Source organism: Dama dama, chromosome 17 (genome assembly GCF_033118175.1).
Source record: "Dama dama isolate Ldn47 chromosome 17, ASM3311817v1, whole genome shotgun sequence".
Taxonomy (NCBI): Eukaryota; Metazoa; Chordata; class Mammalia; order Artiodactyla; family Cervidae; genus Dama; species Dama dama.
In genome coordinates this window covers 3,824,953-4,978,385 of record NC_083697.1, presented here as the reverse complement: position 1 = coordinate 4,978,385, position 1,153,433 = coordinate 3,824,953, and positions in this window count along the sequence as shown.

The following is a 1,153,433-nucleotide window of genomic DNA, read 5'->3' as shown; positions in this document are numbered from 1 at the left end:
TATTCCACATCAAACGTGAAAGGAGCCTTGATTTCCTTGATGGCACTCCAGAGAAAACCCAAGATCACTGTCTCAAGTCTAGAGGGATCGTGAGGTCACTGGAGCAACACGAAAGGGCTCCGTGGACCCCAAATCAACTCGAGAAGAGAGCTTAGTCCCTGGCTTTAAATCGAGAGGAATACCAAATTTCCACAAGCACCTCAAGAGGAGGCTTCTCTCAGCTAATGGTATGTGAGAGGGACCCTGAGTTTGTCGCCTCAAATGGAATGTCCACCGATATGCTCTGACTCAAAGTAAGGCCAGATATCCCTGCAGTGAATTGAATGCAGGCTCGTCTTGCATCTCCCAAGACGAAGGGATGTCTGAATCCCCTGTGGAGACCACAGAGAAAGACCGAGTTCTCCGCCTCATCGCGACCGGAGGCCTCACATCCTTTGAAAACTCGAGAGGTCCGCGGAGATCAATGCTTCCAAAGGAGAAGATGCCTGACCCTTCTTGAAAATGGATAGGAGTCCCAGGATCCCTGTGGCACGTGGAAAGGGACCCTGGGTCTCCCGCGTCACGTGGAGACGCGTCCCAATTGCCATGCCAAGACTCGAGGAGAATCCCGAGCTGTCCCTCGCACCTAGGCTGGAGTCCTGACGTCGCTGAACAAACACATGTCTGGAAGGGCCCTCCCCGTCGTAACTCGAGAATATAACCCAGGTTCCGGCCGCAACTCGAGAAAAACCATGAGACTTCCCCCTCCCCGCGAGATGAGGCCCGATTCACCTGGGCTGCGTGCAGAGAAATTCCGTGTTCCACATCAAACGTGAAAGAAGCCTTGATTTCCTTGATGGCACTCCGGAGAAAACCCAAGATCACTGTCACAAGTCTAGAGGGATCCTGAGGTCACTGGAGCAACAGGAAAGGGCTCCGTGGACCCCAAATCAACTCGAGATGAGAACTTAGTCCCTGGCTTAGACTCAAGAGGAATACCAACTTTCCACAAGCACCTCAAGAGGAGGCTTCTCTCAGCTACAGGTATGTGAGAGGGACCCTGAGTTTGTGGCCTCAAGTGGAATGGACCCCGAGATGCTCTGACTCGAAGTAAAGCCGGATATCCCTGCAGCGAATTGAATGCAGGCTCGTCTTGCATCTCCCAAGACGAAGGGATGTCTGAATCCACTGTGGAGACGACAGAGAAAGACCTAGTCCTCTGCCTCATCGCGACCAGAGGCCTCACATCCTTTGAAAATTCGAGAGGTATGAGGAGATCAATGCTTCCAAAGGAGACGATGCTTGACTCCTCTTGAAAATGGATAGGAGTCCCAGGATCCCTGTGGCACGTGGAAAGGGACCCTGGGTCTCCCGCCTCACGTGGAGACGCGTCCCAATTGCCATGCAAAGACTCGAGGAGAATCCCGAGGTGTCCCTCGCACCTAGGCAGGAGTCCTGACGTCGCTGAACAAACACGTGTCTGGAAGGGCCCTCCCCGTCGTAACTCGAGAATATACCCCAGGTTCCGGCCGCAACTCGAGAAAAACCATGAGACTTCCCCTCGCCGCGAGATGAGGCCCGATTCCCCTGCACTGCGTGCAGAGCAATTCCGTGTTCCACATCAAACGTGAAAGGAGCCTTGATTTCCTTGATGGCACTCCAGAGAAAACCCAAGATCACTGTCTCAAGTCTAGAGGGATCCTGAGGTCACTGGAGCAACACGAAAGGGCTCCGTGGACCCCAAATCAACTCGAGATGAGAGCTTAGTCCCTGGCTTCGACTCAAGAGGAATACCAACTTTCCACAAGCACCTCAAGAGGAGGCTTCTCTCAGCTACAGGTATGTGAGAGGGACCCTGAGTTTGTCGCCTCAAGTGGAAAGGACACCGAGATGCTCTGACTCAAAGTAAGGCCAGATATCCCTGCAGTGATTTGAATGCAGGCTCGTCTTGCATCTCCCAAGATGAAGGGATGTCTGAATCCGCTGTGGAGACCACAGAGAAAGACCTAGTCCTCCGCCTCATCGCGACCGGAGGCCTCACATCCTTTGAAAACTCGAGAGGTCCGCGGAGATCAATGCTTCCAAAGGAGTCGATGCCTGACGCCTCTTGAAAATGGATAGGAGTCCCAGGATCCCTGTGGCACGTCGAAAGGGACCCTGGGTCTCCCGCCTCATGTGGAGACGCGTCCCAATTGCCATGCCAAGACTTCAGGAGAATCCCGAGGTGTCCCTCGCACCTAGGCAGGAGTCCTGACGTCGCTGAACAAACACGTGTCTGGAAGGGCCCTCCCCGTCGTAACTCGAGAATATACCCCAGGTTCCGGCCGCAACTCGAGAAAAACCATGAGACTTCCCCCTCGCCGCGAGATGAGGCCCGATTCCCCTGCACTGCGTGCAGAGCAATTCCGTGTTCCACATCAAACGTGAAAGGAGCCTTGATTTCCTTGATGGCACTCCAGAGAAAACCCAAGATCACTGTCTCAAGTCTAGAGGGATCCTGAGGTCACTGGAGCAACACGAAAGGGCTCCGTGGACCCCAAATCAACTCTAGATGAGAGCTTAGTCCCTGGCTTCGACTCAAGAGGAATACCAACTTTCCACAAGCACCTCAAGAGGAGGCTTCTCTCAGCTACAGGTATGTGAGAGGGACCCTGAGTTTGTGGCCTCAAGTGCAATGGACACCGAGATGCTCTGACTCGAAGTAAGGCCGGATATCCCTGCAGTGAATTGAATGCAGGCTCGTCTTGCATCTCCCAAGACGAAGGGATGTCTGAATCCCCTGTGGAGACCACAGAGAAAGACCTAGTCCTCCGCCTCATCGTGACCGGAGGCCTCACATCCTCTGAAAATTCGAGAAGTCGGCGGAGATCAATGCTTCCAAAGGAGACGATGCCTGACTCCTCTTGAAAATGGATAGGAGTCCCAGCATCCCTGTGGCACGTGGAAAGGGACCCTGTGTCTCCCGCCTCACGTGGAGACGCGTCCCCATTGCCATGCCAAGACTCGAGGAGAATCCCGAGGTGTCCCTTGCACCTAGGCAGGAGTCCTGACGTCGCTGAACAAACATGTGTCTGGAAGGGCCCTCCCCGTCGTAACTCGAGAATATACCCCAGGTTCCGGCCGCAACTCGAGAAAAACCATGAGACTTCCCCCTCACCGCTGGATGAGGCCCGATTCCCCTGCACTGCGTGCAGAGCAATTGCAAGTTCCACATCAAACGTGAAAGGAGCCTTGATTTCCTTGATGGCACTCCAGAGAAAACCCAAGATCACTGTCTCAAGTCTAGAGGGATCCTGAGGTCACTGGAGCAACACGAAAGGGCTCCGTGGACCCCAAATCAACTCGAGATGAGAGCTTAGTCCCTGGCTTCGACTCAAGAGGAATACCAACTTTCCACAAGCACCTCAAGAGGAGGCTTCTCTCAGCTACAGGTATGTGAGAGGGACCCTGAGTTTGTGGCCTCAAGTGCAATGGACACCGAGATGCTATGACTCGAAGTAAGGCCGGATATCCCTGCAGTGAATTGAATGCAGGCTCGTCTTGCATCTCCCAAGACGAAGGGATGTATGAATCCCCTGTGGAGACCACAGAGAAAGACCTAATTTTCCGCCTCATCGCGACCAGAGGGCTCACATCCGTTGAAAAATCGAGAGGTCCGCGGAGATCAATGCTTCCAAAGGAGACGATGCCTGACGCCTCTTGAAAATGGATAGGAGTCCAAGCATGCCTGTGGCACGTGGAAAGGGAGCCTGGGTCTCCCACCTCACGTGGAGACGCGTCCCAATTGCCATGCCAAGACTCGAGGAGAATCCCGAGGTGTCCCTCGCACCTAGGCAGGAGTCCTGACGTCGCTGAACAAACACGTGTCTGGAAGGGCCCTCCCCGTCGTAACTCGAGAATATACCCCAGGTTCCGGCCGCAACTCGAGAAAAACCATGAGACTTCCCCCTCACCGCTGGATGAGGCCCGATTCCAATGCACTGCGTGCAGAGCAATTGCAAGTTCCACATCAAACGTGAAAGGAGCCTTGATTTCCCTGATGGCACTCCAGAGAAAACCCAAGATCACTGTCTCAAGTCTAGAGGGATCCTGAGGTCACTGGAGCAACACGAAAGGGCTTCGTGGACCCCAAATCAACTCGAGATGAGAGCTTAGTCCCTGGCTTCGACTCAAGAGGAATACCAAATTTCCACAAGCACCTCAAGAGGAGGCTTCTCTCAGCTACAGGTATGTGAGAGGGACCCTGAGTTTGTGGCCTCAAGTGGAATGGACACGGAGATGCTCTGACTCGAAGTAAAGCCGGATATCCCTGCAGTGAATTGAATGCAGGCTCGTCTTGCATCTCCCAAGACGAAGGGATGTCTGAATCCCCTGTGGAGACCACAGAGAAAGACCGAGTTCTCCGCCTCATCGCAACCGGAGGCCTCACATCCTTTGAAAACTCGAGAGATCTGCGGAGATCAATGCTTCCAAAGGAGACGATGCCTGACTCCTCTTGAAAATGGATAGGAGTCCCAGGATCCCTGTGGCACGTGGAAAGGGACCCTGGGTCTCCCGCCTCACGTGGAGACGCGCCCCAATTGCCATGCCAAGACTCGAGGAGAATCCCGAGGTGTTCCTCGCACCTAGGCAGGAGTCCTCACGTCGCTGAACAAACACGTGTCTGGAAGGGCTCTCCCCGTCGTAACTCGAGAATATACCCCAGGTTCCGGCCGCAACTCGAGAAAAACCATGAGACTTCCCCATCCCCGCGAGATGAGGCCCGATTCCCCTGCACTGCGTGGAGACCAATTCCGTGTTCCACATCAAACGTGAAACGAGCCTTGATTTCCTTAATGGCACTCCAGAGAAAACCCAAGATCACTGTTTCAAGTCTAGAGGGATCCTGAGGTCACTGTAGCAACACGAAAGGGCTTCGTGGACCCCAAATCACCTCGAGATGAGAGCTTAGTCCCTGGCTTCGACTCAAGTGGAATACCAACTTTCCACAAGCACCTCAAGAGGATGCTACTCTCAACTAATGGTATGTGAGAGGGACCCTGAGTTTGTCGCCTCAAGTGGAATGGACACCGAGATGCTCTGACTCGAAGTAAGGCCAGATATCCCTGCAGTGATTTGAAGGCAGGCTCGTCTTGCATGTCCCAAGACGAAGGGTTGTCTGAATCCCCTGTGGAGACAACAGAGAAAGACCTAGTCCTCCAGCTCAACGAGACGGGAGGCATCACATCCTTTGAAAACTCGAGAGGTCTGCGGAGATCAATACTTCCGAAGGAGACGATGCCTGACGCCTCTTGAAAATGGATAGGAGTCCCAGGATCACTGTGGCACGTGGAAAGGGACCCTGGGTCTTCCGCCTCAACTGGAGACATATCCCAATTGCCATGGCAAGACTCGAGGAGAATCCCGAGGTGTCCCTCGCACCTAGACAGGAGTCCTGACTTCGCTGAACAAACACGTGTCTGGAAGGGCCCTCCCCGTCGTAACTCGAGAATATACCCCAGGTTCCGGCCGCAACTCGAGAAAAACCATGAGACTTCCCCCTCGCCGCTGGATGAGGCCCGATTCCCCTGCACTGCGTGCAGAGCAATTCCTTGTTCCACATCAAACGTGAAAGGACCCTTGATTTCCTTAATGGCACTCCAGAGAAAACCCAAGATCACTGTCTCAAGTCTAGAGGGATCCTGAGGTCACTGGAGCAACACGAAAGTGCTCCGTGGACCCCAAATCAACTCGAGATGAGAGCTTAGTCCCTGGCTTCGACTCAAGAGGAATACCAAATTTCCACAAGCACCTCAGGAGGAGGCTTCTCCCAGCTACTGGTATGTGAGAGCGACCCTGAGTTTGTGGCCTCAAGTGGAATGGACACGGAGATGCTCTGACTCGAAGTAAGGCCGGATATCCCTGAAGTGAATTGAATGCAGGCTCGTCTTGCATCTCCCAAGACGAAGGGATGTCTGAATCCCCTGTGGAGACCACAGAGAAAGACCGAGTTCTCCGCCTCATCGCGACCGGAGGCCTCACATCCTTTGAAAACTCGAGAGGTCCGCAGAGATCAATGCTTCCAAAGGAGACGATGCCTGACTCCTCTTGAAAATGGATAGGAGTCCCAGGATCCCTGTGGGACGTGGAAAGGGACCCTGGGTCTCCCGCCTCACGTGGAGACGCGTCAGAATTGCCATGCCAAGACTCGAGGAGAATCCCGAGGTGTCCCTCGCACCTAGGCAGGAGTCCTGACGTCGCTGAACAAACACGTGTCTGGAAGGGCCCTCCCCGTCGTAAATCTAGAATATACCCCAGGTTCCGGCCGCAACTCGAGAAAAACCATGAGACTTTCCCCTTGCCACGAGGTGAGGCCCGATTCCCCTGCACTGCATGCAGAGCAATTCCGTGTTCCACATCAAACATGAAAGGAGCCTTGATTTCCTTGATGGGACTCCAGAGAAAACCCAAGATCACTGTCTAGAGTCTAGAGGGATCCTGAGGTCACTGGAGCAACACGAAAGGGCTCCGTGGACCTCAAATCAACTCGAGATGAGAGCTTAGTCCCTGGCTTCGACTCAAGTGGAATACCAACTTTCCACAAGCACCTCAAGAGGAGGCTTCTCTCAGCTACAGGTATGTGAGAGAGACCATGAGTTTGTGGCCTCAAGTGGAATGGACACGGAAATGCTCTGACTCGAAGTAAGGCCGGATATCCCTGCAGTGAATTGAATGCAGGCTTGTCTTGCATCTCCCAAGACGAAGGGATGTCTGAATCCCCTGTGGAGACCACAGAGAAAGACCTAGTCCTCCGCCTCAACCTGACCGGAGGCCTCACATCCTTTGAAAACTCGAGAGGTCCGCGGAGATCAATGCTTCCAAAGGAGACGATGCCTGACTCCTCTTGAAAATGGATAGGAGTCCCAGGATCACTGTGGCACGTGGAAAGGGACCCTGGGTCTCCCGCCTCACGTGGAGACACGTCCCCATTGCCATGCCAAGACTCGAGGAGAATCCCGAGGTGTCCCTCGCACCTAGGCAGGAGTCCTGACGTCGCTGAACAAACACGTGTCTGGAAGGGCCCTCCCCGTCGTAACTGGAGAATATACGCCAGGTTCCGGCCGCAACTCGAGAAAAACTATGAGACTTCCCCCTCGCCGCTGGATGAGGCCCGATTCCCCTGCACTGCGTGCAGAACAATTCCGTGTTCCACATCAAACGTGAAAGGAGCCTTGATTTCCTTGATGGCACTCCAGAGAAAACCCACGATCACTGTCTCAAGTCTAGAGGGATGCTGAGGTCACTGGAGCAACACGAAAGGGCTCCGTGGACCCCTAATCAACTCGAGATGAGAGCTTAGTCCCTGGCTTCGACTCAAGGGGAATACCAACTTTCCACAAGCACCTCAAAAGGAGGCTTCTCTCAGCTACAGGTATGTGAGAGGGACCCTGAGTTTGTGGCCTCAAGTGGAATGGACACGGAGATGCTCTGACTCGAAGTAAGGCCGGATATCACTGCAGTGAATTGAATGCAGGCTCGTCTTGCATCTCCCAAGACTAAGGGATGTCTGAATCCCCTGTGTAGACCACAGAGAAAGACCTAATTTTCCGCCTCATCGGGACCAGAGGCCACACATCCTTTGAAAATTCGAGAAGTCCGCGGAGATCAATGCTTCCAAATAGACGATGCCTGACTCCTCTTGAAAATGGATAGGAGTCCCAGCATCCCTGTGGCACGTGGAAAGGGACTCTGGGTCTCCCGCCTCACGTGGAGACGCGTCCCACTTGCCATGCCAAGACTCGAGGAGAATCCCGAGGTGTCCCTCGCACCTAGGCAGGAGTCCTGACGTCGCTGAACAAACACGTGTCTGGAAGGGCCCTCCCAGTCGTAACTCGAGAATATACCCCAGGTTCCGGCCGCAACTCGAGAAAAACCATGAGACTTCCCCCTCGCCGCTGGATGAGGCCCGATTCCCCTGCACTGCGTGCAGAGCAATTCCGTGTTCCACATCCAACGTGAAAGGAGCCTTAATTTCCTTGATGGCACTCCAGAGAAAACCCAAGATCACTGTCTCAAGTCTAGAGGGATCCTGAGGTCACTGGAGCAACACGAAAGTGCTCCGTGGACCCCAAATCAACTCGAGATGAGAGCTTAGTCCCTGGCTTCGACTCAAGAGGAATACCAACTTTCCACAAGCACCTCAAGAGGAGGCTTCTCTCAGCTACAGGTATGTGACAGGGACCCTGAGTTTGTGGCCTCAAGCGGAATGGACACGGAGATGCTCTGACTGGAAGTAAGGCCGGACATCCCTGAAGTGAATGGAATGCAGGCTCGTCTTGCATCTCGCAAGACGAAGGGATGTCTGAATCCCCTGTGGAGACCACAGAGAAAGACCGAGTTCTCCGCCTCATCGCGACCGGAGGCCTCACATCCTTTGAAAACTCGAGAGGTCCGCGGAGATCAATGCTTCCAAAGGAGACGATGCCTGACTCCTCTTGAAAATGGATAGGAGTCCCAGGATCCCTGTGGCACGTGGAAAGGGACACTGGGTCTCCCGGCTCACGTGGAGACGCGTCCCAATTGCCATGCCAAGACTGGAGGAGAATCCCGAGGTGTCCCTCGCACCTAGGCAGGAGTCCTGACATCGCTGAACAAACACGTGTCTGGAAGGGCCCTCCCCGTCGTAAATGGAGAATATACCCCAGGTTCCGGCCGCAACTCGAGAAAAACTATGAGACTTCCCCCTCGCCGCTGGATGAGGCCCGATTCCCCTGCACTGCGTGCAGAGCAATTCCGTGTTCCACATCAAACGTGAAAGGAGCCTTGATTTCCTTGATGGCACTCCAGAGAAAACCCAAGATCACTGTCTCAAGTCTAGAGGGATCCTGAGGTCACTGGAGCAACACGAAAGGGCTCCGTGGACCCCAAATAACTCGAGATGAGAGCTTAGTCCCTGGCTTCGACTCAAGGGGAATACCAACTTTCCACAAGCACCTCAAGAGGAGGCTTCTCTCAGCTACAGGTATGTGAGAGGGACCCTGAGTTTGTGGCCTCAAGTGGAATGGACACCGAGATGCTCTGACTCGAAGTAAGGCCGGATATCCCTGCAGTGAATTGAATGCAGGCTCGTCTTGCATCTCGCAAGACTAAGGAATGTCTGAATCCCCTGTGGAGACCACAGAGAAAGACCTCATTTTCCGCCTCATCGCGACCAGAGGCCTCACATCCTTTGAAAATTCGAGAAGTCCGCGGAGATCAATGCTTCCAAAGGAGACGATGCCTGACTCCTCTTGAAAATGGATAGGAGTCCCAGCATCCCTGTGGCACGTGGAAAGGGACCCTGGGTCTCCCGCCTCACGTGGAGACGCGTCCCCATTGCCATGCCAAGACTCGAGGAGAATCCCGAGGTGTCCCTCGCACCTAGGCAGGAGTCCTGACGTCACTCAACAAACATGTGTCTGGAAGGGCCCTCCCCGTCGTAACTCGAGAATATACCCCAGGTTCCGGCCGCAACTCGAGAAAAACCATGAGACTTCCCCCTCGCCGCTGGATGAGCCCCGATTCCCCTGCACTGCGTGCAGAGCAATTCCATGTTCCACATCAAACGTGAAAGGAGCCTTGATTTCCTTGATGGCACTCCAGAGAAAACCCAAGATCACTGTCTCAAGTCTAGAGGGATCCTGAGGTCACTGGAGCAACACGAAAGGGCTCCGTGGACCCCAAATCAACTCGAGATGAGAGCTTAGTCCCTGGCTTCGACTCAAGGGGAATACCAAATTTCCACAAGCACCTCACGAGGAGGCTTCTCTCAGCTACAGGTATGTGAGAGGGACCCTGAGTTTGTGGCCTCAAGTGGAATGGACACCGAGATGCTCTGACTCGAAGTAAGGCCGGATATCCCTGCAGTGAATTGAATGCAGGCTCGTCTTGCATCTCACAAGACTAAGGGATGTCTGAATCCCCTGTGGAGACCACAGAGAAAGACCTAATTTTCCGCCTCATCGCGACCAGAGGGCTCACATCCTTTGAAAAATCGAGAGGTCCGCGGAGATCAATGCTTCCAAAGGAGACGATGCCTGACGCCTCTTGAAAATGGATAGGAGTCCCAGCATGCCTGTGGCACGTGGAAAGGGAGCCTGGGTCTCCCACCTCACGTGGAGACGCGTCCCAATTGCCATGCCAAGACTCGAGGAGAATCCCGAGGTGTCCCTCGCACCTATGCAGGAGTCCTGACGTCGCTGAACAAACACGTGTCTGGAAGGGCCCTCCCCGTCGTAACTCGAGAATATACCCCAGGTTCCAGCCGCAACTCGAGAAAAACCATGAGACTTCCCCTTCACCGCTGGATGAGGCCCGATTCCAATGCACTGCGTGCAGAGCAATTGCAAGTTCCACATCAAACGTGAAAGGAGCCTTGATTTCCCTGATGGCACTCCAGAGAAAACCCAAGATCACTGTCTCAAGTCTAGAGGGATTCTGAGGTCACTGGAGCAACACGAAAGGGCTCCGTGGACCCCAAATCAACTCGAGATGAGAGCTTAGTCCCTGGCTTCGACTCAAGAGGAATACCAAATTTCCACAAGCACCTCAAGAGGAGGCTTCTCTCAGCTACAGGTATGTGAGAGGGACCCTGAGTTTGTGGCCTCAAGTGGAATGGACACGGAGATGCTCTGACTCGAAGTAAAGCCGGATATCCCTGCAGTGAATTGAATGCAGGCTCGTCTTGCATCTCCCAAGACGAAGGGATGTCTGAATCCCCTGTGGAGACCACAGAGAAAGACCGAGTTCTCCGCCTCATCGCAACCGAAGGCCTCACATCCTTTGAAAACTCGAGAGATCTGCGGAGATCAATGCTTCCAAAGGAGACGATGCCTGACTCCTCTTGAAAATGGATAGGAGTCCCAGGATCCCTGTGGCACGTGGAAAGGGACCCTGGGTCTCCCGCCTCACGTGGAGACGCGCCCCAATTGCCATGCCAAGACTCGAGGAGAATCCCGAGGTGTCCCTCGCACCTAGGCAGGAGTCCTCACGTCGCTGAACAAACACGTGTCTGGAAGGGCTCTCCCCGTCGTAACTCGAGAATATACCCCAGGTTCCGGCCGCAACTCGAGAAAAACCATTAGACTTCCCCATCCCCGCGAGATGAGGCCCGATTCCCCTGCACTGCGTGCAGAGCAATTCCGAGTTCCACATCAAACGTGAAAGGAGCCTTGATTTCCTTGATGGCACTCCAGAGAAAACCCAAGATCATTGTCTCAAGTCTAGAGTGATCCTGAGGTCACTGGAGCAACAGGAAAGGGCTCCGTGGACCCCAAATCAACTCGAGATGAGAGCTTAGTCCCTGGCTTCGACTCAAGGGGAATACCAACTTTCCACAAGCACCTGAAGAGGAGGCTTCTCTCAGCTATGGATATGTGAGAGGGACACTGAGTTTGTGGCCTCAAGTGGAATGGACACCGAGATGCTCTGACTCGAAGTAAGGCCGGATATCCCTGCAGTGAATTGGATGCAGGCTCGTCTTGCATCTCCGAAGACGAAGGGTTGTCTGAATCCCCTGTGGAGACCACAGAGAAAGACCTAGTCCTCCGCCTCAACGCGACTGGAGGCCTCACATCCTTTGAAAATTCGAGAGGTCCGCGGAGATCAATGCTTCCAAAGGAGACGATGCCTGAGTCCTCTTGAAAATGGATAGAAGTCCCAGGATCCCTGTGGCACGTGGAAAGGGACCCTGGGTCTCCCGCCTCACGTGGAGACGCGTCCCAATTGCCATGCCAAGACTCGAGGAGAATCCCGAGGTGTCCCTCCTACCTAGGCAGGAGTCCTGATGTCGCTGAACAATCACGTGTTTGGAAGGGCCCTCCCCGTCGTAACTCGAGAATATACCCCAGGTTCCGGCTGCAAATCGAGAAAAACCATGAGACTTCCCCCTCGCCGCGACATGAGGCCCGATTCTCCTGCCCTGCGTGCAGAGCAATTCCGTATTCCACATCAAACGTGAAAGGAGCCTTGATTTCCTTGATGGCACTCCAGAGAAAACCCAAGATCACTGTCTCAAGTCTAGAGGGATCGTGAGGTCACTGGAGCAACACGAAAGGGCTCCGTGGACCCCAAATCAACTCGAGAAGAGAGCTTAGTCCCTGGCTTTAAATCGAGAGGAATACCAAATTTCCACAAGCACCTCAAGAGGAGGCTTCTCTCAGCTAATGGTATGTGAGAGGGACCCTGAGTTTGTCGCCTCAAGTGGAATGTCCACCGAGATGCTCTGACTCAAAGTAAGGCCAGATATCCCTGCATTGAATTGAATGCAGGCTCGTCTTGCATCTCCCAAGACGAAGGGATGTCTGAATCCCCTGTGGAGACCACAGAGAAAGACCGAGTTCTCCGCCTCATCGCGACCGGAGGCCTCACATCCTTTGAAAACTCGAGAGGTCCACGGAGATCAATGCTTCCAAAGGAGAAGATGCCTGACCCTTCTTGAAAATGGATAGGAGTCCCAGGATCCCTGTGGCACGTGGAAAGGGACCCTGGGTCTCCCGCGTCACGTGGAGACGCGTCCCAATTGCCATGCCAAGACTCGAGGAGAATCCCGAGGTGTCCTTCGCCCCTGGCAGGAGTCCTGATGTCGCTGAACAAACACGTGTCTAGAAGGGACCTCCCCGTCGTTACTCGAGAATATACCCCAGGTTCCGGGCGCAACTCGAGAAAAAGCATGAGATTTCCCCCTCGCCGTGAGTTGAGGCCCGATTCCCCTGCACTGCATGCAGAGCAATTCCGTGTTCCACATCAAACGTGAAAGGAGCCTTGATTTCGTTGATGGCAGTCCAGAGAAAACCCAAGATCACTGTCTCAAGTCTAGAGGGATCCTGAGGTCACTGGAGCAACACGAAAGGGCTCCGTGGACCCCAAATCAACTCTAGAAGAGAGCTTAGTCCCTGGCTTTAAATCGAGTGGAATACCAAATTTCCACAAGCACCTCAAGAGGAGGCTTCTCTCAGCTAATGGTATGTGAGAGGGACCCTGAGTTTGTCGCCTCAAGTGGAATGTCCACCGAGATGCTCTGACTCAAAGTAAGGCCAGATATCCCTGCAGTGAATTGAATGCAGGCTCGTCTTGCATCTCCCAAGACGAAGGGATGTCTGAATCCCCTGTGGAGACCACAGAGAAAGACCGAGTTCTCCGCCTCAGCGCGACCGGAGGCCTCACATCCTTTGAAAACTCGAGAGGTCCGCAGAGATCAATGCTTCCAAAGGAGAGGATGCCTGACTCCTCTTGAAAATGGATAGGAGTCCCAGGATCCCTGTGGGACGTGGAAAGGGACCCTGGGTCTCCCGCCTCACGTGGAGACGCGTCAGAATTGCCATGCCAAGGCTCGAGGAGAATCCCGAGGTGTCCCTCGCACCTAGGCAGGAGTCCTGACGTCGCTGAACAAACACGTGTCTGGAAGGGCCCTCCCCGTCGTAAATCTAGAATATACCCCAGGTTCCGGCCGCAACTCAAGAAAAACCATGAGACTTTCCCCTTGCCACGAGGTGAGGCCCGATTCCCCTGCACTGCCTGCAGAGCAATTCCGTGTTCCACATCAAACATGAAAGGAGCCTTGATTTCCTTGATGGCACTCCAGAGAAAACCCAAGATCACTGTCTAGAGTCTAGAGGGATCCTGAGGTCACTGGAGCAACAGGAAAGGGCTCCGTGGACCTCAAATCAACTCGAGATGAGAGCTTAGTCCCTGGCTTCGACTCAAGGGGAATACCAACTTTCCACAAGCACCTCAAGAGGAGGCTTCTCTCAGCTACAGGTATGTGAGAGAGACCATGAGTTTGTGGCCTCAAGTGGAATGGACACGGAAATGCTCTGACTCGAAGTAAGGCCGGATATCCCTGCAGTGAATTGAATGCAGGCTCGTCTTGCATCTCCCAAGACGAAGGGATGTCTGAATCCCCTGTGGAGACAACAGAGAAAGACCTAGTCCTCCACCTCAACGAGACGGGAGGCATCACATCCTTTGAAAACTCGAGAGGTCTGCAGAGATCAATACTTCTGAAGGAGACGATGCCTGACGCCTCTTGAAAATGGATAGGAGTCCCAGGATCACTGTGGCACGTGGAAAGGGACACTGGGTCTCCCGCCTCAAGTGGAGACATATCCCAATTGCCATGGCAAGACTCGAGGAGAATCCCGAGGTGTCCCTCGCACCTAGGCAGGAGTCCTGACTTCGCTGAACAAACACGTGTCTGGAAGGGCCCTCCCCGTCGTAACTCGAGAATATACCCCAGGTTCCGGCCGCAACTCGAGAAAAACCATGAGATTTCCCCCTCGCCGCTGGATGAGGCCCGATTCCCCTGCACTGCGTGCAGAGCAATTCCGTGTTCCACATCAAACGTGAAAGGAGCCTTGATTTCCTTGATGGCACTCCAGAGAAAACCCAAGATCACTGTCTCAAGTCTAGAGGGATCCTGAGGTCACTGGAGCAACACGAAAGGGCTCCGTGGACCCCAAATCAACTCGAGATGAGAGCTTAGTCCCTGGCTTCGTCTCAAGAGGAATACCAAATTTCCACAAGCACCTCATGAGGAGGCTTCTCTGAGCTACAGGTATGTGAGAGGGACCCTGAGTGTGTGGCCTCAAGTGGAATGGACAGCGAGAAGCTGTGACTCGAAGTAAGGCCGGATATCCCTGCAGTGAATTGAATGCAGGCTTGTCTTGCATCTCCCAAGACGAAGGGATGTCTGAATCCCCAGTGGAGACCACAGAGAAAGACCGAGTTCTCCGCCTCATCGCGACCGGAGGCCTCACATCCTTTGAAAACTCGAGAGGTCCGCGGAGATCAATGCTTCCAAAGGAGACGATGCTTGACTCCTCTTGAAAATGGATAGGAGTCCCAGGATCCCTGTGGAACGTGGAAAGGGAACCTGGGTCTCCCGCCTCACGTGGAGACGCGTCCCAATTGCCATGCCAAGACTCGAGGAGAATCCCGAGGTGTCCCTCGCACCTAGGCAGGAGTCCTCACGTCGCTGAACAAACACGTGTCTGGAAGGGCCCTCCCCGTCTTAACTCGAGAATATACCCCAGGTTCCGGCCGCAACTCGAGAAAAACCATGAGACTTCCCCCTCGCCGCGAGATGAGGCCCGATTCCCCTGCACTGCGTGCAGAGCAATTCCGTGTTCCACATCAAACGTGAAAGGAGCCTTGATTTCCTTGATGGCACTCCAGAGAAAACCCAAGATCACTGTCTCAAGTCTAGAGGGATCCTGAGGTCACTGTAGCAAGACGAAAGGGCTCCGTGGACCCCAAATCAACTCGAGATGAGAGCTTAGTCCCTGGCTTCGACTCAAGAGGAATACCAACTTTCCACAAGCACCTCAAGAGGAGGCTTCTCTCAGCTACAGGTATGTGAGAGGGACCCTGAGTTTGTGGCCTCAAGTGGAATGGACACGGAGATGCTCTGACTCGAAGTAAGGCTGGATATCCCTGCAGTGAATTGAATGCAGGCTCGTCTTGCATCTCGCAAGACGAAGGGATGTCTGAATCCTCTGTGGAGACCACAGAGAAAGACCCAATTTTCCGCCTCATCGCGACCGGAGGCCTCACATCCTTTGAAAATTCGAGAAGTCCGGGGAGATCAATGCTTCCAAAGGAGACGATGCCTGACTCCTCTTGAAAATGGATAGGAGTCCCAGGATCCCTGTGGCACGTGGAAAGGGACCCTGGGTCTCCCGCCTCACGTGGAGACGCGTCCCCATTGCCATGCCAAGACTCGAGGAGAATCCCGAGTTGTCCCTCGCACCTAGGCAGGGGTCCTGACGTCGCTGAACAAACACGTGTCTGGAAGGGCCCTCCCCGTCGTAACTTGAGAATATACCCCAGGTTCCAGCCGCAACTCGAGAAAAACCATGAGACTTCCCCCTCGCCGCTGGATGAGGCCCGATTCCCCTGCACTGCGTACAGAGCAATTCCGTGTTCCACATCAAACGTGAAAGGAACCTTGATTTCCTTGATGGCACTCCAGAGAAAACCCAAGATCACTGTCTAGAGTTTAGAGGGATCCTGAGGTCACTGGAGCAACACGAAAGGGCTCCGTGGACCTCAAATTAACTCGAGATGAGAGCTTAGCCCTGGCTTCGCCTCAAGGGGCATACCAACTTTCCACAAGCACCTCAAGAGGAGGCTTCTCTCAGCTACAGGTATGTGAGAGAGACCCTGAGTTTGTGGCCTCAAGTGGAATGGACACCGAGATGCTCTGACTCCAAGTAAGGCCGGATATCCCTGCAGTGAATTGAATGCAGGCTCGTCTTGCATCTCCCAAGACGAAGGGATGTCTGAATCCCCGGTGGAGACCACAGAGAAAGACCTAGTCCTCCGCCTCAACATGACCGGAGGCCTCACATCCTTTGAAAACTCGAGAGGTCCGCGGAGATCAATGCTTCCGAAGGAGACGATGCCTGACGCCACTTGAAAAAGGATAGGAGTCCCAGGATCACTGTGGCACGTGGAAAGGGACCCTGGGTCTCCTTCCTCAACTGAAGACACATCCCAATTGCCATGGCAAGACTCGAGGGGAATCCCGAGGTGTCCTCGCACCTAGGCAGGAGTCCTGACTTCGCTGAACAAACACGTGTCTGGAAGGGCCCTCCCCGTCGTAACTCGAGAATATACCCCAGGTTCCGGCCGCAACTTGAGAAAAACCATGAGACTTCCCCCTCGCCGCTGGATGAGGCCCGATTCCCCTGCACTGCGTGCAGAGCAATTCCGTGTTCCACATTAAACGTGAAAGGAGCCGTGATTTACTTGAAGGCACTCCAGAGAAAAAACAAGATCACTGTCTCAAGTCTAGAGGGATCCTGAGGTCACTGGAGCAACACGAAAGGGCTCCGTGGACCCCAAATCAACTCGAGATGAGAGCTTAGTCCGTGGCTTAGACTCAAGAGGAATACCAACTTTCCACAAGCACCTCAAGAGGAGGCTTCTCTCAGCTACAGGTATGTGAGAGGGACCCTGAGTTTGTGGCCTCAAGTGGAATGGACACCGAGATGCTCAGACTCGAAGTAAGCCCGGATATTCCTGCAGTGAATTGAATGCAGGCTCGTCTTGCATCTCCCAAGACGAAGGGATGTCTGAATCCCCTGTGGAGACGATAGAGAAAGACCTAGTCCTCCGCCTCATCGCGACCGGAGGCCTCACATCCTTTGAAAACTCGAGAGGTCTGCAGAGATCAATGCTTCCAAAGGAGACGATGCCTGACTCCTCTTGAAAATGGATAGGAGTCCCAGGATCCCTGTGGCACGTTGAAAGAGACACTGGGTCTCCCGCCTCACGTGGAGACATGTCCAAATTGCCATGCCAAGACTCGAGGAGAATCCCGAGGTGTCCCTCGCACCTAGGCAAGAGTCCTGACGTCGCTGAACAAACACTTGTCTGGAAGGGCCCTCCCCGTCGTAACTCGAGAATATACACCAGGTTCCGGCCGCAACTCGAGAAAAACCATGAGACTTCCCCCTCGCCGCGAGATGAGGCCCGATTCCCCCGCACTGCGTGGAGAGCAATTCCGTGTTCCACATCAAACGTGAAAGGAGCCTTGATTTCCTTGATGGCACTCCAGAGAAAACAAAAAGTCACTGTCTCAAGTCTAGAGGGATCCTGAGGCCACTGCAGCAGCATGAAAGGGCTCCGAGGACCCCAAATCAACTCGAGATGAGAGCTTAGTGTCTGGCTTCGACTCAAGAGGAATACCAACTTTCCACAAGCACCTCAAGAGGAGACTTCTCTCAGCTACAGGTATGTGAGAGGGACCCTGAGTTTGTGGCCTCAAGTGGAATGGACACCGAGATGCTCTGACTCGAAGTAACGCCGGATATCCCTGCAGTAAATTGAATGCAGGCTCGTCTTCCATCTCCCAAAACGAAGGGATGTCTGAATCCCCTGTGGAGACCACAGAGAAAGACCTAGTTCTCCGCCTCATCGCGACCGGAGGCGTCACATCCTTTGAAAACTCCAGAGGTCCGCGGAGATCAATGCTTCCAAAGGAGACGATGCCTTACTCCTCTTGAAAATGGATAGGAGTCCCAGGATCCCTGTGGCACGTGGAAAGGGACCCTGGGTCTCCCGCTTCACGTGGAGACGCGTCCCAGTTGCCATGCCAAGACTCGAGGAGAATCCCGAGGTGTCCCTCGCACCTAGGCAGGAGTCCTGACGTCACTGAACAAACATGTGTCTGGAAGGGCCCTCCCGTCATTACTCGAGAATATACCCCAGGTTCCGGCCGCATCTCGAGAAAAACCATGAGACTTCCCCCTCGCCGCGAGATGAGGCTCGATTCCCCTGCACTGCGTGCAGAGCAACTCCGTGTTCCACATCAAACGTGAAAGGAGCCTTGATTTCCTTGATGGCACTCCAGAGAAAACCCAAGATCACTGTCTCAAGTCTAGAGGGATCCTGAGGTCACTGTAACAACACGAAAGTTCTCAGTGGACCCCAAATCAACTCGAGATGAGAGCTTACTCCTTGGCTTCGTCTCAAGAGGAATACCATCTTTCCACAAGCACTTCAAGAGGAGGCTTCTCTCAGCTACAGGTATGTGAGAGGGTCCCTGAGTTTGTGGCCTCAAGTGGAATGGACACCGAGATGCTCTGACTCGAAATAAGGCCTGATATCCCTGCAGTGAATTGAATGCAGGCTCGTCTTGCATCTCCCAAGACGAAGGGATGTCTGAATCCCCTGTGGAGACCACAGAGAAAGACCTAGTCCTCCGCCTCTTCGTGACCGGAGGCCTCACATCCTTTGAAAACTCGAGAGGTCCGCGGAGATCAATGCTTCCAAAGGAGACGATGCCTGACTCCTCTTGAAAATGGATAGGAGTCCCAGGATCCCTGTAGCACGTGGAAAGGGACCCTGGGTCTCCAGCCTCACGTGGAGACGCGTCCCAATTGCCATGCCAAGACTCGAGGAGAATCCCGAGTTGTCCCTCGCACCTAGGCAGGAGTCCTGACGACGCTGAACAAACACGTGTCCGGAAGGGCCCTCCCCGTCGTAATTCGAGAATATACCCCAGGTTCCGGCCGCAACTCAAGAAAAACCATGAGACTTCCCCCTCGCGGCGAGATGAGGCCCGATTCCCCTGCACTGAGTGCAGAGCAATTCCGTGTTCCACATCAAACGTGAAAGGAGCCTTGATTTCCTTGATGGCACTCCAGAGAAAACAAAAAGTCACTGTCTCAAGTCTAGAGGGATCCTGAGGCCACTGTAGCAGCAAGAAAGGGCTCCGTGGACCCCAAATCAACTCGAGATGAGACCTTAGTGTCTGGCTTCGACTCAAGAGGAATACCAACTTTCCACAAGCACCTCAAGAGGAGGCTTCTCTCAGCTACAGGTATTTGAGAGGGACCCTGAGTTTGTGGCCTCAAGTGGAATGGACACCGAGATGCTCTGACTCGAAGTAAGGCCGGATATCACTGCAGTGAATTGAATGCAGGCTCGTCTTGCATCTCCCAAGACGAAGGGATGTCTGAATCCCCTGTGGAGACCACAGAGAAAGACCTAGTTCTCCGCCGCATCGCGACCGGAGGCGTCACATCCTTTGAAAACTTTAGAGGTCCGCAGAGATCAATGCTTCCAAAGGAGACGATGCCTTACTCCTCTTGAAAATGGATAGGAGTCCCAGGATCCCTGTGGCACGTGGAAAGGGACCCTGGGTCTCCCGCTTCACGTGGAGACGCGTCCCAATTGCCATGCCAATACTCGAGGAGAATCCCGAGGTGTCCCTCGCACCTAGGCAGGAGTCCTGACGTCGCTGAACAAACACGTGTCTGGTAGGGCCCTCCCGTCATTACTCGAGAATATACCCCAGGTTCCGGCCGCAACTCGAGAAAAACCATGAGACTTCCCCCTCGCCGCGAGATGAGGCCCGATTCCCCTGCACTGCGTGCAGAGCAATTCCGTGTTCCACATCAAACGTGAAAGGAGCCTTGATTTCCTTGATGGCACTCCAGAGAAAACCCAAGATCACTGTCTCAAGACTAGAGGGATCCTGAGGTCACTGGAGCAACACGAAAGGGCTCCGTGGACCCCAAATCAACTCGAGATGAGAGCTTAGTCCTTGGCTCCGACTCAAGAGGAATACCAACTTTCCACAAGCACCTCAAGAGGAGGCTTCTCTCAGCTACAGGTATGTGAGAGGGCCCCTGAGTTTGTGGCCTCAAGTGGAATGGACACCGAGATGCTCTGACTCGAACTAAGGCCGGATATCCCTGCAGTGAATTGAATGCAAGCTCGTCTTGCATCTCCCAAGACGAAGGGATGTCTGAATCCCCTGTGGAGACCACAGAGAAAGACCTAGTCCTCCGCCTCATCGCGACCGGAGGCCTCACATCCTTTGAAAACACGAGAGGTCCGCGGAGAGCAATGCTTCCAAAGGAGACGATGCCTGACTCCTCTTGAAAATGGTTAGGAGTCCCAGGATCCCTGTCCAAATGTACCGGGACCCTCGGTCTCCCGCTTCACGTGGAGACTCGTCCCAATTGCCATGCCAAGACTCGAGGAGAATCCCGAGGTGTCTCTCGCACCTAGGCAGGAGTCCTGATGTCGCTGAACAAACACAGGTCTGGAAGGGCCCTCCCCGTCGTAACTCGAGAATATAACCCAGGTTCCGGCCGCAACTCGAGAAAAACCATGAGACTTCCCACTCACAGCGAGATGAGGCCCGATTCCCCTGCACTGCGTGCAGAGCAATTCCGTGTTCCACATCAAACGTGAAAGGAGCCTTGATTTCCTTGATGGCACTCCAGAGAAAACCCAAGATCACTGTCTCAAGTCTAGAGGGATCCTGAGGTCACTGGAGCAACACGAAAGGGCTCCGTGGACCCCAAATCAACTCGAGATGAGAGCTTAGTCCCTGGCTTCGACTCAAGAGGAATACCAAGTTTCCACAAGCACCTCAAAAGGAGGCTTCTCTCAGCTACAGGTATGTGAGAGGGACCCTGACTTTGTGGCCTCAAGTGAAATGGACACCGAGATGCTCTGACTCGAAGTAAGGCTGGATATCCCTGCAGTGAATTGAATGCAGGCTCGTCTTGCATCTCCCAAGACGAAGGGATGTCTGAATCCCCTGTGGAGACCACAGAGAAAGACCTAGTTCTCTGCCTCATCGCGACCGGAGGCCTCACATCCTTTGAAAACTCGAGAGGTCCGCGGAGATCAAGGCTTCCAAAGGAGACGATGCCTGACTCCTCTTGAAAATGGATAGGAGTCCCAGGATCCCTGTGGCATGGGGAAAGGGACTCTGGGTCTCCCGCCTCACGTGGAGACGCGTCCCAATTGCCATGCCAAGACTCGTGGAGAATCCCGAAGTGTCCCTCGCACCTAGGCAGGAGTCCTGACGTCGCTGAACAAACCTGTGTCTGGAAGGGCCCTCCCCGTCGTAACTCTAGAATATTCCCCTGGTTCCGGCCGCAACACGAGAAAAACCATGAGAATTCCTCCTCGCCGCGAGATGAGGCTCGATTCCCCTGCACTGCAGCAGAGCAACTCCGTGTTCCACATCAAACGTGAAAGGAGCCTTGATTTCCTTGATGGCACTCCAGAGAAAACCCAAGATCACTGTCTCAAGTCTAGAGGGATCCTGAGGTCACTGGAGCAACACGAAAGGGCTCCGTGGACCCCAAATCAACTCGAGATCAGAGCTTAGTCCCTGGCTTCGACTCAAGAGGAATACTAACTTTCAGCAAGCACCTCAAGAGGAAGCTTCTCTCAGCTACAGGTGTGTGAGAGGGACCCTGAGTTTGTGGCCTCAAGTGGAATGGACACCGAGATGCTCTGACTCGAAGTAAGGCCTGATATCCCTGCAGTGAATTGAATGCAGGCTCGTCTTGCATCTCCCAAGACGAAGGGATGTCTGAATCCCCTGTGGAGACCACAGAGAAAGAGCTAGTCGTCCGCCTCATCGTGACCGGAGGCCTCACATCCTTTGAAAATTCGAGAGGTCCGCGGGGATCAATGCTTCCAAAGGAGACGTTGCCTGACTCCTCTTGAAAATGGATACGAGTCCCAGGATCCCTGTGGCACGTGGAAAGGGGCCCTGGGTCTCCCGCCTCACGTGGAGACGCGTCCCAATTGCCATGCCAAGACTCGAGGAGAATCCCGAGGTGTCCCTCGCACCTAGGCAGGAGTCCTGATGACGCTGAACAAACACGTGTCTGGAAGGGCCCTCTCCGTCATAACTCGAGAATATACCCCAGGTTCCAGCCGCAACTCGAGAAAAACCATGAGACTTCCCACTCACAGCGAGATGAGGCCCGATTCCCCTGCACTGCGTGCAGAGCTATTCCGTGTTCCACATCAAACGTGAAACGAGACTTGATTTCCTTGATGGCACTCCAGAGAAAACCCAAGATCACTGTCTCAAGTCTAGAGGGATCCTGAGGTCACTGGAGCAACAGGAAAGGGTTCCGTGGACCCCAAATCAACTCGAGATGAGAGCTTAGTCCCTGGCTTCGACTCAAGAGGAATACTAAATTTCAGCAAGCACCTCAAGAGGAGGCTTCTCTCAGCTACAGGTGTGTGAGAGGGACCCTGAGTTTGTGGCCTCAAGTGGAATGGACACGGAGATGCTCTGACTCGAAGTAAGGCCGGATATCCCTGCAGTGAATTGAATGCAGGCTCGTCTTGCATCTCCCAAGAAGAAGGGATGTCTGAATCCCCTGTGGAGGCCACAGAGAAAGACCTAGTCCTCCGCCTCAACGCGACCGGAGGCGTCACATCCTTTGAAAACTCAAGAGGTCCGCAGAGATCAATGCTTCCAAAGGAGACGATGCCTGACTCCTCTTGAAAATGGATAGGAGTCCCAGGATCCCTGTGGCACTTGGAAAGGGACCCTGGGTCTCCCGCCTCACGTGGAGACCCGTCCCAATTGCCATGCCAAGACTCGAGGAGAATTCCGAGGTGTCCCTCGCACCTAGGCAGGAGTCCTGACGTCATTGAACAAACACGTGTCTGGAAGGGCCCTCCCCGTCGTAACTCGGGAATATACCCCAGGTTCCAGCCGCAACTCGAGAAAAACCATGAGACTTCCCCCTCGCCGCGAGATGAGGCCCGATTCCCCTGCACTGCGTGCAGAGCAGTTCCGAGTTCCACATCAAACGTGAAAGGAGACTTGATTTCCTTGATGGCACTCCAGAGAAAACCCAAGATCACTGTTTCAAGTCTAGAGGGATCCTGAGGTCACTGTAGCAAGACGAAAGGGCTCCGTGGACCCCAAATCAACTCGAGATGAGAGCTTAGTCCCTGGCTTCGACTCAAGAGGAATACCAACTTTCCACAAGCACCTCAAGAGGAGGCTACTCTCAGCTAATGGTATGTGAGAGGGACCCTGAGTTTGTCGCCTGAATTGGAATGGACTGCGAGATGCTCTGACTCGAAGTAAGGCCAGATATCCCTGCAGTGATTTGAATGCAGGCTCGTCTTTAATCTCCCAAGATGAAGGGATGTCTGAATCCCCTGTGGAGACCACAGAGAAAGAGCTAGTTCTCTGCCTCATCGCGACCGGAGGCCTCACATCCTTTGAAAATTCGAGAGGTCCGCGGAGATCAATGCTTCCAAAGGAGACGATGCCTGACTCCTCTTGAAAATGGATAGGCGTCCCAGGATCACTGTGGCACGTGGAAAGGGACCCTGGGTCTCCCGACTCACATGGAGACGTGTCCCATTGCCATGCCAAGACTTGAGGAGAATCCCGAGGTGTCCCTTGCACCTAGGCAGGAGTCCTGACGTCGCTGAACAAACACGTGTCTGGAAGGGCCCTCCCCGTCGTAACTCTAGAATATACCCCAGGTTCGGTCAGCAACTCGAGAAAAACCATGAGACTTCCCCCTCGCCGCGAGCTTAGGCCCCATTCCCCTGCACTGCGTGCAGAGCAATTCCGTGTTCCACATCAAACGTGAAAGGAGCCTTGATTTCCTTGATGGCACTCCAGAGAAAACCCAAGATCACTGTTTCAAGTCTAGAGGGATCCTGAGGTCACTGTAGCAAGACGAAAGGGCTCCGTGGACCCCAAATCAACTCGAGATGAGAGCTAAGTCCCTGACTTCGGCTCAAGAGGAATACCAAATTTCCACAAGCACCTCAAGAGGAGGCTTCTCTCAGCTACAGGTATGTGAGAGGGACCCTGAGTTTGTGGCCTCAAGGGGAATGGACACGGAGATGCTCTGACTCGAAGTAAGGCCGGATATCCCTGCAGTGAATTGAATGCAGGCTCGTCTTGCATCTCCCAAGACGAAGGGATGTCTGAATCCCCTGTGGAGACCACAGAGAAAGACCTAGTCCTCCGCCTCATCGCGACCGGAGGCCTCACATCCTTTGAAAATTCGAGAGGTCCGCCGAGATCAATGCTTCCAAAGGAGACGATGCCTGACTCCTCTAGAAAATGGATAGGAGTCCCAGGATCACTGTGGCACGTGGAAAGGGACCCTGGGTCTCCCGCCTCAGATGGAGACGCGTCCCAATTGCCATGCCAAGACTTGAGGAGAATCCCGAGGTGTCCCTTGCACCTAGGCAGGAGTCCTGACGTCGCTGAACAAACACGTGTCTGGAAGGGCCCTCCGCGTCGTAACTCGAGAATATACCCCAGGTTCGGTCAGCAACTCGAGAAAAACCATGAGACTTCCCCCTCGCAGCGAGATGAGGCCCGATTCCCCTGCACTGCGTGCAGAGCAATTCCGTGTTCCACATCAAACGTGAAAGGAGCCTTGATTTCCTTAATGGCACTCCAGAGAAAACCCAAGATCACTGTCTCAAGTCTAGAGGGATCCTGAGGACAATGTAGCAACACGAAAGGGCTCCGTGGACCCCAAATCAACTCGAGATGAGAGCTTAGTCCCTGGTTTTGACTCAAGAGAAATACCAAATTTCCACAAGCACCGCAGGAGGAGGCTTCTCTCAGCTACAGGTATCTGAGAGGGAACCTGAATTTGTGGCCTCAAGTGGAGTGGACACCGAGATGCTCTGACTCGAAGTTAGGCCGGATATCCCAACAGTGAATTGAATGCAGGCTCGTCTTGCATCTCCCAATACGAAGGGATGTCTGAATCCCCTATAGAGACCACAGAGAAAGACCTAGTTCTCTGCTTCATCGCGACCGGAGGCCTCACATCCTTTGAAAACTCGAGAGGTCCGCAGAGATCAATGCTTCCAAAGGAGACGATGCCTGACTCCTCTTGAAAATGGATAGGAGTCCCAGGATCCCTGTGGCACGTGAAAAGGGACACTGGGTTTACCGCCATATGTGGAGACGCGTCCCCATTGCCATGCCAAGACTCGAGGAGAATCCCGAGTTGTACCTCGCACCTAGGCAGGAGTCCTGACGCCGCTGAACAAACACATGTCTGGAAGGGCCCTCCCCGTCGTAACTCGAGAATATACCCCAGGTTCCAGCCGCAACTCGAGAAAAACCATGAGGCTTCCCCCTCACCGCTGGATGAGGCCCTATTCCCCTGCACTGCGTGCAGAGCAATTCCGTGTTCAACATCAAACGTGAAAGGAGCCTTGATTTCCTTGATGGCACTCCAGAGAAAACCCAAGATCACTGTCTCAAGTCTAGAGGGATCCTGAGGTCACTGGAGCAACACGAAAGGGCTCCGTGGACCCCAAATCAACTCGAGATGAGAGCTTAGTCCCTGGCTTCGTCTCAAGAGGAATACCAAATTTCCACAAGCACCTCATGAGGAGGCTTCTCTGAGCTACAGGTATGTGAGAGGGACCCTGAGTGTGTGGCCTCAAGTGGAATGGACAGCGAGATGCTCTGACTCGAAGTAAGGCCGGATATCCCTGCAGTGAATTGAATGCAGGCTTGTCTTGCATCTCCCAAGACGAAGGGATGTCTGAATCCCCAGTGGAGACCACAGAGAAAGACCGAGTTCTCCGCCTCATCGCGACCGGAGGCCTCACATCCTTTGAAAACTCGAGAGGTCCGCGGAGATCAATGCTTCCACAGGAGACGATGCTTGACTCCTCTTGAAAATGGATAGGAGTCCCAGGATCCCTGTGGAACGTGGAAAGGGAACCTGGGTCTCCCGCCTCACGTGGAGACGCGTCCCAATTGCCATGCCAAGACTCGAGGAGAATCCCGAGGTGTCCCTCGCACCTAGGCAGGAGTCCTCACGTCGCTGAACAAACACGTGTCTGGAAGGGCACTCCCCGTCTTAACTCGAGAATATACCCCAGGTTCCTGCCGCAACTCGAGAAAAACCATGAGACTTCCCCATCCCCGCGAGATGAGGCCCGATTCCCCTGCACTGCGTGCAGACCAATTCCGTGTTCCACATCAAACGTGAAAGGAGCCTTGATTTCCTTAATGGCACTCCAGAGAAAACCGAAGATCACTGTTTCAAGTCTAGAGGGATCCTGAGGTCACTGTAGCAACACGAAAGGGCTCCGTGGACCCCAAATCAACTCGAGATGAGAGCTTAGTCCCTGGCTTCGACTCAAGAGGAATACCAACTTTTCACAAGCACCTCAAGAGGAGGCTACTCTCAACTAATGGTATGTGAGAGGGACCCTGAGTTTGTCGCCTCAAGTGGAATGGACACCGAGATGCTCTGACTCGAAGTAAGGCCAGATATCCCTGCAGTGATTTGAATGCAGGCTCGTCTTGCATCTCCCAAGACGAAGCGTTGTCTGAATCCCCTGTGGAGACAACAGAGAAAGACCTAGTCCTCCACCTCAACGAGACGGGAGGCATCACATCCTTTGAAAACTCGAGAGGTCTGCGGAGATCAATACTTCCGAAGGAGACGAGGCCTGACGCCTCTTGAAAATGGATAGGTGTCCCAGGATCACTGTGGCACGTGGAAAGGGACCCTGGGTCTCCCGCCTCAACTGGAGACATATCCCAATTGCCATGCCAAGACTCGAGGAGAATATCGAGGTGTCCCTCGCACCTAGGCAGGAGTCCTGACTTCGCTGAACAAACACGTGTCTGGAAGGGCCCTCCCCGTCGTAACTCGAGAATATACCCCAGGTTCCGGCCGCAACTCGAGAAAAACCATGAGACTTCCCCCTCGCTGCTGGATGAGGCCCGATTCCCCTGCACTGCGTGCAGAGCAATTCCGTGTTCCACATCAAACCTGAAAGGAGCCTTGATTTCCTTGATGGCACTCCAGAGAAAACCCAAGATCACTGTCTCAAGTCTAGAGGGATCCTGAGGTCACTGTAGCAAGACGAAAGGGCTCCGTGGACCCCAAATCAACTCGAGATGAGAGCTTAGTCCCTGGCTTCGACTCAAGAGGAATACCAACTTTCCACAAGCACCTCAAGAGGAGGCTTCTCTCAGCTACAGGTATGTGAGAGGGACCCTGAGTTTGTGGCCTCAAGTGGAATGGACACGGAGATGCTCTGACTCGAAGTAAGGCTGGATATCCCTGCAGTGATTTGAATGCAGGCTCGTCTTGCATCTCGCAAGACGAAGGGATGTCTGAATCCCCTGTGGAGACCACAGAGAAAGACGTAATTTTCCGCCTCATCGCGACCGGAGGCCTCACATCCTTTGAAAATTCGAGAAGTCCGGGGAGATCAATGCTTCCAAAGGAGACGATGCCTGACTCCTCTTGAAAATGGATAGGAGTCCCAGGATCCCTGTGGCACGTGGAAAGGGACCCTGGGTCTCCCGCCTCACGTGGAGACGCGTCCCCATTGCCATGCCAAGACTCGAGGAGAATCCCGAGTTGTCCCTCGCACCTAGGCAGGAGTCCTGACGTCGCTGAACAAACACGTGTCTGGAAGGGCCCTCCCCGTCGTAACTCGAGAATATACCCCAGGTTCCAGCCGCAACTCGAGAAAAACCATGAGACTTCCCCCTCGCCGCTGGATGAGCCCCGATTCCCCTGCACTGCGTGCAGAGCAATTCCGTGTTCCACATCAAACGTGAAAGGAACCTTGATTTCCTTGATGGCACTCCAGAGAAAACCCAAGATCACTGTCTAGAGTTTAGAGGGATCCTGAGGTCACTGGAGCAACACGAAAGGGCTCCGTGGACCTCAAATTAACTCGAGATGAGAGCTTAGCCCTGGCTTCGCCTCAAGGGGAATACCAACTTTCCACAAGCACCTCAAGAGGAGGCTTCTCTCAGCTACAGGTATGTGAGAGAGACCCTGAGTTTGTGGCCTCAAGTGGAATGGACACCGAGATGCTCTGACTCCAAGTAAGGCCGGATATCCCTGCAGTGAATTGAATGCAGGCTCGTCTTGCATCTCCCAAGACGAAGGGATGTCTGAATCCCCGGTGGAGACCACAGAGAAAGACCTAGTCCTCCGCCTCAACATGACCGGAGGCCTCACATCCTTTGAAAACTCGAGAGGTCCACGGAGATCAATGCTTCCAAAGGAGACGATGCCTGACTCCTCTTGAAAATGGATAGGAGTCCCAGAATCACTGTGGCACGTTGAGAGGGACCCTGGGGCTCCCGGCTCACGTGGAGACACATCCCAATTGCCACGGCAAGACTCGAGGAGAATCCCGAGGTATCCCTCGAACCTAGGCAGGAGTCCTGACATCGCTGAACAAACACGTGTCTGGAAGGGCGCTCCCCGTCGTAACTCGAGAATATACCCCAGGTTCCGGCCGCAACTCAAGAAAAACCATGAGACTTCCCCCTCGCCGCTGGATGAGGCCCGATTCCCCTGCACTGCGTGCAGAGCAATTCCATGTTCCACATCAAACGTGAAAGGAGCCTTGATTTCCTTGATGGCACTCCAGAGAAAACCCAAGATCACTGTCTCAAGTCTAGAGGGATCCTGAGGTCACTGGAGCAACACGAAAGGGCTCCGTGGACCCCAAATCAACTCGAGATGAGAGCTTAGTCCCTGGCTTCGACTCAAGAGGAATACCAAATTTCCACAAGCACCTCAAGAGGAGGCTTCTCTCAGCTACAGGTATGTGAGAGGGACCCTGAGTTTGTGGCCTCAAGTGGAATGGACACGGAGATGCTCTGACTCGAAGTAAGGCCGGATATCCCTGCAGTGAATTGAATGCAGGCTCGTCTTGCATCTCCAAAGACGAAGGGATGTCTGAATCCCCTGTGGAGACCACAGAGAAAGACCGAGTTCTCCGCCTCATCGCGACCGGAGGCCTCAAATCCTTTGAAACTTCGAGAGGTCCGGGGAGATCAATGCTTCCAAAGGAGACGATGCCTGACTCCTCTTGAAAATGGATAGGAGTCCCAGGATCCCTGTGGCACATGGAAAGGGACCCTGGGTCTCCCGCCTCACGTGGAGATGCGTGCCAATTGCCATGCCAAGTCTCGAGGAGAATCCCGAGGTGTCCCTCGCACCTAGGCAGGAGTCCTGACGTCGCTGAACAAACACGTGTCTGGAAGGGCCCTCCCGTCGTAACTCGAGAATATACCCCAGGTTCCGGCCGCAACTCGAGAAAAACCATGAGACTTCCCCATCACCGCGAGATGAGGCCCGATTCCGCTGCACTGCGTGCAGACCAATTCCGTGTTCCACATCAAACGTGAAAGGAGCCTTGATTTCCTTGATGGCACTCCAGAGAAAACCAAAGATCACTGTCTCAAGTCTAGAGGGATCCTGAGGACAATGTAGCAACACGAAAGGGCTCCGTGGACCCCAAATCAACTCGAGATGAGAGCTTAGTCCCTGGTTTCGACTCAAGAGAAATACCAAATTTCCACAAGCACCTCAGGAGGAGGCTTCTCTCAGCTACAGGTATCTGAGAGGGAACCTGAATTTGTGGCCTCAAGTGGAGTGGACACCGAGATGCTCTGACTCGAAGTTAGGCCGGATATCCCAACAGTGAATTGAATGCAGGCTCGTCTTGCATCTCACAATACGAAGGGATGTCTGAATCCCCTATAGAGACCACAGAGAAAGACCTAGTTCTCTGCTTCATCGCGACCGGAGGCCTCACATCCTTTGAAAACTCGAGAGGTCCGCAGAGATCAATGCTTCCAAAGGAGACGATGCCTGACTCCTCTTGAAAATGGATAGGAGTCCCAGGATCCCTGTGGCACGTGAAAAGGGACACTGGGTTTACCGCCATATGTGGAGACGCGTCCCTATTGCCATGCCAAGACTCGAGGAGAATCCCGAGTTGTCCCTCGCACCTAGGCAGGAGTCCTGACGTCGCTGAACAAACACGTGTCTGGAAGGGCCCTCCCCGTCGTAACTCGAGAATATACCCCAGGTTCTGGCCGCAACTCGAGAAAAACCATGAGACTTCCCCCTCGCCTCGAGATGAGGCCCGATTCCCCTGAACTGCGTGCAGAGCAGTTCCGAGTTCCACATCAAACGTGAAAGGAGCCTTGATTTCCTTGATGGCACTCCAGAGAAAACCCAAGATCACTGTTTCAAGTCTAGAGGGATCCTGAGGTCACTGTAGCAAGACGAAAGGGCTCCGTGGACCCCAAATCAACTCGAGATGAGAGCTTAGTCCCTGGCTTCGACTCAAGAGGAATACCAACTTTCCACAAGCACCTCAAGAGGAGGCTACTCTCAGCTAATGGTATGTGAGAGGGACCCTGAGTTTGTCGCCTGAAGTCGAATGGACACCGAGATGCTCTGACTCGAAGTAAGGCCAGATATCCCTGCAGTGATTTGAATGCAGGCTCGTCTTGCATCTCCCAAGATGAAGGGATGTCTGAATCCTCTGTGGAGACCGCAGAGAAAGACCTAGTTCTCTGCCTCATCGCGACGGGAGGCCTCACATCCTTTGAAAACTCGAGAGGTCCGCGGAGATCAATGCTTCCAAAGGAGACGATGCCTGACACCTCTTGAAAATGGATAGGAGTCCCAGGATCACTGTGGCACGTGGAAAGGGACCCTGGGTCTCCCGCCTCACATGGAGACGCGTCCCAATTGCCATGCCAAGACTCGAGGAGAATCCCGAGGTGTCCTTCGCACCTAGGCAGGAGTCCTGACGTCACTGAAAAAACAGGTGTCTGGAAGGGCCCTCCCCGTCATAACTCGAGAATATACCCCAGGTTCCGGCCGAAACTCGAGAAAAATCATGAGACTTCCCCCTCGCCGCGAGATAAGGCCCGATTCCCCTGCACTGCGTGCAGAGCAATTCCGTGTTCCACATCAAACGTGAAAGGAGCCTTGATTTCCTTGATGGCACTCCAGAGAAAACCCAAGATCACTGTTTCAAGTCTAGAGGGATCCTGAGGTCACTGGAGCAACACGAAAGGGCTCCGTGGACCCCAAATCAACTCGAGATGAGAGCTTAGTCCCTGGCTTCGACTCAAGAGGAATACCAACTTTCCACAAGCACCTCAAGAGGAGGCTTCTCTCAGCTACAGGTATGTGAGAGGGACCCTGAGTTTGTGGCCTCAAGTGGAATGGACAGCGAGATGCTCTGACTCGAAGTAAGGCCGGATATCCCTGCAGTGAATTGAATGCAGGCTCGTCTTGCATCTCGCAAGTCGAAGGGATGTCTGAATCCCCTGTGGAGACCACAGAGAAAGACCTAATTTTCCGCCTCATCGCGACCGGAGGCCTCACATCCTTTGAAAATTCGAGAGGTCCGGGGAGATCAATGCTTCCAAAGGAGACGATGCCTGACTGCTCTTGAAAATGGATAGGAGTCCCAGGATCCCTGTGGCACGTGGAAAGGGACCCTGGGTCTACCGCCTCACGTGGAGACGCATCCCCATTGCCATCCCAAGACTCGAGGAGAATTCCGAGGTGTCCCTCGCACCTAGGCAGGATTCCTGATGTCGCTGAACTAACACGTGTCTGGAATGGCCCTCCCCGTCGTAACTCGCGAATATACCCCAGGTTCCAGCCGCAACTCGAGAAAAACCATGAGGCTTCCCCCTCACCGCTGGATGAGGCCCGATTCCCCTGCACTGCATGCAGAGCAATTCCGTGTTCCACATCAAACGTGAAAGGAGCCTTGATTTCCTTGATGGCACTCCAGAGAAAACCCAAGATCACTGTCTCAAGTCTAGAGGGATCCTGAGGTCTCTGGAGCAACACGAAAGGGCTCCGTGGACCCCAAATCAACTCGAGATGAGAGCTTAGTCCCTGGCTTCGTCTCAAGAGGAATACCAAATTTCCACAAGCACCTCAAGAGGAGGCTTCTCTCAGCTACAGGTATGTGAGAGGGACCCTGAGTGTGTGGCCTCAAGTGGAATGGACACCGAGATGCTCTGACTCGAAGTAAGGCCGGATATCCCTGCAGTGAATTGAATGCAGGCTCGTCTTGCCTCTCTCAAGACGAAGGGATGTCTGAATCCCCGGTGGAGACCACAGAGAAAGACCTAGTCCTCCGGCTCAACATGACCGGAGGCCTCACATCCTTTGAAAACTCGAGAGGTCCGCGGAGATCAATGCTTCCAAAGGAGACGATGCCTGACTCCTCTTGAAAATGGATAGGAGTCCCAGGATCACTGTGGCACGTGGAAAGGGACCCTGGGGCTCCCACCTCACGTGGAGACACGTCCCAATTGCCATGGCAAGACTCGAGGAGAATCCCGAGGTATCCCTCGCACCTAGGCAGGAGTCCTGACATCGCTGAACAAACACGTGTCTGGAAGGGCGCTCCCCGTCGTAACTCGAGAATATACCCCAGGTTCCGGCCGCAACTCGAGAAAAACCATGAGACTTCCCCCTCGCCGCTGGATGAGGCCCGATTCCCCTGCACTGCATGCAGAGCAATTCCGTGTTCCACATCAAACGTGAAAGGAGCCTTGATTTCCTTGATGGAACTCCAGAGAAAACCCAAGATCACTGTTTCAAGTCTAGAGGGATCCTGAGGTCACTGGAGCAACACGAAAGGGCTCCGTGGACCCCAAATCAACTCGAGATGAGAGCTTAATCCCTTTCTTCGACTCAAGGGGAATACCAACTTTCCACAAGCACCTCAAGAGGAGGCTTCTCTCAGCTACAGGTATGTGAGAGGGACCCTGAGTTTGTGGCCTCAAGTGGAATGGACACCGAGATGCTCTGACTCGAAGTAAGGCTGGATATCCCTGCAGTGAATTGAATGCAGGCTCGTCTTGCATCTCGCAAGACTAAGCGATGTCTGAATCCCCTGTGGAGACCACAGAGAAAGACCTAATTTTCCGCCTCATCGCGACCAGAGGCCTCAAATCCTTTGAAAATTTGAGAAGTCCGCGGAGATCAATGCTTCCAAAGGAGACGATGCCTGATTCCTCTTCAAAATGGATAGGAGTCCCAGCATCCCTGTGGCACGTGGAAAGGGGGCGTGGGTCTCCCGCCTCACGTGGAGACGCGTCCCCATTGCCATGCCAAGACTCGAGGAGAATCCCGAGGTGTCCCTCGCACCTAGGCAGGAGTCCTGACGTCGCTGAACAAACACGTGTCTGGAAGGGCCCTCCCCGTCGTAACTCGAGAATATACCCCATGTTCCGGCCGCAACTCGAGAAAAACCATGAGACTTCCCCCTCGCCGCTGGATTAGGCCCGATTCCCCTGCTCTGCATGCAGAGCAATTCCATGTTCCACATCAAACGTGAAAGGAGCCTTGATTTCCTTGATGGCACTCCAGAGAAAACCCAAGATCACTGTCTCAAGTCTAGAGGGATCCTGAGGTCACTGGAGCAACACGAAAGGGCTCCGTGGACCCCAAATCAACTCGAGATGAGAGCTTAGTCCCTGGCTTCGTCTCAAGAGGAATACCAAATTTCCACAAGCACCTCAAGAGGAGGCTTCTCTCAGCTACAGGTATGTGAGAGGGACCCTGAGTGTGTGGCCTCAAGTGGAATGGACAGCGAGATGCTCTGACTCGAAGTAAGGCCGGATATCCCTGCAGTGAATTGAATGCAGGCTCGTCTTGCATCTCCCAAGATGAAGGGATGTCTGAATACCCTGTGGAGACCACAGAGAAAGCCCGAGTTCTCCGCCTCATCGCGACCGGAGGCCTCACATCCTTTGAAAACTCGAGAGGTCCGCGGAGATCAATGCTTCCAAAGGAGACGATGCCTGACTCCTCTTGAAAATGGATAGGAGTCCCAGGATCCCTGTGGAACGTGGAAAGGGAACCTGCGTCTCCGGCCTCACGTGGAGACGCGTCCCTATTGCCATGCCAAGACTCGAGGAGAATCCCGAGGTGTCCCTCGCACCTAGGCATGAGTCCTCACGTCGCTGAAAAAACCTGTGTCTGGAAGGGCCCTCCCCGTCTTAACTCGAGAATATACCCCAGGTTCCGGCCGCAACTCGAGAAACACCATGAGACTTCCCCATCCCCACGAGATGAGGCCCGATTCCCCTGCACTGCGTGCAGACCAATTCCGTGTTCCACATCAAACGTGAAAGGAGCCTTGATTTCCTTAATGGCACTCCAGAGAAAACCCAAGATCACTGTTTCAAGTCTAGAGGGATCCTGAGGTCACTGGAGCAACACGAAAGGGCTCCGTGGACCCCAAATCAACTCGAGATGAGAGCTTAGTCCCTGGCTTCGACTCAAGAGGAATACCAAATTTCCACAAGCACCTCAAGAGGAGGCTTCTCTCAGCTACAGGTATGTGAGAGGGACCCTGAGTTTGTGGCCTCAAGTGGAATGGACACGGAGATGCTCTGACTCGAAGTAAGGCCGGATATCCCTGCAGTGAATTTAATGCAGGCTCGTCTTGCATCTCCCAAGACGAAGGGATGTCTGAATCCCCTGTGGAGACCACAGAGAAAGACCGAGTTCTCCGCCTCATCGCGACCGGAGGCCTCACATCCTTTGAAACCTCGAGAGGTCCGCGGAGATCAATGCTTCCAAAGGAGACGATGCCTGACTCCTCTTGAAAATGGATAGGAGTCCCAGGATCCCTGTGGCACATGGAAAGGGACCCTGGGTCTCCCGCCTCACGTGGAGATGTGTCCCAATTGCCATGCCAAGTCTCGAGGAGAATCCCGAGGTGTCCCTCGCACTTAGGCAGGAGTCCTGACGTCGCTGAACAAACACGTGTCTGGAAGGGCCCTCCCCGTCGTAACTCGAGAATATACCCCAGGTTCCGGCTGCAACTCGAGAAAAACCATGAGACTTCCCCATCCCCGCGAGATGAGGCCCGATTCCGCTGCACTGCGTGCAGACCAATTCCGTGTTCCACATCAAACGTGAAAGGAGCCTTGATTTCCTTGATGGCACTCCAGAGAAAACCAAAGATCACTGTCTCAAGTCTAGAGGGATCCTGAGGACAATGTACCAACACGAAAGGGCTCCGTGGACCCCAAATCAACTCGAGATGAGAGCTTAGTCCCTGGTTTCGACTCAAGACAAATACCAAATTTCCACAAGCACCTCAGGAGGAGGCTTCTCTCAGCTACAGGTATCTGAGAGGGAACCTGAATTTGTGGCCTCAAGTGGAGTGGACACCGAGATGCTCTGACTCGAAGTTAGACCGGATATCCCAACAGTGAATTGAATGCAGGCTCGTCTTGCATCTCCCAATACGAAGGGATGTCTGAATCCCCTATAGAGACCACAGAGAAAGACCTAGTTCTCTGCTTCATCGCGACCGGAGGCCTCACATCCTTTGAAAACTCGAGAGGTCCGCAGAGATCAATGCTTCCAAAGGAGACGATGCCTGACTCCTCTTGAAAATGGATAGGAGTCCCAGGATCCCTGTGGCACGTGAAAAGGGACACTGGGTTTACCGCCATATGTGGAGACGCGTCCCCATTGCCATGCCAAGACTCGAGGAGAATCCCGAGTTGTACCTCGCACCTAGGCAGGAGTCCTGACGTCGCTGAACAAACACGTGTCTGGAAGGGCCCTCCCCGTCGTAACTCGAGAATATACCCCAGGTTCTGGCCGCAACTCGAGAAAAACCATGAGACTTCCCCCTCGCCTAGAGATGAGGCCAGATTCCCCTGAACTGCATGCAGAGCAATTCCGAGTTCCACATCAAACGTGAAAGGAGCCTTGATTTCCTTGATGGCACTCCAGAGAAAACCCAAGATCACTGTTTCAAGTCTAGAGGGATCCTGAGGTCACTGTAGCAAGACGAAAGGGCTCCGTGGACCCCAAATCAACTCGAGATGAGAGCTTAGTCCCTGGCTTCGACTCAAGAGGAATACCAACTTTCCACAAGCACCTCAAGAGGAGACTACTCTCAGCTAATGGTATGTGAGAGGGACCCTGAGTTTGTCGCCTGAAGTCGAATGGACACCGAGATGCTCTGACTCGAAGTAAGGCCAGATATCCCTGCAGTGATTTGAATGCAGGCTCGTTTTGCATCTCCCAAGATGAAGGGATGTCTGAATCCTCTGTGGAGACCGCAGAGAAAGACCTAGTTCTCTGCCTCATCGCGACGGGAGGCCTCACATCCTTTGAAAACTCGAGAGGTCCGCGGAGATCAATGCTTCCAAAGGAGACGATGCCTGACACCTCTTGAAAATGGATAGGAGTCCCAGGATCACTGTGGCACGTGAAAGGGACCCTGGGTCTCCCGCCTCACATGGAGACGCGTCCCAATTGCCATGCCAAGACTCGAGGAGAATCCCGAGGTGTCCTTCGCACCTAGGCAGGAGTCCTGACGTCACTGAAAAAACAGGTGTCTGGAAGGGCCCTCCCCGTCATAACTCGAGAATATACCCCAGGTTCCAGCCGCAACTCGAGAAAAACAATGAGGCTTCCCCCTCACCGCTGGATGAGGCCCGATTCCCCTGCACTGCGTGCAGAGCAATTCCGTGTTCCACATCAAACGTGAAAGGAGCCTTGATTTCCTTGATGGCACTCCAGAGAAAAGCCAAGATCACTGTCTCAAGTCTAGAGGGATCCTGAGGTCACTGGAGCAACACGAAAGGGCTCCGTGGACCCCAAATCAAATCGAGATGAGAGCTTAGTCCCTGGCTTCGTCTCAAGAGGAATACCAACTTTCCACAAGCACCTCAAGAGGAGGCTTCTCTCAGCTACAGGTATGTGAGAGGGACCCTGAGTTTGTGGCCTCAAGTGGAATGGACAGCGAGATGCTCTGACTCGAAGTAAGGCCAGATATCCCTGCAGTGAATTGAATGCAGGCTCGTCTTGCATCTCGCAAGACGAAGGGATGTCTGAATCCCCTGTGGAGACCACAGAGAAAGACCTACTTTTCTGCCTCATCGCGACCGGAGGCCTCACATCCTTTGAAAATTCGAGAGGTCCGGGGAGATCAATGCTTCCAAAGGAGACGATGCCTGACTGCTCTTGAAAATGGATAGGAGTCCCAGGATCCATGTGGCACGTGGAAAGGGACCCTGGGTCTACCGCCTCAAGTGGAGACGCATCCCCATTGCCATGCCAAGACTCGAGGAGAATCCCGAGGTGTCCCTCGCACCAAGGCAGGATTCCTGACGTCGCTGAACTAACACGTGTCTGGAAGGGCCCTCCCCGTCGTAACTCGAGAATATACCCCAGGTTCCAGCCGCAACTCGAGAAAAACCATGAGGCTTCCCCCTCACCGCTGGATGAGGCCCGATTCCCCTGCACTGCGTGCAGAGCAATTCCGTGTTCCACATCAAACGTGAAAGGAGCCTTGATTTCCTTGATGGCACTCCAGAGAAAACCCAAGATCACTGTCTCAAGTCTAGAGGGATCCTGAGGTCACTGGAGCAACACGAAAGGGCTCCGTGGACCCCAAATCAACTCGAGATGAGAGCTTAGTCCCTGGCTTCGTCTCAAGAGGAATACCAAATTTCCACAAGCACCTCAAGAGGAGGCTTCTCTCAGCTACAGGTATGTGAGAGGGACCCTGAGTGTGTGGCCTCAAGTGGAATGGACAGCGAGATGCTCTGACTCGAAGTAAGGCCGGATATCCCTGCAGTGAATTGAATGCAGGCTCGTCTTGCATCTCCCAAGACGAAGGGATGTCTGAATCCCCTTTGGAGACCACAGAGAAAGACCGAGTTCTTCTCCTCATCGCGACTGGAGGCCTCACATCCTTTGAAAACTCGAGAGGTCCGCGGAGATCAATGCTTCCAAAGGAGACGATGCCTGACTCCTCTTGAAAATGGATAGGAGTCCCAGGATCCCTGTGGAACGTGGAAAGGGAAACTGGGTCTCCGGCCTCACGTGGAGACGCGTCCCAATTGCCATGCCAAGACTCGAGGAGAATCCCGAGGTGTCCCTCGCACCTAGGCAGGAGTCCTGACGTCGCTGAACAAACACGTGTCTGGAAGGGCCCTCCCCGTCGTAACTCGAGAATATACCCCAGGTTCCGGCCGCAACTCGAGAAAAACCATGAGACTTCCCCCTCGCCGCTGGATGAGGCCCGATTCCCCTGCACTGCGTGCAGACCAATTCCGTGTTCCACATCAAACGTGAAAGGAGTCTTGATTTCCTTGATGGCACTCCAGAGAAAACCCAAGATCACTGTTTCAAGTCTAGAGGGATCCTGAGGTCACTGTAGCAACAGGAAAGGGCTCCGTGGACCCCAAATCAACTCGAGATGAGAGCTTAGTCCCTGGCTTCGACTCAAGAGGAATACCAACTTTCCACAAGCACCTCAAGAGGAGGCTACTCTCAACTAATGGTATGTGAGAGGGACCCTGAGTTTGTCGCCTCAAGTGGAATGGACACCGAGATGCTCTGACTCGAAGTAAGGCCAGATATCCCTGCAGTGATTTGAATGCAGGCTCGTCTTGCATCTCCCAAGACGAAGGGATGTCTGAATCCCCTGTGGAGACAACAGAGAAAGACCTAGTCCTCCACCTCAATGAGACGGGAGGCCTCACATCCTTTGAAAACTCGAGAGGTCTGCGGAGATCAATACTTCCAAAGGAGACGATGCCTGACGCCTCTTGAAAATGGATAGGAGTCCCAGGATCCCTGTGGCACGTGGAAAGGGACCCTGGGTCTCCCGCCTCACGTGGAGACGCGTCCCAATTTCCATGCCAAGACTCGAGGAGAATCCCGAGGTGTCCCTCGCACCTAGGCAGGAGTCCTCAAGTCGCTGAACAAACACGTGTCTGGAAGGGCCCTCCCCGTCGTAACTCGAGAATATACCCCAGGTTCCGGCCGCAACTCGAGAAAAACCATGAGACTTCCCCATCCCCGCGAGATGAGGCCCGATTCCCCTGCACTGCGTGCAGACCAATTCCGTGTTCCACATCAAACGTGAAAGGAGCCTTGATTTCCTTGATGGCACTCCAGAGAAAACCCAAGATCACTGTCTCAAGTCTAGAGGGATCCTGAGGTCACTGTAGCAACAGGAAAGGGCTCCGTGGACCCCAAATCAACTCGAGATGAGAGCTTAGTCCCTGGCTTCGACTCAAGAGGAATACTAACTTTCCACAAGCACCTCAAGAGGAGGCTTCTTTCAGCTACAGGTGTGTGAAAGGGACCCTGAGTTTGTGGCCTCAAGTGGAATGGACACCGAGATGCTCTGACTCAAAGTAAGGCTGGATATCCCTGCAGTGAATTGAATGCAGGCTCGTCTTGCATCTCCCAAGAAGAAGGGATGTCTGAATCCCCTGTGGAGAGCACAGAGAAAGACCTAGTCCTCCGCCTCAACGCGACCGGAGGCGTCACATCCTTTGAAAACTCGAGAGGTCCGCGGAGATCAATGCTTCCAAAGGAGAAGATGCCTGACTCCTCTTGAAAATGGATAGGAGTCCCAGGATCTCTGTGGCACTTGGAAAGGGACCCTGGGTCTCCCGCCTAACGTGGAGACCCATCCCAATTGCCATGCCAAGACTCGAGGAGAATTCCGAGGTGTCCCTCGCACCTAGGCAGGAGTCCTGACGTCGCTGAACAAACACGTGTCTGGAAGGGCCCTCCCTGTCGTAACTCGAGAATATACCCCAGGTTCCGGCCGCAACTCGAGAAAAACCATGAGACTTCCCCCTCGCCGCAAGATGAGGCCCGATTCCCCTGCACTGCGTGCAGAGCAATTCCGTGTTCCACATCAAACGTGAAAGGAGCCTTGATTTCCTTGATGGCACTCCAGAGAAAACCCAAGATCACTGTCTCAAGTCTAGAGGGATCCTGAGGTCACTGGAGCAACACGAAAGGGCTCCGTGGACCCCAAATCAACTCGAGATCAGAGCTTATTCCCTGGCTTCGACTCAAGAGGAATACCAACTTTCCACAAGCACCTCAAGAGGAGGCTTCTCTCAGCTACAGGTATGTGAGAGGGACCCTGAGTTTGTGGCCTCAAGTGGAATGGACACGGAGATGCTCTGACTCGAAGTAAGGCTGGATATCCCTGCAGTGAATTGAATGCAGGCTCGTCTTGCATCTCCCAAGACGAAGGGATGTCTGAATCCCCTGTGGAGACCACAGAGAAAGACCGAGTTCTCCGCCTCATCGCGACCGGAGGCCTCACATCCTTTGAAAACTCGAGAGGTCCGCGGAGATCAATGCTTCCAAAGAAGACGATGCCTGACTCCTCTTGAAAATGCATAGGTGTCCCAGGATCCCTGTGGAACGTGGAAAGGGACCCTGGGTCTCCCGCCTCACGTGGAGACGCGTCCCAATTGCCATGCCAAGACTCGAGGAGAATCCCGAGGTGTCCCTCGCACCTAGACAGGAGTCCTCACATCGCTGAACAAACCTGTGTCTGGAAGGGACCTCCCCCTCGGAACTCGAGAATATACCCCAGGTTCGGTCATCAACTCGAGAAAAACCATGAGAGTTCCCCCTCGCCGCGAGCTGAGGCCCCATTCCCCTGCACTGCGTGCAGAGCAATTCCGAGTTCCACATCAAACGTGAAAGGAGCCTTGATTTCCTTGATGGCACTCCAGAGAAAACCCAAGATCACTGTTTCAAGTCTAGAGGGATCCTGAGGTCACTGGAGCAACACGAAAGGGCTCCGTGGACCCCAAATCAACTCGAGATGAGAGCTTAGTCCCTGGCTTCAACTCAAGAGGAATACCAACTTTCCACAAGCACCTCAAGAGGAGGCTACTCTCAACTAATGGTATGTGAGAGGGACCCTGAGTTTGTCGCCTCAAGTGGAATGGACACCGAGATGCTCTGACTCGAAGTAAGGCCAGATATCCCTGCAGTGATTTGAATGCAGGCTCGTCTTGCATCTTCCAAGACGAAGGGTTGTCTGAATCCCCTGTGGAGACAACAGAGAAAGACCTAGTCCTCCACCTCATCGAGACGGGAGGCATCACATCCTTTGAAAACTCCAGAGGTCTGCGGAGATCAATACTTCCGAAGGAGACGATGCCTGACGCCTCTTGAAAATGGATAGGAGTCCCAGGATCACTGTGGCACGTGGAAAGGGACCCTGGGACTCCCGCCTCAACTGAAGACACGTTCCAATTGCCATGGCAAGACTCGAGGAGAATCCCGAGGTGTCCCTCGCACCTAGGCAGGAGTCCTGACGTCGCTGAACAAACACGTGTCTGGAAGGGCCCTCCCCGTCGTAACTCGAGAATATACCCCAGGTTCCGGTTGCAACTAGAGAAAAACCATGAGACTTCCCCCTCGCCGCTGGATGAGGCCCGATTCCCCTGCACTGCGTGCAGAGCAATTCCGTGTTCCACATCAAACGTGAAAGGAGCCTTGATTTCCTTGATGGCACTCCAGAGAAAACCCAAGATCACTGTCTCAAGTCTAGAGGGATCCTGAGGTCACTGGAGCAACACGAAAGGGCTCCGTGGACCCCAAATCAACTCGAGATGAGAGCTTAGTCCCTGGCTTCGACTCAAGAGGAATACCAACTTTCCACAAGCACCTCAAGAGGAGGCTTCTCTCAGCTACAGGTATGTGAGAGGGACCCTGAGTTTGTGGCCTCAAGTGGAATGGACAGCGAGATGCTCTGACTCGAAGTAAGGCCGGATATCCCTGCAGTGAATTGAATGCAGGCTCGTCTTGCATCTCCCAAGACGAAGGGATGTCTGAATCCCCTGTGGAAACCACAGAGAAAGACCTAGTCCTCCGCCTCAACATGACCGGAGGCCTCACATCCTTTGAAAACTCGAGAGGTCCGCGGAGATCAATGCTTCCAAAGGAGACGATGCCTGATTCCTCTTGAAAATGGATAGGAGTCCCAGGATCACTGTGGCACGTGGAAAGGGACCCTGGGTCTCCCGCCTCACGTGGAGACGCGTCCCCATTGCCATGCCAAGACTCGAGGAGAATCCCGAGGTGTCCCTCGCACCTAGGCAGGAGTCCTGACGTCGCTGAACAAACACGTGTCTGGAAGGGCCCTCCCCGTCGTAACTCGAGAATATACCCCAGGTTCCGGCCGCAACTCGAGAAAAACCATGAGACTTCCCCCTCGCCGCTGGATGAGGCCCGATTCCCCTGCACTGCGTGCAGAGCAATTCCATGTTCCACATCAAACGTGAAAGGAGCCTTGATTTCCTTGATGGCACTCCAGAGAAAACCCAAGATCACTGTCTCAAGTCTAGAGGGATCCTGAGGTCACTGTAGCAAAACGAAAGGGCTCCGTGGACCCCAAATCAACTCGAGATGAGAGCTTAGTCCCTGGCTTCGACTCAAGAGGAATACCAAATTTCCACAAGCACTTCAAGAGGAGGCTTCTCTCAGCTACAGGTATGTGAGAGGGACCCTGAGTTTGTGGCCTCAAGTGGAATGGACACGGAGATGCTCTGACTCGAAGTAAGCCCGGATATCCCTGCAGTGAATTGAATGCAGGCTCGTCTTGCATCTCCCAAGACGAAGGGATGTCTGAATCCCCTGTGGAGACCACAGAGAAAGAACTAGTCCTCCGCCTCATCGCGACCGGAGGCCTCACATCCTTTGAAAATTCGAGAGGTCCGCGGAGATCAATGCTTCCAAAGGAGACGATGCCTGACTCCTCTTGAAAATGGATAGGAGTCCCAGGATCCCTGTGGGACGTGGAAAGGGAACCTAGGTCTCCCGCCTCACGTGGAGACGCGTCCCAATTGCCATGCCAAGACTCGAGGAGAATCCCGAGGTGTCCCTCGCACCTAGGCAGGAGTCCTGACGTCGCTGAACAAACACGTGTCTGGAAGGGCCCTCCCTTTCGTAACTCGAGAATATACCCCAGGTTCCGGCTACAACTCGAGAAAAACCATGAGACTTCCCCCTCGCCGCTGGATGAGGCCCGATTCCACTGCACTGCGTGCAGAACAATTCCGTGTCCCACATCAAACGTGAAAGGAGCCTTGATTTTCTTGATGGCACTCCAGAGAAAACCCAAGATCACTGTCTCAAGTCTAGAGGGATCCTGAGGTCACTGGAGCAACACGAAAGGGCTCCGTGGACCCCAAATCAACTCGAGATGAGAGCTTAGTCCCTGGCTTCGACTCAAGAGGAATACCAACTTTCCACAAGCACCTCAAGAGGAGGATTCTCTCAGTACAGGTATGTGAGAGGGACCCTGAGTTTGTGGCCTCAAGTGGAATGGACACCGAGATGCTCTGACTGGAAGTAAGGCCGGATATCCCTGCAGTGAAGTGAATGCAGGCTCGTCTTGCATATCCCAAGACGAAGGGTTGTCTGAATCCCCTGTGGAGACCACAGAGAAAGACCTAGTCCTCCACCTCAACGCAACCGGAGGCCTCATATCCTTTGAAAACTCTAGAGGTCCGCGGAGATCAATACTTCCGAAAGAGACGATGCCTGACTCCTCTTGAAAATGGATAGGAGTCCCAGGATCCCTGTGGCACGTGGAAAGGGACCCTGGGTCTCCCGCCTCACGTGGAGATGCGTCTCAATTGCCATGCCAAGACTCGAGGAGAATCCCGAGGTGTCCCTCGCACCTAGGCAGGAGTCCTGACGTCGCTGAACAAACACGTGTCTGAAAGGGCCCTCCCCGTCGTAACTCGAGAATATACCCCAGGTTCCGGCTGCAACTCGAGAAAAACCATGAGATTTCCCCCTCGCCGCGAGTTGAGGCCCGATTCCCCTACACTGCGTGCAGAGCAATTCAGTGTTCCACTTCAAACGTGAAAGGAGCCTTGATTTCCTTGATGGCACTCCAGAGAAAACCCAAGATCACTGTCTCAAGTCTAGAGGGATCCTGAGGTCACTGGAGCAACACGAAAGGGCTCCCTGGACCCCAAATCAACTCGAGATGAGAGCTTAGTCCCTGGCTTCAACTCAAGAGGAATACGAACTTTCCACAAGCTCCTCAAGAGGAGGCTTCTCTCAGCTACATGTATGTGAGAGGGACCCTGAGTTTGTGGCATCAAGTGGAATGGACACCGAGATGCTCTGACTCGAAATAAGGCCGGATATCCCTGCAGTCAATTGAAAGCAGGCTCATCTTGCATCTCCCAAGAAGAAGGGGTGTCTGAATCCCCTGTCCAGAACACAGAGAAAGACCTAGTCCTCCGACTCACCGTGACCGGAGGCCTCACATCCTTTGAAAACTCGAGAGGTCTGCAGACATCAATGCTTCCAAAGGAGACGATGCCTGACTCCTCTTGAAAATGGATAGGAGTCCCAGGATCACTGTGGCACGTGGAAAGGGACCCTGGGTCTCCCGCCTCACGTGGAGACGCGTCCCAATTGCCATGCCAAGACTCGAGGAGAATCCCGAGGTGTCCCTCGCACCTAGGCAGGAGTCCTGACGTCGCTGAACAAACACGTGTCTGGAAGGGCCCTCCCCGTCGTAACTCGAGAATATGCCCCAGGTTCCGTCCGCAACTCGAGAAAAACCATGAGATTTCCCCCTCGCCGCGAGTTGAGGCCCGATTCCCCTGCACTGCATGCAGAGCAATTCTGTGTTCCACATCAAACGTGAAAGGAGCCTTGATATCGTCCGCGGAGATCAGTGCTTCCAAAGGAGACGATGCCTGACTCCTCTTGAAAATGGATAGGAGACCCAGGATCCCTGTGGCACGTGGAAAGAGACCCTGGGTCTCCCGCCTCATGTGGAGACGCTTCCCAATTGCCATGCCAAGACTCGAGGAGAATCCCGAGGTGTCCCTCGCACCTAGGCAGGAGTCCTGACGTCGCTGAACAAACAAGTGTCTGGAAGGGCCCTCCCCGTCGTAACTCGAGAATATACCCCAGGTTCCGGCCGCCACTCGAGAAGAACCATGAGACTTCCCCCTCGCCGTGACATGAGGCCCGATTCCCCTGCACTGCGTGCAGAGCAATTCCGTGTTCCACATCAAACGTGAAAGGAGCCTTGATTTCCTTGATGGCACTCCAGAGAAAACCCAAGATCACTGTCTCAAGTCTAGAGGGATCCTGAGTTCCCTGGAGCAACGCGAAAGGGCTCCGTGGACCCCAAATCAACTCGGGATGAGAGCTTAGTCCCTGGCTTCGACTCAAGAGGAATACCAACTTTCCACAAGCACCTCAAGAGGAGGCTTCTCTCAGCTACAGGTATGTGAGAGGGACCCTGAGTTTGTGGCCTCAAGTGGAATGGACACCGAGATGCTCTGACTCGAAGTAAGGCCGGATATCTCTGCAGTGAATTGAATGCAGGCTCGTCTTGGATCTCCCAAGACGAAGGGATGTCTGAATCCCCTGTGGAGACCACAGAGAAAGACCTAATTCTCCGCCTCATCGCGAGCTGAGGCCTCACATCCTTTGAAAACTCGAGAGGTCCGCGGAGATCAATGCTTGCAAAGGAGACGATGCCTGACTCCTCTTGAAAATGGATAGGAGTCCCAGGATCCCTGTGGCACGTGGAAAGGGACCCTGGGTCTCCCGCCTCACGTGCAGACGCCTCCCAATTGCCATGCCAAGACTCGAGGAGAATCCCGAGGTGTTCCTCGCTCCTAGGCAGGAGTCCTGACGTCGCTGAACAAACACGTGTCTGGAAGGGCCCTCCCCGTCTTAACTCGAGAATATACCCCAGGTTCTGGCCGCAACTCGAGAAAAACCATGAGACTTCCCCCTCGCCGCGACATGAGGCCCGATTCCCCTGCACTGCGTGCAGAGCAATTCCGTGTTCCACATCAAACGTGAAAGGAGCCTTGATTTCCTTGATGGCACTCCAGAGAAAACCCAAGATCACTGTCTCAAGTCTAGAGGGATCCTGAGGTCGCTGGAGCAACACGAAAGGGCTCCGTGGACCCCAAATCAACTCGAGATGAGAGCTTAGTCCCTGGCTTCGACTCAAGAGGAATACCAACTTTCCACAAGCACCTCAAGAGGAGGCTTCTCTCAGCTACAGATATGTGAGAGGGACCCTGAGTTTGTGGCCTCAAGTGGAATGAACACCGAGATGCTCTGACTCGAAGTAAGGCCGGATATGCCTGCAGTGAATTGAATGCAGGCTCGTCTTGCATCTCCGAAGACGAAGGGATGTCTGAATCCTCTGTGGAGACCACAGAGAAAGACCTAGTCGTCCAACACTACGCGACCGGAGGCCTCACATCCTTTGAAAACTCGAGAGGTCCGCGGAGATCAATGCTTCCAAAGGAGACGATGCCTGCCTCCTCTTGAAAATGGATAGGAGTCCCAGGATCCCTGTGGCACGTGGAAAGGGACCCTGGGTCTCCCGCCTCACTTGGAGACGCGTCCCAATTGCCATGCCAAGACTCGAGGAGAATCCCGAGGTGTACCTCGCACCTAGGCAGGAGTCCTGACGTCGCTGAACAAACACGTGTCTGCAAGTGCCCTCCCCGTCGTAACTCGAGAATATACCCCCGGTTCCGGCCACAACTCGAGAAAAACCATGAGACTTCCAGCTCGCCGCGAGATGAGGCCCGATTCCCCTGCACTGCGTGCAGAGCAATTCCGTGTTCCACATCAAACGTGAAAGGAGCCTTGATTTCCTTGATGGCACTCCAGAGAAACCCCAAGATGACTGTCTCAAATCTAGAGGGATCCTGAGGTCACTGGAGCAACACGAAAGGGCTCCGTGGACCCCAAATCAACTCGAGATGAGAGCTTTTCCCTGGCTTCGACTCAAGAGGAATACCAACTTTCCACAAGCACCTCAAGAGGAGGCTTCTCTCAGCTACAGGTATGTGAGAGGGACCCTGAGTTTGTGGCCTCAAGTGGAATGGACACCGAGATGCTCTGACTCGAAGTATGGCCGGATATCCCTGCAGTGAATTGAATGCAGGCTCGTCTTGCATCTCCCAAGACGAAGGGATGTCTGAATCCCCTGTGGAAACCTCAGAGAAAGACCTAGTTCTCCGCCTCATCGCGACCGGAGGCCTCACATCCTTTGAAAACTCGAGAGGTCTGAGGAGATCAATGCTTCCAAAGGAGACGATGCCTGACTCCTCTTGAAAATGGATAGGAGTCCCAGGATCCCTGTGGCACGTGGAAAGGGACCCTGGGTCTCCCGCCTCACGTGGAGACGCGTCCCAATTGCCATGCCAAGACTCGAGGAGAATCCCGAGGTGTCCCTCGCACCTAGGCAGGAGTCCTGACGTCGCTGAACAAACACGTGTCTGGAAGGGCCCTCCCCGTCGTAACTCGAGAATATACCCCAGGTTCCGGCCGGAACTCAAGAAAAACCATGAGACTTCCCCCTCGCCGCTAGATGAGGCCCGATTCCCCTGCACTGCGTGCAGAGCAATTCCGTCTTCCACATCAAACGTGAAAGGAGCCTTGATTTCCTCGATGGCACTCCAGAGAAAACCCAAGATCACTGTCTCAAGTCTAGAGGGATCCTGAGGTCACTGGAGCAACACGAAAGGGCTCCGTGGACCCCAAATCAACTCGAGATGAGAGCTTAGTCCCTGGCTTCGACTCAAGAGGAATACCAACTTTCCACAAGCACCTCAAGAGGAGGCTTCTCTCAGTACAGGTATGTGAGAGGGACCCTGAGTTTGTGGCCTCAAGTGGAATGGACACCGAGATGCTCTGACTGGAAGTAAGGCCGGATATCCCTGCAGTGAAGTGAATGCAGGCTCGTCTTGCATATCCCAAGACGAAGGGTTGTCTGAATCCCCTGTGGAGACCACAGAGAAAGACCTAGTCCTCCACCTCAACGCAACCGGAGGCCTCATATCCTTTGAAAACTCTAGAGGTCCGCGGAGATCAATACTTCCGAAAGAGACGATGCCTGACTCCTCTTGAAAATGGATAGGAGTCCCAGGATTCCTGTGGCACGTGGAAAGGGACCCTGGGTCTCCCGCCTCACGTGGAGATGCGTCTCAATTGCCATGCCAAGACTCGAGGAGAATCCCGAGGTGTCCCTCGCACCTAGGCAGGAGTCCTGACGTCGCTGAACAAACACGTGTCTGAAAGGGCCCTCCCCGTCGTAACTCGAGAATATACCCCAGGTTCCGGCTGCAACTCGAGAAAAACCATGAGATTTCCCCCTCGCCGCGAGTTGAGGCCCGATTCCCCTACACTGCGTGCAGAGCAATTCAGTGTTCCACTTCAAACGTGAAAGGAGCCTTGATTTCCTTGATGGCACTCCAGAGAAAACCCAAGATCACTGTCTCAAGTCTAGAGGGATCCTGAGGTCACTGGAGCAACACGAAAGGGCTCCCTGGACCCCAAATCAACTCGAGATGAGAGCTTAGTCCCTGGCTTCAACTCAAGAGGAATACGAACTTTCCACAAGCTCCTCAAGAGGAGGCTTCTCTCAGCTACATGTATGTGAGAGGGACCCTGAGTTTGTGGCATCAAGTGGAATGGACACCGAGATGCTCTGACTCGAAATAAGGCCGGATATCCCTGCAGTCAATTGAAAGCAGGCTCATCTTGCATCTCCCAAGAAGAAGGGGTGTCTGAATCCCCTGTCCAGAACACAGAGAAAGACCTAGTCCTCCGACTCACCGTGACCGGAGGCCTCACATCCTTTGAAAACTCGAGAGGTCTGCAGACATCAATGCTTCCAAAGGAGACGATGCCTGACTCCTCTTGAAAATGGATAGGAGTCCCAGGATCACTGTGGCACGTGGAAAGGGACCCTGGGTCTCCCGCCTCACGTGGAGACGCGTCCCAATTGCCATGCCAAGACTCGAGGAGAATCCCGAGGTGTCCCTCGCACCTAGGCAGGAGTCCTGACGTCGCTGAACAAACACGTGTCTGGAAGGGCCCTCCCCGTCGTAACTCGAGAATATGCCCCAGGTTCCGTCCGCAACTCGAGAAAAACCATGAGATTTCCCCCTCGCCGCGAGTTGAGGCCCGATTCCCCTGCACTGCATGCAGAGCAATTCTGTGTTCCACATCAAACGTGAAAGGAGCCTTGATATCGTCCGCGGAGATCAGTGCTTCCAAAGGAGACGATGCCTGACTCCTCTTGAAAATGGATAGGAGACCCAGGATCCCTGTGGCACGTGGAAAGAGACCCTGGGTCTCCCGCCTCATGTGGAGACGCTTCCCAATTGCCATGCCAAGACTCGAGGAGAATCCCGAGGTGTCCCTCGCACCTAGGCAGGAGTCCTGACGTCGCTGAACAAACAAGTGTCTGGAAGGGCCCTCCCCGTCGTAACTCGAGAATATACCCCAGGTTCCGGCCGCCACTCGAGAAGAACCATGAGACTTCCCCCTCGCCGTGACATGAGTCCCGATTCCCCTGCACTGCGTGCAGAGCAATTCCGTGTTCCACATCAAACGTGAAAGGAGCCTTGATTTCCTTGATGGCACTCCAGAGAAAACCCAAGATCACTGTCTCAAGTCTAGAGGGATCCTGAGTTCCCTGGAGCAACGCGAAAGGGCTCCGTGGACCCCAAATCAACTCGGGATGAGAGCTTAGTCCCTGGCTTCGACTCAAGAGGAATACCAACTTTCCACAAGCACCTCAAGAGGAGGCTTCTCTCAGCTACAGGTATGTGAGAGGGACCCTGAGTTTGTGGCCTCAAGTGGAATGGACACCGAGATGCTCTGACTCGAAGTAAGGCCGGATATCTCTGCAGTGAATTGAATGCAGGCTCGTCTTGGATCTCCCAAGACGAAGGGATGTCTGAATCCCCTGTGGAGACCACAGAGAAAGACCTAATTCTCCGCCTCATCGCGAGCTGAGGCCTCACATCCTTTGAAAACTCGAGAGGTCCGCGGAGATCAATGCTTGCAAAGGAGACGATGCCTGACTCCTCTTGAAAATGGATAGGAGTCCCAGGATCCCTGTGGCACGTGGAAAGGGACCCTGGGTCTCCCGCCTCACGTGCAGACGCCTCCCAATTGCCATGCCAAGACTCGAGGAGAATCCCGAGGTGTTCCTCGCTCCTAGGCAGGAGTCCTGACGTCGCTGAACAAACACGTGTCTGGAAGGGCCCTCCCCGTCTTAACTCGAGAATATACCCCAGGTTCTGGCCGCAACTCGAGAAAAACCATGAGACTTCCCCCTCGCCGCGACATGAGGCCCGATTCCCCTGCACTGCGTGCAGAGCAATTCCGTGTTCCACATCAAACGTGAAAGGAGCCTTGATTTCCTTGATGGCACTCCAGAGAAAACCCAAGATCACTGTCTCAAGTCTAGAGGGATCCTGAGGTCGCTGGAGCAACACGAAAGGGCTCCGTGGACCCCAAATCAACTCGAGATGAGAGCTTAGTCCCTGGCTTCGACTCAAGAGGAATACCAACTTTCCACAAGCACCTCAAGAGGAGGCTTCTCTCAGCTACAGATATGTGAGAGGGACCCTGAGTTTGTGGCCTCAAGTGGAATGAACACCGAGATGCTCTGACTCGAAGTAAGGCCGGATATGCCTGCAGTGAATTGAATGCAGGCTCGTCTTGCATCTCCGAAGACGAAGGGATGTCTGAATCCCCTGTGGAGACCACAGAGAAAGACCTAGTCGTCCAACACTACGCGACCGGAGGCCTCACATCCTTTGAAAACTCGAGAGGTCCGCGGAGATCAATGCTTCCAAAGGAGACGATGCCTGCCTCCTCTTGAAAATGGATAGGAGTCCCAGGATCCCTGTGGCACGTGGAAAGGGACCCTGGGTCTCCCGCCTCACTTGGAGACGCGTCCCAATTGCCATGCCAAGACTCGAGGAGAATCCCGAGGTGTACCTCGCACCTAGGCAGGAGTCCTGACGTCGCTGAACAAACACGTGTCTGCAAGTGCCCTCCCCGTCGTAACTCGAGAATATACCCCCGGTTCCGGCCACAACTCGAGAAAAACCATGAGACTTCCAGCTCGCCGCGAGATGAGGCCCGATTCCCCTGCACTGCGTGCAGAGCAATTCCGTGTTCCACATCAAACGTGAAAGGAGCCTTGATTTCCTTGATGGCACTCCAGAGAAACCCCAAGATGACTGTCTCAAATCTAGAGGGATCCTGAGGTCACTGGAGCAACACGAAAGGGCTCCGTGGACCCCAAATCAACTCGAGATGAGAGCTTTTCCCTGGCTTCGACTCAAGAGGAATACCAACTTTCCACAAGCACCTCAAGAGGAGGCTTCTCTCAGCTACAGGTATGTGAGAGGGACCCTGAGTTTGTGGCCTCAAGTGGAATGGACACCGAGATGCTCTGACTCGAAGTATGGCCGGATATCCCTGCAGTGAATTGAATGCAGGCTCGTCTTGCATCTCCCAAGACGAAGGGATGTCTGAATCCCCTGTGGAGACCTCAGAGAAAGACCTAGTTCTCCGCCTCATCGCGACCGGAGGCCTCACATCCTTTGAAAACTCGAGAGGTCTGAGGAGATCAATGCTTCCAAAGGAGACGATGCCTGACTCCTCTTGAAAATGGATAGGAGTCCCAGGATCCCTGTGGCACGTCGAAAGGGACCCTGCGTCTCCCGCCTCACGTGGAGACGCGTCCCAATTGCCATGCCAAGACTCGAGGAGAATCCCGAGGTGTCCCTCGCACCTAGGCAGGAGTCCTGACGTCGCTGAACAAACACGTGTCTGGAAGGGCCCTCCCCGTCGTAACTCGAGAATATACCCCAGGTTCCGGCCGGAACTCAAGAAAAACCATGAGACTTCCCCCTCGCCGCGAGATGAGGCCCGATTCCCCTGCACTGCGTGCAGAGCAATTCCGTCTTCCACATCAAACGTGAAAGGAGCCTTGATTTCCTCGATGGCACTCCAGAGAAAACCCAAGATCACTGTCTCAAGTCTAGAGGGATCCTGAGGTCACTGGAGCAACACGAAAGGGCTCCGTGGACCCCAAATCAACTCGAGATGAGAGCTTAGTCCCTGGCTTCAACTCAAGAGGAATACCAACTTTCGACAAGCACCTCAAGAGGAGGCTTCTCTCAGCTACATGTATGTGTGAGGACCCTGAGTTTGTGGCCTCAAGTGGAGTGGACACCGAGATGCTCTGACTCGAAATAAGGCCGGATATCCATGCAGTGAATTGAATGCAGGCTCGTCTTGCATCTCCCAAGACGAAGGGATGTCTGAATCCCCTGTGGAGACCACAGAGAAAGACCTAGTTCTCCGCCTCATCGCAACCGGAGGCCTCACATCCTTTGAAAACTCGAGCGGTCCCCGCAGAACAAAGCTTCCAATGGAGACGATGCCTGACTCCTCTTGAAAATGGATAGGAGTCCCAGGATCCCTGTGGCACGTGGAAAGGGACCCTGGGTCTCCCGCCTCACGTGGAGACGCGTCCCAATTGCCATGCCAAGACTCGAGGAGAATCCCGAGGTGTCCCTCGCACCTAGGCAGGAGTCATGACGTCGCTGAACAAACACGTGTCTGGAAGGGACCTCCCCGTCGTAACTCGAGAATATAAATCAGGTTCCGGCCGCAACTCGAGAAAAAATATGAGACTTCCCCCTCGCCGCGAGATGAGGCCCGATGCCCCTGCACTGCGTGCAGAGCAATTCCGTGTTCCACATCAAACGTGAAAGGAGCCTTGATTTCCTTGATGGCACTCCAGAGAAAACCCAAGATCACTGTCTCAAGTCTAGAGGGATCCTGAGGTCACTGGAGCAACACGAAAGGGCTCCGTGGACCCCAAATCAACTCGGGATGAGAGCTTAGTCCCTGGCTTCGTCTGAAGAGGAATACCAACTTTCCACAAGCACCTCAAGAGGAGGCTTTTGTCAGCTACAGGTATGTGAGAGGGACCCTGAGCTTGTGGCCTCAAGTGGAATGCACACCGAGATGCTCTGACTTGAAGTAAGGACGGATATGCCTGCAGTGAATTGAATGCAGGCTCGTCTTGCATCTCCCAAGACGAAGGGATGTCTGAATCCCCTTTGGAGACCACAGAGAAAGACCTAGTCCTCCACATCAACGCGACCGAAGGCCTCACATCCTTTGAAAACTCGAGAGGTCCGCGGAGATCAATGCTTCCAAAGGAGACGATGCCTGACTCCTCTTGAAAATGGATAGGAGTCCCAAGATCCCTGTGGCACGTGGAAAGGAACCCTGGGTCTCCCGCCTCACGTGGAGACGCGTCCCAATTGCCATGCCAAGAATCGAGGAGAATCCCGAGGTGTCCCTCGCACCTAGGCAGGAGTCCTGACGTCGCTGAACAAACACGTGTCTGGAAGGGCCCTCCCCGTCATAACTCGAGAATATAAATCAGGTTTCGGCCGCATCTCGAGAAAAAATATGAGACTTCCCCCTCGCCGCGAGATGAGGCCCGATTCCCCTGCACTGCGTGCAGAGCAATTCCGTGTTCCACATCAAACGTGAAAGGAGGCTTGATTTCCTTGATAGCACTCCAGAGAAAACCCAAGATCACTGTCTCAAGTCTAGAGGGATCCTGAGGTCACTGGAGCAACACGAAAGGGCTCCGTGGACCCCAAATCAACTCGAGATGAGAGTTTAGGCTCTGGCTTCGACTGAAGAGGAATACCAACTTTCCACAAGCACCTCAAGAGGAGGGTTCTCTCAGCTACAGGTATGTGAGAGGACCCTGAGTTTGTGGCCTCAAGTGGAATGGACACCGAGATGCTCTGACTCGAAGTAAGGCCGGATATCCCTGCAGTGAATTGAATGGAGGCTCGTCTTGCATCTCCCAAGACGAAGGGATGTCTGAATCCCCTGTGGAGACCACAGAGAAAGACCTAGTTCTCCGCCTCATCGAGACCGGAGGCCTCACATCCTTTGAAATCTCGAGAGGTCCGCGGAGATCAATGCTTCCAAAGGAGACGATGCCTGACTCCTCTTGAAAATGGATAGGAGTCCCAGGATCCCTGTGGCACGTAGAAAGGGACCCTGGGTCTCCCGCCTCACGTGGAGACGCGTCCCAATTGCCATGCCAAGACTCGAGGAGAATCCCGAGGTGTCCCTCGCACCTAGGCAGGAGTCCTGCCGTCGCTGAACAAACACGTGTCTGGAAGGGCCCTCCCCGTCGTAACTCGAGAATATACCCCAGGTTCCGCCCGCAACTCGAGACAAACCATGAGACTTCCCCCTCGCCGCGAGATGAGGACCGATTCCCCTGCACTGTGTGCAGAGCAATTCCGTGTTCCACATCAAACGTGAAAGGAGCCTTGATTTCCTTGATGGCACTCCAGAGAAAACAAAAAGTCACTGTCTCAAGTCTAGAGGGATCCTGAGGTCACTGGAGCAACACGAAAAGGCTCCGTGGACCCCAAATCAACTCGAGATGAGAGCTTAGTCCCTGGCTTCGACTCAAGAGGAATACCAACTTTCCACAAGCACCTCAAGAGGAGGCTTCTCTCAGCTACAGGTATGTGAGAGGGACCCTGAGTTTGTGGCCTCAAGTGGAATGGACACCGAGATGCTCTGACTCTCAGTAAGGCCGGATATCCCTGCAGTGAATGGAATGCAGGCTCGTCTTGCATCTCCCAAGACGAAGGGATGTCTGAATCCCCTGTGGAGACCACAGAGAAAGAACTAGTCGTCCGACTCCACGCGACCGGAGGCCTCACATCCTTTGAAAACTCGAGAGGTCCGCGGAGATCAATGCTTCCAAAGGAGACGATGCCTCACTCCTCTTGAAAATGGATAGGAGTCCCAGGATCCCTGTGGCACCTGGAAAGGGACCCTGGGTCTCCCGCCTCACGTGGAGACGCATCCCAATTGCCATGCCAAGACTCGAGGAAAATCCCGAGGTGTCCCTCGCACCTAGGCAGGAGTCCTGACGTCGCTGAACAAACACGTGTCTGGAAGGGCCCTCCCCGTCGTAACTCGAGAATATACCCCAGGTTCTGGCCGCAACTCGAGAAAAACCATGACACTTCCCCCTCGCCGCGAGATGAGCCCTGATTCCCCTGCACTGCCTGCAGAGCAATTCCGTGTTCCACATCAAACGTGAAAGGAGCCTTGATTTCCTTGATGGCACTCCAGAGAATACCCAAGATCACTGTCTCAAGTCTAGAGGGATCCTGAGGTCGCTGGAGCAACACGAAAGGGCTCCGTGGACCCCAAATCAACTCGAGATGAGAGCTTAGTCCCTGGCTTCGACTCAAGAGGAATACCAACTTTCCACAAGCACCTCAAAGGAGGCTTCTCTCAGCTACAGATATGTGAGAGGGACCCTGAGTTTGTGGCCTCAAGTGGAATGAACACCGAGATGCTCTGACTCGAAGTAAGGCCGGATATGCCTGCAGTGAATTGAATGCAGGCTCGTCTTGCATCTCCGAAGACGAAGGGATGTCTGAATCCCCTGTGGAGACCACAGAGAAAGACCTTGTCGTCCGACACAACGCGACCGGAGGCCTCACATCCTTTGAAAACTCGAGAGGTCCGCGGAGATCAATGCTTCCAAAGGAGACGATGCCTGACTCCTCTTGAAAATGGATAGGAGTCCCAGGATCCCTGTGGCACGTGGAAAGGGACCCTGGGTCTCCAGCCTCACGTGGAGACGCGTCCCAATTGCCATGCCAAGACTCGAGGAGAATCCCGAGGTGAACCTCGCACCAAGGCAGGAGTCCTGACGTCGCTGAACAAACACGTGTCTGCAAGGGCCCTCCCCGTCGTAACTCGAGAATATACCCCCGGTTCCGGCCACAACTCGAGAAAAACCATGAGACTTCCAGCTCGCCGCGAGATGAGGCCCGATTCCCCTGCACTGCGTGCAGAGCAATTCCGTGTTCCACATCAAACGTGAAAGGAGCCTTGATTTCCTTGATGGCACTCCAGAGAAACCCCAAGATGACTGTCTCAAATCTAGAGGGATCCTGAGGTCACTGGAGCAACACGAAAGGGCTCCGTGGACCCCAAATCAACTCGAGATGAGAGCTTTTCCCTGGCTTCGACTCAAGAGGAATACCACCTTTCCACAAGCACCTCAAGAGGAGGCTTCTCTCAGCTACAGGTATGTGAGAGGGACCCTGAGTTTGTGGCCTCAAGTGGAATGGACACCGAGATGCTCTGACTCGAAGTAAGGCCGGATATCCCTGCAGTGAATTGAATGCAGGCTCGTCTTGCATCTCCCAAGACGAAGGGATGTCTGAATCCCCTGTGGAGACCACAGAGAAAGACCTAGTTCTCCGCCTCATCGCGACCGGAGGCCTCACATCCTTTGAAAACTCGAGAGGTCTGAGGAGATCAAGGCTTCCAAAGGAGACGATGCCTGACTCCTCTTGAAAATGGATAGGAGTCCCAGGATCCCTGTGGCACGTCGAAAGGGACCCTGGGTCTCCCGACTCACGTGGAGACGCGTCCCAATTGCCATGCCAAGACTCGAGGAGAATCCCGAGGTGTCCCTCGCACCTAGGCAGGAGTCCTGACGTCGCTGAACAAACACGTGTCTGGAAGGGCCCTCCCCGTCGTAACTCGAGAATATACCCCAGGTTCTGGCCGGAACTCAAGAAAAACCATGAGACTTCCCCCTCGCCGCGAGATGAGGCCCGATTCCCCTACACTGCGTGCAGAGCAATTCCGTGTTCCACATCAAACGTGAAAGGAGCCTTGATTTCCTCGATGGCACTCCAGAGAAAACCCAAGATCACTGTCTCAAGTCTAGAGGGATCCTGAGGTCACTGGAGCAACACGAAAGGGCTCCGTGGACCCCAAATCAACTCGAGATGAGAGCTTAGTCCCTGGCTTCAACTCAAGAGGAATACCAACTTTCCACAAGCACCTCAAGAGGAGGCTTCTCTCAGCTACATGTATGTGTGAGGACCCTGAGTTTGTGGCCTCAAGTGGAGTGGACACCGAGATGCTCTGACTCGAAGTAAGGCCGGATATCTCTGCAGTGAATTGAATGCAGGCTCGTCTTGCATCTCCCAAGACGAAGGGATGTCTGAATCCCCTGTGGAGACCACAGAGAAAGACCTAGTTCTCCGCCTCATCGCAACCGGAGGCCTCACATCCTTTGAAAACTCGAGCGGTCCCCGCAGAACAAAGCTTCCAATGGAGACGATGCCTGACTCCTCTTGAAAATGGATAGGAGTCCCAGGATCCCTGTGGCACGTAGAAAGGGACCCTGGGTCTCCCGCCTCACGTGGAGACGCGTCCCAATTGCCATGCCAAGACTCGAGGAGAATCCCGAGGTGTCCCTCGCACCTAGGCAGGAGTCATGACGTCGCTGAACAAACACGTGTCTGGAAGGGACCTCCCCGTCGTAACTCGAGAATATAAATCAGGTTCCGGCCGCAACTCGAGAAAAAATATGAGACTTCCCCCTCGCCGCGAGATGAGGCCCGATGCCCCTGCACTGCGTGCAGAGCAATTCCGTGTTCCACATCAAACGTGAAAGGAGCCTAGATTTCCTTGATGGCACTCCAGAGAAAACCCAAGATCACTGTCTCAAGTCTAGAGGGATCCTGAGGTCACTGGAGCAACACGAAAGGGCTCCGTGGACCCCAAATCAACTCGGGATGAGAGCTTAGTCCCTGGCTTCGTCTGAAGAGGAATACCAACTTTCCAGAAGCACATCAAGAGGAGGCTTCGCTAAGCTACAGGTATGTGAGAGGGACATTGAGTTTGTGGCCTCAAGTGGAATGGACACCGAGATGCTCTGACGCGAAGTAAGGCCGGATATGCCTGCAGTGAATGGAATGTAGGCTCGTCTTGCATCTCCGAAGACGAAGGGATGTCTGAATCCCCTGTGGAGACCACAGAGAAAGACCTAGTCGTCCGACACAACGCGACCGGAGGCCTCACATCCTTTGAAAACTCGAGAGGTCCGCGGAGATCAATGCTTCCAAAGGAGACGATGCCTGCCTCCTCTTGAAAATGGATAGGAGTCCCAGGATCCCTGTGGCACGTGGAAAGGGACCCTGGGTCTCCCGCCTCACGTGGAGACGCGTCCCAATTGCCATGCCAAGACTCGAGGAGAATCCCGAGGTGTACCTCGCACCTAGGCAGGAGTCCTGACGTCGCTGAACAAACAGGTGTCTGCAAGGGCCCTCCCCGTCGTAACTCGAGAATATACCCCAGGTTCTGGCCGCAACTCGAGAAAAACCATGAGACTTCCCCCTCGCCGCGAGATGAGGCCCGATTCCCCTGCACTGCGTGCAGAGCAATTCCTTGTTCCACATGAAACATGAAAGGATCCTTGATTTCCTTGATGGCACTCCAGAGAAAACCCAACATCATTGTCTCAAATCTAGAGAGATCCTGAGGTCACTGGAGCAACACGAAAGGGCTCCGTGGACCCCAAATCAACTCGAGATGAGAACTTTTCCCTGGCTTCGACTCAAGAGGAATACCAACTTTCCACAAGCACCTCAAGAGGAGGCTTCTCTCAGCTACAGGTATGTGAGAGGGACCCTGAGTTTGTGGCCTCAAGTGGAAAGGACACCGAGATGCTCTGACTCGAATTAAGGCCAGATATCCCTGCAGTGAATTGAATGCAGGCTCGTCTTGCATCTCCCAAGACGAAGGGATGTCTGAATCCCCTGTGGAGACCACAGAGAAAGACCTAGTTCTCCGCCTCATCGCGACCGGAGGCCTCACATCCTTTGAAAACTCGAGAGGTCAGCGCAGAACAAAGCTTCCAAAGGAGACGAAACCTGACTCATCTTGAAAATGTATAGGAGTCCCAGGATCCCTGTGGCACGTGGAAAGGGACCCTGGGTCTCCCGCCTCACGTGGAGACGCGTCGCAATTGCCATGCCAAGCCTCGAGGAGAATCCCGAGGTGTCCCTCACACCTAGGCAGGAGTCCTGCCGTCGCTGAACAAACACGTGTCTGGAAGGGCCCTCCCCGTCATAACTCGAGAATATACCCCAGGTTCCGGCCGCAACTCGAGAAAAACCATGAGACTTCCCCCTCCCCGCGAGATGAGGCCCGATTCCCCTTCACTTCGTGCAGAGCAATTCCGTGTTCCACATCAAACGTGAAAGGAGCCTTGATTTCCTTGATGGCACTCCAGAGAAAACCCAAGATCACTGTCTCAAGTCTAGAGGGATCCTGAGGTCACTGGAGCAAAACGAAAGGGCTCCGTGGACCCCAAATCAACTCGAGATGGGAGCTTAGTCCCTGGATTCGACTCAAGAGGAATACCAACGTTCCACAAGCACCTCAAGAGGAGGCTTCTCTCAGCTACATGTATGTGAGAGGGACCCTGAGTTTGTGGCCTCAAGTGGAATGGATACCGAGATGCTCTGACTCGAAGTAAGGCCGGATATGCCTGCAGTGAATTGAATGCAGGCTCGTCTTGCATCTCCGAAGACGAAGGGATGTCTGAATCCCCTGTGGAGACCACAGAGAAAGACCTAGTTCTCCGCCTCAACGCGACCGGAGGCCTCACATCCTTTGAAAATTCGAGAGGTCCGCGCAGAACAAAGCTTCCAAAGGAGACGATGCCTGACACCTCTTGAAAATGGATAGGCGTCCCAGGATCCCTGTGGCACGTGGAAAGGGACCCTGGGTCTCCCGCCTCACGTGGAGACGCGTCCCAATTGCCATGCCAAGACTCGAGGAGAATCCCGAGGTGTCCCTCGCACCTAGGCAGGAGTCCTGACGTCGCTGAACAAACACGTGTCTGGAAGGGCCCTCCCCGTCGTAACTCGAGAATATACCCCAGGTTCCGCCCGCAACTCGAGAAAAACCATGAGACTTCCCCCTCGACGCGAGATGAGGCCCGATTCCCCTGCACTGCGTGCAGAGCAATTCCGTGTTCCACATCAAACGTGAAAGGAGCCTTGATTTCCTTGATGGCACTCCAGAGAAAACCCAAGATCACTGTCTCAAGTCTAGAGGGATCCTGAGGTCACTGGAGCAACACGAAAGGGCTCCGTGGACCCCAAATCAACTCGACATGAGAGCTTAGTCCCTGGCTTCGACTCAAGAGGAATACCAACTTTCCACAAGCACCTCAAGAGGAGGCTTCTCTCAGCTACAGGTATGTGAGAAGGACCCTCAGTTTGTGGCCTCAAGTGGAATGGACACCGAGATGCTCTGACTCGAAATAAGGCCGGATATCCCTGCAGTAAATTGGATGCAGGCTCATCTTGCATCTCCCAAGACGAAGCGATGACTGAATCCCCTGTGGAGACCACAGAGAAAGACCTAGTCCTCCGCCTCATCGCGACAGGAGGCCTCACATCATTTGAAAACTCGAGAGGTCCGTGGAGATCAATGCTTCCAAAGGAGACGATGCCTGACTCTTCTTGAAAATGGATAGGAGTCCCAGGATCCCTGTGGCACGTGGAAAGGGACCCTGGGTCTCCCGCCTCACGTGGAGACGCGTCCCAATTGCCATGCCAAGACTAGAGGAGAATACCGAGGTGTCCCTCGCACCTAGGCAGGAGTCCTGACGTCGCTGAACAAACACGTGTCTGGAAGGGCCCTCCCCGTCGTAACTCGGGAATATACCCCAGGTTCCGTCCGCAACTCGAGAAAAACCATGAGACTTCCCCCTCGCCCCGAGATGAGGCCCGATTCCGTGCACTGCGTGCAGAGCAATTCCATGTTCCACATCAAATGTGAACGGAGCCTTGATTTCCTTGATGGCACTCCAGAGAAAACCCAAGATCACTGTCTCAAGTCTAGAGGGATCCTGAGGTAACTGGAGCAACAGGAAAGGGCTCCATGGATCGCAAATCAACTCGAGATGAGAGGTTTGTCCCTGGCTTCGACTCAAGAGGAATACCAACTTTCCACAAGCACCTCAAGAGGAGGCTTCTCTCAGCTACAGGTATGTGAGAGGGACCCTGAGTTTGTGGCCTCAAGTGGAATGGACACCGAGATGCTCTGACTCGAAGTAAGGCCGGATATCCCTGCAGTGAATGTAATGAAGGCTCGTCCTGCATCTCCTAAGACAAAGGGATGCCTGAATCCCCTGTGGAGACCACAGAGAAAGACCTAGTCCTCCGCCTCAACGCGACCGGAGGCCTCACATCCTTTGAAAACTCGAGAGGTCTGCGGAGATCATTGCTTCCAAAGAGACTTCGCATGACTCCTCTTGAAAATGGACAAGAGTCCCAGGATCCCTGTGGCACGTGGAAAGGGACACTGGGTCTCCCGCCTCACGTGGAGACGCGTCCCAATTGCCATGCCAAGACTCGAGGAGAATCCCGAGGTGTCCCTCGCACCTAGGCAGGAGTCCTGACGTCGCTGAACAAACACGTGTGTGGAAGGGCCCTCCCCATCGTAACTCGAGAATATACCCCTGGTTCCGGCGTTACTGGAGAAAAACCACGAGACTTCCCCCTCGCCGCGAGATGAGGCCCGATTCCCCTGCACTGCGTGCAGAGCAATTCCGTGTTCCACATCAAACGTGAAAGGAGCCTTGATTTCCTTGATGGCACTCCAGAGAAAACCCAAGATCACTGTCTCAAGTCTAGAGGGATCCTGAGGTCACTGTAGCAACAAGAAAGGGCTCCGTGGACCCCAAATCAACTGGAGATGAGAGCTTAGTCCCTGGCTTCGACTCAAGAGGAATACCAACTATCCACAAGCCCCTGAAGTGTTGGCTTCTCTCAGCCACAGGTATGTGAGAAGGACCCTGAGTTTGTGGCCTCAAGTGGAATGGACACCGAGATGCTCTGACTCGAAGTAAGGCCGGATATCCCTGCAGTGAATTGAATGCAGGCTCGTCTTGCATCTCCCAAGACGAAGGGATGCCTGAATCCCCTGTGGAGACCACAGAGAAAGACCTAGTCCTCCGCCTCAACGCGACTGGAGGCCTCACATCCTTTGAAAACTCGAGAGGTCCGCAGAGATCAATGCTTCCAAAGGAGACGATGCCTGACTCCTCTTGAAAATGGATAGGCGTCCCAGGATCCCTGTGGCACGTGGAAAGGGACCCTGGGTCTCCCGCCTCACGTGGAGACGCGTCCCAATTGCCATGCCAAGACTCGAGGAGAATCCCGAGGTGTCCCTCGCACCTAGGCAGGAGTCCTGACGTCGCTGAACAAACACGTGTCTGGAAGGGCCCTCCCCGTCGTAACTCGAGAATATACCCCAGGTTCCGGCCGCAACTCGAGAAAAACCATGAGACTTCCCCCTCGACGCGAGATGAGGCCCGATTCCCCTGCACTGCGTGCAGAGCAATTCCGTGTTCCACATCAAACGTGAAAGGAGCCTTGATTTCCTTGATGGCACTCCAGAGAAAACCCAAGATCACTGTCTCAAGTCTAGAGGGATCCTGAGGTCACTGGAGCAACACGAAAGGGCTCCGTGGACCCCAAATCAACTCGACATGAGAGCTTAGTCCCTGGCTTCGACTCAAGAGGTATACCAACTTTCCACAAGCACCTCAAGAGGAGGCTTCTCTCAGCTACAGGTATGTGAGAAGGACCCTCAGTTTGTGCCCTCAAGTGGAATGGACACCGAGATGCTCTGACTCGAAATAAGGCCGGATATCCCTGCAGTAAATTGGATGCAGGCTCATCTTGCATCTCCCAAGACGAAGCGATGACTGAATCCCCTGTGGAGACCACAGAGAAAGACCTAGTCCTCCGCCTCATCGCGACAGGAGGCCTCACATCATTTGAAAACTCGAGAGGTCCGTGGAGATCAATGCTTCCAAAGGAGACGATGCCTGACTCTTCTTGAAAATGGATAGGAGTCCCAGGATCCCTGTGGCACGTGGAAAGGGACCCTGGGTCTCCCGCCTCACGTGGAGACGCGTCCCAATTGCCATGCCAAGACTAGAGGAGAATACCGAGGTGTCCCTCGCACCTAGGCAGGAGTCCTGACGTCGCTGAACAAACACGTGTCTGGAAGGGCCCTCCCCGTCGTAACTCGAGAATATACCCCAGGTTCCATCCGCAACTCGAGAAAAACAATGAGACTTCCCCCTCGCCCCGAGATGAGGCCCGATTCCGTGCACTGCGTGCAGAGCAATTCCATGTTCCACATCAAATGTGAACGGAGCCTTGATTTCCTTGATGGCACTCCAGAGAAAACCCAAGATCACTGTCTCAAGTCTAGAGGGATCCTGAGGTAACTGGAGCAACAGGAAAGGGCTCCATGGATCGCAAATCAACTCGAGATGAGAGGTTTGTCCCTGGCTTCGACTCAAGAGGAATACCAACTTTCCACAAGCACCTCAAGAGGAGGCTTCTCTCAGCTACAGGTATGTGAGAGGGACCCTGATTTTGTGGCCTCAAGTGGAATGGACACCGAGATGCTCTGACTCGAAGTAAGGCCGGATATCCCTGCAGTGAATGTAATGAAGGCTCGTCCTGCATCTCCTAAGACAAAGGGATGCCTGAATCCCCTGTGGAGACCACAGAGAAAGACCTAGTCCTCCGCCTCAACGCGACCGGAGGCCTCACATCCTTTGAAAACTCGAGAGGTCTGCGGAGATCATTGCTTCCAAAGAGACTTTGCCTGACTCCTCTTGAAAATGGACAAGAGTCCCAGGATCCCTGTGGCACGTCGAAAGGGACCCTGGGTCTCCCGCCTCACGTGGAGATGCGTCGCAATTGCCATGCCAAGACTCGAGGAGAATCCCGACGTGTCCCTCGCACCTAGGCATGAGTCCTGACGTCGCTGAACAAACACGTGTCTGGAAGGGAAACCCCCGTCGTAACTCGAGAATATACCCCAGGTTCCGGCCACAACTCGAGAAAAACCATGAGACTTCCCCCTCGCCGTGAGATGAGGCCCGATTCTCCTGCACTGCGTGCAGAGCAATTCCGTGTTCCACATCAAAATTGAAAGGAGCCTTGATTTCCTTGATGGCACTCCAGTGAAAACCCAAGATCAGTGTCTCAAGTCTAGAGGGATCCTGAGGTCACGGGAGCAGCAAGAAAGGGCTCCGTGGACCCCAAATCAACTCGAGATGAGAGCTTAGTCCCTGGCTTCGACTCAAGAGGAATACCAACTTTCCACAAGCACCTCAAGAGGAGGCTTCTCTAAGCTACAGGTATGTGAGAGGGACCCTGAGTTTGTGGCCTCAAGTGGAATGGACACCGAGATGCTCTGACTCGAAGTAAGGCCGGATATCCCTGCAGTGAATTGAATGCAGGCTCGTCTTGCATCTCCGAAGACTAAGGGATGTCTGAATCCCCTGAGGAGACCACAGAGAAATACCTATATCTCCGCCTCATCGCGACCGGAGACCTCACATCCTTTGAAAATTCGAGACCTCTGCGGAGATCAATGCTTCCAAAGGAGACGATGCCTGACTCCTCTTGAAAATGGATAGGAGTCCCAGGATCCCTGTGGCACGTGGAAAGGGACCCTGGGTCTCCCGCCTCACGTGGAGACGCATCCCAATTGCCATGCCAAGACTCGAGGAGATTCCCGAGGTGTCCCTCGCACCTAGACAGGAGTCCTGTCATCGCTGAACAAACACGTGTATGGAAGGGCCCTCCCCGTCGTAACTCGAGAATATACCCCAGGTTCCGGCCGCAACTCGAGAAAAACCATGAGACTTGTCCCTCGCCGCGAGATGAGGCCCCATTCCCCTGCACTGCGTGGAGAGTAATTCCGTGTTACACATCAAACGTGAAAGGAGCCTTCATTTCCTTGATGGCACTCCAGAGAAAACCCAAGATCCCTGTCTCAAGTCTAGAGGGATCCTGAGGTCACTGGAGCAACACGGAAGGGCTCCGTGGACCCCAAATCAACTCGAGATGAGAGCTTAGTCCCTGGCTTCGACTCAAGAGGAATACCAACTTTCCACAAGCAACTCAAGAGGAGGCTTCTCTCAGCAACAGGTATGTGAGAGGGACCCTGAGTTTGTGGCCTCAGGTGGAATGGACACCGAGATGCTCTGACTCGAAGTAAGGCCGGATATCCCTGCAGTGAATTGAATGCAGGCTCGTTCTGCATCTCCCAAGACGAAGGGATGTCTGAATCCCCTGTGGAGACAACAGAGAAAGACCTAGTCCTCCGCCTCATCGCGACCGGAGGCCTCACATCCTTTGAAAACTCGAGAGCTCCGCGGAGATCAATGCTTCCAAAGGAGACGATGCCTGACTCCTCTTGAAAATGGATAGGAGTCCCAGGATCCCTGTGGCACGTGGAAAGGGACCCTGGGTCTCCCGCCTCACGTGGAGACGCGTCCCAATTGCCATGCCAAGACTCGAGGAGAATCCCGAGGTGTCCCTCGCACCTAGGCAGGAGTCCTGACGTCGCTGAACAAACACGTGTCTGGAAGGGCCCTCCCCGTCGTAACTCGAGAATATACCCCAGGTTCCGGCCGCAACTCGAGAAAAACCATGAGACTTCCCCCTCGCCGCGAGATGAGGCCCGATTCCCCTGCACTGCGTGCAGAGCAATTCCGAGTTCCACATCTAGCCTGAAAGGAGCCTAGATTTCCTTGATGGCCCTCCAGAGAAAACCCAAGATCACTCTCTCAAGTCTAGAGGGATCCTGAGGTCACTATACCAACACGAAAGTGTTCCGTGGACCCCAAATCAACTCGAGATGAGAGCGTAGTCCCTGGCTTCGACTCAAGAGGAATACCAACTTTCCACAAGCACCTCAAGAGGAGGCTTCTCTCAGCTACAGGTATGTGAGAGGGACCCTGAATTTTTGGCCTCAAGTGTAATGGAAACCAAGATGTTCTGACTCGAAGTAAGGCCAGATATCCCTGCAGTGAATTGAATGCAGGCTAGTCTTGCATCTCCCAAGACGAAGGGATGTCTGAATCCCCTGTGGAGACCACAGAGAAAGACCTAGTCCTCCGCCTCATCGTGACCGGAGGCCTCACATCCTTTGAAAACTCGAGAGGTCTGCGGAGATCAATGCTTCCAAAGGAGACGATGCCTGACTCCTTTTGAAAATGGATAGAAGTCCCAGGATCACTGTGGCACGTGGAAAGGGACCCTGGGTCTCCCGCCTCACGGGGAGACGCGTCCCAATTGCCATGCCAAGACTCGAGGAGAATCCCGAGGTGTCCCTCGCACCTAGGCAGGAGTCCTGACGTCGCTGAACAAACACGTGTCTGGAAGGGCCCTCCCCGTCGTAACTCGAGAATATACCCCAGGTTCCGGCCGCAACTCGAGAAAAACCATGAGACTTCCCACTCGCCACGAGATGAGGCCCGTTTCCCCTGCACTGCGTGCAGAGCAATTCCGTGTTCCACATCAAACGAGAAAGGAGCCTTGATTTCCTTGATGGCCCTCCAGAGAAAACCCAAGATCATTGTCTCAATTCTAGAGGGATCCTGAGGTCACTCGAGCAACACGAAAAGCCTCCGTGGACCCCAAATCAACTCGAGATGAGAGCTTAGTCCCTGCCTTTGACTCAAGAGGAATACCAACTTTCCACAAGCACCTCAAGAGGACGCTTCTCTCAGCTACAGGTATGTGAGAAGGACCCTGAGTTTGTGGCCTCAAGTGGAATGGACACCGAGATGCTCTGACTCGAAGTAAGGCCGGATATCCCTGCAGTGAATTGAATGCAGGCTCGTCTTGCATCTCCCAAGACCAAGGGATGTCTGAATCCCCTGTGGAGACCACAGAGAAAGACCTAGTTCTCCGCCTCATCGCGACCGGAGGCCTCACATCCTTTGAAAACTCGAGAGGTCCGCGGAGATCAATGCTTCCAAAGGAGACGATGCCTGACTCCTCTTGAAAATGGATAGGAGCCCCAGGATCACTGTGGCACGTGGAAAGGGACCCTGGGTCTCCCGCCTCACGTGGAGACGCGTCCCAATTGCCATGCCAAGACTCGAGGAGAATCCCGAGGTGTCCCTCGCACCTAGGCAGGAGTCCTGACGTTGCTGAACAAACACGTGTCTGGAAGGGCCCTCCCCTGGGTAACTCGAGAATATACCCCAGGTCCGTCCGCAACTCGAGAAAAACCATGAGACTTCCCCATCGCCCCGAGATGAGGCCCGATTCCGTGCACTGCGTGCAGAGCAATTCCATGTTCCACATCAAATGTGAACGGAGCCTTGATTTCCTTGATGGCACTCCAGAGAAAACCCAAGATCACTGTCTCATGTCTAGACGGATCCTGAGGCAACTGGAGCAAAAGGAAAGGGCTCCGTGCACCCCAAGTCAACTCGAGATGAGAGCTTAGTCCCTGGCTTCGACTCAAGAGGAATACCAACTTTCCACAAGCACCTCAAGAGGAGGCTTCTCTCAGCCACAGGTATGTGAAAGGGACCCTGAGTTTGTGGCCTCAAGTGGAATGGACACATAGATTCTCTGACTCGAAGTAAGGCCGGATATCCCTGCAGTGAGTTGAATGCAGGCTTGTCTTGCATCTCCCAAGACGAAGGGATGTCTGAATCCCCTGTGGAGACGACAGAGAAAGACCTATTCCTCCGCCTCATCGCGACCGGAGGCCTCACATCCTTTGAAAACTCGAGAGTTCCGCGGAGATCAATGCTTCCAAAGGAGACGATGCCTGACTCCTCTTGAAAATGGATAGAAGTCCCAGGATCCCTGTGGCACATGGAAAGGGACCCTGGGTCTCCCGCCTCACTTGGAGACACGTCCCAATTGCCAGGCCAAGACTCGAGGAGATTCCCGAGGTGTCCCTCGCACCTAGGCAGGAGTCCTGACGTCGCTGAACAAACACGTGTCTGGAAGGGCCCTCCCCGTCGTAACTCGAGAATATACCCCAGGTTCTGGCTGCAGCTCGAGAAAAACCCTGAGACTTCCCCTCGCCGCGAGATGAGGCCCGATTCCCCTGCACTGCGAGGGGAGCAATTCCGTGTTCCACATCAAAAGTGAAAGGATCCTTGATTTCCTTGATGGCACTCCAGAGAAAACCCAAGATCACTGTCTCAAGTCTAGAGGGATCCTGAGGTCACTGTAGCAACACGAAAGGGCTCCGTGGACCCCAAATCAACTCGAGATGAGAGCTTAGTCCCTGGCTTCGACTCAAGAGGAATACCAACTTTCCACAAGCACCTCAAGAGGAGGCTTCTCTCAGCTACAGGTAAGTGAGAGGGCCCCTGAGTTTGTGGCCTCAAGTGGAATGGACACTGAGATGCTCTGACTCGAAGTAAGGCCGGATATCCCCGCAGTGAATTGAATGCAGGCTCGTCTTGTATCTCCCAAGACGAAGGGATGTCTGAATCCCCTGTGGAGACCACAGAGAAAGACCTAATTCTCCGCCTCATCGCGAGCGGAGGCCTCACATCCTTTGAAAACTCGAGAGGTCTGCGGAGATCAATGCTTCCAAAGGAGACGATGCCTGACTCCTCTTGAAAATGGATAGGAGTCCCAGGATCCCTGTGGCACGTGGAAAGGGACCCTGGGTCTCCCGCCTCAAGTGGAGACGCATCGCAATTGCCATGCCAAGACTCGAGGAGAATCCCGAGGTGTCCCTCGCACCTAGGCAGGAGTCCTGACGTCACTGAACAAACACTTGTCTGGAAGGGCCCTCCCCGTCGTAACTCGAGAATATACCCCAGGTTCCGGCCGCAACTCGAGAAAAACCATGAGACTTCCCCCTCGCCGCGAGATGAGGCCCTATTCCCCTGCATTGCGAGCAGAGCAGTTCCGTGTTCCACATCAAACGTGAAAGGAGCCTTGATTTCCTCGATGGCACTCCAGAGAAAACCCAAGATCACTGTCTCAAGTCTAGAGGGATCCTGAGGTAACTGGAGCAACACGAAAGGGCTCCGTGGACCCCAAATCAACGCGAGATGAGAGCTTAGTCCCTGGCTTCGACTCAAGAGGAATACCAACTTTCCACAAGCACCTCAAGAGGAGGCTTCTCTCAGCCACAGGTATGTGAGAAGGTCCCTGAGTTTTGTGGCCTCAAGTGGAATGGACACCGAGATGCACTGACTCAAAATAAGGCCGGATATCCCTGAAGTGAAATGAATGCAGGCTCGTCTTGCATCTTCCAAGACGAAGGGATGTCTGAATCCCCTGTGGAGACCACAGAGAAAGACTTAGTCCTGCGCCTCATCGCGACCGGAGGCCTCACATCATTTGAAAACTCGAGAGGTCCGTGGAGATCAATGCTTCCAAAGGAGACGATGCCTGCCTCTTCTTGAAAATGGATAGGAGTCCCAGGATCTCTGTGGCACGTGGAAAGGGACCCTGGGTCTCCCGCCTCACGTGGAGACGCGTCCCAATTGCCATGCCAAGACTCGAGGAGAATCCCGAGGTGTCCATTGCACCTAGGCAGGAGTCCTGACGTCGCTGAACAAACACGTGTGTGGAAGGGCCCTCCCCATCGTAACTCGAGAATATACCCCTGGTTCCGGCCGTTACTCGAGAAAAACCATGAGACTTCCCACTCGCCGCGAGATGAGGCCCGATTCCCCTACACTGCGTGCAGAGCAATTCCGTGTTTCAAATCAAACGTTAAAGGAGCCTTGATTTCCTTGATGGCACTCCAGAGAAAACCCAAGATCACTGTCTCAAGTCTAGAGGGATCCTGAGGTCACTGTAGCAACACGAAAGGGCTCCGTGGACACCAAATCAACTCGAGATGAGAGCTTAGTCCCTGGCTTCGACTCAAGAGGAATACCAACTATCCACAAGCCCCTGAAGAGTTGGCTTCTCTCAGCCACAGGTATGTGAGAAGGACCCTGAGTTTGTGGCCTCAAGTGGAATGGACACCGAGATGCTCTGACTCGAAGTAAGGCCGGATATCCCTGCAGTGAATTGAATGCAGGCTCGTCTTGCATCTCCCAAGACGAAGGGATGTCTGAATCCCCTGTGGAGACCACAGAGAAAGACCTAGTTCTCCGCCTCATCGTGACCGGAGGCCTCACATCCTTTGAAAACTCGAGAGGTCCGCGGAGATCAATGCTTCCAAAGGAGACGATGCCTGACTCTTCTTGAAAATGGATAGGAGTCCCAGGATCCCTGTGGCACGTGGAAAGGGACCCTGGGACTCCTGTCTCACGTGGAGACGCGTCCCAATTGCCATGCCAAGACTCGAGGAGAATACCGAGGTGTCCCTCGCACCTAGGCAGGAGTCCTGACGTCGCTGAACAAACACGTGTCTGGAAGGGACCTCCCCGTCGTAACTCGAGAATATACCCCTGGTTCCGGCCGCAACTCGAGAAAAACCATGAGACTTCCCCCTCGCCGCGAGATGAGGCCAGATTCCCCAGCACTGCGTGCAGAGCAATTCCGTGTTCCACATCAAACGTGAAAGGAGCCTTGATTTCCTTGATGGCACTCCATAGGAAACCCAAGATCACTCTCTCAAGTCTAGAGGGATCCTGAGGTCACTGTAGCAACACGAACGGGCTCCGTGGACCCCAGATCAACTCGAGATGAGAGCTTAGTCCCTGGCTTCGACTCAAGAGGAATACCAACTTTTCACAAGCACCACAAGAGGAGGCTTCTCTCAGCTACAGTTATGAGAGAGGGACCCTGAGTTTGTGGCCTCAAGTGGAATGGACACCGAGATGCTCTGACTCGAAGTAAGGCCGGATATCCCTGCAGTGAATTGAATGCAGGCTCGTCTTGCATCTCCCAAGACGAAGGGATGTCTGAATCACCTGTGGAGACCACAGAGAAAGACCTAGTTCTCTTTCCTCATCGCGACCGGAGGCCTCACATTCTTTGAAAACTCGAGAGGTCCGCAGATATCAATGCTTCCAAAGGAGACGATGCCTGACTTCTCTTGAAAATGGATAGGAGTTCCAGGAGGCCTGTGGCACGTGGAAAGGGACCCTGGGTCTCCCGCCTCACATGGAGACGCGTCCCAATTGCCATGCCAAGACTCGAGGAGAAGCCCGAGGTGTCCCTTGCACCTAGGCAGGAGTCCTGACGTTGCTGAACAAACACGTGTCTGGAAGGGCCCTCCCCGTGGTAACTCGAGAATATACCCCAGGTTCGGTCCGCAACTCGAGAAAAACAATGAGACTTCCCCCTCGCCGCGAGATGAGGCCCGATTACCCTGCACTGCGTGCAGAGTAATTCCGTATTCCACATCAAACGTGAAAGGAGCCTTGATTTCCTTGATGGCACTCCAGAGAAAACCCAAGATCACTGTCTCAATTCTAGAGGGAACCTGAGGTCACTGGAGCAACACGAAAGGGCTCCGTGGACCCCAAATCAACTCGAGATGAGAGCTTAGTGTCTGGCTTCGACTCAAGACGATTACCAATTTTCCACAAGCACCTCAAGAGGAGGCTTGTCTCAGCTACAGGAATGTGAGAGGGACCCTGAGTTTGTGGCCTCCAGTGGAATGGACACCGAAAGGCTCTGACTCGAATTAAGGCCGGATATCCCTGCAGTGAATGGAAAGCAGGCTCGTCTTGCATCTCCCAAGACGAAGGGATGTCTGAATCCCCTGTGGAGACCACAGAGAAAGAACTAGTTCTCCGCCTCATCGCAACCGGAGGCCTCACATACTTTGAAAATTCTAGAGGTCCGCGGAGATCAATGCTTCCAAAGGAGACGATGCCTGACTCCTCTTGAAAATGGATAGGAGTCCCAGGATCCCTGTGGCACGTGGAAAGGGACCCTGGGTCTCCCGCCTCAGGTGGAGTCGCGTCCCAATTGCCATGCCAAGACGCGAGGAGAATTCCGAGGTGTCCCTCGCACCTAGGCAGGAGTCCTGACGTTGCTGAACAAACACGTGTCTGGAAGGGCCCTCCCCGTGGTAACTCGAGAATATACCCCAGGGTCCGGCCGAAACTCGAGTAAAACAATGAGACTTCCCCCTCGCCCCGAGATGAGGCCCGATTCCGTGCACTGCGTGCAGAGCAATTCCGTGTTCCACATCAAATGTGAACGGAGCCTTGATTTCCTTGATGGCACTCCAGAGAAAACCCAAGATCACTGTCTCAAGTCTAGAGGGATCCTGAGGTAACTGGAGCAACACGAAAGGGCTCCGTGGACCCCAAATCAACGCGAGATGAGAGCTTAGTCCCTGGCTTCGACTCAAGAGGAATACCAACTTTCCACAAGCACCTCAAGAGGAGGCTTCTCTCAGCTACAGGTATGTGAGAGGGACCCTGAGTTTGTGGCCTCAAGTGGAATGGACACATAGATTCTCTGACTCGAAGTAAGGCCGGATATCCCTGCAGTGAATTGAATGCAGGCTTGTCTTGCATCTCCCAAGACGAAGGGATGTCTGAATCCCCAGGGGAAACCACAGAGAAAGACCTAGTTCTCCGCCTCATCGCGAGCTGAGGCCTCACATCGTTTGAAAACTCGAGAGGTCCGCGGAGATCAATGCTTCCAAAGGAGACGATGCCTGACTCCTCTTGAAAATGGATAGGAGTCCCAGGATCCCTGTGGCACGTGGAAAGGGACCCTGGGTCTCCCGCCTCACGTGGAGACGCGTCCCAATTGCCATGCCAAGACTCGAGGAGAATCCCGAGGTGTCCCTCGCACCTAGGCATGAGTCCTGACGTCCCTGAACAAACACGTGTCTGGAAGGGAAACCCCCGTCGTAACTCGAGAATATACCCCACGTTCCGGCCACAACTCGAGAAAAACCATGAGACTTCCCCCTCGCCGTGAGATGAGGCCCGATTCCCCTACACTGTGTGCAGAGCAATTCCGTGTTCCACATCAAACGTGAAAGGAGCCTTGATTTCCTTGATGGCACTCCAGAGAAAACCCAAGATCACTGTCTCAAGTCTAGAGGGATCCTGAGGTCACTGAATCAACACGAAAGGGCTTCGTGGAGCCCAAATCCACTCGAGATGAGAGCTTAGTCCCTGGCTTCGACTCAAGAGGAATACCAACTTTCCACAAGCACCTCAAGAGGAGGCTTCTCTCAGCTACAGGTATGTGAGAGGGACCCTGAGTTTGTGGCCTCAAGTGGAATGGACACCGAGATGCTCTGACTCGAAGTAAGGCCGCATATCCCTGCAGTGAATTGAAAGCAGTTTTGCCTTTCATCTCCCAAGACGAAGGGATCTCTGAATCCCCTCCGGAGACCACAGAGAAAGAACTAGTTCTCTGCCTCTTCGCGACCGGAGGCCTCACATCCTTTGAAAATTGGAGAGGTCCGCGGAGATCAATGCTTCCAAAGGAGACAATGCCTGACTCCTCTTGAAAATGGATAGGAGTCCCAGGATCCCTGTGGCACGTGGAAAGGGACCCTGGGTCTCCCGCGTCACGTGGAGACGCGTCCCAATTGCCATGCCAAGACTCGAGGAGAATACCGAGGTGTCCCTCGCACCTAGGCAGGAGTCCTGACTTCGCTGAAAAAACACGTGTCTGGAAGGGCCCTCCCCGTCGTAACTCGAGAATATACCCCAGGTTCTGGCTGCAACTCGAGAAAAACCATGAGACTTCCCCCTCGCCGCGAGATGAGGCCCGATTCCCCTGCACTGCGTGCGGAGCAATTCCGTGTTCCACATCAAACGTGAAAGGATCCTTGATTTCTTTGATGGCACTCCAGAGAAAACCCAAGATCACTGTCTCAAGTCTAGAGGGATCCTGAGGTCACTCGAGCAACACGAAAATCCTCCGTGGACCCCAAATCAACTCGAGATGAGAGCTTAGTCCCTGGCTTCAACTCAAGAGGAATACCAACTTTCCACAAGCACCTCAAGAGGACGCTTCTCTCAGCTACAGGTATGTGAGAGGGACCATGAGTTTCTGGCCTCAAGGGGAATGGACACCGAGATGCTCTGAATCGAAGTAAGGACAGATATCCCTGCAGTGAATTGTATGCAGGCTCGTCTTCCATCTCCCAAGACGAAGGGATGTCTGAATCAACTGTGGAGACAACATAGAAAGACCTAGTTCTCGCCACATCGCGACTGGAGGCCTCACATCCTTTGAAAACTGGAGAGGTCCGAGGAGATCAATGCTTCCAAAGGAAACGATGCCTGACTCCTCTTGAAAATGGATAGGATTCCCAGGACCCTGTGGCACGTGGAAAGGGACACTGGGTCTCCCGCCTCACCTGGAGACGCGTCCCAATTGCCATGCCAAGCCGCGGGGAGAATACCGAGGTGTCCATCGAACATAGGCATGGGTCTGACGTCGCTGAACAAACACGTGTCTGGAAGGGAAACCTCCGTCGTAACTCGAGAATATACCCCAGGTTCTGGCCGCAACTCGAGAAAAACCATGAGACTTCCCCCTCGCAGCGTGATGAGGCCCGATTACCCTGCACTGCGTGAAGAGCAATTCCATGTTCCACATCAAACGTGAAAGGAGCCTTGATTTCCTTGATGGCACTCCAGAGAAAACACAAGAACACTGTCTCAATTCTAGAGGGATCCTGAGGTCACTGGAGCAACACGAAAGGGCTCCGTGGACCCCAAATCAACTCGAGATGAGAGCTTAGTGTCTGGCTTCGACTCAAGAGGATTACCAACTTTCCACAAGCACCTCAAGAGGAGGCTTCTCTCAGCTACAGGTATCTGAGAGGGACCCTGAATTTGTGGCCTCAAGTGGAATGGACACCGAGATGCTCTGACTCGAAGTAAGGCCGGATATCCCTGCAGTGTATTGAATGCAGGCTCGTCTTGCATCTCCCAAGATGAATGGATGTCTGAATCCCCTGTGGAGAACACAGAGAAAGACCTAGTTCTCCGCCTCATCGCGACGGGAGGCCTCACATCCTTTGAAAACTCAAGAGGTCTGTGGAGATCAATGCTTCCAAAGGAGACGATGCCTGACTCCTCTTGAATATGCATAGGAGTCCCAGGATCCCTGTGGCACGTGGAAAGGGACCCTGGGTCTCCCGCGTCACGTGGTGACGCGTCCCAATTGCCATGCCAAGATTCGAGGAGAATCCCGAGGTGTCCCTCACACCTAGGCAGGAGTTCTGACGTCGCTGAACAAACACGTGTCTGGAAGGGCCCTCCCCGTCGTAACTCGAGAATATACCCCAGGGTCCGTCCGCAACTCGAGAAAAATCATGAGACTTCCCACTCGCCCCGAGATGAGGCCCGAATCCGTGCACTGCGTGCAGAGCAATTCCGTGTTCCACATCAAATGTGAACAGAGACTTGATTTCCTTGATGGCACTCCAGAGAAAACCCGAGATCACTGTCTCAAGTCTAAAGGGATCCTGAGGTCACTGGAATAACACGAAAGGGCTCCGTGGACCGCAAATCAACTCAAGATGAGAGCTTAGTCTCTGGCTTCGACTCAAGAGGAATACCAACTTTCCACAAACACCTCAAGAGGAGGCTTCTCTCAGCTACAGGTATGTGAGAGGGACCCTGAGTTTGTGGCCTCAAGTGGAATGGACACCGAGATGCTCTGACTCGAAGTAAGGCCGGATATCCCTGCAGTGAATTGAATGCAGGCTCGTCTTGCATCTCCCAAGACGACGGGATGTCTGAATCCCCTGTGGAGACCACAAAGAAAGACCTAATTCTCCGCCTCATCGCGACCGGAGGCCTCACATCCTTTGAAAACTCGAGAGGTTCGCGGAGATCAATGCTCCCAAAGGAGAGGATTCCAGACTCCTCTTGAAAATGGATAGGAGTCCCAGGATCCGTGTGGCACGTGGAAAGGGACACTGGGTCTCCCGCCTCACGTGGAGTCGCGTCCCCATTGCCATGCCAAGACTCGAGGAGAATCCCGAGGTGTCCTCCCACCTAGGCAGGAGTCCTGACGTCGCTGAACAAACACGTGTCTGGAAGGGCCCTCCCCGTCGTAACTCGAGCATATACCCCAGGTTTCGGCCGCAACCAGAGAAAAACCATGAGACTTCCCCCTCGCCGCGAGATGAAGCCCGATTCCCCTGCACTGCGTGCAGAGCAATTCCGTGTTCCACATCAAACGAGAAAGGAGCCTTGATTTCCTTGATGGCACTCCAGAGAAAACCCAAGATCACTGTCTCAAGGCTAGAGGGATCCTGAGGTCACTGGAGCAACACGAAAGGGCTCCATGGACCCCAAATCAACCCTAGATGAGAGCTTAGTCCCTGGCTTCGACTCTAGAGGAATACGAACTTTCCACAAGCACCTCAAGAGGAGGCTTCTCTCAGCTACAGGTATGTGAGAGGGACCCTTAGTTTGTGGCCTCAAGTGGAATGGACACCGAGATGCTCTGACTCGAAGTAATGCCAGATATCTCAATAGTTAATTGAATGCAGGCTCGTCTTGCATCTCCCAAGACGAAGGGATGTCTGAATCCCCTGTGGAGACGACAGAGAAAGACCTAGTTCTCCGCCTCATCGAGACCGGAGGCCTCACATCCTTTGAAAATTCGAGAGGTCTGCGAAGATCAATGCTTCCAAAGGAGACGATGCCTGACTCTTCTTGAAAATGGATAGGAGTCCCAGGATCCATGTGGCACGTGGAAAGGGACCCTGGGTCTCCCTCCTCACGTGGAGACGCGTCCCAAATGCCATGCCAATACTCGAGGAGAATACCGAGGTGTCCCTCGCACCTAGGCAGTAGTCCTGACGTCGCTGAACAAACACGTGTCTGGAAGGGCCCTCCCCGTCGTAACTCGATAATATACCCCAGGTTCCGGAGGCAACTCGAGAAAAACCATGAGACTTCCCCCTCGCCGCGAGATGAGGCCCGATTCCCCTGCACTGCGTGCAGAGCAATTCCGTGTTCCACATCAAACGTGAACGGAGCCTTGATTTCCTTGATGGCACTCCAGAGAAAACCCAAGATCACTGTCTCAAGTCTACAGGGATCCTGAGGTCACTGGAGCAACACGAAAGGCTCCATGGACTCCAAATCAACTCGAGATGAGAGCTTAGTCCTTGGCTTCGACTCAAGAGGAATACCAACTTTCCACAAGCACCTCAAGAGGAGGCTTCTCTCAGCTACAGGTATGTGAGAGGGACCCTGAGTTTGTGGCCTCAAGTGGAATGGACACCGAGATGCTCTGACTTGAAGTAAGGCCGGATTTCCCTGCTGTGAATTGAATGCAGGCTCGTCTTGCATCTCCCAAGACGAAGGGACGTCTGAATCCCCTGTGGAGACGACAGAGAAAGACCTAGTCCTCCACCTCATCGCGACCGGAGGCCTCACATCCTTTGAAAACTCGAGAGGTCTGCGGAGATCAATGCTTCCAAAGGAGACGATGCCTGACTCTTCTTGAAAATGGATAGGAGTCCCAGGATCCCTGTGGCACGTGGAAAGGGAAACTAGGTCTCCCGCCTCACGTGGAGAATCGTCCGAATTGCCATGCCAAGACTCGAGGAGAATCCCGAGGTGTCCCTCGCACCTAGGCAGGAGTCCTGACGTCGCTGAACAAACACGTGTCTGGAATGGCCCTACCCGTCGTAACTCGAGAATATACCCCAGGTTCCGGCCGCAACTCGAGAAAAACCATTAGACTTCCCCCTCGCAGCGAGATGAGGCCCGATTCCCCTGCACTGCCTGCAAAGCAATTCCGTGTTCCACATCAAACGTGAAAGGAGACTTGATTTCCTTGATGGCACTCCAGAGAAAACCCAAGATCACTGTCTCATGTCTAGAGGGATCCTGAGGTCACTGGAGCAACATGAAAGGGCTCCGTGGACCCCAAATCAACTCGAGATGAGAGCTTAGTCCCTGGCTTCGACTCAAGAGGAATACCAACTTTCCAGAAGCCCCTCAAGAGGAGGCTTCTCTCAGCTACAGGTATGTGAGAGGGACCCTGAGTTTGTGGCCTCAAGTGGAATGGACACAGAGATGCTCTGACTCGAGGTAAGGCCGGATATCCCTGCAGTGAATTGAATGCAGCCTCGTCTTGCATCTCCCAAGACGAAGGGATGTCTGAATCCCCTGTGGAGACGACAGAGAAAGACCTAGTCCTCCGCCTCATCGCGACAGGAGGCCTCACATCCTTTCAAAACTCGAGAGATCCGCGGAGATCAATGCTTCCAAAGGAAACGATGCCTGACTCCTCTTGAAAATGGATAGGAGTCCCAGGATCCCTGTGGCACGTGGAAAGGGACCCTGCATCTCCCGCCTCACATGGAGACGCGTCCCAATTGCCATGCCAAGAATCGAGGAGAATCCCGAGGTGTCCCTCGCACCTAGGCAGGAGTCCTCACGTCGCTGAACAAACACGTGTCTGGAAGGGCCCTCCCCGTAGTAACTTTAGAATGTACCTCAGGTTCCGGCCGCAACTCGAGAAAAACCATGAGACTTCCCCCTCGCCGCGAGATGAGGCCCGATTCCCCTGCACTGCACGCAGAGCAATTCCATGTTCCACATCAAACGTGAAAGGAGCCTTGATTTCCTTGATGGCACTCCAGAGAAAAGCCAAGATCACTGTCTCAAGTCTAGAGCGATCATGAGGTCACTGGAGCAACATGAAAGGGCTCCGTGCACCCCAAATCAACTCGAGATGAGAGCTTAGTCCCTGGCTTCGACTGAAGAGGAATACTAACTTTCCACAAGCACCTCAAGTGGAGGCTTCTCTCAGGTACAGCTACGTGAGAGGGACCCTGAGTTTGGGGCCTCAAGTGGAATGGACACCGAGATTCTCTGACTCGAATTAAGGCAGGATATCCCTGCAGTGAATTGAATGCAGGCTCGTCTTGCATCTCCCAAGACGAAGGGATGTCTGAATCCCCTGTGGAGACCACAGAGAAAGACCTAGTCCTCCGCCTCAACACGACCGGAGGCCTCACATCCTTTGAAAACTCGAGAGGTCCGTGGAGATCAATGCTTCCAAAGGAGACGATGCCTGACTCCTCTTGAAAATGGATAGGAGTCCCAGGATCCCTGTGGCACGTGGAAAGGGACGCTGGGTCTCCCGCCTCACGTGGAGACGCGTCCCAATTGCCATGCCAAGACTCGAGGAGAATCCCGAGGTGTCCCTCGCACCTAGGCAGGAGTCCTGACGTCGCTGAACAAACACGTGTCTGGAAGGGCCCTCCCCGTGGTAACTCGAGAATATAACCCAGGTTCGGTCCGCAACTCGATAAAAACAATGAGACTTCCCCCTCGCCGCGAGATGAGGCCCGATTACCCTGCACTGCGTGCAGAGCAATTCCGTATTCCACATCAAACGTGAAAGGAGCCTTGATTTCCTTGATGGCACTCCAGAGAAAACCCAAGATCACTGTCTCAATTCTAGAGGGATCCTGAGGTCACTGGAGCAACACGAAAGGGCTCCGTGGACCCCAAATCAACTCGAGATGAGAGCTTAGTGTCTGGCTTCGACACAAGAGGATTACCAATTTTCCACAAGCACCTCAAGAGGAGGCTTCTCTCAGCTACAGGTATGTGAGAGGGACCCTGAGTTTGTGGCCTCAAGTGGACTGGACACCGAGATGCTCTGACTGGAAGTAAGGCCGGATATCCCTGCAGTGAATTGAATGCAGGCTCGTCTTGCATCTCCCAAGACGAAGGGATGTCTGAATCCCCTGTGGAGACCACAGAGAAAGACCTAGTTCTCCGCCTCATCGCGACCGGAGGCCTCACATCCTTTGAAAATTCGAGAGGTCCGCGGAGATCAATGCTTCCAAAGGAGACGATGCCTGACTCCTCTTGAAAATGGATAGGAGTCCCAGGATCCCTGTGGCACGTGGAAAGGGACCCTGGGTCTCCCGCCTCACTTGGAGACGCGTCCCAATTGCCATGCCAAGACTCGAGGAGAATCCCGAGGTGTCACTCGCACCTAGGCATGAGTCCTGACGTCGCTGAACAAACACGTGTCTGGAAGGGCCCGCGCAGTCGTAACTCGAGAATATACCGCAGGTTCCGGCCGCATCTCGAGAAAAACCATGAGACTTCTTCTCGCCACAACATGAGGCCCGATTCCCCTGCACTGCGTGCAGAGCAATTCCGTGTTCCACATCAAACGTGAAAGGAGCCTTGATTTCCTTGATGGCACTCCAAAGAAAACCCAAGATCACTGTCTCAAGTATAGAGGGATCCTGAGGTCAATGGAGCAACACGAAAGGGCTCCGTGGACCCCAAATCAACTCGAGATTAGAGCTTAGTCCCTGGCTTCAACTCAAGTGGAATACCAACTTTCAACAAGCACGTCAAGAGGAGGCTTCTCTCAGATACAGGTATGTGAGAGGGACCATGAGTTTCTGGCCTCAAGTGGAATGGACACCGAGATACTCTGACTCGAAGTAAGGACAGATATCCCTGCAGTGAACTGAATGAAGGCTTGTCTTGCATCTCCCAAGACGAAGGGATGTCTGAATCCCCTGTGGAGACCACAGAGAAAGACCTAGTTCTCCGCCTCATCGCGACCGGAGGCCTCACATCCTTTGAAAACTCGAGAGGTCCGAGGAGATCAATGCTTCCAAAGGAAACGATGCCTGACTCCTCTTGAAAATGGATAGGATTCCCAGGACCCTGTGGCACGTGGAAAGGGACACTGGGTCTCCCGCCTCACGTGGAGACGCGTCCCAATTGCCATGCCAAGCCGCGGGGAGAATACCGAGGTGTCCATCGAACCTAGGCATGGGTCTGACGTCGCTGAACAAACACGTGTCTGGAAGGGAAACCCCTGTCGTAACTCGAGAATATACCCCAGGTTCCGGCCACAACTCGAGAAAAACCATGAGACTTCCCCCTCGCCGTGAGATGAGGCCCGATTCCCCTGCACTGCGTGCAGAGCAATTCCGTGTTCCACATCAAACGTGAAAGGAGCCTTGATTTCCTTGATGGCACTCCAGAGAAAACCCAAGATCACTGTCTCAAGTCTAGAGGAATCCTGAGGTAACTGGAGCAACAAGAAAATGCTCCGTGGACCCCAAATCAACTCGAGATGAGAGCTTAGTCCCTGGCTTCAACTCAAGAGGAATACCAACTTTCCACAAGCACCTCAAGAGGAGGCTTCTCTTAGCTACAGTTATGTGAGAGGGACCCTGAGTTTGTGGCCTCAAGTGGAATGGACACCGAGATGCTCTGACTCGAAGTAAGGCCGGATATCCCTGCAGTGAATTGAATGCAGGCTCGTCTTGCATCTCCCAAGACGAAGGGATGCCTGAATCACCTGTGGAGACCACAGAAAAAAAACCTATTTCTCCGCCTCATCGCGGCCGGAGACCTCAAATCCTTTGAAAATTCGAAAGGTCCGCGGAGATCAATGTTTCCAAAGGAGACGATGCCTGACTCCTCTTGAAAATGGATAGGAGTCCCAGGATCACTGTGGCATGTGGAAAGGGACCCTGGGTCTCCCGCCTCACGTGGAGACGCGTCCCAATTGCCATGCCAAGACTCGAGGAGAATCCCGAGGTGTCCCTCGCACCTAGGCCCGAGTCCTGGCGTCGCTGAACAAACACATGTCTGGAAGGGCTCTCCCCGTCGTAACTCAAGAATATACCCCAGGGTCCGTCCGCAACTCGAGAAAAACCATGAGACTTCCCCCTCGCCACGATATGAGGCCTGATTCCCCTGCACTGCGTACAGAGCAATTCCGTGTTCCACATCAAACGTGAAAGGAGACTTGATTTCCTTGATGGCACTCCAGAGAAAACCCAAGATCACTGTCTCAAGTCTAGAGGGATCCTGATGTCACTGGAGCAACACGATTGGGCTCAGTGGACCCCAAATCAACTCGAGATGAGAGCTTAGTCCCTGGCATCGACTCAAGAGGAATACCAACTTTCCACAAGCACCTCAAGACGAGGCTTCTCTCAGCTACAGGTATGGGAGAGGGACCCTGAGTTTGTGGCCTCAAGTGGAATGGACACCGAGATGGTCTGACTCGAAGTAAGGCCGGATATCCCTGCAGTGAATTGAATGCAGGCTCGTCTTGCATCTCCCAAGACGAAGGGATATCTGAATCCCCTGTGGAGACTACAGAGAAAGACCTAGTTCTCCGCCTCATCGCGGCCGGAGTCCTCACATCCTTTGAAAACTCTAGAGGTCCGCAGAGATCAATGCTTCCAAAGGAGACGATGCCTGACTCCTCTTGAAAATGGATAGGAGTTCCAGGACTCCTGTGGAACTTGGAAAGGGACACTTGGTCTCCCGCCTCACGTGGAGACGCGTCCCAATTGCCATGCCAAGACTCGAAGAGAATACCGATGTGCCCCTAGCACCTAGGCAGGAGTCCTGACGTCGCTGAACAAACACGTGTCTGGAAGGGCCCTCCCCGTGGTAACTCGAGAATATACCCCAGGTTTGGTCCGCAACTCGAGAAAAACCATGAGACTTCCCATTCGCCCCGAGATGAGCCCCGATTACCCTGCACTGCGTGCAGAGGAATTCCGTATTCGACATCAAACGTGAAAGGAGCCTTGATTTCCTTGATGGCACTCCAGAGAAAACCGAAGATCACTGTCTCAATTCTATAGGGATCCTGAGGTCACTGGAGCAACACGAAAGGGCTCCGTGGACCCCAAATCAACTCAAGATGAGAGCTTAGTCCCTGGCTTCGACTTAAGAGGATTACCAATTTTCCACAAGCACCACAAGAGGAGGCCTCTCTCAGCTACAGGTAGGTGAGAGGGACCCTGAGTATGTGGCCTCAAGTGGAATGGACACCGAGATGCTCTGACTCGAAGTAAGGCCGGATATCCCTGCAGTGAAGTGAATGCAGGCTCGTCTTGCATCTCCCAAGAAGAAGGGATGTCTGAATCCCCTGTGGAGGCCACAGAGAAAGACCTAGTTCTCCGCCTCATCGCGACCGGAGTCCTCACATCCTTTGAAAACTCGAGAGGTCCGCGGAGATCAATGTTTCCAAAGGAGACGATGCCTGACTCCTCTTGAAAATGGATAGGAGTCCCAGGATCCCTGTGGCACGTGGAAAGGGACGCTGGGTCTCCCGCCTCACGTGGAGACGCGTCCCAATTGCCATGCCAAGACTCGAGGAGAATCCCGAGGTGTCCCTCGCACCTAGGCCCGAGTCCTGGCGTCGCTGAACAAACACATGTCTGGAAGGGCTCTCCCCGTCGTAACTCAAGAATATACCCCAGGGTCCGTCCGCAACTCGAGAAAAACCATGAGACTTCCCCCTCGCCCCGAGATGAGGCCCGATTCCGTGCACTGCGTGCAGAGCAATTCCGTGTTCCACATCAAATGTGAACGGAGCCTTGATTTCCTTGATGGCACTCCAGAGAAAACCCAAGATCACTGTCTCAAGTTTAGAGGGATCCTGAGGTAACTGGAGCAACACGAAAATGCTCCGTGCACCCCAAATCAACTCGAGATGAGAGCTTAGTCCCTGGCTTCGACTCAAGAGGAATACCAACTTTCCACAAGCACCTCAAGAGGAGGCTTCTCTCAGCTACAGGTATGTGAGAGGGACCCTGAGTTTGTGGCCTCAAGTGGAATGGACACAGAGTTTCTCTGACTCGAAGTAAGGCCGGATATCCCTGCAGTGAATTGAATGCAGGCTCGTCTTGCATCTCCCAAGACGAAGGGATGTCTGAATCCCCAGTGGAGACCACAGAGAAAGACTTAGTTCTCCACCTCATCGTGACCGGAGGCCTCACATCCTTTGAAAACTCGAGATGTCTGGGGAGATCAATGCTTCCAAAGGAGACGATGCCTGACTCCTCTTGAAAATGAATAGGAGTCCCAGGATCCCTGTGGCTCGTGGAAAGGGACACTGGGTCTCCCGCCTCACGTGGAGACGCGTCCCAATTGCCATGCCAAGACTCGAGGAGAATCCCGAGGTGTCCCTCGCACCTAGGCAGGAGTCCTGATGTCGCTGAACAAACACGTGTCTGGAAGGGCTCTCCCCGTCGTAACTCGAGAATATACCCCTGGTTCCGGCCGCAACTAGAGAAAAACCATGAGACTTCCACCTCGCCACGAGATGAGGCCCGAATCCCCTGCACTGCGTGCTGAGCAATTCCGTGTTCCACATCAAACGTGAAAGGAGACTTGATTTCATTCATGGCGCTCCAGAGAAAACCCAAGATCCCTGTCTCAAGTCTAGAGGGATCCTGAAGTCACTGGAGGTACACGAAAGGGCTCCATGGAAACCAAATCAACTCGAGATGAGAGCTTAGTCCCTGGCTTCGACTCAAGAGGAATACCAACTTTTCACAAGCACCTCAAGAGGAGGCTTCTCTCAGCTACAGGTATGTGAGAGGGACCCTGAGTTTGTGGCCTCAAGTGGAATGGACACCGAGATGCTCTGACTCGGAGTAAGGCCGGATATCCCTGCAGTGAATTGAATGCCGGTTCGTCTTGCATTTCCCAAGACGAATGGATGTCTGAATCCCCTGTGGAGACCACAGAGAAAGACCTAGTTCTCCGCCTCATCGCGACCGGAGGCCTCACATCCTTTTAAAACTGGAGAGGTCCGAGGAGATCAATGCTTCCAAAGGAGACGATGCCAGACTCCTCTTGAAAATGGATAGGAGTCCCAGGACCCTGTGGCACGTGGAAAGGGACACTGGGTCTCCCGCCTCACCTGGAGACGCGTCCCAATTGCTATGCCAAATCGCGGGGAGAATAACGAGGTGTCCATCGAACCTAGGCAGGAGTCCTGACGTCGCTGAACAAACACATGTCTGGAAGGGCCCTCCCCGTCGTAACTCGAGAATATACCCAGGTTCCGGCCGCAACTCGAGGAAAAATATGAGAGTTCCCCCTCGCCACGAGATGAGGCCCGATTCCCCTGCACTGCGTGCAGAGCAATTCCGTGTTCCACATCAAACGTGAAAGGAGACTTGATTTCCTTGATGGCACTACAGAGAAAACCCAAGATCACTGTCTCAAGTCTAGAGGGATCCTGAGGTCACTGGAGCAACACGAATTGGCTCAGTGGACCCCAAATCAACTCGAGATGAGAGCTTAGTCCCTGGCATCGACTCAAGAGAAATACCAACTTTCCACAAGCACCTCAAGACGAGGCTTCTCTCAGCTACAGGTATGGGAGAGGGACCCTGAGTTTGTGGCCTCAAGTGGAATGGACACCGAGATACTCTGATTCGAAGTAAGGCCGGATATCCCTGCAGTGAATTGAATGCAGGCTCGTCTTGCATCTCCCAAGACGAAGGGATGTCTGAATCCCCTGTGGATACTACAGAGAAAGACCTAGTTCTCCGACTCATCGCGGCCGGAGGCCTCACATCCTTTGAAAACTCTAGAGGTCCGTGGAGATCAATGCTTCCAAAGGAGACGATGCCTGACTCCTCTTGAAAATGGATAGGAGTTCCAGGACTCCTGTGGAACTTGGAAAGGGACCCTTGGTCTCCCGCCTCACGTGGAGACGCATCCCAATTGCCATGCCAAGACTCGAAGAGAATACCGATGTGCCCCTAGCACCTAGGCAGGAGTCCTGACGTCGCTGAACAAACACGTGTCTGGAAGGGCCCTTCCCTTCTAACTCGAGTATATACCCCAGGGTCCGTCCGCAACTCAAGAAAAACCATGAGACTTCCCATTCGCCCCGAGATGAGGCCCGATTCCCTAGCACTGGGTGCAGAGCAATACCGTGTTCCACATCAAATGTGAACGGAGCCTTGATTTCCTTGATGGCACTCCAGAGAAAACCCAAGATCACTGTCTCAAGTCTAGAGCGATCCTGAGGTAACTGGAGCAGTACGAAAATGCTCCGTGGACCCTAAATCAACTCGAGATGAGAGCTTAGTCCCTGGCTTAAACCCAGGAAGAATACCAACTTTCCACAAGCACCACAAGAGGAGGCTTCTCTCAGCTACAGTTATGTGAGAGGGACCCTGAGTTTGTGGCCTCAAGTGGAATGGACACCGAGATGCTCTGACTCGAAGTAAGGCCGGATATCCCTTCAGTGAATTGAATGCAGGCTCGTCTTGCATCTCCCAAGACGAAGGGATGTCTGAATCACCTGTGGAGACCACAGAGAAAGAACTAGTTCTCCGCCTCATCGCGAACGGAGGCCTCACATCCTTTGAAAACTCGAGAGGTCCGCAGATATCAATGCTTCCAAAGAAGACGATGCCTGACTTCTCTTGCAAATGGATAGGAGTCCCAGTAGGCCTGTGGAACGTGGAAAGGGACCCTGGGTCTCCCGCCTCACGTGGAGACGCGTCCCAATTGCCATGCCAAGACTCGAGGAGAAGCCCGAGGTGTCCCTTGCACCTAGGCAGGAGTCCTGACGTCGCTGAACAAACACGTGTCTGGAAGGGCCCTCCCCATGGTAACTCGAGAATATACCCCAGGTTCGGTTCGCAACTCGAGAAAAACCATGAGACTTCCCCCTCGCCGCGAGATGAGGCCCGATTACCCTGCACTGCGTGCAGAGTAATTCCGTATTCCACATCAAACGTGAAAGGAGCCTTGATTTCCTTGATGGCACTCCAGAGAAAACCCAAGATCACTGTCTCAATTCTAGAGGGATCCTGAGGTCACTGGAGCAACTCGAAAGGGCTCCGTGGACCCCAAATCAACTCGAGATGAGAGCTTAGTCCCTGGCATCGACTCAAGAGGAATACCAACTTTCCACAAGCACCTCAAGACGAGGCTTCTCTCAGCTACAGGTATGTGAGAGGGACCCTGTGTTTGTGGCCTCAAGTGGAATGGACCCCGAGATGATCTGACTTGAAGTAAGGCCGAATATCCCTGCAGTGAATTGAATGCAGGCTCGGCTTCCATCTCCCAAGACGAAGGGATGTCTGAATCCCCTGTGGAGACCACAGAGAAAGACCTAGTCCTCCGCCTCAACGCGACTGGAGGCCTCACAACCTTTTAAAACTCGAGAGGTCCGCGGAGATCAATGCTTCCAAAGGAGATGATGCCTGACTCCTCTTGCAAATGGATAGGAGTCCCAGGATCCTTGTGGCACGTGGAAAGGGACCCTGGGTCTCCCGCCTCACGTGGAGACGCGTCCCAATTGCCATGCCAAGACTCGAGGAGAATCCCGAGGTGTCCCTCGCACCTGGGCAGGAGTCCTGACGTCGCTGAACAAACACGTGTCTGGAAGGGCCCTCCCCGTCGTAACTCGAGAATATACCCCAGGTTCCGGCCGCAACTCGAGAAAAACCATGAGACTTCCCCCTCGCGGCGAGATGAGGCCTGATTCCCCTGCATTGCGTGCAGAGCAATTCCGTGTTCCACATGACACGTGAAAGGAGCCTTGATTTCCTTGATGGCACTGCAGAGAAAACCCAAGATCACTGTCTCAAGTCTAGAGGGATCCTGAGGTCACTGGAGAAACAAGAAAGGGCTCCGTGTAACCCAAATCTACTCGAGATGAGAGCTTAGTCCCTGGCTTCGACTCAAGAGGAATACCAACTTTCCACAAGCACCTCAAGAGGAGGCTTCTCTCAGCTACAGGTATGTGAGAGGGACCCTGAGTTTGTGGCCTCAAGTGGAATGGACACCGAGATGCTCTGACTCGAAGTAAGGCCGGATATCCCTGCAGTGAATTGAATGCAGGCTCGTCTTGCATCTCCCAAGACGAAGGGTTGTCTGAATCCCCTTTGGAGTCCACAGAGAAAGACCTAGTCCTCCGCCTCACCGCGAACGGAGGCCTCACGTCCTTTGAAAATTCGAGAGGTCCGCGGAGATCAATGCTTCCAAAGGAGACGATGACTTGAAAATGGATAGGAGTCCCAGGATCCCTGTGGCACGTGGAAAAGGACCCTGGGTCTCCCGCCTCACATAGAGACGCGTTCCAATTACCACGCCAAGAATCGAAGGGAATCCCGAGCTGTCCCTCGCACCTAGGCAGGAATCCTGACGTCGCTGAACAAACACAAGTCTGGAAGGGCCCTCCCCGTCGTAACTCGAGAATATACCCCAGGTTCCGGCCGCAACTCGAGAAAAACCAAGAGAGTATCCCCTCGCCGCGAGATGTGGCCCGATTCCCCTGCACTGCGTGCAGAGCAATTCCGTGTTCCACATCAAACGTGAAAGGAGCCTTGATTTCCTTGATGGCACTCCAGAGAAAACCCAAGATCACTGTCTCAAGTAGAGGGATCCTGAGGTCACTGGAGCAACACGAAAGGGCTCCGTGGACCCCAAATCAACTCGAGATGAGAGCTTAGTCCCTGGCTTCGCCTCAAGAGGAATACCAACTTTCCACAAGCACCTCAAGAGGAGGCTTCTCTCAGCTACAGGTATGTGAGAGGGCCCCTGAGTTTGTGGATTCAAGTGGAATGGACACCGAGATGCTCTGACTCGAAGTAAGACCGGATATCCCTGAAGTGAATTGAATGCAGGCTCGTCTTGCATCTCCCAAGACGAAGGGATGTCTGAATCCCCTGTGGAGACCACAGAGAAAGAGCTAGTCCTCCGCCTCATCACGACCGGAGGCCTCACATCCTTTGAAAACTCGAGAGGTCTGCGGAGATCAATGCTTCCAAAGGAGACGATGCCTGACTCCTCTTGAAAATGGATAGGAGTCCCAGGATCCCTGTGGCACGTGGAAAGGGACCCTGGGTCTCCCGCCTCACGTGGAGACGCGTCCCAATTGCCATGCCAAGACTCGAGGAGAATCCCGAGGTGTCCCTCGCACCATGGCAGGAGTCCTGACGTCGCTGAAAAACACGTGTCTGGAAGGGCCCTCCCCGTCGTAACTCGCGAATATACCCCAGGTTCCGGCCGCAAATCGAGAAAAACCATGAGACTTCCTCCTCGCCGCGAGATGAGGCCCGATTCCCCTGCACTGCGTGCAGGGCAGTACCGTGTTCCACATCAAACGTGAAAGGAGCCTTGATTTCCTTGATGGGACTGCAGAGAAAACCCAAGATCACTGGCTCAAGTCTAGAGGGATCCTGAGGTCACTGGAGCAACATGAAAGGGCTCCGTGTAACCCAAATCTACTCGAGATGCGAGCTTAGTCCCTGGCTTCGACTCAAGAGGAATACCAACTTTCCACAAGTACCTCAAGAGGAGGCTTCTCTCAGCTACAGGTATGTGAGAGGGACCCTGAGTTTGTGGCCTCAAGTGGAATGGACACCGAGATCATCTGACTCGAAGTAAGGCCGGATATCCCTGCAGTGAATTGAATGCAGGCTCGTCTTGCATCTCCCAAGACGAAGGGTTGTCTGAATCCCCTGTGGAGACCACAGAGAAAGACCTAGTTGTCAGACTCCACGCGATCGGAGCCTCACATCCTTTGAAAACTCGAGAGGTCCGCGGAGATCAATGCTTCCAAAGGAGACGATGCCTCACTCCTCTTGAAAATGGATAGGAGTCCCAGGATCCCTGTGGCACGTGGAAAGGGACCCTGGGTCTCCCGCCTCACGTGGAGACGCGTCCCAATTGCCATGCCAAGACTCGAGGAGAATCCCGAGGTGTCCCTCGCACCTAGGCATGAGTCCTGACGTCGCTGAAGAAACACGTGTCTGGAAGGGCCCTCCCCGTCGTAACTCGCGAATATACCCCAGGTTCCGTCCGCAACTCGAGAAAAACCATGAGACTTCCCCCTCGCCGCGAGATGAGTCCCGATTCCCTTGCACTGCGTGCAGAGCAATTCCGTGTTCCACATCAAACGTGAAAGGAGCCTTGATTTCCTTGATGGCACGCCAGAGAAACCGCAAGATCACTGTCTCAAGTCTAGAGGGATCCTGAGGTCACTGTAGCAAGACGAAAAGGCTCCGTGGACCCCAAATCAACTCGAGATGAGAGCTCAGTCCCTGGCTGCGACTCAAGAGGAATACCAACTTTCCACAAGCACCTCAAGAGGAGGCTTGTTTCAGCTACAGGAATGTGAGAGGGACCCTGAGTTTTTGTCCTCAAGTGGAATGGACACCGAGAAGCTCTGACTCGAAGTAAGGCCAGATATTCCTGCAGTGAATTGAATGCAGGCTCGTCTTGCATCTCCAAAGACGAAGGGATGTCTGAATCCCCAGTGGAGACCACAGAGAAAGACCTAGTTCTCTGCCTCATCGCGACCGGAGGCCTCACATCCTTTGAAAACTCGAGAGGTCCGCGGAGATCAATGCTTCCAAAGGAGACGATTCTTGAGTCCTCTTGGAAATGGATAGGATTCCCCGGATCCCTGCGGCAAGTGCAAAGGGACCCTGGGTCTCCCGCCTCATGTGGAGACGCGACCCAAATGCCATTCCAAGACTCGAGGAGAATCCCGAGTTGTCCCTCGCACCTAGGCAGGAGTCCTGACGTCGCTGAACAAACACGTGTCTGGAAGGGCCCTCCCCGTCGTAACTCGCGAATATACCCCAGGTTCCGGCCGCAACTCGAGAGAAACCATGAGACTTCCCCCTCGCCACGAGATGAGGCCCGATTCAACTGCACTGCATGCAGAGCAATTCCGTGTTCCACTTCAAACGAGAAAGGAGCCGAGATTTCCTTGATGCCACTCCAGAGAAAACCCAAGATCACTGTCTCAAGTCTAGAGGGATCCTGAGGTCACTGGAGCAACACGAAAGGGCTCCGTGGACCCCAAATCAACTCGAGATGAGAGCTTAGTGTCTGGCTTCGACTCAAGAGGAATACCAACTTTCCACAAGCACCTCAAGAGGAAGCTTCTCTCAGCTACAGGTATGTGAGAGGGACCCTGAGTTTGTGGCCTCAAGTGGAATGGACACCGAGATGCTCTGACTCGAAGTAAGGCCGGATATCCCTGCAGTGAATTGAATGCAGGCTCGTCTTGCATCTCCCAAGACGAAGGGGTGTCTGAATCACCTGTGGTGACCACAGAGAAAGAGCTAGTCCTCCGCCTCATCGCGACCGGAGGCCTCACATCCTTTGAAAACTCGAGAGGTCCGCGGAGATCAATGCTTCCAAAGGAGACGATGCCTGACTCCTCTTGAAAATGGATAGGAGTCCCAGGATCCCTGTGGCACGTGGAAAGGGAACCTGGGTCTCCCGCCTTACGTGGAGACGCGTCCCAATTGCCATGCCAACACTCGAGGAGAATCCCGAGTTGTCCCTCGCACCAAGGCAGGTGTCTTTAAGTCGCTGAACAAACACGTGTATGGAAGGGCCTTTCCCATTGTAACTCTAGACTATACCCAAGCTTCCGGCCGCAACTCGAGAAGAACCATGAGACTTCCCCCTCGCCGCGAGATGAGGCCCGATTCCCCTGCACTACATGCAGAGCAACTCCGTGTTCCACATCAAACATGAAAGGAAACTTGATTTCCTTGATGGCACTCCAGAGAAAACCCAAGATCACTGTCTCAAGTCTAGAGGGATCCTGAGGTCACTGGAGCAACACGAAAGGGCTCCGTGGACCCCAAATCAACTCGAGATGCGAGGTTAGTCCCTGGCTTCGACTCAAGAGGAATACCAGCTTTCCACAAGCACCTGAAGTGTAGGCTTCTCTCAGCTACAGGTATGTGAGAGGGACCCTGAGTTTGTGGCCTCAAGTGGAATGGGCACCGAGATGCTCTGACTCGAAGTAAGGCCGGATATCCCTGCAGTGAATTGAATGCAGGCTCGTCTTGCATCTCCCAAGACGAAGGGATGTCTGAATCCCCTGTGGAGACCACAGAGAAAGACCGAGTTCTCCGCCTCATTGCGACCTGAGGCCTCACTTCCTTTGAAAACTCGAGAGGTCCGCGGAGATCAATGCTTCCAAAGGAGACGATGCCTGACTCCTCTTGAAAATGGATAGGAGTCCCAGCATCCCTGTGGCACGTGGAAAGGGACCCTGGGTCTCCCGCCTCACGTGGAGACGCGTCCCAATTGCCATGCCAAGACTTGTGGAGAATCGCGAAGTGTCCCTCGCACCTAGGCAGGAGTCCTGACATCGCTGAACAAACACGTGACTGGAAGGGCCCTCCCCGTCGTAACTCGAGAATATACCCCAGGTTCCGGCCGCAACTCGAGAAAAACCATGAGACTTCCCCTTCGGTGCGATATCAGGCCCGATTCCCCTGCACTGCGTGCAGAGCAATTCTGTGTTCCACATCAAACTCGAAAGGAGCCTTGATTTCCTTGATGGCACTCCAGAGAAAACCCAAGATCACTCTCTCAAGTCTAGAGGGATCCTGAGGTCACCGTAGCAACACGAAAGGGCTCCGTGGACCCCAAATCAACTCGAGATGAGAGCTTAGTCCTTGGCTTCGACTCAAGAGGAACACCAACTTTCCACAAGCACCTCAAGAGGAGGCTTCTCTCAGCTACAGGTATGTGAGAGGGACCCTGAGTTTGTGGCCTCAAGTAGAATGGACACCGAGATGCTCTGACTCGAAGTAAGGCCGGATATCCCTGCAGTGAATTGAATGCAGGCTCGTCTTGCATCTCCCAAGACGAAGGGGTGTCTGAATCCCTTGTGGAGACCACAGAGAAAGACCTAGTTCCCCGCCTCATTGCGACCGGAGGCCTCACATTCTTTGAAAACTCGAGAGGTCCGGGGAGATCAATGCTTCAAAAGAAGACGATGCCTGACTCTTCTTGAAAATGGATAGGAGTCTCAGGATCCCTTTGGCACGTGGAAAGACACACTGGGTCTTCCGCCTCACGTGGAGACCCGTCCCAATTGCCATGCCAAGACTCGACGAGTATCCCGAGGTGTCCCTCGCACCTAGGCAGGAGTGCTGACGTCGCTGAACAAACACGTGTCTGGAAGGGCCCTCCCCGTAGTAACTCGAGAATATACCCCAGGTTCCGGCCGCAACTCGAGAAAAACCATGAGAATTCCCCCTCGCCGCGAGATGAGGCCCGATTCCCCTGCACAGCGTGCAGAGCAATTCCGTGTTCCACATCAAACGTGAAAGGAGCCTTGATTTCCTTGATGGCACTCCAGAGAAAACCCAAGATCACTGTCTCAAGTCTAGAGGGATCCTGAGGTCACTGGAGCAACAGGAAAGGGCTCCGTGGACCCCAAATCAACTCGAGATGAGAGCTTAGTCCCTGGCTTCGACTCAAGAGGAATACCAACTTTCCAAAAGCACCTCAAGAGGAGGCTTCTCTCAGCTACAGGTATGTGAGAGGGACCCTGAGTTTGTGGCCTCAAGTGGAATGGACACCGAGATGCTCTGACTCGAAGTAAGGCCGGATATCCCTGCAGTGAATTGAATGCAGGCTCGTCTTGCATCTCCCAAGACGAAGGGATGTCTGAATCCCCTGTGGAGACAACAGAGAAGGAACTAGTTCTCTGCCTCATCGCGACCGGAGGCCTCACATCCTTTGAAAACTCGAGAGGTCCGCGGAGATCAATGCTTCCAAAGGAGACGATGCCTGACTCCTCTTGAAAATGAGTAGGAATCCCAGGATCCTGTGGCACGTGGAAAGGGACACTGGGTCTACCGCCTCATGTGGAGACGCGTCCCAATTGCCATGCCAATCCTCGGGGAGAATACCGAGTTGTCCATCGAACCTAGGCCTGGGTTTTGACGTCGATGAGCAAAGGCGTGTCTGGAAGGGCACCCCAGTCGTAACTCGAGCATATACCCCAGATTCCGGCCGCAACTCGAGAAAAACCATGAGACTTCCCCCTCGCCGTGAGATGAGGCCCGATTACCCTGCACTGCGTGCAGAGCAATTCCGTGTTCCACATCAAACCTGAAAGGAGCCTTAATTTCCTTGATGGCACTCCAGAGAAAACCCAAGATCACTGTCTCACGTCTAGAGGGATCCTGGCGTCACTGTAGCAACACAAAAGGGCTCCCTGGAGCCCAAGTCAACTCGAGATGAGAGTTTAGTCCCTGGCTTCGTCTCAAGAGGAATACCAACTTTCCACAAGCACCTCAAGGGGAGGCTTCTCCCAGCTACAGGTATCTGAAAGGGACCCTGAGTTTGTGGCCTCAAGTGGAATGGACACCGAGATGCTCTGTCTCGAAGTAAGGCCAGATATCCCTGCAGTGAATTGAATGCAGGCTCGTCTTGCATCTCCCAAGACGAAGGGATGTCTGAATTCCCTGTGGAGACTACAGAGAAAGAACTAGTTCTCCGCCTCATTGCGACCAGAGGCGTCACATCCTTTGAAAGCTCCAGAGGTCGGCGGAGATCAATGCTTCCCAAGGAGACGATACCTGACTCCTCTTGAAAATGGATAGGAGTCCCAGGATCCCTGTGGCACGTGGAAAGGGACCCTGGGTCTCCCGCCTCACGTGGAGACGCGTCCCAATTGCCATGCCAAGACTCGAGGAGAATCCCGAGGTGTCCCTTGCACCTAGGCAGGAGTCCTGACGTCGCTGAACAAACACGTGTCTGGAAGGGCCCTCCCCGTCGGAACTCGAGAATATAACCCAGGTTCCGGCCGCAACACGAGAAATACCATGAGACTTCCCCCTCGCCGCGAGATGAGTCCCGATTCCCCTGCACTGCATGCAGAGCAATTCCGTGTTCCACATCAAACGAGAAAGGAGCCTTGATTTCCTTGATGGCACTCCAGAGAAAACCCAAGATCACTATCTCAAGTCTAGAGGGATCCTGAGGTCACTGGAGCAACACGAAAGGGCTCCGTGGACCCCAAATCAACTCGAGATGAGAGCTTAGTCCCTGGCTTCGACTCAAGAGGAATACCAACTTTCCACAAGCACCTCAAGAGGAGGCTTCGCTCAGCTACAGGTATGTGAGAGGGACCCTGAGTTTGTGGCCTCAAGTGGAATGGACCCCAAGATGCTCTGACTCGAAGTAAGGCCGGATATCCCTGCAGTGAATTGAATGCAGGCTCGTCTTGCATCTCGCAAGACTAAGGGATGTCTGAATCCCCTGTGGAGATCACAGAGAAAGACCTAGTCCTCCGCCTCCACGCGACCGGAGGCCTCACATCCTTTGAAAACTCGAGAGGTCCGCGGAGATCAATGCTTCCAAAGGAGACGATGCCTGACTCCTCTTGAAAATGGATAGGAGTCCCAGGATCCCTGTGGCACGTGGAAAGGGAACCTGGGTCTCCCGCCTCACGTGGAGACGCGTCCCAATTGCCATGCCAAGACTCGAGGAGAATCCCGAGGTGTCCCTCGCACCTTGGCAGGAGTCCTGACGTCGCTGGACAAACACGTGTCTGGAAGGGCCCTCCCCGTCGTAACTCGAGAATATAACCCAGGTTCCGGCCGCAACACAAGAAAGACCATGAGACTTTCCCCTCGCCGCGAGATGAGTCCCGATTCCCCTGCACTGCATGCAGAGCAATTCCGTGTTCCACATCAAACGTGAAAGGAGCCTTGATTTCCTTGATGGCACTCCATAGAAAACCCAAGATCACTATCTCAAGTCTAGAGGGATCCTGAGGTCACTGGAGCAACATGAAAGGGCTCCGTGGACCCCAAATCAACTCGAGATGAGAGCTTAGTCCCTGGCTTCCACTCAAGAGGAATACCAACTTTCCACAAGCACCTCAAGAGGAGGCTTCGCTCAGCTACAGGTATGTGAGAGGGACCCTGAGTTTGTGGCCTCAAATGGAATGGACCCCGAGATGCTCTGACTCGAAGTAAGGCCGGATATCCCTGCAGTGAATTGAATGCAGGCTCGTCTTCCATCTCGCAAGACGAAGGGATGTCTGAATCCCCTGTGGAGATCACAGAGAAAGACCTAGTCCTCCGCCTCAACGCGACCGGAGGCCTCACATCCTTTGAAAACTCGAGAGGTCCGCGGAGATCAATGCTTCCAAAGGAGACATTGCCTGACTCCTCTTGAAAATGGATAGGAGTCCCAGGATCCCTGTGGCAAGTGGAAAGGGAATCTGGGTCTCCCGCCTCACGTGGAGACGCGTCCCAATTGCCATGCCAAGACTCGAGGAGAATCCCGAGGTGTCCCTCGCACCTAGGCAGGAGTCCTGACATCGCTGAACAAACACGTGTCTGGAAGGGCCCTCCCCGTCGTAACTCGAAAATATAAATCAGGTTCCGGCCGCAACTCGAGAAAAAATATGAGACTTCCCCCTCGCCGCGAGATGAGGCCCGATTCCCCTGCATTGCGTGCAGAGCAATTCCGTGTTCCACATCAAACGTGAAAGGAGCCTTGATTTCCTTGATGGCACTCCAGACAAAACCCAAGATCACTGTCTCAAGTCTAGAGGGATCCTAGGTCACTGGAGCAACACGAAAGGGCTCCGTGGACCCCAAATCAACTCGAGATGAGAGCTTAGCCCCTGGCTTCGACTCAAGAGGAATACCAACTTTCCACAAGCACCTCAAGAGGAGGCTTCTCTCAGCTACAGGTATGTGAGAGGGACCCTGAGTTTGTGGCCTCAAGTGGAATGGACACCGAGATGCTCTGACTCGAAGTAAGGCCGGATATCCCTGCAGTGAATTGAATGCAGGCTCGTCTTGCATCTCCCAAGACGAAGGGATGTCTGAATGCCCTGTGGAGACCACAGAGAAAGACCTAGTTCTCCGCCTCATCGCGACCGGAGGCCTCACATCCTTTGAATACTCGAGAGGTCCGCGGAGATCAATGTTTCCAAAGGAGACGATGCCTGACTCCTCTTGAAAATGGATAGGAGTCCCAGGATCCCTGTGGACGTGGGAAGGGACCCTGGGTCTCCCGCCTCACGTGGAGACGCGTCCCAATTGCCATGCCAAGACTCGAGGAGAATCCCGATATGTCCCTCGCACCAAGGCAGGTGTCTTGACGTCGCTGAACAAACACGTGTATGGAAGGGCCTTTCCCATTGTAACTCTAGACTATACCCAAGCTTCCGGCCGCAACTCGAGAAGAACCATGAGACTTCCCCCTCGCCGCGAGATGAGGCCCGATTCCCCTGCACTACATGCAGAGCAATTCCGTGTTCCACATCAAACATGAAAGGAGACTTGATTTCCTTGATGGCACTCCAGAGAAAACCCAAGATCACTGTCTCAAGTCTAGAGGGATCCTGAGGTCACTGGAGCAACACGAAAGGGCTCCGTGGACCCCAAATCAACTCGAGATGAGAGCTTAGTCCCTGGCTTCGACTCAAGAGGAATACCAACTTTCCACAAGCACCTCAAGAGGAATCTTCTCTCAGCTACAGGTATGTGAGAGGGACCCTGAGTAAGTGGCCTCAAGTGGAATGGACACCGAGATGTTCTGACTCGACATAAGGCCAGATATCCTTGCAGTGAATTGAATACCGGCTCGTCTTGCATCTCCCAAGACGAAGGGATGTCTAAATCCCCTGTGGAGACCACAGAGAAAGACCTAGTTCTCCGACTCATCACGACCGGAGGCCTCACATCCTTTGAAAACTCGAGAGGTCCGCGGAGATCAATGCTTTCAAAGGAGACATTGCCTGACTCCTCTTGAAAATGGATAGGAGTCCCAGGATACCTGTGGCACGTGGAAAGGGAACATGGGTCTCCCGCCTCACGTGGAGACGCGTCCCAATTGCCATGCCAAGACTCGAGGAGAATCCCGAGGTGTCCCTCGCACCTAGGCAGGAGTCCTGACGTCGCTGAACAAACACGTGTCTGGAAGGGCCCTCCCCGTCGTAACTCGAGAATATGAATCAGTTTCCGGCCGAAACTCGAGAAAAAATATGAGACTTCCCCCTCGCCGCAAGATGAGGCCCGATTCCCCTGCACTGCGTGCAGAGCAATTCCGTGTTCCACATCAAACGTGAAAGGAGACTTGATTTCCGTGATGGCACTCCAGGGAAAACCCAAGATCACTGTCTCAAGTCTAGAGGGATCCTGAGGTCACTGGAGCAACACGAAAGGGCTCCGTGGAAACCAAATCAACTCGAGATGAGAGCTTAGTCCCTGGCTTCGACTCAAGAGGAATACCAACTTTCCACAAGCTCCTCAAGGAGAGGCTTCTCTCAGCTACAGGTATGTGAGAGGGACCCTGAGTTTGTGGCATCAAGTGGAATGGACACCGAGATGCTCTGACTCGGAGTAAGGCCGGATATCCCTGCAGTGAATTGAATGCAAGTTCGTCTTGCATTTCCCAAGACGAAGGGATGTCTGAATCCCCTGTGGAGACCACAGAGAAAGACCTAGTCCTCCGCCTCAACGCGACCGGAGGCCTCACATCCTTTGAAAACTCGAGAGATCTGCGGATATCAATGCTTCCCAAGGAGACGATGCCTGACTCCTCTTGAAAATGGATAGGAGTCCCAGGATCCCTGTGGCAAGTGGAAAGGGATCCTGGGTCTCCCGCCTCACGTGGAGACGCGTCCCAATTGCCATGCCAAGACTCGAGGAGAATCCCGAGGTGTCCCTTGCACCTAGACAGGAGTCCTGACGTCGCTGAACAAACACGTGTCTGGAAGGGCCCTCCCCGTCGTAACTCGAGAATATACCCCAGGTTCCGGCCGCAACTCGAGAAAAACCATGAGACTTCCCCTCGCCGCGAGATGAGGCCCGATTCCCCTGCACTGCGTGCAGAGCAATTCCGTGTTCCACATCAAACGTGAAAGGAGCCTTGATTTCCTTGATGGCACTCCAGAGAAAACCCAAGATCACTGTCTCAAGTCTAGAGGGATCCTGAGGTCACTGTAGCAACACGAAAGGGCTCCGTGGACCCCAAATCAACTAGAGATGAGAGCTTCGTCCCTGGCTTCGACTCAAGAGGAATAGCACCTTTCCACAAGCACCTCAAGAGGAGGCTTCTCTCAGCTACAGGTATGTGAGAGGGACCCTGAGTTTGTGGCCTCAAGTGGAATGGACACGGAGATGCTCTGACTCGAAGTAAGGCCGGATATCCCTGCAGTGAATTGAATGCAGGCTCGCCTTGCATCTCCCAAGACGAAGGGATGTCTGAATCCCCTGTGGAGACCACAGAGAAAGACCTAGTTCTCCGCCTCATCGCGACCGGAGGCCTCACATACTTTGAAAACTCGAGAGGTCCGCGGAGATCAATTCTTCCAAAGGAGACGATGCCTGACTCCTCTTGAAAATGGATAGGACTCCCAGGATCCCTGTGGCACGTGGAAAGGGACACTGGGTCTTCCGCCTCATGTGGAGATGTGTCCCAATTGCCATGCCAAGACTCGAGGAGAATCCCGAGGTCTCCCTCGCACCTAGGCAGGAGTCCTGACATCGCTGAACAAACACGTGTCTGGAAGGGCCATCCCCGTCATAACTCGAGAATATACCCCAGGTTCCGGCCGCAACTCGAGAAAAACCATGAGACTTCCCCCTCGCCGCGAGATGAGGCCCGATTCCCCTGCACTGCGTGCAGCACAATTCCGTGATTGACATCAAACGTGAAAGGAGCCCTGCTTTTATTGATGGCACTCCTGAGAAAACCCAAGATCACTGTCTCAAGTCTAGAGGGATCCTGAGGACACTGTAGCAAAAGGAAAGGGCTCCAAGGACCCCAAATCAACTCGAGATGAGAGCTTAGTCCCTGGCTTCAACTCAAGAGGAATACCAACTTTACACAAGCACCTCAAGAGGAGGCTTCTCTCAGCTGCAGGTATGTGAGAGGGACCCTGAGTTTGTGGCCTCAAGTGGAATGGACACCGAGATGCTCTGACGTGAAGTAAGGCCGGATATCCCTGCAGTGAATTGAATGCAGGCTCGTCTTGCATCTCCCAAGACGAAGTGATGTCTGAATCCCCTGTGGAGACCACAGAGAAAGACCTAGTTCTCCGCCTCATCGCGAACGAAGGCCTCACATCCTTTGAAAACTCGAGAGGTCCGTCGAGATCAATGCTTCCAAAGGAGACGATGCCTGTCTCTTCTTGAAAATGGATAGGAGTCTCAGGATCCCTTTGGCACGTGGAAAGAGACACTGGGTCTTCCGCCTCACGTGGAGACCCGTCCCAATTGCCATGCCAAGACTCGACGAGTATCCCGAGGTGTCCCTCGCACCTAGGCAGGAGTCCTGACTTCGCTGAACAAACACGTGTCTGGAAGGGCCCTCCCCGTAGTAACTTTAGAATGTACCCCAGGTTCCGGCCGCAACTCGAGAAAAACCATGAGACTTCCCCCTCGCCACGAGATGAGGCCCGATTCCCCTGCACAGCGTGCAGAGCAATTCCGTGTTCCACATCAAACGTGAAAGGAGCCTTGATTTCCTTGATGGCACTCCAGAGAAACCCAAGATCACTGTCTCAATTCTAGAGGGATCCTGAGGTCACTGGAGCAACAGGAAAGGGCTCCATGGACCCTAAATCAACTCGAGATGAGAGCTTAGTCCCTGGCTTCGACTCAAGGGGAATACCAACTTTCCACAAGCACCTCAAGAGGAGGCTTCTCTCAGCTACAGGTATGTGAGAGGGACCCTGAGTTTGTGGCCTCAAGTGGAATGGACACTGAGATGCTCTGACTCGAAGTAAGGCCGGATATCCCTGCTGTGAATTGAATGCAGGCTCGTCTTGCATCTCCCAAGACGAAGGGATGTCTGAATCCACTGTGGAGACCACAGAGAAAACCTAGTTCTCCTCCTCATCGCGACCGGAGGCCTCTAATCCTTTGAAAACTCGAGAGGTCCGCGGAGATCAAGGCTTCCAAAGGAGACAATGCCTGACTCCTCTTGAAAATGGATAGGAGTCCCAGGATCCGTGGGGCACGTGGAAAGGGACCCTGGGTCTCCCGCCTCACGTGGAGACGCGTCCCAATTGCCATGACAAGACTCGAGGAGAATCCCGAGTTGTCCCTCGCACCTAGGCAGGAGTCCTCACGTCGCTGAACAAACACGTGTCTGGAAGGGTCCTCCCCGTCGCAACTCGAGAATATACCCCAGGTTCCGGCGCAACTCGAGAAAAACCTTGAGCCTTCCCCCTCGCCGCGAGATGAGGCCCGATTCCCCTGCACTGCGTGCAGAGCAATTCCGTGTTCCACATCAAACGTGAAAGGAGCCTTGATTTCCTTGATGGCACTCCAGAGAAAACCCAAGATCACTGTCTCAAGTCTAGAGGGATCCTGAGGTCACTGTAGCAACACGAAAGGGCTCCGTGGACCCCAAATCAACTAGAGATGAGAGCTTCGTCCCTGGCTTCGACTCAAGAGGAATAGCACCTTTCCACAAGCACCTCAAGAGGAGGCTTCTCTCAGCTACAGGTATGTGAGAGGGACCCTGAGTTTGTGGCCTCAAGTGGAATGGACACCGAGATGCTCTGACTCGAAGTAAGGCCGGATATCCCGGCAGTGAAGTGAATGCAGGCTCGTCTTGCATCTCCCAAGACGAAGGGATGTCTGAATCCCCTGTGGAGACCACAGAGAAAGACCTAGTCCTCCGCCTCAACGCGAACGGAGGCCTCACATCCTTTGAAAACTCGAGAGGTTCGCTCAGATCAATGCTGCCAAAGGAGACGATGCCTGACTCCTCTTGCAAATGGATAGAAGTCCCAGGATCCCTGTGGCACGTGGAAAGGGACACTGGGTCTCGCACCTCACGTGGAGACGGGTCCCAATTGCCATGCCAAGACTCGAGGAGAATCCCGAGGTGTCCCTCGCACCTAGGCAGGAGTCCTGACGTCGCTGAACAAACACGTGTCTGGAAGTGCCCTCCCCGTCGTAACTCGAGAATATACCCCAGGTTCCGGCCGCAACTCGAGAAAAACCATGAGACTTCCAGCTCGCCGCGAGATGAGGCCCAATTCCCCTGCACTGCGTGCAGAGCAATTCCGTGTTCCAAATCAAACGTGAAAGGAGCCTTGATTTCCTTGATGGCACTCCAGAGAAAACCCAAGATCACTGTCTGAAGTCTAGAGGGATCCTGAGGTCACTGGAGCAACAAGAAAGGGCTCCGTGGACACCAAATCAACTCGAGATGAGAGCTTAGTCCCTGGCTTCGACTCAAGAGGAATACCAACTTTCCACAAGCACCTCAAGAGGAGGCTTCTCTCAGCTACAGGTATGTGAGAGGGACCATGAGTTTGTGGCCTCAAGTGGAATGGACACCGAGATGCTCTGACTCGAAGTAAGGCCGGATATGCCTGCAGTGAATTGAATGCAGGCTCGTCTTGCATCTCCCAAGACAAAGGGATGTCTTATTCCCCTGTGGAGACCACAGAGAAAGACCTAGTCGTCCGACTCAACGCGACCGGAGGCCTCACATCCTTTGAAAACTCGAGAGGTCCACGCAGAACAAAGCTTCCAGAGGAGACGATGCCTGACTCCTCTTGAAAATGGATAGGAATCCCAGGATCCCGGTGGCACGTGGAAAGGGACCCTGGGTCTCCCGCCTCACGTGGAGACACGTCCCAATTGCCATGCCAAGACTCGAGGAGAATCGCGAGGTGTCCCTCGCACCTAGGCAGGAGTCCTGACGTCGCTGAACAAACACGTGTCTGGAAGGGCCCTCCCCGTCGTAACTCGAGAATATTCCCCAGGTTCCAGCCGCTTCTCGAGAAAAACCATGAGACTTCCCCCTCGCCGTGAGATGAGGCCAGATTCCCCTGCACTGCGTGCAGAGCAATTCCGTGTTCCACATCAGACGTTAAAGGAGACTTGATTTCCTTGATGGCACTCCAAAGAAAACCCAAGATCACTGTCTCAAGTCTAGAGGGATCCTGAGGTCACTGTAGCAACACGAAAGGGCTCCGTGGACCCCAAATCAACTCGAGATGAGAGCTTCGTCCGTGGCTTCTACTCTAGAGGAATACCAACTTTCCACAAGCACCTCAAGAGGAGGCTTCTCTGAGATACAGGTATGTGAGAGAAACCCTGAGTTTGTGGCCTCAAGTGCAATGGACACTGTGATGCTCTGACTCGAAGTAAGGCCGGATATCCCTGCTGTGAATTGAATGCAGGCTCGTCTTGCATCTCCCAAGACGAAGGGATGTCTGAATCCCCTGTGGAGACCACAGAGAAAGACCTATTCTCCGACTCATCGCAACCGGAGGCCTCACATCCTTTGAAAACTCGAGAGGTCCGCGGAGATCAATGCTTCCAAAGGAGACATTGCCTGACTCCTCTTGAAAATGGATAGGAGTCCCAGGATCCCTGTGGCACGTGGAAAGGGAACATGGGTCTCCCGCCTCACGTGGAGACGCGTCCCACTTGCCATGCCAAGACTCGAGGAGAATCCCGAGGTGTCCCTCGAACCTAGGCAGGAGTCCTGACGTCTCTGAACGAACACGTGTCTGGAAGGGCCCTCCCCGTCGTAACTCGAGAATATACCCCAGGTTCCGGCCGCAAATCGAGAAAAACCATGAGACTTCCCCCTCGCCGCGAGATGAGGCCCTATTTTCCTGCTCTGCGTGCAGAGCAACTCCGTGTTCCACATCAAACGTGAAAGGAGCCTTGATTTCCTTGATGGCACTCTAGAGAAAACCCAAGATCACTGTCTCAAGTCTAGAGGGATCCTGAGGTCACTGTAGCAATACGAAAGGGCTCCGTGGACCCCAAATCAACTCGAGATGAGAACTTAGTCCCTGGCTTCGACTCAAGAGGAATACCAACTTTCCACAAGCACCTCAAGAGGAGGCTTCTCTCAGCTACATGTATGTGAGAGGGACCCTGAGTTTGTGGCCTCAAGTGGAATGGACACCGAGATGCTCTGACTCGAAGTAAGCCCGGATATCCCTGCAGTGAATTGAATGCAGGCTCGTCTTGCATCTCCCAAGACGAAGGGATGTCTGAATCCCCTGTGGAGACCACAGAGAAAGACCTAGTCCTCCGCCTCATCGAGACCGGAGGCCTCACATCCTTTGAAAACTCGAGAGGTCTGCGGAGATCAATGCTTTCAAAGGAGACGATGCCTGACTCCTCTTGAAAATGGATAGGAGTCCCAGGAACCCTGTGGCACGTGGAAAGGGACCCTGGGTCTCCCGCCTCACGTGCAGACGCGTCCCAATTGCCATGCCAAGACTCGAGGAGAATCCCAAGGTGTCCCTCGCACCTAGGCAGGAGTCCTGACGTCGCTGAACAAACACGTGTCTGGAAGGGCCCTCCCCGACGTAACTCGAGAATATACCTCAGGTTCCGGCCGCAACTCGAGAAAAACCGTGAGACTTCCCCCTCGCCAGCAGATGAGTCCCGATTCCGCTACACTGCATGCAGAGCAATTCCGTATCCCAGATCAAACGTGAAAAGAGCCTTGATTTCCTTGATGGCACTCCAGAGAAAACCCAAGATCACAGACTCAAGTCGAGAGGGATCCTGAGGTCACTGTAGCAACACGAAAGGGCTCTGCAGACCCAAATCAACTCGAGAAGTGAGGTTAGTCCCTGGCTTCGACTCAAGAGGAATACCAACTTTCCACAAGCACCTCAGGGGAGGCTTCTCTCAGCTACAAGGTATGTGAGAGGGACCCTGAGTTTGTGGCCTCAAGTGGAATGAACACCGAGATGCTCTGACTCAAAGTAAGGACGGATATCCCTGCAGTGAATTGAATGCAGGCTCGTCTTGCATCTCCAATACGAAGGGATGTCTGCATCCCCTGTGGAGACCAGAGAGAAAGACCTAGTTCTCCGCCTCATCGCTGACGGAGGCCTCACATCCTTTGAAAACTCGAGAGGTCTGCGGAGATCAATGCTTCCAAAGGAGACGATGCCTGACTCCTCTTGAAAATGGATAGGAGTCCCAGGATCCCTGTGGCACGTGGCAAGGGACCCTGGGTCCCCGCCTCACATGGAGACGCGTCCCAAATGCCATGCCAAGACTCGAGGAGAATCCAGAGGTTCCCTCGCACCTAGACACGAGTCCTGACGTCGCTGAATAAACACGTGTATGGAAGGGCCCTCCCCGTCGTAACTCGAGAATATACCCCAGGTTCCGGCCGCAACTCGAGAAAAACCATGAGACTTCCCCCTCGCCGCGAGATGAGGCCCTTTTTCACTGCACTGTGTGCAGACCAATTCCGTATCCCATATCAAACTTGAAATGAGGCTTGATTTCCTTGATGGCACTCCAGAGAAAAAGCAAGATCACTGTCTCAAGTCTAGAGGGATCCTGAGGTCACTGTAGAAACACGAAAGGGCTCCGTGGACCCCAAATCAACTCGAGATGAGAGCTTAGTTCCTGGCTTCGACTCAAGAGGAATACCAACTTTTCACGAGCACCTCAAAAGGAGGCTTCTCTCAGCTACAGGAATGTGAGAGGGACCCTGAGTTTGTGGCCTCAAGTGGAATGGACACCAAGATGCTCTGACTCGAAGTAAGGCCGTATATCCCTGCAGTGAATTGAATGCAGGCTCGTCTTGAATCTCCCAAGACGAAGGGATGTCTCAATCACCTGTGGAGACCACAGAGAAAGACCTAGTTCTCCGCCTCTTCGCGACCGGAGGCCTCGAATCCTTTGAAAATTGGAGAGGTCAGCGGAGATCAATGCTTCCAAAGAAGACGATGCCTGACTCCTCTTGAAAATGGATAGGAGTTCCAGGATCCCTCTGACACGTGAAAGGGACCGTTGGTCTCCCTTTTCACGTGGAGACGCGTCCCAATTGCCATGCCAAGACTCGAGAAGAATCCCGAGGTGTCCCTCGCACCTAGGCAAGAGTCCTGACGTCGCTGAACAAACACGTGTCTGGAAGGGCCCTCCCCGACGTAACTCGAGAATATACCCCAGGTTCCGGCCGCAACTCGAGGAAAACCATGAGACTTCCCCCTTGCTGCGAGATGAGTCCCGATTCCCCTGCACTGCGTGCAGAGCAATTCCGTATCCCACATCAAACGTGAAAAGAGCCTTGAATTCCTTGATGGCACTCCAGAGAAAACCCAAGATAACTCTCAAGTCTAGAGGGATCCTGAGGTCACTGTAGCAACACGAAAAGGCTCCGTGGACCCCAAATCAACTCGAGATGAGAGCTTAGTCCCTGGCTTCGACTCAAGAGGAATACCAACTTTCCACAAGCACCTCAAGAGGAGGCTTCTCTCAGCTACAGGTATGAGAGAGGGACCCTGAATTTGTGGCCTCAAGTGGAATGAACTACGAGATGCACTGACTCGAAGTAAGGCCGGATATCCCTGCAGTGAATTGAATGCAGGATCGTCTTGCATCTCCAAGACGAAGGGATGTCTGAATCCCCTGTTAAGACCAGAGAGAAAGACCTAGTTCTCCGCCTCATCGCGACCGGAGGCCTCACATCCTTTGAAAACTCGAGAGGTCCGCGGAGATCAATGCTTCCAAAGGAGACGATGCCTGACTCCTCTTGCAAATGGATCGGAGTCCCAGGATCCCTGTGGCACGTGGAAAGGGACCCTGGGTCTCCCGCCTCACGTGGAGACGCGTCCCAATTGCCATGCCAAGACTCGAGGAGAATCCCGAGGTGTCCCTCGCACGTAGACAGGAGTCCTGACGTCGCTGAACAAATACGTGTCTGGAAGGGCCCTCCCGGTCGTAACTCGAGAATATACCCCATGTTCCGGCCGCAACTCGAGAAAAACCAGGAGACTTCCCCCTTGCCGCGAGATGAAGCCCGATTCCCCTGCACTACGTGCAGAGCAATTCCTTGTTCCACATCAAACGTGAAAGGAGCCTTGATTTCCTTGATGGCACTCCAGAGAAAACCCATGATTACTCTCTCAAGTCTAGAGGGATCCTGAGGTCACTATAGCAACACGAAACGGCTCCTGGACCCCAATCAACTCGAGATGAGAGCTTATTCCCTGGCTTCGACTCAAGAGTCATACCAACTTTCCACAAGCACCTCAAGAGGAGGCTTCTCTCAGCTACAGGTATGTGAGAGGGACCCTGAATTTGTGGCCTCAAGTGGAATGGACACTGAGATGCTGTCTCGAAGTAAGGCCGGATATCCCTGCAGTGAATTGAATGCAGGCTCATCTTGCATCCCCCAGACGAAGGGATGTCTGCATCCCCTGTGGAGACCACAGAGATAGACCTAGTTCTCCGCCTCATCGCGACCGGAGGCCTCACATCCTTTGAAAACTCGAGAGGTCCGCGGGGATCCATGTTTCCAAATTAGACGATGCCTGACTACTCTTGAAAATGGATAGGAGTCCCAGGATCCCTGTGGCACGTCGAAAGGGACACTGGGTCTCCCGCCTCACGTGAAGACGCGTGCCAATTGCCATGCCGAGACTCGACGAGAATCCCGAGGTGTCCCTCGCACCTAGGCAGGAGTCCTGACATCGCTGAACAAACACGTGTCTGAAAGGGCCCTCCCCGTTGTAACTCGAGAATATACCCCAGGTCCCCGCCGCAACGCGAGAAAAACCATGAGACTTCCCCCTCGCCTCGAGATGAGGCCCGATTCCCCTGCACTGCGTGCAGAGCAGTTTCGTGTTCCACATCAAACGTGAAAGGAGCCTTGATTTCCTTGATGGCACTCCAGAGAAAACCCAAGATCACTGTCTCAAGTCTAGAGGGATCCTGAGGTCACTGGAGCAACACGAAAGGGCTCCGTGGACCCCAAATCAACTCGAGATGAGACCTTAGTCCTTGGCTTCGAATCAAGAGGAATATCAACTTTCCACAAGCACCTCAAAAGGAGGATTCTCTCAGCTACAGGTATGAGAGAGGGACCCTGAATTTGTGGCCTCAAGTGGAATGAACAACGAGATGCTCTGACTCGAAGTAAGGCCGGATATCCCTGCAGTGAATTGAATGCAGGCTCGTCTTGCATCTCCCAAGACTTAGGGTTGTCTAAATCCCCTGTGGAGACCACAGAGAAAGACCTCGTTCTCCGCCTCATCTAGAACGGAGGCCTCACATACTTTGAAAGCTGGAGAGGTCCGCGGCGATCAGTGCTTCCAAAGGAGACGATGCCTGACTCCTCTTGAAAATGGATAGGAGTCCCAGGATCCCTGTGGCACGTGGAAAGGGACACTGGGTCTCCCGCCTCACGTGGAGACGCGTCCCAATTGCCATGCCAAGACTCGAGGAGAATCCCGAGGTGTCCCTCGCACCTAGGCAGGAGTCCTGACGTCGCTGAACAAACACGTGTCTGGAAGGGCCCTCCCCGTCGAAACTCGAGAATACACCCCAGGTTCAGGCCGCAACTCGAGAAAAACCATGAGACTTCCCCCTCGCCGCGAGATGAGGCCCGATTCCCCTGCACTGCGTGCAGAGCAATTCCGTTTTCCACATCAAACGTGAAAGGAGCCTTGATTTCCTTGATGGCCCTCCAGAGAAAACCCAAGTTCACTGTCTCAAGTCTAGAGGGATCCTGAGGTCACTGGAGCAACACGAAAGGGCTCCGTGGACCCCAAATCAACTCGAGATGAGAGCTTAGTCCCTGGCTTCGACTCAAGAGCAATACCAACTTTCCACAAGCACCTTAAGAGGAGGCTTCTCTCAGCTACAGGTATGTGAGAGGGACCCTGAGTTTGTGGCCTCAAGTGGAATGGACACCGAGATGCTCTGACACGAAGTAAGGCCGGATATCCCTGCAGTGAATTTAATGCAGGCTCGTCTTGCATCTCCCAAGACGAAGAGTTGTCTGAATCCCCTGTGGAGACCACAGAGAAAGACCTCGTTCTCCGCCTCATCGAGACCGGAGGCCTCACATCCTTTGAAACTGGAGAGGTCCGCGGAGATCAATACTTCCAATGGAGACGATGCCTGACTCCTCTTGCAAATGGATAGGAGTCCCAGGATCCCTGTGGCACGTGGAAAGGGACCCTGGGTCTCCCGCCTCACGTGGAGACGCGTCCAAATTGCCATGCCAAGACTCGAGGACAATCCTGTGGTGTCCCTCGCACCTAGGCAGGCGTCCTGACGTCGCTGAACAAACACGTTTCTGGAAGGGCCCTCCCCGTCTTAACTCGAGAATATACCCCAGGTTCGGGCCGCAACTCGAGAAAAACCATGAGATTTCCCCCTCGCCGCGAGTTGAGGCCCGATTCCCCTGCACTGCGTGCAGAGCAATTCCGTGTTCCACATCAAACGTGAAAGGAGCCTTGATTTCCTTGATGGCACTCCAGAGAACACCCAAGATCACTGTCTCAAGTCTAGAGGGATCCTGAGGTCACTGGACCAAAAGGAAAGGGCTCCGTGGACCCCAAATCAACTCGAGATGAGAGCTTAGTCCCTGGCTTCGACTCAAGAGGAATACCAACTTTCCACAAGCACCTCAAGAGGTGGCTTCTCTCAGCTACAGGTATGTGAGAGGAACCCTGAGTTTGTGGCCTCAAGTGGAATGGACACCGAGATGCTCTGACTAGAAGTAAGGCATGATATCCCTGCAGTGAATTGAATGCAGGCTCGTCTTGCATCTCCCAAGACGAAGGGTTGTCTGAATCCCCTGTGGAAACCACAGAGAGAGACCGAGTTCTCCGCCTCATTGCGACCGGAGGCCTCACATCCTTTGAAAACTCAAGAGGTCCGCGGAGATTAATGCTTCCAAAGGAGACGATGATTGACTCCTCTTGAAAATGGATAGGAGTCCCAGGATCCCTGTGGCACGTAAAAGGGACCCTGGGTCTGCCGCCTCACGTGGAGACGCGTCCCAATTGCCATGCCAAGACTCGAGGGGAATCCCGAGGTGTACCTCGCACCTAGGCAGGAGTCCTGACGTCGCTGAACAAACACGAGTCTGGAAGGGCCCTCCGCGTCGTAACTCGAGAATATACCCCAGGTTCCGGCCGCAACTCCAGAAAAACCATGAGACATCTCCCTTGTCGCGAGATGAGGCCCGATTCCCCTGCACTGCGTGCAGAGCAATTCCGTGTTCCACATCAAACGTGAAAGGAGCCTTGATTTCCTTGATGGCACTCCAGAGAAAACCCAAGATCACTGTCTCAAGTCTAGAGGGATCCTGAGGTCACTGGAGCAACACGAAAGGGCTCCGTGGACCCCAAATCAACTCGAGATGAGAGCTTAGTCCCTGGCTTCGACTCAAGAGGAATACCAACTTTCCACAAGCACCTCAAGAGGAGGCTTTTCTCAGCTACAGGTATGTGAGAGGGACCCTGAGTTTGTGGCCTCAAGTGGAATGGACACCAAGATGCTCTGACTTGAATTAAGGCCGGATATCCCTGCAGTGAATTGAATGCAGGCTCGTCTTGCATGTCCCAAGACGAAGGGTTGTCTGAATCCCCTGTGGAGACCAGAGAGAAAGACCTAGTCCTCCGCTTCAACGCGAACGGAGGCCTCACATCCTTTGAAAACTCGAGAGGTCCGCGCAGATCAATGCTTCCAAAGGAGACGAGGCCTGACTCCTCTTGAAAATGGATGGAAGTCCCAGGATCCCTGTGGCACGTAGAAAGGGACACTGGGTCTCGCGCCTTACGTGGAGCCGCGTCCCAATTGCCTTGCCAAGACTAGAGGAGAATCCCGAGGTGTCCCTCACACCTAGGCAGGAGTCCTGACGTCGCTGAACAAACACGTGTCTGGAAGGGCCCTCCCCGTCGTAACTCGAGAATATACCCCAGGTTCCGGCCGCAACTCGAGAAAAACAATGAGAGTTCCAGCTCGCCGTGAGATGAGGCCCAATTTCCCTGCACTGCGTGCAGAGCAATCCGTGTTCCACATCAAACGTGAAAGGAGCCTTGATTTCCTTGATGGCACTTCAGAGAAAACCCAAGATCACAGTCTGAAGTCTAAAGGGATCCTGAGGTCACTGGAGCAACACGAAAGGGCTCCGTGGACCCCAAATCAACTCGAGATGATAGCTTAGTCCCTGGCTTCGACTCAAGAGGAATACCAACTTTCCACAAGCACCTCAAGAGGAGGCTTCTCTCAGCTACAGGTATGTGAGAGGGACCCTGAGTTTGTGGCCTCAAGTGCAATGGACACCGAGATGCTCTGACTCGAAGTAAGGCAGGATATCACTGCAGTGAATTGAATGCAGGCTCGTCTTGCATCTCCCAAGACGAAGGGATGCCTGAATCCCCTGTGGAGTCCACAGAGAAAGACCTAGTCGTCCGACTCAACGCGACTGGAGGCCTCACATCCTTTGAAAACTCGAGAGGTGCGCGGAGATCAATGCTTCCAAAGGAGACGATGCCTCACTCCTCTTGAAAATGGATAGGAGTCCCAGGATCCCTGTGTCACGTGGAAAGGGACCTTGGGTCTCCCGCTTCACGTGGAGACGCGTCCCAATTGCCATGCCAAGACTCGAGGAGAATCCCGAGGTGTCCCTCGCACCTAGGCAGGAGTCCTGACGTCGCTGAACAAACACGTGTCTGGAAGGGCCCTCCCTGTTGTAACTCGAGAATATACCCCAGGTTCTGGCCGCAACTTGAGAAAAACCATGAGACTTCGCCCTGGCCGAGAGATGAGGCCCGATTCCCCTGCACTGCGTGCAGAGCAATTCCGTGTTCCACATAAAACGTGAAAGGAGCCTTGATTTCCTTGATGGCACTCCAGAGAAAACCCAAGATCACTGTCTCAAGTCTAGAGGGATCCTGAGGTCACTGGAGCAACACGAATGGGCTCCGTGGACCCCCAATCAACTCGAGATGAGAGCTTAGTCCCTGGCTTCGAATCAAGAGGAATACCAACTTTCCACAAGCACCTCAAGAGGAGGCTTCTCTCAGCTACAGGTATGTGAGAGGGACCATGAGTTGTGGCCTCAAGTGGAAAGGACACCGAGATGCTCTGACTCGAAGTAAGGCCGGATATCCCTGCAGTGAATTGAATGCAGGCTCGTCTTGCATCTCCCAAGACGAAGGGTTGTCTGAATCCCCTGTGGAGACCACAGAGAAAGACCTAGTCCTCCACCTCAACGCAACCGGAGGCCTCATATCCTTTGAAAACTCGAGAGGTCCGCGGAGATCAATACTTCCAAAGGATACGATGCCTGACTCCTCTTGAAAATGGATAGGAGTCCCAGGATCCCTGTGGCACGTGGAAAGGGACACTGGGTCTCCCGCCTCAGGTGGAGACGTGTCCCAATTGCCATGCCAAGACTCGTGGAGAATCCCGAGTTGTCCCTCGCACCTAGGCAGGAGTCCTGACGTCGCTGAACAAACACGTGTCTGGAAGGGCCCTCCCCGTCATAACTCGAGAATATACCCCAGGTTCCGGCCGCAACTCGAGAAAAACCATGAGACTGCCCCCTCGCCGCGACATGAGGCCCGATTCCACTGCCCTGAGTGCAGAGCCATTCCGTATTCCACAACAAAAATGAAAGGAGCCTTGATTTCCTTGATGGCTCTCCAGAGAAAACCCAAGATCACTGTCTCAAGTCTAGAGGGATCCTGAGGTCACTGGAGCAACACGAAAGGGCTCCGTGCACCCCAAATCAACTCGAGATGAGAGCTTAGTCCCTGGCTTCGACTCAAGAGGAATACCAACTTTCCACAAGCACCTCAAGAGGAAGCTTCTCTCAGCTACAAGTATGTGAGAGGGACCCTGAGTATGTGGCCTCAATTGGAATGGACACCGAGATGCTCTGACTCGAAGTAAGGCCGGATATCCCTGCAGTGAATTGAATGCAGGCTCGTCTTGCATCTCCCAAGACTTAGGGTTGTCTAAATCCCCTGTGGAGACCACAGAGAAAGACCTCGTTCTCCGCCTCATCTAGAACGGAGGCCTCACATACTTTGAAAGCTGGAGAGGTCCGCGGAGATCAGTGCTTCCAAAGGAGACGATGCCTGACTCCTCTTGAAAATGGATAGGAGTCCCAGGATCCCTGTGGCACGTGGAAAGGGACACTGGGTCTCCCGCCTCACGTGGAGACGCGTTCCAATTGCCATGCCAAGACTCGAGGAGAATCCCGAGGTGTCCCTCGCACCTAGGCAGGAGTCCTGACGTCGCTGAACAAACACGTGTCTGGAAGGGCCCTCCCCGTCGAAACTCGAGAATACACCCCAGGTTCAGGCCGCAACTCGAGAAAAACCATGAGACTTCCCCCTCGCCGCGAGATGAGGCCCGATTCCCCTGCACTGCGTGCAGAGCAATTCCGTTTTCCACATCAAACGTGAAAGGAGCCTTGATTTCCTTGATGGCCCTCCAGAGAAAACCCAAGTTCACTGTCTCAAGTCTAGAGGGATCCTGAGGTCACTGGAGCAACACGAAAGGGCTCCGTGGACCCCAAATCAACTCGAGATGAGAGCTTAGTCCCTGGCTTCGACTCAAGAGCAATACCAACTTTCCACAAGCACCTCAAGAGGAGGCTTCTCTCAGCTACAGGTATGTGAGAGGGACCCTGAGTTTGTGGCCTCAAGTGGAATGGACACCGAGATGCTCTGACTCGAAGTAAGGCCGGATATCCCTGCAGTGAATTTAATGCAGGCTCGTCTTGCATCTCCCAAGACGAAGAGTTGTCTGAATCCCCTGTGGAGACCACAGAGAAAGACCTCGTTTTCCGCCTCATCGAGACCGGAGGCCTCACAACCTTTGAAACTGGAGAGGTCCGCGGAGATCAATACTTCCAATGGAGACGATGCCTGACTCCTCTTGCAAATGGATAGGAGTCCCAGGATCCCTGTGGCACGTGGAAAGGGACCCTGGGTCTCCCGCCTCACGTGGAGACGCGTCCAAATTGCCATGCCAAGACTCGAGGACAATCCTGTGGTGTCCCTCGCACCTAGGCAGGCGTCCTGACGTCGCTGAACAAACACGTTTCTGGAAGGGCCCTCCCCGTCTTAACTCGAGAATATACCCCAGGTTCGGGCCGCAACTCGAGAAAAACCATGAGATTTCCCCCTCGCCGCGAGTTGAGGCCCGATTCCCCTGCACTGCGTGCAGAGCAATTCCGTGTTCCACATCAAACGTGAAAGGAGCCTTGATTTCCTTGATGGCACTCCAGAGAACACCCAAGATCACTGTCTCAAGTCTAGAGGGATCCTGAGGTCACTGGACCAAAAGGAAAGGGCTCCGTGGACCCCAAATCAACTCGAGATGAGAGCTTAGTCCCTGGCTTCGACTCAAGAGGAATACCAACTTTCCACAAGCACCTCAAGAGGTGGCTTCTCTCAGCTACAGGTATGTGAGAGGAACCCTGAGTTTGTGGCCTCAAGTGGAATGGACACCGAGATGCTCTGACTAGAAGTAAGGCATGATATCCCTGCAGTGAATTGAATGCAGGCTCGTCTTGCATCTCCCAAGACGAAGGGTTGTCTGAATCCCCTGTGGAAACCACAGAGAGAGACCGAGTTCTCCGCCTCATCGCGACTGGAGGCCTCACATCCTTTGAAAACTCGAGAGGTCCGCGGAGATCAATGCTTCCAAAGGAGTCGATGCCTGACTCCTCTTGAAAATGGATAGGAGTCCCAGGATCCCTGTGGCACGTGGAAAGGAACCCTGGGTCTCCCGCCTCAGGTGGAGACGCGTCCCAATTGCCATGCCAAGACTCGAGGAGAATCCCGAGGTGTCCCTCGCACCTAGGCAGGAGTCCTGACTTCGCTGAACAAACACGTGTCTGGAAGGGCCCTCCCCGTCGTAACTCGAGAATATACCCCAGGTTCCGGCCGCAACTAGAGAAATTCCATGAGACATACCCCTCGCGGCTAGATGAGGCCCGATTCCCCTGCACTGCGTGCAGAGCAATTCCGTGTTCCACATCAAACGTGAAAGGAGCCTTGATTTCCTTGACGGCACTCCAGAGAAAACCCAAGATCACTGTCTCAAGTCTAGAGGGATCCTGAGGTCACTGGAGCAACACGAAAGGGCTCCGTGGACCCCAAATCAACTCGAGATGAGAGCTTAGTCCCTGGCTTCGACTCAAGAGGAATACCAAATTTCCACAAGCACCTCAAGAGGAGGCTTCTCTCAGCTACAGGTATGTGAGAGGGACCCTGAGTTTGTGGCCTCAAGTGGAATGGACACCGAGATGCTCTGACTCGAAGTAAGGCCGGATATCCCTGCAGTGAATTGAATGCAGGCTCGTCTTGCATCTCCCAAGACGAAGGGATGTCTGAATACCCTGTGGAGACCACAGAGAAGTCCTAGTCCTCCGGCTCATCGCGACCGGAGGCCTCACATCCTTTGAAAACTCGAGAGGTCTGCAGAGGTCAATGCTTCCAAAGGAGACGATGCCTGACTCATCCTGAAAATGGATAGGAGTCCCAGGATCCCTGTGGCACGTGGAAAGGGACACTGGGTGTCCCGCCTTACGTGGAGACGCGTCCCAATTGCCATGCCAAGACTCGAGGAGAATCCCGAGGTGTCCATCGCACCTAGGCAGGAGTCCTGACGTCGCTGAACAAACACGTGTCTATAAGGGCCCTCCCCGTCGTAACTCGAGAATATACCCCAGGTTCCGACCGAAACTCGAATAAAACCATGAGACTTCCTCCTCGCCGCGAGATGAGGCCCGATTCCCCTGCACTGCGTGCAGAGCAATTCTGTGTTCCACATCAAACGTGAAAGGAGCCTTGATTTCCTTGATGGCACTCCAGAGAAAACCCAAGATCACTGTCACAAGTCTAGAGGGATCCTGAGGTCACTAGAGCAACACGAAAGGGCTCCGTGGACCCCAAATCAACTCGAGATGAGAGCTTTGTCCCTGGCTTCGACTCAAGAGGAATACCAACTTTCCAAAAGTTCCTCAAGAGGAGGTTTCTCTCAGCTACAGGTATGTGAGAGGGACGCTGAGTTTGTGGCCTCAAGTGGAATAGACACCGAGATGCTCTGACTCAATGTAAGGCCGGATATCCCTGCAGTGAATTGAATGCAGGCTCGTCGTGGATCTCCCAAGACGAAGGGATGTCTGAATCCCCTGTGGAGACCACAGACAAAGACCTAGATCTCCGCCTCATCGCGACCATAGGCCTCACATACTTTGAAAACTCGAGAGGTCCGCGGAGATCAATGCTTCCTAAGGAGACGATGCCTGACTCCTCTTGAAAATGGATAGGAGTCCCAGAATCCCTGTGGCACGTGGAAAGGGACCCTGGGTCTTCCGCCTCACTGGAGATGCGTCCCAATTGCCATGCCAAGGCTCAAGGAGAATCCCGAGGTGCCCGTCGCAGCTAGGCAGGAGTCCTGACGTCGCTGAACAAACACGTGTCTGGAAGGGCCCTCCCCATCGTAACTCGAGAATATACCCCAGGTTCGGGCTGCAACTCGAGAAAAACCATGAGCCTTCCCAGTCGCCGCAAGATGAGGCCCGATTCCCCTGCACTGCGTGCAGAGAAATTCCGTGTTCCACATCAAACGTGAAAGGAGCCTTGATTTCCTTGATGGCACTGCAGACAAAACCCAAGATCACTGTCTCAAGTCTAGAGGGATACTGAGGTCACTGTAGCAACAAGAAAGGGCTCCGTGGACCACAAATTAACTCGAGATCAGAGCTTAGTCCCTGGCTTCGACTAAAGAGGAATACCAACTTTCCACAAGCCCCTCAAAAGGAGGCTTCTCTCAGCTACAGGTATCTGAGAGGGACCCTGAATTTGTGGCCTCAAGTGGAATGGACACTGACATGCTCTGACTCAAAGTAAGGCCGGATATACCAACAGTGAATTGAATGCAGGCTCGTCTTGGATCTCCCAAGACGAAGGGATGTCTGAATCCCCTGTGGAGACCACAGAGAAAGACCTAGTTCTCTGCTTCATCACGAGCAGAGGCCTCACATCCTTTGAAAACTCGAGAGGTCCGCGGAGATCAATGCTTCCAAAGGAGCCGATGCCTGACTCCTCTTGAAAATGGATAGGAGTCCCAGGATCCCTGTCGCACGTGGAAAGGGACCCAGGGTCTCCCGCCACACGTGGAGACGAGTCCCAATTGTCATGCCAAGACTCGAGGAGAATCCCGAGTTGTCCCTCGCACCTAGGCCCGAGTCCTGACGTCGCTGAACAAAAACGTGTCTGGAAGGGCCCTCCCCGTCGTAACTCGAGAATATACCCCAGGTTCTGGCCGCAACTCGATAAAAACCATGAGACTTCCCCCTCGCTGCGAGTTGAGGCCCGATTCCCCTGCAGTGCGAGCAGACCAATTCCGTCTTACACATCAAACTTGAAAGGAGGCTTGATTTCCTTCATGGCATCGCATAGAAAACAGAAGATCACTGTCTCAAGTCTAGAGGGATCTTGAGGTTACTGGAGCAAGAATAAAGGGCTCCATGGACCCCAAATCAACTCGAGATGAGAGCTTAGTCCCTGGCTTCGACTCAAGAGAAATACCAACTTTCCACAAGCACCTCAAGAGGAGGCTTCTCTCAGCTACAGGTATGTGAGAGGGACCCGGAGTTTGTGGCCTCAAGTGGAATGGAAACCGAGATGCTCTGACTCGGAGTAAGGCCGGATATCCCTGCAGTGAATTGAATGCAGGCTCGTCTTGCACCTCTCAATCCGAAGTGATGTCTGAATCCCCTGTGGAGACCACAGAGAAAGACCTAGTTCTCCGCCTCATCGCGACCTGAGGCCTCACATCCTTTGAAAACTCGAGAGTTCCGCGGAGATCAATGCTTCCAAAGGAGACGATGCCTGACTCCTCTTGAAAATGGATAGGAGTCCCAGGATCCCTGTGGCACGTGGAAAGGGACCCTGGGTCTCGCGCCTCACGTGGAGACGCATCCCTATTGCCATGCCAAGACACGAGGAGAATCCCGAGATGTCCCTCGCACCTAGGCAGGAGTCCTGACGTCGCTGAACAAACACGTGTCTGGAAGGGCCCTCCCCGTCGTAACTCGAGAATATACCCCAGGTTCCGGCCGCACCTCGAGAAAAACCATTAGACTTCCCCCTCGCCGCGAGTAGAGGCCCGATTCCCCTGCACTGCGTGCAGAGCAATTCCGTGTTCCACATCAAACGTGAAAGGGGCCTTGATTTCCTTGATGGCACTCCAGAGAAAACCCAAGATCACTGTCTCAAGTCTAGAGGGATCCTGAGGTCACTGGAGCAACACGAAAGGGCTCCGTGGACCCCAAATCAACTCGAGATGAGAGCTTAGTCCCTGGCTTCAACTCAAGGGGAATACCAACTTTCCACAAGCACGTCAAGAGGAGGCTTCTCTCAGCTACAGGTATGTGAGAGGGACCATGAGTCTCTGGCCTCAAGTGGAATGGACACCGAGATGCTCTGACTCGAAGTAAGGACAGATATCCCTGCAGTGAATTGGATGCAGGCTCGTCTTCCATCTCCCAAGACGAAGGGTTGTCTGAATCCCCTGTGGAGACCACAGAGAAAGACCTAGTTCTCCGCCTCTTGGCGACCTGAGGCCTCACATCCTTTGAAAACTCGAGAGGTCCGCGGAGATCAATGCTTCCAAAGGAGACGATGCCTGACTCCTCTTGAAAATGGATAGGAGTCCCAGGATCCCTGTGGCACGTGGAAAGGGACCCTGGGTCTCCCGACTCACGTGGAGACGCGTCCCAATTGCCATGCCAAGACTCGAGGAGAATCCCGAGGTGTCCCTCGCACCTAGGCCCGAGTCCTGACGTCGCTGAACAAACACGTGTCTGGCAGGGCCCCCCTCATCGTAACTCGAGAATATACCCCTGGTTCCGGCCGCAACTAGAGAAAAACCATGAGACTTCCACCTCGACACGAGATGAGGCACGATTCCCCTGCACTGCGTGCAGAGCAATTCCGTGTTCCACATCAAACGTGAAAGGAGACTTGATTTCCTTGATGGCACTCCAGAGAAAACCCAAGATCCCTGTCTCACGTCTAAAGGGATCCTGAGGTCACTGGAGCAACACGAAAGGGTTCCGTGGAAACCAAATCAACTCGAGATGAGAGCTTAGTCCCTGGCTTCGACTCAAGAGGAATACTAACTTTCCACAAGCACCTCAAGAGGAGGCTTCTCTCAGCTACATGTATGTGAGAGGGACCCGGAGTTTGTGGCCTCAAGTGGAATGGACACCGAGATGGTCTGACTCGGAGTAAGGCCGGATATCCCTGCAGTGAATTGAATGCAGGCTCGTCTTGCATCTCCCAAGACGAAGGGTTGTCTGAATCCCCTGTGGAGACCACAGAGAAAGACCTAGTTCTCCGCTTCTTGGCGACCTGAGGCCTCACATCCTTTGAAAACTCGAGAGGTCCGCGGAGATCAATGCTTCCAAAGGAGACGATGCCTGACTCCTCTTGAAAATGGATAGGAGTCCCAGGATCCCTGTGGCACGTGGAAAGGGACCCTGGGTCTCGCGCCTCACGTGGAGACGCATCCCTATTGCCATGCCAAGACACGAGGAGAATCCCGAGATGTCCCTCGCACCTAGGCAGGAGTCCTGACGTCGCTGAACAAACACGTGTCTGGAAGGGCCCTCCCCGTCGTAACTCGAGAATATACCCCAGGTTCCGGCCGCAACTCGAGAAAAACCATGAGACTTCCCCCTCGCCGCGAGATGAGGCCCGATTCCCCTGCACTGCGTGCAGAGCAATTCCGTGTTCCACATCAAACGTGAAAGGAGCCTTGATTTCCTTGGTGGCACTCCAGAGAAAACCCAAGATCACTGTCTCAAATCTAGAGGGATCCTGAGGTCACTGGAGAAACACGAAAGGGATTCGTGGACCCCAAATCAACTCGAGATGAGAGCTTAGTCCCTGGCTTCGACTCAAGACGAATACCAAGTTTCCACAAGCACCTCAAGAGGAGGCTTCTCTCAGCTACAGGTATGTGAGAGGGACCCTGAGTTTGCGGCCTCAAGTCGAATGGACACCGAGATGCTCTGACTCGAAGTAAGGCCGGATATCCCTGCAGTGAATTGAATGCAGGCTCGTCTTTCGTCTCCCAAGACGAAGGGATGTCTGAATCCCCTGTGTAGACCACAGAGAAAGACCTAGTCCTCCGCCTCATCGCGACCGGAGACCTCACATCCTTTGAAAACTCGAGAGGTTGGGGAGTTCAATGCTTCCAAAGGAGACGATGCCTGACTCCTCTTGAAAATGGATAGGAGTCCCAGGATCTCTGTGGCACGTGGGAAGGGAACCTGGGTCTCCCGCCTCACGTGGAGACGCGTCCCAATTGCCATGCCAAGACTCGAGGAGAATCCCGAGGTGTCCCTCGCACCTAGGCAGGAGTCCTGACGTCGTTGAACAAACACGTGTCTGGAAGGGCCCTCCCCGTCGTAACTCGAGAATATACCCCAGGTTCCGGCCGCAACTCGAGAAAAACAATGAGACTTCCACCTCGCCGAGAGATGAGGCCCGAATCCCCTGCACTGCGTGCAGAGCAATTCTGTGTTCCACATCAAACGTGAAAGGAGCCTTGATTTCCTTGATGGCACTCCAGAGAAAACCCAAGATCACTGTCTCAAGTCTAGAGGGATCCTGAGGTCACTGGAGCAACAAGAAAGGGCTCCGTGGACCCCAAGTCAACTCGAGATGAGAGCTTAGTCCTTCGCTTCAACTCAAGAGGAACACCACCTTTCCACAAGCACCTCAAGAGGAGGCTTCTCTCAGCTACAGGTATGTGAGAGGGACCATGAATTTGTGGCCTCAAGTGGAATGGACACCGACATGCTCTGACTCGAAATAAGGCCGGATATCCCTGCAGTGAATTGAAAGCAGGCTCGTCTTGTATCTGCCAAGACGAAGGGATGTCTGAATCCCCTGTGGAGACGATAGAGAAAGACCTAGTCCTCGGCCTCATCGCGACCGGAGGCCTCACATCCTTTGAAACCTCGAGAGGTCTGCGGAGATCAATGTTTCCAAAGGAGATGATGCCTGACTCCTCTTGAAAATGGATAGGAGTCCCAGGATCCCTATGGCAAGTGGAAAGGTACCCTAGGTCTCCCGCCTCACGTGGAGACGCGTCCCAATTGCCATGCCAAGACTCGAGAAGAATCCCGAGGTGTCCCTCGCACCTTGGCAGGAGTCCTGACGTCGCTGAACAAACACGTGTCTGGAAGGGCCCTCCCCGTCGTAACTCGCGAATATACCCCAGGTTCCGGCCGCAACTCGAGAAAAACCATGAGATTTCCCCCTCGCAGCGAGATGAGGCCCGATTCCCCTGCATTGCGTGCAGAGCAATACCGTGTTCCACATCAAACGTGAAAGGAGCCTTGATTTCCTTGATGGCACTGCAGAGAAAACCCAAGATCACTGGCTCAAGTCTAGAGGGATCCTGAGGTCACTATAGCAACACGAAACGGCTCCTGGACCCCAAATCAACTCGAGATGAGAGCTTAGTCCCTGGCTTCGACTCAAGAGGCATACAAACTTTCCACAAGCACCTCAAGAGGAGGCTTCTCTCAGCTACAGGTATGTGAGTGGGACCCTGAATTTGTGGCCTCAAGTGGAATGGACACCGAGATGCTCTGACTCGAAGTAAGGCCGAATAACCCTGCAGTGAATTGAATGCAGGCCCCTCTTGCATCTCCCAAGACGAAGGGATGTCTGAATCTCCTGTGGAGACCACTGAGAAAGACCTAGTTCTCCTCCTCATCGCGAATGGAGGCCTCACATCCTTTGAAAACTCAAGAGGTCCGCGGAGATCAATGCTTCCAAGGGAGACAATGCCTGACTCCTCTTGAAAATGGATAGGAGTCCCAGGATCCCTGTGCCACGTGGAAAGGGACGCTGGGTCTCCCGCCTCACGTGGAGACACGTGCCAATTGCCATGGCAAGACTCGAGGAGAATCCAGAGGTGCCCCTCGCACCTAGGCAGGAGTCCTGACGTCGCTGAAAAACACGTGTCTGGAAGGGCCCTCCCCGACGTAACTCGAGAATATACCCCAGGTTCCGGCCGCAACTCAAGAAAAACCATGAGACTTCCCCCTCGCCGCGAGATGAGTCCCGATTCCCCTGCACTGCGTGCAGAGCAATTCCGTATCCCACATCAAACGTGAAAGGAGCCTTGATTTCCTTGATGCCCCTCCAGAGAAAACCCAAGATAAATTTCTCAAGTCTAGAGGGATCCTGAGGTCACTGGAGCAACACGAAAGGGCTCCGTGGACCCCAAACAACTCGAGATGAGAGCTTAGTCCCTGGTTTCGACTCAAGAGGAATACCAACTTTCCACAAGCACCTAAAGAGGAGGCTTCTCTCAGCTACAGGTATGTGAGAGGGACCCTGAGTTTTTGGCCTCAAGTGGAATGGACACCGAGATGCTCTGAGTCGAAGTAAGGCCGGATATCACTGCAGTGAATTGAATGCAGGCTCATCTTGCATCTCCCAAGACGAAGGGATGTCTGCATCCCCTGTGGAGACCACAGAGAAAGACCTAGTTCTCCGCCTCATCGCGACCGGAGGCCTCATATCATTTGAAAACTCGAGAGGTCCGCGGAGATCAATGCTTCCAAAGACAAGATGGCTGACTCCTCTTGAAAATGGATAGGAGTCCCAAGATCACTGTGGCACGTGGAAAGGGACCCTGGGTCTCCCGCCTCACGTGGAGACGCGTCCCAATTGCCATGCCAAGACTCGACGAGAATCCCGAGGTGTCCCTCGCACCTAGGCAGGAGTCCTGACATCACTGAACATAAACGTGTCTGGAAGGGCCCTCCCCGTCGCAACTCGAGAATATACCCCAGGTTCCGGCCACAACTCGAGAAAAACCGTGAGACTTCCCCCTCGCCAGGAGATGAGTCCCAGTTCCCCTGCACTGCGTGCAGAGCAATTCCGTGTTCCACATCAAACGTGAAAGGAGCCTTGATTTCCTTGATGGCACTCCAGACAAAACCCAAGATCACTGTCTCAAGTCTAGAGGGATACTGAGGTCACTGTAGCAACAAGAAAGGGCTCCGTGGACCACAAATTAATTCGAGATCAAAGCTTAGTCCCTGGCTTCGACTAAAGAGGAATACCAACTTTCCACAAGCACCTCAAAAGGAGGCTTCTCTCAGCTACAGGTATCTGAGAGGGACCCTGAATTTGTGGCCTCAAGTGGAATGGACACTGACATGCTCTGACTCAAAGTAAGGCCGGATATACCAACAGTGAATTGAATGCAGGCTCGTCTTGGATCTCCCAAGACGAAGGGATGTCTGAATCCCCTGTGGGGACCACAGAGAAAGACCTAGTTCTCTGCTTCATCACGAGCAGAGTCCTCACATCCTTTGAAAACTCGAGAGGTCCGCGGAGATCAATGCTTCCAAAGGAGCCGATGCCTGACTCCTCTTGAAAATGGATAAGAGTCCCAGGATCCCTGTCGCACGTGGAAAGGGACACAGGGTCTCCCGCCACACGTGGAGACGAGTCCCAATTGTCATGCCAAGACTCGAGGAGAATCCCGAGTTGTCCCTCGCACCTAGGCCCGAGTCCTGACGTCGCTGAACAAACACGTGTCTGGAAGGTCCCTCCCCTTCGTAACTCGAGAATATACCCCAGGTTCTGGCCGCAACTCGAGAAAAACCATGAGACTTCCCCCTCGCTGCGAGATGAGGCCCGATTCCCCTGCAGTGCGAGCAGACCAATTCCGTCTTACACATCAAACATGAAAGGAGGCTTGATTTCCTTCATGGCATCGCATAGAAAACAGAAGATCACTGTCTCAAGTCTAGAGGGATCTTGAGGTTACTGGAGCAAGAATAAAGGGCTCCATGGACCCCAAATCAACTCGAGATGAGAGCTTAGTCCCTGGCTTCGACTCAAGAGAAATACCAACTTTCCACAAGCACCTCAAGAGGAGGCTTCTCTCAGCTACAGGTATGTGAGAGGGACCCGGAGTTTGTGGCCTCAAGTGGAATGGAAACCGAGATGTTCTGACTCGGAGTAAGGCCGGATATCCCTGCAGTGAATTGAATGCAGGCTCGTCTTGCACCTCTCAATCCGAAGTGATGTCTGAATCCCCTGTGGAGACCACAGAGAAAGACCTAGTTCTCCGCCTCATCGCGACCTGAGGCCTCACATCCTTTGAAAACTCGAGAGTTCCGCGGAGATCAATGCTTCCAAAGGAGACGATCCCTGACTCCTCTTGAAAATGGATAGGAGTCCCAGGATCCCTGTGGCACGTGGAAAGGGACCCTTGGTCTCGCGCCTCACGTGGAGACGCGTCCCAATTGCCATGCCAAGACTCGAGGAGAATCCCGAGGTGTCCCTCGCACCTAGGCCCGAGTCCTGACGTCGCTGAACAAACACGTGTCTGGCAGGGCCCCCCTCATCGTAACTCGAGAATATACCCCTGGTTCCGGCAGCAACTAGAGAAAAACCAAGAGACTTCCACCTCGACACGAGATGAGGCAAGATTCCCCTGCACTGCGTGCAGAGCAATTCCGTGTTCCACATCAAACGTGAAAGGAGACTTGATTTCCTTGATGGCACTCCAGAGAAAACCCAAGATCCCTGTCTCACGTCTAAAGGGATCCTGAGGTCACTGGAGCAACACGAAAGGGTTCCGTGGAAACCAAATCAACTCGAGATGAGAGCTTAGTCCCTGGCTTCGACTCAAGAGGAATACTAACTTTCCACAAGCACCTCAAGAGGAGGCTTCTCTCAGCTACAGGTATGTGAGAGGGACCCGGAGTTTGTGGCCTCAAGTGGAATGGACACCGAGATGGTCTGACTCGGAGTAAGGCCGGATATCCCTGCAGTGAATTGAATGCAGGCTCGTCTTGCATCTCCCAAGACGAAGGGTTGTCTGAATCCCCTGTGGAGACCACAGAGAAAGACCTAGTTCTCCGCCTCTTGGCGACCTGAGGCCTCACATCCTTTGAAAACTCGAGAGGTCCGCGGAGATCAATGCTTCCAAAGGAGACGATGCCTGACTCCACTTGAAAATGGATAGGAGTCCCAGGATCCCTGTGGCACGTGGAAAGGGACCCTGGGTCTCGCGCCTCACGTGGAGACGCATCCCTATTGCCATGCCAAGACTCGAGGAGAATCCCGAGGTGTCCCTCGCACCTAGGCAGGAGTCCTGACGTCGCTGAACAAACACGTGTCTGGAAGGGCCCTCCCCGTCGTAACTCGAGAATATACCCCAGGTTCCGGCCGCAACCCGAGAAAAACCATGAGACTTCCCCCTCGCCGCGAGATGAGGCCCGATTCCCCTGCACTGCGTGCAGAGCAATTCCGTGTTCCACATCAAACATGAAAGGAGCCTTGATTTCCTTGGTGGCACTCCAGAGAAAACCCAAGATCACTGTCTCAAGTCGAGAGGGATCCTGAGGTCACTGGAGCAACACAAAAGGGCTCCGTGGACCCCAAATCAACTCGAGATGAGAGCTTAGTCCCTGGCTTCGACTCAAGAGGAATACCAACTTTCCACAAGCACCTAAAGAGGAGGCTCCTCTCAGCTACAGGTATGTGAGAGGGACCCTGAGTTTGTGGCCTCAAGTGGAATGGACACCGAGATGCTCTGACTCGAAGTAAGGCCAGATATCCCTGCAGAAATTGAATGCAGGCTCGTCTTGCATCTCCCAAGACGAAGGGATGTCTGAATCCCCTGTGGAGACCACAGAGATAGACCTAATTTTCCGCCTCATCGCGACCGGAGGCCTCACATCTTTTGAAAATTCGAGAGGTCCGCGGAGATCAATGCTTCCAAAGGAGACGATGCCTGACTCCTCTTGAAAATGGATAGGAGTCCCAGGATCCCTGTGGCACGTGGAAAGGGACACTGGGTCTCCCGCCTCATGTGGAGACCCGTCCAAATTGCCATGCCAAGACTCGAGGCGAATCCCGAGTTGTCCCTCACACCTAGGCAGGAGTCCTGACGTTGCTGAACAAATACGTGTCTGGAAGGGCCCTGCCCGTCGTAACTCGAGAATATACCCCAGGTTCCGGCCGCAACTCGAGAAAAACCATGAGACTTCCCCCTCGCAGCGAGATGAGTCCCGATTCCCCTGCACTGCGTGCAGAGCAATTCCGTGTTCCACATCAAACGTGAAAGGAGACTTGATTTCCTTGATGGCACTCCAGAGAAAACCCAAGATCCCTGTCTCACGTCTAAAGGGATCCTGAGGTCACTGGAGCAACACGAAAGGGTTCCGTGGAAACCAAATCAACTCGAGATGAGAGCTTAGTCCCTGGCTTCGACTCAAGAGGAATACTAACTTTCCACAAGCACCTCAAGAGGAGGCTTCTCTCAGCTACAGGTATGTGAGAGGGACCCGGAGTTTGTGGCCTCAAGTGGAATGGACACCGAGATGGTCTGACTCGGAGTAAGGCCGGATATCCCTGCAGTGAATTGAATGCAGGCTCGTCTTGCATCTCCCAAGACGAAGGGTTGTCTGAATCCCCTGTGGAGACCACAGAGAAAGACCTAGTTCTCCGCCTCTTGGCGACCTGAGGCCTCACATCCTTTGAAAACTCGAGAGGTCCGCGGAGATCAATGCTTCCAAAGGAGACGATGCCTGACTCCACTTGAAAATGGATAGGAGTCCCAGGATCCCTGTGGCACGTGGAAAGGGACCCTGGGTCTCGCGCCTCACGTGGAGACGCATCCCTATTGCCATGCCAAGACTCGAGGAGAATCCCGAGGTGTCCCTCGCACCTAGGCAGGAGTCCTGACGTCGCTGAACAAACACGTGTCTGGAAGGGCCCTCCCCGTCGTAACTCGAGAATATACCCCAGGTTCCGGCCGCAACCCGAGAAAAACCATGAGACTTCCCCCTCGCCGCGAGATGAGGCCCGATTCCCCTGCACTGCGTGCAGAGCAATTCCGTGTTCCACATCAAACATGAAAGGAGCCTTGATTTCCTTGGTGGCACTCCAGAGAAAACCCAAGATCACTGTCTCAAGTCGAGAGGGATCCTGAGGTCACTGGAGCAACACAAAAGGGCTCCGTGGACCCCAAATCAACTCGAGATGAGAGCTTAGTCCCTGGCTTCGACTCAAGAGGAATACCAACTTTCCACAAGCACCTAAAGAGGAGGCTCCTCTCAGCTACAGGTATGTGAGAGGGACCCTGAGTTTGTGGCCTCAAGTGGAATGGACACCGAGATGCTCTGACTCGAAGTAAGGCCAGATATCCCTGCAGAAATTGAATGCAGGCTCGTCTTGCATCTCCCAAGACGAAGGGATGTCTGAATCCCCTGTGGAGACCACAGAGATAGACCTAATTTTCCGCCTCATCGCGACCGGAGGCCTCACATCTTTTGAAAATTCGAGAGGTCCGCGGAGATCAATGCTTCCAAAGGAGACGATGCCTGACTCCTCTTGAAAATGGATAGGAGTCCCAGGATCCCTGTGGCACGTGGAAAGGGACACTGGGTCTCCCGCCTCATGTGGAGACCCGTCCAAATTGCCATGCCAAGACTCGAGGAGAATCCCGAGTTGTCCCTCACACCTAGGCAGGAGTCCTGACGTTGCTGAACAAATACGTGTCTGGAAGGGCCCTGCCCGTCGTAACTCGAGAATATACCCCAGGTTCCGGCCGCAACTCGAGAAAAACCATGAGACTTCCCCCTCGCCGCGAGATGAGGCCCGATTCCCCTGCACTGCGTGCAGAGCAATTCCGAGTTCCACATCAAACGTGAAAGGAGCCTTGATTTCCTTGATGGCACTCCAGAGAAAACCCAAGATCACTGTCTCAAGTCTAGAGGGATCCTGAGGTCACTGGAGCAACACGAAAGTTCTCCGTGGACCCCAAATCAACTCGAGATGAGAGCTTAGTCGCTGGCTTCGACTCAAGAGGAATACCAACTTTCCACAAGCACCTCAAGAGGAGGCTTCTCTCAGCTACAGGTATGTGAGAGGGACCCTGAGTTTGTGGCCTCAAGTGGAATGGACACCGAGATGCTCTGACTCGAAGTAAGGCCAAATATTCCTGCAGTGAGTTGAATGCAGGCTCGTCTTGCATCTCCCAAGACGAGGGGATGTCTGAATCCCCTGTGGAGACCACAGAGATAGACCTAATTTTCCGCCCCATCGCGATCGGAGGCCTCACATCCTTTGAAAACTCGAGAGGTCCGCGGAGATCAATGCTTCCAAGGGAGACAATGCCTGACTCCTCTTGAAAATGGATAGGAGTCCCAGGATCCCTGTGCCACGTGGAAAGGGACGCTGGGTCTCCCGCCTCACGTGGAGACACGTGCCAATTGCCATGGCAAGACTCGAGGAGAATCCAGAGGTGCCCCTCGCACCTAGGCAGGAGTCCTGACGTCGCTGAAAAACACGTGTCTGGAAGGGCCCTCCCCGACGTAACTCGAGAATATACCCCAGGTTCCGGCCGCAACTCAAGAAAAACCATGAGACTTCCCCCTCGCCGCGAGATGAGTCCCGATTCCCCTGCACTGCGTGCAGAGCAATTCCGTATCCCACATCAAACGTGAAAGGAGCCTTGATTTCCTTGATGCCCCTCCAGAGAAAACCCAAGATAAATTTCTCAAGTCTAGAGGGATCCTGAGGTCACTGGAGCAACACGAAAGGGCTCCGTGGACCCCAAACAACTCGAGATGAGAGCTTAGTCCCTGGTTTCGACTCAAGAGGAATACCAACTTTCCACAAGCACCTAAAGAGGAGGCTTCTCTCAGCTACAGGTATGTGAGAGGGACCCTGAGTTTTTGGCCTCAAGTGGAATGGACACCGAGATGCTCTGAGTCGAAGTAAGGCCGGATATCACTGCAGTGAATTGAATGCAGGCTCATCTTGCATCTCCCAAGACGAAGGGATGTCTGCATCCCCTGTGGAGACCACAGAGAAAGACCTAGTTCTCCGCCTCATCGCGACCGGAGGCCTCATATCATTTGAAAACTCGAGAGGTCCGCGGAGATCAATGCTTCCAAAGACAAGATGGCTGACTCCTCTTGAAAATGGATAGGAGTCCCAAGATCACTGTGGCACGTGGAAAGGGACCCTGGGTCTCCCGCCTCACGTGGAGACGCGTCCCAATTGCCATGCCAAGACTCGACGAGAATCCCGAGGTGTCCCTCGCACCTAGGCAGGAGTCCTGACATCACTGAACATAAACGTGTCTGGAAGGGCCCTCCCCGTCGCAACTCGAGAATATACCCCAGGTTCCGGCCACAACTCGAGAAAAACCGTGAGACTTCCCCCTCGCCAGGAGATGAGTCCCAGTTCCCCTGCACTGCGTGCAGAGCAATTCCGTGTTCCACATCAAACGTGAAAGGAGCCTTGATTTCCTTGATGGCACTCCAGACAAAACCCAAGATCACTGTCTCAAGTCTAGAGGGATACTGAGGTCACTGTAGCAACAAGAAAGGGCTCCGTGGACCACAAATTAATTCGAGATCAAAGCTTAGTCCCTGGCTTCGACTAAAGAGGAATACCAACTTTCCACAAGCCCCTCAAAAGGAGGCTTCTCTCAGCTACAGGTATCTGAGAGGGACCCTGAATTTGTGGCCTCAAGTGGAATGGACACTGACATGCTCTGACTCAAAGTAAGGCCGGATATACCAACAGTGAATTGAATGCAGGCTCGTCTTGGATCTCCCAAGACGAAGGGATGTCTGAATCCCCTGTGGGGACCACAGAGAAAGACCTAGTTCTCTGCTTCATCACGAGCAGAGTCCTCACATCCTTTGAAAACTCGAGAGGTCCGCGGAGATCAATGCTTCCAAAGGAGCCGATGCCTGACTCCTCTTGAAAATGGATAAGAGTCCCAGGATCCCTGTCGCACGTGGAAAGGGACACAGGGTCTCCCGCCACACGTGGAGACGAGTCCCAATTGTCATGCCAAGACTCGAGGAGAATCCCGAGTTGTCCCTCGCACCTAGGCCCGAGTCCTGACGTCGCTGAACAAACACGTGTCTGGAAGGGCCCTCCCCTTCGTAACTCGAGAATATACCCCAGGTTCTGGCCGCAACTCGAGAAAAACCATGAGACTTCCCCCTCGCTGCGAGATGAGGCCCGATTCCCCTGCAGTGCGAGCAGACCAATTCCGTCTTACACATCAAACATGAAAGGAGGCTTGATTTCCTTCATGGCATCGCATAGAAAACAGAAGATCACTGTCTCAAGTCTAGAGGGATCTTGAGGTTACTGGAGCAAGAATAAAGGGCTCCATGGACCCCAAATCAACTCGAGATGAGAGCTTAGTCCCTGGCTTCGACTCAAGAGAAATACCAACTTTCCACAAGCACCTCAAGAGGAGGCTTCTCTCAGCTACAGGTATGTGAGAGGGACCCGGAGTTTGTGGCCTCAAGTGGAATGGAAACCGAGATGTTCTGACTCGGAGTAAGGCCGGATATCCCTGCAGTGAATTGAATGCAGGCTCGTCTTGCACCTCTCAATCCGAAGTGATGTCTGAATCCCCTGTGGAGACCACAGAGAAAGACCTAGTTCTCCGCCTCATCGCGACCTGAGGCCTCACATCCTTTGAAAACTCGAGAGTTCCGCGGAGATCAATGCTTCCAAAGGAGACGATCCCTGACTCCTCTTGAAAATGGATAGGAGTCCCAGGATCCCTGTGGCACGTGGAAAGGGACCCTTGGTCTCGCGCCTCACGTGGAGACGCGTCCCAATTGCCATGCCAAGACTCGAGGAGAATCCCGAGGTGTCCCTCGCACCTAGGCCCGAGTCCTGACGTCGCTGAACAAACACGTGTCTGGCAGGGCCCCCCTCATCGTAACTCGAGAATATACCCCTGGTTCCGGCAGCAACTAGAGAAAAACCAAGAGACTTCCACCTCGACACGAGATGAGGCAAGATTCCCCTGCACTGCGTGCAGAGCAATTCCGTGTTCCACATCAAACGTGAAAGGAGACTTGATTTCCTTGATGGCACTCCAGAGAAAACCCAAGATCCCTGTCTCACGTCTAAAGGGATCCTGAGGTCACTGGAGCAACACGAAAGGGTTCCGTGGAAACCAAATCAACTCGAGATGAGAGCTTAGTCCCTGGCTTCGACTCAAGAGGAATACTAACTTTCCACAAGCACCTCAAGAGGAGGCTTCTCTCAGCTACAGGTATGTGAGAGGGACCCGGAGTTTGTGGCCTCAAGTGGAATGGACACCGAGATGGTCTGACTCGGAGTAAGGCCGGATATCCCTGCAGTGAATTGAATGCAGGCTCGTCTTGCATCTCCCAAGACGAAGGGTTGTCTGAATCCCCTGTGGAGACCACAGAGAAAGACCTAGTTCTCCGCCTCTTGGCGACCTGAGGCCTCACATCCTTTGAAAACTCGAGAGGTCCGCGGAGATCAATGCTTCCAAAGGAGACGATGCCTGACTCCACTTGAAAATGGATAGGAGTCCCAGGATCCCTGTGGCACGTGGAAAGGGACCCTGGGTCTCGCGCCTCACGTGGAGACGCATCCCTATTGCCATGCCAAGACTCGAGGAGAATCCCGAGGTGTCCCTCGCACCTAGGCAGGAGTCCTGACGTCGCTGAACAAACACGTGTCTGGAAGGGCCCTCCCCGTCGTAACTCGAGAATATACCCCAGGTTCCGGCCGCAACCCGAGAAAAACCATGAGACTTCCCCCTCGCCGCGAGATGAGGCCCGATTCCCCTGCACTGCGTGCAGAGCAATTCCGTGTTCCACATCAAACATGAAAGGAGCCTTGATTTCCTTGGTGGCACTCCAGAGAAAACCCAAGATCACTGTCTCAAGTCGAGAGGGATCCTGAGGTCACTGGAGCAACACAAAAGGGCTCCGTGGACCCCAAATCAACTCGAGATGAGAGCTTAGTCCCTGGCTTCGACTCAAGAGGAATACCAACTTTCCACAAGCACCTAAAGAGGAGGCTCCTCTCAGCTACAGGTATGTGAGAGGGACCCTGAGTTTGTGGCCTCAAGTGGAATGGACACCGAGATGCTCTGACTCGAAGTAAGGCCAGATATCCCTGCAGAAATTGAATGCAGGCTCGTCTTGCATCTCCCAAGACGAAGGGATGTCTGAATCCCCTGTGGAGACCACAGAGATAGACCTAATTTTCCGCCTCATCGCGACCGGAGGCCTCACATCTTTTGAAAATTCGAGAGGTCCGCGGAGATCAATGCTTCCAAAGGAGACGATGCCTGACTCCTCTTGAAAATGGATAGGAGTCCCAGGATCCCTGTGGCACGTGGAAAGGGACACTGGGTCTCCCGCCTCATGTGGAGACCCGTCCAAATTGCCATGCCAAGACTCGAGGCGAATCCCGAGTTGTCCCTCACACCTAGGCAGGAGTCCTGACGTTGCTGAACAAATACGTGTCTGGAAGGGCCCTGCCCGTCGTAACTCGAGAATATACCCCAGGTTCCGGCCGCAACTCGAGAAAAACCATGAGACTTCCCCCTCGCAGCGAGATGAGTCCCGATTCCCCTGCACTGCGTGCAGAGCAATTCCGTGTTCCACATCAAACGTGAAAGGAGACTTGATTTCCTTGATGGCACTCCAGAGAAAACCCAAGATCCCTGTCTCACGTCTAAAGGGATCCTGAGGTCACTGGAGCAACACGAAAGGGTTCCGTGGAAACCAAATCAACTCGAGATGAGAGCTTAGTCCCTGGCTTCGACTCAAGAGGAATACTAACTTTCCACAAGCACCTCAAGAGGAGGCTTCTCTCAGCTACAGGTATGTGAGAGGGACCCGGAGTTTGTGGCCTCAAGTGGAATGGACACCGAGATGGTCTGACTCGGAGTAAGGCCGGATATCCCTGCAGTGAATTGAATGCAGGCTCGTCTTGCATCTCCCAAGACGAAGGGTTGTCTGAATCCCCTGTGGAGACCACAGAGAAAGACCTAGTTCTCCGCCTCTTGGCGACCTGAGGCCTCACATCCTTTGAAAACTCGAGAGGTCCGCGGAGATCAATGCTTCCAAAGGAGACGATGCCTGACTCCACTTGAAAATGGATAGGAGTCCCAGGATCCCTGTGGCACGTGGAAAGGGACCCTGGGTCTCGCGCCTCACGTGGAGACGCATCCCTATTGCCATGCCAAGACTCGAGGAGAATCCCGAGGTGTCCCTCGCACCTAGGCAGGAGTCCTGACGTCGCTGAACAAACACGTGTCTGGAAGGGCCCTCCCCGTCGTAACTCGAGAATATACCCCAGGTTCCGGCCGCAACCCGAGAAAAACCATGAGACTTCCCCCTCGCCGCGAGATGAGGCCCGATTCCCCTGCACTGCGTGCAGAGCAATTCCGTGTTCCACATCAAACATGAAAGGAGCCTTGATTTCCTTGGTGGCACTCCAGAGAAAACCCAAGATCACTGTCTCAAGTCGAGAGGGATCCTGAGGTCACTGGAGCAACACAAAAGGGCTCCGTGGACCCCAAATCAACTCGAGATGAGAGCTTAGTCCCTGGCTTCGACTCAAGAGGAATACCAACTTTCCACAAGCACCTAAAGAGGAGGCTCCTCTCAGCTACAGGTATGTGAGAGGGACCCTGAGTTTGTGGCCTCAAGTGGAATGGACACCGAGATGCTCTGACTCGAAGTAAGGCCAGATATCCCTGCAGAAATTGAATGCAGGCTCGTCTTGCATCTCCCAAGACGAAGGGATGTCTGAATCCCCTGTGGAGACCACAGAGATAGACCTAATTTTCCGCCTCATCGCGACCGGAGGCCTCACATCTTTTGAAAATTCGAGAGGTCCGCGGAGATCAATGCTTCCAAAGGAGACGATGCCTTACTCCTCTTGAAAATGGATAGGAGTCCCAGGATCCCTGTGGCACGTGGAAAGGGACACTGGGTCTCACGCCTCATGTGGAGACCCGTCCAAATTGCCATGCCAAGACTCGAGGAGAATCCCGAGTTGTCCCTCACACCTAGGCAGGAGTCCTGACGTTGCTGAACAAATACGTGTCTGGAAGGGCCCTGCCCGTCGTAACTCGAGAATATACCCCAGGTTCCGGCCGCAACTCGAGAAAAACCATGAGACTTCCCCCTCGCCGCGAGATGAGGCCCGATTCCCCTGCACTGCGTGCAGAGCAATTCCGAGTTCCACATCAAACGTGAAAGGAGCCTTGATTTCCTTGATGGCACTCCAGAGAAAACCCAAGATCACTGTCTCAAGTCTAGAGGGATCCTGAGGTCACTGGAGCAACACGAAAGTTCTCCGTGGACCCCAAATCAACTCGAGATGAGAGCTTAGTCGCTGGCTTCGACTCAAGAGGAATACCAACTTTCCACAAGCACCTCAAGAGGAGGCTTCTCTCAGCTACAGGTATGTGAGAGGGACCCTGAGTTTGTGGCCTCAAGTGGAATGGACACCGAGATGCTCTGACTCGAAGTAAGGCCAAATATTCCTGCAGTGAGTTGAATGCAGGCTCGTCTTGCATCTCCCAAGACGAGGGGATGTCTGAATCCCCTGTGGAGACCACAGAGATAGACCTAATTTTCCGCCCCATCGCGATCGGAGGCCTCACATCCTTTGAAAACTCGAGAGGTCCGCGGAGATCAATGCTTCCAAAGGAGACGATGCCTGACTCCTCTTGAAAATGGATAGGAGTCCCAGGATCCCTGTGGCACGTGGAAAGGTACCCTGGGTCTCCCGCCTCACGTGGAGACACGTGCCAATTGCCATGGCAAGACTCGAGGAGAATCCAGAGGTGCCCCTCGCACCTAGGCAGGAGTCCTGACGTCGCTGAAAAACACGTGTCTGGAAGGGCCCTCCCCGACGTAACTCGAGAATATACCCCAGGTTCCGGCCGCAACTCAAGAAAAACCATGAGACTTCCCCCTCGCCGCGAGATGAGTCCCGATTCCCCTGCACTGCGTGCAGAGCAATTCCGTATCCCACATCAAACGTGAAAGGAGCCTTGATTTCCTTGATGGCCCTCCAGAGAAAACCCAAGATAAATTTCTCAAGTCTAGTGGGATCCTGAGGTCACTGGAGCAACACGAAAGGGCTCCGTGGACCCCAAACAACTCGAGATGAGAGCTTAGTCCCTGGTTTCGACTCAAGAGGAATACCAACTTTCCACAAGCACCTAAAGAGGAGGCTTCTCTCAGCTACAGGTATGTGAGAGGGACCCTGAGTTTTTGGCCTCAAGTGGAATGAACACCGAGATGCTCTGAGTCGAAGTAAGGCCGGATATCACTGCAGTGAATTGAATGCAGGCTCATCTTGCATCTCCCAAGACGAAGGGATGTCTGCATCCCCTGTGGAGACCACAGAGAAAGACCTAGTTCTCCGCCTCATCGCGACCGGAGGCCTCATATCATTTGAAAACTCGAGAGGTCCGCGGAGATCAATGCTTCCAAAGACAAGATGGCTGACTCCTCTTGAAAATGGATAGGAGTCCCAAGATCACTGTGGCACGTGGAAAGGGACCCTGGGTCTCCCGCCTCACGTGGAGACGCGTCCCAATTGCCATGCCAAGACTCGACGAGAATCCCGAGGTGTCCCTCGCACCTAGGCAGGAGTCCTGACATCACTGAACATAAACGTGTCTGGAAGGGCCCTCCCCGTCGCAACTCGAGAATATACCCCAGGTTCCGGCCACAACTCGAGAAAAACCGTGAGACTTCCCCCTCGCCAGGAGATGAGTCCCAGTTCCCCTGCACTGCGTGCAGAGCAATTCCGTGTTCCACATCAAACGTGAAAGGAGCCTTGATTTCCTTGATGGCACTCCAGACAAAACCCAAGATCACTGTCTCAAGTCTAGAGGGATACTGAGGTCACTGTAGCAACAAGAAAGGGCTCCGTGGACCACAAATTAATTCGAGATCAAAGCTTAGTCCCTGGCTTCGACTAAAGAGGAATACCAACTTTCCACAAGCCCCTCAAAAGGAGGCTTCTCTCAGCTACAGGTATCTGAGAGGGACCCTGAATTTGTGGCCTCAAGTGGAATGGACACTGACATGCTCTGACTCAAAGTAAGGCCGGATATACCAACAGTGAATTGAATGCAGGCTCGTCTTGGATCTCCCAAGACGAAGGGATGTCTGAATCCCCTGTGGGGACCACAGAGAAAGACCTAGTTCTCTGCTTCATCACGAGCAGAGTCCTCACATCCTTTGAAAACTCGAGAGGTCCGCGGAGATCAATGCTTCCAAAGGAGCCGATGCCTGACTCCTCTTGAAAATGGATAAGAGTCCCAGGATCCCTGTCGCACGTGGAAAGGGACACAGGGTCTCCCGCCACACGTGGAGACGAGTCCCAATTGTCATGCCAAGACTCGAGGAGAATCCCGAGTTGTCCCTCGCACCTAGGCCCGAGTCCTGACGTCGCTGAACAAACACGTGTCTGGAAGGGCCCTCCCCTTCGTAACTCGAGAATATACCCCAGGTTCTGGCCGCAACTCGAGAAAAACCATGAGACTTCCCCCTCGCTGCGAGATGAGGCCCGATTCCCCTGCAGTGCGAGCAGACCAATTCCGTCTTACACATCAAACATGAAAGGAGGCTTGATTTCCTTCATGGCATCGCATAGAAAACAGAAGATCACTGTCTCAAGTCTAGAGGGATCTTGAGGTTACTGGAGCAAGAATAAAGGGCTCCATGGACCCCAAATCAACTCGAGATGAGAGCTTAGTCCCTGGCTTCGACTCAAGAGAAATACCAACTTTCCACAAGCACCTCAAGAGGAGGCTTCTCTCAGCTACAGGTATGTGAGAGGGACCCGGAGTTTGTGGCCTCAAGTGGAATGGAAACCGAGATGTTCTGACTCGGAGTAAGGCCGGATATCCCTGCAGTGAATTGAATGCAGGCTCGTCTTGCACCTCTCAATCCGAAGTGATGTCTGAATCCCCTGTGGAGACCACAGAGAAAGACCTAGTCTCCGCCTCATCGCGACCTGAGGCCTCACATCCTTTGAAAACTCGAGAGTTCCGCGGAGATCAATGCTTCCAAAGGAGACGATGCCTGACTCCTCTTGAAAATGGATAGGAGTCCCAGGATCCCTGTGGCACGTGGAAAGGGACCCTTGGTCTCGCGCCTCACGTGGAGACGCGTCCCAATTGCCATGCCAAGACTCGAGGAGAATCCTGAGGTGTCCCTCGCACCTAGGCCCGAGTCCTGACGTCGCTGAACAAACACGTGTCTGGCAGGGCCCCCCTCATCGTAACTCGAGAATATACCCCTGGTTCCGGCAGCAACTAGAGAAAAACCAAGAGACTTCCACCTCGACACGAGATGAGGCAAGATTCCCCTGCACTGCGTGCAGAGCAATTCCGAGGTCCACATCAAACGTGAAAGGAGCCTTGATTTCCTTGATGGCACTCCAGAGAAAACCCAAGATCACTGTCTCAAGTCTAGAGGGATCCTGAGGTCACTGGAGCAACACGAAAGGGCTCCGTGGACCCCACATCAACTCGAGATGAGAGCTTAGTCCCTGGCTTCGACTCAAGAGGAATGCCAACTTTCCCCAAGCACCTCAAGTGGAGGCTTCTCTCAGCTACAGGTATGTGAGAGGGACCCTGAGTTTGTGGCCTCAAGTGGAATGGACACCGAGATGCTCTGACTCGAAGTAAGGCCGGATATCCCTGCAGTGAATTGAATGCAGGCTCGTCTTGCATCTCCCAAGACGAAGGGATGTCTGAATCCCCTGTGAAGACCACAGAGAAAGACCGAGTTCTCCGCCTCATCGCGACCGGAGGCCTCACATCCTTTGAAAACTCGAGAGGTCCGCGGAGATCAATGCTTCCAAAGGAGACGATGCCTGACTCCTCTTGAAAATGGATAGGAGTCCCAGGATCCCTGTGGCACGTGGAAAGGGACCCTGGGTCTCCCGCCTCACGTGGAGACGCGTCCCAATTGCCATGCCAAGACTCGAGGAGAATCCCGAGTTGTCCTTCGCACCTAGGCAGGAGTCCTGACCTCACTGAACAAACACGTGTCTGGAAGGGCCCTCCCCGTCGTAACTCGAGAATATACCCCAGGTTCCTGCCGCAACTCCAGAAAAATCATGAGCCTTCCCCCTCGCCGCGAGATGAGGCCCGATTCCCCTGCACTGCGTGCAGAGGAATTCTGTGTTCCACATCAAAAGTGAAAGGAGCCTTGATTTCCTTGATGGCACTCTAGAGAAACCCCAAGATCACTGTCTCAAGTCTAGAGGGATCCTGAGGTCACTGTAGCAACACGAAAGGGCTCCGTGGACCCCAAATAAACTCGAGATGAGAGCTTAGTCCCTGGCTTCGACTCAAGAGGAATACCAACTTTCCACAAGCACCTCAAGAGAAGGCTTCTTTCAGCAACAGGTATGTGAGAGGGTCCCTGAGTTTGTGGCCTCAGGCGGAATGGACACCGAGATGCTCTGACTCGAAGTAAGGCCGGATATCCCTGCAGTGAATTGAATGAAGTCTCGTCTTGCATCTCCCAAGACTAAGGGATGTCTGAATCCCCTGTGGAGACCACAGAGAAAGACCTAGTTCTCCCTCTCATGGCCACCGGAGGCATCACATCTTTGAAAACTCGAGAGGTCCGTGGAGATCAATGCTTCCTAAGGAGACGATGCCTGACTCCTCTTGAAAATGGATAGGAGTCCAAGAATCCCTGTGGCACGTGGAACGGGACCCTGGGTCTCCCGCCTCACGTGGAGACTTGTCCTAATTGCCATGCCAAGACTCGAGGAGAATCCCGAGGTGTTCCTCGCACCTAGGCACTAGTCCTGACGTCGCTGAACAAACACTTGTCTGGAAGGGCCCTCCCCGTCGTAACTCAAGAATATACCCCAGGTTCTGGCCGCAACTCGAGAAAAACCATAAGACTTCCCCCTCGCCTTGAGATGTGGCCCGATTCTCCTGCACTGCGTGCAGACCAATTCCGTGTTCCACATCAAACGTGAAAGGATTCTTGATTTCCTTGATGGCACTCCAAAGAAAAGCCAAGATCACTGTCTCAAGTCTAGAGGGATCCTGAGGTCACTGTAGCAACCCGAAAGGGCTTCGTGGACCCCAAATCAACTCGAGATGAGAGCTTTGTCCCTGGCTTCGACTCAAGAGGAATACCAACTTTCCAAAAGCTCCTCAAGAGGAGGTTTCTCTCAGCTACAGGTATGTGAGAGGGAACCTGAGTTTGTGGCCTCAAGTGGAATGGACACCGAGATGCTCTGACTCAATGTAAGGCCGGATATCCCTGCAGTGAATTGAATGCAGGCTCGTCGTGGATCTCCCAAGACAAAGGGATGTCTGAATCCCCTGTGGAGACCACAGAGAAAGACCTAGATCTCCGCCTCATCACGACCGGAGCGTCACATCCTTTGAAAACTCGAGAGGTCCGCGGAGATCAATGCTTGTAAAGGAGACGATGCCTGACTCCTCTTGAATATGGATAGGAGTCCAAGAATCCCTGTGGCACGTGGAAAGGGACCCTGAATCTCCCGCCTCACGTCGAGACTTGTCCTAATTGCCATGCCAAGACTCGAGGAGAATGCCGAGGTGTCCCTCGCACCTAGGCAGGAATCCTGACCTCGCAGAACAAACACGTGTCTGGAAAGGCCCTCCCCGTCGTAACTCGAGAATATACCCCATGTTCCGGCCGCAACTCGAGAAACATCATGAGACTTCCCCCTCGCCTTGAGATGAGGCCCGATTCCCCTGCACTGCGTGCAGACCAATTCCGTGTTCCACATCAAACGTGAAAAGATTCTTGATTTCCTTGATGGCACTCCAAAGAAAAGCCAAGATCACTGTCTCAAGTCTAGAGGGATCCTGAGGTCACTGTAGCAACAAGAAAGAGCTGCGTGGACCACAAATCAACTCGAGAGGAGAGCTTCGTCCCTGTCTTCGACTCAAGAGGAATACCAACTTTCCACAAGCACCTCAAGAGGAGGCCTCTCTCAGTTACAGGAATGTGAGAGGGACCTTGAGTTTGTGGCCTCAAGTGGAATGGACACCGAGATGCTCTGACTCGAAGTAAGGGCAGATATCCATGCAGAGAATTGAATGCAGGCTCGTCTTGAATCTCCCAAGACGAAGGGATGTCTGAATCCCCTGTGGAGACCACAGACAAAGACTTAGTTCTCCGCCTCATCGCGACCGGAGGCCTCACATCCTTTGAAAACTCGAGAGGTCCACGGAGATCAATGCTTCCGAAGGAGACGATGCCTGAATCCTCTTCAAAATGGATAGGAGTCCCAGGATCCCTGTGGCACGTGGAAAGGGACCCTGGGTCTCCCGCCTCACGTGGAGACGCGTCCCAATTGCCATGCCAAGACTCGAGGAGAATCCCGAGGTGTCCCTCTCACCTAGGCAGGAGTCCTGACGTCGCTGAACAAACACGTGTCTGGAAGGGCCCTCCCCGTCGTAACTCGAGAATATACCCAAGGTTCCGGCCGCAACTCGAGAAACATCATGAGACTTCCCCCTCGCTTTGAGATGAGGCCCGATTCCCCTGCACTGCGTGCAGAGCAATTCCGTGTTCCACATCAAACGTGAAAGGATTCTTGATTTCCTTGATGGCACTCCAAAGAAAAGCCAAGGTCACTGTCTAAAGTCTAGAGGGATCCTGAGGTCACTGTAGCAACCCGAAAGGGCTCTGTGGACCCCAAATCAACTCGAGATGAGAGCTTTGTCCCTGGCTTCGACTCAAGAGGAATACCAACTTTCCAACAGCTCCTCAAGAGGAGGTTTCTCTCAGCTACAGGTATGTGAGAGGGACCCTGAGTTTGTGGCCTCAAGTGGTATGAACACCGAGATGCTCTGACTCAATGTAAGGCCGGATATCCCTGCAGTGAATTGAATGCAGGCTCGTCTTGCATCTCCCGAGACGAAGGGATGTCTGAATCCCCTGTGGAGACCACAGACAAAGACCTAGATCTCTGCCTCATTGCGACCATAGGCCTCACATCCTTTGAAAACTCGAGAGGTGCGCGGAGATCAATGATTCCAAAGGAGACGATGCCTGACTCCTCTTGAAAATAGATCGGAGTCCCAGGATCCCTGTGGCACGTTGAAAGGGACACTGGGTCTCCCGCCTCACATGGAGACGCGTCCCAATTGCCATGCCAAGACTCGAGGAGAATCCCGAGGTGTCCCTCGCACCTAGGCAGGAGTCCTGACGTCGCTGAACAAACACGTGTCTGGAAGGGCCCTCCCCGTCGTACCTGGAGATTTTACCCCAGGTTCTGGCCACAACTCGAGAAAAACCATGAGACTTCCCCCTCGCCACGAGATGAGGTCCGATTCCCCTGCACTGCGTGCAGAGCAATTCCGTGTTCCACTTTAAACGTGAAAGGAGCCTTGATTTCCTTGATGGCACTCCAGAGAAAACCGAAGATCACTCTCTCAAGTCTAGAGGGATCCTGAGGTCACTGGAGCAACACCAAAGGGCTCCGTGGACCCCAAATCAACTCGTGATGAGAGCTTAGTCCCTGGCTTCGACTCAAGAGGAATACCAACTTTCCACAAGCACCTCAAGAGGAGGCTTCTCTCAGCTACAGGTATGTGAGAGGGACCCTGAGTTTGTGGCCTCAAGTGGAATGGACACCGAGATGCTCTGACTCGAAGTAAGGCCGGATATCCCTGCAGTGAATTGAATGCAGGCTCGTCTTGCGTTTCCCAAGACGAAGGGATGTCTGAATCCCCTGTGGAGACCACAGAGAAAGACCTAGTCCTCCGCCTCATCGCGACCGGAGACCTCACATCCTTTGAAAACTCGAGAGGTTGGGGAGATCAATGCTTCCAAAGGAGACGATTCCTGACTCCTCTTGAAAATGGATAGGAGTCCCAGGATCCCTGTGGCACGTGGAAAGGGACCCTGGGTCTCCAGCCTCACGTGGAGACGCATCCCTATTGCCATGCCAAGACTCGAGGAGAATCCCGAGGTGTCCCTCGCACCTAGGCAGGAGTCCTGACGTCGCTGAACAAACACGTGTCTGGAAGGGCCCTCCCCGTCGTAACTCGAGAATATACCCAAGGTTCCGGCCGCAACCCGAGAAAAACCATGAGACTTCCCCCTCGCCGCGAGATGAGGCCCGATTCCCCTGCACTGCGTGCAGAGCAATTCCGTGTTCCACATCAAACATGAAAGGAGCCTTGATTTCCTTGGTGGCACTCCAGAGAAAACCCAAGATCACTGTCTCAAGTCGAGAGGGATCCTGAGGTCACTGGAGCAACACAAAAGGGCTCCGTGGACCCCAAATCAACTCGAGATGAGAGCTTAGTCCCTGGCTTCGACTCAAGAGGAATACCAACTTTCCACAAGCACCTAAAGAGGAGGCTCCTCTCAGCTACAGGTATGTGAGAGGGACCCTGAGTTTGTGGCCTCAAGTGGAATGGACACCGAGATGCTCTGACTCGAAGTAAGGCCAGATATCCCTGCAGAAATTGAATGCAGGCTCGTCTTGCATCTCCCAAGACGAAGGGATGTCTGAATCCCCTGTGGAGACCACAGAGATAGACCTAATTTTCCGCCTCATCGCGACCGGAGGCCTCACATCTTTTGAAAATTCGAGAGGTCCGCGGAGATCAATGCTTCCAAAGGAGACGATGCCTGACTCCTCTTGAAAATGGATAGGAGTCCCAGGATCCCTGTGGCACGTGGAAAGGGACACTGGGTCTCCCGCCTCATTTGGAGACCCGTCCAAATTGCCATGCCAAGACTCGAGGAGAATCCCGAGTTGTCCCTCACACCTAGGCAGGAGTCCTGACGTTGCTGAACAAATACGTGTCTGGAAGGGCCCTGCCCGTCGTAACTCGAGAATATACCCCAGGTTCCGGCCGCAACTCGAGAAAAACCATGAGACTTCCCCCTCGCCGCGAGATGAGGCCCGATTCCCCTGCACTGCGTGCAGAGCAATTCCGAGTTCCACATCAAACGTGAAAGGAGCCTTGATTTCCTTGATGGCACTCCAGAGAAAACCCAAGATCACTGTCTCAAGTCTAGAGGGATCCTGAGGTCACTGGAGCAACACGAAAGTTCTCCGTGGACCCCAAATCAACTCGAGATGAGAGCTTAGTCGCTGGCTTCGACTCAAGAGGAATACCAACTTTCCACAAGCACCTCAAGAGGAGGCTTCTCTCAGCTACAGGTATGTGAGAGGGACCCTGAGTTTGTGGCCTCAAGTGGAATGGACACCGAGATGCTCTGACTCGAAGTAAGGCCAAATATTCCTGCAGTGAGTTGAATGCAGGCTCGTCTTGCATCTCCCAAGACGAGGGGATGTCTGAATCCCCTGTGGAGACCACAGAGATAGACCTAATTTTCCGCCCCATCGCGATCGGAGGCCTCACATCCTTTGAAAACTCGAGAGGTCCGCGGAGATCAATGCTTCCAAAGGAGACGATGCCTGACTCCTCTTGAAAATGGATAGGAGTCCCAGGATCCCTGTGGCACGTGGAAAGGTACCCTGGGTCTCCCGTCTCACGTGAAGACGCGTCCCAAATGCCATGCCAAGACTCGAGGAGAATCCCGAGATGTCCCTCGCTCCTAGGAAGGAGTCCTGACGTCGCTGAACAAACACGTGTCAGGAAGGGCCCTCCCCGTTGTAACTCGAGAATATACCCCAGGTTCCGGCCGCAACTCGAGAAAAACCATGAGAATTCCCCCTCGCCGCGAGTTGAGGCCTGATTCCCCTGCAGTGCGTGCAGAGCAATTCCGTGTTCCACATCAAACGTGAAAGGAGCCTTGATTTCCTTGATGGCACTCCAGAGAAATCCCAAGATCACTGTCTCAAGGCTAGGGGGATCCTGAGGTCACTGGAGCAACACGAAAGTGCTCCGTGGACCCAAAATCAACTCGAGATGAGAGCTTAGTCCCTGGCTTCGACTCAAGAGGAATACCAACTTTCCACAAGCACCTCAAGAGGAGGCTTCTCTCAACTACAGGTTTGTGAAAGGGACCCTAAGTTTGTGGCCTCAAGTGGAATGGACACCGAGATGCTCTGACTCGAAGTAAGGCCGGATATCCGTGCAGTGAATTGAATGCAGGCTCGTCTTGCATCTCCCAAGACGAAGGGATGTCTGAATCCCCTGTGGAGACCACAGAGAAAGACCTAGTCCTCCGCCTCATCGTGACCGGAGGCCTCACATCCTTTGAAAACTTGAGAGGTCTGCAGAGATCAATGCTTCGAAAGGAGACGATGCCTGACTCCTCTTGAAAATGGATAGGAGTCCCAGGATCCCTGTGGCACGTGGGAAGGGACCGTGGGTCTGCCGCGTCACGTGGATGCGCGTCCCAATTGCCATGCCAAAACTCGAGGAGAATCCCGAGGTGTCCCTCGCACCTAGGCAGGAGTCCTGACGTCGCTGAACAAACACGTGTCTGGAAGGGCCCTCCCCGTCGTAACTCGAGAATATACCCCAGGTTCCGGCCGCAACTCGAGAAAAACCATGAGACTTCCCCCTCGCCGCGAAATGAGGCCCGATTCCCCTGCACTGCGTGCAGAGCAATTCCGAGGTCCACATCAAACGTGAAAGGAGCCTTGATTTCCTTGATGGCACTCCAGAGAAAACCCAAGATCACTGTCTCAAGTCTAGAGGGATCCTGAGGTCACTGGAGCAACACGAAAGGGCTCCGTGGACCCCACATCAACTCGAGATGAGAGCTTAGTCCCTGGCTTCGACTCAAGAGGAATGCCAACTTTCCCCAAGCACCTCAAGTGGAGGCTTCTCTCAGCTACAGGTATGTGAGAGGGACCCTGAGTTTGTGGCCTCAAGTGGAATGGACACCGAGATGCTCTGACTCGAAGTAAGGCCGGATATCCCTGCAGTGAATTGAATGCAGGCTCGTCTTGCATCTCCCAAGACGAAGGGATGTCTGAATCCCCTGTGAAGACCACAGAGAAAGACCGAGTTCTCCGCCTCATCGCGACCGGAGGCCTCACATCCTTTGAAAACTCGAGAGGTCCGCGGAGATCAATGCTTCCAAAGGAGACGATGCCTGACTCCTCTTGAAAATGGATAGGAGTCCCAGGATCCCTGTGGCACGTGGAAAGGGACCCTGGGTCTCCCGCCTCACGTGGAGACGCGTCCCAATTGCCATGCCAAGACTCGAGGAGAATCCCGAGTTGTCCTTCGCACCTAGGCAGGAGTCCTGACCTCACTGAACAAACACGTGTCTGGAAGGGCCCTCCCCGTCGTAACTCGAGAATATACCCCAGGTTCCTGCCGCAACTCCAGAAAAATCATGAGCCTTCCCCCTCGCCGCGAGATGAGGCCCGATTCCCCTGCACTGCGTGCAGAGGAATTCTGTGTTCCACATCAAAAGTGAAAGGAGCCTTGATTTCCTTGATGGCACTCTAGAGAAACCCCAAGATCACTGTCTCAAGTCTAGAGGGATCCTGAGGTCACTGTAGCAACACGAAAGGGCTCCGTGGACCCCAAATAAACTCGAGATGAGAGCTTAGTCCCTGGCTTCGACTCAAGAGGAATACCAACTTTCCACAAGCACCTCAAGAGAAGGCTTCTTTCAGCAACAGGTATGTGAGAGGGTCCCTGAGTTTGTGGCCTCAGGCGGAATGGACACCGAGATGCTCTGACTCGAAGTAAGGCCGGATATCCCTGCAGTGAATTGAATGAAGTCTCGTCTTGCATCTCCCAAGACTAAGGGATGTCTGAATCCCCTGTGGAGACCACAGAGAAAGACCTAGTTCTCCCTCTCATGGCCACCGGAGGCATCACATCTTTGAAAACTCGAGAGGTCCGTGGAGATCAATGCTTCCTAAGGAGACGATGCCTGACTCCTCTTGAAAATGGATAGGAGTCCAAGAATCCCTGTGGCACGTGGAACGGGACCCTGGGTCTCCCGCCTCACGTGGAGACTTGTCCTAATTGCCATGCCAAGACTCGAGGAGAATCCCGAGGTGTTCCTCGCACCTAGGCACTAGTCCTGACGTCGCTGAACAAACACTTGTCTGGAAGGGCCCTCCCCGTCGTAACTCAAGAATATACCCCAGGTTCTGGCCGCAACTCGAGAAAAACCATAAGACTTCCCCCTCGCCTTGAGATGTGGCCCGATTCTCCTGCACTGCGTGCAGACCAATTCCGTGTTCCACATCAAACGTGAAAGGATTCTTGATTTCCTTGATGGCACTCCAAAGAAAAGCCAAGATCACTGTCTCAAGTCTAGAGGGATCCTGAGGTCACTGTAGCAACCCGAAAGGGCTTCGTGGACCCCAAATCAACTCGAGATGAGAGCTTTGTCCCTGGCTTCGACTCAAGAGGAATACCAACTTTCCAAAAGCTCCTCAAGAGGAGGTTTCTCTCAGCTACAGGTATGTGAGAGGGAACCTGAGTTTTTGGCCTCAAGTGGAATGGACACCGAGATGCTCTGACTCAATGTAAGGCCGGATATCCCTGCAGTGAATTGAATGCAGGCTCGTCGTGGATCTCCCAAGACGAAGGGATGTCTGAATCCCCTGTGGAGACCACAGAGAAAGACCTAGATCTCCGCCTCATCACGACCGGAGCGTCACATCCTTTGAAAACTCGAGAGGTCCGCGGAGATCAATGCTTGTAAAGGAGACGATGCCTGACTCCTCTTGAATATGGATAGGAGTCCAAGAATCCCTGTGGCACGTGGAAAGGGACCCTGAATCTCCCGCCTCACGTCGAGACTTGTCCTAATTGCCATGCCAAGACTCGAGGAGAATGCCGAGGTGTCCCTCGCACCTAGGCAGGAATCCTGACCTCGCAGAACAAACACGTGTCTGGAAAGGCCCTCCCCGTCGTAACTCGAGAATATACCCCATGTTCCGGCCGCAACTCGAGAAACATCATGAGACTTCCCCCTCGCCTTGAGATGAGGCCCGATTCCCCTGCACTGCGTGCAGACCAATTCCGTGTTCCACATCAAACGTGAAAAGATTCTTGATTTCCTTGATGGCACTCCAAAGAAAAGCCAAGATCACTGTCTCAAGTCTAGAGGGATCCTGAGGTCACTGTAGCAACAAGAAAGAGCTGCGTGGACCACAAATCAACTCGAGAGGAGAGCTTCGTCCCTGTCTTCGACTCAAGAGGAATACCAACTTTCCACAAGCACCTCAAGAGGAGGCCTCTCTCAGTTACAGGAATGTGAGAGGGACCTTGAGTTTGTGGCCTCAAGTGGAATGGACACCGAGATGCTCTGACTCGAAGTAAGGGCAGATATCCATGCAGAGAATTGAATGCAGGCTCGTCTTGAATCTCCCAAGACGAAGGGATGTCTGAATCCCCTGTGGAGACCACAGACAAAGACTTAGTTCTCCGCCTCATCGCGACCGGAGGCCTCACATCCTTTGAAAACTCGAGAGGTCCACGGAGATCAATGCTTCCGAAGGAGACGATGCCTGAATCCTCTTCAAAATGGATAGGAGTCCCAGGATCCCTGTGGCACGTGGAAAGGGACCCTGGGTCTCCCGCCTCACGTGGAGACGCGTCCCAATTGCCATGCCAAGACTCGAGGAGAATCCCGAGGTGTCCCTCTCACCTAGGCAGGAGTCCTGACGTCGCTGAACAAACACGTGTCTGGAAGGGCCCTCCCCGTCGTAACTCGAGAATATACCCAAGGTTCCGGCCGCAACTCGAGAAACATCATGAGACTTCCCCCTCGCTTTGAGATGAGGCCCGATTCCCCTGCACTGCGTGCAGACCAATTCCGTGTTCCACATCAAACGTGAAAGGATTCTTGATTTCCTTGATGGCACTCCAAAGAAAAGCCAAGATCACTGTCTAAAGTCTAGAGGGATCCTGAGGTCACTGTAGCAACCCGAAAGGGCTCTGTGGACCCCAAATCAACTCGAGATGAGAGCTTTGTCCCTGGCTTCGACTCAAGAGGAATACCAACTTTCCAAAAGCTCCTCAAGAGGAGGTTTCTCTCAGCTACAGGTATGTGAGAGGGACCCTGAGTTTGTGGCCTCAAGTGGTATGAACACCGAGATGCTCTGACTCAATGTAAGGCCGGATATCCCTGCAGTGAATTGAATGCAGGCTCGTCTTGCATCTCCCGAGACGAAGGGATGTCTGAATCCCCTGTGGAGACCACAGACAAAGACCTAGATCTCTGCCTCATTGCGACCATAGGCCTCACATCCTTTGAAAACTCGAGAGGTGCGCGGAGATCAATGATTCCAAAGGAGACGATGCCTGACTCCTCTTGAAAATAGATCGGAGTCCCAGGATCCCTGTGGCACGTTGAAAGGGACACTGGGTCTCCCGCCTCACATGGAGACGCGTCCCAATTGCCATGCCAAGACTCGAGGAGAATCCCGAGGTGTCCCTCGCACCTAGGCAGGAGTCCTGACGTCGCTGAACAAACACTTGTCTGGAAGGGCCCTCCCCGTCGTACCTGGAGATTTTACCCCAGGTTCTGGCCACAACTCGAGAAAAACCATGAGACTTCCCCCTCGCCACGAGATGAGGTCCGATTCCCCTGCACTGCGTGCAGAGCAATTCCGTGTTCCACATTAAACGTGAAAGGAGCCTTGATTTCCTTGATGGCACTCCAGAGAAAACCGAAGATCACTCTCTCAAGTCTAGAGGGATCCTGAGGTCACTGGAGCAACACCAAAGGGCTCCGTGGACCCCAAATCAACTCGTGATGAGAGCTTAGTCCCTGGCTTCGACTCAAGAGGAATACCAACTTTCCACAAGCACCTCAAGAGGAGGCTTCTCTCAGCTACAGGTATGTGAGAGGGACCCGGAGTTTGTGGCCTCAAGTGGAATGGACACCGAGATGCTCTGACTCGAAGTAAGGCCGGATATCCCTGCAGTGAATTGAATGCAGGCTCGTCTTGCGTTTCCCAAGACGAAGGGATGTCTGAATCCCCTGTGGAGACCACAGAGAAAGACCTAGTCCTCCGCCTCATCGCGACCGGAGACCTCACATCCTTTGAAAACTCGAGAGGTTGGGGAGATCAATGCTTCCAAAGGAGACGATTCCTGACTCCTCTTGAAAATGGATAGGAGTCCCAGGATCCCTGTGGCACGTGGAAAGGGACCCTGGGTCTCCCGCCTCACGTGGAGACGCGTCCCAATTGCCATGCCAAGACTCGAGGAGAATCCCGAGGTGTCCCTCGCACCTAGGCAGGAGTCCTGACGTCGCTGAACAAACACGTGTCTGGAAGGGCCCTCCCCATCGTAACTCGAGAATATACCCCAGGTTCCGGCCGCAACTCGAGAAAAACCATGAGACTTCCCCATCGCCGCGAGATGAGGCCCGATTCCCCTGCACTGCGTGCAGAGCAATTCCGTGTTCCACATCAAACGTGAAAGGAGCCTTTATTTCCTTGATGGCACTCCAGAGAAAACCCAAGATCACTGTCTCAAGTCTAGAGGGATCCTGAGGTCACTGGAGCAACACGAAAGGGCTCCGTGGACCCCAAATCAACTCGAGATGAGAGCTTAGTCCCTGGCTTCGACTCAAGAGGAATATCAACTTTCCACAAGCACCTCAAGAGGAGGCTTCTCTCAGCTACAGGTATGTGAGAGGGACCCTGAGTTTGTGGCCTCAAGTGAAATGGACACCGAGATGCTCTGACTCGAAGTAAGGCCGGATATCCCTGCAGTGAATTGAATGCAGGCTCGTCTTGCATCTCCCAAGACGAAGGGTTGTCTGAATCCCGTGTGGAGACCACAGAGAAAGACCTAGTCCTACGCCTCAACGCGAACGGAGGCCTCACATCCTTTGAAAACTCGAGAGGTCCGCGGAGATCAATGCTTCCAAAGGAGACGATGCCTGACTCATCTTGAAAATGGATAGGAGTCCCAGGATCCCTGTGGCACGTGGAAAGGGGCCCTTGGTCTCCCGACTCACGTGGAGACGCGTCCCAATTGCCATGCCAAGACTCGAGGAGAATCCCGAGATGTCCTCGCACCTAGGCAGGAGTCCTGATGTCGCTGAACAAACACGTGTCTGGAAGGGCCCTCCCCGTCGTAACTCGAGAATATACCCCAGATTCCGGCCGCAACTCGAGCAAAACCATGAGACTTCCCCCTCGCCGCGAGATGAGGCCCGATTCCCCTGCACTGCGTGCAGAGCAATTCCGTGTCCACATCAATCGTGAAAGGAGCCTTGATTTCCTTGATGGCACTCCAGAGAAAACCCAAGATCACTGTCTCAAGTCTAGAGGGATCCTGAGGTCACTGGAGCAACACGAAAGGGCTCCCTGGACCCCAAATCAACTCGAGATGAGAGCTTAGTCCCTGGCTTCGCCTCAAGAGGAATACCAACTTTCCACAAGCACCTCAAGAGGAGGCTTCTCTCAGCTACAGGTATGTGAGAGGGCCCCTGAGTTTGTGGCCTCAAGTTGAATGGACACCGAGATGCTCTGACTCGAAGTAAGACCAGATATCCCTAAAGTAAATTGAATGCAGGCTCGTCTTGCGTCTCCCAAGACGAAGGGATGTCTGAATCCCCTGTGGAGACCACAGAGAAAGACCTAGTCCTCCGCCTCATCGCGACCGGAGACCTCACATACTTTGAAAACTCGAGAGGTTGGGGAGATCAATGCTTCCAAAGGAGACGATGCCTGACTCCTCTTGAAAATGGATAGGAGTCCCAGGATCTCTGTGGCACGTGGGAAGGGACCCTGGGTCTCCCGCCTCACGTGGAGACGCGTCCCAATTGCCATGTCAAGACTCGAGGAGAATCCCGAGGTGTCCCTCGCACCTAGGCAGGAGTCCTGACGTCGCTGAACAAACACGTGTCTGGAAGGGCCCTCCCCGTCGTAACTCGAGAATATACCACAGGTTCCGGCCGCAACTCGAGAAAAACCATGAGACTTCCCCCTCGCCGCGAGATGAGGCCCGATTCCCCTACACTGCGTGCAGAGCAATTCCGTGTTCCACATCAAACGTGAAAGGAGCCTTTATTTCCTTGATGGCACTCCAGAGAAAACCCAAGATCACTGTCTCAAGTCTAGAGGGATCCTGAGGTCACTGTAGCAACACGAAAGGGCTCCGTGGACCCCAAATAAACTCGAGATGAGAGCTTAGTCCCTGGCTTCGACTCAAGAGGAATACCAACTTTCCACAAGCACCTCAAGAGAAGGCTTCTTTCAGCAACAGGTATGTGAGAGGGTCCCTGAGTTTGTGGCCTCAGGCGGAATGGACACCGAGATGCTCTGACTCGAAGTAAGGCCGGATATCCCTGCAGTGAATTGAATGAAGTCTCGTCTTGCATCTCCCAAGACTAAGGGATGTCTGAATCCCCTGTGGAGACCACAGAGAAAGACCTAGTTCTCCCTCTCATGGCCACCGGAGGCATCACATCTTTGAAAACTCGAGAGGTCCGTGGAGATCAATGCTTCCTAAGGAGACGATGCCTGACTCCTCTTGAAAATGGATAGGAGTCCAAGAATCCCTGTGGCACGTGGAACGGGACCCTGGGTCTCCCGCCTCACGTGGAGACTTGTCCTAATTGCCATGCCAAGACTCGAGGAGAATCCCGAGGTGTTCCTCGCACCTAGGCACTAGTCCTGACGTCGCTGAACAAACACTTGTCTGGAAGGGCCCTCCCCGTCGTAACTCAAGAATATACCCCAGGTTCTGGCCGCAACTCGAGAAAAACCATAAGACTTCCCCCTCGCCTTGAGATGTGGCCCGATTCTCCTGCACTGCGTGCAGACCAATTCCGTGTTCCACATCAAACGTGAAAGGATTCTTGATTTCCTTGATGGCACTCCAAAGAAAAGCCAAGATCACTGTCTCAAGTCTAGAGGGATCCTGAGGTCACTGTAGCAACCCGAAAGGGCTTCGTGGACCCCAAATCAACTCGAGATGAGAGCTTTGTCCCTGGCTTCGACTCAAGAGGAATACCAACTTTCCAAAAGCTCCTCAAGAGGAGGTTTCTCTCAGCTACAGGTATGTGAGAGGGAACCTGAGTTTGTGGCCTCAAGTGGAATGGACACCGAGATGCTCTGACTCAATGTAAGGCCGGATATCCCTGCAGTGAATTGAATGCAGGCTCGTCGTGGATCTCCCAAGACAAAGGGATGTCTGAATCCCCTGTGGAGACCACAGAGAAAGACCTAGATCTCCGCCTCATCACGACCGGAGCGTCACATCCTTTGAAAACTCGAGAGGTCCGCGGAGATCAATGCTTGTAAAGGAGACGATGCCTGACTCCTCTTGAATATGGATAGGAGTCCAAGAATCCCTGTGGCACGTGGAAAGGGACCCTGAATCTCCCGCCTCACGTCGAGACTTGTCCTAATTGCCATGCCAAGACTCGAGGAGAATGCCGAGGTGTCCCTCGCACCTAGGCAGGAATCCTGACCTCGCAGAACAAACACGTGTCTGGAAAGGCCCTCCCCGTCGTAACTCGAGAATATACCCCATGTTCCGGCCGCAACTCGAGAAACATCATGAGACTTCCCCCTCCCCTTGAGATGAGGCCCGATTCCCCTGCACTGCGTGCAGACCAATTCCGTGTTCCACATCAAACGTGAAAAGATTCTTGATTTCCTTGATGGCACTCCAAAGAAAAGCCAAGATCACTGTCTCAAGTCTAGAGGGATCCTGAGGTCACTGTAGCAACAAGAAAGAGCTGCGTGGACCACAAATCAACTCGAGAGGAGAGCTTCGTCCCTGTCTTCGACTCAAGAGGAATACCAACTTTCCACAAGCACCTCAAGAGGAGGCCTCTCTCAGTTACAGGAATGTGAGAGGGACCTTGAGTTTGTGGCCTCAAGTGGAATGGACACCGAGATGCTCTGACTCGAAGTAAGGGCAGATATCCATGCAGAGAATTGAATGCAGGCTCGTCTTGAATCTCCCAAGACGAAGGGATGTCTGAATCCCCTGTGGAGACCACAGACAAAGACTTAGTTCTCCGCCTCATCGCGACCGGAGGCCTCACATCCTTTGAAAACTCGAGAGGTCCACGGAGATCAATGCTTCCGAAGGAGACGATGCCTGAATCCTCTTCAAAATGGATAGGAGTCCCAGGATCCCTGTGGCACGTGGAAAGGGACCCTGGGTCTCCCGCCTCACGTGGAGACGCGTCCCAATTGCCATGCCAAGACTCGAGGAGAATCCCGAGGTGTCCCTCTCACCTAGGCAGGAGTCCTGACGTCGCTGAACAAACACGTGTCTGGAAGGGCCCTCCCCGTCGTAACTCGAGAATATACCCAAGGTTCCGGCCGCAACTCGAGAAACATCATGAGACTTCCCCCTCGCTTTGAGATGAGGCCCGATTCCCCTGCACTGCGTGCAGAGCAATTCCGTGTTCCACATCAAACGTGAAAGGATTCTTGATTTCCTTGATGGCACTCCAAAGAAAAGCCAAGGTCACTGTCTAAAGTCTAGAGGGATCCTGAGGTCACTGTAGCAACCCGAAAGGGCTCTGTGGACCCCAAATCAACTCGAGATGAGAGCTTTGTCCCTGGCTTCGACTCAAGAGGAATACCAACTTTCCAAAAGCTCCTCAAGAGGAGGTTTCTCTCAGCTACAGGTATGTGAGAGGGACCCTGAGTTTGTGGCCTCAAGTGGTATGAACACCGAGATGCTCTGACTCAATGTAAGGCCGGATATCCCTGCAGTGAATTGAATGCAGGCTCGTCTTGCATCTCCCGAGACGAAGGGATGTCTGAATCCCCTGTGGAGACCACAGACAAAGACCTAGATCTCTGCCTCATTGCGACCATAGGCCTCACATCCTTTGAAAACTCGAGAGGTGCGCGGAGATCAATGATTCCAAAGGAGACGATGCCTGACTCCTCTTGAAAATAGATCGGAGTCCCAGGATCCCTGTGGCACGTTGAAAGGGACACTGGGTCTCCCGCCTCACATGGAGACGCGTCCCAATTGCCATGCCAAGACTCGAGGAGAATCCCGAGGTGTCCCTCGCACCTAGGCAGGAGTCCTGACGTCGCTGAACAAACACGTGTCTGGAAGGGCCCTCCCCGTCGTACCTGGAGATTTTACCCCAGGTTCTGGCCACAACTCGAGAAAAACCATGAGACTTCCCCCTCGCCACGAGATGAGGTCCGATTCCCCTGCACTGCGTGCAGAGCAATTCCGTGTTCCACATTAAACGTGAAAGGAGCCTTGATTTCCTTGATGGCACTCCAGAGAAAACCGAAGATCACTCTCTCAAGTCTAGAGGGATCCTGAGGTCACTGGAGCAACACCAAAGGGCTCCGTGGACCCCAAATCAACTCGTGATGAGAGCTTAGTCCCTGGCTTCGACTCAAGAGGAATACCAACTTTCCACAAGCACCTCAAGAGGAGGCTTCTCTCAGCTACAGGTATGTGAGAGGGACCCTGAGTTTGTGGCCTCAAGTGGAATGGACACCGAGATGCTCTGACTCGAAGTAAGGCCGGATATCCCTGCAGTGAATTGAATGCAGGCTCGTCTTGCGTTTCCCAAGACGAAGGGATGTCTGAATCCCCTGTGGAGACCACAGAGAAAGACCTAGTCCTCCGCCTCATCGCGACCGGAGACCTCACATCCTTTGAAAACTCGAGAGGTTGGGGAGATCAATGCTTCCAAAGGAGACGATTCCTGACTCCTCTTGAAAATGGATAGGAGTCCCAGGATCCCTGTGGCACGTGGAAAGGGACCCTGGGTCTCCAGCCTCACGTGGAGACGCATCCCTATTGCCATGCCAAGACTCGAGGAGAATCCCGAGGTGTCCCTCGCACCTAGGCAGGAGTCCTGACGTCGCTGAACAAACACGTGTCTGGAAGGGCCCTCCCCGTCGTAACTCGAGAATATACCCAAGGTTCCGGCCGCAACCCGAGAAAAACCATGAGACTTCCCCCTCGCCGCGAGATGAGGCCCGATTCCCCTGCACTGCGTGCAGAGCAATTCCGTGTTCCACATCAAACATGAAAGGAGCCTTGATTTCCTTGGTGGCACTCCAGAGAAAACCCAAGATCACTGTCTCAAGTCGAGAGGGATCCTGAGGTCACTGGAGCAACACAAAAGGGCTCCGTGGACCCCAAATCAACTCGAGATGAGAGCTTAGTCCCTGGCTTCGACTCAAGAGGAATACCAACTTTCCACAAGCACCTAAAGAGGAGGCTCCTCTCAGCTACAGGTATGTGAGAGGGACCCTGAGTTTGTGGCCTCAAGTGGAATGGACACCGAGATGCTCTGACTCGAAGTAAGGCCAGATATCCCTGCAGAAATTGAATGCAGGCTCGTCTTGCATCTCCCAAGACGAAGGGATGTCTGAATCCCCTGTGGAGACCACAGAGATAGACCTAATTTTCCGCCTCATCGCGACCGGAGGCCTCACATCTTTTGAAAATTCGAGAGGTCCGCGGAGATCAATGCTTCCAAAGGAGACGATGCCTGACTCCTCTTGAAAATGGATAGGAGTCCCAGGATCCCTGTGGCACGTGGAAAGGGACACTGGGTCTCCCGCCTCATTTGGAGACCCGTCCAAATTGCCATGCCAAGACTCGAGGAGAATCCCGAGTTGTCCCGCACACCTAGGCAGGAGTCCTGACGTTGCTGAACAAATACGTGTCTGGAAGGGCCCTGCCCGTCGTAACTCGAGAATATACCCCAGGTTCCGGCCGCAACTCGAGAAAAACCATGAGACTTCCCCCTCGCCGCGAGATGAGGCCCGATTCCCCTGCACTGCGTGCAGAGCAATTCCGAGTTCCACATCAAACGTGAAAGGAGCCTTGATTTCCTTGATGGCACTCCAGAGAAAACCCAAGATCACTGTCTCAAGTCTAGAGGGATCCTGAGGTCACTGGAGCAACACGAAAGTTCTCCGTGGACCCCAAATCAACTCGAGATGAGAGCTTAGTCGCTGGCTTCGACTCAAGAGGAATACCAACTTTCCACAAGCACCTCAAGAGGAGGCTTCTCTCAGCTACAGGTATGTGAGAGGGACCCTGAGTTTGTGGCCTCAAGTGGAATGGACACCGAGATGCTCTGACTCGAAGTAAGGCCAAATATTCCTGCAGTGAGTTGAATGCAGGCTCGTCTTGCATCTCCCAAGACGAGGGGATGTCTGAATCCCCTGTGGAGACCACAGAGATAGACCTAATTTTCCGCCCCATCGCGATCGGAGGCCTCACATCCTTTGAAAACTCGAGAGGTCCGCGGAGATCAATGCTTCCAAAGGAGACGATGCCTGACTCCTCTTGAAAATGGATAGGAGTCCCAGGATCCCTGTGGCACGTGGAAAGGTACCCTGGGTCTCCCGTCTCACGTGAAGACGCGTCCCAAATGCCATGCCAAGACTCGAGGAGAATCCCGAGATGTCCCTCGCTCCTAGGAAGGAGTCCTGACGTCGCTGAACAAACACGTGTCAGGAAGGGCCCTCCCCGTTGTAACTCGAGAATATACCCCAGGTTCCGGCCGCAACTCGAGAAAAACCATGAGAATTCCCCCTCGCCGCGAGTTGAGGCCTGATTCCCCTGCAGTGCGTGCAGAGCAATTCCGTGTTCCACATCAAACGTGAAAGGAGCCTTGATTTCCTTGATGGCACTCCAGAGAAATCCCAAGATCACTGTCTCAAGTCTAGAGGGATCCTGAGGTCACTGGAGCAACACGAAAGTGCTCCGTGGACCCAAAATCAACTCGAGATGAGAGCTTAGTCCCTGGCTTCGACTCAAGAGGAATACCAACTTTCCACATGCACCTCAAGAGGAGGCTTCTCTCAACTACAGGTTTGTGAAAGGGACCCTAAGTTTGTGGCCTCAAGTGGAATGGACACCGAGATGCTCTGACTCGAAGTAAGGCCGGATATCCGTGCAGTGAATTGAATGCAGGCTCGTCTTGCATCTCCCAAGACGAAGGGATGTCTGAATCCCCTGTGGAGACCACAGAGAAAGACCTAGTCCTCCGCCTCATCGTGACCGGAGGCCTCACATCCTTTGAAAACTCGAGAGGTCTGCAGAGATCAATGCTTCGAAAGGAGACGATGCCTGACTCCTCTTGAAAATGGATAGGAGTCCCAGGATCCCTGTGGCACGTGGGAAGGGACCGTGGGTCTGCCGCGTCACGTGGATGCGCGTCCCAATTGCCATGCCAAAACTCGAGGAGAATCCCGAGGTGTCCCTCGCACCTAGGCAGGAGTCCTGACGTCGCTGAACAAACACGTGTCTGGAAGGGCCCTCCCCGTCGTAACTCGAGAATATACCCCAGGTTCCGGCCGCAACTCGAGAAAAACCATGAGACTTCCCCCTCGCCGCGAAATGAGGCCCGATTCCCCTGCACTGCGTGCAGAGCAATTCCGAGGTCCACATCAAACGTGAAAGGAGCCTTGATTTCCTTGATGGCACTCCAGAGAAAACCCAAGATCACTGTCTCAAGTCTAGAGGGATCCTGAGGTCACTGGAGCAACACGAAAGGGCTCCGTGGACCCCACATCAACTCGAGATGAGAGCTTAGTCCCTGGCTTCGACTCAAGAGGAATGCCAACTTTCCCCAAGCACCTCAAGTGGAGGCTTCTCTCAGCTACAGGTATGTGAGAGGGACCCTGAGTTTGTGGCCTCAAGTGGAATGGACACCGAGATGCTCTGACTCGAAGTAAGGCCGGATATCCCTGCAGTGAATTGAATGCAGGCTCGTCTTGCATCTCCCAAGACGAAGGGATGTCTGAATCCCCTGTGAAGACCACAGAGAAAGACCGAGTTCTCCGCCTCATCGCGACCGGAGGCCTCACATCCTTTGAAAACTCGAGAGGTCCGCGGAGATCAATGCTTCCAAAGGAGACGATGCCTGACTCCTCTTGAAAATGGATAGGAGTCCCAGGATCCCTGTGGCACGTGGAAAGGGACCCTGGGTCTCCCGCCTCACGTGGAGACGCGTCCCAATTGCCATGCCAAGACTCGAGGAGAATCCCGAGTTGTCCTTCGCACCTAGGCAGGAGTCCTGACCTCACTGAACAAACACGTGTCTGGAAGGGCCCTCCCCGTCGTAACTCGAGAATATACCCCAGGTTCCTGCCGCAACTCCAGAAAAATCATGAGCCTTCCCCCTCGCCGCGAGATGAGGCCCGATTCCCCTGCACTGCGTGCAGAGGAATTCTGTGTTCCACATCAAAAGTGAAAGGAGCCTTGATTTCCTTGATGGCACTCTAGAGAAACCCCAAGATCACTGTCTCAAGTCTAGAGGGATCCTGAGGTCACTGTAGCAACACGAAAGGGCTCCGTGGACCCCAAATAAACTCGAGATGAGAGCTTAGTCCCTGGCTTCGACTCAAGAGGAATACCAACTTTCCACAAGCACCTCAAGAGAAGGCTTCTTTCAGCAACAGGTATGTGAGAGGGTCCCTGAGTTTGTGGCCTCAGGCGGAATGGACACCGAGATGCTCTGACTCGAAGTAAGGCCGGATATCCCTGCAGTGAATTGAATGAAGTCTCGTCTTGCATCTCCCAAGACTAAGGGATGTCTGAATCCCCTGTGGAGACCACAGAGAAAGACCTAGTTCTCCCTCTCATGGCCACCGGAGGCATCACATCTTTGAAAACTCGAGAGGTCCGTGGAGATCAATGCTTCCTAAGGAGACGATGCCTGACTCCTCTTGAAAATGGATAGGAGTCCAAGAATCCCTGTGGCACGTGGAACGGGACCCTGGGTCTCCCGCCTCACGTGGAGACTTGTCCTAATTGCCATGCCAAGACTCGAGGAGAATCCCGAGGTGTTCCTCGCACCTAGGCACTAGTCCTGACGTCGCTGAACAAACACTTGTCTGGAAGGGCCCTCCCCGTCGTAACTCAAGAATATACCCCAGGTTCTGGCCGCAACTCGAGAAAAACCATAAGACTTCCCCCTCGCCTTGAGATGTGGCCCGATTCTCCTGCACTGCGTGCAGACCAATTCCGTGTTCCACATCAAACGTGAAAGGATTCTTGATTTCCTTGATGGCACTCCAAAGAAAAGCCAAGATCACTGTCTCAAGTCTAGAGGGATCCTGAGGTCACTGTAGCAACCCGAAAGGGCTTCGTGGACCCCAAATCAACTCGAGATGAGAGCTTTGTCCCTGGCTTCGACTCAAGAGGAATACCAACTTTCCAAAAGCTCCTCAAGAGGAGGTTTCTCTCAGCTACAGGTATGTGAGAGGGAACCTGAGTTTTTGGCCTCAAGTGGAATGGACACCGAGATGCTCTGACTCAATGTAAGGCCGGATATCCCTGCAGTGAATTGAATGCAGGCTCGTCGTGGATCTCCCAAGACGAAGGGATGTCTGAATCCCCTGTGGAGACCACAGAGAAAGACCTAGATCTCCGCCTCATCACGACCGGAGCGTCACATCCTTTGAAAACTCGAGAGGTCCGCGGAGATCAATGCTTGTAAAGGAGACGATGCCTGACTCCTCTTGAATATGGATAGGAGTCCAAGAATCCCTGTGGCACGTGGAAAGGGACCCTGAATCTCCCGCCTCACGTCGAGACTTGTCCTAATTGCCATGCCAAGACTCGAGGAGAATGCCGAGGTGTCCCTCGCACCTAGGCAGGAATCCTGACCTCGCAGAACAAACACGTGTCTGGAAAGGCCCTCCCCGTCGTAACTCGAGAATATACCCCATGTTCCGGCCGCAACTCGAGAAACATCATGAGACTTCCCCCTCGCCTTGAGATGAGGCCCGATTCCCCTGCACTGCGTGCAGACCAATTCCGTGTTCCACATCAAACGTGAAAAGATTCTTGATTTCCTTGATGGCACTCCAAAGAAAAGCCAAGATCACTGTCTCAAGTCTAGAGGGATCCTGAGGTCACTGTAGCAACAAGAAAGAGCTGCGTGGACCACAAATCAACTCGAGAGGAGAGCTTCGTCCCTGTCTTCGACTCAAGAGGAATACCAACTTTCCACAAGCACCTCAAGAGGAGGCCTCTCTCAGTTACAGGAATGTGAGAGGGACCTTGAGTTTGTGGCCTCAAGTGGAATGGACACCGAGATGCTCTGACTCGAAGTAAGGGCAGATATCCATGCAGAGAATTGAATGCAGGCTCGTCTTGAATCTCCCAAGACGAAGGGATGTCTGAATCCCCTGTGGAGACCACAGACAAAGACTTAGTTCTCCGCCTCATCGCGACCGGAGGCCTCACATCCTTTGAAAACTCGAGAGGTCCACGGAGATCAATGCTTCCGAAGGAGACGATGCCTGAATCCTCTTCAAAATGGATAGGAGTCCCGGGATCCCTGTGGCACGTGGAAAGGGACCCTGGGTCTCCCGCCTCACGTGGAGACGCGTCCCAATTGCCATGCCAAGACTCGAGGAGAATCCCGAGGTGTCCCTCTCACCTAGGCAGGAGTCCTGACGTCGCTGAACAAACACGTGTCTGGAAGGGCCCTCCCCGTCGTAACTCGAGAATATACCCAAGGTTCCGGCCGCAACTCGAGAAACATCATGAGACTTCCCCCTCGCTTTGAGATGAGGCCCGATTCCCCTGCACTGCGTGCAGACCAATTCCGTGTTCCACATCAAACGTGAAAGGATTCTTGATTTCCTTGATGGCACTCCAAAGAAAAGCCAAGATCACTGTCTAAAGTCTAGAGGGATCCTGAGGTCACTGTAGCAACCCGAAAGGGCTCTGTGGACCCCAAATCAACTCGAGATGAGAGCTTTGTCCCTGGCTTCGACTCAAGAGGAATACCAACTTTCCAAAAGCTCCTCAAGAGGAGGTTTCTCTCAGCTACAGGTATGTGAGAGGGACCCTGAGTTTGTGGCCTCAAGTGGTATGAACACCGAGATGCTCTGACTCAATGTAAGGCCGGATATCCCTGCAGTGAATTGAATGCAGGCTCGTCTTGCATCTCCCGAGACGAAGGGATGTCTGAATCCCCTGTGGAGACCACAGACAAAGACCTAGATCTCTGCCTCATTGCGACCATAGGCCTCACATCCTTTGAAAACTCGAGAGGTGCGCGGAGATCAATGATTCCAAAGGAGACGATGCCTGACTCCTCTTGAAAACAGATCGGAGTCCCAGGATCCCTGTGGCACGTTGAAAGGGACACTGGGTCTCCCGCCTCACATGGAGACGCGTCCCAATTGCCATGCCAAGACTCGAGGAGAATCCCGAGGTGTCCCTCGCACCTAGGCAGGAGTCCTGACGTCGCTGAACAAACACTTGTCTGGAAGGGCCCTCCCCGTCGTACCTGGAGATTTTACCCCAGGTTCTGGCCACAACTCGAGAAAAACCATGAGACTTCCCCCTCGCCACGAGATGAGGTCCGATTCCCCTGCACTGCGTGCAGAGCAATTCCGTGTTCCACATTAAACGTGAAAGGAGCCTTGGTTTCCTTGATGGCACTCCAGAGAAAACCGAAGATCACTCTCTCAAGTCTAGAGGGATCCTGAGGTCACTGGAGCAACACCAAAGGGCTCCGTGGACCCCAAATCAACTCGTGATGAGAGCTTAGTCCCTGGCTTCGACTCAAGAGGAATACCAACTTTCCACAAGCACCTCAAGAGGAGGCTTCTCTCAGCTACAGGTATGTGAGAGGGACCCGGAGTTTGTGGCCTCAAGTGGAATGGACACCGAGATGCTCTGACTCGAAGTAAGGCCGGATATCCCTGCAGTGAATTGAATGCAGGCTCGTCTTGCGTTTCCCAAGACGAAGGGATGTCTGAATCCCCTGTGGAGACCACAGAGAAAGACCTAGTCCTCCGCCTCATCGCGACCGGAGACCTCACATCCTTTGAAAACTCGAGAGGTTGGGGAGATCAATGCTTCCAAAGGAGACGATTCCTGACTCCTCTTGAAAATGGATAGGAGTCCCAGGATCCCTGTGGCACGTGGAAAGGGACCCTGGGTCTCCCGCCTCACGTGGAGACGCGTCCCAATTGCCATGCCAAGACTCGAGGAGAATCCCGAGGTGTCTCTCGCACCTAGGCAGGAGTCCTGACGTCGCTGAACAAACACGTGTCTGGAAGGGCCCTCCCCATCGTAACTCGAGAATATACCCCAGGTTCCGGCCGCAACTCGAGAAAAACCATGAGACTTCCCCATCGCCGCGAGATGAGGCCCGATTCCCCTGCACTGCGTGCAGAGCAATTCCGTGTTCCACATCAAACGTGAAAGGAGCCTTTATTTCCTTGATGGCACTCCAGAGAAAACCCAAGATCACTGTCTCAAGTCTAGAGGGATCCTGAGGTCACTGGAGCAACACGAAAGGGCTCCGTGGACCCCAAATCAACTCGAGATGAGAGCTTAGTCCCTGGCTTCGACTCAAGAGGAATATCAACTTTCCACAAGCACCTCAAGAGGAGGCTTCTCTCAGCTACAGGTATGTGAGAGGGACCCTGAGTTTGTGGCCTCAAGTGAAATGGACACCGAGATGCTCTGACTCGAAGTAAGGCCGGATATCCCTGCAGTGAATTGAATGCAGGCTCGTCTTGCATCTCCCAAGACGAAGGGTTGTCTGAATCCCGTGTGGAGACCACAGAGAAAGACCTAGTCCTACGCCTCAACGCGAACGGAGGCCTCACATCCTTTGAAAACTCGAGAGGTCCGCGGAGATCAATGCTTCCAAAGGAGACGATGCCTGACTCATCTTGAAAATGGATAGGAGTCCCAGGATCCCTGTGGCACGTGGAAAGGGGCCCTTGGTCTCCCGACTCACGTGGAGACGCGACCCAATTGCCATGCCAAGACTCGAGGAGAATCCCGAGATGTCCTCGCACCTAGGCAGGAGTCCTGATGTCGCTGAACAAACACGTGTCTGGAAGGGCCCTCCCCGTCGTAACTCGAGAATATACCCCAGATTCCGGCCGCAACTCGAGCAAAACCATGAGACTTCCCCCTCGCCGCGAGATGAGGCCCGATTCCCCTGCACTGCGTGCAGAGCAATTCCGTGTCCACATCAATCGTGAAAGGAGCCTTGATTTCCTTGATGGCACTCCAGAGAAAACCCAAGATCACTGTCTCAAGTCTAGAGGGATCCTGAGGTCACTGGAGCAACACGAAAGGGCTCCCTGGACCCCAAATCAACTCGAGATGAGAGCTTAGTCCCTGGCTTCGCCTCAAGAGGAATACCAACTTTCCACAAGCACCTCAAGAGGAGGCTTCTCTCAGCTACAGGTATGTGAGAGGGCCCCTGAGTTTGTGGCCTCAAGTTGAATGGACACCGAGATGCTCTGACTCGAAGTAAGACCAGATATCCCTAAAGTAAATTGAATGCAGGCTCGTCTTGCGTCTCCCAAGACGAAGGGATGTCTGAATCCCCTGTGGAGACCACAGAGAAAGACCTAGTCCTCCGCCTCATCGCGACCGGAGACCTCACATACTTTGAAAACTCGAGAGGTTGGGGAGATCAATGCTTCCAAAGGAGACGATGCCTGACTCCTCTTGAAAATGGATAGGAGTCCCAGGATCTCTGTGGCACGTGGGAAGGGACCCTGGGTCTCCCGCCTCACGTGGAGACGCGTCCCAATTGCCATGTCAAGACTCGAGGAGAATCCCGAGGTGTCCCTCGCACCTAGGCAGGAGTCCTGACGTCGCTGAACAAACACGTGTCTGGAAGGGCCCTCCCCGTCGTAACTCGAGAATATACCACAGGTTCCGGCCGCAACTCGAGAAAAACCATGAGACTTCCCCCTCGCCGCGAGATGAGGCCCGATTCCCCTACACTGCGTGCAGAGCAATTCCGTGTTCCACATCAAACGTGAAAGGAGCCTTTATTTCCTTGATGGCACTCCAGAGAAAACCCAAGATCACTGTCTCAAGTCTAGAGGGATCCTGAGGTCACTGGAGCAACACGAAATGGCTCCGTGGACCCCAAGTCAACTCGAGATGAGAGCTTAGTCCTTGGCTTCGACTCAAGAGTAACACCAAATTTCCACAAGCACCTCAAGAGGAGGCTTCTCTCAGCTACAGGTATGTGAGAGGGCCCCAGAGTTTGTGGCCTCACGTGGAATGGACACCGAGATGCTCTGACTCGAACTAAGGCTGGATATCCCTGCAGTGAACTGAATTCAGGTTCGGCTTGCATCTTCCAAGACGAAGGGATGTCTGAATCCCCTGTGGAGACCACCGAGAAAGACCTAGTCCTACGCCTCATCAAGACCGGAGGCCTCACATCCTTTGAAAACTCGAGAGGTCTGCGGAGATCAATGCTTTTAAAGGAGACGATGCCTGACTCTTCTTGAAAATGGATAGGAGTCCCAGGATCCCTGTGGCACGTTGAAAGGGACCCTGGGTCTCCCGGCTCCTGTGGAGACGCGTCCCAACTGCCATGCCAAGACTCGAGGAGAATCCCGAGGTGTCCCTCGCACCTAGGCAGGAGTCCTGACGTCGCTGAACAAACACGTGTCTGGAAAGGACCTCCCCGTTGTAACTCGAGAATATACCCCAGGTTACGGCCGCAACTCGAGAAAAACCATGAGAATTCCCTCTCGCCGCGAGATGAGGCCCGATTCCCCTGCACTGCGTGCAGAGCAATTCCGTGTTCCACATCAAACGTGAAAGGAGCCTTGATTTCCTTGATGGCACTCCAGAGAAAACCCAAGATCACTGTCTCAAGTCTAGAGGGATCCTGAGGTCACTGGAGCAACGCGAAAGGGCTCCGTGGACCCCAAATCAACTCGAGATGAGAGCTTAGTCCCTGGCTTCGACTCAAGAGGAATACCAACTTTCCACAAGCACCTTAAGAGGAGGCTTCTCTCAGCTACAGGTATGTGAGAGGGACCCTGAATTTGTGGCCTCAAGTGGAATGGACACCGAGATGCTCTGACTCGAAGTAAGGCCGGATATCCCTGCAGTGAATTGAATGCAGGCTCGTCTTGCATCTCCCAAGAGGAAGGGATGTCTGAATCCCCTGTGGAGACAACAGAGAAAGACTTAATTCTCCGCTTCATCGCGACCGGAGGCCTCACATCCTTTGAAAACTCGAGAGGTCCGCGGAGATCAATGCTTCCAAAGGAGACGATGCCTGACTCCTCTTGAAAATGGATAGGAGTCCCAGGATCCCTGTGGTACGTGGAAAGGGGCCCTTGGTCTCCCGACTCACGTGGAGACGCGTCCCAATTGCCATGCCAAGACTCGAGGAGAATCCCGAGGTGTCCCTCGCACCTAGGCAGGAGTCCTGACGTCGCTGAACAAACACGTGTCTGGAAGGGCCCTCCCCGTCGTAACTCGGGAATATACCCCAGGTTCCGGCCGCAACTCGAGAAAAACCATGAGACTTCCCCCTCGCGGCGAGATGAGGCCCGATTCCCCTCCACTGCGTGCCGAGCAATTCCGTGTTCCACATCCAACGTGAAAGGAGCCTTGATTTCCTTGATGGCACTCCAGAGAAAACCCAAGATCACTGTCTCAAGTCTAGAGGGATCCTGAGGTCACTGGAGCAACACGAAAGGGCTCCCTGGACCACAAATCAACTCGAGATGAGAGCTTAGTCCCTGGCTTCGACTCAAGAGGAATACCAACTTTCCACAAGCACCTCAAGAGGAGGCTTCTCTCAGCTACAGGTATGTGAGAGGGACCCTGAGATTGTGGCCTCAAGTGGAATGGACACCGAGATGCTCTGACTCGAAGTAAAGCCGGATATCCCTACAGTGAATTGAATGCAGGCTCGTCTTGCATCTCCCAAGATGAAGGGATGTCTGAATCCACTGTGGAGACCACAGAGATAGACCTAGTCCGCCGCCGCAACTTGACCAGAGGCCTCACATTCTTTGAAAACTCGAGAGGTCCGAGGAGATGAATGCTTCCCAAGGAGACGATGCCTGACTCCTCTTGAAAGTGGATAGGAGTCCCAGGATCCCTGTGGCACGTTATAAGGGACACTGGGTCTCCCGCCTCACGTGGAGACGCGTCCCAATTGCCATGCCAAGACTCGAGGAGAATCCCGAGGTGTCCCTCGCACCTAGGCAGGAGTCCTGACGTCGCTGAACAAACACGTGTCTGGAAGGGCCCTCCCCGTCGTAACTCGAGAATATACCCCAGGTTCCGGCCGCAACTCGAGCAAAACCATGAGACTTCCCCCTCGCCGCGAGATGAGGCCCGATTCCCCTGCACTGCGTGCAGAGCAATTCCGTGTTCCACATCAAACGTGAAAGGAGCCTTGATTTCCTTGATGGCACTCCAGAGAAAACCCAAGATAACTGTCTCAATTCTAGAGGGATCCTGAGGTCACTGGAGCAACACGAAATTTCTCCGTGGACCCCAAATCAACTTGAGATGAGAGCTTAGTTCCTGGCTTCGACTGAAGAGGAATACCAACTTGCCACAAGCACCTCAAGAGGAGGCTTCTCTCAGGTACATGTATGTGAGAAGGACCCTGAGTTTGTGGCCTCAAGTGGAATGGACACCGAGATACTCTGACTCGAAGTAAGGCCGGATATCCCTGCAGTGAATTGAAGGCAGGCTCGAGTGCATCTCCCAAGACGAAGGGATGTCTGAATCCCCTGTGGAGACGACAGAGAAAGACCTAGTCCTCCGCCTCATCGCGACCGGAGGCCTCACATCCTTTGAAAACTCGACAGGTCTGCGGAGATCAATGCTTCCAAAGGAGACGATGCCTCACTCCTCTTGAAAATGGATAGGAGTCCCAGGATCCCTGTGGCACGTCGAAAGGGACCCTGTGTCTCCCGTCTCACGTGGAGACGCGTCCCAATTGCCATGCCAAGTCTCGAGGAGAATCCCGAGGTGTCCCTCGCACCTAGGCAGGAGTCCTGACGTCGCTGAACAAACACGTGTCTGGAAGGGCCCTCCCCGTCGTAACTCGAGAATATATCCCAGGTTCCAGCCGCAACTCGAGAAAAACCATGAGACTTCCCCTCGCCGGGAGATGAGGCCCGATTCCCCTGCACTGTGTGCAGAGCAATTCCGTGTTCCACATCAAACGTGAAAGGAGCCTTGATTTCCTTGATGGCACTCCAGAGAAAACCCAAGATCACTGTCTCAAGTCTAGAGGGATCCTGAGGTCACTGGAGCAACACGAAAGTGCTCTGTCTAACCCAAATCAACTCGAGATGAGAGCTTAGTCCCTGGCTTCGACTCAAGAGGAATACCAACTTTCCACAAGCACCACAAGAGGAGGCTTCTCTCAGCTACAGGTATGTGAGAGGGACCCTGAGTTTGTGGCCTCAAGTGGAATGGACACGGAGATGCTCTGACTCGAAGTAAGGCTGGATATCCCTGCAGTGAATTGAATGCAGGCTCGTCTTGCATCTCCGAAGACGAAGGGATGTCTGAATCCCCTGTGGAGACCACAGAGAAAGACCTAGTTCTCCGCCTCATCGCGAGCGGAGGCCTCACATCCTTTGAAAACTCGAGAGGTCCGCGGAGATCAATGCTTCCAAAGGAGACGATGCCTGACTCCTCTTGAAAATGGATAGGAGTCCCAGGATCCCTGTGGCACGTAGAAAGGGACCCTGGGTCTCCCGCCTCACGTGGAGACGCGTCCCAATTGCCATGCCAAGACTCGAGGAGAATCCCGAGGTGTCCCTCTCACCTAGGCCCGAATCCTCACGTCGCTGAACAAACACGTGTCTGGAAGGGCCCTCCCCGTCGTAACTCGAGAATATACCCCAGGTTCCGCCCGCAACTCGAGAAAAACCATGAGACTTCCCCCTCGCCGCGAGATGAGGACCGATTCCCCTGCACTGTGTGCAGAGCAATTCCGTGTTCCACATCAAACGTGAAAGGAGCCTTGATTTCCTTGATGGCACTCCAGAGAAAACCCAAGATCACTGTCTCAAGTCTAGAGGGATCCTGAGGTCACTGGAGCAACACGAAAAGGCTCCGTGGACCCCAAATCAACTCGAGATGAGAGCTTAGTCCCTGGCTTCGACTCAAGAGGAATACCAACTTTCCACAAGCACCTCAAGAGGAGGCTTCTCTCAGCTACAGGTATGTGAGAGGGACCCTGAGTTTGTGGCCTCAAGTGGAATGGACACCGAGATGCTCTGACTCGAAGTAAGGCCGGATATCCCTGCAGTGAATTGACTGCAGGCTCGTCTTGCATCTCCCAAGACGAAGGGATGTCTGAATCCCCTGTGGAGACCACAGAGAAAGACCTAGTTCTCCGCCTCATCGCGACCGGAGGCCTCACATCCTTTGAAAACTCGAGAGGTCTGAGGAGATCAATGCTTCCAAAGGAGACGATGCCTGACTCCTCTTGAAAATGGATAGGAGTCCCAGGATCCCTGTGGCACGTCGAAAGGGACCCTGGGTCTCCCGCCTCACGTGGAGACGCGTCCCAATTGCCATGCCAAGACTCGAGGAGAATCCCGAGGTGTCCCTCGCACCTAGGCAGGAGTCCTGACGTCGCTGAACAAACACGTGTCTGGAAGGGCCCTCCCCGTCGTAACTCGAGAATATACCCCAGGTTCCGGCCGGAAGTCAAGAAAAACCATGAGACTTCCCCCTCGCCGCGAGATGAGGCCCGATTCCCCTGCACTGCGTGCAGAGCAATTCCGTGTTCCACATCAAACGTGAAAGGAGCCTTGATTTCCTTGATGGCACTCCAGAGAAAACCCAAGATCACTGTCTCAAGTCTAGAGGGATCCTGAGGTCACTGGAGCAACACGAAAGGGCTCCGTGGACCCCAAATCAACTCGAGATGAGAGCTTAGTCCCTGGCTTCAACTCAAGAGGAATACCAACTTTCCACAAGCACCTCAAGAGGAGGCTTCTCTCATCTACATGTATGTGTGAGGACCCTGAGTTTGTGGCCTCAAGTGGAGTGGACACCGAGATGCTCTGACTCGAAATAAGGCCGGATATCCATGCAGTGAATTGAATGCAGGCTCGTCTTGCATCTCCCAAGACGAAGGGATGTCTGAATCCCCTGTGGAGACCACAGAGAAAGACCTAGTTCTCCGCCTCATCGCAACCGGAGGCCTCACATCCTTTGAAAACTGGAGCGGTCCCCGCAGAACAAAGCTTCCAATGGAGACGGTGCCTGACTCCTCTTGAAAATGGATAGGAGTCCCAGGATCCCTGTGGCACGTGGAAAGGGACCCTGGGTCTCCCGCCTCACGTGGAGACGCGTCCCAATTGCCATGCCAAGACTCGAGGAGAATCCCGAGGTGTCCCTCGCTCCTAGGCAGGAGTCATGACGTCGCTGAACAAACACGTGTCTGGAAGGGACCTCCCCGTCGTAACTCGAGAATATAAATCAGGTTCCGGCCGCAACTCGAGAAAAAATATGAGACTTCCCCCTCGCCGCGAGATGAGGCCCGATGCCCCTGCACTGCGTGCAGAGCAATTCCGTGTTCCACATCCAACGTGAAAGGAGCCTTGATTTCCTTGATGGCACTCCAGAGAAAACCCAAGATCACTGTCTCAAGTCTAGAGAGATCCTGAGGTCACTGGAGCAACACGAAAGGGCTCCGTGGACCCCAAATCAACTCGGGATGAGAGCTTAGTCCCTGGCTTCGTCTGAAGAGGAATACCAACATTCCACAAGCACATCAAGAGGAGGCTTCTCTAAGCTACAGGTATGTGAGAGGGACATTGAGTTTGTGGCCTCAAGTGGAATGGACACCGAGATGCTCTGACTCGAAGTAAGGCCGGATATGCCTGCAGTGAATGGAATGCAGGCTCGTCTTGCATCTCCGAAGACGAAGGGATGTCTGAATCCCCTGTGGAGACCACAGAGAAAGAACTAGTCGTCCGACTCCTCGCGACCGGAGGCCTCACATCCTTTGAAAACTCGAGAGGTCCGCGGAGATCAATGCTTCCAAAGGAGACGATTCCTCACTCCTCTTGAAAATGGATAGGAGTCCCAGGATCCCTGTGGCACGTGGAAAGGGACCCTGGGTCTCCCGTCTCACGTGGAGACGCGTCCCAATTGCCATGCCAAGACTCGAGGAGAATCCCGAGGTGTCCCTCGCACCTAGGCAGGAGTCCTGACGTCGCTGAACAAACACGTGTCTGGAAGGGCCCTCCCCGTCGTAACTCGAGAATATACCCCAGGTTCCGGCCGCAACTCGAGAAAAACCATGACACTTCCCCCTCGCCGCGAGATGAGCCCTGATTCCCCTGCACTGCGTGCAGAGCAATTCCGTGTTCCACATCAAACGTGAAAGGAGCCTTGATTTCCTTGATGGCACTCCAGAGAAAACCCAAGATCACTGTCTCAAGTCTAGAGGGATCCTGAGGTCGCTGGAGCAACACGAAAGGGCTCCGTGTACCCCAAATCAACTCGAGATGAGAGCTTAGTCCCTGGCTTCGACTCAAGAGGAATACCAACTTTCCACAAGCACCTCAAGAGGAGGCTTCTCTCAGCTACAGATATGTGAGAGGGACCCTGAGTTTGTGGCCTCAAGTGGAATGGACACCGAGATGCTCTGACTCGAAGTAAGGCCGGATATGCCTGCAGTGAATTGAATGCAGGCTCGTCTTGCATCTCCGAAGACGAAGGGATGTCTAAATCCCCTGTGGAGACCACAGAGAAAGACCTAGTCGTCCGACACAACGCGACCGGAGGCCTCACATCCTTTGAAAACTCGAGACGTCCGCGGAGATCAATGCTTCCAAAGGAGACGATGCCTGCCTCCTCTTGAAAATTGATAGGCGTCCCAGGATCACTGTGGCACGTCGAAAGGGACCCTGGGTCTCCCGCCTCACGTGGAGACGCGTCCCAATTGCCATGCCACGACTCGAGGAGAATCCCGATGTGTACCTCGCACCTAGGCAGGAGTCCTGACATCGCTGAATAAATACGTGTCTGGAAGGGCCCTCCCCATCGTAACTCGAGAATATACCTCAGGTTCCGGCCGCAACTCGAGAAAAACCATGAGACTTCCCCCTCGCCGGGAGATGAGGCCCGATTCCCCTGCACTGCGTGCAGAGCAATTCCGTGTTCCACATCAAACGTGAAAGGAGCCTTGATTTCCTTGATGGCACTCCAGAGAAACCCCAAGATGACTGTCTCAAATCTAGAGGGATCCTGAGGTCACTGGAGCAACAGGAAAGGGCTCCGTGGACCCCAAATCAACTCGAGATGAGAGCTTAGTCCCTGGCTTCGCCTCAAGAGGAATACCAACTTTCCACAAGCACCTCAAGAGGAGGCTTCTCTCAGCTACAGGTATGAGAGAGGGACCCTGAGTTTGTGGCCTCAAGTGGAATGGACACCGAGATGCTCTGACTCGTAGTAAGGCCGTATATCCCTGCAGTGAATTGAATGCAGGCTCGTCTTGCATCTCCCAAGACGAAGGGATGTCTGAATCCCCTGTGGAGACCACAGAGAAAGACCTAATTTTCCGTCTCATCGCGACCGGAGGCCTCACATCCTTTGAAAATTCGAGAGGTCCGCGGTGATCCATGCTTCCAAAGGAGACGATGCCTGACTCCTCTTGAAAATGGATAGGAGTCCCAGGATCCCTGTGGCACGTGGAAAGGGACCCTGGGTCTCCCGCCTCACGTGGAGACGCCTCCCAATTGCCATGCAAAGACTCGAGGAGAATCCCGAGGATTCCCTCGCACCTAGGCAGGAGTCCTGACGTCGCTGAACAAACACGTGTCTGGAAGGGCCCTCCCTGTCGTAACTCGAGAATATACCCCAGGTTCCGGCCGCAACTCGAGAAAAACCATGAGATTTCCCCCTCGCAGCGAGTTGAGGCCCGATTCACCTGAACTGCATGCAGAGCAATTCCGTGTTCCACATCAAACGTGAAAGGAGACTTGATTTCCTTGATGGCACTCCAGAGAAAACCCAAGATCACTTTCTCAAGCCTAGAGGGATCCTGAGGTCACTGGAGCAACACGAAAGGGCTCCGTGGACCCCAAATCACCTCGAGATGAGAGCTTAGTCCCTGGCTTAGACTCAAGAGGAATACCAACTTTCCACAAGCACCTCAAGAGGAGGCTTCTCTCAGCTACAGGTATGTGAGAGGGACCCTGAGTTTGTGGCCTCAAGTGGAATGGACACCGAGATGCTCTGACTCGAAGTAAGGCCGGATATCCCTGCAGTGAATTGAATGCAGGCTCGTCTTGCATCTCCCAAGAAGAAGGTATGTCTGAATCCCCTGTGCAGAACACAGAGAAAGACCTAGTTCTCCCGCTCAACGCGAACGGATGCCTCACATCCTTTGAAAACTCAAGAGGTCCGCGGAGATCAATGCTTCCAAAGGAGATGATGCCTGACTCCTCTTGAAAATTGATAGGAGTCCCACGATCCCTGCGGCACGTGGAAAGGGACCCTGGGTCTCCCGCCTCACGTGGAGACGCGTCCCAATTGCCATGCCAAGACTCGAGGAGAATCCTGAAGTGTCCCTCTCACCTAGGCGGGAGTCCTGACGGCGCTGAACAAAAACGTGTCTGGAAGGGCCCTCCCTGTCGTAACTCGAGTATATACCCCAGGTTCCGGCCGCAACTCGAGAAAAACCATGAGACTTTCCCCTCGCCGCGAGATGAGGCCCGATTCCCATGCACTGCGTGCAGAGCAATTCCGTGTTCCACATCAAACGTGAAAGGAGCCTTGATTTCCTTGATGGAACTCCAGAGAAAACCCAAGATCACTGTCTCTAGTCTAGAGGGATCCTGACGTTACTGGAGCAACATGAAAGGGCTCCGTGGACCCCAAATCAACTCGAGATGAGAGCTTAGTCCCTGGCTTCGACTCAAGAGGAATACCAACTTTCCACAAGCACCTCAAGAGGAGGCTTCTCTCAGCTACAGGTATGAGAGAGGGACCCTGAGTTTGTGCCTCAAGTGGAATGGACACAGAGATGCTCTGACTCGAAGTAAGGCCGGATATCCCTGCAGAGAATTGAATGCAGGCTCGTCTTGCATCTCCCAAGACGAAGGGATGTCTGAATCCCCTGTGGAGACCACAGAGAAAGACCTAATTTTCCGCCTCATCGCGACCGGAGGCCTCACATCCTTTGAAAATTCGAGAGGTCCGCGGAGATCCATGCTTCCAAAGGAGACGATGCCTGACTCCTCTTGAAAATGGATAGGAGTCCCAGGATCACTGTGGCACGTGGAAAGGGACCCTGGGTCTCCCGCCTCACGTGGAGACGCCTCCCAATTGCCATGCAAAGACTCGAGGAGAATCCCGAGGATTCCCTCGCTCCTAGGCAGGAGTCCTGACGTCGATGAACAAACACGTGTCTGGAAGGGCCCTCCCCGTCGTAACTCGAGAATATACCCCAGGTTCGGGCCGCAACTCGAGAAAAACCATGAGATTTCCCCCTCGCAGCGAGTTGAGGCCCGATTCACCTGAACTGCATGCAGAGCAATTCCGTGTTCCACATCAAACGTGAAAGGAGCCTTGATTTCCTTGATGGCACTCCAGAGAAAACCCAAGATCACTGTCTCAAGCCTAGAGGGATCCTGAGGTCACTGGAGCAACACGAAAGGGCTCCGTGGACCCCAAATCACCTCGAGATGAGAGCTTAGTCCCTGGCTTAGACTCAAGAGGAATACCAACTTTCCACAAGCACCTCAAGAGGAGGCTTCTCTCAGCTACAGGTATATTTGAGGGACTCCCAGAGTGTGGCCTCAAGTGGAATGGACACCGAGATGCTCTGACTCGAAGTAAGGCCGGATATCCCTGCAGTGAATTGAATGCAGGCTCGTCTTGCATCTCCCAAGACGAAGGGATGTCTGAATCCGCTGGGGAGACCACAGAGAAAGACCTAGTCCTCCGCCTCAGCGCGACCGGAGGCCTCACATCCTTTGAAAACTCGAGAGGTCCGCGGAGATCAATGCTTCCAAAGGAGACGATGCCTGACTCCTCTTGAAAATGGATAGGAGTCCCAGGATCCCTGTGGCACGTGGAAAGGGACCCTGGGTCTCCCGCCTCACGTGGATATGCGTCCCAATTGCCATGCCAAGACTCGAGGAGAATCCCGAGGTGTCCCTCGCACCTAGGCAGGAGTCCTGTCGTCGCTGAACAAACACGTGTCTGGAAGGGCCCTCCCCGTCGTAACTCGAGAATATACCCCATGTTCCGGCCGCAACTTGAGAAAAACCATGAGACTTCCCCCTCGCCGCGAGATGAGGCCCGATTCCCCTGCCCTGCATGCAGAGCAATTCCGTGTTCCACATCAAAAGTGAAAGGAGCCTTGATTTCCTTGATGGCACTCCAGAGAAAACCCAAGATCACTGTCTCAAGTCTAGAGGGATCCTGAGGTCACTGGAGCAACACGAAAGGGCTCCGTGGACCCCAAATCAACTCGAGATGAGAGCTTAGTCCCTGGCTTCGACTCAAGAGGAATACCAACTTTCCACAAGCACCTCAAGAGGAGGCTTCTCTCAGCTACAGGTATATTTGAGGGACCCCGAGTTTGTGGCCTCAAGTGGAATGGACACCGAGATGCTCTGACTCGAAGTAAGGCCAGATATCCCTGCAGTGAATTGAATGCAGGCTCGTCTTGCATCTCCCAAGACGAAGGGATGTCTGAATCCCCTGTGGAGACCACAGAGAAAGTTGTAGTCCTCCGCCTCATCGCGACCGGAGGCCTCACATCCTTTGAAAACTCGAGAGGTCTGCAGAGATCAATGCTTCCAAAGGAGACGATGCCCGACTCCTCATGAAAATGGATAGGAGTCCCAGGATCCCTGTGGCACGTGGAAAGGGACCCTGGGTCTCCCGCCTCACCTGGAGACGCGTCCCAATTGCCATGCCAAGACTCGAGGAGAATCCCGAGGTGTCCCTCGCACCTAGGCAGGAGTCCTGACGTCGCTGAACAACCACGTGTCTGGAAGGGCCCTCCCCGTCGTAACTCGAGAATATACCCCAGGTTCCGGCCGCAACTCGAGAAAAACAATGAGACTTCCCCCTCGCCGCGAGATGAGGCCCGATTCCCCTGCACTGCGTGCAGAGCAATTCCATTTTCCACATCAAACGTGAAAGGAGACTTGATTTCCTTGATGGCACTCCAGAGAAAACCCAAGATCACTGTCTCAAGTCTAGAGGGATCCTGAGGTCACTGGAGCAACACGAAAGGGCTCCGCGGAACCGAAATCAACTCGAGATGAGAGCTTAGTCCCTGGCTTCGACTCAAGAGGAATACCAACTTTCCACAAGCACCTCAAGAGGAGGCTTCTCTCAGCTACAGGTATGTGAGAGGGACCCTGAGTTTGTGGCCTCAAGTGGAATGGACACCGAGATGCTCTGACTCGAAGTAAGGCCGGATATCCCTGCAGTGAAGTGAATGCAGGCTCGTCTTGCATCTCCCAAGACGAAGGGATGTCTGAATCCCCTGTGCAGAACACAGAGAAAGACCTAATTTTCCGCCTCATCGCGACCGGAGGCCTCACATCCTTTGAAAATTCGAGAGGTCCGCGGAGATCCATGCTTCCAAAGGAGACGATGCCTGACTCCTCTTGAAAATGGATAGGAGTCCCAGGATCCCTGTGGCACGTGGAAAGGGACACTGGGTCTCACGCCTCACGTGGAGACGCGTCCCAATTGCCATGCCAAGACTCGAGGAGAATCCCGAGGATTCCCTCGCTCCTAGGCAGGAGTCCTTACGTCGCTGAACAAACACGTGTCTGGAAGGGCCCTCCCCGTCGTAACTCGAGAATATACCCCAGGTTCGGGCCGCAACTCGAGAAAAACCATGAGATTTCCCCCTCGCAGCGAGTTGAGGCCCGATTCCCCTGAACTGCATGCAGAGCAATTCCGTGTTCCACATCAAACGTGAAAGGAGCCTTGATTTCCTTGATGGCACTCCAGAGAAAACCCAACATCACTGTCTCAAGTCTAGAGGGATCCTGAGGTCACTGGAGCAACACGAAAGGGCTCCGTGGACCCCAAATCACCTCGAGATGAGAGCTTAGTCCCTGGCTTAGACTCAAGAGGAATTCCAACTTTCCACAAGCACCTCAAGAGGAGGCTTCTCTCAGCTACAGGTATATTTGAGGGACCCCCAGAGTGTGGCCTCAAGTGGAATGGACACCGAGATGCTCTGACGCGAAGTAAGGCCGGATATCCCTGCAGTGAATTGAATGCAGGCTCGTCTTGCATCTCCCAAGACGAAGGTATGTCTGAATCCCCTGTGCAGAACACAGAGAAAGACCTAGTTCTCCGGCTAAACGCGACCGGATGCCTCACATCCTTTGAAAACTCAAGAGGTCCGCGGAGATCAATGCTTCCAAAGGAGACGATGCCTGACTCCTCTTGAAAATGGATAGGAGTCCCAGGATCGCTGTGGCACGTGGAAAGGGACCCTGGGTCTCCCCCCTCATGTGGAGACGCGTCCCAATTGCCATGCCAAGACTCGAGGAGAATCCCGAGGTGTCCCTCGCACCTAGGCTGGAGTCCTGACGTCGCTGAACAAACACGTGTCTGGAAGGGCCCTCCCCGTCGTTACTCGAGAATATACCCCAGGTTCCGGCCGCAACTCGAGAAAAACCATAAGACTTCCCCCTCGCCTTGAGATGTGGCCCGATTCTCCTGCACTGCGTGCAGACCAATTCCGTGTTCCACATCAAACGTGAAAGGATTCTTGATTTCCTTGATGGCACTCCAAAGAAAAGCCAAGATCACTGTCTCAAGTCTAGAGGGATCCTGAGGTCACTGTAGCAACCCGAAAGGGCTTCGTGGACCCCAAATCAACTCGAGATGAGAGCTTTGTCCCTGGCTTCGACTCAAGAGGAATACCAACTTTCCAAAAGCTCCTCAAGAGGAGGTTTCTCTCAGCTACAGGTATGTGAGAGGGAACCTGAGTTTGTGGCCTCAAGTGGAATGGACACCGAGATGCTCTGACTCAATGTAAGGCCGGATATCCCTGCAGTGAATTGAATGCAGGCTCGTCGTGGATCTCCCAAGACGAAGGGATGTCTGAATCCCCTGTGGAGACCACAGAGAAAGACCTAGATCTCCGCCTCATCACGACCGGAGCGTCACATCCTTTGAAAACTCGAGAGGTCCGCGGAGATCAATGCTTGTAAAGGAGACGATGCCTGACTCCTCTTGAATATGGATAGGAGTCCAAGAATCCCTGTGGCACGTGGAAAGGGACCCTGAATCTCCCGCCTCACGTCGAGACTTGTCCTAATTGCCATGCCAAGACTCGAGGAGAATGCCGAGGTGTCCCTCGCACCTAGGCAGGAATCCTGACCTCGCAGAACAAACACGTGTCTGGAAAGGCCCTCCCCGTCGTAACTCGAGAATATACCCCATGTTCCGGCCGCAACTCGAGAAACATCATGAGACTTCCCCCTCGCCTTGAGATGAGGCCCGATTCCCCTGCACTGCGTGCAGACCAATTCCGTGTTCCACATCAAACGTGAAAAGATTCTTGATTTCCTTGATGGCACTCCAAAGAAAAGCCAAGATCACTGTCTCAAGTCTAGAGGGATCCTGAGGTCACTGTAGCAACAAGAAAGAGCTGCGTGGACCACAAATCAACTCGAGAGGAGAGCTTCGTCCCTGTCTTCGACTCAAGAGGAATACCAACTTTCCAAAAGCTCCTCAAGAGGAGGTTTCTCTCAGTTACAGGAATGTGAGAGGGACCTTGAGTTTGTGGCCTCAAGTGGAATGGACACCGAGATGCTCTGACTCGAAGTAAGGGCAGATATCCATGCAGAGAATTGAATGCAGGCTCGTCTTGAATCTCCCAAGACGAAGGGATGTCTGAATCCCCTGTGGAGACCACAGAGAAAGACTTAGTTCTCCGCCTCATCGCGACCGGAGGCCTCACATCCTTTGAAAACTCGAGAGGTCCACGGAGATCAATGCTTCCGAAGGAGACGATGCCTGAATCCTCTTCAAAATGGATAGGAGTCCCAGGATCCCTGTGGCACGTGGAAAGGGACCCTGGGTCTCCCGCCTCACGTGGAGACGCGTCCCAATTGCCATGCCAAGACTCGAGGAGAATCCCGAGGTGTCCCTCTCACCTAGGCAGGAGTCCTGACGTCGCTGAACAAACACGTGTCTGGAAGGGCCCTCCCCGTCGTAACTCGAGAATATACCCAAGGTTCCGGCCGCAACTCGAGAAACATCATGAGACTTCCCCCTCGCTTTGAGATGAGGCCCGATTCCCCTGCACTGCGTGCAGACCAATTCCGTGTTCCACATCAAACGTGAAAGGATTCTTGATTTCCTTGATGGCACTCCAAAGAAAAGCCAAGATCACTGTCTAAAGTCTAGAGGGATCCTGAGGTCACTGTAGCAACCCGAAAGGGCTCTGTGGACCCCAAATCAACTCGAGATGAGAGCTTTGTCCCTGGCTTCGACTCAAGAGGAATACCAACTTTCCAAAAGCTCCTCAAGAGGAGGTTTCTCTCAGCTACAGGTATGTGAGAGGGACCCTGAGTTTGTGGCCTCAAGTGGTATGAACACCGAGATGCTCTGACTCAATGTAAGGCCGGATATCCCTGCAGTGAATTGAATGCAGGCTCGTCTTGCATCTCCCGAGACGAAGGGATGTCTGAATCCCCTGTGGAGACCACAGACAAAGACCTAGATCTCTGCCTCATTGCGACCATAGGCCTCACATCCTTTGAAAACTCGAGAGGTGCGCGGAGATCAATGATTCCAAAGGAGACGATGCCTGACTCCTCTTGAAAATAGATCGGAGTCCCAGGATCCCTGTGGCACGTTGAAAGGGACACTGGGTCTCCCGCCTCACATGGAGACGCGTCCCAATTGCCATGCCAAGACTCGAGGAGAATCCCGAGGTGTCCCTCGCACCTAGGCAGGAGTCCTGACGTCGCTGAACAAACACGTGTCTGGAAGGGCCCTCCCCGTCGTACCTGGAGATTATACCCCAGGTTCTGGCCACAACTCGAGAAAAACCATGAGACTTCCCCCTCGCCACGAGATGAGGTCCGATTCCCCTGCACTGCGTGCAGAGCAATTCCGTGTTCCACATTAAACGTGAAAGGAGCCTTGATTTCCTTGATGGCACTCCAGAGAAAACCCAAGATCACTCTCTCAAGTCTAGAGGGATCCTGAGGTCACTGGAGCAACACCAAAGGGCTCCGTGGACCCCAAATCAACTCGTGATGAGAGCTTAGTCCCTGGCTTCGACTCAAGAGGAATACCAACTTTCCACAAGCACCTCAAGAGGAGGCTTCTCTCAGCTACAGGTATGTGAGAGGGACCCTGAGTTTGTGGCCTCAAGTGGAATGGACACCGAGATGCTCTGACTCGAAGTAAGGCCGGATATCCCTGCAGTGAATTGAATGCAGGCTCGTCTTGCGTCTCCCAAGACGAAGGGATGTCTGAATCCCCTGTGGAGACCACAGAGAAAGACCTAGTCCTCCGCCTCATCGCGACCGGAGACCTCACATCCTTTGAAAACTCGAGAGGTTGGGGAGATCAATGCTTCCAAAGGAGACGATTCCTGACTCCTCTTGAAAATGGATAGGAGTCCCAGGTTCCCTGTGGCACGTGGAAAGGGACCCTGGGTCTCCCGCCTCACGTGGAGACGCGTCCCAATTGCCATGCCAAGACTCGAGGAGAATCCCGAGGTGTCCCTCGCACCTAGGCAGGAGTCCTGACGTCGCTGAACAAACACGTGTCTGGAAGGGCCCTCCCCATCGTAACTCGAGAATATACCCCAGGTTCCGGCCGCAACTCGAGAAAAACCATGAGACTTCCCCCTCGCCGCGAGATGAGGCCCGATTCCCCTGCACTGCGTGCAGAGCAATTCCGTGTTCCACATCAAACGTGAAAGGAGCCTTGATTTCCTTGATGGCACTCCAGAGAAAACCCAAGATCACTGTCTCAAGTCTAGAGGGATCCTGAGGTCACTGGAGCAACACGAAAGGGCTCCGTGGACCCCAAATCAACTCGAGATGAGAGCTTAGTCCCTGGCTTCGACTCAAGAGGAATATCAACTTTCCACAAGCACCACAAGAGGAGGCTTCTCTCAGCTACAGGCATGTGAGAGGGACCCTGAGTTTGTGGCCTCAAGTGAAATGGACACCGAGATGCTCTGACTCGAAGTAAGGCCGGATATCCCTGCAGTGAATTGAATGCAGGCTCGTCTTGCATCTCCCAAGACGAAGGGTTGTCTGAATCCCGTGTGGAGACCACAGAGAAAGACCTAGTCCTACGCCTCAACGCGAACGGAGGCCTCACATCCTTTGAAAACTCGAGAGGTCCGCGGAGATCAATGCTTCCAAAGGAGACGATGCCTGACTCATCTTGAAAATGGATAGGAGTCCCAGGATCCCTGTGGCACGTGGAAAGGGGCCCTTGGTCTCCCGACTCACGTGGAGACGCGACCCAATTGCCATGCCAAGACTCGAGGAGAATCCCGAGATGTCCTCGCACCTAGGCAGGAGTCCTGATGTCGCTGAACAAACACGTGTCTGGAAGGGCCCTCCCCGTCGTAACTCGAGAATATACCCCAGATTCCGGCCGCAACTCGAGCAAAACCATGAGACTTCCCCCTCGCCGCGAGATGAGGCCCGATTCCCCTGCACTGCGTGCAGAGCAATTCCGTGTCCACATCAATCGTGAAAGGAGCCTTGATTTCCTTGATGGCACTCCAGAGAAAACCCAAGATCACTGTCTCAAGTCTAGAGGGATCCTGAGGTCACTGGAGCAACACGAAAGGGCTCCCTGGACCCCAAATCAACTCGAGATGAGAGCTTAGTCCCTGGCTTCGCCTCAAGAGGAATACCAACTTTCCACAAGCACCTCAAGAGGAGGCTTCTCTCAGCTACAGGTATGTGAGAGGGCCCCTGAGTTTGTGGCCTCAAGTTGAATGGACACCGAGATGCTCTGACTCGAAGTAAGACCAGATATCCCTAAAGTGAATTGAATGCAGGCTCGTCTTGTGTCTCCCAAGACGAAGGGATGTCTGAATCCCCTGTGGAGACCACAGAGAAAGACCTAGTCCTCCGCCTCATCGCGACCGGAGACCTCACATACTTTGAAAACTCGAGAGGTTGGGGAGATCAATGCTTCCAAAGGAGACGATGCCTGACTCCTCTTGAAAATGGATAGGAGTCCCAGGATCTCTGTGGCACGTGGGAAGGGACCCTGGGTCTCCCGCCTCACGTGGAGACGCGTCCCAATTGCCATGTCAAGACTCGAGGAGAATCCCGAGGTGTCCCTCGCACCTAGGCAGGAGTCCTGACGTCGCTGAACAAACACGTGTCTGGAAGGGCCCTCCCCGTCGTAACTCGAGAATATACCACAGGTTCCGGCCGCAACTCGAGAAAAACCATGAGACTTCCCCCTCGCCGCGAGATGAGGCCCGATTCCCCTACACTGCGTGCAGAGCAATTCCGTGTTCCACATCAAACGTGAAAGGAGCCTTTATTTCCTTGATGGCACTCCAGAGAAAACCCAAGATCACTGTCTCAAGTCTAGAGGGATCCTGAGGTCACTGGAGCAACACGAAAGGGCTCCGTGGACCCCAAGTCAACTCGAGATGAGAGCTTAGTCCTTGGCTTCGACTCAAGAGTAACACCAAATTTCCACAAGCACCTCAAGAGGAGGCTTCTCTCAGCTACAGGTATGTGAGAGGGCCCCAGAGTTTGTGGCCTCAAGTGGAATGGACACCGAGATGCTCTGACTCGAAGTAAGGCCGGATATCCCTGCAGTGAATTGAATGCAGGCTCGTCTTGCATTTCCCAAGAAGAAGGTATGTCTGAATCCCCTGTGCAGAACACAGAGAAAGACCTAGTTCTCCGGCTCAACGCGAACGGATGCCTCACATCCTTTGAAAACTCAAGAGGTCCGCGGAGATCAATACTTCCAAAGGAGACGATGCGTGACTCCTCTTGAAAATGGATAGGAGTCCCAGGATCCCTGTGGCACGTGGAAAGGGACCCTGGGTCTCCCGCCTCACGTGGAGACGCGTCCCAATTGCCATGCCAAGACTCGAGGAGAATCCCGAGGTGTCCCTCGCACCTAGGCTGGAGTCCTGACGTCGCTGAACAAACACGTGTCTGGAAGGGCCCTCCCCGTCGTTACTCGAGAATATACCCCAGGTTCCGGCCGCAACTCGAGAAAAACCATGAGATTTCCCCCTCGCCGCGAGTTGAGGCCCGATTCCCCTGCACTGCGTGCAGAGCAATTCCGTGTTCCACATCAAACGTGAAAGGAGCCTTGATTTCCTTGATGGCACTCCAGAGAAACGCCAAGATCACTGTCTCTAGTCTAGAGGGATCCTGACGTCACTGGAGCAACATGAAAGGGCTCCGTGGACCCCAAATCAACTCGAGATGAGAGCTTAGTCCCTGGCTTCGAGTCAAGAGGAATACCAACTTTCCACAAGCACCTCAAGAGGAGGCTTCTCTCAGCTACAGGTATGAGAGAGGGACCCTGAGTTTGTGGCCTCAAGTGGAATGGACACCGAGATGCTCTGACTCGAAGTAAGGCCGGATATCTCTGCAGTGAATTGAATGCAGGCTCGTCTTGCATCTCCCAAGACGAAGGGATGTCTGAATCCCCTGTGGAGACCACAGAGAAAGACCTAATTTTCCGCCTCATCGCGACCGGAGGCCTCACATCCTTTGAAAACTCGAGAGGTCCGCGGAGATCAATGCTTCCAAAGGAGATGATGCCTGACTCCTCTTGAAAATTGATAGGAGTCCCACGATCCCTGCGGCACGTGGAAAGGGACCCTGGGTCTCCCGCCTCACGTGGAGACGCGTCCCAATTGCCATGCCAAGACTCGAGGAGAATCCTGAAGTGTCCCTCTCACCTAGGCGGGAGTCCTGACGGCGCTGAACAAAAACGTGTCTGGAAGGGCCCTCCCTGTCGTAACTCGAGTATATACCCCAGGTTCCGGCCGCAACTCGAGAAAAACCATGAGACTTTCCCCTCGCCGCGAGATGAGGCCCGATTCCCCTGCACTGCGTGCAGAGCAATTCCGTGTTCCACATCAAACGTGAAAGGAGCCTTGATTTCCTTGATGGAACTCCAGAGAAAACCCAAGATCACTGTCTCTAGTCTAGAGGGATCCTGACGTTACTGGAACAACATGAAAGGGCTCCGTGGACCCCAAATCAACTCGAGATGAGAGCTTAGTCCCTGGCTTCGACTCAAGAGGAATACCAACTTTCCACAAGCACCTCAAGAGGAGGCTTCTCTCAGCTACAGGTATGAGAGAGGGACCCTGAGTTTGTGCCTCAAGTGGAATGGACACAGAGATGCTCTGACTCGAAGTAAGGCCGGATATCCCTGCAGAGAATTGAATGCAGGCTCGTCTTGCATCTCCCAAGACGAAGGGATGTCTGAATCCCCTGTGGAGACCACAGAGAAAGACCTAATTTTCCGCCTCATCGCGACCGGAGGCCTCACATCCTTTGAAAATTCGAGAGGTCCGCGGAGATCCATGCTTCCAAAGGAGACGATGCCTGACTCCTCTTGAAAATGGATAGGAGTCCCAGGATCACTGTGGCACGTGGAAAGGGACCCTGGGTCTCACGCCTCACGTGGAGACGCCTCCCAATTGCCATGCAAAGACTCGAGGAGAATCCCGAGGATTCCCTCGCTCCTAGGCAGGAGTCCTGACGTCGATGAACAAACACGTGTCTGGAAGGGCCCTCCCCGTCGTAACTCGAGAATATACCCCAGGTTCGGGCCGCAACTCGAGAAAAACCATGAGATTTCCCCCTCGCAGCGAGTTGAGGCCCGATTCACCTGAACTGCATGCAGAGCAATTCCGTGTTCCACATCAAACGTGAAAGGAGCCTTGATTTCCTTGATGGCACTCCAGAGAAAACCCAAGATCACTGTCTCAAGCCTAGAGGGATCCTGAGGTCACTGGAGCAACACGAAAGGGCTCCGTGGACCCCAAATCACCTCGAGATGAGAGCTTAGTCCCTGGCTTAGACTCAAGAGGAATACCAACTTTCCACAAGCACCTCAAGAGGAGGCTTCTCTCAGCTACAGGTATATTTGAGGGACCCCCAGAGTGTGGCCTCAAGTGGAATGGACACCGAGATGCTCTGACTCGAAGTAAGGCCGGATATCCCTGCAGTGAATTGAATGCAGGCTCGTCTTGCATCTCCCAAGACGAAGGGATGTCTGAATCCGCTGGGGAGACCACAGAGAAAGACCTAGTCCTCCGCCTCAGCGCGACCGGAGGCCTCACATCCTTTGAAAACTCGAGAGGTCCGCGGAGATCAATGCTTCCAAAGGAGACGATGCCTGACTCCTCTTGAAAATGGATAGGATTCCCAGGATCCCTGTGGCACGTGGAAAGGGACCCTGGGTCTCCCGCCTCACGTGGATATGCGTCCCAATTGCCATGCCAAGACTCGAGGAGAATCCCGAGGTGTCCCTCGCACCTAGGCAGGAGTCCTGTCGTCGCTGAACAAACACGTGTCTGGAAGGGCCCTCCCCGTCGTAACTCGAGAATATACCCCATGTTCCGGCCGCAACTTGAGAAAAACCATGAGACTTCCCACTCGCCGCGAGATGAGGCCCGATTCCCCTGCCCTGCATGCAGAGCAATTCCGTGTTCCACATCAAAAGTGAAAGGAGCCTTGATTTCCTTGATGGCACTCCAGAGAAAACCCAAGATCACTGTCTCAAGTCTAGAGGGATCCTGAGGTCACTGGAGCAACACGAAAGGGCTCCGTGGACCCCAAATCAACTCGAGATGAGAGCTTAGTCCCTGGCTTCGACTCAAGAGGAATACCAACTTTCCACAAGCACCTCAAGAGGAGGCTTCTCTCAGCTACAGGTATATTTGAGGGACCCCGAGTTTGTGGCCTCAAGTGGAATGGACACCGAGATGCTCTGACTCGAAGTAAGGCCAGATATCCCTGCAGTGAATTGAATGCAGGCTCCTCTTGCATCTCCCAAGACGAAGGGATGTCTGAATCCCCTGTGGAGACCACAGAGAAAGTTGTAGTCCTCCGCCTCATCGCGACCGGAGGCCTCACATCCTTTGAAAACTCGAGAGGTCTGCAGAGATCAATGCTTCCAAAGGAGACGATGCCCGACTCCTCATGAAAATGGATAGGAGTCCCAGGATCCCTGTGGCACGTGGAAAGGGACCCTGGGTCTCCCGCCTCACCTGGAGACGCGTCCCAATTGCCATGCCAAGACTCGAAGAGAATCCCGAGGTGTCCCTCGCACCTAGGCAGGAGTCCTGACGTCGCTGAACAACCACGTGTCTGGAAGGGCCCTCCCCGTCGTAACTCGAGAATATACCCCAGGTTCCGGCCGCAACTCGAGAAAAACAATGAGACTTCCCCCTCGCCGCGAGATGAGGCCCGATTCCCCTGCACTGCGTGCAGAGCAATTCCGTGTTCCACATCAAACGTGAAAGGAGCCTTGATTTCCTTGATGGCACTCCAGAGAAAACCCAACATCACTGTCTCAAGTCTAGAGGGATCCTGAGGTCACTGGAGCAACACGAAAGGGCTCCGTGGACCCCAAATCACCTCGAGATGAGAGCTTAGTCCCTGGCTTAGACTCAAGAGGAATTCCAAATTTCCACAAGCACCTCAAGAGGAGGCTTCTCTCAGCTACAGGTATATTTGAGGGACCCCCAGAGTGTGGCCTCAAGTGGAATGGACACCGAGATGCTCTGACGCGAAGTAAGGCCGGATATCCCTGCAGTGAATTGAATGCAGGCTCGTCTTGCATCTCCCAAGACGAAGGTATGTCTGAATCCCCTGTGCAGAACACAGAGAAAGACCTAGTTCTCCGGCTAAACGCGACCGGATGCCTCACATCCTTTGAAAACTCAAGAGGTCCGCGGAGATCAATGCTTCCAAAGGAGACGATGCCTGACTCCTCTTGAAAATGGATAGGAGTCCGAGGATCGCTGTGGCACGTGGAAAGGGACCCTGGGTCTCCCGCCTCACGTGGAGACGCGTCCCAATTGCCATGCCAAGACTCGAGGAGAATCCCGAGGTGTCCCTCGCACCTAGGCTGGAGTCCTGACGTCGCTGAACAAACACGTGTCTGGAAGGGCCCTCCCCGTCGTTACTCGAGAATATACCCCAGGTTCCGGCCGCAACTCGGGAAAAACCATGTGATTTCCCACTCGCCGCGAGTTGAGGCCCGATTCCCCTGCACTGCATGCAGAGCAATGCCGTGTTCCACATCAAACGTGAAAGGAGCCTTGATTTCTTTGATGCCACTCCAGAGAAAACCCAAGATCACTGTCTCAAGCCTAGAGGGATCCTGAGGTCACTGGAGCAACACGAAAGGGCTCCGTGGACCCCAAATCACCTCGAGATGAGAGCTTAGTCCCTGGCTTAGACTCAAGAGGAATACCAACTTTCCACAAGCACCTCAAGAGGAGGCTTCTCTCAGCTACAGGTATATTTGAGGGACCCCCAGAGTGTGGCCTCAAGTGGAATGGACACCGAGATGCTCTGACTCGAAGTAAGGCCGGATATCCCTGCAGTGAATTGAATGCAGGCTCGTCTTGCATCTCCCAAGACGAAGGGATGTCTGAATCCGCTGGGGAGACCACAGAGAAAGACCTAGTCCTCCGCCTCATCGCGACCGGAGGCCTCACATCCTTTGAAAACTCGAGAGGTCCGCGGAGATCAATGCTTCCAAAGGAGACGATGCCTGACTCCTCTTGAAAATGGATAGGAGTCCCAGGATCCCTGTGGCACGTGGAAAGGGACACTGGGTCTCCCGCCTCACGTGGATATGCGTCCCAATTGCCATGCCAAGACTCGAGGAGAATCCCGAGGTGTCCCTCGCACCTAGGCAGGAGTCCTGTCGTCGCTGAACAAACACGTGTCTGGAAGGGCCCTCCCCGTCGTAACTCGAGAATATACCCCAGGTTCCGGCCGCAACTTGAGAAAAACCATGAGACTTCCCCCTCGCCGCGAGATGAGGCCCGATTCCCCTGCCCTGCATGCAGAGCAATTCCGTGTTCCACATCAAAAGTGAAAGGAGCCTTGATTTCCTTGATGGCACTCCAGAGAAAACCCAAGATCACTGTCTCAAGTCTAGAGGGATCCTGAGGTCACTGGAGCAACACGAAAGGGCTCCGTGGACCCCAAACCAACTCGAGATGAGAGCTTAGTCCCTGGCTTCGACTCAAGAGGAATACCAACTTTCCACAAGCACCTCAAGAGGAGGCTTCTCTCAGCTACAGGTATATTTGAGGGACCCCGAGTTTGTGGCCTCAAGTGGAATGGACACCGAGATGCTCTGACTCGAAGTAAGGCCAGATATCCCTGCAGTGAATTGAATGCAGGCTCGTCTTGCATCTCCCAAGACGAAGGGATGTCTGAATCCCCTGTGGAGACCACAGAGAAAGACGTAGTCCTCCGCCTCATCTCGACCGGAGGCCTCACATCCTTTGAAAACTCGAGAGGTCTGCAGAGATCAATGCTTCCAAAGGAGACGATGCCCGACTCCTCTTGAAAATGGATAGGAGTCCCAGGATCCCTGTGGCACGTGGAAAGGGACCCTGGGTCTCCCGCCTCACCTGGAGACGCGTCCCAATTGCCATGCCAAGACTCGAAGAGAATCCCGAGGTGTCCCTCGCACCTAGGCAGGAGTCCTGACGTCGCTGAACAACCACGTGTCTGGAAGGGCCCTCCCCGTCGTAACTCGAGAATATACCCCAGGTTCCGGCCGCAACTCGAGAAAAACAATGAGACTTCCCCCTCGCCGCGAGATGAGGCCCGATTCCCCTGCACTGCGTGCAGAGCAATTCCGTTTTCCACATCAAACGTGAAAGGAGACTTGATTTCCTTGATGGCACTCCAGAGAAAACCCAAGATCACTGTCTCAAGTCTAGAGGGATCCTGAGGTCACTGGAGCAACACGAAAGGGCTCCGCGGAACCCAAATCAACTCGAGATGAGAGCTTAGTCCCTGGCTTCGACTCAAGAGGAATACCAACTTTCCACAAGCACCTCAAGAGGAGGCTTCTCTCAGCTACAGGTATGTGAGAGGGACCCTGAGTTTGTGGCCTCAAGTGGAATGGACACCGAGATGCTCTGACTCGAAGTAAGGCCGGATATCCCTGCAGTGAGGTGAATGCAGGCTCGTCTTGCATCTCCCAAGACGAAGGGATGTCTGAATCCCCTGTGCAGAGCACAGAGAAAGACCTAATTTTCCGCCTCATCGCGACCGGAGGCCTCACATCCTTTGAAAATTCGAGAGGTCCGCGGAGATCCATGCTTCCAAAGGAGACGATGCCTGACTCCTCTTGAAAATGGATAGGAGTCCCAGGATCCCTGTGGCACGTGGAAAGGGACACTGGGTCTCACGCCTCACGTGGAGACGCGTCCCAATTGCCATGCCAAGACTCGAGGAGAATCCCGAGGATTCCCTCGCTCCTAGGCAGGAGTCCATACGTCGCTGAACAAACACGTGTCTGGAAGGGCCCTCCCCGTCGTAACTCGAGAATATACCCCAGGTTCGGGCCGCAACTCGAGAAAAACCATGAGATTTCCCCCTCGCAGCGAGTTGAGGCCCGATTCCCCTGAACTGCATGCAGAGCAATTCCGTGTTCCACATCAAACGTGAAAGGAGCCTTGATTTCCTTGATGGCACTCCAGAGAAAACCCAACATCACTGTCTCAAGTCTAGAGGGATCCTGAGGTCACTGGAGCAACACGAAAGGGCTCCGTGGACCCCAAATCACCTCGAGATGAGAGCTTAGTCCCTGGCTTAGACTCAAGAGGAATTCCAACTTTCCACAAGCACCTCAAGAGGAGGCTTCTCTCAGCTACAGGTATATTTGAGGGACCCCCAGAGTGTGGCCTCAAGTGGAATGGACACCGAGATGCTCTGACGCGAAGTAAGGCCGGATATCCCTGCAGTGAATTGAATGCAGGCTCGTCTTGCATCTCCCAAGACGAAGGTATGTCTGAATCCCCTGTGCAGAACACAGAGAAAGACCTAGTTCTCCGGCTAAACGCGACCGGATGCCTCACATCCTTTGAAAACTCAAGAGGTCCGCGGAGATCAATGCTTCCAAAGGAGACGATGCCTGACTCCTCTTGAAAATGGATAGGAGTCCCAGGATCGCTGTGGCACGTGGAAAGGGACCCTGGGTCTCCCGCCTCACGTGGAGACGCGTCCCAATTGCCATGCCAAGACTCGAGGAGAATCCCGAGGTGTCCCTCGCACCTAGGCTGGAGTCCTGTCGTTGCTGAACAAACACGTGTCTGGAAGGGCCCTCCCCGTCGTTACTCGAGAATATACCTCAGGTTCCGGCCGCAACTCGGGAAAAACCATGTGATTTCCCACTCGCCGCGAGTTGAGGCCCGATTCCCCTGCACTGCATGCAGAGCAATTCCGTGTTCCACATCAAACGTGAAAGGAGCCTTGATTTCTTTGATGCCACTCCAGAGAAAACCAAAGGTCACTGTCTCAAGCCTAGAGGGATCCTGAGGTCACTGGAGCAACACGAAAGGGCTCCGTGGACCCCAAATCACCTCGAGATGAGAGCTTAGTCCCTGGCTTAGACTCAAGAGGAATACCAACTTTCCACAAGCACCTCAAGAGGAGGCTTCTCTCAGCTACAGGTATATTTGAGGGACCCCCAGAGTGTGGCCTCAAGTGGAATGGACACCGAGATGCTCTGACTCGAAGTAAGGCCGGATATCCCTGCAGTGAATTGAATGCAGGCTCGTCTTGCATCTCCCAACACGAAGGGATGTCTGAATCCGCTGGGGAGACCACAGAGAAAGACCTAGTCCTCCGCCTCATCGCGACCGGAGGCCTCACATCCTTTGAAAACTCGAGAGGTCCGCGGAGATCAATGCTTCCAAAGGAGACGATGCCTGACTCCTCTTGAAAATGGATAGGAGTCCCAGGATCCCTGTGGCACGTGGAAAGGGACCCTGGGTCTCCCGCCTCACGTGGATATGCGTCCCAATTGCCATGCCAAGACTCGAGGAGAATCCCGAGGTGTCCCTCGCACCTAGGCAGGAGTCCTGTCGTCGCTGAACAAACACGTGTCTGGAAGGGCCCTCCCCGTCGTAACTCGAGAATATACCCCAGGTTCCGGCCGCAACTTGAGAAAAACCATGAGACTTCCCCCTCGCCGCGAGATGAGTCCCGATTCCCCTGCCCTGCATGCAGAGCAATTCCGTGTTCCACATCAAAAGTGAAAGGAGCCTTGATTTCCTTGATGGCACTCCAGAGAAAACCCAAGATCACTGTCTCAAGTCTAGAGGGATCCTGAGGTCACTGGAGCAACACGAAAGGGCTCCGTGGACCCCAAATCAACTCGAGATGAGAGCTTAGTCCCTGGCTTCGACTCAAGAGGAATACCAACTTTCCACAAGAACCTCAAGAGGAGGCTTCTCTCAGCTACAGGTATGTGAGAGGGACCCTGAGTTTGTGGCCTCAAGTGGAATGGACACCGAGATGCTCTGACTCGAAGTAAGGCAGGATATCTCTGCAGTGAATTGAATGCAGGCTCGTCTTGCATCTCCCAAGACGAAGGGTTGTCTGAATCCCCTGTGGAGACCACAGAGAAAGGCCTTCCTCCACCTCAATGCAACCGGAGGCCTCATATCCTTTGGAAACTCGAGAGGTCTGCGGAGATCAGTACCTCCGAAGGAGACGATGCCTGACTCCTCTTGAAAATGGATAGGAGTCCTAGGATCCCTGTGGCATGTGGAAAGGGACCCTGGGTCTCCCGCCTCACGTGGAGACACGTCCCAATTGCCATGAAAAGACTCGAGGAGAATCCCGAGGTGTCCCTCGCACCTAGGCAGGAGTCCTGACGTCGCTGAACAAACACGTGTCTGGAAGGGCCCTCCCCGTCGTAACTCGAGAATATCCCCCAGGTTCCGGCCTCAACTCGAGCAAAACCATGAGACTTCCCCCTCGCCGCGAGATGAGGCACGATTCCCCTGCCCTGCGTGCAGAACTATTCCGTTTTCCACATCAAACGTGAAAGGAGCCTTGATTTCCTTGATGGCACTCCAGAGAAAACCCAAGTTCACTGTCTCAAGTCTAGAGGGATCCTGAGGTCACTGGAGCAACACGAAAGGGCTCCGTGGACCACAAATCAACTCGAGATGAGAGCTTAGTCCCTGGCTTCGACTCAAGAGGAATACCAACTTTCCACAAGCACCTCAAGAGGAGGCTTCTCTCACCTACAGGTATGTGAGAGGGCCCCTGAGTTTGTTGCCTCAAGTGGAATGGACACCGAGATGCTCTGACTCGAAGTAAGGCCGGATATCTCTGCAATGAATTGAATGCAGGCTCGTCTTGCATCTCCCAAGAAGAAGGGATGTCTGAATCCCCTGTGGAGATGACAGAGAAAGACCGAGTTCTCCGCCTCATCGCGAGCGGAGGCCTCACATCCTTTGAAAACTCGAGAGGTCCGCGGAGATCAATGCTTCCAAAGGAGACGATGCCTGACTCCTCTTGAAAATGGATAGGAGTCCCAGGATCCCTGTGGAACGTGCAAAGGGACCCTGGGTCTCCGCCTCAAGTGGAGATGCCTCCCAATTGCCATGCCAAGAATCGAGGAGAATCCCGAGGTGTCCCTCGCACCTAGGCAGGAGTCCTGACGTCGCGGAACAAACACTTGTCTGGAAGGGCCCTCCCCGTCGTAACTCGAGAATATACCCCAGGTTCCGGCCGCAACTCGAGAAAAACCATGAGACTTCCCCCTCGCCGCGAAATGAGGCCAGATTCCCCTGGACTGCGTGTGGAGGAATTCCGTGTTGCACATCAAACGTGAAAGGAGCCTTGATTTCCTTGATGGCACTCCAGAGAAAACCCAAGATCACTGTCTCAAGTCTAGAGGGATCCTGAGGTCACTGGAGCAACAAGAAAGGGCTCCGTGGACCCCAAATCAACTCGAGATGAGAGCTTAGTTCCTGGCTTCGACTCAAGAGGAATACCAACTTTCCATAAGCACCTCAAGAGGAGGCTTCTCTCAGCTACAGGTATGTCAGAGGGACCCTGAATTTGTGGCCTCAAGTGTAATGGACACCGAGATGCTCTGACTCGAATTAAGGCCGGATATCCCTGCAGTGAATTGAATGCAGGCTCGTCTTGCATCTCCCAAGACGAAGGGATGTCTGAATCCCCTGTGGAGACGACAGAGAAAGAACTAGTCCTCCGCCTCATCGCGACCGGAGGCCTCACATCCTTTGAAAACTCGAGAGGTCTGCGGAGATCAATGCTTCCCAAGGAGACGAGGCCTTACTCCTCTTTAAAATGGATAGGAGTCCCAGGATCCCTGTGGCACGTGGAAAGGGACACTGGGTCTCCCGCCTCAAGTGGAGACGCGTCCCAAATGCCATGCCAAGACTCGAGGAGAATCCCGAGGTGTCCCTCGCACCTAGGCAGGAGTCCTGACGTCACTGAACAAACACGTGTCTGGAAGAGCAATCCCCGTCGTAACTCGAGATTATACCCCAGGTTCTGGCCGCAACTCGAGAAAAACCATGAGACTTCCCCCTCGCCGCGAGATGAGGCCCGATTCCCATGAACTGCATGCAGAACAATTCCGTGTTCCACATCAAACGTGAAAGGAGCCTTGATTTCATTGATGGCACTCTAGAGAAAACCCAAGATCACTGTCTCAAGTCTAGAGGGATCCTGAGGTCTCTGAAGCAACACGAAAGGTCTGCGTGGACCCCATATCAACTCGAGATGAGAGCTTAGTCCCTGGCTTCGACTCAAGAGGAATACCAACTTTCCACAAGCACCTCAAGAGGAGGCTTCTCTCAGCTACAGGTATGTGAGAGGGACCCTGAGTTTGTGGCCTCAAGTGGAATGGACACCGAGATGCTCTGACTCGAAGTAAGGCCGGATATCCCTGCAGTGAATTGAAAGCAGGCTTTTCTTGTATCTCCCAAGAAGAAGGGATGTCTGAATCCCCTTTGGAGACCACAGAGATAGACTAGTTCTCCGCCTCATCGCGACCAGAGGCCTCACATCCTTTGAAAACTCGAGAGGTCCGCGGAGATCAATGCTTCCAAAGGAGACGATGCCTGACTCCTCTTGAAAATGGATAGGAGTCCCAGGATCCCTTTGGCACGTGGAAAGGGCCCCGGGTCTCCCGCCTCACGTGGAGACGCGTCCCAATTGCCATGCCAAGACTCGAGGAGAATCCCGAGGTGTCCCTCGCACCAAGGCAGGAGTCCTGACGTCGCTGAACAAACACGTGTCTGGAAGGATCCTCCCAATCGTAACTCGAGAATATACCCCAGGTTCAGGCCGCAAATCGAGAAAAACCATGAGATTACCCCCTCGCCGCGAGTTGAGGCCCGATTCCCCTGCACTGCATGCAGAGCAATTCCGTGTTCCACATCAAACGTGAAAGGAGCCTTGATTTCCTTGATGGCACTCCAGAGAAAACCCAAGATCACTGTCTCAAGTCTAGAGGGATCCTGAGGTCACTCGACCAACAGGAAAGGGCTCCGTGGACCCCAAATCAAGTCTCGATGAGAGCTTAGTCCCTGGCTTCGACTCAAGAGGAATACCAACTTTCCACAAGCACCTCAAGAGGAGGCTTCTCTCAGCTACAGGTATGTGAGAGGGCCCCTGAGTTTGTTGCCTCAAGTGGAATGGACACCGAGATGCTCTGACTCGAAGTAAGGCCGGATATCTCTGCAATGAATTGAATGCAGGCTCGTCTTGCATCTCCCAAGACGAAGGGATGTCTGAATCCCCTGTGGAGATGACAGAGAAAGCCCGAGTTCTCCGCCTCATCGCGAGCGGAGGCTTCACATCCTTTGAAAACTCGAGAGGTCCGTGGAGATCAATGCTTCCAAAGGAGACGATGCCTGACTCCTCTTGAAAATGGATAGGAGTCCCAGGATCCCTGTGGAACGTGGAAAGGGACCCTGGGTCTCCGCCTCACGTGGAGATGCCTCCCAATTGCCATGCCAAGAATCGAGGAGAATCCCGAGGTGTCCCTCGCACCTAGGCAGGAGTCCTGACGTCGCGGAACAAACACTTGTCTGGAAGGGCCCTCCCCGTCGTAACTCGAGAATATACCCCAGGTTCCGGCCGCAACTCGAGAAAAACCATGACACTTCCCCCTTGCCGCGACATGAGGCCAGATTCCCCTGGACTGCGTGCGGAGGAATTCCGTGTTGCACATCAAACGTGAAAGGAGACTTGATTTCCTTGATGGCACTCCAGAGAAAATCCAAGATCACTGTTTCAAGTCTAGAGGGATCCTGAGGTCACTGGAGCAACAAGAAAGGGCTCCGTGGACCCCAAATCAACTCGAGATGAGAGCTTAGTTCCTGGCTTCGACTCAAGAGGAATACCAACTTTCCACAAGCCCCTCAAGAGGAGGCTTCTCTCAGCTACAGGTATGTCAGAGGGACCCTGAATTTGTGGCCTCAAGTGTAATGGACACCGAGATGCTCTGACTCGAATTAAGGCCGGATATCCCTGCAGTGAATTGAATGCAGGCTCGTCTTGCATCTCCCAAGACGAAGGGATGTCTGAATCCCCTGTGGAGACCACAGAGAAAGACCTAGTCCTCCACCTCAATGCAACCGGAGGCCTCATATCCTTTGAAAACTCGAGAGGTCTGCGGAGATCAGTACCTCGGAAGGAGACGATGCCTGACTCCTCTTGAAAATGGATAGGAGTCCCAGGATCCCTGTGGCACGTGGGAGGGACCCTGGGTCTCCCGCCTCACGTGTAGATGCCTCCCAATTGTCATGCCAAGAATCGAGGAGAATCCCGAGGTGTCCCTCGCACCTAGGCAGGAGTCCTGACGTCGCTGAACAAACACGTGTCAGGAAGGGCCCTCCCCGTCGTAACTCGAGAATATACCCCAGGTTCCGCCCGCAACTCGAGAAAAACCATGAGACTTCCCCCTCGCCGCGAGATGAGGCCCGATTCCCCTGCACTGCGTGCAGAGCAATTCTGTGTTCTACATCAAACGTGAAAGGAGCCTTGATTTCCTTGATGGCACTCCAGAGAAAACCCAAGATCACTGTCTCAAGTCTAGAGGGATCCTGATGTCACAGGAGCAACACGAACTTTCTGCGTGGACCCCAAATCAACTCGAGATGAGAGCTTAGTCCCTGGCTTCGACTCAAGAGGAATACCAACTTTGCACAAGCACCTCAAGAGGAGGCTTCTCTCAGCTACAGGTATGTGAGAGGGACCCTGAGTTTGTGGCCTCAAGTGGAATGGACACCGAGATGCTCTGACTCGAAGTAAGGCCGGATATCCCTGCAGTGAATTGAATGCAGGCTCGTCTTGCATTTCCCAAGACGAAGGGATGTCTGAATCCCCTGTGGAGACCACAGAGAAAGACCTAGTTCTCCGCCTCATCGCGACCGGAGGCCTCACATCCTTTGAAAACTCGAGTGGTCCGGGGAGATCAATGCTTTCAAAGGAGACGATGCCTGACTCCTCTTGAAATGGTTAGAATTCCCAGGATCCCTGTCCACATGTACGGGGACCCTGGGTCTCCCGCTTCACGTGGAGACGCGAGCCAATTGCCATGCCAAGGCTCGAGGAGAATCCCGAGGTGTCCCTCGCACCTAGGCAGGAGTCCTGACGTCGCTGAACAAACACATGTCTTTAAGGGCCCTCCCCATCCTAACTCGAGAATATACCCCAGGGTCCGGCCGCAACTCGAGAAAAACCATGAGACTTCCCCCACGCCACGAGATGAGGCCCGATTCCCCTGCACTGCGTGCAGAGCAATTCCGTGTTCCATATCAAACAGGAAAGGAGCCTTGATTTCCTTGATGGCACTCCAGAGAAAACCCAAGATCACTGTCTCAAGTCTAGTGGGATCCTGAGGTCACTGGAGCAACACGAAAGGGCTCCATGGACCCCAAATCAACTCGAGATGAGAGCTTAGTCCCTGGCTTCGACTCAAGAGGAATACCAACTTTCCACAAGCACCTCAAGAGGAGGCTTCTCTCAGCTACAGGTATGTGAGAGGGACCCTGAGTTTGTGGCCTCAATTGGAATGGACACCGAGATGCTCTGACTCGAAGTAAGGCCGGATATCCCTGCAGTGAATTGAATGCAGGCTCGTCTTGCATCTCCCAAGACGAAGGGATGTCTGAATCCCCTGTGGAGACCACAGAGAAAGACCTAGTCCTCCGCCTCATTGCGACCGGAGGCCTCACATCCTTTGAAAACTCCAGAGGTCTGCAGAGATCAATGCTTCCAAAGGAGTCGATGCCTGACTCTTCTTGAAAATGGATAGGAGTCCCAGAATCCCTGTGGCACGTGCAAAGGGACCCTGGGTCTCCCGCCTCACGTGGAGACGCGTCCCAATTGCCATGACAAGACTCGAGGAGAATCCCGCAGTGTCCCTCGCACCTAGGCAGGAGTCCTGACGTCGCTGAACAAACACGTGTCTGGAAGGGCCCTCCCCGTTGTAACTCGAGAATATACCCCAGGTTCCGGCCGCAACTGGAGAAAAACCATGAGACTTCCCCCTCGCCGCGAGATGAGGCCCGATTCCCCTGCACTGCGTGCAGAGCAATTCCGTGTTCTACATCAAACGTGAAAGGAGCCTTGATTTCCTTGATGGCACTCCAGAGAAAACCCAAGATCACTGTCTCAAGTCTAGAGGGATCCTGATGTCACTGGAGCAACACGAAATTTCTGCGTGGACCCCAAATCAACTCGAGATGAGAGCTTAGTCCCTGGCTTCGACTCAAGAGGAATACCAACTTTCCACAAGCACCTCAAGAGGAGGCTTCTCTCAGCTACAGGTATGTGAGAGGGACCCTGAGTTTGTGGCCTCAAGTGGAATGGACACCGAGATGCTCTGACTCGAAGTAAGGCCGGATATCCCTGCAGTGAATTGACTGCAGGCTCGTCTTGCATCACCCAAGGTGAAGGGATGTCTGAATCCCCTGTGGAGATGACAGAGAAAGACCGAGTTCTCCGCCTCATCGCGAGCGGAGGCCTCACATCCTTGAAAACTCGAGAGGTCCGCGGAGATCAATGCTTCCAAAGGAGACGATGCCTGACACCTCTTGAAAGTGGAAAGGAGTCCCAGGATCCCTGTGGAACGTGGAAAGGGACCCTGGGTCTCCCGCCTCACGTGGAGATGCCTCCCAATTGCCATGCCAAGAATCGAGGAGAATCCCGAGGTGTCCCTCGCACCTAGGCAGGAGTCCTGACGTCGCGGAACAAACACTTGTCTGGAAGGGCCCTCCCCGTCGTAACTCGAGAATATACCCCAGGTTCCGGCCGCAACTCGAGAAAAACCATGAGACTTCCCCCTCGCCGCGACATGAGGCCAGATTCCCCTGGACTGCGTGCGGAGCAATTCCGTGTTGCACATCAAACGTGAAAGGAGACTTGATTTCCTTGATGGCACTCCAGAGAAAACCCAAGATCACTACCTCAAGTCTAGAGGGATCCTGAGGTCACTGGAGCAACACGAAAGGGCTCCGTGGACCCCAAATCAACTCGAGATAAGAGCTTAGTCCCTGGCTTCGACTCAAGAGGAATACCAACTTTCCACAAGCACCTCAAGAGGAGGCTTCTCTCAGCTACAGGTATGTGAGAGGGACCCTGAGTTTGTGGCCTCAAGTGGAATGGACACCGAGATGCTCTGACTCGAAGTAAGGCCGGATATCTCTGCAATGAATTGAATGCAGGCTCGTCTTGCATCTCCCAAGACGAAGGGATGTCTGAATACCCTGTGGAGATGACAGAGAAAGACCGAGTACTCCGCCTCATCGCGAGGGGAGGCCTCACATCCTTTGAAAACTCGAGAGGTCTGCGGAGAGCAGTACCTCGGAAGGAGACGATGCCTGACTCCTCTTGAAAATGGATAGGAGTCCCAGGATCCCTGTGGCACGTGGAAAGGGACCCTGGGTCTCCCGCCTCACGTGGAGATGCCTCCCAATTGTCATGCCAAGAATCGAGGAGAATCCCGAGGTGTCCCTCGCACCTAGGCAGGAGTCCTGACGTCGCTGAACAAACACGTGTCTGGAAGGGCCCTCCCCGTCGTAACTCGAGAATATACCCCAGGTTCCGCCCGCAACTCGAGAAAAACCATGAGACTTCACCCTCGCCGCGAGATGAGGCCCGATTCCCCTGCACTGCGTGCAGAGCAATTCTGTGTTCTACATCAAACGTGAAAGGAGCCTTGATTTCCTTGATGGCACTCCAGAGAAAACCCAAGATCACTGTCTCAAGTCTAGAGGGATCCTGATGTCACAGGAGCAATACGAAATTTCTGCGTGGACCCCAAATCAACTCGAGATGAGAGCTTAGTCCCTGGCTTCGACTCAAGAGGAATACCAACTTTGCACAAGCACCTCAAGAGGAGGCTTCTCTCAGCTACAGGTATGTGAGAGGGACCCTGAATTTGTTGCCTCAAGTGGAATGGACACCGAGATGCTCTGACTCGAAGTAAGGCCGGATATCCCTGCAGTGAATTGAATGCAGGCTCGTCTTGCATTTCCCAAGACGAAGGGTTGTCTGAATCCCCTGTGGAGACCACAGAGAAAGACCTATTTCTCCGCCTCATCGCGACCGGAGGCCTCACATCCTTTGAAAACTCGAGTGGTCCGGGGAGATCAATGCTTCCAAAGGAGACGATGCCTGACTCCTCTTGAAATGGTTAGAATTCCCAGGATCCCTGTCCACATGTACGGGGACCCTGGGTCTCCCGCTTCACATGGAGACGTGAGCCAATTGCCATGCCAAGGCTCGAGGAGAATCCCGAGGTGTCCCTCGCACCTAGGCAGGAGTCCTGACGTCGCTGAACAAACACGTGTCTGGAAGGGCCCTCCCCATCCTAACTCGAGAATATACCCCAGGGTCTGGCCGCAACTCGGGAAAAACCATGAGACTTCCCCCTCGCCACGAGATGAGGCCCGATTCCCCTGCACTGCGTGCAGAGCAATTCCGTGTTCGATATCAAACAGGAAAGGAGCCTTGATTTCCTTGATGGCACTCTAGAGAAAACCCAAGATCACTGTCTCAAGTCTAGAGGGATCCTGAGGTCACTGGAGCAACACGAAAGGGCTCCGTGGACCCCAAATCAACTCGAGATGAGAGCTTAGTCCCTGGCTTCGACTCAAGAGGAATACCAACTTTCCACAAGCACCTCAAGAGGAGGCTTCTCTCAGCTACAGGTATGTGAGAGGGACCCTGAGTTTGTGGCCTCAAGTGGAATGGACACCGAGATGCTCTGACTCGAAGTAAGGCCGGATATCCCTGCAGTGAATTGAATGCAGGCTCGTCTTGCATCTCCCAAGACGAAGGGATGTCTGAATCCCCTGTGGAGACCACAGAGAAAGACCTAGTCCTCCGCCTCATTGCGACCGGAGGCCTCACATCCTTTGAAAACTCCAGAGGTCTGCGGAGATCAATGCTTCCAAGGGAGTCGATGCCTGACTCTTCTTGAAAATGGATAGGAGTCCCAGAATCCCTGTGGCACGTGCAAAGGGACCCTGGGTCTCCCGCCTCACGTGGAGACGCGTCCCAATTGCCATGACAAGACTCGAGGAGAATCCCGAAGTGTCCCTCGCACCTAGGCAGGAGTCCTGACGTCGCTGAACTAACACGTGTCTGGAAGGGCCCTCCCCGTTGTAACTCGAGAATATACCCCAGGTTCCGGCCGCAACTCGAGAAAAACCATGAGACTTCCCCCTCGCCGCGAGATGAGGCCCGATTCCCCTGCACTGCGTGCAGAGCAATTCCGTGTTCTACATCAAACGTGAAAGGAGCCTTGATTTCCTTGATGGCACTCCAGAGAAAACCCAACATCACTGTCTCAAGTCTAGAGGGATCCTGATGTCACTGGAGCAACACGAAATTTCTGCGTGGACCCCAAATCAACTCGAGATGAGAACTTAGTCCCTGGCTTCGACTCAAGAGGAATACCAACTTTCCACAAGCACCTCAAGAGGAGGCTTCTCTCAGCTACAGGTATGTGAGAGGGACCCTGAGTTTGTGGCCTCAAGTGGAATGGACACCGAGATGCTCTGACTCGAAGTAAGGCCGGATATCCCTGCAGTGAATTGACTGCAGGCTCGTCTTGCATCACCCAAGGCGAAGGGATGTCTGAATCCGCTGTGGAGACCACAGAGAAAGACCTAGTCCTCCGCCTCATCGCGATCGGAGGCCTCACATCCTTTGAAAACTCGAGAGGTCCAGGGAGATCAATGCTTCCAAAGGAGACGATGCCTGACTCCTCTTGAAAATGATTAGAATTTCCAGGATCCCTGTCCACATGTACGGGGACCCTGGGTCTCCCGCTTCACGTGGAAACGCGAGCCAATTGCCATGCCAAGGCTCGAGGAGAATCCCGAGGTGTCCCTCGCACCTAGGCAGGAGTCCTGACGTCGCTGAACAAACACATGTCTGGAAGGGCCCTCCCCATCGTAACTCGAGAATATACCCCAGGGTCCAGCCGCAACTCGATAAAAACCATGAGACTTCCCCCTCGCCGCGAGATGAGGCCCCATTCCCCTGCACTGCGTGCAGAGCAATTCCGTGTTCCATATCAAACGTGAAAGGAGCCTTGATTTCCTTGATGGCACTCCAGAGAAAACCCAAAATCACTGTCTCAAGTCTAGAGGGATCCTGAGGTCACTGGAGCAACACGAAAGGGCTCCGTGGACCCCAAATCAACTCGAGATGAGAGCTTAGTCCCTGCCTTCGACTCAACTGGGATACCAACTTTCCACAAGCACCTCAAGAGGAGGCTTCTCTCAGCTACAGGTATGTGAGAGCGACCCTGAGTTTGTGGCCTCAAGTGGAATGGACACCGACATGCTCTGACTCGAAGTAAGGCGTGATATCCCTGCAGTGTATTGAATGCAGGCTTGTCTTGCATCTCCCAAGATGAAGGGATGTCTGAATCCCCTGTGGAGACCACAGAGAAAGACCTAGTTCTCCACCTGTTCGCGACCGGAGGCCTCACGTCCTTCGAAAATTCGAGAGGTCCCCGGAGATCAAAGCTTCCAAAGGAGACGATGCCTGACTCCTCTTGAAAATGGATAGGAGTCCCAGGATCCCTGTGGCACGTGGATAGGGTCCCTGGGTCTCCCGCCTCACATGGAAACCCGTCCCAATGGCCATGCCAAGACTCGAGGAGAATCCCGAGGTTTCCCTCGCACCTAGGCAGGAGTCCTGACATCGCTGAACAAACACGTGTCTGGAAAGGCCCTCCCAGTCGTAACTCGAGAATATACCCCAGGTTCCGGCCGCAACTCGAGAAAAAGCATGCGACTTCCCGTCGCCACGAGATGAGGCCTGATTCCCCTGCACTGCGTGCAGAGCAATTCCGTGTTCCACATCAAACGTAAAAGGAGCCTTGATTTCCTTGATGGCACTCCAGAGAACACCCAAGATCACTATCTAAAGTCTAGAGGGATCCTGAGGTCACTGTAGCAACACTAACGGGCTCCGTGGACCCCAAACCAAGTCGAGATGAGAGCTTCTTCCCTGGCTTCGACTCAAGAGGAATACTCACTTTCCAGAAGTACCTCAAGAGGAGGCTTCTCTCAGCTACAGGTATGAGAGAGGGACCCTGAGTTTGTGGCCTCAAGTGGAATGGACACCGAGATGCTCTGACTCGAAGTAAGTCAGGATATCCCTGCAGTGAATTGAATGCAGGCTCCTCTTGCATCTCCCAAGACGAAGGGATGTCTGAATCCCCACTGGAGACCACAGAGAAAGACCTATTTCTACGCCTCATCGCGACAGGAGGCCTCACGTCCTTTGAAAACTCGAGACTTCCGCGGAGATCAATGCTTCCAAAGGAGACGATGCCTGAGTCCTCTTGAAAATGGATAGGAGTCCCAGGATCCCTGTGGCACTTGGAAAGCGACCCTGGGTCTCCCGCCTCACGTGGAGACGCGTCCCAATGGCCATGCCAAGACTCGAGGAGAATCCCGACGTGTCCCTCACACCTAGGCAGGAGTCCTGGCGTCCCTGAACAAACACGTGTCTGGAAGGGCCCTCCCCGTCGAAACGCGAGAATATACCCCAGGTTCCGGCCGCAACTTGAGAAAAACCATGAGACTTTCCCCTCGCCGCGAGATGAGGCCCGATTCCCCTGCACTGCGTGCAGAGCAATTCCGTGTTCCACATCAAACATGAAAGGAGCCTTGATTTCCTTGATGGCACTCCAGAGAACACCCAAGATCACTGTCTCAAGTCTAGAGGGATCCTGAGGTCACTGTAGCAACAAGAAAGAGCTCCCTGGACCCCAAATCAACTCGAGATGAGAGCCACGTCCCTGGCTTCAGCTCAAGAGGAATACCCACTTTCCACAAGCACCTCAAGAGGAGGTTTCTCTCAGCTACAGGTATGTGAGAGGGACCCTGAGTTTGTGGCCTCAAGTGGAATGGACACCGAGATGCTCGGATCGAAGGAAGGCCGGATATCCGTGCAGTGAATTGAATGCAGGCTCGTCTTGCATCTCCCACGACGAAGGGATGTCTGAATCCCCTGTGGAGACCACAGAGAAAGACCTAGTTCTCCACCTCATCGCGACCGGAGGCCTCACATCCTTTGAAAACTCGAGAGGTCCGCAGAGATCAATGCTTCCAAAGGAGACGATGCCTGACTCCTCTTGAAAATGGATAGGAATCCCAGGATCCCTGTGGCACGTGGAAAGGGACCCTGGGTCTCCCGCCTCACCTGGAGACGCGTCCCAATGGCCATGCCAAGACTCGAGGAGAATCCCGAGGTGTCCCTCGCACCTAGGCAGGAGTCCTGACGTCGCTGAACAAACACGTGTCTGGAAGGGCCCTCCCCGTCGTAACTCGAGAATATACCCCAGGTTCCGGCCGCAACTCGAGAAAAACCATGAGACTTCCCCCTCGCCGCGAGATGAGGCCCGATTCCCCTACACTGCGTGCAGAGCAATTCCGTGTTCCACATCAAACATGAAAGGAGCCTTGATTTCCTTAACGGCACTCCAGAGAACACCCAAGATCCCTGTCTCAATCTAGAGGGATCCTGAGGTCACTGTAGCAACACTAACGGGCTCCGTGAACCCCAAATCAACTCGAGATGAGAGCTTCTTCCCTAGCTTCGACTCAAGAGGAATACCCACTTTCCCCAAGCACCTCAAGAGAAGGTTTCTCTCAGCTACAGGTATGTGAGAGTGACCCTGAGTTTGTGGCCTCAATTGGAATGGACAATGAGATGCTCTGACTCGAAGGAAGGCCGGATATCCCTGCAGTGAATTGAATGCAGGCTCGTCTTGCATCTCCCACGACGGAGGGATGTCTGAATCCCTTGTGGAGACCACAGAGAAAGACCTAGTTCTCCACCTCATCGCGCCCGGAGGCCTCACGTCCTTTCAAAACTCGAGAGTTCCGCGGAGATCAATGCTTCCAAAGGAGACAATGCCTGACTCCTCTTGAAAATGGATAGGAGTCCCAGGATCCCTGTGGCACGTGGAAAGGGACACTATGTCTCCCGCCTCACGTGGAGACCCGTCCCAATGGCCATGCCAAGACTCGAGGAAAATCCCAAGTTGTCCCTCGCACCTAGGCAGGAGTCCTGACGTCGCTGAACAAACACGTGACTGGAAGGGCCCTCCCCGTCGTAACTCGAGAATATACCCCAGGTTCCGGCCGCAACTCGAGAAAAACCATGAGACTTCCCCCTCGCCGCGAGATAAGGCCCGATTCCCCTGGACTGCGTGCAGAGCAATTCCGTGTTCCACATCAAACATGAAAGGAGCCTTGATTTCCTTGATGGCACTCCAGAGAACACCCAAGATCACTGTCTGAAGTCTAGAGGGATCCTGAGGTCACTGTAGCAACACAAAAGGGCTCCGTGGACGCCAAATCAACTCTAGATGAGAGCCACATCCCTGGCTTCGACTCAAGAGGAATACCCACTTTCCACAATCACCTCAAGAGGAGGCTTCTCTCAGCTAAAGGTATGTGAGAGGGACCCTGAGATTGTGGCCTCAAGTGGAATGGACACCGAGATGCTCTGACTCGAAGGAAGGCCGGATATCACTGCAGTGATTTTTATGTAGGCTCGTCTTGCATCTCCCACGACGAAGGGATGTCTGAATCCCCTGTGGAGACCACAGAGAAAGACCTAGTTCTCCGCCTCATCGCAACCGGAGGCCTCACATTGTTTGAAAACTCGAGAGGTCCACGGAGATCAATGCTTCCAAAGGAGACGATGCCTGACTCCGCTTGAAAATGGATAGGAGTCCCAGGATCCCTGTGACAGGTGGAAAGGGACCCTTGGTCTCCCGCCTCACGTGGAGACGCGTCCCAATTGCCATGCCAAGACTCGAGGAGAATCCCGAGGTGTCCCTCTCACCTAGTCAGGAATCCTGACGTCGCTGAACAAACACGTGTCTGGAAGGGCCCTCCCCGTCGTAAGTCGAGAATATACCCCAGGTTCCAGCAGCAACTCGAGCAAAACAATGAGACTTCCCCCTCGCCGCGAGATGAGGCCCGATTTCCCTGCACTGTGTGCAGAGCAATTCCGTGATCCACATGAAACAGGAAAGGAGGCTTGATTTCCTTGATGGCACTCCAGACAAAAAACAAGATCACTGTCTCAAGTCTAGAGGGATCCTGAGGTCACTGTAGAAATGCAAAAGGGCTCCGTGGACCCCAAATCAACTCGAGATGAGAGCTTAGTCCCTGGCTTCGACTCAAGAGGAATACCAACTTTCCACAAGCACCTCAAGAGGAGGCTTCTCTCAGCTACTGGTATGTGAGAGGGACCCTGAGTTTGTGGCCTCAACTGAAAAGTACACCGAAATGCTCTGACTCGAAGTAAGGCCAGATATCCCTGCAGTGAATTGAATGCAGGCTCGTCTTGCATCTCCCAATACGAAGGGATGTCTGAACCCCTGTGGAGACCACAGAGAAAGACCTAGTTCTCCGCCTCTTCGGGACCGGTGGCCTGACATCCTTTGAAAACTCGAGAGCTCCGCGGAGATCAATGCTTCCAAAGGAGATGATGCCTGACTCCTCTTGAAAATGGATAGGAGTCCCAGGATCCCTGTGGCACGTGGAAACGGACCCTGGGTCTCCAGCCTCAAGGGGAGACGCGTCCCTATTGCCATGTCAAGACTCGAGGAGAATCCCGGGTGTCCATCCCACCTAGGCAGGAGTCCTGACGTTGCTGAACCAACACGTGTCTGGAAGGGCCCTACACGTCGTAACTCGAGAATATACCCCAGGTTCCGGCCGCAACTCGAGAAAAACCATGAGACTTCCCCCACGCCGCGAGATGAGGCCCGATTCCCCTGCATTCTGTGCAGAGCAATTCCGTGTTCCACATCAAACGTGAAAGGAGCCTTGATTTCCTTGATGGCACTCCAGAGAAAACCCAAGATCACTGTCTCAAGTCTAGAGGGATCCTGAGGTCACTGGAGCAACACAAAAGGGCTCCGTGGACCCCAAATCAACTCGAGATGAGAGCTTAGTCCCTGTCTTCGACTCAAGAGGAATACCAACGTTCCACAAGCACCTCAAGCGGAGGCTTCTCGAAGCTACAGGTATGTGAGAGGGACCCTGAGTTTGTGGCCTCAAGTGGAATGGACACCGAGATGCTCTGACTCGAAGTAAGGCCGGATATTCCTGCAGTGAATTTAATGCAGGCTCGTCTTGCATCTCCCAAAACGAAGGGATGTCTGAATCCCCTGAGGAAACCACAGAGAAAGACCTAGTTCTCCGCCTCATCGCGACCGGAGGCCTCACATCCTTTGAAAACTCGAGAGGTCCGTGGAGATCAATGCTTCCAAAGCAGACGATGCCTGACTCCTCTTGAAAACGGATAGGAGTCCCAGGATCCCCGTGGCACGTGGAAAGGGACCCTGGGTCTCCCGCCTCATGTGGAGACGCGTCCCAAATGCCATGCCCAGACTCGTGGAGAATCCCGAGGTGGCCGTCCCACCTAGGCAGGAGTCTTGAAGTCGCTGAACAAACACGTGACTGGAAGGGCCCTCCCCGTCGTAACTCGAGAATATACCACAGGTTCCGGCCGCACATCGAGGAAAACCATGAGACTTCCCCTTCGCCGCGAGATGAGGCCCGATTCCCCTGCACTGCGTGCAGAGCAATTCCGTGTTCCACATCAAACATGAAAGGAGGCTTGATTTCCTTGATGGCACTCCAGAGAAAAAGCAAGACCACTGTGTCAAGTCTAGAGGGATCCTGAGGTCACTGGAGAAACACAATAGGGCTCCGTGGACCCAAATCAACTCGAGATGAGAGCTTAGTCCCTGGCTTCCACTCAAGAGGAATACCATCTTTCCACAAGCACCTCAAGAGGAGGCTTCTCTCAGCTACAGGTATGTGAGAGGGACCCTGAGTTTGTGGCCTCAAGTGGAATGGACACCGAGATGCTCTGACTCGAAGTAAGGCCGGATATCCCTGCAGTGAATTGAATGCAGGCTCGTCTTGCATCTCCTCAGACGAAGGGATGTCTGAATCCCCTGTGGAGACCACAGAGAAAGAGCTAGTTCTCGGCCTCATCGCGACCAGAGGCCTCACATCCTTTGAAAACTCGAGAGGTCCGCGGAGATCAATGCTTCCAAAGGAGACGATGCCTGACTCCTCTTGAAAATGGAAAGGAGTCCCAGGATCCCTGTGGCACGGGGAAAGGGACCCTGGTTCTCCCGCCTCATGTGGAGACGCGTCCCAATTGCCATGCCAAGACTCGAGGAGAATCCCGAGGTGTCCCTCGCACCAAGGCAGGAGTCCTGACGTCGCTGAACAAACACGTGTATGGAAGGGCAATCCACGTCGTAACTCGAGAATATACCCCAGGTTCCGGTCGCAACTCGAGAAAAACCATGAGACTTCCCAATCGCAGCGAGATGAGGCCGGATTCTCCTGCACTGCGTGCAGAGCAATTCCGTGTTCCACATCAAACGTGAAAGGAGCCTTGATTTCCTTGATGGCACTCCAGAGAAAACCCAAGATCACTGTCTCAAGTCTAGAGGGATCCTGAGGTCACTGGAGCAACACGGAAGGACTCCGTGGACCCCAAATCAACTCGAGATGAGAGCTTAGACCCTGGCTTCGACTCAAGAGGAATACCAACTTTCCACAAGCAACTCAAGAGAAGGCTTCTCTCAGCAACAGGTATGTGAGAGGGACCCTGAATTTGTGGCCTCAAGTGGAATGGACACCGAGATGCTCTGACTCGAAATAAGGCCGGATATCCCTGCAGTGAATTGAATGCAGGCTCGTCTTGCATCTCCCAAGAAGAAGGGATGCCTGAATCCCCTGTGGAGACCACAGAGAAAGACCTAGTCCTCCGCCTCAACGCGAACGGAGGCCTCACATCCTTTGAAAACTCGAGAGGTCCGCGGAGATCAATGCTTCCAAAGGAGACGATGCCTGACTCCACTTTAAAATGGATAGGAGTCCCAGGATCCCTGTGGCACGTGGAAAGGGACCCTGGGTCTCGCGCCTCACGTGGAGACGCATCCCAATTGCCATGCCAAGACTCGAGGAGAATCCCGAGGTGTCCCTCGCACCTAGGCAGGAGTCCTGACGTCGCTGAACAAACACGTGTCTGGAAGGGCCCTCCCTGTCGTAACTCGAGAATATACCCCAGGGTCCGGCCGCAACTCGAGAAAAACCATGAGACTTCCCCCTCGCCACGAGATGAGGCCCGATTCCCCTGCACTGCGTGCAGAGCAATTCCGTGTTTCACATCAAACGTGAAAGGAGCCTTGATTTCCTTGATGGCAATCCAGAGAAAACCCAAGATCACTGTCTCAAGTCTAGAGGGATCCTGAGGTCACTGGAGCAACATGAAAGGGCTCCGTGGACCCCAAATCAACTCGAGATGAGAGCTGAGTCCTTGGCTTCGACTCAAGAGGAATACCAACTTTCCACAAGCACGTCAAGAGGAGGCTTCTCCAGCTACAGGTATGTGAGAGGGACCCTGAGTTTGTGGCCTCAAGTTGAATGGACACCGAGATGCTTTGACTCGAAGTAAGGCCGGATATCTCTGCAGTGAATTGAATGCAGGCTCCTCTTGCATCTCCCAAGACGAAGGTATGTCTGAATCCCCTGTGGAGACGACAGAGAAAGACCTAGTTCTCCGCCTCATCGAGACAGGAAGCCTCACATCCTTTGAAAACTCGAGAGGTCCGCGGAGATCAAAGCTTCCAAAGGAGACAATGCCTGACTCCTCTTGAAAATGGATAGGAGTCCCAGGATCCCTGTGGCACGTGGAAAGGGACCCTGGGTCTCCCGCCTCACGTGGAGACACGTCCCAATTTCCATGCCAAGATTCGAGGAGAATACCGAGGTGTCCCTTGCACCTAGGCAGGAGTCCTGACGTCGCTGAACAAACACGTGTCTGGAAGGGCCCTCCCCGTCGTAACTCGAGAATATACCCCAGGTTCCGGCCGCAACTCGAGAAAAACCATGAGACTTCCCCCTCGCCGCGAGATGAGGACCGATTCCCCTGCACTGCGTGCAGAGCAATTCCGTGTTCCACATCAAACGTGAAAGGAGCCTTGATTTCCTTGATGGCACTCCAGAGAAAACCCAAGATCACTGTCTCAAGTCTAGAGGGATCCTGAGGTCACTGGAGCAACACGAAAGGGCTCCATGGATCCCAAATCAACTCGAGATGAGAGCTTAGTCCCTGGCTTCGACTCAAGAGGAATACCAGCTTTCCACAAGCACCTCAAGAGGAGGCTTCTCTCAGCTACAGGTATGTGAGTGGGACCCTGACTTTGTGGCCTCAAGTGGAATGGCACCGAGATGCTCTGACTCGAAGTAAGGCCGGATATCCCTGCAGTGAATTGAATGCAGGCTCGTCTTGCATCTCCCAAGACGAAGGGATGTCTGAATCCCCTGTGGAGACCACAGAGAAAGACCTAGTTCTCCGCCTCATCGCGACCGGACTCCTCACATCCTTTGAAAACTCGAGAGGTCCGCGGAGATCAATGCTTCCAAAGGAGAGGATGCCTGACTCCTCTTGAAAATGGATAGGAGTCCCAGGATCCCTGTGGCACGTCGAAAGGGACCCTGGATCCCCGCCTCACGTATAGACGCGTCCCAATTGCCATGCCAAGACTCGAGGAGAATTCCTAGGTGTCCCTCACACCTAGGCAGGAGTCCTGAGGTCGCTGAACAAACACGTGTCTGGAAGGGCCCTCCCCGTCGTAACTCGAGAATATAAATCAGGTTCCGGCCGCAACTCGAGAAAAAATATGAGACTTCCCCCTCGCCACGAAATGAGGCCCGATTCCCCTGCACTGCGTGCAGAGCAATTCCGTGTTCCACATCAAACGTGAAAGGAGCCTTGATTTCCTTGATGGCACTCCAGAGAAAACCCAAGATCACTGTCTCAAGTCTAGAGGGATCCTGAGGTCACTGGAGCAACACGAAAGGGCTCCGTGTACCCCAAATCAACTCGAGATGAGAGCTTAGTCCCTGGCTTCGACTCAAGAGGAATACCAACTTTCCACAAGCACCTCAAGAGGAGGCTTTTCTCAGCTACAGGTATGTGAGAGGGACCCTGAGTTTGTGGCCTCAAGTGGAATGGACACCGAGATGCTCTGACTTGAAGTAAGGCCGGATATCACTGCAGTGAATTGAATGCAGGCTCGTCTTGCATCTCCCAAGACGAAGGGATCTCTGAATCCCCTGTGGAGACCACAGAGAAAGACCTAGTCCTCCGCCTCATCGAGACAGGAGGCCTCACATCCTTTGAAAACTCGAGAGGTCCGCGGAGATCAATGCTTCCAAAGGAGACGATGCCTGACTCCTCTTGAAAATGGATAGGAGTCCCAGGATACCTGTGGCACGCGGAAAGGGACACTGGGTCTCCCGCCTCACGTGGAGACGCCTCCCAATTGCCATGCCAAGACTCGAGGAGAATCCCGAGGTGTCCCTCGCACCTAGGCAGGATTCCTGACGTCGCTGAACAAACACGTGTCTGGAAGTGCCCTCCCCGTCGTAACTCGAGAATATACCCCAGGTTCCGGCCGCAACTCAAAAAAAACCATGAGACTTCCCCCTCGCCGCGAGATGAGGCCCGATTCCCCTGTACTGCGTGCAGAGCAATTCCGTGTTCCACATCAAACGTGAAAGGAGCCGTGATTTCCTTGATGGCACTCCAGAGAAAACCCAAGATCACTGTCTCAAGTCTAGAGGGATCCTGAGGTCACTGGAGCAACACGAAAGTGCTCCGTGGACCCCAAATCAACTTGAGATTAGAGCTTAGTCCTTGGCTTCACCTCAAGAGGAATACCAACTTTCCACAAGCACCTCAAGAGGAGGCATCTCTCAGCTACAGGTATGTGAGAGGGACCCTGAGTTTGTGGCCTCAAGTGGAATGAACACCGAGATGCTCTGACTCGAAGTAAGGCCGGATATCCCTGCAATGAATTGAATGCAGGCTCGTCTTGCATCTCCCAAGACGAAGGGATGTCTGAATCCCCTGTGGAGACCACAGAGAAAGACCTAGTCCTCCGCCTCAACGCGAACGGAGGCCTCACATCCTTTGAAAACTCGAGAGGTCCGCGGAGATCAATGCTTCCAAAGGAGACGATGCCTGACTCCTCTTGAAAATGGATAGGAGTCCCAGGATCCATGTGGCATGTGGAAAGGGACCCTGGGTCTCCCGCCTCAGGTGGAGACGCGTCCCAATTGCCATGCCAAGACTCGAGGAGAATCCCGAGGTGTCCCTCGCACCTAGGCAGGAGTCCTGACGTCGCTGAACAAACACGTGTCTGGAAGGGCCCTCCCCGTCGTAACTCGAGAATATACCCCAGGTTCCGGCCGGAACTCAAGAAAAACCATGAGACTTCCCCCTCGCCGCGAGATGAGGCCCGATTCCCCTGCACTGCGTGCAGAGCAATTCCGTGTTCCACATCAAACGTGAAAGGAGCCTTGATTTCCTTGATGGCACTCCAGAGAAAACCCAAGATCACTGTTTCAAGTCTAGAGGGATCCTGAAGTAACTGGAGTAACACGAAAGGGCTCCGTGGACCCCAAATTAACTCAAGATGAGAGCTTAGTCCCTGGCTTCGACTCAAGAGGAATACCAACTTTCCACAAGCACCTCAAGAGGAGGCTTCTCCAGCTACAGGTATGTGAGAGGGATCCTGAGTTTGTGGCCTCAAGTGGAATGGACACCGAGATGCTCTGACTCGAAGTAAGGCCGGATATCCCTGCAGTGAATTGAATGCAGGCTCGTCTTGCATCTCCCAAGACGAAGGGATGTCTGAATCCCCTCTGGAGACCACAGAGAAAGACCTAGTTCTCCGCCTCATCACGACCGGAGGCCTGACATCCTTTGAAAACTCGAGAGGTCCGCGCAGAACAATGCTTCCAAAGGAGACGATGCCTGACTCCTCTTGAAAATGGATAGGAATCCCAGGATCCCTGTGGCACGTGGAAAGGGACCCTGGGTCTCCCGCCTCACGTGGAGACGCGTCCCAATTGCCATGCCAAGACTCGAGGAGAATCCCGAGGTGTCCCTCACACCTAGGCAGGATTCCTGACGTCGCTGAACAAACACGTGTCTGGAAGGGCCCTCCCCGTCATAACTCGAGAATATAAATCAGGTTCCGGCCGCAACTCGAGAAAAAATATGAGACTTCACCCTCGCCACGAAATGAGGCCCGATTCCCCTGCACTGCGTGCAGAGCAATTCCGTGTTTCACATCAAACGTGACAGGAGCCTTGATTTCCTTGATGGCACTCCAGAGAAAACCCAAGATCACTGTCTCAAGTCTAGAGGGATCCTGAGGTCACTGGAGCAACACGAAAGGGCTCCGTGGACCCCAAATCAACTCGAGATGAGAGCTTAGTCCCTGGCTTCGACTCAAGAGGAATACCAACTTTCCACAAGCACCTCAAGAGGAGGCTTTTCTCAGCTACAGGTATGTGAGAGGGACCCTGAGTTTGTGGCCTCAAGTAGAATGGACACCGAGATGCTCTGACTTGAAGTAAGGCCGGATATCACTGCAGTGAATTGAATGCAGGCTCGTCTTGCATCTCCCAAGACGAAGGGATCTCTGAATCCCCTGTGGAGACCACAGAGAAAGACCTAGTTCTCCGCCTCATCGGGACAGGAGGCCTCACATCCTTTGAAAACTCGAGAGGTCCGCAGAGATCAATGCTTCCAAAGGAGACGATGCCTGACTCCTCTTGAAAATGGATAGGAATCCCAGGATCCCTGTGGCACGCGGAAAGGGACACTGGGTCTCGCGCCTCACGTGGAGACGCGTCCCAATTGCCATGCCAAGAATCGAGGAGAATCCCGAGGTGTCCCTCGCACCTAGGCAGGAGTCCTGACGTCGCTGAACAAACACGTGTCTGGAAGGGCCCTCCCCGTCGTAACTCGAGAATATACCCCAGGTTCCGGCAGCAACTCGAGAAAAACCATGAGACTTCCCCCTCGTCGCGAGATGAGGACCGATTCTCCTGCACTGCGTGCAGAGCAATTCCGTGTTCCACATCAAACGTGAAAGGAGCCTTGATTTCCTTGATGGCACTCCAGAGAAAACCCAAGATCACTGTCTCAGGTCTAGAGGGATCCTGAGGTCACTGGAGCAACACGAAAGGGCTCCGTGGACCCCAAATCAACTCGAGATGAGAGCTTAGTCCCTGGCTTCGACTCGATAGGAATACCAACGTTCCACAAGCACCTCAAGAGGAGGCTTCTCTCAGCTACAGGTAGGTGAGAGGGACCCTGAGTTTGTGGCCTCAAATCGAATGGAGACCGAGATGCTCTGACTCGAAGTAAGGCCGGATATCCCTGCAGTGAATTGAATGCAGGCTCGTCTTCCATCTCCCAAGACAAAGGGATGTCTGAATCCCCTGTGGAGACCACAGAGAAAAACCTAGTCCTCCGCCTCATCGCGACCGGAGGCCTTACATCCTTTGAAAACTCGAGAGGTCTGCGGAGATGAATGCTTGCAAAGGAGACGATGCCTGACTCCTCTTGAAAATGGATAGGAGTCCCAGGATCCCTGTGGCACGTGGAAAGGGACCCTGGGTCTCCCGCTTCTCGTGGAGACGCGTCCCAATTGCCATGAAAAGACTCGAGGAGAATCCCGAGAGGTCCCTCGCACCTAGGCAGGAGTCCTGACGTCGCTGAACAAACACGTGTCTGGAAGGGCCCTCCCCATCGTAACTCGAGAATATACCCCAGGTTCCGGCCGCAACTCGAGAAAAACCATGAGACTTCCCCCTCGCCACAACATGAGGCCCGATTCCCCTGCACTGCGTGCAGAGCAATTCCGTGTTCCACATCAAACGTGAAAGGAGCCTTGATTTTCTTGATGGCACTCCAGAGAAAACCCAAGATCACTGTCTCAAGTCTAGAGGGATCCTGAGGTCAGTGGAGCAACACGAAAGGGCTCCGTGGACCCCAAATCAACTCGAGATGAGAGCTTAGTCCCTGGCTTTGACTCAAGGGGAATGCCAACTTTCCACAAGCACCTCAAGAGGAGGCTTCTCTCAGCTACAGGTATGTGAGAGGGACCCTGAGTTTGTGGCCTCAAGTGGAATGGACACCGAGATGCTCTGACTCGAAGTAAGGCCGGATATCCCTGCAGTGAATTGAATGCAGGCTCGTCTTGCATCTCCCAAGACGAAGGGGTGTCTGAATCCCCTGTGGAGACCACAGAGAAAGACCTAGTTCTCCCCCTCATCGCGACCGGAGGCCTCACTTCCTTTGAAAACTGGAGAGGTCCGCGGAGATCAATGCTTCCAAAGGAGACGATGCCTGACTCCTCTTGCAAATGGATAGAAGTCCCAGGATCCCTGTGGCACGTGGAAAGGGACACTGGGTCTCGCGCCTCACATGGAGCCGCGTCCCAATGCCATGCCAAGACTCGAGGAGAATCCCGAGGTGTCTCTCGCACCTAGGCAGGAGTCCTCACGTCGCTGAACAAACACGTGTCTGGAAGGGACCTCCCCGTCGTAACTCGAGAATATACCCCAGATTCCGGCCGCAACTCGAGAAAAACCAAGAGACTTCCCCCTCGCCGCGAGATGAGGCGCGATTCCCCTGCACTGCGTGCAGAGCAATTCCGTGTTCCACATCAAACGTGAAAGGAGCCTTGATTTCCTTGATTGCACTCCAGAGAAAACCCAAGATCACTGTCTCAAGTCTAGAGGGATACTGAGGTCACTGGAGCAACAAGAAAGGGCTCCGTGGACCCCAAATCAAATCGAGATGATAGCTTAGTCCCTGGCTTCGACTCAAGAGGAATACCAACTTTCCACAAGCACCTCAAGAGGAGGCTTCTCTCAGCTACAGGTATGTGAGAGGGACCCTGAGTTTGTGGCCTCAAGTGGAATGGACACCGAGATGCTCTGACTCGAAGTAAGGCCGGATATCCCTGCAGTGAATTGAATGCAGGCTCGTCTTGCATCTCCCAAGACGAAGGGTTGTCTGAATCCCCTGTGGAGACCACAGAGAAAGACCTAGTTCTCCGCCTCATCGAGACCGGAGGCCTCACATCCTTTGAAAACTCGAGAGGTCCACGGAGATCAATGCTTCCAAAGGAGACGATGCCTGAGACCTCTTGAAAATGGATAGGAGTCCCAGGATCCCGGTGGCACGTGGAAAGCGACCCTGGGTCTCCCGCCTCACGTGGAGACGCGTCCCAATTGCCATGCCAAGATTCGAGGAGAATACCGAGGTGTCCCTCACACCTAGGCAGGAGTCCTGATGTCGCTGAACAAACACGTGTCTGGAAGGGCCCTCCCCGTCGTAACTCGAGAATATACCCCAGGTTCCGGCCACAATTCGAGAAAAACCATGAGACTTCCCCCTCGCCGCGAGATGAGGCCCGATTCCCCTGCACTGCGTGCAGAGCAATTCCGTGTTCCACATCAAACGTGAAAGGAGCCTTGATTTCCTTGATGGCACTCCAGAGAAAACCCAAGATCACTGTCTCAAGTCTAGAGGGATCCTGAGGTCACTGGAGCAACATGAAAGGGCTCCGTGGACCCCAAATCAACTCGAGATGAGAGCTTAGTCCTTGGCTTCGACTCAAGAGGAATACCAACTTTCCACAAGCACGTCAAAAGGAGGCTTCTCCAGCTACAGGTATGTGAGAGGGACCCTGAGTTTGTGGCCTCAAGTGGAATGGACACCGAGATGCTCTGACTCGAAGTAAGGCCGGATATCCCTGCAATGAACTGAATGCAGGCTCGTCTTGCATCTCCCAAGACGAAGGGATGTCTGAATCCCCTGTGGAGACCACAGAGAAAGACCTAGTCCTCCGCCTCAACGCGAACAGAGGCTTCACATCCTTTGAAAACTCGAGAGGTCTGCGGAGATCAATGCTTCTAAAGGAGACGATGCCTGACTCCTCTTGAAAATGGATAGGAGTCCCAGGATCCCTGTGGCACGTGGAAAGGGACCCTGGGTCTCCCGCCTCAGGTGGAGACGCGTCCCAATTGCCATGCCAAGACTCGAGGAGAATCCCGAGGTGTCCCTCACACCTAGGCAGGAGTCCTGACGTCGCTGAACAAACACGTGTCTGGAAGGGCCCTCCCCGTCGTAACTCGAGAATATACCCAAGGTTCCGTCCGGAACTCAAGAAAAACCATGAGACTTCCCCCTCGCCGCGACATGAGGCCCGATTCCCCTGCACTGCGTGCAGAGCAATTCCGTGGTCCACATCAAATGTGAAAGAAGCCTTGATTTCCTTGATGGCACTCCAGAGAAAACCCAAGATCACTGTTTCAAGTCTAGAGGGATCCTGAAGTAACTGGAGCAAAACGAAAGGGCTCCGTGGACCCCAAATCAACTCGTGATGAGAGCTTAGTCCCTGGCTTCGACTCAAGAGGAATACCAACTTTCCCCAAGCACCTCAAGAGGAGGTTTCTCCAGCTACAGGTATGTGAGAGGGACCCTGAGTTTGTGGCCTCAAGTGGAATGGACACCGAGATGCTCTGACTCGAAGTAAGGCCGGATATCCCTGCAGTGAATTGAATGCAGGCTCGTCTTGCATCTCCCACGACGAAGGGATGTCTGAATCCCCTGTGGAGACCACAGAGAAAGACCTAGTTCTCCGCCTCATCGCGACCGGAGGCCTCACATCCTTTGTAAACTCGAGAGGTCCGCGCAGAACAATGCTTCCAAAGGAGACGATGCCTGACTCCTCTTGAAAATGGATAGGAGTCCCAGGATCCCTGTGGCACGTGGAAAGGGACCCTGGGTCTCCCGCCTCACGTGGAGACGCGTCCCAATTGCCATGCCAAGACTCGAGGAGAATCCCGAGGTGTCCCTCGCACCTAGGCAGGAGTCCTGACGTTGCTGAACAAACACGTGTCTGGAAGGGCCCTCCCCGTCGTAACTCGAGAATATAAATCAGGTTCCGGCCGCAACTCGAGAAAAAATATGAGACTTCCCCCTCGCCACGAAATGAGGCCCGATTCCCCTGCACTGCGTGCAGAGCAATTCCGTGTTCCACATCAAACGTGAAAGGAGCCTTGATTTCCTTGATGGCACTCCAGAGAAAACCCAAGATCACTGTCTCAAGTCTAGAGGGATCCTGAGGTCACTGGAGCAACACGAAAGGGCTCCGTTAAACCCAAATCAACTCGAGATGAGAGCTTAGTCCCTGGCTTCGACTCAAGAGGAATACCAACTTTCCACAAGCACCTCAAGAGGAGGCTTCTCTGAACTACAGGTATGTGAGAGGGACCCTGAGTTTGTGGCCTCAAGTGGAATGGACACCGAGATGCTCTGACTCGAAGTAAGGCAGTATATGCCTGCAGTGAATGGAATGCAGGCTCGTCTTGCATCTCCCAAGACAACGGGATGTCTGATTCCCCTGTAGAGACCACAGAGAAAGACCTAGTCGTCCAAATCAACGCGACTGGAGCCCTCACATCCTTTGAAAACTCGAGAGGTCCGCGGAGATCAATGCTTCCAACGGAGACGATGCCTGACTCCTCTTGAAAATGGATAGGAGTCCCAGGATCCCTGTGGCACTTGGAAAGGGACCCTGGGTCTCCCGCCTCACGTGGAGACACGTCCCAATTGCCATGCCAAGACTCGAGGAGAATCCCGAGGTGTCCCTCGCACCTAAGCAGGAGTCCTGACGTCGCTGAACAAACACGTGTCTGGAAGGGCCCTCCCCGTCGTAACTCGAGAATATACCCCAGGTTCCGGCCGCAACACGAGAAAAACCATGAGACTTCCCCCTCGTCGCCAGATGAGGCCCGATTCCCCTGCACTGCGTGCAGAGCAATTCCGTGTTCCACATCAAACGTGAAAGGAGCCTTGATTTCCTTGATGGCACTCCAGAGAAAACCCAAGATCACTGTCTCAAGTCTAGAGGGATCCTGAGGTCACCGGAACAACACGAAAGGGCTCCGTGGACCCCAAATCACCTCGAGATGAGAGCTTAGTCCTTGGCTTCGACTCAAGAGGAATACGAACTTTCCACAAGCACCTCAAGAGGAGGCTTCTCTCAGCTACAGGTAGGTGAGAGGGACCCTGAGTTTGTGGCCTCAAATCGAATGGACACCGAGATGCTCTGACTCGAAATAAGGCCGGATATCCCTGCAGTGAATTGAATGCAGGCTCGTCTTGCATCTCCCAAGACGAAGGGATGTCTGAATCCCCTGTGGAGACCACAGAGAAAGACCTAGTCCTCCGCCTCATTGAGACAGGAGGCCTCACATCCTTTGAAAACTCGAGAGGTCCGCGGAGATCAATGCTTCCAAAGGAGACGATGCCTGACTCCTCTTGAAAATGGATAGGAGTCTCAGGATCCCTGTGGCACGTGGAAAGGGACCCTGGGTCTCCCGCCTCACGTGGAGACGCGTCCCAATTGCCATGCCAAGATTCGAGGAGAATACCGAGGTGTCCCTCGCACCTAGGCAGGAGTCCTGACGTCGCTGAACAAACACGGGTCTGGAAGGGCCCTCCCCGTCGTAACTCGACAATATACCACAGGTTCCGGCCGCAACTCGAGAAAAACCATGAGACTTTCCCCTCGCCGCGAGATGAGGCCCGATTCCCCTGCACTGCGTGCAGAGCAATTCCGTTTTCCACATCAAACGTGAAAGGAGCCTTGATTTCCTTGATGGCACTCCAGAGAAAACCCAAAATCACTGTCACAAGTCTAGAGGGATCCTGAGGTCACTGGAGCAACACGAAAGGGCTCCGTGGACCCCAAATCAACTCGAGATGAGAGCTTAGTCCCTGGCATCGACTCAACAGGAATACCAACTTTCCACAAGCACCTCAAGAGGAGGCTTCTCTCAGCTACAGGTATGTGAGAGGGACCATGAGATTGTGGCCTCAAGTGGAATGGACACCGAGATGCTCTGACTCGAATTAAGGCCAGATATCCCTGCAGTGAATTGAATGCAGGCTCGTCTTGCATCTCCCAAGACGAAGGGATGTCTGAATCCCCTGTGGAGACCACTGAGAAAGATCTAGTTCTCCGCCTCATCGCAACCGAAGGCCTCACATCCTTTGAAAACTGGATAGGTCGGCGGAGATCAATGCTTCCAAAGGAGACGATGCCTGACTCCTCTTGAAAATGGTTAGGAGTCCCAGGATCCCTGTCCACATGGACGGGGATCCTGGGTCTACCGCTTCACGTGGAGACGCGTCAAAATTGCCATGCCAAGACTCGAGGAGAATCCCGAGGTGTCCCTCGCACCTAGGCAGGAGTCCTGACGTCGCTGAACAAACACGTGTCTGGAAGGGCCTTCCCCATCGTAACTCGAGAATATACCCCAGGGTCCGGCCGCAACTCGAGAAAAACCATGAGACTTCCCCCTCGCCACGAGATGAGGCCCGATTCCCCTGCACTGCATGCAGAGCAATTCCGTGTTCCACATCAAACGAGAAAGGAGCCTTGATTTCCTTGATGCCACTCCAGAGAAAACCCAAGATCACTGTCTCAAGTCTAGAGGGATCCTGAGGTCACTGGAGCAACAAAGAAGGGCTCCGTGGACCCCAAATTAACTCGAGATGAGAGCTTAGTCCCTGGCTTCGACTCAAGAGGAATACCAACTTTCCACAAGCACCTCAAGAGGAGGCTTCTCTCAGCTACAGGTATGTGAGAGGGACCCTGAGTAAGTGGCCTCAAGTGGAATGGACACCGAGATGTTCTGACTCGACATAAGGCCAGATATCCCTGCAGTGAATTGAATGCCGGCTCGTCTTGCATCTCCCAAGACGAAGGGATGTCTAAATCCCCTGTGGAGACCACAGAGAAAGACCTATTCTCCGACTCATCGCAACCGGAGGCCTCACATCCTTTGAAAACTCGAGAGGTCCGCGGAGATCAATGCTTCCAAAAGAGACATTGCCTGACTCCTCTTGAAAATGGATAGGAGTCCCAGGATCCCTGTGGCACGTGGAAAGGGAACATGGGTCTCCCGCCTCACGTGGAGACGCGTCCCACTTGCCATGCCAAGACTCGAGGAGAATCCCGAGGTGTCCCTCGAACCTAGGCAGGAGTCCTGACGTCTCTGAACGAACACGTGTCTGGAAGGGCCCTCCCCGTCGTAACTCGAGAATATACCCCAGGTTCTGGCCGCAACTCGAGAAAAACCATGAGACTTCCCCCTCGCCGCGAGATGAGGCCCTATTTTCCTGCTCTGCGTGCAGAGCAACTCCGTGTTCCACATCAAACGTGAAAGGAGCCTTGATTTCCTTGATGGCACTCTAGAGAAAACCCAAGATCACTGTCTCAAGTCTAGAGGGATCCTGAGGTCACTGTAGCAATACGAAAGGGCTCCGTGGACCCCAAATCAACTCGAGATGAGAACTTAGTCCCTGGCTTCGACTCAAGAGGAATACCAACTTTCCACAAGCACCTCAAGAGGAGGCTTCTCTCAGCTACAGGTATGTGAGAGGGACCCTGAGTTTGTGGCCTCAAGTGGAATGGACACCGAGATGCTCTGACTCGAAGTAAGCCCGGATATCCCTGCAGTGAATTGAATGCAGGCTCGTCTTGCATCTCCCAAGACGAAGGGATGTCTGAATCCCCTGTGGAGACCACAGAGAAAGACCTAGTCCTCCGCCTCATCGAGACCGGAGGCCTCACATCCTTTGAAAACTCGAGAGGTCTGCGGAGATCAATGCTTTCAAAGGAGACGATGCCTGACTCCTCTTGAAAATGGATAGGAGTCCCAGGAACCCTGTGGCACGTGGAAAGGGACCCTGGGTCTCCCGCCTCACGTGGAGACGCGTGCCAATTGCCATGCCAAGACTCGAGGAGAATCCCAAGGTGTCCCTCGCACCTAGGCAGGAGTCCTGACGTCGCTGAACAAACACGTGTCTGGAAGGGCCCTCCCCGACGTCACTCGAGAATATACCTCAGGTTCCGGCCGCAACTCGAGAAAAACCGTGAGACTTCCCCCTCGCCAGCAGATGAGTCCCGATTCCGCTACACTGCATGCAGAGCAATTCCGTATCCCAGATCAAACGTGAAAAGAGCCTTGATTTCCTTGATGGCACTCCAGAGAAAACCCAAGATCACAGACGCAAGTCGAGAGGGATCCTGAGGTCACTGTAGCAACACGAAAGGGCTCTGCAGACCCAAATCAACTCGAGATGTGAGGTTAGTCCCTGGCTTCGACTCAAGAGGAATACCAACTTTCCACAAGCACCTCAGGGGAGGCTTCTCTCAGCTACAAGGTATGTGAGAGGGACCCTGAGTTTGTGGCCTCAAGTGGAATGAACACAGAGATGCTCTGACTCAAAGTAAGGACGGATATCCCTGCAGTGAATTGAATGCAGGCTCGTCTTGCATCTCCAATACGAAGGGATGTCTGCATCCCCTGTGGAGACCAGAGAGAAAGACCTAGTTCTCCGCCTCATCGCTGACGGAGGCCTCACATCCTTTGAAAACTCGAGAGGTCCGCGGAGATCAATGCTTCCAAAGGAGACGATGCCTGACGCCTCTTGAAAATGGATAGGAGTCCCAGGATCCCTGTGGCACGTGGAAAGGGACCCTGGGTCTCCCGCCTCACGTGGAGACGCGTGCCAATTGCCATGCCAAGACTCGAGGAGAATCCCGAGGTGTCCCTCGCACCTAGGAAGGAGTCCTGACGTCGCTGAATAAACACGTGTCTGGAAGGGCCCTCCCCGTCGTAACTCGAGACTATACACCAGGTTCCGGCCTAAACTCGAGAAAAACCATGCGACTTCCCCCTCGCCGCGAGATGAGGCCCGATTTCCCTGCGCTGCATGCAGAGCAATTCCGTGTTCCACATCAAAAGTGAAAGGAGCCTTGATTTCCTTGATGGCACTACAGAGAAAACCCAAGATCACTGTCTCAAGTCTAGAGGGATCCTGAGGTCACTGGAGTAACACGAAAGGGCTCCGTGGACCCCAAATCAACTCGAGATGAGAGCTTAGACCCTGGCTTCGACTCAAGAGGAATACCAACTTTCCACAAGCACCTCAAGAGGAGGCTTCTCTCAGCTACAGGTATGTAAGAGGGACCCTGAATTTGTGGCCTCAAGTGGAATGGACACCGAGATGCTCTGACTTGAAGTAAGGCCAGATATCCCTGCAGTGAATTGAATGCAGGCTCGTCTTGCATCTCCCAAGATGAAGGGATGTCTGAATTCCCTGTGGAGACAAAAGAGGAAGACCTAGTCCTCCGCCTCATCGAGACCAGAGGCCTCACATCCTTTGAAAATTCGAGAGGTCTGCGGAGATCAATGCTTCCAAAGGAGACGATGCCTGACTCCTCTTGAAAATGGATAGGAGTCCCAGGATCCCTGTCGCACGTGGAAAGGGACCCTGGGTCCCGCCTCACGTGGAGACGCGTCCCAAATGCCATGCCAAGACTCGAGGAGAATCCTGAGGTTCCCTCGCACCTAGACACGAGTCCTGACGTCGCTGAATAAACACGTGTATGGAAGGGCCCTCCCCGTCGTAACTCGAGAATATACCCCAGGTTCCGGCCGCAACTCGAGAAAAACCATGAGACTTCCCCCTCGCCGCGAGATGAGGCCCTTTTTCACTGCACTGTGTGCAGACCAATTCCGTATCCCATATCAAACTTGAAATGAGGCTTGATTTCCTTGATGGCACTCCAGAGAAAAAGCAAGATCACTGTCTCAAGTCTAGAGGGATCCTGAGGTCACTGTAGAAACACGAAAGGGCTCCGTGGACCCCAAATCAACTCGAGATGAGAGCTTAGTTCCTGGCTTCGACTCAAGAGGAATACCAACTTTTCACAAGCACCTCAAGAGGAGGCTTCTCTCAGCTACAGGAATGTGAGAGGGACCCTGAGTTTGTGGCCTCAAGTGGAATGGACACCAAGATGCTCTGAATCGAAGTAAGGCCGTATATCCCTGCAGTGAATTGAATGCAGGCTCGTCTTGAATCTCCCAAGACGAAGGGATGTCTCAATCACCTGTGGAGACCACAGAGAAAGACCTAGTTCTCCGCCTCTTCGTGACCGGAGGCCTCGAATCCTTTGAAAATTGGAGAGGTCAGCGGAGATCAATGCTTCCAAAGAAGCCGATGCCTGACTCCTCTTGAAAATGGATAGGAGTTCCAGGATCCCTCTGGCACGTGAAAGGGACCGTTGGTCTCCCTTTTCACGTGGAGACGCGTCCCAATTGCCATGCCAAGACTCGAGGAGAATCCCGAGGTGTCCCTCGCACCTAGGCAAGAGTCCTGACGTCGCTGAACAAACACGTGTCTGGAAGGGCCCTCCCCGACGTAACTCGAGAATATACCCCAGGTTCCGGCCGCAACTCGAGGAAAACCATGAGACTTCCCCCTTGCTGCGAGATGAGTCCCGATTCCCCTGCACTGCGTGCAGAGCAATTCCTTGTTCCACATCAAACGTGAAAGGAGCCTTGATTTCCTTGATGGCACTCCAGAGAAAACCCAAGATTACTCTCTCAAGTCTAGAGGGATCCTGAGGTCACTATAGCAACACGAAACGGCTCCTGGACCCCAAATCAACTCGAGATGAGAGCTTATTCCCTGGCTTCGACTCAAGAGTCATACCAACTTTCCACAAGCACCTCAAGAGGAGGCTTCTCTCAGCTACAGGTATGTGAGAGGGACCCTGAATTTGTGGCCTCAAGTGGAATGGACACTGAGATGCTGTCTCGAAGTAAGGCCGGATATCCCTGCAGTGAATTGAATGCAGGCTCATCTTGCATCCCCCAGACGAAGGGATGTCTGCATCCCCTGTGGAGACCACAGAGATAGACCTAGTTCTCCGCCTCATCGCGACCGGAGGCCTCACATCCTTTGAAAACTCGAGAGGTCCGCGGGGATCCATGTTTCCAAATTAGACGATGCCTGACTACTCTTGAAAATGGATAGGAGTCCCAGGATCCCTGTGGCACGTCGAAAGGGACACTGGGTCTCCCGCCTCACGTGAAGACGCGTGCCAATTGCCATGCCGAGACTCGACGAGAATCCCGAGGTGTCCCTCGCACCTAGGCAGGAGTCCTGACATCGCTGAACAAACACGTGTCTGGAAGGGCCCTCCCCGTTGTAACTCGAGAATATACCCCAGGTCCCCGCCGCAACTCGAGAAAAACCATGAGACTTCCCCCTCGCCTCGAGATGAGGCCCGATTCCCCTGCACTGCGTGCAGAGCAGTTTCGTGTTCCACATCAAACGTGAAAGGAGCCTTGATTTCCTTGATGGCACTCCAGAGAAAACCCAAGATCACTGTCTCAAGTCTAGAGGGATCCTGAGGTCACTGGAGCAACACGAAAGGGCTCCGTGGACCCCAAATCAACTCGAGATGAGACCTTAGTCCTTGGCTTCGAATCAAGAGGAATATCAACTTTCCACAAGCACCTCAAAAGGAGGATTCTCTCAGCTACAGGTATGAGAGAGGGACCCTGAATTTGTGGCCTCAAGTGGAATGGACACTGACATGCTCTGACTCAAAGTAAGGCCGGATATACCAACAGTGAATTGAATGCAGGCTCGTCTTGGATCTCCCAAGACGAAGGGATGTCTGAATCCCCTGTGGAGACCACAGAGAAAGACCTAGTTCTCTGCTTCATCACGAGCAGAGGCCTCACATCCTTTGAAAACTCGAGAGGTCCGCGGAGATCAATGCTTCCAAAGGAGCCGATGCCTGACTCCTCTTGAAAATGGATAGGAGTCCCAGGATCCCTGTCGCACGTGGAAAGGGACCCAGGGTCTCCCGCCACACGTGGAGACGAGTCCCAATTGTCATGCCAAGACTCGAGGAGAATCCCGAGTTGTCCCTCGCACCTAGGCCCGAGTCCTGACGTCGCTGAACAAACACGTGTCTGGAAGGGCCCTCCCCGTCGTAACTCGAGAATATACCCCAGGTTCTGGCCGCAACTCGAGAAAAACCATGAGACTTCCCCCTCGCTGCGAGATGAGGCCCGATTCCCCTGCAGTGCGAGCAGACCAATTCCGTCTTACACATCAAACATGAAAGGAGGCTTGATTTCCTTCATGGCATCGCATAGAAAACAGAAGATCACTGTCTCAAGTCTAGAGGGATCTTGAGGTTACTTGAGCAAGAATAAAGGGCTCCATGGACCCCAAATCAACTCGAGATGAGAGCTTAGTCCCTGGCTTCGACTCAAGAGAAATACCAACTTTCCACAAGCACCTCAAGAGGAGGCTTCTCTCAGCTACAGGTATGTGAGAGGGACCCGGAGTTTGTGGCCTCAAGTGGAATGGAAACCGAGATGCTCTGACTCGGAGTAAGGCCGGATATCCCTGCAGTGAATTGAATGCAGGCTCGTCTTGCACCTCTCAATCCGAAGTGATGTCTGAATCCCCTGTGGAGACCACAGAGAAAGACCTAGTTCTCCGCCTCATCGCGACCTGAGGCCTCACATCCTTTGAAAACTCGAGAGTTCCGCGGAGATCAATGCTTCCAAAGGAGACGATGCCTGACTCCTCTTGAAAATGGATAGGAGTCCCAGGATCCCTGTGGCACGTGGAAAGGGACCCTGGGTCTCGCGCCTCACGTGGAGACGCGTCCCAATTGCCATGTCAAGACTCGAGGAGAATCCCGAGGTGTCCCTCGCACCTAGGCCCGAGTCCTGACGTCGCTGAACAAACACGTGTCTGGCAGGGCCCCCCTCATCGTAACTCGAGAATATACCCCTGGTTCCGGCCGCAACTAGAGAAAAACCATGAGACTTCCACCTCGACACGAGATGAGGCACGATTCCCCTGCACTGCGTGCAGAGCAATTCCGTGTTCCACATCAAACGTGAAAGGAGACTTGATTTCCTTGATGGCACTCCAGAGAAAACCCAAGATCCCTGTCTCACGTCTAAAGGGATCCTGAGGTCACTGGAGCAACACGAAAGGGTTCCGTGGAAACCAAATCAACTCGAGATGAGAGCTTAGTCCCTGGCTTCGACTCAAGAGGAATACTAACTTTCCACAAGCACCTCAAGAGGAGGCTTCTCTCAGCTACAGGTATGTGAGAGGGACCCGGAGTTTGTGGCCTCAAGTGGAATGGACACCGAGATGGTCTGACTCGGACTAAGGCCGGATATCCCTGCAGTGAATTGAATGCAGGCTCGTCTTGCATCTCCCAAGACGAAGGGTTGTCTGAATCCCCTGTGGAGACCACAGAGAAAGACCTAGTTCTCCGCCTCTTCGCGACCTGAGGCCTCACATCCTTTGAAAACTCGAGAGGTCCGCGGAGATCAATGCTTCCAAAGGAGACGATGCCTGACTCCTCTTGAAAATGGATAGGAGTCCCAGGGTCCCTGTGGCACGTGGAAAGGGACCCTGGGTCTCGCGCCTCACGTGGAGACGCATCCCTATTGCCATGCCAAGACTCGAGGAGAATCCCGAGGTGTCCCTCGCACCTAGGCAGGAGTCCTGACGTCGCTGAACAAACACGTGTCTGGAAGGGCCCTCCCCGTCGTAACTCGAGAATATACCCCAGGTTCCGGCCGCAACTCGAGAAAAACCATGAGACTTCCCCCTCGCCGCGAGATGAGGCCCGATTCCCCTGCACTGCGTGCAGAGCAATTCCGTGTTCCACATCAAACGTGAAAGGAGCCTTGATTTCCTTGGTGGCACTCCAGAGAAAACCCAAGATCACTGTCTCAAGTCGAGAGGGATCCTGAGGTCACTGGAGCAACACAAAAGGGCTCCGTGGACCCCAAATCAACTCGAGATGAGAGCTTAGTCCCTGGCTTCGACTCAAGAGGAATACCAACTTTCCACAAGCACCTAAAGAGGAGGCTCCTCTCAGCTACAGGTATGTGAGAGGGACCCTGAGTTTGTGGCCTCAAGTGGAATGGACACCGAGATGCTCTGACTCGAAGTAAGGCCGGATATCCCTGCAGAAATTGAATGCAGGCTCGTCTTGCATCTCTCAAGACGAAGGGATGTCTGAATCCCCTGTGGAGACCACAGAGAAAGACCTAGTTCTCCCTCTCATGGCCACCGGAGGCATCACATCTTTGAAAACTCGAGAGGTCCGCGGAGATCAATGCTTCCTAAGGAGACGATGCCTGACTCCTCTTGAAAATGGATAGGAGTCCAAGAATCCCTGTGGCACGTGGAACGGGACCCTGGGTCTCCCGCCTCACGTGGAGACTTGTCCTAATTGCCATGCCAAGACTCGAGGAGAATCCCGAGGTGTTCCTCGCACCTAGGCACTAGTCCTGACGTCGCTGAACAAACACTTGTCTGGAAGGGCCCTCCCCGTCGTAACTCAAGAATATACCCCAGGTTCCGGCCGCAACTCGAGAAAAACCATAAGACTTCCCCCTCGCCTTGAGATGTGGCCCGATTCTCCTGCACTGCGTGCAAACCAATTCCGTGTTCCACATCAAACGTGAAAGGATTATTGATTTCCTTGATGGCACTCCAAAGAAAAGCCAAGATCACTGTCTCAAGTCTAGAGGGATCCTGAGGTCACTGTAGCAACCCGAAAGGGCTCCGTGGACCCCATATCAACTCGAGATGAGAGCTTTGTCCCTGTCTTCGACTCAAGAGGAATACCAACTTTCCAAAAGCTCCTCAAGAGGAGGTTTCTCTCAGCTACAGGTATGTGAGAGGGACCCTGAGTTTGTGGCCTCAAGTGGAATGGACACCGAGATGCTCTGACTCAATGTAAGGCCGGATATCCCTGCAGTGAATTGAATGCAGGCTCGTCTTGCATCTCCCGAGACGAAGGGATGTCTGAATCCCCTGTGGAGACCACAGACAAAGACCTAGATCTCTGCCTCATTGCGACCATAGGCCTCACATCCTTTGAAAACTCGAGAGGTGCGCGGAGATCAATGATTCCAAAGGAGACTATGCCTGACTCCTCTTGAAAATATATCGGAGTCCCAGGATCCCTGTGGCACGTTGAAAGGGACACTGGGTCTCCCGCCTCACATGGAGACGCGTCCCAATTGCCATGCCAAGACTCGAGGAGAATCCCGAGGTGTCCCTCGCACCTAGGCAGGAGTCCTGACGTCGCTGAACAAACACGTGTCTGGAAGGGCCCTCCCCGTCGTACCTGGAGATTATACCCCAGGTTCTGGCCACAACTCGAGAAAAACCATGAGACTTCCCCCTCGCCACGAGATGAGGTCCGATTCCCCTGCACTGCGTGCAGAGCAATTCCGTGTTCCACATTAAACGTGAAAGGAGCCTTGATTTCCTTGATGGCACTCCAGAGAAAACCGAAGATCACTCTCTCAAGTCTAGAGGGATCCTGAGGTCACTGGAGCAACACCAATGGGCTCCGTGGACCCCAAATCAACTCGTGATGAGAGCTTAGTCCCTGGCTGCGACTCAAGAGGAATACCAACTTTCCACAAGCACCTCAAGAGGAGGCTTCTCTCAGCTACAGGTATGTGAGAGGGACCCTGAGTTTGTGGCCTCAAGTTGAATGGACACTGAGATGCTCTGACTCGAAGTAAGGCCGGATATCCCTGCAGTGAATTGAATGCAGGCTCGTCTTGCGTCTCCCAAGACGAAGGGATGTCTGAATCCCCTGTGGAGACCACAGAGAAAGACCTAGTCCTCCGCCTCATCGCGACCGGAGACCTCACATCCTTTGAAAACTCGAGAGGTTGGGGAGATCAATGCTTCCAAAGGAGACGATTCCTGACTCCTCTTGAAAATGGATAGGAGTCCCAGGATCCCTGTGGCACGTGGAAAGGGACCCTGGGTCTCCCGCCTCACGTGGAGACGCGTCCCAATTGCCATGCCAAGACTCGAGGAGAATCCCGAGGTGTCCTCGCACCTAGGCAGGAGTCCTGATGTCGCTGAACAAACACATGTCTGGAAGGGCCCTCCCCGTCGTAACTCGAGAATATACCCCAGATTCCGGCCGCAACTCGAGCAAAACCCTGGAACTTCCCCCTCGCCGCGAGATGAGGCCCGATTCTCCTGCACTGCGAGCAGAGCAATTCCGTGTCCACATCAAACGTGAAAGGAGCCTTGATTTCCTTGATGGCACTCCAGAGAAAACCCAAGATCACTGTCTCAAGTCTAGAGGGATCCTGAGGTCACTGGAGCAACACGAAATGGCTCCGTGGACCCCAAGTCAACTCGAGATGAGAGCTTAGTCCTTGGCTTCGACTCAAGAGTAACACCAAATTTCCACAAGCACCTCAAGAGGAGGCTTCTCTCAGCTACAGGTATGTGAGAGGGCCCCAGAGTTTGTGGCCTCAAGTGGAATGGACACCGAGATGCTCTGACTCGAACTAAGGCTGGATATCCCTGCAGTGAACTGAATTCAGGTTCGGCTTGCATCTTCCAAGACGAATGGATGTCTGAATCCCCTGTGGAGACCACAGAGAAAGACCTAGTCCTCCGCTTCATCGCGAGCGGAGGCCTCACATCCTTCGAAAACTCGAGAGGTCCGCGGAGATCAATGCTTCCAAAGGAGGCGATGGCTGACTCCTCTTGAAAATGGATAGGAGTCCCAGGATCCCTGTGGCACGTGGAAAGGGACCCTGGGTCTCCCGCCTCACGTGGAGACGCGTCCCAATTGCCATGCCAAGACTCGAGGAGAATCCCGAGGTGTCCCTCGCACCTAGGCAGGAGTCCTGACGTCGCTGAACAAACACGTGTCTGGAAGGGCCCTCCCCGTCGTAACTCGAGAATATACCCCAGGTTCCGGCCGCAACTCGAGAAAAACCATGAGACTTCCCCCTCGCCGCGAGATGAGGCCCGATTCCCCTGCACTGCGTGCAGAGCAATTCCGTGTTCCACATCAAACGTGAAAGGAGCCTTGATTTCCTTGATGGCACTCCAGAGAAAACCCAAGATCACTGTCTCAAGTCTAGAGGGATCCTGAGGTCACTGGAGCAACACGAAAGGGCTCCGTGGACCCCAAATCAACTCGAGATGAGAGCTTAGTCCCTGGCTTAGACTCAAGAGGAATATCAACTTTCCACAAGCACCTCAAGAGGAGGCTTCTCTCAGCTACAGGTATGTGAGAGGGACCCTGAGTTTGTGGCCTCAAGTGAAATGGACACCGAGATGCTCTGACTCGAAGTAAGGCCGGATATCCCTGCAGTGAATTGAATGCAGGCTCGTCTTGCATCTCCCAAGACGAAGGGTTGTCTGAATCCCCTGTGGAGACCACAGAGAAAGACCTAGTCCTACGCCTCAACGCGAACGGAGGCCTCACATCCTATGAAAACTCGAGAGGTCCGCGGAGATCAATGCTTCCAAAGGAGACGATGCCTGACTCATCTTGAAAATGGATAGGAGTCCCAGGATCCCTGTGGCACGTGGAAAGGGGCCCTTGGTCTCCCGACTCACGTGGAGACGCGTCCCAATTGCCATGCCAAGACTCGAGGAGAATCCCGAGGTGTCCCTCGCACCTAGGCAGGAGTCCTGATGTCGCTGAACAAACACGTGTCTGGAAGGGCCCTCCCCGTCGTAACTCGAGAATATACCCCAGATTCCGGCCGCAACTCGAGCAAAACCATGAGACTTCCCCCTCGCCGCGAGATGAGGCCCGATTCCCCTGCACTGCGTGCAGAGCAATTCCGTGTCCACATCAAACGTGAAAGGAGCCTTGATTTCCTTGATGGCACTCCAGAGAAAACCCAAGATCACTGTCTCAAGTCTAGAGGGATCCTGAGGTCACTGGAGCAACACGAAAAGGCTCCCTGGACCCCAAATCAACTCGAGATGAGAGCTTAGTCCCTGGCTTCGACTCAAGAGGAATACCAACTTTCCACAAGCACCTCAAGAGGAGGCTTCTCTCAACTACAGGTATGTGAGAGGACCCTGAGTTCGTGGCCTCAAGTGGAATGGACACCGAGATGCTCTGACTCGAAGTAAGGCCGGATATCCCTGCAGTGAATTGAATGCAGGCTCGTCTTGCATCTCCCAAGATGAAGCGATGTCTGAATCCCCTGTGGAGACCACAGAGAAAGTCCTAGTTCTCCGATTCATCGCGACCAGAGGCCTCACATCCTTTGAAAACTCGAGAGGTCCGCGGAGATCAATGCTTCCAAAGGAGACGATGCCTGACTCTTCTTGAAAATGGATAGGAGTCCCAGGATCCCTGTGGCACGTGGAAAGGGACCCTGGGTTTCCGCCTCACGTGGAGACGCGTCCCAAAGGCCATGCCAATACTCGAGGAGAATCCCGAGGTGTCCCTCGCACCTAGGCAGAAGTCCTGACGTCACTGAACAAACACTTGTCTGGAAGGGCCCTCCCCGTCGTAACTCGAGAATATACCCCAGGTTCCCACCGCAACTCGAGAAAAACCATGAGACTTCCCATTCGCCGCGAGATAATGCCCGATTCCCCTGCACTGCGTGCAGAGCAATTCGGTGTTCCACATCAAACGTGAAAGGAGCCTTGATTTCCTTGATGGCACTCCAGAGAAAACCCAAGATCACTGTCTCAAGTCTAGAGGGATCCTGAGGTCACTGGAGCAACACGAAAGGGCTCCGTGGACCCCAAATCAACTCGAGATGAGAGCTTAGTCCCTGGCTTCGAATCAAGAGGAATATCAACTTTCCACAAGCACCTCAAGAGGAGGCTTCTCTCAGCTACAGGTATGTGAGAGGGACCCTGAGTTTGTGGCCTCAAGTGAAATGGACACCCAGATGCTCTGACTCCAAGTAAGGCCGGATATCCCTGCAGTGAAATGAATGCAGGCTCGTCTTGAATCTCCCAAGACGAAGGGTTGTCTGAATCCCCTGTGGAGACCACAGAGAAAGACCTAGTCCTACGCCTCAACGCGAACGGAGGCCTCACATCCTTTGAAAACTCGAGAGGTCCGCGGAGATCAATGCTTCCAAAGGAGACGATGCCTGACTCCTCTTGAAAATGGATAGGAGTCCCAGGATCCCTGTGGTACATGGAAAGGGGCCCTTGGTCTCCCGACTCACGTGGAGACGCGTCCCAATTGCCATGCCAAGACTCGAGGAGAATCCCGAGGTGTCCCTCGCACCTAGGCAGGAGTCCTGATGTCGCTGAACAAACACGTGTCTGGAAGGGCCCTCCGCATCGTAACTCGAGAATATACCCCAGGTTCCGGCCGCAGCTCGAGAAAAACCATGAGACTTCCCCCTCGCCGCGAGATGAGGCGCGAATCCCCTGCACTCCGTGCAGAGGAATTCCGTGTTCCACATCAAACGTGAAAGGAGCCTTGATTTCCTTGATGGCACTCCAGAGAAAACCCAAGATCACTGTCTCAAGTCTAGAGGGATCCTGAGGGCACTGGAGCAACAGGAAAGGGATCCGTGGACCCCAAATCAACTCGAGATGAGAGCTTAGTCCCTGGCTTCGACTCAAGGGGAATACCAACTTTCCACAAGCACCTCAAGAGGAGGCTTCTCTCAGCTACAAGTAAGTGAGAGGGACCCTGAGTTTTTGGCCTCAAGTGGAATGGACACCGAGATGCTCTGACTCGAATAAAGGCCGGATATCCCAACAGTGAATTGAATGCAGGCTCGTCTTGCATCTCCATAGACGAAGGGATGTCTGAATCCCCTGTGGAGACCACAGAGAAAGACCTAGTCCTACGCCTCATCAAGACCGGAGGCCTCACATCCTTTGAAAACTCGAGACGTCTGCGAAGATCAATGCTTTTAAAGGAGACGATGCCTGACTCTTCTTGAAAATGGATAGGAGTCCCAGGATCCCTGTGGCACGTTGAAAGGGACCCTGGGTCTCCCGGCTCCTGTGGAGACGCGTCCCAACTGCCATGCCAAGACTCGAGGAGAATCCCGAGATGTCCCTCGCACCTAGGCAGGAGTCCTGACGTCGCTGAACAAACACGTGTCTGGAAGGGCCCTCCCCGTTGTAACTCGAGAATATACCCCAGGTTCCGGCCGCAACTCGAGAAAAACCATGAGACTTCCCTCTCGCCGCGAGATGAGGCCCGATTCCCCTGCACTGCGTGCAGAGCAATTCCGTGTTCCACATCAAACGTGAAAGGAGCCTTGATTTCCTTGATGGCACTCCAGAGAAAACCCAAGATCACTGTCTCAAGTCTAGAGGGATCCTGAGGTCACTGGAGCAACGCGAAAAGGCTCCGTGGACCCCAAATCAACTCGAGATGAGAGCTTAGTCCCTGGCTTCGACTCAAGAGGAATATCAACTTTCCACAAGCACCTCAAGAGGAGGCTTCTCTCAGCTACAGGTATGTGAGAGGGACCCTGAGTATGTGGCCTCAAGTGAAATGGACACCGAGATGCTCTGACTCGAAGTAAGGCCGGATATCCCTGCAGTGAATTGAATGCAGGCTCGTCTTGCATCTCCCAAGACGAACGGTTGTCTGAATCCCCTGTGGAGACAACAGAGAAAGACCTAGTCCTCCGCCTCAACGCGAACGGAGGCCTCACATCCTTTGAAAACTCGAGAGGTCCGCGGAGATCAATGCTTCCAAAGGAGACGATGCCTGACTCCTCTTGAAAATGGATAGGAGTCCCAGGATCCCTGTGGTACATGGAAAGGGGCCCTTGGTCTCCCGACTCACGTGGAGACGCGTCCCAATTGCCATGCCAAGACTCGAGGAGAATCCCGAGGTGTCCCTCGCACCTAGGCAGGAGTCCTGACGTCGCTGAACAAACACGTGTCTGGAAGGGCCCTCCGCATCGTAACTCGAGAATATACCCCAGGTTCTGGCCGCAACTCGAGAAAAACCATGAGACTTCCGCTTCGCCCCGAGATGAGGCGCGATTCCCCTGCACTGCGTGCAGAGCAATTCCGTGTTCCACATCAAACGTGAAAGGAGCCTTGATTTCCTTGATGGCACTCCAGAGAAAACCCAAGATCACTGTCTCAAGTTTAGAGGGATCCTGAGGTCACTGGAGCAACACGAAAGGGCTCCGTGGACCCCAAATCAACTCGAGATGAGAGCTTAGTCCCTGGCGTCGACTCAAGAGGAATACCAACTTTCCACAAGCACCTCAAGAGGAGGCTTCTCTCAGCTACAGGTATGTGAGAGGAACCCTGAGTTTGTGGCCTCAAGTGGAATGGACACCGAGATGCTCTGACTCGAAGTAAGGCCGGATATCCCTGCAGTGAATTGAATGCAGGCTCGTCTTGCATCTCCCAAGAAGAAGGGATGTCTGAATCCCCTGTGGAGACCACAGAGAAAGACCTAGTCCTCCGCCTCATCGCGACCGGAGGCCTGACATCCTTTGAAAACTAGAGATGTCCGCGGAGATCAAATCTTCCAAAGGAGACGATGACTGACTCCTCTTGAAAATGGATAGGAGTCCCAGGATCCCTGTGGCACGTGGAAAGGGACCCTGGGTTTCCCGCCTCACGTGGAGACACGTACCAATTGCCATGCCAAGACTCGAGGAGAATCCCGAGGTGTCCCTCGCACCTAGGCAGGCGTCCTGACGTCACTGAACAAACACGTGTCTGGAAGGGCCCTCCCCGTCGTAACTCGGGAATATACCCCAGGTTCCGGCCGCAACTCGAGAAAAACCATGAGACTTCCCCCTCGCGGCGAGAAGAGGCTCGATTCCCCTCCACTGCGTGCCGAGCAATTCCGTGTTCCACATCCAACGTGAAAGGAGCCTTGATTTCCTTGATGGCACTCCAGAGAAAACCCAAGATCACTGTCTCAAGTCTAGAGGGATCCTGAGGTCACTGGAGCAACACGAAAGGGCTCCGTGGACCCCAAGTCAACTCGAGATGAGAGCTTAGTCCCTGGCTTCGACTCAAGAGGAATACCAACTTTCCACAAGCACCTCAAGAGGAGGCTTCTCTCAGCTACAGGTATGTGAGAGGGACCCTGAGATTGTGGCCTCAAGTGGAATGGACACCGAGATGCTCTGACTCGAAGTAAGGACGGATATCCCTGCAGTGAATTGAATGCAGGCTCGTCTTGCATCTCCCAAGACGAAGGGATGTCTGAATCCACTGTGGAGACCACAGAGATAGACCTAGTCCGCCGCCGCAACTTGACAAGAGGCCTCACATTCTTTGAAAACTAGAGAGGTCCGAGGAGATGAATGCTTCCCAAGGAGACGATGCCTGACTCCTCTTGAAAGTGGATAGGAGTCCCAGGATCCCTGTGGCACGTGGAAAGGGACCCTGGGTCTCCCGCCTCACGTGGAGACGCGTCCCAATTGCCATGCCAAGACTCGAGGAGAATCCCGAGGTGTCCCTCGCACCTAGGCAGGAGTCCTGACGTCGCTGAACAAACACGTGTCTGGAAGGGCCCTCCCCGTCGTAACTCGAGAATATACCACAGGTTCCGGCCGCAACTCGAGAAAAACCATGAGACTTCCCCCTCGCCGCGAGATGAGGCCCGATTCCCCTGCACTGCGTGCAGAGCAATTCCGTGTTCCACATCAAACGTGAAAGGAGCCTTGATTTACTTAATGGCACTCCAGAGAAAACCCAAGATCACTGTCTCAAGTCTAGAGGGATCCTGAGGTCATTGAGCAACACGAAAGGGCTCCGTGGACCCCAAATCAACTCGAGATGAGAGCTTAGTCCTTGGCTTCGACTCAAGAGGAACACCACCTTTCCACAAGCACCTCAAGAAGAGGCTTCTCTCAGCTACAGGTATGTGAGAGGGACCCTGAGTTTGTGGCCTCAAGTGGAATGGACACCGAGATGCTCTGACTCGAAGTAAGGCCGGATATCCCTGCAGTGAATTGAATGCAGGCTCGTCTTGCATCTCCCAAGACGAAGGGATGTCTGCATCCCCTGTGGAGACCACAGAGAAAGACCTAGTCCTCCGCCTCATCGCGACCGGAGGCCTCACATCCTTTGAAAACTCGAGAGGTCGGCGGAGATCAATGCTTCCAAAGGAGACGATGCTTGACTCCTCTTGAAAATGGATAGGAGTCCCAGGATCCCTGTGGCACGTGGAAAGGGACCCTGGGTCTCCCGCCTAACGTGGAGACGGGTCCCAATTGCCATGCCAAGACTCGAGGAGAATCCCGAGGTGTCCCTCGCACCTAGGCAGGAGTCCTGACGTCGCTGAACAAACACGTGTCTGGAAGGGCCCTCCCCGTCGTAACTCGAGAATATACCCCAGGTTCCGGCCGCAACTCGAGAAAAACCATGAGACTTCTCCCTCGCCGCGAGATGAGGCCCGATTCCCCTGCACTGCGTGCAGAGCAATTCCGTGTTCCACATCAAACGTGAAAGGAGCCTTGATTTCCTTGATGGCACTCCAGAGAAAACCCAAGATAACTGTCTCAATTCTAGAGGGATCCTGAGGTCACTGGAGCAACACGAAATTTCTCCGTGGACCCCAAATCAACTTGAGATGAGAGCTTAGTTCCTGGCTTCGACTGAAGAGGAATACCAACTTGCCACAAGCACCTCAAGAGGAGGCTTCTCTCAGGTACATGTATGAAAGAGGGACCCTGAGTTTGTGGCCTCAAGTGGAATGGACACCGAGATACTCTGACTCGAAGTAAGGCCGGATATCCCTGCAGTGAATTGAAGGCAGGCTCGACTTGCATCTCCCAAGACGAAGGGATGTCTGAATCCCCTGTGGAGACGACAGAGAAAGACCTAGTCTTCCGCCTCATCGCGACCGGAGGCCTCACATCCTTTGAAAACTCGAGAGGTCCGCGGAGATCAATGCTTCCAAAGGAGACGATGCCTGACTCCTCTTGAAAATGAATAGGAGTCCCAGGATCCCTGTGGCACATGGAAAGGGACCCTGCGACTCCCGCCTCACGTGGAGACGCGTCCCAATTGCCATGCCAAGACTCGAGGAGAATCCCGAGGTGTCCCTCGCACCTAGGCAGGAGTCCTGACGTCGCTGACAAACACGTGTCTGGAAGGGCCCTCCCCGTCGAAAATCGAGAATATACCCCAGGTTCAGGCCGCAACTCCAGAACAACCATGAGACTTCCCCCTCGCCGCGAGATGAGGCCCGATTCCCCTGCACTGCCTGCAAAGCAATTCCGTGTTCCACATCAAACTAGAAAGGCCCCTTGATTTCCTTGATGGCACTCCAGAGAAAACCCAAGATCACTGTCTCAAGTCTAGAGGGATCCTGAGGTCACTGTAGCAACAGGAAAGGGCTCGGTGGAGCCCAAATCAACTCCAGATGAGAGCTTAGTCCCTGGCTTCGACTCAAGAGGAATACCAACTTTCCACAAGCACCTCAAGAGGAGGCTTCTCTCAACTACAGGTATGTGAGAGGGACCCTGAGTTTGTGGCCTCAAGTGGAATGGACACCGAGATGCTCTGACTCAAAGTAAGGCCGGATATCCCTGCAGTGAATTGAATGCAGGCTCGTCTTGCATCTCCCAAGACGAACGGATGTCTGAATCCCCTGTGGAGACCACAGAGAAGACCTAGTTCTCCGCCTCATCGCGACCGGAGGCCTCACATCCTTTGAAAACTCGAGAGGTCCGCGGAGATCAATGCTTCCAAAGGAGACGATGCCTGACTCCTCTTGGAAATGGATAGGAGTCCCAGGATCCATGTGGCATGTGGAAAGGGACCCTGGGTCTCCCGCCTCACGTGGAGACGCGTCCCAATTGCCATGCCAAGACTCGAGGAGAATCCCGAGGTGTCCCTCGCACCTAGGCAGGAGTCCTGACGTTGCTGAACAAATAAATATCTGGAATTGCCCTCCCCGTCGTAACTCGAGAATATACACCAGGTTCCGGCCGCAACTCGAGAAAAACCATGAGACTTCCAGCTCGCCGCGAGATGAGGCCCGATTCCCCTGCACTGCGTGCAGAGCAATTCCGTGTTCCACATCAAACGTGAAAGGAGCCTTGATTTCCTTGATGGCACTCCAGAGAAAACCCAACATCACTGTCTCAAGTCTAGAGGGATCCTGAGGTCACTGGAGCAACACGAAAGGGCTCCGTGGACCCCAAATCAACTCGAGATGCGAGGTTAGTCCCTGGCTTCGACTCAAGAGGAATACCAGCTTTCCACAAGCACCTGAAGAGTAGGCTTCTCTCAGCTACAGGTATGTGAGAGGGACCCTGAGTTTGTGGCCTCAAGTGGAATGGGCACCGAGATGCTCTGACTCGAAGTAAGGCCGGATATCCCTACAGTGAATTGAATGCACGCTCGTCTTGCATCCCCCAAGACGAAGGGATGTCTGAATCCCCTGTGGAGACCACAGAGAAAGACCGAGTTCTCCGCCTCATCGCGACCTGAGGCCTCACTTCCTTTGAAAACTCGAGAGGTCCGCGGAGATCAATGCTTCCAAAGGAGACGATGCCTGACTCCTCTTGAAAATGGATAGGAGTCCCAGCATCCCTGTGGCACGGGGAAGGGACCCTGGGTCTCCTGCCTCACGTGGAGTCGCGTCCCATTTGCCATGCCAAGACTCGAGGAGAATCCCGAGGTGTCCCTCGCACCTAGCCAGGAGTCCTGACGTCGATGAACAAACACTTGTCTGGAAGGGCCCTCCGCGTTGTTACTCGAGAATATACCCCAGGTTCCGGCCGCAACTCGAGAAAAACCATGAGACTTCCCCCTCGCCGCGAGATGAGGCCCGATTCCCCTGCACTGCGTGCAGAGCAATTCCGTGTTCCACATCAAACGTGAAAGGAGCCTTGATTTCCTTGAAGGCACTCCAGAGAAAACCCAAGATCACTGTCTCAAGTCTAGAGGGATCCTGAGGTCACTGGAGCAACAGGAAAGGGCTCCGTGGACCCCAAATCAACTCGAGATGAGAGCTTACTCCCTGGCTTCGACTCAAGAGGAATATCAACTTTCCACAAGCACCTCAAGAGGAGACTTCTCTCAGCTACAGGTATGTGAGAGGGACCCTGAGTTTGTGGCCTCAAGTGGAATGGACACCGAGATGCTCTGACTCGAAGTAAGGCCGATATCCCTGCAGTGAATTGAATGCAGGCTCGTCTTGCATCTCCCAAGACGAAGGGTTGTCTGAATCCCCTGTGGAGACCACAGAGAAAGACCTAGTCCTACGCCTCAACGCGAACGGAGGCCTCACATCCTTTGAAAACTCGAGAGGTCCGCGGAGATCAATGCTTCCAAAGGAGACGATGCCTGACTCATCTTGAAAATGGATAGGAGTCCCAGGATCCCTGTGGCACGTGGAAAGGGGCCCTTGGTCTCCCGACTCACGTGGAGACGCGTCCCAATTGCCATGCCAAGACTCGAGGAAAATCCCGAGGTGTCCCTCGCACCTAGGCAGGAGTCCTGATGTCGCTGAACAAACACGTGTCTGGAAGGGCCCTCCCCGTCGTAACTCGAGAATATACCCCAGGTTCCGGCCGCAACTCGAGCAAAACCATGAGACTTCCCCCTCACCGCGAGATGAGGCCCGATTCCCCTGCACTGCGTGCAGAGCAATTCCGTGTTCCACATCAAACGTGAAAGGAGCCTTGATTTCCTTGATGGCACTCCAGAGAAAACCCAAGATCACTGTCTCAAGTCTAGAGGGATCCTGAGGTCACTGGAGCAACACGAAAGGGCTCCCTGGACCCCAAATCAACTCGAGATGAGAGCTTAGTCCCTGGCTTCCCCTCAAGAGGAATAGCAACTTTCCACAAGCACCTCAAGAGGAGGCTTCTCTCAGCTACAGGTATGTGAGAGGGCCCCTGAGTTTGTGGCCTCAATTTGAATGGACACCGAGATGCTCTGACTCGAAGTAAGACCAGATATCCCTGCAGTGAATTGAATGCAGGCTCGTCTTGCGTCTCCCAAGACGAAGTGATGTCTGAATCCCCTGTGGAGACCACAGAGAAAGACCTAGTCCTCCGCCTCATCGCGACCGGAGACCTCACATCCTTTGAAAACTCGAGAGGTTGGGGAGATCAATGCTTCCAAAGGAGACGATGCCTGACTCCTCTTGAAAATGAATAGGAGTCCCAGGATCTCTCTGGCACGTGGGAAGGGACCCTGGGTCTCCCGCCTCACGTGGAGACGCGTCCCAATTGCCATGTCAAGACTCGAGGAGAATCCCGAGGTGTCCCTCGCACCTAGGCAGGAGTCCTGACATCGCTGAACAAACACGTGTCTGGAAGGGCCCTCCCCGTCGTAACTCGAGAATATACCACAGGTTCCGACCGCAACTCGAGAAAAAAAACATGAGACTTCCCCCTCGCCGAGAGATGAGTCCCGATTCCCCTGCACTGCGTGCAGAGCAATTCCGTGTTTCACATAAAACCTGAAAGGAGCCTTTATTTCCTTGATGGCACTCCAGAGAAAACCCAAGATCACTGTCTCAAGTCTAGAGGGATCCTGAGGTCACTGGAGCAACACGAAATGTCTCCGTGGACCCCAAGTCAACTCGTGATGAGAGCTTAGTCCTTGGCTTCGACTCAAGAGTAACAACAAATTTCCACAAGCACCTCAAGAGGAGGCTTCTCTCAGCTACAGGTATGTGAGAGGGCCCCAGAGTTTGTGGCCTCAAGTGGAATGGACACCGAGATGCTCTGACTCGAACTAAGGCTGGATATCCCTGCAGAGAACTGAATTCAGGTTCGGCTTGCATCTCCCAAGACGAAGGGATGTCTGAATCCCCTGTGGAGACCACAGAGAAAGACCTAGTCCTCCGCTTCATCGCGACCGGAGGCCTCACATCCTTCGAAAACTCGAGAGGTCCACGGAGTTCAATGCTTCCAAAGGAGGCGATGCCTGACTCCTCTTGAAAATGGATAGGAGTCCCAGGATCCCTGTGGCACGTGGAAAGGGGCCCTTGGTCTCCCGCCTCACGTGGAGACGCGTCCCAATTGCCATGCCAAGACTCGAGGAGAATCCCGAGGTGTCCCTCGCACCTAGGCAGGAGTCCTGACGTCGCTGAACAAACACGTGTCTGGAAGGGCCCTCCCCGTCGTAACTCGAGAATATACCCCAGGTTCCGGCCGCAACTCGAGAAAAACCATGAGACTTCCCCCTTGCCGCGAGATGAGGCCCGATTCCCCTGCACTGCGTGCAGAGCAATTCCGTGTTCCACATCAAACGTGAAAGGAGCCTTGATTTCCTTGATGGCACTCCAGAGAAAACCCAAGATCACTGTCTCAAGTCTAGAGGGATCCTGAGGTCACTGGAGCAACACGAAAGGGCTCCGTGGACCCCAAATCAACTCGAGATGAGAGCTTAGTCCCTGGCTTCGCCTCAAGAGGAATACCAACTTTCCACAAGCACCTCAAGAGGAGGCTTCTCTCAGCTACAGGTATGTGAGAGGGCCCCTGAGTTTGTGGCCTCAAGTGGAATGGACACCGAGATGCTCTGACTCGAAGTAAACCAGATATCCCTGCAGTGAATTGAATGCAGGCTCGTCTTGCGTCTCCCAAGACGAAGGGATGTCTGAATCCCCTGTGGAGACCACAGAGAAAGACCTAGTCCTCCGCCTCATCGTGACCGGAGACCTCACATCCTTTGAAAACTCGAGAGGTTGGTGAGATCAATGCTTCCAAAGGAGACGATTCCTGACTCCTCTTGAAAATGGATAGGAGTCCCAGGATCTCTGTGGCACGTGGGAAAGGACCCTGGGTCTCCCGCCTCACGTGGAGACGCGTCCCAATTGCCATGCCAAGACTCGAGGTGAATCCCGAGGTGTCCCTCGCAACTAGGCAGGAGTCCTGACGTCGTTGAACAAACACGTTTCTGGAAGGGCCCTCCCCGTCCTAACTCGAGAATATACCACAGGTTCCGGCCGCAACTAGAGAAAAACCATGAGACTTCCCCCTCGCCGAGAGATGAGGCCCGAATCCCCTGCACTGCGTGCAGAGCAATTCCGTGTTCGACAACAAACGTGAAAGGAGCCTTGATTTCCTTGATGGCACTCCAGAGAAAACCCAAGATCACTGGCTCAAGTCTAGAGGGATCCTGAGGTCACTGGAGCAACACGAAAGGGATCCGTGGACCCCAAATCAACTCGAGATGAGCGCCTAGTCCCTGGCTTCGATTCAAGGGGAATACCAACTTTCCACAAGCACCTCAAGAGGAGGCTTCTCTCAGCTACAGGTATGTGAGAGGGACCCTGAGTTTGTGGCCTCAAGTGGAATGGACACCGAGATGCTCTGACTCGAAGTAAGGCCGGATATCCCTGCAGTGAATTGAATGCCGGCTCGTCTTGCATCTCCCAAGACGAAGGGATGTCTGAATCCCCTGTGGAGACCACAGAGAAAGACCTAGTCCTCCGCCTCAACGCGAACGGAGGCCTCACATCCTTTGAAAACTCGAGAGGTCCGAGGAGATCAATGCTTCCAAAGGAGACGATGCCTGACTCCTCTTGAAAGTGGATAGGAGTCCCAGGATCCCTGTGGCACGTGGAAAGGGACCCTGGGTCTCCCGCCTCACGTGGAGACGCGTCCCAATTGCCATGCCAAGACTCGAGGAGAATCCCGAGGTGTCCCTCGCATCTAGGCAGGAGTCCTGACGTCGCTGAACAAACACGTGTCTGGAAGGGCCCTCCCCGTCGTAACTCGAGAATATACCCCAGGTTCCGGCCGCAACTTGAGAAAAACCATGAGACTTCCCCCTCGCCGCGAGATGAGGCCCGATTCCCCTGCACTGCGTGCAGAGCAATTCCGTGTTCCACATCAAACGTGAAAGGAGACTTGATTTCCTTGATGGCACTCCAGAGAAAACCCAAGATCACTGTCTCAAGTCTAGAGGGATCCTGAGGTCACTGGAGCAACACGAAAGGGCTCCGTGGACCCCAAATCAACTCGAGATGAGAGCTTAGTCCCTGGCTTCGACTCAAGAGGAATATCAACTTTCCACAAGCACCTCAAGAGGAGGCTTCTCTCAGCTACAGGTATGTGAGAGGGACCCTGAGTTTGTGGCCTCAAGTGGAATGGACACCGAGATGCTCTGACTCGAAGTAAGGCCGGATATCCCTGCAGTGAATTGAATGCAGGCTGGTCTTGCATCTCCCAAGACGAAGGGTTGTCTGAATCCCCTGTGGAGACCACAGAGAAAGACCTAGTCCTACGCCTCAAAGCGAACGGAGGCCTCACATCTTTGAAAATTCGAGAGGTCCGCGGAGATCAATGCTTCCAAAGGAGACGATGCCTGACTCATCTTGAAAATGGATAGGAGTCCCAGGATCCCTGTGGCACGTGGAAAGGGGCCCTTGGTCTCCCGACTCACGTGGAGACGCGTCCCAATTGCCATGCCAAGACTCGAGGAGAATCCCGCGGTGTCCCTCGCACCTAGGCAGGAGTCCTGATGGCGCTGAACAAACACGTGTCAGGAAGGGCCCTCCCCGTCGTAACTCGAGAATATACCCCAGGTTCCGGCCGCAACTCGAGCAAAACCATGAGACTTCCCCCTCACCGCGAGATGAGGCCCGATTCCCCTGCACTGCGTGCAGAGCAATTCCGTGTTCCACATCAAACGTGAAAGGAGCCTTGATTTCCTTAATGGCACTCCAGAGAAAACCCAAGATCACTGTCTCAAGTCTAGAGGGATCCTGAGGTCACTGGAGCAACACAAAAGGGCTCCGTGGACCACAAATCAACTCGAGATGAGAGCTTAGTCCCTGGCTTCGCCTCAAGAGGAATACCAACTTTCCACAAGCACCTCAAGAGGAGGCTTCTCTCAGCTACAGGTATGTGAGAGGGCCCCTGAGTTTGTGGCCTCAAGTGGAATGGACACCGAGATGCTCTGACTCGAAGTAAGACCAGATATCCCTGCAGTGAATTGAATGCAGGCTCGTCTTGCGTCTCCCAAGACGAAGTGGTGTCTGAATCCCCTGTGGAGACCACAGAGAAAGACCTAGTCCTCCGCCTCATCGCGACCGGAGACCTCACATCCTTTGAAAACTCGAGAGGTTGGGGAGATCAATGCTTCCAAAGGAGATGATGCCTGACTCCTCTTGAAAATGAATAGGAGTCCCAGGATCTCTCTGGCACGTGGGAAGGGACCCTGGGTCTCCCGCCTCACGTGGAGACGCGTCCCAATTGCCATGTCAAGACTCGAGGAGAATCCCGAGGTGTCCCTCGCACCTAGGCAGGAGTCCTGACATCGCTGAACAAACACGTGTCTGGAAGGGCCCTCCCCGTCGTAACTCGAGAATATACCACAGGTTCCGACCGCAACTCGAGAAAAACCATGAGACTTCCCCCTCGCCGAGAGATGAGTCCCGATTCCCCTGCACTGCGTGCAGAGCAATTCCGTGTTTCACATCAAACGTGAAAGGAGCCTTTATTTCCTTGATGGCACTCCAGAGAAAACCCAAGATCACTGTCTCAAGTCTAGAGGGATCCTGAGGTCACTGGAGCAACACGAAATGTCTCCGTGGACCCCAAGTCAACTCGAGATGAGAGCTTAGTCCTTGGCTTCGACTCAAGAGTAACACCAAATTTCCACAAGCACCTCAAGAGGAGGCTTCTCTCAGCTACAGGTATGTGAGAGGGACCCTGAGTTTGTGGCCTCAAGTGGAATGGACACCGAGACGCTCTGACTCAAAGTAAGGCCAGATATCCCTGCAGTGAACTGAATTCAGGTTCGGCTTGCATCTCCCAAGATGAAGGGATGTCTGAATCCCCTGTGGAGACCACAGAGAAAGACCTGGTCCTCCGCCTCATCGCGACTGGAGGCCTCACACCCTTTGAAAGCTCGAGAGGTCCGCGGAGATCAGTGCTTCCAAAGGAGACGATGCCTGACTCCTCTTGCAAATGCATAGGAGTCCCAGGATCCCTGTGGCACGTGGCAAGGGACCGTGGGTCTCCCGACTCACGTGGAGACGCGTCCCAATTGCCATGCCAAGATTCGAGGAGAATCTCGAGGTGTCCCTCGCACCTAGGCAGGAGTCCTGACGTCGCTGAACAAACACGTGTCTGGAAAGCCCCCCCCCCCCCGTCGTAACTCGAGAATATACCCCAGGATCAGGCCGCAACTCGAGAAAAACCATGAGACTTCCCCCTCGCCGCGAGATGAGGCCCGTTTGCCCTACACTGCGGGCAGAGAAATTCCGTGTTCCATATCGAACGAGAAAGGAGCCTTGATTTCCTTGATGGCACTCCAGAGAAAACCCAAGATCACTGTCTCAAGTCTAGAGGGATCCTGAGGTCACTGGAGCAACACGAAAGGGCTCCGTGAACCCCAAATCAACTCGAGATGAGAGCTTAGTCCCTGGCTTGGACTCAAGAGGAATACCAACTTTCCACAAGCACCTCAAGAGCAGGCTTCTCTCAGCTACAAGTATGTGAGAGGGACCCTGAGTTTGTGGCCTCAAGTGGAATGGACACCGAGATGCTCTGACTCGATGTAAGGCCGGATATCCCTGCAGTGAATTGAATGCAGGCTCGTCTTGCATCTCCCAAGATGAAGGGATGTCTGAATCAACATTGAAGACCACAGAGAAAGACCTAGTTCTCACCCTCATCGCGACCTGAGGCCTCACATCCTTTGAAAATTCAAGAGGTCCACAGAGATCAATGCTTCCAAAGGAGACGATGCCTGACTCATCTTGAAAATGGATAGGAGTCCCAGGATCCCTGTGCCACGTGGAGAGGGACCCTGGGTCTCCCGCCTCACGTGGAAACGCGTCCCAATTGCCATGCCAAGACTCGAGGAGAAAACCGAGGTGTCCCTCGCACCTAGGCAGGAGTCCTGACGTCGCTGAACAAACACGTGTCTGGAAGGGCCCTCCCCGTCGTAAATCGAGAATATACACCAGGTTCAGGCCGCAACTCGAGAACAACTATGAGACTTCCCCCTCGCCGCGAGATGAGGCCCGATTCCCCTGCACTGCCTGCAAAGCAATTCCGTGTTCCACATCAAACTAGAAAGGCCCCTTGATTTCCTTGATGGCACTCCAGAGAAAACCCAAGATCACTGTCTCAAGTCTAGAGGGATCCTGAGGTCACTGGAGCAACAGGAAAGGGCTCCGTGGAGCCCAAATCAACTCGAGATGAGAGCTTAGTCCCTGGCTTCGACTCAAGAGGAATACCAACTTTCCACAAGCACCTCAAGAGGAGGCTTCTCTCAACTACAGGTATGTGAGAGGGACCCTGAGTTTGTGGCCTCAAGTGGAATGGACACCGAGATGCTCTGACTCAAAGTAAGGCCGGATATCCCTACAGTGAATTGAATGCAGGCTCGTCTTGCATCTCCCAAGACGAACGGATGTCTGAATCCCCTGTGGAGACCACAGAGAAGACCTAGTTCTCCGCCTCATCGCGACCGGAGGCCTCACATCCTTTGAAAACTCGAGAGGTCCGCGGAGATCAATGCTTCCAAAGGAGACGATGCCTGACTCCTCTTGGAAATGGATAGGAGTCCCAGGATCCATGTGGCATGTGGAAAGGGAACCTGGGTCTCCCGCCTCACGTGGAGACGCGTCCCAATTGCCATGCCAAGACTCGAGGAGAATCCCGAGGTGTCCCTCGCACCTAGGCAGGAGTCCTAACGTTGCTGAACAAATAAATATCTGGAATTGCCCTCCCCGTCGTAACTCGAGAATATACACCAGGTTCCGGCCGCAACTCGAGAAAAACCATGAGACTTCCAGCTCGCCGCGAGATGAGGCCCGATTCCCCTGCACTGCGTGCAGAGCAATTCCGTGTTCCACATCAAACGTGAAAGGAGCCTTGATTTTCTTGATGGCACTCCAGAGAAAACAAAAGATCACTGTCTCAAGTCTAGAGGGATCCTGAGGTCACTGGAGCAACACGACAGGGCTCGGTGGACCCCAAATCTACTCGAGATGAGAGCTTAGTCCCTGGCTTCGAATCAAGAGGAATTCCAACTTTCCACAAGCACCTCAAGAGGAGTCTTCTCTCAGCCAGAGGTATGTGACAGGGACCCTGAGTTTGTGGCCTCATGTGGAATGGACAACGAGATGCACTGATTCGAAGTAAGGCCGGAGATCCCAGCAGTGAATTGAATGCAGGCTCGTCTTGCATCTCCCACGATGAAGGGATGTCTGAATCCCCTGTGGAGACCACAGAGAAAGACCTAGTTCTCCGCCTCATCGGGACTGGAGGCCTCACATCCTTTGAAAACTCGAGAGGTCCGCGGAGATCAATGCTTCCAAAGGAGACGATGCCTGACTCCTCTTGAAAATGGATAGGAGTCCCAGGATCCCTGTGGCACGTGGAAAGGGACCCTGGGTCTCCCGCCTCACGTGGAGACGCGTCCCAATTGCCATGCCAAGACTCGAGGAGAATACCGAGGTGTCCCTCGCACCTAGGCAGGAGTCCTGACGTCGCTGAACAAACACGTGTCTGGAAGGGCCCTCCCCGTCGTAACTCGAGAATATACCCCAGGTTCCGGCCGCAACTCGAGAAAAACCATGAGACGTCCCCCTCGGCGCGAAATTAGGCCCGATTCCCCTGCACTGCATGCAGAGCAATTCCGTGTTCCACATCAAACGTGAAAGGAGCCTTGATTTCCTTGATGGCACTCCAGAGAAAACCCAAGATCCCTGTCTCAAGTCTAGAGGGATCCTGAGGTCACTGGAGCAACAGGAAAGGGTTCCGTGGACCCCAAATCAACTCGAGATAAGAGCTTAGTCCCTGGCTTCGACTCAAGTGGAATACCAACTTTCCACAAGCACCTCAAGAGGAGGCTTCTCTCAGCTACAGGTATGTGAGAGGGACCCTGAGTTTGTGGCCTCAAGTCGAATGGACACCGAGATGCTCTGACTCGAAGTAAGGCCAGATATCCCTGCAGTGAATTAAGCGCAGGCTCGTCTTCCATCTCCCAAGACGAAGTGATGTCTGAATCCCTTGTGGAGACCACAGAGAAAGACCTAGTTCTCCGCCTCATCGAGACCGGAGGCCTCACATACTTTGAAAACTCGAGAGGTCCGTGGAGATCAATGCTTCCAAAGAGACGATGCCTGACTCCCCTCGAAAATGGATAGGAGTCCCAGGATCACTGTGGCACGTGAAAAGGGAACCTGGGTCTCCCGCCTCATGAAAGACGCGTCCCAAATGCCATGCTAAGACTTTAGGAGAATCCGAAAGTGTCCCTCGCACCTATCACGTGTCTGGAAGGGTCCTCCATGTCGTAACTCGAGAATATACTCCAGGTTCCCGCCGTAACTCGAGAAAAACCATGAGACTTCCCCCTCTTCGCGAGATGAGGCCCGATTCCTCTGCACGGCGTGCAGAGCAATTCCGTGTTACACATCAAACGTGAGAGGAGCATTGATTTCCTTGATGGCACTCCAGAGAAAACACAAGATCACTGTCTCAAGTCTAGAGGGATCCTGAGGTCACTGGAGCAACACGAAAGGGCTCCGTGGAAACCAAATCAACTCGAGATGAGAGCTTAGTCCCTGGCTTCGACTCAAGAGGAATACCAACTTTCCACAAGCACCTCAAGAGGAGGCTTCTCTCAGCTACAGGTATGTGAGAGGGACCCTGAATGTGTGGCCTCAAGTGGAATGAACACCGAGATGCTCTGTCTCGAAGTAAGGCCGGATATCCCTTCAGTGAATTTAATGCCGGCTGGTCTTGAATCTCCCAAGTCGAAGGGATGTCTGAATCCCCTGTGGAGACCACAGAGAAAGACCTAGTTCTCCGCCTCATCGCGAACGGAGGCCTCACATCCTTTGAAAACTCAAGAGGTCCGCGGAGATCAATGCTTCCAAAGGAGACGATGCCTGACTCCTCTTGAAAATGGTTAGGAGTCCCAGGATCTGTGGGGCACGTGGAAACGGACACTGGGTCTCCCGACTCACGTGGAGAGGCGTCCCAATTGCCATGCCAAGACTCGAGGAGAATCCCGAAGTGTCCCTCCCTCCTAGGCAGGAGTCCTGACATCTCTGAACAAACACGTGTCTGGAAGGGCCCTCCCTATCGTAACTCGAGAATATACCTCAGGTTCCGGCCGCAACTCGGGAAAAACCATGAGACTTCCCACTCGCCGCGAGATGAGGCCCGATTCCCCTGCACTGCGTGCAGAGCAATTCCGTGCTCCACATCAGACGTGAAAGGAGCCTTGATTTCCTTGATGGCACTCCAGAGAAAACCCAAGATCACTGTCTCAAGTCTAGAGGGATCCTGAGGTCACTGGAGCAACACGAAAGGGCTATGTGGACCCCAAATCAACTCGAGATGAGAGCTTAGTCCCTGGCTTCGACTCAAGAGGAATACCAACTTTCCACAAGCACCTCAAGAGGAGGCTTCTCTCAGCTACAGGTATGTGAGCGGGACCCTGAGTTAGTGGCCTCAAGTGGAATGGACACCGAGATGCTCTGACTCGAAGTAAGGTCGGATATCCCTGCAGTGAATTGAATGCAGGCTCATCTTGCATCTCCCAAGACGAAGGGATGTCTGAATCCCCCGTGGAGACCACAGAGAAAGACCTAGTTCTCCGCCTCATCGAGACCGGAGGCCTCACATACTTTGAAAACTCGAGAGGTCCGTGGAGATCATTGCTTCCAAAGAGACGATGCCTGACTCCCCTCGAAAATGGATAGGAGTCCCAGGATCACTGTGGCACGTGAAAAGGGAACCTGGGTCTCCCGCCTCATGAAAGACGCGTCCCAAATGCCATGCCAAGACTTTAGGAGAATCCGAAGGTGTCCCTCGCACCTATCACGTGTCTGGAAGGGTCCTCCATGTCGTAACTCGAGAATATACTCCAGGTTCCCGCCGCAACTCGAGAAAAACCATCAGACTTCCCATTCGCCCCGAGATGAGGCCCGATTCCCTAGCACTGGGTGCAGAGCAATAACGTGTTCCACATCAAATGTGAACGGAGCCTTGATTTCCTTGATGGCACTCCAGAGAAAACCCAAGATCACTGTCTCAAGTCTAGAGCGATCCTGAGGTAACTGGAGCAGTACGAAAATGCTCCGTGGACCATAAATCAACTCGAGATGAGAGCTTAGTCCCTGGCTTCAACCCAGGAAGAATACCAACTTTCCACAAGCACCACAAGAGGAGGCTTCTCTCAGCTACAGTTATGTGAGAGGGACCCTGAGTTTGTGGCCTCAAGTGGAATGGACACCGAGATGCTCTGACTCGAAGTAAGGCCGGATATCCCTGCAGTGAATTGAATGCAGGCTCGTCTTACATCTCCCAAGACGAAGGGATGTCTGAATCACCTGTGGAGACCACAGAGAAAGACCTAGTTCTCCGCCTCATCGCGACCGGAGGCCTCACATCCTTTGAAAACTCGAGAGGTCCGCAGATATCAATGCTTCCATAGAAGACGATGCCTGACTTCTCTTGAAAATGGATAGGAGTCCCAGTAGGCCTGTGGAACGTTGAAAGGGACCCTGGGTCTCCCGCCTCACGTGGAGACGCGTCCCAATTGCCATGCCAAGACTCGAGGAGAAGCCCGAGGTGTCCCTTGCACCTAGGCAGGAGTCCTGACGTGGCTGAACAAACACGTGTCTGGAAGGGCCTTCCCCGTGGTAACTCGAGAATATACCCCAGGTTCGGTCCGCAACTCGAGAAAAACCATGAGACTTCCCCCTCTCCGCGAGATGAGGCCCGATTACCCTGCACTGCGTGCAGAGTAATTCCGTATTCCACATCAAACGTGAAAGGAGCCTTGATTTCCTTGATGGCACTCCAGAGAAAACCCAAGATCACTGTCTCAATTCTAGAGGGATCCTGAAGTCACTGGAGCAACTCGAAAGGGCTCCGTGGACCCCAAATCAACTCGAGATGAGAGCTTAGTCCCTGGCTTCGACTCAAGAGGATTACCAATTTTCGACAAGCACCTCAAGAGGAGGCTTCTCTCAGCTACAGGTAGGTGAGAGGGACCCTGAGTTTGTGGCCTCAAGTGGAATGGACACCGAGATGCTCTGACTCGAAGTAAGGCCGAATATCCCTGCAGTGAAGTGAATGCAGGTTCATCTTGCATCTCCCAAGACGAAGGGATGTCTGAATCCCCTGTGGAGACCACAGAGAAAGACCTAGTTCTCCGCCTCATCGCGACCGGAGGCCTCACATCCTTTGAAAACTCGAGAGGTCCGCGAAGATCAATGCTTCCAAAGGAGACGATGCGTGACTCCTCTTGAAAATGGATAGGAGTCCCAGGATCCCTGTGGCACGTGGAAAGGGACCCTGGGTCTCCCGCCTCACGTGGAGACGCGTCCCAATTGCCATGCCAAGACTCGAGGAGAATCCCGAGGTGTCCCTCGCACCTAGGCCCGAGTCCTGGCGTCGCTGAACAAACACATGTCTGGAAGGGCTCTCCCCGTCGTAACTCGAGAATATACCCCAGGGTCCATTCGCAACTCGAGAAAAACCATTAGACTTCCCCCTCGCCCCGAGATGAGGCCCGATTCCGTGCACTGCGTGCAGAGCAATTCCGTGTTCCACATCAAATGTGAACGGAGCCTTGATTTCCTTGATGGCACTCCAGAGAAAACCCAAGATCACTGTCTCAAGTCTAGAGGGATCCTGAGGTCACTGGAGCAACACGAAAGGGCTCCGTGGACCCCAAATCAACTCGAGATGAGACCTTAGTCCCTGGATTCGACTCAAGAGGAATACCAACTTTCCACAATCACCTCAAGAGGAGGCTTCTCTCAGCTACAGGTATGTGAGAGGGCCCCAGAGTTTGTGGCCTCAAGTGGAATGGACACCGAGATGCTCTGACTCGAAGTAAGGCCGGATATCCCTGCAGTGAATTGAATGCAGGCTCGTCTTGCATATCCCAAGACGAAGGGCTGTCTGAATCCCCTGTGGAGACCACAGAGAAAGAACTAGTCCCCCGCCTCATCGCGACCGGAGGCATCACATCCTTTGAAAACTCGAGAGGTCCGCGGAGATCAATGCTTCCAAAGGAGACGATGACTGACTCCTCTTGTAAATGGATAGGAGTCCCAGGATCCCTGTGGCTCGTGGATAGGGACCCTGGGTCTCCCGCCTCACATGGAGAGGCGTCCCAATTGCCATGCCAAGACTCGAGGAGAACCCCGAGGTGTCCATCGCACCTAGGCAGGAGTCCTCACTTCGCTGAAGAAATACGTGTCTGGAAGGGCCCTCCCCGTCGTAACTCGAGAATATACCCCAGGTTCCGGCCGCAACTCGAGAAAAACCATTAGAGTTCCCCCTCGCCGCGAGATGAGGCCCGATTCCCCTGCACTGCGTGCAGAGCAATTCCGTGTTCCACATCAAACGTGAAAGGAGCCTTGATTTCCTTGATGTCACTCCAGAGAAAACCCAAGATCACTGTCTCAAGTCCAGAGGGATCCGGAGGTCACTGGAGCAACACAAAAGGTCTCCGTGGACCCCAAATCAACTCGAGATGAGAGCTTAGTCCCTGTCTTCGACTCAAGAGGAATAACAACTTTCCATAAGCACCTCAAGAGGAGGCTTCTCTCAGATACAGGTATGTGAGAGGGACCCTGAGTTTGTGGCCTCAAGTGGAATGGACACCGATATGCGTTGACTCGAAGTAAGGCCAGATATCCCTGCAGTGAATTGAATGCAGGCTCATCTTGCATCTCCGAAGACAAAGGGATGTCTGAATCCCCTGTGGAGACCACATAGAAAGACCTAGTTCTCGCCACATTGCGACCGGAATACTCACATCCTTTGAAAACTCGAGAGGTCCGCGGAGATCAATGCTTCCAAAGGAGACGACGCCTGACTCCTCTTGAAAATGAATAGGAGTCCCAGGATCCCTGTGGCACGTGGAAAGGGACCCTGAGTCTCCCGCCTCACGTGGAGACGCGTGCCCATTGCCATGACAAGACTCCAGGAGAATCCCGAGGGGTCCTCGCACCTAGGCAGGAGTCCTGACGTCGCTGAACAAACACGTGTCTGGAAGGGCCCTCCCCGTCGTAACTCGAGAATATACCCCAGGTTCTGGCCGCAACTCGAGAAAAACAATGAGCCTACCCCCTCGCTGGGAGATGAGCCCCGATTCCCCTGCACTGCATGCAGAGCAATTCCGTGTTCCAAATCAAACGTGAAAGGAGCCTTGATTTCCTTGATGGCACTCCAGAGAAAACTCAAGATCACTGTCTCAAGTCTAGAGGGATCCTGAGGTCACTGGAGCAACACGAAAGGGCTCCGTGGACCCCAAATCAAGTCGAGATGAGAGCTTATTCCCTGGCTTAGACTCAAGAGGAATACCAACTTTCCACAAGCACCTCAAGAGGAGTTTTCTCTCAGTTACAGGTATGTGAGAGGGACCCTGAGTTTGTGATCTCAAGTGGAATGGACACCGAGATGCTCTGACTCGAAGTTAGGCCGGATATCCCTGCAGTGAATTGAATGCAGGCTCGTCTTCCATCTCCCAAGATGAAGGGATATCTGAATCCACTGTGGAGAACACCGAGAAAGACCCAGTCCTCTGCCTCATCGCGACCGTAGGCCTCACATCGTTTGAAAACTTGAGAGGTTCGCGGAGATCAATGCTTCCAAAGGAGTCGATGCCTGACTCCTCTTGAAAATGGATAGGAGTCCCAGGATCCCTGTGGCACGTGGAAAGGGACCCTGGGTTTCCCGCCTCACGTGGAGACGAGTCCCAATTGCCATGCCAAGACTCGAGGAGAATCCCGAGGTGTCCCTCGCACCTAGACAGGAGTCCTGACGTCGCTGAACAAACACGTGTCTGGAAGGAACCTCCCCGTCGTAACTCGAGAATATACACCAGGTTCCGGCCGCAACTCGAGAAAAACCATGAGACTTCCCCCTCGCCGCGAGATGAGGCCCGATTCCCCTGCACTGCGTGGAGAGCAATTCCGTGTTCCACATCAAACGTGAAAGGAGCCTTGATTTCCTTGATGGCACTCCAGAGAAAACCCAAGATCACTGTCTCAAGTCTAAAGGGATCCTGAGGTCACTGGAACAACACGAAAGGGCTCCGTGGACCCCAAATCAACTCAAGATGAGAGCTTAGTCCCTGGCTTCGACTCAAGAGGAATACCAACTTTCCACAAACACCTCAAGAGGAGGCTTCTCTCAGCTACAGGTATGTGAGATGGACCCTGAGTTTGTGGCTTCAAGTGGAATGGACACCGAGATGCTCTGACTCTAATTAAGGCTTGATATGCCTGCAGTGAATTGAATGCAGGCTCGTCTTGCATCTCCCAAGACGAAGGGATGTCTGAATCCCCTGTGGAGACCACAAAGAAAGACCTAATTCTCCGCCTCATCGCGACCGGAGGCCTCACATCCTTTGAAAACTCGAGAGGTCTGCGGAGGTCAATGCTTCCAAAGGAGACGATGCCTGACTCCTCTTGAAATTGGATAGGAGTCCCAGGATACCTGTGGCACGTGGAAAGGGACCCTGGGTCTCCCGCCTCACGTGGAGACGCGACCCAATTGCCATGCCAAGACTCGAGGAGAATCCCGAGGTGTCCCTCGCACCTAGGCAGGAGCCCTGACGTCGCTGAACAAACACATGTCTGGAAGGGCCCTCCCTGTCGTAACTCGAGAATATACCCCAGGTTCCGACCGCATCTCGAGAAAAACCATGAGACTTCCCCCTCACCGCGACATGAGGCCCGATTCCCCTGCACTGCGTGCAGAGCAATTCCGTGTTCCACATCAAACGTTAATGGAGCCTTGATTTCCTTGATGGCACTCCAGAGAAAAGCCAAGATCACTGTCACAAGTCTAGAGGGATCCTGAGGTCACTGGAGCAACACGAAAGGGCTCCGTGGACCCCAAATCAACTCGAGATGAGATCTTAGTCCCTGGCTTCGACTCAAGAGGAATACCAACTTTCCACAAGCACCTCAAGAGGAGGCTTCTCTCAGCTACAGGTATGTGAGAGGGAAACTGAGTTTCTGGCCTCAAGTGGAATGGACACCGAGATGCTCTGACTCGAAGTAAGGCCGGATATCCCTGCAGTGAATTGAATGCCGGCTCGTCTTGCATCTCCAAAGACGAAGGGATGTCTGAATCCCCTGTGGAGACCACAGAGAAAGAACTAGTCCTCCGCCTCATCGCCACCGGAGGCCTCACATCCTTTGAAAACTCGAGAGATCCGAGGAGATCAATGCTTCCAAAAGAGACGATGCCTGACTCCTCTTGAAAGTGGATAGGAGTCCCAGGATCCCTGTGGCACGTGGAAAGGGACCCTGGGTCTCCCGCCTCACGTGGAGACGCGTCCCAATTGCCATGCCAAGACTCGAGGAGAATCCCGAGGTGTCCCTCGCACCTAGGCAGGAGTCCTGACGTCGCTGAACAAACACGTGTCTGGAAGGGCCCTCCCCGTCGTAACTCGAGAATATACCCCAGGTTCCGGCCGGAACTCGAGCAAAACCATGAGACTTCCCCCTCACCGCGAGATGAGGCCCGATTCCCCTGCACTGCGTGCAGAGCAATTCCGTGTTCCACATCAAACGTGAAAGGAGCCTTGATTTCCTTGATGGCACTCCAGAGAAAACCCAAGATCACTGTCTCAAGTCTAGAGGGATCCTGAGGTCACTGGAGCAACACGAAAGGGCTCCCTGGACCCCAAATCAACTCGAGATGAGAGCTTAGTCCCTGGCTTCGCCTCAAGAGGAATACCAACTTTCCACAAGCACCTCAAGAGGAGGCTTCTCTCAGCTACAGGTATGTGAGAGGGCCCCTGAGTTTGTGGCCTCAAGTTGAATGGACACCGAGATGCTCTGACTCGAAGTAAGACCAGATATCCCTGCAGTGAATTGAATGCAGGCTCGTCTTGCGTCTCCCAAGACGAAGTGATGTCTGAATCCCCTGTGGAGACCACAGAGAAAGACCTAGTCCTCCGCCTCATCGCGACCGGAGACCTCACATCCTTTGAAAACTCGAGAGGTTGGGGAGATCAATGCTTCCAAAGGAGACGATGCCTGACTCCTCTTGAAAATGAATAGGAGTCCCAGGATCTCTCTGGCACGTGGGAAGGGACCCTGGGTCTCCCGCCTCACGTGGAGACGCGTCCCAATTGCCATGTCAAGACTCGAGGAGAATCCCGAGGTGTCCCTCGCACCTAGGCAGGAGTCCTGACATCGCTGAACAAACACGTGTCTGGAAGGGCCCTCCCCGTCGTAATTCGAGAATATACCACAGGTTCCGACCGCAACTCGAGAAAAACCATGAGACTTCCCCCTCGCCGAGAGATGAGTCCCGATTCCCCTGCACTGCGTGCAGAGCAATTCCGTGTTGCACATCAAACGTGAAAGGAGCCTTTATTTCCTTGATGGCACTCCAGAGAAAACCCAAGATCACTGTCTCAAGTCTAGAGGGATCCTGAGGTCACTGGAGCAACACGAAATGTCTCCGTGGACCCCAAGTCAACTCGTGATGAGAGCTTAGTCCTTGGCTTCGACTCAAGAGTAACACCAAATTTCCACAAGCACCTCAAGAGGAGGCTTCTCTCAGCTACAGGTATGTGAGAGGGCCCCAGAGTTTGTGGCCTCAAGTGGAATGGACACCGAGATGCTCTGACTCGAACTAAGGCTGGATATCCCTGCAGAGAACTGAATTCAGGTTCGGCTTGCATCTCCCAAGACGAAGGGATGTCTGAATCCCCTGTGGAGACCACAGAGAAAGACCTAGTCCTCCGCTTCATCGCGACCGGAGGCCTCACATCCTTCGAAAACTCGAGAGGTCCACGGAGATCAATGCTTCCAAAGGAGGCGATGCCTGACTCCTCTTGAAAATGGATAGGAGTCCCAGGATCCCTGTGGCACGTGGAAAGGGACCCTGGGTCTCCCGCCTCACGTGGAGACGCCTCCCAATTGCCATGCCAAGACTCGAGGAGAATCCCGAGGTGTCCCTCGCACCTAGGCAGGAGTCCTGACGTCGTTGAACAAACACGTGTCTGGAAGGGCCCTCCCCGTCTTAACTCGAGAATATACCCCAGGTTCCAGCCGCAACTCGAGAAAAACCATGAGAGTTCCCCCTCGCCGAGAGATGAGGCCCGAATCCCCTGCACTGCGTGCAGAAAATTCCGTGTTCCACATCAAACGTGAAAGGAGCCTTGATTTCCTTGATGGCACTCCAGAGAAAACCCAAGATCACTGGCTCAAGTCTAGAGGGATCCTGAGGTCACTGGAGCAACACGAAAAGGATCCGAGGACCCCAAATCAACTCGAGATGAGAGCTTAGTCCCTGGCTTCGACTCAAGGGGAATACCAACTTTCCACAAGCACCTCAAGAGGAGGCTTCTCTCAGCTACAGGTATGTGAGAGGGACCCTGAGTTTGTGGCCTCAAGTGGAATGGACACCGAGATGCTCTGACTCGAAGTAAGGCCAGATATCCCTGCAGTGAATTGAATGCAGGCTCGTCTTGCATCTCCCAAGACGAAGGGATGTCTGAATCCCCTGTGGAGACCACAGAGAAAGACCTAGTCCTCCGCCTCAACGCGAACGGAGGCCTCACATCCTTTGAAAACTCGAGAGGTCCGAGGAGATCAATGTTTCCAAAGGAGACGATGCCTGACTCCTCTTGAAAGTGGATAGGAGTCCCAGGATCCCTGTGGCACGTGGAAGGGGACCCTGGGTCTCCCGCCTCACGTGGAGACGCATCCCAATTGCCATGCCAAGACTCGAGTAGAATCCCGAGGTGTCCCTCGCACCTAGGCAGAAATCCTGACGTCGCTGAACAAACACGTGTCTGGAATTGCCCTCCCCGTCGTAACACGAGAATATACCCCAGGTTCCGGCCGCAACTCGAGAAAAACCATGAGACTTCCCCTTCGCCGCTGGATGAGGCCCGATTCCCCTTCACTGCGTGCAGAGTAATTCCGTGTTCCACATCAAACGTGAAAGGTGCCTTGATTTCCGTGATGGCACTCCAGAGAAAACCCAAGATCACTGTCTCAAGTCTAGAAGGATCCTGAGGTCACTGGAGCAACAAGAAAGGGCTCCCTGGACCCCAAATCAACTCGAGATGAGAGCTTAGTCCCTGGCTTCGCCTCAAGAGGAATACCAACTTTCCACAAGCACCTCAAGAGGAGGCTTCTCTCAGCTACAGGTATGTGAGAGGGCCCCTGAGTTTTTGGCCTCAAGTGGAATGGACACCGAGATGCTCTGACTCGAAGTAAGGCCGGATATCCCAACAGTGAATTGAATGCAGGCTCGTCTTGCATCTCCCAAGACGAAGGGTTGTCTGAATCCCCTGTTGAGACCACAGAGAAAGACCTAGTCCTACGCCTCATCGCGACCGGAGGCCTCACATCCTTTGAAAACTCGAGAGGTCCACGGAGATCAATGCTTCCAAAGGAGATGATGCCTGACTCCTCTTGAAAATGGATAGGAGTCCCAGGATCCCTGTGGCACGTGGAAAGGGGCCCTTGGTCTCCCGCCTCACGTGGAGACGCGTCCCAATTGCCATGCCAAGACTCGAGGAGAATCCCGAGGTGTCCCTCGCACCTAGGCAGGAGTCCTGACGTCGCTGAACAAACACGTGTCTGGAAGGGCCCTCCCCGTCGTAACTCGAGAATATACCCCAGGTTCCGGCCGCAACTCGAGAAAAACCATGAGACTTCCCCCTTGCCGCGAGATGAGGCCCGATTCCCCTGCACTGCGTGCAGAGCAATTCCGTGTTCCACATCAAACGTGAAAGGAGCCTTGATTTCCTTGATGGCACTCCAGAGAAAACCCAAGATCACTGTCTCAAGTCTAGAGGGATCCTGAGGTCACTGGAGCAACACGAAAGGGCTCCGTGGACCCCAAATCAACTCGAGATGTGAGCTTAGTCCCTGGCTTCGCCTCAAGAGGAATACCAACTTTCCACAAGCACCTCAAGAGGAGGCTTCTCTCAGCTACAGGTATGTGAGAGGGCCCCTGAGTTTGTGGCCTCAAGTGGAATGGACACCGAGATGCTCTGACTCGAAGTAAGACCAGATATCCCTGCAGTGAATTGAATGCAGGCTCGTCTTGCGTCTCCCAAGACGAAGGGATGTCTGAATCCCCTGTGGAGACCACAGAGAAAGACCTAGTCCTCCGCCTCATCGTGACCGGAGACCTCACATCCTTTGAAAACTCGAGAGGTTGGTGAGATCAATGCTTCCAAAGGAGACGATTCCTGACTCCTCTTGAAAATGGATAGGAGTCCCAGGATCTCTGTGGCACGTGGGAAAGGACCCTGGGTCTCCCGCCTCACGTGGAGACGCGTCCCAATTGCCATGCCAAGACTCGAGGTGAATCCCGAGGTGTCCCTCGCAACTAGGCAGGAGTCCTGACGTCGTTGAACAAACACGTTTCTGGAAGGGCCTTCCCCGTCCTAACTCGAGAATATACCACAGGTTCCGGCCGCAACTAGAGAAAAACCATGAGACTTCCCCCTCGCCGAGAGATGAGGCCCGAATCCCCTGCACTGCGTGCAGAGCAATTCCGTGTTCGACAACAAACGTGAAAGGAGCCTTGATTTCCTTGATGGCACTCCAGAGAAAACCCAAGATCACTGGCTCAAGTCTAGAGGGATCCTGAGGTCACTGGAGCAACACGAAAGGGATCCGTGGACCCCAAATCAACTCGAGATGAGCGCCTAGTCCCTGGCTTCGATTCAAGGGGAATACCAACTTTCCACAAGCACCTCAAGAGGAGGCTTCTCTCAGCTACAGGTATGTGAGAGGGACCCTGAGTTTGTGGCCTCAAGTGGAATGGACACCGAGATGCTCTGACTCGAAGTAAGGCCGGATATCCCTGCAGTGAATTGAATGCCGGCTCGTCTTGCATCTCCCAATACGAAGGGATGTCTGAATCCCCTGTGGAGACCACAGAGAAAGACCTAGTCCTCCGCCTCAACGCGAACGGAGGCCTCACATCCTTTGAAAACTCGAGAGGTCCGAGGAGATCAATGCTTCCAAAGGAGACGATGCCTGACTCCTCTTGAAAGTGGATAGGAGTCCCAGGATCCCTGTGGCACGTGGAAAGGGACCCTGGGTCTCCCGCCTCACGTGGAGACGCGTCCCAATTGCCATGCCAAGACTCGAGGAGAATCCCGAGGTGTCCCTCGCATCTAGGCAGGAGTCCTGACGTCGCTGAACAAACACGTGTCTGGAAGGGCCCTCCCCGTCGTAACTCGAGAATATACCCCAGGTTCCGGCCGCAACTTGAGAAAAACCATGAGACTTCCCCCTCGCCGCGAGATGAGGCCCGATTCCCCTGCACTGCGTGCAGAGCAATTCCGTGTTCCACATCAAACGTGAAAGGAGACTTGATTTCCTTGATGGCACTCCAGAGAAAACCCAAGATCACTGTCTCAAGTCTAGAGGGATCCTGAGGTCACTGGAGCAACACGAAACGGCTCCGTGGACCCCAAATCAACTCGAGATGAGAGCTTAGTCCCTGGCTTCGACTCAAGAGGAATATCAACTTTCCACAAGCACCTCAAGAGGAGGCTTCTCTCAGCTACAGGTATGTGAGAGGGACCCTGAGTTTGTGGCCTCAAGTGGAATGGACACCGAGATGCTCTGACTCGAAGTAAGGCCGGATATCCCTGCAGTGAATTGAATGCAGGCTGGTCTTGCATCTCCCAAGACGAAGGGTTGTCTGAATCCCCTGTGGAGACCACAGAGAAAGACCTAGTCCTACGCCTCAAAGCGAACGGAGGCCTCACATCTTTGAAAATTCGAGAGGTCCGCGGAGATCAATGCTTCCAAAGGAGACGATGCCTGACTCATCTTGAAAATGGATAGGAGTCCCAGGATCCCTGTGGCACGTGGAAAGGGGCCCTTGGTCTCCCGACTCACGTGGAGACGCGTCCCAATTGCCATGCCAAGACTCGAGGAGAATCCCGCGGTGTCCCTCGCACCTAGGCAGGAGTCCTGATGGCGCTGAACAAACACGTGTCAGGAAGGGCCCTCCCCGTCGTAACTCGAGAATATACCCCAGGTTCCGGCCGCAACTCGAGCAAAACCATGAGACTTCCCCCTCACCGCGAGATGAGGCCCGATTCCCCTGCACTGCGTGCAGAGCAATTCCGTGTTCCACATCAAACGTGAAAGGAGCCTTGATTTCCTTGATGGCACTCCAGAGAAAACCCAAGATCACTGTCTCAAGTCTAGAGGGATCCTGAGGTCACTGGAGCAACACAAAAGGGCTCCGTGGACCACAAATCAACTCGAGATGAGAGCTTAGTCCCTGGCTTCGCCTCAAGAGGAATACCAACTTTCCACAAGCACCTCAAGAGGAGGCTTCTCTCAGCTACAGGTATGTGAGAGGGCCCCTGAGTTTGTGGCCTCAAGTGGAATGGACACCGAGATGCTCTGACTCGAAGTAAGACCAGATATCCCTGCAGTGAATTGAATGCAGGCTCGTCTTGCGTCTCCCAAGACGAAGTGGTGTCTGAATCCCCTGTGGAGACCACAGAGAAAGACCTAGTCCTCCGCCTCATCGCGACCGGAGACCTCACATCCTTTGAAAACTCGAGAGGTTGGGGAGATCAATGCTTCCAAAGGAGATGATGCCTGACTCCTCTTGAAAATGAATAGGAGTCCCAGGATCTCTCTGGCACGTGGGAAGGGACCCTGGGTCTCCCGCCTCACGTGGAGACGCGTCCCAATTGCCATGTCAAGACTCGAGGAGAATCCCGAGGTGTCCCTCGCACCTAGGCAGGAGTCCTGACATCGCTGAACAAACACGTGTCTGGAAGGGCCCTCCCCGTCGTAACTCGAGAATATACCACAGGTTCCGACCGCAACTCGAGAAAAACCATGAGACTTCCCCCTCGCCGAGAGATGAGTCCCGATTCCCCTGCACTGCGTGCAGAGCAATTCCGTGTTTCACATCAAACGTGAAAGGAGCCTTTATTTCCTTGATGGCACTCCAGAGAAAACCCAAGATCACTGTCTCAAGTCTAGAGGGATCCTGAGGTCACTGGAGCAACACGAAATGTCTCCGTGGACCCCAAGTCAACTCGAGATGAGAGCTTAGTCCTTGGCTTCGACTCAAGAGTAACACCAAATTTCCACAAGCACCTCAAGAGGAGGCTTCTCTCAGCTACAGGTATGTGAGAGGGACCCTGAGTTTGTGGCCTCAAGTGGAATGGACACCGAGACGCTCTGACTCAAAGTAAGGCCGGATATCCCTGCAGTGAACTGAATTCAGGTTCGGCTTGCATCTCCCAAGATGAAGGGATGTCTGAATCCCCTGTGGAGACCACAGAGAAAGACCTGGTCCTCCGCCTCATCGCGACTGGAGGCCTCACACCCTTTGAAAGCTCGAAAGGTCCGCGGAGATCAGTGCTTCCAAAGGAGACGATGCCTGACTCCTCTTGCAAATGCATAGGAGTCCCAGGATCCCTGTGGCACGTGGCAAGGGACCCTGGGTCTCCCGACTCACGTGGAGACGCGTCCCAATTGCCATGCCAAGACTCGAGGAGAATCCCGAGGTGTCCCTCGCACCTAGGCAGGAGTCCTGACGTCGCTGAACAAACACGTGTCTGGAAGGGCCCTCCCCGTCGTACCTCGAGAATATACCCCAGGTTCCGGCCGCAACTCGAGAAAAACCATGAGACTTCCCCCTCGCCGCGAGATGAGGCCCGATTCCCCTGCACTGCGTGCAGAGCAATTCCGTGTTCCACATCAAACGTGAAAGGAGCCTTGATTTCCTTGATGGCACTCCAGAGAAAACCCAAGATCACTGTCTCAAGTCTATTGGGATCCTGAGGTCACTGGAGCAACAAGAAAGGGCTCCGTGGACCCCAAATCAACTCGAGATGAGATCTTAGTCCCTGGCTTCGACTCAAGAGGAATACCAACTTTCCACAAGGACCTCAAGAGGAGGCTTCTCTCAGCTACAGGTATGTGAGAGGGACCCTGAGTTTGTGGCCTCAAGTGGAATGGACACCGAGATGCTCTGACTCGAAGTAAGGCCGGATATCCCTGCAGTGAATGAATGCAGGCTCGTCTTGCATCTCCCAAGACGAAGGGATGTCTGAAACCCCTGTGGAGAACACAGAGAAAGACCTAGTCCTCCGCTTCATCGCGATCGGAGGCCTCACATCCTTTGAATACTCGAGAGGTCCGCGGAGATCAATGCTTCCAAAGGAGACGATGCCTGACTCTTCTTGAAAATGGATAGGAGTCCCAGTATCCCTGTGGCACGGGGAAAGGGACCCTGGGACTCCCGCCTCACGTGGAGACGCATCCCAATTGCCATGCCAAGACTCGAGGAGAATCGCGAGGTGTCCCTCGCACCTAGGCAGGAGTCCTGACGTCGCTGAACAAACACGTGTCTGGAAGGGCCCTCCCCGTCGTAATTCGAGAATATACCCCAGGTTCCATCCGCAACTCGAGTAAAACAATGAGACTTCCCCCTCGCCCCGAGATGAGGCCCGATTCCGTGCACTGCGTGCAGAGCAATTCCATGTTCCACATCAAATGTGAACAGAGCCTTGATTTCCTTGATGGCACTCCAGAGAAAACCCAAGATCACTGTCTCAAGTCTAAAGGGATCCTGAGGTAACTGGATCAACACGAAAGGGCTCCGTGGACCCCAAATCATCTCGAGATGAGAGCTTAGTCCCTGGCTTCGAGTCAAGAGGAATACCAACTTTCCACAAGCACCTCAAGAGGAGGTTCTCTCAGCTACAGGTATGTTAGAGGGACCCTGAGTTTGTGGCCTCCAGTGGAATGGACACCGATAGGCTCTGACTCGAATTAAGGCCGGATATCCCTGCAGTGAATGGAATGCAGGCTCGTCTTGCATCTCCCAAGACGAAGGGATGTCTGAATCCCCTGTGGAGACCACAGAGAAAGAACTAGTTCTCCGCATCATCGCAACCGGAGGCCTCACATACTTTGAAAATTCTAGAGGTCCGCGGAGATCAATGCTTCCAAAGGAAACGATGCCTGACTCCTCTTGAAAATGGATAGGAGTCCCAGGATCCCTGTGGCACGTGGAAAGCGACCCTGGGTCTCCCGCCTCAAGTGGAGACGCGTCCCAATTGCCATGCCAAGACTGGACGAGAATCCTGAGTTGTCCCTAGCACCTAGGCAGGAGTCCTCATGTCGCTGAACAAACACGTGTCTGGAAGGGCCCTGCCCGTCGTAACTCGAGAATATACCCCAGGTTCCGGCCGCAACTCGAGAAAAACCATGAGACTTCCCCCTCGCCGCGAGATGAGTCCTGATTCCTCTGCACTGCGTGCAGAGCAATTCCGTGTTCCACATCAAACGTGAAAGGAGCCTTGATTTCCTTGATGGCACTCCAGAGAAAACCCAAGATCACTGTCTCAAGTCTAGAGGGATCCTGAGGTCACTGGAGCAACACGAAAGGGCTCCGTGGACCCCAAATCAACTCGAGATGAGAGCTTACTCCCTGGCTTCGACTCAAGAGGAATACCAACTTTCCACAAGCAACTCAAGAGGAGGCTTCTCTCAGCTACAGGTATGTGAGAGGGACCCTGAGTTTGTGGCCTCAAGTGGAATGGACACCGAGATGCTCTGACACGAAGTAAGGCCAGATATCCCTGCAGTGAATTGAATGCAGGCTCGTCTTGCATCTCCCAAGAAGAAGGGATGTCTGAATCCCCTGTGGAGTCCACAGAGAAAGACCTAGTTCTCCTCCTCATCGCGACCGGAGCCCTCACATCCTTTGAAAACTCGAGAGGTCCGCGGAGATCAATGCTTCCCAAGGAGACGATACCTGACTCCTCTTGAAAATGGATAGGAGTCCCAGGATCCCTGTGGCACGTGGAAAGGGACCCTGGGTCTCCCGCCTCACGTGGAGACGTGTCCCAATTGCCATGCCAAGACTCGAGGAGAATCCCGAGGTGTCCCTAGCACCTAGGCAGGAGGCCTGACGTCGCTGAACAACACGTGTCTGGAAGGGCCCTCCCCGTCGTAACTCGAGAATATACCCCAGGTTCCGGCCCCAACTCGAGAAATACCATGAGACTTCCCCCTCGCCGCGAGATGAGTCCTGATTCCCCTGCACTGCGTGCAGAGCAATTCCGTATCCCACATCAAACGTGAAAAGAGCCTTGATTTCCTTGATGGCATTCCAGAGAAAACCCAAGATAACTTTTTCAAGTCTAGAGGAATCCTGAGGTCACTGTAGCAACACGAAAGGGCTCCGTGGACTCCAAATCAACACGAGATGAGAGCTTAGTCCCTGGCTTCGACTCAAGAGGAATACCAACTTTCCACATGCACCTCAAGAGGAGGCTTCTCTCAGCTACAGGTATGTGAGAGGGACCCTGAGTTTGTGGCCTCAATTGGAATGGACACCGAGATGCTCTGACTCGAAGTAAGGCCGGATATCCCTGCAGTGAATTGAATGCAGGCTCGTCTTGCATCTCCCAAGAAGAAGGGATGTCTGAATCCCCTGTGGAGTCCACACAGAAAGACCTAGTTCTCCGCCTCATCGCGACAGGAAGCCTCACATCCTTTGAAAACTCGAGAGGTCCGCGGAGATCAATGCTTCCAAAGTAGTCGATGCCTGACTCCTCTTGAAAATGGATAGGAGGCCCAGGATCCCTGTGGCTCGTGGAAAGGGAACCTGGGTCTCCCGCCTCACGAGGAGACGCGTCCCAATTGGCATGCCAAGACTGATGGAGAATCCCGAGTTGTCCCTCGCACCTAGGCAGGAGTCCAAAAGTCGCTGAACAAACACGTGTCTGGAGGGGCCCTCCCCGTCGTAACTCGAGAATATACCCCAGGTTCCGGCCGCAACTCGAGAAAAACCATGAGACTTCCCCCTCGCCGTGAGAAGAGGCCCGTTTGCCCTACACTGCGGGCAGAGAAATTCCGTGTTCCATATCGAACGAGAAAGGAGCCTTGATTTCCTTGATGGCACTCCAGAGAAAACCCAAGATCACTGTCTCAAGTCTAGAGGGATCCTGAGGTCACTGGAGCAACACGAAAGGGCTCCGTGAACCCCAAATCAACTCGAGATGAGAGCTTAGTCCCTGGCTTGGACTCAAGAGGAATACCAACTTTCCACAAGCACCTCAAGAGCAGGCTTCTCTCAGCTACAAGTATGTGAGAGGGACCCTGAGTTTGTGGCCTCAAGTGGAATGGACACCGAGATGCTCTGACTCGATGTAAGGCCGGATATCCCTGCAGTGAATTGAATGCAGGCTCGTCTTGCATCTCCCAAGATGAAGGGATGTCTGAATCAACATTGAAGACCACAGAGAAAGACCTAGTTCTCACCCTCATCGCGACCTGAGGCCTCACATCCTTTGAAAATTCAAGAGGTCCACAGAGATCAATGCTTCCAAAGGAGACGATGCCTGACTCATCTTGAAAATGGATAGGAGTCCCAGGATCCCTGTGCCACGTGGAGAGGGACCCTGGGTCTCCCGCCTCACGTGGAAACGCGTCCCAATTGCCATGCCAAGACTCGAGGAGAAAACCGAGGTGTCCCTCGCACCTAGGCAGGAGTCCTGACGTCGCTGAACAAACACGTGTCTGGAAGGGCCCTCCCCGTCGTAAATCGAGAATATACACCAGGTTCAGGCCGCAACTCGAGAACAACCATGAGACTTCCCCCTCGCCGCGAGATGAGGCCCGATTCCCCTGCACTGCCTGCAAAGCAATTCCGTGTTCCACATCAAACTAGAAAGGCCCCTTGATTTCCTTGATGGCACTCCAGAGAAAACCCAAGATCACTGTCTCAAGTCTAGAGGGATCCTGAGGTCACTGGAGCAACAGGAAAGGGCTCCGTGGAGCCCAAATCAACTCGAGATGAGAGCTTAGTCCCTGGCTTCGACTCAAGAGGAATACCAACTTTCCACAAGCACCTCAAGAGGAGGCTTCTCTCAACTACAGGTATGTGAGAGGGACCCTGAGTTTGTGGCCTCAAGTGGAATGGACACCGAGATGCTCTGACTCAAAGTAAGGCCGGATATCCCTACAGTGAATTGAATGCAGGCTCGTCTTGCATCTCCCAAGACGAACGGATGTCTGAATCCCCTGTGGAGACCACAGAGAAGACCTAGTTCTCCGCCTCATCGCGACCGGAGGCCTCACATCCTTTGAAAACTCGAGAGGTCCGCGGAGATCAATGCTTCCAAAGGAGACGATGCCTGACTCCTCTTGGAAATGGATAGGAGTCCCAGGATCCATGTGGCATGTGGAAAGGGAACCTGGGTCTCCCGCCTCACGTGGAGACGCGTCCCAATTGCCATGCCAAGACTCGAGGAGAATCCCGAGGTGTCCCTCGCACCTAGGCAGGAGTCCTGACGTTGCTGAACAAATAAATATCTGGAATTGCCCTCCCCGTCGTAACTCGAGAATATACACCAGGTTCCGGCCGCAACTCGAGAAAAACCATGAGACTTCCAGCTCGCCGCGAGATGAGGCCCGATTCCCCTGCACTGCGTGCAGAGCAATTCCGTGTTCCACATCAAACGTGAAAGGAGCCTTGATTTCCTTGATGGCACTCCAGAGAAAACAAAAGATCACTGTCTCAAGTCTAGAGGGATCCTGAGGTCACTGGAGCAACACGACAGGGCTCGGTGGACCCCAAATCTACTCGAGATGAGAGCTTAGTCCCTGGCTTCGAATCAAGAGGAATTCCAACTTTCCACAAGCACCTCAAGAGGAGTCTTCTCTCAGCCAGAGGTATGTGACAGGGACCCTGAGTTTGTGGCCTCATGTGGAATGGACAACGAGATGCACTGATTCGAAGTAAGGCCGGAGATCCCAGCAGTGAATTGAATGCAGGCTCGTCTTGCATCTCCCACGATGAAGGGATGTCTGAATCCCCTGTGGAGACCACAGAGAAAGACCTAGTTCTCCGCCTCATCGGGACTGGAGGCCTCACATCCTTTGAAAACTCGAGAGGTCCGCGGAGATCAATGCTTCCAAAGGAGACGATGCCTGACTCCTCTTGAAAATGGATAGGAGTCCCAGGATCCCTGTGGCACGTGGAAAGGGACCCTGGGTCTCCCGCCTCACGTGGAGACGCGTCCCAATTGCCATGCCAAGACTCGAGGAGAATACCGAGGTGTCCCTCGCACCTAGGCAGGAGTCCTGACGTCGCTGAACAAACACGTGTCTGGAAGGGCCCTCCCCGTCGTAACTCGAGAATATACCCCAGGTTCCGGCCGCAACTCGAGAAAAACCATGAGACGTCCCCCTCGGCGCGAAATTAGGCCCGATTCCCCTGCACTGCATGCAGAGCAATTCCGTGTTCCACATCAAACGTGAAAGGAGCCTTGATTTCCTTGATGGCACTCCAGAGAAAACCCAAGATCCCTGTCTCAAGTCTAGAGGGATCCTGAGGTCACTGGAGCAACAGGAAAGGGTTCCGTGGACCCCAAATCAACTCGAGATAAGAGCTTAGTCCCTGGCTTCGACTCAAGTGGAATACCAACTTTCCACAAGCACCTCAAGAGGAGGCTTCTCTCAGCTACAGGTATGTGAGAGGGACCCTGAGTTTGTGGCCTCAAGTCGAATGGACACCGAGATGCTCTGACTCGAAGTAAGGCCAGATATCCCTGCAGTGAATTAAGCGCAGGCTCGTCTTCCATCTCCCAAGACGAAGTGATGTCTGAATCCCTTGTGGAGACCACAGAGAAAGACCTAGTTCTCCGCCTCATCGAGACCGGAGGCCTCACATACTTTGAAAACTCGAGAGGTCCGTGGAGATCAATGCTTCCAAAGAGACGATGCCTGACTCCCCTCGAAAATGGATAGGAGTCCCAGGATCACTGTGGCACGTGAAAAGGGAACCTGGGTCTCCCGCCTCATGAAAGACGCGTCCCAAATGCCATGCTAAGACTTTAGGAGAATCCGAAAGTGTCCCTCGCACCTATCACGTGTCTGGAAGGGTCCTCCATGTCGTAACTCGAGAATATACTCCAGGTTCCCGCCGTAACTCGAGAAAAACCATGAGACTTCCCCCTCTTCGCGAGATGAGGCCCGATTCCTCTGCACGGCGTGCAGAGCAATTCCGTGTTACACATCAAACGTGAGAGGAGCATTGATTTCCTTGATGGCACTCCAGAGAAAACACAAGATCACTGTCTCAAGTCTAGAGGGATCCTGAGGTCACTGGAGCAACACGAAAGGGCTCCGTGGAAACCAAATCAACTCGAGATGAGAGCTTAGTCCCTGGCTTCGACTCAAGAGGAATACCAACTTTCCACAAGCACCTCAAGAGGAGGCTTCTCTCAGCTACAGGTATGTGAGAGTGACCCTGAATGTGTGGCCTCAAGTGGAATGAACACCGAGATGCTCTGTCTCGAAGTAAGGCCGGATATCCCTTCAGTGAATTTAATGCCGGCTGGTCTTGAATCTCCCAAGTCGAAGGGATGTCTGAATCCCCTGTGGAGACCACAGAGAAAGACCTAGTTCTCCGCCTCATCGCGAACGGAGGCCTCACATCCTTTGAAAACTCAAGAGGTCCGCGGAGATCAATGCTTCCAAAGGAGACGATGCCTGACTCCTCTTGAAAATGGTTAGGAGTCCCAGGATCTGTGGGGCACGTGGAAAGGGACACTGGGTCTCCCGACTCACGTGGAGAGGCGTCCCAATTGCCATGCCAAGACTCGAGGAGAATCCCGAAGTGTCCCTCCCTCCTAGGCAGGAGTCCTGACATCTCTGAACAAACACGTGTCTGGAAGGGCCCTCCCTATCGTAACTCGAGAATATACCTCAGGTTCCGGCCGCAACTCGAGAAAAACCATGAGACTTCCCACTCGCCGCGAGATGAGGCCCGATTCCCCTGCACTGCGTGCAGAGCAATTCCGTGCTCCACATCAGACGTGAAAGGAGCCTTGATTTCCTTGATGGCACTCCAGAGAAAACCCAAGATCACTGTCTCAAGTCTAGAGGGATCCTGAGGTCACTGGAGCAACACGAAAGGGCTATGTGGACCCCAAATCAACTCGAGATGAGAGCTTAGTCCCTGGCTTCGACTCAAGAGGAATACCAACTTTCCACAAGCACCTCAAGAGGAGGCTTCTCTCAGCTACAGGTATGTGAGCGGGACCCTGAGTTAGTGGCCTCAAGTGGAATGGACACCGAGATGCTCTGACTCGAAGTAAGGTCGGATATCCCTGCAGTGAATTGAATGCAGGCTCATCTTGCATCTCCCAAGACGAAGGGATGTCTGAATCCCCCGTGGAGACCACAGAGAAAGACCTAGTTCTCCGCCTCATCGAGACCGGAGGCCTCACATACTTTGAAAACTCGAGAGGTCCGTGGAGATCATTGCTTCCAAAGAGACGATGCCTGACTCCCCTCGAAAATGGATAGGAGTCCCAGGATCACTGTGGCACGTGAAAAGGGAACCTGGGTCTCCCGCCTCATGAAAGACGCGTCCCAAATGCCATGCCAAGACTTTAGGAGAATCCGAAGGTGTCCCTCGCACCTATCACGTGTCTGGAAGGGTCCTCCATGTCGTAACTCGAGAATATACTCCAGGTTCCCGCCGCAACTCGAGAAAAACCATCAGACTTCCCATTCGCCCCGAGATGAGGCCCGATTCCCTAGCACTGGGTGCAGAGCAATAACGTGTTCCACATCAAATGTGAACGGAGCCTTGATTTCCTTGATGGCACTCCAGAGAAAACCCAAGATCACTGTCTCAAGTCTAGAGCGATCCTGAGGTAACTGGAGCAGTACGAAAATGCTCCGTGGACCATAAATCAACTCGAGATGAGAGCTTAGTCCCTGGCTTCAACCCAGGAAGAATACCAACTTTCCACAAGCACCACAAGAGGAGGCTTCTCTCAGCTACAGTTATGTGAGAGGGACCCTGAGTTTGTGGCCTCAAGTGGAATGGACACCGAGATGCTCTGACTCGAAGTAAGGCCGGATATCCCTGCAGTGAATTGAATGCAGGCTCGTCTTACATCTCCCAAGACGAAGGGATGTCTGAATCACCTGTGGAGACCACAGAGAAAGACCTAGTTCTCCGCCTCATCGCGACCGGAGGCCTCACATCCTTTGAAAATTCGAGAGGTCCGCAGATATCAATGCTTCCATAGAAGACGATGCCTGACTTCTCTTGAAAATGGATAGGAGTCCCAGTAGGCCTGTGGAACGTGGAAAGGGACCCTGGGTCTCCCGCCTCACGTGGAGACGCGTCCCAATTGCCATGCCAAGACTCGAGGAGAAGCCCGAGGTGTCCCTTGCACCTAGGCAGGAGTCCTGACGTGGCTGAACAAACACGTGTCTGGAAGGGCCTTCCCCGTGGTAACTCGAGAATATACCCCAGGTTCGGTCCGCAACTCGAGAAAAACCATGAGACTTCCCCCTCGCCGCGAGATGAGGCCCGATTACCCTGCACTGCGTGCAGAGTAATTCCGTATTCCACATCAAACGTGAAAGGAGCCTTGATTTCCTTGATGGCACTCCAGAGAAAACCCAAGATCACTTTCTCAATTCTAGAGGGATCCTGAGGTCACTGGAGCAACTCGAAAGGGCTCCGTGGACCCCAAATCAACTCGAGATGAGAGCTTAGTCCCTGGCTTCGACTCAAGAGGATTACCAATTTTCGACAAGCACCTCAAGAGGAGGCTTCTCTCAGCTACAGGTAGGTGAGAGGGACCCTGAGTTTGTGGCCTCAAGTGGAATGGACACCGAGATGCTCTGACTCGAAGTAAGGCCGAATATCCCTGCAGTGAAGTGAATGCAGGTTCATCTTGCATCTCCCAAGACGAAGGGATGTCTGAATCCCCTGTGGAGACCACAGAGAAAGACCTAGTTCTCCGCCTCATCGCGACCGGACGCCTCACATCCTTTGAAAACTCGAGAGGTCCGCGAAGATCAATGCTTCCAAAGGAGACGATGCGTGACTCCTCTTGAAAATGGATAGGAGTCCCAGGATCCCTGTGGCACGTGGAAAGGGACCCTGGGTCTCCCGCCTCACGTGGAGACGCGTCCCAATTGCCATGCCAAGACTCGAGGAGAATCCCGAGGTGTCCCTCGCACCTAGGCCCGAGTCCTGGCGTCGCTGAACAAACACATGTCTGGAAGGGCTCTCCCCGTCGTAACTCGAGAATATACCCCAGGGTCCATTCGCAACTCGAGAAAAATCATTAGACTTCCCCCTCGCCCCGAGATGAGGCCCGATTCCGTGCACTGCGTGCAGAGCAATTCCGTGTTCCACATCAAATGTGAACGGAGCCTTGATTTCCTTGATGGCACTCCAGAGAAAACCCAAGATCACTGTCTCAAGTCTAGAGGGATCCTGAGGTCACTGGAGCAACACGAAAGGGCTCCGTGGACCCCAAATCAAGTCGAGATGAGAGCTTATTCCCTGGCTTAGACTCAAGAGGAATACCAACTTTCCACAAGCACCTCAAGAGGAGTTTTCTCTCAGTTACAGGTATGTGAGAGGGACCCTGAGTTTGTGATCTCAAGTGGAATGGACACCGAGATGCTCTGACTCGAAGTTAGGCCGGATATCCCTGCAGTGAATTGAATGCAGGCTCGTCTACCATCTCCCAAGATGAAGGGATATCTGAATCCACTGTGGAGAACACCGAGAAAGACCCAGTCCTCCGCCTCATCGCGACCGTAGGCCTCACATCGTTTGAAAACTTGAGAGGTTCGCGGAGATCAATGCTTCCAAAGGAGTCGATGCCTGACTCCTCTTGAAAATGGATAGGAGTCCCAGGATCCCTGTGGCACGTGGAAAGGGACCCTGGGTTTCCCGCCTCACGTGGAGACGAGTCCCAATTGCCATGCCAAGACTCGAGGAGAATCCCGAAGTGTCCCTCGCACCTAGACAGGAGTCCTGACGTCGCTGAACAAACACGTGTCTGGAAGGAACCTCCCCGTCGTAACTCGAGAATATACACCAGGTTCCGGCCGCAACTCGAGAAAAACCATGAGACTTCCCCCTCGCCGCGAGATGAGGCCCGATTCCCCTGCACTGCGTGGAGAGCAATTCCGTGTTCCACATCAAACGTGAAAGGAGCCTTGATTTCCTTGATGGCACTCCAGAGAAAACCCAAGATCACTGTCTCAAGTCTAAAGGGATCCTGAGGTCACTGGAACAACACGAAAGGGCTCCGTGGACCCCAAATCAACTCAAGATGAGAGCTTAGTCCCTGGCTTCGACTCAAGAGGAATACCAACTTTCCACAAACACCTCAAGAGGAGGCTTCTCTCAGCTACAGGTATGTGAGATGGACCCTGAGTTTGTGGCTTCAAGTGGAATGGACACCGAGATGCTCTGACTCTAATTAAGGCTTGATATGCCTGCAGTGAATTGAATGCAGGCTCGTCTTGCATCTCCCAAGACGAAGGGATGTCTGAATCCCCTGTGGAGACCACAAAGAAAGACCTAATTCTCCGCCTCATCGCGACCGGAGGCCTCACATCCTTTGAAAACTCGAGAGGTCTGCGGAGGTCAATGCTTCCAAAGGAGACGATGCCTGACTCCTCTTGAAATTGGATAGGAGTCCCAGGATCCCTGTGGCACGTGGAAAGGGACCCTGGGTCTCCCGCCTCACGTGGAGACGCGACCCAATTGCCATGCCAAGACTCGAGGAGAATCCCGAGGTGTCCCTCGCACCTAGGCAGGAGCCCTGACGTCGCTGAACAAACACATGTCTGGAAGGGCCCTCCCTGTCGTAACTCGAGAATATACCCCAGGTTCCGACCGCATCTCGAGAAAAACCATGAGACTTCCCCCTCACCGCGACATGAGGCCCGATTCCCCTGCACTGCGTGCAGAGCAATTCCGTGTTCCACATCAAACGTTAATGGAGCCTTGATTTCCTTGATGGCACTCCAGAGAAAAGCCAAGATCACTGTCACAAGTCTAGAGGGATCCTGAGGTCACTGGAGCAACACGAAAGGGCTCCGTGGACCCCAAATCAACTCGAGATGAGATCTTAGTCCCTGGCTTCGACTCAAGAGGAATACCAACTTTCCACAAGCACCTCAAGAGGAGGCTTCTCTCAGCTACAGGTATGTGAGAGGGAAACTGAGTTTCTGGCCTCAAGTGGAATGGACACCGAGATGCTCTGACTCGAAGTAAGGCCGGATATCCCTGCAGTGAATTGAATGCAGGCTCGTCTTGCATCTCCAAAGACGAAGGGATGTCTGAATCCCCTGTGGAGACCACAGAGAAAGAACTAGTCCTCCGCCTCATCGCCACCGGAGGCCTCACATACTTTGAAAACTCGAGAGGTCCGCGGAGATCAATGCTTCCAAAAGAGACGATGCCTGACTCCTCTTGTAAATGGATAGGAGTCCCAGGATCCCTGTGGCTCGTGGAAAGGGACCCTTGGTCTCCCGCGTCATATGAAGAGGCGTCCCAATTGCCATGCCAAGACTCGAGGAGAACCCTGAGGTGTCCCTTGCACCTAGGCAGCAGTCCTTACTTCGCTGAAGAAACACGTGTCTGGAAGGGCCCTCCCCGTCGTAACTCGAGAATATACCCCAGGTTCCGGCCGCAAACCGAGAAAAACCATTAGAGTTCCCCCTCGCCGCGAGATGAGGCCCGATTCCCCTGCACTGCATGCAGAGCAATTCCGTGTTCCACATCAAACGTGAAAGGAGCCTTGATTTCCTTGATGGCACTCCAGAGAAAACCCAAGATCACTGTCTCAAGTCTAGAGGGATCCTGAGGTCACTGGAGCAACAAGAAAGGGCTCCGTGGAAAACAAGTCAACTCGAGATGAGAGCTTAGTCCCTGGCTTCGCCTCAAGAGGAATACCAACTTTCCACAAGCACCTCAAGAGGAGGCTTCTCTCAGCTACAGGTATGTGAGAGGGACCCTGAGTTTGTGGCCTCAAGTGGAATGGACACCGAGATGCTCTGACTAGAAGTAAGGCCGGATATCTCTGCATTGAATTGAAAGCAGGCTAGTCTTTCATCTCCCAAGACGATGGGATGTCTGAATCCCCTGTGGAGACCACAGAGAAAGAAATAGTTCTCCACCTCATCGCTACCAAAGGCCTCACATCCTTTGAAAATTCGAGAGGTCCGCGGAGATCAATGCTTCGAAAGGAAACGATGCCTGACTCCTCTTGAAAATAGATAGGAGTCCCAGGATCCCTGTGGCACGTGGAAAGGGAGCCTAGGTCTCCCGCCTCACGTGGAGACGCGTCCCAATTGCCATGCCAAGCCTCGGGAAAATACCGAGGTGTCCATCGAACGTAGGCATTGGTTCTGACGTCGCTGAACAAACACGTGTCTGGAAGGGCACCCCCCGTCGTAACTCGAGAATATACCCCAGGTTCCGGCCGCAACTCGAGAAAAACCATAAGACTTCCCCCTCGCCGTGAGATGAGGACCGATTCCCCTGCACTGCGTGCAGAGCAATTCCGTGTTCCACATCAAACGTGAAAGGAGCCTTGATTTCCTTGATGGCACTCCAGAGAAAACCCAAGATCACTGTCTCAAGTATAGAGGGATCCTGAGGTCAATGGAGCAACACGAAAGGGCTCCGTGGACCCCAAATCAACTCGAGATGAGAGCTTAGTCCCTGGCTTCAACTCAAGGGGAATACCAACTTTCAACAAGCACGTCAAGAGGAGGCTTCTCTCAGCTACAGGTATGTGAGAGGGACCATGAGTTTCTGGCCTCAAGTGGAATGGAAACCGAGATGCTCTGACTCGAAGTAAGGACAGATATCCCTGCAGTGAATTGGATGCTGGCTCGTCTTCCATCTCCCAAGACGAAGGGATGTCTGAATCCCCTGTGGAGACCACAGAGAAAGATCTAGTTCTCGCCACATTGCGCCCGGAGTACTCACATCGTTTGAAAACTCGAGAGGTCCGCAGAGATCAATGCTTCCAAAGGAGACGATGCCTGACTCCTGTTGAAAATGGATAGGAGTCCCAGGATCCCTGTGGCACGTGGAAAGGGATCCTGGGTCTCCCGCGTCACGTGGAGACGCGTCCCAATTGCCATGCCAAGATTCGAGGAGAATCCTGAGGTGTCCCTCACACCTAGGCAGGAGTTCTGACGTCGCTGAACAAACACGTGTCTGGAAGGGCCCTCCCCGTCGTAACTCGAGAATATACCCCAGGTTCTGGCTGCAACTCGAGAAAAACCATGAGACTTCCCCCTCGCCGCGAGATGAGGCCCGATTCCCCTGCACTGCGTGCAGAGCAACACCGTGTTCCACATCAAACGTGAAAGGATACTTGATTTCCTTGATGGCACTCCAGAGAAAACCCAAGATCACTGTCTCAAGTCTAGAGAGATCCTGAGGTCACTGTAGCAACACGAAAGGGCTCCGTGGACCCCAAATCAACTCGAGATGAGACCTTAGTCTCTGGATTCGACTCAAGAGGAATACCAACTTTCCACAATCACCTCAAGAGGAGGCTTCTCTCAGCTACAGGTATGTGAGAGGGACCCTGAGTTTGTGGCCTCAAGTGGAATGGACACCGAGATGCTCTGACTCGAAGTAAGGCCGGATATCCCTGCAGTGAATTGAATGCAGGCTCGTCTTGCATCTCCCAAGACGAAGTGATGTTTGATTCCCCTGTGGAGACCACAGAGAAAGAACTAGTCCTCCGCCTCATCGCGACCGGAGGCCTCACATCCTTTGAAAACTCGAGAGGTCCGCGGAGATCAATGCTTCCAAAGGAGACGATGACTGACTCCTCTTGTAAATGGATAGGAGTCCCAGGATCCCTGTGGCTCGTGGAAAGGGACACTGGGTCTCCCGCCTCACATGGAGAGGCGTCCCAATTGCCATGCCAAGACACGAGGAGAACCCCGAGGTGTCCATCGCACCTAGGCAGGAGTCCTCACTTCGCTGAAGAAACACGTGTCTGTAAGGGCCCTCCCCGTCGTAACTCGAGAATATACCCCAGGTTCCGGCCGCAACTCGAGAAAAACCATTAGAGTTCCCCCTCGCCGCGAGATGAGGCCCGATTCCCCTGCACTGCGTGCAGAGCAATTCCGTGTTCCACATCAAACGTGAAAGGAGCCTTGATTTCCTTGATGGCACTCCAGAGAAAACCCAAGATCACTGTCTCAAGTCTAGAGGGATCCAGAGGTCACTGGAGCAACACGAAAGGGCTCCGTGGACCCCAAATCAAGTCGAGATGAGAGCTTATTCCCTGGCTTAGACTCAAGAGGAATCCCAACTTTCCACAAGCACCTCAAGAGGAGATTTCTCTCAGTTACAGGTATGTGAGAGGGACCCTGAGTTTGTGACCTCAAGTGGAATGGACACCGAGATGCTCTGACTCGAAGTAAGGCCGGATATCCCTGCAGTGAATTGAATGCAGGCTCGTCTTGCAACTCCCAAGACGAAGGGATGTCTGAATCCACTGTGGAGAACACCGAGAAAGACCCAGTCCTCCGCCTCATCGCGACCGTAGGCCTCACATCCTTTGAAAACTTGAGAGGTCCGTGGAGATCAATGCTTCCAAAGGAGTCGATGCCTGACTCCTCTTGAAAATGGATAGGAGTCCCAGAATCCCTGTGGCACGTGGAAAGGGACCCCGGGTCTCCCGCCTCACGTGGAGACGCGTCCCAATTGCCATGCCAAGACTCGAGGAGAATCCCGAGGTGTCCCTCGCACCTAGGCAGGAGTCCTGACGTAGCTGAACAAACAGGTGTCTGGAAGGGCCCTCCCCGTCGTAACTCGAGAATATACCCCAGGTTCCGGCCGCAACTCGAGAAAAACCATGAGACTTCCCCCTCGCCGCGAGATGAGGCCTGATTCCCCTGCACTGCGTGCAGAGCAATTCCGTGTTCCACATCAAACGTGAAAGGAGCCTTGATTTCCTTGATGGCACTCCAGAGAAAACCCAAGATCACTGTCTCAAGTCTAGAGGGATCCTGAGGTCACTGGAGCAACACGAAAGGGCTCCGTGGACCCCAAATCAAGTCGAGATGAGAGCTTATTCCCTGGCTTAGACTCAAGAGGAATCCCAACTTTCCACAAGCACCCCAGGAGGAGATTTCTCTCACTTACAGGTATGTGAGATGGACCCTGAGTTTGTGGCCTCAAGTGGAATGGACACCGAGATGCTCTGACTCTAATTAAGGCTGGATATCCCTGCAGTGAATTGAATGCAGGCTCGTCTTGCATCTCCCAAGACGAAGGGATGTCTGAATCCCCTGTGGAGACCACAAATAAAGACCTAATTCTCCGCCTCATCGCGACCGGAGGCCTCACATCCTTTGAAAACTCGAGAGGTTCGCGGAGATAAATGCTTCCAAAGGAGACGATGCCTGACTCCTCTTGAAAATGGATAGGAGTCCCAGGATCCGTGTGGCACGTGGAAAGGGACACTGGGTCTCCCGCCTCACGTGGAGACGCGTCCCCATTGCCATGCCAAGACTCGAGGAGAATCCCGAGGTGTCCTCCCACCTAGGCAGGAGTCCTGACGTCGCTGAACAAACACGTGTCTGGAAGGGCCCTCCCCGTCGTAACTCGAGAATATACCCCAGGTTCCGGCCGCAACTCGAGAAAAACCATGAGACTTCCCCCTCGCCGCGAGAAGAGGCCCGATTCCCCTGCACTGCGTGCAGAGCAATTCCGTGTTCCACATCAAACGTGAAAGGAGCCTTGATTTCCTTGATGGCACTCCAGAGAAAACCCAAGATCACTGTCTCAATTCTAGAGGGATCCTGAGGTCACTGGAGCAACACGAAATTTCTCCGTGGACCCCAAATCAACTTGAGATGAGAGCTTAGTCCCTGGATTCGACTGAAGAGGAATACCAACTTTCCACAAGCACCTCAAGAGGAGGCTTCTCTCAGGTACAGGTATGTGAGAGGGACCCTGAGTTTGTGGCCTCAAGTGGAATGGACACCGAGATACTCTGACTCGAAATAAGGCCGGATATCCCTGCAGTGAATTGAATGCAGGCTCGACTTGCATCTCCAAAGACGAAGGGATGTCTGAATCCCCTGTGGAGACGACAGAGAAAGACCTAGTCCTCCGCCTCATCGCGACCGGAGGCGTCACATCCTTTGAAAACTCGACAGGTCTGCGGAGATCAATGCTTCCAAAGGAGACGATGCCTGACTCCTCTTGAAAATGGATAGGAGTCCCAGGATCCCTGTGGCACGTGGAAAGGGACCCTGGGTCTCCCGCCTCACGTGGAGACTCGTCCCAATTGCCATGCCAAGACTCGAGGAGAATCCCGAGGTGTCCCTCGCACCTAGGCAGGAGTCCTGACGTAGCTGAACAAACAGGTGTCTGGAAGGGCCCTCCCCGTCGTAACTCGAGAATATACCCCAGGTTCCGGCCGCAACTCGAGAAAAACCATGAGACTTCCCCCTCGCCGCGAGATGAGGCCTGATTCCCCTGCACTGCGTGCAGAGCAATTCCGTGTTCCACATCAAACGTGAAAGTTCCTTGATTTCCTTGATGGCACTCCAGAGAAAACCCAAGATCACTGTCTCAAGTCTAGAGGGATCCTGAGGTCACTGGAGCAAAACGAAAGGGCTCCGTGGACCCCAAATCAACTCGAGATGAGAGATTAGTCCCTGGCTTCGACTCAAGAGGAATACCAACTTTCCACCAGCACCTCAAGAGGAGGCTTCTCTCAGCTACAGGTTTGTGAGAGGGACCCTGAGTTTGTGGCCTCAAGTGGAATGGACAACGAGATGCTCTGACTCGAAGTAAGGCCGGATATCCCTGCAGTGAATTGAATGCAGGCTCGTCTTGCATCTCCCAAGAAGAAGGGATGTCTGAATCCCCTGTGGAGACCACAGAGAAAGACCTAGTTCTCCGCCTCATCGCGACCGGAGGCCTCACATCCTTTGAAAACTCGAGAGGTCCGCGGAGATCAAGGCTTCCAAAGGAGACAATGCCTGACTCCTCTTGAAAATGGATAGGAGTCCCAGGATCCCTGTGGCACGTGGAAAGGGACCCTGGGTCTTCCGCCTCACGTGGAGACGCGTCCCAATTGCCATGCCAAGATTCGAGAAGAATCCCGAGGTGTCCCTCGCACCTAGGCAGGAGTCCTGACGTCGCTGAACAAACACGTGTGTGGAAGGGCCCTCCCCGTCGTAACTCGAGAATATACTACAGGTTCCGGCCGCAACTCGAGAAAAACCATGAGACTTACCCCTCGCCGCGAGATGAGGCCCGATTCCCCTGCACTGCGTGGAGAGCAATTCCGTGTTCCACATCAAACGTGAAAGGAGTCTTGATTTCCTTGATGGCACTCCAGAGAAAACCCAAGATCACTGTCTCAAGTCTAAAGGGATCCTGAGGTCACTGGAACAACACGAAAGGGCTCCGTGGACCCCAAATCAACTCAAGATGAGAGCTTAGTCCCTGGCTTCGACTCAAGAGGAATACCAACTTTCCACAAACACCTCAAGAGGAGGCTTCTCTCAGCTACAGGTATGTGAGATGGACCCTGAGTTTGTGGCTTCAAGTGGAATGGACACCGAGATGCTCTGACTCTAATTAAGGCTTGATATGCCTGCAGTGAATTGAATGCAGGCTCGTCTTGCATCTCCCAAGACGAAGGGATGTCTGAATCCCCTGTGGAGACCACAAAGAAAGACCTAATTCTCCGCCTCATCGCGACCGGAGGCCTCACATCCTTTGAAAACTCGAGAGGTCTGCGGAGGTCAATGCTTCCAAAGGAGACGATGCCTGACTCCTCTTGAAATTGGATAGGAGTCCCAGGATCCCTGTGGCACGTGGAAAGGGACCCTGGGTCTCCCGCCTCACGTGGAGACGCGACCCAATTGCCATGCCAAGACTCGAGGAGAATCCCGAGGTGTCCCTCGGACCTAGGCAGGAGCCCTGACGTCGCTGAACAAACACATGTCTGGAAGGGCCCTCCCTGTCGTAACTCGAGAATATACCCCAGGTTCCGACCGCATCTCGAGAAAAACCATGAGACTTCCCCCTCACCGCGACATGAGGCCCGATTCCCCTGCACTGCGTGCAGAGCAATTCCGTGTTCCACATCAAACGTTAATGGAGCCTTGATTTCCTTGATGGCACTCCAGAGAAAAGCCAAGATCACTGTCACAAGTCTAGAGGGATCCTGAGGTCACTGGAGCAACACGAAAGGGCTCCGTGGACCCCAAATCAACTCGAGATGAGATCTTAGTCCCTGGCTTCGACTCAAGAGGAATACCAACTTTCCACAAGCACCTCAAGAGGAGGCTTCTCTCAGCTACAGGTATGTGAGAGGGAAACTGAGTATCTGGCCTCAAGTGGAATGGACACCGAGATGCTCTGACTTGAAGTAAGGCCGGATATCCCTGCAGTGAATTGAATGCAGGCTCGTCTTGCATCTCCAAAGACGAAGGGATGTCTGAATCCCCTGTGGAGACCACAGAGAAAGAACTAGTCCTCCGCCTCATCGCCACCGGAGGCCTCACATACTTTGAAAACTCGAGAGGTCCGCGGAGATCAATGCTTCCAAAGGAGACGATGCCTGACTCCTCTTGTAAATGGATAGGAGTCCCAGGATCCCTGTGGCTCGTGGAAAGGGACCCTTGGTATCCCGCGTCATATGAAGAGGCGTCCCAATTGCCATGCCAAGACTCGAGGAGAACCCTGAGGTGTCCCTCGCACCTAGGCAGGAGTCCTGACGTCGCTGAACAAACACGTGTCTGGAAGGGCCCTCCCCGTCGTAACTCGAGAATATACCCCAGGTTCCGGCCGCAACTCGAGAAAAACCATGAGACTTCCCCCTCGCCGCGAGAAGAGGCCCGATACCCCTGCACTGCGTGCAGAGCAATTCCGTGTTCCACATCAATCGTGAAAGGAGCCTTGATTTCCTTGATGGCACTCCAGAGAAAACCCAAGATCACTGTCTCAATTCTAGAGGGATCCTGAGGTCACTGGAGCAACACGAAATTTCTCCGTGGACCCCAAATCAACTTGAGATGAGAGCTTAGTCCCTGGCTTCGACTGAAGAGGAATACCAACTTTCCACAAGCACCTCAAGAGGAGGCTTCTCTCAGGTACAGGTATGTGAGAGGGACCCTGAGTTTGTGGCCTCAAGTGGAATGGACACCGAGATACTCTGACTCGAAATAAGGCCGGATATCCCTGCAGTGAATTGAATGCAGGCTCGACTTGCATCTCCAAAGACGAAGGGATGTCTGAATCCCCTGTGGAGACGACAGAGAAAGACCTAGTCCTCCGCCTCATCGCGACCGGAGGCGTCACATCCTTTGAAAACTCGACAGGTCTGCGGAGATCAATGCTTCCAAAGGAGACGATGCCTGACTCCTCTTGAAAATGGATAGGAGTCCCAGGATCCCTGTGGCACGTGGAAAGGGACCCTGGGTCTCCCGCCTCACGTGGAGACTCGTCCCAATTGCCATGCCAAGACTCGAGGAGAATCCCGAGGTGTCCCTCGCACCTAGGCAGGAGTCCTGACGTAGCTGAACAAACAGGTGTCTGGAAGGGCCCTCCCCGTCGTAACTCGAGAATATACCCCAGGTTCCGGCCGCAACTCGAGAAAAACCATGAGACTTCCCCCTCGCCGCGAGATGAGGCCTGATTCCCCTGCACTGCGTGCAGAGCAATTCCGTGTTCCACATCAAACGTGAAAGGAGCCTTGATTTCCTTGATGGCACTCCAGAGAAAACCCAAGATCACTGTCTCAAGTCTAGAGGGATCCTGAGGTCACTGGAGCAAAACGAAAGGGCTCCGTGGACCCCAAATCAACTCGAGATGAGAGATTAGTCCCTGGCTTCGACTCAAGAGGAATACCAACTTTCCACCAGCACCTCAAGAGGAGGCTTCTCTCAGCTACAGGTTTGTGAGAGGGACCCTGAGTTTGTGGCCTCAAGTGGAATGGACACCGAGATGCTCTGACTCGAAGTAAGGCCGGATATCCCTGCAGTGAATTGAATGCAGGCTCGTCTTGCATCTCCCAAGAAGAAGGGATGTCTGAATCCCCTGTGGAGACCACAGAGAAAGACCTAGTTCTCCGCCTCATCGCGACCGGAGGCCTCACATCCTTTGAAAACTCGAGAGGTCCGCGGAGATCAAGGCTTCCAAAGGAGACAATGCCTGACTCCTCTTGAAAATGGATAGGAGTCCCAGGATCCCTGTGGCACGTGGAAAGGGACACTGGGTCTTCCGCCTCACGTGGAGACGCGTCCCAATTGCCATGCCAAGATTCGAGAAGAATCCCGAGGTGTCCCTCGCACCTAGGCAGGAGTCCTGACGTCGCTGAACAAACACGTGTGTGGAAGGGCCCTCCCCGTCGTAACTCGAGAATATACTACAGGTTCCGGCCGCAACTCGAGAAAAACCATGAGACTTACCCCTCGCCGCGAGATGAGGCCCGATTCCCCTGCACTGCGTGGAGAGCAATTCCGTGTTCCACATCAAACGTGAAAGGAGCCTTGATTTCCTTGATGGCACTCCAGAGAAAACCCAAGATCACTGTCTCAAGTCTAAAGGGATCCTGAGGTCACTGGAACAACACGAAAGGGCTCCGTGGACCCCAAATCAACTCAAGATGAGAGCTTAGTCCCTGGCTTCGACTCAAGAGGAATACCAACTTTCCACAAACACCTCAAGAGGAGGCTTCTCTCAGCTACAGGTATGTGAGATGGACCCTGAGTTTGTGGCTTCAAGTGGAATGGACACCGAGATGCTCTGACTCGAAGTAAGGCTTGATATGCCTGCAGTGAATTGAATGCAGGCTCGTCTTGCATCTCCCAAGACGAAGGGATGTCTGAATCCCCTGTGGAGACCACAAAGAAAGACCTAATTCTCCGCCTCATCGCGACCGGAGGCCTCACATCCTTTGAAAACTCGAGAGGTCTGCGGAGGTCAATGCTTCCAAAGGAGACGATGCCTGACTCCTCTTGAAATTGGATAGGAGTCCCAGGATCCCTGTGGCACGTGGAAAGGGACCCTGGGTCTCCCGCCTCACGTGGAGACGCGACCCAATTGCCATGCCAAGACTCGAGGAGAATCCCGAGGTGTCCCTCGCACCTAGGCAGGAGCCCTGACGTCGCTGAACAAACACATGTCTGGAAGGGCCCTCCCTGTCGTAACTCGAGAATATACCCCAGGTTCCGATCGCATCTCGAGAAAAACCATGAGACTTCCCCCTCACCGCGACATGAGGCCCGATTCCCCTGCACTGCGTGCAGAGCAATTCCGTGTTCCACATCAAACGTTAATGGAGCCTTGATTTCCTTGATGGCACTCCAGAGAAAAGCCAAGATCACTGTCACAAGTCTAGAGGGATCCTGAGGTCACTGGAGCAACACGAAAGGGCTCCGTGGACCCCAAATCAACTCGAGATGAGATCTTAGTCCCTGGCTTCGACTCAAGAGGAATACCAACTTTCCACAAGCACCTCAAGAGGAGGCTTCTCTCAGCTACAGGTATGTGAGAGGGAAACTGAGTTTCTGGCCTCAAGTGGAATGGACACCGAGATGCTCTGACTCGAAGTAAGGCCGGATATCCCTGCAGTGAATTGAATGCAGGCTCGTCTTGCATCTCCAAAGACGAAGGGATGTCTGAATCCCCTGTGGAGACCACAGAGAAAGAACTAGTCCTCCGCCTCATCGCCACCGGAGGCCTCACATACTTTGAAAACTCGAGAGGTCCGCGGAGATCAATGCTTCCAAAGGAGACGATGCCTGACTCCTCTTGTAAATGGATAGGAGTCCCAGGATCCCTGTGGCTCGTGGAAAGGGACCCTTGGTCTCCCGCGTCATATGAAGAGGCGTCCCAATTGCCATGCCAAGACTCGAGGAGAACCCTGAGGTGTCCCTCGCACCTAGGCAGCAGTCCTTACTTCGCTGAAGAAACACGTGTCTGGAAGGGCCCTCCCCGTCGTAACTCGAGAATATACCCCAGGTTCCGGCCGCAAACCGAGAAAAACCATTAGAGTTCCCCCTCGCCGCGAGATGAGGCCCGATTCCCCTGCACTGCATGCAGAGCAATTCCGTGTTCCACATCAAACGTGAAAGGAGCCTTGATTTCCTTGATGGCACTCCAGAGAAAACCCAAGATCACTGTCTCAAGTCTAGAGGGATCCTGAGGTCACTGGAGCAACAAGAAAGGGCTCCGTGGAAAACAAGTCAACTCGAGATGAGAGCTTAGTCCCTGGCTTCGACTCAAGAGGAATACCAACTTTCCACAAGCACCTCAAGAGGAGGCTTCTCTCAGCTACAGGTATGTGAGAGGGACCCTGAGTTTGTGGCCTCAAGTGGAATGGACACCGAGATGCTCTGACTAGAAGTAAGGCCGGATATCTCTGCATTGAATTGAAAGCAGGCTAGTCTTTCATCTCCCAAGACGAAGGGATGTCTGAATCCCCTGTGGAGACCACAGAGAAAGAAATAGTTCTCCACCTCATCGCTACCAAAGGCCTCACATCCTTTGAAAATTCGAGAGGTCCGCGGAGATCAATGCTTCGAAAGGAAACGATGCCTGACTCCTCTTGAAAATAGATAGGAGTCCCAGGATCCCTGTGGCACGTGGAAAGGGAGCCTAGGTCTCCCGCCTCACGTGGAGACGCGTCCCAATTGCCATGCCAAGCCTCGGGGAAATACCGAGGTGTCCATCGAACGTAGGCATTGGTTCTGACGTCGCTGAACAAACACGTGTTTGGAAGGGCACCCCCCGTCGTAACTCGAGAATATACCCCAGGTTCCGGCCGCAACTCGAGAAAAACCATAAGACTTCCCCCTCGCCGTGAGATGAGGACCGATTCCCCTGCACTGCGTGCAGAGCAATTCCGTGTTCCACATCAAACGTGAAAGGAGCCTTGATTTCCTTGATGGCACTCCAGAGAAAACCCAAGATCACTGTCTCAAGTATAGAGGGATCCTGAGGTCAATGGAGCAACACGAAAGGGCTCCGTGGACCCCAAATCAACTCGAGATGAGAGCTTAGTCCCTGGCTTCAACTCAAGGGGAATACCAACTTTCAACAAGCACGTCAAGAGGAGGCTTCTCTCAGCTACAGGTATGTGAGAGGGACCATGAGTTTCTGGCCTCAAGTGGAATGGAAACCGAGATGCTCTGACTCGAAGTAAGGACAGATATCCCTGCAGTGAATTGGATGCAGGCTCGTCTTCCATCTCCCAAGACGAAGGGATGTCTGAATCCCCTGAGGAGACCACAGAGAAAGATCTAGTTCTCGCCACATTGCGCCCGGAGTACTCACATCGTTTGAAAACTCGAGAGGTCCGCAGAGATCAATGCTTCCAAAGGAGACGATGCCTGACTCCTGTTGAAAATGGATAGGAGTCCCAGGATCCCTGTGGCACGTGGAAAGGGATCCTGGGTCTCCCGCGTCACGTGGAGACGCGTCCCAATTGCCATGCCAAGATTCGAGGAGAATCCTGAGGTGTCCCTCACACCTAGGCAGGAGTTCTGACGTCGCTGAACAAACACGTGTCTGGAAGGGCCCTCCCCGTCGTAACTCGAGAATATACCCCAGGTTCTTGCTGCAACTCGAGAAAAACCATGAGACTTCCCCCTCGCCGCGAGATGAGGCCCGATTCCCCTGCACTGCGTGCAGAGCAACTCCGTGTTCCACATCAAACGTGAAAGGATACTTGATTTCCTTGATGGCACTCCAGAGAAAACCCAAGATCACTGTCTCAAGTCTAGAGAGATCCTGAGGTCACTGTAGCAACACGAAAGGGCTCCGTGGACCCCAAATCAACTCGAGATGAGACCTTAGTCTCTGGATTCGACTCAAGAGGAATACCAACTTTCCACAATCACCTCAAGAGGAGGCTTCTCTCAGCTACAGGTATGTGAGAGGGACCCTGAGTTTGTGGCCTCAAGTGGAATGGACACCGAGATGCTCTGACTCGAAGTAAGGCCGGATATCCCTGCAGTGAATTGAATGCAGGCTCGTCTTGCATCTCCCAAGACGAAGTGATGTTTGATTCCCCTGTGGAGACCACAGAGAAAGACCTAGTTCTCCGCCTCATCGCGACCGGAGGCCTCACATCCTTTGAAAACTCGAGAGGTCCGCGGAGATCAAGGCTTCCAAAGGAGACAATGCCTGACTCCTCTTGAAAATGGATAGGAGTCCCAGGATCCCTGTGGCACGTGGAAAGGGACACTGGGTCTTCCGCCTCACGTGGAGACGCGTCCCAATTGCCATGCCAAGATTCGAGAAGAATCCCGAGGTGTCCCTCGCACCTAGGCAGGAGTCCTGACGTCGCTGAACAAACACGTGTGTGGAAGGGCCCTCCCCGTCGTAACTCGAGAATATACTACAGGTTCCGGCCGCAACTCGAGAAAAACCATGAGACTTACCCCTCGCCGCGAGATGAGGCCCGATTCCCCTGCACTGCGTGGAGAGCAATTCCGTGTTCCACATCAAACGTGAAAGGAGCCTTGATTTCCTTGATGGCACTCCAGAGAAAACCCAAGATCACTGTCTCAAGTCTAAAGGGATCCTGAGGTCACTGGAACAACACGAAAGGGCTCCGTGGACCCCAAATCAACTCAAGATGAGAGCTTAGTCCCTGGCTTCGACTCAAGAGGAATACCAACTTTCCACAAACACCTCAAGAGGAGGCTTCTCTCAGCTACAGGTATGTGAGATGGACCCTGAGTTTGTGGCTTCAAGTGGAATGGACACCGAGATGCTCTGACTCGAAGTAAGGCTTGATATGCCTGCAGTGAATTGAATGCAGGCTCGTCTTGCATCTCCCAAGACGAAGGGATGTCTGAATCCCCTGTGGAGACCACAAAGAAAGACCTAATTCTCCGCCTCATCGCGACCGGAGGCCTCACATCCTTTGAAAACTCGAGAGGTCTGCGGAGGTCAATGCTTCCAAAGGAGACGATGCCTGACTCCTCTTGAAATTGGATAGGAGTCCCAGGATCCCTGTGGCACGTGGAAAGGGACCCTGGGTCTCCCGCCTCACGTGGAGACGCGACCCAATTGCCATGCCAAGACTCGAGGAGAATCCCGAGGTGTCCCTCGCACCTAGGCAGGAGCCCTGACGTCGCTGAACAAACACATGTCTGGAAGGGCCCTCCCTGTCGTAACTCGAGAATATACCCCAGGTTCCGACCGCATCTCGAGAAAAACCATGAGACTTCCCCCTCACCGCGACATGAGGCCCGATTCCCCTGCACTGCGTGCAGAGCAATTCCGTGTTCCACATCAAACGTTAATGGAGCCTTGATTTCCTTGATGGCACTCCAGAGAAAAGCCAAGATCACTGTCACAAGTCTAGAGGGATCCTGAGGTCACTGGAGCAACACGAAAGGGCTCCGTGGACCCCAAATCAACTCGAGATGAGATCTTAGTCCCTGGCTTCGACTCAAGAGGAATACCAACTTTCCACAAGCACCTCAAGAGGAGGCTTCTCTCAGCTACAGGTATGTGAGAGGGAAACTGAGTTTCTGGCCTCAAGTGGAATGGACACCGAGATGCTCTGACTCGAAGTAAGGCCGGATATCCCTGCAGTGAATTGAATGCAGGCTCGTCTTGCATCTCCAAAGACGAAGGGATGTCTGAATCCCCTGTGGAGACCACAGAGAAAGAACTAGTCCTCCGCCTCATCGCCACCGGAGGCCTCACATACTTTGAAAACTCGAGAGGTCCGCGGAGATCAATGCTTCCAAAGGAGACGATGCCTGACTCCTCTTGTAAATGGATAGGAGTCCCAGGATCCCTGTGGCTCGTGGAAAGGGACCCTTGGTCTCCCGCGTCATATGAAGAGGCGTCCCAATTGCCATGCCAAGACTCGAGGAGAACCCTGAGGTGTCCCTCGCACCTAGGCAGCAGTCCTTACTTCGCTGAAGAAACACGTGTCTGGAAGGGCCCTCCCCGTCGTAACTCGAGAATATACCCCAGGTTCCGGCCGCAAACCGAGAAAAACCTTTAGAGTTCCCCCTCGCCGCGAGATGAGGCCCGATTCCCCTGCACTGCATGCAGAGCAATTCCGTGTTCCACATCAAACGTGAAAGGAGCCTTGATTTCCTTGATGGCACTCCAGAGAAAACCCAAGATCACTGTCTCAAGTCTAGAGGGATCCTGAGGTCACTGGAGCAACAAGAAAGGGCTCCGTGGAAAACAAGTCAACTCGAGATGAGAGCTTAGTCCCTGGCTTCGACTCAAGAGGAATACCAACTTTCCACAAGCACCTCAAGAGGAGGCTTCTCTCAGCTACAGGTATGTGAGAGGGACCCTGAGTTTGTGGCCTCAAGTGGAATGGACACCGAGATGCTCTGACTAGAAGTAAGGCCGGATATCTCTGCATTGAATTGAAAGCAGGCTAGTCTTTCATCTCCCAAGACGAAGGGATGTCTGAATCCCCTGTGGAGACCACAGAGAAAGAAATAGTTCTCCACCTCATCGCTACCAAAGGCCTCACATCCTTTGAAAATTCGAGAGGTCCGCGGAGATCAATGCTTCGAAAGGAAACGATGCCTGACTCCTCTTGAAAATAGATAGGAGTCCCAGGATCCCTGTGGCACGTGGAAAGGGAGCCTAGGTCTCCCGCCTCACGTGGAGACGCGTCCCAATTGCCATGCCAAGCCTCGGGGAAATACCGAGGTGTCCATCGAACGTAGGCATTGGTTCTGACGTCGCTGAACAAACACGTGTCTGGAAGGGCACCCCCCGTCGTAACTCGAGAATATACCCCAGGTTCCGGCCGCAACTCGAGAAAAACCATAAGACTTCCCCCTCGCCGTGAGATGAGGACCGATTCCCCTGCACTGCGTGCAGAGCAATTCCGTGTTCCACATCAAACGTGAAAGGAGCCTTGATTTCCTTGATGGCACTCCAGAGAAAACCCAAGATCACTGTCTCAAGTATAGAGGGATCCTGAGGTCAATGGAGCAACACGAAAGGGCTCCGTGGACCCCAAATCAACTCGAGATGAGAGCTTAGTCCCTGGCTTCAACTCAAGGGGAATACCAACTTTCAACAAGCACGTCAAGAGGAGGCTTCTCTCAGCTACAGGTATGTGAGAGGGACCATGAGTTTCTGGCCTCAAGTGGAATGGAAACCGAGATGCTCTGACTCGAAGTAAGGACAGATATCCCTGCAGTGAATTGGATGCAGGCTCGTCTTCCATCTCCCAAGACGAAGGGATGTCTGAATCCCCTGAGGAGACCACAGAGAAAGATCTAGTTCTCGCCACATTGCGCCCGGAGTACTCACATCGTTTGAAAACTCGAGAGGTCCGCAGAGATCAATGCTTCCAAAGGAGACGATGCCTGACTCCTGTTGAAAATGGATAGGAGTCCCAGGATCCCTGTGGCACGTGGAAAGGGATCCTGGGTCTCCCGCGTCACGTGGAGACGCGTCCCAATTGCCATGCCAAGATTCGAGGAGAATCCTGAGGTGTCCCTCACACCTAGGCAGGAGTTCTGACGTCGCTGAACAGACACGTGTCTGGAAGGGCCCTCCCCGTCGTAACTCGAGAATATACCCCAGGTTCTTGCTGCAACTCGAGAAAAACCATGAGACTTCCCCCTCGCCGCGAGATGAGGCCCGATTCCCCTGCACTGCGTGCAGAGCAACTCCGAGTTCCACATCAAACGTGAAAGGATACTTGATTTCCTTGATGGCACTCCAGAGAAAACCCAAGATCACTGTCTCAAGTCTAGAGAGATCCTGAGGTCACTGTAGCAACACGAAAGGGCTCCGTGGACCCCAAATCAACTCGAGATGAGACCTTAGTCTCTGGATTCGACTCAAGAGGAATACCAACTTTCCACAATCACCTCAAGAGGAGGCTTCTCTCAGCTACAGGTATGTGAGAGGGACCCTGAGTTTGTGGCCTCAAGTGGAATGGACACCGAGATGCTCTGACTCGAAGTAAGGCCGGATATCCCTGCAGTGAATTGAATGCAGGCTCGTCTTGCATCTCCCAAGACGAAGTGATGTTTGATTCCCCTGTGGAGACCACAGAGAAAGAACTAGTCCTCCGCCTCATCGCGACCGGAGGCCTCACATCCTTTGAAAACTCGAGAGGTCCGCGGAGATCAATGCTTCCAAAGGAGACGATGACTGACTCCTCTTGTAAATGGATAGGAGTCCCAGGATCCCTGTGGCTCGTGGAAAGGGACACTGGGTCTCCCGCCTCACATGGAGAGGCGTCCCAATTGCCATGCCAAGACACGAGGAGAAGCCCGAGGTGTCCATCGCACCTAGGCAGGAGTCCTCACTTCGCTGAAGAAACACGTGTCTGTAAGGGCCCTCCCCGTCGTAACTCGAGAATATACCCCAGGTTCCGGCCGCAACTCGAGAAAAACCATTAGAGTTCCCCCTCGCCGCGAGATGAGGCCCGATTCCCCTGCACTGCGTGCAGAGCAATTCCGTGTTCCACATCAAACGTGAAAGGAGCCTTGATTTCCTTGATGGCACTCCAGAGAAAACCCAAGATCACTGTCTCAAGTCTAGAGGGATCCTGAGGTCACTGGAGCAACACGAAAGGGCTCCGTGGACCCCAAATCAAGTCGAGATGAGAGCTTATTCCCTGGCTTAGACTCAAGAGGAATCCCAACTTTCCACAAGCACCTCAAGAGTAGATTTCTCTCAGTTACAGGTATGTGAGAGGGACCCTGAGTTTGTGACCTCAAGTGGAATGGACACCGAGATGCTCTGACTCGAAGTAAGGCCGGATATCCCTGCAGTGAATTGAATGCAGGCTCGTCTTGCAACTCCCAAGACGAAGGGATGTCTGAATCCACTGTGGAGAACACCGAGAAAGACCCAGTCCTCCGCCTCATCGCGACCGTAGGCCTCACATCCTTTGAAAACTTGAGAGGTCCGTGGAGATCAATGCTTCCAAAGGAGTCGATGCCTGACTCCTCTTGAAAATGGATAGGAGTCCCAGAATCCCTGTGGCACGTGGAAAGGGACCCCGGGTCTCCCGCCTCACGTGGAGACGCGTCCCAATTGCCATGCCAAGACTCGAGGAGAATCCCGAGGTGTCCCTCGCACCTAGGCAGGAGTCCTGACGTAGCTGAACAAACAGGTGTCTGGAAGGGCCCTCCCCGTCGTAACTCGAGAATATACCCCAGGTTCCGGCCGCAACTCGAGAAAAACCATGAGACTTCCCCCTCGCCGCGAGATGAGGCCTGATTCCCCTGCACTGCGTGCAGAGCAATTCCGTGTTCCACATCAAACGTGAAAGGAGCCTTGATTTCCTTGATGGCACTCCAGAGAAAACCCAAGATCACTGTCTCAAGTCTAGAGGGATCCTGAGGTCACTGGAACAACACGAAAGGGCTCCGTGGACCCCAAATCAAGTCGAGATGAGAGCTTATTCCCTGGCTTAGACTCAAGAGGAATCCCAACTTTCCACAAGCACCTCAAGAGGAGATTTCTCTCAGTTACAGGTATGTGAGATGGACACTGAGTTTGTGGCCTCAAGTGGAATGGACACCGAGATGCTCTGACTCTAATTAAGGCTGGATATCCCTGCGGTGAATTGAATGCAGGCTCGTCTTGCATCTCCCAAGAAGAAGGGATGTCTGAATCCCCTGTGGAGACCACAGAGAAAGACCTAGTTATCCGCCTCATCGCGACCGGAGGCCTCACATCCTTTGAAAACTCGAGAGGTCCGCGGAGATCAAGGCTTCCAAAGGAGACAATGCCTGACTCCTCTTGAAAATGGATAGGAGTCCCAGGATCCCTGTGGCACGTGGAAAGGGACCCTGGGTCTTCCGCCTCACGTGGAGACGCGTCCCAATTGCCATGCCAAGATTCGAGGAGAATCCCGAGGTGTCCCTCGCACCTAGGCAGGAGTCCTGACGTCGCTGAACAAACACGTGTGTGGAAGGGCCCTCCCCGTCGTAACTCGAGAATATACTACAGGTTCCGGCCGCAACTCGAGAAAAACCATGAGACTTACCCCTCGCCGCGAGATGAGGCCCGATTCCCCTGCACTGCGTGGAGAGCAATTCCGTGTTCCACATCAAACGTGAAAGGAGCCTTGATTTCCTTGATGGCACTCCAGAGAAAACCCAAGATCACTGTCTCAAGTCTAAAGGGATCCTGAGGTCACTGGAACAACACGAAAGGGCTCCGTGGACCCCAAATCAACTCAAGATGAGAGCTTAGTCCCTGGCTTCGACTCAAGAGGAATACCAACTTTCCACAAACACCTCAAGAGGAGGCTTCTCTCAGCTACAGGTATGTGAGATGGACCCTGAGTTTGTGGCTTCAAGTGGAATGGACACCGAGATGCTCTGACTCTAATTAAGGCTTGATATGCCTGCAGTGAATTGAATGCAGGCTCGTCTTGCATCTCCCAAGACGAAGGGATGTCTGAATCCCCTGTGGAGACCACAAAGAAAGAACTAATTCTCCGCCTCATCGCGACCGGAGGCCTCACATCCTTTGAAAACTCGAGAGGTCTGCGGAGGTCAATGCTTCCAAAGGAGACGATGCCTGACTCCTCTTGAAATTGGATAGGAGTCCCAGGATCCCTGTGGCACGTGGAAAGGGACCCTGGGTCTCCCGCCTCACGTGGAGACGCGACCCAATTGCCATGCCAAGACTCGAGGAGAATCCCGAGGTGTCCCTCGCACCTAGGCAGGAGCCCTGACGTCGCTGAACAAACACATGTCTGGAAGGGCCCTCCCTGTCGTAACTCGAGAATATACCCCAGGTTCCGACCGCATCTCGAGAAAAACCATGAGACTTCCCCCTCACCGCGACATGAGGCCCGATTCCCCTGCACTGCGTGCAGAGCAATTCCGTGTTCCACATCAAACGTTAATGGAGCCTTGATTTCCTTGATGGCACTCCAGAGAAAAGCCAAGATCACTGTCACAAGTCTAGAGGGATCCTGAGGTCACTGGAGCAACACGAAAGGGCTCCGTGGACCCCAAATCAACTCGAGATGAGATCTTAGTCCCTGGCTTCGACTCAAGAGGAATACCAACTTTCCACAAGCACCTCAAGAGGAGGCTTCTCTCAGCTACAGGTATGTGAGAGGGAAACTGAGTTTCTGGCCTCAAGTGGAATGGACACCGAGATGCTCTGACTCGAAGTAAGGCCGGATATCCCTGCAGTGAATTGAATGCAGGCTCGTCTTGCATCTCCAAAGACGAAGGGATGTCTGAATCCCCTGTGGAGACCACAGAGAAAGAACTAGTCCTCCGCCTCATCGCCACCGGAGGCCTCACATACTTTGAAAACTCGAGAGGTCCGCGGAGATCAATGCTTCCAAAGGAGACGATGCCTGACTCCTCTTGTAAATGGATAGGAGTCCCAGGATCCCTGTGGCTCGTGGAAAGGGACCCTTGGTCTCCCGCGTCATATGAAGAGGCGTCCCAATTGCCATGCCAAGACTCGAGGAGAACCCTGAGGTGTCCCTCGCACCTAGGCAGCAGTCCTTACTTCGCTGAAGAAACACGTGTCTGGAAGGGCCCTCCCCGTCGTAACTCGAGAATATACCCCAGGTTCCGGCCGCAAACCGAGAAAAACCATTAGAGTTCCCCCTCGCCGCGAGATGAGGCCCGATTCCCCTGCACTGCATGCAGAGCAATTCCGTGTTCCACATCAAACGTGAAAGGAGCCTTGATTTCCTTGATGGCACTCCAGAGAAAACCCAAGATCACTGTCTCAAGTCTAGAGGGATCCTGAGGTCACTGGAGCAACAAGAAAGGGCTCCGTGGAAAACAAGTCAACTCGAGATGAGAGCTTAGTCCCTGGCTTCGACTCAAGAGGAATACCAACTTTCCACAAGCACCTCAAGAGGAGGCTTCTCTCAGCTACAGGTATGTGAGAGGGACCCTGAGTTTGTGGCCTCAAGTGGAATGGACACCGAGATGCTCTGACTAGAAGTAAGGCCGGATATCTCTGCATTGAATTGAAAGCAGGCTAGTCTTTCATCTCCCAAGACGAAGGGATGTCTGAATCCCCTGTGGAGACCACAGAGAAAGAAATAGTTCTCCACCTCATCGCTACCAAAGGCCTCACATCCTTTGAAAATTCGAGAGGTCCGCGGAGATCAATGCTTCGAAAGGAAACGATGCCTGACTCCTCTTGAAAATAGATAGGAGTCCCAGGATCCCTGTGGCACGTGGAAAGGGAGCCTAGGTCTCCCGCCTCACGTGGAGACGCGTCCCAATTGCCATGCCAAGCCTCGGGGAAATACCGAGGTGTCCATCGAACGTAGGCATTGGTTCTGACGTCGCTGAACAAACACGTGTCTGGAAGGGCACCCCCCGTCGTAACTCGAGAATATACCCCAGGTTCCGGCCGCAACTCGAGAAAAACCATAAGACTTCCCCCTCGCCGTGAGATGAGGACCGATTCCCCTGCACTGCGTGCAGAGCAATTCCGTGTTCCACATCAAACGTGAAAGGAGCCTTGATTTCCTTGATGGCACTCCAGAGAAAACCCAAGATCACTGTCTCAAGTATAGAGGGATCCTGAGGTCAATGGAGCAACACGAAAGGGCTCCGTGGACCCCAAATCAACTCGAGATGAGAGCTTAGTCCCTGGCTTCAACTCAAGGGGAATACCAACTTTCAACAAGCACGTCAAGAGGAGGCTTCTCTCAGCTACAGGTATGTGAGAGGGACCATGAGTTTCTGGCCTCAAGTGGAATGGAAACCGAGATGCTCTGACTCGAAGTAAGGACAGATATCCCTGCAGTGAATTGGATGCAGGCTCGTCTTCCATCTTCCAAGACGAAGGGATGTCTGAATCCCCTGAGGAGACCACAGAGAAAGATCTAGTTCTCGCCACATTGCGCCCGGAGTACTCACATCGTTTGAAAACTCGAGAGGTCCGCAGAGATCAATGCTTCCAAAGGAGACGATGCCTGACTCCTGTTGAAAATGGATAGGAGTCCCAGGATCCCTGTGGCACGTGGAAAGGGATCCTGGGTCTCCCGCGTCACGTGGAGACGCGTCCCAATTGCCATGCCAAGATTCGAGGAGAATCCTGAGGTGTCCCTCACACCTAGGCAGAAGTTCTGACGTCGCTGAACAAACACGTGTCTGGAAGGGCCCTCCCCGTCGTAACTCGAGAATATACCCCAGGTTCTGGCTGCAACTCGAGAAAAACCATGAGACTTCCCCCTCGCCGCGAGATGAGGCCCGATTCCCCTGCACTGCGTGCAGAGCAACTCCGTGTTCCACATCAAACGTGAAAGGATACTTGATTTCCTTGATGGCACTCCAGAGAAAACCCAAGATCACTGTCTCAAGTCTAGAGAGATCCTGAGGTCACTGTAGCAACACGAAAGGGCTCCGTGGACCCCAAATCAACTCGAGATGAGACCTTAGTCTCTGGATTCGACTCAAGAGGAATACCAACTTTCCACAATCACCTCAAGAGGAGGCTTCTCTCAGCTACAGGTATGTGAGAGGGACCCTGAGTTTGTGGCCTCAAGTGGAATGGACACCGAGATGCTCTGACTCGAAGTAAGGCCGGATATCCCGGCAGTGAATTGAATGCAGGCTCGTCTTGCATCTCCCAAGACGAAGTGATGTTTGATTCCCCTGTGGAGACCACAGAGAAAGAACTAGTCCTCCGCCTCATCGCGACCGGAGGCCTCACATCCTTTGAAAACTCGAGAGGTCCGCGGAGATCAATGCTTCCAAAGGAGACGATGACTGACTCCTCTTGTAAATGGATAGGAGTCCCAGGATCCCTGTGGCTCGTGGAAAGGGACACTGGGTCTCCCGCCTCACATGGAGAGGCGTCCCAATTGCCATGCCAAGACACGAGGAGAACCCCGAGGTGTCCATCGCACCTAGGCAGGAGTCCTCACTTCGCTGAACAAACAGGTGTCTGGAAGGGCCCTCCCCGTCGTAACTCGAGAATATACCCCAGGTTCCGGCCGCAACTCGAGAAAAACCATTAGAGTTCCCCCTCGCCGCGAGATGAGGCCCGATTCCCCTGCACTGCGTGCAGAGCAATTCCGTGTTCCACATCAAACGTGAAAGGAGCCTTGATTTCCTTGATGGCACTCCAGAGAAAACCCAAGATCACTGTCTCAAGTCTAGAGGGATCCTGAGGTCACTGGAGCAACACGAAAGGGCTCCGTGGACCCCAAATCAAGTCGAGATGAGAGCTTATTCCCTGGCTTAGACTCAAGAGGAATCCCAACTTTCCACAAGCACCTCAAGAGGAGATTTCTCTCAGTTACAGGTATGTGAGAGGGACCCTGAGTTTGTGACCTCAAGTGGAATGGACACCGAGATGCTCTGACTCGAAGTAAGGCCGGATATCCCTGCAGTGAATTGAATGCAGGCTCGTCTTGCAACTCCCAAGACGAAGGGATGTCTGAATCCACTGTGGAGAACACCGAGAAAGACCCAGTCCTCCGCCTCATCGCGACCGTAGGCCTCACATCCTTTGAAAACTTGAGAGGTCCGTGGAGATCAATGCTTCCAAAGGAGTCGATGCCTGACTCCTCTTGAAAATGGATAGGAGTCCCAGAATCCCTGTGGCACGTGGAAAGGGACCCCGGGTCTCCCGCCTCACGTGGAGACGCGTCCCAATTGCCATGCCAAGACTCGAGGAGAATCCCGAGGTGTCCCTCGCACCTAGGCAGGAGTCCTGACGTAGCTGAACAAACAGGTGTCTGGAAGGGCCCTCCCCGTCGTAACTCGAGAATATACCCCAGGTTCCGGCCGCAACTCGAGAAAAACCATGAGACTTCCCCCTCGCCGCGAGATGAGGCCTGATTCCCCTGCACTGCGTGCAGAGCAATTCCGTGTTCCACATCAAACGTGAAAGGAGCCTTGATTTCCTTGATGGCACTCCAGAGAAAACCCAAGATCACTGTCTCAAGTCTAGAGGGATCCTGAGGTCACTGGAGCAACACGAAAGGGCTCCGTGGACCCCAAATCAAGTCGAGATGAGAGCTTATTCCCTGGCTTAGACTCAAGAGGAATCCCAACTTTCCACAAGCACCTCAAGAGGAGATTTCTCTCAGTTACAGGAATGTGAGATGGACCCTGAGTTTGTGGCCTCAAGTGGAATGGACACCGAGATGCTCTGACTCTAATTAAGGCTGGATATCCCTGCAGTGAATTGAATGCAGGCTCGTGTTGCATCTCCCAAGACGAAGGGATGTCTGAATCCCCTGTGGAGACCACAAATAAAGACCTAATTCTCCGCCTCATCGCGACCGGAGGCCTCACATCCTTTGAAAACTCGAGAGGTTCGCGGAGATAAATGCTTCCAAAGGAGACGATGCCTGACTCCTCTTGAAAATGGATAGGAGTCCCAGGATCCGTGTGGCACGTGGAAAGGGACACTGGGTCTCCCGCCTCACGTGGAGACGCGTCCCCATTGCCATGCCAAGACTCGAGGAGAATCCCGAGGTGTCCTCCCACCTAGGCAGGAGTCCTGACGTTGCTGAACAAACACGTGTCTGGAAGGGCCCTCCCCGTCGTAACTCGAGAATATACCCCAGGTTCCGGCCGCAACTCGAGAAAAACCATGAGACTTCCCCCTCGCCGCGAGAAGAGGCCCGATTCCCCTGCACTGCGTGCAGAGCAATTCCGTGTTCCACATCAAACGTGAAAGGAGCCTTGATTTCCTTGATGGCACTCCAGAGAAAACCCAAGATCACTGTCTCAATTCTAGAGGGATCCTGAGGTCACTGGAGCAACACGAAATTTCTCCGTGGACCCCAAATCAACTTGAGATGAGAGCTTAGTCCCTGGCTTCGACTGAAGAGGAATACCAACTTTCCACAAGCACCTCAAGAGGAGGCTTCTCTCAGGTACAGGTATGTGAGAGGGACCCTGAGTTTGTGGCCTCAAGTGGAATGGACACCGAGATACTCTGACTCGAAATAAGGCCGGATATCCCTGCAGTGAATTGAATGCAGGCTCGACTTGCATCTCCAAAGACGAAGGGATGTCTGAATCCCCTGTGGAGACGACAGAGAAAGACCTAGTCCTCCGCCTCATCGCGACCGGAGGCCTCACATCCTTTGAAAACTCGACAGGTCTGCGGAGATCAATGCTTCCAAAGGAGACGATGCCTGACTCCTCTTGAAAATGGATAGGAGTCCCAGGATCCCTGTGGCACGTGGAAAGGGACCCCGGGTCTCCCGCCTCACGTGGAGACTCGTCCCAATTGCCATGCCAAGACTCGAGGAGAATCCCGAGGTGTCCCTCGCACCTAGGCAGGAGTCCTGACGTAGCTGAACAAACAGGTGTCTGGAAGGGCCCTCCCCGTCGTAACTCGAGAATATACCCCAGGTTCCGGCCGCAACTCGAGAAAAACCATGAGACTTCCCCCTCGCCGCGAGATGAGGCCTGATTCCCCTGCACTGCGTGCAGAGCAATTCCGTGTTCCACATCAAACGTGAAAGGAGCCTTGATTTCCTTGATGGCACTCCAGAGAAAACCCAAGATCACTGTCTCAAGTCTAGAGGGATCCTGAGGTCACTGGAGCAAAAGGAAAGGGCTCCGTGGACCCCAAATCAACTCGAGATGAGAGATTAGTTCCTGGCTTTGACTCAAGAGGAATACCAACTTTCCACCAGCACCTCAAGAGGAGGTTTCTCTCAGCTACAGGTTTGTGAGAGGGACCCTGAGTTTGTGGCCTCAAGTGGAATGGACACCGAGATGCTCTGACTCGAAGTAAGGCCGGATATCCCTGCAGTGAATTGAATGCAGGCTCGTCTCGCATCTCCCAAGAAGAAGGGATGTCTGAATCCCCTGTGGAGACCACAGAGAAAGACCTAGTTCTCCGCCTCATCGCGACCGGAGGCCTCACATCCTTTGAAAACTCGAGAGGTCCGCGGAGATCAAGGCTTCCAAAGGAGACAATGCCTGACTCCTCTTGAAAATGGATAGGAGTCCCAGGATCCCTGTGGCACGTGGAAAGGGACCCTGGGTCTTCCGCCTCACGTGGAGACGCGTCCCAATTGCCATGCCAAGATTCGAGGAGAATCCCGAGGTGTCCCTCGCACCTAGGCAGGAGTCCTGACGTCGCTGAACAAACACGTGTGTGGAAGGGCCCTCCCCGTCGTAACTCGAGAATATACTACAGGTTCCAGCCGCAACTCGAGAAAAACCATGAGACTTACCCCTCGCCGCGAGATGAGGCCCGATTCCCCTGCACTGCGTGCAGAGCAATTCCGTGTTCCACATCAAACGTGAAAGGAGCCTTGATTTCCTTGATGGCACTCCAGAGAAAACCCAAGATCACTGTCTCAAGTCTAGAGGGATCCTGAGGTCACTGGAGCAACACGAAAGGTTTCCGTGGACCCCAAATCGACTCGAGATGAGAGCTTAGTCCCTGGCTTCGACTCAAGAGGAATACCAACTTTTCACAAGCACCTCAAGAGGAGGCTTCTCTCAGCTACAGGTATGTGAGAGGGACCCTGAGTTTGTCGCCTCAAGTGGAATGGACCCCGAGATACTTTGACTCGAAATAAGGCCGGATATCCCTGCAGTGAATTAAATGCAGCCTCGTCTTGCATCTCCCAAGATGAAGGGATGTCTGAATCCCCTGTGGAGACCACAGAGAAAGACCTAGTCCTCCGCCTCAACGCGACCGGAGGCCTCACATCCTTTGAAAACTCGAGAGGTCCGCGGAGATCAATGCTTCCAAAGGAGACGATGCCTGACTCCTCTTGAAAATGGATAGTATTCCCAGGATCCCTGTGGCACGTGGAAAGGGACCCTGGGTCTCCCGCCTCACGTGGACGCGTCCAATTGCCATGCCAAGACTCGAGGAGAATCCCGAGGTGTCCCTCGCACCTAGGCAGGAGTCCTGACGTCGCTGAACAAACACGTGTCTGGAAGGGCCCTCCCCGTCGTAACTCGAGAATATACCCCAGGTTCCGGCCGCAACTCGAGAAAAACCATGCGACTTCCCCATCGCCGCGAGATGAGGCCCGATTTCCCTGCGCTGCATGCAGAGCAATTCCGTGTTCCACATCAAACGTGAAAGGAGCCTTGATTTTCTTGATGGCACTTCAGAGAAAACCCAAGATCACTGTCTCAAGTCTAGAGGGATCCTGAGGTCACTGTAGCAACAAGAAAGGGATCCGTGGACCACAAATTAACTCGAGATGAGAGCTTAGTCCCTGGCTTCGACTCAAGAGGAATACCAACTTTCCACAAGCACCTCAAGAGGAGGCTTCTCTCAGCTACAGGTATCTGAGAGGGACCCTGAATTTGTGGCCTCAAGTGGAATGGACACCGAGATGCTCTGACTCGAAGTAAGGCCGGATATCCCTGCAGTGAATTGAATGCAGGCTCGTCTTGCATCTCCCAAGAAGAAGGGATGTCTGAATCCCCTGTGGAGACCACAGAGAAAGACCTAGTTCTCCGCCTCATCGCGACCGGAGGCCTCACATCCTTTGAAAACTCGAGAGGTCCGCGGAGATCAAGGCTTCCAAAGGAGACAATGCCTGACTCCTCTTGAAAATGGATAGGAGTCCCAGGATCCCTGTGGCACGTGGAAAGGGACCCTGGGTCTTCCGCCTCACGTGGAGACGCGTCCCAATTGCCATGCCAAGATTCGAGGAGAATCCCGAGGTGTCCCTCGCACCTAGGCAGGAGTCCTGACGTCGCTGAACAAACACGTGTGTGGAAGGGCCCTCCCCGTCGTAACTCGAGAATATACTACAGGTTCCGGCCGCAACTCGAGAAAAACCATGAGACTTACCCCTCGCCGCGAGTTGAGGCCCGTTTCCCCTGCACTGCGTGCAGAGCAATTCCGTGTTCCACATCAAACGTGAAAGGAGCCTTGATTTCCTTGATGGCACTCCAGAGAAAACCCAAGATCACTGTCTCAAGTCTAGAGGGATCCTGAGGTCACTGGAGCAACACGAAAGGTTTCCGTGGACCCCAAATCGACTCGAGATGAGAGCTTAGTCCCTGGCTTCGACTCAAGAGGAATACCAACTTTTCACAAGCACCTCAAGAGGAGGCTTCTCTCAGCTACAGGTATGTGAGAGGGACCCTGAGTTTGTCGCCTCAAGTGGAATGGACCCCGAGATACTTTGACTCGAAATAAGGCCGGATATCCCTGCAGTGAATTAAATGCAGCCTCGTCTTGCATCTCCCAAGACGAAGGGATGTCTGAATCCCCTGTGGAGACCACAGAGAAAGACCTAGTCCTCCGCCTCAACGCGACCGGAGGCCTCACATCCTTTGAAAACTCGAGAGGTCCGCGGAGATCAATGCTTCCAAAGGAGACGATGCCTGACTCCTCTTGAAAATGGATAGTATTCCCAGGATCCCTGTGGCACGTGGAAAGGGACCCTGGGTCTCCCGCCTCACGTGGACGCGTCCAATTGCCATGCCAAGACTCGAGGAGAATCCCGAGGTGTCCCTCGCACCTAGGCAGGAGTCCTGACGTCGCTGAACAAACACGTGTCTGGAAGGGCCCTCCCCGTCGTAACTCGAGAATATACCCCAGGTTCCGGCCGCAACTCGAGAAAAACCATGCGACTTCCCCATCGCCGCGAGATGAGGCCCGATTTCCCTGCGCTGCATGCAGAGCAATTCCGTGTTCCACATCAAACGTGAAAGGAGCCTTGATTTTCTTGATGGCACTTCAGAGAAAACCCAAGATCACTGTCTCAAGTCTAGAGGGATCCTGAGGTCACTGTAGCAACAAGAAAGGGATCCGTGGACCACAAATTAACTCGAGATGAGAGCTTAGTCCCTGGCTTCGACTAAAGAGGAATACCAACTTTCCACAAGCACCTCAAGAGGAGGCTTCTCTCAGCTACAGGTATCTGAGACGGACCCTGAATTTGTGGCCTCAAGTGGAATGGACACTGACATGCTCTGACTCAAAGTAAGGCCGGATATCCCAACAGTGAATTGAATGCAGGCTCGTCTTGGATCTCCCAAGACGAAGGGATGTCCGAATCCCCTGTGGAGACCACAGAGAAAGACCTAGTTCTCTGCTTCATCACGAGCAGAGGCCTCACATCCTTTGAAAACTCGAGAGGTCCGCGGAGATCAATGCTTCCAAAGGAGCCGATGCCTGACTCCTCTTGAAAAGGGATAGGAGTCCCAGGATGCCTGTGGCACGTGGAAAGGGACACAGGGACTCCCGCCACACGTGGAGACGAGTCCCAATTGTCATGCCAAGACTCGAGGAGAATCCCGAGTTGTCCCTCGCACCTAGGCCCGAGTCCTGACGTCGCTGAACAAACACGTGTCTGGAAGGGCCCTCCTCATCGTAACTCGAGAATATACCCCTGGTTCCGGCCGCAACTAGAGAAAAACCATGAGACTTCCACCTCGACACGAGATGAGGCACGATTCCCCTGTACTGCGTGCAGAGCAATTCCGTGTTCCACATCAAACGTGAAAGGAGCCTTGATTTCCTTGATGGCACTCCAGAGAAAACCCAAGATCCCTGTCTCACGTCTAGAGGGATCCTGAGGTCACTGGAGCAACACGAAAGGGTTCCGTGGAAACCAAATCAACTCGAGATGAGAGCTTAGTCCCTGGCTTCGACTCAAGAGGAATACCAACTTTCCACAAGCACCTCAAGAGGAGGCTTCTCTCAGCTACAGGTATGTGAGAGGGACCCTGAGTTTGTGGCCTCAAGTGGAATGGACACCGAGATGCTCTGACTCGGAGTAAGGCCGGATATCCCTGCAGTGAATTGAATGCAGGCTCGTCTTGCATCTCCCAAGACGAAGGGATGTCTGAATCCCCTGTGGAGACCACAGAGAAAGACCTAGTTCTCCGCCTCATCGCGACCTGAGGCCTCTCATCCTTTGAAAACTCGAGAGGTCCGTGGAGATCAATGCTTCCAAAGGAGACGATGCCTGACTCCTCTTGAAAATGGATAGGAGTCCCAGGATCCCTGTGGCACGTGGAAAGGGACACTGGGTCTCGCGCCTCACGTGGAGACGCGTCCCAATTGCCATGCCAAGACTCGAGGAGAATCCCGAGGTGTCCCTCGCACCTAGGCCCGAGTCCTGACGTCGCTGAACAAACACGTGTCTGGAAGGGCCCTCCCCGTTGTAACTCGAGAATATATCCCAGGTTCCGGCCGCAACTCGAGAATAACCATGAGACTTCCCCCTCACCGCGAGATGAGGCCCGATTCCCCTGCACTGCGTGCAGAGCAATTCCGTGTTCCACATCAAATGTGAAAGGAGCCTTGATTTCCTTGATGGCACTTCAGAGAAAACCCAAGATCACTGTCTCAAGTCTAGAGGGATCCTGAGGTCACTGGAGCAACAGGAAAGGGCTCCGTGGACCCCAAATCAACTCGAGATGAGAGCTTAGTCCCTGGCTTCGACTCAAGAGGAATACCAACTTTCCACAAGCACCTCAAGAGGAGGCTTCTCTCAGCTACAGGTAGGTGAGAGGGACCCTGAGTTTGTGGCCTCAATTGGAATGGACACCGAGATGCTCTGACTGAAAGTAAGGCCGGATATCCCTGCAGTGAATTGAATGCAGGCTCGTCTTCCATCTCCCAAGACGAAGGGTTGTCTGAATCCCCTGTGGAGACCACAGAGAAAGACCTAGTCCTCCGCCTCAACGCGACCGGAGGCCTGACATCCTTTGAAAACTCGAGAGGTCCGCGGAGATCAATGCTTCCAAAGGAGACAATGCCTGGCGCCTCTTGAAAATAGATAGGAGTCCCAGGATCCCTGTGGCCCGTGGAAAGGGAACCTGGGTCTCCCGCCTCACGTGGAGACGCGTCCCAATTGCCATGCCAAGACTCGAGGAAAATCCCGAGTTTTCCCTCGCACCTAGGCAGGAGTCCTGACGTCGCTGAACAAACACGTGTCTGGAAGGGCTCTCCCCGTCGTAACTCGAGAATATACCCCAGGTTCCGGCCGCAACTCGAGAAAAACCATGAGACTTCCCCCTCGCCGCGAGATGAGGCGCGATTCCCCTGCACTGCGTGCAGAGCAATTCCGTGTTCCACATCAAACGTTAAAGGAGCCTTGATTTCCTTGGTGGCACTCCAGAGAAAACCCAAGATCACTGTCTCAAGTCTAGAGGGATCCTGAGATCACTGGAGCAACACCAAAGGTCTGGGTGGACCCCAAATCAACTCGAGATGAGAGCTTACTCCCTGGATTCGACTCAAGTGGAATACCAACTTTCCACAAGCACCTCAAGAGGAGGCTTCTCTCAGCTACAGGTATGTGAGAGGGACCCTGAATGTGTGGCCTCAAGTGGAATGGACACCGAGATGCTCTGACTCGAAGTAAGGCCGGATATCCCTGCAGTGAATTGAATGCAGGCTCGTCTTGTATCTCCCAAGACGAAGGGTTGTCTGAATCCCCTGTGGAGACCACAGAGAAAGACCTAGTCCTCCGCCTCAACGCGACCGGAGGCCTCACATCCTTTGAAAACTCGAGAGGTCCGCGGAGATCAACGCTTCCAAAGGAGACAATGCCTGACTCTTCTTGAAAATGGATAGGAGTCCCAGGATCCCTGTGGCACGTGGAAAGGGACCCTGGGTCTCCCGCCTCACGTGGAGACGCGTCCCAATTGCCATGCCAAGACTCGAGGAGAATCCCGAGGTGTCCCTCGCACCTAGGCAGGAGTCTTGACGTCGCTGAACAAACACATGTCTGGAAGGGCACTCCCCGTCGTAACTCGAGAATATACCCCAGGTTCCGGCCGCAACTTGAGAAAAACCATGAGACATCCCCCTTGCCACTAGATGAGGCCCGATTCCCCTGCACTGCGTGCAGAGCAATTCCGTGTTCCACATCAAACGTGAAAGGAGCCTTGATTTCCTTGATGGCACTCCAGAGAAAACCCAAGATCACTGTCTCAAGTCTAGAGGGATCCTGAGGTCACTGTACCAACACGAAAGGGCTCTGTGGACCCCAAATCAACTCGAGATGAGAGCTTATTCCCTGGCTTCGAGTCAAGAGGAATACCAACTTTCCACAAGCACCTCAAGAGGAGGCTTCTCTCAGCTACAGGTATGTGAGAGGGACCCTGAGTTTGTGGTCTCAAGTGGAATGGACACCGAGAGGCTCTGACTCGAAGTAAGGCCGGATATCCCTGCAGTGAATTGAATGCAGGCTCGTCTTGCATCTCCCAAGATAAAGGGATGTCTGAATCCCCTGTGGAGACCACAGAGAAAGACCTAGTTCTCCGCCTCATCGCGACCGGAGGCCTCATATCCTTTGAAAACTCGAGAGGTCCGCGGAGATCAATGCTTGCAAAGGAGACGATGCCTGACTCCTCTTGAAAATGGATAGGAGTCCCAGGATCCCTGTGGCACGTGGCAAGGGACCCTGGGTCTCCCGCCTCACGTGGAGACGCGTCCCAATTGCCATGCCAAGACTCGAGGAGAATCCCGACGTGTCCCTCGCACCTAGGCAGGAGTCCTGACGTCGCTGAACAAACACGAGTCTGGAAGGGGACTCCCCGTCGTAACTCGAGAATATACCCCAGGTTCCGGCCGCAACTCGAGAAAAACCGTGACACTTCCCACTCGCCGAGAGAAGAGGCGCGATTCCCCTGCACTGCGTGCAGAGCAATTCCGTGTTCAACATCAAACGTGAAAGGAGCCTTGATTTCCTTGATGGCACACCAGAGAAAACCCAAGATCACTGTCTCAAGTCTAGAGGGATCCTGAGGTCACTGGAGCAACACGAAAGGGCTCCGTGGACCCCAAATCAACTGGAGATGAGAGCTTAGGCCCTGGCTTCGATTCAAGAGGAATAGCAACTTTCCTCAAGCACCTCAAGAGGAGGCTTCTCTCAGCTACAGGTATGTGAGAGGGACCCTGAGTTTGTGGCCTCAGGTGGAATGGACACCGAGATGCTCTGACTCGAAGTAAGGCCGGATATCCCTGCAGTGAATTGAATGCAGGCTCGACTTGCATCTCCCAAGACGAAGGGATGTCTGAATCCCCTGTGGAGACCAAAGAGAAAGACCTAGTTCTCCGCCACATCGCGACCGGAGGCCTCACATCCTTTGAAAACTCGAGAGGTCTGCGGAGATCAATGCATCCAACGGAGACGATGCCTGACTCCTCTTGAAAATGGATAGGAGTCCCAGGATCACTGTGGCACGTGGAAAGGGACCCTGGGTCTACCGCCTCACATGGAGACGCGTCCCAATAGCCATGCCAAGATTCGAGGAGGATCCCGAGGTGTCCCTCGCACCTAGGCAGGAGTCCTGACGTCGCTGAACAAACACGTGTCTGGAAGGGCCCTCCCCGTCGTAACTCGAGAATATACCCCAGGTTCCAGCCACAACTCGAGAAAAACCATGAGACTTCCCCCTCGCCGCGAGATGAGGCCCGATTCCCCTGCACTGTGTGCAGAGCAATTCCGTGTTCCACATCAAACGAGAAAAAAGCCTTGATTTCCTTGATGGCACTCCAGAGAAAACCCAAGATCACTGTCTCAAGTCTAGAGGGATCCTGAGGTCACTGTAGCAACACGAAAGTGCTCCGTGGACCCCAAATCAACTCGAGATGAGAGCTTAGTCCCTGGCTTCGACTCAAGAGGAATACCAACTTTCCACAAGCACCTCAAGAGGAGGCTTCTCTCAGCTACAGGTATGTGAGAGGGACCCTGAGTTTGTGGCCTCCAGTGGAATGAACACGGAGAAGCTCTGACTCGAAGTTAGGCCGGATATCCCTGCAGTGAATTGAATGTAGGCTCGTCTTGCATCTCCCAAGACGAAGGGATGTCTGAATCCCCTGTGGAGACCACAGACAAAGACCGAGTTCTCCGCCTCATTGCGACCAGAAGCCTCACATCCTTTGAGAACTTGAAAGGTCTGCGGAGATCAATGATTCTAAAGGAGACGATGCCTGACTCCTCTTGCAAATAGATAGGAGTCCCAGGATCCCTGTGGCACGTGGAAAGGGACCCTGGGTCTCCCGCCTCACGTGGAGACGCGTCCCAATCGCCATGGCAAGACTCGAGGAGAATACCGAGGTGTCCCTCACACCTAGGCAGGAGTCCTGATGTCGCTGAACAAACACGTGTCTGGAAGGGTCCTCCCCGTCGTAATCGAGAATATACCCCAGGTTCCGGCCACAACTCGAGAAAAACCATGAGACTTCCCCCTAGCCGCGAGATGAGGCCCGATTCCCCTGCACTGCGTGCAGAGCAATTCCGTGTTCCACATCAAACGTAAACGGAGCCTTGATTTCCTTGATGGCACTCCAGAGAAAACCCAAGATCACTGTCTCAAGTCTAGAGGGATCCTGAGGTCACTGGAGCAACATGAAAGGGCTCCGTGGACCCCAAATCAACTCGTGATGAGAGCCTAATCCCTGGCTTCGACTCAAGAGGAATACCAACTTTCCACAAGCACCTCAAGAGGAGGCTTCCTTCAGCTACAAGTATGTGAGAGGGACCCTGAGTTTGTGGCCTCAAGTGGAATGGACACTGAGATGCTCTGACTCGAAGTAAGGCCGGATATCCCTGCAGTGAATTGAATGCAGGCTCGTCTTGCATCTACCAAGACGAAGGGATGTCTGAATCCCCTGTGGAGGCCGCAGAGAAAGTCCTAGTCCTCCGCCTCAACGCGACCGGAGGCCTCACATCCTTTGAAAACTCGAGAGGTCCGCGGAGATCAATGCTTCCAAAGGAGACGATGCCTGACTCCTCTTGAAAATGGATAGGAGTCCCAGGATCCCTGTGGCACGTGGAAAGGGACCCTGGGTCTCCCGCCTCACGTGGAGACGCGTCCCAATTGCCATGCCAAGAATCGAAGAGAATCCCGAGGTGTCCCTCGCACTTAGGCAGGAGTCCTGACGTCGCTGAACAAACACGAGTCTGGAAGGGCCCTCCACGTCGTAAATCGAGAATATACCCCAGGTTCCGGCCGCAACTCGAGAAAAACCATGAGACTTCACCCTCGCCGCGAGATGAGGCCCGATTCCCCTGCCCTGCATGCAGAGCAATTCCGTGTTCCACATCAAACGTGAAAGGAGCCTTGATTTCCTTGATGGCACTCCAGAGAAAACCCAAGATCACTGTCTCAAGTCTAGAGGGATCCTGAGGTCACTGGAGCAACAGGAAAGGGCTCCGTGGACCCCAAATCAACCTGAGATGAGAGCTTAGTCCCTGGCTTCTACTCAAGAGGAATACCAACTTTCCACAAGCACCTCAAGAGGAGGTTCTCTCAGCTACAGGTATGTGAGAGGGACCCTGAGTTTGTGGCCTCAAGTAGAATGGACACCGAGATGCTCTGACTCGAAATAAGCCCGGATATCCCTGCAGTGAATTGAATGCAGGCTCGTATTGCAACTCCGAAGACGAAGGGATGACTGAATCCCCTGTGGAGACCACAGAGAAAGACCTAGTCCTCCGCCTCATCGCGACCGGAGACCTCACATCCTTTGAAAACTCGAGAGGTCCGCGGAGATCAATGCTTCCAAAGGAGACGATGCCTGACTCCTCTTGAAAATGGATAGGAGTCCCAGGATCCCTGTGCCACGTGGAAAGGGACCCTGGGTCTCCCGCCTCACGTGGACACGCGACCCAATTGCCATGTCAAGACTTGAGAAGAATCCCGAGGTGTCCCTAGCACCTAGGCAGGAGTCCTGACGTCGCTGAACAAACACGTGTCTGGAAGGGCCCTCCCCGTCGTAACTCAAGAATATACAACAGGTTCCGGCCGCAACTCGAGAAAAACCATCAGACTTCCCACTCGCCGTGAGATGAGGCCCGATTCCCCTGCACTGCGTGCAGAGCAATTGCGTGTTCCACATCAAAAGTGAAAGGAACCTTGATTTCCTTGATGGCACTCCAGAGAAAACCCAAGATCACTGTCTAAATTCTAGAGGGATCCTGAGGTCACTGGAGCAACACGAAAGGGCTCCGTGGACCCCAAATCAACTCGAGATGAGAGCTTAGTCCCTGGCTTCGACTCAAGAGGAATACCAACTTTCCACAACCACCTCAAGAGGAGGCTTTTCTCAGCTACAGGTATGTGAGAGGGACCCTGAGTTTGTGGCCTCAAGTGAAATGGACACCGAGATGCTCTGACTCGAAGTACGGCCGGATATCCCTGCAGTGAATTGAATGCAGGCTCGTCTTGCATCTCCCAAGACGAAGCGATGTCTGAATCCCCTGTGGAGACCACAGAGAAAGACCTAGTCCTCCGCCCCATCGCGACCGGAGGCCTCACATCCTTTGAAAACTCGAGAGGTCCGCGGAGATCAATGCTTCCAAAGGAGATGATGCCTGACTCCTCTTGAAAATGGATAGGAGTCCCAGGATCCCTGTGCCACGTGGAAAGGGACCCTGGGTCTCCCGCCTCACGGGGAGACGCGTCCCAATTGCCATGCCAAGACTCGAGGAGAATCCCGAGGTGTCCCTCGCACCTAGGCAGGAGTCCTGACGTCGCTGAACAAACACGTGTCAGGAAGGGCCCTCCCCGTCGTAACTCGAGAATATACCCCAGTTTCTGGCCGCAACTCGAGAAAAAGCATGAGACTTCCCCCTCGCCGCGAGATGAGGCCTGATTCCCCTGCACTGCGTGCAGGGCAATTCCGTGTTCCACATCAAACGTGAAAGGAGCCTTGATTTCCTTGATGGCACTCCAGAGAAAATCCAAGATAACTGTCTGAAGTCTAGAGGGATCCTGAGGTCACTGGAGCAAAACGAAAGGGCTCCGTGGACCCCAAATCAACTCGAGATGAGAGCTTAGTCCCTGGCTTCGACTCAAGAGGAATACCAACTTTCCACAAGCACCTCAAGAGGAGGCTTCTCTCAGCTACAGGTATGTGAGAGGGACCCTGAATTTGTGGCCTCACGTGGAATGGACACCGATATGCTCTGACTCGAAGTTCGGCCGGATATCACTACAGTGAATTGAATGCAGGCACGTCTTGCATCTCCCAAGACAAAGGGATGTCTGAATCCCCTGTGGAGACCACAGAGAAAGACCTAGATCTCCGCCTCATCGCGACCGGAGGCCTCACATCCTTTGAAAACTCGAGAGGTCCGCGGAGATCAATGCTTCCAAAGGAGACGATGCCTGACTCCTCTTGAAAATGGATAGGAGTCCCAGGATCCATGTGGCACGTGGAAAGGGACCCTGGGTCTCCCGCCTCACGTGGAGACGCGTCCCAATTGCCATGCCAAGACTCGAGGAGAATCCCGAGGTGTCCCTCGCACCTAGGCAGGAGTCCTGACGTCGCTGAACAAACACGTGTCTGGAAGGGCCCTCCCCGTCTTAACTCGAGAATATACCACAGGTTCCGGCCGCAACTCGAGAAAAACCATGAGACTTCCCCCTCGCCGCGAGATGAGGCCCGATTCCCCTGCACTGCGTGCAGAGCAATTCCGTGTTCCACATCAAACGTGAAAGGAGCCTTGATTTCCTTGATGGCACTCCAGAGAAAACCCAAGATCACTGGCTCTAGTCTAGAGGGATCCTGAGTTCACTGGAGCAACACAAAAGGGCTCTGTGGACCCCAAATCAACTCGAGATGAGAGCTTCGTCCCTGGCTTCGACTCAACAGGAATACCAACTTTCCACAAGCGCCTCAAGAGGAGGCTTCCCTCAGCTAAAAGTATATGAGCGGGACCCTGAGTTTGTGGCCTGAAGTGGAATGGACACCGAGATGCTCTGACTCGAAGTAAGGCCGGATATCCCTGCAGTGAATTGAATGCAGGCTCGTCTTGCATCTCCCAAGACGAAGGGATGTCTGAATCCCCTGTGGAGACCACAGAGAAAGACCTAGTCCTCCGCCTCATCGAGACCGGAGGCCTCACATCCTTTGAAAACTCGAGAGGTCCGCGGAGATCAATGCTTCCAAAGGAGACGATGCCTGACTCTTCTTGAAAATGGATAGGAGTCCCAGGATCCCTGTGGCACGTGGGAAGGGACCCTGTGTCTCCCGCCTCACGTGGATACGCGTCCCAATTGCCATGCCAAGACTCGAGGAGAATCCTGAGGTGTCCCTCGCACCTAGGCAGGAGTCCTGACGTCGCTGAACAAACACGTGTCTGGAAGGGCCCTCCCCGTCCTAACTCGAGAATATACCACAGGTTCCGTCCGCAACTCGAGAAAAACCATGAGACTTCCCCCTCGCCGCGAGATGAGGCCCGATTCCCCTGCACTGCATGCAGAGCAATTCCGTGTTCCACATCAAACTTGAAAGGAGCCTTGATTTCCTCGATGGCACTCCAGAGAAAACCCAAGATCACTGTCTCAAGTCTAGAGGGATCCTGAGGTCACTGGAGCAACACGAAATGGCTCCCTGGACCCCAAATTAACTCGAGATGAGAGCTTAGTCCCTGGCTTCGACTCAAGAGGAATACCAACTTTCCACAAGCACCTCAAGAGGAGGCTTCTCTCAGCTACAGGTATGTGAGTGGGACCCTGAGTTTGTGGCCTGAAGTGGAATGGACACCGAGATGCTCTGACTCGAAGTTCGGCCGGATATCCCTGCAGTGAAGTGAATGCAGGCTCGTCTTGCATCTCCCAAGACGACGGGATGTCTGAATCCCCTGTGGAGACCACAGAGAAAGACCTAGATCTCCGCCTCATCGCGACCGGAGGCCTCACATCCTTTGAAAACTCGAGAGGTCCGCGGAGATCAATGCTTCCAAAGGAGACGATGCCTGACTCCACTTGAAAATGGATAGGAGTCCCAGGATCCATGTGGCTCGTGGAAAGGGACCCTGGGTCACCCGCCTCACGTGGAGACGCGTCCCAATTGCCATGCCAAGAATCGAGGAGAATCTTGAGGTGTCCCTCGCACCTAGGCAGGAGTCCTAACGTCGCTGAACTAACACGTGTCTGGAAGGGCCCTCCCCGTCGTAACTCGAGAATATACCACAGGTTCCGGCCGCAACTCGAGAAAAACCATGAGACTTCCCCCTCGCCACGAGATGAGGCCCGATTCACCTGCACTGCGTGCAGAGCAATTCCGTGTTCCACATCAAACGTGAAAGGAGCCTTGATTTCCTTAATGGCACTCCAGAGAGAACTGATCACTGTCTCAAGTCTAGAGGGATCCTGAGCTCACTGTAGCAACAAGAAAGGGCTCCGTGGACGCCAAATCAACTCGAGATGAGAGCTTAGTCCCTGGCTTCGACTCAAGAGGAATACCAACTTTCCACAAGCACCTCAAGAGGAGGCTTCTCTCAGCTACAGGTATGTGAGAGGGCCCCTGAGTTTGTGGCCTCAAGTGGAATGGACACCGAGATGCTCTGACTCGAATAAGGCCGGATATCCCTGCAGTGAATTGAATGCAGGCTCGTCCCGCATCTCCCAAGACGAAGGGTTGTAGGAATCCCCTGTGGAGACCACAGAGAAAGACCTAGTCCTCCGCCTCCTCGCGACCGGAGGCCTCGTATCCTTTGAAAACTCGAGAGGTCCGTTGAGATCAATGCTTCCGAAGGAGACGATGCCTGACTCCTCTTGAAAATGGATAGGAGTCCCAGGATATCTGTGCCACGTGGAAAGGGACCCTGGGTCTCCCGCCTCACGTGGAGACGCGTCCCAATTGCAATGCCAAGACTCGAGGAGAATCCCGAGGTGTCCCTCGCACCTATCCAGGAGTCCTGAAGTCGCTGAACAAACACGTGTCTGGAAGGGTCCTCCCCGTCGTAACTCGAGAATATACCCCAGGTTCCGGCCGCAACTCGAGAAAAACCATGAGACTTCCCCCTCGCCGCGAGATGAGGCCCGATTCCACTGCACTGCGTGCAGAGCAATACCGTGTTCCACATCAAACGTGAAAGGAGCCTTGATTTCCTTGATGGCACTCCAGAGAAAACCCAAGATCACTGTCTCAAGTCTAGAGGGATCCTGAGGTCACTGGAGCAACACGAAAGGGCTCCGTGGACCCCAAATCAACTCGAGATGAGAGCTTAGTCCCTGGCTTCGACTCAAGAGGAATACCAACTTTTCACAAGCACCTCAAGAGGAGGCTTCTCTCAGCTACAGGTAAGTGAGAGGGACCCTGAGTTTGTGGCCTCAAGTGGAATGGACACCGAGATGCTGTGACTCGAAGTAAGGCCGGATATCCCTGCCGTGAATTGAATGCAGGCTCGTCTTGCATCTCCCAAGACAAGGGATGTCTGAATGCCCTGTGGAGACCACAGAGAAAGACCTAATTTTCCGCCTCATTGCGACCGGAGGCCTCACATCCTTTGAAAACTCGAGAGGATCGCGGAGATCAGTGCTTCCAAAGGAGTCGATGCCTGACTCCTCTTGAAAATGGATAGGAGTCCCAGGATCCCTGTGGCACGTGGAAAGGGACACTGGGTCTCCCGCCTCACGTGGAGACGCGTCCCAATTGCCATGCCAAGACTCGAGGAGAATCCCGAGGTGTCCCTCGCACCTAGGCAGGAGTCCTGACGTTGCTGAACAAATAAATATCTGGAATTGCCCTCCCCGTCGTAACTCGAGAATATACACCAGGTTCCGGCCGCAACTCGAGAAAAACCATGAGACTTCCCCCTCGCCACGAGATGAGGCCCGATTCCCCTGCACTGTGTGCAGAGCAATTCCGTGTTCCACATCAAACGTGAAAGGAGCCTTGATTTCCTTGATGGCACTCCAGAGAGAACTGATCACTGTCTCAAGTCTCGAGGGATCCTGAGGTCACTGTAGCAACAAGAAAGGGCTCCGTGGACGCCAAATCAACTCGAGATGAGAGCTTAGTCCCTGGCTTCGACTCAAGAGGAATACCAACTTTCCACAAGCACCTCAAGAGGAGGCTTCTCTCAGCTACAGGTATGTCAGAGGGCCCCTGAGTTTGTGGCCTCAAGTGGAATGGACACCGAGATGCTCTGACTCGAAGTAAGGCCGGATATCCCTGCAGTGAATTGAATGCAGGCTCGTCCCGCATCTCCCAAGACGAAGGGTTGTAGGAATCCCCTGTGGAGACCACAGAGAAAGACCTAGTCCTCCGCCTCCTCGCGACCGGAGGCCTCTTATCCTTTGAAAACTCGAGAGGTCCGTTGAGATCAATACTTCCGAAGGAGACGATGCCTGACCCCTCTTGAAAATGGATAGGAGTCCCAGGATATCTGTGCCACGTGGAAAGGGACACTGGGTCTCCCGCCTCACGTGGAGACGCGTCCCAATTGCAATGCCAAGACTCGAGGAGAATCCCGAGTTGTCCCTCGCACCTAGGCAGGAGTCCTGACGTCGCTGAACAAACACGTGTTTGGAAGGGTCCTCCCCGTCGTAACTCGAGAATATACCCCAGGTTCCGGCCGCAACTCGAGAAAAACCATGAGACTTCCCCCTCGCCGCGAGATGAGGCCCGATTCCACTGCACTGCGTGCAGAGCAATACCGTGTTCCACATCAAACGTGAAAGGAGCCTTGATTTCCTTGATGGCACTCCAGAGAAAACCCAAGATCACTGTCTCAAGTCTAGAGGGATCCTGAGGTCAATGGAGAAACACGAAAGGGCTCCGTGGACCCCAAATCAACTCAAGATGAGAGCTTAGTCCCTGGCTTCGACTCAAGAGGAATACCAACTTTTCACAAGCACCTCAAGAGGAGGCTTCTCTCAGCTACAGGTAAGTGAGAGGGACCCTGAGTTTGTGGCCTCAAGTGGAATGGACACTGAGATGCTCTGACTCGAAGTAAGGCCGGATATCCCTGCAGTGAATTGAATGCATCCTCGTCTTGCATCTCCCAAGACGAAGGGATGTCGGAATCCGCTGTGGAGACCACAGAATAAGACCTAGTCCTCCGCCTCATCGCGACCGGAGGCCTCACATCCTTTGAAAACTCGAGAGGTCCGCGGAGATCAATGCTTCCAAAGGAGACGATGCCTGACTCTTCTTGAAAATGGGTTGGAGTCCCTGGATCCCTGTGGCACGTGGAAAGGGACCCTGGGTCTCCCGCCTCTCGTGGAGACGCGTCCCAATTGCCATGCCAAGACTCGAGGAGAATCCCGAGGTGTCCCTCGCACCTAGGCAGGAGTTCTGACGTCGCTGAGCAAACACGTGTCTGGAAGGGCCCTCCCCGTCTTAACTCGAGAATATACCCCAGGTTCCGGCCGCAACTCGAGAAAAACCATGAGACTTCCCCCTCGCCGCGAGATGAGGCCCGATTCCCCTGCACTGTGTGCAGAGCAATTCCGTGTTCCACATCAAACGTGAAAGGAGCCTTGATTTCCTTGATGGCACTCCAGAGAAAACCCAAGATCACTGTCTCAAGTCTAGAGGGATCCTGAGGTCACTGGAGCAACACGAAAGGGCTCCGTGGACCCCAAATCAACTCGAGATGAGAGCTCAGTCCCTGGCTTCGACTCAAGAGGAATACCAACTTTCCACAAGCACCTCAAGAGGAGGCTTCTCTCAGCTACAGGTATGTGAGAGGGACCCTGAGTTTGTGGCCTCAAGTGGAATGGACACCGAGATGCTCTGACTCGAAGTAAGGCCGGATATCCCTGCAGTGAATTGAATGCAGGCTCGCCTTGCATCTCCCAAGACGAAGGGTTGTCTGAATCCCCTGTGGAGACCACAGAGAAAGACCTAGTTCTCTGCCTCATCGCGACCGGAGGCCTCACATCCTTTGAAAACTCGAGAGGTCCGCGGAGATCAATGCTTCCAAAGGAGACGATTTTTGAGTCCTCTTGGAAATGGATAGGATTCCCCGGATCCCTGTGGCAAGTACAAAGGGACCCTGGGTCCCCCGCCTCATGTGGAGACGCGACCCAAATGCCATTCCAAGACTCGAGGAGAATCCCGATGTGTCCCTCGCACCTAGGCCCGAGTCCTGACGTCGCTGAACAAACACGTGTCTGGAAGGGCCCTCCCCGTCGTAACTCGCGAATATACCCCAGGTTCCGGCCGCAACTCGAGAAAAACAGTGAGACTTCCCCCTCGCCAGAAGATGAGTCCCGATTCCGCTACAGTGCATGCAGAGCAATTCCGTATCCCAGATCAAACGTGAAAAGAGCCTTGATTTCCTTGATGGCACTCCAGAGAAAACCCAAGATCACAGACTCAAGTCTAGAGGGATCCTGAGGTCACTGTAGCAACACGAAAGGGCTCTGCAGACTCAAATCAACTCGAGATGAGAGGTTAGTCCCTGGCTTCGACTCTAGAGGAATACCAACTTTCCACAAGCACCTCAGGGGAGGCTTCTCTCAGCTACAGGTATGTGAGAGGGACCCTGAGTTTGTGGCCTCAAGTGGAATGAACACCGAGATGCTCTGACTCAAAGTAAGGACGGATATCCCTGCAGTGAATTGAATGCAGGCTCGTCTTGCATCTCCAAGACGAAGGGATGTCTGCATCCCCTGTGGAGACCAGAGAGAAAGACCTAGTTCCCCGCCTCATCGCTGACGGAGGCCTCACATCCTTTGAAAACTCGAGAGGTCCGCGAGATCAATGCTTCCAAAGGAGAAGATGCCTGACTCCTCTTGAAAATGGATAGGAGTCCCAGGATCCCTGTGGCACGTGGAAAGGGACCCTGGGTCTCCCGCCTCACGTGGAGACGCGTCCCAATTGCCATGCCAAGACTCGAGGAGAATCCCGAGGTGTCCCTCGCACCTAGGAAGGAGTCCTGACGTCGCTGAACAAACACGTGTCTGGAAGGGCCCTCCCCGTCGTAACACGAGAATATACCCCAGGTTCCGGGCGCAACTCGAGAAAAACCATGCGACTTCCCCCTCGCCGCGAGATGAGGCCCGATTTCCCTGCGCTGCATGCAGAGCAATTCCGTGTTCCACATCAAACGTGAAAGGAGCCTTGATTTCCTTGATGGCACTCCAGAGAAAACCCAAGATCACTGTCTCAAGTCTAGAGGGATCCTGAGGTCACTGGAGCAACATGAAAGGGCTCCGTGGACCCCAAATCAACTCGAGATGAGAGCTTAGTCCCTGGCTTCGACTCAAGAGGAATACCATCTTTCCACAAGCACCTCAAGAGGAGGCTTCTCTCAGCTACAGGTATGTGAGAGGGACCCTGAGTTTGTGGCCTCAAGTGGAATGGACACCGAGATGCTCTGAATAGAAGTAAGGCCGGATATCCCTGCAGTGAATTGAATGCAGGCTCGTCTTGCATCTCCCAAGACGAAGGGATGTCTGCATCCCCTGTGGAGACCACAGAGAAAGACCTAGTTCTCCGCCTCATCGCGACCGGAGGCCTCACATCATTTGAAAACTCGAGAGGTCCGCGGAGATCAATGCTTCCAAAGGAGACGAAGCCTGACTCCTCTTGAAAATGGATAGGAGTCCCAGGATCCATGTGGCACGTGGAAAGGGACCCTGGGTCTCCCGCCCCACGTGGAGACGCGTCCCAATTGCCATGCCAAGACTCGGGGAGAATCCCGAGGTGTCCCTCGCACCTAGGCAGGAGTCCAGATGTCGCTGAACAAACACGTGTCTGGAAGGGCCCTCCCCGTCGTAACTCGAGAATATACCCCAGGTTCCGGCCTAAACTCGAGAAAAACCATGAGACTTCAACCTCGCCCCAAGATGAGGCACGATTTCCCTGCACTGCATGCAGAGCAATTCCGTGTTCCACATCAAACGTGAAAGGAGCCTTGATTTCCTTGATGGCACTCCAGAGAAAACCCAAGATCACTGTCTCAAGTCTAGAGGGATCCTGAGGTCACTGGAGCAATACGAAAATGCTCCGTGAACCCTAAATCAACTCGAGATGAAAGCTTAGTCCCCACCTTCGACTCAAGAGGAATACCAGCTTTCCACAAGCACCTCAAGAGAAGGCTTCTCTCAGCTACAGGTATGTGAGAGGGACCCTGAGTTTGTGGCCTCCAGTGGAATGGACACCGAGATGCTCTGACTCGAAGTAAGGCCGGATATCCTTGCAGTGAATTGAATGCAGGCTCGTCTTGCATCTCCAAAGACGAAGGGATGTCTGATTCCCCTGTGGAGACCACAGAGAAAGACCTAATTCTCTGCCTCATCGCGACCGGAGGCCTCACATCCTTTGAAAACTCGAGAGGTCCGCGGAGATCAATGCTTTCAAAGGAGACGATGCCTGACTCCTCTTGAAAATGGATGGGAGTCCCAGGATCCCTGTGGCACGTGGAAAGGGACCCTGGGTCTCCCGCCTCACGTGGAGACGCGTCCCAATTGCAATGCCAAGACTCGAGGAGAATCCCGAGGTGTCCCTCGCACCTAGGCAGGAGTCCTGACGTCGCTGAGCAAACACGTGTCTGGAAGGGCCCTCCCCGTCGTTACTCGAGAATATACCCCAGGTTCCGGCCGCAACTCGAGAAAAACCATGAGACTTCTCCCTCGCCGCGAGATGAGGCCCGATTCCCCTGCACTGTGTGCAGAGCAATTCCGTGTTCCACATCAAACGTGAAAGGAGCCTTGATTTCCTTGATGGCACTCCAGAGAAACCCCAAGATCACTGTCTCAAGTCTAGAGGGATCCTGAGGTCACTGTAGCAAGACGAAAGGGCTCCGTGGACCCCAAATCAACTCGAGATGAGAGCTCAGTCCCTGGCTGCGACTCAAGTGGAATACCAACTTTCCACAAGCACCTCAAGAGGAGGCTTGTCTCAGCTACAGGAATGTGAGAGGGACCCTGAGTTTTTGACCTCAAGTGGAATGGACACCGAGAAGCTCTGACTCGAAGTAAGGCCGGATATCCCTGCAGTGAATTGAATGCAGGCTCGTCTTGCATCTCCCAAGACGAAGGGATGTCTGCATCCCCTGTGGAGACCACAGAGAAAGACCTAGTTCTCCGCCTCATCGCGACCGGAGGCCTCACATCATTTGAAAACTCGAGAGGTCCGCGGAGATCAATGCTTCCAAAGGAGACGAAGCCTGACTCCTCTTGAAAATGGATAGGAGTCCCAGGATCCATGTGGCACGTGGAAAGGGACCCTGGGTCTCCCGCCCCACGTGGAGACGCGTCCCAATTGCCATGCCAAGACTCGAGGAGAATCCCGAGGTGTCACTCGCACCTAGGCAGGAGTCCACATGTCGCTGAACAAACACGTGTCTGGAAGGGCCCTCCCCGTCGTAACTCGAGAATATACCCCAGGTTCCGGCCTAAACTCCAGAAAAACCATGAGACTTCAACCTCGCCCCTAGATGAGGCACGATTTCCCTGCACTGCATGCAGAGCAATTCCGTGTTCCACATCAAACGTGAAAGGAGCCTTGATTTCCTTGATGGCACTCCAGAGAAAACCCAAGATCACTGTCTCAAGTCTAGAGGGATCCTGAGGTCACTGGAGCAATACGAAAATGCTCCGTGGACCCTAAATCAACTCGAGATGAGAGCTTAGTCCCCACCTTCGACTCAAGAGGAATACCAGCTTTCCACAAGCACCTCAAGAGAAGGCTTCTCTCAGCTACAGGTATGTGAGATTGACCCTGAGTTTGTGGCCTCAAGTGGAATGGACACCGAGATGCTCTGACTCGAAGTAAGGCCGGATATCCTTGCAGTGAATTGAATGCAGGCTCGTCTTGCATCTCCCAAGACGAAGGGATGTCTGATTCCCCTGTGGAGACCACAGAGAAAGACCTAATTCTCTGCCTCATCGCGACCGGAGGCCTCACATCCTTTGAAAACTCGAGAGGTCCGCGGAGATCAATGCTTTCAAAGGAGACGATGCCTGACTCCTCTTGAAAATGGATGGGAGTCCCAGGATCCCTGTGGCACGTGGAAAGGGACCCTGGGTCTCCCGCCTCACCTGGAGACGCGTCCCAATTGCCATGCCAAGACTCGAGGAGAATCCCGAGGTGTCCCTCGCACCTAGGCAGGAGTCCTGACGTCGCTGAGCAAACACGTGTATGGAAGGGCCCGCCCCGTAGTAACTCGAGAATATACCCCAGGTTCCGGCCGCAACTCGAGAAAAACCATGAGACTTCCCCCTCGCCGCGAGATGAGGCCCGATTCCCCTGCACTGCATGCAGAGCAATTCCGTGTTCCACATCAAACGTGAAAGGAGCCTTGATTTCCTTGATGGCACTCCAGAGAAACCCCAAGATCACTGTCTCAAGTCTAGAGGGATCCTGAGGTCACTGTAGCAAGACGAAAGGGCTCCGTGGACCCCAAATCAACTCGAGATGAGAGCTCAGTCCCTGGCTGCGACTCAAGTGGAATACCAACTTTCCACAAGCACCTCAAGAGGAGGCTTGTCTCAGCTACAGGAATGTGAGAGGGACCCTGAGTTTTTGGCCTCAAGTGGAATGGACACCGAGAAGCTCTGACTCGAAGTAAGGCCGGATATCCCTGCAGTGAATTGAATGCAGGCTCGTCTTGCATCTCCAAAGACGAAGGGATGTCTGAATCCCCAGTGGAGACCACAGAGAAAGACCTAGTTCTCTGCCTCATCGCGACCGGAGGCCTCACATCCTTTGAAAACTCGAGAGGTCCGCGGAGATCAATGCTTCCAAAGGAGACGATTCTTGAGTCCTCTTGGAAATGGATAGGATTCCCCGGATCCCTGTGGCAAGTGCAAAGGGACCCTGGGTCCCCCGCCTCACGTGGAGACGCGACCCAAATGCCATTCCAAGACTCTAGGAGAATCCCGAGTTGTCCCTCGCACCTAGGCAGGAGTCCTGACGTCGCTGAACAAACACGTCTCTGAACAAACACGTCTCTGGAAGGGCCCTCCCCGTCGTAACTCGAGAATATACCACAGGTTCCGGCCGCAACTCGAGAAAAACCATGAGACTTCCCCCTCGCCGCGAGATGAGGCCCGATTCCCCTGCACTGCGTACAGAGCAATTCCGTGTTCCACATCAAACGTGAAAGGAGCCTTGATTTCCTTGATGGCACTCCAGGGAAAACCCAAGATCACTGTCTCAAGTCTAGAGGGATCCTGAGGTCACTGGAGCAACATGAAAGGGCTCCGTGGACCCCAAGTCAACTCGAGATGAGAGCTTAGTCCTTGGCTTCTACTCAAGAGGAACACCAGCTTTCCACAAGCACCTCAAGAGGAGGCTTCTCTCAGCTACAGGTATGTGACAGGGACCCTGAGTTTGTGGCCTCAAGTGGAATGGACACCGAGATGCTCTGACTTGAAGTAAGGCCGGATATCCCTGCAGTGAATTGAATGCAGGCTCGTCTTGCATCTCCCAAGACGAAGGGATGTCTGAATCCCCTGTGGAGACCACAGAGAAAGACCTAGTCCTCCGCCTCAACGCGACCGGAGGACTCACATCCTTTGAAAACTCGAGAGGTCTGCGGAGATCAATGCTTCCAAAGGAGACAATGCCTGACTCCTCTTCAAAATGGATAGGAGTCCTAGGATCCCTGTGGGACGTGGAAAGGGACCCTGGGTCCCCCGCCTCACGTGGAGACACGTCCCAAATGCCATGCCAAGACTCGAGGAGAATCCCGAGGTGTCCCTCGCACCTAGGCAGGAGTCCTGACGTCGCTGAGCAAACACGTTTCTGGAAGGGCCCTCCCCGTCGTAACTCGAGAATATACCCCAGGTTCCGGCCGCAACTCGAGAAAAACAATGAGACTTCAAATTCGCCGCGAGATAAGGCCCAATTCCCCTGCACTGCGTGCAGAGCAATTCCGTGTTCCACATCAAACATGATGGGAGCCTTGATATCCTTGATGGCACTCCAGAGAAAACCCAAGATCACTGTCTCAAGTCTAGAGGGATCCTGAGGTCACTGGAGCAACACGAAAGGGCTCCGTGGAAACCAAGTCAACTCGAGATGATAGCTTAGTCCCCGGCTTCGACTCAAGAGGAATACCAACTTTCCACAAGCACCTCAAGAGGAGGCTTCTCTCAGCTACAGTTATGTGAGAGGGACCCTGATTTTGTGGCCTCAAGTGGAATGGACACTGAGATGCTCTGACTCGAGGTAAGGCCGAATATCCCTGCAGTGAATTGAATGCAGGCTCGGCTTCCATCTCCCTAGACGAAGGGATGTCTGAATCCCCTGTGGAGACCACAGAGAAAGACCTAGTTCTCCACCTCATCGCGACCGGAGGCCTCACATCCTTTGAAAACTCGAGAGGTTCGCGGAGATCAATGCTTCCAAAGGAGACGATGCCTGACTCCTCTTGAAAATGGATAGGAGTCCCAGGATCTGTGTGGCACGTGGAAAGGGACCCTGGGTCTCCCGCCTCACGTGGAGACGCGTCCCAATGGCAATGCCAAGACTCGAGGAGAATCCCGAGGTGTCCCTGGCACCTAGGCAGGAGTCCTGACATCGCTGAACAAACACGTGTCTAAAAGGGCCCTCCCCGTCGTAACTCGAGAATATACCCCAGGTTCCGGCCGCAACTCGAGAAAAACCATGAGACTTCCCACTCGCTGTGAGGTGAGGCCCGATTCCCCTGCACTGCGTGCACAGCAATTCCGTGTTCCACATCAAACGAGAAAAAAGCCTTGATTTCCTTGATGGCACTCCAGAGAAAACCCAAGATCACTGTCTCAAGTCTAGAGGGATCCTGAAGTCACTGTAGCAACACGAAAGGGCTCTGTGTACCCCAAATCAACTCCAGATGAGAGCTTAGTCCCTGGCTTCGACTCAAGAGGAATACCAACTTTCCACAAGCACCTCAAGAGGAGGCTTCTCTCAGCTACAGGTATGTGAGAGGGACCTTGAGTTTGTGGCCTCAAGTGGAATGGACACCGAGAAGCTCTGACTCGAAGTTAGGCCGGATATCCCTGCAGTGAATTGAATGCAGACCCGTCTTGCATCTCCCAAGACGAAGGGATGTCTGAATCCCCTGTGGAGACCTCAGAGAAAGACCGAGTTCTCCGCCTCATCGCGACCGGAGGCCTCACATCCTTTGAAAACTCGAGAGGTCCTTGGAGATCAATGCTTCCAAAGGAGACGATGCCTGACTCCGCTTGAAAATGGATAGGAGTCCCAGGATCCCTGTGGCACGTCGAAAGGGACCCTGGGTCTCCCGCCTCACGTGGAGACGCGTCCCAATTGCCATGCCAAGACTCGAGGAGAATCCCGAGGTGTCCCTCGCACCTAGGCAGGAGTCCTGACGTCGCTGAACAAACACGTGTCTAGAAGGGCCCTCCCCGTCGTAACTCGAGAATATACCCCAGGTTCCGGCCGCAACTCGAGAAAAACCATGAGATTTCCCCCTCGCCGCCAGATGAGGCCCGATTCCCCTGCACTGCGTGCAGTACAATTCCGTGTTCCACATCAAACGTGAAAGGAGCCTTGATTTCCTTGATGGCACTCCAGAGAAAACCCAAGATCACTGTCTCAAGTCTAGAGGGATCCTGAGGTCACTGGAGCAACACGAAATTTCCCCTTAGACCCCAAATCAACTCGAGATGAGAGCTTAGTCCCTGGCTTCGACTCAAGTGGAATACCAACTTTCCACAAGCACCTCAAGAGGAGGCTTCTCTCAGCTACAGGTATGTGAGAGGGACCCTGAGTTTGTGGCCTCAAGTGGAATGGACACCGAGATGCTCTGACTCGAAGTAAGGCCGGATATCCCTGTAGTGAATAGAATGCAGGCTCGTCTTGCATCTCCGAAGACGAAGGGATGTCTGAATCCCCTGTGGAGACGACAGAGAAAGACCTAGTCCTCCGCCTCATCGCGACCGGAGACATCACATCCTATGAAAAATCGAGAGGTCTGCGGAGATCAATGCTTCCAAAAGAGACAATGCCTGACTCCTCTTGAAAATGGATAGGAGTCCCAGGATCCATCTGGCACGTGGAGAGGGACCCTGGGTCTCCCGCCTCACGTGGAGACGCGTCCCAATTGCCATGCCAAGCCTCGGGGAGATACCGAGGTGTCCATCGAACGTAGGCATTGGTTCTGACGTCGCTGAACAAACACGTGTCTGGAAGGGCACCCCAGTCGTAACTCGAACATATACCCCAGGTTCCGGCGCAACTCGAGAAAAACCATGAGCCTTCCCCCTCGCCGCGAGATGAGGCCCGATTCCCCTGCACTGCGTGCAGAGCAATTCCGTGTTCCACATCAAACGTGAAAGGAGCCTTGATTTCCTTGATGGCACTCCAGAGAAAACCCAAGATCACTGTATCAAGTCTAGAGGGATCCTGAGGTCACTGTAGCAACAGGAAAGGGCTCCGTGGACCCCAAATCAACTAGAGATGAGAGCTTCATCCCTGGCTTCGACTCAAGAGGAATAGCACCTTTCCACAAGCACCTCAAGAGGAGGCTTCTCTCAGCTACAGGTATGTGAGAGGGACCCTGAGTTTGTGGCCTCAAGTGGAATGGACACGGAGATTCTCTGACTCGAAGTAAGGCCGGATATCCCTGCAGTGAATTGAATGCAGGCTCGCCTTGCATCTCCCAAGACGAAGGGATGTCTGAATCCCCTGTGGAGACAACAGAGAAAGACCTAGTTCTCCGCCTCATCGCGACCGGAGGCCTCACAGACTTTGAAAAGTCGAGAGGTCCGCGGAGATCAATGCTTCCACAGGAGACGATGCCTGTCTTTTCTTGAAAATGGATATGAGTCTCAGGATCCCTTTGGCACGTGGAAAGAGACACTGGGTCTTCCGCCTCACGTGGAGACCCGTCCCAATTGCCATGCCAAGACTCGACGAGTATCCCGAGGTGTCCCTCGCACCTAGGCAGGAGTCCTGACTTCGCTGAACAAACACGTGTCTGGAAGGCCCCTCCCCGTAGTAACTTTAGAATGTACCCCAGGTTCCGGCCGCAACTCGAGAAAAACCATGAGACTTCCCACTCGCCGCGAGATGAGGCACGATTCCCCTGCACAGCGTGCAGAGCAATTCCGTGTTCCACATCAAACGTGAAAGGAGCCTTGATTTCCTTGATGGCACTCCAGAGAAACCCAAGATCACTGTCTCAATTCTAGAGGGATCCTGAGGTCACTGGAGCAACAGGAAAGGGCTCCATGGACCCTAAATCAACTCGAGATGAGAGCTTAGTCCCTGGCGTCGACTCAAGGGGAATACCAACTTTCCACAAGCACCTCAAGAGGAGGCTTCTCTCAGCTACAGGTATGTGAGAGGGACCCTGAGTTTGTGGCCTCAAGTGGAATGGACACCGAGATGCTCTGACTCGAAGTAAGACCAGATATCCCTGCAGTGAATTGAATGCAAGCTCGTCTTGCATCTCCCAAGACGAAGGGATGTCTGATTCCCCTGTGGAGACCACAGAGAAAGACATAGTTCTCCGCCTCCTCGCGACCAGAGGCCTCACATCCTTTGAAAACTCGAGAGGTCCGCGGAGATCAATGATTCCAAAGGAGACGATGCCTGACTCCTCTTGAAAATGGATAGGAGTCCCAGGATCCCTGTGGCACGTGGAAAGGGACCCTGGGTCCCCCGCCTCACGTGGAGACACGTCCCAATTGCCATGCCAAAACTCGAGGAGAATCCCGAGGTGTCCCTCGAACCTAGGCAGGGGTCCTGACGTCGCTGAACAAACACGTGTCTGGAAGGGCCCTCCCCGTCGTAACTCGAGAATATACCCCAGGTTCCGGCCGCAACTCGAGAAAAACCATGAGACTTCCCCCTCGCCGTGAGATGAGGCCCGATTCCCCTGCACTGCGTGCAGAGCAATTCCGTGTTCCACATCAAACGTGAAAGGAGCCTTGATTTCCTTGATGGCACTCCAGAGATAACCCAAGATCACTGTCTCAAGTCTAGAGGGATCCTGAGGTCACTGTAGCAACACAAAAGGGCTCCGTGGACCCCAAATCACCTCGAGATGAGAGCTTAGTCCCTGGCTTCGACTCAAGAGTCATATCAACTTGCCACAAGCACCTCAAGAGGAGGCTTCTCTCAGCTACAGGTATGTGAGAGGGACCTTGAATTTGTGGCCTCAAGTGGAATGGACACCGAGATGCTCTGGCTAGAAGTAAGGCCGGATATCCCTGCAGTGAATTGAATGCAGGCTCGTCTTGCATCTCTGAAGAAGAAGGGATGTCTGATTCCCCTGTGGAGACCACAGAGAAAGACCTAGTTCTCCCTCTCATGGCGACCGGAAGCATCACATCTTGAAAACTCGAGAGGTCCGCGGAGATCAATGCTTCCTAAGGAGACGATGCCTGACTCCTCTTGAAAATGGATAGGAGTCCAAGAAACCCTGTGGCACATGGAACGGGACCCTGGGTCTCCCGCCTCACGTGGAGACTTGTCCTAATTGCCATGCCAAGACTCGAGGAGAATCCCGAGGTGTTCCTCGCACCTAGGCACTAGTCCTGACGTCGCTGAACAAACACTTGTCTGGAAGGGCCCTCCCCGTCGTAACTCAAGAATATAACCCAGGTTCCGGCCGCAACTCAAGAAAAACCATAAGACTTCCCCCTCGCCTTGAGATGTGGCCCGATTCTCCTGCACTGCGTGCAGAGCAATTCCGTGTTCCACAACAAACGTGAAAGGAGCCTTGATTTCCTTGATGGCACTCCAGAGAAAACCCAAGATCACTGGCTCAAGTCTAGAGGGATCCTGAGGTCACTGGAGCAACACGAAAGGAATCCGTGGACCCCAAATCAACTCGAGATGAGCGCTTAGTCCCTGGCTTCGATTCAAGGGGAATACCAACTTTCCACAAGCACCTCAAGAGGAGGCTTCTCTCAGCTACAGGTATGTGAGAGGGACCCTGAGTTTGTGGCCTCAAGTGGAATGGACACCGAGATGCTCTGACTCGAAGTAAGGCCGGATATCCCTGCAGTGAATTGAATGCCGGCTCGTCTTGCATCTCCCAAGACGAAGGGATGTCTGAATCCCCTGTGGAGACCACAGAGAAAGACCTAGTCCTCCGCTTCATCGCGACCGGAGGCCTCACATCCTTCGAAAACTCGAGAGGTCCGCTGAGATCAATGCTTCCAAAGGAGACGATGCCTGACTCCTCTTGAAAATGGATAGGAGTCCCAGGATCCCTGTGGCACGTGGAAAGGGACCCTGGGTCTCCCGCCTCACGTGGAGACGCCTCCCAATTGCCATGCCAAGACTCGAGGAGAATCCCGAGGTGTCCCTCGCACCTAGGCAGGAGTCCTGACGTCGTTGAACAAACACGTGTCTGGAAGGGCCCTCCCCGTCTTAACTCGAAAATATACCCCAGGTTCCGGCCGCAACTCGAGAAAAACCATGAGAGTTCCCCCTCGCCGAGAGATGAGGCCCGAATCCCCTGCACTGCGTGCAGAGCAATTCCGTGTTCCACATCAAACGTGAAAGGAGCCTTGATTTCCTTGATGGCACTCCAGAGAAAACCCAAGATCACTGTATCAAGTCTAGAGGGATCCTGAGGTCACTGGAGCAACACGAAAGGGATCCGTGGACCCCAAATCAACTCGAGATGAGAGCTTAGTCCCTGGCTTCGACTCAAGGGGAATACTAACTTTCCACAAGCACCTCAAGAGGAGACTTCTCTCAGCTACAGGTATGTGAGAGGGACCCTGAGTTTGTGGACTCAAGTGGAATGGACACCGAGATGCTCTGACTCGAAGTAAGGCCGGATATCCCTGCAGTGAATTGAATGCAGGCTCGTCTTGCATCTCCCAAGACGAAGGGATGTCTGAATCCCCTGTGGAGACCACAGAGAAAGACCTAGTCCTCCGCCTCAACGCGAACGGAGGCCTCACGTCCTTTGAAAACTCGAGAGGTCCGAGGAGATCAATGCTTCCAAAGGAGACGATGCCTGACTCCTCTTGAAAGTGGATAGGAGTCCCAGGATCCCTGTGGCACGTGGAAAGGGACCCTGGGTCTCCCGCCTCATGTGGAGACGCATCCCAATTGCCATGTCAAGACTCGAGGAGAATCCCGAGGTGTCCCTCGCACCTAGGCAGGAGTCCTGACGTCGCTGAACAAACACGTCTCTGAACAAACACGTCTCTGGAAGGGCCCTCCCCGTCGTAACTCGAGAATATACCACAGGTTCCGGCCGCAACTCGAGAAAAACCATGAGACTTCCCCCTCGCCGCGAGATGAGGCCCGATTCCCCTGCACTGCGTACAGAGCAATTCCGTGTTCCACATCAAACGTGAAAGGAGCCTTGATTTCCTTGATGGCACTCCAGGGAAAACCCAAGATCACTGTCTCAAGTCTAGAGGGATCCTGAGGTCACTGGAGCAACATGAAAGGGCTCCGTGGACCCCAAGTCAACTCGAGATGAGAGCTTAGTCCTTGGCTTCTACTCAAGAGGAACACCAGCTTTCCACAAGCACCTCAAGAGGAGGCTTCTCTCAGCTACAGGTATGTGACAGGGACCCTGAGTTTGTGGCCTCAAGTGGAATGGACACCGAGATGCTCTGACTTGAAGTAAGGCCGGATATCCCTGCAGTGAATTGAATGCAGGCTCGTCTTGCATCTCCCAAGACGAAGGGATGTCTGAATCCCCTGTGGAGACCACAGAGAAAGACCTAGTCCTCCGCCTCAACGCGACCGGAGGACTCACATCCTTTGAAAACTCGAGAGGTCTGCGGAGATCAATGCTTCCAAAGGAGACAATGCCTGACTCCTCTTCAAAATGGATAGGAGTCCTAGGATCCCTGTGGGACGTGGAAAGGGACCCTGGGTCCCCCGCCTCACGTGGAGACACGTCCCAAATGCCATGCCAAGACTCGAGGAGAATCCCGAGGTGTCCCTCGCACCTAGGCAGGAGTCCTGACGTCGCTGAGCAAACACGTTTCTGGAAGGGCCCTCCCCGTCGTAACTCGAGAATATACCCCAGGTTCCGGCCGCAACTCGAGAAAAACAATGAGACTTCAAATTCGCCGCGAGATAAGGCCCAATTCCCCTGCACTGCGTGCAGAGCAATTCCGTGTTCCACATCAAACATGATGGGAGCCTTGATATCCTTGATGGCACTCCAGAGAAAACCCAAGATCACTGTCTCAAGTCTAGAGGGATCCTGAGGTCACTGGAGCAACACGAAAGGGCTCCGTGGAAACCAAGTCAACTCGAGATGATAGCTTAGTCCCCGGCTTCGACTCAAGAGGAATACCAACTTTCCACAAGCACCTCAAGAGGAGGCTTCTCTCAGCTACAGTTATGTGAGAGGGACCCTGATTTTGTGGCCTCAAGTGGAATGGACACTGAGATGCTCTGACTCGAGGTAAGGCCGAATATCCCTGCAGTGAATTGAATGCAGGCTCGGCTTCCATCTCCCTAGACGAAGGGATGTCTGAATCCCCTGTGGAGACCACAGAGAAAGACCTAGTTCTCCACCTCATCGCGACCGGAGGCCTCACATCCTTTGAAAACTCGAGAGGTTCGCGGAGATCAATGCTTCCAAAGGAGACGATGCCTGACTCCTCTTGAAAATGGATAGGAGTCCCAGGATCTGTGTGGCACGTGGAAAGGGACCCTGGGTCTCCCGCCTCACGTGGAGACGCGTCCCAATGGCAATGCCAAGACTCGAGGAGAATCCCGAGGTGTCCCTGGCACCTAGGCAGGAGTCCTGACATCGCTGAACAAACACGTGTCTAAAAGGGCCCTCCCCGTCGTAACTCGAGAATATACCCCAGGTTCCGGCCGCAACTCGAGAAAAACCATGAGACTTCCCACTCGCTGTGAGGTGAGGCCCGATTCCCCTGCACTGCGTGCACAGCAATTCCGTGTTCCACATCAAACGAGAAAAAAGCCTTGATTTCCTTGATGGCACTCCAGAGAAAACCCAAGATCACTGTCTCAAGTCTAGAGGGATCCTGAAGTCACTGTAGCAACACGAAAGGGCTCTGTGTACCCCAAATCAACTCCAGATGAGAGCTTAGTCCCTGGCTTCGACTCAAGAGGAATACCAACTTTCCACAAGCACCTCAAGAGGAGGCTTCTCTCAGCTACAGGTATGTGAGAGGGACCTTGAGTTTGTGGCCTCAAGTGGAATGGACACCGAGAAGCTCTGACTCGAAGTTAGGCCGGATATCCCTGCAGTGAATTGAATGCAGACCCGTCTTGCATCTCCCAAGACGAAGGGATGTCTGAATCCCCTGTGGAGACCTCAGAGAAAGACCGAGTTCTCCGCCTCATCGCGACCGGAGGCCTCACATCCTTTGAAAACTCGAGAGGTCCTTGGAGATCAATGCTTCCAAAGGAGACGATGCCTGACTCCGCTTGAAAATGGATAGGAGTCCCAGGATCCCTGTGGCACGTCGAAAGGGACCCTGGGTCTCCCGCCTCACGTGGAGACGCGTCCCAATTGCCATGCCAAGACTCGAGGAGAATCCCGAGGTGTCCCTCGCACCTAGGCAGGAGTCCTGACGTCGCTGAACAAACACGTGTCTAGAAGGGCCCTCCCCGTCGTAACTCGAGAATATACCCCAGGTTCCGGCCGCAACTCGAGAAAAACCATGAGATTTCCCCCTCGCCGCCAGATGAGGCCCGATTCCCCTGCACTGCGTGCAGTACAATTCCGTGTTCCACATCAAACGTGAAAGGAGCCTTGATTTCCTTGATGGCACTCCAGAGAAAACCCAAGATCACTGTCTCAAGTCTAGAGGGATCCTGAGGTCACTGGAGCAACACGAAATTTCCCCTTAGACCCCAAATCAACTCGAGATGAGAGCTTAGTCCCTGGCTTCGACTCAAGTGGAATACCAACTTTCCACAAGCACCTCAAGAGGAGGCTTCTCTCAGCTACAGGTATGTGAGAGGGACCCTGAGTTTGTGGCCTCAAGTGGAATGGACACCGAGATGCTCTGACTCGAAGTAAGGCCGGATATCCCTGTAGTGAATAGAATGCAGGCTCGTCTTGCATCTCCGAAGACGAAGGGATGTCTGAATCCCCTGTGGAGACGACAGAGAAAGACCTAGTCCTCCGCCTCATCGCGACCGGAGACATCACATCCTATGAAAAATCGAGAGGTCTGCGGAGATCAATGCTTCCAAAAGAGACAATGCCTGACTCCTCTTGAAAATGGATAGGAGTCCCAGGATCCATCTGGCACGTGGAGAGGGACCCTGGGTCTCCCGCCTCACGTGGAGACGCGTCCCAATTGCCATGCCAAGCCTCGGGGAGATACCGAGGTGTCCATCGAACGTAGGCATTGGTTCTGACGTCGCTGAACAAACACGTGTCTGGAAGGGCACCCCAGTCGTAACTCGAACATATACCCCAGGTTCCGGCGCAACTCGAGAAAAACCATGAGCCTTCCCCCTCGCCGCGAGATGAGGCCCGATTCCCCTGCACTGCGTGCAGAGCAATTCCGTGTTCCACATCAAACGTGAAAGGAGCCTTGATTTCCTTGATGGCACTCCAGAGAAAACCCAAGATCACTGTATCAAGTCTAGAGGGATCCTGAGGTCACTGTAGCAACAGGAAAGGGCTCCGTGGACCCCAAATCAACTAGAGATGAGAGCTTCATCCCTGGCTTCGACTCAAGAGGAATAGCACCTTTCCACAAGCACCTCAAGAGGAGGCTTCTCTCAGCTACAGGTATGTGAGAGGGACCCTGAGTTTGTGGCCTCAAGTGGAATGGACACGGAGATTCTCTGACTCGAAGTAAGGCCGGATATCCCTGCAGTGAATTGAATGCAGGCTCGCCTTGCATCTCCCAAGACGAAGGGATGTCTGAATCCCCTGTGGAGACAACAGAGAAAGACCTAGTTCTCCGCCTCATCGCGACCGGAGGCCTCACAGACTTTGAAAAGTCGAGAGGTCCGCGGAGATCAATGCTTCCACAGGAGACGATGCCTGTCTTTTCTTGAAAATGGATATGAGTCTCAGGATCCCTTTGGCACGTGGAAAGAGACACTGGGTCTTCCGCCTCACGTGGAGACCCGTCCCAATTGCCATGCCAAGACTCGACGAGTATCCCGAGGTGTCCCTCGCACCTAGGCAGGAGTCCTGACTTCGCTGAACAAACACGTGTCTGGAAGGCCCCTCCCCGTAGTAACTTTAGAATGTACCCCAGGTTCCGGCCGCAACTCGAGAAAAACCATGAGACTTCCCACTCGCCGCGAGATGAGGCACGATTCCCCTGCACAGCGTGCAGAGCAATTCCGTGTTCCACATCAAACGTGAAAGGAGCCTTGATTTCCTTGATGGCACTCCAGAGAAACCCAAGATCACTGTCTCAATTCTAGAGGGATCCTGAGGTCACTGGAGCAACAGGAAAGGGCTCCATGGACCCTAAATCAACTCGAGATGAGAGCTTAGTCCCTGGCGTCGACTCAAGGGGAATACCAACTTTCCACAAGCACCTCAAGAGGAGGCTTCTCTCAGCTACAGGTATGTGAGAGGGACCCTGAGTTTGTGGCCTCAAGTGGAATGGACACCGAGATGCTCTGACTCGAAGTAAGACCAGATATCCCTGCAGTGAATTGAATGCAAGCTCGTCTTGCATCTCCCAAGACGAAGGGATGTCTGATTCCCCTGTGGAGACCACAGAGAAAGACATAGTTCTCCGCCTCCTCGCGACCAGAGGCCTCACATCCTTTGAAAACTCGAGAGGTCCGCGGAGATCAATGATTCCAAAGGAGACGATGCCTGACTCCTCTTGAAAATGGATAGGAGTCCCAGGATCCCTGTGGCACGTGGAAAGGGACCCTGGGTCCCCCGCCTCACGTGGAGACACGTCCCAATTGCCATGCCAAAACTCGAGGAGAATCCCGAGGTGTCCCTCGAACCTAGGCAGGGGTCCTGACGTCGCTGAACAAACACGTGTCTGGAAGGGCCCTCCCCGTCGTAACTCGAGAATATACCCCAGGTTCCGGCCGCAACTCGAGAAAAACCATGAGACTTCCCCCTCGCCGTGAGATGAGGCCCGATTCCCCTGCACTGCGTGCAGAGCAATTCCGTGTTCCACATCAAACGTGAAAGGAGCCTTGATTTCCTTGATGGCACTCCAGAGATAACCCAAGATCACTGTCTCAAGTCTAGAGGGATCCTGAGGTCACTGTAGCAACACAAAAGGGCTCCGTGGACCCCAAATCACCTCGAGATGAGAGCTTAGTCCCTGGCTTCGACTCAAGAGTCATATCAACTTGCCACAAGCACCTCAAGAGGAGGCTTCTCTCAGCTACAGGTATGTGAGAGGGACCTTGAATTTGTGGCCTCAAGTGGAATGGACACCGAGATGCTCTGGCTAGAAGTAAGGCCGGATATCCCTGCAGTGAATTGAATGCAGGCTCGTCTTGCATCTCTGAAGAAGAAGGGATGTCTGATTCCCCTGTGGAGACCACAGAGAAAGACCTAGTTCTCCCTCTCATGGCGACCGGAAGCATCACATCTTGAAAACTCGAGAGGTCCGCGGAGATCAATGCTTCCTAAGGAGACGATGCCTGACTCCTCTTGAAAATGGATAGGAGTCCAAGAAACCCTGTGGCACATGGAACGGGACCCTGGGTCTCCCGCCTCACGTGGAGACTTGTCCTAATTGCCATGCCAAGACTCGAGGAGAATCCCGAGGTGTTCCTCGCACCTAGGCACTAGTCCTGACGTCGCTGAACAAACACTTGTCTGGAAGGGCCCTCCCCGTCGTAACTCAAGAATATAACCCAGGTTCCGGCCGCAACTCAAGAAAAACCATAAGACTTCCCCCTCGCCTTGAGATGTGGCCCGATTCTCCTGCACTGCGTGCAGAGCAATTCCGTGTTCCACAACAAACGTGAAAGGAGCCTTGATTTCCTTGATGGCACTCCAGAGAAAACCCAAGATCACTGGCTCAAGTCTAGAGGGATCCTGAGGTCACTGGAGCAACACGAAAGGAATCCGTGGACCCCAAATCAACTCGAGATGAGCGCTTAGTCCCTGGCTTCGATTCAAGGGGAATACCAACTTTCCACAAGCACCTCAAGAGGAGGCTTCTCTCAGCTACAGGTATGTGAGAGGGACCCTGAGTTTGTGGCCTCAAGTGGAATGGACACCGAGATGCTCTGACTCGAAGTAAGGCCGGATATCCCTGCAGTGAATTGAATGCCGGCTCGTCTTGCATCTCCCAAGACGAAGGGATGTCTGAATCCCCTGTGGAGACCACAGAGAAAGACCTAGTCCTCCGCTTCATCGCGACCGGAGGCCTCACATCCTTCGAAAACTCGAGAGGTCCGCTGAGATCAATGCTTCCAAAGGAGACGATGCCTGACTCCTCTTGAAAATGGATAGGAGTCCCAGGATCCCTGTGGCACGTGGAAAGGGACCCTGGGTCTCCCGCCTCACGTGGAGACGCCTCCCAATTGCCATGCCAAGACTCGAGGAGAATCCCGAGGTGTCCCTCGCACCTAGGCAGGAGTCCTGACGTCGTTGAACAAACACGTGTCTGGAAGGGCCCTCCCCGTCTTAACTCGAAAATATACCCCAGGTTCCGGCCGCAACTCGAGAAAAACCATGAGAGTTCCCCCTCGCCGAGAGATGAGGCCCGAATCCCCTGCACTGCGTGCAGAGCAATTCCGTGTTCCACATCAAACGTGAAAGGAGCCTTGATTTCCTTGATGGCACTCCAGAGAAAACCCAAGATCACTGTATCAAGTCTAGAGGGATCCTGAGGTCACTGGAGCAACACGAAAGGGATCCGTGGACCCCAAATCAACTCGAGATGAGAGCTTAGTCCCTGGCTTCGACTCAAGGGGAATACTAACTTTCCACAAGCACCTCAAGAGGAGACTTCTCTCAGCTACAGGTATGTGAGAGGGACCCTGAGTTTGTGGACTCAAGTGGAATGGACACCGAGATGCTCTGACTCGAAGTAAGGCCGGATATCCCTGCAGTGAATTGAATGCAGGCTCGTCTTGCATCTCCCAAGACGAAGGGATGTCTGAATCCCCTGTGGAGACCACAGAGAAAGACCTAGTCCTCCGCCTCAACGCGAACGGAGGCCTCACGTCCTTTGAAAACTCGAGAGGTCCGAGGAGATCAATGCTTCCAAAGGAGACGATGCCTGACTCCTCTTGAAAGTGGATAGGAGTCCCAGGATCCCTGTGGCACGTGGAAAGGGACCCTGGGTCTCCCGCCTCATGTGGAGACGCATCCCAATTGCCATGTCAAGACTCGAGGAGAATCCCGAGGTGTCCCTCGCACCTAGGCAGAAGTCCTGACGTCGCTGAACAAACACGTGTCTGGAAGGGCCCTCCCCGTCGTAACACGAGAATATACACCAGGTTCCGGCCGCAACTCGAGAAAAACCATGAGACTTCCCATTCGCCGCGAGATAAGGCCCGATTCACCTGCACTGCGTGCAGAGCAATTCCGTGTTCCACATCAAACGTGAAAGGACCCTTGATTTCCTTGATGGCACTCCAGAGAAAACCCAAGATCACTGTCTCAAGTCTAGAGGGATCCTGAGGTCACTGGAGCAAAAGGAAAGGGCTCCGTGGACCCCAAATCAACTTGAGATGAGAGCTTCGTCCCTGGCTTCGACTCAAGAGGAATACGAACTTTCCACAAGCCCCTCAAGAGGAGGCTTCTCTCAGCTACAAGTATGTGAGAGGGACCCTGAGTTTGTGGCCTCAAGTGGAATGGACACCGAGATGCTTTGACTCGAAGTAAGGCCGGATATCCCTGCAGTGAATTGAATGCAGGCTCGTCTTGCATCTCCCAAGAGGAAGGGATATCTGAATCCCCTGTGGAGACCACAGAGAAAGACCTAATTCTCCGCCTCATCGCGACCGGAGGCCTCACACCCTTCGAAAACTCGAGAGGTCCACGGAGATCAATGCTTCCAAAGGAGTCGATGCCTGACTCCTCTTGAAAGTGGATAGGAGTCCCAGGATCCCTGTGGCACGTGGAAAGGGACACTGGGTCTCCCGCCTCACGTGGAGACGCGTCCCAATTGCCATGCCAAGACTAGAGGAGAATCCCGAGGTATCCCTCGCATCTAGGCAGGAGTCCTGACTTCGCTGAACAAACACGTGTCTGGAAGGGCCCTCCCCGTCGTAACTCGAGAATATACCCCAGGTTCCGGCCGCAACTCGAGAAAAACCATGAGAGTTCCCCCTCGCCGAGAGATGAGGCCCGAATCCCCTGCACTGCGTGCAGAGCAATTCCGTGTTCCACATCAAACGTGAAAGGAGCCTTGATTTCCTTGATGGCACTCCAGAGAAAACCCAAGATCACTGGCTCAAGTCTAGAGGGATCCTGAGGTCACTGGAGCAACATGAAAGGGATCCGTGGACCACAAATCAACTCGAGATGAGAGCTTAGTCCCTGGCTTCGACTCAAGGGGAATACCAACTTTCCACAAGCACCTCAAGAGGAGGCTTCTCTCAGCTACAGGTATGTGAGAGGGACCCTGAGTTTGTGGCCTCAAGTGGAATGGACACCGAGATGCTCTGACTCGAAGTAAGGCCGGATATCCCTGCAGTGAATTGAATGCAGGCTCGTCTTGCATCTCCCAAGACGAAGGGATGTCTGAATCCCCAGTGGAGACCACAGAGAAAGACCTAGTCCTCCGCCTCAACGCGAACGGAGGCCTCACATCCTTTGAAAACTCGAGAGGTCCGAGGAGATCAATGCTTCCAAAGGAGACGATGCCTGACTCCTCTTGAAAGTGGATAGGAGTCCCAGGATCCCTGTTGTACGTGGAAAGGGACCCTGGGTCTCCCGCCTCACGTGGAGTCGCATCCCAATTGCCATGCCAAGACTCGAGGAGAATCCCGAGGTGTCCCTCGCACCTAGGCAGAAGTCCTGACGTCGCTGAACAAACAGGTGTCTGGAAGGGCCCTCCCCGTCGTAACACGAGAATATACCCCAGGTTCCGGCCGCAACTCGAGAAAAACCATGAGACTTCCCATTCGCCGCGAGATAAGGCCCGATTCACCTGCAGTGCGTGCAGAGCAATTCCGTGTTCCACATCAAACGTGAAAGGAGCCTTGATTTCCTTGATGGCACTCCAGAGAAAACCCAAGATCACTGTCTCAAGTCTAGAGGGATCATGAGGTCACTGGAGCAAAAGGAAAGGGCTCCGTGGACCCCAAATCAACTTGAGATGAGAGCTTCGTCCCTGGCTTCGACTCAAGAGGAATACGAACTTTCCACAAGCCCCTCAAGAGGAGGCTTCTCTCAGCTACAAGTATGTGAGAGGGACCCTGAGTTTGTGGCCTCAAGTGGAATGGACACCGAGATGCTTTGACTCGAAGTAAGGCCGGATATCCCTGCAGTGAATTGAATGCAGGCTCGTCTTGCATCTCCCAAGAGGAAGGGATATCTGAATCCCCGGTGGAGACCACAGAGAAAGACCTAATTCTCCGCCTCATCGCGACCGGAGGCCTCACACCCTTCGAAAACTCGAGAGGTCCACGGAGATCAATGCTTCCAAAGGAGTCGATGCCTGACTCCTCTTGAAAGTGGATAGGAGTCCCAGGATCCCTGTGGCACATGGAAAGGGACCCTGGGTCTCCCGCCTCACGTGGAGACGCGTCCCAATTGCCATGCCAAGACTAGAGGAGAATCCCGAGGTGTCCCTCGCACCTAGGCAGGAGTCCTGACGTCGCTGAACAAACACGTGTCTGGAAGGGCCCTCCCCGTCGTAACTCGAGAATATACCCCAGGTTCCGGCCGCAACTCGAGAAAAACCATGCGACTTCCCCCTCGCCGCGAGATGAGGTCAGATTCCCCTGCACTGCGTGCAGAGCAATTCCGTGATCCACATCAAACGTGAAAGGAGCCTTGATTTCCTTGATGGCACTCCAGAGAAAACCCAAGATCACTGTCTCAAGTCTAGAGAGATCCTGAGGTCACTGGAGCAACACGAAAGGGCTCCGTGGACCCCAAATCAACTCGAGATGAGAGCTTAGTCCCTGGCTTCGACTCAAGTGGAATACCAACTTTCCACAAGCACCTCAAGAGGAGGCTTCTCTCAGCTACAGGTATGTGAGAGGGACCCTGAGTTTGTGGCCTCAAGTGGAATGGACAGCGAGATGCTCTGACTCGAAGTAAGGCCGGATATCCCTGCAGTGAATTGAATGCAGGCTCGTCTTGCATCTCCCAAGACGAAGGGATGTCTGAATCCCCTGTGGAGACCACAGAGAAAAACCTAGTCCTACGCCTCATCAAGACCGGAGGCCTCACATCCTTTGAAAACTCGAGAGGTCTGCGGAGATCAATGCTTCCAAAGGAGACGATGCCTGACTCTTCTTGAAAATGGATAGGAGTCCCAGGATCCCTGTGGCACGTTGAAAGGGACCCTGGGTCTCCCGGCTCCTGTGGAGACGCGTCCCAACTGCCATGCCAAGACTCGAGGAGAATCCCGAGGTGTCCCTCGCACCTAGGCAGGAGTCCTGACGTCGCTGAACAAACATGTGTCTGGAAGGGCCCTCCCCGTCGTAACTCGAGAATATACCCCAGGTTCCGGCCGCAACTCGAGAAAAACCATGAGACTTCCCCCTCGCCGCGACATGAGGCCCGATTCCCCTGCACTGCGTGCAGAGCAATTCCGTGTTCCACATCAAAAATGAAAGGAGCCTTGATTTCCTTGATGGCACTCCAGAGAAAACCCAAGATCACTGTCTCAAGTGTAGAGGGATCCTGAGGTCACTGGAGCAACACGAAAGGGCTCCGTGGACCCCAAATCAACTCGAGATGAGAGCTTAGTCCCTGGCTTCGACTCAAAAGGAATACCAACTTTCCACAAGCACCTCAAGAGGAGGCTTCTCTCAGCTACAGGTATGTGAGAGGGACCCTGAGTTTGTGGCCTCAAGTGGAATGGACACCGAGATGCTCTGACTCGAAGTAAGGCCGGATATCCCTGCAGTGAATTGAATGCAGGCTCGTCTTGCATCTCCCAAGACGAAGGGTTGTCTGAATCACCTGTGGAGACCACAGAGAAAGACCTAATACTCTGCCTCCTCGCGACCGGATGCCTCACATCCTTTGAAGACTCGAGAGGTCCGCGGAGATCAGTGCTTCCAAAGGAGACGATGCCTGACTCCTCTTGAAAGTGGATAGGAGTCCCAAGATCCCTGTGGCACGTGGAAAGGGACCCTGGGTCTCCCGCCCCACGTGGAGACGCGTCCCAATTGCCATGCCAAGACTCGAGGAGAATCCCGAGGTGTCCCTCGCACCTAGGCAGGAGTCCTGACGTCGCTGAACAAACACGTGTCTGGAAGGGCCCTCCCCGTCGTAACTCGAGAATATACCCCATGTTCCGGCCGCAACTCGAGAAAAACCATGAGACTTCCCATTCGCCGCGAGATAAGGCCCAATTCCCCTGCACTGCGTGCAGAGCAATTCCTTGTTCCACATCAAACGTGAAAGGAGCCTTGATTTCCTTGATGGCACTCCAGAGAAAACCCAAGATCATTGTCTCAAGTCTAGAGGGATCATGAGGTCACTGGAGCAAAAGGAAAGGGCTCCGTGGACCCCAAATCAACTTGAGATGAGAGCTTAGTCCCTGGCTTCGACTCAAGAGGAATACGAACTTTCCACAAGCCCCTCAAGACGAGGCTTCCTTCAGCTACAAGTATGTGAGAGGGACCCTGAGTTTGTGGCCTCAAGTGGAATGGACACCGAGATGCTCTGACTCGAAGTAAGGCAGGATATCCCTGCAGTGAATTGAATGCAGGCTCGTCTTGCATCTCCCAAGAGGAAGGGATATCTGAATCCCCTGTGGAGACCATAGAGAAAGACCTAATTCTCCGCCTCATCGCGACCGGAGGCCTCACACCCTTTGAAAACTCGAGAGGTCCACGGAGATCAATGCTTCCAAAGGAGTCGATGCCTGACTCCTCTTGAAAGTGGATAGGAGTCCCAGGATCCCTGTGGCACGTGGGAAGGGAGCCTGGGTCTCCCGCCTCACGTGGACTCGCGTCCCAATTGCCATGCCAAGACTAGAGGAGAATCCCGAGGTATCCCTCGCACCTAGGCAGGAGTCCTGACTTCGCTGAACAAACACGTGTCTGGAAGGGCCCTCCCCGTCGTAACTCGAGAATATACCCCAGGTTCCGGCCGCAACTCGAGAAAAACCATGAGACTTCCCCCTCGCCGCGACATGAGGCCCGATTCCCCTGCACTGCGTGCAGAGCAATTCCGTGTTCCACATCAAACGTGAAAGGAGCCTTGATTTCCTTGATGGTACTCCAGAGAAAACCCAAGATCACTGTCTCAAGTCTAGAGGGATCCTGAGGTCACTGGAGATACAAGAAAGGGCTCCGTGTACCCCAAATCAACTCGAGATGAGAGCTTAGTCCCTGTCTTCGACTCAAGAGGAATACCAATTTTTCACAAGCACCTCAAGAGGAGGCTTCTCTCAACTACAGGTATGTGAGAGGACCCTGAGTTTGTGGCCTCAAGTGGAATGGACACGGAGATGCTCTGACTCAAAGTCAGGCCGGATATCCCTGCAGTGAATTGAATGCAGGCTCGTCTTGCATCTCCCAATATGAAGGGATGTCTGAATCCCCAGTGGAGACCACAGAGAAAGTCCTAGTTCTCCGATTCATCGCGACCGGAGGCCTCATATCCTTTGAAAACTCGAGAGGTCCGCGGAGATCAATGCTTCCAAAGGAGACGATGCCTGACTCCTCTTGAAAATGGATAGGAGTCCCAGGATCCCTGTGGCACGTGGAAAGGGACCCTGGGTCTCCCGCCTCACGTGGAGACGCGTCCCAATTGCCATGCCAAGACTCGAAGAGAATCCCGAGGTGTCCCTCGCACCTAGGCAGGAGTCCTGACGTCGCTGAACAAACACGTGTCTGGAAGGGCTCTCCCCGTCGTAACTCGAGAATATACCCCAGGTTCCGGCCGCAACTCGAGAAAAACCATGAGACTTCCCCGTCGCCGCGAGATGTGGCCCGATTCCCCTGCACAGCGTGCAGAACAATACCGTGTTCCACATCAAAAGTGAAAGGAGCCTTGATTTCCTTGATGGCACTCCAGAGAAAACCCAAGATCACTGTCTCAATTCTAGAGGGATACTGAGGTCACTGGAGCAACACGAAAGGGCTCCGTGGACCCCAAATCAACTCGAGATGAGATCTTAGTCCCTGGCTTCGACTCAAGAGTCATACCAACTTTCCACAAGCCCCTCAAGAGGAGGCTTCTCTCAGCTACAGGTATGTGAGAGGGACCCTGAGTTTGTGACTTCAAGTAGAATGGACACCGAGATGCTCTGACTCGAAGTAAGGCCGGATATCCCTGCAGTGAATTGAATGCAGGCTCGTCTTGCATCTCCCAAGACGAAGGGATGTCTGAATCCCCTGTGGCGACCACAGAGAAAGACCTAGTTCTCAGCCTCATGGCGAACGGAGGCCTCACATACTTTGAAAATTCGAGAGGTCCGCGGAGATCAATGCTTCCAAAGGAGACGATGCCTGACTCCTCTTGAAAATGGATAGGAGTCCCTGAATCCCTGTGGCACGTGGAAAGGGACCCTTGGTCTCCCGCCTCACGTGGAGACGCGTCCCAATTGCAATGCAAGGACTCGAGGAGAATCCCGAGGTGTCCCTCGCACCTAGGCAGGAGTCCTGACGTCGCTGAACAAACACGTGTCTGGAAGGGCCCTCCCCGTCGTAACTCGCGAATATACCCCAGGTTCCGGCCGCAACTCGAGAAAAACCATGAGACTTCCCCCTCGCCGCGAGATGAGGCCCGATTCCCCTGCATTGCGTGCAGAGCAATTCCGTGTTCCACATGAAACGTGAAAGGAGCCTTGATTTCCTTGATGGCACTGCAGAGAAAACCCAAGATCACTGACTCAAGTCTAGAGGGATCCTGAGGTCACTGGAGCAACACGAAAGGGCTCCGTGTAACACAAATCTACTCGAGATGAGAGCTTAGTCCCTGGCTTCGACTCAAGAGGAATACCAACTTTCCACAAGCACCTCAAGAGGAGGCTTCTCTCAGCTACAGGTATGTGAGAGGGACCCTGAGTTTGTGGCCTCAAGTGGAATGGACACCGAGATGCTCTGACTCGAAGTAAGGCCGGATATCCCTGCAGTGAATTGAATGCAGGCTCGTCTTGCATCTCCCAAGACGAAGGGTTGTCTGAATCCCCTTTGGAGTCCACAGAGAAAGACCTAGTCCTCCGCCTCACCGCGAACGGAGGCCTCACGTCCTTTGAAAATTCGAGAGGTCCGCGGAGATCAATGCTTCCAAAGGAGACGATGCCTCACTCCTCTTGAAAATGGATAGGAGTCCCAGGATCCCTGTGGCACGTGGAAAGGTACCCTAGGTCTCCCGCCTCACGTGGAGACGCGTCCCAATTGCCATGCCAAGACTCGAGGAGAATCCCGAGGTGTCCCTCGCACCTTGGCAGGAGTCCTGACGTCGCTGAACAAACACGTGTCTGGAAGGGCCCTCCCCGTCGTAACTCGCGAATATACCCCAGGTTCCGGCCGCAACTCGAGAAAAACCATGAGACTTCCTCCTCGCCGTGAGATGAGGCCCGATTCCCCTGCATTGCGTGCAGAGCAATACCGTGTTCCACATCAAACGTGAAAGGAGCCTTGATTTCCTTGATGGCACTGCAGAGAAAACCCAAGATCACTGTCTCAAGTCTAGAGGGATCCTGAGGTCACTGGAGCAACACGAAAGGGCTCCGTGTAACCCAAATCTACTCGAGATGCGAGCTTAGTCCCTGGCTTCGACTCAAGAGGAATACCAACTTTCCACAAGTACCTCAAGAGGAGGCTTCTCTCAGCTACAGGTATGTGAGAGGGACCCTGAGTTTGTGGCCTCAAGTGGAATGGACACCGAGATGATCTGACTCGAAGTAAGGCCGGATATCCCTGCAGTGAATTGAATGCAGGCTCGTCTTGCATCTCCCAAGACGAAGGGTTGTCTGAATCCCCTGTGGAGACCACAGAGAAAGACCTAGTCGTCCGACTCCACGCGATCGGAGGCCTCACATCCTTTGAAAACTCGAGAGGTCCGCGGAGATCAATGCTTCCAAAGGAGACGATGCCTCACTCCTCTTGAAAATGGATAGGAGTCCCAGGATCCCTGTGGCACGTGGAAAGGGACCCTGGGTCTCCCGTTTCACGTGGAGACGCGTCCCAATTGCCATGCAAAGACTCGAGGAGAATCCCGAGGTGTCCCTCGCACCTAGGCAGGAGTCCTGACGTCGCTGAAGAAACACGTGTCTGGAACGGCCCTCCCCTTCGTAACTCGCGAATATACCCCAGGTTCCGGCCGCAACTCGAGAAAAACCATGAGACTTCCTCCTCGCCGCGAGATGAGGCCCGATTCCCCTGCATTGCGTGCAGAGCAATACCGTGTTCCACATCAAACGTGAAAGGAGCCTTGATTTCCTTGATGGCACTGCAGAGAAAACCCAAGATCACTGGCTCAAGTCTAGAGGGATCCTGAGGTCACTGGAGCAACACGAAAGGGCTCCGTGTAACCCAAATCTACTCGAGATGCGAGCTTAGTCCCTGGCTTCGACTCAAGAGGAATACCAACTTTCCACAAGCACCTCAAGAGGAGGCTTCTCTCAGCTACAGGTAGGTGAGAGGGACCCTGAGTTTGTGGCCTCAAGTGGAATGGACACCGAGATGCTCTGACTCGAAGTAAGGCCGAATATCCCTGCAGTGAAGTGAATGCAGGTTCATCTTGCATCTCCCAAGACGAAGGGATGTCTGAATCCCCTGTGGAGACCACAGAGAAAGACCTAGTTCTCCCCCTCATCGCGACCGGACGCCTCACATCCTTTGAAAACTCGAGAGGTCCGCGAAGATCAATGCTTCCAAAGGAGACGATGCGTGACTCCTCTTGAAAATGGATAGGAGTCCCAGGATCCCTGTGGCACGTGGAAAGGGACCCTGGGTCTCCCGCCTCACGTGGAGACGCGTCCCAATTGCCATGCCAAGACTCGAGGAGAATCCCGAGGTGTCCCTCGCACCTAGGCCCGAGTCCTGGCGTCGCTGAACAAACACATGTCTGGAAGGGCTCTCCCCGTCGTAACTCGAGAATATACCCCAGGGTCCATTCGCAACTCGAGTAAAACCATGAGACTTCCCCCTCGCCCCGAGATGAGGCCCGATTCCGTGCACTGCGTGCAGAGCAATTCCGTGTTCCACATCAAATGTGAACGGAGCCTTGATTTCCTTGATGACACTCCAGAGAAAACCCAAGATCACTGTCTCAAGTCTAGAGGGATCCTGAGGTCACTGGAGCAACACGAAAGGGCTCCGTGGACCCCAAATCAACTCGAGATGAGACCTTAGTCCCTGGATTCGACTCAAGAGGAATACCAACTTTCCACAATCACCTCAAGAGGAGGCTTCTCTCAGCTACAGGTATGTGAGAGGGCCCCAGAGTTTGTGGCCTCAAGTGGAATGGACACCGAGATGCTCTGACTCGAAGTAAGGCCAGATATCCCTGCAGTGAATTGAATGCAGGCTCGTCTTGCATATCCCAAGACGAAGGGCTGTCTGAATCCCCTGTGGAGACCACAGAGAAAGAACTAGTCCCCCGCCTCATCGCGACCGGAGGCATCACATCCTTTGAAAACTCGAGAGGTCCGCGGAGATCAATGCTTCCAAAGGAGACGATGACTGACTCCTCTTGTAAATGGATAGGAGTCCCAGGATCCCTGTGGCTCGTGGATAGGGACCCTGGGTCTCCCGCCTCACATGGAGAGGCGTCCCAATTGCCATGCCAAGACTCGAGGAGAACCCCGAGGTGTCCATCGCACCTAGGCAGGAGTCCTCACTTCGCTGAAGAAATACGTGTCTGGAAGGGCCCTCCCCGTCGTAACTCGAGAATATACCCCAGGTTCCGGCCGCAACTCGAGAAAAACCATTAGAGTTCCCCCTCGCCGCGAGATGAGGCCCGATTCCCCTGCACTGCGTGCAGAGCAATTCCGTGTTCCACATCAAACGTGAAAGGAGCCTTGATTTCCTTGATGTCACTCCAGAGAAAACCCAAGATCACTGTCTCAAGTCCAGAGGGATCCGGAGGTCACTGGAGCAACACAAAAGGTCTCCGTGGACCCCAAATCAACTCGAGATGAGAGCTTAGTCCCTGTCTTCGACTCAAGAGGAATAACAACTTTCCATAAGCACCTCAAGAGGAGGCTTCTCTCAGATACAGGTATGTGAGAGGGACCCTGAGTTTGTGGCCTCAAGTGGAATGGACACCGATATGCGCTGACTCGAAGTAAGGCCAGATATCCCTGCAGTGAATTGAATGCAGGCTCATCTTGCATCTCCGAAGACAAAGGGATGTCTGAATCCCCTGTGGAGACCACATAGAAAGACCTAGTTCTCGCCACATTGCGACTGGAATACTCACATCCTTTGAAAACTCGAGAGGTCCGCGGAGATCAATGCTTCCAAAGGAGACGACGCCTGACTCCTCTTGAAAATGAATAGGAGTCCCAGGATCCCTGTGGCACGTGGAAAGGGACCCTGAGTCTCCCGCCTCACGTGGAGACGCGTGCCCATTGCCATGACAAGACTCCAGGAGAATCCCGAGGGGTCCTCACACCTAGGCAGGAGTTCTGACGTCGCTGAACAAACACGTGTCTGGAAGGGCCCTCCCCGTCGTAACTCGAGAATATACCCCAGGTTCCGGCCGCAACTCGAGAAAAACAATGAGCCTACCCCCTCGCCGGGAGATGAGCCCCGATTCCCTGCACTGCCTGCAGAGCAATTCCGTGTTCCAAATCAAACGTGAAAGGAGCCTTGATTTCCTTGATGGCACTCCAGAGAAAACCCAAGATCACTGTCTCAAGTCTAGAGGGATCCTGAGGTCACTGGAGCAACACGAAAGGGCTCCGTGGACCCCAAATCAAGTCGAGATGAGAGCTTATTCCCTGGCTTAGACTCAAGAGGAATACCAACTTTCCACAAGCACCTCAAGAGGAGTTTTCTCTCAGTTACAGGTATGTGAGAGGGACCCTGAGTTTGTGATCTCAAGTGGAATGGACACCGAGATGCTCTGACTCGAAGTTAGGCCGGATATCCCTGCAGTGAAATGAATGCAGGCTCGTCTTCCATCTCCCAAGATGAAGGGATATCTGAGTCCACTGTGGAGAACACCGAGAAAGACCCAGTCCTCCGCCTCATCGCGACCGTAGGCCTCACATCCTTTGAAAACTTGAGAGGTTCGCGGAGATCAATGCTTCCAAACAGTCGATGCCTGACTCCTCTTGAAAATGGATAGGAGTCCCAGGATCCCTGTGGCACGTGGAAAGGGACCCTGGGTTTCCCGCCTCACGTGGAGACGAGTCCCAATTGCCATGCCAAGACTCGAGGAGAATCCCGAGGTGTCCCTCGCACCTAGACAGGAGTCCTGACGTCGCTGAACAAACACGTGTCTGGAAGGAACCTCCCCGTCGTAACTCGAGAATATACACCAGGTTCCGGCCGCAACTCGAGAAAAACCATGAGACTTCCCCCTCGCCGCGAGATGAGGCCCGATTCCCCTGCACTGCGTGGAGAGCAATTCCGTGTTCCACATCAAACGTGAAAGGAGCCTTGATTTCCTTGATGGCACTCCAGAGAAAACCCAAGATCACTGTCTCAAGTCTAAAGGGATCCTGAGGTCACTGGAACAACACGAAAGGGCTCCGTGGACCCCAAATCAACTCAAGATGAGAGCTTAGTCCCTGGCTTCGACTCAAGAGGAATACCAACTTTCCACAAAGACCTCAAGAGGAGGCTTCTCTCAGCTACAGGTATGTGAGATGGACCCTGAGTTTGTGGCTTCAAGTGGAATGGACACCGAGATGCTCTGACTCTAATTAAGGCTTGATATGCCTGCAGTGAATTGAATGCAGGCTCGTCTTGCATCTCCCAAGACGAAGGGATGTCTGAATCCCCTGTGGAGACCACAAAGAAAGACCTAATTCTCCGCCTCATCGCGACCGGAGGCCTCACATCCTTTGAAAACTCGAGAGGTCTGCGGAGGTCAATGCTTCCAAAGGAGACGATGCCTGACTCCTCTTGAAATTGGATAGGAGTCCCAGGATCCCTGTGGCACGTGGAAAGGGACCCTGGGTCTCCCGCCTCACGTGGAGACGCGACCCAATTGCCATGCCAAGACTCGAGGAGAATCCCGAGGTGTCCCTCGCACCTAGGCAGGAGCCCTGACGTCGCTGAACAAACACATGTCTGGAAGGGCCCTCCCTGTCGTAACTCGAGAATATACCCCAGGTTCCGACCGCATCTCGAGAAAAACCATGAGACTTCCCCCTCACCGCGACATGAGGCCCGATTCCCCTGCACTGCGTGCAGAGCAATTCCGTGTTCCACATCAAACGTTAATGGAGCCTTGATTTCCTTGATGGCACTCCAGAGAAAAGCCAAGATCACTGTCACAAGTCTAGAGGGATCCTGAGGTCACTGGAGCAACACGAAAGGGCTCCGTGGACCCCAAATCAACTCGAGATGAGATCTTAGTCCCTGGCTTCGACTCAAGAGGAATACCAACTTTCCACAAGCACCTCAAGAGGAGGCTTCTCTCAGCTACAGGTATGTGAGAGGGAAACTGAGTTTCTGGCCTCAAGTGGAATGGACACCGAGATGCTCTGACTCGAAGTAAGGCCGGATATCCCTGCAGTGAATTGAATGCAGGCTCGTCTTGCATCTCCAAAGACGAAGGGATGTCTGAATCCCCTGTGGAGACCACAGAGAAAGAACTAGTCCTCCGCCTCATCGCCACCGGAGGCCTCACATACTTTGAAAACTCGAGAGGTCCGCGGAGATCAATGCTTCCAAAGGAGAAGATGCCTGACTCTTCTTGTAAATGGATAGGAGTCCCAGGATCCCTGTGGCTCGTGGAAAGGGACCCTTGGTCTCCCGCGTCATATGAAGAGGCGTCCCAATTGCCATGCCAAGACTCGAGGAGAACCCTGAGGTGTCCCTCGCACCTAGGCAGCAGTCCTTACTTCGCTGAAGAAACACGTGTCTGGAAGGGCCCTCCCCGTCGTAACTCGAGAATATACCCCAGGTTCCGGCCGCAAACCGAGAAAAACCATTAGAGTTCCCACTCGCCGCGAGATGAGGCCCGATTCCCCTGCACTGCATGCAGAGCAATTCCGTGTTCCACATCAAACGTGAAAGGAGCCTTGATTTCCTTGATGGCACTCCAGAGAAAACCCAAGATCACTGTCTCAAGTCTAGAGGGATCCTGAGGTCACTGGAGCAACAAGAAAGGGCTCCGTGGAAAACAAGTCAACTCGAGATGAGAGCTTAGTCCCTGGCTTCGACTCAAGAGGAATACCAACTTTCCACAAGCACCTCAAGAGGAGGCTTCTCTCAGCTACAGGTATGTGAGAGGGACCCTGAGTTTGTGGCCTCAAGTGGAATGGACACCGAGATGCTCTGACTAGAAGTAAGGCCGGATATCTCTGCATTGAATTGAAAGCAGGCTAGTCTTTCATCTCCCAAGACGAAGGGATGTCTGAATCCCCTGTGGAGACCACAGAGAAAGAAATAGTTCTCCACCTCATCGCTACCAAAGGCCTCACATCCTTTGAAAATTCGAGAGGTCCGCGGAGATCAATGCTTCGAAAGGAAACGATGCCTGACTCCTCTTGAAAATAGATAGGAGTCCCAGGATCCCTGTGGCACGTGGAAAGGGAGCCTAGGTCTCACGCCTCACGTGGAGACGCGTCCCAATTGCCATGCCAAGCCTCGGGGAAATACCGAGGTGTCCATCGAACGTAGGCATTGATTCTGACGTCGCTGAACAAACACGTGTCTGGAAGGGCACCCCCCGTCGTAACTCGAGAATATACCCCAGGTTCCGGCCGCAACTCGAGAAAAACCATAAGACTTCCCCCTCGCCGTGAGATGAGGACCGATTCCCCTGCACTGCGTGCAGAGCAATTCCGTGTTCCACATCAAACGTGAAAGGAGCCTTGATTTCCTTGATGGCACTCCAGAGAAAACCCAAGATCACTGTCTCAAGTATAGAGGGATCCTGAGGTCACTGGAGCAACACAAAAGGGCTCCGTGGACCCCAAATCAACTCGAGATGAGAGCTTAGTCCCTGGCTTCAACTCAAGGGGAATACCAACTTTCAACAAGCACGTCAAGAGGAGGCTTCTCTCAGCTAAGGTATGTGAGAGGGACCATGAGTTTCTGGCCTCAAGTGGAATGGAAACCGAGATGCTCTGACTCGAAGTAAGGACAGATATCCCTGCAGTGAATTGGATGCAGGCTCGTCTTCCATCTCCCAAGACGAAGGGATGTCTGAATCCCCTGTGGAGACCACAGAGAAAGATCTAGTTCTCGCCACATTGCGCCCGGAGTACTCACATCGTTTGAAAACTCGAGAGGTCCGCAGAGATCAATGCTTCCAAAGAAGACGATGCCTGACTCCTGTTGAAAATGGATAGGAGTCCCAGGATCCCTGTGGCACGTGGAAAGGGATCCTGGTTCTCCCGCGTCACGTGGAGACGCGTCCCAATTGCCATGCCAAGATTCGAGGAGAATCCTGAGGTGTCCCTCACACCTAGGCAGGAGTTCTGACGTCGCTGAACAAACACGTGTCTGGAAGGGCCCTCCCCGTCGTAACTCGCGAATATACCCCAGGTTCTGGCTGCAACTCGAGAAAAACCATGAGACTTCCCCCTCGCCGCGAGATGAGGCCCGATTCCCCTGCACTGCGTGCAGAGCAACTCCGTGTTCCACATCAAACGTGAAAGGATACTTGATTTCCTTGATGGCACTCCAGAGAAAACCCAAGATCACTGTCTCAAGTCTAGAGAGATCCTGAGGTCACTGTAGCAACACGAAAGGGCTCCGTGGACCCCAAATCAACTCGAGATGAGACCTTAGTCTCTGGATTCGACTCAAGAGGAATACCAACTTTCCACAATCACCTCAAGAGGAGGCTTCTCTCAGCTACAGGTATGTGAGAGGGACCCTGAGTTTGTGGCCTCAAGTGGAATGGACACCGAGATGCTCTGACTCGAAGTAAGGCCGGATATCCCTGCAGTGAATTGAATGCAGGCTCGTCTTGCATCTCCCAAGACGAAGTGATGTTTGATTCCCCTGTGGAGACCACAGAGAAAGAACTAGTCCTCCGCCTCATCGCGACCGGAGGCCTCACATCCTTTGAAAACTCGAGAGGTCCGCGGAGATCAATGCTTCCAAAGGAGACGATGACTGACTCCTCTTGTAAATGGATAGGAGTCCCAGGATCCCTGTGGCTCTTGGAAAGGGACACTGGGTCTCCCGCCTCACATGGAGAGGCGTCCCAATTGCCATGCCAAGACACGAGGAGAACCCCGAGGTGTCCATCGCACCTAGGCAGGAGTCCTCACTTCGCTGAAGAAACACGTGTCTGTAAGGGCCCTCCCCGTCGTAACTCGAGAATATACCCCAGGTTCCGGCCGCAACTCGAGAAAAACCATTAGAGTTCCCCCTCGCCGCGACATGAGGCCCGATTCCCCTGCACTGCGTGCAGAGCAATTCCGTGTTCCACATCAAACGTGAAAGGAGCCTTGATTTCCTTGATGGCACTCCAGAGAAAACCCAAGATCACTGTCTCAAGTCTAGAGGGATCCTGAGGTCACTGGAGCAACACGAAAGGGCTCCGTGGACCCCAAATCAAGTCGAGATGAGAGCTTATTCCCTGGCTTAGACTCAAGAGGAATCCCAACTTTCCACAAGCACCTCAAGAGGAGATTTCTCTCAGTTACAGGTATGTGAGAGGGACCCTGAGTTTGTGACCTCAAGTGGAATGGACACCGAGATGCTCTGACTCGAAGTAAGGCCGGATATCCCTGCAGTGAATTGAATGCAGGCTCGTCTTGCAACTCCCAAGACGAAGGGATGTCTGAATCCACTGTGGAGAACACCGAGAAAGACCCAGTCCTCCGCCTCATCGCGACCGTAGGCCTCACATCCTTTGAAAACTTGAGAGGTCCGTGGAGATCAATGCTTCCAAAGGAGTCGATGCCTGACTCCTCTTGAAAATGGATAGGAGTCCCAGAATCCCTGTGGCACGTGGAAAGGGACCCCGGGTCTCCCGCCTCACGTGGAGACGCGTTCCAATTGTCATGCCAAGACTCGAGGAGAATCCCGAGGTGTCCCTCGCACCTAGGCAGGAGTCCTGACGTAGCTGAACAAACAGGTGTCTGGAAGGGCCCTCCCCGTCGTAACTCGAGAATATACCCCAGGTTCCGGCCGCAACTCGAGAAAAACCATGAGACTTCCCCCTCGCCGCGAGATGAGGCCTGATTCCCCTGCACTGCGTGCAGAGCAATTCCGTGTTCCACATCAAACGTGAAAGGAGCCTTGATTTCCTTGATGGCACTCCAGAGAAAACCCAAGATCACTGTCTCAAGTCTAGAGGGATCCTGAGGTCACTGGAGCAACACGAAAGGGCTCCGTGGACCCCAAATCAAGTCGAGATGAGAGCTTATTCCCTGGCTTAGACTCAAGAGGAATCCCAACTTTCCACAAGCACCTCAAGAGGAGATTTCTCTCAGTTACAGGTATGTGAGATGGACCCTGAGTTTGTGGCCTCAAGTGGAATGGACACCGAGATGCTCTGACTCTAATTAAGGCTGGATATCCCTGCAGTGAATTGAATGCAGGCTCGTCTTGCATCTCCCAAGACGAAGGGATGTCTGAATCCCCTGTGGAGACCACAAATAAAGACCTAATTCTCCGCCTCATCGCGACCGGAGGCCTCACATCCTTTGAAAACTCGAGAGGTTCGCGGAGATAAATGCTTCCAAAGGAGACGATGCCTGACTCCTCTTGAAAATGGATAGGAGTCCCAGGATCCGTGTGGCACGTGGAAAGGGACACTGGGTCTCCCGCCTCACGTGGAGACGCGTCCCCATTGCCATGCCAAGACTCGAGGAGAATCCCGAGGTGTCCTCCCACCTAGGCAGGAGTCCTGACGTCGCTGAACAAACACGTGTCTGGAAGGGCCCTCCCCGTCGTAACTCGAGAATATACCCCAGGTTCCGGCCGCAACTCGAGAAAAACCATGAGACTTCCCCCTCGCCGCGAGAAGAGGCCCGATTCCCCTGCACTGCGTGCAGAGCAATTCCGTGTTCCACATCAAACGTGAAAGGAGCCTTGATTTCCTTGATGGCACTCCAGAGAAAACCCAAGATCACTGTCTCAATTCTAGAGGGATCCTGAGGTCACTGGAGCAACACGAAATTTCTCCGTGGACCCCAAATCAACTTGAGATGAGAGCTTAGTCCCTGGCTTCGACTGAAGACGAATACCAACTTTCCACAAGCACCTCAAGAGGAGGCTTCTCTCAGGTACAGGTATGTGAGAGGGACCCTGAGTTTGTGGCCTCAAGTGGAATGGACACCGAGATACTCTGACTCGAAATAAGGCCGGATATCCCTGCAGTGAATTGAATGCAGGCTCGTCTTGCATCTCCCAAGAAGAAGGGATGTCTGAATCCCCTGTGGAGACCACAGAGAAAGACCTAGTTCTCCGCCTCATCGCGACCGGAGGCCTCACATCCTTTGAAAACTCGAGAGGTCCGCGGAGATCAAGGCTTCCAAAGGAGACAATGCCTGACTCCTCTTGAAAATGGATAGGAGTCCCAGGATCCCTGTGGCACGTGGAAAGGGACCCTGGGTCTCCCGCCTCACGTGGAGACGCGTCCCAATTGCCATGCCAAGATTCGAGGAGAATCCCGAGGTGTCCCTCGCACCTAGGCAGGAGTCCTGACGTCGCTGAACAAACACGTGTGTGGAAGGGCCCTCCCCGTCGTAACTCGAGAATATACTACAGGTTCCGGCCGCAACTCGAGAAAAACCATGAGACTTACCCCTCGCCGCGAGATGAGGCCCGATTCCCCTGCACTGCGTGCAGAGCAATTCCGTGTTCCACATCAAACGTGAAAGGAGCCTTGATTTCCTTGATGGCACTCCAGAGAAAATCCAAGATCACTGTCTCAAGTCTAGAGGGATCCTGAGGTCACTGGAGCAACACGAAAGGTTTCCGTGGACCCCAAATCGACTCGAGATGAGAGCTTAGTCCCTGGCTTCGACTCAAGAGGAATACCAACTTTTCACAAGCACCTCAAGAGGAGGCTTCTCTCAGCTACAGGTATGTGAGAGGGACCCTGAGTTTGTCGCCTCAAGTGGAATGGACCCCGAGATACTTTGACTCGAAATAAGGCCGGATATCCCTGCAGTGAATTAAATGCATCCTCGTCTTGCATCTCCCAAGACGAAGGGATGTCTGAATCCCCTGTGGAGACCACAGAGAAAGACCTAGTCCTCCGCCTCAACGCGACCGGAGGCCTCACATCCTTTGAAAACTCGAGAGGTCCGCGGAGATCAATGCTTCCAAAGGAGACGATGCCTGACTCCTCTTGAAAATGGATAGTATTCCCAGGATCCCTGTGGCACGTGGAAAGGGACCCTGGGTCTCCCGCCTCACGTGGACGCGTCCAATTGCCATGCCAAGACTCGAGGAGAATCCCGAGGTGTCCCTCGCACCTAGGCAGGAGTCCTGACGTCGCTGAACAAACACGTGTCTGGAAGGTCCCTCCCCGTCGTAACTCGAGAATATACCCCAGGTTCCGGCCGCAACTCGAGAAAAACCATGCGACTTCCCCATCGCCGCGAGATGAGGCCCGATTTCCCTGCGCTGCATGAAGAGCAATTCCGTGTTCCACATCAAACGTGAAAGGAGCCTTGATTTTCTTGATGGCACTTCAGAGAAAACCCAAGATCACTGTCTCAAGTCTAGAGGGATCCTGAGGTCACTGTAGCAACAAGAAAGGGATCCGTGGACCACAAATTAACTCGAGATGAGAGCTTAGTCCCTGGCTTCGACTAAAGAGGAATACCAACTTTCCACAAGCACCTCAAGAGGAGGCTTCTCTCAGCTACAGGTATCTGAGAGGGACCCTGAATTTGTGGCCTCAAGTGGAATGGACACTGACATGCTCTGACTCAAAGTAAGGCCGGATATCCCAACAGTGAATTGAATGCAGGCTCGTCTTGGATCTCCCAAGACGAAGGGATGTCCGAATCCCCTGTGGAGACCACAGAGAAAGACCTAGTTCTCTGCTTCATCACGAGCAGAGGCCTCACATCCTTTGAAAACTCGAGAGGTCCGCGGAGATCAATGCTTCCAAAGGAGCCGATGCCTGACTCCTCTTGAAAAGGGATAGGAGTCCCAGGATCCCTGTGGCACGTGGAAAGGGACACAGGGACTCCCGCCACACGTGGAGACGAGTCCCAATTGTCATGCCAAGACTCGAGGAGAATCCCGAGTTGTCCCTCGCACCTAGGCCCGAGTCCTGACGTCGCTGAACAAACACGTGTCTGGAAGGGCCCTCCTCATCGTAACTCGAGAATATACCCCTGGTTCCGGCCGCAACTAGAGAAAAACCATGAGACTTCCACCTCGACACGAGATGAGGCACGATTCCCCTGTACTGCGTGCAGAGCAATTCCGTGTTCCACATCAAACGTGAAAGGAGCCTTGATTTCCTTGATGGCACTCCAGAGAAAACCCAAGATCCCTGTCTCACGTCTAGAGGGATCCTGAAGTCACTGGAGCAACACGAAAGGGTTCCGTGGAAACCAAATCAACTCGAGATGAGAGCTTAGTCCCTGGCTTCGACTCAAGAGGAATACCAACTTTCCACAAGCACCTCAAGAGGAGGCTTCTCTCAGCTACAGGTATGTGAGAGGGACCCTGAGTTTGTGGCCTCAAGTGGAATGGACACCGAGATGCTCTGACTCAGAGTAAGGCCGGATATCCCTGCAGTGAATTGAATGCAGGCTCGTCTTGCATCTCCCAAGACGAAGGGATGTCTGAATCCCCTGTGGAGACCACAGAGAAAGACCTAGTTCTCCGCCTCATCGCGACCTGAGGCCTCTCATCCTTTGAAAACTCGAGAGGTCCGTGGAGATCAATGCTTCCAAAGGAGACGATGCCTGACTCCTCTTGAAAATGGATAGGAGTCCCAGGATCCCTGTGGCACGTGGAAAGGGACCCTGGGTCTCGCGCCTCACGTGGAGACGCGTCCCAATTGCCATGCCAAGACTCGAGGAGAATCCCGAGGTGTCCCTCGCACCTAGGCCCGAGTCCTGACGTCGCTGAACAAACACGTGTCTGGAAGGGCCCTCCCCGTTGTAGCTCGAGAATATATCCCAGGTTCCGGCCGCAACTCGAGAATAACCATGAGACTTCCCCCTCACCGCGAGATGAGGCCCGATTCCCCTGCACTGCGTGCAGAGCAATTCCGTGTTCCACATCAAATGTGAAAGGAGCCTTGATTTCCTTGATGGCACTCCAGAGAAAACCCAAGATCACTGTCTCAAGTCTAGAGGGATCCTGAGGTCACTGGAGCAACAGGAAAGGGCTCCGTGGACCCCAAATCAACTCGAGATGAGAGCTTAGTCCCTGGCTTCGACTCAAGAGGAATACCAACTTTCCACAAGCACCTCAAGAGGAGGCTTCTCTCAGCTACAGGTAGGTGAGAGGGACCCTGAGTTTGTGGCCTCAATTGGAATGGACACCGAGATGCTCTGACTGAAAGTAAGGCCGGATATCCCTGCAGTGAATTGAATGCAGGCTCGTCTTCCATCTCCCAAGACGAAGGGTTGTCTGAATCCCCTGTGGAGACCACAGAGAAAGACCTAGTCCTCCGCCTCAACGCGACCGGAGGCCTGACATCCTTTGAAAACTCGAGAGGTCCGCGGAGATCAATGCTTCCAAAGGAGACAATGCCTGGCGCCTCTTGAAAATAGATAGGAGTCCCAGGATCCCTGTGGCCCGTGGAAAGGGAACCTGGGTCTCCCGCCTCACGTGGAGACGCGTCCCAATTGCCATGCCAAGACTCGAGGAAAATCCCGAGTTTTTCCTCGCACCTAGGCAGGAGTCCTGACGTCGCTGAACAAACACGTGTCTGGAAGGGCTCTCCCCGTCGTAACTCGAGAATATACCCCAGGTTCCGGCCGCAACTCGAGAAAAACCATGAGACTTCCCCCTCGCCGCGAGATGAGGCCCGATTCCCCTGCACTGCGTGCAGAGCAATTCCGTGTTCCACATCAAACGTTAAAGGAGCCTTGATTTCCTTGGTGGCACTCCAGAGAAAACCCAAGATCACTGTCTCAAGTCTAGAGGGATCCTGAGATCACTGGAGCAACACCAAAGGTCTGGGTGGACCCCAAATCAACTCGAGATGAGAGCTTACTCCCTGGATTCGACTCAAGTGGAATACCAACTTTCCACAAGCACCTCAAGAGGAGGCTTCTCTCAGCTACAGGTATGTGAGAGGGACCCTGAATGTGTGGCCTCAAGTGGAATGGACACCGAGATGCTCTGACTCGAAGTAAGGCCGGATATCCCTGCAGTGAATTGAATGCAGGCTCGTCTTGTATATCCCAAGACGAAGGGTTGTCTGAATCCCATGTGGAGACCACAGTGAAAGACCTAGTCCTCCGCCTCAACGCGACCGGAGGCCTCACATCCTTTGAAAACTCGAGAGGTCCGCGGAGATCAACGCTTCCAAAGGAGACAATGCCTGACTCTTCTTGAAAATGGATAGGAGTCCCAGGATCCCTGTGGCACGTGGAAAGGGACCCTGGGTCTCCCGCCTCACGTGGAGACGCGTCCCAATTGCCATGCCAAGACTCGAGGAGAATCCCGAGGTGTCCCTCGCACCTAGGCAGGAGTCTTGACGTCGCTGAACAAACACATGTCTGGAAGGGCACTCCCCGTCGTAACTCGAGAATATACCCCAGGTTCCGGCCGCAACTTGAGAAAAACCATGAGACATCCCCCTTGCCACTAGATGAGGCCCGATTCCCCTGCACTGCGTGCAGAGCAATTCCGTGTTCCACATCAAACGTGAAAGGAGCCTTGATTTCCTTGATGGCACTCCAGAGAAAACCCAAGATCACTGTCTCAAGTCTAGAGGGATCCTGAGGTCACTGTACCAACACGAAAGGGCTCTGTGGACCCCAAATCAACTCGAGATGAGAGCTTATTCCCTGGCTTCGAGTCAAGAGGAATACCAACTTTCCACAAGCACCTCAAGAGGAGGCTTCTCTCAGCTACAGGTATGTGAGAGGGACCCTGAGTTTGTGGTCTCAAGTGGAATGGACACCGAGAGGCTCTGACTCGAAGTAAGGCCGGATATCCCTGCAGTGAATTGAATGCAGGCTCGTCTTGCATCTCCCAAGATAAAGGGATGTCTGAATCCCCTGTGGAGACCACAGAGAAAGACCTAGTTCTCCGCCTCATCGCGACCGGAGGCCTCATATCCTTTGAAAACTCGATAGGTCCGCGGAGATCAATGCTTGCAAAGGAGACGATGCCTGACTCCTCTTGAAAATGGATAGGAGTCCCAGGATCCCTGTGGCACGTGGCAAGGGACCCTGGGTCTCCCGCCTCACGTGGAGACGCGTCCCAATTGCCATGCCAAGACTCGAGGAGAATCCGGACCTGTCCCTCGCACCTAGGCAGGAGTCCTGACGTCGCTGAACAAACACGAGTCTGGAAGGGGACTCCCCGTCGTAACTCGAGAATATACCCCAGGTTCCGGCCGCAACTCGAGAAAAACCGTGACACTTCCCACTCGCCGAGAGAAGAGGCGCGATTCCCCTGCACTGCGTGCAGAGCAATTCCGTGTTCAACATCAAACGTGAAAGGAGCCTTGATTTCCTTGATGGCACACCAGAGAAAACCCAAGATCACTGTCTCAAGTCTAGAGGGATCCTGAGGTCACTGGAGCAACACGAAAGGGCTCCGTGGACCCCAAATCAACTGGAAATGAGAGCTTAGGCCCTGGCTTCGATTCAAGAGGAATAGCAACTTTCCTCAAGCACCTCAAGAGGAGGCTTCTCTCAGCTACAGGTATGTGAGAGGGACCCTGAGTTTGTGGCCTCAGGTGGAATGGACACCGAGATGCTCTGACTCGAAGTAAGGCCGGATATCCCTGCAGTGAATTGAATGCAGGCTCGACTTGCATCTCCCAAGACGAAGGGATGTCTAAATCCCCTGTGGAGACCAAAGAGAAAGACCTAGTTCTCCGCCACATCGCGACCGGAGGCCTCACATCCTTTGAAAACTCGAGAGGTCTGCGGAGATCAATGCATCCAACGGAGACGATGCCTGACTCCTCTTGAAAATGGATAGGAGTCCCAGGATCACTGTGGCACGTGGAAAGGGACCCTGGGTCTACCGCCTCACATGGAGACGCGTCCCAATAGCCATGCCAAGATTCGAGGAGGATCCCGAGGTGTCCCTCGCACCTAGGCAGGAGTCCTGACGTCGCTGAACAAACACGTGTCTGGAAGGGCCCTCCCCGTCGTAACTCGAGAATATACCCCAGGTTCCAGCCACAACTCGAGAAAAACCATGAGACTTCCCCCTCGCCGCGAGATGAGGCCCGATTCCCCTGCACTGTGTGCAGAGCAATTCCGTGTTCCACATCAAACGAGAAAAAAGCCTTGATTTCCTTGATGGCACTCCAGAGAAAACCCAAGATCACTGTCTCAAGTCTAGAGGGATCCTGAGGTCACTGTAGCAACACGAAAGTGCTCCGTGGACCCCAAATCAACTCGAGATGAGAGCTTAGTCCCTGGCTTCGACTCAAGAGGAATACCAACTTTCCACAAGCACCTCAAGAGGAGGCTTCTCTCAGCTACAGGTATGTGAGAGGGACCCTGAGTTTGTGGCCTCCAGTGGAATGAACACGGAGAAGCTCTGACTCGAAGTTAGGCCCGATATCCCTGCAGTGAATTGAATGTAGGCTCGTCTTGCATCTCCCAAGACGAAGGGATGTCTGAATCCCCTGTGGAGACCACAGACAAAGACCGAGTTCTCCGCCTCATTGCGACCAGAAGCCTCACATCCTTTGAAAAGTCGAGAGGTCCGCAGAGATCAATGCTTCCAAAGGAGACGATGCCTGACTCCTCTTGCAAATGGATAGGAGTCCCAGGATCCCTGTGGCACGTGGAAAGGGACCCTGGGTCTCCCGCTTCACGTGGAGACGCGTCCCAATTGCCATGCCAAGACTCGAGGAGAATCCCGAAGTGTCCCTCGCACGTAGGCATAAGTCCTGACGTCGCTGAACAAACACGTGTCTGGAAGTCCCTCCCCTTCGTAAGTCGAGAATATACCCCAGGTTCCGGCCGCAACTCGAGAAAAACCATGAGACTTCCCCCTCGCCGCGAGATGAGGCCCGATTCCCCTGCACTGCGTGCAGAGCAATTCCGTGTTCCACATCAAACGAGAAAAAAGCCTTGATTTCCTTGATGGCACTCGAGAGAAAAGCCAAGATCACAGTCTCAAGTCTAGAGGGATCCTGAGGTCACTGTAGCAACACGAAAGAGCTCCGTGTACCCCAAATCAACTCGAGATGAGAGCTTAGACCCTGGCTTCGACTCAAGAGGAATACCAACTTTCCACAAGCACCTCAAGAGGAGGCTTCTCTCATCTACAGGTATGTGAGAGGGACCCTTAGTTTGTGGCCTCAAGTTGAATGGACACCGAGATGCTCTGACTCGAAGTAAGGCCGGATATCCCTGCAGTGAAATGAATGCAGGCTCGTGTTGCATCTCCCAAGACGAAGGGATGTCTGAATCCCCTGTGGAGACGACAGAGAAAGACCTAGTCCTCCGCCTCATCGCGACCGGAGGCCTCACATCCTTTGAGAACTTGAGAGGTCTGCGGAGATCAATGATTCTAAAGGAGACGATGCCTGACTCCTCTTTCAAATATATAGGAGTCCCAGGATCCCTGTGGCACGTGGAAAGGGACCCTGGGTCTCCCGCCTCACGTGGAGACGCGTCCCAATCGCCATGCCAAGACTCGAGGAGAATACCGAGGTGTCCCTCACACCTAGGCAGGAGTCCTGATGTCGCTGAACAAACACGTGTCTGGAAGGGCCCTCCCCGTCGTAATCGAGAATATACCCCAGGTTCTGGCCACAACTCGAGAAAAACCATGAGACTTCCCCCTAGCCGCGAGATGAGGCCCGATTCCCCTGCACTGCGTGCAGAGCAATTCCGTGTTCCACATCAAACGTAAACGGAGTCTTGATTTCCTTGATGGCACTCCAGAGAAAACCCAAGATCACTGTCTCAAGTCTAGAGGGATCCTGAGGTCACTGGAGCAACATGAAAGGGCTCCGTGGACCCCAAATCAACTCGTGATGAGAGCCTAATCCCTGGCTTCGACTCAAGAGGAATACCAACTTTCCACAAGCACCTCAAGAGGAGGCTTCCTTCAGCTACAAGTATGTGAGAGGGACCCTGAGTTTGTGGCCTCAAGTGGAATGGACACCGAGATCTCTGACTCGAAGTTAGGCCAGATATCCCTGCATTGAATTGAATGTAGGCTCGTCTTGCATCTCCCAAGACGAAGGGATGTCTGAATCCCCTGTGGAGACCACAGTTAAAGACCTAGTTCTCCGCCTCATCGCGACCGGAGGCCTCACATCCTTTGAAAACTCGAGAGGTCCGCGGAGATAAATGCTTCCAAAGTAGACGATGCCTGAGTCCTCTTGAAAATGGATAGGAGTCCCAGGATCCCTGTGGCACGTGGAAAGGGACACTGGGTCTCCTGCCTCACGTGGAGACGCGTCCCAATTGCCATGCCAAGACTCGAGGAGAATCCTGAGGTGTCCCTCGCACCTAGGCAGGAGTCCTGACATCACTGAACAAACACGTGTCTGGAAGGGCCCTCCCCGTCGTAACTCGAGAATATACCCCAGATTCCGGCCGCAACTTGAGGAAAACCATGAGACTTCCCCCTCGCCACGAGATGAAGCCCGATTCCCCTGCAATGCCTGCAGAGCAATTCCGTGTTCCACATCAAACATGAAAGGAGCCTTGATTTCCTTGATGGCACTCCAGAGAAAACCCTAGATGACTGTCTCATGTCTAGAGGGATCCTGAGGTCACTGGAGCAACATGAAAGGGCTCCGTGGACCCCAAATCAACTCGAGATGAGAGCTTAGTGTCTGGCTTCGACTCAAGAGGAATACCAACTTTCCACAAGCACCTCAAGAGGAGGCTTCTCTCAGCTACAGGTATATGAGAGGGACCCTGAGTTTGTGTCCTCAAGTGGAATGGACACTGAGATGCTCTGACTCGAAGTAAGGCCGGATATCCCTGCAGTGAATTGAATGCAGGCTCGTCTTGCATCTACCAAGACGAAGGGATGTCTGAATCCCCTGTGGAGGCCGCAGAGAAAGTCCTAGTCCTCCGCCTCAACGCGACCGGAGGCCTCACATCCTTTGAAAACTCGAGAGGTCCGCGGAGATCAATGCTTCCAAAGGAGACGATGCCTGACTCCTCTTGAAAATGGATAGGAGTCCCAGGATCCCTGTGGCACGTGGAAAGGGACCCTGGGTCTCCCGCCTCACGTGGAGACGCGTCCCAATTGCCATGCCAAGAATCGAAGAGAATCCCGAGGTGTCCCTCGCACTTAGGCAGGAGTCCTGACGTCGCTGAACAAACACGAGTCTGGAAGGGCCCTCCACGTCGTAAATCGAGAATATACCCCAGGTTCCGGCCGCAACTCGAGAAAAACCATGAGACTTCACCCTCGCCGCGAGATGAGGCCCGATTCCCCTGCCCTGCATGCAGAGCAATTCCGTGTTCCACATCAAACGTGAAAGGAGCCTTGATTTCCTTGATGGCACTCCAGAGAAAACCCAAGATCACTGTCTCAAGTCTAGAGGGATCCTGAGGTCACTGGAGCAACAGGAAAGGGCTCCGTGGACCCCAAATCAACCTGAGATGAGAGCTTAGTCCCTGGCTTCTACTCAAGAGGAATACCAACTTTCCACAAGCACCTCAAGAGGAGGTTCTCTCAGCTACAGGTATGTGAGAGGGACCCTGAGTTTGTGGCCTCAAGTAGAATGGACACCGAGATGCTCTGACTCGAAATAAGCCCGGATATCCCTGCAGTGAATTGAATGCAGGCTCGTATTGCAACTCCGAAGACGAAGGGATGACTGAATCCCCTGTGGAGACCACAGAGAAAGACCTAGTCCTCCGCCTCATCGCGACCGGAGACCTCACATCCTTTGAAAACTCGAGAGGTCCGCGGAGATCAATGCTTCCAAAGGAGACGATGCCTGACTCCTCTTGAAAATGGATAGGAGTCCCCGGATCCCTGTGCCACGTGGAAAGGGACCCTGGGTCTCCCGCCTCACGTGGACACGCGACCCAATTGCCATGTCAAGACTTGAGAAGAATCCCGAGGTGTCCCTAGCACCTAGGCAGGAGTCCTGACGTCGCTGAACAAACACGTGTCTGGAAGGGCCATCCCCGTCGTAACTCAAGAATATACAACAGGTTCCGGCCGCAACTCGAGAAAAACCATCAGACTTCCCACTCGCCGTGAGATGAGGCCCGATTCCCCTGCACTGCGTGCAGAGCAATTGCGTGTTCCACATCAAAAGTGAAAGGAACCTTGATTTCCTTGATGGCACTCCAGAGAAAACCCAAGATCACTGTCTAAATTCTAGAGGGATCCTGAGGTCACTGGAGCAACACGAAAGGGCTCCGTGGACCCCAAATCAACTCGAGATGAGAGCTTAGTCCCTGGCTTCGACTCAAGAGGAATACCAACTTTCCACAACCACCTCAAGAGGAGGCTTTTCTCAGCTACAGGTATGTGAGAGGGACCCTAAGTTTGTGGCCTCAAGTGAAATGGACACCGAGATGCTCTGATTCGAAGTACGGCCGGATATCCCTGCAGTGAATTGAATGCAGGCTCGTCTTGCATCTCCCAAGACGAAGCGATGACTGAATCCCCTGTGGAGACCACAGAGAAAGACCTAGTCCTCCGCCCCATCGCGACCGGAGGCCTCACATCCTTTGAAAACTCGAGAGGTCCGCGGAGATCAATGCTTCCAAAGGAGATGATGCCTGACTCCTCTTGAAAATGGATAGGAGTCCCAGGATCCCTGTGGCACGTGGCAAGGGACCCTGGGTCTCCCGCCTCACGTGGAGACGCGTCCCAATTACCATGCCAAGACTCGAGGAGAATCCCGAGGTGTCCCTCGCACCTAGGCAGGAGTCCTGACGTCGCTGAACAAACACGTGTCTGGAAGGGCCCTCCCCGTCATAACTCGAGAATATACCCCAGGTTCTGGCCGCAACTCGAGAAAAACCATGAGACTTCCCCCTCGCCGCGAGATGAGGCCCGATTCCCCTGCACTGCGTGCAGAGCAATTCCGTGTTCCACATCAAACGTGAATGGAGCCTTGATTTCCTTGATGGCACTCCAGAGAAAACCCAAGATCACTGTCTCAAGTCTAGAGGGATCCTGAGGTCACTGGAACAACACGAAAGGGCTCAGTGGACCACAAATCAACTCGAGATGAAAGCTTAGTCCCTGGCTTCGACTCAAGAGGAATACCAACTTTCCATAAGCACCTCAAGAGCAGGCTTCTCTCAGCTACAGGTATGTGTAGGGACCCTGAGGTTGTGGCCTCAAGTGGAATGGACACCGAGATGCTCTGACTCGAAGTAACGCCAGATATCCCTGCAGTGAATTGAATGTAGGCTAGTCTTGCATCTCCCAAGACGAAGGGATGTAGGAATCCCCTGTGGAGACCACAGAGAAAGACCTAGTTTTCCGCCTCATCGGGACCGGAAGCCTCACATCCTGTGAAAACTCGAGAGGTCCGCGGAGATCAATGCTTGCAAAGGAGACGATGCCTGACTCCTCTTGAAAATGGATAGGAGTCCCAGGATCCCTGTGGCACGTGGCAAGGGACCCTGGGTCTCCCGCCTCACGTGGAGACGCGTCCCAATTGCCATGCCAAGACTCGAGGAGAATCCCGACGTTTCCCTCGCACCTAGGCAGGAGTCCTGACGTCGCTGAACAAACACGAGTCTGGAAGGGGACTCCCCGTCGTAACTCGAGAATATACCCCAGGTTCCGGCCGCAACTCGAGAAAAACCGTGACACTTCCCACTCGCCGAGAGAAGAGGCGCAATTCCCCTGCACTGCGTGCAGAGCAATTCCGTGTTCAACATCAAACGTGAAAGGAGCCTTGATTTCCTTGATGGCACACCAGAGAAAACCCAAGATCACTGTCTCAAGTCTAGAGGGATCCTGAGGTCACTGGAGCAACACGAAAGGGCTCCGTGGACCCCAAATCAACTCGAGATGAGAGCTTAGGCCCTGGCTTCGATTCAAGAGGAATAGCAACTTTCCTCAAGCACCTCAAGAGGAGGCTTCTCTCAGCTACAGGTATGTGAGAGGGACCCTGAATTTGTGGCCTCAGGTGGAATGGACACCGAGATGCTCTGACTCGAAGTAAGGCCGGATATCCCTGCAGTGAATTGAATGCAGGCTCGACTTGCATCTCCCAAGACGAAGGGATGTCTAAATCCCCTGTGGAGACCAAAGAGAAAGACCTAGTTCTCCGCCACATCGCGACCGGAGGCCTCACATCCTTTGAAAACTCGAGAGGTCTGCGGAGATCAATGCATCCAACGGAGACGATGCCTGACTCCTCTTGAAAATGGATAGGAGTCCCAGGATCACTGTGGCACGTGGAAAGGGACTCTGGGTCTACCGCCTCACATGGAGACGCGTCCCAATAACCATGCCAAGATTCGAGGAGGATCCCGAGGTGTCCCTCGCACCTAGGCAGGAGTCCTGACGTCGCTGAACAAACACGTGTCTGGAAGGGCCCTCCCCGTCGTAACTCGAGAATATACCCCAGGTTCCAGCCACAACTCGAGAAAAACCATGAGACTTCCCCCTCGCCGCGAGATGAGGCCCGATTCCCCTGCACTGTGTGCAGAGCAATTCCGTGTTCCACATCAAACGAGAAAAAAGCCTTGATTTCCTTGATGGCACTCCAGAGAAAACCCAAGATCACTGTCTCAAGTCTAGAGGGATCCTGAGGTCACTGTAGCAACACGAAAGTGCTCCGTGGACCCCAAATCAACTCGAGATGAGAGCTTAGTCCCTGGCTTCGACTCAAGAGGAATACCAACTTTCCACAAGCACCTCAAGAGGAGGCTTCTCTCAGCTACAGGTATGTGAGAGGGACCCTGAGTTTGTGGCCTCCAGTGGAATGAACACGGAGAAGCTCTGACTCGAAGTTAGGCCGGATATCCCTGCAGTGAATTGAATGTAGGCTCGTCTTGCATTTCCCAAGACGAAGGGATGTCTGAATCCCCTGTGGAGACCACAGACAAAGACCGAGTTCTCCGCCTCATTGCGACCAGAAGCCTCACATCCTTTGAAAAGTCGAGAGGTCCGCAGAGATCAATGCTTCCAAAGGAGACGATGCCTGACTCCTCTTGCAAATGGATAGGAGTCCCAGGATCCCTGTGGCACGTGGAAAGGGACCCTGGGTCTCCCGCTTCACGTGGAGACGCGTCCCAATTGCCATGCCAAGACTCGAGGAGAATCCCGAAGTGTCCCTCGCACGTAGGCATAAGTCCTGACGTCGATGAACAAACACGTCTCTGGAAGTCCCTCCCCTTCGTAAGTCGAGAATATACCCCAGGTTCCGGCCGCAACTCGAGAAAAACCATGAGACTTCCCCCTCGCCGCGAGATGAGGCCCGATTCCCCTGCACTGCGTGCAGAGCAATTCCGTGTTCCACATCAAACGAGAAAAAAGCCTTGATTTCCTTGATGGCACTCCAGAGAAAACCCAAGATCACTGTCTCAAGTCTAGATGGATCATGAGGTCACTGTAGCAACACGAAAGGGCTCCGTGGACCCCAAATCAACTCGAGATGAGAGCTTAGTCCCTGGCTTCGACTCAAGAGGAATACCAAGTTTCCACAAGCACCTCAAGAGGAGGCTTCTCTCAGCTACATGTATGTGAGAGGGACCCTGAATGTGTGGCCTCAAGTGGAATGGACACCGAGATGCTCTGACTCGAAGTAAGGCCGGATATCCCTTCAGTGAATTGAATGCCGGCTCCTCTTGATTCTCCCAAGACGAAGGGATGTCTGAATCCCTGTGGAGACCACAGAGAAAGACCTAGTTCTCTGCCTCATCGCGACCTGAGGCCTCACATCCTTTGAAAACTCGAGAGGTCCGTGGAGATCAATGCTTCCAAAGGAGACGATGCCTGACTCCTCTTGAAAATGGATAGGAGTCCCAGCATCCCTGTGGCACGTGGAATGGGACCCTGGGTCTCCCGCCTCACGTGGAGACACGTCCCAATTGCCATGTCAAGACTCGAGGAGAATCCAGAAGTGTCCCTCGCACCTAGGCAGGAGTCCTGACGTCGCTGAACAAACACTAGTCTGGAAGGGCCCTCCCCGTCGTAAGTCGAGAATATACACCAGGTTCCGGCCAAAACTCGAGAAAAACCATGAGACTTCCCCCTCGCCGCGAGATGAGGCCCGATTCCACTGCACTGCGTGCAGAGCAATTCTGTGTTCCACATCAAACGTGAAAGGAGCCTTGATTTCCTTGATGGCACTCCAGAGAAAACCCAAGATCACTGTCTCAAGTCTCGAGGGATCCTGAAGTCACTGTAGCAACACGAAAGGGCTCCGTGGAACACAAATCAACTCGAGATGAGAGCTTCGTCCCTGGCTTCGACTCAAGAGGAATATCAACTTTCCACAAGCACCTAAAGAGGAGGCTTCTCTCAGCTACAGGTATGTAAGAGGGACCCTGAATTTGTGGCCTCAAGTGGAATGGACACCGAGATGCTCTGACTCGAAGTAAGGCCGGATATCCCTGCAATGAATTGAATGCAGGCTCGTCTTGCTTCTCCCAAGACGAAGGGATGTCTGAATCCCCTGTGGAGACCACAGAGAAAGACCTAGTCCTCCACCTCATCGTGACCGGAGGCCTCACATCCTTAGAAAACTCGAGAGGTCTGCAGAGATCAATGCTTGCAAAGGAGACGATGCGCGACTACTCTTGAAAATGGATAGGAGTCCTAGGATCCTTGTGGCACGTGGAAAGGGACCCTGCGTCTCCCGCCTCATGTGGAGACGCATCCCAATTGCCATGCCAAGACTCGAGGAGAATCCCGAGGTGTCCCTCGCACCTAGGCAGGAGTCCTGATGGCGCTGAACAAACACATGTCTGGAAGGGCCCTCCCCGTCGTAACTCGAGAATATACCCCAGGTTCCGGCCGCAACTCGAGAAAAACCATGAGATTTCCCCCTCGCCGCGAGATGAAGCCCGATTCCCCTGCACTGCGTGCAGAGCAATTCCGTTTTCCACATCAAACGTTAAAGGAGCCTTGATTTCCTTGATGGCACTCCAGAGAAAACCCAAGTTCACTGTCTCAAGTCTAGAGGGATCCTGAGGTCACTGGAGCAACACGAAAGGGCTCCGTGGACCCCAAATCAACTCGAGATGAGAGCTTAGTCCCTGGCTTCGACTCAAGAGGAATACCAACTTTCCACAAGCACCTCAAGAGGAGGCTTCTCTCAGCTACAGGTATGTGAGAGGGACCCTGAGTTTGTGGCCTCAAGTGGAATGGACACCGAGATGCTCTGACTCGAAGCAAGGCCGGATATCCCTGCAGTGAATTGAATGCAGGCTCGTCTTGCATCTCCCAAGACGAAGGGTTGTCTGAATCCCCTGTGGAGACCACAGAGAAAGACCTCGTTCTCCGCCTCATCGAGTCCAGAGGCCTCACATCCTTTGAAAACTCGAGAGGTCGGTGGAGATCAATGCTTCCAAAGGAGAAGATGCCTGACTCTTCTTGAAAATGTATAGGAGTCCCAGGATCCCTGTGATACGTGGAAAGGGACCCTGGGTCTCCCGCCTCACGTGGAGACGCATCCCAAGTGGCATGCGAAGACTCCAGGAGAATCCCGAGGTTTCCCTCGCACCTAGGCAGGAGTCCTGACGTCGCTGAACAAACACGTGTCTGGAAGGGCACTCCCCGTCGTAACTCGAGAATATACCCCAGGTTCCGGCCGCAACTCGAGAAAAACCATGAGACTTCCCCCTCGCCGCTGGATGAGGCCCGATTCCCCTGCACTGCGTGCAGAGCAATTCCGTGTTCCACATCAAACGTGAAAGGAGCCTTGATTTCCTTGATGGCACTGCAGAGAAAACCCAAGATCACTGTCTCAAGTCTAGAGGGATCCTGAGGTTACTGGAGCAACACGAAAGGGCTCTGTGGACCCCAAATCAACTCGAAATGAGAGCATAGTCCCTGGCTTCCACTCAAGAGGAATACCAACTTTCCACAAGCACCTCAAGAGGAGGCTTCTCTCAGCTACAGGTATGTGAGAGGGACCCTGAGTGTGTGGCCTCAAGTGGAATGGACACCGAGATGCTCTGCCTCGAAGTAAGGCCGGATATCCCTGCAGTGGATTGAATTCAGGCTCGTCTTGCATCTCCCAAGACGAAGGGTTGTCTGAATCCCCTGTGGAGACCACAGAGAAAGACCTAATTTTCCGCCTCATCGCGACCGGTGGCCTCACATCCTTTGAAAACTCGAGAGGTCTGCAGATATCAATGCTTCCAAAGGAGACGATGCCTGACTCCTCTTGAAAATGGATAGGAGTCCCAGGATCCCTGTGGCACGAGGAAAGGGACCCTGGGTCTCCCGCCTCACGTGGAGACGCGTCCCAATTGCCATGCCAAGACTCGAGGAGAATCCCGAGGTGTCCCTCGCACCTAGGCAGGAGTCCTGACGTCGCTGAACAAACTCGTGTCTGGAAGGGCCCTCCCCGTCGTAACTTGAGAATATACCCCAGGTTCCGGCCGCAACTCGAGAAAAACCATGAGACTTCCCCATCGCCTCGAGATGAGGCCCGATTCCCCTGCACTGCGTGCAGAGTAATTCCGTGTTCCACATCAAACGTGAAAGGAGCCTTGATTTCCTTGATGGCACTCCAGAGAAAACCCAAGATCACTGTCTCAAGTCTAGAGGGATCCTGAGGTCACTGGAGCAACAGGAAAGGGCTCCGTGGACCCCAAATCAACTCGAGATGAGAGCTTAGTCCCTGGCTTCAAATTGAGAGGAATACCAACTTTCCACAAGCACCTCAAGAGGAGGCTTCTCTCAGCTACAGGTATGTGAGAGGGAAACTGAGTTTCTGGCCTCAAGTGGAATGGACACCGAGATGCTCTGACTCGAAGTAAGGCCGGATATCCCTGCAGTGAATTGAATGCAGGCTCGTCTTGCATCTCCCAAGACGAAGGGTTGTCTGAATCCCCTGTGGAGACAACAGAGAAAGACCAGGTCCTCCGCCTCAACGCGACCGGAGGCCTCACATCCTTTGAAAACTCGAGAGGTCCGCGAAGATCAACACTTCTGAAGGAGACGATGCCTGACTCCTCTTGAAAATGGTTAGGAGTCCCAGGATACCTGTGGCACGTGGAAAGGGACCCTGGGTCTCCCGCCTCACGTGGAGACGCGTCCCAATTGCCATGCCAAGACTCGAGGAGAATCCCGAGGTGTCCCTCGCACCTAGGCAGGAGTCCTGACGTCGCTGAACAAACAGGTGTCTGGAAGGGCCCTCCCCGTCGTAACTCGAGAATATACCCCAGGTTCCGGCCGCAACTCGAGAAAAACCATGAGACTTCCCCATCGCCGCGAGATGAGGCCCGATTCCCCTGCCCTGCGTGCAGAACAATTCCGTATTCCACATCAAAAATGAAAGGAGCCTTGATTTCCTTGATGGCACTCCAGAGAAAACCCAAGATCACTGTCTCAAGTCTAGAGGGATCCTGAGGTCACTGGAGCAACACAAAAGGGCTCCGTGGACCCCAAATCAACTCGAGATGAGAGCTTAGTCCCTGGCTTTGACTCAAGAGGAATACCAACTTTCCACAAGCACCTCAAGAGGACGCTTCTCTCAGCTACAAGTATGTGAGAGGGACCCTGAGTTTGTGGCCTCAAGTGGAATGGACACCGAGATGCTCTGACTCGAAGTAAGGCCGGATATCCCTGCAGTGAATTGAATGCAGGCTCGTCTTCCATCTCCCAAGACGAAGGGATGTCTGAATCCCCTGTGGAGACCACAGAAAAAGACCTTGTCCTCCGTCTCATCGTGACCGGAGGCCTCACATCCTTTGAAAACTCGAGAGGTCTGCAGAGATCAATGCTTCCAAAGGAGACGATGCCTGACTCCTCTTGAAAATGGATAGGAGTCCCAGGATCACTGTGGAACGTGGAAAGGGACACTGGGTCTCCCGCCTCTCGTGGAGACGCGTCCCAATTGCCATGCCAAGACTCGAGGAGAATCCCGAGGTGTCCCTCGCACCTAGGCAGGAGCCCTGACGTAGCTGAACAAACAAGTGTCTGGAAGGGCCCTCCCCGTCGTAACTCGAGAATATACCCCAGGTTCCGGCCGCAACTCGAGAAAAACCATGAGACTTCCCCCTCGCCGCGAGATGAGGCCCGATTCCCCTGCCCTGCGTGCAGAGCAATTCCGTTTCCATATCAAAAATGAAAGGAGCCTTGATTTCCTTGATGACACTCCAGAGAAAACCCAAGATCACTGTCTCAAGTCTAGAGGGATCCTGAGGTCACTGGAGCAACACGAAAGGGCTCCGTGGAGCCCAAATCAACTCGAGATGAGAGCTTAGTCCCTGGCTTCAAATCGAGAGGAATACCAACTTTCCAAAAGCACCTCAAGAGGAGGCTACTCTCAGCTAATGGTATGTGAGAGGGACCCTGAGTTTGTGGCCTCAAGTGGAATGGACACCGGGATGCTCTGACTCGAAGTAAGGCCAGATATCCCTGCAGTGAATTGAATGCAGGCTCGTCTTGCATCTCCCAAGACGGAGGGATGTCTGAATCCCCTGTGGAGACCACAGAGAAAGACCTAGTCCTCCGCCTCATCGAGACGGGAGGCATCACATCCTTTGAAAACTCGAGAGGTCTGCGGAGATCAATGCTTCCAAAGGAGAAGATGCCTGACTCTTCTTGAAAATGGATAGGAGTCCCAGGATCCCTGTGGCACGTGGAAAGGGACCCTGGGTCTCCCACCTCACGTGGAGACGCATCCCCATTGCCATGCCAAGACTCGAGGAGAATCCCAAGGTGTCCCTCGCACCTAGACAGGAGTCCTGACGTCGCTGAACAAACACGTGTCTGGAAGGGCCCTCCCAGTCGTAACTCGAGAATATACCCCAGGTTCTGGCCGCGACTCGAGAAAAACCATGAAACTTCCCCCTCGCCGCGAGATGAGGCCCGATTCCCCTGCACTGCGTGCAGAGCATTTCCGAGTTCCACATCAAACGTGAAAGGACCCTTGATTTCCTTGATGGCACTCCAGAGAAAACCCAAGATCTCTGTCTCAAGTCTAGAGGGATCCTGAGGTCACTGGAGCAACACGAAAGGGATCCGTATAACCCAAATCAACTCGAGATGAGAACTTAGTCCCTGGCTTCGACTCAAGAGGAATACCAACTTTACACAAGCCCCTCAAGTGGAGGCTACTCTCAGCTAATGGTATGTGAGAGGGACCCTGAGTTTGTCGCCTCAAGTGGAATGGAAACCGAGATGCTCTGACTCGAAGTAAGGCCAGATATCCCTGCAGTGATTTGAATACAGGCTCGTCTTGCATCTCCCAATACGAAGGGATGTCTGAATGCCCTGTGGAGACCACAGAGAAAGACCTAGTCCTCCGATTCATCGCGACCGGAGGCCTCACATCCTTTGAAAACTGGAGAGGTCCGCGGAGATCAATGCTTCCAAAGGAGTCGATGCCTGACGCCTCTTGAAAATGGATAGGAGTCCCAGGATCCCTGTGGCACGTCGAAAGGGACCCTGGGTCTCCCGCCTCACGTGGAGACGCGTCCCAATTGCCATGCCAAGACTTGAGGAGAATCCCGAGGTGTCCCTCGCACCTAGGCAGGAGTCCTCACGTCGCTGAACAAACACGTGTCTGGAAGGGCCCTCCCCGTCGTAACTAGAGAATATACCCCAGGTTCCGGCCGCAACTTGAGAAAAACCATGAGACTTCCCCCTCGCCGCGAGATGAGGCCCGATTCCCCTGCACTGCGTGCAGAGCAATTCCGTGTTCAACATCAAACGTGAAAGGAGCCTTGATTTCCTTGATGGCACTCCAGAGAAAACCCAAGATCACTGGCTCAAGTCTAGAGGGATCCTGAGGTCACTGGAGCAACACGAAAGGGCTCCGAGGAGCCCAAATCAACTCGAGATGAGAGCTTAGTCCCTGGCTTGGACTCAAGAGGAATACCGACTTTCCACAAGCACCTCAAGAGGAGGCTTCTCTCAGCTAAGGTATGTGAGAGGGACTCTGAGTTTGTGGCCTCAAGTGGAATGGACACCGAGATGCTCTGACTCGAAGTAAGCCCGGATATCCCAGTAGTGAATTGAATTCAGGCTCGTCTTGCATCTCCCAAGACGAAGGGATGTCTGAATCCGCTGTGGAGATGACAGAGAAAGAACTAGTCCTCAGCCTCATCGCGTCCGGAGGCCTCACATCCTTTGAAAACTCGAGAGGTCTGCACAGATCAATGCTTCCAAAGGAGACGATGCCTGACTCCTCCTGAAAATGGATAGGATTCCCAGGATCCCTGTGGCACGTGGAAAGGGACCCTGGGTCTCCCGCCTCACGTGGAGACGCGTCCCAATTGCCATGCCAAGACTCGAGGAGAATCCCGAGGTATTCCTCGCACCTAGGCAGGACTCCCGACGTCGCTGAACAAACACGTGTCTCGAAGGGCCCTCCCCGTGGTAACTCGAGAATATACCCCAGGTTCCGGCCGCATCTCGAATAAATCCATGAGACTTCCCCCTCGCAGAGAGATGAGGCCCGATTCCCCTACACTGCGTGCAGAGCAATTTCGTGTTCCACATCAAACGAGAAAGGAGCCTTGATTTCCTTGATGGCACTCTAGACAAAACCCAAGATCACTGTCTCAAGTCTGGAGGGATCCTGAGGTCACTGGAGCAACACCAAAGCGCTCTGTGGACCCCAAATCAACTCGAGATGAGAGCTTAGTCCCTGGCTTCGACTCAAGAAGAATACCAAATTTCCACAAGCACCTCAAGAGGAGGCTTCTCTCAGCTACAGGTATGTGAGAGGGACCCAGAGTTTGTGGCCTCAAGTGGAATGGACACCGAGATGCTCGGACTCGAAGTAAGCCCGGATATTCCTGCAGTGAATTGAATGCAGGCTCTTCTTGCATCTCCCAAGACGAAGGGATGTCTGAATCCCCTGTGGAGACGACAGAGAAAGACCTAGTCCTCCGCCTCAACGCGACCGGAGGAATCACATCCTTTGAAAACTCGAGAGGTCTGCAGAGATCAATGCTTCCAAAGGAGACGATGCCTGACTCCTCTTGAAAATGGATAGGAGTCTCAGGATCACTGTGGCACGTGGAAAGGGACACTGGGTCTCCCGCCTCACGTGGAGACGCGTCCCAATTGCCATGCCAAGACTCGAGGAGAATCGCGAGGTGTCCCTCGCACCTAGGCAGGAGTCCTGACGTCGCTGAACAGACACGTGTCTGGAAGGGCCCTCCCCGTCGTAACTCGAGAATATACCCCAGGTTCCGGCCGCAACTCGAGAAAAAACATGAGACTTCCACCTCGCCGCGAGATGAGGCCAGATTCCAATGCACTGCGTGCAGAGCAATTCCGTGTTCCACATCAAACGTGAAAGGAGCCTTGATTTCCTTGAGGGCACTCCAGAGAAAACCCAAGATCACTGTCTCAAGTCTAGAGGGATCCTGAGGTCACTGGAGCAACACGAAATTTCTCCGTGGACCCCAAATCAACTCGAGATGAGAGCTTAGTCCCTGGCTTCGACTCAAGAGGAATACCAACTTTCCACAAGCACCTGAAGAGGAGGCTTCTCTCAGATACAGGTATGTGAGAGGGACCCTGAATTTGTGGCCTCAAGTGGAATGGACACGGAGATGCTCTGACTCGAAGTAAGGCCGGATATTCCTGCAGTGAATTGAATGCAGGCTCGTCTTGCATCTCCCAAGACGAAGGGATGTCTGAATCCCCTGTGGAGACCACAGAGAAAGACCTAGTCCTCCGCCTCATCGTGACCGGAGGCCTCACATCATTTGAAAACTCGAGAGGTCTGCAGAGATCAATGCTTCCAAAGGAGCCGATGCCCGACTCCTCTTGAAAATGGATAGGAGTCCCAGGATCACTGTGGCACGTGGAAAGGGACACTGTGTCTCCCGCCTCATGTGGAGACGCATCCCAATTGCCATGCCAAGACTCGAGGAGAATCCCGAGGTGTCCCTAGCACCTAGCCAGGAGTCCTGACGTCGCTGAACAAACCCGTGTCTGGAAGGGCCCTCCCCGTCGTAACTCGAGAATATACCCCAGGTTCCGGCCGCAACTCGAGGAAAACCATGAGACTTCCCACTCTCCGCGAGATGAGGCCCGATTCCCCTGGGCTGCGTGCAGAGGAATTCCGTGTTCCACATCAAACGTGATAGGAGCCTTGATTTCCTTGATGGCACTCCAGAGAAAACCCAAGATCACTGTCTCAAGTCTAGAGGGATCCTGAGGTCACTGGAGCAACACGAAAGGGCTCCGTGGACCCCAAATCAACTCGAGATGAGAGCTTAGTCCCTGGCTTCGACTCAAGAGGAATACCAACTTTCCACAAGCACCTCAAGAGGAGGCTTCTCTCAGCTACAGGTATGTGAGAGGGACCCTGATTTTGTGGCCTCAAGTGGAATGGACACCGAGATGCTCTGACTCGAAGTAAGGCCGGATATCCCTGCAGTGAATTGAATGCAGGCTCGTCTTGCATCTCCCAAGACGAAGGGATGTCTGAATCCCCTGTGGAGACCACAGAGAAAGACCGAGTTCTCCGCCTCAACGCGACCGGAGGCCTCACATCTTTTGAAAACTCGAGCGGTCCGCGGAGATCAATGCTTCCAAAGGAGACGATGCCTGACTCCTCATGAAAATGGATAGGAGTCCCAGGATCCCTGTGGCACATGGAAAGGGACCCTGGGTCTCCCGACTCACGTGGAGACGCGTCCCAATTGCCATGCCAAGACTCGAGGAGAATCCCGAGGTGTCCCTCGCACCTAGGCAGGAGTCCTGACGTCGCTGAACAAACACGTGTTTGGAATGGCCCTCCCCGTCATAACTCGAGAATATACCCCAGGTTCCGGCCGCAACTGGAGAAAAACCATGAGACTTCCCCCTCGCCGCGAGATGAGGCCTGATTCCCCTGCACTGCGTGCAGAGCAACTCCGTGTCCCACATCAAACGTGAAAGGAGCCTTGATATCCTTGATGGCACTCCAGAGAAAACCCAAGATCACTGTCTCAAGTCTAGATGGATCATGAGGTCACTGTAGCAACACGAAAGGGCTCCGTGGACCCCAAATCAACTCGAGATGAGAGCTTAGTCCCTGGCTTCGACTCAAGAGGAATACCAAGTTTCCACAAGCACCTCAAGAGGAGGCTTCTCTCAGCTACATGTATGTGAGAGGGACCCTGAATGTGTGGCCTCAAGTGGAATGGACACCGAGATGCTCTGACTCGAAGTAAGGCCGGATATCCCTTCAGTGAATTGAATGCCGGCTCCTCTTGATTCTCCCAAGACGAAGGGATGTCTGAATCCCTGTGGAGACCACAGAGAAAGACCTAGTTCTCTGCCTCATCGCGACCTGAGGCCTCACATCCTTTGAAAACTCGAGAGGTCCGTGGAGATCAATGCTTCCAAAGGAGACGATGCCTGACTCCTCTTGAAAATGGATAGGAGTCCCAGCATCCCTGTGGCACGTGGAATGGGACCCTGGGTCTCCCGCCTCACGTGGAGACACGTCCCAATTGCCATGTCAAGACTCGAGGAGAATCCAGAAGTGTCCCTCGCACCTAGGCAGGAGTCCTGACGTCACTGAACAAACACTAGTCTGGAAGGGCCCTCCCCGTCGTAAGTCGAGAATATACACCAGGTTCCGGCCAAAACTCGAGAAAAACCATGAGACTTCCCCCTCGCCGCGAGATGAGGCCCGATTCCACTGCACTGCGTGCAGAGCAATTCTGTGTTCCACATCAAACGTGAAAGGAGCCTTGATTTCCTTGATGGCACTCCAGAGAAAACCCAAGATCACTGTCTCAAGTCTCGAGGGATCCTGAAGTCACTGTAGCAACACGAAAGGGCTCCGTGGAACACAAATCAACTCGAGATGAGAGCTTCGTCCCTGGCTTCGACTCAAGAGGAATATCAACTTTCCACAAGCACCTAAAGAGGAGGCTTCTCTCAGCTACAGGTATGTAAGAGGGACCCTGAATTTGTGGCCTCAAGTGGAATGGACACCGAGATGCTCTGACTCGAAGTAAGGCCGGATATCCCTGCAATGAATTGAATGCAGGCTCGTCTTGCTTCTCCCAAGACGAAGGGATGTCTGAATCCCCTGTGGAGACCACAGAGAAAGACCTAGTCCTCCACCTCATCGTGACCGGAGGCCTCACATCCTTAGAAAACTCGAGAGGTCTGCAGAGATCAATGCTTGCAAAGGAGACGATGCGCGACTACTCTTGAAAATGGATAGGAGTCCTAGGATCCTTGTGGCACGTGGAAAGGGACCCTGCGTCTCCCGCCTCATGTGGAGACGCATCCCAATTGCCATGCCAAGACTCGAGGAGAATCCCGAGGTGTCCCTCGCACCTAGGCAGGAGTCCTGATGGCGCTGAACAAACACATGTCTGGAAGGGCCCTCCCCGTCGTAACTCGAGAATATACCCCAGGTTCCGGACGCAACTCGAGAAAAACCATGAGATTTCCCCCTCGCCGCGAGATGAAGCCCGATTCCCCTGCACTGCGTGCAGAGCAATTCCGTTTTCCACATCAAACGTTAAAGGAGCCTTGATTTCCTTGATGGCACTCCAGAGAAAACCCAAGTTCACTGTCTCCAGTCTAGAGGGATCCTGAGGTCACTGGAGCAACACGAAAGGGCTCCGTGGACCCCAAATCAACTCGAGATGAGAGCTTAGTCCCTGGCTTCGACTCAAGAGGAATACCAACTTTCCACAAGCACCTCAAGAGGAGGCTTCTCTCAGCTACAGGTATGTGAGAGGGACCCTGAGTTTGTGGCCTCAAGTGGAATGGACACCGAGATGCTCTGACTCGAAGCAAGGCCGGATATCCCTGCAGTGAATTGAATGCAGGCTCGTCTTGCATCTCCCAAGACGAAGGGTTGTCTGAATGCCCTGTGGAGACCACAGAGAAAGACCTCGTTCTCCGCCTCATCGAGTCCAGAGGCCTCACATCCTTTGAAAACTCGAGAGGTCGGTGGAGATCAATGCTTCCAAAGGAGAAGATGCCTGACTCTTCTTGAAAATGTATAGGAGTCCCAGGATCCCTGTGATACGTGGAAAGGAACCCTGGGTCTCCCGCCTCACGTGGAGACGCATCCCAAGTGCCATGCGAAGACTCCAGGAGAATCCCGAGGTTTCCCTCGCACCTAGGCAGGAGTCCTGATGTCGCTGAACAAACACGTGTCTGGAAGGGCACTCCCCGTCGTAACTCGAGAATATACCCCAGGTTCCGGCCGCAACTCGAGAAAAACCATGAGACTTCCCCCTCGCCGCTGGATGAGGCCCGATTCCCCTGCACTGCGTGCAGAGCAATTCCGTGTTCCACATCAAACGTGAAAGGAGCCTTGATTTCCTTGATGGCACTGCAGAGAAAACCCAAGATCACTGTCTCAAGTCTAGAGGGATCCTGAGGTTACTGGAGCAACACGAAAGGGCTCTGTGGACCCCAAATCAACTCGAAATGAGAGCATAGTCCCTGGCTTCCACTCAAGAGGTATACCAACTTTCCACAAGCACCTCAAGAGGAGGCTTCTCTCAGCTACAGGTATGTGAGAGGGACCCTGAGTTTGTGGCCTCAAGTGGAATGGACACCGAGATGCTCTGCCTCGAAGTAAGGCCGGATATCCCTGCAGTGGATTGAATTCAGGCTCGTCTTGCATCTCCCAAGACGAAGGGTTGTCTGAATCCCCTGTGGAGACCACAGAGAAAGACCTAATTTTCCGCCTCATCGCGACCGGTGGCCTCACATCCTTTGAAAACTCGAGAGGTCTGCAGATATCAATGCTTCCAAAGGAGACGATGCCTGACTCCTCTTGAAAATGGATAGGAGTCCCAGGATCCCTGTGGCACGAGGAAAGGTACCCTGGGTCTCCCGCCTCACGTGGAGACGCGTCCCAATTGCCATGCCAAGACTCGAGGAGAATCCCGAGGTGTCCCTCGCACCTAGGCAGGAGTCCTGACGTCGCTGAACAAACTCGTGTCTGGAAGGGCCCTCCCCGTCGTAACTTGAGAATATACCCCAGGTTCCGGCCGCAACTCGAGAAAAACCATGAGACTTCCCCATCGCCTCGAGATGAGGCCCGATTCCCCTGCACTGCGTGCAGAGTAATTCCGTGTTCCACATCAAACGTGAAAGGAGCCTTGATTTCCTTGATGGCACTCCAGAGAAAACCCAAGATCACTGTCTCAAGTCTAGAGGGATCCTGAGGTCACTGGAGCAACAGGAAAGGGCTCCGTGGACCCCAAATCAACTCGAGATGAGAGCTTAGTCCCTGGCTTCAAATTGAGAGGAATACCAACTTTCCACAAGCACCTCAAGAGGAGGCTTCTCTCAGCTACAGGTATGTGAGAGGGAAACTGAGTTTCTGGCCTCAAGTGGAATGGACACCGAGATGCTCTGACTCGAAGTAAGGCCGGATATCCCTGCAGTGAATTGAATGCAGGCTCGTCTTGCATCTCCCAAGACGAAGGGTTGTCTGAATCCCCTGTGGAGACAACAGAGAAAGACCAGGTCCTCCGCCTCAACGCGACCGGAGGCCTCACATCCTTTGAAAACTCGAGAGGTCCGCGAAGATCAACACTTCTGAAGGAGACGATGCCTGACTCCTCTTGAAAATGGATAGGAGTCCCAGGATACCTGTGGCACGTGGAAAGGGACCCTGGGTCTCCCGCCTCACGTGGAGACGCGTCCCAATTGCCATGCCAAGACTCGAGGAGAATCCCGAGGTGTCCCTCGCACCTAGGCAGGAGTCCTGACGTCGCTGAACAAACACGTGTCTGGAAGGGCCCTCCCCGTCGTAACTCGAGAATATACCCCAGGTTCCGGCCGCAACTCGAGAAAAACCATGAGACTTCCCCATCGCCGCGAGATGAGGCCCGATTCCCCTGCCCTGCGTGCAGAACAATTCCGTATTCCACATCAAAAATGAAAGGAGCCTTGATTTCCTTGATGGCACTCCAGAGAAAACCCAAGATCACTGTCTCAAGTCTAGAGGGATCCTGAGGTCACTGGAGCAACACAAAAGGGCTCCGTGGACCCCAAATCAACTCGAGATGAGAGCTTAGTCCCTGGCTTTGACTCAAGAGGAATACCAACTTTCCACAAGCACCTCAAGAGGACGCTTCTCTCAGCTACAAGTATGTGAGAGGGACCCTGAGTTTGTGGCCTCAAGTGGAATGGACACCGAGATGCTCTGACTCGAAGTAAGGCCGGATATCCCTGCAGTGAATTGAATGCAGGCTCGTCTTGCATCTCCCAAGACGAAGGGATGTCTGAATCCCCTGTGGAGACCACAGAAAAAGACCTTGTCCTCCGTCTCATCGTGACCGGAGGCCTCACATCCTTTGAAAACTCGAGAGGTCTGCAGAGATCAATGCTTCCAAAGGAGACGATGCCTGACTCCTCTTGAAAATGGATAGGAGTCCCAGGATCACTGTGGAACGTGGAAAGGGACACTGGGTCTCCCGCCTCTCGTGGAGACGCGTCCCAATTGCCATGCCAAGGCTCGAGGAGAATCCCGAGGTGTCCCTCGCACCTAGGCAGGAGCCCTGACGTAGCTGAACAAACAAGTGTCTGGAAGGGCCCTCCCCGTCGTAACTCGAGAATATACCCCAGGTTCCGGCCGCAACTCGAGAAAAACCATGAGACTTCCCCCTCGCCGCGAGATGAGGCCCGATTCCCCTGCCCTGCGTGCAGAGCAATTCCGTTTCCATATCAAAAATGAAAGGAGCCTTGATTTCCTTGATGACACTCCAGAGAAAACCCAAGATCACTGTCTCAAGTCTAGAGGGATCCTGAGGTCACTGGAGCAACACGAAAGGGCTCCGTGGAGCCCAAATCAACTCGAGATGAGAGCTTAGTCCCTGGCTTCAAATCGAGAGGAATACCAACTTTCCAAAAGCACCTCAAGAGGAGGCTACTCTCAGCTAATGGTATGTGAGAGGGACCCTGAGTTTGTGGCCTCAAGTGGAATGGACACCGGGATGCTCTGACTCGAAGTAAGGCCAGATATCCCTGCAGTGAATTGAATGCAGGCTCGTCTTGCATCTCCCAAGACGGAGGGATGTCTGAATCCCCTGTGGAGACCACAGAGAAAGACCTAGTCCTCCGCCTCATCGAGACGGGAGGCATCACATCCTTTGAAAACTCGAGAGGTCTGCGGAGATCAATGCTTCCAAAGGAGAAGATGCCTGACTCTTCTTGAAAATGGATAGGAGTCCCAGGATCCCTGTGGCACGTGGGAAGGGACCCTGGGTCTCCCACCTCACGTGGAGACGCATCCCCATTGCCATGCCAAGACTCGAGGAGAATCCCAAGGTGTCCCTCGCACCTAGACAGGAGTCCTGACGTCGCTGAACAAACACGTGTCTGGAAGGGCCCTCCCAGTCGTAACTCGAGAATATACCCCAGGTTCTGGCCGCGACTCGAGAAAAACCATGAAACTTCCCCCTCGCCGCGAGATGAGGCCCGATTCCCCTGCACTGCGTGCAGAGCATTTCCGAGTTCCACATCAAACGTGAAAGGACCCTTGATTTCCTTGATGGCACTCCAGAGAAAACCCAAGATCTCTGTCTCAAGTCTAGAGGGATCCTGAGGTCACTGGAGCAACACGAAAGGGATCCGTATAACCCAAATCAACTCGAGATGAGAACTTAGTCCCTGGCTTCGACTCAAGAGGAATACCAACTTTACACAAGCCCCTCAAGTGGAGGCTACTCTCAGCTAATGGTATGTGAGAGGGACCCTGAGTTTGTCGCCTCAAGTGGAATGGAAACCGAGATGCTCTGACTCGAAGTAAGGCCAGATATCCCTGCAGTGATTTGAATGCAGGCTCGTCTTGCATCTCCCAATACGAAGGGATGTCTGAATGCCCTGTGGAGACCACAGAGAAAGACCTAGTCCTCCGACTCATCGCGACCGGAGGCCTCACATCCTTTGAAAACTGGAGAGGTCCGCGGAGATCAATGCTTCCAAAGGAGTCGATGCCTGACGCCTCTTGAAAATGGATAGGAGTCCCAGGATCCCTGTGGCACGTCGAAAGGGACCCTGGGTCTCCCGCCTCACGTGGAGACGCGTCCCAATTGCCATGCCAAGACTTGAGGAGAATCCCGAGGTGTCCCTCGCACCTAGGCAGGAGTCCTCACGTCGCTGAACAAACACGTGTCTGGAAGGGCCCTCCCCGTCGTAACTAGAGAATATACCCCAGGTTCCGGCCGCAACTTGAGAAAAACCATGAGACTTCCCCCTCGCCGCGAGATGAGGCCCGATTCCCCTGCACTGCGTGCAGAGCAATTCCGTGTTCAACATCAAACGTGAAAGGAGCCTTGATTTCCTTGATGGCACTCCAGAGAAAACCCAAGATCACTGGCTCAAGTCTAGAGGGATCCTGAGGTCACTGGAGCAACACGAAAGGGCTCCGAGGAGCCCAAATCAACTCGAGATGAGAGCTTAGTCCCTGGCTTGGACTCAAGAGGAATACCGACTTTCCACAAGCACCTCAAGAGGAGGCTTCTCTCAGCTAAGGTATGTGAGAGGGACTCTGAGTTTGTGGCCTCAAGTGGAATGGACACCGAGATGCTCTGACTCGAAGTAAGCCCGGATATCCCAGTAGTGAATTGAATTCAGGCTCGTCTTGCATCTCCCAAGACGAAGGGATGTCTGAATCCGCTGTGGAGATGACAGAGAAAGAACTAGTCCTCAGCCTCATCGCGTCCGGAGGCCTCACATCCTTTGAAAACTCGAGAGGTCTGCACAGATCAATGCTTCCAAAGGAGACGATGCCTGACTCCTCCTGAAAATGGATAGGATTCCCAGGATCCCTGTGGCACGTGGAAAGGGACCCTGGGTCTCCCGCCTCACGTGGAGACGCGTCCCAATTGCCATGCCAAGACTCGAGGAGAATCCCGAGCTATTCCTCGCACCTAGGCAGGACTCCCGACGTCGCTGAACAAACACGTGTCTCGAAGGGCCCTCCCCGTGGTAACTCGAGAATATACCCCAGGTTCCGGCCGCATCTCGAATAAATCCATGAGACTTCCCCCTCGCAGAGAGATGAGGCCCGATTCCCCTACACTGCGTGCAGAGCAATTTCGTGTTCCACATCAAACGAGAAAGGAGCCTTGATTTCCTTGATGGCACTCTAGTCAAAACCCAAGATCACTGTCTCAAGTCTGGAGGGATCCTGAGGTCACTGGAGCAACACCAAAGCGCTCTGTGGACCCCAAATCAACTCGAGATGAGAGCTTAGTCCCTGGCTTCGACTCAAGAGGAATACCAAATTTCCACAAGCACCTCAAGAGGAGGCTTCTCTCAGCTACAGGTATGTGAGAGGGACCCAGAGTTTGTGGCCTCAAGTGGAATGGACACCGAGATGCTCGGACTCGAAGTAAGCCCGGATATTCCTGCAGTGAATTGAATGCAGGCTCTTCTTGCATCTCCCAAGACGAAGGGATGTCTGAATCCCCTGTGGAGACGACAGAGAAAGACCTAGTCCTCCGCCTCAACGCGACCGGAAGAATCACATCCTTTGAAAACTCGAGAGGTCTGCAGAGATCAATGCTTCCAAAGGAGACGATGCCTGACTCCTCTTGAAAATGGATAGGAGTCTCAGGATCACTGTGGCACGTGGAAAGGGACACTGGGTCTCCCGCCTCACGTGGAGACGCGTCCCAATTGCCATGCCAAGACTCGAGGAGAATCGCGAGGTGTCCCTCGCACCTAGGCAGGAGTCCTGACGTCGCTGAACAGACACGTGTCTGGAAGGGCCCTCCCCGTCGTAACTCGAGAATATACCCCAGGTTCCGGCCGCAACTCGAGAAAAAACATGAGACTTCCACCTCGCCGCGAGATGAGGCCAGATTCCAATGCACTGCGTGCAGAGCAATTCCGTGTTCCACATCAAACGTGAAAGGAGCCTTGATTTCCTTGAGGGCACTCCAGAGAAAACCCAAGATCACTGTCTCAAGTCTAGAGGGATCCTGAGGTCACTGGAGCAACACGAAATTTCTCCGTGGACCCCAAATCAACTCGAGATGAGAGCTTAGTCCCTGGCTTCGACTCAAGAGGAATACCAACTTTCCACAAGCACCTCAAGAGGAGGCTTCTCTCAGATACAGGTATGTGAGAGGGACCCTGAATTTGTGGCCTCAAGTGGAATGGACACGGAGATGCTCTGACTCGAAGTAAGGCCGGATATTCCTGCAGTGAATTGAATGCAGGCTCGTCTTGCATCTCCCAAGACGAAGGGATGTCTGAATCCCCTGTGGAGACCACAGAGAAAGACCTAGTCCTCCGCCTCATCGTGACCGGAGGCCTCACATCATTTGAAAACTCGAGAGGTCTGCAGAGATCAATGCTTCCAAAGGAGCCGATGCCCGACTCCTCTTGAAAATGGATAGGAGTCCCAGGATCACTGTGGAACGTGGAAAGGGACACTGGGTCTCCCGCCTCTCGTGGAGACGCGTCCCAATTGCCATGCCAAGACTCGAGGAGAATCCCGAGGTGTCCCTCGCACCTAGGCAGGAGCCCTGACGTAGCTGAACAAACAAGTGTCTGGAAGGGCCCTCCCCGTCGTAACTCGAGAATATACCCCAGGTTCCGGCCGCAACTCGAGAAAAACCATGAGACTTCCCCCTCGCCGCGAGATGAGGCCCGATTCCCCTGCCCTGCGTGCAGAGCAATTCCGTTTCCATATCAAAAATGAAAGGAGCCTTGATTTCCTTGATGACACTCCAGAGAAAACCCAAGATCACTGTCTCAAGTCTAGAGGGATCCTGAGGTCACTGGAGCAACACGAAAGGGCTCCGTGGAGCCCAAATCAACTCGAGATGAGAGCTTAGTCCCTGGCTTCAAATCGAGAGGAATACCAACTTTCCAAAAGCACCTCAAGAGGAGGCTACTCTCAGCTAATGGTATGTGAGAGGGACCCTGAGTTTGTGGCCTCAAGTGGAATGGACACCGGGATGCTCTGACTCGAAGTAAGGCCAGATATCCCTGCAGTGAATTGAATGCAGGCTCGTCTTGCATCTCCCAAGACGGAGGGATGTCTGAATCCCCTGTGGAGACCACAGAGAAAGACCTAGTCCTCCGCCTCATCGAGACGGGAGGCATCACATCCTTTGAAAACTCGAGAGGTCTGCGGAGATCAATGCTTCCAAAGGAGAAGATGCCTGACTCTTCTTGAAAATGGATAGGAGTCCCAGGATCCCTGTGGCACGTGGAAAGGGACCCTGGGTCTCCCACCTCACGTGGAGACGCATCCCCATTGCCATGCCAAGACTCGAGGAGAATCCCAAGGTGTCCCTCGCACCTAGACAGGAGTCCTGACGTCGCTGAACAAACACGTGTCTGGAAGGGCCCTCCCAGTCGTAACTCGAGAATATACCCCAGGTTCTGGCCGCGACTCGAGAAAAACCATGAAACTTCCCCCTCGCCGCGAGATGAGGCCCGATTCCCCTGCACTGCGTGCAGAGCATTTCCGAGTTCCACATCAAACGTGAAAGGACCCTTGATTTCCTTGATGGCACTCCAGAGAAAACCCAAGATCTCTGTCTCAAGTCTAGAGGGATCCTGAGGTCACTGGAGCAACACGAAAGGGATCCGTATAACCCAAATCAACACGAGATGAGAACTTAGTCCCTGGCTTCGACTCAAGAGGAATACCAACTTTACACAAGCCCCTCAAGTGGAGGCTACTCTCAGCTAATGGTATGTGAGAGGGACCCTGAGTTTGTCGCCTCAAGTGGAATGGAAACCGAGATGCTCTGACTCGAAGTAAGGCCAGATATCCCTGCAGTGATTTGAATGCAGGCTCGTCTTGCATCTCCCAATACGAAGGGATGTCTGAATGCCCTGTGGAGACCACAGAGAAAGACCTAGTCCTCCGACTCATCGCGACCGGAGGCCTCACATCCTTTGAAAACTGGAGAGGTCCGCGGAGATCAATGCTTCCAAAGGAGTCGATGCCTGACGCCTCTTGAAAATGGATAGGAGTCCCAGGATCCCTGTGGCACGTCGAAAGGGACCCTGGGTCTCCCGCCTCACGTGGAGACGCGTCCCAATTGCCATGCCAAGACTTGAGGAGAATCCCGAGGTGTCCCTCGCACCTAGGCAGGAGTCCTCACGTCGCTGAACAAACACGTGTCTGGAAGGGCCCTCCCCGTCGTAACTAGAGAATATACCCCAGGTTCCGGCCGCAACTTGAGAAAAACCATGAGACTTCCCCCTCGCCGCGAGATGAGGCCAGATTCCCCTGCACTGCGTGCAGAGCAATTCCGTGTTCAACATCAAACGTGAAAGGAGCCTTGATTTCCTTGATGGCACTCCAGAGAAAACCCAAGATCACTGGCTCAAGTCTAGAGGGATCCTGAGGTCACTGGAGCAACACGAAAGGGCTCCGAGGAGCCCAAATCAACTCGAGATGAGAGCTTAGTCCCTGGCTTGGACTCAAGAGGAATACCGACTTTCCACAAGCACCTCAAGAGGAGGCTTCTCTCAGCTAAGGTATGTGAGAGGGACTCTGAGTTTGTGGCCTCAAGTGGAATGGACACCGAGATGCTCTGACTCGAAGTAAGCCCGGATATCCCAGTAGTGAATTGAATTCAGGCTCGTCTTGCATCTCCCAAGACGAAGGGATGTCTGAATCCGCTGTGGAGATGACAGAGAAAGAACTAGTCCTCAGCCTCATCGCGTCCGGAGGCCTCACATCCTTTGAAAACTCGAGAGGTCTGCACAGATCAATGCTTCCAAAGGAGACGATGCCTGACTCCTCCTGAAAATGGATAGGATTCCCAGGATCCCTTTGGCACGTGGAAAGGGACCCTGGGTCTCCCGCCTCACGTGGAGACGCGTCCCAATTGCCATGCCAAGACTCGAGGAGAATCCCGAGGTATTCCTCGCACCTAGGCAGGACTCCCGACGTCGCTGAACAAACACGTGTCTCGAAGGGCCCTCCCCGTGGTAACTCGAGAATATACCCCAGGTTCCGGCCGCATCTCGAATAAATCCATGAGACTTCCCCCTCGCAGAGAGATGAGGCCCGATTCCCCTACACTGCGTGCAGAGCAATTTCGTGTTCCACATCAAACGAGAAAGGAGCCTTGATTTCCTTGATGGCACTCTAGACAAAACCCAAGATCACTGTCTCAAGTCTGGAGGGATCCTGAGGTCACTGGAGCAACACCAAAGCGCTCTGTGGACCCCAAATCAACTCGAGATGAGAGCTTAGTCCCTGGCTTCGACTCAAGAGGAATACCAAATTTCCACAAGCACCTCAAGAGGAGGCTTCTCTCAGCTACAGGTATGTGAGAGGGACCCAGAGTTTGTGGCCTCAAGTGGAATGGACACCGAGATGCTCGGACTCGAAGTAAGCCCGGATATTCCTGCAGTGAATTGAATGCAGGCTCTTCTTGCATCTCCCAAGACGAAGGGATGTCTGAATCCCCTGTGGAGACGACAGAGAAAGACCTAGTCCTCCGCCTCAACGCGACCGGAGGAATCACATCCTTTGAAAACTCGAGAGGTCTGCAGAGATCAATGCTTCCAAAGGAGACGATGCCTGACTCCTCTTGAAAATGGATAGGAGTCTCAGGATCACTGTGGCACGTGGAAAGGGACACTGGGTCTCCCGCCTCACGTGGAGACGCGTCCCAATTGCCATGCCAAGACTCGAGGAGAATCGCGAGGTGTCCCTCGCACCTAGGCAGGAGTCCTGACGTCGCTGAACAGACACGTGTCTGGAAGGGCCCTCCCCGTCGTAACTCGAGAATATACCCCAGGTTCCGGCCGCAACTCGAGAAAAAACATGAGACTTCCACCTCGCCGCGAGATGAGGCCAGATTCCAATGCACTGCGTGCAGAGCAATTCCGTGTTCCACATCAAACGTGAAAGGAGCCTTGATTTCCTTGAGGGCACTCCAGAGAAAACCCAAGATCACTGTCTCAAGTCTAGAGGGATCCTGAGGTCACTGGAGCAACACGAAATTTCTCCGTGGACCCCAAATCAACTCGAGATGAGAGCTTAGTCCCTGGCTTCGACTCAAGAGGAATACCAACTTTCCACAAGCACCTCAAGAGGAGGCTTCTCTCAGATACAGGTATGTGAGAGGGACCCTGAATTTGTGGCCTCAAGTGGAATGGACACGGAGATGCTCTGACTCGAAGTAAGGCCGGATATTCCTGCAGTGAATTGAATGCAGGCTCGTCTTGCATCTCCCAAGACGAAGGGATGTCTGAATCCCCTGTGGAGACCACAGAGAAAGACCTAGTCCTCCGCCTCATCGTGACCGGAGGCCTCACATCATTTGAAAACTCGAGAGGTCTGCAGAGATCAATGCTTCCAAAGGAGCCGATGCCCGACTCCTCTTGAAAATGGATAGGAGTCCCAGGATCACTGTGGCACGTGGAAAGGGACACTGTGTCTCCCGCCTCACGTGGAGACGCATCCCAATTGCCATGCCAAGACTCGAGGAGAATCCCGAGGTGTCCCTAGCACCTAGCCAGGAGTCCTGACGTCGCTGAACAAACAAGTGTCTCGAAGGGCCCTCCCCGTCGTAACTCATGAATATACCCCATGTTCCGGCCGCAACTCGAGAAAAACCATGAGACTTCCCCATCGCCGCAAGATGAGGCCCGATTCCCCTGCACTGCGTGCAGAGCAATTCCGTATTCCACATCAAAAATGAAAGGAGCCTTGATTTCCTTGATGGCACTCCAGAGAAAACCCAAGATCACTGTCTCAAGTCTAGAGGGATCCTGAGGTCACTGGAGCAACACGAAAGGGCTCCGTGGACCCCAAATCAACTCCAGATGAGAGCTTAGTCCCTGGCTTCAAATCGAGAGGAATACCAACTTTCCACAAGCACCTCAAAAGGAGGCTTCTCTCATCTACAGGTATGTGAGAGGGACCCTGAGTTTGTGGCCTCAAGTGGAATGGACACGGAGATGCTCTGACTCAAAGTAAGGCCAGATAACCCTGCAGTGAATTGAATGCAGGCTCGTCTTGCATCTCCCAAGACGAAGGGTTGTCTGAATCCCCTGTGGAGACCACAGAGAAAAACCTAGTCCTCCGCCTCATCGCGACCAGAGGCCTCACATCCTTTGAAAATTCGAGAGGTCCGCGGAGATCAATGCTTCCAACGGAGACGATGCCTGACGCCTCTTGAAAATGGATAGGAGTCTCAGGATCCCTGTGGCATGTGGAAAGGGACCCTGGGTCTCCCGCCTCACGTGGAGACGCGTCCCAATTGCCATGCCAAGACTTGAGGAGAATCCCGAGGTGTCCCTCGCACCCAGGCAGGAGTCCTGACGTCGCTGAACAAACACGTGTCTGGAAGGGCCCTCCCCGTCGTAACTCGAGAATATACCCCAGGTTCCGGCCGCAACTCGAGAAAAACCATGAGACTTCCCCCTCGCCGCGAGATGAGGCCCGATTCCCCTGCACTGAGTGCAGAGCAATTCCGTGTTCCACATCAAACGTGAAAGGAGCCTTGATTTCCTTGATGGCACACCAGAGAAAACCCAAGATCACTGTCTCAAGTTTAGAGGGATCCTGAGGTCACTGGAGCAACACGAAAGGGCTCCGTGGACCCCAAATCAACTCGAGATGAGAGATTAGTCCATGGCTTCAACTCAAGAGGAATACGAACTTTCCACAAGCCCCTCAAGAGGAGGCTTCTCTCAACTACAGGTATGTGAGAGGGACCCTGAGTTTGTGGCCTCAAGTGGAATGGACACCGAGATGCTCTGACTCGAAGTAAGGCCGGATATCCCTGCAGTGAATTGAATGCAGGCTCATCTTGCATCTCCCAAGACGAAGGGATGTCTGAATCCCCTGTGCAGAACACAGAGAAAGACCTAGTCCTCCGCCTCAACGCGACCGGAGGCCTCACATCCTTTGAAAACTCGAGAGGTCCGCGGAGATCAATGCTTCCAACGGAGACGATGCCTGACTCCTCTTGAAAATGGATAGGAGTCCCAGCATCCCTGTGGCACGTGGAAAGGGAACCTGGGTCTCCCGCCTCACGTGGAGACGCGTCCCAATTGCCATGCCAAGACTCGAGGAGAATCCCGAGGTGTCCCTCGCACCTAGGCAGGAGTCCTGACGTCGCTGAACAAACCCGTGTCTGGAAGGGCCCTCCCCGTCGTAACTGGAGAATATACCCCAGGTTCCGGCCGCAACTCGAGGAAAACCATGAGACTTCCCACTCTCCGCGAGATGAGGCCCGATTCCCCTGGGCTGCGTGCAGAGGAATTCCGTGTTCCACATCAAACGTGATAGGAGCCTTGATTTCCTTGATGGCACTCCAGAGAAAACCCAAGATCACTGTCTCAAGTCTAGAGGGATCCTGAGGTCACTGGAGCAACACGAAGGGGCTCCGTGGACACCAAATCAACTCGAGATGAGAGCTTAGTCCCTGGCTTCGACTCAAGAGGAATACCAACTTTCCACAAGCACCTTAAGAGGAGGCTTCTCTCAGCTACAGGTATGTGAGAGCGCCCCTGAGTTTGTGGCCTCAAGTGGAATGGACACCGAGATGCTCTGACTTGAAGTAAGGCCGGATATCCCTGCTGTGAAGTGAATCCAGGCTCGTCTTGCATCTCCCAAGACGAAGTGATGTCTGAATCCCCTGTGGAGACCACAGAGAAAGACCTAATTCTCCGCCTCATCGCGAGCGGAGGCCTCACATCCTTTGAAAACTCGAGAGGTCCGCGGAGATCAATGCTTCCAAAGGAGACGATGCCTGACTCCTCTTGAAAATGGATAGGAGTCCCAGGATCCCTGTGGCACGTGGAAAGGGACCCTGGGTCTCCGGCCTCACGTGGAGACGCGTCCCAATTGCCATGCCAAGACTCGAGGAGAATCCCGAGGTGTCTCTCGCACCTAGGCAGGAGTCCTGACGTCGCTGAACAAACACGTGTCTGGAAGGGCCCTCCCCGTCGTAACTCGAGAATATACCCCAGGTTCCGGCCGCAACTCGAGAAAAACCATGAGACTTCCCCATCGCCGCGAGATGAGGCCCGATTCCCCTGCACTGCGTGCAGAGCAATTCCGTGTTCCACATCAAACGTGAAAGGAGCCTTGATTTCCTTGATGGCACTCCAGAGAAAACCCAAGATCACTGTTTCAAGTCTAGAGGGATCCTGAGGTCACTGTAGCAACACGAAAGGGCTCCGTGGACCCCAAATCAACTCGAGATGAGAGCTTAGTCCCTGGCTTCGACTCAAGAGGAATACCAACTTTCCACAAGCACCTCAAGAGGAGGCTTCTCTCAGCTACAGGTATGTGAGAGGGACCCTGATTTTGTGGCCTCAAGTGGAATGGACACCGAGATGCTCTGACTCGAAGTAAGGCCGGATATCCCTGCAGTGAATTGAATGCAGGCTCGTCTTGCATCTCCCAAGACGAAGGGTTGTCTGAATCCCCTGTGGAGACCACAGAGAAAGACCTAGTCCTCCACCTCAAAGCAACCGGAGGCCTCATATCCTTTGAAAACTCGAGAGGTCCGCGGAGATCAATACTTCCGAAAGAGACGATGCCTGACTCCTCGTGAAAATGGATACGAGTCCCAGGATCCCTGTGGCACGTGGAAAGGGACCCTGGGTCTCCCACCTCACGTGGAGACGCGTCCCAATTGCCATGCCAAGACTCGAGGAGAATCCCGAGGTGTCCCTCGCACCTAGGCAGGAGTCCTGACGTCGCTGAACAAACACGTGTCTGGAAGGGCCCTCTCCGTCGTAACTCGAGAATATACCCCAGGTTCCGGCCGCAACTCGAGAAAAACCATGAGACTTCCCCCTCGCCGCGAGATGAGGCCCGATTCCCCTGCACTGCGTGCAGAGCAATTCAATTTTCCACATCAAACGTGAAAGGAGCCTTGATTTCCTTGATGGCACTCCAGAGAAAACCCAAGATCACTGTCTCAAGTCAAGAGGGATCCTGAGGTCACTGGAGCAACACGAAAGGGCTGTGTGGACCCCAAATCAACTCGAGATGAGAGCTTAGTCCCTGGCTTCGACTCAAGAGGAATACCAACTTTCCACAAGCACCTCAAGAGGAGGCTTCTCTCAGCTACAGGTAAGTGAGAGGGACCCTGAGATTGTGGCCTCAAGTGGAATGGACACCGAGATGCTCTGACTCGAAGTAAGGCCGGATATCCCTGCAATGGATTGAATGCAGGCTCGTCTTGCATCTCCCAAGACGAAGGGATGTCTGAATCCCCTGTGGAGACCACAGAGAAAGACCGAGTTCTCCGCCTCAACGCGACCGGAGGCCTCACATCTTTTGAAAACTCGAGCGGTCCGCGGAGATCAATGCTTCCAAAGGAGACGATGCCTGACTCCTCATGAAAATGGATAGGAGTCCCAGGATCCCTGTGGCACATGGAAAGGGACCCTGGGTCTCCCGACTCACGTGGAGACGCGTCCCAATTGCCATGCCAAGACTCGAGGAGAATCCCGAGGTGTCCCTCGCACCTAGGCAGGAGTCCAGACGTCGCTGAACAAACACGTGTCTGGAAGGGCCCTCCCCATCGTAACTCGAGAATATACCCCAGGTTCGGGCCGCAACTCGAGAAAAGCAATGAGATTTCCCCCTCGCCGCGAGTTCAGGCCCGATTCCCTGCACTGCATGCAGAGCTATTCCGTGTTCCACATCAAACGTGAAAGGAGCCTTGATTTCCTTGATGGCACTCCAGAGAAAACCCAAGATCACTGTGTCAAGTCTAGAGGGATCCTGAGGTCACTGGAGCAACACGAAAGGGCTCCGTGGACCCCAAATCAACTCGAGATGAGAGATTAGTCCATGGCTTCAACTCAAGAGGAATACGAACTTTCCACAAGCCCCTCAAGAGGAGGCTTCTCTCAACTACAGGTATGTGAGAGGGACCCTGAGTTTGTGGCCTCAAGTGGAATAGACACCGAGATGCTCTGACTCGAAGTAAGGCCGGATATCCCTGCAGTGAATTGAATGCAGGCTCATCTTGCATCTCCCAAGACGAAGGGATGTCTGAATCCCCTGTGCAGAACACAGAGAAAGACCTAGTCCTCCGCCTCAACGCGACCGGAGGCCTCACATCCTTTGAAAACTCGAGAGGTCCGCGGAGATCAATGCTTCCAACGGAGACGATGCCTGACTCCTCTTGAAAATGGATAGGAGTCCCAGCATCCCTGTGGCACGTGGAAAGGGAACCTGGGTCTCCCGCCTCACGTGGAGACGCGTCCCAATTGCCATGCCAAGACTCGAGGAGAATCCCGAGGTGTCCCTCGCACCTAGGCAGGAGTCCTGACGTCGCTGAACAAACCCGTGTCTGGAAGGGCCCTCCCCGTCGTAACTCGAGAATATACCCCAGGTTCCGGCCGCAACTCGAGGAAAACCATGAGACTTCCCACTCTCCGCGAGATGAGGCCCGATTCCCCTGGGCTGCGTGCAGAGGAATTCCGTGTTCCACATCAAACGTGATAGGAGCCTTGATTTCCTTGATGGCACTCCAGAGAAAACCCAAGATCACTGTCTCAAGTCTAGAGGGATCCTGAGGTCACTGGAGCAACACGAAGGGGCTCCGTGGACACCAAATCAACTCGAGATGAGAGCTTAGTCCCTGGCTTCGACTCAAGAGGAATACCAACTTTCCACAAGCACCTTAAGAGGAGGCTTCTCTCAGCTACAGGTATGTGAGAGCGCCCCTGAGTTTGTGGCCTCAAGTGGAATGGACACCGAGATGCTCTGACTTGAAGTAAGGCCGGATATCCCTGCTGTGAAGTGAATCCAGGCTCGTCTTGCATCTCCCAAGACGAAGGGATGTCTGAATCCCCTGTGGAGACCACAGAGAAAGACCTAATTCTCCGCCTCATCGCGAGCGGAGGCCTCACATCCTTTGAAAACTCGAGAGGTCCGCGGAGATCAATGCTTCCAAAGGAGACGATGCCTGACTCCTCTTGAAAATGGATAGGAGTCCCAGGATCCCTGTGGCACGTGGAAAGGGACCCTGGGTCTCCGGCCTCACGTGGAGACGCGTCCCAATTGCCATGCCAAGACTCGAGGAGAATCCCGAGGTGTCTCTCGCACCTAGGCAGGAGTCCGGACGTCGCTGAACAAACACGTGTCTGGAAGGGCCCTCCCCGTCGTAACTCGAGAATATACCCCAGGTTCCGGCCGCAACTCGAGAAAAACCATGAGACTTCCCCATCGCCGCGAGATGAGGCCCGATTCCCCTGCACTGCGTGCAGAGCAATTCCGTGTTCCACATCAAACGTGAAAGGAGCCTTGATTTCCTTGATGGCACTCCAGAGAAAACCCAAGATCACTGTTTCAAGTCTAGAGGGATCCTGAGGTCACTGTAGCAACACGAAAGGGCTCCGTGGACCCCAAATCAACTCGAGATGAGAGCTTAGTCCCTGGCTTCGACTCAAGAGGAATACCAACTTTCCACAAGCACCTCAAGAGGAGGCTTCTCTCAGCTACAGGTATGTGAGAGGGACCCTGATTTTGTGGCCTCAAGTGGAATGGACACCGAGATGCTCTGACTCGAAGTAAGGCCGGATATCCCTGCAGTGAATTGAATGCAGGCTCGTCTTGCATCTCCCAAGACGAAGGGTTGTCTGAATCCCCTGTGGAGACCACAGAGAAAGACCTAGTCCTCCACCTCAAAGCAACCGGAGGCCTCATATCCTTTGAAAACTCGAGAGGTCCGCGGAGATCAATACTTCCGAAAGAGACGATGCCTGACTCCTCGTGAAAATGGATACGAGTCCCAGGATCCCTGTGGCACGTGGAAAGGGACCCTGGGTCTCCCACCTCACGTGGAGACGCGTCCCAATTGCCATGCCAAGACTCGAGGAGAATCCCGAGGTGTCCCTCGCACCTAGGCAGGAGTCCTGACGTCGCTGAACAAACACGTGTCTGGAAGGGCCCTCTCCGTCGTAACTCGAGAATATACCCCAGGTTCCGGCCGCAACTCGAGAAAAACCATGAGACTTCCCCCTCGCCGCGAGATGAGGCCCGATTCCCCTGCACTGCGTGCAGAGCAATTCAATTTTCCACATCAAACGTGAAAGGAGCCTTGATTTCCTTGATGGCACTCCAGAGAAAACCCAAGATCACTGTCTCAAGTCAAGAGGGATCCTGAGGTCACTGGAGCAACACGAAAGGGCTGTGTGGACCCCAAATCAACTCGAGATGAGAGCTTAGTCCCTGGCTTCGACTCAAGAGGAATACCAACTTTCCACAAGCACCTCAAGAGGAGGCTTCTCTCAGCTACAGGTAAGTGAGAGGGACCCTGAGATTGTGGCCTCAAGTGGAATGGACACCGAGATGCTCTGACTCGAAGTAAGGCCGGATATCCCTGCAATGGATTGAATGCAGGCTCGTCTTGCATCTCCCAAGACGAAGGGATGTCTGAATCCCCTGTGGAGACCACAGAGAAAGACCGAGTTCTCCGCCTCAACGCGACCGGAGGCCTCACATCTTTTGAAAACTCGAGCGGTCCGCGGAGATCAATGCTTCCAAAGGAGACGATGCCTGACTCCTCATGAAAATGGATAGGAGTCCCAGGATCCCTGTGGCACATGGAAAGGGACCCTGGGTCTCCCGACTCACGTGGAGACGCGTCCCAATTGCCATGCCAAGACTCGAGGAGAATCCCGAGGTGTCCCTCGCACCTAGGCAGGAGTCCAGACGTCGCTGAACAAACACGTGTCTGGAAGGGCCCTCCCCATCGTAACTCGAGAATATACCCCAGGTTCGGGCCGCAACTCGAGAAAAGCAATGAGATTTCCCCCTCGCCGCGAGTTCAGGCCCGATTCCCTGCACTGCATGCAGAGCTATTCCGTGTTCCACATCAAACGTGAAAGGAGCCTTGATTTCCTTGATGGCACTCCAGAGAAAACCCAAGATCACTGTGTCAAGTCTAGAGGGATCCTGAGGTCACTGGAGCAACACGAAAGGGCTCCGTGGACCTCAAATCAACACGAGATGAGAGCTTAGTCCCTGGCTTCGACTCAAGAGGAATACCAACTTTCCACAAGCACCTCAAGAGGAGGGTTCTCTCAGCTACAGGTATGTGAGAGCGCCCCTGAGTTTGTGGCCTCAAGTGGAATGGACACCGAGATGCTCTGACTCGAAGTAAGGCCGGATATCCCTGCAGTGAAGTGAATGCAGGCTCGTCTTGCATCTCCCAAGACGAAAGGATGTCTGAATCCCCTGTGGAGACCACAGAGAAAGACCTAATTCTCCGCCTCATCGCGAGCGGAGGCCTCACATCTTTGAAAACTCGAGAGGTCCGCGGAGATCAATGGTTCCAAAGGAGACGATGCCTGACTCCTCTTGAAAATGGATAGGAGTCCCAGGATCCCTGTGGCACGTGGAAAGGGACCCTGGGTCTCCGGCCTCACGTGGATACGCGTCCCAATTGCCATGCCAAGACTCGAGAAGAATCCCGAGGTGTCCCTCGCACCTAGGCAGGAGTCCTGACATCGCTGAACAAACACGTGTCTGGAAGGGCCCTCCCCGTCGTAACTCGAGAATATACCCCAGGTTCGGGCCGCAACTTTAGAAAAACTATGAGACATCCCCCTTGCCGCGAGATGAGGCCCATTCCCCTGCACTGCGTGCAGAGCAATTCCGTGTTCCACATCAAACGTGAAAGAAGCCTTGATTTCCTTGATGGCACTCCAGAGAAAACCCAAGATCACTGTCTCAAGTCTAGAGGGATCCTGAGGTCACTGGAGCAACACGAAAGGGCTCCATGGACCCCAAATCAACTCGAGATGAGAGCTTCGTCCCTGGCTTCGAATCAAGAGGAATACCAACTTTCCACAAGCACCTCAAGAGGAGGCTTCTCTCAGCTACAGGTATGTGAGAGGGACCCTGAGTTTGTGACCTCAAGTGGAATGGACACCGAGATGCTCTGACTTGAAGTAAGGCCGGATATCCCTGCAGTGAATTGAATGCAGGCTCGTCTTGCATCTCCCAAGACGAAGGGATGTCTGAATCCCCTTTGGAGACCACACAGAAAGAACTAGTTCTCCGCCTCATCGCGACCGGAGGCCTCACATCCTTTGAAAACTCGAGAGGTCCCTGGAGATCAATGCTTCCGAAGGAGACGATGCCTGACTCCTCTTGAAAATGGATAGGAGTCCCAGGATCCCTGTGGCACGTGGAAAGGGACCCTGGGTCTCCTGCCTCACGTGGAGAAGCGTCCCAATTGCCATGCCAAGACTCGAGGAGATTCCCGAGGTGCCCCTCGCACCTAGGCAGGAGTCCTGACGTCGCTGAACAAACACGTGTCTGGAAGGGCCCTCCCCATCGTAACTCGAGAATATAACGCAGATTCGGTCCGCAACTCGAGAAAAACCATGAGACATCCCCCTCGCCGCGAGATGAGGCCCGATTCCCCGGCACTGCGTGCAGAGCAATTCCGTGTTCCACATCAAACGTGAAAGGAGCCTTGATTTCCTTGATGGCACTCCAGAGAAAACCCAAGATCACTGTCTCAAGTTTAGAGGGATCCTGACGTCACTGTAGAAACACGAAAGGGCTCTGTGGACCCCAAATCAACTCGAGATGAGAGCTTAGTCCCTGGCGTCGACTCAAGAGGAATACCAACTTCTCACAAGCACCTCAAGAGGAGGCTTCTCTCACCTACAGGTATGTGAGAGGGACCCTGAGTTTGTGGCCTCAAGTGGAATGGACACCGAGATGCTCTGACTCGAAGTAAGGCCGGATATCCATGCAGTGAATTGAATGCAGGCTTGTCTTGCATCTCCCAAGACGAAGGGATGTCTGAATCCCCAGTGGAGACCACAGAAAAAGACCTAGTCCACCGCCTCAACACAACAGGAGACCTCATATCCTTTGAAAACTCGAGAGGTCCACGGAGATCAATACTTCCGATGGAGACGATGCCTAACTCCTCTTGAAAATGGATAGGAGTCCCAGGATCCCTGTGGCACGTGGAAAGGGACAGTGGGTCTCCCGCCTCACGTGGAGACGCGTCCCAATTTCCATGCAAAGACTCGAGGAGAATCCCGAGGTGTCCCTCGGACCTAGGCAGGAGTCCTGTCGTCACTGAGCAAACACGTGTCTGGAAGGGCCCTCCCCGTCGTAACTCGAGAAAATACCCCAGGTTCCGGCCGCAACTTGAGAAAAACCATGAGACATCCCCCTCGCCGCGAGTTGAGGCCCATTCCCCTTCACTGCGTGCAGAGCAATTCCGTGTTCCACATCAAACTTGAAAGGAGGCTTGATTTCCTTGACGGCACTCCAGAGAAAACCCAAGATCACTGTCTCAAGTCTAGAGGGATCCTGAGGTCACTGGAGCAACACGAAAGGGCTCCGTGGACCCCAAATCAACTCGAGATGAGAGCTTAGTCCCTGGCTTCAACTCAAGAGGAATACCAACTTTCCACAAGCACCTCAAGAGGAGGCTTCTCTCAGCTACATGTATGTGTGAGGACCCTGAGTTTGTGGCCTCAAGTGGAGTGGACACCGAGATGCTCTGACTCGAAATAAGGCCGGATATCCATGCAGTGAATTGAATGCAGGCTCGTCTTGCATCTCCCAAGACGAAGTGATGTCTGAATCCCCTGTGGAGACCACAGAGAAAGACCTAGTTCTCCGCCTCATCGCGACCGAAGGCCTCACATCCTTTGAAAACTCGAGAGGTCCGTCGAGATCAATGCTTGCAAAGGAGACGATGCCTGTCTCTTCTTGAAAATGGATAGGAGTCTCAGGATCCCTTTGGCACGTGTAAAGAGACACTGGGTCTTCCGCCTCACGTGGAGACCCGTCCCAATTGCCATGCCAAGACTCGACGAGTATCCCGAGGTGTCCCTCGCACCTATGCAGGAGTCCTGACGTCGCTGAACAAACACGTGTCTGGAAGGGCCCTCCCCGTAGTAACTTTAGAATGTACCCCAGGTTCCGGCCGCAACTCGAGAAAAACCATGAGACTTCCCCCTCGCCGCGAGATGAGGCCCGATTCCCCTGCACAGCGTGCAGAGCAATTCCGTGTTCCACATCAAACGTGAAAGGAGCCTTGATTACCTTGATGGCACTCCAGAGAAACCCAAGATCACTGTCTCAATTCTAGAGGGATCCTGAGGTCACTGGAGCAACAGGAAAGGGCTCCATGGACCCTAAATCAACTCGAGATGAGAGCTTAGTCCCTGGCTTCGACTCAAGGGGAATACCAACTTTCCACAAGCACCTCAAGAGGAGGCTGCTCTCAGCTACAGGTATGTGAGAGGGACCCTGAGTTTGTGACCTCAAGTGGAATGGACACCGAGATGCTCTGACTCGAAGTAAGGCCGGATATCCCTGCAGTGAATTGAATGCAGGCTCGTCTTGCATCTCCCAAGACGAAGGGATGTCTGATTCCCCTGTGGAGACCACAGAGAAAAACATAGTTCTCCGCCTCCTCGCGACCAGAGGCCTCACATCCTTTGAAAACTCGAAAGGTCCGCGGAGATCAATGATTCCAAAGGAGACGATGCCTGACTCATCTTGAAAATGGATAGGAGTCCCAGGATCCCTGTGGCACTTGGAAAGGGACACTGGGTCTCCCGCCTCACGTGGAGACGCGTCCCAATTGCCATGCCAAAACTCGAGGAGAATCCCGAGGTGTCCCTCGAACCTAGGCAGGGGTCCTGACTTCGCTGAACAAACACGTGTCTCGAAGGGCCCTCCCCGTCGTAACTCGAGAATATACCCCAGGTTCCGGCCGCAACTCGAGAAAAACCATGAGACTTCCCCCTCGCCGCGAGATGAGGCCCGATTCCCTTGCACTGCGTGCAGAGCAATTCCGTGTTCCACATCAAACGTGAAAGGAGCCTTGATTTCCTTGATGGCACTCCAGAGAAAACGCAAGATCACTGTCTCAAGTCTAGAGGGATCCTGAGGTCACTGTAGCAACACAAAAGGGCTCCGTGGACCCAAAATCACCTCGAGATGAGAGCTTACTCCCTGGCTTCGACTCAAGTGTCATATCAACTAGCCACAAGCACCTCAAGAGGAGGCTTCTCTCAGCTACAGGTATGTGAGAGGGACCCTGAGTTTGTGGCCTCAAGTGGAATGGACACCGAGATGCTCTGGCTAGAAGTAAGGCCGGATATCCCTGCAGTGAATTGAATGCAGGCTCGTCTTGCATCTCCCAAGACGAAGGGATGTCTGAATCCCTTGTGGAGACCACAGAGAAAGACCTAGTTCTCCGCCTCATCACGACCGGAGGCGTCACATCCTTTGAAAACTCGAGAGGTCCACGGAGATCAATGCTTCCAAAGGAGACGATGCCTGACTCCTCTTGAAAATGGATAGGAGTCCCAGGATCCCTGTGTCACGTGGAAAGCGACCTTGGGTCTCCCGCCTCACGTGGAGACGCCTGCCAATTGCAATGCCAAGACTCGAGGAGAATCGCTAGGTGTCCCTCGCACCTAGGCAGCAGTCCTGACGTCGCTGAACAAACACGTGTCTGGAGGGCCCTCCCTGTCGAAACTTGAGAAAATACCCCAGGTTCCAGCCGCAACTCGAGAAAAACCAAGAGACTTCCCCCTCGCCGCGAGATGAGGCCCGATTCCCCTGCACTGCGTGCAGAGCAATTCCGTGTTCCACATCAAACGTGAAAGGAGCCTTGATTTCCTTGATGGCACTCCAGAGAAAATCCAAGATCACTGTCTCAAGTCTAGAGGGATCCTGAGGTCACTGTAACAAAACGAAAGGTCTACTTGGACCCCAAATGAACTCGAGATGAGAGCTTCGTCCCTGGCTTCGACTCAAGAGGAATATCAACATTCCACAAGCACCTCAAGAGGAGGCTATTCTCAGCTACAGGTATGTGAGAGGGACCCTGAGTTTGTGGCCTCAAGTGGAATGGACACTGAGATGCTCTGACTCAAAGTAAGGCCGGATATCCCTGCAGTGAATTGAATGCAGGCTCGTCTTGAATCTCCCAAGACGAAGGGATGTCTGAATCCCATGTAGAGACAGCAGAGAAATACCTAGTTCTCTGCCTCATGGCGACCGGAGGCCTCACATCCTTTGAAAACTCGAGAGGTCCGCGGAGATCAATGCTTCCAAAGGAGACGATGCCTGACTCCTCTTGAAAATGGATAGGAGTCCCAGGATCCCTGTGGCACGTGCAAAGGGGCCCTGGGTCTCCCGCCTCACGTGGAGACGCGTCCCAATTGCCATGCCAAGATTCGAGGAGAATCCCGAGGTGTCCCTCGCACCTAGGCAGGAGTCCTGACGTGGCTGAACAAACACGTGTCTGGAAGGGCCCTCCCCGTCGTAACTCGAGAATATTCCCCAGGTTCCAGCCGCTTCTCGAGAAAAATCATGAGACTTCCCACTCGCCGCGAGATGAGCCCCGATTCCCCTGCACTTCGTGCATAGCAATTCCGTGTTCCACATCAGACGTTAAAGGAGACTTGATTTCCTTGATGGCACTCCAGAGAAAACCCAAGATCACTGTCTCAAGTCTGGAGGGATCCTGAGGTCACTGTAGCAACACGAAAGGGCTCCATGGACCCCAAATCACCTCGAGATGAGAGCTTAGTCCATGGCTTCGACTCAAGAGTGATATCAACTTGCCACAAGCACCTCAAGAGGAGGCTTCTCTCAGCTAAAGGTATGTGAGAGGGACCCTGAGTTTGTGGCCTCAAGTGGAATGGACACCGAGATGCTCTGGCTAGAAGTAAGGCCGGATATCCCTGCAGTGAATTGAATGCAGGCTCGTCTTGCATCTCCCAAGACGAAGGGATGTCTGAATCCCCTGTGGAGACCACAGAGAAAGACCTAGTTCTCCGCCTCATCACGACCGGAGGCGTCACATCCTTTGAAAACTCGAGAGGTCCACGGAGATCAATGCTTCCAAAGGAGACGATGCCTGACTCCTCTTGAAAATGGATAGGAGTCCCAGGATCCCTGTGGCACGTGGAAAGGGACCTTGGGTCTCCCGCCTCACGTGGAGACGCGTCCCAATTGCCATGCCAAGACTCGAGGAGAATCGCGAGGTGTCCCAGCACCTAGGCAGGAGTCCTGACGTCGCTGAACAAACACGTGTCTGGAAGGGCCCTCCCCGTCGTAACTCGAAAATATTCCCCAGGTTCCAGCCGCTTCTCGAGAAAAACCATGAGACTTCCCCCTCGCCGCGAGATGAGGCCCGATTCCCTTGCACTGCGTGCAGAGCAATTCCGTGTTCCACATCAGACGTTAAACTAGACTTGATTTCCTTCATGGCACTCCAAAGAAAACCCAAGACCTCTGTCTCAAGTCTAGAGGGATCCTGAGGTCACTGGAGCAACACGAAAGGGCTTCGTGGACCCCAAATCAACTCGAGATGACAGCTTCGTCCCTGGCTTCTACTCTAGAGGAATACCAACTTTCCACAAGCACCTCAAGAGGAGGCTTCTCTGAGATACAGGTATGTGAGAGAAACCCTGAGTTTGTGGCCTCAAGTGCAATGGACACTGTGATGCTCTGACTCGAAGTAAGGCCGGATATCCCTGCTGTGAATTGAATGCAGGCTCGTCTTGCATCTCCCAAGACGAAGGGATGTCTGAATCCACTGTGGAGACCACGGAGAAAACCTAGTTCTCCGCCTCATCGCGACCGGAGGCCTCTAATCCTTTGAAAACTCGAGAAGTCCGCGGAGATCAAGGCTTCCAAAGGAGACGATGCCTGACTCCTTTTAAAAATGGATAGGAGTCCCAGGATCCCTGTGGCACGTGGAAAGGGACCCTGGGTCTCCCGCCTCACGTGGAGACGCGTCCCAATTGCCATGCCAAGACTCGAGGAGAATCCCGAGTTGTCCTTCGCACCTAGGCAGGAGTCCTCACGTCGCTGAACAAACACGTGTCTGGAAGGGTCCTTCCCGTCGCAACTCGAGAATATACCCCAGGTTCCGGCGCAACTCGAGAAAAACCATGAGCCTTCCCCCTCGCCGCGAGATGAGGCCCGATTCCCCTGCACTGTGTGCAGAGCAATTCCGTGTTCCACATCAAACGTGAAAGGAGCCTTGATTTCCTTGATGGCACTCCAGAGAAAACCCAAGATCACTGTCTCAAGTCTAGAGGGATCCTGAGGTCACTGTAGCAACACGAAAGGGCTCCGTGGACCCCAAATCAACTAGAGATGAGAGCTTCGTCCCTGGCTTCGACTCAAGAGGAATAGCAACTTTCCACAAGCACCTCAAGAGGAGGCTTCTCTCAGCTACAGGTATGTGAGAGGGACCCTGAGTTTGTGGCCTCAAGTGGAATGGACACGGAGATGCTCTGACTCGAAGTAAGGCCGGATATCCCGGCAGTGAATTGAATGCAGGCTCGTCTTGCATCTCCCAAGACGAAGGGATGCCTGAATCCCCTGTGGAGACCACAGAGAAAGACCTAGTTCTCCGCCTCATCACGACCGGAGGCCTCACATACTTTGAAAACTCGAGAGGTCCGCGGAGATCAATGCTTCCAAAGGAGACGATGCCTGACTCTTCTTGAAAATGGATAGGAGTCCCAGGATCCCTGTGGCACGTGGAAAGGGAAACTGGGTCTTCCGCCTCATGTGAAGATGCGTCCCAATTGCCATGCCAAGACTCGAGGAGAATCCCGAGGTCTCCCTCGCACCTAGGCAGGAGTCCTGACGTCGCTGAACAAACACGTGTCTGGAAGGGCCCTCCCCGTCATAACTCGAGAATATACCCCAGGTTCCGGCCGCAACTCGAGAAAAACCATGAGACTTACCCCTCGCCGCGAGATGAGGCCCGATTCCCCTGCACTGCGTGCAGCACAATTCCGTGATTGACATCAAACGTGAAAGGAGCCCTGCTTTTATTGATGGCACTCCTGAGAAAACCCAAGATCACTGTCTCAAGTCTAGAGGGATCCTGAGGACACTGTAGCAACAGGAAAGGGCTCCAAGGACCCCAAATCAACTCGAGATGAGAGCTTAGTCCCTGGCTTCAACTCAAGAGGAATACCAACTTTACACAAGCACCTCAAGAGGAGGCTTCTCTCAGCTACAGGTATGTGAGAGGGACCCTGAGTTTGTGGCCTCAAGTGGAATGGACACCGAGATGCTCTGACGCGAAGTAAGGCCGATATCCCTGCAGTGAATTGAATGCATGCTCGTCTTGCATCTCCCAAGACGAAGTGATGTCTGAATCCCCTGTGGAGACCACAGAGAAAGACCTACTTCTCCGCCTCATCGCGACCGAAGGCCTCACATCCTTTGAAAACTCGACAGGTCCGCGAAGATCAATGCTTCCACAGGAGACGATGCCTGTCTCTTCTTGAAAATGGATACGAGTCTCAGGATCCCTTTGGCACGTGGAAAGAGACACTGGGTCTTCCGCCTCACGTGGAGACCCGTCCCAATTGCCATGCCAAGACTCGACGAGTATCCCGAGGTGTCCCTCGCACCTAGGCAGGAGTCCTGACTTCGCTGAACAAACACGTGTCTGGAAGGCCCCTCCCCGTAGTAACTTTAGAATGTACCCCAGGTTCCGGCCGCAACTCGAGAAAAACCATGAGACTTCCCCCTCGCCGCGAGATGAGGCCCGATTCCCCTGCACAGCGTGCAGAGCAATTCCGTGTTCCACATCAAACGTGAAAGGAGCCTTGATTTCCTTGATGGCACTCCAGAGAAACCCAAGATCACTGTCTCAATTCTAGAGGGATCCTGAGGTCACTGGAGCAACAGGAAAGGGCTCCATGGACCCTAAATCAACTCGAGATGAGAGCTTAGTCCCTGGCTTCGACTCAAGGGGAATACCAACTTTCCACAAGCACCTCAAGAGGAGGCTTCTCTCAGCTACAGGTATGTGAGAGGGACCCTGAGTTTGTGGCCTCAAGTGGAATGGACACCGAGATGCTCTGACGCGAATTAAGGCCGGATATCCCTGCAGTGAATTGAATGCATGCTCGTCTTGCATCTCCCAAGACGAAGTGATGTCTGAATCCCCTGTGGAGACCACAGAGAAAGACCTAGTTCTCCGCCTCATCGCGACCGAAGGCCTCACATCCTTTGAAAACTCGACAGGTCCGCGAAGATCAATGCTTCCACAGGAGACGATGCCTGTCTCGTCTTGAAAATGGATACGAGTCTCAGGATCCCTTTGGCACGTGGAAAGAGACACTGGGTCTTCCGCCTCACGTGGAGACCCGTCCCAATTGCCATGCCAAGACTCGACGAGTATCCCGAGGTGTCCCTCGCACCTAGGCAGGAGTCCTGACTTCGCTGAACAAACACGTGTCTGGAAGGCCCCTCCCCGTAGTAACTTTAGAATGTACCCCAGGTTCCGGCCGCAACTCGAGAAAAACCATGAGACTTCCCCCTCGCCGCGAGATGAGGCCCGATTCCCCTCCACAGCGTGCAGAGCAATTCCGTGTTCCACATCAAACGTGAAAGGAGCCTTGATTTCCTTGATGGCACTCCAGAGAAACCCAAGATCACTGTCTCAATTCTAGAGGGATCCTGAGGTCACTGGAGCAACAGGAAAGGGCTCCATGGACCCTAAATCAACTCGAGATGAGAGCTTAGTCCCTGGCTTCGACTCAAGGGGAATACCAACTTTCCACAAGCACCTCAAGAGGAGGCTTCTCTCAGCTACAGGTATGTGAGAGGGACCCTGAGTTTGTGGCCTCAAGTGGAATGGACACCGAGATGCTCTGACTCAAAGTAAGGCCAGATATCCCTGCAGTGAATTGAATGCAGGCTCGTCTTGCATCTCCCAAGACGAAGGGATGTCTGATTCCCCTGTGGAGACCACAGAGAAAGACATAGTTCTCCGCCTCCTCGCGACCAGAGGCCTCACATCCTTTGAAAACTCGAGAGGTCCGCGGAGATCAATGATTCCAAAGGAGACGATGCCTGACTCCTCTTGAAAATGGATAGGAGTCCCAGGATCCCTGTGGCACGTGGAAAGGGACCCTGGGTCTCCCGCCTCACGTGGAGACGCGTCCCAATTGCCATGCCAAAACTCGAGGAGAATCCCGAGGTGTCCCTCGAACCTAGGCAGGGGTCCTGACTTCGCTGAACAAACACGTGTCTGGAAGGGCCCTCCCCGTCGTAACTCGAGAATATACCCCAGGTTCCGGCCGCAACTCGAGAAAAACCATGAGACTTCCCCCTCGCCATGAGATGAGGCCCGATTCCCCTGCACTGCGTGCAGAGCAATTCCGTGTTCCACATCAAACGTGAAAGGAGCCTTGATTTCCTTGATGGCACTCCAGAGAAAACCCAAGATCACTGTCTCAAGTCTAGAGGGATCCTGAGGTCACTGTAGCAACAAGAAAGGGCTCCGTGGACCCCAAATCAACTAGAGATGAGAGCTTCGTCCCTGGCTTCGACTCAAGAGGAATAGCACCTTTCCACAAGCACCTCAAGAGGAGGCTTCTCTCAGCTACAGGTATGTGAGAGGGACACTGAGTTTGTGGCCTCAAGTGGAATGGACACCGAGATGCTCTGACTCGAAGTAAGGCCGGATATCCCGGCAGTGAAGTGAATGCAGACTCGTCTTGCATCTCCCAAGACGAAGGGATGTCTGAATCCCCTGTGGAGACCACAGAGAAAGACCTAGTAGTCCGCCTCATCACGAACGGAGGCATCACATCCTTTGAAAACTCGAGAGGTCCGCGGAGATCAATGCTTCCAAAGGAGACGATGCCTGACTCCTCTTGAAAATGGATAGGAGTCCCAGGATCCCTGTGGCACGTGGAAAGGGACCCTGGGTCTCCCGCCTCACGTGGAGAAGGGTCCCAATTGCCATGCCAAGATTCGAGGAGAATCCCGAGTTGTGCCTCACACCTAGGCAGGAGTCCTGACTTCGCTGAACAAACACGTGTCTGGAAGGCCCCTCCCCGTCGTAACTCGAGAACATACCCCAGGTTCCGGCCGCAACTAGAGAAAAACCATGAGACTTCCCCCTCGCTGCGAGATGAGGCCCGATTCCCCTGCACTGCATGCAGAGCAATTCCGTGTTCCAAGTCAAACGTGAAAGGAGCCTTGATTTCCTTGATGGCACTCCAGAGAAACCCCGAGATCACTGTCTCAAGTCTAGAGGGATCCTGAGGTCACTGTATCAAACCGAAATGGGTCCATGGACCCCAAATCAACTCGTGATGAGAGCTTAGTCACTGGCTTCGACTCTAGAGGAATAGCAACTTTCCACAAGCACCTCAAGAGGAGACTTCTCTCAGATAAAGTTATGTGAGAGGGCCCTGAGTTGGGGATTCAAGTGGAATGGACACCGAGAAACTCTGACTCGAAGTAAGGCTGGATATCCCTGCAGTGAATTGAATGCAGGCTCGTCTTGCATCTCCCAAGACGAAGGGATGTCTGAATGCCCTGTGGAGACCACAGAGAAAGACCTAGATCTCCGCCTCATCGCGACCGGAGGCCTCACATCCTTTGAAAACTTGAGAGGTCCGCGGAGGTCAATGCTTCCAAAGGAGACTATGCCTGACTCCTCTTGAAATGGATAGGAGTCCCAGGATCCGCGTGGCACGTGGAAAGGGACCCTGGGTCTCCCGCCTCACGTGGAGACGCGTCCCAATTGCCATGCAAAGACTCGAGGATAATCCCGAGGTGTCCCTCACACCTAGGTAGGAGTCCTGACGTCACTGAACAAACACGTGTCTGGAAGGGCCCTCCCCATCGTAACTCGAGAATATACCCCAGGTTCCGGCCGCAACTCGAGAAATTCCATGAGACGTACCCCTCGCGGCTAGATGAGGCCCGATTCCCCTGCACTGCGTGCAGAGCAATTCCGTGTTCCACATCAAACGTGAAAGGAGCCTTGAATTCCTTGATGGCACTCCAGAGAAAACCCAAGATCACTGTCTCAAGTCTAGAGGGATCCTGAGGTCACTGGAGCAACACGAAACGGCTCCGTGGACCCCAAATCAACTCGAGATGAGAGCTTAGTCCCTGGCTTCGACTCAAGAGGAATACCAAATTTCCACAAGCACCTCAAGAGGAGGCTTCTCTCAGCTGCATGTATATGAGAGGGACCCTGAGTTTGCGGCCTCAAGTGGAATGGACACCGAGATGCTCTGACTCGAAGTAAGACCAGATATCCCTGCAGTGAATTGAATGCAGGCTCGTCTTGCATCTCCCAAGACGAAGGGATGTCTGAATCCCCTGTGGAGACGACAGAGAAAGAACTAGTCCTCCTCTTCATCGCAACCGGAGGCCTCACATCCTTTGAAAACTCGAGAGGTCTGCAGAGATCAGTGCTTCCAAAGGAGACGATGCCTGACTCATCCTGAAAATGGATAGGAGTACCAGGATCCCTGTGGCACGTGGAAAGGGACACTGGGTGTCCCGCCTCACGTGGAGACGCGTCCCAATTGCCATGCCAAGACTCGAGGAGAATCCCGAGGTGTCCCTCGCACCTAGGCAGGAGTCCTGACGTCGCTGAACAAACACGTGTCTGGAAGGGCCCTCCCCGTCGTAACTCGAGAATATACCCCAGGTTCTGACCGCAACTCGAATAAAACCATGAGACTTCCTCCTCGCCGAGAGATGAGGCCCGATTCCCCTGCACTGCGTGCAGAGCAATTCTGTGTTCCACATCAAACGTGAAAGGATCCTTGATTTCCTTGATGGCACTCCAGAGAAAACCCAAGATCACTGTCACAAGTCTAGAGGGATCCTGAGGTCACTAGAGCAACACGAAAGGGCTCCGTGGACCCCAAATCAACTCGAGATGAGAGCTTTTCCTTGGCTTCGACTCAAGAGGAATACCAACTTTCCACAAGCACCTCAAGAGTAGGCTTCTCTCAGCTACAAGTATGTGAGAAGGACCCTGAGTTTGTGGCCTCAAGTGGAAGGGACACCGAGATGCTCTGACTCGAATTAAGGCCGGATATCCCTGCAGTGAATTGAATGCAGGCTCGTCTTGCATCTCCCAAGACGAAGGGATGTCTGAATCCCCTGTGGAGACCACAGAGAAAGTCCTAATCCTCCGGCTCATCGCGACCGGAGGCCTCACATCCTTTGAATACTCGAGAGGTCTGCGGAGATCAATGCTTCCAAAGGAGACGATGCCTGACTCCTCTTGAAAATGGATAGCAGTCCCAGGATCCCTGTGGCACGTGGAAAGGGACCCTGGGTCTCCCGCCTCACGTGGAGACGCGTCCCAATTGCCATGCCAAGACTCGAGGAGAATCCCGAGGTGTCCCTCGCACCTAGGCAGGAGTGCTGACGTCGCTGAACAAACACGTGTCTGGAAGGGCCCTCCCCGTCGTAACTCGAGAATATACCCCAGGTTCCGGCCGCAACTCGAGAAAAACCATGAGACTTCCCCCTCGCTGCGACATGAGGCCCGATTCCCCTGCACTGTGTGCAGAGCAATTCCGTGATCCACATCAAACGTGAAAGGAGCCTTGATTTCCTTGAGGGCACTCCAGAGAAAACCCAAGATCACTGTCTCAAGTCTAGAGGGATCATGAGGTCACTGGAGCAACATGAAAGGGCTCCGTGGACCCCAAATCAACTCGAGATGAGAGCTTAGTCCCTGGCTTCGACTCAAGAGGAATACGAACTTTCCACAAGCCCCTCAAGAGGAGGCTTCTCTCAGCTACAGGTATGTGAGGGGGACCCTGAGTTTGTGACTTCAAGTAGAATGGACACCGAGATGCTCTGACTCGAAGTAAGGCCGGATATCCCTGCAGTGAATTGAATGCAGGCTCGTCTTGCATCTCCCAAGACGAAGGGATGTCTGAATCCCCTGTGGCGACCACAGAGAAAGACCTAGTTCTCAGCCTCATGGCGAACGGAGGCCTCACATACTTTGAAAATTCGAGAGGTCCGCGGAGATCAATGCTTCCAAAGGAGACGATGCCTGACTCCTCTTGAAAATGGATAGGAGTCCCTGAATCCCTGTGGCACGTGGAAAGGGACCCTGGGTCTCCCGCCTCACGTGGAGACGTGTCCCAATTGCCATGCCAAGACTCGAGGAGAATCCCGAGGTGTCCCTCGCACCTAGGCAGGAGTCTGTTGTCGCTGAACAAACACCTGTCTGGAAGGGCCCTCCCCATCGCAACTCGAGAATATACCCCAGGTTCCGGCCGCAACTCGAGAACATCCATGAGACTTCCCCCTCGCCGCGAGATGAGGCCCGATTCCCCTGCACTGCGTGCAGAGCAATTCCGTGTTCCACATCAAACGTGAAAGGAGCCTTGATTTCCTTGATGGCACTCCAGAGAAAACCCAAGATCACTGTCTCAAGTCTAGAGGGATCCTGAGGTCACTGGAGCAACACGAAAGGGCTCCGTGGACCCCAAATCAACACGAGATAAGAGCTTAGTCCCTGGCTTCGACTCAAGAGGAATACCAACTTTCCACAAGCACCTTAAGAGGAGGCTTCTCTCAGCTACAGGTATGTGAGAGGGACCCTGAATTTGTGGCCTCAAGTGGAATGGACACCGAGATGCTCTGACTCGAAGTAAGGCGGGATATCCCTGCATTGAATTGAATGCAGGCTCGTCTTGCATCTCCCAAGACGAAGGGTTGTCTGAATCCCCTGTGGAGACCACAGAGAAAGACCTAGTCCTCCGCCTCAACGCGACAGGAGGCCTCACATCCTTTGAAATCTCGAGAGGTCCGCGGAGATCAATGCTTCCAAAGGAGACGATGCGTGACTCCTCTTGAAAATGGATAGGAGTCTCAGGATCACTGTGGCACGTGGAAAGGGATACTGGGTCTCCCGCCTCACGTGGAGACGCGTCCCAATTGCCATGCCAAGACTCGAGGAGAATCCAGAGGTGTCCCTCGCACTTAGGCAGGAGTCCTGACGGCGCTCAGCAAACACGTGTCTGGAAGGGCCCTCCCCGTCGTAACTCGAGAATATACCCCAGGTTCCGGCCGCAACTCGAGAAAAACTATGAGACTTCCCCCTCGCCACGAGATGAGCCCCGATTCCCCTGCACTGCATGCAGAGCAATTCCGTGTTCCAAATCATACGTGAAAGGAGCCTTGATGGCCTTGATGGCACTCCAGAGAAAAAACAAGGTAACTGTCTCAAGTCTAGAGGGATCCTGAGGTCACTGGAGCAACACGAAAAGGCTCCGTGGACCCCAAATCAACTCGAGATGAGAGCTTAGTCCCTGGCTTCGACTCAAGAGGAATACCAACTTTTCACAAGCACCTCAAGAGGAGGATTCTCTCAGCTACAGGTAAGTGAGAGGGACGCTAAGTTTTTGGCCTCAAGTGGAATGGACACCGAGATGCTCTGACTCGAAGTAAGGCCGGATATCCCTGCAGTGAATTGAATGCAGGCTAATCTTGCATCTCCCAAGACGAAGGGATGTCTGAATCCCCTGTGGAGACGACAGAGAAAGACCTAGTCCTCCTCCTCAACGCGACCGGAGGCCTCACATCCTTTGAAAACTTGAGAGGTCTGCGGATATCAATGCTTCCAAAGGAGACGATGCCTGACTCCTCTTGAAAATGGATAGGAGTCCCAGGATCCCTGTGGCACTTGGAATGGGACCCTGGGTCTCCCGCCTCACGTGGAGACGCGTCCCAATTGCCATGCCAAGACTCGAGGAGAATCCCGAGGTGTCCCTCACACCTAGGCAGAAGTCCTGACGTCGCTGAAGAAACACGTGTCTGGAAGGGCCCTCCCCGTCGTAACTCGAGAATATACCACAGGTTCCGGCCGCAACTCGAGAAAAACCATGAGACTTCCCCCTCGCCACGAGATGAGGCCCGATTCCCCTGCACTGCGTGTAGAGCAATTCCGTGTTCCACATCAAACGTGAAAGGAGCCTTGATTTCCTTAATGGCACTCCAGAGAAAACCCAAGATAACTGTCTCAAGTCTAGAGGGATCCTGAGGTCACTGGCGCAACACGAAAGGGCTCAATGGACCCCAAGTCAACTCGAGATGAGAGCTTAGTCCTTGGCTTCGACTCAAGAGGAACACCACCTTTCCACAAGCACCTCAAGAGGAGGCTTCTCTCAGCTACAGGTATGTGAGAGGGACCCTGAGTTTGTGGCCTCAAGTGGAATGGACACCGAGATGCTCTGACTCGAAGTAAGGCCGGATATCCCTGCAGTGAATTGAATGCAGGCTCGTCTTGCATCTCCCAAGACGAAGGGTTGTCTGAATCCACTTTGGAGTCCACAGAGAAAGACCTAGTCCTCCGCCTCACCGCGAACGGAGGCCTCACGTCCTTTGAAAATTCGAGAGGTCCGCGGAGATCAATGCTTCCAAAGGAGACGATGCCTCACTCCTCTTGAAAATGGATAGGAGTCCCAGGATCCCTGTGGCACGTGGAAAGGTACCCTAGGTCTCCCGCCTCACGTGGAGACGCGTCCCAATTGCCATGCCAAGACTCGAGGAGAATCCCGAGGTGTCCCTCGCACCTTGGCAGGAGTCCTGACGTCGCTGAACAAACACGTGTCTGGAAGGGCCCTCCCCATCGTAACTCGCGAATATACCCCAGGTTCCGGCCGCAACTCGAGAAAAACCATGAGACTTCCCCCTCGCCACGAGATGAGGCCCGATTCCCCTGCACTGCGTGCAGAGCAATTCCGTGTTCCACATCACACGTGAAAGGAGACTTGATTTCCTTAATGGCACTCCAGAGAAAACCCAAGATAACTGTCTCAAGTCTAGAGGGATCCTGAGGTCACTGGAGCAACACGAAAGGGCTCTCTGGTCCCCAAGTCAACTCGAGATGAGAGCTTAGTCCTTGGCATCGACTCAAGAGGAACACCACCTTTCCACAAGCACCTCAAGAGGAGGCTTCTCTCAGCTACAGGTATGTGAGAGGGACCCTGAGTTTGTGGCCTCAAGTGGAATGGACACCGAGATGCTCTGACTCGAAGGAAGGCCGGATATCCCTGCAGTGAATTGAATGCAGGCTCGTCTTGCATCTCCCAAGACGAAGGGATGTCTGAATCCCCTGTGGAGACCACAGAGAAAGAACTAGTCCTCCGCCTCATCGCGACCGGAGGCATCACATCCTTTGAAAACTCGAGAGGTCCGCGGAGATCAATGCTTCCAAAGGAGACGATGACTGACTCCTCTTGTAAATGGATAGGAGTCCCAGGATCCCTGTGGCACGTGGAAAGGGACCCTGGGTCTCCCGCCTCACATGGAGAGGCGTCCCAATTGCCATGCCAAGACTCGAGGAGAACCCCGAGGTGTCCATCGCACCTAGGCAGGAGTCCTCACTTCGCTGAAGAAACACGTGTCTGTAAGGGCCCTCCCCGTCGTAACTCGAGAATATACCCCAGGTTCCGGCCGCAACTCGAGAAAAACCATTAGAGTTCCCCTCGCCGCGAGATGAGGCCCGATTCCCCTGCACTGCGTGCAGAGCAATTCCGTGTTCCACATCAAACGTGAAAGGAGCCTTGATTTCCTTGATGGCACTCCAGAGAAAACCCAAGATCACTGTCTCAAGTCTAGAGGGATCCTGAGGTCACTGGAGCAACACGAAAGGGCTCCGTGGACCCCAAATCAAGTCGAGATGAGAGCTTATTCCCTGGCTTAGACTCAAGAGGAAGCCCAACTTTCCACAAGCACCTCAAGAGGAGGCTTCTCTCAGCTACAGGTATGTGAGAGGGACCCTGAGTTTGTGACCTCAAGTGGAATGGACACCGAGATGCTCTGACTCGAAGTAAGGCCGGATATCCCTGCAGTGAATTGAATGCAGGCTCGTCTTCCAACTCCCAAGACGAAGGGATGTCTGAATCCACTGTGGAGAACACCGAGAAAGACCCAGTCCTCGGCCTCATTGCGACCGTAGGCCTCACATCCTTTGAAAACTTGAGAGGTCCGTGGAGATCAATGCTTCCAAAGGAGTCGATGCCTGACTCCTCTTGAAAATGGATAGGAGTCCCAGGATCCCTGTGGCACGTGGAAAGGGACCCTGGGTCTCCCGCCTCACGTGGAGACTCGTCCCAATTGCCATGCCAAGACTCGAGGAGAATCCCGAGGTGTCCCTCGCACCTAGGCAGGAGTCCTGACGTAGCTGAACTAACAGGTGTCTGGAAGGGCCCTCCCCGTCGTAACTCGAGAATATACCCCAGGTTCCGGCCGCAACTCGAGCAATACCAGGAGTCTTCCCCCTTGCCGCTAGATGAAGCCCGATTCCCCTGCACTGCGTGCAGAGCAATTCCGTGTTCCACATCAAACGTGAAAGGAGCCTTGATTTCCTTGATGGCACTCCAGAGAAAACCCAAGATTACTCTCTCAAGTCTAGAGGGATCCTGAGGTCACTATAGCAACACGAAACGGCTCCTGGACCCCAAATCAACTCGAGATGAAAGCTTAGTCCCTGGCTTCGACTCAAGAGGCATACCAACTTTCCACAAGCACCTCAAGAGGAGGCTTCTCTCAGCTATAGGTATGTGAGAGGGACCCTGAGTTTTTGGCCTCAAGTGGAATGGACACCGAGATGCTCTGACTCGAAGTAAGGCCGGATATCCGTGCAGTGAATTGAATGCAGGCTCATCTTGCATCTCCCAAGACGAAGGGATGTCTGCATCCCCTGTGGAGACCACAGAGAAAGACCTAGTTCTCCGCCTCATCGCGACCGGAGGCCTCATATCATTTGAAAATTCGAGAGGTCCGCGGAGAACAATGCTTCCAAAGGAGATGATGCCTGACTCCTCTTGAAAATGGATAGGATTCCCAAGATCCCTGTGGCACGTGGAAAGGGACCTTGGGTCTCCCGCCTCACGTGGAGATGCGTCCCTGTTGCCATGCCAAGACTCGACGAGAATCCCGAGGTTTCCCTCGCACCTAGGCAGGAGTCCTGACGTCGCTTAACAAACACGTGTCTGGAAGGGCCCTCCCCGTCGTAACTCGAGAATATACCCCAGGTTCCGGCCACAACTCGAGAAAAGCCATGAGACTTTCACCTCGCCCCGAGATGAGGCCCGATTTCCCTGCACTGCATGCAGAGCAATTCCGTGTTCCACATCAAACGTGAAACGAGCCTTGATTTCCTTGATGGCACTCCAGAGAAAACCCAAGATCACTGTCTCAAGTCTAGAGGGATCCCGAGGTCACTGGAGCAACAGGAAAGGGTTCCGTGGACACCAAATCAACTCGAGATGAGAGCTTAGTCCCTGGCTTCGACTCAAGAGGCATACCAACTTTCCACAAGCACCTCAAGAGGATGCTTCTCTCAGCTACAGGTATGTGAGAGGGACCCTGAGTTTGTGGCCTCAGGTGGAATGGACACCGAGATGCTCTGACTCGAAGTAAGGCCGGATATCCCTGCAGTGAATTGAAAGCAGGCTCGTCTTGAATCTCCCAAGACGAAGGGATGTCTGAATCCCCTGTGGAGACCACAGAGAAAGACCTAGTTCTCCGCCTCATCGCGACCGGAGGCCTCACATCGTTTGAAAACTCGAGAGGTCCGCGGAGATCAATGCTTCCAAAGGGGACGATGCCTGACTCCTCTTGAAAATGGATAGGAGTCCCAAGATGCCTGTGGCACGTGGAAAGGGACCCTGGGTCTCCCGCCTCACGTGGAGACGCGTCCCAATTGCCATGCCAAGACTCGAGGAGAATCCAGAGGTGTCCCTCGCACCTAGGCAGGAGTCCTGACGTCGCTGAACAAACACGTGTCTGGAAGGGCCCTCCCCGACGTAACTCGAGAATATACCCCAGGTTCCGGCCGCAATTAGAGAAAAACCGTGAGACTTCCCCCTCGCCAGGAGATGAGTCCCGATTCCGCTACACTGCGTGCAGAGCAATTCCGTATCCCACATCAAACGTGAAAAGAGCCTTGATTTCCTTGATGGCACTCCAGAGAAAACCAAAGATCACTGTCTCAAGTCTAGAGGGATCCTGAGGTCATTGTAGCAACACGAAAGGGCTGTGCAGACCCAAATCACATCGAGATGAGAGGTTAGTCCCTGGCTTCGACTCAAGAGGAATAGAACTTTCCACAAGCACCTCAGGGGAGGCTTCTCTCAGCTACAGGTATATGAGAGGGACCCTTAGTTTGTGGCCTCAAGTGGAATGGACACCGAGATGCTCTGACTCGAAGTAAGGCCGGATATCCCAATAGTTAATTGAATGCAGGCTTGTCTTGCATCTCCCAAGACGAAGGGATGTCTGCATCCCCTGTGGAGACCACAGAGAAAGACCTAGTTCTCCGCCTCATCGCGACCGGAGGCCTCACATTCTTTGAAAATTCGAGAGGTCCGCGGAGATCAATGCTTCCAAAGGAGACGATGCCTGACTCCTCTTGAAAATGGATAGGAGTCCCAGGATCCATGTGGCATGTGGAAAGGGACACTGGGTCTCCCGCCTCACGTGGAGACGCGTCCCAATTGCATTGCCAAGACTCGAGGAGAATCCCGAGGTGTCCCTCGCACCTAGGTAGGAGTCCTGACGTTGCTGAACAAATAAATATCTGGAATTGCCCTCCCAGTCGTAACTCGAGAATATACCCCAGGTTCCGGCCGCAACTCGAGAAATACCATGACACTTCCCCCTCGCCGCGAGATGAGTCCCGATTCCCCTGCAATGTGTGCAGAGCAATTCCGTGTTCCACATCAAACGTGAAAAGAGCCTTGATTTCCTTGATGGCACTCCAGAGAAAACCAAAGATCACTGTCTCAAGTCTAGAGGGATCCTGAGGTCACTGGAGCAACAAGAAAGGGCTCCCTGGACCCCAAATCAACTCGAGATGAGAGCTTAGTCCCTGGCTTCGACTCAAGAGGAATACCAACTTTCCACAAGCACCTCAAGAGGAGGCTTCTCTCAGCTACAGGTATATGAGAGGGACCCTGAGTTTGTGGCCTCAAGTGGAATGGACACGGAGATGCTCTGACTCGAAGTAAGGCCGGATATTCCTGCAGTGAATTGAATGCAGGCTCGCCTTGCATCTCCCAAGACGAAGGGATGTCTGAATCCCCTGTGGAGACCACAGAGAAAGACCTAGTTCTCCGCCTCATCGCGACCGGAGGCCTCACATCCTTTGAAAACTCGAGAGGTCCGCGGAGATCAATGCTTCCAAAGGAGACGATGCCTGACTCCTCTTGCAAATGGATCGGAGTCCCAGGATCCCTGTGGCATGTGGAAAGGGAACCTGGGTCTCCCGCCTCACGTGGAGACGCGTCCCAATTGCCATGCCAAGACTCGAGGAGAATTTCGAGGTGTCCCTCGCACCTAGGCAGGAGTCCTGACGTTGCTGAACAAACACGTGTCTGGAAGGGCCCTCCCCGTCGTAACTCGAGAATATACCCCAGGTTCCGGCCACAACTCGAGAAAAACCATGAGACTTCCCGCTCGCCGCGAGATGAGGCCCGATTCCCCTGCATTGCGTGCATGGCAATTCCGTGTTCCACATCAAAAGTGAAAGGAGTCTTGATTTCCTTGATGGCACTCCAGAGAAAACCCAAGATCACTGTCTCAAGTCTAGAGGGATCCTGAGGTCACTGGAGCAACACGAAAGGGCTCCGTGGACCCCAAATCAACTCGAGATGAGAGCTTAGTCCCTGGCTTCAACTCAAGAGGAATACCAACTTTCCACAAGCACCTCAAGAGGAGGCTTCTCTCAGCTACAGGTATGTGAGAGGGACCCTGAGTTTATGGCCTCAAGTGGAATGGACACCGAGTTGCTCTGACTCGAAGTAAGGCCGGATATCCCTGCAGTGTATTGAATGCAGGCTCGTCTTGCATTTCCCAAGACGAAGGGATGTCTGAATCCCCTGTGGAGACCAGAGAGAAAGACCTAGTCCTCCACCTCAACGCGACGGCGGGCCTCACATCCTTTGAAAACTCGAGAGGTCCGCGGAGATCAATGCTTCCAAAGGAGATGATGCCTGACTCCTCTTGAAAATGGATAGGAGTTCCAGGACTCCTGTGGAACTTGGAAAGGGACCCTGGGTCTCCCGCCTCACGTGGAGTCGCATCCCAATTACCATGCCAAGACACGAAGAGAATCCCGAGGTGTCCCTAGCACCTAGGCAGGAGTCTGACGTCGCTGAACAAACACGTGTCTGGAAGGGCCCTCCCCTTCTAACTGGAGAATATACCCTAAGTTCCGACCGCAACTCGAGAAAATCGATGAGACTTCCCCCTCGCTGCGAGATGAGGCCCGATTCCGCTGCACTGCATGCAGAGCAATTCCGTGTTCCACATCAAACGTGAAAGGAGCCTTGATTTCCTTGCTGGCACTCCAGAGAAAACCCAAGATCACTGTTTCAAGTATAGAGGGATCCTGAGGTCACTGTAGCAACAGGAAAGGGCTCCGTGGACCCGAAATCCACTCGAGATGAGAGCTTAGTCCCTGGCTTCGAATAAAGAGGAATACCAACTTTCCAAAAGCACCTCAAGAGGAGGCTACTCTCAGCTACAGGTATCTGAGAGGGACCCTGAATTTGTGGCCTCAAGTGGAATGGACACTGAGATGCTCTGACTCGAAGTAAGGCCGGATATCCCAACAGTGAATTGAATGCAGGCTCGTCTTGCATCTCCCAAGACGTAGGGATGTCTGAGTCCCCTGTGGAGACCACAGAGAAAGACCTAGTTCTCTGCTTCATCGCGAGCAGAGGCCTCACATCCTTTGAGAAATCGAGAGGTCCGAGGAGATCGTTGCTTCCAAAGGAGCCGATGCCTGACACCTCTTGAAAATGGATAGGAGTCCCAGGATCCCTGTCCACGTGGAAAGGGACCCTGGGTCTCCTGCCACACGTGGAGACGAGTCCCAATTAGCATGCCAAGAATCGAGGAGAATCCCGAGGTGTGCCTCGCACCTAGGCCCGAGTCCTGACTTCGCTGAACAAACACGTGTCTGGAAGGGCCCTCCCCGTCGTAACTCGAGAATATACACCAGGTTCCGGCCGCAACTCGAGAAAAACCATGAGACTTCCCCCTCGCCGCGAGATGAGGCCCGATTCCCCTGCACTGCGTGCAGAGCAATTCCGTGTTCCACATCAAACGGGAAAGGAGCCTTGATTTCCTTGATGGCACTCCAGAGAAAACCCAAAATCTCTGTCTCAAGTCTAGAGGGAACCTGAGGTCACTGGCGCCACCCGAAAGGTCTCCGTGGACCCCAAATCAACTCGAGATGAGAGCTTAGTCCGTGGCTTCGACTCAAGAGGAATACCAACTTTCCACAAGCACCTCAAGAAGAGGCTTCTCTCAGCTACAGGTATGTGAGTAGGACCATGAGTTGTGGCCTCAAGTGGAATGGACACCGAGATGCTCTGACTCAAAGTAAGGCCGGATATCCCTGCAGTGTATTGAATGCAGGCTCGTCTTTCGTCTCCCAAGACGAAGGGATGTCTGAATCCCCTGTGGAGACCACAGAGAAAGACCTAGTCCTCCGCCTCAACGCGACCGGAGGCCTCACATCCTTTGAAAACTCGAGAGGTCTGCGGAGATCAATGCTTCCAAAGGAGACGATGCCTGACTCCTCTTGAAAATGGATAGGAGTCCCAGGATCCCTGTAGCACGTGGAAAGGGACCCTGGGTCTCCCGCCAATTGCCATGCCAAGACTCGAGGAGAATCCCGAGGTCTCCCTCGCACCTAGGCAGGAGTCCTGACGTCGCTGAACAAACACGTGTCTGGAAGGGCCCTCCCCGTCGTAACTCGAGAATATACCCCAGGTTCGGTCCGCAACTCAAGAAAAACCATGAGACTTCCCCCTCTCCGCGAGATGAGGCCCGATTCCCCTGCACTGCGTGCAGAGCAATTCCGTGTTCCACATCAAACTTGAATGGAGCCTTGATTTCCTTGATGGCACTCCAGAGAAAACCCAAGATCACTGTCTCAAGTCTAGAGGGATCCTGAGGTCACTGGAGCAACACGAAAGGGCTCTGTGGACCACAAATCAACTCGAGATGAGAGCTTAGTCCCTGGCTTCGACTCAAGAGGAATACCAACTTTCCACAAGCACCTCAAGAGGAGGCTTCTCTCAGCTACAGGTATGTGTAGGGACCCTGAGGTTGTGGCCTCAAGTGGAATGGACACCGAGATGCTCTGACTCGAAGTAAGGCCAGATATCCCTGCAGTGAATTGAATGCAGGCTCGTCTTGCATCTCCCAAGACGAAGGGATGTAGGAATCCCCTGTGGAGTCCACAGAGAAAGACCTAGTTTTCCGCCTCATCGGGACCGGAAGCCTCACATCCTGTGAAAACTCGAGAGGTCCGCAGAGATCAATGCTTCCAAAGGAGACGATGCCTGACTCCTCTTGAAAATGGATAGGAGTCCCAGGATCACTGTGGCACGTGGCAAGGGACCCTGGGTCTCTCGACTCACGTGGAGACGCGTCCCAATTGCCATGCCAAGACTCGAGGAGAATCCCGAGGTGTCCCTCGCACCTAGGCAGGAGTCCTGACGTCGCTGAACAAACACGAGTCTGGAAGGGGACTCCCCGTCGTAACTCGAGAATATACCCCAGGTTCCGGCCGCAACTCGAGAAAAACCGTGACACTTCCCACTTGCCGAGAGAAGAGGCGCGATTCCCCTGCACTGCGTTCAGAGCAATTCCATGTTCAACATCAAACGTGAAAGGAGCCTTGATTTCCTTGATGGCACTCCAGAGAAAACCCAAGATCACTGTCTCAAGTCTAGAGGGATCCTGAGGTCACTGGAGCAACACGAAAGGGCTCCGTGGACCCCAAATCAACTGGAGATGAGAGCTTAGGCCCTGGCTTCGATTCAAGAGGAATAGCAACTTTCCACAAGCACCTCAAGAGGAGGCTTCTCTCAGCTACAGGTATGTGAGAGGGACCATGAGTTTGTGGCCTCAGGTGGAATGGACACCGAGATGCTCTGACTCGAATTAAGGCCGGATATCCCTGCAGTGAATTGAATGCAGGCTCGTCTTGCATCTCCCAAGATGAAGGGATGTCTGAATCCCCTGTGGATACCACAGAGAAAGACCTAATTCTCCGCCTAATCGCGACCGGAAGCCTCACATCCTTTGAAAACTCGAGAGGCCGCGGAGATCAATGCTTCCAAAGGAGACGATGCCTGACTCCTCTTGAAAATGGATAGGAGTCCCAGGTTCCCTGTGGCACGTGGAAAGGGACCCTGGGTCTCCCGCCTCACGTGGAGACGCGTCCCAATTGCCATGTCAAGACTCGAGGAGAATCCAGTGTTGTCCCTCACAGCTAGGCACGAGTCCTGACGTCGATGAACAAACACGTGTTTGGAATGGCCCTCCCCGTCATAACTCGAGAATATACCCCAGGTTCCGGCCGCAACTGGAGAAAAACCATGAGACTTCCCCCTCGCCGCGAGATGAGGCCTGATTCCCCTGCACTGCGTGCAGAGCAACTCCGTGTTCCACATCAAACGTGAAAGGAGCCTTGATATCCTTGATGGCACTCCAGAGAAAACCCAAGATCACTGTCTCAAGTCTAGATGGATCATGAGGTCACTGTAGCAACACGAAAGGGCTCCGTGGACCCCAAATCAACTCGAGATGAGAGCTTAGTCCCTGGCTTCGACTCAAGAGGAATACCAAGTTTCCACAAGCACCTCAAGAGGAGGCTTCTCTCAGCTACATGTATGTGAGAGGGACCCTGAATGTGTGGCCTCAAGTGGAATGGACACCGAGATGCTCTGACTCGAAGTAAGGCCGGATATCCCTTCAGTGAATTGAATGCCGGCTCGTCTTGAATCTCCCAAGACGAAGGGATGTCTGAATCCCTGTGGAGACCACAGAGAAAGACCTAGTTCTCTGCCTCATCGCGACCTGAGGCCTCACATCCTTTGAAAACTCGAGAGGTCCGTGGAGATCAATGCTTCCAAAGGAGACGATGCCTGACTCCTCTTGAAAATGGATAGGAGTCCCAGCATCCCTGTGGCACGTGGAATGGGACCCTGGGTCTCCCGCCTCATGTGGAGACACGTCCCAATTGCCATGTCAAGACTCGAGGAAAATCCAGAAGTGTCCCTCGCACCTAGGCAGGAGTCCTGACGTCGCTGAACAAACACTAGTCTGGAAGGGCCCTCCCCGTTGTAAGTCGAGAATATACACCAGGTTCCGGCCAAAACTCGAGAAAAACCATGAGACTTCCCCCTCGCCGCGAGATGAGGTCCGATTCCACTGCACTCCGTGCAGAGCAATTCTGTGTTCCACATCAAACGTGAAAGGAGCCTTGATTTCCTTGATGGCACTCCAGAGAAAACCCAAGATCACTGTCTCAAGTCTCGAGGGATCCTGAGGTCACTGTAGCAACACGAAAGGGCTCCATGGAACACAAATCAACTCGAGATGAGAGCTTCGTCCCTGGCTTCGACTCAAGAGGAATACCAACTTTCCACAAGCACCTCAAGAGGAGGCTTCTCTCAGCTACAGGTATGTGAGAGGGACCCTGAGTTTGTGGCCTCAAGTGAAATGGACACCGAGATGCTCTTACTCGAAGTAAGGCCGGATATCCCTGCAGTGAATTGAATGCCGGCTCGTTTTGCATCTCCCAAGAAGAAGGGATGTCTGAATCCCCTGTGGAGACCACAGAGAAAGACCTAGTTCTCCTCCTCATCGCGACCGGAGGCCTCACATCCTTTGAAAACTCGAGAGGTCCGCGGAGTTAAATGCTTCCCAAGGAGACGATGCCTGAGTCCTTTTGAAAATTGATAGGAGTCCCAGGATCCCTGTGGCACGTGGAAAGGGACCCTGGGTCTCCCGCCTCACGTGGAGACGTGTCCCAATTGCCATGCCAAGACTCGAGGAGAATCCCGAGGTGTCCCTAGCACCTAGGCAGGAAGCCTGACGTCGCTGAACAACACGTGTCTGGAAGGGCCCTCCCCGTCGTAACTCGAGAATATACCCCAGGTTCCGGCCGCAACTCGAGAAAAACCATGAGACTTCCACCTCGCCGCGAGATGAGTCCCGATTCCCCTGCACAGCGTGCAGAGCAATTCTGTATCCCACATCAAACGTGAAAAGAGCCTTGATTTCCTTGATGGCACTCGAGAGAAAACCCAAGATCACTGTCTCAAGTCTCGAGGGATCCTGAGGTCACTGTAGCATCACAAAAGGGCTCCGTGGACCCCAAATCACCTCGAGATGAGAGCTTAGCCCCTGGCTTCGGCTCAAGAGGAATACCAACTTTCCACAAGCACCTCAAGAGGAGGCTTCTCTCAGCTACAGGTATGTGAGTGGGACCCTGAATTTGTGGCCTCAAGTGGAAAGGACACCGAGATGCTCTTACTCGAAGTAAGGCCGGATATCCGAACAGTGAATTGAATGCAGGCTCGTCTTGCCTCTCCCAAGACGAAGGGATGTCTGAATCCCCTGTGGAGACCACAGAGAAAGACCTAGTTCTCCGCCTCATCGCGACCGGAGGCCTCATATCCTTTGAAATCTGTGGAGGTCCGCGGAGATCAATGCTTCCAAAGGAGACGACGCCTGACTCCTCTTGAAAATGGATAGGAGTCCCAGGATCCCTGTGGCACGTGGAAAGGGACACTGGGTCTCCCGCCTCACGTGGAGACGCGTCCCAATTGCCATGCCAAGACACGAGGAGAATCCCGAGTTGTCCCTTGCACCTAGGCAGGAGTCCTGACTTCGCTGAACAAACACGTGTCTGGAAGGGCCCTCACAGTCGAAACTCGAGAATATACCCCAGGTTCTGGCCGCAACTCGAGAAAAACCATGAGACTTCCCCCTCGCCGCGAGAGGAGGCCCGATTCCCCTGCACTGCGTGCAGAGCAATTCCGTGTTCCACATCAAACGTGAAAGGAGACTGGATTTCCGTGATGGCACTCCAGGGAAAACCCAAGATCCCTGTCTCAAGTCTAGAGGGATCCTGAGGTCACTGGAGCAACACGAAAGGGATCCGTGGACCCAAAATCAACTCGAGATGAGAGCTTAGTCCCTCGCTTTGACTCAAGAGGAATATCAACTTTCCACAAGCACCTCAAAAGGAGGCTTCTCTCAGCTACAGGTATGTAAGAGGGACCCTGAATTTGTGGCCTCAAGTGGTATGGACACCGAGATGCTCTGACTCGAAGTAAGGCTGGATATCCCAAAAGTGAAATGAATGCAGGCTCGTCTTGCATCTCCCAAGACCAAGGGATGTCTGAATCCCCTGTGGAGACAACAGAGAAAGATCCAGTTCTCTGCATCATCGCGACCGGAGGCCTCACATCCTTTGAAAATTCGAGAGGTCCCCAGAGATCAATGCTTCCAAAGGAGACGATGCCTGACTCCTCTTGAAAATGGATAGGAGTCCCAGGATCCCTGTGGCACGTGGAAAGCGACCCTGGGTCTCCCGCCTCACGTGGAGACGCGTCCCAATTGCCATGCCAAGACTGGACGACAATCCTGAGTTGTCCCTAGCACCTAGGCAGGAGTCCTCATGTCGCTGAACAAACACGTGTCTGGAAGGGCCCTCCCCGTCGTAACTCGAGAATATACCCCAGGTTCGGTCCGCAACTCAAGAAAAATCATGAGACTTCCCCCTCGCCGCAAGATGAGGCCCGATTCCCCTGCACTGCGTGCAGAGCAATTCCGTGATCCACATCAAACGTGAAAGGAGCCTTGATTTCCTTGAGGGCACTCCAGAGAAAACCCAAGATCACTGTCTCAAGTCTAGAGGGATCCTGAGGTCACTGGAGCAACACGAAAGGGCTCCGTGGAAACCAAGTCAACTCGAGATGAGAGCTTAGTCCCCGGCTTCGACTCAGGAGGAATACCAACTTTCCACAAGCACCTCAAGAGGAGGCTTCTCTCAGCTACAGTTATGTGAGAGGGACCCTGATTTTGTGGCCTCAAGTGGAATGGACACCGAGATGCTCTGACTCGAGGTAAGGCCGAATATCCCTGCAGTGAATTGAATGCAGGCTCGGCTTGCATCTCCCAAGACGAAGGGATGTCTGAATCCCCTGTGGAGACCACAGAGAAAGACCTAGTTCTCCACCTCATCGCGACCGGAGGCCTCACATCCTTTGAAAACTCGAGAGGTCCGCGGAGATCAATGCTTCCAAAGGAGACGATGCCTGACTCCTCTTGAAAATGGGTAGGAGTCCCAGGATCCCTGTGGCACGTGGAAAGGGACACTGGGTCTCCCGCCTCACGTGGAGACGCGTCCCAATGGCAATGCCAAGACTCGAGGAGAATCCCGAGGTGTCCCTGGCACCTAGGCAGGAGTCCTGACATCGCTGAACAAACACGTGTCTAAAAGGGCCCTCCCCGTCGTAATTCGAGAATATACCCCAGGTTCCGGCCGCAACTCGAGAAAAACCATGAGACTTCCCACTCGCTGTGAGGTGAGGCCCGATTCCCCTGCACTGCGTGCACAGCAATTCCGTGTTCCACGTCAAACGAGAAAAAAGCCTTGATTTCCTTGATGGCACTCCAGAGAAAACCCAAGATCACTGTCTCAAGTCTAGAGGGATCCTGAAGTCACTGTAGCAACACGAAAGGGCTCTGTGTACCCCAAATCAACTCCAGATGAGAGCTTAGTCCCTGGCTTCGACTCAAGAGGAATACCAACTTTCCACAAGCACCTCAAGAGGAGGCTTCTCTCAGCTACAGGTATGTGAGAGGGACCATGAGTTTGTGGCCTCAAGTGGAATGGACACCGAGAAGCTCTAACTCGAAGTTAGGCCGGATATCCCTGCAGTGAATTGAATGCAGGCTCGTCTTGCATCTCCCAAGACGAAGGGATGTCTGAATCCCCTGTGGAGACCTCAGAGAAAGACCGAGTTCTCCGCCTCATCGCGACCGGAGGCCTCACATCCTTTGAAAACTCGAGAGGTCCTTGGAGATCAATGCTTCCAAAGGAGACGATGCCTGACTCCTCTTGAAAATGGATAGGAGTCCCAGGATCCCTGTGGCACGTCGAAAGGGACCCTGGGTCTCCCGCCTCACGTGGAGACGCGTCCCAATTGCCATGCCAAGACTCGAGGAGAATCCCGAGGTGTCCCTCGCACCTAGGCAGGAGTCCTGACGTCGCTGAACAAACACGTGTCTAGAAGGGCCCTCCCCGTCGTAACTCGAGAATATACCCCAGGTACCGGCCGCAACTCGAGAAAAACCATGAGATTTCCCCCTCGCCGCCAGATGAGTCCCGATTCCCATGCACTGCGTGCAGTACAATTCCGTGTTCCACATCAAACGTGAAAGGAGCCTTGATTTCCTTGATGGCACTCCAGAGAAAACCCAAGATCACTGTCTCAAGTCTAGAGGGATCCTGAGGTCACTGGAGCAACACGAAAGGGCTCCGTGGACCCCAAATCAACTCGAGATGAGAGCTTAGTCCCTGGCTTCGACTCAAGAGGAATACCAAATTTCCACAAGCACCTCAAGAGGAGGCTTCTCTCAGCTGCATGTATATGAGAGGGACCCTGAGTTTGCGGCCTCAAGTGGAATGGACACCGAGATGCTCTGACTCGAAGTAAGACCAGATATCCCTGCAGTGAATTGAATGCAGGCTCGTCTTGCATCTCCCAAGACGAAGGGATGTCTGAATCCCCTGTGGAGACGACAGAGAAAGAACTAATCCTCCGGCTCATCGCGACCGGAGGCCTCACATCCTTTGAAAACTCGAGAGGTCTGCGGAGATCAATGCTTCCAAAGGAGACGATGCCTGACTCCTCTTGAAAATGGATAGCAGTCCCAGGATCCCTGTGGCACGTGGAAAGGGACCCTGGGTCTCCCGCCTCACGTGGAGACGCGTCCCAATTGCCATGCCAAGACTCGAGGAGAATCCCGAGGTGTCCCTCGCACCTAGGCAGGAGTACTGACGTCGCTGAACAAACACATGTCTGGAAGGGCCCTCCCCGTCGTAACTCGAGAATATACCCCAGGTTCCGGCCGCAACTCGAGAAAAACCATGAGACTTCCCCCTCGCTGCTGGATGAGGCCCGATTCCCCTGCACTGCGTGCAGAGCAATTCCGTGTTCCACATCAAACGTGAAAGGAGCCTTGATTTCCGTGATGGCACTCCAGAGAAAACCCAAGATCACTGTCTCAAGTCTAGAAGGATCCTGAGGTCACTGGAGCAACAAGAAAGGGCTCCCTGGACCCCAAATCAACTCGAGATGAGAGCTTACTCCCTGGCTTCGACTCAAGAGGAATACCAACTTTCCACAAGCACCTCAAGAGGAGGCTTCTCTCAGCTACAGGTATGTGAGAGGGCCCCTGAGTTTTTGGCCTCAAGTGGAATGGACACCGAGATGCTCTGACTCGAAGTAAGACCAGATATCCCTAAAGTGAATTGAATGCAGACTCTTCTTGCGTCTCCCAAGACGAAGGGATGTCTGAATCCCCTGTGGACCACAGAGAAAGACCTAGTCCTCCACCTCTACGCGAACGGAGGCCTCACATCCTTTGAAAACTCGAGAGGTCCACGGAGATCAATGCTTCCAAAGGAGATGATGCCTGACTCCTCTTTAAAATGGATAGGAGTCCCAGGATCCCTGTGGCACGTGGAAAGGGGCCCTTAGTCTCCCGCCTCACGTGGAGACGCGTCCCAATTACCATGCCAAGACTCGAGGAGAATCCCGAGGTGTCCCTCGCACCTAGGCAGGAGTCCTGACGTCGCTGAACAAACACGTGTCTGGAAGGGCCCTCCCCGTCGTAACTCGAGAATATACCCCAGGTTCCGGCCGCAACTCGAGAAAAACCATGAGACTTCCCCCTCGCCGCGAGATGAGGCCCGATTCCCCTGCACTGCGTGCAGAGCAATTCCGTGTTCCACATCAAACGTGAAAGGAGCCTTGATTTCCTTGATGGCACTCCAGAGAAAACCCAAGATCACTGTCTCAAGTCTAGAGGGATCCTGAGGTCACTGGAGCAACACGAAAGGGCTCCGTGGACCCCAAATCAACTCGAGATGAGAGCTTAGTCCCTGGCTTCGCCTCAAGAGGAATACCAACTTTCCACAAGCATCTCAAGAGGAGGCTTCTCTCAGCTACAGGTATGTGAGAGGGCCCCTGAGTTTGTGGCCTCAAGTGGAATGGACACCGAGATGCTCTGACTCGAAGTAAGACCAGATATCCCTGCAGTGAATTGAATGTAGGCTCGTCTTGCGTCTCCCAAGACGAAGGGATGTCTGAATCCCCTGTGGAGACCACAGAGAAAGACCTAGTCCTCCGCCTCATCGTGACCGGAGACCTCACATCCTTTGAAAAGTCGAGAGGTTGGGGAGATCAATGCTTCCAAAGGAGACGATTCCTGACTCCTCTTGAAAATGGATAGGAGTCCCAGGATCTCTGTGGCACGTGGGAAAGGACCCTGGGTCTCCCGCCTCACGTGGAGACGCGTCCCAATTGCCATGCCAAGACTCGAGGAGAATCCCGAGGTGTCCCTCGCAACTAGACAGGAGTCCTGACGTCGTTGAACAAACAGGTTTCTGGAAGGGCCCTCCCCGTCCTAACTCGAGAATATACCACAGGTTCCGGCCGCAACTAGAGAAAAACCATGAGACTTCCCCCTCGCCGAGAGATGAGGCCCGAATCCCCTGCACTGCGTGCAGAGCAATTCCGTGTTCCACAACAAACGTGAAAGGAGCCTTGATTTCCTTGATGGCACTCCAGAGAAAACCCAAGATCACTGGCTCAAGTCTCGAGGGATCCTGAGGTCACTGTAGCATCACAAAAGGGCTCCGTGGACCCCAAATCACCTCGAGATGAGAGCTTAGCCCCTGGCTTCGGCTCAAGAGGAATACCAACTTTCCACAAGCACCTCAAGAGGAGGCTTCTCTCAGCTACAGGTATGTGAGTGGGACCCTGAATTTGTGGCCTCAAGTGGAAAGGACACCGAGATGCTCTTACTCGAAGTAAGGCCGGATATCCGAACAGTGAATTGAATGCAGGCTCGTCTTGCCTCTCCCAAGACGAAGGGATGTCTGAATCCCCTGTGGAGACCACAGAGAAAGACCTAGTTCTCCGCCTCATCGCGACCGGAGGCCTCATATCCTTTGAAATCTGTGGAGGTCCGCGGAGATCAATGCTTCCAAAGGAGACGACGCCTGACTCCTCTTGAAAATGGATAGGAGTCCCAGGATCCCTGTGGCACGTGGAAAGGGACACTGGGTCTCCCGCCTCACGTGGAGACGCGTCCCAATTGCCATGCCAAGACACGAGGAGAATCCCGAGTTGTCCCTTGCACCTAGGCAGGAGTCCTGACTTCGCTGAACAAACACGTGTCTGGAAGGGCCCTCACAGTCGAAACTCGAGAATATACCCCAGGTTCTGGCCGCAACTCGAGAAAAACCATGAGACTTCCCCCTCGCCGCGAGAGGAGGCCCGATTCCCCTGCACTGCGTGCAGAGCAATTCCGTGTTCCACATCAAACGTGAAAGGAGACTGGATTTCCGTGATGGCACTCCAGGGAAAACCCAAGATCCCTGTCTCAAGTCTAGAGGGATCCTGAGGTCACTGGAGCAACACGAAAGGGATCCGTGGACCCAAAATCAACTCGAGATGGGAGCTTAGTCCCTCGCTTTGACTCAAGAGGAATATCAACTTTCCACAAGCACCTCAAAAGGAGGCTTCTCTCAGCTACAGGTATGTAAGAGGGACCCTGAATTTGTGGCCTCAAGTGGTATGGACACCGAGATGCTCTGACTCGAAGTAAGGCTGGATATCCCAAAAGTGAAATGAATGCAGGCTCGTCTTGCATCTCCCAAGACCAAGGGATGTCTGAATCCCCTGTGGAGACAACAGAGAAAGATCCAGTTCTCTGCATCATCGCGACCGGAGGCCTCACATCCTTTGAAAATTCGAGAGGTCCCCAGAGATCAATGCTTCCAAAGGAGACGATGCCTGACTCCTCTTGAAAATGGATAGGAGTCCCAGGATCCCTGTGGCACGTGGAAAGCGACCCTGGGTCTCCCGCCTCACGTGGAGACGCGTCCCAATTGCCATGCCAAGACTGGACGACAATCCTGAGTTGTCCCTAGCACCTAGGCAGGAGTCCTCATGTCGCTGAACAAACACGTGTCTGGAAGGGCCCTCCCCGTCGTAACTCGAGAATATACCCCAGGTTCGGTCCGCAACTCAAGAAAAATCATGAGACTTCCCCCTCGCCGCAAGATGAGGCCCGATTCCCCTGCACTGCGTGCAGAGCAATTCCGTGATCCACATCAAACGTGAAAGGAGCCTTGATTTCCTTGAGGGCACTCCAGAGAAAACCCAAGATCACTGTCTCAAGTCTAGAGGGATCCTGAGGTCACTGGAGCAACACGAAAGGGCTCCGTGGAAACCAAGTCAACTCGAGATGAGAGCTTAGTCCCCGGCTTCGACTCAGGAGGAATACCAACTTTCCACAAGCACCTCAAGAGGAGGCTTCTCTCAGCTACAGTTATGTGAGAGGGACCCTGATTTTGTGGCCTCAAGTGGAATGGACACCGAGATGCTCTGACTCGAGGTAAGGCCGAATATCCCTGCAGTGAATTGAATGCAGGCTCGGCTTGCATCTCCCAAGACGAAGGGATGTCTGAATCCCCTGTGGAGACCACAGAGAAAGACCTAGTTCTCCACCTCATCGCGACCGGAGGCCTCACATCCTTTGAAAACTCGAGAGGTCCGCGGAGATCAATGCTTCCAAAGGAGACGATGCCTGACTCCTCTTGAAAATGGGTAGGAGTCCCAGGATCCCTGTGGCACGTGGAAAGGGACACTGGGTCTCCCGCCTCACGTGGAGACGCGTCCCAATGGCAATGCCAAGACTCGAGGAGAATCCCGAGGTGTCCCTGGCACCTAGGCAGGAGTCCTGACATCGCTGAACAAACACGTGTCTAAAAGGGCCCTCCCCGTCGTAATTCGAGAATATACCCCAGGTTCCGGCCGCAACTCGAGAAAAACCATGAGACTTCCCACTCGCTGTGAGGTGAGGCCCGATTCCCCTGCACTGCGTGCACAGCAATTCCGTGTTCCACGTCAAACGAGAAAAAAGCCTTGATTTCCTTGATGGCACTCCAGAGAAAACCCAAGATCACTGTCTCAAGTCTAGAGGGATCCTGAAGTCACTGTAGCAACACGAAAGGGCTCTGTGTACCCCAAATCAACTCCAGATGAGAGCTTAGTCCCTGGCTTCGACTCAAGAGGAATACCAACTTTCCACAAGCACCTCAAGAGGAGGCTTCTCTCAGCTACAGGTATGTGAGAGGGACCATGAGTTTGTGGCCTCAAGTGGAATGGACACCGAGAAGCTCTAACTCGAAGTTAGGCCGGATATCCCTGCAGTGAATTGAATGCAGGCTCGTCTTGCATCTCCCAAGACGAAGGGATGTCTGAATCCCCTGTGGAGACCTCAGAGAAAGACCGAGTTCTCCGCCTCATCGCGACCGGAGGCCTCACATCCTTTGAAAACTCGAGAGGTCCTTGGAGATCAATGCTTCCAAAGGAGACGATGCCTGACTCCTCTTGAAAATGGATAGGAGTCCCAGGATCCCTGTGGCACGTCGAAAGGGACCCTGGGTCTCCCGCCTCACGTGGAGACGCGTCCCAATTGCCATGCCAAGACTCGAGGAGAATCCCGAGGTGTCCCTCGCACCTAGGCAGGAGTCCTGACGTCGCTGAACAAACACGTGTCTAGAAGGGCCCTCCCCGTCGTAACTCGAGAATATACCCCAGGTACCGGCCGCAACTCGAGAAAAACCATGAGATTTCCCCCTCGCCGCCAGATGAGTCCCGATTCCCATGCACTGCGTGCAGTACAATTCCGTGTTCCACATCAAACGTGAAAGGAGCCTTGATTTCCTTGATGGCACTCCAGAGAAAACCCAAGATCACTGTCTCAAGTCTAGAGGGATCCTGAGGTCACTGGAGCAACACGAAAGGGCTCCGTGGACCCCAAATCAACTCGAGATGAGAGCTTAGTCCCTGGCTTCGACTCAAGAGGAATACCAAATTTCCACAAGCACCTCAAGAGGAGGCTTCTCTCAGCTGCATGTATATGAGAGGGACCCTGAGTTTGCGGCCTCAAGTGGAATGGACACCGAGATGCTCTGACTCGAAGTAAGACCAGATATCCCTGCAGTGAATTGAATGCAGGCTCGTCTTGCATCTCCCAAGACGAAGGGATGTCTGAATCCCCTGTGGAGACGACAGAGAAAGAACTAATCCTCCGGCTCATCGCGACCGGAGGCCTCACATCCTTTGAAAACTCGAGAGGTCTGCGGAGATCAATGCTTCCAAAGGAGACGATGCCTGACTCCTCTTGAAAATGGATAGCAGTCCCAGGATCCCTGTGGCACGTGGAAAGGGACCCTGGGTCTCCCGCCTCACGTGGAGACGCGTCCCAATTGCCATGCCAAGACTCGAGGAGAATCCCGAGGTGTCCCTCGCACCTAGGCAGGAGTACTGACGTCGCTGAACAAACACATGTCTGGAAGGGCCCTCCCCGTCGTAACTCGAGAATATACCCCAGGTTCCGGCCGCAACTCGAGAAAAACCATGAGACTTCCCCCTCGCTGCTGGATGAGGCCCGATTCCCCTGCACTGCGTGCAGAGCAATTCCGTGTTCCACATCAAACGTGAAAGGAGCCTTGATTTCCGTGATGGCACTCCAGAGAAAACCCAAGATCACTGTCTCAAGTCTAGAAGGATCCTGAGGTCACTGGAGCAACAAGAAAGGGCTCCCTGGACCCCAAATCAACTCGAGATGAGAGCTTACTCCCTGGCTTCGACTCAAGAGGAATACCAACTTTCCACAAGCACCTCAAGAGGAGGCTTCTCTCAGCTACAGGTATGTGAGAGGGCCCCTGAGTTTTTGGCCTCAAGTGGAATGGACACCGAGATGCTCTGACTCGAAGTAAGACCAGATATCCCTAAAGTGAATTGAATGCAGACTCTTCTTGCGTCTCCCAAGACGAAGGGATGTCTGAATCCCCTGTGGACCACAGAGAAAGACCTAGTCCTCCACCTCTACGCGAACGGAGGCCTCACATCCTTTGAAAACTCGAGAGGTCCACGGAGATCAATGCTTCCAAAGGAGATGATGCCTGACTCCTCTTTAAAATGGATAGGAGTCCCAGGATCCCTGTGGCACGTGGAAAGGGGCCCTTGGTCTCCCGCCTCACGTGGAGACGCGTCCCAATTGCCATGCCAAGACTCGAGGAGAATCCCGAGGTGTCCCTCGCACCTAGGCAGGAGTCCTGACGTCGCTGAACAAACACGTGTCTGGAAGGGCCCTCCCCGTCGTAACTCGAGAATATACCCCAGGTTCCGGCCGCAACTCGAGAAAAACCATGAGACTTCCCCCTCGCCGCGAGATGAGGCCCGATTCCCCTGCACTGCGTGCAGAGCAATTCCGTGTTCCACATCAAACGTGAAAGGAGCCTTGATTTCCTTGATGGCACTCCAGAGAAAACCCAAGATCACTGTCTCAAGTCTAGAGGGATCCTGAGGTCACTGGAGCAACACGAAAGGGCTCCGTGGACCCCAAATCAACTCGAGATGAGAGCTTAGTCCCTGGCTTCGCCTCAAGAGGAATACCAACTTTCCACAAGCATCTCAAGAGGAGGCTTCTCTCAGCTACAGGTATGTGAGAGGGCCCCTGAGTTTGTGGCCTCAAGTGGAATGGACACCGAGATGCTCTGACTCGAAGTAAGACCAGATATCCCTGCAGTGAATTGAATGTAGGCTCGTCTTGCGTCTCCCAAGACGAAGGGATGTCTGAATCCCCTGTGGAGACCACAGAGAAAGACCTAGTCCTCCGCCTCATCGTGACCGGAGACCTCACATCCTTTGAAAAGTCGAGAGGTTGGGGAGATCAATGCTTCCAAAGGAGACGATTCCTGACTCCTCTTGAAAATGGATAGGAGTCCCAGGATCTCTGTGGCACGTGGGAAAGGACCCTGGGTCTCCCGCCTCACGTGGAGACGCGTCCCAATTGCCATGCCAAGACTCGAGGAGAATCCCGAGGTGTCCCTCGCAACTAGACAGGAGTCCTGACGTCGTTGAACAAACAGGTTTCTGGAAGGGCCCTCCCCGTCCTAACTCGAGAATATACCACAGGTTCCGGCCGCAACTAGAGAAAAACCATGAGACTTCCCCCTCGCCGAGAGATGAGGCCCGAATCCCCTGCACTGCGTGCAGAGCAATTCCGTGTTCCACAACAAACGTGAAAGGAGCCTTGATTTCCTTGATGGCACTCCAGAGAAAACCCAAGATCACTGGCTCAAGTCTAGAGGGATCCTGAGGTCACTGGAGCAACACGAAAGGGATCCGTGGACCCCAAATCAACTCGAGATGAGCGCTTAGTCCCTGGCTTCGATTCAAGGGGAATACCAACTTTCCACAAGCACCTCAAGAGGAGGCTTCTCTCAGCTACAAGTATATGAGAGGGACCCTGAGTTTGTGGCCTCAAGTGGAATGGACACCGAGATGCTCTGACTCGAAGTAAGGCCGGATATCCCTGCAGTGAATTGAATGCCGGCTCGTCTTGCATCTCCCAAGACGAAGGGATGTCTGAATCCCCTGTGGAGACCACAGAGAAAGACCTAGTCCTCCGCCTCAACGCGAATGGAGGCCTCACATCCTTTGAAAACTCGAGAGGTCCGAGGAGATCAATGCTTCCAAAGGAGACGATGCCTGAGTCCTCTTGAAAGTGGATAGGAGTCCCAGGATCCCTGTGGCACGTGGAAAGGGACCCTGGGTCTCCCGCCTCACGTGGAGACGCGTCCCAATTGCCATGCCAAGACTCGAGGAGAATCCCGAGGTGTCCCTCGCACCTAGGCAGGAGTCCTGACGTCGCTGAACAAACACGTGTCTGCAAGGGCCCTCCCCGTCGTAACTCGAGAATATACCCCAGGTTCCGGCCGCAACTCGAGAAAAACCATGAGACTTCCCCCTCGCCGCGAGATGAGGCCCGATTCCCCTGCACTGCGTGCAGAGCAATTCCGTGTTCCACATCAAACGTGAAAGGAGCCTTGATTTCCTTGATGGCACTCCAGAGAAAACCCAAGATCACTGTCTCAAGTCTAGAGGGATCCTGAGGTCACTGGAGCAATACGAAAGGGCTCCGTGGACCCCAAATCAACTCGAGATGAGAGCTTAGTCCCTGGCTTCGACTCAAGAGGAATATCAACTTTCCACAAGCACCTCAAGAGGAGGCTTCTCTCAGCTACAGGTATGTGAGAGGGACCCTGAGTTTGTGGCCTCAAGTGGAATGGACACCGAGATGCTCTGACTCGAAGTAAGGCCGGATATCCCTGCAGTGAATTGAATGCAGGCTGGTCTTGCATCTCCCAAGACGAAGGGTTGTATGAATCCCCTGTGGAGACCACAGAGAAAGACCTAGTCCTACGCCTCAACGCGAACGGAGGCCTCACATCTTTGAAAACTCGAGAGGTCCGCGGAGATCAATGCTTCCAAAGGAGACGATGCCTGACTCCTCTTGAAAATGGATAGGAGTCCCAGGATCCCTGTGGCACGTGGAAAGGGGCCCTTGGTCTCCTGACTCACGTGGAGACGCGTCCCAATTGCCATGCCAAGACTCGAGGAGAATCCCGAGGTGTCCCTCGCACCTAGGCAGGAGTCCTGATGGCGCTGAACAAACACGTGTCTGGAAGGGCCCTCCCCGTCGTAACTCGAGAATATACCCCAGGTTCCGGCCGCAACTCGAGCAAAACCATGAGACTTCCCCCTCACCGCGAGATGAGGCCCGATTCCCCTGCACTGCGTGCAGAGCAATTCCGTGTTCCACATCAAACGTGAAAGGAGCCTTGATTTCCTTGATGGCACTCCAGAGAAAACCCAAGATCACTGTCTCAAGTCTAGAGGGATCCTGAGGTCACTGGAGCAACACGAAAGGGCTCCGTGGACCCCAAATCAACTCGAGATGAGAGCTTAGTCCCTGGCTTCGCCTCAAGAGGAATACCAACTTTCCACAAGCACCTCAAGAGGAGGCTTCTCTCAGCTACAGGTATGTGAGAGGGCCCCAGAGTTTGTGGCCTCAAGTGGAATGGACACCGAGATGCTCTGACTCGAACTAAGGCTGGATATCCCTGCAGTGAACTGAATTCAGGTTCGGCTTGCATCTCCCAAGACGAAGGGATGTCTGAATCCCCTGTGGAGACCACAGAGAAAGACCTAGTCCTCCGCTTCATCGCGACCGGAGGCCTCACATCCTTTGAAAACTCGAGAGGTCCGCGGAGATCAATGCTTTCAAAGGAGACGATACCTGACTCCTCTTGAAAATGGATAGGAGTCCCAGGATCCCTGTGGCACGTGGAAAGGGACCCTGGGTCTCCCGCCTCACGTGGAGACGCGTCCCAATTGCCATGCCAAGACTCGAGGAGAATCCCGAGGTGTCCCTCGCACCTAGGCAGGAGTGGTGACGTCGCTGAACAAACACGTGTCTGGAAGGGCCCTCCCAGTCGTAACTCGAGAATATACCCCAGGTTCCGGCCGCAACTCGAGAAAAACCATGAGACTTCCCCCTCGCTGCGACATGAGGCCCGATTCCCCTGCACTGTGTGCAGAGCAATTCCGTGATCCACATCAAACGTGAAAGGAACCTTGATTTCCTTGAGGTCACTCCAGAGAAAACCCAAGATCACTGTTTCAAGTCTAGAGGGATCATGAGGTCACTGGAGCAACACGAAAGGGCTCCGTGGACCCCAAATCAACTCGAGATGAGAGCTTAGTCCCTGGCTTCGACTCAAGAGGAATACCAAATTTCCACAAGCACCTCAAGAGGAGGCTTCTCTCAGCTACAGGTATGTGAGAGGGACCCTGAGTTTGTGACTTCAAGTAGAATGGACACCGAGATGCTCTGACTCGAAGTAAGGCCGGATATCCCTGCAGTGAATTGAATGCAGGCTCGTCTTGCATCTCCCAAGACGAAGGGATGTCTGAATCCCCTGTGGCGACCACAGAGAAAGACCTAGTTCTCAGCCTCATGGCGACCGGAGGCCTCACATACTTTGAAAATTCGAGAGGTCCGCGGAGATCAATGCTTCCAAAGGAGACGATGCCTGACTCCTCTTGAAAATGGATAGGAGTCCCTGAATCCCTGTGGCACGTGGAAAGGGACCCTGGGTCTCCCGCCTCACGTGGAGACGCGTCCCAATTGCAATGCAAAGACTCGAGGAGAATCCCGAGGTGTCCCTCGCACCTAGGCAGGAGTCCTGACGTCGCTGAACAAACACGTGTCTGGAAGGGCCCTCCCCGTCGTAACTCGAGATTATTCCCCAGGTTCCGGTTGCAACTCGAGAAAAACCATGAGACTTCCCCCTCGCCGCGACATGAGGCCCGAATCCCCTGCACTGCGTGCAGAGCAATTCCGTGTTCCACATCAAACGTGAAAGGAGCCTTGATTTCCTTGATGGCACTCCAGAGAAAACCCAAGATCACTGTCTCAAGTCTAGAGGGATCCTGAGGTCACTGGAGCAACACGAAAGGGCTCCGTGGACCCCAAATAAACTCGAGATGAGAGCTTAGTTCCTGGCTTTGACTCAAGAGGAATACCAACTTTTCACAAGCACCTCAAGAGGAGGATTCTCTCAGCTACAGGTAAGTGAGAGGGACGCTAAGTTTTTGGCCTCAAGTGGAATGGACACCGAGATGCTCTGACTCGAAGTAAGGCCGGATATCCCTGCAGTGAATTGAATGCAGGCTAATCTTGCATCTCCCAAGACGAAGGGATGTCTGAATCCCCTGTGGAGACGACAGAGAAAGACCTAGTCCTCCGCCTCAACGCGACCGGAGGCCTCACATCCTTTGAAAACTTGAGAGGTCTGCGGATATCAATGCTTCCAAAGGAGACGATGCCTGACTCCTCTTGAAAATGGATAGGAGTCAAAGGATCCCTGTGGCACTTGGAATGGGACCCTGGGTCTCCCGCCTCACGTGGAGACGCGTCCCAATTGCCATGCCAAGACTCGAGGAGAATCCCGAGGTGTCCCTCACACCTAGGCAGGAGTCCTGACGTCGCTGAACAAACACGTGTCTGGAAGGGCCCTCCCCGTCGTAACTCGAGAATATACCACAGGTTCCGGCCGCAACTCGAGAAAAACCATGAGACTTCCCCCTCGCCATGAGATGAGGCCCGATTCCCCTGCACTGCGTGTAGAGCAATTCCGTGTTCCACATCAAACGTGAAAGGAGCCTTGATTTCCTTAATGGCACTCCAGAGAAAACCCAAGATAACTGTCTCAAGTCTAGAGGGATCCTGAGGTCACTGGCGCAACACGAAAGGGCTCAATGGACCCCAAGTCAACTCGAGATGAGAGCTTAGTCCTTGGCTTCGACTCAAGAGGAACACCACCTTTCCACAAGCACCTCAAGAGGAGGCTTCTCTCAGCTACAGGTATGTGAGAGGGACCCTGAGTTTGTGGCCTCAAGTGGAATGGACACCGAGATGCTCTGACTCGAAGTAAGGCCGGATATCCCTGCAGTGAATTGAATGCAGGCTCGTCTTGCATCTCCCAAGACGAAGGGTTGTCTGAATCCCCTGTGGAGACCACAGAGAAAGACCTAATTCTCCACCTCATCGCGACCGGAGGCCTCACATCCTTTGAAAACTCGAGAGGTCCGCGGAGATCAATGCTTCCCAAGGAGACGATGCCTGACTCCTCCTTAAAGTGGATAGGAGTCCCAGGATCCCTGTGGCACTTGGAACGGGACCCTGGGTCTCCCGCCTCACGTGGAGACGCGTCCCAATTGCCATGCCAAGACTCGAGGAGAATCCCGAGGTGTCCCTCGCACCTAGGCAGGAGTCCTGACGTCACTGAAGAAACACGTGTCTGGAAGGGCCCTCCCCGTCGTAACTCGAGAATATACCCCAGGTTCCGGCCGCAACTCGAGAAAAACCATGAGACTTCCCCCTCGCCGCGAGATGAGGCCCGATTCCCCTGCACTGCGTGCAGAGCAATTCCGTGTTCCACATCAAACGAGAAAGGAGCCTTGATTTCCTTAATGGCACTCCAGAGAAAACCCAAGATAACTGTCTCAAGTCTAGAGGGATCCTGAGGTCACTGGAGCAACACGAAAGGGCTCTCTGGTCCCCAAGTCAACTCGAGATGAGAGCTTAGTCCTTGGCTTCGACTCAAGAGGAACACCACCTTTCCACAAGCACCTCAAGAGGAGGCTTCTCTCAGCTACAGGTATGTGAGAGGGACCCTGAGTTTGTGGCCTCAAGTGGAATGGACACCGAGATGCTCTGACTCGAAGGAAGGCTGGATATCCCTGCAGTGAATTGAATGCAGGCTCGTCTTGCATCTCCCAAGATGAAGGGATGTCTGAATCCCCTGTGGAGACCACAGAGAAAGACCTAGTCCTCCACCTCATCGCGACCGGAGGCCTCACATCCACTGAAAACTCGAGAGGTCCGCGGAGTTCAATGCTTCCAAAGAAGACGATGCCTGACTCCTCTTGAAAATGGATAGGAGTCCCAGTATCCCTGTGGCACGTGGGAAGGGACACTGGGTCTCCCGCCTCACGTGGAGACGTGTCCCAATTGCCATGGCAAGACTCGAGGAGAATCCCGAGGTGTCCCTCGCACCTAGGCAGGAGTCCTGACGTCGCTGAACAAACACGTGTCTGGAAGGGCCCTTCCCTTCTAACTCGAGAATATACCCCAGGGTCCGTCCGCAGCTCAAGAAAAACCATGAGACTTCCCATTCGCCCCGAGATGAGGCCCGATTCCCTAGCACTGGGTGCAGAGCAATAACGTGTTCCACATCAAATGTGAACGGAGCCTTGATTTCCTTGATGGCACTCCAGAGAAAACCCAAGATCACTGTCTCAAGTATAGAGGGATCCTGAGGTCAATGGAGCAACACGAAAGGGCTCCGTGGACCCCAAATCAACTCGAGATGAGAGCTTAGTCCCTGCCTTCAACTCAAGGGGAATACCAACTTTCAACAAGCACGTCAAGAGGAGGCTTCTCTCAGCTACAGGTATGTGAGAGGGACCATGAGTTTCTGGCCTCAAGTGGAATGGAAACCGAGATGCTCTGACTCGAAGTAAGGACAGATATCCCTGCAGTGAATTGGATGCAGGCTCGTCTTCCATCTCCCAAGACGAAGGGATGTCTGAATACCCTGTGGAGACCACAGAGAAAGATCTAGTTCTCGCCACAGTTCGCCCGGAGTACTCACATCGTTTGAAAACTCGAGAGGTCCGCGGAGATCAATGCTTCCAAAGGAGACGATGCCTGACTCCTGTTGAAAATGGATAGGGGTCCCAGGATCCCTGTGGCACGTGGAAAGGGATCCTGGGTATCCCGCGTCACGTGGAGACGCGTCCCAATTGCCATGCCAAGATTCGAGGAGAATCCTGAGGTGTCCCTCACACCTAGGCAGGAGTTCTGACGTCGCTGAACAAACACGTGTCTGGAAGGGCCCTCCCCGTCGTAACTCGAGAACATACCCCAGGTTCTGGCTGCAACTCGAGAAAAACCATGAGACTTCCCCCTCGCCGCGAGATGAGGCCCGATTACCCTGCACTGCGTGCAGAGCAACTCCGTGTTCCACATCAAACGTGAAAGGATACTTGATTTCCTTGATGGCACTCCAGAGAAAACCCAAGATCACTGTCTCAAGTCTAGAGGGATCTTGATGTCACTGTAGCAACACGAAAGGGCTCCGTGGACCCCAAATCAACTCGAGATGAGACCTTAGTCTCTGGATTCGACTCAAGAGGAATACCAACTTTCCACAATCACCTCAAGAGGAGGCTTCTCTCAGCTACAGGTATGTGAGAGGGACCCTGAGTTTGTGGCCTCAAGTGGAATGGACACCGAGATGCTCTGACTAGAAGTAAGGCCGGATATCCCTGCAGTGAATTGAATGCAGGCTCGTCTTGCATCTCCCAAGACGAAGGGATGTCTGAATCCCCTGTGGAGACCACAGAGAAAGAACTAGTCCTCCGCCTCATCGCGACCGGAGGCATCACATCCTTTGAAAACTCGAGAGGTCCGCGGAGATCAATGCTTCCAAAGGAGACGATGCCTGACTCCTCTTGTAAATGGATAGGAGTCCCAGGATCCCTGTGGCTCGTGGAAAGGGACCCTGGGTCTCCCGCCTCACATGGAGAGGCGTCCCAATTGCCATGCCAAGACTCGAGGAGAACCCCGAGGTGTCCATCGCACCTAGGCAGGAGTCCTCACTTCGCTGAAGAAACACGTGTCTGTAAGGGCCCTCCCCGTCGTAACTCGAGAATATACCCCAGGTTCCGGCCGCAACTCGAGAAAAACCATTAGAGTTCCCCCTCGCCGCGAGATGAGGCCCGATTCCCCTGCACTGCGTGCAGAGCAATTCCGTGTTCCACATCAAACGTGAAAGGAGCCTTGATTTCCTTGATGGCACTCCAGAGAAAACCCAAGATCACTTTCTCAAGTCTAGAGGGATCCCGAGGTCACTGGAGCAACAGGAAAGGGCTCCGTGGACACCAAATCAACTCGAGATGAGAGCTTAGTCCCTGGCTTCGACTCAAGAGGCATACCAACTTTCCACAAGCACCTCAAGAGGATGCTTCTCTCAGCTACAGGTATGTGAGAGGGACCCTGAGTTTGTGGCCTCAGGTGGAATGGACACCGAGATGCTCTGACTCGAAGTAAGGCCGGATATCCCTGCAGTGAATTGAAAGCAGGCTCGTCTTGAATCTCCCAAGACGAAGGGATGTCTGAATCCCCTGTGGAGACCACAGAGAAAGACCTAGTTCTCCGCCTCATCGCGACCGGAGGCCTCACATCGTTTGAAAACTCGAGAGGTCCGCGGAGATCAATGCTTCCAAAGGGGACGATGCCTGACTCCTCTTGAAAATGGATAGGAGTCCCAAGATGCCTGTGGCACGTGGAAAGGGACCCTGGGTCTCCCGCCTCACGTGGAGACGCGTCCCAATTGCCATGCCAAGACTCGAGGAGAATCCAGAGGTGTCCCTCGCACCTAGGCAGGAGTCCTGACGTCGCTGAACAAACACGTGTCTGGAAGGGCCCTCCCCGACGTAACTCGAGAATATACCCCAGGTTCCGGCCGCAATTAGAAAAAAACCGTGAGACTTCCCCCTCGCCAGGAGATGAGTCCCGATTCCGCTACACTGCGTGCAGAGCAATTCCGTATCCCACATCAAACGTGAAAAGAGCCTTGATTTCCTTGATGGCACTCCAGAGAAAACCAAAGATCACTGTCTCAAGTCTAGAGGGATCCTGAGGTCATTGTAGCAACACGAAAGGGCTGTGCAGACCCAAATCACATCGAGATGAGAGCTTAGTCCCTGGCTTCGACTCAAGAGGAATAGAACTTTCCACAAGCACCTCAGGGGAGGCTTCTCTCAGCTACAGGTATGTGAGAGGGACCCTTAGTTTGTGGCCTCAAGTGGAATGGACACCGAGATGCTCTGACTCGAAGTAAGGCCGGATATCCCAATAGTTAATTGAATGCAGGCTTGTCTTGCATCTCCCAAGACGAAGGGATGTCTGCATCCCCTGTGGAGACCAGAGAGAAAGACCTAGTTCTCCGCCTCATCGCGACCGGAGGCCTCACATCCTTTGAAAATTCGAGAGGTCCGCGGAGATCAATGCTTCCAAAGGAGACGATGCCTGACTCCTCTTGAAAATGGATAGGAGTCCCAGGATCCATGTGGCATGTGGAAAGGGACACTGGGTCTCCCGCCTCACGTGGAGACGCGTCCCAATTGCATTGCCAAGACTCGAGGAGAATCCCGAGGTGTCCCTAGCACCTAGGCAGGAGTCTGACGTCGCTGAACAAACACGTGTCTTGAAGGGCCCTCCCCTTCTAACTGGAGAATATACCCCAAGTTCCGGCCGCAACTCGAAAAAATCGATGAGACTTCCCCCTCGCTGCGAGATGAGGCCCGATTCACCTGCACTGCATGCAGAGCAATTCTGTGTTCCACATCAAACGTGAAAGGAGCCTTGATTTCCTTGCTGGCACTCCAGAGAAAACCCAAGATCACTGTTTCAAGTATAGAGGGATCCTGAGGTCACTGTAGCAACAGGAAAGGGCTCCGTGGACCCGAAATCCACTCGAGATGAGAGCTTAGTCCCTGGCTTCGAATAAAGAGGAATACCAACTTTCCAAAAGCACCTCAAGAGGAGGCTACTCTCAGCTACAGGTATCTGAGAGGGACCCTGAATTTGTGGCCTCAAGTGGAATGGACACCGAGATGCTCTGACTCGAAGTAAGGCCGGATATCCCAACAGTGAATTGAATGCAGGCTCGTCTTGCATCTCCCAAGACGTAGGGATGTCTGAGTCCCCTGTGGAGACCACAGAGAAAGACCTAGTTCTCTGCTTCATCGCGAGCAGAGGCCTCACATCCTTTGAAAAATCGAGAGGTCCGAGGAGATCATTGCTTCCAAAGGAGCCGATGCCTGACTCCTCTTGAAAATGGATAGGAGTCCCAGGATCCCTGTCCACGTGGAAAGGGACCCTGGGTCTCCTGCCACACGTGGAGACGAGTCCCAATTAGCATGCCAAGACTCGAGGAGAATCCCGAGGTGTGCCTCGCACCTAGGCCCGAGTCCTGACTTCGCTGAACAAACACGTGTCTGGAAGGGCCCTCCCCGTCGTAACTCGAGAATATACACCAGGTTCCGGCCGCAACTCGAGAAAAACCATGAGACTTCCCCCTCGCCGCGAGATGAGGCCCGATTCCCCTGCACTGCGTGCAGAGCAATTCCGTGTTCCACATCAAACGGGAAAGGAGCCTTGATTTCCTTGATGGCACTCCAGAGAAAACCCAAGATCACTGTCTCAAGTCTAGACGGATCCCGAGGTCACTGGAGCAACAGGAAAGGGCTCCGTGGACACCAAATCAACTCGAGATGAGAGCTTAGTCCCTGGCTTCGACTCAAGAGGCATACCAACTTTCCACAAGCACCTCAAGAGGATGCTTCTCTCAGCTACAGGTATGTGAGAGGGACCCTGAGTTTGTGGCCTCAGGTGGAATGGACACCGAGATGCTCTGACTCGAAGTAAGGCCGGATATCCCTGCAGTGAATTGAAAGCAGGCTCGTCTTGAATCTCCCAAGACGAAGGGATGTCTGAATCCCCTGTGGAGACCACAGAGAAAGACCTAGTTCTCCGCCTCATCGCGACCGGAGGCCTCACATCGTTTGAAAACTCGAGAGGTCCGCGGAGATCAATGCTTCCAAAGGGGACGATGCCTGACTCCTCTTGAAAATGGATAGGAGTCCCAAGATGCCTGTGGCACGTGGAAAGGGACCCTGGGTCTCCCGCCTCACGTGGAGACGCGTCCCAATTGCCATGCCAAGACTCGAGGAGAATCCAGAGGTGTCCCTCGCACCTAGGCAGGAGTCCTGACGTCGCTGAACAAACACGTGTCTGGAAGGGCCCTCCCCGACGTAACTCGAGAATATACCCCAGGTTCCGGCCGCAATTAGAGAAAAACCGTGAGACTTCCCCCTCGCCAGGAGATGAGTCCCGATTCCGCTACACTGCGTGCAGAGCAATTCCGTATCCCACATCAAACGTGAAAAGAGCCTTGATTTCCTTGATGGCACTCCAGAGAAAACCAAAGATCACTGTCTCAAGTCTAGAGGGATCCTGAGGTCATTGTAGCAACACGAAAGGGCTGTGCAGACCCAAATCACATCGAGATGAGAGCTTAGTCCCTGGCTTCGACTCAAGAGGAATAGAACTTTCCACAAGCACCTCAGGGGAGGCTTCTCTCAGCTACAGGTATGTGAGAGGGACCCTTAGTTTGTGGCCTCAAGTGGAATGGACACCGAGATGCTCTGACTCGAAGTAAGGCCGGATATCCCAATAGTTAATTGAATGCAGGCTTGTCTTGCATCTCCCAAGACGAAGGGATGTCTGCATCCCCTGTGGAGACCAGAGAGAAAGACCTAGTTCTCCGCCTCATCGCGACCGGAGGCCTCACATCCTTTGAAAATTCGAGAGGTCCGCGGAGATCAATGCTTCCAAAGGAGACGATGCCTGACTCCTCTTGAAAATGGATAGGAGTCCCAGGATCCATGTGGCATGTGGAAAGGGACACTGGGTCTCCCGCCTCACGTGGAGACGCGTCCCAATTGCATTGCCAAGACTCGAGGAGAATCCCGAGGTGTCCCTAGCACCTAGGCAGGAGTCTGATGTCGCTGAACAAACACGTGTCTTGAAGGGCCCTCCCCTTCTAACTGGAGAATATACCCCAAGTTCCGGCCGCAACTCGAGAAAATCGATGAGACTTCCCCCTCGCTGCGAGATGAGGCCCGATTCCCCTGCACTGCATGCAGAGCAATTCTGTGTTCCACATCAAACGTGAAAGGAGCCTTGATTTCCTTGCTGGCACTCCAGAGAAAACCCAAGATCACTGTTTCAAGTATAGAGGGATCCTGAGGTCACTGTAGCAACAGGAAAGGGCTCCGTGGACCCGAAATCCACTCGAGAAGAGAGCTTAGTCCCTGGCTTCGAATAAAGAGGAATACCAACTTTCCAAAAGCACCTCAAGAGGAGGCTACTCTCAGCTACAGGTATCTGAGAGGGACCCTGAATTTGTGGCCTCAAGTGGAATGGACACCGAGATGCTCTGACTCGAAGTAAGGCCGGATATCCCAACAGTGAATTGAATGCAGGCTCGTCTTGCATCTCCCAAGACGTAGGGATGTCTGAGTCCCCTGTGGAGACCACAGAGAAAGACCTAGTTCTCTGCTTCATCGCGAGCAGTGGCCTCACATCCTTTGAAAAATCGAGAGGTCCGAGGAGATCATTGCTTCCAAAGGAGCCGATGCCTGACTCCTCTTGAAAATGGATAGGAGTCCCAGGATCCCTGTCCACGTGGAAAGGGACCCTGGGTCTCCTGCCACACGTGGAGACGAGTCCCAATTAGCATGCCAAGACTCGAGGAGAATCCCGAGGTGTGCCTCGCACCTAGGCCCGAGTCCTGACTTCGCTGAACAAACACGTGTCTGGAAGGGCCCTCCCCGTCGTAACTCGAGAATATACACCAGGTTCCGGCCGCAACTCGAGAAAAACCATGAGACTTCCCCCTCGCCGCGAGATGAGGCCCGATTCCACTGCACTGCGTGCAGAGCAATTCCGTGTTCCACATCAAACGGGAAAGGAGCCTTGATTTCCTTGATGGCACTCCAGAGAAAACCCAAAATCTCTGTCTCAAGTCTAGAGGGAACCTGAGGTCACTGGCGCAACCCGAAAGGTCTCCGTGGACCCCAAATCAACTCGAGATGAGAGCTTAGTCCCTGGCTTCGACTCAAGAGGAATACCAACTTTCCACAAGCACCTCAAGAAGAGGCTTCTCTCAGCTACGGGTATGTGAGAAGGACCATGAGTTGTGGCCTCAAGTGGAATGGACACAGAGATGCTCTGACTCAAAGTAAGGCCGGATATCCCTGCAGTGTATTGAATGCAGGCTCGTCTTTCGTCTCCCAAGACGAAGGGATGTCTGAATCCCCTGTGGAGACCACAGAGAAAGACCTAGTCCTCCGCCTCAACGCGACCGGAGGCCTCACATCCTTTGAAAACTCGAGAGGTCTGCGGAGATCAATGCTTCCAAAGGAGACGATGCCTGACTCCTCTTGAAAATGGATAGGAGTCCCAGGATCCCTGTAGCACGTGGAAAGGGACCCTGGGTCTCCCGCCAATTGCCATGCCAAGACTCGAGGAGAATCCCGAGGTCTCCCTCGCACCTAGGCAGGAGTCCTGACGTCACTGAACAAACACGTGTCTGGAAGGGCCCTCCCCGTCGTAACTGGACAATATACCCCAGGTTCCGGCCGCAACTCGAGAAAAACCATGAGACTTTCCCCTTGCCGCGAGATGAGGCCCGATTCCCCTGCACTGCATGCAGAGCAATTCCGTGTTCCACATCAAACGTGAAAGGAGCCTTGATTTTCTTGATGGCACTCCAGAGAAAACCCAAGATCACTGTCTCAAGTCTAGAGGGATGCTGAGGTCACTGTAGCAGCACGAAAGGGCTCCGTGGACTCCAAATCAACTCGAGATGAGAGCTTAGTCCCTGGCTTCGACTCAAGAGGAATACCAACTTTCCACAAGCACCTCAAGAGAAGGCTTCTCTCAGCTACAGGTATGTGAGAGGGTCCCTGTGTTTGTGGCCTCAAGTGGAATGGACACTGAGATGCTCTGACTCGAAGTAAGGCCGGATATCCCTGCAGTGAATTGAATGCAGGCTCGTCTTGCATCTCCCAAGACGAAGGGATGTCTGAATCCCCTGTGGAGACCACAGAGAAAGACCTAGTTCTCTGCCTCATCCCGACCTGTGGCCTCACATCCTTTGAAAACTCGAGAGGTCCGCGGAGATCAATGCTTCCAAAGGAGACGATGCCTGACGCCTCTTGAAAATGGATAGGAGTCCCAGGATTCCTGTCCACGTGGAAAGGGACCCTGGGTCTCCCGCCTCACGTGGAGACGCGTCCCAATTGCCATGCCAAGACTCGAGGAGAATCCCGAGGTGTCCCTCGCACCTAGGCAGGAGTCCTAACGTCGCTGAACAAACACGTGTCTGGAAGGGCCCTCCCCGTCGTAACTCGAGAATATACCCCAGGTTCCGGCCGCAACTCGAGAAAATCCATGAGACTTCCCTCTCGCCCCGAGATGAGACCCGATTCCCCTGCACTGCGTGCAGAGCAATTCCGTGTTCCCCATCAAACGTGAAAGGAGCATTGATTTCCTTGATGGCACTCCAGAGAAAACCCAAGATCACTGTCTCAAGTCTAGAGGGATCCTGAGGTCACTGGAGCAACACGAAGTGGCTCCGTGGACCCCAAATCAACTCGAGATGAGAGATTAGTCCCTGGCTTCGACTCAAGAGGAATACCAACTTTCCACAAGCACCTCAAGAGGAGGCTTCTCTCAGCTACAGGTATGTGAGAGGGACCCTGAGTTTGTGGCCTCAAGTGGAATGCACACCGAGACGCTCTGACTCAAAGTAAGGCCGGATATCCCTGCAGTGAATTGAATACAGGCTCATCTTGCATCTCCCAAGATGAAGGGATGTCTGAATCCCCTGTGGAGACCACAGAGAAAGACCTAGTCCTCCGCCTCATCGCGACTGGAGGCCTCACACCCTTTGAAAACTCGAGAGGCCCGCGGAGATCAGTGCTTCCAAAGGAGACGATGCCTGACTCCTCTTGCAAATGGATAGGAGTCCCAGGATCCCTGTGGCATGTGGAAAGGGACCCTGGGTCTCCCGCCTCACGTGGAGACGCGTCCCAATTGCCATGCCAAGACTCGAGGAGAATCCCGAGGTGTCCCTTGCACCTAGGCAGGAGTCCTGACGTCGCTGAACAAACACGTGTCTGGAAGGGACCTCCCCATCGTAACTCGAGAATATACCCCAGGTTCCGGCCGCAACTCGAGAAAAACCATGAGACTTCCCCCTCCCAGCGAGATGAGGCCCGATTCCCCTGCACTGCGTGCAGAGCAATTCCGTGCTCCACATCAAATGTGAAAGGAGCCTTGATTTCCTTGATGGCACTCCAGAGAAAACCCAAGATCACTGTCTCAAGTCTAGAGGGATCTTGAGGTCACTGGAGCAACAGGAAAGGGCTCCGTGGACCCCAAATCAACTCGAGATGAGAGCTTAGTCCCTGGCTTCGACTCAAGAGGAATACCAACTTTCCTCAAGCACCTCAAGAGGAGGCTTCTCTCAGATACAGGTATGTGAGAGGGCCCATGAGTTTGTGGCCTCAAGTGGAATGGACACCGAGATGCTCTGACTCGAAGTAAGGCCGGATATCCCTGCAGTGAATTGAATGCAGGCTCGTCTTGCATCTCCCAAGACGAAGGGATGTCTGAATCCCCTGTGGAGACAACAGAGAAAGACCAATCCTCCGCTTCATCGCGATCGGAGGCCTCACATCCTTTGAATACTCGAGAGGTCCGCGGAGATCAATGCTTCCAAAGGAGACGATGCCTGACTCCTCTTGAAAATGGATAGGAGTCCCAGGATCCCTGTGGCACGTGGAAAGGGATCCTGGGTCTCCCGCCTCACGTGGAGACGCGTGCCAATTGCCATGCCAAGACTCGAGGAGAATCCCGAGGTGTCCCTCGCACCTAGGCAGGAGTCCTGACGTCGCTGAACAAACACGTGTCTGGAAGGGCCCTCCCCGTCGTAACTCGAGAATATACCCAAGGTTCCGGCCGCAACTCGAGAAAAACCATGAGACTTCCCCCTCGCCGCGAGATGAGGCCCGATTCCCCTGTACTGCGTGCAGAGCAATTCCGTGTTCCACATCAAACGTGAAAGGAGCCTTGATTTCCTTGATGGCACTCCAGAGAAAGCCCAAGATCACTGTCTCAAGTCTATTGGGATCCTGAGGTCACTGGAGCAACAAGAAAGGTCTCTGTGGACCCCAAATCAACTCGAGATGAGATCTTAGTCCCTGGCTTCGACTCAAGAGGAATACCAACTTTCCACAAGCACCTCAAGAGGAGGCTTCTCTCAGCTACAAGTATGTGAGAGGGACCCTGAGTTTGTGGCCTCAAGTGGAATGGACACCGAGATGCTCTGACTCGAAGTAAGGCCGGATATCCCTGCAGTGAATGAATGCAGGCTCGTCTTGCATCTCCCAAGACGAAGGGATGTCTGAAACCCCTGTGGAGAACACAGAGAAAGACCTAGTCCTCCGCTTCATCGCGATCGGAGGCCTCACATCCTTTGAATACTCGAGAGGTCCGCGGAGATCAATGGTTCCAAAGGAGACGATGCCTGACTCCTCTTGAAAATGGATAGGAGTCCCAGGATCCCTGTGGCATGTGGAAAGGGACCCTGGGTCTCCCGCCTCACGTGGAGACGCGTCCCAATTGCCATGCCAAGACTCGAGGAGAATCCCGAGGTGTCCCACGCACCTAGGCAGGAGTCCTGACGTCGCTGAACAAACACGTGTCTGGAAGGGCCCTCCCGGTCGTAACTCAAGAATACACCCCAGGATCCGGCCGCAACTCGAGAAAAACCATGAGACTTCCCCCTCGCCGCGAGATGAGGCCCGATTCCCCTGCACTGCATGCAGAGCAATTCCGTGTTCCACATCAAACGTGAAAGGAGCCTTGATTTCCTTGATGGCACTCCAGAGAAAACCCAAGATCACTGTCTCAATTCTAGAGGGATCCTGAGGTCACTGGAGCAACAGGAAAGGGCTCCGTGGAACACAAATCAACTCGAGATGAGAGCTTAGTCCCTGGCTTCGACTCAAGAGGAATACCAACTTTCCACAAGCACCTCAAGAAGAGGCTTCTCTCAGCTACATGTATGTGAGAGGGACCCTGAGTTTGTGGCCTCAAGTGGAATGGACACCGAGATGCTGTGACTCGAAGTAAGGCCGGATATCCCTGCAGTGAACTGAATGCAGGCTCGTCTTGCATCTCCCAAGTCGAAGGGATGTCTGAATCCCCTGTGGAGACCACAGAGAAAGACCTAGTCCTCCGCCTCAACACGACCGGAGGTCTGACATCCTTTGAGAACTCGAGAGGTCCGCGGAGATCAATGCTTCCAAAGGAGACGATGCCTGACTCCTCTTGAAAATGGATAGGAGTCCCAGGATCCCTGTGGCACGTGGAAAGGGACCCTGGGTCTCACGACTCACGTTTAGACTCATCCCAATTGCCATGCCAAGACTCGAGGAGATTCCCGAGGTGTCCCTCGCACCTAGGCAGGATCCTGACGTCGCTGAACAAACACGTGTCTGGAAGGACCCTCCCCGTCCTAACTCGAGAATATACCACAGGTTCCGGCCGCAACTCGAGAAAAACCATGAGATTTCCCCCTCGCCGCGAGATGAGGCCCGATTCCCCTGCACTGCGTGCAGAGCAATTCCGTGTTCCACATCAAACGTGAAAGGAGCCTTGATTTCCTTGATGGCACTCCAGAGAAAACCCAAGATCACTGTCTCAAGTCTAGAGGGATCCTGAGGTCACTGGAGCAACACGAAAGGGCTCCGTGGACCCCAAATCAACTCGAGATGAGAGCTTAGTCCCTGGCTTCGACTCAAGAGGAATACCAACTTTCCACAAGCACCTCAAGAGCAGGCTTCTCTCAGCTACAGGTATGTGAGAGGGACCCTGAGTTTGTGGCCTCAAGTTGAATGGACACCGAGATGCTCTGACTCGAAGTAAGGCCGGATATCCCTGCAGTGAATTGAATGCAGGCTCGTCTTGCATCTCCCACGACGAAGGGATGTCTGAATCCCCAGTGGAGACCACAGAGAAAGACCTAGTTCTCCGCCTCAACGCGACCGGAGGCCTGACATCCTTTGAGAACTCGAGAGATCCGCGGAAATCAATGCTTCCAAAGGAGACGAGGCCTGACTCCTCTTAAAAATGGATAGGAGTCCCAGGATCCCTGTGGCACGTGGAAAGGGACCCTGGGTCTCCCGCCTCACGTGGAGACGCATCCCAATTGCCATGCCAAGACTCGAGGAGATTCCCGAGGTGTCCCTCGCACCTAGGCAGGAGTCCTGACGTCGCTGAGCAAACACGTGTCTGGAAGTGCCCTCCCCATCGTAACTCGAGAATATACCCCAGGTTCCGGCCGCAACTCGAGAAAAACCATGAGACTTCCCCCTCGCCGCTGGATGAGGCCCGATTCCCCTGCACTGCATGCAGAGCAATTCCGTGTTCCACATCAAACGTGAAAGGAGCCTTGATTTCCTTGATGGCACTCCAGAGAAAACCCAAGATCACTGTCTCAAGTCTAGAGGGATCCTGAGGTCACTGTAGCAGCACGAAAGGGCTCCGTGGACCCCAAATCAACTCGAGATGAGAGCTTAGTCCCTGGCTTCGACTCAAGAGGAATACCAACTTTCCCCAAGCACCTCAAGTGGAGGCTTCTCTCAGCTACATGTATGTGAGAGGGACCCTGAGTTTGTGGCCTCAAGTGGAATGGACACCGAGATGCTCTGACTCGAAGTAAGGCTGGATATCCCTGCAGTGAATTGAATGCAGGCTCGTCTTGCATCTCCGAAGACGAAGGGATGTCTGAATCCCCTGTGGAGACCACAGAGAAAGACCGAGTTCTCCGCCTCATCGCGACCGGTGGCCTCACATCCTTTGAAAACTCGAGAGGTCCGCGGAGATCAATGCTTCCAAAGGAGACGATGCCTGACTCCTCTTGAAAATGGATAGGAGTCCCAGCATCCCTGTGGCACGGGGAAAGGGACCCTGGGTCTCCTGCCTCAGGTGGAGACGCGTCCCAATTGCCATGCCAAGACTCGAGGAGAATCCCGAGGTGTCCCTCGCACCTAGGCAGGAATCCTGACCTCGCAGAACAAACACGTGTCTGGAAAGGCCCTCCCCGTCGTAACTCGAGAATATACCCCATGTTCCGGCCGCAACTCGAGAAACATCATGAGACTTCCCCCTCGCCTTGAGATGAGGCCCGATTCCCCAGCACTGCGTGCAGACCAATTCCGTGTTCCACATCAAACGTGAAAAGATTCTTGATTTCCTTGATGGCACTCCAAAGAAAAGCCAAGATCACTGTCTCAAGTCTAGAGGGATCCTGAGGTCACTGTAGCAACAAGAAAGAGCTGCGTGGACCACAAATCAACTCGAGAGGAGAGCTTCGTCCCTGGCTTCGACTCAAGAGGAATACCAACTTTCCACAAGCACCTCAAGAGGAGGCCTCTCTCAGTTACAGGTATGTGAGAGGGACCCTGAGTTTGTGGCCTCAAGTGGAATGGACACCGAGATGCTCTGACTCGAAGTAAGGGCAGATATCCATGCAGAGAATTGAATGCAGGCTCGTCTTGAATCTCCCAAGACAAAGGGATGACTGAATCCCCTGTGGAGACCACAGACAAAGACTTAGTTCTCCGCCTCATCGCGACCGGAGGCCTCACATCCTTTGAAAACTCGAGAGGTCCACGGAGATAATGCTTCCGAAGGAGACGATGCCTGAATCCTCTTCAAAATGGATAGGAGTCCCAGGATCCCTGTGGCACGTGGAAAGGGACCCTGGGTCTCCCGCCTCACGTGGAGACGCCTCCCAATTGCCATGCCAAGACTCGAGGAGAATCCCGATGTGTCCCTCGCTCCTAGGCAGGAGTCCTGACGTCGCTGAACAAACACGTGTCTGGAAGGGCCCTCCCCGTCGTAACTCGAGAATATACTCCAGGTTCCGGCCGCAACTCGAGAAAAACCATGAGACTTCCCCCTCGCCGTGACATGAGGCCCGATTCCCCTGCACTGTGTGCAGAGCAATTCCGTGATCCACATCAAACGTGAAAGGAGCCTTGATTTCCTTGAGGTCACTCCAGAGAAAACCCAAGATCACTGTTTCAAGTCTAGAGGGATCATGAGGTCACTGGAGCAACACGAAAGGGCTCCGTGGACCCCAAATCAACTCGAGATGAGAGCTTAGTCCCTGGCTTCGACTCAAGAGGAATACCAAATTTCCACAAGCACCTCAAGAGGAGGCTTCTCTCAGCTACAGGTATGTGAGAGGGACCCTGAGTTTGTGACTTCAAGTAGAATGGACACCGAGATGCTCTGACTCGAAGTAAGGCCGGATATCCCTGCAGTGAATTGAATGCAGGCTCGTCTTGCATCTCCCAAGACGAAGGGATGTCTGAATCCCCTGTGGCGACCACAGAGAAAGACCTAGTTCTCAGCCTCATGGCGACCGGAGGCCTCACATACTTTGAAAATTCGAGAGGTCCGCGGAGATCAATGCTTCCAAAGGAGACGATGCCTGACTCCTCTTGAAAATGGATAGGAGTCCCTGAATCCCTGTGGCACGTGGAAAGGGACCCTGGGTCTCCCGCCTCACGTGGAGACGCGTCCCAATTGCAATGCAAAGACTCGAGGAGAATCCCGAGGTGTCCCTCGCACCTAGGCAGGAGTCCTGACGTCGCTGAACAAACACGTGTCTGGAAGGGCCCTCCCCGTCGTAACTCGAGATTATTCCCCAGGTTCCGGTCGCAACTCGAGAAAAACCATGAGACTTCCCCCTCGCCGCGACATGAGGCCCGAATCCCCTGCACTGCGTGCAGAGCAATTCCGTGTTCCACATCAAACGTGAAAGGAGCCTTGATTTCCTTGATGGCACTCCAGAGAAAACCCAAGATCACTGTCTCAAGTCTAGAGGGATCCTGAGGTCACTGGAGCAACACGAAAGGGCTCCGTGGACCCCAAATAAACTCGAGATGAGAGCTTAGTTCCTGGCTTTGACTCAAGAGGAATACCAACTTTTCACAAGCACCTCAAGAGGAGGATTCTCTCAGCTACAGGTAAGTGAGAGGGACGCTAAGTTTTTGGCCTCAAGTGGAATGGACACCGAGATGCTCTGACTCGAAGTAAGGCCGGATATCCCTGCAGTGAATTGAATGCAGGCTAATCTTGCATCTCCCAAGACGAAGGGATGTCTGAATCCCCTGTGGAGACGACAGAGAAAGACCTAGTCCTCCGCCTCAACGCGACCGGAGGCCTCACATCCTTTGAAAACTTGAGAGGTCTGCGGATATCAATGCTTCCAAAGGAGACGATGCCTGACTTCTCTTGAAAATGGATAGGAGTCAAAGGATCCCTGTGGCACTTGGAATGGGACCCTGGGTCTCCCGCCTCACGTGGAGACGCGTCCCAATTGCCATGCCAAGACTCGAGGAGAATCCCGAGGTGTCCCTCACACCTAGGCAGGAGTCCTGACGTCGCTGAACAAACACGTGTCTGGAAGGGCCCTCCCCGTCGTAACTCGAGAATATACCACAGGTTCCGGCCGCAACTCGAGAAAAACCATGAGACTTCCCCCTCGCCATGAGATGAGGCCCGATTCCCCTGCACTGCGTGTAGAGCAATTCCGTGTTCCACATCAAACGTGAAAGGAGCCTTGATTTCCTTAATGGCACTCCAGAGAAAACCCAAGATAACTGTCTCAAGTCTAGAGGGATCCTGAGGTCACTGGCGCAACACGAAATGGCTCAATGGACCCCAAGTCAACTCGAGATGAGAGCTTAGTCCTTGGCTTCGACTCAAGAGGAACACCACCTTTCCACAAGCACCTCAAGAGGAGGCTTCTCTCAGCTACAGGTATGTGAGAGGGACCCTGAGTTTGTGGCCTCAAGTGGAATGGACACCGAGATGCTCTGACTCGAAGTAAGGCCGGATATCCCTGCAGTGAATTGAATGCAGGCTCGTCTTGCATCTCCCAAGACGAAGGGTTGTCTGAATCCCCTGTGGAGACCACAGAGAAAGACCTAATTCTCCACCTCATCGCGACCGGAGGCCTCACATCCTTTGAAAACTCGAGAGGTCCGCGGAGATCAATGCTTCCCAAGGAGACGATGCCTGACTCCTCCTTAAAGTGGATAGGAGTCCCAGGATCCCTGTGGCACTTGGAACGGGACCCTGGGTCTCCCGCCTCACGTGGAGACGCGTCCCAATTGCCATGCCAAGACTCGAGGAGAATCCCGAGGTGTCCCTCGCACCTAGGCAGGAGTCCTGACGTCACTGAAGAAACACGTGTCTGGAAGGGCCCTCCCCGTCGTAACTCGAGAATATACCCCAGGTTCCGGCCGCAACTCGAGAAAAACCATTAGAGTTCCCCCTCGCCGCGAGATGAGGCCCGATTCCCCTGCACTGCGTGCAGAGCAATTCCGTGTTCCACATCAAACGTGAAAGGAGCCTTGATTTCCTTGATGGCACTCCAGAGAAAACCCAAGATCACTGTCTCAAGTCTAGAGGGATCCTGAGGTCACTGGAGCAACACGAAAGGGCTCCGTGGACCCCAAATCAAGTCGAGATGAGAGGTTATTCCCTGGCTTAGACTCAAGAGGAAGCCCAACTTTCCACAAGCACCTCAAGAGGAGATTTCTCTCAGTTACAGGTATGTGAGAGGGACCCTGAGTTTGTGACCTCAAGTGGAATGGACACCGAGATGCTCTGACTCGAAGCAAGGCCGGATATCCCTGCAGTGAATTGAATGCAGGCTCGTCTTCCAACTCCCAAGACGAAGGGATGTCTGAATCCACTGTGGAGAACACCGAGAAAGACCCAGTCCTCGGCCTCATTGCGACCGTAGGCCTCACATCCTTTGAAAACTTGAGAGGTCCGTGGAGATCAATGCTTCCAAAGGAGTCGATGCCTGACTCCTCTTGAAAATGGATAGGAGTCCCAGAATCCCTGTGGCACGTGGAAAGGGACCCTGGGTCTCCCGCCTCACGTGGAGACTCGTCCCAATTGCCATGCCAAGACTCGAGGAGAATCCCGAGGTGTCCCTCGCACCTAGGCAGGAGTCCTGACGTAGCTGAACAAACAGGTGTCTGGAAGGGCCCTCCCCGTCGTAACTCGAGAATATACCCCAGGTTCCGGCCGCAACTCGAGCAATACCAGGAGACTTCCCCCTTGCCGCTAGATGAAGCCCGATTCCCCTGCACTGCGTGCAGAGCAATTCCGTGTTCCACATCAAACGTGAAAGGAGCCTTGATTTCCTTGATGGCACTCCAGAGAAAACCCAAGATTACTCTCTCAAGTCTAGAGGGATCCTGAGGTCACTATAGCAACACGAAACGGCTCCTGGACCCCAAATCAACTCGAGATGAGAGCTTAGTCCCTGGCTTCGACTCAAGAGGCATACCAACTTTCCACAAGCACCTCAAGAGGAGGCTTCTCTCAGCTATAGGTATGTGAGAGGGACCCTGAATTTTTGGCCTCAAGTGGAATGGACACCGAGATGCTCTGACTCGAAGTAAGGCCGGATATCCGTGCAGTGAATTGAATGCAGGCTCATCTTGCATCTCCCAAGACGAAGGGATGTCTGCATCCCCAGTGGAGACCACAGAGAAAGACCTAGTTCTCCGCCTCATCGCGACCGGAGGCCTCATATCATTTGAAAATTCGAGAGGTCCGCGGAGAACAATGCTTCCAAAGGAGATGATGCCTGACTCCTCTTGAAAATGGATAGGATTCCCAAGATCCCTGTGGCACGTGGAAAGGGACCTTGGGTCTCCCGCCTCACGTGGAGACGCGTCCCTGTTGCCATGCCAAGACTCGACGAGAATCCCGAGGTTTCCCTCGCACCTAGGCAGGAGTCCTGACGTCGCTTAACAAACACCTGTCTGGAAGGGCCCTCCCCGTCGTAACTCGAGAATATACCCCAGGTTCCGGCCACAACTCGAGAAAAACCATGAGACTTTCACCTCGCCCCGAGATGAGGCCCGATTTCCCTGCACTGCATGCAGAGCAATTCCGTGTTCCACATCAAACGTGAAAGGAGCCTTGATTTCCTTGATGGCACTCCAGAGAAAACCCAAGATCACTGTCTCAAGTCTAGAGGGATCCCGAGGTCACTGGAGCAACAGGAAAGGGCTCCGTGGACACCAAATCAACTCGAGATGAGAGCTTAGTCCCTGGCTTCGACTCAAGAGGCATACCAACTTTCCACAAGCACCTCAAGAGGATGCTTCTCTCAGCTACAGGTATGTGAGAGGGACCCTGAGTTTGTGGCCTCAGGTGGAATGGACACCGAGATGCTCTGACTCGAAGTAAGGCCGGATATCCCTGCAGTGAATTGAAAGCAGGCTCGTCTTGAATCTCCCAAGACGAAGGGATGTCTGAATCCCCTGTGGAGACCACAGAGAAAGACCTAGTTCTCCGCCTCATCGCGACCGGAGGCCTCACATCGTTTGAAAACTCGAGAGGTCCGCGGAGATCAATGCTTCCAAAGGAGACGATGCCTGACTACTCTTGAAAATGGATCGGAGTCCCAGGATCCCTGTGGCACGTGGAAAGGGACCCTGGGTCTCCCGCCTCACGTGGAGACGCCTCCCAATTGCCATGCCAAGACTCGAGGAGAATCCCGAGGTGTCCCTCGCTCCTAGGCAGGAGTCCTGACATCGCTGAACAAACACGTGTCTGGAAGGGCCCTCCCCGTCGAAACTCGAGAATATACCCCAGGTTCCGGCCGCAACTCGAGAAAAACCATGAGACTTCCCCCTCGCCGCGAGATGAGGCCCGATTCCCCTGCACTGCAGGCAGAGCAATTCCGTGTTCCACATCAAACGTGAAAGGAGCCTTGATTTCCTTGATGGCACTCCAGAGAAAACCCAAGATCACTGTCTCAAGTCTAGAGGGATCCTGAGGTCACTGGAGCAACACGAAAGGTCTCCGTGGACCCCAAGTCAACTCGAGATGAGAGCTTAGTCCCTGGCTTCGACTCAAGAGGAATACCAACTTTCCTCAAGCACCTCAAGAGGAGGCTTCTCTCAGCTACAGGTATGTGAGAGGACCCCTGAGTTTGTGGCCTCAAGTGGAATGGACACCGAGATGCTCTGACTCGAAGTAAGGCCGGATATCCCTGCCGTGAATTGAATGCAGGCTCGTCTTGGATCTCCCAAGACGAAGGGATGTCTGAATCCCCTGTGGAGACCACAGAGAAAGACCTAATTCTCCGCCTCATCGCGAGCTAAGGCTTCACATCCTTTGAAAACTCGAGAGGTCCGCGGAGATCAATGCTTCCAAAGGAGACGATGCCTGACTCCTCTTGAAAATGGATAGGAGTCCCAGGATCCCTGTGGCACGTGGAAAGGGACCCTGGGTCTCCCGCCTCACGTGGAGACGCGTCCCAATTGCCATGCCAAGACTCGAGGAGAATCCCGAGGTGTCCCTCGCACCTAGGCAGGAGTCCTGACGTCGCTGAACAAACACGTGTCTGCAAGGGCCCTCCTCGTCGTAACTCGAGAATATACCCCAGGTTCCGGCCGCAACTCGAGAAAAACCATGAGACTTCCCCCTCGCCGCGAGATGAGGCCCGATTCCCCTGCACTGCGTGCAGAGCAATTCCGTGTTCCACATCAAACGTGAAAGGAGCCTTGATTTCCTTGATGGCACTCCAGAGAAAACCCAAGATCACTGTCTCAAGTCTAGAGGGATCCTGAGGTCACTGGAGCAATACGAAAGGGCTCCGTGGACCCCAAATCAACTCGAGATGAGAGCTTAGTCCCTGGCTTCGACTCAAGAGGAATATCAACTTTCCACAAGCACCTCAAGAGGAGGCTTCTCTCAGCTACAGGTATGTGAGAGGGACCCTGAGTTTGTGGCCTCAAGTGGAATGGACACCGAGATGCTCTGACTCGAAGTAAGGCCGGATATCCCTGCAGTGAATTGAATGCAGGCTGGTCTTGCATCTCCCAAGACGAAGGGTTGTATGAATCCCCTGTGGAGACCACAGAGAAAGACCTAGTCCTACGCCTCAACGCGAACGGAGGCCTCACATCTTTGAAAACTCGAGAGGTCCGCGGAGATCAATGCTTCCAAAGGAGACGATGCCTGACTCCTCTTGAAAATGGATAGGAGTCCCAGGATCCCTGTGGCACGTGGAAAGGGGCCCTTGGTCTCCTGACTCACGTGGAGACGCGTCCCAATTGCCATGCCAAGACTCGAGGAGAATCCCGAGGTGTCCCTCGCACCTAGGCAGGAGTCCTGATGGCGCTGAACAAACACGTGTCTGGAAGGGCCCTCCCCGTCGTAACTCGAGAATATACCCCAGGTTCCGGCCGCAACTCGAGCAAAACCATGAGACTTCCCCCTCACCGCGAGATGAGGCCCGATTCCCCTGCACTGCGTGCAGAGCAATTCCGTGTTCCACATCAAACGTGAAAGGAGCCTTGATTTCCTTGATGGCACTCCAGAGAAAACCCAAGATCACTGTCTCAAGTCTAGAGGGATCCTGAGGTCACTGGAGCAACACGAAAGGGCTCCGTGGACCCCAAATCAACTCGAGATGAGAGCTTAGTCCCTGGCTTCGCCTCAAGAGGAATACCAACTTTCCACAAGCACCTCAAGAGGAGGCTTCTCTCAGCTACAGGTATGTGAGAGGGCCCCTGAGTTTGTGACCTCAAGTTGAATGGACACCGAGATGCTCTGACTCGAAGTAAGACCAGATATCCCTGCAGTGAATTGAATGCAGGCTCGTCTTGCGTCTCCCAAGACGAAGTGATGTCTGAATCCCCTGTGGAGACCACAGAGAAAGACCTAGTCCTCCGCCTCATCGCGACCGGAGACCTCACATCCTTTGAAAACTCGAGAGGTTGGGGAGATCAATGCTTCCAAAGGAGACGATGCCTGACTCCTCTTGAAAATGAATAGGAGTCCCAGGATCACTCTGGCACGTGGGAAGGGACCCTGGGTCTCCCGCCTCACGTGGAGACGCGTCCCAATTGCCATGTCAAGACTCGAGGAGAATCCCGAGGTGTCCCTCGCACCTAGGCAGGAGTCCTGACATCGCTGAACAAACACGTGTCTGGAAGGGCCCTCCCCGTCGTAACTCGAGAATATACCACAGGTTCCGACCGCAACTCGAGAAAAACCATGAGACTTCCCCCTCGCCGAGAGATGAGTCCCGATTCCCCTGCACTGCGTGCAGAGCAATTCCGTGTTTCACATCAAACGTGAAAGGAGCCTTTATTTCCTTGATGGCACTCCAGAGCAAACCCAAGATCACTGTCTCACGTCTAGAGGGATCCTGAGGTCACTGGAGCAACACGAAATGTCTCCGTGGACCCCAAGTCAACTCGAGATGAGAGCTTAGTCCTTGGCTTCGACTCAAGAGTAACACCAAATTTCCACAAGCACCTCAAGAGGAGGCTTCTCTCAGCTACAGGTATGTGAGAGGGCCCCAGAGTTTGTGGCCTCAAGTGGAATGGACACCGAGATGCTCTGACTCGAACTAAGGCTGGATATCCCTGCAGTGAACTGAATTCAGGTTCGGCTTGCATCTCCCAAGACGAAGGGATGTCTGAATCCCCTGTGGAGACCACAGAGAAAGACCTAGTCCTCCGCTTCATCGCGACCGGAGGCCTCACATCCTTTGAAAACTCGAGAGGTCCGCGGAGATCAATGCTTCCAAAGGAGACGATACCTGACTCCTCTTGAAAATGGATAGGAGTCCCAGGATCCCTGTGGCACGTGGAAAGGGACCCTGGGTCTCCCGCCTCACGTGGAGACGCGTCCCAATTGCCATGCCAAGACTCGAGGAGAATCCCGAGGTGTCCCTCGCACCTAGGCAGGAGTGCTGACGTCGCTGAACAAACACGTGTCTGGAAGGGCCCTCCCCGTCGTAACTCGAGAATATACCCCAGGTTCCGGCCGCAACTCGAGAAAAACCATGAGACTTCCCCCTCGCTGCGACATGAGGCCCGATTCCCCTGCACTGTGTGCAGAGCAATTCCGTGATCCACATCAAACGTGAAAGGAGCCTTGATTTCCTTGAGGTCACTCCAGAGAAAACCCAAGATCACTGTTTCAAGTCTAGAGGGATCATGAGGTCACTGGAGCAACACGAAAGGGCTCCGTGGACCCCAAATCAACTCGAGATGAGAGCTTAGTCCCTGGCTTCGACTCAAGAGGAATACCAAATTTCCACAAGCACCTCAAGAGGAGGCTTCTCTCAGCTACAGGTATGTGAGAGGGACCCTGAGTTTGTGACTTCAAGTAGAATGGACACCGAGATGCTCTGACTCGAAGTAAGGCCGGATATCCCTGCAGTGAATTGAATGCAGGCTCGTCTTGCATCTCCCAAGACGAAGGGATGTCTGAATCCCCTGTGGCGACCACAGAGAAAGACCTAGTTCTCAGCCTCATGGCGACCGGAGGCCTCACATACTTTGAAAATTCGAGAGGTCCGCGGAGATCAATGCTTCCAAAGGAGACGATGCCTGACTCCTCTTGAAAATGGATAGGAGTCCCTGAATCCCTGTGGCACGTGGAAAGGGACCCTGGGTCTCCCGCCTCACGTGGAGACGCGTCCCAATTGCAATGCAAAGACTCGAGGAGAATCCCGAGGTGTCCCTCGCACCTAGGCAGGAGTCCTGACGTCGCTGAACAAACACGTGTCTGGAAGGGCCCTCCCCGTCGTAACTCGAGATTATTCCCCAGGTTCCGGTCGCAACTCGAGAAAAACCATGAGACTTCCCCCTCGCCGCGACATGAGGCCCGAATCCCCTGCACTGCGTGCAGAGCAATTCCGTGTTCCACATCAAACGTGAAAGGAGCCTTGATTTCCTTGATGGCACTCCAGAGAAAACCCAAGATCACTGTCTCAAGTCTAGAGCAATCCTGAGGTCACTGGAGCAACACGAAAGGGCTCCGTGGACCCCAAATAAACTCGAGATGAGAGCTTAGTTCCTGGCTTTGACTCAAGAGGAATACCAACTTTTCACAAGCACCTCAAGAGGAGGATTCTCTCAGCTACAGGTAAGTGAGAGGGACGCTAAGTTTTTGGCCTCAAGTGGAATGGACACCGAGATGCTCTGACTCGAAGTAAGGCCGGATATCCCTGCAGTGAATTGAATGCAGGCTAATCTTGCATCTCCCAAGACGAAGGGATGTCTGAATCCCCTGTGGAGACGACAGAGAAAGACCTAGTCCTCCGCCTCAACGCGACCGGAGGCCTCACATCCTTTGAAAACTTGAGAGGTCTGCGGATATCAATGCTTCCAAAGGAGACGATGCCTGACTCCTCTTGAAAATGGATAGGAGTCAAAGGATCCCTGTGGCACTTGGAATGGGACCCTGGGTCTCCCGCCTCACGTGGAGACGCGTCCCAATTGCCATGCCAAGACTCGAGGAGAATCCCGAGGTGTCCCTCACACCTAGGCAGGAGTCCTGACGTCGCTGAACAAACACGTGTCTGGAAGGGCCCTCCCCGTCGTAACTCGAGAATATACCACAGGTTCCGGCCGCAACTCGAGAAAAACCATGAGACTTCCCCCTCGCCATGAGATGAGGCCCGATTCCCCTGCACTGCGTGTAGAGCAATTCCGTGTTCCACATCAAACGTGAAAGGAGCCTTGATTTCCTTAATGGCACTCCAGAGAAAACCCAAGATAACTGTCTCAAGTCTAGAGGGATCCTGAGGTCACTGGCGCAACACGAAAGGGCTCAATGGACCCCAAGTCAACTCGAGATGAGAGCTTAGTCCTTGGCTTCGACTCAAGAGGAACACCACCTTTCCACAAGCACCTCAAGAGGAGGCTTCTCTCAGCTACAGGTATGTGAGAGGGACCCTGAGTTTGTGGCCTCAAGTGGAATGGACACCGAGATGCTCTGACTCGAAGTAAGGCCGGATATCCCTGCAGTGAATTGAATGCAGGCTCGTCTTGCATCTCCCAAGACGAAGGGTTGTCTGAATCCCCTGTGGAGACCACAGAGAAAGACCTAATTCTCCACCTCATCGCGACCGGAGGCCTCACATCCTTTGAAAACTCGAGAGGTCCGCGGAGATCAATGCTTCCCAAGGAGACGATGCCTGACTCCTCCTTAAAGTGGATAGGAGTCCCAGGATCCCTGTGGCACTTGGAACGGGACCCTGGGTCTCCCGCCTCACGTGGAGACGCGTCCCAATTGCCATGCCAAGACTCGAGGAGAATCCCGAGGTGTCCCTCGCACCTAGGCAGGAGTCCTGACGTCACTGAAGAAACACGTGTCTGGAAGGACCCTCCCCGTCGTAACTCGAGAATATACCCCAGGTTCCGGCCGCAACTCGAGAAAAACCATTAGAGTTCCCCCTCGCCGCGAGATGAGGCCCGATTCCCCTGCACTGCGTGCAGAGCAATTCCGTGTTCCACATCAAACGTGAAAGGAGCCTTGATTTCCTTGATGGCACTCCAGAGAAAACCCAAGATCACTGTCTCAAGTCTAGAGGGATCCTGAGGTCACTGGAGCAACACGAAAGGGCTCCGTGGACCCCAAATCAAGTCGAGATGAGAGGTTATTCCCTGGCTTAGACTCAAGAGGAAGCCCAACTTTCCACAAGCACCTCAAGAGGAGATTTCTCTCAGTTACAGGTATGTGAGAGGGACCCTGAGTTTGTGACCTCAAGTGGAATGGACACCGAGATGCTCTGACTCGAAGCAAGGCCGGATATCCCTGCAGTGAATTGAATGCAGGCTCGTCTTCCAACTCCCAAGACGAAGGGATGTCTGAATCCACTGTGGAGAACACCGAGAAAGACCCAGTCCTCGGCCTCATTGCGACCGTAGGCCTCACATCCTTTGAAAACTTGAGAGGTCCGTGGAGATCAATGCTTCCAAAGGAGTCGATGCCTGACTCCTCTTGAAAATGGATAGGAGTCCCAGAATCCCTGTGGCACGTGGAAAGGGACCCTGGGTCTCCCGCCTCACGTGGAGACTCGTCCCAATTGCCATGCCAAGACTCGAGGAGAATCCCGAGGTGTCCCTCGCACCTAGGCAGGAGTCCTGACGTAGCTGAACAAACAGGTGTCTGGAAGGGCCCTCCCCGTCGTAACTCGAGAATATACCCCAGGTTCCGGCCGCAACTCGAGCAATACCAGGAGACTTCCCCCTTGCCGCTAGATGAAGCCCGATTCCCCTGCACTGCGTGCAGAGCAATTCCGTGTTCCACATCAAACGTGAAAGGAGCCTTGATTTCCTTGATGGCACTCCAGAGAAAACCCAAGATTACTCTCTCAAGTCTAGAGGGATCCTGAGGTCACTATAGCAACACGAAACGGCTCCTGGACCCCAAATCAACTCGAGATGAGAGCTTAGTCCCTGGCTTCGACTCAAGAGGCATACCAACTTTCCACAAGCACCTCAAGAGGAGGCTTCTCTCAGCTATAGGTATGTGAGAGGGACCCTGAATTTTTGGCCTCAAGTGGAATGGACACCGAGATGCTCTGACTCGAAGTAAGGCCGGATATCCGTGCAGTGAATTGAATGCAGGCTCATCTTGCATCTCCCAAGACGAAGGGATGTCTGCATCCCCAGTGGAGACCACAGAGAAAGACCTAGTTCTCCGCCTCATCGCGACCGGAGGCCTCATATCATTTGAAAATTCGAGAGGTCCGCGGAGAACAATGCTTCCAAAGGAGATGATGCCTGACTCCTCTTGAAAATGGATAGGATTCCCAAGATCCCTGTGGCACGTGGAAAGGGACCTTGGGTCTCCCGCCTCACGTGGAGACGCGTCCCTGTTGCCATGCCAAGACTCGACGAGAATCCCGAGGTTTCCCTCGCACCTAGGCAGGAGTCCTGACGTCGCTTAACAAACACCTGTCTGGAAGGGCCCTCCCCGTCGTAACTCGAGAATATACCCCAGGTTCCGGCCACAACTCGAGAAAAGCCATGAGACTTTCACCTCGCCCCGAGATGAGGCCCGATTTCCCTGCACTGCATGCAGAGCAATTCCGTGTTCCACATCAAACGTGAAAGGAGCCTTGATTTCCTTGATGGCACTCCAGAGAAAACCCAAGATCACTGTCTCAAGTCTAGAGGGATCCCGAGGTCACTGGAGCAACAGGAAAGGGCTCCGTGGACACCAAATCAACTCGAGATGAGAGCTTAGTCCCTGGCTTCGACTCAAGAGGCATACCAACTTTCCACAAGCACCTCAAGAGGATGCTTCTCTCAGCTACAGGTATGTGAGAGGGACCCTGAGTTTGTGGCCTCAGGTGGAATGGACACCGAGATGCTCTGACTCGAAGTAAGGCCGGATATCCCTGCAGTGAATTGAAAGCAGGCTCGTCTTGAATCTCCCAAGACGAAGGGATGTCTGAATCCCCTGTGGAGACCACAGAGAAAGACCTAGTTCTCCGCCTCATCGCGACCGGAGGCCTCACATCGTTTGAAAACTCGAGAGGTCCGCGGAGATCAATGCTTCCAAAGGGGACGATGCCTGACTCCTCTTGAAAATGGATAGGAGTCCCAAGATGCCTGTGGCACGTGGAAAGGGACCCTGGGTCTCCCGCCTCACGTGGAGACGCGTCCCAATTGCCATGCCAAGACTCGAGGAGAATCCAGAGGTGTCCCTCGCACCTAGGCAGGAGTCCTGACGTCGCTGAACAAACACGTGTCTGGAAGGGCCCTCCCCGACGTAACTCGAGAATATACCCCAGGTTCCGGCCGCAATTAGAAAAAAACCGTGAGACTTCCCCCTCGCCAGGAGATGAGTCCCGATTCCGCTACACTGCGTGCAGAGCAATTCCGTATCCCACATCAAACGTGAAAAGAGCCTTGATTTCCTTGATGGCACTCCAGAGAAAACCAAAGATCACTGTCTCAAGTCTAGAGGGATCCTGAGGTCATTGTAGCAACACGAAAGGGCTGTGCAGACCCAAATCACATCGAGATGAGAGCTTAGTCCCTGGCTTCGACTCAAGAGGAATAGAACTTTCCACAAGCACCTCAGGGGAGGCTTCTCTCAGCTACAGGTATGTGAGAGGGACCCTTAGTTTGTGGCCTCAAGTGGAATGGACACCGAGATGCTCTGACTCGAAGTAAGGCCGGATATCCCAATAGTTAATTGAATGCAGGCTTGTCTTGCATCTCCCAAGACGAAGGGATGTCTGCATCCCCTGTGGAGACCAGAGAGAAAGACCTAGTTCTCCGCCTCATCGCGACCGGAGGCCTCACATCCTTTGAAAATTCGAGAGGTCCGCGGAGATCAATGCTTCCAAAGGAGACGATGCCTGACTCCTCTTGAAAATGGATAGGAGTCCCAGGATCCATGTGGCATGTGGAAAGGGACACTGGGTCTCCCGCCTCACGTGGAGACGCGTCCCAATTGCATTGCCAAGACTCGAGGAGAATCCCGAGGTGTCCCTAGCACCTAGGCAGGAGTCTGACGTCGCTGAACAAACACGTGTCTTGAAGGGCCCTCCCCTTCTAACTGGAGAATATACCCCAAGTTCCGGCCGCAACTCGAAAAAATCGATGAGACTTCCCCCTCGCTGCGAGATGAGGCCCGATTCACCTGCACTGCATGCAGAGCAATTCTGTGTTCCACATCAAACGTGAAAGGAGCCTTGATTTCCTTGCTGGCACTCCAGAGAAAACCCAAGATCACTGTTTCAAGTATAGAGGGATCCTGAGGTCACTGTAGCAACAGGAAAGGGCTCCGTGGACCCGAAATCCACTCGAGATGAGAGCTTAGTCCCTGGCTTCGAATAAAGAGGAATACCAACTTTCCAAAAGCACCTCAAGAGGAGGCTACTCTCAGCTACAGGTATCTGAGAGGGACCCTGAATTTGTGGCCTCAAGTGGAATGGACACCGAGATGCTCTGACTCGAAGTAAGGCCGGATATCCCAACAGTGAATTGAATGCAGGCTCGTCTTGCATCTCCCAAGACGTAGGGATGTCTGAGTCCCCTGTGGAGACCACAGAGAAAGACCTAGTTCTCTGCTTCATCGCGAGCAGAGGCCTCACATCCTTTGAAAAATCGAGAGGTCCGAGGAGATCATTGCTTCCAAAGGAGCCGATGCCTGACTCCTCTTGAAAATGGATAGGAGTCCCAGGATCCCTGTCCACGTGGAAAGGGACCCTGGGTCTCCTGCCACACGTGGAGACGAGTCCCAATTAGCATGCCAAGACTCGAGGAGAATCCCGAGGTGTGCCTCGCACCTAGGCCCGAGTCCTGACTTCGCTGAACAAACACGTGTCTGGAAGGGCCCTCCCCGTCGTAACTCGAGAATATACACCAGGTTCCGGCCGCAACTCGAGAAAAACCATGAGACTTCCCCCTCGCCGCGAGATGAGGCCCGATTCCCCTGCACTGCGTGCAGAGCAATTCCGTGTTCCACATCAAACGGGAAAGGAGCCTTGATTTCCTTGATGGCACTCCAGAGAAAACCCAAGATCACTGTCTCAAGTCTAGAGGGATCCCGAGGTCACTGGAGCAACAGGAAAGGGCTCCGTGGACACCAAATCAACTCGAGATGAGAGCTTAGTCCCTGGCTTCGACTCAAGAGGCATACCAACTTTCCACAAGCACCTCAAGAGGATGCTTCTCTCAGCTACAGGTATGTGAGAGGGACCCTGAGTTTGTGGCCTCAGGTGGAATGGACACCGAGATGCTCTGACTCGAAGTAAGGCCGGATATCCCTGCAGTGAATTGAAAGCAGGCTCGTCTTGAATCTCCCAAGACGAAGGGATGTCTGAATCCCCTGTGGAGACCACAGAGAAAGACCTAGTTCTCCGCCTCATCGCGACCGGAGGCCTCACATCGTTTGAAAACTCGAGAGGTCCGCGGAGATCAATGCTTCCAAAGGGGACGATGCCTGACTCCTCTTGAAAATGGATAGGAGTCCCAAGATGCCTGTGGCACGTGGAAAGGGACCCTGGGTCTCCCGCCTCACGTGGAGACGCGTCCCAATTGCCATGCCAAGACTCGAGGAGAATCCAGAGGTGTCCCTCGCACCTAGGCAGGAGTCCTGACGTCGCTGAACAAACACGTGTCTGGAAGGGCCCTCCCCGACGTAACTCGAGAATATACCCCAGGTTCCGGCCGCAATTAGAGAAAAACCGTGAGACTTCCCCCTCGCCAGGAGATGAGTCCCGATTCCGCTACACTGCATGCAGAGCAATTCCGTATGCCACATCAAACGTGAAAAGAGCCTTGATTTCCTTGATGGCACTCCAGAGAAAACCAAAGATCACTGTCTCAAGTCTAGAGGGATCCTGAGGTCATTGTAGCAACACGAAAGGGCTGTGGAGACCCAAATCACATCGAGATGAGAGCTTAGTCCCTGGCTTCGACTCAAGAGGAATAGAACTTTCCACAAGCACCTCAGGGGAGGCTTCTCTCAGCTACAGGTATGTGAGAGGGACCCTTAGTTTGTGGCCTCAAGTGGAATGGACACCGAGATGCTCTGACTCGAAGTAAGGCCGGATATCCCAATAGTTAATTGAATGCAGGCTTGTCTTGCATCTCCCAAGACGAAGGGATGTCTGCATCCCCTGTGGAGACCAGAGAGAAAGACCTAGTTCTCCGCCTCATCGCGACCGGAGGCCTCACATCCTTTGAAAATTCGAGAGGTCCGCGGAGATCAATGCTTCCAAAGGAGACGATGCCTGACTCCTCTTGAAAATGGATAGGAGTCCCAGGATCCATGTGGCATGTGGAAAGGGACACTGGGTCTCCCGCCTCACGTGGAGACGCGTCCCAATTGCATTGCCAAGACTCGAGGAGAATCCCGAGGTGTCCCTAGCACCTAGGCAGGAGTCTGACGTCGCTGAACAAACACGTGTCTTGAAGGGCCCTCCCCTTCTAACTGGAGAATATACCCCAAGTTCCGGCCGCAACTCGAGAAAATCGATGAGACTTCCCCCTCGCTGCGAGATGAGGCCCGATTCCCCTGCACTGCATGCAGAGCAATTCTGTGTTCCACATCAAACGTGAAAGGAGCCTTGATTTCCTTGCTGGCACTCCAGAGAAAACCCAAGATCACTGTTTCAAGTATAGAGGGATCCTGAGGTCACTGTAGCAACAGGAAAGGGCTCCGTGGACCCGAAATCCACTCGAGAAGAGAGCTTAGTCCCTGGCTTCGAATAAAGAGGAATACCAACTTTCCAAAAGCACCTCAAGAGGAGGCTACTCTCAGCTACAGGTATCTGAGAGGGACCCTGAATTTGTGGCCTCAAGTGGAATGGACACCGAGATGCTCTGACTCGAAGTAAGGCCGGATATCCCAACAGTGAATTGAATGCAGGCTCGTCTTGCATCTCCCAAGACGTAGGGATGTCTGAGTCCCCTGTGGAGACCACAGAGAAAGACCTAGTTCTCTGCTTCATCGCGAGCAGTGGCCTCACATCCTTTGAAAAATCGAGAGGTCCGAGGAGATCATTGCTTCCAAAGGAGCCGATGCCTGACTCCTCTTGAAAATGGATAGGAGTCCCAGGATCCCTGTCCACGTGGAAAGGGACCCTGGGTCTCCTGCCACACGTGGAGACGAGTCCCAATTAGCATGCCAAGACTCGAGGAGAATCCCGAGGTGTGCCTCGCACCTAGGCCCGAGTCCTGACTTCGCTGAACAAACACGTGTCTGGAAGGGCCCTCCCCGTCGTAACTCGAGAATATACACCAGGTTCCGGCCGCAACTCGAGAAAAACCATGAGACTTCCCCCTCGCCGCGAGATGAGGCCCGATTCCACTGCACTGCGTGCAGAGCAATTCCGTGTTCCACATCAAACGGGAAAGGAGCCTTGATTTCCTTGATGGCACTCCAGAGAAAACCCAAAATCTCTGTCTCAAGTCTAGAGGGAACCTGAGGTCACTGGCGCAACCCGAAAGGTCTCCGTGGACCCCAAATCAACTCGAGATGAGAGCTTAGTCCCTGGCTTCGACTCAAGAGGAATACCAACTTTCCACAAGCACCTCAAGAAGAGGCTTCTCTCAGCTACGGGTATGTGAGAAGGACCATGAGTTGTGGCCTCAAGTGGAATGGACACCGAGATGCTCTGACTCAAAGTAAGGCCGGATATCCCTGCAGTGTATTGAATGCAGGCTCGTCTTTCGTCTCCCAAGACGAAGGGATGTCTGAATCCCCTGTGGAGACCACAGAGAAAGACCTAGTCCTCCGCCTCAACGCGACCGGAGGCCTCACATCCTTTGAAAACTCGAGAGGTCTGCGGAGATCAATGCTTCCAAAGGAGACGATGCCTGACTCCTCTTGAAAATGGATAGGAGTCCCAGGATCCCTGTAGCACGTGGAAAGGGACCCTGGGTCTCCCGCCAATTGCCATGCCAAGACTCGAGGAGAATCCCGAGGTCTCCCTCGCACCTAGGCAGGAGTCCTGACGTCACTGAACAAACACGTGTCTGGAAGGGCCCTCCCCGTCGTAACTGGACAATATACCCCAGGTTCCGGCCGCAACTCGAGAAAAACCATGAGACTTTCCCCTTGCCGCGAGATGAGGCCCGATTCCCCTGCACTGCATGCAGAGCAATTCCGTGTTCCACATCAAACGTGAAAGGAGCCTTGATTTTCTTGATGGCACTCCAGAGAAAACCCAAGATCACTGTCTCAAGTCTAGAGGGATGCTGAGGTCACTGTAGCAGCACGAAAGGGCTCCGTGGACTCCAAATCAACTCGAGATGAGAGCTTAGTCCCTGGCTTCGACTCAAGAGGAATACCAACTTTCCACAAGCACCTCAAGAGAAGGCTTCTCTCAGCTACAGGTATGTGAGAGGGTCCCTGGGTTTGTGGCCTCAAGTGGAATGGACACTGAGATGCTCTGACTCGAAGTAAGGCCGGATATCCCTGCAGTGAATTGAATGCAGGCTCGTCTTGCATCTCCCAAGACGAAGGGATGTCTGAATCCCCTGTGGAGACCACAGAGAAAGACCTAGTTCTCTGCCTCATCCCGACCTGTGGCCTCACATCCTTTGAAAACTCGAGAGGTCCGCGGAGATCAATGCTTCCAAAGGAGACGATGCCTGACGCCTCTTGAAAATGGATAGGAGTCCCAGGATTCCTGTCCACGTGGAAAGGGACCCTGGGTCTCCCGCCTCACGTGGAGACGCGTCCCAATTGCCATGCCAAGACTCGAGGAGAATCCCGAGGTGTCCCTCGCACCTAGGCAGGAGTCCTAACGTCGCTGAACAAACACGTGTCTGGAAGGGCCCTCCCCGTCGTAACTCGAGAATATACCCCAGGTTCCGGCCGCAACTCGAGAAAATCCATGAGACTTCCCTCTCGCCCCGAGATGAGACCCGATTCCCCTGCACTGCGTGCAGAGCAATTCCGTGTTCCCCATCAAACGTGAAAGGAGCATTGATTTCCTTGATGGCACTCCAGAGAAAACCCAAGATCACTGTCTCAAGTCTAGAGGGATCCTGAGGTCACTGGAGCAACACGAAGGGGCTCCGTGGACCCCAAATCAACTCGAGATGAGAGATTAGTCCCTGGCTTCGACTCAAGAGGAATACCAACTTTCCACAAGCACCTCAAGAGGAGGCTTCTCTCAGCTACAGGTATGTGAGAGGGACCCTGAGTTTGTGGCCTCAAGTGGAATGCACACCGAGACGCTCTGACTCAAAGTAAGGCCGGATATCCCTGCAGTGAATTGAATACAGGCTCATCTTGCATCTCCCAAGATGAAGGGATGTCTGAATCCCCTGTGGAGACCACAGAGAAAGACCTAGTCCTCCGCCTCATCGCGACTGGAGGCCTCACACCCTTTGAAAACTCGAGAGGCCCGCGGAGATCAGTGCTTCCAAAGGAGACGATGCCTGACTCCTCTTGCAAATGGATAGGAGTCCCAGGATCCCTGTGGCATGTGGAAAGGGACCCTGGGTCTCCCGCCTCACGTGGAGACGCGTCCCAATTGCCATGCCAAGACTCGAGGAGAATCCCGAGGTGTCCCTTGCACCTAGGCAGGAGTCCTGACGTCGCTGAACAAACACGTGTCTGGAAGGGCCCTCCCGGTCGTAACTCAAGAATACACCCCAGGATCCGGCCGCAACTCGAGAAAAACCATGAGACTTCCCCCTCGCCGCGAGATGAGGCCCGATTCCCCTGCACTGCATGCAGAGCAATTCCGTGTTCCACATCAAACGTGAAAGGAGCCTTGATTTCCTTGATGGCACTCCAGAGAAAACCCAAGATCACTGTCTCAATTCTAGAGGGATCCTGAGGTCACTGGAGCAACACGAAAGAGCTCCGCGGACCCCAAATGAACTCGAGATGAGAGCTTAGTCCCTGGCTTCGACTCAAGAGGAATACCAACTTTCCTCAAGCACCTCAAGAGGAGGCTTCTCTCAGATACAGGTATGTGAGAGGGCCCATGAGTTTGTGGCCTCAAGTGGAATGGACACCGAGATGCTCTGACTCGAAGTAAGGCCGGATATCCCTGCAGTGAATTGAATGAAGGCTCGTCTTGCATCTCCCAAGACGAAGGGATGTCTGAATCCCCTGTGGAGACAACAGAGAAAGACCTAGTCCTCCGCTTCATCGCGATCGGAGGCCTCACATCCTTTGAATACTCGAGAGGTCCGCGGAGATCAATGCTTCCAAAGGAGACGATGCCTGACTCCTCTTGAAAATGGATAGGAGTCCCAGAATCCCTGTGGCACGTGGAAAGGGACCCTGGGTCTCCCGCCTCACGTGGAGACGCGTCCCAATTGCCATGCCAAGACTCGAGGAGAATCCCGAGGTGTCCCTCGCACCTAGGCAGGAGTCCTGACGTCGCTGAACAAACACGTGTCTGGAAGGGCCCTCCCCGTCGTAACTCGAGAATATACCCCAGGTTCCGGCCTCAACTCGAGAAAAACCATGAGACTTCCCCCTCGCCGCGAGATGAGGCCCGATTCCCCTGTACTGCGTGCAGAGCAATTCCGTGTTCCACATCAAACGTGAAAGGAGCCTGGATTTCCTTGATGGCACTCCAGAGAAAACCCAAGAGCACTGTCTCAAGTCTATTGGGATCCTGAGGTCACTGGAGCAACAAGAAAGGGCTCTGTGGACCCCAAATCAACTCGAGATGAGATCTTAGTCCCTGGCTTCGACTCAAGAGGAATACCAACTTTCCACAAGCACCTCAAGAGGAGGCTTCTCTCAGCTACAAGTATGTGAGAGGGACCCTGAGTTTGTGGCCTCAAGTGGAATGGACACCGAGATGCTCTGACTCGAAGTAAGGCCGGATATCCCTGCAGTGAATGAATGCAGGCTCGTCTTGCATCTCCCAAGACGAAGGGATGTCTGAAACCCCTGTGGAGAACACAGAGAAAGACCTAGTCCTCCGCTTCATCGCGATCGGAGGCCTCACATCCTTTGAATACTCGAGAGGTCCGCGGAGATCAATGGTTCCAAAGGAGACGATGCCTGACTCCTCTTGAAAATGGATAGGAGTCCCAGGATCCCTGTGGCATGTGGAAAGGGACCCTGGGTCTCCCGCCTCACGTGGAGACGCGTCCCAATTGCCATGCCAAGACTCGAGGAGAATCCCGAGGTGTCCCACGCACCTAGGCTGATTCCTGACGTCGCTGAACAAACACGTGTCTGGAAGGGCCCTCCCGGTCGTAACTCAAGAATACACCCCAGGATCCGGCCGCAACTCGAGAAAAACCATGAGACTTCCCCCTCGCCGCGAGATGAGGCCCGATTCCCCTGCACTGCATGCAGAGCAATTCCGTGTTCCACATCAAACGTGAAAGGAGCCTTGATTTCCTTGATGGCACTCCAGAGAAAACCCAAGATCACTGTCTCAATTCTAGAGGGATCCTGAGGTCACTGGAGCAACAGGAAAGGGCTCCGTGGAACACAAATCAACTCGAGATGAGAGCTTAGTCCCTGGCTTCGACTCAAGAGGAATACCAACTTTCCACAAGCACCTCAAGAAGAGGCTTCTCTCAGCTACATGTATGTGAGAGGGACCCTGAGTTTGTGGCCTCAAGTGGAATGGACACCGAGATGCTGTGACTCGAAGTAAGGCCGGATATCCCTGCAGTGAATTGAATGCAGGCTCGTCTTGCATCTCCCAAGTCGAAGGGATGTCTGAATCCCCTGTGGAGACCACAGAGAAAGACCTAGTCCTCCGCCTCAACACGACCGGAGGTCTGACATCCTTTGAGAACTCGAGAGGTCCGCGGAGATCAATGCTTCCAAAGGAGACGATGCCTGACTCCTCTTGAAAATGGATAGGAGTCCGAGGATCCCTGTGGCACGTGGAAAGGGACCCTGGGTCTCACGACTCACGTTTAGACTCATCCCAATTGCCATGCCAAGACTCGAGGAGATTCCCGAGGTGTCCCTCGCACCTAGCCAGGATCCTGACGTCACTGAACAAACACGTGTCTGGAAGGACCCTCCCCGTCCTAACTCGAGAATATACCACAGGTTCCGGCCGCAACTCGAGAAAAACCATGAGATTTCCCCCTCGCCGCGAGATGAGGCCCGATTCCCCTGCACTGCGTGCAGAGCAATTCCGTGTTCCACATCAAACGTGAAAGGAGCCTTGATTTCCTTGATGGCACTCCAGAGAAAACCCAAGATCACTGTCTCAAGTCTAGAGGGATCCTGAGGTCACTGGAGCAACACGAAAGGGCTCCGTGGACCCCACATCAACTCGAGATGAGAGCTTAGTCCCTGGCTTCGACTCAAGAGGAATACCAACTTTCCACAAGCACCTCAAGAGGAGGCTTCTCTCAGCTACTGGTATGTGAGAGGGACCCTAAGTTTGTGGCCTCAAGTGGAATGGACACCGAGATGCTCTGACTCGAAGTAAGGCCGGATATCCCTGCAGTGAATTGAATGCAGGCTCGTCTTGCATCTCCCAAGACGAAGGGATGTCTGAATCCCCTTTGGAGACGACAGAGAAGGACCTAGTCCTCCGCGTCATCCAGACCGGAGGCATCACATCCTTTGAAAAATTGAGAGGTCCGCTGAGATCAATACTTCCGAAGGAGACGATACCTGACTCCTCTTGAAAATGGATAGGAGTCCCAGGATCCCTGTGGCACGTGGAAAGGGACCCTGGGTCTCCCGCCTCACGTGGAGACGCGTCCCAATTGCCATGCCAAGACTCGAGGAGAATCCCGAGGTGTCCCTTGCACCTAGGCAGGAGTCCTGACGTCGCTGAACAAACACGTGTCTGGAAGGGCCCTCCCGGTCGTAACTCAAGAATACACCCCAGGATCCGGCCGCAACTCGAGAAAAACCATGAGACTTCCCCCTCGCCGCGAGATGAGGCCCGATTCCCCTGCACTGCATGCAGAGCAATTCCGTGTTCCACATCAAACGTGAAAGGAGCCTTGATTTCCTTGATGGCACTCCAGAGAAAACCCAAGATCACTGTCTCAATTCTAGAGGGATCCTGAGGTCACTGGAGCAACACGAAAGAGCTCCGCGGACCCCAAATGAACTCGAGATGAGAGCTTAGTCCCTGGCTTCGACTCAAGAGGAATACCAACTTTCCTCAAGCACCTCAAGAGGAGGCTTCTCTCAGATACAGGTATGTGAGAGGGCCCATGAGTTTGTGGCCTCAAGTGGAATGGACACCGAGATGCTCTGACTCGAAGTAAGGCCGGATATCCCTGCAGTGAATTGAATGAAGGCTCGTCTTGCATCTCCCAAGACGAAGGGATGTCTGAATCCCCTGTGGAGACAACAGAGAAAGACCTAGTCCTCCGCTTCATCGCGATCGGAGGCCTCACATCCTTTGAATACTCGAGAGGTCCGCGGAGATCAATGCTTCCAAAGGAGACGATGCCTGACTCCTCTTGAAAATGGATAGGAGTCCCAGAATCCCTGTGGCACGTGGAAAGGGACCCTGGGTCTCCCGCCTCACGTGGAGACGCGTCCCAATTGCCATGCCAAGACTCGAGGAGAATCCCGAGGTGTCCCTCGCACCTAGGCAGGAGTCCTGACGTCGCTGAACAAACACGTGTCTGGAAGGGCCCTCCCCGTCGTAACTCGAGAATATACCCCAGGTTCCGGCCTCAACTCGAGAAAAACCATGAGACTTCCCCCTCGCCGCGAGATGAGGCCCGATTCCCCTGTACTGCGTGCAGAGCAATTCCGTGTTCCACATCAAACGTGAAAGGAGCCTGGATTTCCTTGATGGCACTCCAGAGAAAACCCAAGATCACTGTCTCAAGTCTATTGGGATCCTGAGGTCACTGGAGCAACAAGAAAGGGCTCTGTGGACCCCAAATCAACTCGAGATGAGATCTTAGTCCCTGGCTTCGACTCAAGAGGAATACCAACTTTCCACAAGCACCTCAAGAGGAGGCTTCTCTCAGCTACAAGTATGTGAGAGGGACCCTGAGTTTGTGGCCTCAAGTGGAATGGACACCGAGATGCTCTGACTCGAAGTAAGGCCGGATATCCCTGCAGTGAATGAATGCAGGCTCGTCTTGCATCTCCCAAGACGAAGGGATGTCTGAAACCCCTGTGGAGAACACAGAGAAAGACCTAGTCCTCCGCTTCATCGCGATCGGAGGCCTCACATCCTTTGAATACTCGAGAGGTCCGCGGAGATCAATGGTTCCAAAGGAGACGATGCCTGACTCCTCTTGAAAATGGATAGGAGTCCCAGGATCCCTGTGGCATGTGGAAAGGGACCCTGGGTCTCCCGCCTCACGTGGAGACGCGTCCCAATTGCCATGCCAAGACTCGAGGAGAATCCCGAGGTGTCCCACGCACCTAGGCTGATTCCTGACGTCGCTGAACAAACACGTGTCTGGAAGGGCCCTCCCGGTCGTAACTCAAGAATACACCCCAGGATCCGGCCGCAACTCGAGAAAAACCATGAGACTTCCCCCTCGCCGCGAGATGAGGCCCGATTCCCCTGCACTGCATGCAGAGCAATTCCGTGTTCCACATCAAACGTGAAAGGAGCCTTGATTTCCTTGATGGCACTCCAGAGAAAACCCAAGATCACTGTCTCAATTCTAGAGGGATCCTGAGGTCACTGGAGCAACAGGAAAGGGCTCCGTGGAACACAAATCAACTCGAGATGAGAGCTTAGTCCCTGGCTTCGACTCAAGAGGAATACCAACTTTCCACAAGCACCTCAAGAAGAGGCTTCTCTCAGCTACATGTATGTGAGAGGGACCCTGAGTTTGTGGCCTCAAGTGGAATGGACACCGAGATGCTGTGACTCGAAGTAAGGCCGGATATCCCTGCAGTGAATTGAATGCAGGCTCGTCTTGCATCTCCCAAGTCGAAGGGATGTCTGAATCCCCTGTGGAGACCACAGAGAAAGACCTAGTCCTCCGCCTCAACACGACCGGAGGTCTGACATCCTTTGAGAACTCGAGAGGTCCGCGGAGATCAATGCTTCCAAAGGAGACGATGCCTGACTCCTCTTGAAAATGGATAGGAGTCCGAGGATCCCTGTGGCACGTGGAAAGGGACCCTGGGTCTCACGACTCACGTTTAGACTCATCCCAATTGCCATGCCAAGACTCGAGGAGATTCCCGAGGTGTCCCTCGCACCTAGCCAGGATCCTGACGTCACTGAACAAACACGTGTCTGGAAGGACCCTCCCCGTCCTAACTCGAGAATATACCACAGGTTCCGGCCGCAACTCGAGAAAAACCATGAGATTTCCCCCTCGCCGCGAGATGAGGCCCGATTCCCCTGCACTGCGTGCAGAGCAATTCCGTGTTCCACATCAAACGTGAAAGGAGCCTTGATTTCCTTGATGGCACTCCAGAGAAAACCCAAGATCACTGTCTCAAGTCTAGAGGGATCCTGAGGTCACTGGAGCAACACGAAAGGGCTCCGTGGACCCCACATCAACTCGAGATGAGAGCTTAGTCCCTGGCTTCGACTCAAGAGGAATACCAACTTTCCACAAGCACCTCAAGAGGAGGCTTCTCTCAGCTACTGGTATGTGAGAGGGACCCTAAGTTTGTGGCCTCAAGTGGAATGGACACCGAGATGCTCTGACTCGAAGTAAGGCCGGATATCCCTGCAGTGAATTGAATGCAGGCTCGTCTTGCATCTCCCAAGACGAAGGGATGTCTGAATCCCCTTTGGAGACGACAGAGAAGGACCTAGTCCTCCGCGTCATCCAGACCGGAGGCATCACATCCTTTGAAAAATTGAGAGGTCCGCTGAGATCAATACTTCCGAAGGAGACGATACCTGACTCCTCTTGAAAATGGATAGGAGTCCCAGGATCCCTGTGGCACGTGGAAAGGGACCCTGGGTCTCCCGCCTCACGTGGAGACGCGTCCCAATTGCCATGCCAAGACTCGAGGAGAATCCCGAGGTGTCCCTCGCACCTAGGCAGGAGTCCTGACGTCGCTGAACAAACACGTGTCTGGAAGGGCCCTCCCCGTCGTAACTCGAGAATATACCCCAGGTTCCGGCCGCAACTCGAGAAAAACCATGAGACTTCCCCCTCGCCGCGAGATGAGGCCCGATTCCCCTGCACTGCGGGCAGAGCAATTCCGTGTTCCACATCAAACGTGAAAGGAGCCTTGATTTCCTTGATGGCACTCCAGAGAAAACCCAAGATCACTGTTTCAAGTCTATTGGGATCCTGAGGTCACTGGAGCAACAAGAAAGGGCTCCGTGGACCCCAAATCAATTCGAGATGAGATCTTAGTCCCTGACTTCGACTCAAGAGGAATACCAACTTTCCACAAGAACCTCAAGAGGAGGCTTCTCTCAGCTACAGGTATGTGAGAGGGACCCTGAGTTTGTGGCCTCAAGTGGAATGGACACCGAGATGCTCTGACTCGAAGTAAGGCCGGATATCCCTGCAGTGAATGAATGCAGGCTCGTCTTGCATCTCCCAAGACGAAGGGATGTCTGAAACCCCTGTGGAGAACACAGAGAAAGACCTAGTATTCCGCTTCATCGCGATCGGAGGCCTCACATCCTTTGAATACTCGAGAGGTCCGCGGAGATCAATGTTTCCAAAGGAGACGATGCCTGACTCCTCTTGAAAATGGATAGGAGTCCCAGGATCCCTGTGGCATGTGGAAAGGGACCCTGGGTCTCCCGCCTCACGTGGAGACGCGTCCCAATTGCCATGCCAAGACTCGAGGAGAATCCCGAGGTGTCCCTCGCACCTAGGCAGGAGTCCTGACGTCGCTGAACAAACACGTGTCTGGAAGGGCCCTCCCGGTCGTAACTCAAGAATACACCCCAGGATCCGGCCGCAACTCGAGAAAAACCATGAGACTTCCCCCTCGCCGCGAGATGAGGCCCGATTCCCCTGCACTGCATGCAGAGCAATTCCGTGTTCCACATCAAACTTGAAAGGAGCCTTGATTTCCTTGATGGCACTCCAGAGAAAACCCAAGATCACTGTCTCAATTCTAGAGGGATCCTGAGGTCACTGGAGCAACACGAAAGGGCTCCGCGGACCCCAAATGAACTCGAGATGAGAGCTTAGTCCCTGGCTTCGACTCAAGAGGAATACCAACTTTCCACAAGCACTTCAAGAGGAGGATTCTCTGAGCTACAGGTATGTTAGAGGGCCCCTGAGTTTGTGGCCTTAAGTGGAATGGACACCGAGATGCTCTGACTCGAAGTAAGGCCGGATATCCCTGCAGTGAATTGAATGCAGGCTTGTCTTGCATCTCCCAAGACAAAGGGATGTCTGAATCCCCTGTGGAGACCACAGAGAAAGACCTAGTCCTCCGCCTCAACGCGACCGGAGGCCTCACATCCTTTGAAAACTCGAGAGGTCTGCGGAGATCAATGCTTCCAAAGGAGACGATGCCTGACTCCTCTTGAAAATAGATATTAGTCCCAGGATCCCTGCGGCACGTGAAAAGGGACCCTGGGTCTCCCAACTCACGTGGAGAGGCGTCCCAATTGCCATGCCAAGACTCGAGGAGAATCCCGAGGTGTCCCTCGCACCTAGGCAGGAGTCCTGACGTCGCTGAACAAACACGTGTCTGGAAGGGCCCTCCCCGTCGTAACTCGAGAATATACCCCAGGTTCCGGCCGCAACTCGACAAAAACCATGAGACTTCCCCCTCGCAGCGAGATGAGGCCCGATTCCCCTGCACTGCGTGCAGAGCAATTCCGTGCTCCACATCAAATGTGAAAGGAGCCTTGATTTCCTTGATGGCACTCCAGAGAAAACCCAAGATCACTGTCTCAAGTCTAGAGGGATCTTGAGGTCACTGGAGCAACAGGAAAGGGCTCCGTGGACCCCAAATCAACTCGAGATGAGAGCTTAGTCCCTGGCTTCGACTCAAGAGGAATACCAACTTTCCTCAAGCACCTCAAGAGGAGGCTTCTCTCAGATACAGGTATGTGAGAGGGCCCATGAGTTTGTGGCCTCAAGTGGAATGGACACCGAGATGCTCTGACTCGAAGTAAGGCCGGATATCCCTGCAGTGAATTGAATGCAGGCTCGTCTTGCATCTCCCAAGACGAAGGGATGTCTGAATCCCCTGTGGAGACCACAGAGAAAGACCTAGTCCTCCGCTTCATCGCGATCGGAGGCCTCACATGCTTTGAATACTCGAGAGGTCCGCTGAGATCAATGCTTCCAAAGGAGACGATGCCTGACTCCTCTTGAAAATGGATAGGAGTCCCAGGATCCCTGTGGCATGTGGAAAGGGACCCTGGGTCTCCCGCCTCACGTGGAGACGCGTCCCAATTGCCATGCCAAGACTCGAGGAGAATCCCGAGGTGTCCCACGCACCTAGGCAGGAGTCCTGACGTCGCTGAACAAACACGTGTCTGGAAGGGCCCTCCCGGTCGTAACTCAAGAATACACCCCAGGATCCGGCCGCAACTCGAGAAAAACCATGAGACTTCCCCCTCGCCGCGAGATGAGGCCCGATTCCCCTGCACTGCATGCAGAGCAATTCCGTGTTCCACATCAAACGTGAAAGGAGCCTTGATTTCCTTGATGGCACTCCAGAGAAAACCCAAGATCACTGTCTCAAGTCTAGAGGGATCCTGAGGTCACTGTAGCAGCACGAAAGGGCTCCGTGGACCCCATATCAACTCGAGATGAGAGCTTAGTCCCTGGCTTCGACTCAAGAGGAATACCAACTTTCCCCAAGCACCTCAAGTGGAGGCTTCTCTCAGCTACATGTATGTGAGAGGGACCCTGAGTTTGTGGCCTCAAGTGGAATGGACACCGAGATGCTCTGACTCGAAGTAAGGCTGGATATCCCTGCAGTGAATTGAATGCAGGCTCGTCTTGCATCTCCGAAGACGAAGGGATGTCTGAATCCCCTGTGGAGACCACAGAGAAAGACCGAGTTCTCCGCCTCATCGCGACCGGTGGCCTCACATCCTTTGAAAACTCGAGAGGTCCGCGGAGATCAATGCTTCCAAAGGAGACGATGCCTGACTCCTCTTGAAAATGGATAGGAGTCCCAGGATCCCTGTGGCACGTGGAAAGGGACCCTGGGTCTCCCGCCTCACGTGGAGACGCGTCCCAATTGCCATGCCAAGACTCAAGGAGAATCCCGAGGGGTCCCTCGCACCTAGGCAGGATTCCTGACGTCGCTGAACAAACACGTGTCTGGAAGGGCCCTCCCCGTCGTAACTGGAGAATATACCCCAGGATCCGGCCGCAACTCGAGAAAAACCATGAGACTTCCCCCTTGCCGTGAGATGAGGCCCGATTCCCCTGCACTGCGTGCAGAGCAATTCCGTGTTCCACATCAAACGTGAAAGGAGCCTTGATTTCCTTGATGGCACTCCAGAGAAAACCCAAGATCACTGTCTCAAGTCTAGAGGGATCCTGAGGTCACTGGAGCAACACGAAAGGGCTCCGTGGACCCCAAATCAACTCGAGATGAGAGCTTAGTCCCTGGCTTCGACTCAAGAGGAATACCAACTTTCCACAAGCACCTCAAGAGCAGGCTTCTCTCAGCTACAGGTATGTGAGAGGGACCCTGAGTTTGTGGCCTCAAGTGGAATGGACACCGAGATGCTCTGACTCGAAGTAAGGCCGGATATCCCTGCAGTGAATTGAATGCAGGCTCGTCGTGGATCTCCCAAGACGAAGGGATGTCTGAATCCCCTGTGGAGACCACAGACAAAGACCTAGATCTCCGCCTCAACACGACCGGAGGCGTCACATACTTTGAAAACTCGAGAGGTCCGCGGAGATCAATGCTTGTAAAGGAGACGATGCCTGACTCCTCTTGAAAATGGATAGGAGTCCAAGAATCCCTGTGGCACGTGGAAAGGGACCCTGGATCTCCCGCCTCACGTGGAGACTTGTCCTAATTGCCATGCCAAGACTCGAGGAGAATGCCGAGGTGTCCCTCGCACCTAGGCAGGAATCCTGACCTCGCAGAACAAACACGTGTCTGGAAAGGCCCTCCCCGTCGTAACTCGAGAATATACCCCATGTTCCGGCTGCAACTCGAGAAACATCATGAGACTTCCCCCTCGCCTTGAGATGAGGCCCGATTCCCCAGCACTGCGTGCAGACCAATTCCGTGTTCCACATCAAACGTGAAAAGATTCTTGATTTCCTTGATGGCACTCCAAAGAAAAGCCAAGATCACTGTCTCAAGTCTAGAGGGATCCTGAGGTCACTGTAGCAACAAGAAAGAGCTGCGTGGACCACAAATCAACTCGAGAGGAGAGCTTCGTCCCTGGCTTCGACTCAAGAGGAATACCAACTTTCCACAAGCACCTCAAGAGGAGGCCTCTCTCAGTTACAGGTATGTGAGAGGGACCCTGAGTTTGTGGCCTCAAGTGGAATGGACACCGAGATGCTCTGACTCGAAGTAAGGGCAGATATCCATGCAGAGAATTGAATGCATGCTCGTCTTGAATCTCCCAAGACGAAGGGATGACTGAATCCCCTGTGGAGACCACAGACAAAGACTTAGTTCTCCGCCTCATCGCGACCGGAGGCCTCACATCCTTTGAAAACTCGAGAGGTCCACGGAGATAATGCTTCCGAAGGAGACGATGCCTGAATCCTCTTCAAAATGGATAGGAGTCCCAGGATCCCTGTGGCACGTGGAAAGGGACCCTGGGTCTCCCGCCTCAGGTGGAGACGCGTCCCAATTGCCATGCCAAGACTCGAGGAGAATCCCGATGTGTCCCTCGCTCCTAGGCAGGAGTCCTGATGTCGCTGAACAAACACGTGTCTGGAAGGGCCCTCCCCGTCGTAACTCGAGAATATACTCCAGGTTCCGGCCGCAACTCGAGAAAAACCATGAGACTTCCCCCTCGCCGTGACATGAGACCCGATTCCCCTGCACTGCATGCAGAGCAATTCCGTATTCCACATCAAACGTGAAAGGAGCCTTGATTTCCTTGATGGCACTCCAGAGAAAAGCCAAGATCACTGTCTCAAGTCTAGAGGGATCCTGAGGTCACTGTAGCAACACGAAAGGGCTCTGTGGACCCCAAATCAACTCGAGATGAGAGCTTAGTCCCTGGCTTCGACTCAAGAGGAATGCAAACTTTCCACAAGCACCTCAAGAGGAGGCTTCTCTCAGCTACAGGTATGTGAGAGGGACCCTGAATTTGTGGCCTCAAGTGGAATGGACACCGAGATGCTCTGACTCGAAGTAAGACCAGATATCCCTGCAGTGAATTGAATGCAGGCTCGTCTTGGATCTCCCAAGACGAAGGGATGTCTGAATCCCCTGTGGAGACCACAGAGAAAGACCTAATTCTCCGCCTCATCGCGAGCTGAGGCCTCACATCCTTTGAAAACTCGAGAGGTCCGCGGAGATCAATGCTTCCAAAGGAGACGATGCCTGACTACTCTTGAAAATGGATCGGAGTCCCAGGATCCCTGTGGCACGTGGAAAGGGACCCTGGGTCTCCCGCCTCACGTGGAGACGCCTCCCAATTGCCATGCCAAGACTCGAGGAGAATCCCGAGGTGTCCCTCGCTCCTAGGCAGGAGTCCTGACATCGCTGAACAAACACGTGTCTGGAAGGGCGCTCCCCGTCGAAACTCGAGAATATACCCCAGGTTCCGGCCGCAACTCGAGAAAAACCATGAGACTTCCCCCTCGCCGCGACATGAGGCCCGATTCCCCTGCACTGCAGGCAGAGCAATTCCGTGTTCCACATCAAACGTGAAAGGAGCCTTGATTTCCTTGATGGCACTCCAGAGAAAACCCAAGATCACTGTCTCAAGTCTAGAGGGATCCTGAGGTCACTGGAGCAACACGAAAGGTCTCCGTGGACCCCAAATCAACTCGAGATGAGAGCTTAGTCCCTGGCTTCGACTCAAGAGGAATACCAACTTTCCTCAAGCACCTCAAGAGGAGGCTTCTCTCAGCTACAGGTATGTGAGAGGACCCCTGAGTTTGTGGCCTCAAGTGGAATGGACACCGAGATGCTCTGACTCGAAGTAAGGCCGGATATCCCTGCCGTGAATTGAATGCAGGCTCGTCTTGGATCTCCCAAGACGAAGGGATGTCTGAATCCCCTGTGGAGACCACAGAGAAAGACCTAATTCTCCGCCTCATCGCGAGCTAAGGCTTCACATCCTTTGAAAACTCGAGAGGTCCGCGGAGATCAATGCTTCCAAAGGAGACGATGCCTGACTCCTCTTGAAAATGGATAGGAGTCCCAGGATCCCTGTGGCACGTGGAAAGGGACCCTGGGTCTCCCGCCTCACGTGGAGACGTCTCTCAATTGCCATGCCAAGACTCGAGGAGAATCCCAAGGTGTCCCTCGCTCCTAGGCAGGAGTCCTGACTTCGCTGAACAAACACGTGTCTGGAAGGGCCCTCCCCGTCGTAACTCGAGAATATACTCCAGGTTCCGGCGGCAACTCGAGAAAAACCATGAGACTTCCCCCTCGCCGTGACATGAGGCCCGATTCCCCTGCACTGCCTGCAGAGTAATTCCGTGTTCCACATCAAACGTGAAAGGAGCCTTGATTTCCTTGATGGCACTCCAGAGAAAACCCAAGATCACTGTCTCAAGTCAAGAGGGATCCTGAGGTCACTGTAGCAACACGAAAGGGCTCTGTGGACCCCAAATCAACTCGAGATGAGAGCTTAGTCCCTGGCTTCGACTCAAGAGGAATGCCAACTTTCCACAAGCACCTCAAGAGGAGGCTTCTCTCAGCTACAGGTATGTGAGAGGGACCCTGAGTTTGTGGCCTCAAGTGGAATGGACACCGAGATGCTCTGACTCGAGGTAAGGCCGGATATCCCTGCAGTGAATTGAATTCAGGCTCGTCTTGCATCTCCCAAGACGAAGGGTTTTCTGAATCCCCTGTGGAGACCACAGAGAAAGACCTAGTCCTCCACCTCAACGCGACCGGAGGCCTCACATCCTTTGAAAACTCGAGAGGTCCGCGGAGATCAGTGCTTCCAAAGGAGACGATGCCTGCCTCCTCTTGAAAATGGATAGGAGTCCCAGGATCCCTGTGGCACGTGGAAAGGGACCCTGGGTCTCCCGCCTCACGTGGAGACGCGTCCCAATTGCCATGCCAAGACTCGAGGAGAATCCCGAGGTGTTCCTCGCACCTAGGCAGGAATCCTGACGTCGCTGAACAAACACGTGTCTGCAAGGGCCCTCCCCGTCGTAACTCGAGAATATACCCCCGGTTCCGGCCACAACTCGAGAAAAACCATGAGACTTCCAGCTCGCCGCGAGATGAGGCCTGATTCCCCTGCACTGCGTGCAGAGCAATTCCGTGTTCCACATCAAACGTGAAAGGAGCCTTGATTTCCTTGATGGCACTCCAGAGAAAACCCAAGATCACTGTCTCAAGTCTAGAGGGATCCTGAGGTCACTGGAGCAACACGAAAGGGCTCCGTGGACCCCAAATCAACTCGAGATGAGAGCTTAGTCCCTGGCTTCGACTCAAGAGGAATTCCAACGTTCCATAAGCACCTCAAGAGGAGGCTTCTCTCAGCCACAGGTATGTGACAGGGACACTGAGTTTGTGGCCTCATGTGGAATGGACAACGAGATGCACTGATTCGAAGTAAGGCCGGATATCCCTGCAGTGAATTGAATGCAGGCTCGTCTTGCATCTCCCAAGACGAAGGGATGTCTGAATCCCCTGTGGAGACCACAGAGAAAGACCTAGTTCTCCGCCTCATCGCGACCGGAGGCTCACATCCTTTGAAAACTCGAGAGGTCCGCGGAGATCAATGCTTCCAAAGGAGACGATGCCTGACTACTCTTGAAAATGGATCGGAGTCCCAGGATCCCTGTGGCACGTGGAAAGGGACCCTGGGTCTCCCGCCTCACGTGGAGACGCCTCCCAATTGCCATGCCAAGACTCGAGGAGAATCCCGAGGTGTCCCTCGCTCCTAGGCAGGAGTCCTGACATCGCTGAACAAACACGTGTCTGGAAGGGCGCTCCCCGTCGAAACTCGAGAATATACCCCAGGTTCCGGCCGCAACTCGAGAAAAACCATGAGACTTCCCCCTCGCCGCGACATGAGGCCCGATTCCCCTGCACTGCAGGCAGAGCAATTCCGTGTTCCACATCAAACGTGAAAGGAGCCTTGATTTCCTTGATGGCACTCCAGAGAAAACCCAAGATCACTGTCTCAAGTCTAGAGGGATCCTGAGGTCACTGGAGCAACACGAAAGGTCTCCGTGGACCCCAAATCAACTCGAGATGAGAGCTTAGTCCCTGGCTTCGACTCAAGAGGAATACCAACTTTCCTCAAGCACCTCAAGAGGAGGCTTCTCTCAGCTACAGGTATGTGAGAGGACCCCTGAGTTTGTGGCCTCAAGTGGAATGGACACCGAGATGCTCTGACTCGAAGTAAGGCCGGATATCCCTGCCGTGAATTGAATGCAGGCTCGTCTTGGATCTCCCAAGACGAAGGGATGTCTGAATCCCCTGTGGAGACCACAGAGAAAGACCTAATTCTCCGCCTCATCGCGAGCTAAGGCTTCACATCCTTTGAAAACTCGAGAGGTCCGCGGAGATCAATGCTTCCAAAGGAGACGATGCCTGACTCCTCTTGAAAATGGATAGGAGTCCCAGGATCCCTGTGGCACGTGGAAAGGGACCCTGGGTCTCCCGCCTCACGTGGAGACGTCTCTCAATTGCCATGCCAAGACTCGAGGAGAATCCCAAGGTGTCCCTCGCTCCTAGGCAGGAGTCCTGACTTCGCTGAACAAACACGTGTCTGGAAGGGCCCTCCCCGTCGTAACTCGAGAATATACTCCAGGTTCCGGGGGCAACTCGAGAAAAACCATGAGCCTTCCCCCTCGCCGTGACATGAGGCCCGATTCCCCTGCACTGCCTGCAGAGTAATTCCGTGTTCCACATCAAACGTGAAAGGAGCCTTGATTTCCTTGATGGCACTCCAGAGAAAACCCAAGATCACTGTCTCAAGTCAAGAGGGATCCTGAGGTCACTGTAGCAACACGAAAGGGCTCTGTGGACCCCAAATCAACTCGAGATGAGAGCTTAGTCCCTGGCTTCGACTCAAGAGGAATGCCAACTTTCCACAAGCACCTCAAGAGGAGGCTTCTCTCAGCTACAGGTATGTGAGAGGGACCCTGAGTTTGTGGCCTCAAGTGGAATGGACACCGAGATGCTCTGACTCGAGGTAAGGCCGGATATCCCTGCAGTGAATTGAATTCAGGCTCGTCTTGCATCTCCCAAGACGAAGGGTTTTCTGAATCCCCTGTGGAGACCACAGAGAAAGACCTAGTCCTCCACCTCAACGCGACCGGAGGCCTCACATCCTTTGAAAACTCGAGAGGTCCGCGGAGATCAGTGCTTCCAAAGGAGACGATGCCTGCCTCCTCTTGAAAATGGATAGGAGTCCCAGGATCCCTGTGGCACGTGGAAAGGGACCCTGGGTCTCCCGCCTCACGTGGAGACGCGTCCCAATTGCCATGCCAAGACTCGAGGAGAATCCCGAGGTGTTCCTCGCACCTAGGCAGGAATCCTGACGTCGCTGAACAAACACGTGTCTGCAAGGGCCCTCCCCGTCGTAACTCGAGAATATACCCCCGGTTCCGGCCACAACTCGAGAAAAACCATGAGACTTCCAGCTCGCCGCGAGATGAGGCCTGATTCCCCTGCACTGCGTGCAGAGCAATTCCGTGTTCCACATCAAACGTGAAAGGAGCCTTGATTTCCTTGATGGCACTCCAGAGAAAACCCAAGATCACTGTCTCAAGTCTAGAGGGATCCTGAGGTCACTGGAGCAACACGAAAGGGCTCCGTGGACCCCAAATCAACTCGAGATGAGAGCTTAGTCCCTGGCTTCGACTCAAGAGGAATTCCAACGTTCCATAAGCACCTCAAGAGGAGGCTTCTCTCAGCCACAGGTATGTGACAGGGACACTGAGTTTGTGGCCTCATGTGGAATGGACAACGAGATGCACTGATTCGAAGTAAGGCCGGATATCCCTGCAGTGAATTGAATGCAGGCTCGTCTTGCATCTCCCAAGACGAAGGGATGTCTGAATCCCCTGTGGAGACCACAGAGAAAGACCTAGTTCTCCGCCTCATCGCGACCGGAGGCTCACATCCTTTGAAAACTCGAGAGGTCCGCGGAGATCAATGCTTCCAAAGGAGACGATGCCTGACACCTCTTGAAAATGGATAGGTGTCCCAGGATCCCTGTGGCACGTAGAAAGGGACCCTGGGTCTCCCGCCTCACGTGGAGACGCGTCCAATTGCCATGCCAAGACTCGAGGAGAATCCCGAGGTGTCCCTCGAACCTAGGCCCGAGTCCTGACGTCGCTGAACTAACACGTGTCTGGAAGGGCCCTCCCCGTCGTAACTCGAGAATATATCCCAGGTTCCGGCCGCAACTAGAGAAAAACCATGAGACTTCCCACTCGCCGCGAGATGAGGCCCGATTCCCCTGCACTGCGTGCAGAGCAATTCCGTGTTCCACATCAAACGTGAAAGGAGCCTTGATTTCCTTGGTGGCACTCCAAAGAAAACCCAAGATCACTGTCTCAAGTCTAGAGGGATCCTGAGATCACTGGAGCAACACCAAAGGTCTGGGTGGACCCCAAATCAACTCGAGATGAGATCTTACTCCCTGGCTTCGACTCAAGAGGAATACCAACTTTCCACAAGCACCTCAAGAGGAGGCTTCTCTCAGCTACAGGTATGTGAGAGGGACCCTGAATGTGTGGCCTAAAGTGGAATGGACACCGAGATGCTCTGACTCGAAGTAAGGCCGGATATCCCTTCAGTGAATTGAATGCCGGCTGGTCTTGAATCTCCCAAGTCGAAGGGATGTCTGAATCCCCTGTGGAGACCACAGAGAAAGACCTAGTTCTCCGCCTCATCGCGAACGGAGGCCTCACATCCTTTGAAAACTCAAGAGGTCCGCGGAGCTCAATGCTTCCAAAGGAGACGATGCCTGACTCCTCTTGAAAATGGTTAGGAGTCCGAGGATCTGTGTGGCACGTGGAAAGGGACACTGGGTCTCCCGCCTCACGTGGAGAGGCGTCCCAATTGCCATGCCAAGACTCGAGGAGAATCCCGAAGTGTCCCTCGCACCTAGGCAGGAGTCCTGACATCGCTGAACAAACACGTGTCTGGAAGGGCCCTCCCTATCGTAACTCGAGAATATACCTCAGGTTCCGGCCGCAACTCGAGAAAAACCATGAGACTTCCCACTCGCCGTGAGATGAGGCCCGATTCCCCTGCACTGCGTGCAGAGCAGTTCCGTGTTCCACATCAAACGTGAAAGGAGCCTTGATTTCCTTGAGGTCACTCCAGAGAAAACCCAAGATCACTGTCTCAAGTCTAGAGGGATCCTGAGGTCACTGGAGCAACACGAAAGGGCTATGTGGACCCCAAATCAACTCGAGATGAGAGCTTAGTCCCTGGCTTCGACTCAAGAGGAATACCAACTTTCCACAAGCACCTCAAGAGGAGGCTTCTCTCAGCTACCGGTATGCGAGAGGGACCCTGAGTGTGTGGCCTCAAGTGGAATGGACACCGAGATGCTCTGACTCGAACTAAGGCTGGATATCCTTGCAGTGAATTGAATGCAGGCTCGTCTTGCATCTCCCAAGACGAAGGGGTGTCTGAATCCCCTGTGGAGACCACAGAGGAAGACCTAGTTCTCCGCCTCATCGCGACCGGAGGCCTCACATCCTTTGAAAACTCGAGAGGTCCGCGGAGATCAATGCTTCCAAAGGAGACGATGCCTGACTCCTCTTGAAAATGGATAGGAGTCCCAGGATCCCTGTGGCACGTGGAAAGGGACCCTGGGTCTCCCGCCTCACGTGGAGACGCGTCCCAATTGCCATGCCAAGACTCGAGGATAATCCTGAGGTGTCCCTCGCACCTAGGCAGGAGTCCTGACGTCGCTGAACAAACACGTGTCTGGAAGGGCCCTCCCCGTCTTAACTCGAGAATATACCACAGGTTCCGGCCGCAACTCGAGAAAAACCATGAGACTTCCCCCTCGCCGCGAGATGAGGCCCGATTCCCCTGCACTGCGTGCAGAGCAATTCCGTGTTCCACATCAAAAATGAAAGGATCCTTGATTTCCTTGATGGCACTCCAGAGAAAACCCAAGATCACTGGCTCTAGTCTAGAGGGATCCTGAGGTCACTGGAGCAACACGAAAGGGCTCTGTGGACCCCAAATCAACTCGAGATGAGAGCTTAGTCCCTGGCTTCGACTCAAGAGGAATACCAACTTTCCACAAGCACCTCAAAAGGAGGCTTCTCTCAGCTACAAGTATATGAGAGGGACCCTGAGTTTGTGGCCTCAAGTGGAATGGACACCGAGATGCTCTGACTCGAAGTAAGGCAGGATATCCCTGCAGTGAATTGAATCCAGGCTCGTCTTGCATCTCCCAAGAAGAAGGGATGTCTGAATCCCCTGTGGAGACCACAGAGAAAGACCTAGTCTCCGCCTCATCGAGACTGGAGGCCTCACATCCTTTGAAAACTCGAGAGGTCCGCGGAGATCAATGCTTCCAAAGGAGACGATGCCTGACTCCTCTTGAAAATGGATAGGAGTCCCAGGATCCCTGTGGCACGTGGGAAGGGACCCTGGGTCTCCCGCCTCACGTGGATACGCGTCCCAATTGCCATGCCAAGACTCGAGGAGAATCCCGAGGTGTCCCTCGCACCTTGGCAGGAGTCCTGACGTCGCTGAACAAACACGTGTCTGGAAGGGCCCTCCCCGTCGTAACTCGCGAATATACCCCAGGTTCCGGCCGCAACTCGAGAAAAACCGTGAGACTTCCCCCTCGCCAGGAGATGAGGCCCGATTCCCCTGCACTGCATGCACAGCAATTCCGTATCCCAGATCAAACGTGAAAAGAGCCTTGATTTCCTTGATGGCACTCCAGAGAAAACCCAAGATCACAGACTCAAGTCTAGAGGGATCCTGAGGTCACTGGAGCAACACGAAAGGGCTCCGTGGACCCCAAATCAACTCGAGATGAGAGCTTAGTCCCTGGCTTCGACTCAAGAGGAATACCAACTTTCCACAAGCACCTCAAGAGGAGGCTTCTCTCAGCTACAGGTATGTGAGAGGGACCCTGAATTTGTGGCCTGAAGTGGAATGGACACCGAGATGCTCTGACTCGAAGTAAGGCCGGATATCCCTGCAGTGAATTGAATGCAGGCTCGCCTTGCATCTCCCAAGACGAAGGGTTGTCTGAATCCCCTGTGGAGACCACAGAGAAAGACCTAGTCCTCCGCCTCATCCCGACCGGAGGCCTCACATCCTTTGAAAACTCGAGAGGTCCGCGGAGATCAATGCTTCCAAAGGAGACGATGCCTGACTCCTCTTGAAAATGGATAGGAGTCCCAGGATCCCTGCGGCACGTGGAAAGGAACACTGGGTCTCCCGCCTCATGTGGAGACGCGTCCCAATTGCCATGCGAAGACTCGAGGAGAATCCCGAGGTGTCCCTCGCACCTAGGCTGGAGTCCTGACGTCGCTGAACAAACACGTGTCTGGAAGGGCCCGCCCCGTCGTAACTCGAGAATATACCCCAGGTTCCGGCCGCAACTCGAGAAAAACCGTGAGACTTCCCCCTCGCCGCGAGATGAGGCCCGATTCCCCTGCACTGCGTGCAGAGCAATTCCGTGTTCCACATCAAACGTGAAAGGAGCCTTGATTTCCTTGATGGCACTCCAGAGAAACCCCAAGATCACTGTCTCAAGTCTAGAGGGATCCTGAGGTCACTGTAGCAAGAAGAAAGGGCTCCGTGGACCCCAAATCAACTCGAGATGAGAGCTCAGTCCCTGGCTGTGACTCAAGAGGAATACCAACTTTCCACAAGCACCTCAAGAGGAGGCTTGTCTCAGCTACAGGAATGTGAGAGGGACTCTGAGTTTTTGGCCTCAAGTGGAATGGACACCGAGCAGCTCTGACTCGAAGTAAGGCCGGATATCCCTGCAGTGAATTGAATGCAGGCTCGTCTTGCATCTCCAAAGACGAAGGGATGTCTGAATCCCCAGTGGAGACCACAGAGAAAGACCTAGTTCTCTGCCTCATCGCGACCGGAGGCCTCACATCCTTTGAAAATTCGAGAGGTCCGCGGAGATCAATGCTTCCAAAGGAGACGATTCTTGAGTCCTCTTGGAAATGGATAGGATTCCCCGGATCCCTATGGCAAGTGCAAAGGGACCCTGCGTCTCCCGCCTCATGTGGAGACGCGACCCAAATGCCATTCCAAGACTCGAGGAGAATCCCGAGTTGTCCCTCGCACCTAGGCAGGAGTCCTGACGTCGCTGAACAAACACGTGTCTGGAAGGGCCCTCCCCGTCGTAACTCGCGAATATACCCCAGGTTCCGGCCGCAACTCGAGAAAAACCATGAGACTTCCCCCTCGCCAGGAGATGAGTCCCGATTCCGCTACACTGCGTGCAGAGCAATTCCGTATCCCACATCAAACGTGAAAAGAGCCTTGATTTCCTTGATGGCACTCCAGAGAAAACCCAAGATCACTGTCTCAAGTCTAGAGGGATCCTGAGGTCACTGTATCAACACGAAAGGGCTGTGCAGACCCAAATCATATCGAGATGAGAGGTTAGTCCCTGGCTTCGACTCAAGAGGAATACCAACTTTCCACAAGCACCTCAGGGGAGGCTTCTCTCAGCTACAGGTATGTGAGAGGGACCCTGAGTTTGTGGCCTCAAGTGGAATGGACACCGAGATGCTCTGACTCGAAGTAAGGCCGGATATCCCTGCAGTGATTTGAATGCAGGCTCGTCTTGCATCTCCCAAGACAAAGGGATGTCTGCATCCCCTGTGGAGACCAGAGAGAAAGACCTAGTTCTCCGCCTCATCGCGACCGGAGGCCTCACATCCTTTGAAAACTCGAGAGGTCCGTGGAGATCAATGCTTCCAAAGAGATGATGCCTGACTCCCCTCGAAAATGGATAGGAGTCCAGGGATCACTGTGGCATGTGAAAAGGGAACCTGGGTCTCCCGCCTCATGAAAGACGCGTCCCAAATGCCATGCCAAGACTCGAGGAGAATCCCGAGGTGTCCCTCGCACCTAGGCAGGTGTCCTGACGTTGCTGAACAAATAAATATCTGGAATTGCCCTCCCAGTCGTAACTCGAGAATATACCCCAGGTTCCGGCCGCAAATCGAGAAAAACCATGAGACTTCCCCCTCACGGCGAGATGAGGCCCGATTCCCCTGCAATGTGTGCAGAGCAATTCCGTGTTCCACATCAAACGTGAAAGGAGCCTTGATTTTCTTGATGGCACTCCAGAGAAAACCCAAAATCACTGTCTCAAGTCTAGAGGGATCCTGAGGTCACTGGAGCAACACGAAATGGCCCCGTGGACCCCAAATCAACTCGAGATGAGAGCTTAGTCCCTGGCTTCGACTCAAGAGGAATACTAACTTTCCACAAACACCTCAAGAGGAGGCTTCTCTCAGCTACAGGTATGTGAGAGGGACCCTGAGTTTGTGGCCTCAAGTGGAATGGACACCGAGATGCTCCGACTCGAATTAAGGCCGGATATCACTGCAGTGAATTGAATGCAGGCTCGTCTAGCATTTCCCAAGACGAAGGGATGTCTGAATCGCCTGTGGAAACGACAGAGGAAGACCTAATTCTCCGCCTCATCGCGACCGGAGTCCTCACATCCTTTGAAAACTCGAGAGGTTCGCGGAGATCAATGCTTCCAAAGGAGACGATGCCTGACTCCTCTTGAAAATGGATTGGAGTCCCAGGAGCCATGTGGCACCTGGAAAGGGACACTGGGTCTCCCGCCTCACGTGGAGACGCGTCCCAATTGCCATGCCAAGACTCGAGTAGAATCCCGAGCTGTCCTTCGCACCTAGGCAGGAGTCCTGACGTCGCTGAACAAACACGTGTCTGGAAGGGCCCTCCCCGTCGTAACTCGAGAATATACCCCAGGTTCCGGCCGCAACTGGAGAAAAACCTTGAGACTTCACCCGCGCCGCGAGATGAGGCCCGATTCCCCTGCACTGCGTGCAGAGCAATTCTGTGTTCCACATCAAACGTGAAAGGAGCCTTGATTTCCTTGATGGCACTCCAGAGAAAACCCAAGATCACTCTCTCAAGTCTAGAGGGATCCTGAGGTCACTGTAGCAACACGAAAGGGCTCCGTGGACCCCAAATCAACTCGAGATGAGAGCTTAGTCCTTGGCTTCGACTCAAGAGGAACACCAACTTTCCACAAGCACCTCAAGAGGAGGCTTCTCTCAGCTACAGGTATGTGACAGGGACCCTGAGTTTGTGGCCTCAAGTGGAATGGACACCGAGATGCTCTGACTTGAAGTAAGGCCGGATATCCCTGCAGTGAATTGAATGCAGGCTCGTCTTGCATCTCCCAAGACGAAGGGATGTCTGAATCCCCTGTGGAGACCACAGAGAAAGACCTAGTCCTCCACCTCAACGCGACCGGAGGCCTCACATCCTTTGAAAACTCGAAAGGTCTGCTGAGATCAATGCTTCCAAAGGAGACGATGCCTGACTCCTCTTGAAAATGGATAGGAGTCCCAGGATCCCTGTGGCACGTGGAAAGGGACACAAGTTCCCCCGCCTCACGTGGAGACGCGTCCCAATTGCCATGCCAAGACTCGAGGAGAATCCCGAGGTGTCTCTCGCACCTAGGCAGGAGTCCTGACGTCGCTCAACAAACACGTGTCTGGAAGGGCCCTCCCCGTCGTAACTCGAGAATATTCCCCAGGTTCCGGCCGCAACTTGAGAAAAACCATGAGACTTCCCCTTACCGCGAGATGAGGCCCGATTCCCCTGCACTGCTTGCAGAGCAATTCCGTGTTCCACATCAAACGTGAAAGGAGCCTTGATTTCCTTGATGGCACTCCAGAGAAAACCCAAGATCACTGTCTCAAGTCTAGAGGGATCCTGAGGTCATTGGAGCAACACCAAAGGGCTCCGTGGACCCCAAATCAACTCGAGATGAGAGCTTAGTCCCTGGCTTCGACTCAAGAGGAATACCAACTTTCCACAAGCACCTTAAGAGGAGGCTTCTCTCAGCTACAGGTATGTGAGAGGGACCATTAGTTTGTGGCCTCAAGTGGAATGGACACCGAGATGCTCTGACTTGAAGTAAGGCCAGATATCCCTGCAGTGAATTGAATGCAGGCTCGTCTTGCATCTCCCAAGATGAAGGGATGTCTGAATCCCCTGTGGAGACAAAAGAGGAAGACCTAGTCTTCCGCCTCATCGCGACCAGAGGCCTCACATCCTTTGAAAATTCGAGAGGTCTGCGGAGATCAATGCTTCCAAAGGAGACGATGCCTGACTCCTCTTGAAAATGGATAGGAGTCCCAGGATCGCTGTCGCACGTGGAAAGGGACCCTGGGTCCCCGCCTCACGTGGGGACGCGTCCCAAATGCCATGCCAAGACTCGAGGAGAATCCAGAGGTTCCCTCGCACCTAGACACGAGTCCTGACGTCGCTGAATAAACACGTGTCTGGAAGGGCCCTCCCCGTCGTAACTCGAGAATTTACCCCAGGTTCCGGCCGCACCTTGAGAAAAACCATGAAACATCCCTCTTGCCGCGAGATCAAGCCCGATTCCCCTGCACTGCGTGCAGAGCAATTCCGTATCCCATATCAAACTTGAAATGAGGCTTGATTTCCTTGATGGCACTCCAGAGAAAACCCAAGATCACTGTCTGAAGTCTAGAGGGATCCTGAGGTCACTGTAGCAACACGAAAGGGCTCCGTGGACCCCAAATCAACTCGGATGAGAGCTTAGTCCCTGGCTTCGACTCAAGAGGAATACCAACTTTCCACAAGCACCTCAAGAGGAGGCTTCTCTCAGCTACAGGTATGTGAGAGGGACCCTGATTTTGTGGCCTCAAGTGGAATGGACACCGAGATGCTCTGACTCGAGGTAAGGCCGAATATCCCTGCAGTGAATTGAATGCAGGGTCGTCTTGCATCTCCCAAGACGAAGGGATGTCTGAATCCCCTGTGGAGACCACAGAGAAAGACCGAGTTCTCCACCTCATCGCGACCGGAGGCCTCAAATCCTTTGAAAACTCGAGAGGTCCGCGGAGATCAATGCTACCAAAGGAGAAGATGCCTGACTCCTCTTGAAAATGGATAGGAGTCCCAGGATCCGTGTGGCACGTGGAAAGGGACCCTGGGTCTCCCGCCTCACGTGGAAACGCGTCCCAATGGCAATGCCAAGACTCGAGGAGAATCCCGAGGTGTCCCTGGCACCTAGGCAGGCGTCCTGACGCGCTGAACAAACACGTGTCTGGAAGGGCCCTCCCCGTAGTAACTTGAGAATGTACCCCAGGTTCCGGCCGCAACTCGAGAAAAATCATGAGACTTCCCCCTCGCCGCGAGATGAGGCCCGATTCCCCTGCACTGTGTGCAGAGCAATTCCGTGTTCCACATCAAACGTGAAAGGAGCCTTGATTTCCTTGATGGCACTCCAGAGAAAACCCAAAATCACTGTCTCAAGTCTAGAGAGATCCTGAGGTCACTGTAGCAACACGAAAGGGCTCCAGGGACCCTAAATCAACTCGTGATGAGAGCTTAGTCCCTGGCTTCGACTCAAGGGGAATACCAACTTTCCACAAGCACCTCAAGAGGAGGCTTCTCTCAGCTACAGGTATGTGAGAGGGACCCTGAGTTTGTGGCCTCAAGTAGAATGGACACCGAGATGCTCTGACTCGAAGTAAGGCCGGATATCCCTGCAGTGAATTGAATGCAGGCTCGTCTTGCATCTCCCAAGACGAAGGGGTGTCTGAATCCCTTGTGGAGACCACAGAGAAAGACCGAGTTCTCCGCCTCATCGCGACCGGAGGCCTCACATCCTTTGAAAACTCGAGAGGTCCGGGGAGATCAATGCTTCAAAAGGAGACGATGCCTGACTCTTCTTGAAAATGGATAGGAGTCTCAGGATCCCTTTGGCACGTGGAAAGAGACACTGGGTCTTCCGCCTCACGTGGAGACCCGTCCCAATTGCCATGCCAAGACTCGACGAGTATCCCGAGGTGTCCCTCGCACCTAGGCAGGAGTCCTGACTTCGATGAACAAACACGTGTCTGAAAGGGCCCTCCCCGTAGTAACTTTAGAATGTACACCAGGTTCCGGCCGCAACTCGAGAAAAACTATGAGACTTCCCCCTCGCCGCGAGATGTGGTCCGGTTCCCCTGCACAGCGTGCAGAGCAATTCCGTGTTCCACATCAATCGTGAAAGGAGCCTTGATTTCCTTGATGGCACTCCAGAGAAAACCCAAGATCACTGTCTCAAGTCTAGAGGGATCCTGAGGTCACTGGAGCAACAGGAAAGGGCTCCGTGGATCCTAAATCAACTCGAGATGAGAGCTTAGTCCCTGGCTTCGACTCAAGGGTCATAACAACTTTCCACAAGCACCTCAAGAGGAGGCTTCTCTCAGCTACAAGTATGTGAAAGGGACCCTGAGTTTGTGGCCTCAAGTGGAATTGACACGGAGATGCTCTGACTCGAAGTAAGGCCGGATATCCCTGCAGTGAATTGAATGCAGGCTCGCCTTGCATCTCCCAAGACGAAGGGATGACTGAATCCCCTGTGGAGACTACAGAGAAAGACCTAGTTCTCCACCTCATCGCGACCGGAGGCCTCACATCCTTTGAAAACCCGAGAGGTCCGCGGAGATCAATGCTTCCAAAGGAGACGATGCCTGACTCCTCTTGAAAATGGATAGGATTCCCAGGATCCCTGTGCCACGTGGAAAGGGACCCTGAGTCTCCTGCCTCACGTGGAGACGCCTCCCAATTGCCATGCCAAGACTCGAGGAGAATCCTGAGGTGTCCATCCCACCTAGGCAGGAGTGCTGACGTCACTGAACAAACACGTGTCTGGAAGGGCCCTCCCCGTAGTAACTCGAGAATATACCCCAGGTTCCGGCCGCAACTCGAGAAAAACCATGAGAACTCCCCCTCGCCGCGAGATGAGGCCCGATTCCCCTGCACAGCGTGCAGAGCAATTCCGTGTTCCACATCAAACGTGAAAGGAGCCTTGATTTCCTTGATGGCACTCCAGAGAAAACCCAAGATCACTGTCTCAAGTCTAGAGGGATCCTGAGGTCACTGGAGCAACACGAAAGGGCTCCTTGGACCCCAAATCAACTCGAGATGAGAGCTTAGTCCCTGGCTTCGACTCAAGAGGAATACCAACTTTCCACAAGCACCTCAAGAGGAGGCTTCTCTCAGCTACAGGTATGTGAGAGGGACCCTGAGTTTGTGGCCTCAAGTGGAATGGACACCGAGATGCTCTGACTCGAAGTAAGGCCGGATATCCCTGCAGTGAATTGAATGCAGGCTCGTCTTGCATCTTCCAAGACGAAGGGATGTCTGAATCCCCTGTGGAGACAACAGAGAAGGAACTAGTTCTCTGCCTCATCGCGACCGGAGGCCTCACATCCTTTGAAAACTCGAGAGGTCCCCGGAGATCAATATTTCCAAAGGAGACGATGCCTGACTCCTCTTGAAAATGAATAGGAATCCCAGGATCCTGTGGCACGTGGAAAGGGACATGGGTCTACCGCCTCATGTGGAGACGCGTCCCAATTGCCATGCCAAGCCTCGGGGAGAATACCGAGTTGTCCATCGAACCTAGGACTGGGTTTTGACGTCGATGAGCAAAGGCGTGTCTGGAAGGGCACCCCAGTCGTAACTCGAGCATATACCCCAGATTTCGGCCGCAACTCGAGAAAAACCATGAGACTTCCCCCTCGCCGTGAGATGAGGCCCGATTCCCCTGCACTGCGTGCAGAGCAATTCCGTGTTCCACATCAAACGTGAAAGGAGCCTTAATTTCCTTGATGGCACTCCAGAGAAAACCCAAGATCACTGTCTCACGTCTAGAGGGATCCTGGCGTCACTGTAGCAACACAAAAGGGCTCCCTGGAGCCCAAGTCAACTCGAGATGAGAGTTTAGTCCCTGGCTTCGTCTCAAGAGGAATACCAACTTTCCACAAGCACCTCAAGGGGAGGCTTCTCCCAGCTACAGGTATCTGAGAGGGACCCTGAGTTTGTGGCCTCAAGTGGAATGGACACCGAGATGCTCTGTCTCGAAGTAAGGCCAGATATCCCTGAAGTGAATTGAATGCAGGCTCGTCTTGCATCTCCCAAGACGAAGGGATGTCTGAATCCCCTGTGGAGACTACAGAGAAAGAACTAGTTCTCCGCCTCATTGCGACCAGAGGCGTCACATCCTTTGAAAGCTCCAGAGGTCGGCGGAGATCAATGATTCCCAAGGAGACGATGCCTGACTCCTTTTGAAAATGGATAGGAGTCCCAGGATCCCTGTGGCACGTGGAAAGGGACACTGTGTCTCCCGCCTCACGTGGAGACGCGTCCCAATTGCCATGCCAAGACTCGAGGAGAATCCCGAGGTGTCCCTCGCACCTAGGCAGGAGTCCTGACGTCGCTGAACAAACACGCGTCTGGAAGGGCCCTCCCCGTCGTAACTCGAGAATATACCCCAGGTTCCGGCCGCAACACGAGAAATACCATGAGACTTCCCCCTCGCCGCGAGATGAGTCCCGATTCCCCTGCACTGCATGCAGAGCAATTCCATGTTCCACATCAAACGTGAAAGGAGGCTTGATTTCCTTGATGGCACTCCAGAGAAAACCCAAGATCACTATCTCAAGTCTAGAGGGATCCTGAGGTCACTGGAGCAACACGAAAGGGCTCCGGGGACCCCAAATCAACTCGAGATGAGAGCTTAGTCCCTGGCTTCGACTCAAGAGGAATACCAACTTTCCACAAGCACCTCAAGAGGAGGCTTCACTCAGCTACAGGTATGTGAGAGGGACCCTGAGTTTGTGGCCTCAAGTGGAATGGACCCCGAGATGCTCTGACTCGAAGTAAGGCCGGATATCCCTGCAGTGAATTGAATGCAGGCTAGTCTTGCATCTCGCAAGACTAAGGGATGTCTGAATCCCCTGTGGAGATCACAGAGAAAGACCTAGTCCTCCGCCTCAACGCGACCGGAGGCCTCACATCCTTTGAAAACTCGAGAGGTCCGCGGAGATCAATGCTTCCAAAGGAGACGATGCCTGACTCCTCTTGAAAATGGATAGGAGTCCCAGGATCCCTGTGGCACGTGGAAAGGGAACCTGGGTCTCCCGCCTCACGTGGAGACGCGTCCCAATTGCCATGCCAAGACTCGAGGAGAATCCCGAGGTGTCCCTCGCACCTAGGCAGGAGTCCTGACGTCGCTGAACAAACACGCGTCTGGAAGGGCCCTCCCCGTCGTAACTCGAGAATATACCCCAGGTTCCGCCCGCAACTGGAGAAAAACCATGAGACTTCCCCCTCGCCGCTAGATGAGGCCCGATTCACCTGCACTGCGTGCAGAGCAATTCCGTGTTCCACATCAAACGTGAAAGGAACCTTGATTTCCTGGATGGCACTCCAGAGAAAACCCAAGATCACTGTCTCAAGTCTAGAGGGATCCTGACGTCACTGGAGCAACAAGAAAGGGCTCCGTGGACCCCAAATCAACTCGAGATGAGAGCTTAGTCACTGGCTTCGACTCAAGAGGAATACCAATTTTCCACAAGCACCTCAAGAGGAGGCTTCTCTCAGCTACAGGTATGTGAGAGGGACCCTGAGTTTGTGGCCTCAAGTGGAATGGACTCCGAGATGCTCTGACTCGAAGTAAGGCTGGATATCCCTGCAGTGAATTGAATGCAGGCTCGTCTTGCATCTCCCAAGACGAAGGGATGTCTGAATCCCCTGTGGAAACCACAGAGAAAGACATAGTCCTCCGCCTCATCGCGACCGAAGGCCTCACATCCTTTGAAAACTCGAGAGGTCCGCGGAGATCAATGCTTCCAAAGGAGACGATGCCTGACTCCTCTTGAAAATGGATAGGAGTCCCAGGATCCCTGTGGCACGTGGAAAGGGACCCTGGGTCTCCCGCCTCACGAGGAGACGCGTCTCAATTGTCATGCCAAGAGTCGAGGAGAATCCCGAAATGTCCCTCGCACCTATGCCGGAGTCCTGACGTCGCTGAACAAACATGTCTCTGGAAGGGCCCTTCCCGTCGTAACTCGAGAATATACCCCAGGATCCGGCCGCAACTCGAGAAAAACCATGAGACTTCTCCCTCGCCGCGAGATGAGGCCCGATTCCCCTGCACTGTGTGCAGAGCAATACCGCGTTCCACATCAAACGTGAAAGGAGCCTTGATTTCCTTGATGGCACTCCAGAGAAAACCCAAGATCACTGTCTCATGTCTAGAGGGATCCTGAGGTCACTGGAGCAAAACGAAAGGGCTCCGTGGAAACCAAATCAACTCGAGATGAGAGCTTATTCCCTGGCTTCGACTCAAGAGGAATACCAACTTTCCACAAGCACCTCAAGAGGAGGCTTCTCTCAGCTACAGGTATGTGAGAAGGACCCTGAGTTTGTGGCCTCAAGTGGAATGGACACCGAGATGCTCTGACTCGAAGTAAGGCCAGATATCCCTGCACTGAAGTGAATGCAGGCTCGTCTTGCATCTCCCAAGAAGAAGGGATGTCTGAATCCCCTGTGTAGACCACAGAGAAAGACCTAGTCCTCCGCCTCAACGCGACCGGAGGCCTCACATCCTTTTAAAAATCGAGAGGTCCGCGGAGATCAATGCTTCCAAAGGAGACGATGCCTGACTCCTCTTGAAAATGGATAGGAGTCCTAGGATCCCTGTGGCACGTGGAAAGGGACCCTGGGTCTCACGCCTCACGTGGAGACGGGTCCCAATTGCCATGCCAAGACTCGAGGAGAATCCCGAGGTGTCCCTTGCACCTAGGCAGGAGTCCTGACGTCGCTGAACAAACACGTGCCTGGAAGGGCCCTCCCCGTCGTAACTCGAGAATATACCCCATGTTCCGGCCGCAACTCGAGAAAAACCATGAGACTTCCCCCTCGCCGCGAGATGAGGCCCGATTCCCCTGCACTGCGTGCAGAGCAATTCCGTGTTCCACATCAAACGTGAAAGGAGCCTTGATTTCCTTGATGGCACTCCAGAGAAAACCCAAGATCACTGTCTCAAGTCTAGAGGGATCCTGAGGTCACTGGAGCAACACGAAAGGGCTCCGTGGACCCCAAATCGACTCGAGATGAGAGCTTAGTCCCTGGCTTCGACTCAAGAGGAATACCTACTTTCCACAAGCACCTCAAGAGGAGGCTTCTCTCAGCTACAGGTATGTGAGAGAGACCCTGAGTTTGTGGCCTCAAGTGGAATGGACACCGAGATGCTCTGACTCGAAGTCAGGCTGGATATCGCTGCAGTGAATTGAATGCAGGCTCGTCTTGCATCTCCCAAGAAGAAGGGATGTCTGAATCCCCTGTGGAGACCACAGAGAAAGACCTAGTCCTCCGCCTCATTGCGACCGGAGGCCTCACATCCTTTGAAAACTCGAGAGGTCCGCGCAGATCAATGCTTCCAAAGGAGACGATGCCTGACTCCTCTTGAAATGGATAGGAGTCCCAGGATCCCTGTGGCACGTGGAAAGGGACCCTGGGTCTCCCGCCTCACGTGGAGACGCGTCCCAATTGCCATGCCAAGACTCGAGGAGAATCCCTAGGTGTCCCTCGCACCTAGGCCCGAGTCCTGACGTCGCTGAACAAACACGTGTCTGGAAGGAACCTCCCCGTCGTAACTCGAGAATATACCCCAGGTTCCGGCCGCAACTCGAGAAAAACCATGAGACTTCCCCCTCGCCGCAAGATGAGGCCCGATTCCCCTGCACTGCGTGCAGAGCAATTCCGTGTTCCACATCAAACGTGAAAGGAGCCTTGATTTCCTTGATGGCACTCCAGAGAAAACCCGAGATCACTGTCTCAAGTCTACAGGGATAATGAGGTCACTGGAGCAACACGAAAGGGCTCCAAGGACCCCAAATCAACTCGAGATGAGAGCTTAGTCCCTGGCTTCAACTCAAGAGGAATACCAACTTTACACAAGCACCTCAAGAGGAGGCTTCTCTCAGCTGCAGGTATGTGAGAGGGACCCTGAGTTTGTGGCCTCAAGTGGAATGGACACCGAGATGCTCTGACTCGAAGTAAGGCCGGATATCCCTGCAGTGAATTGAATGCAGGCTCGTCTTGCATCTCCCAAGACGAAAGGATGTCTGAATCCCCTGTGGAGACCACAGAGAAAGACCTAGTTCTCCGCCTCATCACGACCGAAGGCCTCACATACTTTGAAAACTCGAGAGGTCCGCGCAGATCAATGCTTCCAAAGGAGACGATGCCTGTCTCTTCTTGAAAATGGATAGGAGACTCAGGATCCCTTTGGCACGTGGAAAGATACACTGGGTCTTACGCCTCACGTGGAGACCCGTCCCAATTGCCATGCCAAGACTCGACGAGTATCCCGAGGTGTCCCTCGCACCTAGGCAGGAGTCCTGACTTCGCTGAACAAACACGTGTCTGGAAGGGCCCTCCCCGTAGTAACTTTAGAATGTACCCCAGGTTCCGGCCGCAACTCGAGAAAAACCATGAGACTTCCCCCTCGCCGCGACATGAGGCCCGATTCCCCTGCACAGCGTGCAGAGCAATTCCGTGTTCCACATCAAACGTGAAAGGAGCCTTGATTTCCTTGATGGCACTCCAGAGAAACCCAAGATCACTGTCTCAATTCTAGAGGGATCCTGAGGTCACTGGAGCAACAGGAAAGGGCTCCATGGACCCTAAATCAACTCGAGATGAGAGCTTAGTCCCTGGCTTCGACTCAAGGGGAATACCAACTTTCCACAAGCACCTCAAGAGGAGGCTTCTCTCAGCTACAGGTATGTGAGAGGGACCCTGAGTTTGTGGCCTGAAGTGGAATGAACACCGAGATGCTCTGAAGCGAAGTAAGGCCGGATATCACTGCAGTGAATTGAATGCAGGCTCGTCTTGAATCTCCCAAGACGAAGGGATGTCTGAATCCCATGTAGAGACAGCAGAGAAATAGCTAGTTCTCTGCCTCAACGCGACCGGAGGCCTCACTTCCTTTGAAAACTCGAGAGGTCCGCGGAGATCAATGCTTCCAAAGGAGACGACGCCTGACTCCTCTTGAAAATGGATAGGAGTCCCAGGATCCCTGTGGCACGTGGAAAGGGAACCTGGGTCTCCCGCCTCACGTGGAGACGCGTCCCAATTGCCATGCCAAGACTCGAGGAGAATCCCGAGGTGTCCCTCGCACTTTGGCAGGAGTCCTGACGTCGCTGGACAAACACGTGTCTGGAAGGGCCCTCCCCGTCGTAACTCGAGAATATAACCCAGGTTCAGGCCGCAACACGAGAAATACCATGAGACTTCCCCCTCGCCTCGAGATGAGTCCCGATTCCCCTGCACTGCATGCAGAGCAATTCCGTGTTCCACATCAAACGTGAAAGGAGCCTTGATTTCCTTGATGGCACTCCAGAGAAAACCCAAGATCACTATCTCAAGTCTAGAGGGATCCTGAGGTCACTGGAGCAACATGAAAGGGCTCCGTGGACCCCAAATCAACTCGAGATGAGAGCTTAGTCCCTGGCTTCGACTCAAGAGGAATACCAACTTTCCACAAGCACCTCAAGAGGAGGCTTCGCTCAGCTACAGGTATGTGAGAGGGACCCTGAGTTTGTGGCCTCAAATGGAATGGACCCCGAGATGCTCTGACTCGAAGTAAGGCCGGATATCCCTGCAGTGAATTGAATGCAGGCTCGTCTTCCATCTCGCAAGACGAAGGGATGTCTGAATCCCCTGTGGAGATCACAGAGAAAGACCTAGTCCTCCGCCTCAACGCGACCGGAGGCCTCACATCCTTTGAAAACTCGAGAGGTCCGCGGAGATCAATGCTTCCAAAGGAGACGATGCCTGACTCCTCTTGAAAATGGATAGGAGTCCCAGGATCCCTGTGGCACGTGGAAAGGGAAACTGTGTCTCCCGCCTCACGTGGAGACGCGTCCCAATTGCCATGCCAAGACTCGAGGAGAATCCCGAGGTGTCCCTCGCACCTAGGCAGGAGTCCTGACGTCGCTGAACAAACACGCGTCTGGAAGGGCCCTCCCCGTCGTAACTCGAGAATATACCCCAGGTTCCGCCCGCAACTGGAGAAAAACCATGAGACTTCCCCCTCGCCGCGAGATGAGGCCCGATTCCCCTGCACAGCGTGCAGAGCAATTCCGTGTTCCACATCAAACGTGAAAGGAGCCTTGATTTCCTTGATGGCACTCCAGAGAAACCCAAGATAACTGTCTCAATTCTAGAGGGATCCTGAGGTCACTGGAGCAACAGGAAAGGGCTCCATGGACCCTAAATCAACTCGAGATGAGAGCTTAGTCCCTGGCTTCGACTCAAGGGGAATACCAACTTTCCACAAGCACCTCAAGAGGAGGCTTCTCTCAGCTACAGGTATGTGAGAGGGACCCTGAGTTTGTGGCCTCAAGTGGAATGGACACCGAGATGCTCTGACGCGAAGTAAGGCCGGATATCCCTGCAGTGAATTGAATGCATGCTCGTCTTGCATCTCCCAAGACGAAGTGATGTCTGAATCCCCTGTGGAGACCACAGAGAAAGACCTAGTTCTCCGCCTCATCGCGACCGAAGGCCTCACATCCTTTGAAAACTCGACAGGTCCGCGAAGATCAATGCTTCCACAGGAGACGATGCCTGTCTCGTCTTGAAAATGGATACGAGTCTCAGGATCCCTTTGGCACGTGGAAAGAGACACTGGGTCTTCCGCCTCACGTGGAGACCCGTCCCAATTGCCATGCCAAGACTCGACGAGTATCCCGAGGTGTCCCTCGCACCTAGGCAGGAGTCCTGACTTCGCTGAACAAACACGTGTCTGGAAGGCCCCTCCCCGTGGTAACTTTAGAATGTACCCCAGGTTCCGGCCGCAACTCGAGAAAAACCATGAGACTTCCCCCTCTCCGCGAGATGAGGCCCGATTCCCCTCCACAGCGTGCAGAGCAATTCCGTGTTCCACATCAAACGTGAAAGGAGCCTTGATTTCCTTGATGGCACTCCAGAGAAACCCAAGATCACTGTCTCAATTCTAGAGGGATCCTGAGGTCACTGGAGCAACAGGAAAGGGCTCCATGGACCCTAAATCAACTCGAGATGAGAGCTTAGTCCCTGGCTTCGACTCAAGGGGAATACCAACTTTCCACAAGCACCTCAAGAGGAGGCTTCTCTCAGCTACAGGTATGTGAGAGGGACCCTGAGTTTGTGGCCTCAAGTGGAATGGACACCGAGATGCTCTGACTCAAAGTAAGGCCAGATATCCCTGCAGTGAATTGAATGCAGGCTCGTCTTGCATCTCCCAAGACGAAGGGATGTCTGATTCCCCTGTGGAGACCACAGAGAAAGACATAGTTCTCCGCCTCCTCGCGACCAGAGGCCTCACATCCTTTGAAAACTCGAGAGGTCCGCGGAGATCAATGATTCCAAAGGAGACGATGCCTGACTCCTCTTGAAAATGGATAGGAGTCCCAGGATCCCTGTGGCACGTGGAAAGGGACCCTGGGTCTCCCGCCTCACGTGGAGACGCGTCCCAATTGCCATGCCAAAACTCGAGGAGAATCCCGAGGTGTCCCTCGAACCTAGGCAGGGGTCCTGACGTCGCTGAACAAACACGTGTCTGGAAGGGCCCTCCCCGTCGTAACTCGAGAATATACCCCAGGTTCCGGCCGCAACTCGAGAAAAACCATGAGACTTCCCCCTCGCCATGAGATGAGGCCCGATTCCCCTGCACTGCGTGCAGAGCAATTCCGTGTTCCACATCAAACGTGAAAGGAGCCTTGATTTCCTTGATGGCACTCCAGAGAAAACCCAAGATCACTGTCTCAAGTCTAGAGGGATCCTGAGGTCACTGTAGCAACACAAAAGGGCTCCGTGGACCCCAAATCACCTCGAGATGAGAGCTTAGTCCCTGGCTTCGACTCAAGAGTCATATCAACTTGCCACAAGCACCTCAAGAGGAGGCTTCTCTCAGCTACAGGTATGTGAGAGGGACCCTGAGTTTGTGGCCTCAAGTGGAATGGACACCGAGATGCTCTGGCTAGAAGTAAGGCCGGATATCCCTGCAGTGAATTGAATTCAGGCTCGTCTTGCATCTCCCAATACGAAGGGATGTCTGAATCCCCTGTGGAGACCACAGAGAAAGACCTAGTTCTCCGCCTCATCACGACCGGAGGCGTCACATCCTTTGAAAACTCGAGAGGTCCACGGAGATCAATGCTTCCAAAGGAGACGATGCCTGACTCCTCTTGAAAATGGATAGGAGTCCCAGGATCCCTGTGTCACGTGGAAAGGGACCTTGGGTCTCCCGCCTCACGTGGAGATGCCTCCCAATTGCCATGCCAAGACTCGAGGAGAATCCCGAGGTGTCCCTCGCACCTAGGGAGCAGTCCTGACTTCGCTGAACAAACACGTGTCTGGAAGGGCCCTCCCTGTCGAAACTCGAGAAAATACCCCAGGTTCCAGCCGCAACTCGAGAAAAACCATGAGACTTCCCCCTCGCCGCGAGATGAGGCCCGATTCCCCTGCACTGCGTGCAGAGCAATTCCGTGTTCCACATCAAACGTGAAAGGAGCCTTGATTTCCTTGATGGCACTCCAGAGAAAATCCAAGATCACTGTCTCAAGGCTAGAGGGATCCTGAGGTCACTGGAGCAACAGGAAAGGGCTCCATGGACCCTAAATCAACTCGAGATGAGAGCTTCGTCCCTGGCTTCTACTCTAGAGGAATACCAACTTTCCACAAGCACCTCAAGAGGAGGCTTCTCTGAGATACAGGTATGTGAGAGAAACCCTGAGTTTGTGGCCTCAAGTGCAATGGACACTGTGATGCTCTGACTCGAATTAAGGCCGGATATACCTGCTGTGAATTGAATGCAGGCTCGTCTTGCATCTCCCAAGACGAAGGGATGTCTGAATCCACTGTGGAGACCACACAGAAAACCTAGTTCTCCGCCTCATCGCGACCGGAGGCCTCTAATCCTTTGAAAACTCGAGAGGTCCGCGGAGATCAAGGCTTCCAAAGGAGACGATGCCTGAATACTCTTGAAAATGGATAGGAGTCCCAGGATCCGTGTGGCACGTGCAAAGGGACCCTGGGTCTCCCGCCTCACGTGGAGACGCGTCCCAATTGCCATGCCAAGATCGAGGAGAATCCCGAGGTGTCCCTCGCACCTAGGCAGGAGTCCTCACGTCGCTGAACAAACACGTGTCTGGAAGGGTCCTCCCCGTCGCAACTCGAGAATATACCCCAGGTTCCGGCGCAACTCGAGAAAAACCTTGAGCCTTCCCCCTCGCCGCGAGATGAGGCCCGATTCCCCTGCACTGCGTGCAGAGCAATTCCGTGTTCCACATCAAACGTGAAAGGAGCCTTGATTTCCTTGATGGCACTCCAGAGAAAACCCAAGATCACTGTCTCAAGTCTAGAGGGATCCTGAGGTCACTGTAGCAACAAGAAAGGGCTCCGTGGACCCCAAATCAACTAGAGATGAGAGCTTCGTCCCTGGCTTCGACTCAAGAGGAATAGCACCTTTCCACAAGCACCTCAAGAGGAGGCTTCTCTCAGCTACAGGTATGTGAGAGGGACACTGAGTTTGTGGCCTCAAGTGGAATGGACACCGAGATGCTCTGACTCGAAGTAAGGCCGGATATCCCGGCAGTGAAGTGAATGCAGACTGGTCTTGCATCTCCCAAGACGAAGGGATGTCTGAATCCCCTGTGGAGACCACAGAGAAAGACCTAGTAGTCCGCCTCATCACGAACGGAGGCATCACATCCTTTGAAAACTCGAGAGGTCCGCGGAGATCAATGCTTCCAAAGGAGACGATGCCTGACTCCTCTTGAAAATGGATAGGAGTCCCAGGATCCCTGTGGCACGTGGAAAGGGACCCTGGGTCTCCCGCCTCACGTGGAGAAGGGTCCCAATTGCCATGCCAAGATTCGAGGAGAATCCCGAGTTGTGCCTCACACCTAGGCAGGAGTCCTGACTTCGCTGAACAAACACGTGTCTGGAAGGGCCCTCCCCGTCGTAACTCGAGAACATACCCCAGGTTCCGGCCGCAACTAGAGAAAAACCATGAGACTTCCCCCTCGCTGCGAGATGAGGCCCGATTCCCCTGCACTGCATGCAGAGCAATTCCGTGTTCCACGTCAAACGTGAAAGGAGCCTTGATTTCCTTGATGGCACTCCAGAGAAACCCCGAAATCACTGTCTCAAGTCTAGAGGGATCCTGAGGTCACTGTATCAAACCGAAATGGGTCCATGGACCCCAAATCAACTCGTGATGAGAGCTTAGTCACTGGCTTCGACTCTAGAGGAATAGCAACTTTCCACAAGCACCTCAAGAGGAGGCTTCTCTCAGATAAAGTTATGTGAGAGGGCCCTGAGTTGGGGATTCAAGTGGAATGGACACCGAGAAACTCTGACTCGAAGTAAGGCTGGATATCCCTGCAGTGAATTGAATGCAGGCTCGTCTTGCATCTCCCAAGACGAAGGGATGTCTGAATGCCCTGTGGAGACCACAGAGAAAGACCTAGATCTCCGCCTCATCGCGACCGGAGGCCTCACATCCTTTGAAAACTTGAGAGGTCCGCGGAGGTCAATGCTTCCAAAGGAGACTATGCCTGACTCCTCTTGAAATGGATAGGAGTCCCAGGATCCGCGTGGCACGTGGAAAGGGACCCTGGGTCTCCCGCCTCACGTGGAGACGCGTCCCAATTGCCATGCAAAGACTCGAGGATAATCCCGAGGTGTCCCTCACACCTAGGTAGGAGTCCTGACGTCACTGAACAAACACGTGTCTGGAAGGGCCCTCCCAATCGTAACTCGAGAATATACCCCAGGTTCCGGCCGGAACTCGAGAAATTCCATGAGACGTACCCCTCGCGGCTAGATGAGGCCCGATTCCCCTGCACTGCGTGCAGAGCAATTCCGTGTTCCACATCAAACGTGAAAGGAGCCTTGATTTCCTTGATGGCACTCCAGAGAAAACCCAAGATCACTGTCTCAAGTCTAGAGGGATCCTGAGGTCACTGGAGCAACACGAAAGGGCTCCGGGGACCCCAAATCAACTCGAGATGAGAGCTTAGTCCCTGGCTTCGACTCAAGAGGAATACCAAATTTCCACAAGCACCTCAAGAGGAGGCTTCTCTCAGCTGCATGTATATGAGAGGGACCCTGAGTTTGCGGCCTCAAGTGGAATGGACACCGAGATGCTCTGACTCGAAGTAAGACCAGATATCCCTGCAGTGAATTGAATGCAGGCTCGTCTTGCATCTCCCAAGACGAAGGGATGTCTGAATCCCCTGTGGAGACGACAGAGAAAGAACTAGTCCTCCTCTTCATCGCAACCGAAGGCCTCACATCCTTTGAAAACTCGAGAGGTCTGCAGAGATCAGTGCTTCCAAAGGAGACGATGCCTGACTCATCCTGAAAATAGATAGGAGTACCAGGATCCCTGTGGCACGTGGAAAGGGACACTGGGTGTCCCGCCTCACGTGGAGACGCGTCCCAATTGCCATGCCAAGACTCGAGGAGAATCCCGAGGTGTCCCTCGCACCTAGGCAGGAGTCCTGACGTCGCTGAACAAACACGTGTCTGGAAGGGCCCTCCCCGTCGTAACTCGAGAATATACCCCAGGTTCTGACCGCAACTCGAATAAAACCATGAGACTTCCTCCTCGCCGAGAGATGAGGCCCGATTCCCCTGCACTGCGTGCAGAGCAATTCTGTGTTCCACATCAAACGTGAAAGGATCCTTGATTTCCTTGATGGCAGTCCAGAGAAAACCCAAGATCACTGTCACAAGTCTAGAGGGATCCTGAGGTCACTAGAGCAACACGAAAGGGCTCCGTGGACCCCAAATCAACTCGAGATGAGAGCTTTTCCTTGGCTTCGACTCAAGAGGAATACCAACTTTCCACAAGCACCTCAAGAGTAGGCTTCTCTCAGCTACAGGTATTTGAGAAGGACCCTGAGTTTGTGGCCTCAAGTGGAAGGGACACCGAGATGCTCTGACTCGAATTAAGGCCGGATATCCCTGCAGTGAATTGAATGCAGGCTCGTCTTGCATCTCCCAAGACGAAGGGATGTCTGAATCCCCTGTGGAGACCACAGAGAAAGTCCTAATCCTCCGGCTCATCGCGACCGGAGGCCTCACATCCTTTGAATACTCGAGAGGTCTGCGGAGATCAATGCTTCCAAAGGAGACGATGCCTGACTCCTCTTGAAAATGGATAGCAGTCCCAGGATCCCTGTGGCACGTGGAAAGGGACCCTGGGTCTCCCGCCTCACGTGGAGACGCGTCCCAATTGCCATGCCAAGACTCGAGGAGAATCCCGAGGTGTCCCTCGCACCTAGGCAGGAGTGCTGATGTCGCTGAACAAACACGTGTCTGGAAGGGCCCTCCCCGTCGTAACTCGAGAATATACCCCAGGTTCCGGCCGCAACTCGAGAAAAACCATGAGACTTCCCCCTCGCTGCGACATGAGGCCCGATTCCCCTGCACTGTGTGCAGAGCAATTCCGTGATCCACATCAAACGTGAAAGGAGCCTTGATTTCCTTGAGGGCACTCCAGAGAAAACCCAAGATCACTGTCTCAAGTCTAGAGGGATCATGAGGTCACTGGAGCAACACGAAAGGGCTCCGTGGACCCCAAATCAACTCGAGATGAGAGCTTAGTCCCTGGCTTCGACTCAAGAGGAATACGAACTTTCCACAAGCCCCTCAAGAGGAGGCTTCTCTCAGCTACAGGTATGTGAGAGGGACCCTGAGTTTGTGACTTCAAGTAGAATGGACACCGAGATGCTCTGACTCGAAGTAAGGCCGGATATCCCTGCAGTGAATTGAATGCAGGCTCGTCTTGCATCTCCCAAGACCAAGGGATGTCTGAATCCCCTGTGGCGACCACAGAGAAAGACCTAGTTCTCAGCCTCATGGCGACCGGAGGCCTCACATACTTTGAAAATTCGAGAGGTCCGTGGAGATCAATGCTTCCAAAGGAGACGATGCCTGACTCCTCTTGAAAATGGATAGGAGTCCCTGAATCCCTGTGGCACGTGGAAAGGGACCCTGGGTCTCCCGCCTCACGTGGAGACGCGTCCCAATTGCCATGCCAAGACTCGAGGAGAATCCCGAGGTGTCCCTCGCACCTAGGCAGGAGTCTGTTGTCGCTGAACAAACACCTGTCTGGAAGGGCCCTCCCCATCGCAACTCGAGAATATACCCCAGGTTCCGGCCGCAACTCGAGAACATCCATGAGACTTCCCCCTCGCCGCGAGATGAGGCCCGATTCCCCTGCACTGCGTGCAGAGCAACGCCGTGTTCCACATCAAACGTGAAAGGAGCCTTGATTTCCTTGATGGCACTCCAGAGAAACCCCAAGATCACTGTCTCAAGTCTAGAGGGATCCTGAGGTCACTGGAGCAACACGAAAGGGCTCCGTGGACCCCAAATCAACACGAGATAAGAGCTTAGTCCCTGGCTTCGACTCAAGAGGAATACCAACTTTCCACAAGCACCTTAAGAGGAGGCTTCTCTCAGCTACAGGTATGTGAGAGGGACCCTGAATTTGTGGCCTCAAGTGGAATGGACACCGAGATGCTCTGACTCGAAGTAAGGCGGGATATCCCTGCATTGAATTGAATGCAGGCTCGTCTTGCATCTCCCAAGACGAAGGGTTGTCTGAATCCCCTGTGGAGACCACAGAGAAAGACCTAGTCCTCCGCCTCAACGCGACAGGAGGCCTCACATCCTTTGAAATCTCGAGAGGTCCGCGGAGATCAATGCTTCCAAAGGAGACGATGCGTGACTCCTCTTGAAAATGGATAGGAGTCTCAGGATCACTGTGGCACGTGGAAAGGGATACTGGGTCTCCCGCCTCACGTGGAGACGCGTCCCAATTGCCATGCCAAGACTCGAGGAGAATCCAGAGGTGTCCCTCGCACTTAGGCAGGAGTCCTGACGGCGCTCAGCAAACACGTGTCTGGAAGGGCCCTCCCCGTCGTAACTCGAGAATATACCCCAGGTTCCGGCCGCAACTCGAGAAAAACTATGAGACTTCCCCCTCGCCACGAGATGAGCCCCGATTCCCCTGCACTGCATGCAGAGCAATTCCGTGTTCCAAATCATACGTGAAAGGAGCCTTGATGGCCTTGATGGCACTCCAGAGAAAAAACAAGGTAACTGTCTCAAGTCTAGAGGGATCCTGAGGTCACTGGAGCAACACGAAAGGGCTCCGTGGACCCCAAATCAACTCGAGATGAGAGCTTAGTCCCTGGCTTCGACTCAAGAGGAATACCAACTTTTCACAAGCACCTCAAGAGGAGGATTCTCTCAGCTACAGGTAAGTGAGAGGGACGCTAAGTTTTTGGCCTCAAGTGGAATGGACACCGAGATGCTCTGACTCGAAGTAAGGCCGGATATCCCTGCAGTGAATTGAATGCAGGCTAATCTTGCATCTCCCAAGACGAAGGGATGTCTGAATCCCCTGTGGAGACGACAGAGAAAGACCTAGTCCTCCGCCTCAACGCGACCGGAGGCCTCACATCCTTTGAAAACTTGAGAGGTCTGCGGATATCAATGCTTCCAAAGGAGACGATGCCTGACTCCTCTTGAAAATGGATAGGAGTCCCAGGATCCCTGTGGCACTTGGAATGGGACCCTGGGTCTCCCGCCTCACGTGGAGACGCGTCCCAATTGCCATGCCAAGACTCGAGGAGAATCCCGAGGTGTCCCTCACACCTAGGCAGGAGTCCTGACGTCGCTGAAGAAACACGTGTCTGGAAGGGCCCTCCCCGTCGTAACTCGAGAATATACCACAGGTTCCGGCCGCAACTCGAGAAAAACCATGAGACTTCCCCCTCGCCACGAGATGAGGCCCGATTCCCCTGCACTGCGTGTAGAGCAATTCCGTGTTCCACATCAAACGTGAAAGGAGCCTTGATTTCCTTAATGGCACTCCAGAGAAAACCCAAGATAACTGTCTCAAGTCTAGAGGGATCCTGAGGTCACTGGCGCAACACGAAAGGGCTCAATGGACCCCAAGTCAACTCGAGATGGGAGCTTAGTCCTTGGCTTCGACTCAAGAGGAACACCACCTTTCCACAAGCACCTCAAGAGGAGGCTTCTCTCAGCTACAGGTATGTGAGAGGGACCCTGAGTTTGTGACCTCAAGTGGAATGGACACCGAGATGCTCTGACTCGAAGTAAGGCCGGATATCCGTGCAGTGAATTGAATGCAGGCTCATCTTGCATCTCCCAAGACGAAGGGATGTCTGCATCCCCTGTGGAGACCACAGAGAAAGACCTAGTTCTCCGCCTCATCGCGACCGGAGGCCTCATATCATTTGAAAATTCGAGAGGTCCGCGGAGAACAATGCTTCCAAAGGAGATGATGCCTGACTCCTCTTGAAAATGGATAGGATTCCCAAGATCCCTGTGGCACGTGGAAAGGGACCTTGGGTCTCCCGCCTCACGTGGAGATGCGTCCCTGTTGCCATGCCAAGACTCGACGAGAATCCCGAGGTTTCCCTCGCACCTAGGCAGGAGTCCTGACGTCGCTTAACAAACACGTGTCTGGAAGGGCCCTCCCCGTCGTAACTCGAGAATATACCCCAGGTTCCGGCCACAACTCGAGAAAAGCCATGAGACTTTCACCTCGCCCCGAGATGAGGCCCGATTTCCCTGCACTGCATGCAGAGCAATTCCGTGTTCCACATCAAACGTGAAACGAGCCTTGATTTCCTTGATGGCACTCCAGAGAAAACCCAAGATCACTGTCTCAAGTCTAGAGGGATCCCGAGGTCACTGGAGCAACAGGAAAGGGCTCCGTGGACACCAAATCAACTCGAGATGAGAGCTTAGTCCCTGGCTTCGACTCAAGAGGCATACCAACTTTCCACAAGCACCTCAAGAGGATGCTTCTCTCAGCTACAGGTATGTGAGAGGGACCCTGAGTTTGTGGCCTCAGGTGGAATGGACACCGAGATGCTCTGACTCGAAGTAAGGCCGGATATCCCTGCAGTGAATTGAAAGCAGGCTCGTCTTGAATCTCCCAAGACGAAGGGATGTCTGAATCCCCTGTGGAGACCACAGAGAAAGACCTAGTTCTCCGCCTCATCGCGACCGGAGGCCTCACATCGTTTGAAAACTCGAGAGGTCCGCGGAGATCAATGCTTCCAAAGGGGACGATGCCTGACTCCTCTTGAAAATGGATAGGAGTCCCAAGATGCCTGTGGCACGTGGAAAGGGACCCTGGGTCTCCCGCCTCACGTGGAGACGCGTCCCAATTGCCATGCCAAGACTCGAGGAGAATCCAGAGGTGTCCCTCGCACCTAGGCAGGAGTCCTGACGTCGCTGAACAAACACGTGTCTGGAAGGGCCCTCCCCGACGTAACTCGAGAATATACCCCAGGTTCCGGCCGCAATTAGAGAAAAACCGTGAGACTTCCCCCTCGCCAGGAGATGAGTCCCGATTCCGCTACACTGCGTGCAGAGCAATTCCGTATCCCATATCAAACGTGAAAAGAGCCTTGATTTCCTTGATGGCACTCCAGAGAAAACCAAAGATCACTGTCTCAAGTCTAGAGGGATCCTGAGGTCATTGTAGCAACACGAAAGGGCTGTGCAGACCCAAATCACATCGAGATGAGAGGTTAGTCCCTGGCTTCGACTCAAGAGGAATAGAACTTTCCACAAGCACCTCAGGGGAGGCTTCTCTCAGCTACAGGTATATGAGAGGGACCCTTAGTTTGTGGCCTCAAGTGGAATGGACACCGAGATGCTCTGACTCGAAGTAAGGCCGGATATCCCAATAGTTAATTGAATGCAGGCTTGTCTTGCATCTCCCAAGACGAAGGGATGTCTGCATCCCCTGTGGAGACCAGAGAGAAAGACCTAGTTCTCCGCCTCATCGCGACCGGAGGCCTCACATTCTTTGAAAATTCGAGAGGTCCGCGGAGATCAATGCTTCCAAAGGAGACGATGCCTGACTCCTCTTGAAAATGGATACGAGTCCCAGGATCCATGTGGCATGTGGAAAGGGACACTGGGTCTCCCGCCTCACGTGGAGACGCGTCCCAATTGCATTGCCAAGACTCGAGGAGAATCCCGAGGTGTCCCTCGCACCTAGGTAGGAGTCCTGACGTTGCTGAACAAATAAATATCTGGAATTGCCCTCCCAGTCGTAACTCGAGAATATACCCCAGGTTCCGGCCGCAACTCGAGAAATACCATGACACTTCCCCCTCGCCGCGAGATGAGTCCCGATTCCCCTGCAATGTGTGCAGAGCAATTCCGTGTTCCACATCAAACGTGAAAAGAGCCTTGATTTCCTTGATGGCACTCCAGAGAAAACCAAAGATCACTGTCTCAAGTCTAGAGGGATCCTGAGGTCACTGGAGCAACAAGAAAGGGCTCCCTGGACCCCAAATCAACTCGAGATGAGAGCTTAGTCCCTGGCTTCGACTCAAGAGGAATACCAACTTTCCACAAGCACCTCAAGAGGAGGCTTCTCTCAGCTACAGGTATATGAGAGGGACCCTGAGTTTGTGGCCTCAAGTGGAATGGACACGGAGATGCTCTGACTCGAAGTAAGGCCGGATATTCCTGCAGTGAATTGAATGCAGGCTCGCCTTGCATCTCCCAAGACGAAGGGATGTCTGAATCCCCTTGTGGAGACCACAGAGAAAGACCTAGTTCTCCGCCTCATCGCGACCGGAGGCCTCACATCCTTTGAAAACTCGAGAGGTCCGCGGAGATCAATGCTTCCAAAGGAGACGATGCCTGACTCCTCTTGCAAATGGATCGGAGTCCCAGGATCCCTGTGGCATGTGGAAAGGGAACCTGGGTCTCCCGCCTCACGTGGAGACGCGTCCCAATTGCCATGCCAAGACTCGAGGAGAATTTCGAGGTGTCCCTCGCACCTAGGCAGGAGTCCTGACGTTGCTGAACAAACACGTGTCTGGAAGGGCCCTCCCCGTCGTAACTCGAGAATATACCCCAGGTTCCGGCCGCAACTCGAGAAAAACCATGAGACTTCCCGCTCGCCGCGAGATGAGGCCCGATTCCCCTGCATTGCGTGCAGAGCAATTCCGTGTTCCACATCAAAAGTGAAAGGAGTCTTGATTTCCTTGATGGCACTCCAGAGAAAACCCAAGATCACTGTCTCAAGTCTAGAGGGATCCTGAGGTCACTGGAGCAACACGAAAGGGCTCCGTGGACCCCAAATCAACTCGAGATGAGAGCTTAGTCCCTGGCTTCAACTCAAGAGGAATACCAACTTTCCACAAGCACCTCAAGAGGAGGCTTCTCTCAGCTACAGGTATGTGAGAGGGACCCTGAGTTTATGGCCTCAAGTGGAATGGACACCGAGATGCTCTGACTCGAAGTAAGGCCGGATATCCCTGCAGTGTATTGAATGCAGGCTCGTCTTGCATTTCCCAAGACGAAGGGATGTCTGAATCCCCTGTGGAGACCAGAGAGAAAGACCTAGTCCTCCACCTCAACGCGACGGCGGGCCTCACATCCTTTGAAAACTCGAGAGGTCCGCGGAGATCAATGCTTCCAAAGGAGATGATGCCTGACTCCTCTTGAAAATGGATAGGAGTTCCAGGAATCCTGTGGAACTTGGAAAGGGACCCTGGGTCTCCCGCCTCACGTGGAGTCGAGTCCCAATTACCATGCCAAGACACGAAGAGAATCCCGAGGTGTCCCTAGCACCTAGGCAGGAGTCTGACGTCGCTGAACAAACACGTGTCTGGAAGGGCCCTCCCCTTCTAACTGGAGAATATACCCTAAGTTCCGACCGCAACTCGAGAAAATCGATGAGACTTCCCCCTCGCTGCGAGATGAGGCCCGATTCCCCTGCACTGCATGCAGAGCAATTCCGTGTTCCACATCAAACGTGAAAGGAGCCTTGATTTCCTTGCTGGCACTCCAGAGAAAACCCAAGATCACTGTTTCAAGTATAGAGGGATCCTGAGGTTACTGTAGCAACAGGAAAGGGCTCCGTGGACCCGAAATCCACTCGAGATGAGAGCTTAGTCCCTGGCTTCGAATAAAGAGGAATACCAACTTTCCAAAAGCACCTCAAGAGGAGGCTACTCTCAGCTACAGGTATCTGAGAGGGACCCTGAATTTGTGGCCTCAAGTGGAATGGACACCGAGATGCTCTGACTCGAAGTAAGGCCGGATATCCCAACAGTGAATTGAATGCAGGCTCGTCTTGCATGTCCCAAGACGTAGGGATGTCTGAGTCCCCTGTGGAGACCACAGAGAAAGACCTAGTTCTCTGCTTCATCGCGAGCAGAGGCCTCACATCCTTTGAGAAATCGAGAGGTCCGAGGAGATCGTTGCTTCCAAAGGAGCCGATGCCTGACTCCTCTTGAAAATGGATAGGAGTCCCAGGATCCCTGTCCACGTGGAAAGGGACCCTGGGTCTCCTGCCACACGTGGAGACGAGTCCCAATTAGCATGCCAAGACTCGAGGAGAATCCCGAGGTGTGCCTCGCACCTAGGCCCGAGTCCTGACTTCGCTGAACAAACACGTGTCTGGAAGGGCCCTCCCCGTCGTAACTCGAGAATATACACCAGGTTCCGGCCGCAACTCGAGAAAAACCATGAGACTTCCCCCTCGCCGCGAGATGAGGCCCGATTCCCCTGCACTGCGTGCAGAGCAATTCCGTGTTCCACATCAAACGGGAAAGGAGCCTTGATTTCCTTGATGGCACTCCAGAGAAAACCCAAAATCTCTGTCTCAAGTCTAGAGGGAACCTGAGGTCACTGGCGCCACCCGAAAGGTCTCCGTGGACCCCAAATCAACTCGAGATGAGAGCTTAGTCCCTGGCTTCGACTCAAGAGGAATACCAACTTTCCACAAGCACCTCAAGAAGAGGCTTCTCTCAGCTACAGGTATGTTAGAAGGACCATGAGTTGTGGCCTCAAGTGGAATGGACACCGAGATGCTCTGACTCAAAGTAAGGCCGGATATCCCTGCAGTGTATTGAATGCAGGCTCGTCTTTCGTCTCCCAAGACGAAGGGATGTCTGAATCCCCTGTGGAGACCACAGAGAAAGACCTAGTCCTCCGCCTCAACGCGACCGGAGGCCTCACATCCTTTGAAAACTCGAGAGGTCTGCGGAGATCAATGCTTCCAAAGGAGACGATGCCTGACTCCTCTTGAAAATGGATAGGAGTCCCAGGATCCCTGTAGCACGTGGAAAGGGACCCTGGGTCTCCCGCCAATTGCCATGCCAAGACTCGAGGAGAATCCCGAGGTCTCCCTCGCACCTAGGCAGGAGTCCTGACGTCGCTGAACAAACACGTGTCTGGAAGGGCCCTCCCCGTCGTAACTGGACAATATACCCCAGGTTCCGGCCGCAACTCGAGAAAAACCATGAGACTTTCCCCTTGCCGCGAGATGAGGCCCGATTCCCCTGCACTGCATGCAGAGCAATTCCGTGTTCCACATCAAACGTGAAAGGAGCCTTGATTTTCTTGATGGCACTCCAGAGAAAACCCAAGATCACTGTCTCAAGTCTAGAGGGATGCTGAGGTCACTGTAGCAGCACGAAAGGGCTCCGTGGACTCCAAATCAACTCGAGATGAGAGCTTAGTCCCTGGCTTCGACTCAAGAGGAATACCAACTTTCCACAAGCACCTCAAGAGAAGGCTTCTCTCAGCTACAGGTATGTGAGAGGGCACCTGGGTTTGTGGCCTCAAGTGGAATGGACACTGAGATGCTCTGACTCGAAGTAAGGCCGGATATCCCTGCAGTGAATTGAATGCAGGCTTGTCTTGCATCTCCCAAGACAAAGGGATGTCTGAATCCCCTGTGGAGACCACAGAGAAAGACCCAGTCCTCCGCCTCAACGCGACCGGAGGCCTCACATCCTTTGAAAACTCGAGAGGTCTGCGGAGATCAATGCTTCCAAAGGAGACGATGCCTGACTCCTCTTGAAAATAGATATTAGTCCCAGGATCCCTGCGGCACGTGGAAAGGGACCCTGGGTCTCCCAACTCACGTGGAGAGGCGTCCCAATTGCCATGCCAAGACTCGAGGAGAATCCCGAGGTGTCCCTCGCACCTAGGCAGGAGTCCTGACGTCGCTGAACAAACACGTGTCTGGAAGGGCCCTCCCCGTCGTAACTCGAGAATATACCCCAGGTTCCGGCCGCAACTCGAGAAAAACCATGAGACTTCCCCCTCGCAGCGAGATGAGGCCCGATTCCCCTGCACTGCGTGCAGAGCAATTCCGTGCTCCACATCAAATGTGAAAGGAGCCTTGATTTCCTTGATGGCACTCCAGAGAAAACCCAAGATCACTGTCTCAAGTCTAGAGGGATCTTGAGGTCACTGGAGCAACAGGAAAGGGCTCCGTGGACCCCAAATCAACTCGAGATGAGAGCTTAGTCCCTGGCTTCGACTCAAGAGGAATACCAACTTTCCTCAAGCACCTCAAGAGGAGGCTTCTCTCAGATACAGGTATGTGAGAGGGCCCATGAGTTTGTGGCCTCAAGTGGAATGGACACCGAGATGCTCTGACTCGAAGTAAGGCCGGATATCCCTGCAGTGAATTGAATGCAGGCTCGTCTTGCATCTCCCAAGACGAAGGGATGTCTGAATCCCCTGTGGAGACAACAGAGAAAGACCTAGTCCTCCGCTTCATCGCGATCGGAGGCCTCACATCCTTTGAATACTCGAGAGGTCCGCGGAGATCAATGCTTCCAAAGGAGACGATGCCTGACTCCTCTTGAAAATGGATAGGAGTCCCAGGATCCCTGTGGCACGTGGAAAGGGACCCTGGGTCTCCCGCCTCACGTGGAGACGCGTCCCAATTGCCATGCCAAGACTCGAGGAGAATCCCGAGGTGTCCCTCGCACCTAGGCAGGAGTCCTGACGTCGCTGAACAAACACGTGTCTGGAAGGGCCCTCCCCGTCGTAACTCGAGAATATACCCCAGGTTCCGGCCGCAACTCGAGAAAAACCATGAAACTTCCCCCTCGCCGCGAGATGAGGCCCGATTCCCCTGTACTGCGTGCAGAGCAATTCCGTGTTCCACATCAAACGTGAAAGGAGCCTTGATTTCCTTGATGGCACTCCAGAGAAAACCCAAGATCACTGTCTCAAGTCTATTGGGATCCTGAGGTCACTGGAGCAACAAGAAAGGGCTCTGTGGACCCCAAATCAACTCGAGATGAGATCTTAGTCCCTGGCTTCGACTCAAGAGGAATACCAACTTTCCACAAGCACCTCAAGAGGAGGCTTCTCTCAGCTACAAGTATGTGAGAGGGACCCTGAGTTTGTGGCCTCAAGTGGAATGGACACCGAGATGCTCTGACTTGAAGTAAGGCCGGATATCCCTGCAGTGAATGAATGCAGGCTCGTCTTGCATCTCCCAAGACGAAGGGATGTCTGAAACCCCTGTGGAGAACACAGAGAAAGACCTAGTCCTCCGCTTCATCGCGATCGGAGGCCTCACATCCTTTGAATACTCGAGAGGTCCGCGGAGATCAATGGTTCCAAAGGAGACGATGCCTGACTCCTCTTGAAAATGGATAGGAGTCCCAGGATCCCTGTGGCATGTGGAAAGGGACCCTGGGTCTCCCGCCTCACGTGGAGACGCGTCCCAATTGCCATGCCAAGACTCGAGGAGAATCCCGAGGTGTCCCACGCACCTAGGCTGATTCCTGACGTCGCTGAACAAACACGTGTCTGGAAGGGCCCTCCCGGTCGTAACTCAAGAATACACCCCAGGATCCGGCCGCAACTCGAGAAAAACCATGAGACTTCCCCCTTGCCGCGAGATGAGGCCCGATTCCCCTGCACTGCATGCAGAGCAATTCCGTGTTCCACATCAAACGTGAAAGGAGCCTTGATTTCCTTGATGGCACTCCAGAGAAAACCCAAGATCACTGTCTCAATTCTAGAGGGATCCTGAGGTCACTGGAGCAACAGGAAAGGGCTCCGTGGAACACAAATCAACTCGAGATGAGAGCTTAGTCCCTGGCTTCGACTCAAGAGGAATACCAACTTTCCACAAGCACCTCAAGAAGAGGCTTCTCTCAGCTACATGTATGTGAGAGGGACCCTGAGTTTGTGGCCTCAAGTGGAATGGACACCGAGATGCTGTGACTCGAAGTAAGGCCGGATATCCCTGCAGTGAATTGAATGCAGGCTCGTCTTGCATCTCCCAAGTCGAAGGGATGTCTGAATCCCCTGTGGAGACCACAGAGAAAGACCTAGTCCTCCGCCTCAACACGACCGGAAGTCTGACATCCTTTGAGAACTCGAGAGGTCCGCGGAGATCAATGCTTCCAAAGGAGACGATGCCTGACTCCTCTTGAAAATGGATAGGAGTCCCAGGATCCCTGTGGCACGTGGAAAGGGACCCTGGGTCTCACGACTCACGTTTAGACTCATCCCAATTGCCATGCCAAGACTCAAGGAGATTCCCGAGGTGTCCCTCGCACCTAGGCAGGATCCTGACGTCGCTGAACAAACACGTGTCTGGAAGGACCCTCCCCGTCCTAACTCGAGAATATACCACAGGTTCCGGCCGCAACTCGAGAAAAACCATGAGATTTCCCCCTCGCCGCGAGATGAGGCCCGATTCCCCTGCACTGCGTGCAGAGCAATTCCGTGTTCCACATCAAACGTGAAAGGAGCCTTGATTTCCTTGATGGCACTCCAGAGAAAACCCAAGATCACTGTCTCAAGTCTAGAGGGATCCTGAGGTCACTGTAGCAGCACGAAAGGGCTCCGTGGACCCCAAATCAACTCGAGATGAGAGCTTAGTCCCTGGCTTCGACTCAAGAGGAATACCAACTTTCCCCAAGCACCTCTAGTGGAGGCTTCTCTCAGCTACATGTATGTGAGAGGGACCCTGAGTTTGTGGCCTCAAGTGGAATGGACACTGAAATGCTCTGACTCGAAGTAAGGCCGGATATCCCTGCAGTGAATTGAATGCAGGCTCGTCTTGCATCTCCCAAGAAGAAGGGATGTCTGAATCCCCTGTGGAGACCACAGAGAAAGACCGAGTTCTCCGCCTCATCGCGACCGGTGGCCTCACATCCTTTGAAAACTCGAGAGGTCCGTGGAGATCAATGCTTCCAAAGGAGACGATGCCTGACTCCTCTTGAAAATGGATAGGAGTCCCAGGATCCCTGTGGCACGTGGAAAGGGACCCTGGGTCTCCCGCCTCACGTGGAGACGCGTCCCAATTGCTATGCCAAGACTCAAGGAGAATCCCGAGGGGTCCCTCGCACCTAGGCAGGATTCCTGACGTCGCTGAACAAACACGTGTCTGGAAGGGCCCTCCCCGTCGTAACTCGAGAATATACCCCAGGTTCCGGCCGCAACTCGAGAAAAACCATGAGACTTCCCCCTTGCCGTGAGATGAGGCCCGATTCCCCTGCACTGCCTGCAGAGCAATTCCGTGTTCCACATCAAACGTGAAAGGAGCCTTGATTTCCTTGATGGCACTCCACAGAAAACCCAAGATCACTGTCTCAAGTCTAGAGAGATCCTGAGGTCACTGGAGCAACACGAAAGGGCTCCGTGGACCCCAAATCAACTCGAGATGAGAGCTTAGTCCCTGGCTTCGACTCAAGAGGAATACCAACGTTCCACAAGCACCTCAAGAGGAGGCTTCTCTCAGCTACAGTTATGTGAGAGGGACCCTGAGTTTGTGGCCTCAAGTGGAATGGACATCGAGATGCTCTGACTCGAAGTAAGGCCGGATATCCCTGCAGTGAATTGAATGCAGGCTCGTCTTGCATCTCCCAAGATGAAGGGATGTCTGAATCCGCTGTGGAGACAACAGAGAAAGTCCTAGTCCTCCGCCTCATCGCGACCGTAGGCCTCACATCCTTTGAAAACTCGAGAGGTCCGCGGAGATCAATGCTTCCAAAGGAGACGATGCCTGACTCCTCTTGAAAATGGATAGGAGTCCCAGGATCCCTGTGGCACGTGGAAAGGGACCCTGGGTCTCCCGCCTCACGTGGAGACGCAGCCCAATTGCCATGCCAAGACTCGAGGAGAATCCCGAGATGTCCCTCGCACCTAGGCAGGAGTCCTGACGTCGCTGAACAAACACGTGTCTGGAAGGGCCCTCCCGGTGGTAACTCGAGAATATACCCCAGGTTCCGGCCACAACTCGAGAAAAACCATGAGACTTCCCGCTCGCCGCTGCATGAGGCCCGATTCCCCTGCACTGCGTGCAGAGGAATTCTGTGTTCCACATCAAAAGTGAAAGGAGCCTTGATTTCCTTGATGGCACTCTAGAGAAACCCCAAGATCACTGTCTCAAGTCTAGAGGGATCCTGAGGTCACTGTAGCAACACGAAAGGGCTCCGTGGACCCCAAATAAACTCGAGATGAGAGCTTAGTCCCTGGCTTCGACTCAAGAGGAATACCATCTTTCCACAAGCACCTCAAGAGAAGGCTTCTTTCAGCAACAGGTATGTGAGAGGGTCCCTGAGTTTGTGGCCTCAGGCGGAATGGACACCGAGATGCTCTGACTCGAAGTAAGGCCGGATATCCCTGCAGTGAATTGAATGAAGTCTCGTCTTGCATCTCCCAAGACTAAGGGATCTCTGAATCCCCTGTGGAGACCACAGAGAAAGACCTAGTTCTCCCTCTCATGGCCACCGGAGGCATCACATCTTTGAAAACTCGAGAGGTCCGCGGAGATCAATGCTTCCTAAGGAGACGATGCCTGACTCCTCTTGAAAATGGATAGGAGTCCAAGAATCCCTGTGGCACGTGGAACGGGACCCTGGGTCTCCCGCCTCACGTGGAGACTTGTCCTAATTGCCATGCCAAGACTCGAGGAGAATCCCGAGGTGTTCCTCGCACCTAGGCACTAGTCCTGACGTCGGTGAACAAACACTTGTCTGGAAGGGCCCTCCCTGTCGTAACTCAAGAATATACCCCAGGTTCCGGCCGCAACTCGAGAAAAACCATAAGACTTCCCCCTCGCCTTGAGATGTGGCCCGATTCTCCTGCACTGCGTGCAGACCAATTCCGTGTTCCACATCAAACGTGAAAGGATTCTTGATTTCCTTGATGGCACTCCAAAGAAAAGCCAAGATCACTGTCTCAAGTCTAGAGGGATCCTGAGGTCACTGTAGCAACCCGAAAGGGCTTCGTGGACCCCAAATCAACTCGAGATGAGAGCTTTGTCCCTGGCTTCGACTCAAGAGGAATACCAACTTTCCAAAAGCTCCTCAAGAGGAGGTTTCTCTCAGCTACAGGTATGTGAGAGGGAACCTTAGTTTGTGGCCTCAAGTGGAATGGACACCGAGATGCTCTGACTCAATGTAAGGCCGGATATCCCTGCAGTGAATTGAATGCAGGCTCGTCGTGGATCTCCCAAGACGAAGGGATGTCTGAATCCCCTGTGGAGACCACAGACAAAGACCTAGATCTCCGCCTCAACACGACCGGAGGCGTCACATACTTTGAAAACTCGAGAGGTCCGCGGAGATCAATGCTTGTAAAGGAGACGATGCCTGACTCCTCTTGAAAATGGATAGGAGTCCAAGAATCCCTGTGGCACATGGAAAGGGACCCTGGATCTCCCGCCTCACGTGGAGAGTTGTCCTAATTGCCATGCCAAGACTCGAGGAGAATGCCGAGGTGTCCCTCGCACCTAGGCAGGAATCCTGACCTCGCAGAACAAACACGTGTCTGGAAAGGCCCTCCCCGTCGTAACTCGAGAATATACCCCATGTTCCGGCCGCAACTCGAGAAACATCATGAGACTTCCCCCTCGCCTTGAGATGAGGCCCGATTCCCCTGCACTGCGTGCAGACCAATTCCGTGTTCCACATCAAACGTGAAAAGATTCTTGATTTCCTTGATGGCACTCCAAAGAAAAGCCAAGATCACTGTCTCAAGTCTAGAGGGATCCTGAGGTCACTGTAGCAACAAGAAAGAGCTGCGTGGACCACAAATCAACTCGAGAGGAGAGCTTCGTCCCTGGCTTCGACTCAAGAGGAATACCAACTTTCCACAAGCACCTCAAGAGGAGGCCTCTCTCAGTTACAGGTATGTGAGAGGGACCCTGAGTTTGTGGCCTCAAGTGGAATGGACACCGAGATGCTCTGACTCGAAGTAAGGGCAGATATCCATGCAGAGAATTGAATGCAGGCTCGTCTTGAATCTCCCAAGACGAAGGGATGACTGAATCCCCTGTGGAGACCACAGACAAAGACTTAGTTCTCCGCCTCATCGCGACCGGAGGCCTCACATCCTTTGAAAACTCGAGAGGTCCACGGAGATCAATGCTTCCGAAGGAGACGATGCCTGAATCCTCTTCAAAATGGATAGGAGTCCCAGGATCCCTGTGGCACGTGGAAAGGGACCCTGGGTCTCCCGCCTCAGGTGGAGACGCGTCCCAATTGCCATGCCAAGACTCGAGGAGAATCCCGAGGTGTCCCTCGCACCTAGGCAGGAGTCCTGACTTCGCTGAACAATCACGTGTCTGGAAGGGCCCTCCCCGTCGTAACTCGAGAATATAAATCAGGTTCCGGCCGCAACTCGAGAAAAAATATGAGACTTCCCCCTCGCCGCGAGATGAGGCCCGATTCCCCTGCACTGCGTGCAGAGCAATTCCGTGTTCCACATCAAACGTGAAAGGAGCCTTGATTTCCTTGATGGCACTCCAGAGAAAACCCAAGATCACTGTCTCAAGTCTAGAGGGATCCTGAGGTCACTGGAGCAACAGGAAAGGGCTCCGTGGACCCCAAATCAACTCGAGATGAGAGCTTAGTCCCTGGCTTCGACTCAAGAGGAATACCAACTTTCCACAAGCACCTCAAAAGGAGGCTTCTCTCAGCTACAGGTAGGTGAGAGGGACCCTGAGTTTGTGGCCTCAATTGGAATGGACACCGAGATGCTCTGACTGAAAGTAAGGCCGGATATCCCTGCAGTGAATTGAATGCAGGCTCGTCTTCCATCTCCCAAGACGAAGGGTTGTCTGAATCCCCTGTGGAGACCACAGAGAAAGACCTAGTCCTCCGCCTCAACGCGACCCGAGGCCTGACATCCTTTGAAAACTCGAAAGGTCCGCGGAGATCAATGCTTCCAAAGGAGACAATGCCTGGCGCCTCTTGAAAATAGATAGGAGTCCCAGGATCCCTGTGGCCCGTGGAAAGGGAACCTGGGTCTCCCGCCTCACGTGGAGACGCGTCCCAATTGCCATGCCAAGACTCGAGGAAAATCCCGAGTTTTCCCTCGCACCTAGGCAGGAGTCCTGACGTCGCTGAACAAACACGTGTCTGGAAGGGCTCTCCCCGTCGTAACTCGAGAATATACCCCAGGTTCCGGCCGCAACTTGAGAAAAACCATGAGACTTCCCCGTCGCCGCGAGATGTGGCCCGATTCCCCTGCACAGCGTGCAGAGCAATTCCGTGTTCCACATCAAACGTGAAAGGAGCCTTGATTTCCTTGATGGCACTCCAGAGAAAACCCAAGATCACTGTCTCAATTCTTGAGGGATCCTGAGGTCACTGGAGCAACAGGAAAGGGCTCCGTGGACCCCAAATCAACTCTAGATGAGAGCTTAGTCCCTGGCTTCGACTCAAGAGTCATACCAACTTTCCACAAGCACCTCAAGAGGAGGCTTCTCTCAGCTACAAGTATGTGAGAGGGACCCTGAGTTTGTGGCCTCAAGTGGAATGGACACGGAGATGCTCTGACTCGAAGTAAGGCCGGATATCCCTGCAGTGAATTGAATGCAGGCTCGCCTTGCATCTCCCAAGACGAAGGGATGTCTGAATCCCCTGTGGAGACCACAGAGAAAGACCTAGTTCTCCGCCTCATCGCGACCGGAGGCCTCATATCCTTTGAAAACTCGAGAGGTCCGCGGAGATCAATGCTTCCAAAGGAGACGATGCCTGACTCCTCTTGAAAATGGATAGGAGTCCCAGGATCCCTGTGGCACGTGGAAAGGGACACTGGGTCTTCCGCCTCACGTGGAGTTGCGTCCCAATTGCCATGCCAAGACTCGAGGAGAATCCCGAGGTGTCCCTCGCACCTAGGCAGGAGTCCTGACGTCGCTGAACAAACACGTGTCTGGAAGGGCCCTCCCCGTCGTAACTCGAGAATATTCCCCAGGTTCCGGCCGCAACTCGAGAAAAACCATGAGACTTCCCACTCGCCGCTAGATGGGGCCCGATTCCACTGCACTGCTTGCAGAGCAATTCCGTGTTCCACATCAAACGTGAAAGGAGCCTTGATTACCTTGATGGCACACCAGAGAAAACCCAAGATCACTGTCTCAACTCTAGAGGGATCCTGAGGTCACTGGAGCAACACGAAAGATCTCCGTGGAACCCAAATCAACTCGAGATGAGAGCTTAGTCCCTGGCTTCGACTCAAGAGGAATACCAACTTTTCACAAGCACCTCAAGAGGAGGCTTCTCTCAGCTACAGGTATGTGAGAGGGACCCTGAGTTTTTGGCCTCAAGTGGAATGGACCCCGAGATGATCTGACTTGAAATAAGGCCGGATATCCCTGCAGTGAATTGAATGCAGGCTCGTCTTCCATCTCCCAAGACGAAGGGATGTCTGAATCCCCTGTGGAGACCACAGAGAAAGACCTAGTCCTCCGTCTCAATGCGACCGGAGGCCTCACATCCTTTGAAAACTCGAGAGTCCGTGGAGATCAATGCTTCCAAAGGAGATGATGCCTGACTCCTCTTGCAAATGGATAGGAGTCCCAGGATCCCTGTGGCACGTGGAAAGGGACCCTGGGTCTCCCGCCTCACGTGGAGACGCGTCCCAATTGCCATGCCAAGACTCGAGGAGAATCCCGAGGTGTCCCTCGCACCTGGGCAGGAGTCCTGACGTCGCTGAACAAACACGTGTCTGGAAGGGCCCTCCCCGTCGTAACTCGAGAATATACCCCAGGTTCCTGCCGAAACTCGAGAAAAACCATGAGACTTCCCCCTCGCAGCGAGATGAGGCCCGATTCCCCTGCACTGCGTGCAGAGCCATTCCGTGTTCCACATCAAACGTGAAAGGATCCTTGATTTCCTTGATGGCACTCCAGAGAAAACCCAAGATCACTGTCTCAAGTCTAGAGGGATCCTGAGGTCACTGGAGCAACACGAAAGGGCTCTGTGGACCCCAAATCAACTCGAGATGAGAGCTTAGTGTCTGGCTTCGACTCAAGAGGAATACCAACTTTCCACAAGCACCTCAAGAGGAGGCTTCCTTCAGCTACAAGTATGTGAGAGGGACCCTGAGTTTGTGGCCTCAAGTGGAATGGACACCGAGATCTCTGACTCGAAGTTAGGCCAGATATCCCTGCATTGAATTGAATGTAGGCTCGTCTTGCATCTCCCAAGACGAAGGGATGTCTGAATCCCCTGTGGAGACCACAGTTAAAGACCGAGTTCTCCGCCTCATCGCGACCGGAGGCCTCACATCCTTTGAAAACTCGAGAGGTCCGCGGAGATAAATGCTTCCAAAGGAGATGATGCCTGAGTCCTCTTGAAAATGGATAGGAGTCCCAGGATCCCTGTGGCACGTGGAAAGGGACACTGGGTCTCCTGCCTCACGTGGAGACGCGTCCCAATTGCCATGCCAAGACTCGAGGAGAATCCGGAGGTATCCCTCGCACCTAGGCAGGAGTCCTGACATCACTGAACAAACACGTGTCTGGAAGGGCCCTCCCCGTCGTAACTCGAGAATATACCCCAGATTCCGGCCGCAACTTGAGGAAAACCATGAGACTTCCCCCTCGCCACGAGATGAAGCCCGATTCCCCTGCAATGCCTGCAGAGCAATTCCGTGTTCCACATCAAACATGAAAGGAGCCTTGATTTCCTTGATGGCACTCCAGAGAAAACCCAAGATGACTGTCTCATGTGTAGAGGGATCCTGAGGTCACTGGAGCAACAAGAAAGGGCTCCGTGGACCCCAAATCAACTCGAGATGAGAGCTTAGTGTCTGGCTTCGACTCAAGAGGAATACCAACTTTCCACAAGCACCTCAAGAGGAGGCTTCTCTCAGCTACAGGTATATGAGAGGGACCCTGAGTTTGTGGCCTCAAGTGGAATGGACACTGAGATGCTCTGACTCGAAGTAAGGCCGGATATCCCTGCAGTGAATTGAATGCAGGCTCGTCTTGCATCTCCCAAGACGAAGGGATGTCTGAATCCCCTGTGGAGGCCGCAGAGAAAGTCCTAGTCCTCCGCCTCAACGCGACCGGAGGCCTCACATCCTTTGAAAACTCGAGAGGTCCGCGGAGATCAATGCTTCCAAAGGAGACGATGCCTGACTCCTCTTGAAAATGGATAGGAGTCCCAGGATCCCTGTGGCACGTGGAAAGGGACCCTGGGTCTCCCGCCTCACGTGGAGACGCGTCCCAATTGCCATGCCAAGAATCGAAGAGAATCCCGAGGTGTCCCTCGCACTTAGGCAGGAGTCCTGACGTCGCTGAACAAACACGAGTCTGGAAGGGCCCTCCACGTCGTAAATCGAGAATATACCCCAGGTTCCGGCCGCAACTCGAGAAAAACCATGAGACTTCCCACTCGCCGCTAGATGGGGCCCGATTCCACTGCACTGCTTGCAGAGCAATTCCGTGTTCCACATCAAACGTGAAAGGAGCCTTGATTACCTTGATGGCACACCAGAGAAAACCCAAGATCACTGTCTCAACTCTAGAGGGATCCTGAGGTCACTGGAGCAACACGAAAGATCTCCGTGGAACCCAAATCAACTCGAGATGAGAGCTTAGTCCCTGGCTTCGACTCAAGAGGAATACCAACTTTTCACAAGCACCTCAAGAGGAGGCTTCTCTCAGCTACAGGTATGTGAGAGGGACCCTGAGTTTTTGGCCTCAAGTGGAATGGACCCCGAGATGATCTGACTTGAAATAAGGCCGGATATCCCTGCAGTGAATTGAATGCAGGCTCGTCTTCCATCTCCCAAGACGAAGGGATGTCTGAATCCCCTGTGGAGACCACAGAGAAAGACCTAGTCCTCCGTCTCAATGCGACCGGAGGCCTCACATCCTTTGAAAACTCGAGAGTCCGTGGAGATCAATGCTTCCAAAGGAGATGATGCCTGACTCCTCTTGCAAATGGATAGGAGTCCCAGGATCCCTGTGGCACGTGGAAAGGGACCCTGGGTCTCCCGCCTCACGTGGAGACGCGTCCCAATTGCCATGCCAAGACTCGAGGAGAATCCCGAGGTGTCCCTCGCACCTGGGCAGGAGTCCTGACGTCGCTGAACAAACACGTGTCTGGAAGGGCCCTCCCCGTCGTAACTCGAGAATATACCCCAGGTTCCGGCCGAAACTCGAGAAAAACCATGAGACTTCCCCCTCGCAGCGAGATGAGGCCCGATTCCCCTGCACTGCGTGCAGAGCCATTCCGTGTTCCACATCAAACGTGAAAGGATCCTTGATTTCCTTGATGGCACTCCAGAGAAAACCCAAGATCACTGTCTCAAGTCTAGAGGGATCCTGAGGTCACTGGAGCAACACGAAAGGGCTCTGTGGACCCCAAATCAACTCGAGATGAGAGCTTAGTGTCTGGCTTCGACTCAAGAGGAATACCAACTTTCCACAAGCACCTCAAGAGGAGGCTTCCTTCAGCTACAAGTATGTGAGAGGGACCCTGAGTTTGTGGCCTCAAGTGGAATGGACACCGAGATCTCTGACTCGAAGTTAGGCCAGATATCCCTGCATTGAATTGAATGTAGGCTCGTCTTGCATCTCCCAAGACGAAGGGATGTCTGAATCCCCTGTGGAGACCACAGTTAAAGACCTAGTTCTCCGCCTCATCGCGACCGGAGGCCTCACATCCTTTGAAAACTCGAGAGGTCCGCGGAGATAAATGCTTCCAAAGGAGATGATGCCTGAGTCCTCTTGAAAATGGATAGGAGTCCCAGGATCCCTGTGGCACGTGGAAAGGGACACTGGGTCTCCTGCCTCACGTGGAGACGCGTCCCAATTGCCATGCCAAGACTCGAGGAGAATCCGGAGGTATCCCTCGCACCTAGGCAGGAGTCCTGACATCACTGAACAAACACGTGTCTGGAAGGGCCCTCCCCGTCGTAACTCGAGAATATACCCCAGATTCCGGCCGCAACTTGAGGAAAACCATGAGACTTCCCCCTCGCCACGAGATGAAGCCCGATTCCCCTGCAATGCCTGCAGAGCAATTCCGTGTTCCACATCAAACATGAAAGGAGCCTTGATTTCCTTGATGGCACTCCAGAGAAAACCCAAGATGACTGTCTCATGTGTAGAGGGATCCTGAGGTCACTGGAGCAACAAGAAAGGGCTCCGTGGACCCCAAATCAACTCGAGATGAGAGCTTAGTGTCTGGCTTCGACTCAAGAGGAATACCAACTTTCCACAAGCACCTCAAGAGGAGGCTTCTCTCAGCTACAGGTATATGAGAGGGACCCTGAGTTTGTGGCCTCAAGTGGAATGGACACTGAGATGCTCTGACTCGAAGTAAGGCCGGATATCCCTGCAGTGAATTGAATGCAGGCTCGTCTTGCATCTCCCAAGACGAAGGGATGTCTGAATCCCCTGTGGAGGCCGCAGAGAAAGTCCTAGTCCTCCGCCTCAACGCGACCGGAGGCCTCACATCCTTTGAAAACTCGAGAGGTCCGCGGAGATCAATGCTTCCAAAGGAGACGATGCCTGACTCCTCTTGAAAATGGATAGGAGTCCCAGGATCCCTGTGGCACGTGGAAAGGGACCCTGGGTCTCCCGCCTCACGTGGAGACGCGTCCCAATTGCCATGCCAAGACTCAAGGAGAATCCCGAGGTGTCCCTCGCACTTAGGCAGGAGTCCTGACGTCGCTGAACAAACACGAGTCTGGAAGGGCCCTCCACGTCGTAAATCGAGAATATACCCCAGGTTCCGGCCGCAACTCGAGAAAAACCATGAGACTTCCCACTCGCCGCGAGATGAGGCCTGATTCCCCTGCCCTGCATGCAGAGCAATTCCGTGTTCCACATCAAACGTGAAAGGAGCCTTGATTTCCTCGATGGCACTCCAGAGAAAACCCAAGATCACTGTCTCAAGTCTAGAGGGATCCTGAGGTCACTGGAGCAACACGAAAGATCTCCGTGGAACCCAAATCAACTCGAGATGAGAGCTTAGTCCCTGGCTTCGACTCAAGAGGAATACCAACTTTCCACAAGCACCTCAAGAGGAGGCTTCTCTCAGCTACAGGTATGTGAGAGGGACCCTGAGTTTGTGGCCTCAAGTGGAATGGACACCGAGATGCTCTTACTCGAAGTAAGGCCGGATATCCCTGCAGTGAATTGAATGCTGGCTCGTCTTGCATCTCCCAAGAAGAAGGGATGTCTGAATCCCCTGTGGAGACCACAGAGAAAGACCTAGTTCTCCTCCTCATCGCGACCGGAGGCCTCACATCCTTTGAAAACTCGAGAGGTCCGCGGAGATCAATGCTTCCCAAGGAGACGATGCCTGAGTCCTTTTGAAAATTGATAGGAGTCCCAGCACCCCTGTGGCACGTGTAAAGGGACCCTGGGTCTCCCGCCTCACGTGGAGACGTGTCCCAATTGCCATGCCAAGACTCGAGGAGAATCCCGAGGTGTCCCTAGCACCAAGGCAGGAAGCCTGACATCACTGAACAACACGTGTCTGGAAGGGCCCTCCCCGTCGTAACTCGAGAATATACCCCAGGTTCCGGCCGCAACTCGAGAAAAACCATGAGACTTCCACCTCGCCGCGAGATGAGTCCCGATTCCCCTGCACTGCGTGCAGAGCAATTCTGTATCCCACATCAAACGTGAAAAGAGCCTTGATTTCCTTGATGGCACTCGAGAGAAAACCCAAGATCACTGTCTCAAGTCTCGAGGGATCCTGAGGTCACTGTAGCATCACAAAAGGGCTCCGTGGACCCGAAATCACCTCGAGATGAAAGCTTAGCCCCTGGCTTCGGCTCAAGAGGAATACCAAATTTCCACAAGCACCTCAAGAGGAGGCTTCTCTCAGCTACAGGTATGTGAGTGGGACCCTGAATTTGTGGCCTCAAGTGGAAAGGACACCGAGATGCTCTGACTCGAAGTAAGGCCGGATATCCCTGCAGTGAATTGAATGCAGGCACGTCTTGCCTCTCCCAAGACGAAGGGATGTCTGAATCCCCTGTGGAGACCACAGAGAAAGACCTAGTTCTCCGCCTCATCGCGACCGGAGGCCTCATATCCTTTGAAATCTGGGGAGGTCCGCGGAGATCAATGCTTCCAAAGGAGACGACGCCTGACTCCTCTTGAAAATGGATAGGAGTCCCAGGATCCCTGTGGCACGTGGAAAGGGACACTGGGTCTCCCGCCTCACGTGGAGACGCGTCCCAATTGCCATGCCAAGACACGAGGAGAATCCCGAGTTGTCCCTTGCACCTAGGCATGAGTCCTGACTTCGCTGCACAAACACGTGTCTGGAAGGGCCCTCACAGTCGAAACTCGAGAATATACCCCAGGTTCTGGCCGCAACTGGAAAAAACCATGAGACTTCCCCCTCGCCGCGAGAGGAGGCCCGATTCCCCTGCACTGCGTGCAGAGCAATTCCGTGTTCCACATCAAACGTGAAAGGAGACTGGATTTCCGTGATGGCACTCCAGGGAAAACCCAAGATCACTGTCTCAAGTCTAGAGGGATCCTGAGGTCACTGGAGCAACACGAAAGGGATCCGTGGACCTAAAATCAACTCGAGATGAGAGCTTAGTCCCTCGCTTTGACTCAAGAGGAATATCAACTTTCCACAAGCACCTAAAGAGGAGGCTTCTCTCAGCTACAGGTATGTAAGAGGGACCCTGAATTTGTGGCCTCAAGTGGTATGGACACCGAGATGCTCTGACTCGAAGTAAGGCTGGATATCCCAAAAGTGAAATGAATGCAGGCTCGTCTTGCATCTCCCAAGACGAAGGGATGTCTGAATCCCCTGTGGAGACAACAGAGAAAGATCCAGTTCTCTGCATCATCGCGACCGGAGGCCTCACATCCTTTGAAAATTCGAGAGGTCCCCAGAGATCAATGCTTCCAAAGGAGACGATGCCTGACTCCTCTTGAAAATGGATAGGAGTCCCAGGATCCCTGTGGCACGTGGAAAGCGACCCTGGGTCTCCCGCCTCACGTGGAGACGCGTCCCAATTGCCATGCCAAGACTGGACGAGAATCCTGAGTTGTCCCTAGCACCTAGGCAGGAGTCCTCATGTCGCTGAACAAACACGTGTCTGGAAGGGCCCTCCCCGTCGTAACTCGAGAATATACCCCAGGTTCGGTCCGCAACTCAAGAAAAACCATGAGACTTCCCCCTCTCCGCGAGATGAGGCCCGATTCCCCTGCACTGTGTGCAGAGCAATTCCGTGTTCCACATCAAACGAGAAAAAAGCCTTGATTTCCTTGATGGCACTCCAGAGAAAACCCAAGATCACTGTCTCAAGTCTAGAGGGATCCTGAGGTCACTGTAGCAACACGAAAGTGCTCCGTGGACCCCAAATCAACTCGAGATGAGAGCTTAGTCCTTGGCTTCGACTCAAGAGGAATACCAACTTTCCACAAGCACCTCAAGAGGAGGCTTCTTTCAGCTACAGGTATGTGAGAGGGACCCAGAGTTTGTGGCCTCCAGTGGAATGAACACGGAGAAGCTCTGACTCGAAGTTAGGCCGGATATCCCTGCAGTGAATTGAATGCCGGCTCGTCTTGCATCTCCCAAGACGAAGGGATGTCGGAATCCCCTGTGGAGACCACAGACAAAGACCGAGTTCTCCGCCTCATTGCGACCGGAAGCCTCACATCCTTTGAAAAGTCGAGAGGTCCGCAGAGATCAATGCTTCCAAAGGAGACGATGCCTGACTCCTCTTGAAAATGGATAGGAGTCCCAGGATCCCTGTGGCACGTGGAAAGGGACCCTGGGTCTTTCGCTTCACGTGGAGACGCGTCCCAATTGCCATGCCAAGACTCGAGGAGTATCCCGAAGTTTCCCTCGCACGTAGGCATAAGTCCTGACGTCGCTGAACAAACACGTGTCTGGAAGTCCCTCCCCTTCGTAACTCGAGAATATACCCCAGGTTCCGGCCGCAACTCGAGAAAAACCATGAGACTTCCCCCTCGCCGCGAGATGAGGCCCGATTCCCCTACACTGCGTGCAGAGCAATTCCGTGTTCCACATCAAACGAGAAAAAAGCCTTGATTTCCTTGATGGCACTCGAGAGAAAAGCCAAGATCACAGTCTCAAGTCTAGAGGGATCCTGAGGTCACTGTAGCAACACGAAAGAGCTACGTGTACCCCAAATCAACTCGAGATGAGAGCTTAGTCCCTGGCTTCGACTCAAGAGGAATACCAACTTTCCACAAGCACCTCAAGAGGAGGCTTCTCTCAGCTACAGGTATGTGAGAGGGACCCTGAGTTTGTGGCCTCAAGTGGAATGGACACCGAGAAGCTCTGACTCGAAGTTAGGCCGGATATCCCTGCATTGAATTGAATGCAGGCTCTTCTTGCATCTCCCAAGACGAAGGGATGTCTGAATCCCCTGTGGATACCACAGAGAAAGACCTAATTCTCCGCCTAATCGCGACCGGAAGCCTCACATCCTTTGAAAACTCGAGAGGCCGCGGAGATCAATGCTTCCAAAGGAGACGATGCCTGACTCCTCTTGAAAATGGATAGGAGTCCCAGGATCCCTGTGGCACGTGGAAAGGGACCCTGGGTCTCCCGCCTCACGTGGAGACGCGTCCCAATTGCCATGTCAAGACTCGAGGAGAATCCAGTGTTGTCCCTCACAGCTAGGCACGAGTCCTGACGTCGATGAACAAACACGTGTTTGGAATGGCCCTCCCCGTCATAACTCGAGAATATACCCCAGGTTCCGGCCGCAACTGGAGAAAAACCATGAGACTTCCCCCTCGCCGCGAGATGAGGCCTGATTCCCCTGCACTGCGTGCAGAGCAACTCCGTGTTCCACATCAAACGTGAAAGGAGCCTTGATATCCTTGATGGCACTCCAGAGAAAACCCAAGATCACTGTCTCAAGTCTAGATGGATCATGAGGTCACTGTAGCAACACGAAAGGGCTCCGTGGACCCCAAATCAACTCGAGATGAGAGCTTAGTCCCTGGCTTCGACTCAAGAGGAATACCAAGTTTCCACAAGCACCTCAAGAGGAGGCTTTTCTCAGCTACATGTATGTGAGAGGGACCCTGAATGTGTGGCCTCAAGTGGAATGGACACCGAGATGCTCTGACTCGAAGTAAGGCCGGATATCCCTTCAGTGAATTGAATGCCGGCTCGTCTTGAATCTCCCAAGACGAAGGGATGTCTGAATCCCTGTGGAGACCACAGAGAAAGACCTAGTTCTCTGCCTCATCGCGACCTGAGGCCTCACATCCTTTGAAAACTCGAGAGGTCCGTGGAGATCAATGCTTCCAAAGGAGACGATGCCTGACTCCTCTTGAAAATGGATAGGAGTCCCAGCATCCCTGTGGCACGTGGAATGGGACCCTGGGTCTCCCGCCTCATGTGGAGACACGTCCCAATTGCCATGTCAAGACTCGAGGAAAATCCAGAAGTGTCCCTCGCACCTAGGCAGGAGTCCTGACGTCGCTGAACAAACACTAGTCTGGAAGGGCCCTCCCCGTCGTAAGTCGAGAATATACACCAGGTTCCGGCCGCAACTGGAGAAAAACCATGAGACTTCCCCCTCGCTGCGAGATGAGGCCCGATTCCACTGCACTCCGTGCAGAGCAATTCTGTGTTCCACATCAAACGTGAAAGGAGCCTTGATTTCCTTGATGGCACTCCAGAGAAAACCCAAGATCACTGTCTCAAGTCTCGAGGGATCCTGAGGTCACTGTAGCAACACGAAAGGGCTCCGTGGAACACAAATCAACTCGAGATGAGAGCTTCGTCCCTGGCTTCGACTCAAGAGGAATACCAACTTTCCACAAGCACCTCAAGAGGAGGCTTCTCTCAGCTACAGGTATGTGAGAGGGACCCTGAGTTTGTGGCCTCAAGTGGAATGGACACCGAGATGCTCTTACTCGAAGTAAGGCCGGATATCCCTGCAGTGAATTGAATGCCGGCTCGTCTTGCATCTCCCAAGAAGAAGGGATGTCTGAATCCCCTGTGGAGACCACAGAGAAAGACCTAGTTCTCCTCCTCATCGCGACCGGAGGCCTCACATCCTTTGAAAACTCGAGAGGTCCGCGGAGATAAATGCTTCCCAAGGAGACGATGCCTGAGTCCTTTTGAAAATTGATAGGAGTCCCAGGATCCCTGTGGCACGTGGAAAGGGACCCTGGGTCTCCCGCCTCACGTGGAGACGTGTCCCAATTGCCATGCCAAGACTCGAGGAGAATCCCGAGGTGTCCCTAGCACCTAGGCAGGAAGCCTGACGTCGCTGAACAACACGTGTCTGGAAGGGCCCTCCCCGTCGTAACTCGAGAATATACCCCAGGTTCCGGCCGCAACTCGAGAAAAACCATGAGACTTCCACCTCGCCGCGAGATGAGTCCCGATTCCCCTGCACAGCGTGCAGAGCAATTCTGTATCCCACATCAAACGTGAAAAGAGCCTTGATTTCCTTGATGGCACTCGAGAGAAAACCCAAGATCACTGTCTCAAGTCTCGAGGGATCCTGAGGTCACTGTAGCATCACAAAAGGGCTCCGTGGACCCCAAATCACCTCGAGATGAGAGCTTAGCCCCTGGCTTCGGCTCAAGAGGAATACCAACTTTCCACAAGCACCTCAAGAGGAGGCTTCTCTCAGCTACAGGTATGTGAGTGGGACCCTGAATTTGTGGCCTCAAGTGGAAAGGACACCGAGATGCTCTGACTCGAAGTAAGGCCGGATATCCGAACAGTGAATTGAATGCAGGCTCGTCTTGCCTCTCCCAAGACGAAGGGATGTCTGAATCCCCTGTGGAGACCACAGAGAAAGACCTAGTTCTCCGCCTCATCGCGACCGGAGGCCTCATATCCTTTGAAATCTGGGGAGGTCCGCGGAGATCAATGCTTCCAAAGGAGACGACGCCTGACTCCTCTTGAAAATGGATAGGAGTCCCAGGATCCCTGTGGCACGTGGAAAGGGACACTGGGTCTCCCGCCTCACGTGGAGACGCGTCCCAATTGCCATGCCAAGACACGAGGAGAATCCCGAGTTGTCCCTTGCACCTAGGCAGGAGTCCTGACTTCGCTGAACAAACACGTGTCTGGAAGGGCCCTCACAGTCGAAACTCGAGAATATACCCCAGGTTCTGGCCGCAACTCGAGAAAAACCATGAGATTTCCCCCTCGCCGCGAGAGGAGGCCCGATTCCCCTGCACTGCGTGCAGAGCAATTCCGTGTTCCACATCAAACGTGAAAGGAGACTGGATTTCCGTGATGGCACTCCAGGGAAAACCCAAGATCCCTGTCTCAAGTCTAGAGGGATCCTGAGGTCACTGGAGCAACACGAAAGGGATCCGTGGACCCAAAATCAACTCGAGATGAGAGCTTAGTTCCTCGCTTTGACTCAAGAGGAATATCAACTTTCCACAAGCACCTCAAAAGGAGGCTTCTCTCAGCTACAGGTATGTAAGAGGGACCCTGAATTTGTGGCCTCAAGTGGTATGGACACCGAGATGCTCTGACTCGAAGTAAGGCTGGATATCCCAAAAGTGAAATGAATGCAGGCTCGTCTTGCATCTCCCAAGACGAAGGGATGTCTGAATCCCCTGTGGAGACAACAGAGAAAGATCCAGTTCTCTGCATCATCGCGACCGGAGGCCTCACATCCTTTGAAAATTCGAGAGGTCCCCAGAGATCAATGCTTCCAAAGGAGACGATGCCTGACTCCTCTTGAAAATGGATAGGAGTCCCAGGATCCCTGTGGCACGTGGAAAGCGACCCTGGGTCTCCCGCCTCACGTGGAGACGCGTCCCAATTGCCATGCCAAGACTGGACGACAATCCTGAGTTGTCCCTAGCACCTAGGCAGGAGTCCTCATGTCGCTGAACAAACACGTGTCTGGAAGGGCCCTCCCCGTCGTAACTCGAGAATATACCCCAGGTTCGGTCCGCAACTCAAGAAAAATCATGAGACTTCCCCCTCGCCGCAAGATGAGGCCCGATTCCCCTGCACTGCGTGCAGAGCAATTCCGTGATCCACATCAAACGTGAAAGGAGCCTTGATTTCCTTGAGGGCACTCCAGAGAAAACCCAAGATCACTGTCTCAAGTCTAGAGGGATCCTGAGGTCACTGGAGCAACACGAAAGGGCTCCGTGGAAACCAAGTCAACTCGAGATGAGAGCTTAGTCCCCGGCTTCGACTCAGGAGGAATACCAACTTTCCACAAGCACCTCAAGAGGAGGCTTCTCTCAGCTACAGTTATGTGAGAGGGACCCTGATTTTGTGGCCTCAAGTGGAATGGACACCGAGATGCTCTGACTCGAGGTAAGGCCGAATATCCCTGCAGTGAATTGAATGCAGGCTCGGCTTGCATCTCCCAAGACGAAGGGATGTCTGAATCCCCTGTGGAGACCACAGAGAAAGACCTAGTTCTCCACCTCATCGCGACCGGAGGCCTCACATCCTTTGAAAACTCTAGAGGTCCGCGGAGATCAATGCTTCCAAAGGAGACGATGCCTGACTCCTCTTGAAAATGGGTAGGAGTCCCAGGATCCCTGTGGCACGTGGAAAGGGACACTGGGTCTCCCGCCTCACGTGGAGACGCGTCCCAATGGCAATGCCAAGACTCGAGGAGAATCCCGAGGTGTCCCTGGCACCTAGGCAGGAGTCCTGACATCGCTGAACAAACACGTGTCTAAAAGGGCCCTCCCCGTCGTAACTCGAGAATATACCCCAGGTTCCGGCCGCAACTCGAGAAAAACCATGAGACTTCCCACTCGCTGTGATGTGAGGCCCGATTCCCCTGCACTGCGTGCACAGCAATTCCGTGTTCCACGTCAAACGAGAAAAAAGCCTTGATTTCCTTGATGGCACTCCAGAGAAAACCCAAGATCACTGTCTCAAGTCTAGAGGGATCCTGAAGTCACTGTAGCAACACGAAAGGGCTCTGTGTACCCCAAATCAACTCCAGATGAGAGCTTAGTCCCTGGCTTCGACTCAAGAGGAATACCAACTTTCCACAAGCACCTCAAGAGGAGGCTTCTCTCAGCTACAGGTATGTGAGAGGGACCATGAGTTTGTGGCCTCAAGTGGAATGGACACCGAGAAGCTCTAACTCGAAGTTAGGCCGGATATCCCTGCAGTGAATTGAATGCAGGCTCGTCTTGCATCTCCCAAGACGAAGGGATGTCTGAATCCCCTGTGGAGACCTCAGAGAAAGACCGAGTTCTCCGCCTCATCGCGACCGGAGGCCTCACATCCTTTGAAAACTCGAGAGGTCCTTGGAGATCAATGCTTCCAAAGGAGACGATGCCTGACTCCTCATGAAAATGGATAGGAGTCCCAGGATCCCTGTGGCACGTCGAAAGGGACCCTGGGTCTCCCGCCTCATGTGGAGACGCGTCCCAATTGCCATGCCAAGACTCGAGGAGAATCCCGAGGTGTCCCTCGCACCTAGGCAGGAGTCCTGACGTCGCTGAACAAACACGTGTCTAGAAGGGCCCTCCCCGTCTTAACTCGAGAATATACCCCAGGTACCGGCCGCAACTCGAGAAAAACCATGAGATTTCCCCCTCGCCGCCAGATGAGTCCCGATTCCCATGCACTGCGTGCAGTACAATTCCGTGTTCCACATCAAACGTGAAAGGAGCCTTGATTTCCTTGATGGCACTCCAGAGAAAACCCAAGATCACTGTCTCAAGTCTAGAGGGATCCTGAGGTCACTGGAGCAACACGAAAGGGCTCCGTGGACCCCAAATCAACTCGAGATGAGAGCTTAGTCCCTGGCTTCGACTCAAGAGGAATACCAAATTTCCACAAGCACCTTAAGAGGAGGCTTCTCTCAGCTGCATGTATATGAGAGGGACCCTGAGTTTGCGGCCTCAAGTGGAATGGACACCGAGATGCTCTGACTCGAAGTAAGACCAGATATCCCTGCAGTGAATTGAATGCAGGCTCGTCTTGCATCTCCCAAGACGAAGGGATGTCTGAATCCCCTGTGGAGACGACAGAGAAAGAACTAATCCTCCGGCTCATCGCGACCGGAGGCCTCACATCCTTTGAAAACTCGAGAGGTCTGCGGAGATCAATGCTTCCAAAGGAGACGATGCCTGACTCCTCTTGAAAATGGATAACAGTCCCAGGATCCCTGTGGCACGTGGAAAGGGACCCTGGGTCTCCCGCCTCACGTGGAGACGCGTCCCAATTGCCATGCCAAGACTCGAGGAGAATCCCGAGGTGTCCCTCGCACCTAGGCAGGAGTACTGACGTCGCTGAACAAACACATGTCTGGAAGGGCCCTCCCCGTCGTAACTCGAGAATATACCCCAGGTTCCGGCCGCAACTCGAGAAAAACCATGAGACTTCCCCCTCGCCGCTGGATGAGGCCCGATTCCCCTGCACTGCGTGCAGAGCAATTCCGTGTTCCACATCAAACGTGAAAGGAGCCTTGATTTCCGTGATGGCACTCCAGAGAAAACCCAAGATCACTGTCTCAAGTCTAGAAGGATCCTGAGGTCACTGGAGCAACAAGAAAGGGCTCCCTGGACCCCAAATCAACTCGAGATGAGAGCTTACTCCCTGGCTTCGACTCAAGAGGAATACCAACTTTCCACAAGCACCTCAAGAGGAGGCTTCTCTCAGCTACAGGTATGTGAGAGGGCCCCTGAGTTTTTGGCCTCAAGTGGAATGGACACCGAGATGCTCTGACTCGAAGTAAGACCAGATATCCCTAAAGTGAATTGAATGCAGGCTCTTCTTGCGTCTCCCAAGACGAAGGGATGTCTGAATCCCCTGTGGACCACAGAGAAAGACCTAGTCCTCCACCTCTACGCGAACGGAGGCCTCACATCCTTTGAAAACTCGAGAGGTCCACGGAGATCAATGCTTCCAAAGGAGATGATGCCTGACTCCTCTTTAAAATGGATAGGAGTCCCAGGATCCCTGTGGCACGTGGAAAGGGGCCCTTGGTCTCCCGCCTCACGTGGAGACGCGTCCCAATTGCCATGCCAAGACTCGAGGAGAATCCCGAGGTGTCCCTCGCACCTAGGCAGGAGTCCTGACGTCGCTGAACAAACACGTGTCTGGAAGGGCCCTCCCCGTCGTGACTCGAGAATATACCCCAGGTTCCGGCCGCAACTCGAGAAAAACCATGAGACTTCCCCCTCGCCGCGAGATGAGGCCCGATTCCCCTGCACTGCGTGCAGAGCAATTCCGTGTTCCACATCAAACGTGAAAGGAGCCTTGATTTCCTTGATGGCACTCCAGAGAAAACCCAAGATCACTGTCTCAAGTCTAGAGGGATCCTGAGGTCACTGGAGCAACACGAAAGGGCTCCGTGGACCCCAAATCAACTCGAGATGAGAGCTTAGTCCCTGGCTTCGCCTCAAGAGGAATACCAACTTTCCACAAGCATCTCAAGAGGAGGCTTCTCTCAGCTACAGGTATGTGAGAGGGCCCCTGAGTTTGTGGCCTCAAGTGGAATGGACACCGAGATGCTCTGACTCGAAGTAAGACCAGATATCCCTGCAGTGAATTGAATGTAGGCTCGTCTTGCGTCTCCCAAGACGAAGGGATGTCTGAATCCCCTGTGGAGACCACAGAGAAAGACCTAGTCCTCCGCCTCAACGCGAACGGAGGCCTCACATCCTTTGAAAACTCGAGAGGTCCGAGGAGATCAATGCTTCCAAAGGAGACGATGCCTGAGTCCTCTTGAAAGTGGATAGGAGTCCCAGGATCCCTGTGGCACGTGGAAAGGGACCCTGGGTCTCCCGCCTCACGTGGAGACGCGTCCCAATTGCCATGCCAAGACTCGAGGAGAATCCCGAGGTGTCCCTCGCACCTAGGCAGGAGTCCTGACGTCGCTGAACAAACACGTGTCTGCAAGGGCCCTCCCCGTCGTAACTCGAGAATATAACCCAGGTTCCGGCCGCAACTCGAGGAAAACCATGAGACTTCCCCCTCGCCGCGAGATGAGGCCCGATTCCCCTGCACTGCGTGCAGAGCAATTCCGTGTTCCACATCAAACGTGAAAGGAGCCTTGATTTCCTTGATGGCACTCCAGAGAAAACCCAAGATCACTGTCTCAAGTCTAGAGGGATCCTGAGGTCACTGGAGCAATACGAAAGGGCTCCGTGGACCCCAAATCAACTCGAGATGAGAGCTTAGTCCCTGGCTTCGACTCAAGAGGAATATCAACTTTCCACAAGCACCTCAAGAGGAGGCTTCTCTCAGCTACAGGTATGTGAGAGGGACCCTGAGTTTGTGGCCTCAAGTGGAATGGACACCGAGATGCTCTGACTCGAAGTAAGGCCGGATATCCCTGCAGTGAATTGAATGCAGGCTGGTCTTGCATCTCCCAAGACGAAGGGTTGTATGAATCCCCTGTGGAGACCACAGAGAAAGACCTAGTCCTACGCCTCAACGCGAACGGAGGCCTCACATCTTTGAAAACTCGAGAGGTCCGCGGAGATCAATGCTTCCAAAGGAGACGATGCCTGACTCCTCTTGAAAATGGATAGGAGTCCCAGGATCCCTGTGGCACGTGGAAAGGGGCCCTTGGTCTCCTGACTCACGTGGAGACGCGTCCCAATTGCCATGCCAAGACTCGAGGAGAATCCCGAGGTGTCCCTCGCACCTAGGCAGGAGTCCTGATGGCGCTGAACAAACACGTGTCTGGAAGGGCCCTCCCCGTCGTAACTCGAGAATATACCCCAGGTTCCGGCCGCAACTCGAGAAAAACCATGAGACTTCCCCCTCACCGCGAGATGAGGCCCGATTCCCCTGCACTGCGTGCAGAGCAATTCCGTGTTCCACATCAAACGTGAAAGGAGCCTTGATTTCCTTGATGGCACTCCAGAGAAAACCCAAGATCACTGTCTCAAGTCTAGAGGGATCCTGAGGTCACTGGAGCAACACGAAAGGGCTCCGTGGACCCCAAATCAACTCGAGATGAGAGCTTAGTCCCTGGCTTCGCCTCAAGAGGAATACCAACTTTCCACAAGCACCTCAAGAGGAGGCTTCTCTCAGCTACAGGTATGTGAGAGGGCCCCTGAGTTTGTGACCTCAAGTTGAATGGACACCGAGATGCTCTGACTCGAAGTAAGACCAGATATCCCTGCAGTGAATTGAATGCAGGCTCGTCTTGCGTCTCCCAAGACGAAGTGATGTCTGAATCCCCTGTGGAGACCACAGAGAAAGACCTAGTCCTCCGCCTCATCGCGACCGGAGACCTCACATCCTTTGAAAACTCGAGAGGTTGGGGAGATCAATGCTTCCAAAGGAGACGATGCCTGACTCCTCTTGAAAATGAATAGGAGTCCCAGGATCTCTCTGGCACGTGGGAAGGGACCCTGGGTCTCCCGCCTCACGTGGAGACGCGTCCCAATTGCCATGTCAAGACTCGAGGAGAATCCCGAGGTGTCCCTCGCACCTAGGCAGGAGTCCTGACATCGCTGAACAAACACGTGTCTGGAAGGGCCCTCCCCGTCGTAACTCGAGAATATACCACAGGTTCCGACCGCAACTCGAGAAAAACCATGAGACTTCCCCCTCGCCGAGAGATGAGTCCCGATTCCCCTGCACTGCGTGCAGAGCAATTCCGTGTTTCACATCAAACGTGAAAGGAGCCTTTATTTCCTTGATGGCACTCCAGAGCAAACCCAAGATCACTGTCTCACGTCTAGAGGGATCCTGAGGTCACTGGAGCAACACGAAATGTCTCCGTGGACCCCAAGTCAACTCGAGATGAGAGCTTAGTCCTTGGCTTCGACTCAAGAGTAACACCAAATTTCCACAAGCACCTCAAGAGGAGGCTTCTCTCAGCTACAGGTATGTGAGAGGGCCCCAGAGTTTGTGGCCTCAAGTGGAATGGACACCGAGATGCTCTGACTCGAACTAAGGCTGGATATCCCTGCAGTGAACTGAATTCAGGTTCGGCTTGCATCTCCCAAGACGAAGGGATGTCTGAATCCCCTGTGGAGACCACAGAGAAAGACCTAGTCCTCCGCTTCATCGCGACCGGAGGCCTCACATCCTTTGAAAACTCGAGAGGTCTGCGGAGATCAATGCTTCCAAAGGAGACGATGCCTGACTCTTCTTGAAAATGGATAGGAGTCCCAGGATCCCTGTGGCACGTTGAAAGGGACACTGGGTCTCCCGGCTCTGTGGAGACGCGTCCCAACTGCCATGCCAAGACTCGAGGAAAATCCCGAGGTGTCCCTCGCACCTAGGCAGGAGTCCTGACGTCGCTGAACAATCACGTGTCTGGAAGGGCCCTCCCCATTGTAACTCGAGTATATACCCCAGGTTCCGGCCGCAACTCGAGAAAAACCATGAGACTTCCCCCTCGCCGCGAGATGAGGCCCGATTCCCCTGCACTGCGTGCAGAGCAATTCCGTGTTCCACATCAAACGTGAAAGGAGCCTTGATTTCCTTGATGGCACTCCAGAGAAAACCCAAGATCACTGTCTCAAGTCTAGAGGGATCCTGAGGTCACTGGAGCAACACGAAAGAGCTCCGTGGACCCCAAATCAACTCGAGATGAGAGCTTAGTCCCTGGCTTCGACTCAAGAGGAATATCAACTTTCCACAAGCACCTCAAGAGGAGGCTTCTCTCAGCTACAGGTATGTGAGAGGGCCCCTGAGTTTGTGGCCTCAAGTGAAATGGACACCGAGATGCTCTGACTCGAAGTAAGGCCAGATATCCCTGCAGTGAATTGAATGCAGGCTCGTCTTGCATCTCCCAAGACGAAGGGTTGTCTGAATCCCCTGTGGAGACCACAGAGAAAGACCTAGTCCTCCGCCTCAACGCGAACGGAGGCCTCACATCCTTTGAAAACTCGAGAGGTCCGCGGAGATCAATGCTTCCAAAGGAGACGATACCTGACTCCTCTTGAAAATGGATAGGAGTCCCAGGATCCCTGTGGCACGTGGAAAGGGACCCTGGGTCTCCCGCCTCACGTGGAGACGCGTCCCAATTGCCATGCCAAGACTCGAGGAGAATCCCGAGGTGTCCCTCGCACCTAGGCAGGAGTGCTGACGTCGCTGAACAAACACGTGTCTGGAAGGGCCCTCCCCGGCGTAACTCGAGAATATACCCCAGGTTCCGGCCGCAACTCGAGAAAAACCATGAGACTTCCCCCTCGCTGCGACATGAGGCCCGATTCCCCTGCACTGTGTGCAGAGCAATTCCGTGATCCACATCAAACGTGAAAGGAGCCTTGATTTCCTTGAGGTCACTCCAGAGAAAACCCAAGATCACTGTTTCAAGTCTAGAGGGATCATGAGGTCACTGGAGCAACACGAAAGGGCTCCGTGGACCCCAAATCAACTCGAGATGAGAGCTTAGTCCCTGGCTTCGACTCAAGAGGAATACCAAATTTCCACAAGCACCTCAAGAGGAGGCTTCTCTCAGCTACAGGTATGTGAGAGGGACCCTGAGTTTGTGACTTCAAGTAGAATGGACACCGAGATGCTCTGACTCGAAGTAAGGCCTTATATCCCTGCAGTGAATTGAATGCAGGCTCGTCTTGCATCTCCCAAGACGAAGGGATGTCTGAATCCCCTGTGGCGACCACAGAGAAAGACCTAGTTCTCAGCCTCATGGCGACCGGAGGCCTCACATACTTTGAAAATTCGAGAGGTCCGCGGAGATCAATGCTTCCAAAGGAGACGATGCCTGACTCCTCTTGAAAATGGATAGGAGTCCCTGAATCCCTGTGGCACGTGGAAAGGGACCCTGGGTCTCCCGCCTCACGTGGAGACGCGTCCCAATTGCAATGCAAAGACTCGAGGAGAATCCCGAGGTGTCCCTCGCACCTAGGCAGGAGTCCTGACGTCGCTGAACAAACACGTGTCTGGAAGGGCCCTCCCCGTCGTAACTCGAGATTATTCCCCAGGTTCCGGTCGCATCTCGAGAAAAACCATGAGACTTCCCCCTCGCCGCGACATGAGGCCCGAATCCCCTGCAATGCGTGCAGAGCAATTCCGTGTTCCACATCAAACGTGAAAGGAGCCTTGATTTCCTTGATGGCACTCCAGAGAAAACCCAAGATCACTGTCTCAAGTCTAGAGGGATCCTGAGGTCACTGGAGCAACACGAAAGGGCTCCGTGAACCCCAAATAAACTCGAGATGAGAGCTTAGTTCCTGGCTTTGACTCAAGAGGAATACCAACTTTTCACAAGCACCTCAAGAGGAGGATTCTCTCAGCTACAGGTAAGTGAGAGGGACGCTAAGTTTTTGGCCTCAAGTGGAATGGACACCGAGATGCTCTGACTCGAAGTAAGGCCGGATATCCCTGCAGTGAATTGAATGCAGGCTAATCTTGCATCTCCCAAGACGAAGGGATGTCTGAATCCCCTGTGGAGACGACAGAGAAAGACCTAGTCCTCCGCCTCAACGCGACCGGAGGCCTCACATCCTTTTAAAACTTGAGAGGTCTGCGGATATCAATGCTTCCAAAGGAGACGATGCCTGACTCCTCTTGAAAATGGATAGGAGTCAAAGGATCCCTGTGGCACTTGGAATGGGACCCTGGGTCTCCCGCCTCACGTGGAGACGCGTCCCAATTGCCATGCCAAGACTCGAGGAGAATCCCGAGGTGTCCCTCACACCTAGGCAGGAGTCCTGACGTCGCTGAACAAACACGTGTCTGGAAGGGCCCTCCCCGTCGTAACTCGAGAATATACCACAGGTTCCGGCCGCAACTCGAGAAAAACCATGAGACTTCCCCCTCGCCATGAGATGAGGCCCGATTCCCCTGCAGTGCGTGTAGAGCAATTCCGTGTTCCACATCAAACGTGAAAGGAGCCTTGATTTCCTTAATGGCACTCCAGAGAAAACCCAAGATAACTGTCTCAAGTCTAGAGGGATCCTGAGGTCACTGGCGCAACACGAAAGGGCTCAATGGACCCCAAGTCAACTCGAGATGAGAGCTTAGTCCTTGGCTTCGACTCAAGAGGAACACCACCTTTCCACAAGCACCTCAAGAGGAGGCTTCTCTCAGCTACAGGTATGTGAGAGGGACCCTGAGTTTGTGGCCTCAAGTGGAATGGACACCGAGATGCTCTGACTCGAAGTAAGGCCGGATATCCCTGCAGTGAATTGAATGCAGGCTCGTCTTGCATCTCCCAAGACGAAGGGTTGTCTGAATCCCCTGTGGAGACCACAGAGAAAGACCTAATTCTCCACCTCATCGCGACCGGAGGCCTCACATCCTTTGAAAACTCGAGAGGTCCGCGGAGATCAATGCTTCCCAAGGAGACGATGCCTGACTCCTCCTTAAAGTGGATAGGAGTCCCAGGATCCCTGTGGCACTTGGAACGGGACCCTGGGTCTCCCGCCTCACGTGGAGACGCGTCCCAATTGCCATGCCAAGACTCGAGGAGAATCCCGAGGTGTCCCTCGCACCTAGGCAGGAGTCCTGACGTCACTGAAGAAACACGTGTCTGGAAGGGCCCTCCCCGTCGTAACTCGAGAATATACCCCAGGTTCCGGCCGCAACTCGAGAAAAACCATGAGACTTCCCCCTCGCCGCGAGATGAGGCCCGATTCCCCTGCACTGCGTGCAGAGCAATTCCGTGTTCCACATCAAACGAGAAAGGAGCCTTGATTTCCTTAATGGCACTCCAGAGAAAACCCAAGATAACTGTCTCAAGTCTAGAGGGATCCTGAGGTCACTGGAGCAACGAAAGGGCTCTCTGGTCCCCAAGTCAACTCGAGATGAGAGCTTAGTCCTTGGCTTCGACTCAAGAGGAACACCACCTTTCCACAAGCACCTCAAGAGGAGGCTTCTCTCAGCTACAGGTATGTGAGAGGGACCCTGAGTTTGTGGCCTCAAGTGGAATGGACACCGAGATGCTCTGACTCGAAGGAAGGCTGGATATCCCTGCAGTGAATTGAATGCAGGCTCGTCTTGGATCTCCCAAGATGAAGGGATGTCTGAATCCCCTGTGGAGACCACAGGGAAAGACCTAGTCCTCCACCTCATCGCGACCGGAGGCCTCACATCCACTGAAAACTCGAGAGGTCCGCGGAGTTCAATGCTTCCAAAGAAGACGATGCCTGACTCCTCTTGAAAATGGATAGGAGTCCCAGGATCCCTGTGGCACGTGGGAAGGGACACTGGGTCTCCCGCCTCACGTGGAGACGTGTCCCAATTGCCATGGCAAGACTCGAGGAGAATCCCGAGGTGTCCCTCGCACCTAGGCAGGAGTCCTGACGTCGCTGAACAAACACGTGTCTGGAAGGGCCCTTCCCTTCTAACTCGAGAATATACCCCAGGGTCCGTCCGCAGCTCAAGAAAAACCATGAGACTTCCCATTCGCCCCGAGATGAGGCCCGATTCCCTAGCACTGGGTGCAGAGCAATAACGTGTTCCACATCAAATGTGAACGGAGCCTTGATTTCCTTGATGGCACTCCAGAGAAAACCCAAGATCACTGTCTCAAGTATAGAGGGATCCTGAGGTCAATGGAGCAACACGAAAGGGCTCCGTGGACCCCAAATCAACTCGAGATGAGAGCTTAGTCCCTGCCTTCAACTCAAGGGGAATACCAACTTTCAACAAGCACGTCAAGAGGAGGCTTCTCTCAGCTACAGGTATGTGAGAGGGACCATGAGTTTCTGGCCTCAAGTGGAATGGAAACCGAGATGCTCTGACTCGAAGTAAGGACAGATATCCCTGCAGTGAATTGGATGCAGGCTCGTCTTCCATCTCCCAAGACGAAGGGATGTCTGAATACCCTGTGGAGACCACAGAGAAAGATCTAGTTCTCGCCACATTTCGCCCGGAGTACTCACATCGTTTGAAAACTCGAGAGGTCCGCGGAGATCAATGCTTCCAAAGGAGACGATGCCTGACTCCTGTTGAAAATGGATAGGGGTCCCAGGATCCCTGTGGCACGTGGAAAGGGATCCTGGGTATCCCGCGTCACGTGGAGACGCGTCCCAATTGCCATGCCAAGATTCGAGGAGAATCCTGAGGTGTCCCTCACACCTAGGCAGGAGTTCTGACGTCGCTGAACAAACAGGTGTCTGGAAGGGCCCTCCCCGTCGTAACTCGAGAATATACCCCAGGTTCTGGCTGCAACTCGAGAAAAACCATGAGACTTCCCCCTCGCCGCGAGATGAGGCCCGATTCCCCTGCACTGCGTGCAGAGCAACTCCGTGTTCCACATCAAACGTGAAAGGATACTTGATTTCCTTGATGGCACTCCAGAGAAAACCCAAGATCACTGTCTCAAGTCTAGAGGGATCTTGATGTCACTGTAGCAACACGAAAGGGCTCCGTGGACCCCAAATCAACTCGAGATGAGACCTTAGTCTCTGGATTCGACTCAAGAGGAATACCAACTTTCCACAATCACCTCAAGAGGAGGCTTCTCTCAGCTACAGGTATGTGAGAGGGACCCTGAGTTTGTGGCCTCAAGTGGAATGGACACCGAGATGCTCTGACTCGAAGTAAGGCCGGATATCCCTGCAGTGAATTGAATGCAGGCTCGTCTTGCATCTCCCAAGACGAAGGGATGTCTGAATCCCCTGTGGAGACCACAGAGAAAGAACTAGTCCTCCGCCTCATCGCGACCGGAGGCATCACATCCTTTGAAAACTCGAGAGGTCCGCGGAGATCAATGCTTCCAAAGGAGACGATGCCTGACTCCTCTTGTAAATGGATAGGAGTCCCAGGATCCCTGTGGCTCGTGGAAAGGGACCCTGGGTCTCCCGCCTCACATGGAGAGGCGTCCCAATTGCCATGCCAAGACTCGAGGAGAACCCCGAGGTGTCCATCGCACCTAGGCAGGAGTCCTCACTTCGCTGAAGAAACACGTGTCTGTAAGGGCCCTCCCCGTCGTAACTCGAGAATATACCCCAGGTTCCGGCCGCAACTCGAGAAAAACCATTAGAGTTCCCCCTCGCCGCGAGATGAGGCCCGATTCCCCAGCACTGCGTGCAGAGCAATTCCGTGTTCCACATCAAACGTGAAAGGAGCCTTGATTTCCTTGAGGGCACTCCAGAGAAAACCCAAGATCACTGTCTCAAGTCTAGAGGGATCCTGAGGTCACTGGAGCAACACGAAAGGGCTCCGTGGAAACCAAGTCAACTCGAGATGAGAGCTTAGTCCCCGGCTTCGACTCAGGAGGAATACCAACTTTCCACAAGCACCTCAAGAGGAGGCTTCTCTCAGCTACAGTTATGTGAGAGGGACCCTGATTTTGTGGCCTCAAGTGGAATGGACACCGAGATGCTCTGACTCGAGGTAAGGCCGAATATCCCTGCAGTGAATTGAATGCAGGCTCGGCTTGCATCTCCCAAGACGAAGGGATGTCTGAATCCCCTGTGGAGACCACAGAGAAAGACCTAGTTCTCCACCTCATCGCGACCGGAGGCCTCACATCCTTTGAAAACTCGAGAGGTCCGCGGAGATCAATGCTTCCAAAGGAGACGATGCCTGACTCCTCTTGAAAATGGGTAGGAGTCCCAGGATCCCTGTGGCACGTGGAAAGGGACACTGGGTCTCCCGCCTCACGTGGAGACGCGTCCCAATGGCAATGCCAAGACTCGAGGAGAATCCCGAGGTGTCCCTGGCACCTAGGCAGGAGTCCTGACATCGCTGAACAAACACGTGTCTAAAAGGGCCCTCCCCGTCGTAACTCGAGAATATACCCCAGGTTCCGGCCGCAACTCGAGAAAAACCATGAGACTTCCCACTCGCTGTGAGGTGAGGCCCGATTCCCCTGCACTGCGTGCACAGCAATTCCGTGTTCCACGTCAAACGAGAAAAAAGCCTTGATTTCCTTGATGGCACTCCAGAGAAAACCCAAGATCACTGTCTCAAGTCTAGAGGGATCCTGAAGTCACTGTAGCAACACGAAAGGGCTCTGTGTACCCCAAATCAACTCCAGATGAGAGCTTAGTCCCTGGCTTCGACTCAAGAGGAATACCAACTTTCCACAAGCACCTCAAGAGGAGGCTTCTCTCAGCTACAGGTATGTGAGAGGGACCATGAGTTTGTGGCCTCAAGTGGAATGGACACCGAGAAGCTCTAACTCGAAGTTAGGCCGGATATCCCTGCAGTGAATTGAATGCAGGCTCGTCTTGCATTTCCCAAGACGAAGGGATGTCTGAATCCCCTGTGGAGACCTCAGAGAAAGACCGAGTTCTCCGCCTCATCGCGACCGGAGGCCTCACATCCTTTGAAAACTCGAGAGGTCCTTGGAGATCAATGCTTCCAAAGGAGACGATGCCTGACTCCTCATGAAAATGGATAGGAGTCCCAGGATCCCTGTGGCACGTCGAAAGGGACCCTGGGTCTCCCGCCTCACGTGGAGACGCGTCCCAATTGCCATGCCAAGACTCGAGGAGAATCCCGAGGTGTCCCTCGCACCTAGGCAGGAGTCCTGACGTCGCTGAACAAACACGTGTCTAGAAGGGCCCTCCCCGTCTTAACTCGAGAATATACCCCAGGTACCGGCCGCAACTCGAGAAAAACCATGAGATTTCCCCCTCGCCGCCAGATGAGTCCCGATTCCCATGCACTGCGTGCAGTACAATTCCGTGTTCCACATCAAACGTGAAAGGAGCCTTGATTTCCTTGATGGCACTCCAGAGAAAACCCAAGATCACTGTCTCAAGTCTAGAGGGATCCTGAGGTCACTGGAGCAACACGAAAGGGCTCCGTGGACCCCAAATCAACTCGAGATGAGAGCTTAGTCCCTGGCTTCGACTCAAGAGGAATACCAAATTTCCACAAGCACCTTAAGAGGAGGCTTCTCTCAGCTGCATGTATATGAGAGGGACCCTGAGTTTGCGGCCTCAAGTGGAATGGACACCGAGATGCTCTGACTCGAAGTAAGACCAGATATCCCTGCAGTGAATTGAATGCAGGCTCGTCTTGCATCTCCCAAGACGAAGGGATGTCTGAATCCCCTGTGGAGACGACAGAGAAAGAACTAATCCTCCGGCTCATCGCGACCGGAGGCCTCACATCCTTTGAAAACTCGAGAGGTCTGCGGAGATCAATGCTTCCAAAGGAGACGATGCCTGACTCCTCTTGAAAATGGATAGCAGTCCCAGGATCCCTGTGGCACGTGGAAAGGGACCCTGGGTCTCCCGCCTCACGTGGAGACGCGTCCCAATTGCCATGCCAAGACTCGAGGAGAATCCCGAGGTGTCCCTCGCACCTAGGCAGGAGTACTGACGTCGCTGAACAAACACATGTCTGGAAGGGCCCTCCCCGTCGTAACTCGAGAATATACCCCAGGTTCCGGCCGCAACTCGAGAAAAACCATGAGACTTCCCCCTCGCCGCTGGATGAGGCCCGATTCCCCTGCACTGCGTGCAGAGCAATTCCGTGTTCCACATCAAACGTGAAAGGAGCCTTGATTTCCGTGATGGCACTCCAGAGAAAACCCAAGTTCACTGTCTCAAGTCTAGAAGGATCCTGAGGTCACTGGAGCAACAAGAAAGGGCTCCCTGGACCCCAAATCAACTCGAGATGAGAGCTTACTCCCTGGCTTCGACTCAAGAGGAATACCAACTTTCCACAAGCACCTCAAGAGGAGGCTTCTCTCAGCTACAGGTATGTGAGAGGGCCCCTGAGTTTTTGGCCTCAAGTGGAATGGACACCGAGATGCTCTGACTCGAAGTAAGACCAGATATCCCTAAAGTGAATTGAATGCAGGCTCTTCTTGCGTCTCCCAAGACGAAGGGATGTCTGAATCCCCTGTGGACCACAGAGAAAGACCTAGTCCTCCACCTCTACGCGAACGGAGGCCTCACATCCTTTGAAAACTCGAGAGGTCCACGGAGATCAATGCTTCCAAAGGAGATGATGCCTGACTCCTCTTTAAAATGGATAGGAGTCCCAGGATCCCTGTGGCACGTGGAAAGGGGCCCTTGGTCTCCCGCCTCACGTGGAGACGCGTCCCAATTGCCATGCCAAGACTCGAGGAGAATCCCGAGGTGTCCCTCGCACCTAGGCAGGAGTCCTGACGTCGCTGAACAAACACGTGTCTGGAAGGGCCCTCCCCGTCGTAACTCGAGAATATACCCCAGGTTCCGGCCGCAACTCGAGAAAAACCATGAGACTTCCCCCTCGCCGCGAGATGAGGCCCGATTCCCCTGCACTGCGTGCAGAGCAATTCCGTGTTCCACATCAAACGTGAAAGGAGCCTTGATTTCCTTGATGGCACTCCAGAGAAAACCCAAGATCACTGTCTCAAGTCTAGAGGGATCCTGAGGTCACTGGAGCAACACGAAAGGGCTCCGTGGACCCCAAATCAACTCGAGATGAGAGCTTAGTCCCTGGCTTCGCCTCAAGAGGAATACCAACTTTCCACAAGCATCTCAAGAGGAGGCTTCTCTCAGCTACAGGTATGTGAGAGGGCCCCTGAGTTTGTGGCCTCAAGTGGAATGGACACTGAGATGCTCTGACTCGAAGTAAGACCAGATATCCCTGCAGTGAATTGAATGTAGGCTCGTCTTGCGTCTCCCAAGACGAAGGGATGTCTGAATCCCCTGTGGAGACCACAGAGAAAGACCTAGTCCTCCGCCTCAACGCGAACGGAGGCCTCACATCCTTTGAAAACTCGAGAGGTCCGAGGAGATCAATGCTTCCAAAGGAGACGATGCCTGAGTCCTCTTGAAAGTGGATAGGAGTCCCAGGATCCCTGTGGCACGTGGAAAGGGACCCTGGGTCTCCCGCCTCACGTGGAGACGCGTCCCAATTGCCATGCCAAGACTCGAGGAGAATCCCGAGGTGTCCCTCGCACCTAGGCAGGAGTCCTGACGTCGCTGAACAAACACGTGTCTGCAAGGGCCCTCCCCGTCGTAACTCGAGAATATACCCCAGGTTCCGGCCGCAACTCGAGGAAAACCATGAGACTTCCCCCTCGCCGCGAGATGAGGCCCGATTCCCCTGCACTGCGTGCAGAGCAATTCCGTGTTCCACATCAAACGTGAAAGGAGCCTTGATTTCCTTGATGGCACTCCAGAGAAAACCCAAGATCACTGTCTCAAGTCTAGAGGGATCCTGAGGTCACTGGAGCAATACGAAAGGGCTCCGTGGACCCCAAATCAACTCGAGATGAGAGCTTAGTCCCTGGCTTCGACTCAAGAGGAATATCAACTTTCCACAAGCACCTCAAGAGGAGGCTTCTCTCAGCTACAGGTATGTGAGAGGGACCCTGAGTTTGTGGCCTCAAGTGGAATGGACACCGAGATGCTCTGACTCGAAGTAAGGCCGGATATCCCTGCAGTGAATTGAATGCAGGCTGGTCTTGCATCTCCCAAGACGAAGGGTTGTATGAATCCCCTGTGGAGACCACAGAGAAAGACCTAGTCCTACGCCTCAACGCGAACGGAGGCCTCACATCTTTGAAAACTCGAGAGGTCCGCGGAGATCAATGCTTCCAAAGGAGACGATGCCTGACTCCTCTTGAAAATGGATAGGAGTCCCAGGATCCCTGTGGCACGTGGAAAGGGGCCCTTGGTCTCCTGACTCACGTGGAGACGCGTCCCAATTGCCATGCCAAGACTCGAGGAGAATCCCGAGGTGTCCCTCGCACCTAGGCAGGAGTCCTGATGGCGCTGAACAAACACGTGTCTGGAAGGGCCCTCCCCGTCGTAACTCGAGAATATACCCCAGGTTCCGGCCGCAACTCGAGCAAAACCATGAGACTTCCCCCTCACCGCGAGATGAGGCCCGATTCCCCTGCACTGCGTGCAGAGCAATTCCGTGTTCCACATCAAACGTGAAAGGAGCCTTGATTTCCTTGATGGCACTCCAGAGAAAACCCAAGATCACTGTCTCAAGTCTAGAGGGATCCTGAGGTCACTGGAGCAACACGAAAGGGCTCCGTGGACCCCAAATCAACTCGAGATGAGAGCTTAGTCCCTGGCTTCGCCTCAAGAGGAATACCAACTTTCCACAAGCACCTCAAGAGGAGGCTTCTCTCAGCTACAGGTATGTGAGAGGGCCCCTGAGTTTGTGACCTCAAGTTGAATGGACACCGAGATGCTCTGACTCGAAGTAAGACCAGATATCCCTGCAGTGAATTGAATGCAGGCTCGTCTTGCGTCTCCCAAGACGAAGTGATGTCTGAATCCCCTGTGGAGACCACAGAGAAAGACCTAGTCCTCCGCCTCATCGCGACCGGAGACCTCACATCCTTTGAAAACTCGAGAGGTTGGGGAGATCAATGCTTCCAAAGGAGACGATGCCTGACTCCTCTTGAAAATGAATAGGAGTCCCAGGATCTCTCTGGCACGTGGGAAGGGACCCTGGGTCTCCCGCCTCACGTGGAGACGCGTCCCAATTGCCATGTCAAGACTCGAGGAGAATCCCGAGGTGTCCCTCGCACCTAGGCAGGAGTCCTGACATCGCTGAACAAACACGTGTCTGGAAGGGCCCTCCCCGTCGTAACTCGAGAATATACCACAGGTTCCGACCGCAACTCGAGAAAAACCATGAGACTTCCCCCTCGCCGAGAGATGAGTCCCGATTCCCCTGCACTGCGTGCAGAGCAATTCCGTGTTTCACATCAAACGTGAAAGGAGCCTTTATTTCCTTGATGGCACTCCAGAGCAAACCCAAGATCACTGTCTCACGTCTAGAGGGATCCTGAGGTCACTGGAGCAACACGAAATGTCTCCGTGGACCCCAAGTCAACTCGAGATGAGAGCTTAGTCCTTGGCTTCGACTCAAGAGTAACACCAAATTTCCACAAGCACCTCAAGAGGAGGCTTCTCTCAGCTACAGGTATGTGAGAGGGCCCCAGAGTTTGTGGCCTCAAGTGGAATGGACACCGAGATGCTCTGACTCGAACTAAGGCTGGATATCCCTGCAGTGAACTGAATTCAGGTTCGGCTTGCATCTCCCAAGACGAAGGGATGTCTGAATCCCCTGTGGAGACCACAGAGAAAGACCTAGTCCTCCGCTTCATCGCGACCGGAGGCCTCACATCCTTTGAAAACTCGAGAGGTCTGCGGAGATCAATGCTTCCAAAGGAGACGATGCCTGACTCTTCTTGAAAATGGATAGGAGTCCCAGGATCCCTGTGGCACGTTGAAAGGGACACTGGGTCTCCCGGCTCTGTGGAGACGCGTCCCAACTGCCATGCCAAGACTCGAGGAAAATCCCGAGGTGTCCCTCGCACCTAGGCAGGAGTCCTGACGTCGCTGAACAATCACGTGTCTGGAAGGGCCCTCCCCATTGTAACTCGAGAATATACCCCAGGTTCCGGCCGCAACTCGAGAAAAACCATGAGACTTCCCCCTCGCCGCGAGATGAGGCCCGATTCCCCTGCACTGCGTGCAGAGCAATTCCGTGTTCCACATCAAACGTGAAAGGAGCCTTGATTTCCTTGATGGCACTCCAGAGAAAACCCAAGATCACTGTCTCAAGTCTAGAGGGATCCTGAGGTCACTGGAGCAACACGAAAGAGCTCCGTGGACCCCAAATCAACTCGAGATGAGAGCTTAGTCCCTGGCTTCGACTCAAGAGGAATATCAACTTTCCACAAGCACCTCAAGAGGAGGCTTCTCTCAGCTACAGGTATGTGAGAGGGCCCCTGAGTTTGTGGCCTCAAGTGAAATGGACACCGAGATGCTCTGACTCGAAGTAAGGCCAGATATCCCTGCAGTGAATTGAATGCAGGCTCGTCTTGCATCTCCCAAGACGAAGGGTTGTCTGAATCCCCTGTGGAGACCACAGAGAAAGACCTAGTCCTCCGCCTCAACGCGAACGGAGGCCTCACATCCTTTGAAAACTCGAGAGGTCCGCGGAGATCAATGCTTCCAAAGGAGACGATACCTGACTCCTCTTGAAAATGGATAGGAGTCCCAGGATCCCTGTGGCACGTGGAAAGGGACCCTGGGTCTCCCGCCTCACGTGGAGACGCGTCCCAATTGCCATGCCAAGACTCGAGGAGAATCCCGAGGTGTCCCTCGCACCTAGGCAGGAGTGCTGACGTCGCTGAACAAACACGTGTCTGGAAGGGCCCTCCCCGTCGTAACTCGAGAATATACCCCAGGTTCCGGCCGCAACTCGAGAAAAACCATGAGACTTCCCCCTCGCTGCGACATGAGGCCCGATTCCCCTGCACTGTGTGCAGAGCAATTCCGTGATCCACATCAAACGTGAAAGGAGCCTTGATTTCCTTGAGGTCACTCCAGAGAAAACCCAAGATCACTGTTTCAAGTCTAGAGGGATCATGAGGTCACTGGAGCAACACGAAAGGGCTCCGTGGACCCCAAATCAACTCGAGATGAGAGCTTAGTCCCTGGCTTCGACTCAAGAGGAATACCAAATTTCCACAAGCACCTCAAGAGGAGGCTTCTCTCAGCTACAGGTATGTGAGAGGGACCCTGAGTTTGTGACTTCAAGTAGAATGGACACCGAGATGCTCTGACTCGAAGTAAGGCCGGATATCCCTGCAGTGAATTGAATGCAGGCTCGTCTTGCATCTCCCAAGACGAAGGGATGTCTGAATCCCCTGTGGCGACCACAGAGAAAGACCTAGTTCTCAGCCTCATGGCGACCGGAGGCCTCACATACTTTGAAAATTCGAGAGGTCCGCGGAGATCAATGCTTCCAAAGGAGACGATGCCTGACTCCTCTTGAAAATGGATAGGAGTCCCTGAATCCCTGTGGCACGTGGAAAGGGACCCTGGGTCTCCCGCCTCACGTGGAGACGCGTCCCAATTGCAATGCAAAGACTCGAGGAGAATCCCGAGGTGTCCCTCGCACCTAGGCAGGAGTCCTGACGTCGCTGAACAAACACGTGTCTGGAAGGGCCCTCCCCGTCGTAACTCGAGATTATTCCCCAGGTTCCGGTCGCATCTCGAGAAAAACCATGAGACTTCCCCCTCGCCGCGACATGAGGCCCGAATCCCCTGCACTGCGTGCAGAGCAATTCCGTGTTCCACATCAAACGTGAAAGGAGCCTTGATTTCCTTGATGGCACTCCAGAGAAAACCCAAGATCACTGTCTCAAGTCTAGAGGGATCCTGAGGTCACTGGAGCAACACGAAAGGGCTCCGTGGACCCCAAATAAACTCGAGATGAGAGCTTAGTTCCTGGCTTTGACTCAAGAGGAATACCAACTTTTCACAAGCACCTCAAGAGGAGGATTCTCTCAGCTACAGGTAAGTGAGAGGGACGCTAAGTTTTTGGCCTCAAGTGGAATGGACACCGAGATGCTCTGACTCGAAGTAAGGCCGGATATCCCTGCAGTGAATTGAATGCAGGCTAATCTTGCATCTCCCAAGACGAAGGGATGTCTGAATCCCCTGTGGAGACGACAGAGAAAGACCTAGTCCTCCGCCTCAACGCGACCGGAGGCCTCACATCCTTTGAAAACTTGAGAGGTCTGCGGATATCAATGCTTCCAAAGGAGACGATGCCTGACTCCTCTTGAAAATGGATAGGAGTCAAAGGATCCCTGTGGCACTTGGAATGGGACCCTGGGTCTCCCGCCTCACGTGGAGACGCGTCCCAATTGCCATGCCAAGACTCGAGGAGAATCCCGAGGTGTCCCTCACACCTAGGCAGGAGTCCTGACGTCGCTGAACAAACACGTGTCTGGAAGGGCCCTCCCCGTCGTAACTCGAGAATATACCACAGGTTCCGGCCGCAACTCGAGAAAAACCATGAGACTTCCCCCTCGCCATGAGATGAGGCCCGATTCCCCTGCAGTGCGTGTAGAGCAATTCCGTGTTCCACATCAAACGTGAAAGGAGCCTTGATTTCCTTAATGGCACTCCAGAGAAAACCCAAGATAACTGTCTCAAGTCTAGAGGGATCCTGAGGTCACTGGCGCAACACGAAAGGGCTCAATGGACCCCAAGTCAACTCGAGATGAGAGCTTAGTCCTTGGCTTCGACTCAAGAGGAACACCACCTTTCCACAAGCACCTCAAGAGGAGGCTTCTCTCAGCTACAGGTATGTGAGAGGGACCCTGAGTTTGTGGCCTCAAGTGGAATGGACACCGAGATGCTCTGACTCGAAGTAAGGCCGGATATCCCTGCAGTGAATTGAATGCAGGCTCGTCTTGCATCTCCCAAGACGAAGGGTTGTCTGAATCCCCTGTGGAGACCACAGAGAAAGACCTAATTCTCCACCTCATCGCGACCGGAGGCCTCACATCCTTTGAAAACTCGAGAGGTCCGCGGAGATCAATGCTTCCCAAGGAGACGATGCCTGACTCCTCCTTAAAGTGGATAGGAGTCCCAGGATCCCTGTGGCACTTGGAACGGGACCCTGGGTCTCCCGCCTCACGTGGAGACGCGTCCCAATTGCCATGCCAAGACTCGAGGAGAATCCCGAGGTGTCCCTCGCACCTAGGCAGGAGTCCTGACGTCACTGAAGAAACACGTGTCTGGAAGGGCCCTCCCCGTCGTAACTCGAGAATATACCCCAGGTTCCGGCCGCAACTCGAGAAAAACCATGAGACTTCCCCCTCGCCGCGAGATGAGGCCCGATTCCCCTGCACTGCGTGCAGAGCAATTCCGTGTTCCACATCAAACGAGAAAGGAGCCTTGATTTCCTTAATGGCACTCCAGAGAAAACCCAAGATAACTGTCTCAAGTCTAGAGGGATCCTGAGGTCACTGGAGCAACACGAAAGGGCTCTCTGGTCCCCAAGTCAACTCGAGATGAGAGCTTAGTCCTTGGCTTCGACTCAAGAGGAACACCACCTTTCCACAAGCACCTCAAGAGGAGGCTTCTCTCAGCTACAGGTATGTGAGAGGGACCCTGAGTTTGTGGCCTCAAGTGGAATGGACACCGAGATGCTCTGACTCGAAGGAAGGCTGGATATCCCTGCAGTGAATTGAATGCAGGCTCGTCTTGGATCTCCCAAGATGAAGGGATGTCTGAATCCCCTGTGGAGGCCACAGAGAAAGACCTAGTCCTCCACCTCATCGCGACCGGAGGCCTCACATCCACTGAAAACTCGAGAGGTCCGCGGAGTTCAATGCTTCCAAAGAAGACGATGCCTGACTCCTCTTGAAAATGGATAGGAGTCCCAGGATCCCTGTGGCACGTGGGAAGGGACACTGGGTCTCCCGCCTCACGTGGAGACGTGTCCCAATTGCCATGGCAAGACTCGAGGAGAATCCCGAGGTGTCCCTCGCACCTAGGCAGGAGTCCTGACGTCGCTGAACAAACACGTGTCTGGAAGGGCCCTTCCCTTCTAACTCGAGAATATACCCCAGGGTCCGTCCGCAGCTCAAGAAAAACCATGAGACTTCCCATTCGCCCCGAGATGAGGCCCGATTCCCTAGCACTGGGTGCAGAGCAATAACGTGTTCCACATCAAATGTGAACGGAGCCTTGATTTCCTTGATGGCACTCCAGAGAAAACCCAAGATCACTGTCTCAAGTATAGAGGGATCCTGAGGTCAATGGAGCAACACGAAAGGGCTCCGTGGACCCCAAATCAACTCGAGATGAGAGCTTAGTCCCTGCCTTCAACTCAAGGGGAATACCAACTTTCAACAAGCACGTCAAGAGGAGGCTTCTCTCAGCTACAGGTATGTGAGAGGGACCATGAGTTTCTGGCCTCAAGTGGAATGGAAACCGAGATGCTCTGACTCGAAGTAAGGACAGATATCCCTGCAGTGAATTGGATGCAGGCTCGTCTTCCATCTCCCAAGTCGAAGGGATGTCTGAATACCCTGTGGAGACCACAGAGAAAGATCTAGTTCTCGCCACATTTCGCCCGGAGTACTCACATCGTTTGAAAACTCGAGAGGTCCGCGGAGATCAATGCTTCCAAAGGAGACGATGCCTGACTCCTGTTGAAAATGGATAGGGGTCCCAGGATCCCTGTGGCACGTGGAAAGGGATCCTGGGTATCCCGCGTCACGTGGAGACGCGTCCCAATTGCCATGCCAAGATTCGAGGAGAATCCTGAGGTGTCCCTCACACCTAGGCAGGAGTCCTGACGTCGCTGAACAAACACGTGTCTGCAAGGGCCCTCCCCGTCGTAACTCGAGAATATACCCCAGGTTCTGGCTGCAACTCGAGAAAAACCATGAGACTTCCCCCTCGCCGCGAGATGAGGCCCGATTCCCCTGCACTGCGTGCAGAGCAACTCCGTGTTCCACATCAAACGTGAAAGGATACTTGATTTCCTTGATGGCACTCCAGAGAAAACCCAAGATCACTGTCTCAAGTCTAGAGGGATCTTGATGTCACTGTAGCAACACGAAAGGGCTCCGTGGACCCCAAATCAACTCGAGATGAGACCTTAGTCTCTGGATTCGACTCAAGAGGAATACCAACTTTCCACAATCACCTCAAGAGGAGGCTTCTCTCAGCTACAGGTATGTGAGAGGGACCCTGAGTTTGTGGCCTCAAGTGGAATGGACACCGAGATGCTCTGACTCGAAGTAAGGCCGGATATCCCTGCAGTGAATTGAATGCAGGCTCGTCTTGCATCTCCCAAGACGAAGGGATGTCTGAATCCCCTGTGGAGACCACAGAGAAAGAACTAGTCCTCCGCCTCATCGCGACCGGAGGCATCACATCCTTTGAAAACTCGAGAGGTCCGCGGAGATCAATGCTTCCAAAGGAGACGATGCCTGACTCCTCTTGTAAATGGATAGGAGTCCCAGGATCCCTGTGGCTCGTGGAAAGGGACCCTGGGTCTCCCGCCTCACATGGAGAGGCGTCCCAATTGCCATGCCAAGACTCGAGGAGAACCCCGAGGTGTCCATCGCACCTAGGCAGGAGTCCTCACTTCGCTGAAGAAACACGTGTCTGTAAGGGCCCTCCCCGTCGTAACTCGAGAATATACCCCAGGTTCCGGCCGCAACTCGAGAAAAACCATTAGAGTTCCCCCTCGCCGCGAGATGAGGCCCGATTCCCCAGCACTGCGTGCAGAGCAATTCCGTGTTCCACATCAAACGTGAAAGGAGCCTTGATTTCCTTGAGGGCACTCCAGAGAAAACCCAAGATCACTGTCTCAAGTCTAGAGGGATCCTGAGGTCACTGGAGCAACACGAAAGGGCTCCGTGGAAACCAAGTCAACTCGAGATGAGAGCTTAGTCCCCGGCTTCGACTCAGGAGGAATACCAACTTTCCACAAGCACCTCAAGAGGAGGCTTCTCTCAGCTACAGTTATGTGAGAGGGACCCTGATTTTGTGGCCTCAAGTGGAATGGACACCGAGATGCTCTGACTCGAGGTAAGGCCGAATATCCCTGCAGTGAATTGAATGCAGGCTCGGCTTGCATCTCCCAAGACGAAGGGATGTCTGAATCCCCTGTGGAGACCACAGAGAAAGACCTAGTTCTCCACCTCATCGCGACCGGAGGCCTCACATCCTTTGAAAACTCGAGAGGTCCGCGGAGATCAATGCTTCCAAAGGAGACGATGCCTGACTCCTCTTGAAAATGGGTAGGAGTCCCAGGATCCCTGTGGCACGTGGAAAGGGACACTGGGTCTCCCGCCTCACGTGGAGACGCGTCCCAATGGCAATGCCAAGACTCGAGGAGAATCCCGAGGTGTCCCTGGCACCTAGGCAGGAGTCCTGACATCGCTGAACAAACACGTGTCTAAAAGGGCCCTCCCCGTCGTAACTCGAGAATATACCCCAGGTTCCGGCCACAACTCGAGAAAAACCATGAGACTTCCCACTCGCTGTGAGGTGAGGCCCGATTCCCCTGCACTGCGTGCACAGCAATTCCGTGTTCCACGTCAAACGAGAAAAAAGCCTTGATTTCCTTGATGGCACTCCAGAGAAAACCCAAGATCACTGTCTCAAGTCTAGAGGGATCCTGAAGTCACTGTAGCAACACGAAAGGGCTCTGTGTACCCCAAATCAACTCCAGATGAGAGCTTAGTCCCTGGCTTCGACTCAAGAGGAATACCAACTTTCCACAAGCACCTCAAGAGGAGGCTTCTCTCAGCTACAGGTATGTGAGAGGGACCATGAGTTTGTGGCCTCAAGTGGAATGGACACCGAGAAGCTCTAACTCGAAGTTAGGCCGGATATCCCTGCAGTGAATTGAATGCAGGCTCGTCTTGCATTTCCCAAGACGAAGGGATGTCTGAATCCCCTGTGGAGACCTCAGAGAAAGACCGAGTTCTCCGCCTCATCGCGACCGGAGGCCTCACATCCTTTGAAAACTCGAGAGGTCCTTGGAGATCAATGCTTCCAAAGGAGACGATGCCTGACTCCTCATGAAAATGGATAGGAGTCCCAGGATCCCTGTGGCACGTCGAAAGGGACCCTGGGTCTCCCGCCTCACGTGGAGACGCGTCCCAATTGCCATGCCAAGACTCGAGGAGAATCCCGAGGTGTCCCTCGCACCTAGGCAGGAGTCCTGACGTCGCTGAACAAACACGTGTCTAGAAGGGCCCTCCCCGTCTTAACTCGAGAATATACCCCAGGTACCGGCCGCAACTCGAGAAAAACCATGAGATTTCCCCCTCGCCGCCAGATGAGTCCCGATTCCCATGCACTGCGTGCAGTACAATTCCGTGTTCCACATCAAACGTGAAAGGAGCCTTGATTTCCTTGATGGCACTCCAGAGAATACCCAAGATCACTGTCTCAAGTCTAGAGGGATCCTGAGGTCACTGGAGCAACACGAAAGGGCTCCGTGGACCCCAAATCAACTCGAGATGAGAGCTTAGTCCCTGGCTTCGACTCAAGAGGAATACCAAATTTCCACAAGCACCTTAAGAGGAGGCTTCTCTCAGCTGCATGTATATGAGAGGGACCCTGAGTTTGCGGCCTCAAGTGGAATGGACACCGAGATGCTCTGACTCGAAGTAAGACCAGATATCCCTGCAGTGAATTGAATGCAGGCTCGTCTTGCATCTCCCAAGACGAAGGGATGTCTGAATCCCCTGTGGAGACGACAGAGAAAGAACTAATCCTCCGGCTCATCGCGACCGGAGGCCTCACATCCTTTGAAAACTCGAGAGGTCTGCGGAGATCAATGCTTCCAAAGGAGACGATGCCTGACTCCTCTTGAAAATGGATAGCAGTCCCAGGATCCCTGTGGCACGTGGAAAGGGACCCTGGGTCTCCCGCCTCACGTGGAGACGCATCCCAATTGCCATGCCAAGACTCGAGGAGAATCCCGAGGTGTCCCTCGCACCTAGGCAGGAGTACTGACGTCGCTGAACAAACACATGTCTGGAAGGGCCCTCCCCGTCGTAACTCGAGAATATACCCCAGGTTCCGGCCGCAACTCGAGAAAAACCATGAGACTTCCCCCTCGCCGCTGGATGAGGCCCGATTCCCCTGCACTGCGTGCAGAGCAATTCCGTGTTCCACATCAAACGTGAAAGGAGCCTTGATTTCCGTGATGGCACTCCAGAGAAAACCCAAGTTCACTGTCTCATGTCTAGAAGGATCCTGAGGTCACTGGAGCAACAAGAAAGGGCTCCCTGGACCCCAAATCAACTCGAGATGAGAGCTTACTCCCTGGCTTCGACTCAAGAGGAATACCAACTTTCCACAAGCACCTCAAGAGGAGGCTTCTCTCAGCTACAGGTATGTGAGAGGGCCCCTGAGTTTTTGGCCTCAAGTGGAATGGACACCGAGATGCTCTGACTCGAAGTAAGACCAGATATCCCTAAAGTGAATTGAATGCAGGCTCTTCTTGCGTCTCCCAAGACGAAGGGATGTCTGAATCCCCTGTGGACCACAGAGAAAGACCTAGTCCTCCACCTCTACGCGAACGGAGGCCTCACATCCTTTGAAAACTCGAGAGGTCCACGGAGATCAATGCTTCCAAAGGAGATGATGCCTGACTCCTCTTTAAAATGGATAGGAGTCCCAGGATCCCTGTGGCACGTGGAAAGGGGCCCTTGGTCTCCCGCCTCACGTGGAGACGCGTCCCAATTGCCATGCCAAGACTCGAGGAGAATCCCGAGGTGTCCCTCGCACCTAGGCAGGAGTCCTGACGTCGCTGAACAAACACGTGTCTGGAAGGGCCCTCCCCGTCGTAACTCGAGAATATACCCCAGGTTCCGGCCGCAACTCGAGAAAAACCATGAGACTTCCCCCTCGCCGCGAGATGAGGCCCGATTCCCCTGCACTGCGTGCAGAGCAATTCCGTGTTCCACATCAAACGTGAAAGGAGCCTTGATTTCCTTGATGGCACTCCAGAGAAAACCCAAGATCACTGTCTCAAGTCTAGAGGGATCCTGAGGTCACTGGAGCAACACGAAAGGGCTCCGTGGACCCCAAATCAACTCGAGATGAGAGCTTAGTCCCTGGCTTCGCCTCAAGAGGAATACCAACTTTCCACAAGCATCTCAAGAGGAGGCTTCTCTCAGCTACAGGTATGTGAGAGGGCCCCTGAGTTTGTGGCCTCAAGTGGAATGGACACTGAGATGCTCTGACTCGAAGTAAGACCAGATATCCCTGCAGTGAATTGAATGTAGGCTCGTCTTGCGTCTCCCAAGACGAAGGGATGTCTGAATCCCCTGTGGAGACCACAGAGAAAGACCTAGTCCTCCGCCTCAACGCGAACGGAGGCCTCACATCCTTTGAAAACTCGAGAGGTCCGAGGAGATCAATGCTTCCAAAGGAGACGATGCCTGAGTCCTCTTGAAAGTGGATAGGAGTCCCAGGATCCCTGTGGCACGTGGAAAGGGACCCTGGGTCTCCCGCCTCACGTGGAGACGCGTCCCAATTGCCATGCCAAGACTCGAGGAGAATCCCGAGGTGTCCCTCGCACCTAGGCAGGAGTCCTGACGTCGCTGAACAAACACGTGTCTGCAAGGGCCCTCCCCGTCGTAACTCGAGAATATACCCCAGGTTCCGGCCGCAACTCGAGGAAAACCATGAGACTTCCCCCTCGCCGCGAGATGAGGCCCGATTCCCCTGCACTGCGTGCAGAGCAATTCCGTGTTCCACATCAAACGTGAAAGGAGCCTTGATTTCCTTGATGGCACTCCAGAGAAAACCCAAGATCACTGTCTCAAGTCTAGAGGGATCCTGAGGTCACTGGAGCAATACGAAAGGGCTCCGTGGACCCCAAATCAACTCGAGATGAGAGCTTAGTCCCTGGCTTCGACTCAAGAGGAATATCAACTTTCCACAAGCACCTCAAGAGGAGGCTTCTCTCAGCTACAGGTATGTGAGAGGGACCCTGAGTTTGTGGCCTCAAGTGGAATGGACACCGAGATGCTCTGACTCGAAGTAAGGCCGGATATCCCTGCAGTGAATTGAATGCAGGCTGGTCTTGCATCTCCCAAGACGAAGGGTTGTATGAATCCCCTGTGGAGACCACAGAGAAAGACCTAGTCCTACGCCTCAACGCGAACGGAGGCCTCACATCTTTGAAAACTCGAGAGGTCCGCGGAGATCAATGCTTCCAAAGGAGACGATGCCTGACTCCTCTTGAAAATGGATAGGAGTCCCAGGATCCCTGTGGCACGTGGAAAGGGGCCCTTGGTCTCCTGACTCACGTGGAGACGCGTCCCAATTGCCATGCCAAGACTCGAGGAGAATCCCGAGGTGTCCCTCGCACCTAGGCAGGAGTCCTGATGGCGCTGAACAAACACGTGTCTGGAAGGGCCCTCCCCGTCGTAACTCGAGAATATACCCCAGGTTCCGGCCGCAACTCGAGCAAAACCATGAGACTTCCCCCTCACCGCGAGATGAGGCCCGATTCCCCTGCACTGCGTGCAGAGCAATTCCGTGTTCCACATCAAACGTGAAAGGAGCCTTGATTTCCTTGATGGCACTCCAGAGAAAACCCAAGATCACTGTCTCAAGTCTAGAGGGATCCTGAGGTCACTGGAGCAACACGAAAGGGCTCCGTGGACCCCAAATCAACTCGAGATGAGAGCTTAGTCCCTGGCTTCGCCTCAAGAGGAATACCAACTTTCCACAAGCACCTCAAGAGGAGGCTTCTCTCAGCTACAGGTATGTGAGAGGGCCCCTGAGTTTGTGACCTCAAGTTGAATGGACACCGAGATGCTCTGACTCGAAGTAAGACCAGATATCCCTGCAGTGAATTGAATGCAGGCTCGTCTTGCGTCTCCCAAGACGAAGTGATGTCTGAATCCCCTGTGGAGACCACAGAGAAAGACCTAGTCCTCCGCCTCATCGCGACCGGAGACCTCACATCCTTTGAAAACTCGAGAGGTTGGGGAGATCAATGCTTCCAAAGGAGACGATGCCTGACTCCTCTTGAAAATGAATAGGAGTCCCAGGATCTCTCTGGCACGTGGGAAGGGACCCTGGGTCTCCCGCCTCACGTGGAGACGCGTCCCAATTGCCATGTCAAGACTCGAGGAGAATCCCGAGGTGTCCCTCGCACCTAGGCAGGAGTCCTGACATCGCTGAACAAACACGTGTCTGGAAGGGCCCTCCCCGTCGTAACTCGAGAATATACCACAGGTTCCGACCGCAACTCGAGAAAAACCATGAGACTTCCCCCTCGCCGAGAGATGAGTCCCGATTCCCCTGCACTGCGTGCAGAGCAATTCCGTGTTTCACATCAAACGTGAAAGGAGCATTTATTTCCTTGATGGCACTCCAGAGCAAACCCAAGATCACTGTCTCACGTCTAGAGGGATCCTGAGGTCACTGGAGCAACACGAAATGTCTCCGTGGACCCCAAGTCAACTCGAGATGAGAGCTTAGTCCTTGGCTTCGACTCAAGAGTAACACCAAATTTCCACAAGCACCTCAAGAGGAGGCTTCTCTCAGCTACAGGTATGTGAGAGGGCCCCAGAGTTTGTGGCCTCAAGTGGAATGGACACCGAGATGCTCTGACTCGAACTAAGGCTGGATATCCCTGCAGTGAACTGAATTCAGGTTCGGCTTGCATCTCCCAAGACGAAGGGATGTCTGAATCCCCTGTGGAGACCACAGAGAAAGACCTAGTCCTCCGCTTCATCGCGACCGGAGGCCTCACATCCTTTGAAAACTCGAGAGGTCTGCGGAGATCAATGCTTCCAAAGGAGACGATGCCTGACTCTTCTTGAAAATGGATAGGAGTCCCAGGATCCCTGTGGCACGTTGAAAGGGACACTGGGTCTCCCGGCTCTGTGGAGACGCGTCCCAACTGCCATGCCAAGACTCGAGGAAAATCCCGAGGTGTCCCTCGCACCTAGGCAGGAGTCCTGACGTCGCTGAACAATCACGTGTCTGGAAGGGCCCTCCCCATTGTAACTCGAGAATATACCCCAGGTTCCGGCCGCAACTCGAGAAAAACCATGAGACTTCCCCCTCGCCGCGAGATGAGGCCCGATTCCCCTGCACTGCGTGCAGAGCAATTCCGTGTTCCACATCAAACGTGAAAGGAGCCTTGATTTCCTTGATGGCACTCCAGAGAAAACCCAAGATCACTGTCTCAAGTCTAGAGGGATCCTGAGGTCACTGGAGCAACACGAAAGAGCTCCGTGGACCCCAAATCAACTCGAGATGAGAGCTTAGTCCCTGGCTTCGACTCAAGAGGAATATCAACTTTCCACAAGCACCTCAAGAGGAGGCTTCTCTCAGCTACAGGTATGTGAGAGGGACCCTGAGTTTGTGGCCTCAAGTGAAATGGACACCGAGATGCTCTGACTCGAAGTAAGGCCAGATATCCCTGCAGTGAATTGAATGCAGGCTCGTCTTGCATCTCCCAAGACGAAGGGTTGTCTGAATCCCCTGTGGAGACCACAGAGAAAGACCTAGTCCTCCGCCTCAACGCGAACGGAGGCCTCACATCCTTTGAAAACTCGAGAGGTCCGCGGAGATCAATGCTTCCAAAGGAGACGATACCTGACTCCTCTTGAAAATGGATAGGAGTCCCAGGATCCCTGTGGCACGTGGAAAGGGACCCTGGGTCTCCCGCCTCACGTGGAGACGCGTCCCAATTGCCATGCCAAGACTCGAGGAGAATCCCGAGGTGTCCCTCGCACCTAGGCAGGAGTGCTGACGTCGCTGAACAAACACGTGTCTGGAGGGGCCCTCCCCGTCGTAACTCGAGAATATACCCCAGGTTCCGGCCGCAACTCGAGAAAAACCATGAGACTTCCCCCTCGCTGCGACATGAGGCCCGATTCCCCTGCACTGTGTGCAGAGCAATTCCGTGATCCACATCAAACGTGAAAGGAGCCTTGATTTCCTTGAGGTCACTCCAGAGAAAACCCAAGATCACTGTTTCAAGTCTAGAGGGATCATGAGGTCACTGGAGCAACACGAAAGGGCTCCGTGGACCCCAAATCAACTCGAGATGAGAGCTTAGTCCCTGGCTTCGACTCAAGAGGAATACCAAATTTCCACAAGCACCTCAAGAGGAGGCTTCTCTCAGCTACAGGTATGTGAGAGGGACCCTGAGTTTGTGACTTCAAGTAGAATGGACACCGAGATGCTCTGACTCGAAGTAAGGCCGGATATCCCTGCAGTGAATTGAATGCAGGCTCGTCTTGCATCTCCCAAGATGAAGGGATGTCTGAATCCCCTGTGGCGACCACAGAGAAAGACCTAGTTCTCAGCCTCATGGCGACCGGAGGCCTCACATACTTTGAAAATTCGAGAGGTCCGCGGAGATCAATGCTTCCAAAGGAGACGATGCCTGACTCCTCTTGAAAATGGATAGGAGTCCCTGAATCCCTGTGGCACGTGGAAAGGGACCCTGGGTCTCCCGCCTCACGTGGAGACGCGTCCCAATTGCAATGCAAAGACTCGAGGAGAATCCCGAGGTGTCCCTCGCACCTAGGCAGGAGTCCTGACGTCGCTGAACAAACACGTGTCTGGAAGGGCCCTCCCCGTCGTAACTCGAGATTATTCCCCAGGTTCCGGTCGCATCTCGAGAAAAACCATGAGACTTCCCCCTCGCCGCGACATGAGGCCCGAATCCCCTGCACTGCGTGCAGAGCAATTCCGTGTTCCACATCAAACGTGAAAGGAGCCTTGATTTCCTTGATGGCACTCCAGAGAAAACCCAAGATCACTGTCTCAAGTCTAGAGGGATCCTGAGGTCACTGGAGCAACACGAAAGGGCTCCGTGGACCCCAAATAAACTCGAGATGAGAGCTTAGTTCCTGGCTTTGACTCAAGAGGAATACCAACTTTTCACAAGCACCTCAAGAGGAGGATTCTCTCAGCTACAGGTAAGTGAGAGGGACGCTAAGTTTTTGGCCTCAAGTGGAATGGACACCGAGATGCTCTGACTCGAAGTAAGGCCGGATATCCCTGCAGTGAATTGAATGCAGGCTAATCTTGCATCTCCCAAGACGAAGGGATGTCTGAATCCCCTGTGGAGACGACAGAGAAAGACCTAGTCCTCCGCCTCAACGCGACCGGAGGCCTCACATCCTTTGAAAACTTGAGAGGTCTGCGGATATCAATGCTTCCAAAGGAGACGATGCCTGACTCCTCTTGAAAATGGATAGGAGTCAAAGGATCCCTGTGGCACTTGGAATGGGACCCTGGGTCTCCCGCCTCACGTGGAGACGCGTCCCAATTGCCATGCCAAGACTCGAGGAGAATCCCGAGGTGTCCCTCACACCTAGGCAGGAGTCCTGACGTCGCTGAACAAACACGTGTCTGGAAGGGCCCTCCCCGTCGTAACTCGAGAATATACCACAGGTTCCGGCCGCAACTCGAGAAAAACCATGAGACTTCCCCCTCGCCATGAGATGAGGCCCGATTCCCCTGCACTGCGTGTAGAGCAATTCCGTGTTCCACATCAAACGTGAAAGGAGCCTTGATTTCCTTAATGGCACTCCAGAGAAAACCCAAGATAACTGTCTCAAGTCTAGAGGGATCCTGAGGTCACTGGCGCAACACGAAAGGGCTCAATGGACCCCAAGTCAACTCGAGATGAGAGCTTAGTCCTTGGCTTCGACTCAAGAGGAACACCACCTTTCCACAAGCACCTCAAGAGGAGGCTTCTCTCAGCTACATGTATGTGAGAGGGACCCTGAGTTTGTGGCCTCAAGTGGAATGGACACCGAGATGCTCTGACTCGAAGTAAGGCCGGATATCCCTGCAGTGAATTGAATGCAGGCTCGTCTTGCATCTCCCAAGACGAAGGGTTGTCTGAATCCCCTGTGGAGACCACAGAGAAAGACCTAATTCTCCACCTCATCGCGACCGGAGGCCTCACATCCTTTGAAAACTCGAGAGGTCCGCGGAGATCAATGCTTCCCAAGGAGACGATGCCTGACTCCTCCTTAAAGTGGATAGGAGTCCCAGGATCCCTGTGGCACTTGGAACGGGACCCTGGGTCTCCCGCCTCACGTGGAGACGCGTCCCAATTGCCATGCCAAGACTCGAGGAGAATCCCGAGGTGTCCCTCGCACCTAGGCAGGAGTCCTGACGTCACTGAAGAAACACGTGTCTGGAAGGGCCCTCCCCGTCGTAACTCGAGAATATACCCCAGGTTCCGGCCGCAACTCGAGAAAAACCATGAGACTTCCCCCTCGCCGCGAGATGAGGCCCGATTCCCCTGCACTGCGTGCAGAGCAATTCCGTGTTCCACATCAAACGAGAAAGGAGCCTTGATTTCCTTAATGGCACTCCAGAGAAAACCCAAGATAACTGTCTCAAGTCTAGAGGGATCCTGAGGTCACTGGAGCAACACGAAAGGGCTCTCTGGTCCCCAAGTCAACTCGAGATGAGAGCTTAGTCCTTGGCTTCGACTCAAGAGGAACACCACCTTTCCACAAGCACCTCAAGAGGAGGCTTCTCTCAGCTACAGGTATGTGAGAGGGACCCTGAGTTTGTGGCCTCAAGTGGAATGGACACCGAGATGCTCTGACTCGAAGGAAGGCTGGATATCCCTGCAGTGAATTGAATGCAGGCTCGTCTTGCATCTCCCAAGATGAAGGGATGTCTGAATCCCCTGTGGAGACCACAGGGAAAGACCTAGTCCTCCACCTCATCGCGACCGGAGGCCTCACATCCACTGAAAACTCGAGAGGTCCGCGGAGTTCAATGCTTCCAAAGAAGACGATGCCTGACTCCTCTTGAAAATGGATAGGAGTCCCAGGATCCCTGTGGCACGTGGGAAGGGACACTGGGTCTCCCGCCTCACGTGGAGACGTGTCCCAATTGCCATGGCAAGACTCGAGGAGAATCCCGAGGTGTCCCTCGCACCTAGGCAGGAGTCCTGACGTCGCTGAACAAACACGTGTCTGGAAGGGCCCTTCCCTTCTAACTCGAGAATATACCCCAGGGTCCGTCCGCAGCTCAAGAAAAACCATGAGACTTCCCATTCGCCCCGAGATGAGGCCCGATTCCCTAGCACTGGGTGCAGAGCAATAACGTGTTCCACATCAAATGTGAACGGAGCCTTGATTTCCTTGATGGCACTCCAGAGAAAACCCAAGATCACTGTCTCAAGTATAGAGGGATCCTGAGGTCAATGGAGCAACACGAAAGGGCTCCGTGGACCCCAAATCAACTCGAGATGAGAGCTTAGTCCCTGCCTTCAACTCAAGGGGAATACCAACTTTCAACAAGCACGTCAAGAGGAGGCTTCTCTCAGCTACAGGTATGTGAGAGGGACCATGAGTTTCTGGCCTCAAGTGGAATGGAAACCGAGATGCTCTGACTCGAAGTAAGGACAGATATCCCTGCAGTGAATTGGATGCAGGCTCGTCTTCCATCTCCCAAGACGAAGGGATGTCTGAATACCCTGTGGAGACCACAGAGAAAGATCTAGTTCTCGCCACATTTCGCCCGGAGTACTCACATCGTTTGAAAACTCGAGAGGTCCGCGGAGATCAATGCTTCCAAAGGAGACGATGCCTGACTCCTGTTGAAAATGGATAGGGGTCCCAGGATCCCTGTGGCACGTGGAAAGGGATCCTGGGTATCCCGCGTCACGTGGAGACGCGTCCCAATTGCCATGCCAAGATTCGAGGAGAATCCTGAGGTGTCCCTCACACCTAGGCAGGAGTTCTGACGTCGCTGAACAAACAGGTGTCTGGAAGGGCCCTCCCCGTCGTAACTCGAGAATATACCCCAGGTTCTGGCTGCAACTCGAGAAAAACCATGAGACTTCCCCCTCGCCGCGAGATGAGGCCCGAATCCCCTGCACTGCGTGCAGAGCAACTCCGTGTTCCACATCAAACGTGAAAGGATACTTGATTTCCTTGATGGCACTCCAGAGAAAACCCAAGATCACTGTCTCAAGTCTAGAGGGATCTTGATGTCACTGTAGCAACACGAAAGGGCTCCGTGGACCCCAAATCAACTCGAGATGAGACCTTAGTCTCTGGATTCGACTCAAGAGGAATACCAACTTTCCACAATCACCTCAAGAGGAGGCTTCTCTCAGCTACAGGTATGTGAGAGGGACCCTGAGTTTGTGGCCTCAAGTGGAATGGACACCGAGATGCTCTGACTCGAAGTAAGGCCGGATATCCCTGCAGTGAATTGAATGCAGGCTCGTCTTGCATCTCCCAAGACGAAGGGATGTCTGAATCCCCTGTGGAGACCACAGAGAAAGAACTAGTCCTCCGCCTCATCGCGACCGGAGGCATCACATCCTTTGAAAACTCGAGAGGTCCGCGGAGATCAATGCTTCCAAAGGAGACGATGCCTGACTCCTCTTGTAAATGGATAGGAGTCCCAGGATCCCTGTGGCTCGTGGAAAGGGACCCTGGGTCTCCCGCCTCACATGGAGAGGCGTCCCAATTGCCATGCCAAGACTCGAGGAGAACCCCGAGGTGTCCATCGCACCTAGGCAGGAGTCCTCACTTCGCTGAAGAAACACGTGTCTGTAAGGGCCCTCCCCGTCGTAACTCGAGAATATACCCCAGGTTCCGGCCGCAACTCGAGAAAAACCATTAGAGTTCCCCCTCGCCGCGAGATGAGGCCCGATTCCCCAGCACTGCGTGCAGAGCAATTCCGTGTTCCACATCAAACGTGAAAGGAGCCTTGATTTCCTTGATGGCACTCCAGAGAAAACCCAAGATCACTGTCTCAAGTCTAGAGGGATCCTGAGGTCACTGGAGCAACACGAAAGGGCTCCGTGGACCCCAAATCAAGTCGAGATGAGAGGTTATTCCCTGGCTTAGACTCAAGAGGAAGCCCAACTTTCCACAAGCACCTCAAGAGGAGATTTCTCTCAGTTACAGGTATGTGAGAGGGACCCTGAGTTTGTGACCTCAAGTGGAATGGACACCGAGATGCTCTGACTCGAAGCAAGGCCGGATATCCCTGCAGTGAATTGAATGCAGGCTCGTCTTCCAACTCCCAAGACGAAGGGATGTCTGCATCCCCAGTGGAGACCACAGAGAAAGACCTAGTTCTCCGCCTCATCGCGACCGGAGGCCTCATATCATTTGAAAATTCGAGAGGTCCGCGGAGAACAATGCTTCCAAAGGAGATGATGCCTGACTCCTCTTGAAAATGGATAGGATTCCCAAGATCCCTGTGGCACGTGGAAAGGGACCTTGGGTCTCCCGCCTCACGTGGAGACGCGTCCCTGTTGCCATGCCAAGACTCGACGAGAATCCCGAGGTTTCCCTCGCACCTAGGCAGGAGTCCTGACGTCGCTTAACAAACACCTGTCTGGAAGGGCCCTCCCCGTCGTAACTCGAGAATATACCCCAGGTTCCGGCCACAACTCGAGAAAAGCCATGAGACTTTCACCTCGCCCCGAGATGAGGCCCGATTTCCCTGCACTGCATGCAGAGCAATTCCGTGTTCCACATCAAACGTGAAAGGAGCCTTGATTTCCTTGATGGCACTCCAGAGAAAACCCAAGATCACTGTCTCAAGTCTAGAGGGATCCCGAGGTCACTGGAGCAACAGGAAAGGGCTCCGTGGACACCAAATCAACTCGAGATGAGAGCTTAGTCCCTGGCTTCGACTCAAGAGGCATACCAACTTTCCACAAGCACCTCAAGAGGATGCTTCTCTCAGCTACAGGTATGTGAGAGGGACCCTGAGTTTGTGGCCTCAGGTGGAATGGACACCGAGATGCTCTGACTCGAAGTAAGGCCGGATATCCCTGCAGTGAATTGAAAGCAGGCTCGTCTTGAATCTCCCAAGACGAAGGGATGTCTGAATCCCCTGTGGAGACCACAGAGAAAGACCTAGTTCTCCGCCTCATCGCGACCGGAGGCCTCACATCGTTTGAAAACTCGAGAGGTCCGCGGAGATCAATGCTTCCAAAGGGGACGATGCCTGACTCCTCTTGAAAATGGATAGGAGTCCCAAGATGCCTGTGGCACGTGGAAAGGGACCCTGGGTCTCCCGCCTCACGTGGAGACGCGTCCCAATTGCCATGCCAAGACTCGAGGAGAATCCAGAGGTGTCCCTCGCACCTAGGCAGGAGTCCTGACGTCGCTGAACAAACACGTGTCTGGAAGGGCCCTCCCCGACGTAACTCGAGAATATACCCCAGGTTCCGGCCGCAATTAGAAAAAAACCGTGAGACTTCCCCCTCGCCAGGAGATGAGTCCCGATTCCGCTACACTGCATGCAGAGCAATTCCGTATCCCACATCAAACGTGAAAAGAGCCTTGATTTCCTTGATGGCACTCCAGAGAAAACCAAAGATCACTGTCTCAAGTCTAGAGGGATCCTGAGGTCATTGTAGCAACACGAAAGGGCTGTGCAGACCCAAATCACATCGAGATGAGAGCTTAGTCCCTGGCTTCGACTCAAGAGGAATAGAACTTTCCACAAGCACCTCAGGGGAGGCTTCTCTCAGCTACAGGTATGTGAGAGGGACCCTTAGTTTGTGGCCTCAAGTGGAATGGACACCGAGATGCTCTGACTCGAAGTAAGGCCGGATATCCCAATAGTTAATTGAATGCAGGCTTGTCTTGCATCTCCCAAGACGAAGGGATGTCTGCATCCCCTGTGGAGACCAGAGAGAAAGACCTAGTTCTCCGCCTCATCGCGACCGGAGGCCTCACATCCTTTGAAAATTCGAGAGGTCCGCGGAGATCAATGCTTCCAAAGGAGACGATGCCTGACTCCTCTTGAAAATGGATAGGAGTCCCAGGATCCATGTGGCATGTGGAAAGGGACACTGGGTCTCCCGCCTCACGTGGAGACGCGTCCCAATTGCATTGCCAAGACTCGAGGAGAATCCCGAGGTGTCCCTAGCACCTAGGCAGGAGTCTGACGTCGCTGAACAAACACGTGTCTTGAAGGGCCCTCCCCTTCTAACTGGAGAATATACCCCAAGTTCCGGCCGCAACTCGAGAAAATCGATGAGACTTCCCCCTCGCTGCGAGATGAGGCCCGATTCCCCTGCACTGCATGCAGAGCAATTCTGTGTTCCACATCAAACGTGAAAGGAGCCTTGATTTCCTTGCTGGCACTCCAGAGAAAACCCAAGATCACTGTTTCAAGTATAGAGGGATCCTGAGGTCACTGTAGCAACAGGAAAGGGCTCCGTGGACCCGAAATCCACTCGAGAAGAGAGCTTAGTCCCTGGCTTCGAATAAAGAGGAATACCAACTTTCCAAAAGCACCTCAAGAGGAGGCTACTCTCAGCTACAGGTATCTGAGAGGGACCCTGAATTTGTGGCCTCAAGTGGAATGGACACCGAGATGCTCTGACTCGAAGTAAGGCCGGATATCCCAACAGTGAATTGAATGCAGGCTCGTCTTGCATCTCCCAAGACGTAGGGATGTCTGAGTCCCCTGTGGAGACCACAGAGAAAGACCTAGTTCTCTGCTTCATCGCGAGCAGTGGCCTCACATCCTTTGAAAAATCGAGAGGTCCGAGGAGATCATTGCTTCCAAAGGAGCCGATGCCTGACTCCTCTTGAAAATGGATAGGAGTCCCAGGATCCCTGTCCACGTGGAAAGGGACCCTGGGTCTCCTGCCACACGTGGAGACGAGTCCCAATTAGCATGCCAAGACTCGAGGAGAATCCCGAGGTGTGCCTCGCACCTAGGCCCGAGTCCTGACTTCGCTGAACAAACACGTGTCTGGAAGGGCCCTCCCCGTCGTAACTCGAGAATATACACCAGGTTCCGGCCGCAACTTGAGAAAAACCATGAGACTTCCCCCTCGCCGCGAGATGAGGCCCGATTCCACTGCACTGCGTGCAGAGCAATTCCGTGTTCCACATCAAACGGGAAAGGAGCCTTGATTTCCTTGATGGCACTCCAGAGAAAACCCAAAATCTCTGTCTCAAGTCTAGAGGGAACCTGAGGTCACTGGCGCAACCCGAAAGGTCTCCGTGGACCCCAAATCAACTCGAGATGAGAGCTTAGTCCCTGGCTTCGACTCAAGAGGAATACCAACTTTCCACAAGCACCTCAAGAAGAGGCTTCTCTCAGCTACAGGTATGTGAGAAGGACCATGAGTTGTGGCCTCAAGTGGAATGGACACCGAGATGCTCTGACTCAAAGTAAGGCCGGATATCCCTGCAGTGTATTGAATGCAGGCTCGTCTTTCGTCTCCCAAGACGAAGGGATGTCTGAATCCCCTGTGGAGACCACAGAGAAAGACCTAGTCCTCCGCCTCAACGCGACCGGAGGCCTCACATCCTTTGAAAACTCGAGAGGTCTGCGGAGATCAATGCTTCCAAAGGAGACGATGCCTGACTCCTCTTGAAAATGGATAGGAGTCCCAGGATCCCTGTAGCACGTGGAAAGGGACCCTGGGTCTCCCGCCAATTGCCATGCCAAGACTCGAGGAGAATCCCGAGGTGTCCCTCGCACCTAGCCAGGATCCTGACGTCACTGAACAAACACGTGTCTGGAAGGACCCTCCCCGTCCTAACTCGAGAATATACCACAGGTTCCGGCCGCAACTCGAGAAAAACCATGAGATTTCCCCCTCGCCGCGAGATGAGGCCCGATTCCCCTGCACTGCGTGCAGAGCAATTCCGTGTTCCACATCAAACGTGAAAGGAGCCTTGATTTCCTTGATGGCACTCCAGAGAAAACCCAAGATCACTGTCTCAAGTCTAGAGGGATCCTGAGGTCACTGGAGCAACACGAAAGGGCTCCGTGGACCCCACATCAACTCGAGATGAGAGCTTAGTCCCTGGCTTCAACTCAAGTGGAATACCAACTTTCCACAAGCACCTCAAGAGGAGGCTTCTCTCAGCTACTGGTATGTGAGAGGGACCCTAAGTTTGTGGCCTCAAGTGGAATGGACACCGAGATGCTCTGACTCGAAGTAAGGCCGGATATCCCTGCAGTGAATTGAATGCAGGCTCGTCTTGCATCTCCCAAGACGAAGGGATGTCTGAATCCCCAGTGGAGACCACAGAGAAAGACCTAGTCCTCCCCCTCATCGCGACCGGAGGCCTAACATCCTTTGAAAATTCGAGAGGTCCCTGGAGATCAATGCTTCCCAAGGAGACGATGCTTGACTCCTCTTGAAAATGGAGAGGAGTCCCAGGATCACTGTGGCACGTGGAAAGGGACCTTGGGTCTCCCGCCTCATGTGGAGACGCATCCCCATTGCCATGCCAAGACTCGAGGAGAATCCCGAGGTGTCCCTCGCGCCTAGGCAGGAATCCTGTCGTCGCTGAACAAACACGTGTCTGGAAGGGCCCTCCCCGACGTAACTCGAGAATATACCCCTGGTTCCGGCCGCAACTCGAAAAAAACCATGAGACTTCCCCCTCGCCGCGAGATGAGGCCCGATTCCCCTGCACTGCGTGCAGAGCAATTCCGTGTTCCACATCAAACGTGAACGGAGCCTTGATTTCCTTGATGGCACTCCAGAGAAAACCCAAGATCACTGTCTCAAGTCTAGAGGGATCCTGAGGTCACTGGAGCAACACGAAAGGGCTCCGTGAACCCCACATCAACTCGAGATGAGAGCTTAGTCCCTGGCTTCGACTCAAGAGGAATACCCACTTTCCACAAGCCCCTCAAGAGGAGGCTTCTCTCAGCTACAGGTATGTGAGAGGGACCCTTAGTTTGTGGCCTCAAGTGGAATGGACACCGAGATGCTCTGACTCGAAGTAAGGCCGGATATCCCTGCAGTGAATTGAATGCAGGCTTGTCTTGCATCTCCCAAGACAAAGGGATGTCTGAATCCCCTGTGGAGACCACAGAGAAAGACCTAGTCCTCCGCCTCAACGCGACCGGAGGCCTCACATCCTTTGAAAACTCGAGAGGTCTGCGGAGATCAATGCTTCCAAAGGAGACGATGCCTGACTCCTCTTGAAAATAGATATTAGTCCCAGGATCCCTGCGGCACGTGGAAAGGGACCCTGGGTCTCCCAACTCACGTGGAGAGGCGTCCCAATTGCCATGCCAAGACTCGAGGAGAATCCCGAGGTGTCCCTCGCACCTAGGCAGGAGTCCTGACGTCGCTGAACAAACACGTGTCTGGAAGGGCCCTCCCCGTTGTAACTCGAGAATATACCCAAGGTTCCGGCCGCAACTCGAGAAAAACCATGAGACTTCCCCCTCGCCGCGAGATGAAGCCCGATTCCCCTGCACTGCGTGCAGAGCAATTCCGTGTTCCACATCAAACGTGAAAGGAGCCTTGATTTCCTTGATGGCACTCCAGAGAAAACCCAAGATCACTGTCTCAAGTCTAGAGGGATCCTGAGGTCACTGGAGCAACACGAAAGGTCTCCGTGGACCCCAAATCAACTCGAGATGAGAGCTTAGTCCCTGGCTTCGACTCAAGAGGAATACCAACTTTCCACAAGCACCTCAAGAGCAGGCTTCTCTCAGCTACAGGTATGTGAGAGGGACCCTGAGTTTGTGGCCTCAAGTGGAATGGACACCGAGATGCTCTGACTCGAAGTAAGGCCGGATATCCCTGCAGTGAATTGAATGCAGGCTCGTCGTGGATCTCCCAAGACGAAGGGATGTCTGAATCCCCTGTGGAGACCACAGACAAAGACCTAGATCACCGCCTCAACACGACCGGAGGCGTCACATCCTTTGAAAACTCGAGAGGTCCGCGGAGATCAATGCTTGTAAAGGAGACGATGCCTGACTCCTCTTGAAAATGGATAGGAGTCCAAGAATCCCTGTGGCACGTGGAAAGGGACCCTGGATCTCCCGCCTCACGTGGAGACTTGTCCTAATTGCCATGCCAAGACTCGAGGAGAATGCCGAGGTGTCCCTCGCACCTAGGCAGGAATCCTGACCTCGCAGAACAAACACGTGTCTGGAAAGGCCCTCCCCGTCGTAACTCGAGAATATACCCCATGTTCCGGCCGCAACTCGAGAAACATCATGAGACTTCCCCCTCGCCTTGAGATGAGGCCCGATTCCCCAGCACTGCGTGCAGACCAATTCCGTGTTCCACATCAAACGTGAAAAGATTCTTGATTTCCTTGATGGCACTCCAAAGAAAACCCAAGATCACTGTCTCAAGTCTAGAGGGATCCTGAGGTCACTGGAGCAACACGAAAGGGCTGTGCAGACCCAAATCACATCGAGATGAGAGGTTAGTCCCTGGCTTCGACTCAAGAGGAATACCAACTTTCCACAAGCACCTCAGGGGAGGCTTCTCTCAGCTACAGGTATGTGAGAGGGACCCTGAGTTTGTGGCCTCAAGTGGAATGGACACCGAGATGCTCTGACTCGAAGTAAGGCCGGATATCCCTGCAGTGATTTGAATGCAGGCTCGTCTTGCATCTCCCAAGACAAAGGGATGTCTGCATCCCCTGTCGAGACCAGAGAGAAAGACCTAGTTCTCCGCCTCATCGCGACCGGAGGCCTCACATCCTTTGAAAATTCGAGAGGTCCGCGGAGATCAATGCTTCCAAAGGAGACGATGCCTGACTCCTCTTGAAAATGGATAGGAGTCCCAGGATCCATGTGGCATGTGGAAAGGGACGCTGGGTCTCCCGCCTCACGTGGAGACGCGTCCCAATTGCCATGCCAAGACTCGAGGAGAATCCCGAGGTGTCCCTCGCACCTAGGCAGGTGTCCTGACGTTGCTGAACAAATAAATATCTGGAATTGCCCTCCCAGTCGTAACTCGAGAATATACCCCAGGTTCCGGCCGCAAATCGAGAAAAACCATGAGACTTCCCCCTCACGGCGAGATGAGGCCCGATTCCCCTGCAATGTGTGCAGAGCAATTCCGTGTTCCACATCAAACGAGAAAGGAGCCTTGATTTCCTTGATGGCACTCCAGAGAAAACCCAAGATCACTATCTCAAGGCTAGAGGGATCCTGAGGTCACTGGAGCAACACGAAAGGGCTCCGGGCACCCCAAATCAACTCGAGATGAGAGCTTAGTCCCTGGCTTCGACTCAAGAGGAATACCAACTTTCCACAAGCACCTCAAGAGGAGTCTTCGCTCAGCTACAGGTATGTGAGAGGGACCCTGAGTTTGTGGCCTCAAGTGGAATGGACCCCGAGATGCTCTGACTCGAAGTAAGGCCGGATATCCCTGCAGTGAATTGAATGCAGGCTCGTCTTGCATCTCGCAAGACTAAGGGATGTCTGAATCCCCTGTGGAGATCACAGAGAAAGACCTAGTCCTCCGCCTCAACGCGACCGGAGGCCTCACATCCTTTGAAAACTCGAGAGGTCCGCGGAGATCAATGCTTCCAAAGAAGACGATGCCTGACTCCTCTTGAAAATGGATAGGAGTCCCAGGATCCCTGTGGCACGTGGAAAGGGAACCTGGGTCTCACGCCTCACGTGGAGACGCGTCCCAATTGCCATGCCAAGACTCGAGGAGAATCCCGAGGCGTCCCTCGCACCTTGGCAGGAGTCCTGACGTCGCTGGACAAACACGTGTCTGGAAGGGCCCTCCCCGTCGTAACTCGAGAATATAACCCAGGTTCCGGCCGCGACACGAGAAATACCATGAGACTTCCCCCTCGCCGCCAGATGAGTCCCGATTTCCCTGCACTGCATGCAGAGCAATTCCGTGTTCCACATCAAACGTGAAAGGAGCCTTGATTTCCTTGATGGCACTCCAGAGAAAACCCAAGATCACTATCTCAAGACTAGAGGGATCCTGAGGTCACTGGAGCAACATGAAAGGGCTCCGTGGACCCCAAATCAACTCGAGATGAGAGCTTAGTCCCTGGCTTCGAATCAAGAGGAATACCAACTTTCCACAAGCACCTCAAGAGGAAGCTTCTCTCAGCTACAGGTATGTGAGAGGGACCCTGAGTTTGTGGCCTCAAGTGGAATGGACACCGAGATGCTCTGACTCGAAGTAAGGCCGGATATCCCTGCAGTGAATTGAATGCAGGCTCGTCTTGCATCTCCCAAGACGAAGGGGTGTCTGAATCACCTGTGGTGACCACAGAGAAAGACCTAGTTGTCCGCCTCATCGCGACCGGAGGCCTCACATCCTTTGAAAACTCGAGAGGTCCGCGGAGATCAATGCTTCCAAAGGAGACGATGCCTGACTCCTTTTGAAAATGGATAGGAGTCCCAGGATCCCTGTGGCACGTGGAAAGGGAACCTGGGTCTCCCGCCTCACGTGGAGACGCGTCCCAATTGCCATGCCAACACTCGAGGAGAATCACGAGTTGACCCTCGCACCAAGGCAGGTGTCTTGACGTCGCTGAACAAACACGTGTATGGAAGGGCCTTTCCCATTGTAACTCTAGACTATACCCAAGCTTCCGGCCGCAACTCGAGAAGAACCATGAGACTTCCCCCTCGCCGTGAGATGAGGCCCGATTCCCCTGCACTACATGCAGAGCAATTCCGTGTTCCACATCAAACATGAAAGGAGACTTGATTTCCTTGCTGGCACTCCAGAGAAAACCCAAGATCACTGTCTCAAGTCTGGAGGGATCCTGAGGTCACTGGAGCAACACGAAAGGGCTCCGTGGACCCCAAATCAACTCGAGATGCGAGGTTAGTCCCTGGCTTCGACTCAAGAGGAATACCAGCTTTCCACAAGCACCTGAAGAGTAGGCTTCTCTCAGCTACAGGTATGTGAGAGGGACCCTGAGTTTGTGGCCTCAAGTGGAATGGGCACCGAGATGCTCTGACTCGAAGTAAGGCCGGATATCCCTGCAGTGAATTAAATGCACGCTCGTCTTGCATCTCCCAAGACGAAGGGATGTCTGAATCCCCTGTGGAGACCACAGAGAAAGACCGAGATCTCCACCTCATTGCGACCTGAGGCCTCACTTCCTTTGAAAACTCGAGAGGTCCGCGGAGATCAATGCTTCCAAAGGAGACGATGCCTGACTCCTCTTGAAAATGGATAGGAGTCCCAGCATCCCTGTGGCACGTGGAAAGGGACCCTGGGTCTCCTGCCTCACGTGGAGACGCGTCCCAATTGCCATGCCAAGACTTGTGGAGAATCGCGAAGTGTCCCTCGCACCTAGGCAGGAGTCCTGACGTCGCTGAACAAACACGTGTCGGGAAGGGCCCTCCCCGTCGTAACTCGAGAATATACCCCAGGTTCCGGCCGCAACTCGAGAAAAACCATGAGACTTCCCCTTCGGTGCGATATGAGGCCCGATTCCCCTGCACTGCGTGCAGAGCAATTCTGTGTTCCACATCAAACTTGAAAGGAGCCTTGATTTCCTTGATGGCACTCCAGAGAAAACCCAAGATCACTCTCTCAAGTCTAGAGGGATCCTGAGGTCACTGTAGCAACACGAAAGGGCTCCGTGGACCCCAAATCAACTCGAGATGAGAGCTTAGTCCTTGGCTTCGACTCAAGAGGAACACCAACTTTCCACAAGCACCTCAAGAGGAGGCTTCTCTCAGCTACAGGTATGTGACAGGGACCCTGAGTTTGTGGCCTCAAGTGGAATGGACACCGAGATGCTCTGACTTGAAGTAAGGCCGGATATCCCTGCAGTGAATTGAATGCAGGCTCGTCTTGCATCTCCCAAGACGAAGGGATGTCTGAATCCCCTGTGGAGATCACAGAGAAAGACCTAGTCCTCCACCTCAACGCGACCGGAGGCCTCACATCCTTTGAAAACTCGAAAGGTCTGCTGAGATCAATGCTTCCAAAGGAGACGATGCCTGACTCCTCTTGAAAATGGATAGGAGTCCCAGGATCCCTGTGGCACGTGGAATGGGACACAAGTTCCCCCGCCTCACGTGGAGACGCGTCCCAATTGCCATGCCAAGACTCGAGGAGAATCCCGAGGTGTCTCTCGCACCTAGGCAGGAGTCCTGACGTCGCTCAACAAACACGTGTCTGGAAGGGCCCTCCCCGTCGTAACTCGAGAATATTCCCCAGGTTCCGGCCGCAACTTGAGAAAAACCATGAGACTTCCACTCACCGCGAGATGAGGCCCGATTCCCCTGCACTGCGTGCAGAGCAATTCCGTGTTCCACATCAAACGTGAAAGGAGCCTTGATTTCCTTGATGGCACTACAGAGAAAACCCAAGATCACTGTCTCAAGTCTAGAGGGATCCTGAGGTCATTGGAGCAACACGAAAGGGCTCCGTGGACCCCAAATCAACTCGAGATGAGAGCTTAGCCCCTGGCTTCGACTCAAGAGGAATACCAACTTTCCACAAGCACCTTAAGAGGAGGCTTCTCTCAGCTACAGGTATGTGAGAGGGACCATTAGTTTGTGGCCTCAAGTGGAATGGACACCGAGATGCTCTGACTTGAAGTAAGGCCAGATATCCCTGCAGTGAATTGAATGCAGGCTCGTCTTGCATCTCCCAAAATGAAGGGATATCTGAATCCCCTGTGGAGATCACAGAGAAAGACCTAGTCCTCCGCCTCAACGCGACCGGAGGCCTCACATCCTTTGAAAACTCGAGAGGTCCGCGGAGATCAATGCTTCCAAAGGAGACGATGCCTGACTCCTCTTGAAAATGGATAGGAGTCCCAGGATCCCTGTGGCACGTGGAAAGGGACACAAGTTCCCCCGCCTCACGTGGAGACGCGTCCCAATTGCCATGCCAAGACTCGAGGAGAATCCCGAGGTGTCTCTCGCACCCAGGCAGGAGTCCTGACGTCGCTCAACAAACACGTGTCTGGAAGGGCCCTCCCCGTCGTAACTCGAGAATATTCCCCAGGTTCCGGCCGCAACTTGAGAAAAACCATGAGACTTCCCCTCACCGCGAGATGAGGCCCGATTCCCCTGCACTGCGTGCAGAGCAATTCCGTGTTCCACATCAAACGTGAAAGGAGCCTTGATTTCCTTGATGGCACTCCAGAGAAAACCCAAGATCACTGTCTCAAGTCTAGAGGGATCCTGAGGTCATTGGAGCAACACGAAAGGGCTCCGTGGACCCCAAATCAACTCGAGATGAGAGCTTAGTCCCTGGCTTCGACTCAAGAGGAATACCAACTTTCCACAAGCACCTTAAGAGGAGGCTTCTCTCAGCTACAGGTATGTGAGAGGGACCATTAGTTTGTGGCCTCAAGTGGAATGGACACCGAGATGCTCTGACTTGAAGTAAGGCCAGATATCCCTGCAGTGAATTGAATGCAGGCTCGTCTTGCATCTCCCAAGATGAAGGGATATCTGAATCCCCTGTGGAGACAAAAGAGGAAGACCTAGTCTTCCGCCTCATCGCGACCAGAGGCCTCACATCCTTTGAAAATGCGAGAGGTCTGCGGAGATCAATGCTTCCAAAGGAGACGATGCCTGACTCCTCTTGAAAATGGATAGGAGTCCCAGGATCGCTGTCGCACGTGGAAAGGGACCCTGGGTCGCCGCCTCACGTGGAGACGCGTCCCAAATGCCATGCCAAGACTCGAGGAGAATCCAGAGGTTCCCTCGCACCTAGACACGAGTCCTGACGTCGCTGAATAAACACGTGTCTGGAAGGGCCCTCCCCGTCGTAACTCGAGAATATACCCCAGGTTCCGGCCGCAACTTGAGAAAAACCATGAGACATCCCTCTTGCCGCGAGATCAAGCCCGATTCCCCTGCACTGCGTGCAGAGCAATTCCGTATCCCATATCAAACTTGAAATGAGGCTTGATTTCCTTGATGGCACTCCAGAGAAAACCCAAGATCACTGTCTGAAGTCTAGAGGGATCCTGAGGTCACTGTAGCAACACGAAAGGGCTCCGTGGACCCCAAATCAACTCGGATGAGAGCTTAGTCCCTGGCTTCGACTCAAGAGGAATACCAACTTTCCACAAGCACCTCAAGAGGAGGCTTCTCTCAGCTACAGTTATGTGAGAGGGACCCTGATTTTGTGGCCTCAAGTGGAATGGACACCGAGATGCTCTGACTCGAGGTAAGGCCGAATATCCCTGCAGTGAATTGAATGCAGGGTCGTCTTGCATCTCCCAAGACGAAGGGATGTCTGAATCCCCTGTGGAGACCACAGAGAAAGACCGAGTTCTCCACCTCATCGCGACTGGAGGCCTCACATCCTTTGAAAACTCGAGAGGTCCGCGGAGATCAATGCTTCCAAAGGAGAAGATGCCTGACTCCTCTTGAAAATGGATAGGAGTCCCAGGATCCCTGTGGCACGTGGAAAGGGACCCTGGGTCTCCCGCCTCACGTGGAGACGCGTCCCAATGGCAATGCCAAGACTCGAGGAGAATCCCGAGGTGTCCCTGGCACCTAGGCAGGCGTCCTGACGTCGCTGAACAAACACGTGTCTGGAAGGGCCCTCCCCGTAGTAACTTGAGAATGTACCCCAGGTTCCGGCCGCAACTCGAGAAAAATCATGAGACTTCCCACTCGCCGCGAGATGAGGCCCGATTCCCCTGCACTGCGTGCAGAGCAATTCCGTGTTCCACATCAAACGTGAAAGGAGCCTTGATTTCCTTGATGGCACTCCAGAGAAAACCCAAAATCACTGTCTCAAGTCTAGAGAGATCCTGAGGTCACTGTAGCAACACGAAAGGGCTCCATGGACCCTAAATCAACTCGAGATGAGAGCTTAGTCCCTGGCTTCGACTCAAGGGGAATACCAACTTTCCACAAGCACCTCAAGAGGAGGCTTCTCTCAGCTACAGGTATGTGAGAGGGACCCTGAGTTTGTGGCCTCAAGTAGAATGGACACCGAGATGCTCTGACTCGAAGTAAGGCCGGATATCCCTGCAGTGAATTGAATGCAGGCTCGTCTTGCATCTCCCAAGACGAAGGGGTGTCTGAATCCCTTGTGGAGACCACAGAGAAAGACCTAGTTCTCCGCCTCATCGCGACCGGAGGCCTCACATCCTTTGAAAACTCGAGAGGTCCGGGGAGATCAATGCTTCAAAAGGAGACGATGCCTGACTCTTCTTGAAAATGGATAGGAGTCTCAGGATCCCTTTGGCACGTGGAAAGAGACACTGGGTCTTCCGCCTCAGGTGGAGACCCGTCCCAATTGCCATGCCAAGACTCGACGAGTATCCCGAGGTGTCCCTCGCACCTAGGCAGGAGTCCTGACTTCGATGAACAAACACGTGTCTGAAAGGGCCCTCCCCGTAGTAACTTTAGAATGTACACCAGGTTCCGGCCGCAACTCGAGAAAAACTATGAGACTTCCCCCTCGCCGCGAGATGTGGTCCGGTTCCCCTGCACAGCGTGCAGAGCAATTCCGTGTTCCACATCAAACGTGAAAGGAGCCTTGATTTCCTTGATGGCACTCCAGAGAAAACCCAAGATCACTGTCTCAAGTCTAGAGGGATCCTGAGGTCACTGGAGCAACAGAAAAGGGCTCCGTGGATCCTAAATCAACTCGAGATGAGAGCTTAGTCCCTGGCTTCGACTCAAGGGTCATACCAACTTTCCACAAGCACCTCAAGAGGAGGCTTCTCTCAGCTACAAGTATGTGAAAGGGACCCTGAGTTTGTGGCCTCAAGTGGAATTGACACGGAGATGCTCTGACTCGAAGTAAGGCCGGATATCCCTGCAGTGAATTGAATGCAGGCTCGCCTTGCATCTCCCAAGACGAAGGGATGACTGAATCCCCTGTGGAGACTACAGAGAAAGACCTAGTTCTCCACTTCATCGCGACCGGAGGCCTCACATCCTTTGAAAACCCGAGAGGTCCGCGGAGATCAATGCTTCCAAAGGAGACGATGCCTGACTCCTCTTGAAAATGGATAGGAGTCCCAGGATCCCTGTGGCACGTGGAAAGGGAACCTGGGTCTCCCGCCTCACGTGGAGACGCGTCCCAATTGCCATGCCAAGACTCGGGGAGAATCCCGAGGTGTCCCTCGCACCTTGGCAGGAGTCCTGACGTCGCTGGACAAACACGTGTCTGGAAGGGCCCTCCCCGTCGTAACTCGAGAATATAACCCAGGTTCCGGCCGCAACACGAGAAATACCATGAGACTTCCCCCTCGCCGCGAGATGAGTCCCGATTCCCCTGCACTGCATGCAGAGCAATTCCGTGTTCCACATCAAACGTGAAAGGAGCCTTGATTTCCTTGATGGCACTCCAGAGAAAACCCAAGATCACTATCTCAAGTCTAGAGGGATCCTGAGGTCACTGGAGCAACATGAAAGGGCTCCGTGGACCCCAAATCAACTCGAGATGAGAGCTTAATCCCTGGCTTCGACTCAAGAGGAATACCAACTTTCCACAAGCACCTCAAGAGGAGGCTTCGCTCAGCTACAGGTATGTGAGAGGGACCCTGAGTTTGTGGCCTCAAATGGAATGGACCCCGAGATGCTCTGACTCGACGTAAGGCCGGATATCCCTGCAGTGAATTGAATGCAGGCTCGTCTTCCATCTCGCAAGACGAAGGGATGTCTGAATCCCCTGTGGAGATCACAGAGAAAGACCTAGTCCTCCGCCTCAACGCGACCGGAGGCCTCACATCCTTTGAAAACTCGAGAGGTCCGCGGAGATCAATGCTTCCAAAGGAGACGATGCCTGACTCCTCTTGAAAATGGATAGGAGTCCCAGGATCCCTGTGGCACGTGGAAAGGGAAACTGTGTCTCCCGCCTCACGTGGAGACGCGTCCCAATTGCCATGCCAAGACTCGAGGAGAATTCCGAGGTGTCCCTCGCACCTAGGCAGGAGTCCTGACGTCGCTGAACAAACACGCGTCTGGAAGGGCCCTCCCCGTCGTAACTCGAGAATATACCCCAGGTTCCGCCCGCAACTGGAGAAAAACCATGAGACTTCCCCCTCGCCGCTAGATGAGGCCCGATTCACCTGCACTGCGTGCAGAGCAATTCCGTGTTCCACATCAAACGTGAAAGGAACCTTGATTTCCTTGATGGCACTCCAGAGAAAACCCAAGATCACTGTCTCAAGTCTAGAGGGATCCTGAGGTCACTGGAGCAACAAGAAAGGGCTCCGTGGACCCCAAATCAACTCGAGATGAGAGCTTAGTCACTGGCTTCGACTCAAGAGGAATACCAATTTTCCACAAGCACCTCAAGAGGAGGCTTCTCTCAGCTACAGGTATGTGAGAGGGACCCTGAGTTTGTGGCCTCAAGTGGAATGGACACCGAGATGCTCTGACTCGAAGTAAGGCTGGATATCCCTGCAGTGAATTGAATGCAGGCTCGTCTTGCATCTCCCAAGACGAAGGGATGTCTGAATCCCCTGTGGAAACCACAGTGAAAGACATAGTCCTCCGCCTCATCGCGACCGAAGGCATCACATCCTTTGAAAACTCGAGAGGTCCGCGGAGATCAATGCTTCCAAAGGAGACGATGCCTGACTCCTCTTGAAAATGGATAGGAGTCCCAGGATCCCTGTGCACGTGGAAAGGGACCCTGGGTCTCCCGCCTCACGAGGAGACGCGTCTCAATTGTCATGCCAATAGTCGAGGAGAATCCCGAAATGTCCCTCGCACCTATGCCGGAGTCCTGACGTCGCTGAACAAACATGTCTCTGGAAGGGCCCTTCCCGTCGTAACTCGAGAATATACCCCAGGATCCGGCCGCAACTCGAGAAAAACCATGAGACTTCTCCCTCGCCGCGAGATGAGGCCCGATTCCCCTGCACTGTGTGCAGAGCAATACCGAGTTCCACATCAAACGTGAAAGGCGCCTTGATTTCCTTGATGGCACTCCAGAGAAAACCCAAGATCACTGTCTCATGTCTAGAGGGATCCTGAGGTCACTGGAGCAAAACGAAAGGGCTCCGTGGAAACCAAATCAACTCGAGATGAGAGCTTATTCCCTGGCTTCGACTCAAGAGGAATACCAACTTTCCACAAGCACCTCAAGAGGAGGCTTCTCTCAGCTACAGGTATGTGAGAAGGACCCTGAGTTTGTGGCCTCAAGTGGAATGGACACCGAGATGCTCTGACTCGAAGTAAGGCCAGATATCCCTGCACTGAAGTGAATGCAGGCTCGTCTTGCATCTCCCAAGAAGAAGGGATGTCTGAATCCCCTGTGTAGACCACAGAGAAAGACCTAGTCCTCCGCCTCAACGCGACCGGAGGCCTCACATCCTTTTAAAAATCGAGAGGTCCGCGGAGATCAATGCTTCCAAAGGAGACGATGCCTGACTCCTCTTGAAATGGATAGGAGTCCCAGGATCCCTGTGGCACGTGGAAAGGGACCCTGGGTCTCCCGCCTCACGTGGAGACGCGTCCCAATTGCCATGCCAAGACTCGAGGAGAATCCCTAGGTGTCCCTCACACCTAGGCCCGAGTCCTGACGTCGCTGAACAAACACGTGTCTGGAAGGAACCTCCCCGTCGTAACTCGAGAATATACCCCAGGTTCCGGCCGCAACTCGAGAAAAACGATAAGACTTCCCCCTCGCCGCAAGATGAGGCCCGATTCCCCTGCACTGCGTGCAGAGCAATTCCGTGTTCCACATCAAATGTGAAAGGAGCCTTGATTTCCTTGATGGCACTCCAGAGAAAACCCGAGATCACTGTCTCAAGTCTACAGGGATAATGAGGTCACTGGAGCACCACGAAAGGGCTCCAAGGACCCCAAATCAACTAGAGATGAGAGCTTAGTCCCTGGCTTCAACTCAAGAGGAATACCAACTTTACACAAGCACCTCAAGAGGAGGCTTCTCTCAGCTGCAGGTATGTGAGAGGGACCCTGAGTTTGTGGCCTCAAGTGGAATGGACACCGAGATGCTCTGACTCGAAGTAAGGCCGGATATCCCTACAGTGAATTGAATGCAGGCTCGTCTTGCATCTCCCAAGACGAAGTGATGTCTGAATCCCCTGTGGAGACCACAGAGAAAGACCTAGTTCTCCGCCTCATCGCGACCGAAGGCCTCACATACTTTGAAAACTCGAGAGGTCCGTCGAGATCAATGCTTCCAAAGGAGACGATGCCTGTCTCTTCTTGAAAATGGATAGGAGTCTCAGGATCCCTTTGGCACGTGGAAAGATACACTGGGTCTTCCGCCTCACGTGGAGACCCGTCCCAATTGCCATGCCAAGACTCGACGAGTATCCCGAGGTGTCCCTCGCACCTAGGCAGGAGTCCTGACTTCGCTGAACAAACACGGGTCTGGAAGGGCCCTCCCCGTAGTAACTTTAGAATGTACCCCAGGTTCCGGCCGCAACTCGAGAAAAACCATGAGACTTCCCCCTCGCCGCGACATGAGGCCCGATTCCCCTGCACAGCGTGCAGAGCAATTCCGTGTTCCACATCAAACGTGAAAGGAGCCTTGATTTCCTTGATGGCACTCCAGAGAAACCCAAGATCACTGTCTCAATTCTAGAGGGATCCTGAGGTCACTGGAGCAACAGGAAAGGGCTCCATGGACCCTAAATCAACTCGAGATGAGAGCTTAGTCCCTGGCTTCGACTAAAGGGGAATACCAACTTTCCACAAGCACCTCAAGAGGAGGCTTCTCTCAGCTACAGGTATGTGAGAGGGACCCTGAGTTTGTGGCCTCAAGTGGAATGAACACCGAGATGCTCTGACGCGAAGTAAGGCCGGATATCCCTGCAGTGAATTGAATGCAGGCTCGTCTTGAATCTCCCAAGACGAAGGGATGTCTGAATCCCATGTAGAGACAGCAGAGAAATAGCTAGTTCTCTGCCTCATGGCGACCGGAGGCCTCACATCCTTTGAAAACTCGAGAGGTCCAGGGAGATCAATGCTTCCAAAGGAGACGATGCCTGACTCCTCTTGAAAATGGATAGGAGTCCCATGATCCCTGTGGCACGTGCAAAGGGGCCCTGGGTCTCCCGCCTCACGTGGAGACGCGTCCCAATTGCCATGCCAAGACTCGAGGAGAATCCCGAGGTGTCCCTCGCACCTTGGCAGGAGTCCTGACGTCGCTTAACAAACACGTGTCTGGAAGGGCCCTCCCCGTCGTAACTCGAGAATATAACCCAGGTTCCGGCCGCAACACGAGAAATACCATGAGACTTCCCCCTCGCCGCGACATGAGTCCCGATTCCCCTGCACTGCATGCAGAGCAATTCCGTGTTCCACATCAAACGTGAAAGGAGCCTTGATTTCCTTGATGGCACTCCAGAGAAAACCCAAGATCACTATCTCAAGTCTAGAGGGATCCTGAGGTCACTGGAGCAACATGAAAGGGCTCCGTGGACCCCAAATCAACTCGAGATGAGAGCTTAGTCCCTGGCTTCGACTCAAGAGGAATACCAACTTTCCACAAGCACCTCAACAGGAGGCTTCGCTCAGCTACAGGTATGTGAGAGGGACCCTGAGTTTGTGGCCTCAAATGGAATGGACCCAGAGATGCTCTGACTCGACGTAAGGCCGGATATCCCTGCAGTGAATTGAATGCAGGCTCGTCTTCCATCTCCCAAGACGAAGGGATGTCTGAATCCCCTGTGGAGATCACAGAGAAAGACCTAGTTCTCCGCCTCATCGCGAACGGAGGCATCACATCCTTTGAAAACTCGAGAGGTCCGCTGAGATCTAGGCTTCCAAAGGAGACGATGCCTGACTCCTCTTGAAAATGGATAGGAGTCCCAGGATCCCTGTGGAACGTGGAAAGGGACCCTGGGTCTCCTGCCTCACGTGGAGACGCGGCCCAATTGCCATGACAAGACTCTAGGAAAATCCCGAGGTGTCCCTCGCACCTAAGCAGGAGTCCTGACGTCGCTGAACAAACACATGTCTGGAAGGGCCCTCCCCGTCGTAACTCCAGAATATACCCCAGGTTCCGGCCGCACCTCGAGAAAAACCATGAGACTTCCCCCTCGCCGCGATATGAGGCCTGATTCCCCTGCACTGCGTGCAGAGCAATTCCGTGTTCCACATCAAACGTGAAAGGAGACTTGATTTCCTTGATGGCACTCCAGAGAAAACCCAAGATCACTGTCTCAAGTCTAGAGGGATCCTGAGGTCACTGGAGCAACACGAATGGGCTCAGTGGACCCCAAATCAACTCGAGATGAGAGCTTAGTCCCTGGCATCGACTCAAGAGGAATACCAACTTTCCACAAGCACCTCAAGACGAGGCTTCTCTCAGCTACAGGTATGGGAGAGGGACCCTGAGTTTGTGGCCTCAAGTGGAATGGACACCGAGATACTCTGACTCGAAGTAAGGCCGTATATCCCTGCAGTGAATTGAATGCAGGCTCGTCTTGCATCTCCCAAGACGAAGGGATGTCTGAATCCCCTGTGGATACTACAGAGAAAGACCTAGTTCTCCGACTCATCGCGGCCGGAGGCCTCACATCCTTTGAAAACTCTAGAGGTCCGCGGAGATCAATGCTTCCAAAGGAGACGATGCCTGACTCCTCTTGAAAATGGATAGGAGTTCCAGGACTCCTGTGGAACTTGGAAAGGGACACTTGGTCTCCCGCCTCACATGGAGACGCGTCCCAATTGCCATGCCAAGACTCGAAGAGAATACCGATGTGCCCCTAGCACCTAGGCAGGAGTCCTGACGTCGCTGAACAAACACGTGTCTGGAAGGGCCCTTCCCTTCTAACTCGAGTATATACCCCAGGGTCCGTCCGCAACTCAAGAAAAACCATGAGACTTCCCATTCGCCCCGAGATGAGGCCCGATTCCCTAGCATTGGGTGCAGAGCAATACCGTGTTCCACATCAAATGTGAACGGAGCCTTGATTTCCTTGATGGCACTCCAGAGAAAACCCAAGATCACTGTCTCAAGTCTAGAGCGATCCTGAGGTAACTGGAGCAGTACAAAAATGCTCCGTGGACCCTAAATCAACTCGAGATGAGAGCTTAGTCCCTGGCTTCAACCCAGGAAGAATACCAACTTTCCACAAGCACCTCAAGAGGAGGCTTCTCTCAGCTACACGTATGTGAGAGGGACCCTGAGTGTGTCGCCTCAAGTGGAATGCACCCCGAGATACTTTGACTTGAAGTAAGGCCGGATATCCATGCAGTGAATTGAATGCAGGCTTGTCTTCCATCTCCCAAGACGAAGGGATGTCTGAATCCCCTGTGGTGACCATAGAGAAAGACCTAGTCCTCCGCCTCAACGCGACCGGAGGCCTCACATCCTTTGAAAACTCGAGAGGTCCTCGGAGATCAATGCTTCCAAAGGAGACGATGCCTGACTCCTCTTGCAAATGGATAGGAGTCCCAGGATCCCTTTGGCACGTGGAAAGGGACCCTGGGTCTTCCGCCTCACGTGGAGACGCGTCCCAATTGCCATGCCAAGACTCGAGGAGAATCCCGAGGTGTCCCTCGCACCTAGGCAGGAGTCCTGACGTCGCTGAACAAACACGTGTCTGGAAGGGCCCTACCCGTCGTAACTCGAGAATATATCCCAGGTTCCGGCCGCAACTCGAGAAAAACCATGAGACTTCCCCCTCGCCGCGAGATGAGGCCCGATTCCACTGCACTGCTTGCAGAGCAATTCCGTGTTCCACATCAAACGTGAAAGGAGCCTTGATTTCCTTGATGACACTCCAGAGAAAACCCAAGATCACTGTCTCAAGTCTAGAGGGATCCTGAGGTCACTGGAGCAACACGAAAGGGCTCCGTGGACCCCAAATCCTCTAGAGATGAGAGCTTAGTTCCTGGCTTCGACTCAAGAGGAATACCAACTTTCCACAAGCACCTCAAGAGGAGGCTTCTCTCAGCTACAGGTATGTGAGAGGGACCCTGAGTTTGTGGCCTCAAGTGGAATGGACACCGAGATGCTCTGACTCGAAGTAAGGCCGAATATCCCTGCAGTGAATTGAATGCAGGCTCGTCTTGCATCTCCCAGGTCGAAGGTATGTCTGCATCCCCTGTGGAGACCACAGAGAAAGACCTAGTTCTCCGCCTCATCGCGACCGGAGGCCTCACATCCTTTGAAAACTCGAGAGGTCCGCGGAGATCAATGCTTCCAAAGGAGACGATGCCTGACTCCTCTTGAAAATGGACAGGAGTCCCAGGATCCCTGTGGCACGTGGAAAGGGACCCTGAGTCTCCCGCCTCACGTGGAGACGCGTCCCAATTGCCATGCCAAGACTCGAGGAGAATCCCGAGGTGTCCCTCGCACCTAGGCAGGAGTCCTGACGTTGCTGAACAAATAAATATCTGGAATTGCCCTCCCCGTCGTAACTCGAGAATATACTCCAGGTTCCGGCCGCAACTCGAGAAAAACCATGAGACTTCCCCCTCGCCGCGAGATGAGGCCCGATTCCCCTACACTGCGTGCAGAGCAATTCCGTGTTCCACATCAAACGTGAAAGGAGCCTTGATTTCCTTGATGGCACTCCAGAGAAAACCCAAGATCACTGTCTCAAGTCTAGGGGGATCCTGAGGTCACTGGAGCAACACAAAAGGGCTCCGTGGACCTCAAATCACCTCGAGATGAGAGCTTAGTCCCTGGCTTCGACTCAAGAGGAATACCAACTTTCCACAAGCACCTCAAGAGGAGGCTTCTCTCAGCTACAGGTATGTGAGAGGGACCCTGAGTTTGTGGCCTCAAGTGGAATGGACACCGAGATGCTCTGACTCGAAGTACGGCCGGATATCCCTGCAGTGAATTGAATGCAGGCTCGTCTTGCATCTCCCAAGACAAACGGATGTCTGAATCCGCTGTGGAGACCACAGAGAAGACTTAGTTCTCCGCCTCAAAGCGATCGGAGGCCTCACATCCTTTGAAAACTCGAGAGGTCCGCGGAGATCAATGCTTCCAAAGGAGACGATGCCTGACTCCTCTTGAAAATGGATAGGAGTCCCAGGATCCATGTGGCATGTGGAAAGGGACCCTGGGTCTCCCGCCTCACGTGGAGACCCGTCCCAATTGCCATGTAAAGACTCGAGGAGAATCCCGAGTTCTCCCTCGCACCTAGGCAGGAGTCCTGACGTCGCTTAACAAACACGTGTCTGGAAGGGCCCTCCCCGTCATAACTCGAGAATATACCCCAGGTTCCGGCCGCAACTCGAGAAAAACCATGAGAATTCCCCTCGCCGCGAGATGAGGCCCGATTCCCCAGCACAGCATGCAGAGCAATTCCGTGTTCCACATCAAACGTGAAAGGAGCCTTGATTTCCTTGATGGCACTCCAGAGAAAACCCTAGATCACTGTCTCAATTCTAGAGGGATCCTGAGGTCACTGGAGCAACAGGAAAGGGCTCCATGGACCCTAAATCAACTCGAGATGAGAGCTTAGTCCCTGGCTTCGACTCAAGTGGAATACCAACTTTCCACAAGCACCTCAAGAGGAGGCTTCTCTCAGCTACAGGTATGTGAGAGGGACCCTGAGTTTGTGGCCTCAAGTGGAATGGACACCGAGATGCTCTGACTCGAAGTAAGGCCGGATATCCCTGCAGTGAATTGAATGCAGGCTCGCCTTGCATCTCTCACGACGAAGGGTTGTCTGAATCCCCTGTGGAGACCACAGAGAAAGACCTAGTTCTCCGCCTCATCGCGACCGGAGGCCTCACATCCTTTGAAAACTCGAGAGGTCCACGGAGATCAATGCTTAGAAAGGAGATGATGCCTGACTCCTCTTGAAAATGGATAGGAGTCCGAGGATCCCTGTGGCACGTGGAAAGGGACACTGGGTCTTCCGCCTCACGTGGAGATGCGTCCCAATTTCCATGCCAAGACTCGAGGAGAATCCCGAGGTGTCCCTCTCACCTAGGCAGGAGTCCTGACGTCGCTGAACAAATACGTGTCTGGAAGGGCCCTCCCCGTCATAACTCGAGAATATACCCCAGGTTCCGGCCACAACTCGAGAGAAACCATGAGACTTAGCCCTCGCCGCGAGATGAGGCCCGATTCCCCTGCACTGCGTGCAGCACAATTCCGTGATCGAGATCAAACGTGAAAGGAGCCTTGATTTTATTGATGGCACTCCTGAGAAAACCCAAGAACACTGTCTCAAGTCTAGAGGGATCCTGAGGACACTGTAGCCACAGGAAAGGGCTCCAAGGACCCCAAATCAACTCGAGATGAGAGCTTAGTCCCTGGCTTCGACTCAAGAGGAATACCAATTTTCCACAAGCACCTCAAGAGGAGGCTTCTCTCAGCTACAGGTATGTGAGAGGGACCCTGAGTTTGTGGCCTCAAGTGGAATGGACACCGAGATGCTCTGTCTCGAAGTAAGGCCGGATATCCCTGCAGTGAATTGAATGCAGGCTCGTCTTGCATTTCCCAAGACGAAGGGATGTCTGCATCCCCTGTGGAGACCACAGAGAAAGACCTAGTTCTCCGCCTCATCGCGACCGGAGGCCTCACATCCTTTGAAAACTCGAGAGGTCCGCAGAGATCAATGCTTCCAAAGGAGACGATGCCTGACTCCTCTTGAAAATGGATAGAAGTCCCAGGATCCCTGTGGCACGTGGAAAGGGACCCTGGGTCTCCCGCCTCACGTGGAGACGCGTCCCAATTGCAATGCCGGGACTCGATGAGAATCCCGAGGTGTCCCTCGCACCTAGGCAGGAGTCCTGACGTTGCTGAACAAATAAATATCTGGAATTGCCCTCCCCGTCGTAACTCGAGAATATACACCAGGTTCCGGCCGCAACTCGAGAAAAACCATGAGACTTCCCCCTCGCCACGAGATGAGGCCCGATTCCCCTGCACTGTGTGCAGAGCAATTCCGTGTTCCACATCAAACGTGAAAGGAGCCTTGATTTTCTTGATGGCACTCCAGAGAAAACCCAAGATCACTGTCTTAAGTCTAGAGGGATCCTGAGGTCACTGGAGCAACACGAAAGGGCTCCGTGCACCCCAAATCAACTCGAGATGAGAGCTTAGTCCCTGGCTTCAACTCAAGAGGAATAACAACTTTCCACAAGCACCTCAAGAGGAGGCTTCTCTCAGCTACAGGTATGTGAGAGGGACCCTGAGTTTGTGGCCTCAAGTGGAATGGACACCGAGATGCTCTGACTCGAAGTACGGCCGGATATCCCTGCAGTGAATTGAATGCAGGCTCGTCTTGCATCTCCCAAGACGAAGAGACGTCTGAATCCGCTGTGGAGACCACAGAGAAAGACCTAGTTCTCCGCCTCATCGCGACCGAAGGCCTCACATCCTTTGAAAACTCGAGGTCCGCAGAGATCAATGCTTACAAAGGAGACGATGCCTGACTCCTCTTGAAAATGGATAGGAGTCCCAGGATCCCTGTGGCACGTGGAAAGGGACCCTGGGTCTCCCGCCTCACGGGGAGACGCGTCCCAATTGCCATGCCAAGGCTCGAGGAAAATCCCGAGGTTTCCCTCGCACCTAGGCAGGAGTCCTGACGTCGCTGAACAAACCCGTGTCTGGAAGGGCCCTCCCCATCTTAACTCGAGAATATACCCCAGGTTCCGGCCGCAACTCGAGAAAAACCATGAGACTTCCCCCTCCCCACGAGATGAGGCCCGATTCCCCTGCACTGCGTGCAGAGCAATGCCATGTTCCACATCAAACGTGAAAGGAGCCTTGATTTCCTTAATGGCACTCCAGAGAAACCCCACGATCACTGTCTCAAGTCTAGAGGGATCCTGAGGTCACTGGAGCATCACGAAAGGGCTCCGTGGACCTCAAATCAACTAGAGATGAGAGCTTAGTCCCTGGCTTCGTCTCAAGAGGAATACCAACTTTCCACAAGCACCTCAAGAGGAGGCTTCTCTCAGCTACAGGTATGTGAGAGGGACCCTGAGTTTGTGGCCTCAAGTGGAATGGACACCGAGATGCTCTGACTCGAAGTAAGGCCGGATATCCCTGCAGTGAATTGAATGCAGGCTCGTCTTGCATCTCCCAAGACGAAGGGATGTCTGAATCCCCTGTGGAGACCACAGAGAAAGACCTAGTTCTCCGCCTCATCGTGATCGGAGGCCTCACATCCTTTGAAAACTCGAGAGGTCCATGGAGATCAATGCTTCCAAAGGAGACGATGCCTGACTCCTCTTGAAAATGGATAGGAGTCCCAGGATCCCTGTGGCACGTGGAAAGGGACACTGGGTCTTACGCCTCACCTGGAGTTGCGTCCCAATTGCCATGTAAAGACTCGAGGAGAATCCCGAGTTCTCCCTCGCACCTAGGCAGGAGTCCTGACGTCGCTTAACAAACACGTGTCTGGAAGGGCCCTCCCCGTCATAACTCGAGAATATACCCCAGGTTCCGGCCGCAACTCGAAAAAACCATGAGAATTCCCCCTCGCCGCGAGATGAGGCCCGATTCCCCAGCACAGCATGCAGAGCAATTCCGTGTTCCACATCAAACGTGAAAGGAGCCTTGATTTCCTTGATGGCACTCCAGAGAAAACCCTAGATCACTGTCTCAATTCTAGAGGGATCCTGAGGTCACTGGAGCAACAGGAAAGGGCTCCATGGACCCTAAATCAACTCGAGATGAGAGCTTAGTCCCTGGCTTCGACTCAAGTGGAATACCAACTTTCCACAAGCACCTCAAGAGGAGGCTTCTCTCAGCTACAGGTATGTGAGAGGGACCCTGAGTTTGTGGCCTCAAGTGGAATGGACACCGAGATGCTCTGACTCGAAGTAAGGCCGGATATCCCTGCAGTGAATTGAATGCAGGCTCGCCTTGCATCTCTCACGACGAAGGGTTGTCTGAATCCCCTGTGGAGACCACAGAGAAAGACCTAGTTCTCTGCCTCATCGCGACCGGAGGCCTCACATCCTTTGAAAACTCGAGAAGTCCACGGAGATCAATGCTTAGAAAGGAGACGATGCCTGACTCCTCTTGAAAATGGATAGGAGTCCGAGGATCCCTGTGGCACGTGGAAAGGGACACTGGGTCTTCCGCCTCACGTGGAGATGCGTCCCAATTTCCATGCCAAGACTCGAGGAGAATCCCGAGGTGTCCCTCTCACCTAGGCAGGAGTCCTGACGTCGCTGAACAAATACGTGTCTGGAAGGGCCCTCCCCGTCATAACTCGAGAATATACCCCAGGTTCCGGCCACAACTCGAGAGAAACCATGAGACTTAGCCCTCGCCGCGAGATGAGGCCCGATTCCCCTGCACTGCGTGCAGCACAATTCCGTGATCGAGATCAAACGTGAAAGGAGCCTTGATTTTATTGATGGCACTCCTGAGAAAACCCAAGAACACTGTCTCAAGTCTAGAGGGATCCTGAGGACACTGTAGCAACAGGAAAGGGCTCCAAGGACCCCAAATCAACTCGAGATGAGAGCTTAGTCCCTGGCTTCGACTCAAGAGGAATACCAATTTTCCACAAGCACCTCAAGAGGAGGCTTCTCTCAGCTACAGGTATGTGAGAGGGACCCTGAGTTTGTGGCCTCAAGTGGAATGGACACCGAGATGCTCTGTCTCGAAGTAAGGCCGGATATCCCTGCAGTGAATTGAATGCAGGCTCGTCTTGCATTTCCCAAGACGAAGGGATGTCTGCATCCCCTGTGGAGACCACAGAGAAAGACCTAGTTCTCCGCCTCATCGCGACCGGAGGCCTCACATCCTTTGAAAAGTCGAGAGGTCCGCAGAGATCAATGCTTCCAAAGGAGACGAGGCCTGACTCCTCTTGAAAATGGATAGGAGTCCCAGGATCCCTGTGGCACGTGGAAAGGGACCCTGGGTCTCCCGTCTCACGTGGAGACGCGTCCCAATTGCAATGCCGGGACTCGATGAGAATCCCGAGGTGTCCCTCGCACCTAGGCAGGAGTCCTGACATCGCTGAACAAACACGTGACTGGAAGGGCCCTCCCCGTTGTAACTCAAGAATATACCCCTGGTCCTGGCCGCAACTCGAGAAAAACAATGAGACTTCCCCCTCGCCGCGCGATGAGGCCCGATTCCCCTGCACTGCATGCAGAGCAGTTCCCTGTTCCACATCAAACGTGAAAGGAGCCTTGATTTCCTTGATGGCACTCCAGAGAAAACCCAAGATCAGTGGCTCAAGTCTAGAGGGATCCTGAGGTCACTGGAGCAACACGAAAGGGCTCCGTGTACCCCAAATCAACTCGAGATGAGAGCTTAGTCCCTGGCTTCGACTCAAGAGGAATACCAACTTTCCACAAGCACCTCAAGAGGAGGCTTCTCTCAGCTACAGGTATGTGAGAGGGACCCTGAGTTTGTGGCCTCAAGTGGAATGAACACCGAGATGCTCTGACTCGAAATAAGGCTGGATATCCCTGCAGGGAATTGAATGCAGGCTCATCTTGCATCTCCCAAGACGATGGAATGTCTGCATCCCCTGTGGAGACCACAGAGAAAGGCCTAGTTCTCCGCCTCATCGCGACCGGAGGCCTCACATCCCTTGAAAACTCGAGAGGTGCGTGGAGATCAATGCTTCCAAAGGAGACGATGGCTGACTCCTCTTGAAAATGGATAGGAGTCCCAGGATCCCTGTGGCAGGTGGAAAGGGACCCTGGGTTTCCCGCCTCACGTGGACGCGTCCAATTGCCATGCCAAGACTCGAGGAGAATCCAGAGGTGTCCCTCGCACCTAGGCAGGAGTCCTGACGTCGCTGAACAAACACGTGTCTGGAAGGGCCCAACCCGTCGTAACTCGAGAATATACCCCAGGTTCCGGCCGCAACTCGAGAAAAACCATGCGACTTCCCCATCGCCGCGAGATGAGGCCCGATTTCCCTGCGCTGCATGCAGAGCAATTCCGTGTTCCACATCAAACGTGAAAGGAGCCTTGATTTCCTTGATGGCACTCCAGGGAAAACCCAAGATAACTTTCTCAAGTCTAGAGGGATCCTGAGGTCTATGTAGCAATAGGAAATGGCTCCGTGGACCCCAAATCAACTCGAGATGAGAGCTTAGTCCCTGGATTCGACTCAAGAGGAATACCTACTTTCCACAAGCACCTCAAGAGGAGGCTTCTCTCAGCTACAGGTATGTGAGAGGGACCTTGAGTTTGTGGCCTCAAGTGGAATGGACACCGAGATGCTCTGACTCGAAGTAAGGCCGGATATCCCTGCAGTGAATTGAATGCAGGCTCGTCTTGCATCTCCAAGACGAAGGGATGTCTGAATCCCCTGTGGAGACCACAGAGAAAGACCTAGTTCTCTGCCTCATCGCGACCGGAGGCCTCACATCCTTTGAAAACTCGAGAGGTCCGCGGAGATCAATGCTTCCAAAGGAGACGATGCCTGACTCCTCTTGCAAATGGATCGGAGTCCCAGGATCCCTGTGGCACGTGGAAAGGGACCCTGGGTCTCCCGCCTCACGTGGAGAAACGTCCCAATTGCCATGCCAAGACTCGAGGAGAATCCCGAGGTGTCCCTCGCACCTATCACGTGTCTGGAAGGGTACTCCTTGTCGTAACTCGAGAATATACTCCAGGTTCCCGCCGCAACTCGAGAAAAACCATGAGACTTCCCACTCGCCGCGAGATGAGGCCCGATTCCCCTGCACTGCGTGCAGAGCAATTCCGTATCCCACATCAAACGTGAAAGGAGCCTTGATTTCCTTGATGGCACTCCAGACAAAACAAAAGATCACTTTCTCAAGTCTAGAGGGATCCTGAGGTCACTGGAGCAACACGAAAGGGCTCCGTGGACCCCAAATCTACTCGAGATGAGAACTTAGTCCCTGGCTTCGACTCAAGAAGAATTCCAACTTTCCACAAGCTCCTCAAGAGGAGTCTTCTCTCAGCCACAGGTATGTGACAGGGACACTGAGTTTGTGGCCTCATGTGGAATGGACAACGAGATGCACTGATTCGAAGTAAGGCCGGATATCCCTGTAGTGAATTGAATGCAGGCTCGTCTTGCATCTCCCAAGACGAAGGGATGTCGGAATCCCCTGTGGAGACCACAGAGAAAGACCTAGTTCTCCGCCTCATCGCGACCGGAGGCTCACATCCTTTGAAAACTCGAGAGGTCCGCGGAGATCAATGCTTCCAAAGGAGACGATGCCTGACACCTCTTGAAAATGGATAGGAGTCCCAGGATCCCTGTGGCACGTAGAAAGGGACCCTGGGTCTCCCGCCTCACGTGGAGACGCGTCCCAATTGCCATGCCAAGACTCGAGGAGAATCCCGAGGTGTCCCTCACACCTAAGCCGGAGTCCTGACGTCGCTGAACTAACACGTTCTGGAAGGGCCCTCCCCGTCGTAACTCGAGAATATATCCCAGGTTCCGGTCGCAACTCGAGAAAAACCATGAGACTTCCCCCTCGCCGCCAGATGAGGCCCGATTCCCCTGCACTGCGTGCAAAGCATTTCCGTGTTCCACATCAAACGTGAAAGGAGCCTTTATTTCCTTGATGGCACTCCAGAGAAAACCCAAGATCCCTGTCTCAAGTCTAGAGGGATCCTGAGGGCACTGGACCAAGACGAAAGGGCTCCGTGGACCACCAATCAACTCGAGATGAGAGCTTAGTCCCTGGCTTCGACTCAAGATGAATACCAACTTACCACAAGCACCTCAAGAGGAGGCTTCTCTCAGCTACAGGTATGTGAGAGGGACCCTGAGTTTGTGGCCTCAAATGGAATGGACACCGAGATTCTCTGACTCGAAGTAAGGCCGGATATCCCTGCAGTGAATTGAATGCAGGCTCGTCTTGCATTACCCAAGACGAAGGGATGTCTGAATCCCCTGTGGAGACCAAAGAGAAAGACCTAGTTCTCCGCTTCATCGCGACCTGAGGCCTCACATCCTTTGAAAATTCGAGAGGTCCGGGGAGATCAATGCTTCCAAAGGAGACGATGCCTGACTCCTCTTGAAAATGGATAGGAGTCCCAGGATCCCTTTGGCACGTGGAAAGGGACCTTGGGTCTCCCGCCTCAGTGGAGACGCGTCCCAATTGCCATGCCAAGACTCGAGGAGAATCCGGAGGTGTCCCTCGCACCTAGGCCCGAGTCCAGACGTCGCTGAACAAACACGTGTCTGGAAGGGCCCTCCCCGTCGTAACTTGAGAATATACCCCAGGTTCCGGCCGCAACTCGAGAAAAACCATGAGACTTCCCCCTCGCCACGAGATGAGGCCCGATTCGCCTGCACTGCGTGCAGAGCAATTCCGTGTTCCACCTCAAACGTGAAAGGAGCCTTGATTTCCTTGATGGCACTCCAGAGAAAACCCAAGATCACTGTCTCAAGTCTAGAGGGATCCTGAGGTCACTGGAGCAACACGAAAGAGCTGCGTGGACCCCAAATCAACTCGAGATGAGAGCTTAGTCCCTGGCTTCGACTCAAGAGGAATACCAATTTCCACAAGCACCTCAAGAGGAGGCTTCTCTCAGCTACAGGTATGTGAGAGGGACCCTGAGTTTATGGCCTCAAGTGGAATGGACACCGAGATGCTCTGACTCGAAGTAAGGCCGGATATCCCTGCAGTGTATTGAATGCAGGCTCGTCTTGCATCTCCCAAGATGAATGGATGTCTGAATCCCCTGTGGAGAACACAGAGAAAGACCTAGTTCTCCGCCTCATCGCGACCGGAGGCCTCACATCCTTTGAAAACTTGAGAGGACTGCGGAGATCAATGCTTCCGAAGGAGACGATGCCTGTCTCCTCTTGAAAATGCATAGGAGTCCCAGGATCCCTGTGGCACGTGGAAAGGGACGCTGGGTCTCCCGCCTCACGTGGAGATGCGTCCCAATTGCCATGCCAAGACTCGAGGAGAATCCCGAGGTGTCCCTCGCCCCTAGGCAGGAGTCATGACGTCGCTGAACAAACACGTGTCTGGAAGGGCCCTCCCCATCGTAATTCGAGAATATACCCCAGGTTCCGGCCGCAACTCGAGAAAAATCATGAGACTTCCCCCTCGGCGCAACATGAGGCCCGATTCCCCTGCACTGCGTGCAGAGCAATTCCGTGTTCCACATCAAACGTGAAAGGAGACTTGATTTCCTTGATGGCACTCCAGACAAAACCCAAGATCACTGTCTCAAGTCTAGAGGGATACTGAGGTCACTGCAGCAACAAGAAAGGGCTCCGTGGACCACAAATTAACTCGAGATGAGAGCTTAGTCCCTTGCTTCGACTAAAGAGGAATACCAACTTTCCACAAGCCCCTCAAGAGGAGGCTTCTCTCAGCTACAGGTATCTGAGAGGGACCCTGAATTTGTGGCCTCAAGTGGAATGGACACTGACATGCTCTGACTCAAAGTAAGGCCGGATATCCCAACAGTGAATTGAATGCAGGCTCGTCTTGGATCTCCCAAGACGAAGGGATGTCTGAATCCCCTGTGGAGACCACAGAGAAAGACCTAGTTCTCTGCTTCATCACGAGCAGAGGCCTCACATCCTTTGAAAACTCGAGAGGTCCGCGGAGATCACTGCTTCCAAAGGAGCCGATGCCTGACTCCTCTTGAAAATGGATAGGAGTCCCAGGATCCCTGTGGCACGTGGAAAGGGACCCTGGGTCTCCCGCCACACGTGGAGACGAGTCCCAATTGTCATGCCAAGACTCGAGGAGAATCCCGAGTTGTCCCTCGCACCTAGGCAGGAGTCCTGACGTCGCTGAACAAACACGTGTCTGGAAGGGCTCTCCCCGTCGTAACTCGAGAATATACCCCAGGTTCCGGCCGCAACTCGAGAAAAACCATGAGACTTCCCCGTCGCCGCGAGATGTGGCCCGATTCCCCTGCACAGCGTGTAGAGCAATTCCGTGTTCCACATCAAACGTGAAAGGAGCCTTGATTTCCTTGATGGCACTCCAGAGAAAACCCAAGATCACTGTCTCAATTCTAGAGGGATGCTGAGGTCACTGGAGCAACACGAAAAGGCTCCGTGGACCCCAAATCAACTCGAGATGAGAGCTTAGTCCCTGGCTTCGACTCAAGAGTCATACCAACTTTCCACAAGCACCTCAAGAGGAGGCTTCTCTCAGCTACAAGTATGTGAGAGGGACCCTGAGTTTGTGGCCTCAAGTGGAATGGACACGGAGATGCTCTGACTCGAAGTAAGGCCGGATATCCCTGCAGTGAATTGAATGCTGGCTCGCCTTGCATCTCCCAAGACGAAGGGATGTCTGAATCTGCTGTGGAGACCACAGAGAAAGACCTATTTCTCCGCCTCATCGCGACCGGAGGCCTCATATCCTTTGAAAACTCGAGAGGTCCGCGGAGATCAATGCTTCCAAAGGAGACGATGCCTGACTCCTCTTGAAAATGGATAGGAGTCCCAGGATCCCTGTGGCACGTGGAAAGGGACACTGGGTCTTCCGCCTCACGTGAAGTTGCGTCCCAATTGCCATGCCAAGACTCGAGGAGAATCCCGAGGTGTCCCTCGCACCTAGGCAGGAGTCCTGACGTCGCTGAACAAACACGTGTCTGGAAGGGCCCTCCCCGTCGTAACTCGAGAATATACCCCAGGTTCCGGCCGCAACGAGAGAAAAACCATGAGACTGGCCCCTCGCCCCGAGATGAGGCCCGATTCCCCTGCACTGCATGCAGAGCAATTCCGTGTTCCACATCAAACGTGAAAGGAGCCTTGATTTCCTTGGTGGCACTCCAGAGAAAACCCAAGATCACTGTCTCAAGTCTAGAGGGATCCTGAGATCACTGGAGCAACACCAAAGGTCTGGGTGGACCCCAAATCAACTCGAGATGAGAGCTTACTCCCTGGCTTCGACTCAAGAGGAATACCAACTTTCCACAAGCACCTCAAGAGGAGGCTTCTCTCAGCTACAGGTATGTGAGAGGGACCCTGAATGTGTGGCCTCAAGTGGAATGGACACCGAGATGCTCTGACTCGAAGTTAGGCCGGATATCCCTTCAGTGAATTGAATGCCGGCTGGTCTTGAATCTCCCAAGTCGAAGGGATGTCTGAATCCCCTGTGGAGACCACAGAGAAAGACCTAGTTCTCCGCCTCATCGCGAACGGAGGCCTCACATCCTTTGAAAACTCAAGAGGTCCGCGGAGATCAATGCTTCCAAAGGAGACGATGCCTGACTCCTCTTGAAAATGGTTAGGAGTCCCAGGATCTGTGTGGCACGTGGAAAGGGACACTGGGTCTCCCGACTCACGTGGAGAGGCGTCCCAATTGCCATGCCAAGACTCGAGGAGAATCCCGAAGTGTCCCTCGCACCTAGGCAGGAGTCCTGACATCGCTGAACAAACACGTGTCTGGAAGGGCCCTCCCTATCGTAACTCGAGAATATACCTCAGGTTCCGGCCGCAACTCGAGAAAAACCATGAGACTTCCCACTCGCCGTGAGATGAGGCCCGATTCCCCTGCACTGCGTGCAGAGCAATTCCGTGTTCCACATCAAACGTGAAAGGAGCCTTGATTTCCTTGATGGCACTCCAGAGAAAACCCAAGATCACTGTCTCAAGTCTAGAGGGATCCTGAGGTCACTGGAGCAACACGAAAGGGCTATGTGGACCCCAAATCAACTCGAGATGAGAGCTTAGTCCCTGGCTTCGACTCAAGAGGAATACCAACTTTCCACAAGCACCTCAAGAGGAGGCTTCTCTCAGCTACCGGTATGTGAGAGGGACCCTAAGTGTGTGGCCTCAAGTGGAATGGACACCGAGATGCTCTGACTCGAACTAAGGCTGGATATCCTTGCAGTGAATTGAATGCAGGCTCGTCTTGCATCTCCCAAGACGAAGCGATGTCTGAATCCCCTGTGGAGACCACAGAGAAAGACCTAGTCCTCCGCTTCATCGCGACCGGAGGCCTCACATCCTTTGAAAACTCGAGAGGTCCGCGGAGATCAATGCTTCCAAAGGAGACGATGCCTGACTCCTCTTGAAAATAGATAGGAGTCCCAGGATCCCTGTGCCACGTGGAAAGGGACCCTGGGCCTCCCGCCTCACGTGGAGACGCGTCCCAATTGCCATGCCAAGACTCGAGGAGAATACCGAGGTGTCCCTCGCACCTAGGCAGGAGTCCTGACGTCGCTGAACAAACAGGTGTCTGGAAGGGCCCTCCCCGTCGTAACTCGAGAATATACCCCAGGTTCCGGCCGCAACGAGAGAAAAACCATGAGACTTCCCACTCGCCGCGAGATGAGGCCCGATTCCCCTGCACTGCGTGCAGAGCAATTCCGTATCCCACATGAAACGTGAAAGGAGCCTTGATTTCCTTGATGGCACTCCAGACAAAACAAAAGATCACTGTCTCAAGTCTAGAGGGATCCTGAGGTCACTGTAGAAATACGAAAGTGCTCCGTGGACCCCAAATCAACTCGAGATGAGAACTTAGTCCCTGGCTTCGACTCAAGAGGAATACCAACTTTCCACAAGCACCTCAAGAGAAGGCTTCTCTCAGCTACAGGTATGTGAGAGGGACCCTGAGTTTGTGGCCTCAAGTGGAATGGACACCGAGATGCTCTGACTCGAAGTAAGCCCGGATATCCCTGCAGTGAATTGAATGCAGGCTCGTCTTGCATCTCCCAAGACGATGGGATGTCTGAATCCCCTGTGGAGACCACAGAGAAAGACCTAGTCCTCCGCCTCATCGAGACCGGAGGCCTGACATCCTTTGAAAACTCGAGAGCTCTGTGGAGATCAATGCTTTCAAAGGAGACGATGCCTGACTCCTCTTGAAATTGGATAGGAGTCCCAGGAACCCTGTGGCACGTGGAAAGGGACCCTGGGTCTCCCGCCTCACGTGGAGACGCGTCCCAATTGCCATGCCAAGACTCGTGGAGAATCCCAAGGTGTCCCTCGCACCTAGGCAGGAGTCCTGACGTCGCTGAACAAACACGTGTCTGGAAGGGCCCTACCCGACGTAACTCGAGAATATACCTCAGGTTCCGGCCGCAACTCGAGAAAAACCGTGAGACTTCCCCCTCTCCAGGAGATGAGTCCCGATTCCGCTACACTGCATGCAGAGCAATTCCGTATCCCAGATCAAACGTGAAAAGAGCCTTGATTTCCTTGATGGCACTCCAGAGAAAACCCAAGATCACAGACTCAAGTCTAGAGGGATCCTGAGGTCACTGTAGCAACACGAAAGGGCTCTGCAGACCCAAATCAACTCGAGATGTGAGGTTAGTCCCTGGCTTCGACTCAAGAGGAATACCAATTTTCCACAAGCACCTCAGGGGAGGCTTCTCTCAGCTACAGGTATGTGAGAGGGACCCTGATATTGTGGCCTCAAGTGGAATGAACACCGAGATGCTCTGACTCAAAGTAAGGACGGATATCCCTGCAGTGAATTGAATGCAGGCTCGTCTTGCATCTCCAAGACGAAGGGATGTCTGCATCCCCTGTGGAGACCAGAGAGAAAGACCTAGTTCTCCGCCTCATCGCTGACGGAGGCCTCACATCCTTTGAAAACTCGAGAGGTCCGCGGAGATCAATGCTTCCAAAGGAGACGATGCCTGACTCCTCTTGAAAATGGATAGGAGTCCCAGGATCCATGTGGCACGTGGAAAGGGACCCTGGGTCTCCCGCCTCACGTGGAGACGCGTCCCAATTGCCATGCCAAGACTCGAGGAGAATACCGAGGTGTCCCTCGCACCTAGGCAGGAGTCCTGACGTCGCTGAACAAACACGTGTCTGGAAGGGCCCTCCCCGTCGTAACTCGAGAATATACCGCAGGTTCCGGCCGCAACTCGAGAAAAACCATGCGACTTCCCCCTCGCCGCGAGATGAGGCCCGATTTCCCTGCGCTGCATGCAGAGCATTTCCGTGTTCCACATCAAACGTGAAAGGAGCCTTGATTTCCTTGATGGCACTCCAGAGAAAACCCAAGATCACTGTCTCGAGTCTAGAGGGATCCTGAGGTCACTGGAGCAACACGAAAGGGCTCCGTGGACCCCAAATCAACTCGAGATGAGAGCTTAGTCCCTGGCTTCGACTCAAGAGGAATACCAACTCTCCAAAAGCACCTCAAGAGGAGGCTTCTCTCAGCTACAGGTATGTGAGAGGCACCCTGAGCTTGTGGCTGCAAGTGAAATGGACACCGAGATGCTCTGACTCGAAGTAAGGCCGGATATCCCTGCAGTGAATTGAATGCATGCTCGTCTTGCATCTCCCAAGACGAAGGGATGTCTGAATCCCCTGTGGAGACCACAGAGAAAGACCTAGTCCTCCGCCTCATCGCGACCGGAGGCCTCACATCCTTTGAAAACTCGAGAGGTCCGCGGAGATCAATGCTTCCAAAGGAGACGATGCTTGACTCCTCTTGAAAATGGATAGGAGTCCCAGGATCCCTGTGGCACGTTATAAGGGACCCTGGGTCTCCCGCCTCACGTGGAGACGCGGAACAATTGCCATGTCAAGACTCGAGGAGAATCCCGAGGTGTCCCTCGCACCTAGGCAGGAGTCCTGACGTCGCTGAACAAACACGTGTCTGGAAGGGCCCTCCCCGTTGTAACTCGAGAATATACCCCAGGTTCCGGCCGCAACTCGAGAAAAACCAGAGACTTCCCCCTCGCCGCGAGATGAGGCCCGATTCACCTGCACTGCATGCAGAGCAATTCCGTGTTCCACATCAAACGTGAAAGGAGCCTTGATTTCCTTGATGGCACTCCAGAGTAAACCCAAAATCACTGTCTCAAGTCTAGAGGGATCCTGAGGTCACTGGAGCAACAGGAAAGGTCTCCGTGGACCCCAAATCAACTCAAGATGAGAGCTTAGTCCCTGGCTTCGATTCAAGAGGAATACCAACTTTCCACAAGCACCTCAAGAGGAGGCTTCTGTCAGCTACAGGTATGTGAGAGGGACCCTGAGTTTGTGGCCTCAAGTGGAATGGACACCGAGATGCTGTGACTCGAAGGAAGGCCGGATATCCTTGCCGTGAATTGAATGCAGGCTCGTCTTGCATCTCCCAAAACAAGGGATGTCTGAATGCCCTGTGGAGACCACAGAGAAAGACCTAATTTTCCGCCTCATTGCGACCGGAGGCCTCACATCATTTGAAAACTCGAGAGGATCGCGGAGATCAGTGCTTCCAAAGGAGTCGATGCCTGACTCCTCTTGAAAATGGATAGGAATCCCAGGATCCCTGTGGCACGTGGAAAGGGACACTGGGTCTCCAGCCTCACGTGGAGACGCGTCCCAATTGCCATGCCAAGACTCGAGGAGAATCCCGAGGTGTCCCTCGCACCTAGGCAGGAATCCTGACGTTGCAGAACAAATAAATATCTGGAATTGCCCTCCCCGTCGTAACTCGAGAATATACCCCAGGTTCCGGCCGCAACTCGAGAAAAACCATGAGACTTCCCCCTCGCCACGAGATGAGGCCCGATTCCCCTGCACTGTGTGCAGAGCAATTCCGTGTTCCACATCAAACGTGAAAGGAGCCTTGATTTCCTTGATGGCACTCCAGAGAAAACTGATCACTGTCTCAAGTCTAGAGGGATCCTGAGGTCACTGTAGCAACAAGAAAGGGCTCCGTGGACGCCAAATCAACTCGAGATGAGAGCTTAGTCCCTGGCTTCGACTCAAGAGGAATACCAACTTTCCACAAGCACCTCAAGAGGAGGCTTCTCTCAGCTACAGGTATGTCAGAGGGCCCCTGAGTTTGTGGCCTCAAGTGGAATGGACACCGAGATGCTCTGACTCGAAGTAAGGTCGGATATCCCTGCAGTGAATTGAATGCAGGCTCGTCCCCCATCTCCCAAGACGAAGGGTTGTAGGAATCCCCTGTGGAGACCACAGAGAAAGACCTAGTCCTCCGCCTCCTCGCGACCGGAGGCCTCATATCCTTTGAAAACTCGAGAGGTCCGTTGAGATCAATACTTCCGAAGGAGACGATGCCTGACTCCTCTTGAAAATGGATAGGAGTCCCAGGATCCCTGTGGCACGTGGAAAGGGACCCTGGGTCTCCCGCCTCACGTGGAGACGCCTCCCAATTGCCATGCCAAGACTCGAGGGGAATCGCGAGGTGTCCCTCGCACCTAGCCAGGAGTCCTGACGTCGCAGAACAAACACGTGTATGGAAGGGCCCTACCCGACGTAACTCGAGAATATACCTCAGGTTCCGGCCGCAACTCGAGAAAAACCGTGAGACTTCCCCCTCTCCAGGAGATGAGTCCCGATTCCGCTACACTGCATGCAGAGCAATTCCGTATCCCAGATCAAACGTGAAAAGAGCCTTGATTTCCTTGATGGCACTCCAGAGAAAACCCAAGATCACAGACTCAAGTCTAGAGGGATCCTGAGGTCACTGTAGCAACACGAAAGGGCTCTGCAGACCCAAATCAACTCGAGATGTGAGGTTAGTCCCTGGCTTCGACTCAAGAGGAATACCAATTTTCCACAAGCACCTCAGGGGAGGCTTCTCTCAGCTACAGGTATGTGAGAGGGACCCTGATATTGTGGCCTCAAGTGGAATGAACACCGAGATGCTCTGACTCAAAGTAAGGACGGATATCCCTGCAGTGAATTGAATGCAGGCTCGTCTTGCATCTCCAAGACGAAGGGATGTCTGCATCCCCTGTGGAGACCAGAGAGAAAGACCTAGTTCTCCGCCTCATCGCTGACGGAGGCCTCACATCCTTTGAAAACTCGAGAGGTCCGCGGAGATCAATGCTTCCAAAGGAGACGATGCCTGACTCCTCTTGAAAATGGATAGGAGTCCCAGGATCCATGTGGCACGTGGAAAGGGACCCTGGGTCTCCCGCCTCACGTGGAGACGCGTCCCAATTGCCATGCCAAGACTCGAGGAGAATACCGAGGTGTCCCTCGCACCTAGGCAGGAGTCCTGACGTCGCTGAACAAACACGTGTCTGGAAGGGCCCTCCCCGTCGTAACTCGAGAATATACCGCAGGTTCCGGCCGCAACTCGAGAAAAACCATGCGACTTCCCCCTCGCCGCGAGATGAGGCCCGATTTCCCTGCGCTGCATGCAGAGCATTTCCGTGTTCCACATCAAACGTGAAAGGAGCCTTGATTTCCTTGATGGCACTCCAGAGAAAACCCAAGATCACTGTCTCGAGTCTAGAGGGATCCTGAGGTCACTGGAGCAACACGAAAGGGCTCCGTGGACCCCAAATCAACTCGAGATGAGAGCTTAGTCCCTGGCTTCGACTCAAGAGGAATACCAACTCTCCAAAAGCACCTCAAGAGGAGGCTTCTCTCAGCTACAGGTATGTGAGAGGCACCCTGAGCTTGTGGCTGCAAGTGAAATGGACACCGAGATGCTCTGACTCGAAGTAAGGCCGGATATCCCTGCAGTGAATTGAATGCATGCTCGTCTTGCATCTCCCAAGACGAAGGGATGTCTGAATCCCCTGTGGAGACCACAGAGAAAGACCTAGTCCTCCGCCTCATCGCGACCGGAGGCCTCACATCCTTTGAAAACTCGAGAGGTCCGCGGAGATCAATGCTTCCAAAGGAGACGATGCTTGACTCCTCTTGAAAATGGATAGGAGTCCCAGGATCCCTGTGGCACGTTATAAGGGACCCTGGGTCTCCCGCCTCACGTGGAGACGCGGAACAATTGCCATGTCAAGACTCGAGGAGAATCCCGAGGTGTCCCTCGCACCTAGGCAGGAGTCCTGACGTCGCTGAACAAACACGTGTCTGGAAGGGCCCTCCCCGTTGTAACTCGAGAATATACCCCAGGTTCCGGCCGCAACTCGAGAAAAACCAGAGACTTCCCCCTCGCCGCGAGATGAGGCCCGATTCACCTGCACTGCATGCAGAGCAATTCCGTGTTCCACATCAAACGTGAAAGGAGCCTTGATTTCCTTGATGGCACTCCAGAGTAAACCCAAAATCACTGTCTCAAGTCTAGAGGGATCCTGAGGTCACTGGAGCAACAGGAAAGGTCTCCGTGGACCCCAAATCAACTCAAGATGAGAGCTTAGTCCCTGGCTTCGATTCAAGAGGAATACCAACTTTCCACAAGCACCTCAAGAGGAGGCTTCTGTCAGCTACAGGTATGTGAGAGGGACCCTGAGTTTGTGGCCTCAAGTGGAATGGACACCGAGATGCTGTGACTCGAAGGAAGGCCGGATATCCTTGCCGTGAATTGAATGCAGGCTCGTCTTGCATCTCCCAAAACAAGGGATGTCTGAATGCCCTGTGGAGACCACAGAGAAAGACCTAATTTTCCGCCTCATTGCGACCGGAGGCCTCACATCATTTGAAAACTCGAGAGGATCGCGGAGATCAGTGCTTCCAAAGGAGTCGATGCCTGACTCCTCTTGAAAATGGATAGGAATCCCAGGATCCCTGTGGCACGTGGAAAGGGACACTGGGTCTCCAGCCTCACGTGGAGACGCGTCCCAATTGCCATGCCAAGACTCGAGGAGAATCCCGAGGTGTCCCTCGCACCTAGGCAGGAATCCTGACGTTGCAGAACAAATAAATATCTGGAATTGCCCTCCCCGTCGTAACTCGAGAATATACCCCAGGTTCCGGCCGCAACTCGAGAAAAACCATGAGACTTCCCCCTCGCCACGAGATGAGGCCCGATTCCCCTGCACTGTGTGCAGAGCAATTCCGTGTTCCACATCAAACGTGAAAGGAGCCTTGATTTCCTTGATGGCACTCCAGAGAAAACTGATCACTGTCTCAAGTCTAGAGGGATCCTGAGGTCACTGTAGCAACAAGAAAGGGCTCCGTGGACGCCAAATCAACTCGAGATGAGAGCTTAGTCCCTGGCTTCGACTCAAGAGGAATACCAACTTTCCACAAGCACCTCAAGAGGAGGCTTCTCTCAGCTACAGGTATGTCAGAGGGCCCCTGAGTTTGTGGCCTCAAGTGGAATGGACACCGAGATGCTCTGACTCGAAGTAAGGTCGGATATCCCTGCAGTGAATTGAATGCAGGCTCGTCCCCCATCTCCCAAGACGAAGGGTTGTAGGAATCCCCTGTGGAGACCACAGAGAAAGACCTAGTCCTCCGCCTCCTCGCGACCGGAGGCCTCATATCCTTTGAAAACTCGAGAGGTCCGTTGAGATCAATACTTCCGAAGGAGACGATGCCTGACTCCTCTTGAAAATGGATAGGAGTCCCAGGATATCTGTGCCACGTGGAAGGGGACCCTGGGTCTCCCGCCTCACGTGGAGACGCGTCCCAATTGCAATCCAAGACTCGAGGAGAATCCCGAGTTGTCCCTCGCACCTAGGCAGGAGTCCTGACATCGCTGAACAAACACGTGTCTGGAAGGGCCCTCCCTATCGTAACTCGAGAATATACCTCAGGTTCCGGCCGCAACTCGAGAAAAACCATGAGACTTCCCACTCGCCGTGAGATGAGGCCCGATTCCCCTGCACTGCGTGCAGAGCAATTCCGTGTTCCACATCAAACGTGAAAGGAGCCTTGATTTCCTTGATGGCACTCCAGAGAAAACCCAAGATCACTGTCTCAAGTCTAGAGGGATCCTGAGGTCACTGGAGCAACACGAAAGGGCTCCGTGGACCCCAAATCAACTCGAGATGAGAGCTTAGTCCCTGGCTTCGACTCAAGAGGAATACCAACTTTCCACAAGCACCTCAAGAGGAGGCTTCTCTCAGCTACAGGTATGTGAGAGGGACCCTGAATTTGTGGCCTCAAGTGGAATGGACACCGAGATGCTCTGACTCGAAGTAAGGCCGGATATCCCTGCAGTGAATTGAATGCAGGCTCGCCTTGCATCTCCCAAGACGAAGGGTTGTCTGAATCCCCTGTGGAGACCACAGAGAAAGACCTAGTTCTCCGCCTCATCGCGACCGGAGGCCTCACATCCTTTGAAAACTCGAGAGGTCCGCGGAGATCAATGCTTCCAAAGGAGACGATGCCTGACTCCTCTTAAAAATGGATAGGAGTCCCAGGATCCCTGCGGCACCTGGAAAGGGACACTGGGTCTCCCGCCTCACGTGGAGACGCGTTCCAATTGCCATGCCAAGACTCGAGGAGAATCCCGAGGTGTCCCTCGCACCTAGGCAGGAGTGCTGACGTCGCTGAACAAACACGTGTCTGGAAAGGCCCGCCCCGTCGTAACTCGAGAATATACCCCAGGTTCTGGCCGCAAAACGAGAAAAACCATGAGACTTCCCCCTCGCCGCGATATGAGGCCCGATTCCCCTGCACTGCGTGCAGAGCAATTCCGTGTTCCACATCAAACGTGAAAGGAAACTTGATTTCCTTGATGGCACTCCAGAGAAACCCCAAGATCACTGTCTCAAGTCTAGAGGGATCCTGAGGTCACTGGAGCAACACGAAAGGGCTCTGCAGACCAAATCAACTCGAGATGAGAGGTTAGTCCCTGGCTTCGACTCAAGAGGAATACCAACTTTCCACAAGAACCTCAGGGGAGGCTTCTCTCAGCTACAGGTATGTGAGAGGGACCCTGAGTTTGTGGCCTCAAGTGGAATGAACACCGAGATGCTCTGACTCAAAGTAAGGACGGATATCCCTGCAGTGAATTGAATGCCGGCTCGTCTTGCATCTCCAAGACGAAGGGATGTCTGCATCCCCTGTGGAGACCAGAGAGAAAGACCTAGTTCTCCGCCTCATCGCTGACGGAGGCCTCACATCCTTTGAAAACTCGAGAGGTCCGCGGAGATCAATGCTTCCAAAGGAGAAGATGCCTGACTCCTCTTGCAAATGGATAGGAGTCCCAGGATCCCTGTGGCACGTGGAAAGGGACCCTGGGTTTCCCGCCTCACGTGGAGACGCGTCCCAATTGCCATGAAAAGACTCGAGGAGAATCCCGAGGTGTCCCTCGCACCTAGGAAGGAGTCCTGACGTCGCTGAACAAACACGTGTCTGGAAGGGCCCTCCCCGTCGTAACTCGAGAATATACCCCAGGTTCCGGCGGCAACTCGAGAAAAACCATGCGACTTCCCCCTCGCCGCCAGATGAGGCCCGATTTCCCTGCGCTGCATGCAGAGCAATTCCGTGTTCCACATCAAACGTGAAAGGAGCCTTGATTTCCTTGATGGCACTCCAGAGAAAACCCAAGATCACTGTCTCAAGTCTAGAGGGATCCTGAGGTCACTGTAGCAAGACGATAGGGCTCCGTGGACCCCAAATCAACTCGAGATGAGAGCTTAGTCCCTGGCTGCGACTCAAGAGGAATACCAACTTTCCACAAGCACTTCAAGACGAGGCTTGACTCAGCTACAGGAATGTGAGAGGGACCCTGAGTTTTTGGCCTCAAGTGGAATGGACATCGAGAAGCTCTGACTCGAAGTAAGGCCGGATATCCCTGCAGTGAATTGAATGCAGGCTCGTCTTGCATCTGCAAAGACGAAGGGATGTCTGAATCCCCAGTGGAGACCACAGAGAAAGACCTAGATCTCTGCCTCATCGCGACCGGAGGCCTCACATCCTTTCAAAACTCGAGAGGTCCTTGGAGATCAATGCTTCCAAAGGAGACGATTCTTGAGCCCTTTGGAAATGGATAGGATTCCCCGGACCCCTGTGGCAAGTGCAAAGGGACCCTGGGTCTCCCGCCTCATGTGGAGACGCGACCCAAATGCCATTCCAAGACTCGAGGAGAATCCCGAGTTGTCCCTCGCACCTAGGCAGGAGTCCTGACGTCGCAGAACAAACACGTGTCTGGAAGGGCCCTCCCCGTCGTAACTCGCGAATATACCCCAGGTTCCGGCCGCAACTCGAGAAAAACCATGAGACTTCCCCCTCGCCACGAGATGAGGCCCGATTCCCCTGAACTGCATGCAGAGCAATTCCGTGTTCCACATCAAACGAGAAAGGAGTCTTGATTTCCTTGATGCCACTCCAGAGAAAACCCAAGATCACTGTCTCAAGTCTAGAGGGATCCTGAGGTCACTGGAGCAACAAAGAAGGGCTCCGTGGACCCCAAATCAACTCGAGATGAGAGCTTAGTCCCTGGCTTCGACTCAAGAGGAATACCAACTTTCCACAAGCACCTCAAGAGGAGGCTTCTCTCAGCTACAGGTATGTGAGAGGGACCCTGAGTAAGTGGCCTCAAGTGGAATGGACACCGAGATGTTCTGACTCGACATAAGGCCAGATATCCCTGCAGTGAATTGAATACCGGCTCGTCTTGCATCTCCCAAGACGAAGGGATGTCTAAATCCCCTGTGGAGACCACAGAGAAAGACCTAGTTCTCCGACTCATCGCGACCGGAGGCCTCACATCCTTTGAAAACTCGAGAGGTCCGCGGAGATCAATGCTTCCAAAGGAGACATTGCCTGACTCCTCTTGAAAATGGATAGGAGTCCCAGGATCCCTGTGGCACGTGGAAAGGGAACATGGGTCTCCCGCCTCACGTGGAGACGCGTCCCAATTGCCATGCCAAGACTCGAGGAGAATCCCGAGGTGTCCCTCGCACCTAGGCAGGAGTCCTGACTTCGCTGAACGAACACGTGTCTGGAAGGGCCCTCCCCGTCGTAACTCGAGAATATACCCCAGGTTCCGGCCGCAACTCGAGAAAAACCATGAGACTTCCCCCTCGCCGCGAGATGAGGCCCTATTTTCCTGCACTGCGTGCAGAGCAACTCCGTGTTCCACATCAAACGTGAAAGGAGCCTTGATTTCCTTGATGGCACTCTAGAGAAAACCCAAGATCACTGTCTCAAGTCTAGAGGGATCATGAGGTCACTGTAGCAATACGAAAGGGCTCCGTGGACCCCAAATCAACTCGAGATGAGAACTTAGTCCCTGGCTTCGACTCAAGAGGAAGACCAACTTTCCACAAGCACCTCAAGAGAAGGCTTCTCTCAGCTACAGGTATGTGAGAGGGACCCTGAGTTTGTGGCCTCAAGTGGAATGGACACCGAGATGCTCTGACTCGAAGTAAGCCCGGATATCCCTGCAGTGAATTGAATGCAGGCTCGTCTTGCATCTCCCAAGACGAAGGGATGTCTGAATCCCCTGTGGAGACCACAGAGAAAGACCTAGTCCTCCGCCTCATCGAGACCGGAGGCCTCACATCCTTTGAAAACTCGAGAGGTGTGCGGAGATCAATGCTTTCAAAGGAGACGATGCCTGACTCCTCTTGAAAATGGATAGGAGTCCCAGGAACCCTGTGGCACGTGGAAAGGGACCCTGGGTCTCCCGACTCACGTGGAGACGCGTCCCAATTGCCATGCCAAGACTCGAGGAGAATCCCAAGGTGTCCCTCGCACCTAGGCAGGAGTCCTGACGTCGCTGAACAAACACGTGTCTGGAAGGGCCATCCTCGATGTAACTCGAGAATATACCCCAGGTTCCGGCCGTAACTCGAGAAAAACCATGAGACTTCCCCCTCGCCAGGAGATGAGTCCCGATTCTGCTGCATTGCGTGCAGAGCAATTCCGTATCCCACATCAAACGTGAAAAGAGCCTTGATTTCCTTGATGGCACTCCAGAGAAAACCCAAGATCACTGTCTCAAGTCTAGAGGGATCCTGAGGTCACTGTAGCAACACGAAAGGGCCCTGTAGACACCAAATCAACTCGAGATGAGAGCTTAGTCCCTGGCTTCGACTCAAGAGGAATACCAACTTTCCACAAGCACCTCAAGAGGAGGCTTCTCTCAGCTACAGGTATGTGAGAGGGACCCTGAGTTTGTGGCCTCAAGTGGAATGGACACCGAGATGCTCTGACTCGAAGTAAGGCCGGATATCCCTGCAGTGAATTGAATGCAGGCTCATCTTGCATCTCCTAAGACGAAGGGATGTCTGAATCCCCTGTGGAGATGACAGAGATAGACCTAGTTCTCCGCCTCATCGCTACCAGAGGCCTCACATCCTTTGAAAACTCGAGAGGTCCGCGGAGATCAATGTTTCCAAATTAGACGATGCCTGACTACTCTTGAAAATGGATAGGAGTCCCAGGATCCCTGTGTCACGTGGAAAGGGACCCTGGGTCTCCCGCCTCACGTGGAGACGCGTCCCAATTGCCATGCCGAGACTCGACGAGAATCCCGAGGTGTCCCTCGCACCTAGGCAGGAGTCCTGACATCGCTGAACAAACACGTGTCTGGAATGGCCCTCCCTGTTATAAGTTGAGAATATACCCCAGGTCCCGGCCGCAACTCGAGAAAAACCATGAGACTTCCCCCTTGCCGCCAGATGAAGCCCGATTCCCCTGCACTGCGTGCAGAGCAATTCCGTGTTCCACATCAAACGTGAAAGGAGCCTTGATTTCCTTGATGGCACTCCAGAGAAAACCCAAGATCACTGTCTCAAGTCTAGAGGGATCCTGAAGTCACTGTAGCAACACGAAAGGGCTCTGTGTACCCCAAATCAACTCCAGATGAGAGCTTAATCCCTGGCTTCGACTCAAGAGGAATACCAACTTTCCACAAGCACCTCAAGAGGAGGCTTCTCTCAGCTACAGGTATGTGAGAGGGACCTTGAGTTTGTGGACACAAGTGGAATGGACACCGATAAGCTCTGACTCGAAGTTAGGCCGGATATCCCTGCAGTGAATTGAATGCAGGCTCGTCTTGCATCTCCCAAGACGAAGGGATGTCTGAATCCCATGTGGAGACCACAGAGAAAGACCTAGTTCTCCGCCTCATCGCGACCGGAAGTCTCACATTCTTTGAAAACTCGAGAGGTCCGGGGAGATCAATGCTTCCAAAGGAGACGATGCCTGACTCCTCTTGAAAATGGATAGAAGTCCCAGGATCCGTGTGGGACGTGGAAAGGGACCCTGGGTCTCCCGCCTCACGTGGAGACGCGTCCAATTGCCATGCCAAGACTCGAGGAGAATCCCGAGGTGTCCCTCGCACTTAGGCAGGAGTCCTGACGTCGCTGAAGAAACACGTGTTTGGAAGGGACCTCCCCATCGTAACTCGAGAATATACCGCAGGTTCCGGTCGCAACTCGAGAAAAACCATGAGACTTCCCCCTCGCCGCGAGATGAGGCCCGATTCCCCTGCACTGCGTGCAGAGCAATTCCATGTTTCACATCAAACGTGAAAGGAGCCTTGATTTCCTTGATGGCACTCCAGAGAAAACCCAAGATCACTGTCTCAAGTCTAGAGGGATCGTGAGGTCACTGTAGCAAAACAAAAGGGCTCCGTGGACCCCAATTCAACTCGAGATGAGAGCTTAGTCCCTGGCTTCGACTCAAGAGGATTACCAACTTTCCACAAGCACCTCAAGAGGAGGCTTCTCTCAGCTACAGGTATGTGAGAGGAACCCTGAGTTTGTGGCCTAAAGTGGAATGGACACCGAGATGCTCTGACTCGAAGTAAGGGAGGATATCCCTGCAGTGAATTGAATGCCGGCTCGTCTTGCATCTCCCAAGACGAAGGGATGTCTGCATCCCCTGTGGAGACCACAGAGAAAGACCTACTTCTCCGCCTCATCTCGACCGGAGGCCTCACATCCTTTGAAAACTCGAGAGGTCCCTGGAGATCAATGCTTACAAAGGAGACGATGCCTCACTCCTCTTGAAAATGGATAGGAGTCCCAGGATCCCTGTGGCACGTGGAAAGGGACCCTGGGTCTCCCGCCTCACGTGGAGACGCGTCCCAATTGCCATGCCAAGACTCGAGGAGAATCCCGAGGTGTCCCTCGCACCTAGGCAGGAGTCCTGACTTCGCTGAGCAAACACGTGTCTGGAAGGGCCCTCCCCGTCGTAACTCGAGAATATACCCCAGGTTCCGGCCGCAACTTGAGAAAAACCATGAAACATCCCTCTTGCCGCGAGATCAAGCCCGATTCCCCTGCACTGCGTGCAGAGCAATTCCGTGTTCCAAATCAAACGAGAAAAAAGCCTTGATTTCCTTGATGGCACTCCAGAGAAATCCCAAGATCACTGTCTCAAGTCTAGAGGGATCCTGAGGTCACTGGAGCAACACGAATGGGCTCAGTGGACCCCAAATCAACTCGAGATGAGAGCTTAGTCCCTGGCTTCGACTCAAGAGGAATACCAACTTTCCACAAGCACCTCAAGACGAGGCTTCTCTCAGCTACAAGTATGGGAGAGGGACCCTTAGTTTGTGGCCTCAAGTGGAATGGACACCGAGATACTCTGACTCGAAGTAAGGGCGGATATCCCTGCAGTGAATTGAATGCAGGCTCGTCTTGCATCTCCCAAGACGAAGGGATGTCTGAATCCCCTTTTGAGACTACAGAGAAAGACCTAGTTCTCCGCCTCATCGCGGCCAGAGGCCTCACATCCTTTGAAAACTCTAGAGGTCCGCGGAGATCAATGCTTCAAAAGGAGACGATGCCTGTCTCTTCTTGAAAATGGATAGGAGTCTCAGGATCCTTTTGGCACGTGGAAAGAGACACTGGGTCTTCCGCCTCACGTGGAGACCCGTCCCAATTGCCATGCCAAGACTCGACGAGTATCCCGAGGTGTTCCTCGCACCTAGGCAGGAGTCCTGACTTCGCTGAACAAACACGTGTCTGGAAGGGCCCTCCCCGTTGTAACTCGAGAATATACCCCAGGTCCCCGCCGCAACTCGAGAAAAACCATGAGACATCCCCCTCGCCGCGAGATGTGGTCCGGTTCCCCTGCACAGCGTGCAGAGCAATTCCGTGTTCCACATCAAACGTGAAAGGAGCCTTGATTTCCTTGATGGCACTCCAGAGAAAACCCAAGATCACTGTCTCAAGTCTAGAGGGATCCTGAGGTCACTGGAGCAACAGGAAAGGGCTCCGTGGACCCTAAATCAACTCGAGATGAGAGCTTAGTCCCTGGCTTCGACTCAAGTGTCATACCAACTTCCAACAAGCACCTCAAGAGGTGGCTTCTCTCAGCTACAAGTATGTGAGAGGGACCCTGAGTTTGTGGCCTCAAGTGGAATTGACACGGAGATGCTCTGACTCGAAGTTAGGCCAGATATCCCTGCAGTGAATTGAATGCAGGCTCGCCTTGCATCTCCCAAGACGAAGGGATGTCTGAATCCCCTGTGGAGACTACAGAGAAAGACCTAGTTCTCCGCCTCATCGCGACCGGAGGCCTCACATCCTTTGAAAACCCGAGAGGTCCGCGGAGATCAATGCTTCCAAAGGAGACGATGCCTGACTCCTCTTGAAAATGGATAGGAGTCCCAGGATCCCTGTGGCACGTGGAAAGGGACCCTGAGTCTCCTGCCTCACGTGGAGACGCCTCCCAATTGCCATGCCAAGACTCGAGGAGAATCCCGAGGTGTCCATCCCACCTAGGCAGGAGTGCTGACGTCGCTGAACAAACACGTGTCTGGAAGGGCCCTCCCCGTAGTAACTCGAGAATATACCCCAGGTTCCGGCCGCAACTCGAGAAAAACCATGAGAATTCCCCCTCGCCGCGAGATGAGGCCCGATTCCCCTGCACAGCGTGCAGAGCAATTCCGTGTTCCACATCAAACGTGAAAGGAGCCTTGATTTCCTTGATGGCACTCCAGAGAAAACCCAAGATCACTGTCTCAAGTCTAGAGGGATCCTGAGGTCACTGGAGCAACAGGAAAGGGCTCCGTGGACCCCAAATCAACTCGAGATTAGAGCTTAGTCCCTGGCTTTGACACAAGAGGAATACCAACTTTCCACAAGCACCTCAAGAGGAGGCTTCTCTCAGCTACAGGTATGTGAGAGGGACCCTGAGTTTGTGGCCTCAAGTGGAATGGACACCGAGATGCTCTGACTCGAAGTAAGGCCGGATATCCCTGCAGTGAATTGAATGCAGGCACGTCTTGCATCTCCCAAGACGAAGGGATGTCTGAATCCCCTGTGGAGACAACAGAGAAGGAACTAGTTCTCTGCCTCATCGCGACCGGAGGCCTCACATCCTTTGAAAACTCGAGAGGTCCGCGGAGATCAATACTTCCAAAGGAGACAATGCCTGACTCCTCTTGAAAATGAATAGGAATCCCAGGATCCTGTGGCACGTGGAAAGAGACACTGGGTCTACCGCCTCATGTGGAGACGCGTCCCAATTGCCATGCCAAGCGTCGGGGAGAATACCGAGTTGTCCATCGAACCTAGGCCTGGGTTTTGACGTCGATGAGCAAAGGCGTGTCTCGAAGGGCACCCCAGTCGTAACTCGAGCATATACCCCAGATTCCGGCCGCAACTCGAGAAAAACCATGAGACTTCCCCCTCGCCCCGAGATGAGGCCCGATTCCGTGCACTGCGTGCAGAGCAATTCCGTGTTCCACATCAAACGTGAAAGGAGCCTTGATTTCCTTGATGGCACTCCAGGGAAAACCCAAGATCACTGTCTCAAGTCTAGAGAGATCCTGAGGTCACTGGAGCAACAGGAAAGGGCTCCATGGACCCTAAATCAACTCGAGATGAGAGCTTAGTCCCTGGCTTCGACTCAAGGGGAATACCAACTTTCCACAAGCACCTCAAGAGGAGGCTTGTCTCAGCTACAGGTATGTGAGAGGGACCCTGAGTTTGTGGCCTCAAGTAGAATGGACACCGAAATGCTCTGACTCGAAGTAAGGCCGGATATCCCTGCAGTGAATAGAATGCAGGCTCGTCTTGCATCTCCCAAGACGAAGGGGTGTCTGAATCCCTTGTGGAGACCACAGAGAAAGACCTAGTTCTCCGCCTCATCGCGACCGGAGGCCTCACATCCTTTGAAAACTCGAGAGGTCCGGGGAGATCAATGCTTCAAAAGGAGACGATGCCTGACTCTTCTTGAAAATGGATAGGAGTCTCAGGATCCATTTGGCACGTGGAAAGAGACACTGGGTCTTCCGCCTCACGGGGAGACCCGTCCCAATTGCCATGCCAAGACTCGACGAGTATCCCGAGGTGTCCCTCGCACCTAGGCAGGAGTCCTGACTTCGCTGAACAAACACGTGTCTGGAAGGGCCCTCCCCGTAGTAACTTTAGAATGTACACCAGGTTCCGGCCGCAACTCGAGAAAAACCATGAGACATCCCCCTCGCCGCGAGATGTGGTCCGGTTCCCCTGCATAGCGTGCAGAGCAATTCCGTGTTCCACATCAAACGTGAAAGGAGCCTTGATTTCCTTGATGGCACTCCAGAGAAAACCCAAGATCACTGTCTCAAGTCTAGAGGGATCCTGAGGTCACTGGACCAACAGGAAAGGGCTCCGTGGACCCCAAATCAACTCGAGATGAGAGCTTAGTCCCTGGCTTCGACTCAAGGGTCATACCAACTTTCCACAAGCACCTCAAGAGGAGGCTTCTCTCAGCTACAAGTATGTGAGAGGGACCCTGAGTTTGTGGCCTCAAGTGGAATTGACACGGAGATGCTCTGACTCGAAGTAAGGCCAGATATCCCTGCAGTGAATTGAATGCCGGCTCGTCTTGCATCTCCCAAGACGAAGGGATGTCTGAATCCCCTGTGGAGACAACAGAGAAGGAACTAGTTCTCTGCCTCATCGCGACCGGAGGCCTCACATCCTTTGAAAACTCGAGAGGTCCGCGGAGATCAATACTTCCAAAGGAGACGATGCCTGACTCCTCTTGAAAATGAATAGGAATCCCAGGATCCTGTGGCACGTGGAAAGAGACACTGGGTCTACCGCCTCATGTGGAGACGCGTCCCAATTGCCATGCCAAGCGTCGGGGAGAATACCGAGTTGTCCATCGAACCTAGGCTTGGGTTTTGACGTCGATGAGCAAAGGCGTGTGTGGAAGGGCACCCCAGTCGTAACTCGAGCATATACCCCAGATTCCGGCCGCAACTCGAGAAAAACCATGAGACTTCCCCCTCGCCCCGAGATGAGGCCCGATTCCGTGCACTGCGTGCAGAGCAATTCCGTGTCCACATCAAATGTGAACGGAGCCTTGATTTCCTTGATGGCACTCCAGAGAAAACCCAAGATCACTGTCTCAAGTCTAGAGGGATCCTGAGGTCACTGGAGCAACACGAAAATGCTCCGTGGACCCCAAATCAACTCGAGATGAGAGCTTAGTCCCTGGCTTCGACTCAAGAAGAATACCAACTTTCCACAAGCACCTCAAGAGGAGGCTTCTCTCAGCTACAGGTATGTGAGAGGGACCCTGAGTTTGTGGCCTCAAGTGGAATGGACACAGAGATTCTCTGACTCGAAGTAAGGCCGGATATCCCTGCAGTGAATTGAATGCAGGCTTGTCTTGCATCTCCCAAGACGTAGGGATGTCTGAATCCCCTGTGGAGACCACAGAGAAAGACCTAGTTCTCCGCCTCATCGTGACCGGAGTCCTCACATCCTTTCAAAACTGGAGAGGGCCGAGGAGATCAATGCTTCCAAAGGAAACGATGCCTGACTCCTCTTGAAAATGGATAGGAGTCCCAGGACCCTGTGGCACGTGGAAAGGGACACTGGGTCTCCCGCCTCACCTGGAGACGCGTCCCAATTCCTATGCCAAGCCGCGGGGAGAATACCGAGGTGTCCATCAAACCTAGGCAGGAGTCCTGACGTCGCTGAAGAAACACATCTCTGGAAGGGCCCTCCCCGTCGTAACTCGAGAATATACCCCAGGTTCCGGCCGCAACTCGAGAAAAAATTTGAGACTTCCCCCTCGCCACGAGATGAGGCCCGATTCCCCTGCACTGCGTGCAGAGCAATTCCGTGTTCCACATCAAAAATGAAAGGAGCCTTGATTTCCTTGATGGCACTTCAGAGAAACCCCAAGATCACTGTCTCAAGTCTAGAGGGATCCTGAGGTCACTGGAGCAACACGAAAGGGCTCCGTGGAAACCAAGTAAACTCGAGATGAGATCTTAGTCCCTGGCTTCGATTCAAGAGGAATACCAACTTTCCACAAGCACCTCAAGAGGAGGCTTCTCTCAGCTACAGGTATGTGAGTGGGACCCTGAGTTTTTGGCCTCAAGTGGAATGGACACCGGGATGCTCGGACTCGAAGTAAGGCCGGATATCTCTGCAGTGAACTGAAAGCATGCTCGTCTTTCATCTCCCAAGATGAAGGGATGTCTGAATCCCCTGTGGAGACCACAGAGAAAGAACTATTTCTCCACCTCATCGCGACCAAAGGCCTCACATCCTTTGAAAATTCGAGAGGTCCGCGGAGATCAATGCTTCCAAAGGAGAAGATGCCTGACTCCTCTTGAAAATAGATAGGAGTCCCAGGATCCCTGTGGCACGTGGAAAGGGACCCTAGGTCTCCCGCCTCACGTGGAGACGCGTCCCAATTGCCATGCCAAGCCTTGGGGAGATACCGAGGTGTCCATCGAACGTAGGCATTGGTTCTGACGTCGCTGAACAAACACCTGTCTGGAAGGGCCCTCCCCGTCGTAACTCGAGAATATACCCCAGGTTCCGGCCGCAACTCGAGAAAAACCATGAGACTGCCCCCTCGCTGCGAGATGAGTCCCGATTCCCCTACACTGCGTGCAGAGCAATTCCGTGTTCCACATCAAATGTGAACGGAGCCTTGATTTCCTTGATGGCACTCCAGAGAAAACCCAAGATCACTGTCTCAAGTCTAGAGGGATCCTGAGGTCACTGGAGCAACACGAAAGGGCTCCGTGGACCCCAAATCAACTCGAGATGAGAGCTTAGTCCCTGGCTTCAACTAAAGAGGAATACCAACTTTCCACCAGCACCTCAAGAGGAGGCTTCTCTCAGCTACAGGTATCTGAGAGAAACCCTGAGTTTGTGGCCTCAAGTGGAATGGACACTGAGATGCTCTGACGCGAAGTAAGGCCTGATATCCCAACAGTGAATTGAATGCAGGCTCGTCTTGCATCTCCCAAGACGAAGGGATGTCTGAATCCCCTGTGGAGACCACAGAGAAAGACCTAGTTCTCCGCCTCATCGCGACCGCAGTCCTCACATCCTTTGAAACCTCGAGAGATCCACGGATATCAATGCTTCCAAAGGAGACGATGCCTGACTCCTCTTGAAAATGGATAGGAGTCCCTAGATCCCTGTGGCACGTGGAAAGGGACACTGGGTCTCCCGCCTCATGTGGAGACGCGTCCCAATTGCCATGCCAAGACTCGAGGAGAATCCCGAGGTGTCCCTCGCACCTAGGCAGGAGTCCTGACGTCGCTGAACAAACACGTGTCTGGAAGGGCCCTCCCGGTCGTAACTCGAGAATATACCCCAGGTTCCGGCCGCAACTCGAGAAAAACCATGAGACATCCCCCTCGCCGCGAGATGTGGTCCGGTTCCCCTGCACAGCGTGCAGAGCAATTCCGTGTTCCACATCAAACGTGAAAGGAGCCTTGATTTCCTTGATGGCACTCCAGAGAAAACCCAAGATCACTGTCTCAAGTCTAGAGGGATCCTGAGGTCACTGGAGCAACAGGAAAGGGCTCCGTGGACCCTAAATCAACTCGAGATGAGAACTTAGTCCCTGGCTTCGACTCAAGGTTCATACCAACTTTCCACAAGCACCTCAAGAGGAGGCTTCTCTCAGCTACAAGTATGTGAGAGGGACCCTGAGTTTGTGGCCTCAAGTGGAATTGACACGGAGATGCTCTGACTCGAAGTAAGGCCAGATATCCCTGCAGTGAATTGAATGCAGGCTCGCCTTGCATCTCCCAAGACGAAGGGATGTCTGAATCCCCTGTGGAGACTACAGAGAAAGACCTAGTTCTCCGCCTCATCGCGACCGGAGGCCTCACATCCTTTGAAAACCCGAGAGGTCCGCGGAGATCAATGCTTCCAAAGGAGACGATGCCTGACTCCTCTTGAAAATGGATAGGAGTCCCAGGATCCCTGTGGCACGTGGAAAGGGACCCTGAGTCTCCTGCCTCACGTGGAGACGCCTCTCAATTGCCATGCCAAGACTCGAGGAGAATCCCGAGGTGTCCATCCCACCTAGGCAGGAATGCTGACGTCGCTGAACAAACACGTGTCTGGAAGGGCCCTCCCCGTAGTAACTCGAGAATATACCCCAGGTTCCGGCCGCAACTCGAGAAAAACCATGAGAATTCCCCCTCGCCACGAGATGAGGCCCGATTCCCCTGCACAGTGTGCAGAGCAATTCCGTGTTCCACATCAAACGTGAAAGGAGCCTTGATTTCCTTGATGGCACTCCAGAGAAACCCCAAGATCACTGTCTCAAGTCTAGAGGGATCCTGAGGTCACTGGAGCAACAGGAAATGGCTCCGTGGACCCCAAATCAACTCGAGATGAGAGGTTAGTCCCTGGCTTCGACTCAAGAGGAATACCAACTTTCCACAAGCACCTCAAGAGGAGGCTTCTCTCAGCTACAGGTATGTGAGAGGGACCCTGAGTTTGTGGCGTCAAGTGAAATGGACACCGAGATGCTCTGACTCGAATTAAGGCCGGATATCCCTGCAGTGAATTGAATGCAGGCTCGTCTTGCATCTCCCAAGACGAAGGGATGTCTGAATCCCCTGTGGAGACAACAGAGAAGGAACTAGTTCTCTGCCTCATCGCGACCGGAGGCCTCACATCCTTTGAAAACTCGAGAGGTCCGCGGAGATCAATACTTCCAAAGGAGACGATGCCTGACTCCTCTTGAAAATGAATAGGAATCCCAGGATCCTGTGGCACGTGGAAAGAGACACTGGGTCTACCGCCTCATGTGGAGACGCGTCCCAATTGCCATGCCAAGCGTCGGGGAGAATACCGAGTTGTCCATCGAACCTAGGCCTGGGTTTTGACGTCGATGAGCAAAGGCGTGTCTCGAAGGGCACCCCAGTCGTAACTCGAGCATATACCCCATATTCCGGCCGCAACTCGAGAAAAACCATGAGACTTCCCCCTCGCCCCGAGATGAGGCCCGATTCCGTGCACTGCGTGCAGAGCAATTCCGTGTCCACATCAAATGTGAACGGAGCCTTGATTTCCTTGATGGCACTCCAGAGAAACCCCAAGATCACTGTCTCAAGTCTAGAGGGATCCTGAGGTCACTGGAGCAACACGAAAGGGCTCCGTGGAAACCAAGTAAACTCGAGATGAGAGCTTAGTCCCTGGCTTCGACTCAAGAGGAATACCAACTTTCCACAAGCACCTCAAGACGAGGCTTCTCTCAGCTACAGGTATGGGAGAGGGACCCTGAGTTTGTGGCCTCAAGTGGAATGGACACCGAGATACTCTGACTCGAAGTAAGGGCGGATATCCCTGCAGTGAATTGAATGCAGGCTCGTCTTGCATCTCCCAAGACGAAGGGATGTCTGAATCCCCTGTGGAGACTACAGAGAAAGACCTAGTTCTCCGCCTCATCGCGGCCAGAGGCCTCACATTCTTTGAAAAGTCTAGAGGTCCGCGGAGATCAATGCTTCCAAAGGAGACGATGCCTGACTCCTCTTGAAAATGGATAGGAGTTCCAGGACTCCTGTGGAACTTGGAAAGGGACCCTTGGTCTCCCGCCTCACGTGGAGACGCGTCCCAATTGCCATGCCAAGACTCAAAGAGAATACCGATGTGCCCCTAGAACCTAGTCAGGAGTCCTGACGTCGCTGAACAAACACGTGTCTGGAAGGGCCCTTCCCTTATAACTCGAGAATATATCCCAGGGTCCGTCCACAACTCAAGAAAAACCATGAGACTTCCCCCTCGCCCCGAGATGAGGCCCGATTCCGTGCACTGCGTGCAGAGCAATACTGTGTTCCACATCAAATGTGAACGGAGCCTTGATTTCCTTGATGGCACTCCAGAGAAAACCCAAGATCACTGTCTCAAGTCTAGAGCGATCCTGAGGTAACTGGAGCAATAAGAAAATGCTCCGTGGACCCCAAATCAACTCGAGATGAGAGCTTAGTCCCTGGCTTCGACTCAAGAGGAATACCAACTTTCCACAAGCACCTCAAGAGGAGGCTTCTCTCAGCTACAGGTATGTGAGAGGGAAACTGAGGTTCTGGCCTCAAGTGGAATGGACACCGAGATGCTCTGACTCAAAGTAAGGCCGGATATCCCTGCAGTGAATTGAATGCAGGCTCGTCTTGCATCTCCCAAGACGAAGGGATGTCTGAATCCCCTGTGGAGACGACAGCAAAAGACCTAGTCCTCCGCCTCATCGCGACCGGAGGCCTCACATCCTTTGAAAACTCGAGCGGTCCGCGCAGATCAATGCTTCCAAAGGAGACGATGCCTGACACCTCTTGAAATGGATAGGAGTCCCAGGATCCCAGTGGCACTTGGAGGGATCCTGGGACTCCCGCCTCACGTGGAGACGCGTCCCAATTGCCATGCCAAGACTCGAGGAGAATCCCGAGTTGTCCCTCGCACCTAGGCAGGAGTCCTCACGTGGCTGAACAAACACGTGTCTGGAAGGGTCCTCCCCGTCGCAACTCGAGAATATACCCCAGGTTCCAGCGCAACTCGAGAAAAACCTTGAGCCTTCCCCCTCGCCGTGAGATGAGGCCCGATTCCCCTGCACTGCGTGCAGAGCAGTTCCGTGTTCCACATCAAACGTGAAAGGAGCCTTGATTTCCTTGATGGCACTCCAGAGAAAACCCAAGATCACTGTCTCAAGTCTAGAGGGATCCTGAGGTCACTGTAGCAACACGAAAGGGCTCCGTGGACCCCAAATCAACTAGAGATGAGAGCTTCGTCCCTGGCTTCGACTCAAGAGGAATAGCACCTTTCCACAAGCACCTCAAGAGGAGGCTTCTCTCAGCTACAGGTATGTGAGAGGGACCCTGAGTTTGTGGCCTCAAGTGGAATGGACACCGAGATGCTCTGACTCGAAGTAAGGCCGGATATCCCTGCAGTGAAGTGAATGCAGGCTCGTCTTGCGTCTCCCAAGACGAAGGGATGTCTGAATCCCCTGTGGAGACCACAGAGAAAGACCTAGTAGTCCGCCTCATCACGACCGGAGGCATCACATCCTTTGAAAACTCGAGAGGTCCGCGAAGATCAATGCTTCCAAAGGAGACGATGCCTGACTCCTCTTGAAAATGGATAGGGGTCCCAGGATCCCTGTGGCACGTGGAAAGGGACCCTGGGTCTCCCGCCTCACGTGGAGAGGCGTCCCAATTGCCATGCCAAGACTCGAGGAGATTCCCGAGTTGTGCCTCGCACCTAGGCAGGAGTCCTGACGTCGCTGAACAAACACGTGTCTGGAAGGGCCCTCCCCGTCGTAACTCGAGAACATACCCCAGGTTCCGGCCGCAACTCGACAAAAACCATGAGAATTCCCCCTCGCCGCGAGATGAGGCCCGATTCCCCTGCACTGCGTGCAGAGCAATTCCGTGTTCCACATCAAACGTGAAAGGAGCCTTGATTTCCTTGATGGCACTCCAGAGAAAAGCCAAGATCACTGTCTCAAGTCTAGAGGGATCCTGAGGTCACTGTAGCAACACGAAAGAGCTCCGTGGACCCCAAATCAACTCGAGATGAGAGCTTACTCCCTGGCTTCGACTCAAGAGGAATACCAACTTTCCACAAGCACCTCAAGATGAGGTTTCTCTCAGCTACATTTATGTGAGAGGGACCCTGAGTGTGTGGCCTCAAATGTAATGGACACCGAGATGCACTGATTCGAATATAGGCCGGATATCCCTGCAGTGAATTGAATGCAGGCTCGTCTTGCATCTCCTAAGAAGAAGGGATGTATGAATCCCCTGTGGAGACCATAGAGAAAGACATTGTTCTCCGCCTCATCGCGACGTGAGTCCTCACATCCTTTGAGAACTCGAGAGGTCCGCGGAGATCAATGCTTCCAAAGGAGACGATCCCTGACTCTCTTGAAAATGGATAGGAGTCCCAGGATCCCTGTGGCACGTGGAAAGGGACCCTGGGTCTCCCGCTTCACGTGGAGACGCGTCCCAATTGCCATGCCAAGACTCGAGGAGAATCCCGAGGTGTCCCTCACACCTAGGCAGGAGTCCTGACGTCGCTGAACAAACACGTGTCTGGAACGGACCTCCCCGTCGTAACTCGAGAATATACCCCAGGTTCCGGCCGCAACTCGAGAAAAACCATGAGACTTCCCCCTCGCCGCGAGATGAGGCCCGATTCCCCTGCACTGCGTGCAGAGAAATTCCGTGTTCCACATCAAACGTGAAAGGAGCCTTGATTTCCTTGATGGCACTCCAGAGAAAAAACGAGATCACTGTCTCAAGTCTAGAGGGATCCTGAGGTCACTGTAGCAACACGAAATGGGTCCATGGACCCCAAATCAACTCGTGATGAGAGCTTAGTCACTGGCTTCGACTCTAGAGGAATAGCAACTTTCCACAAGCACCTCAAGAGGAGGCTTCTCTCAGATAAAGTTATGTGAGAGGGCCCTGAGTTGGGGATTCAAATGGAATTGACACCGAGAAGCTCTGACTCGAAGTAAGGCTGGATATCCCTGCAGTGAATTGAATGCAGGCTCATCTTGCATCTCCCAAGACGAAGGGATGTCTGAATGCCCTGTGGAGACCACAGAGAAAGACCTAGATCTCCGCCTCATCGCGACAGGAGGCCTCACATCCTTTGAAAACTTGAGAGGTCCGCGGAGGTCAATGCTTCCAAAGGAGACTATGCCTGACTCCTCTTGAAAATGGATAGGAGTCCCAGGATCCGCGTGGCACCTGGAAAGGGACCCTGGGTCTCCCGCCTCACGTGGAGACGCGTCCCAATTGCCATGCCAAGACTCGAGGATAATCCCGAGTTGTCCCTCACACCTAGGCAGGAGTCCTGACGTCGCCGAGCAAACACGTGTCTGGAAGGGCCCTCCCCGTCGTAACTCGAGAATATACCCCGCGTTCCTGCCGCAACTCGAGAAAAACCATGAGACTTCCCCCTCGCCACGAGATGAGGCCCGATTTACCTGCACTGCATGCAGAGCAATTCTGTGTTCCACATCAAACGTGAAAGGAGCCTTGATTTCCTTGATGGCACTCCAGAGAAAAGCCAAGATCACTGTCTCAAGTCTAGAGGGATCCTGAGGTCACTGTAGCAACAAGAAATGTCTCCGTGGACCCCAAATCAACTCGAGATGAGAGCTTAGTCCCTGGCTTCGATTCAAGAGGAATACCAACTTTCCAAATGCACCTCAAGAAGCGGTTTCTGTCAGCTACAGGTATGTGCGAGGGACCCTGAGTTTGTGGCCTCAAGTAGAATGGACACCGAGATGCTCTGACTCGAAGTAAGGCCGGATATCCCTGCAGTGAATTGAATGCAGGCTCGTCTTGCATCTCCCAAGACGAAGGGTTGCCTGAATCCCCTGTGGAGACCACAGAGAAAGACCTAGCCCTCCGCCTCCTCGCGACCGGAGGCCTCATATCCTTTGAAAACTCGAGAGGTCCGCTGAGATCAATACTTCCGAAGGAGACGATGCCTGACTCCTCTTGAAAATGGATAGGAGTCCCAGGATATCTATGACACGTGGAAAGGGACCCTGGGTCTCCCGCCTCACGTGGAGACGCGTCCCAATTGCCATGCCAAGACTCGAGGAGAATCCCGAGGTGTCCCTCGCCCCTAGGCAGGAGTCCTGACGTCGCTGAACAACACGTGTCTGGAAGGGCCCTCCCCATCGTAACTCGAGAATATACCTCAGGTTCCGGCCGCAACTCGAGAAAAACCATGAGACTTCCCCCTCGCCGCAAGATGAGGCCCGATTCCCCTGCACTGCGTGGAGAGCAATTCCGTGTTCCACATCAAACGTGAAAGGAGCCTTGATTTCCTTGATGGCACTCCAGAGAAAACCCAAGATCACTGTCTCAAGTCTAGAGGGATCCTGAGGTCACTGGAGCAACACGAAAGTGCTCCGTGGACCCCAAATCTACTCGAGATAAGAGCTTAGTCCCTGGCTTCGACTCAAGAGGAATACCAACTTTCCACAAGCACCTCAATAGGAGGCTTCTCTCAGCTACAGGTATGTGAGAGAGACCCTGAGTTTGTGGCCTCAAGTGGAATGGACACCGAGATGCTCTGACTCGAAGTCAGGCCGGATATCGCTGCAGTGAGTTGAATGCAGGCTCGTCTTGCATCTCCCAAGACGAAGGGATGTCTGAATCCCCTGTGGAGACCACAGAGAAAGACCTAGTCCTCCGCCTCATCGCGACCGGAGGCCTCACATCCTTTGAAAACTCGAGCGGTCCGCGCAGATCAATGCTTCCAAAGGAGACGATGCCTGACACCTCTTGAAATGGATAGGAGTCCCAGGATCCCTGTGGCACGTGGAAAGGGACCCTGGGTCTCCCGCCTCACGTGGAGACGCGTCCCAATTGCCATGCCAAGACTCGAGGAGAATCCCGAGGTGTCCCTCGCACCTAGGCAGGAGTCCTGACGTCGCTGAACAAACACGTGTCTGGAAGGGCCCTCCCCGTTATAACTCGAGAATATACCCCAGGTTCCGGCCGCAACTCGAGAAAATCCATGAGACTTCCCCCTCGCCGCAAGATGAGGCCCGATTCCCCTGCACTGCGTGCAGAGCAATTCCGTGTTCCACATCAAACGTGAAAGGAGCCTTGACTTCCTTGATGGCACTCCAGAGAATATCCAAGATCACTGTCTCAAGCCTAGGGGGATCCTGAGGTCACTGGAGCAACATGAAAGGGCTCCGTGGACTCCAAATCAACTCGAGATGAGAGCTTAGTCCCTGGCTTCGAATCAAGAGGAATACCAACTTTCCACAAGCACCTCAAGAGGAGGCTTCTCTCAGCTACAGGTATGTGAGAGGGACCCTGAGTTTGTGGCCTCAAGTGGAATGGACACCGAGATGCTCTGACTCGAAGTAAGGCCGGATATCCCTGCAGTGAATTGAATGCAGGCTCGTATTGCATCTCCCAAGACGAAGGGATGTCTGAATCCCATGTGGAGACCACAGAGAAAGACGGAGTTCTCCGCCTCATCGCGACCGGAGGCCTCACATCCTTTGAAAACCGCGAAGATCAATGCTTCCAAAGGAGACGATGCCTGACTACTTTTGAAAATGGATAGGAGTCTCAGGATCCCTTTGGCATGTGGAAAGAGACACTGGGTCTTCCGCCTCACGTGGAGACCCGTCCCAATTGCCATGCCAAGACTCGACGAATATCCCGAGGTGTCCCTCGCACCTAGGCAGGAGTCCTGACTTCGCTGAACAAACACGTGTCTTGAAGGGCCCTCCCCGTAGTAACTTTAGTGTGTACCCCAGGTTCCGGCAGCAACTCGAGAAAAACCATGAGACTTCCCCCTCGCTGCGAGATGAGGCCCGATTCCCCTGCACAGCGTGCAGAGCAATTCCGTGTTCCACATCAAACGTGAAAGGAGCCTTGATTTCCTTGATGGCACTCCAGAGAAAACCCAAGATCACTGTCTCAATTCTAGAGGGATCCTGAGGTCACTGTAGCAACACAAAAGGGCTCCGTGGACCCCAAATCAACTCGAGATGAGAGCTTAGTCCCTGGCTTCGACTCAAGAGGAACACCAACTTTCCACAAGCACTTCAAGAGGAGGCTTCTCTCAGCTACAGGTATGTGAGTGGGACCCTGAGTTTGTGGCCTTAAGTGGAATGAACACCGAGATGCTCAGTCTCGAAGTAAGGCCGGATATCCCTGCAGTGAATTGAGTGCAGGCTCGTCTTGCATCTCCAAGACGAAGGGATGTTTCCATCCCCTGTGGAGATCAGAGAGAAAGACCTAGTTCTCCGCCTCATCGCGACCGGAGGCCTCACATCCTTTGAAAACTCGAGAGGTCCGCGGAGATCAATGCTTCCAAAGGAGACGATGCCTGACTCCTCTTGCAAATGGATAGGAGTCCCAGGATCCCTGTGGCACATGGAAAGGGACCCTGGGTCTCCCGCCTCACGTGGAGACGTGTCCCAATTGCCATGCCAAGACTCGAGGAGAATCCCTAGGTGTCCCTCGCACCTAGACAGGAGTCCTGACGTCGCTGAACAAACACGTGTCTGGAAGGGCCCTCCCCGTCGTAACTCGAGAATATACCCCAGGTTCCGGCCGCAACTCGAGAAAAACCAGGAGACTTCCCCCTTGCCGCGAGATGAAGCCCGATTCCCCTGCACTGCGTGCAGAGCAATTCCGTGTTCCACATCAAACGTGAAAGGAGCCTTGATTTCCTTGATGGCACTCCAGAGAAAACCCAAGATCACTGTCTCAAGTCTAGAGGGATCCTGAGGTCACTGGAGCAACACGAAAGGGCTCCGTGGACCCCAAATCAACTCGAGATGAGAGCTTAGTCCCTGGCTTCGACTCAAGAGGAATACCAACTTTCCAAAAGCACCTCAAGAGGAGGCTTCTCTCAGCTACAGGTATGTGAGAGGCACCCTGAGCTTGTGGCTGCAAGTGAAATGGACACCGAGATGCTCTGACTCGAAGTAAGGCCGGATATCCCTGCAGTTAATTGAGTGCAGGCTCGTCTTGCATCTCCGAAGACGAAGGGATGTCTGAATCCCCTGTGGAGACCACAGAGATAGACCTAGTTCTCCGCCTCATCGCGACCGGAGGCCTCACATCCTTTGAAAACTCGAGAGGTCCGCGGAGATCAATGCTTCCAAAGAAGACGATGCCTGACTCCTCTTGAAAATGGATAGGAGTCCCAGGATCCCTGTGGCACGTGGAAAGGGACCCTGGGTCTCCCGCCTCACGTGGAGACGCGTCCCAATTGCCATGCCAAGACTCGAGGAGAATCCCGAGGTGTCCCTCGCACCTAGGCAGGAGTCCTGACGTCGCTGAACAAACACGTGTCTGGAAGGGCCCTCCCCGTCATAACTCGAGAATATACCCCAGGTTCCGGCCGCAACTCGAGAAAATCCATGAGACTTCCCCCTCGCCGTGAGATGAGGCCCGATTCCCCTGCACTGCGTGCAGAGCAATTCCGTGTTCCACATCAAACGTGAAAGGAGCCTTGACTTCCTTGATGGCACTCCAGAGAATATCCAAGATCACTGTCTCAAGTCTAGGGGGATCCTGAGGTCACTGGAGCAACATGAAAGGGCTCCGTGGACCCCAAATCAACTCGAGATGAGAGCTTAGTCCCTGGCTTCGAATCAAGAGGAATACCAACTTTCCACAAGCACCTCAAGAGGAGGCTTCTCTCAGCTACAGGTATGTGAGAGGGACCCTGAGTTTGTGGCCTCAAGTGGAATGGACACTGAGATGCTCTGACTCGAAGTAAGGCCGGATATCCCTGCAGTGAATTGAATGCAGGCTCGTATTGCATCTCCCAAGACGAAGGGATGTCTGAATCCCATGTGGAGACCACAGAGAAAGACGGAGTTCTCCGCCTCATCGCGACCGGAGGCCTCACATCCTTTGAAAACCGCGAAGATCAATGCTTCCAAAGGAGACGATGCCTGACTACTTTTGAAAATGGATAGGAGTCTCAGGATCCCTTTGGTACGTGGAAAGAGACACTGGGTCTTCCGCCTCACGTGGAGACCCGTCCCAATTGCCATGCCAAGACTCGACGAATATCCCGAGGTGTCCCTCGCACCTAGGCAGGAGTCCTGACTTCGCTGAACAAACACGTGTCTTGAAGGGCCCTCCCCGTAGTAACTTTAGTGTGTACCCCAGGTTCCGGCAGCAACTCGAGAAAAACCATGAGACTTCCCCCTCGCTGCGAGATGAGGCCCGATTCCCCTGCACAGCGTGCAGAGCAATTCCGTGTTCCACATCAAACGTGAAAGGAGCCTTGATTTCCTTGATGGCACTCCAGAGAAAACCCAAGATCACTGTCTCAAGTCTAGAGGGATCCTGAGGTCACTGTAGCAACACGAAAGGGCTCCGTGGACCCCAAATCAACTCGAGATGAGAGCTTAGTCCCTGGCTTCGACTCAAGAGGAACACCAACTTTCCACAAGCACTTCAAGAGGAGGCTTCTCTCAGCTACAGGTATGTGAGTGGGACCCTGAGTTTGTGGCCTTAAGTGGAATGAACACCGAGATGCTCAGTCTCGAAGTAAGGCCGGATATCCCTGCAGTGAATTGAGTGCAGGCTCGTCTTGCATCTCCAAGACGAAGGGATGTTTCCATCCCCTGTGGAGATCAGAGAGAAAGACCTAGTTCTCCGCCTCATCCCGACCGGAGGCCGCACATCCTTTGAAAACTCGAGAGGTCCGCGGAGATCAATGCTTCCAAAGGAGACGATGCCTGACTCCTCTTGCAAATGGATAGGAGTCCCAGGATCCCTGTGGCACGTGGAAAGGGACCCTGGGTCTCCCGCCTCACGTGGAGACGTGTCCCAATTGCCATGCCAAGACTCGAGGAGAATCCCGAGGTGTCCCTCGCACCTAGACAGGAGTCCTGACGTCGCTGAACAAACACGTGTCTGGAAGGGCCCTCCCCGTCGTAACTCGAGAATATACCCCAGGTTCCGGCCGCAACTCGAGAAAAACCAGGAGACTTCCCCCTTGCCGCGAGATGAAGCCCGATTCCCCTGCACTGCGTGCAGAGCAATTCCGTGTTCCACATCACACGTGAAAGGAGCCTTGATTTCCTTGATGGCACTCCAGAGAAAACCCAAGATCACTGTCTCAAGTCTAGAGGGATCCTGAGGTCACTGGAGCAACACGAAAGGGCTCCGTGGACCACAAATCAACTCGAGATGAGAGCTTAGTCCCTGGCTTCGACTCAAGAGGAATACCAACTTTCCACAAGCACCTCAAGAGGAGGCTTCTCTCAGCTACAGGTATGTGAGAGGAACCCTGAGTTTGTGGCCTCAAGTGGAATGGACACCAAGATGCTCTGACTTGAATTAAGGCCGGATATCCCTGCAGTGAATTGAATGCAGGCTCGTCTTGCCTGTCCCAAGACGAAGGGTTGTCTGAATCCCCTGTGGAGACCACAGAGAAAGACCTAGTCCTCCGCCTCAACGCGAACGGAGGCCTCACATACTTTGAAAACTCGAGAGGTCCGCGCAGATCAATGCTTCCAAAGGAGACGAGGCCTGACTCCTCTTGCAAATGGATGGAAGTCCCAGGATCCCTGTGGCACGTAGAAAGGGACACTGGGTCTCGCGCCTCACGTGGAGCCGCGTCCCAATTGCCATGCCAAGACTAGAGGAGAATCCCGAGGTGTCCCTCACACCTAGGCAGGAGTCCTGACGTCGCTGAACAAACACGTGTCTGGAAGGGCCCTCCCCGTCGTAACTCGAGAATATACCCCAGGTTCCGGCCGCAACTCGAGAAAAACAATGAGAGTTCCAGCTCGCCGTGAGATGAGGCCCAATTCCCCTGCACTGCGTGCAGAGCAATTCCGTGTTCCACATCAAACGTGAAAGGAGCCTTGATTTCCTTGATGGCACTCCAGAGAAAACCCAATATCACTGTCTGAAGTCTAAAGGGATACTGAGGTCACTGGAGCAACACGAAAGGGCTCCGTGGACCCCAAATCAACTCGAGATGAGAGCTTAGTCCCTGGCTTCGACTCAAGACGAATACCAACTTTCCACAAGCACCTCAAGAGGAGGCTTCTCTCAGCTACAGGTATGTGAGAGGGACCCTGAGTTTGTGGCCTCAATTGGAATGGACACCGAGATGCTCTGACTCGAAGTAAGGCCGGACATCCCTACAGTGAATTGAATGCAGGCTCGTCTTGCATCTCCCAAGACGAAGGGATGTCTGAATCCCCTGTGGAGACCACAGAGAAAGATCTAGTCCTCCGCTTCATCGCGACCGGAGGCCTCACATTTTGAAAACTCGAGAGGTCCGCGGAGATCAATGCTTCCAAAGGAGACGATGCCTGACTCCTCTTGAAAATGGATAGGAGTGGCAGGATCCCTGTGGCACGTGGAAAGGGACTCTGGGTCTCCCGCCTCACGTGGAGACGCGTCCCAATTGCCATGCCAAGACTCGAGGAGAATCCCGAGGTGTCCCTCGCACCTAGGCAGGAGTACTGACGTCGCTGAACAAACACGTGTCTGGAAGGGCCCTCCCCGTCGTAACTCGAGAATATACCCCAGGTTCCGGCCGCAACTCGAGAAAAACCATGAGACTTTCCCCTCGCCGCGGGATGAGGCCCGATTCCCCTGCACTGCGTGCAGGGCAATTCCGTGTTCCACATCAAACGTGAAAGGAGCCTTGATTTCCTTGATGGCACTCCAGAGAAAACTCAAGATCACTGTCTCAAGTCTAGAAGGATCCTGAGGTCACTTTAGCAACACGAAAGGGCTCAGTGGACCCCAAATCAACTCGAGATGAGAGCTTAGTCCCTGGCTTCGACTCAAGAGGAATACCAGCTTTCCTCAAGCACCTCAAGAGGAGGCTTCTCTCAGCTACAGGTATGTGAGAGGGACCGTGAGTTTGTGGCCTCAAGTGCAATGGACACCGAGATGCTCTGACTCGAAGTAAGGCCGGATATCCCTGCAGTGAATTGAATGCAGGCACGTCTTCCATCTCCCAAGACGAAGGGATGTCTGAATCCCCTGTGGAGACCACAGAGAAAGACCTAGTTCTCCGCCTCATCGCGACCGGAGGCCTCACATCCTTTGAAACCTCGAGAGATCCGCGGAGATCAATGCTTCCAAAGGCGACGATGCCTGACTCCTCACGAAAATGGATAGGAGTCCCAGGATCCCTGTGGCACGTGGAAAGGGACACTGGGTCTCCCGCCTCACGTGGAGACGCGTCCCAATTGCCATGCCAAGACTCGAGGAGAATCCGGAGGTGTCCTTCGCACCTAGGCAGGAATCCTAACGTCGCTGAACAAACACGTGTCTGGAAGGGCCCTCCCCGTCGTAACTCGAGAATATACCCCAGGTTCCGGCCACAACTCGAGAAAAACCATGAAACTTCCCCCTCGCCACGAGATGAGGCCCGATTCCCCTGCAATGCGTGCAGAGCAATTCCGTGTTCCACATCAAACGTGAAAGAAGCATTGATTTACTTGACGGCACTCCAGAGAAAACCCAAGATCACTCTCTCAAGTCTAGAGGGATCCTGAGGTTACTGGACCAACACGAAAGGGCTCCATGGACCCGAAATCAACTCGAGATGAGAGCTTAGTCCCTGGCTTCGACTCAAGAGGAATACCAACTTTCCACAAGCACCTCAAGAGGAGGCTTCTCTCAGCTACAGGTATGTGAGAGGGACCCTGAGTTTGTGGTCTCAAGTGGAATGGACACCGAAATGCTCTGATTCAAAGTAAGGCCGGATATCCCTGCAGTGAATTGAATGCAGGCTCGTCTTGCATCTCCCAAGACGAAGGGATGTCTGAATCCCCTGTGGAGACGACAGAGAAAGAACTAATCCTCCGCCTCATCGAGACCGGAGGACTCACATCCTTTGACAAATCGAGAGGTCTGCAGAGATCAATGCTTCCTAAGGAGGCGATGCCTGACTCCTCCTGAAATGGATAGGAGTCCCAGGATCCGTGTGGCACGTGGAAAGGGACCCTGGGTCTCCCGCCTCAAGTGGAGATGCGTCCCAATTCCCATGCCAAGACTCGAGGAGAATCCCGAGTTGTCCCTCGCACCGAGGCAGGAGTCCTGACGTGGCTGAACAAACACGTGTCTGGAAGGGCCCTCCCCGTCGTAACTCGAGAATATACCCCAGGTTCCGGCCGCAACTCGAGAAAAACCATGAGATTTCCCCTTCACCGCGAGATGAGGCCCGATTCCCCTGCACTGCGTGCAGAGCAATTCCGTGTTCCACATCAAACGTGAAAGGAGCCTTGATTTCCTTGATGGCACTCCAGAGAAAACCCAAGATCACTGTCTCAAGTCTAGAGGGATCCTGAGATCACTGGAGCAACACGAAAGGGCTCCGTGGACCCCAAATCAACTCGAGATGAGAGCTTAGTCCGTGGCTTCGACTCAAGAGCAATACCAACTTTCCACAAGCACCTCAAGAGGAGGCTTCTCTCAGCTACAGGTATGTGAGAGGGACACTGAATTTGTGGCCTCAAGTGGAATTTACACCGAGATGCTCTGAATCGAAGTAAGGCCGGATATCCCTGCAGTGAATTTAATGCAGTCTCGTCTTGCATCTCCCAAGACGAAGGAATGTCTGAATCCCCTGTGGAGACCACAGAGAAAGACCGAGTTCTCCGCCTCATCGCGACCGGAGGCCTCACATCCTTTGAAAACTCGAGAGGTCCGCGGAGATCAATGCTTCCAAAGGAGACGATGCCTGACTCCTCTTGAAAATGGATAGGAGTCCCAGGATCCCTTTGGCACGTGGAAAGGGACCCTGGGTCTCCCGCCTCACGTGGAGACGCGTCCCAATTGCCATGCCAAGACTCGAGGAGAATCCCGAGGTGTCCCTCGCCCCTAGGCAGGAATCCTGACGTCGCTGAACAAACACGTGTCTGGAAGGGCCCTCCCTTTCGTAACTCGAGAATATACCCCAGGTTCGGGCCGCAACTCGAGAAAAACCTTGAGATTTCCCCCTCGCCGCGAGTTGAGGCCCGATTCCCCTGCACTGCATGCAGAGCAATTCCGTGTTCCACATCAAACGTGAAAGGAGCCTTGATTTCCTTGATGGCACTCCAGAGAAAACCCAAGATCACTGTCTCAAGTCTATAGGGATCCTGAGGTCACTGGAGCAACACGAAAGGGCTCCGTGGACCCCAAATCAACTCGAGATGAGAGCTTAGTCCCTGGCTTCGACTCAAGAGGAATACCAACTTTCCACAAGCACCTCAAGAGGAGGCTTCTCTCAGCTACAGGTATATTTGAGGGACCCTGAGTTTGTGGCCTCAAGTGGAATGGACACCGAGATGCTCTGACTCGAAGTGAGGCCGGATATCCCTGCAGTGAATTGAATGCAGGCTCGTCTTGCATCTCCCAAGACGAAGGGTTGTCTGAATCCCCTGTGGAGACCACAGAGAAAGACCTAGTCCTCCACCTCAATGCAACCGGAGGCCTCATATCCTTTGAAAATTCGAGAGGTCCGCGGAGATCAATACTTCCAAAGGAGACGATGCCTGATTCTTCTTGAAAATGGATAGGAGTCCCAGGATCCCTGTGGCACGTGGAAAGGGACCCTGGGTCTCCCGCCTCACGTGGAGACGCATCCCAATGGCCATGCCTAGACTCGAGGAGAATCCCGAGGTGTCCCTCGCACCTAGGCAGGAGTCCTGACGTCGCTGAACAAACACGTGTCTGGAAGGGCCCTCCCCGTCATAACTCGAGAATATACACCAGTTTCGGGCCGCAACTCGAGAAAAACCATGAGATTTCCCCCTCGCCGCGTGTTGAGGCCTGATTCCCCTGCACTGCATGCAGAGCAATTCCGTGTTCCACATCAAACGTGAAAGGAGCCTTGATTTCCTTGATGGCACTCCAGAGAAAACCCAAGATCACTGTCACAAGTCTAGAGGGATCCTGAGGTCACTGGACCAACAGGAAAGGGCTCCGTGGACCCCAAATCAACTCGAGATGAGAGCTTAGTCCCTGGCTTCGACTCAAGAGGAATACGAACATTCCACAAGCATCTCAACAGGAGGCTTCTCTCAGCTACATGTATATTTGAGGGACCCTGAGTTTGTGGCCTCAAGTGGAATGCACACCGAGATGCTCTGACTCGAAGTGAGGCCGGATATCCCTGCAGTGAATTGAATGCAGGCTCGTCTTGCATATCCCAAGACTTAGGGTTGTCTGAATCCACTGTGGAGATGACAGAGAAAGACCTCGTTCTCCGCCTCATCGAGAACGGAGGCCTCACATCCTTTGAAAACTGGAGAGGTCCGCGGAGATCAATGCTTCCAAAGGAGACGATGCCTGACTGCTCTTGAAAATGGATAGGAGTCCAAGGATCCCTGTGGCACGAGGAAAGGGACCCTGGGTCTCCCGCCTCACGTGGAGACACGTCCAAATTGCCATGCCAAGACTCGAGGAGAATCCCGCGGTGTCCCTCGCACCTAGGCAGAGGTCCTGACGTCGCTGAACAAACACGTGTCTGGAAGGGCCCTCCCCGTCGTAACTCGAGAATATACCCCAGGTTCGGGCTACAACTCGAGAAAAACCATGAGCCTTCCCCCTCGCCGCAAGATGAGGCCTGATTCCCCTGAACTGCGTGCAGAGAATATCCGTGTTCCACATCAAACGTGAAAGGAGCCTTGATTTCCTTGATGGCTCTCTAGAGAATCCCCAAGATCACTGTCTCAAGTCTAGAGGGATCCTGAGGTCACTGTAGCAACACGAAAGGGCTCTGTGGACCCCAAATCAACTCGAGATGAGAGCTTAGTCCCTGGCTTCGACTCAAGAGGAATACCAACTTTCCACAAGCACCTCAAGAGAAGGCTTCTTTCAGCAACAGGTATGTGAGAGGGTCCCTGAGTTCGTGGCCTCAGGCGGAATGGACACCGTGATGCTCTGACTCGAAGTAAGGCCGTATATCCCTGCAGTGAATTGAATGAAGTCTCGTCTTGCATCTCCCAAGACGAAGGGATGTCTGAATCCCCTGTGGAGACCACAGAGAAAGACCTAGTTCTCCCTCTCATGGCGAACGGAGGCATCATATCTTTGAAAACTCGAGAGGTCCGCGGAGATCAATGCTTCCTAAGGAGACGATGCCTGACTCCTCTTGAAAATGCACAGGAGTCCAAGAAACACTGTGGCACGTGGAACGGGACCCTGGGTCTCCCGCCTCACGTGGAGACTTGTCCTAATTGCCATGCCAAGACTCGAGGAGAATCCCGAGGTGTTCCTCGCACCTAGGCACTAGTCCTGACGTCGCTGAACAAACACTTGTCTGGAAGGGCCCTTCCCGTCGTAACTCAAGAATATACCCCAGGTTCCGGCCGCAACTCGAGAAAAACCATGAGACTTCCCCCTCGCCTTGAGATGTGGCCCGATTCTCCTGCACTGCGTGCAGACCAATTTCGTGTTCCACATCAAACGTGAAAGGATTCTTGATTTCCTTGATGGCACTCCAAAGAAAAGCCAAGATCACTGTCTCAAGTCTAGAGGGATCCTGAGGTCACTGTAGCAACACGAAAGGGCTCCGTGGACCCCAAATCAACTCGAGATGAGAGCTTCGTCCCTGGCTCGACTCAAGAGGAATATCAACTTTCCAAAAGCTCCTCAAGAGGAGGTTTCTCTCAGCTACAGGTATGTGAGAGGGACCCTGAGTTTGTGGCCTCAAGTGGAATGGACACCGAGATGCTCTGACTCAATGTAAGGTCGGATATCCCTGCAGTGAATTGAATGCAGGCTCGTCGTGGATCTCCCAAGATGAAGGGATGTCTGAATCCCCTGTGGAGACCACAGACAAAGACCTAGATCTCCGCCTCATCGCGACCATAGGCCTCACATACTTTGAAAACTCGAGAGGTCCGCGGAGATCAATGCTTCCTAAGGAGACGATGCCTGACTCCTCTTGAAAATGGATAGGAGTCCCAGAATCCCTGTGGCACGTGGAAAGGGACCCTGGGTCTTGCGCCTCACTGGAGACGCGTCCCAATTGCCATGCCAAGGCTCAAGGAGAATCCCGAGGTGTCCGTCGCAGCTAGGCAGGAGTCCTGACGTCGCTGAACAAACACGTGTCTGGAAGGGCCCTCCCCATCGTAACTCGAGAATATACCCCAGGTTCGGGCTGCAACTCGAGAAAAACCATGAGCCTTCCCAGTCGCCGCAAGATGAGGCCCGATTCCCCTGCACTGCGTGCAGAGAAATTCCGTGTTCCACATCAAACGTGAAAGGAGCCTTGATTTCCTTGATGGCACTCCGGAGAAACCCCAAGATCACTGTCTCAAGTCGAGAGGGATCCTGAGGTCACTGTAGCAACACGAAAGGGGTCCGTGGACTCCAAATCAACTCGATATGAGAGCTTCGTCCCTGGCTTCGACTCAAGAGGAATACCAAATTTCCACGAGCACCTCAAGAGGAGGCTTCTCTCAGCTAAAGGTATGTGAGAGGGAACCTGTGTTTGTGGCCTCAAGTAGAATGGACACCGAGATGCTCTGACTCGAAGTAAGGCCGGACATCCCTGCAGTGAATTGAATGCAGGCTCGTCTTGCATCTCCCAAGACGAAGGGATGTCTGAATCCCCTGTGGAGACCACAGAGAAAGACCTAGTTCTCCGCCTCATCACGACCGGAGGCGTCACATCCTTTGAAAACTCGAGAGGTCCGCGGAGATCAATGCTTGTAAAGGAGACGATGCCTGACTCCTCTTGAAAATGGATAGGAGTCCAAGAATCCCTGTGGCACGTGGAACGGGACCCTGGGTCTCCCGCCTCACGTGGAGACTTGTCCTAATTGCCATGCCAAGACTCGCGGAGAATGTCGAGGTGTCCCTCGCACCTAGGCAGGAATCCTGACGTCGCAGAACAAACACGTGTCTGGAAAGGCCCTCCCCGTCGTAACTCGAGAATATACCCCAGGTTCCGGCCGCAACTCGAGAAACATCATGAGACTTCCCCCTCGCCTTGAGATGAGGCCCGATTCCCCTGCACTGCGTGCAGACCAATTCCGTGTTCCACATCAAACATGAAAAGATTTTTGATTTCCTTGATGGCACTCCAAAGAAAAGCCAAGATCACTGTCTCAAGTCTAGAGGGATCCTGAGGTCACTGTAGCAACAAGAAAGAGCTCCGTGGACCACAAATCAACTCGAGAGGAGAGCTTCGTCCCTGGCTTCGACTCAAGAGGAATACCAACTTTCCACAAGCACCTCAAGAGGAGGCCTCTCTCAGTTACAGGTATGTGAGAGGGACCTTGATTTTGTGGCCTCAAGTGGAATGGACACCGAGATGCTCTGACTCGAAGTAAGGGCAGATATCCATGCAGAGAATTGAATGCAGGCTCGTCTTGCATCTCCCAAGACGAAGGGATGTCTGAATCCCCTGTGGAGACCACAGACAAAGACTTAGTTCTCCGCCTCATCGCGACCGGAGGCCTCACATCCTTTGAAAACTCGAGAGGTCCACGGAGATCAATGCTTCCAAAGGAGACGATGCCTGACTCCTCTTCAAAATGGATAGGAGTCCCAGGATCCCTGTGGCACGTGGAAAGGGACCCTGGGTCTCCCGCCTCACGTGGAGACGCGTCCCAATTGCCATGCCAAGACTCGAGGAGAATCCCGAGGTGTCCCTCGCACCTAGGCAGGAGTCCTGACTTCGCTGAACAAACACGTGTCTGGAAGGTCCCTCCCCATCGTAACTCGAGAATATAAACCAGGTTCCGGCCGCAACTCGAGAAATTCCATGAGACCTACCCCTCGCGGCTAGATGAGGCCCGATTACCCTGCACTGCGTGCAGAGCAATTCCGTGTTCCACATCAAACGTGAAAGGAGCCTTGATTTCCTTGATGGCACTCCAGAGAAAACCCAAGATCATTGTCTCAAGTCTAGAGGGATCCTGAGGTCACTGGAGCAACACGAAAGGGGTCCGTGGACCCCAAATCAACTCGAGATGAGAGCTTAGTCCCTGGCTTCGACTCAAGAAGAATACGAAATTTCCACAAGCACCTCAAGAGGAGGCTTCTCTCAGCTGCATGTATATGAGTGGGACCCTGAGTTTGTGGCCTCAAGTGGAATGGACACCGAGATGCTCTGACTCGAAGTAAAGCCGGATATGCCTGCAGTGAATTGAATGCAGGCTCGTCTTGCATCTCCAAAGACGAAAAGATGTCTGAATCCCCTGTGGAGACCACAGAGAAAGACCTAGTTCTCCGCCTCATCACGACCGGAGGCCTCAGATTCTTTGAAAACTCGAGAGGTGCGTGGAGATAAATGCTTCCAAAGGAGACGATGCCTGACTCCTCTTGAAAATGGATAGGAATCCAAGAATCCTTGTGGCACGTGGAACGGGACCCTGGGTCTCCCGCCTCACGTGGAGACTTGTCCTAATTGTCATGCCAAGACTCGAGGAGAATCCCGAGGTGTCCCTCGCACCTAGGCAGGAGTCCTGACCTCGCTGAACAAACACATGTCTGGAAAGGCCCTCCCCGTCGTAACTCGAGAATATACCCCAGGTTCCGGCCGCAACTCGAGAAACATCATGAGACTTCCCCCTCGCCGAGAGATGAGGCCCGATTACCCTGCACTGCGTGCAGAGCAATTCTGTGTTCCACATCAAAAGTGAAAGGAGCCTTGATTTCCTTGATGGCACTCCAGAGAAAACCCAAGATCACTGTCACAAGTCTAGAGGGATCCTGAGGTCACTAGAGCAACACGAAAGGGCTCCGTGGACCCCAAATCAACTCGAGATGAGAGCTTTTCCTTGGCTTCGACTCAAGAGGAATACCAACTTTCCACAAGCACCTCAAGAGGAGGCTTCTCTCAGCTACAGGTATGTGAGAAGGACCCTGAGTTTGTGGCCTCAAGTGGAATGGACACCGAGATGCTCTGACTCGAATTAAGGCCGGATATCACTGCAGTGAATTGAATGCAGGCTCGTCTTGCATCTCCCAAGACGAAGGGATGTCTGAATCCCCTGTGGAGACCACAGAGAAAGACCTAGTCCTCCGCCTCAACGCCAACGGAGGCCTCACATCCTTTGAAAACTCGAGAGGTCTGCGGAGATCAATGCTTGCAAAGGAGACGATGCCTGACTCCTCTTGAAAATGGATAGGATTCCCAGGATCCCTTTGGCACGTGGAAAGGGACCCTTGGTCTCCCGCCTCACGTGGAGACGCGTCCCAATGGCAATGCCAAGACTCGAGGAGAATCCCGAGGTGTCCCTTGCACCTAGGCAGGAGTCCTGACGTCGCTGAACAAACACGTGTCTCGAAGGGCCCTCCCCGATGTAACTCGAGAATATACCCCAGGTTCCGGCCGCAACTCGAGAAAAACCATGAGACTTCCCCCTCGCCGAGAGATGAGGCCCGATTCCCCTGCACTGCGTGCAGAGCAATTCCGTGTTCCACATCAAACATGATAGGAGCCTTGATTTCCTTGATGGCACTCCAGAGAAAACCCAAGATCACTGTCTCAAGTCTAGAGGGATCCTGAGGTCACTGTAGCAAGACGAAAGGGCTCCGTGGACCACAAATTAACTCGAGATGAGAGCTTAGTCCCTGGCTTCGACTCAAGAGGAATACCAAATTTCCACAAGCACCTCAAGAGGAGGCTTCTCTCAGCTACAGGTATGTGAGAGGGACCCTGAGTTTGTGGCCTCAAGTGGAAGGGACACCGAGATGCTCTGACTCGAAGTAAGGCCGGATATCCCTGCAGTGAATTGAATGCAGGCTCGTCGTGGATCTCCCAAGATGAAGGGATGTCTGAATCCCCTGTGGAGACCACAGAGAAAGACCTAGTCCTCCGCCTCATCGAGACCGGAGGCCTGACATCCTTTGAAAACTCGAGAGCTCTGTGGAGATCAATGCTTTCAAAGGAGACGATGCCTGACTCCTCTTGAAAATGGATAGGAGTCCCAGGAACCCTGTGGCACGTGGAAAGGGACCCTGGGTCTCCCGCCTCACGTGGAGACGCGTCCCAATTGCCATGCCAAGACTCGAGGAGAATCCCAAGGTGTCCCTCGCACCTAGGCAGGAGTCCTGACGTCGCTGAACAAACACGTGTCTGGAAGGGCCCTACCCGACGTAACTCGAGAATATACCTCAGGTTCCGGCCGCAACTCGAGAAAAACCGTGAGACTTCCCCCTCGCCAGGAGATGAGTCCCGATTCCGCTACACTGCATGCAGAGCAATTCCGTATCCCAGATCAAACGTGAAAAGAGCCTTGATTTCCTTGATGGCACTCCAGAGAAAACCCAAGATCACAGACTCAAGTCTAGAGGGATCCTGAGGTCACTGTAGCAACACGAAAGGGCTCTGCAGACCCAAATCAACTCGAGATGTGAGGTTAGTCCCTGGCTTCGACTCAAGAGGAATACCAATTTTCCACAAGCACCTCAGGGGAGGCTTCTCTCAGCTACAGGTATGTGAGATGGACCCTGAGATAGTGGCCTCAAGTGGAATGAACACCGAGATGCTCTGACTCAAAGTAAGGACGGATATCCCTGCAGTGAATTGAATGCAGGCTCGTCTTGCATCTCCAAGACGAAGGGATGTCTGCATCCCCTGTGGAGACCAGAGAGAAAGACCTAGTTCTCCGCCTCATCGCTGACGGAGGCCTCACATCCTTTGAAAACTCGAGAGGTCCGCGGAGATCAATGCTTCCAAAGGAGACGATGCCTGACTCCTCTTGAAAATGGATAGGAGTCCCAGGATCCATGTGGCACGTGGAAAGGGACCCTGGGTCTCCCGCCTCACGTGGAGACGCGTCCCAATTGCCATGCCAAGACTCGAGGAGAATACCGAGGTGTCCCTCGCACCTAGGCAGGAGTCCTGACGTCGCTGAACAAACACGTGTCTGGAAGGGCCCTCCCCGTCGTAACTCGAGAATATACCGCAGGTTCCGGCCGCAACTCGAGAAAAACCATGCGACTTCCCCCTCGCCACGAGATGAGGCCCGATTCCCCTGCACTGTGTGCAGAGCAATTCCGTGTTCCACATCAAACGTGAAAGGAGCCTTGATTTCCTTGATGGCACTCCAGAGAAAACTGATCACTGTCTCAAGTCTAGAGGGATCCTGAGGTCACTGTAGCAACAAGAAAGGGCTCCGTGGACGCCAAATCAACTCGAGATGAGAGCTTAGTCCCTGGCTTCGACTCAAGAGGAATACCAACTTTCCACAAGCACCTCAAGAGGAGGCTTCTCTCAGCTACAGGTATGTCAGAGGGCCCCTGAGTTTGTGGCCTCAAGTGGAATGGACACCGAGATGCTCTGACTCGAAGTAAGGTCGGATATCCCTGCAGTGAATTGAATGCAGGCTCGTCCCCCATCTCCCAAGACGAAGGGTTGTAGGAATCCCCTGTGGAGACCACAGAGAAAGACCTAGTCCTCCGCCTCCTCGCGACCGGAGGCCTCATATCCTTTGAAAACTCGAGAGGTCCGTTGAGATCAATACTTCCGAAGGAGACGATGCCTGACTCCTCTTGAAAATGGATAGGAGTCCCAGGATATCTGTGCTACGTGGAAAGGGACCCTGGGTCTCCCGCCTCACGTGGAGACGCGTCCCAATTGCAATCCAAGACTCGAGGAGAATCCCGAGTTGTCCCTCGCACCTAGGCAGGAGTCCTGACGTCGCTGAACAAACACGTGTCTGGAAGGGTCCTCCCCGTCCTAACTCGAGAATATACCCCAGGTTCCGGCCGCAACTCGAGAAAAACCATGAGACTTCCCCCTCGCCGCGAGATGAGGCCCTATTCCACTGCACTGCGTGCAGAGCAATACCGTGTTCCACATCAACCGTGAAAGGAGCCTTGATTTCCTTGATGGCACTCCAGAGAAAACCCAAGATCACTGTCTCAAGTCTAGAGGGATCCTGAGGTCACTGGAGCAACACGAAAGGGCTCCGTGGACCCCAAATCAACTCGAGATGAGAACTTAGTCCCTGGCTTCGACTCAAGAGGAATACCAACTTTTCACAAGCACCTCAAGAGGAGGCTTCTCTCAGCTACAGGTAAGTGAGAGGGACCCTGAGTTTGTATCCTCAAGTGGAATGGACACTGAGATGCTCTGACTCGAAGTAAGGCCAGATATCCCTGCAGTGAATTGAATGCATCCTCGTCTTGCATCTCCCAAGACGAAGGGATGTCTGAATCCGCTGTGGAGACCACAGAATAAGACCTAGTCCTCCGCCTCATCGCGACCGGAGGCCTCACATCCTTTGAAAACTCGAGAGGTTCGCGGAGATCAATGCTTCCAAAGGAGACGATGCCTGACTCTTCTTGAAAATGGATTGGAGTCCCAGGATCCCTGTGGCACGTGGAAAGGGACCCTGGGTCTCCCGCCTCACGTGGAGACGCGTCCCAATTGCCATGCCAAGACTCGAGGAGAATCCCGAGGTGTCCCTCGCACCTAGGCAGGAGTCCTGACGTCGCTGAGCAAACACGTGTCTGGAAGGGCCCTCCCCGTCGTAACTCGAGAATATACCCCAAGTTCCGGCCGCAACTCGAGAAAAACCATGAGACTTCCCCCTCGCCGCGAGATGAGGCCCGATTACCCTGCACTGTGTGCAGAGCAATTCCGTGTTCCACATCAAACGTGAAAGGAGCCTTGATTTCCTTGATGGCACTCCAGAGAAAACCCAAGATCACTGTCTCAAGTCTAGAGGGATCCTGAGGTCACTGGAGCAACACGAAAGGGCTCCGTGGACCCCAAATCAACTCGAGATGAGAGCTTAGTCCCTGGCTTCGACTCAAGAGGAATACCAACTTTCCACAAGCACCTCAAGAGGAGGCTTCTCTCAGCTACAGGTATGTGAGAGGGACCCTGAATTTGTGGCCTCAAGTGGAATGGACACCGAGATGCTCTGACTCGAAGTAAGGCCGGATATCCCTGCAGTGAATTGAATGCAGGCTCGCCTTGCATCTCCCAAGACGAAGGGTTGTCTGAATCCCCTGTGGAGACCACAGAGAAAGACCTAGTTCTCCGCCTCATCGCGACCGCAGTCCTCACATCCTTTGAAACCTCGAGAGATCCACGGATATCAATGCTTCCAAAGGAGACGATGCCTGACTCCTCTTGAAAATGGATAGGAGTCCCTAGATCCCTGTGGCACGTGGAAAGGGACCCTGGGTCTCCCGCCTCATGTGGAGGCGCGTCCCAATTGCCATGCCAAGACTCGAGGAGAATCACGAGGTGTCCCTCGCACCTAGGCAGGAGTCCTGACGTCGCTGAACAAACACGTGTCTGGAAGGGCCCTCCCGGTCGTAACTCGAGAATATACCCCAGGTTCCGGCCGCAACTCGAGGAAAACCATGAGACATCCCCCTCGCCGCGAGATGTGGTCCGGTTCCCCTGCACAGCGTGCAGAGCAATTCCGTGTTCCACATCAAACGTGAAAGGAGCCTTGATTTCCTTGATGGCACTCCAGAGAAAACCCAAGATCACTGTCTCAAGTCTAGAGGGATCCTGAGGTCACTGGAGCAACAGGAAAGGGCTCCGTGGACCCTAAATCAACTCGAGATGAGAACTTAGTCCCTGGCTTCGACTCAAGGTTCATACCAACTTTCCACAAGCACCTCAAGAGGAGGCTTCTCTCAGCTACAAGTATGTGAGAGGGACCCTGAGCTTGTGGCCTCAAGTGGAATTGACACGGAGATGCTCTGACTCGAAGTAAGGCCAGATATCCCTGCAGTGAATTGAATGCAGGCTCGCCTTGCATCTCCCAAGACGAAGGGATGTCTGAATCCCCTGTGGAGACTACAGAGAAAGACCTAGTTCTCCGCCTCATCGCGACCGGAGGCCTCACATCCTTTGAAAACCCGAGAGGTCCGCGGAGATCAATGCTTCCAAAGGAGACGATGCCTGACTCCTCTTGAAAATGGATAGGAGTCCCAGGATACCTGTGGCACGTGGAAAGGGACCCTGAGTCTCCTGCCTCACGTGGAGACGCCTCTCAATTGCCATGCCAAGACTCGAGGAGAATCCCGAGGTGTCCATCCCACCTAGGCAGGAATGCTGACGTCGCTGAACAAACACGTGTCTGGAAGGGCCCTCCCCGTAGTAACTCGAGAATATACCCCAGGTTCCGGCCGCAACTCGAGAAAAACCATGAGAATTCCCCCTCGCCGCGAGATGAGGCCCGATTCCCCTGCACAGTGTGCAGAGCAATTCCGTGTTCCACATCAAACGTGAAAGGAGCCTTGATTTCCTTGATGGCACTCCAGAGAAACCCCAAGATCACTGTCTCAAGTCTAGAGGGATCCTGAGGTCACTGGAGCAACAGGAAATGGCTCCGTGGACCCCAAATCAACTCGAGATGAGAGGTTAGTCCCTGGCTTCGACTCAAGAGGAATACCAACTTTCCACAAGCACCTCAAGAGGAGGCTTCTCTCAGCTACAGGTATGTGAGAGGGACCCTGAGTTTGTGGCGTCAAGTGGAATGGACACCGAGATGCTCTGACTCGAATTAAGGCCGGATATCCCTGCAGTGAATTGAATGCAGGCTCGTCTTGCATCTCCCAAGACGAAGGGATGTCTGAATCCCCTGTGGAGACAACAGAGAAGGAACTAGTTCTCTGCCTCATCGCGACCGGAGGCCTCACATCCTTTGAAAACTCGAGAGGTCCGCGGTGATCAATACTTCCAAAGGAGACGATGCCTGACTCCTCTTGAAAATGAATAGGAATCCCAGGATCCTGTGGCACGTGGAAAGAGACACTGGGTCTACCGCCTCATGTGGAGACGCGTCCCAATTGCCATGCCAAGCGTCGGGGAGAATACCGAGTTGTCCATCGAACCTAGGCCTGGGTTTTGACGTCGATGAGCAAAGGCGTGTCTCGAAGGGCACCCCAGTCGTAACTCGAGCATATACCCCATATTCCGGCCGCAACTCGAGAAAAACCATGAGACTTCCCCCTCGCCCCGAGATGAGGCCCGATTCCGTGCACTGCGTGCAGAGCAATTCCGTGTCCACATCAAATGTGAACGGAGCCTTGATTTCCTTGATGGCACTCCAGAGAAACCCCAAGATCACTGTCTCAAGTCTAGAGGGATCCTGAGGTCACTGGAGCAACACGAAAGGGCTCCGTGGAAACCAAGTAAACTCGAGATGAGAGCTTAGTCCCTGGCTTCGACTCAAGAGGAATACCAACTTTCCACAAGCACCTCAAGACGAGGCTTCTCTCAGCTACAGGTATGGGAGAGGGACCCTGAGTTTGTGGCGTCAAGTGGAATGGACACCGAGATACTCTGACTCGAAGTAAGGGCGGATATCCCTGCAGTGAATTGAATGCAGGCTCGTCTTGCATCTCCCAAGACGAAGGGATGTCTGAATCCCCTGTGGAGACTACAGAGAAAGACCTAGTTCTCCGCCTCATCGCGGCCAGAGGCCTCACATTCTTTGAAAAGTCTAGAGGTCCGCGGAGATCAATGCTTCCAAAGGAGACGATGCCTGACTCCTCTTGAAAATGGATAGGAGTTCCAGGACTCCTGTGGAACTTGGAAAGGGACCCTTGGTCTCCCGCCTCACGTGGAGACGCGTCCCAATTGCCATGCCAAGATTCAAAGAGAATACCGATGTGCCCCTAGAACCTAGTCAGGAGTCCTGACGTCGCTGAACAAACACGTGTCTGGAAGGGCCCTTCCCTTATAACTCGAGAACATACCCCAGGTTCTGGCCGCAACTCGAGAAAAACCATGAGACTTCCCCCTCGCCGCGAGATGAGGCCCGATTCCCCTGCACTGCATGCAGAGCAATTCCGTGTTCCACGTCAAACGTGAAAGGAGCCTTGATTTCCTTGATGGCACTCCAGAGAAAACCCAAGATGGCTTTCTGAAGTCTAGAGGGATCCTGAGGTCACTGGAGCAACAAGAAAGGGCTCCGTGGACCCCAAATCAACTCGAGATGAGAGCGTAGTCCCTGGCTTCGACTCAAGAGGAATACCAACTTTCCAGAAGCACCTCAAGAGGAGGCTTCTCTGAGATACAGGTATTTGAGAGAAACCCTGAGTTTGTGGCCTCAAGTGCAATGGACACTGTGATGCTCTGACTCGAAGTAAGGCCGGATATCCCTGCTGTGAATTGAATGCAGGCTCGTCTTGCATCTCCCAAGACGAAGGGATGTCTGAATCCACTGTGGAGACCACAGAGAAAACCTAGTTCTCCGCCTCATCGCGACCGGAGGCCTCTAATCCTTTGAAAACTCGAGAGGTCCGCGGAGATCAATGCTTCCAAAGGAGACGATGCCTGACTCCTCTTGAAAATGGATAGGAGTCCCAGGATCCCTGTGGCACGTGGAAAGGGACCCGGGGTCTCCCGCCTCACGTGGAGACGGGTCCCAATTGCCATTCCAAGACTCGAGGAGAATCCCGAGGTGGCCCTCGCACCTAGGCAGGAGTCCTGACGTCGCTGAACAAACACGTGTCTGGAAGGGCCCTCCCCGTCGTAACTCCAGAATATACCCCAGGTTCCGGCCGCAACTCGAGAAAAACCATGAGACTTCCCCCTCGCGGCAAGATGAGGCCCGATTCCCCTGCACTGCATGCACAGCAATTCCGTGTTCCACATCAAACGTGAAAGGAGCCTTGATTACCTTGATGGCACTCCAGAGAAAATCCAAGATCACTGTCTCAATTCTAGAGGGATCCTGAGGTCACTGTAGCAACACGAAAGGGCTTCGTGGGCCGCAAACAACTCGAGATGAGAGCTTCGTCCCTGCCTTCGACTCAAGAGGAATACCAACTTTCCAGAAGCACCTCAAGAGGAGGCTTCTGGCACCTTCAGGTATGTGAGAGGGACCCTGAGCTGGTGGCCTCAAGTCGAATGGATAGCGTGATGCTCTGACTCGAAGTAAGGCCGGATATCCCTGCAGTGAATTGAATGCAGGCTCGTTTTGCATCTCCCAAGAGGAAGGGATGTCTGAATCCCCTGTGGAGACCACAGAGAAAGACCTAGTTCTCCGCCTCATCCCGAATTGAGGCCTCACATCCTTTGAAACCTCGAGAGGTGTGCGGAGATCAATGCTTCCAAAGGAGACGATGCCTGACTCCTCTTGAAAATGGATAGGGGTCCCAGGATCCCTGTGGCACGTGGAAAGGGACCCTGGGTCTCCCGCCTCACGTGGAGAGGCGTCCCAATTGCCATGCCAAGACTCGAGGAGATTCCCGAGTTGTGCCTCGCACCTAGGCAGGAGTCCTGACGTCGCTGAACAAACACGTGTCTGGAAGGGCCCTCCCCGTCGTAACTCGAGAACATACCCCAGGTTCCGGCCGCAACTCGACAAAAACCATGAGAATTCCCCCTCGCCGCGAGATGAGGCCCGATTCCCCTGCACTGCGTGCAGAGCAATTCCGTGTTCCACATCAAACGTGAAAGGAGCCTTGATTTCCTTGATGGCACTCCAGAGAAAAGCCAAGATCACTGTCTCAAGTCTAGAGGGATCCTGAGGTCACTGTAGCAACACGAAAGAGCTCCGTGGACCCCAAATCAACTCGAGATGAGAGCTTACTCCCTGGCTTCGACTCAAGAGGAATACCAACTTTCCACAAGCACCTCAAGATGAGGTTTCTCTCAGCTACATTTATGTGAGAGGGACCCTGAGTGTGTGGCCTCAAATGTAATGGACACCGAGATGCACTGATTCGAATATAGGCCGGATATCCCTGCAGTGAATTGAATGCAGGCTCGTCTTGCATCTCCTAAGAAGAAGGGATGTATGAATCCCCTGTGGAGACCATAGAGAAAGACATTGTTCTCCGCCTCATCGCGACGTGAGTCCTCACATCCTTTGAGAACTCGAGAGGTCCGCGGAGATCAATGCTTCCAAAGGAGACGATCCCTGACTCTCTTGAAAATGGATAGGAGTCCCAGGATCCCTGTGGCACGTGGAAAGGGACCCTGGGTCTCCCGCTTCACGTGGAGACGCGTCCCAATTGCCATGCCAAGACTCGAGGAGAATCCCGAGGTGTCCCTCACACCTAGGCAGGAGTCCTGACGTCGCTGAACAAACACGTGTCTGGAACGGACCTCCCCGTCGTAACTCGAGAATATACCCCAGGTTCCGGCCGCAACTCGAGAAAAACCATGAGACTTCCCCCTCGCCGCGAGATGAGGCCCGATTCCCCTGCACTGCGTGCAGAGAAATTCCGTGTTCCACATCAAACGTGAAAGGAGCCTTGATTTCCTTGATGGCACTCCAGAGAAAAAACGAGATCACTGTCTCAAGTCTAGAGGGATCCTGAGGTCACTGTACCAACACGAAATGGGTCCATGGACCCCAAATCAACTCGTGATGAGAGCTTAGTCACTGGCTTCGAATCTAGAGGAATAGCAACTTTCCACAAGCACCTCAAGAGGAGGCTTCTCTCAGATAAAGTTATGTGAGAGGGCCCTGAGTTGGGGATTCAAATGGAATTGACACCGAGAAGCTCTGACTCGAAGTAAGGCTGGATATCCCTGCAGTGAATTGAATGCAGGCTCATCTTGCATCTCCCAAGACGAAGGGATGTCTGAATGCCCTGTGGAGACCACAGAGAAAGACCTAGATCTCCGCCTCATCGCGACAGGAGGCCTCACATCCTTTGAAAACTTGAGAGGTCCGCGGAGGTCAATGCTTCCAAAGGAGACTATGCCTGACTCCTCTTGAAAATGGATAGGAGTCCCAGGATCCGCGTGGCACCTGGAAAGGGACCCTGGGTCTCCCGCCTCACGTGGAGACGCGTCCCAATTGCCATGCCAAGACTCGAGGATAATCCCGAGTTGTCCCTCACACCTAGGCAGGAGTACTGACGTCGCTGAGCAAACACGTGTCTGGAAGGGCCCTCCCCGTCGTAACTCGAGAATATACCCCGCGTTCCTGCCGCAACTCGAGAAAAACCATGAGACTTCCCCCTCGCCACGAGATGAGGCCCGATTTACCTGCACTGCATGCAGAGCAATTCTGTGTTCCACATCAAACGTGAAAGGAGCCTTGATTTCCTTGATGGCACTCCAGAGAAAAGCCAAGATCACTGTCTCAAGTCTAGAGGGATCCTGAGGTCACTGTAGCAACAAGAAATGTCTCCGTGGACCCCAAATCAACTCGAGATGAGAGCTTAGTCCCTGGCTTCGATTCAAGAGGAATACCAACTTTCCAAATGCACCTCAAGAAGCGGTTTCTGTCAGCTACAGGTATGTGCGAGGGACCCTGAGTTTGTGGCCTCAAGTAGAATGGACACCGAGATGCTCTGACTCGAAGTAAGGCCGGATATCCCTGCAGTGAATTGAATGCAGGCTCGTCTTGCATCTCCCAAGACGTAGGGATGTCTATATCCCCTGTGGAGACCACAGAGAAAGACCTAGCCCTCTGCCTCCTCGCGACCGGAGGCCTCATATCCTTTGAAAACTCGAGAGGTCCGCTGAGATCAATACTTCCGAAGGAGACGATGCCTGACTCCTCTTGAAAATGGATAGGAGTCCCAGGATATCTATGACACGTGGAAAGGGACCCTGGGTCTCCCGCCTCACGTGGAGACGCGTCCCAATTGCCATGCCAAGACTCGAGGAGAATCCCGAGGTGTCCCTCGCCCCTAGGCAGGAGTCCTGACGTCGCTGAACAACACGTGTCTGGAAGGGCCCTCCCCATCGTAACTCGAGAATATACCTCAGGTTCCGGCCGCAACTCGAGAAAAACCATGAGACTTCCCCCTCGCCGCAAGATGAGGCCCGATTCCCCTGCACTGCGTGGAGAGCAATTCCGTGTTCCACATCAAACGTGAAAGGAGCCTTGATTTCCTTGATGGCACTCCAGAGAAAACCCAAGATCACTGTCTCAAGTCTAGAGGGATCCTGAGGTCACTGGAGCAACACGAAAGTGCTCCGTGGACCCCAAATCTACTCGAGATAAGAGCTTAGTCCCTGGCTTCGACTCAAGAGGAATACCAACTTTCCACAAGCACCTCAAGAGGAGGCTTCTCTCAGCTACAGGTATGTGAGAGAGACCCTGAGTTTGTGGCCTCAAGTGGAATGGACACCGAGATTCTCTGACTCGAAGTCAGGCCGGATATCGCTGCAGTGAGTTGAATGCAGGCTCGTCTTGCATCTCCCAAGACGAAGGGATGTCTGAATCCCCTGTGGAGACCACAGAGAAAGACCTAGTCCTCCGCCTCATAGCGACCGGAGGCCTCACATCCTTTGAAAACTCGAGCGGTCCGCGCAGATCAATGCTTCCAAAGGAGACGATGCCTGACACCTCTTGAAATGGATAGGAGTCCCAGGATCCCTGTGGCACGTGGAGGCATCCTGGGTCTCCCGCCTCACGTGGAGACGCGTCCCAATTGCCATGCCAAGACTCGAGGAGAATCCCGAGTTGTCCCTCGCACCTAGGCAGGATTCCTCACGTGGCTGAACAAACACGTGTCTGGAAGGGTCCTCCCCGTCGCAACTAGAGAATATACAACAGGTTCCAGCGCAACTCGAGAAAAACCTTGAGCCTTCCCCCTCGCCGCGAGATGAGGCCCGATTCCCCTGCACTGGGTGCAGAGCAGTTCCGTGTTCCACATCAAACGTGAAAGGAGCCTTGATTTCCTTGATGGCACTCCAGAGAAAACCCAAGATCACTGTCTCAAGTCTAGAGGGATCCTGAGGTCACTGTAGCAACACGAAAGGGCTCCGTGGACCCCAAATCAACTAGAGATGAGAGCTTCGTCCCTGGCTTCGACTCAAGAGGAATAGCACTTTTCCACAAGCACCTCAAGAGGAGGCTTCTCTCAGCTACAGGTATGTGAGAGGGACCCTGAGTTTGTGGCCTCAAGTGGAATGGACACCGAGATGCTCTGACTCGAAGTAAGGCCGGATATCCCTGCAGTGAATTGAATGCAGGCTCGTCTTGCATCTCCCAAGACGAAGGGATGTCTGAATCCCCTGTGGAGACCACAGAGAAAGACCTAGTAGTCCGCCTCATCACGACCGGAGGCATCACATCCCTTGAAAACTCGAGAGGTCCACGGAGATCAATGCTTCCAAAGGAGACGATGCCTGACTCCTCTTGAAAATGGATAGTAGTCCCAGGATCCCTGTGGCACGTGGAAAGGGACCCTGGGTCTCCCGCCTCACGTGGAGACGCGTCCCAATTGCCATGCCAAGATTCGAGGAGAATCCCGAGTTGTGCCTCACACCTATGCAGGAGTCCTGACTTCGCTGAACAAACACGTGTCTGGAAGGGCCCTCCCCGTCGTAACTCGAGAACATAACCCAGGTTCCGGCCGCAACTCGAGAAAAACCATGAGACTTCCCCCTCGCCCCGAGATGAGGCCCGATTCCCCTGCACTGCATGCAGAGCAATTCCGTGTTCCACGTCAAACGTGAAAGGAGCCTTGATTTCCTTGATGGCACTCCAGAGAAAACCCAAGATGGCTTTCTGAAGTCTAGAGGGATCCTGAGGTCACTGTAGCAACAGGAAAGGGCTCCGTGGACCCAAAATCAACTCGAGATGAGAGCGTAGTCCCTGGCTTCGACTCAAGAGGAATACCAACTTTCCAGAAGCACCTCAAGAGGAGGCTTCTCTCAGCTACAGGTATGTGAGAGGGTCCCTGAGTTTGTGGCCTCAAGTGGAATGGACACGGAGATGCTCTGACTCGAAGTAAGGCCAGATATCCCAGCAGTGAATTGAATGCAGGCTCGTCCTGCATCTCCCATGACGAAGGGATGTCTGAATCCCCTGTGGAGACCACAGAGAAAGACCTCGTTCTCCGCCTCATCTCGACCAGGACGCCTCACATCCTTTGAAAACTCGAGAGTTCCGCGGAGATCAATGCTTCCAAAGGAGAATGCCTGACTCCTCTTGAAAATGGATAGGAGTCCCAGTATCCTTGTGGCACGTGGAAAGGGACCCTGGGTCCCCCGCCTCACGTGGAGACGAGTCCCAATTGCCATGCCAAGACTCGAGGAGAATCGCGAGGTGTCCCTCGCACCTAGGCAGGAGTCCTGACGTCGCTGAACAAACACGTGTCTGGAAGGGCCCTCCCCGTCGTAACTCGAGAATATACCCCAGGTTTCGGCCACAACTCGAGAGAAACCATGAGACTTCCCCCTCGCCGTGAGATGAGGCCAGATTCCCCTGCACTGCGTGCAGAGCAATTCCGTGTTCCACATCAGACGTTAAAGGAGACTTGATTTCCTTGATGGCACTCCAAAGAAAACCCAAGATCACTGTTTGAAGTCTAGAGGGATCCTGAGGTCACTGGAGCAACCCGAAAGGGCTCCGTGGACCCCAAATCAACTCGAGATGAGAGCTTCGTCCCTGGCTTCTACTCTAGAGGAATACCAACTTTCCACAAGCACCTCAAGAGGAGGCTTCTCTCAGCTACAGGTATGTGAGAGGGACCCTGAGTTTGTGGCCTCAAGTGGAATGGACACCGAGATGCTCTGACTCGAATTAAGGCCGGATATCCCTGCAGTGAATTGAATCCAGGGTCGTCTTGCATCTCCCAAGACGAAGGGATGTCTGAATCCCCTGTGGAGACCACAGAGAAAGACCTGGTCCTCCGCCTCATCGCGACCGGAGGCCTCACATCCTTTGAAAGGTATGTGGAGATCAATGCTTCCAAAGGAGACGATGCCTGACTCCTCTTGAAAATGGATAGGAGTCCCACGATCCCTGTGTCACGTGGAAAGGGACCCTGGGTCTCCCGCCTCACGTGGAGACGCGTCCCAATTGCCATGCCAAGACTCGAGGAGAATCCCGAGGTGTCCCTCGCACCTAGGCAGAGGTCCTGACGTCGCTGAACAAACACGTGTATGGAAGGGCCCTCCCCGTTGTAACTCGAGAATATACCCCAGGTTCCGGCCGCAACTCGAGAAAAACCATGAGACTTCCCCCTCGCCGCGAGATGAGGCCCGATTCCCCTGCACTGCGTGCAGAGCAATTCCGTGTTCCACATCAAACGTGAAAGGAGCCTTGATTTACTTGATGGCACTCCAGAGAAAACCCAAGATCACTGTCTCAAGTCTAGAGGGATCCTGAGGTCACTGGAGCAACACGAAAGGGCTCCGTGGACCCCAAATCAACTCGAGATGAGAGCTTAGTCCCTGGCTTCGACTCAAGAGGAATACCAACTTTCCACAAGCACCTCAAGAGGAGGCTTCTCTCAGCTACAGGTATGTGAGAGGGACCCTGAGTTTGTGGCCTCAAGTGGAATGGACACCGAAATGCTCTGACTCGAAGTAAGGCCGGATATCCCTGCAGTGAATTGAATGCAGGCTCATCTTGCATCTCCCAAGACGAAGGGATGTCTGAATCCCCTGTGGAGACCACAGAGAAAGATCTAGTCCTCCGCTTCATCGCGACCGGAGGCCTCACATCCTTTGAAAACTCGAGAGGTCCGCGGAGATCAATGCTTCCAAAGGAGACGATGCCTGACTCCTCTTGAAAATGGATAGGAGCCCCAGGATCCCTGTGGCACGTGGAAAGGGATCCTGGGTCTCCCGCCTCACGTGGAGACGTGTCCCAATTGCCATGCCAAGACTCGAGGAGAATCCCGAGGTGTCCCTCGCACCTAGGCAGGAGTCCTGACGTCGCTGAACAAACACGTGTCTGGAAGGGCCCTCCCCGTCCTAACTCGAGAATATACCCCTGGTTCCGGCCGCAAGTCGAGAAAAAATATGAGACTTCCCCCTCGCCGCGAGATGAGGCCCGATTCCCCTGCACTGCATGCAGAGCAATTCCGTGTTCCACATCAAACGTGAAAGGAGCCTTGATTTCCTTGATGGCACTCCAGAGAAAACCCAAGATCACTGTCTAAAGTCTAGAGGGATCCTGACGTCACTGGAGCAACACGAAAGGGATCCGTGGACCCCAAATCAACTCGAGATGCGATCTTAGTCCCTGGCTTCGACTCAAGAGGAATACCAACTTTCCACAAGCACCTCAATAGGAGGCTTGTCTCAGCTACAGGTATGTGAGAGGGACCCTGAGTTTGTGGCCTCAAGTGGAATGGACACCGTGATGCTCTGACTAGAAGTAAGGCCGGATATCCCTGCAGTGAATTGAATGCAGGCTCATCTTGCATCTCCCAAGATGAAGTGATATCTGAATCCCCTGTGGAAACCACAGAGAAAGACCTAGTCCTCCGCCACATAGCGACCGGAGGCCTCACACCCTTTGAAAACTCGAGAGGTCCGCGGAGATCAATGCTTCCAAAGGAGACGATGCCTGACTCCTCTTACAAATGGATAGGAGTCCCAGGATCCCTGTGGCACGTGGAAAGGGACCCTGGGTCTCCCGCCTCACGTGGAGACGCGTCCCAATTGCCATGCCAAGACTCGAGGAGAATCCCGAGGTGTCCCTCGCACCTAGGCAGGAGTCCTGACGTCGCTGAACAAACACCTGTCTGGAAGGGCCCTCCCCGTCGTAACTCGAGAATATACCCCAGGTTCCGGCCGCAACTCGAGAAAAACCATGAGACTTCCCCCTCGCCCCGAGATGAGGCCCGATTCCCCTGCACTGCGTGCAGAGCAATGGCGTGTTCCACATCAAACCTGAAAGGAGCATTGATTTCCTTGATGGCACTCCAGAGAAAACCCAAGATCTCTGTCTCAAGTCTAGAGGGATCCTGAGGTCACTGTAGCAAGAAGAAAGGGCTCCGTGGACCCCAAATCAACTCGAGATGAGAGCTTAGTCCCTGGCTTCGACTCAAGAGGAATACCAACTTTCCACAAGCACATCAAGAGGAGGCTTCTCTCAGCTACAGGTATGTGAGAGGGACCCTGAGTTTGTGGCCTCAAGTGGAATGGACACCGAGATGCTCTGACTCGAAGTAAGGCCGGATATCCCTGCAGTGAATTGAATGCAGGCTCGTCTTGCATCTCCCAAGACGAAGGGTTGCCTGAATCCCCTGTGGAGACCACAGAGAAAGACCTAGCCCTCCGTTTCCTCGCGACCGGAGGCCTCATATCCTTTGAAAACTCGAGAGGTCCGCTGAGATCAATACTTCCGAAGGAGACGATGCCTGACTCCTCTTGAAAATGGATAGGAGTCCCAGGATATCTATGACACGTGGAAAGGGACCCTGGGTCTCCCGCCTCACGTGGAGTCACGTCCCAATTGCCATGCCAAGACTCGAGGAGAATCCCGAGGTGTCCCTCGCACCTAGGCAGGAGTCCTGACGTTGCTGAACAACACGTGTCTGGAAGGGCCCTCCCCATCGTAACTCGAGAATATACCCCAGGATCCGGCCGCAACTCGAGAAAAACCATGAGACTTCCCCCTCGCCGCGAGATGAGGCCCGATTCCCCTGCACTGCCTGCAGAGCAATTCCGTGTTCCACATCAAACGTGAAAGGAGCCTTGATTTCCTTGATGGCACTCCAGAGAAAACCCAAGATAACTGTCTCAAGTCTAGAGGGATCCTGAGGTCACTGTTGGAACACGAAAGGGCTCCGTGGACCCCAAATCAACTCGAGATGAGAGCTTAGTCCCTGGCTTCGACTCAAGAGGAATACCAACTTTCCACAAGCACCTCAAGAGGAGGCTTCTCTCAGCTACAGGTATGTGAGAGGGACCCTGAGTTTGTGGCCTCAAGTGGAATGGACACCGAGATGCTCTGACTCGAAGTAAGGCCGGATATCCCTGCAGTGAATTGAATCCAGGCTCGTCTTGCATCTCCCAAGACGAAGGGATGTCTGAATCCGCTGTGGAGACCACAGAGAAAGACCTGGTCCTCCGCCTCATCGCGACCGGAGGCCTCACATCCTTTGAAAAGAATGTGGAGATCAATGCTTCCAAAGGAGACGATGCCTGACTCCTCTTGAAAATGGATAGGAGTCCCACGATCCCTGTGTCACGTGGAAAGGGACCCTGGGTCTCCCGCCTCACGTGGAGACGCGTCCCAATTGCCATGCCAAGACTCGAGGAGAATCCCGAGGTGTCCGTCGCACCTAGACAGGAGTCCTGACGTCGCTGAACAAACACGTGTATGGAAGGGCCCTCCCCGTTGTAACTCGGGAATATACCCCATTTTCCGGCCGCAACTCGAGAAAAACCATGAGACTTCCCCCTCGCCGCGAGATGAGGCCCGATTCCCCTGCACTGCGTGCAGAGCAATTCCGTGTTCCACATCAAACGTGAAAGGAGCCTTGATTTCCTTGATGGCACTCCAGAGAAAACCCAAGATCACTGTCTCAAGTCTAGAGGGATCCTGAGGTCACTGGAGCAACACGAAAGGGCTCCGTGGACCCCATTCTACTCGAGATGAGAGCTTAGTCCCTGGCTTCGAATCAAGAGGAATATCAACTTTTCACAAGCAACTCAAGAGGAGGCTTCTCTCAGCTACAGGTATGTGAGAGGGACCCTGATTATGTGGCCTCAAGTGGAATGGACACCGAGATGCTCTGACTCGATGTAAGGCCGGATATCCCTGCAGTGAATTGAATGCAGGATCGTCTTGCATCTCCCAAGACGAAGGGATTTCTGAATCCCCTGTGGAGACCACAGAGAAAGACGGAGTTCTCCGCCTCATCGCGACCGGAGGCCTCACATTCTTTGAAAACCGCGAAGATCAATGCTTCCAAAGGAGACGATGCCTGACTACTTTTGAAAATGGATAGGAGTCTCAGGATCACTTTGGCACGTGGAAAGAGACACTGGGTCTTCCGCCTCACGTGGAGACCCGTCCCAATTGCCATGCCAAGACTCGACGAATATCCCGAGGTGTCCCTCGCACCTAGCAGGAGTCCTGACTTCGCTGAACAAACACGTGTCTTGAAGGGCCCTCCCCGTAGTAACTTTAGTGTGTACCCCAGGTTCCGGCAGCAACTCGAGAAAAACCATGAGACTTCCCCCTCGCTGCGAGATGAGGCCCGATTCCCCTGCACAGCGTGCAGAGCAATTCCGTGTTCCACATCAAACGTGAAAGGAGCCTTGATTTCCTTGATGGCACTCCAGAGAAAACCCAAGATCACTGTCTCAATTCTAGAGGGATCCTGAGGTCACTGTAGCAACACGAAAGGGCTCCATGGACCCCAAATCAACTCGAGATGAGAGCTTAGTCCCTGGCTTCGACTCAAGAGGAACACCAACTTTCCACAAGCACTTCAAGAGGAGGCTTCTCTCAGCTACAGGTATGTGAGTGGGACCCTGAGTTTGTGGCCTTAAGTGGAATGAACACCGAGATGCTCAGTCTCGAAGTAAGGCCGGATATCCCTGCAGTGAATTGAGTGCAGGCTCGTCTTGCATCTCCAAGACGAAGGGATGTTTCCATCCCCTGTGGAGATCAGAGAGAAAGACCTAGTTCTCCGCCTCATCGCGACCGGAGGCCTCACATCCTTTGAAAACTCGAGAGGTCCGCGGAGATCAATGCTTCCAAAGGAGACGATGCCTGACTCCTCTTGCAAATGGATAGGAGTCCCAGGATCCCTGTGGCACGTGGAAAGGGACCCTGGGTCTCCCGCCTCACGTGGAGACGTGTCCCAATTGCCATGCCAAGACTCGAGGAGAATCCCGAGGTGTCCCTCGCACCTAGACAGGAGTCCTGACGTCGCTGAACAAACACGTGTCTGGAAGGGCCCTCCCCGTCGTAACTCGAGAATATACCCCAGGTTCCGGCCGCAACTCGAGAAAAACCAGGAGACTTCCCCCTTGCCGCGAGATGAAGCCCGATTCCCCTGCACTGCGTGCAGAGCAATTCCGTGTTCCACATCAAACGTGAAAGGAGCCTTGATTTCCTTGATGGCACTCCAGAGAAAACCCAAGATCACTGTCTCAAGTCTAGAGGGATCCTGAGGTCACTGGAGCAACACGAAAGGGCTCCGTGGACCCCAAATCAACTCGAGATGAGAGCTTAGTCCCTGGCTTCGACTCAAGAGGAATACCAACTTTCCAAAAGCACCTCAAGAGGAGGCTTCTCTCAGCTACAGGTATGTGAGAGGCACCCTGAGCTTGTGGCTGCAAGTGAAATGGACACCGAGATGCTCTGACTCGAAGTAAGGCCGGATATCCCTGCAGTTAATTGAGTGCAGGCTCGTCTTGCATCTCGAAGACGAAAGGATGTCTGAATCCCCTGTGGAGACCACAGAGATAGACCTAGTTCTCCGCCTCATCGCGACCGGAGGCCTCACATCCTTTGAAAACTCGAGAGGTCCGCGGAGATCAATGCTTCCAAAGGAGACGATGCCTGACTCCTCTTGCAAATGGATAGGAGTCCCAGGATTCCTGTGGCACGTGGAAAGGGACCCTGGGTCTCCCGCCTCACGTGGAGACGCGTCCCAATTGCCATGCCAATACTCGAGGAGAATCCCGAGGTGTCCCTCGCACCTAGGCAGGAGTCCTGACGTTGAGGAACAAACACGTGTCCGGAAGGGCCCTCCCCGTCGTAACTCGAGAATATACCACAGGTTCCGGCCGCAACTTAAGAAAAACCATGAGACTTCCCCCTCGTCGCGAGACGAGGCCCGATTCCCCTGCACTGCGTGCAGAGCAATTCCGTGTTCCACATCAAACGTGAAAGGAGCCTTGATTTCCTTGATGGCACTCCAGAGAAAACCCAAGATCACTGTCTCAAGTCTAGAGGGATCCTGAGGTCACTGGAGCAACACGAAAGGGCTCCGTGGACCCCAAATCAACTCGAGATGAGAGCTTAGTCCCTGGCTTCGACTCAAGAGGAATACCAACTTTACACAAGCACCTCAAGAGGAGGCTTCTCTCAGCTACAGGTATGTGAGAGGGACCCTGAGTTTGTGGCCTCCAGTGGAATGCACACCGAGATACTCTGACTCGAAGTAAGGCCGGATATCCCTGCAGTGAATTGAATGCAGGCTCGTCTTGCATCTCCCAAGACAAAGGGATGATTTATTCCCCTGTGGAGACCACAGAGAAAGACCTAGTCGTCCAACTCAACGCGACCGGAGGCCTCACATCCTTTGAAAACTCGAGAGGTCCGCGGAGATAAATGCTTCCAAAGGAGACGATGCCTGCCTCCTCTTGAAAATGGATAGGAGTCTCAGGATCCCTGTGGCACGTGGAAAGGGAACCTGGGTCTCCCGCCTCACGTGGAGACGCGTCCCAATTGCCATGCCAAGACTCGAGGAGAATCCCGAGGTGTCCCTCGCACCTAGGCAAGAGTCCGGACGTCGCTGAAAAAACACGTGTCTGGAAGGGCCCTCCCCGTCGTAACTCGAGAATATACCCCAGGTTCCGGCCGCAACTCGAGAAAAAATATGAGACTTCCCCCGTCGCCGCGAGATGAGGCCCGATTCCCCTGCACTGCGTGCAGAGCAATTCCGTGTTCCACATCAAACGTGAAAGGAGCCTTGATTTCCTTGATGGCACTCCAGAGAAAACCCAAGATCACTGTCTCAAGTCTAGAGGGATCCTGAGGTCACTGGAGCAACACGAAAGGGCTCCGTGGACCACAAATCAACTCGAGATGAGAGCTTAGTCCCTGGCTTCGACTCAAGAGGAATACCAACTTTCCACAAGCAACTCAAGAGGAGGCTTCTCTCAGCTACAGGTATGTGAGAGGAACCCTGAGTTTGTGGCCTCAAGTGGAATGGACACCAAGATGCTCTGACTTGAATTAAGGCCGGATATCCCTGCAGTGAATTGAATGCAGGCTCGTCTTGCCTGTCCCAAGACGAAGGGTTGTCTGAATCCCCTGTGGAGACCACAGAGAAAGACCTAGTCCTCCGCCTCAACGCGAACGGAGGCCTCACATACTTTGAAAACTCGAGAGGTCCGCGCAGATCAATGCTTCCAAAGGAGACGAGGCCTGACTCCTCTTGCAAATGGATGGAAGTCCCAGGATCCCTGTGGCACGTAGAAAGGGACACTGGGTCTCGCGCCTCACGTGGAGCCGCGTCCCAATTGCCATGCCAAGACTAGAGGAGAATCCCGAGGTGTCCCTCACACCTAGGCAGGAGTCCTGACGTCGCTGAACAAACACGTGTCTGGAAGGGCCCTCCCCGTCGTAACTCGAGAATATACCCCAGGTTCCGGCCGCAACTCGAGAAAAACAATGAGAGTTCCAGCTCGCCGTGAGATGAGGCCCATTTCCCCTGCACTGCGTGCAGAGCAATTCCGTGTTCCACATCAAACGTGAAAGGAGCCTTGATTTCCTTGATGGCACTCCAGAGAAAACCCAATATCACTGTCTGAAGTCTAAAGGGATACTGAGGTCACTGGAGCAACACGAAAGGGCTCCGTGGACCCCAAATTAACTCGAGATGAGAGCTTAGTCCCTGGCTTCGACTCAAGAGGAATACCAACTTTCCACAAGCACCTCAAGAGGAGGCTTCTCTCAGCTACAGGTATGTGAGAGGGACCCTGAGTTTGTGGCCTCAATTGGAATGGACACCGAGATGCTCTGACTCGAAGTAAGGCCGGACATCCCTACAGTGAATTGAATGCAGGCTCGTCTTGCATCTCCCAAGACGAAGGGATGTCTGAATCCCCTGTGGAGACCACAGAGAAAGATCTAGTCCTCCGCTTCATCGCGACCGGAGGCCTCACATTTTGAAAACTCGAGAGGTCCGCGGAGATCAATGCTTCCAAAGGAGACGATGCCTGACTCCTCTTGAAAATGGATAGGAGTGGCAGGATCCCTGTGGCACGTGGAAAGGGACTCTGGGTCTCCCGCCTCACGTGGAGACGCGTCCCAATTGCCATGCCAAGACTCGAGGAGAATCCCGAGGTGTCCCTCGCACCTAGGCAGGAGTACTGACGTCGCTGAACAAACACGTGTCTGGAAGGGCCCTCCCCGTCGTAACTCGAGAATATACCCCAGGTTCCGGCCGCAACTCGAGAAAAACCATGAGACTTCCCCCTCGCCGCGGGATGAGGCCCGATTCCCCTGCACTGCGTGCAGGGCAATTCCGTGTTCCACATCAAACGTGAAAGGAGCCTGGATTTCCTTGATGGCACTCCAGAGAAAACTCAAGATCACTGTCTCAAGTCTAGAAGGATCCTGAGGTCACTTTAGCAACACGAAAGGGCTCAGTGGACCCCAAATCAACTCGAGATGAGAGCTTAGTCCCTGGCTTCGACTCAAGAGGAATACCAGCTTTCCTCAAGCACCTCAAGAGGAGGCTTCTCTCAGCTACAGGTATGTGAGAGGGACCGTGAGTTTGTGGCCTCAAGTGCAATGGACACCGAGATGCTCTGACTCGAAGTAAGGCCGGATATCCCTGCAGTGAATTGAATGCAGGCTCGTCTTGCATCTCCCAAAACGAAGGGATGTCTGAATCCCCTGTGGAGACCACAGAGAAAGACCTAGTTCTCCGCCTCATCGCGACCGGAGGCCTCACATCCTTTGAAAACTCGAGAGATCCGCGGAGATCAATGCTTCCAAAGGCGACGATGCCTGACTCCTCACGAAAATGGATAGGAGTCCCAGGATCCCTGTGGCACGTGGAAAGGGACACTGGGTCTCCCGCCTCACGTGGAGACGCGTCCCAATTGCCATGCCAAGACTCGAGGAGAATCCGGAGGTGTCCTTCGCACCTAGGCAGGAATCCTAACGTCGCTGAACAAACACGTGTCTGGAAGGGCCCTCCCCGTCGTAACTCGAGAATATACCCCAGGTTCCGGCCACAAATCGAGAAAAACCATGAAACTTCCCCCTCGCCACGAGATGAGGCCCGATTCCCCTGCAATGCGTGCAGAGCAATTCCGTGTTCCACATCAAACGTGAAAGAAGCATTGATTTACTTGACGGCACTCCAGAGAAAACCCAAGATCACTCTCTCAAGTCTAGAGGGATCCTGAGGTTACTGGACCAACACGAAAGGGCTCCATGGACCCGAAATCAACTCGAGATGAGAGCTTAGTCCCTGGCTTCGACTCAAGAGGAATACCAACTTTCCACAAGCACCTCAAGAGGAGGCTTCTCTCAGCTACAGGTATGTGAGAGGGACCCTGAGTTTGTGGTCTCAAGTGGAATGGACACCGAAATGCTCTGATTCAAAGTAAGGCCGGATATCCCTGCAGTGAATTGAATGCAGGCTCGTCTTGCATCTCCCAAGACGAAGGGATGTCTGAATCCCCTGTGGAGACGACAGAGAAAGAACTAATCCTCCGCCTCATCGAGACCGGAGGACTCACATCCTTTGACAAATCGAGAGGTCTGCAGAGATCAATGCTTCCTAAGGAGGCGATGCCTGACTCCTCCTGAAATGGATAGGAGTCCCAGGATCCGTGTGGCACGTGGAAAGGGACCCTGGGTCTCCCGCTCAAGTGGAGATGCGTCCCAATTCCCATGCCAAGACTCGAGGAGAATCCCGAGTTGTCCCTCGCACCGAGGCAGGAGTCCTGACGTGGCTGAACAAACACGTGTCTGGAAGGGCCCTCCCCGTCGTAACTCGAGAATATACCCCAGGTTCCGGCCGCAACTCGAGAAAAACCATGAGATTTCCCCTTCACCGCGAGATGAGGCCCGATTCCCCTGCACTGCGTGCAGAGCAATTCCGTGTTCCACATCAAACGTGAAAGGAGCCTTGATTTCCTTGATGGCACTCCAGAGAAAACCCAAGATCACTGTCTCAAGTCTAGAGGGATCCTGAGATCACTGGAGCAACACGAAAGGGCTCCGTGGACCCCAAATCAACTCGAGATGAGAGCTTAGTCCGTGGCTTCGACTCAAGAGCAATACCAACTTTCCACAAGCACCTCAAGAGGAGGCTTCTCTCAGCTACAGGTATGTGAGAGGGACACTGAATTTGTGGCCTCAAGTGGAATTTACACCGAGATGCTCTGAATCGAAGTAAGGCCGGATATCCCTGCAGTGAATTTAATGCAGTCTCGTCTTGCATCTCCCAAGACGAAGGAATGTCTGAATCCCCTGTGGAGACCACAGAGAAAGACCGAGTTCTCCGCCTCATCGCGACCGGAGGCCTCACATCCTTTGAAAACTCGAGAGGTCCGCGGAGATCAATGCTTCCAAAGGAGACGATGCCTGACTCCTCTTGAAAATGGATAGGAGTCCCAGGATCCCTTTGGCACGTGGAAAGGGACCCTGGGTCTCCCGCCTCACGTGGAGACGCGTCCCAATTGCCATGCCAAGACTCGAGGAGAATCCCGAGGTGTCCCTCGCACCTAGGCAGAAATCCTGACGTCGCTGAACAAACACGTGTCTGGAAGGGCCCTCCCTGTCGTAACTCGAGAATATACCCCAGGTTCGGGCCGCAACTCGAGAAAAACCTTGAGATTTCCCCCTCGCCGCGAGTTGAGGCCCGATTCCCCTGCACTGCATGCAGAGCAATTCCGTGTTCCACATCAAACGTGAAAGGAGCCTTGATTTCCTTGATGGCACTCCAGAGAAAACCCAAGATCACTGTCTCAAGTCTATAGGGATCCTGAGGTCACTGGAGCAACACGAAAGGGCTCCGTGGACCCCAAATCAACTCGAGATGAGAGCTTAGTCCCTGGCTTCGACTCAAGAGGAATACCAACTTTCCACAAGCACCTCAAGAGGAGGCTTCTCTCAGCTACAGGTATATTTGAGGGACCCTGAGTTTGTGGCCTCAAGTGGAATGGACACCGAGATGCTCTGACTCGAAGTGAGGCCGGATATCCCTGCAGTGAATTGAATGCAGGCTCGTCTTGCATCTCCCAAGACGAAGGGTTGTCTGAATCCCCTGTGGAGACCACAGAGAAAGACCTAGTCCTCCACCTCAATGCAACCGGAGGCCTCATATCCTTTGAAAATTCGAGAGGTCCGCGGAGATCAATACTTCCAAAGGAGACGATGCCTGATTCTTCTTGAAAATGGATAGGAGTCCCAGGATCCCTGTGGCACGTGGAAAGGGACCCTGGGTCTCCCGCCTCACGTGGAGACGCATCCCAATTGCCATGCCTAGACTCGAGGAGAATCCCGAGGTGTCCCTCGCACCTAGGCAGGAGTCCTGACGTCGCTGAACAAACACGTGTCTGGAAGGGCCCTCCCCGTCATAACTCGAGAATATACACCAGTTTCGGGCCGCAACTCGAGAAAAACCATGAGATTTCCCCCTCGCCGCGTGTTGAGGCCCGATTCCCCTGCACTGCATGCAGAGCAATTCCGTGTTCCACATCAAACGTGAAAGGAGCCTTGATTTCCTTGATGGCACTCCAGAGAAAACCCAAGATCACTGTCACAAGTCTAGAGGGATCCTGAGGTCACTGGACCAACAGGAAAGGGCTCCGTGGACCCCAAATCAACTCGAGATGAGAGCTTAGTCCCTGGCTTCGACTCAAGAGGAATACGAACATTCCACAAGCATCTCAACAGGAGGCTTCTCTCAGCTACATGTATATTTGAGGGACCCTGAGTTTGTGGCCTCAAGTGGAATGCACACCGAGATGCTCTGACTCGAAGTGAGGCCGGATATCCCTGCAGTGAATTGAATGCAGGCTCGTCTTGCATATCCCAAGACTTAGGGTTGTCTGAATCCGCTGTGGAGATGACAGAGAAAGACCTCGTTCTCCGCCTCATCGAGAACGGAGGCCTCACATCCTTTGAAAACTGGAGAGGTCCGCGGAGATCAATGCTTCCAAAGGAGACGATGCCTGACTGCTCTTGAAAATGGATAGGAGTCCAAGGATCCCTGTGGCACGAGGAAAGGGACCCTGGGTCTCCCGCCTCACGTGGAGACGCGTCCAAATTGCCATGCCAAGACTCGAGGAGAATCCCGCGGTGTCCCTCGCACCTAGGCAGAGGTCCTGACGTCGCTGAACAAACACGTGTCTGGAAGGGCCCTCCCCGTCGTAACTCGAGAATATACCCCAGGTTCGGGCTACAACTCGAGAAAAACCATGAGCCTTCCCCCTCGCCGCAAGATGAGGCCTGATTCCCCTGAACTGCGTGCAGAGAATATCCGTGTTCCACATCAAACGTGAAAGGAGCCTTGATTTCCTTGATGGCTCTCTAGAGAATCCCCAAGATCACTGTCTCAAGTCTAGAGGGATCCTGAGGTCACTGTAGCAACACGAAAGGGCTCTGTGGACCCCAAATCAACTCGAGATGAGAGCTTAGTCCCTGGCTTCGACTCAAGAGGAATACCAACTTTCCACAAGCACCTCAAGAGAAGGCTTCTTTCAGCAACAGGTATGTGAGAGGGTCCCTGAGTTCGTGGCCTCAGGCGGAATGGACACCGTGATGCTCTGACTCGAAGTAAGGCCGGATATCCCTGCAGTGAATTGAATGAAGTCTCGTCTTGCATCTCCCAAGACGAAGGGATGTCTGAATCCCCTGTGGAGACCACAGAGAAAGACCTAGTTCTCCCTCTCATGGCGAACGGAGGCATCATATCTTTGAAAACTCGAGAGGTCCGCGGAGATCAATGCTTCCTAAGGAGACGATGCCTGACTCCTCTTGAAAATGGACAGGAGTCCAAGAAACACTGTGGCACGTGGAACGGGACCCTGGGTCTCCCGCCTCACGTGGAGACTTGTCCTAATTGCCATGCCAAGACTCGAGGAGAATCCCGAGGTGTTCCTCGCACCTAGGCACTAGTCCTGACGTCGCTGAACAAACACTTGTCTGGAAGGGCCCTTCCCGTCGTAACTCAAGAATATACCCCAGGTTCCGGCCGCAACTCGAGAAAAACCATGAGACTTCCCCCTCGCCTTGAGATGTGGCCCGATTCTCCTGCACTGCGTGCAGACCAATTCCGTGTTCCACATCAAACGTGAAAGGATTCTTGATTTCCTTGATGGCACTCCAAAGAAAAGCCAAGATCACTGTCTCAAGTCTAGAGGGATCCTGAGGTCACTGTAGCAACACGAAAGGGCTCCGTGGACCCCAAATCAACTCGAGATGAGAGCTTCGTCCCTGGCTCGACTCAAGAGGAATATCAACTTTCCAAAAGCTCCTCAAGAGGAGGTTTCTCTCAGCTACAGGTATGTGAGAGGGACCCTGAGTTTGTGGCCTCAAGTGGAATGGACACCGAGATGCTCTGACTCAATGTAAGGCCGGATATCCCTGCAGTGAATAGAATGCAGGCTCGTCGTGGATCTCCCAAGATGAAGGGATGTCTGAATCCCCTGTGGAGACCACAGACAAAGACCTAGATCTCCGCCTCATCGCGACCATAGGCCTCACATACTTTGAAAACTCGAGAGGTCCGCGGAGATCAATGCTTCCTAAGGAGACGATGCCTGACTCCTCTTGAAAATGGATAGGAGTCCCAGAATCCCTGTGGCACGTGGAAAGGGACCCTGGGTCTTGCGCCTCACTGGAGACGCGTCCCAATTGCCATGCCAAGGCTCAAGGAGAATCCCGAGGTGTCCGTCGCAGCTAGGCAGGAGTCCTGACGTCGCTGAACAAACACGTGTCTGGAAGGGCCCTCACCATCGTAACTCGAGAATATACCCCAGGTTCGGGCTGCAACTCGAGAAAAACCATGAGCCTTCCCAGTCGCCGCAAGATGAGGCCCGATTCCCCTGCACTGCGTGCAGAGAAATTCCGTGTTCCACATCAAACGTGAAAGGAGCCTTGATTTCCTTGATGGCACTCCGGAGAAACCCCAAGATCTCTGTCTCAAGTCGAGAGGGATCCTGAGGTCACTGTAGCAACACGAAAGGGGTCCGTGGACTCCAAATCAACTCGAGATGAGAGCTTCGTCTCTGGCTTCGACTCAAGAGGAATACCAACTTTCCACGAGCACCTCAAGAGGAGGCTTCTCTCAGCTAAAGGTATGTGAGAGGGAACCTGTGTTTGTGGCCTCAAGTGGAATGGACACCGAAATGCTCTGATTCAAAGTAAGGCCGGATATCCCTGCAGTGAATTGAATGCAGGCTCGTCTTGCATCTCCCAAGACGAAGGGATGTCTGAATCCCCTGTGGAGACGACAGAGAAAGAACTAATCCTCCGCCTCATCGAGACCGGAGGACACACATCCTTTGACAAATCGAGAGGTCTGCAGAGATCAATGCTTCCTAAGGAGGCGATGCCTGACTCCTCCTGAAATGGATAGGAGTCCCAGGATCCGTGTGGCACGTGGAAAGGGACCCTGGGTCTCCCGCCTCAAGTGGAGATGCGTCCCAATTCACATGCCAAGACTCGAGGAGAATCCCGAGTTGTCCCTCGCACCGAGGCAGGTGTCCTGACGTGGCTGAACAAACACGTGTCTGGAAGGGCCCTCCCCGTCGTAACTCGAGAATATACCCCAGGTTCCGGCCGCAACTCGAGAAAAACCATGAGATTTCCCCTTCACCGCGAGATGAGGCCCGATTCCCCTGCACTGCGTGCAGAGCAATTCCGTGTTCCACATCAAACGTGAAAGGAGCCTTGATTTCCTTGATGGCACTCCAGAGAAAACCCAAGATCACTGTCTCAAGTCTAGAGGGATCCTGAGATCACTGGAGCAACACGAAAGGGCTCCGTGGACCCCAAATCAACTCGAGATGAGAGCTTAGTCCGTGGCTTCGACTCAAGAGCAATACCAAATTTCCACAAGCACCTCAAGAGGAGGCTTCTCTCAGCTACAGGTATGTGAGAGGGACACTGAATTTGTGGCCTCAAGTGGAATTTACACCGAGATGCTCTGAATCGAAGTAAGGCCGGATATCCCTGCAGTGAATTTAATGCAGTCTCGTCTTGCATCTCCCAAGACGAAGGAATGTCTGAATCCCCTGGGGAGACCACAGAGAAAGACCGAGTTCTCCGCCTCATCGCGACCGGAGGCCTCACATCCTTTGAAAACTCGAGAGGTCCGCGGAGATCAATGCTTCCAAAGGAGACGATGCCTGACTCCTCTTGAAAATGGATAGGAGTCCCAGGATCCCTTTGGCACGTGGAAAGGGACCCTGGGTCTCCCGCCTCACGTGGAGACGCGTCCCAATTGCCATGCCAAGACTCGAGGAGAATCCCGAGGTGTCCCTCGCACCTAGGCAGGAATCCTGACGTCGCTGAACAAACACGTGTCTGGAAGGGCCCTCCCTGTCGTAACTCGAGAATATACCCCAGATTCGGGCCGCACCTCGAGAAAAACCTTGAGATTTCCCTCTCACCGCGAGTTGAGGCCCGATTCCCCTGCACTGCATGCAGAGCAATTCCGTGTTCCACATCAAACGTGAAAGGAGCCTTGATTTCCTTGATGGCACTCCAGAGAAAACCCAAGATCACTGTCTCAAGTCTATAGGGATCCTGAGGTCACTGGAGCAACACGAAAGGGCTCCGTGGACCCCAAATCAACTCGAGATGAGAGCTTAGTCCCTGGCTTCGACTCAAGAGGAATACCAACTTTCCACAAGCACCTCAAGAGGAGGCTTCTCTCAGCTACAGGTATATTTGAGGGACCCTGAGTTTGTGGCCTCAAGTGGAATGGACACCGAGATGCTCTGACTCGAAGTGAGGCCGGATATCCCTGCAGTGAATTGAATGCAGGCTCGTCTTGCATCTCCCAAGACGAAGGGATGTCTGAATCCCCTGTGGAGACCACAGAGAAAGACCTAGTCCTCCGCCTCAACGCCAACGGAGGCCTCACATCCTTTGAAAACTCGAGAGGTCCGAGGAGATCAATGCTTCCAAAGGAGACGATGCCTGACTCCTCTTGAAAGTGGATAGGAGTCCCAGGATCCCTGTGGCACGTTGAAAGGGACCCTGGGTCTCCCGCCTCACGTGGAGACGCGTCCCAATTGCCATGCCAAGACTCGAGGAGAATCCCGAGGTGTCCCTCGCACCTAGGCAGGAGTCCTGACGTCGCTGAACAAACACGTGTCTGGAAGTGCCCTCCCCGTCGTAACTCGAGAATATACCCCAGGTTCCGGCCGCAACTCGAGAAAAACCATGAGACTTCCCCCTCGCCGCGAGTTGAGGCCCGATTCCCCTGCACTGCGTGCAGAGCAATTCAGTGTTCCACATCAAACGTGAAAGGAGCCTTGATTTCCTTGATGGCACTCCAGAGAAAACCCAAGATCACTGTCTCAAGTCTAGAGGGATCCTGAGGTCACTGTAGCAACAAGAAAGAGCTCCGTGGACCACAAATCAACTCGAGATGAGAGCGTAGTCCCTGGCTTCGACTCAAGAGGAATACCAACTTTCCAGAAGCACCTCAAGAGGAGGCTTCTCTCAGCTACAGGTATGTGAGAGGGACCCTGAGTTTGTGGCCTCAAGTGGAATGGACACGGAGATGCTCTGACTCGAAGTAAGGCCAGATATCCCTGCAGTGAATTGAATGCAGGCTCGTCTTGCATCTCCCAAGACGAAGGGATGTCTGAATCCCCTGTGGAGACCACAGAGAAAGACCTCGTTCTCCGCCTCATCGCGACCAGGACGCCTCACATCCTTTGAAAACTCGAGAGTTCCGCGGAGATCAATGCTTCCAAAGGAGAATGCCTGACTCCTCTTGAAAATGGATAGGTGTCCCAGGATCCTTGTGGCACGTGGAAAGGGACCCTGGGTCTCCCGCCTCACGTGGAGACGGGTCCCAATTGCCATTCCAAGACTCGAGGAGAATCCCGAGTTGTCCCTCGCACCTAGGCAGGAGTCCTGACGTCGCTGAACAAACACGTGTCTGGAAGGGCCCTCCCCGTCGTAACTCCAGAATATACCCCAGGTTCCGGCCGCAACTCGAGAAAAACCATGAGACTTCCCCCTCGCGGCAAGATGAGGCCCGATTCCCCTGCACTGCGAGCAAAGCAATTGCGTGTTCCACATCAAACATGAAAGGAGCCTTGATTACCTTGATGGCACTCCAGAGAAAACCCAAATCAATGTCTCAATTCTAGAGGGATCCTGAGGTCACTGTAGCAACACGAAAGGGCTTCGTGTGCCGCAAACAACTCGAGATGAGAGCTTCGTCCCTGCCTTCGACTCAAGAGGAATACCAACTTTCCACAAGCACCTCAAGAGGAGGCTTCTGTCACCTTCAGGTATGTGAGAGGGACCCTGAGCTGGTGGCCTCAAGTCGAATGGATAGCGTGATGCTCTGACTCGAAGTAAGGCCGGATATCCCTGCAGTGAAGTGAATGCAGGCTCGTTTTGCATCTCCCAAGAGGAAGGGATGTCTGAATCCACTGTGGAGACCACAGAGAAAGACCTAGTTCTCCGCCTCATCCCGAATTGAGGCCTCACATCCTTTGAAACCTCGAGAGGTGTGCGGAGATCAATGCTTCCAAAGGAGACGATGCCTGACTCCTCTTGAAAATGGAAAGGGGTCCCAGGATCCCTGTGGCACGTGGAAAGGGACCCTGGGTCTCCCGCCTCACGTGGAGACGCGTCCCAATTGCCATGCCAAGACTCGAGGAGAATCCCGAGTTGTGCCTCGCACCTAGGCAGGAGTCCTGACGTCGCTGAACAAACAGGTGTCTGGAAGGGCCCTCCCCGTCGTAACTCGAGAACATACCCCAGGTTCCGGCCGCAACTCGACAAAAACCATGAGAATTCCCCCTCGGCGCGAGATGAGGCCCGATTCCGCTGCACTGCGTGCAGAGCAATTGCGTGTTCCACATCAAACGTGAAAGGAGCCTTGATTTCCTTGATGGCACTCCAGAGAAAGTCCAAGATCACTGTCTCAAGTCTAGAGGGATCCTGAGGTCACTGTAGCAACACGAAAGGGCTCCGTGGACCCCAAATCAACTCAAGATGAGAGCTTACTCCCTGGCTTCGACTCAAGAGGAATACCAACTTTCCACAAGCACCTCAAGATGAGGTTTCTCTCAGCTACATTTATGTGAGAGGGACCCTGAGTGTGTGGCCTCAAATGTAATGGACACCGAGATGCACTGATTCGAATAAAGGCCGGATATCCCTGCAGTGAATTGAATGCAGGCTCGTCTTGCATCTCCTAAGAAGAAGGGATGTATGAATCCCCTGTGGAGACCACAGAGAAAGACCTAGATCTCCGCCTCATCGCGACCGGAGGCCTCACATCCTTTAAAAACTTGAGAGGTCCGCGGAGGTCAATGCTTCCAAAGGAGACTATGCCTGACTCGTCTTGAAAATGGATAGGAGTCCCAGGATCCGCGTGGCACGTGGAAAGGGACCCTGGGTCTCCCGCCTCACGTGGAGACGCGTCCCAATTGCCATGCCAAGACTCGAGGATAATCCCGAGGTGTTCCTCACACCTAGGCAGGAGTCCTGATGTCACTGAATAAACACGTGTCTGGAAGGGCCCTCCCCTTCGTAACTCGAGAATATACCCCGGGTTCCTGCCGCAACTCGAGAAAAACCATGAGACTTCCCCCTCGCCACGAGATGAGGCCCGATTTACCTGCACTGCATGCAGAGCAATTCCGTGTTCCACATCAAACGTGAAAGGAGCCTTGATTTCCTTGATGGCACTCCAGAGAAAACCCAAGATCACTGTCACAAGTCTAGAGGGATCCTGAGGTCACTGTAGCAACAAGAAAGGTCTCCGTGGACCCCAAATCAAGTCGAGATGAGAGCTTAGTCCCTGGCTTCGATTCAAGACGAATACCAACTTTCCACATGCACCTCAAGAGGCGGTTTCTGTCAGCTACAGGTATGTGCGAGGGACCCTGAGTTTGTGGCCTCAAGTAGAATGGACACCGAGATGCTCTGACTCGAAGTAAGGCCGGATATCCCTGCAGTGAATTGAATGCAGGCTCGTCTTGCATCTCCCAAGAAGAAGGAATGTCTGAATCCCCTGTGGAGACCACAGAGAAAGACCTACTTCTCCGCCTCATCGCGAACGGAGGCATCACATCCTTTGAAAATTCGAGAGGTCTGCTGAGATCTAGGCTTCCAAAGGAGACGATGCCTGACTCCTCTTGAAAATGGATAGGAGTCCCAGGATCCCTGTGGCACGTGGAAAGGGATACTGGGTCTCGCACCTCACGTGGAGCCGCGTCCCAATTGCCATGCCAAGACTCGAGGAGAATCCCGAGGTGTCCCTCGCACCTAGGCAGGAGTCCTGACATCGCTGAACAAACACGTGTCTGGAAGTGCCCTCCCCGTCGTAACTCGAGAATATACCCCAGGTTCCGGCCGCAACTCGAGAAAAACCATGAGACTTCCCCCTCACCGCGAGTTGAGGCCCGATTCCCCTGCACTGCGTGCAGACCAATTCCGTGTTCCACATCAAACGTGAAAGGAGCCTTAATTTCCTTGATGGCACTCCATAGAAAACCCAAGATCACTGTCTCAAGTCTAGAGGGATCCTGAGGTCACTGGAGCAACACGAAAGGGCTCCGTGGACCCCAAATCAACTCGAGATGAGAGCTTTTCCCTGGCTTCGACTCAAGAGGAATACCAACTTTCCACAAGCACCTCAAGAGGAGGCTTCTCTCAGCTACAGGTATGTGAGAGGGACCCTGAGTTTGTGGCCTCAAGTGGAATGGACATCGAGATGCTCTGACTCAAAGTAAGGCCGGATATCCCTGCAGTGAATTGAATGCATGCTCGTCTTGCATCTCCCAAGACGAAGGGATGTCTGAATCCCCTGTGGAGACCACAGAGAAAGACCTAGTTCTCGGCCTCATCGCGACCGGATGCCTCACATCCTTTGAAAATTCGAGAGGTCCACGCAGAACAAAGCTTCCAAAGGAGACGATGCCTGACTCCTCTTGAAAATGGATAGGAATACCAGGATCACTGTGGCACGTGGAAAGGGACCCTGGGTCTCCCGCCTCACGTGGAGACGCGTCCCAATTGCCATGCCAAGACTCGAGGAGAATACCGAGGTGTCCCTCGCACCTAGACAGGAGTCCTGAAGTCGCTGAACAAACACGTGTCTGGAAGGGCCCTCCCCGTCGTAACTCGGGAATATACCCCAGGTTCCGGCCGCAACTCGAGAAAAACCATGAGACTTCCCCCTCGCGGCGAGATGAGGCCCGATTGCCCTCCACTGCGTGCCGAGCAATTCCGTGTTCCACATCCAACGTGAAAGGAGCCTTGATTTCCTTGATGGCACTCCAGAGAAAACCCAAGATCACTGTCTCAAGTCTAGAGGGATCCTGAGGTCACTGGAGCAACACGAAAGGGCTCCCTGGACCCCAAATCAACTCGAGATGAGAGCTTAGTCCCTGGCTTCGACTCAAGAGGAATACCAACTTTCCACAAGCACCTCAAGAGGAGGCTTCTCTCAGCTACAGGTATGTGAGAGGGACCCTGAGATTGTGGCCTCAAGTGGAATGGACACCGAGATGCTCTGACTCGAAGTAAGGCCGGATATCCCTACAGTGAATTGAATGAAGGCTCGTCTTGCATCTCCCAAGATGAAGGGATGTCTGAATCCACTGTGGAGACCACAGAGATAGACCTAGTCCGCCGCCGCAACTTGACCAGAGGCCTCACATTCTTTGAAACCTCGAGAGGTCCGAGGAGATGAATGCTTCCCAAGGAGACGATGCCTGACTCCTCTTGAAAGTGGATAGGAGTCCCAGGATCCCTGTGGCACGTTATAAGGGACACTGGGTCTCCCGCCTCACGTGGAGACGCGTCCCAATTGCCATGCCAAGACTCGAGGAGAATCCCGAGGTGTCCCTCGCACCTAGGCAGGAGTCCTGACGTCGCTGAACAAACACGTGTCTGGAAGGGCCCTCCCCGTCGTAACTCGAGAATATACCCCAGGTTCCGGCCGCAACTCGAGAAAAACCATGAGACTTCTCCCTCGCCGCGAGATGAGGCCCGATTCCCCTGTACTGCGTGCAGAGCAATTCCGTGTTCCACATCAAACGTGAAAGGAGCCTTGATTTCCTTGATGGCACTCCAGAGAAAACCCAAGATAACTGTCTCAATTCTAGAGGGATCCTGAGGTCACTGGAGCAACACGAAATTTCTCCGTGGACCCCAAATCAACTTGAGATGAGAGCTTAGTTCCTGGCTTCGACTGAAGAGGAATACCAACTTGCCACAAGCACCTCAAGAGGAGGCTTCTCTCAGGTACATGTATGTGAGAGGGACCCTGAGTTTGTGGCCTCAAGTGGAATGGACACCGAGATACTCTGACGCGAAGTAAGGCCGGATATCCCTGCAGTGAATTGAAGGCAGGCTCGACTTGCATCTCCCAAGACGAAGGGATGTCTGAATCCCCTGTGGACACGACAGAGAAAGACCTAGTCCTCCGCCTCATCGCGACCGGAGGCCTCACATCCTTTGAAAACTCGACAGGTCTGCGGAGATCAATGCTTCCAAAGGAGACGATGCCTCACTCCTCTTGAAAATGGATAGGAGTCCCAGGATCCCTGTGGCACGTTGAAAGGGACCCTGGGTCTCCGGCCTCACGTGGAGACTCGTCCCAATTGCCATGCCAAGACTCGAGGAGAATCCCGAGGTGTCCCTCGCACCTAGGCAGGAGTCCTGACGTAGCTGAACAAACACGTGTCTGAAGGGCCCTCCCCATCGTAACTCGAGAATATACCCCAGGTTCCGGCCGCAACTCGAGAAAAACCATGAGACTTCCCCCTCGCCGCGAGATGAGGCCTGATTCCCCTGCACTGCGTGCAGAGCAATTCCGTGTTCCACATCAAACGTGAAAGGAGCCTTGATTTCCTTGATGGCACTCCAGAGAAAACCCAAGATCACTGTCTCAAGTCTAGAGGGACCTGAGGTCACTGGAGCAACACGAAAGGGCTCTGTGGACCCCAAATCGACCCGAGATGAGAGCTTAGTCCCTGGCTTCGACTCAAGAGGAATACCAACTTTCCACAAGCACCTCAAGAGGAGGCTTCTCTCAGCTACAGGTATGTAGAGAGACCCTGAGTTTGTGGCCTCAAGTGGAATGGACACCGAGATGCTCTGACTCGAAGTCAGGCCGGATATCGCTGCAGTGAATTGAATGCAGGCTCGTCTTGCATCTCCCAAGACGAAGGGATGTCTGAATCCCCTGTGGAGACGACAGAGAAAGACCTAGTCCTCCGCCTCATCGCGACCGGAGGCCTCACATCCTTTGAAAACTCGAGAGGTCTGCTGAGATCAATGCTTCCCAAGGAGACGATGCCTGACTCCTCTTGAAAATGGATAGGAGTCCCAGGATCCCTGTGGCACGTCGAAAGGGACCCTGTGTCTCCCGTCTCACGTGGAGACGCGTCCCAATTGCCATGCCAAGTCTCGAGGAGAATCCCGAGGTGTCCCTCGCACCTAGGCAGGAGTCCTGACGTCGCTGAACAAACACGTGTCTGGAAGGGCCCTCCCCGTCGTAACTCGAGAATATATCCCAGGTTCCAGCCGCAACTCGAGAAAAACCATGAGACTTCCCCTCGCCGGGAGATTAGGCCCGATTCACCTGCACTGTGTGCAGAGCAATTCCGTGTTCCACATCAAACGTGAAAGGAGCCTTGATTTCCTTGATGGCACTCCAGAGAAAACCCAAGATCACTGTCTCAAGTCTAGAGGGATCCTGAGGTCACTGGAGCAACACGAAAGGGCTCCGTGGACCCCAAATCAACTCGAGATGAGAGCTTAGTCCCTGGCTTCAACTCAAGAGGAATACCAACTTTCCACAAGCACCTCAAGAGGAGGCTTCTCTCATCTACATGTATGTGTGAGGACCCTGAGTTTGTGGCCTCAAGTGGAGTGGACACCGAGATGCTCTGACTCGAAATAAGGCCGGATATCCATGCAGTGAATTGAATGCAGGCTCGTCTTGCATCTCCCAAGACGAAGGGATGTCTGAATCCCCTGTGGAGACCACAGAGAAAGACCTAGTTCTCCGCCTCATCGCAACCGGAGGCCTCACATCCTTTGAAAACTGGAGCGGTCCCCGCAGAACAAAGCTTCCAATGGAGACGATGCCTGACTCCTCTTGAAAATGGATAGGAGTCCCAGGATCCCTGTGGCACGTGGAAAGGGACCCTGGGTCTCCCGCCTCACGTGGAGACGCCTCCCAATTGCCATGCAAAGACTCGAGGAGAATCCCGAGGATTCCCTCGCACCTAGGCAGGAGTCCTGACGTCGCTGAACAAACACGTGTCTGGAAAGGCCCTCCCTGTCGTAACTCGAGAATATACCCCAGGTTCGGGCCGCAACTCGAGAAAAACCATGAGATTTCCCCCTCGCAGCGAGTTGAGGCCCGATTCACCTGAACTGCATGCAGAGCAATTCCGTGTTCCACATCAAACGTGAAAGGAGACTTGATTTCCTTGATGGCACTCCAGAGAAAACCCAAGATCACTTTCTCAAGCCTAGAGGGATCCTGAGGTCACTGGAGCAACACAAAAGGGCTCCGTGGACCCCAAATCACCTCGAGATGAGAGCTTAGTCCCTGGCTTCGACTCAAGAGGAATACCAACTTTCCACAAGCACCTCAAGAGGAGGCTTCTCTCAGCTACAGGTATGTGAGAGGGACCCTGAGTTTGTGGCCTCAAGTGGAATGGACACCGAGATGCTCTGACTCGAAGTAAGGCCGGATATCCCTGCAGTGAATTGAATGCAGGCTCGTCTTGCATCTCCCAAGAAGAAGGTATGTCTGAATCCCCTGTGCAGAACACAGAGAAAGACCTAATTTTCCGCCTCATCGCGACCGGAGGCCTCACATCCTTTGAAAACTCGAGAGGTCCGCGGAGATCAATGCTTCCAAAGGAGATGATGCCTGACTCCTCTTGAAAATTGATAGGAGTCCCACGATCCCTGCGGCACGTGGAAAGGGACCCTGGGTCTCCCGCCTCACGTGGAGACGCGTCCCAATTGCCATGCCAAGACTCGAGGAGAATCCTGAAGTGTCCCTCTCACCTAGGCGGGAGTCCTGACGGCGCTGAACAAAAACGTGTCTGGAAGGGCCCTCCCTGTCGTAACTCGAGTATATACCCCAGGTTCCGGCCGCAAATCGAGAAAAACCATGAGACTTTCCCCTCGCCGCGAGATGAGGCCCGATTCCCCTGCACTGCGTGCAGAGCAATTCCGTGTTCCACATCAAACGTGAAAGGAGCCTTGATTTCCTTGATGGAACTCCAGAGAAAACCCAAGATCACTGTCTCTAGTCTAGAGGGATCCTGACGTTACTGGAGCAACATGAAAGGGCTCCGTGGACCCCAAATCAACTCGAGATGAGAGCTTAGTCCCTGGCTTCGACTCAAGAGGAATACCAACTTTCCACAAGCACCTCAAGAGGAGGCTTCTCTCAGCTACAGGTATGAGAGAGGGACCCTGAGTTTGTGCCTCAAGTGGAATGGACACAGAGATGCTCTGACTCGAAGTAAGGCCGGATATCCCTGCAGAGAATTGAATGCAGGCTCGTCTTGCATCTCCCAAGACGAAGGGATGTCTGAATCCCCTGTGGAGACCACAGAGAAAGACCTAATTTTCCGCCTCATCGCGACCGGAGGCCTCACATCCTTTGAAAATTCGAGAGGTCCGCGGAGATCCATGCTTCCAAAGGAGACGATGCCTGACTCCTCTTGAAAATGGATAGGAGTCCCAGGATCACTGTGGCACGTGGAAAGGGACCCTGGGTCTCCCGCCTCACGTGGAGACGCCTCCCAATTGCCATGCAAAGACTCGAGGAGAATCCCGAGGATTCCCTCGCTCCTAGGCAGGAGTCCTGACGTCGATGAACAAACACGTGTCTGGAAGGGCCCTCCCCGTCGTAACTCGAGAATATACCCCAGCTTCGGGCCGCAACTCGAGAAAAACCATGAGATTTCTTCCTCGCAGCGAGTTGAGGCCCGATTCACCTGAACTGCATGCAGAGCAATTCCGTGTTCCACATCAAACGTGAAAGGAGCCTTGATTTCCTTGATGGCACTCCAGAGAAAACCCAAGATCACTGTCTCAAGCCTAGAGGGATCCTGAGATCACTGGAGCAACACGAAAGGGCTCCGTGGACCCCAAATCACCTCGAGATGAGAGCTTAGTCCCTGGCTTAGACTCAAGAAAAATACCAACTTTCCACAAGCACCTCAAGAGGAGGCTTCTCTCAGCTACAGGTATATTTGAGGGACCCCCAGAGTGTGGCCTCAAGTGGAATGGACACCGAGATGCTCTGACTCGAAGTAAGGCTGGATATCCCTGCAGTGAATTGAATGCAGGCTCGTCTTGCATCTCCCAAGACGAAGGGATGTCTGAATCCGCTGGGGAGACCACAGAGAAAGACCTAGTCCTCCGCCTCAGCGCGACCGGAGGCCTCACATCCTTTGAAAACTCGAGAGGTCCGCGGAGATCAATGCTTCCAAAGGAGACGATGCCTGACTCCTCTTGAAAATGGATAGGAGTCCCAGGATCCCTGTGGCACGTGGAAAGGGACCCTGGGTCTCCCGCCTCACGTGGATATGCGTCCCAATTGCCATGCCAAGACTCGAGGAGAATCCCGAGGTGTCCCTCGCACCTAGGCAGGAGTCCTGTCGTCGCTGAACAAACACGTGTCTGGAAGGGCCCTCCCCGTCGTAACTCGAGAATATACCCCATGTTCCGGCCGCAACTTGAGAAAAACCATGAGACTTCCCCCTCGCCGTGAGATGAGGCCCGATTCCCCTGCCCTGCATGCAGAGCAATTCCGTGTTCCACATCAAAAGTGAAAGGAGCCTTGATTTCCTTGATGGCACTCCAGAGAAAACCCAAGATCACTGTCTCAAGTCTAGAGGGATCCTGAGGTCACTGGAGCAACACGAAAGGGCTCCGCGGAACCCAAATCAACTCGAGATGAGAGCTTAGTCCCTGGCTTCGACTCAAGAGGAATACCAACTTTCCACAAGCACCTCAAGAGGAGGCTTCTCTCAGCTACAGGTATGTGAGAGGGACCCTGAGTTTGTGGCCTCAAGTGGAATGGACACCGAGATGCTCTGACTCGAAGTAAGGCCGGATATCCCTGCAGTGAAGTGAATGCAGGCTCGTCTTGCATCTCCCAAGACGAAGGGATGTCTGAATCCCCTGTGCAGAACACAGAGAAAGACCAAATTTTCCGCCTCATCGCGACCGGAGGCCTCACATCCTTTGAAAATTCGAGAGGTCCGCGGAGATCCATGCTTCCAAAGGAGACGATGCCTGACTCCTCTTGAAAATGGATAGGAGTCCCAGGATCCCTGTGGCACGTGGAAAGGGACCCTGGGTCTCACGCCTCACGTGGAGACGCGTCCCAATTGCCATGCCAAGACTCGAGGAGAATCCCGAGGATTCCCTCGCTCCTAGGCAGGAGTCCTTACGTCGCTGAACAAACACGTGTCTGGAAGGGCCCTCCCCGTCGTAACTCGAGAATATACCCCAGGTTCGGGCCGCAACTCGAGAAAAACCATGAGATTTCCCCCTCGCAGCGAGTTGAGGCCCGATTCCCCTGAACTGCATGCAGAGCAATTTCGTGTTCCACATCAAACGTGAAAGGAGCCTTGATTTCCTTGATGGCACTCCAGAGAAAACCCAACATCACTGTCTCAAGTCTAGAGGGATCCTGAGGTCACTGGAGCAACACGAAAGGGCTCCGTGGACCCCAAATCACCTCGAGATGAGAGCTTAGTCCCTGGCTTCGACTCAAGAGGAATACCAACTTTCCAAAGCACCTCAAGAGAAGGCTTCTCTCAGCTACAGGTATATTTGAGGGACCCCCAGAGTGTGGCCTCAAGTGGAATGGACACCGAGATGCTCTGACGCGAAGTAAGGCCGGATATCCCTGCAGTGAAGTGAATGCAGGCTCGTCTTGCATCTCCCAAGACGAAGGGATGTCTGAATCCCCTGTGCAGAACACAGAGAAAGACCTAATTTTCCGCCTCATCGCGACCGGAGGCCTCACATCCTTTGAAAATTCGAGAGGTCCGCGGAGATCCATGCTTCCAAAGGAGACGATGCCTGACTCCTCTTGAAAATGGATAGGAGTCCCAGGATCCCTGTGGCACGTGGAAAGGGACCCTGGGTCTCCCGCCTCACGTGGAGACGCGTCCCAATTGCCATGCCAAGACTCGAGGAGAATCCCGAGGATTCCCTCACTCCTAGGCAGGAGTCCTGACGTCGCTGAACAAACACGTGTCTGGAAGGGCCCTCCCCGTCGTAACTCGAGAATATACCCCAGGTTCGGGCCGCAACTCGAGAAAAACCATGAGATTTCCCCCTCGCAGCGAGTTGAGGCCCGATTCCCCTGAACTGCATGCAGAGCAATTCCGTGTTCCACATCAAACGTGAAAGGAGCCTTGATTTCCTTGATGGCACTCCAGAGAAAACCCAACATCACTGTCTCAAGTCTAGAGGGATCCTGAGGTCACTGGAGCAACACGAAAGGGCTCCGTGGACCCCAAATCACCTCGAGATGAGAGCTTAGTCCCTGGCTTAGACTCAAGAGGAATTCCAACTTTCCACAAGCACCTCAAGAGGAGGCTTCTCTCAGCTACAGGTATATTTGAGGGACCCCCAGAGTGTGGCCTCAAGTGGAATGGACACCGAGATGCTCTGACTCGAAGTAAGGCCGGATATCCCTGCAGTGAATTGAATGCAGGCTCGTCTTGCATCTCCCAAGACGAAGGTATGTCTGAATCCCCTGTGCAGAACACAGAGAAAGACCTAGTTCTCCGGCTAAACGCGACCAGATGCCTCACATCCTTTGAAAACTCAAGAGGTCCGCGGAGATCAATGCTTCCAAAGGAGACGATGCCTGACTCCTCTTGAAAATGGATAGGAGTCCCAGGATCGCTGTGGCACGTGGAAAGGGACCCTGGGTCTCCCGCCTCACGTGGAGACGTGTCCCAATTGCCATGCCAAGACTCGAGGAGAATCCCGAGTTGTCCCTCGCACCTAGGCTGGAGTCCTGTCGTTGCTGAACAAACACGTGTCTGGAAGGGCCCTCCCCGTCGTTACTCGAGAATATACCCCAGGTTCCGGCCGCAACTCGGGAAAAACCATGTGATTTCCCTCTCGCCGCGAGTTGAGGCCCGATTCCCCTGCACTGCATGCAGAGCAATTCCGTGTTCCACATCAAACGTGAAAGGAGCCTTGATTTCTTTGATGCCACTCCAGAGAAAACCCAAGATCACTGTCTCAAGCCTAGAGGGATCCTGAGGTCACTGGAGCAACACGAAAGGGCTCCGTGGACCCCAAATCACCTCGAGATGAGAGCTTAGTCCCTGGCTTAGACTCAAGAGGAATACCAACTTTCCACAAGCACCTCAAGAGGAGGCTTCTCTCAGCTACAGGTATGTGAGAGGGACCCCCAGAGTGTGGCCTCAAGTGGAATGGACACCGAGATGCTCTGACTCGAAGTAAGGCCGGATATCCCTGCAGTGAATTGAATGCAGGCTCGTCTTGCATCTCCCAACACGAAGGGATGTCTGAATCCGCTGGGGAGACCACAGAGAAAGACCTAGTCCTCCGCCTCATCGCGACCGGAGGCCTCACATCCTTTGAAAACTCGAGAGGTCCGCGGAGATCAATGCTTCCAAAGGAGACGATGCCTGACTCCTCTTGAAAATGGATAGGAGTCCCAGGATCCCTGTGGCACGTGGAAAGGGACCCTGGGTCTCCCGCCTCACGTGGATATGCGTCCCAATTGCCATGCCAAGACTCGAGGAGAATCCCGAGGTGTCCCTCGCACCTAGGCAGGAGACCTGTCGTCGCTGAACAAACACGTGTCTGGAAGGGCCCTCCCCGTCGTAACTCGAGAATATACCCCAGGTTCCGGCCGCAACTTGAGAAAAACCATGAGACTTCCCCCTCGCCGCGAGATGAGTCACGATTCCCCTGCCCTGCATGCAGAGCAATTCCGTGTTCCACATCAAAAGTGAAAGGAGCCTTGATTTCCTTGATGGCACTCCAGAGAAAACCCAAGATCACTGTCTCAAGTCTAGAGGGATCCTGAGGTCACTGGAGCAACACGAAAGGGCTCCGTGGACCCTAAATCAACTCGAGATGAGAGCTTAGTCCCTGGCTTCGACTCAAGAGGATTACCAACTTTCCACAAGCACCACAAGAGGAGGCTTCTCTCAGCTACAGGTATATTTGAGGGACCCCGAGTTTGTGGCCTTAAGTGGAATGGACACCGAGATGCTCTGACTCGAAGTAAGGCCAGATATCAATGCAGTGAATTGAATGCAGGCTCGTCTTGCATCTCCCAAGACGAAGGGATGTCTGAATCCCCTGTGGAGACCACAGAGTAAGACGTAGTCCTCCGCCTCATCGCGACCGGAGGCCTCACATCCTTTGAAAACTCGAGAGGTCTGCAGAGATCAATGCTTCCAAAGGAGACGATGCCCGACTCCTCTTGAAAATGGATAGGAGTCCCAGGATCCCTGTGGCACGTGGAAAGGGACCCTGGGTCTCCCGCCTCACCTGGAGACGCGTCCCAATTGCCATGCCAAGACTCGAAGAGAATCCCGAGGTGTCCCTCGCACCTAGGCAGGAGTCCTGACGTCGCTGAACAACCACGTGTCTGGAAGGGCCCTCCCCGTCGTAACTCGAGAATATACCCCAGGTTCCGGCCGCAACTCGAGAAAAACAATGAGACTTCCCCCTCGCCGCGAGATGAGGCCCGATTCCCCTGCACTGCGTGCAGAGCAATTCCGTTTTCCACATCAAACGTGAAAGGAGCCTTGATTTCCTTGATGGCACTCCAGAGAAAACCCAAGATCACTGTCTCAAGTCTAGAGGGATCCTGAGGTCACTGGAGCAACACGAAAGGGCTCCGCGGAACCCAAATCAACTCGAGATGAGAGCTTAGTCCCTGGCTTCGACTCAAGAGGAATACCAACTTTCCACAAGCACCTCAAGAGGAGGCTTCTCTCAGCTACAGGTATGTGAGAGGTACCCTGAGTATGTGGCCTCAAGTGGAATGGACACCGAGATGCTCTGACTCGAAGTAAGGCCGGATATCCCTGCAGTGAATTGAATGCAGGCTCGTCTTGCATCTCCCAAGACGAAGGGATGTCTGAATCCCCTGTGGAGACCACAGAGAAAGAACTAGTCCTCCGCCTCATCGCGACCGGAGGCCTCACATCCTTTGAAAACTCGAGAGGTCTTCGGAGATCAATGCTTCCCAAGGAGACGAGGCCTGACTCCTCTTTAAAATGGATAGGAGTCCCAGGATCCCTGTGGCACGTGGAAAGGGACACTGGGTCTCCCGCCTCAAGTGGAGACGCGTCCCAATTGCCATGCCAAGACTCGAGGAGAATCCCGAGGTGTCCCTCGCACCTAGGCAGGAGTCCTGACGTCGCTGAACAAACACGTGTCTGGAAGGGCCCCTCCCGTCGTAACTCGAGAATATACACCAGGTTCCGGCCGAAACTCGAGAAAAACCATGAGACTTCCTCCTCGCCGCGAGATGAGGCCCTATTCCCATGCAATGCGTGCAGAGCAATTCCGTGTTCCACATCAAACGTGATAGGAGCCTTGATTTCCTTCATGGCACTCCAGAGAAAACCCAAGATCACTGTCTCAAGTCTAGAGGGATCCTGAGGTCACTGGAGCAACACGAAAGGGCTCCATGGACCCCAAATCAACTCGAGATGAGAGTTTAGTCCCTGGCTTCGAGTCAAGAGGAATACCAACTTTCCACAAGCACCTCAAGAGGACGCTTCTCTCAGCTACAGGTATGTGAGAGGGCCCTGAGTTTGTGGCCTCAAGTGGAATGGACACCGAGATGCTCTGACTCGAAGTAAGGCCGGATATCCCTGCAGTGAATTGAATGCAGGCTCGTCTTGCATCTCCCAAGACGAAGGGTTGTCTGAATCCCCTGTGGAGACCACAGAGAAAGGCCTAGTCCTCCACCTCAATGCAACCGGAGGCCTCATATCCTTTGAAAACTCGAGAGGTCTGCGGAGATCAGTACCTCCGAAGGAGACGATGCCTGACTCCTCTTGGAAATGGATAGGAGTCCCAGGATTCCTGTGGCACGTTGAAAGGGACCCTGGTTCTCCCGCCTCACATGGAGACACGTCCCAATTGCCATGCCAAGACTCGAGGAGAATCTCGAGGTGTCCCTCGCACCTAGGCAGGAGTCCTGACGTCGCTGAACAAACACGTGTCTGGAAGGGCCCTCCCCGTCGTAACTCGAGAATATACCCCAGGTTCCGGCCTCAACTCGAGAAAAACCATGAGACATCCCCCTCGGCGCGAGATGAGGCCCGATTCCCCTGCCCTGCGTGCAGAGCTATTCCGTTTTCCACATCAAACGTGAAAGGAGCCTTGATTTCCTTGATGGCACTCCAGAGAAAACGCAAGTTCACTGTCTCAAGTGTAGAGGGATCCTGAGGTAACTGGAGCAACACGAAAGGTCTCCGTGGACCAGAAATCAACTCGAGATGAGAGCTTAGTCCCTGGCTTCGACTCAAGAGGAATACCAACTTTTCACAAGCACCTCAAGAGGAGGCTTCTCTCAGCTACAGGTATGTGAGAGGGACCCTGAGTTTGTGGCCTCAAGTGGAATGGACACCGAGATGCTCTGACTCGAAGTAAGGCAGGATATCTCTGCAGTGAATTGAATGAAGGCTCGTCTTGCATCTCCCAAGACGAAGGGTTGTCTGAATCCCCTGTGGAGACCACAGAGAAAGGCCTTCCTCCACCTCAATGCAACCGGAGGCCTCATATCCTTTGGAAACTCGAGAGGTCTGCGGAGATCAGTACCTCCGAAGGAGAGGATGCCTGACTCCTCTTGAAAATGGATAGGAGTCCTAGGATCCCTGTGGCACGTGGAAAGGGACCCTGGGTCTCCCGCCTCACGTGGAGACACGTCCCAATTGCCATGAAAAGACTCGAGGAGAATCCCGAGGTGTCCCCCGCACCTAGGCAGGAGTCCTGACGTCGCTGAACAAACACGTGTCTGGAAGGGCCCTCCCCGTCGTAACTCGAGAATATACCCCAGGTTCCGGCCTCAACTCGAGAAAAACCATGAGACTTCCCCCTCGCCGCGAGATGAGGCCCGATTCCCCTGCCCTGCGTGCAGAACTATTCCGTTTTCCACATCAAACGTGAAAGGAGCCTTGATTTCCTTGATGGCACTCCAGAGAAAACCCAAGATCACTGTCTCAAGTCTAGAGGGATCCTGAGGTCACTGGAGCAACAAGAAAGGGCTCCGTGGACCCCAAATCAACTCGAGATGAGAGCTTAGTTCCTGGCTTCGACTCAAGAGGAATACCAACTTTCCATAAGCACCTCAAGAGGAGGCTTCTCTCAGCTACAGGTATGTCAGAGGGACCCTGAATTTGTGGCCTCAAGTGGAATGGACACCGAGATGCTCTGACTCGAATTAAGGCCGGATATCCCTGCAGTGAATTGAATGCAGGCTCGTCTTGCATCTCCCAAGACGAAGGGATGTCTGAATCCCCTGTGGAGACGACAGAGAAAGAACTAGTCCTCCGCCTCATCGCGACCGGAGGCCTCACATCCTTTGAAAACTCGAGAGGTCTGCGGAGATCAATGCTTCCCAAGGAGACGAGGCCTTACTCCTCTTTAAAATGGATAGGAGTCCCAGGATCCCTGTGGCACGTGGAAAGGGACACTGGGTCTCCCGCCTCAAGTGGAGACGCGTCCCAAATGCCATGCCAAGACTCGAGGAGAATCCCGAGGTGTCCCTCGCACCTAGGCAGGAGTCCTGACGTCGCTGAACAAACACGTGTCTGGAAGAGCAATCCCCGTCGTAACTCGAGATTATACCCCAGGTTCTGGCCGCAACTCGAGAAAAACCATGAGACTTCCCCCTCGCCGCGAGATGAGGCCCGATTCCCATGAACTGCATGCAGAACAATTCCGTGTTCCACATCAAACGTGAAAGGAGCCTTGATTTCATTGATGGCACTCTAGAGAAAACCCAAGATCACTGTCTCAAGTCTAGAGGGATCCTGAGGTCTCTGAAGCAACACGAAAGGTCTGCGTGGACCCCATATCAACTCGAGATGAGAGCTTAGTCCCTGGCTTCGACTCAAGAGGAATACCAACTTTCCACAAGCACCTCAAGAGGAGGCTTCTCTCAGCTACAGGTATGTGAGAGGGACCCTGAGTTTGTGGCCTCAAGTGGAATGGACACCGAGATGCTCTGACTCGAAGTAAGGCCGGATATCCCTGCAGTGAATTGAAAGCAGGCTTTTCTTGTATCTCCCAAGAAGAAGGGATGTCTGAATCCCCTTTGGAGACCACAGAGAAAGACCTAGTTCTCCGCCTCATCGCGACCAGAGGCCTCACATCCTTTGAAAACTCGAGAGGTCCGCGGAGATCAATGCTTCCAAAGGAGACGATGCCTGACTCCTCTTGAAAATGGATAGGAGTCCCAGGATCCCTTTGGCACGTGGAAAGGGCCCCGGGTCTCCCGCCTCACGTGGAGACGCGTCCCAATTGCCATGCCAAGACTCGAGGAGAATCCCGAGGTGTCCCTCGCACCAAGGCAGGAGTCCTGACGTCGCTGAACAAACACGTGTCTGGAAGGATCCTCCCAATCGTAACTCGAGAATATACCCCAGGTTCAGGCCTGAAATCGAGAAAAACCATGAGATTACTCCCTCGCCGCGAGTTGAGGCCCGATTCCCCTGCACTGCATGCAGAGCAATTCCGTGTTCCACATCAAACGTGAAAGGAGCCTTGATTTCCTTGATGGCACTCCAGAGAAAACCCAAGATCACTGTCTCAAGTCTAGAGGGATCCTGAGGTCACTCGACCAACAGGAAAGGGCTCCGTGGACCCCAAATCAAGTCTCGATGAGAACTTAGTCCCTGGCTTCGACTCAAGAGGAATACCAACTTTCCACAAGCACCTCAAGAGGAGGCTTCTCTCAGCTACAGGTATGTGAGAGGGCCCCTGAGTTTGTTGCCTCAAGTGGAATGGACACCGAGATGCTCTGACTCGAAGTAAGGCCGGATATCTCTGCAATGAATTGAATGCAGGCTCGTCTTGCATCTCCCAAGACGAAGGGATGTCTGAATCCCCTGTGGAGATGACAGAGAAAGCCCGAGTTCTCCGCCTCATCGCGAGCGGAGGCCTCACATCCTTTGAAAACTCGAGAGGTCCGCGGAGATCAATGCTTCCAAAGGAGACGATGCCTGACTCCTCTTGAAAATGGATAGGAGTCCCAGGATCCCTGTGGAACGTGGAAAGGGACCCTGGGTCTCCGCCTCACGTGGAGATGCCTCCCAATTGCCATGCCAAGAATCGAGGAGAATCCCGAGGTGTCCCTCGCACCTAGGCAGGAGTCCTGACGTCGCGGAACAAACACTTGTCTGGAAGGGCCCTCCCCGTCGTAACTCGAGAATATACCCCAGGTTCCGGCCGCAACTCGAGAAAAACCATGAGACTTCCCCCTTGCCGCGACATGAGGCCAGATTCCCCTGGACTGCGTGCGGAGGAATTCCGTGTTGCACATCAAACGTGAAAGGAGACTTGATTTCCTTGATGGCACTCCAGAGAAAATCCAAGATCACTGTTTCAAGTCTAGAGGGATCCTGAGGTCACTGGAGCAACAAGAAAGGGCTCCGTGGACCCCAAATCAACTCGAGATGAGAGCTTAGTTCCTGGCTTCGACTCAAGAGGAATACCAACTTTCCATAAGCCCCTCAAGAGGAGGCTTCTCTCAGCTACAGGTATGTCAGAGGGACCCTGAATTTGTGGCCTCAAGTGTAATGGACACCGAGATGCTCTGACTCGAATTAAGGCCGGATATCCCTGCAGTGAATTGAATGCAGGCTCGTCTTGCATCTCCCAAGACGAAGGGATGTCTGAATCCCCTGTGGAGACCACAGAGAAAGACCTAGTCCTCCACCTCAATGCAACCGGAGGCCTCATATCCTTTGAAAACTCGAGAGGTCTGCGGAGATCAGTACCTCGGAAGGAGACGATGCCTGACTCCTCTTGAAAATGGATAGGAGTCCCAGGATCCCTGTGGCACGTGGGAGGGACCCTGGGTCTCCCGCCTCACGTGTAGATGCCTCCCAATTGTCATGCCAAGAATCGAGGAGAATCCCGAGGTGTCCCTCGCACCTAGGCAGGAGTCCTGACGTCGCTGAACAAACACGTGTCAGGAAGGGCCCTCCCCGTCGTAACTCGAGAATATACCCCAGGTTCCGCCCGCAACTCGAGAAAAACCATGAGACTTCCCCCTCGCCGCGAGATGAGGCCCGATTCCCCTGCACTGCGTGCAGAGCAATTCTGTGTTCTACATCAAACGTGAAAGGAGCCTTGATTTCCTTGATGGCACTCCAGAGAAAACCCAAGATCACTGTCTCAAGTCTAGAGGGATCCTGATGTCACAGGAGCAACACGAACTTTCTGCGTGGACCCCAAATCAACTCGAGATGAGAGCTTAGTCCCTGGCTTCGACTCAAGAGGAATACCAACTTTGCACAAGCACCTCAAGAGGAGGCTTCTCTCAGCTACAGGTATGTGAGAGGGACCCTGAGTTTGTGGCCTCAAGTGGAATGGACACCGAGATGCTCTGACTCGAAGTAAGGCCGGATATCCCTGCAGTGAATTGAATGCAGGCTCGTCTTGCATTTCCCAAGACGAAGGGATGTCTGAATCCCCTGTGGAGACCACAGAGAAAGACCTAGTTCTCCGCCTCATCGCGACCGGAGGCCTCACATCCTTTGAAAACTCGAGTGGTCCGGGGAGATCAATGCTTCCAAAGGAGACGATGCCTGACTCCTCTTGAAATGGTTAGAATTCCCAGGATCCCTGTCCACATGTACGGGGACCCTGGGTCTCCCGCTTCACGTGGAGACGCGAGCCAATTGCCATGCCAAGGCTCGAGGAGAATCCCGAGGTGTCCCTCGCACCTAGGCAGGAGTCCTGACGTCGCTGAACAAACACGTGTCTGGAAGGGCCCTCCCCATCCTAACTCGAGAATATACCCCAGGGTCCGGCCGCAACTGGAGAAAAACCATGAGACTTCCCCCTCGCCGCGAGATGAGGCCCGATTCCCCTGCACTGCGTGCAGAGCAATTCCGTGTTCTACATCAAACGTGAAAGGAGCCTTGATTTCCTTGATGGCACTCCAGAGAAAACCCAAGATCACTGTCTCAAGTCTAGAGGGATCCTGATGTCACTGGAGCAACACGAAATTTCTGCGTGGACCCCAAATCAACTCGAGATGAGAGCTTAGTCCCTGGCTTCGACTCAAGAGGAATACCAACTTTCCACAAGCACCTCAAGAGGAGGCTTCTCTCAGCTACAGGTATGTGAGAGGGACCCTGAGTTTGTGGCCTCAAGTGGAATGGACACCGAGATGCTCTGACTCGAAGTAAGGCCGGATATCCCTGCAGTGAATTGACTGCAGGCTCGTCTTGCATCACCCAAGGTGAAGGGATGTCTGAATCCCCTGTGGAGATGACAGAGAAAGACCGAGTTCTCCGCCTCATCGCGAGCGGAGGCCTCACATCCTTTGAAAACTCGAGAGGTCCGCGGAGATCAATGCTTCCAAAGGAGACGATGCCTGACACCTCTTGAAAGTGGAAAGGAGTCCCAGGATCCCTGTGGAACGTGGAAAGGGACCCTGGGTCTCCCGCCTCACGTGGAGATGCCTCCCAATTGCCATGCCAAGAATCGAGGAGAATCCCGAGGTGTCCCTCGCACCTAGGCAGGAGTCCTGACGTCGCGGAACAAACACTTGTCTGGAAGGGCCCTCCCCGTCGTAACTCGAGAATATACCCCAGGTTCCGGCCGCAACTCGAGAAAAACCATGAGACTTCCCCCTCGCCGCGACATGAGGCCAGATTCCCCTGGACTGCGTGCGGAGCAATTCCGTGTTGCACATCAAACGTGAAAGGAGACTTGATTTCCTTGATGGCACTCCAGAGAAAACCCAAGATCACTACCTCAAGCCTAGAGGGATCCTGAGGTCACTGGAGCAAAACGAAAGGGCTCCGTGGACCCCAAATCAACTCGAGATAAGAGCTTAGTCCCTGGCTTCGACTCAAGAGGAATACCAACTTTCCACAAGCACCTCAAGAGGAGGCTTCTCTCAGCTACAGGTATGTGAGAGGGACCCTGAGTTTGTGGCCTCAAGTGGAATGGACACCGAGATGCTCTGACTCGAAGTAAGGCCGGATATCTCTGCAATGAATTGAATGCAGGCTCGTCTTGCATCTCCCAAGACGAAGGGATGTCTGAATCCCCTGTGGAGATGACAGAGAAAGACCGAGTACTCCGCCTCATCGCGAGCGGAGGCCTCACATCCTTTGAAAACTCGAGAGGTCTGCGGAGAGCAGTACCTCGGAAGGAGACGATGCCTGACTCCTCTTGAAAATGGATAGGAGTCCCAGGATCCCTGTGGCACGTGGAAAGGGACCCTGGGTCTCCCGCCTCACGTGGAGATGCCTCCCAATTGTCATGCCAAGAATCGAGGAGAATCCCGAGGTGTCCCTCGCACCTAGGCAGGAGTCCTGACGTCGCTGAACAAACACGTGTCTGGAAGGGCCCTCCCCGTCGTAACTCGAGAATATACCCCAGGTTCCGCCCACAACTCGAGAAAAACCATGAGACTTCACCCTCGCCGCGAGATGAGGCCCGATTCCCCTGCACTGCGTGCAGAGCAATTCTGTGTTCTACATCAAACGTGAAAGGAGCCTTGATTTCCTTGATGGCACTCCAGAGAAAACCCAAGATCACTGTCTCAAGTCTAGAGGGATCCTGATGTCACAGGAGCAACACGAAATTTCTGCGTGGACCCCAAATCAACTCGAGATGAGAGCTTAGTCCCTGGCTTCGACTCAAGAGGAATACCAACTTTGCACAAGCACCTCAAGAGGAGGCTTCTCTCAGCTACAGGTATGTGAGAGGGACCCTGAATTTGTTGCCTCAAGTGGAATGGACACCGAGATGCTCTGACTCGAAGTAAGGCCGGATATCCCTGCAGTGAATTGAATGCAGGCTCGTCTTGCATTTCCCAAGACGAAGGGTTGTCTGAATCCCCTGTGGAGACCACAGAGAAAGACCTATTTCTCCGCCTCATCGCGACCGGAGGCCTCACATCCTTTGAAAACTCGAGTGGTCCGGGGAGATCAATGCTTCCAAAGGAGACGATGCCTGACTCCTCTTGAAATGGTTAGAATTCCCAGGATCCCTGTCCACATGTACGGGGACCCTGGGTCTCCCGCTTCACATGGAGACGTGAGCCAATTGCCATGCCAAGGCTCGAGGAGAATCCCGAGGTGTCCCTCGCACCTAGGCAGGAGTCCTGACGTCGCTGAACAAACACGTGTCTGGAAGGGCCCTCCCCATCCTAACTCGAGAATATACCCCAGGGTCCGGCCGCAACTCGAGAAAAACCATGAGACTTCCCCCTCGCCACGAGATGAGGCCCGATTCCCCTGCACTGCGTGCAGAGCAATTCCGTGTTCGATATCAAACAGGAAAGGAGCCTTGATTTCCTTGATGGCACTCCAGAGAAAACCCAAGATCACTGTCTCAAGTCTAGAGGGATCCTGAGGTCACTGGAGCAACAAGAAAGGGCTCCGTGGACCCCAAATCAACTCGAGATGAGAGCTTAGTCCCTGGCTTCGACTCAAGAGGAATACCAACTTTCCACAAGCACCTCAAGAGGAGGCTTCTCTCAGCTACAGGTATGTGAAAGGGACCCTGAGTTTGTGGCCTCAAGTGGAATGGACACCGAGATGCTCTGACTCGAAGTAAGGCCGGATATCCCTGCAGTGAATTGAATGCAGGCTCGTCTTGCATCTCCCAAGACGAAGGGATGTCTGAATCCCCTGTGGAGACCACAGAGAAAGACCTAGTCCTCCGCCTCATTGCGACCGGAGGCCTCCCATCCTTTGAAAACTCCAGAGGTCTGCGGAGATCAATGCTTCCAAGGGAGTCGATGCCTGACTCTTCTTGAAAATGGATAGGAGTCCCAGAATCCCTGTGGCACGTGCAAAGGGACCCTGGGTCTCCCGCCTCACGTGGAGACGCGTCTCAATTGCCATGACAAGACTCGAGGAGAATCCCGAAGTGTCCCTCGCACCTAGGCAGGAGTCCTGACGTCGCTGAACTAACACGTGTCTGGAAGGGCCCTCCCCGTTGTAACTCGAAAATATACCCCAGGTTCCGGCCGCAACTCGAGAAAAACCATGAGACTTCCCCCTCGCCGCGAGATGAGGCCCGATTCCCCTGCACTGCGTGCAGAGCAATTCCGTGTTCTACATCAAACGTGAAAGGAGCCTTGATTTCCTTGATGGCACTCCAGAGAAAACCCAAGATCACTGTCTCAAGTCTAGAGGGATCCTGATGTCACTGGAGCAACACGAAATTTCTGCGTGGACCCCAAATCAACTCGAGATGAGAACTTAGTCCCTGGCTTCGACTCAAGAGGAATACCAACTTTCCACAAGCACCTCAAGAGGAGGCTTCTCTCAGCTACAGGTATGTGAGAGGGACCCTGAGTTTGTGGCCTCAAGTAGAATGGACACCGAGATGCTCTGACTCGAAGTAAGGCCGGATATCCCTGCAGTGAATTGACTGCAGGCTCGTCTTGCATCACCCAAGGCGAAGGGATGTCTGAATCCGCTGTGGAGACCACAGAGAAAGACCTAGTCCTCCGCCTCATCGCGATCGGAGGCCTCACATCCTTTGAAAACTCGAGAGGTCCAGGGAGATCAATGCTTCCAAAGGAGACGATGCCTGACTCCTCTTGAAAATGATTAGAATTTCCAGGATCCCTGTCCACATGTACGGGGACCCTGGGTCTCCCGCTTCACGTGGAAACGCGAGCCAATTGCCATGCCAAGGCTCGAGGAGAATCCCGAGGTGTCCCTCGCACCTAGGCAGGAGTCCTGACGTCGCTGAACAAACACGTGTCTGGAAGGGCCCTCCCCATCGTAACTCGAGAATATACCCCAGGGTCCAGCCGCAACTCGATAAAAACCATGAGACTTCCCCCTCGCCGCGAGATGAGGCCCCATTCCCCTGCACTGCGTGCAGAGCAATTCCGTGTTCCATATCAAACGTGAAAGGAGCCTTGATTTCCTTGATGGCACTCCAGAGAAAACCCAAAATCACTGTCTCAAGTCTAGAGGGATCCTGAGGTCACTGGAGCAACACGAAAGGGCTCCGTGGACCACAAATCAACTCGAGATGAGAGCTTAGTCCCTGCCTTCGACTCAACTGGGATACCAACTTTCCACAAGCACCTCAAGAGGAGGCTTCTCTCAGCTACAAGTATGTGAGAGCGACCCTGAGTTTGTGGCCTCAAGTGGAATGGACACCGACATGCTCTGACTCGAAGTAAGGCGTGATATCCCTGCAGTGAATTGAATGCAGGCTTGTCTTGCATCTCCCAAGATGAAGGGATGTCTGAATCCCCTGTGGAGACCACAGAGAAAGACCTAGTTCTCCACCTGTTCGCGACCGGAGGCCTCACGTCCTTCGAAAATTCGAGAGGTCCCCGGAGATCAAAGCTTCCAAAGGAGACGATGCCTGACTCCTCTTGAAAATGGATAGGAGTCCCAGGATCCCTGTGGCACGTGGATAGGGTCCCTGGGTCTCCCGCCTCACATGGAAACCCGTCCCAATGGCCATGCCAAGACTCGAGGAGAATCCCGAGGTTTCCCTCGCACCTAGGCAGGAGTCCTGACGTCGCTGAACAAACACGTGTCTGGAAAGGCCCTCCCAGTCGTAACTCGAGAATATACCCCAGGTTCCGGCCGCAACTCGAGAAAAAGCATGCGACTTCCCGTCGCCACGAGATGAGGCCTGATTCCCCTGCACTGCGTGCAGAGCAATTCCGTGTTCCACATCAAACGTAAAAGGAGCCTTGATTTCCTTGATGGCACTCCAGAGAACACCCAAGATCACTATCTCAAGTCTAGAGGGATCCTGAGGTCACTGTAGCAACACTAACGGGCTCCGTGGACCCCAAACCAAGTCGAGATGAGAGCTTCTTCCCTGGCTTCGACTCAAGAGGAATACTCACTTTCCAGAAGTACCTCAAGAGGAGGCTTCTCTCAGCTACAGGTATGAGAGAGGGACCCTGAGTTTGTGGCCTCAAGTGGAATGGACACCGAGATGCTCTGACTCGAAGTAAGTCAGGATATCCCTGCAGTGAATTGAATGCAGGCTCCTCTATATCTCCCAAGACGAAGGGATGTCTGAATCCCCACTGGAGACCACAGAGAAAGACCTATTTCTACGCCTCATCGCGACAGGAGGCCTCACGTCCTTTGAAAACTCGAGACTTCCGCGGAGATCAATGCTTCCAAAGGAGACGATGCCTGAGTCCTCTTGAAAATGGATAGGAGTCCCAGGATCCCTGTGGCACTTGGAAAGCGACCCTGGGTCTCCCGCCTCACGTGGAGACGCGTCCCAATGGCCATGCCAAGACTCGAGGAGAATCCCGACTTGTCCCTCACACCTAGGCAGGAGTCCTGGCGTCCCTGAACAAACACGTGTCTGGAAGGGCCCTCCCCGTCGAAACGCGAGAATATACCCCAGGTTCCGGCCGCAACTTGAGAAAAACCATGAGACTTTCCCCTCGCCGCGAGATGAGGCCCGATTCCCCTGCACTGCGTGCAGAGCAATTCCGTGTTCCACATCAAACATGAAAGGAGCCTTGATTTCCTTGATGGCACTCCAGAGAACACCCAAGATCACTGTCTCAAGTCTAGAGGGATCCTGAGGTCACTGTAGCAACAAGAAAGAGCTCCCTGGACCCCAAATCAACTCGAGATGAGAGCCACGTCCCTGGCTTCAGCTCAAGAGGAATACCCACTTTCCACAAGCACCTCAAGAGGAGGTTTCTCTCAGCTACAGGTATGTGAGAGGGACCCTGAGTTTGTGGCCTCAAGTGGAATGGACACCGAGATGCTCGGATCGAAGGAAGGCCGGATATCCGTGCAGTGAATTGAATGCAGGCTCGTCTTGCATCTCCCACGACGAAGGGATGTCTGAATCCCCTGTGGGGACCACAGAGAAAGACCTAGTTCTCCACCTCATCGCGACCGGAGGCCTCACATCCTTTGAAAACTCGAGAGGTCCGCAGAGATCAATGCTTCCAAAGGAGACGATGCCTGACTCCTCTTGAAAATGGATAGGAATCCCAGGATCCCTGTGGCACGTGGAAAGGGACCCTGGGTCTCCCGCCTCACCTGGAGACGCGTCCCAATGGCCATGCCAAGACTCGAGGAGAATCCCGAGGTGTCCCTCGCACCTAGGCAGGAGTCCTGACGTCGCTGAACAAACACGTGTCTGGAAGGGCCCTCCCCGTCGTAACTCGAGAATATACCCCAGGTTCCGGCCGCAACTCGAGAAAAACCATGAGACTTCCCCCTCGCCGCGAGATGAGGCCCGATTCCCCTGCACTGCGTGCAGAGCAATTCCGTGTTCCACATCAAACATGAAAGGAGCCTTGATTTCCTTAACGGCACTCCAGAGAACACCCAAGATCCCTGTCTCAATCTAGAGGGATCCTGAGGTCACTGTAGCAACAATAACGGGCTCCGTGAACCCCAAATCAACTCGAGATGAGAGCTTCTTCCCTAGCTTCGACTCAAGAGGAATACCCACTTTCCACAAGCACCTCAAGAGGAGGTTTCTCTCAGCTACAGGTATGTGAGAGTGACCCTGAGTTTGTGGCCTCAATTGGAATGGACACTGAGATGCTCTGACTCGAAGGAAGGCCGGATATCCCTGCAGTGAATTGAATGCAGGCTCGTCTTGCATCTCCCACGATGGAGGGATGTCTGAATCCCTTGTGGAGACCACAGAGAAAGACCTAGTTCTCCACCTCATCGCGCCCGGAGGCCTCACGTCCTTTCAAAACTCGAGAGTTCCGCGGAGATCAATGCTTCCAAAGGAGACAATGCCTGACTCCTCTTGAAAATGGATAGGAGTCCCAGGATCCCTGTGGCACGTGGAAAGGGACACTATGTCTCCCGCCTCACGTGGAGACCCGTCCCAATGGCCATGCCAAGACTCGAGGAAAATCCCAAATTGTCCCTCGCACCTAGGCAGGAGTCCTGACGTCGCTGAACAAACACGTGACTGGAAGGGCCCTCCCCGTCGTAACTCGAGAATATACCCCAGGTTCCGGCCGCAACTCGAGAAAAACCATGAGACTTCCCCCTCGCCGCGAGATGAGGCCCGATTCCCCTGGACTGCGTGCAGAGCAATTCCGTGTTCCACATCAAACATGAAAGGAGCCTTGATTTCCTTGATGGCACTCCAGAGAACACCCAAGATCACTGTCTGAAGTCTAGAGGGATCCTGAGGTCACTGTAGCAACACAAAAGGGCTCCGTGGACGCCAAATCAACTCGAGATGAGAGCCACATCCCTGGCTTCGACTCAAGATGAATACCCACTTTCCACAATCACCTCAAGAGGAGGCTTCTCTCAGCTAAAGGTATGTGAGAGGGACCCTGAGATTGTGGCCTCAAGTGGAATGGACACCGAGATGCTCTGACTCGAAGGAAGGCCGGATATCACTGCAGTGATTTTTATGTAGGCTCGTCTTGCATCTCCCACGACGAAGGGATGTCTGAATCCCCTGTGGAGACCACAGAGAAAGACCTAGTTCTCCGCCTCATCGCGACCAGAAGCCTCACGTCCTTTGAAAACTCGAGAGGTCCGCGGAGATCAATGCTTCCAAACGAGACGATGCCTGACTCCGCTTGAAAATGAATAAGAGTCCCAGGATCCCTGTGGCACGTGGAAAGGGAACCTGGTTATCCCGCTTCACGTGGAGACGCATCCCAATGGCCATGACAAGACTCGCGGAGAATCCCGTGGTGTTCCTCGCATCTAGGCAGGAGTCCTGATGTCCTGAACAAACACGTGTCTGGAAGGGCCCTCCCCGTCGTAACTCGAGAATATACACCAGGTTCCGGCCGCTACTCGAGAAAAACCATGAGACTTCCCCCTCGCAGCGAGATGAGGCCCGATTCCCCTGCACTGCGTGCAGAGCAATTCCGTGTTCCACATCAAACAGGAAAGGAGCCTTGATTTCCTTAATGGCACTCCAGAGAAGACCCAAGATCACTGTCTCAATCTAGAGGGATCCTGAGGTCACAGTAGCAACACGAAAGGGCTCCGTGAACCCCAAATCAACTCGAGATGAGAGCTTCTTCCCTAGCTTCGACTCAAGAGGAATACGCACTTTCCACAAGCACCTCAAGAGGAGGCTTCTCTCAGCTACAGGTATGTGAGAGGGACCCTGAGTTTGTGGCCTCAAGTGGAATGGACACCGAGATGCTCTGACTCGAAGGAAGGCCGGATATCCCTGCATTGAATTGAATGCAGGCTCGTCTTGCATCTCCCACGACGAAGGAATGTCTGAATCCCTTCTGGAGACCACAGAGAAAGACCTAGTTCTCTGCCTCATCGCGACCGGAGGCCTCACATCCATTGAAACCTCGAGAGGTCCGCGGAGATCAATGTTTCCAAAGGAGACGATGCCTGACTCCATTTGAAAATGGATAGGAGTCCCAGGATCCCTGTGGCACGTGGAAAAGGACCCTGGGTCTCCCACCTCACGTGGAGACACGTCCCAAAGGCCATGCCAAGACTTGAGGAGAATCCCGAGGTGTCGCTCGCACCTAGGCAGGAGTCCTGACGTCGCTGAAGAAACACGTGTCTGGAAGGGCCCTCCCCGTCGTAACTCGAGAATATACCCCAGGTTCCGCCCGCAACTCGATAAAAACCATGAGACTTCCCCCTCGCCGCGAGATGAGGCCCGATTCCCCTGCACTGCGTGCAGAGCAATTCCGTGTTCCACATCAAACATGAAAGGAGCCTTGATTTCCTTGATGGCACTCCAGAGAACACCCAAGATCACTGTCTCAAGTCTAGAGGGATCCTGAGGTCACTGTAGCAACACAAAAGGGCTCCGTGGACCCCAAATCAACTCGAGATGAGAGCTTCGTCCCTGGCTTCGACTCAAGAGGAATACCCACTTTCTACAAGCACCTCAAGAGGAGGCTTCTCTCATCTACAGGTATGTGAGAGGGACCCTGAATTTGTGGCCTCAAGTGGAATGCACACCGAGATGCTCTGACTCGAAAGAAGGCCGGATATCCCTGCAGTGAATTGAATGCAGGCTCTTCTTGCATCTCCCACAACGAAGGGATGTCTGAATCCCCTGTGGAGACCACAGAGAAAGACCTAGTTCTCCGCCTCATCGCGACCGGAGTCCTCACGTCCTTTGAAAACTCGAGAGGTCCGCGGAGATCAATACTTCCGAAGGAGACGATGCCTGACTCCTCTTGAAAATGGATAGGAGTCCCAGGATCCCTGTGGCACGTGGAAAGCGACCCTGGGTCTCCCGCCTCACGAGGAGACACGTCCCAATGGCCATGCCAAGACTCGAGGAGAATCCCAAGGTGTCCCTCGCACCTAGGCAGGAGTCCTGACGTTGCTGAACAAACACGTGTCTGGAAGGGCCCTCCCCATCGTAACTCGAGAATATACCCCAGGTTCCGGCCGCAACTCGAGAAAAACCATGAGACTTCCCCATCGCCGCGAGATGAGGCCCGATTCCCCTGCACTGCGTGCAGAGCAATGCCGTGTTCCACATCAAACATGAAAGGAGCCTTTATTTCCTTAATGGCACTCCAGAGAACAGCCAAAATCACTGTCTCAAGTCTAGAGGGATCCTGAGGTCACTGTAGCAACACGAAAGGGCTCCGTCGACCCCAAGTCAACTCGAGATGAAAGCTTAGTCCTTGGCCTCGACTCAAGAGGAACACCAACTTTCCACAAGCACCTCAAGAGGAGGCTTCTCTCAGCTACAGGTATGTGAGAGGGCCCCTGAGTTTGTTTCCTCAAGTGGAATGGAAACCGAGATGCTCTGACTCGAAGTAAGGCCGGATATCCCTGCAGTGAATTGAATGCAGGGTCGTCTTGCATCTCCCAAGACGAAGGGATGTCTGAATTCCCTGTGAAGACCACAGAGAAAGACCTACTTCTCCGCCTCATCGCAACCGGAGGCCTCACATTGTTTGAAAACTCGAGAGGTCCACGGAGATCAATGCTTCCAAAGGAGACGATGCCTGACTCCGCTTGAAAATGGATAGGAGTCCCAGGATCCCTGTGACAGGTGGAAAGGGACCCTTGGTTTCCCGCCTCACGTGGAGACGCGTCCCAATTGCCATGCCAAGACTCGAGGAGAATCCCGAGGTGTCCCTCTCACCTAGTCAGGAATCCTGAGGTCGCTGAACAAACACGTGTCTGGAAGGGCCCTCCCCGTCGTAAGTCGAGAATATACCCCAGGTTCCAGCCGCAACTCGAGCAAAACAATGAGACTTCCCCCTCGCCGCGAGATGAGGCCCGATTTCCCTGCACTGTGTGCAGAGCAATTCCGTGATCCACATGAAACAGGAAAGGAGGCTTGATTTCCTTGATGACACTCCAGACAAAAAGCAAGATCACTGTCTCAAGTCTAGAGGGATCCTGAGGTCACTGTAGAAATGCAAAAGGGCTCCGTGGACCCCAAATCAACTCGAGATGAGAGCTTAGTCCCTGGCTTCGACTCAAGAGGAATACCAACTTTCCACAAGCACCTCAAGAGGAGGCTTCTCTCAGCTACTGGTATGTGAGAGGGACCCTGAGTTTGTGGCCTCAACTGAAAAGTACACCGAAATGCTCTGACTCGAAGTAAGGCCAGATATCCCTGCAGTGAATTGAATGCAGGCTCGTCTTGCATCTCCCAATACGAAGGGATGTCTGAACCCCTGTGGAGACCACAGAGAAAGACCTAGTTCTCCGCCTCTTCGGGACCGGTGGCCTGACATCCTTTGAAAACTCGAGAGCTCCGCGGAGATCAATGCTTCCAAAGGAGATGATGCCTGACTCCTCTTGAAAATGGATAGGAGTCCCAGGATCCCTGTGGCACGTGGAAACGGACCCTGGGTCTCCAGCCTCAAGGGGAGACGCGTCCCTATTGCCATGTCAAGACTCGAGGAGAATCCCGGGTGTCCATCCCACCTAGGCAGGAGTCCTGACGTTGCTGAACCAACACGTGTCTGGAAGGGCCCTACACGTCGTAACTCGAGAATATACCCCAGGTTCCGGCCGCAACTCGAGAAAAACCATGAGACTTCCCCCACGCCGCGAGATGAGGCCCGATTCCCCTGCATTCTGTGCAGAGCAATTCCGTGTTCCACATCAAACGTGAAAGGAGCCTTGATTTCCTTGATGGCACTCCAGAGAAAACCCAAGATCACTGTCTCAAGTCTAGAGGGATCCTGAGGTCACTGGAGCAACACGAAAGGGCTCCGTGGACCCCAAATCAACTCGAGATGAGAGCTTAGTCCCTGTCTTCGACTCAAGAGGAATACCAACGTTCCACAAGCACCTCAAGCGGAGGCTTCTCTAAGCTACAGGTATGTGAGAGGGACCCTGAGTTTGTGGCCTCAAGTGGAATGGACACCGAGATGCTCTGACTCGAAGTAAGGCCGGATATTCCTGCAGTGAATTTAATGCAGGCTCGTCTTGCATCTCCCAAAACGAAGGGATGTCTGAATCCCCTGAGGAAACCACAGAGAAAGACCTAGTTCTCCGCCTCATCGCGACCGGAGGCCTCACATCCTTTGAAAACTCGAGAGGTCCGTGGAGATCAATGCTTCCAAAGCAGACGATGCCTGACTCCTCTTGAAAACGGATAGGAGTCCCAGGATCCCCGTGGCACGTGGAAAGGGACCCTGGGTCTCCCGCCTCATGTGGAGACGCGTCCCAAATGCCATGCCCAGACTCGTGGAGAATCCCGAGGTGGCCGTCCCACCTAGGCAGGAGTCTTGACGTCGCTGAACAAACACGTGACTGGAACGGCCCTCCCCGTCGTAACTCGAGAATATACCACAGGTTCCAGCCGCAACTCGAGGAAAACCATGAGACTTCCCCTTCGCCGCGAGATGAGGCCCGATTCCCCTGCACTGCGTGCAGAGCAATTCCGTGTTCCACATCAAACATGAAAGGAGGCTTGATTTCCTTGATGGCACTCCAGAGAAAAAGCAAGACCACTGTGTCAAGTCTAGAGGGATCCTGAGGTCACTGGAGAAACACAATAGGGCTCCGTGGACCCAAATCAACTCGAGATGAGAGCTTAGACCCTGGCTTCCACTCAAGAGGAATACCATCTTTCCACAAGCACCTCAAGAGGAGGCTTCTCTCAGCTACAGGTATGTGAGAGGGACCCTGAGTTTGTGGCCTCAAGTGGAATGGACACCGAGATGCTCTGACTCGAAGTAAGGCCGGATATCCCTGCAGTGAATTGAATGCAGGCTCGTCTTGCATCTCCTCAGACGAAGGGATGTCTGAATCCCCTGTGGAGACCACAGAGAAAGAGCTAGTTCTCGGCCTCATCGCGACCAGAGGCCTCACATCCTTTGAAAACTCGAGAGGTCCGCGGAGATCAATGCTTCCAAAGGAGACGATGCCTGACTCCTCTTGAAAATGGAAAGGAGTCCCAGGATCCCTGTGGCACGGGGAAAGGGACCCTGGTTCTCCCGCCTCATGTGGAGACGCGTCCCAATTGCCATGCCAAGACTCGAGGAGAATCCCGAGGTGTCCCTCGCACCAAGGCAGGAGTCCTGACGTCGCTGAACAAACACGTGTATGGAAGGGCAATCCCCGTCGTAACTCGAGAATATACCCCAGGTTCCGGTCGCAACTCGAGAAAAACCATGAGACTTCCCACTCGCAGCGAGATGAGGCCGGATTCTCCTGCACTGCGTGCAGAGCAATTCCGTGTTCCACATCAAACGTGAAAGGAGCCTTGATTTCCTTGATGGCACTCCAGAGAAAACCCAAGATCACTGTCTCAAGTCTAGAGGGATCCTGAGGTCACTGGAGCAACACGGAAGGACTCCGTGGACCCCAAATCAACTCGAGATGAGAGCTTAGTCCCTGGCTTCGACTCAAGAGGAATACCAACTTTTCACAAGCACCTCAAGAGGAGGCTTCTCTCAGCTACAGGTATGTGAGAGGGACCCTGAGTTTGTGGCCTCAAGTGGAATGGACACCGAGATGCTCTGACTCGAAGTAAGGCCGGATATCCCTGCACTGAATTGAATGCAGGCTCGTCTTGCATCTCCCAAGACGAAGGGATGTCTGAATCCCCTGTGGAGACCACAGAGAAAGACCTAGTCCTCCGCCTCAACGCGAACGGAGTCCTCACATCCTTTGAAAACTCGAGAGGTCCGCGGAGATCAATGCTTCCAAAGCAGACGATGCCTGACTCCTCTTGAAAATGGATAGGAGTCCCAGGATCACTGTGGCACGTGGAAAGGGACTCTGGGTCTCCCACCTCACGTGGAGACGCGTCCCAATTGCCATGCCAAGACTCAAGGAGAATCCCGAGGTGTCCCTCGCACTTAGGCAGGAGTCCTGACGTCGCTGAACTAACACGTGTCTGGAAGGGCCCTCCAGGTCGTAACTCGAGAATATACCCCAGGTTCCGGCCGCAACTCGAGAAAAACCATGAGACTTCCCCTTCGCCGTGAGATGAGGCCCAATTCCCCTGCACTGCGTGCAGAGCAATTCCGTGTTCCACATCAAACGTGAAAGGAGCCTTGATTTCCTTGATGGCACTCCAGAGAAAACCCAAGATCACTGTCTCAAGTCTAGAGGGATCCTGAGGTCACTGGAGCAACAAGAAATGGCTCCGTTGACTCCAAATTAACTCGAGATGAGAGCTTATTCCCTGGCTTCGACTCAAGATGAATACCAACTTTCCACAAGCACCTCAAGAGGAGGCTTCTCGCAGCAACAGGTATGTGAGAGGGACCCTGAGTTTGTGGCCTCAAGTGGAATGGACACCGAGATGCTCTGACGCGAAGTAAGGCCGGATATCCCTGCAGTGAATTGAATGCAGGCTCGTCTTGCATCTCCCAAGACGAAGGGATGTCTGAATCCCCTGTGGAGATCACAGAGAAAGACCTAGTCCTCCGCCTCAACGCGAATGGAGGCCTCACATCCATTGAAAACTCAAGAGGTCCACGGATATCAATGCTTAAAAAGGAGACGATGCCTGACTCCTCTTGAAAATGGATAGGAGTCCCAGGATCCCTGTGGCACGTGGAAAGGGACACTGGGTCTCCAGCCTCACGTGGAGACGCGTCCCAATTGCCATGCCAAGACTCGTGGAGAATCCCGAAGTGTCCCTCGCACCTAGGCAGGAGTCCTGACGTCGCTGAACAAACACGTGTCTGGAAGGGCCCTCCCCGTCGTAACTCGAGAATATACCACAGGTTCCGGCCGCAACTCGAGAAAAACCATGAGACTTCCCCCTCGCCACGAGATGAGGCCCTATTCCCCTGCACTGCGTGGAGAGTAATTCCATGTTCCACATCAAACGTGAAAGGAGCCTTGATTTCCTTGATGGCACTGCAGAGAAAACCCAAGATCACTGTCTCAAGTCTAGAGGGATCCTGAGGTCACTGGAGCAACACGAAAGGGCTCCGTGGACCCCAAATCAACTCGAGATGAGAGCTTAGTCCCTGGCTTCGACTCAAGAGGAATACCAACTTTCCACAAGCACCTCAAGAGGAGGCTTCTCTCAGCTACAGGTATGTGAGAGGGACCCTGAGTTTGTGGCCTCAAGTGGAATGGACACCGAGATGCTCTGACTCGAAGTAAGGCCGGATATCCCTGCAGTGAATTGAATGCAGGCTCGTCCTGCATCTCCCAAGACGAAGGGATGTCTGAATCCCCTGTGGAGACCACAGAGAAAGACCTAGTCCTCCGCCTCAACGCGACCGGAGGCCTCACATCCTTTGAAAACTCGAGAGGTCCGCGGAGATCAATGCTTCCAAAGGAGACGATGCCTGACTCCTCTTGAAAATGGATAGGAGTTCCAGGATCCCTGTGGCACGTGGAAAGGGACCCTGGGTCTCCCGCCTCACGTGGAAACGCGTCCCAATTGCCATGCCAAGACTCGAGGAGAATCCCGAGTTGTCCCTCGCACCTAGGCAGGAGTCCTGACGTTGCTGAACAACCACGTGTCTGGAAGGGCCCTCCCCGTCGTACCTCGAGAATATACACCAGGTTCCGGCCGCAACTCGAGAAAAACCATGAGACTTCCCCCTCGCCGCAAGATGAGGCCCGATTCCCCTGCACTGCGTGCAGAGCAATTCCGTGTTCCACATCAAACGTGAAAGAATCCTGGATTTCCTTGATGGCACTCCAGAGAAAACCCAAGATCACTGTCTCAAGTCTAGAGGGATCCTGAGGTCACTGGAGCAACACGAAAGGGCTCTGTGGACCCCAAATCAACTCGAGATGAGAGCTTAGTCCCTGTCTTCGACTCAAGAGGAATACCAACTTTCCCCAAGCACCTCAACAGGAGGCTTCTCCAGCTACAGGTATGTGAGAGGGACCCTGAGTTTGTGGCCTCAAGTGGAATGGACACCGAGATGCTCTGACTCGAAGTAAGGCCGGATATCCCTGCAGTGAATTGAATGCAGGCTCGTCTTGCATCTCCCAAGACGAAGGGTTGTCTGAATCCCCTGTGGAGACCACAGAGAAAGACCTAGTTCTCCGCCTCATCGAGATCGGAGGCCTCACATCCTTTGAAAACTCGAGAGGGCCGCGGAGATCAATGCTTCCAAAGGAGATGATGCCTGACTCCTCTTGAAAATGGATAGGAGTCCCAGGATCCCGGTGGCACGTGGAAAGGGACCCTGGGTCTCCTGCCTCACGTGGAGACGCGTCCCAATTGCCATGCCAAGATTCGAGGAGAATACCGAGGTGTCCCTCGCACCTAGGCAGGAGTCCTGATATCGCTGAACAAACACGTGTCTGGAAGGGCCCTCCCCGTCGTAACTCGAGAATATACCCCAGGGTCCGGCCGCAACTCGAGAAAAACCATGAGACTTCCCCCTCGCCACGAGATGAGGCCCGATTCCCCTGCACTGCGTGCAGAGCAATTCCGTGTTCCACATCAAACGTGAAAGGAGCCTTGATTTCCTTGATGGCAATCCAGAGAAAACCCAAGATCACTGTCTCAAGTCTAGAGGGATCCTGAGGTCACTGGAGCAACATGAAAGGGCTCCGTGGACCCCAAATCAACTCGAGATGAGAGCTGAGTCCTTGGCTTCGACTCAAGAGGAATACCAACTTTCCACAAGCACGTCAAGAGGAGGCTTCTCCAGCTACAGGTATGTGAGAGGGACCCTGAGTTTGTGGCCTCAAGTTGAATGGACACCGAGATGCTTTGACTCGAAGTAAGGCCGGATATCTCTGCAGTGAATTGAATGCAGGCTCCTCTTGCATCTCCCAAGACGAAGGTATGTCTGAATCCCCTGTGGAGACGACAGAGAAAGACCTAGTTCTCCGCCTCATCGAGACAGGAGGCCTCACATCCTTTGAAAACTCGAGAGGTCCGCGGAGATCAAAGCTTCCAAAGGAGACAATGCCTGACTCCTCTTGAAAATGGATAGGAGTCCCAGGATCCCTGTGGCACGTGGAAAGGGACCCTGGGTCTCCCGCCTCACGTGGAGACACGTCCCAATTTCCATGCCAAGATTCGAGGAGAATACCGAGGTGTCCCTTGCACCTAGGCAGGAGTCCTGACGTCGCTGAACAAACACGTGTCTGGAAGGGCCCTCCCCATCGTAACTCGAGAATATACCTCAGGTTCCGGCCGCAACTCGAGAAAAACCATGAGACTTCCCCCTCGCCACGAGATGAGGACCGATTCCCCTGCACTGCGTGCAGAGCAATTCCGTGTTCCACATCAAACGTGAAAGGAGCCTTGATTTCCTTGATGGCACTCCAGAGAAAACCCAAGATCACTGTCTCAAGTCTAGAGGGATCCTGAGGTCACTGGAGCAACACGAAAGGGCTCCATGGACCCCAAATCAACTCGAGATGAGAGCTTAGTCCCTGGCTTCGACTCAAGAGGAATACCAGCTTTCCACAAGCACCTCAAGAGGAGGCTTCTCTCAGCTACAGGTATGTGAGTGGGACCCTGAGTTTGTGGCCTCAAGTGGAATGGCACCGAGATGCTCTGACTCGAAGTAAGGCCGGATATCCCTGCAGTGAATTGAATGCAGGCTCGTCTTGCATCTCCCAAGACGAAGGGATGTCTGAATCCCCTGTGGAGACCACAGAGAAAGACCTAGTTCTCCGCCTCATCGCGACCGGACTCCTCACATCCTTTGAAAACTCGAGAGGTCCGCGGAGATCAATGCTTCCAAAGGAGAGGATGCCTGACTCCTCTTGAAAATGGATAGGAGTCCCAGGATCCCTGTGGCACGTCGAAAGGGACCCTGGATCTCCCGCCTCACGTATAGACGCGTCCCAATTGCCATGCCAAGACTCGAGGAGAATTCCTAGGTGTCCCTCACACCTAGGCAGGAGTCCTGAGGTCGCTGAACAAACACGTGTCTGGAAGGGCCCTCCCCGTCGTAACTCGAGAATATAAATCAGGTTCCGGCCGCAACTCGAGAAAAAATATGAGACTTCCCCCTCGCCACGAAATGAGGCCCGATTCCCCTGCACTGCGTGCAGAGCAATTCCGTGTTCCACATCAAACGTGAAAGGAGCCTTGATTTCCTTGATGGCACTCCAGAGAAAACCCAAGATCACTGTCTCAAGTCTAGAGGGATCCTGAGGTCACTGGAGCAACACGAAAGGGCTCCGTGTACCCCAAATCAACTCGAGATGAGAGCTTAGTCCCTGGCTTCGACTCAAGAGGAATACCAACTTTCCACAAGCACCTCAAGAGGAGGCTTTTCTCAGCTACAGGTATGTGAGAGGGACCCTGAGTTTGTGGCCTCAAGTGGAATGGACACCGAGATGCTCTGACTTGAAGTAAGGCCGGATATCACTGCAGTGAATTGAATGCAGGCTCGTCTTGCATCTCCCAAGACGAAGGGATCTCTGAATCCCCTGTGGAGACCACAGAGAAAGACCTAGTCCTCCGCCTCATCGAGACAGGAGGCCTCACATCCTTTGAAAACTCGAGAGGTCCGCGGAGATCAATGCTTCCAAAGGAGACGATGCCTGACTCCTCTTGAAAATGGATAGGAGTCCCAGGATACCTGTGGCACGCGGAAAGGGACACTGGGTCTCCCGCCTCACATGGAGACGCCTCCCAATTGCCATGCCAAGACTTGAGGAGAATCCCGAGGTGTCCCTCGCACCTAGGCAGGATTCCTGACGTCGCTGAACAAACACGTGTCTGGAAGTGCCCTCCCCGTCGTAACTCGAGAATATACCCCAGGTTCCGGCCGCAACTCAAAAAAAACCATGAGACTTCCCCCTCGCCGCGAGATGAGGCCCGATTCCCCTGTACTGCGTGCAGAGCAATTCCGTGTTCCACATCAAACGTGAAAGGAGCCTTGATTTCCTTGATGGCACTCCAGAGAAAACCCAAGATCACTGTCTCAAGTCTAGAGGGATCCTGAGGTCACTGGAGCAACACGAAAGTGCTCCGTGGACCCCAAATCAACTTGAGATTAGAGCTTAGTCCTTGGCTTCACCTCAAGAGGAATACCAACTTTCCACAAGCACCTCAAGAGGAGGCATCTCTCAGCTACAGGTATGTGAGAGGGACCCTGAGTTTGTGGCCTCAAGTGGAATGAACACCGAGATGCTCTGACTCGAAGTAAGGCCGGATATCCCTGCAATGAATTGAATGCAGGCTCGTCTTGCATCTCCCAAGACGAAGGGATGTCTGAATCCCCTGTGGAGACCACAGAGAAAGACCTAGTCCTCCGCCTCAACGCGAACGGAGGCCTCACATCCTTTGAAAACTCGAGAGGTCCGCGGAGATCAATGCTTCCAAAGGAGACGATGCCTGACTCCTCTTGAAAATGGATAGGAGTCCCAGGATCCATGTGGCATGTGGAAAGGGACCCTGGGTCTCCCGCCTCAGGTGGAGACGCGTCCCAATTGCCATGCCAAGACTCGAGGAGAATCCCGAGGTGTCCCTCGCACCTAGGCAGGAGTCCTGACGTCGCTGAACAAACACGTGTCTGGAAGGGCCCTCCCCGTCGTAACTCGAGAATATACCCCATGTTCCGGCCGGAACTCAAGAAAAACCATGAGACTTCCCCCTCGCCGCGAGATGAGGCCCGATTCCCCTGCACTGCGTGCAGAGCAATTCCGTGTTCCACATCAAATGTGAAAGGAGCCTTGATTTCCTTGATGGCACTCCAGAGAAAACCCAAGATCACTGTTTCAAGTCTAGAGGGATCCTGAAGTAACTGGAGTAACACGAAAGGGCTCCGTGGACCCCAAATTAACTCAAGATGAGAGCTTAGTCCCTGGCTTCGACTCAAGAGGAATACCAACTTTCCACAAGCACCTCAAGAGGAGGCTTCTCCAGCTACAGGTATGTGAGAGGGACCCTGAGTTTGTGGCCTCAAGTGGAATGGACACCGAGATGCTCTGACTCGAAGTAAGGCCGGATATCCCTGCAGTGAATTGAATGCAGGCTCGTCTTGCATCTCCCAAGACGAAGGGATGACTGAATCCCCTCTGGAGACCACAGAGAAAGACCTAGTTCTCCGCCTCATCACGACCGGAGGCCTGACATCCTTTGAAAACTCGAGAGGTCCGCGCAGAACAATGCTTCCAAAGGAGACGATGCCTGACTCCTCTTGAAAATGGATAGGAATCCCAGGATCCCTGTGGCACGTGGAAAGGGACCCTGGGTCTCCCGCCTCACGTGGAGACGCGTCCCAATTGCCATGCCAAGACTCGAGGAGAATCCCGAGGTGTCCCTCACACCTAGGCAGGATTCCTGACGTCGCTGAACAAACACGTGTCTGGAAGGGCCCTCCCCGTCATAACTCGAGAATATAAATCAGGTTCCGGCCGCAACTCGAGAAAAAATATGAGACTTCACCCTCGCCACGAAATGAGGCCCGATTCCCCTGCACTGCGTGCAGAGCAATTCCGTGTTTCACATCAAACGTGAAAGGAGCCTTGATTTCCTTGATGGCACTCCAGAGAAAACCCAAGATCACTGTCTCAAGTCTAGAGGGATCCTGAGGTCACTGGAGCAACACGAAAGGGCTCCGTGGACCCCAAATCAACTCGAGATGAGAGCTTAGTCCCTGGCTTCGACTCAAGAGGAATACCAACTTTCCACAAGCACCTCAAGAGGAGGCTTTTCTCAGCTACAGGTATGTGAGAGGGACCCTGAGTTTGTGGCCTCAAGTAGAATGGACACCGAGATGCTCTGACTTGAAGTAAGGCCGGATATCACTGCAGTGAATTGAATGCAGGCTCGTCTTGCATCTCCCAAGACGAAGGGATCTCTGAATCCCCTGTGGAGACCACAGAGAAAGACCTAGTTCTCCGCCTCATCGGGACAGGAGGCCTCACATCCTTTGAAAACTCGAGAGGTCCGCAGAGATCAATGCTTCCAAAGGAGACGATGCCTGACTCCTCTTGAAAATGGATAGGAATCCCAGGATCCCTGTGGCACGCGGAAAGGGACACTGGGTCTCGCGCCTCACGTGGAGACGCGTCCCAATTGCCATGCCAAGAATCGAGGAGAATCCCGAGGTGTCCCTCGCACCTAGGCAGGAGTCCTGACGTCGCTGAACAAACACGTGTCTGGAAGGGCCCTCCCCGTCGTAACTCGAGAATATACCCCAGGTTCCGTCCACAACTCGAGAAAAACCATGAGACATCCCCCTCGCCGCGAGATGAGGCCCCATTCACCTGCACTGCGTGCAGAGCAATTCCATGTTCCACATCAAACGTGAAAGGAGCCTTGATTTCCTTGATGGCACTCCAGAGAAAACCCAAGATCACTGTCTCAAGTCTAGAGGGATCCTGAGGTCAGTGGAGCAACACGAAAGGGCTCCGTGGACCCCAAATCAACTCGAGATGAGAGCTTAGTCCCTGGCTTTGTCTCAAGGGGAATGCCAACTTTCCACAAGCACCTCAAGAGGAGGCTTCTCTCAGCTACAGGTATGTGAGAGGGACCCTGAGTTTGTGGCCTCAAGTGGAATGGACACCGAGATGCTCTGACTCGAAGTAAGGCCGGATATCCCTGCAGTTAATTGAATGCAGGCTCGTCTTGCATCTCCCAAGACGAAGGGATGTCTGAATCCCCTGTGGAGACCACAGAGAAAGACCTAGTCCTCCGCCTCAACGCGACCGGAGGCCTCACATCCTTTGAAAACTCGAGAGGTCCGTGGAGATCAAGGCTTCCAAAGGAGACGATGCCTGACTCCTCTTGAAAATGGATAGGAGTCCCAGGATCCCTGTGGCACGTGGAAAGGGACCCTGGGTCTCCCGCTTCACGTGGAGACGCGTCCCAATTGCCATGAAAAGACTCGAGGAGAATCCCGAGGAGTCCCTCGCACCTAGGCAGGAGTCCTGACGTCGCTGAACAAACACGTGTCTGGAAAGGCCCTCCCCGTCGTAACTCGAGAATATACCCCAGGTTCCGGCCGCAACTCGAGAAAAACCATGAGACTTCCCCCTCGCCACGACATGAGGCCCGATTCCCCTGCACTGCGTGCAGAGCAATTCCGTGTTCCACATCAAACCTGAAAGGAGCCTTGATTTCCTTGATGGCACTGCAGAGAAAACCCAAGATCACTGTCTCAAGTCTAGAGGGATCCTGAGGTCACAGGAGCAACACGAAAGGGCTCCGAGGACCCCAAATCAACTCGTGATGAGAGCTTAGTCCCTGGCTTCGACTCAAGAGGAACACCAACTTTCCACAAGCACCTCAAGAGGAGGCTTCTCTCAGCTACAGGTATGTGAGAGGGACCCTGAGTTTGTGGCCTCAAGTGGAATGGACACCGTGATGCTCTTACTCGAAGTAAGGCCGGATATCCCTGCATTGAATTGAATGGAGGCTCGTCTTGCATCTCCCAAGACGAAGGGATGTCTGAATCCCCTGTGGAGACGACAGAGAAAGACCTAGTCCTCCGCCTCATCGCGACCGGAGGCCTCACATCCTTTGAAAACTCGAGAGGTCTGCGCAGATCAATGCTTCCAAAGGAGACGATGCCTGACTCCTCTTGCAAATGGATAGAAGTCCCAGGATCCCTGTGGCACGTGGAAAGGGACACTGGGTCTCGCGCCTCACGTGGAGCCGCGTCCCAATACCATGCCAAGACTCGAGGAGAATCCCGAGGTGTCTCTCGCACCTAGGCAGGAGTCCTCACGTCGCTGAACAAACACGTGTCTGGAAGGGCCCTCCCCGTTGTAACTCGAGAATATACCCCAGGTCCCCGCCGCAACTCCAGAAAAACCATGAGACTTCCCCCTCGCCTCGAGATGAGGCCCGATTCCCCTGCACTGCGTGCAGAGCAGTTTCGTGTTCCACATCAAACGTGAAAGGAGCCTTGATTTCCTTGATAGCACTCCAGAGAAAACCCAAGATCACTGTCTCAAGTCTAGAGGGATCCTGAGGTCACTGGAGCAACACGAAAGGGCTCCGTGGACCCCAAATCAACTCGAGATGAGACCTTAGTCCTTGGCTTCGAATCAAGAGGAATATCAACTTTCCACAAGCACCTCAAAAGGAGGATTCTCTCAGCTACAGGTATGAGAGAGGGACCCTGAATTTGTGGCCTCAAGTGGAATGAACAACGAGATGCTCTGACTCGAAGTAAGGCCGGATATCCCTACAGTGAATTGAATGCAGGATCGTCTGGCATCTCCAAGACGAAGGGATGTCTGAATCCCCTGTTGAGACCAGAGAGAAAGACCTAGTTCTCCGCCTCATCGCGACTGGAGGCCTCACATCCTTTGAAAACTCGAGAGGTCCGCGGAGATCAATGCTTCCAAAGGAGATGATGCCTGACTCCTCTTGAAAATGGATAGGAGTCCCAGGATCCCTGTGGCACGTGGAAAGGGAACCTGGGTCTCCCGCCTCACGTGGAGACGCGTCCCAATTGCCATGCCAAGACTCGAGGACAATCCCGAGTTGTCCCTCGCACCTAGGCAGGAGTCCTGACATCGCTGAACAAACACGTGTCTGGAAGAGCCCTCCCCATCGTAACTCGAGAATATACCCCAGGTTCCGGCCGCAACTTGAATAAAACCATGAGACTTCCCCCTCGCCGCGAGATGAGGCCTGATTCCCCTGCACTGCATGCAGAGCAATTCCGTGTTCCACATCAAACGTGAAAGGAACCTTCATTTCCTTGATGGCACTCCAGAGAAAACCCAGAGTCACTGTCTGAAGTCTAGAGGGATCCTGAGGTCACTGGAGCAACAGGAAAGGGCTCCATGGACCCCAAATCAACTCGAGATGAGAGCTTAGTCCCTGTCTTCGACTCAAGAGGAATACCAAGTTTCCACAAGCACCTCAAGAAGAGGCTTCTCTCAGCTACATGGATGTGAGAGGTACCCTGAGTTTGTGGCCTCAAGTGGAATGGACACCGAGATGGTCTGACTCGAAGTAAGGCCGGATATCCCTGCAGTGAATTGAATGCAGGCTCGTATTGCATCTCCCAAGACGAAGGGATGTCTGAATGCCCTGTGGAGACCACAGAGAAAGACCTAGTCCTCCGCCTCATGGCGACCGGAGGCCTCACATCCTTTGAAAACTCGAGAGGTCCGCAGAGATCAATGCTTCCAAAGGAGACGATGCCTGACTCCTCTTGAAAATGGATAGGAGTCCCAGGATCCCTGTGGCACGTGGAAAGGGACCCTGGGTCTCCCGCTTCACGTGGAGACGCGTCCCAATTGCCATGACAAGATTCGAGGAGAATCCCGAGGTGTCCCTCACAGCTAGGCACGAGTCCTGACGTCGCTGAACAAACACGTGTCTAGAAGGGCCCTCCCCGTCGTAACTCGAGAATATACCCCAGGTTCCGGCCGCAACTCGAGAAAAACCATGAGATTTCCCCCTCGCCGCCAGATGATTCCCGATTCCCCTGCACTGCGTGCAGTACAATTCCGTGTTCCACATCAAACGTGAAAGGAGCCTTGATTTCCTTGATGGCACTCCAGAGAAAACCCAAGATCACTGTCTCAAGTCTAGAGGGATCCTGAGGTCACTGGAGCAACACGAAATTTCCCCTTAGACCCCAAATCAACTCGAGATGAGAGCTTAGTCCCTGGCTTCGACTCAAGTGGAATACCAACTTTCCACAAGCACCTTAAGAGGAGGCTTCTCTCAGCTACAGGTATGTGAGAGGGACCCTGAGTTTGTGGCCTCAAGTGGAATGGACACCGAGATGCTCTGACTCGAAGTAAGGCGGGATATCCCTGTAGTGAATAGAATGCAGGCTCGTCTTGCATCTCCCAAGACGAAGGGATGTCTGAATCCCCTGTGGAGACGACAGAGAAAGACCTAGTCCTCCGCCTCATCGCGACCGGAGACATCACATCCTATGAAAAATCGAGAGGTCTGCGGAGATCAATGCTTCCAAAGGAGACGATGCCTGACTCCTCTTGAAAATGGATAGGAGTCCCAGGATCCATCTGGCACGTGGAGAGGGACCCTGGGTCTCCCGCCTCACGTGGAGACGCGTCCCAATTGCCATGCCAAGACTCGAGGAGAATTCCGAGGTGTCCCTCGCACCTAGGCAGGAGTCCTAACGTCGCTGAGCAAACACGTTTCTGGAAGGGCCCTCCCCGTCGTAACTCGAGAATATACCCCAGATTCCGGCCGCAACTCGGGAAAAACAATGAGACTTCAAATTCGCCGCGAGAAAAGGCCCAATTACCCTGCACTGCGTGCAGAGCAATTCCGTGTTCCACATCAAACATGATGGGAGCCTTGATTTCCTTGATGGCACTCCAGAGAAAACCCAAGATCACTGTCTCAAGTCTAGAGGGATCCTGAGGTCACTGGAGCAACACGAAAGGGCTCCGTGGATCCCAAATCAACGCGGATGAGAGCTTAGTCCCTGGCTTCGACTCAAGAGGAATACCAACTTTCCACAAGCACCTCAAGAGGAGGCTTCTCTCAGCTACAGTTATGTGAGAGGGACCCTGATTTTGTGGCCTCAAGTGGAATGGACACCGAGATGCTCTGACTCGAGGTAAGGCCAAATATCCCTGCAGTGAATTGAATGCAGGGTCGTCTTGCATCTCCCAAGATGAAGGGATGTCTGAATCCCCTGTGGAGACCACAGAGAAAGACCTAGTTCTCCACCTCATCGCGACCGGAGGCCTCACATCCTTTGAAAACTCGAGAGGTCCGCGGAGATCAATGCTTCCAAAGGAGAAGATGCCTGACTCCTCTTGAAAATGGATAGGAGTCCCAGGATCCGTGTGGCACGTGGAAAGGGACCCTGGGTCTCCCGCCTCACGTGGAGACGCGTCCCAATGGCAATGCCAAGACTCGAGGAGAATCCCGAGGTGTCCCTGGCACCTAGGCAGGCGTCCTGACGTCGCTGAACAAACACGTGTCTGGAAGGGCCCTCCCCGTAGTAACTTGAGAATGTACCCCAGGTTCCGGCCGCAACTCGAGAAAAATCATGAGACTTCCCCCTCGCCGCGAGATGAGGTCCGATTCCCCTGCACTGCGTGCAGAGCAATTGCGTGTTCCACATCAAACGTGAAAGGAGCCTTGATTTCCTTGATGGCACTCCAGAGAAAACCCAAGATCACTGTCTCAAGTCTAGAGAGATCCTGAGGTCACTGTAGCAACACGAAAGGGCTCCATGGACCCTAAATCAACTCGAGATGAGAGCTTAGTCCCTGGCTTCGACTCAAGGGGAATACCAACTTTCCACAAGCACCTCAAGAGGAGGCTTCTCTCAGCTACAGGTATGTGAGAGGGACCCTGAGTTTGTGGCCTCAAGTAGAATGGACACCGAGATGCTCTGACTCGAAGTAAGGCCGGATATCCCTGCAGTGAATTGATTGCAGGCTCGTCTTGCATCTCCCAAGACGAAGGGGTGTCTGAATCCCTTGTGGAGACCACAGAGAAAGACCTAGTTCTCCGCCTCATCACGACCGGAGGCATCACATCCTTTGAAAACTCGAGAGGTCCGCGGAGATCAATGCTTCCAAAGGAGACGATGCCTGACTCCTCTTGAAAATGGATAGGAGTCCCAGAATCCCTGTGGCACGTGGAAAGGGACCCTGGGTCTCCCGCCTCACGTGGAGACGCGTCCCAATTGCCATGCCAAGATTCGAGGAGAATCCCGAGTTGTGCCTCACACCTAGGCAGGAGTCCTGACTTCGCTGAACGAACACGTGTCTGGAAGGGTCCTCCCCGTCGTAACTCGAGAACATACCCCAGGTTCCAGCCGCAACTCGAGAAAAACCATGAGACTTCCCCCTCGCCGCGAGATGAGGCCCGATTCCCCTGCACTGCATGCAGAGCAATTCCGTGTTCCACGTCAAACGTGAAAGGAGCCTTGATTTCCTTGATGGCACTCCAGAGAAAACCCAAGATCGCTGTCTGAAGTCTAGAGGGATCCTGAGGTCACTGTAGCAACAGGAAAGGGCTCCGTGGACCCCAAATCAACTCGAGATGAGAGCGTAGTCCCTGGCTTCGACTCAAGAGGAATACCAACTTTCCAGAAGCACCTCAAGAGGAGGCTTCTCTCAGCTACAGGTATGTGAGAGGGACCCTGAGTTTGTGGCCTCAAGTGGAATGGACACGGAGATGCTCTGACTCGAAGTAAGGCCAGATATCCCTGCAGTGAATTGAATGCAGGCTCGTCTTGCATCTCCCAAGACGAAGGGATGTCTGAATAACCTGTGGAGACCACAGAGAAAGACCACGTTCTCCGCCTCATCGCGACCAGGACGCCTCACATCCTTTGAAAACTCGAGAGTTCCGCGGAGATCAATGCTTCCAAAGGAGAATGCCTGACTCCTCTTGAAAATGGATAGGTGTCCCAGGATCCTTGTGGCACGTGGAAAGGGACCCTGGGTCTCCCGCCTCAACTGGAGACGGGTCCTAATTGCCATTCCAAGACTCGAGGAGAATCCCGAGTTGTCCCTCGCACCTAGGCAGGAGTCCTGACGTCGCTGAACAAACACGTGTCTGGAAGGGCCCTCCCCGTCGTAACTCCAGAATATACCCCAGGTTCCGGCCGCAACTCGAGAAAAACCATGAGACTTCCCCCTCGCGGCAAGATGAGGCCCGATTCCCCTGCACTACGAGCAAAGCAATTGCGTGTTCCACATCAAACGTGAAAGGAGCCTTGATTACCTTGATGGCACTCCAGAGAAAACCCAAATCACTGTCTCAATTCTAGAGGGTCCTGAGGTCACTGTAGCAACACGAAAGGGCTTCGTGTGCCGCAAACAACTCGAGATGAGAGCTTCGTCCCTGCCTTCGACTCAAGATGAATACCAACTTTCCACAAGCACCTCAAGAGGAGGCTTCTGTCACCTTCAGGTATGTGAGAGGGACCCTGAGCTGGTGGCCTCAAGTCGAATGGATAGCGTGATGCTCTGACTCGAAGTAAGGCCGGATATCCCTGCAGTGAATTGAATGCAGGCTCGTTTTGCATCTCCCAACAGGAAGGGATGTCTGAATCCACTGTGGAGACCACAGAGAAAGACCTAGTTCTCCGCCTCATCCCGAATTGAGGCCTCACATCCTTTGAAACCTCGAGAGGTGTGCGGAGATCAATGCTTCCAAACGAGACGATGCCTGACTCCTCTTGAAAATGGAAAGGGGTCCCAGGATCCCTGTGGCACGTGGAAAGGGACCCTGGGTCTCCCGCCTAACGTGGAGACGCGTTCCAATTGCCATGCCAAGACTCGAGGAGAATCCCGAGTTGTGCCTCGCACCTAGGCAGGAGTCCTGACGTCGCTGAACAAACAGGTGTCTGGAAGGGCCCTTCCCGTCGTAACTCGAGAACATACCCCAGGTTCCGGCCGCAACTCGACAAAAAAAATGAGAATTCCCCCTCGGCGCGAGATGAGGCCCGATTCCGCTGCACTGCATGCAGAGCAATTGCGTGTTCCACATCAAACCTGAAAGGAGCCTTGATTTCCTTGATGGCACTCCAGAGAAAATCCAAGATCACTGTCTCAAGTCTAGAGGGATCCTGAGGTCACTGTAACAACACGAAAGAGCTCCGTGGACCCCAAATCAACTCGAGATGAGAGCTTACTCCCTGGCTTCGACTCAAGAGGAATACCAACTTTCCACAAGCACCTCAAGATGAGGTTTCTCTCAGCTACATTTATGTGAGAGGGACCCTGAGTGTGTGGCCTCAAATGTAATGGACACCGAGATGCACTGATTCGAATAAAGGCCGGATATCCCTGCAGTGAATTGAATGCAGGCTCGTCTTGCATCTCCTAAGAAGAAGGGATGTATGAATCCCCTGTGGAGACCATAGAGAAAGACATTGTTCTCCGCCTCATCGCGACGTGAGTCCTCACATCCTTTGAGAACTCGAGAGGTCCGCGGAGATCAATGCTTCCAAAGGAGACGATGCCTGACTCCTCTTGAAAATGGATAGGAGTCCCAGGATCCCTGTGGCACATGGAAAGGGACCCTGGGTCTCCCGCCTCACGTGGAGACGCGTCCCAATTGCCATGCCAAGACTCGAGGATAATCCCGAGGTGTCCCTCACACCTAGGCAGGAGTCCTGACGTCACTGAACAAACACGTGTCTGGAAGGGCCCTCCCCGTCGTAACTCGAGAATATACCCCGGGTTCCTGCCGCAACTCGAGAAAAACCATGAGACTTCCCCCTCGCCACGAGATGAGGCCCGATTTAACTGCACTGCATGCAGAGCAATTCCGTGTTCCACATCAAACGTGAAAGGAGCCTTGATTTCCTTGATGGCACTCCAGAGAAAACCCAAGATCACTGTCTCAAGTCTAGAGGGATCCTGAGGTCACTGTAGCGACAAGAAAGGTCTCCGTGGACCCCAAATCAAGTCGAGATGAGAGCTTAGTCCCTGGCTTCGATTCAAGACGAATACCAACTTTCCACATGCACCTCAAGAGGCGGTTTCTGTCAGCTACAGGTATGTGCGAGGGACCCTGAGTTTGTGGCCTCAAGTAGAATGGACACCGAGATGCTCTGACTCGAAGTAAGGCCGGATATCCCTGCAGTGAATTGAATGCAGGCTCGTCTTGCATCTCCCAAGAAGAAGGGATGTCTGAATCCCCTGTGGAGACCACAGAGAAAGACCTAGTTCTCCGCCTCATCGCGAACGGAGGCATCACATCCTTTGAAAACTCGAGAGGTCCGCTGAGATCTAGGCTTCCAAAGGAGACGATGCCTGACTCCTCTTGAAAATGGATAGGAGTCCCAGGATCCCTGTGGCACGTGGAAAGGGACACTGGGTCTCGCACCTCACGTGGAGCCGCGTCCCAATTGCCATGCCAAGACTCGAGGAGAATCCCGAGGTGTCCCTCGCACCTAGGCAGGAGTCCTGACATCGCTGAACAAACACGTGTCTGGAAGTGCCCTCCCCGTCGTAACTCGAATATATACCCCAGGTTCCGGCCGCAACTCGAGAAAAACCATGAGACTTCCCCCTCGCCGCGACATGAGGCCCGATTCCCCTGCACTGCGTGCAGAGCAATTCCGTGTTCCACATCAAACATGAAAGGAGCCTTAATTTCCTTGATGGCACTCCAGAGAATACCCAAGATCACTGTCTCAAGTCTAGAGGGATCCTGAGGTCACTGGAGCAACACGAAAGGGCTCCGTGGACCCCAAATCAACTCGAGATGAGAGCTTTTCCCTGGCTTCGACTCAAGAGAAATACCAACTTTCCACAAGCACCTCAAGAGGAGGCTTCTCTCAGCTACAGGTATGTGAGAGGGACCCTGAGTTTGTGGCCTCAAGTGGAATGGACACCGAGATGCTCTGACTCAAAGTAAGGCCGGATATCCCTGCAGTGAATTGAATGCATGCTCGTCTTGCATCTCCCAAGACGAAGGGATGTCTGAATCCCCTGTGGAGACAACAGAGAAAGACCTAGTTCTCGGCCTCATCGCGACCGGATGCCTCACATCCTTTGAAAACTCGAGAGGTCCACGCAGAACAAAGCTTCCAAAGCAGACGATGCCTGACTCCTCTTGAAAATGGATAGGAATACCAGGATCCCTGTGGCACGTGGAAAGGGACCCTGGGTCTCCCGCCTCACGTGGAGACGCGTCCCAATTGCCATGCCAAGACTCGAGGAGAATACCGAGGTGTCCCTCGCACCTAGACAGGAGTCCTGACGTCGCTGAACAAACACGTGTCTGGAAGGGCCCTCCCCGTCGTAACTCGAAAATATAAATCAGGTTCCGGCCGCAACTCGAGAAAAAATATGAGACTTCCCCCTCGCCGCGAGATGAGGCCCGATTCCCCTGCATTGCGTGCAGAGCAATTCCGTGTTCCACATCAAACGTGAAAGGAGCCTTGATTTCCTTGATGGCACTCCAGACAAAACCCAAGATCACTGTCTCAAGTCTAGAGGGATCCTGAGGTCACTGGAGCAACACGAAAGGGCTCCGTGGACCCCAAATCAAATCGAGATGAGAGCTTAGCCCCTGGCTTCGACTCAAGAGGAATACCAACTTTCCACAAGCACCTCAAGAGGAGGCTTCTCTCAGCTACAGGTATTTGAGAGGGACCCTGAGTTTGTGGCCTCAAGTGCAATGGACACCGAGATGCTCTGACTCGAAGTAAGGCCGGATATCCCTGCAGTGAATTGAATGCAGGCTCGTCTTGCATCTCTCAAGACGAAGGGATGTCTGAATCCCCTGTGGAGACCACAGAGAAAGAACTAGTTCTCCGCCTCATCGCGACAGGAGGCCTCACATCATTTGAAAACTCGAGAGGTCCGCGGAGATCAATGCTTCCAAAGGAGACGATGCCTGACTCCTCTTGAAAATGGATAGGAGTCCCAGGATCCCTGTGGCACGTGGAAAGGTACCCTGGGTCTCCCGCCTCACGTGGAGACGCGTCCCAATTGCCATGCCAAGACTCGAGGAGAATCCCGAGGTGTCCCTCGCACCTAGGCAGGAGTCCTGACGTCGCTGAACAAACACGTGTCTGGAAGGGCCCTCCCCGTCGTAACTCGAGAATATACCCCAGGTTCCGGCCGCAACTCGAGAAAAACCATGAGACTTCTCCCTCGCCCCGAGATGAGGCCCGATTCCCCTGCACTGGGTGCAGAGCAATTGCGTGTTCCACATCAAGCCTGAAAGGAGCCTTGATTTCCTTGATGGCACTCCAGAGAAAACCCAAGATCACTGTCTCAAGTCTAGAGGGATCCTGAGGTCACTGTAGCAACACGAAAGGGCTCCGTGGACCCCAAATCAACTCGAGATGAGAGCTTAGTCCCTGGCTTCGACTCAAGAGGAATACCAACTTTCCACAAGCACCTCAAGAGGAGGCTTCTCTCAGCTACAGGTATGTGAGAGGGACCCTGAGTTTGTGGCCTCAAGTGGAATGGACACAGACATGCTCTGACTCGAAGTAAGGCCGGATATCCCTGCAGTGAATTGAATGCAGGCTCGTCTTGCATCTCCCAAGACGAAGGGTTGCCTGAATCCCCTGTGGAGACCACAGAGAAAGACCTAGCCCTCCGCCTCCTCGCGACCGGAGGCCTCATATCCTTTGAAAACTCGAGAGGTCCGCTGAGATCAATACTTCCGAAGGAGACGATGCCTGACTCCTCTTGAAAATGGATAGGAGTCCCAGGATATCTATGACACGTGGAAAGGGACCCTGGGCCTCCCGCCTCACGTGGAGACGCGTCCAAATTGCCATGCCAAGACTCGAGGAGAATCCCGAGGTGTCCCTCGCACCTAGGCAGGAGTCCTGACGTCGCTGAACAACACGTGTCTGGAAGGGCCCTCCCCGTCGTAACTCGAGAATATACCCCAGGTTCCGGCCGCACCTCGAGAAAAACCATGAGACTTCCCCCTCGCCGCGAGATGAGGCCGGATTCCCCTGCATTGCCTGCAGAGCAATTCCATGTTCCACATCAAACCTGAAAGGAGACTTGATTTCCTTGATGGCACTCCAGAGGAAATCCAAGATAACTGTCTCAAGTCTAGAGGGATCCTGAGGTGACTGTAGCAACACGAAAGGGCTCCGTGGACCCCAAATCAACTCGAGATGAGAGCTTAGTCCCTGGCTTCGAGTCAAGAGGAATACCAACTTTCCACAAGCACCTCAAGAGGAGGCTTCTCTCAGCTACAGGTATGTGAGAGGGACCCTGAGTATGTGGCCTCAAGTGGAATGGACACCGAGATGCTCTGACTCGAAGTAAGGCCGGATATCCCTGCAGTGAATTGAATCCAGGCTCGTCTTGCATCTCCCAAGACGAAGGGATGTCTGAATCCGCTGTGGAGACCACAGAGAAAGACCTGGTCCTCCGCCTCATCGCGACCGGAGGCCTCACATCCTTTGAAAGGTATGTGGAGATCAATGCTTCCAAAGGAGACGATGCCTGACTCCTCTTGCAAATGATAGGAGTCCCAGGATCCCTGTGGCACGTGGAAAGGGACCCTGGGTCTCCCGCCTCACGTGGAGACGCGTCCCAATTGCCATGCCAAGACTAGTGAAGAATCGCGAAGTGTTCCTCGCACCTAGGCAGGAGTCCTGACGTCGCTGAACAAACACGTGTCTGGAAGGGCCCTCCCCGTCTTAACTCGAGAATATACCCCAGGTTCCGGCCGCAACTCGAGAAAAACCATGAGACTTCCCCCTCGCCGCGACATGAGGCCCGATTCCCCTGCACTGCGTGCAGAGCAATTCCGTGTTCCACATCAAACGTGAAAGGAGCCTTGATTTCCTTGATGGCACTCCAGAGAAAACCCAAGATCACTGTCTCAAGTCTAGAGGGATCCTGAGGTCACTGGAGCAACACGAAAGGGCTCCGTGGACCCCAAATCAACTCGAGATGAGAGCTTAGTCCTTGGCTTCGACTCAAGAGGAATACTAACTTTCCACAAGCACCTCAAGAGGTGGCTTCTCTCAGCTACAGGTATGTGAGAGGGACCCTGAGTTTGTGGCCTCAAGTGGAATGGACACCGAGATGCTCTGACTCGAAGTAAGGCCAGATATCCCTGCAGTGAATTGAATGCAGGCTCGTCTTGCATCTCCCAATACGAAGGGATGTCTGAATCTCCTGTGGAGACCACAGAGAAAGACCTAGTCCTCCGCCTCAACGCGACCGGAGGCCTCACATCCTTTGAAAACTCGAGAGGTGTGCGGAGATCAATGCTTCCAAAGGAGACGATGCCTGACTCCTCTTGAATATAGATAGGAGTCCCAGGATCCCTGTGGCACGTTGAAAGGGACTCTGGGTCTCCCGCCTCACGTGGAGACGCGTCCCTATTGCCATGCCAAGACTCGAGGAGAATCCCGAGGTGTCCCTCGCACCTAGGCAGGAGTCCTGACGTTGCTGAACAAACACGTGTCTGGAAGGGCCCTCCCCGTCGTAAGTCGAGAATATACCCCAGGTTCCGGCCGCAACTCGAGAAAAACCATGAGACTTCCCCCTCGCCGCGGGAAGAGGCCCGATTGCCCTACACTGCGTGCAGAGCAATTCCGTGTTCCACATCAAACGAGAAAGGAGCCTTGATTTCCTTGATGGCACTCCAGAGAAAACCCAAGATCACTGTCTCATGTCTAGAGGGATCCTGAGGTCACTGGAGCAACACGAAAGGGCTCCGTGGACGCCAAATCAACTCGAGATGAGAGCTTAGTCCCTGGCTTCGACTCAAGAGGAATACCAACTTTCCACAAGCACCTCAAGAGGAGGCTTCTCTCAGCTACAAGTATGTGAGAGGGACCCTGAGTTTGTGGCCTCAAGTGGAATGGACACCGAGATGCTCTGACTCGACGTAAGGCCGGATATCCCTGCAGTGAATTGAATGCAGGCTCGTCTTGCATCTCCCAAGATGAAGGGATGTCTGAATCAACATTGAAGACCATAGAGAAAGACCTAGTTCTCCCCCTCATCGGGACCTGAGGCCTCACATCCTTTGAAAACTCAAGAGGTCCGCGGAGATCAATGCTTCCAAAGGAGACGATGCCTGACTCCTCTTGAAAATGGATAGGAGTCCCAGGATCCATGTGGCATGTGGAAAGGGACACTTGGTCTCCCGCCTCACGTGGAGCCGCGTCCCAATTGCCATGCCAAGACTCGAGGAGAATCCCGAGGTGTCCCTCGCGCCTAGGCAGGAGTCCTGACGTTGCTGAACAAATAAATATTTGGAATTGCCCTCCCCATCGTACCTCGAGAATATACATCAGGTTCCGGCCACAACTAGAGAAAAACCATTAGACTTCCCCCTGGCCGCGAGATGAGGCCCGATTCCCCTGCACTGTGTGCAGAGCAATTCCGTGTTCCACATCAAACGTGAAAGGAGCCTTGATTTTCTTGATGGCACTCCAGAGAAAACCCAAGATCACTGTCTCAAGTCTAGAGGGATCCTGAGGTCACTGGAGCAACACGAAAGGGCTCCCTGGACCCCAAATCAACTCGAGATGAGAGCTTAGTCCCTGGATTCGACTCAAGAGGAATACCAACTTTCCACAAGCACCTCAAGAGGAGGCTTCTCTCAGCTACAGGTATGTGAGAGGGACCCTGAGTTTGTGGCCTCAAGTGGAATGGACACCGAGATGCTCTGACTCGAAGTAAGGCCGGATATCCCTGCAGTGAATTGAATGCAGGCTCACCTTGCATCTCCAAAGACGACGGGATGTCTGAATCCCCTGTGGAGACCACAGAGAAAGACCTAGTTCTCCGCCTCATCGCGACCGGAGGCCTCACATCCTTTGAAAATTCGAGAGGTCCGAGGAGATCAATGCTTCCAAAGGAGACGATGACTGACTCCTCTTGCAAATGGATAGGAGTCCCAGGATCCCTGTGGCACGTGGAAAGGGAACCTGGGTCTCCCGCCTCACGTGGAGACGCGTCCCAATTGCCATGCCAAGACTCGAGGAGAATCCCGAGGTGTCCCTCGCACCTAGGCAGGAGTCCGGACGTCGCTGAACAAACACGTGTCTGGAAGGGCCCTTCCCGTCGTAACTCGAGAATATACCCCAGGTTCCGGCCGCAACTCGAGAAAAACCATGAGACTTCCCCCTCGCCGCGAGATGAGGCCTGATTCCCCTGCATTGCGTGCAGAGCAATTCCGTGTTCCACATCAAACGTGAAAGGAGCCTTGATTTCCTTGATGGCACTCCAGAGAAAACCCAAGATCACTGTCTCAAGTCTAGAGGGATCCTGAGGTCACTGGAGCAACACGAAAGGGCTCCGTGGACCCCAAATCAACTCGAGATGAGAGCTTAGTCCTTGGCTTCGACTCAAGAGGAATACTAACTTTCCACAAGCACCTCAAGAGGTGGCTTCTCTCAGCTACAGGTATGTGAGAGGGACCCTGAGTTTGTGGCCTCAAGTGGAATGGACACCGAGATGCTCTGACTCGAAGTAAGGCCAGATATCCCTGCAGTGAATTGAATGCAGGCTCGTCTTGCATCTCCCAATACGAAGGGATGTCTGAATCTCCTGTGGAGACCACAGAGAAAGACCTAGTCCTCCGCCTCAACGCGACCGGAGGCCTCACATCCTTTGAAAACTCGAGAGGTGTGCGGAGATCAATGCTTCCAAAGGAGACGATGCCTGACTCCTCTTGAATATAGATAGGAGTCCCAGGATCCCTGTGGCACGTTGAAAGGGACTCTGGGTCTCCCGCCTCACGTGGAGACGCGTCCCTATTGCCATGCCAAGACTCGAGGAGAATCCCGAGGTGTCCCTCGCACCTAGGCAGGAGTCCTGACGTTGCTGAACAAACACGTGTCTGGAAGGGCCCTCCCCGTCGTAAGTCGAGAATATACCCCAGGTTCCGGCCGCAACTCGAGAAAAACCATGAGACTTCCCCCTCGCCGCGGTAAGAGGCCCGATTGCCCTACACTGCGTGCAGAGCAATTCCGTGTTCCACATCAAACGAGAAAGGAGCCTTGATTTCCTTGATGGCACTCCAGAGAAAACCCAAGATCACTGTCTCATGTCTAGAGGGATCCTGAGGTCACTGGAGCAACACGAAAGGGCTCCGTGGACGCCAAATCAACTCGAGATGAGAGCTTAGTCCCTGGCTTCGACTCAAGAGGAATACCAACTTTCCACAAGCACCTCAAGAGGAGGCTTCTCTCAGCTACAAGTATGTGAGAGGGACCCTGAGTTTGTGGCCTCAAGTGGAATGGACACCGAGATGCTCTGACTCGACGTAAGGCCGGATATCCCTGCAGTGAATTGAATGCAGGCTCGTCTTGCATCTCCCAAGATGAAGGGATGTCTGAATCAACATTGAAGACCATAGAGAAAGACCTAGTTCTCCCCCTCATCGGGACCTGAGGCCTCACATCCTTTGAAAACTCAAGAGGTCCGCGGAGATCAATGCTTCCAAAGGAGACGATGCCTGACTCCTCTTGAAAATGGATAGGAGTCCCAGGATCCATGTGGCATGTGGAAAGGGACACTTGGTCTCCCGCCTCACGTGGAGCCGCGTCCCAATTGCCATGCCAAGACTCGAGGAGAATCCCGAGGTGTCCCTCGCGCCTAGGCAGGAGTCCTGACGTTGCTGAACAAATAAATATTTGGAATTGCCCTCCCCATCGTAACTCGAGAATATACATCAGGTTCCGGCCACAACTAGAGAAAAACCATTAGACTTCCCCCTGGCCGCGAGATGAGGCCCGATTCCCCTGCACTGTGTGCAGAGCAATTCCGTGTTCCACATCAAACGTGAAAGGAGCCTTGATTTTCTTGATGGCACTCCAGAGAAAACCCAAGATCACTGTCTCAAGTCTAGAGGGATCCTGAGGTCACTGGAGCAACACGAAAGGGCTCCCTGGACCCCAAATCAACTCGAGATGAGAGCTTAGTCCCTGGATTCGACTCAAGAGGAATACCAACTTTCCACAAGCACCTCAAGAGGAGGCTTCTCTCAGCTACAGGTATGTGAGAGGGACCCTGAGTTTGTGGCCTCAAGTGGAATGGACACCGAGATGCTCTGACTCGAAGTAAGGCCGGATATCCCTGCAGTGAATTGAATGCAGGCTCACCTTGCATCTCCAAAGACGACGGGATGTCTGAATCCCCTGTGGAGACCACAGAGAAAGACCTAGTTCTCCGCCTCATCGCGACCGGAGGCCTCACATCCTTTGAAAATTCGAGAGGTCCGAGGAGATCAATGCTTCCAAAGGAGACGATGACTGACTCCTCTTGCAAATGGATAGGAGTCCCAGGATCCCTGTGGCACGTGGAAAGGGAACCTGGGTCTCCCGCCTCACGTGGAGACGCGTCCCAATTGCCATGCCAAGACTCGAGGAGAATCCCGAGGTGTCCCTCGCACCTAGGCAGGAGTCCGGACGTCGCTGAACAAACACGTGTCTGGAAGGGCCCTTCCCGTCGTAACTCGAGAATATACCCCAGGTTCCGGCCGCAACTCGAGAAAAACCATGAGACTTCCCCCTCGCCGCGAGATGAGGCCTGATTCCCCTGCATTGCGTGCAGAGCAATTCCGTGTTCCACATCAAACGTGAAAGAATCCTTGATTTCCTTGATGGCACTCCAGAGAAAACCCAAGATCACTGTCGCAAATCTAGAGGGATCCTGAGGTCACTGGAGCAACACGAAAGGGCTCCGGGGACCCCAAATCAACTTGAGATGAGAACTTTTCCCTGGCTTCGACTCAAGAGGAATACCAACTTTCCACAAGCACCTCAAGAGGAGGCTTCTCTCAGCTACAGGTATGTGAGAGGGACCCTGAGTTTGTGGCCTCAAGTGGAATGGACACTGAGATGCTCTGACTTGAAGTAAGGCCAGATATCCCTGCAGTGAATTGAATGCAGGCTCATCTTGCATCTCCCAAGACGAAGGGATGTCTGAATCCCCTGTAGAGGCCACAGAGAAAGACCTAGTTCTCCGCCTCATCGCGACCGGAGGCCTCACATCCTTTGAAAACTCGAGAGGTCCGCGCAGAACAAAGCTTCCAAAGGAGACGATGCCTGACTCCTCTTGAAAATGGATAGGATTCCCAGGATCCCTGTGGCACGTGGAAAGGGACCCTGGGTCTCCCGCCTCACGTGGAGACGCGTCCCAATTGCCATGCCAAGACTCGAGGAGAATCCCGAGGTGTCCCTCGCACCTAGGCAGGAGTCCTGACGTCGCTGAACAAACACGTGTCTGGAAGGGCCCTCCCCGTCATAACTCGAGAATATACCCCAGGTTCCGGCCGCAACTCGAGAAAAAATATGAGACTTCCCCCGTCGCCGCGAGATGAGGCCCGATTCCCCTGCACTGCGTGCAGAGCAATTCCGTGTTCCACATCAAACGTGAAAGGAGCCTTGATTTCCTTGATGGCACTCCAGAGAAAACCCAAGATCACTGTCTCAAGTCTAGAGGGATCCTGAGGTCACTGGAGCAACACGAAAGGGCTCCGTGGACCCCAAATCAACTCGAGATGAGAGCTTAGTCCCTGGCTTCGACTCAAGAGGAATACCAACTTTCCACAAGCACCTCAAGAGGAGGCTTTTCTCAGCTACAGGTATGTGAGAGGGACCCTGAGTTTGTGGCCTCAAGTGGAATGGACACCAAGATGCTCTGACTTGAATTAAGGCCGGATATCCCTGCAGTGAATTGAATGCAGGCTCGTCTTGCATGTCCCAAGACGAAGGGTTGTCTGAATCCCCTGTGGAGACCAGAGAGAAAGACCTAGTCATCCGCTTCAACGCGAACGGAGGCCTCACATCCTTTGAAAACTTGAGAGGTCCGCGCAGATCAATGCTTCCAAAGGAGACGAGGCCTGACTCCTCTTGCAAATGGATGGAAGTCCCAGGATCCCTGTGGCACGTAGAAAGGGACACTGGGTCTCGCGCCTCACGTGGAGCCGCGTCCCAATTGCCATGCCAAGACTAGAGGAGAATCCCGAGTTGTCCCTCGCACCTAGGCAGGAGTCCTGACGTCGCTGAACAAACACGTGTCTGGAAGGGCCCTCCCCGTCGTAACTCGAGAATATACCCCAGGTTCCGGCCGCAACTCGAGAAAAACAATGAGAGTTCCAGCTCGCCGTGAGATGAGGCCCAATTCCCCTGCACTGCGTGCAGAGCAATTCCGTGTTCCACATCAAACGTGAAAGGAGCCTTGATTTCCTTGATGGCACTCCAGAGAAAACCCAAGATCACAGTCTGAAGTCTAAAGGGATCCTGAGGTCACTGGAGCAACACGAAAGGGCTCCGTGGACCCCAAATCAACTCGAGATGATAGCTTAGTCCCTGGCTTCGACTCAAGAGGAATACCAACTTTCCACAAGCACCTCAAGAGGAGGCTTCTCTCAGCTACATGTATGTGAGAGGGACCCTGAGTTTGTGGCCTCAAGTGCAATGGACACCGAGATGCTCTGACTCGAAGTAAGGCCGGATATCACTGCAGTGAATTGAATGCAGGCTCGTCTTGCATCTCCCAAGACGAAGGGATGCCTGAATCCCCTGTGGAGTCCACAGAGAAAGACCTAATCGTCCGACTCAACGCGACCGGAGGCCTCACATCCTTTGAAAACTCGAGAGGTGCGCGGAGATCAATGCTTCCAAAGGAGACGATGCCTCACTCCTCTTGAAAATGGATAGGAGTCCCAGGATCCCTGTGTCACGTGGAAAGGGACCTTGGGTCTTCCGCTTCACGTGGAGACGCGTCACAATTGCCATGCCAAGACTCGAGGAGAATCCCGAGGTGTCCCTCGCACCTAGGCAGGAGTCCTGACGTCGCTGAACAAACACGTGTCTGGAAGGGCCCTCCCTGTCGTAACTCGAGAATATACCCCAGGTTCTGGCCGCAACATGAGAAAAACCATGAGACTTTGCCCTGGCCGAGAGATGAGGCCTGATTCCCCTGCACTGCGTGCAGAGCAATTCCGTGTTCCACATAAAACGTGAAAGGAGCCTTGATTTCCTTGATGGCACTCCAGAGAAAACCCAAGATCACTGTCTCAAGTCTAGAGGGATCCTGAGGTCACTGGAGCAACACGAAAGGGCTCCGTGGACCCCCAATCAACTCGAGATGAGAGCTTAGTCCCTGGCTTCGAATCAAGAGGAATACCAACTTTCCACAAGCACCTCAAGAGGAGGCTTCTCTCAGCTACAGGTATGTGAGAGGGACCATGAGTTGTGGCCTCAAGTGGAAAGGACACCGAGATGCTCTGACTCGAAGTAAGGCCGGATATCCCTGCAGTGAATTGAATGCAGGCTCGTCTTGCATCTCCCAAGACGAAGGGTTGTCTGAATCCCCTGTGGAGACCACAGAGAAAGACCTAGTCCTCCACCTCAACGCAACCGGAGGCCTCATATCCTTTGAAAACTCGAGAGGTCCGCGGAGATCAATACTTCCAAAGGATACGATGCCTGACTCCTCTTGAAAATGGATAGGAGTCCCAGGATCCCTGTGGCACGTGGAAAGGGACACTGGGTCTCCCGCCTCAGGTGGAGACGTGTCCCAATTGCCATGCCAAGACTCGTGGAGAATCCCGAGGTGTCCCTCGCACCTAGGCAGGAGTCCTGACGTCGCTGAACAAACACGTGTCTGGAAGGGCCCTCCCCGTCGTAACTCGAGAATATACCCCAGGTTCCGGCCGCAACTCGAGAAAAACCATGAGACTGCCCCCTCGCCGCGACATGAGGCCCGATTCCACTGCCCTGAGTGCAGAGCCATTCCGTATTCCACAACAAAAATGAAAGGAGCCTTGATTTCCTTGATGGCTCTCCAGAGAAAACCCAAGATCACTGTCTCAAGTCTAGAGGGATCCTGAGGTCACTGGAGCAACACGAAAGGGCTCCGTGCACCCCAAATCAACTCAAGATGAGAGCTTAGTCCCTGGCTTCGACTCAAGAGGAATACCAACTTTCCACAAGCACCTCAAGAGGAAGCTTCTCTCAGCTACAAGTATGTGAGAGGGACCCTGAGTATGTGGCCTCAATTGGAATGGACACCGAGATGCTCTGACTCGAAGTAAGGCCGGATATCCCTGCAGTGAAATGAATGCAGGCTCGTCTTGCATCTCCCAAGACTTAGGGTTGTCTGAATCCCCTGTGGAGACCACAGAGAAAGACCTCGTTCTCCGCCTCATCTAGAACGGAGGCCTCACATCCTTTGAAAGCTGGAGAGGTCCGCGGAGATCAGTGCTTCCAAAGGAGACGATGCCTGACTCCTCTTGAAAATGGATAGGAGTCCCAGGATCCCTGTGGCACGTGGAAAGGGACACTGGGTCTCCCGCCTCACGTGGAGACGCGTCCCAATTGCCATGCCAAGACTCGAGGAGAATCCCGAGGTGTCCCTCGCACCTAGGCAGGAGTCCTGACGTCGCTGAACAAACACGTGTCTGGAAGGGCCCTCCCCGTCGAAACTCGAGAATATACCCCAGGTTCAGGCCGCAACTCGAGAAAAACCATGAGACTTCCCCCTCGCCGCGAGATGAGGCCCGATTCCCCTGCACTGCGTGCAGAGCAATTCCGTTTTCCACATCAAACGTGAAAGGAGCCTTGATTTCCTTGATGGCCCTCCAGAGAAAACCCAAGTTCACTGTCTCAAGTCTAGAGGGATCCTGAGGTCACTGGAGCAACACGAAAGGGCTCCGTGGACCCCAAATCAACTCGAGATGAGAGCTTAGTCCCTGGCTTCGACTCAAGAGCAATACCAACTTTCCACAAGCACCTCAAGAGGAGGCTTCTCTCAGCTACAGGTATGTGAGAGGGACCCTGAGTTTGTGGCCTCAAGTGGAATGGACACCGAGATGCTCTGACTCGAAGTAAGGCCGGATATCCCTACAGTGAATTTAATGCAGGCTCGTCTTGAATCTCCCAAGACGAAGAGTTGTCTGAATCCCCTGTGGAGACCACAGAAAAAGACCTCGTTCTCCGCCTCATCGAGACCGGAGGCCTCACATCCTTTGAAACTGGAGAGGTCCGCGGAGATCAATACTTCCAATGGAGACGATGCCTGACTCCTCTTGCAAATGGATAGGAGTCCCAGGATCCCTGTGGCACGTGGAAAGGGACCCTGGGTCTCCCGCCTCACGTGGAGTCGCGTCCAAATTGCCATGCCAAGACTCGAGGACAATCCTGTGGTGTCCCTCGCACCTAGGCAGGCGTCCTGAATTCGCTGAACAAACACGTGTCTGGAAGGGCCCTCCCCGTCGTAACTCGAGAATATACCCCAGGTTCGGGCCGCAACTCGAGAAAAACCATGAGATTTCCCCCTCGCCGTGAGTTGAGGCCCGATTCCCCTGCACTGCATGCAGAGCAATTCCGTGTTCCACATCAAACGTGAAAGGAGCCTTGATTTCCTTGATGGCACTCCAGAGAACACCCAAGATCACTGTCTCAAGTCTAGAGGGATCCTGAGGTCACTGGACCAAAAGGAAAGGGCTCCGTGGACCCCAAATCAACTCGAGATGAGAGCTTAGTCCCTGGCTTCGACTCAAGAGGAATACCAACTTTCCACAAGCACCTCAAGAGGTGGCTTCTCTCAGCTACAGGTATGTGAGAGGAACCCTGAGTTTGTGGCCTCAAGTGGAATGGACACCGAGATGCTCTGACTAGAAGTAAGGCATGATATCCCTGCAGTGAATTGAATGCAGGCTCGTCTTGCATCTCCCAAGACGAAGGGTTGTCTGAATCCCCTGTGGAAACCACAGAGAGAGACCGAGTTCTCCGCCTCATTTCGACCGGAGGCCTCACATCCTTTGAAAACTCAAGAGGTCCGCGGAGATTAATGCTTCCAAAGGAGACGATGATTGACTCCTCTTGAAAATGGATAGGAGTCCCAGGATCCCTGTGGCACGTGGAAAGGGACCCTGGGTCTCCCGCCTCACGTGGAGACGCGTCCCAATTGCCATGCCAAGACTCGAGGGGAATCCCGAGGTGTACCTCGCACCTAGGCAGGAGTCCTGACGTCGCTGAACAAACACGAGTCTGGAAGGGCCCTCCTCGTCGTAACTCGAGAATATACCCCAGGTTCCGGCCGCAACTCCAGAAAAACCATGAGACATCTCCCTTGTCGCGAGATGAGGCCCGATTCCCCTGCACTGCGTGCAGAGCAATTCCGTGTCCACATCAGACGTGAAAGGAGCCTTGATTTCCTTGATGGCACTCCAGAGAAAACCCAAGATCACTGTCTCAAGTCTAGAGGGATCCTGAGGTCACTGGAGCAACACAAAAGGGCCCCATGGACCCCAAATCAACTCGAGATGAGAGCTTAGTCCCTGGCTTCGACTCAAGAGGAAGACGAACTTTCCACAAGCATCTCAACAGGAGGCTTCTCTCAGCTACAGGTATGTGAGAGGGACCCTGAGTTTGTGGCCTGAAGTGGAATGAACACCGAGATGCTCTGACTCGAAGTAAGGCCGGATATCCCTGCAGTGAATTGAATGCAGGCTCGTCTTGCATCTCCCAAGATGAAGGGATGTCTGAATCCCATGTGGAGACCACAGAGAAAGACCGAGTTCTCCGCCTCATCGCGACTGGAGGCCTCACATCCTTTGAAAACTCGAGAGGTCCGCGGAGATCAATGCTTCCAAAGGAGTCGATGCCTGACTCCTCTTGAAAATGGATAGGAGTCCCAGGATCCCTGTGGCACGTGGAAAGGAACCCTGGGTCTCCCACCTCACGAGGAGACGCGTCCAAATTGCAATGCAAAGACTCGAGGAGAATCCCGAGGTGTCCCTCCCACCTAGGCACTAGTCCTGACGTCGCTGAACAAACACGTGTCTGAAAGGGCCCTCCCCGTCGTAACTCGAGAATATACCCCAGGTTCCGGCCGCAACTCCAGAAAAATCATGAGCCTTCCCCCTCGCCGCGAGATGAGGCCCGATTCCCCTGAACTGCGTGCAGAGCAATTCTGTGTTCCATATCAAACGTGAAAGGAGCCTTGATTTCCTTGATGGCACTCAGGAGAAACCCCAAGATCACTGTCTCAAGTCTAGAGGGATCCTGAGGTCACTGTAGCAACACGAAAGGGCTCTGTGGACCCCAAATCAACTCGAGATGAGTGCTTCGTCCCTGGCTTCGACTCAAGAGGAATACCAACTTTCCACAAGCTCTTCAAGACGTGGCTTCTCTCAGCTACATGTATGTGAGAGGGTCCCTGAGTTTGTGGCCTCAAGCGGAATGGACACCGAGATGCTCTGACTCGAAGTATGGCCGGATATCCCTGCAGTAAATTGAATGAAGTCTCGTCTTGCATCTCCCAAGACGAAGGGATGTCTGAATCACCTGTGGAGACCACAGAGAAAGACCTAGTTCTCCCTCTCATGGCGACCGGAGGCCTCATATCATTTGAAAACTCGAGAGGTCCGCGGAGATCAATGCTTCCAAAGACAAGATGGCTGACTCCTCTTGAAAATGGATAGGAGTCCCAAGATCCCTGTGGCACGTGGAAAGGAACCCTGGGTCTCCCGCCTCACGTGGAGACGCGTCCCAATTGCCATGCCAAGACTCGACGAGAATCCCGAGGTGTCCCTCGCATCTAGGCAGGAGTCCTGACATCACTGAACATAAACGTGTCTGGAAGGGCCCTCCCCGTCGCAACTCGAGAATATACCCCAGGTTCCGGCCACAACTCAAGAAAAACCGTGAGACTTCCCCCTCGCCAGGAGATGAGTCCCAGTTCCCCTGCACTGCGTGCAGAGCAATTCCGTGTTCCACATCAAACGTGAAAGGAGCCTTGATTTCCTTGATGGCACTCCAGACAAAACCCAAGATCACTGTCTCAAGTCTAGAGGGATACTGAGGTCACTGTAGCAACAAGAAAGGGCTCCGTGGACCACAAATTAACTCGAGATCAGAGCTTAGTCCCTGGCTTCGACTAAAGAGGAATACCAACTTTCCACAAGCACCTCAAGAGGAGGCTTCTCTCAGCTACAGGTATGTGAGAGGGACCCGGAGTTTGTGGCCTCAAGTGGAATGGATACCGAGATGCTCTGACTCGGAGTAAGGCCGGATATCCCTGCAGTGAATTGAATGCAGGCTCGTCTTGCATCTCCCAAGACGAAGGGTTGTCTGAATCCCCTGTGGAGACCACAGAGAAAGACCTAGTTCTCCGCCTCTTCGCGACCTGAGGCCTCACATCCTTTGAAAACTCGAGAGGTCCGCGGAGATCAATGCTTCCAAAGGAGACGATGCCTGACTCCTCTTGAAAATGGATAGGAGTCCCAGGATTCCTGTGGCACGTGGAAAGGGACCCTGGGTCTCGCGCCTCACGTGGAGACGCATCCCTATTGCCATGCCAAGACTCGAGGAGAATCCCGAGGTGTCCCTCGCACCTAGGCAGGAGTCCTGACGTCGCTGAACAAACACGTGTCTGGAAGGGCCCTCCCCGTCGTAACTCGAGAATATACCCCAGGTTCCGGCCGCAACTCGAGAAAAACCATGAGACTTCCCCCTCGCCGCGAGATGAGGCCCGATTCCCCTGCACTGCGTGCAGAGCAATTCCGTGTTCCACATCAAACGTGAAAGGAGCCTTGATTTCCTTGGTGGCACTCCAGAGAAAACCCAAGATCACTGTCTCAAGTCGAGAGGGATCCTGAGGTCACTGGAGCAACACAAAAGGGCTCCGTGGACCCCAAATCAACTCGAGATGAGAGCTTAGTCCCTGGCTTCGACTCAAGAGGAATACCAACTTTCCACAAGCACCTAAAGAGGAGGCTCCTCTCAGCTACAGGTATGTGAGAGGGACCCTGAGTTTGTGGCCTCAAGTGGAATGGACACCGAGATGCTCTGACTTGAAGTAAGGCCGGATATCCCTGCAGAAATTGAATGCAGGCTCGTCTTGCATCTCCCAAGACGAAGGGATGTCTGAATCCCCTGTGGAGACCACAGAAATAGACCTAATTTTCCGCCTCATCGCGACCGGAGGCCTCACATCTTTTGAAAATTCGAGAGGTCCGCGGAGATCAATGCTTCCAAAGGAGACGATGCCTGACTCCTCTTGAAAATGGATAGGAGTCCCAGGATCCCTGTGGCACGTGGAAAGGGACACTGGGTCTCCCGCCTCATGTGGAGACGCGTCCAAATTGCCATGCCAAGACTCGAGGAGAATCCCGAGTTGTCCCTCACACCTAGGCAGGAGTCCTGACGTTGCTGAACAAATACGTGTCTGGAAGGGCCCTGCCTGTCGTAACTCGAGAATATACCCCAGGTTCCGGCCGCAACTCGAGAAAAACCATGAGACTTCCCCCTCGCCGCGAGATGAGGCCCGATTCCCCTGCACTGCGTGCAGAGCAATTCCGAGTTCCACATCAAACGTGAAAGGAGCCTTGATTTCCTTGATGGCACTCCAGAGAAAACCCAAGATCACTGTCTCAAGTCTAGAGGGATCCTGAGGTCACTGGAGCAACACGAAAGTTCTCCGTGGACCCCAAATCAACTCGAGATGAGAGCTTAGTCGCTGGCTTCGACTCAAGAGGAATACCAACTTTCCACAAGCACCTCAAGAGGAGGCTTCTCTCAGCTACAGGTATGTGAGAGGGACCCTGAGTTTGTGGCCTCAAGTGGAATGGACACCGAGATGCTCTGACTCGAAGTAAGGCCAAATATTCCTGCAGTGAATTGAATGCAGGCTCGTCTTGCATCTCCCAAGACGAGGGGATGTCTGAATCCCCTGTGGAGACCACAGAGATAGACCTAATTTTCCGCCCCATCGCGATCGGAGGCCTCACATCCTTTGAAAACTCGAGAGGTCCGCGGAGATCAATGCTTCCAAAGGAGACGATGCCTGACTCCTCTTGAAAATGTATAGGAGTCCCAGGATCCCTGTGGCACGTGGAAAGCTACCCTGGGTCTCCCGTCTCACGTGGAGACGCGTCCCAATTGCCATGCCAAGACTCGAGGAGAATCCCGAGTTGTCCTTCGCACCTAGGCAGGAGTCCTGACCTCACTGAACAAACACGTGTCTGGAAGGGCCCTCCCCGTCGTAACTCGAGAATATACCTTAGGTTCCTGCCGCAACTCCAGAAAAATCATGAGCCTTCCCCCTCGCCGCGAGATGAGGCCCGATTCCCCTGCACTGCGTGCAGAGGAATTCTGTGTTCCACATCAAACGTGAAAGGAGCCTTGATTTCCTTGATGGCTCTCCAGAGAAAACCCAAGATCACTGTCTCAATTCTAGAGGGATCCTGAGGTCACTGGAGCAACACGAAATTTCTCCGTAGACCCCAAATCAACTTGAGATGAGAGCTTAGTCCCTGGCTTCGACTGAAGAGGAATACCAACTTGCCACAAGCACCTCAAGAGGAGGCTTCTCTCAGGTACAGGTATGTGAGAGGGACCCTGAGTTTGTGGCCTCAAGTGGAATGGACACCGAGATACTCTGACTCGAAGTAAGGCCGGATATCCCTGCAGTGAATTGAATGCAGGCTCGACTTGCATCTCCCAAGACGAAGGGATGTCTGAATCCCCTGTGGAGACGACAGAGAAAGACCTATTCCTCCGCCTCATCGCGACCGGAGGCCTCACATCCTTTGAAAACTCGACAGGTCTGCGGAGATCAATGCTTCCAAAGGAGACGATCCCTGACTCCTCTTGAAAATGGATAGGAGTCCCAGGATCCCTGTGGCACGTGGAAAGGGACCCTGGGTCTCCGGGCTCACGTGGAGACGCGTCCCAATTGCCATGCCAAGACTCGAGGAGAATCCCGAGGTGTCCCTCGCACCTAGGCAGGAGTCCTGACGTCGCTGAACAAACACGTGTCTGGAAGGGCCCTCCCCGTAGTAACTCGAGAATATACCCCAGGTTCCGGCCGTAACTCGAGAAAAACCATGAGACTTCCCCCTCGCCGCGAGATGAGGCCCGATTCCCCTGCACTGCGTGCAGAGAAATTCCGTGTTCCACATCAAACGTGAAAGGAGCCTTGATTTCCTTGATGGCACTCCAGAGAAAACCCAAGATCACTGTCTCAAGTCTAGAGGGATCCTGAGGTCACTGGAGCAACACGAAATGGCTCCGTGGACCCCAAGTCAACTCGAGATGAGAGCTTAGTCCTTGGCTTCGACTCAAGAGTAACACCAAATTTCCACAAGCACCTCAAGAGGAGGCTTCTCTCAGCTACAGGTATGTGAGAGGGCCCCAGAGTTTGTGGCCTCAAGTGGAATGGACACCGAGATGCTCTGACTCGAACTAAGGCTGGATATCCCTGCAGTGAACTGAATTCAGGTTCGGCTTGCATCTTCCAAGACGAATGGATGTCTGAATCCCCTGTGGAGACCACAGAGAAAGACCTAGTCCTCCGCTTCATCGCGAGCGGAGGCCTCACATCCTTCGAAAACTCGAGAGGTCCGCGGAGATCAATGCTTCCAAAGGAGGCGATGGGTGACTCCTCTTGAAAATGGATAGGAGTCCCAGGATCCCTGTGGCACGTGGAAAGGGACCCTGGGTCTCCCGCCTCACGTGGAGACGCGTCCCAATTGCCATGCCAAGACTCGAGGAGAATCCCGAGGTGTCCCTCGCACCTAGGCAGGAGTCCTGACGTCGCTGAACAAACACGTGTCTGGAAGGGCCCTCCCCGTCGTAACTCGAGAATATACCCCAGGTTCCGGCCGCAACTCGAGAAAAACCATGAGACTTCCCCCTCGCCGCGAGATGAGGCCCGATTCCCCTGCACTGCGTGCAGAGCAATTCCGTGTTCCACATCAAACGTGAAAGGAGCCTTGATTTCCTTGATGGCACTCCAGAGAAAACCCAAGATCACTGTCTCAAGTCTAGAGGGATCCTGAGGTCACTGGAGCAACACGAAAGGGCTCCGTGGACCCCAAATCAACTCCAGATGAGAGCTTAGTCCCTGGCTTCGACTCAAGAGGAATATCAACTTTCCACAAGCACCTCAAGAGGAGGCTTCTCTCAGCTACAGGTATGTGAGAGGGACCCTGAGTTTGTGGCCTCAAGTGAAATGGACACCGAGATGCTCTGACTCGAAGTAAGGCCGGATATCCCTGCAGTGAATTGAATGCAGGCTCGTCTTGCATCTCCCAAGACGAAGGGTTGTCTGAATCCCCTGTGGAGACCACAGAGAAAGACCTAGTCCTACGCCTCAACGCGAACGGAGGCCTCACATCCTATGAAAACTCGAGAGGTCCGCGGAGATCAATGATTCCAAAGGAGACGATGCCTGACTCATCTTGAAAATGGATAGGAGTCCCAGGATCCCTGTGGCACGTGGAAAGGGGCCCTTGGTCTCCCGACTCACGTGGAGACGCGTCCCAATTGCCATGCCAAGACTCGAGGAGAATCCCGAGGTGTCCCTTGCACCTAGGCAGGAATCCTGATGTCGCTGAACAAACACGTGTCTGGAAGGGCCCTCCCCGTCGTAACTCGAGAATATACCCCAGATTCCGGCCGCAACTCGAGCAAAACCATGAGACTTCCCCCTCGCCGCGAGATGAGGCCCGATTCCGCTGCACTGCGTGCAGAGCAATTCCGTGTCCACATCAAACGTGAAAGGAGCCTTGATTTCCTTGATGGCACTCCAGAGAAAACCCAAGATCACTGTCTCAAGTCTAGAGGGATCCTGAGGTCACTGGAGCAACACGAAAAGGCTCCCTGGACCCCAAATCAACTCGAGATGAGAGCTTAGTCCCTGGCTTCGACTCAAGAGGAATACCAACTTTCCACAAGCACCTCAAGAGGAAGCTTCTCTCAACTACAGGTATGTGAGAGGACCCTGAGTTCGTGGCCTCAAGTGGAATGGACACCGAGATGCTCTGACTCGAAGTAAGGCCGGATATCCATGCAGTGAATTGAATGCAGGCTCGTCTTGCATCTCCCAAGATGAAGCGATGTCTGAATCCCCTGTGGAGACCACAGAGAAAGTCCTAGTTCTCCGATTCATCGCGACCAGAGGCCTCACATCCTTTGAAAACTCGAGAGGTCCGCGGAGATCAATGCTTCCAAAGGAGACGATGCCTGACTCTTCTTGAAAATGGATAGGAGTCCCAGGATCCCTGTGGCACGTGGAAAGGGACCCTGGGTTTCCGCCTCACGTGGAGACGCGTCCCAAAGGCCATGCCAATACTCGAGGAGAATCCCGAGGTGTCCCTCGCACCTAGGCAGAAGTCCTGACGTCGCTGAACAAACACTTGTCTGGAAGGGCCCTCCCCGTCGTAACTCGAGAATATACCCCAGGTTCCCGCCGCAACTCGAGAAAAACCATGAGACTTCCCATTCGCCGCGAGATAATGCCCGATTCCCCTGCACTGCGTGCAGAGCAATTCGGTGTTCCACATCAAACGTGAAAGGAGCCTTGATTTCCTTGATGGCACTCCAGAGAAAACCCAAGATCACTGTCTCAAGTCTAGAGGGATCCTGAGGTCACTGGAGCAACACGAAAGGGCTCCGTGGACCCCAAATCAACTCGAGATGAGAGCTTAGTCCCTGGCTTCGAATCAAGAGGAATATCAACTTTCCACAAGCACCTCAAGAGGAGGCTTCTCTCAGCTACAGGTATGTGAGAGGGACCCTGAGTTTGTGGCCTCAAGTGAAATGGACACCCAGATGCTCTGACTCCAAGTAAGGCCGGATATCCCTGCAGTGAAATGAATGCAGGCTCGTCTTGAATCTCCCAAGATGAAGGGTTGTCTGAATCCCCTGTGGAGACCACAGAGAAAGACCTAGTCCTACGCCTCAACGCGAACGGAGGCCTCACATCCTTTGAAAACTCGAGAGGTCCGCGGAGATCAATGCTTCCAAATGAGACGATGCCTGACTCCTCTTGAAAATGGATAGGAGTCCCAGGATCCCTGTGGTACGTGGAAAGGGGCCCTTGGTCTCCCGACTCACGTGGAGACGCGTCCCAATTGCCATGCCAAGACTCGAGGAGAATCCCGAGGTGTCCCTCGCACCTAGGCAGGAGTCCTGATGTCGCTGAACAAACACGTGTCTGGAAGGGCCCTCCGCATCGTAACTCGAGAATATACCCCAGGTTCCGGCCGCAGCTCGAGAAAAACCATGAGACTTCCCCCTCGCCGCGAGATGAGGCCCGAATCCCCTGCACTCCGTGCAGAGGAATTCCGTGTTCCACATCAAACGTGAAAGGAGCCTTGATTTCCTTGATGGCACTCCAGAGAAAACCCAAGATCACTGTCTCAAGTCTAGAGGGATCCTGAGGGCACTGGAGCAACAGGAAAGGGATCCGTGGACCCCAAATCAACTCGAGATGAGAGCTTAGTCCCTGGCTTCGACTCAAGGGGAATACCAACTTTCCACAAGCACCTCAAGAGGAGGCTTCTCTCAGCTACAAGTAAGTGAGAGGGACCCTGAGTTTTTGGCCTCAAGTGGAATGGACACCGAGATGCTCTGACTCGAATAAAGGCCGGATATCCCAACAGTGAATTGAATGCAGGCTCGTCTTGCATCTCCATAGACGAAGGGATGTCTGAATCCCCTGTGGAGACCACAGAGAAAGACCTAGTCCTACGCCTCATCAAGACCGGAGGCCTCACATCCTTTGAAAACTCGAGACGACTGCGGAGATCAATGCTTTTAAAGGAGACGATGCCTGACTCTTCTTGAAAATGGATAGGAGTCCCAGGATCCCTGTGGCACGTTGAAAGGGACCCTGGGTCTCCCGGCTCCTGTGGAGACGCGTCCCAACTGCCATGCCAAGACTCGAGGAGAATCCCGAGGTGTCCCTCGCACCTAGGCAGGAGTCCTGACGTCGCTGAACAAACACGTGTCTGGAAGGGCCCTCCCCGTTGTAACTCGAGAATATACCCCAGGTTCCGGCCGCAACTCGAGAAAAACCATGAGACTTCCCTCTCGCCGCGAGATGAGGCCCGATTCCCCTGCACTGCGTGCAGAGCAATTCCGTGTTCCACATCAAACGTGAAAGGAGCCTTGATTTCCTTGATGGCACTCCAGAGAAAACCCAAGATCACTGTCTCAAGTCTAGAGGGATCCTGAGGTCACTGGAGCAACGCGAAAGGGCTCCGTGGACCCCAAATCAACTCGAGATGAGAGCTTAGTCCCTGGCTTCGACTCAAGAGGAATATCAACTTTCCACAAGCACCTCAAGAGGAGGCTTCTCTCAGCTACAGGTATGTGAGAGGGACCCTGAGTATGTGGCCTCAAGTGAAATGGACACCGAGATGCTCTGACTCGAAGTAAGGCCGGATATCCCTGCAGTGAATTGAATGCAGGCTCGTCTTGCATCTCCCAAGACGAACGGTTGTCTGAATCCCCTGTGGAGACAACAGAGAAAGACCTAGTCCTCCGCCTCAACGCGAACGGAGGCCTCACATCCTTTGAAAACTCGAGAGGTCCGCGGAGATCAATGCTTCCAAAGGAGACGATGCCTGACTCCTCTTGAAAATGGATAGGAGTCCCAGGATCCCTGTGGTACATGGAAAGGGGCCCTTGGTCTCCCGACTCACGTGGAGACGCGTCCCAATTGCCATGCCAAGACTCGAGGAGAATCCCGAGGTGTCCCTCGCACCTAGGCAGGAGTCCTGACGTCGCTGAACAAACACGTGTCTGGAAGGGCCCTCCCCGTCGTAACTCGAGAATATACCCCAGGTTCTGGCCGCAACTCGAGAAAAACCATGAGACTTCCCTCTCGCCGCGAGATGAGGCCCGATTCCCCTGCACTGCGTGCAGAGCAATTCCGTGTTCCACATCAAACGTGAAAGGAGCCTTGATTTCCTTGATGGCACTCCAGAGAAAACCCAAGATCCCTGTCTCAAGTTTAGAGGCATCCTGAGGTCACTGGAGCAACACGAAAGGGCTCCGTGGACCCCAAATCAACTCGAGATGAGAGCTTAGTCCCTGGCATCGACTCAAGAGGAATACCAACTTTCCACAAGCACCTCAAGAGGAGGCTTCTCTCAGCTACAGGTATGTGAGAGGAACCCTGAGTTTGTGGCCTCAAGTGGAATGGACACCGAGATGCTCTGACTCGAAGTAAGGCCGGATATCCCTGCAGTGAATTGAATGCAGGCTCGTCTTGCATCTCCCAAGAAGAAGGGATGTCTGAATCCCCTGTGGAGACCACAGAGAAAGACCTAGTCCTCCGCCTCATCGCGACCGGAGGCCTGACATCCTTTGAAAACTAGAGATGTCCGCGGAGATCAATGCTTCCAAAGGAGACGATGACTGACTCCTCTTGAAAATGGATAGGAGTCCCAGGATCCCTGTGGCACGTGGAAAGGGACCCTGGGTTTCCCGCCTCACGTGGAGACACGTTCCAATTGCCATGCCAAGACTCGAGGAGAATCCCGAGGTGTCCCTCGCACCTAGGCAGGAGTCCTGACGTCGCTGAACAAACACGTGTCTGGAAGGGCCCTCCCCGTCGTAACTCGGGAATATACCCCAGGTTCCGGCCGCAACTCGAGAAAAACCATGAGACTTCCCCCTCGCGGCGAGATGAGGCTCGATTCCCCTCCACTGCGTGCCGAGCAATTCCGTGTTCCACATCCAACGTGAAAGGAGCCTTGATTTCCTTGATGGCACTCCAGAGAAAACCCAAGATCACTGTCTCAAGTCTAGAGGGATCCTGAGGTCACTGGAGCAACACGAAAGTGCTCTGTCTAACCCAAATCAACTCGAGATGAGAGCTTAGTCCCTGGCTTCGACTCAAGAGGAATACCAACTTTCCACAAGCACCTCAAGAGGAGGCTTCTCTCAGCTACAGGTATGTGAGAGGGACCCTGAGTTTGTGGCCTCAAGTGGAGTGGACACCGAGATGCTCTGACTCGAAATAAGACCGGATATCCATGCAGTGAATTGAATGCAGGCTCGTCTTGCATCTCCCAAGACGAAGGGATGTCTGAATCCCCTGTGGAGACCACAGAGAAAGACCTAGTTCTCCGCCTCATCGCAACCGGAGGCCTCACATCCTTTGAAAACTCGAGCGGTCCCCGCAGAACAAAGCTTCCAATGGAGACGATGCCTGACTCCTCTTGAAAATGTATAGGAGTCCCAGGATCCCTGTGGCACGTGGAAAGGGACACTGGGTCTCCCGCCTCACGTGGAGACGCGTCCCAATTGCCATGCCAAGACTCGAGGAGAATCCCGAGGTGTCCCTCGCACCTAGGCAGGAGTCCTGACGTCGCTGAACAAACACGTGTCTGGAAGGGCCCTCCCCGTCGTAACTCGAGAATATACCACAGGTTCCGGCCGCAACTCGAGAAAAACCATGAGACTTCCCCTTCGCCGCGAGATGAGGCCCGATTCCCCTGCACTGCGTGCAGAGCAATTCCGTGTTCCACATCAAACGTGAAAGGAGCCTTGATTTACTTAATGGCACTCCAGAGAAAACCCAAGATCACTGTCTCAAGTCTAGAGGGATCCTGAGGTCATTGAGCAACACGAAAGGGCTCCGTGGACCCCAAATCAACTCGAGATGAGAGCTTAGTCCTTGGCTTCGACTCAAGAGGAACACCACCTTTCCACAAGCACCTCAAGAAGAGGCTTCTCTCAGCTACAGGTATGTGAGAGGGACCCTGAGTTTGTGGCCTCAAGTGGAATGGACACCGAGATGCTCTGACTCGAAGTAAGGCCGGATATCCCTGCAGTGAATTGAATGCAGGCTCGTCTTGCATCTCCCAAGACGAAGGGATGTCTGCATCCCCTGTGGAGACCACAGAGAAAGACCTAGTCCTCCGCCTCATCGCGACCGGAGGCCTCACATCCTTTGAAAACTCGAGAGGTCGGCGGAGATCAATGCTTCCAAAGGAGACGATGCTTGACTCCTCTTGAAAATGGATAGGAGTCCCAGGATCCCTGTGGCACGTGGAAAGGGACCCTGGGTCTCCCGCCTAACGTGGAGACGGGTCCCAATTGCCATGCCAAGACTCGAGGAGAATCCCGAGGTGTCCCTCGCACCTAGGCAGGAGTCCTGACGTCGCTGAACAAACACGTGTCTGGAAGGGCCCTCCCCGTCGTAACTCGAGAATATACCCCAGGTTCCGGCCGCAACTCGAGAAAAACCATGAGACTTCTCCCTCGCCGCGAGATGAGGCCCGATTCCCCTGCACTGCGTGCAGAGCAATTCCGTGTTCCACATCAAACGTGAAAGGAGCCTTGATTTACTTAATGGCACTCCAGAGAAAACCCAAGATAACTGTCTCAATTCTAGAGGGATCCTGAGGTCACTGGAGCAACACGAAATTTCTCCGTGGACCCCAAATCAACTTGAGATGAGAGCTTAGTTCCTGGCTTCGACTGAAGAGGAATACCAACTTGCCACAAGCACCTCAAGAGGAGGCTTCTCTCAGGTACATGTATGTAAGAGGGACCCTGAGTTTGTGGCCTCAAGTGGAATGGACACCGAGATACTCTGACTCGAAGTAAGGCCGGATATCCCTGCAGTGAATTGAAGGCAGGCTCGACTTGCATCTCCCAAGACGAAGGGATGTCTGAATCCCCTGTGGAGACGACAGAGAAAGACCTAGTCCTCCGCCTCATCGCGACCGGAGGCCTCACATCCTTTGAAAACTCGAGAGGTCTGCTGAGATCAATGCTTCCCAAGGAGACGATGCCTGACTCCTCTTGAAAATGGATAGGAGTCCCAGGATCCCTGTGGCACGTCGAAAGGGACCCTGTGTCTCCCGTCTCACGTGGAGACGCGTCCCAATTGCCATGCCAAGTCTCGAGGAGAATCCCGAGGTGTCCCTCGCACCTAGGCAGGAGTCCTGACGTCGCTGAACAAACACGTGTCTGGAAGGGCCCTCCCCGTCGTAACTGAGAATATATCCCAGGTTCCAGCCGCAACTCGAGAAAAACCATGAGACTTCCCCTCGCCGGGAGATGAGGCCCGATTCCCCTGCACTGTGTGCAGAGCAATTCCGTGTTCCACATCAAACGTGAAAGGAGCCTTGATTTCCTTGATGGCACTCCAGAGAAAACCCAAGATCACTGTCTCAAGTCTAGAGGGATCCTGAGGTCACTGGAGCAACAAGAAAGTGCTCTGTCTAACCCAAATCAACTCGAGATGAGAGCTTAGTCCCTGGCTTCGACTCAAGAGGAATACCAACTTTCCACAAGCACCTCAAGAGGAGGCTTCTCTCAGCTACAGGTATGTGAGAGGGACCCTGAGTTTGTGGCCTCAAGTGGAGTGGACACCGAGATGCTCTGACTCGAAATAAGACTGGATATCCATGCAGTGAATTGAATGCAGGCTTGTCTTGCATCTCCCAAGACGAAGGGATGTCTGCATCCCCTGTGGAGACCACAGAGAAAGACCTAGTCCTCCGCCTCATCGCGACCGGAGGCCTCACATCCTTTGAAAACTCGAGAGGTCGGCGGAGATCAATGCTTCCAAAGGAGACGATGACTGACTCCTCTTGAAAATGGATAGGAGTCCCAGGATCCCTGTGGCACGTGGAAAGGGACCCTGGGTCTCCCGCCTAACGTGGAGACGGGTCCCAATTGCCATGCCAAGACTCGAGGAGAATCCCGAGGTGTCCCTCGCACCTAGGCAGGAGTCCTGACGTCGCTGAACAAACACGTGTCTGGAAGGGCCCTCCCCGTCGTAACTCGAGAATATACCCCAGGTTCCGGCCGCAACTCGAGAAAAACCATGAGACTTCTCCCTCGCCGCGAGATGAGGCCCGATTCCCCTGCACTGCGTGCAGAGCAATTCCGTGTTCCACATCAAACGTGAAAGGAGCCTTGATTTCCTTGATGGCACTCCAGAGAAAACCCAAGATAACTGTCTCAATTCTAGAGGGATCCTGAGGTCACTGGAGCAACACGAAATTTCTCCGTGGACCCCAAATCAACTTGAGATGAGAGCTTAGTTCCTGGCTTCGACTGAAGAGGAATACCAACTTGCCACAAGCACCTCAAGAGGAGGCTTCTCTCAGGTACATGTATGTAAGAGGGACCCTGAGTTTGTGGCCTCAAGTGGAATGGACACCGAGATACTCTGACTCGAAGTAAGGCCGGATATCCCTGCAGTGAATTGAAGGCAGGCTCGACTTGCATCTCCCAAGACGAAGGGATGTCTGAATCCCCTGTGGAGACGACAGAGAAAGACCTAGTCCTCCGCCTCATCGCGACCGGAGGCCTCACATCCTTTGAAAACTCGAGAGGTCTGCTGAGATCAATGCTTCCCAAGGAGACGATGCCTGACTCCTCTTGAAAATGGATAGGAGTCCCAGGATCCCTGTGGCACGTCGAAAGGGACCCTGTGTCTCCCGTCTCACGTGGAGACGCGTCCCAATTGCCATGCCAAGTCTCGAGGAGAATCCCGAGGTGTCCCTCGCACCTAGGCAGGAGTCCTGACGTCGCTGAACAAACACGTGTCTGGAAGGGCCCTCCCCGTCGTAACTGAGAATATATCCCAGGTTCCAGCCGCAACTCGAGAAAAACCATGAGACTTCCCCTCGCCGGGAGATGAGGCCCGATTCCCCTGCACTGTGTGCAGAGCAATTCCGTGTTCCACATCAAACGTGAAAGGAGCCTTGATTTCCTTGATGGCACTCCAGAGAAAACCCAAGATCACTGTCTCAAGTCTAGAGGGATCCTGAGGTCACTGGAGCAACACGAAAGTGCTCTGTCTAACCCAAATCAACTCGAGATGAGAGCTTAGTCCCTGGCTTCGACTCAAGAGGAATACCAACTTTCCACAAGCACCTCAAGAGGAGGCTTCTCTCAGCTACAGGTATGTGAGAGGGACCCTGAGTTTGTGGCCTCAAGTGGAGTGGACACCGAGATGCTCTGACTCGAAGTAAGGCCGGATATGCCTGCAGTGAATTGAATGCAGGCTCGTCTTGGATCTCCCAAGACGAAGGGATGTCTGAATCCCCTGTGGAGACCACAGAGAAAGACCTAGTTCTCCGCCTCAACGCGACCGGAGGCCTCACATCCTTTGAAAATTCGAGAGGTCCGCGCAGAACAAAGCTTCCAAAGGAGACGATGCCTGACTCCTCTTGAAAATGGATAGGAGTCCCAGGATCCCTGTGGCACGTGGAAAGGGACCCTGGGTCTCCCGCCTCACGTGGAGACGGGTCCCAATTGCCATGCCAAGACTCGAGAGGAATCCCGAGGTGTCCCTTGCACCTAGGCAGGAGTCCTGACGTCGCTGAACAAACACGTGTCTGGAAGGGCCCTCCCCGTCGTAACTCGAGAATATACCCCAGGTTCCGGCCGCAACTCGAGAAAAAATATGAGACTTCCCCCTCGCCGCGAGATGAGGCCCGATTCCCCTGCACTGCGTGCAGAGCAATTCCGTGTTCCACATCAAACGTGAAAGGAGCCTTGATTTCCTTGATGGCACTCCAGAGAAAACCCAAGATCACTGTCTCAAGTCTAGAGGGATCCTGAGGTCACTGGAGCAACACGAAAGGGCTCCGTGGACCCCAAATCAACTCGGGATGAGAGCTTAGTCCCTGGCTTCGTCTGAAGAGGAATACCAACTTTCCACAAGCACATCAAGAGGAGGCTTCTCTAAGCTACAGGTATGTGAGAGGGACATTGAGTTTGTGGCCTCAAGTGGAATGGACACCGAGATGCTCTGACTCGAAGTAAGGCCGGATATGCCTGCAGTGAATGGAATGCAGGCTCGTCTTGCATCTCCCAAGACGAAGGGATGTCTGAATCCCCTGTGGAGACCACAGAGAAAGACCTAGTCGTCCGACTCCACGCGACCGGAGGCCTCACATCCTTTGAAAACTCGAGAGGTCCGCGGAGATCAATGCTTCCAAAGGAGACGATGCCTCACTCCTCTTGAAAATGGATAGGAGTCCCAGGATCCCTGTGGCACGTGGAAAGGGACCCTGGGTCTCCCGCCTCACGTGGAGACGCGTCCCAATTGCAATGCCAAGACTCGAGGAGAATCCCGAGGTGTCCCTCGCACCTAGGCAGGAGTCCTGACGTCGCTGAACAAACACGTGTCTGGAAGGGCCCTCCCCGTCGTAACTCGAGAATATACCCCAGGTTCCGGCCGCAACTCGAGAAAAACCATGAGACTTGTCCCTCGCCGAGAGATGAGGCCCCATTCCCCTGCACTGCGTGCAGAGCAATTCCGTGTTTCACCTCAAACGTGAAAGGAGCCTTGATTTCCTTGATGGCACTCCAGAGAAAACCCAAGATCACTGTCTCAAGTCTAGAGGGATCCTGAGGTCACTGGAGTAACACGAAAGGGCTCCGTGGACCCCAAATCAACTCGACATGAGAGCATAGTCCCTGGCTTCGACTCAAGAGGAATACCAACTTTTCACAAGCACGTCAAGAGGAGGCTTCTCTCAGCTACAGGTATGTGAGAGGGACCCTGAGTTTGTGGCCTCAAGTAGAATGGACACCGAGATGCTCTGACTCGAAGTAAGGCCGGATATCCCTGCAGTGAATTGAATGCAGGCTCGTCTTGCATCTCCGAAGACGAAGGGATGTCTGAATCCCCTGTGGAGACCACAGAGAAAGACCTAGTTCTCCGCCTCATCGCGACCGGAGGCCTCACATCCTTTGAAAACTCGAGAGGTCCGCGGAGATCAATGCTTCCAAAGGAGACGATGCCTGACTCCTCTTGAAAATGGATAGGTGTGCCAGGTTCCCTGTGGCACGTGGAAAGGGACCCTGGGTCTCCCGCCTCACGTGGAGACGCGTCCCAATTGCCATGCCAAGACTCGAGGAGAATCCCGAGGTGTCCCTCGCACCTAGGCAGGAGTCCTGACGTTGCTGATCAAACACGTGTCTGGAAGGGCCCTCCCCGTCGTAACTCGAGAATATACCCCAGGGTCCGTCCGCAACTCGAGAAAAACCATGAGACTTCCCCATCGCCCCGAGATGAGGCCCGATTCCGTGCACTGCGTGCAGAGCAATTCCATGTTCCACATCAAATGTGAACGGAGCCTTGATTTCCTTGAAGGCACTCCAGAGAAAACCCAAGATCACTGTCTCAAGTCTAGAGGGATCCTGAGGTAACTGGAGCAACACGAAAGGGCTCCGTGGACCCCAAGTCAACTCGAGATGAGAGTTTAGTCCCTGGCTTCGACTCAAGAGGAATACCAACTTTGCACAAGCACGTCAAGAGGAGGCTTCTCTCAGCAAGAGGTATGTGAGAGGGACCCTGAGTTTGTGGCCTCAAGTGGAATGGACACATAGATTCTCTGACTCGAAGTAAGGCCGGATATCCCTCCAGTGAATTGAATGGAGGCTCGTCTTGCATCTCCCAAGACGAAGGGATGTCTGAATCCCCTGTGGAGACGACAGAGAAAGACCTATTCCTCCGCCTCATCGCGACCGGAGGCCTCACATCCTTTGAAAACTCGAGAGGTCTGCGGAGATCATTGCTTCCAAAGGAGACGATGCCTGACTCCTCTTGAAAATGGATAGGAGTCCCAGCATCCCTGTGGCACGGGGAAAGGGACCCTGGGTCTCCTGCCTCAGGTGGAGACGCGTCCCAATTGCCATGCCAAGACTCGAGGAGAATCCCGAGGTGTCCCTCGCCCCTAGCCAGGAGTCCTGACGTCGCTGAACAAACACTTGTCTGGAAGGGCCCTCCCCGTTGTAACTCGAGAATATACCCCAGGTTCCGGCCGCAACTCGAGAAAAACCATGAGACTTCCCCCTCGCCGCGAGATGAGCCCTGATTCCCCTGCACTGCGTGCAGAGCAATTCCGTGTTCCACATCAAACGTGAAAGGAGCCTTGATTTCCTTGATGGCACTCCAGAGAAAACCCAAGATCACTGTCTCAAGTCTAGAGGGATCCTGAGGTCACTGTAGCAACACGAAAGGGCTCCGTGGACCCCAAATCAACTCGAGATGAGAGCTTACTCCCTGGCTTCGACTCAAGAGGAATACCAACTTTCCACAAGCACCTCAAGAGGAGGCTTCTCTCAGCTACAGGTATGTGAGAGGGACCCTGAGTTTGTGGCCTCAAGTGGAATGGACACCGAGATGCTCTGACTCGAAGTAAGGCCAGATATCCCTGCAGTGAATTGAATGCAGGCTCGTCTTGCATCTCCCAAGAAGAAGGGATGTCTGAATCCCCTGTGGAGTCCACACAGAAAGACCTAGTTCTCCTCCTCATCGCGACCGGAGCCCTCACATCCTTTGAAAACTCGAGAGGTCCGCGGAGATCAATGCTTCCCAAGGAGACGATACCTGACTCCTCTTGAAAATGGATAGGAGTCCCAGGATCCCTGAGGCACGTGGAAAGGGACCCTGGGTCTCCCGCCTCACGTGGAGACGTGTCCCAATTGCCATGCCAAGACTCGAGGAGAATCCCGAGGTGTCCCTAGCACCTAGGCAGGAGGCCTGACGTCGCTGAACAACACGTGTCTGGAAGGGCCCTCCCCGTCGTAACTCGAGAATATACCCCAGGTTCCGGCCCCAACTCGAGAAATACGATGAGACTTCCCCCTCGCCGCGAGATGAGTCCTGATTCCCCTGCACTGCGTGCAGCGCAATTCCGTATCCCACATCAAACGTGAAAAGAGCCTTGATTTCCTTGATGGCACTCCAGAGAAAACCCAAGATAACTTTTTCAAGTCTAGAGGGATCCTGAGGTCACTGGAGCAACACGAAAGGGCTCCGTGAACCCCAAATCAACTCGAGATGAGAGCTTAGTCCCTGGCTTCGACTCAAGAGGAATACCAACTTTCCACAAGCACCTCAAGAGCAGGCTTCTCTCAGCTACAAGTATGTGAGAGGGACCCTGAGTTTGTGGCCTCAAGTGGAATGGACACCGAGATGCTCTGACTCGATGTAAGGCCGGATATCCCGGCAGTGAATTGAATGCAGGCTCGTCTTGCATCTCCCAAGATGAAGGGATGTCTGAATCAACATTGAAGACCACAGAGAAAGACCTAGTTCTCACCCTCATCGCGACCTGAGGCCTCACATCCTTTGAAAATTCAAGAGGTCCACAGAGATCAATGCTTCCAAAGGAGACGATGCCTGACTCATCTTGAAAATGGATAGGAGTCCCAGGATCCCTGTGCCAAGTGGAGAGGGACCCTGGGTCTCCCGCCTCACGTGGAGAGGCTTCCCAATAGCCATGCCAAGACTCGAGGAAAATCCCGAGGTGTCCCTCGCACCTAGGCAGGAGTCCTGACGTCGCTGAACAAACACATGTCTGGAAGGGCCGTCCCCGTTGTAACTCGAGAATATACCCCAGGTTCCGGCCGCAACTTGAGAAAAACCATGAGACTTTCCCCTCGCCGCGAGATGAGGCCCGATTCCCCTGCACTGCGTGCAGAGCAATTCCGTGTTCCACATCAAACGTGAAAGGAGCCTTGATTTCCTTAATGGCACTCCAGAGAAAATCCAACATCACTGTCTCAAGTCTAGAGGGATCCTGAGGTCACTGGAGAAACACGAAAGGGCTCCGTGGACCCCAAATCAACTCGAAATGAGAGCTTAGTCCCTGGCTTCGACTCAAGAGGAATACCAACTTTCCACAAGCACCTCAAGGGGAGGCTTCTCTCAGCTACAGGTATGTGAGAGGGACCCTGAGTTTGTGGCCTCAAGTGGAATGGACACCGAGATGCTCTGACTCGAAGTAAGGCCGGATATTCCTGCAGTGAATTGAATGCAGGCTCGTCTTGCATCTCCCAAGACGAAGGGATGTCTGAATCCCCTGTGGAGACAACAGAGAAGAAACTAGTTCTCTGCCTCATCGCGACCGGAGGCCTCACATCCTTTGAAAACTCGAGAGGTCCGCGGAGATCAATGCTTCCAAAGGAGACGATGCCTGACTCCTCTTGAAAATGAATAGGAGTCCCAGGATCCCTGTGGCACATGGAAAGGGACCCTGCGACTCCCGCCTCACGTGGAGACGCGTCCCAATTGCCATGCCAAGACTCGAGGAGAATCCCGAGGTGTCCCTCGCACCTAGGCAGGAGTCCTGACGTCGCTGACAAACACGTGTCTGGAAGGGCCCTCCCCGTCGAAAATCGAGAATATACCCCAGGTTCAGGCCGCAACTCCAGAACAACCATGAGACTTCCCCCTCACCGCGAGATGAGGCCCGATTCCCCTGCACTGCCTGCAAAGCAATTCCGTGTTCCACATCAAACTAGAAAGGCCCCTTGATTTCCTTGATGGCACTCCAGAGAAAACCCAAGATCACTGTCTCAAGTCTAGAGGGATCCTGAGGTCACTGTAGCAACAGGAAAGGGCTCGGTGGAGCCCAAATCAACTCGAGATGAGAGCTTAGTCCCTGGCTTCGACTCAAGAGGAATACCAACTTTCCACAAGCACCTCAAGAGGAGGCTTCTCTCAACTACAGGTATGTGAGAGGGACCCTGAGTTTGTGGCCTCAAGTGGAATGGACACCGAGATGCTCTGACTCAAAATAAGGCCGGATATCCCTGCAGTGAATTGAATGCAGGCTCGTCTTGCATCTCCCAAGACGAACGGATGTCTGAATCCCCTGTGGAGGCCACAGAGAAGACCTAGTTCTCCGCCTCATCGCGACCGGAGGCCTCACATCCTTTGAAAACTCGAGAGGTCCGCGGAGATCAATACTTCCAAAGGAGACGATGCCTGACTCCTCTTGGAAATGGATAGGAGTCCCAGGATCCATGTGGCATGTGGAAAGGGACCCTGGGTCTCCCGCCTCACGTGGAGACGCGTCCCAATTGCCATGCCAAGACTCGAGGAGAATCCCGAGGTGTCCCTCGCACCTAGGCAGGAGTCCTGACGTTGCTGAACAAATAAATATCTGGAATTGCCCTCCCCGTCGTAACTCGAGAATATACACGAGGTTCCGGCCGCAACTCGAGAAAAACCATGAGACTTCCAGCTCGCCGCGAGATGAGGCCCGATTCCCCTGCACTGCGTGCAGAGCAATTCCGTGTTCCACATCAAACGTGAAAGGAGCCTTGATTTCCTTGATGGCACTCCAGAGAAAACCCAACATCACTGTCTCAAGTCTAGAGGGATCCTGAGGTCACTGGAGCAACACGAAAGGGCTCCGTGGACCCCAAATCAACTCGAGATGCGAGGTTAGTCCCTGGCTTCGACTCAAGAGGAATACCAAGTTTCCACAAGCACCTCAAGAGGAGGCTTCTCTCAGCTACATGTGTGTGAGAGGGACCCTGAATGTGTGGCCTCAAGTGGAATGGGCACCGAGATGCTCTGACTCGGAGTAAGGCCGGATATCCCTACAGTGAATTGAATGCACGCTCGTCTTGAATCTCCCAAGAAGAAGGGATGTCTGAATCCCCTGTGGAGACCACAGAGAAAGACCGAGTTCTCCGCCTCATCGCGACCTGAGGCCTCACTTCCTTTGAAAACTCGAGAGGTCCGCGGAGATCAATGCTTCCAAAGGAGACGATGCCTGACTCCTCTTGAAAATGGATAGGAGTCCCAGCATCCCTGTGGCACGGGGAAAGGGACCATGGGTCTCCTGCCTCACGTGGAGACGCGTCCCAATTGAGATGCCAAGACTCGAAGAGAATCACGAGTTGTCCCTCGCACCTAGCCAGGAGTCCTGACGTCGCTGAACAAACACTTGCCTGGAAGGGCCCTCCCCGTCGTAAGTCGAGAATATACCCCAGGTTCCGGCCGCAACTCGAGAAAAATCATGAGACTTCCCCCTCGCTGCGAGATGAGGCCCGATTCCCCTGCACAGCGTGCAGAGCAATTCCGTGTTCCACATCAAACGTGAAAGGAGCCTTGATTTCCTTGATGGCACTCCAGAGAAAACCCAAGATCACTGTCTCACTTCTAGAGGAATCCTTAGGTCACTGGAGCAACAGGAAAGGGCTCCGTGGACCACAAATCAACTCGAGATGAGAGCTTAGTCCCTGCCTTCGACTCAAGAGTCATACCAACTTTCCACAAGCACCTCAAGAGGAGGCTTCTCTCAGCTCCAAGTATGTGAGAGGGACCCTGAGTTTGTGGCCTCAAGTGGAATGGACACGGAGATGCTCTGACTCGAAGTAAGGCCGAATATGCCTGCAGTGAATTGAATGCAGGCTCGCCTTGCATCTCCCAAGACGAAGGGTTGTCTGAATCCCCTGTGGAGACCACAGAGAAAGACCTAGTTCTCCGCCTCATCGCGACCGGAGGCCTCACATTCTTTGAAAACTCGAGAGGTCCGCGGAGATCAATGCTTCCAAAGGAGACGATGCCTGACTCCTCTTGAAAATGGATAGGAGTCCCAGGATCCATGTGGCATGTGGAAAGGGACCCTGGGTCTCCCGCCTCACGTGGAGACGCGTCCCAATTGCCATGCCAAGACTCGACGAGTATCCCGAGGTGTCCCTCGCACCTAGGCAGGAGTCCTGACGTCGCTGAACAAACACGTGTCTGGAAGGGCCCTCCCCGTCGTAACTCGCGAATATACCCCAGGTTCCGGCCGCAACTCGAGAAAAACCGTGAGACTTCCCCCTCGCCAGAAGATGAGTCCCGATTCCGCTACACTGCATGCAGAGCAATTCCGTATCCCAGATCAAACGTGAAAAGAGCCTTGATTTCCTTGATGGCACTCCAGAGAAAACCCAAGATCACAGACTCAAGTCTAGAGGGATCCTGAGGTCACTGTAGCAACACGAAAGGGCTCTGCAGACCCAAATCAACTCGAGATGAGAGGTTAGTCCCTGGATTCGACTCAAGAGGAATACCAACTTTCCACAAGCACCTCAGGGGAGGCTTCTCTCAGCTACAGGTATGTGAGAGGGACCCTGAGTTTGTGGCCTCAAGTGGAATGAACACCGAGATGCTCTGACTCAAAGTAAGGACGGATATCCCTGCAGTGAATTGAATGCAGGCTCCACTTGCATCTCCAAGACGAAGGGATGTCTGCATCCCCTGTGGAGACCAGAGAGAAATACCTAGTTCTCCGCCTCATCGCTGACGGAGGCCTCACATCCTTTGAAAACTCGAGAGGTCCGCGAGATCAATGCTTCCAAAGGAGAAGATGCCTGACTCCTCTTGAAAATGGATAGGAGTCCCAGGATCCCTGTGGCACGTGGAAAGAGACCCTGGGTCTCCCGCCTCACGTGGAGACGCGTCCCAATTGCCATGCCAAGACTCGAGGAGAATCCCGAGGTGTCCCTCGCACCTAGGAAGGAGTCCTGACGTCGCTGAACAAACACGTGTCTGGAAGGGCCCTCCCCGTCGTAACTCGAGAATATACCCCAGATTCCGGCCGCAATTCGAGAAAAACCATGCGACTTCCCCCTCGCCCCGAGATGAGGCCTGATTTCCCTGCACTGCATGCAGAGCAATTCCGTGTTCCACATCAAACGTGAAAGGAGCCTTGATTTCCTTGATGGCACTCCAGAGAAAACCCAAGATCACTGTCTGAAGTCTAGAGGGATCCTGAGGTCACTGGAGCAACACGAAAGGGCTCCGTGGACCCCAAATCAACTCGAGATGAGAGCTTAGTCCCTGGATTCGACTCAAGAGGAATACCAACTTTCCACAAGCACCTCAAGAGGAGGCTTTTCTCAGCTTCAGGTATGTGAGAGGGACCCTGAGTTTGTGGCCTCAAGTGGAATGGACACCGAGATGCTCTGAATAGAAGTAAGGCCGGATATCCCTGCAGTGAATTGAATGCAGGCTCGTCTTGCATCTCCCAAGACGAAGGGATGTCTGCATCCCCTGTGGAGACCACAGAGAAAGACCTAGTTCTCCGCCTCATCGCGACCGGAGGCCTCACATCCTTTGAAAACTCGAGAGGTCCACGGAGATCAATGCTTCCAAAGGAGACGAAGCCTGACTCCTCTTGAAAATGGATAGGAGTCCCAGGATCCATGTGGCACGTGGAAAGGGACACTGGGTCTCCCGCCCCACGTGTAGACGCATCCCAATTGCCATGCCAAGACTCGAGGAGAATCCCGAGGTGTCCCTCGCACCTAGGCAGGAGTCCAGATGTCGCTGAACAAACACGTGTCTGGAAGGGTCCTCCCCGTCGTAACTCGAGAATATACCCCAGGTTCCGGCCTAAACTCGAGAAAAACCATGAGACTTCAACCTCGCCCCAAGATGAGGCACGATTTCCCTGCACTGCATGCAGAGCAATTCCGTGTTCCACATCAAACGTGAAAGGAGCCTTGATTTCCTTGATGGCACTCCAGAGAAAACCCAAGATCACTGTCTCAAGTCTAGAGGGATCCTGAGGTCACTGGAGCAATACGAAAATGCTCCGTGGACCCTAAATCAACTCGAGATGAGAGCTTAGTCCCCGGCTTCGACTCAAGAGGAATACCAGCTTTCCACAAGCACCTCAAGAGAAGGCTTCTCTCAGCTACAGGTATGTGAGATTGACCCTGAGTTTGTGGCCTCATGTGGAATGGACACCGAGATGCTCTGACTCGAACTAAGGCCAGATATCCTTGCAGTGAACTGAACGCAGGCTCGTCTTGCATCTCCCAAGACGAAGGGATGTCTGATTCCCCTGTGGAGACCACAGAGAAAGACCTAATTCTCTGCCTCATCGCGACCGGAGGCCTCACATCCTTTGAAAACTCGAGAGGTCCGCGGAGATCAATGCTTTCAAAGGAGACGATGCCTGACTCCTCTTGAAAATGGATGGGAGTCCCAGGATCCCTGTGGCACGTGGAAAGGGACCCTGGGTCTCCCGCCTCACGTGGAGACGCGTCCCAATTGCCATGCCAAGACTCGAGGAGAATCCCGAGGTGTCCCTCGCACCTAGGCAGGAGTCCTGACGTCGCTGAACAAACACGTGTCTGGAAGGGCCCTCCCCGTCGTTACTCGAGAATATACCCCAGGTTCCGGCCGCAACTCGAGAAAAACCATGAGACTTCTCCCTCGCCGCGAGATGAGGCCCGATTCCCCTGCACTGTGTGCAGAGCAATTCCGTGTTCCACATCAAACGTGAAAGGAGCCTTGATTTCCTTGATGGCACTCCAGAGAAACCCCAAGATCACTGTCTCAAGTCTAGAGGGATCCTGAGGTCACTGGAGCAACACGAAAGGGCTCCGTGGACCCCAAATCAACTCGAGATGAGAGCTTAGTCCCTGGCTTCGACTCAAGAGGAATACCAACTTTCCACAAGCACCTCAAGAGGAGGCTTCTCTCAGCTATAGGTATGTGAGAGGGACCCTGAGTTTGTGGCCTCAAGTGGAATGGACACCGAGTTGCTCTGAATTGAAGTAAGGCCCCATATCCCTGCAGTGAATTGAATGCAGGCTCGTCTTGCATCTCCCAAGACGAAGGGATGTCTGCATCCCCTGTGGAGACCACAGAGAAAGACCTAGTTCTCCGCCTCATCGCGACCGGAGGCCTCACATCCTTTGAAAACTCGAGAGGTCCGCGGAGATCAATGCTTCCAAAGGAGAGGATGCCTGACTCCTCTTGAAAATGGATAGGAGTCCCAGCATCCCTGTGGCACGTGGAAAGGGACCCTGGGTCTCCCGCCTCACGTGGAGACGCGTCCCAATTGCCATGCCAAGACTAGTGGAGAATCGCGAAGTGTCCCTCGCACCTAGGCAGGAGTCCTGACGTCGCTGAACAAACACGTGTCTGGAAGGGCCCTCCCCGTCGTAACTCGAGAATATACCCCAGGTTCCGGCCGCAACTCGAGAAAAACCATGAGACTTCCTCCTCACCGCGAGATGAGGCCTGATTCCCCTGCACTGTGTGCAGAGCAAATCCGTGTTCCACATCAAACGTGAAAGGAGCCTTGATTTCCTTGATGGCACTCCAGAGAAAACCCAAGATCACTGTCTCAAGTCTAGAGGGATCCTCAGGTCACTGGAACAACAGGAAAGGGCTCCGTGGACCCCAAATCTACTCGAGATGAGAGCTTATTCCTTGGCTTCGAGTCAAGAGGAATACCAACATTCCACAAGCACCTCAAGAGGAGGATTCTCTCAGCTACAGGTATGGGAGAGGGACCCTGAGTTTGTGGCCTCAAGTGGAATGGACACCGAGATGCTCTGACTCGAAGTAAGGCCGGATATCCCTGCAGTGAATTGAATGCAGGCTCGTCTTGCATCTCCCAAGACGAAGGGATGTCTGAATCCCCTGTGGAGACCACAGAGAAAGACCTAGTCCTCCGTCTCATCGCGACCGGAGGCCTCACATCCTTTGAAAACTCGAGAGGTCCGCGGAGATCAATGCTTCCAAAGGAGGCGATGCTTGACTCCTCTTGAAAATAGATAGGAGTTCCAGGATCCCTGTGGCACGTTATAAGGGACCCTGGGTCTCCCGCCTCACGTGGAGACGCGGCCCAATTGCCATGTCAAGACTCGAGGAGAATCCCGAGGTGTCCCTCGCACCTAGGCAGGAGTCCTGACGTCGCTGAACAAACACGTCTCTGAACAAACACGTCTCTGGAAGGGCCCTCCCCGTCGTAACTCGAGAATATACCACAGGTTCCGGCCGCAACTCGAGAAAAACCATGAGACTTCCCCCTCGCCGCGAGATGAGGCCCGATTCCCCTGCACTGCGTGCAGAGCAATTCCGTGTTCCACATCAAACGTGAAAGGAGCCTTGATTTCCTTGATGGCACTCCAGGGAAAACCCAAGATCACTGTCTCAAGTCTAGAGGGATCCTGAGGTCACTGGAGCAACACGAAAGGGCTCCGTGGACCCCAAGTCAACTCGAGATGAGAGCGTAGTCCTTGGCTTCGACTCAAGAGGAACACCAACTTTCCACAAGCACCTCAAGAGGAGGCTTCTCTCAGCTACAGGTATGTGACAGGGCCCCTGAGTTTGTGGCCTCAAGTGGAATGGACACCGAGATGCTCTGACTTGAAGTAAGGCCGGATATCCCTGCAGTGAATTGAATGCAGGCTCGTCTTGCATCTCCCAAGACGAAGGGATGTCTGAATCCCCTGTGGAGACCACAGAGAAAGACCTAGTCCTCCGCCTCAACGCGACCGGAGGCCTCACATCCTTTGAAAACTCGAGAGGTCTGCGGAGATCAATGTTTCCAAAGGAGACAATGCGAGACTCCTCTTGAAAATGGATAGGAGTCCTAGGATCCCTGTGGGACGAGGAAAGGGACCCTGGGTCCCCCGCCTCACGTGGAGACGCGTCCCAAATGCCATGCCAAGACTCGAGGAGAATCCCGAGGTGTCCCTCGCACCTAGGCAGGAGTCCTGACGTCGCTGAACAAAACGTGTCTGGAAGGGCCCTCCCCGTCGTAAGTCGAGAATATATCCCAGGTTCTGGCCGCAACTCGAGAAAAACCATGGGACTTCCCCCTCGCCGCGAGATGAGGCCCGATTCCCCTGAACTGCGTGCAGAACAATTCCGTGTTCCACATCAAACGTGAAAGGAGCCTTGATTTCCTTGATGGCACTCCAGGGAAAACCCAAGATCACTGTCTCAAGTCTAGAGGGATCCTGAGGTCACTGGAGCAACACGAAAGGGCTCCGTGGACCCCAAGTCAACTCGAGATGAGAGCTTAGTCCTTTGCTTCGACTCAAGAGGAACACCAACTTTTCACAAGCACCTCAAGAGGAGGCTTCTCTCAGCTACAGGTATGTGAGAGAGACCCTGAGTTTGTGGCATCAAGTGGAATGGACACCAAGATGCTCTGATTCGAAGTAAGGCCGGATATCCCTGCAGTGAATTGAATGCAGGCTCGTCTTGCATCTCCCAAGACGAAGGGATGTCTGAATCCCCTGTGGAGACCACAGAGAAAGACCTAGTCCTCCGCCTCATCGCGACCAGAGGCCTCACATCCTTTGAAAACTCGAAAGGTTTGCTGAGATCAATGCTTCCAAAGGAGACGATGCCTGACTCCTCTTGAAAATGGATAGGAGTCCCAGGATCCCTGTGGCACGTGGAAAGGGACACAAGTTCCCCCGCCTCACGTGGAGACGCGTCCCAATTGCCATGCCAAGACTCGAGGAGAATCCCGAGGTGTCCCTCGCACCTAGGCAGGAGTCCTGACGTCGCTGAACAAACACGTGTCTGGAAGGGCCCTCCCCATCGTAACTCGAGAATATACCCCAGGTTCCGGCCGCAACTCGAATAAAACCATGAGACTTCCCCCTCGCCGCGAGATGAGGCCTGATTCCCCTGCACTGCATGCAGAGCAATTCCGTGTTCCACATCAAAAGTGAAAGGAACCTTCATTTCCTTGATGGCACTCCAGAGAAAACCCAGAGTCACTGTCTGAAGTCTAGAGGGATCCTGAGGTCACTGGAGCAACACGAAAGGGCTCCGTGGACCCCAAATCAACTCGAGATGAGAGCTTAGTCCCTGTCTTCGACTCAAGAGGAATACCAAGTTTCCACAAGCACCTCAAGAAGAGGCTTCTCTCAGCTACATGGATGTGAGAGGTACCCTGAGTTTGTGGCCTCAAGTGGAATGGACACCGAGATGGTCTGTCTTGAAGTAAGGCCGGATATCCCTGCAGTGAATTGAATGCAGGCTCGTCTTGCATCTCCCAAGACGAAGGGATGTCTGAATGCCCTGTGGAGACCACAGAGAAAGACCTAGTCCTCCGCCTCATCGCGACCGGAGGCCTCACATCTTTGAAAACTCGAGAGGTCCGCGGAGATCAATGCTTCCAAAGGAGATGATGCCTCACTCCTCATGAAAATGGATAGGAGTCCCAGGATCCCTGTGGCACGTGGAAAGGGACCCTGGGTCTCCCGCTTCACGTGGAGACGCGTCCCAATTGCCATGACAAGATTCGAGGAGAATCCCGAGGTGTCCCTCGCACCTAGGGAGTAGTCCTGACGTCGCTGAACAAACACGTGTATGGAAGGGTCCTCCCCGTCGTAACTCGAGAATATACCCCAGGTTCCGGCCGCAACTTTAGAAAAATCATGAGACATCCCCCTTGCCGCGAGATGAGGCCCGATTCCCCTGCACTGCGTGCAGAGCAATTCCGTGTTCCACATCAAACTTGAAAGGAGCCTTGATTTCCTTGATGGCACTCCAGAGAAAACCCAAGATCACTTTATCAAGTCTAGAGGGATCCTGAGGTCACTGGAGCAACACGAAAGGGCTCCGTGGACCACAAATCAACTCGAGATGAGAGCTTAGTCCCTGGCTTCGACTCAAGAGGAATACCAACTTTCCACAAGCACCTCAAGAGGAGGCTTCTCTCAGCTACAGGTATGTGAGAGGGACCCTGAGTTTGTGGCCTCAAGTGAAATGGACACTGAGATGCTCTGACTCAAAGTAAGGCCGGATATCCCTGCAGTGAATTGAATGCAGGCTCGTCTTGCATCTCCCAAGACGAAGGGATGTCTGAATCCCCTGTGGAGACCTCAGAGAAAGACCGAGTTCTCCGCCTCATCGCGACCGGAGGCCTCACATCCTTTGAAAACCCGAGAGGTCCTTGGAGATCAATGCTTCCAAAGGAGACGATGCCTGACTCCTCTTGAAAATGGATAGGAGTCCCAGGATCCCTGTGGCACGTCGAAAGGGACCCTGGGTCTCCCGCCTCACGTGGAGACGCGTCCCAATTGCCATGCCAAGACTCGAGGAGAATCCCGCGGTGTCCCTCGCACCTAGGCAGGAGTCCTGATGGCGCTGAACAAACACGTGTCAGGAAGGGCCCTCCCCGTCGTAACTCGAGAATATACCCCAGGTTCCGGCCGCAACTCGAGCAAAACCATGAGACTTCCCCCTCACCGCGAGATGAGGCCCGATTCCCCTGCACTGCGTGCAGAGCAATTCCGTGTTCCACATCAAACGTGAAAGGAGCCTTGATTTCCTTGATGGCACTCCAGAGAAAACCCAAGATCACTGTCTCAAGTCTAGAGGGATCCTGAGGTCACTGGAGCAACACAAAAGGGCTCCGTGGACCACAAATCAACTCGAGATGAGAGCTTAGTCCCTGGCTTCGCCTCAAGAGGAATACCAACTTTCCACAAGCACCTCAAGAGGAGGCTTCTCTCAGCTACAGGTATGTGAGAGGGCCCCTGAGTTTGTGGCCTCAAGTTGAATGGACACCGAGATGCTCTGACTCGAAGTAAGACCAGATATCCCTGCAGTGAATTGAATGCAGGCTCGTCTTGCGTCTCCCAAGACGAAGTGGTGTCTGAATCCCCTGTGGAGACCACAGAGAAAGACCTAGTCCTCCGCCTCATCGCGACCGGAGACCTCACATCCTTTGAAAACTCGAGAGGTTGGGGAGATCAATGCTTCCAAAGGAGACGATGCCTGACTCCTCTTGAAAATGAAAAGGAGTCCCAGGATCTCTCTGGCACGTGGGAAGGGACCCTGGGTCTCCCGCCTCACGTGGAGACGCGTCCCAATTGCCATGTCAAGACTCGAGGAGAATCCCGAGGTGTCCCTCGCACCTAGGCAGGAGTCCTGACATCGCTGAACAAACACGTGTCTGGAAGGGCCCTCCCCGTCGTAACTCGAGAATATACCACAGGTTCCGACCGCAACTCGAGAAAAACCATGAGACTTCCCCCTCGCCGAGAGATGAGTCCCGATTCCCCTGCACTGCGTGCAGAGCAATTCCGTGTTTCACATCAAACGTGAAAGGAGCCTTTATTTCCTTGATGGCACTCCAGAGAAAACCCAAGATCACTGTCTCAAGTCTAGAGGGATCCTGAGGTCACTGGAGCAACACGAAATGTCTCCGTGGACCCCAAGTCAACTCGAGATGAGAGCTTAGTCCTTGGCTTCGACTCAAGAGTAACACCAAATTTCCACAAGCACCTCAAGAGGAGGCTTCTCTCAGCTACAGGTATGTGAGAGGGCCCCAGAGTTTGTGGCCTCAAGTGGAATGGACACCGAGATGCTCTGACTCGAACTAAGGCTGGATATCCCTGCAGTGAACTGAATTCAGGTTCGGCTTGCATCTCCCAAGACGAAGGGATGTCTGAATCCCCTGTGGAGACCACAGAGAAAGACCTAGTCCTCCGCTTCATCGCGACCGGAGGCCTCAGATCCTTTGAAAACTCGAGAGGTCCACGGAGATCAATGCTTCCAAAGGAGACGATGCCTGACTCCTCCTGAAAGTGGATAGGAGTTCCAGGATCACTGTGGCATGTGGAAAGGGACCCTGGGTCTCCCGCCTCACGTGGAGACGCATCCCAATTGCCATGCCAAGACTCGAGGAGAATCCCGAGGTGTCCCTCTCACCTAGGCAGGAGTCCTGACATCGCTGAACAAACACGTGTCAGGAAGGGCCCTCCCCGTCGTAACTCGAGAATATACCCCAGTTTCCGGCCGCAACTCGAGAAAAACCATGAGACTTCCCCCTCACCGCGAGATGAGGCCCGATTCCCCTGCACTGCGTGCAGAGCAATCCGAGTTCCACATCAAACGTGAAAGGAGCCTTGATTTACTTGATGGCATTCCAGAGAAAACCCAAGATCACTGTCTCAAGTCTAGAGGGATCCTGACGTCACTGGAGCAGCACGAAAGGGCTCCGTGGACCACAAATCAACTCGAAATGAGATCTTAGTCCCTTGCTTCGACTCAAGAAGAATACCAACTTTCCACAAGCACCTCAAGAGGAGGCTTCTCTCAGCTACAGGTATGTGAGAGGGACCCTGAGTTTGTGGCCTCAAGTGGAATGGACACCGAGACGCTCTGACTCAAAGTAAGGCCGGATATCCCTGCAGTGAATTGAATACAGGCTCATCTTGCATCTCCCAAGATGAAGGGATGTCTGAATCCCCTGTGGAGACCACAGAGAAAGACCTGGTCCTCCGCCTCATCGCGACTGGAGGCCTCACACCCTTTGAAAGCTCGAGAGGTCCGCGGAGATCAGTGCTTCCAAAGGAGACGATGCCTGACTCCTCTTGCAAATGGATAGGAGTCCCAGGATCCCTGTGGCACGTGGCAAGGGACCCTGGGTCTCCCGACTCACGTGGAGACGCGTCCCAATTGCCATGCCAAGACTCGAGGAGAATCCCGAGGTGTCCCTCGCACCTAGGCAGGAGTCCTGACGTCGCTGAACAAACACGTGTCTGGAAGGGCCCTCCCCGTCGTAACTCGAGAATATACCCCAGGTTCCGGCCGCAACTCGAGAAAAACCATGAGACTTCCCCCTCGCCGCGAGATGAGGCCCGATTCCCCTGCACTGCGTGCAGAGCAATTCCGTGTTCCACATCAAACGTGAAAGGAGCCTTGATTTCCTTGATGGCACTCCAGAGAAAACCCAAGATCACTGTCTCAAGTCTATTGGGATCCTGAGGTCACTGGAGCAACAAGAAAGGGCTCCGTGGACCCCAAATCAACTCGAGATGAGATCTTAGTCCCTGGCTTCGACTCAAGAGGAATACCAACTTTCCACAAGGACCTCAAGAGGAGGCTTCTCTCAGCTACAGGTATGTGAGAGGGACCCTGAGTTTGTGGCCTCAAGTGGAATGGACACCGAGATGCTCTGACTCGAAGTAAGGCCGGATATCCCTGCAGTGAATGAATGCAGGCTCGTCTTGCATCTCCCAAGACGAAGGGATGTCTGAAACCCCTGTGGAGAACACAGAGAAAGACCTAGTCCTCCGCTTCATCGCGATTGGAGGCCTCACATCCTTTGAATACTCGAGAGTTCCGCGGAGATCAATGCTTCCAAAGGAGACGATGCCTGACTCTTCTTGAAAATGGATAGGTGTCCCAGTATCCCTGTGGCACGGGGAAAGGGACCCTGGGACTCCCGCCTCACGTGGAGACGCATCCCAATTGCCATGCCAAGACTCGAGGAGAATCGCGAGGTGTCCCTCGCACCTAGGCAGGAGTCCTGACGTCGCTGAACAAACACGTGTCTGGAAGGGCCCTCCCCGTCCTAACTCGAGAATATACCCCAGGTTCCCGCCGCAACTCGAGTAAAACAATGAGACTTCCCCCTCGCCCCGAGATGAGGCCCGATTCCGTGCACTGCGTGCAGAGCAATTCCGTGTTCCACATCAAATGTGAACAGAGCCTTGATTTCCTTGATGGCACTCCAGAGAAAACCCAAGATCACTGTCTCAAGTCTAGAGGGATCCTGAGGTAACTGGATCAACACGAAAGGGCTCCGTGGACCCCAAATCATCTCGAGATGAGAGCTTAGTCCCTGGCTTTGACTCAAGAGGAATACCAACTTTCCACAGGCACCTCAAGAGGAGGCTTCTCTCAGCTACAGGTATGTGAGAGGGACCCTGAGTTTGTGGCCTCAAGTGGAATGGACACCTTGATGCTCTGACTCGAAGTAAGGCCGGATATCCCTGCAGTGAATGGAAAGCAGGCTCGTCTTGCATCTCCCAAGACGATGGGATGTCTGAATCCCCTGTGGAGACCACAGAGAAAGAAATAGTTCTTCTCATCGCGACCGGAGGCCTCACATCCTTTGAAAACTCGAGAGGTCCGCGGAGATCAATGCTTCCTAAGGAGACGATTCCTGACTCCTCTTGAAAATGGATAGGAGTCCCAGGATCCCTGTGGCACGTGGAAAGGGACCCTAGCTCTCCCGCCTCAAGTGGAGACGCGTCCCAATTGCCATGCCAAGATTCGAGGAGAATCTCGATGTGTCCCTCGCACCTATCACGTGTCTGGAAGGGTCCTCCATGTCGTAACTCGAGAATATACTCCAGGTTCCCGCCGCAACTCGAGAAAAACCATGAGACTTCCCCCTCTTCGCGAGATGAGGCCCGATTCCCCTGCACGGCGTGCAGAGCAATTCCGTGTTACACATCAAACGTGAGAGGAGCCTTGATTTCCTTGATGGCACTCCAGAGAAAACCCAAGATCACTGTCTCAAGTCTAGAGGGATCCTGAGGTCACTGGAGCAACACGAAAGGGCTCCGTGGAAACTAAATCAACTCGAGATGAGAGCTTAGTCCCTGGTTTCGACTCAAGAGGAATACCAACTTTCCACAAGCACCTCAAGAGGAGGCTTCTCTCAGCTACAGGTATGTGAGCGGGACCCTGAGTTAGTGGCCTCAAGTGGAATGGACACCGAGATGCTCTGACTCGAAGTAAGGCCGGATATCCCTGCAGTGAATTGAATGCAGGCTCGTCTTGCATCTCCCAAGACGAAGGGATGTCTGAATCCCCTGTGGAGACCACAGAGAAAGACCTAGTTCTCCGCATCATCGCGACAGGAGGCCTCACATCCTTTGAAAACTCGAGAGTTCCGCGGAGATCAATGCTTCCAAAGGAGAGGATGCCTGACTCCTCTTGAAAATGGATAGGAGTCCCAGGATCCCTGTGGCACGTCGAAAGGGACCCTGGGATTCCCGCCTCACGTGGAGACACGTCCCAATTGCCATGCCAAGACTCGAGGAGAATCCCGAGGTGTCCCTCGCACCTAGGCAGGAGTCCTGACGTCGCTGAACAAACACGTGTCTGGAAGGGCCCTCCCGTCGTAACTCGAGAATATACCCCAGGTTCCGGCCGAAACTAGAGAAAAACCATGAGACTTCCCACTCGCCGCGAGATGAGGCCCGATTCCCCTGCACTGCGTGCAGAGCAATTCCGTATCCCACATCAAACGTGAAAGGAGCCTTGATTTCCTTGGTGGCACTCCAGAGAAAACCCAAGATCACTGTCTCAAGTCTAGAGGGATCCTGAGATCACTGGAGCAACACCAAAGGTCTGGGTGGACCCCAAATCAACTCGAGATGAGAGCTTACTCCCTGGCTTCGACTCAAGAGGAATACCAACTTTCCACAAGCACCTCAAGAGGAGGCTTCTCTCAGCTACAGGTATGTGAGAGGGACCCTGAATGTGTGGCCTCAAGTGGAATGTACACCGAGATGCTCTGACTCGAAGTAAGGCCGGATATCCCTTCTGTGAATTTAATGCCGGCTGGTCTTGAATCTCCCAAGTCGAAGGGATGTCTGAATCCCCTGTGGAGACCACAGAGAAAGACCTAGTTCTCCGCCTCATCGCGACCGGAGGCCTCACATCCTTTGAAAAATCGAGAGGTCCGCGGAGATCAATGCTTCCAAAGGAGATGATGCCTGACTCCTCTTGAAAATAGTTAGGAGTCCCAGGATCTGTGTGGCACGTGGAAAGGGACACTGGGTCTCCCGCCTCACGTGGAGACGCGTCCCAATTGCCATGCCAAGACTCGAGGAGAATCCTGAGGTGTCCCTCGCACCTAGGCAGGAGTCCTGACGTCGCTGAACAAACACGTGTCTGGAAGGGCCCTCCCCGTCCTAACTCGAGAATATACCACAGGTTCCGGCCGCAACTCGAGAAAAACCATGAGACTTCCCCATCGCCGCGAGATGAGGCCCGATTCCCCTGCACTGCATGCAGAGCAATTCCGTGTTCCACATCAAACTTGAAAGGAGCCTTGATTTCCTCGATGGCACTCCAGAGAAAACCCAAGATCACTGTCTCAAGTCTAGAGGGATCCTGAGGTCACTGGAGCAACACGAAATGGCTCCCTGGACCCCAAATTAACTCGAGATGAGAGCTTAGTCCCTGGCTTCGACTCAAGAGGAATACCAACTTTCCACAAGCACCTCAAGAGGAGGCTTCTCTCAGCTACAGGTATGTGAGTGGGACCCTGAGTTTGTGGCCTGAAGTGGAATGGACACCGAGATGCTCTGACTCGAAGTTCGGCCGGATATCCCTGCAGTGAATTGAATGCAGGCTCCTCTTGCATCTCCCAAGACGACGGGATGTCTGAATCCCCTGTGGAGACCACAGAGAAAGACCTAGATCTCCGCCTCAACATGACAGGAGGCCTCACATCCTTTGAAAACTCGAGAGGTCCGCGGAGATCAATGCTTCCAAAGGAGACGATGCCTGACTCCACTTGAAAATGGATAGGAGTCCCAGGATCCATGTGGCTCGTGGAAAGGGACCCTGGGTCACCCGCCTCACGTGGAGACACGTCCCAATTGCCATGCCAAGAATCGAGGAGAATCTTGAGGTGTCCCTCGCACCTAGGCAGGAGTCCTGACGTCGCTGAACTAACAAGTGTCTGGAAGGGCCCTCCCCGTCGTAACTCGAGAATATACCACAGGTTCCGGCCGCAACTCGAGAAAAACCATGAGACTCCCCCCTCGCCACGAGATGAGGCCCGATTCACCTGCACTGCGTGCAGAGCAATTCCGTGTTCCACAAAAAACGTGAAAGGAGCCTTGATTTCCTTAATGGCACTCCAGAGAGAACTGATCACTGTCTCAAGTCTAGAGGGATCCTGAGCTCACTGTAGCAACAAGAAAGGGCTCCGTGGACGCCAAATCAACTCGAGATGAGAGCTTAGTCCCTGGCTTCGACTCAAGAGGAATACCAACTTTCCACAAGCACCTCAAGAGGAGGCTTCTCTCAGCTACAGGTATGTCAGAGGGCCCCTGAGTTTGTGGCCTCAAGTGGAATGCACACCGAGATGCTCTGACTCGAATAAGGCCGGATATCCCTGCAGTGAATTGAATGCAGGCTCGTCCCGCATCTCCCAAGACGAAGGGTTGTAGGAATCCCCTGTGGAGACCACAGAGAAAGACCTAGTCCTCCGCCTCCTCGCGACCGGAGGCCTCGTATCCTTTGAAAACTCGAGAGGTCCGTTGAGATCAATGCTTCCGAAGGAGACGATGCCTGACTCCTCTTGAAAATGGATAGGAGTCCCAGGATATCTGTGCCACGTGGAAAGGGACCCTGGGTCTCCCGCCTCACGTGGAGACGCGTCCCAATTGCAATGCCAAGACTCGAGGAGAATCCCGAGGTGTCCCTCGCACCTAGGCAGGAGTCCTGACGTTGCTGAACAAATAAATATCTGGAATTGCCCTCCCCGTCGTAACTCGAGAATATACACCAGGTTCCGGCCGCAACTCGAGAAAAACCATGAGACTTCCCCCTCGCCACGAGATGAGGCCCGATTCCCCTGCACTGTGTGCAGAGCAATTCCGTGTTCCACATCAAACGTGAAAGGAGCCTTGATTTCCTTGATGGCACTCCAGAGAGAACTGATCACTGTCTCAAGTCTCGAGGGATCCTGAGGTCACTGTAGCAACAAGAAAGGGCTCCGTGGACGCCAAATCAACTCGAGATGAGAGCTTAGTCCCTGGCTTCGACTCAAGAGGAATACCAACTTTCCACAAGCACCTCAAGAGGAGGCTTCTCTCAGCTACAGGTATGTCAGAGGGCCCCTGAGTTTGTGGCCTCAAGTGGAATGGACACCGAGATGCTCTGACTCGATGTAAGGCCGGATATCCCTGCAGTGAATTGAATGCAGGCTCGTCCCGCATCTCCCAAGACGAAGGGTTGTAGGAATCCCCTGTGGAGACCACAGAGAAAGACCTAGTCCTCCGCCTCCTCGCGACCGGAGGCCTCTAATCCTTTGAAAACTCAAGAGGTCCGTTGAGATCAATACTTCCGAAGGAGACGATGCCTGACCCCTCTTGAAAATGGATAGGAGTCCCAGGATATCTGTGCCACGTGGAAAGGGACACTGGGTCTCCCGCCTCACGTGGAGACGCGTCCCAATTGCAATGCCAAGACTCGAGGAGAATCCCCAGTTGTCCCTCGCACCTAGGCAGGAGTCCTGACGTCGCTGAACAAACACGTGTTTGGAAGGATCCTCCCCGTCGTAACTCGAGAATATACCCCAGGTTCCGGCCGCAACTCGAGAAAAACCATGAGACTTCCCCCTCGCCGCGAGATGAGGCCCGATTCCCCTGCACTGTGTGCAGAGCAATTCCGTGTTCCACATCAAACGTGAAAGGAGCCTTGATTTCCTTGATGGCACTCCAGAGAAAACCCAAGATCACTGTCTCAAGTCTAGAGGGATCCTAAGGTCACTGGAGCAACACGAAAGGGCTCCGTGGACCCCAAATCAACTCGAGATGAGAGCTCAGTCCCTGGCTTCGACTCAAGAGGAATACCAACTTTCCACAAGCACCTCAAGAGGAGGCTTCTCTCAGCTACAAGTATGTGAGAGGGACCCTGAGTTTGTGGCCTCAAGTGGAATGGACACCGAGATGCTCTAACTCGAAGTAAGGCCGGATATCCCTGCAGTGAATTGAATGCAGGCTCGCCTTGCATCTCCCAAGAAGAAGGGTTGTCTGAATCCCCTGTGGAGACCACAGAGAAAGACCTAGTTCTCTGCCTCATCGCGACCGGAGGCCTCACATCCTTTGAAAACTCGAGAGGTCCGCGGAGATCAATGCTTCCAAAGGAGACGATTCTTGAGTCCTCTTGGAAATGGATAGGATTCCCCGGATCCCTGTGGCAAGTACAAAGGGACCCTGGGTCCCCCGCCTCATGTGGAGACGCGACCCAAATGCCATTCCAAGACTCGAGGAGAATCCCGATGTGTCCCTCGCACCTAGGCCCGAGTCCTGACGTCGCTGAACAAACACGTGTCTGGAAGGGCCCTCCCCGTCGTAACTCGCGAATATACCCCAGGTTCCGGCCGCAACTCGAGAAAAACCGTGAGACTTCCCCCTCGCCAGAAGATGAGTCCCGATTCCGCTACAGTGCATGCAGAGCAATTCCGTATCCCAGATCAAACGTGAAAAGAGCCTTGATTTCCTTGATGGCACTCCAGAGAAAACCCAAGATCACAGACTCAAGCCTAGAGGGATCCTGAGGTCACTGTAGCAACACGAAAGGGCTCTGCAGACTCAAATCAACTCGAGATGAGAGGTTAGTCCCTGGCTTCGACTCTAGAGGAATACCAACTTTCCACAAGCACCTCAGGGGAGGCTTCTCTCAGCTACAGGTATGTGAGAGGGACCCTGAGTTTGTGGCCTCAAGTGGAATGAACACCGAGATGCTCTGACTCAAAGTAAGGACGGATATCCCTGCAGTGAATTGAATGCAGGCTCGTCTTGCTTCTCCAAGACGAAGGGATGTCTGCATCCCCTGTGGAGACCAGAGAGAAAGACCTAGTTCCCCGCCTCATCGCTGACGGAGGCCTCACATCCTTTGAAAACTCGAGAGGTCCGCGAGATCAATGCTTCCAAAGGAGACAATGCCTGACTCCTCTTGAAAATGGATAGGAGTCCCAGGATCCCTGTGCCACGTGGAAAGGGACCCTGGGTCTCCCGCCTCACGGGGAGACGCGTCCCAATTGCCATGCCAAGACTCGAGGAGAATCCCGAGGTGTCCCTCGCACCTAGGCAGGAGTCCTGACGTCGCTGAACAAACACGTGTCAGGAAGGGCCCTCCCCGTCGTAACTCGAGAATATACCCCAGTTTCTGGCCGCAACTCGAGAAAAAGCATGAGACTTCCCCCTCGCCGCGAGATGAGGCCTGATTCCCCTGCACTGCGTGCAGAGCAATTCCGTGTTCCACATCAAACGTGAAAGGAGCCTTGATTTCCTTGATGGCACTCCAGAGAAAATCCAAGATAACTGTCTGAAGTCTAGAGGGATCCTGAGGTCACTGGAGCAACACGAAAGGGCTCCGTGGACCCCAAATCAACTCGAGATGAGAGCTTAGTCCGTGGCTTCGACTCAAGAGGAATACCAACTTTCCACAAGCACCTCAAGAGGAGGCTTCCCTCAACTAAAAGTATATGAGAGGGACCCTGAGTTTGTGGCCTGAAGTGGAATGGACACCGAGATGCTCTGACTCGAAGTAAGGCCGGATATCCCTGCAGTGAATTGAATGCAGGCTCGTCTTGCATCTCCCAAGACGAAGGGATGTCTGAATCCCCTGTGGAGACCACAGAGAAAGACCTAGTCCTCCGCCTCATCGAGACCGGAGGCCTCACATCCTTTGAAAACTCGAGAGGTCCGCGGAGATCAATGCTTCCAAAGGAGACGATGCCTGACTCTTCTTGAAAATGGATAGGAGTCCCAGGATCCCTGTGGCACGTGGGAAGGGACCCTGGGTCTCCCGCCTCACGTGGATACGCGTCCCAATTGCCATGCCAAGACTCGAGGAGAATCCTGAGGTGTCCCTCGCACCTAGGCAGGAGTCCTGACGTCGCTGAACAAACACGTGTCTGGAAGGGCCCTCCCCGTCCTAACTCGAGAATATACCACAGGTTCCGTCCGCAACTCGAGAAAAACCATGAGACTTCCCCATCGCCGCGAGATGAGGCCCGATTCCCCTGCACTGCATGCAGAGCAATTCCGTGTTCCACATCAAACTTGAAAGGAGCCTTGATTTCCTCGATGGCACTCCAGAGATAACCCAAGATCACTGTCTCAAGTCTAGAGGGATCCTGAGGTCACTGGAGCAACACGAAATGGCTCCCTGGACCCCAAATTAACTCGAGATGAGAGCTTAGTCCCTGGCTTCGACTCAAGAGGAATACCAACTTTCCACAAGCACCTCAAGAGGAGGCTTCTCTCAGCTACAGGTATGTGAGTGGGACCCTGAGTTTGTGGCCTGAAGTGGAATGGACACCGAGATGCTCTGACTCGAAGTTCGGCCGGATATCCCTGCAGTGAATTGAATGCAGGCTCGTCTTGCATCTCCCAAGACGACGGGATGTCTGAATCCCCTGTGGAGACCACAGAGAAAGACCTAGATCTCAGCCTCATCGCGACCGGAGGCCTCACATCCTTTGAAAACTCGAGAGGTCCGCGGAGATCAATGCTTCCAAAGGAGACGATGCTGACTCCACTTGAAAATGGATAGGAGTCCCAGGATCCATGTGGCTCGTGGAAAGGGACCCTGGGTCACCCGCCTCACGTGGAGACGCGTCCCAATTGCCATGCCAAGAATCGAGGAGAATCTTGAGGTGTCCCTCGCACCTAGGCAGGAGTCCTGACGTCGCTGAACTAACACGTGTCTGGAAGGGCCCTCCCCGTCGTAACTCGAGAATATACCACAGGTTCCGGCCGCAACTCGAGAAAAACCATGAGACTTCCCCCTCGCCACGAGATGAGGCCCGATTCACCTGCACTGCGTGCAGAGCAATTCCGTGTTCCACATCAAACGTGAAAGGAGCCTTGATTTCCTTAATGGCACTCCAGAGAGAACTGATCACTGTCTCAAGTCTAGAGGGATCCTGAGCTCACTGTAGCAACAAGAAAGGGCTCCGTGGACGCCAAATCAACTCGAGATGAGAGCTTAGTCCCTGGCTTCGACTCAAGAGGAATACCAACTTTCCACAAGCACCTCAAGAGGAGGCTTCTCTCAGCTACAGGTATGTCAGAGGGCCCCTGAGTTTGTGGCCTCAAGTGGAATGGACACCGAGATGCTCTGACTCGAATAAGGCCGGATATCCCTGCAGTGAATTGAATGCAGGCTCGTCCCGCATCTCCCAAGACGAAGGGTTGTAGGAATCCCCTGTGGAGACCACAGAGAAAGACCTAGTCCTCCGCCTCCTCGCGACCGGAGGCCTCGTATCCTTTGAAAACTCGAGAGGTCCGTTGAGATCAATGCTTCCGAAGGAGACGATGCCTGACTCCTCTTGAAAATGGATAGGAGTCCCAGGATATCTGTGCCACGTGGAAAGGGACCCTGGGTCTCCCGCCTCACGTGGAGACGCGTCCCAATTGCAATGCCAAGACTCGAGGAGAATCCCGAGGTGTCCCTCGCACCTATGCAGGAGTCCTGAAGTCGCTGAACAAACACGTGTCTGGAAGGGTCCTCCCCGTCGTAACTCGAGAATATACCCCAGGTTCCGGGCGCAACTCGAGAAAAACCATGAGACTTCCCCCTCGCCGCGAGATGAGGCCCGATTCCACTGCACTGCGTGCAGAGCAATACCGTGTTCCACATCAAACGTGAAAGGAGCCTTGATTTCCTTGATGGCACTCCAGAGAAAACCCAAGATCACTGTCTCAAGTCTAGAGGGATCCTGAGGTCACTGGAGCAACACGAAAGGGCTCCGTGGAAACCAAGTCAACTCGAGATGATAGCTTAGTCCCCGGCTTCGACTCAAGAGGAATACCAACTTTCCACAAGCACCTCAAGAGGAGGCTTCTCTCAGCTACAGTTATGTGAGAGGGACCCTGATTTTGTGGCCTCAAGTGGAATGGACACTGAGATGCTCTGACTCGAGGTAAGGCCGAATATCCCTGCAGTGAATTGAATGCAGGCTCGGCTTCCATCTCCCAAGACGAAGGGATGTCTGAATCCCCTGTGGAGACCACAGAGAAAGACCTAGTTCTCCACCTCATCGCGACCGGAGGCCTCACATCCTTTGAAAACTCGAGAGGTCCGCGGAGATCAATGCTTCCAAAGGAGACGATGCCTGACTCCTCTTGAAAATGGATAGGAGTCCCAGGATCTGTGTGGCACGTGGAAAGGGACCCTGGGTCTCCCGCCTCACGTGGAGACGCGTCCCAATGGCAATGCCAAGACTCGAGGAGAATCCCGAGGTGTCCCTGGCACCTAGGCAGGAGTCCTGACATCGCTGAACAAACACGTGTCTAAAAGGGCCCTCCCCGTCGTAACTCGAGAATATACCCCAGGTTCCGGCCGCAACTCGAGAAAAACCATAAGACTTCCCACTCGCTGTGAGGTGAGGCCCGATTCCCCTGCACTGCGTGCACAGCAATTCCGTGTTCCACATCAAACGAGAAAAAAGCCTTGATTTCCTTGATTGCACTCCAGAGAAAACCCAAGATCACTGTCTCAAGTCTAGAGGGATCCTGAAGTCACTGTAGCAACACGAAAGGGCTCTGTGTACCCCAAATCAACTCCAGATGAGAGCTTAGTCCCTGGCTTCGACTCAAGAGGAATACCAACTTTCCACAAGCACCTCAAGAGGAGGCTTCTCTCAGCTACAGGTATGTGAGAGGGACCTTGAGTTTGTGGCCTCAAGTGGAATGGACACCGAGAAGCTCTGACTCGAAGTTAGGCCGGATATCCCTGCAGTGAATTGAATGCAGGCTCGTCTTGCATCTCCCAAGACGAAGGGATGTCTGAATCCCCTGTGGAAACCTCAGAGAAAGACCCAGTTCTCCACCTCATCGCGACCGGAGGCCTCACATCCTTTGAAAACTCGAGAGGTCCTTGGAGATCAATGCTTCCAAAGGAGACGATGCCTGACTCCTCTTGAAAATGGATAGGAGTCCCAGGATCCCTGTGGCACGTCGAAAGGGACCCTGGGTCTCCCGCCTCACGTGGAGACGCGTCCCAATTGCCATGCCAAGACTCGAGGAGAATCCCGAGGTGTCCCTCGCACCTAGGCAGGAGTCCTGACGTCGCTGAACAAACACGTGTCTAGAAGGGCCCTCCCCGTCGTAACTCGAGAATATACCCCAGGTTCCGGCCGCAACTCGAGAAAAACCATGAGATTTCCCCCTCGCCGCCAGATGAGGCCCGATTCCCCTGCACTGCGTGCAGTACAATTCCGTGTTCCACATCAAACGTGAAAGGAGCCTTGATTTCCTTGATGGCACTCCAGAGAAAACCCAAGATCACTGTCTCAAGTCTAGAGGGATCCTGAGGTCACTGGAGCAACACGAAATTTCCCCTTAGACCCCAAATCAACTCGAGATGAGAGCTTAGTCCCTGGCTTCGACTCAAGTGGAATACCAACTTTCCACAAGCACCTCAAGAGGAGGCTTCTCTCAGCTACAGGTATGTGAGAGGGACCCTGAGTTTGTGGCCTCAAGTGGAATGGACACCGAGATGCTCTGACTCGAAGTAAGGCCGGATATCCCTGTAGTGAATAGAATGCAGGGTCGTCTTGCATCTCCCAAGACGAAGGGATGTCTGAATCCCCTGTGAAGACGACAGAGAAAGACCTAGTCCTCCGCCTCATCGCGACCGGAGACATCACATCCTATGAAAAATCGAGAGGTCTGCGGAGATCAATGCTTCCAAAGGAGACGAGGCCTGACTCCTCTTGAAAATGAATAGGAGTCCCAGGATCCATCTGGCACGTGGAGAGGGACCCTGGGTCTCCCGCCTCACGTGGAGACGCGTCCCAATTGCCATGCCAAGACTCGAGGAGAATACCGATGTGTCCCTCGCACCTAGGCAGGAGTCCTAACGTCGTTGAACAAACACGTGTCTGGAAGGGCCCTCCCCGTCGTAACTCGAGAATATACCCCAGGTTCCGGCCGCAACTCGAGAAAAACAATGAGACTTCAAATTCGCCGCGAGATAAGGCCCAATTCCCCTGCACTGCGTGCAGAGCAATTCCGTGTTCCACATCAAACATGATGGGAGCCTTGATATCCTTGATGGCACTCCAGAGAAAACCCAAGATCACTGTCTCATGTCTAGAGGAATCCTGAGGTCACTGGAACAACACGAAAGGGCTCCGTGGAAACCAAGTCAACTCGAGATGAGAGCTTAGTCCCCGGCTTCGACTCAAGAGGAATACCAACTTTCCACAAGCACCTCAAGAGGAGGCTTCTCTCAGCTACAGTTATGTGAGAGGGACCCTGATTTTGTGGCCTCAAGTGGAATGGACACCGAGATGCTCTGACTCGAGGTAAGGCCGAATATCCCTGCAGTGAATTGAATGCAGGCTCGGCTTGCATCTCCCAAGACGAAGGGATGTCTGAATCCCCTGTGGAGACCACAGAGAAAGACCTAGTTCTCCACCTCATCGCGACCGGAGGCCTCACATCCTTTGAAAACTCGAGAGGTCCGCGGAGATCAATGCTTCCAAAGGAGACGATGCCTGACTCCTCTTGAAAATGGATAGGAGTCCCAGGATCTGTGTGGCACGTGGAAAGGGACCCTGGGTCTCCCGCCTCACGTGGAGACGCGTCCCAATGGCAATGCCAAGACTCGAGGAGAATCCCGAGGTGTCCCTGGCACCTAGGCAGGAGTCCTGACATCGCTGAACAAACACGTGTCTAAAAGGGCCCTCCCCGTCGTAACTCGAGAATATACCCCTGGTTCCGGCCGCAACTCGAGAAAAACCATGAGACTTCCCACTCGCTGTGAGGTGAGGCCCGATTCCCCTGCACTGCGTGCACAGCAATTCCGTGTTCCACATCAAACGAGAAAAAAGCCTTGATTTCCTTGATGGCACTCCAGAGAAAACCCAAGATCACTGTCTCAAGTCTAGAGGGATCCTGAAGTCACTGTAGCAACACGAAAGGGCTCTGTGTACCCCAAATCAACTCCAGATGAGAGCTTAGTCCCTGGTTTCGACTCAAGAGGAATACCAACTTTCCACAAGCACCTCAAGAGGAGGCTTCTCTCAGCTACAGGTATGTGAGAGGGACCTTGAGTTTGTGGCCTCAAGTGGAATGGACACCGAGAAGCTCTGACTCGAAGTTAGGCCGGATATCCCTGCAGTGAATTGAATGCAGGCTCGTCTTGCATCTCCCAAGACGAAGGGATGTCTGAATCCCCTGTGGAGACCTCAGAGAAAGACCGAGTTCTCCGCCTCATCAGGACCGGAGGCCTCACATCCTTTGAAAACTCGAGAGGTCCTTGGAGATCAATGCTTCCAAAGGAGACGATGCCTGACTCCTCTTGAAAATGGATAGGAGTCCCAGGATCCCTGTGGCACGTCGAAAGGGACCCTGGGTCTCCCGCCTCACTTGGAGACGCGTCCCAATTGCCATGCCAAGACTCGAGGAGAATCCCGAGGTGTCCCTCGCACCTAGGCAGGAGTCCTGACGTCGCTGAACAAACACGTGTCCAAAAGGGCCCTCCCCGTCGTAACTCGAGAATATACCCCAGGTTCCGGCCGCAACTCGAGAAAAACCATGAGATTTCCCCCTCGCCGCCAGATGAGGCCCGATTCCCATGCACTGCGTGCAGTACAATTCCGTGTTCCACATCAAACGTGAAAGGAGCCTTGATTTCCTTGATGGCACTCCAGAGAAAACCCAAGATCACTGTCTCAAGTCTAGAGGGATCCTGAGGTCACTGGAGCAACACGAAATTTCCCCTTAGACCCCAAATCAACTCGAGATGAGAGCTTAGTCCCTGGCTTCGACTCAAGTGGAATACCAACTTTCCACAAGCACCTCAAGAGGAGGCTTCTCTCAGCTACAGGTATGTGAGAGGGACCCTGAGTTTGTGGCCTCAAGTGGAATGGACACCGAGATGCTCTCACTCGAAGTAAGGCCGGATATCCCTGTAGTGAATAGAATGCAGGCTCGTCTTGCATCTCCGAAGACGAAGGGATGTCTGAATCCGCTGTGGAGACGACAGAGAAAGACCTAGTCCTCCGCCTCATCGCGACCGGAGACATCACATCCTATGAAAAATCGAGAGGTCTGCGGAGATCAATGCTTCCAAAAGAGACAATGCCTGACTCCTCTTGAAAATGGATAGGAGTCCCAGGATCCATCTGGCACGTGGAGAGGGACCCTGGGTCTCCCGCCTCACGTGGAGACGCGTCCCAATTGCCATGCCAAGACTCGAGGAGAATCCCGAGGTGTCCCTCGCACCTAGGCAGGAGTCCTAACGTCGCTGAGCAAACACGTTTCTGGAAGGGCCCTCCCCGTCGTAACTCGAGAATATACCCCAGGTTCCGGCCGCAACTCGAGAAAAACAATGAGACTTCAAATTCGCCGCGAGATAAGGCCCAATTCCCCTGCACTGCGTGCAGAGCAATTCCTTGTTCCACATCAAACATGATGGGAGCCTTGATTTCCTTGATGGCACTCCAGAGAAAACCCAAGATCACTGTCTCAAGTCTAGAGGGATCCTGAGGTCACTGGAGCAACACGAAAGGGCTCCGTGGAAACCAAGTCAACTCGAGATGAGAGCTTAGTCCCCGGCTTCGACTCAAGAGGAATACCAACTTTCCACAAGCACCTCAAGAGGAGGCTTCTCTCAGCTACAGGTATGTGAGAGGGACCTTGAGTTTGTGGCCTCAAGTGGAATGGACACCGAGAAGCTCTGACTCGAAGTTAGGCCGGATATCCCTGCAGTGAATTGAATGCAGGCTCGTCTTGCATCTCCCAAGACGAAGGGATGTCTGAATCCCCTGTGGAGACCTCAGAGAAAGACCGAGTTCTCCACCTCATCGCGACCGGAGGCCTCACATCCTTTGAAAACTCGAGAGGTCCTTGGAGATCAATGCTTCCAAAGGAGACGATGCCTGACTCCTCTTGAAAATGGATAGGAGTCCCAGGATCCCTGTGGCACGTCGAAAGGGACCCTGGGTCTCCCGCCTCACGTGGAGACGCGTCCCAATTGCCATGCCAAGACTCGAGGAGAATCCCGAGGTGTCCCTCGCACCTAGGCAGGAGTCCTGACGTCGCTGAACAAACACGTGTCTAGAAGGGCCCTCCCCGTCGTAACTCGAGAATATACCCCAGGTTCCGGCCGCAACTCGAGAAAAACCATGAGATTTCCCCCTCGCCGCCAGATGAGGCCCGATTCCCCTGCACTGCGTGCAGTACAATTCCGTGTTCCACATCAAACGTGAAAGGAGCCTTGATTTCCTTGATGGCACTCCAGAGAAAACCCAAGATCACTGTCTCAAGTCTAGAGGGATCCTGAGGTCACTGGAGCAACACGAAATTTCCCCTTAGACCCCAAATCAACTCGAGATGAGAGCTTAGTCCCTGGCTTCGACTCAAGTGGAATACCAACTTTCCACAAGCACCTCAAGAGGAGGCTTCTCTCAGCTACAGGTATGTGAGAGGGACCCTGAGTTTGTGGCCTCAAGTGGAATGGACACCGAGATGCTCTGACTCGAAGTAAGGCCGGATATCCCTGTAGTGAATAGAATGCAGGGTCGTCTTGCATCTCCCAAGACGAAGGGATGTCTGAATCCCCTGTGAAGACGACAGAGAAAGACCTAGTCCTCCGCCTCATCGCGACCGGAGACATCACATCCTATGAAAAATCGAGAGGTCTGCGGAGATCAATGCTTCCAAAGGAGACGATGCCTGACTCCTCTTGAAAATGAATAGGAGTCCCAGGATCCATCTGGCACGTGGAGAGGGACCCTGGGTCTCCCGCCTCACGTGGAGACGCGTCCCAATTGCCATGCCAAGACTCGAGGAGAATACCGATGTGTCCCTCGCACCTAGGCAGGAGTCCTAACGTCGTTGAACAAACACGTGTCTGGAAGGGCCCTCCCCGTCGTAACTCGAGAATATACCCCAGGTTCCGGCCGCAACTCGAGAAAAACAATGAGACTTCAAATTCGCCGCGAGATAAGGCCCAATTCCCCTGCACTGCGTGCAGAGCAATTCCGTGTTCCACATCAAACATGATGGGAGCCTTGATATCCTTGATGGCACTCCAGAGAAAACCCAAGATCACTGTCTCATGTCTAGAGGAATCCTGAGGTCACTGGAACAACACGAAAGGGCTCCGTGGAAACCAAGTCAACTCGAGATGAGAGCTTAGTCCCCGGCTTCGACTCAAGAGGAATACCAACTTTCCACAAGCACCTCAAGAGGAGGCTTCTCTCAGCTACAGTTATGTGAGAGGGACCCTGATTTTGTGGCCTCAAGTGGAATGGACACCGAGATGCTCTGACTCGAGGTAAGGCCGAATATCCCTGCAGTGAATTGAATGCAGGCTCGGCTTGCATCTCCCAAGACGAAGGGATGTCTGAATCCCCTGTGGAGACCACAGAGAAAGACCTAGTTCTCCACCTCATCGCGACCGGAGGCCTCACATCCTTTGAAAACTCGAGAGGTCCGCGGAGATCAATGCTTCCAAAGGAGACGATGCCTGACTCCTCTTGAAAATGGATAGGAGTCCCAGGATCTGTGTGGCACGTGGAAAGGGACCCTGGGTCTCCCGCCTCACGTGGAGACGCGTCCCAATGGGAATGCCAAGACTCGAGGAGAATCCCGAGGTGTCCCTGGCACCTAGGCAGGAGTCCTGACATCGCTGAACAAACACGTGTCTAAAAGGGCCCTCCCCGTCGTAACTCGAGAATATACCCCTGGTTCCGGCCGCAACTCGAGAAAAACCATGAGACTTCCCACTCGCTGTGAGGTGAGGCCCGATTCCCCTGCACTGCGTGCACAGCAATTCCGTGTTCCACATCAAACGAGAAAAAAGCCTTGATTTCCTTGATGGCACTCCAGAGAAAACCCAAGATCACTGTCTCAAGTCTAGAGGGATCCTGAAGTCACTGTAGCAACACGAAAGGGCTCTGTGTACCCCAAATCAACTCCAGATGAGAGCTTAGTCCCTGGTTTCGACTCAAGAGGAATACCATCTTTCCACAAGCACCTCAAGAGGAGGCTTCTCTCAGCTACAGGTATGTGAGAGGGACCTTGAGTTTGTGGCCTCAAGTGGAATGGACACCGAGAAGCTCTGACTCGAAGTTAGGCCGGATATCCCTGCAGTGAATTGAATGCAAGCTCGTCTTGCATCTCCCAAGACGAAGGGATGTCTGAATCCCCTGTGGAGACCTCAGAGAAAGACCGAGTTCTCCGCCTCATCAGGACCGGAGGCCTCACATCCTTTGAAAACTCGAGAGGTCCTTGGAGATCAATGCTTCCAAAGGAGACGATGCCTGACTCCTCTTGAAAATGGATAGGAGTCCCAGGATCCCTGTGGCACGTCGAAAGGGACCCTGGGTCTCCCGCCTCACTTGGAGACGCGTCCCAATTGCCATGCCAAGACTCGAGGAGAATCCCGAGGTGTCCCTCGCACCTAGGCAGGAGTCCTGACGTCGCTGAACAAACACGTGTCCAAAAGGGCCCTCCCCGTCGTAACTCGAGAATATACCCCAGGTTCCGGCCGCAACTCGAGAAAAACCATGAGATTTCCCCCTCGCCGCCAGATGAGGCCCGATTCCCATGCACTGCGTGCAGTACAATTCCGTGTTCCACATCAAACGTGAAAGGAGCCTTGATTTCCTTGATGGCACTCCAGAGAAAACCCAAGATCACTGTCTCAAGTCTAGAGGGATCCTGAGGTCACTGGAGCAACACGAAATTTCCCCTTAGACCCCAAATCAACTCGAGATGAGAGCTTAGTCCCTGGCTTCGACTCAAGTGGAATACCAACTTTCCACAAGCACCTCAAGAGGAGGCTTCTCTCAGCTACAGGTATGTGAGAGGGACCCTGAGTTTGTGGCCTCAAGTGGAATGGACACCGAGATGCTCTGACTCGAAGTAAGGCCGGATATCCCTGTAGTGAATAGAATGCAGGCTCGTCTTGCATCTCCGAAGACGAAGGGATGTCTGAATCCGCTGTGGAGACGACAGAGAAAGACCTAGTCCTCCGCCTCATCGCGACCGGAGACATCACATCCTATGAAAAATCGAGAGGTCTGCGGAGATCAATGCTTCCAAAAGAGACAATGCCTGACTCCTCTTGAAAATGGATAGGAGTCCCAGGATCCATCTGGCACGTGGAGAGGGACCCTGGGTCTCCCGCCTCACGTGGAGACGCGTCCCAATTGCCATGCCAAGACTCGAGGAGAATCCCGAGGTGTCCCTCGCACCTAGGCAGGAGTCCTAACGTCGCTGAGCAAACACGTTTCTGGAAGGGCCCTCCCCGTCGTAACTCGAGAATATACCCCAGGTTCCGGCCGCAACTCGAGAAAAACAATGAGACTTCAAATTCGCCGCGAGATAAGGCCCAATTCCCCTGCACTGCGTGCAGAGCAATTCCTTGTTCCACATCAAACATGATGGGAGCCTTGATTTCCTTGATGGCACTCCAGAGAAAACCCAAGATCACTGTCTCAAGTCTAGAGGGATCCTGAGGTCACTGGAGCAACATGAAAGGGCTCCGTGGAAACCAAGTCAACTCGAGATGAGAGCTTAGTCCCCGGCTTCGACTCAAGAGGAATACCAACTTTCCACAAGCACCTCAAGAGGAGGCTTCTCTCAGCTACAGGTATGTGAGAGGGACCTTGAGTTTGTGGCCTCAAGTGGAATGAACACCGAGAAGCTCTGACTCGAAGTTAGGCCGGATATCCCTGCAGTGAATTGAATGCAGGCTCTTCTTGCATCTCCCAAGACGAAGGGATGTCTGAATCCCATGTGGAGACCACAGAGAAAGACCTAGTTCTCCGCCTCATCGCGACCGGAAGTCTCACATCCTTTGAAAACTCGAGAGGTCCGGGGAGATCAATGCTTCCAAAGGAGACGATGCCTGACTCCTCTTGAAAATGGATAGAAGTCCCAGGATCCGTGTGGGAAGTGGAAAGGGACCCTGGTCCTCCCGCCTCACGTGGAGACGCGTCCCAATTGCCTTGCCAAGACTCGAGGAGAATCCCGAGGTGTCCCTCGCACCTAGGCAGGAGTCCTGACTTCGCTGAGCAAATACGTGTCTGGAAGGGCCCTCCCTGTCGTAACTCGAGAATATACCCCAGGTTCCGGCCTCAACTCCAGAAAAACCATGAGACTTCCAACTCGCCGGGAGATGAGGCTCAATTCCCCTGCACTGCGTGCAGAGCAATTCCGTGTTCCACATCAAACATGATGGGAGCCTTGATTTCCTTGATGGCACTCCAAAGAAAACCCAAGATCACTGTCTCAAGTCTAGAGGGATCCTGAGGTCACTGTAGCAATATGAAAGGGCTCCGTGGACGCCAAATCAACTCGAGATGAGAGCTTCGTCCCTGGCTTCGAATCAAGAGGAATACCAACTTTCCACAAGCACCTCAAGAGGAGGCTTCTCTCAGCTACAGGTATGTGAGAGGGACCCTGAGTTTGTGGTCTCAAGTGGAATGGACACCGAGATGCTCTGACTCGAGGTAAGGCCGAATATCCCTGCAGTGAATTGAATGCAGGCTCGTCTTGCATCTCCCAAGACGAAGGGATGTCTGAATCCCCTGTGGAGACCACAGAGAAAGACCTAGTTCTCCACCTCATTGCGCCCGGAGTCCTCACATCCTTTGAAAACTCGAGAGGTCCGGGGAGATCAATGCTTCCAAAGGAGAAGATGCCTGACTCCTCTTGAAAATGGATAGGAGTCCCAGGATCCGTGTGGCACGTGGAAAGGGACCCTGGGTCTCCCGCCTCACGTGGAGACGCGTCCCAATGGCAATGCCAAGACTCGAGGAGAATCCCGAGGTGTCCCTGGCACCTAGGCAGGCGTCCTGACGTCGCTGTGCAAACACGTGTCTGGAAGGGCCCTCCCCGTAGTAACTTGAGAATGTACCCCAGGTTCCGGCCGCAACTCGAGAAAAATCATGAGACTTCCCCCTCGCCGCGAGATGAGGCCCGATTCCCCTGCACTGCGTGCAGAGCAATTCCGTGTTCCACATCAAACGTGAAAGGAGCCTTGATTTCCTTGATGGCACTCCAGAGAAAACCCAAGATCACTGTCTCAAGTCTAGAGAGATCCTGAGGTCACTGGAGCAACAGGAAAGGGCTCCATGGACCCTAAATCAACTCGAGATGAGAGCTTAGTCCCTGGCTTCGACTCAAGGGGAATACCAACTTTCCACAAGCACCTCAAGAGGAGGCTTCTCTCAGCTACAGGTATGTGAGAGGGACCCTGAGTTTGTGGCCTCAAGTAGAATGGACACCGAGATGCTCTGACTCGAAGTAAGGCCGGATATCCCTGCAGTGAATTGAATGCAGGCTCGTCTTGCATCTCCCAAGACGAAGGGGTGTCTGAATCCCTTGTGGAGACCACAGAGAAAGACCTAGTTCTCCGCCTCATCGCGACCGGAGGCCTCACATCCTTTGAAAACTCGAGAGGTCCGGGGAGATCAATGCTTCAAAAGGAGACGATGCCTGACTCTTCTTGAAAATGGATAGGAGTCTCAGGATCCCTTTGGCACGTGGAAAGAGACACTGGGTCTTCCGCCTCACGTGGAGACCCGTCCCAATTGCCATGCCAAGACTCGACGAGTATCCCGAGGTGTCCCTCGCACCTAGGCAGGAGTCCTGACTTCGCTGAACAAACACGTGTCTGGAAGGGCCCTCCCCGTAGTAACTTTAGAATGTACACCAGGTTCCGGCCGCAACTCGAGAAAAACCATGAGACATCCCCCTCGCCGCGAGATGTGGTCCGGTTCCCCTGCACAGCGTGCAGAGCAATTCCGTGTTCCACATCAAACGTGAAAGGAGCCTTGATTTCCTTGATGGCACTCCAGAGAAAACCCAAGATCACTGTCTCAAGTCTAGAGGGATCCTGAGGTCACTGGAGCAACAGGAAAAGGCTCCGTGGACCCTAAATCAACTCGAGATGAGAGCTTAGTCCCTGGCTTCGACTCAAGGGTCATACCAACTTTCCACAAGCACCTCAAGAGGAGGCTTCTCTCAGCTACAAGTATGTGAGAGGGACCCTGAGTTTGTGGCCTCAAGTGGAATTGACACGGAGATGCTCTGACTCGAAGTAAGGCCGGATATCCCTGCAGTGAATTGAATGCAGGCTCACCTTGCATCTCCCAAGACGAAGGGTTGTCTGAATCCCCTGTGGAGACTACAGAGAAAGACCTAGTTCTCCGCCTCATCGCGACCGGAGGCCTCACATCCTTTGAAAACCCGAGAGGTCCGCGGAGATCAATGCTTCCAAAGGAGACGATGCCTGACTCCTCTTGAAAATGGATAGGAGTCCCAGGATCCCTGTGGCACGTGGAAAGGGACCCTGAGTCTCCTGCCTCACGTGGAGACGCCTCCCAATTGCCATGCCAAGACTCGAGGAGAATCCCGAGGTGTCCATCCCACCTAGGCAGGAGTGCTGACGTCGCTGAACAAACACGTGTCTGGAAGGGCCCTCCCCGTAGTAACTCGAGAATATACCCCAGGTTCCGGCCGCAACTCGAAAAAAACCATGAGAATTCCCCCTCGCCGCGAGATGAGGCCCGATTCCCCTGCACAGCGTGCAGAGCAATTCCGTGTTCCACATCAAACGTGAAAGGAGCCTTGATTTCCTTGATGGCACTCCAGAGAAAACCCAAGATCACTGTCTCAAGTCTAGAGGGATCCTGAGGTCACTGGAGCAACAGGAAAGGGCTCCGTGGACCCCAAATCAACTCGAGATGAGAGCTTAGTCCCTGGCTTCGACTCAAGAGGAATACCAACTTTCCACAAGCACCTCAAGAGGAGGCTTCTCTCAGCTACAGGTATGTGAGAGGGACCCTGAGTTTGTGGCCTCAAGTGGAATGGACATCGAGATGCTCTGACTCGAAGTAAGGCCGGATATCCCTGCAGTGAATTGAATGCAGGCTCGACTTGCGTCTCCCAAGATGAAGGGATGTCTGAATCCCCTGTGGAGACAACAGAGAAGGAACTAGTCCTCCGCCTAATCGCGAGCGGAGGCCTCACATCCTTTGAAAACTCAAGAGGTCCGCGGAGATCAATACTTCCAAAGGAGACGATGCCTGACTCCTCTTGAAAATGAATAGGAATCCCAGGATCCTGTGACACGTGGAAAGGGACACTGGGTCTCCCGCCTCATGTGGAGACGCGTCCCAATTGCCATGCCAAGCCTCGGGGAGATACCGAGGTGTCCATCGAACGTAGGCATTGGTTCTGACGTCGCTGAACAAACACGTGTCTGGAAGGGCACCCCAGTCGTAACTCGAACATATACCCCAGGTTCCGGCCGCAACTCGAGAAAAACAATGAGACTTCAAATTCGCCGCGAGATAAGGCCCAATTCCCCTGCACTGCGTGCAGAGCAATTCCGTGTTCCACATCAAACATGATGGGAGCCTTGATTTCCTTTATGGCACTCCAGAGAAAACCCAAGATCACTGTCTCAAGTCTAGAGGGATCCTGAGGTCACTGGAGCAACACGAAAGGGCTCCGTGGAAACCAAGTCAACTCGAGATGAGAGCTGAGTCCCCGGCTTCGACTCAAGAGGAATACCAACTTTCCACAAGCACCTCAAGAGGAGGCTTCTCTCAGCTACAGGTATGTGAGAGGGACCTTGAGTTTGTGGCCTCAAGTGGAATGGACACCGAGAAGCTCTGACTCGAAGTTAGGCCGGATATCCCTGCAGTGAATTGAATGCAGGCTCGTCTTGCATCTCCCAAGACGAAGGGATGTCTGAATCCCATGTGGAGACCACAGAGAAAGACCTAGTTCTCCGCCTCATCGCGACCGGAAGTCTCACATCCTTTGAAAACTCGAGAGGTCCGGGGACATCAATGCTTCCAAAGGAGACGATGCCTGACTCCTCTTGAAAATGGATAGAAGTCCCAGGATCCGTGTGGGACGTGGAAAGGGACCCTGGTTCTCCCGCCTCACGTGGAGACGCGTCCCAATTGCCATGCCAAGACTCGAGGAGAATCCCGAGGTGTCCCTCGCACCTAGGCAGGAGTCCTGACTTCGCTGAGCAAACACGTGTCTGGAAGGGCCCTCCCCGTCGTAACTCGAGAATATACCCCAGGTTCCGGCCGCAACTCCAGAAAAACCATGAGACTTCCGACTCGCCGGGAGATGAGGCTCAATTCCCCTGCACTGCGTGCAGAGCAATTCCGTGTTCCACATCAAACATGATGGGAGCCTTGATTTCCTTGATGGCAATCCAGAGAAAACCCAAGATCACTGTCTCAAGTCTAGAGAGATCCTGAGGTCACTGGAGCAACAGGAAAGGGCTCCATGGACCCTAAATCAACTCGAGATGAGAGCTTAGTCCCTGGCTTCGACTCAAGGGTCATACCAACTTTCCACAAGCACCTCAAGAGGAGGCTTCTCTCAGCTACAAGTATGTGAGAGGGACCCTGAGTTTGTGGCCTCACGTGGAATTGACACGGAGATGCTCTGACTCGAAGTAAGGCCGGATATCCCTGCAGTGAATTGAATGCAGGCTCACCTTGCATCTCCCAAGACGAAGGGATGTCTGAATCCCCTGTGGAGACTACAGAGAAAGACCTAGTTCTCCGCCTCATCGCGACCGGAGGCCTCACATCCTTTGAAAACCCGAGAGGTCCGCGGAGATCAATGCTTCCAAAGGAGACGATGCCTGACTCCTCTTGAAAATGGATAGGAGTCCCAGGATCCCTGTGGCACGTGGAAAGGGACCCTGAGTCTCCTGCCTCACGTGGAGACGCCTCCCAATTGCCATGCCAAGACTCGAGGAGAATCCCGAGGTGTCCATCCCACCTAGGCAGGAGTGCTGACGTCGCTGAACAAACACGTGTCTGGAAGGGCCCTCCCCGTAGTAACTCGAGAATATACCCCAGGTTCCGGCCGCAACTCGAGAAAAACCATGAGAATTCCCCCTCGCCGCGAGATGAGGCCCGATTCCCCTGCACAGCGTGCAGAGCAATTCCGTGTTCCACATCAAACGTGAAAGGAGCCTTGATTTCCTTGATGGCACTCCAGAGAAAACCCAAGATCACTGTCTCAAGTCTAGAGGGATCCTGAGGTCACTGGAGCAACAGGAAAGGGTTCTGTGGACCCCAAATCAACTCGAGATGAGAGCTTAGTCCCTGGCTTCGACTCAAGAGGAATACCAACTTTCCACAAGCACCTCAAGAGGAGGCTTCTCTCAGCTACAGGTATGTGAGAGGGACCCTGAGTTTGTGGCCAAAAGTGGATTGGACATCGAGATGCTCTGACTAGAAGTAAGGCCGGATATCCCTGCAGTGAATTGAATGCAGGCTCGACTTGCATCTCCCAAGACGAAGGGATGTCTGAATCCCCTGTGGAGACAACAGAGAAGGAACTAGTCCTCCGCCTAATCGCGAGCGGAGGCCTCACATCCTTTGAAAACTCGAGAGGTCCGCGGAGATCAATACTTCCAAAGGAGACGATGCCTGACTCCTCTTGAAAATGAATAGGAATCCCAGGATCCTGTGGCACGTGGAAAGGGACACTGGGTCTCCCGCCTCATGTGGAGACGCGTCCCAATTGCCATGCCAAGCCTCGGGGAGATACCGAGGTGTCCATCGAACGTAGGCATTGGTTCTGACGTCGCTGAACAAACACGTGTCTGGAAGGGCCCTCCCCGTCGTAACTCGAGCATATACCCCAGGTTCGGGCCGCAACTCGAGAAAAACCATGAGACTGCCCCCTCGCTGCGAGATGAGGCCCGATTCCCCTACACTGCGTGCAGAGGAATTCCTTGTTCCACTTCAAATGTGAACGGAGCCTTGATTTCCTTGATGGCACTCCAGAGAAAACCCAAGATCACTGTCTCAAGTCTAGAGGGATCCTGAGGTCACTGGAGCAACACGAAAGGGCTCCGTGGACCCCAAATCAACTCGAGATGAGGGCTTAGTCCCTGGCTTCGACCCAGGAAGAATACCAACTTTCCACAAGCACCACAAGAGGAGACTTCTCTCAGCTACAGTTATGTGAGAGGGACCCTGAGTTTGTGGCCTCAAGTGGAATGGACACTGAGATGCTCTGACTCGATGTAAGGCCGGATATCCCTGCAGTGAATTGAATGCAGGCTCGTCTTGTATCTCCCAAGACGAAGGGATGTCTGAATCACCTGTGGAGACCACAGAGAAAGACCTAGTTCTCCGCCTCATCGCGACCGGAGGCCTCACATCCTTTGAAAACTCGAGAGGTCCGCAGATATCAATGCTTCCAAAGGAGACGATGCCTGACTCCTCTTGAAAATGGATAGGAGTTCCAGGACTCCTGTGGAACTTGGAAAGGGACTCTTGGTCTCCCGCCTCACGTGGAGACGCGTCCCAATTGCCATGCCAAGACTCGAGGAGAATCCCGAGGTGCCCCTAGCACCTAGGCAGGAGTCCTGACGTCGCTGAACAAACACGTGTCTGGAAGGGCCCTTCCCTTCTAACTCGAGAATATACCCCAGGGTCCGTCCGCAACTCAAGAAAAACCATGAGACTTCCCCCTCGCCCCGAGATGAGGCCCGATTCCGTGCACTGCGTGCAGAGCAATACCGTGTTCCACATCAAATGTGAACGGAGCCTTGATTTCCTTGATGGCACTCCAGAGAAAACCCAAGATCACTGTCTCAAGTCTAGAGGGATCCTGAGGTCACTGGAGCAACACGAAAGGGCTCCGTGGACCCCAAATCAACTCGAGATGAGAGCTTAGTCCCTGGCTTCGACTCAAGAGGAATACCAACTTTCCACAAGCACCTCAAGAGGAGGCTTCTCTCAGCTACAGGTAGGTGAGAGGGACCCTGAGTTTGTGGCCTCAAGAGGAATGGACACCGAGATGCTCTGACTCGAAGTAAGGCCGGATATCCCTGCAGTGAATTGAATGCAGGCTCGTCTTGCATCTCTGAAGAAGAAGGGATGTCTGATTCCCCTGTGGAGACCACAGAGAAAGACCTAGTTCTCCCTCTCATGGCGACCGGAAGCATCACATCTTTGAAAACTCGAGAGGTCCGCGGAGATCAATGCTTCCTAAGGAGACGATGCCTGACTCCTCTTGAAAATGGATAGGAGTCCAAGAAACCCTGTGGCACATGGAACGGGACCCTGGGTCTCCCGCCTCACGTGGAGACTTGTCCTAATTGCCATGCCAAGACTCGAGGAGAATCCCGAGGTGTTCCTCGCACCTAGGCACTAGTCCTGACGTCGCTGAACAAACACTTGTCTGGAAGGGCCCTCCCCGTCGTAACTCAAGAATATAACCCAGGTTCCGGCCGCAACTCGAGAAAAACCATAAGACTTCCCCCTCGCCTTGAGATGTGGCCCGATTCTCCTGCACTGCGTGCAGACCAATTCCGTGTTCCACAACAAACGTGAAAGGAGCCTTGATTTCCTTGATGGCACTCCAGAGAAAACCCAAGATCACTGGCTCAAGTCTAGAGGGATCCTGAGGTCACTGGAGCAACACGAAAGGGATCCGTGGATGCCAAATCAACTCGAGATGAGCGCTTAGTCCCTGGCTTCGATTCAAGGGGAATACCAACTTTCCACAAGCACCTCAAGAGGAGGCTTCTCTCAGCTACAGGTATGTGAGAGGGACCCTGAGTTTGTGGCCTCAAGTGGAATGGACACCGAGATGCTCTGACTCGAAGTAAGGCCGGATATCCCTGCAGTGAATTGAATGCCGGCTCGTCTTGCATCTCCCAAGACGAAGGGATGTCTGAATCCCCTGTGGAGACCACAGAGAAAGACCTAGTCCTCCGCTTCATCGCGACCGGAGGCCTCACATCCTTCGAAAACTCGAGAGGTCCGCTGAGATCAATGCTTCCAAAGGAGGCGATGCCTGACTCCTCTTGAAAATGGATAGGAGTCCCAGGATCCCTGTGGCACGTGGAAAGGGACCCTGGGTCTCCCGCCTCACGTGGAGACGCCTCCCAATTGCCATGCCAAGACTCGAGGAGAATCCCGAGGTGTCCCTCGCACCTAGGCAGGAGTCCTGACGTCGTTGAACAAACACGTGTCTGGAAGGGCCCTCCCCGTCTTAACTCGAAAATATACCCCAGGTTCCGGCCGCAACTCGAGAAAAACCATGAGAGTTCCCCCTCGCCGAGAGATGAGGCCCGAATCCCCTGCACTGCGTGCAGAGCAATTCCGTGTTCCACATCAAACGTGAAAGGAGCCTTGATTTCCTTGATGGCACTCCAGAGAAAACCCAAGATCACTGGCTCAAGTCTAGAGGGATCCTGAGGTCACTGGAGCAACACGAAAGGGATCCGTGGACCCCAAATCAACTCGAGATGAGAGCTTAGTCCCTGGCTTCGACTCAAGGGGAATACTAACTTTCCACAAGCACCTCAAGAGGAGACTTCTCTCAGCTACAGGTATGTGAGAGGGACCCTGAGTTTGTGGCCTCAAGTGGAATGGACACCGAGATGCTCTAACTCGAAGTAAGGCCGGATATCCCTGCAGTGAATTGAATGCAGGCTCGTCTTGCATCTCCCAAGACGAAGGGATGTCTGAATCCCCTGTGGAGACCACAGAGAAAGACCTAGTCCTCCGCCTCAACGCGAACGGAGGCCTCACGTCCTTTGAAAACTCGAGAGGTCCGAGGAGATCAATGCTTCCAAAGGAGACGATGCCTGACTCCTCTTGAAAGTGGATAGGAGTCCCAGGATCCCTGTGGCACGTGGAAAGGGACCCTGGGTCTCCCGCCTCACGTGGAGACGCATCCCAATTGCCATGTCAAGACTCGAGGAGAATCCCGAGGTGTCCCTCACACCTAGGCAGAAGTCCTGACGTCGCTGAACAAACACGTGTCTGGAAGGGCCCTCCCCGTCGTAACACGAGAATATACCCCAGGTTCCGGCCGCAACTCGAGAAAAACCATGAGACTTCCCATTCGCCGCGAGATAAGGCCCGATTCACCTGCACTGCGTGCAGAGCAATTCCGTGTTCCACATCAAACGTGAAAGGACCCTTGATTTCCTTGATGGCACTCCAGAGAAAACCCAAGATCACTGTCTCAAGTCTAGAGGGATCCTGAGGTCACTGGAGCAAAAGGAAAGGGCTCCGTGGACCCCAAATCAACTTGAGATGAGAGCTTCGTCCCTGGCTTCGACTCAAGAGGAATACGAACTTTCCACAAGCCCCTCAAGAGGAGGCTTCTCTCAGCTACAAGTATGTGAGAGGGACCCTGAGTTTGTGGCCTCAAGTGGAATGGACACCGAGATGCTTTGACTCGAAGTAAGGCCGGATATCCCTGCAGTGAATTGAATGCAGGCTCGTCTTGCATCTCCCAAGAGGAAGGGATATCTGAATCCCCTGTGGAGACCACAGAGAAAGACCTAATTCTCCGCCTCATCGCGACCGGAGGCCTCACACCCTTCGAAAAATCGAGAGGTCCACGGAGATCAATGCTTCCAAAGGAGTCGATGCCTGACTCCTCTTGAAAGTGGATAGGAGTCCCAGGATCCCTGTGGCACGTGGAAAGGGACACTGGGTCTCCCGCCTCACGTGGAGACGCGTCCCAATTGCCATGCCAAGACTAGAGGAGAATCCCGAGGTATCCCTCGCATCTAGGCAGGAGTCCTGACTTCGCTGAACAAACACGTGTCTGGAAGGGCCCTCCCCGTCGTAACTCGAGAATATACCCCAGGTTCCGGCCGCAACTCGAGAAAAACCATGAGAGTTCCCCCTCGCCGAGAGATGAGGCCCGAATCCCCTGCACTGCGTGCAGAGCAATTCCGTGTTCCACATCAAACGTGAAAGGAGCCTTGATTTCCTTGATGGCACTCCAGAGAAAACCCAAGATCACTGGCTCAAGTCTAGAGGGATCCTGAGGTCACTGGAGCAACATGAAAGGGATCCGTGGACCACAAATCAACTCGAGATGAGAGCTTAGTCCCTGGCTTCGACTCAAGGGGAATACCAACTTTCCACAAGCACCTTAAGAGGAGGCTTCTCTTAGCTACAGGTATGTGAGAGGGACCCTGAATTGGTGGCCTCAAGTGGAATGGACACCGAGATGCTCTGACTCGAAGTAAGGCCGGATATCCCTGCAGTGAATTGAATGCAGGCTCGTCTTGCATCTCCCAAGAGGAAGGGATGTCTGAATCCCCTGTGGAGACCACAGAGAAAGACTTAATTCTCCGCCTCATCGCGACCGGAGGCCTCACATCCTTTGAAAACTCGAGAGGTCCACGGAGATCAATGCTTCCAAAGGAGACGATGCCTGACTCCTCCTGAAAGTGGATAGGAGTCCCAAGATCACTTTGACACGTGGAAAGGGACCCTGGGTCTGCCGCCTCACGTGGAGACGCGTCCCAATTGCCATGCCAAGACTCGAGGAGAATCCCGAGGTGTCCCTCGCACCTAGGCAGGAGTCCTGACGTCGCTGAACAAACATGTGTCTGGAAGGGCCCTCCCCGTCGTAACTCGAGAATATACCCCAGGTTCCGGCCGCAACTCGAGAAAAACCATGAGACTTCCCCCTCGCCGCGACATGAGGCCCGATTCCCCTGCACTGCGTGCAGAGCAATTTCGTGTTCCACATCAAACGTGAAAGGAGCCTTGATTTCCTTGATGGCACTCCAGAGAAAACCCAAGATCACTGTCTCAAGTCTAGAGGGATCCTGAGGTCACTGGAGCAACACGAAAGGGCTCCGTGGACCCCAAATCAACTCGAGATGAGAGCTTAGTCCCTGGCTTCGACTCAAAAGGAATACCAACTTTCCACAAGCACCTCAAGAGGAGGCTTCTCTCAGCTACAGGTATGTGAGAGGGACCCTGAGTTTGTGGCCTCAAGTGGAATGGACACCGAGATGCTCTGACTCGAAGTAAGGCCGGATATCCCTGCAGTGAATTGAATGCAGGCTCGTCTTGCATCTCCCAAGACGAAGGGTTGTCTGAATCACCTGTGGAGACCACAGAGAAAGACCGAATACTCTGCCTCCTCGCGACCGGATGCCTCACATCCTTTGAAGACTCGAGAGGTCCGCGGAGATCAGTGCTTCCAAAGGAGACGATGCCTGACTCCTCTTGAAAGTGGATAGGAGTCCCAAGATCCCTGTGGCACGTGGAAAGGGACCCTGGGTCTCCCGCCCCACGTGGAGACGCGTCCCAATTGCCATGCCAAGACTCGAGGAGAATCCCGAGGTGTCCCTCGCACCTAGGCAGGAGTCCTGACGTCGCTGAACAAACACGTGTCTGGAAGGGCCCTCCCCGTCGTAACTCGAGAATATACCCCAGGTTCCGGCCGCAACTCGAGAAAAACCATGAGACTTCCCATTCGCCGCGAGATAAGGCCCAATTCCCCTGCACTGCGTGCAGAGCAATTCCTTGTTCCACATCAAACGTGAAAGGAGCCTTGATTTCCTTGATGGCACTCCAGAGAAAACCCAAGATCACTGTCTCAAGTCTAGAGGGATCATGAGGTCACTGGAGCAAAAGGAAAGGGCTCCGTGGACCCCAAATCAACTTGAGATGAGAGCTTAGTCCCTGGCTTCGACTCAAGAGGAATACGAACTTTCCACAAGCCCCTCAAGACGAGGCTTCCTTCAGCTACAAGTATGTGAGAGGGACCCTGAGTTTGTGGCCTCAAGTGGAATGGACACCGAGATGCTCTGACTCGAAGTAAGGCAGGATATCCCTGCAGTGAATTGAATGCAGGCTCGTCTTGCATCTCCCAAGAGGAAGGGATATCTGAATCCCCTGTGGAGACCATAGAGAAAGACCTAATTCTCCGCCTCATCGCGACCGGAGGCCTCACACCCTTTGAAAACTCGAGAGGTCCACGGAGATCAATGCTTCCAAAGGAGTCGATGCCTGACTCCTCTTGAAAGTGGATAGGAGTCCCAGGATCCCTGTGGCACGTGGGAAGGGAGCCTGGGTCTCCCGCCTCACGTGGACTCGCGTCCCAATTGCCATGCCAAGACTAGAGGAGAATCCCGAGGTATCCCTCGCACCTAGGCAGGAGTCCTGACTTCGCTGAACAAACACGTGTCTGGAAGGGCCCTCCCCGTCGGAACTCGAGAATATACCCCAGGTTCCGGCCGCAACTCGAGAAAAACCATGAGACTTCCCCCTCGCCGCGACATGAGGCCCGATTCCCCTGCACTGCGTGCAGAGCAATTCCGTGTTCCACATCAAACGTGAAAGGAGCCTTGATTTCCTTGATGGCACTCCAGAGAAAACCCAAGATCACTGTCTCAAGTCTAGAGGGATCCTGAGGTCACTGGAGATACAAGAAAGGGCTCCGTGTACCCCAAATCAACTCGAGATGAGAGCTTAGTCCCTGGCTTCGACTCAAGAGGAATACCAATTTTCCACAAGCACCTCAAGAGGAGGCTTCTCTCAACTACAGGTATGTGAGAGGACCCTGAGTTTGTGGCCTCAAGTGGAATGAACACGGAGATGCTCTGACTCGAAGTCAGGCCGGATATCCCTGCAGTGAATTGAATGCAGGCTCGTCTTGCATCTCCCAATATGAAGGGATGTCTGAATCCCCAGTGGAGACCACAGAGAAAGTCCTAGTTCTCCGATTCATCGCGACCGGAGGCCTCATATCCTTTGAAAACTCGAGAGGTCCGCGGAGATCAATGCTTCCAAAGGAGACGATGCCTGACTCTTCTTGAAAATGGATAGGAATCACAGGATCACTTTCGCACGTGGAAAGGGACCCTGGGTTTCCGCCTCACGTGGAGACGCGTCCCAAAGGCCATGCCAAGACTCGAGGAGAATCCCGAGGTGTCCCTCGCACCTAGGCAGGAGTCCTGACGTCGCTGAACAAACACGTGTCTGGAAGGGCCCTCCCCGTCGTAACTCGAGAATATACCCCAGGTTCCGGCCGCAACTCGAGAAAAACCATGAGACTTCCCCCTCGCCGCGACATGAGGCCCGATTCCCCTGCACTGCGTGCAGAGCAATTCCGTGTTCCACATCAAACGTGAAAGGAGCCTTGATTTCCTTGATGGCACTCCAGAGAAAACCCAAGATCACTGTCTCAAGTCTAGAGGGATCCTGAGGTCACTGGAGCAACACGAAATGGCTCCGTGGACCCCAAGTCAACTCGAGATGAGAGCTTAGTCCTTGGCTTCGACTCAAGAGTAACACCAAATTTCCACAAGCACCTCAAGAGGAGGCTTCTCTCAGCTACAGGTATGTGAGAGGGCCCCTGAGTTTGTGGCCTCAAGTGGAATGGACACCGAGATGCTCTGACTCGAACTAAGGCTGGATATCCCTGCAGTGAACTGAATTCAGGTTCGTCTTGCATCTCCCAAGACGAAGGGTTGTCTGAATCCCCTGTGGAGACCACAGAGAAAGACCTAGTCCTCCGCTTCATTGCGACCGGAGGCCTCACATCCTTTGAAAACTCGAGAGGTCCGCGGAGATCAATGCTTCTAGAGGAGGCGATGCCTGACTCCTCTTGAAAATGGATAGCAGTCCCAGGATCCCTGTGGCACGTGGAAAGGGACCCTGGGTCTCCCGCCTCACGTGGAGACGCGTCCCAATTGCCATGCCAAGACTCGAGGAGAATCCCGAGGTGTCCCTCGCACCTAGGCAGGAGTCCTGACGTCGTTGAACAAACACGTGTCTGGAAGGGCCCTCCCCGTCTTAACTCGAGAATATACCCCAGGATCCGGCCGCAACTCGAGAAAAACCATGAGAGTTCCCCCTCGCCGAGAGATGAGGCCCGAATCCCCTGCACTGCGTGCAGAGCAATTCCGTGTTCCACATGAAACGTGAAAGGAGCCTTGATTTCCTTGATGGCACTCCAGAGAAAAACCAAGATCACTGGCTCAAGTCTAGAGGGATGCTGAGGTCACTGGAGCAACACGAAAGGGATCCGTGGACCCCAAATCAACTCGAGATGAGAGCTTAGTCCCTGGCTTCGACTCAAGGGGAATACCAACTTTCCACAAGCACCTCAAGAGGAGGCTTCTCTCAGCTACAGGTATGTGAGAGGGACCCTGAGTTTGTGGCCTCAAGTGGAATGGACACTGAGATGCTCTGACTTGAAGTAAGGCCGGATATCCCTGCAGTGAATTAAATGCAGGCTCCTCTTGCATCTCCCAAGACGAAGGGATGTCTGAATCCCCTGTGGAGACCACAGAGAAAGACCTAGTCCTCTGCCTCAACGCGAAGGGAGGCCTCACATCCTTTGAAAACTCGAGAGGTCCGAGAAGATCAATGCTTCCAAAGGAGACGATGCCTGACTCCTCTTGAAAGTGGATAGGAGTCCCAGGATCCCTGTGGCACGTGGAAAGGGACCCTGGGTCTCCCGCCTCACGTGGACACGCGTCCCAATTGCCATGCCAAGACTCGAGGAGAATCCCGAGGTGTCCCTCGCACCTAGGAAGGAGTCCTGATGTCGCTGAACAAACACATGTCTGGAAGGGCCCTCCCCGTCCTAACTCGAGAATATACCCCAGGTTCCGGCCGCAACTCGAGAAAAACCATGAGACTTCCCCCTCGCCGCGAGATGAGGCCCGATTCCCCTGCACGGCCTGTAGAGCAATTCCGTGTTCCACATCAAACGTGAAAGGAGCCTTGATTTCCTTGATGGCACTCCAGAGAAAACCCAAGATCACTGTCTCAAGTCTAGAGGGATCCTGAGGTCACTGGAGCAACACGAAAGTGCTCCCTGGACCCCAAATAAACTCGAGATGAGAGCTTAGTCCCTGGCTTCGCCTCAAGAGGAATACCAACTTTCCACAAGCACCTCAAGAGGAGGCTTCTCTCAGCTACAGGTATGTGAGAGGGCCCCTGAGTTTGTGGCCTCAAGTGGAATGGACACCGAGATGCTCTGACTCGTAGTAAGGCCGGATATCCCTAAAGTGAATTGAATGCAGGCTCGTCTTTCGTCTCCCAAGACGAAGGGATGTCTGAATCCCCTGTGGAGACCACAGAGAAAGACCTAGTCCTCCGCCTCATCGCGACCGGAGATTCACATCCTTTGAAAACTCGAGAGGTTGGGGAGTTCAATGCTTCCAAAGGAGACGATGCCTGACTCCTCTTGAAAATGGATAGGAGTCCCAGGATCTCTGTGGCACGTGGGAAGGGACCCTGGGTCTCCCGTCTCACGTGGAGACGCGTCCCAATTGCCATGCCAAGACTCGAGGAGAATCCCGAGGTGTCCCTCGTACCTAGGCAGGAGTCCTGACGTCGTTGAACAACCACGTGTCTGGAAGGGCCCTCCCCGTCGTAACTCGAGAATATACCATAGGTTCCGGCCGCAATTCGAGAAAAACCATGAGACTTCCACCTCGCCGAGAGATGAGGCCCGAATCCCCTGCACTGCGTGCAGAGCAATTCTGTGTTCCACATCAAACGTGAAAGGAGCCTTGATTTCCTTGATGGCACTCCAGAGAAAACCCAAGATCACTGGCTCAAGTCTAGAGGGATCCTGAGGTCACTGGAGCAACACGAAAAGGATCCGTGGACCCGAAATCAACTCGAGATGAGAGCTTAGTCCCTGGCTTCGACTCAAGGGGAATACGAACTTTCCACAAGCACCTCAAGAGGAGGCTTCTCTCAGCTACAGGTATGTGAGAGGGACCCTGATTTTGTGACCTCAAGTGGAATGGACACCGAGATGCTCTGACTCGAAGTAAGGCCGGATATCCCTGCAGTGAATTGAATGCAGGCTCGTCTTGCATCTCCCAAGACGAAGGGATGTTTGAATCCCCTGTGGAGACCACAGAGAAAGACCTAGTCCTCCGCCTCTTCAAGACCGGAGGCCTCACATCCTTTGAAAATTCGAGAGGTCTGCGGAGATCAATGCTTCCAAAGGAGACGATGCCTGACTCTTCTTGAAAATGGATAGAAGTCCCAGGATCCCTGTGGCACGTTGAAAGGGACACTGGGTCTCCCGGCTCCTGTGGAGACGCGTCCCAACTGCCATGCCAAGACTCGAGGAAAATCCCGAGGTGTCCCTCGCACCTAGGCAGGAGTCCTGACGTCGCTGAACAAACACGTGTCTGGAAGGGCCCTCCCCGTTGTAACTCGAGAATATACCCCAGGTTCCGGCCGCAACTCGAGAAAAACCATGAGACTTCCCCCTCGCCGCGACATGAGGCCCGATTCCCCTGCACTGCGTGCAGAGCAATTCCGTGTTCCACATCAAACATGAAAGGAGCCTTGATTTCCTTGATGGCACTCCAGAGAAAACCCAAGATCACTGTCTCAAGTCTAGAGGGATCATGAGGTCACTGGAGCAACACGAAAGGGCTCCGTGGACCCCAAACAACTCGAGATGAGAGCTTAGTCCCTGGCTTCGACTCAAGAGGAATACGAACTTTCCACAAGCCCCTCAAGAGGAGGCTTCTCTCAGCTACAGGTATGTGAGAGGGACCCTGAGTTTGTGACTTCAAGTAGAATGGACACCGAGATGCTCTGACTCGAAGTAAGGCCGGATATCCCTGCAGTGAATTGAATGCAGGCTCGTCTTGCATCTCCCAAGACGAAGGGATGTCTGAATCCCCTGTGGCGACCACAGAGAAAGACCTAGTTCTCAGCCTCATGGCGACCGGAGGCCTCACATACTTTGAAAATTCGAGAGGTCCGCGGAGATCAATGCTTCCAAAGGAGACGATGCCTGACTCCTCTTGAAAATGGATAGGAGTCCCTGAATCCCTGTGGCACGTGGAAAGGGACCCTGGGTCTCCCGCCTCACGTGGAGACGCGTCCCAATTGCCATGCCAAGACTCGAGGAGAATCCCGAGGTGTCCCTCGCACCTAGGCAGGAGTCCTGACGTCGTTGAACAAACACGTGTCTGGAAGGGCCCTCCCCGTCTTAACTCGAGAATATACCCCAGGATCCGGCCGCAACTCGAGAAAAACCATGAGAGTTCCCCCTCGCCGAGAGATGAGGCCCGAATCCCCTGCACTGCGTGCAGAGCAATTCCGTGTTCCACATGAAACGTGAAAGGAGCCTTGATTTCCTTGATGGCACTCCAGAGAAAAACCAAGATCACTGGCTCAAGTCTAGAGGGATGCTGAGGTCACTGGAGCAACACGAAAGGGATCCGTGGACCCCAAATCAACTCGAGATGAGAGCTTAGTCCCTGGCTTCGACTCAAGGGGAATACCAACTTTCCACAAGCACCTCAAGAGGAGGCTTCTCTCAGCTACAGGTATGTGAGAGGGACCCTGAGTTTGTGGCCTCAAGTGGAATGGACACTGAGATGCTCTGACTTGAAGTAAGGCCGGATATCCCTGCAGTGAATTAAATGCAGGCTCCTCTTGCATCTCCCAAGACGAAGGGATGTCTGAATCCCCTGTGGAGACCACAGAGAAAGACCTAGTCCTCTGCCTCAACGCGAAGGGAGGCCTCACATCCTTTGAAAACTCGAGAGGTCCGAGAAGATCAATGCTTCCAAAGGAGACGATGCCTGACTCCTCTTGAAAGTGGATAGGAGTCCCAGGATCCCTGTGGCACGTGGAAAGGGACCCTGGGTCTCCCGCCTCACGTGGACACGCGTCCCAATTGCCATGCCAAGACTCGAGGAGAATCCCGAGGTGTCCCTCGCACCTAGGAAGGAGTCCTGATGTCGCTGAACAAACACATGTCTGGAAGGGCCCTCCCCGTCCTAACTCGAGAATATACCCCAGGTTCCGGCCGCAACTCGAGAAAAACCATGAGACTTCCCCCTCGCCGCGAGATGAGGCCCGATTCCCCTGCACGGCCTGTAGAGCAATTCCGTGTTCCACATCAAACGTGAAAGGAGCCTTGATTTCCTTGATGGCACTCCAGAGAAAACCCAAGATCACTGTCTCAAGTCTAGAGGGATCCTGAGGTCACTGGAGCAACACGAAAGTGCTCCCTGGACCCCAAATAAACTCGAGATGAGAGCTTAGTCCCTGGCTTCGCCTCAAGAGGAATACCAACTTTCCACAAGCACCTCAAGAGGAGGCTTCTCTCAGCTACAGGTATGTGAGAGGGCCCCTGAGTTTGTGGCCTCAAGTGGAATGGACACCGAGATGCTCTGACTCGTAGTAAGGCCGGATATCCCTAAAGTGAATTGAATGCAGGCTCGTCTTTCGTCTCCCAAGACGAAGGGATGTCTGAATCCCCTGTGGAGACCACAGAGAAAGACCTAGTCCTCCGCCTCATCGCGACCGGAGATTCACATCCTTTGAAAACTCGAGAGGTTGGGGAGTTCAATGCTTCCAAAGGAGACGATGCCTGACTCCTCTTGAAAATGGATAGGAGTCCCAGGATCTCTGTGGCACGTGGGAAGGGACCCTGGGTCTCCCGTCTCACGTGGAGACGCGTCCCAATTGCCATGCCAAGACTCGAGGAGAATCCCGAGGTGTCCCTCGTACCTAGGCAGGAGTCCTGACGTCGTTGAACAACCACGTGTCTGGAAGGGCCCTCCCCGTCGTAACTCGAGAATATACCATAGGTTCCGGCCGCAATTCGAGAAAAACCATGAGACTTCCACCTCGCCGAGAGATGAGGCCCGAATCCCCTGCACTGCGTGCAGAGCAATTCTGTGTTCCACATCAAACGTGAAAGGAGCCTTGATTTCCTTGATGGCACTCCAGAGAAAACCCAAGATCACTGGCTCAAGTCTAGAGGGATCCTGAGGTCACTGGAGCAACACGAAAAGGATCCGTGGACCCGAAATCAACTCGAGATGAGAGCTTAGTCCCTGGCTTCGACTCAAGGGGAATACGAACTTTCCACAAGCACCTCAAGAGGAGGCTTCTCTCAGCTACAGGTATGTGAGAGGGACCCTGATTTTGTGACCTCAAGTGGAATGGACACCGAGATGCTCTGACTCGAAGTAAGGCCGGATATCCCTGCAGTGAATTGAATGCAGGCTCGTCTTGCATCTCCCAAGACGAAGGGATGTTTGAATCCCCTGTGGAGACCACAGAGAAAGACCTAGTCCTCCGCCTCTTCAAGACCGGAGGCCTCACATCCTTTGAAAATTCGAGAGGTCTGCGGAGATCAATGCTTCCAAAGGAGACGATGCCTGACTCTTCTTGAAAATGGATAGAAGTCCCAGGATCCCTGTGGCACGTTGAAAGGGACACTGGGTCTCCCGGCTCCTGTGGAGACGCGTCCCAACTGCCATGCCAAGACTCGAGGAAAATCCCGAGGTGTCCCTCGCACCTAGGCAGGAGTCCTGACGTCGCTGAACAAACACGTGTCTGGAAGGGCCCTCCCCGTTGTAACTCGAGAATATACCCCAGGTTCCGGCCGCAACTCGAGAAAAACCATGAGACTTCCCCCTCGCCGCGACATGAGGCCCGATTCCCCTGCACTGCGTGCAGAGCAATTCCGTGTTCCACATCAAACATGAAAGGAGCCTTGATTTCCTTGATGGCACTCCAGAGAAAACCCAAGATCACTGTCTCAAGTCTAGAGGGATCATGAGGTCACTGGAGCAACACGAAAGGGCTCCGTGGACCCCAAACAACTCGAGATGAGAGCTTAGTCCCTGGCTTCGACTCAAGAGGAATACGAACTTTCCACAAGCCCCTCAAGAGGAGGCTTCTCTCAGCTACAGGTATGTGAGAGGGACCCTGAGTTTGTGACTTCAAGTAGAATGGACACCGAGATGCTCTGACTCGAAGTAAGGCCGGATATCCCTGCAGTGAATTGAATGCAGGCTCGTCTTGCATCTCCCAAGACGAAGGGATGTCTGAATCCCCTGTGGCGACCACAGAGAAAGACCTAGTTCTCAGCCTCATGGCGACCGGAGGCCTCACATACTTTGAAAATTCGAGAGGTCCGCGGAGATCAATGCTTCCAAAGGAGACGATGCCTGACTCCTCTTGAAAATGGATAGGAGTCCCTGAATCCCTGTGGCACGTGGAAAGGGACACTGGGTCTCCCGCCTCACGTGGAGACGCGTCCCAATTGCAATGCAAGGACTCGAGGAGAATCCCGAGGTGTCCCTCGCACCTAGGCAGGAGTCCTGACGTCGCTGAACAAACACGTGTCTGGAAGGGCCCTCCCCGTCGTAACTCGAGAATATTCCCCAGGTTCCGGTCGCAACTCGAGAAAAACCATGAGACTTCCCCCTCGCCGCGACATGAGGCCCGAATCCCCTGCACTGCGTGCAGAGCAATTCCGTGTTCCACATCAAACGTGAAAGGAGCCTTGATTTCCTTGATGGCACTCCAGAGAAAACGCAAGATCACTGTCTCAAGTCTAGAGGGATCCTGAGGTCACTGGAGCAACACGAAAGGGCTCCGTGGACCCCAAATAAACTCGAGATGAGAGCTTAGTTCCTGGCTTTGACTCAAGAGGAATACCAACTTTCCACAAGCCCCTCAAGAGGAGGCTTCTCTCAGCTACAGGTATGTGAGAGGGACCCTGAGTTTGTGGCCTCAAGTGGAATGGACACCGAGATGCTCTGACTCGAAGTAAGGCCGGATATCCCTGCAGTGAATTGAATGCAGGCTCGTCTTGCATCTCCCAAGACGAAGGGTTGTCTGAATCCCCTGTGGAGACCACAGAGAAAGACCTAATTCTCCGCCTCCTCGCGACCGGAGGCCTCACATCCTTTGAAAACTCGAGACGTCTGCGGAGATCAATGCTTCCAAAGGAGACGATGCCTGACTCTTCTTGAAAATGTATAGGAGTCCCAGGATCCCTGTGCCACGTGGAAACGGACCCTGGGTCTCCCGGGTCCCGTGGAGACGCGTCCCAATTGCCATGCCAAGACTCGAGGAGAATCCCGAGGTGTCCCTCGCACCTAGGCAGGAGTCTGTTGTCGCTGAACAAACACCTGTCTGGAAGGGCCCTCCCCATCGCAACTCGAGAATATACCCCAGGTTCCGGCCGCAACTCGAGAACATCCATGAGACTTCCCCCTCGCCGCGAGATGAGGCCCGATTCCCCTGCACTGCGTGCAGAGCAATTCCGTGTTCCACATCAAACGTGAAAGGAGCCTTGATTTCCTTGATGGCACTCCAGAGAAAACCCAAGATCACTGTCTCAAGTCTAGAGGGATCCTGAGGTCACTGGAGCAACACGAAAGGGCTCCGTGGACCCCAAATCAACACGAGATGAGAGCTTAGTCCCTGGCTTCGACTCAAGAGGAATACCAACTTTCCACAAGCACCTTAAGAGGAGGCTTCTCTCAGCTACAGGTATGTGAGAGGGACCCTGAATTTGTGGCCTCAAGTGGAATGGACACCGAGATGCTCTGACTCGAAGTAAGGCCGGATATCCCTGCATTGAATTGAATGCAGGCTCGTCTTGCATCTCCCAAGACGAAGGGTTGTCTGAATCCCCTGTGGAGACCACAGAGAAAGACCTAGTCCTCCGCCTCAACGCGACAGGAGGCCTCACATCCTTTGAAATCTCGAGAGGTCCGCAGAGATCAATGCTTCCAAAGGAGACGATGCGTGACTCCTCTTGAAAATGGATAGGAGACTCAGGATCACTGTAGCACGTGGAAAGGGATACTGGGTCTCCCGCCTCACGTGGAGACGCGTCCCAATTGCCATGCCAAGACTCGAGGAGAATCCAGAGGTGTCCCTCGCACCTAGGCAGGAGTCCTGACGGCGCTCAGCAAACACGTGTCTGGAAGGGCCCTCCCCGTCGTAACTCGAGAATATACCCCAGGTTCCGGCCGCAACTCGAGAAAAACTATGAGACTTCCCCCTCGCCACGAGATGAGCCCCGATTCCCCTGCACTGCATGCAGAGCAATTCCGTGTTCCAAATCATACGTGAAAGGAGCCTTGATGGCCTTGATGGCACTCCAGAGAAAAAACAAGGTAACTGTCTCAAGTCTAGAGGGATCCTGAGGTCACTGGAGCAACACGAAAGTGCTCCGTGGACCCCAAATCAACTCGAGATGAGAGCTTAGTCCCTGGCTTCGACTCAAGAGGAATACCAACTTTTCACAAGCACCTCAAGAGGAGGCTTCTCTCAGATACAGGTATGTGAGAGGGCCCATGAGTTTGTGGCCTCAAGTGGAATGGACACCGAGATGCTCTGACTCGAAGTAAGGCCGGATATCCCTGCAGTGAATTGAATGCAGGCTCGTCTTGCATCTCCCAAGACGAAGGGTTGTCTCAATCCCCTGTGGAGACCACAGAGAAAGACCTAGTCGTCCGACTCCACGCGATCGGAGGCCTCACATCCTTTGAAAACTCGAGAGGTCCGCGGAGATCAATGCTTCCAAAGGAGACGATGCCTCACTCCTCTTGAAAATGGATAGGAGTCCCAGGATCTCTGTGGCACGTGGAAAGGGACCCTGGGTCTCCCGTTTCACGTGGAGACGCGTCCCAATTGCCATGCAAAGACTCGAGGAGAATCCCGAGGTGTCCCTCGCACCTAGGCAGGAGTCCTGACGTCGCTGAAGAAACACGTGTCTGGAACGGCCCTCCCCGTCGTAACTCGCGAATATACCCCAGGTTCCGGCCGCAACTCGAGAAAAACCATGAGACTTCCTCCTCGCCGCGAGATGAGGCCCGATTCCCCTGCATTGCGTGCAGAGCAATACCGTGTTCCACATCAAACGTGAAAGGAGCCTTGATTTCCTTGATGGCACTGCAGAGAAAACCCAAGATCACTGGCTCAAGTCTAGAGGGATCCTGAGGTCACTGGAGCAACACGAAAGGGCTCCGTGTAACCCAAATCTACTCGAGATGCGAGCTTAGTCCCTGGCTTCGACTCAAGAGGAATACCAACTTTCCACAAGCACCTCAAGAGGAGGCTTCTCTCAGCTACAGGTATGTGAGAGGGACCCTGAGTTTGTGGCCTCAAGTGGAATGGACACCGAGATGATCTGACTCGAAGTAAGGCCGGATATCCCTGCAGTGAATTGAATGCAGGCTCGTCTTGCATCTCCCAAGACGAAGGGTTGTCTGAATCCCCTGTGGAGACCACAGAGAAAGACCTAATTCTCCACCTCATCGCGACCGGAGGCCTCACATCCTTTGAAAACTCGAGAGGTCCGCGGAGATCAATGCTTCCCAAGGAGACGATGCCTGACTCCTCTTTAAAGTGGATAGGAGTCCCAGGATCCCTGTGGCACTTGGAAAGGGACCCTGGGTCTCCCGCCTCACGTGGAGACGCGTCCCAATTGCCATGCCAAGACTCGAGGAGAATCCCGAGGTGTCCCTCGCACCTAGGCAGGAGTACTGACGTCGCTGAAGAAACACGTGTCTGGAAGGGCCCTCCCCGTCGTAACTCGAGAATATACCCCAGGTTCCGGCCGCAACTCGAGAAAAACCATGAGACTTCCCCCTCGCCGCGAGATGAGGCCCGATTCCCCTGCACTGCGTGCAGAGCAATTCCGTGTTCCACATCAAACGTGAAAGGAGCCTTGATTTCCTTAATGGCACTCCAGAGAAAACCCAAGATAACTGTCTCAAGTCTAGAGGGATCCTGAGGTCACTGGAGCAACACGAAAGGGCTCTCTGGTCCCCAAGTCAACTCGAGATGAGAGCTTAGTCCTTGGCTTCGACTCAAGAGGAACACCACCTTTCCACAAGCACCTCAAGAGGAGGCTTCTCTCAGCTACAGGTATGTGAGCGGGACCCTGAGTTTGTGGCCTCAAGTGGAATGGACACCGAGATGCTCTGACTCGAAGGAAGGCTGGATATCCCTGCAGTGAATTGAATGCAGGCTCGTCTTGCATCTCCCAAGATGAAGGGATGTCTGAATCCCCTGTGGAGACCACAGAGAAAGACCTAGTCCTCCGCCTGACCGCGAACGGAGGCCTCACGTCCTTTGAAAATTCGAGAGGTCCGCGGAGATCAATGCTTCCAAAGGAGACGATGACTTGAAAATGGAAAGGAGTCCAAGGATCCCTGTGGCACGTGGAAAGGGACCCTGGGTCTCCCGCCTCTCGTAGAGACGCATCCCAATTACCACGCCAAGAATCGAAGGGAATCCCGAGCTGTCCCTCGCACCTAGGCAGGAATCCTGACGTCGCTGAACAAACACGAGTCTGGAAGGGCCCTCCCCGTCGTAACTCGAGAATATACCCCAGGTTCCGGCCGCAACTCGAGAAAAACCATGAGACTTCCCCCTCGCCGCGAGATGAGGCCCGATTCCCCTGCACTGCGTGCAGAGCAATTCCGTGTTCCACATCAAACGTGAAAGGAGCTTTGATTTCCTTGATGGCACTCCAGAGAAATCCCAAGATCACTGGCTCAAGTCTAGAGGGATCCTGAGGTCACTGGAGCAACACGAAAGGGCTCCGTGGACCCCAAATCAACTCGAGATGAGAGCTTAGTCCCTGGCTTCAACTAAAGAGGAATACCAACTTTCCACCAGCACCTCAAGAGGAGGCTTCTGTCAGCTACAGGTATCTGAGAGGGATCCTGAATTTGTGGCCTCAAGTGGAATGGACACTGAGATGCTCTGACTCGAAGTAAGGCCGGATATCCCAACAGTGAATTGAATGCAGGCTCGTCTTGCATCTCCCAAGACGAAGGGATGTCTGAATCCCCTTTGGAGACCACAGAGCAAGACCTAGTTCTCCGCTCATCGCGACCGGAGTCCTCACATCCTTTGAAAACTCGAGAGAACCACGGAGATCATTGCTTCCAAAGGAGACGATGCCTGACTCCTCTTGAAAATGAATAGGAGTCCCTGGATCCCTGTGGCACGTGGAAAGGGACCCTGGGTCTCCCGCCTCATGTGGAGACGCGTCCCAATTGCCATGCCAAGACTCGAGGAGAATCCCGAGGTGTCCCTCGCACCTAGGCAGGAGTCCTGACTTCGCTGAACAAACACGTGTCTGGAAGGGCCCTCCCCGTCGTAACTCGAGAATATACCCCAGGTTCCGGCCGCACCTCAAGAAAAACCATGAGACTTCCCCCTCGCCGCGATATGAGGCCTGATTCCCCTGCACTGCGTGCAGAGCAATTCCGTGTTCCACATCAAACGTGAAAGGAGCCTTGATTTCCTTGATGGCACTCCAGAGAAAACCCAAGATCACTGTCTCAAGTCTAGAGGGATCCTGAGGTCACTGGAGCAACACGAATGGGCTCAGTGGACGCCAAATCAACTCGAGATGAGAGCTTAGTCCCTGGCATCGACTCAAGAGGAATACCAACTTTCCACAAGCACCTCAAGACGATGCTTCTCTCAGCTACAGGTATGGGAGAGGGACCCTGAGTTTGTGGCCTCAAGTGGAATGGACACCGAGATACTCTGACTCGAAGTAAGGCCGGATATCCCTGCAGTGAATTTAATGCAGGCTCGTCTTGCATCTCCCAAGACGAAGGGATGTCTGAATCCCCTGTGGAGACTACAGAGAAAGACCTAGTTCTCCGCCTTATCGCGGCCGGAGGCCTCACATCCTTTGAAAATTCTAGAGTTCCGCGGAGATCAATGCTTCCAAAGGAGACGATGTCTGACTCCTCTTGAAAATGGATAGGAGTTCCAGGACTCCTTTGGAACTTGGAAAGGGACCCTTGGTCTCCCGCCTCACGTGGAGATGCGTCCCAATTGCCATGCCAAGACTCGAAGAGAATACCGATGTGCCCCTAGCACCTAGGCAGGAGTCCTGACGTCGCTGAACAGACACGTGTCTGGAAGGGCCCTTCCCTTCTAACTCGAGAATATACCCCAGGGTCCGTCCGCAGCTCAAGAAAAACCATGAGACTTCCCATTCGCCCCGAGATGAGGCCCGATTCCCTTGCACTGGGTGCAGAGCAATTCCGTGTTCCACATCAAATGTGAACGGAGCCTTGATTTCCTTGATGGCACTCCAGAGAAAACCCAAGATCACTGTCTCAAGTCTAGAGCGATCCTGAGGTAACCGGAGCAATACGAAAATGCTCCGTGGACCCTAAATCAACTCGAGATGAGAGCTTAGTCCCTGGCTTCGACCCAGGAAGAATACCAACTTTCCACAAGCACCACAAGAGGAGGCTTCTCTCAGCTACAGTTATGTGAGAGGGACCCTGAGTTTGTGGCCTCACGTGGAATGGACACCGAGATGCTCTGACTCGAAGTAAGGCCGGATATCCCTGCAGTGAATTGAATGCAGGCTCGTCTTGCATCTCCCAAAACGAAGGGATGTCTGAATCCCCTGTGGAGACCACAGAGAAAGACCTAGTTCTTCGCCTCATCACGACCGGAGGCCTCACATCCTTTGAAAACTCGAGAGGTCCGCGGAGATCAATGCTTCCAAAGGAGACGATGCCTGACTCCTCTTGAAAATGGATAGGAGTCCCAGGATCCCTGTGGCACGTGGAAGGGGACACTGGGTCTCCCGCCTCACGTGGAGACGCGTCCCAATTGCCATGCCAAGACTCGAGGAGAATCCCGAGGTGTCCCTCGCACCTAGGCCCGAGTCCTGGCGTCGCTGAACAAACACATGTCTGGAAGGGCTCTCCCCGTCGTAACTCGAGAATATACCCCTGGTTCCGGCCGCAACTCGAGAAAAACCATAAGACTTCCCCCTCGCCCCGAGATGAGGCCCGATTCCGTGCACTGCGTGCAGAGCAATTCTGTGTTCCACATCAAATGTGAACGGAGCCTTGATTTCCTTGATGGCACTCCAGAGAAAACCCAAGATCACTGTCTCAAGTCTAGAGGGATCCTGAGGTCACTGGAGCAACAAGAAAATGCTCCGTGGACCCCAAATCAACTCGAGATGAGAGCTTAGTCCCTGGCTTCGACTCAAGAGGAATACCAACTTTCCACAAGCACCTCAAGAGGAGGCTTCTCTCAGCTACATGTATGTGAGTGGGACCCTGAGTTTGTGGCCTCAAGTGGAATGGACACAGAGATTCTCTGACTCGAAGTAAGGCCGGATATCCCTGTAGTGAATTGAATGCAGGCTTGTCTTGCATCTCCCAAGACGAAGGGTTGTCTGAATCCCCTGTGGAGACCACAGAGAAATTCCGAGTTCTCCGCCTCATCGTGACCGGAGTCCTCACATCCTTTGAAAACTCGAGAGGTCCGCGGAGATCAATGCTTCCAAAGGAGACGATGCCTGACTCCTTTTGAAAATGGATAGGAGTCCCAGGATCCCTGTGGCTCGTGCAAAGGGACCCTGGGTCTCCCGCCTCACGTGGAGACGCGTCCCAATTGCCATGCCAAGACTCGAGGAGAATCCCGAGATGTCCCTCGCACCTAGGCAGGAGTCCTGATGTCGCTGAAAAAACACGTGTCTGGAAGGGCCCTCCCCGTCGTAACTCGAGAATATACCCCTGGTTCCGGCCGCAACAAGAGAAAAACCATGAGACTTCCACCTCTCCACGAGATGAGGCCCGATTCCCCTGCACTGCATGCTGAGCAATTCCGTGTTCCACATCAAACGTGAAAGGAGCCTGATTTCCTTCATGGCGCTCCAGAGAAAACCCAAGATCCCTGTCTCAAGTCTAGAGGGATCCTGAGGTCACTGGAGCAACACGAAAGGGCTCTGTGGAAACCAAATCAACTCGAGATGAAAGCTTAGTCCCTGGCTTCGACTCAAGAGGAATACCAACTTTCCACAAGCTCCTCAAGGGGAGGCTTCTCTCAGCTGCAGGTATGTGAGAGGGACCCTGAGTTTGTGGCCTCAAGTGGAATGGACACCGAGATGCTCTGACTCGGAGTAAGGCCGCATATCCCTGCAGTGAATTGAATGCAGGTTCGTCTTGCATTTCCCAAGACGAAGGGATGTCTGAATCCCCTGTGGAGACCACAGAGAAAGACCTAGTTCTCCGCCTCATCGCGACCGGAGGCCTCACATCCTTTCAAAACTGGAGAGTTCCGAGGAGATCAACGGTTCCAAAGGAGACGATGCCTGACTCCTCTTGAAAATAGATAAGAGTCCCAGGATCCCTGTGGCACGTGGAAAGGGACCCTTGGTCTCCCGCCTCACGTGGAGACGCGTCCCAGTTGTCATGCCAAGACTCGAAGAGAATACCGATGTGCCCCTAGCACCTAGGCAGGAGTACTGACGTTGCTGAACAAACACGTGTCTGGTAGGGCCCTTCCCTTCTAACTCGAGTATATACCCCAGGGTCCGTCCGCAACTCAAGAAAAACCATGAGACTTCCCATTCGCCCCGAGATGAGGCCCGATTCCCTAGCACTGGGTGCAGAGCAATAACGTGTTCCACATCAAATGTGAACGGAGCCTTGATTTCCTTGATGGCACTCCAGAGAAAACCCAATATCACTGTCTCAAGTCTAGAGCGATCCTGAGGTAACTGGAGCAGTACGAAAATGCTCCGTGGACCATAAATCAACTCGAGATGAGAGCTTAGTCCCTGGCTTCAACCCAGGAAGAATACCAACTTTCCACAAGCACCACAAGAGGAGGCTTCTCTCAGCTACAGTTATGTGAGAGGGACCCTGAGTTTGTGGCCTCAAGTGGAATGGACACCGAGATGCTCTGACTCGAAGTAAGGCCGGATATCCCTGCAGTGAATTGAATGCAGGCTCGTCTTACATCTCCCAAGACGAAGGGATGTCTGAATCACCTGTGGAGACCACAGAGAAAGACCTAGTTCTCCGCCTCATCGCGACCGGAGGCCTCACATCCTTTGAAAACTCGAGAGGTCCGCAGATATCAATGCTTCCATAGAAGACGATGCCTGACTTCTCTTGAAAATGGATAGGAGTCCCAGTAGGCCTGTGGAACGTGGAAAGGGACCCTGGGTCTCCCGCCTCACGTGGAGACGCGTCCCAATTGCCATGCCAAGACTCGAGGAGAAGCCCGAGGTGTCCCTTGCACCTAGGCAGGAGTCCTGACGTGGCTGAACAAACACGTGTCTGGAAGGGCCTTCCCCGTGGTAACTCGAGAATATACCCCAGGTTCGGTCCGCAACTCGAGAAAAACCATGAGACTTCCCCCTCGCCGCGAGATGAGGCCCGATTCCACTGCACTGCGTGCAGAGTAATTCCGTATTCCACATCAAACGTGAAAGGAGCCTTGATTTCCTTGATGGCACTCCAGAGAAAACCCAAGATCACTGTCTCAATTCTAGAGGGATCCTGAGGTCACTGGAGCAACTCGAAAGGGCTCCGTGGACCCCAAATCAACTCGAGATGAGAGCTTAGTCCCTGGCTTCGACTCAAGAGGATTACCAATTTTCGACAAGCACCTCAAGAGGAGGCTTCTCTCAGCTACAGGTAGGTGAGAGGGACCCTGAGTTTGTGGCCTCAAGTGGAATGGACACCGAGATGCTCTGACTCGAAGTAAGGCCGAATATCCCTGCAGTGAAGTGAATGCAGGTTCATCTTGCATCTCCCAAGACGAAGGGATGTCTGAATCCCCTGTGGAGACCACAGAGAAAGACCTAGTTCTCCGCCTCATCGCGACCGGACGCCTCACATCCTTTGAAAACTCGAGAGGTCCGCGAAGATCAATGCTTCCAAAGGAGACGATGCCTGACTCCTCTTGAAATTGGATAGGAGTCCCAGGATCCCTGTGGCACGTGGAAAGGGACACTGGGTCTCCCGCCTCACGTGGAGACGCGACCCAATTGCCATGCCAAGACTCGAGGAGAATCCCGAGGTGTCCCTCGCACCTAGGCAGGAGCCCTGACGTCGCTGAACAAACACATGTCTGGAAGGGCCCTCCCTGTCGTAACTCGAGAATATACCCCAGGTTCCGACCGCATCTCGAGAAAAACCATGAGACTTCCCCCTCACCGCGACATGAGGCCCGATTCCCCTGCACTGCGTGCAGAGCAATTCCGTGTTCCACATCAAACGTTAATGGAGCCTTGATTTCCTTGATGGCACTCCAGAGAAAAGCCAAGATCACTGTCACAAGTCTAGAGGGATCCTGAGGTCACTGGAGCAACACGAAAGGGCTCCGTGGACCCCAAATCAACTCGAGATGAGATCTTAGTCCCTGGCTTCGACTCAAGAGGAATACCAACTTTCCACAAGCACCTCAAGAGGAGGCTTCTCTCAGCTACAGGTATGTGAGAGGGAAACTGAGTTTCTGGCCTCAAGTGGAATGGACACCGAGATGCTCTGACTCGAAGTAAGGCCGGATATCCCTGCAGTGAATTGAATGCAGGCTCGTCTTGCATCTCCAAAGACGAAGGGATGTCTGAATCCCCTGTGGAGACCACAGAGAAAGAACTAGTCCTCCGCCTCATCGCCACCGGAGGCCTCACATACTTTGAAAACTCGAGAGGTCCGCGGAGATCAATGCTTCCAAAGGAGACGATGCCTGACTCCTCTTGTAAATGGATAGGAGTCCCAGGATCCCTGTGGCTCGTGGAAAGGGACCCTTGGTCTCCCGCGTCATATGAAGAGGCGTCCCAATTGCCATGCCAAGACTCGAGGAGAACCCTGAGGTGTCCCTCGCACCTAGGCAGCAGTCCTTACTTCGCTGAAGAAACACGTGTCTGGAAGGGCCCTCCCCGTCGTAACTCGAGAATATACCCCAGGTTCCGGCCGCAAACCGAGAAAAACCATTAGAGTTCCCCCTCGCCGCGAGATGAGGCCCGATTCCCCTGCACTGCATGCAGAGCAATTCCGTGTTCCACATCAAACGTGAAAGGAGCCTTGATTTCCTTGATGGCACTCCAGAGAAAACCCAAGATCACTGTCTCAAGTCTAGAGGGATCCTGAGGTCACTGGAGCAACAAGAAAGGGCTCCGTGGAAAACAAGTCAACTCCAGATGAGAGCTTAGTCCCTGGCTTCGACTCAAGAGGAATACCAACTTTCCACAAGCACCTCAAGAGGAGGCTTCTCTCAGCTACAGGTATGTGAGAGGGACCCTGAGTTTGTGGCCTCAAGTGGAATGGACACCGAGATGCTCTGACTAGAAGTAAGGCCGGATATCTCTGCATTGAATTGAAAGCAGGCTAGTCTTTCATCTCCCAAGACGAAGGGATGTCTGAATCCCCTGTGGAGACCACAGAGAAAGAAATAGTTCTCCACCTCATCGCTACCAAAGGCCTCACATCCTTTGAAAATTCGAGAGGTCCGCGGAGATCAATGCTTCGAAAGGAAACGATGCCTGACTCCTCTTGAAAATAGATAGGAGTCCCAGGATCCCTGTGGCACGTGGAAAGGGAGCCTAGGTCTCCCGCCTCACGTGGAGACGCGTCCCAATTGCCATGCCAAGCCTCGGGGAAATACCGAGGTGTCCATCGAACGTAGGCATTGGTTCTGACGTCGCTGAACAAACACGTGTCTGGAAGGGCACCCCCCGTCGTAACTCGAGAATATACCCCAGGTTCCGGCCGCAACTCGAGAAAAACCATAAGACTTCCCCCTCGCCGTGAGATGAGGACCGATTCCCCTGCACTGCGTGCAGAGCAATTCCGTGTTCCACATCAAACGTGAAATGAGCCTTGATTTCCTTGATGGCACTCCAGAGAAAACCCAAGATCACTGTCTCAAGTATAGAGGGATCCTGAGGTCAATGGAGCAACACGAAAGGGCTCTGTGGACCCCAAATCAACTCGAGATGAGAGCTTAGTCCCTGGCTTCAACTCAAGGGGAATACCAACTTTCAACAAGCACGTCAAGAGGAGGCTTCTCTCAGCTACAGGTATGTGAGAGGGACCATGAGTTTCTGGCCTCAAGTGGAATGGAAACCGAGATGCTCTGACTCGAAGTAAGGACAGATATCCCTGCAGTGAATTGGATGCAGGCTCGTCTTCCATCTCCCAAGACGAAGGGATGTCTGAATCCCCTGTGGAGACCACAGAGAAAGATCTAGTTCTCGCCACATTGCGCCCGGAGTACTCACATCATTTGAAAACTCGAGAGGTCCGCAGAGATCAATGCTTCCAAAGGAGACGATGCCTGACTCCTGTTGAAAATGGATAGGAGTCCCAGGATCCCTGTGGCACGTGGAAAGGGATCCTGGGTCTCCCGCGTCACGTGGAGACGCGTCCCAATTGCCATGCCAAGATTCGAGGAGAATCCTGAGGTGTCCCTCACACCTAGGCAGGAGTTCTGACGTCGCTGAACAAACACGTGTCTGGAAGGGCCCTCCCCGTCGTAACTCGAGAATATACCCCAGGTTCTGGCTGCAACTCGAGAAAAACCATGAGACTTCCCCCTCGCCGCGAGATGAGGCCCGATTCCCCTGCACTGCGTGCAGAGCAACTCCGTGTTCCACATCAAACGTGAAAGGATACTTGATTTCCTTGATGGCACTCCAGAGAAAACCCAAGATCACTGTCTCAAGTCTAGAGGGATCCTGAGGTCACTGTAGCAACACGAAAGGGCTCCGTGGACCCCAAATCAACTCGAGATGAGACCTTAGTCTCTGGATTCGACTCAAGAGGAATACCAACTTTCCACAATCACCTCAAGAGGAGGCTTCTCTCAGCTACAGGTATGTGAGAGGGACCCTGAGTTTGTGGCCTCAAGTGGAATGGACACCGAGATGCTCTGACTCGAAGTAAGGCCGGATATCCCTGCAGTGAATTGAATGCAGGCTCGTCTTGCATCTCCCAAGACGAAGTGATGTTTGATTCCCCTGTGGAGACCACAGAGAAAGAACTAGTCCTCCGCCTCATCGCGACCGGAGGCCTCACATCCTTTGAAAACTCGAGAGGTCCGCGGAGATCAATGCTTCCAAAGGAGACGATGACTGACTCCTCTTGTAAATGGATAGGAGTCCCAGGATCCCTGTGGCTCGTGGAAAGGGACACTGGTCTCCCGCCTCACATGGAGAGGCGTCCCAATTGCCATGCCAAGACACGAGGAGAACCCCGAGGTGTCCATCGCACCTAGGCAGGAGTCCTCACTTCGCTGAAGAAACACGTGTCTGTAAGGGCCCTCCCCGTCGTAACTCGAGAATATACCCCAGGTTCCGGCCGCAACTCGAGAAAAACCATTAGAGTTCCCCCTCGCCGCGAGATGAGGCCCGATTCCCCTGCACTGCGTGCAGAGCAATTCCGTGTTCCACATCAAACGTGAAAGGAGCCTTGATTTCCTTGATGGCACTCCAGAGAAAACCCAAGATCACTGTCTCAAGTCTAGAGGGATCCTGAGGTCACTGGAGCAACACGAAAGGGCTCCGTGGACCCCAAATCAAGTCGAGATGAGAGCTTATTCCCTGGCTTAGACTCAAGAGGAATCCCAACTTTCCACAAGCACCTCAAGAGGAGATTTCTCTCAGTTACAGGTATGTGAGAGGGACCCTGAGTTTGTGACCTCAAGTGGAATGGACACCGAGATGCTCTGACTCGAAGTAAGGCCGGATATCCCTGCAGTGAATTGAATGCAGGCTCGTCTTGCAACTCCCAAGACGAAGGGATGTCTGAATCCACTGTGGAGAACACCGAGAAAGACCCAGTCCTCCGCCTCATCGCGACCGTAGGCCTCACATCCTTTGAAAACTTGAGAGGTCCGTGGAGATCAATGCTTCCAAAGGAGTCGATGCCTGACTCCTCTTGAAAATGGATAGGAGTCCCAGAATCCCTGTGGCACGTGGAAAGGGACCCCGGGTCTCCCGCCTCACGTGGAGACGCGTCCCAATTGCCATGCCAAGACTCGAGGAGAATCCCGAGGTGTCCCTCGCACCTAGGCAGGAGTCCTGACGTAGCTGAACAAACAGGTGTCTGGAAGGGCCCTCCCCGTCGTAACTCGAGAATATACCCCAGGTTCCGGCCGCAACTCGAGAAAAACCATGAGACTTCCCCCTCGCCGCGAGATGAGGCCTGATTCCCCTGCACTGCGTGCAGAGCAATTCCGTGTTCCACATCAAACGTGAAAGGAGCCTTGATTTCCTTGATGGCACTCCAGAGAAAACCCAAGATCACTGTCTCAAGTCTAGAGGGATCCTGAGGTCACTGGAGCAACACGAAAGGGCTCCGTGGACCCCAAATCAAGTCGAGATGAGAGCTTATTCCCTGGCTTAGACTCAAGAGGAATCCCAACTTTCCACAAGCACCTCAGGAGGAGATTTCTCTCAGTTACAGGTATGTGAGATGGACCCTGAGTTTGTGGCCTCAAGTGGAATGGACACCGAGATGCTCTGACTCTAATTAAGGCTGGATATCCCTGCAGTGAATTGAATGCAGGCTCGTCTTGCATCTCCCAAGACGAAGGGATGTCTGAATCCCCTGTGGAGACCACAAATAAAGACCTAATTCTCCGCCTCATCGCGACCGGAGGCCTCACATCCTTTGAAAACTCGAGAGGTTCGCGGAGATAAATGCTTCCAAAGGAGACGATGCCTGACTCCTCTTGAAAATGGATAGGAGTCACAGGATCCGTGTGGCACGTGGAAAGGGACACTGGGTCTCCCGCCTCACGTGGAGACGCGTCCCCATTGCCATGCCAAGACTCGAGGAGAATCCCGAGGTGTCCTCCCACCTAGGCAGGAGTCCTGACGTCGCTGAACAAACACGTGTCTGGAAGGGCCCTCCCCGTCGTAACTCGAGAATATACCCCAGGTTCCGGCCGCAACTCGAGAAAAACCATGAGACTTCCCCCTCGCCGCGAGAAGAGGCCCGATTCCCCTGCACTGCGTGCAGAGCAATTCCGTGTTCCACATCAAACGTGAAAGGAGCCTTGATTTCCTTGATGGCACTCCAGAGAAAACCCAAGATCACTGTCTCAATTCTAGAGGGATCCTGAGGTCACTGGAGCAACACGAAATTTCTCCGTGGACCCCAAATCAACTTGAGATGAGAGCTTAGTCCCTGGCTTCGACTGAAGAGGAATACCAACTTTCCACAAGCACCTCAAGAGGAGGCTTCTCTCAGGTACAGGTATGTGAGAGGGACCCTGAGTTTGTGGCCTCAAGTGGAATGGACACCGAGATACTCTGACTCGAAATAAGGCCGGATATCCCTGCAGTGAATTGAATGCAGGCTCGACTTGCATCTCCAAAGACGAAGGGATGTCTGAATCCCCTGTGGAGACGACAGAGAAAGACCTAGTCCTCCGCCTCATCGCGACCGGAGGCCTCACATCCTTTGAAAATTCGACAGGTCTGCGGAGATCAATGCTTCCAAAGGAGACGATGCCTGACTCCTCTTGAAAATGGATAGGAGTCCCAGGATCCCTGTGGCACGTGGAAAGGGACCCTGGGTCTCCCGCCTCACGTGGAGACTCGTCCCAATTGCCATGCCAAGACTCGAGGAGAATCCCGAGGTGTCCCTCGCACCTAGGCAGGAGTCCTGACGTCGCTGAACAAACACGTGTCTGGAAGGGCCCTCCCCGTCGTAACTCGAGAATATACCCCAGGTTCCGGCCGCAACTCGAGAAAAACCATGAGACTTCCCCCTCGCCGCGAGATGAGGCCTGATTCCCCTGCACTGCGTGCAGAGCAATTCCGTGTTCCACATCAAACGTGAAAGGAGCCTTGATTTCCTTGATGGCACTCCAGAGAAAACCCAAGATCACTGTCTCAAGTCTAGAGGGATCCTGAGGTCACTGGAGCAAAAGGAAAGGGCTCTGTGGACCCCAAATCAACTCGAGATGAGAGATTAGTCCCTGGCTTCGACTCAAGAGGAATACCAACTTTCCACCAGCACCTCAAGAGGAGGCTTCTCTCAGCTACAGGTTTGTGAGAGGGACCCTGAGTTTGTGGCCTCAAGTGGAATGGACACCGAGATGCTCTGACTCGAAGTAAGGCCGGATATCCCTGCAGTGAATTGAATGCAGGCTCGTCTTGCATCTCCCAAGAAGAAGGGATGTCTGAATCCCCTGTGGAGACCACAGAGAAAGACCTAGTTCTCCGCCTCATCGCGACCGGAGGCCTCACATCCTTTGAAAACTCGAGAGGTCCGCGGAGATCAAGGCTTCCAAAGGAGACAATGCCTGACTCCTCTTGAAAATGGATAGGAGTCCCAGGATCCCTGTGGCACGTGGAAAGGGACCCTGGGTCTTCCGCCTCACGTGGAGACGCGTCCCAATTGCCATGCCAAGATTCGAGAAGAATCCCGAGGTGTCCCTCGCACCTAGGCAGGAGTCCTGACGTCGCTGAACAAACACGTGTGTGGAAGGGCCCTCCCCGTCGTAACTCGAGAATATACTACAGGTTCCGGCCGCAACTCGAGAAAAACCATGAGACTTACCCCTCGCCGCGAGAAGAGGCCCGATTCCCCTGCACTGCGTGGAGAGCAATTCCGTGTTCCACATCAAACGTGAAAGGAGCCTTGATTTCCTTGATGGCACTCCAGAGAAAACCCAAGATCACTGTCTCAAGTCTAAAGGGATCCTGAGGTCACTGGAACAACACGAAAGGGCTCCGTGGACCCCAAATCAACTCAAGATGAGAGCTTAGTCCCTGGCTTCGACTCAAGAGGAATACCAACTTTCCACAAACACCTCAAGAGGAGGCTTCTCTCAGCTACAGGTATGTGAGATGGACCCTGAGTTTGTGGCTTCAAGTGGAATGGACACCGAGATGCTCTGACTCTAATTAAGGCTTGATATGCCTGCAGTGAATTGAATGCAGGCTCGTCTTGCATCTCCCAAGACGAAGGGATGTCTGAATCCCCTGTGGAGACCACAAAGAAAGACCTAATTCTCCGCCTCATCGCGACCGGAGGCCTCACATCCTTTGAAAACTCGAGAGGTCTGCGGAGGTCAATGCTTCCAAAGGAGACGATGCCTGACTCCTCTTGAAATTGGATAGGAGTCCCAGGATCCCTGTGGCACGTGGAAAGGGACCCTGGGTCTCCCGCCTCACGTGGAGACGCGACCCAATTGCCATGCCAAGACTCGAGGAGAATCCCGAGGTGTCCCTCGCACCTAGGCAGGAGTCCTGACGTCGCTGAACAAACACATGTCTGGAAGGGCCCTCCCTGTCGTAACTCGAGAATATACCCCAGGTTCCGACCGCATCTCGAGAAAAACCATGAGACTTCCCCCTCACCGCGACATGAGGCCCGATTCCCCTGCACTGCGTGCAGAGCAATTCCGTGTTCCACATCAAACGTTAATGGAGCCTTGATTTCCTTGATGGCACTCCAGAGAAAAGCCAAGATCACTGTCACAAGTCTAGAGGGATCCTGAGGTCACTGGAGCAACACGAAAGGGCTCCGTGGACCCCAAATCAACTCGACATGAGATCTTAGTCCCTGGCGTCGACTCAAGAGGAATACCAACTTTCCACAAGCACCTCAAGAGGAGGCTTCTCTCAGCTACAGGTATGTGAGAGGGAAACTGAGTTTCTGGCCTCAAGTGGAATGGACACCGAGATGCTCTGACTCGAAGTAAGGCCGGATATCCCTGCAGTGAATTGAATGCAGGCTCGTCTTGCATCTCCAAAGACGAAGGGATGTCTGAATCCCCTGTGGAGACCACAGAGAAAGAACTAGTCCTCCGCCTCATCGCCACCGGAGGCCTCACATACTTTGAAAACTCGAGAGGTCCGCGGAGATCAATGCTTCCAAAGGAGACGATGCCTGACTCCTCTTGTAAATGGATAGGAGTCCCAGGATCCCTGTGGCTCGTGGAAAGGGACCCTTGGTCTCCCGCGTCATATGAAGAGGCGTCCCAATTGCCATGCCAAGACTCGAGGAGAACCCTGAGGTGTCCCTCGCACCTAGGCAGCAGTCCTTACTTCGCTGAAGAAACACGTGTCTGGAAGGGCCCTCCCCGTCGTAACTCGAGAATATACCCCAGGTTCCGGCCGCAAACCGAGAAAAACCATTAGAGTTCCCCCTCGCCGCGAGATGAGGCCCGATTCCCCTGCACTGCATGCAGAGCAATTCCGTGTTCCACATCAAACGTGAAAGGAGCCTTGATTTCCTTGATGGCACTCCAGAGAAAACCCAAGATCACTGTCTCAAGTCTAGAGGGATCCTGAGGTCACTGGAGCAACAAGAAAGGGCTCCGTGGAAAACAAGTCAACTCGAGATGAGAGCTTAGTCCCTGGCTTCGACTCAAGAGGAATACCAACTTTCCACAAGCACCTCAAGAGGAGGCTTCTCTCAGCTACAGGTATGTGAGAGGGACCCTGAGTTTGTGGCCTCAAGTGGAATGGACACCGAGATGCTCTGACTAGAAGTAAGGCCGGATATCTCTGCATTGAATTGAAAGCAGGCTAGTCTTTCATCTCCCAAGACGAAGGGATGTCTGAATCCCCTGTGGAGACCACAGAGAAAGAAATAGTTCTCCACCTCATCGCTACCAAAGGCCTCACATCCTTTGAAAATTCGAGAGGTCCGCGGAGATCAATGCTTCGAAAGGAAACAATGCCTGACTCCTCTTGAAAATAGATAGGAGTCCCAGGATCCCTGTGGCACGTGGAAAGGGAGCCTAGGTCTCCCGCCTCACGTGGAGACGCGTCCCAATTGCCATGCCAAGCCTCGGGGAAATACCGAGGTGTCCATCGAACGTAGGCATTGGTTCTGACGTCGCTGAACAAACACGTGTCTGGAAGGGCACCCCCCGTCGTAACTCGAGAATATACCCCAGGTTCCGGCCGCAACTCGAGAAAAACCATAAGACTTCCCCCTCGCCGTGAGATGAGGACCGATTCCCCTGCACTGCGTGCAGAGCAATTCCGTGTTCCACATCAAACGTGAAAGGAGCCTTGATTTCCTTGATGGCACTCCAGAGAAAACCCAAGATCACTGTCTCAAGTATAGAGGGATCCTGAGGTCAATGGAGCAACACGAAAGGGCTCCGTGGACCCCAAATCAACTCGAGATGAGAGCTTAGTCCCTGGCTTCAACTCAAGGGGAATACCAACTTTCAACAAGCACGTCAAGAGGAGGCTTCTCTCAGCTACAGGTATGTGAGAGGGACCATGAGTTTCTGGCCTCAAGTGGAATGGAAACCGAGATGCTCTGACTCGAAGTAAGGACAGATATCCCTGCAGTGAATTGGATGCAGGCTCGTCTTCCATCTCCCAAGACGAAGGGATGTCTGAATCCCCTGAGGAGACCACAGAGAAAGATCTAGTTCTCGCCACATTGCGCCCGGAGTACTCACATCGTTTGAAAACTCGAGAGGTCCGCAGAGATCAATGCTTCCAAAGGAGACGATGCCTGACTCCTGTTGAAAATGGATAGGAGTCCCAGGATCCCTGTGGCACGTGGAAAGGGATCCTGGGTCTCCCGCGTCACGTGGAGACGCGTCCCAATTGCCATGCCAAGATTCGAGGAGAATCCTGAGGTGTCCCTCACACCTAGGCAGGAGTTCTGACGTCGCTGAACAAACACGTGTCTGGAAGGGCCCTCCCCGTCGTAACTCGAGAATATACCCCAGGTTCTGGCTGCAACTCGAGAAAAACCATGAGACTTCCCCCTCGCCGCGAGATGAGGCCCGATTCCCCTGCACTGCGTGCAGAGCAACTCCGTGTTCCACATCAAACGTGAAAGGATACTTGATTTCCTTGATGGCACTCCAGAGAAAACCCAAGATCACTGTCTCAAGTCTAGAGAGATCCTGAGGTCACTGTAGCAACACGAAAGGGCTCCGTGGACCCCAAATCAACTCGAGATGAGACCTTAGTCTCTGGATTCGACTCAAGAGGAATACCAACTTTCCACAATCACCTCAAGAGGAGGCTTCTCTCAGCTACAGGTATGTGAGAGGGACCCTGAGTTTGTGGCCTCAAGTGGAATGGACACCGAGATGCTCTGACTCGAAGTAAGGCCGGATATCCCTGCAGTGAATTGAATGCAGGCTCGTCTTGCATCTCCCAAGACGAAGTGATGTTTGATTCCCCTGTGGAGACCACAGAGAAAGAACTAGTCCTCCGCCTCATCGCGACCGGAGGCCTCACATCCTTTGAAAACTCGAGAGGTCCGCGGAGATCAATGCTTCCAAAGGAGACGATGACTGACTCCTCTTGTAAATGGATAGGAGTCCCAGGATCCCTGTGGCTCGTGGAAAGGGACACTGGGTCTCCCGCCTCACATGGAGAGGCGTCCCAATTGCCATGCCAAGACACGAGGAGAACCCCGAGGTGTCCATCGCACCTAGGCAGGAGTCCTCACTTCGCTGAAGAAACACGTGTCTGTAAGGGCCCTCCCCGTCGTAACTCGAGAATATACCCCAGGTTCCGGCCGCAACTCGAGAAAAACCATTAGAGTTCCCCTTCGCCGCGAGATGAGGCCCGATTCCCCTGCACTGCGTGCAGAGCAATTCCGTGTTCCACATCAAACGTGAAAGGAGCCTTGATTTCCTTGATGGCACTCCAGAGAAAACCCAAGATCACTGTCTCAAGTCTAGAGGGATCCTGAGGTCACTGGAGCAACACGAAAGGGCTCCGTGGACCCCAAATCAAGTCGAGATGAGAGCTTATTCCCTGGCTTAGACTCAAGAGGAATCCCAACTTTCCACAAGCACCTCAAGAGGAGATTTCTCTCAGTTACAGGTATGTGAGAGGGACCCTGAGTTTGTGACCTCAAGTGGAATGGACACCGAGATGCTCTGACTCGAAGTAAGGCCGGATATCCCTGCAGTGAATTGAATGCAGGCTTGTCTTGCAACTCCCAAGACGAAGGGATGTCTGAATCCACTGTGGAGAACACCGAGAAAGACCCAGTCCTCCGCCTCATCGCGACCGTAGGCCTCACATCCTTTGAAAACTTGAGAGGTCCGTGGAGATCAATGCTTCCAAAGGAGTCGATGCCTGACTCCTCTTGAAAATGGATAGGAGTCCCAGAATCCCTGTGGCACGTGGAAAGGGACCCCAGGTCTCCCGCCTCACGTGGAGACGCGTCCCAATTGCCATGCCAAGACTCGAGGAGAATCCCGAGGTGTCCCTCGCACCTAGGCAGGAGACCTGACGTAGCTGAACAAACAGGTGTCTGGAAGGGCCCTCCCCGTCGTAACTCGAGAATATACCCCAGGTTCCGGCCGCAACTCGAGAAAAACCATGAGACTTCCCCCTCGCCGCGAGATGAGGCCTGATTCCCCTGCACTGCGTGCAGAGCAATTCCGTGTTCCACATCAAACGTGAAAGGAGCCTTGATTTCCTTGATGGCACTCCAGAGAAAACCCAAGATCACTGTCTCAAGTCTAGAGGGATCCTGAGGTCACTGGAGCAACACGAAAGGGCTCCGTGGACCCCAAATCAAGTCGAGATGAGAGCTTATTCCCTGGCTTAGACTCAAGAGGAATCCCAACTTTCCACAAGCACCTCAAGAGGAGATTTCTCTCAGTTACAGGTATGTGAGATGGACCCTGAGTTTGTGGCCTCAAGTGGAATGGACACCGAGATGCTCTGACTCTAATTAAGGCTGGATATCCCTGCAGTGAATTGAATGCAGGCTCGTCTTGCATCTCCCAAGACGAAGGGATGTCTGAATCCCCTGTGGAGACCACAAATAAAGACCTAATTCTCCGCCTCATCGCGACCGGAGGCCTCACATCCTTTGAAAACTCGAGAGGTTCGCGGAGATAAATGCTTCCAAAGGAGACGATGCCTGACTCCTCTTGAAAATGGATAGGAGTCCCAGGATCCGTGTGGCACGTGGAAAGGGACACTGGGTCTCCCGCCTCACGTGGAGACGCGTCCCCATTGCCATGCCAAGACTCGAGGAGAATCCCGAGGTGTCCTCCCACCTAGGCAGGAGTCCTGACGTCGCTGAACAAACACGTGTCTGGAAGGGCCCTCCCCGTCGTAACTCGAGAATATACCCCAGGTTCCGGCCGCAACTCGAGAAAAACCATGAGACTTCCCCCTCGCCGCGAGAAGAGGCCCGATTCCCCTGCACTGCGTGCAGAGCAATTCCGTGTTCCACATCAAACGTGAAAGGAGCCTTGATTTCCTTGATGGCACTCCAGAGAAAACCCAAGATCACTGTCTCAATTCTAGAGGGATCCTGAGGTCACTGGAGCAACACGAAATTTCTCCGTGGACCCCAAATCAACTTGAGATGAGAGCTTAGTCCCTGGCTTCGACTGAAGAGGAATACCAACTTTCCACAAGCACCTCAAGAGGAGGTTTCTCTCAGGTACAGGTATGTGAGAGGGAAACTGAGTTTCTGGCCTCAAGTGGAATGGACACCGAGATACTCTGACTCGAAATAAGGCCGGATATCCCTGCAGTGAATTGAATGCAGGCTCGACTTGCATCTCCAAAGACGAAGGGATGTCTGAATCCCCTGTGGAGACGACAGAGAAAGACCTAGTCCTCCGCCTCATCGCGACCGGAGGCCTCACATCCTTTGAAAATTCGACAGGTCTGCGGAGATCAATGCTTCCAAAGGAGACGATGCCTGACTCCTCTTGAAAATGGATAGGAGTCCCAGGATCCCTGTGGCACGTGGAAAGGGACCCTGGGTCTCCCGCCTCACGTGGAGACTCGTCCCAATTGCCATTGCAAGACTCGAGGAGAATCCCGAGGTGTCCCTCGCACCTAGGCAGGAGTCCTGACGTAGCTGAACAAACAGGTGTCTGGAAGGGCCCTCCCCGTCGTAACTCGAGAATATACCCCAGGTTCCGGCCGCAACTCGATAAAAACCATGAGACTTCCCCCTCGCCGCGAGATGAGGCCTGATTCCCCTGCACTGCGTGCAGAGCAATTCCGTGTTCCACATCAAACGTGAAAGGAGCCTTGATTTCCTTGATGGCACTCCAGAGAAAACCCAAGATCACTGTCTCAAGTCTAGAGGGATCCTGAGGTCACTGGAGCAAAAGGAAAGGGCTCCGTGGACCCCAAATCAACTCGAGATGAGAGATTAGTCCCTGGCTTCGACTCAAGAGGAATACCAACTTTCCACCAGCACCTCAAGAGGAGGCTTCTCTCAGCTACAGGTTTGTGAGAGGGACCCTGAGTTTGTGGCCTCAAGTGTAATGGAAACCGAGATGCTCTGACTCGAAGTAAGGCCGGATATCCCTGCAGTGAATTGAATGCAGGCTCGTCTTGCATCTCCCAAGAAGAAGGGATGTCTGAATCCCCTGTGGAGACCACAGAGAAAGACCTAGTTCTCCGCCTCATCGCGACCGGAGGCCTCACATCCTTTGAAAACTCGAGAGGTCCGCGGAGATCAAGGCTTCCAAAGGAGACAATGCCTGACTCCTCTTGAAAATGGATAGGAGTCCCAGGATCCCTGTGGCACGTGGAAAGGGACCCTGGGTCTTCCGCCTCACGTGGAGACGCGTCACAATTGCCATGCCAAGATTCGAGAAGAATCCCGAGGTGTCCCTCGCACCTAGGCAGGAGTCCTGACGTCACTGAACAAACACGTGTGTGGAAGGGCCCTCCCCGTCGTAACTCGAGAATATACTACAGGTTCCGGCCGCAACTCGAGAAAAACCATGAGACTTACCCCTCGCCGTGAGATGAGGCCCGATTCCCCTGCACTGCGTGGAGAGCAATTCCGTGTTCCACATCAAACGTGAAAGGAGCCTTGATTTCCTTGATGGCACTCCAGAGAAAACCCAAGATCACTGTCTCAAGTCTAAAGGGATCCTGAGGTCACTGGAACAACACGAAAGGGCTCCGTGGACCCCAAATCAACTCAAGATGAGAGCTTAGTCCCTGGCTTCGACTCAAGAGGAATACCAACTTTCCACAAACACCTCAAGAGGAGGCTTCTCTCAGCTACAGGTATGTGAGATGGACCCTGAGTTTGTGGCTTCAAGTGGAATGGACACCGAGATGCTCTGACTCTAATTAAGGCTTGATATGCCTGCAGTGAATTGAATGCAGGCTCGTCTTGCATCTCCCAAGACGAAGGGATGTCTGAATCCCCTGTGGAGACCACAAAGAAAGACCTAATTCTCCGCCTCATCGCGACCGGAGGCCTCACATCCTTTGAAAACTCGAGAGGTCTGCGGAGGTCAATGCTTCCAAAGGAGACGATGCCTGACTCCTCTTGAAATTGGATAGGAGTCCCAGGATCCCTGTGGCACGTGGAAAGGGACCCTGGGTCTCCCGCCTCACGTGGAGACGCGACCCAATTGCCATGCCAAGACTCGAGGAGAATCCCGAGGTGTCCCTCGCACCTAGGCAGGAGCCCTGACATCGCTGAACAAACACATGTCTGGAAGGGCCCTCCCTGTCGTAACTCGAGAATATACCCCAGGTTCCGACCGCATCTCGAGAAAAACCATGAGACTTCCCCCTCACCGCGACATGAGGCCCGATTCCCCTGCACTGCGTGCAGAGCAATTCCGTGTTCCACATCAAACGTTAATGGAGCCTTGATTTCCTTGATGGCACTCCAGAGAAAAGCCAAGATCACTGTCACAAGTCTAGAGGGATCCTGAGGTCACTGGAGCAACACGAAAGGGCTCCGTGGACCCCAAATCAACTCGAGATGAGATCTTAGTCCCTGGCGTCGACTCAAGAGGAATACCAACTTTCCACAAGCACCTCAAGAGGAGGCTTCTCTCAGCTACAGGTATGTGAGAGGGAAACTGAGTTTCTGGCCTCAAGTGGAATGGACACCGAGATGCTCTGACTCGAAGTAAGGCCGGATATCCCTGCAGTGAATTGAATGCAGGCTCGTCTTGCATCTCCAAAGACGAAGGGATGTCTGAATCCCCTGTGGAGACCACAGAGAAAGAACTAGTCCTCCGCCTCATCGCCACCGGAGGCCTCACATACTTTGAAAACTCGAGAGGTCCGCGGAGATCAATGCTTCCAAAGGAGACGATGCCTGACTCCTCTTGTAAATGGATAGGAGTCCCAGGATCCCTGTGGCTCGTGGAAAGGGACCCTTGGTCTCCCGCGTCATATGAAGAGGCGTCCCAATTGCCATGCCAAGACTCGAGGAGAACCCTGAGGTGTCCCTCGCACCTAGGCAGCAGTCCTTACTTCGCTGAAGAAACACGTGTCTGGAAGGGCCCTCCCCGTCGTAACTCGAGAATATACCCCAGGTTCCGGCCGCAAACCGAGAAAAACCATTAGAGTTCCCCCTCGCTGCGAGATGAGGCCCGATTCCCCTGCACTGCATGCAGAGCAATTCCGTGTTCCACATCAAACGTGAAAGGAGCCTTGATTTCCTTGATGGCACTCCAGAGAAAACCCAAGATCACTGTCTCAAGTCTAGAGGGATCCTGAGGTCACTGGAGCAACAAGAAAGGGCTCCGTGGAAAACAAGTCAACTCGAGATGAGAGCTTAGTCCCTGGCTTCGACTCAAGAGGAATACCAACTTTCCACAAGCACCTCAAGAGGAGGCTTCTCTCAGCTACAGGTATGTGAGAGGGACCCTGAGTTTGTGGCCTCAAGTGGAATGGACACCGAGATGCTCTGACTAGAAGTAAGGCCGGATATCTCTGCATTGAATTGAAAGCAGGCTAGTCTTTCATCTCCCAAGACGAAGGGATGTCTGAATCCCCTGTGGAGACCACAGAGAAAGAAATAGTTCTCCACCTCATCGCTACCAAAGGCCTCACATCCTTTGAAAATTCGAGAGGTCCGCGGAGATCAATGCTTCGAAAGGAAACGATGCCTGACTCCTCTTGAAAATAGATAGGAGTCCCAGGATCCCTGTGGCACGTGGAAAGGGAGCCTAGGTCTCCCGCCTCACGTGGAGACGCGTCCCAATTGCCATGCCAAGCCTCGGGGAAATACCGAGGTGTCCATCGAACGTAGGCATTGGTTCTGACGTCGCTGAACAAACACGTGTCTGGAAGGGCACCCCCCGTCGTAACTCGAGAATATACCCCAGGTTCCGGCCGCAACTCGAGAAAAACCATAAGACTTCCCCCTCGCCGTGAGATGAGGACCGATTCCCCTGCACTGCGTGCAGAGCAATTCCGTGTTCCACATCAAACGTGAAAGGAGCCTTGATTTCCTTGATGGCACTCCAGAGAAAACCCAAGATCACTGTCTCAAGTATAGAGGGATCCTGAGGTCAATGGAGCAACACGAAAGGGCTCCGTGGACCCCAAATCAACTCGAGATGAGAGCTTAGTCCCTGGCTTCAACTCAAGGGGAATACCAACTTTCAACAAGCACGTCAAGAGGAGGCTTCTCTCAGCTACAGGTATGTGAGAGGGACCATGAGTTTCTGGCCTCAAGTGGAATGGAAACCGAGATGCTCTGACTCGAAGTAAGGACAGATATCCCTGCAGTGAATTGGATGCAGGCTCGTCTTCCATCTCCCAAGACGAAGGGATGTCTGAATCCCCTGAGGAGACCACAGAGAAAGATCTAGTTCTCGCCACATTGCGCCCGGAGTACTCACATCGTTTGAAAACTCGAGAGGTCCGCAGAGATCAATGCTTCCAAAGGAGACGATGCCTGACTCCTGTTGAAAATGGATAGGAGTCCCAGGATCCCTGTGGCACGTGGAAAGGGATCCTGGGTCTCCCGCGTCACGTGGAGACGCGTCCCAATTGCCATGCCAAGATTCGAGGAGAATCCTGAGGTGTCCCTCACACCTAGGCAGGAGTTCTGACGTCGCTGAACAAACACGTGTCTGGAAGGGCCCTCCCCGTCGTAACTCGAGAATATACCCCAGGTTCTGGCTGCAACTCGAGAAAAACCATGAGACTTCCCCCTCGCCGCGAGATGAGGCCCGATTCCCCTGCACTGCGTGCAGAGCAACTCCGTGTTCCACATCAAACGTGAAAGGATACTTGATTTCCTTGATGGCACTCCAGAGAAAACCCAAGATCACTGTCTCAAGTCTAGAGAGATCCTGAGGTCACTGTAGCAACACGAAAGGGCTCCGTGGACCCCAAATCAACTCGAGATGAGACCTTAGTCTCTGGATTCGACTCAAGAGGAATACCAACTTTCCACAATCACCTCAAGAGGAGGCTTCTCTCAGCTACAGGTATGTGAGAGGGACCCTGAGTTTGTGGCCTCAAGTGGAATGGACACCGAGATGCTCTGACTCGAAGTAAGGCCGGATATCCCTGCAGTGAATTGAATGCAGGCTCGTCTTGCATCTCCCAAGACGAAGTGATGTTTGATTCCCCTGTGGAGACCACAGAGAAAGAACTAGTCCTCCGCCTCATCGCGACCGGAGGCCTCACATCCTTTGAAAACTCGAGAGGTCCGCGGAGATCAATGCTTCCAAAGGAGACGATGACTGACTCCTCTTGTAAATGGATAGGAGTCCCAGGATCCCTGTGGCTCGTGGAAAGGGACACTGGGTCTCCCGCCTCACATGGAGAGGCGTCCCAATTGCCATGCCAAGACACGAGGAGAACCCCGAGGTGTCCATCGCACCTAGGCAGGAGTCCTCACTTCGCTGAAGAAACACGTGTCTGTAAGGGCCCTCCCCGTCGTAACTCGAGAATATACCCCAGGTTCCGGCCGCAACTCGAGAAAAACCATTAGAGTTCCCCCTCGCCGCGAGATGAGGCCCGATTCCCCTGCACTGCGTGCAGAGCAATTCCGTGTTCCACATCAAACGTGAAAGGAGCCTTGATTTCCTTGATGGCACTCCAGAGAAAACCCAAGATCACTGTCTCAAGTCTAGAGGGATCCTGAGGTCACTGGAGCAACACGAAAGGGCTCCGTGGACCCCAAATCAAGTCGAGATGAGAGCTTATTCCCTGGCTTAGACTCAAGAGGAATCCCAACTTTCCACAAGCACCTCAAGAGGAGATTTCTCTCAGTTACAGGTATGTGAGAGGGACCCTGAGTTTGTGACCTCAAGTGGAATGGACACCGAGATGCTCTGACTCGAAGTAAGGCCGGATATCCCTGCAGTGAATTGAATGCAGGCTCGTCTTGCAACTCCCAAGACGAAGGGATGTCTGAATCCACTGTGGAGAACACCGAGAAAGACCCAGTCCTCCGCCTCATCGCGACCGTAGGCCTCACATCCTTTGAAAACTTGAGAGGTCCGTGGAGATCAATGCTTCCAAAGGAGTCGATGCCTGACTCCTCTTGAAAATGGATAGGAGTCCCAGAATCCCTGTGGCACGTGGAAAGGGACCCCGGGTCTCCCGCCTCACGTGGAGACGCGTCCCAATTGCCATGCCAAGACTCGAGGAGAATCCCGAGGTGTCCCTCGCACCTAGGCAGGAGTCCTGACGTAGCTGAACAAACAGGTGTCTGGAAGGGCCCTCCCCGTCGTAACTCGAGAATATACCCCAGGTTCCGGCCGCAACTCGAGAAAAACCATGAGACTTCCCCCTCGCCGCGAGATGAGGCCTGATTCCCCTGCACTGCGTGCAGAGCAATTCCGTGTTCCACATCAAACGTGAAAGGAGCCTTGATTTCCTTGATGGCACTCCAGAGAAAACCCAAGATCACTGTCTCAAGTCTAGAGGGATCCTGAGGTCACTGGAGCAACACGAAAGGGCTCCGTGGACCCCAAATCAAGTCGAGATGAGAGCTTATTCCCTGGCTTAGACTCAAGAGGAATCCCAACTTTCCACAAGCACCTCAAGAGGAGATTTCTCTCAGTTACAGGTATGTGAGATGGACCCTGAGTTTGTGGCCTCAAGTGGAATGGACACCGAGATGCTCTGACTCTAATTAAGGCTGGATATCCCTGCAGTGAATTGAATGCAGGCTCGTCTTGCATCTCCCAAGACGAAGGAATGTCTGAATCCCCTGTGGAGACCACAAATAAAGACCTAATTCTCCGCCTCATCGCGACCGGAGGCCTCACATCCTTTGAAAACTCGAGAGGTTCGCGGAGATAAATGCTTCCAAAGGAGACGATGCCTGACTCCTCTTGAAAATGGATAGGAGTCCCAGGATCCGTGTGGCACGTGGAAAGGGACACTGGGTCTCCCGCCTCACGTGGAGACGCGTCCCCATTGCCATGCCAAGACTCGAGGAGAATCCCGAGGTGTCCTCCCACCTAGGCAGGAGTCCTGACGTCGCTGAACAAACACGTGTCTGGAAGGGCCCTCCCCGTCGTAACTCGAGAATATACCCCAGGTTCCGGCCGCAACTCGAGAAAAACCATGAGACTTCCCCCTCGCCGCGAGAAGAGGCCCGATTCCCCTGCACTGCGTGCAGAGCAATTCCGTGTTCCACATCAAACGTGAAAGGAGCCTTGATTTCCTTGATGGCACTCCAGAGAAAACCCAAGATCACTGTCTCAATTCTAGAGGGATCCTGAGGTCACTGGAGCAACACGAAATTTCTCCGTGGACCCCAAATCAACTTGAGATGAGAGCTTAGTCCCTGGCTTCGACTGAAGAGGAATACCAACTTTCCACAAGCACCTCAAGAGGAGGCTTCTCTCAGGTACAGGTATGTGAGAGGGACCCTGAGTTTGTGGCCTCAAGTGGAATGGACACCGAGATACTCTGACTCGAAATAAGGCCGGATATCCCTGCAGTGAATTGAATGCAGGCTCGACTTGCATCTCCAAAGACGAAGGGATGTCTGAATCCCCTGTGGAGACGACAGAGAAAGACCTAGTCCTCCGCCTCATCGCGACCGGAGGCCTCACATCCTTTGAAAATTCGACAGGTCTGCGGAGATCAATGCTTCCAAAGGAGACGATGCCTGACTCCTCTTGAAAATGGATAGGAGTCCCAGGATCCCTGTGGCACGTGGAAAGGGACCCTGGGTCTCCCACCTCACGTGGAGACTCGTCCCAATTGCCATGCCAAGACTCGAGGAGAATCCCGAGGTGTCCCTCGCACCTAGGCAGGAGTCCTGACGTAGCTGAACAAACAGGTGTCTGGAAGGGCCCTCCCCGTCGTAACTCGAGAATATACCCCAGGTTCCGGCCGCAACTCGAGAAAAACCATGAGACTTCCCCCTCGCCGCGAGATGAGGCCTGATTCCCCTGCACTGCGTGCAGAGCAATTCCGTGTTCCACATCAAACGTGAAAGGAGCCTTGATTTCCTTGATGGCACTCCAGAGAAAACCCAAGATCACTGTCTCAAGTCTAGAGGGATCCTGAGGTCACTGGAGCAAAAGGAAAGGGCTCCGTGGACCCCAAATCAACTCGAGATGAGAGATTAGTCCCTGGCTTCGACTCAAGAGGAATACCAACTTTCCACCAGCACCTCAAGAGGAGGCTTCTCTCAGCTACAGGTTTGTGAGAGGGACCCAGAGTTTGTGGCCTCAAGTGGAATGGACACCGAGATGCTCTGACTCGAAGTAAGGCCGGATATCCCTGCAGTGAATTGAATGCAGGCTCGTCTTGCATCTCCCAAGAAGAAGGGATGTCTGAATCCCCTGTGGAGACCACAGAGAAAGACCTAGTTCTCCGCCTCATCGCGACCGGAGGCCTCACATCCTTTGAAAACTCGAGAGGTCCGCGGAGATCAAGGCTTCCAAAGGAGACAATGCCTGACTCCTCTTGAAAATGGATAGGAGTCCCAGGATCCCTGTGGCACGTGGAAAGGGACCCTGGGTCTTCCGCCTCACGTGGAGACGCGTCACAATTGCCATGCCAAGATTCGAGAAGAATCCCGAGGTGTCCCTCGCACCTAGGCAGGAGTCCTGACGTCGCTGAACAAACACGTGTGTGGAAGGGCCCTCCCCGTCGTAACTCGAGAATATACTACAGGTTCCGGCCGCAACTCGAGAAAAACCATGAGACTTACCCCTCGCCGCGAGATGAGGCCCGATTCCCCTGCACTGCGTGGAGAGCAATTCCGTGTTCCACATCAAACGTGAAAGGAGCCTTGATTTCCTTGATGGCACTCCAGAGAAAACCCAAGATCACTGTCTCAAGTCTAAAGGGATCCTGAGGTCACTGGAACAACACGAAAGGGCTCCGTGGACCCCAAATCAACTCAAGATGAGAGCTTAGTCCCTGGCTTCGACTCAAGAGGAATACCAACTTTCCACAAACACCTCAAGAGGAGGCTTCTCTCAGCTACAGGTATGTGAGATGGACCCTGAGTTTGTGGCTTCAAGTGGAATGGACACCGAGATGCTCTGACTCTAATTAAGGCTTGATATGCCTGCAGTGAATTGAATGCAGGCTCGTCTTGCATCTCCCAAGACGAAGGGATGTCTGAATCCCCTGTGGAGACCACAAAGAAAGACCTAATTCTCCGCCTCATCGCGACCGGAGGCCTCACATCCTTTGAAAACTCGAGAGGTCTGCGGAGGTCAATGCTTCCAAAGGAGACGATGCCTGACTCCTCTTGAAATTGGATAGGAGTCCCAGGATCCCTGTGGCACGTGGAAAGGGACCCTGGGTCTCCCGCCTCACGTGGAGACGCGACCCAATTGCCATGCCAAGACTCGAGGAGAATCCCGAGGTGTCCCTCGCACCTAGGCAGGAGCCCTGACGTCGCTGAACAAACACATGTCTGGAAGGGCCCTCCCTGTCGTAACTCGAGAATATACCCCAGGTTCCGACCGCATCTCGAGAAAAACCATGAGACTTCCCCCTCACCGCGACATGAGGCCCGATTCCCCTGCACTGCGTGCAGAGCAATTCCGTGTTCCACATCAAACGTTAATGGAGCCTTGATTTCCTTGATGGCACTCCAGAGAAAAGCCAAGATCACTGTCACAAGTCTAGAGGGATCCTGAGGTCACTGGAGCAACACGAAAGGGCTCCGTGGACCCCAAATCAACTCGAGATGAGATCTTAGTCCCTGGCTTCGACTCAAGAGGAATACCAACTTTCCACAAGCACCTCAAGAGGAGGCTTCTCTCAGCTACAGGTATGTGAGAGGGAAACTGAGTTTCTGGCCTCAAGTGGAATGGACACCGAGATGCTCTGACTCGAAGTAAGGCCGGATATCCCTGCAGTGAATTGAATGCAGGCTCGTCTTGCATCTCCAAAGACGAAGGGATGTCTGAATCCCCTGTGGAGACCACAGAGAAAGAACTAGTCCTCCGCCTCATCGCCACCGGAGGCCTCACATACTTTGAAAACTCGAGAGGTCCGCGGAGATCAATGCTTCCAAAGGAGACGATGCCTGACTCCTCTTGTAAATGGATAGGAGTCCCAGGATCCCTGTGGCTCGTGGAAAGGGACCCTTGGTCTCCCGCGTCATATGAAGAGGCGTCCCAATTGCCATGCCAAGACTCGAGGAGAACCCTGAGGTGTCCCTCGCACCTAGGCAGCAGTCCTTTCTTCGCTGAAGAAACACGTGTCTGGAAGGGCCCTCCCCGTCGTAACTCGAGAATATACCCCAGGTTCCGGCCGCAAACCGAGAAAAACCATTAGAGTTCCCCCTCGCCGCGAGATGAGGCCCGATTCCCCTGCACTGCATGCAGAGCAATTCCGTGTTCCACATCAAACGTGAAAGGAGCCTTGATTTCCTTGATGGCACTCCAGAGAAAACCCAAGATCACTGTCTCAAGTCTAGAGGGATCCTGAGGTCACTGGAGCAACAAGAAAGGGCTCCGTGGAAAACAAGTCAACTCGAGATGAGAGCTTAGTCCCTGTCTTCGACTCAAGAGGAATACCAACTTTCCACAAGCACCTCAAGAGGAGGCTTCTCTCAGCTACAGGTATGTGAGAGGGACCCTGAGTTTGTGGCCTCAAGTGGAATGGACACCGAGATGCTCTGACTAGAAGTAAGGCCGGATATCTCTGCATTGAATTGAAAGCAGGCTAGTCTTTCATCTCCCAAGACGAAGGGATGTCTGAATCCCCTGTGGAGACCACAGAGAAAGAAATAGTTCTCCACCTCATCGCTACCAAAGGCCTCACATCCTTTGAAAATTCGAGAGGTCCGCGGAGATCAATGCTTCGAAAGGAAACGATGCCTGACTCCTCTTGAAAATAGATAGGAGTCCCAGGATCCCTGTGGCACGTGGAAAGGGAGCCTAGGTCTCCCGCCTCACGTGGAGACGCTTCCCAATTGCCATGCCAAGCCTCGGGGAAATACCGAGGTGTCCATCGAACGTAGGCATTGGTTCTGACGTCGCTGAACAAACACGTGTCTGGAAGGGCACCCCCCGTCGTAACTCGAGAATATACCCCAGGTTCCGGCCGCAACTCGAGAAAAACCATAAGACTTCCCCCTCGCCGTGAGATGAGGACCGATTCCCCTGCACTGCGTGCAGAGCAATTCCGTGTTCCACATCAAACGTGAAAGGAGCCTTGATTTCCTTGATGGCACTCCAGAGAAAACCCAAGATCACTGTCTCAAGTATAGAGGGATCCTGAGGTCAATGGAGCAACACGAAAGGGCTCCGTGGACCCCAAATCAACTCGAGATGAGAGCTTAGTCCCTGGCTTCAACTCAAGGGGAATACCAACTTTCAACAAGCACGTCAAGAGGAGGCTTCTCTCAGCTACAGGTATGTGAGAGGGACCATGAGTTTCTGGCCTCAAGTGGAATGGAAACCGAGATGCTCTGACTCGAAGTAAGGACAGATATCCCTGCAGTGAATTGGATGCAGGCTCGTCTTCCATCTCCCAAGACGAAGGGATGTCTGAATCCCCTGAGGAGACCACAGAGAAAGATCTAGTTCTCGCCACATTGCGCCCGGAGTACTCACATCGTTTGAAAACTCGAGAGGTCCGCAGAGATCAATGCTTCCAAAGGAGACGATGCCTGACTCCTGTTGAAAATGGATAGGAGTCCCAGGATCCCTGTGGCACGTGGAAAGGGATCCTGGGTCTCCCGCGTCACGTGGAGACGCGTCCCAATTGCCATGCCAAGATTCGAGGAGAATCCTGAGGTGTCCCTAACATCTAGGCAGGAGTTCTGACGTCGCTGAACAAACACGTGTCTGGAAGGGCCCTCCCCGTCGTAACTCGAGAATATACCCCAGGTTCTGGCTGCAACTCGAGAAAAACCATGAGACTTCCCCCTCGCCGCGAGATGAGGCCCGATTCCCCTGCACTGCGTGCAGAGCAACTCCGTGTTCCACATCAAACGTGAAAGGATACTTGATTTCCTTGATGGCACTCCAGAGAAAACCCAAGATCACTGTCTCAAGTCTAGAGAGATCCTGAGGTCACTGTAGCAACACGAAAGGGCTCCGTGGACCCCAAATCAACTCGAGATGAGACCTTAGTCTCTGGATTCGACTCAAGAGGAATACCAACTTTCCACAATCACCTCAAGAGGAGGCTTCTCTCAGCTACAGGTATGTGAGAGGGACCCTGAGTTTGTGGCCTCAAGTGGAATGGACACCGAGATGCTCTGACTCGAAGTAAGGCCGGATATCCCTGCAGTGAATTGAATGCAGGCTCGTCTTGCATCTCCCAAGACGAAGTGATGTTTGATTCCCCTGTGGAGACCACAGAGAAAGAACTAGTCCTCCGCCTCATCGCGACCGGAGGCCTCACATCCTTTGAAAACTCGAGAGGTCCGCGGAGATCAATGCTTCCAAAGGAGACGATGACTGACTCCTCTTGTAAATGGATAGGAGTCCCAGGATCCCTGTGGCTCGTGGAAAGGGACACTGGGTCTCCCGCCTCACATGGAGAGGCGTCCCAATTGCCATGCCAAGACACGAGGAGAACCCCGAGGTGTCCATCGCACCTAGGCAGGAGTCCTCACTTCGCTGAAGAAACACGTGTCTGTAAGGGCCCTCCCCGTCGTAACTCGAGAATATACCCCAGGTTCCGGCCGCAACTCGAGAAAAACCATTAGAGTTCCCCCTCGCCGCGAGATGAGGCCCGATTCCCCTGCACTGCGTGCAGAGCAATTCCGTGTTCCACATCAAACGTGAAAGGAGCCTTGATTTCCTTGATGGCACTCCAGAGAAAACCCAAGATCACTGTCTCAAGTCTAGAGGGATCCTGAGGTCACTGGAGCCACACGAAAGGGCTCCGTGGACCCCAAATCAAGTCGAGATGAGAGCTTATTCCCTGGCTTAGACTCAAGAGGAATCCCAACTTTCCACAAGCACCTCAAGAGGAGATTTCTCTCAGTTACAGGTATGTGAGAGGGACCCTGAGTTTGTGACCTCAAGTGGAATGGACACCGAGATGCTCTGACTCGAAGTAAGGCCGGATATCCCTGCAGTGAATTGAATGCAGGCTCGTCTTGCAACTCCCAAGACGAAGGGATGTCTGAATCCACTGTGGAGAACACCGAGAAAGACCCAGTCCTCTGCCTCATCGCGACCGTAGGCCTCACATCCTTTGAAAACTTGAGAGGTCCGTGGAGATCAATGCTTCCAAAGGAGTCGATGCCTGACTCCTCTTGAAAATGGATAGGAGTCCCAGAATCCCTGTGGCACGTGGAAAGGGACCCCGGGTCTCCCGCCTCACGTGGAGACGCGTCCCAATTGCCATGCCAAGACTCGAGGAGAATTCCGAGGTGTCCCTCGCACCTAGGCAGGAGTCCTGACGTAGCTGAACAAACAGGTGTCTGGAAGGGCCCTCCCCGTCGTAACTCAAGAATATACCCCAGGTTCCGGCCGCAACTCGAGAAAAACCATGAGACTTCCCCCTCGCCGCGAGATGAGGCCTGATTCCCCTGCACTGCGTGCAGAGCAATTCCGTGTTCCACATCAAACGTGAAAGGAGCCTTGATTTCCTTGATGGCACTCCAGAGAAAACCCAAGATCACTGTCTCAAGTCTAGAGGGATCCTGAGGTCACTGGAGCAACACGAAAGGGCTCCGTGGACCCCAAATCAAGTCGAGATGAGAGCTTATTCCCTGGCTTAGACTCAAGAGGAATCCCAACTTTCCACAAGCACCTCAAGAGGAGATTTCTCTCAGTTACAGGTATGTGAGATGGACCCTGAGTTTGTGGCCTCAAGTGGAATGGACACCGAGATGCTCTGACTCTAATTAAGGCTGGATATCCCTGCAGTGAATTGAATGCAGGCTCGTCTTGCATCTCCCAAGACGAAGGGATGTCTGAATCCCCTGTGGAGACCACAAATAAAGACCTAATTCTCCGCCTCATCGCGACCGGAGGCCTCACATCCTTTGAAAACTCGAGAGGTTCGCGGAGATAAATGCTTCCAAAGGAGACGATGCCTGACTCCTCTTGAAAATGGATAGGAGTCCCAGGATCCGTGTGGCACGTGGAAAGGGACACTGGGTCTCCCGCCTCACGTGGAGACGCGTCCCCATTGCCATGCCAAGACTCGAGGAGAATCCCGAGGTGTCCTCCCACCTAGGCAGGAGTCCTGACGTCGCTGAACAAACACGTGTCTGGAAGGGCCCTCCCCGTCGTAACTCGAGAATATACCCCAGGTTCCGGCCGCAACTCGAGAAAAACCATGAGACTTCCCCCTCGCCGCGAGAAGAGGCCCGATTCCCCTGCACTGCGTGCAGAGCAATTCTGTGTTCCACATCAAACGTGAAAGGAGCCTTGATTTCCTTGATGGCACTCCAGAGAAAACCCAAGATCACTGTCTCAATTCTAGAGGGATCCTGAAGTCACTGGAGCAACACGAAATTTCTCCGTGGACCCCAAATCAACTTGAGATGAGAGCTTAGTCCCTGGCTTCGACTGAAGAGGAATACCAACTTTCCACAAGCACCTCAAGAGGAGGCTTCTCTCAGGTACAGGTATGTGAGAGGGACCCTGAGTTTGTGGCCTCAAGTGGAATGGACACCGAGATACTCTGACTCGAAATAAGGCCGAATATCCCTGCAGTGAATTGAATGCAGGCTCGACTTGCATCTCCAAAGACGAAGGGATGTCTGAATCCCCTGTGGAGACGACAGAGAAAGACCTAGTCCTCCGCCTCATCGCGACCGGAGGCCTCACATCCTTTGAAAACTCGACGGGTCTGCGGAGATCAATGCTTCCAAAGGAGACGATGCCTGACTCCTCTTGAAAATGGATAGGAGTCCCAGGATCCCTGTGGCACGTGGAAAGGGACCCTGGGTCTCCCACCTCACGTGGAGACTCGTCCCAATTGCCATGCCAAGACTCGAGGAGAATCCCGAGGTGTCCCTCGCACCTAGGCAGGAGTCCTGACGTAGCTGAGCAAACACGTGTCTGGAAGGGCCCTCCCCGTCGTAACTCGAGAATATACCCCAGGTTCCGGCCGCAACTCGAGAAAAACCATGAGACTTCCCCCTCGCCGCGAGACGAGGCCTGATTCCCCTGCACTGCGTGCAGAGCAATTCCGTGTTCCACATCAAACGTGAAAGGAGCCTTGATTTCCTTGATGGCACTCCAGAGAAAACCCAAGATCACTGTCTCAAGTCTAGAGGGATCCTGAGGTCACTGGAGCAAAAGGAAAGGGCTCCGTGGACCCCAAATCAACTCGAGATGAGAGATTAGTCCCTGGCTTCGACTCAAGAGGAATACCAACTTTCCACCAGCACCTCAAGAGGAGGCTTCTCTCAGCTACAGGTTTGTGAGAGGGACCCTGAGTTTGTGGCCTCAAGTGGAATGGACACCGAGATGCTCTGACTCGAAGTAAGGCCGGATATCCCTGCAGTGAATTGAATGCAGGCTCGTCTTGCATCTCCCAAGAAGAAGGGATGTCTGAATCCCCTGTGGAGACCACAGAGAAAGACCTAGTTCTCCGCCTCATCGCGACCGGAGGCCTCATATCCTTTGAAAACTCGAGAGGTCCGCGGAGATCAAGGCTTCCAAAGGAGACAATGCCTGACTCCTCTTGAAAATGGATAGGAGTCCCAGGATCCCTGTGGCACGTGGAAAGGGACCCTGGGTCTTCCGCCTCACGTGGAGACGCGTCCCAATTGCCATGCCAAGATTCGAGGAGAATCCCGAGGTGTCCCTCGCACCTAGGCAGGAGTCCTGACGTCGCTGAACAAACACGTGTGTGGAAGGGCCCTCCGCGTCGTAACTCGAGAATATACTACAGGTTCCGGCCGCAACTCGTGAAAAACCATGAGACTTACCCCTCGCCGCGAGATGAGGCCCGATTCCCCTGCACTGCGTGCAGAGCAATTCCGTGTTCCACATCAAACGTGAAAGGAGCCTTGATTTCCTTGATGGCACTCCAGAGAAAACCCAAGATCACTGTCTCAAGTCTAGAGGGATCCTGAGGTCACTGGAGCAACACGAAAGGTTTCCGTGGACCCCAAATCGACTCGAGATGAGAGCTTAGTCCCTGGCTTCGACTCAAGAGGAATACCAACTTTTCACAAGCACCACAAGAGGAGGCTTCTCTCAGCTACAGGTATGTGAGAGGGACCCTGAGTTTGTCGCCTCAAGTGGAATGGACCCCGAGATACTTTGACTCGAAATAAGGCCGGATATCCCTGCAGTGAATTAAATGCAGCCTCGTCTTGCATCTCCCAAGACGAAGGGATGTCTGAATCCCCTGTGGAGACCACAGAGAAAGACCTAGTCCTCCGCCTCAACGCGACCGGAGGCCTCACATCCTTTGAAAACTCGAGAGGTCCGCGGAGATCAATGCTTCCAAAGGAGACGATGCCTGACTCCTCTTGAAAATGGATAGTATTCCCAGGATCCCTGTGGCACGGGGAAAGGGACCCTGGGTCTCCCGCCTCACGTGGACGCGTCCAATTGCCATGCCAAGACTCGAGGAGAATCCCGAGGTGTCCCTCGCACCTAGGCAGGAGTCCTGACGTCGCTGAACAAACACGTGTCTGGAAGGGCCCTCCCCGTCGTAACTCGAGAATATACCCCAGGTTCCGGCCGCAACTCGAGAAAAACCATGCGACTTCCCCATCGCCGCGAGATGAGGACCGATTTCCCTGCGCTGCATGCAGAGCAATTCCGTGTTCCACATCAAACGTGAAAGGAGCCTTGATTTTCTTGATGGCACTTCAGAGAAAACCCAAGATCACTGTCTCAAGTCTAGAGGGATCCTGAGGTCACTGTAGCAACAAGAAAGGGATCCGTGGACCACAAATTAACTCGAGATGAGAGCTTAGTCCCTGGCTTCGACTAAAGAGGAATACCAACTTTCCACAAGCACCTCAAGAGGAGGCTTCTCTCAGCTACAGGTATCTGAGAGGGACCCTGAATTTGTGGCCTCAAGTGGAATGGACACTGACATGCTCTGACTCAAAGTAAGGCCGGATATCCCAACAGTGAATTGAATGCAGGCTCGTCTTGGATCTCCCAAGACGAAGGGATGTCCGAATCCCCTGTGGAGACCACAGAGAAAGACCTAGTTCTCTGCTTCATCACGAGCAGAGGCCTCACATCCTTTGAAAACTCGAGAGGTCCGCGGAGATCAATGCTTCCAAAGGAGCCGATGCCTGACTCCTCTTGAAAAGGGATAGGAGTCCCAGGATCCCTGTGGCACGTGGAAAGGGACACAGGGACTCCCGCCACACGTGGAGACGAGTCCCAATTGTCATGCCAAGACTCGAGGAGAATCCCGAGTTGTCCCTCGCACCTAGGCCCGAGTCCTGACGTCGCTGAACAAACACGTGTCTGGAAGGGCCCTCCTCATCGTAACTCGAGAATATACTCCTGGTTCCGGCCGCAACTAGAGAAAAACCATGAGACTTCCACCTCGACACGAGATGAGGCACGATTCCCCTGTACTGCGTGCAGAGCAATTCCGTGTTCCACATCAAACGTGAAAGGAGCCTTGATTTCCTTGATGGCACTCCAGAGAAAACCCAAGATCCCTGTCTCACGTCTAGAGGGATCCTGAGGTCACTGGAGCAACACGAAAGGTTTCCGTGGAAACCAAATCAACTCGAGATGAGAGCTTAGTCCCTGGCTTCGACTCAAGAGGAATACCAACTTTCCACAAGCACCTCAAGAGGAGGCTTCTCTCAGCTACAGGTATGTGAGAGGGACCCTGAGTTTGTGGCCTCAAGTGGAATGGACACCGAGATGCTCTGACTCGGAGTAAGGCCGGATATCCCTGCAGTGAATTGAATGCAGGCTCGTCTTGCATCTCCCAAGACGAAGGGATGTCTGAATCCCCTGTGGAGACCACAGAGAAAGACCTAGTTCTCCGCCTCATCGCGACCTGAGGCCTCTCATCCTTTGAAAACTCGAGAGGTCCGTGGAGATCAATGCTTCCAAAGGAGACGATGCCTGACTCCTCTTGAAAATGGATAGGAGTCCCAGGATCCCTGTGGCACGTGGAAAGGGACCCTGGGTCTCGCGCCTCACGTGGAGACGCGTCCCAATTGCCATGCCAAGACTCGAGGAGAATCCCGAGGTGTCCCTCGCACCTAGGCCCGAGTCCTGACGTCGCTGAACAAACACGTGTCTGGAAGGGCCCTCCCCGTTGTAACTCGAGAATATATCCCAGGTTCCGGCCGCAAGTCGAGAATAACCATGAGACTTCCCCCTCACCGCGAGATGAGGCCCGATTCCCCTGCACTGCGTGCAGAGCAATTCCGTGTTCCACATCAAATGTGAAAGGAGCCTTGATTTCCTTGATGGCACTCCAGAGAAAACCCAAGATCACTGTCTCAAGTCTAGAGGGATCCTGAGGTCATTGAGCAACACGAAAGGGCTCCGTGGACCCCAAATCAACTCGAGATGAGAGCTTAGTCCCTGGCTTCGACTCAAGAGGAATACCAACTTTCCACAAGCAACTCAAGAGGAGGCTTCTCTCAGCTACAGGTAGGTGAGAGGGACCCTGAGTTTGTGGCCTCAATTGGAATGGACACCGAGATGCTCTGACTGAAAGTAAGGCCGGATATCCCTGCAGTGAATTGAATGCAGGCTCGTCTTACATCTCCCAAGACGAAGGGTTGTCTGAATCCCCTGTGGAGACCACAGAGAAAGACCTAGTCCTCCGCCTCAACGCGACCGGAGGCCTGACATCCTTTGAAAACTCGAGAGGTCCGCGGAGATCAATGCTTCCAAAGGAGACAATGCCTGGCGCCTCTTCAAAATAGATAGGAGTCCCAGGATCCCTGTGGCCCGTGGAAAGGGAACCGGGGTCTCCCGCCTCACGTGGACACGCGACCCAATTGCCATGTCAAGACTTGAGAAGAATCCCGAGGTGTCCCTAGCACCTAGGCAGGAGTCCTGACGTCGCTGAACAAACACGTGTCTGGAAGGGCCCTCCCCGTCGTAACTCAAGAATATACAACAGGTTCCGGCCGCAACTCGAGAAAAACCATCAGACTTCCCACTCGCCGTGAGATGAGGCCCGATTCCCCTGCACTGCGTGCAGAGCAATTGCGTGTTCCACATCAAAAGTGAAAGGAACCTTGATTTCCTTGATGGCACTCCAGAGAAAACCCAAGATCACTGTCTAAATTCTAGAGGGATCCTGAGGTCACTGGAGCAACACGAAAGGGCTCAGTGGACCCCAAATCAACTCGAGATGAGAGCTTAGTCCCTGGCTTCGACTCAAGAGGAATACCAACTTTCCACAACCACCTCAAGAGGAGGCTTTTCTCAGCTACAGGTATGTGAGAGGGACCCTGAGTTTGTGGCCTCAAGTGAAATGGACACCGAGATGCTCTGACTCGAAGTACGGCCGGATATCCCTGCAGTGAATTGAATGCAGGCTCGTCTTGCATCTCCCAAGACGAAGCGATGTCTGAATCCCCTGTGGAGACCACAGAGAAAGACCTAGTCCTCCGCCCCATCGCGACCGGAGGCCTCACATCCTTTGAAAACTCGAGAGGTCCGCGGAGATCAATGCTTCCAAAGGAGATGATGCCTGACTCCTCTTGAAAATGGATAGGAGTCCCAGGATCCCTGTGCCACGTGGAAAGGGGCCCTGGGTCTCCCGCCTCACGGGGAGACGCGTCCCAATTGCCATGCCAAGACTCGAGGAGAATCCCGAGGTGTCCCTCGCACCTAGGCAGGAGTCCTGACGTCGCTGAACAAACACGTGTCAGGAAGGGCCCTCCCCGTCGTAACTCGAGAATATACCCCAGTTTCTGGCCGCAACTCGAGAAAAAGCATGAGACTTCCCCCTCGCCGCGAGATGAGGCCTGATTCCCCTGCACTGCGTGCAGAGCAATTCCGTGTTCCACATCAAACGTGAAAGGAGCCTTGATTTCCTTGATGGCACTCCAGAGAAAATCCAAGATAACTGTCTGAAGTCTAGAGGGATCCTGAGGTCACTGGAGCAACACGAAAGGGCTCCGTGGACCCCAAATCAACTCGAGATGAGAGCTTAGTCCCTGGCTTCGACTCAAGAGGAATACCAACTTTCCACAAGCACCTCAAGAGGAGGCTTCTCTCAGCTACAGGTATGTGAGAGGGACCCTGAATTTGTGGCCTCACGTGGAATGGACACCGATATGCTCTGACTCGAAGTTCGGCCGGATATCACTACAGTGAATTGAATGCAGGCACGTCTTGCATCTCCCAAGACAAAGGGATGTCTGAATCCCCTGTGGAGACCACAGAGAAAGACCTAGATCTCCGCCTCATCGCGACCGGAGGCCTCACATCCTTTGAAAACTCGAGAGGTCCGCGGAGATCAATGCTTCCAAAGGAGACGATGCCTGACTCCTCTTGAAAATGGATAGGAGTCCCAGGATCCCTGTGGCACGTGGAAAGGGACCCTGGGTCTCCCGCCTCACGTGGAGACGCGTCCCAATTGCCATGCCAAGACTCGAGGAGAATCCCGAGGTGTCCCTCGCACCTAGGCAGGAGTCCTGACGTCGCTGAACAAACACGTGTCTGGAAGGGCCCTCCCCGTCTTAACTCGAGAATATACCACAGGTTCCGGCCGCAACTCGAGAAAAACCATGAGACTTCCCCCTCGCCGCGAGATGAGGCCCGATTCCCCTGCACTGCGTGCAGAGCAATTCCGTGTTCCACATCAAACGTGAAAGGAGCCTTGATTTCCTTGATGGCACTCCAGAGAAAACCCAAGATCACTGGCTCTAGTCTAGAGGGATCCTGAGTTCACTGGAGCAACACAAAAGGGCTCTGTGGACCCCAAATCAACTCGAGATGAGAGCTTAGTCCCTGGCTTCGACTCAACAGGAATACCAACTTTCCACAAGCACCTCAAGAGGAGGCTTCCCTCAGCTAAAAGTATATGAGAGGGACCCTGAGTTTGTGGCCTGAAGTGGAATGGACACCGAGAAGCTCTGACTCGAAGTTAGGCCGGATATCCCTGCAGTGAATTGAATGCAGGCTCGTCTTGCATCTCCCAAGACGAAGGGATGTCTGAATCCCCTGTGGAGACCTCAGAGAAAGACCGAGTTCTCCGCCTCATCGCGACCGGAGGCCTCATATCCTTTGAAAACTCGAGAGGTCCGCGGAGATCAAGGCTTCCAAAGGAGACAATGCCTGACTCCTCTTGAAAATGGATAGGAGTCCCAGGATCCCTGTGGCACGTGGAAAGGGACCCTGGGTCTTCCGCCTCACGTGGAGACGCGTCCCAATTGCCATGCCAAGATTCGAGGAGAATCCCGAGGTGTCCCTCGCACCTAGGCAGGAGTCCTGACGTCGCTGAACAAACACGTGTGTGGAAGGGCCCTCCGCGTCGTAACTCGAGAATATACTACAGGTTCCGGCCGCAACTCGTGAAAAACCATGAGACTTACCCCTCGCCGCGAGATGAGGCCCGATTCCCCTGCACTGCGTGCAGAGCAATTCCGTGTTCCACATCAAACGTGAAAGGAGCCTTGATTTCCTTGATGGCACTCCAGAGAAAACCCAAGATCACTGTCTCAAGTCTAGAGGGATCCTGAGGTCACTGGAGCAACACGAAAGGTTTCCGTGGACCCCAAATCGACTCGAGATGAGAGCTTAGTCCCTGGCTTCGACTCAAGAGGAATACCAACTTTTCACAAGCACCACAAGAGGAGGCTTCTCTCAGCTACAGGTATGTGAGAGGGACCCTGAGTTTGTCGCCTCAAGTGGAATGGACCCCGAGATACTTTGACTCGAAATAAGGCCGGATATCCCTGCAGTGAATTAAATGCAGCCTCGTCTTGCATCTCCCAAGACGAAGGGATGTCTGAATCCCCTGTGGAGACCACAGAGAAAGACCTAGTCCTCCGCCTCAACGCGACCGGAGGCCTCACATCCTTTGAAAACTCGAGAGGTCCGCGGAGATCAATGCTTCCAAAGGAGACGATGCCTGACTCCTCTTGAAAATGGATAGTATTCCCAGGATCCCTGTGGCACGGGGAAAGGGACCCTGGGTCTCCCGCCTCACGTGGACGCGTCCAATTGCCATGCCAAGACTCGAGGAGAATCCCGAGGTGTCCCTCGCACCTAGGCAGGAGTCCTGACGTCGCTGAACAAACACGTGTCTGGAAGGGCCCTCCCCGTCGTAACTCGAGAATATACCCCAGGTTCCGGCCGCAACTCGAGAAAAACCATGCGACTTCCCCATCGCCGCGAGATGAGGACCGATTTCCCTGCGCTGCATGCAGAGCAATTCCGTGTTCCACATCAAACGTGAAAGGAGCCTTGATTTTCTTGATGGCACTTCAGAGAAAACCCAAGATCACTGTCTCAAGTCTAGAGGGATCCTGAGGTCACTGTAGCAACAAGAAAGGGATCCGTGGACCACAAATTAACTCGAGATGAGAGCTTAGTCCCTGGCTTCGACTAAAGAGGAATACCAACTTTCCACAAGCACCTCAAGAGGAGGCTTCTCTCAGCTACAGGTATCTGAGAGGGACCCTGAATTTGTGGCCTCAAGTGGAATGGACACTGACATGCTCTGACTCAAAGTAAGGCCGGATATCCCAACAGTGAATTGAATGCAGGCTCGTCTTGGATCTCCCAAGACGAAGGGATGTCCGAATCCCCTGTGGAGACCACAGAGAAAGACCTAGTTCTCTGCTTCATCACGAGCAGAGGCCTCACATCCTTTGAAAACTCGAGAGGTCCGCGGAGATCAATGCTTCCAAAGGAGCCGATGCCTGACTCCTCTTGAAAAGGGATAGGAGTCCCAGGATCCCTGTGGCACGTGGAAAGGGACACAGGGACTCCCGCCACACGTGGAGACGAGTCCCAATTGTCATGCCAAGACTCGAGGAGAATCCCGAGTTGTCCCTCGCACCTAGGCCCGAGTCCTGACGTCGCTGAACAAACACGTGTCTGGAAGGGCCCTCCTCATCGTAACTCGAGAATATACTCCTGGTTCCGGCCGCAACTAGAGAAAAACCATGAGACTTCCACCTCGACACGAGATGAGGCACGATTCCCCTGTACTGCGTGCAGAGCAATTCCGTGTTCCACATCAAACGTGAAAGGAGCCTTGATTTCCTTGATGGCACTCCAGAGAAAACCCAAGATCCCTGTCTCACGTCTAGAGGGATCCTGAGGTCACTGGAGCAACACGAAAGGTTTCCGTGGAAACCAAATCAACTCGAGATGAGAGCTTAGTCCCTGGCTTCGACTCAAGAGGAATACCAACTTTCCACAAGCACCTCAAGAGGAGGCTTCTCTCAGCTACAGGTATGTGAGAGGGACCCTGAGTTTGTGGCCTCAAGTGGAATGGACACCGAGATGCTCTGACTCGGAGTAAGGCCGGATATCCCTGCAGTGAATTGAATGCAGGCTCGTCTTGCATCTCCCAAGACGAAGGGATGTCTGAATCCCCTGTGGAGACCACAGAGAAAGACCTAGTTCTCCGCCTCATCGCGACCTGAGGCCTCTCATCCTTTGAAAACTCGAGAGGTCCGTGGAGATCAATGCTTCCAAAGGAGACGATGCCTGACTCCTCTTGAAAATGGATAGGAGTCCCAGGATCCCTGTGGCACGTGGAAAGGGACCCTGGGTCTCGCGCCTCACGTGGAGACGCGTCCCAATTGCCATGCCAAGACTCGAGGAGAATCCCGAGGTGTCCCTCGCACCTAGGCCCGAGTCCTGACGTCGCTGAACAAACACGTGTCTGGAAGGGCCCTCCCCGTTGTAACTCGAGAATATATCCCAGGTTCCGGCCGCAAGTCGAGAATAACCATGAGACTTCCCCCTCACCGCGAGATGAGGCCCGATTCCCCTGCCCTGCATGCAGAGCAATTCCGTGTTCCACATCAAATGTGAAAGGAGCCTTGATTTCCTTGATGGCACTCCAGAGAAAACCCAAGATCACTGTCTCAAGTCTAGAGGGATCCTGAGGTCATTGAGCAACACGAAAGGGCTCCGTGGACCCCAAATCAACTCGAGATGAGAGCTTAGTCCCTGGCTTCGACTCAAGAGGAATACCAACTTTCCACAAGCAACTCAAGAGGAGGCTTCTCTCAGCTACAGGTAGGTGAGAGGGACCCTGAGTTTGTGGCCTCAATTGGAATGGACACCGAGATGCTCTGACTGAAAGTAAGGCCGGATATCCCTGCAGTGAATTGAATGCAGGCTCGTCTTACATCTCCCAAGACGAAGGGTTGTCTGAATCCCCTGTGGAGACCACAGAGAAAGACCTAGTCCTCCGCCTCAACGCGACCGGAGGCCTGACATCCTTTGAAAACTCGAGAGGTCCGCGGAGATCAATGCTTCCAAAGGAGACAATGCCTGGCGCCTCTTCAAAATAGATAGGAGTCCCAGGATCCCTGTGGCCCGTGGAAAGGGAACCGGGGTCTCCCGCCTCACGTGGACACGCGACCCAATTGCCATGTCAAGACTTGAGAAGAATCCCGAGGTGTCCCTAGCACCTAGGCAGGAGTCCTGACGTCGCTGAACAAACACGTGTCTGGAAGGGCCCTCCCCGTCGTAACTCAAGAATATACAACAGGTTCCGGCCGCAACTCGAGAAAAACCATCAGACTTCCCACTCGCCGTGAGATGAGGCCCGATTCCCCTGCACTGCGTGCAGAGCAATTGCGTGTTCCACATCAAAAGTGAAAGGAACCTTGATTTCCTTGATGGCACTCCAGAGAAAACCCAAGATCACTGTCTAAATTCTAGAGGGATCCTGAGGTCACTGGAGCAACACGAAAGGGCTCAGTGGACCCCAAATCAACTCGAGATGAGAGCTTAGTCCCTGGCTTCGACTCAAGAGGAATACCAACTTTCCACAACCACCTCAAGAGGAGGCTTTTCTCAGCTACAGGTATGTGAGAGGGACCCTGAGTTTGTGGCCTCAAGTGAAATGGACACCGAGATGCTCTGACTCGAAGTACGGCCGGATATCCCTGCAGTGAATTGAATGCAGGCTCGTCTTGCATCTCCCAAGACGAAGCGATGTCTGAATCCCCTGTGGAGACCACAGAGAAAGACCTAGTCCTCCGCCCCATCGCGACCGGAGGCCTCACATCCTTTGAAAACTCGAGAGGTCCGCGGAGATCAATGCTTCCAAAGGAGATGATGCCTGACTCCTCTTGAAAATGGATAGGAGTCCCAGGATCCCTGTGCCACGTGGAAAGGGACCCTGGGTCTCCCGCCTCACGGGGAGACGCGTCCCAATTGCCATGCCAAGACTCGAGGAGAATCCCGAGGTGTCCCTCGCACCTAGGCAGGAGTCCTGACGTCGCTGAACAAACACGTGTCAGGAAGGGCCCTCCCCGTCGTAACTCGAGAATATACCCCAGTTTCTGGCCGCAACTCGAGAAAAAGCATGAGACTTCCCCCTCGCCGCGAGATGAGGCCTGATTCCCCTGCACTGCGTGCAGAGCAATTCCGTGTTCCACATCAAACGTGAAAGGAGCCTTGATTTCCTTGATGGCACTCCAGAGAAAATCCAAGATAACTGTCTGAAGTCTAGAGGGATCCTGAGGTCACTGGAGCAACACGAAAGGGCTCCGTGGACCCCAAATCAACTCGAGATGAGAGCTTAGTCCCTGGCTTCGACTCAAGAGGAATACCAACTTTCCACAAGCACCTCAAGAGGAGGCTTCTCTCAGCTACAGGTATGTGAGAGGGACCCTGAATTTGTGGCCTCACGTGGAATGGACACCGATATGCTCTGACTCGAAGTTCGGCCGGATATCACTACAGTGAATTGAATGCAGGCACGTCTTGCATCTCCCAAGACAAAGGGATGTCTGAATCCCCTGTGGAGACCACAGAGAAAGACCTAGATCTCCGCCTCATCGCGACCGGAGGCCTCACATCCTTTGAAAACTCGAGAGGTCCGCGGAGATCAATGCTTCCAAAGGAGACGATGCCTGACTCCTCTTGAAAATGGATAGGAGTCCCAGGATCCCTGTGGCACGTGGAAAGGGACCCTGGGTCTCCCGCCTCACGTGGAGACGCGTCCCAATTGCCATGCCAAGACTCGAGGAGAATCCCGAGGTGTCCCTCGCACCTAGGCAGGAGTCCTGACGTCGCTGAACAAACACGTGTCTGGAAGGGCCCTCCCCGTCTTAACTCGAGAATATACCACAGGTTCCGGCCGCAACTCGAGAAAAACCATGAGACTTCCCCCTCGCCGCGAGATGAGGCCCGATTCCCCTGCACTGCGTGCAGAGCAATTCCGTGTTCCACATCAAACGTGAAAGGAGCCTTGATTTCCTTGATGGCACTCCAGAGAAAACCCAAGATCACTGGCTCTAGTCTAGAGGGATCCTGAGTTCACTGGAGCAACACAAAAGGGCTCTGTGGACCCCAAATCAACTCGAGATGAGAGCTTAGTCCCTGGCTTCGACTCAACAGGAAAACCAACTTTCCACAAGCACCTCAAGAGGAGGCTTCCCTCAGCTAAAAGTATATGAGAGGGACCCTGAGTTTGTGGCCTGAAGTGGAATGGACACCGAGATGCTCTGACTCGAAGTAAGGCCGGATATCCCTGCAGTGAATTGAATGCAGGCTCGTCTTGCATCTCCCAAGAAGAAGGGATGTCTGAATCCCCTGTGGAGACCACAGAGAAAGACCTAGTCCTCCGCCTCATCGAGACCGGAGGCCTCACATCCTTTGAAAACTCGAGAGGTCCGCGGAGATCAATGCTTCCAAAGGAGACGATGCCTGACTCTTCTTGAAAATGGATAGGAGTCCCAGGATCCCTGTGGCACGTGGGAAGGGACCCTGGGTCTCCCGCCTCACGTGGATACGCGTCCCAGTTGCCATGCCAAGACTCGAGGAGAATCCTGAGGTGTCCCTCGCACCTAGGCAGGAGTCCTGACGTCGCTGAACAAACACGTGTCTGGAAGGGCCCTCCCCGTCCTAACTCGAGAATATACCACAGGTTCCGTCCGCAACTCGAGAAAAACCATGAGACTTCCCCATCGCCGCGAGATGAGGCCCGATTCCCCTGCACTGCATGCAGAGCAATTCCGTGTTCCACATCAAACTTGAAAGGAGCCTTGATTTCCTTGATGGCACTCCAGAGAAAACCCAAGATCACTGTCTCAAGTCTAGAGGGATCCTGAGGTCACTGGAGCAACACGAAATGGCTCCCTGGACCCCAAATTAACTCGAGATGAGAGCTTAGTCCCTGGCTTCGACTCAAGAGGAATACCAACTTTCCACAAGCACCTCAAGAGGAGGCTTCTCTCAGCTACAGGTATGTGAGTGGGACCCTGAGTTTGTGGCCTGAAGTGGAATGGACACCGAGATGCTCTGACTCGAAGTTCGGCCGGATATCCCTGCAGTGAATTGAATGCAGGCTCGTCTTGCATCTCCCAAGACGACGGGATGTCTGAATCCCCTGTGGAGACCACAGAGAAAGACCTAGATCTCCGCCTCATCGCGACCGGAGGCCTCACATCCTTTGAAAACTCGAGAGGTCCGCGGAGATGAATGCTTCCAAAGGAGACGATGCCTGACTCCACTTGAAAATGGATTGGAGTCCCAGGATCCATGTGGCTCGTGGAAAGGGACCCTGGGTCACCCGCCTCACGTGGAGACGCGTCCCAATTGCCATGCCAAGAATCGAGGAGAATCTTGAGGTGTCCCTCGCACCAAGGCAGGAGTCCTAACGTCGCTGAACTAACACGTGTCCGGAAGGGCCCTCCCCGTCGTAACTCGAGAATATACCACAGGTTCCGGCCGCAACTCGAGAAAAACCATGAGACTTCCCCCTCGCCACGAGATGAGGCCCGATTCACCTGCACTGCGTGCAGAGCAATTCCGTGTTCCACATCAAACGTGAAAGGAGCCTTGATTTCCTTAATGGCACTCCAGAGAGAACTGATCACTGTCTCAAGTCTAGAGGGATCCTGAGCTCACTGTAGCAACAAGAAAGGGCTCCGTGGACGCCAAATCAACTCGAGATGAGAGCTTAGTCCCTGGCTTCGACTCAAGAGGAATACCAACTTTCCACAAGCACCTCAAGAGGAGGCTTCTCTCAGCTACAGGTATGTCAGAGGGCCCCTGAGTTTGTGGCCTCAAGTGGAATGGACACCGAGATGCTCTGACTCGAATAAGGCCGGATATCCCTGCAGTGAATTGAATGCAGGCTCGTCCCGCATCTCCCAAGACGAAGGGTTGTAGGAATCCCCTGTGGAGACCACAGAGAAAGACCTAGTCCTCCGCCTCCTCGCGACCGGAGGCCTCGTATCCTTTGAAAACTCGAGAGGTCCGTTGAGATCAATGCTTCCGAAGGAGACGATGCCTGACTCCTCTTGAAAATGGATAGGAGTCCCAGGATATCTGTGCCACGTGGAAAGGGACACTGGGTCTCCCGCCTCACGTGGAGACGCGTCCCAATTGCAATGCCAAGACTCGAGGAGAATCCCGAGGTGTCCCTCGCACCTATGCAGGAGTCCTGAAGTCGCTGAACAAACACGTGTCTGGAAGGGTCCTCCCCGTCGTAACTCGAGAATATACCCCAGGTTCCGGCCGCAACTCGAGAAAAACCATGAGACTTCCCCCTCGCCGCGAGATGAGGCCCGATTCCACTGCACTGCGTGCAGAGCAATACCGTGTTCCACATCAAACGTGAAAGGAGCCTTGATTTCCTTGATGGCACTCCAGAGAAAACCCAAGATCACTGTCTCAAGTCTAGAGGGATCCTGAGGTCACTGGAGCAACACGAAAGGGCTCCGTGGACCCCAAATCAACTCGAGATGAGAGCTTAGTCCCTGGCTTCGACTCAAGAGGAATACCAACTTTTCACAAGCACCTCAAGAGGAGGCTTCTCTCAGCTACAGGTAAGTGAGAGGGACCCTGAGTTTGTGGCCTCAAGTGGAATGGACACCGAGATGCTGTGACTCGAAGTAAGGCCGGATATCCCTGCCGTGAATTGAATGCAGGCTCGTCTTGCATCTCCCAAGACAAGGGATGTCTGAATGCCCTGTGGAGACCACAGAGAAAGACCTAATTTTCCGCCTCATTGCGACCGGAGGCCTCACATCCTTTGAAAACTCGAGAGGATCGCGGAGATCAGTGCTTCCAAAGGAGTCGATGCCTGACTCCTCTTGAAAATGGATAGGAGTCCCAGGATCCCTGTGGCACGTGGAAAGGGACACTGGGTCTCCCGCCTCACGTGGAGACGCGTCCCAATTGCCATGCCAAGACTCGAGGAGAATCCCGAGGTGTCCCTCGCACCTAGGCAGGAGTCCTGACGTTGCTGAACAAATAAATATCTGGAATTGCCCTCCCCGTCGTAACTCGAGAATATACACCAGGTTCCGGCCGCAACTCGAGAAAAACCATGAGACTTCCCCCTCGCCACGAGGTGAGGCCCGATTCCCCTGCACTGTGTGCAGAGCAATTCCGTGTTCCACATCAAACGTGAAAGGAGCCTTGATTTCCTTGATGGCACTCCAGAGAGAACTGATCACTGTCTCAAGTCTCGAGGGATCCTGAGGTCACTGTAGCAACAAGAAAGGGCTCCGTGGACGCCAAATCAACTCGAGATGAGAGCTTAGTCCCTGGCTTCGACTCAAGAGGAATACCAACTTTCCACAAGCACCTCAAGAGGAGGCTTCTCTCAGCTACAGGTATGTCAGAGGGCCCCTGAGTTTGTGGCCTCAAGTGGAATGGACACCGAGATGCTCTGACTCGAAGTAAGGCCGGATATTCCTGCAGTGAATTGAATGCAGGCTCGTCCCGCATCTCCCAAGACGAAGGGTTGTAGGAATCCCCTGTGGAGACCACAGAGAAAGACCTAGTCCTCCGCCTCCTCGCGACCGGAGGCCTCTTATCCTTTGAAAACTCGAGAGGTCCGTTGAGATCAATACTTCCGAAGGAGACGATGCCTGACCCCTCTTGAAAATGGATAGGAGTCCCAGGATATCTGTGCCACGTGGAAAGGGACACTGGGTCTCCCGCCTCACGTGGAGACGCGTCCCAATTGCAATGCCAAGACTCGAGGAGAATCCCGAGTTGTCCCTCGCACCTAGGCAGGAGTCCTGACGTCGCTGAACAAACACGTGTTTGGAAGGGTCCTCCCCGTCGTAACTCGAGAATATACCCCAGGTTCCGGCCGCAACTCGAGAAAAACCATGAGACTTCCCCCTCGCCGAGAGATGAGGCCCGATTCCACTGCACTGCGTGCAGAGCAATACCGTGTTCCACATCAAACGTGAAAGGAGCCTTGATTTCCTTGATGGCACTCCAGAGAAAACCCAAGATCACTGTCTCAAGTCTAGAGGGATCCTGAGGTCAATGGAGAAACACGAAAGGGCTCCGTGGACCCCAAATCAACTCAAGATGAGAGCTTAGTCCCTGGCTTCGACTCAAGAGGAATACCAACTTTTCACAAGCACCTCAAGAGGAGGCTTCTCTCAGCTACAGGTAAGTGAGAGGGACCCTGAGTTTGTGGCCTCAAGTGGAATGGACACTGAGATGCTCTGACTCGAAGTAAGGCCGGATATCCCTGCAGTGAATTGAATGCATCCTCGTCTTGCATCTCCCAAGACGAAGGGATGTCGGAATCCGCTGTGGAGACCACAGAATAACACCTAGTCCTCCGCCTCATCGCGACCGGAGGCCTCACATCCTTTGAAAACTCGAGAGGTCCGCGGAGATCAATGCTTCCAAAGGAGACGATGCCTGACTCTTCTTGAAAATGGGTTGGAGTCCCTGGATCCCTGTGGCACGTGGAAAGGGACCCTGGGTCTCCCGCCTCACGTGGAGACGCGTCCCAATTGCCATGCCAAGACTCGAGGAGAATCCCGAGGTGTCCCTCGCACCTAGGCAGGAGTTCTGACGTCGCTGAGCAAACACGTGTCTGGAAGGGCCCTCCCCGTCTTAACTCGAGAATATACCCCAGGTTCCGGCCGCAACTCGAGAAAAACCATGAGACTTCCCCCTCGCCGCGAGATGAGGCCCGATTCCCCTGCACTGTGTGCAGAGCAATTCCGTGTTCCACATCAAACGTGAAAGGAGCCTTGATTTCCTTGATGGCACTCCAGAGAAAACCCAAGATCACTGTCTCAAGTCTAGAGGGATCCTGAGGTCACTGGAGCAACACGAAAGGGCTCCGTGGACCCCAAATCAACTCGAGATGAGAGCTCAGTCCCTGGCTTCGACTCAAGAGGAATACCAACTTTCCACAAGCACCTCAAGAGGAGGCTTCTCTCAGCTACAGGTATGTGAGAGGGACCCTGAGTTTGTGGCCTCAAGTGGAATGGACACCGAGATGCTCTGACTAGAAGTAAGGCCGGATATCTCTGCATTGAATTGAAAGCAGGCTAGTCTTTCATCTCCCAAGACGAAGGGATGTCTGAATCCCCTGTGGAGACCACAGAGAAAGAAATAGTTCTCCACCTCATCGCTACCAAAGGCCTCACATCCTTTGAAAATTCGAGAGGTCCGCGGAGATCAATGCTTCGAAAGGAAACGATGCCTGACTCCTCTTGAAAATAGATAGGAGTCCCAGGATCCCTGTGGCACGTGGAAAGGGAGCCTAGGTCTCCCGCCTCACGTGGAGACGCGTCCCAATTGCCATGCCAAGCCTCGGGGAAATACCGAGGTGTCCATCGAACGTAGGCATTGGTTCTGACGTCGCTGAACAAACACGTGTCTGGAAGGGCACCCCCCGTCGTAACTCGAGAATATACCCCAGGTTCCGGCCGCAACTCGAGAAAAACCATAAGACTTCCCCCTCGCCGTGAAATGAGGACCGATTCCCCTGCACTGCGTGCAGAGCAATTCCGTGTTCCACATCAAACGTGAAAGGAGCCTTGATTTCCTTGATGGCACTCCAGAGAAAACCCAAGATCACTGTCTCAAGTATAGAGGGATCCTGAGGTCAATGGAGCAACACGAAAGGGCTCCGTGGACCCCAAATCAACTCGAGATGAGAGCTTAGTCCCTGGCTTCAACTCAAGGGGAATACCAACTTTCAACAAGCACGTCAAGAGGAGGCTTCTCTCAGCTACAGGTATGTGAGAGGGACCATGAGTTTCTGGCCTCAAGTGGAATGGAAACCGAGATGCTCTGACTCGAAGTAAGGACAGATATCCCTGCAGTGAATTGGATGCAGGCTCGTCTTCCATCTCCCAAGACGAAGGGATGTCTGAATCCCCTGAGGAGACCACAGAGAAAGATCTAGTTCTCGCAACATTGCGCCCGGAGTACTCACATCGTTTGAAAACTCGAGAGGTCCGAAGAGATCAATGCTTCCAAAGGAGACGATGCCTGACTCCTGTTGAAAATGGATAGGAGTCCCAGGATCCCTGTGGCACGTGGAAAGGGATCCTGGGTCTCCCGCGTCACGTGGAGACGCGTCCCAATTGCCATGCCAAGATTCGAGGAGAATCCTGAGGTGTCCCTCACACCTAGGCAGGAGTTCTCACGTCGCTGAACAAACACGTGTCTGGAAGGGCCCTCCCCGTCGTAACTCGAGAATATACCCCAGGTTCTGGCTGCAACTCGAGAAAAACCATGAGACTTCCCCCTCGCCGCGAGATGAGGCCCGATTCCCCTGCACTGCGTGCAGAGCAACTCCGTGTTCCACATCAAACGTGAAAGGATACTTGATTTCCTTGATGGCACTCCAGAGAAAACCCAAGATCACTGTCTCAAGTCTAGAGAGATCCTGAGGTCACTGTAGCAACACGAAAGGGCTCCGTGGACCCCAAATCAACTCGAGATGAGACCTTAGTCTCTGGATTCGACTCAAGAGGAATACCAACTTTCCACAATCACCTCAAGAGGAGGCTTCTCTCAGCTACAGGTATGTGAGAGGGACCCTGAGTTTGTGGCCTCAAGTGGAATGGACACCGAGATGCCCTGACTCGAAGTAAGGCCGGATATCCCTGCAGTGAATTGAATGCAGGCTCGTCTTGCATCTCCCAAGACGAAGTGATGTTTGATTCCCCTGTGGAGACCACAGAGAAAGAACTAGTCCTCCGCCTCATCGCGACCGGAGGCCTCACATCCTTTGAAAACTCGAGAGGTCCGCGGAGATCAATGCTTCCAAAGGAGACGATGACTGACTCCTCTTGTAAATGGATAGGAGTCCCAGGATCCCTGTGGCTCGTGGAAAGGGACACTGGGTCTCCCGCCTCACATGGAGAGGCGTCCCAATTGCCATGCCAAGACACGAGGAGAACCCCGAGGTGTCCATCGCACCTAGGCAGGAGTCCTCACTTCGCTGAAGAAACACGTGTCTGTAAGGGCCCTCCCCGTCGTAACTCGAGAATATACCCCAGGTTCCGGCCGCAACTCGAGAAAAACCATTAGAGTTCCCCCTCGCCGCGAGATGAGGCCCGATTCCCCTGCACTGCGTGCAGAGCAATTCCGTGTTCCACATCAAACGTGAAAGGAGCCTTGATTTCCTTGATGGCACTCCAGAGAAAACCCAAGATCACTGTCTCAAGTCTAGAGGGATCCTGAGGTCACTGGAGCAACACGAAAGGGCTCCGTGGACCCCAAATCAAGTCGAGATGAGAGCTTATTCCCTGGCTTAGACTCAAGAGGAATCCCAACTTTCCACAAGCACCTCAAGAGGAGATTTCTCTCAGTTACAGGTATGTGAGAGGGACCCTGAGTTTGTGACCTCAAGTGGAATGGACACCGAGATGCTCTGACTCGAAGTAAGGCCGGATATCCCTGCAGTGAATTGAATGCAGGCTCGTCTTGCAACTCCCAAGACGAAGGGATGTCTGAATCCACTGTGGAGAACACCGAGAAAGACCCAGTCCTCCGCCTCATCGCGACCGTAGGCCTCACATCCTTTGAAAACTTGAAAGGTCCGTGGAGATCAATGCTTCCAAAGGAGTCGATGCCTGACTCCTCTTGAAAATGGATAGGAGTCCCAGAATCCCTGTGGCACGTGGAAAGGGACCCCGGGTCTCCCGCCTCACGTGGAGACGCGTCCCAATTGCCATGCCAAGACTCGAGGAGAATCCCGAGGTGTCCCTCGCACCTAGGCAGGAGTCCTGACGTAGCTGAACAAACAGGTGTCTGGAAGGGCCCTCCCCGTCGTAACTCGAGAATATACCCCAGGTTCCGGCCGCAACTCGAGAAAAACCATGAGACTTCCCCCTCGCCGCGAGATGAGGCCTGATTCCCCTGCACTGCGTGCAGAGCAATTCCGTGTTCCACATCAAACGTGAAAGGAGCCTTGATTTCCTTGATGGCACTCCAGAGAAAACCCAAGATCACTGTCTCAAGTCTAGAGGGATCCTGAGGTCACTGGAGCAACACGAAAGGGCTCCGTGGACCCCAAATCAAGTCGAGATGAGAGCTTATTCCCTGGCTTAGACTCAAGAGGAATCCCAACTTTCCACAAGCACCTCAAGAGGAGATTTCTCTCAGTTACAGGAATGTGAGATGGACCCTGAGTTTGTGGCCTCAAGTGGAATGGACACCGAGATGCTCTGACTCTAATTAAGGCTGGATATCCCTGCAGTGAATTGAATGCAGGCTCGTCTTGCATCTCCCAAGACGAAGGGATGTCTGAATCCCCTGTGGAGACCACAAATAAAGACCTAATTCTCCGCCTCATCGCGACCGGAGGCCTCACATCCTTTGAAAACTCGAGAGGTTCGCGGAGATAAATGCTTCCAAAGGAGACGATGCCTGACTCCTCTTGAAAATGGATAGGAGTCCCAGGATCCGTGTGGCACGTGGAAAGGGACACTGGGTCTCCCGCCTCACGTGGAGACGCGTCCCCATTGCCATGCCAAGACTCGAGGAGAATCCCGAGGTGTCCTCCCACCTAGGCAGGAGTCCTGACGTCGCTGAACAAACACGTGTCTGGAAGGGCCCTCCCCGTCGTAACTCGAGAATATACCCCAGGTTCCGGCCGCAACTCGAGAAAAACCATGAGACTTCCCCCTCGCCGCGAGAAGAGGCCCGATTCCCCTGCACTGCGTGCAGAGCAATTCCGTGTTCCACATCAAACGTGAAAGGAGCCTTGATTTCCTTGATGGCACTCCAGAGAAAACCCAAGATCACTGTCTCAATTCTAGAGGGATCCTGAGGTCACTGGAGCAACACGAAATTTCTCCGTGGACCCCAAATCAACTTGAGATGAGAGCTTAGTTCCTGGCTTCGACTGGAGAGGAATACCAACTTTCCACAAGCACCTCAAGAGGAGGCTTCTCTCAGGTACAGGTATGTGAGAGGGACCCTGAGTTTGTGGCCTCAAGTGGAATGGACACCGAGATACTCTGACTCGAAATAAGGCCGGATATCCCTGCAGTGAATTGAATGCAGGCTCGACTTGCATCTCCAAAGACGAAGGGATGTCTGAATCCCCTGTGGAGACGACAGAGAAAGACCTAGTCCTCCGCCTCATCGCGACCGGAGGCCTCACATGCTTTGAAAACTCGACAGGTCTGCGGAGATCAATGCTTCCAAAGGAGACGATGCCTGACTCCTCTTGAAAATGGATAGGAGTCCCAGGATCCCTGTGGCACGTGGAAAGGGACCCCGGGTCTCCCGCCTCACGTGGAGACTCGTCCCAATTGCCATGCCAAGACTCGAGGAGAATCCCGAGGTGTCCCTCGCACCTAGGCAGGAGTCCTGACGTAGCTGAACAAACAGGTGTCTGGAAGGGCCCTCCCCATCGTAACTCGAGAATATACCCCAGGTTCCGGCCGCAACTCGAGAAAAACCATGAGACTTCCCCCTCGCCGCGAGATGAGGCCTGATTCCCCTGCACTGCGTGCAGAGCAATTCCGTGTTCCACATCAAACGTGAAAGGAGCCTTGATTTCCTTGATGGCACTCCAGAGAAAACCCAAGATCACTGTCTCAAGTCTAGAGGGATCCTGAGGTCACTGGAGCAACACGAAAGGTTTCCGTGGACCCCAAATCGACTCGAGATGAGAGCTTAGTCCCTGGCTTCGACTCAAGAGGAATACCAACTTTTCACAAGCACCTCAAGAGGAGGCTTCTCTCAGCTACAGGTATGTGAGAGGGACCCTGAGTTTGTCGCCTCAAGTGGAATGGACCCCGAGATACTTTGACTCGAAATAAGGCCGGATATCCCTGCAGTGAATTAAATGCAGCCTCGTCTTGCATCTCCCAAGACGAAGGGATGTCTGAATCCCCTGTGGAGACCACAGAGAAAGACCTAGTCCTCCGCCTCAACGCGACCGGAGGCCTCACATCCTTTGAAAACTCGAGAGGTCCGCGGAGATCAATGCTTCCAAAGGAGACGATGCCTGACTCCTCTTGAAAATGGATAGTATTCCCAGGATCCCTGTGGCACGTGGAAAGGGACCCTGGGTCTCCCGCCTCACGTGGACGCGTCCAATTGCCATGCCAAGACTCGAGGAGAATCCCGAGGTGTCCCTCGCACCTAGGCAGGAGTCCTGACGTCGCTGAACAAACACGTGTCTGGAAGGGCCCTCCCCGTCGTAACTCGAGAATATACCCCAGGTTCCGGCCGCAACTCGAGAAAAACCATGCGACTTCCCCATCGCCGCGAGATGAGGCCCGATTTCCCTGCGCTGCATGCAGAGCAATTCCGTGTTCCACATCAAACGTGAAAGGAGCCTTGATTTTCTTGATGGCACTTCAGAGAAAACCCAAGATCACTGTCTCAAGTCTAGAGGGATCCTGAGGTCACTGTAGCAACAAGAAAGGGATCCGTGGACCACAAATTAACTCGAGATGAGAGCTTAGTCCCTGGCTTCGACTAAAGAGGAATACCAACTTTCCACAAGCACCTCAAGAGGAGGCTTCTCTCAGCTACAGGTATCTGAGAGGGACCCTGAATTTGTGGCCTCAAGTGGAATGGACACTGACATGCTCTGACTCAAAGTAAGGCCGCATATCCCAACAGTGAATTGAATGCAGGCTCGTCTTGGATCTCCCAAGACGAAGGGATGTCCGAATCCCCTGTGGAGACCACAGAGAAAGACCTAGTTCTCTGCTTCATCACGAGCAGAGGCCTCACATCCTTTGAAAACTCGAGAGGTCCGCGGAGATCAATGCTTCCAAAGGAGCCGATGCCTGACTCCTCTTGAAAAGGGATAGGAGTCCCAGGATCCCTGTGGCACGTGGAAAGGGACACAGGGACTCCCGCCACACGTGGAGACGAGTCCCAATTGTCATGCCAAGACTCGAGGAGAATCCCGAGTTGTCCCTCGCACCTAGGCCCGAGTCCTGACGTCGCTGAACAAACACGTGTCTGGAAGGGCCCTCCTCATCGTAACTCGAGAATATACCCCTGGTTCCGGCCGCAACTAGAGAAAAACCATGAGACTTCCACCTCGACACGAGATGAGGCACGATTCCCCTGTACTGCGTGCAGAGCAATTCCGTGTTCCACATCAAACGTGAAAGGAGCCTTGATTTCCTTGATGGCACTCCAGAGAAAACCCAAGATCCCTGTCTCACGTCTAGAGGGATCCTGAGGTCACTGGAGCAACACGAAAGGGTTCCGTGGAAACCAAATCAACTCGAGATGAGAGCTTAGTCCCTGGCTTCGACTCAAGAGGAATACCAACTTTCCACAAGCACCTCAAGAGGAGGCTTCTCTCAGCTACAGGTATGTGAGAGGGACCCTGAGTTTGTGGCCTCAAGTGGAATGGACACCGAGATGCTCTGACTCGGAGTAAGGCCGGATATCCCTGCAGTGAATTGAATGCAGGCTCGTCTTGCATCTCCCAAGACGAAGGGATGTCTGAATCCCCTGTGGAGACCACAGAGAAAGACCTAGTTCTCCGCCTCATCGCGACCTGAGGCCTCTCATCCTTTGAAAACTCGAGAGGTCCGTGGAGATCAATGCTTCCAAAGGAGACGATGCCTGACTCCTCTTGAAAATGGATAGGAGTCCCAGGATCACTGTGGCACGTGGAAAGGGACCCTGGGTCTCGCGCCTCACGTGGAGACGCGTCCCAATTTCCATGCCAAGACTCGAGGAGAATCCCGAGGTGTCCCTCGCACCTAGGCCCGAGTCCTGACGTCGCTGAACAAACACGTGTCTGGAAGGGCCCTCCCCGTTGTAACTCGAGAATATATCCCAGGTTCCGGCCGCAACTCGAGAATAACCATGAGACTTCCCCCTCACCGCGAGATGAGGCCCGATTCCCCTGCACTGCGTGCAGAGCAATTCCGTGTTCCACATCAAATGTGAAAGGAGCCTTGATTTCCTTGATGGCACTCCAGAGAAAACCCAAGATCACTGTCTCAAGTCTAGAGGGATCCTGAGGTCACTGGAGCAACAGGAAAGGGCTCCGTGGACCCCAAATCAACTCGAGATGAGAGCTTAGTCCCTGGCTTCGACTCAAGAGGAATACCAACTTTCCACAAGCACCTCAAGAGGAGGCTTCTCTCAGCTACAGGTAGGTGAGAGGGACCCTGAGTTTGTGGCCTCAAGTGGAATGGACACCGAGATGCTCTGACTGAAAGTAAGGCCGGATATCCCTGCAGTGAATTGAATGCAGGCTCGTCTTCCATCTCCCAAGACGAAGGGTTGTCTGAATCCCCTGTGGAGACCACAGAGAAAGACCTAGTCCTCCGCCTCAACGCGACCGGAGGCCTGACATCCTTTGAAAACTCGAGAGGTCCGCGGAGATCAATGCTTCCAAAGGAGACAATGCCTGGCGCCTCTTGAAAATAGATAGGAGTCCCAGGATCCCTGTGGCCCGTGGAAAGGGAACCTGGGTCTCCCGCCTCACGTGGAGACGCGTCCCAATTGCCATGCCAAGACTCGAGGAAAATCCCGAGTTTTCCCTCGCACCTAGGCAGGAGTCCTGACGTCGCTGAACAAACACGTGTCTGGAAGGGCTCTCCCCGTCGTAACTCGAGAATATACCCCAGGTTCCGGCCGCAACTCGAGAAAAACCATGAGACTTCCCCCTCGCCGCGAGATGAGGCCCGATTCCCCTGCACTGCGTGCAGAGCAATTCCGTGTTCCACATCAAACGTGAAAGGAGCCTTGATTTCCTTGGTGGCACTCCAGAGAAAACCCAAGATCACTGTCTCAAGTCTAGAGGGATCCTGAGATCACTGGAGCAACACCAAAGGTCTGGGTGGACCCCAAATCAACTCGAGATGAGAGCTTACTCCCTGGATTCGACTCAAGTGGAATACCAACTTTCCACAAGCACCTCAAGAGGAGGCTTCTCTCAGCTACAGGTATGTGAGAGGGACCCTGAATGTGTGGCCTCAAGTGGAATGGACACCGAGATGCTCTGACTCGAAGTAAGGCCGGATATCCCTGCAGTGAATTGAATGCAGGCTCGTCTTGTATCTCCCAAGACGAAGGGTTGTCTGAATCCCATGTGGAGACCACAGAGAAAGACCTAGTCCTCCGCCTCAACGCGACCGGAGGCCTCACATCCTTTGAAAACTCGAGAGGTCCGCGGAGATCAACGCTTCCAAAGGAGACAATGCCTGACTCTTCTTGAAAATGGATAGGAGTCCCAGGATCCCTGTGGCACGTGGAAAGGGACCCTGGGTCTCCCGCCTCACGTGGAGACGCGTCCCAATTGCCATGCCAAGACTCGAGGAGAATCCCGAGGTGTCCCTCGCACCTAGGCAGGAGTCTTGACGTCGCTGAACAAACACATGTCTGGAAGGGCACTCCCCGTCGTAACTCGAGAATATACCCCAGGTTCCGGCCGCAACTTGAGAAAAACCATGAGACATCCCCCTTGCCAGTAGATGAGGCCCGATTCCCCTGCACTGCGTGCAGAGCAATTCCGTGTTCCACATCAAACGTGAAAGGAGCCTTGATTTCCTTGATGGCACTCCAGAGAAAACCCAAGATCACTGTCTCAAGTCTAGAGGGATCCTGAGGTCACTGTACCAACACGAAAGGGCTCTGTGGACCCCAAATCAACTCGAGATGAGAGCTTATTCCCTGGCTTCGAGTCAAGAGGAATACCAACTTTCCACAAGCACCTCAAGAGGAGGCTTCTCTCAGCTACAGGTATGTGAGAGGGACCCTGAGTTTGTGGTCTCAAGTGGAATGGACACCGAGAGGCTCTGACTCGAAGTAAGGCCGGATATCCCTGCAGTGAATTGAATGCAGGCTCGTCTTGCATCTCCCAAGATAAAGGGATGTCTGAATCCCCTGTGGAGACCACAGAGAAAGACCTAGTTCTCCGCCTCATCGCGACCGGAGGCCTCATATCCTTTGAAAACTCGAGAGGTCCGCGGAGATCAATGCTTGCAAAGGAGACGATGCCTGACTCCTCTTGAAAATGGATAGGAGTCCCAGGATCCCTGTGGCACGTTGCAAGGGACCCTGGGTCTCCCGCCTCACGTGGAGACGCGTCCCAATTGCCATGCCAAGACTCGAGGAGAATCCCGACGTGTCCCTCGCACCTAGGCAGGAGTCCTGACGTCGCTGAACAAACACGAGTCTGGAAGGGGACTCCCCGTCGTAACTCGAGAATATACCCCAGGTTCCAGCCGCAACTCGAGAAAAACCGTGACACTTCCCACTCGCCGAGAGAAGAGGCGCGATTCCCCTGCACTGCGTGCAGAGCAATTCCGTGTTCATCATCAAACGTGAAAGGAGCCTTGATTTCCTTGATGGCACACCAGAGAAAACCCAAGATCACTGTCTCAAGTCTAGAGGGATCCTGAGGTCACTGGAGCAACACGAAAGGGCTCCGTGGACCCCAAATCAACTGGAGATGAGAGCTTAGGCCCTGGCTTCGATTCAAGAGGAATAGCAACTTTCCTCAAGCACCTCAAGAGGAGGCTTCTCTCAGCTACAGGTATGTGAGAGGGACCCTGAGTTTGTGGCCTCAGGTGGAATGGACACCGAGATGCTCTGACTCGAAGTAAGGCCGGATATCCCTGCAGTGAATTGAATGCAGGCTCGACGTGCATCTCCCAAGACGAAGGGATGTCTAAATCCCCTGTGGAGACCAAAGAGAAAGACCTAGTTCTCCGCCACATCGCGACCGGAGGCCTCACATCCGTTGAAAACTCGAGAGGTCTGCGGAGATCAATGCATCCAACGGAGACGATGCCTGACTCCTCTTGAAAATGGATAGGAGTCCCAGGATCACTGTGGCACGTGGAAAGGGACCCTGGGTCTACCGCCTCACATGGAGACGCGTCCCAATAGCCATGCCAAGATTCGAGGAGGATCCCGAGGTGTCCCTCGCACCTAGGCAGGAGTCCTGACGTCGCTGAACAAACACGTGTCTGGAAGGGCCCTCCCCGTCGTAACTCGAGAATATACCCCAGGTTCCAGCCACAACTCGAGAAAAACCATGAGACTTCCCCCTCGCCGCGAGATGAGGCCCGATTCCCCTGCACTGTGTGCAGAGCAATTCCGTGTTCCACATCAAACGAGAAAAAAGCCTTGATTTCCTTGATGGCACTCCAGAGAAAACCCAAGATCACTGTCTCAAGTCTAGAGGGATCCTGAGGTCACTGTAGCAACACGAAAGTGCTCCGTGGACCCCAAATCAACTCGAGATGAGAGCTTAGTCCCTGGCTTCGACTCAAGAGGAATACCAACTTTCCACAAGCACCTCAAGAGGAGGCTTCTCTCAGCTACAGGTATGTGAGAGGGACCCTGAGTTTGTGGCCTCCAGTGGAATGAACACGGAGAAGCTCTGACTCGAAGTTAGGCCGGATATCCCTGCAGTGAATTGAATGTAGGCTCGTCTTGCATCTCCCAAGACGAAGGGATGTCTGAATCCCCTGTGGAGACCACAGACAAAGACCGAGTTCTCCGCCTCATTGCGACCAGAAGCCTCACATCCTTTGAAAAGTCGAGAGGTCCGCAGAGATCAATGCTTCCAAAGGAGACGATGCCTGACTCCTCTTGCAAATGGATAGGAGTCCCAGGATCCCTGTGGCACGTGGAAAGGGACCCTGGGTCTCCCGCTTCACGTGGAGACGCGTCCCAATTGCCATGCCAAGACTCGAGGAGAATCCCGAAGTGTCCCTCGCACGTAGGCATAAGTCCTGACGTCGCTGAACAAACACGTGTCTGGAAGTCCCTCCCCTTCGTAAGTCGAGAATATACCCCAGGTTCCGGCCGCAACTCGAGAAAAACCATGAGACTTCCCCCTCGCCGCGAGATGAGGCCCGATTCCCCTGCACTGCGTGCAGAGCAATTCCGTGTTCCACATCAAACGAGAAAAAAGCCTTGATTTCCTTGATGGCACTCGAGAGAAAAGCCAAGATCACAGTCTCAAGTCTAGAGGGATCCTGAGGTCACTGTAGCAACACGAAAGAGCTCCGTGTACCCCAAATCAACTCGAGATGAGAGCTTAGTCCCTGGCTTCGACTGAAGAGGAATACCAACTTTCCACAAGCACCTCAAGAGGAGGCTTCTCTCATCTACAGGTATGTGAGAGGGACCCTTAGTTTGTGGCCTCAAGTTGAATGGACACCGAGATGCTCTGACTCGAAGTAAGGCCGGATATCCCTGCAGTGAAATGAATGCAGGCTCGTGTTGCATCTCCCAAGACGAAGGGATGTCTGAATCCCCTGTGGAGACGACAGAGAAAGACCTAGTCCTCCGCCTCATCGCGACCGGAGGCCTCACATCCTTTGAGAACTTGAGAGGTCTGCGGAGATCAATGATTCTAAAGGAGACGATGCCTGACTCCTCTTGCAAATAGATAGGAGTCCCAGGATCCCTGTGGCACGTGGAAAGGGACCCTGGGTCTCCCGCCTCACGTGGAGACGCGTCCCAATCGCCATGCCAAGACTCGAGGAGAATACCGAGGTGTCCCTCACACCTAGGCAGGAGTCCTGATGTCGCTGAACAAACACGTGTCTGGAAGGGCCCTCCCCGTCGTAATCGAGAATATACCCCAGGTTCCGGCCACAACTCGAGAAAAACCATGAGACTTCCCCCTAGCCGCGAGATGAGGCCCGATTCCCCTGCACTGCGTGCAGAGCAATTCCGTGTTCCACATCAAACGTAAACGGAGCCTTGATTTCCTTGATGGCACTCCAGAGAAAACCCAAGATCACTGTCTCAAGTCTAGAGGGATCCTGAGGTCACTGGAGCAACATGAAAGGGCTCCGTGGACCCCAAATCAACTCGTGATGAGAGCCTAATCCCTGGCTTCGACTCAAGAGGAATACCAACTTTCCACAAGCACCTCAAGAGGAGGCTTCCTTCAGCTACAAGTATGTGAGAGGGACCCTGAGTTTGTGGCCTCAAGTGGAATGGACACCGAGATCTCTGACTCGAAGTTAGGCCAGATATCCCTGCATTGAATTGAATGTAGGCTCGTCTTGCATCTCCCAAGACGAAGGGATGTCTGAATCCCCTGTGGAGACCACAGTTAAAGACCTAGTTCTCCGCCTCATCGCGACCGGAGGCCTCACATCCTTTGAAAACTCGAGAGGTCCGCGGAGATAAATGCTTCCAAAGGAGACGATGCCTGAGTCCTCTTGAAAATGGATAGGAGTCCCAGGATCCCTGTGGCACGTGGAAAGGGACACTGGGTCTCCTGCCTCACGTGGAGACGCGTCCCAATTGCCATGCCAAGACTCGAGGAGAATCCGGAGGTGTCCCTCGCACCTAGGCAGGAGTCCTGACATCACTGAACAAACACGTGTCTGGAAGGGCCCTCCCCGTCGTAACTCGAGAATATACCCCAGATTCCGGCCGCAACTTGAGGAAAACCATGAGACTTCCCCCTCGCCACGAGATGAAGCCCGATTCCCCTGCAATGCCTGCAGAGCAATTCCGTGTTCCACATCAAACATGAAAGGAGCCTTGATTTCCTTGATGGCACTCCAGAGAAAACCCAAGATGACTGTCTCATGTCTAGAGGGATCCTGAGGTCACTGGAGCAACATGAAAGGGCTCCGTGGACCCCAAATCAACTCGAGATGAGAGCTTAGTCCCTGGCTTCGACTCAAGAGGAATACCAACTTTCCACAAGCACCTCAAGAGGAGGCTTCTCTCAGCTACAGGTATATGAGAGGGACCCTGAGTTTGTGTCCTCAAGTGGAATGGACACTGAGATGCTCTGACTCGAAGTAAGGCCGGATATCCCTGCAGTGAATTGAATGCAGGCTCGTCTTGCATCTACCAAGACGAAGGGATGTCTGAATCCCCTGTGGAGGCCGTAGAGATAGACCTAGTTCTCCGCCTCATCGCGACCGGAGGCCTCACATCCTTTGAAAACTCGAGAGGTCCGCGGAGATCAATGCTTCCAAAGGAGACGATGCCTGACTCCTCTTGAAAATGGATAGGAGTCCCAGGATCCCTGTGGCACGTGGAAAGGGACCCTGGGTCTCCCGCCTCACGTGGAGACGCGTCCCAATTGCCATGCCAAGAATCGAAGAGAATCCCGAGGTGTCCCTCGCACTTAGGCAGGAGTCCTGACGTCGCTGAACAAACACGAGTCTGGAAGGGCCCTCCACGTCGTAAATCGAGAATATACCCCAGGTTCCGGCCGCAACTCGAGAAAAAACATGAGACTTCACCCTCGCCGCGAGATGAGGCCCGATTCCCCTGCCCTGCATGCAGAGCAATTCCGTGTTCCACATCAAACGTGAAAGGAGCCTTGATTTCCTTGATGGCACTCCAGAGAAAACCCAAGATCACTGTCTCAAGTCTAGAGGGATCCTGAGGTCACTGGAGCAACAGGAAAGGGCTCCGTGGACCCCAAATCAACCTGAGATGAGAGCTTAGTCCCTGGCTTCTACTCAAGAGGAATACCAACTTTCCACAAGCACCTCAAGAGGAGGTTCTCTCAGCTACAGGTATGTGAGAGGGACCCTGAGTTTGTGGCCTCAAGTAGAATGGACACCGAGATGCTCTGACTCGAAATAAGCCCGGATATCCCTGCAGTGAATTGAATGCAGGCTCGTATTGCAACTCCGAAGACGAAGGGATGACTGAATCCCCTGTGGAGACCACAGAGAAAGACCTAGTCCTCCGCCTCATCGCGACCGGAGACCTCACATCCTTTGAAAACTCGAGAGGTCCGCGGAGATCAATGCTTCCAAAGGAGACGATGCCTGACTCCTCTTGAAAATGGATAGGAGTCCCAGGATCCCTGTGCCACGTGGAAAGGGACCCTGGGTCTCCCGCCTCACGTGGACACGCGACCCAATTGCCATGTCAAGACTTGAGAAGAATCCCGAGGTGTCCCTAGCACCTAGGCAGGAGTCCTGACGTCGCTGAACAAACACGTGTCTGGAAGGGCCCTCCCCGTCGTAACTCAAGAATATACAACAGGTTCCGGCCGCAACTCGAGAAAAACCATCAGACTTCCCACTCGCCGTGAGAAGAGGCCCGATTCCCCTGCACTGCGTGCAGAGCAATTGCGTGTTCCACATCAAAAGTGAAAGGAACCTTGATTTCCTTGATGGCACTCCAGAGAAAACCCAAGACCACTGTCTAAATTCTAGAGGGATCCTGAGGTCACTGGAGCAACACGAAAGGGCTCCGTGGACCCCAAATCAACTCGAGATGAGAGCTTAGTCCCTGGCTTCGACTCAAGAGGAATACCAACTTTCCACAACCACCTCAAGAGGAGGCTTTTCTCAGCTACAGGTATGTGAGAGGGACCCTGAGTTTGTGGCCTCAAGTGAAATGGACACCGAGATGCTCTGACTCGAAGTACGGCCGGATATCCCTGCAGTGAATTGAATGCAGGCTCGTCTTGCATCTCCCAAGACGAAGCGATGTCTGAATCCCCTGTGGAGACCACAGAGAAAGACCTAGTCCTCCGCCCCATCGCGACCGGAGGCCTCACATCCTTTGAAAACTCGAGAGGTCCGCGGAGATCAATGCTTCCAAAGGAGATGATGCCTGACTCCTCTTGAAAATGGATAGGAGTCCCAGGATCCCTGTGCCACGTGGAAAGGGACCCTGGGTCTCCCGCCTCACGGGGAGACGCGTCCCAATTGCCATGCTAAGACTCGAGGAGAATCCCGAGGTGTCCCTCGCACCTAGGCAGGAGTCCTGACGTCGCTGAACAAACACGTGTCAGGAAGGGCCCTCCCCGTCGTAACTCGAGAATATACCCCAGTTTCTGGCCGCAACTCGAGAAAAAGCATGAGACTTCCCCCTCGCCGCGAGATGAGGCCTGATTCCCCTGCACTGCGTGCAGAGCAATTCCGTTTTCCACATCAAACGTGAAAGGAGCCTTGATTTCCTTGATGGCACTCCAGAGAAAATCCAAGATAACTGTCTGAAGTCTAGAGGGATCCTGAGGTCACTGGAGCAAAACGAAAGGGCTCCGTGGACCCCAAATCAACTCGAGATGAGAGCTTAGTCCCTGGCTTCGACTCAAGAGGAATACCAACTTTCCACAAGCACCTCAAGAGGAGGCTTCTCTCAGCTACAGGTATGTGAGAGGGACCCTGAGTTTGTGGCCTCAAGTGGAATGAACACCGAGATGCTCTGACTCAAAGTAAGGACGGATATCCCTGCAGTGAATTGAATGCAGGCTCGTCTTGCATCTCCAAGACGAAGGGATGTCTGCATCCCCTGTGGAGACCAGAGAGAAAGACCTAGTTCCCCGCCTCATCGCTGACGGAGGCCTCACATCCTTTGAAAACTCGAGAGGTCCGCGAGATCAATGCTTCCAAAGGAGAAGATGCCTGACTCCTCTTGAAAATGGATAGGAGTCCCAGGATCCCTGTGGCACGTGGAAAGGGACCCTGGGTCTCCCGCCTCACGTGGAGACGCGTCCCAATTGCCATGCCAAGACTCGAGGAGAATCCCGAGGTGTCCCTCGCACCTAGGAAGGAGTCCTGACGTCGCTGAACAAACACGTGTCTGGAAGGGCCCTCCCCGTCGTAACACGAGAATATACCCCAGGTTCCGGCCGCAACTCGAGAAAAACCATGCGACTTCCCCCTCGCCGCGAGATGAGGCCCGATTTACCTGCGCTGCATGCAGAGCAATTCCGTGTTCCACATCAAACGTGAAAGGAGCCTTGATTTCCTTGATGGCACTCCAGAGAAAACCCAAGATCACTGTCTCAAGTCTAGAGGGATCCTGAGGTCACTGGAGCAACACGAAAGGGCTCCGTGGACCCCAAATCAACTCGAGATGAGAGCTTAGTCCCTGGCTTCGACTCAAGAGGAATACCATCTTTCCACAAGCACCTCAAGAGGAGGCTTCTCTCAGCTACAGGTATGTGAGAGGGACCCTGAGTTTGTGGCCTCAAGTGGAATGGACACCGAGATGCTCTGAATAGAAGTAAGGCCGGATATCCCTGCAGTGAATTGAATGCAGGCTCGTCTTGCATCTCCCAAGACGAAGGGATGTCTGCATCCCCTGTGGAGGCCACAGAGAAAGACCTAGTTCTCCGCCTCATCGCGACCGGAGGCCTCACATCATTTGAAAACTCGAGAGGTCCGCGGAGATCAATGCTTCCAAAGGAGACGAAGCCTGACTCCTCTTGAAAATGGATAGGAGTCCCAGGATCCATGTGGCACGTGGAAAGGGACCCTGTGTCTCCCGCCCCACGTGGAGACGCGTCCCAATTGCCATGCCAAGACTCGGGGAGAATCCCGAGGTGTCCCTCGCACCTAGGCAGGAGTCCAGATGTCGCTGAACAAACACGTGTCTGGAAGGGCCCTCCCCGTCGTAACTCGAGAATATACCCCAGGTTCCGGCCTAAACTCGAGAAAAACCATGAGACTTCAACCTCGCCCCAAGATGAGGCACGATTTCCCTGCACTGCATGCAGAGCAATTCCGTGTTCCACATCAAACGTGAAAGGAGCCTTGATTTCCTTGATGGCACTCCAGAGAAAACCCAAGATCACTGTCTCAAGTCTAGAGGGATCCTGAGGTCACTGGAGCAATACGAAAATGCTCCGTGAACCCTAAATCAACTCGAGATGAGAGCTTAGTCCCCACCTTCGACTCAAGAGGAATACCAGCTTTCCACAAGCACCTCAAGAGAAGGCTTCTCTCAGCTACAGGTATGTGAGAGGGACCCTGAGTTTGTGGCCTCCAGTGGAATGGACACCGAGATGCTCTGACTCGAAGTAAGGCCGGATATCCTTGCAGTGAATTGAATGCAGGCTCGTCTTGCATCTCCAAAGACGAAGGGATGTCTGATTCCCCTGTGGAGACCACAGAGAAAGACCTAATTCTCTGCCTCATCGCGACCGGAGGCCTCACATCCTTTGAAAACTCGAGAGGTCCGCGGAGATCAATGCTTTCAAAGGAGACGATGCCTGACTCCTCTTGAAAATGGATGGGAGTCCCAGGATCCCTGTGGCACGTGGAAAGGGACCCTGGGTCTCCCGCATCACGTGGAGACGCGTCCCAATTGCAATGCCAAGACTCGAGGAGAATCCCGAGGTGTCCCTCGCACCTAGGCAGGAGTCCTGACGTTGCTGAGCAAACACGTGTCTGGAAGGGCCCTCCCCGTCGTTACTCGAGAATATACCCCAGGTTCCGGCCGCAACTCGAGAAAAACCATGAGACTTCTCCCTCGCCGCGAGATGAGGCCCGATTCCCCTGCACTGTGTGCAGAGCAATTCCGTGTTCCACATCAAACGAGAAAGGAGCCTTGATTTCCTTGATGGCACTCCAGAGAAACCCCAAGATCACTGTCTCAAGTCTAGAGGGATCCTGAGGTCACTGTAGCAAGACGAAAGGGCTCCGTGGACCCCAAATCAACTCGAGATGAGAGCTCAGTCCCTGGCTGCGACTCAAGTGGAATACCAACTTTCCACAAGCACCTCAAGAGGAGGCTTGTCTCAGCTACAGGAATGTGAGAGGGACCCTGAGTTTTTGGCCTCAAGTGGAATGGACACCGAGAAGCTCTGACTCGAAGTAAGGCCGGATATCCCTGCAGTGAATTGAATGCAGGCTCGTCTTGCATCTCCCAAGACGAAGGGATGTCTGCATCCCCTGTGGAGACCACAGAGAAAGACCTAGTTCTCCGCCTCATCGCGACCGGAGGCCTCACATCATTTGAAAACTCGAGAGGTCCGCGGAGATCAATGCTTCCAAAGGAGACGAAGCCTGACTCCTCTTGAAAATGGATAGGAGTCCCAGGATCTATGTGGCACGTGGAAAGGGACCCTGGGTCTCCCGCCCCACGTGGAGACGCGTCCCAATTGCCATGCCAAGACTCGAGGAGAATCCCGAGGTGTCACTCGCACCTAGGCAGGAGTCCACATGTCGCTGAACAAACACGTGTCTGGAAGGGCCCTCCCCGTCGTAACTCGAGAATATACCCCAGGTTCCGGCCTAAACTCGAGAAAAACCATGAGACTTCACCCTCGCCCCTAGATGAGGCACGATTTCCCTGCACTGCATGCAGAGCAATTCCGTGTTCCACATCAAACGTGAAAGGAGCCTTGATTTCCTTGATGGCACTCCAGAGAAAACCCAAGATCACTGTCTCAAGTCTAGAGGGATCCTGAGGTCACTGGAGCAATACGAAAATGCTCCGTGGACCCTAAATCAACTCGAGATGAGAGCTTAGTCCCCACCTTCGACTCAAGAGGAATACCAGCTTTCCACAAGCACCTCAAGAGAAGGCTTCTCTCAGCTACAGGTATGTGAGATTGACCCTGAGTTTGTGGCCTCAAGTGGAATGGACACCGAGATGCTCTGACTCGAAGTAAGGCCGGATATCCTTGCAGTGAATTGAATGCAGGCTCGTCTTGCATCTCCCAAGACGAAGGGATGTCTGATTCCCCTGTGGAGACCACAGAGAAAGACCTAATTCTCTGCCTCATCGCGACCGGAGGCCTCACATCCTTTGAAAACTCGAGAGGTCCGCGGAGATCAATGCTTTCAAAGGAGACGATGCCTGACTCCTCTTGAAAATGGATGGGAGTCCCAGGATCCCTGTGGCACGTGGAAAGGGACCCTGGGTCTCCCGCCTCACGTGGAGACGCGTCCCAATTGCCATGCCAAGACTCGAGGAGAATCCCGAGGTGTCCCTCGCACCTAGGCAGGAGTCCTGACGTCGCTGAGCAAACACGTGTCTGGAAGGGCCCTCCCCGTCGTTACTCGAGAATATACCCCAGGTTCCGGCCGCAACTCGAGAAAAACCATGAGACTTCTCCCTCGCCGCGAGATGAGGGCCGATTCCCCTGCACTGGGTGCAGAGCAATTCCGTGTTCCACATCAAACGTGAAAGGAGCCTTGATTTCCTTGATGGCACTCCAGAGAAAACCCAAGATCACTGTCTCAAGTCTAGAGGGATCCTGAGGTCACTGGAGCAACACGAAAGGGCTCCGTGGACCCCAAATCAACTCGAGATGAGAGCTTAGTCCCTGGCTTCAACTCAAGAGGAATACCAACTTTCCACAAGCACCTCAAGAGGAGGCTTCTCTCAGCTACAGGTATGTGAGAGGGACCCTGAATTTGTGGCCTTAAGTGGAATGGACACCGAGATGCTCTGACTCGAAGTAAGGCCGGATATCCCTGCAGTGAATTGAATGCAGGCTCGCCTTGCCTCTCCCAAGACGAAGGGTTGTCTGAATCCCCTGTGGAGACCACAGAGAAAGACCTAGTCCTCCGCCTCATCGCGACCGGAGGCCTCACATCCTTTGAAAACTCGAGAGGTCCGCGGAGATCAATGCTTCCAAAGGAGACGATGCCTGACTCCTCTTGAAAATGGATAGGAGTCCCAGGATCCCTGCGGCACGTGGAAAGGGACCCTGGGTCCCCCGCCTCACGTGGAGACGCGTCCCAATTGCCATGCGAAGACTCGAGGAGAATCCCGAGGTGTCCCTCGCACCTAGGCAGGAGTGCTGTCGTCGCTGAACAAACACGTGTCTGGAAGGGCCCGCCCCGTAGTAACTCGAGAATGTACCCCAGGTTCCGGCCGCAACTCGAGAAAAACCATGAGACTTCCCCCTCGCCGCGAGATGAGGCCCGATTCCCCTGCACTGCATGCAGAGCAATTCCGTGTTCCACATCAAACGTGAAAGGAGCCTTGATTTCCTTGATGGCACTCCAGAGAAACCCCAAGATCACTGTCTCAAGTCTAGAGGGATCCTGAGGTCACTGTAGCAAGACGAAAGGGCTCCGTGGACCCCAAATCAACTCGAGATGAGAGCTCAGTCCCTGGCTGCGACTCAAGTGGAATACCAACTTTCCACAAGCACCTCAAGAGGAGGCTTGTCTCAGCTACAGGAATGTGAGAGGGACCCTGAGTTTTTGGCCTCAAGTGGAATGGACACCGAGAAGCTCTGACTCGAAGTAAGGCCGGATATCCCTGCAGTGAATTGAATGCAGGCTCGTCTTGCATCTCCAAAGACGAAGGGATGTCTGAATCCCCAGTGGAGACCACAGAGAAAGACCTAGTTCTCTGCCTCATCGCGACCGGAGGCCTCACATCCTTTGAAAACTCGAGAGGTCCGCGGAGATCAATGCTTCCAAAGGAGACGATTCTTGAGTCCTCTTGGAAATGGATAGGATTCCCCGGATCCCTGTGGCAAGTGCAAAGGGACCCTGGGTCCCCCGCCTCACGTGGAGACGCGACCCAAATGCCATTCCAAGACTCTAGGAGAATCCCGAGTTGTCCCTCGCACCTAGGCAGGAGTCCTGACGTCGCTGAACAAACACGTCTCGGAACAAACACGTCTCTGGAAGGGCCCTCCCCGTCGTAACTCGAGAATATACCACAGGTTCCGGCCGCAACTCGAGAAAAACCATGAGACTTCCCCCTCGCCGCGAGATGAGGCCCGATTCCCCTGCACTGCGTACAGAGCAATTCCGTGTTCCACATCAAACGTGAAAGGAGCCTTGATTTCCTTGATGGCACTCCAGGGAAAACCCAAGATCACTGTCTCAAGTCTAGAGGGATCCTGAGGTCACTGGAGCAACATGAAAGGGCTCCGTGGACCCCAAGTCAACTCGAGATGAGAGCTTAGTCCTTGGCTTCTACTCAAGAGGAACACCAGCTTTCCACAAGCACCTCAAGAGGAGGCTTCTCTCAGCTACAGGTATGTGACAGGGACCCTGATTTTGTGGCCTCAAGTGGAATGGACACCGAGATGCTCTGACTTGAAGTAAGGCCGGATATCCCTGCAGTGAATTGAATGCAGGCTCGTCTTGCATCTCCCAAGACGAAGGGATGTCTGAATCCCCTGTGGAGACCACAGAGAAAGACCTAGTCCTCCGCCTCAACGCGACCGGAGGACTCACATCCTTTGAAAACTCGAGAGGTCTGCGGAGATCAATGCTTCCAAAGGAGACAATGCCTGACTCCTCTTCAAAATGGATAGGAGTCCTAGGATCCCTGTGGGACGTGGAAAGGGACCCTGGGTCCCCCGCCTCACGTGGAGACGCGTCCCAAATGCCATGCCAAGACTCGAGGAGAATCCCGAGGTGTCCCTCGCACCTAGGCAGGAGTCCTGACGTCGCTGAGCAAACACGTTTCTGGAAGGGCCCTCCCCGTCGTAACTCGAGAATATACCCCAGGTTCCGGCCGCAACTCGAGAAAAACAATGAGACTTCAAATTCGCCGCGAGATAAGGCCCAATTCCCCTGCACTGCGTGCAGAGCAATTCCGTGTTCCACATCAAACATGATGGGAGCCTTGATATCCTTGATGGCACTCCAGAGAAAACCCAAGATCACTGTCTCAAGTCTAGAGGGATCCTGAGGTCACTGGAGCAACACGAAAGGGCTCCGTGGAAACCAAGTCAACTCGAGATGATAGCTTAGTCCCCGGCTTCGACTCAAGAGGAATACCAACTTTCCACAAGCACCTCAAGACGAGGCTTCTCTCAGCTACAGTTATGTGAGAGGGACCCTGATTTTGTGGCCTCAAGTGGAATGGACACTGAGATGCTCTGACTCGAGGTAAGGCCGAATATCCCTGCAGTGAATTGAATGCAGGCTCGGCTTCCATTTCCCAAGACGAAGGGATGTCTGAATCCCCTGTGGAGACCACAGAGAAAGACCTAGTTCTCCACCTCATCGCGACCGGAGGCCTCACATCCTTTGAAAACTCGAGAGGCTCGCGGAGATCAATGCTTCCAAAGGAGACGATGCCTGACTCCTCTTGAAAATGGGTAGGAGTCCCAGGATCTGTGTGGCACGTGGAAAGGGACCCTGGGTCTCCCGCCTCACGTGGAGACGCGTCCCAATGGCAATGCCAAGACTCGAGGAGAATCCCGAGGTGTCCCTGGCACCTAGGCAGGAGTCCTGACATCGCTGAACAAACACGTGTCTAAAAGGGCCCTCCCCGTCGTAACTCGATAATATACCCCAGGTTCCGGCCACAACTCGAGAAAAACCATGAGACTTCCCACTCGCTGTGAGGTGAGGCCCGATTCCCCTGCACTGCGTGCACAGCAATTCCGTGTTCCACATCAAACGAGAAAAAAGCCTTGATTTCCTTGATGGCACTCCAGAGAAAACCCAAGATCACTGTCTCAAGTCTAGAGGGATCCTGAAGTCACTGTAGCAACACGAAAGGGCTCTGTGTACCCCAAATCAACTCCAGATGAGAGCTTAGTCCCTGGCTTCGACTCAAGAGGAATACCAACTTTCCACAAGCACCTCAAGAGGAGGCTTCTCTCAGCTACAGGTATGTGAGAGGGACCTTGAGTTTGTGGCCTCAAGTGGAATGGACACCGAGAAGCTCTGACTCGAAGTTAGGCCGGATATCCCTGCAGTGAATTGAATGCAGGCTCGTCTTGCATCTCCCAAGACGAAGGGATGTCTGAATCCCCTGTGGAGACCTCAGAGAAAGACCGAGTTCTCCGCCTCATCGCGACCGGAGGCCTCACATCCTTTGAAAACTCGAGAGGTCCTTGGAGATCAATGCTTCCAAAGGAGACGATGCCTGACTCCGCTTGAAAATGGATAGGAGTCCCAGGATCCCTGTGGCACGTCGAAAGGGACCCTGGGTCTCCCGCCTCACGTGGAGACGCGTCCCAATTGCCATGCCAAGACTCGAGGAGAATCCCGAGGTGTCCCTCGCACCTAGGCAGGAGTCCTGACGTCGCTGAACAAACACGTGTCTAGAAGGGCCCTCCCCGTCGTAACTCGAGAATATACCCCAGGTTCCGGCCGCAACTCGAGAAAAACCATGAGATTTCCCCCTCGCCGTGAGATGAGGCCCGATTCCCCTGCACTGCGTGCAGCACAATTCCGTGTTCCACATCAAACGTGAAAGGAGCCTTGATTTCCTTGATGGCACTCCAGAGAAAACCCAAGATCACTGTCTCAAGTCTAGAGGGATCCTGAGGTCACTGGAGCAACACGAAATTTCCCCTTAGACCCCAAATCAACTCGAGATGAGAGCTTAGTCCCTGGCTTCGACTCAAGTGGAATACCAACTTTCCACAAGCACCTCAAGAGGAGGCTTCTCTCAGCTACAGGTATGTGAGAGGGACCCTGAGTTTGTGGCCTCAAGTGGAATGGACACCGAGATGCTCTGACTCGAAGTAAGGCCGGATATCCCTGTAGTGAATAGAATGCAGGCTCGTCTTGCATCTCCGAAGACGAAGGGATGTCTGAATCCCCTGTGGAGACGACAGAGAAAGACCTAGTCCTCCGCCTCATCGCGACCGGAGACATCACATCCTATGAAAAATCGAGAGGTCTGCGGAGATCAATGCTTCCAAAAGAGACAATGCCTGACTCCTCTTGAAAATGGATAGGAGTCCCAGGATCCATCTGGCACGTGGAGAGGGACCCTGGGTCTCCCGCCTCACGTGGAGACGCGTCCCAATTGCCATGCCAAGACTCGAGGAGAATCCCGAGGTGTCCCTCGCACCTAGGCAGGAGTCCTAACGTCGCTGAGCCAACACGTTTCTGGAAGGGCCCTCCCCGTCGTAACTCGAGAATATACCCCAGGTTCCGGCCGCAACTCGAGAAAAACAATGAGACTTCAAATTCGCCGCGAGATAAGGCCCAATTCCCCTGCACTGCGTGCAGAGCAATTCCTTGTTCCACATCAAACATGATGGGAGCCTTGATTTCCTTGATGGCACTCCAGAGAAATCCCAAGATCACTGTCTCAAGTCTAGAGGGATCCTGAGGTCACTGGAGCAACACGAAAGGGCTCCGTGGAAACCAAGTCAACTCGAGATGAGAGCTTAGTCCCCGGCTTCGACTCAAGTGGAATACCAACTTTCCACAAGCACCTCAAGAGGAGGCTTCTCTCAGCTACAGGTATGTGAGAGGGACCTTGAGTTTGTGGCCTCAAGTGGAATGAACACCGAGAAGCTCTGACTCGAAGTTAGGCCGGATATCCCTGCAGTGAATTGAATGCAGGCTCTTCTTGCATCTCCCAAGACGAAGGGATGTCTGAATCCCATGTGGAGACCACAGAGAAAGACCTAGTTCTCCGCCTCATCGCGACCGGAAGTCTCACATCCTTTGAAAACTCGAGAGGTCCGGGGAGATCAATGCTTCCAAAGGAGACGATGCCTGACTCCTCTTGAAAATGGATAGAAGTCCCAGGATCCGTGTGGGACGTGGAAAGGGACCCTGGTCCTCCCGCCTCACGTGGAGACGCGTCCCAATTGCCTTGCCAAGACTCGAGGAGAATCCCGAGGTGTCCCTCGCACCTAGGCAGGAGTCCTGACTTCGCTGAGCAAACACGTGTCTGGAAGGGCCCTCCCTGTCGTAACTCGAGAATATACCCCAGGTTCCGGCCTCAACTCCAGAAAAACCATGAGACTTCCAACTCGCCGGGAGATGAGGCTCAATTCCCCTGCACTGCGTGCAGAGCAATTCCGTGTTCCACATCAAACATGATGGGAGCCTTGATTTCCTTGATGGCACTCCAAAGAAAACCCAAGATCACTGTCTCAAGTCTAGAGGGATCCTGAGGTCACTGTAGCAATATGAAAGGGCTCCGTGGACGCCAAATCAACTCGAGATGAGAGCTTCGTCCCTGGCTTCGAATCAAGAGGAATACCAACTTTCCACAAGCACCTCAAGAGGAGGCTTCTCTCAGCTACAGGTATGTGAGAGGGACCCTGAGTTTGTGGCCTCAAGTGGAATGGACACCGAGATGCTCTGACTCGAGGTAAGGCCGAATATCCCTGCAGTGAATTGAATGCAGGCTCGTCTTGCATCTCCCAAGACGAAGGGATGTCTGAATCCCCTGTGGAGACCACAGAGAAAGACCTAGTTCTCCACCTCATTGAGCCCGGAGTCCTCACATCCTTTGAAAACTCGAGAGGTCCGGGGAGATCAATGCTTCCAAAGGAGAAGATGCCTGACTCCTCTTGAAAATGGATAGGAGTCCCAGGATCCGTGTGGCACGTGGAAAGGGACCCTGGGTCTCCCGCCTCACGTGGAGACGCGTCCCAATGGCAATGCCAAGACTCGAGGAGAATCCCGAGGTGTCCCTGGCACCTAGGCAGGCGTCCTGACGTCGCTGTGCAAACACGTGTCTGGAAGGGCCCTCCCCGTAGTAACTTGAGAATGTACCCCAGGTTCCGGCCGCAACTCGAGAAAAATCATGAGACTTCCCCCTCGCCGCGAGATGAGGCCCGATTCCCCTGCACTGCGTGCAGAGCAATTCCGTGTTCCACATCAAACGTGAAAGGAGCCTTGATTTCTTTGATGGCACTCCAGAGAAAACCCAAGATCACTGTCTCAAGTCTAGAGAGATCCTGAGGTCACTGGAGCAACAGGAAAGGGCTCCATGGACCCTAAATCAACTCGAGATGAGAGCTTAGTCCCTGGCTTCGACTCAAGGGGAATACCAACTTTCCACAAGCACCTCAAGAGGAGGCTTCTCTCAGCTACAGGTATGTGAGAGGGACCCTGAGTTTGTGGCCTCAAGTAGAATGGACACCGAGATGCTCTGACTCGAAGTAAGGCCGGATATCCCTGCAGTGAATTGAATGCAGGCTCGTCTTGCATCTCCCAAGACGAAGGGGTGTCTGAATCCCTTGTGGAGACCACAGAGAAAGACCTAGTTCTCCGCTACATCGCGACCGGAGGCCTCACATCCTTTGAAAACTCGAGAGGTCCGGGGAGATCAATGCTTCAAAAGGAGACGATGCCTGACTCTTCTTGAAAATGGATAGGAGTCTCAGGATCCCTTTGGCACGTGGAAAGAGACACTGGGTCTTCCGCCTCACGTGGAGACCCGTCCCAATTGCCATGCCAAGACTCGACGAGTATCCCGAGGTGTCCCTCGCACCTAGGCAGGAGTCCTGACTTCGCTGAACAAACACGTGTCTGGAAGGGCCCTCCCCGTAGTAACTTTAGAATGTACACCAGGTTCCGGCCGCAACTCGAGAAAAACCATGAGACATCCCCCTCGCCGCGAGATGTGGTCCGGTTCCCCTGCACAGCGTGCAGAGCAATTCCGTGTTCCACATCAAACATGATGGGAGCCTTGATTTCCTTGATGGCACTCCAGAGAAAACCCAAGATCACTGTCTCAAGTCTAGAGGGATCCTGAGGTCACTGGAGCAACAGGAAAGGGCTCCGTGGACCCTAAATCAACTCGAGATGAGAGCTTAGTCCCTGGCTTCGACTCAAGGGTCATACCAACTTTCCACAAGCACCTCAAGAGGAGGCTTCTCTCAGCTACAAGTATGTGAGAGGGACCCTGAGTTTGTGGCCTCAAGTGGAATTGACACGGAGATGCTCTGACTCGAAGTAAGGCCGGATATCCCTGCAGTGAATTGAATGCAGGCTCACCTTGCATCTCCCAAGACGAAGGGTTGTCTGAATCCCCTGTGGAGACTACAGAGAAAGACCTAGTTCTCCGCCTCATCGCGACCGGAGGCCTCACATCCTTTGAAAACCCGAGAGGTACGCGGAGATCAATGCTTCCAAAGGAGACGATGCCTGACTCCTCTTGAAAATGGATAGGAGTCCCAGGATCCCTGTGGCACGTGGAAAGGGACCCTGAGTCTCCTGCCTCACGTGGAGACGCCTCCCAATTGCCATGCCAAGACTCGAGGAGAATCCCGAGGTGTCCATCCCACCTAGGCAGGAGTGCTGACGTCGCTGAACAAACACGTGTCTAAAAGGGCCCTCCCCGTAGTAACTCGAGAATATACCCCAGGTTCCGGCCGCAACTCGAGAAAAACCATGAGAATTCCCCCTCGCCGCGAGATGAGGCCCGATTCCCCTGCACAGCGTGCAGAGCAATTCCGTGTTCCACATCAAACGTGAAAGGAGCCTTGATTTCCTTGATGGCACTCCAGAGAAAACCCAAGATCACTGTCTCAAGTCTAGAGGGATCCTGAGGTCACTGGAGCAACAGGAAAGGGCTCCGTGGACCCCAAATCAACTCGAGATGAGAGCTTAGTCCCTGGCTTCGACTCAAGAGGAATACCAACTTTCCACAAGCACCTCAAGAGGAGGCTTCTCTCAGCTACAGGTATGTGAGAGGGACCCTGAGTTTGTGGCCTCAAGTGGAATGGACATCGAGATGCTCTGACTCGAAGTAAGGCCGGATATCCCTGCAGTGAATTGAATGCAGGCTCGACTTGCGTCTCCCAAGATGAAGGGATGTCTGAATCCCCTGTGGAGACAACAGAGAAGGAACTAGTCCTCCGCCTAATCGCGAGCGGAGGCCTCACATCCTTTGAAAACTCAAGAGGTCCGCGGAGATCAATACTTCCAAAGGAGACGATGCCTGACTCCTCTTGAAATGAATAGGAATCCCAGGATCCTGTGGCACGTGGAAAGGGACACTGGGTCTCCCGCCTCATGTGGAGACGCGTCCCAATTGCCATGCCAAGCCTCGGGGAGATACCGAGGTGTCCATCGAACGTAGGCATTGGTTCTGACGTCGCTGAACAAACACGTGTCTGGAAGGGCACCCCAGTCGTAACTCGAACATATACCCCAGGTTCCGGCCGCAACTCGAGAAAAACAATGAGACTTCAAATTCGCCGCGAGATAAGGCCCAATTCCCCTGCACTGCGTGCAGAGCAATTCCGTGTTCCACATCAAACATGATGGGAGCCTTGATTTCCTTTATGGCACTCCAGAGAAAACCCAAGATCACTGTCTCAAGTCTAGAGGGATCCTGAGGTCACTGGAGCAACACGAAAGGGCTCCGTGGACCCCAAATCAACTCGAGATGAGGGCTTAGTCCCCGGCTTCGACTCAAGAGGAATACCAACTTTCCACAAGCACCTCAAGAGGAGGCTTCTCTCAGCTACAGGTATGTGAGAGGGACCTTGAGTTTGTGGCCTCAAGTGGAATGGACACCGAGAAGCTCTGACTCGAAGTTAGGCCGGATATCCCTGCAGTGAATTGAATGCAGGCTCGTCTTGCATCTCCCAAGACGAAGGGATGTCTGAATCCCATGTGGAGACCACAGAGAAAGACCTAGTTCTCCGCCTCATCGCGACCGGAAGTCTCACATCCTTTGAAAACTCGAGAGGTCCGGGGAGATCAATGCTTCCAAAGGAGACGATGCCTGACTCCTCTTGAAAATGGATAGAAGTCCCAGGATCCGTGTGGGACGTGGAAAGGGACCCTGGTTCTCCCGCCTCACGTGGAGACGCGTCCCAATTGCCATGCCAAGACTCGAGGAGAATCCCGAGGTGTCCCTCGCACCTAGGCAGGAGTCCTGACTTCGCTGAGCAAACACGTGTCTGGAAGGGCCCTCCCCGTCGTAACTCAAGAATATACCCCAGGTTCCGGCCGCAACTCCAGAAAAACCATGAGACTTCCAACTCGCCGGGAGATGAGGCTCAATTCCCCTGCACTGCGTGCAGAGCAATTCCGTGTTCCACATCAAACATGATGGGAGCCTTGATTTCCTTGATGGCAATCCAGAGAAAACCCAAGATCACTGTCTCAAGTCTAGAGAGATCCTGAGGTCACTGGAGCAACAGGAAAGGGTTCTGTGGACCCCAAATCAACTCGAGATGAGAGCTTAGTCCCTGGCTTCGACTCAAGAGGAATACCAACTTTCCACAAGCACCTCAAGAGGAGGCTTCTCTCAGCTACAGGTATGTGAGAGGGACCCTGAGTTTGTGGCCAAAAGTGGATTGGACATCGAGATGCTCTGACTAGAAGTAAGGCCGGATATCCCTGCAGTGAATTGAATGCAGGCTCGACTTGCATCTCCCAAGACGAAGGGATGTCTGAATCCCCTGTGGAGACAACAGAGAAGGAACTAGTCCTCCGCCTAATCGCGAGCGGAGGCCTCACATCCTTTGAAAACTCGAGAGGTCCGCGGAGATCAATACTTCCAAAGGAGACGATGCCTGACTCCTCTTGAAAATGAATAGGAATCCTAGGATCCTGTGGCACGTGGAAAGGGACACTGGGTCTCTCGCCTCATGTGGAGACGCGTCCCAATTGCCATGCCAAGCCTCGGGGAGATACCGAGGTGTCCATCGAACGTAGGCATTGGTTCTGACGTCGCTGAACAAACACGTGTCTGGAAGGGCCCTCCCCGTCGTAACTCGAGCATATACCCCAGGTTCGGGCCGCAACTCGAGAAAAACCATGAGACTGCCCCCTCGCTGCGAGATGAGGCCCGATTCCCCTACACTGCGTGCAGAGGAATTCCTTGTTCCACTTCAAATGTGAACGGAGCCTTGATTTCCTTGATGGCACTCCAGAGAAAACCCAAGATCACTGTCTCAAGTCTAGAGGGATCCTGAGGTCACTGGAGCAACACGAAAGGGCTCCGTGGACCCCAAATCAACTCGAGATGAGGGCGTAGTCCCTGGCTTCAACTCAAGGGGAATACCAACTTTCCACAAGCACGTCAAGAGGAGGCTTCTCTCAGCTACAGGTATGTGAGAGGGACCATGAGTCTCTGGCCTCAAGTGGAATGGACACCGAGATGCTCTGACTCGAAGTAAGGACAGATATCCCTGCAGTGAATTGGATGCAGGCTCGTCTTCCATCTCCCAAGACGAAGGGATGTCTGAATCCCCTGTGGAGACCACAGAGAAAGACCTAATTCTCGCCACATTGCGACCGGAGTACTCACATCCTTTGAAAACTCGAGAGGTCCGGGGAGATCAATGCTTCCAAAGGAGACGATGCCTGACTCCTCTTGAAAATGGATAGAAGTCCCAGGATCCGTGTGGGACGTGGAAAGGGACCCTGGTTCTCCCGCCTCACGTGGAGACACGTCCCAATTGCCATGCCAAGACTCGAGGAGAATCCCGAGGTGTCCCTCGCACCTAGGCAGGAGTCCTGACTTCGCTGAGCAAACACGTGTCTGGAAGGGCCCTCCCCGTCGTAACTCGAGAATATACCCCAGGTTCCGGCCGCAACTCCAGAAAAACCATGAGACTTCCAACTCGCCGGGAGATGAGGCTCAATTCCCCTGCACTGCGTGCAGAGCAATTCCGTGTTCCACATCAAACATGATGGGAGCCTTGATTTCCTTGATGTCAATCCAGAGAAAACCCAAGATCACTGTCTCAAGTCTAGAGAGATCCTGAGGTCACTGGAGCAACAGGAAAGGGCTCCATGGACCCTAAATCAACTCGAGATGAGAGCTTAGTCCCTGGCTTCGACTCAAGGGTCATACCAACTTTCCACAAGCACCTCAAGAGGAGGCTTCTCTCAGCTACAAGTATGTGAGAGGGACCCTGAGTTTGTGGCCTCACGTGGAATTGACACGGAGATGCTCTGACTCGAAGTAAGGCCGGATATCCCTGCAGTGAATTGAATGCAGGCTCACCTTGCATCTCCCAAGACGAAGGGATGTCTGAATCCCCTGTGGAGACTACAGAGAAAGACCTAGTTCTCCGCCTCATCGCGACCGGAGGCCTCACATCCTTTGAAAACCCGAGAGGTCCGCGGAGATCAATGCTTCCAAAGGAGAAGATGCCTGACTCCTCTTGAAAATGGATAGGAGTCCCAGGATCCCTGTGGCACGTGGAAAGGGACCCTGAGTCTCCTGCCTCACGTGGAGACGCCTCCCAATTGCCATGCCAAGACTCGAGGAGAATCCCGAGGTGTCCATCCCACCTAGGCAGGAGTGCTGACGTCGCTGAACAAACACGTGTCTGGAAGGGCCCTCCCCGTAGTAACTCGAGAATATACCCCAGGTTCCGGCCGCAACTCGAGAAAAACCATGAGAATTCCCCCTCGCCGCGAGATGTGGTCCGGTTCCCCTGCACAGCGTGCAGAGCAATTCCGTGTTCCACATCAAACGTGAAAGGAGCCTTGATTTCCTTGATGGCACTCCAGAGAAAACCCAAGATCACTGTCTCAAGTCTAGAGGGATCCTGAGGTCACTGGAGCAACAGGAAAGGGTTCTGTGGACCCCAAATCAACTCGAGATGAGAGCTTAGTCCCTGGCTTCGACTCAAGAGGAATACCAACTTTCCACAAGCACCTCAAGAGGAGGCTTCTCTCAGCTACAGGTATGTGAGAGGGACCCTGAGTTTGTGGCCAAAAGTGGATTGGACATCGAGATGCTCTGACTAGAAGTAAGGCCGGATATCCCTGCAGTGAATTGAATGCAGGCTCGACTTGCATCTCCCAAGACGAAGGGATGTCTGAATCCCCTGTGGAGACAACAGAGAAGGAACTAGTCCTCCGCCTAATCGCGAGCGGAGGCCTCACATCCTTTGAAAACTCGAGAGGTCCGCGGAGATCAATACTTCCAAAGGAGACGATGCCTGACTCCTCTTGAAAATGAATAGGAATCCTAGGATCCTGTGGCACGTGGAAAGGGACACTGGGTCTCTCGCCTCATGTGGAGACGCGTCCCAATTGCCATGCCAAGCCTCGGGGAGATACCGAGGTGTCCATCGAACGTAGGCATTGGTTCTGACGTCGCTGAACAAACACGTGTCTGGAAGGGCCCTCCCCGTCGTAACTCGAGCATATACCCCAGGTTCGGGCCGCAACTCGAGAAAAACCATGAGACTGCCCCCTCGCTGCGAGATGAGGCCCGATTCCCCTACACTGCGTGCAGAGGAATTCCTTGTTCCACTTCAAATGTGAACGGAGCCTTGATTTCCTTGATGGCACTCCAGAGAAAACCCAAGATCACTGTCTCAAGTCTAGAGGGATCCTGAGGTCACTGGAGCAACACGAAAGGGCTCCGTGGACCCCAAATCAACTCGAGATGAGGGCTTAGTCCCTGGCTTCAACTCAAGGGGAATACCAACTTTCCACAAGCACGTCAAGAGGAGGCTTCTCTCAGCTACAGGTATGTGAGAGGGACCATGAGTCTCTGGCCTCAAGTGGAATGGACACCGAGATGCTCTGACTCGAAGTAAGGACAGATATCCCTGCAGTGAATTGGATGCAGGCTCGTCTTCCATCTCCCAAGACGAAGGGATGTCTGAATCCCCTGTGGAGACCACAGAGAAAGACCTAATTCTCGCCACATTGCGACCGGAGTACTCACAACCTTTGAAAACTCGAGAGGTCCACGGAGATCAATGCTTCCAAAGGAGACGATGCCTGACTCCTCTTGAAAATGGATAGGAGTCCCAGGATCCCTGTGGCACGTGGAAAGGGACCCTGGGTCTCCCGCCTCACGTGGAGACGCGTCCCCATTGCCCTGACAAGACTCGAGGAGAATCGCGAGGTGTCCTCGCACCTAGGCAGGAGTCCTGACGTCGCTGAACAAACACGTGCCTGGAAGGGCCCTCCCCGTCGTAACAGGAGAATATACCCCAGGTTCCGGCCGCAACTCGAGAAAAACAATGAGCCTACCCCCTCGCCGCGAGATGAGCCCCGATTCCACTGCACTGCATGCAGAGCAATTCCGTGTTCCAAATCAAACGTGAAAGGAGACTTGATTTCCTTGATGGCACTCCAGAGAAAACCCAAGATCACTGTCTCAAGTCTAGAGGGATCCTGAGGTCACTGGAGAAACACGAAAGGGCTCCGTGGACCCCAAATCAACTCGAGATGCGAGCTTAGTCCCTGGCTTAGACTCAAGAGGAATACCAACTTTCCACAAGCACCTCAAGAGGAGGCTTCTCTCAGTTACAGGTATGTGAGAGGGACCCTGAGTTTGTGACCTCAAGTGGAATGGACACCGAGATGCTCTGACTCGAAGTAAGGCCGGATATCCCTGCAGTGAAATGAATGCAGGCTCGTCTTGCATCTCCCAAGATGAAGGGATGTCTGAATCCGCTGTGGACACCACCGAGAAAGACCCAGTCCTCCGCCTCATCTCGACCGGAGGCCTCACATCCTTTGAAAACTCGAGAGGTCCGCGGAGATCAATGCTTCCAAAGGAGTCGATGCCTGACTCCTCTTGAAAATGGATAGGAGTCCCCGGATCCCTGTGGCACGTGGGAAGGGACCCTGGGTCTCCCGCCTCACGTGGAGACGCGTCCCAATTGCCATGCCAAGACTCGAGGAGAATCCCTAGGTGTCCCTCGCACCTAGGCAGGAGTCCTGACGTCGCTGAACAAACACGTGTCTGGAAGGAACCTCCCCGTCGTAACTCGAGAATATACCCCAGGTTCCGGCCGCAACTCGAAAAAAACCATGAGACTTCCCCCTCGCCGCAAGATGAGGCCCGATTCCCCTGCAGTGCGTGCAGAGCAATTCCGTGTTCCACATCAAACGTGAAAGGAGCCTTGATTTCCTTGATGGCACTCCAGAGAAAACCCAAGATCACTGTCTCAAGTCTACAGGGATCCTGAGGTCACTGGAGCAACACGAAAGGGCTCCGTGGACCCCAAATAAACTCGAGATGAGAGCTTAGTCCCTGGCTTCGACTCAAGAGGAATACCAACTTTCCACAAGCACTTCAAGAGGAGGTTTCATTCAGCTACAGGTATGTGAGAGGGAAACTGAATTTCTGGCCTCAAGTGGAATGGACACCGAGATGCTCTGACTCAAAGTAAGGCCGGATATCCCTGCAGTGAATTGAATGCAGGCTCGACTTGCATCTCCCAAGACGAAGGGATGTCTGAATCCCCTGTGGAGACGACAGCGAAAGACCTAGTCCTCCGCCTCAACGCGACCGGAGGCCTCACATCCTTTGAAAACTCGAGAGATCTGCGAATATCAATGCTTCCCAAGGAGACGATGCCTGACTCCTCTTGAAGATGGATAGGAGTCCCAGGATCACTGTGGCAAGTGGAAAGGGACCCTGGGTCTCCCGCCTCACGTGGAGATGCGTCCCAATTGCCATGCCAAGCCTCGAGGAGAATTCCCAGGTGTCCCTAGCACCGAGGCAGGAGTCCTGACGTCGCTGAACAAACACGTATCTGGAAGGGCCCTCCCCGTCTTAACTCGAGAATATACCCCAGGTTCCAGCCGCAACTCGAGAAAAACCATGAGACTTCCCCCTCGCAGCGAGATGAGGCCCGATTCCCCTGCACTGCGTGCAGAGCAATTCCATGTTCCACATCAAACGTGAAAGGAGACTTGATTTCCTTGATGGCACTCCAGAGAAAACCCAAGATCACTGTCTCAAGTCTAGAGGGATCCTGAGGTCACTGGAGCAATACGAAAGGGCTCCGTGGACCCCAAATCAACTCGAGATTAGAGCTTAGTTCCTGGCTTCGACTCAAGAGGAATACCAACTTTCCACAAGCACCTCAAGAGGAGGCTTCTCTCAGCTACAGGTATGTGAGAGGGACACTGAGTTTGTCGGCTCAAGTGGAATGGACTCCGAGATGCTCTGACTCGAAGTAAGGCCGGATATCCCTGCAGTGAATTGAATGCAGGCTCGTCTTGCATCTCCCAAGAGGAAGGGATATCTGAATCCCCTGTGGAGACCACAGAGAAAGACCTAGATCTCCGCCTCATCGCGACCGGAGGCCTCACATCCTTTGAAAACTCGAGAGGTCCGCGGAGATCAATGCTTCCAAAGGAGACGATGCCTGAGTACTCTTGAAAATGGATAGGAGTCCCAGGATCCCTGTGGCACGTCGAAAGGGACCCTGTGTCTCCCGCCTCACATGAAGACGCGTCCCAATTGCCATGCCAAGTCTCGAGGAGAATCCCGAGGTGTCCCTCGCACCTAGGCAGGAGTCCTGACGTCGCTGAACAAACACGTGTCTGGAAGGGCCCTCCCCGTCTTAACTCGAGAATATTCCCCAGGTTCCAGCCGCTTCTCGAGAAAAACCATGAGACTTCCCCCTCGCCGCAAGATGAGGCCCGATTCCCCTGCACTGCGTGCAGAGGAATTCCGTGTTCCACATCAGACGTTAAACTAGACTTGATTTCCTTGATGGCACTCCAAAGAAAACCCAAGATCACTGTCTCAAGTCTAGAGGGATCCTGAGGTCACTGTAGCAACACGAAAGGGCTCCGTGGACCCCAAATCAACTCGAGATGAGAGCTTCGTCCCTGGCTTCTACTCTAGAGGAATACCAACTTTCCACAAGCACCTCAAGAGGAGGCTTCTCTGAGATACAGGTATGTGAGAGAAACCCTGAGTTTGTGGCCTCAAGTGCAATGGACACTGTGATGCTCTGACTCGAAGTAAGGCCGGATATCCCTGCTGTGAATTGAATGCAGGCTCGTCTTGCATCTCCCAAGACGAAGGGATGTCTGAATCCACTGTGGAGACCACAGAGAAAACCTAGTTCTCCACCTCATCGCGACCGGAGGCCTCTAATCCTTTGAAAACTCGAGAGGTCCGCGGAGATCAAGGCTTCCAAAGGAGACGATGCCTGACTCCTCTTGAAAATGGATAGGAGTCCCAGGATCCCTGTGGCACGTGGAAAGGGACCCTGGGTCTCCCGCCTCACGTGGAGACGCGTCCCAATTGCCATGCCAAGACTCGAGGAGAATCCCGAGTTGTCCCTCGCACCTAGGCAGGATTCCTCACGTCGCTGAACAAACACGTGTCTGGAAGGGTCCTCCCCGTCGCAACACGAGAATATACCCCAGGTTCCGGCGCAACTCGAGAAAAACCATGAGCCTTCCCCCTCGCCGCGAGATGAGGCCCGATTCCCCTGCACTGCGTGCAGAGCAATTCCGTGTTCCACATCAAACGTGAAAGGAGCCTTGATTTCCTTGATGGCACTCCAGAGAAAACCCAAGATCACTGTATCAAGTCTAGAGGGATCCTGAGGTCACTGTAGCAACAGGAAAGGGCTCCGTGGACCCCAAATCAACTAGAGATGAGAGCTTCATCCCTGGCTTCGACTCAAGAGGAATAGCACCTTTCCACAAGCACCTCAAGAGGAGGCTTCTCTCAGCTACAGGTATGTGAGAGGGACCCTGAGTTTGTGGCCTCAAGTGGAATGGACACGGAGATTCTCTGACTCGAAGTAAGGCCGGATATCCCTGCAGTGAATTGAATGCAGGCTCGCCTTGCATCTCCCAAGACGAAGGGATGTCTGAATCCCCTGTGGAGACAACAGAGATAGACCTAGTTCTCCGCCTCATCGCGACCGGAGGCCTCACAGACTTTGAAAAGTCGAGAGGTCCGCGGAGATCAATGCTTCCACAGGAGACGATGCCTGTCTCTTCTTGAAAATGGATATGAGTCTCAGGATCCCTTTGGCACGTGGAAAGAGACACTGGGTCTTCCGCCTCACGTGGAGACCCGTCCCAATTGCCATGCCAAGACTCGACGAGTATCCCGAGGTGTCCCTCGCACCTAGGCAGGAGTCCTGACTTCGCTGAACAAACACGTGTCTGGAAGGCCCCTCCCCGTAGTAACTTTAGAATGTACCCCAGGTTCCGGCCGCAACTCGAGAAAAACCATGAGACTTCCCACTCGCCGCGAGATGAGGCCCGATTCCCCTGCACAGCGTGCAGAGCAATTCCGTGTTCCACATCAAACGTGAAAGGAGCCTTGATTTCCTTGATGGCACTCCAGAGAAACCCAAGATCACTGTCTCAATTCTAGAGGGATCCTGAGGTCACTGGAGCAACAGGAAAGGGCTCCATGGACCCTAAATCAACTCGAGATGAGAGCTTAGTCCCTGGCGTCGACTCAAGGGGAATACCAACTTTCCACAAGCACCTCAAGAGGAGGCTTCTCTCAGCTACAGGTATGTGAGAGGGACCCTGAGTTTGTGGCCTCAAGTGGAATGGACACCGAGATGCTCTGACTCGAAGTAAGACCAGATATCCCTGCAGTGAATTGAATGCAAGCTCGTCTTGCATCTCCCAAGACGAAGGGATGTCTGATTCCCCTGTGGAGACCACAGAGAAAGACATAGTTCTCCGCCTCCTCGCGACCAGAGGCCTCACATCCTTTGAAAACTCGAGAGGTCCGCGGAGATCAATGATTCCAAAGGAGACGATGCCTGACTCCTCTTGAAAATGGATAGGAGTCCCAGGATCCCTGTGGCACGTGGAAAGGGACCCTGGGTCTCCCGCCTCACGTGGAGACACGTCCCAATTGCCATGCCAAAACTCGAGGAGAATCCCGAGGTGTCCCTCGAACCTAGGCAGGGGTCCTGACGTCGCTGAACAAACACGTGTCTGGAAGGGCCCTCCCCGTCGTAACTCGAGAATATACCCCAGGTTCTGGCCGCAACTCGAGAAAAACCATGAGACTTCCCCCTCGCCGTGAGATGAGGCCCGATTCCCCTGCACTGCGTGCAGAGCAATTCCGTGTTCCACATCAAACGTGAAAGGAGCCTTGATTTCCTTGATGGCACTCCAGAGATAACCCAAGATCACTGTCTCAAGTCTAGAGGGATCCTGAGGTCACTGTAGCAACACAAAAGGGCTCCGTGGACCCCAAATCACCTCGAGATGAGAGCTTAGTCCCTGGCTTCGACTCAAGAGTCATATCAACTTGCCACAAGCACCTCAAGAGGAGGCTTCTCTCAGCTACAGGTATGTGAGAGGGACCTTGAATTTGTGGCCTCAAGTGGAATGGACACCGAGATGCTCTGGCTAGAAGTAAGGCCGGATATCCCTGCAGTGAATTGAATGCAGGCTCGTCTTGCATCTCTGAAGAAGAAGGGATGTCTGATTCCCCTGTGGAGACCACAGAGAAAGACCTAGTTCTCCCTCTCATGGCGACCGGAAGCATCACATCTTTGAAAACTCGAGAGGTCCGCGGAGATCAATGCTTCCTAAGGAGACGATGCCTGACTCCTCTTGAAAATGGATAGGAGTCCAAGAAACCCTGTGGCACATGGAACGGGACCCTGGGTCTCCCGCCTCACGTGGAGACTTGTCCTAATTGCCATGCCAAGACTCGAGGAGAATCCCGAGGTGTTCCTCGCACCTAGGCACTAGTCCTGACGTCGCTGAACAAACACTTGTCTGGAAGGGCCCTCCCCGTCGTAACTCAAGAATATAACCCAGGTTCCGGCCGCAACTCAAGAAAAACCATAAGACTTCCCCCTCGCCTTGAGATGTGGCCCGATTCTCCTGCACTGCGTGCAGAGCAATTCCGTGTTCCACAACAAACGTGAAAGGAGCCTTGATTTCCTTGATGGCACTCCAGAGAAAACCCAAGATCACTGGCTCAAGTCTAGAGGGATCCTGAGGTCACTGGAGCAACACGAAAGGGATCCGTGGACCCCAAATCAACTCGAGATGAGCGCTTAGTCCCTGGCTTCGATTCAAGGGGAATACCAACTTTGCACAAGCACCTCAAGAGGAGGCTTCTCTCAGCTACAGGTATGTGAGAGGGACCCTGAGTTTGTGGCCTCAAGTGGAATGGACACCGAGATGCTCTGACTCGAAGTAAGGCCGGATATCCCTGCAGTGAATTGAATGCCGGCTCGTCTTGCATCTCCCAAGACGAAGGGATGTCTGAATCCCCTGTGGAGACCACAGAGAAAGACCTAGTCCTCCGCTTCATCGCGACCGGAGGCCTCACATCCTTCGAAAACTCGAGAGGTCCGCTGAGATCAATGCTTCGAAAGGAGACGATGCCTGACTCCTCTTGAAAATGGATAGGAGTCCCAGGATCCCTGTGGCACGTGGAAAGGGACCCTGGGTCTCCCGCCTCACGTGGAGACGCCTCCCAATTGCCATGCCAAGACTCGAGGAGAATCCCGAGGTGTCCCTCGCACCTAGGCAGGAGTCCTGACGTCGTTGAACAAACACGTGTCTGGAAGGGCCCTCCCCGTCTTAACTCGAGAATATACCCCAGGTTCCGGCCGCAACTCGAGAAAAACCATGAGAGTTCCCCCTCGCCGAGAGATGAGGCCCGAATCCCCTGCACTGCGTGCAGAGCAATTCCGTGTTCCACATCAAACGTGAAAGGAGCCTTGATTTCCTTGATGGCACTCCAGAGAAAACCCAAGATCACTGGCTCAAGTCTAGAGGGATCCTGAGGTCACTGGAGCAACATGAAAGGGATCCGTGGACCACAAATCAACTCGAGATGAGAGCTTAGTCCCTGGCTTCGACTCAAGGGGAATACCAACTTTCCACAAGCACCTCAAGAGGAGGCTTCTCTCAGCTACAGGTATGTGAGAGGGACCCTGAGTTTGTGGCCTCAAGTGGAATGGACACCGAGATGCTCTGACTCGAAGTAAGGCCGGATATCCCTGCAGTGAATTGAATGCAGGCTCGTCTTGCATTTCCCAAGACGAAGGGATGTCTGAATCCCCAGTGGAGACCACAGAGAAAGACCTAGTCCTCTGCCTCAACGCGAACGGAGGCCTCACATCCTTTGAAAACTCGAGAGGTCCGAGGAGATCAATGCTTCCAAAGGAGACGATGCCTGACTCCTCTTGAAAGTGGATAGGAATCCCAGGATCCCTGTGGTACGTGGAAAGGGACCCTGGGTCTCCCGCCTCACGTGGAGTCGCATCCCAATTGCCATGCCAAGACTCGAGGAGAATCCCGAGGTGTCCCTCGCACCTAGGCAGAAGTCCTGAAGTCGCTGAACAAACAGGTGTCTGGAAGGGCCCTTCCCGTCGTAACATGAGAATATACCCCAGGTTCCGGCCGCAACTCGAGAAAAACCATGAGACTTCCCATTCGCCGCGAGATAAGGCCCGATTCACCTGCACTGCGTGCAGAGCAATTCCGTGTTCCACATCAAACGTGAAAGGAGCCTTGATTTCCTTGATGGCACTCCAGAGAAAACCCAAGATCACTGTCTCAAGTCTAGAGGGATCATGAGGTCACTGGAGCAAAAGGAAAGGGCTCCGTGGACCCCAAATCAACTTGAGATGAGAGCTTCGTCCCTGGCTTCGACTCAAGAGGAATACGAACTTTCCACAAGCCCCTCAAGAGGAGGCTTCTCTCAGCTACAAGTATGTGAGAGGGACCCTGAGTTTGTGGCCTCAAGTGGAATGGACACCGAGATGCTTTGACTCGAAGTAAGGCCGGATATCCCTGCAGTGAATTGAATGCAGGCTCGTCTTGCATCTCCCAAGAGGAAGGGATATCTGAATCCCCGGTGGAGACCACAGAGAAAGACCTAATTCTCCGCCTCATCGCGACCGGAGGCCTCACACCCTTCGAAAACTCGAGAGGTCCACGGAGATCAATGCTTCCAAAGGAGTCGATGCCTGACTCCTCTTGAAAGTGGATAGGAGTCCCAGGATCCCTGTGGCACATGGAAAGGGACCCTGGGTCTCCCGCCTCACGTGGAGACGCGTTCCAATTGCCATGCCAAGACTAGAGGAGAATCCCGAGGTGTCCCTCGCACCTAGGCAGGAGTCCTGACGTCGCTGAACAAACACTTGTCTGGAAGGGCCCTCCCCGTCGTAACTCGAGAATATACCCCAGGTTCCGGCCGCAACTCGAGAAAAACCATGAGACTTCCCATTCGCCGCGAGATAATGCCCGATTCCCCTGCACTGCGTGCAGAGCAATTCCGTGTTCCACATCAAACGTGAAAGGAGCCTTGATTTCCTTGATGGCACTCCAGAGAAAACCAAACATCACTGTCTCAAGTCTAGAGGGATCCTGAGGTCACTGGAGCAACACGAAAGGGCTCCGTGGACCCCAAATCAACTCGAGATGAGAGCTTAGTCCCTGGCTTCGAATCAAGAGGAATATCAACTTTCCACAAGCACCTCAAGAGGAGGCTTCTCTCAGCTACAGGTATGTGAGAGGGACCCTGAGTTTGTGGCCTCAAGTGAAATGGACACCGAGATGCTCTGACTCGAAGTAAGGCCGGATATCCCTGAAGTGAATTGAATGCAGGCTCGTCTTGCATCTCGCAAGACGAAGGGTTGTCTGAATCCCCTGTGGAGACCACAGAGAAAGACCTAGTCCTACGCCTCAACGCGAACGGAGGCCTCACATCCTTTGAAAACTCGAGAGGTCCGCGGAGATCAATGCTTCCAAAGGAGACGATGCCTGACTCCTCTTGAAAATGGATAGGAGTCCCAGGATCCCTGTGGTACGTGGAAAGGGGCACTTGGTCTCCCGACTCACGTGGAGACGCGTCCCAATTGCCATGCCAAGACTCGAGGAGAATCCCGAGGTGTCCCTCGCACCTAGGCAGGAGTCCTGACGTCGCTGAACAAACATGTGTCTGGAAGGGCCCTCCCCGTCGTAACTCGAGAATATACCCCAGGTTCCGGCCGCAACTCGAGAAAAACCATGAGACTTCCCCCTCGCCGAGAGATGAGGCCCGAATCCCCTGCACTGCGTGCAGAGCAATTCCGTGTTCCACATCAAACGTGAAAGGAGCCTTGATTTCCTTGATGGCACTCCAGAGAAAACCCAAGATCACTGGCTCAAGTCTAGAGGGATCCTGAGGGCACTGGAGCAACAGGAAAGGGATCCGTGGACCCCAAATCAACTCGAGATGAGAGCTTAGTCCCTGGCTTCGACTCAAGGGGAATACCAACTTTCCACAAGCACCTCAAGAGGAGGCTTCTCTCAGCTACAGGTATGTGAGAGGGACCCTGAGTTTGTCGCCTCAATTGGAATGGACACCGAGATGCTCTGACTCGAAGTAAGGCCGGATATTCCTGCAGTGAATTGAATGCAGGCTCGTCTTGCATCTCCCAAGATGAATGGTTGTCTGAATCCCCTGTGGAGACCACAGAGAAAGACCTAGTTCTCCGCCTCAACGCGAACGGAGGCCTCACATCCTTTGAAAACTCGAGAGGTCCGCGGAGATCGATGCTTCCAAAGGAGACGATGCCTGACTCCTCTTGAAAATGGATAGGAGTCCCAGGATCCCTATGGCACGTGGGAAGGGAGCCTGGGTCTTCCGCCTCACGTGGACTCGCGTCCCAATTTCCATGCCAAGACTCGAGGAGAATCCCAAGGTGTCCCTCGCACCTAGGCAGGAGTCCTGACGTCGCTGAACAAACACGTGTCTGTAAGGGCCCTCCCCATCGTAACTCGAGAATATACCCCAGGTTCCGGCCGCAACTCGAGAAAAACCATGCGACTTCCCTCTCGCCGCGAGATGAGGCCCGATTCCCCTGCACTGCGTGCAGAGCAATTCCGTGTTCCACATCAAACGTGAAAGGAGCCTTGATTTCCTTGATGGCACTCCAGAGAAAACCAAACATCACTGTCTCAAGTCTAGAGGGATCCTGAGGTCACTGGAGCAACACGAAAGGGCTCCGTGGACCCCAAATCAACTCGAGATGAGAGCTTAGTCCCTGGCTTCGAGTCAAGAGGAATATCAACTTTCCACAAGCACCTCAAGAGGAGGCTTCTCTCAGCTACAGGTATGTGAGAGGGACCCTGAGTTTGTGGCCTCAAGTGAAATGGACACCGAGATGCTCTGACTCGAAGTAAGGCCGGATATCCCTGCAGTGAATTGAATGCAGGCTCGTCTTGCATCTCGCAAGACGAAGGGTTGTCTGAATCCCCTGTGGAGACCACAGAGAAAGACCTAGTCCTACGCCTCAACGCGAACGGAGGCCTCAAATCCTTTGAAAACTCGAGAGTTCCGCGGAGATCAATGCTTCCAAAGGAGACGATGCCTCACTCCTCTTGAAAATGGATAGGAGTCCCAGGATCCCTGTGGCACGTGGAAAGGTACCCTAGGTCTCCCGCCTCACGTGGAGACGCGTCCCAATTGCCATGCCAAGACTCGAGGAGAATCCCGAGGTGTCCCTCGCACCTTGGCAGGAGTCCTGACGTCGCTGAACAAACACGTGTCTGGAAGAGCCCTCCCTGTCGTAACTCGCGAATATACCCCAGGTTCCGGCCGCAACTCGAGAAAAACCATGAGACTTCCTCCTCGCCGCGAGATGAGGCCCGATTCCCCTGCATTGCGTGCAGAGCAATACCGTGTTCCACATCAAACGTGAAAAGAGCCTTGATTTCCTTGATGGCACTGCAGAGAAAACCCAAGATCACTGGCTCAAGTCTAGAGGGATCCTGAGGTCACTGGAGCAACACGAAAGGGCTCCGTGTAACCCAAATCTACTCGAGATGCGAGCTTAGTCCCTGGCTTCGACTCAAGAGGAATACCAACTTTCCACAAGTACCTCAAGAGGAGGCTTCTCTCAGCTACAGGTATGTGAGAGGGACCCTGAGTTTGTGGCCTCAAGTGGAATGGACACCGAGATGATCTGACTCGAAGTAAGGCCGGATATCCCTGCAGTGAATTGAATGCAGGCTCGTCTTGCATCTCCCAAGACGAAGGGTTGTCTGTATCCCCTGTGGAGACCACAGAGAAAGACCTAGTCGTCCGACTCCACGCGATCGGAGGCCTCACATCCTTTGAAAACTCGAGAGGTCCGCGGAGATCAATGCTTCCAAAGGAGACGATGCCTCACTCCTCTTTAAAGTGGATAGGAGTCCCAGGATCCCTGTGGCACTTGGAAAGGGACCCTGGGTCTCCCGCCTCACGTGGAGACGCGTCCCAATTGCCATGCCAAGACTCGAGGAGAATCCCGAGGTGTCCCTCGCACCTAGGCAGGAGTACTGACGTCGCTGAAGAAACACGTGTCTGGAAGGGCCCTCCCCGTCGTAACTCGAGAATATACCCCAGGTTCCGGCCGCAACTCGAGAAAAACCATGAGACTTCCCCCTCGCCGCGAGATGAGGCCCGATTCCCCTGCACTGCGTGCAGAGCAATTCCGTGTTCCACATCAAACGTGAAAGGAGCCTTGATTTCCTTAATGGCACTCCAGAGAAAACCCAAGATAACTGTCTCAAGTCTAGAGGGATCCTGAGGTCACTGGAGCAACACGAAAGGGCTCTCTGGTCCCCAAGTCAACTCGAGATGAGAGCTTAGTCCTTGGCTTCGACTCAAGAGGAACACCACCTTTCCACAAGCACCTCAAGAGGAGGCTTCTCTCAGCTACAGGTATGTGAGCGGGACCCTGAGTTTGTGGCCTCAAGTGGAATGGACACCGAGATGCTCTGACTCGAAGGAAGGCTGGATATCCCTGCAGTGAATTGAATGCAGGCTCGTCTTGCATCTCCCAAGATGAAGGGATGTCTGAATCCCCTGTGGAGACCACAGAGAAAGACCTAGTCCTCCGCCTCACCGCGAACGGAGGCCTCACGTCCTTTGAAAATTCGAGAGGTCCGCGGAGATCAATGCTTCCAAAGGAGACGATGACTTGAAAATGGAAAGGAGTCCAAGGATCCCTGTGGCACGTGGAAAGGGACCCTGGGTCTCCCGCCTCTCGTAGAGACGCATCCCAATTACCACGCCAAGAATCGAAGGGAATCCCGAGCTGTCCCTCGCACCTAGGCAGGAATCCTGACGGCGCTGAACAAACACGAGTCTGGAAGGGCCCTCCCCGTCGTAACTCGAGAATATACCCCAGGTTCCGGCCGCAACTCGAGACAAACCATGAGACTTCCCCCTCGCCGCGAGATGAGGCCCGATTCCCCTGCACTGCGTGCAGAGCAATTCCGTGTTCCACATCAAACGTGAAAGGAGCTTTGATTTCCTTGATGGCACTCCAGAGAAATCCCAAGATCACTGGCTCAAGTCTAGAGGGATCCTGAGGTCACTGGAGCAACACGAAAGGGCTCCGTGGACCCCAAATCAACTCGAGATGAGAGCTTAGTCCCTGGCTTCAACTAAAGAGGAATACCAACTTTCCACCAGCACCTCAAGAGGAGGCTTCTGTCAGCTACAGGTATCTGAGAGGGATCCTGAATTTGTGGCCTCAAGTGGAATGGACACTGAGATGCTCTGACTCGAAGTAAGGCCGGATATCCCAACAGTGAATTGAATGCAGGCTCGTCTTGCATCTCCCAAGACGAAGGGATGTCTGAATCCCCTTTGGAGACCACAGAGCAAGACCTAGTTCTCCGCTCATCGCGACCGGAGTCCTCACATCCTTTGAAAACTCGAGAGGTCCGCGGAGATCAATGCTTCCAAAGGAGACGATGCCTGACTCCTTTTGAAAATGGATAGGAGTCCCAGGATCCCTGTGGCTCGTGCAAAGGGACCCTGGGTCTCCCGCCTCACGTGGAGACGCGTCCCAATTGCCATGCCAAGACTCGAGGAGAATCCCGAGATGTCCCTCGCACCTAGGCAGGAGTCCTGATGTCGCTGAAAAAACACGTGTCTGGAAGGGCCCTCCCCGTCGTAACTCGAGAATATACCCCTGGTTCCGGCCGCAACAAGAGAAAAACCATGAGACTTCCACCTCTCCACGAGATGAGGCCCGATTCCCCTGCACTGCGTGCTGAGCAATTCCGTGTTCCACATCAAACGTGAAAGGAGCCTGATTTCCTTCATGGCGCTCCAGAGAAAACCCAAGATCCCTGTCTCAAGTCTAGAGGGATCCTGAGGTCACTGGAGCAACACGAAAGGGCTCTGTGGAAACCAAATCAACTCGAGATGAAAGCTTAGTCCCTGGCTTCGACTCAAGAGGAATACCAACTTTCCACAAGCTCCTCAAGGGGAGGCTTCTCTCAGCTGCAGGTATGTGAGAGGGACCCTGAGTTTGTGGCCTCAAGTGGAATGGACACCGAGATGCTCTGACTCGGAGTAAGGCCGCATATCCCTGCAGTGAATTGAATGCAGGTTCGTCTTGCATTTCCCAAGACGAAGGGATGTCTGAATCCCCTGTGGAGACCACAGAGAAAGACCTAGTTCTCCGCCTCATCGCGACCGGAGGCCTCACATCCTTTCAAAACTGGAGAGGTCCGAGGAGATCAACGGTTCCAAAGGAGACGATGCCTGACTCCTTTTGAAAATAGATAAGAGTACCTGGATCCCTGTGGCACGTGGATAGGGACCCTTGGTCTCCCACCTCACGTGGAGACGCGTCGCAATTGTCATGCCAAGACTCGAAGAGAATACCGATGTGCCCCTAGCACCTAGGCAGGAGTACTGACGTTGCTGAACAAACACGTGTCTGGAAGGGCCCTTCCCTTCTAACTCGAGTATATACCCCAGGGTCCGTCCGCAACTCAAGAAAAACCATGAGACTTCCCATTCGCCCCGAGATGAGGCCCGATTCCCTAGCACTGGGTGCAGAGCAATAACGTGTTCCACATCAAATGTGAACGGAGCCTTGATTTCCTTGATGGCACTCCAGAGAAAACCCAAGATCACTGTCTCAAGTCTAGAGCGATCCTGAGGTAACTGGAGCAGTACGAAAATGCTCCGTGGACCATAAATCAACTCGAGATGAGAGCTTAGTCCCTGGCTTCAACCCAGGAAGAATACCAACTTTCCACAAGCACCACAAGAGGAGGCTTCTCTCAGCTACAGTTATGTGAGAGGGACCCTGAGTTTGTGGCCTCAAGTGGAATGGACACCGAGATGCTCTGACTCGAAGTAAGGCCGGATATCCCTGCAGTGAATTGAATGCAGGCTCGTCTTACATCTCCCAAGATGAAGGGATGTCTGAATCACCTGTGGAGACCACAGAGAAAGACCTAGTTCTCCGCCTCATCGCGACCGGAGGCCTCACATCCTTTGAAAACTCGAGAGGTCCGCAGATATCCATGCTTCCATTGAAGACGATGCCTGACTTCTCTTGAAAATGGATAGGAGTCCCAGTAGGCCTGTGGAACGTGGAAAGGGACCCTGGGTCTCCCGCCTCACGTGGAGACGCGTCCCAATTGCCATGCCAAGACTCGAGGAGAAGCCCGAGGTGTCCCTTGCACCTAGGCAGGAGTCCTGACGTGGCTGAACAAACACGTGTCTGGAAGGGCCTTCCCCGTGGTAACTCGAGAATATACCCCAGGTTCGGTCCGCAACTCGAGAAAAACTATGAGACTTCCCCCTCGCCGCGAGATGAGGCCCGATTACCCTGCACTGCGTGCAGAGTAATTCCGTATTCCACATCAAACGTGAAAGGAGCCTTGATTTCCTTGATGGCACTCCAGAGAAAACCCAAGATCACTGTCTCAATTCTAGAGGGATCCTGAGGTCACTGGAGCAACTCGAAAGGGCTCCGTGGACCCCAAATCAACTCGAGATGAGAGCTTAGTCCCTGGCTTCGACTCAAGAGGATTACCAATTTTCGACAAGCACCTCAAGAGGAGGCTTCTCTCAGCTACAGGTAGGTGAGAGGGACCCTGAGTTTGTGGCCTCAAGTGGAATGGACACCGAGATGCTCTGACTCGAAGTAAGGCCGAATATCCCTGCAGTGAAGTGAATGCAGGTTCATCTTGCATCTCCCAAGACGAAGGGATGTCTGAATCCCCTGTGGAGACCACAGAGAAAGACCTAGTTCTCCGCCTCATCGCGACCGGACGCCTCACATCCTTTGAAAACTCGAGAGGTCCGCGAAGATCAATGCTTCCAAAGGAGACGATGCGTGACTCCTCTTGAAAATGGATAGGAGTCCCAGGATCCCTGTGGCACGTGGAAAGGGACCCTGGGTCTCCCGCCTCACGTGGAGACGCGTCCCAATTGCCATGCCAAGACTCGAGGAGAATCCCGAGGTGTCCCTCGCACCTAGGCCCGAGTCCTGGCGTCGCTGAACAAACACATGTCTGGAAGGGCTCTCCCCGTCGTAACTCGAGAATATACCCCAGGGTCCATTCGCAACTCGAGAAAAACCATGAGACTTCCCCCTCGCCCCGAGATGAGGCCCGATTCCGTGCACTGCGTGCAGAGCAATTCCGTGTTCCACATCAAATGTGAACGGAGCCTTGATTTCCTTGATGGCACTCCAGAGAAAACCCAAGATCACTGTCTCAAGTCTAGAGGGATCCTGAGGTCACTGGAGCAACACGAAAGGGCTCCGTGGACCCCAAATCAACTCGAGATGAGACCTTAGTCCCTGGATTCGACTCAAGAGGAATACCAACTTTCCACAATCACCTCAAGAGGAGGCTTCTCTCAGCTACAGGTATGTGAAAGGGCCCCAGAGTTTGTGGCCTCAAGTGGAATGGACACCGAGATGCTCTGACTCGAAGTAAGGCCGGATATCCCTGCAGTGAATTGAATGCAGGCTCGTCTTGCATATCCCAAGACGAAGGGCTGTCTGAATCCCCTGTGGAGACCACAGAGAAAGAACTAGTCCCCCGCCTCATCGCGACCGGAGGCATCACATCCTTTGAAAACTCGAGAGGTCCGCGGAGATCAATGCTTCCAAAGGAGACGATGACTGACTCCTCTTGTAAATGGATAGGAGTCCCAGGATCCCTGTGGCTCGTGGATAGGGACCCTGGGTCTCCCGCCTCACATGGAGAGGCGTCCCAATTGCCATGCCAAGACTCGAGGAGAACCCCGAGGTGTCCATCGCACCTAGGCAGGAGTCCTCACTTCGCTGAAGAAATACGTGTCTGGAAGGGCCCTCCCCGTCGTAACTCGAGAATATACCCCAGGTTCCGGCCGCAACTCGAGAAAAACCATTAGAGTTCCCCCTCGCCGCGAGATGAGGCCCGATTCCCCTGCACTGCGTGCAGAGCAATTCCGTGTTCCACATCAAACGTGAAAGGAGCCTTGATTTCCTTGATGTCACTCCAGAGAAAACCCAAGATCACTGTCTCAAGTCCAGAGGGATCCGGAGGTCACTGGAGCAACACAAAAGGTCTCCGTGGACCCCAAATCAACTCGAGATGAGAGCTTAGTCCCTGTCTTCGACTCAAGAGGAATAACAACTTTCCATAAGCACCTCAAGAGGAGGCTTCTCTCAGATACAGGTATGTGAGAGGGACCCTGAGTTTGTGGCCTCAAGTGGAATGGACACCGATATGCGCTGATTCGAAGTAAGGCCAGATATCCCTGCAGTGAATTGAATGCAGGCTCATCTTGCATCTCCGAAGACAAAGGTATGTCTGAATCCCCTGTGGAGACCACATAGAAAGACCTAGTTCTCGCCACATTGCGACCGGAGGCCTCACATCCTTTGAAAACTCGAGAGGTCCGCGGAGATCAATGCTTCCAAAGGAGACGACGCCTGACTCCTCTTGAAAATGAATAGGAGTCCCAGGATCCCTGTGGCACGTGGAAAGGGACCCTGAGTCTCCCGCCTCACGTGGAGACGCGTGCCCATTGCCATGACAAGACTCCAGGAGAATCCCGAGGGGTCCTCGCACCTAGGCAGGAGTCCTGACGTCGCTGAACAAACACGTGTCTGGAAGGGCCCTCCCCGTCGTAACTCGAGAATATACCCCAGGTTCCGGCCGCAACTCGAGAAAAACAATGAGCCTACCCCCTCGCCGGGAGATGAGCCCCGATTCCCTGCACTGCATGCAGAGCAATTCCGTGTTCCAAATCAAACTTGAAAGGAGCCTTGATTTCCTTGATGGCACTCCAGAGAAAACCCAAGATCACTGTCTCAAGTCTAGAGGGATCCTGAGGTCACTGGAGCAACACGAAAGGGCTCCGTGGACCCCAAATCAAGTCGAGATGAGAGCTTATTCCCTGGCTTAGACTCAAGAGGAATACCAACTTTCCACAAGCACCTCAAGAGGAGTTTTCTCTCAGTTACAGGTATGTGAGAGGGACCCTGAGTTTGTGATCTCAAGTGGAATGGACACCGAGATGCTCTGACTCGAAGTTAGGCCGGATATCCCTGCAGTGAATTGAATGCAGGCTCGTCTTCCATCTCCCAAGATGAAGGGATATCTGAATCCACTGTGGAGAACACCGAGAAAGACCCAGTCCTCCGCCTCATCGCGACCGTAGGCCTCACATCCTTTGAAAACTTGAGAGGTTCGCGGAGATCAATGCTTCCAAAGGAGTCGATGCCTGACTCTTCTTGAAAATGGATAGGAGTCCCAGGATCCCTGTGGCACGTGGAAAGGGACCCTGGGTTTCCCGCCTCACGTGGAGACGAGTCCCAATTGCCATGCCAAGACTCGAGGAGAATCCCGAGGTGTCCCTCGCACCTAGACAGGAGTCCTGACGTCGCTGAACAAACACGTGTCTGGAAGGAACCTCCCCGTCGTAACTCGAGAATATACACCAGGTTCCGGCCGCAACTCGAGAAAAACCATGAGACTTCCCCCTCGCCGCGAGATGAGGCCCGATTCCCCTGCACTGCGTGGAGAGCAATTCCGTGTTCCACATCAAACGTGAAAGGAGCCTTGATTTCCTTGATGGCACTCCAGAGAAAACCCAAGATCACTGTCTCAAGTCTAAAGGGATCCTGAGGTCACTGGAACAACACGAAAGGGCTCCGTGGACCCCAAATCAACTCAAGATGAGAGCTTAGTCCCTGGCTTCGACTCAAGAGGAATACCAACTTTCCACAAACACCTCAAGAGGAGGCTTCTCTCAGCTACAGGTATGTGAGATGGACCCTGAGTTTGTGGCTTCAAGTGGAATGGACACCGAGATGCTCTGACTCTAATTAAGGCTTGATAGGCCTGCAGTGAATTGAATGCAGGCTCGTCTTGCATCTCCCAAGACGAAGGGATGTCTGAATCCCCTGTGGAGACCACAAAGAAAGACCTAATTCTCCGCCTCATCGCGACCGGAGGCCTCACATCCTTTGAAAACTCGAGAGGTCTGCGGAGGTCAATGCTTCCAAAGGAGACGATGCCTGACTCCTCTTGAAATTGGATAGGAGTCCCAGGATCCCTGTGGCACGTGGAAAGGGACCCTGGGTCTCCCGCCTCACGTGGAGACGCGACACAATTGCCATGCCAAGACTCGAGGAGAATCCCGAGGTGTCCCTCGCACCTAGGCAGGAGCCCTGACGTCGCTGAACAAACACATGTCTGGAAGGGCCCTCCCTGTCGTAACTCGAGAATATACCCCAAGTTCCGACCGCATCTCGAGAAAAACCATGAGACTTCCCCCTCACCGCGACATGAGGCCCGATTCCCCTGCACTGCGTGCAGAGCAATTCCGTGTTCCACATCAAACGTTAATGGAGCCTTGATTTCCTTGATGGCACTCCAGAGAAAAGCCAAGATCACTGTCACAAGTCTAGAGGGATCCTGAGGTCACTGGAGCAACACGAAAGGGCTCCGTGGACCCCAAATCAACTCGAGATGAGATCTTAGTCCCTGGCTTCGACTCAAGAGGAATACCAACTTTCCACAAGCACCTCAAGAGGAGGCTTCTCTCAGCTACAGGTATGTGAGAGGGAAACTGAGTTTCTGGCCTCAAGTGGAATGGACACCGAGATGCTCTGACTCGAAGTAAGGCCGGATATCCCTGCAGTGAATTGAATGCAGGCTCGTCTTGCATCTCCAAAGACGAAGGGATGTCTGAATCCCCTGTGGAGACCACAGAGAAAGAACTAGTCCTCCGCCTCATCGCCACCGGAGGCCTCACATACTTTGAAAACTCGAGAGGTCCGCGGAGATCAATGCTTCCAAAGGAGACGATGCCTGACTCCTCTTGTAAATGGATAGGAGTCCCAGGATCCCTGTGGCTCGTGGAAAGGGACCCTTGGTCTCCCGCGTCATATGAAGAGGCGTCCCAATTGCCATGCCAAGACTCGAGGAGAACCCTGAGGTGTCCCTCGCACCTAGGCAGCAGTCCTTACTTCGCTGAAGAAACACGTGTCTGGAAGGGCCCTCCCCGTCGTAACTCGAGAATATACCCCAGGTTCCGGCCGCAAACCGAGAAAAACCATTAGAGTTCCCCCTCGCCGCGAGATGAGGCCCGATTCCCCTGCACTGCATGCAGAGCAATTCCGTGTTCCACATCAAACGTGAAAGGAGCCTTGATTTCCTTGATGGCACTCCAGAGAAAACCCAAGATCACTGTCTCAAGTCTAGAGGGATCCTGAGGTCACTGGAGCAACAAGAAAGGGCTCCGTGGAAAACAAGTCAACTCGAGATGAGAGCTTAGTCCCTGGCTTCGACTCAAGAGGAATACCAACTTTCCACAAGCACCTCAAGAGGAGGCTTCTCTCAGCTACAGGTATGTGAGAGGGACCCTGAGTTTGTGGCCTCAAGTGGAATGGACACCGAGATGCTCTGACTAGAAGTAAGGCCGGATATCTCTGCATTGAATTGAAAGCAGGCTAGTCTTTCATCTCCCAAGACGAAGGGATGTCTGAATCCCCTGTGGAGACCACAGAGAAAGAAATAGTTCTCCACCTCATCGCTACCAAAGGCCTCACATCCTTTGAAAATTCGAGAGGTCCGCGGAGATCAATGCTTCGAAAGGAAACGATGCCTGACTCCTCTTGAAAATAGATAGGAGTCCCAGGATCCCTGTGGCACGTGGAAAGGGAGCCTAGGTCTCCCGCCTCACGTGGAGACGCGTCCCAATTGCCATGCCAAGCCTCGGGGAAATACCGAGGTGTCCATCGAACGTAGGCATTGGTTCTGACGTCGCTGAACAAACACGTGTCTGGAAGGGCACCCCCCGTCGTAACTCGAGAATATACCCCAGGTTCCGGCCGCAACTCGAGAAAAACCATAAGACTTCCCCCTCGCCGTGAGATGAGGACCGATTCCCCTGCACTGCGTGCAGAGCAATTCCGTGTTCCACATCAAACGTGAAAGGAGCCTTGATTTCCTTGATGGCACTCCAGAGAAAACCCAAGATCACTGTCTCAAGTATAGAGGGATCCTGAGGTCAATGGAGCAACACGAAAGGGCTCCGTGGACCCCAAATCAACTCGAGATGAGAGCTTAGTCCCTGGCTTCAACTCAAGGGGAATACCAACTTTCAACAAGCACGTCAAGAGGAGGCTTCTCTCAGCTACAGGTATGTGAGAGGGACCATGAGTTTCTGGCCTCAAGTGGAATGGAAACCGAGATGCTCTGACTCGAAGTAAGGACAGATATCCCTGCAGTGAATTGGATGCAGGCTCGTCTTCCATCTCCCAAGACGAAGGGATGTCTGAATCCCCTGTGGAGACCACAGAGAAAGATCTAGTTCTCGCCACATTGCGCCCGGAGTACTCACATCGTTTGAAAACTCGAGAGGTCCGCAGAGATCAATGCTTCCAAAGAAGACGATGCCTGACTCCTGTTGAAAATGGATAGGAGTCCCAGGATCCCTGTGGCACGTGGAAAGGGATCCTGGGTCTCCCGCGTCACGTGGAGACGCGTCCCAATTGCCATGCCAAGATTCGAGGAGAATCCTGAGGTGTCCCTCACACCTAGGCAGGAGTTCTGACGTCGCTGAACAAACACGTGTCTGGAAGGGCCCTCCCCGTCGTAACTCGAGAATATACCCCAGGTTCTGGCTGCAACTCGAGAAAAACCATGAGACTTCCCCCTCGCCGCGAGATGAGGCCCGATTCCCCTGCACTGCGTGCAGAGCAACTCCGTGTTCCACATCAAACGTGAAAGGATACTTGATTTCCTTGATGGCACTCCAGAGAAAACCCAAGATCACTGTCTCAAGTCTAGAGAGATCCTGAGGTCACTGTAGCAACACGAAAGGGCTCCGTGGACCCCAAATCAACTCGAGATGAGACCTTAGTCTCTGGATTCGACTCAAGAGGAATACCAACTTTCCACAATCACCTCAAGAGGAGGCTTCTCTCAGCTACAGGTATGTGAGAGGGACCCTGAGTTTGTGGCCTCAAGTGGAATGGACACCGAGATGCTCTGACTCGAAGTAAGGCCGGATATCCCTGCAGTGAATTGAATGCAGGCTCGTCTTGCATCTCCCAAGACGAAGTGATGTTTGATTCCCCTGTGGAGACCACAGAGAAAGAACTAGTCCTCCGTCTCATCGCGACCGGAGGCCTCACATCCTTTGAAAACTCGAGAGGTCCGCGGAGATCAATGCTTCCAAAGGAGACGATGACTGACTCCTCTTGTAAATGGATAGGAGTCCCAGGATCCCTGTGGCTCGTGGAAAGGGACACTGGGTCTCCTGCCTCACATGGAGAGGCGTCCCAATTGCCATGCCAAGACACGAGGAGAACCCCGAGGTGTCCATCGCACCTAGGCAGGAGTCCTCACTTCGCTGAAGAAACACGTGTCTGTAAGGGCCCTCCCCGTCGTAACTCGAGAATATACCCCAGGTTCCGGCCGCAACTCGAGAAAAACCATTAGAGTTCCCCCTCGCCGCGAGATGAGGCCCGATTCCCCTGCACTGCGTGCAGAGCAATTCCGTGTTCCACATCAAACGTGAAAGGAGCCTTGATTTCCTTGATGGCACTCCAGAGAATACCCAAGATCACTGTCTCAAGTCTAGAGGGATCCTGAGGTCACTGGAGCAACACGAAAGGGCTCCGTGGACCCCAAATCAAGTCGAGATGAGAGCTTATTCCCTGGCTTAGACTCAAGAGGAATCCCAACTTTCCACAAGCACCTCAAGAGGAGATTTCTCTCAGTTACAGGTATGTGAGAGGGACCCTGAGTTTGTGACCTCAAGTGGAATGGACACCGAGATGCTCTGACTCGAAGTAAGGCCGGATATCCCTGCAGTGAATTGAATGCAGGCTCGTCTTGCAACTCCCAAGACGAAGGGATGTCTGAATCCACTGTGGAGAACACCGAGAAAGACCCAGTCCTCCGCCTCATCGCGACCGTAGGCCTCACATCCTTTGAAAACTTGAGAGGTCCGTGGAGATCAATGCTTCCAAAGGAGTCGATGCCTGACTCCTCTTGAAAATGGATAGGAGTCCCAGAATCCCTGTGGCACGTGGAAAGGGACCCCGGGTCTCCCGCCTCACGTGGAGACGCGTCCCAATTGCCATGCCAAGACTCGAGGAGAATCCCGAGGTGTCCCTCGCACCTAGGCAGGAGTCCTGACGTAGCTGAACAAACAGGTGTCTGGAAGGGCCCTCCCCGTCGTAACTCGAGAATATACCCCAGGTTCCGGCCGCAACTCGAGAAAAACCATGAGACTTCCCCCTCGCCGCGAGATGAGGCCTGATTCCCCTGCACTGCGTGCAGAGCAATTCCGTGTTCCACATCAAACGTGAAAGGAGCCTTGATTTCCTTGATGGCACTCCAGAGAAAACCCAAGATCACTGTCTCAAGTCTAGAGGGATCCTGAGGTCACTGGAGCAACACGAAAGGTCTCCGTGGACCCCAAATCAAGTCGAGATGAGAGCTTATTCCCTGGCTTAGACTCAAGAGGAATCCCAACTTTCCACAAGCACCTCAAGAGGAGATTTCTCTCAGTTACAGGTATGTGAGATGGACCCTGAGTTTGTGGCCTCAAGTGGAATGGACACCGAGATGCTCTGACTCTAATTAAGGCTGGATATCCCTGCAGTGAATTGAATGCAGGCTCGTCTTGCATCTCCCAAGACGAAGGGATGTCTGAATCCCCTGTGGAGACCACAAATAAAGACCTAATTCTCCGCCTCATCGCGACCGGAGGCCTCACATCCTTTGAAAACTCGAGAGGTTCGCGGAGATAAATGCTTCCAAAGGAGACGATGCCTGACTCCTCTTGAAAATGGATAGGAGTCCCAGGATCCGTGTGGCACGTGGAAAGGGACACTGGGTCTCCCGCCTCACGTGGAGACGCGTCCCCATTGCCATGCCAAGACTCGAGGAGAATCCCGAGGTGTCCTCCCACCTAGGCAGGAGTCCTGACGTCGCTGAACAAACACGTGTCTGGAAGGGCCCTCCCCGTCGTAACTCGAGAATATACCCCAGGTTCCGGCCGCAACTCGAGAAAAACCATGAGACTTCCCCCTCGCCGCGAGAAGAGGCCCGATTCCCCTGCACTGCGTGCAGAGCAATTCCGTGTTCCACATCAAACGTGAAAGGAGCCTTGATTTCCTTGATGGCACTCCAGAGAAAACCCAAGATCACTGTCTCAATTCTAGAAGGATCCTGAGATCACTGGAGCAACACCAAAGGTCTGGGTGGACCCCAAATCAACTCGAGATGAGAGCTTACTCCCTGGATTCGACTCAAGTGGAATACCAACTTTCCACAAGCACCTCAAGAGGAGGCTTCTCTCAGCTACAGGTATGTGAGAGGGACCCTGAATGTGTGGCCTCAAGTGGAATGGACACCGAGATGCTCTGACTCGAAGTAAGGCCGGATATCCCTGCAGTGAATTGAATGCAGGCTCGTCTTGTATCTCCCAAGACGAAGGGTTGTCTGAATCCCATGTGGAGACCACAGTGAAAGACCTAGTCCTCCGCCTCAACGCGACCGGAGGCCTCACATCCTTTGAAAACTCGAGAGGTCCGCGGAGATCAACGCTTCCAAAGGAGACAATGCCTGACTCGTCTTGAAAATGGATAGGAGTCCCAGGATCCCTGTGGCACATGGCAAGGGACCCTGGGTCTCCCGCCTCACGTGGAGACGCGTCCCAATTGCCATGCCAAGACTCGAGGAGAATCCCGAGGTGTCCCTCGCACCTAGGCAGGAGTCTTGACGTCGCTGAACAAACACATGTCTGGAAGGGCACTCCGCGTCGTAACTCGAGAATATACCCCAGGTTCCGGCCGCAACTTGAGAAAAACCATGAGACATCCCCCTTGCCACTAGATGAGGCCCGATTCCCCTGCACTGCGTGCAGAGCAATTCCGTGTTCCACATCAAACGTGAAAGGAGCCTTGATTTCCTTGATGGCACTCCAGAGAAAACCCAAGATCACTGTCTCAAGTCTAGAGGGATCCTGAGGTCACTGTACCAACACGAAAGTGCTCCGTGGACCCCAAATCAACTCGAGATGAGAGCTTAGTCCCTGGCTTCGACTCAAGAGGAATACCAACTTTCCACAAGCACCTCAAGAGGAGGCTTCTCTCAGCTACAGGTATGTGAGAGGGACCCTGAGTTTGTGGCCTCCAGTGGAATGAACACGGAGAAGCTCTGACTCGAAGTTAGGCCGGATATCCCTGCAGTGAATTGAATGTAGGCTCGTCTTGCATCTCCCAAGACGAAGGGATGTCTGAATCCCCTGTGGAGACCACAGACAAAGACCGAGTTCTCCGCCTCATTGCGACCAGAAGCCTCACATCCTTTGAAAAGTCGAGAGGTCCGCAGAGATCAATGCTTCCAAAGGAGACGATGCCTGACTCCTCTTGCAAATGGATAGGAGTCCCAGGATCCCTGTGGCACGTGGAAAGGGACCCTGGGTCTCCCGCTTCACGTGGAGACGCGTACCAATTGCCATGCCAAGACTCGAGGAGAATCCCGAAGTGTCCCTCGCACGTAGGCATAAGTCCTGACGTCGCTGAACAAACACGTGTCTGGAAGTCCCTCCCCTTCGTAAGTCGAGAATATACCCCAGGTTCCGGCCGCAACTCGAGAAAAACCATGAGACTTCCCCCTCGCCGCGAGATGAGGCCCGATTCCCCTGCACTGCGTGCAGAGCAATTCCGTGTTCCACATCAAACGAGAAAAAAGCCTTGATTTCCTTGATGGCACTCGAGAGAAAAGCCAAGATCACAGTCTCAAGTCTAGAGGGATCCTGAGGTCACTGTAGCAACACGAAAGAGCTCCGTGTACCCCAAATCAACTCGAGATGAGAGCTTAGTCCCTGGCTTCGACTCAAGAGGAATACCAACTTTCCACAAGCACCTCAAGAGGAGGCTTCTCTCATCTACAGGTATGTGAGAGGGACCCTTAGTTTGTGGCCTCAAGTTGAATGGACACCGAGATGCTCTGACTCGAAGTAAGGCCGGATATCCCTGCAGTGAAATGAATGCAGGCTCGTGTTGCATCTCCCAAGACGAAGGGATGTCTGAATCCCCTGTGGAGACGACAGAGAAAGACCTAGTCCTCCGCCTCATCGCGACCGGAGGCCTCACATCCTTTGAGAAATTGAGAGGTCTGCGGAGATAAATGATTCTAAAGGAGACGATGCCTGACTCCTCTTTCAAATATATAGGAGTCCCAGGATCCCTGTGGCACGTGGAAAGGGACCCTGGGTCTCCCGCCTCACGTGGAGACGCGTCCCAATCGCCATGCCAAGACTCGAGGAGAATACCGAGGTGTCCCTCACACCTAGGCAGGAGTCCTGATGTCGCTGAACAAACACGTGTCTGGAAGGGCCCTCCCCGTCGTAATCGAGAATATACCCAAGGTTCTGGCCACAACTCGAGAAAAACCATGAGACTTCCCCCTAGCCGCGAGATGAGGCCCGATTCAGCTGCACTGCGTGCAGAGCAATTCCGTGTTCCACATCAAACGTAAACGGAGCCTTGATTTCCTTGATGGCACTCCAGAGAAAACCCAAGATCACTGTCTCAAGTCTAGAGGGATCCTGAGGTCACTGGAGCAACATGAAAGGGCTCCGTGGACCCCAAATCAACTCGTGATGAGAGCCTAATCCCTGGCTTCGACTCAAGAGGAATACCAACTTTCCACAAGCACCTCAAGAGGAGGCTTCCTTCAGCTACAAGTATGTGAGAGGGACCCTGAGTTTGTGGCCTCAAGTGGAATGGACACCGAGATCTCTGACTCGAAGTTAGGCCAGATATCCCTGCATTGAATTGAATGTAGGCTCGTCTTGCATCTCCCAAGACGAAGGGATGTCTGAATCCCCTGTGGAGACCACAGTTAAAGACCTAGTTCTCCGCCTCATCGCGACCGGAGGCCTCACATCCTTTGAAAACTCGAGAGGTCCGCGGAGATAAATGCTTCCAAAGGAGACGATGCCTGAGTCCTCTTGAAAATGGATAGGAGTCCCAGGATCCCTGTGGCACGTGGAAAGGGACACTGGGTCTCCTGCCTCACGTGGAGACGCGTCCCAATTGCCATGCCAAGACTCGAGGAGAATCCGGAGGTGTCCCTCGCACCTAGGCAGGAGTCCTGACATCACTGAACAAACACGTGTCTGGAAGGGCCCTCCCCGTCGTAACTCGAGAATATACCCCAGATTCCGGCCGCAACTTGAGGAAAACCATGAGACTTCCCCCTCGCCACGAGATGAAGCCCGATTCCCCTGCAATGCCTGCAGAGCAATTCCGTGTTCCACATCAAACATGAAAGGAGCCTTGATTTCCTTGATGGCACTCCAGAGAAAACCCAAGATGACTGTCGCATGTCTAGAGGGATCCTGAGGTCACTGGAGCAACATGAAAGGGCTCCGTGGACCCCAAATCAACTCGAGATGAGAGCTTAGTGTCTGGCTTCGACTCAAGAGGAATACCAACTTTCCACAAGCACCTCAAGAGGAGGCTTCTCTCAGCTACAGGTATATGAGAGGGACCCTGAGTTTGTGTCCTCAAGTGGAATGGACACTGAGATGCTCTGACTCGAAGTAAGGCCGGATATCCCTGCAGTGAATTGAATGCAGGCTCGTCTTGCATCTACCAAGACGAAGGGATGTCTGAATCCCCTGTGGAGGCCGCAGAGAAAGTCCTAGTCCTCCGCCTCAACGCGACCGGAGGCCTCACATCCTTTGAAAACTCGAGAGGTCCGCGGAGATCAATGCTTCCAAAGGAGACGATGCCTGACTCCTCTTGAAAATGGATAGGAGTCCCAGGATCCCTGTGGCACGTGGAAAGGGACTCTGGGTCTCCCGCCTCACGTGGAGACGCGTCCCAATTGCCATGCCAAGAATCGAAGAGAATCCCGAGGTGTCCCTCGCACTTAGGCAGGAGTCCTGACGTCGCTGAACAAACACGAGTCTGGAAGGGCCCTCCACGTCGTAAATCGAGAATATACCCCAGGTTCCGGCCGCAACTCGAGAAAAACCATGAGACTTCACCCTCGCCGCGAGATGAGGCCCGATTCCCCTGCCCTGCATGCAGAGCAATTCCGTGTTCCACATCAAACGTGAAAGGAGCCTTGATTTCCTTGATGGCACTCCAGAGAAAACCCAAGATCACTGTCTCAAGTCTAGAGGGATCCTGAGGTCACTGGAGCAACAGGAAAGGGCTCCGTGGACCCCAAATCAACCTGAGATGAGAGCTTAGTCCCTGGCTTCTACTCAAGAGGAATACCAACTTTCCACAAGCACCTCAAGAGGAGGTTCTCTCAGCTACAGGTATGTGAGAGGGACCCTGAGTTTGTGGCCTCAAGTAGAATGGACACCGAGATGCTCTGACTCGAAATAAGCCCGGATATCCCTGCAGTGAATTGAATGCAGGCTCGTATTGCAACTCCGAAGACGAAGGGATGACTGAATCCCCTGTGGAGACCACAGAGAAAGACCTAGTCCTCCGCCTCATCGCGACCGGAGACCTCACATCCTTTGAAAACTCGAGAGGTCCGCGGAGATCAATGCTTCCAAAGGAGACGATGCCTGACTCCTCTTGAAAATGGATAGGAGTCCCAGGATCCCTGTGCCACGTGGAAAGGGACCCTGGGTCTCCCGCCTCACGTGGACACGCGACCCAATTGCCATGTCAAGACTTGAGAAGAATCCCGAGGTGTCCCTAGCACCTAGGCAGGAGTCCTGACGTCGCTGAACAAACACGTGTCTGGAAGGGCCCTCCCCGTCGTAACTCAAGAATATACAACAGGTTCCGGCCGCAACTCGAGAAAAACCATCAGACTTCCCACTCGCCGTGAGATGAGGCCCGATTCCCCTGCACTGCGTGCAGAGCAATTGCGTGTTCCACATCAAAAGTGAAAGGAACCTTGATTTCCTTGATGGCACTCCAGAGAAAACCCAAGATCACTGTCTAAATTCTAGAGGGATCCTGAGGTCACTGGAGCAACACGAAAGGGCTCCGTGGACCCCAAATCAACTCGAGATGAGAGCTTAGTCCCTGGCTTCGACTCAAGAGGAATACCAACTTTCCACAACCACCTCAAGAGGAGGCTTTTCTCAGCTACAGGTATGTGAGAGGGACCCTGAGTTTGTGGCCTCAAGTGAAATGGACACCGAGATGCTCTGACTCGAAGTACGGCCGGATATCCCTGCAGTGAATTGAATGCAGGCTCGTCTTGCATCTCCCACGACGAAGCGATGTCTGAATCCCCTGTGGAGACCACAGAGAAAGACCTAGTCCTCCGCCCCATCGCGACCGGAGGCCTCACATCCTTTGAAAACTCGAGAGGTCCGCGGAGATCAATGCTTCCAAAGGAGATGATGCCTGACTCCTCTTGAAAATGGATAGGAGTCCCAGGATCCCTGTGGCACGTGGCAAGGGACCCTGGGTCTCCCGCCTCACGTGGAGACGCGTCCCAATTACCATGCCAAGACTCGAGGAGAATCCCGAGGTGTCCCTCGCACCTAGGCAGGAGTCCTGACGTCGCTGAACAAACACGTGTCTGGAAGGGCCCTCCCCGTCATAACTCGAGAATATACCCCAGGTTCTGGCCGCAACTCGAGAAAAACCATGAGACTTCCCCCTCGCCGCGAGATGAGGCCCGATTCCCCTGCACTGCGTGCAGAGCAATTCCGTGTTCCACATCAAACGTGAATGGAGCCTTGATTTCCTTGATGGCACTCCAGAGAAAACCCAAGATCACTGTCTCAAGTCTAGAGGGATCCTGAGGTCACTGGAGCAACACGAAAGGGCTCAGTGGACCACAAATCAACTCGAGATGAAAGCTTAGTCCCTGGCTTCGACTCAAGAGGAATACCAACTTTCCATAAGCACCTCAAGAGCAGGCTTCTCTCAGCTACAGGTATGTGTAGGGACCCTGAGGTTGTGGCCTCAAGTGGAATGGACACCGAGATGCTCTGACTCGAAGTAAGGCCAGATATCCCTGCAGTGAATTGAATGTAGGCTAGTCTTGCATCTCCCAAGACGAAGGGATGTAGGAATCCCCTGTGGAGACCACAGAGAAAGACCTAGTTTTCCGCCTCATCGGGACCGGAAGCCTCACATCCTGTGAAAACTCGAGAGGTCCGCGGAGATCAATGCTTGCAAAGGAGACGATGCCTGACTCCTCTTGAAAATGGATAGGAGTCCCAGGATCCCTGTGGCACGTGGCAAGGGACCCTGGGTCTCCCGCCTCACGTGGAGACGCGTCCCAATTGCCATGCCAAGACTCGAGGAGAATCCCGACGTGTCCCTCGCACCTAGGCAGGAGTCCTGACGTCGCTGAACAAACACGAGTCTGGAAGGGGACTCCCCGTCGTAACTCGAGAATATACCCCAGGTTCCGGCCGCAACTCGAGAAAAACCGTGACACTTCCCACTCGCCGAGAGAAGAGGCGCAATTCCCCTGCACTGCGTGCAGAGCAATTCCGTGTTCAACATCAAACGTGAAAGGAGCCTTGATTTCCTTGATGGCACACCAGAGAAAACCCAAGATCACTGTCTCAAGTCTAGAGGGATCCTGAGGTCACTGGAGCAACACGAAAGGGCTCCGTGGACCCCAAATCAACTGGAGATGAGAGCTTAGGCCCTGGCTTCGATTCAAGAGGAATAGCAACTTTCCTCAAGCACCTCAAGAGGAGGCTTCTCTCAGCTACAGGTATGTGAGAGGGACCCTGAATTTGTGGCCTCAGGTGGAATGGACACCGAGATGCTCTGACTCGAAGTAAGGCCGGATATCCCTGCAGTGAATTGAATGCAGGCTCGACTTGCATCTCCCAAGACGAAGGGGTGTCTAAATCCCCTGTGGAGACCAAAGAGAAAGACCTAGTTCTCCGCCACATCGCGACCGGAGGCCTCACATCCTTTGAAAACTCGAGAGGTCTGCGGAGATCAATGCATCCAACGGAGACGATGCCTGACTCCTCTTGAAAATGGATAGGAGTCCCAGGATCACTGTGGCACGTGGAAAGGGACTCTGGGTCTACCGCCTCACATGGAGACGCGTCCCAATAGCCATGCCAAGATTCGAGGAGGATCCCGAGGTGTCCCTCGCACCTAGGCAGGAGTCCTGACGTCGCTGAACAAACACGTGTCTGGAAGGGCCCTCCCCGTCGTAACTCGAGAATATACCCCAGGTTCCAGCCACAACTCGAGAAAAACCATGAGACTTCCCCCTCGCCGCGAGATGAGGCCCGATTCCCCTGCACTGTGTGCAGAGCAATTCCGTGTTCCACATCAAACGAGAAAAAAGCCTTGATTTCCTTGATGGCACTCCAGAGAAAACCCAAGATCACTGTCTCAAGTCTAGAGGGATCCTGAGGTCACTGTAGCAACACGAAAGTGCTCCGTGGACCCCAAATCAACTCGAGATGAGAGCTTAGTCCCTGGCTTCGACTCAAGAGGAATACCAACTTACCACAAGCACCTCAAGAGGAGGCTTCTCTCAGCTACAGGTATGTGAGAGGGACCCTGAGTTTGTGGCCTCCAGTGGAATGAACACGGAGAAGCTCTGACTCGAAGTTAGGCCGGATATCCCTGCAGTGAATTGAATGTAGGCTCGTCTTGCATTTCCCAAGACGAAGGGATGTCTGAATCCCCTGTGGAGACCACAGACAAAGACCGAGTTCTCCGCCTCATTGCGACCAGAAGCCTCACATCCTTTGAAAAGTCGAGAGGTCCGCAGAGATCAATGCTTCCAAAGGAGACGATGCCTGACTCCTCTTGCAAATGGATAGGAGTCCCAGGATCCCTGTGGCACGTGGAAAGGGACCCTGGGTCTCCCGCTTCACGTGGAGACGCGTCCCAATTGCCATGCCAAGACTCGAGGAGAATCCCGAAGTGTCCCTCGCACGTAGGCATAAGTCCTGACGTCGCTGAACAAACACGTGTCTGGAAGTCCCTCCCCTTCGTAAGTCGAGAATATACCCCAGGTTCCGGCCGCAACTCGAGAAAAACCATGAGACTTCCCCCTCGCCGCGAGATGAGGCCCGATTCCCCTGCACTGCGTGCAGAGCAATTCCGTGTTCCACATCAAACGAGAAAAAAGCCTTGATTTCCTTGATGGCACTCGAGAGAAAAGCCAAGATCACAGTCTCAAGTCTAGAGGGATCCTGAGGTCACTGGAGCAACACGAAAGGGCTCAGTGGACCACAAATCAACTCGAGATGAAAGCTTAGTCCCTGGCTTCGACTCAAGAGGAATACCAACTTTCCATAAGCACCTCAAGAGCAGGCTTCTCTCAGCTACAGGTATGTGTAGGGACCCTGAGGTTGTGGCCTCAAGTGGAATGGACACCGAGATGCTCTGACTCGAAGTAAGGCCAGATATCCCTGCAGTGAATTGAATGTAGGCTAGTCTTGCATCTCCCAAGACGAAGGGATGTAGGAATCCCCTGTGGAGACCACAGAGAAAGACCTAGTTTTCCGCCTCATCGGGACCGGAAGCCTCACATCCTGTGAAAACTCGAGAGGTCCGCGGAGATCAATGCTTGCAAAGGAGACGATGCCTGACTCCTCTTGAAAATGGATAGGAGTCCCAGGATCCCTGTGGCACGTGGCAAGGGACCCTGGGTCTCCCGCCTCACGTGGAGACGCGTCCCAATTGCCATGCCAAGACTCGAGGAGAATCCCGACGTGTCCCTCGCACCTAGGCAGGAGTCCTGACGTCGCTGAACAAACACGAGTCTGGAAGGGGACTCCCCGTCGTAACTCGAGAATATACCCCAGGTTCCGGCCGCAACTCGAGAAAAACCGTGACACTTCCCACTCGCCGAGAGAAGAGGCGCAATTCCCCTGCACTGCGTGCAGAGCAATTCCGTGTTCAACATCAAACGTGAAAGGAGCCTTGATTTCCTTGATGGCACACCAGAGAAAACCCAAGATCACTGTCTCAAGTCTAGAGGGATCCTGAGGTCACTGGAGCAACACGAAAGGGCTCCGTGGACCCCAAATCAACTGGAGATGAGAGCTTAGGCCCTGGCTTCGATTCAAGAGGAATAGCAACTTTCCTCAAGCACCTCAAGAGGAGGCTTCTCTCAGCTACAGGTATGTGAGAGGGACCCTGAATTTGTGGCCTCAGGTGGAATGGACACCGAGATGCTCTGACTCGAAGTAAGGCCGGATATCCCTGCAGTGAATTGAATGCAGGCTCGACTTGCATCTCCCAAGACGAAGGGATGTCTAAATCCCCTGTGGAGACCAAAGAGAAAGACCTAGTTCTCCGCCACATCGCGACCGGAGGCCTCACATCCTTTGAAAACTCGAGAGGTCTGCGGAGATCAATGCATCCAACGGAGACGATGCCTGACTCCTCTTGAAAATGGATAGGAGTCCCAGGATCACTGTGGCACGTGGAAAGGGACTCTGGGTCTACCGCCTCACATGGAGACGCGTCCCAATAGCCATGCCAAGATTCGAGGAGGATCCCGAGGTGTCCCTCGCACCTAGGCAGGAGTCCTGACGTCGCTGAACAAACACGTGTCTGGAAGGGCCCTCCCCGTCGTAACTCGAGAATATACCCCAGGTTCCAGCCACAACTCGAGAAAAACCATGAGACTTCCCCCTCGCCGCGAGATGAGGCCCGATTCCCCTGCACTGTGTGCAGAGCAATTCCGTGTTCCACATCAAACGAGAAAAAAGCCTTGATTTCCTTGATGGCACTCCAGAGAAAACCCAAGATCACTGTCTCAAGTCTAGAGGGATCCTGAGGTCACTGTAGCAACACGAAAGTGCTCCGTGGACCCCAAATCAACTCGAGATGAGAGCTTAGTCCCTGGCTTCGACTCAAGAGGAATACCAACTTTCCAGAAGCACCTCAAGAGGAGGCTTCTCTCAGCTACAGGTATGTGAGAGGGACCCTGAGTTTGTGGCCTCCAGTGGAATGAACAAGGAGAAGCTCTGACTCGAAGTTAGGCCGGATATCCCTGCAGTGAATTGAATGTAGGCTCGTCTTGCATTTCCCAAGACGAAGGGATGTCTGAATCCCCTGTGGAGACCACAGACAAAGACCGAGTTCTCCGCCTCATTGCGACCAGAAGCCTCACATCCTTTGAAAAGTCGAGAGGTCCGCAGAGATCAATGCTTCCAAAGGAGACGATGCCTGACTCCTCTTGCAAATGGATAGGAGTCCCAGGATCCCTGTGGCACGTGGAAAGGGACCCTGGGTCTCCCGCTTCACGTGGAGACGCGTCCCAATTGCCATGCCAAGACTCGAGGAGAATCCCGAAGTGTCCCTCGCACGTAGGCATAAGTCCTGACGTCGCTGAACAAACACGTGTCTGGAAGTCCCTCCCCTTCGTAAGTCGAGAATATACCCCAGGTTCCGGCCGCAACTCGAGAAAAACCATGAGACTTCCCCCTCGCCGCGAGATGAGGCCCGATTCCCCTGCACTGCGTGCAGAGCAATTCCGTGTTCCACATCAAACGAGAAAAAAGCCTTGATTTCCTTGTTGGCACTCGAGAGAAAAGCCAAGATCACTGGCTCAAGTCTAGAGGGATCCTGAGGTCACTGTAGCAACACGAAAGAGCTCCGTGTACCCCAAATCAACTCGAGATGAGAGCTTAGTCCCTGGCTTCGACTCAAGAGGAATACCAACTTTCCACAAGCACCTCAAGAAGAGGCTTCTCTCAGCTACAGGTATGTGAGAGGGACCCTGAGTTTGTGGCCTCAAGTGGAATGGACACCGAGAAGCTCTGACTCGAAGTTAGGCCGGATATCCCTGCATTGAATTGAATGCAGGCTCGTCTTGCATCTCCCAAGACGAAGGGATGTCTGAATCCCCTGTGGAGACCACAGAGAAAGACCTAATTCTCCGCCTAATCGCGACCGGAAGCCTCACATCCTTTGAAAACTCGAGAGGCCGTGGAGATCAATGCTTCCAAAGGAGACGATGACTGACTCCTCTTGAAAATGGATAGGAGTCCCAGGATCCCTGTGGCACGTGGAAAGGGACCCTGGGTCTCCCGCCTCACGTGGAGATGCGTCCCAATTGCCATGTCAAGACTCGAGGAGAATCCAGAGTTGTTCCTCACAGCTAGGCACGAGTCCTGACGTCGATGAACAAACACGTGTTTGGAATGGCCCTCCCCGTCATAACTCGAGAATATACCCCAGGTTCCGGCCGCAACTGGAGAAAAACCATGAGACTTCCCCCTCGCCGCGAGATGAGGCCTGATTCCCCTGCACTGCGTGCAGAGCAACTCCGTGTCCCACATCAAACGTGAAAGGAGCCTTGATATCCTTGATGGCACTCCAGAGAAAACCCAAGATCACTGTCTCAAGTCTAGATGGATCATGAGGTCACTGTAGCAACACGAAAGGGCTCCTTGGACCCCAAATCAACTCGAGATGAGAGCTTAGTCCCTGGCTTCGACTCAAGAGGAATACCAAGTTTCCACAAGCACCTCAAGAGGAGGCTTCTCTCAGCTACATGTATGTGAGAGGGACCCTGAATGTGTGGCCTCAAGTGGAATGGACACCGAGATGCTCTGACTCGAAGTAAGGCCGGATATCCCTTCAGTGAATTGAATGCCGGCTCCTCTTGATTCTCCCAAGACGAAGGGATGTCTGAATCCCTGTGGAGACCACAGAGAAAGACCTAGTTCTCTGCCTCATCGCGACCTGAGGCCTCACATCCTTTGAAAACTCGAGAGGTCCGTGGAGATCAATGCTTCCAAAGGAGACGATGCCTGACTCCTCTTGAAAATGGATAGGAGTCCCAGCATCCCTGTGGCACGTGGAATGGGACCCTGGGTCTCCCGCCTCACGTGGAGACACGTCCCAATTGCCATGTCAAGACTCGAGGAGAATCCAGAAGTGTCCCTCGCACCTAGGCAGGAGTCCTGACGTCGCTGAACAAACACTAGTCTGGAAGGGCCCTCCCCGTCGTAAGTCGAGAATATACACCAGGTTCCGGCCAAAACTCGAGAAAAACCATGAGACTTCCCCCTCGCCGCGAGATGAGGCCCGATTCCACTGCACTGCGTGCAGAGCAATTCTGTGTTCCACATCAAACGTGAAAGGAGCCTTGATTTCCTTGATGGCACTCCAGAGAAAACCCAAGATCACTGTCTCAAGTCTCGAGGGATCCTGAAGTCACTGTAGCAACACGAAAGGGCTCCGTGGAACACAAATCAACTCGAGATGAGAGCTTCGTCCCTGGCTTCGACTCAAGAGGAATATCAACTTTCCACAAGCACCTAAAGAGGAGGCTTCTCTCAGCTACAGGTATGTAAGAGGGACCCTGAATTTGTGGCCTCAAGTGGAATGGACACCGAGATGCTCTGAGTCGAAGTAAGGCCGGATATCCCTGCAATGAATTGAATGCAGGCTCGTCTTGCTTCTCCCAAGACGAAGGGATGTCTGAATCCCCTGTGGAGACCACAGAGAAAGACCTAGTCCTCCACCTCATCGTGACCGGAGGCCTCACATCCTTAGAAAACTCGAGAGGTCTGCAGAGATCAATGCTTGCAAAGGAGACGATGCGCGACTACTCTTGAAAATGGATAGGAGTCCTAGGATCCTTGTGGCACGTGGAAAGGGACCCTGCGTCTCCCGCCTCATGTGGAGACGCATCCCAATTGCCATGCCAAGACTCGAGGAGAATCCCGAGATGTCCCTCGCACCTAGGCAGGAGTCCTGATGGCGCTGAACAAACACATGTCTGGAAGGGCCCTCCCCGTCGTAACTCGAGAATATACCCCAGGTTCCGGCCGCAACTCGAGAAAAACCATGAGATTTCCCCCTCGCCGCGAGATGAAGCCCGATTCCCCTGCACTGCGTGCAGAGCAATTCCGTTTTCCACATCAAACGTTAAAGGAGCCTTGATTTCCTTGATGGCACTCCAGAGAAAACCCAAGTTCACTGTCTCAAGTCTAGAGGGATCCTGAGGTCACTGGAGCAACACGAAAGGGCTCCGTGGACCCCAAATCAACTCGAGATGAGAGCTTAGTCCCTGGCTTCGACTCAAGAGGAATACCAACTTTCCACAAGCACCTCAAGAGGAGGCTTCTCTCAGCTACAGGTATGTGAGAGGGACCCTGAGTTTGTGGCCTCAAGTGGAATGGACACCGAGATGCTCTGACTCGAAGCAAGGCCGGATATCCCTGCAGTGAATTGAATGCAGGCTCGTCTTGCATCTCCCAAGACGAAGGGTTGTCTGAATCCCCTGTGGAGACCACAGAGAAAGACCTCGTTCTCCGCCTCATCGAGTCCAGAGGCCTCACATCCTTTGAAAACTCGAGAGGTCGGCGGAGATCAATGCTTCCAAAGGAGAAGATGCCTGACTCTTCTTGAAAATGTATAGGAGTCCCAGGATCCCTGTGATACGTGGAAAGGGACCCTGGGTCTCCCGCCTCACGTGGAGACGCATCCCAAGTGCCATGCGAAGACTCCAGGAGAATCCCGAGGTTTCCCTCGCACCTAGGCAGGAGTCCTGACGTCGCTGAACAAACACGTGTCTGGAAGGGCACTCCCCGTCGTAACTCGAGAATATACCCCAGGTTCCGGCCGCAACTCGAGAAAAACCATGAGACTTCCCCCTCGCCGCTGGATGAGGCCCGATTCCCCTGCACTGCGTGCAGAGCAATTCCGTGTTCCACATCAAACGTGAAAGGAGCCTTGATTTCCTTGATGGCACTGCAGAGAAAACCCAAGATCACTGTCTCAAGTCTAGAGGGATCCTGAGGTTACTGGAGCAACACGAAAGGGCTCTGTGGACCCCAAATCAACTCGAAATGAGAGCATAGTCCCTGGCTTCCACTCAAGAGGAATACCAACTTTCCACAAGCACCTCAAGAGGAGGCTTCTCTCAGCTACAGGTATGTGAGAGGGACCCTGAGTTTGTGGCCTCAAGTGGAATGGACACCGAGATGCTCTGCCTCGAAGTAAGGCCGGATATCCCTGCAGTGGATTGAATTCAGGCTCGTCTTGCATCTCCCAAGACGAAGGGTTGTCTGAATCCCCTGTGGAGACCACAGAGAAAGACCTAATTTTCCGCCTCATCGCGACCGGTGGCCTCACATCCTTTGAAAACTCGAGAGGTCTGCAGATATCAATGCTTCCAAAGGAGACGATGCCTGACTCCTCTTGAAAATGGATAGGAGTCCCAGGATCCCTGTGGCACGAGGAAAGGGACCCTGGGTCTCCCGCCTCACGTGGAGACGCGTCCCAATTGCCATGCCAAGACTCGAGGAGAATCCCGAGGTGTCCCTCGCACCTAGGCAGGAGTCCTGACGTCGCTGAACAAACTCGTGTCTGGAAGGGCCCTCCCCGTCGTAACTTGAGAATATACCCCAGGTTCCGGCCGCAACTCGAGAAAAACCATGAGACTTCCCCATCGCCTCGAGATGAGGCCCGATTCCCCTGCACTGCGTGCAGAGTAATTCCGTGTTCCACATCAAACGTGAAAGGAGCCTTGATTTCCTTGATGGCACTCCAGAGAAAACCCAAGATCACTGTCTCAAGTCTAGAGGGATCCTGAGGTCACTGGAGCAACAGGAAAGGGCTCCGTGGACCCCAAATCAACTCGAGATGAGAGCTTAGTCCCTGGCTTCAAATTGAGAGGAATACCAACTTTCCACAAGCACCTCAAGAGGAGGCTTCTCTCAGCTACAGGTATGTGAGAGGGAAACTGAGTTTCTGGCCTCAAGTGGAATGGACACCGAGATGCTCTGACTCGAAGTAAGGCCGGATATCCCTGCAGTGAATTGAATGCAGGCTCGTCTTGCATCTCCCAAGACGAAGGGTTGTCTGAATCCCCTGTGGAGACAACAGAGAAAGACCAGGTCCTCCGCCTCAACGCGACCGGAGGCCTCACATCCTTTGAAAACTCGAGAGGTCCGCGAAGATCAACACTTCTGAAGGAGACGATGCCTGACTCCTCTTGAAAATGGATAGGAGTCCCAGGATACCTGTGGCACGTGGAAAGGGACCCTGGGTCTCCCGCCTCACGTGGAGACGCGTCCCAAATGCCATGCCAAGACTCGAGGAGAATCCCGAGGTATCCCTCGCACCTAGGCAGGAGTCCTGACGTCGCTGAACAAACACGTGTCTGGAAGGGCCCTCCCCGTCGTAACTCGAGAATATACCCCAGATTCGGGCCGCACCTCGAGAAAAACCTTGAGATTTCCCTCTCACCGCGAGTTGAGGCCCGATTCCCCTGCACTGCATGCAGAGCAATTCCGTGTTCCACATCAAACGTGAAAGGAGCCTTGATTTCCTTGATGGCACTGCAGAGAAAACCCAAGATCACTGTCTCAAGTCTAGAGGGATCCTGAGGTTACTGGAGCAACACGAAAGGGCTCTGTGGACCCCAAATCAACTCGAAATGAGAGCATAGTCCCTGGCTTCCACTCAAGAGGAATACCAACTTTCCACAAGCACCTCAAGAGGAGGCTTCTCTCAGCTACAGGTATGTGAGAGGGACCCTGAGTTTGTGGCCTCAAGTGGAATGGACACCGAGATGCTCTGCCTCGAAGTAAGGCCTGATATCCCTGCAGTGGATTGAATTCAGGCTCGTCTTGCATCTCCCAAGACGAAGGGTTGTCTGAATCCCCTGTGGAGACCACAGAGAAAGACCTAATTTTCCGCCTCATCGCGACCGGTGGCCTCACATCCTTTGAAAACTCGAGAGGTCTGCAGATATCAATGCTTCCAAAGGAGACGATGCCTGACTCCTCTTGAAAATGGATAGGAGTCCCAGGATCCCTGTGGCACGAGGAAAGGGACCCTGGGTCTCCCGCCTCACGTGGAGACGCGTCCCAATTGCCATGCCAAGACTCGAGGAGAATCCCGAGGTGTCCCTCGCACCTAGGCAGGAGTCCTGACGTCGCTGAACAAACTCGTGTCTGGAAGGGCCCTCCCCGTCGTAACTTGAGAATATACCCCAGGTTCCGGCCGCAACTCGAGAAAAACCATGAGACTTCCCCATCGCCTCGAGATGAGGCCCGATTCCCCTGCACTGCGTGCAGAGTAATTCCGTGTTCCACATCAAACGTGAAAGGAGCCTTGATTTCCTTGATGGCACTCCAGAGAAAACCCAAGATCACTGTCTCAAGTCTAGAGGGATCCTGAGGTCACTGGAGCAACAGGAAAGGGCTCCGTGGACCCCAAATCAACTCGAGATGAGAGCTTAGTCCCTGGCTTCAAATTGAGAGGAATACCAACTTTCCACAAGCACCTCAAGAGGAGGCTTCTCTCAGCTACAGGTATGTGAGAGGGAAACTGAGTTTCTGGCCTCAAGTGGAATGGACACCGAGATGCTCTGACTCGAAGTAAGGCCGGATATCCCTGCAGTGAATTGAATGCAGGCTCGTCTTGCATCTCCCAAGACGAAGGGTTGTCTGAATCCCCTGTGGAGACAACAGAGAAAGACCAGGTCCTCCGCCTCAACGCGACCGGAGGCCTCACATCCTTTGAAAACTCGAGAGGTCCGCGAAGATCAACACTTCTGAAGGAGACGATGCCTGACTCCTCTTGAAAATGGATAGAAGTCCCAGGATACCTGTGGCACGTGGAAAGGGACCCTGGGTCTCCCGCCTCACGTGGAGACGCGTCCCAAATGCCATGCCAAGACTCGAGGAGAATCCCGAGGTATCCCTCGCACCTAGGCAGGAGTCCTGACGTCGCTGAACAAACACGTGTCTGGAAGGGCCCTCCCCGTCGTAACTCGAGAATATACCCCAGGTTCCGGCCGCAACTCGAGAAAAACCATGAGACTTCCCCATCGCCGCGAGATGAGGCCCGATTCCCCTGCCCTGCGTGCAGAACAATTCCGTATTCCACATCAAAAATGAAAGGAGCCTTGATTTCCTTGATGGCACTCCAGAGAAAACCCAAGATCACTGTCTCAAGTCTAGAGGGATCCTGAGGTCACTGGAGCAACACAAAAGGGCTCCGTGGACCCCAAATCAACTCGAGATGAGAGCTTAGTCCCTGGCTTTGACTCAAGAGGAATACCAACTTTCCACAAGCACCTCAAGAGGACGCTTCTCTCAGCTACAAGTATGTGAGAGGGACCCTGAGTTTGTGGCCTCAAGTGGAATGGACACCGAGATGCTCTGACTCGAAGTAAGGCCGGATATCCCTGCAGTGAATTGAATGCAGGCTCGTCTTGCATCTCCCAAGACGAAGGGATGTCTGAATCCCCTGTGGAGACCACAGAGAAAGACCTTGTCCTCCGTCTCATCGTGACCGGAGGCCTCACATCCTTTGAAAACTCGAGAGGTCTGCAGAGATCAATGCTTCCAAAGGAGACGATGCCTGACTCCTCTTGAAAATGGATAGGAGTCCCAGGATCACTGTGGAACGTGGAAAGGGACACTGGGTCTCCCGCCTCTCGTGTAGACGCGTCCCAATTGCCATGCCAAGACTCGAGGAGAATCCCGAGGTGTCCCTCGCACCTAGGCAGGAGCCCTGACGTAGCTGAACAAACAAGTGTCTGGAAGGGCCCTCTCCGTCGTAACTCGAGAATATACCCCAGGTTCCGGCCGCAACTCGAGAAAAACCATGAGACTTCCCCCTCGCCGCGAGATGAGGCCCGATTCCCCTGCCCTGCGTGCAGAGCAATTCCGTTTCCATATCAAAAATGAAAGGAGCCTTGATTTCCTTGATGACACTCCAGAGAAAACCCAAGATCACTGTCTCAAGTCTAGAGGGATCCTGAGGTCACTGGAGCAACACGAAAGGGCTCCGTGGAGCCCAAATCAACTCGAGATGAGAGCTTAGTCCCTGACTTCAAATCGAGAGGAATACCAACTTTCCAAAAGCACCTCAAGAGGAGGCTACTCTCAGCTAATGGTATGTGAGAGGGACCCTGAGTTTGTGGCCTCAAGTGGAATGGACACCGGGATGCTCTGACTCGAAGTAAGGCCAGATATCCCTGCAGTGAATTGAATGCAGGCTCGTCTTGCATCTCCCAAGACGGAGGGATGTCTGAATCCCCTGTGGAGACCACAGAGAAAGACCTAGTCCTCCGCCTCATCGAGACGGGAGGCATCACATCCTTTGAAAACTCGAGAGGTCTGCGGAGATCAATGCTTCCAAAGGAGAAGATGCCTGACTCTTCTTGAAAATGGATAGGAGTCCCAGGATCCCTGTGGCACGTGGAAAGGGACCCTGGGTCTCCCACCTCACGTGGAGACGCATCCCCATTGCCATGCCAAGACTCGAGGAGAATCCCAAGGTGTCCCTCGCACCTAGACAGGAGTCCTGACGTCGCTGAACAAACACGTGTCTGGAAGGGCCCTCCCAGTCGTAACTCGAGAATATACCCCAGGTTCTGGCCGCGACTAGAGAAAAACCATGAAACTTCCCCCTCGCTGCGAGATGAGGCACGATTCCCCTGCACTGCGTGCAGAGCATTTCCGAGTTCCACATCAAACGTGAAAGGACCCTTGATTTCCTTGATGGCACTCCAGAGAAAACCCAAGATCTCTGTCTCAAGTCTAGAGGGATCCTGAGGTCACTGGAGCAACACGAAAGGGATCCGTATAACCCAAATCAACTCGAGATGAGAACTTAGTCCCTGGCTTCGACTCAAGAGGAATACCAACTTTACACAAGCCCCTCAAGTGGAGGCTACTCTCAGCTAATGGTATGTGAGAGGGACCCTGAGTTTGTCGCCTCAAGTGGAATGGAAACCGAGATGCTCTGACTCGAAGTAAGGCCAGATATCCCTGCAGTGATTTGAATGCAGGCTCGTCTTGCATCTCCCAATACGAAGGGATGTCTGAATGCCCTGTGGAGACCACAGAGAAAGACCTAGTCCTCCGACTCATCGCGACCGGAGGCCTCACATCCTTTGAAAACTGGAGAGGTCCGCGGAGATCAATGCTTCCAAAGGAGTCGATGCCTGACGCCTCTTGAAAATGGATAGGAGTCCCAGGATCCCTGTGGCACGTCGAAAGGGACCCTGGGTCTCCCGCCTCACGTGGAGACGCGTCCCAATTGCCATGCCAAGACTTGAGGAGAATCCCGAGGTGTCCCTCGCACCTAGGCAGGAGTCCTCACGTCGCTGAACAAACACGTGTCTGGAAGGGCCCTCCCCGTCGTAACTAGAGAATATACCCCAGGTTCCGGCCGCAACTTGAGAAAAACCATGAGACTTCCCCCTCGCCGCGAGATGAGGCCCGATTCCCCTGCACTGCGTGCAGAGCAATTCCGTGTTCAACATCAAACGTGAAAGGAGCCTTGATTTCCTTGATGGCACTCCAGAGAAAACCCAAGATCACTGGCTCAAGTCTAGAGGGATCCTGAGGTCACTGGAGCAACACGAAAGGGCTCCGAGGAGCCCAAATCAACTCGAGATGAGAGCTTAGTCCCTGGCTTGGACTCAAGAGGAATACCGACTTTCCACAAGCACCTCAAGAGGAGGCTTCTCTCAGCTAAGGTATGTGAGAGGGACTCTGAGTTTGTGGCCTCAAGTGGAATGGACACCGAGATGCTCTGACTCGAAGTAAGCCCGGATATCCCAGTAGTGAATTGAATTCAGGCTCGTCTTGCATCTCCCAAGACGAAGGGATGTCTGAATCCGCTGTGGAGATGACAGAGAAAGAACTAGTCCTCAGCCTCATCGCGTCCGGAGGCCTCACATCCTTTGAAAACTCGAGAGGTCTGCACAGATCAATGCTTCCAAAGGAGACGATGCCTGACTCCTCCTGAAAATGGATAGGATTCCCAGGATCCCTGTGGCACGTGGAAAGGGACCCTGGGTCTCCCGCCTCACGTGGAGACGCGTCCCAATTGCCATGCCAAGACTCGAGGAGAATCCCGAGGTATTCCTCGCACCTAGGCAGGACTCCCGACGTCGCTGAACAAACACGTGTCTCGAAGGGCCCTCCCCGTGGTAACTCGAGAATATACCCCAGGTTCCGGCCGCATCTCGAATAAATCCATGAGACTTCCCCCTCGCAGACAGATGAGGCCCGATTCCCCTACACTGCGTGCAGAGCAATTTCGTGTTCCACATCAAACGAGAAAGGAGCCTTGATTTCCTTGATGGAACTCTAGACAAAACCCAAGATCACTGTCTCAAGTCTGGAGGGATCCTGAGGTCACTGGAGCAACAACAAAGCGCTCTGTGGACCCCAAATCAACTCGAGATGAGAGCTTAGTCCCTGGCTTCGACTCAAGAGGAATACCAAATTTCCACAAGCACCTCAAGAGGAGGCTTCTCTCAGCTATAGGTATGTGAGAGGGACCCAGAGTTTGTGGCCTCAAGTGGAATGGACACCGAGATGCTCGGACTCGAAGTAAGCCCGGATATTCCTGCAGTGAATTGAATGCAGGCTCTTCTTGCATCTCCCAAGACGAAGGGATGTCTGAATCCCCTGTGGAGACGACAGAGAAAGACCTAGTCCTCCGCCTCAACGCGACCGGAGGAATCACATCCTTTGAAAACTCGAGAGGTCTGCAGAGATCAATGCTTCCAAAGGAGACGATGCCTGACTCCTCTTGAAAATGGATAGGAGTCTCAGGATCACTGTGGCACGTGGAAAGGGACACTGGGTCTCCCGCCTCACGTGGAGACGCGTCCCAATTGCCATGCCAAGACTCGAGGAGAATCGCGAGGTGTCCCTCGCACCTAGGCAGGAGTCCTGACGTCGCTGAACAGACACGTGTCTGGAAGGGCCCTCCCCGTCGTAACTCGAGAATATACCCCAGGTTCCGGCCGCAACTCGAGAAAAAACATGAGACTTCCACCTCGCCGCGAGATGAGGCCAGATTCCAATGCACTGCGTGCAGAGCAATTCCGTGTTCCACATCAAACGTGAAAGGAGCCTTGATTTCCTTGAGGGCACTCCAGAGAAAACCCAAGATCACTGTCTCAAGTCTAGAGGGATCCTGAGGTCACTGGAGCAACACGAAAGGGCTCCGTGGACCACAAATCAACTCGAGATGAGAGCTTAGTCCCTGGCTTCGACTCAAGGGGAATACCAACTTTCCACAAGCACCTCAAGAGGAGGCTGCTCTCAGCTACAGGTATGTGAGAGGGACCCTGAGTTTGTGACCTCAAGTGGAATGGACACCGAGATGCTCTGACTCGAAGTAAGGCCGGATATCCCTGCAGTGAATTGAATGCAGGCTCGTCTTGCATCTCCCAAGACGAAGGGATGTCTGAATCCCCTGTGGAGACCACAGAGAAAAACATAGTTCTCCGCCTCCTCGCGACCAGAGGCCTCACATCCTTTGAAAACTCGAAAGGTCCGCGGAGATCAATGATTCCAAAGGAGACGATGCCTGACTCATCTTGAAAATGGATAGGAGTCCCAGGATCCCTGTGGCACTTGGAAAGGGACACTGGGTCTCCCGCCTCACGTGGAGACGCGTCCCAATTGCCATGCCAAAACTCGAGGAGAATCCCGAGGTGTCCCTCGAACCTAGGCAGGGGTCCTGACGTCGCTGAACAAACACGTGTCTCGAAGGGCCCTCCCCGTCGTAACTCGAGAATATACCCCAGGTTCCGGCCGCAACTCGAGAAAAACCATGAGACTTCCCCCTCGCCGCGAGATGAGGCCCGATTCCCTTGCACTGCGTGCAGAGCAATTCCGTGTTCCACATCAAACGTGAAAGGAGCCTTGATTTCCTTGATGGCACTCCAGAGAAAACGCAAGATCACTGTCTCAAGTCTAGAGGGATCCTGAGGTCACTGTAGCAACACAAAAGGGCTCCGTGGACCCAAAATCACCTCGAGATGAGAGCTTACTCCCTGGCTTCGACTCAAGTGTCATATCAACTAGCCACAAGCACCTCAAGAGGAGGCTTCTCTCAGCTACAGGTATGTGAGAGGGACCCTGAGTTTGTGGCCTCAAGTGGAATGGACACCGAGATGCTCTGGCTAGAAGTAAGGCCGGATATCCCTGCAGTGAATTGAATGCAGGCTCGTCTTGCATCTCCCAAGACGAAGGGATGTCTGAATCCCTTGTGGAGGCCACAGAGAAAGACCTAGTTCTCCGCCTCATCACGACCGGAGGCGTCACATCCTTTGAAAACTCGAGAGGTCCACGGAGATCAATGCTTCCAAAGGAGACGATGCCTGACTCCTCTTGAAAATGGATAGGAGTCCCAGGATCCCTGTGTCACGTGGAAAGCGACCTTGGGTCTCCCGCCTCACGTGGAGACGCCTGCCAATTGCAATGCCAAGACTCGAGGAGAATCGCGAGGTGTCCCTCGCACCTAGGCAGCAGTCCTGACGTCGCTGAACAAACACGTGTCTCGAAGGGCCCTCCCCGTGGTAACTCGAGAATATACCCCAGGTTCCGGCCGCATCTCGAATAAATCCATGAGACTTCCCCCTCGCAGAGAGATGAGGCCCGATTCCCCTACACTGCGTGCAGAGCAATTTCGTGTTCCACATCAAACGAGAAAGGAGCCTTGATTTCCTTGATGGAACTCTAGACAAAACCCAAGATCACTGTCTCAAGTCTGGAGGGATCCTGAGGTCACTGGAGCAACAACAAAGCGCTCTGTGGACCCCAAATCAACTCGAGATGAGAGCTTAGTCCCTGGCTTCGACTCAAGAGGAATACCAAATTTCCACAAGCACCTCAAGAGGAGGCTTCTCTCAGCTATAGGTATGTGAGAGGGACCCAGAGTTTGTGGCCTCAAGTGGAATGGACACCGAGATGCTCGGACTCGAAGTAAGCCCGGATATTCCTGCAGTGAATTGAATGCAGGCTCTTCTTGCATCTCCCAAGACGAAGGGATGTCTGAATCCCCTGTGGAGACGACAGAGAAAGACCTAGTCCTCCGCCTCAACGCGACCGGAGGAATCACATCCTTTGAAAACTCGAGAGGTCTGCAGAGATCAATGCTTCCAAAGGAGACGATGCCTGACTCCTCTTGAAAATGGATAGGAGTCTCAGGATCACTGTGGCACGTGGAAAGGGACACTGGGTCTCCCGCCTCACGTGGAGACGCGTCCCAATTGCCATGCCAAGACTCGAGGAGAATCGCGAGGTGTCCCTCGCACCTAGGCAGGAGTCCTGACGTCGCTGAACAGACACGTGTCTGGAAGGGCCCTCCCCGTCGTAACTCGAGAATATACCCCAGGTTCCGGCCGCAACTCGAGAAAAAACATGAGACTTCCACCTCGCCGCGAGATGAGGCCAGATTCCAATGCACTGCGTGCAGAGCAATTCCGTGTTCCACATCAAACGTGAAAGGAGCCTTGATTTCCTTGAGGGCACTCCAGAGAAAACCCAAGATCACTGTCTCAAGTCTAGAGGGATCCTGAGGTCACTGGAGCAACACGAAAGGGCTCCGTGGACCACAAATCAACTCGAGATGAGAGCTTAGTCCCTGGCTTCGACTCAAGGGGAATACCAACTTTCCACAAGCACCTCAAGAGGAGGCTGCTCTCAGCTACAGGTATGTGAGAGGGACCCTGAGTTTGTGACCTCAAGTGGAATGGACACCGAGATGCTCTGACTCGAAGTAAGGCCGGATATCCCTGCAGTGAATTGAATGCAGGCTCGTCTTGCATCTCCCAAGACGAAGGGATGTCTGAATCCCCTGTGGAGACCACAGAGAAAAACATAGTTCTCCGCCTCCTCGCGACCAGAGGCCTCACATCCTTTGAAAACTCGAAAGGTCCGCGGAGATCAATGATTCCAAAGGAGACGATGCCTGACTCATCTTGAAAATGGATAGGAGTCCCAGGATCCCTGTGGCACTTGGAAAGGGACACTGGGTCTCCCGCCTCACGTGGAGACGCGTCCCAATTGCCATGCCAAAACTCGAGGAGAATCCCGAGGTGTCCCTCGAACCTAGGCAGGGGTCCTGACGTCGCTGAACAAACACGTGTCTCGAAGGGCCCTCCCCGTCGTAACTCGAGAATATACCCCAGGTTCCGGCCGCAACTCGAGAAAAACCATGAGACTTCCCCCTCGCCGCGAGATGAGGCCCGATTCCCTTGCACTGCGTGCAGAGCAATTCCGTGTTCCACATCAAACGTGAAAGGAGCCTTGATTTCCTTGATGGCACTCCAGAGAAAACGCAAGATCACTGTCTCAAGTCTAGAGGGATCCTGAGGTCACTGTAGCAACACAAAAGGGCTCCGTGGACCCAAAATCACCTCGAGATGAGAGCTTACTCCCTGGCTTCGACTCAAGTGTCATATCAACTAGCCACAAGCACCTCAAGAGGAGGCTTCTCTCAGCTACAGGTATGTGAGAGGGACCCTGAGTTTGTGGCCTCAAGTGGAATGGACACCGAGATGCTCTGGCTAGAAGTAAGGCCGGATATCCCTGCAGTGAATTGAATGCAGGCTCGTCTTGCATCTCCCAAGACGAAGGGATGTCTGAATCCCTTGTGGAGGCCACAGAGAAAGACCTAGTTCTCCGCCTCATCACGACCGGAGGCGTCACATCCTTTGAAAACTCGAGAGGTCCACGGAGATCAATGCTTCCAAAGGAGACGATGCCTGACTCCTCTTGAAAATGGATAGGAGTCCCAGGATCCCTGTGTAACGTGGAAAGCGACCTTGGGTCTCCCGCCTCACGTGGAGACGCCTGCCAATTGCAATGCCAAGACTCGAGGAGAATCGCGAGGTGTCCCTCGCACCTAGGCAGCAGTCCTGACGTCGCTGAACAAACACGTGTCTGGAGGGCCCTCCCTGTCGAAACTCGAGAAAATACCCCAGGTTCCAGCCGCAACTCGAGAAAAACCAAGAGACTTCCCCCTCGCCGCGAGATGAGGCCCGATTCCCCTGCACTGCGTGCAGAGCAATTCCGTGTTCCACATCAAACGTGAAAGGAGCCTTGATTTCCTTGATGGCACTCCAGAGAAAATCCAAGATCACTGTCTCAAGTCTAGAGGGATCCTGAGGTCACTGTAACAAAACGAAAGGTCTACTTGGACCCCAAATCAACTCGAGATGAGAGATTCGTCCCTGGCTTCGACTCAAGAGGAATATCAACATTCCACAAGCACCTCAAGAGGAGGCTACTCTCAGCTACAGGTATGTGAGAGGGACCCTGAGTTTGTGGCCTCAAGTGGAATGGACACTGAGATGCTCTGACTCAAAGTAAGGCCGGATATCCCTGCAGTGAATTGAATGCAGGCTCGTCTTGAATCTCCCAAGACGAAGGGATGTCTGAATCCCATGTAGAGACAGCAGAGAAATACCTAGTTCTCTGCCTCATGGCGACCGGAGGCTTCACATCCTTTGAAAACTCGAGAGGTCCGCGGAGATCAATGCTTCCAAAGGAGACGATGCCTGACTCCTCTTGAAAATGGATAGGAGTCCCAGGATCCCTGTGGCACGTGCAAAGGGGCCCTGGGTCTCCCGCCTCACGTGGAGACGCGTCCCAATTGCCATGCCAAGATTCGAGGAGAATCCCGAGGTGTCCCTCGCACCTAGGCAGGAGTCCTGACGTGGCTGAACAAACACGTGTCTGGAAGGGCCCTCCCCGTCGTAACTCGAGAATATTCCCCAGGTTCCAGCCGCTTCTCGAGAAAAATCATGAGACTTCCCATTCGCCGCGAGATGAGCCCCGATTCCCCTGCACTTCGTGCATAGCAATTCCATGTTCCACATCAGACGTTAAAGGAGACTTGATTTCCTTGATGGCACTCCAGAGAAAACCCAAGATCACTGTCTCAAGTCTGGAGGGATCCTGAGGTCACTGTAGCAACACGAAAGGGCTCCATGGACCCCAAATCACCTCGAGATGAGAGCTTAGTCCATGGCTTCGACTCAAGAGTGATATCAACTTGCCACAAGCACCTCAAGAGGAGGCTTCTCTCAGCTAAAGGTATGTGAGAGGGACCCTGAGTTTGTGGCCTCAAGTGGAATGGACACCGAGATGCTCTGGCTAGAAGTAAGGCCGGATATCCCTGCAGTGAATTGAATGCAGGCTCGTCTTGCATCTCCCAAGACGAAGGGATGTCTGAATCCCCTGTGGAGACCACAGAGAAAGACCTAGTTCTCCGCCTCATCACGACCGGAGGCGTCACATCCTTTGAAAACTCGAGAGGTCCACGGAGATCAATGCTTCCAAAGGAGACGATGCCTGACTCCTCTTGAAAATGGATAGGAGTCCCAGGATCCCTGTGGCACGTGGAAAGGGACCTTGGGTCTCCCGCCTCACGTGGAGACGCGTCCCAATTGCCATGCCAAGACTCGAGGAGAATCCCGAGGTGTCCCTCGCACCTAGGCAGGAGTCCTGACGTCGCTGAACAAACACGTGTCTGGAAGGGCCCTCCCCGTCGTAACTCGAAAATATTCCCCAGGTTCCAGCCGCTTCTCGAGAAAAACCATGAGACTTCCCCCTCGCCGCGAGATGAGGCCCGATTCCCTTGCACTGCGTGCAGAGCAATTCCGTGTTCCACATCAGACGTTAAACTAGACTTGATTTCCTTCATGGCACTCCAAAGAAAACCCAAGACCTCTGTCTGAAGTCTAGAGGGATCCTGAGGTCACTGGAGCAACACGAAAGGGCTCCGTGGACCCCAAATCAACTCGAGATGACAGCTTCGTCCCTGGCTTCTACTCTAGAGGAATACCAACTTTCCACAAGCACCTCAAGAGGAGGCTTCTCTGAGATACAGGTATGTGAGAGAAACCCTGAGTTTGTGGCCTCAAGTGCAATGGACACTGTGATGCTCTGACTCGAAGTAAGGCCGGATATCCCTGCTGTGAATTGAATGCAGGCTCGTCTTGCATCTCCCAAGACGAAGGGATGTCTGAATCCACTGTGGAGACCACGGAGAAAACCTAGTTCTCCGCCTCATCGCGACCGGAGGCCTCTAATCCTTTGAAAACTCGAGAAGTCCGCGGAGATCAAGGCTTCCAAAGGAGACGATGCCTGACTCCTTTTAAAAATGGATAGGAGTCCCAGAATCCCTGTGGCACGTGGAAAGGGACCCTGGGTCTCCCGCCTCACGTGGAGACGCGTCCCAATTGCCATGCCAAGACTCGAGGAGAATCCCGAGTTGTCCTTCGCACCTAGGCAGGAGTCCTCACGTCGCTGAACAAACACGTGTCTGGAAGGGTCCTTCCCGTCGCAACTCGAGAATATACCCCAGGTTCCGGCGCAACTCGAGAAAAACCATGAGCCTTCCCCCTCGCCGCGAGATGAGGCCCGATTCCCCTGCACTGTGTGCAGAGCAATTCCGTGTTCCACATCAAACGTGAAAGGAGCCTTGATTTCCTTGATGGCACTCCAGAGAAAACCCAAGATCACTGTCTCAAGTCTAGAGGGATCCTGAGGTCACTGTAGCAACACGAAAGGGCTCCGTGGACCCCAAATCAACTAGAGATGAGAGCTTCGTCCCTGGCTTCGACTCAAGAGGAATAGCAACTTTCCACAAGCACCTCAAGAGGAGGCTTCTCTCAGCTACATGTATGTGAGAGGGACCCTGAGTTTGTGGCCTCAAGTGGAATGGACACGGAGATGCTCTGACTCGAAGTAAGGCCGGATATCCCGGCAGTGAATTGAATGCAGGCTCGACTTGCATCTCCCAAGACGAAGGGATGCCTGAATCCCCTGTGGAGACCACAGAGAAAGACCTAGTTCTCCGCCTCATCACGACCGGAGGCCTCACATACTTTGAAAACTCGAGAGGTCCGCGGAGATCAATGCTTCCAAAGGAGACGATGCCTGACTCTTCTTGAAAATGGATAGGAGTCCCAGGATCCCTGTGGCACGTGGAAAGGGAAACTGGGTCTTCCGCCTCATGTGAAGATGCGTCCCAATTGCCATGCCAAGACTCGAGGAGAATCCCGAGGTCTCCCTCGCACCTAGGCAGGAGTCCTGACGTCGCTGAACAAACACGTGTCTGGAAGGGCCCTCCCGTCATAACTCGAGAATATACCCCAGGTTCCGGCCGCAACTCGAGAAAAACCATGAGACTTACCCCTCGCCGCGAGATGAGGCCCGATTCCCCTGCACTGCGTGCAGCACAATTCCGTGATTGACATCAAACGTGAAAGGAGCCCTGCTTTTATTGATGGCACTCCTGAGAAAACCCAAGATCACTGTCTCAAGTCTAGAGGGATCCTGAGGACACTGTAGCAACAGGAAAGGGCTCCAAGGACCCGAATCAACTCGAGATGAGAGCTTAGTCCCTGGCTTCAACTCAAGAGGAATACCAACTTTACACAAGCACCTCAAGAGGAGGCTTCTCTCAGCTACAGGTATGTGAGAGGGACCCTGAGTTTGTGGCCTCAAGTGGAATGGACACCGAGATGCTCTGACGCGAAGTAAGGCCGATATCCCTGCAGTGAATTGAATGCATGCTCGTCTTGCATCTCCCAAGACGAAGTGATGTCTGAATCCCCTGTGGAGACCACAGAGAAAGACCTAGTTCTCCGCCTCATCGCGACCGAAGGCCTCACATCCTTTGAAAACTCGACAGGTCCGCGAAGATCAATGCTTCCACAGGAGACGATGCCTGTCTCTTCTTGAAAATGGATACGAGTCTCAGGATCCCTTTGGCACGTGGAAAGAGACACTGGGTCTTCCGCCTCACGTGGAGACCCGTCCCAATTGCCATGCCAAGACTCGACGAGTATCCCGAGGTGTCCCTCGCACCTAGGCAGGAGTCCTGACTTCGCTGAACAAACACGTGTCTGGAAGGCCCCTCCCCGTAGTAACTTTAGAATGTACCCCAGGTTCCGGCCGCAACTCGAGAAAAACCATGAGACTTCCCCCTCGCCGCGAGATGAGGCCCGATTCCCCTGCACAGCGTGCAGAGCAATTCCGTGTTCCACATCAAACGTGAAAGGAGCCTTGATTTCCTTGATGGCACTCCAGAGAAACCCAAGATCACTGTCTCAATTCTAGAGGGATCCTGAGGTCACTGGAGCAACAGGAAAGGGCTCCATGGACCCTAAATCAACTCGAGATGAGAGCTTAGTCCCTGGCTTCGACTCAAGGGGAATACCAACTTTCCACAAGCACCTCAAGAGGAGGCTTCTCTCAGCTACAGGTATGTGAGAGGGACCCTGAGTTTGTGGCCTCAAGTGGAATGGACACCGAGATGCTCTGACGCGAAGTAAGGCCGGATATCCCTGCAGTGAATTGAATGCATGCTCGTCTTGCATCTCCCAAGACGAAGTGATGTCTGAATCCCCTGTGGAGACCACAGAGAAAGACCTAGTTCTCCGCCTCATCGCGACCGAAGGCCTCACATCCTTTGAAAACTCGACAGGTCCGCGAAGATCAATGCTTCCACAGGAGACGATGCCTGTCTCTTCTTGAAAATGGATACGAGTCTCAGGATCCCTTTGGCACGTGGAAAGAGACACTGGGTCTTCCGCCTCACGTGGAGACCCGTCCCAATTGCCATGCCAAGACTCGACGAGTATCCCGAGGTGTCCCTCGCACCTAGGCAGGAGTCCTGACTTCGCTGAACAAACACGTGTCTGGAAGGCCCCTCCCCGTAGTAACTTTAGAATGTACCCCAGGTTCCGGCCGCAACTCGAGAAAAACCATGAGACTTCCCCCTCGCCGCGAGATGAGGCCCGATTCCCCTGCACTGCGTGCAGAGCAATTCCGTGTTCCACATCAAACGTGAAAGGGGCCTTGATTTCCTTGATGGCACTCCAGAGAAAATCCAAGATCACTGTCTCAAGGCTAGAGGGATCCTGAGGTCACTGGAGCAACAGGAAAGGGCTCCATGGACCCTAAATCAACTCGAGATGAGAGCTTCGTCCCTGGCTTCTACTCTAGAGGAATACCAACTTTCCACAAGCACCTCAAGAGGAGGCTTCTCTGAGATACAGGTATGTGAGAGAAACCCTGAGTTTGTGGCCTCAAGTGCAATGGACACTGTGATGCTCTGACTCGAATTAAGGCCGGATATCCCTGCTGTGAATTGAATGCAGGCTCGTCTTGCATCTCCCAAGACGAAGGGATGTCTGAATCCACTGTGGAGACCACACAGAAAACCTAGTTCTCCGCCTCATCGCGACCGGAGGCCTCTAATCCTTTGAAAACTCGAGAGGTCCGCGGAGATCAAGGCTTCCAAAGGAGACGATGCCTGACTCCTCTTGAAAATGGATAGGAGTCCCAGGATCCGTGTGGCACGTGCAAAGGGACCCTGGGTCTCCCGCCTCACGTGGAGACGCGTCCCAATTGCCATGCCAAGATCGAGGAGAATCCCGAGGTGTCCCTCGCACCTAGGCAGGAGTCCTCACGTCGCTGAACAAACACGTGTCTGGAAGGGTCCTCCCCGTCGCAACTCGAGAATATACCCCAGGTTCCGGCGCAACTCGAGAAAAACCTTGAGCCTTCCCCCTCGCCGCGAGATGAGGCCCGATTCCCCTGCACTGCGTGCAGAGCAATTCCGTGTTCCACATCAAACGTGAAAGGAGCCTTGATTTCCTTGATGGCACTCCAGAGAAAACCCAAGATCACTGTCTCAAGTCTAGAGGGATCCTGAGGTCACTGTAGCAACAAGAAAGGGCTCCGTGGACCCCAAATCAACTAGAGATGAGAGCTTCGTCCCTGGCTTCGACTCAAGAGGAATAGCACCTTTCCACAAGCACCTCAAGAGGAGGCTTCTCTCAGCTACAGGTATGTGAGAGGGACACTGAGTTTGTGGCCTCAAGTGGAATGGACACCGAGATGCTCTGACTCGAAGTAAGGCCGGATATCCCGGCAGTGAAGTGAATGCAGACTCGTCTTGCATCTCCCAAGACGAAGGGATGTCTGAATCCCCTGTGGAGACCACAGAAAAGACCTAGTAGTCCACCTCATCACGAACGGAGGCATCACATCCTTTGAAAACTCGAGAGGTCCGCGGAGATCAATGCTTCCAAAGGAGACGATGCCTGACTCCTCTTGAAAATGGATAGGGGTCCCAGGATCCCTGTGACACGTGGAAAGGGACCCTGGATCTCCCGCCTCACGTGGAGACGCGTCCCAATTGCCATGCCAAGACTCGAGGAGAATCCCGAGTTGTGCCTCGCACCTAGGCAGGAGTCCTGACGTCGCTGAACAAACAGGTGTCTGGAAGGGCCCTCCCCGTCGTAACTCGAGAACATACCCCAGGTTCCGGCCGCACCTCGACAAAAACCATGAGAATTCCCCCTCGCCGCGAGATGAGGCCCGATTCCCCTGCACTGCGTGCAGAGCAATTCCGTGTTCCACATCAAACGTGAAAGGAGCCTTGATTTCCTTGATGGCACTCCAGAGAAAACGCAAGATCACTGTCTCAAGTCTAGAGGGATCCTGAGGTCACTGTAGCAACACGAAAGAGCTCCGTGGACCCCAAATCAACTCGAGATGAGAGCTTACTCCCTGGCTTCGACTCAAGAGGAATACCAACTTTCCACAAGCACCTCAAGATGAGGTTTCTCTCAGCTACATTTATGTGAGAGGGACCCTGAGTGTGTGGCCTCAAATGTAATGGACACCGAGATGCTCTGACTCGAAGTAAGACCGGATATCCCTGCAGTGAATTGAATGCAGGCTCGTCTTGCATCTCCTAAGAAGAAGGGATGTATGAATCCCCTGTGGAGACCATAGAGAAAGACATTGTTCTCCGCCTCATCGCGACGTGAGTCCTCACATCCTTTGAGAACTCGAGAGGTCCGCGGAGATCAATGCTTCCAAAGGAGACGATGCCTGACTCCTCTTGAAAATGGATAGGAGTCCCAGGATCCCTGTGGCACATGGAAAGGGACCCTGGATCTCCCGCCTCACGTGGAGACGCGTCCCAATTGCCATGCCAAGACTCGAGGAGAATCCCGAGGTGTCCCTCGCACCTAGGCAGGAGTCCTGATGTCGCTGAACAAACACGTGTCTGGAACGGACCTCCCCGTCGTAACTCGAGAATATACCCCAGGTTCCGGCCGCAACTCGAGAAAAAACATGAGACTTCCCCCTCGCCGCGAGATGAGGCCCCATTCCCCTGCACTGCATGCAGAGCAATTCCGTGTTCCACATCAAACGTGAAAGGAGCCTTGATTTCCTTGATGGCACTCCAGAGAAACCCCGAGATCACTGTCTCAAGTCTAGAGGGATCCTGAGGTCACTGTATCAAACCGAAATGGGTCCATGGACCCCAAATCAACTCGTGATGAGAGCTTAGTCACTGGCTTCGACTCTAGAGGAATAGCAACTTTCCACAAGCACCTCAAGAGGAGGCTTCTCTCAGATAAAGTTATGTGAGAGGGCCCTGAGTTGGGGATTCAAGTGGAATGGACACCGAGAAACTCTGACTCGAAGTAAGGCTGGATATCCCTGCAGTGAATTGAATGCAGGCTCGTCTTGCATCTCCCAAGACGAAGGGATGTCTGAATGCCCTGTGGAGACCACAGAGAAAGACCTAGATCTCCGCCTCATCGCGACCGGAGGCCTCACATCCTTTGAAAACTTGAGAGGTCCGCGGAGGTCAATGCTTCCAAAGGAGACTATGCCTGACTCCTCTTGAAATGGATAGGAGTCCCAGGATCCGCGTGGCACGTGGAAAGGGACCCTGGGTCTCCCGCCTCACGTGGAGACGCGTCCCAATTGCCATGCAAAGACTCGAGGATAATCCCGAGGTGTGACTCACACCTAGGTAGGAGTCCTGACGTCACTGAACAAACACGTGTCTGGAAGGGCCCTCCCCATCGTAACTCGAGAATATACCCCAGGTTCCGGCCGCAACTCGAGAAATTCCATGAGACGTACCCCTCGCGGCTAGATGAGGCCCGATTCCCCTGCACTGCGTGCAGAGCAATTCTGTGTTCCACATCAAACGTGAAAGGATCCTTGATTTCCTTGATGGCACTCCAGAGAAAACCCAAGATCACTGTCACAAGTCTAGAGGGATCCTGAGGTCACTAGAGCAACACGAAAGGGCTCCGTGGACCCCAAATCAACTCGAGATGAGAGCTTTTCCTTGGCTTCGACTCAAGAGGAATACCAACTTTCCACAAGCACCTCAAGAGTAGGCTTCTCTCAGCTACAGGTATGTGAGAAGGACCCTGAGTTTGTGGCCTCAAGTGGAAGGGACACCGAGATGCTCTGACTCGAATTAAGGCCGGATATCCCTGCAGTGAATTGAATGCAGGCTCGTCTTGCATCTCCCAAGACGAAGGGATGTCTGAATCCCCTGTGGCGACCACAGAGAAAGACCTAGTTCTCAGCCTCATGGCGACCGGAGGCCTCACATACTTTGAAAATTCGAGAGGTCCGCGGAGATCAATGCTTCCAAAGGAGACGATGCCTGACTCCTCTTGAAAATGGATAGGAGTCCCTGAATCCCTGTGGCACGTGGAAAGGGACCCTGGGTCTCCCGCCTCACGTGGAGACGCGTCCCAATTGCCATGCCAAGACTCGAGGAGAATCCCGAGGTGTCCCTCGCACCTAGGCAGGAGTGCTGACGTCGCTGAACAAACACGTGTCTGGAAGGGCCCTCCCCGTCGTAACTCGAGAATATACCCCAGGTTCCGGCCGCAACTCGAGAAAAACCATGAGACTTCCCCCTCGCTGGGACATGAGGCCCGATTCCCCTGCACTGTGTGCAGAGCAATTCCGTGATCCACATCAAACGTGAAAGGAGCCTTGATTTCCTTGAGGGCACTCCAGAGAAAACCCAAGATCACTGTCTCAAGTCTAGAGGGATCATGAGGTCACTGGAGCAACACGAAAGGGCTCCGTGGACCCCAAATCAACTCGAGATGAGAGCTTAGTCCCTGGCTTCGACTCAAGAGGAATACGAACTTTCCACAAGCCCCTCAAGAGGAGGCTTCTCTCAGCTACAGGTATGTGAGAGGGACCCTGAGTTTGTGACTTCAAGTAGAATGGACACCGAGATGCTCTGACTCGAAGTAAGGCCGGATATCCCTGCAGTGAATTGAATGCAGGCTCGTCTTGCATCTCCCAAGACGAAGGGATGTCTGAATCCCCTGTGGCGACCACAGAGAAAGACCTAGTTCTCAGCCTCATGGCGACCGGAGGCCTCACATACTTTGAAAATTCGAGAGGTCCGCGGAGATCAATGCTTCCAAAGGAGACGATGCCTGACTCCTCTTGAAAATGGATAGGAGTCCCTGAATCCCTGTGGCACGTGGAAAGGGACCCTGGGTCTCCCGCCTCACGTGGAGACGCGTCCCAATTGCAATGCAAAGACTCGAGGAGAATCCCGAGGTGTCCCTCGCACCTAGGCAGGAGTCCTGACGTCGCTGAACAAACACGTGTCTGGAAGGGCCCTCCCCGTCGTAACTCGAGATTATTCCCCAGGTTCCGGTCGCAACTCGAGAAAAACCATGAGACTTCCCCCTCGCCGCGACATGAGGCCCGAATCCCCTGCACTGCGTGCAGAGCAATTCCGTGTTCCACATCAAACGTGAAAGGAGCCTTGATTTCCTTGATGGCACTCCAGAGAAAACCCAAGATCACTGTCTCAAGTCTAGAGGGATCCTGAGGTCACTGGAGCAACACGAAAGGGCTCCGTGGACCCCAAATAAACTCGAGATGAGAGCTTAATTCCTGGCTTTGACTCAAGAGGAATACCAACTTTCCACAAGCACCTCAAGAGGAGGCTTCTCTCAGCTACAGGTATGTGAGAGGGACCCTGAGTTTGTGGCCTCAAGTGGAATGGACACCGAGATGCTCTGACTCGAAGTAAGGCCGGATATCCCTGCAGTGAATTGAATGCAGGCTCGTCTTGCATCTCCCAAGACGAAGGGTTGTCTGAATCCCCTGTGGAGACCACAGAGAAAGACCTAATTCTCCGCCTCCTCGCGACCGGAGGCCTCACATCCTTTGAAAACTCGAGACGTCTGCGGAGATCAATGCTTCCAAAGGAGACGATGCCTGACTCTTCTTGAAAATGTATAGGAGTCCCAGGATCCCTGTGGAACGTGGAAAGGGACCCTGGGTCTCCCGGGTCCCGTGGAGACGCGTCCCAATTGCCATGCCAAGACTCGAGGAGAATCCCGAGGTGTCCCTCGCACCTAGGCAGGAGTCTGTTGTCGCTGAACAAACACCTGTCTGGAAGGGCCCTCCCCATCGCAACTCGAGAATATACCCCAGGTTCCGGCCGCAACTCGAGAACATCCATGAGACTTCCCCCTCGCCGCGAGATGAGCCCCGATTCCCCTGCACTGCATGCAGAGCAATTCCGTGTTCCACATCATACGTGAAAGGAGCCTTGATGGCCTTGATGGCACTCCAGAGAAAAAACAAGGTAACTGTCTCAAGTCTAGAGGGATCCTGAGGTCACTGGAGTAACATGAAAGGGCTCCGTGGACCCCAAATCAACTCGAGATGAGAGCTTAGTCCCTGGCTTCGACTCAAGAGGAATACCAACTTTTCACAAGCACCTCAAGAGGAGGATTCTCTCAGCTACAGGTAAGTGAGAGGGACGCTAAGTTTTTGGCCTCAAGTGGAATGGACACCGAGATGCTCTGACTCGAAGTAAGGCCGGATATCCCTGCAGTGAATTGAATGCAGGCTAATCTTGCATCTCCCAAGACGAAGGGATGTCTGAATCCCCTGTGGAGACGACAGAGAAAGACCTAGTCCTCCGCCTCAACGCGACCGGAGGCCTCACATCCTTTGAAAACTTGAGAGGTCTGCGGATATCAATGCTTCCAAAGGAGACGATGCCTGACTCCTCTTGAAAATGGATAGGAGTCCCAGGATCCCTGTGGCACTTGGAATGGGACCCTGGGTCTCCCGCCTCACGTGGAGACGCGTCCCAATTGCCATGCCAAGACTCGAGGAGAATCCCGAGGTGTCCCTCACACCTAGGCAGGAGTCCTGACGTCGCTGAAGAAACACGTGTCTGGAAGGGCCCTCCCCGTCGTAACTCGAGAATATACCACAGGTTCCGGCCGCAACTCGAGAAAAACCATGAGACTTCCCCCTCGCCACGAGATGAGGCCCGATTCCCCTGCACTGCGTGTAGAGCAATTCCGTGTTCCACATCAAACGTGAAAGGAGCCTTGATTTCCTTAATGGCACTCCAGAGAAAACCCAAGATAACTGTCTCAAGTCTAGAGGGATCCTGAGGTCACTGGCGCAACACGAAAGGGCTCAATGGACCCCAAGTCAACTCGAGATGAGAGCTTAGTCCTTGGCTTCGACTCAAGAGGAACACCACCTTTCCACAAGCACCTCAAGAGGAGGCTTCTCTCAGCTACAGGTATGTGAGACGGACCCTGAGTTTGTGGCCTCAAGTGGAATGGACACCGAGATGCTCTGACTCGAAGTAAGGCCGGATATCCCTGCAGTGAATTGAATGCAGGCTCGTCTTGCATCTCCCAAGACGAAGGGTTGTCTGAATCCACTTTGGAGTCCACAGAGAAAGACCTAGTCCTCCGCCTCACCGCGAACGGAGGCCTCACGTCCTTTGAAAATTCGAGAGGTCCGCGGAGATCAATGCTTCCAAAGGAGACGATGCCTCACTCCTCTTGAAAATGGATAGGAGTCCCAGGATCCCTGTGGCACGTGGAAAGGTACCCTAGGTCTCCCGCCTCACGTGGAGACGCGTCCCAATTGCCATGCCAAGACTCGAGGAGAATCCCGAGGTGTCCCTCGCACCTTGGCAGGAGTCCTGACGTCGCTGAACAAACACGTGTCTGGAAGGGCCCTCCCCGTCGTAACTCGCGAATATACCCCAGGTTCCGGCCGCAACTCGAGAAAAACCATGAGACTTCCTCCTCGCCGCGAGATGAGGCCCGATTCCCCTGCATTGCGTGCAGAGCAATACCGTGTTCCATATCAAACGTGAAAGGAGCCTTGATTTCCTTGATGGCACTGCAGAGAAAACCCAAGATCACTGGCTCAAGTCTAGAGGGATCCTGAGGTCACTGGAGCAACACGAAAGGGCTCCGTGTAACCCAAATCTACTCGAGATGCGAGCTTAGTCCCTGGCTTCGACTCAAGAGGAATACCAACTTTCCACAAGTACCTCAAGAGGAGGCTTCTCTCAGCTACAGGTATGTGAGAGGGACCCTGAGTTTGTGGCCTCAAGTTGAATGGACACCGAGATGATCTGACTCGAAGTAAGGCCGGATATCCCTGCAGTGAATTGAATGCAGGCTCGTCTTGCATCTCCCAAGACGAAGGGTTGTCTGAATCCCCTGTGGAGACCACAGAGAAAGACCTAATTCTCCACCTCATCGCGACCGGAGGCCTCACATCCTTTGAAAACTCGAGAGGTCCGCGGAGATCAATGCTTCCCAAGGAGACGATGCCTGACTCCTCCTTAAAGTGGATAGGAGTCCCAGGATCCCTGTGGCACTTGGAACGGGACCCTGGGTCTCCCGCCTCACGTGGAGACGCGTCCCAATTGCCATGCCAAGACTCGAGGAGAATCCCGAGGTGTCCCTCGCACCTAGGCAGGAGTCCTGACGTCGCTGAAGAAACACGTGTCTGGAAGGGCCCTCCCCGTCGTAACTCGAGAATATACCCCAGGTTCCGGCCGCAACTCGAGAAAAACCATGAGACTTCCCCCTCGCCGCGAGATGAGGCCCGATTCCCCTGCACTGCGTGCAGAGCAATTCCGTGTTCCACATCAAACGTGAAAGGAGCCTTGATTTCCTTAATGGCACTCCAGAGAAAACCCAAGATAACTGTCTCAAGTCTAGAGGGATCCTGAGGTCACTGGAGCAACACGAAAGGGCTCTCTGGTCCCCAAGTCAACTCGAGATGAGAGCTTAGTCCTTGGCATCGACTCAAGAGGAACACCAACTTTCCACAAGCACCTCAAGAGGAGGCTTCTCTCAGCTACAGGTATGTGAGAGGGACCCTGAGTTTGTGGCCTCAAGTGGAAAGGACACCGAGATGCTCTGACTCGAAGGAAGGCTGGATATCCCTGCAGTGAATTGAATGCAGGCTCGTCTTGCATCTCCCAAGATGAAGGGATGTCTGAATCCCCTGTGGAGACCACAGAGAAAGACCTAGTCCTCCACCTCATCGCGACCGGAGGCCTCACATCCACTGAAAACTCGAGAGGTCCGCGGAGTTCAATGCTTCCAAAGAAGACGATGCCTGACTCCTCTTGAAAATGGATAGGAGTCCCAGGATCCCTGTGGCAAGTGGGAAGGGACACTGGGTCTCCCGCCTCACGTGGAGACGTGTCCCAATTGCCATGGCAAGACTCGAGGAGAATCCCGAGGTGTCCCTCGCACCTAGGCAGGAGTCCTGACGTCGCTGAACAAACACGTGTCTGGAAGGGCCCTCCCCTTCTAACTGGAGAATATACCCCAAGTTCCGGCCGCAACTCGAGAAAATCGATGAGACTTCCCCCTCGCTGCGAGATGAGGCCCGATTCACCTGCACTGCATGCAGAGCAATTCTGTGTTCCACATCAAACGTGAAAGGAGCCTTGATTTCCTTGCTGGCACTCCAGAGAAAACCCAAGATCACTGTTTCAAGTATAGAGGGATCCTGAGGTCACTGTAGCAACAGGAAAGGGCTCCGTGGACCCGAAATCCACTCGAGATGAGAGCTTAGTCCCTGGCTTCGAATAAAGAGGAATACCAACTTTCCAAAAGCACCTCAAGAGGAGGCTACTCTCAGCTACAAGTATCTGAGAGGGACCCTGAATTTGTGGCCTCAAGTGGAATGGACACCGAGATGCTCTGACTCGAAGTAAGGCCGGATATCCCAACAGTGAATTGAATGCAGGCTCGTCTTGCATCTCCCAAGACGTAGGGATGTCTGAGTCCCCTGTGGAGACCACAGAGAAAGACCTAGTTCTCTGCTTCATCGCGAGCAGAGGCCTCACATCCTTTGAAAAATCGAGAGGTCCGAGGAGATCATTGCTTCCAAAGGAGCCGATGCCTGACTCCTCTTGAAAATGGATAGGAGTCCCAGGATCCCTGTCCACGTGGAAAGGGACCCTGGGTCTCCTGCCACACGTGGAGACGAGTCCCAATTAGCATGCCAAGACTCGAGGAGAATCCCGAGGTGTGCCTCGCACCTAGGCCCGAGTCCTGACTTCGCTGAACAAACACGTGTCTGGAAGGGCCCTCCCCGTCGTAACTCGAGAATATACACCAGGTTCCGGCCGCAACTCGAGAAAAACCATGAGACTTCCCCCTCGCCGCGAGATGAGGCCCGATTCCCCTGCACTGCGTGCAGAGCAATTCCGTGTTCCACATCAAACGGGAAAGGAGCCTTGATTTCCTTGATGGCACTCCAGAGAAAACCCAAGATCACTGTCTCAAGTCTAGAGGGATCCCGAGGTCACTGGAGCAACAGGAAAGGGCTCCGTGGACACCAAATCAACTCGAGATGAGAGCTTAGTCCCTGGCTTCGACTCAAGAGGCATACCAACTTTCCACAAGCACCTCAAGAGGATGCTTCTCTCAGCTACAGGTATGTGAGAGGGACCCTGAGTTTGTGGCCTCAGGTGGAATGGACACCGAGATGCTCTGACTCGAAGTAAGGCCGGATATCCCTGCAGTGAATTGAAAGCAGGCTCGTCTTGAATCTCCCAAGACGAAGGGATGTCTGAATCCCCTGTGGAGACCACAGAGAAAGACCTAGTTCTCCGCCTCATCGCGACCGGAGGCCTCACATCGTTTGAAAACTCGAGAGGTCCGCGGAGATCAATGCTTCCAAAGGGGACGATGCCTGACTCCTCTTGAAAATGGATAGGAGTCCCAAGATGCCTGTGGCACGTGGAAAGGGACCCTGGGTCTCCCGCCTCACGTGGAGACGCGTCCCAATTGCCATGCCAAGACTCGAGGAGAATCCAGAGGTGTCCCTCGCACCTAGGCAGGAGTCCTGACGTCGCTGAACAAACACGTGTCTGGAAGGGCCCTCCCCGACGTAACTCGAGAATATACCCCAGGTTCCGGCCGCAATTAGAGAAAAACCGTGAGACTTCCCCCTCGCCAGGAGATGAGTCCCGATTCCGCTACACTGCGTGCAGAGCAATTCCGTATCCCACATCAAACGTGAAAAGAGCCTTGATTTCCTTGATGGCACTCCAGAGAAAACCCAAGATCACTGTCTCAAGTCTAGAGGGATCCTGAGGTCATTGTAGCAACACGAAAGGGCTGTGCAGACCCAAATCACATCGAGATGAGAGCTTAGTCCCTGGCTTCGACTCAAGAGGAATAGAACTTTCCACAAGCACCTCAGGGGAGGCTTCTCTCAGCTACAGGTATGTGAGAGGGACCCTTAGTTTGTGGCCTCAAGTGGAATGGACACCGAGATGCTCTGACTCGAAGTAAGGCCGGATATCCCAATAGTTAATTGAATGCAGGCTTGTCTTGCATCTCCCAAGACGAAGGGATGTCTGCATCCCCTGTGGAGACCAGAGAGAAAGACCTAGTTCTCCGCCTCATCGCGACCGGAGGCCTCACATCCTTTGAAAATTCGAGAGGTCCGCGGAGATCAATGCTTCCAAAGGAGACGATGCCTGACTCCTCTTGAAAATGGATAGGAGTCCCAGGATCCATGTGGCATGTGGAAAGGGACACTGGGTCTCCCGCCTCACGTGGAGACGCGTCCCAATTGCATTGCCAAGACTCGAGGAGAATCCCGAGGTGTCCCTAGCACCTAGGCAGGAGTCTGACGTCGCTGAACAAACACGTGTCTTGAAGGGCCCTCCCCTTCTAACTGGAGAATATACCCCAAGTTCCGGCCGCAACTCGAGAAAATCGATGAGACTTCCCCCTCGCTGCTAGATGAGGCCCGATTCCCCTGCACTGCATGCAGAGCAATTCTGTGTTCCACATCAAACGTGAAAGGAGCCTTGATTTCCTTGCTGGCACTCCAGAGAAAACCCAAGATCACTGTTTCAAGTATAGAGGGATCCTGAGGTCACTGTAGCAACAGGAAAGGGCTCCGTGGACCCGAAATCCACTCGAGAAGAGAGCTTAGTCCCTGGCTTCGAATAAAGAGGAATACCAACTTTCCAAAAGCACCTCAAGAGGAGGCTACTCTCAGCTACAGGTATCTGAGAGGGACCCTGAATTTGTGGCCTCAAGTGGAATGGACACCGAGATGCTCTGACTCGAAGTAAGGCCGGATATCCCAACAGTGAATTGAATGCAGGCTCGTCTTGCATCTCCCAAGACGTAGGGATGTCTGAGTCCCCTGTGGAGACCACAGAGAAAGACCTAGTTCTCTGCTTCATCGCGAGCAGTGGCCTCACATCCTTTGAAAAATCGAGAGGTCCGAGGAGATCATTGCTTCCAAAGGAGCCGATGCCTGACTCCTCTTGAAAATGGATAGGAGTCCCAGGATCCCTGTCCACGTGGAAAGGGACCCTGGGTCTCCTGCCACACGTGGAGACGAGTCCCAATTAGCATGCCAAGACTCGAGGAGAATCCCGAGGTGTGCCTCGCACCTAGGCCCGAGTCCTGACTTCGCTGAACAAACACGTGTCTGGAAGGGCCCTCCCCGTCGTAACTCGAGAATATACACCAGGTTCCGGCCGCAACTCGAGAAAAACCATGAGACTTCCCCCTCGCCGCGAGATGAGGCCCGATTCCCCTGCACTGCGTGCAGAGCAATTCCGTGTTCCACATCAAACGGGAAAGGAGCCTTGATTTCCTTGATGGCACTCCAGAGAAAACCCAAAATCTCTGTCTCAAGTCTAGAGGGAACCTGAGGTCACTGGCGCAACCCGAAAGGTCTCCGTGGACCCCAAATCAACTCGAGATGAGAGCTTAGTCCCTGGCTTCGACTCAAGAGGAATACCAACTTTCCACAAGCACCTCAAGAAGAGGCTTCTCTCAGCTACAGGTATGTGAGAAGGACCATGAGTTGTGGCCTCAAGTGGAATGGACACCGAGATGCTCTGACTCAAAGTAAGGCCGGATATCCCTGCAGTGTATTGAATGCAGGCTCGTCTTTCGTCTCCCAAGACGAAGGGATGTCTGAATCCCCTGTGGAGACCACAGAGAAAGACCTAGTCCTCCGCCTCAACGCGACCGGAGGCCTCACATCCTTTGAAAACTCGAGAGGTCTGCGGAGATCAATGCTTCCAAAGGAGACGATGCCTGACTCCTCTTGAAAATGGATAGGAGTCCCAGGATCCCTGTAGCACGTGGAAAGGGACCCTGGGTCTCCCGCCAATTGCCATGCCAAGACTCGAGGAGAATCCCGAGGTCTCCCTCGCACCTAGGCAGGAGTCCTGACGTCGCTGAACAAACACGTGTCTGGAAGGGCCCTCCCCGTCGTAACTGGACAATATACCCCAGGTTCCGGCCGCAACTCGAGAAAAACCATGAGACTTTCCCCTTGCCGCGAGATGAGGCCCGATTCCCCTGCACTGCATGCAGAGCAATTCCGTGTTCCACATCAAACGTGAAAGGAGCCTTGATTTTCTTGATGGCACTCCAGAGAAAACCCAAGATCACTGTCTCAAGTCTAGAGGGATGCTGAGGTCACTGTAGCAGCACGAAAGGGCTCCGTGGACTCCAAATCAACTCGAGATGAGAGCTTAGTCCCTGGCTTCGACTCAAGAGGAATACCAACTTTCCACAAGCACCTCAAGAGAAGGCTTCTCTCAGCTACAGGTATGTGAGAGGGCCCCTGGGTTTGTGGCCTCAAGTGGAATGGACACTGAGATGCTCTGACTCGAAGTAAGGCCGGATATCCCTGCAGTGAATTGAATGCAGGCTCGTCTTGCATCTCCCAAGACGAAGGGATGTCTGAATCCCCTGTGGAGACCACAGAGAAGGACCTAGTTCTCTGCCTCATCCCGACCGGTGGCCTCACATCCTTTGAAAACTCGAGAGGTCCGCGGAGATCAATGCTTCCAAAGGAGACGATGCCTGACGCCTCTTGAAAATGGATAGGAGTCCCAGGATTCCTGTCCACGTGGAAAGGGACCCTGGGTCTCCCGCCTCACGTGGAGACGCGTCCCAATTGCCATGCCAAGACTCGAGGAGAATCCCGAGGTGTCCCTCGCACCTAGGCAGGAGTCCTAACGTCGCTGAACAAACACGTGTCTGGAAGGGCCCTCCCCATCGTAACTCGAGAATATACCCCAGGTTCCGGCCGCAACTCGAGAAAATCCATGAGACTTCCCTCTCGCCCCGAGATGAGACCCGATTCCCCTGCACTGCGTGCAGAGCAATTCCGTGTTCCCCATCAAACGTGAAAGGAGCATTGATTTCCTTGATGGCACTCCAGAGAAAACCCAAGATCACTGTCTCAAGTCTAGAGGGATCCTGAGGTCACTGGAGCAACACGAAGGGGCTCCGTGGACCCCAAATCAACTCGAGATGAGAGATTAGTCCCTGGCTTCGACTCAAGAGGAATACCAACTTTCCACAAGCACCTCAAGAGGAGGCTTCTCTCAGCTACAGGTATGTGAGAGGGACCCTGAGTTTGTGGCCTCAAGTGGAATGCACACCGAGACGCTCTGACTCAAAGTAAGGCCGGATATCCCTGCAGTGAATTGAATACAGGCTCATCTTGCATCTCCCAAGATGAAGGGATGTCTGAATCCCCTGTGGAGACCACAGAGAAAGACCTAGTCCTCCGCCTCATCGCGACTGGCGGCCTCACACCCTTTGAAAACTCGAGAGGCCCGCGGAGATCAGTGCTTCCAAAGGAGACGATGCCTGACTCCTCTTGCAAATGGATAGGAGTCCCAGGATCCCTGTGGCATGTGGAAAGGGACCCTGGGTCTCCCGCCTCACGTGGAGACGCGTCCCAATTGCCATGCCAAGACTCGAGGAGAATCCCGAGGTGTCCCTTGCACCTAGGCAGGAGTCCTGACGTCGCTGAACAAACACGTGTCTGGAAGGGCCCTCCCGGTCGTAACTCAAGAATACACCCCAGGATCCGGCCGCAACTCGAGAAAAACCATGAGCCTTCCCCCTCGCCGCGAGATGAGGCCCGATTCCCCTGCACTGCATGCAGAGCAATTCCGTGTTCCACATCAAACGTGAAAGGAGCCTTGATTTCCTTGATGGCACTCCAGAGAAAACCCAAGATCACTGTCTCAATTCTAGAGGGATCCTGAGGTCACTGGAGCAACACGAAAGGGCTCCGCGGACCCCAAATGAACTCGAGATGAGAGCTTAGTCCCTGGCTTCGACTCAAGAGGAATACCAACTTTCCACAAGCACTTCAAGAGGAGGCTTCTCTCAGCTACAGGTATGTTAGAGGGCCCCTGAGTTTGTGGCCTTAACTGGAATGGACACCGAGATGCTCTGACTCGAAGTAAGGCCGGATATCCCTGCAGTGAATTGAATGCAGGCTTGTCTTGCATCTCCCAAGACAAAGGGATGTCTGAATCCCCTGTGGAGACCACAGAGAAAGACCTAGTCCTCCGCCTCAACGCGACCGGAGGCCTCACATCCTTTGAAAACTCGAGAGGTCTGCGGAGATCAATGCTTCCAAAGGAGACGATGCCTGACTCCTCTTGAAAATAGATATTAGTCCCAGGATCCCTGCGGCACGTGGAAAGGGACCCTGGGTCTCCCAACTCACGTGGAGAGGCGTCCCAATTGCCATGCCAAGACTCGAGGAGAATCCCGAGGTGTCCCTCGCACCTAGGCAGGAGTCCTGACGTCGCTGAACAAACACGTGTCTGGAAGGGCCCTCCCCGTCGTAACTCGAGAATATACCCCAGGTTCCGGCCGCAACTCGAGAAAAACCATGAGACTTCCCCCTCGCAGCGAGATGAGGCCCGATTCCCCTGCACTGCGTGCAGAGCAATTCCGTGCTCCACATCAAATGTGAAAGGAGCCTTGATTTCCTTGATGGCACTCCAGAGAAAACCCAAGATCACTGTCTCAAGTCTAGAGGGATCTTGAGGTCACTGGAGCAACAGGAAAGGGCTCCGTGGACCCCAAATCAACTCGAGATGAGAGCTTAGTCCCTGGCTTCGACTCAAGAGGAATACCAACTTTCCTCAAGCACCTCAAGAGGAGGCTTCTCTCAGATACAGGTATGTGAGAGGGCCCATGAGTTTGTGGCCTCAAGTGGAATGGACACCGAGATGCTCTGACTCGAAGTAAGGCCGGATATCCCTGCAGTGAATTGAATGCAGGCTCGTCTTGCATCTCCCAAGACGAAGGGATGTCTGAATCCCCTGTGGAGACAACAGAGAAAGACCTAGTCCTCCGCTTCATCGCGATCGGAGGCCTCACATCCTTTGAATACTCGAGAGGTCCGCGGAGATCAATGCTTCCAAAGGAGACGATGCCTGACTCCTCTTGAAAATGGATAGGAGTCCCAGGATCCCTGTGGCACGTGGAAAGGGACCCTGGGTCTCCCGCCTCACGTGGAGACGCGTGCCAATTGCCATGCCAAGACTCGAGGAGAATCCCGAGGTGTCCCTCGCACCTAGGCAGGAGTCCTGACGTCGCTGAACAAACACGTGTCTGGAAGGGCCCTCCCCGTCGTAACTCGAGAATATACCCAAGGTTCCGGCAGCAACTCGAGAAAAACCATGAGACTTCCCCCTCGCCGCGAGATGAGGCCCGATTCCCCTGTACTGCGTGCAGAGCAATTCCGTGTTCCACATCAAACGTGAAAGGAGCCTTGATTTCCTTGATGGCACTCCAGAGAAAACCCAAGATCACTGTCTCAAGTCTATTGGGATCCTGAGGTCACTGGAGCAACAAGAAAGGTCTCTGTGGACCCCAAATCAACTCGAGATGAGATCTTAGTCCCTGGCTTCGACTCAAGAGGAATACCAACTTTCCACAAGCACCTCAAGAGGAGGCTTCTCTCAGCTACAAGTATGTGAGAGGGACCCTGAGTTTGTGGCCTCAACTGGAATGGACACCGAGATGCTCTGACTCGAAGTAAGGCCGGATATCCCTGCAGTGAATGAATGCAGGCTCGTCTTGCATCTCCCAAGACGAAGGGATGTCTGAAACCCCTGTGCAGAACACAGAGAAAGACCTAGTCCTCCGCTTCATCGCGATCGGAGGCCTCACATCCTTTGAATACTCGAGAGGTCCGCGGAGATCAATGGTTCCAAAGGAGACGATGCCTGACTCCTCTTGAAAATGGATAGGAGTCCCAGGATCCCTGTGGCATGTGGAAAGGGACCCTGGGTCTCCCGCCTCACGTGGAGACGCGTCCCAATTGCCATGCCAAGACTCGAGGAGAATCCCGAGGTGTCCCACGCACCTAGGCAGGAGTCCTGACGTCGCTGAACAAACACGTGTCTGGAAGGGCCCTCCCGGTCGTAACTCAAGAATACACCCCAGGATCCGGCCGCAACTCGAGAAAAACCATGAGACTTCCCCCTCGCCGCGAGATGAGGCCCGATTCCCCTGCACTGCATGCAGAGCAATTCCGTGTTCCACATCAAACGTGAAAGGAGCCTTGATTTCCTTGATGGCACTCCAGAGAAAACCCAAGATCACTGTCTCAATTCTAGAGGGATCCTGAGGTCACTGGAGCAACAGGAAAGGGCTCCGTGGAACACAAATCAACTCGAGATGAGAGCTTAGTCCCTGGCTTCGACTCAAGAGGAATACCAACTTTCCACAAGCACCTCAAGAAGAGGCTTCTCTCAGCTACATGTATGTGAGAGGGACCCTGAGTTTGTGGCCTCAAGTGGAATGGACACCGAGATGCTGTGACTCGAAGTAAGGCCGGATATCCCTGCAGTGAATTGAATGCAGGCTCGTCTTGCATCTCCCAAGTCGAAGGGATGTCTGAATCCCCTGTGGAGACCACAGAGAAAGACCTAGTCCTCCGCCTCAACACGACCGGAGGTCTGACATCCTTTGAGAACTCGAGAGGTCCGCGGAGATCAATGCTTCCAAAGGAGACGATGCCTGACTCCTCTTGAAAATGGATAGGAGTCCCAGGATCCCTGTGGCACGTGGAAAGGGACCCTGGGTCTCACGACTCACGTTTAGACTCATCCCAATTGCCATGCCAAGACTCGAGGAGATTCCCGAGGTGTCCCTCGCACCTAGGCAGGATCCTGACGTCGCTGAACAAACACGTGTCTGGAAGGACCCTCCCCGTCCTAACTCGAGAATATACCACAGGTTCCGGCCGCAACTCGAGAAAAACCATGAGATTTCCCCCTCGCCGCGAGATGAGGCCCGATTCCCCTGCACTGCGTGCAGAGCAATTCCGTGTTCCACATCAAACGTGAAAGGAGCCTTGATTTCCTTGATGGCACTCCAGAGAAAACCCAAGATCACTGTCTCAAGTCTAGAGGGATCCTGAGGTCACTGGAGCAACACGAAAGGGCTCCGTGGACCCCAAATCAACTCGAGATGAGAGCTTAGTCCCTGGCTTCGACTCAAGAGGAATACCAACTTTCCACAAGCACCTCAAGAGCAGGCTTCTCTCAGCTACAGGTATGTGAGAGGGACCCTGAGTTTGTGGCCTCAAGTTGAATGGACACCGAGATGCTCTGACTCGAAGTAAGGCCGGATATCCCTGCAGTGAATTGAATGCAGGCTCGTCTTGCATCTCCCACGACGAAGGGATGTCTGAATCCCCTGTGGAGACCACAGAGAAAGACCTAGTTCTCCGCCTCAACGCGACCGGAGGCCTGACATCCTTTGAGAACTCGAGAGATCCGCGGAAATCAATGCTTCCAAAGGAGACGAGGCGTGACTCCTCTTAAAAATGGATAGGAGTCCCAGGATCCCTGTGGCACGTGGAAAGGGACCCTGGGTCTCCCGCCTCACGTGGAGACGCATCCCAATTGCCATGCCAAGACTCGAGGAGATTTCCGAGGTGTCCCTCGCACCTAGGCAGGAGTCCTGACGTCGCTGAGCAAACACGTGTTTGGAAGTGCCCTCCCCATCGTAACTCGAGAATATACCCCAGGTTCCGGCCGCAACTCGAGAAAAACCATGAGACTTCCCCCTCGCCGCTGGATGAGGCCCGATTCCCCTGCACTGCATGCAGAGCAATTCCGTGTTCCACATCAAACGTGAAAGGAGCCTTGATTTCCTTGATGGCACTCCAGAGAAAACCCAAGATCACTGTCTCAAGTCTAGAGGGATCCTGAGGTCACTGGAGCAACACGAAAGGGCTCCGTGGACCCCACATCAACTCGAGATGAGAGCTTAGTCCCTGGCTTCGACTCAAGAGGAATACCAACTTTCCACAAGCACCTCAAGAGGAGGCTTCTCTCAGCTACTGGTATGTGAGAGGGACCCTAAGTTTGTGGCCTCAAGTGGAATGGACACCGAGATGCTCTGACTCGAAGTAAGGCCGGATATCCCTGCAGTGAATTGAATGCAGGCTCGTCTTGCATCTCCCAAGACGAAGGGATGTCTGAATCCCCAGTGGAGACCACAGAGAAAGACCTAGTCCTCCGCCTCATCGCGACCGGAGGCCTAACATCCTTTGAAAATTCGAGAGGTCCCTGGAGATCAATGCTTCCCAAGGAGACGATGCTTGACTCCTCTTGAAAATGGAGAGGAGTCCCAGGATCACTGTGGCACGTGGAAAGGGACCTTGGGTCTCCCGCCTCATGTGGAGACGCATCCCCATTGCCATGCCAAGACTCGAGGAGAATCCCGAGGTGTCCCTCGCACCTAGGCAGGAGTCCTGTCGTCGCTGAACAAACACGTGTCTGGAAGGGCCCTCCCCGACGTAACTCGAGAATATACCCCTGGTTCCGGCCGCAACTCGAAAAAAACCATGAGACTTCCCCCTCGCCGCGAGATGAGGCCCGATTCCCCTGCACTGCGTGCAGAGCAATTCCGTGTTCCACATCAAACGTGAACGGAGCCTTGATTTCCTTGATGGCACTCCAGAGAAAACCCAAGATCACTGTCTCAAGTCTAGAGGGATCCTGAGGTCACTGGAGCAACACGAAAGGGCTCCGTGGACCCCACATCAACTCGAGATGAGAGCTTAGTCCCTGGCTTCGACTCAAGAGGAATACCCACTTTCCACAAGCCCCTCAATGGGAGGCTTCTCTCAGCTACAGGTATGTGAGAGGGACCCTTAGTTTGTGGCCTCAAGTGGAATGGACACCGAGATGCTCTGACTCGAAATAAGGCCGGATATCCCTGCAGTGAATTGAATGCAGGCTCGTCTTGCATCTCCCAAGACGAAGGGATGTCTGAATCCCCTTTGGAGACGACAGAGAAGGACCTAGTCCTCCGCGTCATCCAGACCGGAGGCATCACATCCTTTGAAAAATTGAGAGGTCCGCTGAGATCAATACTTCCGAAGGAGACGATACCTGACTCCTCTTGAAAATGGATAGGAGTCCCAGGATCCCTGTGGCACGTGGAAAGGGACCCTGGGTCTCCCGCCTCACGTGGAGACGCGTCCCAATTGCCATGCCAAGACTCGAGGAGAATCCCGAGGTGTCCCTCGCACCTAGGCAGGAGTCCTGACGTCGCTGAACAAACACGTGTCTGGAAGGGCCCTCCCCGTCGTAACTCGAGAATATACCCCAGGTTCCGGCCGCAACTCGAGAAAAACCATGAGACTTCAACCTCGCCGCGACATGAGGCCCGATTCCCCTGCACTGCGGGCAGAGCAATTCCGTGTTCCACATCAAACGTGAAAGGAGCCTTGATTTCCTTGATGGCACTCCAGAGAAAACCCAAGATCACTGTTTCAAGTCTATTGGGATCCTGAGGTCACTGGAGCAACAAGAAAGGGCTCCGTGGACCCCAAATCAACTCGAGATGAGATCTTAGTCACTGGCTTCGACTCAAGAGGAATACCAACTTTCCACAAGAACCTCAAGAGGAGGCTTCTCTCAGCTACAGGAATGTGAGAGGGAACCTTAGTTTGTGGCCTCAAGTGGAATGGACACCGAGATGCTCTGACTCGAAGTAAGGCCGGATATCCCTGCAGTGAATGAATGCAGGCTCGTCTTGCATCTCCCAAGACGAAGGGATGTCTGAAACCCCTGTGGAGAACACAGAGAAAGACCTAGTCCTCCGCTTCATCGCGATCGGAGGCCTCACATCCTTTGAATACTCGAGAGGTCCGCGGAGATCAATGTTTCCAAAGGAGACGATGCCTGACTCCTCTTGAAAATGGATAGGAGTCCCAGGATCCCTGTGGCATGTGGAAAGGGACCCTGGGTCTCCCGCCTCACGTGGAGACGCGTCCCAATTGCCATGCCAAGACTCGAGGAGAATCCCGAGGTGTCCCTCGCACCTAGGCAGGAGTCCTGACGTCGCTGAACAAACACGTGTCTGGAAGGGCCCTCCCGGTCGTAACTCAAGAATACACCCCAGGATCCGGCCGCAACTCGAGAAAAACCATGAGACTTCCCCCTCGCCGCGAGATGAGGCCCGTTTCCCCTGCACTGCATGCAGAGCAATTCCGTGTTCCACATCAAACTTGAAAGGAGCCTTGATTTCCTTGATGGCACTCCAGAGAAAACCCAAGATCACTGTCTCAATTCTAGAGGGATCCTGAGGTCACTGGAGCAACACGAAAGGGCTCCGCGGACCCCAAATGAACTCGAGATGAGAGCTTAGTCCCTGGCTTCGACTCAAGAGGAATACCAACTTTCCACAAGCACTTCAAGAGGAGGATTCTCTCAGCTACAGGTATGTTAGAGGGCCCCTGAGTTTGTGGCCTTAAGTGGAATGGACACCGAGATGCTCTGACTCGAAGTAAGGCCGGATATCCCTGCAGTGAATTGAATGCAGGCTTGTCTTGCATCTCCCAAGACAAAGGGATGTCTGAATCCCCTGTGGAGACCACAGAGAAAGACCTAGTCCTCCGCCTCAACGCGACCGGAGGCCTCACATCCTTTGAAAACTCGAGAGGTCTGCGGAGATCAATGCTTCCAAAGGAGACGATGCCTGACTCCTCTTGAAAATAGATATTAGTCCCAGGATCCCTGCGGCACGTGGAAAGGGACCCTGGGTCTCCCAACTCACGTGGAGAGGCGTCCCAATTGCCATGCCAAGACTCGAGGAGAATCCCGAGGTGTCCCTCGCACCTAGGCAGGAGTCCTGACGTCGCTGAACAAACACGTGTCTGGAAGGGCCCTCCCCGTCGTAACTCGAGAATATACCCCAGGTTCCGGCCGCAACTCGAGAAAAACCATGAGACTTCCCCCTCGCAGCGAGATGAGGCCCGATTCCCCTGCACTGCGTGCAGAGCAATTCCGTGCTCCACATCAAATGTGAAAGGAGCCTTGATTTCCTTGATGGCACTCCAGAGAAAACCCAAGATCACTGTCTCAAGTCTAGAGGGATCTTGAGGTCACTGGAGCAACAGGAAAGGGCTCCGTGGACCCCAAATCAACTCGAGATGAGAGCTTAGTCCCTGGCTTCGACTCAAGAGGAATACCAACTTTCCTCAAGCACCTCAAGAGGAGGCTTCTCTCAGATACAGGTATGTGAGAGGGCCCATGAGTTTGTGGCCTCAAGTGGAATGGACACCGAGATGCTCTGACTCGAAGTAAGGCCGGATATCCCTGCAGTGAATTGAATGCAGGCTCGTCTTGCATCTCCCAAGACGAAGGGATGTCTGAATCCCCTGTGGAGACAGCAGAGAAAGACCTAGTCCTCCGCTTCATCGCGATCGGAGTCCTCACATCCTTTGAATACTCGAGAGGTCCGCGGAGATCAATGCTTCCAAAGGAGACGATGCCTGACTCCTCTTGAAAATGGATAGGAGTCCCAGGATCCCTGTGGCACGTGGAAAGGGACCCTGGGTCTCCCGCCTCACGTGGAGACGCGTGCCAATTGCCATGCCAAGACTCGAGGAGAATCCCGAGGTGTCCCTCGCACCTAGGCAGGAGTCCTGACGTCGCTGAACAAACACGTGTCTGGAAGGGCCCTCCCCGTCGTAACTCGAGAATATACCCAAGGTTCCGGCAGCAACTCGAGAAAAACCATGAGACTTCCCCCTCGCCGCGAGATGAGGCCCGATTCCCCTGTACTGCGTGCAGAGCAATTCCGTGTTCCACATCAAACGTGAAAGGAGCCTTGATTTCCTTGATGGCACTCCAGAGAAAACCCAAGATCACTGTCTCAAGTCTATTGGAATCCTGAGGTCACTGGAGCAACAAGAAAGGTCTCTGTGGACCCCAAATCAACTCGAGATGAGATCTTAGTCCCTGGCTTCGACTCAAGAGGAATACCAACTTTCCACAAGCACCTCAAGAGGAGGCTTCTCTCAGCTACAAGTATGTGAGAGGGACCCTGAGTTTGTGGCCTCAAGTGGAATGGACACCGAGATGCTCTGACTCGAAGTAAGGCCGGATATCCCTGCAGTGAATGAATGCAGGCTCGTCTTGCATCTCCCAAGACGAAGGGATGTCTGAAACCCCTGTGGAGAACACAGAGAAAGACCTAGTCCTCCGCTTCATCGCGATCGGAGGCCTCACATCCTTTGAATACTCGAGAGGTCCGCGGAGATCAATGGTTCCAAAGGAGACGATGCCTGACTCCTCTTGAAAATGGATAGGAGTCCCAGGATCCCTGTGGCATGTGGAAAGGGACCCTGGGTCTCCCGCCTCACGTGGAGACGCGTCCCAATTGCCATGCCAAGACTCGAGGAGAATCCCGAGGTGTCCCACGCACCTAGGCAGGAGTCCTGACGTCGCTGAACAAACACGTGTCTGGAAGGGCCCTCCCGGTCGTAACTCAAGAATACACCCCAGGATCCGGCCGCAACTCGAGAAAAACCATGAGACTTCCCCCTCGCCGCGAGATGAGGCCCGATTCCCCTGCACTGCATGCAGAGCAATTCCGTGTTCCACATCAAACGTGAAAGGAGCCTTGATTTCCTTGATGGCACTCCAGAGAAAACCCAAGATCACTGTCTCAATTCTAGAGGGATCCTGAGGTCACTGGAGCAACAGGAAAGGGCTCCGTGGAACACAAATCAACTCGAGATGAGAGCTTAGTCCCTGGCTTCGACTCAAGAGGAATACCAACTTTCCACAAGCACCTCAAGAGCAGGCTTCTCTCAGCTACATGTATGTGAGAGGGACCCTGAGTTTGTGGCCTCAAGTGGAATGGACACCGAGATGCTGTGACTCGAAGTAAGGCCGGATATCCCTGCAGTGAATTGAATGCAGGCTCGTCTTGCATCTCCCAAGTCGAAGGGATGTCTGAATCCCCTGTGGAGACCACAGAGAAAGACCTAGTCCTCCGCCTCAACACGACCGGAGGTCTGACATCCTTTGAGAACTCGAGAGGTCCGCGGAGATCAATGCTTCCAAAGGAGACGATGCCTGACTCCTCTTGAAAATGGATAGGAGTCCCAGGATCCCTGTGGCACGTGGAAAGGGACCCTGGGTCTCACGACTCACGTTTAGACTCATCCCAATTGCCATGCCAAGACTCGAGGAGATTCCCGAGGTGTCCCTCGCACCTAGGCAGGATCCTGACGTCGCTGAACAAACACGTGTCTGGAAGGACCCTCCCCGTCCTAACTCGAGAATATACCACAGGTTCCGGCCGCAACTCGAGAAAAACCATGAGATTTCCCCCTCGCCGCGAGATGAGGCCCGATTCCCCTGCACTGCGTGCAGAGCAATTCCGTGTTCCACATCAAACGTGAAAGGAGCCTTGATTTCCTTGATGGCACTCCAGAGAAAACCCAAGATCACTGTCTCAAGTCTAGAGGGATCCTGAGGTCACTGGAGCAACACGAAAGGGCTCCGTGGACCCCAAATCAACTCGAGATGAGAGCTTAGTCCCTGGCTTCGACTCAAGAGGAATACCAACTTTCCACAAGCACCTCAAGAGCAGGCTTCTCTCAGCTACAGGTATGTGAGAGGGACCCTGAGTGTGTGGCCTCAAGTTGAATGGACACCGAGATGCTCTGACTCGAAGTAAGGCCGGATATCCCTGCAGTGAATTGAATGCAGGCTCGTCTTGCATCTCCCACGACGAAGGGATGTCTGAATCCCCTGTGGAGACCACAGAGAAAGACCTAGTTCTCCGCCTCAACGCGACCGGAGGCCTGACATCCTTTGAGAACTCGAGAGATCCGCGGAAATCAATGCTTCCAAAGGAGACGAGGCCTGACTCCTCTTAAAAATGGATAGGAGTCCCAGGATCCCTGTGGCACGTGGAAAGGGACCCTGGGTCTCCCGCCTCACGTGGAGACGCATCCCAATTGCCATGCCAAGACTCGAGGAGATTTCCGAGGTGTCCCTCGCACCTAGGCAGGAGTCCTGACGTCGCTGAGCAAACACGTGTTTGGAAGTGCCCTCCCCATCGTAACTCGAGAATATACCCCAGGTTCCGGCCGCAACTCGAGAAAAACCATGAGACTTCCCCCTCGCCGCTGGATGAGGCCCGATTCCCCTGCACTGCATGCAGAGCAATTCCGTGTTCCACATCAAACGTGAAAGGAGCCTTGATTTCCTTGATGGCACTCCAGAGAAAACCCAAGATCACTGTCTCAAGTCTAGAGGGATCCTGAGGTCACTGTAGCAGCACGAAAGGGCTCCGTGGACCCCAAATCAACTCGAGATGAGAGCTTAGTCCCTGGCTTCGACTCAAGAGGAATACCAACTTTCCCCAAGCACCTCAAGTGGAGGCTTCTCTCAGCTACATGTATGTGAGAGGGACCCTGAGTTTGTGGCCTCAAGTGGAATGGACACCGAGATGCTCTGACTCGAAGTAAGGCCGGATATCCCTGCAGTGAATTGAATGCAGACTCGTCTTGCATCTCCCAAGACGAAGGGATGTCTGAATCCCCTGTGGAGACCACAGAGAAAGACCGAGTTCTCCGCCTCATCGCGACCGGTGGCCTCACATCCTTTGAAAACTCGAGAGGTCCGCGGAGATCAATGCTTCCAAAGGAGACGATGCCTGACTCCTCTTGAAAATGGATAGGAGTCCCAGGATACCTGTGGCACGTGGAAAGGGACCCTGGGTCTCCCGCCTCACGTGGAGACGCGTCCCAATTGCCATGCCAAGACTCAAGGAGAATCCCGAGGGGTCCCTCGCACCTAGGCAGGATTCCTGACGTCGCTGAACAAACACGTGTCTGGAAGGGCCCTCCCCGTCGTAACTCGAGAATATACCCCAGGTTCCGGCCGCAACTCGAGAAAAACCATGAGACTTCCCCCTTGCCGTGAGATGAGGCCCGATTCCCCTGCACTGCGTGCAGAGCAATTCCGTGTTCCACATCAAACGTGAAAGGAGCCTTGATTTCCTTGATGGCACTCCACAGAAAACCCAAGATCACTGTCTCAAGTCTAGAGAGATCCTGAGGTCACTGGAGCAACACGAAAGGGCTCCGTGGACCCCAAATCAACTCGAGATGAGAGCTTAGTCCCTGGCTTCGACTCAAGAGGAATACCAACTTTCCACAAGCACCTCAAGAGGAGGCTTCTCTCAGCTACAGTTATGTGAGAGGGACCCTGAGTTTGTGGCCTCAAGTGGAATGGACATCGAGATGCTCTGACTCGAAGTAAGGCCGGATATCCCTGCAGTGAATTGAATGCAGGCTCGTCTTGCATCTCCCAAGACGAAGGGATGTCTGAATCCGCTGTGGAGACAACAGAGAAAGTCCTAGTCCTCCGCCTCATCGCGACCGTAGGCCTCACATCCTTTGAAAACTCGAGAGGTCCGCGGAGATCAATGCTTCCAAAGGAGACGATGCCTGACTCCTCTTGAAAATGGATAGGAGTCCCAGGATCCCTGTGGCACGTGGAAAGGGACCCTGGGTCTCCCGCCTCACGTGGAGACGCAGCCCAATTGCCATGCCAAGACTCGAGGAGAATCCCGAGGTGTCCCTCGCACCTAGGCAGGAGTCCTGACGTCGCTGAACAAACACGTGTCTGGAAGGGCCCTCCCGGTGGTAACTCGAGAATATACCCCAGGTTCCGGCCACAACTCGAGAAAAACCATGAGACTTCCCGCTCGCCGCTGGATGAGGCCCGATTCCCCTGCACTGCGTGCAGAGCAATTCCGAGTTCCACATCAAAAGTGAAAGGAGCCTTGATTTTCTTGATTGCACTCCAGAGAAAACCCAAGATCACTGTCTCAAGTCTAGAGGGATCCTGAGGTCACTGGAGCAACACGAAAGTTCTCCGTGGACACCAAATCAACTCGAGGTGAGATCTTAGTCCCTGGCTTCGACTCAAGAGGAATACCAACTTTCCACAAGCACCTCAAGAGGAGGCTTCTCTCAGCTACAGGTATGTGAGTGGGACCCTGAGTTTGTGGCCTCATGTGGAATGGACACCGAGATGCTCTGACTCGAAGTAAGGCCGGATATCCCTGCAGTGAATTGAATGCAGGCTCGTCTTGCATCTCCCAAGACGAAGGGATGTCTGAATCCCCTGTGGAGACCACAGAGAAAGACCGAGTTCTCCGCCTCATCGCCACCGGAGTCCTCACATCCTTTGAAAATTCAAGAGGTCCGCGGAGATCAATGCTTCCAAAGGAGACGATGCCTGACTCCTCTTGAAAATGGATAGGAGTCCCAGGATCCCTGTGGCACGTGGAAAGGGACCCTGGGTCTCACGACTCACGTTTAGACTCATCCCAATTGCCATGCCAAGACTCGAGGAGATTCCCGAGGTGTCCCTCGCACCTAGGCAGGATCCTGACGTCGCTGAACAAACACGTGTCTGGAAGGACCCTCCCCGTCCTAACTCGAGAATATACCACAGGTTCCGGCCGCAACTCGAGAAAAACCATGAGATTTCCCCCTCGCCGCGAGATGAGGCCCGATTCCCCTGCACTGCGTGCAGAGCAATTCCGTGTTCCACATCAAACGTGAAAGGAGCCTTGATTTCCTTGATGGCACTCCAGAGAAAACCCAAGATCACTGTCTCAAGTCTAGAGGGATCCTGAGGTCACTGGAGCAACACGAAAGGGCTCCGTGGACCCCAAATCAACTCGAGATGAGAGCTTAGTCCCTGGCTTCGACTCAAGAGGAATACCAACTTTCCACAAGCACCTCAAGAGCAGGCTTCTCTCAGCTACCGGTATGTGAGAGGGACCCTGAGTTTGTGGCCTCAAGTGGAATGGACACCGAGATGCTCTGACTCGAAGTAAGGCCGGATATCCCTGCAGTGAATTGAATGCAGGCTCGTCGTGGATCTCCCAAGACGAAGGGATGTCTGAATCCCCTGTGGAGACCACAGACAAAGACCTAGATCTCCGCCTCAACACGACCGGAGGCGTCACATACTTTGAAAACTCGAGAGGTCCGCGGAGATCAATGCTTGTAAAGGAGACGATGCCTGACTCCTCTTGAAAATGGATAGGAGTCCAAGAATCCCTGTGGCACGTGGAAAGGGACCCTGGATCTCCCGCCTCACGTGGAGACTTGTCCTAATTGCCATGCCAAGACTCGAGGAGAATGCCGAGGTGTCCCTCGCACCTAGGCAGGAATCCTGACCTCGCAGAACAAACACGTGTCTGGAAAGGCCCTCCCCGTCGTAACTCGAGAATATACCCCATGTTCCGGCCGCAACTCGAGAAACATCATGAGACTTCCCCCTCGCCTTGAGATGAGGCCCGATTCCCCAGCACTGCGTGCAGACCAATTCCGTGTTCCACATCAAACGTGAAAAGATTCTTGATTTCCTTGATGGCACTCCAAAGAAAAGCCAAGATCACTGTCTCAAGTCTAGAGGGATCCTGAGGTCACTGTAGCAACAAGAAAGAGCTGCGTGGACCACAAATCAACTCGAGAGGAGAGCTTCGTCCCTGGCTTCGACTCAAGAGGAATACCAACTTTCCACAAGCACCTCAAGAGGAGGCCTCTCTCAGTTACAGGTATGTGAGAGGGACCCTGAGTTTGTGGCCTCAAGTGGAATGGACACCGAGATGCTCTGACTCGAAGTAAGGGCAGATATCCATGCAGAGAATTGAATGCAGGCTCGTCTTGAATCTCCCAAGACGAAGGGATGACTGAATCCCCTGTGGAGACCACAGACAAAGACTTAGTTCTCCGCCTCATCGCGACCGGAGGCCTCACATCCTTTGAAAACTCGAGAGGTCCACGGAGATAATGCTTCCGAAGGAGACGATGCCTGACTACTCTTGAAAATGGATCGGAGTCCCAGGATCCCTGTGGCACGTGGAAAGGGACCCTGGTTCTCCCGCCTCACGTGGAGACGCCTCCCAATTGCCATGCCAAGACTCGAGGAGAATCCCGAGGTGTCCCTCGCTCCTAGGCAGGAGTCCTGACATCGCTGAACAAACACGTGTCTGGAAGGGCCCTCCCCGTCGAAACTCGAGAATATACCCCAGGTTCCGGCCGCAACTCGAGAAAAACCATGAGACTTCCCCCTCGCCGCGACATGAGGCCCGATTCCCCTGCACTGCAGGCAGAGCAATTCCGTGTTCCACATCAAACGTGAAAGGAGCCTTGATTTCCTTGATGGCACTCCAGAGAAAACCCAAGATCACTGTCTCAATTCTAGAGGGATCCTGAGGTCACTGGAGCAACACGAAAGGGCTCCGCGGACCCCAAATGAACTCGAGATGAGAGCTTAGTCCCTGGCTTCGACTAAAGAGGAATACCAACTTTCCACAAGCACTTCAAGAGGAGGATTCTCTCAGCTACAGGTATGTTAGAGGGCCCCTGAGTTTGTGGCCTTAAGTGGAATGGACACCGAGATGCTCTGACTCGAAGTAAGGCCGGATATCCCTGCAGTGAATTGAATGCAGGCTTGTCTTGCATCTCCCAAGACAAAGGGATGTCTGAATCCCCTGTGGAGACCACAGAGAAAGACCTAGTCCTCCGCCTCAACGCGACCAGAGGCCTCAGATCCTTTGAAAACTCGAGAGGTCTGCGGAGATCAATGCTTCCAAAGGAGACGATGCCTGACTCCTCTTGAAAATAGATATTAGTCCCAGGATCCCTGCGGCACGTGGAAAGGGACCCTGGGTCTCCCAACTCACGTGGAGAGGCGTCCCAATTGCCATGCCAAGACTCGAGGAGAATCCCGAGGTGTCCCTCGCACCTAGGCAGGAGTCCTGACGTCGCTGAACAAACACGTGTCTGGAAGGGCCCTCCCGGTCGTAACTCAAGAATACACCCCAGGATCCGGCCGCAACTCGAGAAAAACCATGAGACTTCCCCCTCGCCGCGAGATGAGGCCCGATTCCCCTGCACTGCATGCAGAGCAATTCCGTGTTCCACATCAAACGTGAAAGGAGCCTTGATTTCCTTGATGGCACTCCAGAGAAAACCCAAGATCACTGTCTCAATTCTAGAGGGATCCTGAGGTCACTGGAGCAACAGGAAAGGGCTCCGTGGAACACAAATCAACTCGAGATGAGAGCTTAGTCCCTGGCTTCGACTCAAGAGGAATACCAACTTTCCACAAGCACCTCAAGAAGAGGCTTCTCTCAGCTACATGTATGTGAGAGGGACCCTGAGTTTGTGGCCTCAAGTGGAATGGACACCGAGATGCTGTGACTCGAAGTAAGGCCGGATATCCCTGCAGTGAATTGAATGCAGGCTCGTCTTGCATCTCCCAAGTCGAAGGGATGTCTGAATCCCCTGTGGAGACCACAGAGAAAGACCTAGTCCTCCGCCTCAACACGACCGGAGGTCTGACATCCTTTGAGAACTCGAGAGGTCCGCGGAGATCAATGCTTCCAAAGGAGACGATGCCTGACTCCTCTTGAAAATGGATAGGAGTCCCAGGATCCCTGTGGCACGTGGAAAGGGACCCTGGGTCTCACGACTCACGTTTAGACTCATCCCAATTGCCATGCCAAGACTCGAGGAGATTCCCGAGGTGTCCCTCGCACCTAGGCAGGATCCTGACGTCGCTGAACAAACACGTGTCTGGAAGGACCCTCCCCGTCCTAACTCGAGAATATACCACAGGTTCCGGCCGCAACTCGAGAAAAACCATGAGATTTCCCCCTCGCCGCGAGATGAGGCCCGATTCCCCTGCACTGCGTGCAGAGCAATTCCGTGTTCCACATCAAACGTGAAAGGAGCCTTGATTTCCTTGATGGCACTCCAGAGAAAACCCAAGATCACTGTCTCAAGTCTAGAGGGATCCTGAGGTCACTGGAGCAACACGAAAGGGCTCCGTGGACCCCAAATCAACTCGAGATGAGAGCTTAGTCCCTGGCTTCGACTCAAGAGGAATACCAACTTTCCACAAGCACCTCAAGAGCAGGCTTCTCTCAGCTACAGGTATGTGAGAGGGACCCTGAGTTTGTGGCCTCAAGTTGAATGGACACCGAGATGCTCTGACTCGAAGTAAGGCCGGATATCCCTGCAGTGAATTGAATGCAGGCTCGTCTTGCATCTCCCACGACGAAGGGATGTCTGAATCCCCTGTGGAGACCACAGAGAAAGACCTAGTTCTCCGCCTCAACGCGACCGGAGGCCTGACATCCTTTGAGAACTCGAGAGATCCGCGGAAATCAATGCTTCCAAAGGAGACGAGGCCTGACTCCTCTTAAAAATGGATAGGAGTCCCAGGATCCCTGTGGCACGTGGAAAGGGACTCTGGGTCTCCCGCCTCACGTGGAGACGCATCCCAATTGCCATGCCAAGACTCGAGGAGATTTCCGAGGTGTCCCTCGCACCTAGGCAGGAGTCCTGACGTCGCTGAGCAAACACGTGTTTGGAAGTGCCCTCCCCATCGTAACTCGAGAATATACCCCAGGTTCCGGCCGCAACTCGAGAAAAACCATGAGACTTCCCCCTCGCCGCTGGATGAGGCCCGATTCCCTGCACTGCATGCAGAGCAATTCCGTGTTCCACATCAAACGTGAAAGGAGCCTTGATTTCCTTGATGGCACTCCAGAGAAAACCCAAGATCACTGTCTCAAGTCTAGAGGGATCCTGAGGTCACTGTAGCAGCACGAAAGGGCTCCGTGGACCCCAAATCAACTCGAGATGAGAGCTTAGTCCCTGGCTTCGACTCAAGAGGAATACCAACTTTCCCCAAGCACCTCAAGTGGAGGCTTCTCTCAGCTACATGTATGTGAGAGGGACCCTGAGTTTGTGGCCTCAAGTGGAATGGACACCGAGATGCTCTGACTCGAAGTAAGGCCGGATATCCCTGCAGTGAATTGAATGCAGGCTCGTCTTGCATCTCCCAAGACGAAGGGATGTCTGAATCCCCTGTGGAGACCACAGAGAAAGACCGAGTTCTCCGCCTCATCGCGACCGGTGGCCTCACATCCTTTGAAAACTCGAGAGGTCCGCGGAGATCAATGCTTCCAAAGGAGACGATGCCTGACTCCTCTTGAAAATGGATAGGAGTCCCAGGATCCCTGTGGCACGTGGAAAGGGACCCTGGGTCTCCCGCCTCACGTGGAGACGCGTCCCAATTGCCATGCCAAGACTCAAGGAGAATCCCGAGGGGTCCCTCGCACCTAGGCAGGATTCCTGACGTCGCTGAACAAACACGTGTCTGGAAGGGCCCTCCCCGTCGTAACTCGAGAATATACCCCAGGTTCCGGCCGCAACTCGAGAAAAACCATGAGACTTCCCCCTTGCCGTGAGATGAGGCCCGATTCCCCTGCACTGCGTGCAGAGCAATTCCGTGTTCCACATCAAACGTGAAAGGAGCCTTGATTTCCTTGATGGCACTCCACAGAAAACCCAAGATCACTGTCTCAAGTCTAGAGAGATCCTGAGGTCACTGGAGCAACACGAAAGGGCTCCGTGGACCCCAAATCAACTCGAGATGAGAGCTTAGTCCCTGGCTTCGACTCAAGAGGAATACCAACTTTCCACAAGCACCTCAAGAGGAGGCTTCTCTCAGCTACAGTTATGTGAGAGGGACCCTGAGTTTGTGGCCTCAAGTGGAATGGACATCGAGATGCTCTGACTCGAAGTAAGGCCGGATATCCCTGCAGTGAATTGAATGCAGGCTCGTCTTGCATCTCCCAAGACGAAGGGATGTCTGAATCCGCTGTGGAGACAACAGAGAAAGTCCTAGTCCTCCGCCTCATCGCGACCGTAGGCCTCACATCCTTTGAAAACTCGAGAGGTCCGCGGAGATCAATGCTTCCAAAGGAGACGATGCCTGACTCCTCTTGAAAATGGATAGGAGTCCCAGGATCCCTGTGGCACGTGGAAAGGGACCCTGGGTCTCCCGCCTCACGTGGAGACGCAGCCCAATTGCCATGCCAAGACTCGAGGAGAATCCCGAGGTGTCCCTCGCACCTAGGCAGGAGTCCTGACGTCGCTGAACAAACACGTGTCTGGAAGGGCCCTCCCGGTGGTAACTCGAGAATATACCCCAGGTTCCGGCCACAACTCGAGAAAAACCATGAGAATTCCCGCTCGCCGCTGGATGAGGCCCGATTCCCCTGCACTGCGTGCAGAGCAATTCCGTGTTCCAAATCAAACGTGAAAGGAGCCTTGAATTCCTTGATGGCACTCCAGACAAACCCAAGATAAGTGTCTCAAGTCTAGAGGGATCCTGAGGTCACTGGAGCAACACAAAAGGGCTCCGTGGACCCCAAATCAACTCGAGATGAGAGCTTAGTCCCTGGCTTCGACTCAAGAGGAATACCAACTTTCCACAAGCACCTCAAGAGGAGGCTTCTCTCAGCTACAGGTATGGGAGAGGGCCCCTGAGTTTGTGGCCTCAAGTGGAATGGACACCGAGATGCTCTGACTCGAAGTAAGGCCAGATATCCCTGCAGTGAATTGAATGCACGCTCGTCTTGCATCTCCCAAGACGAAGGGATGTCTGAATCCCCTGTGGAGACCACAGAGAAAGACCGAATTCTCCGCCTCATCGCGTCCGGAGGCCTCACATCCTTTGAAAACTCGAGAGGTCCGCAGAGATCAATGCTTCCAAAGGAGATGATGCCTGACTCCTCTTGAAAATGGATAGGAGTCCCAGGATCCCTGTGGCACGTGGAAAGGGACCCTGGGTCTCCCGCCTCACGTGGAGACACGTCCCAATTGCCATGCCAAGACTCGAGGAGAATCCCGAGGTGTGCCTCGCACCTAGGCAGGAGTCCTGACGTCGCTGAACAAACAAGTGTCTGGAAGGGCCCTCCCCGTCGTAACTCGAGAATATACTCCAGGTTCCGGCGGCAACTCGAGAAAAACCATGAGACTTCCCCCTCGCCGCGAGATGAAGCCCGATTCCCTTGCACTGCGTGAAGATCAATTCCGAGTTCCACATCAAAAGTGAAAGGAGCCTTGATTTTCTTGATTGCACTCCAGAGAAAACCCAAGATCACTGTCTCAAGTCTAGAGGGATCCTGAGGTCACTGGAGCAACACGAAAGTTCTCCGTGGACACCAAATCAACTCGAGGTGAGATCTTAGTCCCTGGCTTCGACTCAAGAGGAATACCAACTTTCCACAAGCACCTCAAGAGGAGGCTTCTCTCAGCTACAGGTATGTGAGTGGGACCCTGAGTTTGTGGCCTCATGTGGAATGGACACCGAGATGCTCTGACTCGAAGTAAGGCCGGATATCCCTGCAGTGAATTGAATGCAGGCTCGTCTTGCATCTCCCAAGACGAAGGGATGTCTGAATCCCCTGTGGAGACCACAGAGAAAGACCGAGTTCTCCGCCTCATCGCGACCGGAGGCCTCACATCCTTTGAAAATTCAAGAGGTCCGCGGAGATCAATGCTTCCAAAGGAGACGATGCCTGACTCCTCTTGAAAATGGATAGGAGTCCCAGGATCCCTGTGGCACGTGGAAAGGGACCCTGGGTCTCAAGACTCACGTTTAGACTCATCCCAATTGCCATGCCAAGACTCGAGGAGATTCCCGAGGTGTCCCTCGCACCTAGGCAGGATCCTGACGTCGCTGAACAAACACGTGTCTGGAAGGACCCTCCCCGTCCTAACTCGAGAATATACCACAGGTTCCGGCCGCAACTCGAGAAAAACCATGAGATTTCCCCCTCGCCGCGAGATGAGGCCCGATTCCCCTGCACTGCGTGCAGAGCAATTCCGTGTTCCACATCAAACGTGAAAGGAGCCTTGATTTCCTTGATGGCACTCCAGAGAAAACCCAAGATCACTGTCTCAAGTCTAGAGGGATCCTGAGGTCACTGGAGCAACACGAAAGGGCTCCGTGGACCCCAAATCAACTCGAGATGAGAGCTTAGTCCCTGGCTTCGACTCAAGAGGAATACCAACTTTCCACAAGCACCTCAAGAGCAGGCTTCTCTCAGCTACAGGTATGTGAGAGGGACCCTGAGTTTGTGGCCTCAAGTGGAATGGACACCGAGATGCTCTGACTCGAAGTAAGGCCGGATATCCCTGCAGTGAATTGAATGCAGGCTCGTCGTGGATCTCCCAAGACGAAGGGATGTCTGAATCCCCTGTGGAGACCACAGACAAAGACCTAGATCTCCGCCTCAACACGACCGGAGGCGTCACATACTTTGAAAACTCGAGAGGTCCGCGGAGATCAATGCTTGTAAAGGAGACGATGCCTGACTCCTCTTGAAAATGGATAGGAGTCCAAGAATCCCTGTGGCACGTGGAAAGGGACCCTGGATCTCCCGCCTCACGTGGAGACTTGTCCTAATTGCCATGCCAAGACTCGAGGAGAATGCCGAGGTGTCCCTCGCACCTAGGCAGGAATCCTGACCTCGCAGAACAAACACGTGTCTGGAAAGGCCCTCCCCGTCGTAACTCGAGAATATACCCCATGTTCCGGCCGCAACTCGAGAAACATCATGAGACTTCCCCCTCGCCTTGAGATGAGGCCCGATTCCCCAGCACTGCGTGCAGACCAATTCCGTGTTCCACATCAAACGTGAAAAGATTCTTGATTTCCTTGATGGCACTCCAAAGAAAAGCCAAGATCACTGTCTCAAGTCTAGAGGGATCCTGAGGTCACTGTAGCAACAAGAAAGAGCTGCGTGGACCACAAATCAACTCGAGAGGAGAGCTTCGTCCCTGGCTTCGACTCAAGAGGAATACCAACTTTCCACAAGCACCTCAAGAGGAGGCCTCTCTCAGTTACAGGTATGTGAGAGGGACCCTGAGTTTGTGGCCTCAAGTGGAATGGACACCGAGATGCTCTGACTCGAAGTAAGGGCAGATATCCATGCAGAGAATTGAATGCAGGCTCGTCTTGAATCTCCCAAGACGAAGGGATGACTGAATCCCCTGTGGAGACCACAGACAAAGACTTAGTTCTCCGCCTCATCGCGACCGGAGGCCTCACATCCTTTGAAAACTCGAGAGGTCCACGGAGATAATGCTTCCGAAGGAGACGATGCCTGACTACTCTTGAAAATGGATCGGAGTCCCAGGATCCCTGTGGCACGTGGAAAGGGACCCTGGTTCTCCCGCCTCACGTGGAGACGTCTCCCAATTGCCATGCCAAGACTCGAGGAGAATCCCGAGGTGTCCCTCGCTCCTAGGCAGGAGTCCTGACATCGCTGAACAAACACGTGTCTGGAAGGGCCCTCCCCGTCGAAACTCGAGAATATACCCCAGGTTCCGGCCGCAACTCGAGAAAAACCATGAGACTTCCCCCTCGCCGCGACATGAGGCCCGATTCCCCTGCACTGCAGGCAGAGCAATTCCGTGTTCCACATCAAACGTGAAAGGAGCCTTGATTTCCTTGATGGCACTCCAGAGAAAACCCAAGATCACTGTCTCAAGTCTAGAGGGATCCTGAGGTCACTGGAGCAACACGAAAGGTCTCCGTGGACCCCAAATCAACTCGAGATGAGAGCTTAGTCCCTGGCTTCGACTCAAGAGGAATACCAACTTTCCTCAAGCACCTCAAGAGGAGGCTTCTCTCAGCTACAGGTATGTGAGAGGACCCCTGAGTTTGTGGCCTCAAGTGGAATGGACACCGAGATGCTCTGACTCGAAGTAAGGCCGGATATCCCTGCCGTGAATTGAATGCAGGCTCGTCTTGGATCTCCCAAGACGAAGGGATGTCTGAATCCCCTGTGTAGACCACAGAGAAAGACCTAATTCTCCGCCTCATCGCGAGCTAAGGCTTCACATCCTTTGAAAACTCGAGAGGTCCGCGGAGATCAATGCTTCCAAAGGAGACGATGCCTGACTCCTCTTGAAAATGGATAGGAGTCCCAGGATCCCTGTGGCACGTGGAAAGGGACCCTGGGTCTCCCGCCTCACGTGGAGACGTCTCTCAATTGCCATGCCAAGACTCGAGGAGAATCCCGATGTGTCCCTCGCTCCTAGGCAGGAGTCCTGACTTCGCTGAACAAACACGTGTCTGGAAGGGCGCTCCCCGTCGTAACTCGAGAATATACTCCAGGTTCCGGCGGCAACTCGAGAAAAACCATGAGACTTCCCCCTCGCCGTGACATGAGGCCCGATTCCCCTGCACTGCCTGCAGAGTAATTCCGTGTTCCACATCAAACGTGAAAGGAGCCTTGATTTCCTTGATGGCACTCCAGAGAAAACCCAAGATCACTGTCTCAAGTCAAGAGGGATCCTGAGGTCACTGTAGCAACACGAAAGGGCTCTGTGGACCCCAAATCAACTCGAGATGAGAGCTTAGTCCCTGGCTTCGACTCAAGAGGAATGCCAACTTTCCACAAGCACCTCAAGAGGAGGCTTCTCTCAGCTACAGGTATGTGAGAGGGACCCTGAGTTTGTGGCCTCAAGTGGAATGGACACCGAGATGCTCTGACTCGAGGTAAGGCCGGATATCCCTGCAGTGAATTGAATTCAGGCTCGTCTTGCATCTCCCAAGACGAAGGGTTTTCTGAATCCCCTGTGGAGACCACAGAGAAAGACCTAGTCCTCCACCTCAACGCGACCGGAGGCCTCACATCCTTTGAAAACTCGAGAGGTCCGCGGAGATCAGTGCTTCCAAAGGAGACGATGCCTGCCTCCTCTTGAAAATGGATAGGAGTCCCAGGATCCCTGTGGCACGTGGAAAGGGACCCTGGGTCTCCCGCCTCACGTGGAGACGCGTCCCAATTGCCATGCCAAGACTCGAGGAGAATCCCGAGGTGTACCTCGCACCTAGGCAGGAATCCTGACGTCGCTGAACAAACACGTGTCTGCAAGGGCCCTCCCCGTCGTAACTCGAGAATATACCCCCGGTTCCGGCCACAACTCGAGAAAAACCATGAGACTTCCAGCTCGCCGCGAGATGAGGCCTGATTCCCCTGCACTGCGTGCAGAGCAATTCCGTGTTCCACATCAAACGTGAAAGGAGCCTTGATTTCCTTGATGGCACTCCAGAGAAAACCCAAGATCACTGTCTCAAGTCTAGAGGGATCCTGAGGTCACTGGAGCAACACGAAAGGGCTCCGTGGACCCCAAATCAACTCGAGATGAGAGCTTAGTCCCTGGCTTCGACTCAAGAGGAATACCAACGTTCCATAAGCACCTCAAGAGGAGGCTTCTCTCAGCTACAGGTATGTGAGAGGGACCCTGAGTTTGTGGCCTCAAGTGGAATGGACACCGAGATGCTCTGACTCGAAGTAAGGCCGGATATGCCTGCAGTGAATTGAATGCAGGCTCGTCTTGCATCTCCGAAGACGAAGGGATGTCTGAATCCCCTGTGGAGACCACAGAGAAAGACCTAGTTCTCCGCCTCAACGCGACCGGAGGCCTCACATCCTTTGAAAATTCGAGATGTACGCGCAGAACAAAGCTTCCAAAGGAGACGATGCCTGACTCCTCTTGAAAATGGATAGGAGTCCCAGGATCCCTGTGGCATGTGGAAATGGACCCTGGGTCTCCCGCCTCACGTGGAGACGCGTCCCAATTGCCATGCCAAGACTCGAGGAGAATCCCGAGGTGTCCCTCACACCTAGGCAGGAGTCCTGACGTCGCTGAACAAACAGGTGTCTGGAAGGGCCCTCCCTTTCGTAACTCGAGAATAGAAATCAGGTTCCGGCCGCAACTCGAGAAAAAATATGAGACTTCCCCCTCGCCGCGAGATGAGGCCCGATTCCCCTGCACTGCGTCCCGAGCAATTCCGTGTTCCACATCAAACGTGAAAGGAGCCTTGATTTCCTTGATGGCACTCCAGAGAAAACCCAAGATCACTGTCTCAAGTCTAGAGGGATCCTGAGGTCACTGGAGCAACACGAAAGGGCTCCGTTGACCCCAAATCAACTCGAGATGAGAGCTTAGTCCCTGGCTTCGACTCAAGAGGAATACCAACTTTCCACAAGCACCTCAAGCGGAGGCTTTTCTCAGCTACAGGTATGTGAGAGGACCCTGAGTTTGTGGCCTCAAGTGGAATGGACACCGAGATGCTCTGACTCGAAGTAAGGCCGGATATCCCTGCTGTGAATTGAATGCAGGCTCATCTTGCATCTCTCAAGACGAAGGGATGTCTGAATCCCCCGTGGAGACCACAGAGAAAGACCTAGTCCTCCGCCTCAACGCGAACGGAGGCCTCACATCCTTTGAAAACTCGAGAGGTCCGGGCAGATCAATGCTTCCAAAGGAGACGAGGCCTGACTCCTCTTGCAAATGGATAGAAGTCTCAGGATCCCTGTGGCACGTGGAAAGGGACACTGGGTCTCGCGCCTCACGTGGAGCCGCGTCCCAATTGCCATGCCAAGACTCGAGGAGAATCCCGAGGTGTCCCTCGCACCTAGGCAGGAGTCCTGACGTCGCTGAACAAACACGTGTCTGGAAGGGCCCTCCCCGTCGTAACTCGAGAATATAAATCAGGTTCCGGCCGCAACTCGAGAAAAACCAAGAGACTTCCCCCTCGCCGCGAGATGAGGCCCGATTCCCCTGCACTGCGTGCAGAGCAATTCCGTGTTCCACATCAAACGTGAAAGGAGCCTTGATTTCCTTGATGGCATTCCAGAGAAAACCCAAGATCACTGTCTCAAGTCTAGAGCAATCCTGAGGTCACTGGAGCAACACGAAAGGGCTCCGTGAGCCCCAAATCAACTGGAGATGAGAGCTTAGGCCCTGGCTTCGACTCAAGAGGAATACCAACTTTCCACAAGCACCTCAAGAGGAGGCTTCTCTCAGCTACATGTATGTGAGAGGGACCCTGAGTTTGTGGCCTCAAGTGGAATGGACACCGAGATGCTCTGACTCGAAGTAAGGCCGGATATGCCTGCAGTGAATGGAATGCAGGCTCGTCTTGCATCTCCGAAGACGAAGCGATGTCTGAATCCCCTGTGGAGACCACAGAGAAAGACCTAGTCGTCCAACTCCACGCGACCGGAGGCCTCACATCCTTTGAAAACTCGAGAGGTCCGCGGAGATCAATGCTTCCAAAGGAGACGATGCCTGCCTCATCTTGAAAATGGATAGGAGTCCCAGGATCCCTGTGGCACGTGGAAAGGGACCCTGGGTCTCCCGCCTCACGTGGAGACACGTCCCAGTTGCCATGCCAAGACTCGAGGAGAATCCCGAGGTGTCCCTAGCACCTAGGCAGGAGCCCTGACGTCGCTGAACAAACAGGTGTCTGGAAGGGCCCTCCCCGTCGTAACTCGAGAATATACCCCAGGTTCCGGCCGCAACTCGAGAAAAACCAAGAGACTTCCCCCTCGCCGCGAGATGAGGCCCGATTCCCCTGCACTGCGTGCAGAGCAATTCCGAGTTCCACATCAAACGTGAAAGGAGCCTTGATTTCCTTGATGGCATTCCAGAGAAAACCCAAGATCACTGTCTCAAGTCTAGAGGGATCCTGAAGTCACTGGAGCAACACGAAAGCGCTCCGTGGACCCCAAATCAACTCGAGATGAGAGCTTAGTCCTGGCTTCGACTCAGGAGGAATACCAACTTTCCACAAGCATTTCAAGAAGAGGCTTCTCTCAGCTACAGGTATGTGAGAGGGACCCTGAGTTTGTGGCCTCAAGTGGAATGGACACCGAGATGTTCTGACTCGAAGTAAGGCTGCATATCCCTGCAGTGAATTGAATACAGGCTCGTCTTGCCTCTCCCAAGACGAAGGAACGTCTGAATCCCCTGTGGAGACCACAGAGAAAGGCCTAGTCCTCCGCCTCAATGCGACCGGAGGCCTCACATCCTTTGAAAACTCGAGAGGTCCGCGGAGATCAATGCTTCCAAAAGAGACGATGCCTGATTCCTCTTTAAAATGGATAGGAGTCCCAGGATCCTTGTGGCACGTGGAAAGGGACCCTGGGTCTCCCGCCTCACGTGGAGACGCGTCCCAATTGCCATGCCAAGACTCGAGGAGAATCCCGAGGTGTCCCTCGCACCTAGGCCGGAGTCCTGACGTCGCTGAACAAACACGTGTCTGGAAGGGCCCTCCCCGTCGGAACTCGAGAATATACCCCAGGTTCCGGCCGCAACTCGAGAAAAACCATGAGACTTCCCCCTCGCCGCGACATGAGGCCCGATTCCCCTGCACTGCAGGCAGAGCAATTCCGTGTTCCACATCAAACGTGAAAGGAGCCTTGATTTCCTTGATGGCACTCCAGAGAAAACCCAAGATCACTGTCTCAAGTCTAGAGGGATCCTGAGGTCACTGGAGCAACACGAAAGGTCTCCGTGGACCCCAAATCAACTCGAGATGAGAGCTTAGTCCCTGGCTTCGACTCAAGAGGAATACCAACTTTCCTCAAGCACCTCAAGAGGAGGCTTCTCTCAGCTACAGGTATGTGAGAGGACCCCTGAGTTTGTGGCCTCAAGTGGAATGGACACCGAGATGCTCTGACTCGAAGTAAGGCCGGATATCCCTGCCGTGAATTGAATGCAGGCTCGTCTTGGATCTCCCAAGACGAAGGGATGTCTGAATCCCCTGTGGAGACCACAGAGAAAGACCTAATTCTCCGCCTCATCGCGAGCTAAGGCTTCACATCCTTTGAAAACTCGAGAGGTCCGCGGAGATCAATGCTTCCAAAGGAGACGATGCCTGACTCCTCTTGAAAATGGATAGGAGTCCCAGGATCCCTGTGGCACGTGGAAAGGGACCCTGGGTCTCCCGCCTCACGTGGAGACGTCTCTCAATTGCCATGCCAAGACTCGAGGAGAATCCCGAGGTGTCCCTCGCACCTAGGCAGGAGTCCTGACGTCGCTGAACAAACACGTGTCTGGAAGGGCCCTCCCCATCGTAACTCGAGAATATACCCCAGGTTCCTGCGGCAACTCGAGAAAAAAAATGAGACTTCCCCCTCGCCGCGAGATGAGGCCCGATTCCCCTGCACTGCGTGCGGAGAAATTCCGTGTTCCATATCAAGCCTGAAAGGAGCCTTGATTTCCTTGATGGCACTCCAGAGAAAACCCAGCATCACTGTCTCAAGTCTAGAGAGATCCTGAAGTCACTGTAGCAACATGAAAGGTCTCCGTGGACCCCAAATCAACTCGAGATGAGAGCTTAGTCCCTGGCTTCGACTCAAGAGGAATACCAACTTTCCACAAGCACTTCCCGAGGAGGCTTCTCTCAGCTACAGGTATGTGAGAGGGACCCTGAGGTTGTGGCCTCAAGCGGAATGGACACTGAGATGCTCTGACTCAAAGTAAGGCCGGATATCTCTGCAGTGAATTGAATGCAGGCTCGTCCTGCATCTCCCAAGACGAAGGGATGTCTGAATCCCCTGTGGAGACCACAGAGAAAGACCTATTCCTCCGCCTCATAGCGACCGGAGGCCTCACATCCTTTGAAAACTCGAGAGGTCCGCGGAGATCAATGCTTCCAAAGGAGACGATGCCTGACTCCTCTTGTAAATGGATGGGAGTCCCAGGATCCCTGTAGCACGTGGAAAGGGACCCTGGGTCTCCCGGGTCATGTGGAGACGCGTCCCAATTGCCATGCCAAGACTCGAGGAGAATCCCGAGGTGTCCCTCGCACCTAGGCAGGAGTCCTGACGTCGCTGAACAAACCCGTGTCTGGAAGGGCCCTCCCCGTCGGAACTCGAGAATATACCCCAGGTTCCGGCCGCAACTCGAGAAAAACCATGAGACTTCCCCCTCGCCGCGAGATGAGGCCCGATTCCCCTGCACTGCATGCTGAGCAATTCCGTGTTCCACATCAAACATGAAAGGAGCCTTGATTTCCTTGATGGCACTCCAGAGAAAACCCAAGATCACTGTCTCAAGTCTAGAGGGATCCTGCGGTCATTGGAGCAACAGGAAAGTGCTCCGTGGACCCCAAATCAACTCGAGATGAGAGCTTAGTCCCTGGCTTCGACTCAAGAGGAATACCAACTTTCCACAAGCACCTCAAGAGGAGGCTTCTCTCAGCTACAGGTATGTGAGAGGGACCCTGAATTTGTGGCCTCTAGTGGAATGGACACCGAGATGCTCTGACTCGAAGTAAGGCCGGATATCCCTGCAGTGAATTGAATGCAGGCTCGTCTTGCATCTTGCAAGACGAAGGGATGTCTCAATCCCCTGTGGAGACCACAGAGAAAGACCTAATTTTCCGCCTAGTTCTCCGCCTCATTGCGACCGGAGGCCTCACATCCTTTGAAAATTCGAGAGGTCCGCGGAGTTCAATGCTTCCAAAAGAGACGATGCCTGACTCCTCTTGAAAATGGATAGGAGTCCCAGGATCCCTGTGGCACGTGGAAAGGGACCCTGGGTCTCCCGCCTCACGTGGAGACGCGTCCCCATTGCCATGCCAAGACTCGTGGAGCATCCCGAGGTGTCCCTCGCACCTAGGCAGGTTTCCTGACGTCGCTGAACAAACACGTGTCTGGAAGGGCCCTCCCCGTCGTAACTCGAGAATATACCCCAGGTTCCGGCCGCAACTCGAGAAAAAATGAGACTTCCCCCTCGCCGCGAGATGAGGCCCGATTCCCCTGCACTGCGTGCGGAGAAATTCCGTGTTCAATATCAAGCCTGAAAGGAGCCTTGATTTCCTTGATGGCACTCCAGAGAAAACCCAATATCACTGTCTCAAGTCTAGAGGGATCCTGAGGTCACTGTAACAACATAAAAGGGCTCCGTGGACCCCAAATCAACTCGAGATGAGAGCTTAGTACCTGGCTTCGAATCAAGAGGAATACCAAATTTCCACAAGCACCTCAAGAGGAGGCTTCTCTCAGCTATATGTATGTGAGAGGGACCCTGAATTTGTGGCCTCACGTGGAATGGACACCGAGATGTTCTGACTCGAAGTAAGGCCGGATATCCCTGCAGTGAATTGAATGCATGCTCGTCCTAAATCTCCGAAGATGAAGGGATGTCTGAATCCCCTGTGGAGACCACAGAGAAAGAATTAGTTCTCCGCCTCTTCGCGACCGGAGGCCGCACATCCTTTGAAAATTCGAGAGGTCGGCGGAGATCAATGCTTCCAAAGGAGATAATGCCTGACTCCTCTTGAAAATGGATAGGAGTCCCAGGATCCCTGTGGCACGTGGAAAGGGACCCTGGGTCTCCCGCCTCAGGTGGAGACGCGTCCCAATTGCCATGCCAAGACTCGAGGAGAATCCCGAGGTGTCCCTCGCACCTAGGCAGGAGTCCTGACGTCGCTGAACAAACACGTGTCTGGAAGGGCCCTCCCCGTCGTAACTCGAGAATATACCCCAGGTTCCTGCGGCAACTCGAGAAAAACAATGAGACTTCCCCCTCGCCGCTGGATGAGGCCCGATTCCCCTGCACTGCGTGCAGAGCAATTCCGTGTTCCACATCAAACGTGAAAGGAGCCTTGATTTAGTTGATGGCACTCCAGAGAAAACCCAAGATCACTGTCTCAAGTCTAGAGGGATCCTGAGGTCACTGGAGCAACACGAAAGGGCTCCGTGGACCCCAAATCAACTCGAGATGAGAGCTTAGTCCCTGGCTTCGACTCAAGAGGAATACCAACTTTCCAAAAGCACCTCAAGAGGAGGCTTCTCTCAGCTACAGGTATGTGAGAGGGACCCTGAGTTTGTGGCCTCAAGTGGAATGGACACCGAGATGCTCTGACTCGAACTAAGGCCGGATATCCCTGCAGTGAATTGAATGCAGGCTCGTCCTGCATCTCCCAAGACGAAGGGATGTCTGAATCCCCTGTGGAGACCACAGAGAAAGACCTATTCCTCCGCCTCATAGCGACCGGAGGCCTCACATCCTTTGAAAACTCGAGAGGTCCGCGGAGATCAATGCTTCCAAAGGAGACGATGCCTGACTCCTCTTGTAAATGGATGGGAGTCCCAGGATCCCTGTAGCACGTGGAAAGGGACCCTGGGTCTCCCGCGTCACGTGGAGACGCGTCCCAATTGCCATGCCAAGACTCGAGGAGAATCCCGAGGTGTCCCTCACACCTAGGCAGGAGTCCTGACGTCGCTGAACAAACCGGTGTCTGGAAGGGCCCTCCCCGTCGGAACTCGAGAATATACCCCAGGTTCCGGCCGCAACTCGAGAAAAACCATGAGACTTCCCCCTCGCCGCGAGATGAGGCCCGAATCCCCTGCACTGCATGCAGAGCAATTCCGTGTTCCACATCAAACATGAAAGGAGCCTTGATTTCCTTGATGGCACTCCAGAGAAAACCCAAGATCACTGTCTGAAGTCTAGAGGGATCCTGAGGTCACTGTAGCAACACGAAAGGGCTCCGTGGACCCCAAATCAACTCGGATGAGAGCTTAGTCCCTGGCTTCGACTCAAGAGGAATACCAACTTTCCACAAGCACCTCAAGAGGAGGCTTCTCTCAGCTACAGTTATGTGAGAGGGACCCTGATTTTGTGGCCTCAAGTGGAATGGACACCGAGATGCTCTGACTCGAGGTAAGGCCGAATATCCCTGCAGTGAATTGAATGCAGGGTCGTCTTGCATCTCCCAAGACGAAGGGATGTCTGAATCCCCTGTGGAGACCACAGAGAAAGACCGAGTTCTCCACCTCATCGCGACCGGAGGCCTCAAATCCTTTGAAAACTCGAGAGGTCCGCGGAGATCAATGCTTCCAAAGGAGAAGATGCCTGACTCCTCTTGAAAATGGATAGGAGTCCCAGGATCCGTGTGGCACGTGGAAAGGGACCCTGGGTCTCCCGCCTCACGTGGAGACGCGTCCCAATGGCAATGCCAAGACTCGAGGAGAATCCCGAGGTGTCCCTGGCACCTAGGCAGGCGTCCTGACGCGCTGAACAAACACGTGTCTGGAAGGGCCCTCCCCGTAGTAACTTGAGAATGTACCCCAGGTTCCGGCCGCAACTCGAGAAAAATCATGAGACTTCCCCCTCGCCGCGAGATGAGGCCCGATTCCCCTGCACTGCGTGCAGAGCAATTCCGTGTTCCACATCAAACGTGAAAGGAGCCTTGATTTCCTTGATGGCACTCCAGAGAAAACCCAAAATCACTGTCTCAAGTCTAGAGAGATCCTGAGGTCACTGTAGCAACACGAAAGGGCTCCATGGACCCTAAATCAACTCGTGATGAGAGCTTAGTCCCTGGCTTCGACTCAAGGGGAATACCAACTTTCCACAAGCACCTCAAGAGGAGGCTTCTCTCAGCTACAGGTATGTGAGAGGGACCCTGAGTTTGTGGCCTCAAGTAGAATGGACACCGAGATGCTCTGACTCGAAGTAAGGCCGGATATCCCTGCAGTGAATTGAATGCAGGCTCGTCTTGCATCTCCCAAGACGAAGGGGTGTCTGAATCCCTTGTGGAGACCACAGAGAAAGACCTAGTTCTCCGCCTCATCGCGACCGGAGGCCTCACATCCTTTGAAAACTCGAGAGGTCCGGGGAGATCAATGCTTCAAAAGGAGACGATGCCTGACTCTTCTTGAAAATGGATAGGAGTCTCAGGATCCCTTTGGCACGTGGAAAGAGACACTGGGTCTTCCGCCTCACGTGGAGACCCGTCCCAATTGCCATGCCAAGACTCGACGAGTATCCCGAGGTGTCCCTCGCACCTAGGCAGGAGTCCTGACTTCGATGAACAAACACGTGTCTGAAAGGGCCCTCCCCGTAGTAACTTTAGAATGTACACCAGGTTCCGGCCGCAACTCGAGAAAAACTATGAGACTTCCCCCTCGCCACGAGATGTGGTCCGGTTCCCCTGCACAGCGTGCAGAGCAATTCCGTGTTCCACATCAAACGTGAAAGGAGCCTTGATTTCCTTGATGGCACTCCAGAGAAAACCCAAGATCACTGTCTCAAGTCTAGAGGGATCCTGAGGTCACTGGAGCAACAGGAAAGGGCTCCGTGGATCCTAAATCAACTCGAGATGAGAGCTTAGTCCCTGGCTTCGACTCAAGGGTCATACCAACTTTCCACAAGCACCTCAAGAGGAGGCTTCTCTCAGCTACAAGTATGTGAAAGGGACCCTGAGTTTGTGGCCTCAAGTGGAATTGACACGGAGATGCTCTGACTCGAAGTAAGGCCGGATATCCCTGCAGTGAATTGAATGCAGGCTCGCCTTGCATCTCCCAAGACGAAGGGATGACTGAATCCCCTGTGGAGACTACAGAGAAAGACCTAGTTCTCCACCTCATCGCGACCGGAGGCCTCACATCCTTTGAAAACCCGAGAGGTCCGCGGAGATCAATGCTTCCAAAGGAGACGATGCCTGACTCCTCTTGAAAATGGATAGGAGTCCCAGGATCCCTGTGGCACGTGGAAAGGGACCCTGAGTCTCCTGCCTCACGTGGAGACGCCTCCCAATTGCCATGCCAAGACTCGAGGAGAATCCCGAGGTGTCCATCCCACCTAGGCAGGAGTGCTGATGTCACTGAACAAACACGTGTCTGGAAGGGCCCTCCCCGTAGTAACTCGAGAATATACCCCAGGTTCCGGCCGCAACTCGAGAAAAACCATGAGAATTCCCCCTCGCCGCGAGATGAGGCCCGATTCCCCTGCACAGCGTGCAGAGCAATTCCGTGTTCCACATCAAACGTGAAAGGAGCCTTGATTTCCTTGATGGCACTCCAGAGAAAACCCAAGATCACTGTCTCAAGTCTACAGGGATCCTGAGGTCACTGGAGCAACACGAAAGGGCTCCTTGGACCCCAAATCAACTCGAGATGAGAGCTTAGTCCCTGGCTTCGACTCAAGAGGAATACCAACTTTCCACAAGCACCTCAAGAGGAGGCTTCTCTCAGCTACAGGTATGTGAGAGGGACCCTGAGTTTGTGGCCTCAAGTGGAATGGACACCGAGATGCTCTGACTCGAAGTAAGGCCGGATATCCCTGCAGTGAATTGAATGCAGGCTCGTCTTGCATCTTCCAAGACGAAGGGATGTCTGAATCCCCTGTGGAGACAACAGAGAAGGAACTAGTTCTCTGCCTCATCACGACCGGAGGCCTCACATCCTTTGAAAACTCGAGAGGTCCCCGGAGATCAATATTTCCAAAGGAGACGATGCCTGACTCCTCTTGAAAATGAATAGGAATCCCAGGATCCTGTGGCACGTGGAAAGGGACATGGGTCTACCGCCTCATGTGGAGACGCGTCCCAATTGCCATGCCAAGCGTCGGGGAGAATACCGAGTTGTCCATCGAACCTAGGACTGGGTTTTGACGTCGATGAGCAAAGGCGTGTCTGGAAGGGCACCCCAGTCGTAACTCGAGCATATACCCCAGATTTCGGCCGCAACTCGAGAAAAACCATGAGACTTCCCCCTCGCCGTGAGATGAGGCCCGATTCCCCTGCACTGCGTGCAGAGCAATTCCGTGTTCCACATCAAACGTGAAAGGAGCCTTAATTTCCTTGATGGCACTCCAGAGAAAACCCAAGATCACTGTCTCACGTCTAGAGGGATCCTGGCGTCACTGTAGCAACACAAAAGGGCTCCCTGGAGCCCAAGTCAACTCGAGATGAGAGTTTAGTCCCTGGCTTCGTCTCAAGAGGAATACCAACTTTCCACAAGCACCTCAAGGGGAGGCTTCTCCCAGCTACAGGTATCTGAGAGGGACCCTGAGTTTGTGGCCTCAAGTGGAATGGACACCGAGATGCTCTGTCTCGAAGTAAGGCCAGATATCCCTGCAGTGAATTGAATGCAGGCTCGTCTTGCATCTCCCAAGACGAAGGGATGTCTGAATCCCCTGTGGAGACTACAGAGAAAGAACTAGTTCTCCGCCTCATTGCGACCAGAGGCGTCACATCCTTTGAAAGCTCCAGAGGTCGGCGGAGATCAATGATTCCCAAGGAGACCTTGCCTGACTCCTTTTGAAAATGGATAGGAGTCCCAGGATCCCTGTGGCACGTGGAAAGGGACACTGTGTCTCCCGCCTCACGTGGAGACGCGTCCCAATTGCCATGCCAAGACTCGAGGAGAATCCCGAGGTGTCCCTCGCACCTAGGCAGGAGTCCTGACGTCGCTGAACAAACACGCGTCTGGAAGGGCCCTCCCCGTCGTAACTCGAGAATATACCCCAGGTTCCGGCCGCAACACGAGAAATACCATGAGACTTCCCCCTCGCCGCGAGATGAGTCCCGATTCCCCTGCACTGCATGCAGAGCAATTCCATGTTCCACATCAAACGTGAAAGGAGGCTTGATTTCCTTGATGGCACTCCAGAGAAAACCCAAGATCACTATCTCAAGTCTAGAGGGATCCTGAGGTCACTGGAGCAACACGAAAGGGCTCCGGGGACCCCAAATCAACTCGAGATGAGAGCTTAGTCCCTGGCTTCGACTCAAGAGGAATACCAACTTTCCACAAGCACCTCAAGAGGAGGCTTCACTCAGCTACAGGTATGTGAGAGGGACCCTGAGTTTGTGGCCTCAAGTGGAATGGACACCGAGATGCTCTGACTCGAAGTAAGGCCGGATATCCCTGCAGTGAATTGAATGCAGGCTCGTCTTGCATCTCGCAAGACTAAGGGATGTCTGAATCCCCTGTGGAGATCACAGAGAAAGACCTAGTCCTCCGCCTCAACGCGACCGGAGGCCTCACATCCTTTGAAAACTCGAGAGGTCCGCGGAGATCAATGCTTCCAAAGGAGACGATGCCTGACTCCTCTTGAAAATGGATAGGAGTCCCAGGATCCCTGTGGCACGTGGAAAGGGAACCTGGGTCTCCCGCCTCACGTGGAGACGCGTCCCAATTGCCATGCCAAGACTCGAGGAGAATCCCGAGGTGTCCCTCGCACCTAGGCAGGAGTCCTGACGTCGCTGAACAAACACGCGTCTGGAAGGGCCCTCCCCGTCGTAACTCGAGAATATACCCCAGGTTCCGCCCGCAACTGGAGAAAAACCATGAGACTTCCCCCTCGCCGCTAGATGAGGCCCGATTCACCTGCACTGCGTGCAGAGCAATTCCGTGTTCCACATCAAACGTGAAAGGAACCTTGATTTCCTGGATGGCACTCCAGAGAAAACCCAAGATCACTGTCTCAAGTCTAGAGGGATCCTGAGGTCACTGGAGCAACACGAAAGGGCTCCGTGGACCCCAAATCAACTCGAGATGAGAGCTTAGTCACTGGCTTCGACTCAAGAGGAATACCAATTTTCCACAAGCACCTCAAGAGGAGGCTTCTCTCAGCTACAGGTATGTGAGAGGGACCCTGAGTTTGTGGCCTCAAGTGGAATGGACTCCGAGATGCTCTGACTCGAAGTAAGGCTGGATATCCCTGCAGTGAATTGAATGCAGGCTCGTCTTGCATCTCCCAAGACGAAGGGATGTCTGAATCCCCTGTGGAAACCACAGAGAAAGACATAGTCCTCCGCCTCATCGCGACCGAAGGCCTCACATCCTTTGAAAACTCGAGAGGTCCGCGGAGATCAATGCTTCCAAAGGAGACGATGCCTGACTCCTCTTGAAAATGGATAGGAGTCCCAGGATCCCTGTGGCACGTGGAAAGGGACCCTGGGTCTCCCGCCTCACGAGGAGACGCGTCTCAATTGTCATGCCAAGAGTCGAGGAGAATCCCGAAATGTCCCTCGCACCTATGCCGGAGTCCTGACGTCGCTGAACAAACATGTCTCTGGAAGGGCCCTTCCCGTCGTAACTCGAGAATATACCCCAGGATCCGGCCGCAACTCGAGAAAAACCATGAGACTTCTCCCTCGCCGCGAGATGAGGCCCGATTCCCCTGCACTGTGTGCAGAGCAATACCGCGTTCCACATCAAACGTGAAAGGAGCCTTGATTTCCTTGATGGCACTCCAGAGAAAACCCAAGATCACTGTCTCATGTCTAGAGGGATCCTGAGGTCACTGGAGCAAAACGAAAGGGCTCCGTGGAAAACAAATCAACTCGAGATGAGAGCTTATTCCCTGGCTTCGACTCAAGAGGAATACCAACTTTCCACAAGCACCTCAAGAGGAGGCTTCTCTCAGCTACAGGTATGTGAGAAGGACCCTGAGTTTGTGGCCTCAAGTGGAATGGACACCGAGATGCTCTGACTCGAAGTAAGGCCAGATATCCCTGCACTGAAGTGAATGCAGGCTCGTCTTGCATCTCCCAAGAAGAAGGGATGTCTGAATCCCCTGTGTAGACCACAGAGAAAGACCTAGTCCTCCGCCTCAACGCGACCGGAGGCCTCACATCCTTTTAAAAATCGAGAGGTCCGCGGAGATCAATGCTTCCAAAGGAGACGATGCCTGACTCCTCTTGAAAATGGATAGGAGTCCTAGGATCCCTGTGGCACGTGGAAAGGGACCCTGGGTCTCACGCCTCACGTGGAGACGGGTCCCAATTGCCATGCCAAGACTCGAGGAGAATCCCGAGGTGTCCCTTGAACCTAGGCAGGAGTCCTGACGTCGCTGAACAAACACGTGCCTGGAAGGGCCCTCCCCGTCGTAACTCGAGAATATACCCCATGTTCCGGCCGCAACTCGAGAAAAACCATGAGACTTCCCCCTCGTCGCGAGATGAGGCCCGATTCCCCTGCACTGCGTGCAGAGCAATTCCGTGTTCCACATCAAACGTGAAAGGAGCCTTGATTTCCTTGATGGCACTCCAGAGAAAACCCAAGATCACTGTCTCAAGTCTAGAGGGATCCTGAGGTCACTGGAGCAACACGAAAGGGCTCCGTGGACCCCAAATCGACTCGAGATGAGAGCTTAGTCCCTGGCTTCGACTCAAGAGGAATACCTACTTTCCACAAGCACCTCAAGAGGAGGCTTCTCTCAGCTACAGGTATGTGAGAGAGACCCTGAGTTTGTGGCCTCAAGTGGAATGGACACCGAGATGCTCTGACTCGAAGTCAGGCTGGATATCCCTGCAGTGAATTGAATGCAGGCTCGTCTTGCATCTCCCAAGAAGAAGGGATGTCTGAATCCCCTGTGGAGACCACAGAGAAAGACCTAGTCCTCCGCCTCATTGCGACCGGAGGCCTCACATCCTTTGAAAACTCGAGAGGTCCGCGCAGATCAATGCTTCCAAAGGAGACGATGCCTGACTCCTCTTGAAATGGATAGGAGTCCCAGGATCCCTGTGGCACGTGGAAAGGGACCCTGGGTCTCCCGCCTCTCGTGGAGACGCGTCCCAATTGCCATGCCAAGACTCGAGGAGAATCCCTATGTGTCCCTCGCACCTAGGCCCGAGTCCTGACGTCGCTGAACAAACACGTGTCTGGAAGGAACCTCCCCGTCGTAACTCGAGAATATACCCCAGGTTCCGGCCGCAACTCGAGAAAAACCATGAGACTTCCCCCTCGTCGCAAGATGAGGCCCGATTCCCCTGCACTGCGTGCAGAGCAATTCCGTGTTCCACATCAAACGTGAAAGGAGCCTTGATTTCCTTGATGGCACTCCAGAGAAAACCCGAGATCACTGTCTCAAGTCTACAGGGATAATGAGGTCACTGGAGCAACACGAAAGGGCTCCAAGGACCCCAAATCTACTCGAGATGAGAGCTTAGTCCCTGGCTTCAACTCAAGAGGAATACCAGCTTTACACAAGCACCTCAAGAGGAGGCTTCTCTCAGCTGCAGGTATGTGAGAGGGACCCTGAGTTTGTGGCCTCAAATGGAATGGACCCCGAGATGCTCTGACTCGACGTAAGGCCGGATATCCCTGCAGTGAATTGAATGCAGGCTCGTCTTCCATCTCGCAAGACGAAGGGATGTCTGAATCCCCTGTGGAGATCACAGAGAAAGACCTAGTCCTCCGCCTCAACGCGACCGGAGGCCTCACATCCTTTGAAAACTCGAGAGGTCCGCGGAGATCAATGCTTCCAAAGGAGACGATGCCTGACTCCTCTTGAAAATGGATAGGAGTCCCAGGATCCCTGTGGCACGTGGAAAGGGAAACTGTGTCTCCCGCCTCACGTGGAGACGCGTCCCAATTGCCATGCCAAGACTCGAGGAGAATCCCGAGGTGTCCCTCGCACCTAGGCAGGAGTCCTGACGTCGCTGAACAAACACGCGTCTGGAAGGGCCCTCCCCGTCGTAACTCGAGAATATACCCCAGGTTCCGCCCGCAACTGGAGAAAAACCATGAGACTTCCCCCTCGCCGCTAGATGAGGCCCGATTCACCTGCACTGCGTGCAGAGCAATTCCGTGTTCCACATCAAACGTGAAAGGAACCTTGATTTCCTTGATGGCACTCCAGAGAAAACCCAAGATCACTGTCTCAAGTCTAGAGGGATCCTGTCGTCACTGGAGCAACAAGAAAGGGCTCCGTGGACCCCAAATCAACTCGAGATGAGAGCTTAGTCACTGGCTTCGACTCAAGAGGAATACCAATTTTCCACAAGCACCTCAAGAGGAGGCTTCTCTCAGCTACAGGTATGTGAGAGGGACCCTGAGTTTGTGGCCTCAAGTGGAATGGACACCGAGATGCTCTGACTCGAAGTAAGGCTGGATATCCCTGCAGTGAATTGAATGCAGGCTCGTCTTGCATCTCCCAAGACGAAGGGATGTCTGAATCCCCTGTGGAAACCACAGAGAAAGACATAGTCCACCGCCTCATCGCGACCGAAGGCCTCACATCCTTTGAAAACTCGAGAGGTCCGCGGAGATCAATGCTTCCAAAGGAGACGATGCGTGACTCCTCTTGAAAATGGATAGGAGTCCCAGGATCCCTGTGGCACGTGGAAAGGGACCCTGGGTCTCCCGCCTCACGAGGAGACGCGTCTCAATTGTCATGCCAAGAGTCGAGGAGAATCCCGAAATGTCCCTCGCACCTATGCCGGAGTCCTGTCGTCGCTGAACAAACATGTCTCTGGAAGGGCCCTTCCCGTCGTAACTCGAGAATATACCCCAGGATCCGGCCGCAACTCGAGAAAAACCATGAGACTTCTCCCTCGCCGCGAGATGAGGCCCGATTCCCCTGCACTGTGTGCAGAGCAATACCGCGTTCCACATCAAACGTGAAAGGAGCCTTGATTTCCTTGATGGCACTCCAGAGAAAACCCAAGATCACTGTCTCATGTCTAGAGGGATCCTGAGGTCACTGGAGCAAAACGAAAGGGCTCCGTGGAAACCAAATCAACTCGAGATGAGAGCTTATTCCCTGGCTTCGACTCAAGAGGAATACCAACTTTCCACAAGCACCTCAAGAGGAGGCTTCTCTCAGCTACAGGTATGTGAGAGGGACCCTGAGTTTGTGGCCTCAGGTGGGATGGACACCGAGATGCTCTGACTCGAAGTAAGGCAGGATATCCCTGCAGTGAATTGAAAGCAGGCTCGTCTTGAATCTCCCAAGACGAAGGGATGTCTGAATCCCCTGTGGAGTCCACAGAGAAAGACCTAGTTCTCCGCCTCATCGCGACCGGAGGCCTCACATCGTTTGAAAACTCGAGAGGTCCGCGGAGATCAATGCTTCCAAAGGAGACGATGCCTGACTCCTCTTGCAAATGGATCGGAGTCCCAGGATCCCTGTGGCACGTGGAAAGGGACCCTGGGGCTCCCGCCTCACGTGGAGACGCGTCCCAATTGCCATGCCAAGACTCGAGGAGAATCCCGAGGTGTCCCTCGCACCTAGGCAGGAGTCCTGACGTCGCTGAACAAACACGTGTCTGGAAGGGCCCTCCCCGACGTAACTCGAGAATATACCCCAGGTTCCGGCCGCAACTAGAGAAAAACCGTGAGACTTCCCCCTCGCCAGGAGATGAGTCCCGATTCCGCTACACTGCGTGCAGAGCAATTCCGTATCCCACATCAAACGTGAAAAGAGCCTTGATTTCCTTGATGGCACTCCAGAGAAAACCCAAGATCACTGTCTCAAGTCTAGAGGGATCCTGAGGTCACTGGAGCAACACGAAAGGGCTGTGCAGACCCAAATCACATCGAGATGAGAGGTTAGTCCCTGGCTTCGACTCAAGAGGAATACCAACTTTCCACAAGCACCTCAGGGGAGGCTTCTCTCAGCTACAGGTATGTGAGAGGGACCCTGAGTTTGTGGCCTCAAGTGGAATGGACACCGAGATGCTCTGACTCGAAGTAAGGCCGGATATCCCTGCAGTGATTTGAATGCAGGCTCGTCTTGCATCTACCAAGACAAAGGGATGTCTGCATCCCCTGTCGAGACCAGAGAGAAAGACCTAGTTCTCCGCCTCATCGCGACCGGAGGCCTCACATCCTTTGAAAATTCGAGAGGTCCGCGGAGATCAATGCTTCCAAAGGAGACGATGCCTGACTCCTCTTGAAAATGGATAGGAGTCCCAGGATCCATGTGGCATGTGGAAAGGGACGCTGGGTCTCCCGCCTCACGTGGAGACGCGTCCCAATTGCCATGCCAAGACTCGAGGAGAATCCCGAGGTGTCCCTCGCACCTAGGCAGGTGTCCTGACGTTGCTGAACAAATAAATATCTGGAATTGCCCTCCCAGTCGTAACTCGAGAATATACCCCAGGTTCCGGCCGCAAATCGAGAAAAACCATGAGACTTCCCCCTCACGGCGAGATGAGGCCCGATTCCCCTGCAATGTGTGCAGAGCAATTCCGTGTTCCACATCAAACGAGAAAGGAGCCTTGATTTCCTTGATGGCACTCCAGAGAAAACCCAAGATCACTATCTCAAGGCTAGAGGGATCCTGAGGTCACTGGAGCAACACGAAAGGGCTCCGGGCACCCCAAATCAACTCGAGATGAGAGCTTAGTCCCTGGCTTCGACTCAAGAGGAATACCAACTTTCCACAAGCACCTCAAGAGGAGTCTTCGCTCAGCTACAGGTATGTGAGAGGGACCCTGAGTTTGTGGCCTCAAGTGGAATGGACCCCGAGATGCTCTGACTCGAAGTAAGGCCGGATATCCCTGCAGTGAATTGAATGCAGGCTCGTCTTGCATCTCGCAAGACTAAGGGATGTCTGAATCCCCTGTGGAGATCACAGAGAAAGACCTAGTCCTCCGCCTCAACGCGACCGGAGGCCTCACATCCTTTGAAAACTCGAGAGGTCCGCGGAGATCAATGCTTCCAAAGAAGACGATGCCTGACTCCTCTTGAAAATGGATAGGAGTCCCAGGATCCCTGTGGCACGTGGAAAGGGAACCTGGGTCTCACGCCTCACGTGGAGACGCGTCCCAATTGCCATGCCAAGACTCGAGGAGAATCCCGAGGCGTCCCTCGCACCTTGGCAGGAGTCCTGACGTCGCTGGACAAACACGTGTCTGGAAGGGCCCTCCCCGTCGTAACTCGAGAATATAACCCAGTTTCCGGCCGCAACACGAGAAATACCATGAGACTTCCCCCTCGCCGCCAGATGAGTCCCGATTTCCCTGCACTGCATGCAGAGCAATTCCGTGTTCCACATCAAACGTGAAAGGAGCCTTGATTTCCTTGATGGCACTCCAGAGAAAACCCAAGATCACTATCTCAAGACTAGAGGGATCCTGAGGTCACTGGAGCAACATGAAAGGGCTCCGTGGACCCCAAATCAACTCGAGATGAGAGCTTAGTCCCTGGCTTCGAATCAAGAGGAATACCAACTTTCCACAAGCACCTCAAGAGGAAGCTTCTCTCAGCTACAGGTATGTGAGAGGGACCCTGAGTTTGTGGCCTCAAGTGGAATGGACACCGAGATGCTCTGACTCGAAGTAAGGCCGGATATCCCTGCAGTGAATTGAATGCAGGCTCGTCTTGCATCTCCCAAGACGAAGGGGTGTCTGAATCACCTGTGGTGACCACAGAGAAAGACCAGTTGTCCGCCTCATCGCGACCGGAGGCCTCACATCCTTTGAAAACTCGAGAGGTCCGCGGAGATCAATGCTTCCAAAGGAGACGATGCCTGACTCCTCTTGAAAATGGATAGGAGTCCCAGGATCCCTGTGGCACGTGGAAAGGGAACCTGGGTCTCCCGCCTCACGTGGAGACGCGTCCCAATTGCCATGCCAACACTCGAGGAGAATCCCGAGTTGTCCCTCGCACCAAGGCAGGTGTCTTGACGTCGCTGAACAAACACGTGTATGGAAGGGCCTTTCCCATTGTAACTCTAGACTATACCCAAGCTTCCGGCCGCAACTCGAGAAGAACCATGAGACTTCCCCCTCGCCGTGAGATGAGGCCCGATTCCCCTGCACTACATGCAGAGCAATTCCGTGTTCCACATCAAACATGAAAGGAGACTTGATTTCCTTGCTGGCACTCCAGAGAAAACCCAAGATCACTGTCTCAAGTCTAGAGGGATCCTGAGGTCACTGGAGCAACACGAAAGGGCTCCGTGGACCCCAAATCAACTCGAGATGAGAGCTTAGCCCCTGGCTTCGACTCAAGAGGAATACCAACTTTCCACAAGCACCTTAAGAGGAGGCTTCTCTCAGCTACAGGTATGTGAGAGGGACCATTAGTTTGTGGCCTCAAGTGGAATGGACACCGAGATGCTCTGACTTGAAGTAAGGCCAGATATCCCTGCAGTGAATTGAATGCAGGCTCGTCTTGCATCTCCCAAAATGAAGGGATATCTGAATCCCCTGTGGAGATCACAGAGAAAGACCTAGTCCTCCGCCTCAACGCGACCGGAGGCCTCACATCCTTTGAAAACTCGAGAGGTCCGCGGAGATCAATGCTTCCAAAGGAGACGATGCCTGACTCCTCTTGAAAATGGATAGGAGTCCCAGGATCCCTGTGGCACGTGGAAAGGGAACCTGGGTCTCACGCCTCACGTGGAGACGCGTCCCAATTGCCATGCCAAGACTCGAGGAGAATCCCGAGGTGTCCCTCGCACCTTGGCAGGAGTCCTGACGTCGCTGGACAAACACGTGTCTGGAAGGGCCCTCCCCGTCGTAACTCTAGAATATACCCCAGGTTCCGGCCGCAACACGAGAAATACCATGAGACTTCCCCCTCGCCGCGAGATGAGTCCCGATTCCCCTGCACTGCATGCAGAGCAATTCCGTGTTCCACATCAAACGTGAAAGGAGCCTTGATTTCCTTGATGGCACTCCAGAGAAAACCCAAGATCACTATCTCAAGACTAGAGGGATCCTGAGGTCACTGGAGCAACATGAAAGGGCTCCGTGGACCCCAAATCAACTCGAGATGAGAGCTTAGTCCCTGGCTTCGAATCAAGAGGAATACCAACTTTCCACAAGCACCTCAAGAGGAAGCTTCTCTCAGCTACATGTATGTGAGAGGGACCCTGAGTTTGTGGCCTCAAGTGGAATGGACACCGAGATGCTCTGACTCGAAGTAAGGCCGGATATCCCTGCAGTGAATTGAATGCAGGCTCGTCTTGCATCTCCCAAGACGAAGGGGTGTCTGAATCACCTGTGGTGACCACAGAGAAAGACCAGTTGTCCGCCTCATCGCGACCGGAGGCCTCACATCCTTTGAAAACTCGAGAGGTCCGCGGAGATCAATGCTTCCAAAGGAGACGATGCCTGACTCCTCTTGAAAATGGATAGGAGTCCCAGGATCCCTGTGGCACGTGGAAAGGGAACCTGGGTCTCCCGCCTCACGTGGAGACGCGTCCCAATTGCCATGCCAACACTCGAGGAGAATCCCGAGGTGTCCCTGGCACCTAGGCAGGCGTCCTGACGTCGCTGAACAAACACGTGTCTGGAAGGGCCCTCCCCGTAGTAACTTGAGAATGTACCCCAGGTTCCGGCCGCAACTCGAGAAAAATCATGAGACTTCCCACTCGCCGCGAGATGAGGCCCGATTCCCCTGCACTGCGTGCAGAGCAATTCCGTGTTCCACATCAAACGTGAAAGGAGCCTTGATTTCCTTGATGGCACTCCAGAGAAAACCCAAAATCACTGTCTCAAGTCTAGAGAGATCCTGAGGTCACTGTAGCAACACGAAAGGGCTCCATGGACCCTAAATCAACTCGAGATGAGAGCTTAGTCCCTGGCTTCGACTCAAGGGGAATACCAACTTTCCACAAGCACCTCAAGAGGAGGCTTCTCTCAGCTACAGGTATGTGAGAGGGACCCTGAGTTTGTGGCCTCAAGTAGAATGGACACCGAGATGCTCTGACTCGAAGTAAGGCCGGATATCCCTGCAGTGAATTGAATGCAGGCTCGTCTTGCATCTCCCAAGACGAAGGGGTGTCTGAATCCCTTGTGGAGACCACAGAGAAAGACCTAGTTCTCCGCCTCATCGCGACCGGAGGCCTCACATCCTTTGAAAACTCGAGAGGTCCGGGGAGATCAATGCTTCAAAAGGAGACGATGCCTGACTCTTCTTGAAAATGGATAGGAGTCTCAGGATCCCTTTGGCACGTGGAAAGAGACACTGGGTCTTCCGCCTCAGGTGGAGACCCGTCCCAATTGCCATGCCAAGACTCGACGAGTATCCCGAGGTGTCCCTCGCACCTAGGCAGGAGTCCTGACTTCGATGAACAAACACGTGTCTGAAAGGGCCCTCCCCGTAGTAACTTTAGAATGTACACCAGGTTCCGGCCGCAACTCGAGAAAAACTATGAGACTTCCCCCTCGCCGCGAGATGTGGTCCGGTTCCCCTGCACAGCGTGCAGAGCAATTCCGTGTTCCACATCAAACGTGAAAGGAGCCTTGATTTCCTTGATGGCACTCCAGAGAAAACCCAAGATCACTGTCTCAAGTCTAGAGGGATCCTGAGGTCACTGGAGCAACAGGAAAGGGCTCCGTGGATCCTAAATCAACTCGAGATGAGAGCTTAGTCCCTGGCTTCGACTCAAGGGTCATACCAACTTTCCACAAGCACCTCAAGAGGAGGCTTCTCTCAGCTACAAGTATGTGAAAGGGACCCTGAGTTTGTGGCCTCAAGTGGAATTGACACGGAGATGCTCTGACTCGAAGTAAGGCCGGATATCCCTGCAGTGAATTGAATGCAGGCTCGCCTTGCATCTCCCAAGACGAAGGGATGACTGAATCCCCTGTGGAGACTACAGAGAAAGACCTAGTTCTCCACTTCATCGCGACCGGAGGCCTCACATCCTTTGAAAACCCGAGAGGTCCGCGGAGATCAATGCTTCCAAAGGAGACGATGCCTGACTCCTCTTGAAAATGGATAGGAGTCCCAGGATCCCTGTGGCACGTGGAAAGGGACCCTGAGTCTCCTGCCTCACGTGGAGACGCCTCCCAATTGCCATGCCAAGACTCGAGGAGAATCCCGAGGTGTCCATCCCACCTAGGCAGGAGTGCTGACGTCACTGAACAAACACGTGTCTGGAAGGGCCCTCCCCGTAGTAACTCGAGAATATACCCCAGGTTCCGGCCGCAACTCGAGAAAAACCATGAGTATTCCCCCTCGCCGCGAGATGAGGCCCGATTCCCCTGCACAGCGTGCAGAGCAATTCCGTGTTCCACATCAAACGTGAAAGGAGCCTTGATTTCCTTGATGGCACTCCAGAGAAAACCCAAGATCATTGTCTCAAGTCTACAGGGATCCTGAGGTCACTGGAGCAACACGAAAGGGCTCCGTGGACCCCAAATCAACTCGAGATGAGAGCTTAGTCCCTGGCTTCGACTCAAGAGGAATACCAACTTTCCACAAGCACCTCAAGAGGAGGCTTCTCTCAGCTACAGGTATGTGAGAGGGACCCTGAGTTTGTGGCCTCAAGTGGAATGGACACCGAGATGCTCTGACTCGAAGTAAGGCCGGATATCCCTGCAGTGAATTGAATGCAGGCTCGTCTTGCATCTTCCAAGACGAAGGGATGTCTGAATCCCCTGTGGAGACAACAGAGAAGGAACTAGTTCTCTGCCTCATCGCGACCGGAGGCCTCACATCCTTTGAAAACTCGAGAGGTCCGCGGAGATCAATACTTCCAAAGGAGACGATGCCTGACTCCTCTTGAAAATGAATAGGAATCCCAGGATCCTGTGGCACGTGGAAAGGGACATGGGTCTACCGCCTCATGTGGAGACGCGTCCCAATTGCCATGCCAAGCCTCGGGGAGAATACCGAGTTGTCCATCGAACCTAGGCCTGGGTTTTGACGTCGATGAGCAAAGGCGTGTCTGGAAGGGCACCCCAGTCGTAACTCGAGCATATACCCCAGATTCCGGCCGCAACTCGAGAAAAACCATGAGACTTCCCCCTCGCCGTGAGATGAGGCCCGATTCCCCTGCACTGCGTGCAGAGCAATTCCGTGTTCCACATCAAACGTGAAAGGAGCCTTAATTTCCTTGATGGCAATCCAGAGAAAACCCAAGATCACTGTCTCACGTCTAGAGGGATCCTTGCGTCACTGTAGCAACACAAAAGGGCTCCCTGGAGCCCAAGTCAACTCGAGATGAGAGTTTAGTCCCTGGCTTCGTCTCAAGAGGAATACCAACTTTCCACAAGCACCTCAAGGGGAGGCTTCTCCCAGCTACAGGTATCTGAGAGGGACCCTGAGTTTGTGGCCTCAAGTGGAATGGACACCGAGATGCTCTGTCTCGAAGTAAGGCCAGATATCCCTGCAGTGAATTGAATGCAGGCTCGTCTTGCATCTCCCAAGACGAAGGGATGTCTGAATCCCCTGTGGAGACTACAGAGAAAGAACTAGTTCTCCGCCTCATTGCGACCAGAGGCGTCACATCCTTTGAAAGCTCCAGAGGTCGGCGGAGATCAATGCTTCCCAAGGAGACGATGCCTGACTCCTCTTGAAAATGGATAGGAGTCCCAGGATCCCAGTGGCACGTGGAAAGGGAAACTGTGTCTCCCGCCTCACGTGGAGACGCGTCCCAATTGCCATGCCAAGACTCGAGGAGAATCCCGAGGTGTCCCTCGCACCTAGGCAGGAGTCCTGACGTCGCTGAACAAACACGCGTCTGGAAGGGCCCTCCCCGTCGTAACTCGGGAATATACCCCAGGTTCCGGCCGCAACACGAGAAATACCATGAGACTTCCCCCTCGCCGCGAGATGAGTCCCGATTCCCCTGCACTGCATGCAGAGCAATTCCATGTTCCACATCAAACGAGAAAGGAGCCTTGATTTCCTTGATGGCACTCCAGAGAAAACCCAAGATCACTATCTCAAGTCTAGAGGGATCCTGAGGTCACTGGAGCAACACGAAAGGGCTCCGGGGACCCCAAATCAACTCGAGATGAGAGCTTAGTCCCTGGCTTCGACTCAAGAGGAATACCAACTTTCCACAAGCACCTCAAGAGGAGGCTTCGCTCAGCTACAGGTATGTGAGAGGGACCCTGAGTTTGTGGCCTCAAGTGGAATGGACCCCGAGATGCTCTGACTCGAAGTAAGGCCGGATATCCCTGCAGTGAATTGAATGCAGGCTCGTCTTCCATCTCGCAAGACTAAGGGATGTCTGAATCCCCTGTGGAGATCACAGAGAAAGACCTAGTCCTCCGCCTCAACGCGACCGGAGGCCTCACATCCTTTGAAAACTCGAGAGGTCCGCGGAGATCAATGCTTCCAAAGGAGACGATGCCTGACTCCTCTTGAAAATGGATAGGAGTCCCAGGATCCCTGTGGCACGTGGAAAGGGAACCTGGGTCTCCCGCCTCACGTGGAGACGCGTCCCAATTGCCATGCCAAGACTCGAGGAGAATTCCGAGGTGTCCCTCGCACCTAGGCAGGAGTCCTGACGTCGCTGAACAAACACGCGTCTGGAAGGGCCCTCCCCGTCGTAACTCGAGAATATACCCCAGGTTCCGCCCGCAACTGGAGAAAAACCATGAGACTTCCCCCTCGCCGCTAGATGAGGCCCGATTCACCTGCACTGCGTGCAGAGCAATTCCGTGTTCCACATCAAACGTGAAAGGAACCTTGATTTCCTTGATGGCACTCCAGAGAAAACCCAAGATCACTGTCTCAAGTCTAGAGGGATCCTGACGTCACTGGAGCAACAAGAAAGGGCTCCGTGGACCCCAAATCAACTCGAGATGAGAGCTTAGTCACTGGCTTCGACTCAAGAGGAATACCAATTTTCCACAAGCACCTCAAGAGGAGGCTTCTCTCAGCTACAGGTATGTGAGAGGGACCCTGAGTTTGTGGCCTCAAGTGGAATGGACACCGAGATGCTCTGACTCGAAGTAAGGCTGGATATCCCTGCAGTGAATTGAATGCAGGCTCGTCTTGCATCTCCCAAGACGAAGGGATGTCTGAATCCCCTGTGGAAACCACAGTGAAAGACATAGTCCTCCGCCTCATCGCGACCGAAGGCATCACATCCTTTGAAAACTCGAGAGGTCCGCGGAGATCAATGCTTCCAAAGGAGACGATGCCTGACTCCTCTTGAAAATGGATAGGAGTCCCAGGATCCCTGTGCACGTGGAAAGGGACCCTGGGTCTCCCGCCTCACGAGGAGACGCGTCTCAATTGTCATGCCAATAGTCGAGGAGAATCCCGAAATGTCCCTCGCACCTATGCCGGAGTCCTGACGTCGCTGAACAAACATGTCTCTGGAAGCGCCCTTCCCGTCGTAACTCGAGAATATACCCCAGGATCCGGCCGCAACTCGAGAAAAACCATGAGACTTCTCCCTCGCCGCGAGATGAGGCCCGATTCCCCTGCACTGTGTGCAGAGCAATACCGAGTTCCACATCAAACGTGAAAGGCGCCTTGATTTCCTTGATGGCACTCCAGAGAAAACCCAAGATCACTGTCTCATGTCTAGAGGGATCCTGACGTCACTGGAGCAAAACGAAAGGGCTCCGTGGAAACCAAATCAACTCGAGATGAGAGCTTATTCCCTGGCTTCGACTCAAGAGGAATACCAACTTTCCACAAGCACCTCAAGAGGAGGCTTCTCTCAGCTACAGGTATGTGAGAAGGACCCTGAGTTTGTGGCCTCAAGTGGAATGGACACCGAGATGCTCTGACTCGAAGTAAGGCCAGATATCCCTGCACTGAAGTGAATGCAGGCTCGTCTTGCATCTCCCAAGAAGAAGGGATGTCTGAATCCCCTGTGTAGACCACAGAGAAAGACCTAGTCCTCCGCCTCAACGCGACCGGAGGCCTCACATCCTTTTAAAAATCGAGAGGTCCGCGGAGATCAATGCTTCCAAAGGAGACGATGCCTGACTCCTCTTGAAATGGATAGGAGTCCCAGGATCCCTGTGGCACGTGGAAAGGGACCCTGGGTCTCCCGCCTCACGTGGAGACGCGTCCCAATTGCCATGCCAAGACTCGAGGAGAATCCCTAGGTGTCCCTCACACCTAGGCCCGAGTCCTGACGTCGCTGAACAAACACGTGTCTGGAAGGAACCTCCCCGTCGTAACTCGAGAATATACCCCAGGTTCCGGCCGCAACTCGAGAAAAACGATGAGACTTCCCCCTCGCCGCAAGATGAGGCCCGATTCCCCTGCACTGCGTGCAGAGCAATTCCGTGTTCCACATCAAATGTGAAAGGAGCCTTGATTTCCTTGATGGCACTCCAGAGAAAACCCGAGATCACTGTCTCAAGTCTACAGGGATAATGAGGTCACTGGAGCAACACGAAAGGGCTCCAAGGACCCCAAATCAACTAGAGATGAGAGCTTAGTCCCTGGCTTCAACTCAAGAGGAATACCAACTTTACACAAGCACCTCAAGAGGAGGCTTCTCTCAGCTGCAGGTATGTGAGAGGGACCCTGAGTTTGTGGCCTCAAGTGGAATGGACACCGAGATGCTCTGACTCGAAGTACGGCCGGATATCCCTGCAGTGAATTGAATGCAGGCTCGTCTTGCATCTCCCAAGACGAAGTGATGTTTGAATCCCCTGTGGAGACCACAGAGAAAGACCTAGTTCTCCGCCTCATCGCGACCGAAGGCCTCACATACTTTGAAAACTCGAGAGGTCCGTCGAGATCAATGCTTCCAAAGGAGACGATGCCTGTCTCTTCTTGAAAATGGATAGGAGTCTCAGGATCCCTTTGGCACGTGGAAAGATACACTGGGTCTTCCGCCTCACGTGGAGACCCGTCCCAATTGCCATGCCAAGACTCGACGAGTATCCCGAGGTGTCCCTCGCACCTAGGCAGGAGTCCTGACTTCGCTGAACAAACACGGGTCTGGAAGGGCCCTCCCCGTAGTAACTTTAGAATGTACCCCAGGTTCCGGCCGCAACTCGAGAAAAACCATGAGACTTCCCCCTCGCCGCGACATGAGGCCCGATTCCCCTGCACAGCGTGCAGAGCAATTCCGTGTTCCACATCAAACGTGAAAGGAGCCTTGATTTCCTTGATGGCACTCCAGAGAAACCCAAGATCACTGTCTCAATTCTAGAGGGATCCTGAGGTGACTGGAGCAACAGGAAAGGGCTCCATGGACCCTAAATCAACTCGAGATGAGAGCTTAGTCCCTGGCTTCGACTAAAGGGGAATATCAACTTTCCACAAGCACCTCAAGAGGAGGCTTCTCTCAGCTACAGGTATGTGAGAGGGACCCTGAGTTTGTGGCCTCAAGTGGAATGAACACCGAGATGCTCTGACGCGAAGTAAGGCCGGATATCCCTGCAGTGAATTGAATGCAGGCTCGTCTTGAATCTCCCAAGACGAAGGGATGTCTGAATCCCATGTAGAGACAGCAGAGAAATAGCTAGTTCTCTGCCTCATGGCGACCGGAGGCCTCACATCCTTTGAAAACTCGAGAGGTCCGCGGAGATCAATGCTTCCAAAGGAGACGATGCCTGACTCCTCTTGAAAATGGATAGGAGTCCCATGATCCCTGTGGCACGTGCAAAGGGGCCCTGGGTCTCCCGCCTCACGTGGAGACGCGTCCCAATTGCCATGCCAAGACTCGAGGAGAATCCCGAGGTGTCCCTCGCACCTTGGCAGGAGTCCTGACGTCGCTTAACAAACACGTGTCTGGAAGGGCCCTCCCCGTCGTAACTCGAGAATATAACCCAGGTTCCGGCCGCAACACGAGAAATACCATGAGACTTCCCCCTCGCCGCGACATGAGTCCCGATTCCCCTGCACTGCATGCAGAGCAATTCCGTGTTCCACATCAAACGTGAAAGGAGCCTTGATTTCCTTGATGGCACTCCAGAGAAAACCCAAGATCACTATCTCAAGTCTAGAGGGATCCTGAGGTCACTGGAGCAACATGAAAGGGCTCCGTGGACCCCAAATCAACTCGAGATGAGAGCTTAGTCCCTGGCTTCGACTCAAGAGGAATACCAACTTTCCACAAGCACCTCAACAGGAGGCTTCGCTCAGCTACAGGTATGTGAGAGGGACCCTGAGTTTGTGGCCTCAAATGGAATGGACCCAGAGATGCTCTGACTCGACGTAAGGCCGGATATCCCTGCAGTGAATTGAATGCAGGCTCGTCTTCCATCTCGCAAGACGAAGGGATGTCTGAATCCCCTGTGGAGATCACAGAGAAAGACCTAGTTCTCCGCCTCATCGCGAACGGAGGCATCACATCCTTTGAAAACTCGAGAGGTCCGCTGAGATCTAGGCTTCCAAAGGAGACGATGCCTGACTCCTCTTGAAAATGGATAGGAGTCCCAGGATCCCTGTGGAACGTGGAAAGGGACCCTGGGTCTCCTGCCTCACGTGGAGACGCGGCCCAATTGCCATGACAAGACTCTAGGAAAATCCCGAGGTGTCCCTCGCACCTAAGCAGGAGTCCTGACGTCGCTGAACAAACACATGTCTGGAAGGGCCCTCCCCGTCGTAACTCCAGAATATACCCCAGGTTCCGGCCGCACCTCGAGAAAAACCATGAGACTTCCCCCTCGCCGCGATATGAGGCCTGATTCCCCTGCACTGCGTGCAGAGCAATTCCGTGTTCCACATCAAACGTGAAAGGAGACTTGATTTCCTTGATGGCACTCCAGAGAAAACCCAAGATCACTGTCTCAAGTCTAGAGGGATCCTGAGGTCACTGGAGCAACACGAATGGGCTCAGTGGACCCCAAATCAACTCGAGATGAGAGCTTAGTCCCTGGCATCGACTCAAGAGGAATACCAACTTTCCACAAGCACCTCAAGACGAGGCTTCTCTCAGCTACAGGTATGGGAGAGGGACCCTGAGTTTGTGGCCTCAAGTGGAATGGACACCGAGATACTCTGACTCGAAGTAAGGCCGGATATCCCTGCAGTGAATTGAATGCAGGCTCGTCTTGCATCTCCCAAGACGAAGGGATGTCTGAATCCCCTGTGGATACTACAGAGAAAGACCTAGTTCTCCGAATCATTGCGGCCGGAGGCCTCACATCCTTTGAAAACTCTAGAGGTCCGCGGAGATCAATGCTTCCAAAGGAGACGATGCCTGACTCCTCTTGAAAATGGATAGGAGTTCCAGGACTCCTGTGGAACTTGGAAAGGGACACTTGGTCTCCCGCCTCACGTGGAGACGCGTCCCAATTGCCATGCCAAGACTCGAAGAGAATACCGATGTGCCCCTAGCACCTAGGCAGGAGTCCTGACGTCGCTGAACAAACACGTGTCTGGAAGGGCCCTTCCCTTCTAACTCGAGTATATACCCCAGGGTCCGTCCGCAACTCAAGAAAAACCATGAGACTTCCCATTCGCCCCGAGATGAGGCCCGATTCCCTAGCACTGGGTGCAGAGCAATACCGTGTTCCACATCAAATGTGAACGGAGCCTTGATTTCCTTGATGGCACTCCAGAGAAAACCCAAGATCACTGTCTCAAGTCTAGAGCGATCCTGAGGTAACTGGAGCAGTACAAAAATGCTCCGTGGACCCTAAATCAACTCGAGATGAGAGCTTAGTCCCTGGCTTCAACCCAGGAAGAATACCAACTTTCCACAAGCACCTCAAGAGGAGGCTTCTCTCAGCTACAGGTATGTGAGAGGGACCCTGAGTTTGTCGCCTCAAGTGGAATGTACCCCGAGATACTTTGACTTGAAGTAAGGCCGGATATCCATGCAGTGAATTGAATGCAGGCTTGTCTTCCATCTCCCAAGACGAAGGGATGTCTGAATCCCCTGTGGTGACCATAGAGAAAGACCTAGTCCTCCGCCTCAACGCGACCGGAGGCCTCACATCCTTTGAAAACTCGAGAGGTCCTCGGAGATCAATGCTTCCAAAGGAGACGATGCCTGACTCCTCTTGCAAATGGATAGGAGTCCCAGGATCCCTTTGGCACGTGGAAAGGGACCCTGGGTCTTCCGCCTCACGTGGAGACGCGTCCCAATTGCCATGCCAAGACTCGAGGAGAATCCCGAGGTGTCCCTCGCACCTAGGCAGGAGTCCTGACGTCGCTGAACAAACACGTGTCTGGAAGGGCCCTACCCGTCGTAACTCGAGAATATATCCCAGGTTCCGGCCGCAACTCGAGAAAAACCATGAGACTTCCCCCTCGCCGCGAGATGAGGCCCGATTCCACTGCACTGCTTGCAGAGCAATTCCGTGTTCCACATCAAACGTGAAAGGAGCCTTGATTTCCTTGATGACACTCCAGAGAAAACCCAAGATCACTGTCTCAAGTCTAGAGGGATCCTGAGGTCACTGGAGCAACACGAAAGGGCTCCGTGGACCCCAAATCCTCTAGAGATGAGAGCTTAGTTCCTGGCTTCGACTCAAGAGGAATACCAACTTTCCACAAGCACCTCAAGAGGAGGCTTCTCTCAGCTACAGGTATGTGAGAGGGACCCTGAGTTTGTGGCCTCAAGTGGAATGGACACCGAGATGCTCTGACTCGAAGTAAGGCCGAATATCCCTGCAGTGAATTGAATGCAGGCTCGTCTTGCATCTCCCAGGTCGAAGGTATGTCTGCATCCCCTGTGGAGACCACAGAGAAAGACCTAGTTCTCCGCCTCATCGCGACCGGAGGCCTCACATCTTTGAAAACTCGAGAGGTCCGCGGAGATCAATGCTTCCAAAGGAGACGATGCCTGACTCCTCTTGAAAATGGACAGGAGTCCCAGGATCCCTGTGGCACGTGGAAAGGGACCCTGATTCTCCCGCCTCACGTGGAGACGCGTCCCAATTGCCATGCCAAGACTCGAGGAGAATCCCGAGGTGTCCCTCGCACCTAGGCAGGAGTCCTGACGTTGCTGAACAAATAAATATCTGGAATTGCCCTCCCCGTCGTAACTCGAGAATATACTCCAGGTTCCGGCCGCAACTCGAGAAAAACCATGAGACTTCCCCCTCGCCGCGAGATGAGGCCCGATTCCCCTACACTGCGTGCAGAGCAATTCCGTGTTCCACATCAAACGTGAAAGGAGCCTTGATTTCCTTGATGGCACTCCAGAGAAAACCCAAGATCACTGTCTCAAGTCTAGGGGGATCCTGAGGTCACTGGAGCAACACAAAAGGGCTCCGTGGACCTCAAATCACCTCGAGATGAGAGCTTAGTCCCTGGCTTCGACTCAAGAGGAATACCAACTTTCCACAAGCACCTCAAGAGGAGGCTTCTCTCAGCTACAGGTATGTGAGAGGGACCCTGAGTTTGTGGCCTCAAGTGGAATGGACACCGAGATGCTCTGACTCGAAGTACGGCCGGATATCCCTGCAGTGAATTGAATGCAGGCTCGTCTTGCATCTCCCAAGACAAACGGATGTCTGAATCCGCTGTGGAGACCACAGAGAAGACTTAGTTCTCCGCCTCAAAGCGATCGGAGGCCTCACATCCTTTGAAAACTCGAGAGGTCCGCGGAGATCAATGCTTCCAAAGGAGACGATGCCTGACTCCTCTTGAAAATGGATAGGAGTCCCAGGATCCATGTGGCATGTGGAAAGGGACCCTGGGTCTCCCGCCTCACGTGGAGACCCGTCCCAATTGCCATGTAAAGACTCGAGGAGAATCCCGAGTTCTCCCTCGCACCTAGGCAGGAGTCCTGACGTCGCTTAACAAACACGTGTCTGGAAGGGCCCTCCCCGTCATAACTCGAGAATATACCCCAGGTTCCGGCCGCAACTCGAGAAAAACCATGAGAATTCCCCTCGCCGCGAGATGAGGCCCGATTCCCCAGCACAGCATGCAGAGCAATTCCGTGTTCCACATCAAACGTGAAAGGAGCCTTGATTTCCTTGATGGCACTCCAGAGAAAACCCTAGATCACTGTCTCAATTCTAGAGGGATCCTGAGGTCACTGGAGCAACAGGAAAGGGCTCCATGGACCCTAAATCAACTCGAGATGAGAGCTTAGTCCCTGGCTTCGACTCAAGTGGAATACCAACTTTCCACAAGCACCTCAAGAGGAGGCTTCTCTCAGCTACAGGTATGTGAGAGGGACCCTGAGTTTGTGGCCTCAAGTGGAATGGACACCGAGATGCTCTGACTCGAAGTAAGGCCGGATATCCCTGCAGTGAATTGAATGCAGGCTCGCCTTGCATCTCTCACGACGAAGGGTTGTCTGAATCCCCTGTGGAGACCACAGAGAAAGACCTAGTTCTCCGCCTCATCGCGACCGGAGGCCTCACATCCTTTGAAAACTCGAGAGGTCCACGGAGATCAATGCTTAGAAAGGAGACGATGCCTGACTCCTCTTGAAAATGGATAGGAGTCCGAGGATCCATGTGGCACGTGGAAAGGGACACTGGGTCTTCCGCCTCACGTGGAGATGCGTCCCAATTTCCATGCCAAGACTCGAGGAGAATCCCGAGGTGTCCCTCTCACCTAAGCAGGAGTCCTGACGTCGCTGAACAAATACGTGTCTGGAAGGGCCCTCCCCGTCATAACTCGAGAATATACCCCAGGTTCCGGCCACAACTCGAGAGAAACCATGAGACTTAGCCCTCGCCGCGAGATGAGGCCCGATTCCCCTGCACTGCGTGCAGCACAATTCCGTGATCGAGATCAAACGTGAAAGGAGCCTTGATTTTATTGATGGCACTCCTGAGAAAACCCAAGAACACTGTCTCAAGTCTAGAGGGATCCTGAGGACACTGTAGCCACAGGAAAGGGCTCCAAGGACCCCAAATCAACTCGAGATGAGAGCTTAGTCCCTGGCTTCGACTCAAGAGGAATACCAATTTTCCACAAGCACCTCAAGAGGAGGCTTCTCTCAGCTACAGGTATGTGAGAGGGACCCTGAGTTTGTGGCCTCAAGTGGAATGGACACCGAGATGCTCTGTCTCGAAGTAAGGCCGGATATCCCTGCAGTGAATTGAATGCAGGCTCGTCTTGCATTTCCCAAGACGAAGGGATGTCTGCATCCCCTGTGGAGACCACAGAGAAAGACCTAGTTCTCCGCCTCATCGCGACCGGAGGCCTCACATCCTTTGAAAACTCGAGAGGTCCGCAGAGATCAATGCTTCCAAAGGAGACGATGCCTGACTCCTCTTGAAAATGGATAGAAGTCCCAGGATCCCTGTGGCACGTGGAAAGGGACCCTGGGTCTCCCGCCTCACGTGGAGACGCGTCCCAATTGCAATGCTGGGACTCGATGAGAATCCCGAGGTGTCCCTCGCACCTAGGCAGGAGTCCTGACATCGCTGAACAAACACGTGACTGGAAGGGCCCTCCCCGTTGTAACTCGAGAATATACCCCTGGTCCCGGCCGCAACTCGAGAAAAACAATGAGACTTCCCCCTCGCCGCGCGATGAGGCCCGATTCCCCTGCACTGCGTGCAGAGCAGTTCCCTGTTCCACATCAAACGTGAAAGGAGCCTTGATTTCCTTGATGGCACTCCAGAGAAAACCCAAGATCAGTGGCTCAAGTCTAGAGGGATCCTGAGGTCACTGGAGCAACACGAAAGGGCTCCGTGTACACCAAATCAACTCGAGATGAGAGCTTAGTCCCTGGCTTCGACTCAAGAGGAATACCAACTTTCCACAAGCACCTCAAGAGGAGGCTTCTCTCAGCTACAGGTATGTGAGAGGGACCCTGAGTTTGTGGCCTCAAGTGGAATGAACACCGAGATGCTCTGACTCGAAATAAGGCTGGATATCCCTACAGTGAATTGAATGCAGGCTCATCTTGCATCTCCCAAGACGATGGAATGTCTGCATCCCCTGTGGAGACCACAGAGAAAGGCCTAGTTCTCCGCCTCATCGCGACCGGAGGCCTCACATCCCTTGAAAACTCGAGAGGTGCGTGGAGATCAATGCTTCCAAAGGAGACAATGCCTGACTCCTCTTGAAAATGGATAGGAGTCCCAGGTTCCCTGTGGCAGGTGGAAAGGGACCCTGGGTCTCCCGCCTCACGTGGACGCGTCCAATTGCCATGCCAAGACTCGAGGAGAATCCCGAGGTGTCCCTCGCACCTAACACGTGTCTGGAAGGGTACTCCTTGTCGTAACTCGAGAATATACTCCAGGTTCCCGCCGCAACTCGAGAAAAACCATGAGACTTCCCACTCGCCGCGAGATAAGGCCCGATTCCCCTGCACTGCGTGCAGAGCAATTCCGTATCCCACATCAAACGTGAAAGGAGCCTTGATTTCCTTGATGGCACTCCAGACAAAACAAAAGATCACTTTCTCAAGTCTAGAGGGATCCTGAGGTCACTGGAGCAACACGAAAGGACTCCGTGTACCCCAAATCTACTCGAGATGAGAACTTAGTCCCTGGCTTCGACTCAAGAAGAATTCCAACTTTCCACAAGCTCCTCAAGAGGAGTCTTCTCTCAGCTACAGGTATGTGAGAGGGACCCTGAGTTTGTGGCCTCAACTGGAATGGACACCGAGATGCTCTGACTCGAAGTACGGCCGGATATCCCTGCAGTGAATTGAATGCAGGCTCGTCTGGCATCTCCCAAGACAAACGGATGTCTGAATCCGCTGAAGATACCACAGAGAAGACTTAGTTCTCCGCCTCAAAGCGATCGGAGGCCTCACATCCTTTGAAAACTCGAGAGGTCCGCGGAGATCAATGCTTCCAAAGGAGACGATGCCTGACTCCTCTTGAAAATGGATAGGAGTCCCAGGATCCATGTGGCATGTGGAAAGGGACCCTGGGTCTCCCGCCTCACGTGGAGACGCGTCCCAATTGCCATGCCAAGACTCGACGAGTATCCCGAGGTGTCCCTCGCACCTAGGCAGGAGTCCTGACGTTGCTGAACAAATAAATATCTGGAATTGCCCTCCCCGTCGTAACTCGAGAATATACACCAGGTTCCGGCCGCAACTCGAGAAAAACCATGAGACTTCCCCCTCGCCACGAGATGAGGCCCGATTCCCCTGCACTGTGTGCAGAGCAATTCCGTGTTCCACATCAAACGTGAAAGGAGCCTTGATTTTCTTGATGGCACTCCAGAGAAAACCCAAGATCACTGTCTTAAGTCTAGAGGGATCCTGAGGTCACTGGAGCAACACGAAAGGGCTCCGTGCACCCCAAATCAACTCGAGATGAGAGCTTAGTCCCTGGCTTCAACTCAAGAGGAATAACAACTTTCCACAAGCACCTCAAGAGGAGGCTTCTCTCAGCTACAGGTATGTGAGAGGGACCCTGAGTTTGTGGCCTCAAGTGGAATGGACACCGAGATGCTCTGACTCGAAGTACGGCCGGATATCCCTGCAGTGAATTGAATGCAGGCTCGTCTTGCATCTCCCAAGACGAAGAGACGTCTGAATCCGCTGTGGAGACCACAGAGAAAGACCTAGTTCTCCGCCTCATCGCGACCGAAGGCCTCACATCCTTTGAAAACTCGAGAGGTCCGCAGAGATCAATGCTTAGAAAGGAGACGATGCCTGACTCCTCTTGAAAATGGATAGGAGTCCCAGGATCCCTGTGGCACGTGGAAAGGGACCCTGGGTCTCCCGCCTCACGGGGAGACGCGTCCCAATTGCCATGCCAAGGCTCGAGGAAAATCCCGAGGTTTCCCTCGCACCTAGGCAGGAGTCCTGACGTCGCTGAACAAACCCGTTTCTGGAAGGGCCCTCCCCATCTTAACTCGAGAATATACCCCAGGTTCCGGCCGCAACTCGAGAAAAACCATGAGACTTCCCCCTCCCCACGAGATGAGGCCCGATTCCCCTGCACTGCGTGCAGAGCAATTCCATGTTCCACATCAAACGTGAAAGGAGCCTTGATTTCCTTAATGGCACTCCAGAGAAACCCCACGATCACTGTCTCAAGTCTAGAGGGATCCTGAGGTCACTGGAGCATCACGAAAGGGCTCCGTGGACCTCAAATCAACTAGAGATGAGAGCTTAGTCCCTGGCTTCGTCTCAAGAGGAATACCAACTTTCCACAAGCACCTCAAGAGGAGGCTTCTCTCAGCTACAGGTATGTGAGAGGGACCCTGAGTTTGTGGCCTCAAGTGGAATGGACACCGAGATGCTCTGACTCGAAGTAAGGCCGGATATCCCTGCAGTGAATTGAATGCAGGCTCGTCTTGCATCTCCCAAGACGAAGGGATGTCTGAATCCCCTGTGGAGACCACAGAGAAAGACCTAGTTCTCCGCCTCATCGTGACCGGAGGCCTCACATCCTTTGAAAACTCGAGAGGTCCATGGAGATCAATGCTTCCAAAGGAGACGATGCCTGACTCCTCTTGAAAATGGATAGGAGTCCCAGGATCCCTGTGGCACGTGGAAAGGGACACTGGGTCTTACGCCTCACCTGGAGTTGCGTCCCAATTGCCATGTAAAGACTCGAGGAGAATCCCGAGTTCTCCCTCGCACCTAGGCAGGAGTCCTGACGTCGCTTAACAAACACGTGTCTGGAAGGGCCCTCCCCGTCATAACTCGAGAATATACCCCAGGTTCCGGCCGCAACTCGAAAAAACCATGAGAATTCCCCCTCGCCGCGAGATGAGGCCCGATTCCCCAGCACAGCATGCAGAGCAATTCCGTGTTCCACATCAGACGTGAAAGGAGCCTTGATTTCCTTGATGGCACTCCAGAGAAAACCCTAGATCACTGTCTCAATTCTAGAGGGATCCTGAGGTCACTGGAGCAACAGGAAAGGGCTCCATGGACCCTAAATCAACTCGAGATGAGAGCTTAGTCCCTGGCTTCGACTCAAGTGGAATACCAACTTTCCACAAGCACCTCAAGAGGAGGCTTCTCTCAGCTACAGGTATGTGAGAGGGACCCTGAGTTTGTGGCCTCAAGTGGAATGGACACCGAGATGCTCTGACTCGAAGTAAGGCCGGATATCCCTGCAGTGAATTGAATGCAGGCTCGCCTTGCATCTCTCACGACGAAGGGTTGTCTGAATCCCCTGTGGAGACCACAGAGAAAGACCTAGTTCTCTGCCTCATCGCGACCGGAGGCCTCACATCCTTTGAAAACTCAAGAGGTCCGCGGAGATCAATGCTTCCAAAGGAGACGATGCCTGACTCCTCTTGAAAATGGTTAGGAGTCCCAGGATCTGTGTGGCACGTGGAAAGGGACACTGGGTCTCCCGACTCACGTGGAGAGGCGTCCCAATTGCCATGCCAAGACTCGAGGAGAATCCCGAAGTGTCCCTCTCACCTAGGCAGGAGTCCTGACGTCGCTGAACAAATACGTGTCTGGAAGGGCCCTCCCCGTCATAACTCGAGAATATACCCCAGGTTCCGGCCACAACTCGAGAGAAACCATGAGACTTAGCCCTCGCCGCGAGATGAGGCCCGATTCCCCTGCACTGCGTGCAGCACAATTCCGTGATCGAGATCAAACGTGAAAGGAGCCTTGATTTTATTGATGGCACTCCTGAGAAAACCCAAGAACACTGTCTCAAGTCTAGAGGGATCCTGAGGACACTGTAGCAACAGGAAAGGGCTCCAAGGACCCCAAATCAACTCGAGATGAGAGCTTAGTCCCTGGCTTCGACTCAAGAGGAATACCAACTTTCCACAAGCACCTCAAGAGGAGGCTTCTCTCAGCTACAGGTATGTGAGAGGGACCCTGAGTTTGTGGCCTCAAGTGGAATGGACACCGAGATGCTCTGTCTCGAAGTAAGGCCGGATATCCCTGCAGTGAATTGAATGCAGGCTCGTCTTGCATTTCCCAAGACGAAGGGATGTCTGCATCCCCTGTGGAGACCACAGAGAAAGACCTAGTTCTCCGCCTCACGCGACCGGAGGCCTCACATCCTTTGAAAACTCGAGAGGTCCGCAGAGATCAATGCTTCCAAAGGAGACGAGGCCTGACTCCTCTTGAAAATGGATAGGAGTCCCAGGATCCCTGTGGCACGTGGAAAGGGACCCTGGGTCTCCCGCCTCACGTGGAGACGCGTCCCAATTGCAATGCCGGGACTCGAAGAGAATCCCGAGGTGTCCCTCGCACCTAGGCAGGAGTCCTGACATCGCTGAACAAACACGTGACTGGAAGGGCCCTCCCCGTTGTAACTCGAGAATATACCCCTGGTCCTGGCCGCAACTCGAGAAAAACAATGAGACTTCCCCCTCGCCGCGCGATGAGGCCCGATTCCCCTGCACTGCGTGCAGAGCAGTTCCCTGTTCCACATCAAACGTGAAAGGAGCCTTGATTTCCTTGATGGCACTCCAGAGAAAACCCAAGATCAGTGGCTCAAGTCTAGAGGGATCCTGAGGTCACTGGAGCAACACGAAAGGGCTCCGTGTACCCCAAATCAACTCGAGATGAGAGCTTAGTCCCTGGCTTCGACTCAAGAGGAATACCAACTTTCCACAAGCACCTCAAGAGGAGGCTTCTCTCAGCTACAGGTATGTGAGAGGGACCCTGAGTTTGTGGCCTCAAGTGGAATGAACACCGAGATGCTCTGACTCGAAATAAGGCTGGATATCCCTGCAGGGAATTGAATGCAGGCTCATCTTGCATCTCCCAAGACGATGGAATGTCTGCATCCCCTGTGGAGACCACAGAGAAAGGCCTAGTTCTCCGCCTCATCGCGACCGGAGGCCTCACATCCCTTGAAAACTCGAGAGGTGCGTGGAGATCAATGCTTCCAAAGGAGACGATGGCTGACTCCTCTTGAAAATGGATAGGAGTCCCAGGATCCCTGTGGCAGGTGGAAAGGGACCCTGGGTTTCCCGCCTCACGTGGACGCGTCCAATTGCCATGCCAAGACTCGAGGAGAATCCAGAGGTGTCCCTCGCACCTAGGCAGGAGTCCTGACGTCGCTGAACAAACACGTGTCTGGAAGGGCCCAACCCGTCGTAACTCGAGAATATACCCCAGGTTCCGGCCGCAACTCGAGAAAAACCATGCGACTTCCCCATCGCCGCGAGATGAGGCCCGATTTCCCTGCGCTGCATGCAGAGCAATTCCGTGTTCCACATCAAACGTGAAAGGAGCCTTGATTTCCTTGATGGCACTCCAGGGAAAACCCAAGATAACTTTCTCAAGTCTAGAGGGATCCTGAGGTCTATGTAGCAATAGGAAATGGCTCCGTGGACCCCAAATCAACTCGAGATGAGAGCTTAGTCCCTGGATTCGACTCAAGAGGAATACCTACTTTCCACAAGCACCTCAAGAGGAGGCTTCTCTCAGCTACAGGTATGTGAGAGGGACCCTGAGTTTGTGGCCTCAAGTGGAATGGACACCGAGATGCTCTGACTCGAAGTAAGGCCGGATATCCCTGCAGTGAATTGAATGCAGGCTCGTCTTGCATCTCCAAGACGAAGGGATGTCTGAATCCCCTGTGGAGACCACAGAGAAAGACCTAGTTCTCCGCCTCATCGCGACCGGAGGCCTCACATCCTTTGAAAACTCGAGAGGTCCGCGGAGATCAATGCTTCCAAAGGAGACGATGCCTGACTCCTCTTGCAAATGGATCGGAGTCCCAGGATCCCTGTGGCACGTGGAAAGGGACCCTGGGTCTCCCGCCTCACGTGGAGACACGTCCCAATTGCCATGCCAAGACTCGAGGAGAATCCCGAGGTGTCCCTCGCACCTATCACGTGTCTGGAAGGGTACTCCTTGTCGTAACTCGAGAATATACTCCAGGTTCCCGCCGCAACTCGAGAAAAACCATGAGACTTCCCACTCGCCGCGAGATGAGGCCCGATTCCCCTGCACTGCGTGCAGAGCAATTCCGTATCCCACATCAAACGTGAAAGGAGCCTTGATTTCCTTGATGGCACTCCAGACAAAACAAAAGATCACTTTCTCAAGTCTAAAGGGATCCTGAGGTCACTGGAGCAACACGAAAGGGCTCCGTGGACCCCAAATCTACTCGAGATGAGAACTTAGTCCCTGGCTTCGACTCAAGAAGAATTCCAACTTTCCACAAGCTCCTCAAGAGGAGTCTTCTCTCAGCCACAGGTATGTGACAGGGACACTGAGTTTGTGGCCTCATGTGGAATGGACAACGAGATGCACTGATTCGAAGTAAGGCCGGATATCCCTGTAGTGAATTGAATGCAGGCTCGTCTTGCATCTCCCAAGACGAAGGGATGTCTGAATCCCCTGTGGAGACCACAGAGAAAGACCTAGTTCTCCGCCTCATCGCGACCGGAGGCTCACATCCTTTGAAAACTCGAGAGGTCCGCGGAGATCAATGCTTCCAAAGGAGACGATGCCTGACACCTCTTGAAAATGGATAGGAGTCCCAGGATCCCTGTGGCACGTAGAAAGGGACCCTGGGTCTCCCGCCTCACGTGGAGACGCGTCCCAATTGCCATGCCAAGACTCGAGGAGAATCCCGAGGTGTCCCTCACACCTAGGCCGGAGTCCTGACGTCGCTGAACTAACACGTTCTGGAAGGGCCCTCCCCGTCGTAACTCGAGAATATATCCCAGGTTCCGGTCGCAACTCGAGAAAAACCATGAGACTTCCCCCTCGCCGCCAGATGAGGCCCGATTCCCCTGCACTGCGTGCAAAGCATTTCCGTGTTCCACATCAAACGTGAAAGGAGCCTTTATTTCCTTGATGGCACTCCAGAGAAAACCCAAGATCACTGTCTCAAGTCTAGAGGGATCCTGAGGGCACTGGACCAAGACGAAAGGGCTCCGTGGACCACCAATCAACTCGAGATGAGAGCTTAGTCCCTGGCTTCGACTCAAGAGGAATACCAACTTACCACAAGCACCTCAAGAGGAGGCTTCTCTCAGCTACAGGTATGTGAGAGGGACCCTGAGTTTGTGGCCTCAAATGGAATGGACACCGAGATTCTCTGACTCGGAGTAAGGCCGGATATCCCTGCAGTGAATTGAATGCAGGCTCGTCTTGCATTACCCAAGACGAAGGGATGTCTGAATCCCCTGTGGAGACCAAAGAGAAAGACCTAGTTCTCCGCTTCATCGCGACCTGAGGCCTCACATCCTTTGAAAATTCGAGAGGTCCGGGGAGATCAATGCTTCCAAAGGAGACGATGCCTGACTCCTCTTGAAAATGGATAGGAGTCCCAGGATCCCTTTGGCACGTGGAAAGGGACCTTGGGTCTCCCGCCTCAGTGGAGACGCGTCCCAATTGCCATGCCAAGACTCGAGGAGAATCCGGAGGTGTCCCTCGCACCTAGGCCCGAGTCCAGACGTCGCTGAACAAACACGTGTCTGGAAGGGCCCTCCCCGTCGTAACTCGAGAATATACCCCAGGTTCCGGCCGCAACTCGAGAAAAACCATGAGACTTCCCCCTCGCCACGAGATGAGGCCCGATTCGCCTGCACTGCGTGCAGAGCAATTCCGTGTTCCACCTCAAACGTGAAAGGAGCCTTGATTTCCTTGATGGCACTCCAGAGAAAACCCAAGATCACTGTCTCAAGTCTAGAGGGATCCTGAGGTCACTGGAGCAACACGAAAGAGCTGCGTGGACCCCAAATCAACTCGAGATGAGAGCTTAGTCCCTGGCTTCGACTCAAGAGGAATACCAATTTCCACAAGCACCTCAAGAGGAGGCTTCTCTCAGCTACAGGTATGTGAGAGGGACCCTGAGTTTATGGCCTCAAGTGGAATGGACACCGAGATGCTCTGACTCGAAGTAAGGCCGGATATCCCTGCAGTGTATTGAATGCAGGCTCGTCTTGCATCTCCCAAGATGAATGGATGTCTGAATCCCCTGTGGAGAACACAGAGAAAGACCTAGTTCTCCGCCTCATCGCGACCGGAGGCCTCACATCCTTTGAAAACTCGAGAGGACTGCGGAGATCAATGCTTCCGAAGGAGACGATGCCTGTCTCCTCTTGAAAATGCATAGGAGTCCCAGGATCCCTGTGGCACGTGGAAAGGGACGCTGGGTCTCCCGCCTCACGTGGAGATGCGTCCCAATTGCCATGCCAAGACTCGAGGAGAATCCCGAGGTGTCCCTCGCCCCTAGGCAGGAGTCCTGACGTCGCTGAACAAACACGTGTCTGGAAGGGCCCTCCCCGTCGTAATTCGAGAATATACCCCAGGTTCCGGCCGCAACTCGAGAAAAATCAGGAGACTTCCCCCTCGGCGCAACATGAGGCCCGATTCCCCTGCACTGCATGCAGAGCAATTCCGTGTTCCACATCAAACGTGAAAGGAGCCTTGATTTCCTTGATGGCACTCCAGAGTAAACCCAAAATCACTGTCTCAAGTCTAGAGGGATCCTGAGGTCACTGGAGCAACAGGAAAGGTCTCCGTGGACCCCAAATCAACTCAAGATGAGAGCTTAGTCCCTGGCTTCGATTCAAGAGGAATACCAACTTTCCACAAGCACCTCAAGAGGAGGCTTCTGTCAGCTACAGGTATGTGAGAGGGACCCTGAGTTTGTGGCCTCAAGTGGAATGGACACCGTGATGCTGTGACTCGAAGGAAGACCGGATATCCTTGCCGTGAGTTGAATGCAGGCTCGTCTTGCATCTCCCAAAACAAGGGATGTCTGAATGCCCTGTGGAGACCACAGAGAAAGACCTAATTTTCCGCCTCATTGCGACCGGAGGCCTCACATCCTTTGAAAACTCGAGAGGATCGCGGAGATCAGTGCTTCCAAAGGAGTCGATGCCTGACTCCTCTTGAAAATGGATAGGAATCCCAGGATCCCTGTGGCACGTGGAAAGGGACACTGGGTCTCCAGCCTCACGTGGAGACGCGTCCCAATTGCCATGCCAAGACTCGAGGAGAATCCCGAGGTGTCCCTCGCACCTAGGCAGGAATCCTGACGTTGCTGAACAAATAAATATCTGGAATTGCCCTCCCCGTCGTAACTCGAGAATATACCCCAGGTTCCGGCCGCAACTCGAGAAAAACCATGAGACTTCCCCCTCGCCACGAGATGAGGCCCGATTCCCCTGCACTGTGTGCAGAGCAATTCCGTGTTCCACATCAAACGTGAAAGGAGCCTTGATTTCCTTGATGGCACTCCAGAGAAAACTGATCACTGTCTCAAGTCTAGAGGGATCCTGAGGTCACTGTAGCAACAAGAAAGGGCTCCGTGGACGCCAAATCAACTCGAGATGAGAGCTTAGTCCCTGGCTTCGACTCAAGAGGAATACCAACTTTCCACAAGCACCTCAAGAGGAGGCTTCTCTCAGCTACAGGTATGTCAGAGGGCCCCTGAGTTTGTGGCCTCAAGTGGAATGGACACCGAGATGCTCTGACTCGAAGTAAGGTCGGATATCCCTGCAGTGAATTGAATGCAGGCTCGTCCCCCATCTCCCAAGACGAAGGGTTGTAGGAATCCCCTGTGGAGACCACAGAGAAAGACCTAGTCCTCCGCCTCCTCGCGACCGGAGGCCTCATATCCTTTGAAAACTCGAGAGGTCCGTTGAGATCAATACTTCCGAAGGAGACGATGCCTGACTCCTCTTGAAAATGGATAGGAGTCCCAGGATATCTGTGCCACGTGGAAAGGGACCCTGGGTCTCCCGCCTCACGTGGAGACGCGTCCCAATTGCAATCCAAGAATCGAGGAGAATCCCGAGTTGTCCCTCGCACCTAGGCAGGAGTCCTGACATCGCTGAACAAACACGTGTCTGGAAGGGCCCTCCCTATCGTAACTCGAGAATATACCTCAGGTTCCGGCCGCAACTCGAGAAAAACCATGAGACTTCCCACTCGCCGTGAGATGAGGCCCGATTCCCCTGCACTGCGTGCAGAGCAATTCCGTGTTCCACATCAAACGTGAAAGGAGCCTTGATTTCCTTGATGGCACTCCAGAGAAAACCCAAGATCACTGTCTCAAGTCTAGAGGGATCCTGAGGTCACTGGAGCAACACGAAAGGGCTATGTGGACCCCAAATCAACTCGAGATGAGAGCTTAGTCCCTGGCTTCGACTCAAGAGGAATACCAACTTTCCACAAGCACCTCAAGAGGAGGCTTCTCTCAGCTACCGGTATGTGAGAGGGACCCTAAGTGTGTGGCCTCAAGTGGAATGGACACCGAGATGCTCTGACTCGAACTAAGGCTGGATATCCTTGCAGTGAATTGAATGCAGGCTCGTCTTGCATCTCCCAAGACGAAGCGATGTCTGAATCCCCTGTGGAGACCACAGAGAAAGACCTAGTCCTCCGCCTCATCGCGACCGGAGGCCTCACATCCTTTGAAAACTCGAGAGGTCCGCGGAGATCAATGCTTCCAAAGGAGACGATGCTTGACTCCTCTTGAAAATGGATAGGAGTCCCAGGATCCCTGTGGCACGTTATAAGGGACACTGGGTCTCCCGCCTCACGTGGAGACGCGGAACAATTGCCATGTCAAGACTCGAGGAGAATCCCGAAGTGTCCCTCGCACCTAGGCAGGAGTCCTGACGTCGCTGAACAAACACGTGTCTGGAAGGGCCCTCCCCGTTGTAACTCGAGAATATACCCCAGGTTCCGGCCGCAACTCGAGAAAAAGCAGAGACTTCCCCCTCGCCGCGAGATGAGGCCCGATTCACCTGCACTGCATGCAGAGCAATTCCGTGTTCCACATCAAACGTGAAAGGAGCCTTGATTTCCTTGATGGCACTCCAGAGTAAACCCAAAATCACTGTCTCAAGTCTAGAGGGATCCTGAGGTCACTGGAGCAACAGGAAAGGTCTCCGTGGACCCCAAATCAACTCAAGATGAGAGCTTAGTCCCTGGCTTCGATTCAAGAGGAATACCAACTTTCCACAAGCACCTCAAGAGGAGGCTTCTGTCAGCTACAGGTATGTGAGAGGGACCCTGAGTTTGTGGCCTCAAGTGGAATGGACACCGAGATGCTGTGACTCGAAGGAAGGCCAGATATCCTTGCCGTGAATTGAATGCAGGCTCGTCTTGCATCTCCCAAAACAAGGGATGTCTGAATGCCCTGTGGAGACCACAGAGAAAGACCTAATTTTCCGCCTCATTGCGACCGGAGGCCTCACATCCTTTGAAAACTCGAGAGGATCGCGGAGATCAGTGCTTCCAAAGGAGTCGATGCCTGACTCCTCTTGAAAATGGATAGGAATCCCAGGATCCCTGTGGCACGTGGAAAGGGACACTGGGTCTCCAGCCTCACGTGGAGACGCGTCCCAATTGCCATGCCAAGACTCGAGGAGAATCCCGAGGTGTCCCTCGCACCTAGGCAGGAATCCTGACGTTGCTGAACAAATAAATATCTGGAATTGCCCTCCCCGTCGTAACTCGAGAATATACCCCAGGTTCCGGCCGCAACTCGAGAAAAACCATGAGACTTCCCCCTCGCCACGAGATGAGGCCCGATTCCCCTGCACTGTGTGCAGAGCAATTCCGTGTTCCACATCAAACGTGAAAGGAGCCTTGATTTCCTTGATGGCACTCCAGAGAAAACTGATCACTGTCTCAAGTCTAGAGGGATCCTGAGGTCACTGTAGCAACAAGAAAGGGCTCCGTGGACGCCAAATCAACTCGAGATGAGAGCTTAGTCCCTGGCTTCGACTCAAGAGGAATACCAACTTTCCACAAGCACCTCAAGAGGAGGCTTCTCTCAGCTACAGGTATGTCAGAGGGCCCCTGAGTTTGTGGCCTCAAGTGGAATGGACACCGAGATGCTCTGACTCGAAGTAAGGTCGGATATCCCTGCAGTGAATTGAATGCAGGCTCGTCCCCCATCTCCCAAGACGAAGGGTTGTAGGAATCCCCTGTGGAGACCACAGAGAAAGACCTAGTCCTCCGCCTCCTCGCGACCGGAGGCCTCATATCCTTTGAAAACTCGAGAGGTCCGTTGAGATCAATACTTCCGAAGGAGACGATGCCTGACTCCTCTTGAAAATGGATAGGAGTCCCAGGATATCTGTGCCACGTGGAAAGGGACCCTGGGTCTCCCGCCTCACGTGGAGACGCGTCCCAATTGCAATCCAAGACTCGAGGAGAATCCCGAGTTGTCCCTCGCACCTAGGCAGGAGTCCTGACGTCGCTGAACAAACACGTGTCTGGAAGGGTCCTCCCCGTCCTAACTCGAGAATATACCCCAGGTTCCGGCCGCAACTCGAGAAAAACCATGAGACGTCCCCCTCGCCGCGAGATGAGGCCCTATTCCACTGCACTGCGTGCAGAGCAATACCGTGTTCCACATCAACCGTGAAAGGAGCCTTGATTTCCTTGATGGCACTCCAGAGAAAACCCAAGATCACTGTCTCAAGTCTAGAGGGATCCTGAGGTCACTGGAGCAACACGAAAGGGCTCCGTGGACCCCAAATCAACTCGAGATGAGAACTTAGTCCCTGGCTTCGACTCAAGAGGAATACCAACTTTTCACAAGCACCTCAAGAGGAGGCTTCTCACAGCTACAGGTAAGTGAGAGGGACCCTGAGTTTGTATCCTCAAGTGGAATGGACACTGAGATGCTCTGACTCGAAGTAAGGCCAGATATCCCTGCAGTGAATTGAATGCATCCTCGTCTTGCATCTCCCAAGACGAAGGGATGTCTGAATCCGCTGTGGAGACCACAGAATAAGACCTAGTCCTCCGCCTCATCGCGACCGGAGGCCTCACATCCTTTGAAAACTCGAGAGGTCCGCGGAGATCAATGCTTCCAAAGGAGACGATGCCTGACTCTTCTTGAAAATGGATTGGAGTCCCAGGATCCCTGTGGCACGTGGAAAGGGACCCTGGGTCTCCCGCCTCACGTGGAGACGCATCCCAATTGCCATGCCAAGACTCGAGGAGAATCCCGAGGTGTCCCTCGCACCTAGGCAGGAGTCCTGACGTCGCTGAGCAAACACGTGTCTGGAAGGGCCCTCCCCATCGTAACTCGAGAATATACCCCAAGTTCCGGCCGCAACTCGAGAAAAACCATGAGACTTCCCCCTCGCCGCGAGATGAGGCCCGATTACCCTGCACTGTGTGCAGAGCAATTCCGTGTTCCACATCAAACGTGAAAGGAGCCTTGATTTCCTTGATGGCACTCCAGAGAAAACCCAAGATCACTGTCTCAAGTCTAGAGGGATCCTGAGGTCACTGGAGCAACACGAAAGGGCTCCGTGGACCCCAAATCAACTCGAGATGAGAGCTTAGTCCCTGGCTTCGACTCAAGAGGAATACCAACTTTCCACAAGCACCTCAAGAGGAGGCTTCTCTCAGCTACAGGTATGTGAGAGGGACCCTGAATTTGTGGCCTCAAGTGGAATGGACACCGAGATGCTCTGACTCGAAGTAAGGCCGGATATCCCTGCAGTGAATTGAATGCAGGCTCGCCTTGCATCTCCCAAGACGAAGGGTTGTCTGAATCCCCTGTGGAGACCACAGAGAAAGACCTAGTTCTCCGCCTCATCGCGACCGGAGGCCTCACATCCTTTGAAAACTCGAGAGGTCCGCGGAGATCAATGCTTCCAAAGGAGACGATGCCTGACTCCTCTTGAAAATGGATAGGAGTCCCAGGATCCCTGCGGCACCTGGAAAGGGACACTGGGTCTCCCGCCTCACGTGGAGACGCGTTCCAATTGCCATGCCAAGACTCGAGGAGAATCCCGAGGTGTCCCTCGCACCTAGGCAGGAGTGCTGACGTCGCTGAACAAACACGTGTCTGGAAAGGCCCGCCCCGTCGTAACTCGAGAATATACCCCAGGTTCTGGCCGCAAAACGAGAAAAACCATGAGACTTCCCCCTCGCCGCGATATGAGGCCCGATTCCCCTGCACTGCGTGCAGAGCAATTCCGTGTTCCACATCAAACGTGAAAGGAAACTTGATTTCCTTGATGGCACTCCAGAGAAACCCCAAGATCACTGTCTCAAGTCTAGAGGGATCCTGAGGTCACTGTAGCAACACGAAAGGGCTCTGCAGACCAAATCAACTCGAGATGAGAGGTTAGTCCCTGGCTTCGACTCAAGAGGAATACCAACTTTCCACAAGAACCTCAGGGGAGGCTTCTCTCAGCTACAGGTATGTGAGAGGGACCCTGAGTTTGTGGCCTCAAGTGGAATGAACACCGAGATGCTCTGACTCAAAGTAAGGACGGATATCCCTGCAGTGAATTGAATGCAGGCTCGTCTTGCATCTCCAAGACGAAGGGATGTCTGAATCCCCTGTGGAGATCAGAGAGAAAGACCTAGTTCTCCGCCTCATCGCTGACGGAGGCCTCACATCCTTTGAAAACTCGAGAGGTCCGCGGAGATCAATGCTTCCAAAGGAGAAGATGCCTGACTCCTCTTGCAAATGGATAGGAGTCCCAGGATCCCTGTGGCACGTGGAAAGGGACCCTGGGTTTCCCGCCTCACGTGGAGACGCGTCCCAATTGCCATGAAAAGACTCGAGGAGAATCCCGAGGTGTCCCTCGCACCTAGGAAGGAGTCCTGACGTCGCTGAACAAACACGTGTCTGGAAGGGCCCTCCCCGTCGTAACTCGAGAATATACCCCAGGTTCCGGCGGCAACTCGAGAAAAACCATGCGACTTCCCCCTCGCCGCCAGATGAGGCCCGATTTCCCTGCGCTGCATGCAGAGCAATTCCGTGTTCCACATCAAACGTGAAAGGAGCCTTGATTTCCTTGATGGCACTCCAGAGAAAACCCAAGATCACTGTCTCAAGTCTAGAGGGATCCTGAGGTCACTGTAGCAAGACGATAGGGCTCCGTGGACCCCAAATCAACTCGAGATGAGAGCTTAGTCCCTGGCTGCGACTCAAGAGGAATACCAACTTTCCACAAGCACCTCAAGACGAGGCTTGACTCAGCTACAGGAATGTGAGAGGGACCCTGAGTTTTTGGCCTCAAGTGGAATGGACATCGAGAAGCTCTGACTCGAAGTAAGGCCGGATATCCCTGCAGTGAATTGAATGCAGGCTCGTCTTGCATCTGCAAAGACGAAGGGATGTCTGAATCCCCAGTGGAGACCCCAGAGAAAGACCTAGATCTCTGCCTCATCGCGACCGGAGGCCTCACATCCTTTCAAAACTCGAGAGGTCCTTGGAGATCAATGCTTCCAAAGGAGACGATTCTTGAGCCCTTTGGAAATGGATAGGATTCCCCGGATCCCTGTGGCAAGTGCAAAGGGACCCTGGGTCTCCCGCCTCATGTGGAGACGCGACCCAAATGCCATTCCAAGACTCGAGGAGAATCCCGAGTTGTCCCTCGCACAAAGGCAGGAGTCCTGACGTCGCTGAACAAACACGTGTCTGGAAGGGCCCTCCCCGTCGTAACTCGCGAATATACCCCAGGTTCCGGCCGCAACTCGAGAAAAACCATGAGACTTCCCCCTCGCCACGAGATGAGGCCCGATTCCCCTGAACTGCATGCAGAGCAATTCCGTGTTCCACATCAAACGAGAAAGGAGCCTTGATTTCCTTGATGGCACTCCAGAGAAAACCCAAGATCACTGTCTCAAGTCTAGAGGGATCCTGAGGTCACTGGAGCAACAAAGAAGGGCTCCGTGGACCCCAAATCAACTCGAGATGAGAGCTTAGTCCCTGGCTTCGACTCAAGAGGAATACCAACTTTCCACAAGCACCTCAAGAGGAGGCTTCTCTCAGCTACAGGTATGTGAGAGGGACCCTGAGTAAGTGGCCTCAAGTGGAATGGACACCGAGATATTCTGACTCGACATAAGGCCAGATATCCCTGCAGTGAATTGAATACCGGCTCGTCTTGCATCTCCCAAGACGAAGGGATGTCTAAATCCCCTGTGGAGACCACAGAGAAAGACCTAGTTCTCCGACTCATCGCGACCGGAGGCCTCACATCCTTTGAAAACTCGAGAGGTCCGCGGAGATCAATGCTTCCAAAGGAGACATTGCCTGACTCCTCTTGAAAATGGATAGGAGTCCCAGGATCCCTGTGGCACGTGGAAAGGGAACATGGGTCTCCCGCCTCACGTGGAGACGCGTCCCAATTGCCATGCCAAGACTCGAGGAGAATCCCGAGGTGTCCCTCGCACCTAGGCAGGAGTCCTGACTTCGCTGAACGAACACGTGTCTGGAAGGGCCCTCCCCGTCGTAACTCGAGAATATACCCCAGGTTCCGGCCGCAACTCGAGAAAAACCATGAGACTGCCCCCTCGCCGCGAGATGAGGCCCTATTTTCCTGCACTGCGTGCAGAGCAACTCCGTGTTCCACATCAAACGTGAAAGGAGCCTTGATTTCCTTGATGGCACTCTAGAGAAAACCCAAGATCACTGTCTCAAGTCTAGAGGGATCATGAGGTCACTGTAGCAATACGAAAGGGCTCCGTGGACCCCAAATCAACTCGAGATGAGAACTTAGTCCCTGGCTTCGACTCAAGAGGAAGACCAACTTTCCACAAGCACCTCAAGAGAAGGCTTCTCTCAGCTACAGGTATGTGAGAGGGACCCTGTGTTTGTGGCCTCAAGTGGAATGGACACCGAGATGCTCTGACTCGAAGTAAGCCCGGATATCCCTGCAGTGAATTGAATGCAGGCTCGTCTTGCATCTCCCAAGACGAAGGGATGTCTGAATCCCCTGTGGAGACCACAGAGAAAGACCTAGTCCTCCGCCTCATCGAGACCGGAGGCCTCACATCCTTTGAAAACTCGAGAGCTCTGTGGAGATCAATGCTTTCAAAGGAGACGATGCCTGACTCCTCTTGAAAATGGATAGGAGTCCCAGGAACCCTGTGGCACGTGGAAAGGGACCCTGGGTCTCCCGACTCACGTGGAGACGCGTCCCAATTGCCATGCCAAGACTCGAGGAGAATCCCAAGGTGTCCCTCGCACCTAGGCAGGAGTCCTGACGTCGCTGAACAAACACGTGTCTGGAAGGGCCCTACCCGACGTAACTCGAGAATATACCTCAGGTTCCGGCCGCAACTCGAGAAAAACCGTGAGACTTCCCCCTCGCCAGGAGATGAGTCCCGATTCCGCTACACTGCATGCAGAGCAATTCCGTATCCCAGATCAAACGTGAAAAGAGACTTGATTTCCTTGATGGCATTCTAGAGAAAACCCAAGATCACAGACTCAAGTCTAGAGGGATCCTGAGGTCACTGTAGCAACACGAAAGGGCTCTGCAGACCCATATCAACTCGAGATGTGAGGTTAGTCCCTGGCTTCGACTCAAGAGGAACACCAACTTTCCACAAGCACCTCAGGGGAGGCTTCTCTCAGCTACAGGTATGTGAGAGGGACCCTGAGATTGTGGCCTCAAGTGGAATGAACACCGAGATGCTCTGACTCAAAGTAAGGACGGATATCCCTGCAGTGAATTGAATGCAGGCTCGTCTTGCATCTCCAAGACGAAGGGATGTCTGCATCCACTGTGGAGACCACAGAGAAAGACCTAGTTCTCCGCCTCATCGCGACCGGAGGCCTCACATCCTTTGAAAACTCGAGAGGTCCGCGGAGATCAATGCTTCCAAAGGAGACGATGCCTGACTCCTCTTGAAAATGGATAGGAGTCCCAGGATCCCTGTGGCACGTGGAAAGGGACACTGGGTCTCCCGCCTCACGTGGAGACGCGTCCCAATTGCCATGCCAAGACTCGAGGAGAATCCCGAGGTGTCCCTCGCATCTAGACAGGAGTCCTGACGTCGCTGAACAAACACGTGTCTGGAAGGGCCCTCCCCGTCGTAACTCGAGAATATACCCCAGGTTCCGGCCGCAACTCGAGAAAAAACAGGAGACTTCCCCCTTGCCGCGAGATGAAGCCCGATTCCCCTGCACTGCGTGCAGAGCAATTCCGTGTTCCACATCAAACGTGAAAGGAGCCTTGATTTCCTTGATGGCACTCCAGAGAAAACCCAAGATCACTGTCTCAAGTCTAGAGGGATCCTGAGGTCACTGGAGCAACACGAAAGGGCTCCGTGGACCCCAAATCAACTCGAGATGAGAGCTTAGTCCCTGGCTTCGACTCAAGAGGAATACCAACTCTCCAAAAGCACCTCAAGAGGAGGCTTCTCTCAGCTGCAGGTATGTGAGAGGCACCCTGAGCTTGTGGCTGCAACTGAAATGGACACCGAGATGCTCTGACTCGAAGTAAGGCCGGATATCCCTGCAGTGAATTGAATGCAGGCTCGTCTTGCATCTCCCAAGACGAAGGGATGTCTGAATCCCCTGTCGAGACCACAGAGAAAGACCTAGTCCTCCGGCTCATCGCGACCGGAGGCCTCACATCCTTTGAAAACTCGAGAGGTCAGCGGAGATCAATGCTTCCAAAGGAGACGATGCCTGACTCCTCTTGAAAATGGATAGGAGTCCCAGGATCCCTGTGACACGTTATAAGGGACCCTGGGTCTCCCGCCTCACGTGGAGACGCGGCCCAATTGCCATGTCAAGACTCGAGGAGAATCCCGAGGTGTCCCTCGCACCTAGGCAGGAGTCCTGACGTCGCTGAACAAACACGTCTCTGGAATGGCCCTCCCCGTCGTAACTCGAGAATATACCACAGGTTCCGGCCGCAACTCGAGAAAAACCATTAGACTTCCCCCTCGCCGCGAGATGAGGCCCGATTCCCCTGCACTGCGTGCAGAGCAATTCCGTGTTCCACATCAAACGAGAAAAAAGCCTTGATTTCCTTGATGGCACTCCAGAGAAAACCCAAGATCACTGTCTCAAGTCTAGAGGGATCCTGAAGTCACTGTAGCAACACGAAAGGGCTCTGTGTACCCCAAATCAACTCCAGATGAGAGCTTAGTCGCTGGCTTCGACTCAAGAGGAATACCAACTTTCCACAAGCACCTCAAGAGGAGGCTTCTCTCAGCTACAGGTATGTGAGAGGGACCTTGAGTTTGTGGCCTCAAGTGGAATGGACACCGAGATTCTCTGACTCGAAGTTAGGCCGGATATCCCTGCAGTGAATTGAATGCAGGCTCGTCTTGCATCTCCCAAGATGAAGGGATGTCTGAATCCCATGTGGAGACCACAGAGAAAGACCTAGTTCTCCGCCTCATCGCGACCGGAAGTCTCACATCCTTTGAAAACTCGAGAGGTCCGGGGAGATCAATGCTTCCAAAGGAGACGATGCCTGACTCCTCTTGAAAATGGATAGAAGTCCCAGGATCCGTGTGGGACGTGGAAAGGGACCCTGGGTCTCCCGCCTCACGTGGAGACGCGTCCCAATTGCCATGCCAAGACTCGAGGAGAATCCCGAGGTGTCCCTCGCACCTAGGCAGGAGTCCTGACATCGCTGAAGAAACACGTGTTTGGAAGGGACCTCCCCATCGTAACTCGAGAATATACCCCAGGTTCCGGTCGCAACTCGAGAAAAACCATGAGACTTCCCCCTCGCCGCGAGATGAGGCCCGATTCCCCTGCACTGAGTGCAGAGCAATTCCATGTTCCACATCAAACGTGAAAGGAGCCTTGATTTCCTTGATGGCACTCCAGAGAAAACCCAAGATCACTGTCTCAAGTCTAGAGGGATCGTGAGGTCACTGTAGCAAAACAAAAGGGCTCCGTGGACCCCAATTCAACTCGAGATGAGAGCTTAGTCCCTGGCTTCGACTCAAGAGGAATACCAACTTTCCACAAGCAACTCAAGAGGAGGCTTCTCTCAGCTACAGGTATGTGAGAGAGACACTGAGTTTGTGGCCTCAAGTGGAATGGACACCGAGATGCTCTGACTCGAAGTAAGGCAGGATATCCCTGCAGTGAATTGAATGCCGGCTCGTCTTGCATCTCCCAAGTCGAAGGGATGTCTGCATCCCCTGTGGAGACCACAGAGAAAGACCTAGTTCTCCGCCTCATCGCTGACGGAGGCCTCACATCCTTTGAAAACTCGAGAGGTCCCTGGAGATCAATGCTTACAAAGGAGACGATGCCTCACTCCTCTTGAAAATGGATAGGAGTCCCAGGATCCCTGTGGCACGTGGAAAGGGACCCTGGGTCTCCCGCCTCACGTGGAGACGCGTCCCAATTGCCATGCCAAGACTCGAGGAGAATCCCGAGGTGTCCCTCGCACCTAGGCAGGAGTCCTGACTCTGCTGAGCAAACACGTGTCTGGAAGGGGCCTCCCCGTCGTAACTTGAGAATATACCCCAGGTTCCGGCCGCAACTTGAGAAAAACCATGAGACATCCCTCTTGCCGCGAGATCAAGGCCGATTCCCCTGCACTGCGTGCAGAGCAATTCCGTGTTCCAAATCAAACGAGAAAAAAGCCTTGATTTCCTTGATGGCACTCCAGAGAAATCCCAAGATCACTGTCTCAAGTCTAGAGGGATCCTGAGGTCACTGTAGCAACACGAAAGGGCTCAGTGGACCCCAAATCAACTCGAGATGAGAGCTTAGTCCCTGGCTTCGACTCAAGAGGAATACCAACTTTCCACAAGCACCTCAAGAGGAGGCTTCTCTCAGCTACAGTTATGTGAGAGGGACCCTGATTTTGTGGCCTCAAGTGGAATGGACACCGAGATGCTCTGACTCGTGGTAAGGCCGAATATCCCTGCAGTGAATTGAATGCAGGCTCGTCTTGCATCTCCCAAGACGAAGGGATGTCTGAATCCCCTGTGGAGACCACAGAGAAAGACCTAGTTTTCCACCTCATCGCGACCGGAGGCCTCAAATCCTTTGAAAACTCGAGAGGTCCGCGGAGATCAATGCTTCCAAAGGAGAAGATGCCTGACTCCTCTTGAAAATGGATAGGAGTCCCAGGATCCGTGTGGCACGTGGAAAGGGACCCTGGGTCTCCCGCCTCACGTGGAGACGCGTCCCAATGTCAATGCCAAGATTCGAGGAGAATCCCGAGGTGTCCCTGGCACCTAGGCAGGCGTCCTGACGTCGCTGAACAAACACGTGTCTGGAAGGGCCCTCCCCGTAGTAACTTGAGAATGTACCCCAGGTTCCGGCCGCAACTCGAGAAAAATCATGAGACTTCCCCCTCGCCGCGAGATGAGGCCCGATTCCCCTGCACTGCGTGCAGAGCAATTCCGTGTTCCACATCAAACGTGAAAGGAGCCTTGATTTCCTTGATGGCACTCCAGAGAAAACCCAAGATCACTGTCTCAAGTCTAGAGAGATCCTGAGGTCACTGGAGCAACAGGAAAGGGCTCCATGGACCCTAAATCAACTAGAGATGAGAGCTTAGTCCCTGGCTTCGACTCAAGGGGAATACCAACTTTCCACAAGCACCTCAAGAGGAGGCTTGTCTCAGCTACAGGTATGTGAGAGGGACCCTGAGTTTGTGGCCTCAAGTAGAATGGACACCGAAATGCTCTGACTCGAAGTAAGGCCGGATATCCCTGCAGTGAATTGAATGCAGGCTCGTCTTGCATCTCCCAAGACGAAGGGGTGTCTGAATCCCTTGTGGAGACCACAGAGAAAGACCTAGTTCTCCGCCTCATCGCGACCGGAGGCCTCACATCCTTTGAAAACTCGAGAGGTCCGGGGAGATCAATGCTTCAAAAGGAGACGATGCCTGACTCTTCTTGAAAATGGATAGGAGTCTCAGGATCCCTTTGGCTCGTGGAAAGAGACACTGGGTCTCCCGCCTCACGTGGAGACCCGTCCCAATTGCCATGCCAAGACTCGACGAGTATCCCGAGGTGTCCCTCGCACCTAGGCAGGAGTCCTGACTTCGCTGAACAAACACGTGTCTGGAAGGGCCCTCCCCGTAGTAACTTTAGAATGTACACCAGGTTCCGGCCGCAACTCGAGAAAAACCATGAGACATCCCCCTCGCCGCGAGATGTGGTCCGGTTCCCCTGCACAGCGTGCAGAGCAATTCCGTGTTCCACATCAAACGTGAAAGAAGCCTTGATTTCCTTGATGGCACTCCAGAGAAAACCCAAGATCACTGTCTCAAGTCTAGAGGGATCCTGAGGTCACTGGAGCAACACGAAAGGGCTCCGTGGACCCTAAATCAACTCGAGATGAGAGCTTAGTCCCTGGCTTCAACTCAAGGGTCATACCAACTTTCCACAAGCACCTCAAGAGGAGGCTTCTCTCAGCTACAAGTATGTGAGAGGGACCCTGAGTTTGTGGCCTCAAGTGGAATTGACACGGAGATGCTCTGACTCGAAGTAAGGCCAGATATCCCTGCAGTGAATTGAATGCCGGCTCGTCTTGCATCTCCCAAGACGAAGGGATGTCTGAATCCCCTGTGGAGACAACAGAGAAGGAACTAGTTCTCTGCCTCATCGCGACCGGAGGCCTCACATCCTTTGAAAACTCGAGAGGTCCGCGGAGATCAATACTTCCAAAGGAGACGATGCCTGACTCCTCTTGAAAATGAATAGGAATCCCAGGATCCTGTGGCACGTGGAAAGAGACACTGGGTCTACCGCCTCATGTGGAGACGCGTCCCAATTGCCATGCCAAGCCTCGGGGAGAATACCGAGTTGTCCATCGAACCTAGGCCTGGGTTTTGACGTCGATGAGAAAAGGCGTGTCTGGAAGGGCACCCCAGTCGTAACTCGAGCATATACCCCAGATTCCGGCCGCAACTCGAGAAAAACCATGAGACTTCCCCCTCGCCCCGAGATGAGGCCCGATTCCGTGCACTGGGTGCAGAGCAATTCCGTGTCCACATCAAATGTGAACGGAGCCTTGATTTCCTTGATGGCACTCCAGAGAAAACAAAAGATCACTGTCTCAAGTCTAGAGGGATCCTGAGGTCACTGGAGCAACACGACAGGGCTCCGTGGACCCCAAATCTACTCGAGATGAGAGCTTAGTCCCTGGCTTCGACTCAAGAGGAATGCCAACTCTCCAAAAGCACCTCAAGAGGAGTCTTCTCTCAGCCACAGGTATGTGACAGGGACCCTGAGTTTGTGCCCTCATGTGGAATGGACAACGAGATGCACTGATTCGAAGTAAGGCCGGAGATCCCAGCAGTGAATTGAATGCAGGCTCGTCTTGCATCTCCCAAGACGAAGGGATGTCTGAATCCCCTGTGGAGACCACAGAGAAAGACCTAGTTCTCCGCCTCATCGGGACCGGAGGCCTCACATCCTTTGAAAACTCGAGAGGTCCGCAGAGATCAATGCTTCCAAAGGAGACGATGCCTGACTCCTCTTGAAAATGGATAGGAGTCCCAGGATCCCTGTGGCACGTGGAAAGGGACCCTGGGTCTCCCGCCTCACGTGGAGACGCGTCCCAATTGCCATGCCAAGACTCGAGGAGGATACCGAGGTGTCCCTCGCACCTAGGCAGGAGTCCTGACGTCGCTGAACAAACACGTGTCTGGAAGGGCCCTCCCCGTCGTAACTCGAGAATATACCGCAGGTTCCGGCCGCAACTCGAGAAAAACCATGAGACGTCCCCCTCGGCGCGAAATGAGGCCCGATTCCCCTGCACTGCATGCAGAGCAATTCCGTGTTCCACATCAAACGTGAAAGGAGCCTTGATTTCCTTGATGGCACTCCAGAGAAAACCCAAGATCCCTGTCTCAAATCTAGAGGGATCCTGAGGTCACTGGAGCAACAGGAAAGGGCTCCGTGGACCCCAAATCAACTCGAGATAAGAGCTTAGTCCCTGGCTTCGACTCAAGTGGAATACCAACTTTCCACAAGCACCTCAAGAGGAGGCTTCTCTCAGCTACAGGTATGTGAGAGGGACCCTGAGTTTGTGGCCTCAAGTCGAATGGACACCGAGATGCTCTGACTCGAAGTAAGGCCAGATATCCCTGCAGTGAATTAAATGCAGGCTCGTCTTCCATCTCCCAAGACGAAGGGATGTCTGAATCACTTGTGGAGACCACAGAGAAAGACCTAGTTCTCCGCCTCATCGAGACCGGAGGCCTCACATACTTTGAAAACTCGAGAGGTCCGTGGAGATCAATGCTTCCAAAGAGACGATGCCTGACTCCCCTCGAAAATGGATAGGAGTCCCAGGATCACTGTGGCACGTGAAAAGGGAACCTGGGTCTCCCGCCTCATGAAAGACGCATCCCAAATGCCATGCAAAGACTTTATTTTAATCCGAAGGTGTCCCTCGCACCTATCACGTGTCTGGAAGGGTCCTCCATGTCGTAACTCGAGAATATACTCCAGGTTTCCGCCGCAACTCGAGAAAAACCATGAGACTTCCCCCTCTTCGCGAGATGAGACCCGATTCCCCTGCACTGCGTGCAGAGCAATTCCGTGTTCCACATCAAACGTGAAAGGAGCCTTAATTTCCTTGATGGCACTCCAGAGAAAACCCAAGATCACTGTCTCAAGTCTAGAGGGATCCTGAGGTCATTGGAGCAACACGAAAGGGCTCCGTGGACCCCAAATCAACCCGAGATGAGAGCTTAGTCCCTGGCTTCGACTCAAGAGGAATACCAACTTTCCACAAGCACCTTAAGAGGAGGCTTCTCTCAGCTACAGGTATGTGAGAGGGACCATGGGTTTGTGGCCTCAAGTGGAATGGACACCGAGATGCTCTGACTTGAAGTAAGGCCAGATATCCCTACAGTGAATTGAATGCAGGCTCGTCTTGCATCTCCCAAGATGAAGGGATGTCTGAATCCCCTGTGGAGACAAAAGAGGAAGACCTAGTCCTCCGCCTCATCGCGACAAGAGGCCTCACATCCTTTGAAAATTCGAGAGGTCTGCGGAGATCAATGCTTCCAAAGGAGACGATGCCTGACTCCTCTTGAAAATGGATAGGAGTCCAAGGATCCCTGTCGCACGTGGAAAGGGACCCTGGGTCCCCGCCTCACATGGAGACGCGTCCCATTTGCCATGCCAAGACTCGAGGAGAATCCAGAGGTTCCCTCGCACCTAGACACGAGTCCTGACGTCGCTGAATAAACACGTGTATGGAAGGGCCCTCCCCGTCGTAACTCGAGAATATACCCCAGGTTCCGGCCGCAACTCGAGAAAAACCATGAGACTTCCCCCTCGCCGCGAGATGAGGCCCTTTTTCACTGCACTGTGTGCAGAGCAATTCCGTATCCCATATCAAACTTGAAATGAGGCTTGATTTCCTTGATGGCACTCCAGAGAAAAAGCAAGATCACTGTCTCAAGTCTAGAGGGATCCTGAGGTCACTGTAGAAACACGAAAGGGCTCCGTGGACCCCAAATCAACTCGAGATGAGAGCTTAGTCCCTGGCTTCGACTCAAGAGGAATACAAACTTCCCACAAGCACCTCAAGAGGAGGCTTCTCTCAGCTACAGGTACGTGAGAGGGACCCTGAGTTTGTGGCCTCAAGTGGAATGGACACCGAGATGCTCTGACTCGAAGTAAGGCCGTATATCCCTGCAGTGAATTGAATGCAGGCTCGTCTTGAATCTCCCAAGACGAAGGGATGTCTCAATCACCTGTGGAGACCACAGAGAAAGACCTAGTTCTCTGCCTCTTCGCGACCGGAGGCCTCGCATCCTTTGAAAATTGGAGAGGTCAGCGGAGATCAATGCTTCCAAAGGAGACGATGCCTGACTCCTCTTGAAAATGGATAGGAGTTCCAGGATCCCTCTGGCACTTGAAAGGGACCGTTGGTCTCCCTTCTCACGTGGAGACGCGTCCCAATTGCCATGCCGAGACTCGACGAGAATCCCGAGGTGTCCCTCGCACCTAGGCAGGAGTCCTGACATCGCTGAACAAACACGTATCTGGAAGGGCCCTCCCCGTTGTAACTCGAGAATATACCCCAGGTCCCCGCCGCAACTCGAGAAAAACCATGAGACTTCCCCCTCGCCTCGAGATGAGGCCCGATTCCCCTGCACTGCGTGCAGAGCAATTCCGTGTTCCACATCAAACGTGAAAGGAGCCTTGATTTCCTTGATGGCACTCCAGAGAAAACCCAAGATCACTGTCTCAAGTCTAGAGGGATCCTGAGGTCACTGTAGCAAGACGAAAGGGCTCCGTGGACCCCAAATCAACTCGAGATGAGAGCTTAGTCCCTGGCTTCGACTCAAGAGGAACACCAACTTTCCACAAGCACCTCAAGAGGAGGCTTCTCTCAGCTACAGGTATGTGAGTGGGACCCTGAGTTTGTGGCCTCAAGTGGAATGAACACCGAGATGCTCAGACTCGAAGTAAGGCCGGATATCCCTGCAGTGAATTGAATGCAGGCTCGTCATGCATCTCCAAGAAGAAGGGATGTCTGCATCCCCTGTGGAGACCAGAGAGAAAGACCTAGTTCTCCGCCTCATCGCGACTGGAGGCCTCACATCCTTTGAAAACTCGAGAGGTCCGCGGAGATCAATGCTTCCAAAGGAGACGATGCCTGACTCCTCTTGAAAATGGATAGGAGTCCCAGGATCCCTGTGGCACGTGGAAAGGGACACTGGGTCTCCCGCCTCACGTGGAGACGCGTCCCAATTGCCATGCCAAGACTCGAGGAGAATCCCGAGGTGTCCCTCGCACCTAGACAGGAGTCCTGACGTCGCTGAACAAACACGTGTCTGGAAGGGCCCTCCCCGTCGTAACTCGAGAATATACCCCAGGTTCCGGCCGCAACTCGAGAAAAAACAGGAGACTTCCCCCTTGCCGCGAGATGAAGCCCGATTCCCCTGCACTGCGTGCAGAGCAATTCCGTGTTCCACATCAAACGTGAAAGGAGCCTTGATTTCCTTGATGGCACTCCAGAGAAAACCCAAGATCACTGTCTCAAGTCTAGAGGGATCCTGAGGTCACTGGAGCAACACGAAAGGGCTCCTAGGACCCCAAATCAACTCGAGATGAGAGCTTAGTCCCTGGCTTCGACTCAAGAGGAATACCAACTCTCCAAAAGCACCTCAAGAGGAGGCTTCTCTCAGCTACAGGTATGTGAGAGGCACCCTGAGCTTGTGGCTGCAAGTGAAATGGACACCGAGATGCTCTGACTCGAAGTAAGGCCGGATATCCCTGCAGTTAATTGAGTGCAGGCTCGTCTTGCATCTCCCAAGACGAAGGTATGTCTGAATCCCCTGGGGAGACCACAGAGATGGACCTAGTTCTCCGCCTCATCGCGACCGGAGGCCTCACATCGTTTGAAAACTCGAGAGGTCCGCGGAGATCAATGTTTCCAAATTAGACGATGCCTGACTCCTCTTGAAAATGGATAGGAGTCCCAGGATGCCTGTGGCACGTGGAAAGGGACCCTGGGTCTCCCGCCTCACGTGTAGACGGGTCCCAATTGCCATGCCAAGACTCGAGGAGAACCCAGAGTTGTCCCTCGCACCTAGGCAGGAGTCCTGACGTCGCTGAACAAACACGTGTCTGGAAGGGCCATCCTCGATGTAACTCGAGAATATACCCCAGGTTCCGGCCGTAACTCGAGAAAAACCATGAGACTTCCCCCTCGCCAGGAGATGAGTCCCGATTCTGCTGCATTGCGTGCAGAGCAATTCCGTATCCCACATCAAACGTGAAAAGAGCCTTGATTTCCTTGATGGCACTCCAGAGAAAACCCAAGATCACTGTCTCAAGTCTAGAGGGATCCTGAGGTCACTGTAGCAACACGAAAGGGCTCTGTAGACACCAAATCAACTCGAGATGAGAGCTTAGTCCCTGGCTTCGACTCAAGAGGAATACCAACTTTCCACAAGCACCTCAAGAGGAGGCTTCTCTCAGCTACAGGTATGTGAGAGGGACCCTGAGTTTGTGGCCTCAAGTGGAATGGACACCGAGATGCTCTGACTCGAAGTAAGGCCGGATATCCCTGCAGTGAATTGAATGCAGGCTCATCTTGCATCTCCTAAGACGAAGGGATGTCTGAATCCCCTGTGGAGATGACAGAGATAGACCTAGTTCTCCGCCTCATCGCTACCAGAGGCCTCACATCCTTTGAAAACTCGAGAGGTCCAGGGAGATCAATGTTTCCAAATTAGACGATGCCTGACTACTCTTGAAAATGGATAGGAGTCCCAGGATCCCTGTGTCACGTGGAAAGGGACCCTGGGTCTCCCGCCTCACGTGGAGACGCGTCCCAATTGCCATGCCGAGACTCGACGAGAATCCCGAGGTGTCCCTCGCACCTAGGCAGGAGTCCTGACATCGCTGAACAAACACGTGTCTGGAATGGCCCTCCCTGTTATAACTTGAGAATATACCCCAGGTCCCGGCCGCAACTCGAGAAAAACCATGAGACTTCCCCCTTGCCGCCAGATGAAGCCCGATTCCCCTGCACTGCGTGCAGAGCAATTCCGTGTTCCACATCAAACGTGAAAGGAGCCTTGATTTCCTTGATGGCACTCCAGAGAAAACCCAAGATTACTCTCTCAAGTCTAGAGGGATCCTGAGGTCACTATAGCAACACGAAACGGCTCCTGGACCCCAAATCAACTCGAGATGAGAGCTTAATCCCTGGCTTCGACTCAAGAGGCATACCAACTTTCCACAAGCACCTCAAGAGGAGGTTTCTCTCAGCTACAGGTATGTGAGTGGGACCCTGAATTTTTGGCCTCAAGTGGAATGGACACCGAGATGCTCTGACTCGAAGTAAGGCCGAATATCTCTGCAGTGAATTGAATGCAGGCTCGTCTTCCATCTCCCAAGACGAAGGGATGTCTGAATCTCCTGTGGAGACCACTGAGAAAGACCTAGTTCTCCTCTTCATCGCGACCGGAGGCCTCACATCCTTTGAAAACTCAAGAGGTCCGCGGAGATCAATGCTTCCAAAGGAGACGATGCCTGACTCCTCTTGAAAATGGATAGGAGTCCCAGGATCCCTATGGCACGTGGAAAGGGACCCTGGGTCTCCCGCCTCACGTGGAGACACGTGCCAATTGCCATGGCAAGACTCGAGGAGAATCCAGAGGTGCCCCTCGCAGCTAGGCATTAGTCCTGACGTCGCTGAAAAACACGTGTCTGGAAGGGCCCTTTCCGTCTTAACTCGAGAATATACCCTAGGTTCTGGCCGCAACTCAAGAAAAACCATGAGACTTCCCCCTCGCCGCGAGATGAGTCCCGATTCCCCTGCACTGCGTGCAGAGCAATTCCGTATCCCACATCAAACGTGAAAGGAGCCTTGATATCTTTGATGCCCCTCCAGAGAAAACCCAAGATAACTTTCTCAAGTCTAGAGGGATCCTGAGGTCACTGTAGCAACACGAAAGGGCTCCGTGGACCCCAAACAACTCGAGATGAGAGCTTAGTCCCTGGTTTCGACTCAAGAGGAATACCAACTTTCCACAAGCACCTCAAGATGAGGCTTCTCACAGCTACAGGTATGTGAGAGGGACCCTGAGTTTTTGGCCTCAAGTGGAATGGACACCGAGATGCTCTGACTCGAAGTAAGGCCGGATATCCCTGCAGTGAATTGAATGCAGGCTCATCTTGCATCTCCCAAGACGAAGGGATGTCTGCATCCCCTGTGGAGACCACAGAGAAAGACCTAGTTCTCCGCCTCATCGCGACCGAAGGCCTCACATCCTTTGAAAACTCGAGAGGTCCGCGGAGATCAATGCTTCCAAAGGAGACGATGCCTGACTACTCTTGAAAATGGATAGGAGTCCCAGGATCCGTGTGGCACGTGGAAAGGGACCCTGGGTCTCCCGCCTGACGTGGAGACGCATCCCAATTGCCATGTCAAGACTCGAGGAAAATCCAGAGGTGTCCCTCGCACCTAGGCAGGAGTCCTGACATCGCTCAACAAACACTTGACTGGAAGGGCTCTCCCCATCGTAAGTCGAGAATATACCCCAGGTTCCGGCCGCAACTCGAGAAAAACCATGCGACTTCCCCCTCGCCGAGAGATGAGGCCTGATTCCCCTGCACTGCGTGCAGAGCAATTCCGTGTTCCACATCAAACGTGAAAGGAACCTTGATTTCCATGATGGCACTCCAGAGAAAACCCAAGATCACTGTCTCAAGTCTAGAGGGATCCTGAGGTCACTGTAGCAACACGAAAGGGCTCCGTGGACCCCAAATCAACTCGAGATGAGAGCTTAGTCCCTGTCTTCGACTCAAGAGGAATACCAAGTTTCCACAAGCACCTCAAGAAGAGGCTTCTCTCAGCTACATGGATGTGAGAGGTACCCTGATTTTGTGGCCTCAAGTGGAATGGACACCGAGATGGTCTGACTCGAAGTAAGGCCGGATATCCCTGCAGTGAATTGAATGCAGGCTCGTCTTGCATCTCCCAAGACGAAGGGATGTCTGAATGCCCTGTGGAGACCACAGAGAAAGACCTAGTCCTCCGCCTCAACGCGACCGGAGGCCTCACATCCTTTGAAAACTCGAGAGGTCCACGGAGATCAATGCTTCCAAAGGAGACGATGCCTGACTCCTCTTGAAAATGGATAGGAGTCCCAGGATCCCTGTGGCACGTGGAAAGGGACCCTGGGTCTCCCGCTTCACGTGGAGACGCGTCCCAATTGCCATGACAAGATTCGAGGAGAATCCCTAGGTGTCCCTCGCACCTAGGCAGTAGTCCTGACGTCGCTGAACAAACACGTGTCTGGAAGGGCCCTCCCCGTCGTAACTCGAGAATATACCCCAGGTTCCGGCCGCAACTTGAGGAAAACCATGAGACATCCCCCTTGCCGCGAGATGAGGCCCGATTCCCCTGCACTGCGTGCAGTACAATTCCGTGTTCCACATCAAACGTGAAAGGAGCCATGATTTCCTTGATGGCACTTCAGAGAAAACCCAAGATCACTGTCTCAAGTCTAGAGGGATCCTGAGGTCACTGGAGCAACACGAAATTTCCCCTAAGACCCCAAATCAACTCTAGATGAGAGCTTAGTCCCCGGCTTCGACTCAAGAGGAATTCCAACTTTCCACAAGCACCTCAAGAGGAGGCTTCTCTCAGCTACAGTTATGTGAGAGGGACCCTGATTTTGTGGCCTCAAGTGGAATGGACACCGAGATGCTCTGACTCGAGGTAAGGCCGAATATCCCTGCAGTGAATTGAATGCAGGCTCGGCTTGCATCTCCCAAGACGAAGGGATGTCTGAATCCCCTGTGGAGACCACAGAGAAAGACCTAGTTCTCCACCTCATCGCGACCGGAGGCCTCACATCCTTTGAAAACTCGAGAGGTCCGCGGAGATCAATGCTTCCAAAGGAGATCATGCCTGACTCCTCTTGAAAATGGATAGGAGTCCCAGCATCTGTGTGGCACGTGGAAAGGGACCCTGGGTCTCGCGCCTCACGTGGAGACGCGTCCCAATGGCAATGCCAAGACTCGAGGAGAATCCCGAGGTGTCCCTGGCACCTAGGCAGGAGTCCTGACATCGCTGAACAAACACGTGTCTGGAAGGGCCCTCCCCGTCTTAACTCGAGAATATACCCCAGGTTCCGGCCGCAACTCGAGAAAAACCATGAGACTTCACACTCGCTGTGAGGTGAGGCCCGATTCCCCTGCACTGCGTGCACAGCAATTCCGTGTTCCACATCAAACGAGAAAAAAGCCTTGATTTCCTTGATGGCACTCCAGAGAAAACCCAAGATCACTGTCTCAAGTCTAGAGGGATCCTGAAGTCACTGTAGCAACACGAAAGGGCTCTGTGTACCCCAAATGAACTCCAGATGAGAGCTTAGTCCCTGGCTTCGACTCAAGAGGAATACCAACTTTCCACAAGTACCTCAAGAGGAGGCTTCTCTCAGCTACAGGTATGTGAGAGGGACCTTGAGTTTGTGGACACAAGTGGAATGGACACCGATAAGCTCTGACTCGAAGTTAGGCCGGATATCCCTGCAGTGAATTGAATGCAGGCTCGTCTTGCATCTCCCAAGACGAAGGGATGTCTGAATCCCATGTGGAGACCACAGAGAAAGACCTAGTTCTCCGCCTCATCGCGACCGGAAGTCTCACATCCTTTGAAAACTCGAGAGGTCCGGGGAGATCAATGCTTCCAAAGGAGACGATGCCTGACTCCTCTTGAAAATGGATAGAAGTCCCAGGATCCGTGTGGGACGTGGAAAGGGACCCTGGGTCTCCCGCCTCACGTGGAGACGCGTCCAATTGCCATGCCAAGACTCGAGGAGAATCCCGAGGTGTCCCTCGCACCTAGGCAGGAGTCCTGACGTCGCTGAAGAAACACGTGTTTGGAAGGGACCTCCCCATCGTAACTCGAGAATATACCGCAGGTTCCGGTCGCAACTCGAGAAAAACCATGAGACTTCCCCCTCGCCGCGAGATGAGGCCTGATTCCCCTGCACTGCGTGCAGAGCAATTCCATGTTCCACATCAAACGTGAAAGGAGCCTTGATTTCCTTGATGGCACTCCAGAGAAAACCCAAGATCACTGTCTCAAGTCTAGAGGGATCGTGAGGTCACTGTAGCAAAACAAAAGGGCTCCGTGGACCCCAATTCAACTCGAGATGAGAGCTTAGTCCCTGGCTTTGACACAAGAGGAATACCAACTTTCCACAAGCACCTCAAGAGGAGGCTTCTCTCAGCTACAGGTATGTGAGAGGGACCCTGAGTTTGTGGCCTCAAGTGGAATGGACACCGAGATGCTCTGACTCGAAGTAAGGCCGGATATCCCTGCAGTGAATTGAATGCAGGCACGTCTTGCATCTCCCAAGACGAAGGGATGTCTGAATCCCCTGTGGAGACAACAGAGAAGGAACTAGTTCTCTGCCTCATCGCGACCGGAGGCCTCACATCCTTTGAAAACTCGAGAGGTCCGCGGAGATCAATACTTCCAAAGGAGACGATGCCTGACTCCTCTTGAAAATGAATAGGAATCCCAGGATCCTGTTTCACGTGGAAAAAGACACTGGGTCTACCGCCTCACGTGGAGACGCGTCCCAATTGCCATGCCAAGCGTCGGGGAGAATACCGAGTTGTCCATCGAACCTAGGCCTGGGTTTTGACGTCGATGAGCAAAGGCGTGTCTCGAAGGGCACCCCAGTCGTAACTCGAGCATATACCCCAGATTCCGGCCGCAACTCGAGAAAAACCATGAGACTTCCCCCTCGCCCCGAGATGAGGCCCGATTCCGTGCACTGCGTGCAGAGCAATTCCGTGTCCACATCAAATGTGAACGGAGCCTTGATTTCCTTGATGGCACTCCAGAGAAACCCCAAGATCACTGTCTCAAGTCTAGAGGGATCCTGAGGTCACTGGAGCAACACGAAAGGGCTCCGTGGAAACCAAGTAAACTCGAGATGAGAGCTTAGTCCCTGGCTTCGATTCAAGAGGAATACCAACTTTCCACAAGCACCTCAAGAGGAGGTTTCTCTCAGCTACAGGTATGTGAGAGGGACCCTGAGTTTTTGGCCTCAAGTGGAATGGACACCGGGATGCTCGGACTCGAAGTAAGGCCGGATATCTCTGCAGTGAATTGAAAGCAGGCTCGTCTTGCATCTCCCAAGACGAAGGGATGTCTGAATCCCCTGTGGAGACCACAGAGAAAGACCTAGTTCTCCACCTCATCGCGACCGGAGGCCTCACATCCTTTGAAAACTGGAGAGGTCCGCGGAGATCAATGCTTCCAAAGGAGAAGATGCCTGACTCTTCTTGAAAATGGATAGGAGTCCCAGGATCCCTGTGGCACGTGGAAAGGGACACTGGGTCTCCCGCCTCACGTGGAGACGCGTCCCAATGGCAATGCCAAGACTCGAGGAGAATCCCGAGGTGTCCCTGGCACCTAGGCAGGCGTCCTGACGTCGCTGAACAAACACGTGTCTGGAAGGGCCCTCCCCGTAGTAACTTGAGAATGTACCCCAGTTTCCGGCCGCAACTCGAGAAAAATCATGAGACTTCCCCCTCGCCGCGAGATGAGGCCCGATTCCCCAGCACTGCGTGCAGAGCAATTCCGTGTTCCACATCAAACGTGAAAGGAGCCTTGATTTCCTTGATGGCACTCCAGAGAAAACCCAAGATCACTGTCTCAAGTCTAGAGAGATCCTGAGGTCACTGGAGCAACAGGAAAGGGCTCCATGGACCCTAAATCAACTCGAGATGAGAGCTTAGTCCCTGGCTTCGACTCAAGGGGAATACCAACTTTCCACAAGCACCTCAAGAGGAGGCTTGTCTCAGCTACAGGTATGTGAGAGGGACCCTGAGTTTGTGGCCTCAAGTAGAATGGACACCGAAATGCTCTGACTCGAAGTAAGGCCGGATATCCCTGCAGTGAATAGAATGCAGGCTCGTCTTGCATCTCCCAAGACGAAGGGGTGTCTGAATCCCTTGTGGAGACCACAGAGAAAGACCTAGTTCTCCGCCTCATCGCGACCGGAGGCCTCACATCCTTTGAAAACTCGAGAGGTCCGGGGAGATCAATGCTTCAAAAGGAGACGATGCCTGACTCTTCTTGAAAATGGATAGGAGTCTCAGGATCCATTTGGCACGTGGAAAGAGACACTGGGTCTTCCGCCTCACGGGGAGACCCGTCCCAATTGCCATGCCAAGACTCGACGAGTATCCCGAGGTGTCCCTCGCACCTAGGCAGGAGTCCTGACTTCGCTGAACAAACACGTGTCTGGAAGGGCCCTCCCCGTAGTAACTTTAGAATGTACACCAGGTTCCGGCCGCAACTCGAGAAAAACCATGAGACATCCCCCTCGCCGCGAGATGTGGTCCAGTTCCCCTGCATAGCGTGCAGAGCAATTCCGTGTTCCACATCAAACGTGAAAGGAGCCTTGATTTCCTTGATGGCACTCCAGAGAAAACCCAAGATCACTGTCTCAAGTCTAGAGGGATCCTGAGGTCACTGGACCAACAGGAAAGGGCTCCGTGGACCCCAAATCAACTCGAGATGAGAGCTTAGTCCCTGGCTTCGACTCAAGAAGAATACCAACTTTCCACAAGCACCTCAAGAGGAGGCTTCTCTCAGCTACAGGTATGTGAGAGGGACCCTGAGTTTGTGGCCTCAAGTGGAATGGACACAGAGATTCTCTGACTCGAAGTAAGGCCGGATATCCCTGCAGTGAATTGAATGCAGGCTTGTCTTGCATCTCCCAAGACGTAGGGATGTCTGAATCCCCTGTGGAGACCACAGAGAAAGACCTAGTTCTCCGCCTCATCGTGACCGGAGTCCTCACATCCTTTCAAAACTGGAGAGGGCCGAGGAGATCAATGCTTCCAAAGGAAACGATGCCTGACTCCTCTTGAAAATGGATAGGAGTCCCAGGACCCTGTGGCACGTGGAAAGGGACACTGGGTCTCCCGCCTCACCTGGAGACGCGTCCCAATTCCTATGCCAAGCCGCGGGGAGAATACCGAGGTGTCCATCAAACCTAGGCAGGAGTCCTGACGTCGCTGAAGAAACACATCTCTGGAAGGGCCCTCCCCGTCGTAACTCGAGAATATACCCCAGGTTCCGGCCGCAACTCGAGAAAAAATTTGAGACTTCCCCCTCGCCACGAGATGAGGCCCGATTCCCCTGCACTGCGTGCAGAGCAATTCCGTGTTCCACATCAAACATGAAAGGAGCCTTGATTTCCTTGATGGCACTTCAGAGAAACCCCAAGATCACTGTCTCAAGTCTAGAGGGATCCTGAGGTCACTGGAGCAACACGAAAGGGCTCCGTGGAAACCAAGTAAACTCGAGATGAGATCTTAGTCCCTGGCTTCGATTCAAGAGGAATACCAACTTTCCACAAGCACCTCAAGAGGAGGCTTCTCTCAGCTACAGGTATGTGAGTGGGACCCTGAGTTTTTGGCCTCAAGTGGAATGGACACCGGGATGCTCGGACTCGAAGTAAGGCCGGATATCTCTGCAGTGAATTGAAAGCATGCTCGTCTTTCATCTCCCAAGATGAAGGGATGTCTGAATCCCCTGTGGAGACCACAGAGAAAGAACTATTTCTCCACCTCATCGCGACCAAAGGCCTCACATCCTTTGAAAATTCGAGAGGTCCGCGGAGATCAATGCTTCCAAAGGAGAAGATGCCTGACTCCTCTTGAAAATAGATAGGAGTCCCAGGATCCCTGTGGCACGTGGAAAGGGACCCTAGGTCTCCCGCCTCACGTGGAGACGCGTCCCAATTGCCATGCCAAGCCTTGGGGAGATACCGAGGTGTCCATCGAACGTAGGCATTGGTTCTGACGTCGCTGAACAAACACGTGTCTGGAAGGGCCCTCCCCGTCGTAACTCGAGAATATACCCCAGGTTCCGGCCGCAACTCGAGAAAAACCATGAGACTGCCCCCTCGCTGCGAGATGAGTCCCGATTCCCCTACACTGCGTGCAGAGCAATTCCGTGTTCCACATCAAATGTGAACGGAGCCTTGATTTCCTTGATGGCACTCCAGAGAAAACCCAAGATCACTGTCTCAAGTCTAGAGGGATCCTGAGGTCACTGGAGCAACACGAAAGGGCTCCGTGGACCCCAAATCAACTCGAGATGAGAGCTTAGTCCCTGGCTTCAACTAAAGAGGAATACCAACTTTCCACCAGCACCTCAAGAGGAGGCTTCTCTCAGCTACAGGTATCTGAGAGAAACCCTGAGTTTGTGGCCTCAAGTGGAATGGACACTGAGATGCTCTGACGCGAAGTAAGGCCTGATATCCCAACAGTGAATTGAATGCAGGCTCGTCTTGCATCTCCCAAGACGAAGGGATGTCTGAATCCCCTGTGGAGACCACAGAGAAAGACCTAGTTCTCCGCCTCATCGCGACCGCAGTCCTCACATCCTTTGAAACCTCGAGAGATCCACGGATATCAATGCTTCCAAAGGAGACGATGCCTGACTCCTCTTGAAAATGGATAGGAGTCCCTAGATCCCTGTGGCACGTGGAAAGGGACCCTGGGTCTCCCGCCTCATGTGGAGACGCGTCCCAATTGCAATGCCAAGACTCGAGGAGAATCCCGAGGTGTCCCTCGCACCTAGGCAGGAGTCCTGACGTCGCTGAACAAACACGTGTTTGGAAGGGCCCTCCCGGTCGTAACTCGAGAATATACCCCAGGTTCCGGCCGCAACTCGAGAAAAACCATGAGACATCCCCCTCGCCGCGAGATGTGGTCCGGTTCCCCTGCACAGCGTGCAGAGCAATTCCGTGTTCCACATCAAACGTGAAAGGAGCCTTGATTTCCTTGATGGCACTCCAGAGAAAACCCAAGATCACTGTCTCAAGTCTAGAGGGATCCTGAGGTCACTGGAGCAACAGGAAAGGGCTCCGTGGACCCTAAATCAACTCGAGATGAGAACTTAGTCCCTGGCTTCGACTCAAGGTTCATACCAACTTTCCACAAGCACCTCAAGAGGAGGCTTCTCTCAGCTACAAGTATGTGAGAGGGACCCTGAGTTTGTGGCCTCAAGTGGAATTGACACGGAGATGCTCTGACTCGAAGTAAGGCCAGATATCCCTGCAGTGAATTGAATGCAGGCTCGCCTTGCATCTCGCAAGACGAAGGGATGTCTGAATCCCCTGTGGAGACTACAGAGAAAGACCTAGTTCTCCGCCTCATCGCGACCGGAGGCCTCACATCCTTTGAAAACCCGAGAGGTCCGCGGAGATCAATGCTTCCAAAGGAGACGATGCCTGACTCCTCTTGAAAATGGATAGGAGTCCCAGGATCCCTGTGGCACGTGGAAAGGGACCCTGAGTCTCCTGCCTCACGTGGAGACGCCTCTCAATTGCCATGCCAAGACTCGAGGAGAATCCCGAGGTGTCCATCCCACCTAGGCAGGAATGCTGACGTCGCTGAACAAACACGTGTCTGGAAGGGCCCTCCCCGTAGTAACTCGAGAATATACCCCAGGTTCCGGCCGCAACTCGAGAAAAACCATGAGAATTCCCCCTCGCCGCGAGATGAGGCCGGATTCCCCTGCACAGTGTGCAGAGCAATTCCGTGTTCCACATCAAACGTGAAAGGAGCCTTGATTTCCTTGATGGCACTCCAGAGAAACCCCAAGATCACTGTCTCAAGTCTAGAGGGATCCTGAGGTCACTGGAGCAACAGGAAATGGCTCCGTGGACCCCAAATCAACTCGAGATGAGAGGTTAGTCCCTGGCTTCGACTCAAGAGGAATACCAACTTTCCACAAGCACCTCAAGAGGAGGCTTCTCTCAGCTACAGGTATGTGAGAGGGACCCTGAGTTTGTGGCGTCAAGTGGAATGGACACCGAGATGCTCTGACTCGAATTAAGGCCGGATATCCCTGCAGTGAATTGAATGCAGGCTCGTCTTGCATCTCCCAAGACGAAGGGATGTCTGAATCCCCTGTGGAGACAACAGAGAAGTAACTAGTTCTCCGCCTCATCGCGGCCAGAGGCCTCACATTCTTTGAAAAGTCTAGAGGTCCGCGGAGATCAATGCTTCCAAAGGAGACGATGCCTGACTCCTCTTGAAAATGGATAGGAGTTCCAGGACTCCTGTGGAACTTGGAAAGGGACCCTTGGTCTCCCGCCTCACGTGGAGACGCGTCCCAATTGCCATGCCAAGACTCAAAGAGAATACCGATGTGCCCCTAGAACCTAGTCAGGAGTCCTGACGTCGCTGAACAAACACGTGTCTGGAAGGGCCCTTCCCTTATAACTCGAGAATATATCCCAGGGTCCGTCCACAACTCAAGAAAAACCATGAGACATCCCCCTCGCCCCGAGATGAGGCCCGATTCCGTGCACTGCGTGCAGAGCAATACTGTGTTCCACATCAAATGTGAACGGAGCCTTGATTTCCTTGATGGCACTCCAGAGAAAACCCAAGATCACTGTCTCAAGTCTAGAGCGATCCTGAGGTAACTGGAGCAATAAGAAAATGCTCCGTGGACCCCAAATCAACTCGAGATGAGAGCTTAGTCCCTGGCTTCGACTCAAGAGGAATACCAACTTTCCACAAGCACCTCAAGAGGAGGCTTCTCTCAGCTACAGGTATGTGAGAGGGAAACTGAGGTTCTGGCCTCAAGTGGAATGGACACCGAGATGCTCTGACTCAAAGTAAGGCCGGATATCCCTGCAGTGAATTGAATGCAGGCTCGTCTTGCATCTCCCAAGACGAAGGGATGTCTGAATCCCCTGTGGAGACGACAGCAAAAGACCTAGTCCTCCGCCTCATCGCGACCGGAGGCCTCACATCCTTTGAAAACTCGAGCGGTCCGCGCAGATCAATGCTTCCAAAGGAGACGATGCCTGACACCTCTTGAAATGGATAGGAGTCCCAGGATCCCAGTGGCACGTGGAGGGATCCTGGGACTCCCGCCTCACGTGGAGACGCGTCCCAATTGCCATGCCAAGACTCGAGGAGAATCCCGAGTTGTCCCTCGCACCTAGGCAGGAGTCCTCACGTGGCTGAACAAACACGTGTCTGGAAGGGTCCTCCCCGTCGCAACTCGAGAATATACCCCAGGTTCCAGCGCAACTCGAGAAAAACCTTGAGCCTTCCCCCTCGCCGTGAGATGAGGCCCGATTCCCCTGCACTGCGTGCAGAGCAGTTCCGTGTTCCACATCAAACGTGAAAGGAGCCTTGATTTCCTTGATGGCACTCCAGAGAAAACCCAAGATCACTGTCTCAAGTCTAGAGGGATCCTGAGGTCACTGTAGCAACACGAAAGGGCTCCGTGGACCCCAAATCAACTAGAGATGAGAGCTTCGTCCCTGGCTTCGACTCAAGAGGAATAGCACCTTTCCACAAGCACCTCAAGAGGAGGCTTCTCTCAGCTACAGGTATGTGAGAGGGACCCTGAGTTTGTGGCCTCAAGTGGAATGGACACCGAGATGCTCTGACTCGAAGTAAGGCCGGATATCCCTGCAGTGAAGTGAATGCAGGCTCGTCTTGCGTCTCCCAAGACGAAGGGATGTCTGAATCCCCTGTGGAGACCACAGAGAAAGACCTAGTAGTCCGCCTCATCACGACCGGAGGCATCACATCCTTTGAAAACTCGAGAGGTCCGCGGAGATCAATGCTTCCAAAGGAGACGATGCCTGACTCCTCTTGAAAATGGATAGGGGTCCCAGGATCCCTGTGGCACGTGGAAAGGGACCCTGGGTCTCCCGCCTCACGTGGAGAGGCGTCCCAATTGCCATGCCAAGACTCGAGGAGATTCCCGAGTTGTGCCTCGCACCTAGGCAGGAGTCCTGACGTCGCTGAACAAACACGTGTCTGGAAGGGCCCTCCCCGTCGTAACTCGAGAACATACCCCAGGTTCCGGCCGCAACTCGACAAAAACCATGAGAATTCCCCCTCGCCGCGAGATGAGGCCCGATTCCCCTGCACTGCGTGCAGAGCAATTCCGTGTTCCACATCAAACGTGAAAGGAGCCTTGATTTCCGTGATGGCACTCCAGAGAAAAGCCAAGATCACTGTCTCAAGTCTAGAGGGATCCTGAGGTCACTGTAGCAACACGAAAGAGCTCCGTGGACCCCAAATCAACTCGAGATGAGAGCTTACTCCCTGGCTTCGACTCAAGAGGAATACCAACTTTCCACAAGCACCTCAAGATGAGGTTTCTCTCAGCTACATTTATGTGAGAGGGACCCTGAGTGTGTGGCCTCAAATGTAATGGACACCGAGATGCACTGATTCGAATATAGGCCGGATATCCCTGCAGTGAATTGAATGCAGGCTCGTCCTGCATCTCCTAAGAAGAAGGGATGTATGAATCCCCTGTGGAGACCATAGAGAAAGACATTGTTCTCCGCCTCATCGCGACGTGAGTCCTCACATCCTTTGAGAACTCGAGAGGTCCGCGGAGATCAATGCTTCCAAAGGAGACGATCCCTGACTCTCTTGAAAATGGATAGGAGTCCCAGGATCCCTGTGGCACGTGGAAAGGGACCCTGGGTCTCCCGCTTCACGTGGAGACGCGTCCCAATTGCCATGCCAAGACTCGAGGAGAATCCCGAGGTGTCCCTCACACCTAGGCAGGAGTCCTGACGTCGCTGAACAAACACGTGTCTGGAACGGACCTCCCCGTCGTAACTCGAGAATATACCCCAGGTTCCGGCCGCAACTCGAGAAAAACCATGAGACTTCCCCCTCGCCGCGAGATGAGGCCCGATTCCCCTGCACTGCGTGCAGAGAAATTCCGTGTTCCACATCAAACGTGAAAGGAGCCTTGATTTCCTTGATGGCACTCCAGAGAAAAAACGAGATCACTGTCTCAAGTCTAGAGGGATCCTGAGGTCACTGTAGCAACACGAAATGGGTCCATGGACCCCAAATCAACTCGTGATGAGAGCTTAGTCACTGGCTTCGACTCTAGAGGAATAGCAACTTTCCACAAGCACCTCAAGAGGAGGCTTCTCTCAGATAAAGTTATGTGAGAGGGCCCTGAGTTGGGGATTCAAATGGAATTGACACCGAGAAGCTCTGACTCGAAGTAAGGCTGGATATCCCTGCAGTGAATTGAATGCAGGCTCATCTTGCATCTCCCAAGACGAAGGAATGTCTGAATGCCCTGTGGAGACCACAGAGAAAGACCTAGATCTCCGCCTCATCGCGACAGGAGGCCTCACATCCTTTGAAAACTTGAGAGGTCCGCGGAGGTCAATGCTTCCAAAGGAGACTATGCCTGACTCCTCTTGAAAATGGATAGGAGTCCCAGGATCCGCGTGGCACCTGGAAAGGGACCCTGGGTCTCCCGCCTCACGTGGAGACGCGTCCCAATTGCCATGCCAAGACTCGAGGATAATCCCGAGTTGTCCCTCACACCTAGGCAGGAGTCCTGACGTCGCCGAGCAAACACGTGTCTGGAAGGGCCCTCCCCGTCGTAACTCGAGAATATACCCCGCGTTCCTGCCGCAACTCGAGAAAAACCATGAGACTTCCCCCTCGCCACGAGATGAGGCCCGATTTACCTGCACTGCATGCAGAGCAATTCTGTGTTCCACATCAAACGTGAAAGGAGCCTTGATTTCCTTGATGGCACTCCAGAGAAAAGCCAAGATCACTGTCTCAAGTCTAGAGGGATCCTGAGGTCACTGTAGCAACAAGAAATGTCTCCGTGGACCCCAAATCAACTCGAGATGAGAGCTTAGTCCCTGGCTTCGATTCAAGAGGAATACCAACTTTCCAAATGCACCTCAAAAAGCGGTTTCTGTCAGCTACAGGTATGTGCGAGGGACCCTGAGTTTGTGGCCTCAAGTAGAATGGACACCGAGATGCTCTGACTCGAAGTAAGGCCGGATATCCCTGCAGTGAATTGAATGCAGGCTCGTCTTGCATCTCCCAAGACGAAGGGTTGCCTGAATCCCCTGTGGAGACCACAGAGAAAGACCTAGCCCTCCGCCTCCTCGCGACCGGAGGCCTCATATCCTTTGAAAACTCGAGAGGTCCGCTGAGATCAATTCTTCCGAAGGAGACGATGCCTGACTCCTCTTGACAATGGATAGGAGTCCCAGGATATCTATGACACGTGGAAAGGGACCCTGGGTCTCCCGCCTCACGTGGAGACGCGTCCCAATTGCCATGCCAAGACTCGAGGAGAATCCCGAGGTGTCCCTCGCCCCTAGGCAGGAGTCCTGAAGTCGCTGAACAACACGTGTCTGGAAGGGCCCTCCCCATCGTAACTCGAGAATATACCTCAGGTTCCGGCCGCAACTCGAGAAAAACCATGAGACTTCCCCCTCGCCGCAAGATGAGGCCCGATTCCCCTGCACTGCGTGGAGAGCAATTCCGTGTTCCACATCAAACGTGAAAGGAGCCTTGATTTCCTTGATGGCACTCCAGAGAAAACCCAAGATCAATGTCTCAAGTCTAGAGGGATCCTGAGGTCACTGGAGCAACACGAAAGTGCTCCGTGGACCCCAAATCTACTCGAGATAAGAGCTTAGTCCCTGGCTTCGACTCAAGAGGAATACCAACTTTCCACAAGCACCTCAAGAGGAGGCTTCTCTCAGCTACAGGTATGTGAGAGAGACCCTGAGTTTGTGGCCTCAAGTGGAATGGACACCGAGATGCTCTGACTCGAAGTCAGGCCGGATATCGCTGCAGTGAGTTGAATGCAGGCTCGTCTTGCATCTCCCAAGACGAAGGGATGTCTGAATCCCCTGTGGAGACCACAGAGAAAGACCTAGTCCTCCGCCTCATCGCGACCGGAGGCCTCACATCCTTTGAAAACTCGAGCGGTCCGCGCAGATCAATGCTTCCAAAGGAGACGATGCCTGACACCTCTTGAAATGGATAGGAGTCCCAGGATCCCTGTGGCACGTGGAGGCATCCTGGGTCTCCCGCCTCACGTGGAGACGCGTCCCAATTGCCATGCCAAGACTCGAGGAGAATCCCGAGTTGTCCCTCGCACCTAGGCAGGAGTCCTCACGTGGCTGAACAAACACGTGTCTGGAAGGGTCCTCCCCGTCGCAACTAGAGAATATACCGCAGGTTCCAGCGCAACTCGAGAAAAACCTTGAGCCTTCCCCCTCGCCGCGAGATGAGGCCCGATTCCCCTGCACTGGGTGCAGAGCAGTTCCCTGTTCCACATCAAACGTGAAAGGAGCCTTGATTTCCTTGATGGCACTCCAGAGAAAACCCAAGATCACTGTCTCAAGTCTAGAGGGATCCTGAGGTCACTGTAGCAACACGAAAGCGCTCCGTGGACCCCAAATCAACTAGAGATGAGAGCTTCGTCCCTGGCTTCGACTCAAAAGGAATAGCACTTTTCCACAAGCACCTCAAGAGGAGGCTTCTCTCAGCTACAGGTATGTGAGAGGGACCCTGAGTTTGTGGCCTCAAGTGGAATGGACACCGAGATGCTCTGACTCGAAGTAAGGCCGGATATCCCTGCAGTGAATTGAATGCAGGCTCGTCTTGCATCTCCCAAGACGAAGGGATGTCTGAATCCCCTGTGGAGACCACAGAGAAAGACCTAGTAGTCCGCCTCATCACGACCGGAGGCATCACATCCTTTGAAAACTCGAGTGGTCCACGGAGATCAATGCTTCCAAAGGAGACGATGCCTGACTCCTCTTGAAAATGGATAGTAGTCCCAGGATCCCTGTGGCACGTGGAAAGGGACCCTAGGTCTCCCTCCTCATGTGGAGACGCGTCCCAATTGCCATGCCAAGATTCGAGGAGAATCCCGAGTTGTGCCTCACACCTATGCAGGAGTCCTGACTTCGCTGAACAAACACGTGTCTGGAAGGGCCCTCCCCGTCGTAACTCGAGAACATAACCCAGGTTCCGGCCGCAACTCGAGAAAAACCATGAGACTTCCCCCTCGCCCCGAGATGAGGCCCGATTCCCCTGCACTGCATGCAGAGCAATTCCGTGTTCCACGTCAAACGTGAAAGGAGCCTTGATTTCCTTGATGGCACTCCAGAGAAAACCCAAGATGGCTTTCTGAAGTCTAGAGGGATCCTGAGGTCACTGTAGCAACAGGAAAGGGCTCCGTGGACCCAAAATCAACTCGAGATGAGAGCGTAGTCCCTGGCTTCGACTCAAGAGGAATACCAACTTTCCAGAAGCACCTCAAGAGGAGGCTTCTCTCAGCTACAGGTATGTGAGAGGGTCCCTGAGTTTGTGGCCTCAAGTGGAATGGACACGGAGATGCTCTGACTCGAAGTAAGGCCAGATATCCCAGCAGTGAATTGAATGCAGGCTCGTCCTGCATCTCCCATGACGAAGGGATGTCTGAATCCCCTGTGGAGACCACAGAGAAAGACCTCGTTCTCCGCCTCATCTCGACCAGGACGCCTCACATCCTTTGAAAACTCGAGAGTTCCGCGGAGATCAATGCTTCCAAAGGAGAATGCCTGACTCCTCTTGAAAATGGATAGGAGTCCCAGTATCCTTGTGGCACGTGGAAAGGGACCCTGGGTCCCCCGCCTCACGTGGAGACGAGTCCCAATTGCCATGCCAAGACTCGAGGAGAATCGCGAGGTGTCCCTCGCACCTAGGCAGGAGTCCTGACGTCGCTGAACAAACACGTGTCTGGAAGGCCCCTCCCGGTCGTAACTCGAGAATATACCCCAGGTTTCGGCCACAACTCGAGAGAAACCATGAGACTTCCCCCTCGCCGTGAGATGAGGCCAGATTCCCCTGCACTGCGTGCAGAGCAATTCCGTGTTCCACATCAGACGTTAAAGGAGACTTGATTTCCTTGATGGCACTCCAAAGAAAACCCAAGATCACTGTTTGAAGTCTAGAGGGATCCTGAGGTCACTGGAGCAACCCGAAAGGGCTCCGTGGACCCCAAATCAACTCGAGATGAGAGCTTCGTCCCTGGCTTCTACTCTAGAGGAATACCAACTTTCCACAAGCACCTCAAGAGGAGGCTTCTCTCAGCTACAGGTATGTGAGAGGGACCCTGAGTTTGTGGCCTCAAGTGGAATGGACACCGAGATGCTCTGACTCGAATTAAGGCCGGATATCCCTGCAGTGAATTGAATCCTGGGTCGTCTTGCATCTCCCAAGACGAAGGGATGTCTGAATCCCCTGTGGAGACCACAGAGAAAGACCTGGTCCTCCGCCTCATCGCGACCGGAGGCCTCACATCCTTTGAAAGGTATGTGGAGATCAATGCTTCCAAAGGAGACGATGCCTGACTCCTCTTGAAAATGGATAGGAGTCCCACGATCCCTGTGTCACGTGGAAAGGGACCCTGGGTCTCCCGCCTCACGTGGAGACGCGTCCCAATTGCCATGCCAAGACTCGAGGAGAATCCCGAGGTGTCCCTCGCACCTACGCAGAGGTCCTGACGTCGCTGAACAAACACGTGTATGGAAGGGCCCTCCCCGTTGTAACTCGAGAATATACCCCAGGTTCCGGCCGCAACTCGAGAAAAACCATGAGACTTCCCCCTCGCCGCGAGATGAGGCCCGATTCCCCTGCACTGCGTGCAGAGCAATTCCGTGTTCCACATCAAACGTGAAAGGAGCCTTGATTTACTTGATGGCACTCCAGAGAAAACCCAAGATCACTGTCTCAAGTCTAGAGGGATCCTGAGGTCACTGGAGCAACACGAAAGGGCTCCGTGGACCCCAAATCAACTCGAGATGAGAGCTTAGTCCCTGGCTTCGACTCAAGAGGAATACCAACTTTCCACAAGCACCTCAAGAGGAGGCTTCTCTCAGCTACAGGTATGTGAGAGGGACCCTGAGTTTGTGGCCTCAAGTGGAATGGACACCGAAATGCTCTGACTCTAAGTAAGGCCGGATATCCCTGCAGTGAATTGAATGCAGGCTCATCTTGCATCTCCCAAGACGAAGGGATGTCTGAATCCCCTGTGGAGACCACAGAGAAAGATCTAGTCCTCCGCTTCATCGCGACCGGAGGCCTCACATCCTTTGAAAACTCGAGAGGTCCGCGGAGATCAATGCTTCCAAAGGAGACGATGCCTGACTCCTCTTGAAAATGGATAGGAGCCCCAGGATCCCTGTGGCACGTGGAAAGGGATCCTGGGTCTCCCGCCTCACGTGGAGACGTGTCCCAATTGCCATGCCAAGACTCGAGGAGAATCCCGAGGTGTCCCTCGCACCTAGGCAGGAGTCCTGTCGTCGCTGAACAAACACGTGTCTGGAAGGGCCCTCCCCGTCGTAACTCGAGAATATACCCCTGGTTCCGGCCGCAAGTCGAGAAAAAATATGAGACTTCCCCCTCGCCGCGAGATGAGGCCCGATTCCCCTGCACTGCATGCAGAGCAATTCCGTGTTCCACATCAAACGTGAAAGGAGCCTTGATTTCCTTGATGGCACTCCAGAGAAAACCCAAGATCACTGTCTAAAGTCTAGAGGGATCCTGACGTCACTGGAGCAACACGAAAGGGATCCGTGGACCCCAAATCAACTCGAGATGCGATCTTAGTCCCTGGCTTCGACTCAAGAGGAATACCAACTTTCCACAAGCACCTCAATAGGAGGCTTGTCTCAGCTACAGGTATGTGAGAGGGACCATGAGTTTGTGGCCTCAAGTGGAATGGACACCGTGATGCTCTGACTAGAAGTAAGGCCGGATATCCCTGCAGTGAATTGAATGCAGGCTCATCTTGCATCTCCCAAGATGAAGTGATATCTGAATCCCCTGTGGAAACCACAGAGAAAGACCTAGTCCTCCGCCACATAGCGACCGGAGGCCTCACACCCTTTGAATACTCGAGAGGTCCGCGGAGATCAATGCTTCCAAAGGAGACGATGCCTGACTCCTCTTACAAATGGATAGGAGTCCCAGGATCCCTGTGGCACGTGGAAAGGGACCCTGGGTCTCCCGCCTCACGTGGAGACGCGTCCCAATTGCCATGCCAAGACTCGAGGAGAATCCCGAGGTGTCCCTCGCACCTAGGCAGGAGTCCTGACGTCGCTGAACAAACACGTGTCTGGAAGGGCCCTCCCCGTCGTAACTCGAGAATATACCCCAGGTTCCGGCCGCAACTCGAGAAAAACCATGAGACTTCACCCTCGCCCCGAGATGAGGCCCGATTCCCCTGCACTGCGTGCAGAGCAATGGCGTGTTCCACATCAAACCTGAAAGGAGCATTGATTTCCTTGATGGCACTCCAGAGAAAACCCAAGATCTCTGTCTCAAGTCTAGAGGGATCCTGAGGTCACTGTAGCAAGAAGAAAGGGCTCCGTGGACCCCAAATCAACTCGAGGTGAGAGCTTAGTCCCTGGCTTCGACTCAAGAGGAATACCAACTTTCCACAAGCACATCAAGAGGAGGCTTCTCTCAGCTACAGGTATGTGAGAGGGACCCTGAGTTTGTGGCCTCAAGTGGAATGGACACCGAGATGCTCTGACTCGAAGTAAGGCCGGATATCCCTGCAGTGAATTGAATGCAGGCTCGTCTTGCATCTCCCAAGACGAAGGGTTGCCTGAATCCCCTGTGGAGACCACAGAGAAAGACCTAGCCCTCCGTTTCCTCGTGACCGGAGGCCTCACATCCTTTGAAAAGAATGTGGAGATCAATGCTTCCAAAGGAGACGATGCCTGACTCCTCTTGAAAATGGATAGGAGTCCCACGATCCCTGTGTCACGTGGAAAGGGACCCTGGGTCTCCCGCCTCACGTGGAGACGCGTCCCAATTGCCATGCCAAGACTCGAGGAGAATCCCGAGGTGTCCGTCGCACCTAGACAGGAGTCCTGACGTCGCTGAACAAACACGTGTATGGAAGGGCCCTCCCCGTTGTAACTCGGGAATATACCCCATTTTCCGGCCGCAACTCGAGAAAAACCATGAGACTTCCCCCTCGCCGCGAGATGAGGCCCGATTCCCCTGCACTGCGTGCAGAGCAATTCCGTGTTCCACATCAAACGTGAAAGGAGCCTTGATTTCCTTGATGGCACTCCAGAGAAAACCCAAGATCACTGTCTCAAGTCTAGAGGGATCCTGAGGTCACTGGAGCAACAGGAAAGGGCTCTGTGGACCCCATTCTACTCGAGATGAGAGCTTAGTCCCTGGCTTCGAATCAAGAGGAATATCAACTTTTCACAAGCAACTCAAGAGGAGGCTTCTCTCAGCTACAGGTATGTGAGAGGGACCCTGATTATGTGGCCTCAAGTGGAATGGACACCGAGATGCTCTGACTCGATGTAAGGCCGGATATCCCTGCAGTGAATTGAATGCAGGATCGTCTTGCATCTCCCAAGACGAAGGGATTTCTGAATCCCCTGTGGAGACCACAGAGAAAGTACTAGTCCTCCGCCTCATCGCGACCGGAGGCCTCACATCCTTTGAAAACTCGAGAGGTCTGCAGAGATCAATGCTTCCAAAGGAGACGATGCCTGACTCCTCTTGAAAATGGATAGGAGTCCCAGGATCCCTGTGGCACGTGGAAAGGGAACCTGGGTCTCCCGCTTCACGTGGAGACGCGGCCCAAATGCCATGCCAAGACTCGAGGAGAATCCCGAGGTGTCCCTCACACCTAGGCAGGAGTCCTGACGTTGCTGAACAAACACGTGTCTGGAAGGGCCCTCCCCGTCGTAACTCGAGAATATACCCCAGGTTCCGGCCGCAACTCGAGAAAAACCATGAGACTTCCCCCTCGCCGCGAGATGAGGCCCGATTCCCCTGCACTGCCTGCAGAGCAATTCCGTGTTCCACCTCAAGCGTGAAAGGAGCCTTGATTTCCTTGATGGCACTCCAGAGAAAACCCAAGATTACTGTCTCAAGTCTAGAGAGATTCTGAGGTCACTGGAGCAACAAGTAAGGGCTCCGTGGACCCCAAATAAACTCTAGATGAGAGCTTAGTCCCTGGCTTCGACTCAAGAGGAATACCAACTTTTCACAAGCACCTCAAGAGGAGGCTTCTCTCAGCTACAGGTATGTGAGAGGGACCCTGAGTTTGTGGCCTCAAGTGGAATGGACACCGAGATGCTCTGACTCGAAGTAAGGCCGGATATCCCTGCAGTGAATTGAATGCAGGCTCGTCTTGCATCTCCCAAGACTAAGGGATGATTTATTCCCCTGTGGAGACCACAGAGAAAGACCTAGTCGTCCAACTCAACGCGACAGGAGGCCTCACATCCTTTGAAAACGCGAGAGGTCCGCGGAGATAAATGCTTCCAAAGGAGACGATGCCTGCCTCCTCTTGAAAATGGATAGGAGTCCCAGGATCCCTGTGGCACGTGGAAAGGGAACCTGGGTCTCCCGCCTCACGTGGAGACGCGTCCCAATTGCCATGCCAAGACTCGAGGAGAATCCCGAGGTGTCCCTCGCACCTAGGCAGGAGTCCGGACGTCGCTGAACAAACACGTGTCTGGAAGGGCCCTCCCCATCGTAACTCGAGAATATACCACAGGTTCCGGCCGCAACTCGAGAAAAACCATGAGACTTCCCCCTCGCCGCGAGATGAGGCCTGATTCCCCAGTATTGCATGCAGAGCAATTCCGTGTTTCACATCAAACGTGAAAGGATCCTTGATTTCCTTGATGGCACTCCAGAGAAAACCCAAGATCACTGTCTCAAATCTAGAGGGATCCTGAGGTCACTGGAGCAACACGAAAGGGCTCCTTGGACCCCAAATCAACTTGAGATGAGAGCTTTTCCCTGGCTTCGACTCAAGAGGAATACCAACTTTCCACAAGCACCTCAAGAAGAGGCTTCTCTCAGCTACAGGTATGTGAGAGGGACCCTGAGTTTGTGGCCTCAAGTGGAATGGACACCGAGATGCTCTGACTCGAAGTCAGGCCGGATATCTGTGCAGTGAGTTGAATGCAGGCTCGTCTTGCATCTCCCAAGACGAAGGGATGTCTGAATCCCCTGTGGAGACCACAGAGAAAGACCTAGTCCTCTGCCTCAACGCGACCGGAGGCCTCACATCCTTTGAAAACTCGAGAGGTGTGCGGAGATCAATGCTTCCAAAGGAGACGATGCCTGAGTCCTCTAGAATATAGATAGGAGTCCCAGGATCCCTGTGGCACGTTCAAAGGGACTCTGGGTCTCCCGCCTCACGTGGAGACGCGTCCCTATTGCCATGCCAAGACTCGAGGAGAATCCCGAGGTGTCCCTCGCACCTAGGCAGGAGTCCTGACGTCCCTGAGCAAACACGTGTCTGGAAGGGCCCTCCCCGTCGTAAGTCGAGAATATACCCCAGGTTCCGGCCGCAACTCGAGAAAAATAATGAGACTTCCCCCTCGCCGCGGGAAGAGGCCCGATTGCCCTACACTGCATGCAGAGCAATTCCGTGTTCCACATCAAACGAGAAAGGAGCCTTGATTTCCTTGATTGCACTCCAGAGAAAACCCAAGATCACTGTCTCATGCCTAGAGGGATCCTGAGGTCACTGGAGCAACACGAAAGGGCTCCGTGGACCCCAAATCAACTCGAGATGAGAGCTTAGTCCCTGGCTTCGACTCAAGAGGAATACCAACTTTCCACAAGCACCTCAAGAGGAGGCTTCTCTCAGCTACATGTATGTGAGAGGGACCCTGAGTTTGTGGCCTCAATTGGAATGGACACCGAGATGCTCTGACTCGACGTAAGGCCGGATATCCCTGCAGTGAATTGAATGCAGGCTCGTCTTGCATCTCCCAAGATGAAGGGATGTCTGAATCAACATTGAAGACGACAGAGAAAGACCAAGTTCTCCCCCTCATCGCGAACTGAGGCCTCACATCCTTTGAAAACTCAAGAGGTCCGCGGAGATCAATGCTTCCAAAGGAGACGATGCCTGACTCCTCTTGAAAATGGATAGGAGTCCCAGTATCCCTGTGGCACGTGGAAAGGGACCCTGGGTCTCCCGCCTCACGTGGAGACGCGTCCCAATTGCCATGCCAAGACTCGAGGAGAATCCCGAGGTGTCCCTCGCACCTAGGCAGGAGTCCTGACGTCGCTGAACAAACACGTGTCTGGAAGGGCCCTCCCCGTCATAACTCGAGAATATACCCCAGGTTCCGGCCGCAACTCGAGAAAATCCATGAGACTTCCCCCTCGCCGTGAGATGAGGCCCGATTCCCCTGCACTGCGTGCAGAGTAATTCCGTGTTCCACATCAAACGTGAAAGGAGCCTTGACTTCCTTGATGGCACTCCAGAGAGTATCCAAGATCACTGTCTCAAGTCTAGGGGGATCCTGAGGTCACTGGAGCAACATGAAAGGGCTCCGTGGACCCCAAATCAACTCGAGATGAGAGCTTAGTCCCTGGCTTCGAATCAAGAGGAATACCAACTTTCCACAAGCACCTCAAGAGGAGGCTTCTCTCAGCTACAGGTATGTGAGAGGGACCCTGAGTTTGTGGCCTCAAGTGGAATGGACACCGAGATGCTCTGACTCGAAGTAAGGCCGGATATCCCTGCAGTGAATTGAATGCAGGCTCGTATTGCATCTCCCAAGACGAAGGGATGTCTGAATCCCATGTGGAGACCACAGAGAAAGACGGAGTTCTCCGCCTCATCGCGACCGGAGGCCTCACATCCTTTGAAAACCGCGAAGATCAATGCTTCCAAAGGAGACGATGCCTGACTACTTTTGAAAATGGATAGGAGTCTCAGGATCCCTTTGGCACGTGGAAAGAGACACTGGGTCTTCCGCCTCACGTGGAGACCCGTCCCAATTGCCATGCCAAGACTCGACGAATATCCCGAGGTGTCCCTCGCACCTAGGCAGGAGTCCTGACTTCGCTGAACAAACACGTGTCTTGAAGGGCCCTCCCCGTAGTAACTTTAGTGTGTACCCCAGGTTCCGGCAGCAACTCGAGAAAAACCATGAGACTTCCCCCTCGCTGCGAGATGAGGCCCGATTCCCCTGCACAGCGTGCAGAGCAATTCCGTGTTCCACATCAAACGTGAAAGGAGCCTTGATTTCCTTACTGGCACTCCAGAGAAAACCCAAGATCACTGTCTCAATTCTAGAGGGATCCTGAGGTCACTGTAGCAACACGAAAGGGCTCCGTGGACCCCAAATCAACTCGAGATGAGAGCTTAGTCCCTGGCTTCGACTCAAGAGGAACACCAACTTTCCACAAGCACTTCAAGAGGAGGCTTCTCTCAGCTACAGGTATGTGAGTGGGACCCTGAGTTTGTGGCCTTAAGTGGAATGGACACCGAGATGCTCAGTCTCGAAGTAAGGCCGGATATCCCTGCAGTGAATTGAGTGCAGGCTCGTCTTGCATCTCCAAGACGAAGGGATGTTTCCATCCCCTGTGGAGATCAGAGAGAAAGACCTAGTTCTCCGCCTCATCGCGACCGGAGGCCGCACATCCTTTGAAAACTCGAGAGGTCCGCGGAGATCAATGCTTCCAAAGGAGACGATGCCTGACTCCTCTTGCAAATGGATAGGAGTCCCAGGATCCCTGTGGCACGTGGAAAGGGACCCTGGGTCTCCCGCCTCACGTGGAGACGTGTCCCAATTGCCATGCCAAGACTCGAGGAGAATCACTAGGTGTCCCTCGCACCTAGACAGGAGTCCTGACGTCGCTGAACAAACACGTGTCTGGAAGGGCCCTCCCCGTCGTAACTCGAGAATATACCCCAGGTTCCGGCCGCAACTCGAGAAAAACCAGGAGACTTCCCCCTTGCCGCGAGATGAAGCCCGATTCCCCTGCACTGCGTGCAGAGCAATTCCGTGTTCCACATCAAACGTGAAAGGAGCCTTGATTTCCTTGATGGCACTCCAGAGAAAACCCAAGATCACTGTCTCAAGTCTAGAGGGATCCTGAGGTCACTGGAGCAACACGAAAGGGCTCCGTGGACCCCAAATCAACTCGAGATGAGAGCTTAGTCCCTGGCTTCGACTCAAGAGGAATACCAACTTTCCAAAAGCACCTCAAGAGGAGGCTTCTCTCAGCTACAGGTATGTGAGAGGCACCCTGAGCTTGTGGCTGCAAGTGAAATGGACACCGAGATGCTCTGACTCGAAGTAAGGCCGGATATCCCTGCAGTTAATTGAGTGCAGGCTCGTCTTGCATCTCCGAAGACGAAGGGATGTCTGAATCCCCTGTGGAGACCACAGAGATAGACCTAGTTCTCCGCCTCATCGCGACCGGAGGCCTCACATCCTTTGAAAACTCGAGAGGTCCGCGGAGATCAATGCTTCCAAAGAAGACGATGCCTGACTCCTCTTGAAAATGGATAGGAGTCCCAGGATCCCTGTGGCACGTGGAAAGGGACCCTGGGTCTCCCGCCTCACGTGGAGACGCGTCCCAATTGCCATGCCAAGACTCGAGGAGAATCCCGAGGTGTCCCTCGCACCTAGGCAGGAGTCCTGACGTCGCTGAACAAACACGTGTCTGGAAGGGCCCTCCCCGTCATAACTCGAGAATATACCCCAGGTTCCGGCCGCAACTCGAGAAAATCCATGAGACTTCCCCCTCGCCGTGAGATGAGGCCCGATTCCCCTGCACTGCGTGCAGAGCAATTCCGTGTTCCACATCAAACGTGAAAGGAGCCTTGACTTCCTTGATGGCACTCCAGAGAATATCCAAGATCACTGTCTCAAGCCTAGGGGGATCCTGAGGTCACTGGAGCAACATGAAAGGGCTCCGTGGACCCCAAATCAACTCGAGATGAGAGCTTACTCCCTGGCTTCGAATCAAGAGGAATACCAACTTTCCACAAGCACCTCAAGAGGAGGCTTCTCTCAGCTACAGGTATGTGAGAGGGACCCTGAGTTTGTGGCCTCAAGTGGAATGGACACCGAGATGCTCTGACTCGAAGTAAGGCCGGATATCCCTGCAGTGAATTGAATGCAGGCTCGTATTGCATCTCCCAAGACGAAGGGATGTCTGAATCCCATGTGGAGACCACAGAGAAAGACGGAGTTCTCCGCCTCATCGCGACCGGAGGCCTCACATCCTTTGAAAACCGCGAAGATCAATGCTTCCAAAGGAGACGATGCCTGACTACTTTTGAAAATGGATAGGAGTCTCAGGATCCCTTTGGGATGTGGAAAGAGACACTGGGTCTTCCGCCTCACGTGGAGACCCGTCCCAATTGCCATGCCAAGACTCGACGAATATCCCGAGGTGTCCCTCGCACCTAGGCAGGAGTCCTGACTTCGCTGAACAAACACGTGTCTTGAAGGGCCCTCCCCGTAGTAACTTTAGTGTGTACCCCAGGTTCCGGCAGCAACTCGAGAAAAACCATGAGACTTCCCCCTCGCTGCGAGATGAGGCCCGATTCCCCTGCACAGCGTGCAGAGCAATTCCGTGTTCCACATCAAACGTGAAAGGAGCCTTGATTTCCTTGATGGCACTCCAGAGAAAACCCAAGATCACTGTCTCAATTCTAGAGGGATCCTGAGGTCACTGTAGCAACACGAAAGGGCTCCGTGGACCCCAAATCAACTCGAGATGAGAGCTTAGTCCCTGGCTTCGACTCAAGAGGAACACCAACTTTCCACAAGCACTTCAAGAGGAGGCTTCTCTCAGCTACAGGTATGTGAGTGGGACCCTGAGTTTGTGGCCTTAAGTGGAATGAACACCGAGATGCTCAGTCTCGAAGTAAGGCCGGATATCCCTGCAGTGAATTGAGTGCAGGCTCGTCTTGCATCTCCAAGACGAAGGGATGTTTCCATCCCCTGTGGAGATCAGAGAGAAAGACCTAGTTCTCCGCCTCATCGCGACCGGAGGCCGCACATCCTTTGAAAACTCGAGAGGTCCGCGGAGATCAATGCTTCCAAAGGAGACGATGCCTGACTCCTCTTGAAAATGGATAGGAGTCCCAGGATCCCTGTGGCACGTGGAAAGGGACCCTGGGTCTCCCGCCTCACGTGGAGACGTGTCCCAATTGCCATGCCAAGACTCGAGGAGAATCCCTAGGTGTCCCTCGCACCTAGACAGGAGTCCTGACGTCGCTGAACAAACACGTGTCTGGAAGGGCCCTCCCCGTCGTAACTCGAGAATATACCCCAGGTTCCGGCCGCAACTCGAGAAAAACCAGGAGACTTCCCCCTTGCCGCGAGATGAAGCCCGATTCCCCTGCACTGCGTGCAGAGCAATTCCGTGTTCCACATCAAACGTGAAAGGAGCCTTGATTTCCTTGATGGCACTCCAGAGAAAACCCAAGATCACTGTCTCAAGTCTAGAGGGATCCTGAGGTCACTGGAGCAACACGAAAGGGCTCCGTGGACCCCAAATCAACTCGAGATGAGAGCTTAGTCCCTGGCTTCGACTCAAGAGGAATACCAACTTTCCAAAAGCACCTCAAGAGGAGGCTTCTCTCAGCTACAGGTATGTGAGAGGCACCCTGAGCTTGTGGCTGCAAGTGAAATGGACACCGAGATGCTCTGACTCGAAGTAAGGCCGGATATCCCTGCAGTTAATTGAGTGCAGGCTCGTCTTGCATCTCCGAAGACGAAGGGATGTCTGAATCCCCTGTGGAGACCACAGAGATAGACCTAGTTCTCCGCCTCATCGCGACCGGAGGCCTCACATCCTTTGAAAACTCGAGAGGTCCGCGGAGATCAATGCTTCCAAAGAAGACGATGCCTGACTCCTCTTGAAAATGGATAGGAGTCCCAGGATCCCTGTGGCACGTGGAAAGGGACCCTGGGTCTCCCGCCTCACGTGGAGACTCGTCCCAATTGCCATGCCAAGACTCGAGGAGAATCCCGAGGTGTCCCTCGCACCTAGGCAGGAGTCCTGACGTCGCTGAACAAACACGTGTCTGGAAGGGCCCTCCCCGTCATAACTCGAGAATATACCCCAGGTTCCGGCCGCAACTCGAGAAAATCCATGAGACTTCCCCCTCGCCGTGAGATGAGGCCCGATTCCCCTGCACTGCGTGCAGAGTAATTCCGTGTTCCACATCAAACGTGAAAGGAGCCTTGACTTCCTTGATGGCACTCCAGAGAGTATCCAAGATCACTGTCTCAAGTCTAGGGGGATCCTGAGGTCACTGGAGCAACATGAAAGGGCTCCGTGGACCCCAAATCAACTCGAGATGAGAGCTTAGTCCCTGGCTTCGAATCAAGAGGAATACCAACTTTCCACAAGCACCTCAAGAGGAGGCTTCTCTCAGCTACAGGTATGTGAGAGGGACCCTGAGTTTGTGGCCTCAAGTGGAATGGACACTGAGATGCTCTGACTCGAAGTAAGGCCGGATATCCCTGCAGTGAATTGAATGCAGGCTCGTATTGCATCTCCCAAGACGAAGGGATGTCTGAATCCCATGTGGAGACCACAGAGAAAGACGGAGTTCTCCGCCTCATCGCGACCGGAGGCCTCACATCCTTTGAAAACCGCGAAGATCAATGCTTCCAAAGGAGACGATGCCTGACTACTTTTGAAAATGGATAGGAGTCTCAGGATCCCTTTGGCACGTGGAAAGAGACACTGGGTCTTCCGCCTCACGTGGAGACCCGTCCCAATTGCCATGCCAAGACTCGACGAATATCCCGAGGTGTCCCTCGCACCTAGGCAGGAGTCCTGACTTCGCTGAACAAACACGTGTCTTGAAGGGCCCTCCCCGTAGTAACTTTAGTGTGTACCCCAGGTTCCGGCAGCAACTCGAGAAAAACCATGAGACTTCCCCCTCGCTGCGAGATGAGGCCCGATTCCCCTGCACAGCGTGCAGAGCAATTCCGTGTTCCACATCAAACGTGAAAGGAGCCTTGATTTCCTTGATGGCACTCCAGAGAAAACCCAAGATCACTGTCTCAATTCTAGAGGGATCCTGAGGTCACTGTAGCAACACGAAAGGGCTCCGTGGACCCCAAATCAACTCGAGATGAGAGCTTAGTCCCTGGCTTCGACTCAAGAGGAACACCAACTTTCCACAAGCACTTCAAGAGGAGGCTTCTCTCAGCTACAGGTATGTGAGTGGGACCCTGAGTTTGTGGCCTTAAGTGGAATGGACACCGAGATGCTCAGTCTCGAAGTAAGGCCGGATATCCCTGCAGTGAATTGAGTGCAGGCTCGTCTTGCATCTCCAAGACGAAGGGATGTTTCCATCCCCTGTGGAGATCAGAGAGAAAGACCTAGTTCTCCGCCTCATCGCGACCGGAGGCCGCACATCCTTTGAAAACTCGAGAGGTCCGCGGAGATCAATGCTTCCAAAGGAGACGATGCCTGACTCCTCTTGCAAATGGATAGGAGTCCCAGGATCCCTGTGGCACGTGGAAAGGGACCCTGGGTCTCCCGCCTCACGTGGAGACGTGTCCCAATTGCCATGCCAAGACTCGAGGAGAATCACTAGGTGTCCCTCGCACCTAGACAGGAGTCCTGACGTCGCTGAACAAACACGTGTCTGGAAGGGCCCTCCCCGTCGTAACTCGAGAATATACCCCAGGTTCCGGCCGCAACTCGAGAAAAACCAGGAGACTTCCCCCTTGCCGCGAGATGAAGCCCGATTCCCCTGCACTGCGTGCAGAGCAATTCCGTGTTCCACATCAAACGTGAAAGGAGCCTTGATTTCCTTGATGGCACTCCAGAGAAAACCCAAGATCACTGTCTCAAGTCTAGAGGGATCCTGAGGTCACTGGAGCAACACGAAAGGGCTCCGTGGACCCCAAATCAACTCGAGATGAGAGCTTAGTCCCTGGCTTCGACTCAAGAGGAATACCAACTTTCCAAAAGCACCTCAAGAGGAGGCTTCTCTCAGCTACAGGTATGTGAGAGGCACCCTGAGCTTGTGGCTGCAAGTGAAATGGACACCGAGATGCTCTGACTCGAAGTAAGGCCGGATATCCCTGCAGTTAATTGAGTGCAGGCTCGTCTTGCATCTCCGAAGACGAAGGGATGTCTGAATCCCCTGTGGAGACCACAGAGATAGACCTAGTTCTCCGCCTCATCGCGACCGGAGGCCTCACATCCTTTGAAAACTCGAGAGGTCCGCGGAGATCAATGCTTCCAAAGAAGACGATGCCTGACTCCTCTTGAAAATGGATAGGAGTCCCAGGATCCCTGTGGCACGTGGAAAGGGACCCTGGGTCTCCCGCCTCACGTGGAGACGCGTCCCAATTGCCATGCCAAGACTCGAGGAGAATCCCGAGGTGTCCCTCGCACCTAGGCAGGAGTCCTGACGTCGCTGAACAAACACGTGTCTGGAAGGGCCCTCCCCGTCATAACTCGAGAATATACCCCAGGTTCCGGCCGCAACTCGAGAAAATCCATGAGACTTCCCCCTCGCCGTGAGATGAGGCCCGATTCCCCTGCACTGCGTGCAGAGCAATTCCGTGTTCCACATCAAACGTGAAAGGAGCCTTGACTTCCTTGATGGCACTCCAGAGAATATCCAAGATCACTGTCTCAAGCCTAGGGGGATCCTGAGGTCACTGGAGCAACATGAAAGGGCTCCGTGGACCCCAAATCAACTCGAGATGAGAGCTTAGTCCCTGGCTTCGAATCAAGAGGAATACCAACTTTCCACAAGCACCTCAAGAGGAGGCTTCTCTCAGCTACAGGTATGTGAGAGGGACCCTGAGTTTGTGGCCTCAAGTGGAATGGACACCGAGATGCTCTGACTCGAAGTAAGGCCGGATATCCCTGCAGTGAATTGAATGCAGGCTCGTATTGCATCTCCCAAGACGAAGGGATGTCTGAATCCCATGTGGAGACCACAGAGAAAGACGGAGTTCTCCGCCTCATCGCGACCGGAGGCCTCACATCCTTTGAAAACCGCGAAGATCAATGCTTCCAAAGGAGACGATGCCTGACTACTTTTGAAAATGGATAGGAGTCTCAGGATCCCTTTGGGATGTGGAAAGAGACACTGGGTCTTCCGCCTCACGTGGAGACCCGTCCCAATTGCCATGCCAAGACTCGACGAATATCCCGAGGTGTCCCTCGCACCTAGGCAGGAGTCCTGACTTCGCTGAACAAACACGTGTCTTGAAGGGCCCTCCCCGTAGTAACTTTAGTGTGTACCCCAGGTTCCGGTAGCAACTCGAGAAAAACCATGAGACTTCCCCCTCGCTGCGAGATGAGGCCCGATTCCCCTGCACAGCGTGCAGAGCAATTCCGTGTTCCACATCAAACGTGAAAGGAGCCTTGATTTCCTTGATGGCACTCCAGAGAAAACCCAAGATCACTGTCTCAATTCTAGAGGGATCCTGAGGTCACTGTAGCAACACGAAAGGGCTCCGTGGACCCCAAATCAACTCGAGATGAGAGCTTAGTCCCTGGCTTCGACTCAAGAGGAACACCAACTTTCCACAAGCACTTCAAGAGGAGGCTTCTCTCAGCTACAGGTATGTGAGTGGGACCCTGAGTTTGTGGCCTTAAGTGGAATGAACACCGAGATGCTCAGTCTCGAAGTAAGGCCGGATATCCCTGCAGTGAATTGAGTGCAGGCTCGTCTTGCATCTCCAAGACGAAGGGATGTTTCCATCCCCTGTGGAGATCAGAGAGAAAGACCTAGTTCTCCGCCTCATCGCGACCGGAGGCCTCACATCCTTTGAAAACTCGAGAGGTCCGCGGAGATCAATGCTTCCAAAGGAGACGATGCCTGACTCCTCTTGCAAATGGATAGGAGTCCCAGGATCCCTGTGGCACGTGGAAAGGGACCCTGGGTCTCCCGCCTCACGTGGAGACGTGTCCCAATTGCCATGCCAAGACTCGAGGAGAATCCCTAGGTGTCCCTTGCACCTAGACAGGAGTCCTGACGTCGCTGAACAAACACGTCTCTGGAAGGGCCCTCCCCGTCGTAACTCGAGAATATACCCCAGGTTCCGGCCGCAACTCGAGAAAAACCAGGAGACTTCCCCCTTGCCGCGAGATGAAGCCCGATTCCCCTGCACTGCGTGCAGAGCAATTCCGTGTTCCACATCAAACGTGAAAGGAGCCTTGATTTCCTTGATGGCACTCCAGAGAAAACCCAAGATCACTGTCTCAAGTCTAGAGGGATCCTGAGGTCACTGGAGCAACACGAAAGGGCTCCGTGGACCCCAAATCAACTCGAGATGAGAGCTTAGTCCCTGGCTTCGACTCAAGAGGAATACCAACTTTCCAAAAGCACCTCAAGAGGAGGCTTCTCTCAGCTACAGGTATGTGAGAGGCACCCTGAGCTTGTGGCTGCAAGTGAAATGGACACCGAGATGCTCTGACTCGAAGTAAGGCCGGATATCCCTGCAGTTAATTGAGTGCAGGCTCGTCTTGCATCTCCGAAGACGAAGGGATGTCTGAATCCCCTGTGGAGACCACAGAGATAGACCTAGTTCTCCGCCTCATCGCGACCGGAGGCCTCACATCCTTTGAAAACTCGAGAGGTCCGCGGAGATCAATGCTTCCAAAGAAGACGATGCCTGACTCCTCTTGAAAATGGATAGGAGTCCCAGGATCCCTGTGGCACGTGGAAAGGGACCCTGGGTCTCCCGCCTCACGTGGAGACGCGTCCCAATTGCCATGCCAAGACTCGAGGAGAATCCCGAGGTGTCCCTCGCACCTAGGCAGGAGTCCTGACGTCGCTGAACAAACACGTGTCTGGAAGGGCCCTCCCCGTCATAACTCGAGAATATACCCCAGGTTCCGGCCGCAACTCGAGAAAATCCATGAGACTTCCCCCTCGCCGTGAGATGAGGCCCGATTCCCCTGCACTGCGTGCAGAGCAATTCCGTGTTCCACATCAAACGTGAAAGGAGCCTTGACTTCCTTGATGGCACTCCAGAGAATATCCAAGATCACTGTCTCAAGTCTAGGGGGATCCTGAGGTCACTGGAGCAACATGAAAGGGCTCCGTGGACCCCAAATCAACTCGAGATGAGAGCTTAGTCCCTGGCTTCGAATCTAGAGGAATACCAACTTTCCACAAGCACCTCAAGAGGAGGCTTCTCTCAGCTACAGGTATGTGAGAGGGACCCTGAGTTTGTGGCCTCAAGTGGAATGGACACCGAGATGCTCTGACTCGAAGTAAGGCCGGATATCCCTGCAGTGAATTGAATGCAGGCTCGTATTGCATCTCCCAAGACGAAGGGATGTCTGAATCCCATGTGGAGACCACAGAGAAAGACGGAGTTCTCCGCCTCATCGCGACCGGAGGCCTCACATCCTTTGAAAACCGCGAAGATCAATGCTTCCAAAGGAGACGATGCCTGACTACTTTTGAAAATGGATAGGAGTCTCAGGATCCCTTTGGCACGTGGAAAGAGACACTGGGTCTTCCGCCTCACGTGGAGACCCGTCCCAATTGCCATGCCAAGACTCGACGAATATCCCGAGGTGTCCCTCGCACCTAGGCAGGAGTCCTGACTTCGCTGAACAAACACGTGTCTTGAAGGGCCCTCCCCGTAGTAACTTTAGTGTGTACCCCAGGTTCCGGCAGCAACTCGAGAAAAACCATGAGACTTCCCCCTCGCTGCGAGATGAGGCCCGATTCCCCTGCACAGCGTGCAGAGCAATTCCGTGTTCCACATCAAACGTGAAAGGAGCCTTGATTTCCTTGATGGCACTCCAGAGAAAACCCAAGATCACTGTCTCAATTCTAGAGGGATCCTGAGGTCACTGTAGCAACACGAAAGGGCTCCGTGGACCCCAAATCAACTCGAGATGAGAGCTTAGTCCCTGGCTTCGACTCAAGAGGAACACCAACTTTCCACAAGCACTTCAAGAGGAGGCTTCTCTCAGCTACAGGTATGTGAGTGGGACCCTGAGTTTGTGGCCTTAAGTGGAATGAACACCGAGATGCTCAGTCTCGAAGTAAGGCCGGATATCCCTGCAGTGAATTGAGTGCAGGCTCGTCTTGCATCTCCAAGACGAAGGGATGTTTCCATCCCCTGTGGAGATCAGAGAGAAAGACCTAGTTCTCCGCCTCATCGCGACCGGAGGCCGCACATCCTTTGAAAACTCGAGAGGTCCGCGGAGATCAAAGCTTCCAAAGGAGACGATGCCTGACTCCTCTTGCAAATGGATAGGAGTACCAGGATCCCTGTGGCATGTGGAAAGGGACCCTGGGTCTCCCGCCTCACGTGGAGACGTGTCCCAATTGCCATGCCAAGACTCGAGGAGAATCCCGAGGTGTCCCTCGCACCTAGACAGGAGTCCTGACGTCGCTGAACAAACACGTGTCTCGAAGGGCCCTCCCCGTCGTAACTCGAGAATATACCCCAGGTTCCGGCCGCAACTCGAGAAAAACCAGGAGACTTCCCCCTTGCCGCGAGATGAAGCCCGATTCCCCTGCACTGCGTGCAGAGCAATTCCGTGTTCCACATCAAACGTGAAAGGAGCCTTGATTTCCTTGATGGCACTCCAGAGAAAACCCAAGATCACTGTCTCAAGTCTAGAGGGATCCTGAGGTCACTGGAGCAACACGAAAGGGCTCCGTGGACCCCAAATCAACTCGAGATGAGAGCTTAGTCCCTGGCTTCGACTCAAGAGGAATACCAACTTTCCAAAAGCACCTCAAGAGGAGGCTTCTCTCAGCTACAGGTATGTGAGAGGCACCCTGAGCTTGTGGCTGCAAGTGAAATGGACACCGAGATGCTCTGACTCGAAGTAAGGCCGGATATCCCTGCAGTTAATTGAGTGCAGGCTCGTCTTGCATCTCCGAAGACGAAAGGATGTCTGAATCCCCTGTGGAGACCACAGAGATAGACCTAGTTCTCCGCCTCATCGCGACCGGAGGCCTCACATCCTTTGAAAACTCGAGAGGTCCGCGGAGATCAATGCTTCCAAAGGAGACGATGCCTGACTCCTCTTGCAAATGGATAGGAGTCCCAGGATCCCTGTGGCACGTGGAAAGGGACCCTGGGTCTCCCGCCTCACGTGGAGACGCGTCCCAATTGCCATGCCAATACTCGAGGAGAATCCCGAGGTGTCCCTCGCACCTAGGCAGGAGTCCTGACGTTGAGGAACAAACACGTGTCCGGAAGGGCCCTCCCCGTCGTAACTCGAGAATATAACCCAGGTTCCGGCCGCAACTCGAGAAAAAATATGAGACTTCCCCCGTCGCCGCGAGATGAGGCCCGATTCCCCTGCACTGCGTGCAGAGCAATTCCGTGTTCCACATCAAACGTGAAAGGAGCCTTGATTTCCTTGATGGCACTCCAGAGAAAACCCAAGATCACTGTCTGAAGTCTAAAGGGATACTGAGGTCACTGGAGCAATACGAAAGGGCTCCGTGGACCCCAAATCAACTCGAGATGAGAGCTTAGTCCCTGGCTTCGACTCAAGACGAATACCAACTTTCCACAAGCACCTCAAGAGGAGGCTTCTCTCAGCTACAGGTATGTGAGAGGGACCCTGAGTTTGTGGCCTCAATTGAAATGGACACCGAGATGCTCTGACTCGAAGTAAGGCCGGATATCCCTACAGTGAATTGAATGCAGGCTCGTCTTGCATCTCCCAAGACGAAGGGATGTCTGAATCCCCTGTGGAGACCACAGAGAAAGATCTAGTCCTCCGCTTCATCGCGACCGGAGGCCTCACATTTTGAAAACTCGAGAGGTCCGCGGAGATCAATGCTTCCAAAGGAGACGATGCCTGACTCCTCTTGAAAATGGATAGGAGTGGCAGGATCCCTGTGGCACGTGGAAAGGGACTCTGGGTCTCCCGCCTCACGTGGAGACGCGTCCCAATTGCCATGCCAAGACTCGAGGAGAATCCCGAGGTGTCCCTCGCACCTAGGCAGGAGTACTGACGTCGCTGAACAAACACGTGTCTGGAAGGGCCCTCCCCGTCGTAACTCGAGAATATACCCCAGGTTCCGGCCGCAACTCGAGAAAAACCATGAGACTTCCCCCTCGCCGCGGGATGAGGCCCGCTTCCCCTGCACTGCGTGCAGGGCAATTCCGTGTTCCACATCAAACGTGAAAGGAGCCTTGATTTCCTTGATGGCACTCCAGAGAAAACTCAAGATCACTGTCTCAAGTCTAGAAGGATCCTGAGGTCACTTTAGCAACACGAAAGGGCTCAGTGGACCCCAAATCAACTCGAGATGAGAGCTTAGTCCCTGGCTTCGACTCAAGAGGAATACCAACTTTCCACAAGCACCTCAAGAGGAGGCTTCTCTCAGCTACAGGTATATTTGAGGGACCCTGAGTTTGTGGCCTCAAGTGGAATGGACACCGAGATGCTCTGACTCGAAGTGAGGCCGGATATCCCTGCAGTGAATTGAATGCAGGCTCGTCTTGCATCTCCCAAGACGAAGGGTTGTCTGAATCCCCTGTGGAGACCACAGAGAAAGACCTAGTCCTCCACCTCAATGCAACCGGAGGCCTCATATCCTTTGAAAATTCGAGAGGTCCGCGGAGATCAATACTTCCAAAGGAGACGATGCCTGATTCTTCTTGAAAATGGATAGGAGTCCCAGTATCCCTGTGGCACGTGGAAAGGGACCCTGGGTCTCCCGCCTCACGTGGAGACGCATCCCAATTGCCATGCCTAGACTCGAGGAGAATCCCGAGGTGTCCCTCGCACCTAGGCAGGAGTCCTGACGTCGCTGAACAAACACGTGTCTGGAAGGGCCCTCCCCGTCATAACTCGAGAATATACACCAGTTTCGGGCCGCAACTCGAGAAAAACCATGAGATTTCCCCCTCGCCGCGTGTTGAGGCCTGATTCCCCTGCACTGCATGCAGAGCAATTCCGTGTTCCACATCAAACGTGAAAGGAGCCTTGATTTCCTTGATGGCACTCCAGAGAAAACCCAAGATCACTGTCACAAGTCTAGAGGGATCCTGAGGTCACTGGACCAACAGGAAAGGGCTCCGTGGACCCCAAATCAACTCGAGATGAGAGCTTAGTCCCTGGCTTCGACTCAAGAGGAATACGAACATTCCACAAGCATCTCAACAGGAGGCTTCTCTCAGCTACATGTATATTTGAGGGACCCTGAGTTTGTGGCCTCAAGTGGAATGCACACCGAGATGCTCTGACTCGAAGTGAGGCCGGATATCCCTGCAGTGAATTTAATGCAGGCTCGTCTTGCATATCCCAAGACTTAGGGTTGTCTGAATCCGCTGTGGAGATGACAGAGAAAGACCTCGTTCTATGCCTCATCGAGAACGGAGGCCTCACATCCTTTGAAAACTGGAGAGGTCCGCGGAGATCAATGCTTCCAAAGGAGACGATGCCTGACTGCTCTTGAAAATGGATAGGAGTCCAAGGATCCCTGTGGCACGAGGAAAGGGACCCTGGGTCTCCCGCCTCACGTGGAGACGCGTCCAAATTGCCATGCCAAGACTCGAGGAGAATCCCGCGGTGTCCCTCGCACCTAGGCAGAGGTCCTGACGTCGCTGAACAAACACGTGTCTGGAAGGGCCCTCCCCGTCGTAACTCGAGAATATACCCCAGGTTCGGGCTACAACTCGAGAAAAACCATGAGCCTTCCCCCTCGCCGCAAGATGAGGCCTGATTCCCCTGAACTGCGTGCAGAGAATATCCGTGTTCCACATCAAACGTGAAAGGAGCCTTGATTTCCTTGATGGCTCTCTAGAGAATCCCCAAGATCACTGTCTCAAGTCTAGAGGGATCCTGAGGTCACTGTAGCAACACGAAAGGGCTCTGTGGACCCCAAATCAACTCGAGATGAGAGCTTAGTCCCTGGCTTCGACTCAAGAGGAATACCAACTTTCCACAAGCACCTCAAGAGAAGGCTTCTTTCAGCAACAGGTATGTGAGAGGGTCCCTGAGTTCGTGGCCTCAGGCGGAATGGACACCGTGATGCTCTGACTCGAAGTAAGGCCGGATATCCCTGCAGTGAATTGAATGAAGTCTCGTCTTGCATCTCCCAAGACGAAGGGATGTCTGAATCCCCTGTGGAGACCACAGAGAAAGACCTAGTTCTCCCTCTCATGGCGAACGGAGGCATCATATCTTTGAAAACTCGAGAGGTCCGCGGAGATCAATGCTTCCTAAGGAGACGATGCCTGACTCCTCTTGAAAATGGACAGGAGTCCAAGAAACACTGTGGCACGTGGAACGGGACCCTGGGTCTCCCGCCTCACGTGGAGACTTGTCCTAATTGCCATGCCAAGACTCGAGGAGAATCCCGAGGTGTTCCTCGCACCTAGGCACTAGTCCTGACGTCGCTGAACAAACACTTGTCTGGAAGGGCCCTTCCCGTCGTAACTCAAGAATATACCCCAGGTTCCGGCCGCAACTCGAGAAAAACCATGAGACTTCCCCCTCGCCTTGAGATGTGGCCCGATTCTCCTGCACTGCGTGCAGACCAATTTCGTGTTCCACATCAAACGTGAAAGGATTCTTGATTTCCTTGATGGCACTCCAAAGAAAAGCCAAGATCACTGTCTCAAGTCTAGAGGGATCCTGAGGTCACTGTAGCAACACGAAAGGGCTCCGTGGACCCCAAATCAACTCGAGATGAGAGCTTCGTCCCTGGCTCGACTCAAGAGGAATATCAACTTTCCAAAAGCTCCTCAAGAGGAGGTTTCTCTCAGCTACAGGTATGTGAGAGGGACCCTGAGTTTGTGGCCTCAAGTGGAATGGACACCGAGATGCTCTGACTCAATGTAAGGCCGGATATCCCTGCAGTGAATTGAATGCAGGCTCGTCTTGCATCTCCCAAGACGAAGGGATGTCTGAATCCCCTGTGGAGACCACAGAGAAAGACCTAGTTCTCCGCCTCATCACGACCGGAGGCGTCACATCCTTTGAAAACTCGAGAGGTCCGCGGAGATCAATGCTTGTAAAGGAGACGATGCCTGACTCCTCTTGAAAATGGATAGGAGTCCCAGAATCCCTGTGGCACGTGGAAAGGGACCCTGGGTCTTGCGCCTCACTGGAGACGCGTCCCAATTGCCATGCCAAGGCTCAAGGAGAATCCCGAGGTGTCCGTCGCAGCTAGGCAGGAGTCCTGACGTCGCTGAACAAACACGTGTCTGGAAGGGCCCTCCCCATCGTAACTCGAGAATATACCCCAGGTTCGGGCTGCAACTCGAGAAAAACCATGAGCCTTCCCAGTCGCCGCAAGATGAGGCCCGATTCCCCTGCACTGCGTGCAGAGAAATTCCGTGTTCCACATCAAACGTGAAAGGAGCCTTGATTTCCTTGATGGCACTCCGGAGAAACCCCAAGATCACTGTCTCAAGTCGAGAGGGATCCTGAGGTCACTGTAGCAACACGAAAGTGGTCCGTGGACTCCAAATCAACTCGAGATGAGAGCTTCGTCCCTGGCTTCGACTCAAGAGGAATACCAAATTTCCACGAGCACCTCCAGAGGAGGCTTCTCTCAGCTAAAGGTATGTGAGAGGGAACCTGTGTTTGTGGCCTCAAGTAGAATGGACACCGAGATGCTCTGACTCGAAGTAAGGCCGGACATCCCTGCAGTGAATTGAATGCAGGCTCGTCTTGCATCTCCCAAGACGAAGGGATGTCTGAATCCCCTGTGGAGACCACAGAGAAAGACCTAGTTCTCCGCCTCATCACGACCGGAGGCGTCACATCCTTTGAAAACTCGAGAGGTCCGCGGAGATCAATGCTTGTAAAGGAGACGATGCCTGACTCCTCTTGAAAATGGATAGGAGTCCAAGAATCCCTGTGGCACGTGGAACGGGACCCTGGGTCTCCCGCCTCACGTGGAGACTTGTCCTAATTGCCATGCCAAGACTCGCGGAGAATGTCGAGGTGTCCCTCGCACCTAGGCAGGAATCCTGACGTCGCAGAACAAACACGTGTCTGGAAAGGCCCTCCCCGTCGTAACTCGAGAATATACCCCAGGTTCCGGCCGCAACTCGAGAAACATCATGAGACTTCCCCCTCGCCTTGAGATGAGGTCCGATTCCCCTGCACTGCGTGCAGACCAATTCCGTGTTCCACATCAAACGTGAAAAGATTTTTGATTTCCTTGATGGCACTCCAAAGAAAAGCCAAGATCACTGTCTCAAGTCTAGAGGGATCCTGAGGTCACTGTAGCAACAAGAAAGAGCTCTGTGGACCACAAATCAACTCGAGAGGAGAGCTTCGTCCCTGGCTTCGACTCAAGAGGAATACCAACTTTCCACAAGCACCTCAAGAGGAGGCCTCTCTCAGTTACAGGTATGTGAGAGGGACCTTGATTTTGTGGCCTCAAGTGGAATGGACACCGAGATGCTCTGACTCGAAGTAAGGGCAGATATCCATGCAGAGAATTGAATGCAGGCTCGTCTTGCATCTCCCAAGACGAAGGGATGTCTGAATCCCCTGTGGAGACCACAGACAAAGACTTAGTTCTCCGCCTCATCGCGACCGGAGGCCTCACATCCTTTGAAAACTCGAGAGGTCCACGGAGATCAATGCTTCCAAAGGAGACGATGCCTGACTCCTCTTCAAAATGGATAGGAGTCCCAGGATCCCTGTGGCACGTGGAAAGGGACCCTGGGTCTCCCGCCTCACGTGGAGACGCGTCCCAATTGCCATGCCAAGACTCGAGGAGAATCCCGAGGTGTCCCTCGCACCTAGGCAGGAGTCCTGACTTCGCTGAACAAACACGTGTCTGGAAGGTCCCTCCCCATCGTAACTCGAGAATATAAACCAGGTTCCGGCCGCAACTCGAGAAATTCCATGAGACCTACCCCTCGCGGCTAGATGAGGCCCGATTACCCTGCACTGCGTGCAGAGCAATTCCGTGTTCCACATCAAACGTGAAAGGAGCCTTGATTTCCTTGATGGCACTCCAGAGAAAACCCAAGATCATTGTCTCAAGTCTAGAGGGATCCTGAGGTCACTGGAGCAACACGAAAGGGCTCCGTGGACCCCAAATCAACTCGAGATGAGAGCTTAGTCCCTGGCTTCGACTCAAGAGGAATACCAAATTTCCACAAGCACCTCAAGAGGAGGCTTCTCTCAGCTGCATGTATATGAGTGGGACCCTGAGTTTGTGGCCTCAAGTGGAATGGACACCGAGATGCTCTGACTCGAAGTAAAGCCGGATATGCCTGCAGTGAATTGAATGCAGGCTCGTCTTGCATCTCCAAAGACGAAAAGATGTCTGAATCCCCTGTGGAGACCACAGAGAAAGACCTAGTTCTCCGCCTCATCACGACCGGAGGCCTCAGATTCTTTGAAAACTCGAGAGGTGCGTGGAGATAAATGCTTCCAAAGGGGACGATGCCTGACTCCTCTTGAAAATGGATAGGAATCCAAGAATCCTTGTGGCACGTGGAACGGGACCCTGGGTCTCCCGCCTCACGTGGAGACTTGTCCTAATTGTCATGCCAAGACTCGAGGAGAATCCCGAGGTGTCCCTCGCACCTAGGCAGGAGTCCTGACCTCGCTGAACAAACACATGTCTGGAAAGGCCCTCCCCGTCGTAACTCGAGAATATACCCCAGGTTCCGGCCGCAACTCGAGAAACATCATGAGACTTCCCCCTCGCCGAGAGATGAGGCCCGATTACCCTGCACTGCGTGCAGAGCAATTCTGTGTTCCACATCAAAAGTGAAAGGAGCCTTGATTTCCTTGATGGCACTCCAGAGAAAACCCAAGATCACTGTCACAAGTCTAGAGGGATCCTGAGGTCACTAGAGCAACACGAAAGGGCTCCGTGGACCCCAAATCAACTCGAGATGAGAGCTTTTCCTTGGCTTCGACTCAAGAGGAATACCAACTTTCCACAAGCACCTCAAGAGGAGGCTTCTCTCAGCTACAGGTATGTGAGAAGGACCCTGAGTTTGTGGCCTCAAGTGGAATGGACACCGAGATGCTCTGACTCGAATTAAGGCCGGATATCACTGCAGTGAATTGAATGCAGGCTCGTCTTGCATCTCCCAAGACGAAGGGATGTCTGAATCCCCTGTGGAGACCACAGAGAAAGACCTAGTCCTCCGCCTCAACGCCAACGGAGGCCTCACATCCTTTGAAAACTCGAGAGGTCTGCGGAGATCAATGCTTGCAAAGGAGACGATGCCTGACTCCTCTTGAAAATGGATAGGATTCCCAGGATCCCTTTGGCACGTGGAAAGGGACCCTTGGTCTCCCGCCTCACGTGGAGACGCGTCCCAATGGCAATGCCAAGACTCGAGGAGAATCCCGAGGTGTCCCTTGCACCTAGGCAGGAGTCCTGACGTCGCTGAACAAACACGTGTCTCGAAGGGCCCTCCCCGATGTAACTCGAGAATATACCCCAGGTTCCGGCCGCAACTCGAGAAAAACCATGAGACTTCCCCCTCGCCGAGAGATGAGGCCCGATTCCCCTGCACTGCGTGCAGAGCATTCCGTGTTCCACATCAAACATGATAGGAGCCTTGATTTCCTTGATGGCACTCCAGAGAAAACCCAAGATCACTGTCTCAAGTCTAGAGGGATCCTGAGGTCACTGTAGCAAGACGAAAGGGCTCCGTGGACCACAAATTAACTCGAGATGAGAGCTTAGTCCCTGGCTTCGACTCAAGAGGAATACCAAATTTCCACAAGCACCTCAAGAGGAGGCTTCTCTCAGCTACAGGTATGTGAGAGGGACCCTGAGTTTGTGGCCTCAAGTGGAAGGGACACCGAGATGCTCTGACTCGAAGTAAGGCCGGATATCCCTGCAGTGAATTGAATGCAGGCTCGTCTTGCATCTCCCAAGACGAGGGATGTCTGAATCCCCTGTGGAGACCACACAGAAAGACCTAGTACTACGCCTCAACGCGAACGGAGACCTCACATGCTTTAAAAACTCGAGAGGTCCGCGGAGATCAATGCTTCCAAACGAGACGATGCCTGACTCGTCTTGAAAATGGATAGGAGTCCCAGGATCCCTTTGGCACGTGGAAAGGGACACTGGGTCTCGCGCCTCACGTGGAGACGCGTCCCAATTGCCATGCCAAGACTCGAGGAGAATCCCGAGGTGTCCCTCGCACCTAGACAGGAGTCCTGACGTCGCTGAACAAACACGTGTATGGAAGGTCCCTCCCCTTCGTAACTCGGGAATATACCCCAGGTTCCGGCCGCAACTCGAGAAAAACCATGAGACTTCCCCCTCGCTGCGAGATGAGGCCCGATTCCCCTGCACTGCGTTCAGAGCAATTCCGGGTTCCACATCAAACGTGAAAGGAGCCTGATTATCTTGATCGCACTCCAGAGAAAACCCAGGTTCACTCTCTCAAGTCTAGAGGGATCCTGAGGTCACTGGAGCAACACGAAAGGGCTCCGTGGAACCCAAATCAACTCGAGATGAGAGCTTAGTCCCTGCCTCGACTCAAGAGGAATACCAAATTTCAACAAGCACATCAAGAGGAGGCTTCTCTCAGCTACAGGTATGTGAGAGGGACCCTGAGTTTGTGGCCTCAAGTGGAATGGACACCGAGATGCTCTGACTCGAAGTAAGGCCGGATATCCCTGCAGTGAATTGAATGCAGGCTCGTCTTGCATCTCCCAAGACGAAGGGATGTCTGAATCCCCTGTGGAGACCACAGAGAAAGACCTAGTCCTCCGCCTCAACGCCAACGGAGGCCTCACATCCTTTGAAAACTCGAGAGGTCCGAGGAGATCAATGCTTCCAAAGGAGACGATGCCTGACTCCTCTTGAAAGTGGATAGGAGTCCCAGGATCCCTGTGGCACGTTGAAAGGGACCCTGGGTCTCCCGCCTCACGTGGAGACGCGTCCCAATTGCCATGCCAAGACTCGAGGAGAATCCCGAGGTGTCCCTCGCACCTAGGCAGGAGTCCTGACGTCGCTGAACAAACACGTGTCTGGAAGTGCCCTCCCCGTCGTAACTCGAGAATATACCCCAGGTTCCGGCCGCAACTCGAGAAAAACCATGAGACTTCCCCCTCGCCGCGAGTTGAGGCCCGATTCCCCTGCACTGCGTGCAGAGCAATTCAGTGTTCCACATCAAACGTGAAAGGAGCCTTGATTTCCTTGATGGCACTCCAGAGAAAACCCAAGATCACTGTCTCAAGTCTAGAGGGATCCTGAGGTCACTGTAGCAACAAGAAAGAGCTCCGTGGACCACAAATCAACTCGAGAGGAGAGCTTCGTCCCTGGCTTCGACTCAAGAGGAATACCAACTTTCCACAAGCACCTCAAGAGGAGGCCTCTCTCAGTTACAGGTATGTGAGAGGGACCTTGAGTTTGTGGCCTCAAGTGGAATGGACACCGAGATGCTCTGAATCGAAGTAAGGGCAGATATCCATGCAGAGAATTGAATGCAGGCTCGTCTTGCATCTCCCAAGACGAAGGGATGTCTGAATCCCCTGTGGAGACCACAGACAAAGACTTAGTACTCCGCCTCATCGCGACCGGAGGCCTCACATCCTTTGAAAACTCGAGAGGTCCACGGAGATCAATGCTTCCAAAGGAGACGATGCCTGACTCCTCTTCAAAATGGATAGGAGTCCCAGGATCCCTGTGGCACGTGGAAAGGGACCCTGGGTCTCCCGCCTCACGTGGAGACGCGTCCCAATTGCCATGCCAAGACTCGAGGAGAATCCCGAGGTGTCCCTCGCACCTAGGCAGGAGTCCTGACTTCGCTGAACAAACACGTGTCTGGAAGGGCCCTCCCCATCGTAACTAGAGAATATAAACCAGGTTCCGGCCGCAACTCGAGAAATTCCATGAGACCTACCCCTCGCGGCTAGATGAGGCCCGATTACCCTGCACTGCGTGCAGAGCAATTCCGTGTTCCACATCAAACGTGAAAGGAGCCTTGATTTCCTTGATGGCACTCCAGAGAAAACCCAAGATCACTGTCTCAAGTCTAGAGGGATCCTGAGGTCACTGGAGCAACACGAAAGGGCTCCGTGGACCCCAAATCAACTCGAGATGAGAGCTTAGTCCCTGGCTTCGACTCAAGAGGAATACCAAATTTCCACAAGCACCTCAAGAGGAGGCTTCTCTCAGCTGCATGTATATGAGTGGGACCCTGAGTTTGTGGCCTCAAGTGTAATGGAAACCGAGATGCTCTGACTCGAAGTAAAGCCGGATATGCCTGCAGTGAATTGAATGCAGGCTCGTCTTGCATCTCCAAAGAGGAAAAGATGTCTGAATCCCCTGTGGAGACCACAGAGAAAGACCTAGTTCTCCGCCTCATCACGACCGGAGGCCTCAGATCCTTTGAAAACTCGAGAGGTGCGTGGAGATAAATGCTTCCAAAGGGGACGATGCCTGACTCCTCTTGAAAATGGATAGGAATCCAAGAATCCTTGTGGCACGTGGAACGGGACCCTGGGTCTCCCGCCTCACGTGGAGACTTGTCCTAATTGTCATGCCAAGACTCGAGGAGAATCCCGAGGTGTCCCTCGCACCTAGGAAGGAGTCCTGACCTCGCTGAACAAACACGTGTCTGGAAAGGCCCTCCCCGTCGTAACTCGAGAATATACCCCAGGTTCCGGCCGCAACTCGAGAAACATCATGAGACTTCCCCCTCGCCGAGAGATGAGGCCCGATTCCCCTGCACTGCGTGCAGAGCAATTCTGTGTTCCACATCAAAAGTGAAAGGAGCCTTGATTTCCTTGATGGCACTCCAGAGAAAACCCAAGATCACTGTCACAAGTCTAGAGGGATCCTGAGGTCACTAGAGCAACACGAAAGGGCTCCGTGGACCCCAAATCAACTCGAGATGAGAGCTTTTCCTTGGCTTCGACTCAAGAGGAATACCAACTTTCCACAAGCACCTCAAGAGTAGGCTTCTCTCAGCTACAGGTATGTGAGAAGGACCCTGAGTTTGTGGCCTCAAGTGGAATGGACACCGAGATGCTCTGACTCGAATTAAGGCCGGATATCACTGCAGTGAATTGAATGCAGGCTCGTCTTGCATCTCCCAAGACGAAGGGATGTCTGAATCCCCTGTGGAGACCACAGAGAAAGACCTAGTCCTCCGCCTCAACGCCAACGGAGGCCTCACATCCTTTGAAAACTCGAGAGGTCTGCGGAGATCAATGCTTGCAAAGGAGACGATGCCTGACTCCTCTTGAAAATGGATAGGATTCCCAGGATCCCTTTGGCACGTGGAAAGGGACCCTTGGTCTCCCGCCTCACGTGGAGACGCGTCCCAATGGCAATCCCAAGACTCGAGGAGAATCCCGAGGTGTCCCTTGCACCTAGGCAGGAGTCCTGACGTCGCTGAACAAACACGTGTCTCGAAGGGCCCTCCCCGATGTAACTCGAGAATATACCCCAGGTTCCGGCCGCAACTCGAGAAAAACCATGAGACTTCCCCCTCGCCGAGAGATGAGGCCCGATTCCCCTGCACTGCGTGCAGAGCAATTCCGTGTTCCACATCAAACATGATAGGAGCCTTGATTTCCTTGATGGCACTCCAGAGAAAACCCAAGATCACTGTCTCAAGTCTAGAGGGATCCTGAGGTCACTGTAGCAAGACGAAAGGGCTCCGTGGACCACAAATTAACTCGAGATGAGAGCTTAGTCCCTGGCTTCGACTCAAGAGGAATACCAAATTTCCACAAGCACCTCAAGAGGAGGCTTCTCTCAGCTACAGGTATGTGAGAGGGACCCTGAGTTTGTGGCCTCAAGTGGAAGGGACACCGAGATGCTCTGACTCGAAGTAAGGCCGGATATCCCTGCAGTGAATTGAATGCAGGCTCGTCTTGCATCTCCCAAGACGAGGGATGTCTGAATCCCCTGTGGAGACCACACAGAAAGACCTAGTACTACGCCTCAACGCGAACGGAGACCTCACATGCTTTAAAAACTCGAGAGGTCCGCGGAGATCAATGCTTCCAAACGAGACGATGCCTGACTCGTCTTGAAAATGGATAGGAGTCCCAGGATCCCTTTGGCACGTGGAAAGGGACACTGGGTCTCGCGCCTCACGTGGAGACGCGTCCCAATTGCCATGCCAAGACTCGAGGAGAATCCCGAGGTGTCCCTCGCACCTAGACAGGAGTCCTGACGTCGCTGAACAAACACGTGTATGGAAGGTCCCTCCCCTTCGTAACTCGGGAATATACCCCAGGTTCCGGCCGCAACTCGAGAAAAACCATGAGACTTCCCCCTCGCTGCGAGATGAGGCCCGATTCCCCTGCACTGCGTTCAGAGCAATTCCGGGTTCCACATCAAACGTGAAAGGAGCCTGATTATCTTGATCGCACTCCAGAGAAAACCCAGGTTCACTCTCTCAAGTCTAGAGGGATCCTGAGGTCACTGGAGCAACACGAAAGGGCTCCGTGGAACCCAAATCAACTCGAGATGAGAGCTTAGTCCCTGCCTCGACTCAAGAGGAATACCAAATTTCAACAAGCACATCAAGAGGAGGCTTCTCTCAGCTACAGGTATGTGAGAGGGACCCTGAGTTTGTGGCCTCAAGTGGAATGGACACCGAGATGCTCTGACTCGAAGTAAGGCCGGATATCCCTGCAGTGAATTGAATGCAGGCTCGTCTTGCATCTCCCAAGACGAAGGGATGTCTGAATCCCCTGTGGAGACCACAGAGAAAGACCTAGTCCTCCGCCTCAACGCCAACGGAGGCCTCACATCCTTTGAAAACTCGAGAGGTCCGAGGAGATCAATGCTTCCAAAGGAGACGATGCCTGACTCCTCTTGAAAGTGGATAGGAGTCCCAGGATCCCTGTGGCACGTTGAAAGGGACCCTGGGTCTCCCGCCTCACGTGGAGACGCGTCCCAATTGCCATGCCAAGACTCGAGGAGAATCCCGAGGTGTCCCTCGCACCTAGGCAGGAGTCCTGACGTCGCTGAACAAACACGTGTCTGGAAGTGCCCTCCCCGTCGTAACTCGAGAATATACCCCAGGTTCCGGCCGCAACTCGAGAAAAACCATGAGACTTCCCCCTCGCCGCGAGTTGACGCCCGATTCCCCTGCACTGCGTGCAGAGCAATTCAGTGTTCCACATCAAACGTGAAAGGAGCCTTGATTTCCTTGATGGCACTCCAGAGAAAACCCAAGATCACTGTCTCAAGTCTAGAGGGATCCTGAGGTCACTGTAGCAACAAGAAAGAGCTCCGTGGACCACAAATCAACTCGAGAGGAGAGCTTCGTCCCTGGCTTCGACTCAAGAGGAATACCAACTTTCCACAAGCACCTCAAGAGGAGGCCTCTCTCAGTTACAGGTATGTGAGAGGGACCTTGAGTTTGTGGCCTCAAGTGGAATGGACACCGAGATGCTCTGAATCGAAGTAAGGGCAGATATCCATGCAGAGAATTGAATGCAGGCTCGTCTTGCATCTCCCAAGACGAAGGGATGTCTGAATCCCCTGTGGAGACCACAGACAAAGACTTAGTACTCCGCCTCATCGCGACCGGAGGCCTCACATCCTTTGAAAACTCGAGAGGTCCACGGAGATCAATGCTTCCAAAGGAGACGATGCCTGACTCCTCTTCAAAATGGATAGGAGTCCCAGGATCCCTGTGGCACGTGGAAAGGGACCCTGGGTCTCCCGCCTCACGTGGAGACGCGTCCCAATTGCCATGCCAAGACTCGAGGAGAATCCCGAGGTGTCCCTCGCACCTAGGCAGGAGTCCTGACTTCGCTGAACAAACACGTGTCTGGAAGGGCCCTCCCCATCGTAACTAGAGAATATAAACCAGGTTCCGGCCGCAACTCGAGAAATTCCATGAGACCTACCCCTCGCGGCTAGATGAGGCCCGATTACCCTGCACTGCGTGCAGAGCAATTCCGTGTTCCACATCAAACGTGAAAGGAGCCTTGATTTCCTTGATGGCACTCCAGAGAAAACCCAAGATCACTGTCTCAAGTCTAGAGGGATCCTGAGGTCACTGGAGCAACACGAAAGGGCTCCGTGGACCCCAAATCAACTCGAGATGAGAGCTTAGTCCCTGGCTTCGACTCAAGAGGAATACCAAATTTCCACAAGCACCTCAAGAGGAGGCTTCTCTCAGCTGCATGTATATGAGTGGGACCCTGAGTTTGTGGCCTCAAGTGTAATGGAAACCGAGATGCTCTGACTCGAAGTAAAGCCGGATATGCCTGCAGTGAATTGAATGCAGGCTCGTCTTGCATCTCCAAAGAGGAAAAGATGTCTGAATCCCCTGTGGAGACCACAGAGAAAGACCTAGTTCTCCGCCTCATCACGACCGGAGGCCTCAGATCCTTTGAAAACTCGAGAGGTGCGTGGAGATAAATGCTTCCAAAGGGGACGATGCCTGACTCCTCTTGAAAATGGATAGGAATCCAAGAATCCTTGTGGCACGTGGAACGGGACCCTGGGTCTCCCGCCTCACGTGGAGACTTGTCCTAATTGTCATGCCAAGACTCGAGGAGAATCCCGAGGTGTCCCTCGCACCTAGGCAGGAGTCCTGACCTCGCTGAACAAACACGTGTCTGGAAAGGCCCTCCCCGTCGTAACTCGAGAATATACCCCAGGTTCCGGCCGCAACTCGAGAAACATCATGAGACTTCCCCCTCGCCGAGAGATGAGGCCCGATTCCCCTGCACTGCGTGCAGAGCAATTCTGTGTTCCACATCAAAAGTGAAAGGAGCCTTGATTTCCTTGATGGCACTCCAGAGAAAACCCAAGATCACTGTCACAAGTCTAGAGGGATCCTGAGGTCACTAGAGCAACACGAAAGGGCTCCGTGGACCCCAAATCAACTCGAGATGAGAGCTTTTCCTTGGCTTCGACTCAAGAGGAATACCAACTTTCCACAAGCACCTCAAGAGTAGGCTTCTCTCAGCTACAGGTATGTGAGAAGGACCCTGAGTTTGTGGCCTCAAGTGGAATGGACACCGAGATGCTCTGACTCGAATTAAGGCCGGATATCACTGCAGTGAATTGAATGCAGGCTCGTCTTGCATCTCCCAAGACGAAGGGATGTCTGAATCCCCTGTGGAGACCACAGAGAAAGACCTAGTCCTCCGCCTCAACGCCAACGGAGGCCTCACATCCTTTGAAAACTCGAGAGGTCTGCGGAGATCAATGCTTCCAAAGGAGACGATGCCTGACTCCTCTTGAAAATGGATAGGATTCCCAGGATCCCTGTGGCACGTGGAAAGGGACCCTTGGTCTCCCGCCTCACGTGGAGACGCGTCCCAATGGCAATGCCAAGACTCGAGGAGAATCCCGAGGTGTCCCTTGCACCTAGGCAGGAGTCCTGACGTCGCTGAACAAACACGTGTCTCGAAGGGCCCTCCCCGTTGTAACTCGAGAATATACCCCAGGTTCCGGCCGCAACTCGAGAAAAACCATGAGACTTCCCCCTCGCCGAGAGATGAGGCCCGATTCCCCTGCACTGCGTGCAGAGCAATTCCGTGTTCCACATCAAACATGATAGGAGCCTTGATTTCCTTGATGGCACTCCAGAGAAAACCCAAGATCACTGTCTCAAGTCTAGAGGGATCCTGAGGTCACTGTAGCAACACGAAAGTGCTCCGTGGACCCGAAATCAACTGGAGATGAGATCTTAGTCTCTGGCTTCGACTCAAGAGGAATACCAACTTTCCACAAGCACCTCAAGAGTAGGCTTCTCTCAGCTACAGGTATGTGAGAGGGACCCTGAGTTTGTGGCCTCAAGTGGAAGGGACACCGAGATGCTCTGACTCGAAGTAAGGCCGGATATCCCTGCAGTGAATTGAATGCAGGCTCGTCTTGCATCTCCCAAGACGAAGGGATGTCTGAATCCCCTGTGGAGACCACACAGAAAGCCCTAGTACTACGCCTCAACGCGAACGGAGGCCTCACATGCTTTGAAAACTCGAGAGGTCCGCGGAGATCAATGCTTCCAAACGAGACGATGCCTGACTCGTCTTGAAAATGGATAGGAGTCCCAGGATCCCTGTGGCACGTGGAAAGGGACACTGGGTCTCGCGCCTCACGTGGAGACGCGTCCCAATTGCCATGCCAAGACTCGAGGAGAATCCCGAGGTGTCCCTCGCACCTAGACAGGAGTCCTGACGTCGCTGAACAAACACGTGTACGGAAGGTCCCTCCCCTTCGTAACTCGGGAATATACCCCAGGTTCCGGCCGCAACTCGAGAAAAACCATGAGACTTCCCCCTCGCTGCGAGATGAGGCCCGATTCCCCTGCACTGCGTTCAGAGCAATTCCGGCTTCCACATCAAACGTGAAAGAAGCCTGATTATCTTGATCGCACTCCAGAGAAAACCCAGGTTCACTCTCTCAAGTCTAGAGGGATCCTGAGGTCACTGGAGCAACACAAAAGGGCTCCGTGGAACCCAAATCAACTCGAGATGAGAGCTTAGTCCCTGCCTCGACTCAAGAGGAATACCAACTTTCCACAAGCACATCAAGAGGAGGCTTCTCTCAGCTACAGGTATGTGAGAGGGACCCTGAGTTTGTGGCCTCAAGTGGAATGGACACCGAGATGCTCTGACTCGAAGTAAGGCCGGATATCCCTGCAGTGAATTGAATGCAGGCTCGTCTTGCATCTCCCAAGACGAAGGGATGTCTGAATCCCCTGTGGAGACCACAGAGAAAGACCTAGTCCTCCGCCTCAACGCCAACGGAGGCCTCACATCCTTTGAAAACTCGAGAGGTCTGCGGAGATCAATGCTTCCAAAGGAGACGATGCCTGACTCCTCTTGAAAGTGGATAGGAGTCCCAGGATCACTGTGGCACGTTGAAAGGGACCCTGGGTCTCCCGCCTCACGTGGAGACGCGTCCCAATTGCCATGCCAAGACTCGAGGAGAATCCCGAGGTGTCCCTTGCACCTAGGCAGGAGTCCTGACGTCGCTGAACAAACACGTGTCTGGAAGTGCCCTCCCCGTCGTAACTCGAGAATATACCCCAGGTTCCGGCCGCAACTAGAGAAAAACCATGAGACTTCCCACTCGCCGCGAGATGAGGCCCGATTCCCCTGCACTGCGTGCAGAGGAATTCCGTATCCCACATCAAACGTGAAAGGAGCCTTGATTTCCTTGATGGCACTCCAGACAAAACAAAAGATCACTGTCTCAAGTCTAGAGGGATCCTGAGGTCACTGGAGCGACACGAAAGGGCTCCGTGGACCCCAAATCTACTCGAGATGAGAACTTAGTCCCTGGCTTCGACTCAAGAGGAATTCCAACTTTCCACAAGCACCTCAAGAGGAGTCTTCTCTCAGCCACAGGTATGTGACAGGGACACTGAGTTTGTGGCCTCATGTGGAATGGACAACGAGATGCACTGATTCGAATAAAGGCCGGATATCCCTGCAGTGAATTGAATGCAGGCTCGTCTTGAATCTCCTAAGAAGAAGGGATGTATGAATCCCCTGTGGAGACCATAGAGAAAGACATTGTTCTCCGCCTCATCGCGACGTGAGTCCTCACATCCTTTGAGAACTCGAGAGGTCCGCGGAGATCAATGATTCCAAAGGAGACGATGCCTGACTCCTCTTGAAAATGGATAGGAGTCCCAGGATCCCTGTGGCACATGGAAAGGGACCCTGGATCTCCCGCCTCACGTGGAGACGCATCCCAATTGCCATGCCAAGACTCGAGGAGAATCCCGAGTTGTCCCTCGCACCGATGCAGGAGTCCTGACGTCGCTGAACAAACACGTGTCTGGAACGGACCTCCCCGTCGTAACTCGAGAATATACCCCAGGTTCCGGCCGCAACTCGAGAAAAACCATGAAACTTCCCCCTCGCCGCGAGATGAGGCCCGATTCCCCTGCACTGCGTGCAGAGCAATTCCGTGTTCCACATCAAACGTGAAAGGAGCCTTGATTTCCTTGATGGCACTCCAGAGAAAACCCGAGATCACTGTCTCAAGTCTAGAGGGATCCTGAGGTCACTGTAGCAACACGAAATGGGTCCATGGACCCCAAATCAACTCATGATGAGAGCTTAGTCACTGGCTTCGACTCTATAGGAATAGCAACTTTCCACAAGCACCTCAAGAGGAGGCTTCTCTCAGATAGGGTTATGTGAGAGGGCCCTGAGTTGGGGATTCAAGTGGAATGGACACCGAGAAGCTCTGACTCGAAGTAAGGCTGGATATTCCTGCAGTGAATTGAATGCAGGCTCGTCTTGCATCTCAGAAGACGAAGGGATGTCTGAATGCCCTGTGGAGACCACAGAGAAAGACCTAGATCTCCGCCTCATCGCGACCGGAGGCCTCACATCCTTTGAAAACTTGAGAGGTCCGCGGAGGTCAATGCTTCCAAAGGAGACTATACCTGACTCCTCTTGAAAATGGATAGGAGTCCCAGGATCCGCGTGGCACGTGGAAAGGGACCCTGGGTCTCCCGCCTCACGTGGAGACGCGTCCCAATTGCCATGCCAAGACTCGAGGATAATCCCGAGGTGTCCCTCACACCTAGGCAGGAGTCCTGACGTCACTGAACAAACACGTGTCTGGAAGGGCCCTCCCCGTCGTAACTCGAGAATATACCCCGGGTTCCTGCCGCAACTTGAGAAAAACCATGAGACTTCCCCCTCACCGCGAGATGAGGCCCGATTCCCCTGCACTGCGTGCAGAGCAATTCCGTGTTCCACATCAAACGTGAAAGGAGCCTTAATTTCCTTGATGGCACTCCAGAGAAAACCCAAGATCACTGTCTCAAGTCTAGAGGGATCCTGAGGTCACTGGAGCAACACGAAAGGGCTCCGTGGACCCCAAATCAACTCTAGATGAGAGCTTTTCCCTGGCTTCGACTCAAGAGGAATACCAACTTTCCACAAGCACCTCAAGAGGAGGCTTCTCTCAGCTACAGGTATGTGAGAGGGACCCTGAGTTTGTGGCCTCAAGTGGATGGACACCGAGATGCTCTGACTCAAAGTAAGGCCGGATATCCCTGCAGTGAATTGAATGCATGCTCGTCTTGCATCTCCCAAGACGAAGGGATGTCTGAATCCCCTGTGGAGACCACAGAGCGAGACCTAGTTCTCGGCCTCATCGCGACCGGATGCCTCACATCCTTTGAAAACTCGAGAGGTCCACGCAGAACAAAGCTTCCAAAGGAGACGATGCCTGACTCCTCTTGAAAATGGATAGGAGTTCCAGGACTCCTGTGGAACTTGGAAAGGGACCCTTGGTCTCCCGCCTCACGTGGAGACGCGTCCCAATTGCAATGCCAAGACTCAAAGAGAATACCGATGTGCCCCTAGAACCTAGTCAGGAGTCCTGACGTCGCTGAACAAACACGTGTCTGGAAGGGCCCTCCCCATCGTAACTTGAGAATATTCCCCAGGTTCCAGCCGCTTCTCGAGAAAAACCATGAGACTTCCCCCTCGCCGCGAGATGAGGCCCAATTCCCCTGCACTGCGTGCAGAGCAATTCCGTGTTCCACATCAGACGTTAAACTATACTTGATTTCCTTGATGGCACTCCAAAGAAAACCCAAGATCACTGTCTCAAGTCTAGAGGGATCCTGAGGTCACTGTAGCAACATGAAAGGGCTCCGTGGACCCCAAATCAACTCGAGATGAGAGCTTCGTCCCTGGCTTCTACTCTAGAGGAATACCAACTTTCCACAAGCACCACAAGAGGAGACTTCTCTGAGATACAGGTATGTGAGAGAAACCCTGAGTTTGTGGCCTCAAGTGCCATGGACACTGTGATGCTCTGACTCGAAGTAAGGCCGGATATCCCTGCTGTGAATTGAATGCAGGCTCGTCTTGCATCTCCCAAGACGAAGGGATGTCTGAATCCACTGTGGAGACCACAGAGAAAACCTAGTTCTCCGCCTCATTGAGACCGGAGGCCTCTAATCCTTTGAAAACTCGAGAGGTCCGCGGAGATCAAGGCTTCCAAAGGAGACGATGCCTGACTCCTCTTGAAAATGGATAGGAGTCCCAGGATCCATTTGGCACGTGGAAAGGGACCCTGGGTCTCCCACCTCACGTGGAGACGCGTCCCAATTGCCATGCCAAGACTCGAGGAGCATCCCGAGTTGTCCCTCGCACCTAGGCAGTAGTCCTGACGTCGATGAACAAACACGTTTCTGGAAGGGTCCTCCCCGTCGCAACTCGAGAATATACCCCAGGTTCCGGCGCAACTCGAGAAAAACCATGAGCCTTCCCCCTCGCCGCGAGATGAGGACCGATTCCCCTGCACTGCGTGCAGAGCAATTCCGTGTTCCACATCAAACGTGAAAGGAGCCTTGATTTCCTTGATGGCACTCCAGAGAAAACCCAAGATCACTGTCTCAAGTCTAGAGGGATCCTGAGGTCACTGTAGCAACACGAAAGGGCTCCGTGGACCCCAAATCAACTCTAGATGAGAGCTTTTCCCTGGCTTCGACTCAAGAGGAATACCAACTTTCCACAAGCACCTCAAGAGGAGGCTTCTCTCAGCTACAGGTATGTGAGAGGGACCCTGAGTTTGTGGCCTCAAGTGGAATGGACACCGAGATGCTCTGACTCAAAGTAAGGCCGGATATCCCTGCAGTGAATTGAATGCATGCTCGTCTTGCATCTCCCAAGACGAAGGGATGTCTGAATCCCCTGTGGAGACCACAGAGAGAGACCTAGTTCTCGGCCTCATCGCGACCGGATGCCTCACATCCTTTGAAAACTCGAGAGGTCCACGCAGAACAAAGCTTCCAAAGGAGACGATGCCTGACTCCTCTTGAAAATGGATAGGAGTTCCAGGACTCCTGTGGAACTTGGAAAGGGACCCTTGGTCTCCCGCCTCACGTGGAGACGCGTCCCAATTGCCATGCCAAGACTCAAAGAGAATACCGATGTGCCCCTAGAACCTAGTCAGGAATCCTGACGTCGCTGAACAAACACGTGTCTGGAAGGGCCCTCCCCGTCGTAACTTGAGAATATTCCCCAGGTTCCAGCCGCTTCTCGAGAAAAACCATGAGACTTCCCCCTCGCCGCGAGATGAGGCCCAATTCCCCTGCACTGCGTGCAGAGCAATTCCGTGTTCCACATCAGACGTTAAACTATACTTGATTTCCTTGATGGCACTCCAAAGAAAACCCAAGATCACTGTCTCAAGTCTAGAGGGATCCTGAGGTCACTGTAGCAACATGAAAGGGCTCCGTGGACCCCAAATCAACTCGAGATGAGAGCTTACTCCCTGGCTTCGACTCAAGAGGAATACCAACTTTCCACAAGCACCTCAAGATGAGGTTTCTCTCAGCTACATTTATGTGAGAGGGACCCTGAGTGTGTGGCCTCAAATGTAATGGACACCGAGATGCACTGATTCGAATAAAGGCCGGATATCCCTGCAGTGAATTGAATGCAGGCTCGTCTTGCATCTCCTAAGAAGAAGGGATGTATGAATCCCCTGTGGAGACCACAGAGAAAGACCTAGATCTCCGCCTCATCGCGACCGGAGGCCTCACATCCTTTGAAAACTTGAGAGGTCCGCGGAGTTCAATGCTTCCAAAGGAGACTATGCCTGACTCGTCTTGAAAATGGATAGGAGTCCCAGGATCCGCGTGGCACGTGGAAAGGGACCCTGGGTCTCCCGCCTCACGTGGAGACGCGTCCCAATTGCCATGCCAAGACTCGAGGATAATCCCGAGGTGTCCCTCACACCTAGGCAGGAGTCCTGATGTCACTGAATAAACACGTGTCTGGAAGGGCCCTCCCCTTCGTAACTCGAGAATATACCCCGGGTTCCTGCCGCAACTCGAGAAAAACCATGAGACTTCCCCCTCGCCACGAGATGAGGCCCGATTTACCTGCACTGCATGCAGAGCAATTCCGTGTTCCACATCAAACGTGAAAGGAGCCTTGATTTCCTTGATGGCACTCCAGAGAAAACCCAAGATCACTGTCACAAGTCTAGAGGGATCCTGAGGTCACTGTAGCAACAAGAAAGGTCTCCGTGGACCCCAAATCAAGTCGAGATGAGAGCTTAGTCCCTGGCTTCGATTCAAGACGAATACCAACTTTCCACATGCACCTCAAGAGGCGGTTTCTGTCAGCTACAGGTATGTGCGAGGGACCCTGAGTTTGTGGCCTCAAGTAGAATGGACACCGAGATGCTCTGACTCGAAGTAAGGCCGGATATCCCTGCAGTGAATTGAATGCAGGCTCGTCTTGCATCTCCCAAGAAGAAGGAATGTCTGAATCCCCTGTGGAGACCACAGAGAAAGACCTAGTTCTCCGCCTCATCGCGAACGGAGGCATCACATCCTTTGAAAACTCGAGAGGTCTGCTGAGATCTAGGCTTCCAAAGGAGACGATGCCTGACTCCTCTTGAAAATGGATAGGAGTCCCAGGATCCCTGTGGCACGTGGAAAGGGATACTGGGTCTCGCACCTCACGTGGAGCCGCGTCCCAATTGCCATGCCAAGACTCGAGGAGAATCCCGAGGTGTCCCTCGCACCTAGGCAGGAGTCCTGACATCGCTGAACAAACACGTGTCTGGAAGTGCCCTCCCCGTCGTAACTCGAGAATATACCCCAGGTTCCGGCCGCAACTCGAGAAAAACCATGAGACTTCCCCCTCACCGCGAGATGAGGCCCGATTCCCCTGCACTGCGTGCAGACCAATTCCGTGTTCCACATCAAACGTGAAAGGAGCCTTAATTTCCTTGATGGCACTCCATAGAAAACCCAAGATCACTGTCTCAAGTCTAGAGGGATCCTGAGGTCACTGGAGCAACACGAAAGGGCTCCGTGGACCCCAAATCAACACGAGATGAGAGCTTTTCCCTGGCTTCAACTCAAGAGGAATACCAACTTTCCACAAGCACCTCAAGAGGAGGCTTCTCTCAGCTACAGGTATGTGAGAGGGACCCTGAGTTTGTGGCCTCAAGTGGAATGGACATCGAGATGCTCTGACTCAAAGTAAGGCCGGATATCCCTGCAGTGAATTGAATGCATGCTCGTCTTGCATCTCCCAAGACGAAGGGATGTCTGAATCCCCTGTGGAGACCACAGAGAAAGACCTAGTTCTCGGCCTCATCGCGACCGGATGCCTCACATCCTTTGAAAACTCGAGAGGTCCACGCAGAACAAAGCTTCCAAAGGAGACGATGCCTGACTCCTCTTGAAAATGGATAGGAATACCAGGATCACTGTGGCACGTGGAAAGGGACCCTGGGTCTCCCGCCTCACGTGGATACGCGTCCCAATTGCCATGCCAAGACTCGAGGAGAATACCGAGGTGTCCCTCGCACCTAGACAGGAGTCCTGACGTCGCTGAACAAACACGTGTCTGGAAGGGCCCTCCCCGTCGTAACTCGAAAATATAAATCAGGTTCCGGCCGCAACTCGAGAAAAAATATGAGACTTCCCCCTCGCCGCGAGATGAGGCCCGATTCCCCTGCATTGCGTGCAGAGCAATTCCGTGTTCCACATCAAACGTGAAAGGAGCCTTGATTTCCTTGATGGCACTCCAGACAAAACCCAAGATCACTGTCTCAAGTCTAGAGGGATCCTGAGGTCACTGGAGCAACACGAAAGGGCTCCGTGGACCCCAAATCAACTCGAGATGAGAGCTTAGCCCCTGGCTTCGACTCAAGAGGAATACCAACTTTCCACAAGCACCTCAAGAGGAGGCTTCTCTCAGCTACAGGTATGTGAGAGGGACCCTGAGTTTGTGGCCTCAAGTGGAATGGACACCGAGATGCTCTGACTCGAAGTAAGGCCGGATATCCCTGCAGTGAATTGAATGCAGGCTCGTCTTGCATCTCCCAAGACGAAGGGATGTCTGAATGCCCTGTGGAGATCACAGAGAAAGACCTAGTCCTCCGCCTCAACGCGACCGGAGGCCTCACATCCTTTGAAAACTCGAGAGGTCCGCGGAGATCAATGCTTCCAAAGGAGACGATGCCTGACTCCTCTTGAAAATGGATAGGAGTCCCAGGATCCCTGTGGCACGTGGAAAGGGAACCTGGGTCTCCCGCCTCACGTGGAGACGCGTCCCAATTGCCATGCCAAGACTCGAGGAGAATCCCGAGGTGTCCCTCGCACCTTGGCAGGAGTCCTGACGTCGCTGGACAAACACGTGTCTGGAAGGGCCCTCCCCGTCGTAACTCGAGAATATAACCCAGGTTCCGGCCGCAACACAAGAAAGACCATGAGACTTTCCCCTCCCCGCGAGATGAGTCCCGATTCCCCTGCACTGCATGCAGAGCAATTCCGTGTTCCACATCAAACGTGAAAGGAGCCTTGATTTCCTTGATGGCACTCCAGAGAAAACCCAAGATCACTGTCTCATGTCTAGAGGGATCCTGAGGTCACTGGAGCAACATGAAAGGGCTCCGTGGACCTCAAATCAACTCGAGATGAGAGCTTAGTCCCTGGCTTCGACTCAAGAGGAATACCAACTTTCCACAAGCACCTCAAGAGGAGGCTTCGCTCAGCTACAGGTATGTGAGAAAGACCCTGAGTTTGTGGCCTCAAGTGGAATGGACACCGAGATGCTCTGACTCGAAGTAAGGCCAGATATCCCTGCAGTGAAGTGAATGCAGGCTCGTCTTGCATCTCCCAAGAAGAAGGGATGTCTAAATCCCCTGTGGAGACCACAGAGAAAGACCTAGTCCTCCGCATCAACGCGAACGGAGGCCTCACTTCCTTTTAAAAATTGAGAGGTCCGCGGAGATCAATGCTTCCAAAGGAGACGATGCCTGACTCCTCTTGAAAATGGATAGGAGTCCCAGGATCCCTGTGGCACGTGGAAAGGGACCCTGGGTCTCACGCCTCACGTGGAGACGCGTCCCAATTGCCATGCCAAGACTCGAGGAGAATCCCGAAGTGACCCTCGCACCTAGGCAGGAGTCCTGACGTCGCTGAACAAAAACGTGTCTGGAAGGGCCCTCCCCGTAGTAACTCGAGAATATACCCCAGGTTCCGGCCGCAACTCGAGAAAAACCATGAGACTTCCCCCTCGCTGCGAGATGAGGCCCGATTCCCCTGCACTGCGTGCAGAGCAATTCCGTGTTCCACATCAAACGTGAAAGGAGCCTTGATTTCCTTGATGCCACTCCAGAGAAAACCCAAAGTCACTATCTCAAGTCTAGAGGGATCCTGAGGTCACTGGAGCAACACAAAAGGGCTCCGTGGACCCCAAATCAACTCGAGATGAGAGCTTAGTCCCTGGATTCGACTCAAGAGGAATACCAACTTTCCACAAGCACCTCAAGAGGAGGCTTCTCTCAGCTACATGTATGTGAGAGGGAAACTGAGTTTCTGGCCTCAAGTGGAATGGACACCGAGATGCTCTGACTCAAAGTAAAGGCGGATATCCCTGCAGTGAATTGAATGCAGGCTCGTCTTGCATCTCCCAAGACGAAGGGATGTCTGAATCCCCTGTGGAGACGACAGCGAAAGACCTAGTTCTCCGCCTCATCCCGAATTGAGGCCTCACATTCTTTGAAACCTCGAGAGGTGTGCAGAGATCAATGCTTCCAAAGGAGACGATGCCTGACTCCTCTTGAAAATGGAAAGGGGTCCCAGGATCCCTGTGGCACGTGGAAAGGGACCCTGGGTCTCCCGCCTCACGTGGAGACGCGTCCCAATTGCCATGCCAAGACTCGAGGAGAATCCCGAGTTGTGCCTCGCACCTAGGCAGGAGTCCTGACGTCGCTGAACAAACAGGTGTCTGGAAGGGCCCTCCCCGTCGTAACTCGAGAACATACCCCAGGTTCCGGCCGCAACTCGACAAAAACCATGAGAATTCCCCCTCGCCGCGAGATGAGGCCCGATTCCGCTGCACTGCGTGCAGAGCAATTGCGTGTTCCACATCAAACGTGAAAGGAGCCTTGATTTCCTTGATGGCACTCCAGAGAAAATCCAAGATCACTGTCTCAAGTCTAGAGGGATCCTGAGGTCACTGTAGCAACAAGAAAGAGCTCCGTGGACCCCAAATCAACTCGAGATGAGAGCTTACTCCCTGGCTTCGACTCAAGAGGAATACCAACTTTCCACAAGCACCTCAAGATGAGGTTTCTCTCAGCTACATTTATGTGAGAGGGACCCTGAGTGTGTGGCCTCAAATGTAATGGACACCGAGATGCACTGATTCGAATAAAGGCCGGATATCCCTGCAGTGAATTGAAGGCAGGCTCGTCTTGAATCTCCTAAGAAGAAGGGATGTATGAATCCCCTGTGGAGACCATAGAGAAAGACATTGTTCTCCGCCTCATCGCGACGTGAGTCCTCACATCCTTTGAGAACTCGAGAGGTCCGCGGAGATCAATGATTCCAAAGGAGACGATGCCTGACTCCTCTTGAAAATGGATAGGAGTCACAGGATCCCTGTGGCACATGGAAAGGGACCCTGGATCTCCCGCCTCACGTGGAGACGCGTCCCAATTGCCATGCCAAGACTCGAGGAGAATCCCGAGGTGTCCCTCGCACCAAGGCAGGAGTCCTGACGTCGCTGAACAAACACGTGTCTGGAACGGACCTCCCCGTCGTAACTCGAGAATATACCCCAGGTTCCGGCCGCAACTCGAGAAAAACCATGAGACTTCCCCCTCGCCGCGAGATGAGGCACGATTCCCCTGCACTGCGTGCAGAGCAATTCCGTGTTCCACATCAAACGTGAAAGGAGCCTTGATTTCCTTGATGGCACTCCAGAGAAAACCCGAGATCACTGTCTCAAGTCTAGAGGGATCCTGAGGTCACTGTAGCAAACGAAATGGGTCCATGGACCCCAAATCAACTCGTGATGAGAGCTTAGTCACTGGCTTCGACTCTATAGGAATAGCAACTTTCCACAAGCACCTCAAGAGGAGGCTTCTCTCAGATAAAGTTATGTGAGAGGGCCCTGAGTTGGGGATTCAAGTGGAATGGACACCGAGAAGCTCTGACTCGAAGTAAGGCTGGATATCCCTGCAGTGAATTGAATGCAGGCTCGTCTTGCATCTCAGAAGACGAAGGGATGTCTGAATGCCCTGTGGAGACCACAGAGAAAGACCTAGATCACCGCCTCATCGCGACCGGAGGCCTCACATCCTTTGAAAACTTGAGAGGTCCGCGGAGGTCAATGCTTCCAAAGGAGACTATACCTGACTCCTCTTGAAAATGGATAGGAGTTCCAGGATCCGCGTGGCACGTGGAAAGGGACGCTGGGTCTCCCGCCTCACGTGGAGACGCGTCCCAATTGCCATGCCAAGACTCGAGGATAATCCCGAGGTGTCCCTCACACCTAGGCAGGAGTCCTGACGTCACTGACCAAACACGTGTCTGGAAGGGCCCTCCCCGTCGTAACTCGAGAATAAACCCCGGGTTCCTGCCGCAACTCGAGAAAAACCATGAGACTTCCCCCTCGCCACGAGATGAGGCCCGAATTACCTGCACTGCATGCAGAGCAATTCCGTGTTCCACATCAAACGTGAAAGGAGCCTTGATTTCCTTGATGGCACTCCAGAGAAAACCCAAGATCACTGTCTCAAGTCTAGAGGGATCCTGAGGTCACTGTAGCAACAAGAAAGGTCTCCGTGGAACCCAAAGCAAGTCGAGATGAGAGGTTAGTCCCTGGCTTCGATTCAAGACGAATACCAACTTTCCACATGCACCTCAAGAGGCGGTTTCTGTCAGCTACAGGTATGTGCGAGGGACCCTGAGTTTGTGGCCTCAAGTAGAATGGACACCGAGATGCTCTGACTCGAAGTAAGGCCGGATATCCCTGCAGTGAATTGAATGCAGGCTCGTCTTGCATCTCCCAAGAAGAAGGAATGTCTGAATCCTTTGTGGAGACCACAGAGAAAGACCTAGTTCTCCGCCTCATCGCGAACGGAGGCATCACATCCTTTGAAAACTCGAGAGGTCCGCTGAGATCTAGGCTTCCAAAGGAGACGATGCCTGACTCCTCTTGAAAATGGATAGGAGTCCCAGGATCCCTGTGGCACGTGGAAAGGGACACTGGGTCTCGCACCTCACGTGGAGCCGCGTCCCAATTGCCATGCCAAGACTCGAGGAGAATCCCGAGGTGTCCCTCGCACCTAGGCAGGAGTCCTGACATCGCTGAACAAACACGTGTCTGGAAGTGCCCTCCCCATCGTAACTCGAGAATATACCCCAGGTTCCGGCCGCAACTCGAGAAAAACCATGAGACTTCCCCCTCACCGCGAGATGAGGCCCGATTCCCCTGCACTGCGTGGAGAGCAATTCCGTGTTCCACATCAAACGTGAAAGGAGCCTTAATTTCCTTGATGGCACTCCAGAGAAAACCCAAAATCACTGTCTCAAGTCTAGAGGGATCCTGAGGTCACTGTAGCAACACGAAAGGGCTCCGTGGACCCCAAATCAACTCGAGATGAGAGCTTTTCCCTGGCTTCGATTCAAGAGGAATACCAACTTTCCACAAGCACCTCAAGAGGAGGCTTCTCTCAGCTACAGGTATGTGAGAGGGACCCTGAGTTTGTGGCCTCAAGTGGAATGGACACCGAGATGCTCTGACTCAAAGTAAGGCCGGATATCCCTGCAGTGAATTGAATGCATGCTCGTCTTGCATCTCCCAAGACGAAGGGATGTCTGAATCCCCTGTGGAGATCACAGAGAGAGACCTAGTTCTCGGCCTCATCGTGACCGGATGCCTCACATCCTTTGAAAACTCGAGAGGTCCACGCAGAACAAAGCTTCCAAAGGAGACGATGCCTGACTCCTCTTGAAAATGTATAGGAATACCAGGTTCCCTGTGGCACGTGGAATGGGACCCTGGGTCTCCCGCCTCACGTGGAGACGCGTCCCAATTGCCATGCCAAGACTCGAGGAGAATACCGAGGTGTCCCTCGCACCTAGACAGGAGTCCTGACGTCGCTGAACAAACACGTGTCTGGAAGGGCCCTCCCCGTCGTAACTCGAAAATATAAATCAGGTTCCGGCCGCAACTCGAGAAAAAATATGAGACTTCCCCCTCGCCGCGAGATGAGGCCCGATTCCCCTGCATTGCGTGCAGAGCAATTCCGTGTTCCACATCAAACGTGAAAGGAGCCTTGATTTCCTTGATGGCACTCCAGACAAAACCCAAGATCACTGTCTCAAGTCTAGAGGGATCCTGAGGTCACTGGAGCAACACGAAAGGGCTCCGTGGACCCCAAATCAACTCGAGATGAGAGCTTAGCCCCTGGCTTCGACTCAAGAGGAATACCAACTTTCCACAATCACCTGAAGAGGAGGCTTCTCTCAGCTACAGGTATGTGAGAGGGACCCTGAGTTTGTGGCCTCAAGTGGAATGGACACCGAGATGCTCTGACTCAAAGTAAGGCCGGATATCCCTGCAGTGAATTGAATGCAGGCTCGTCTTGCATCTCCCAAGACGAAGGGATGTCTGAATCCCCTGTGGAGACCACAGAGAAAGACCTAGTTCTCGGCCTCATCGCGACCGGATGCCTCACATCCTTTGAAAACTCGAGAGGTCCACGCAGAAAAAAGCTTCCAAAGGAGACGATGCCTGACTCCTCTTGAAAATGGATAGGAATCCCAGGATCCCTGTGGCACGTGGAAAGGGACCCTGGGTCTCCCGCCTCACGTGGAGACGCGTCCCAATTGCCATGCCAAGACTCGAGGAGAATACCGAGGTGTCCCTCGCACCTAGGCAGGAGTCCTGACGTCGCTGAACAAACACGTGTCTGGAAGGGCCCTCCCCGTCGTAACTTGAGAATATTCCCCAGGTTCCAGCCGCTTCTCGAGAAAAACCATGAGATTACCCCTCGCCGCGAGATGAGGCCCGATTCCCCTGCACTGCGTGCAGAGCAATTCCGTGTTCCACATCAGACGTTAAACTAGACTTGATTTCCTTGATGTCACTCCAAAGAAAACCCAAGATCACTGTCTCAAGTCTAGAGGGATCCTGAGGTCACTGGAGCAACACTAAAGGGCTCCGTGGACCCCAAATCAACTCGAGATGAGAGCTTCGTCCCTGGCTTCTACTCTAGAGGAATACCAACTTTCCACAAGCACCTCAAGAGGAGACTTCTCTGAGATACAGGTATGTGAGAGAAACCCTGAGTTTGTGGCCTCAAGTGCAATGGTCACTGTGATGCTCTGACTCGAAGTAAGGCCGGATATCCCTGCTGTGAATTGAATGCAGGCTCGTCTTGCATCTCCCAAGACGAAGGGATGTCTGAATCCACTGTGGAGACCACAGAGAAAACCTAGTTCTCCGCCTCATCGCGACCGGAGGCCTCTAATCCTTTGAAAACTCGAGAGGTCCGCGGAGATCAAGGCTTCCAAAGGAGACGATGCCTGACTCCTCTTGAAAATGGATAGGAGTCCCAGGATCCCTGTGGCACGTGGAAAGGGACCCTGGGACTCCCGCCTCACGTGGAGACGCGTCCCAATTGCCATGCCAAGACTCGAGGAGAATCCCGAGTTGTCCCTCGCACCTAGGCAGTAGTCCTGACGTCGATGAACAAACACGTGTCTGGAAGGGTCCTCCCCGTCGCAACTGGAGAATATACCCCAGGTTCCGGCGCAACTCGAGAAAAACCATGAGCCTTCCCCCTCGCCGCGATATGAGGACCGATTCCCCTGCACTGCGTGCAGAGCAATTCCGTGTTCCACATCAAACGTGAAAGGAGCCTTGATTTCCTTGATGGCACTCCAGAGAAAACCCAAGATCACTGTCTCAAGTCTAGAGGGATCCTGAGGTCACTGTAGCAAAGCGAAAGGGCTCCGTGGACCCCAAATCAACTAGAGATGAGAGCTTCGTCCCTGGCTTCGACTCAAGAGGAATAGCACATTTCCACAAGCACCTCAAGAGGAGGCTTCTCTCAGCTACAGGTATGTGAGAGGGACCCTGAGTTTGTGGCCTCAAGTGGAATGGACACCGAGATGCTCTGACTCGAAGTAGGGCCGGATATCCATGCAGTGAATTGAATGCAGGCTCGTCTTGCATCTCCCAAGACGAAGAGATGTCTGAATCCCCTGTGGAGACCACAGAGAAAGAACTAGTAGTCCGCCTCATCACGACCGGAGGCATCACATCCTTTGAAAACTCGAGAGGTCCGCGGAGATCAATGCTTCCAAAGGAGACGATGCCTGACTCCTCATGAAAATGGATAGGAGTCCCAGGATCCCTGTGGCACGTGGAAAGGGACCCTGGGTCTCCCGCCTAACGTGGAGACGCGTCCCAATTGCCATGCCAAGATTCGAGGAGAATCCCGAGTTGTGCCTCACACCTAGGCAGGAATCCTGACTTCGCTGAACAAACACGTGTCTGGAAGGGTCCTCCCCGTCGTAACTCGAGAACATACCCCAGGTTCCAGCCGCAACTCGAGAAAAACCATGAGACTTCCCCCTCGCCGCGAGATGAGGCCCGATTCCCCTGCACTGCATGCAGAGCAATTCCGTGTTCCACGTCAAACGTGAAAGGAGCCTTGATTTCCTTGATGGCACTCCAGAGAAAACCCAAGATCGCTGTCTGAAGTCTAGAGGGATCCTGAGGTCACTGTAGCAACAGGAAAGGGCTCCGTGGACCCCAAATCAACTCGAGATTAGAGCGTAGTCCCTGGCTTCGACTCAAGAGGAATACCAACTTTCCAGAAGCACCTCAAGAGGAGGCTTCTCTCAGCTACAGGTATGTGAGAGGGACCCTGAGTTTGTGGCCTCAAGTGGAATGGACACGGAGATGCTCTGACTCGAAGTAAGGCCAGATATCCCTGCAGTGAATTGAATGCAGGCTCGTCTTGCATCTCCCAAGACGAAGGGATGTCTGAATCCCCTGTGGAGACCACAGAGAAAGACCTCGTTCTCCGCCTCATCGCGACCAGGACGCCTCACATCCTTTGAAAACTCGAGAGTTCCGCGGAGATCAATGCTTCCAAAGGAGAATGCCTGACTCCTCTTGAAAATGGATAGGTGTCCCAGGATCCTTGTGGCACGTGGAAAGGGACCCTGGGTCTCCCGCCTCACGTGGAGACGGGTCCCAATTGCCATTCCAAGACTCGAGGAGAATCCCGAGTTGTCCCTCGCACCTAGGCAGGAGTCCTGACGTCGCTGAACAAACACGTGTCTGGAAGGGCCCTCCCCGTCGTAACTCCAGAATATACCCCAGGTTCCGGCCGCAACTCGAGAAAAACCATGAGACTTCCCCCTCGCGGCAAGATGAGGCCCGATTCCCCTGCACTGCGAGCAAAGCAATTGCGTGTTCCACATCAAATATGAAAGGAGCCTTGATTACCTTGATGGCACTCCAGAGAAAACCCAAATCACTGTCTCAATTCTAGAGGGATCCTGAGGTCACTGTAGCAACACGAAAGGGCTTCGTGTGCCGCAAACAACTCGAGATGAGAGCTTCGTCCCTGCCTTCGACTCAAGAGGAATACCAACTTTCCACAAGCACCTCAAGAGGAGGCTTCTGTCACCTTCAGGTATGTGAGAGGGACCCTGAGCGGGTGGCCTCAAGTCGAATGGATAGCGTTATGCTCTGACTCGAAGTAAGGCCGGATATCCCTGCAGTGAATTGAATGCAGGCTCGTTTTGCATCTCCCAAGAGGAAGGGATGTCTGAATCCACTGTGGAGACCACAGAGAAAGACCTAGTTCTCCGCCTCATCCCGAATTGAGGCCTCACATCTTTTGAAACCTCGAGAGGTGTGCGGAGATCAATGCTTCCAAAGGAGACGATGCCTGACTCCTCTTGAAAATGGAAAGGGGTCCCAGGATCCCTGTGGCACGTGGAAAGGGACCCTGGGTCTCCCGCCTCACGTGGAGACGCGTCCCAATTGCCATGCCAAGACTCGAGGAGAATCCCGAGTTGTGCCTCGCACCTAGGCAGGAGTCCTGACGTCGCTGAACAAACAGGTGTCTGGAAGGGCCCTCCCCGTCGTAACTCGAGAACATACCCCAGGTTCCGGCCGCAACTCGACAAAAACCATGAGAATTCCCCCTCGCCGCGAGATGAGGCCCGATTCCGCTGCACTGCGTGCAGAGCAATTGCGTGTTCCACATCAAACGTGAAAGGAGCCTTGATTTCCTTGATGGCACTCCAGAGAAACCCAAGATCACTGTCACAAGTCTAGAGGGATCCTGAGGTCACTGTAGCAACAAGAAAGGTCTCCGTGGACCCCAAATCAAGTCGAGATGAGAGCTTAGTCCCTGGCTTCGATTCAAGATGAATACCAACTTTCCACATGCACCTCAAGAGGCGGTTTCTGTCAGCTACAGGTATGTGCGAGGGACCCTGAGTTTGTGGCCTCAAGTAGAATGGACACCGAGATGCTCTGACTCGAAGTAAGGCCGGATATCCCTGCAGTGAATTGAATGCAGGCTCGTCTTGCATCTCCCAAGAAGAAGGAATGTCTGAATCCCCTGTGGAGACCACAGAGAAAGACCTACTTCTCCGCCTCATCGCGAACGGAGGCATCACATCCTTTGAAAACTCGAGAGGTCTGCTGAGATCTAGGCTTCCAAAGGAGACGATGCCTGACTCCTCTTGAAAATGGATAGGAGTCCCAGGAACCCTGTGGCACGTGGAAAGGGACACTGGGTCTCGCACCTCACGTGGAGCCGCGTCCCAATTGCCATGCCAAGACTCGAGGAGAATCCCGAGGTGTCCCTCGCACCTAGGCAGGAGTCCTGACATCGCTGAACAAACACGTGTCTGGAAGTGCCCTCCCCGTCGTAACTCGAGAATATACCCCAGGTTCCGGCCGCAACTCGAGAAAAACCATGAGACTTCCCCCTCACCGCGAGATGAGGCCCGATTCCCCTGCACTGCGTGCAGAGCAATTCCGTGTTCCACATCAAACGTGAAAGGAGCCTTGATTTCCTTGATGGCACTCCAGAGAAAACCCCAGATCACTCTCTCAAGTCTAGAGGGATCCTGAGGTCACTATACCAACACGAAAGGGTTCCGTGGACCCCAAATCAACTCGAGATGAGAGCTTAGTGTTTGGCTTCGACTCAAGAGGAATATCAACTTTCCACAAGCACCTCAAGAGGAGGCTTCTCACAGCTACAGGTATGTGAGAGGGACCCTGAGTGTGTGGCCTCAAGTGGAATGGACACCGAGATGCTCTGACTCGAAGTAAGGCCGGATATCCCTGCAGTGAATTGAATGCAGGCTCGTCTTGCATCTCCCAAGACGAAGGTATGTCTGAATGCCCTGTGGAGACCACAGAGAAAGACCTAGTTCTCCGCCTCATCGCGACCGGAGGCCTCACATCCTTTGAAAACTCGAGAGGTCCGCGGAGATCAATGTTTCCAAAGGAGACGATGCCTGACTCCTCTTGAAAATGGATAGGAGTCCCAGGATCCCTGTGGACGTGGGAAGGGACCCTGGGTCTCCCGCCTCACGTGGAGACGCGTCCCACTTGCCATGCCAAGACTCGAGGAGAATCCCGATGTGTCCCTCGCACCAAGGCAGGTGTCTTGACGTCGCTGAACAAACACGTGTATGGAAGGACCTTTCCCATTGTAACTCTAGACTATACCCAAGCTTCCGGCCGCAACTCGAGAAGAACCATGAGACTTCCCCCTCGCCGCGAGATGAGGCCCGATTCCCCTGCACTACATGCAGAGCAATTCCGTGTTCCACATCAAACATGAAAGGAGACTTGATTTCCTTGATGGCACTCCAGAGAAAACCCAAGATCACTGTCTCAAGTCTAGAGGGATCCTGAGGTCACTGGAGCAACACGAAAGGGCTCCGTGGACCCCAAATCAACTCGAGATGCGAGGTTAGTCCCTGGCTTCGACTCAAGAGGAATACCAGCTTTCCACAAGCACCTGAAGAGTAGGCTTCTCTCAGCTACAGGTATGTGAGAGGGACCCTGAGTTTGTGGCCTCAAGTGGAATGGGCACCGAGAAGCTCTGACTCGAAGTAAGGCCGGATATCCCTGCAGTGAATTAAATGCACGCTCGTCTTGCATCTCCCAAGACGAAGGGAAGTCTGAATCCCCTGTGGAGGCCACAGAGAAAAACCGAGTTCTCCGCCTCATTGCGACCTGAGGCCTCACTTCCTTTGAAAACTCGAGAGGTCCGCGGAGATCAATGCTTCCTAAGGAGACGATGCCTGACTCCTCTTGAAAATGGATAGGAGTCCCAGGATCCCTGTGGCACGTGGAAAGGGACCCTGGGTCTCCTGCCTCACGTGGAGACGCGTCCCAATTGCCATGCCAAGACTCGAGGAGAATCCCGAGGTGTCCCTCGCACCTAGGCAGGAGTCCTGACGTCGCTGAACAAACACTTGTCTGGAAGGGCCCTCCCCGTTGTAACTCGAGAATATAACCCAGGTTCCGTCCGCAACTCGAGAAAAACCATGAGACTTCCCCTTCGGTGCGATATGAGGCCCGATTCCCCTGCACTGCGTGCAGAGCAATTCTGTGTTCCACATCAAACGTGAAAGGAGCCTTGATTTCCTTGATGGCACTCCAGAGAAAACCCAAGATCACTGGCTCTAGTCTAGAGGGATCCTGAGGTCACTGTAGCAACACGAAAGGGCTCCGTGGACCCCAAATCAACTCGAGATGAGAGCTTAGTCCCTGGCTTCGACTCAAGAGGAATACCAAGTTTCCACAAGCACCTCAAGAGGAGGCTTCTCTCAGCTACATGTATGTGAGAGGGACCCTGAATGTGTGGCCTCAAGTGGAATGGACACCGAGATGCTCTGACTCGAAGTAAGGCCGGATATCCCTGCAGTGAATTGAATGCCGGCTCGTCTTGAATCTCCCAAGACGAAGGAATGTCTTAATCCCCTGTTGAGACCACAGAGAAAGACCTAGTTCTCTGCCTCATCGCGACCGGAGGCCTCACATCCTTTGAAAATTCGAGAGGTCCGCGGAGATCAATGCTTCCAAAGGAGACGTTGCCTGACTCCTCTTGAAAATGGATAGGAGTCCCAGCATCCCTGTGGCAAGTGGAAAGGGACCCTGGGTCTCCCGCCTCACGTGGAGACGCGTCCCAATTGCCATGCCAAGACTAGTGGAGAATCGCGAAGTGTCCCACGCACCTAGGCAGGAGTCCTGACGTCGCTGAACAAACACGTGTCTGGAAGGGCCCTCCCCGTCGTAACTCGAGAATATACCCCAGGTTCCGCCCGCAACTCGAGAAAAACCATGAGACTTCCTCCTCGCCGCGAGATGAGGCCCGATTCCCCTGCACTGCGTGCAGAGCAAATCCCTGTTCCACATCAAACGTGAAAGGAGACTTGATTTCCTTGATGGCACTCCAGAGAAAACCCAAGATCACTGTCTCAAGTCTAGCGGGATCCTCAGGTCACTGGAACAACACGAAAGGGCTCCGTGGACCCCAAATCTACTCGAGATGAGAGCTTATTCCTTGGCTTCGAGTCAAGAGGAATACCAACATTCCACAAGCACCTCAAGAGGAGGATTCTCTCAGCTACAGGTATGGGAGAGGAACCCTGAGTTTGTGGCCTCAAGTGGAATGGACACCGAGATGCTCTCACTCGAAGTAAGGCCGGATATCCCTGCAGTGAATTGAATGCAGGCTCGTCTTGCATCTCCCAAGACGAAGGGATGTCTGAATCCCCTCTGGAGACCACAGAGAAAGACCTAGTCCTCCGCCTCATCGCGACCGGAGGCCTCACATCCTTTGAAAACTCGAGAGGTCCGCGGAGATCAATGCTTCCAAAGGAGACGATGCTTGACTCCTCTTGAAAATGGATAGGAGTCCCAGGATCCCTCTGGCACGTTATAAGGGACCCTGGGTCTCCCGCCTCACGTGGAGACGCGGCCCAATTGCCATGTCAAGACTCGAGGAGAATCCCGAGGTGTCCCTCGCACCTAGGCAGGAGTCCTGACGTCGCTGAACAAACACGTCTCTGGAAGGGCCCTCCCCGTCGTAACTCGAGAATATACCACAGGTTCCGGCCGCAACTCGAGAAAAACCTTGAGACTTCCCCCTCGCCGCGAGATGAGGCCCGATTCCCCTGCGCTGCGTGCAGAGCAATTCCGTGTTGCACATCAAACGTGAAAGGAGCCTTGATTTCCTTGATGGCACTCCAGAGAAAACCCAAGATCACTGTCTCAAGTCTAGAGGGATCCTGAGGTCACTGGAGCAACACGAAAGGGCTCCGTGGAAACCAAATCAACTCGAGATGAGAGCTTAGTCCCTGGCTTCGACACAAGAGGAATACCAACTTTCCACAAGCTCCTCAAGGAGAGGCTTCTCTCAGCTACAGGTATGTGAGAGGGACCCTGAGTTTGTGGCCTCAAGTGGAATGGACACCGAGATGCTCTGACTCGGAGTAAGGCCGGATATCCCTGCAGTGAATTGAATGCAAGTTCGTCTTGCATTTCCCAAGACGAAGGGATGTCTGAATCCCCTGTGGAGACCACAGAGAAAGACCTAGTCCTCCGCCTCAACGCGACCGGAGGCCTCACATCCTTTGAAAACTCGAGAGATCTGCGGATATCAATGCTTCCCAAGGAGACGATGCCTGACTCCTCTTGAAAATGGATAGGAGTCCCAGGATCCCTGTGGCAAGTGGAAAGGGACCCTGGGTCTCCCGCCTCACGTGGAGACGCGTCCCAATTGCCATGCCAAGACTCGAGGAGAATCCCGAGGTGTCCCTTGCACCTAGACAGGAGTCCTGACGTCGCTGAACAAACACGTGTCTGGAAGGGCCCTCCCCGTCGTAACTCGAGAATATACCCCAGGTTCCGGCCGCAACTCTAGAAAAACCAAGAGACTTCCCCCTCGCCGCGAGATGAGGCCCGATTCCCCTGCACTGCGTGCAGAGCAATTCCGTGTTCCACATCAAACGTGAAAGGAGCCTTGATTTCCTTGATGGCACTCCAGAGAATCCCCAAGATCACTGTCTCAAGTCTAGAGGGATCCTGAGGTCACTGGAGCAACACGAAAGGGCTCCGTGGACCCCAAATCGACTCGAGATGAGAGCTTAGTCCCTGGCTTCGACTCAAGAGGAACACCAACTTTCCACAAGCACCTCAAGAGGAGGCTTCTCTCAGCTACAGGTATGTGAGAGAGACCCTGAGTTTGTGGCCTCAAGTGGAATGGACACCGAGATGCTCTGACTCGACGTCAGGCCGGATATCCCTGCAGTGAATTGAATGCAGGCTCGTCTTGCATCTCCCAAGAAGAAGGGATGTCTGAATCCCCTGTGGAGACCACAGAGAAAGACCTAGTCCTCCGCCTCATCGCGACCGGAGGCCTCACATCCTTTGAAAACTCGAGCGGTCCGCGCAGATCAATGCTTCCAAAGGAGACGATGCCTGACTCCTCTTGAAATGGATAGGAGTCCCAGGATCCCTGTGGCACGTGGAAAGGGACCCTGGGTCTCCCGCCTCACGTGGAGACGCGTCCCAATTGCCATGCCAAGACTCGAGGAGAATCTCTAGTTGTCCCTCGCACCTAGGCCCGAGTCCTGACGTCGCTGAACAAACACGTGTCTGGAAGGAACCTCCCCGTCGTAACTTGAGAATATACCCCAGGTTCCGGCCGCAACTCTTGAAAAACCATGAGACTTCCCCCTCGCCGCAAGATGAGGCCCGATTCCCCTGCACTGCGTGGAGAGCAATTCCGTGTTCCACATCAAACGTGAAAGGAGCCTTGATTTCCTTGATGGCACTCCAGAGAAAACCCAAGATCACTGTCTCAAGTCTAGAGGGATCCTGAGGTCACTGGAGCAACACGAAAGGGCTCCGTGGACCCCAAATCGACTCGAGATGAGAGCTTAGTCCCTGGCTTCGACTCAAGAGGAATACCAACTTTCCACAAGCACCTCAAGAGGAGGCTTCTCTCAGCTACAGGTATGTGAGAGAGACCCTGAGTTTGTGGCCTCAAGAGGAATGGACACCGAGATGCTCTGACTCGAAGTCAGGCCGGATATCTGTGCAGTGAGTTGAATGCAGGCTCGTCTTGCATCTCCCAAGACGAAGGGATGTCTGAATCCCCTGTGGAGACCACAGAGAAAGACCTAGTCCTCCGCCTCATCGCGACCGGAGGCCTCACATTCTTTGAAAACTCGAGCGGTCCGCGCAGATCAATGCTTCCAAAGGAGACGATGCCTGACACCTCTTGAAATGGATAGGAGTCCCAGGATCCCTTTGACACGTGGAAAGGGATCCTGGGTCTCCCGCCTCACGTGGAGATGCGTCCCAATTGCCATGCCAAGACTCGAGGAGAATTCCGAGGTGTCCCTCGCACCTAGGCAGGAGTCCTGACGTCGCTGAACAAACACGTATCTGGAAGGGCCCTCCCCGTCTTAACTCGAGAATATACCCCAGGTTCCAGCCGCAACTCGAGAAAAACCATGAGACTTCCCCCTCGCAGCGAGATGAGGCCCGATTCCCCTGCACTGCGTGCAGAGCAATTCCATGTTCCACAACAAACGTGAAAGGAGACTTGATTTCCTTGATGGCACTACAGAGAAAACCCAAGATCACTGTCTCAAGTCTAGAGGGATCCTGACGTCACTGTAGCAACACGAAAGGGCTCCGTGGACCCCAAATCAACTCGAGATTAGAGCTTAGTTCCTCGCTTCGACTCAAGAGGAATACCAACTTTCCACAAGCACCTCAAGAGGAGGCTTCTCTCAGCTACAGGTATGTGAGAGGGACCCTGAGTTTGTGGGCTCAAGTGGAATGGACTCCGAGATGCTCTGACTCGAAGTAAGGCCGGATATCCCTGCAGTGAAATGAATGCAGGCTCGCCTTGCATCTCCCAAGAAGAAGGGATGTCTGAATCCCCTGTAGAGACCACAGAGAAAGACCTAGTTCTCCGCCTCATCGCGACCGGAGGCCTCACATCCTTTGAAAACTCGAGAGGTCCGCGGAGATCAATGCTTCCAAAGGAGACGATGCCTGACTCCTCTTGAAAATGGATAGGAGTCCCAGGATCCCTGTGGCACGTGGAAAGGCACCCTGGGTCTCCCGCCTCACGTGGAGACGCGTCCCAATTGCCATGCCAAGACTCGAGGAGAATCGCGAGGTGTCCCTCGCACCTAGGCAGGAGTCCTGACGTCGCTGAACAAACACGTGTCTGGAAGGGCCCTCCCCGTCGTAACTCGAGAATATTCCCCAGGTTCCAGCCGCTTCTCGAGAAAAACCATGAGACTTCCCCCTCACCGCGAGATGAGGCCCGATTCCCCTGCATTGCGTGCAGAGAAATTCCGTGTTCCACATCAGACGTTAAACTAGACTTGATTTCCTTGATGGCACTCCAAAGAAAACCCAAGATCACTGTCTCAAGTCTAGAGGGATCCTGAGGTCACTGTAGCAACAGGAAAGGGCTCCGTGGACCCCAAATCAACTCGAGATGAGAGCTTCGTCCCTGGCTTCTACTCTAGAGGAGTACCAACTTTCCACAAGCACCTCAAGAGGAGGCTTCTCTGAGATACAGGTATGTGAGAGAAACCCTGAGTTTGTGGCCTCAAGTGCAATGGACACTGTGATGCTCTGACTCGAAGTAAGGCCGGATATCCCTGCTGTGAATTGAATGCAGGCTCGTCTTGCATCTCCCAAGACGAAGGGATGTCTGAATCCACTGTGGAGACCACAGAGAAAACCTAGTTCTCCGCCTCATCGCGACCGGAGGCCTCTAATCCTTTGAAAACTCGAGAGGTCCGCGGAGATCAAGGCTTCCAAAGGAGATGATGCCTGACTCCTCTTGAAAATGGATAGAAGTCCCAGGATCCCTGTGGCACGTGGAAAGGGACCCTGGGTCTCCCGCCTCACGTGGAGACTTGTCCTAATTGCCATGCCAAGACTCGAGGAGAATGCCGAGGTGTCCCTCGCACCGAGGCAGGAATCCTGACGTCGCAGAACAAACACGTGTCTGGAAAGGCCCTCCCAGTCGTAACTCGAGAATATACCCCAGGTTCCGGCCGCAACTCGAGAAACATCATGAGACTTCCCCCTCGCCTTGAGATGAGGCCCGATTCCCCTGCACTGCGTGCAGACCAATTCCGTGTTCCACATCAAACGTGAAAAGATTCTAGATTTCCTTGATGGCACTCCAAAGAAAAGCCAAGATCACTGTCTCAAGTCTAGAGGGATCCTGAGGTCACTGTAGCAACAAGAAAGAGCTCCGTGGACCACAAATCAACTCGAGAGGAGAGCTTCGTCCCTGGCTTCGACTCAAGAGGAATACCAACTTTCCACAAGCACCTCAAGAGGAGGCCTCTCTCAGTTACAGGTATGTGAGAGGGACCTTGAGTTTGTGGCCTCAAGTGGAATGGACACCGAGATGCTCTGACTCGAAGTAAGGGCAGATATCCATGCAGAGAATTGAATGCAGGCTCGTCTTGAATCTCCCAAGACGAAGGGATGTCTGAATCCCCTGTGGAGACCACAGACAAAGACTTAGTTCTCCGCCTCATCGCGACCGGAGGCCTCACATCCTTTGAAAACTCGAGAGGTCCACGGAGATCAATGCTTCCAAAGGAGACGATGCCTGAATCCTTTTCAAAATGGATAGGAGTCCCAGGATCCCTGTGGCTCGTGGAAAGGGACACTGGGTCTCCCGCCTCAGGTGGAGACGCGTCCCAATTGCCATGCCAAGACTCGAGGAGAATCCCGAGGTGTCCCTCGCACCTAGGCAGGAGTCCTGACTTCGCTGAACAAACACGTGTCTGGAAGGGCCCTCCCCATAGTAACTCGAGAATATACCCCAGGTTCCGGCCGCAACTCGAGAAATTCCATGAGACCTACCCCTCGCGGCTAGATGAGGCCCGATTCCCCTGCACTGCGTGCAGAGCAATTCCGTGTTCCACATCAAACGTGAAAGGAGCCTTGATTTCCTTGATGGCACTCCAGAGAAAACCCAAGATCACTGTCTCAAGTCTAGAGGGATCCTGAGGTCACTGGAGCAACACGAAAGGGCTCCGTGAACCCCAAATCAACTCGAGATGAGAGCTTGTCCCTGGCTTCGACTCAAGAGGAATACCAACTTTCCACAAGCACCTCAAGAGGAGGCTTCTCTCAGCTACAGGTATGTGAGAGGGACCCTGAGTTTGTGGCCTCAAGTGGAATGGACACCGAGATGCTCTGACTCAAAGTAAGGCCGGATATGCCTGCAGTGAATTGAATGCAGGCTCGTCTTGCATCTCCCAAGACGAAGGGATGTCTGAATCCCCTATGGAGACCACAGAGAAAGACCTAGTTCTCGGCCTCAACGCGACCGGATGCCTCACACCCTTTGAAAACTCGAGAGGTCCACGCAGAACAAAGCTTCCAGAGGAGACGATGCCTGACTCCTCTTGAAAATGGATAGGAATCCCAGGATCCCTGTGGCACGTGGAAAGGGACACTGGGTCTCCCGCCTCACGTGGAGACGCGTCCCAATTGCCATGCCAAGACTCGAGGAGAATCGCGAGGTGTCCCTCGCACCTAGGCAGCAGTCCTGACGTCGCTGAACAAACACGTGTCTGGAAGGGCCCTCCCCGTCGTAACTCGAGAATATTCCCCAGGTTCCAGCCGCTTCTCGAGAAAAACCATGAGAATTCCCCCTCGCCGTGAGATGAGGACAGATTCCCCTGCACTGCGTGCAGAGCAATTCCGTGTTCCACATCAGACGTTAAAGGAGACTTGATTTCCTTGATGGCACTCCAAAGAAAACCCAAGATCACTGTCTCAAGTCTAGAGGGATCCTGAGGTCACTGGAGCTACACGAAAGGGCTCCGTGGACCACAAATCAACTCGAGATGAGAGCTTCGTCCGTGGCTTCTACTCTAGAGGAATACCAACTTTCCACAAGCACCTCAAGAGGAGGCTTCTCTGAGATACAGGTATGTGAGAGAAACCCTGAGTTTGTGGCCTCAAGTGCAATGGACACTGTGATGCTCTGACTCGAAGTAAGGCCGTATATCCCTGCTGTGAATTGAATGCAGGCTCGTGTTGCATCTCCCAAGACGAAGGGATGTCTGAATCCACTGTGGAGACCACAGAGAAAACCTAGTTCTCCGCCTCATCGCGACCGGAGGCCTCTAATCCTTTGAAAACTCGAGAGGTCCACGGAGATCAATGCTTCCCGGAGACGATGCCTGACTCCTCTTGAAAATGGATAGGAGTCCCAGGATCCCTGTAGCACGTGGAAAGGGACCCTGGGTCTCCCGCCTCACGTGGAGACGGGTCCCAATTGCCATTCCAAGACTCGAGGAGAATCCCGAGGTGTCCCTCGCACCTAGGCAGGAGTCCTGACGTCGCTGAACAAACACGTGTCTGGAAGGGCCCTCCCCGTCGTAACTCCAGAATATACCCCAGGTTCCGGCCGCAACTCGAGTAAAACCATGAGACTTCCCCCTCGCGGCAAGATGAGGCCCGATTCCCCTGCACTGCGAGCAAAGCAATTCCGTGTTCCACATCAAACGTGAAAGGAGCCTTGATTACCTTGATGGCACTCCAGAGAAAACCCAAGATCACTGTCTCAATTCTAGAGGGATCCTGAGGTCACTGTAGCAACACGAAAGGGCTTCGTGGGCCGCAAACAACTCGAGATGAGAGCTTCGTCCCTGCCTTCGACTCAAGAGGAATACCAACTTTCCACAAGCACCTCAAGAGGAGGCTTCTGTCACCTTCAGGTATGTGAGAGGGAACCTGAGCTGGTGGCCTCAAGTCGAATGGATAGCGTGATGCTCTGACTCGAAGTAAGGCCGGATATCCCTGCAGTGAATTGAATGCAGGCTCGTTTTGCATCTCCCAAGAGGAAGGGATGTCTGAATCCACTGTGGAGACCACAGAGAAAGACCTAGTTCTCCGCCTCATCGCGAATTGAGGCCTCACATCCTTTGAAACCTCGAGAGGTGTGCGGAAATCAATGCTTCCAAAGGAGACGATGCCTGACTCCTCTTGAAAATGGATAGGGGTCCCAGGATCCCTGTGGCACGTGGAAAGGGACCCTGGGTCTCCCGCCTCACGTGGAGACGCGTCCCAATTGCCATGCCAAGACTCGAGGAGAATCCCGAGTTGTGCCTCGCACCTAGGCAGGAGTCCTGACGTCGCTGAACAAACAGGTGTCTGGAAGGGCCCTCCCCGTCGTAACTCGAGAACATACCCCAGGTTCCGGCCGCAACTCGACAAAAACCATGAAAATTCCCCCTCGCCGCGAGAAGAGGCCCGATTCCCCTGCACTGCGTGCAGAGCAATTCCGTGTTCCACATCAAACGTGAAAGGAGCCTTGATTTCCTTGATGGCACTCCAGAGAAAAGCCAAGATCACTGTCTCAAGTCTAGAGGGATCCTGAGGTTACTGTAGCAACACGAAAGAGCTCCGTGGACCCCAAATCAACTCGAGATGAGAGCTTACTCCCTGGCTTCGACTCAAGAAGAATACCAACTTTCCACAAGCACCTCAAGATGAGGTTTCTCTCAGCTACATTTATGTGAGAGGGACCCTGAGTCTGTGGCCTCAAATGTAATGGACACCGAGATGCACTGATTCGAATAAAGGCCGGATATCCCTGCAGTGAATTGAATGCAGGCTCGTCTTGCATCTCCTAAGAAGAAGGGATGTCTGAATCCCCTGTGGAGACCATAGAGAAAGACATTGTTCTCCGCCTCATCGCGACGTGAGTCCTCACATCCTTTGAGAACTCGAGAGGTCCGCGGAGATCAATGCTTCCAAAGGAGACGATGCCTGACTCCTCTTGAAAATGGATAGGAGTCCCAGGATCCCTGTGGCACATGGAAAGGGACCCTGGATCTCCCGCCCCACGTGGAGACGCGTCCCAATTGCCATGACAAGACTCGAGGAGAATCCCGAAGTGACCCTCGCACCTAGGCAGGAGTCCTGACGTCGCTGAACAAAGACGTGTCTGGAACGGACCTCCCCGTCGTAACTCGAGAATATACCCCAGGTTCCGGCCGCAACTCGAGAAAAACCATGAGACTTCCCCCTCGCCGCGAGATGAGGCCCGATTCCCCTGCACTGCGAGCAGAGCAATTCCGTGTTCCACATCAAACCTGAAAGGAGCCTTGATTTCCTTGATGGCACTCCAGAGAAAACCCGAGATCACTGTCTCAAGTCTAGAGGGATCCTGAGGTCACTGTAGCAACATGAAATGGGTCCATGGACCCCAAATCAACTCGTGATGAGAGCTTATTCATTGGCTTCGACTCTAGAGGAATAGCAACTTTCCACAAGCACCTCAAGAGGAGGCTTCTCTCAGATAAAGTTATGTGAGAGGGCCCTGAGTTGGGGATTCAAGTGGAATGGACACCGAGAAGCTCTGACTCGAAGTAAGGCTGGATATCCCTGCAGTGAATTGAATGCAGGCTCGTCTTGCATCTCCCAAGACGAAGGGATATCTGAATACCCTGTGGATACCACAGAGAAAGACGTAGTTCTCCCTCTCATGGCGACCGGAGGCATCACATCTTTGAAAACTCGAGAGGTCCGCGGAGATCTATGCTTCCTAAGGAGACGATGCCTGACTCCTCTTGAAAATGGATAGGAGTCCAAGAAACCCTGTGTCACGTGGAACGGGAACCTGGGTCTCCCGCCTCACATGGAGACCCGTCCCAATTGCCATGCCAAGACTCGAGGATAATCCCGAGGTGTCCCTCACACCTAGGCAGGAGTCCTGAAGTCACTGAACAAACACGTGTCTGGAAGGGCCCTCCCCGTCGTAACTCGAGAATATACCCCGGGTTCCTGCCGCAACTCGAGAAAAACCATGAGACTTCCCCCTCGCCACGAGATGAGGCCCGATTTAACTGCACTGCATGCAGAGCAATTCCGTGTTCCACATCAAACGTGAAAGGAGCCTTGATTTCCTTGATGGCACTCCAGAGAAAACCCAAGATCACTGTCTCAAGTCTAGAGGGATCCTGAGGTCACTGTAGCGACAAGAAAGGTCTCCGTGGACCCCAAATCAAGTCGAGATGAGAGCTTAGTCCCTGGCTTCGATTCAAGACGAATACCAACTTTCCACATGCACCTCAAGAGGCGGTTTCTGTCAGCTACAGGTATGTGCGAGGGACCCTGAGTTTGTGGCCTCAAGTAGAATGGACACCGAGATGCTCTGACTCGATGTAAGGCCGGATATCCCTGCAGTGAATTGAATGAAGTCTCGTCTTGCATCTCCCAAGACGAAGGGATGTCTGAATCCCCTGTGGAGACCACAGAGAAAGACCTAGTTCTCCCTCTCATGGCGACCGGAGGCATCACATCTTTGAAAACTCGAGAGGTCCGCGGAGATCAATGCTTCCTAAGGAGACGATGCCTGACTCCTCTTGAAAATGGATAGGAGTCCAAGAAACCGTGTGGCAAGTGGAACGGACACCTGGGTCTCCCGCCTCACATGGAGACTTGTCCTAATTGCCATGCCAAGACTCGAGGAGAATCCCGAGGTGTTCCTCGCACCTAGGCACGAGTCCTGACGTCGCTGAACAAACACTTGTCTGGAAGGGCCCTCCCCGTCGTAACTCAGGAATATACCCCAGGTTCCGGCCGCAACTCGAGAAAAACCATAAGACTTCCCCCTCGCCTTGAGATGTGGCCCGATTCTCCTGCACTGCGTGGAGACCAATTCCGTGTTCCACATCAAACGTGATAGGATTCTTGATTTCCTTGATGGCACTCCAAAGAAAAGCCAAGATCACTGTCTCAAGTCTAGAGGGATCCTGAGGTCACTGTAGCAACCCGAAAGGGCTCCGTGCACCCCAAATCAACTCGAGATGAGAGCCTTGTCCCTGGCTTCGACTCAAGAGGAATACCAACTTTCCAAAAGCTCCTCAAGAGGAGGTTTCTCTCAGCTACAGGTATGTGAGAGGGACCCTGAGTTTGTGGCCTCAAGTGGAATGGAGACCGAGATGCTCTGACTCAATGTAAGGCCGGATATCCCTGCAGTGAATTGAATGCAGGCTCGCCTTGCATCTCCAAAGACGAAGGGATGTCTGAATCCCCTGTGGACACCACAGACAAAGACCTAGATCTCCGCCTCATCGCGACCATAGGCCTCACATACTTTGAAAACTCGAGAGGTCCGCGGAGATCAATGCTTCCTAAGGAGACGATGCCTGACTCCTCTTGAAAATGGATAGGAGTCCCAGAATCCCTGTGGCACGTGGAAAGGGACCCTGGGTCTTGCGCCTCACTGGAGACGCGTCCCAATTGCCAGGCCAAGGCTCAAGGAGAATCCCGAGGTGTCCCTCGCACCTAGGCAGGAGTCCTGACGTCGCTGAACAAACACGTGTCTGGAAGGGCCCTCCCCGTCGTAACTCGAGAATATACCCCAGGTTCCGGCCGCAACTCGAGGAAAACCATGAGACTTCCCCCTCGCCGCGAGATGAGGCCCGATTCCCCTGCACTGCGTGCAGAGCAATTCCGTGTTCCACATCAAACGTGAAAGGAGCCTTGATTTCCTTGATGGCACTCCAGAGAAAACCCAAGATCACTGTCTCAAGTCTAGAGGGATCCTGAGGTCACTGGAGCAACACGAAAGGGCTCCGTGGACCCCAAATCAACTCGAGATGAGAGCTTAGTCCCTGGTTTCGACTCAAGAGGAATATCAACTTTCCACAAGCACCTCAAGAGGAGGCTTCTCTCAGCTACAGGTATGTGAGAGGGACCCTGAGTTTGTGGCCTCAAGTGAAATGGACACCGAGATGCTCTGACTCGAAGTAAGGCCGGATATCCCTGCAGTGAATTGAATGCAGGCTCGTCTTGCATCTCCCAAGACGAAGGGTTGTCTGAATCCCCTGTGGAGACCACAGAGAAAGACCTAGTCCTACGCCTCAACGCGAACGGAGGCCTCACATCCTTTGAAAACTCGAGAGGTCCGCGGAGATCAATGCTTCCAAAGGAGACGATGCCTGACTCCTCTTGAAAATGGATAGGAGTCCCAGGATCCCTGTGGCACGTGGAAAGGGCCCCTTGGTCTCCCGACTCACGTGGAGACGCGTCCCAATTGCCATGCCAAGACTCGAGGAGAATCCCGAGGTGTCCCTCGCACCTAGGCAGGAATCCTGACGTCGCTGAACAAACACGTGTCTGGAAGGGCCCTCCCCATCGTAACTCGAGAATATACCCCAGGTTCCGGCCGCAACTCGAGAAAAACCATGAGACTTCCCCCTCGCCGAGAGATGAGGCCCGAATCCCCTGCACTGCGTGCAGAGGAATTCCGTGTTCCACATCAAACGTGAAAGGAGCCTTGATTTCCTTAATGGCACTCCAGAGAAAACCCAAGATCACTGTTTCAAGTCTAGAGGGATCCTGAGGGCACTGGAGCAACAGGAAAGGGATCCGTGGACCCCAAATCAACTCGAGATGAGAGCTTAGTCCCTGGCTTCGACTCAAGAGGAATACCAACTTTCCACAAGCACCTCAAGAGGAGGCTTCTCTCAGCTACAGGTATGTGAGAGGGACCCTGAGTTTGTGGCCTCAAGTGGAATGGACACCGAGATGCTCTGACTCGAAGTAAGGCCGGATATCCCTGCAGTGAATTGAATGCAGGCTCGTCTTGCATCTCGCAAAACGAAGGGTTGTCTGAATCCCCTGTGGAGACCACAGAGAAAGACCTAATACTCTGCCTCCTCGCGACCGGAGGCCTCACATCCTTTGAAGACTCGAGAGGTCCGCGGAGATCAGTGCTTCCAAAGGAGACGATGCCTGACTCCTCTTGAAAATGGATCGGAGTCCCAGGATCCCTGTGGCACGTGGAAAGGGACACTGGGTCTCCCGCCTCACGTGGAGATGTGTCCCAATTGCCATGCCAAGACTCGAGGAGAATCCCGAGGTGTCCCTCGCACCTAGGCAGGAGTCCTGACGTCGCTGAACAAACACGTGTCTGGAAGGGCCCTCCCCGTCGTAACTCGAGAATATACCCCAGGTTCTGGCCGCAACTCGAGAAAAACCATGAGACTTCCCCCTCGCCGAGAGATGAGGCCCGAATCCCCTGCACTGCGTGCAGAGCAATTCCGTGTTCCACATCAAACGTGAAAGGAGCCTTGATTTCCTTGATGGCACTCCAGAGAAAACCCAAGATCACTGTCTCAAGTCTAGAGGGATCATGAGGTCACTGGAGCAAAAGGAAAGGGCTCCGTGGACCACAAATCAACTTGAGATGAGAGCTTAGTTCCTGGCTTCGACTCAAGAGGAATACGAACTTTCCACAAGCCCCTCAAGAGGAGGCTTCCTTCAGCTACAAGTATGTGAGAGGGACCCTGAGTTTGTGGCCTCAAGTGGAATGGACACCGAGATGCTCTGACTCGAAGTAAGGCAGGATATCCCTGCAGTGAATTGAATGCAGGCTCGTCTTGCATCTCCCAAGAGGAAGGGATATCTGAATCCCCTGTGGAGACCATAGAGAAAGACCTAATTCTCCGCCTCATCGCGACCGGAGGCCTCACACCCTTTGAAAACTCGAGAGGTCCACGGAGATCAATGCTTCCAAAGGAGTCGATGCCTGACTCCTCTTGAAAGTGGATAGGAGTCCCAGGATCCCTGTGGCACGTGGGAAGGGAGCCTGGGTCTCCCGCCTCACGTGGACTCGCGTCCCAATTGCCATGCCAAGACTAGAGGAGAATCCCGAGGTATCCCTCGCACCTAGGCAGGAGTCCTGACTTCGCTGAACAAACACGTGTCTGAAAGGGCCCTCCCCGTCGTAACTCGAGAATATACCCCAGGTTCCGGCCGCAACTCGAGAAAAACCATGAGACTTCCCCCTCGCTGCGACATGAGGCCCGATTCCCCTGCACTGCGTGCAGAGCAATTCCGTGTTCCACATCAAACGTGAAAGGAGCCTTGATGTCCTTGATGGCACTCCAGAGAAAACCCAAGATCACTGTCTCAAGTCTAGAGGGATCCTGAGGTCACTGGAGATACAAGAAAGGGCTCCGTGTACCCCAAATCAACTCGAGATGAGAGCTTAGTCCCTGGCTTCGACTCAAGTGAATACCAACTTTCCACAAGCACCTCAAGAGGAGGCTTCTCTCAGCTACAGATATGTGAGAGGGACCCTGAGTTTGTGGCCTCAAGTGGAATGGACACCGAGATGCTCTGACTCGAAGTAAGGCCGGATATCCGAACAGTGAATTGAATGCAGGCTCGTCTTGCCTCTCCCAAGACGAAGGGATGTCTGAATCCCCTGTGGAGACCACAGAGAAAGACCTAGTTCTCCGGCTCATGGCGACCGGAGGCCTCACGTCCTTTGAAAACTCTAGCGGTCCACAGAGATCAATGCTTCCAAAGGAGACGATTCCTGACTCCTCTTGAAAATGGATAGGAGTCCCAGGATCCCTGTGGCACGTGGAAAGGGACCCTGGGTCTCCCGCCTCACGTGGAGACGCGTCCCAATTGCCATGCCATGATTCGAGTAGAATCCCGAGGTGTCCCTCGCACCTAGGCCCGAGTCCTGACGTCGCTGAAGAAACACGTGTCTGGAAGGGCCCTCCCCGTCGTAACTCGAGAATATACCCCAGGTTCCGGCCGCACCTCGAGAAAAACCATGAGACTTCCCCCTCGCCGCGAGATGAGGCCCGATTCCCCTACACTGCGTGCAGAGCAATTCCGTGTTCCACATCAAACGTGAAAGGAGCCTTGATTACCTTGATGGCACTCCAGAGAAAACCCAAGATCACTGTCTCAAGTCTAGAGGGATCCTGAGGTCACTGGAGCAACACGAAAGGGCTCCGTGGACCCCAAATCAACTCGAGATGAGAGCTTAGTCCCTGGCTTCGCCTCAAGAGGAATACCAACTTTCCACAAGCACCTCAAGAGGAGGCTTCTCTCAGCTACAGGTATGTGAGAGGGACCCTGAGTTTGTGGCCTCAAGGGGAATGGACACCGAGATGCTCTGACTCGAACTAAGGCTGGATATCCCTGCAGTGAACTGAATTCAGGTTCGTCTTGCATCTCCCAAGACGAAGGGATGTCTGAATCCCCTGTGGAGACCACAGAGAAAGACCTAGTCCTCCGCTTCATCGCGACCGGAGGCCTCACATCCTTTGAAAACTCGAGAGGTCCGCGGAGATCAATGCTTCCAGAGGAGGCGATGCCTGACTCCTCTTGAAATTGGATAGCAGTCCCAGGATCCCTGTGGCACGTGGAAAGGGACCCTGGGTCTCCCGCCTCACGTGGAGACGCGTCCCAATTGCCATGCCAAGACTCGAGGAGAATCCCGAGGTGTCCCTCGCACCGACGCAGGAGTCCTGACGTCGCTGAACAAACACGTGTCTGGAAGGGCCCTCCCCGTCGTAACTCGAGAATATACCCCAGGTTCCGGCCGCAACTCGAGAAAAACCATAAGACTTCCCCCTCGCCTTGAGATGTGGCCCGATTCTCCTGCACTGCGTGGAGACCAATTCCGTGTTCCACATCAAACGTGAAAGGATTCTTGATTTCCTTGATGGCACTCCAAAGAAAAGCCAAGATCACTGTCTCAAGTCTAGAGGGATCCTGAGGTCACTGTAGCAACCCGAAAGGGCTCCGTGCACCCCAAATCAACTCGAGATGAGAGCCTTGTCCCTGGCTTCGACTCAAGAGGAATACCAACTTTCCAAAAGCTCCTCAAGAGGAGGTTTCTCTCAGCTACAGGTATGTGAGAGGGACCCTGAGTTTGTGGCCTCAAGTGGAATGGAGACCGAGATGCTCTGACTCAATGTAAGGCCGGATATCCCTGCAGTGAATTGAATGCAGGCTCGCCTTGCATCTCCAAAGACGAAGGGATGTCTGAATCCCCTGTGGACACCACAGACAAAGACCTAGATCTCCGCCTCATCGCGACCATAGGCCTCACATACTTTGAAAACTCGAGAGGTCCGCGGAGATCAATGCTTCCTAAGGAGACGATGCCTGACTCCTCTTGAAAATGGATAGGAGTCCCAGAATCCCTGTGGCACGTGGAAAGGGACCCTGGGTCTTGCGCCTCACTGGAGACGCGTCCCAATTGCCAGGCCAAGGCTCAAGGAGAATCCCGAGGTGTCCCTCGCACCTAGGCAGGAGTCCTGACGTCGCTGAACAAACACGTGTCTGGAAGGGCCCTCCCCATCGTAACTCGAGAATATACCCCAGGTTCTGACTGCAACTCGAGAAAAACCATGAGCCTTCCCCCTCGCCGAGAGATGAGGCCCGAATCCCCTGCACTGCGTGCAGAGCAATTCCGTGTTCCACATCAAACGTGAAAGGAGCCTTGATTTCCTTGATGGCACTCCAGAGAAAACCCAAGATCACTGGCTCAAGTCTAGAGGGATCCTGTGGTCACTGGAGCAACACGAAAGGGCTACGTGGACCCCAAATCAACTCGAGATGAGAGCTTAGTCCCTGGCTTCGATTCAAGGGGAATAGCAACTTTCCACAAGCACCTCAAGAGGAGGCTTGTCTCAGCTACAGGTATGTGAGAGGGACCCTGAGTTTGTGGCCTCAAGTGGAATGGACACCGAGATGCTCTGACTCGAAGTAAGGCCGGATATCCCTGCAGTGAATTGAATGCAGGCTAGTCTTGCATCTCCCAAGACGAAGGGATGTCTGAATCCCCTGTGGAGACCACAGAGAAAGACCTAGTCCTCCGCCTCAACGCGAACGGAGGCCTCACATCCTTTGAAAACTCGAGAGGTCCGAGGAGATCAATGCTTCCAAAGGAGACGATGCCTGACTCCTCTTGAAAGTGGATAGGAGTCCCAGGATCCCTGTGGCACGTGGAAAGGGACCCTGGGTCTCCCGCCTCACGTGGAGACGCGTCCCAATTGCCATGCCAAGACTCGAGGAGAATCCCGAGGTGTCCCTCGCACCTAGGCAGGAGTCCTGACGTCGCTGAACAAACACGTGTCTGGAAGGGCCCTCCCCGTCGTAACTCGAGAATATACCCCAGGTTCCGGCCGCAACTCGAGGAAAACCATGAGACTTCCCCCTCGCCGCGAGATGAGGCCCGATTCCCCTGCACTGCGTGCAGAGCAATTCCGTGTTCCACATCAAACGTGAAAGGAGCCTTGATTTCCTTGATGGCACTCCAGAGAAAACCCAAGATCACTGTCTCAAGTCTAGAGGGATCCTGAGGTCACTGGAGCAACACGAAAGGGCTCCGTGGACCCCAAATCAACTCGAGATGAGAGCTTAGTCCCTGGTTTCGACTCAAGAGGAATATCAACTTTCCACAAGCACCTCAAGAGGAGGCTTCTCTCAGCTACAGGTATGTGAGAGGGACCCTGAGTTTGTGGCCTCAAGTGAAATGGACACCGAGATGCTCTGACTCGAAGTAAGGCCGGATATCCCTGCAGTGAATTGAATGCAGGCTCGTCTTGCATCTCCCAAGACGAAGGGTTGTCTGAATCCCCTGTGGAGACCACAGAGAAAGACCTAGTCCTACGCCTCAACGCGAACGGAGGCCTCACATCCTTTGAAAACTCGAGAGGTCCGCGGAGATCAATGCTTCCAAAGGAGACGATGCCTGACTCCTCTTGAAAATGGATAGGAGTCCCAGGATCCCTGTGGCACGTGGAAAGGGCCCCTTGGTCTCCCGACTCACGTGGAGACGCGTCCCAATTGCCATGCCAAGACTCGAGGAGAATCCCGAGGTGTCCCTCGCACCTAGGCAGGAATCCTGACGTCGCTGAACAAACACGTGTCTGGAAGGGCCCTCCCCATCGTAACTCGAGAATATACCCCAGGTTCCGGCCGCAACTCGAGAAAAACCATGAGACTTCCCCCTCGCCGAGAGATGAGGCCCGAATCCCCTGCACTGCGTGCAGAGGAATTCCGTGTTCCACATCAAACGTGAAAGGAGCCTTGATTTCCTTAATGGCACTCCAGAGAAAACCCAAGATCACTGTTTCAAGTCTAGAGGGATCCTGAGGGCACTGGAGCAACAGGAAAGGGATCCGTGGACCCCAAATCAACTCGAGATGAGAGCTTAGTCCCTGGCTTCGACTCAAGAGGAATACCAACTTTCCACAAGCACCTCAAGAGGAGGCTTCTCTCAGCTACAGGTATGTGAGAGGGACCCTGAGTTTGTGGCCTCAAGTGGAATGGACACCGAGATGCTCTGACTCGAAGTAAGGCCGGATATCCCTGCAGTGAATTGAATGCAGGCTCGTCTTGCATCTCGCAAAACGAAGGGTTGTCTGAATCCCCTGTGGAGACCACAGAGAAAGACCTAATACTCTGCCTCCTCGCGACCGGAGGCCTCACATCCTTTGAAGACTCGAGAGGTCCGCGGAGATCAGTGCTTCCAAAGGAGACGATGCCTGACTCCTCTTGAAAATGGATCGGAGTCCCAGGATCCCTGTGGCACGTGGAAAGGGACACTGGGTCTCCCGCCTCACGTGGAGATGTGTCCCAATTGCCATGCCAAGACTCGAGGAGAATCCCGAGGTGTCCCTCGCACCTAGGCAGGAGTCCTGACGTCGCTGAACAAACACGTGTCTGGAAGGGCCCTCCCCGTCGTAACTCGAGAATATACCCCAGGTTCTGGCCGCAACTCGAGAAAAACCATGAGACTTCCCCCTCGCCGAGAGATGAGGCCCGAATCCCCTGCACTGCGTGCAGAGCAATTCCGTGTTCCACATCAAACGTGAAAGGAGCCTTGATTTCCTTGATGGCACTCCAGAGAAAACCCAAGATCACTGTCTCAAGTCTAGAGGGATCATGAGGTCACTGGAGCAAAAGGAAAGGGCTCCGTGGACCACAAATCAACTTGAGATGAGAGCTTAGTTCCTGGCTTCGACTCAAGAGGAATACGAACTTTCCACAAGCCCCTCAAGAGGAGGCTTCCTTCAGCTACAAGTATGTGAGAGGGACCCTGAGTTTGTGGCCTCAAGTGGAATGGACACCGAGATGCTCTGACTCGAAGTAAGGCAGGATATCCCTGCAGTGAATTGAATGCAGGCTCGTCTTGCATCTCCCAAGAGGAAGGGATATCTGAATCCCCTGTGGAGACCATAGAGAAAGACCTAATTCTCCGCCTCATCGCGACCGGAGGCCTCACACCCTTTGAAAACTCGAGAGGTCCACGGAGATCAATGCTTCCAAAGGAGTCGATGCCTGACTCCTCTTGAAAGTGGATAGGAGTCCCAGGATCCCTGTGGCACGTGGGAAGGGAGCCTGGGTCTCCCGCCTCACGTGGACTCGCGTCCCAATTGCCATGCCAAGACTAGAGGAGAATCCCGAGGTATCCCTCGCACCTAGGCAGGAGTCCTGACTTCGCTGAACAAACACGTGTCTGAAAGGGCCCTCCCCGTCGTAACTCGAGAATATACCCCAGGTTCCGGCCGCAACTCGAGAAAAACCATGAGACTTCCCCCTCGCTGCGACATGAGGCCCGATTCCCCTGCACTGCGTGCAGAGCAATTCCGTGTTCCACATCAAACGTGAAAGGAGCCTTGATGTCCTTGATGGCACTCCAGAGAAAACCCAAGATCACTGTCTCAAGTCTAGAGGGATCCTGAGGTCACTGGAGATACAAGAAAGGGCTCCGTGTACCCCAAATCAACTCGAGATGAGAGCTTAGTCCCTGGCTTCGACTCAAGTGAATACCAACTTTCCACAAGCACCTCAAGAGGAGGCTTCTCTCAGCTACAGATATGTGAGAGGGACCCTGAGTTTGTGGCCTCAAGTGGAATGGACACCGAGATGCTCTGACTCGAAGTAAGGCCGGATATCCGAACAGTGAATTGAATGCAGGCTCGTCTTGCCTCTCCCAAGACGAAGGGATGTCTGAATCCCCTGTGGAGACCACAGAGAAAGACCTAGTTCTCCGGCTCATGGCGACCGGAGGCCTCACGTCCTTTGAAAACTCTAGCGGTCCACAGAGATCAATGCTTCCAAAGGAGACGATTCCTGACTCCTCTTGAAAATGGATAGGAGTCCCAGGATCCCTGTGGCACGTGGAAAGGGACCCTGGGTCTCCCGCCTCACGTGGAGACGCGTCCCAATTGCCATGCCATGATTCGAGTAGAATCCCGAGGTGTCCCTCGCACCTAGGCCCGAGTCCTGACGTCGCTGAAGAAACACGTGTCTGGAAGGGCCCTCCCCGTCGTAACTCGAGAATATACCCCAGGTTCCGGCCGCACCTCGAGAAAAACCATGAGACTTCCCCCTCGCCGCGAGATGAGGCCCGATTCCCCTACACTGCGTGCAGAGCAATTCCGTGTTCCACATCAAACGTGAAAGGAGCCTTGATTACCTTGATGGCACTCCAGAGAAAACCCAAGATCACTGTCTCAAGTCTAGAGGGATCCTGAGGTCACTGGAGCAACACGAAAGGGCTCCGTGGACCCCAAATCAACTCGAGATGAGAGCTTAGTCCCTGGCTTCGCCTCAAGAGGAATACCAACTTTCCACAAGCACCTCAAGAGGAGGCTTCTCTCAGCTACAGGTATGTGAGAGGGACCCTGAGTTTGTGGCCTCAAGGGGAATGGACACCGAGATGCTCTGACTCGAACTAAGGCTGGATATCCCTGCAGTGAACTGAATTCAGGTTCGTCTTGCATCTCCCAAGACGAAGGGATGTCTGAATCCCCTGTGGAGACCACAGAGAAAGACCTAGTCCTCCGCTTCATCGCGACCGGAGGCCTCACATCCTTTGAAAACTCGAGAGGTCCGCGGAGATCAATGCTTCCAGAGGAGGCGATGCCTGACTCCTCTTGAAATTGGATAGCAGTCCCAGGATCCCTGTGGCACGTGGAAAGGGACCCTGGGTCTCCCGCCTCACGTGGAGACGCGTCCCAATTGCCATGCCAAGACTCGAGGAGAATCCCGAGGTGTCCCTCGCACCTAGGCAGGAGTCCTGACGTCGTTGAACAAACACGTGTCTGGAAGGGCCCTCCCCGTCTTAACTCGAGAATATACCCCAGGATCCGGCCGCAACTCGAGAAAAACCATGAGAGTTCCCCCTCGCCGAGAAATGAGGCCCGAATCCCCTGCACTGCGTGCAGAGCAATTCCGTGTTCCACATCAAACGTGAAAGGAGCCTTGATTTCCTTGATGGCACTCCAGAGAAAACCCAAGATCACTGTCTCAAGTCTAGAGGGATCCTGAGGTCACTGGAGCAACACGAAAGAGCTCTGTGGACCCCAAATCAACTCGAGATGAGAGCTTAGTCCCTGGCTTCGACTCAAGAGGAATACCAACTTTCCACAAGCACCTCACGAGGAGGCTTCTCTCAGCTACAGGTATGTGAGAGGGACCCTGAGTTTGTGGCCTCAAGTGGAATGGACACCGAGATGCTCTGACTCGAAGTAAGGCCGGATATCCCTGCAGTGAATTGAATGCAGGCTCGTCTTGCATCTCCCAAGACGAAGGGATGTCTGAATCCCCTGTGGAGACCACAGAGAAAGACCTAGTCCTCCGCCTCATCGCGAGCGGAGGCCTCACATCCTTTGAAAACTCGAGAGGTCCGCGGAGATCAATGCTTCCAAAGGAGACGACGCCTGCCTCCTCTTGAAAATGGATAGTAGTCCAAGGATCCCTGTGGTACGTGGAAAGGGACCCTTGGTCTCCCGCCTCACGTGGAGACGCGTTCCAATTGCCATGCCAAGACTCGAGGAGAATCCCGAGGTGTCCCTCCCACCTAGGCAGGAGTCCTGACGTCGCTGAACAAACACGTGTCTGGAAGGGCCCTCCCCGTCGTAACTCGAGAATATAAATCAGGTTCCGGCCGCAACTCGAGAAAAAATATGAGACTTCCCACTAGCCGCGAGATGAGGCCCGATTCCCCTGCACTGCGTGCAGAGCAATTCCGTGTTCCACATCAAACGTGAAAGGAGACTTGATTTCCTTGATGGCACTCCAGAGGAAACTCAAGATCACTGTCTCAAGTCTAGAGGGATCCTGAGGTCACTGGAGCAAGACGAAAGGGCTCCGTTGACCCCAAATCAACTCGAGATGAGAGCTTAGTGTTTGGCTTCGACTCAAGAGGAATACCAACTTTCCACAAGCACCTCAAGAGGAGGCTTCTCTCAGCTACAGGTATGTGAGAGGGACCCTGAGTGTGTGGCCTCAAGTGGAATGGACACCGAGATGCTCTGACTCGAAGTAAGGCCGGATATCCCTGCAGTGAATTGAATGCAGGCTCGTCTTGCATCTCCCAAGACGAAGGGATGTCTGAATGCCCTGTGGAGACCACAGAGAAAGACCTAGTTCTCCGCCTCATCGCAACCGGAGGCCTCACATCCTTTGAAAACTCGAGAGGTCCGCGGAGATCAATGTTTCCAAAGGAGACGATGCCTGACTCCTCTTGAAAATGGATAGGAGTCCCCGGATCCCTGAGGACGTGGGAAGGGATCCTGGGTCTCCCGCCTCACGTGGAGACGCGTCCCAATTGCCATGCCAAGACTCGAGGAGAATCCCGATGTGTCCCTCGCACCAAGGCAGGTGTCTTGACGTCGCTGAACAAACACGTGTATGGAAGGGCCTTTCCCATTGTAACTCTAGACTATACCCAAGCTTCCGGCCGCAACTCGAGAAGAACCATGAGACTTCCCCCTCGCCGCGAGATGAGGCCCGATTCCCCTGCACTACATGCAGAGCAATTCCGTGTTCCACATCAAACATGAAAGGAGACTTGATTTCCTTGATGGCACTCCAGAGAAAACCCAAGATCACTGTCTCAAGTCTAGAGGGATCCTGAGGTCACTGGAGCAACACGAAAGGGCTCCGTGGACCCCAAATCAACTCGAGATGCGAGGTTAGTCCCTGGCTTCGACTCAAGAGGAATACCAGCTTTCCACAAGCACCTGAAGAGTAGGCTTCTCTCAGTACAGGTATGTGAGAGGGACCCTGAGTTTGTGGCCTCAAGTGGAATGGGCACCGAGAAGCTCTGACTCGAAGTAAGGCCGGATATCCCTGCAGTGAATCAAATGCACGCTCGTCTTGCATCTCCCAAGACGAAGGGAAGTCTGAATCCCCTGTGGAGACCACAGAGAAAGACCGAGTTCTCCACCTCTTTGCGACCTGAGGCCTCACTTCCTTTGAAAACTCGAGAGGTCCGCAGAGATCAATGCTTCCAAAGGAGACGATGCCTGACTCCTCTTGAAAATGGATAGGAGTCCCAGGATCCCTGTGGCACGTGGAAAGGAACCCTGGGTCTCCTGCCTCACGTGGAGACGCGTCCCAATTGCCATGCCAAGACTCGAGGAGAATCCCGAGGTGTCCCTCGCACCTAGGCAGGAGTCCTGACGTCGCTGAACAAACACTTGTCTGGAAGGGCCCTCCCCGTTGTAACTCGAGAATATAACCCAGGTTCCGTCCGCAACTCGTGAAAAACCATGAGACTTCCCCTTCGGTGCGATATGAGGCCCGATTCCCCTGCACTGCGTGCAGAGCAATTCTGTGTTCACATCAAACGTGAAAGGAGCCTTGATTTCCTTGATGGCACTCCAGAGAAAACCCAAGATCACTTGCTCTAGTCTAGAGGGATCCTGAGGTCACTGTAGCAACACGAAAGGGCTCCGTGGACCCCAAATCAACTCGAGATGAGAGCTTAGTCCCTGGCTTCGACTCAAGAGGAATACCAAGTTTCCACAAGCACCTCAAGAGGAGGCTTCTCTCAGCTACATGTATGTGAGAGGGACCCTGAATGTGTGGCCTCAAGTGGAATGGACACCGAGATGCTCTGCCTCGAAGTAAGGCCGGATATCCCTGCAGTGAATTGAATGCCGGCTCGTCTTGAATCTCCCAAGACGAAGGGATGTCTGAATCCCCTGTTGAGACCACAGAGAAAGACCTAGTTCTCTGCCTCATCGCGACCGGAGGCCTCACATCCTTTGAAAATTCGAGAGGTCCGCGGAGATCAATGCTTCCAAAGCAGACGATGCCTGACTCCTCTTGAAAATGGATAGGAGTCCCAGCATCCCTGTGGCAAGTGGAAAGGGAGCCTGGGTCTCCCGCCTCACGTGGAGACGCGTCCCAATTGCCATGCCAAGACTAGTGGAGAATCGAGAAGTGTCCCTCGCACCTAGGCAGGAGTCCTGACGTCGCTGAACAAACACGTGTCTGGAAGGGCCCTCCCCGTCGTAACTCGAGAATATACCCCAGGTTCCGGCCGCAACTCGAGAAAAACCATGAGACTTCCTCCTCGCCGCGAGATGAGGCCCGATTCCCCTGCACTGCGTGCAGAGCAAATCCGTGTTCCACATCAAACGTGAAAGGAGCCTTGATTTCCTTGATGGCACTCCAGAGAAAACCCAAGATCACTGTCTCAAGTCTAGAGGGATCCTCAGGTCACTGGAACAACACGAAAGGGCTCCGTGGACCCCAAATCTACTCGAGATGAGAGCTTATTCCTTGGCTTAGAGTCAAGAGGAATACCAACATTCCACAAGCACCTCAAGAGGAGGATTCTCTCAGCTACAGGTATGGGAGAGGAACCCTGAGTTTGTGGCCTCAAGTGGAATGGACACCGAGATGCTCTGACTCGAAGTAAGGCCGGATATCCCTGCAGTGAATTGAATGCAGGCTCGTCTTGCATCTCCCAAGACGAAGGGATGTCTGAATCCCCTGTGGAGACCACAGAGAAAGACCTAGTCCTCCGCCTCATCGCGACCGGAGGCCTCACATCCTTTGAAAACTCGAGAGGTCCGCGGAGATCAATGCTTCCAAAGGAGACGATGCTTGACTCCTCTTGAAAATGGATAGGAGTCCCAGGATCCCTGTGGCACGTTATAAGGGACCCTGGGTCTCCCGCCTCACGTGGAGACGCGGCCCAATTGCCATGTCAAGACTCGAGGAGAATCCCGAGGTGTCCCTCGCACCTAGGCAGGAGTCCTGACGTCGCTGAACAAACACGTCTCTGGAAGGGCCCTCCCCGACGTAACTCGAGAATATACCACAGGTTCCGGCCGCAACTCGAGAAAAACCATGAGACTTCCCCCTCGCCGCGAGATGTGGCCCGATTCCCCTGCACTGCGTGCAGAGCAATTCCGTGTTCCACATCAAACGTGAAAGGAGCCTTGATTTCCTTGATGGCACTCCAGGGAAAACCCAAGATCACTGTCTCAAGTCTAGAGGGATCCTGAGGTCACTGGAGCAACCCGAAAGGGCTCCGTGGACCCCAAGTCAACTCGAGATGAGAGCTTAGTCCTTGGCTTCGACTCAAGAGGAACACCAGCTTTCCACAAGCACCTCAAAAGGAGGCTTCTCTCAGCTACAGGTATGTGACAGGGACCCTGAGTTTGTGGCCTCAAGTGGAATGGACACCGAGATGCTCTGACTTGAAGTAAGGCCGGATATCCCTGCAGTGAATTGAATGCAGGCTCGTCTTGCATCTCCCAAGACGAAGGGATGTCTGAATCCCCTGTGGAGACCACAGAGAAAGACCTAGTCTTCCGCCTCAACGCGACCGGAGGCCTCACATCCTTTGAAAACTCGAGAGGTCTGCGGAGATCAATGCTTCCAAAGGAGACAATGCCTGACTCCTCTTGAAAATGGATAGGAGTCCTAGGATCCCTGTGGGACGTGGAAAGGGACCCTGGGACTCCCGCCTCACGTGGAGACGCGTCCCAAATGCCATGCCAAGACTCGAGGAGAATCCCGAGGTGTCCCTCGCACCTAGGCAGGAGTCCTGACGTCGCTGAACAAACACGTGTCTGGAAGGGCCCTCCCCGTCGTAAGTCGAGAATATATCTCAGGTTCTGGCCGCAACTCGAGAAAAACCATGGGACTTCCCCCTCGCCGCGACATGAGGCCCGATTCCCCTGAACTGCGTGCAGAGCAATTCCGTGTTCCACATCAAACGTGAAAGGAGCCTTGATTTCCTTGATGGCACTCCAGGGAAAACCCAAGATCACTGTCTCAAGTCTAGAGGGATCCTGAGGTCACTGGAGCAACACGAAAGGGCTCCGTGGACCCCAAGTCAACTCGAGATGAGAGCTTAGTCCTTGGCTTCGACTCAAGAGGAACACCAACTTTCCACAATCACCTCAAGAGGAGGCTTCTCTCAGCTACAGGTATGTGAGAGAGACCCTGAGTTTGTGGCATCAAGTGGAATGGACACCAAGATGCTCTGACTCGAAGTAAGGCCGGATATCCCTGCAGTGAATTGAATGCAGGCTCGTCTTGCATCTCCCAAGACGAAGGGATGTCTGAATCCCCTGTGGAGACCACAGAGAAAGACCTAGTCCTCCGCCTCATCGCGACAACAGGCCTCACATCCTTTGAAAATTCGAAAGGTTTGCTGACATCAATGCTTCCAAAGGAGACGATGCCTGACTCCTCTTGAAAATGGATAGGAGTCCAAGGATCCCTGTGGCACGTGGAAAGGGACACAAGTTCCCCCGCCTCACGTGGAGACGCTTCCCAATTGCCATGCCAAGACTCGAGGAGAATCCCGAGGTGTCCCTCGCACCTAGGAAGGAGTCCTGACGTCGCTGAACAAACACGTGACTGGAAGGGCCCTACCCGTCGTAACTCGAGAATATTCCCCAGGTTCCGGCCGCAACTTGAGAAAAACCATGAGACTTCCCCTCACTGCGAGATGAGGCCCGATTCCCCTGCACTGCGTGCAGAGCAATTCCGTGTTCCACATCAAACGGGAAAGGAGCCTTGATTTCCTTGATGGCACTCCAGAGAAAACCCAAGATCACTGTCTCAAGTCTAGAGGGATCCTGAGGTCATTGGAGCAACACGAAAGGGCTCCGTGGACCCCAAATCAACTCGAGATGAGAGCTTAGTCCCTGGCTTCGACTCAAGAGGAATACCAACTTTCCACAAGCACCTTAAGTGGAGGCTTCTCTCAGCTACAGGTATGTGAGAGGGACCATGGGTTTGTGGCCTCAAGTGGAATGGACACCGAGATGCTCTGACTTGAAGTAAGGCCAGATATCCCTGCAGTGAATTGAATGCAGGCTCGTCTTGCATCTCCCAAGATGAAGGGATGTCTGAAACCCCTGTGGAGACAAAAGAGGAAGACCTAGTCCTCCGCCTCATCGCGACCAGAGGCCTCACATCCTTTGAAAATTCGAGAGGTCTGCGGAGATCAATGCTTCCAAAGGAGACGATGCCTGACTCCTCTTGAAAATGGATAGGAGTCCCAGGATCCCTGTGGCACGTGGAAAGGGACCCTGGGTCCCCGCCTCACGTGGAGACGCGTCCCAATTGCCATGCCAAGACTCGAGGAGAATCCAGGGGTTCCCTCGCACCTAGACACGAGTCCTGACGTCGCTGAACAAACACGTGTCTGGAAGGGCCCTCCCGGTCGTAACTCGAGAATGTACCCCAGGTTCCGGCCACAAGTCGAGAAAAACCAGGAGACTTCCCCCTTGCCGCGAGATGAAGCCCGATTCCCCTGCACTGCGTGCAGAGCAATTCCGTGTTCCACATCAAACGTGAAAGGAGCCTTGATTTCCTTGATGGCACTCCAGAGAAAACCCAAGATTACCCTCTCAAGTCTAGAGGGATCCTGAGGTCACTATAGCAACACCAAACGGCTCCTGGACCCCAAATCAACTCGAGATGAGAGCTTAGTCCCTGGCTTCGACTCAAGAGGCATACCAACTTTCCTCAAGCACCTCAAGAGGAGGCTTCTCTCAGCTACAGGTATGTGAGAGGGACCCTGAGTTTGTGGCCTCAAGGGGAATGGACACCGAGATGCTCTGACTCGAAGTAAGGCCGGATATCCGAACAGTGAATTGAATGCAGGCTCGTCTTCCATATCCCAAGACGAAGGGATGTCTGAATCTCCTGTGGAGACCACTGAGAAAGACCTAGTTCTCTGCCTCATCGCGACCGGAGGCCTCACATCCTTTGAAAACTCGAGAGGTGTGCGGAGATCAATGCTTCCAAAGGAGTCGATGACTGACTCCTCTTGAAAATGGATAGGAGGCTCAGGATCCCTGTGGCACGTGGAAAGGGAATCTGGGTCTCCCGCCTCACGTGGAGACGCGTCCCAATTGCCATGCCAAGACTCGAGGAGAATCCCGAGGTGTCCCTCGCACCTAGGCAGGAGTCCTGACGTCGCTGAACAAACACGTGTCTGGAAGGGCCCTCCCCATCGTAACTCGAGAATATACCCCAGGTTCCGGCCCCAACTCGAATAAAACCATGAGACTTCCCCCTCGCCGCGAGATGAGGCCTGATTCCCCTGCACTGCATGCAGAGCAATTCCGTGTTCCACATCAAAAGTGAAAGGAACCTTGATTTCCTTGATGGCACTCCAGAGAAAACCCAGAGTCACTGTCTGAAGTCTAGAGGGATCCTGAGGTCACTGGAGCAACACGAAAGGGCTCCGTGGACCCCAAATCAACTTGAGATGAGAGCTTAGTCCCTGTCTTCGACTCAAGAGGAATACCAAGTTTCCACAAGCACCTCAAGAAGAGGCTTCTCTCAGCTACTTGGATGTGAGAGGTACCCTGAGTTTGTGGCCTCAAGTGGAATGGACACCGAGATGGTCTGACTCGAAGTAAGGCCGGATATCCCTGCAGTGAATTGAATGCAGGCTCGTCTTGCATCTCCCAAGACGAAGGGATGTCTGAATGCCCTGTGGAGACCACAGAGAAAGACCTAGTCCTCCGCCTCATCGCGACCGGAGGCCTCACATCCTTTCAAAACTGGAGAGGTCCGAGGAGATCAATGCTTCCAAAGGAAACGATGTCTGACTCCTCTTGAAAATGGATAGGAGTCCCAGGACCCTGTGGCACGTGGAAAGGGACACTGGGTCTCCCGCGTCACCTGGAGACGCGTCCCAATTCCTATGCCAAGCCGCGGGGAGAATACCGAGGTGTCCATCAAACCTAGGCAGGAGTCCTGACGTCGCTGAACAAACACATGTCTGGAAGGGCCCTCCCCGTCGTAACTCGAGAATATACCCCAGGTTCCGGCCGCAACTCGAGAAAAAATATGAGACTTCCCCCTCGCCATGAGATGAGGCCCGATTCCCCTGCACTGCCTGCAGAGCAATTCCGTGTTCCACATCAAACATGAAAGGAGCCTTGATTTCCTTGATGGCACTCCAGAGAAACCCCAAGATCACTGTCTCAAGTCTAGAGGGATCCTGAGGTCACTGGAGCAACACGAAAGGGCTCCGTGGAAACCAAGTAAACTCGAGATGAGAGCTTAGTCCCTGGCTTCGATTCAAGAGGAATACCAACTTTCCACAAGCACCTCAAGAGGAGGCTTCTCTCAGCTACAGGTATGTGAGAGGGACCCTGAGTTTTTGGCCTCAAGTGGAATGGACACCGGGATGCTCGGACTCGAAGTAAGGCCGGATATCTCTGCAGTGAATTGAAAGCAGGCTCGTCTTTCATCTCCCAAGATGAAGGGATGTCTGAATCCCCTGTGGAGACCACAGATAAAGAACTATTTCTCCACCTCATCGCGACCAAAGGCCTCACATCCTTTGAAAATTCGAGAGGTCCGCGGAGATCAATGCTTCCAAAGGAGACGATGCCTGACTCCTCTTGAAAATAGATAGGAGTCCCAGGATCCCTGTGGCACGTGGAAAGGGACCCTAGGTCTCCCGCCTCACGTGGAGACGCGTCCCAATTGCCATGCCAAGCCTCGGGGAGATACCGAGGTGTCCATCGAACGTAGGCATTGGTTCTGACGTCGCTGAACAAATACGTGTCTGGAAGGGCCCTCCCTGTCGTAACTCGAGAATATACCACAGGTTCCGGCCGCAACTCGAGAAAAACCATGAGACTGCCCCCTCGCTGCGAGATGAGGCCCGATTCCCCTACACTGCGTGCAGAGGAATTCCTTGTTCCACTTCAAATGTGAACGGAGCCTTGATTTCCTTGATGGCACTCCAGAGAAAACCCAAGATCACTGTCTCAAGTCTAGAGGGATCCTGAGGTCACTGGAGCAACACGAAAGGGCTCCGTGGACCCCAAATCAACTGGAGATGAGAGCTTAGTCCCTGGCTTCGACTCAAGAGGAATACCAACTTTCCACCAGCACCTCAAGAGGAGGCTTCTCTCAGCTACAGGTATCTGAGAGAAACCCTGAGTTTGTGGCCTCAAGTGGAATGGACACTGAGATGCTCTGACTCGAAGTAAGGCCGGATATCCCAACAGTGAATTGAATGCAGGCTCGTCTTGCATCTCCCAAGACGAAGGGATGTCTGAATCCCCTGTGGAGACCACAGAGAAAGACCTAGTTCTCGGCCTCATCGCGACCGGAGTCCTCACATCCTTTGAAAACTCGAGAGATCCACGGATATCAATGCTTCCAAAGGAGACGATGCCTGACACCTCTTGAAAATGGATAGGAGTCCCTAGATCCCTGTGGCACGTGGAAAGGGACCCTGGGTCTCCCGCCTCATGTGGAGACGCGTCCCAATTGCCATGCCAAGACTCGAGGAGAATCCCGAGGTGTCCCTCGCACCTAGGCAGGAATCCTGACGTCGCTGAACAAACACGTGTCTGGAAGGGCCCTCCCCGTCGTAACTCGAGAATATACCCCAGGTTCCGGCCGCAACTCTTGAAAAACCATGAGACTTCCCCCTCGCCGCTAGATGAGGCCCGATTCCCATGCACTGCGTGGAGAGCAATTCCGTGTTCCACATCAAACGTGAAAGGAGCCTTGATTTCCTCGATGGCACTCCAGAGAAAACCCAAGATCACTGTCTCAAGTCTAGAGGGATCCTGAGGTCACTGGAGCAATACGAAAGGGCTCCGTGGACCCCAAATCGACTCGAGATGAGAGCTTAGTCCCTGGCTTCGACTCAAGAGAAATACCAACTTTCCACAAGCATCTCAAGAGGAGGCTTCTCTCAGCTACAGGTATGTGAGAGAGACCCTGAGTTTGTGGCCTCAAGTGGAATGGACACCGAGATGCTCTGACTCGGAGTAAGGCCGGATATCCCTGCAGTGAATTGAATGCAGGCTCGTCTTGCATCTCCCAAGAAGAAGGGATGTCTGAATCCCCTGTGGAGACCACAGAGAAAGACCTAGTCCTCCGCATCAACGCGAACGGAGGCCTCACTTCCTTTTAAAAATTGAGAGGTCCGCGGAGATCAATGCTTCCAAAGGAGACGATGCCTGACTCCTCTTGAAAATGGATAGGAGTCCCAGGATCCCTGTGGCACGTGGAAAGGGACCCTGGGTCTCACGCCTCACGTGGAGACGCGTCCCAATTGCCATGCCAAGACTCGAGGAGAATCCCGAAGTGACCCTCGCACCTAGGCAGGAGTCCTGACGTCGCTGAACAAAAACGTGTCTGGAAGGGCCCTCCCCGTAGTAACTCGAGAATATACCCCAGGTTCCGGCCGCAACTCGAGAAAAACCATGAGACTTCCCCCTCGCTGCGAGATGAGGCCCGATTCCCCTGCACTGCGTGCAGAGCAATTCCGTGTTCCACATCAAACGTGAAAGGAGCCTTGATTTCCTTGATGCCACTCCAGAGAAAACCCAAAGTCACTATCTCAAGTCTAGAGGGATCCTGAGGTCACTGGAGCAACACAAAAGGGCTCCGTGGACCCCAAATCAACTCGAGATGAGAGCTTAGTCCCTGGATTCGACTCAAGAGGAATACCAACTTTCCACAAGCACCTCAAGAGGAGGCTTCTCTCAGCTACAGGTATGTGAGAGGGAAACTGAGTTTCTGGCCTCAAGTGGAATGGACACCGAGATGCTCTGACTCAAAGTAAAGGCGGATATCCCTGCAGTGAATTGAATGCAGGCTCGTCTTGCATCTCCCAAGACGAAGGGATGTCTGAATCCCCTGTGGAGACGACAGCGAAAGACCTAGTTCTCCGCCTCATCCCGAATTGAGGCCTCACATCCTTTGAAACCTCGAGAGGTGTGCGGAGATCAATGCTTCCAAAGGAGACGATGCCTGACTCCTCTTGAAAATGGAAAGGGGTCCCAGGATCCCTGTGGCACGTGGAAAGGGACCCTGGGGCTCCCGCCTCACGTGGAGACGCGTCCCAATTGCCATGCCAAGACTCGAGGAGAATCCCGAGGTGTGCCTCGCACCTAGGCAGGAGTCCTGACGTCGCTGAACAAACAGGTGTCTGGAAGGGCCCTCCCCGTCGTAACTCGAGAACATACCCCAGGTTCCGGCCGCAACTCGACAAAAACCATGAGAATTCCCCCTCGCCGCGAGATGAGGCCCGATTCCGCTGCACTGCGTGCAGAGCAATTGCGTGTTCCACATCAAACGTGAAAGGAGCCTTGATTTCCTTGATGGCACTCCAGAGAAAATCCAAGATCACTGTCTCAAGTCTAGAGGGATCCTGAGGTCACTGTAGCAACACGAAAGAGCTCCGTGGACCCCAAATCAACTCGAGATGAGAGCTTACTCCCTGGCTTCGACTCAAGAGGAATACCAACTTTCCACAAGCACCTCAAGATGAGGTTTCTCTCAGCTACATTTATGTGAGAGGGACCCTGAGTGTGTGGCCTCAAATGTAATGGACACCGAGATGCACTGATTCGAATAAAGGCCGGATATCCCTGCAGTGAATTGAATGCAGGCTCGTCTTGAATCTCCTAAGAAGAAGGGATGTATGAATCCCCTGTGGAGACCATAGAGAAAGACATTGTTCTCCGCCTCATCGCGACGTGAGTCCTCACATCCTTTGAGAACTCGAGAGGTCCGCGGAGATCAATGATTCCAAAGGAGACGATGCCTGACTCCTCTTGAAAATGGATAGGAGTCCCAGGATCCCTGTGGCACATGGAAAGGGACCCTGGATCTCCCGCCTCACGTGGAGACGCGTCCCAATTGCCATGCCAAGACTCGAGGAGAATCCCGAGGTGTCCCTCGCACCGACGCAGGAGTCCTGACGTCGCTGAACAAACACGTGTCTGGAACGGACCTCCCCGTCGTAACTCGAGAATATACCCCAGGTTCCGGCCGCAACTCGAGAAAAACCATGAGACTTCCCCCTCGCCGCGAGATGAGGCCCGATTCCCCTGCACTGCGTGCAGAGCAATTCCGTGTTCCACATCAAACGTGAAAGGAGCCTTGATTTCCTTGATGGCACTCCAGAGAAAACCCGAGATCACTGTCTCAAGTCTAGAGGGATCCTGAGGTCACTGTAGCAACACGAAATGGGTCCATGGACCCCAAATCAACTCGTGATGAGAGCTTAGTCACTGGCTTCGACTCTATAGGAATAGCAACTTTCCACAAGCACCTCAAGAGGAGGCTTCTCTCAGATAAAGTTATGTGAGAGGGCCCTGAGTTGGGGATTCAAGTGGAATGGACACCGAGAAGCTCTGACTCGAAGTAAGGCTGGATATCCCTGCAGTGAATTGAATGCAGGCTCGTCTTGCATCTCAGAAGACGAAGGGATGTCTGAATGCCCTGTGGAGACCACAGAGAAAGACCTAGATCTCCACCTCATCGCGACCGGAGGCCTCACATCCTTTGAAAACTTGAGAGGTCCGCGGAGGTCAATGCTTCCAAAGGAGACTATACCTGACTCCTCTTGAAAATGGATAGGAGTCCCAGGATCCGCGTGGCACGTGGAAAGGGACGCTGGGTCTCCCGCCTCACGTGGAGACGCGTCCCAATTGCCATGCCAAGACTCGAGGATAATCCCGAGGTGTCCCTCACACCTAGGCAGGAGTCCTGACGTCACTGAACAAACACGTGTCTGGAAGGGCCCTCCCCGTCGTAACTCGAGAATATACCCCGGGTTCCTGCCGCAACTCGAGAAAAACCATGAGACTTCCCCCTCGCCACGAGATGAGGCCCGAATTACCTGCACTGCATGCAGAGCAATTCCGTGTTCCACATCAAACGTGAAAGGAGCCTTGATTTCCTTGATGGCACTCCAGAGAAAACCCAAGATCACTGTCTCAAGTCTAGAGGGATCCTGAGGTCACTGTAGCAACAAGAAAGGTCTCCGTGGAACCCAAAGCAAGTCGAGATGAGAGCTTAGTCCCTGGCTTCGATTCAAGACGAATACCAACTTTCCACATGCACCTCAAGAGGCGGTTTCTGTCAGCTACAAGTATGTGCGAGGGACCCTGAGTTTGTGGCCTCAAGTAGAATGGACACCGAGATGCTCTGACTCGAAGTAAGGCCGGATATCCCTGCAGTGAATTGAATGCAGGCTCGTCTTGCATCTCCCAAGAAGAAGGAATGTCTGAATCCCTTGTGGAGACCACAGAGAAAGACCTAGTTCTCCGCCTCATCGCGAACGGAGGCATCACATCCTTTGAAAACTCGAGAGGTCCGCTGAGATCTAGGCTTCCAAAGGAGACGATGCCTGACTCCTCTTGAAAATGGATAGGAGTCCCAGGATCCCTGTGGCACGTGGAAAGGGACACTGGGTCTCGCACCTCACGTGGAGCCGCGTCCCAATTGCCATGCCAAGACTCGAGGAGAATCCCGAGGTGTCCCAAGCACCTAG